Source organism: Rhinolophus hipposideros (genome assembly GCF_964194185.1).
Source record: "Rhinolophus hipposideros genome assembly, chromosome: 2".
NCBI classification, from domain to species: Eukaryota; Metazoa; Chordata; class Mammalia; order Chiroptera; family Rhinolophidae; genus Rhinolophus; species Rhinolophus hipposideros.
Genome location: NC_138048.1, coordinates 92344 through 1245776, shown reverse-complemented (window position 1 = coordinate 1245776; position 1153433 = coordinate 92344). Strand labels below are relative to the sequence as shown.

Below are 1153433 nucleotides of genomic sequence, written 5' to 3'. Positions count from 1 at the left end.
AGACCTGGAGCTGAGCTGCGCCCTCCACAACTAAGGCTGAAAGGACAGCAACTTGACTTGGAATAAGAACTGGGAGTACACACTGTTCCCCAATAAAGTCCTGTTCCCCTTCCCCAATAAAATCTTTTTTTAAAAAAAAGAATGACTAAAGGCTCATACTTTCTGAATGTTCACAGCAACTGTATTCTTAGCCAAAAACTGAGCAGCCCAAAAAGCCCTCCACATGAGAACAGATAAAATTACGATTTATTCCTGCAATGGAACAATGAAAAACAATTTTTAAAAATGAACTACTGGTACATACAACATGAGTGAATCTCAGACACATTATCCTGTACCAAAGAAGCTAAACACAAGCAAAATCATACTGTCTGGTTCCCATGACATAATTTATGAACAGGTAAGAATAACTGATGGTGGTAGAAGTCAGCGTGTGGTTTCCGTGGGGTAGAAAGGGCAGACTGACTGAGGGACAATTCTCGAATGTTTGACATGTTTTTATCTTGATTGGGAGGAGCTGCCTGGGTTACACTGTGTGAAAATCCACTGAGCTGCTCTATGAAGACTCGTGCGCTTTACTGTCTATACATTATACTTTATAAAAAACATAATAGGGTGGCTGGTCAGCTTAGTTGGTTAGAGCGTGTGTGCTTAACAAGGTTGCTGGTTCGAATCCCCATGGGCCAGTGAGCTGTGCCCTCCACAACTGGACTGAAGACAATGAGCTGCTGCTGAGCTTCCAGAGGGCGGCTGGATGGCTCAGCTGGTTAGAGCACGAGCCATTTTGATTCCCGCATGGGATGGTGGGCTGTGCCCCCCGCAACTGGATTGAAAGCAGCAACTGGACTTGGAGCTGAGCTGCGCCCTCCACAACTAGATAGAAGGACAATGACTTGGAGCTGATGGGCCCTGGAGAAACACACTGTTACCCAATAAAATTAAAATTTTAAAATAAAAAAATATATATATATAAAATACAAAAATAATGGAGTATTATATTAATCTACACTAAATGATACTCACGAGTATCTATGGTATACTTCAACATGACTTTTAGAAAGAAGGAAACTCACGAGATATAATCACCAAATATAAACCAAGTAACGTTTAATCATCGATTAGATATTACTTTACAAACTGAGCTATACCCAATACACTGTGGGACAAGCAGAGGAAAACGAATATGGCCTGAGTATGAGATGGCATCGGGACTGGTGATTGGCGTGGCATCGTAGTATGTGGCAATACAGGAGGAGGACTTCAGTTTTTGGACTTGCAACATACAGTGTCAGGATTGAAGTGTTTCCATCACACAAGCACACACGGGCAGTACACACACACGTACTTCATCTCAGATGAGAGAGAAAGAAGAGTGAGCTTGGACAATTATGGGACTAATTGTCCCATGTATTCCCTGAGCCCCTTCCCCCCAGAGCGGCCTCACTGAGGGTCTGTCCCAGATGCCTGGTGTGAGTTGGGGTTCCAAGTGGAACCCTGAGATGTTAGTGTGTCGTGGCTGGTGGAGCCACGGTTATGGGGGATGTCATGGTGGGCTTGGACCACATATTGGGGTTCTGAGGCCCCACAATACTTGGCTTCAGGCTGGACCTTGGGAAGCTTTGGGAGGTGGGAGCTGAGTGGCCGGATGACCTGTGGACAGACCGTACCCTCCATAGCCTCCCGCGAAGCAGGTGGTGCGTGGGTGCCTACCGTCGGCATTTTAATGGCTAATTCTGTTCAGACTTGTACAGTCAATGAGAAGCTGACTCCATGCAAAGAGAGAAAAGTAGATTGCATAAGAATGGGCTGCCCTTATCACGAACAATGCAAAGATTCTTGACAAGCTTAGCTCTATTCAAAAGGAGTGTGTGGAACTGGCATCATTTTTAGACGATTCTGCCCTTAAAAAGAGTCACCAGAAAAATGGAACCTGGAGGCAAAAGCTAAACAGGACCAGCCCCATCCCAGAGGAGGAAAGAACTTTCCCAGAACAGACAGAACAGTTCTAAATACTTGGACACAGGCAGGAGTGGACAGCTCGCATCCAAACAGTGAACCCATCACGGAAAGATGGCTATAGAATCAGAACACTGCAAGCATCTTTCTAAAACAGAGCACGTGAGCAAGGGTGGGTGCTCACCAGCTGGTGGCCTTCATCTAAAAGAAAAGCGCTGACTCCTCCATGCAGTCTCTCTCTACACTTCTAACCATGTTCTGCACCTACTGAGGTTCATGGTGGCCCCAGGTGGCCCCCTCGCCCTCCCATGTTCCCAGAAGAGACTTTGGGGACCCCTCCGAGGCCCTGCCAATGTAACTCAAACTTCAAACAAACCAACTGTATGGACTTCCAGAACTTCACCAAGACTCATGGGGTGTGTCCTGTTCCTCCTCAAAAAGGGACTGTGAATTATATCTCTTTCATTATTAGTTTAAGAAACTGCTGCTGCCTAAGAGATTATAGTTACACTCAAACCGGAGTTTGATGGAATTCTGGTTCTTGGAGGAGCATTTTGTTTTACACATGAATCTAATAAGAGATTTACTTCTATTTTATTGTTCTTTCCAGACAATTTAATTTAATTACCAGTCCATCATACATCAGTTTAATAAGAAAAGACTGTTTACTATACAGCAATTTTGGTTTTCCCGAGCCAGTATTTACAATAAGAGAAATGTAAACATAACTTGATTTTTACCTTAATAGTGACTGGTAAAAAATACAATGTCATGTAAAAAACTAGGTGGGTGTCTCTCCTCTGAGAGGCAAACAGGAAGCAGGGCACCAGCGTGGTTTCCTGCAAGGTCCCAGGTGACCATGCTGCCCTAATGGTGTAGACAAGAAACCCTGCCTAGAGAAGAGGCAGCAAGCACCCGAGCAACCCCCCGACAAGGCTCTGTGAGGCAGAGGGGCTGCGCTGGTGAGGGCATGGGGCCCACAAGTCTGTGACCTCAGGCTCCTAGTGTTTTTAAATGGGAAGCCACGGGGCCAGGCAGGGCCCTTCCAGGACCAATCCCCAGTGACTGCGCCCGTCAAGGTTCCATGTCTCTTCACCCACATACTTGGGACCTTAGCCCATTCGGCCCCCACCCCACTAGCCCTTGACCACGTCTCTTCACCACCCCCAAACACCTCCATACTTTGTCTTGCTCCCCCTGCAGCCTGCAGAGTGACTGGTGACTGTTCAAAGTGGAGCAGAGGGGCCCAGGAGAAACAGGTTAACAACAACTGGGCATAGGTGGGAGCACAGAGCCAGCAAGTCAGAGAGCCTTGCGTTGCCTCCCATTGGCTGAGCAAGCTCAGGAAAGACCCCTGGCCTCTCCGTTCCGGCATCCAGTCTTCAGGGCCCATGTGGTAATGGATAAGGAATCACGAGACCTTGCTCAGGTGTTTACCCATCTGCCAAGTGGGCCCTAGCTGTCCTCTGATTGGGTGTCCACCTCCAGCCCAGACCTCTGTCCTGTGTTCCAAACGCACATTCCCACGGTGTCTCCATGTGGGTGTCGGCAGCTGGCTCCAGCACCTTCAGGAGACCACGGGTAGGCCTGGCTGACTACCCTGGGGCTGCCCATCTCGGGAAGCACACACCACACCAAGCCTGGGGGGTGGTGTCTTCAGGGGATTCTGATCCCCAGCCAGCAGCACCTGTATGGCCACCCTCCCCCAAACCTGCTGCTTGCCCCTTTCTATCCCAGATGCCCCTTCTGCTCTGCTCCTGGCTGACAAAGTCTGACCTGGAGGGACTGCAGCACAGCTCCTCACCCAGGCACGGTCACCTCTGCCTAAGGCCACTGCTCCTCCCAGGGCCTCAGATCTCGCCAGGTTCTCCTTCAGGTCTGGAGTGACAGCTCCCACGGCTGCTAGGACAGGTGCTGCAGTGTGCCCTGCTGGTCCCCTAACTGTGCCCTAACACCCCCTCTTCAGTCGCCCTTTGCACGTGCAACCTATTTCCTGCACACTGGCTCCACCAGGAGGGCCGTGTGGGAGGAAAGAGCACTGGGCTGGGATCAGGACACCAGGGACCCCGTTTTCTGAGCTTGCTGTGAGTCTCTGGCCAGCCCCCCCACCCCAGGCCTCTGTGTAGTCGCTGTCGTCAGCAGTGGGAAGGGGCAGGACAAGTTGGCACTCTGTGAGTCTAGATTGTAGTAGCAAACTGGGCCCACTGTGGGCTTTACTGGAACTCTAATACATCTGAATTTGTTGTCCACATTTACAAATTGGAGCTTCCAAACAAAATTAAAGATCTCAGCCTTCTTTTGGAAGATCCCAAGTTATGGGCCACGCTGGGCCTCCGCTGCCCCAGCTTGAGAGCACCTGACCCTACGATCAAGACACTGTCTGGTCCCCACGGGCCCACCCCGCAGCCAGTGGCTCCCTCACCACGTGCACTGCAAAGGCCTGCTCCGTACAGCAGGTCCATCCATCCTGGGCCGGAGAGGAGCTGATCTTCGCCTTTCTGGACTCCACTGGGTCCCTGACACCTGACACAGCGTGGTCCACACACGCATCATGAATGAGTGAGTGGGGTAGGTGAGAGGGTGACGACTAGAGGTGAGACGAGACTCTTCATCCACATACCTGAGACCTGTCACTCTCTCCCCCATACCCCTCCCCCTGAGGTCCTGTGTGCTCTCTGTGCTCAGCAGAGTCAGCGCTTAGCAGACATCTGCTTCATTGCGTTCAGTGACCCTGGGCAATTCACTTAACTTCCCTGTGCCTCAGTTACCTCGTCTCTAAAATGGGCATTCTGAGCGTCCCCTGTCATACAGGTAGCACGAGACTTAATGTACCAATACACACTCAGGGATGAGCACAGCGCTTGCCATGTAATAAACCCTCCCCACATAGGTCGAACCCATGGGGGGAAGGAAAAGGTTGACAGGGCGTCTCATGCGGACCCGCAGAAAGTGCCCTCCCCAACTCTGAGAGGGCAGCCTGAGGGCCAGGCTGTGCCGCTGAAGGAAAGATCTCAGGACTTGGGCGTGTGCTGACGCAGTTGGCAGAGCTGAAACAGAAGCATAGGGCAGGGAGGGGACAGCCAGGGAGGAACAATGTGCTGCACTAGAGGCAGCTGCAGGGACAGAGGCAGAGTGGGGAGCAGGATCTGGGAGCTGAACCCCCCAGCCATCCCACTAGGCCTGACCCCTTTGCTTTTTCACTAGAGGGGACAACTCCTGGCCACCAGAAAAGACACACATCTGTTCACTTAAACAAAAACACAAATCCATCCGCCCACCTCCCAGAGAACAGTGGCCCTCCAGCAGGGGAAAGAAGGGGATGCAGAGCCCCCAGCAGCCACTCTGTGCTGACCAATACTCTCTCTCCTATTCCTCTCAGTAATCCTGAGGGGTGGTGAGGGATTACTCTCCCATTTTACAGAGGCAGAAACTGAGGCTCAGAGAAGGTGAGTCAATCGTCTGAGGTCACCAGCCAGTGATGGCAGAGGCAGGACTCACACCCACGGATACACCCTCTGAGGACCCAGTGGGTCATCCCTAGCACGACTCAACCCCTCTCCCGCTTTCCCAGTGCAAGGACCCTGGAGTGGACCAGGAGGTTTCAGCAGATCCCCAGCCCATGAAATGCTGACCTCAGTCAGGTAGAAGTCTCCCACTCAAAGCCTCAGACGCTACAGGACAAAGAACCCCATGGCCAGCTTGGGGAAGGTGCCAGCAAGCAGATGTCGCTGACACTGTTGATACTGGCCTCAGGGAAACCCACAGCACAGACCGCTGAGCTCCAGTTCACTGAGAACACAATGTTCCGGAAGGCTCAGGGTGAGGAAGACCAAAGGGGCTTGGTTCACCAGGAGAGCCGCTTCTGCTGCCTCAGGCTTGGTGTGTGAACAGGAGGAGGCCAGGCCAGCGCTCAGAGGCCGCTGCCCACACAGCACAGCCCCCAGGGCTGGAATCACAGCACCCAGAACACCAGCTGCGAGTGCAGCCTAACTATGCCCAGCACCTCGTGCCCAACACCACTTCTTTCCAACTGAGAACACAGCTCTAGGAGAGAGCCCTTGGTAAGCCCATCTTATAGATGAGAAAACTGAGGCCTAAGGTCATACAACTAGTGAGGGACAGAGCCAGCCCATAACCTCGAGAGCCTTGTACCAGACCTACCTAAGCAGGTAAGCAGGAAATCGGAGATGCCTTAAACACTGACAGACCTGGGTTCAGAGCTTACTCGCTGCTGGGCTATGGGCCAGGCACATTTTTCAGCCCTTGGTAGGAACGAACTCATTGTAAGGTCATTTGGGGACAAGTGAGACAGGGTATGTAGAGTACCCGACCCGGGGTCTGGGGTCGATTTGCTGCACTGATTGCCCCAACTCTCTTCCCTTCCTTTATCCACACTCTTTGCAACGCAAGTTTATAGCAACTACCAGCAGCAGGAAGCCCTGAGCCTGGGCTGGCCCCGACTGGCTGACAATGGAATGTGGCAAAAGCAGCAGTTCTGCTATTTCCGAGCCTAGGCCCACTAATTCTTGCACGCTTCTAACGTGTCACTTGGCGCCCTGTTTCTGGACGAGAACAAGCCGGGGCTCACCCACTGGAGGATGAGAGAGCACGTGGAGCAGAGATAAGCCATCCGGCAGAGGCCATTCCAGACGAGCCAGCCCCAGCTCAGCTGCCAGCTGATTTAATAAGGACACTCACAGGGTGAGCCCAGCTGACATCAGCCTGGTCCAGCACAGCACAGCCTGGCTGGCCCGTGGACTTGGGAGCGATAACAAATGTTTATTACACGCGCTGCAGAGGTTCTGTGGTTGTTCGCCACACACATCATTGTGGCAAGAGATCATTCACATCCTGACCAAGGTGTGTCCCCAGCAGGAAGGACTGACACCACCAGTGTGGTGACAGCGGCAGAAACGTCACCCCACACCCTCGTCACTCAGTGTTGCTGGGAGAGTGGTCAGACTTGCTGGGGAGCCCTTGGACCAGGCAGGGGGACAGCGAAGCACGTGTGGAAACCACAGCAAGACACCAGCTTCCACTTCCCAGACTGGCCCCGTGGAGACACTATACGTGTAGCACCCTGCTCACTCCTCTGCTTAGTGCTTTTCACCACGCAGCAAAGATCTGACGTGTTCCTGTGACTGTGTGCCACCCCCCCACACAGAATGGGAGCCGCATGAGGGATGGACACCTGTTTTGATCACTGCTGTATCCCCAGCAGCCAAGACAGTATGATGGGCACTAAATATTTATTGAATAAATTGGGGAACCAGGCATTTTTGTACACTGCAGGTGTAAGTAAAAATGGACACGCCATCAAGGGAGGACAAGGTGACATCTACCAGGGTTATAAACATGCATTCTGTGTCTTCTAAAGCTAAGCACACGCCGGCCAGCACGCCCCAAAAGAAACACATGCAGCTGGTCATCAAAAGATTGGTCTAAGCAAGTGCGCGACAACTCTTCCTAACAGGAGAATGAACGGCCAAACTGGGCCCAATCATACGAGAGCACCTCTCAGCAATGCAAAGGACCAACCACGATACATGCACCTCTGTGAACTTCAAAAGTGCTCTTTTATGTCTGGCGCAAAAAGCCAGATGTCAAAGAAACCGACTGTATGGCTCCATTTATAAAAGTCTGAGAGTGGGACTGTTAGAAGTTGGGACAGTGGCTCCAAGGGACAGGCACTGAGAGGGGACCTGGGTTGTCTTGTGATGTTTCATGAGCTGAGTGATGGTTACACAGGTGTGTTCATTTGTGAAAATGTATGATTGGGTTTTATGCTTCTGCTAGGTTCTACGTATTATACTTCAATAAACAGTTTACAAAATGCACAAATGCACACGCACAATGACCCCCACTCCACCTGGGGGCACGGCACAGGTCTGCACTGCAGCACTGCTTCTCAGAGCAAAAGCCTGGCAACGACCTGAACAGCCATCAACCGGGACCCCTAAACAGAAGGTGGACCGTCCACACGGCGGAGCACTGGCTGCTGAGGGAACTCTCCACACGCTGACAGGGAACGCTCCACGACAGGTGGCCAACAGGACCGAAGCACAGGGCAGAACGCTGTGCATAACAGGCCAGTACTTGTGAAAGGTGTGTGCACAGCCCACATTCTTGTAGTTGTATTAACCAGTGGATCCCAAGTGTGGTCCTGGGCCCTGCAGGGTCCCTGAGACCTTTTCAGGGAGCCCGAGGGTAACACGATTTTCATAACACTGTGTTAGTTACCTTCTTATGCTCTTTCAACCACACGTATACAGAGGAGTTTTCCAGACTACATGACATTGTGATGATGTCATCATACCAACGGCTAATGGAATGTACTTGTGTATTTAGTGTTTTCTAGAATTTTCTAAATAAGCTCATGAGAAGATGATGAACATGCTTGGTCATTGGGGAAATGCAAGTCAAATCACAGTGAGAACCACCTCACACTCACTCGGATGGCTACACTCAAGAGGACAGACAATAACACGTGTTGGTGAGGACATGGAGAAACTGGAGAAACTGGGACCCCCTGCATTTTTAGAAGGAAAGCAAAATGGTGCAGCCACTGTGGAGAACAGTGTGGCCGTTCATCTGACGGTTAAACATGGAGTTAACACACAATCCAGCAATTCTATTCCTAAGTATATTTCCAACAGATATGAAAACATACGTCCACACAAAATATGTACATGAGTATTAACAGCAGCAGTACTCACAATAGCTAAAAGGTGGAAACACAAGTCCATGGTCGGATGAGCCAATAAACAGAACGGGATGCTATTCAGCCATAACAAGGCATGAAGAACTAACTGACACATGCTATGACACGGATGGACCCTGAAGGCTTTATGCCACGTGATAGAAGACAGTCCCAAAAGGCCACATATTGTATGACTCCACGTCCAGGAACGTCTGGAATATGCAAATCCATAGAGACAGACAGTAGATTGATCGTTTCTGGGCGCCGGGAGAAGGAAGCAGTGGGAAGTGGCTGGTACTCGCTGTGGGATTTCTTTCTGGGGTGATGAAAATATTCTAAAAGTAGATTCTGGTGATATTTACACAACTGTGCTAAAAATTGCCGAATTGTACAGGGGGACTTTGTGATACACGAATAATATCTCATTAAATCTGTTTGGAAAGAAATGAGGAAACAGTTTTCAAAGTTAAAATAAAGAGACCCACCGAAGGCCGGGCTTGGCCAGACCCTCTCTGTGGGGAGCAGCTATGAGCGCTCCACTCTCCTCCAAGTGCCTGGCACAGTCATATGCTCCAGGAGGCAAGCACAGGGAGGGCTTGGCTCCAGGCCACAGACCCACTGCTGCTCCCAGGTCTCCCACAGGGCCATGGGCCCACCCTCTACTGGAAGACTGAGGTCCCCTACTAGCTACACTATGACCTCTGCAAAAGCCCCTTCCGGTTTCTCTTCCATAAAATAGAATGACGACACAGAATCTCTCAAGCTTGCCACAGGATGAAACTCTTATGCTCTGACAGGTGTCCCCAGCAGAGGACCCAAGCCCACTGCCGACCAGGGCCAGGCCAGCAACAAAGCTGCGGAGAGCTGGCCGAGGAAGTGCAGAGCGCCCAGTCTGAATAGCAGAGTCTTCTCAGCTCCCCCGATGTCAGCCTACGGGACATGGGCCTAGTGTGCCCACAATTGCCCATTTTCAACAAAAGCCACTAAGCTGAAATTTATGTGACATTTTCCAATTTCTACATATTGTAACACAATTCTAGTGCTTACCAACACGCTTTGCAGAAATAAGCTAACAGGTGGACAGACGAGAGGTGCGTGGACCATTTTAGCAAGAGAGCAGGCAGAGGTGGGTCCGACGCTGGCCGCATTCTCCCCGCACACAGCCCCGCTCCGGAGGTGTCAGTCCTTACTACAACCGCGGGTGCTAAGCACACCATTTCACGGAGGCCACGGGCTCAGAGGAGTATGTCGCAGGCTGCCGGCGACATAACCAGTGGGGCCCTGCAGGGGCTGGCGGAAGCCCAGGCCTCTCATCTCCCCGTGCGACTCCTGGCTGCTCCCAACAGGCCCCTGTGCAGCCGGAGCAGAGTCAGATGCCCACTTCAAATCCCATGATTAGACGTGTGGAAGGCAAGGGTCACTGGGCCCAGCTGTAAGCTCTCCACAGCGCTCTGCTGCCAAGCAGGCTGGAGGTCCCCGAGGGCAACCTCTCCCTCGCAGGGCCCAGGAGCGGTAAGCTCCTGCAGGATGTGTGGCTGCTGTACAGGACACAGGGGCTTGGGTGTCCAGAATTACAGCCTGGCTCCCGCAGTTCCCAGGCCAGACATGCTCAAGGCTCCTGACCTCACACAAGTTTAAATCTTCTACAGACCAAGACTGGGCAGGAAAGGGCAGGGTCTATAGGGATCCTCTGGGGGAACAGACTCTCCTGCTCTCTAGAACCACAGCCTGGTGATTCTGGGAACCGTCGGAGACCCACAGACATCGGAAAGGCCCGGAGCTGGCTGACGGGGCTGCAGGAAGAGGCAGGGAGAACCCTGCTCCTGCACTCTCCTCCCTGCACCCAGAGGGAGTCTGCACAGCAAGAATAAGATCAGAAGACCCCTTGCTCTACACCCAGTGGCACCCCACGAAGCTCCAAATCTTCATCTCAGTACTAAGCACCTTGCCTTGGGCCTGGCCCACAACCCTCTCAGCTGCTTCGCACAGGCCACACAGCCCCTTTCACTCCAATGGATCCCTCAGGCTGCAGGGCCTCTGCACACACGCTGTACTCTGTCTAGAGCACTCGTCTCTCTGCTCCCCTCCATACCCAATCAACAACCTCTCACACTCCAACACTACTTCCCCCAGAAGGCCTCGCTGACCCCCAGGAGGAGCCAGACCCCCCCCCCCCACACACACACAGCTCACAGAGCTCAGGAACTTCACAGCCTGACTACTGGTTCTTTACCTCTCCCACTAAACCAGAAGCTTCCAGAGGGCAGAGAGGGTGCTGGGTTCGGCTCCACATTACTCGTTTATCTTGTCACAGGCTGTGCACACACTGGCACTCAGAAATGACTGTCAGGGATGAGCACACGAACACATACGAGGGAAGCCTGGCTCCACCACTGCATGTGTGTCTGTGGGCAAGTGGCCTGAGCTCACTGCTGTCAACTAAAGGGGTGGCTGAGGATTAAAGGTGTTAATAATCGCAGAGTGCTTATGATGGTGCCTGGCGCAAGTCACAGTTCTACATGGTATCTGCAATTCACATAGTTATTTGAACTTAAATAGCTTCTCTGTCAAAGCACTCAGAGACCCCTGCCCTGCACAACCTGGTTAAGTGAGGTCCTGAGGATGGGACCCCCTTTTCTGCCACATTCCTGGGGCCTACAGAAGTTGTATTGGAGCCTTTTCCAGGAGTGGGACTCCCTCCAGCTGCTCCAGGAACCTCTGACTTCCTGCGAGCTGCCCTGTCACGGGGTTCCCTCCTGGGGGGTGAAGGGGGATCCCCAACCCCTCCATCATGCCAGCCCAGCAGTAGAAGCCGCCCTCACAAAGCCCCTAGAGTGACAATAGATGTCAGAGCCCGCTCCCCGGCCCGCAGAGCCGGCATGTGGCTTGCATCAGGCACATCTGGACGTGCTCAGAGGCAGCCTGGATCCCTGGCACGGATCGGCTCAAAGACAGGACCCCCGCCCCAGCCAGGCCTGAGGCAAAGGCTGGAAACCTCCTTCTCCAGGCCCCAGGGCTGCCATGGCAACATGGATAGGGGTCATTTCCGGCCCCACGGCCCACCTCTCAGCAGGCCCCACCAGCGAGCTGGGCACAGCTACCTCCCCAGCTTCTCCGTCAGCAGCAGCCAGGGGCCTCTAAGACCTCACTTCCTTCCAGGATGCTCAAATGGGCATCTGACACCCCCTCAATCAGGCCTCCCACTACCCCCTTCCCACACTGCATGCACTGGATTATGATCACGAATAAATCTGTGTGCTGATCTACTTAACGCCCTCCTCCCTGAGACCCCAAATGTGGAGACGTCACGCCCGCCTTTTTCCCTCGCACAAACCCTGGGCACAGAGAGGGTGCTCCCTAAATATCTATTGAAGAAGTGCACGGATTGAAGAATGGACGGTGAGTAATGATGGCTAATATTTTAATTACTCAGCAAGTACTAAGTTCCCTGCCAAGCACTGGACATGAACTAGCTAATTTAATCTTAAAACAGCCCCATGAAGCAAGGATTTTTCGGCTGCTTACAGATGGAGAAACGGAGGCACAAGAAGTTACATGGCTGATGGGTGGTTACTGGGTACGTAGGGGGATAAACGATGTGTGAGGGTGCTGCATGGCAGGCCAGCCCTGTTCCTCTGACCAAGGCCAAGCTGCTGGGTCCCATTAAAGCGAGCTGCTCCCCCTTCCCCTCAACCCCCACACCAATTTTCCATACCATCCATTCTCCGCACACTAAAAGCTGCAGCAGCCTGTCCGTGCCCTGACAATTCTCATCTCTGGGCCTTGCGTGTGTAGGGCCTTCTGCCAGGACATCCTTCAGATGAGATAAGGGGCATGCAATCAGGGGCGTCTACCCACAAGCAGCCCTCGAAGGCCACACTCCAAAATCCACATGAAAAAGCCAGGGGGGCGTGGTGGGGGGAAGGGAACCCAGAGATCCTGAGAACAAAGCAATTCTCCAGGATTCCACAGAGAGGCCTCTGGCAGCAAGAGATGGGGCGGGGGTTGGGGGCTGTATCTATTTTGGAAACCCTGGAGGCTGCAGCCCAAACACACTGTGTGCGTCACGCTGTGAGGCCGGGCCTGCGCGTCTGGGCACACACGAACTCCATCACAGCCCCACCTCACCGGCTTGGGGCTGGCTTGCAGGAACCCCTGAAGCCCACTGGCCTGATCCCAGCCCACCTCCTCCCGTTCTGTGACCTGGACCCTTGAGCCACACCTCGCAGACTTCTACCTGCTCAGTTTAAAACCAGAAGGAACTGACCTCCCTGGCTCGTGGGGAGGTTCAAGTCACAGAAATGGGACCTGGCACCCAGGAGGTGCTCTGCAAGGGTGAATTCTGTACCCAGCCACTGTAAGCAGGCTGGACGCATAGTGGTCTAAACTTGCGGACTCTCTGGGCCTGCAGGTCAGGAGCGGCTTGCAGTTTCACCCCTCACTGCTTGTGCACAGGCTTTGCACAGGAGATACCCAGCAAGACCCACAGAACTTGACAGGAGGGAAAACGGAGCCCAGGCCAGTTAAGAGACTTGCTATGGGCAGCAGGGTGGATAGATGGGAATGCTACAGAAATCCCAGAGCCCCCTCTTGCCCCCAGATAGCTCTCAGGCATCTCCCTCACAGCTCCCGGAGAACTAGGGCTATACTAGTCTATTCATGCCAGGGCCCATCAGCATCTGCTCACTGTTGACACCTAATGAAGGTTTGTAGAGTGAATGATATGGGACTGAACAAGACACAGCCTCCCAGATGTAGGAAGAGATCTCTAGTTGAGACAAGTCCCCAGAACACTCTCAGAAGGGACACAGAAAGAAAATGGAGCTAGAGAGGAGGGTCAGACAAAGATTCAAGGAAGGCTTCCTGGAGGAGGCCTCCTTGTGCCAGCTGGGAACAGTGTGAGCACATGGGTGGATCAGAAGGGAGATGATGCTACAAGGTGCTAATGGAATGGCAGGGAAACAAGTATGAGGAGGGGTTAGCCACAGAGCCCCCATTGACTCACTCATTCATTCACCCCAACATCTGCAGTACCAGTTGTGTGCCAGGCCCTGCTAGAGGCCCTTGGACGCAGCAGAGAAGATGACAATGTGGTCCCACCACACATGGCACTAACACTCTACTAGAGGAGACAACGTTCAGCAAGTTACTATGTACTATGATGTCAAGTATTGCTAGAAGAATTACAGCAGTAAGAGGAAGGCATGGTGTTCTTTCAGCTGGGTGTCCCAGGAAAGCCTCTCTAGGGAGGTAACCTTGAACAGAGAGCTGAACGGAGGGAAAGAGTGAGCCACATGGACACCTGGAAGAGCATGGGCACCTGGAAGAGAGGAAGTGGCAAGTGCAAAGGCCCTGGGGCTGCAAGGTGTGTAGACAGGAAGCCAATGGGGCTGAGCAAAGGGGATGAGAGGGAGAGCTGCTATGGACTGTTTATCCCCCACCCCAAATTCACATGAAATCCTAACCGCAATGGGATGGTATTTGGAGCTGGAGCTATCGGGAGGTAATGAGGTGATGAGGGTGGGGCCCTCATGATGGAATTAGTGCCCTTATAAGAAGAAACACCAAAGAACCAGTTCCTTGTCTGACGCATCTCAGATGTCCTCCTCTGCTCTGCCCTGTGAGGACACAGTGAGAAGCTGGCCATCTGCAAACCAGGAAGTGAGCCCTCGACAGATCCCAATCTGCCAGCACCTTGATCTTAGACTTCCCAGCCTCCAGAACTGTGAGAAATACATGTGTGTCGTTTAAGCCACCCATTCTACGGTATTTTTGTTACAACACCCGAAATGGACTAAGGCAAAGGTGATGGAAAGGAGGTCCAGGTCACGGGGGCAGGCTGTGCAGGGAGGACTTTGGTTTCTACTCTGAGTAGGTGGGAGCCACGGCCCAGTAGGGACAAGAACAACTTATGTGTTAACAGGACCAACAGGAAGAGGTGGCAGCCCTGGTCCTGGGCTCTTGGAAGGAACCTCCATGAGAGACCACACCCCTTTGGCTGCCAGCTCAGAGAGCCAGACCACAGCCGTGACTGGAGGCCCCTCTGAGGGAGGCTGTGGGAGGCAGGTGCCCCAGGTGTGCACAACTCCCCACTTCCTGCTGGAGCCCCACCAGGCCCGACCTGAACCTCAGCAGGAACCCCCTCAGGGACGGCCCCCAGCCCGATGAAGGATGCCTACTGGACCCCCACCGCAGCCCTATGGCTTGTAGCCCAGGAGCGACTGTGACTGGGCGCTCACCCCCACCCATTCACTCCATCCTCAGGAGCTGCGTTCTATCCCATCGTGCGGGGCCCCACAGACCCAGTGTCCCCTACCCAGGCAGGTGTGCAGGGACCGGAGGCAGTGAGGGTGCCCTTCCTCAGAGAGAGTGCCCCTGAGGGAACTAAGAAAGGGCCTTACCTTCAGGGTCACCTCTGGGGACGGAATGGACGGAGTTGGGGTCTGTGTCCTCCTCTGGCTGATGGGGCAGAACCGGTGGCTGCCTGGGCACTTCCAGGGTGGGTAGGACCTGGGCTGCCTCATGGAGAAGCGTGGTCAGGATGGTGTGGGTGCTGGGTTCCGTCGGGCCTCCGGGAGAGCTTGATGTGGCCTGAGGCTGAAGGACACTGGCCGTGCTTAGCGCCAGCACAGGCCCAGCCCTCGCTGGCCCCGTGCTCTGCAGTGTGGCCTGGGGCTCCACGATAAGGTTCTCTTCGGGCTCTGCTCGGACATCTGCGCCTTCCTCTTGGACAGGGAGACTGGGCCTGGCCGGGCCTATTGTGGGAGGCCCATCGAGGCCCCTGAGGCCACCTGCTGCCAGCTGCTCCCTGCCAGCTACTGCCTCCCTCTCCTCCTCCCCTTCCTTCTGGCTGTCCTCTGTCACTCTCCTAGCTTTGGCCTGCACAGGCGCTGGCGGGCCCAAGGCAGCAGCCACTGTGGGCCTGGGGAGGGCAGCCAGCCAGGGGGTGGCCTGGATGGCAGACAGTGGCTGGCTCCCGCCTCCCAGAGCAGCCGGGCCCCCTGCACCTGCCTGGAGCTCGCCTGCCAGGGCTGCTGCCGCTTCTGCCTCAGCTACTTCCTGGTCATAGCTGTAGGGGTCTTCATAGTGCCGCTCGGTGTCACCCTCCTCGGCATCTGAGAAGTTCCCGGTGGCAGCAGTGGGCACGGCCTCGGCATCTCCACGGCAACCAGGGAGCTGGTAGCAGATGAGTGCCCCGCCGGTGTCAGGACAGTGGCAGGCCCGGCAGGGTGGCAGGTGGACCGTGTGGCCAGCAGCATACTTGCGACCACTGTGGAGGCAGCCCACCTGGCCACACTGCGGGCAGCTGTCGGCCGCTACCACGGCCTCGATGCAGTTGGGTGGGAGCTCCGGGCACAGCATGAACTGGCAGCTGATCTTGCCACCACCTGGTGGGCAGGAGCACTCGGTGCTGCCGAAGTCCACGAAGTAGGACTGGCCAGCGGGCACGCGGCCGCGCACGAAGCCGCCCTGCAGGCAGTCGTAGTACTGATAGCCCTCGCAGGCGCAGCCCTGCTGCACACACGAGGCGCAGCAGGCGCCGGGCTGCAGCGCCTCCTCGATGCAGTTCTCCAGCGGCGGGCACTCCACGCCCGTGCAGTCCTGCCCAGGGGCCGCCATGCCCACGCCTGCTCCCAGGGCCAGGGCCAACGCCAGCGCCAGGGCCAGCTGGGCTCCCGCAGGCTCCCCGAGCGGCACCATGGTCCCACAGCCAGCCCAGGCGCCAACTCGAGCCAAAAGGTCCCCTGTCCTGCGAGGCCCTGGGGGATGGGAAAGGACAGTGTCATTACCACACGGGCCCACACATGCACCCCCGGCACACAGCCCCGCACGTGCACATGCTCACCCTCCCGCACACGTGGGCACCCCATGCACTCAGTCCCACGTCCCCAGGCACACACTCCTGGCCACATGTTGGATGCACACAGGCTCTGCCACATGTGTTAACGTGCCACAGACAGGGGCTTCCACAGTTGTCAGGCATCACAGATGTCCTGCCCAGAGTGCAACATGGCCCCCTGAGGGAGGCGACCCCCACCTCCAGCTGCCTTCTGTCACGTGCCGCTGAGAGGGACCCTCCTGCCCAGTCACACACTCGTGCCTGCACTGTAGCTCGATCACACGCCTTCACCAGGGCACACATTCAGCAGGCCTGGGCACTCTGGGCCTCACACCCTCCATGACAGGCACCCGCAGTTGCTCACACACCTGCCCCAGTCCTCCATGCACAGTTACACAACCTGTCTCACCTACAGCCTCACCGCGAGCCAGGATACAACGCGTGTTTTCACACACAGTCCCACACGTGTGCATGCACACACACACTACCATCCAAACAATTTCTCCCCCAAGTCCAGCACATTCACCAGCCTTCCTCCCAGAGGCCTGTGGCTGAGGACAGAGGACAGGATCAGGTGGAGGCAGGGCAGGGACCGGCCTCACAGGCCTTGGTACAACCAGCCAACCCCCACACCACAGCTCTCAGCAGGCCCCAGGGCTCAGCAATGCTCCCCAAGAGAACCCCTTGGACTGCAAGTTTAGCCACCGGGGACACTCCTACCAACTTGTCAGCTGCCCCAGCAAAGGTTAGCACCATTCCCAGAATTACCCCTGACACTCGCTGCTCCTGGTACCCCTCACAGCCCACCCACACCTTTCAAGTCCTAGCTCCTCTCCCCCATCTGCAGCCCTGGACTCACTCTCTGTGCCCGCCTCTCAGCCCTGGGACACACCCCCAGCTCCCTGCCCCACAAACTCCACTGCTGCCCTTTCTCTGCAAAGCCAGTGTGACCTGAGTACAGCTGACTAACAAAACAGAGGCCTCAGACCCTGCCCCTTCATCCGGTCTCCAGCAAAGAAAGGTCCAGACTCCCTGTGGTGGCTGCTTGACCCTCCTCTCTCTCAGGCACTCCCATGACACTCCTGCGGGGCCCTTTACTTCCCCAGCCCCTCCTCTCCATCGTGGACAGGCCACTGGAGTGCCACCTTCCCGCCAGTCCTCATTCTCCACCACCACCCCCCATGGCTCAGGGGCCAGGCCTGCCCGGGCTGAGGCTGAGTGCTCCTTGGCCACAGACAAGGGCTCCTTGCCCACCCACTCCCAGCCCCCAATCCCGGTGACTGTTTGCAGTCACTTTGCTGAAACTGCCCAGTTATTTTAAAAGGGATAAAAAGACAATGAAGTGACATCTCTAGTATTTTAAGTGGTTCTCATTTCGAACCTAAAAATAACAACTTCTTTAACATTTTTGACAAAAGAGAAAAAGGAAGCTGAGAAGCCACTTCCCGAGCATGGAGAGTCCCATAGAGCGAGTGCGCTCAGGAACAGCTGCTGGGAGAACCTGGGGCCTGTAGTCTCCAGGGACAAAGCCCATCACCCTCCACATGGAGATGAGGTGGAGGGTACAGAGGCCCTTGAGTCTACTCTCAACAGTGCCACTTAAAAAAGGAAACCTTTGCAAACTGAGACCTAAACCCTCCTCCTGCCCTCTCCTGCCGTTCTACTCATCACACACTCACGTGAACAGTACCTTCTAAGAGGGAAATTGTCCCACCGGAGGCAGGCAGCCTTCTCCCAGAGGACCTCGGGGCCCAGCCAGGCCCGCCGTACCCACCCACCGCCCTCGCATTCTCCTGTAAACCAGTCCCCTAGTTCTGCTCACCTTCTTGGCCCCCACGACTCAGCATCACGTTCTTCCACACCCGAATGATTCTAGATCTTGGGCTCATCCATCACCCCCACCCTAGGCCCAGAGCAATGATGGAAGTCGGGCCCTGACTTGGTGTTCTCCTCATTTTCTGTGCAAACCTAAGCAAGGCCCTTGCCCTCTCTGCGTCTGTATATAATGAAAAGGTTCTACTACAACACTGGTCCTTGCCAGGGTTCCACAAGCACTATCAATTTTTGTTCTGGGGCTCTTTGTTGGATTAACTGAGACTTTGGCTGCATTTTTTGGCCCACGTGGGTGGTTTTCAGTTTTAAATCAATTGCCAGCATTTACAAATTGGAAATGTTCCTGGGTGGTGAACACACAATGGGATTTATAGATGATGTAATACAGAATTGTACACCAGAAATCTATGTAATTTCACTAACAACTGTCACCCCAATAAATTAAGAAAAAAAACGCAAATTGGAAATGTTCACATGAAAATTCAGGTTTCCAACTTCTCTTGAAAACCAAAGGATGTAGAAAAGCAACGTCACAGAAACGGCGGCATGAGGAGTGCTTCTAGAAACCTTCCCTGGAAGTTACAACAAATTGAACAGATATAATTCAACAAAGGAGTCCCTGCACATCACACAGGAATGCCAAAGAGACCCGCACACTGAATCACCTGAAGGTGGGGAAAATCAAGCAAGCAATGGGGGGTGGAGGGGGTGTGCAGAGACACAGGCTGGGGGCCACAGGATGCAGTCCGGAGCTCACTGCAGTTGCAGGAGAGGGAGGAATCCAGGCAGCAGAAGCACTCCCTGTGGCCTACACTCCTGCTTAAACGATCAGCATATAATACAACTGAACCCAGTGTTGAGGGCAGACACCTCGGACGGAGCAAAAACCAGATACAGAAGAGTGAGTATGGTGGCTTAAGCCCTCACTGATGGGCAGAAAACAGAAAACAGAGACACAGAGCCTGGCCTACTCCCAGAACACTCCAGAGCTTGCCCAACCCGCACCATCCCCATGTTAGAAGAGGGCTCTAGAAGAAATGGTGGCAGTGTCAGATTAAAGAACAGAATGCCTACAGCCCTGAGAACTTCACTGGCATTCCTGCAGATGAACAGCGCAGACAAACGAGAGGGAAGGAATTGTAGGGGCAAGACAACTGTAGGCTGGTAGTAGCCATTGCTCAGAGCCACAAATGTACCAACTGCCTCTCACATTCCACGCCGCCGCCACCTTTCTGGGGCAACCACAGCCACTGAGACACACAGGCTCTGCATCAGGCTCAAGGGGTAGCATTGTGATTTCAGAAGGTCAGAGCTCTATTGCCCTCCGCATCCCCCCACAGAGGCGATGCCCTAAGACCCAGGCAACCTGCTCACAGAGAAGCCCACATTCCAGGGAACCCCCCATTGCGTGAGAAGCTATAACAGTGCAAGAGAAAATATAACACTACAATGTGAGAGAAAATAAAAGGCTGCAGCAGGAGAGAAAAAATAAAACATTCCAGCAACACCTACTGGAAAGCAAAAGAAAGACCTCTTTCTATCAACATGCTGAAGACCCACTGCTGTAATGAAATAATAATTCATTAATTGCCATGAATAACCAAGGCAACAAGACAGCTCAGAAAGAAAGTGAAAAGTCTCCAGAAACGGAACTTAAAGATATGGAAATATGTGACTTAAATGATAGAGAATTCAAGATTGCAGTTCTGAAAAAACTCAACGAGATACAAGAAAACACAGAAAGGTAATTTAATGAACTCAGAAACACAATCAAAGAACAACATGAACATTTTACCAAAGCGATTGAAATTTTAAAAAAGAACCAAATGGAATTTCTGGAGATTAAGAACACAATAAAAGAAATGAGGAATGAAATAGCCAGCTTAGGTAACAGAGCTGACCGCAAGCAGGAAAGAATCAGTGACATCTAAGATAGAAATCTGGAAATGACACAGATCAAAGAAGAAAGAGACTTGAGACTTAAAAGAAATGAAAAAACTCTACAAGAACTTTCTGACTCCATCAGAAAGAGAAATATAAGAATAATGGGCATATCAGAAGGAGAGGAAAGGGAGAAGGGAACAGAGAGTATATTCAAATAGTCGACGAGAATTCCCAAACTTGTGGACAGAACTGGATCCTCGAATCCAAGAAGCAAATAGAACGCCTAATAACCTCAAACCCAACAGGCCATCTCCAAGGCACGTTGTACGGAAGTTGTCCAAAATGACAAAGAAAGAATTCTCAAGGCAGCCAGGGAAAAGAAGACGGTAACCTACAAAGGAAAGTCCATTAGATTATCATCAGATTTTTCAGCAAAAACTCTACAAGCCAGGAGGGAACAGAATCAAATATTCAAACTATTGAAAGAGAGAAATTATGAGCCAAGAACAATATATCCAGCAAAGATATCCTTTAGATATGAAGGAGGAATAAAGACTGTTTCAGACATACAGAAGCTGAGGGAATTTTCTAACACACGACCTGCATTACAAGAAATACTGACGGAATTTATTCAATCTGAAACAAAAAAATCAAAAGAATACAAAACTGTGAGCAGTATTAGGAACAGACAGACAAAACCAGGAAATAGCAATCCATGCACAAAATAGGGCCCTACACACTTAACCATAACATAAAGGGTAAAGAAGGAAAAAAAACATTAAAAGAGGGAAAAAGAAAACTTGCTATTGCAACTCAGAAATCAATTCACAGCATAAATAGGGATAACTTGTGACAACAAAAACATAAAAGGGGAGACAGTAAAGATCTGAACCTGCAAAAGGGGAATGGAGAAAGGAAGCATGTGAAGAAAAAGGACTACTGTATATATGAAACTTTCTTTTACATAAACTTAAAGACAACCACTCAAAAACAACCAGAACTGAGATATATTACATAACATAAAAAGAAAAAGGGGGGGGGGGAATCATAGCACCACGCTGAAATAACAGACAGAAACAAAAAGGCAAAAAACAATGGAGACACCAAGCCACCAGAAAAGAAAAAGAACAACAGGAAATCAGTAATCACGCTAAGTGTAAATGGACTGAACTCACCAATAAAAAGGCACAAGTAGCAGATTGGATGAAAAACCAAACCCAAAACCATATGTTGCCTCCACAAGACACACCTCCAGCTACAAATAAGACTCAAAGTAAAAGGGTGGAAATTGACACTACAAGTAAATGGTAGCCAGAGAAAGTCAGGTGTAGCCATAATGATATCAGATGAAACAGACTTCAGGATAAAAAAAGGTAACATGAGACAAAGATGGACATTTCATAATGATAAAGGGGACAATACAACAAGAAGTCATTAACAGTCATCAATATTTATGCCCCCAATCAGGGAGCACAGAAATATACCAAGCAACTACTAACAGAACTAAAGTGAGAAATTGACCAAAACACAGTTATAGTAGGGGACCTAAATACATCACTGACAGCTATGGATAGATCATCCAAACAGGAAATAAATAAAGAAATACCAGCCCTAAATGACACATTAGATGAAATGGACACCATTGGCATATATAGAGACCTTCATCCTAAAACATCAGACTATACATTCTTTTCTAGTGTACATGGAACATTCTCAAGGATAGACCATATATTGGGACATAAAATCAGCCTCAGCAAATTTAAGAAGATTGAAATCATACCAAGAATATTCTCTGATGACAAGGCTTTGAAATTGGATATCAACTGAAAAAAGAAAGCAGAAAAAAACCACAAATATGTGGAAATTAAACAACATGCTTTTAAAGAACAACTGGGTAAAAGAAGAAATAAGAGATCAAAAGATACACAGAAACAAATGACAATGAAAATACATCCATCCTATCAAAATTGTTGGGATGCAGTGAAAGCAGTGAGAACAGGGAAATTTATATCATTACAGGCCTATCTCAAGAAACAAGAAAAATCCCACATGAATAACCTTGCGGTACACCTTAAAGAACTAGAAAAAGAAGAACAAGTGAAACCCAAGGTCAGCAGAAGAAAGGAAATAATCAAAATCAGAGAACTAAATGAAATGAGAACAAAAAGACAATAGAAAAAATTAATGTGACAAACAGCGGGTTCTTTAAAAAGATTAACAAAATCAATAAACCCTTGGCTAGACTCACTAAGATAAAAAGAGAGAAGACACTAATTAACAAAATCAGAAATGAGAAAGGGGAAGTTATCACGGACACCACAGAAATACAAAGCATCATCCAAGAATACTATGAAGGACTATATGGCACCAAATTCAATAACCTAGAAGAAATGTACAAGTTCTTAGAAACAAATAGCCTTCCTAGACTGAATCATGAAGAACTGGAAAATCTAAATAGACCCATCACCAGTAAAGAAATTGAATCAGCAATCCAAAACCTTCCCAAAACCATAAGTCCGTGACCAGCTGGCTTCACTAGTGAATTCTACCAAATCTTCAAAGAGGATCTAATACCAATCCTGCTCAAACTCTTCCAAAAAATTGAAGAAGAGACAGTACTCCCTAACTCATTTTATGGGGCCAGCATTACCCTGATACCAAAACCTGGTAAGGACAACACAAAAAAAGAAAACTACAGACCAATATCTCTGATGAATACAGATGCAAAAATCCTAAACAAAATTCTACCAAATCGAATACAACAACGCATTAAAAAGATTATTCACCACGACCAAGTGGGGTTCATCCCCGGGGCACAAGGATGGTTCAACATCCGCAAATCCATCAAAGTGATACATCACATAACAAAATATAGGACAAAAATCATATTATATCAATTAATGCAGAAAAAGCATTTGACAAGATACAACATCCGTTTATGATTAAAACACTTAATAAAATAGGTATAGAAGGAAAATACCTTAACGTAATAAAGGCCATATACGACAAGCCCTCAGCTAATCTCATAATTAATGGTGAAACACTGAAGCCCTTTGCTCTACGTTCAGGAACACGACAGGGCTGTCCCCTATCACCTCTGCTTTTCAACATAGTGTTGGAAGTCCTTGCCAGAGCCATCAGGCAAGAGAAAGCAATAAAAGGCATCCAAATTGGGAATGAAGAAGTTAAATTATCACTCTTTGCAGATGACATGATGCTATATATAGAAAACCCTAAAGACTCCACCTAAAAGCTGTTAGAAACAATCAACGAATACAGTAAAGTTGCTGGCTACAAAATCAACGTACAAAAGTCCATTGCATTCCTATATACTAACAATGAAATCTCAGAAAAAGGAATTTTTGAAAAAATTTCTCTGCAACTGCAACAAAAAGAATAAAATACCTAGAAATAAACTTAACCAAGGATGTGAAGGACCTATATGCTGAAAACTATAAGACATTTTTGAAAGAAATTGAAGAAGACACAAAAAAATGGAAAGACATTCCATGCTCATGGATTGGAAGAATCAACATAGTTAAAATGGCTATATTACCCAAAGCCATATACAGATTTAATGCAATTCCCATCAAAATCTCAATGGCATTTTTTAAACAAATAGAACAAAAAAATATCAGATTTTTATGGAACCACAAAAGACCCTGAATAGCCAAAGCAATTTTAAGAAAAAAGAACAATACTGGAGGTATCACGCTTCCTGATTTCAGCCTGTACTACAGGGCTACAATAATCAAAACAGCGTGGTATTGGCAGAAAAACAGACACGTAGACCAAAGAAATAGAATCGAAAACCAAGAAATAAATCCACACATACATGGGCAGATCATTTTCGACAAAACAACCAAAAACATACAATGGAAAAAAGACAGCCTTTTAAATAAATGGTGCTGGGAAAAATGGTGCTGGGAAAGCCTCGTGCAAGATAATGAAACTAGACTGCTATCTGTCACCATATACCAAAATAAATTCAAAATGAATCAAAGACCTAAATATAAGATGTGAAAAAATAAACAGCATAGAAGAAAACATAGGTACTAAACTTATGGACCTTGGGTTCAAAGGGAATTTTATGAATTTGACCTCAAAGGGAAGTAAAAGCTAAAATAAATGAATGGGACTATATCAAACTAAAAAGCTTCTGCACAGCAAAAGAAACCATCCACAAAACAGAGGCAACCAACCAAATAGAAGATATTTGCAAACAATGCCTCTGATAAGGGGCTAATATCCAAGATACATAAGGATCTCATGAAACTCAACAAAAAGACAAACTACCCAATTAAAAAATGGGCAGAGAACATGAACAGAAACATCTCCCAACAAGACATACAATCTGCCAACAGATATATGAAAAAAGTGTTCAACTTCACTATTAGGGAAATGCAAATAAAACCCACAATGAGATATCACCTCACCCCAGTCAGAATGGCTGTCATCAACAAGACAAATAGTAACAAGTGTTGGAGAGGCTGTGGAGAAAAAGGAACCCTCATACACTGTTGGTGGGAATGCAGACTGGTGCAGCCGCTATGGAAGGCAGTGTGGAGGTTCCTCAAGAAATTACGAATAGAATTACCATATGACCCAGCAATCCCTCTCCTGGGTATCTACCCAAAAAATCTGAAAACGTTTATCCAGAAAGGCACATGTGTTACAATGTTCATTGCAGCTTTATTTATTGTGGCCAAAACATGGAAACAACCAAAATGTCTTTCAATAGATGACTGGATAAAGAAGATGTGGTATATATACACAATGGCATATTACTCTGCCATAAGATGAAATACTGCCATTTGAGATATGGATAGATCTTGAGATTATTATGCTAAGCGAAGTAAGTCAGACATAAAAAGTCGAGAACCATATGACTTCACTCATATGCAGGATATAAAACTGAAGGCAACAAAGGAACAAGACAAACAAAGAAACAAAACTCAGACACTGAGAACAGCTTAGTGGTTACCAGAGGGTAAGGGGGGAGAGGGATGGTAGATGAGGGTAAAGGGGGTCCAACATATGGTGATGGGAGAACTGACTCTGGGTGGTGAACACACAATACGGTATATAGATGATGTGTTACAAAATTGTACACTTGAAACGTATGTAGTTTTATTGACCACTCCTACCCCAATACATTTTAATTAAAAAAAATTTTTTTTAATGAAAGAAAACCACTGAGTCCTGGCTATCCTGAGGTGTTACACAGGGTATGAGCTCTTGGTTCCCACCCCAAGAAGCCTAAATGGCCTCTCTGCTCACTCACACAGAGCTGGTTATGTTTTTTGGGTTTTTTTTGTGAGTTTCAGGTGCACAAGACAAAGTACTACTTAGACGTTTATCATTTATATCCCTCACACTGTGTGGACCCCCCTGCCCCCAGAGCTGCTTATGTTTGAACTCAGGGTCTCTACTGGCTCACCTCTGAAATGGGAAGTCCATGGTCATTCCCACGGTGGCCTCCAGCTGGGAGAAGAGAGGTCTGGGCCCCCTGCACACTGCTCAGAGCCCCTTGGTGCTCTCTGAAGGTTGTGTGCCCATCCACGAGGGGGATGGGACCGGCTGGGATGTGTCTGGAGGAAGTGGCCCAATGGGAAAGGGCCCAGGCCCCTTTGTGTGGCTGACCTGGAGAAGGGCTGCCTCAGGGGTCCCTGGCACATCTCTATAGCTGCTCTGGATGGGTCAAAGGCTCATGGGTGTGTACGAGTGTAGGGGTGGAGGGACAGAGTCAACTCCACGTGGGGAAAGCTTTCTGTAGGTCAAGGACAGACCAGGCTGCTAGGGAGAGAGGTGAGCTCCCCATCTCTGGAGATAAGCAAGCAGGACGGGAAATACTCACACAAGTGAGAAGTAGGAGGACACAACCACTACATTACTGGTTCTCAGATGTGAACTTGTCCCCCACAGCAAGTGGTCCCTGAATGTCCAGCTTCTGCAGGTGGATTCCCCACCTCCAATCTGAAGAGACCCCGAAGGGGAGGACTGAGAAAGGGGACCTGACCTCTGCGGCCAGACTGTCCGAAACAGCCTGTGACCAGGCTGCCTGACACCTGAGGGCTGGGTCACGGGGCACACAGTCCCAAGGCAGGAGCTCACCAGGGCCAGGGAGACGCAAGGGCAGGACGCCCTGCCCTACAGTCGCTGACTGACAAGCTGGATGACGCACGCACCTTAATACTAAGAGACCATTAGCTAAGACGACGATTGTAATGCCAGCTGACCTCAGTGGCCACTGGAGCGGACAGTCTGGACAGCAGCACAAATTCAATTAAGCCCCCATGAGCAGTGTATGACGCCAAGTTCCCGTGCCCGGTGAGCTACCCAATGACATCAGCGCTGAGCTGATGTCTGCATGCCCAGGGCGGTCACTGGGTATTTGCGTGGTGGTAGGAAGGGACCCGGCAGGGGTAGGCCACTATGCCGGTATCTGTCTCCAGGTCCACTCCCACCCTTCTCCACCATGCTGTGCACCCAGGAGGCCGACCTCCTCAGACTGCACCCCCAGGTCCCTGCGTCCTCCAGTGGCGGCCCTGACAGGAGATCAGAGAGTAGGAGAGAAACTGAAGTGTTGATTTCCCAAGCCCTCTCTCCTTCCCTCCCAGGCAGGGGTTGGTGGTGACTGTATGTACCCCCGCCTCCACAGCGACAGCTCCTGTTGGGTGACACAGCTGGATTCTAAGAGCTGCCTCTCCCCAACCCCTGCGGGCCCAGGGTGCAAAGGGCTCCCCACCCACCCACCACTGCCACTCTAAGAGCTGGCCGACCCCTTAGAGGTTCCCCCCAGCACTGCCCACAGCTCCGTTCTAGGTCCCGTCATTAACCACTCCTTCCAAAACCCCTGTGAAGGCCCCCCCATTTCCTGCTGGGACCCTGACAGACACACACACACACACACACACACACACGTGAAGACCCCGCAGAACTCAAAGCCAATGATTCAACGTACACAGAGCGGCAACGATCGGCCTTAAAAATAGCACATTAAGCAAAAGTAAAACAGAACAAGACAGAAAGCCCAACACCATTCAAGTCAATTAAACTGCACACACCCAAGGTAAAATAAATACCACTTGCAAAACACGGGCAAATAAACAGATCCACACAGAACATACATGGAGTCTGCCTGTAGTGAGGAAGGGAATGCGTTGGGAGCAGATAGAGGAACAAAGTAAGAACAGAACCTGCAGAGACCAAGACAATAGTGTGATATTTGTTAAGGAGTGTAATTAACTCAACTCTTAGCTCCTGAGGTCTAGCTGATAAACAGAAAGAATCCCATAGTGAGCCCCTCTCCAAGAAGGACCGCCACCAGCCTCCGGGAGGGCTGGGGCCAGGGGGGAGCCTTCCCGTACCTGGCTCTGAGGTGGAGCATGACCACACGCAGCCAATCCACAGAGCTCGTTCCCCCTGATTTGCTGCGACTGGCTGAGGGATGGGCCTGGGAGCATGTCTAACGGATGAGAGTCAGAGCTGTGACCACTCCCGCCAGGGACGTGCAGAAGGCATGCTGAGCCCCTCCACCAGGCCTGGCATCTTCTGCCTGAGTCTCTAAGAGCACTTGGGCCACCAGGGAAGACCGGGGACCACCCTGCCGGAGACATCACATGTGGTCGGTGCACTCCTCCTGGTCACTGTGCTGGCGTGTGAGTGAGCCCATCTGGGTGGGAGACCCTCTCCTCAGGGAAGCGGGTGAATACCACTGAAGTCCCCATTCGATGCCATGTGGAGCTGAAGACAGGGCCCGGCCTCACCCGGCCTAAATTCCTAAGCAAAAACATGACTACAGCCGCTTTCAGCCTCCAACTGTCAGGGCAGTTGTTTACGCAGCAATATGTAACCAGACCCACTGGGATCTAAATCAGCAATTAAAAGCAGCTCATCCAGAAGTGAGACATTTCCATAGGACAAATGCCCGCCTCCTTAGCACATAGGAAAAGCAGGGAGAGAAGCTGCTCTAGATTGCAACAGGCCTGAGCTATAACCATCCAGTGCAGGTGGGATCCCTGATGGGACGCAGCATGAACAAACCACTAAGAGAGTGACACCGGGGCTAAGTGACAGAAGCCAAGAAGGGATTGAGGACAGACAGCATCACAAAACAGCTGCTCATTCTGTGATGCGTGACGCTGGCGTTTTTAAAAGATTAGTATTTTAAATACCATCATGTCTACAATGTGCTCTAACATACTTCAGCATGAAAAATAATCCAAGGCAATACGCTGTGAAATGTAGGGCGTCGGGGGTCCTTTCTGGTCTTCTGTTTTGGCTTGTCACTCTCCATAATGAAAAGCCACAAAGGCAGTCGGTGTCTAGGTGAGAAGGAAAAATGGGAGTCACCAACACACAGACTCTGGGGATATCCAGCCTATGGGGAGTCTCTGACTCCCAAGCTGAAGATCCAGAGTGGGCTCAAGGCAGGAGCGAAAGGCAGGTTAACGTCCAGAGTGGGCTGTCACAGCCTGGGTCTTTGTTGACCAGAGTCCTGCTGTGGGTAGGAGCAGCAGGGAATCTAATGGAGTTTAGAGTTCGGTTCTCAGGCCATCACTTAAACGAGACAGGGCAGAGGAGGGGGACGACACACTAAGTAAAGGTCTCTTCCCAGAGAGCGTCTGCAGAGCAGGCGGCTAAGTGTGCTCTGTGGAGACATGCCCACTCTTCCACAGTCCCCACCACGGGTGACTGGGGACCCCGGGTCAGGACACAGGGAAGTGTGGCGTGCCAGTATCAGAGGTACCTCAGTATGCTGCTCAAACCTCAGCTGCCTTCACTCACCCTGGCTTCAAGCTCCTCTCTCTGCCACCCTCGCTGCTGCCCACCCCCAAAAACTAAAACAAAATTACATCCCTACAGTAAGGTGACACCACGTCCTTTGATAAATTAATCTCACCCCCAGCCACAGCAGGCCCCAGATGAAAACTCTCTGGGCTGGCAAGACCACCTGGTGCCCCCAGATGGCCCTGGGAGCACAAACGCATCCCCAGTACCAGTGCAAGAGTGGGGGCTTGCCTTACATGACTTTGAATCACAAGGTAAGGAAATTCTTCCTTTTCCCAGCTCTCAGATCCTTCAGATTCTGACAAGAATAGGCTTGCCAGAGCTAGCACATAAAAAGAGAAGACATGCAGCCACAGTGGAATTTCAGATAAACAATGCATAATTGTTCAGTGTAAGCGTGTCCCGGGCAATATTCAGAACACACTTATTCATTGTTCTTCTGAAATTCCAATTTAACTGGAGTCCTACATTTTTACCAGGCAACCCTAGATAAGAACAATCTCAGGTTTGTGCTGGTATGGCTTGAAAACTTTTTAAATATTTGTAGGGGATCTCTCTTTTAAACAAGAGGCAGCTACATCAAAACATTGGGACTTTCAAACAGCTGGGAATGACAGAAGGGAAATAAACATACAAGACACTTGTTGACATACCAGCTACAAACACACAAGTAATCAGGACCACCTGGCCTGTCCGAGCAGCTCTGAAGGCAGCACGTCCCTGGCTCCTCCCAGAAGCCTGCCTCACACACTGACCCCTGCCCTGGGCCCCATGTCCAAGCAGAGAGCAATCCCAAACCAGCTGCTAGTCTGTCCATAGACCACGTTTGGGGGACACATGGTACTTGGAAATTAGTTGCTGACATTGTAATACTGCAGTGTTATTAATGTTATAACATTTAAAATCAGGACATTTGACACTGAAGCTGGACTCCCAACTTCTCTAAGCAAATCGGAAGGCAGGGCCACAGCGGGGCATCACTGGTCCACTGTTCACGGCTACCACTGGGCTCCCTGGTCCTCTCTATCCTCCTGAGCGATCCTCCCAGGCCTAGCTCCTCTTGGCCACACCCAAAGGACAGACGCCCAGCGGAGGTGGGAGCTCCTGCTCCCTCCTGCCCAGGGTCACCTGCTCAATGTCCAGATTTCCTGGGTTAGAACCTGCCTCTTCTCTAAGTGGCGGACTCTGAAAATTCTGCCCCCATCCAAGGAGCCCACTCCCACCCAAGCGGCCTGGCAGTCTCAGTATGTCAGCCACATCAGAAACCAGTGGTATCCCCACAGCCATACAGGCACACGTTAAGGGGAGATACAGGAGTGTGGGGACAGAGTCCCAGAGAGCAGTTTCCAGGCTCTCGGCCTCCCGTGGAAGGGTGCGGAGCGGTTGTGAGGCCATGCACAGGACACATCCCTACGTAAGCACTTATGTAACCAGCTGGCCCTCAGCCCCTCTTGTTCTATATGCTATGTATATAACTGCCGTGGCTACCTTAGCAACTGCGGATGTTTCAAATTTTGCAGATCCTACTTCCTGTGTCTTGCCCGGCTGCCATGGAGACTGTGGTACAGAAAGACCCCTTGTTGGGGTATGGGCGGATGTTTGCCTCTTGTATTTTGACCGGCGCCTCAAAAACATACCTGTGGTATGAACCCTTTACCTAGGGCTCCATTGTCTTTTTTCTGGCCTCACCAAATCCAAACTCCTGCATTAAAAGACGTCACACACTGTCTCAGCCCAGGACCCCTAGGAACAGAGCTTGAGTTGGGTTCCCGTGCTCACAGTTTATCGGAGAACTCGAGAGAGAGACGAGAAAGAGGGAAGCAGAATAGAGGAGGGCACGAAGCTGGGCAAAGATGGGGCCTCAGCTGGAGCCTGGTGCCAGCCTGATCCCGTGGGGAACCCAGAAGCATGACTGGCACCCCAGGGCTCATCCCACGCACAGGGACATCAGTCAGCCACTGGCTATGGACTGAGGGGGGGGAGAGAGGAGCATGACCTCCCAGGCATGTGGGGGAGGCGACTCCTGTGGACCCAGGGCAAGCCCCTGGAGAAGGATGAGCGGCCAACACCTGCGGTGCTGGGGGAGGAGTGCACCACCAGGGAGGGGGGGCCAGGAGGGGCACCTGCAGTGACCACACAGGCTGCCACACGCACACACACACACAGGCAGTTTGGTCCTAGAAACTCTCCCAAAAACTGCTTTTAATTTATAATTCAGTCTGTGTCCACCCCAGGCTCAGATAGGTAAGAAAGTAACGTATTAAAATAGTGTTTGCACACTCATATTCGCAGCATTATTCACAACAGCCAAGAGGTGAAAGTACCCCAGTGTCCACGGCAGATGAATGGATAGGCAAAATGGGGTTGTGGGGACAGAGCCCCCGAGAGCAGATTCCAGGCTCTCGGCCTCATGGAGGGGTGCTGGCTCGGGTAGTAGATGGCCGTCAGCTGTAAGCGGTCAGCCATTAGCCACTGATATAACTGCCGTGGCTACGCTGGGGGGTTGGTTGGTTAGCAGAGAAGCGGAGGGCGTACAGCAGGTAGCAAATGAGGTTAGCAAGCGCAGGCAGCGGGTGGCAGATCGTGTGGCTCCTGCCTCCTGGGTCTCGCCCCGCCGCCAGCGAGACCATCGTGGTGTGACTCCCCTATCTATGGCTCCGTGGGGGTTCCTTTTTGGCCTCACCATGTCCTGCGTTCTTATGTGGGGAGCGGGAGCTGAGTCCCTGCATGACAGTGGTCCATCCACACAGTGGTGTATTATTCAGCTTTGAAAAGGAAGGAAATTCTGACACACGCTACAACATAGATGAACCTCAGGGCATTATGCTCAGTGAAATCAGCCAGACACACAGGACAAATACTGCACGATTCCACTTATATGAGGGCCCTGAAGTCGTCAGATCACAGAGATGGAGAGTAGAATAGCGGCTGCCAGGGGCTGGGGGTGGGGGCATAGGGAGGTGGTGTTCAGTGCGGACTGAGTCTCAGTTTTGAAAGATCAGAAAGTTCTGGAGAAGACAGTGATGGATCCACAACAATGTGAACGTGTTTAATGCCACTAAACTTGACATTTAAAACCGGTTAAAATGGTCAACTTTATGTTTTGTATATTTTACTACAATTAAAAACATTCATAATACATGTGTACTACGGAGTCAAAAGCGAATATTCAAACAGCATAGAGAGGACAAGAAAAAAACTGTACTTAAGACCCAACAGGGGGGCCGGCCCGGTGGCTCAGGCGGTTAGAGCTCCGTGCTCCTAACTCCAAAGGCTGCCATTCGATTCCCACGTGGACCAGTGGGCTCTCAACCACAAGGTTGTCAGTTCAACTCCCCCAAGGGATGGTGGGCAGCGCCCCCTGCAACCAGCAACGGCAACTGGACCTGGAGCTGAGCTGCGCCCTCCACAACTAAGATTGAAAGGACGACAACTTGACCTGGAGAAAAGTCCTGGAAGTAAACAGTGTTCCCCAGTAAAGTCCTGTTCCCCTTCCCCAATAAAATCTTTAAAAAAAAAAAAAAAAAAAAAGGGCCAACAGGAAATATGGGCTGCTCCTGAGACCTCCCCTTAGTAGTAAGCTTCCTGGCAGCCAAGGCCAAAAGGGAAATTTAAGGATGGCACAGTGCTCCTTGTTTGATAAGAGGAAGTCATCTAGGTCACTGGAAAAAGCACACTTGTTCTTGGCACAAACTGTTAGGAGGAGTTTTAACTTGATCAGTTCATATTTATAACTACGACTTCCCCAGGGCTGACACAGTGCCAAACACTGGACTGAGGATTTCCAGGGGTTTCATTTCCTTTAGCCATGCGCTATCGATAAGGAAAGTCAGGCCCAGAGTAGGTAAGTGATCCGCCCAAGGTCACAGCACCAGTGAAAGGCGGCGGGGATCTGAGCCCCAGTGTCCGGCCCGGGGAGTCCGTCAGTCTGTCCACGTCCACTGGACACCTGCGAGCCTCCCAGCTCCTATCACTGGTACTGGGGTGTCGGTCAACAAGACCAACAAAGGTCCTATCACTGGTACTGGGGTGTCGGTCAACAAGACCAACAAAGGTCCGATCCGCATGTGGCCAACATTCCAGGGGAAGGAAGAGACAAGAACAAATCAAAAAGACAACGTCGGCCCTGTGAAGAACAGGGACAGGGGCACCCCTCTGGAGAGACCGTCAGAGCAGGCCTCACCGAGGAGAGGACACTTCAGCTGAACCTTGTCTGGAAGAAATGTGGTGGCTGGCAAAGATCTGGAAAATGAAATCCAGTGGAGGGAGCAGCACAGGCAAAGACCCTGAAGCAAGAAGCAGCTTGACACATTGTCACTGGCACCAGGGAACCAGGAAGAGAGGGGCAGGACGTGAGGGGAGGAGCAGGAGGAGAAAAAGTAGGTGAGGGGACAAGAAAATCAAGGCAGGAGAGAAGCTAGAAACAGCAATAAGAGCAGTTACCCATTTCCAGTACCCCAGACCTCAGCAAAGTACCCAGGAAATTTAGCAGACGTTGTTCCAGCAGAGTGGTGGGGCACCGCTAGGCCACAGCACAGTGGGAACTCAAGAAGGGACTGAGACACCCCTCTCAAGAAGTCTGAGGAAGATTCCAGTCATATAAAACACAAAGCCAAGTAAAACCTAAACAGTATCACTTAGGGAACACAAAGGCAGGAGGCAGAACCAGAAAGCCACGCCGAGTGGTAACTGTAAATGTCTGGCAGAGAGAGGCAGGTTGAGAACAGAGGATCTGAGGGGCGGGGCTGAGGTCCTCCCAATTCTTCCAGGTGGGGGTGACGCGAGGGCTTGTATGCTTTTATGTACTTTTTGTAAGCATGCTTTCTCACAATAAAAGAGACTACTTACAGAAAAAAAAGAGCCAATTACAGTAGTCTAGAAAAAGGAAACAAAGGCCAGAGATGGTTTTGGCAGAAGAAATGGAGAGGAGGAGAGGGAGATGAAAAATAGTCACAAATTATCAAAAGAAAAGTGATCGAGTTTGGCTTCTGTCTTTAAAGTCAAATTTTCCTTCAGTTCCCTGTGGGCAAAAGTTTGAATAACCGATGCCATCCTTTGCAAAAAGTCAAGTCAGGCCGTGAAGGGTGAGCTACATACAGGGCAGGGGCTTTGGGGAGGGGCCTGGGTCCTTTCGGGTGGAAGGGCCTGAGCAGGTCAGGCCTGGGGAAAGACGGGCAAGGCAGAAGGCACAGGCAGGGTAGCCTGAGGTCTCCAAGGAAGAGGGAGGAGCTGGGCCCTGAGCACAAAGGACACTGGGTCTCAGCAAACACTGGGTACAAGGTACTGGAAAGCAGTGGGGTCCCAGGTAGAACAAAGAGGGTGCCTGGGGCCCCATATGCGCAAATGCTCATTGGCACCTGTGGACCTTCAATGGGTAAGCTCATGAAAACACTGGGAAAAGTCACCCTTCAATTGGAATAGCCAGGTTTTTCCCTCTCCTCCCTTAAAAAAAAAAAAAAAAAAAAAAAGAGAGAGATGAATAAAAAGCTCCTTAAACCCTGGGTGAGAGCTGACCCTGCATATATAATCACTAATCTCATTAGCAACACAAGCAGGTGAAAAATTACAAAGATGAATGTCCATGACTTACAATCAACCTTTGGGAAAAGAAAATGTTGCCTCTGGCACCAGGAATGAGCTGATATTTTCCTTCCCCTCAATTCACGACTTTGGAAAGAGGAAACACTCCTAGGGTGGAGTGATGAGAAATGGCTGTAGCAGCAGCCAAGGCTGAGCTCACTGCTCTCCCCCACCTGGCGTCCCCATGCCCCCCACCCAGCCCCAGACGCAAGGGCGTCACACCCTCGACCTCGCCCTGTCTCTGTGAAATCCTGAGGTATTCTCCATCCAGTTTGTCCACAGTCCTGCCACTGGGCACTTCTCATCTCATCTCCCAGCTCCACCCAAAACCCTGAATGCTTCTTTTTCACCTCTGGTCCCTTTGAGAGCCTGAGAAAAGCTACGAGGGATAATCTAACCCCCTCAAGAAGGGACTGAAGACACCCACAGAAGGAAAACACGAACGTGACATGACGAGAGTAGCTACAGGGTATGCTCTGACCACCACCATATGTCCACGCTCCTCCTAAGCAGCCCCGAGATTTCATTCTGAGGTCCACACAACTCCCGGTCCTCCATTCAGTCTCCTCATTCCTCCCACAACGCCGCCTAACTCAGCGAGGAACACTGAGCCCATCTGAGTGCATGAGAACCAATTCAGGGGGGGTCCCTGGGCAAACGGCCTCTCTCTTTCACACTGTATCAGACACCAGATGATATATCACTGAGGATCCCTGAAGCCATCTTGTTGTCAGGTGGAGACTGTCTGAGGCTGGAGCAAACTCAAAAAAAAAAAAAAAAGAAAAGTCAATAGGTGGGAAAAAGAGAGTCATGGTGATAGCTGTTGAGCACCTGGATCCAACCATGCCTGAAGAAATTAAAAGAACTAAACTTTGCAATCACACAAACTCATTTTGCTTAAGCTAACTTGGACCAAATTTTCTGTCACTTGTGAGCAAGAGTCTTAACAGATATATGGACACGTAACAAAAACAGCTGTGTACCATTTTAAAGGTACACAGAATCCCTGGAGATGACTCGTGGGCCCCGGTGGAAGATCCCTGGCCCAAGGATAAAGTGAAAATTCCTAAGAGTGACATTCAAAGTCCTTCACTGTCCTGCCCCCATGTATCTTTCCTAACCCATTTCCCTCTGCTGCCCTCCACATATCCAATTCCTGCTAAACGGGAAGGAAGTTTTTGACCCCTTATCTTTGTTTATATCATTATCCCAATTCAGGATGCCCTTCATTCTAAATCTCTGCACACCTAAATTCCACCCCCTACTGTAAGGCCAAGCCACAAGGATGGGTAGCTGGATGAATGGGTGGGTGGATGGCCAATGGATGGATGGAAGGAAGGGCAGGTGGGTGAATGAACGGGTTTATGCAATGGATGGATACGATGGATGGTGAGTGGACAGATGGATGGATGGATAGATGAAAGGCTGGAAGGGTGAGTAGATAAATGGAAAGAAGGAAGGAAGGAAGGAAGGAAGGAAGGAAGGAAGGAAGGAAGGAAAGAAGGAACGAAGGAAGGAAGGGAGGGAGGAAGGGAGGAAGGAGTAAATGGATAGATGGAATGGATGGATGGGTGGATGGATGGATGGAAGGCTGGAAGGGTAAGTGGATGGAAGGAAGGGAGAGATGGATGGGATGGGATGGGATGGATGATGGTTGACAGATAGGTAGCAGATGGAGGACAGGTGGGTGAGAAGATGAATTAGTAGAAGGGTAAATGAAGTGGTACGTGGATGTATAGTTGACGAAGACATGGATGGGTGAACAGATGAATGGTGACTGGATCATGGATAAATGGGTGGGTGAATGGATGGCAGATGGAAGACGGATGGGAAGGCGGCTCAATGGATGGATGAGTAACAAGCATATGGATAAATGTCTGATGGATGAGCAGGAGAGTGGGTGGAGAGATGGGTGAGGAGATGGAGGACACATGGATGGCAAGGTGGGCTAAGCTGGGGGGTGCACCAGCATGGGGATGAATGGCTGAGGGACGGCTGGGTAACTGGGCAGGTGATGGGCTCCGTGGACAAGAATGGTGCATGAGCACATAGGTAGGTGGGCCAGCAGGGGGTTGAGTGAAGCTACAAACATTCTCGACACTCAGTCAGTGGTCTTCCCAGCCCCCCTGGAAAAACCCAGAACAAGGCCAGTGCTCTCCCACAGGCCAGCCTCTCAGACAATTCTGCACCACAATGAACAGCACAAAAAGCACAAGCCCTGGAGCCAGACTGGCCTCATTCACAGCTCAGCGGATCCGCCTTCCACAGTATGACCACAGATCAGACACTCTGGCTCTCTGGGCCTCATCCTCCAGTATGCTAAATGAGAAACACGGATGGTGCTTCTCCTCCCAGGGTGCTGTGGGATTCAATTAAAAATCAGAGGCTAGCCCAAGACACGGTAACAGTCAGAGCTGACAACAATTTCTATCCTGTTGAAAAAAATTGCTCCAGGGCCTCCTCTCATTTTATAAGACTAGGAAAATCCTGATATCAAAAGCAGACATGGATACTACAAGAAGGGAGAAGTATAGGCCAGTTTCACTTATGAATCTAGCTGCCAGGTCTTAAATAAAATATCAGAAAATTGAATCCAGCAGCATATTACAGGGATAACAATATACTGTGCCCAAGTAGGGTTACCTCAGGAATGCAAGGGTAGTTCAATATTAAAACATCAATGCAATTCACTAAAAGAAAAATTCTGTGATCATCTCACTAGATGTTAGAAACAAAGATATTCAATCAAATTCAACTTTTGTGATTTAAAATCCGAGAAAAGTAATCTTCTTCTGGCAGAGGACTATGTACTAGGCTCCTGTGGGGGTGCTCCCTGCTGAGCAGGCACGGAGAAAGGTTCACCCCTCTCCCCTCCCAGAGAATAAATGGGCTTTTGGGGGGGATTTACTGTGTCCCGGAGAGAACACAAAGGTGGGATTTCAGGGGCTGCGGCAGGCCAGGGGGAGATAAGCTTTGGGGTCCACCCATCCTCCAGAACCTCCCAAACCTTGGCTCGGCCCCTTTCACCCCTTCTTCAGCCCCTGAAGTTGAGTCCAGGAGTACAGTGCAGAGTCTACCTATGCTGAGAAACCAGCAGGAACGGAACTGCTCCCGGGAAGCGAGCACAGTCCAGCGGCCGGGACCAGGTTCTCACCCATCTCTAAGCTCAAGCAGACATTCTCCTGCTTTCTTTTCTCCTCCTCCTTTTGATGCAAGAGGTTTTTTTCAAGGGAAGCTTAAAGACCAGAGTCTTTTCTATAAGAGATGCAGGTACTTCTGAGTCAGAGAGAGAGAGAGAGAGAGAGAGAGAGAGAGAATGAGTCTGGGAGTGTGAAGGCATCTGTGTGCACGGTAAGGCGTAGGTGTGCACATGGGTGTGTCAGACATGGGTATGCTGTGTGAGCACGCTGTGCATGTGAACTCTAAGTGTGTATATGTAAAAGCGTGTGCATGTGAGCATCTGTGAGTGTGTCAGTCTGTGTAGTGGTGGGAGCACGCACGCGCACGCATGCACACACAAGCACTGGGCCAAACTCTCCGCCCCTTCTCCAGCCCCAGCTGATGGGTCACGGCCCCCACTGCCCCTGACCACTCCCCTTTGCCTGGACCACGCTGCCTCCTGGGTCCCTCCATGACTTGCTTCCTGCTCCCTGGACACATCCCTGGCCGCCCTCATTCACAGCTCTACCGGAGCCCATGCGCTCCTCCAGCACCACGTCTGTTGGCCTCAGTGCAGACAGCCCTGGACAGGCGGACTCTGCTGCCGGCTGCGTTTCAGAGTTCCTCTAGACACCAGATGCCCATCAGGGGCGGAGGCTGCCAGGCTCCTGCCTCCACCTCAAGGTAACACCTCACGCTGACTGATGTGTCTGCCTGCTGGTCTCCCGGACTGGCCTGTGACTCCTGACACAGAGGTCCTGCTCTCCTGCCTAGCCCTGACCCAGGGGCACGCCCATGGGGACACTCAAGAAAGCTTTGGTGCCTAGGTAGAAATGGGTGGATCAATTAATTTGTGTGGCCGCAGCACAGGGCTGACACCGAACGCGCGGTGAGTTATAAATGGGAGTGCCACCAACACTCATCCCCAAAGGACCTTCATACATGGAGAAAAACTTGCCTGAAGCCACCTAGCGAGTACGCGGGGAGCCATACACAGTAACCTGGGGCACACCCACCCTTACACAGAAGCTCTTACCTCATCTGTCCTCCTTTTAGCCTCACAAGGCCTGGGATTCGGATGGAGGGGGTGGGAGCGCGACAGGCAAAAAGAAACTATATGAGCCAGGAGACCTCTAAGCTTAGGGTGGGCACATTTAAATCATTTTGGGAGAATCAATCAGGCTCAGAGAGAAAAGCAGAGACCAAGGAAGGAGGGTGTGAGGCAGGCCGGTGGCACTAGAGTCCCCAGCTCCAGCTTCCCCGGGACCCCACATCTCTTGTCCTTCCCTGAGGACGCAGGGGAACCACTGTGAGGGCTGGGGTCCAGGCCATGGACGGGCTGCCGCGCCACAGGCGAGGAAGGGCCGCTCCTCTCACCCTACGCCCAGGAACCACCGCCACTCTCGGGGTATAAATGGGTCAGGCACAGCTGGCCTTGGGGTCATGGTGGGTACATGTCCGGAACAGACAGCTAATATCACAGCCTTCCCATCCCCAGCAGTCCATTAAACGAGTTTCTTGCTCTCATGAAAACATAAACTCAGTTCAAGAAAACAAGTTGCAGAGGGAGGGTGAGGGGACTGGAGCAAACTTCCCTCACATGGTCCTGCAGTTAATTAAGGGCCAAGAGCCACCACTGCGGGTGTTATAGGTACCGCCCATGGAAAGTAATATTTATGAACTCCGCTCACCTGGGCTTAGCAATTGAGTTTACAAGGCACTTTCCCGTCTGGCCAGGCCTAGCTCCCCACCTCCTCCACGCACTGGGCCCAGCCTCACCTTGCCAGCCAGCACCGCCCTCTCCTGCACAGCTGGAGCCCTGGTCCTATGCCCCAGCCAACCTGCTGCCCCTGGCATGGACCCCAGCTGCAGGATTGCCCCTGGCTAAGTCGCCTTCACCTCCAGGGCTCTGCACAGGTAGCAGGAAGGGTGCGGAGCTGGGGAGCATAGGGGACAGCCCCAGTGCCTGCATGACAATGGGCACCAGCCACTACCTGAGAACCAGGGTCTTAGTTTTGGAGAAGACATTCTGGCTGGAGGGGCTTCAGCCTTCTCTCCAGGCCCAGCCCAGCAGGAAACATGCCAAGGAGGGTGCAGAAAGCGGAAATGGTCCTGAGAAGATGGGAGGTATGTGACAACCAGCCCAAGGGGCCTTTCCAGGTGGGGCTAGAGGTAAGGACACACAGTGAGGTCAGAGCTCAGGCCAGGCCCCATGATAAGGAATGACCCCTCCACATTCTCTTTTACCCAATCACAATCACAGAAAACTCCCGGTGCCTAAGCACCTCCCTGATACACACCAACCTTCCTCTTCAACAGAGAAAGGGCAGGACCCGCGGGCTCAAGGCTGGGCAGGAACAGAAGGTGGCAAGGATTCACCTGCTTTGTAGCTCTTACCTTTATTTTAAAGGGTATTGCTGATTCAGGGCAAGTGATCCTGATTCCTATCTACAGCTGTGGTAAAAGGACTCCTTTTAAAAGAAGTGTAAGTAAATCAGGGGAAGGATTTTTTAAAATACATTCAGCATAATGTAAAGGCCTGGGAGGTAGGGCAACAGATGTGATCATGCTAATAGCTGCTTTATCAGAAGAGGAAGCCAACACCCACTGGATTCTTCCCAAGAAACAGCAAAAGCTCCTCTGGGGCCTGCCTCTATCAGCCCTGCAATCAGACCACAGCAGCAAGGGACCTTGGGGTGCCCCACAGACAAAGGGGCAGAATTAATCTGCTCTGAAGATCTACAAGGAAACAGATGCGCAGCACTGAGCTACTCGGGCAGCGAGGACCAGGAAAGCTGACAAAGTGACCAGCAGTGATTTGAGGGGGTGGAGATAGGCAGGGGTCACAGAGGGTATAGTGTGGTTGTGCCTTTGAGGGTCTGCATGTGTCACGGTTTCCTGAGCCGGTCCTCATCCTCAGGTGTCCCTGTCCTGCCTCTCCTCTGCCGGTCCGGGGCATTCCCCAGTAGGCCACACTCTCCTGCTCAAAACCGTCCTTGGCTCTCTATTACTCTGACTATAGGCCACAGACTCATGGGGAGCTGGGGAGGTGTCCCGAGGGGCCCAAGAATTCTCTACCAGAATGATTTTTAATGCTGTGTTTTCGTTGTGAGATTCTAAGAACAGAATTTTCTGGATCACCTAAAGCTCACTTGGTGACCAAATACAGGGCTGGGCATTTAGCGCTGGGATGGGGAGGAAAGAAGAATCTGGGAGGCTTATCAATCAAAGCCTAGGACTGTGCGTCCCCACCTCAGAGCCTAGGGCTGCCTCTGACGCAGGCAAGGGCCTCAATGATCAGAAACAGACAAAAGTCCCAGGAGATGTCACCATGGCTTTCAATAGAACCTAGTACCGTGTATTAACTAAGCACCATACGCTTGCCAAAGCCACACTTGGGCCTTCGCAGTCTTCACACCAACCCTACTCGGTGGGCACTACCAGTAGGCCCCTTTTACAGATGGAAAAGCTGAACCTGGGAAAGAAAACCCTCATTATCCAGGATCATGTGACTCTGGCCATGCAAACACACCAGTGGCCCCTGTGCTTCCCACACACCAGCTGGGCCCTCACCCACTGTCACTCCACACTTCAGAGCCCTCTTCCCACATTCCAGGCCATTCGTGGGGACCAAATGACAGCAGAACCAGTAGGGTTGTCCCCAACCCCCAGATGAGGAAACTGAGGACCTAGGAGGTGAACTGGCCTGACACCGGCAGGGCCTACCTGAGGCCAAGGTCTCCTATGCCTGCAAGCAGCCACCCCAGTCCCCGAGCACATGGGGGTTCACTGCCCGCCATTGTCTTGGCCAGGCGTTGCCTGTTAGGTCCCCCAGCCCCAGCCCTGGCAGGCAGGCAGCACTACTTCCTCTCCAGCACTGTAACTCGGGTGGGGTCACTCTGGCCTACAATACAGCCCCCCACAAAAAGCCAGACTCCCTACCCTCGAGGAAGGAAATAACCTTTCCCCAAACAAGTACTTTGATTGGAACAATCTCCATATATGAGAAGGCAGAGGCAGTTTTGCAATGTTTCCAAATTCCAATAACTGTGAGGACAATGGTACAAATGACCCATGGCTTGACCTGGGAGGGGACCAGCCCAGAGTAGGTGAATTAGTGGTGTGTGCGTGCCAGCAGTACCCTGCAATCAAGGGGCAGCCCACCCAGGGCAGGACCTAGAGGTGAACATACCTGGCTCCCAACTCCAGTTCTTCCTCCTCCTAGCTCCCCTCCAACCCACCTCTCTGAGAGAAGCTGAGTTTTCTCCTATCCCTCCATCTCCCTCACCCGCTACCTTCTTATCACAATGCCAGTAGCACTTCCTCCAGGAAGCCCTCCCTGCTGACCACCTCCAGGACCTCCAGGACTCCCGGCTGCCAGGGCCTCTGGGCTCTCCTCCGGGACAGCCCTCACTAAAGCACTTCTGAACCTCCTGTGAAGGTCCCTGGAGCCCTCAGGACGGCCCTGGGAGGGACCACACTAGGGGCCACCGCCAGCACTGTGTGTGAGAGAGAAAACCCAAGGCCTTGGTCACACATCCCTGGTATGAGTGTCCAGGGAGCCACTAACGGGGCTTTCCCTGGCTGCTCCCAGCAACTCCTGGTCAGGGCTGTAAACCCTTCTGGAGGGAGGGCACGACTCCCCACTCCAAGGCCTGGGGTCCTGTAGGTCCCAGCCTGCTCCCCCTCCACACACACACCCAGCCGGGGGCTGGGCGGGAGCTTTAAAATCTCATTCAGTCCTCACCCCTCCCCAGATTGAATCCTGATCACACCCAGAATAAAATCAAACCCCAGACCCAGCCAAACCCCTGAGCACCCTCCTTGTTCACAGAGGTCCTGTCCTCCAGCTGCTCCCCGTGATTTGCACTTGCTGTGCCGGCCCCCTGGCCTTCTCCACTGAAGCCAGTGTCTGCACCACTGGCTTCTCCAACACTCCCCCAGAACAGCCCCACCCCCACTCCCAGCCCCAGACCAGCCTGTCTGCTCTTCCTGCAGGCACAGCCAGCAGAGGACACTGCAGTGAGCACCCACTGTCTCCCATCTCTGTCACCCACCCACCGGAAAGCAAGCTCTGCGGGGGAAGAGGACATCACCTTGGTCACTGCTTCGTCCCCAGCAGTTGGAACAGTGAGCAGCATGCAGTGTGCTCAATAACTATCTGTTCAATGAATGAATGGTCTCATTTCCTCCTTCCAACAAACCTGTAAGATACAGGTTATGGCACCCATTTAAAACGAGGACACTGAGGCTCAGGGCGTGTCACTGGCCCGAAGGGACCACAATCTGAGTGGCCCAGCTGGGTCTGAAGCTTGCAGGACGCCAAAGCAGGGACTCCCCCCACTCCCCCACCCGCCGCCCTGCTCTAGGCCCCCTGGGATTGGGACCTGTGTGGGGCTATTCTCCCAGCCAGCAGACTGCAGACACAGGCTCGGGACACAATGGTAAGTGCTGTGGTGCCCACCCAAAGAAGAGCCAGCAGTCAAATCACCAGGGGAAACACACCCACAGGAAGAGGGGGACAGAGAAAGGGTAGATTTTTCTTTTGTCCACTTGCCATACTTTGCAAAAAGTAACTTTGTTACCATCTAATTTTAATCACAGTGGAAACTTCTGTATACCAAGCCAGGAAGAAGTCAGCCTGCTTCACCACAAGGTCAGTAAAGCAGGGAATTTAAAAACCATCCTTAAACACTTCTACTTACAACTCACAAATGAACAGTCACTCACCAACTGCTCAGCTGCTTTTGAATTTAGTGTAATGTTCTGAACAGGCAATACAGCAGCCTGGTTCTAAAACCAGAAAATATAAACAGGCACACAATGGGAAGTGTCACCTAGCCTTGCACCCTTGTCCCGGACCGGCCCCACGTCCTCGGCAACCACAGGTGCCCAGCACAGCCACGGCTCCTCCGTTCATTTACGCACCTCCAAGCACAGGGGAATTGACCTTTCTTATTTTACACAGTGGTAGCATGCTTTCCACACCATTCAGCACCCTCTTTTCTTCCCTTAGTGGATCCTAAAGACCTTTTCATGAGAGCACCCTCACTTTTCACAGCTGCATAATGTCTCATCATTAAGCTATGCCAGCATCTGTTTAACCAGGGCATGTCGCCCTGGATCTCAAATGTCTGTTCACAGGCCTCTGTTCCCCATCTGCCTGTAACTTCTTATGGGTGAGAACTGCCCCCCGCACAGGGCCTGGCACAGGGCTTGCTCTGATGAATGGTTATCAGGCAGCTCAGAACTTCTGCCAACATCCTCTCTACAGGGGCACAAAGCTTCATCTTGCAAGCTAGGGAGGGTGTCTTAAAATGAATCAGATGTCATCGCTCCCTGGCTCAAAACTTCGCAGCACCTTTCAGTCTCCGTGCCCCTGCCCCCACCTGCTGTCCCCCAGCTGCTCCAGCCGCCTCACTTTGTTCCTTCACACATACCAAGCAAGGTCCCCTCTCAGGCCCTTTGCACTGGCTGTACCCTCTGCCCGGCATTCTCCCTCAGCACTCCACCTCAGCTCAGACATGCCCCCCTCACAAGGACCTCCCCTGCCCACCAGATTTGGTCGCCCTGCTGGCTTAAAAGCTCCTTTACAGCATCTACACCTGTGGGAAATTAACAAATTCATTTCTTTGTTGACCAACGCACCCCAGAATGTAAACTGCATGGGAGGAAAGACAGCATCTGTGCCGCCCACCATGAGCTCCCTGCTCAGACCGTGCCTGGCCCCACACGTGACTCCCACCCTTGGCCCAGGACAGCCAGGCTCCTGGAGCAGCTCCTGCCTGACAGCAGTAACCCTGCTGACCCTCGAGGAGGTTGTGGGCTGGCAGAGCGCAGCGCCAGGAGTCCTGTCACAGGCCGGAACTGCATGCCAGGGCAAGGCCTTCAGTGGTGGGGGGGTGCCCCTGAGAGTTCACGAAGCCAGAAAGTAAACCTCCAGGAGGTACATGGAAGAGGCTGGGCACTGCCCACCATCCCCAAGTGCCATGTGCTACTAAGAGGGCTTGTCCTCAGTCAGTCAGTCAACAAACCTTCAGGAGGCCACACACCATAGGGGCCTTAGCTCCCGCGAACTCATCCTCACACACACGGCAAACAAGAGCAAGCAGAGTCATGGGAACTAGGGCTTAGAATAACTGCGCGGCTGCGCCACGCCTGCCACCCATCAGAGTGTGAGCCAGCCCTCCTCTTCCTGAGTCCCTCCTTGTGAAGGCTCTCATCCACAAGAACTGCCAGGGGCTCACGGGGAAAATGCTCACAGCCACAGCCCCCAAATGCAGGGCAAACATTGAATCTGATGTCCAAGAGGACACACCACAATGCCCCTGAGGCCATGCAAACTCTAGACTCTCAGAGGTGTCCACCCTGGTGCTCATGGGATCACAGTGCACTTGGCCATCAAGACCAGAGTAGGGCACTGCACTGGGCTTTCAGGCCGATTCAAAGGAAACTCAGTCGTTGTCTTAGGCCCTGAACTCAGCTCCACCTTGACCTCTGCCCAGACGCGGCTTCATCTCCCTCAGCTTCTGTACAAGCATTTATTAAGCACCTACTGTGTATCAGGCGTGGATCTGGCTCAGGGAATTTGCCCAGACTCAATGACACCAAGTACTTCCTCTCATGGATACGTTGGGAGGGAGGCAAAGAGCTTGGCTTTAGGGTCAGAAAAACCCAGGTTGAAATCCCAGCTATACCCTCTGCTTGCTGGGAGACCCTTTCTGAGCCTGTTTCCCCATCTGTCAAGTGGGGGTAAGAATGTGACCTTGCAGGATCAGTGACAAGATCTGGGAAGGAAAGCAATGGATGAAACCTGGCTCGGAGATCACTGCCCTCCTCCCATGGGGCCCCCAGACCACTGTCTCCTACAGCCAGGCAGAAAAGTGCCTGCTTCCATCATGAGATGCCCTGGCTTCAGGCCCCTGGCGTGCCCTCCGTGCTCTGATGATTAAGACCTTGAATGGTACGAGGCTCCTTCAAGGCTTCCCCAGCCATGGGTGAGGGGACTAAACTACACCCACTTTGGGGTGGGCAATGCAGCAAAAACAACCCTGGCTACACAGCAGGCACAACCAACACAGAGGCCTATGTAGGCCAGGCAGGAGCCAAGAATGTGCAAGCAGGCTGGGTGGGGACTGTGGCCAAATGGTGTTCCTGCCCCACCCCCAGTGGCAGCAGGAGGGCAGTACCAGGCAATGGACATCTCCCAGGGATGTGGACCCCAAGCTGCCAGACCTTGTGATTTTTCAGGAGAAGACGGAAGTCCGGACTTTTATGTGAAACCTGCCAATTTGTAAATGCTGGCAGCTAATTAAATTTTTAAAAATAATAATAACATGGTTAAGAGCCAAACACAACATGCAGGGCCAGCCACAACCAGGGCTGGCAGGTTTGCACGACAGGAATAAGATTTTTTGACTTCATCTATTCCCTGCCTAGTCCCAGATCATACAGCTCTGGATGCAGGAGGGGAGGGTGGGAAATGGAGGGAGCAATGAGGGCAACAGTTCCCAGTCCCTGCCTTCCTCCTGGGAGGGTCTTCACCCCCGCGAGCATGGGGAAGGAGAGGTCCAGAGTTCCAGTCACTCAGCCACAAACACAAGCCAGCCCTGCCCATCAAGGCTTGCTTACCAAGGGGCTCTAGATGATGACCAGTACCCAAACCTTTTTTTTCTTTTTCTGGCCTGCCACACGGCCACACCTGGAGGCTCAGACCAGTTTTGGACTAATCCAAGAAGCCGCCACAAGCTGAGGTGGGGCAAGACCTCATGACAGCAAAGTGGGGGGGAGGGCACCCCTGCTTGGGAAAGTGGGAAGGGGGAGAGGATGCAGGGGGAGGATAAGGAGTGAGAAGGCTGGCAGAGTTGCCTCACCCCTGCGGGCTGAGCACTGCTCCGGGGGCTCCCCACAGCTACCCAAGTCCCACCTTAAGGGAGCCTCAGCCAAAAGCCTCCCCCCACCCCAACTCCCACCGCACCCAGGAGAGCCCCAGGAGGGGGACTGTGTCCACAGAGGTGGGGGGGCTGGGACTATGAAGTGGTTAGCATATGTGACCGTACAAGATTCATGGTGTGTAGGGGCCTGTTTGTGACTCCAGGTATGCGAGACATGTGTGAGACAAGTGCGAGACATGCGTGTGTGACAGACACATCTGTGGCAGACATGGGTGTTAGAGACCCACATGCGTTTAACAGAAACACAACTATGATAAAGAGGCACGTATAGCTGGGAGACACTGGTGTGCAAGACACGTGTGTATGGAGCGTGTGTGCGCAAAAGGGCCAACTGTGAGGAACGCACACGTGTGAGAGATGTGGTGTGGGGGGGGGCGGGGGGTGCTCTGAGGGCTGGACCAAGAGACCAAAGGAACGGAGGGACAGAGCCGGCAGCGCGCGCGCCCATGCCGTGTGCAGAACTTCTGGCGACCGGAGTGCGTGCGTGTGGCAGTGAGTGTGGCTGGTGTGAAGGCGGCGTGGTGCCCTCCCTACCTAGGGTTCCAGTCTTCCCCTCTCGGGGAAGGGACGGTGGGGAGTGGGGGGGGGGGGTGACCGGGCCTCGCGACCTGCGGGGCGGTAGTGAAGCAATGGGACAAGGCTGGGGCAGGGGGAGCCCGGTGGCGGGGCCTGGAGGGGGGGCCTGCCGGCGGAGCCCTAGCCCCCCACACGGCGCCAGCCTAAGGCACCGCATCCGTCCCACGGGCACCGCGCGCTGCGCTCGGGCGCCGTCCCCGCGGCTGGGGTCCGGGCGCGGGGCGCGCGTCCGTGGAGCCGCGAGCCGTCGGGGTGTGCGAGCGCCCAGAGCCAGGAGCGGCGGGCTGGGCGGCCGGGACGGGGAGGGGAGCCGGGCCGGGGCGGCGCGCACTCACCGCGGGGCGCCGCGCACGTCCGTCCGCTACGGCGTCCGTCCGGGGGCCCGTCGGTCGGAGCCCGTGCCCCCGAGCTGTGCGCGGCGCGGGGCGGGGCGGAGGCGCGGAGGGGCGGGCCTGAGCCTCTCCGGGCCCCTTCCCCTGCCTCCGCCTCCGGGGCGGGAACTGGGCCGGGAAGGGGTGCGGGCTGGGCAGTGGGCGGCCGGGCGCCGCTCGCTCCAGGCGGAGATGTGCAACCCGAGGCCCAGAGGTGGCAGTGCTGTGAGTCCGCCAAGCACCTCGACCCCTTCCCTGCCCCCCCATTTCCCCGCCCAGTCTAAACTCTGACTTCCAGATCTGGCACAGCTGCCCTCAGCTGGGGGTGCTTTGACCCCACCACCCCAGCCAACCTTGACGTCAGTGTCCCCACCTGGAAAATGGGCTCAGGAACTCTGAGCGCGTTGGGAGGTCTAAGGAGCCCGGGCACAACACTGCCTAGAAGCAGGCCGATGTGAAAGGGTCAGAGAGCAGGCGTAGCTTGGCCCCAGCCTTCAGCTGGGCCTCGCTTCCTGCCCTGGAGACTCCAGCACTTCGGCCAGCCGGCTGCACTTGACACTGCTAGCGCAGGTCCTCGGGCACATGGTTCCCAGCCGCCAGCTTTGCGACAGTCTAGTTTTGTCGTTTTCCTCAGCCCACACATCTGCCTGTGACCAGTGTGTGACCTCAACCAAGCCCTTGACCACTCTGAGCCCAGACTTCGCATCTCCTGAAAGGGGTAATTCTGGGCTGTTGATGGGGAGACATAGAGAATCCCATGTCTTGCCCTCAGCATAGGGCCCAACAGGAGGTGAGCACCCTGCAACTTGTAAGCTCAAAACGTTAGTTACCATGACTCTGACCCCACAGTCCAGGCAGGGAGGGCATCCCAGGAGCTGGTTTCCACTCACCCTATTTGGCAAACTAGGAGCCTGTGCCTGGTAACAGGCCCCATGGGGAGCAGGCAGTTGGTAAGGGACTACCTCTCAGGCCCTTCCCCCTGACCAGGGGCTAAAAACCCCACCCCCCAAAGTCCACACAGCAAAATCCAGCGCTGTCAGACCAGGGCAAACATTCTGGCACCAGAGCAGTCCAGGTTAAAAGGGGACTGGCCCGAACCCACGGGGCCCTGCAGGCCTGGCCTCTGGCACAAAGGGCCCCCCCTCCCCATCATCAACTAACACAGTTCCAGGATCCAGTCAGGCCCAAGGTGAGTCAGGATCCTGGAATTCTGTCCTTCCATCTGTCTGTCACTCTGTTGTCCATCTCCTGTCTCTGTCTGTCCGTCTCTCCTTTTATTGTAGTAAAATTCACACAGCATAAATTCACCATTTTAAAGTGTATACTTCAATTTAGAACATTCACAACTTTCTTATCTGCTGTTAGTCTCTCTCTCTCTCTCTCTTTCTCTCTCTCTCTCTCTCTCTCTCTCTCACCCTCCCCCGTGTATTTCTCACTCTTCGCTCATCCTGTCTCTTCCTTTCTGTACCTCCCTTTCAGTTTTTATGTCAATCTGTCTCTCCATCTTACTCTATCCTTTTAATCTCTGCACTCCCTCTCACTCTGTCCCTTGGTCTCTCAGTCCTGGGGCTGTATTCTCCAAGACCTAAGGCCTAAACCAGGCCCTCTGGGACCTCAGGACCTCCTGGACCACCTCCCATCCCTGCCAGAAGACACATCGCCCAGCAGTTGCCATCTCATATCTAGGTAGCAGCCATGGGCCCAAAGTGTGCTCGACCCCACCTCCATACCAGGGGCCTCACTGTAGCCCCAGGATGAGTGAAGCAGCCCAGAGCAAAGGCCAAGAGAAGGGAAGCCACTTACCCAGGGTCACACAGCTAGGGGGAGGTAAAGCCAGGAAGTACCCAGGGGCTCAGACAGGGCTGGCACAGAGGCAGACAGGGGGTGGAGGGGCCAAAGCTTGGACTGAAAACCTGGGTCCAGCCTACCCCAGCTTTCTGCCTAAGCCTAAGCAGGCCCTTTGCTCTTTGAGCCCCTTTCCCCCAATGAGCTTGTTTTCCTCAGGACCTTTGCATTCGCTGTTCCCTCTGCCTGGAACACCCTTCCCTACATCCCCATGGCTAGCTCATATAACTGAAAAGTCACCACCCCAATGAGCCCTGACAACCCAGCAGAAGTAGCAACTGCTCTACCCTCTCTACTCCTCAGAATCTGTGTCACTAACAGACTTTTATTCATTTGTAAATGACTATAGGATAGCCTGTGGTTAAGAACTCCATCACACATCAGCTGTGTGATCTTGGGCAAGTTACTTCTGGGCCTCGATTTCCTCAGCTGTAAAATGAACAGAATGACATCAGGGCCTATCATATGGGGTTGTTGGGAAGATTAAATGAATTCAAATATATAGGTACTTTGAACAGGGGTTGGCCCAAGGAGGGTGCTCAGTAAATATCTGATGAATGAGTGACAGATTGACTGCTTTATCAGCAGCAGGCAGGCAGTCTGGGGTGATAGATGACACCTGCCTCACTCCCCTGGGCAACTCACTGCCCTCTGTGTGGCTCCCTTCCCTCCAGCAAATTCCTGGAGCCCAGAGGAGAAGCAGTAGTGGAGATTTGGTCTCACCTTGCAGCCTGCTGAGCCCAAAGCCAAGCCAGCTTTCCAGAAGATAAAGTGGAGACATTTCCCTGGTCCTCTGTTATCTGAGCCGGAGATGCAGCCAAAGCAGCCATCCCCAGGGAGCTCTGCCAGAGCTGTTATCGAAGACACAGCACACATCACCCACCAGGAATTTGGGGCCCGGGTCTAATTGAGACACAGTTACAGGAAGTTCCCGGCTGATAAGGCTGAGTAAGAATGCTCAGAGTGGGCAGCAGTTACCCACATCAGTGACAATCTCACCAGCCTGCTGGGCATCGTGGCGCCAGGCTGGCAGGCATAGGACTCACTTGTCCCTGGCAGCCCAGATGGGGAGGAAAAGGCTCACTGGGCTTCCTGGGGCTGCATCCTAGCTGGGTAGTCTTGGGGAGGTCACTCTGCCATCAGAGAAATTAGAGTAACAAAAATCATAACCCCTACAACAATAATGTGCAGTTTAGAAGTATGGGCTCTGTAGCCAGATGGCCTTGGTTTAAAGCCATATTCCCCCTAGGTGACATTCAGCAGGTGGCTTCAGTCCTCTGGCCTTAGTGGCCTCTATAAAATAGTTCCTACCTCATATGATTGTTTTGAAGATGTTTAGAGCAGAGTCTGGCACGTGATAAGCCCTCAATTGTTTGTTGTTGTTGTCAGTAACTGTGTGCAGACAACCAACTGGAGCCAGCAGCAGCATCCCCATTCCCCAATACACCTGGGTGCAGGTAGCAGGGGGAGTGCCCCCTCCGTGAATGGTGGGCCCGGACTCTCCACCAGAGCTTCTCCTGCCTCTGACATCTGACGGGACACCCTTCCTCCAAGAGTGGGCTGTGCGCTGGGCTGGCTTCGTCAGAGCTCTCGCCTGCCATTCAGCATCTGTTGCATGCACAATTGTTACCAGAAAGTGGGCTCTTCTCGGCACGGTGTCCAGGCTCTTGGAGTCTCGAGCAAAGAATTGAACAAGATACCGAGGTAAAGTAGTAAAAAAGCAGTTTATTAGTAGAAAAGGTACACTTCAAAGAAATAGAAGTGGGCCCAAGCAGAAAGCAGTGGCTGAAGGGCCATTATTAAAAGGGATAGTACACTCTTAAAAGTTTGGAGCGGGCCCCAATCAAAAGGAAGGCTCAAGAGGCTCCAAGGGCCAAGGGCCTGCGATCAAAAAGGGCTGACTGGTGAGGACTTGGCGTTTATGGGAAGTTGAGGGACAGAAGGTCTTTTCTTCTGTATCTGCTTCCTGCTGGGCAGGGGCGTAGAGCTGTCCCTACCTATTGGGGATTCACGGAACTCTCGCCCTATCTGATCTCAGATGAGAGGAAGGGGTCTCCAGATCCATCTGGAAGACCGTGTTGGCTTCTTTGGTTGGGACTGGTAATCCTGCTGGGGTATCCTCTGTATGCCCATGGCCCCTGAATGAGGAAAAATAGATTTTCATTAATAAATCGGTTAGCTCTGTAGAGCCTGTGGCCATTCACCCAGTTATTTAGGTGACATCAATTGTCCAGGAGCTGGACCCAGAAAGGATTTGGAAAGAACATTAGGCTTCAATGATTACAATCAACAAGTATACTGGCCTAGGGGGTCCAGAACGGCTTGGGGGGAGTTACAGGCTTTTAAGTAGTTACCTGAGAGACATCCTGTGATTCAAGTTAGGAGAATCAAAACCAGGGGCTAAGGAGCTAAGAAACTAGGGAAAAGGAGACTTAAAAATTCTGTAGTGAGGGGCTCTCCCTTATCACAATGGCTGGCAGTATGGGGCAGCAGTCTGCCCCCAGCTGCAAAGGAGGCTGGGAAATGAGTCTCTGGGTCCAGCAAGAATCTGGAATATTCCACAGATATGGGAAAGATATTCCAAGACGATGGGCAGTGATTTTCAAACAGAGGCCCTCCTCACCCAGGAGGTGGCACTACCTGCCATCCAGCTGCCCAGCAAAGACCTGAACTTTAGAACGTGGCATTCCTTTAAAATCGCTTGGGACTTCTTTTTGAAACACCAACATCTGTACTCTACTCCAGAACAATTAAGTCTGAGTCTCCAGAGGGTACAGCAAGGCATCAATATTTTTTTGTCCCAGTTGACTGTAAGGTGCTGCCAAGTTTAGAAAACACTGCTTCGAGCTCCTGCTTGTCCTTCCAGCTGTGTCCCTCCCCAAGGGGTAAGGAAATGTGCCCACTCAGAACCCATGATACCTCACACCGTCCCTTGAATCCCGTGCTGTGGATGAAAAAGGGGCTCTATACTAAATCTGGCAATTCCAGTGCCCGAAAGGAACCTCACAGGGTGATCTGATCATAAATTCCTAACTGGGCAGGTCATGATGGGTAGTCACGCCCCAGGCCTATAGATATAAGTTCTTAGTAAAAGGTTTATCTGTGCCTCAAGCAGTCCTGTCCATTGTTTGTATGCAGCTAAGCTAACACACCTTTGAAATACCTCTTCTTCTGACCCCTGAAGGGAGCACAGAATCTTAACCATCCTGTAATCCAATTTCTGCCTGCTTTCTCCTTCCTTCAAGTAATCTTCCTTATGTTCGCTCCTTAATTCCAAACGCATGGAAGAAACTGGAAACTGTCCTTCTGGGGAGGATTTGGGATCCTTCTGCCTGGAATGTGTTGTCAGTTTGACTCAGATAAACTCATAAAAGTCCTCCACAGCTTTGGATGTTTCTTACTTACACCAACACTGCTCAAAGTGCCCTGAGCCTCAGGGGCTGTGCGGGCCCCTTACCCTCATCCCTCCCTCCAGGGGTGGGCTGCACCACCAGAGACACACCCAAGGCCTGAGGGGTGGCCACGGGCAGCGGGCGTGACTGGAGCTCTGATGGGGGTACACAGTCCCTGCTTGGGACCCAGTTCCGGCCCTCTGTGGAGTGAGCCCTCCCCGCCTCTCTTCACCCACCCACACGCCTGTCCTTAGCCCCCAGCATCTGACTCAACTCAGTGAGAAGCTGATTATACACCAGGAACTTCCCCACCTCCTTGCCCTTCCACCCACCATGAATGCTGTTCCGCCTGGGCCAGAAACTGCTAGTCACACCCCACATTTTAAGTCAGGAACATAACTAGAGAAACTTTACACAGACCCATGGCTACCTGGCTAAAGAACATATTGCCAGCCTCCCTGGAAGCCAGGTAGCACCACGAAAGTCCTAAGGCCATCGGATGGGAGCAGAAGCGATGTCTCCCCTTCCCTCCCCCTTCCCGCTGGCTGAAGCCAGGACCTAGTGGTGGACACAGAGCTGAAGCAGCCACCTCACTCAGTGTGGAAGTCACGCATGGGTGGAAGAAGGCCCTGGGCATCTTAGAGCCATCAGACCTGGCCTGCATCTCATGTGAAAGAAATAAGCTTTCACATATGCTGAGCCGTCGTCTTTCCTGATCTGTCTTATAGCAGCCTATCGTATACCTGACTCGGAGCCCCATCCCACTGCAGAAGCCATAGTGCATGTGAACCCATCCGCCGTGGCTTGAGAAGGCTGGTGCAGTCTACACCTGGGCTCTGCCCATCCCTGTCCCCTGCTGCAGCTACCAGCCCCTGGTCTCCCCTGCAGACCCCTTTTCTCTCCATTCTGAGTCCATGTGATTCCTTCACATGGAGCTTATTCTCCCCTCCTCCTGGGTGGCACCTGGCCCGGTGTGGCCCACAGGCATAGTCCATCCAGGGAAGGGCTTGTGACTCAGGGGAGAGGCCCACTCTTCCTGCTGTAGCTCTAAGCCTGTGGCATGGAGGCCACCTCTTAGGGAAACCTGCTGAGAATGATGCCAGCTCAAAGGAAAGCAGGGCTGAGAGGAGCAGAAGAGGAGGAGGAGGGAGGGAGAGACAGTTTTCTGATGATATAACGTTTAAGCACCTGATTATAGCTCAGCTGGAAGCCATCCCACCCCTGGCTTTTTCAGTTACAAGGGCCAGTAAATTCCCTTTGGGGCTTCAGCCAGTCTGAAGTGGAATTGTGTCACTCACGCCCAAGAGTCCTTGCTAATAGCATTTGCTTCATCCACACAACATTACCTACTAAGTTGGGAGCATGCACTTTCTAGGTCCTCTTGGACACGGGTCAGCCATTTGGGGTCAGTATTTTTGATGCCCAGATTCTCCCCACGGGGTGCTTTGCCTTAAATGAAAGAGACAGTGATTGGAATGAAGACTAAACTCCTGTTAACCATACAGTGGGTGCCAAGCATTTGAATACAGTCACTACATTGATTAATTCATTTAATCCTCAAAATAATTCTAGAGGGGTTAGATATTACCATCCCAATTTACACAAAGAAACACGTTCAGTGGCCTCGCAAGGGCCCCAACCCAGAGCTGTCTGACTGCAGTGTGCACGCTCTCCGCCCTGGCAGAGGGAGGAGTGGAGCACTCTGTAGGAGCCCGGGGTTCCCCTTCCCAGGAACTGGGTGACCCCTGGGCAGATGGTTGCAGGGGCTGAAACACATGGAATGGTGTGTGTGGAGAGAGGAGGTAAGGAAAGCCATTGTGGGGACAGAGTCCCAGAGAGCAGTTTCCAGGCTCTCGGCTTCATTTGGAAAGGTGATGGCTCGGTTATTAGACGGCCATCAGCTATAATCAGATGGCCGTCCGCTGTGGCTCGGTGGCCATCAGCTGTTACTGGTTAGCCATTAGCCACTAATATAAATGCTGTAGCTACGCTAGTGGGGTTGGCTGGTTGGCAGAGAAGCGGATGGCAGGTTGCGGCGAGCAAGTGTGGTTAGCAAGCAGATTGTGGATTGCGGATGTTTGCTTTTGTCTCCAGCAGCCGCCCTGGAGAATATAGTGGTATGAACCTCCTGTGGCTCCATTGGTGTTCCTTTTGTCCTCACCATGTCCTGCGTTCTTGTGCGGGCAGCGGGAGCTGAGACCCTGCATTACAAACATTACAGATTTTTTCACTCTGGGGCTTCTCTACACTTTCCCAAGCTGTCTGCTGTGGATGAAGAAGGGGTTCTATAGGAAGTAACCTCACAGGTGAGCTGATCATAAATTCCTAACTGGGCAGGTCATGGTGGGGGATCATGCCCCAGGCCTGTAACTTCTTTAGTAAAAGGTTTATGTTTGCCTTAAGCAAGCCCTGTCCATTTTTTTTTGCCTCTAGGTTAACACACCCCCTCAGGAGAGCACAGAGTCCTGTCAACTCTACTGTAATGCAGTCCTCTGCCGTGCTTTCTCTCATCTCTGCATAATCTTTCTTACCTTCCCTCCGTAATCTCAAATGCATAAAAGAAGCGACCTTCTCCAACGCATTTATCTCAGTCTGAGATCTCGCCTCCAGGTGTATCCTCTTTGTGGCTCAAATCACTTTTCATAAAAATTCTCCCCAGGTTTGGATGTTCTTCCATTGACACTGCTTATTCCAGGAAAGCTGCCGACCTGACGCCTCCCCTCTGGTAACGGTTAGCTCCTACCTCCCGTGGCCCAGCACATGCGTGACTCACCCTGGCCCATCCCTCTGCTTGGTGTGATGAAATTTCTGGCGCCACTGAAAAGTTCTGGTCACCCTGGACGAGAATTGGCCCAGCCTTGCTGTTCGGTCCAGCTTTCCTGGAATGGGGGAAGCTGAGGGAGCCAGGGGTGCTGAGCTCAGAGTCTGGGATCTCCCTAGTGGGCTGGGAAACTTGGCTGAGGGGTCTCAGAGCTCCTTCCCTATTGGAGTAGCCCAGAGAGGGAAGGGATTTGCCTAGGGCCACACAGGGAAGCCCTAAGGAGCTGAAAGAGGCCCCCAGGACAGAAAAGGCAGCCCAGAGAGAGGGGTCCTTGTCCCAGGAAGCCTCTTGCACACTCTGAGCCTCAGTTTTCCCATCTGTGAAATGGAAGAGGCTGACTCTGATTTTAATAAATAAGTTAGGAAATATACATAACAAAGCCTTCAACACCAGCAAATCTACCTCACAAGAGAAAGTCTTAACCACTTTTGTTCTATAATATGTATACCCGCATGAATACATGTGTGCCCTGTAAGAGTAGGTTAGCATAAGAAAGGAAGCCATTTTCTGGATGACCTTAACAGGGTGTGGACCAGATGCCCTGTTTGAAAAGAGCTTATCTTGTAACTGCCAACTGGGTGGGGTCCAAGCCAGCTTATCTTGTCAAATCCCCAGAATGTGGAACAAGCCCATGATATGTATACTCTTTGAAGCTATGGAAAATTACTGGATGCTTTAAAGATGCTATATAAACCCTTGGCTTTGAGTGCTCGGGGTCCTTGTTGAAACCCGCTGCGTCGGGCAGATACTTGGACCCCAGCTAGCTGGAAATAAACCTCACTGTGTGACTTGCATTATCGCGTGTGTCCTCTGTCCAATTGAGGGGTGGTCGATTCTAGACCTTAACAGCCCACAATCAAATTCTAATGAACGTTTCTTTCTGTTACATTTTTATGTGGTATATTGTGGCCATTTTTCTATATCAGAACGTATCTACACAATCACTGTCATTAGCTGTCCGGTGTCCCACTGTCTATTCTAACCAGTTCATTTATCCGATCCTCCATTCATCATTTCCAATTTTCTTTGTTATAATACATGATCTAAGTGTACCGTTGAATCTGTATTTTTGGGTACTCTCTATCTCCAAGTTGCAAGGGGGAAAGGACGTGTACATTTTTAAATGCTTTTGATTTGTACTCCTAAAGAGCACCACCCCCCTCCCCTGGAAAGCTGTATAAATCTCTTCCCACAAAGGACTGCTCAGAGGGCATGTTTCTCACACACCCACCAGAGTCAGGTATCGCCAGCATTCCTAGTTTTAGTCAATCTGTGAGGTGAAGATGGTATCCTATTTCTTGAAGCTGATCGTCTTTGGAAGCTCTAAGAGGCCAAACAAAAGAGTCAGGGGCTCATGCTGCCTGCGCAACGCAGCCAACAGATGGACACAGGAATTGGGTCATAGAATAAGCGTTTATTATCAGAGCACAAGTGGTTTGAGAAGACAGCGGTGAACACCTCCAAAAACAGCCTTCACATTCTCAGTATGGTCTGGGGTATTTAGAAGAAAATCTGGGCGTTCCTCCAGAGGCTACGTGATAGGTCTGGGGATCTGCATGGAGCCTTCCCTCTGGCCACGTGATTCTCTGTTGGAGTCAGGAACCCAGGAGCAATGATGGGATTAGCCTGGCAGACCATTGAGAACATGATCGGGTAATTTTCTAAAACAGGAACCTGGGACAGCGGACATTCTGAGCCCAAGCCGCAGGGGGGTTGATCTAGTGTTAAACTCTAGGTGGGTCAAGGAAAGGTGAGGCTGGGTCACAGAGGCCTCTACCATAAGGGTGCCCATAGGGACTGCTTCATTTTTAAATGTTTGCTAGCCATCTGTGTTTCTTCTGAGCGAGCACTCCATGTACATACAGCCTTCATTCATTTTCATTATGGAAGTATTCCTCTTCCTCTTAATAATTTTAAAGAATTATTGGCATAGCAGGAGTGTTGGCCTTTTATTTATTTATTTATTTTTGAGGGGAGGGGAAAAGGACTTTATTGGGGAACAGTGTGTACTTCCAGGACTTTTTTCCAAGTCAAGTTGTTGTCCTTTCAGTCTTACTTGTGGAGGGTGCCGTTCAGCTTCAAGTTGTTGTCCTTTCAGTCTTAGTTGTGGAGGGCGCAGCTCAGCTCCAGGTCCAGTTGACGTTTTCTAGTTGCAGGGGGCGCAGCCCACCATCCCTTGTGGGAGTCGAACTGGCAACCTTGTGGTTGAGAGGATGTGCTCCAACCAACTGAGCCATCCGGGAGGCAGCTCAGCTCAAGGTGCCGTGTTCAATCTTAGTTGCAGGAGGCAGAGCCCACCAACAAGGGATGGAGGAATTGAGCTGACAACCTTGTGGTTGAGACCATGTGGGAATCGAACCGGCAGCCTTGGGAGTTAGGAGCATGGAGCTCTAACCGCCTGAGCCACCGGGCCTGTCCAAGTGTTACTCTTTTGTCTGCTAGGTACATGCTGCATATGCTTCTGTTTTAACTTTGGTTGTGTGTTTTTTTACATATAGAACTTATACAATTTGATGTAGAAAAACTTACCAGTATTTTTCTTTGTACTTTCCCCATTCTAAGATAGACATAGTAAGCTATGTATAGTTTCTTTTTTCTTTTTTTTATTGGGTCTATTTAATTTTATATTCAAATTCAGAGATAATCATTATAGTGCTATTTTTGAGGAAACAGAAATTTCACAATATCAGTCACCTAGGGAGGAAAACCTACTTGTTTACACATTAGAATTATTTTCTTTTGACTAATGTTTTATGTTTAGTTTTTTTAAAAATGTGCTACTCATCTTTTTTTTTTATTAAAGTTTAATTTTAAAAAATTAAAGTTTTAGTTTAAGGGTGACAATTGTTAGTAAAGTTACTGTATATTTTCTTCCACTCTTTTTTTCATTCATTCATTCATCCATCCTTCATTCATTGTTGTCCTTGAATTCAACCCCATCCCACATGGCTGGTGGCTGGGTCCTTAGCATATTGCCTTGTTATGGGGCAATTTACAGTAATTCCTGGAAGCCTCCCCTTCTAGAAATATGGGGAGGAAAACACATCTCGGTTTCAATGACAAAATTCGGCCTCTGAGTCTCCACATAACCCTGGCTTAGATGACAAGTCTCGACCTAACCAGTCCTTGGGCATAGAGGGGTTTAGAATAATGATTACAGTGGCATGAGAATGCGTCACTCAGACCTGCTCCAAGCAGTGTGGGTGACTGTCCTCCCTGCCAACAGAGCACAGTGGCTGCTGTCACCATAAGAAACGTCCAAACCTGTGGACAATTTTTATGAGTGTTTATTTGAGCTAAACTAATGTCACATCCCGGAGGCAAGATCTCCAATGCTCCAGAGGACAGTTTTGTGATTGCTTTTATGCATTTGAAATCAAGGAGGGAACTGTAAGAAAGAGTCCATGGAGGTGGGAGAAAGCAAGACAGTGATCGGATTATAGGAGGGGACTGAAAGGAGGCGTTTCAAGGATGTGCTAACCTAAATGCACGGCAACAATGGAAAAGGCTTAGTTATTTAAGGCACAGATAAGCTGTGGGGACAGAGCCAGGAGTGCAGTTTCCAGGCTCTCGGCCTCATGTGGAAAGGTGCTGGCTCAGGTAGTAAATGGCCATCAACTGTGATTGGATGGCCATCAGCTGTGGCTAGTTGGCCACCAGCTGTAACCAGTGAGCCCTTGGGCACTAACATAACTGCCGTGGCTACACTAGCAGAAAATGGGGGCTAGCAGGAAGTTGGTGGCTGAGCTAGAAAGCTTGGATTGCTGTTAGCAGGGCGGATTGCAGCTAGCAAGTGGAGTTGATTGGCAGAGAGAAGTGGACGGCAGGTTGTGAATAGTGTGGCTCCTGTTTCCTGTGTCTCCAACCCAGCCACCAGCGAGAATATAGTGGTATGACTCCCCTACCTGTGGCTCCGTGGGGGTTCCTTTTTGGCCTCACCATGTCCTGCATTCGTATGTGAGGAGCAGGAGCTGAGACCCCACAACACCTTACAAGACAGGAGATCTTTTGGGCGGTAAGCATTCTGTGGGTTATGCAGGAATGCAGAGACCCGATGCCTATATCTAACTGCCTGCCTTGTTTTCCCCCTGAGAGACGTGATCCCCATAAAATCTCTACGGGAAGTTGAGGGACAGAAGGTCTTTTCTTCTGTATCTGCTTCCTGCTGGGCAGGGGCGTAGAGCTGTCCCTGCCTATTGGGGGATTCATGGATCTCTCGCCCTGTCTGATCTTAGATGAGAGGAAGGGAGTGTGGGGACAGAGTCCCAGAGAGCAGCTTCCAGGCTCTTGGCCTCACGTGGAGGGGTGCTGCCTCGGGTAGTAGATGGCCGTCAGCTGTGGCTAATTGGCCGTCAGCTGTAACCAGTGAGCCAATTAGCCCCAGATACAACTGCCGCGGCTGCGCTGGTTGGTCAGTCCGCTGGTTGGCAGGCAGAGAAGCGGACGGCAGGTTGCAGGTCGTGTGGCTCCAGCCTCCAGCGAGACCATAGTGGTATGACTCCCCTACCTATGGCTCCGTGGGTGTTCCTTTTTGGCCTCACCATGTCCTGCGTTCTCATGTGGGGAGCGGGACTAGAGACCCTGCAGGCCGCTCCGCATGACAAATGGCGCAGAAGCAGGGTCCCCCGCATGACAGGATCTTGAGATCTGCCTGGAAGACCATGTTGGCTTCTTTGGTTGGGACTGGTAATCCTGCTGGGGTATCATCTGTATCCCCAAAGCCCCTGAATGAGGAAAAATAGATTTTAATTAATAAATACGTTAGCTCTATAGAGCCTGTGGCCATTCACCCAGTCATTCAGGTGGTGTTAATTGTCCGGTTGGAAAGAATATTAGGCTTCAATGATTACAATCAATAAGTATGAATCACAAGTTTTAAGGTAATTATCTAAAGCAGGGGTAGGAGCTAAAAAACTGGGGAGAAGCAAACTGACGATTTCTATAGGAAAGAAAACACAGTTTTTCAGTGGGGCATGGGGGTGGGAGCTACTTGTTGGCCCGTATCAGAAGGAGCCAGGAGCTCACGTATGGGGTAGGAAAGCAGCACCTTCCATTCTTGGGAAACGCTGTGTGTTGAGAGAAAAGTCTTGTTTTAAACAGAGAGGTGGTGCCCTTCCTGGGTTCCAGTGCTGCCCTCTGGTCCCCAGACTGTCCTTCTCCTTGTCACCTTCCACATTCCAACCTTAATTTCAGGTCATGTGACCCTAGCTGGAGGTAGTTATGTGGGGTAAGTGTACTGAAGTGCCACCCACACCCACTCCGGGTCCGTCAGCTGCTCAGCTGAGCGCACAGAGCTGCTTGGCTCTGTCCTAGCCCAGCTGGCTTTGGGAACCCGTGAGCAGGCTGGCTATCTGTCCTGGGTGTCCACACAGAGCCCTCTGCTCTCTTCCCAGCCCGTCCAGCTCTCCCTACATTGCCTCGGCCTCTTCTTCCTTCTAGCCTCCTCACCAAGGTCCTGATAAAGACAGCTGTTTGGGGCCCCACACCCTGTGCAGCACACCGGCCAGCTGGCTTCAGCCCCCAGGAAGCAGAGATGGCCTCTAGTGCGGTGTGTCCTAATCCTACATCTCCATCTGTTCAGCCCCAGTCTTCTGACATGCTCAGAACATGGGTTTAGTCTGAGCTCCACACCCCTGAGCTCCACTGCCCCTGACCCCTGTTGGAACATGGCCTCAGCCTCCATCCAGCCATCTGCCCATCCACGCAGGTACAGCATGACTACAAGCACGGACTCTGGAGCCAGGCTGCCTGGGTTTGCATCGTAGCTCTGCCACTTACTAGCCATGTGACCTGGGGAAGTTCCCTCTCTGTGTCTTAGTGTCGCCAGCTATAAAATGATTGCCAGCCTCAGCATTTGATTGTGAGACTAAGTGAGCAAATATATGGGAAGTGCTTAGGAAGCAGCTTGCACAGGGTAAGTGCTCAATGAATATTAGCTAATATTATTTATTCAACAAATCTTTCCTGGGCACCCACTCTGTGCCAAGCGCTGTGCACCCACTGGCAGTCCAGCAAGAGAGCAGACTTGCCCCTGCCTACCTGGAGCCCATATCCTAACAGAAGACAGGTATAAATCCTACAGCCTCACAAGCAAACAGTAAGAAGAGCTCTAAAGAGATGGTACAGGGAAGGCAGTATGGGGCAGGGGTTACCCTCGGAGGCCGGAGCCAGAATGCCTGGCTCCTATCTGCATGATGACTCAAGAAAGCTCCTAACCTTTAGGCTTCATTGCCTCCTCTATACATAGAGATAATAGTTCCTATCTCATTGGGTTTTGTGAGGGATAAATGAATAGCAGGTGGAAGGACCTTCCCAGGGCCTGACACACAGTATGTGCTTAAGGAAAGTAAGGTGTATGTAAATGGAGAAGTCCTTTGAAGGACTCCTGGGAGTAAAGGGCCTGGGGGCCCTGTCGGCTGCAGGAGGAATTTGGTGTTTATTCTGAGAGCTCTGAGGAAATGCTGGAGGGTTTTAGCAGGCGAGGCTGGTGCTGGAGTCCAGGGGTGAGTTGATGGAGCTCAGACAAGGTTGGCTGCCAGGGGAAGTGGTAGAATTGGAGCGATAGTGCGGAGAGAGACCATCAGACTGCTGTGGTGCTGGGAGCCAGGGAGACAGAGGCGTAGGGAGCGTTCCTCGGTTTCTGGCTCAGGGAGCATCACTGATGAGTTGGGGAGAGGTGTCCATCTGGACTTTCTGCTCCAAGTCACAGCACACTTGACTCAAAGAGGCTTAAGCTGAAAAGGGAGGTACTGAATTCTGTAATGAAGGAGTAGGGAAGAGAGTGGACTTCAAGCATAGCTGGATCCTCGAGCTTCAGAAACAAGTTTTCTCCCCCTTGTCCCTTCTCTCTCCTCTACTTTCCACCAAAATCACTTCTTCTGGTGACCAAACTTCCCAGCAGCTCTAGCCCACAACCCTTCAAGTCCAGACAGAAGGAAGCGCCAGGCTTCTGATCTTAAAGTTCTCTCCAATTGGAGGAGCTAAAGTGCGATGCCCAGGCCTGAACCAATCACTGCAGCTAGACTTATCAAGTCTGTCAGTGATTGGCTCTCAGCCGAGGAAGCCCCAGCCAGTCTAGCCAATGAGAACCCAGAGATTCCCAGATCTCACTGTCATTGACTCATAGAGGTCAGGCAAAGCGAAGAGCCTTGGAAGCAATATGGGTCTGATGGGAAAGTTGTTGCCTGTGGTCAGTGACTAATAATACAACAAGCAGGTTACACCCATTGCAAAAATGTTAAGCCAGAGGAGGCAATGTGACAGGAACCCAGTGGCTGATTCTGGTTATGTAAAAATACCCGAAAGGGGGACTGTGAAAGACGGGCTGCCAGATCCAGAAGTCCTCTCTGGTTATTCCAGCTCCCAGGTTTCCTTAAAAGCGTTACCATCTCTGTGTGCTTCCCTAAACTGATTTCATGTGGGCTATTTTTGAACTTGATATAAACAGACATGCTGTAATGTTTCTGTTTTCACTGAGAGCACCTGTGTCTGTCCCTGTAGCTGTCCTCCATTTCTTTCTTCCACTGACCGATCGAACACAACGATTGATCTTATCTGTGCATACTGAGATGGTCTGCTGTCTCTTTCCTACTACACATAATGCTGCTCTAACTGTCCTTGTTCCGGTCTTCTGGTGACAGACGTCTTAGTCTTGTCGGGTGAGCATCTGGGAGAGAGCATGCTGGTCATGCTGTGCACTCGTTCAAGCTGACCGACTCGTATCGACCTGTTGTTTCAGAGTGTTCGTACCAGTGTGCATTCCTGCCAGCTGCTGATGAGGGCTGACCTCCGCACTGACCCTTAGTCACCTACGGAGCAGCTGTGAATTGGTGTCTAGGTGTGGTTTCAGTTTACGTGTCCCTTGTCACTGCCTAGGATGAGCATGCTGACATGTGCTTATCAGCTCTCTGCATTTCCTCTTTTGTGAAATTTCTGCTCATGTCTTTGCCCCTTAGAACTGTTTTCTCCTTTGCAATCACTGATTTCTAAAGCACAGTGTGGCCATGGGACTCCTTGCCTTTAAGCCTGTTTGTGGCTCCCTGGGGCCTCAGAGCAAAGGCTACCCCGCCCGGCAGGCGAGCCCGCAAGGCCCTACAGTGGTTTGGCTCTGGCCTAGGTCTCCATTCTCAGCAGGAGTGTTTCCTGGCTTTCTCCTCACACCCTCCCCTCCCCTCAGCACCTCCATACAGGGTTGTCTCCACTTGCTTGCCTACATACTGCGCTGTGCGACCTTCCAGCTACTGCTTATGCTGTGGCACCTGCCAGCAACACTCTCCCTCTCCCTGCTGGCCTCATATCCTTGCCTGGCTGGTTCTTTCTCAGCCCTTAGGCCTCAGCTAAAACATCACTCTCTCCAGGGAGACCTCCCGGCTTCCCCCCACTGCCTCACTGCACCACTACCCCTTTCTCCCCCCTGCAGAATGTAGGGCCCCAGTGCCTGTGCACTCTCTCAGGGCACTGCTCCTGTGCTGTGACTGTCAGCAGGCTCAGCAGTCTTTGCCACTGCACAGCAGAGTCCACGAGGCCAAGACCGTGACGTTTGCTCATGCTTATATTCCTTGTAACTGCACAGAGCTATCTCTCCAAAGTGCTCTGTGGAAGGTGGGAAGAAGAGAGAGGGACGGACAGGGGCAGTGTGGGGCTCTTTAAGAAAAGTGGCTGCCCCAACACAGACCCTGGGAGGGACCCAGGGGTCGCTAGGAACCGACATTAGTGTGGAGGCAGGAGGACTGCATTAGGAATCAGGGAGCTGGTTTCCAGTCCTGCCTCACTGCTGACAGACGAAGATCTCTGGACAAGTCTTGTCCTCTCTGTCTTGTTTTCTCCATCTGACAGACGGGAGCTCTGGCCTTTGTCCCATTACAGAGAACGGCCTGCAAGGTCAGCCTGCGGTCTAAGCCACAATTTCAGCCCAGGGAACAGGCAGACCCCTGACCAGACAAAGGGGCCTTGTTTCCGGGTTCTTTCACGGAAACTCCCCCCACAACAGCTTGGCTCCAGCTGAACAAAATAATATGCCAACATGTAGGAGGAGGGGGTGGGTGGGCAGCACATCCCATCACGCCTTTCAACGTCCAGGCCCCGCCTGAATGCCAGATGCCAGGGACCCTGAGGGGAGCTCTCCTTCCACGCTTTCTGCCCTGCCCCCTATTTTCCCATCCCCACACCCCACCCAGCTGCACCAGGACCTCATGTGAGTTTCTCTTGGGCCTGAAGAAGCCAGTCACAGTGTGTTCCCCTCTCATCTCATGCAAGGCTCATGCCACTCTCCAGGCAAGCATTGCCACCAGGCCCGTTTAACAGGAGAAGAAATTGAGAGGCCTGGAGGTCGTGGTCATGAGCCCTCAGAATCAGCCAGGAGGGGCAGAGGGTAGACCACACGTGGGCAGCCTGAGGCTCCCTGCCTAGGACCCCACCTCAGTGCCCTCCAGAGTTCTCAATGTTCAAGGGGTGGGGCAGGTTCCTCCCCTACCAAACCTCACCCTGGCCTTCCCATGAGAAGACGGAGCTCAGTGCAGCCTGCCCTCAGCAAATCAGAGAATGGACAGGGACGGGTGTCATCACCTGGCCTGCTGGACAGCGTCAAGGGAAGGAGCAGGCCTCAACTCTACTCACCACTTAGCATCCAGAAATCTGCTGAGCACCCACCCGCGTGCCAGTGGCAGATCTGCAGAGAATTCTGACTCCAGCCCCATCCTCCACCAACAAGCTGTGTGTGCCGTAGGGCAACAGACTGCCCTCCCAGCACCTCGTCTGCGAGCTGTGCATGCGGCTTGTGAGGACACAGAAGAACCTGGTGCACATGAACAACCCACCTGCCCACTAGATTTGTAGAAGGAAAACGACGGAAGTTGTAAGTACAGGCGAGGAAGTGAAGCACTGTAATTCTTGTCCCCTGCTGTGTGAGTTTCATATGGTGCATTCATTTTAGAAAACTGGTGGGTGAAATTGACTATAGCCGAACACATGCTCCCACGATGACCCAGACATTCATTCCATTGCGAAGTTTCTACTCAAGAGGAGAACAGCATGTGTCACTCAGAAATCCAGACGGGACAACCCCAGCAGCACTGGTCCTCATTCCCCAAAGTGGAAGCCATTCAAACGTCCGTGGGCAGAGGGATGGAGAAGCATACTGAATATTGCTGAGCAGTGAGAACAAATAATTGATGGCCACAAGGATATAACTCACAGAGTCAGCTGTGAGCCAAAGAAATCAGGCACAAATGATTACATACGTATAAATCCACTTTTTACAGAGTCCTACAACAGGCGAGACTCGGAGCGGTACCTCAGGGTGATTGACTGGAATGGGGCTCAGAGGAAACTTTCAAGGGGCGGGTCAGGTTTTGTTTCTTGATCTGGGTGCCAGTTCCACGAGCATGTTTGATTTGTGAAAATCTGGCACGTACATAATTGTGCTAGAGACGTAAGAAGTTATCGAGAGGCAGGGCTGGGGGAAACTGATGTTTCCCTGGGTCTGTTTGTTGGTTTTTTTTCATTGAGTCTCTAGAGGGATGACAGACGGGGGCCAATGGCAGACAGTGTCAGTGCCCTGTCTGTCACCCTTCAGCCCGTGTTGGAGGTCACTGCAGCCTTGCTGGTCAGCCTGCACACACAGATGGCTTCTGGCTGCAAGAGTACACCCGGCCTGTGTATGCAAGGCATCCGATTGCCGGGGAGTTAATGCCTCTGGGAGCCGCACCCTTATTGGTAGGCAAACATCCCAGCTCCCTCTGTCCTTCTGAGGTGTGCTCTGCACAGTCCCTTTGGGGGCCCCAGCTGGCTGCAGCCCCAGTTGCCCCCACTGGTGACACAGTGAACACACCCTGGTTGGCGGCTATTCTCCTTCCCCTTTCTTACCCCCTCAACTATGCTTTCTGAGATCGCCTCCCAAATAAACTCTTTGCAGCCAGCACCCAAATCCTTGCCCTATGTCATCCTTTTCTCCCTAAATGTCAAGACAAGAGGGACTGATGAAGGGATTGTCCTTATCTGAAAATCACAAGGCCAGGAAGCCAATTCCAGGTCTAATCAGAGCACCCTGTGGCCTTGGGCAACTCAGCCACCTGAGCCTGCCAGTAACACAGGGAGCTGAGTGAGACTTGCTTCTTCAGGAAGCAAGTGACTAAGACCCAGAGCTAAGGACAAAGAAGCCCCCTGAAGCCCACACTCCAAAGACAATGGGGGCCTGCAGCTCCCGCCATCACCCAGGAACCTCATGCCCATCTGCCACTTTGATCCCGTAGGTCACCGGGGCAGAGGGGCTCAGAAATCATCAGGGTTGTGAACTGTCACTTATGGGCAGGCGCCATGCTTCCCCCACCCCAGAAGTCAAAGTAGAACCCACAGAAGCCAAGTGTCCAGGAGATTGGGTGGGTCTGTAAGGAGAGGGACAAGCACCTCACTCTCAGCTTAGATGTTATATCCCGCAGTGGGCCAGTGGCCTATGTCCTGGGCCTGTGGGCACCACGGAGAAGAGAACGGGAGAGATGGCAGGGCAGAGGGCAGCCACAGGGACTATCGGCAGCCCACTGGTGGGGACCACAATAGGACGCCAGGCAAGGGCTGTCTTGCTGGTCCCCACGCTAGAGGGACACCTGGTGATGGGAGGAGCACAGCAACAGGGAACCCTGCTGAAGGCAGAGGCTCAGCAGATGTGAAGGAGTCAGGCTAGGGCCAGGTGCCAGGTCAGGGTCCCCTGCAGAGGGGCCTCTCCCTAGTAGTGCTTCTGGAAGAATCACACATGCCTGTAAGTAGGCTGGTGGGCACAGAGGCCACTTGAAGGACATGGCTAGCATCAATGGCCTGTCAGTGCAGCCCAAGGCTCTATAGAGACTGACAGACATGGCATTAGAGTCAGCCGCTGGCCTCCTCCGGGCAACGTCCTGCCATAAGGGCACAGAAAGCAGAGGAAGACAGGCTACACGGGCCCCACCCAGTCCCTGGGCCTTGGGCTACAACCTTTCCCAGGAGGGAGGGGAGAGGAGGGGAAAGGAGGGGAGGGCAGGAGGTTCACAATCCGCAGCGGTCTGAACACTTCGGGATTTGTCAGAGATGGCCTTCAAGGAATAGCAGGTCCACAGAGGATGAGGGATAGCACAGACTGAAGTAAAAGAAAAACCCTTTCCCCTTTGTCCTCTCAGCAAGTCCAGGCTGTTCAATAAACTGGTGGCACTTGACTTGGGAAGCTGTGCTGCATAAAGGAAGACAGAGAGTTTATGGGGAAGGGGCCCCTTCCCCCTGCCCCATCTAGCACACCAGGCTCCCACCCACCATGCAGACAAAGGAGGTCTCCACCCACTCCATGATTTTGCCAACAGGCATCAACTTCACACGTCATGAACCCCCTCTGCAGAGTCCCTTAGGCTGCATAGATGGGTTCACAGCCACCCAGGGCCCCGGAAGCTGTCCCCCCAGCCCAGGTCAGCTTAGATGCTGAGTTGCTAAGCACAGCCAGGGGGTGGGGTGAGGGTGAGGGGAACTGAGAAAGAGATTTCTCCCAAGTAGGAGAAAGGAAAAGCACAGTCCGGCCCAGAAACACAGACGCAAAAATCCTGAACAAATCTGAACAAACCAAATCCAGTCATCTCTAAAAGACAATGAAATGAAATGCATCATGTGAAAGTACCATTTGTCCAGGAGTTCGGCTTAACCCCGAAAAAGCAAGTCATTTGGTTCACCACATTAGCAAATAAAAGGAGAAAAATCATTCAATCAGCTCAATAGGCACAGAAAAAAAGTGTTTGATAAAGTCAGTATCTCCTCACAGACTAGGAGTGGAAGGGAACTTCCTTAATCTGATAAACTGTGGGTGCGTGTGGATTCCGTTTCTACAGAAGACTGAAGACAGAGCCTGGGGACCCAAGCTGAATGTGCCAGCCTCATTTCAACACCCACTCACCCTTCCAGACAAGAAGCGGCCCTCAGCACCTGCTGTGGCAGGTCCCTCGCTGTGTGCGGTGGTCACAGAATAGCAGGGGGGCCCTCCCACAGGAACTAAGTGTGCTGTGGCCTTGGTGGTGCAGAACCCTCATCTTGTTGCAGAGGTGGCTGTCCCGGAAGTTTGGGGACAGACGGGGCTGGCCCTGGTGCCGCCATTCCTGCCTCCCAGCCTGCCTTGCCCTTCCCTATGTGAGCAGCTTTGCCAGTTTTTTTAAATTGCAGTAAAATACACATAACATAGAATTTAGCATGCCAGCCATTTCTGGGCGTCTACTTCAGTGCCATTGAGCACATTCACTGCTGTGTGAACGTCATCAATGCCCATCCATCTGCACAACTTTTTCCATCTTTCTAAACTGAAACTCTGTCCCCATTACACAACCACTCCCCTGGTGCCCCTTTCAGCCCCTGGTACCCACCATTCTACATTCTGTCTCTATGAATTTGACTACTCGAGGGCCCTCATATGAATGGAGTCATACATTTTCCTATTGTGACTGGCTTATTTCACTGAGCAAAATGTCCTCAAGATTCATCCATGTGGTAACAGGTGTCAGAATTTCCTTCCTTTTTTTAAAAAAATTTTATTTTATTCAGGGGAGAGCGCGAACGCAGTCCCCCACTACCACAAATTACGTAGTCGAGTTTCCCACATTTGGTCAGCACATCCGGGTGCAATGGATAAGCCTCGCCCTGGGAAAACCACCTTTGTGATCATGGTATCTCCCCTGCCAGGGAAGTATCCCTTCCTTTTTAAGATTGAATAATATTCCATTGTACGATGGATAAACCACCTTTCGTTTATCTGCTCATCCACGGATGGCACTTACGTCGTCCCTCCCCTCTGGCTGCTGTGAATAGTGCTGCTATGAACATGTCTGCACAAGTCTCTGTCTGAAGCGCTGTTTTCAATTCTTTGGGGTATTGGTATTTTTCCTACTTTCTGCATAAAGAAACACTGCCTCAGACCTAGGATTCCGGGCCACGCACTGCCCAGCTCAGACGTTGGAACAGGGAAGAAGACGTGGTACAGAAGAACTGAAGCAGGCGTGTGCTCAAAAAGAGGCAGGACTGGGGCAGGCAGAGGCGGCAGAGGGCATTACCCACATATGCCAGCTCAGCCAATCCTCATAGTAACTCAGATCTGTGCACAAATGCGTTTTGCTTGTCCAGGACGGTTTAAAAATCAGATAGTTCAAGATCTGAATTTCTGGTTTCTCTAGAAAAGTCAGTGGGTCTAGTTTGGTCTGCGTTCCAAAGCTGGAGTCAAGTGGCATGCACCCTGAGACAGAGCCTGAACCTCCAAGTCTCCACAGTTGTCTACAGCCCTTCCCGCCCTGGTCCCCATAGACACTGGAGTTTGTGAGCCCTTAACTGGGGATGTGTCTTCCCATTTTACAGCTGAGGAAAGTAAGGCAGAGAGGCTAAGTAAATGGCTGAGGCCTGACTTGAACCCAGGATTCTCAGGCTACATAACAGACACTGAATGGTACTGTGTTTCCCCGAAATAAGACCTACCCGAAAAATAAGCCCTAGCATGTTTTTCAGGATGACATCCCCTGAACATAAGCCCTAACGCATCTTTTGGTGCAAACCTTAATTTAAGACCCAGTCTTATTTTGGGGGAAACACAGTAACTTAGCTATGCAGGTGGGAGCTGGATGCTTGAAGAGAAACGTGATGACTCATCTGCATACCCCACAGCCAGCCCCTGTGCTCTCAGGACCCACCACTGTCTCCTGAGCCCCAGATGCAGCCCCTGCCAACGGAAAGCATGTGGCCCTTTGCCTGTCTCCCCTCTCCTGCTCTGCCGCCCCTTTTCTCGGTCATCTGGACCCTGTGCCTGCCCTCATTTTGTCTTACCACTGCCGGATGCCCTGCAATCTGCCCAGACACGCCGCAGAAAGGCTCTTCTGGAAATGTGTACCTGCTGGCATCTCCCCTACCGTGTTTCCCCGAAAATAAGACCGGGTCTTATATTAAGTTCTTCTCCAAAAGACGCATTAGGGCTTCTGTTTAGGGGATGTCATCCTGAAAAACATGCTACGGCTTCTTTTCTGGTTAGGTCTTGTTTCTGGGGAAACATGGTACCTAGAAGCCTCCTCAGCCCAAAGCTTCAGGATAAGGTCTGAATGCATCAGTCTGGTCTTCAAGGCCCCTGCGAATAAGCTTAGCTGCCCCCCACCCCCTGCGCTGCCTTATTTCCTGCACAGCTGCCCCTCCAGTCAGACTGAGCTGATGGATACACCACACTGTCCATACCATGCCTCTGTGCCTTTGCCACCATGCCCTTCCCTCACTTGTCTTCTGATAAACCCCTACTCACTCTCCAACCCTGCCCCTGTGCTTCTGCCATTGCAGCTCTGATCACCAGGACTTCCTACTGCCCCTCTCCTGTTACACCGAGACCACAATGAGTCACGTCTGAGCCCCTATGCCAGCCTAGGGCCTGGCACAAAGTGGAGGGAAAATAAATAAAAGGAGAGAAGGAAAAATGGAGGGATGGAGGGGAGGATGGAGACGGGAACGGGTAGAAGATGAAGGAATGGATGGAAGGAGAGATAGAGGGGTGGAGGGAAGGGGGAAAGGAGGGAGAGACACAGAGATAAGTACAAAGAGAGATGGAGGGAGAGATGTATGGAGGGAGGGAGGAAGGGGAGGATGGTGGACCAGTGGAGAGAGGAATGGGATGGGAGGAAGTCCTCACCTCCCAGTAGGAAAGGCCTCAGGGAGGGGAGCGGGTCTTTATTTGCATGTGAATCCTCCACAGAGCCCAGCACGAGGGTGTGTGTGCAGGAGCCAGGTAAACTGACAAGAAGCCAAACACGGAATTCACTGGAAGTGGTGTTTAGGGTGAGGAATGGGGGCCAGTGGGTGCAGGGATGGGGCGGTCCTGAATGATAACGGTGCCAGGCCCAGGTAGGGTTTGGGGGCACTGGGAGAAGTGAGACACTGAACAGCTATGAGGGAGACAGAACTAGCTGGGCATCAAGAATGAGAAGAGGAGGATTGCATCCCTGAAGTGGGGAGCAGTGGTGACACAGGGTTGGACTTGCTGAGAAGGGGGAGCTGTCCAGGGACAGGGTCAGAGCTCAGGACAGTGCCCTGGACCACAGTCGGTTTGGAGTTACTAACTGAGACAGTAAAAGAGGGATTGAGTGGGATTGAGAGAAATTTCCAAAAATCTTGGTGGAAAAAGCAAGAGGATGGAAGCAGAGCCTTGGGGACAGGACAGTGAAGCCAGTCAGGAAGAAGCCAGAGGACAGGGTTGGACTTGCTGAGAAGGGGGAGCTGTCCAGGGACAGGGTCAGAGCTCAGGACAGTGCCCTGGACCACAGTCGGTTTGGAGTTACTAACTGAGACAGTAAAAGAGGGATTGAGTGGGATTGAGAGAAATTTCCAAAAATCTTGGTGGAAAAAGCAAGAGGATGGAAGCAGAGCCTTGGGGACAGGACAGTGAAGCCAGTCAGGAAGAAGCCAGAGGACAGTGGTGGAAGGAGAGCAGGGCAGCAGAGAAGGGTGATGGTAGGTGCGCAGTCAGGGTTTGTTCCCTATCCTTAGGCCCCCTCTTCCACACTGTCCTGTCCTTGGGGTCAGACAGATGCTTGCAAACTAAGATGAAGGAGGTGGGGCTTGGGCAGAGCGGTCATCATTTGTAGCACCAGAAAGGCAGAGCTGTTCTCCGAGGAGAAGCAGCAAATGGTCATGTTAACAGAGATATGATGTGCAGAAAGTGGAAGTACTGTGCAGTTTCTGGCAGCCACACCTGCCGCTACCATATCTGGGCATACCTGGAACCTCTGCATTTACAGCCTCCCTTTGGGACCTCTGACCTTCCCCACATCAGCTGCTCCTTAGCACAACTCTCCCCAGCACAGCCTGCCCTGCCAGACTGCTGACCCTAACCCCTCATGCAGACAAGGCCAGCCTCCCTCTCCCAAAAGACCTTTGTTCTGCTGTTGCTCACCCCTGGACTCCCAGCTGGGGAAGAAGGAGGCTTTCGTCCAGCATTGACCACTGCCAGGCCCTGTGCTACTTGCCCTTGCCCTGCAGCTGGAGAAGCCTCTAGAAAGGTCAAGTGTGGGCTTCGGTGTCATGCCCAAGGAGGTTTGCTCCTGACAGCCAAACACCAGCTGCACAAAGCTGTGCCTGTCTGTCCCTGGGCCTCTGTGTGCCCTACTTCTTGGACAAAGAGATGTCTACCTTCCAGAACAGATCTGAAGGCAATGGGAAACCAGTGTGTCCCTCTCCCTGGCTATGTCCCCAAGCCCATTCTGGACACTGGTCTTGGTGCTCCCGGAGTCCTCTATCTGAGCCCTCCTCCCCATAAGGCTTGCCCCAATGTTACCAGGTCCCCAATTCCGCTGGACCAGCGGGGACCTCCCTCCCTCTCGGCATCCTTCCCAGTGTAACATGCGTCGGTGGACTGCGGCAAAAGTCCTCACGTACATGGCTCTCAGCGTGCTTCACTAAGAGAGCCAGGTGTAGTACATAAGGAAAAACACAGAGCGCCCAGTTCAATTTGAATTTCAGATAAATGACAAATAATTTTTTTAGTATAAGTATGTCCCAAAGATTGCAAAGGACAAACTTGCATTTTATCTGGCAACCCTCTCTTTTACACTCTAAAAATTATTGAGAACCTCAAAGAGCTTTAGTTTATGTGGATTATAAATACTGATATTTACTGTACCAAAATGGGAAAATTGTTAAAATATTACTGCCAGTTGTTCTCTCAAGTGAAAAATGATGTTCCATGAGAAGAGGCTAATTGAGCTGACAACTCATACTTCACACACACGTCCCGACATGACCATCAGACTGAGGGAGGCATTTGTGCACTTTCCATTTATCACACAGAACATTACAAAGATGTGTGCTTATGGGTCAACATCAGAACAAATCTTTTTAAACATCTTTATTGAGATGAAACCCACATACCATATAATTTATCCATTTAAAGTGTACAAGTCAGTGGCTTTTTTTTTAGATTTTATTGGGGAAGGGGAACAGGACTTTATTGGGGAACAGTGTGTACTTCCAGGACTTTTTCCAAATCAAGTTGTTGTCCTTTCAGTCTTAGTTGTGGAGGGCGCAGCTCAGCTCCAGGTCCAGTTGCCATTTCTAGTTGCAGGGGGCACAGCCCACCATCCCTTGCGGGAGTCGAACTGACAACCTTGTGGTTGAGAGCCCACTGGCCCATGTGGGAATCGAACCGGCAGCCTTCGGAGCTAGGAGCATGGAGCTCTATCCGCTTGAGCCACCGGGCCGGCCCAATTCAGTGGTTTTTAGTATGTTTACAAGGTTATACCGCCATCACCGCAGTTAATTTTAAAACATTTTTATCACCTCACAAAACAAAATCCCATGCCCATTAGCAGTCACTCCTCTTTCCTTCCAGTCTCTAACGACCACCAACCTACTTTCTGTCTCTATGGATTTGCCTATTCTGGACATTCTGTATACATGAAATCATACAATACATGGTCTTGGTGACCGGCTTTTTTCACTCAGCATAATGTCTTCAAGGTTAATCCATGTTGCAGTATGTATTAGCACGTCCTTCCTTTTTAAGGCTGAGTAATAGTCCATTGTGTGGCTGGACCACATTTTGTCTATCCATTTACCCACTGATGGACATTTGGATTGTTTCCTCTTTTTGGCACACATTTATGTGCACAAAATTGCAAAGCCATATCACCACGTCTACACCCATACGAAGGCAGGTAAGTTCTTATCATAGTCATAAGTAAAATAACCCTGAGCTAAGGCCTTAAAATGAGAGATTTCACGCCACAATGGACAAAGAACATTTTTTGCTGACTTTTTATTACAGAAAGTTTCTAGCAGAAATAGAGAGCACAGTATAATGCCCCCCCCCCCCCGAGTGTCCTGTGGGGCGGTGAGGAAGGGGTGCTGGCGCTAGGCCCAGCTGGGGGATCCGCTCAGCAGGCAGCCCCCAGACGTCCCTGACCACACTGCCAGCTTCCCCCCAGGAAAGGCGTTGGCCCGGGCTCAGGCAGCACTGTCTCCTGATTGATACCTGCCCGGAGGCGGTGTCTGGGCTCTGGACTGGAAGGGATGCGCTGCAGGCTGGAGGGGCCTCCCTGACGTGAGACGTGAGACGTTCCCGCACCAGCCCTGAAAGAGTTAGAGGCGGGGACACAGAGACCCACCGCACCTCCGAAGTGTTCAGCCTGCAGATGCCTCTGAGGCCAACAACCGGCCAAAGAGGGAAGACTCGCCACCTCAGCCCCTGCTCAGGGTAGGGCGGGCTGAGTGGAGGGCGGTGGCAACAATGTTTCTGCAGGAACAATGCAGCCTGAGCCCAGGCCCGCAGGTATAGGCGCCTGCAGGCCGGTCCAGGGGGCTCGGTTCGCACTCCACTGACTCTCCCTGCGTACTTCCCTCTTGTCCCTAAGTCTTCGCAAGATTTTCTGAACAGTCCAATCCTGGTACTACAGGACCCCAGGACAGGACCCCCAACTGGGGCCAGGCTGTCAGCGAGAGAAAGGTCACCTGTCCCCCCGCCATCCCAAGGCCTGAAGTCCCAGGTGAAGGGAAGGCAGGCACTTGGGATGAAGGTTAGTGGAGGCACTAGGACCCAGATTCCCCCATCAAGGCAGTTGTCCCCCCTCCAGGACCAGCCCCAGGAAGGGAAGCCCACTTCTAGGGGACCCAGAGCTGCCTGTCTGCCAAGTCTGGTGACAGGAAGACACCTGGCAGTGGTAGTCCCCCCCCACCCAACCAAGCCTGAGCGTGCCAGCTGTGTCTGCAGAGAGACACCTTCCAACCTGCTCAAAGGCAGGCAGAGCTTTAGTCCAGGTCTGCGGGCCCTGGTGGGGGCCCGCTGGGTCTAGCCAACTCTCCCAGGGGTGGGTCTTGGCCCCCTGTCTCTGCACTCTGACCCCCAACCCTGACTGGATGCCCTCTCATCACTCTTAGCAGGTGCCACCTCTTTCCCCGCACCCAGCTGCCATGGGAGCTCCCCGAGTTAGCTTTGTTCCAAGCATCCTTTGGGAAAATATGCACTCACTGCCTGTAGGCTGCCCTGTGCTCCAGTTTCCAGACCTTGGTGGCGAGCACCACTGTTTACAGTGGGTCTGGGCAGCCAGCCCCTGGCACTGAACTCTACATGCAGTGCCCACCTTCCGTCTCAGACCTAGGAGAACTTGGCAGAGCCGCAGAGCCCGTGCCCCACTGTCTCTCCCCTCCACGCTCCTAGGATGGACCCAAGTTCCCATGAGCAGAATGTGTCCCTGGGCTAGCATCACCTGAGAGAGGCAGCTGAGGCCTGCCCTGCCGGGGCCTGCTCCCGCAGGTCCCCTGGACAGAGAAGGGAAGGGGGCAGAGGAAAGGGGCACAGAGCCCTGACTGCATACCTGGCCACACAACGGCCAAATTTCACACGCTGGGGGCATTACCTCCCTGCTTTGTAGGAAGGAAGTGGGGACTCAGAGAGAAGGGCATTGCCCAAGGTCACACAGCCAGAGAGAAGCACAGGCAGGAATTTTTGGTGACTTTTGGCCCCCTGCTTGGGCCCTGGGCCTGACCTGACAAGGGAGGGAACAGAAGCAGCCCCTCCCATCAGCAGCAGGTAAGGCTGGAGTCGATGGCCTTGGGCCCCGGGATGGCAACGACACTGGGGCCTGAGTGTCCTCCTGGATGATGTTTATCAGGCCCTGTAACTGGGCCCCTGCTGTCTGGGAGGCTCCTTTTGGATCCAGTAGACAGTATTGAAACCCCATGTTAACCCTTCCCCTGTCCAGGGTCTATCTGGCCCAGGACACTGCCCGGGCCGATGTAGTACATCTCCCGCTCCTTCCCGAGCACCCTGTCCCATTCTGGGTAGCATGGTCCCTCCACAGCCCAGGAGCTGCTCCTCTGGAGCAGACCCCTTCCGGCTGGGCATGTGGGAGGGGTGGAAGAGGCAGAGGGCGGGGACTCGGGAGAGAGGCCCACCACCACAGATGTGCCTGCTTGCCCAGCGTCTTCTTCCCTAAAATGGCAGGGAGTGTGAAGTCCTAAGTGGCTCCTGGTGCCCCCTGGGCCCCTCCCCCCACCCCCCACTGCCAGTGCCTCCTGTGGTCTTTCTCGCAGGCCTTGAGTCAGAGGGCACTTAGAGACTGACAGCTCCATGCCCAGTTTTGAGGTGGAGGCAATGAACAGAGGCCCATAGACCACCGGGGTCTACCCCTGGTCACTCAGTACATGACCGTGGTCAGCCAGGGTTTGTCCCAGGCCAAGGAGCCAGGGGAGCCAAGGGACGGGTGGGGCCGCTGGGGCTTGGGCTGATGATCGCTCCAAAGAACAACAAGGAATAACAACGGACAGCAGCCAGAAGAGTCGGGACAGCTTGTTTCCACAGTGGGCCCAAGGGAACCTGGCTGACCACACCTCAGATATGCTGGACCTGACATCTGCTCAGTGGCTAGCCTTGTTCCTGCTCAGGCCTTAATTTTTAATTCTGCATGAAGCGAAATGGGCACAGCAACATCCTGCAGCCCACAGGGCACCGTTTCTGTGGCCGATAGAGCTAGCAGGTCTCCCCAGAAGTCAGTGATGGCCCTTGCCTCGGGGGGCAGTTCCCATGCTGGGGGGAAAAGACAGAGAGGGAGAGCAGTGGGGGAGGAGGGTCTCCGGCTGGCAGCCTCTGTGTGGGGCTGCTGCATACAGGAGACTTCACATAGGCTCACAGCTTCCCACACACAACAGGTACATCGAGGCGAGGAGACCGGAAGTGGCAGACCTGCTTTGTTGCGGTGTCAAACTGAAGGCTGGACGCCAACTGCAATGACTTACAATAATCACAGCAACTCATTTCTGGAGCGTTCACTACGTGCCAGGCATTGTTCTAAGTACTTCCCATGGGCCGACTTACTCATTCCTCATAGCAAGTCTGAGAGAGAGGTACTGATACTAATCCCATTTAACAGATGAAGAAATTGAGACCAGGGAGGCTGTTACTCACCTAAGGTCAAAGGGCAGTGGGCCTCAGGCAGCACCATCCAGTTTACCCCAGTGCTTGTCCAGTGGATGGAAAGGGTAAGCTTGGTTCCTCCCACACCCGCTGGCGTCTCACCCAAGCCCCCCAGCCTGGCTGCCAGCAGCTCCTTGGAAGCTCCAGGTGGAAAAACAATTGTGGTTTTGGCCCAGGGCTGCTGGAGGGGCCGGGAGCTCCCTTCTCCCTGTCCTGCTGATGGCAAACAGCCCTGACTGAGCAACCTGGAAGGGCTTGGAGGGGGTGGGGAATAGGAGCACTTGCTCAGGAGTGGGATGGGGCCCCATGGGTTCAGAGGGCAAGTGGGAGCCCACTCTTCCTAGAAGTGGGATGGGGGAAGTGGTCTCCACCCTGGCCTGCTGAAGACTGCTCCTGGCCTGGCCCCCAGCGCCTGGAGGGCGGGACAGCCCCAACGGGCAGCAGCCAATTTCCCTCACAACTGGAACAATGACGGAGTGTTTATGGAGCACCTACTGAATGCCAACAGTCCCTGTTCTGGGGATACTGTGGGAAAGCAGCCCCGATCCCTGCCCCCTTGCTGTCTGGCAGGGAGAGCAGACAATGAAAGAGCAATAATAAGAAAGTGTCTGTTTCCCAGACATTGGGAAGAGGTAAAGTGACTTGTCAGACACTCAATGAGGCTGCGATGAGATTCACACCAATGAGATTCACACCTGGGGACGTGGGCCCTTGTGACGGTGCCCTGAACCCAGGCAGCCACCCCCCTGGGGCCTGTCTCTGTGAATTGAGCGCCTGTCACATGCAGGGTCATTCCTACACCCATGTGACCCTGCCAACGACACCCTCAGGTGGGTGTCAGCATTCTCTTTTTCCAGAAGTGGCAACTGAGGCTCCGAATGGGTTTAGTTGGAAAAGGCAGCACCAGGGTGCCACCTCAGATCCCTGGCACCAGAACCCACAGCCGCGCCCAAGCCTCCCCTGGGAATTCCTGGCAGTTAGAATCCTGGGAGGGGGCTCTCCAGAGCAGGACCGAGGGGCCTCAGGGCCCGCCAGCGGCCAGCCTCCTGCGGGGCCTCGGAGGCCATCATCTTTTCTTTTACAACGACACATTGCTTGTGCCGCTTAAGCCTCACCCATGGGAACTCTCTAGATACTGTGGTCTATTCTTTTCAGCAACAATGCAGTTAGAATATAACCAGTTAAGAGGAAATGAAGTCCACACAGAGTCTTCTTTGAGATCCTAAGGAAAAACTGCCATCCAACTATTTCAGGCCATAGCACAGTAGAGTAAGAAGCTAGGTGCTTCTTGAGATAGGAAAGGTTACTTGCACCTAGGTTAGGTGCACCTCTGCACCTGTACAGTTCCAAGGAAATGTACAAATGCTCCCAAACTGGTATTTTGCGACTGTTCTTGTGTTGGCTATGAGTGGTAGTCGGTCCCTTTCCTTATTGTTGGACTATTATTTCTAAACGCACCTAGGGTTTGCCCTGGCTTGATACATCTTGTCAGTGAATCGATTGTCAATGATTCTGCTGTGAGCAGATCTTAATAAGAAGGGGACTCCATCACAAGAATAAATTCCACCAAGTACTGCTCGAGCTCGGGGAGCTCCAGGGACTCAAGGACCGAAACTGAGGGCTTGACACAGCACAGTTACCAGCCGCCACAGCAGTTCTGTGCCAAGTAGAGAAAGGCTCCATTTCCTCAAGACACTTTACTGCCATCTGCTGGAAAATTGCTCTGGTAAATACACAGACCTACTGTGATTACTGTGTGAATAGCACTCCTTGGAATTGTGCAGTGCACAACCTGTACATGGCAGTCCTGTCTTGATGTCACCAGGATTCCCTCTTTCTCCATCATGTTTTATCTTTTTCTCCTTCCTCCATTTTATTCTTTCATACCTTAGACAGGCTTTATCTTTGAGATAGAAATATGGCTGCTCTATAATTTGTAAGACAAGGTCACTTCCCCTCCCACCCTCAAATAAACAAATCTCGGTAAGGACTCTGGCCCAGGTTGAGTCACAGTGCATCACTAAACCATCTCTGTGATCAGGGAAAGGGGATGTCTATCAGTCAGGACGAGCACGATTATCCTGCTTGTCAACCTATGGTCGTTGGCTCCAATCCAGCACCACTAGGAATCACCACTTTGGGGTGTGCTGAAGGAGGGAATGAGGATACTTTATGAAGTGCCAACAGCTCAGTTGGGATACGGCACGGCTGAGGCATAGCTCAGTGGTGTTACAGCTCAATTATAAAACAGCACAGCTGCAGAGCAGCAAGGCTATGAGGCAGCTCTAAGTTCCCGACGGCCCTGGCCCCAGTGTTGCCAGCTAGACAGCTCTGTTCTGATCTGCTCCCCTCCAGTCTGACATAACAGCTCCTCTGTATTACAGCTCCAGCCTGGTAGTCTGCTATGGAAAGGGAAAGTACGCTGTCTGAGCCAGAGGGGACCTTACTTACATAGAGAGATGTCCCCATTCCTGGTCCCAGATTGGTCTATCCTCATGCAAATGAGGACTCCAAATCATCACAGTTTGGTCCAAAAAGCACTGTCCTGATTGGTCAGAACGGAGTTGCTCTGATGGGTCAGTGAAGATGCTGATGGTGACACAGCTGCACAGCTCCGATTTGACAGGAAAAACCTCAGTCCTGTTGGTTGAAACACAAGTCCAAGAATTCCTTTCTAAGGGCTGGCTCAGATGGCAGGAGCACTGTGCAGGCAGGCAGTCCGGTGCCTGCTTCTCCCTGAAGTGAGGCTTTTGTGAGAGGCCTGTTTAGCAGCAGCTGCTATGCACTGTTTTGTTTTTGTTTTGTTTTAATCTTTGAGCCCAGTTAGCCACCAGGAGCCTTTCTTGGTAGTATTTTCCTTCTCAGGGTCAACATGTGTAACAAGCCACCTGATCACTCAGTAACTTAAAAAAACAAAGGTTTATTTCTTGCTCATACTGAATGCCACTCCAGTTTGACTGAGGGCTGTACTCACCTCGGACTTTCAGGGACCCAAACTAACAGAGGCTGTGGCTCAAAATGTGCTCCCACCATCAGCATGGCGTTGGGAGAATCACACCCTATGACACGCTTAAGCCACAGAGCTCACAGTTCAGAAAGAAAGTCTGTGGCCACATCCAACTTCAGAGGGCAGCTAGGTACAGCCCTGGCCGGGCACCAGGAAGGGTGCCCTGAACTTGAACCACATTCTACTGAACTAGAACCACATTCTACTTTTGGGGCAGTGGGGCTGGGCTGGGGGCGGGCGCGTAATCATGGGATTGAGGGGTAGCAGCTCCTCAGGGAAGCGAGGAGGGTGCCGGCTGCCCCAGACAACTGTGCAGGGCAGCAGCGCACCGTCAGGCAGGCCAGGGTGGGAGGGCCATGTGTGAGTGACGGCACAGAGCGGCCAAACCCCGCCTCTGCACACTGCTTTGAGCAGGAGCCTGCCAGGACCAGGACTCTGGAGAAGAAACACACACATACTCTGGCCCCGGGCAAAACTCATGGGGAGCCCAGCCTGGACTCCAGACATGTTTTAAATGCGGAGCCTCTGTGCTTGTGTCACATTCTGGTTCTTGGGTGGCTGTGGGTGGGCAGAGGTGCCAGGTGAGTAAAGAATGATTATCGACACCCCTTAGACTTGTAGACTCCATTTTACAGAGGCGACCAGCGCTGGGATCAGTCAAAGAGCTTTGTCAAATTCACCGGGCTGATTGAGAAGCCCGCGTTTACTGAGCCTACTACCTACTACCACATGCCAGGCTTGAGTTCACTTCTCAGGAGCAAGGAAGTACAGAGGTCGGGGACACATCGCAAAGCCAGGTGGGCCCAGCTCCAAACCTCAGGCCTTCCCATGGTACCTCAGGAGCCGGGGGTCATGTTGGGTGGGGGCTGAGTGGGCCTTGGAAGGGTGATGGTTCCAGCATGTGATCAAGGAACCTGAGGAACCACATGGATGGCTGCGGGGCTGCGTTTCAGGCACATTCCTGAGCTCTGAAAGGAGAACTAAAAGTGTTCCCTTGTTTTTGAGCTGAAGAGACAGCAATATTGTGGCGTAACTAGGAACAGATGGGCTTCAGGAATTTCCAAGGGCCTTTGAGCGTGTTAGACAAAATAGCCTCCCAGCCACACACCATAACTTTGTCTGGCCGCCTGGGTATCGGTTACCGAGACGACCGGCAGGCTGCACACACTGGCTGGAGGGTCCCAGAAGGGAGTGGGCCTCTGGCTGGGCCCCTGGCCACGCCCCCTGCCCCAGCAGGAACCCCCCTCTGCTTATGACACTATCTCCAGAGTTCCAAGGCCACGGTCCACACTGAGAATGTCACACTCAGAGTCGGCAAGGGGGAGGGAAGTCCCAAAGCTGCCCCACCACATGGCCCCTGATGCACAAACCCTCTGCTACCATGCCTTTGGGTAGGTGACACCCACGGTCACCCAACGTGAAGCACACAGCGGCTCGGTGCCAGGCACTGGGGGGAGCCAGGGAGCATGTCCTGACTGGGTGACTGACCTGCCTGCATCCTGCCCTCACATGCAAACACACTTGTGTGGGGATGAAGCCGTTTCCTAAGTGCCAGAGCCTGGACGTGCCTGAACCTGGAAGCACTGCCTTGTGTTGGCTGCCGTTATGATGACCTTTGGACCACTCTGCTGTGACAACATCGTGCTTCATCCCTACCTGAATATTATTAGCCAAAACGATTAGGTTGCTGCAAAAGTAACTGTGGTTTAAAAGGTTAAAAATAATTGCAAAAACCGCACTTACTTTTGCACCACCTATACGTGAGCACGGGCCTCTGCCAGGGCGTCTGATGGGGGCAGACCAAGGCTCATGCCATGCTTTGCCTCCCTCAAGCCCGCACAGCAATGCCAAGTTCTAAGCACTATGCGAAACTGCCTTCCCGTGGCCTCAGCTCCTGCGCGGAGCAAGGCCTCCTGGCTCTCTAGTCTGTTTCACCATCTGTGCAACAAGATGTTGGACAGTCAAGCCATGCGGGGCCTCCCACGCTCACCCTCACCCTCATTCTGTCCTCAAATGACTCAGACACCATGTGGCAGCCCTACTTGCATTGTCTCACACAGTCCTCTGTAGAGGGAGTGGCAAGCCTCAGAGAGGGAAGGCCACCTCCCAGGGTCATTTCTCAGGCCAGTGACAAGGGCAGGTTTGAACCCAGGCTGGCCAACTCCAAAGCCTGCGAACTTTCTCCTGAGACCCTCCTGCAGAGTCCTGGCTCCTACTCACCTAACAGTGACAAGGGAATGCAGAGAAAACAACTGGGGTAGTGGCAGACATGGACCTCTGTCACTCAGCCCAGTGCAGCCTTGGGCGAGTGCTTCGTGCCTCTCTGAGCCTCAGTTTCCCAGTCTGTAAAACGAGGCTCTCGATCCCTGCCCAGGGAGACGGCTGTGAGGGTAAAGGCAGAGTGAGTGCAGACAGGGTAGTGCAGCTTCTGGAAGAAGGGCTTCGGGGGACCTCTCACTGGTGCCACGGCAGTACCTGACACCATGGCCCTTGCCCCCTCCCACTGCTCCAATGAGAAGGGCGAGGGACGAGGGGAGGAAGCCAGGACCTGGCATTGCCAGGGCTGCCAGGCTCCTTAGCAGTCCTCGCTGGGCTTCACTTTCCTATAGACAAATTGGCAATGTTGACCACCAGCCTTGAGCCAGGATCCCAGCAGGCCTCCCACGAAGGACAGCCTGCCGTCTTTCTCCCCAGCCAGCTGCAGTGGCATGAGGCTGGGCCTCTGTGTGCCATCAACATGATGAGCAGGTCAACAGGTGGTCCCAGGGCCCTAGGCTCGAACTGTACACACACCGATCCATAAAGCACTTCTCAGCCGCTCGCTCTGCTTTATTTTCAAAAATTCATTTCGTACCTGCAAAATTCAAGCTGCAAGTTGGAGGGCCCTTCAGGAAGCCCGGAGCATCTTCCAGGTAAAGTGTTTCAAGGGGAGGACATGGAAGCTGCCCGCCTCTGCAGGCCCCACACTGAGCAGCCAGCCACTCACTCACAACTGCCATACTCTCCTCCGCCTGGCCCTGCCCCCACTGCTGAGGGACACTGGGTGCTGACACCTGCCTCTCCCAGGACGGCTAGTAAAGCTGTTCCCCAGGGAGGGGCTGAGAGGTCCAGGTACAGGACGTGGTGCTCCCTGAGATACTCTCACTCCCAACCTTTGCCAGAGGGTCTGGTTACGGGTCGAGGAACTCATTTGGAGTCAGACGCATTTGGGTCTATCCCCTGGCTTTTCCATTGCCTGCGCATGTGATCTTGGGCAAGTCACTTCACCTCTGAGCCTCTGTCTCCTGTAGATGGGTGATGACGACAGAGGGTAACTTGCATTGAGTGCTTACTGCGTGCAGGACATGACTGGCAGCACTCCCACATATGAACTCGTTTCCTTCCCCCAACAGCCCTGTGACGTAGGTGCTGTCGTCCCCATCGCACAGGTAAGTAACGTGGGGCTCAGACAGGTAACGTCACCCAGCTAGCAGGGGCAGAGGTGGGACTCAAAGCCAGGCTGGCTGAGAGATGGGAGCCCATGTGTTCCCACTGCACCCCAGTGTCGCAACCATCGCAGGACAGCATGGCTCCCAGGTTGGCCCTGCGCCTACAGCAGGGTGTCCCCAGCCAGCACTGCTGAACTAAATGAAACCAGCTCAAGGGCGGGCTGCTCGAGAAGAGTTCTTAGCCCCCAACCCTAAGCCCCTGACCAAGGAGCCAGGGCAGCGTCCTGAGTCTCCTTAGATCTGCCCAGGAGTCCTACGAGGCTGGCAGCCATGCCAGCGGCCACCTTCCTTTATGCTGAGACAGCAGGCTGGGTACCTTCATTCCTGCCTCTGTCACCCACCTGCGCCGTTAGCCTAGCCTCAGCCATGGTCCCTATGTCTGCCTGAGAACCCCTCAACAGGGCCCGAGTGGTGAACAGAGCTGTGACTGGGAGAGGAAAGCCCTTTCCCCAGGCCTCAGGCGGCCGACCAGCCAGCCAGGCACCAGGCTTTGTGGGAGGAGGGAAGAGGGCGGCCCTGAGCGGCCACCAGTGTCCACCCCCTGCAAGCCCAGTACTGTGACCCACCAGGATGGCTGAGGAAGGAGTCTCTGAGAGGCTGTCATTTGTTCAAGGCCCGACACCCAGACCCAAGAAGAGCAGGGCTTCCCACATGATGGGCCTGGGCTCCAAGGTCTGCCCCCTCCCCAGCACGTGGGGGCCTCGTGCAGAGACCCTACACCTGCCAGGCCTCAGGGCTGGCCCACGATGGCCTCCTCCTGGCAGCGCTTTCCCAAGCTTGTCTGCCCCCATGTTTTCCTCATGGCCCCCCACCTGTCCCTGCTGTCACCCTAGGCATCAGCCAGGGCTGCCGTGCGGGGGCCTCAGCCACCTCACAACGTTGGTGTGTTCCCCTTGGGTTTTTATAACTTCTGGAATAACTTCCATACAGCAAGACACACAGGTCTTAAGAACAGACCCCAGACACCGCATCAACGGTCCTGATTCTTCAATATGACTTACAGAAGCATCATCACATACTGGGTGCCAGTGTGTAGTGGGTGCTAACACGTAGTGGGTGCTAAGACAATGCAACACAGCCTCCTACCTGCACCCCATGTGTGGAGGCGTTCATCCTGGAACCTCCCTTTGGCAAGTAACCTGAAAGGCCCCTTACAGGTGAGGAAAGCCTGTGGATTCAGCGCTGAGGCCTCAGCACAAACCCTGCTCCTCCACTTCCTAGCTGAGGCCTAGAGTGAGTAACTAGCCCGTGTGCGTCAGTGTCAGCATCTGTGAAACAGATAAAAACTGCAATACTTCCCTCCGACTCTCACCAAGAGCCTGGAACTGGGCCTGGCACCCGTCAGCCTTCAGCCTCTTTCTCACACATAGTACAGGGGACCCCCGGCTGTACCACTAACCCTGGTCACTCCGCCAGGCTGAGGACAAGGTCCTGCTCCCACCTGCCTGGAACCCTCTGCCCTGCCCAGCCCATCCCGTGTGCTCCACCGGAAGCCCACGGCTGGAAGACACCCCCAGACCTGCTGCCCTGCCAGGGCCCCCCGGTGCCTCCCCCACTCTGCTGCCACCCTCGCAGCCCAGCCCTGCCTGCCTACCCCTCCCGTCTGGCACTTTCCCAGACTGGTCCCAGACTCGTGTCTGAAAAGCAATGCACTGCCTCCCCCCAACTCCTCGACTCTGCCAAATTTGAGGCAGCTGACACACATACGCTGGAATCCACCAGAGCTGGTTCAAACCTGGCTCTACCACTCACTAGATATGTGGGAGGCCTGGGGCAAACTGCTTGCTGAATCTGTTGTCTCATCTGTAAAATGGGAATAATGACCTACTTCATAAGACTCTGAGGATGGAATAAAATACTAGCACTTCTTGGGCAGCTGTCCGATGCCAGGCCTCCCGCTACAGAAACCTTTACCTGCTTTCCTCTGTGGGGGGAGGGTCCATCTCAAGCACACACACTGGTTCTGTCCGATCGAGAAGAGCCTTTATGGTTCTCTACAGAGAAGTTCAGCGGGGACGCCACATCCCCTGCCTTTGCCCCGATGTCGCAGGCCCACAGCAGAAGGGGGTGTCAGGGACCCCACGTCAGACGCAGAGACCAACCGCAAGGGCAGGGGGCAGGGAAAGGGGCGTCCAACTTTGTGGTTAGTGCCTCAGGCCTGGTCCAGGTCAGAATTATTGGCATCTTGTGGTTCTGGAACCCTTACCCCTATCCTCACCCCACCCCCACCCCAGCAGAGAGCACAGCCAGGGAGTGTAAGGGAGGAAGTGGGAGAAAGCAGGAGCACCCCCAGATGGTAAGGAATACGATCCCATAAGTGGGGTTGATCTGGGACTGGGGCGCCTCAGCTGACCCACTCTCCCCCCGCCCCCAGCGCCACCTGTGTCCACTAAGCACACACCCAGGTGAGGGGGGTGGATGCTCCCACCCGGCTTCCGGGGGGGCCTAAGTGTCCCCTGAGTGGAATGGGGACAAGGCCAGGGCTCACTTGGGATCCTGGACGCAACGCCATCAGGGCCCTGTGCATTCTGGGTGAGGACAGTGGAGGCTGCAGCCGACCCAGGACCCCACCCTAGCCCCCACCCTCACAACTTACAGGCCCGGAAGGAGACCCCCGCTCTCCCTCCGGAAACCCCAGCCTGGCCTCACCAGTGCCTCAGGCCCTACCTGGGGCCTCGATTCCTGCAGGACCTGGCTTGACCACCTGCTCCATCCCCAATTTCCGTCTGGGCCGCATCTTCCCTGCCCCTCCCGACTGGGGTCAGCAGCCCCGTTAAGCCTTGAGTGTTTTTCTAAACCTGCCCCCTCACTGAATAGCTGAGACCATTGTGGAAGCAGGGATTTGGGGTTTCTCAGGCTCCCCTTCACTTATCATCACTGAAGGGCTCTGGGAAGGTGGGTCCAGTCCCTGCTTTATTGAAGGGGAACACGACAGGGAAATCCACCTGCACCCCCTTCCCTGCTGCCACTCACACCCAGGACCCGGGCCCCTGCCTGCTGGCTGGGAATCCAGGGACCCCCTGCCCCGCAGAGGCCTGGCTCCAGTACCCAGCTTTCAGGCCCACCCACATGGTATTCCCCCACTCCTCGTGCCCTGTCTGAGGCAAGAAGAGGGGGAACAAATCACTCTACTTAAAAGGGGGAGGCCCAACCATGGCAGAGATGGAAGCTACCCTGGTCTGACACGGGTCTGACGTCTTTGAAATGCAGAGCAGTGTAACCCCTGGGCGCCCTTGGAGCAGCCCCCGAGCCTCGGCCCTTCCTGCTCCTTGGTTGGACTGCCTGACCAGACCCACGAACCCATGTGCGGTCTTCAGGCCCTGCCTTTTGCCCCTGCCCGAGAGGCGTGGAGACCTGCCAAAAGCCAGTGGGGAGACTGGAGGAGGTGCCTACCAGGCCCCCAAGGCAGGCCCAGTGAGGGACAGGCCCCTGCCCCTCAGGAAACCTGCCCCACTGCCCCACGTGGTTAGAAAAGGGAAGCACTGAGACGGGGGTGGGCAGGAGGCAGGCAGGGAGCCGTTCAGAGGGCAGTGCAGTCAGGGCACCTCGGGGGGCAGCAGAGGGGTGTCTGAGTTCTGTGCTGAAATGCTGGGTGACTCGGAGCCGATAAGTCCCAGGCTGTACAAATTCAGGATGGAGTCGGCGATGATGCGGGCAGTGCGCTTCTGGTACCCGCCTGAGGTTACCATGAGGATGGGCACCTGGCGGCCGCGCACCGTCCGGAACACCAGTTCGTCCCGCTTCACAATGCCCTGCGGGGAGACGGGAAGGCTGCTCAGGCAGGCCTCCCTGCCGTGGGGCCAGGAGGCCCTGCTCGGACGGCCGCTGCCCCCACCCATCCCACTGACAGCAGTGCGGCCCACCTGTCCTGCGGCTGCTGCCCCCAGGGTCAGGACGTACCTGTGGGCTGATGGACAGGCCCCCAAGGCGGTCCCCCTCGAGGATGTCGGTGCCTGCGTTGTACACCACCACGTCGGGTGGGTGCTCCTGGAGGGCTTTCTCGAGGTTCCTCTCCACTTTACCCAGGTACTCATCATCCTCTGTGCCCCACTCCAGCTCCACCTTTCGCCTGATGGCCTCTGAGAGCAATACAGGAACACCCCGCAATGTGCAGAGAAGGAAAACTGAGGCTCAGCAGGGCAGAGAGTGCCTGCGGCCCTGTCAGTGCCCAAGGTAGGACTGGAAACCAGTCGTTCTGATTCCAGCACTGCTCAGCTCCCCATGTCAATCAAAACTAAGCGAAAAAGAGCACCACGGACTGCAAAGTGGGGACCAAAGGAGAGAAGGGGGTTGCCCTGGGGACATAAGAGATCCATGTCAGCGACATCTGGTCTCACTGCCTCCATGAGCCGTACCTCACACGCAAAACCAGCCTACTCAAGACTCATTTGGGAAGCTGGTCCCTCGGGCCACGCTGGGCTCGGCTCCCACAGCTGACTCAGAGCCCTTCCTGCACAGACGCCGCCTGCCTGCAAAGTGTGCGTGTCCTTGTGTTTGCCCAGCTCCTCTCTGCTTCTGGGTCGCTCACTTTAATCTGCCTGCATTTATTTTAACAACTGCTATAATCGAGCTGTTTCTGTCATCTGATTTGGAATATTCTGTTTGTCATATTTTCCCTCGTTTCTCTTGCCTCACTCCCCGTGTCCTACTAGACATAAGCAAACCTAAAGGAAGAGTCCACTGTTACTCTTCTCACGGTTGCCCTAGTATGAAGACCCGCACGTGTTTATGGGACAGGCTGATGGAGTCCTGGGTGGGTCAACTTCTCTAGGTCTCATTTTCCTCCTCTGTACAATGAGAACAAGCCCCACGCAGGGATCCCGAGAATAAATGAAGTGACTTCCACAGAGCCCAGCGTGTAGGAAATGCTCAGGGGAGAGCCCATCCAAGGCAGAGTGCCCTCAGGACTGGGGCAGGGGGTGGCTTACGCTTGGCGAAGCGGTCCCCGGGGTAGATGTGGCGGTTGTAGACGTCCATGATATACACACGCTTGTCACCCATGAAGTCCCTTTCATGCCCATTGCCCTGTGGGGAGGACACGGAAGCCACACGCAGGCAGGTGCCATCAGCAAGCCAACACCCCCCCACCCAAGAAGCCCCCTCTCCCACCCCCGTGTGCCTGAGTGGGGCAGCGTGCCCTTGAGGCAGAGGGTCTTGTGGCTGTTAAGTGACAAAGTGGGAATTCAACCTCAAAACCTGGCCCCATGACCTTCTAGTGTGACATTAAGCAAGCTCCAGCCCTCTCAGCTTCATCTCCATGGAACAAGGCAGTAACCCTGGCCCTCCCTCGTCCTCAAGTCTGTGGTAGGATTGGCTGGGATCAGGGGTGTGAAGCAAACTGGAAAGGGCTGTACTCCTGTGACTTGGTGCACGAGCTCGGTGCCACGTGACCTTGAAGTAGGGCCCCGACCAGCACAAAGCCACAGCAGCAGAGGTGTCAGAGGGCCTTCCAGAGCCCATTGGATGCCTTGCTCTGCCTGTGACCAGAGGAGCAAGCCCTGGGTTTGGGATCCCGAGAAGGAGGCCCTGAACTCTGAACCCAGCCAGTGAACTAGCTCTTCAGCAGTGGCCTGGGGCCGGGCAAGCCTGAAATCACGTGTGGCCATCTGCCCGAGGGGCAGGTTCACAGTGCTCCTTAGCTCCGTGCACACGGGCCAGCGCAGCCACAGGGGGGTCCGAGCACAAGAACAGCACTGCCAGGTGGGCTTTAGGGAGGACCCTGCCTGTCTGACGGCAGCAATGAAGGGCCAGCCACCTTGGCTGGGTGGTGAGGGGCAGAGGGAGAGAGCAGGACCCTCTGCTTCCAGGCTGAGAAGAGGCTACGCAGCAGGGAGAGAGGCAGGAGGTGAGGGTGGGGGTGCAGAAGTCCGGTTTGGGGTGTTCCCGCAGTAGGGGGAGTCTCACAGTGTAAGGCTGTGTGACAGGTGCCAATGGGGGCATGTGGAGGGGTCCTCAGGAAGGGGGCCCATGAGACCGTGGCCCCCACAGGGCACTCACCTGATGGGCGTCGAGATCAACAATGGTGGCCCTGGAGACGCCTTCCACACGCTCAAACAGAAACTGCCAGGGAGAAGGGAGACATGAGGATCCAGAAAGGCCAGCGGACACAGCCCCTCAGGACTCACAGAGAGGGCCCGGGCTGAAGGCCGTACATGCTTGTGGGCTATCAGGACACGGGCAGAGACATCACACACCCAGAAGAGTTGTGTGGTTCCAGAGAAGCCTGTGTGCGTGGTCAGGGAAGGCTGCCTGGAGGAGGCGCTTGTACTGTGCCCTGAAGGGTGGGAAGTCAGGAGTTAAGCGGGGCAGTGGGGCTGGCCCTCAGTGATAGTCCAGGAATACTGGGGAAATGTGTGGGGCTCAGGGGAAGAGGAACCTCCTTTCAGAACTGGGCCTGGAAGTACATTCCGCAATCTTTGCCTTCCTACAAGGCCATGTCCTCATGCCTCCTTCTCTGGAAAGCCCTCCTTCTGCTCCCTGCACCCTCCAGGAAGGTTTCCTGTGTGTCTCCCTCTGAATGACCAGGGTGTGCTGACCTGCCCCCTCCACCACTGGCCTGTTTGTCCTGTGAGAACAGGGAGCAGGACGGCCTGTTCCTGACAGCCAGCACGAGGCCAGACGGAGGGTGGGCAGGGGGAGCTCTGGGGTCTGACAGAAAGGAAGCCACTGCCAGCTGTGCGCTTTCTGGCTGTGACCTCAGCTCCCTGGACTTCGGTGTCCTCATCTGTACCATGTGAGGATTAACAGAGGTGGGCCACGGAGAACGGTGGGTGGCACAGGGCTTGCCTGCACTAAATGCCATGAGCGTTAGAACTGTGATCATTATTGTGTCCTTCTCCTGCTCACTCTTTCGGAGCGATGCCCTTCCTATGTTGCTGATGTATGTGCTCCCCCCAGGCCCCTGTCACATCTCCTTTCTGTCACAGGCAGCTCAGAGAGAAGTGTCAGATCTGGGTTGGCGCCCCAGCCTGGCGCCAGTGAGTGAGCCTGCGGGCTTGTTCCCCTCTGAGCCTCAGTTCCTTTCTCTATCACGCGGGGTGAGATCAGGCTGGGAGTGGCCGGGGGACTCCAGGGAGGGCTCTCGGGGGCGAGCCTGCCGTGCTCTGCTCTCGGGCACACCTTGATGGCCAGCGTGATGTCCGCGTAGGCGCAGAAGCCCCCGCCACGGTCACTGGAACAGTGGTGGAAGCCGCCACCTGTGGAAGGGCAGATGTGGTGCAGTCAGGCCCAGGCACTGCCCCGCCTCGGCCCCCGCCCGCCGCTCAGCTCCCAGGAGGGCTTTGGGACTCCAGCATGGCAGTGAACTGAGTGCCTGGCGTGTCCCCATCCCTGGGTCAGGAGGCAGCTTTGCCATTGCAGCCACCCCTCAGGGCCTGGGAGCTCGTCCTCTCCAGGCAGAAAGTCTCCGAAGGGCAGGGCCAGCCCCCCTCTGAGTCCTCATGCCAAGAGGGGTGGTGGGGTGGTGAAGGCAGGTGTACCTTGGGACCTCCCAGATGGTGCGGTGGTACAGGGGATGGTCAGAAAGGCCACCGTCTGCTGGTTAGGGCTGCCCATGGCAGTGGGGAAGGCCCTGGAGACCACGGTCCAGCCCCCGCCACCCCGCAGCCCTGAGACCGCAGCCTCAAAGCCTCAGTACCCCTGCTACTCCCACAAGAACCTGAGCCGCAAGGGCTTCTGAAGTGGAGTGTGAAGCCAGGCAGTGTGAAGCCAGGGCCCACGGATACCAGGGACTTGCCTCTTCCACCACCCAGGAGGCTGTCATTGGATCACAATGGCAAAATCACAGCCAACAGTGAAATCCTAACGAGGCACTGAGCTCACTGAAGCCTCCCTACAGGCCTAGGAGACAGCATTATCATTGTCTCCATTCTGCAGGCGAAGACACCGAGGCACAGAGAGTGTTAGCAACCTGTCCGGGGTCACACAGCTAACTAATGGCAGAACCCAGACTGGATCAGGACCCGAACTCTAAACCTCTCCCAGGCCATACACCTTCCATGGGGGAAGGGCCTGCCTGGGTCCTCGTGGGAACACTGCGGTAGACACACATGGCATGTACCACTTATTCACTGCTTCAGCAGAGTAGCATAAACCATGGTTAAGTCAGACCTAAGGCCGGTATGAGCAGACCTGGCTCTACCAAGCTGGTCTTACAGAGCTCACAGTCCAAGTCTGGGGGCGGGGGGAGCTGTGGGCCTCGTAGTAAGCCTCTCAATGTCTAAGTTCTTCTCACTGTAAGGGGACTGAACAGTAACAGCTGCCTCAGATGAGAGGCCGGACAGAACAGGGCTTCACAAACTGTGAAGTGCTAAGCCTCCATGAGGGACACTGCCACGAGCCCATCTTGTGGGAGAGTCCAGGGGGCTGGGGTATGCCGGTTGTCAGGGCCCGGAGAAGGAAGTGATATCGAGCCTGGGCCTGTCCACCCACCGCATGACCAAGCCCCTGCAGGCTGTCCTGGGCCCCAACAGGTTGACAGAGCCTTTTGGGAGAGTCTCTGAAACTCTGTAGGTTTCAGCCCATGCAGAGCTGCCCTCGGTGGCATGGGCTTTCTTGGAGGTAGCAAGCTCCCCATCACTGGAAGTATGCAAGGCAGCAGCAGGGAGCCAGCCGGAGACCTGCTCTAGACAGGGTCCATGCCAGGTAAAGGCACGGCTTTCCCTGTCGGCCCCAGGACGCTGCACACCTGCCCCCAGGCCACTGTGAGGAGGCTCGGGGGGCTATGCGCTCACGCTGTCTCCCCCGGTTCCCCTGGGCCCTCCCAGTGCCCAGGCCAGGCCGCGGGGCACTCACCCACATTGATGGCCCAGCCTCGCTCCACCGCCAGCTTCCCCGCCTGTGAGACAAGCACAGGGTGAGGGATGCGGGCAGGCTTCCCCGGCAGCCACTCGGTCACTGATCCACTCGTCCAGCCCATAAACACTGTTTCCAGCCACCTCTGAGGTGGGGAGACAGAAAGCACCCACCCCCCTGCAAACTCAGTCCCAGAAGCAAGGACCAGATTGGCTGGCATGTGAGATGTGCAGTGCCTGAGCCCTTTGCAATTCTGTGAAGAAACTGAAACAAGGTAAAATTACTCATGCTCACACCGGAGCTGACAATGATTTCAATGTGGTTTTCAAAGGGAAAATAGGCAACTTCTTGCTCAATGGAAATATAGTAGACTGAATACTAAATCCCACAGGAAATCATAGTTTTGGGTGGGTAGTAATAGTCTAATAAACTAAAAAGTAAAAACCGCAAGCTAACGAGAACCACGGGGGTCAACAGGTATTGATCCAGGTCCGAATTCGATCACCGCACACTGAAGTCTGAAATGTTCTCTGCCTCCAATGCCGCGGCAGCCTGTGGCTAACTCTGAAGACAGCTACACACAGGACCTGAAACCCAGTTTTGCCAGGAGTGTTCTCCATTGCCACACCCTCACTGGGGGGAGGGGCGCGTCTTCCATTACTGAAGGCAGGGGACTTTGGTTTTCCACCTTAAATTTGAGTACATCGAAGTGATAGTTTTGGGATGTATCTCTGGGGGATGGGCTCTATCTTATATGCCAGCAAACACGGTACCTCAGTCTGAGGTGCCAGGGGAGGGAACAATGAATTCTAATGTGCCGGGACGGGAAATGGGGAAATGTCTTGGGAAACAGAGTGCTGCTGGGCCTTGACAACACTTAGGATTTTGTTCAACTACTAAGTGGGAGAAGGGCACTGCAGATGGAGAGCCTCGGGTGGGCAGGGGCGTCCCGCCTGCCTCCCCACCTACCATTATGGTTCCTCCCGTCTGGGTCCGAAGGGGCTTCAGCACCTTCCTCTGCACAAGGAAGTTGGGGAGAAAGATGACAGGGGGGATTTCTGTGATGGTCGCAACAGCAAAGGACCACTGTGGAAAGAGATGCAGGCCATTGGCCTCCCGGTGCCGTGCCCAGAGCTCGGAGGCAGCCGGAGGGAAATCCGACTGCCTCTAATGCTAGTTTCCAGGTGCCCTGGGTGAACTCTGGGCCAAGTGCAGCTTCTTTAGGAAGAAATGAGAACTCTCCACCAGCCTTGCCCACACAGAACTCTGGGCTCAGGGAAAAGCCAAGTACACAGCTGTCACGACATCCCGGGCACTCCAAAGCCCTTGGCTGCCCTCTTGTGCCCAAAATGAAAGCTGAAACTAATATAATAATGAACATCAACTGTAACTGAGAAAATAAATGTTAAAATTAAGAAAAGTACTATAACAATATATTGGGGTGGGAAAGGAGAGAAAATGAAACAAAAAGAGCTGAGGAGGGCTCCGAGTCACAGAGGTGCAGACCCGGAACTGGCCCAGCGCTGGCGGTGAACAGGCAGTAGCCAGTTGTCCTGCTCAAGGTAAAAAAACAAAAAAACCCAACACTGCTGGCAGAGGAGAAGTCAGTCCACGTTCAAGGGAAGCGGGGTGCAGCGAGGACCGGGCCGTGGTTAGGACGTGGGGCTGGGTCTGCCAGTGAAGGCTCAGACATCATGGTCAGAGCAGTAAGCAGGGAGCCGCAGGTGGTGCTTTCCAAGCAGCTGTGGATGCAGCAGGACCAGTGGGGGGATGAGCACAGCAACAGCAGCGGCCCCAGGGAGGACGCAAGAGATAATGAGGGTCTGGTGGGGTGGGGGTGAGGATGGCTCACAGACAGGATGTAGGAGACAGATGGACAGAGGAATCCAGGACGCAAGGTCGGAAGCCCAGGACTCCGGCACTGAAGGGCAAAGCCCAGGAGTGGAGCCCACTGGGACGAACAGGGTTGTCCTGGGACCAGCGGGGTGGCAGGGGGCATGGGGATCAGAGGTGCTCAGGAAGGAGTGAGCAAAGTGAGGCACTGCGGCTGCCAAGGCATCCTGGGAGAGAACTGGGAAGCACGGCCGCTGTGCTCAACAACCAGGAGAGGAGCCTGAGCACGGGCGTCAGCAGAGGGGAAGGGGCCAAAGACGGAGGGTGACAGCAGGAAGGTCATGAGAATGGAAAGGCCCGGAAGGCTCTGAGGGTGCCCACAGGGGCTGGGGCAGGGCAGGACCCATGTCAGCCCGACAGGGGCCACTGTGGCTTAGGTCATGAGACAATAGGGGAGACATCTGCCAGGTTGCCCACACTGCCAGCGACACATGTGTGGCCATCCTTCCAAGGTGAGCAAGGCTGAGGGGAGCTGAAGACTGGGGAAGCTTGTTCTGCCCCCTCACGCAAGTGTAGGAAGCCATGAGCATGGCCCACGGGGCCTGGACCACTTGCCTGACAGGAGGCCCCCATCCAGCTCTCCTCATGCACAGGCCCTCCGGTGTAACATGGAGGCACGCCGGGCCTGGAAGGCGGCCAGGGTGCTGGAGCTGGACCAGGAAGGCTGGACAGCTGTGCGGCCCTCCCCCACGTGTGCGCATGCATGCATGCTCTCACGGACACATGCGTGCATGTGTGTGCACGTGTGTGGTGGGACTCTGACGCAGGGGAAGGCGGTGGCCTGTGGTCATACCAAGCCCACTGCCCCACGCAGGCCTGGAACCACTGTTTCCTATGAATAAATGGGTGAACACACAAATGAAGAAACACATTAAGCGACTGCCTCCCTTCCTCAGCAAGCCCGCACGGGGTAGAGATAGAAAGGAAACGAAGCCATACCTCAGGCCTTGAGGGGTCCAACGTGCACACAAAGCCGTGAGAATGGCATTTCTCTGAGTGCATTCCACAGCGACTAGTTAGCACCACAGCACTCCATAGAGAAAGGCTTCATGTCAAATAAGTTTGGGGAACACTGCTCATGTTGTCCACCTCTTGGAAATTCACAACCCAGTCTGGCATGTTCAAGTCTCTGAGAAGGTCTGCAGTACAGAATCCTCTTCAACTGTGCTTTGCTCCGTGTTTCCCAAACTTCCTCACTACAAGCCTCTGCCTGCCCCCTTTGCTTTTAGATAACACACACTGTGCTGACCTTTGCAAAGCTGCAGTCCTGTGGGTGGGACACACCCAGCAACCTCTAGCTAGAGACTGAACTTTCCATGGGCCGGGAACAGTCACCAGAAGCACATATGGGGTGCAGCCAAGGGGACCAGCGCCCACAGGAGAAGGCAGTTGGCTACCACTGTTTCTCCACTTCAGGCTATCCAAGATGGGGCGCGGGCACGCCAGCCTTCTGCCCGGCCCGCTGGGTTTCTGTGCCCGGCAGTGGTATATCTTAGATGTCCTGTGCAGCCCAGCAGTCACCACCCACACAGGGCTACCTGCGTATAATTTTAATTAAATTCGTAATTCAAATTCTGTTCTTCAGTCACGCTAGCCATATTATAAGTGCTGAATGGCCACATGTGGCTGGTGGCTACTGGACTCAACAGAGCCTTTCTAGAATATTTCCATCACTGCAGAAAAGTTCCGTTGGATGAAAGTTCTGATGGGAAAAATCATCGGTGGCCAGAGTAAAAAATAAGCAGAGTGGGTGGGACAGACTTGGGGGTGGGTGGATGGGGGCAGATGTCCCAGTGCCAGATATGGGTCCTTTATCTGGGACGGACAGCAGGCTGGGGCAGGACCGCCCAGATCTGCCCGCAGGTCAGGCTCTCTGGAAGTCTGGCGCCAGGCAAGGGAATTGAGGGACAGGCTGGATGGGAGCGGGACGGGGATGGGACAGAGGGATTCCTCAGTCAGCTGGTCCGACTCTGGGCTCTGCCACTGCCGTATGAATTCGGGCATGGCACGTCCCTGTGCCTCGGTCACCTGTCTCACCTGTGGAACAAGAGCTCCTCCAACTAGACCTGGAATGAGGACTTAGACCCATTAGAGACACCTGTCCTCACTGCCCAACATAAAGTTTCCCCAGCTGGGCCCTCCTGACCCCTGCCTTTGAGCACTTGTCTCTCTGCCTGACAATAACAATACCTCGATTGTTATGTCTCTCCCAGAGGGATGCCAGCTCCAGGAGGGCAGGCGCTGCACACAGTAGGTGCTTGTAGCACATGCTCTCAACCCTGCCCCAAGATGCCTACCTGCATTCTCTTCCAAGGAGGCCACCTCACCTGCTCCATCCCAGGAGAGCCTGTAAGAACGTGGCCTCTGCTCCTGAGAGAATGCTAAGGACAGCACATGCCTCAGAATGAGGCTGACGCCACACTCCTGGTGAAGCCATGTGTGTGCCCAGTTCCTTCCCCGCCCTCTCTGCCCCCTGCCCTCTTTTCCAGGTTTCACCTGAAAACTTGCCCCGGGTGAATTCCCACTGCAGGCTCTGCCTTTAGGGCTATGCTTCTCCAAGTGTGGTTCCTGGACCAGCAGCAGCAGTCTGAGAGTGCGTCTGAGAGCTTGTTATAAACGCACATTCACAGGCCCCACCCCAGACCACTTGAATCAGAAACTCTGGAAGTGGGTCCCAGTGATTTTCATTGTGACAAGCCCTCAAAAAGATTTGATGCTTTAAGCAAGTTTGTGAATCACTGCTCTAGGGAACGTGACCTCGGACAGTGCTGAATGAATGAATGAATCAATGAATGAATCAATGAACCAATGAATGAATCAATGAATTAGCTACCTAAACCTGGGAAGTTTACCCCAGCTTACTGCCCACCGACCACCAAAGGGCCTGGCCTGCAAGCTTTCCCACCCCAGCCTGCATGCCCAGAAAGCCTTTTGGGGACCCCACAGATAGGATACTCATAGGACTGGCAATACCTCTGAGTCCCCCACACTCTGAGCTCTGCAAGAAGCTGGTCTTCAACTGCCTGATTTCCTCAGGGGGTCCCTATGAGGTCCAAACCAAGAACTGCTCTCAGCAAAGAGATTGACTGAAACCCCACTTAAGAGCCTCAACTACTTGGTCTGGGTCAGGACTTTCCACCAGTGTAAGTGGGAGCAAAGGGAGAGAAAGGGAAAGAAAACCCACACAATCATCTCAGTTGATGAAGAAAAATCCTCTAACAAACTCCAATGCCCTTTCATGATAAAATCTATTAAAAAATTAGGAATAGAAGAAAACTCCCTCAACAGGACAAAGGGTACTTTCTCTCTCTCTCTCTCTCTCTCTCTCTCTCTCTCTCTCTCTCTCTCTCTCACACACACACACACACACACACACACACACACACTCCACAGCTAACATGCAATGGATTCTTAGAAATGACACCAAGAGCACAACCAACAACAAAAAATAGATAAAATGAACTTTAGCAAACTTTTGTGGATCAAAGGACATTACTATATCAAGAGCATGAAAAGACAACCCACAGAATGGGAGAAAATATTATTTGTAAATTATACAATATCCAAAGCATACAAGGAACTCCTACAACTCAACAACAAAGACAAACATCCAATTTTTAAAATGGGCCAATGACTTGAACAAACATTTCTGCAAAGAAGATATGTAAATGACCAACAAGCACATGAAGAAATGCTCAGAGCTATTAACCATTAAAAAATGCAAATTATAACCACAATGAGATACTACTTCACACCCATTAAATTAGCCACAATAAAAACAAACAGACAGAAAATAATAAGTGTTGGTGAGGATGTGGAGAAATTGGAAGCCTTGTGCTGTTATTAGGAATATGAAATGTCCAGCTGCTGGGGGAATCATTTGGGTGGTTCCTCAAAAAGTTAAACAGAATTACCACATGACCCAGCAATCCCACTCCTAGGTATATAACCCAAATAACTGAAAACAGGAACTCAAAAAATATTAATACTTGTACCTGAATGTTCATAGCAGCACTATTCACAGAAGCCAAAAGCTGGCAACAACCCAATGTCCATGAGCTGAGGACAGGACAAGCAGAACGTGGCCCACCCACACAATGGAAGGTTCCTGAGCCTTAATAAGGAGCCAAATGCCGACATAGGCTGCAGCATGGATGATTCCTGAAAACACTATGCTCAGTGAAGCCAGAACAAGAGGTCACAGCGTCTGTGATTCCATGTACACTATAGAAAACACCCAGAAAAGGCAAGACCAGGTTGGTGGTTACCAGGGGCAGGGTGGAGAGGAGAGGGGAGCAACTGCTTAGTGGGCATGGGGTTTCTTTCTGGGGTTATGAACATGTTTTGGAACTAGACAGAGGTGATGGTTGCACCACATTGTAAGTATACTAAATGCCATTACATTTTATACTTTAAAACGGTTAATGATTAATTTTATGTTATGTGAATTTTAGCACAATAAAAAAAAAGGAGAGAGGGGTCCCCTCCGGGAAGAAAAGATAAGAGGAAAACCATCAGAGACCCCAGAAACCCTCCCAGGACAGCTGCCTTCGGGTGCTGTGGAGCTGGGGTCTGTGCTTCCCCCTCTTCCACAGGACTCCCCCAAGTGCTCTGAGGGCAGCAATGAGGCCCAATTCCTAACCAGACTTCCTGGGGCACAGGCCAAAATTTCTGAGGCATCCTTGGCTTCTTTCTCTTGCATGCCCCATACTCAATCTGAACAACAGAAAATCCTGTTGTTTCAACTTCATAACAAACCCCAACTCCTACCACTTCCCCCACCCCACAGCTGCTGCTTCCAGGCTAGTGTGAGAGCCCAGTATCTCTAGTGGTGATTCATGCAACCAGCTCCTTCCCCACTGGTCTCCCTGCTTTTGTCCTGACAGCATATTCTCATCATAGCTGCCAAGAAATTCAGTTAAAACATAGCTCAGATCCCAGCAACCCTCTGCTTAAAACACTCCTTGGTTCTCCTGTCCCCAGAGCAAGGCCACAGAGCTCTTCGTATCTGGCCCCTGACCATCTTCTGACACAGTCCCTTACCACTGTCCCTGCTGTCCCCTCTGATCCAGCCACACTGGCTTCCTCGTTGTTGCTGGAACACACTGGAGGTCCTTCTACCTCAGGGCCTTTGCACGTGCCCGTCCTGCTGCTTAGAATGTTCTCCTCCAGATGCCCACCCAGCTCTCATTTCATGATCACGTCAGTAAGATCCTCCCTGACTCCCTATTTCAAACAGCAGTCCCCCCACTTCCTTTCCTGCTGTCCTTTTCCCAGGCACTGAGCACCTCTAACACGTATCACTGACTTCATTATTCTATTAGCTGACCCCCCATACCTAATTGCCAGCTCCAAAGGAGAGGGATCGTCTCCCCACAGCTAGAACAGACTACGGTGCTCACTAAATACTAGCTGGATGAACGGGTCCCGAGCACTGCCCCGCTCTGGGTGGACGAGGACAGACGTGACATCTGCATCACACTACCCACACCCATGACAAATGTCACTGGGGTCAGCAGAAGACAAGAGCCCCTCGTGGGCCCAACACACGCACCTCAGCGGGGCCACATCTGGGCCTCGCACACGGCAGCCACTCCACGAACAACTGACTCCCTGAACGGATGCCATCTGTCAGACATCAGGCTACGGCATCCCTTCAGTGCCTCGTTTATTAAGCACTGAAGGCCATTCCAGTGCAGGGCCAGGCGTGAGCCCCCAAACATGGGCTGGGGGCAGAGTGAAGTGGAGGAGAGGAGGGGTGGACGGATACTCCACAGCACACACACAGCAGCCGAGGAAAAGCAGTCCTGGGAAATCTGCAGGAACTCTCCAAGGCACTGCTTGGGGTCCGCAGCCAAGAAAAGGAACAGAAGCTGCAAACATGTGCAGGGTGTGGGGATGTCCCCGGGCTGCAGCACCCAGACGCCAGACAAGGCCTGAAATGGACATGGGTCTCCCCTGAGCACCAAGGGAGCACCGTGTCACATCACTCTCCCACGATGCCTGGAAAAGAACCCAAGCTCCTCCCACACCCGGCCACACCACGTGCCACCTCTGTGCTTCAGTCCCTTCAACCTGCCGCTCAAGGACAACTCCTTCCCACTCCAGGCCTGAGACTCGGGAACATTCTTTCTTCAAAGCTCTACCTGACTGTAAACTACTCCTTATTATTTAGTCTCACCTCACACCTCACCTCCTCTGTGAGGCCCTCCCTGACCACGCATCTAAATGAGCATACCTCTGCCCAGCATACCCTTTATTTTTTTTCCTTCATAGCCCTTGGCACCCTCTGAAATGCTTTTGTGCGATTACTTCTTTATTTTCAGTCTTCCACAATGAAAATGCAAATCCACAGGCAAAGGGAACCTTGCTTTTTCTTTTTTTGTGCCTAGTACCGTCAGTGTTCCACATAGATGTCTGAATGACTGAATATTTTTTCACCTTAGGTGTGTGCAATTCATCATGTTTTTCTTTTCGCTCTGGCTTCCAGGGAGCTCCAAGCCAAATATGAGGTCTGACAATTAAGTTCACAAATCTGTTGCAAAGATGTTGCTAACCTTTTTTTGATATCATAGGGTTTCTTCATTATGAATTTGTACCAACTGAACAGTTAACCAAGTTTACTATTAGGAGGTGCTGAAAAGGCTGCGTGAAAAAGTTGTACGACCTGAACTTTTCACCAACAATTCATGGCTCTTGCATCACGACAATGCACCAGCTCACACAGCACTGTCTGTGAGGGAGCTTTTAGCCAGTAAACAAATAACTGTATCGGAACACCCTCCCTGCTCACCTGATCTGGCCCCAATGACTTCTTTCTTTACCCAAAGATGAAGGAAATATTGAAAGGAAGACATTTTGATGACATTCAGGACATCAAGGGTAATACGACGATAGCTCCGCTGGCCATTCCAAAAAGAGTTCCAAAATTGCTTTGAAGGGTGGACTAGGCACTGGCATCGGTGCGTAGCTTCCCAAGGGGAGGACTTTAAAGGTGGCCTTGGTGATATTCAGCAGTGAGGTGTGTAACACTTGTTCTAGGATGAGTTCGTGAACTTAACTGTCCGCCCTCATATGTAGCTCAGTCACACCCACTTGGTTAATCATTCATTTGGCATATCTGAATTCTCCCCCTGCTCTTGACCTCAATTTTCTACTTGGGACTCTACCTCCTACTACTCTATTACTTATCACTTAGCAAGCTGTCCTCAGGCTTTTGGGGCTCAAGGCCAGGCATGCAGCAAGCCCCACACAATCTCCCTGACGGCCCCTCAAATGGGGGTATCCCCAGCCTCGCCCCTTGTGCTCACTCCATCCCGGCCCCACTCTCTTCTTGCCCGGACTCAGTGCCTCCTGTCCCTGCACCTGGCCTGACCTCCTGGACTCTGGCAGGCGTGTCATGCTGGTCCGGGCCCTGGGCTCCGGGGCTGTGTCACCCATGTCCAAGCCCCAGGAAACCAGGGCAGCCAAGCGCTGGGCTTCCTGCCAAGGCCTCACACATCCCCCTCTGCTGGGAGCCGGGCTGCAACCTCTTCCTGGTAATCGTTCATGAGCTCACATTGTCACAACTCCATCTAGAACTCTCACAGATAGGCTGGAACGTGCAGCGGGGAGGGCAGCAGCTGTGAGCAGGAGCCTGGAAGAGCAGACTGGATGCCCGACCTGGGGCCTTCCCCAGGTCTGCCTGACTTCCCAGGTAACCTTGACCAGGTGTGGCCTGATGGGCCTGGTTTTCCCACCTGTAGAGGGGAGGGGCCTGGTGACCTCTGGCATCCACTATGGCCCTGAGTCTCACAGGAAGTCCAGCTGGAAAGCCCGGGGCCAGGGTCAGGGGTCAGGGATCTATGCTCTTGGAGGTAGAGAGCCTGAGGCCTCCCTGACCCCAGGGCCGGCTGACAGCACCAGGTCCTGACGCAAGGCCTGGCCCAGCCTCCCCCCGGCTCCCACAAAGGGGATTCACTGAATGCCTCCACCCTCAGAACTTCAGCCACTAATGAGAGCTGTGGGCTCCTCTAGAAAGAGGGCACGAGAGGGCAGCCTTGTAGGCCCAATTTGGTCTGCCGGTGGCATTTTAAAATGTTAAAATGAGTTGCCACATTAAGAAATCAGGAACTGTCACTTGGTAATTCTGGTTTCTCTTAAAGCCAGGCATCCTGCCCGTGCTGGGCCTGTGCTGGAGCCCACTGTCTCACCACTTGTTATGTGCCCGGCTGGGCCCTGTGGAGTTTCAAACTTGTTTCCAGCCCAATAATTTCCCACAAATCTTGAGCAGTAGAAGTCCTTAGAACTGAATTTTAAACTGCAGTGCAATATAAAAATTGGCCAAGGTGGAGCAGCTCTGGTTAGATGGGGACAGGGGCTGGGGTCCTACTGCCCATCCCGCCAGCAGGGGACTTTGAGGCCTGTTCACAGAGCACACATTGCAAGTCACTAACGTATGAAGCCCAGATCCTATGAAGTTCCATTCTCCACAGAGAGGACATCCCCGCTCTCATTCCCCCAGAAGAGGCAACCTTACTGTTGTCAGAGCAGTCTAGCCCACCCCTGCATCTGCCTTTCAGGACGCCTCTCTCCGTCTCTTGGGGAGCACAGGCTCACATGCCCCCCCTGCACTAGGGACAGGAATGGGACCCCTGGAGGCTGTGCTTCGCTGGCTAAGCCGCCCTCTTCTGCCCACTCCTCCCGGCTCACAGCCCTTCCGGCCCGTGGCAGCCCCCAGGCCCTCGACTTGTACCTTCAGCTCGTTGAGATAGCGTCTCGTGTGCACCACCAGCAGATCCTCCTCGGAGGCCTCCCGCGCCTCCACCAGCACGCCGTCCGACACAAGCTTCTCCTCTGAAACCATACATTGGGCAGCATGCTTCCCTGCTGGGAAGCCAGGCCCAGCGCCAGGCCCTCCCACAGGCTGCAGACGTGGCCTCTGCCAGCTCTGCCCCAGGACAAGGTGGGCACAGCTGCTGGCTTATGGGCATTCTGAGAACAGGCCTCCTCCCAGGCCAGGGTGGACAATGGTCAGGCGCTGGGGCTAGGGGACATCAAACACTGTGTACACAGCAGTCCTTGTTCCGCAAACTGCTCAGAGCCATAAGGTGAGCTCAGGTATGACTGGACAACTTTCAGAGGGAAGTGACCCACGGGTCAATGATGTTGAGTGTCAAGGTGAGGAAAGCTCTGACCGATTCCTTCCACTTTCTGATGACATTGCGGGACTCAGTGCGGTATGGCCGCTCTTTGACACTGGTCTGACCCTTGCTCATCTGTTTTTCATCCCAAAAGCAGTCCCACAGCCTGAAGTAACAGTAAGCAGCCTGCACTGAATTACACACTTGTTTTCATTGCGTTGATATTTTACCATAACTTTCTATTTATGGCAAGTGAAACCGGAGTTTCCTATCTAGGTGACATAATGTTTCATTTTAAAATCTTACTTACATGTTTAAAAACAGAGGCAAAGTCAATAAAACATATGAAATAAACAATAGAACAAGAGGTGTGAAGAGATGGCAAAGTCCCCAGATGGATTTCCGTATGACCACTGTTTAGGAAGCACTGCATTATTTCATCACCCCTCACATACACCAGACAAAATTCGTTCCATTTTGCAAAAGAAGAAACTGAGGCTGAGATTGGGAAGAGAAGGGCAAACAGGCCCATGATGCTGTGGGTTTTAGGGAAATCCAAGGCAAAGGTCAGAATCTAGAGGACCTGTTTTAATGTGTCACCCTTAGACACCAACCCTTGTAGAAACCATTTCCATACATTTTGCACATAAGAGTATAGCTCCACATACAGCAGGTGCTCCTCCAACCCTGCCCCAGAACATTCCATCTCTCCTCGCTGCCTTCAGGCAAAGGGCCAGCTCTTTTCTTGGAGATACCCAAGGCCCTTTACCATATGGCCCCTGTATTACAGCCACCTATATCCTCAGAGAAAGGAGGGAACTCTGGAGGACTGTTGGCTCTGAGATGAGGGAGACAAGGAATCCTGTTGAGCTACTGAGTGACACAGGAGCCCAAGGACAGGCACCGGGAGGGGGGCCTCAGACTGAAAACAGAGCACGAAGGACCACCTTCAGAAGGCAAGAGAACTGCAAGGTGAGAGGCAGCTGGCTCTGTTCACCTCGACAGTTCTCGTGATTGCTGCACACCACTGGTATTCTTTTCTACTTAACACTTTTCCCTGAATACCCAGTCTGGTCACTACTGTATCACTACTGCTAATGGAATATCAGTATCACTTGCCATGAAAAGAAGTTAACCAGAAATAAAAAACAAATACAATAGAAACAAGTGTTATTAAGCTCTAATTTGATTCTATTTTGTGCAAGGTATAGCACCTGCGGCTTGCTCTGGATTTGTTAAAAAGGGAGATGGGCTTAGGTGTTAAAGATGGGCTAGCCCCAGAGTGACCCTTTCTCCATGGTGTGATCAGAAGATTGGGTGATTTAAAGATATTCACTGTGTCATCCTATGCTAGGTCACACTTCAGGTGGCATTTCTTCCTTCCCTCACTTAGAGAAGCCATGATACAGGGAATAAGGAAAATATTCTCACACTAGCCTACTGTGATGCCTGAATTCCCCACCTAAACTAGATCCCTGGAGAAATATTTTCCTCAGTGGGATGAGCCTGAAGAGTGGGAGCCTGGAGCTCTGAGTTCCAGACCCTTCTCTGCTACTTAGTAGCTAAGTGACTTTGGGCACATTTTCCTAACCTTTCTGAGCCCATCTCCTCCATTTGTAATCAGTGGGGTTGGAGCAAAGGTTCTCTTCCTCTTGGACTCTCTGAGCTTGTGGGGGAGGGACACTGGATTCCTCCAAACTTCAGCTTCCTGTGTCTGTCATTAATTAGTTCCCCTTCTACTGGACCTCCAGGGGAACACACAAGACCTAGGTCTACAGCGATGGGGAGCCAGGGAAGGTCTGGGACAGGGACATGCCATGCTTAGAAGTCTGTGTTGGAAAGATCCTTTTGACAGAGTGGGTGGAAGGAATCTGAGGGCTGAGACTGGAGGTAGGAGAGAGTCTGAAGCTTCTGTTAGGGAAAGGCAGTGGGGGTCTGGGGTGGAAGAAGCCGATGTAGGGTCCACGTGGGGCCTTCCATACCTTTTAGGAAGCTGATCACTTTGCCCCATTTTCCCGCGTCAAAAGGGTGCAGCTTCTCCAGGCCCATGAAGGTTATGTTGTAGCGGGGCGAGTACACGATGGGCCAGCGCGACTCGGGCACATGCTGGTACAGCTGTGTTGTGTGTGGCCTTCCGTGTGCATAGGGAGAGAATACACAGATAGGGACAGCCTCAGGGTGGGAAGCAGCCTCCCGCTCTGGGTCAGCGGGCTCTGATTGACCAGACAGCCCCGACCTGGTAGCAGTAGCTCCCTCAGCCACAGAAAACGGGCCACTTAGCGACAGCGACAATACCAGCGGATCTTTACCGAGCATCGGCTTTTCTCCTGCAGTATCCAGCCCAATCCTCGTAGTCCTGGGAGGTAGGCACCACTGTCCCCAAAGGCTTGGAGGGGGACAGGTGTGCCCAAGGTCCCACAGAGGGTCTGGGGAGCAGCGGATGTACCTTCGGCGGAGCTGGCCGCAAGGCCTCAGCACCTCACTTCCACGTGATAACAATTACAGCCAACAGCCGAGTGGCCCTAGGCCTCCGTTCCCTCAATTATAAAACGTGTGCTTGTTGCTAGGCTTGAGCAATACATGTCAGAAGCGGAGCGCGGAGAGCGCCCTGTTCCTGAGAGCTGGGTTCCCAGAACCAGCAGGTAGGGGCTCTCGCAGGCTGCGGCCCCACCCGCAGACGCGGACAGGGGTCAGCTCCGGCCCGCTGCGCAGCTTCCTCCCCACCGCACCCCACCACACCTCCGCAGCGGCCGCGCAGGGACCAGAAACGCGGCCTCCAGTTGCTGCCACGCGGGGGCCTCCGCACGGCCGGTGCGGCCCGAGGACAGCCATCCGACCCGCGCACGTCGCGCGCCCCCGCCCGGGTGCGGGCCTCCCCGCGCGCGGGGCCGACCTGAGGGCCCCGGGCCCCAGCGTCCCCTCTCCCGCCGTACCTGGGCTGCCGGTACCGCGCCGGCCCGCCCCGCCGCCCGCGCACTCGTGCGCCCGCCCACGGAAAGCCCTGGAAACCCCGGGGGCTTGGCCCGGCGTCCCCTCCCCCGCCAAACTCACATCCCGGGGCCAGGCTCTCCCGGCGCGGGCCACCACTCCACGAGCGGGCGGGGCGGGGCCAAGCCCCGCCCAGGACACGCCCCCGGCCTCGGGGCCTCCGCCGGAGTGGCGCTCCCTCCGGCTCGGCGCCGCCTCCCCCGCGCCCGCGCCGCGTCACAGAGGGACGGAGTCCCACGCCGGAGCGCCCGCAGGAAGGAGGCCACGCCCTCAACGCGCCGCAGACGCGCAGTCCCGCCTTCCGCAGACAAGTACCCCGTGGATTCTCGCAGGCCTATGGAAGCCACGTCCGTTAGGGGCAGGGCTCCACGAGTCTTCATCACAGCGCGTCGGAGTCGGAACGTGAGGCCTCGCCCCGCCCCGGGGGTGGGGCCACCCCGGCCACACCCCCCGGCCACACCCAGGCCACACCCCGGCCACACCCCCGGTCACACCCCCGGCCACACCCCCGTGTGCACACGCCCAGCCTCCGTGAGCTCTCGCAGGGCTAGGAAGGAGAGCCTGGGAGTTTGGCCCGCGCAGCTGCCCAGGCTGACTGAGGTGGAGCCAGTGTGTGACCGTGGGCAAGCGTCTGCTCTGAGGTCTCTGTCGCCACAAACAGCATGAGAGGAGGAGGGTCGTGTGCTCTGGCCCTGACATCTCTGACCTAATGGGATCCGTGACTTCTCTGGCTTGAGGCCACACGCGCCCCCCTCCAGAGTGAATCCCCCAGCGCCATCCTCGGTAACTCTGGCGTGAGACCAGCATTCCCCACACAAGCCATTTAAGCCCTCTGAGCCTCAGTTTCCTCCTCGGTAGAACAGCGCTGGTGCCCCAATCTTTAGAGTACAGTCAGGCATCTGTGCCCTCTCCCTCGTGCCCCTTCCCCACGCTGGGATGCCCAGACTACCGCCGACGACAGCTCGTAGTGTCTTGGGCCGAAACCCTGGGAGGAGGACCAAACAACAGAGCCCCAGAGCACAGAGACAATGGACCTCTCTGTGGACCCAGCTGTCCTTGCCAACCAAGTAGAAGCAGCTGACCCCAGGGCTGCCAAAAACAAGGCAGCTGCGATCCCTGGTGGTTCTATTAGGGCGTCGGTATCACAGGGTGGGGCACCATAAAGGGAAAGGTCACAGACATTTGAAAAGTGCCCTCCAAGTGCCTGTCACTTGGTTGCAGGATGGCATTGGATTTTCACAACCCAATCCTATAAGGGGGTGCCATCATCACCCCAATTTTATAATGAGCTAACTGAGGTTCAGGTGTGGATTAAACACAGACTTCGCCACCTATCAGTGCAGTGGCCTTGGGCAACTTGCTTCAGCTCTGTGGTTCTTCATTTCTGCATCTGAAAATGAGGTGATATCTGCCCATGTACCTCATGGGAAAGTTGAGAGAATCAAAAGAGATAGTAATGTTGATTGTTATTTAAAGGACACATAGCATTTGTTGTGTTCAATTCCAAAAGCTTTATGTTCATTTAATCCTTATAGCAACCCTAGGAAGCAATCTATGATTATCACCATTTTACAGATGAAGAAACTGAGGCAGTGAATGAAGTAATTTGCCCAAAGATCAGGGATGTTGACAGGTGTAAACTATTGCCACAGAAAGAAGGTAATATTAAATAATAAACGTAAGCAAGAAAATGCATACAGTAGCCCCGTGTCGTTGTGAGAGGCCAACTTCATCTCAGGGAACTTGCCTTATGATTTGGGAAACCACAAAGACGAGCCTCTTGTTGGGAGAATGAAGGTCTAGGGCAGGCCAGATTGGGGAGCTGAGGCCAAAGAGAGTGAGATTGCTCTGGGGAAGAAGGTTTGTAAATTGTGTCTGGTGCAGCTAAGGAGGAAGGTATTCTGGGGAGTCATAGGATCTTGGGGATACCTTCAGACCACAGCCTGGACCACCTCCCCATGTATAAACTGTAGGAGAAATAAACTGTTACGCATGCCGTGTTTGGGGGCCTCTGTGTTACAGAATCCTAGCATGTCTGCTCACTAAGACACTGTACTGTGACAGCAGCAAACCCACCGAACAAGGTCCAAAAGCCTTTGTCAAGCTCACAGGTTAGTAGGAGAAACAAATCTTAAACCAGGATACAACCATAATTAGGAAATGTGGTTCAGTGCTGTGAAGGTCACAAGGTGAGATGGTGAGACAGAATGATGAGACCCCCCCCATTAAGACTCCTTTCAAGAGATGATTGTTTTTCACTTTTAAAATATTTTAAAATGTTGTGATACAACAAGACACTGACTTATTGAACATTGTATCCTTATTATTTTCCCCATTTCATGCAATCTTGGAATATATTTCAACTTAAAATGAAAAAGATACCCTTAAAACATAACACTTCTGAAAAACACAGGCATACAAAGGACATTAACTGCAGAGATGCACCAAAGATGAATAACAAATGGACAGGTCCACTATTTCAATATTAGTTAATATTAGTTAAGTTTACACAGTAGTAAAACCATGCTCTTTAAATTCAAGTAAACATCTATTTCCATTCCCATATCTAGCAGTTTTATACATATTTAACATGACAACAACAATAACAACAATGTTGAGTAGTATTAGTTATAAATAATCCCTCTGATATCTAATTAGCAGTGCCAAACACTGCTAAATATGTAAAATATATGTTTTGTTATTTGTTTTATTGATGAAGAGATGATTTTTAAACAAGCAGAGGAAACTGCAAGTGCAGAGGTCTTGAGGCCGAAAGGAGCTTGTAATCAAGGAGCACAAAAGGGAGTGTATGTTTTATTCCTATCTCAATGAGAAACTGTGTTTCCCAGGATCCCCGCAGGAAAGAGAGGACCCACTCAATAGCGCTTATTGAAAAAGAGTTTGATGAAGGGGCCCTTTACCTGAGGGGGTGTGGGTTAAGGGAATCCACAGGGATGGTGCAGTACCTGGTCTGCCAATAGTGGGGAGCTTTTACCCACTAAACCTGATGGGAGGAGGGCCAGAGTGGTTTCCTGCAACCAGGGAGAGCTTCAGCTGTGGGTCAGGGGTGCCCTGAGAACAGCAGTGGCTAGAGAGAAACACAGCCACTGCCCAAGTGGGGGGTAGATGGGAAAAATGCCCCCACTTTTCTCTCCTCCCACCCTCTGATGCCCATTGGCTACCTCCCATCGGCGGAACAAGTGGGAGCCAACACCAAGGAAGCCCAGCTGACAGTGTCCACAGGGGTGAGATTCACTAGGGGACACAGAGCAGAGTGGAAAATTGTGGCAAGCAGATAGAAATCTGTGGAGTGGAGGATAAGTAGAGAATAAACACTGGTGTTTTAGGTGAACATGGAGATTTCTCCAGCCCTTTCTGAGCCAACTCTGTAACAGGAGTGAGTTGGCCTTAAAAACTGTGTCTCCAGTACCGCCTGCAAACGTCTTATAGACCCAGAGCACTCACAGGAACTGTCACCATAGAAACCTGATCCTCAGGCTGGCCACCTCTGCCTACCATCCATACTGTACCCCAAATCAAAGGGCTGGTCCAAACCTGTGACCAGGTGGTGCCCAAAGGATAAGAAACCACTGCATCTGTTGGAGCCCCAGCCTCCACCTCAGTCAGAAGAGGGTGTCAGGGCCGCTGGAGACAAGCAGGGATGTTTAGATGCCCTGGGTGGGATGAAGTCATCACTCCTATCTCTGGGCTCCTAGCAGCAGTTGGCTCCACCAGAGATGACTGGCCCTGAGGGAATGCCACAGCCATGGGAACTCAGCCCACAGCACTGCCTGGCCTCTGTGACTTGAAGGCAGGTGAGGCCAGCAGCACACAGCACACATGCTCTCGGGTTCTCCCTCAGCTGCACCCGTGGAGAAAGATACAAATACCCCAAGCTACATACACACACCCACCTCATCATATCCGGATCCACACACAAATTCACAGACAGGTACAGAAACACACCACAGGTGCTCACAATCACGCCCGCACAGCGCTTTCCACCACGTCTCAGCCCAGGTCTGGCCACCTCTGCCAATTCTTTGATTCTTCCAGTATTGGTTGTCCCAGGACTAAGGTTGGATGCCTCACAACACGCTCTTGTGGATCCCCGAACCTCTCTGGAATAGAGTGTCTTCCTCATTGTTGTGCATCTTTCCCAGAAGGGCAAGTTCCTGAAACAGAAATACTGAATGGAGAAAGGGAGGGAGGAGGGAAGGAAGAAGGGAGAAAAGGAAGAGAAGAAAAAGGAGGTAGGAGGGAGGGAGACACAGACATAAGAAAGTCAAGAGCAGATTCAGGTTTTGTTGGGCCTGACGTTACTTTAGTGGGGAGAGGAGCTGTTTTTCAAAACAGAAGACTAAAACTCTGAATACAAATTAAAGATAAAGCCATGGGAGCGGCCCTGAGGGTCCTGGATGAGGGCCCTGAAGCTTAACAGTAAAGCTGGGACACATTCATGAAACACAGACATGTGAGCCCACAGACGCAGGGGGAACCCAGGCACAGGTGACCCCACTCCCAGACAGGCACACACATGTGGCGGTAGGCCTCAATTGCTGTCAGAGGCTGGGCCCACTGGGCACCAGACTGCAGAGACCCTTGCAGCTTTCACTTAGAAAATAGACTTCAGTGTCGGCACACTAAATGGTTCTCAAAAGCTTATCAGTGTGGGTGAGGTCTATAAGTGTGAGCCATGCTGTTTAGTCATATGTGCACATGTCCTGTTTTTTTTTGTCTTACACACACACACACACACACACACACACACATACACGCACACGGTCAGACAATTAAGTTCATGAACTCACCGTGGAAAAAGTGCTGCATACCTCACTGCTAAATATCACTATGGTCACCTTCGAAGTGCTCCCCTTGGGAAGCTATGCACCAACGACAGTGCCTAATCCACCCTTCAAAGCAATTTTGGAACTCTTTCTGCAATGGCCATCAGAGCTGTCATCGTATTACCCTTGATTTCCTGATGTCATCAAAATGTCTTCCTTTCAATATTTCCTTTATCTTTGGGTAAACAAAGAAGTCATTGGGGGCCAGATCAGGTGAGTAGGGAGGCTGTTCCAATACAGTTATTTGTTTACTGGCTAAAAACTCCCTCACAGACAGTGCCATGTGAGCTGGTGCTTTGTCGTGATGCAAGAGCCGTGAATTGTTGGCGAAAAGTTCAGGTCGTTTTCATCTAACTTTTTCACACAGCCTTTTCAGCACTTCCAAATAGTAAACTTGGTTAACTGTTTGTCCAGCTGGTACAAATTCATAATGAATAATCCCTCTGATATCAAAAAAAGTTAGCAACATCGTTTTGACTCTTGATTTGGACTGACGGAAATTTTTTGGTCGTGGAGAATTGGCTGACTTCCACTGTGCACTTTGATGCTGTTTCAGGTTCGTATTTGTACACTCAGGTTTCAGCACTAGTGATGACACAGCCCAAAACATCGTCTTGCTTCTCCAAAAGGTCTGGCAACCTTCGACTCTTCTTTGCTTTTGTTCATCGGTGAGCTCCTTCAGGACCATTTTTGCACACACCTTTCTCATGCCAAGATTTTTCAGTTAAGATTTTCCTGTTTTTCTATCGATGTTTACTTGGTCTGCTATGCTTCTCACAGTCAGCCAATGATTTTGATGTACAATTCAATGAATTTTTGCAATGTTTTTGTCAGTTATGTTCATTACTGACGGCTCCGTTGTTCTTTTTTTTTTATTTTTATTTATTATTTATTTATTTTTTTTTTTATTAATTTTATTGGGGTGACAATTGTTAGTAAATTTACATAGATTTCAGGTGTACAATTCTGTATTACATCGTCTATAAATCCCATTGCGTGTTCACCACCCAGAGTCAGTTCTCCTTCCATCACCATATATTTGATCCCCTTTACCCTCATCACCCACCCCCCACCCCCTTACCCTCTGGTAACCACTAAACTATTGTCTGTGTCTATAAGTTTTTGTTTTTCATTTGTTTGTCTTGTTCTTTTTGGTTTATATACCACATATCAGTGAAATCATAGGGTTCTCTGCTTTTTCTGTCTGACTTATTTCACTTAGCATTATTCTCTCGAGATCCATCCATGTTGTCACAAATGCTCCTATATCATCTTTCCTTAACGCCGAATAGTATTCCACTGTGTATATATACCACAACTTCTTTATCCATTCATCTATCGAAGGACATTTTGGTTGTTTCCATGTCTTGGCCACCGTAAACAAAGCTGCAATGAACATTGGCGTACACGTGTCTCTATAGAGAAATGCTTTTATATTTTTGGGGTAGATACCCAGGAGAGCGATTGCTGGGTCATATGGTAATTCTATTCGTAATTTCTTGAGGAACCTCCACACTGCCTTCCATAGCGGCTGCACCAGTCTGCATTCCCACCAACAGTGTATGAGAGTTCCTTTTTCTCCACAGCCTCTCCAACACTTGTTACTATTTGTTTTGTTGATGAAAGCCATTCTGACTGGGGTGAGGTGATGTCTCATTGTGGTTTTCATTTGCATTTCTCTGATGATTAGCGATGTTGAGCATTTTTTCATATGTCTATTTGCCATTTGTATATCCTCTTTGGAGAAACGTCTCTTCAGGTCCTCTGTCCATTTTTCAATTGGGTTGTTTTTTTTGTTGTTGAGTTTCATGAGTTCCTTGTATATTTTGGATATTAGCCCCTTATCAGAGGAACTGTTTGCGAAAATCTTCTCCCATTCAGTTAGTTGCCTCATTATTTTGTCAATAGTTTCTTTTGCTGTGCAGAAGCTTTACAGTTTCATATAATCCCATTTGTTTATTTTAGTTTTTACTTCCATTGCCTTTGGAGTCAAATTCATAAAATGCTCTTTGAACCCAAGGTCCATAAGTTTAGTACCTATGTTTTCTTCAATGCAGTTTATTGTGTCAGGTCTTATGCTTAAGTCTTTGATCCATTTTGAATTAATTTTGGTACATGGTGACAGATAGCAGTCCAGTTTCATTCTTTTGCACGTAGCTATCCAATTCTGCCAGCACCATTTATTGAAGAGGCTGTCTTTCCTCCATTGTATGTTTTTAGCTTCTTTGTCGAAAATTATCTGTCCATATTTATGTGGTTTTATTTCTGGGTTCTCAATTCTATTCCATTGGTCTATGTGTCTGTTTTTCCGCCAATACCAAGCTGTTTTGATTATTGTAGCCCTGTAGTACAAGGAAAAATCAGGAAGTGTGATACCTCCAGTATTGTTCTTTTTTTTTAATATTGCTTTGGCTATTCGGGGTCTTTTGTGGTTCCAAACAAATCTGATGATTTTTTGTTCTATTTCTTTAAAAAATGCCATTGGGATTTTAATGGGGACTGCATTAAACCTGTATATGGCTTTGGGTAATATGGCCATTTTAACTATGTTGATTCTTCCAATCCAGGAGCACGGAATGTCTTTCCATTTCTTTGTGTCTTCTTCAATTTCTTTCAAAAATGTCTTATAGTTTTCAGCATATAAATCATTCACATCCTTGGTTAAGTTTATTCCTAGGTATTTTATTCTTTTTGCTGCAATTGCAAAAGGAATTGTTTTTTCTATCTCTTTTTCTGAGATTTCATTGTTGGTATATAGGAAAGCAATGGACTTTTGTACGTTGATTTTGTAGCCAGCAACTTTACTGTATTCGTTGATTGTTTCTAATAGCTTTTTGGTGGAGTCTTTAGGGTTTTCTATATATAGCATCATGTCATCTGCAAAGAGTGACAATTTAACTTCTTCATTCCCAATTTGGATGCCTTTTATTTCTTTCTCTTGCCTGATAGCTCTGGCGAGGACTTCCAACACTATGTTGAAAAGCAGAGGTGATAGGGGACAACCTTGTCGTGTTCCTGAACGTAGAGCAAAGGGCTTCAGCTTTTCACCATTAATTATGAGATTAGCTGAGGGCTTGTCGTATATGGCCTTTATTATGTTGAGTTATTTTCCTTCTATACCAATTTTAGTAAGTGTTTTAATCATAAATGGATGTTGTATCTTATCAAATGCTTTTTCTGCATCAATTGATAGAATCATATGATTTTTGTCCTTTATTTTGTTTATGTGATGTATCACATTGATGGATTTGCGAATGTTGAACCATCCTTGTGCCCCGGGGATGAACCCCACTTGGTCGTGATAAATAATCTTTTTAATGCATTGTTGTATTCGATTTGCTAGAATTTATTTTTTCCTATTTTTTTTTAATTAATTTTATTGGGGTGACAATTGTTAGTAAATTTACATAGATTCCAGGTGTACAATTCTGTATTACATCGTCTATAAATCCCATTGCGTGTTCACCACCCAGAGTCAGTTCTCCTTCCATCACCATATATTTGATCCCCCTTACCCTCATCACCCACCCCTCACCCCCTTACCCTCTGGTAACCACTAAATTATCGTCTGTGTCTATGAGTTTTTGTTTCTCATTTGTTTGTCTTGTTCTTTTTGGTTTATATACCACATATCAGTGAAATCATAGGGTTCTCTGCTTTTTCTGTCTGACTTATTTCACTTAGCATTATTCTCTCGAGATCCATCCATGTTGTCACAAATGCTCCTATATCATCTTTCCTTAACGCCGAATAGTATTCCATTGTGTATATGTACCAAACTTCTTTATCCATTCATCTATCGAAGGACATTTTGGTTGTTTCCATGTCTTGGCCACCGTAAACAAAGCTGCAATGAACATTGGCGTACACGTGTCTCTATAGAGAAATGCTTTTATATTTTTGGGGTAGATACCCAGGAGAGCGATTGCTGGGTCATATGGTAATTCTATTCGTAATTTCTTGAGGAACCTCCACACTGCCTTCCATAGCGGCTGCACCAGTCTGCATTCCCACCAACAGTGTATGAGAGTTCCTTTTTCTCCACAGCCTCTCCAACACTTGTTACTATTTGTTTTGTTGATGAAAGCCATTCTGACTGGGGTGAGGTGATGTCTCATTGTGGTTTTCATTTGCATTTCTCTGATGATTAGCGATGTTGAGCATTTTTTCATATGTCTATTTGCCATTTGTATATCCTCTTTGGAGAAATGTCTCTTCAGGTCCTCTGTCCATTTTTCAATTGGGTTGTTTTTTTTGTTGTTGAGTTTCATGAGTTCCTTGTATATTTTGGATATTAGCCCCTTATCAGAGGAACTGTTTGCGAAAATCTTCTCCCATTCAGTTGGTTGCCTCATTATTTTGTCAATAGTTTCTTTTGCTGTGCAGAAGCTTTACAGTTTCATATAATCCCATTTGTTTATTTTAGTTTTTACTTCCATTGCCTTTGGAGTCAAATTCATAAAATGCTCTTTGAACCCAAGGTCCATAAGTTTAGTACCTATGTTTTCTTCAATGCAGTTTATTGTGTCAGGTCTTATGCTTAAGTTTGATCCATTTTGAATTAATTTTGGTACATGGTGACAGATAGCAGTCCAGTTTCATTCTTTTGCACGTAGCTATCCAATTCTGCCAGCACCATTTATTGAAGAGGCTGTCTTTCCTCCATTGTATGTTTTTAGCTTCTTTGTCGAAAATTATCTGTCCATATTTATGTGGTTTTATTTCTGGGTTCTCAATTCTATTCCATTGGTCTATGTGTCTGTTTTTCCGCCAATACCAAGCTGTTTTGATTATTGTAGCCCTGTAGTACAAGGAAAAATCAGGGAGTGTGATACCTCCAGTATTGTTCTTTTTTTTTTAATATTGCTATGGCTATTCGGGGTCTTTTGTGGTTCCAAACAAATCTGATGATTTTTTGTTCTATTTCTTTAAAAAATGCCATTGGGATTTTAATGGGGATTGCATTAAATCTGTATATGGCTTTGGGTAATATGGCCATTTTAACTATGTTGATTCTTCCAATCCATGAGCACGGAATGTCTTTCCATTTCTTTGTGTCTTCTTCAATTTCTTTCAAAAATGTCTTATAGTTTTCAGCATATAAATCCTTCATATCCTTGGTTAAGTTTATTCCTAGGTATTTTATTCTTTTTGCTGCAATTGCAAAAGGAATTGTTTTTTCTATCTCTTTTTCTGAGATTTCATTGTTGGTATATAGGAAAGCAATGGACTTTTGTACGTTGATTTTGTAGCCAGCAACTTTACTGTATTCATTGATTGTTTCTAATAGCTTTTAGGTGGAGTCTTTAGGGTTTTCTATATATAGCATCATGTCATCTGCAAAGAGTGACAATTTAACTTCTTCATTCCCAATTTGGATGCCTTTTATTTCTTTCTCTTGCCTGATAGCTCTGGCGAGGACTTCCAACACTATGTTGAAAAGCAGAGGTGATAGGGGACAACCTTGTCGTGTTCCTGAACGTAGAGCAAAGGGCTTCAGCTTTTCACCATTAATTATGAGATTAGCTGAGGGCTTGTCGTATATGGCCTTTATTATGTTGAGGTATTTTCCTTCTATACCAACTTTAGTAAGTGTTTTAATCATAAATGGATGTTGTATCTTATCAAATGCTTTTTCTGCATCAATTGATAGAATCATATGATTTTTGTCCTTTATTTTGTTTATGTGATGTATCACATTGATGGATTTGCGAATGTTGAACCATCCTTGTGCCCCGGGGATGAACCCCACTTGGTCGTGATGAATAATCTTTTTAATGCATTGTTGTATTCGATTTGCTAGAATTTTGTTTAGGATTTTAGCATCTGTATTCATCAGAGATATAGGTCTGTAGTTTTCTTTTTTTGTGTTGTCCTTACCAGGTTTTGGTATCAGGGTAATGTTGGCCTCATAAAATGAGTTAGGGAGTACTGACTCTTCTTCAATTTTTTGGAAGAGTTTGAGCAGGATTGGTATTAGATCCTGTTTGAAGGTTTGGTAGAATTCACTGGTGAAGCCATCTGGTCCAGGACTTTTGATTTTGGGAAGGTTTTTGATGACTGATTCAATTTCGTTACTGGTGATCGGCCTGTTAAGATTTTCCAGTTCTTCATGATTCAGCCTTGGAAGGCTATATGTTTCTAAGAACTTGTCCATTTCTTCTAAGTTATTAAATTTGGTGGCATATAGTCCTTCATAGTATTCTTGGATAATCCTTTGTATTTCTGTGGTGTCCGTGATAACTTCCCCTTTTTCATTTCTGATTTTGTTAATTAGTGTCTTCTCTCTTTTTATCTTAATGAGTCTAGCCAAGGGTTTGTCGATTTTGTTCATGTTTTCAAAGAACCAGCTTTTTGTCACATTAATTTTTTCTATTGTCTTTTTGTTCTCTATTTCATTTAGTTCTGCTCTGATTTTTGTTATTTCCTTTCTGCTGCTGACCTTGGGTTTCGCTTGTTCTTCTTTCTCTAGTTTTTAAGGTGTAACATGAGGTTATTTATTTGGGATTTTTCTTGTTTCTTGAGATAGGCCTGTAATGATATAAATTTCCCTCTTAAAACTGCTTTCGCGGCATCCCAAAAATTTTGGTAGGATGTATTTTCATTGTCATTTTTTTCTGTATATCTTTTGATCTCTCCTCTAATTTCTTCTTTGACCCAGTCGTTCTTTAAAAGTATGTTGTTTAATCTCCATGTATTTGTGTTTTTTCCTGCTTTCTTTTTGCAGTTGATATCCAATTTCAAAGCTTTGTGATCAGAGAATATGCTTGGTATGATTTCAATCTTCTTAAATTTGCTGAGGCTGATTTTGTGTCCCAATATATGGTCTATCCTTGAGAATGTTCCATGTACACTAGAAAAGAATGTATAGTCTGATGTTTTAGGATGAAGTGCTCTATATATGTCAATTATGTCCATTTCACCTAATGTGTCATTTAGCGCTGCTATTTCGTTATTTATCTTCTGTTTGGATGGTCTATCCATAGCTGTCAATGATGTATTTAAGTCCCCTAGTATAATTGTGTTTTGGTCAATTTCTCCCTTTAGTTCTGTTAGTAGTTGCTTGGTATATTTCGGTGCTCCCTGATTGGGGGCATAAATATTGATGACTGTTATGTCTTCTTGTTGTATAGTCCCCTTTACCATTACGAAATGTCCATCTTTGTCTCTTGTTATCTTTTTCACCCTGAAGTCTGTTTCATCGGAAATCATTATGGCTACACCTGATTTTCTCTGGGTACCATTTGCTTGGAGTGTCAATTTCCACCCTTTCACTTTGAGTCTATGCTTGTCCTTGTAGCTGAGATGTGTCTCTTGTAGGCAGCATATGGTTGGGTTTAGTTTTTTGATCCAATCTGCTACTCTGTGTCTCTTTATTGGTGAGTTCAGTCCATTTACATTTAGGGTGATTATTGATATGTGAGGATTTCCTGTCATTCTGTCTTTAGTTTTCTGGTAAGGCTGTGTCTCCATTGTTTCTTTGCCTTTTTGTTGTTGTCTGTTATTTCTGTGTGGTGGTATTCTATGATGTTTCCCTCTGTTTCTTCTTTTATTACAGTATATATTTCAGATTTGGATGTTTTTTGAGTGGTTACCTTTGAGTTTATGTAAAAGAAAGTTTGATATTTAGAGTATTCCAGTTTCTTCAGTACGCTTACTTTCTCTATTCCCATATTCCAGTTCAGGCCTTTACGCTCCCCCTTTTTATGTTTCGGTTGCCACAAGTTGTCCCTGTTGATGGTGGTCTAATAGCCTCCTTTAGTATTTCTTGTAGTGCAGGTTGTGTATTAGAAAATTCCCTCAGCTTCTGGATGTCTGGAAAGGTCTTTATTCCTCCTTCATATCTAAAAGAGATCTTTGGTGGATATATTATTCTTGGCTCATGATTTCTCTCTTTCAATAGTTTGAATATTTGGTTCCATTCCCTTCTAGCTTGTAGAGTTTCTGCTGAAAAATCTGATGATAATCTAATGGGCTTTCCTTTGTAAGTTACCGTCTTCTTTTCCCTGGCTGCCTTGAGGATTCTTTCTTTGTCATTGATTTTAGGCAGCTTCAATACAATGTGCCTTGGTGAAGGCCTGTTGGGATTGAGGTAATTAGGTGTTCTATTTGCTTCTTGGATTCGAGGATCCAGTTCTGTCCACAAGTTTGGGAAGTTCTCATCGACGATTTGTTTGAATATATTCTCTGTTCCCTTCCCTCTTTCTTCTCCTTCTGGTATGCCCATTATTCTTATATTGCTCTTTCTGATGGAGTTAGAAAGTTCTTGTAGAGTTCTTTCATTTCTTTTAAGCCTCAAGTCTCTTTCTTCTTCCCTCTGTGTAAATTCCAGGTTCCTATCTTCGATGTCACTGATTCTTTCCTCCATCTGGTCAACTCTACTACCTAAGCTGGATATTTTATTGTTAATTTCTTCTATTGAGTTCTTAATCTCCAGAAATTCTATTTGGTTCTTTTTCAAGATTTCAATCTCTTTTGTAAAATGCTCATGGTGTTCTTTGATTGTGTTTCTGAGTTCATTAAACTGCCTTTCTGTGTTTTCTTGCATCTCGTTCAGTTTTTTCAGAATTGCGATCTTGAATTCTCTGTCATTTAAATCACAAAGGTCCATATCTCTAAGTTCCTTTTCTGGAGACTTTTCACTTTCTTTCTGAGCTATCTTGTTGCCTTGGTTATTCATGGCAATCACTGATTTACTATTTCTCTTCCTAGACATCTACAGGAGTGTCTTCTGCAACAGGTTGATAGGTATGCGAAGAGCTTTTGGAGTTCCAAAGCTCTTTCTGCACCAGATTCAGATCCCGTTTGTTTCAGCAGTTCTGTTTACTCCTGCAGGGATCCGCCCAGATAGGTGGGGCCAGGGGCGGGGTGAGTTGTGAGAGGTGGCCCAGAGCAATGGCGGCGACCACCACCACAGCCAGTCCTGCTTCCACAGCTCCCTCCCCTTTGCCGGAACTAGTTGAGCTGCGAATCTGTGTCTGCGGTCCACAGTTCTCAGAGCAGCAAATATTCTGTCCTTTGATCCGACACTGCTATTTTATCGCTTCTAGCACCGGGCAGGTGGGGGCGGGGCGAGCTCTGGGAGGGTAGGGAGGGGGCGGCTAGTCTCCGTGCCTAAGGCTTCCGTTCTCCGCTCGGCAGTGAGGGCTTAAACCACCGATTTCAGCCCTCTTCCCTCAGTCTTTGCTCCGAGGTCTGCCGTGAGCGTTGTGTTCAGCGGTTTTGTATGCTGCCCCCTCAGCCCTGTGGGCCGTAAGCGGAGCCCTAGCAGTCAGAGTCCTTCCCTCTCCCGCAGCTGCGGAAGATCCGGGCGCAGCGGGCTCCGAGCACTGAGCTAGGTCTGTGTCCTGCGCCCGCGCGGCTCCGTCTCAGCACTTCTCCTCTCCCTCCTCCCCCGCTCGCGCGATTCGTCCACCTGGAGGTGAATTCAGTAGTCGGCCTCTTCGTCTTGCCTGTCTGCTGTGCAAGGAGTCCTTTGTGGAGTTGTTGCTGTCCGATTCGTTGTAAATTCCAGGGGAGCGTTACAGAGGCTCACCTCACGCCGCCATTTTTTTTGATCCCCATCTTAACTATTTTTAATTGTACAGTTTGGTGTTGTTAAGTACATTCACATTGTTGTGTAACAAGTCTATAGAACTCTTTCATCTTGTAAAACTGAACCTGTTCCTGTTAAACACCTACTCACCATCCCGTCTTCCCCAGCCCCTGGCAGCCACCATCCTACCTTCTGTCTCTGAACTTGACGACTCCAGAGCCCTTGTATAAGTGGAATCACAGTATTTGTCCTGTGTGACTGGCTTATTTCACCTAATGTCCTAAGGTTCACCCATGTTGTAGCGTGTGTCAGAATTTCCTTCTTTAAGGCTGAATAATATTCCAGTGTGTGGATGGACCCCATTTTGTCTATCCATTCATCTGTTGATGGACACTTGGGTTGCTTCCACCCTTTGGCTCTGGTAAATAGTGCTGCTATAGTGAGTGGACAAATATCTCTCTGAGACCCTTCTTTCAACTGTTTGGAGTATCTACCCAGTGGTGGGATTGCTGGTTCATGTGATAATGCTACAGTTACCTTTGTGAGGAAGCCTCATCTTGTTTTCCACAGTAACTGCACCATTTTACATTCACTTCAGCCACACACAAGCATTCAATGTCTCCATATTCCCACCGACACTTGCTGTTTTGATAGTAACCATAATAATGGGTGCCAAGTGGTTTCGACATGCACTTTCCTAACGTCCATGCATTGTGCAGTGTGGCATGAGAGAGCTTCCCATCAGGAGGTGGAGTCTGTGGTGGCTTCTGCCTGGCTTTGGTCATTGACTGCGACTGGAGGAGCTGTGCCAGCTGCAAGCCAAGGCTTAGAACACCCTTCGCACTCCAGTCTGCCATTGGAACCTGTGAGGCTGCCACGTGAACGAGCCCAGGCTAGTGTGCTGCAGGGTGAGAGACACGAGGCCCAGGCACTCCCACTGGCCGAGCAAATAGCTGGCCAGCTGTCAGACGCGGAGGGGAGGCCATCCTGGACCTGCAGCCTCCTGCCGCGAGGATCCGCCCAGCCTGGCCCAGGTCACCACTGCCTCTCTGACCCACCGAGTTGTGAGTAGCAGTGAATTCTTGTGTTCTAAGCCACGAAGTTTGGGGCTCCCCTTAATCACCATGCTCCCCAGGAGGATCCAAGGTGCAGCCAGGTCTGGGAACCTGGCTGGAAAGCCAGGGCGCGTGTGAACTGGCTCAAGCAGGCGAGGCCCCAGGTCACATGTGCCTGTCTTAGGAAGTTCTCCCTGGAGGCCACCAGGCTCCCTGGGCTCCCCTACCTCACCCCACCCACCCCGTGCACTGTCTCTCCAGCACAGCCGTCTTATCCATCCTCCTCGGACCGTTGGCACACTCTGTGGTCACCGCCCACTCATATGCCGTCTCCTCCGCGGGACCAGGGCTCAGGGAGGGGTCCCAGTGGCCAGCATGGGGCCTAGAACAGGGAGCCTGGTGATTAAGGGCACAGACCTCCGTCAGACTTCCAGGGTTCAGTGCCCTTACCTGCCTTCCCACCGTGCAAGCCTTGAGTGGTCCAACGGTTCTCCATTTGTGTTTTCTCATCTATAAAATGAGAACAGTAATAACACCCACTTCACAAGATGCTGTGAGGGTTCAGTGATGGCTGCATACAGGAAACAAATTAGAGCACATTGGGCATCTGAATGTGTTTAATAAATTATTAAACCGAAATTTGAAGTGTAGAAAATTGCTATTTAAGTCAGGTATAAAACACAGATCTTAGGTATATGTGCATGTGCTTATTCACCAAGCCAGGTACAGAACCTCTCCATCACAGAGACCAATTGTCCTTTCCTAATTAATTTCCTTCCCCACCAGAGGCCAGCACTGCTCTGATTTCTGACAGGATAGACTTTTTTTTAAATTGAGGTATATTGACGTATATATTGACTTATAACACTATATTAGTTTCAGATGTATAGTGTAATAATTGGATATTTGCATATATTGCAAAACCATCACCATATTAAGTTTAGTTAACACCCATCACCACACATGGTTACAAATATTTTTTTCCTGTGATGAGAAGTTTTAAGGATAGATTCATTTTGCCCGTCGTTGAACTTCAAGTAAATGGAATCATAGAGTATGCATTCATTTTATGTCTGGCTTCTTTCATTCAGCATTATGCTTGTGGGATTGTTTGTATTTTCATGTTTATCAGTAATCTGAGCCTTCTTACTACTGATGGGTGCTCTATTTTGTGAAATCACCACAACTGATTTATGCCTTCCCCTGTTGATGGACACTTGCGTTTCTTCCACTTTGAACCTGTTACAAACGAGACTCCTAAGCACATTTACACACAAGATACTTGTGTGTGTGTACATTTTGTTTTATTTGGGTAAATACCTAGCAATGGAGTTGCTGGGTCATAGAGTTTATTTAATTTTGTAAGAGACGGTCAAACAGTTCTCCAAAGCACTTGTGCCACTTCATACTCCTGCCAGCAATGGATGAGAGTTCAGGTGTTCTACAACCTGGGGAACACTTGGGATTGTCACTTCTTTATTCAGCTGTTCTAGTGGGTGGGAAATAGTGTCTCATGGTATTTATTACTTGAATTTTTCTGATGACTAATGATTGTGGGCACTTTTTCATGTGGTAACTGGCCATTTGTGTATCTTCTTTTATGAAGTGTCTTCATTTTTACACACATTTTTATTGGATTATTTGTCTTTACAATATTAATTTGTTGGAGTTTTTTAAACTATATGTTCTGGACGCAATTCTATTGTCAGATATAAGTACGGTGAACATTTTGTTTCTGTTTATGTCTTGCTTATTCACTTTATTTCTTCCCACTTTTTAGAACTGCTTGGTATATAATTGACATACAACAAACTGTACATATTTACAATGTACAATCTGATATATTTTGACATACACGTGTATACACATATATGTGAAAACGAACACCACAATCAAGACATTAAACATTTCCATCACCCCCCAAAGTTTGCTGGTGCCCCTTTGTGATTCGTCCTTCCTGTTACCTCTCTACCTCTTGTCACCCAGTCCCAGGCACCCACTGATCTGCTTTCTGTTTCTATCGATGAGTTTACATTGTCTACATTTTTATATAAGTAGAATCATGCAGTATTACTCTTTATATGTCTGGCTCCTTTGCTTCTTTCTTGTTTTTAAAGATTTTTATTAAAATATAGCTAACATACAATACTATATTAGTTTGAGAGGTACACCATAGTTATTCACCATTTATACACCTAAAGTAGTGATCACCATGATAAGTCCAGCAACCATCTGACACATAACATGCTATCACAATATTGCTGACTATATTCCCTATGCTGTACGTTACATCCCATGACTGATTTGTTTTATACCTGGAAATTTGAAGCTCTTATTCCCCTTCACCTTCCCCCCTTTTAATTTTTCAATTAGAGTTGACATTTAATATTATTTTATATTAATTTCAGGTGTACAGCATAGTGAATAATTTACAAAATGATTCCCCTGACTAGTCTAGTACCCGCCTAGCACTATAATAGTTATTAACATAGCATTGACTATGTTCCTTATGCTTTACTTTACCTCCTCATGGCTATTTTGTAACTACCAATTTGTACTTCTTGATCCCTTCACCTTTTTCACCCTGCCTTGAACCCTCTCCCATCTAGCAATCATCAGCTTGTTCCCTGCATCTATGAATCTGTTTCTGTTTTGTTTATTTTGTTCTTTAGATACCATAAGTGAGATCTTATGGTATTTGTCTTTCTCTGACTTATTTCTCTTAGGGTAATACCTTCCAGGTTAATCCATGTTGTTGCAAAAGGTAAGATTTCATTATTTTTATGGCTGAGTAATATTCCATAGTATAAATGTACTACATCTTCTTTATCCAGTCATCTATTGTTGGGCATTTAGGTTGCTTCCATATCTTTGCTGTTGTAAATGGTGCTGCAATGAACATAAGGGTGCATACGTTTTTTTTAAGATTTTATTGGGAAGGTGAACAGGACTTTATTGGGGAACAGTGTATATTTCCAGGACTTTTTCCAAGTCAAGTTGTTGTCCTTTCAATCTTAGTTGTGGAGGGAGCAGCTCAGCTCCAGGTCCAGTTGCAGTTACTAGTTGCAGGGGGCACAGCCCACCATCCCTTGCGGGAGTCGAACTGGCAACCTTGTGGTTGACAGGATGCGCTCCAACCAACTGAACCATCCAGGAGCTCAGCAGCAGCCTAGCTCAAGGTGCCGTGTTCAATCTTAGTTGCAGGGGGCAGAGCCCATCATCCATTGCGGGAGTTGAGGTAACCTTGTGGTTGAGAGCCCACTGGCTCATGTGGGAATCGAACCGGCAACCTTCGGAGTTAGGAGCATGGAGCTCTAACCGCCTGAGCCAACAGGCTGACCCGGGTGCATATGTCTTTTTGAATTAGTGTTTTGAACTTCTTCAAATAAATATCCAGAAGTGTGATTGCTGCATTATAAGGTAGTTCAATTTTCAATTTTTTCAGGAACCTCCATACTGTTTTTCATAGCACCTGCACCAATCTGTAATCCCACCAACAAGGCAGGAGGTTTCCTTTTCTCCACATCCTTGCCAACACTTGTTGTTTGTTGGTTTATTGATGACAGCCATTCTGACTGGGGTGAGGTGATATCTCATTGTGGTTTTTATTTGCATTTCTCTGATGATTAGCATCTTTTCATATGTCTATTGGCCATCTGTAAGTCGTCTTTGGAGAAATGTCTGTTCAGGTCCTCTGCCCATTTTTTAAATTGGATTGTCAGTTTTTTAGTGTTAAGTTGCATGAGTTATTTAAAAATTTTGAAAACTGAAAAAATTTTGACTATTGCATGAGATCTTTATAAATTTTGAATCAGATGTAGACTGCATTCACCCAATTGTATATTCTTGCCTCCTTTGTCATAGATTAATTGACCATATAGGTGTGGGATTATTTCTGGGCTCTCCATTCTGTTGCATTGATCTACATGTCTGCATTTATGCCCATACCATGCTGTTTTGATTCCTATAGCCTTGTAGTATAGTCTTGATTCCTATAGCCTTGATATCAGGCAGCGCGATTCCTCCAACTCTGTTCTTCTTTCTCAATATTGATGTGGCTATTCAGAGCCTTTTATAAACTTTAGGATTATTTGTTTCAGTTATGTGAAAAAATGCCATTGGTATTTTGAGATTATATTGAATCGATAGATTGCTTTGGGTAGTATGTACGTTTTGATGATGTTAATTCTTCCTACCCATGAGCATGGCATATGCTTCCATTTATTCATGAGTTCTTGCATTTCTTTCTTCAATGTCTTATAATTTTCTGAGAACAACTCTTTTACTTCTTTAGTTAAATTTATTCCTTTATATTTTATTTTTGTTGATGTAATTGTAAATGGTATTCTTTTCTTAATTTCTCTTTCTGATAATTTGTTTTTGGTGCGTAGGAATGCAACTGATCTCTGAATATTAATATTGTATCCTGCTGCTTTACTAAATTTATTTATCAGTTCTAATAGTATTTTGGTGAAATCTTTGGGGTTATGTATATATAGTATCATGTTATCTGCAAGTAATGACAGTTTTACTTCTTCCTTTCCTATTTGGATGCCTTTTATTTCTTTTTCCTGTCAGATTTCTGTGGCTAAGACTTCCAATATTATGTTGAATAAAAGTGGTGAAAGTAGACATCCTTTTCTTGTTCCTGATCTTAGGGAAAATGCTTTTAATTTTTCCCCATTGAGTGTGATGTTAGCTGTGGGTTTTTCATATATAGTCTTTACTGTGTTGAGATATATTCCTTCTATTCCCACTTTGCTGAGAGTTTTTGTCATAAAAGGATGCTGATTTTGTCGAATGTTTTTTCTGCATCTATTGATATGATCATATGATTTTTATCCTTTACTTTGTTTGTTGTGGTGCATCACATTAATTGATTAGCAGATATTGAACCAAACTTGCATACCAGGAATGAATCCCACTTGATTGTGCTGTATGATCTTTTAAATGTATTGCAAATCCAGTTTGCTAATATTTTGTTGAAGATTTTTGCATCTATGTTCATCACAGATAATGGCCTATAATTTTCTTTTTTTGTAATTCTTTCTTTGGCTTTGGAATCAAGGTAATGGTGGCCTCATAAATGAGCTTGGGAGCCTTCTAACGTCTTCGATTTTTTTTTTTTGAATACTTTGAGAAAGATAGGTGTTAATTCTTTTTTAAATATTTGGTAAAATTCACCTGTGAAGCCATCTGTTCCAGGGTTTTTTTTTTTTTGGTGGGGAGTTTTTGGATTACTGATTCAATTATGTTAGTAGTAATCGATGTTTTCAGATTTTCTGTTTCTTCTTTATTCAGTCTGGAAGATTGCATGCTTCTAGGAATTTATCCATTTCTTCCAGGTTGTCAAATTTTTTGACATGTAATTTTTCGTAGTGTTTTCTTATAATTTTTCTGTATTTCTGTGGTGTCAGTTGTCATTTCTCCTCTTTCTTTTCTATTTTTACTTTTTTGGGTCCTCTTTCTTTTTTTCTTTCTTTTTTTAAATTAAAGTTTATTGGGGTGACAATGGTTAGTAAAATTACATAGGTTATTAAAGTTACAATGGTTAGTAAAGTTACATAGGTTTCTTGATAAGTCTCATTGAAGGTTTATCAATTTTGTTTATCTTTTCAAAGAACCAGCTCTTAGTTCCATTGATATTTTGTATTGTTTATTTAGACTCTATTTGATCTATTTCCACTGTGATCTTTATTATTTCCTTCTTCTACTCACTTTGGGCTTTCTTTGCTATTCTTTTTCTAGTTTCTTTAAGTGTGGGGTTGGATTGTTTATTTGAGATTTTTCTTGTTTATTTAAGCAGGCTTGTATTGCTATGAATTTCCCTCTTAGGACTGCTTTTGCTGTGTCCTAGAGATTTGGGGTAGAGATTTGTGTTTTCATTTTCATTTCTCTCAAGGTATCTTTTGATTTCTTCCTTGACCTAATTGTTAACCCATTAATTATTTAGTAGCATGTTAGTTAGCCTCCGTGTGTTTCTGTGTTTTTCAGGGTTCTTTTTTCCCTTGTAATTGATCCTTAGTTTTATACCACCGTGATCATAGAAGACGATTGATGTGATTTAGATCTTTTTAAATTTATTGAGACTTGTTTTGCAGCTAACACGTGGTTATCTTGGAAGATTTTCCATGTACACTTGAAAAGAATGTATGTTCTGCTGCTTTGAGGTGAAATACTCTAAAAATATTAATTAAAGCCATCTGATATAATGTGTTACTTAAGGCTGCTGGTTCCTTATTGATTTTCTGCCTGGAAGATCTATCCCTCAATGTCAATGGAATGTCAAAATCCCCTACTATGACTATTAATGTCAATCTCTTCCTTTATGTTGGTTAACATTTGCTTTATATATTTTGGTGCTTTTATGTCGAGGGCATAAATGTTCATAAGGGTTATATTCTCTTATTGAATTGATCCCTTTATCATTATTAAATGTCTTTCTTTTTCACTTATTATAGCCTTTATTTTAAAGTCTATTTTGTATGATATATGTATTGTTACCCCAGCTTTTTTTTCTCTCATTTGCATGAAATATCTTTTTCTAACCCTTTACTTTCAGTTTTGATCTGAAATGAGTCTCTTGTAGGCAGTATATGTATGGGTCTTCTTTTCTTATTCATTCAGCTACGCTGTCTCTTGATAGGAGCATTTAATCCATTTACATTTAAAGTGATTATTGATAGGTACATAGTTATCCTGATTTTTTATTTATATTTATGTTATTTTTCCCATCCTTTTTCTTCTTAAAGAAGTCCATTTAAAATTTCTTGTAATGCTGGTTTGGTGGTAATGAATATTTTGAGCTATTTTTCATCTAGGAAGCTCTTTGTCTTTCCTTCAATTTTAAATGATAACCCTCCTTGGTAGAGTAGTCTTGTAGTAGGCCCTTGATTCTTATACTTTGAATATTTTGTGCCAATCTCTTCTGGCCTGCAAAGTTTCTGTTGAGAAACCAGCTGGTAGTATTATGGGAGCTCCTTCATAGGTAACTAACTGCTTTTCTCTTGCTGCTTTTAAGATTTTCTCTTTGTCTTTGGCATTTTAATTATGATGTTTCTTGGTGTGGGCCTCTTAGGGTTCATCTTTTTGGGACTCTCTGCCTCCTGCACTAGTATGTCTATTTCCTTCACCAGGTTAGGGAAGCTTTCTGTCATTATTTCTTTTTAGTCTCTTGTTCTCTCTCTTCTGCTTAGGTACCCCTATGATGCAATTGTTGTTAGACTTGATGTTGTCACAGAGGCCCCTTAAACCATCCTTGTGGTTTTTAAATTATTTTTCCTTTTTGCTGATCTGATTGGGTGTTTTCTGCTACCTTGTCTTTTAAATTGCTGATCAATCTCCTGCTTCATCTAATCTGCTGTTAATTCCTTCTGGTGTTTCTTCATTTCAGTTATTGTATTCTTCATTTCTGACTGGTTCTTTTTATGATCTCTATGTCCCTTTTTTATGCTTACTATCTCTTTGTTGAAGTTCTCATTGAGATCATTGAGCATACTTATAACCAGTGTTTTGAATTCGGCATCTGGTAGATTGCTTGTCTTTATTTTGTTTAGTTATTTTCCTGTAGTTTTCTCCTGTTCTTTCATTTGGGACACAGCTTTTGTTTCCTCATTTTGTCTGCCTCTCTGTGTTTGTTTCTATGTATTAGGTAGATCTGCTATGTTTCCCAGTCTTGGCAGGGTGGCTTTATGTAGTAGGTCACCTCCCAGTGGGGGAATCTCCCTAGTTACCAGTGCTGGGTGCTCCAGGCATGTCCCTTATGTGGGTTATGTGTGTCCTACTGTTGTAGTCGAGTCCTGATTGCTGTTGGCATGTCAGTGGGTGGGATGAACCCTCAGGCTTACTAGCTGTGAGGATTGGCCACAACCACAGTGTACGACCTTCTGTGCAGAGGCTGACTTCATGGAGCAAGATTCACCCCAGTGGGCTCTGGTGCCTGCTGAGACCATGCTTTGGGTATGCCACTTGTAGGGCTAATTGGGTGTTCTGTTGTAGTTTGAAGCTGACCACCATTGTGCTGGTTTTGAGGCATCTTGGGAGGGGCTCCTGTGTAAGCCAGGGTCAGCCACTTCCTGTGACTGGTCCAGAGATACCTGGTAGGAGCTACAAAGTGATCTGCAGTTGATCATTGTGCTGGATCTGGAGGTGGATGGGAAAGGCCATGCTGGGAATCAAGGTAGTCTGTCACCAGTACTGGGCCTGGGGCAGCTCAACAAAAGCCCCAGGGCACCCCAAAGCCTGCTGTCAGCTGAAAGAGCCTTGGGTGGTACAGGAATTGGTTGGGGCAGGGTGTCAGGGAATCACCAGAATGGGGTGAGTGGTGTTCACCAAGTTAATGCAGATTCAGATTTGATGCCAGTTCCGAGCCTGGAGCCTCTCTGCAAAAGGCTCAGAGCGCACCAAGGCCAGCCACCATCTGCCTGGGGCATGTGGGACTTCAAAAGTTGTCCAAGAAAGGCTGTATCCTGGGTCAGCACCAGCAACGTGCGGGCCACCAAAACAGCTTCCTGTGGTGCACAAGTTGGGTGGGGCAAGGTCTCAGGGAGTCACCAGCACGAGGCAAGTGGCATTCAATGGGTTAATGCAGATTCAGATTTGACTCCAGTTCTGAGCCTGGGTCCATTTCTCAAAAGTCTCAGAGCACACCAAGAACAGTTGCCACCCACATGGGCCAGACCCATGAGAATTGTCCAAGAAAGACTGCAGCGCGGGTCAACACCAGCTGCCTGCCAGCTGTGAAAAAGCTTGTTAAATGGGTGGAGTCACAGGGAGTCATCAGAGTGGAATGAGCAGAGCTCAGCAGGCCAATGAAAAATCACATTTGGCTGTGTGGAGGGAGGGCTCACCACAGGAAAGATGGCTTCAGCCGGTGAGCTACATGGGAAGAGGGCGCAACACAGGGACCATGGTGGCTTTCCTTCCACCCCTTTCCCTGAATCCCAACTCAGTTTCTTCCCCTATGTTTCTGGCACCTCCCAAGCTGCAGTCCTTTCCTGGAGCCAAGGGTGAGTGCCTGGGAGTAAGAGAGTCTGTGCAAAGACCCTTGAAGAGGACATCTGGGTTTCCAGCTGTCTTTTGTCTCATCCAGGTGGATGAAATCCCCACTGATTTTCACAGCCAGATACCATGGGCTTCATCTTCCCAGCACTGGTGCCCTAGTGTGGGTCTGGGATCTCTTGCTCTTCAGGAGGGAAGCAGCTGAGATAGTCCTCCTGATTCTTGAGCACCACATGTGGGTGTGGGGGCTAGTTCGTTTTATGTCTCCACCTCTCCTGCCAGTCTTGAGATGGCTTCTTCTTTGTATCTTTAGTTATAGGACTTCTGTTCAGCTAGTGTTCAGATGATTCTCCAGGTTGATTGTTCTGTAATTTAGTTGCAATTTTAATGTAGTCACAGAAGGGGACAAGAACAGCACTAACCTACTCCACCATCCTAACCAGAATGTGTCTTTATGACTTCTGAAGAATCTAGACAACCATAGCCAAACCTCCAACTAGTAAAAGCAGAATAGCAATAACTGCTTCCAGTTGCACCGCAGCTGGTTCAGCTTCCGCACAGACTGAAGCTGGCCCAGTGCACACCCATACCCTTCTATGTCTGGCTCCTTTCACTCAGCATAATTATGTCAAAATTAATCCATGTTACAGTATATATCAATATCTCATGCATATACCAAAGTTTGTTTATCCACTCATCTGTTGATAAACACTTAGCTTGTTTTTCGGCTTGTATAGCAACCAAAGTCACTATGAACATTTGTATACAAGTCTTGTGAAACATGTGCTTTTCTCGGGGTAAATAAATACCTAAGAGATAGATTGCTGGATCATATAGTATGTGTTTAAGAAAAATTAAAAAAAAAAAGTGCCGGCCTCGTGGCTCAGGTGGTTGGAGCTCCGTGCTCCTAACTCTGAAGGCTGCTGGTTCGATTCCCGCAAGGGATGGTGGGCTGTGTTCCCTGCAACTAACAACAGCAACTGGACCTGGAGCTGAGCTGTGCCCTCCACAATTAAGACTGAAAGGACAACAACTTGACTGGAGAAAAGTCCTGGAAATACACACTGTTCCCCAGTGAAGTCCTGTTCCCCTTCCCCAATAAAATCTTTGAAAAAAAAAAAACACTTCCCAAACTGATTTCCCAAGTGGTTGTACTATTTTATATTCTTTCCAGCAGTGTATGAGGATTCCAATTCCACCCCATCATCATCAACATTTGGTATGGTCAGTATTTTTCATTCTAGCTATTCTAATAGGTATGTAATGATATCTCATTATGGTTTTAATTTGCATTTCTTTAATCACTAATGATTTTGAGTAGTTCTTCATGTATGTATTTGAAACCAGTATATTTTTTGTGAAGTGTCTATTCAAATCTGTCATGTATTTTTTTTATTGGATAGTTTTCTTATTGAGTTTTGAGAGTTCTTTCTGTATTCTGTATCCTTTACCAGATATTTGATTTTCAAACATTTTCTCCTAGTCTGTGGCTTGTCTTTTCATTCACTTACCAGTGCCTTCAAAGAGCAGAAATTTGAAATTTTGATAAATTCCAGTTTATCCATGTTTTTCTTGTATGTTTTTGTTAGTTAGAATCTTTGCCTGCCCCAAGGTCACAAAGGTATTCTCCTATTTTTTTCTTCTAGAAGATTTATGGTTCCAGCTATGATATTTCTCAAATTATTTTTTATGTATGGATTTGATTATCCACTTGTTATAGCACCACTTATTAAAAAGCTTTACTTTCCAATTGAATCAATTGGCAAAATATGTGACTGTCTATTTTGGACTTATTTTGTTTCATAGATCTATTTGTCTATTATGTCAATACCATAAAATTTGCTTACATAAAGCTTGATTACTATAGATTTACATGAAATTAAAAAGTATAAGTCCTCTGAATTTTTCTTTTTTCAGAATTGTTTTGGCTATTCTAAACCCTTTGCATTTTCATATAAATTTTAGGATCAACTTGTCTATTTCTGCTAAACAGCATGATGAATTTTTCTTGGATTTGTGTTGAAATTATAAGTGAATTTGGGGAAAATGAACATCATAAAGATTTTCAATCCTCCAAGTTTTGTATATTGACCTTTTATCCTGCAACCTTGCTAAATTCACTTATTAGTTTTTGTAGATGTTTTTGTTTTCTAAGATTCTTTGACTTTTCTATATACAGAATCATGTTGCCTGTGAATAGAAACAGCTTTATTTTGTCCTTCCAATATGTATTCTTTTATTTTGTTACCTTGCTGTACTTCCTGTGCAATGTACAATAAAGTGGGGAGATTGATATTCTTTACTTGTTGCTCATGTGGATGAAAGCTTTCCATGTTTCACTATTAAGCATGTTGTTAACTATATGTATTTCATATATGCACTTTATTAGATTGAGGATCACTTCTCTTCCTATTTTGCTGGAAGTTGTTACCACGAGTAGGTATTGAATGTTCTCAAATTTTTTCTGCTTTAATAAGATGGTCCTATGATTTGCCACTTTTATTTTGTTAATGTGATAACAGATATATTGATGTTTGAATGTTAAGCCAAAAATGTGCATTCCTGGGATAAGCCACTGCATTCTATTTCCTAATACTTTGTTATGGATTTTTGTGTTCATATTTAGAGGAATAGTGATCTATAATTTTCTTTTTTTGCAATGTCTTTGTCAAAGTTTGGTATCAGGGATATGTTGTCCAACTAAAAACAGTGAGGAAGCATTTCCTCCTCCTCTATGTTCTAGAAGAGATAGTGTGAAGTAGTATTATTTTTTCCACAGATGTTTGATATGCTTTACCCAGAGAAAAGGGAAGTGCTTAGAGGAAATTGGTAGCTCTTATGATGGCTAATTTTTAGTGTCAGCTTGATACTAAAGTTTTAGTATCACAGACATTGGTCTGTCAGGGTATTTGTGGATAAAATTAACACTTGGTCAGTAAACTGAGTAAAGATTTCCCTCCCTTATGTGGCTCCAATCAATGAAAGACCTGAATAGAACAAAAAGTCTGAATAAGGGGAAATTTCATTTGTCTCACTGCTTGAGCTGAGGCATCAGCTTCAGACTATAACTTACACAATAGGATCTCTTGTTTCTCAGGCCTTCAGACTGGGACAGGAGCTACTCCATCGACTCTCCCTGGGTCTCCAGCTTGCTGACCACAGATCTTAGAATTTGCAAGTCTCCATAATTATGTGAGTCATCCCTTATAATAAATTGCTTATACATACATACATACATACACACGTACATACATACCCATACACCTGCATATCCTGTTGGTTCTGTTTCTTTGGAGAACTCTGACTAATACATCTCTAAACAGCTGTATCTGAAAATAATAAAGGTGCATAATTAAATCTCTGAAGACAGAATGCAAGTTGAGATCACAGCCCTTGGTCAAGGTCCAGAAGTCAGTAAGTGAAAAAATCAGGACATGAATGCAAATGACTGGGCTCCAGAGTCTGGGGCTCACCCCTCAAGCTGTGCTGCGTAGGCACAAGCTCCTACCATAGGCCTGTATCCAACTTGCAGAGGACAAGCAGTGCTGAAGGGGGCAGAGGGCAAGCTAACCCGTGTGGTGCTCTGGAGGGGAGAATTTAGACCAATGGATGGAGAAAAGCTCTAGGAATGCAGATTTTGGATCGACATAGAGCAAAATGAGTGAACGGTGTAAGCTTAAATGGTAGTGAATCCTTTGTCCCTGGAGGTGCTCAAGAACAAGGCAGGACAATAACTTTGTACTGAGTCAAACCCTGTAATTCATGTTCTAACCAGCATTTAATGGATACTCTTCAAGAAGTTACCATGTTTTTTTAAAAAATGATTATTTGTCATAAGCCATAATTTTCTGGTTATTGGTCTAAAGACCACGAAGATATTTTAAATAGGAATATGATCCATTCCCTGTCTGGAAAGAAATAATTAATCCAAAAACCAAAACAGTCTTGTACTCAGCACCATGGACAGGGTGCTCTACTGTTACCTCAAATACAGGAAAACAGGCCAGGCCTAAGTTCTCTCGAGCTCTGTGGGATCACGGGTATGTTACTCTCCTTCTCTGTGTTTCAATGTCCTCACTAGTAAGACAGGAATAATCACCAAAATGTGCATTTTCTGGGCCTCTTGAAAACATTCTCCTAATTGCTATGTCTTATGTTTTGACTTTTAGTGAAGGTGAAAAGATCACAGATGATCAACACACGAAAAGTTAAAAGCCAGGTGTACACAGAGAGGAGGAAGAGAACGTGATCTTTAAAGTCAAACTTTTCAGCACACCAGCTCGTTAGCAACCAAATGCAGCCAATGTTTGCTGAAAGACGCACTCAGTTCTGTGACAGGCAAACATTACCTCTCACCTCAGGTGTCAGAGAATAACACTGGATAACACTTGACAGATTGGCACTTGAGAATAGCAAACCGCTGCACAGTAGCTCCTGGAAAGCTTTGCACTTTTTTTAAATGACTAATATCCTTGGGTTGGTGTATCCCTGAGCTGGCTCTAACAAAATAAAACCGAAACTAATTAGTGAAGAAGAGATAATACAGATAAGTCCAGTTCCTGTTTTCATGGACATCTCACACTCAAAGTGAGGAAGGAAACAGGAAAAAATATTCTAATTAAAAAAATATATGTCATTTGGGAATATCTTTATCAGTGGCCTGGATGTCAAGAGAACTAGGTTTTAATTCTTATTCTACCAACCAAGTGGCCATGTGGCCTTTCAGAAGCCATTTGCCTTGCACAGTTTCCAAATCTGTAAAATGGAGTTGGTTTTACTTACCTACTATAAAATAATAATAATATATATATATATATCTGCCCCCAGTTCCTGGTGCAGAGCTCTTAAAACCCTTATAATTTCCTAAGTGATAAGAACATGAGGAGCATCTTTTGTTCTGATACTTGGTCTTTGACCTTGGTTCCCCACACAGAGCGCCTAAATCCCTTGGAATTTCCTGAGGGACAGGAGTGTCTTTTGTCCTAATGAGCTGACTCTTGGTTGGCTCCTGGAAAGCCTCAGATCAGGGCCGGTGACCAGAAAGACCAAGATTCGAAGCATGGAACTTTCAGCCTCACTCCTATCCTCTGGGAAGGGGAGAGAGTCTAGAGATTGAGTTAATGATCAACCATGCTTACATGACGAAGCCTGCATAAAAATCCTGAAAGCGCAGGGTTCAGAGAGCTTCTGGGTTGGTGAACACATCCATGTGCCAGGAGGGTGGTGCACCCCAGTTGCAGAAAGAGAAGTTCCTGCACTCAGGGTCCTTCCAGACCTCACGTGATCTGGCTCTTTACCTGTATCCTTTATAATACTCTTTACAATATACTGGTGAACATAAGTAATTATTTCCCTGAGTTTTGTGAGCCTTTCTAGCAAATTATGGAACCCAAGAAAGGGGTCAGGAGAAACCCCAGCTTAGACCTGGTCGGTCAGCAGTACACTTTGCGACCACAGAACCAGCTCAGAATGATCCTAACAAGATAGTGGGTTGAGTTTCAGAGACAAGAGACCAAAATCACAAGTCACGCAGCCAAATCATGTACAGAGGAGAAAACGTGGACCTCCAGCTGCTCAGGAACAAAGTCTTGCATCCCCAACCTCACCCCGATCAGGGAACCACCGTACCAGTGTTACACTGCAAAAGGTCCAGCTGCTCTCCATACGAAAGCCAAAACTCAAGAGGTGAGGCTCATGGAAAGAAAAGCAGTTTTATTCCAGCATTAATGCCAGCATTAAGAGAAGAGAGTGGACTTCATGTCACAAAGACTGCCTTCCTGTTCTTAATACTGCCAGAAGATTTTATAGACACTCAAGGAGGGCAGAACAAAGAAAAGGAGAGGTTGGCCAGGCAACTCCAGTAAAAATCACTTTCCAGAGGCTGGTGTGCCTCAGGGTCAGGAGCAGACCCCATACAGATGCAAAAACCTCTCCCAAGTCACAGGGCCAGGCATGCACTGGGCACCAAAGTATGTGATGCCGTTGAAACTGGTGGTTGTACATAGTAAAATGTACAGTAATCAGAGTCATCAAGATTTGGTAGGAGGGGAAGGAAGCAAAGAAAGGGATAAAAAAGTTCAAAAACCCTCAAGCCAAACCACTGTCAAATCAAATTACATCAGAGGTTTAAATCTCAAAATAGAAGGTATTGGGTCACCATTACAATCCTTCCTGCATTTTGTTCATTCTGTTTCTATAAAATCAGCAAAGTTAGATTAGGGAGAAAATAAAACAACTACATTACTCCTTTTATAAACAGATTAAGACAATTTTTTAAATTCAGGGATATGGGCAGTGACCGCTCTTGCTACTTCCTGCTGAGATGGGTGTCATCCCTGCCTGTCTATGGGCACCGGAGCGCTTGGCTCTTCTATGACAGCAGGAGGGGAATGCGAGGCACTGCAAAAGGGAAAAAGCCCTCCCGCCTGGTCAAGTGGCTGCTGGCCTGGCTTGTCATCCTCACGAGGGGCAAGTTGGAATCCTGGTGCATGACCTTCTGGAGATGAAACTGCTGTGTCTCAGATGACAGAAACCTGACACTGAGGCCAAACGACAAGGGCCAAAAATAAGCAGCCCATAAAGAACTGACAATAAAGTTACTTTCCCACTCCCCTTGGAGGAGCCCAGGGAAGAAGAGAGCCAAAGGGCTAAAATCATGGTGAGGCATTCAATGGGGATCCCTGTGGGGCACAAGTAAAGAGGAAAGTTACACCCAAAATAAGACCCAAGAGAAAGGCCTAACGAGCAGCTCCAGCGTCATCAGTACTTATCAGCCTTGGGAGATTGACTTGTCTGTTTGAAGTGGACCTTAAGGTCTTCAGTTGGCTCACAGGAACAGGAGTGAGTCTTCCTTCTGGGGGAGTCCTGTGGGGACTTAAGTGAAACAGGTTTGATTCGAGGGAAGTGGACCCAGCCAATGATTCTCTGTAGATAAACAGTTGTTGGGTGCTTGGAAGAACTGTAAAGGGTCCCTTCCATTTAGGAGCTAACTGGTCTGTCAGGGACCCCTCCCCCTCTAGGCTTTGAATAGTGCTAGAAGGGGTGGCCTGGGGGAGGTGCTGGTCCCCATATTTTGTGAGTGCCTGCTGAACTTCTTTCAAGTTAATAACAGAGGAAAGAACAGAATTGAGGTCAGAATCTAAAACACTGGGCAGCAATTAGAGCCAGGGCTTAGAGGTCTCCTGACACAACTTTTCCAGAGTCCATTTTAAATCTGATCTGCTTGTTTTATACTTTCTCTCAGGTATAGGGCAATGGTAAGGAACAGGCTGAGCACAAGTATGGGGGCTCTATTTATCTTCATATCTCAGCAGATTTAGAGGAAATAGTTCCAGAGTGAGTGGTGAGTGGCTGCCATATCTATCAGGAAATTAACAGGCTTACCTGACACATCAAGGATCACCTGAGTTCCACCCCTGTGATGAGTGGCCTCTTTTCTTCTTGGGAGCCACTAGGCAGTGGATCACAGCTGTTTGTGTGGAAGGAGTTGGTCTCTGCTCCCTTCAGAGCAGGGGACACTCCCTCCTCCAGTGCCCTTTTAGTTTGCACAGGGGGCATGGCTGCTTTGGAGGATTAGGACACTCTTTGCTCCAGTGGTTCTGGGCTTGTATATACAAAGCAGGCCCCTTTTCTTCTTCTGGCGCTGCCGGGGTGACCTTGGGCTGGCCCTGGCCTTGGCGTGTCTCTTAACTGCCGCCAAAAATCTGGCCTGCCTCTGGTCTCACTGTTCCTTTCTTCTCTCATTTTCCCTGTCTCAGTTGTTAAAGACAGTTAAACAAATTCCCTGGCCATCTTTTAGGAACTGAGCCTCTTTATCAGGGATGTAACAGTGGGTCAGAGCCATTGTAGTCCCCTGATAGGTGGGGAAAACATGAGGCCAAGCTTCCTTACACTGGCCGAGGAGGACACATGAGCTCTAGCAGTCTTAGCTTATGGAAGCTTATACCATTATTAGCAGAACTTTGTTCTTAGATTTAGTTTTCTTGAGTAACCAAGGACAATATAAAACAGAAAATTAGGCAGTTTGAATTGCGGTGCGACGAAGGAGTAGGCGGTGGGATCCCGCTTGGTGTTTGACCAGTCCTTTCTCTGCCTTGCTTGTTTGAGCTTCAGCAGAATTTGAAATGGCTGGCGGTAGGGCTGGGAAGGAGTCCGGAAAGGCCAAGACAAGGGCGGTTCCCGCTCGCAGAGAGCCGCTCGCAGTTTCCGTGGGCCGTGTTCATGGACACCTGGAATCCAGGACCACCAGCCATGGGCGAGGGCGCGACCGCCGCTGGGTGCGGCCAGCCGTCCTGGCACCTCACCGCAGGTACTTGAGTTGGCAGGAAATGCATCAAAAGACTTAAAGGTAAAGCGTATTACCCCTCATCATTTGCAACTTGCTATTCGCGGAGATGAAGAATTGGACTCTCTCATCAAGGCTGCAGTTGCTGGTGGTGGTGTCACTCCACACATCCACAAATCTCCGATTGGGCAGAAAGGACAACAGAAGACTGTCTAAAGGGTGCCGGGATTTCTTAGCATCTCAGGACTCTAAATACTCTAACAGCTGTCCAGTGTTGGTGATTCCAGTGGACTGTATCTCTGTGAAAAACACAAGTTTGCCTTTTCGTAATTCTATTTGAGCAAGTTGCAAGTTTAATTAGCTTTCCAACCAACCAAATTTCTGCATTCGAGTCTTAACCATATTTAAGTGTTACTGTGGCTTCAAAGAAGCTATTGATTCTGGGAAAAAACAAAACAAAACAGAAAATTTTTCTGATAACACATATAATCTTTGCTTTATAGGCAGAAAACGTTTGCATATCAGCTGCAGACTAATAGTCTAACAAACTTTGTCTTATTAGCGGAGAGAGAAAGCTTTAACTCTAATTTTGCACCAGCTTACTTTTGGTATTTAAATTTAATTAATCACATTTAGCTTAACCAGATATGAAACTCTCAAGATTTTCTTTTCACAAACCTTTTGTAACTTTCCCAGCACCTATTAGTTTGTCTCCTGTTGTTTTTCTGTTTGTTTGTTTTTAGGAGTAGCTTTAAGTTTTCAGTCTGTGCACAAGTCGGTGCAGACTTGCTGGGCTTGGTGCTGCCTCCATAGCAGCCTGCTTCACTTGGGTGTGGTGAATCCACGGCGTCCCTCTGGCGAGCTTCACAGCTGTGCGTGTGATGAGCGACACACCATAGCAAGCTGCTTTTCAGGTCCCTATTCTTTCCACATGTTAAGCAGCACTCTGTCCCCCTGCTGGAACGCGTGGAGTAGTTCCTCCGGTGCGTGTTGCAACCTGGTGGAAGCATACTTATGAAAGATTGTTAACATTTGTCCTAGATGTTCTACATGTCGGTTACTCCTTATCTCCTGATCTAGGTCTAACAGTGTGGTCTGGAAAGGTCTCCCATGGGCTATCTTTTTTTTTTTTTTTAAAGGACTTTATTGGGGAACAATGTATACTTCCAGGACTCTTTTCCAAGTCAAGTCATTGTCCCCCCAATCTTAGTTGTGGAGGGCGCAGCTCAGCTCCAGGTGCAGTTGCCTTTGCTAGTTGCAGGGGGCGCAGCCCACCATCCCCTTGGGAGTCCAACTGGCAACCTTGTGGTTGAGAGGACGTGCTCCAACCAACTGAGCCATTCAGGAGCTCAGCAGCAGCTCAGCTCAAGGTGCCATGTTCAATCTTAGTTGCAGGGAGCAGAGCCCACCATCCTTTGCGGGACTTGAGGATTTGAACCAGCAATCTTGTGGTTGAGAGCCCACTGGCCCGTGTGGGAATTGAACCAGCAGCCTGCGGAGCTAGGAGTGCGGACCTAGGAGTGCGGAGCTCCAACCACCTGAGCCACCGGGCCGGCCCTCCCAGAGGCTATCTTGAAAAGGCTCAATTTGAGCCCACTTCTAGGGGCCACCCTATCCAGAGGAGGGCAATGGGAAGAATTTGGTGCCACCAAGGTGGGTTTCTTGACATATTTTGGCAATTGTCTTTTTTAAGGTGTGGTTCATCTTCTCAATTTTTCCTGTTGATTGAGCCCTCCAGGCAGTATGCGGTTTCCAGTTTATTTGTAATGCCTTGTTTACCTTTTGGGTGACCTCGGACATAAACAATGGCTTGTTGTCACTTTTAGATGGAGCTTGAAAGGCCAAACCTTGGTATAATTTCCTTGAGCAAGCATCTGGTAATGTCAGCAGCCTTTTCAGTCCAGGTGGGGTTTTCTTCTACACACTCTGAGGAAGTATCTACAAAAACTAGAAGGAACTCAAAATATGCCTGAGTTCAAGGCATTTGAGTAAAATCCACCTGCCAATCTTTATAAGAGACCCTTCAGATTGTATCCCCCCCTTCGGGAGGATTGCATTCAGTTTTTGGATTGTTTTTAGCACACGACTGGCAGCCTTGAGTGATCCACTGAACGGTCTTAAACAACTGCGGTCCCCTAAATGAGGGTGAATCAAATCCATCAATGCTTCTCTGCCATAGTGAGTTCCTTCGTGTAGATGTCTTAAAACGGGACACACTAAGGGCTCAGGAAGTAATATCATGCCCTGGGCATTAATTTTCCACATTGAGTTGGGGGTCAGTATTTGTAACCCCCCTTTTTTGAGTGTGTTCCTCATCTTTTCTGAATATTGAGGCTTAAATTCTGATAAATTCATGTGAGGTATTAGTGCCCCTAATATGGGGGTGTCTCGAGCAGCTTGTTTATTGGCTGCCCTTTTTCCCTGGGTGACCGGAGTGACACCCTTCTGATGTCCTGGACAATGCATAATGGCAATTATGTCAGGCAGGTTTATAGCTTCCAGCAAGGCTAATATATCCGTCAGGTGTTTAATCTCTTAGTTTCCTGAGGTCAACAGTCCCCTTTCTTTCCAGGGCAATCATGGGCAATCATAAAGGCATACTTATAGTCAGTGTATGTATTTGCCTGCTTGCCCTGGGGAAATTCCATCAGCTCGGTCTTTTGTGCAGAGGTGCCAGCAGGGAGGGCATGAGATTCCATTACCTGGTCCAGCGTCACCACAGCACACCTGGCTTTTTGCTGTTCATTGCCCATGAAACTGCTCCCGTTGGTGTCAAGTTCCCATTCAGGGTCTGTCAGTGGCAGGTCAGACAGGTCCGGTCAGCTGGAATAGACTGAGTCAAGAATTTCCAGACAGTTATGTATTGGGCTAAGGTCTGAGTCACAGGCCGGTAGCCGGGTGACTGGCTTCAAAGTCACAGTGGTTTGTAGGGCCACGTTAGGATAGTCTAGTAAAGTAGCTTGGTATCAGCCTATTTGCCCAGCTGGTAGCCTCCCTTTCGTTCCAATAAGGCAAGGACTTGGTGTGGTACAAACACCATCACTGACTTTCCGAGAATTATTTTCTCTGCTTCGTGTAGGATGTCACAGGTAGCTGTCACTGCCCGCAGAAAAGGTGGCCCCCCTCATGTTGTTTGATCGAGGCTTTTGGAGAAGCAGGCTGTTGCGTGTGGCAAGTCTCCCAATATCTGGACAAGGACTCCTAAGCCTATCCCCTGCTTTTCATGCACATGTGACTTGAATGGCTTCCGGGGTTTGGGTATACCTAGTGCCAGTGCTGATATTGACTGTGTCAAACGCCAGTTGGCATTCAACTGTCCAGACTAGGGGTTCAGTATCCGGTACCTTTGAAGATTCATAAACAGGGTTAGCTATCAGGGCAAAGCCTGGGATCCATCTGTAACAACATCCTGTCATGCCTAAGAATCCCCACAGCTGTCTGCTATTTTTAGGGACTTGCATAGGAGCTATTGCTCGTTTTCAGCTGGACATTAGGCAGGCGGCTTCTTAATTGCCACAATGGGGGTATTATATGGGGACTGGCATGGCCAAATCAATCTGTGTTTCAGGAATTTTAACAGGATTGGCTGTATTCCTTCCAAACCATCTTTTTTAGGGGATTTTCTTTTTTGATGTGGCCTTATATCCCCCTCTTTTAGCTTTATTTTTACTGGTTGTGCATTAATAGCTTTTCCATATGTCCTATCTGCCCAAACGGCTGTACTCACTGCTTCGTAGGTCTCTGGAGGCACAGTTTCTCTTTCTGTCTTTTCAGGACAGACAAGTAGCATCTGAAGCTGCAGGGCATGTTCTGGCAGAACCTATAGGTGAAGATTTTGTTTGGGGGTGAGAAGGCTCCTTGGGCACTGAGCTTACGTATAAGATCCTGACCTAAGAGGGGATAAGGCACTCTGGTTCATAAAAAAATCTATGAGACATTTTGAAATCTCCCATTTTATATTCTAAAGGTTAGATAAAAGCTTTTTGCTGTAGTTGACCAGTTATTCCTGCTTCCCAAACAGTTGCTAAGCTTTTATTAGTTTACTGTTTAATACTGAATAAGTGGCTCCAGTGTTTATTAAAGTTAATTTTTTGAATTATATTTTCATTAAAGCACAAAACACATTTATTAACAGATCTTAATTTATCCTTTAGCTTTTCTGTAACGTGAAACTAAAAGCTGAACTCAGACCCATCCAATAATTAATATTTCAGTATTTTGTTATTTTGGAATATCTAGACATTTAATAATTTTTATCATTTAACCCAACCTAGCAAAACTCCAAGATTTGAATTTACCAAAAGAATTTGGGAAACCATGTTTAAACATATATATCATACACATATTGATGAGGCAAAAAAGAGTTAATAAAAGTGACCCAAAGGGGGGCTGCACAGGCCTGCATCCCGACCCGGGAACCACCCAGGTGGTTCCTCGTCCCCTAGGGGATTGATCTCATCCCCTAGAGATTAATCAAGCTGTCCAAACACCCCTAAAAGGAGGAGAGAAGACCCAGCTGGATTTAGCTGGTTCCTAACACATGCGCAAACTGCTGACACCTGCCCGTTATTTGAACTTGGGCCTCATTATAATACAATTAAAATAAATTGAACATTAAGTCTTGCCCTCTCAAGGTGAGTTTTTCTGTATGCATTATGGGTAAGAGCATGTGCAGAAAGAAACTGCTTATATAACCAACATACGTCAGTCAAATGACCTCAGTCTACATGTCGCATCTCCTGCTGTAAGGACATTTACCTACCCTTTCCCATATAAGAAAAAGCTCACCTAAAGTTAGGTGCAGTGGTCTATTCTAAGACTGCCCCGACAGCCCTCTGTTAATGTTTCTTTCCTTATTACCCGGGGCAGTGGTCTTCTTTCTCTGCAAGACCTTCAATAAAACTTTCCTTACTCTGATATGTGTTTGGTCATGTTTCTAATGACCAAACACATATCATACATATACTATATAATGTTATTATTACCGAAAAACTTTGTAACAACCTTTTATTTTAGTTACGTCTATTAGTTCTTAACTCTATGAGATTTCAAAGTTAATTATTACCCAAGCTAATTTCTTAACAGAGATAACATAAATTTATTTTTGCAAACTCAGGTTAAACAAGATACCATATCTAATGTTAATAACCTTAACAGATATGTCTATTTAACAAACAATTAAACTAGTCTTAGTATCAAATATTTTCTTAGATCATGTGATCCTGAAAAGTACTTGGGTCAGTTTTTATTATTTGTTTCTAATTCATATAAGCTCAATCTTGTTCTTTAAGTCAATAAAACATCAAACTGGTAATACCATCCAGAGGCAAAAACACTACATTATATATAAAACATATACAGCACAGATATCAGAGATCATTTGAAATCTCATATACATATAAACATAACTATTAACAATTGCAGAGAGGACTTAAGATCTTACAATTGCCCCCTAATAGTTTCAAAGAGGCTGCAACAAAAGGGTAGAGGTCTGGATTGAGAATCAGGCACTGGGTTTTAAAAGTGTCTCTCTTTCTTTTTTTTTTTCCTCTTCAATTACCTCAGCCTCAGGCAGTCGTAGTCAGCTGTGTTTACCCTTCAGGATATCTGCAAGATCTTGAAAGTCACCGGGAGTTAGAAAAAAACTTGTAAGACCTCCACTTTTGCCAAGTTTCTGAATACAGAGTTGGTGACTAGTCCATACCCATTCCACTTTCTCATTACTGGTTTTTGTAGCCATCATGCTGCTTCTAAACCTAGACAGGCCCACCAGATGTTATGCTTTCTTTTTCATGGTAGGAGGTGCGATCATTTATCTTTTACTTTACATGGACTATCCCAACACACCCTTGACCATTGAACTTGTAAATTTTTACTGATATGGCAGGCCCTTGGATCTAAGTGGTTTGTCCCCCCCCCCACGAAGCACATTGCCTTACCAACACCCCCAGTGTGTTAGTTCCTTCCTGCACATCCAGTCCCATCAGCACGCCGTCACTAAAGCGGGCGATGTGAGGTCCTTCAGTACATTCAGACAGGCCCCATCTCAAGCTGGAAGAATTTACACAGCTCTGGGGCAAGACTGAGCTTATCACGTCCTAAAAGCTTGCACATGAGGGACCTCATCCCATTTTTTTGACCTTTGACAAAACAATTCTAACTGCACAGCACTGTAATAGTTCAAAGACCTGTTTGTTAGGTCAGCTAGGGGCATGGAGCCAAGTCAGACCCCTCCTCGCATGACGGAAACTGGGGCCCCTGGCGTTTCCCCGAAGAGGCAGCAGACCTTGGTGTGATAAGCAACTCCGGACACAGCCGCTGGGGCCCGACCTGCGCTGGGGGTGGGGGCCTGCTCATCTGCCACCTCACTCAGCCAACCCCCACCCCAAAATCACATATGTGCCCCTCTATCCTGGGCGCAACTTCACCGGCCCGCCTGCCCACTGGTGAACCTCGCCCGGGGCGCAGAATAAAGCCCTCACCTTTCTCACCCCCCTGACTCTCAGCCTCATTATCTCGCCGCAAGCCTTAGGATCTGCCTTCCCCCGCTCACTGGCGCGCTGGGCCGCCCTCCTCTCCTCCCTTGTGGCTCAGGACCTAGGACCTTCCACCCGATTCTGGCTGTGTGAGAGGTAAGTCCCACCCGGTGTCTGCCTCCCGTGATCATCTGCCGCCGTCTCTGTCCTTACATTCGCAGCCGCGTCGGAGATTGTCCCCCGTTCTGCCCTCGGAGATTGTCCCCCGTTCTGTCCTAGGCCCAGGACAGCTGTGGCGACGTCCCAGTTGTTCCTCGGGTCCTCTGCCTGTCCGCAGTCTAGACCAAACCACTGGGACGCTGGTCTTTGGTCTTGACTACTGATCCCTGAGAACAGACATGGGAAACCAAAATTCTAAACCTGACCCTCAGACACCACTCGGGTGTCTCCTCCTGAATTTTAAAACATTGGGCCTTGATCAGGATCTTCGCCCTCGGCCCCTGATCTTTTATTGTACTGTCGCTTGGCCCCAATGTGATTTGGACAACAGGTCAAAGTGGCCTGAAACTGGGACTTTCGATTTCAATATTCTCACTGACCTTGATAATTTCTGCAGACGAACCGAGAAGTGGTCCGAAGTCCCCTGTGTTCAGGCTTTCCGGGACCTGCGCTCCCGTCCCTCCCTCTATTCCCCCTGTTCCACAATCCAAATCCTCATAGCCCACGAAAAACCGAAACCCACTGTCTCTATCGCTCCTCCTCTCCCCTCTCCTCTCTCCGAGCCTCCCGAAAACCTGTCTTGCCCCCCTTCCCGTCCTCCGCCATACCCAGGGCCCCCAACACCTCCACCCCCCACTCCTCCTGCGTCACCTTTACCTCCCACTCCTACTCCATCCCCACCTCCTTCCCCGGCTCGCGTCGCCTGTCAGTAGCCATACCCGGCTGGACCCTGGGTCCCCTGCAGGCACCACAGTACTGGCCACCCATTTTGTTACGCAGTCAGCCCCTGACATCCGAAAGAAATTTAAAAAGGCAGAAGATGGCCCTCAGACCCCAGTCTGAGATCTAGTGAATATGGCCTTTAAAGTCTTTAATGTCCAGGAGGAGCTGGCAGAGTTGGCCTGAGAAGCGCGCCTGCGACAGAAGATAAATTTGCAAACCCAAGCCTTGGTGGCCGAGGGCAGCTGTGCGCAACCCCAGGGGACCTGCGCACGGTGGGGGTTTGCTGGGGGGACGAACACCACCAGGAACCTGCTTCTAATGTGGAAAAGATGGTCACTGGGAGAGGCAATGCCCCCAGCCTCGGGCCCCCACGAGGCCCTGCCCGGCATGTGGTCAGAGCGGCCACTGGAAAAGTGACTGCCCCTGGAAGAACGATGGACTCTCGCGCCTTGATGCGGAGGGACCATTCTTCCAGGGAACGACCCTCTGCTGGCCCTGCTGAGATTGGCTGAAGACTGATGGTGCCCAGACTCGACGACCCCCATCACCCTCGCCGAGCCCAGGGTAACGCTCCAGGTAGCAGGTAAGTCAGTCTCCTTTCTGGTTGACACGGGGGCTACCTACTCTGTCCTGCCCTCCTTTTCGGGCCCCCTTTCCCCTTCCACGATCTCGGTCATGGGTATTGACCGCAAGCCCACCTGCCCGCTGTCCACTGCACCCCTTCCTTGTCTCCTAGAAGGCACGTCCTTAACCCACTCATTCCTAGTTCTCCCTTCATGCCCAGCCCCCCTCTTAGGCCGAGACCTCCTTACCAAGGTTGGGGCCACGCTGCAGTTTCCCCACGGCCCCTGGACTTCCCTACTCCTTACTCTCCTCCCCTCCTCTTCTCCCCACAGAAATCCTGACCCTCCTCTCCCTCCATCCTTAGTCGCCCTGGCAGTCTGGGACCCCTCTACTCCTATAGTGGCAAGACATCACGTCCCTGTAAAAGTACTCTTAAAGACCCAACTTCCTGCCCCTCTCGTCCTCAGGTCCCCATCTCTCTTACACACCGCCAAGGGCTCAAGCCCCTCATCACCCGGCTACTTAGTCAAGGACTCCTAATACCCATTAACTCCCCTGCAACATCCCGATCCTCCCAGTCAAAAAACCAGACGGGACCTATAGGCTAGTTCAAGACCTCCGACTAATCAATGAGGCCTTCATTCCTATCCACCCAGTGGTTCCAAACCCCTACACCCTCCTTTCGCGTATCCCACCTGGTACCACCCACTTCACGGTGTTAGATCTCAAGGACGCCTTCTTCACCATCCCTCTCGATCCAGACTCCTACCACCGTTTTGCCTTTACCTGGGAAGACCCTGACACGCAGACTTCCCAACAATTGGCCTGGACAGTTTTGCGTCAAGGCTTTAGAGACAGCCCTCACCTATTTGGCCAGGCCCTAGCAGAAGACCTTCTGCAATGCCCCCTAGCCCCCAGCACCCTCCTTCAATACGTAGATGATCTCCTCCTTTGTAGCCCTTCGCTGGACATATCCAAAAGGCACACAGCAGCCCTCCTTAATTTCCTAGGGGACAAAGGGTACCGTGGTTCCTCTGCCAAGGCACAACTGTCCAAGCCCACTGTCACCTATCTAGGAATCTGTCTCACTCCCCATTCCCAAGGCCTAACAGTAGACCGGGCACAGGCATTAAGGGACCTACAGCCTCCCACCTGTGCCAAACAGATATTGTCCTTTTTAGGACTCATTGGATTTTTTCGGTGTCCCAAACCATCCTCCAGCAGGAACAGGCTATAAAAACCCAACTACAGCCTGCAGATCCGCCCACCCTGTTCGCCTGGCTAAAAATAATACAAGAAGCTTCCTCCCTTTTTTTTTTTTTTTTAATTTATTTATTGGGGTGACAATTGTTAATGAAATTACATAATTTCAGGTGTACAATTCCGTATTACATCATCAATAAATCCCATTGTGTGTTCACCACCCAGAGTCAGTTCTCCTTCCATCACCATATATTTGATCCCCCTTACCCTCATCTCCCTCCCAGCTTCCTCCCTTCTTAATATCTCTGGATTTCCTAACATAACTGATTGTTTTCTCTTTGCGTCTCTGCAACACCCCCTTTTAGCGGCTGTACCTTTAACACAGTTCGCTCCTAGTAACCACTCAGGACAGTGCCCTTCCCCCATAGCCAAGATACCATTATACCTTCCCCCACCTAACCTCACCTTACCCATATGGTACGGTGGTTCTAACCAGTCCTTATGCAATACAACTCGACCACTCTCGACCACTTTTCAGGCTCCCTCTGGCACATTCTTCTGGTGCAACAAGACACTCACCAAGTGTATAAATACCTTTTCCCTACCCCCTGCATTCTGACAACTGTAGCCCCCCAACTAATGCTCTCCAGCCAGGCTGAATTCACAGAACTGCAGCTTCACTATGAGAAAATTTCCACTCCTGTTCAAAAGAGGGCTGCTTTCCTACCCCTTATCCTAGGGCTCTCCCTAGCCCCCTCCTTTGTAGCTGCCGGTTTGGGCACTGGTGCTCTCGGCACAGCATCCATTCTGCCCAGGACTTGGACACACGCCTCCAGGTTGCCATAGAGGCTCCTCAACCTCCATCACATCGCTCCAGTGACAACCAACCTCTGTAGCCCATGTTGCCTTGCAGTACCGACGGGCTCTGGACCTGCTAACCGCTGAGAAAGGAGGAACCTGCCTCTTCCTCCGGGAAGAATGCTGTTACTACATCAACGAGTCTGGACTGGTCAAGGAAAACGTGCAGACCCTGAATAAGTTACAAGAGGAGCTCCGGCGCCGGAGAGGGTCCACCAACCCTCTCTCAGATTGGTGGCAATCACCACTGACTACGTGGGTAATGCCACTAATAGGCCCACTCGTCCTAATCAGTCTCCTGCTTCTAACGGCACACTGTTTTTTAAAATTTCTACAGAACCGCCTCCACGAGATGTCCAGAGTTACAGTGAACCAGCTTCTACACCACCCATACTCCCAGCTGCCCACGAGCCCTCCCGTCGCTGACCAGGCCTAGTACCCCTCTCCGCCCCTTGTCAGCAGGAAGCAGTAAGATTGACCTCGCTGCCCCTTTATAACAAAAAGGCCGGAATGTTAGGTCAGCTGCGGGCATGGTCAAAGCAGCCGGGAGCCAAGTCAGACCCCTCTGCCAAGTCAGACCCCTCCTCGCATGACGGAAACTGGGGCCCCTTGCGTTTCCCCGAAAAGGCAGCAGACCTTGGTGTGATAAGCAACTCCGGACACAGCCGCTCGCGCCCGATCTGAGCTGGGGGGGGGGGGTGTCTGCTCATCTGCCACCTCACTCAGCCAACCCCCACCCCAAAAATCACATATATGGCTCCCTCCCTCTACCCTGGGCGTGACTTCACCGGCCTGTCTGCGGACGGGTGAACCTCGCCTGGGGGTGCAGAATAAAGCACTCACCTTTCTCAACCCACCTGACTCTCTTGGCTTCATTATCTCGCTGCAAGCCTTACACTGTTAAGGGGCAATTTCTCTTCAAAGTCTAATACATACATGGGCCAAATGGTATGACAGTAAAGCACCATTTTCTTTCTTGTCAGTAGTTTATAATTTGACCCATCAATCAATATATGATGCAGAGGACTCTCAGACCGTATAGACAAAGATCCCCTCCCATTTTTAGCTTCAGACTCAAACAGAGAAGGGAAAGGAGGGAAAAACAAACAAACAACAAATCATGTATAGACAAACCAAAGCCAAATGTGAGTACTCACAAACCAAATCCTCAACAGGAGGAGCTGGGGGTCAGAACCTGGTTTCCCATCAAAAGCGATATAGCAAGTGGGTCTCGAGAGTCCCCAAATGGCGTCAGCACCCCCAATGGAGACAGGGGAACCTGGTCTCCCACCAAAACTGGTGCCATGAATTGATCTTTGAGAGACTCCAAATGCCATAAAAGCCCCAGCAGGAGACAGAGGATTTCCGGTGCGCTCTCTGGTCTGACAAGGCCCAGGCTTCAAATGGGTCTCAAGAGCCTCCACAGGCTTAAAAGCCCCTGGCTGATCCGAGTCCATCCTGAGATTCCTGTAAATCTTTGGTAAACAGTCGTGGCTTTGCATCTTTTCCCACCTATTCAGGAAGCTGTTTTTGCAGAATTCCTCTAGTCAATTAGAACTATATGCATGACGGCCCTGGGAGAAATACAGGCTAGAACTTATGGTAAGAGTTGGATGGGAGTGAAGCAACGGCATTCCACCTTGTTTCAGGAGGGGATGATAAGTGCAATGGAAATGTTACAATATTAGCCAAATTTCATATACCTGTAAGTAGATGTTTTCCTATAAAGTGGGTTCCCCAGTCACTATAAAGTTGAGTGGGGATTTCCCAAGTTGGAAAAATCTTTTAAAGTATTCTGGTGACTGCAGTGGCTATAACCCTTCAACATGGGAATTCTTCTACCCAACGAGAGCACACACAAATCATCACTAATACATGTTTGTCCCTGACAGGGACACAACAGGATAAAATCCAGTTGGGTACATACAGGTTTACTAGGATTATGTCCTCTTGTTGGATGGATCCCTTTATCATTATGCATGTCTTTTTTGTCTCTTATTAAAGTCTTCATTTTAAAGTCTATTTTGTCCAATGTAAGTATTGCTGTTCCTGATTTTTTCTCCTTTATATTTGCATGAAATATCTTTCTCCATCCCTTTACTTTCAGTCTGTGTGTCTTTCGATCTGAAGTGAGTTTCTTGTAGACAGGATATGCGAGTGTCTTGTTTTCTTATCCATTCAGCCACCCTATGTCTTGATTAGAGCATTTAATCCATTTACATTTAAAGTGATTATTGATAGGTACATAGTTGTTGCCATTTTATTATTCATATTTTTGATATTTGTTAGTTAGTTTGTTTTCTCCTTTCTTCTGCTTAAAGAAGTCCTTTTAACATTTCCTGCAATACTAACTTGGTGGTCATGAGTTCCTTTAGCTTTTTCTTGTCTGGGAAGTTCTTTATCTGTCCTTCAATTTTAAATGACAGTCTTGCTGGGTAGATAGTCTTGGTTGTAGGCCCTTGCTTTTTATGACTTTGAATATTTCCTGCCACTCCCTTCTTACCTGCAAAGTCTATGTTGAAAAAATCAACTGATAGTCTTATGGGAGCTCCCTTAAATTACTAGTTGCCTTTCTCTTGCTGCTTTTAGGATTCTCTTTGTATTCAACGTTTGCCATTTTAATTACAATGTGTCTTGGTGTGGGTCTGTTTGAGTTTGTCTTATTTGGGACTCTGCTCTTCCTGGGCTTGTATATCTATTTCCTTCGCCAGGTTAGGAAAGTTTTTAGTCATTATTTCTTCAAATAGGTTCTCAATCCCTTGCTTTCTTTCTTCTCTTTCTGGTACCCCATAAAGTGATGTTGTTATGCTTGATGTTGTTCCAGAGGCCCCTTAAATTATCTTCATTTTTTTTCTTATTGTTTTTTCTTTTTGTTGTTCCTATTGGGTGTTTTCTGCTACCTTGTCTTCTAAATCTGCTTTATCCATTCTGCTATTGATTTTTTCTACTGTATTCTTCATTTTGATTATTGTATTCTTTATTTCTGACTGATTTTTTTTCTTGTGGTTTCTATGTCTTTCTTTATGCTTGCCATCTTTTTGTTGAAGTTCTCACTAAGTTCCTTAAGCATTCTTATAACCAGTCTCTTAAACTCTGTCTCTGGTAGGTTGGTTGCCTCCACTTCATTTAGTTTTATTCCTGGAGGTTTCTCCTGTTCTTTTATTTGGGACATGCTTCTTTGTTTCTTCATTCTGGCTGGCTCTCTGTGTTTGCTTCTATGCATTAGGTAGATCTATGTCTCTCAGTCTTTGCTGGGTGGCCTTATGTAGTGTGTGTCCTGTGTGTTCCAATGGCACAGTCTCCCTGATCTCTGGTTCATGTGTTCCAGGAGTGTCCCTTGTGTGTGTTCTTCTGTTGTTGTTGAGCCTTGAATGCTTTTGGCCCATCAGTGGGTGGGATTGACTCCCAGACTGACTGACTGTGAGGATTGGCTATGCCCACAGTGTCTGAGCAGCTGTGTGTAGTCTGACCTCTCAGAGGAGGCTTTGCTCTTATGGGCTCTTGTGCCTGTTGTGAACACCCTTTGGGTGTGCCGCTTGTGGGGCGAAGCAGATAGCACTTTGGTGTGGCTTGAAGATGGCCTCTGGGTGTGTTTTTTCTGGTTCCTCCTGGGAGGGGCTCCCATGAAGGCCAATTTCAGCCTTGCCTGTGACTGGCCCGGGGATACCTGGTAGGAGCCAGAAAGCTACAGGCGGTTGGTTGCTGGACCTGGAGGCATGTGGGGGGTAGTCTCACTGTGAACCGAGGCCAGCTGCCACCAGCATGGGGCGACAGCTTGGCAAAAGATCCAGGGCCCCTCTAGGTCTGTTGCCTCCTGCTGGCTGCCCATAAGACTCAATCATTGAAAGAGCCTCTTTAGGTGTGTAGGCATGGGCAGTTAACCTGGTATTGAGAGAGTCTCTGAGCACGTAGCACTAGCTGGGTGGGGCAGGGTTCCATGGAGTCACAGGTCATGGGTGGTGATTTTTATGAAGTTAGTGCAGATTTGGTTCTTGAACCAGTGCTGGGCCTGTGACCCCTTCGCAAAACTCCCTGAGAAAACTGCAGCCAGTCACCACTTGCCTCAGGCCTGCAGGTCACCACTCGCCACAAGAAATGCCGAAGAGAGGCTTCAGGGCAAATTGTGGCTCACTGCCCATCACCAAGAGTTCTCTGTGCAGCCACGGGTCATCCATTGCTGTAAAGTGCGGCGAGTGCGGCAAGACGGCCACCCAGGGGCCGAGGGTGCCTCCAGCGATGCAATCTGGCTTTGACTTATTAAATTAAACAAATAAACTATTATAAAGTTGGCCGTAATCACTATCATGACTTGGGTGGGAATCCTTCCTATATGAAGAATATATAGGTTCTGTCTGTCAGCTCTATTCCTGCCCTTCTCTGCGTTATCACGTGGGGCTAGAAGCTTCTGTAGGAGAAAACTTTACCCTCAAGTTTTTTTCAGCCCGTCTAATAATCAAATAGACATGAGTGATTGACAAGAGACGATAACCCAATTTAATACATGCAAATGCATGGGAACTGCATATACATGAGAGGTTCAAAGACAGAAAGGGGAAATGAAGTATGTGTGACCTTGTGTATCGATAAGTATTATCGATTGCTGTGCACAGACTTAATTTCAAGGCCCGATACGCAAGACACACCACCACAAGCCGGGATGAAGGGGTTAAAGAGTTTTATTACAAAGTGAAAGTAAGTAAGACAAGACAGAGATTAGGGGAATATATGATCATACCACTAACAAGCAAGGAGGCGATTCATCATACCACCAGGGCCCGGTCAATTCGAGTCGTAGAAACAGCAACGGCCTTTCATCATCACGGGCAAAACATCATGCACAGAAACAGCACCGCCCTTCAGCAGCGTGGGCGAAATCCCAGTCAAGTAAAGTCATCAGCACGGGCGGAATACCTTGCAGCAGCAGAGGCGGCCCACGGAACACAACTGAGCCCGCCTCGGCTTTCTGGGGTTTTTTAGGACTTCACTAACAACAGCGGCAAGGAGCCAATAAGCATACGTGTTAACAACACAAGGAACTGGTCTCCGATCTGGCTAGGAGCCGGGGCCAGTCCTTGGTATGAGATTAGATGTATCGGAGCTCAGCCCACCTGTACCAAGGCGAAGGCCAGGCTCCACATCCTGTAAATGATTTCTTGGTCCTTGGGAGGGTAGCCAGTCCTTCCAAGGCCAAGCACGTATCCCAGCCACTGTGAGAGTTTACATCCCCAAATGTTCCCAGGCAGACCTTCATATATTCTATTCCTTATACCTTGTGAGCCAAGGATCACCTCGGGGCTTCCTAGGGAAAGAAGGTCATTGCAGGAGGATAAGAACAGTTGTTCAGTAATTAGAAGTTTGCCCTGCCCTATAGATAAGTCAAAAAAGGTCGTCTCTGATAATCTCTTATGATGGGCAAGGTGCCTATTCAGTTTCTTTTAGGTAGTTAAAGGAGGGGCAGAAGTTTCTCTTGAATCTACAGGTTCTTGGTTGCCTTTAGCTCAAAACAGTCTGCATGCCACTGAGGCACATCTTGGGGTGACTTGTTCTGAACCCCTACACTTCCAAATTACATTTCCCTTTCTCCCTTCCCTGCTGGTAGGCCCTGGTGGAAAATTGTAAGGCTAGAGAAAGAAGGAAACTCTTTCTGCTGTGGCACCATCTCTGGCAGATCGGTGGTACCTGGCCCAGCAGCAGGAGCACAGGCTCCTGCACTCTTGGTCGGGGCAGGGCCTCCAGCAGAGCAACAGTAAGTGTGAGCTCTTGGCCTCAGGCTAGGGGCAGGGGCGGCCTCCTGATGTCTGAGTACTGCATCCTTCTTCCTGTTGTGCATTCCTTCAACTCATCGCAAACCAATTCTTTTCATTAAATACCTTTCTGCTGGAAATAGCTAGAACAGCTACTGTTTTTCTCACCAGGCAAGGATGGATTAAGAACTATTGATTGGCATGTCCCTAAAATTTACATAAACATCATCAAGCTGTATATGACATTCTGTACTTCTGTACTTTTATTTTTTAACTTTTATTTATTTTAAGTGTGTTTTTCCAGGACCCATCAGCTCCAAGTCAAGTAGTTGTTTCAATCGAGTTGTGGAGGGCGCAGCTCTCAGTGGCCCCTGTGGAGATAGAAACCTTGTTGTTGAGAGCACCGCTAACCAGCTCACCTGACCGGCTGCCCCTCCTTTTTTTTTTTTTTATAAAAATAAATTATAAATTATACATATACAGAAAAATGTTCAGTTTAAGAAAAGTTTGCAAAGTGAACCCTCATGGAACCAGGTTAAGAAACAGAACATTCATGACAGCAGAAATCCCCAATATATTCTTACAATGTGCTTTTTTAATGCAACACTATAGTTTTGTGATCCAGCCATGTCAATTCGTTTCATCTTTTTAAACTGTTGTACAGTATTTTATCCCATGGATGTACCATGATTTACTTATACATTCTATTAATTAGTGAAATCAGAGATGTTTCCAATATGTTCACATTCACAAAAAAACCTTGCAATAAATATCTTTCTTCACATCTCCTTGTATACGTGTGAGAATTTCTCTGTAACTGTTTTGTGAGACTGTGGGTCATAACCAATTAGTGAGTTGAGAAATCAGTGTAAGGGGTTTCAACCAAGGTTTTTTTTTTTTTTTTTTACAGCTTTATTGAGATATATTTCACATACCATACAATCCATGGATTTAAAGTTCAATGTTTTGTGATATTTCAAAGAATTGTGAAAGTATCACCACCACAATCTACTTTTAGAATATTTTCATAGCCTTCCAAACAAACCTTATGACTATTAGCGGTAACTCCCCATTTCTGCTCTCTACCCCCAAGCTCCAGACCCAGGCAGCCACTAATCTATTTTTCTGCTTCTATGAATTCGCTTATTCTGGACATTTCATGTAAATGGAGTCACACATTATGTGGCCTTTTGTGACTGGCTTCTTTCACTGACCACAATGCTTTCGAGATTTATCCATGTTATAGCATGTATCAGTACCTCCTTTTTATTGTCAAATAGTATTCCATTGTACAGATAGACCACATTTTGTTTATCCATTTGTCAGTTGATGGACAATTGGACAGTTTCCATGTTTTTGGTTATTGTTAATAATGTTATAAATATTTGTGTACAAGTTTTGTGTGGAAGTATGTTTTCATTCTCTTGGGTATATACCTAGGAGTGGAATTGTTGGATCATATGATAACTCTTATGTTTCACTTCTGAGGAACAGAAACACTGTTTCCTAAATTGGTTGCATCATTTTACATTCCCATCAGCACTGTATTAGGGTTCTGCAGGGACCCACTTAGACTCCCAGAACTGATATGAAGATTATTTTAAGCTAAAGACATCTGAGATTCACAGATGTAGAAAGAGCTTTTTTGGAGCTTTCTTTATCTGATTAAAGGCAGAAACTTCTGAAAGTGAGATCTCCATAAATCTCCTCTCTTGGGCAATTTTAATGGCCAGAAAGAAGAAAAAGACCACTCGTACCTGCTTCAACAAACATTATCACACTTTTTAAAGTCTCTCACTTGTCTCTAGCAACCCATATGTTCTTCCCATAGAAGTTTTTTCCCATGTTCCTCCTCCTATTAAGTTAGGTACATAAACCTCCATCTTAGCTGTTTAGAGAGTCACATTTTTCTGTGAACTCCATATACATATGTGAATAAAAATATTTTCTTGCTAATCTTCCCTTTGTCAGTTTAATTCACGGGCTCCACACACTGAACCTAAGGGGGTAGAGGAAAAGCTTTTCCTCCCTAGTAGTTCCAATTTCCCCATATTCTCAACAACTTACTGTTGTCTATCTTTTTTATTATAGCCATCCTAATAGATGTGAAGTGGTATCGTATTGTGGTTTTCATTTGCATTTCTCTGATGGCTAATGATGTTGAACATCTTTCCGTGTGTTTATTGGCCATTTGTATGTCTTCTTCAGAAAAAAATGTTATTTGTTATTTTTAAATTGGGTTATTTATCTATTTATCATTGAGTCATAATCCAATAAATTAAAAAAATGAAATATGGAAAAAATGCTTAGAACTGTGCCTGGCACATGTTAAACACTCAACAAATGAAAAGTGAAATAGAAGATCTCAGAGTGATCACCTGTAGAAATGGTAGATACTGTTTTGGGGAACTTTTATTTCAGTTCTACAAATGTATGGGTGAATGGGTCGCATGTGAATTGTATTTCTTACTATGGATTGCACTCAAACAAATGTAAATCCCATTGTGCTGAGCTATGGATTTAGGAGATGAATTGCTAGGTTATAGAGTGTGCCCATTTGAAGTTTACTTAATACCGATGGAAGGCCCCTCTCCACAATTCTGAAAACTCTAAAAAAACTCTAAAACTCTTTTCCCGTAAGTTTGCAATGAAGTCCTTTGGCAGTGAAAACGGACCTCAAGTGAGCTAAGGCTACTTAAAGTCGATAATTGGACCGTTAGTGTGGCTGTTCATGTTTCACTGCAGAAGAATTGATGTGCCGACAGGAGGGTGCGGTTCCTGAACTCACTGGAAATGGTGATGGAAACATGGTCTCTGCATCTTTTACTTTTCAAACAAGCAAACTGAAACACACCTGATCTCAAAGACTTTCAGTGAGAGCCTGCAGACACATAGGCCAAAGGGTTCTCCAGACTGGCTGAAGCAACTTACACTCCCACCAGCACTAAGAGAACTCACCCCCCGCCGTGCCCAGACCCGCTATAGTCAGACAATAGAAGTTTTGCCGGTCTGTTCCATTAGAAAAGCCGGCTTGTTGCTGTTTTAATTTGCACCTCCCTGGTTATTCAAATATTTTCTTATATGTATTGGTATTTGGATTTCTTCTGTGAAGTGTCCCTATGTCTATCTTTTCAGTATTATTTCTTTAGCTCTCCACAAAATGACTCACCATATTGAAGTAATTCTAATTTTCAGCAGGTGGAGAATTTGGATTTGTTACAAACTTATCTTCTTTCTCTGAGATAATAATGGTAGGAGAGAAACTAAGAAATTTCAAACAAGGGTGATTTCTGACTTTCTTGATACGAGAAGCATTCAGGGGCCAAAGTGTAAAAATGGCAGGAAAAGATTTCTTTCTCCTTACCTAACTAAATTTTGAGCTCATTAAAGTTTCTATTGGATGGAAAACAGTGAAATCTAAATTATCATGTCAGGTTATGACTTAAAGGATTTTACAGTTTGCCACAGTCTAGTGTATGCATGGGGGTGTAAATGTTGAGCCACTGTCTACAGTTAGGCTAAACACACCTGGCTGACGACTTGACCGATTAACTTAAGTATGCCTGCTCCATGGGCAGAGGGGGGGACTGGACATCTCACAGAAAGTCATCCTCTCTGCGGCAGGAAGTCTCAGCTGGAAGGCAAACCAGCGGGCTGCTGCAAGGCTGATGGGACGACCTGTGGCTTCCTCCTTCAGTGAACATCATGGAAAATTACGGAAACCTGAAGTTCCCCTTGACTGCTGCATTGGTGAGGCTGTGCGTGAAATGGAAGTTCCCTAACATGTATTTTCCTGACATGTGTTTTGTGGCTTCAGTTATGTTTAATGTGTACTCTGTTGGTTATGTGTAATCACTCATTCTGAATGAAAGACCTACACTCAAAATGTAATAAGTAGAATATTCTGGTCCCATCTTAATCAGAACAAATAATCATTTACATTTGAAGCATCCTTTGCTGTTGCCAAATGCTTTTATATTAAATATGTCCTTTGCTATTGTTGGTCCCCTTGGTCAGTCCAGAAAGGTCAGGCTCTGAGAGAAGAAATCATTTTTATCTAATTCACTTAATGGGCAGGGCTGGGGAATAGGCAAGGGGATACATTATATAATAGATGGGTCTTACATGGGCTACCTGGTAGTCCTGGGAAAATGGAAACAGGCAGGTGACTGAAGCAGGCTAGGAGTCACAGTGGGGGTGGGGTGGGGACTGTGGCAAACTGGAGAGGTCACAAATCCTTCTTTTAGAAGGTGGCTGCCACTGATCTCTAGCAAAGCACTGCCTATTGGGAATTGGACCCAGTGTTGCCAGAGCTTCTGATTGTTCAAGAACAATCATAAACCCATATTTTATATAAAATGCCCTGATTTTTTTAAATGTTGGCAAATGATTCAAATTAAAGAAGTCTGAATAGGTATTTTTGTCTGATGAAAGATGGGAGTAGTGGACCGCTCGTGAAGTGAATACTTGAATGCATACTGTTCTGAGCACTGTTCTATGTATTTACCAATCAGATCTTCGTCCCAACTCTGGGAGTTTTTAACACACACTATCTGCTGATCTTCATGTTTTAGATGAACTGTAGTTAAGTAACTTTCTCAGGGCCACACAGCCAACAGGTTGCAGAGCCAGGGTCTGGCCAGCATTTGTGAGGGCAAACGAACAGCGCCCAAGGGGGCGAGGAGTGGGAACAGCCTACGGACAGTGAGGACACAGTTGACAGAGAATTTTAAAACAGTAATAAAATCAACTGAAGGGTGTCTGTTTTTTACTATCACCATGAACAGCAGTGTTAAAGTCAGGGTGTATTTATTATTCATCACATAGTGATAAAATATGCAAATTCCTGAAAAAACTTCTGTAGGTCTAAGTTCTAGGAATGGCTGTGGCTCTTTTGGAAGGTTTTTTAAAATCTTATTTTTTTTCGTGGTAAAATGCACCTAACATAAGGTTTACCGTCGTAACCATTTTTAAGTGTGCGGTTCAGGGGTGTTAAGTATATCCACATTGTTTTGCAACCAATCTCCAGACTTTTTCATCTTGCAAAACTGAAACTCTACACCCATTAAAAACTAACTGCCATTCACTTCCCCTCCCCCACCCTTGGCACACACCACTATACTTTCTGTCTCTATGAATTTGACTACTCTAGGGCCATCATATAAGTGGAATCATAATGAATTTATCCTTTTGTTACTGGCTTATTTCACTGAACAGAATGTCCTCAAGATTCATTCATGTTGTAGCAGTTGTCAGAATTTCCTTCTTTAAGGCTGAATACTATACCATTGTATGTTTATACCCATTTTGCTTATCCACTCATCCACAATGGACACCTGGGTTGCTCCCATATTTTGGCTATTGTGAATAGTGCTGCTATAAATATGGGTGTGCAAGTATCTACTTAAAACCCTGGATTCAATTGTTTTGGGTATCTGCCCAGAAGTGGAATTGCTGGGTCATAAGATAGTTCTATTTTTTAACTTTTTGGGCACCACCATACTGTTTTCCACAATAATTGTACTATTTTACATTCCCACCAACAGTGCACACAGATTCCAATTTCTCTACTTCTTCACCAACATTTTGTTTTCTGGTATTGTTGTTTGTTTGCTTGTTTTTTGATAGTAGCCATCCTGATGGGTGTGAGGTGATATGAGAGTATTGTTGTGGTTTTTCACTTTAATTTCTCTAATGATTTATGATGTTGAACATCTTTTCATTTGTTTTTAGGCCATCTGTATTTCTTCTTTGGAGAAATGTCTATTCAAGTCCTCTTTGCCCATTTTATTTTGTCTTTTTTTTTAAATTTATTTATTGGGGTGACAATTGTTAATGAAATTACATAATTTCAGGTGTACAATTCTGTATTACATCATCTATAAATCCCATTGTGTGTTCACCACCCAGAGTCAGTTCTTCCATCACCATATATTTGATCCCCCGTACCCTCTTCTCCCTCCCCCCACCCCCCTTACCCTCTAGTAACCACTAAACTATTGTCTGTGTCTATGAGTTTTTGTTTCTCATTTGTCTTGTTTTTGGTTTGTATACCACATATCAGAGAAATCATAGGGTTCTCTGCTTTTTCTGCCTGACTTATTTCGCTTAGCATTATACTCTCAAGATCCATCCATGTTGTCACAAATGTTCCTATATCATCTTTCCTTAACGCCGAATAGTATTCCATTGTGTATATGTACCACAACTTCTTTATCCATTCATCTATCGAAGGACATTTTGGTTGTTGCCATATCTTGGCCACCGTAAACAAAGCTGCAATGAACATTGGAGTACACGTGTCTCTATAGAGAAATGCTTTCAGATTTTTTGGGTAGATACCCAGGAGATCGATTGCTGGGTCATATGGTAATTCTATTCGTAATTTCTTGAGGAACCTCCACACTGCCTTCCATAACGGCTGCACCAGTCTGCATTCCCACCAACAGTGTATGAGGGTTCCTTTTTCTCCACAGCCTCTCCAACACTTCTTGCTATTTGTCTTGTTGATGATAGCCATTCTGACTGGGGTGAGGTGATATCTCATTGTGGTTTCTATTTGCATTTCTCTGATGATTAGCGATGTTGAGTATTTTTTCATATGTCTATTTGCCATTTGTATGTCCTCTTTGGAGAAATGTCTCTTCAGGTCCTCTGCCCATTTTTCAATTAGGTTGTTTGTTTTTTTGTTGTTGAGTTTCATGAGTTCCTTGTATATTTTGGATATTAGACCCTTATTGGAGGAACTGTTTGCAAAAATCTTCTCCCATTCAGTCGTTGCCTCTTTATTTTCTTGATGGTTTCTTTTGCTGTGCAGAGACTTTTAAGTTTCATATAGTCCCATTTGTTTATTTTAGCTTTTACTTCCATTGCCTTTGGAGTCAAATTCATAAAATGCTCTTTGAACCCAAGATCCATAAGTTTAGTGCCTATGTTTTCTTCTATGCAGTTTATTGTGTCAGGTCTTATGCTTAAGTCATTGATCCATTTTGAATTAATTTAGGTACATGATGACAGATAGCAGTCATTTAGGGTGATTATTGATATGTGAGGATTTCCTGTCATTCTATCTTTAGTTTTCTGGTAAGGCTGTGACACCATTGTTTCTTTGCCTTTTTGTTGTTGTCTATTATTTCTGTGTGGTGGTATTCTATGATGTTTCCCTCTGTTTCTTCTTTTATTACAGTATATATTTCAGTTCTGGATTTTTTTTGAGTGGTTACCCTTAAGATTATGTAAAAGAAAGTTTGATATTTAGAGTATTCCATTTTCTTCTGCACGCTTACTTTCTCCATTCCCATATTCCGGTTTAGGCCTTTACGTTCCCCCTTTTCATGTTTCGGTAGCCACAAATTGTCCCTGTTGATGGTGGTCAAATAGCCTCCTTTAGTATTTCTTGTAGTGCAGGCCGTGTATTAGAAAATTCCCTCAGCTTCTGTATGCCTGGAAAGGTCTTTATTCCTCCTTCATATCTAAAGGATATCTTTGCTGGATATATTATTCTTGGGTCATGATTTCTCTCTTTCAATAGTTTGAATATTTGGTTCCACTCCCTCCTGGTTTGTAGAGTTTCTGCTGAAAAATCTGATGATAATCTAATGGGCTTTCCTTTGCAGGTTACCGTCTTCTTTTCCCTGGCTGCCTTGAGGATTCTTTCTTTGGTGTTAATTTTAGACAGCTTCAATACAATGTGCCTTGGAGAAGGCCTGTTGGGATTGAGGTAATTAGGTGTTCTATTTGCTTCTTGGATTTGAGGATCCAGTTCTGTCCACAAATTTGGGAAGTTCTCATTAAAAATTTCTTTGAGTATATTCTCTGTTCCCTTCTCTCTTTCTTGTCCTTCTGGTATGCCCATTATTCTTATATTGCTCTTTCTGATGGAGTCAGAAAGTTCTTGTAGAGTTCTTTCATTTCTTTTAAGTCTCAAGTCTCTTTCTTCTTCCATCTGTGTAATTTCCAGGTTTCTATCTTCGATGTCACTGATTCTTTCCTCCATCTGGTCAACTCTACTACCTAAGCTGGTTATTTCATTCTTAATTTCTTCTATTGGGTTCTTAATCTCCAGAAATTCCATTTGGTTCTTTTTTAAAATTTCAATCTCTTTCGTAAAATTCTCATGTTGTTCTTTGATTGCGTTTCTGAGTTCATTAAACTGCCTGTCTGTGTTTTCTTGCATCTCTTTGAGGTTTTTCAGAACTGCAATCTTGAATTCTCTATCATTTAAGTCACATATTTCCATATCTTTAAGTTCCTTTTCTGGAGACTTTTCATTTTCTTTCTGAGCTGTCTTGTTGCCTTGGTTATTCATGGCAATTACTGATTTATTATTTCTCTTCCTAGACATCTACAGGAGTGGCTTCTGCAGTAGGTTGATAGGAAGAGGCCTTTCTTTTGTTTTCCAGTACTTGTTGGAAGAATGTTTTATTTTCTCTCTGACTGCAGCCTTTTTGTTTCTCTCTGACACAGTAGTGCTATATTTTCTCTGCACCTTTCCAGCTTCTCACACAATGGGGGTATTCCCTGGGAGACGGGTCTCTCCTCTGTTAACAGTTCACCTGGGTCATAGGGCGCCGTGTCCCTGTGGGGATGCAGAGAGCTTTTGAAGTTCCAAAGCTCTTTCTGCACCCAGTTCAGAGCCCATATGTTTCAGCAGTTCTGTTTACTCCTGCAGGGATCCGCCCAGATAGGTGGGGCCAGGGGCAGGGTGAGTTGTGAGAGGTGGCCAGAGCAATGGTCGCGACCACCACCATAGCAGGTCCAGCTTCCACAGCTCCCTCCCCTTTGCCGGAACTACTTGGGCTGCAAATCTGTTTCTGTGGTCCACAGTTCTCAGAATTGCAAATACTCAGTTCTTTTGATCTGACACTGCTACTATTCTGCTTCTAGCACGGGGCATGTGAGGGCGGGGCGAGCTCTGGGAGGGTAGGGAGGGGGTGGCTAGTCTCAGTGCCTAAGGCTTCCGTTCTCCACTCGGCAGTGACGGCATTTACCACAGTTTTCAGCCTTCTTCCCTCAGTCTTTGCCCCGAGGTCTCTGCCGTGAGTGTTGGGTTCAGCCGTGTTATATGCTGCCCCCTCAGCCCTGTGGGCTGTAAGCGGAGCCCTAGCAGTCCGAGTCCTTCCCTCTCCCGCAGCTGCGGAAGATCTGGGAGCAGCGGGCTCGGAGCACTGAGCTAGGTCTGCGTCCTGTGCCTGCGCTGCTCCGTCCCCGCATTTCTCCTCTCCCTCCTCCCCCGCTCGCGCGATTCGCCCACCTGGAGGTGAATTCAGTAGTGGGCCTCTTCATCTTGCCTGTCTGCTGTGCAGGGAGTCCTTTGTGGAGTTATTGTTGTCCAATTAGTTGTAAATTCCAGGAGGGCTTTACAGAGGCTCACCTCACTTCGCCATTTTGATCCGGAGTCCGCCCCTTTGCCCATTTTTAATTGGATTTTTTGTTTTTAGTTGTAGGAGTTCTTTATATATGTCGGATAATAACCCCTTATCAGATAGATGATTTGCAAATATTTTCTCCCATTCTGTAGGTTGCCTTTTCACACTGTTGATTGAATCCTTTGATACGTAGAAGTTTTAAAGTTTAATGCAGCCCTCTTTATCTATCTTTACTTTTGTTACCTGTGTACTGTTGAATTTTAATAGCATATATGCTTTAAAATGATATTTTAAAAAAGTATGCTTTAATCAACAATGTATTATATACATGGATATATAATGTATATCTGTTAATTCAGAAAACTCCCAGTTACACAGCCTACCACCTTAACACATGGATTTAGCTCATGTGCTTATTTCCAGAATAAGCTTGTAACGTTTTAGAATCATTTGAATTGGCTTCAGGGACAGTTGTCTCCAACCCCTATGGTATGACACATTCCTGTGTTTAAACAGTCAATTCAAAATAGACAATTATAGCACAGTGATTGTAAAGACCAAGACAAACAAGAGCCATATATCTACAGCCAGGGCACTGACTGCACAAGGCTGCCTGAGCACAGCTTGTGTGCAGGTTGGTCTCAGAAAGCGCCCTTAGTGTACCGTGTACCAGCGCCACAGCAGGAAGTATCCATAGTGCTCTAGGGTACCACCGAGGCAGCCGCAGTCATTTCTAGGACCTGTGAGGGGCTTTGTATTGGGTGATGAACAGACACTCCTGCAGTAATTGATGTTGTGGACCATGCTCTCAAAATTTGAAATATAATCTTGAGGACAGATTTGCACCACACAGGGCAGGAAGACTGAAGAGTTTTTGGACCTGAGGCAGCACGTGGAGACAGGACAGGAGCATGTCAAAGCGTCTAAAAAGGGGTTGGGGAGTGACGTCACCAGTAGGAGTCAGGGGCAGTTCCCGACTACGCTCCCCCTACAGGAACAGCCAACAACTATTGCTGAACAGGACACCACTGAGAGAATCCTGGGACACAGGGGTGAGGCTGAAGCGCCCCCTGTACCACGGAGACCAAGACAGATTGCATTCAAAGGATGAAGGACAGCACAGTGCAGGAAGGCTGAACCTGAGAATTGATGGGAGGATTCAGTGAGGTCCCCTAGTAAGTCACCAAGCAGGACTGGTGGAGTGGAATCCAGTCTGTCCACTGACCACAAAGATTCTCCCTAGTTGATTTGAAGATTTCTTGTATTTGCATATCAGAATTGATAACTATGTTAGCATACTGTCTATTTGGGTCATTTTGACATTATGAAGTACTCTGTGATCACTGAACACCTAGATAAACAGAGGATTGTGAACACAGGCTTCCTATTCCTGAAACGGCAGGTAATGACAAAGCCCTCATATTTCTGTCTTACTCTTAATTTATTGAGCCATAAAAATCATAAATTTTTGATAAAAAAAAGAGACAACGTGAGTTATTGCAATTCAGCCATTATGTGTGACCACTTATAGTTCTTATTTGGTTTAACTTTTAAAACAGTGAAAGAGTGCAAACTACAAGGGGTAATATTTTTTTATTTTTAAGTGAAAATCTTACCTTCCACATGAACTATTTTACAAATTTTAATATTAGGTTAAAAATGGATGTTTCTTCTTTCTTATTGTTGTTCTTATTTACTAAATGGGCCAGCACCCTCTGTAATGACGAGTGGGGAAAAGAAGGAGGAGGAACATACGCTAAAATGGGGCTAATTAATTTGTTTAGCAATATCTAATTAATTTATTTAGCAATATGCAATAGCAAAAGACAAAGGCAATTAATAGAATGTGTAATGACAGAAAATAAAGGTGGTTAAGACTTAACTATATACATTGATACCAATGTCATGTCAGAGGAGTACACATACATATAAATTTAAGAGGTCCCAACATTTGTTTACTACTGATCAAAATCACTTGGCTAAATACACAAATAACATCTGTAAGGAGTATCCAAAAGCAGTAATAAGCTCTATAGAATAGTAACTATTACAGTAGATGCCAAAAGCTCACCAAACTGGGGGAGAACAACACTGGAAAGTCATAAATCAAAACCTTGTCAGGCCTGTAGCTGAGAGAAACCCAGGGATCTCCCACACCGCTGCCTGTTAGTTCCCAAGAATGTTGTTGTTGTGGTTTTTGTTGTTGTTAGAAGTTAGGACGTCTTCTGATGTTGTAAGCTGCAAGCTGCATACAAGTTTTCTAGATGCTAACAAGTTCTCAAGAAGGCTAACCGTGGGGAACAACACTGGAGAGGCTGGGAACCGGCCAGCCCTCAACAGGTTTGTGGCTGGAAGTCAGGACATCCCCTGGTGCAATAAGCTGCACGTTGCTGGAAGTCTTCAAAATGTTAGAATGATGAGAAATCACCAACGACAAATGACCAAATGATAATTAATAACACTGCCAACTGAGGTCTGTCTTATATATTTTATCAGATGTACCTTAGAGCCAAGCTCCTTGTTCCTGCCTCCTTCTCCGGGAATGGCCAGTTCTGGGAGGGCCCGGCAGTTACTGATATGAATGCTGCCCATCCGGCCAAAGGGCCAATTCTTCCGGATAAGCAATGTCTACTGTTCTTGCTGGCACCATCAGCCCAAGGTCTTCCAAAGCCTGGCAACGTGCCTGTCACGTCGTCCTGATAGAACTTAGCTACTGCTTCACTTCACCTGCTGGTGTGGGTGAAACAGATAGAACAGAGACGGAATTCTCTCAACCCCTCATCAAGAATTTCTTTATCCCTAAACTAACTAACCATCACCTCACAGCACAGACAGAACAACAAACATCATCTCATATCTCCCCTACTCGAGAGAATGAGACCAAACAAAAAACCTCATCCCATGTCTCCCCTGCTCGGGAGAGTGAGACCAAAGGGGGAATTTACCCAACCCCCGATCACAGCACAGAAATCACCTCACATACAGGAACAGACAAAAGCTAATAGACAAAAGCTCACATCAACCAATGAAGACAAAAAATTTTTAAACATCTTCCCTACACCCTCTAATGTTATTCATGACTACAACAGGCCAATCTGTTTTCAAAAAATACATTATTGTAATTAAAAAGTTATCTACAATATTGTCTACAATATTATTCTACCTCAGCCTCAGCTGTACAGCCCCATGGTCAGTCTATGACGTGACCCCCCTGGTAAGTCCAGTGCCATCTGGCACCTTCCATCATCTTGACAACATTGTTGATTATATTGCCCATGCTGTATTTCACCTCCCCGTGACTATACTGAGTGTACTAATGTAGTCTTTCTAATCCCTCCACCTTCTCCCCCATATGCATTTATCTTCATTTTTTCTCAGTAAGCTACTTAGTAAGTTGAGCGACTTATTAGTCTCTTAAATGTTTTCAACATTAATTCTATTAATCTTGGTTTAATAATAGCTCTTTAAAGTTATATATTTTATTTCACTAGAGCTTTGGCGATGTTCCACGGGTTTTATTTTTTATCATTTTTTGAAAATTAGTTTCAGGTGTACAAAGCAATATAAGAGACATTTACCCCCCGCACAAAGTGATGACCCCTCTCCCCCCAGCTACTACCCCTCTGACATCGTATGTAGCTGTTACAACACGACTGACTGCCATCCTTATGCTGCCTCCACCTCCCATGACCATATATATATACATATATAATGTAAAGAACCTGAAAATAAAGACTATAATTAATTAATCTATTACCTTTTCCTTTTTGGCCGTAATATTTACTTTTTATTAAAAATTTGCTTTTACTTGCTTGCTTATATATACAAAACTCAAAGAATAAAAAAGTTATGTTTTCCCAACCACTACGTTGCATTTAATGTTTATTACGGAAAACAGTTTTGTCTTATAAAGGAATGTTAGAAAACGATCCTCAGTGCAAGGTCAGACACACTAGGTTTGTTACTGGAGGTGTGGAGTATGGAGGTGTGTCCAGGTGTTGGGGAGGCAGAAGGAAGAGGCAACGCTGAGCAGTAAGCAGGGACACCTTGGAGGGCCTGGGGACCCGGGAAGGAGAGTGGAGTCTCTGCCAAAGGCATCTGGGAGCTTTGGAGGGCCAGCCAGCTGAAGGGTGTGCTATGGTCTGCGCTGACCACTCGGGCAGCAGTGTGCAGCCGCCTGGCAGGCTGGGGCAGTTCTGGGAAAGCAGGAGAGGACCTGCCCTCCTCGTTTTGGTGCCTGGGGATACCTGAGGACTCCCTGTGTGTCATCAGTGCTGCCAGTGTCAGGCTTCAGCAGCTGGGATAACACACATGTGCCTGAACTTCCGAGTGTGAAGTTGTAATCAGTTTATTCTGCAGCATTGTCCATAGCAATGCCTATGGGGACAAAACTCAGTGAGAGGATGAGGGGTTCTGTGGCCCACGGGAAGCTACCTTCAGCTGTCTTGGCAGAGGATGAATGTGGCAAATGTGAGAAAACTGTTCCGATCTGCAAGTAAGCACACAAACAGAAATTCGATCCTGCAAGCAGGCGATGGCATTGTCTGGGCATTGATAAAAAGCAGCAATTTCTGTAATTAAACGGCACCATTATCTTACATATGATGAAATTTTGGAAAACATTTTGTAAAGACCGAAGCCATTCCAATGCTCCCAATCTGTTAGTTATGTTTTCTTTTTCCAAACACTGAAGTTTCCGGCTCAGAGATGGTGCTGAAGGTTCACAATGGGTCCCTCTTTCCTAAGTGTCCAGGGACCGTGACCAAAACCTAGTTGAAGACTCGTGCAACAGAGACACCACGGCTGCTGCAGCAGTGCCCACTGCTGCATGGCAGACGGGAGGCAGGACTCAGCGTGAGGGTGCTCTAAAATTCAAATTTCTACTACAAAGATAAAGGAGCAACACAGAAATTGCAAAGGGAGAGAGATGGAGCAGGAACCTATAGATTAAAAGCTCATTTTAATCAATTGCAAAGTGTGAACCTTACTTGAATTCTGATTCTTAAAACATAAACTGAAAAAAAAAGTTGACATTTATGAGGCAGTTAGAAATTTCAACTTCAATTGGCTATTTTATGACTAATTAATTTTTTAGATGTGATAAAAAATTGTGGTTACAGTATATATACAAAAGAGTCCTTATGTTTTAGAGATACACACACTGAAATGCAGATGAAACGAAAGGATGTCTTGGATTTGTTCCAAAACGACATGGGCTGGGGTTGGTTGCGGAAGGCACAGGACTGGCCATGGACGGTGGTCACGGGACTGGGTGGTCATGGCGCTTCATTATACTACTGTGTATACTCTTGTGAATGTTGGAGGTTCTCCACTGTAAAATTTACATACCGGGGGTGCCAAGAAATGTACACATTTTAAGAGACATTATCTATGTATTATTTTTCAAACTTGAATTGAATTATGTACCAATGTGTAGTAGGACGTTCGCTCCAAAGATGGCGTTTATCAAATGAGTGCCAGCGTCGTTCACTGATGGGAACCACTTTGAGCACCTCTTGTAATTGCAGAAGTCAAAAGTGACCTGTATTCATTTTTTGTTAATGGTATATATTGAGTATTACAGTTTTAATGCAGTTTTTCTGTTCTTAAAATGTTGTATACATTTTTTTTTGGCACTGTGTGTGTGTGTGTGTGTGTGTGTAATAAAAAGATAGGCTCTAACATGACAACATCCCAGTAAGAAAAACTTACTTTCCTTTTAAATTCTCTCAACCTTCACACGTTCAAGGAGACAGGCCCAGTTTTGAGGGGGTGGGTCATGCCTTTATATTGCCTGATGCTTGGTTATCTCCCAGTTGAACAGTGAGAGCAGGCCTTGGGCTCTGAGCCGTTAGCAGGAAACAGTATCTGCTCGATAGGAAATGACAGTACAGGTGGTACTCAGATACTGTAAGATGTTTGAAGCTGGTAAGAAAATGAAAGGAGTTTGGGAGGTACTGATACAAGTCACAGGAAACGTTTGCCCGCCTCATTTTATTTATCAGGTAGACAACCATCTCACACAAACCTGGGGTCCCTTCCAACACAGTGCCTCTGTATCTGGGGCAGATGGTCTTCTCAGGCCACTGCCGCTGCCTTACTGAATCCCAGCTAAGGCATCTGACACCCAGAGAAGGGGTTCCAATGGCAAGGACTGGAAACAGACCACATAGAGAAGGCAGGGTTGCCCACATGAACCCCCAGACACCATCCCTTATCAGTTCATAGGCAACTGAAATGGGGGAAAGGGGATATGTTTAACGACAACATAAAAGGCAAAATCTCAAATGACAAAATGTTTATCCACCATTTTATTTCCCATTGGTTGTTTTTGCTGGGGAGATTTCCTGACAGTTTTAAATTAAGCAAGGTGTCTACCCAGATTATTTTGTTAGGCCTGTTTGTGTGTTTGCTTTTTTGTTTGTGTAATTAAACTTTTTTTGAGGTAATTGTAGATTCACACGCCGTTGTCAGAAATAATACAGAGTGATCCCATACACTCTTTATCCAGCTCCCCAGTGGTAACATCTTGCAAAACCAGTGGACAAAACTGCAATCAGGACACTGACATCAATACAGTTTAGGATACAGAACATTCCATCACCACATGGATTTCTCATGTTGTCCTTTTATAGCCACCTCACCCCCCCCCCCCCCCCCGCCCTACGCAGGCCTGGCCTGCTCCATCAATCACTCATCTGCTCTCCACTTCTGTAATTTTGCCACTTCAAGAATGTTACACGAATGGAATTATACAGTATGTAACCTTGGGGACTGTTTTTTTTCACTCAGCACACTTCTCTGTGTAAGGAATAGAATATATGAAGGTCTGCCTGGGAACATTTGGGGATGTAAACTCTCACAGTGGCTGGGATACGTACTTGGCCTTGGAAGGATTGGCTACCCTCCCAAGGACCAAGAAAATATTTACAGGATGTGGAGCCTGGCCTTCGCCTTGGTACAGGTGGGCCGAGCTCCGATACATCTAATCTCATACCAAGGACTGGCCCCGGCTCCTAGCCAGATCGGAGACCAGTTCCTTGTGTTGTTAACACGTATGCTTATTGGCTCCTTGCCGCTGTTGTTAGTGAAGTCCTAAAAAACCCCAGAAAGCGGAGGAGCAGCAGCAACAGTTGTTCCCCGGCCGTCTGGGCTGCTGTAAGGTGTTTCGCTCGTGCTGATGAAGGGCCGGTGCTGTTTCTGCGCATGATGTTTCGCCCGTGCTGATAACTTTACTTGATTGGGATTTTGCCCTGCTGATGAAAGGCCATTGCTGTTTCTACGACTCTAATTGACCGGGCCCTGGTGGTATGATGAATTGCCTCCTTGCTTGTTAGTGGTATGATAATATATTCCCCTAATCTCTGTCTTGTCTTACTTACTTTCACTTTGTAATAAAACTCTTTAACCCTTTCATCCCGGCTTGTGGTGGTGTGTCTTGCATATCGGGCCTTGAAAATAAGTCTGTGCACAGCAATCGATAATACTTATCGATACATCCTGGAGATTCGTCTGAGTTGTTGTGTGTGTCACTAGTTCCTCCCTTTGTGGCTGGGTGGTACTCTACAGTACAGATGGACCAGTCTGTTTAACCATCACCCCTGAAGGACCTCTGTGCTATTTTCCAGCTGTGGGTTTTATGACTAGAGCTTGTATGAACATTTTATGTACAGGTTTTTGTGTGAACATGACTTTTCCATTTCTCTGGGATAAATGTCCAAGAGTAGGTATGTTTGTTTTTAATAAATTAATTGCATTCATTTACAATCAGGATGTTTCACCTACAAATCCATGTTCCTAATTTCTCCTCAATAAACAAGATCTGGAAACATGGGGCAACAAGGACTCATGATCCTTGTGGGACAGAGCTCTTCAGTCCCCCAAAGCCCTACCTCATCCTTTTATGTATTTATTTACCTCCTGGCAAGGCTCCTGGTTTGCCAATTGAAGTGGGCAGAATGGGAACATGATGGGTTATATCTTGATTTTTAAATGTATATGTTTGTATATGCATAAACTTTCTCTGGAAGTGTATTCAAGCAGAAAACACTGACCATGGGGAAGGTAGTGGGTGATGGGAAAGCCCGGGAAATCACTTGCATTCTGAGCTCTTTTGACCTTTTTAATTTACACCATCTGACTGCAAAATGAATGAATAAAATATGCCAACAAGAACGAGAAGATTTCCTCACAGGTTTTCCTTTGGGGCTGCTTGGCCATACAACTCTTCTGTTTCCCATTGGAATTCCCCTCCCAGAGCACCTGGTTCTACCCAGGGAAGACCCCGCCCCTCCCAGCTTTGAGATCTCTAGAGGTTCCCCCAACCCACACATTCCCTGGTCTGGGGCCTTCAGGTTTTCAGGGTGACCCCCAAGACACCGCTCATCACCATCGAAAAGCCCAATGACCTCTGAGTGGCAGGCTCAGATGCATCTGGGCCTCTCTGAAGCCCAGTGAGATATCTATGCCCAGGCCAGGGGCCACCTCCTCTAAGAAGCCTTCCTCAGCCTGATTGAAAGTCGTCTTCTCCTTCCTTGTCAGGCGGTGGCATCAATGTGTGCCTTCCGGGTTACGATTCAGTGCACACACTTCCAGGACCCTTCCCAGGAGCTGGGCCTGCACATGCTCACCCGGGGCCCCTTCCTGACGTCCCACTAGGCTGCGCCCTCCCCGTGACAGATTAACATTTTAGAGACACTGGTGCTGGCTGAACCAACCCTCATGCAATTCACAAGGAAAACAACTACAAAGCGCAGAGCACACAAAGTAGATTGAATTTAAGACCTGAGATGTCTGCACGCAGACGAATTGTGTGATGCTGAACGTGTTCCCTCTCTCTCACTGTGGGGGCGGTGCGGGGAGCCTAGGAGCTGGCGCCCTGACTCTGCCCTTTGGGTCACCCCCTCCCGCTTCTGGAAGACAGTGGGCGCCCTGTAGAGAAGCAGGGCTTTGGGACCAGAGAGCCCCGGCACTGCCCTTCTTGGCCGAGTGATCTCCGGCCACTCCACCTGTTTCTTCCTGGGGAAACGGGTCAGATGGCCTTCCTGCAAGGCCGTGAGCTGGCTGCCGGGGGAGGAAGCACCTATGGTGTCAGCCCCGCGACGGGCCTTCTTCCCCTTGGGGAACACACGGTCCCCCTTGAAGGTGTGGACGTGGGTGAGGCGCACAGCAGCACCCGCCTCCCGGATCTCCCAGGTGCTTGTCCCTTGGGCGCTCAGTTCGCGGTGTGGGGAGCCTGGCGGCCCGCTTTAGGCTCTGCCCAGGTCCAGAGGCGTGAGCGGGGCCGTAGGAAAGACTGCGGGCCTCTGGAAGGCGCCACAGCGGCGCGCGGCACCGTGGGGGAGAGTGACGCAGGGGCAGGAGCGCGGAGGCCGGAGGGGGCTGCGGGGGGCTCCGCGGCCGGGCGCGCGCCATCCTTCCTCCCCCCTGCGGCCCGCCCCGCCCGCGCTCGGCCCCCGCCGGCGCCCAGGAAGTGGCCCGCGGCCCGGCCCGCCCCGCCCGCCCCGCCCGCGCTCGGCACCTGCTGCGGGCGGGGACGGAGGGCGCGGGGGGAGCGCCGCGAGGATGGCGGCGCGGGCTGCGGGGCTGCGGCTGCTGCTGCTGGCGCTCGCGGGGCTGCCGGCGGCGGCCAAGCTCAACATCCCCAAAGTGCTGCTGCCCTACACGCGGGCCACGCGCGTGAACTTCACTCTGGAGGCCTCCGAGGGCTGCTACCGCTGGTGAGGCGCGGCCGCGGCCCACGCGGCGCGGGGGGCTGGGGGGGGGCAGGTGCGCGGGCGCGGGGGGGCCGGGGGGGGGCAGGTGCGCGGGCGCGGGGGGGCCGGGGGGGGCAGGTGCGCGGGCGCGGGGGGCCGGGGGGGCGACAGGTGCGCGGGCGCGGGGGGGCCGGGGGGGGCAGGTGCGCGGGCGCGGGGGGGCCGGGGGGGGCAGGTGCGCGGGGGGGCTGGGGGGGCAGGTGCGCGGGGGGGCTGGGGGGGCAGGTGCGCGGGCGCGGGGGGGCGCGGGCGCGGGGAGGCAGGGGCGGCCGGCGCGCGCGTGGCCTGGGCGGCGGCCAGGTGCACCCGCCCGAGCGGCGGGTCGCGCGTGACCTCGCGGCGCACACGCGGGTCGCGGCCCCACTGCGCATGTCGCCGCCAGGCTCCCCGCGTCACTCCGGCCGGAGCGGAGCCCGCCTGGGCCTGGCCGGTGGTGACTGCGCGTTTGTGGGTTGTGCGGGAGGACGGGCCCGGTGTCGCAGGACTTCGGGACGGGGTTCTTCGGGACTTCTCCGCAGGGCCCGGCGGGCGCTCTTCCTCCTGTCGCTCTGGACCCCAGGGGCAGGCGGGCACGGCGCTGCCAGCAGGGCCGGGACACTCGGTGACGGCGGAGTCGCGCCTGGCGCCGGGCTGCTGTGGGAACCGGGTTTTGTGGCGGAGTGTGCAGGCGTGTGTGGGAGCCTAATCATAACCCTTCAGCATCTCTGGGAGGAACAGAAAACCTGTGATGGAAGGACTTTGGGAGGAAAAGCCAGGCATCCGTTGTTTCACTGATGAGACACAAGGGAATAGTTGGTAGTTCACTCCCAGATTGCCCACACACTGGGCTGAGCCTGGAAACTCAGAACCAGTCTTGTTCTGACACCTCCCCTCCTGGCTTTCCGGAGGAACTCAGGAATTCTGCACTCATTGTGGGGCTCGTGATCTGGGACCCCCCATGATACACCTTTGCTCCTCCCTTTCTTTTCCTCTTTGAAAGCTGGGTCAATGTTGAGGCTTAAGAAGGGATCACATTACCAAAAACGTGTGTGTGTGTGTGTGTGTGTGTGTGTGTGTGTGTGTGTGTGTCTTTTCTGCTTGACTATTAGTTGGTCTGTGCAGGTGTGCCGGTGTGGTATCCAGAGCAGAATTCTTCCTTACGTGTACCTTTTTCCTTTCTGAAACTGGGCCTCCGAAAATAAGGACATGCTACCTCAGCCAGTTGCATTTTGGATTAGTGCCTTCTGTGCCTGCATGCCCCTGTTTCTGGCTGGCTGTCAGAGGCTGATCTTCTGCTTTAAGTTCTGTCCCTGGAGGAAGGCTGACTGTTGGTCCCTGCTTTGCAGGAGATACATGTTCATTCTCTGGTTGAAGGTGTCTGTTCTTATAATAAGTGGGCAAGAAAGAGGAAGCTGGTTATTAAAAACAGCTGGCTTCCAATGAATGCCTTTGGATGTATTTGTATGCTGTTTTCCCTGAGATTCCGTAGCTGTACTTTTTTTCCCCCTGAAGTAACAATTTTTTTTCTAACTGCATTTTCTTTTGCGAGGAGCTGATGGACTGGGGGGACTTTAATTTACTTGTATAGATTCTCAGGAGGAAGGAAAAAAACAATCCTAATCTCTTATGCATCAGAGAAGTGCTAAGTGTGTTATAACTTGTTTTGCATCTGATCCATACTTTTTCTTGCAAGTGTGTGACTGCTTACCAGAGGTGTCTCCTCAGAGGTGTTTGGTGGTTGTGATTTCCCACTTAACTTCACAGGAAAATATTCCATCAATCAAACACTGAAAATGTTTTATTTTCAGTAGCACTGTTCCTAGTTTCATCATCTATCACTTTGGTTTTCGAGGACTAGATATTTTAAGAGTTGACATGCAGACAAGCTGTATGACCCCAGTAATCTAAAGTTGGGAGGAAAATACCCTCTGCACCCAGGGAGTTCATTGTTAAGTCTCTGTGATGGAACTCAAAGAAAGCGAAAACTTTCCTGCACTGTGGGAGACTTGTTTTGCTCTTCCTTCGAATTTGTGGCCAAGTTCCAAGTTTACAGAGATCGCCACACGCCTGAGCCAGTAGCTTTAAGTTTACTTTTCCTGTTTCTTGATATTACAGCATCAAGTAATTGGACAATTTTAAGGCCCAAGGAACCGTAGAGATCCTCTAGTCTGAAATGCCTACGTTTCAGTCCAAGCCTCAGAGAAGCAAGTACTGTACGCGATGGCCTGTGAGCTATGATGGTCTGTGAGTCGCTGCTGGACGACTTCTGTCCCGCCCTTCAGGAATTTATAGCCTCTGGCTAATCTGCCAGACTAGCCAGACTAACCGAAACTCTCAAGTTGCGTCCAGCATTGCTGGTTTTAAGTTTCTGATTCTTTTTGATATTTTGTGTTATTGAAAGTGCTCCTTAAAGTATATTTCATTTAGGCCCTTTATGTTTAAAAAATGACATTATATAGAAAATTGGGAAAATAGAGAAAAAGAAATATCTTTTGACTGTGGTACAATCAGTCACCATTTTGTTTTCCTTTCAATCACTTATTTTTCCCCTCGAAGCTCACACCTGGTATTTGGGCCACTCCGTATCTCTTCTAACCACCAGTTAACATTAAAGCCCAAGTATTTTGCTATGTTGTTTCAAAACCTCCCTGAGCGTAGTGTCTGAGCACCACTGTGCTGGGGAGATGCTGCCTCATCTGCCCGTTGTTTCACCTGCAGCTGAAGTCCCAGAGTTCTGGATTCTTCAGTGGGCTGCCCTAGCCTGTAGAGAGTGAGTGTCTTAGATTGGTTTCCCAGAAGCAGAGCCTGACGCTGCTGATGAGTGGGCTGGGGGGTCTAGCTTTGGGCTGAGACTCGAGGAATTGTACGAGCAGCTTGAGGGAAGGGGAAGACTGAGGCTTCAAGCTTTTGAACTCACTGTTAGTCAGCCATCGGCTGCTCCTGGGGCAAGGGGAGTGGCAGCCTCCCAGGCCTCTGGGTGAAGCCCCCTAAAGCAAGGGTGTGTGAGTGGATAAGGGTACGGGTGCAAACTGAGCATCAGCACCCCTCCCAGCTGAACAGCGGTGCACCTACCTGGTAAAGAGCATCTGGCAGACCATACACAGCCCGCATTAAACTGAGCTGTGCCCAGACTTCTCCTCCTCTCCTGTGCCAGAGGGCTACCCCCTGGGCACCTGGAGCCGCATGTTGTGTGTGCCAGGCGTGGTCCTGAGCAAGGTGTACCCTCTCACCATGGCCCCGGGCACAGCTGAGCCTCAGGTGCAGGGACTGTCGGGAGGCAAAGGGGAGCCCTTTCTGCTGCATGGGCCCCCCATAGTGGAGCTGGTCCTGGAGCACATTGTGTACAGGCCGCCCAGGGGAGCCTTGGAGACACAGTGGGCATGAAGGACCTCCTACTCCGCCTCCTTACTAAGCCACGACTGCAGGGCATCGGAAGGCAGCACAGCCCAGGGTCCCTCTGCCGTCCCCAGCAGGCGGGCGCAGCAGCACTCACATTGCAGTCCTTCGCAGGCTGAAGTTAGGGGAGAGGGTTTCCTCAGACTCCTCTCGAAACCCCTTACATACTGTGCCTTGTGCTGGGCTCACGGACTGCCTACAAGACAGAGGGGCTGACAAGCTGGACAGGTGAGGCGACACGACCTGAGGGAAACTGGGGAATGAGTCTCTGACGTTGAAGTTAGAAATTTACCATGTGGACGTTGAGCAACAAGTGTGCTTAATTGAACTGGAGGCCCAGCAGTTTATGACGTCTGCAGCCCGTTCATTGGGCTTTCTGACCCCTAACTGTACTTCTGTTCCCCTTGTCTGGAGGGTTTTTTCCTTGACACCCCACTTAAGGGCACTGCTCATCCTATCACACCTAGCCCAATCTCTCCTCCTTCCTCCTGCCTCCTTCCCATAGACTTTGGCAGTGTCTTCTCACGTGGGGGCTGCATTGGGTGTCATTTCTTGCAGTTAGGGAGTGGGGCAGAGATGCCAGAGTGCCTGCTGTGCCCAGGACAGCACTCGTGTGAAGCACTGTCCTGCCCGATGCCCTGGGGACAAGCACTGGGGACCGCCATACTTCACAGGCATGGCGGGGGGTTCACCAAACAGACAGGTGATGGCTATTTGTGACTCTTTGTAGGAGCCAGGCACCATTCCAGGTCCTGGGGCATGTGGCAGTGAATAAGCACAAGAGACCCTGCTTTCCTGCAGCATGTGGTTGGTTGTGGGAGTTAATAAAGATGAAATACATGGGTGCATTTCTGAGCGAGAAGAATGTGAAGGCATGAAGCAGCGTGCTGTGCTGAGGGCTGAGGAGACGTGCAGCTCTGGATGGGGTGGTCAGGAGAAGCCTCTGGCGCAGAACTGGGAGCCGCGTGGGACCAGCCTGAGCCAGAAGCCAGTGCAGAGGTGCTGGGGAGGGGCTGAGCTTGTCGGAGGGCACAAAACAAGGCGTGTTTGGTGAGCGGAAGGGTGTTAGGAGGTGAAGTCAGTGTGGTTGGCAGGGGCTGGGCCATGTGGGTACTTGTGGGCTATGGTTAGGAAACAGGAAGGGGGTTGCCAGGGTCAGGAGTGGAGCGGCCATAGCCTGAGCTTGGTTCTGCAGGCCTTGCTCTCCTTTCTGCACTCTGCTGGCCTGGCCCGAGGGTTGCCTGCAGCTCTGGTTTCTGCAGGATTGGTGGGGTCTTGCTCAACTCCCTTCACCAAACCCACAGAGGGAGGTGCCAGGAAGTGTGTGTTGACTTGAGTTGACCTGGTGCCTGGTTGCTTACTTCCTGTTTCCTTTGTCACTTCCCCCTCTGCTTGTCTTCAGGCCTGCAGGCCCTGCCTCTGCCCAGGTGGATGGATGGGGGTAGAGTGTGGGCTGTGATGCTCCCCACCCCCACCCAGCCCCATTCGTTGCACAACTCCCAATTCTCGTTTTTTCACTGTCGTTTTCTGGCCTGGCCCCGCATGTCCTTGGGTCCCCTGCCCTCTTCCCAGCTCCTGTTCTGTGCTGGGAGGAGTGGAGAGCAGCTCCCTCAAACGCAGTGCCTCTCAGAGCACCGGTCGCGTACTGTGTGTCCGCCGGACTGACACTTTGCTGACAGTGGGAAGGATTTACCCTTTCCAAGTTCAGTGTCAGTCCTTTAGAGTTCCTCAAAATAAAAGTTTATTTCTGGCTCCAGTATATGGTTTACATTTTTTCTTTTAAAAAATTGTGGTAAAGTATACATATCATAAAATTTACCATCTTAAGTATTTTTAAGTAATCGGTTCAGGGGCATTAAGTTCACTCACACTGTGTGGAACCATCACCACCACCCATCTCCAGAACTGTTTCATCTTCCTCAGATTGAACTCTGTCCGATCGAGCACTGACTCCCCTTTCCTCTCCTTCCACCCCTGGGCACCCACCATTCTACTTTCCTTAATGCCTTTTAATATTTGCCTGTCTCCAGAGAGAGCAGGCAGGTGGGCTCAGAACCTTTGGAGGCAAGTGTCCCTGCAAAATCTAGTAATTTTTTGACCCATGTTTGTTTTTATGGTTACTACAGATGTATGCCAAATGATGGGGCTTTCTGTTTACACTGTGAGAGAAGCTTTCCTTTCCAAGCACTTTTTCCATAAAGAATAATATAAAGGGACAACAACAAGAAAATAATAAAAGGGTTCTCTGAATGTAATTGGACCGAGGAGGGCAGCGTACAGGAAGGGCCCGGAGGTGGGGAAAGGCTGACTGAGGTGCAGCTGTCCCTGCAGCCAGAGACACGTGTCCAGAGTCAGGGACTTAGAATGTTGTGTGTGTGTGTGTGCGTGCGTGCCAGGAAGTGGCGGGGATGTGGCAGAGGGAACCCAAACAGCAGGACCCCTTTTTCTGTTAATCACTTTGTGTACTCTTCCCCACTTAATCCTACAAGCGAAACAACCCTCTTTGGTAGGAATGATCACCACAGCACCAACCGGAATCCAGAGATCAGCCTTGCAGCCGGGCACTGGGAGAGCCACTTTCAAAACCAGGTCACCGTGCAGCCCGCATCTGCGGCAGTGGAAACGCAGCGGGCATGCGCAGCTGCAGAGACTCAGGGGATCCCAGGACAGAACAGAGAACACAAAAGCCAGGAGGGGGCTCTTTCCCTGCGTCCCACAGCTGATCTCTCCCGCCAAGGGGGCAGCGTATCCAGCATTTGAGGCAATAACCTCAGCTGAGACCTCCAGTTGGGCCCTAGGCTGGACAAAGGACACAAACTCCATACCTAGGCCCCTTCCCACCCCCCACTTCCAATCCTATCCCGGCCCTTCCAGAGACTTAAACTGGCCCCTGAACTGAGGAGTAGTGTCAGATTACAGAGGAGCCGTAGTGCTCAGGCTCTGGGAAGACTGGCAGGCAGCTATGGCCCAGGGAAGAGGCTGGGAAGAGTGTGATTTTTGCTGGGCTAGGAGAAGAGACTCCTCCATCCCCAGCTACCACCTTTTCTGGCCTACGGGAAGAGTGTGACACAGCTGGGCTGGGAGAGGGAAGACCCTTCCACCCCGAGCCCCCACCCTTTCTGGCCTGCCTAGGGCGGGGCAAGTACAACTGGGGAGGCACTCCCACGGATCAGCAGTAAACAGCAGACGTAGCTCCCGGCTTTCAGCAGCTCAGAAATCTCCCGCCCGCCACACACACACACACACACACACACACACACACGCACACACACACACACACACACACACACACACGGAAGAAGTGCCCTAAGACTCAGGAGAACTGGACACAGGGCTGGTGGTGCTACTCTCAGTGTGCATATGTGCAGGCAAGAGCAGAAACTGCGATGACTTTGTAGAAACTACCATTCAGACCCCTCAGCCCCATGCATCTAAATCTGTAGTTCCAATGTCACTCTGGGCACCAGGTGACCGGCTCTGTCTGAACAATACACAGAGGACTCTTTGGTACAGCAGAAGACAACCTGGAGATTACTTGGTGGGCTTAAGCCAAGACTGGCACTGGCGCTGCTTTTTTTTGTTTGTTTTCTTTTGTCTTTATATCTTTGATATCTTTGCCTGTGTTGAGTGTGGGTTGTTGGTTGTTTTTACATGTGAAGGTATTTGATTTTTTCTTTGTTGTTGTTGTTGTGCTTGGTGATTTGCTTTGTTCTGAAATTGCCCTACCAGGGCTCAGCTTAAGAGGCACAAGATTCAACACACCCAGAGGCCAACTCCAGACCAAACCAGAGTACTACCGGGTTTGACCTACAAGTCACACACCCAGAGGGAATTCTCTACAGGCACAAGAGCCCATAGAGGCCAAGCCTCATTTAAATGGTCCAATCCTCACGCAGCAGAACACCCTGCAGTGGGCAGAGCCAAGTCTCACAACTAGTCAGTGTAGGAGTGAACCCCACCTACTCACAAGTGAAAAGCAATTAAAGATTTTTACTGATATATCCCCTCACGCAAGGGAAGAGAAAAAATAAACACGTGGGATTACATCAAACTAGGAAGTTTTTTCATAGCAAAGGAAAGCATCAATAAAACAAAAAGGGATCCCACTAAATGAGAAAAGATATTTGCCAATGATATATCTCATAAGGGGTTAATATCACAAATTTATAAAAAAATCACTCAACTCCAAAAAAACAACCCAATTGAAAAATGGACAGAGGACATGAAGAGACATTTTTCTAAAAAGGACATACAGATGGCAAACAGACATATGAAGAAATGCTCAACCTCACTAACCATCAGAGAAATGCAAATAAAAACCACAATGAGATACCACCTCACTCCAGTCAAAATGGCTATTATCAATAAATCAACAAACAACAAGCGCTGGCGCGGATGTGGAGAAAAGGGAACGCTTGTGCACTGTTGGTGGGATTGCAGATTGGTGCAGCCACTATGGAAAACAGTATGGAGGTATCTCAGGAATCTGAAAATGGACCTACCCTATGATCCAGTAATTCCACTCCTAGGCATCTACCCGGAGAAATCCAAAACTCCAATTCAAAAATCTGTATGCACTCCTATGTTTATTGCAGCACTATACACAATAGCCAAGATATGGAAACAACCAAAATGCCCATTGGTAGATGACTGCATTAAGAAGCTGTGGTACATTTATACAATGGAGTATTACGCAGCCATAAAGAAGAAAGAAATCTTATCATTTGCAGCAACATGGATGGACCTAGTGAACATTATGTTAAGTGAAATAAGTCAGACAGAGAAAGACAAGTACCATATGATCTCACTTATATGTGGAATCTAAAGAAAAGAATAAGTGAATGAACTAATCAGAAACAGTTTTGGAGACAAAGAGGAAAAACTGAGGGTTGCTAGATGGGCGGGGGGTGGGGATAAGGGGGAAGGTGAGGGGATTAGAAAACAGTAACCACAAGATGGCCACGGGGTTTTGAAAATTGATTTGGGGAACGTAATCAATAATGTTGTAAAGATTTTGTAGGGTATCCGATGGACACGTGTCCCATTTGGGAGACCACCTCAGGGATGATGTGGATGCCTGATCACTGCACTGTACACCTGAAGCTGAACAATAATGAATGCCAACTATAATTTTATATATATAGATATGTGTATATATATGTATGTATATACTTACAAGTGGAGTACAGCATTAGGAATCGAGACAGTGGAAATGTAATGGCTCGGTGCGATGTCAGAGGGGTAGTGGATGGGGGAGGGGTGTCCACACAGTGTGAGGGATATAAATGATAAACGTCTAAGTATTACTTTGTCTTGTGCACCTGAAACTAATAAAACTAAAAATTAAAAACAAAAACAGGTCACCAGCTTAGTCCTGGGAGGCAGGAGAAAATGAGCCAGCACTTCCCAGCCAATGGTCGGTTTCCCCAGGCCCTTCAAGAGAGTTTTAGAAAAGTCAGTGACACTTTAACAGCAGTGTCGAGGACACAAGTGAGGTAGAGGGTCTTTGGGAGGACATCCAGGCCACCTCCTGCCCACTCTGGGAGCCTGGCCCCGCCCCATGGGCAGTATCCGGCTGGGGTGGGAGGCCTTCGGCCTCGGTTCAGCACAAAGGAGCCGGTCAGCGTCTGGACCGGCCTTGGAGCCAGGCCCGACTGAGGCATTTCTCTACGGCTGACCACGGGCAGCCTCCTTGCCACTTCATACCGAGCATTTCTTGTGTACGAGATGAGGTTTTAATAAGATTGTTTGGAGGCGAATGAAATATATGTGATGTGTTATGTGTTTCTCTCTGTGCCTGCACATAAAAAGCACATAATGAATGAAAGTTCTTTTTTTCTTTGAATATGTACCAGTAGTTTGAATTGAAGTAAAGCAACAGCCTTAAAAGAACTCAGTCAGGGGGATTTCATTTGTCTAGATTCTTCTGACTGCATGTGACAGGAAACTCAAACCACAATAGTTCACATGAAACAAAGGAATGCTGTTTTGGCGCAGGAACCTGACAGCCAGGCCCAGTCTGTTTGGGCTTCTGTGTTTCAAGAGCTTACGTGGTGTCAGCAGGACTTGGTCCTTTGTCTTCAGGTCTTGGCTGTGGCCAGGCGCTCTCCTGGGGTGGCAAGGTCACAGTGGCAGCCCTTCAGCCCCAGCTCAGGTCTAGTGGGGCACATGCTTGGTCTGCACCCCTGCCTGGCTAGGGGAACACACGGCTAATTGGCTGGGCCCTGGTCACCTGCTTCCCAGGGTCCAGAGGAGTGTGAGTGCCCTGGGGCCTCATCATCTGAGAGTGGACAAAGGCGGCCCCCACAGAAAAGCTGGGTGCAGCTACTGAGAAAAGTAGGTGGAGACTGAGCCACGCAAACCTACACAGATCTCATATAGGAGTGACACCCATGTGTGCACGCTGGCCTCACTCACCTGTTCACTGAGCTGTGTGTGTGTGTGTGTGTGTGTGTGTGAGAGAGAGAGAGAGAGAGAGAGAGAGAGAGAGAGAGAGAGAGAGAGAGAGAGAGAGCAGACATATCCTGGGCTCGCCTGGGGTCCTTGAAGGGAGCTGCTGTCATCTGCGAGGTCACCCTGGGATGTGAGTGAGAATTCTGAGAGGAACGGGGGCAACCTGGCTGTGTGGTCGGCACTGAGCCTCAGTCTCCACGACTGTAAGGTGGGCACCCCGGCTCCACTTCCTGTGCAGGACTTTGGGATGGTCTGGAAACACTTGGAAAGGCATAGAGTCCTCGGTGCCTTTCCTTCAATTTAGGACATTTGGTAAAATTTGGTTTATAATTACAAGTCTTCTCATAAAGAAAACTCTAATCCCAGATGGTCTTATCTGTATATTCTGTGAACGTTTAAAGAAGAAATAGTTCAAATATACTTTTTAAGGGAAGAGAGAAGGAATGATCATTTTCTAGTTCATTTTTATGAGGCCAAGATTACATTCATTGCAAGCCAGACAAAATCACTACAAGAAAAAGAAATCCATAGGCCAAAACCACAACATTCCTTAACAAAACATTAGCAAATCCATTCCAGGAAGATATAAAAAAGATAATGTATCATGACCACGGGGGCAAATCCCAGGAATGCAAAGCTGGTTTAGCATTTAACAAAGCAATCAGGGTAATTCACCGTATCAGCACCATGAAGCAGAACGCCGTGTGGTTGGCCCCAGGTAGTTGGTACAGAGCACTCAACGCCCATTCATGATAACAATTCACAGTGAAATAGGAAAAGAAGAGAAGCAATCGGTAGCCTAAACGTGGGCCAGTCTTACGCTACTGCAGTGGGGCCAGCTATGAACCAGCCAGGGGCTGTCGTCACACTCAGTGTCTGGAGGATTAAGTCATCTGATGATATATGCATTTAGCTCTGGACTTAGACACACATGTTGGACAATTCCCTTTGTTATCCTTAGTAAGGATATCCATTAGTAAGGGTCCTCCAGAGAAACAGGACCAATAGGGTATTATATATCTCGCATTGCAGAAAACATCCAAACTTGGGCGTAGAACACTTGTGTCCTGCCCCTGGCTCTCCAAGTGGCCTTCATCAGTCCCCTCTTCCTTCTGAGCCTCCGTTTACTTACGCGCGTGTGGGGGGGGGGTATTGGCTCACGTGGTTATGGAGGCTGATAAGTCCCAGATCTGCAGGGTGAGTTGCCAAGCTGGGGACCAGTGTTCCTGTGCGAGTCTGAAGGCAGGAATAAGCCGGTGTCCCAATCAAAGTCTGTCAGGCAGGATGAGCTGTCTCTTACTTGGAGGAAGGTCAGCCTTTTTGTTCTATCTAGGCCTTCCACTGACCAGGCGAGGCCCACCCACATTAGGGAGGACAGTCTGCGTTACTCAGTCTCCTGGTTTAAATGTTAACCTCATTCACAGACACCCTCACAGAACACCCAGAATACTATTTGACCAAATAGCTGGGCACATCATAGCCCAGTCATGATGGCCTAGACCCATAAAATTAACCGTCACGCTGCCCCAACACACTGTTCTTTTTCAATCAAAAATTGAGCCCTGGATGCTTCTGGGCTTGCCAGACATGAGGTGGTTGCCTCTCTTATCTCTGGTGGCACTTCTGTTGCTCTACCTGGCTCTGTGTGATTAACCCCTGAGTCTGTGAAGAATGACCAGTCCTCCGTCTGTGCAGAAGGTGACTTTTTTCTTGCTAGATTCTGGAAGCAGAAACATTCCAGAACTTTACACGTGGGGCCAGCTCTTCCATTCCTAGCCAGGAAAGAGCCTGTCCAAATCTCTGGGGCACCTGTAGGGTTCTCCCAAGGCCACCGAGAGATCGGTGAGATGCAGAGTGTGTGGCCCAGAAGTGACATGAATAGCAGAAAACATCCAAATTTGGGCGTGGAACACCTGTGCCCTGGCCCTCACTCTCCCAGTGGCCTTCAGCCAGTCCTCGCTTCCTTCTGAGCCTCCGTTTACTTACCTGTGAAATGAGAGCACAGTAATATTAGGTTGCTGCAAAAGAAATTGCGATTTAAAAGGTAAAAACAATTGCAAAAACCACAATTACTTTTGCGCCAACCTAGTACTCTCTAAGTTATATCCAATGTTAAGGGGAAATATTTTTATTTAGAAGTTGGAATAATCCAGAAAAGAACAAAGAATAATATAATGAATACCCACATTTCTACCATTAGAATTAGCCATTGTTAACAATTTGTATATTTGTTTCCAGTCTTTTGTTAAGAAATAAAACATTGTAGATAAAGCTGAGGTCCCCTTTCTGCCCCTCCCAGTTTTCACCCCCCACCCCCTGGCTTTCCATTCTGAGTTTGAAGTCTGTGTTGTACCTTTCCCTTTATAATTTCCGACAAACACTTTCAAATGTGCTTTTTTGTCCAGTATCCCACTGGAACCTCACCATGAAGGGGATTTCGAGGCTCAAGGTCACATGGCTAGAGTCTGTGATTTTCGTGTCTCTTAGAAGTACTGCCAAAGCAAATGGCTTCAGAATGTCCCAGAAGGAGTTAGATAATGAAAAGGAACCTTCTGCAGGGAGTAAACACTACCTGAGACTGTCTGGACCCTCCTGCGGATGGGTGGGGTGCCCTTTCAGCCTCAGATGCAGTGTTCTGGAACCCAGAGGAAATTCCCAGGGGAGGTGGGGTTGGACTGTGGCGATTCAGTCCTATCCCTTCCATCCTGGTTGTTTCCAGCCCCACTGCTGACAGTCTCAGCACTTCAGCATTCATTGGGAAGTGTCTCCAGCCCTCCCAGGGGCCGTGAGGAGGAGGCTGGCTCCCTCTGCACTGAGCTGGTCAGGTGGTGGGGGCAGGGACTCAGGGAGCTCCTCCCTTTTGTGTGCCCCCGTCTTCTGGCTGGGACAGCCCACCTGCCGCAGGCCTGAGGGTGGGGTGGCGCCTCCTCCCCAGGCAGCTGGAGGTGAGACATGCCACTGTCTTATCTTTAGGGTGCACTTAAACTGCTCTTGTATCAGCCCTGAGTGTGAGGAGCGGGGGCTTTCCTAAGAGCGCTCAGTCAGCGCCTGCTGAGCCCCTAGCCAGCCCTTGCAGGAGTCAGAAGGTGCTCCTGGGCATGGCGAATTAGGAGGACTGTGTGTCTGATAGGCTGCCACCTGAAGGGCAGGCTCGGTTCCACAGGCACTCACCACCTGTGACTTACCATTGCCCGAACGCAGCTGGGGCCATATGGCAGAATGATGTGCTTGGGATATGTCGAGTTACGTGGTATGTATTATTAAAATTAATTTCACTGGTTACTTTTCTTTAATACAGCTTTTTAATAGGAGCTTAAAAAATAAGGATGAATTGGCAGAGCAGATACTTTTAGGGCAGTAAAACTGCTCTGTGATACCATAATGGTGGCTCCATGTTATACGTTTGTCCAAACCATAGTATGTAGCCCACAGTGAGCCCTCATGTAAGCTGTGGGTTTATCAACTGTCACAAAAGCACCACTCCGGGGGGAGTTTGATAGTGGGTAAGGCTGTGCACATGGGGGGTGGGGCTATATGGGAACTGCACTTCCCACTCAATGTGACTATGAACCTAAAACTGCTCCAAAAATAGTCTATTAAATTAATTTCACCTGTTACTTTTTTCCGCAAGGCAATTAGAACATTTTAAATGTGATTCACCTTATGTTTCTCTTGGACAGGGCTGCGTTAGGGAACATGTCTGTCCTTACAAAGCCATTCGAACAGCATGCACAAAGCGAAAGGTCAGTGTTTCCAGACAGGCTCTGAAGGCGCCAGGCCATCTCCGTGGCAGCCTGTGGAAGGGCTGGGGACGTGGGAGGGAGGATTTCAGGCCTCCAACTTGAATTAGGGTAGCTCTGTTCTTATCTGTATTGGTTCATTTATTGAGACTCTGCCTGAGAGTAATTCACTGCTGTGAGGGAGCAAGAAAAGAGTGTTGTCCCTCGTTTGTTCTGGAGGAGACTGAGGTTTGGAGAGGGGGTGGGATGTATAGCTCAGACTGGGGGGGGGGTGTCCATCTCTGTAGCTCCCAGGGGTCATTGAAAAAGACAAACCACACTGTTTCTCAAACATAGGAGCAGGAAATGATGAATTCTTTTCTCATAGACTATTTTTTATAGCAGTTTTAGGTTCAGAAAAAAATTGACCCAAATGACAGATTTCCCATATAGCACCCCTTTCCCCAGCATCCCCCATTACTAATATCCTACACTAAAATGGTGCATTTGTTAACAACTCAGGAACCGACAGTGACACCCTTAGTTTATGTTACAGTTCATAGTTGGCGCTGTACATTCTAGGTTTGGATAAATGTGTGACTACTTGTGTTATGACAGTCTCATATACAATAGTTTTACTGCCCTCAAAATCCTGTATGTTCTGCCTGTTCATCGCTCTTTCTCTTGTCTTTTTTATTTTATTTTAAAATTTGGAATAATTTTATATTTACAGTGTGGTGACAGAGTCCCAGAGAGCAGTTTCTAGGCTCTCGGCCTCATAGAAAGGTGCTGGCTCAGGTAGTAAATGGCCATCAACTGTGATTGGATGGCCATCAGCTGTGGCTAGTTGGCCGTCAGCTGTAACCAGTGAGCCACTGGCCACTAATACAACTGCCGTGGCTACGTTGGGTGCTTGGTTGGTTGGCAGAGAAGCGGATGGTGGATTGTGCACTGTGTGGCTCCTGTTTCCTGTGTCTCCAACCCAGCCGCCAGCGAGACTATAGTGACGTGAACCCCTTACCCATGGCTCCATTGGTGTTCCTTTTTGGCCTCAACATATCCTGTGTTCTGGTGTGGGGAGCGGCACCAGAGATCCTCATAACACATGGCACATCGAGCAGGGTGTGGCCCCTGCCAGAACTCTCCAAAGGGCGGTGGAGCAGTTTGTGTGTGAAAACTCAGTCTCGGGAAGCCCGTGAGGAGTGGCACCGGGAGCAGGAAATAATCTGCCTGGGAGAAATGTGACCTTTTCCCCCGCTGAATTGGTGGTCCTTTCGAGCCTCTGGATGGCACGCTGCCCTATGGGCCATAGCAGGCGTCGCCTACATTTTGGTGGTCTGCTGCTGCTGTAGGCTCTGAGGGTTGCGGATGTCTTACACCGAGGCCTCCACCCAATTGAATGCCTGGCCCGGTGAGCAGGATTCCGACCAGATAGGACTGGTGTCTGACTCTGGGCAGGAGGACAGGTGGCCCCCCCACAGTGTGTGGTACCCAGTAGCCACTGTTCTCAGTAGTTGGACCCCTGAGGGAGGGGTGGGAGGACATGGATGGCTCTCTGGCCAGCGTGGAGAGGGCCCTGCAGGCTCTGGCTGAGCGGTTGCCGGAGGAGGCGAAGGGGACAGCTGGCTGTGTGGGCTGGACGTTCCTCACTGCGTTGCGTCGTAACGTGGAAGACAGCGCTGAATGAAATAGCTCAGGTGTGGGACCAACATACCCGGTGGGAGGCTCTGGAAGCTTGGGACCGCCAGTTAGAGGAGGTCCTCACTGCGTTACATCATAGCTTGGAGGAAACGCTTGCTGGAATAGCCCAGGGGCCAGACCAGGTGTCCCGGTTGGAAGTGCTGGAAGCTCGGGTCCACCTGTTAGAGGAGGGGCCCCACAGCGGAGACTCTGAGGTAGAGGCGGAGGAAGCGAGTGGAGACAATGTAGCTCCCAACTCCCAAACCAGGCCCATCTTGAAGCAAAGGGTAAAATGTGAGCAACCTTTGGGCCCCTGGCCCTTGGCCAGCCCCGTTTCTCTGGGTCTGAAGCTGCTGGAGACCGCCTCCATCTCCTGTGTTTGAGTCTAGGACAGAGCCCCAGATGGGGAGCCGTGGCTTTGGCTTCTGGTCTCAGGTGTGCCTCGTAGGGTGACTCCAGAGAGTAAACTCTTGTCTTCTCCCCACAGGTCCTCGACCCGGCCAGAGGTGGCCAGCATAGAGCCGCTGGGGCCGGATGCGCGGCAGTGCTCCCAGAAGGCCGTGGTGCAGGCTCGCCTGTCCCAGCCGGCCCGCCTGACCAGCATCATCTTTGCCGAGGACATCAGTAAGGGCTTTGAGTGCTCTGTGTGGCTCCTGGGGCACGACGTGGGAGACACCCCACTGAGATGACTCCAGAGGCCGTGGCAGTGGTCTCTTTCTCTCGTTGGGTCAGAGGACATGGGGAGGGGGGTGGGAGGCACTGAGCAGGCAACGCTCACCCTGGTCCCTGCTGCCAGCACTGCCTACTGCTTTCCCTCTCATGCAGGCTGGCTTCCATTCCAAAATTATTATTTGTTAACCCAAATAATTCTTAACATGTATTGAGTCAAAATGAAGAAAGCTGGTGAAATCCTTTCACTTCCCCCATATTTAATTTACCATATTATGGTGGTAAAATGCTTAGAAAACAATATAATGTTCTATCACGCTTTTCTCCCATATAACATGATATGAAAAAATTTTCAATCTCATAGAATTACTTTTAGTGGCTGAATCATATTCTTAATATGACATTTAGATTTTCAGATGTTTGTTTCAGTGCTATATAGAAAAATAAATATTTTTATACAGAAAACAATTTGGGGTTCTTTTAGGTTATTTCCAGCCAAGGATAGTCTCCTAGTTTTACTGGGTCACAAAGCATATGAATATTTGTAAGGTTTTTGATAAATGGGGCTGTGTGCTTTCTAACAGCTACCATTTATAGCACACAAATAATTTTATATGGTGCCTTAAGAATGCTCAGAGTGCTTTGCTGTTACATGCTGTTACTTTTACACTAGAGAATTCTCCAGGTAATGCCATTTACTTGTCTCATTTATGGAGCAAGTACTGTGTTTCCCTGAAAATAAGGCTGGGTCTTATACTGTATTTCCGAAAATAAGATGGGATCTTATATTAATTTTTGCTCCAAAAGACGCATTAGGGCTTATTTTCAGGGGATGTCTTATTTTTTCATGTACAACCTACATTGATTCAAATACAGTCATGTCGTCTTCTGGAACATCGTCATGACATGCTAAATGCGTCCGTCTGGCTGACGATCTTAGCTGGAGTTTGTTTTCAGTGTAGGTCTTATTTTCGGGGAAACACGAAAATAAGTGCGCAAAAAATCTGTGCGCAGGTGCCACACCTGTTTCTCCTAGGGTGCAGCTGATGGTCTTCTGTAAGAAGACCAGGTAAATGAACGCCACCGGTGAAATTCCTCATCTCAGCGCAGGGACGGGCATCGGAACGGCGCTGTGTACTTGAATGCTGACTTGCTGTCCCATAGCCCTTGCCGTTTATCACAATGGCTACACCCTGAACAAAACTAGGTTTTCTTAGAGGAGTTGTTTTTGCACACAGCTTTAAATGCTGGTGCTCGCGTTGGAAAAGCACACAGTGGGTGGAGAACATGCCTGCCAAGCTCTTGCTGCAAGTGCATGACTCCTTTTGAAGGGTGAGTGTGGTCAGCTGCTTGGCTTCGGGGGCTTGGTTTGGACCTTCCAGCCCTGTTTGCTGGCTGTTCTAGTCTTTGCCAAAGCGCAAGACCCCCTGAACTGCGAAGCCCTGGAAGTGTGGAAATGGTCAGGACACCGCCCTCCGCCTGACCCCTCTGTTCCTGTCCGCTCAGCCACGGGCCAGGTCCTTCGCTGTGATGCCATCGTGGACCTCATCCATGGCATTCAGATCGTGTCCACAACCCGTGAGCTCTACCTGGAGGACTCCCCGCTGGAGCTGAAGATCCAGGCCCTGGACTCCGAAGGTGAGGACGCACACCCCTGGTGGTGTCTGTGTCTCTCCGCTTGGGCGGGGCGCTGCTCCTCACACAGGGCTGCTCAGGCCAGAAGGTGAAGTTGGTGTGGGGTGGGGGGCAGGGGCTTCAGAGTGCCAGGCCGCCTCCGAAGTGGACCCCAGGCCCTCAGGGGCAGAGGGGTCACGGCCGCCCCTGCTGTGCACTGGTCTGTGGTCCCTGGAGGCCGACCCCACGCCTGCACACAGGGACTGTGCTAAAGTGGGTCTTTGGAAAGCGACATCGGAGTGTGTGAGCAGTGATCCGAAGCTGGGAGAGGCCGTAGGTCACCACGCAGCAAACAGCGGGACGCGTTCTCCTTGAGAGAAGGTGTTGGCTCCTGGTCCACACTGCAGCGGCTCTGTGTCTGTGTGTGTGAGTGGGATGGGGCACCCGGACCTGGCTAGGCTACTGCTCCCTCTTACGCACCACCCTTCATTTCTTCACTTCACCAGAGTTGAATATTGGCTTGTTTTGGGCTGAGACTCTTCTTAGGAGTTCTGTTCTGGCAGTAGGAAAACTGTTTGGCTGTCGCCTGACCTCTTTGTAAAGTAACAGAGGGAAAATTTATGGGTTAATTTCTTTTCAAATTTAATTTAATTGTTTTAAATTTATTTTTCCATTACAGTCAATATACATATTAGCTTCAGGTGTACAACATAATGATTAGACATTTATATACCTTACGAAGTGATCACCCAGATAAGTCTATTATGTAGTTTAAAGATTCTTTTTGAAGGAACCAAGTCAGGCAAAAGATGCCTTTAAGATGAAGGATCTTCCAAAGCTTCAAGTTTAAACCAAGTCTCACCTTGTCTTTGAAATCTTCCCTGACAGAGTGGCAAGATTCCCCCTGATTCCCCACTTTTAAAAAAATTTCTGGATTGGGCTTTCTCAGCCTCGGCAGTGTTGGGCCCAGAGAATTCTTGGTGGTAGAGGCTGTCCAGCACATTGCTGGCCTCTGCCCACTTGGTGCCAGCCTAACAGAACTCCCCAGGTTGTGACGGTCCAGAGTATCTGCAGCCATTGCCAGACATGCCTTGGAGGGGGCGGAATCACTGTTCTGGAGCGTCTGTCTCGTCCTTCCTCCCGCTGAGTGTGTATTCATCACATGAGCTGCCTAACTTCTCTGTTTTCTGGGCTGTGAAGCTGATAGTCATGCTCACTTGCTGGTTGGAAGGACATGGTGGAAAGTGTAAAGGGTTAGCTCTGCGTGGCCTGGCGTGGGTGCTCTCAGCCACGTAGCATCTGAGCTTTTTACCTGTTGAGCATTCTGCCAGGTTCTGGGGGTCCTGCAGGGGAAGCAAGGGCCTGGCCTCTGTCCCCAGAGTCTCCGGCTCTGGAGGAGGTCCACCTGTAAGTGCCCATGTGCATCTAAGCAGGTGCTGTTCGTGCTCAAATTGGACGCAACGTGTGAGGCAACCACAGAGCTGGGGAGCCAGCCCCTGGGAGTGTTGGAAGTTGGGTGTGGAGAACAGCCGTCAGGACACTTTTGTTGTTGTTGTTGTTGTTTAAGATTAAAGATTATTGGGGTGGCAGTTGTTAGTCAAGTTACATAGCTTTCAGGTGTACAATTCTTATTACATCATCTATAAATCCCATTGTGTGTTCACCACCCAGAGTCAGTTCTCCTTCCATCACCATATATTTGACCCCATTTACCCTCTTCTAGAGTTCCCCTTCTATTTTCCCCTCTGGTAACCACTAAACTATTGTCTATGTCTGAATTTTTGTTCCTTCATTTGTCTTTTCTTTTATTATTTTCAGTTTTATATACCACATATCAGTGAAATCATAGGGTTCTCTGCTTTTTCTGTCTGACTTATTTCGCTTAGCATTATACTCTCAAGATCCATCCATGTTGTCACAAATGTTCCTATATCATCTTTCCTTAACGCCGAATAGTATTCCATTGTGTATATATACCGCAACTTCTTTATTCATTCATCTATCGAAGGACATTTTGGTTGTTTCCATGTCTTGGCCACCGTAAACAAAGCTGCAATGAACATTGGAGCACACGTGTCTTTATGGATAAATGACTTCAAATTCTTTGGGTAGATACCCAGGAGAGGGATTGCTGGGTCATATGGTAATTCTATTCGTAATTTCTTGAGGAACCTCCACACTGCCTTCCATAGCGGCTGCACCAGTCTGCATTCCCACCAACAGTGTATGAAGGTTCCTTTTTCTCCACAGCCTCTCCAACATTGTTACTATTTGTCTTGTTGATGACAGCCATTCTGACTGGGGTGAGGTGATATCTCATTGTGATTTTCATTTGCATTTCTCTGATGATTAGCGATGTTGAGCATTTTTTCATATGTCTATTTGCCATTTGTATGTCCTCTTTGGAGAAATGTCTCTTTAGGTCCTCTGACCGTTTTTCAATTGGGTTGTTTGTTTCTTTGTTGTTGAGTTTATGAGTTCTTTGTATATTTTGGATATTAGCCCCTTATCAGAGGCACTGTTTGCAAAAATCTTCTCCCATTCAGTTGGTTGCCCCTTTATTTTGTTGATGGTTTCTTTTGCTGTGCAGAAGCTTTTAAGTTTGATATACAGTTTTTTAGATGGCACGATAGTTGACTGAGTCTTGAGGATGTGGGGTTTGCCAGGGAGGGAAGGCAATTTTATTTTTGAAGAGACTGACGCTCAGACCGGGTCGGATGCGATGTAAAGGGGCCTAAGTGTCAGATTTGGGATTTGCGCTTGGTCTTAGAGCAGATGGAGCTGAGGAAGGGGTTTGTATAGTGAGGTGATAGGAGCTTGTCTGCAGGACTTTGGGGTGAGGTGGGGTGGTCATTCGCTGTTCTTGGGAAGAAAAGACCAAAGTCTGAGGCCACACAGATGCCAGGTACTCCTCTGAACACTTTAGATCTGCTAGTTCATTTCAAGTCCAGGTGCTGAGACTGCAGCACAGAGTGGACATGCACACACATACACATGCACGTGCACACATCCACACGCTCACATGTGCACGTGCACACACACAGACATGTAGTTAGTGTGTAGCAGAGCAGACTATGAGCTCCAGCCTGGTTCCAGAGTTCACTCTCTTGGCCAGGGGGTAGCAAACTTTGTGAATAGCAGATAATAAATGTTTTAGGCTTTGCTGTCCATAGTCTCAGCTGTGCCACTGTCACTCTAAAGCAGTCATAGATGATGTGGGTGTGGCTGTGCTGTAATAAAACTTTACTTAACAAAAAGTGGCTGTGGCCAGATTTGGCCCCGGGGCCGAGGTTTGCCCACCCCTGCTCTTGACCAGTCTGTTCTATTTCCCATCTTAAGTCGCTGTTTTCAAAGATTTGTTAATTTTTGTTGAGATTTTATACCGTGAAACTCACCCGTTTTAAGTGTCCAGTTCAAAGATTTAATCTATTTACAAAGTTGAGCAAGATCACCACTAATTTGAGAACACTGTCATCACTATGAAGAAGGAAGCCTGTGTCCAGCTGTACTATCCAGTCTTTCCTCTCTCTGCCCCTCGCAACTACGAACCTGCTTTCTATGTGGGTTTGCTTGTTGTGGGCACTCCATACAGCTAGAACTGTACAGCGTGTCTGGCTGTTACTGAGCGTGACATATTCACAGTTCGTCCATTTTACAGCAGGTGTCAGTACTTTGTCCCTTTTATGGCTCAGTAGTACTCCATTGTATGCATGGACCACATTTTGTTTATTCATTTATCTGTCCATGGATATTTGGGTTGTTTCATCTTTGGCTACTGTGAATAGTGCTGCAATAGCGTGAATAGTGAATATTCGTGTACACGTTTTTGTGTGGACTTACGTTTGAGACACACCCAAGAAATGTCTCTGGGGTGTAGACCCAGGAGTGGAATTCTGGGTCATAGGGCAGCTCTGTTTAATTTTTTTGAAAAACCAGACTTTTCTTCCATCGCAGCTGCACCATTTTACGTTCTCAGCAGCAATGCATGAGTTCTTGTTTCTCCACATCCTCACTTGTTATTGTTCATCTTTTTTGTTATACATAAGTCATTTTTAAGTCACTTTTATTTTTCTCCTGGGTCTCTGTCTTTTTCCCTCAAGCCGTTGGTGACAATGTTAGCATGAAGCCTTCCCATGCAGACGGATACCTGGGACCCTGGGAAGTCGGCTCTCGCACTCCTAAGGCCCATGAGTCCAGTCATAGCGTAGAAAGTCCAGGTTCACCAGCTGGTTGATAAACACTGGGTCCTTCACTAATAACCCAGATCACCTCCTCCTGTGCAGTAGGCAGGTGATTCACTCCTCCCCTGTTCGCTGTGAGGGTGTCCCACTTTCTAAGGATCATCCCTGCCCAGAAGTACTTGGATTAGAACCTTATTTATCCCTTACTTCCCCTGGACCCTGTGTCTTCTTTACTGGTCATAATGTCCTTTTTGAAGGTGAACTTGACCCTTGTAACCTTTGAGGACCTAGTAGTCTCAGAAGGGATATACTCGTATCTTATCTAGACTGGCGGGTGTTTGTTAAACATGACTGCTCGTGGCTCAAGAAGCATTGTTAGGTGCCATTTGTGTTAGGTGCCATTGTTAGGTGCCATGCACTGTGCCTGGCCTCTTACAAGTGCAGTCTTTTACCCCCAGTGGATAATGCCCATTGCATAGACAAGGAAGCTGAGGCCGCGAGAGCCTGAGTAACTTGTCCAAGGTCACACAGCTCACGGGTGGTAGAGTAGGGGCTGGAACTGAGGATGTCTGTCTGTTACCTGGGCTGTTGTTCACCGGGCCACACTGCCTGTTTCCTACTGCAGCATGTTTCCTGGGTGTCGGAGGCCCTGCAAAGGGCTGGGCTCCACCTTTTTGGCCTGAGGCCACGTGCAGCGTGCCGCCCACACATACTGCCCACATATACCGCGTGCATGGCAGAGCTGAGCTAGCTCAGGGGTCACCAGAGTGTCCCCTTGTTGTGCAGGACGGCCTGCGGGGTCTCTGGTCCCGCTCCCCACATAAGAACGCAGGACACGGTGAGACCAAACAGGAACACACATGGAGCCATAGGTAGGTGTCGTGCAGGGTGTCTGGTCCCACTCCCCGCCAAAGAACGCAGGACACGGTAAGGCCAAAAAGGAACACCCATGGAGCCATAAGTAGGGGAGTCAAACCAATATATTCTCGCTGGCGTCTGGGCTGGAGACACAGGAAGCAGGATCTACATAATCTGCCTAACAGCAGTCCGCGCTTGCCAGCCACCATCTTCTTGCTAGCCCCCATTCCTTTTCCTCTGCTAGCGTAGCCACAGCCGTTATATTAGTGGCCAATGGCTTACAGGTTACAGCTGACGGCCAACTAGCCACAGCTGCTGGCATCTGATCACAGTTGATGGCCATTTACTACCCGAGCCAGCACCTTTCTATGTGAGGCCGAGAGCCTGGAAACTGTTTTTTGGGGTTTTGTCCCCACAGTAGGGGAGTCATAGCACTATTTTCTCGCCAGCGGCATCTGACTCTCTGCAATCTGCTCTTGCTAGCCCCCATTCCTTCTCTTTTGCTAGCGTAGCCACAGCAGTTATATTAGTGGCCAATGGCTCACTGGTTACAGCTGACGGCCAACTAGCCACAGCTGATGGCCATCTGATCACAGTTGATGGCCATTTACTACCCGAGCCAGCACCTTTCTATGTGAGGCCGAGAGCCTGGAAACTGCTCTCTGGGGCTTTGTCCCCACACCCCTCCTCTCCTTTCCCCTGTCCTCTTTACTCATGCTGTATGCTCTGCTTGGAGCACCTTCTACCTTCCCCTCCTGGTCTCTGCTCTCACGGCCCTGGTCCCTCTGGGTGTTCCCTCTCAGACAGTTCTTCCTCCAGGACCTTGCCCTGCCTGCCATCCATCCCTCCAGTCTGAAATCCTACTCCAGTTCACTGGGTGTGGGGCCCTGTTTAAGTTGTCAGGTACAGTACCTGGAGGGCAGAAAGGGCTGACTTCATCCTTTCGGACTTCTGTGTTGGACACGGGACTTTGGGCCCAGCCAGCATCCGGCAAATATTTGTTACGGTGAATTGCTTAATGTTTTCCTGCTGCCCCTGAGCTGGGACAGGGGAGCTGCCTCTTCCCGAGACGGGACCTGGGCTTTCTTCTCAGTCTTAGCATGTGGCTGTGAGGCTTCAAAGTTACAGACTCCATCTGTACCACGTAGTATGCGCTAAGAGCTACATTTTGAAGGTGAAAAGCAAAACTTCAGGCAGAACTTTTATTTATTTATTTATTTATTTATTTATTTATTTATTTATTTATTAGTTTTAGGTGTACAAGACAAGGTAATACTTAGACGTTCATCATTTATATCCCTCACACTGTGAACCTCCCTCCCCCCATCCACTATCCCTCCAACCTCACACTGAGCCATCATATTATATATATAAAATTATAGTTGGCATTCATTAATGTTTAGCTTCTGGTGTACAATGCCATGATCAGGCATCCACATTATCTCTGAGGTGGTCTCCCAAATAGGACGCATGTCCATCGGATACCCAACAAAATCTTTACAACATTATTGAATAAGTTCCCCAAATTAATTTTCAGAAAACCCTGAGGCCCTCTTGTGGTTACCAGCTGCTTCCAAATCCCTTCACCTTTCCCCTTATCCCCCCCCCACACACCCATCTAACAACTCTCGGTTTTTTCTTTGTGTCCCCAAAACTGTTTCTGATTAGCTCATTCACATATTCTTTTCTTTAGATTCCACATATAAGTGAGATCATATGGTACTTGTCTTTCTCTGTCTGACTTATTTCACTTAACATAATGTTCTCTAGGTCCATCCATGTTGCTGCAAATGATAAGATTTCTTTCTTCTTTATGGCTGCGTAATACTCCATTGTATAAATGTACCACAGTGTCTTAATTCAGTCGTCTACCGATGGTGGGCTCTCTATTGTGTTCCACTGATCTATGTGCCTGTTTTTATGCCAGTACCATGCAGTTTTGATTAATATGGCCTTGAAATAAAATTTGATATCAGGTAGCATGATATCTCCAGCATTGTTTTTCTTTCTCAGGATGGCCATGGCTGTTTGGGGTCTTTCATGGTTCCATATGAATTTTAGGAATATTTGTTATAGTTCTGTGAAAAATGCCATTGGTGTTTTGGTAGGGATTGCATTGAATCTGTAGATTTGGGTAGTATGGACATTTTAACTATATTAATTCTTCCTATCGGTGAGCATGGTATGTGTTTCCATTTATTTGTATCTTCTTTAATTTCTCTCTTCAATATCTTATAATTTTCCGAGTACAGGTTTTTTACTTCCTTGGTTAAATTTATTCCTAAGTATTTTATTTATTTATTTATTTATTTATTTATTTATCATTTTAACTGTTTTTTTCTAAAATTTATTGGGGTGACAATTGTTAGTGAAATTACATAGATTTCAGGTGTACAATTCTGTATTACATCGTCTATAAATGCCATTGTGTGTTCACCACCCAGAGTCAGTTCTCCTTCCATCACCATATATTTGATCCCCTTTACCCTCATCTCCCACACCCACCTCCCTTACCCTCTGGTAACCACTAAACTATTGTCTGTGTCTATGAGGTTTTGTTTCTCATTTGTTTGTCTGGTTCTTTTGTTGTTTTTGGTTTATATACCACATATCAGTGAAATCATAGGGTTCTCTACTTTTTCTGTCTGACTTATTTCACTTAGAATTATACTCTCAAGATCCATCCATGTTGTCACAAATATTCCTATATCATCTTTTCTTAACGCCAAATAGTATTCCATTGTGTATATACCACAACTTCTTTATCCATTCATCTATCGAAGGACATTTTGGTTGTTTCTATGTCTTGGCCACCGTAAACAAAACTGCAATGAACATTGGAGCACACGTGTCTTTATGGATAAATGACTTCAAATTTTTTGGGTAGATACCCAGGAGAGGGATTACTCTCTCTTAATTAATAGATGGTAATTCTATTCATAATTTTTTTTTTTGAGGAACCAACACACTGCCTTCCATAGCGGATGCACCAATTGGCATTCCCACAAACAGTGTATGAGGGTTCCTTTTTCTCCACAGCCTCTCCAACACTTCTTGCTATTTGTCTTGTTGATGATAGCCATTCTGACTGGGGTGAGGTGATATCTCATTGTGGTTTTTATTTGCATTTCTCTGATGATTAGTGGTGTTGAGCATTTTTTCATGTCTATTTGCCATTTGTAAGTCCTCTTTGGAGAAATGTCTCTTCAGGTCCTCTGCCCATTTTTCAATTGGGTTGTTTGTTTTTTTGTTGTTGAGTTTCATGAGTTCCTTGTATATTTTGGATATTAGACCCTTATCGGAGGAACTGTTTGCAAAAATCTTCTCCCATTCAGTCGGTTGCCTTTTTATTTTGTCGATGGTTTCTTTTGCTGTGCAGAAACTTTTAAGTTTCATATAGTCCCATTTGTTTATTTTAGCTTTTACTTCCATTGCCTTTGGAGTCAAATTCATAAAATGCTCTTTGAACCCAAGGTCCATAAGTTTAGTACCTATGTTTTCTTCTATGCAGTTTATTGTGTCAGGTCTTATGCTTAAGTCATTGATCCATTTTGAATTAATTTTGGTACATGGTGACAGATAACAGTCCAGTTTCATTCTTTTGCACATGGCTATCCAATTCTCCCAGCACCATTTATTGAAGAGGCTGTCTTTCCTCCATTGTATGTTTTTAGCTTCTTTGTCAAAAATTATCTGTCCATATTTATGTGGTTTTATCTCTGGGTTCTCAATTCTATTCCATTGGTCTATGTGTCTGTTTTTCTGCCAATACCATGCTGTTTTGATTATTGTAGCCCTGTAGTACAAGCTAAAGTCAGGCAGTGTGATAACTCCAGCATTGTTCTTTTTTCTTAAGATTGCTTTGGCTATTCGGGGTCTTTTGTGGTTCCAAACAAATCTGATGATTTTTTGTTCTATTTCTTTAAAAAATGCCATTGGGATTTTGATGGGGATTGCATTAAATCTGTATATTGCTTTGGGTAATACGGCCATTTTAACTCTGTTGATTCTTCCAATCCATGAGCATGGAATGTCTTTCCATTTCTTTGTGTCTTCTTCAATTTCTTTCAAAAATGTCTTATAGTTTTCAGCATATAAATCCTTCACATCCTTGGTTAAGTTTATTCCTAGGTATTTTATTCTTTTTACTGCAATTGCAAAGGGAATTGTTTTTTGTATTTCTTTTTCTGAGATTTCATTGTTAGTATATAAGAATGCAATGGACTTTTGTACGTTGATTTTGTAGCCAGCAACTTTACTGTATTCATTGATTGTTTCTAATAGCTTTTTGGTGGAGTCTTTAGGGTTTTCTATAGATAGCATCATGTCATCTGCAAAGAGAGATATTTTAACTTCTTCATTCCCAATTTGGATGCCTTTTATTTCTTTCTCTTGCCTGATGGCTCTGGCAAGGACTTCCAACACTATGTTGAAAAGCAGAGGTGACAGGGGAAAGCCCTGTCGTGTTCCTGAACGTAGAGCAAAGGGCTTCAGTTTTTCACCATTAATTATGAGATTAGCTGAGGGCTTGTCATAGATGGCCTTTATTATGTTGAGGTATTTTCCTTCTATACCTATTTTATTGAGTGTTTTAATCATAAATGGATGTTGTATCTTATCAAATGCTTTTTCTGCATCAATTGATAGAATCATGATTTTTGTCCTTTATTTTGTTTATGTGATGTATCACATTGATGGATTTGCGGATGTTGAACCATCCTTGTGCCCCGAGTATGAACACCACTTGGTCGTCATGAATAATCTTTTTAATGCATTGTCGTATTCGATTTGCTAAAATTTTGTTTAGGATTTTTGCATCAGTATTCATCAGAGATATAGGTCTGTAGTTTTCTTTTTTTGTGTTGTCCTTACCAGGTTTTGGTATTTGGGTAATGTTGGCCTCATAAAATGAGTTAGGGAGTACTGACTCGTCTTCAATTTTTTGGAAGAGTTTGAGCAGGATTGGTACTAGATCCTGTTTGAAGGTTTGGTAGAATTCACTAGTGAAGCCATCTGGTCCAGGACTTTTGCTTTTGGGAAGGTTTTGGATGATTGATTCAATTTCTTTACTGGTGATTGGTCTGTTTAGATTTTCCAGTTCTTTATGGCTCAGCCTTGGAAGGCTATATGTTTCTAAGAACATGTCCATTTCTTCTAGGTTATTGGATTTGGTGGCATATAGTCCTTCATAGTATTCTTGAATGATCGTTTGTATTTCTGTGGTGTCCGTGATAATTTCCCCTTTTTCATTTCTGATTTTGTTAATTAGTGTCTTCTCTCTTTTTATCTTAGTGAGTCTAGCCAAGGGTTTGTCGATTTTGTTAATCTTTTCAAAGAACCAGCTTTTTGTCACATTAATTTTTTCTAATGTCTGTTTGTTCTCTATTCATTAAGCTCTGCTCTGATTTTTGTTATTTCCTTTCTTCTGCTGACCTTGGGTTTCACTTGTTCTTCTTTTTCTAGTTCTTTGAGGTGTAACATGAGGTTATTTATTTGGGATTTTTCTTGTTTCTTGAGATAGGCCTGTAATGATATAAATTTCCCTCTTAAAACTGCTTTCGCCGCATCCCAACAATTTTGGTAGGATGTATTTTCATTGTCATTTGTTTCTATGTATCTTTTGATCTCTCCTCTAATTTGTTCTTTGACCCAGTCATTCTGTAAAAGTATGTGGTTTAATCTCCATGTATTTGTGTTTTTTCCTGCTTTCTTTTCGCAGTTGATATCCAATTTCAAAGCCTTGTGATCAGAGAATATGCTTGGTATGATTTCAATCTTCTTAAATTTGCTGAGGCTGCTTTTATGCCCCAATATATGGTCTATCCTTGAGAATGTTCCATGTACACTCAAAAAGAATGTATAGTCTGATATTTTAGGATGAAGTGCTCTATATATGTCAATCATGTCCATTTCATCTACTGTGTCATTTAGGGCTGTTATTTCGTTATTTATTTTCTGTTTGGATGATCTATCCATAGCTTCAATGATGTATTTAAGTCCCCTAGTATAATTGTGTTTTGGTCAATTTCTCCCTTTAGTTCTGTTAGTAGTTGCTTGGTATATTTTGGTGCTCCCTGATTGGGGGCATAAATATTGATGACTGATATGTCTTCTTCTTGTATAATCCCCTTTAACATTATGAAATGTCCATCTTTGTCTTTGTTATCTTTTTCACCCTGAAGTCTGTTTCATCTGATATCATTATGGCTACACCTGATTTTCTCTGGGTACCATTTGCTTGGAGTGCCAATTTCCACCCTTTCACTTTGAGTCTATGCTTGTCCATGTAGCTGAGACGTGTCTCTTGAAGACAGCATATGGTTGGATTTAGTTTTTTGATCCAATCTGCCACTCTGTGCCTTTTTATTGGTGAGTACAGTCCATTTACATTTAGGGTGATTATTGATACGTGAGGATTTCCTGTCATTCTATCTTTAGTTTTCTGGTAAAGCTGTGACTCCATTGTTTCTTTGCTTTTTTGTTGTTGTCTATTATTTCTGTGTGGTGGTATTCTATGATGTTTCCCTCTCTTTCTTTTTTTATTACTGTATATAATTCAGTTCTGGATTTTTTTTGAGTGGTTACCCTTAAGATTATGTAAAAGAAAGTTTGATATTCAGAGTATTCCATTTTCTTCAGCACGCTTACTTTCTCCATTCCCATATTCTGGTTCAGGCCTTTACGCTCCCCCTTTTTATGTTTCGGTTGCTACAAATTGTCTCTGTTGATGGTGGTTGAATAGCCTCCTTTAGTATTTCTTGTAGTGCAGGTCGTGTTTTGGAAAATTCCCTCAGCTTTTGTATGTCTGGAAAGGTCTTTATTCCTCCTTCATATCTAAAGGATATCTTTGCTGGATATATTATTCTTCGATCATGATTTCTCTCTTTCAATAGTTTGAATATTTGGTTCCACTCCCTCCTGGCTTGTAGAGTTTCTGATGAAAAATCTGATGATAATCGAATGGGCTTTCCTTTGTGGGTTACTGTCTTCTTTCCCTGGCTGCCTTGAGGATTCTTTCTTTGGTGTTAATTTTAGACAGCTTCAATACAATGTGCCTTGGAGAAGGCCTGTTGGGATTGAGGTAATTAGGTGTTCTATTTGCTTCTTTGATTCGAGGATCCAGTTCTGTCCACAAATTTGGGAAGTTCTCATTAACAATTTCTTTGAGTATATTCTCTGTTCCCTTCTCTCTTTCTTCTCCTTCTGGTATGCCCGTTATTCTTATATTGTTCTTTCTGATAGAGTCAGAAAGTTCTTGTAGATTTCTTTCATTTCTTTTAAGTCTCAAGTCTCTTTCTTCTTCCATCTGTGTAATTTCCAGGTTTCTATGTTCGATGTCACTGATTCTTTCCTCCATCTGGTCAACTCTAATACCTAAGCTAGTTATTTCATTCTTAATTTCTTGTATTGAGTTCTTAATCTCCAGAAATTCCATTTGGTTCTTTTTTAAAATTTCAATCTCTTTCGTAAAATGATCATGTTGTTCTTTGATTGCGTTTCTGAGTTCATTAAATTGCCTTTCTGTGTTTTCTTGCATCTCTTTGAGGTTTTTGAGAACTGGAATCTTCAATTCTCTATCATTTAAGTCACATATTTCCATATCTTTAAGTTCCTTTTCTGGAGACTTTTCACTTTCTTTCTGAGCTGTCTTGTTGCCTTGGTTATTCATGGCAATTACTGATTTATTATTTCTCTTCCTAGACATCTACAGGAGTGGCTTCTGCAGTAGGTTGATAGGAAGAGGTCTTTCTTTTGTTTTCCAATACTTGTTGGAAGATGTTTTATTTTCTCTCTGACTGCAGCCTTTTTTTTTCTCTCTGACACAGTAGTGCTATATTTTCTCTGCACTTTTCCAGCTTCTCACTCAATGGGGGGATTCCCTGGGAGAGGGGCTTCTCCTCTGTTAACAGTTCACCTGGGTCATAGCGCACCACGTCCCTGTGGGGGTGCGGAGAGCTTTTGAAGTTCCAAAGCTCTTTCTGCACCCGATCCAGAGCCCGTATGTTTCAGCAGTTCTGTTTGCTCCTACAGGGATCCGCCCAGATAGGTGGGGCCAGGGTCGTGGTGAGTTGTGAGAAGTGGCCCAGAGCAATGGCGGCGACCACCACCACAGCCGGTCCTGCTTCCACAGCTCCCTCCCCTTTGCCGGAACTAGTTGGGGTGCGAATCTGTTTCTGCGGTCCACAGTTCTCAGAACAGCAAAAATCCTGTACTTTTGATCTGACACTGCTACTTTATCGCTTCTAGCACCAGGCAGGTGGGGGCGGGGTGAGCTCTGGGAGGGTAGGGAGGGGGCGGCTAGTCTCAGTGCCTAAGGCTTCTGTTCTCCGCTTGGCAGTGAGGGCTTAACCACAGTTTTCAGCCTTCTTCCCTCAGTCTTTGCTCTGAGGTGTCTGCCGTGATCGTTGGGTTCAGCCATGCTCTAAGCTGCCCCCCTCAGCCCTGTGGGCCGTAAGCGGAGCCCTAGCAGTCCGAGTCCTTCCCTCTCCTGCAGCTGCGGTAGTTCCGGGATGCAGTGAGCACGGAGCACTGAGCTAGGTCTGCGTCCTGCGCCCGCGGAGCTCCGTCTCCGCACTTCTCCTCTCCCTCCATACCCGCTCGTGCAATTCACCCACAGGAGGTGAATTCAGTAGTGGGCCTCTTCGTCTTGCCTGTCTGCTGTGCAGGGAGTCCTTTGTGGAGTTATTGTTGTCCAATTAGTTGTAAATTCCAGGAGAGCTTTACAGAGGCTCACCTCACGCCGCCATTTTGATCCGGAGTCATCCCTGTGTGTTTTTCATTGTCTACCAAGGTGGGAACTGGGTGAGTTCTCGCAGCAGTTGGGTATTCTGGGTTCTCCCTTGGAGCTCTGAGAAAACAGCTCTCCAAGCTTTGTCCATTTTACCTGGGTTTCCCTTCCCTTCCTCTGATAAGTTGTCAAAGTCAATGGAAAGACATCTAGGAAACTGTAAGGAATAGCCTCCCTCCGTAATAGTTGCCCTGAAAATTAGTGGCAATGACAATTTTCTGAAGCTTTTGCTAAACTCTGTTAATTTGACCTCCAAGATCCCACAGGAGTTGTGGGGGGTGTAGGAGCCCTGTCCCCCCTCACTTTAAACGCCTTGCCCTGTGTACTATAGTTTTTCTAGGTCCCAAGTGCTCTGTTTTGGGAGCTCGTGAGGCAGTGAATATAGATGGAGGCAGAGTGGGTATGGGATGACAGGGTGTGGGGTACATGGCACACCTGAGACCATGCCCCTCCCAGGGAGGCTGAGCCAGCCTCTGGACGCCAGAGCTAATAGAGTCCAGGAGGCTGCATTGTCGGACTTTTCAGGAGAACTTGGACATTGGATTTATGTGTGGCATTTCTCAATTTCAAAGGGTGAAAACTAATTCAAAAATGTAAAAGCAACTTTGGGTACAAAGCAACCCAAGAAACCCAGAGACCCCTGCTAGATCAGCATTTGGGCCACCAGTTTTTGTCTCCTTCCATGTTCCAGGGTGTCCATGTGGAACCAGGCATTGGATTTACACTAAGACTCTCTTACTGAGTGTTTCAGACCCACTCTGAGTCCTGTTCCCCCAAGAATCATTGCCCACCACCTGTTGGGCCTGCTTGTTCTGACATCTTGCCAAAAGGTGCAGAGACACAAGCCATGACTGTGGAGCCAAGACCACCTGTGTGTGCCTTTCCATCTCTACCTGGGTACCTTAGGAGTCTCCGTGTCATCGTGAAGAGACAAGAATAGTCATTCGAAACCTAATAGTTACAGGTTCTGGTCCTCATCTGCCATGTCTCTCCCTGCATAGGAAGGTGGTAGGAGGAATGAATGAATCAGGGCTCAGGAACTGGAACCCAAACTGTGGCAGTGCTTACAGATGCTGGGTGATGGGGGCAGGGGTACAGTGGGAAGGATGCAGTTATCACCGGAATCAGGGGTGGGTTCACATCGTGGCTCAGCCCCTCACAGTCACGTGACCCGGACCCTTCAAGCCTGTGTGTCCCTTCCAGAGGTAGAAGCATGACACCTGCTCTGCAGGGGATGGTGCTGAGTGGGTGTCCCTTCCCTTGGCCCCAGGAGTTAACTCTGATGCATTTTTGCCCCCGTCTACCCTTACAGGGAACACGTTCAGCACCCTGGCTGGGCTGGTCTTTGACTGGACAATTGTGAAGGACACAGAGGCCAGCCGGTTCTCAGACTCCCACAATGCACTGCGGTGAGAGGCACCTTTCCTGGAAGGGGGGTGGGCAGGGGGATGTGCTTGGTTCTGAGTGGGTGGGAGGCTTTCATCATTGTGATGGTCAGCGAGGAGTCCAGGGCGATTTCAGTTGAGGTTGCCCTTGACTGATTAGAGATGTGTTTGGGCCCACGTGGTTGTGCGGGAACCTCACTGCTTCTGCAGCCCACAGGGCTGGGATACCGTGGACGAGGAGGCTGGGATATCCAGTTGCAGAAGGAAACGCTTGTCTCACATAATAGGGTGCAGGGGGTCTGTGTGGCCCTAGAGGGCAGCCTTTCCATTGGGGGTCAGTTGAAGGGGAGACAGGTTTTGGCTAAGAGGACGTTCCAGCAGTACCCGCCCTTCGCAGGTGGGAGAGGCTGCGTTCCCTAGCACCAGGGGTGCAGACAGCCTTCCTACCTGTCTTAGCTCAGCCATTCTTCTCAAGAGCCACGCAGGCTTACGTACCACATTTTCTCCATTTTTCAGACAGAAACTGAGAGGTTTAAGCTACTTTTCTCAGGGTGGTAAGTGGCGGAGTCAGAATTTGAACTCAGATCTGTCCAAGTCTTCACTATTCAATGTGGCAGCCACTACCCCTTCCTAGATTGACATTTAAATTGGGCAGGAGGAGGGGCTCTGTTCCTGAGACACACTAGCTACACCTGCCTAGCTCATTCTCAGTGCACTTGGTGGTCACCAGTCCTGGGCAGAGCGGCCTGGCGCGTGCTGCCCCTGCCAGAGCTCGGGGCCAGGGTTGGCGCAGACCCATGTCTGGCTTTATCCCCCGTGACACTGCATCGCCTCGTGCTTTAGCAAATGACTTTTAAAAGAGTGTCGTCCCTTTTGGGAGAGGAGAACTTAAGTTTTAAAGAATTTTGCTGCCATTTGAGCCTACAGAAAGTACCAAGTGCATTACAAAAAGTGATTTCCCTGTACCATTTGGGGGCAAGTGGCCGACCTGTTGCCCCATCAGCCCTGGTTACTTTAACGCTCCTTTGTGCTATTACCAGCATGGTCCCGCATCACAGTTTGGAAATTACACTGCTGCGCCCAAGGCCCATTCACGTTTTGCCGGTTATCCCAGTTGTATCTTTTGTGGCAAAACCCCAGCCCAGCGCCCCTGCATGCTGTCCTGTCCCTTGGTGGTCTGACTTTTGGGACCTAGACACGTGTGAAAATTAGTCTAGTTATTTTGTAGAAGGTCACATTTTGGGCTCATCTGATGTTCCCTCCTGATTAGACTTGGAGCTTTGCGTCTCTGGCAGGAATGTCACAGAGAGAGGAGATTCGGTATTATCTAACTGTATCCAAACAGGGTTTTCTTGTCCTCTCATGGGTGGCGCTCACTGTTGTCACTTGGGTAGGGTGAGCCCCACTTTGAAGTTATTTTCTTACGTGTTGCAATCAGGAAGTGTTTTGTGGGGAGTTAGGACTCTGGTGTTTACTGACACCTCGAAGTCTGGCTCAGGGCTCTGGGGAACATCCGGCTTGGCACACAGCCATGCCCATGGCAGACACCCTCACATCAGGCGCTGCACGCTGTGGCACCCTCCTGGGGGCTGGGACCATCGGCCTGGGTCCAGTGTGAGCTCTGGAATTGCCGGTGTTTCAGAAAGCCAGGAACGTGGGCCTGACAGTCCTGGCCAGTGTCACTTCCCGCCTGGGTCCTCCTTATGTAGGAGTAGACCCATCTGAGCATTGGCTTCCTCTTCTGTTGCACAGAGGACATTGCTGGGCCCGCTCTGAGGGCAGCCACGTGGGTGTGCACATCGACTGCTCAGAACTCCTCCTGAGCCTGGCTCACACTGGGTATTCACGGATGCTGGTGCCCTGCCCCCTTCTCTGCCACCAGGCCTGTTTGCTGCCATAAAGGCCCCTGAACTTCCAGTCACTCCGTCTGAGCCACATGATAGCCAAAATCCCAGGTGCTAAGGTGTGGGGACAAAGCCCCAAAAAGCAGTTTCCAGGCTCTCGGCCTCACATAGAAAGGTGCTGGCTCGGGTAGTAAATGGCCATCAACTGTGATTGGATGGCCATCAGCCGTGGCTAGTTGACCGTCAGCTGTAACCAGTGAGCCATTGGCCACTAATATAACTGCTGTGGCTATGCTAGAAGAAGAGATGGGGGCTAGCAAGAGCGGATTGCAGAGAGGCGGATGCCGCCAGCGATAATATAGTGGTATGACTTCCCTACCTATGGCTCCGTGGTGTTCCTTTTTGGCCTAGCCACATCCTGTGTTCTTGTGTGGGGAGCGGGAGCTGAGACCCCGCAGGAGACCCCTCACAATATAAGGTGTGTTGGAGTCAATGCCCTGGATTTTCATTAAACGCAGCGTATGACACCTAGTGAGATGGGGTGAGGAAATAAATCATGGTGTACAGCACCCAGCAGACCTTGGGGGAATGAGAGCCTGTGTAGCGGATGGCTCTTGTTCAGGCGGAAAGCTGGGCTCATTTGTTATCACAGGCTGCAAGTGAGACGCTGTATCGAAAGGGTTCCCTGAGCCGCCGTGCTTACCAGCCACACTCTAGGGAGGGTTTCTGCATCCCGACTTCTACCCCTCCCCCAAGGCTTCTCCCCACAGCCTAACCCCAGGAAGGATGAGACCTGATGTGATCCTGTCGTGCGGGGTCTCCTGCGGGGTCTCAGCTCCCGCTCCCCACATAAGAACGCAGGACATGGTGAGGCATAAAAGGAACACCCATGGAGCCGTAGGTAGGGGAGTCGTAGGTAGGGGAGTCGTACCACGATGGTCTCACTGGAGGCTGGGTTTACACGACGTGTGACCTGCTGTCCGCTTTTCTGCCAGCCGACCGACTCTCCTCGACTCTCCTTCACTCTCCTCCACTCTCCCCGGCTCCCCTCCGTAGCCACAGCAGTGGCCAATGGCTCAACGGTTACAGCTGATGGCCAACCAGCCACAGCTGACGGCCATCTACTACCAGAGCCAGCACCCCTCCACATGAGGCCGAGAGCCTGGGCTCTGTCTGTTGGGCTCTGTCCCCACAGATCCCCTCGTCCTGGCTCTTGAGGGGAGTCACTGAGACCCAGTCTCCAGAGGCAGGAGCCAGCCCGGGGTCAGGTGGAACATGGCACGTGGCCCTGGGAGCCTGGTGGGCATTGCTGAACTGCTCCAGCTGGGTCTGTGGTCCTTGGCCTGCTTCTTAGTTTCCATGGGCCTCATCTGCACATCTGGGAGAGTGAAGCATTTCTCCTAACTGGGAAGTTCTCAGATTTAAGTGTTTACCATAGTCACATGTAGATTTTAATAAGACACAGATTGCCAGTCTTTGTGCAGCAAAAGCCTGAGCCAGGGGCCGAGACTCTGCATGTTTCATGAGGATGTTCACAATTCTGATGTAGGAAGTTTCAGGGACACATTTCCAAGCAGCACCCACTAGAGCTACACCGCTTATTTCAGCATCAGGCACCTCCCAGCATGTCCTGAGAGATCGTGAATGTGTTAGGTTCTCTGATACCACACATCAAGTCTGACATGTGCTTTTCCAGAATCCTCCCATTCTTGGAGTCTACGTACATACCTCCTTCCTACATCTCAGAGATGGAGAAGGTGGCCAAGCAGGGGGACACCATCCTGGTGTCCGGGATGAAGACCGGGAGCTCCAAGCTCAAGGCACGCATCCAGGAGGTCGTCTACAAGGTGGGATCGGGGTGCGGGGGATGTTGGGCTCCTGGGGTGCGGCAGGATGACTGTCCCGCTTACCCCTGGGCACACATTTAGTCGTGGACACGAGATACCCTATCGTGAAAGTTTAACTGTTCATGAAAGGACAACTATTTTTGTTAGTTTGGTTTGATTTTGGGGTGGGCACAGCTTAGTGAGAGAGGGTTGGGGTACCAGAGGGCACCATGGGGCACCAGAGTCACAAAGCATTTACTCCAGTCTCAGTTTTGAGGGAGGTCCAGGAGCAATGGGGTTTTCATTAACTAGCTTATTTTCAACATGTACTCCCGGCCCTGACCCAGGATAGGGACACAGCCAAGCATTTGGGGCTGTGTGGAAAATGCCAGGTGCCCTCTATGCTCGCTTTCCCGGTGCCCAGCGTGAGCCCTGAGAATGGTGATTCTACTTGTGGGTGGTTAGTACTCCTCCGTCCCACGCCCCCCACGCTGCCCTGGCCTCAGCAGTACTCTCATCAGTGCCCTGTTTTGAGAGGGCTTGGACAGAGGAAAGGAGTGGGTTCAGCCAAGGTTCTGGTTCTTTCCCAGTTCTTGTGGGCGAATGTCTGCCCTGACTGTGCCTTCTTTTGAACTGCAAACCTGAGCTCTTCCTTTCGTTTGCCTGGTTTCTGGAGCACAGGCAGAAAGTTGTGGTACTTCATCTCCCTTTTAGTTTCTAAAGTGACAGACAAGAGAAACCTCCTGGTCCAGTCTCTTTAGCAGTAGTTAGCAGTAGTTTGGGAGTCCTGGAGGGTTTTGGAAACATGGGAGGTAGCAGGTCATAGGGCTGACCCACATCACTCTGCAGTTAGTGTTTGGAGAGAGTTTACCTCTTGATTCTGGGCCCCGGTGTGGTGTGCAGGGCTGGGCTGGGGGCCGGCCTCCCGCTGAGCTGGAAAGACCCCCTTGTCCTGCCTGCATCAGTAAGTGGCTTCCCCGCCTGCCGTGCTGCAGGGCATCCGCCACCGCCTGGCCTGAGGGAGAGGCTCAGTGTGCTTTTTTCTCTTTTAACGAGGCAAAGATACTCTTTCACTTACCGTTAGTGAGGAAACCTGTAAGATGTTACAGCTGGGTCAAAGGCGAGGCGAACCGAAAGAAATTCCAAATAGATTCAGAGCTGGCCAATATCTATGGGGTGGTAATTGGCTGCACCTGAACCAGAGAGCGCAGGGTTGCATTTCTGTGGCCATTGGCTTTGCCATCAGTTTCCCCCACTTGCAGAGTTGCCGTGCAGCCCACTGGCAGTGGAAGGTGCAGGCCCCTCCAGAACCTGTGAATGCCAGAGTCCTACCGGTGGTTTCTCCCACTTCAGGATCTCATGAATTTTCCCCATGAGGCGTCCTCGGTGTGGCCGGTGCGGTGGGCGGGGCCTTGCGGTGGGTGGGGAGGACCTGAGAAGCAGGAGCTCAGTGTGCGTTGAGGGACACGTGCTGCATCCTTTTCAGGTTTCCCAGAAGCTTCCTAACCTCACTGGCTTTGGGGGATTTTGTGGGGACAGACCCGGAGACCCTGGTGGCCACAGTATCGATGGATACATTTCTGCCTCTTCACTTTTCTTTGTTTAGTTATTATTATTGTAAATTGAGTTGTAACAAACATCAAGTGACCACTGAATGCATGCCTGCCGTACATACAGGGTCCCCTGGGGCTATGGGGGCCAGAAGGTGTAGCCTTGTTTTTTTACCCTTAACTTCCTGTCCCCACATGAACATACTGAAAAGTTCTAAAGATTCCCTTTCTCTTTCCTTCACCCCCTTCTCTATTCCCCGACCCCACATCACTTTTTCTACCCTTTTCTTTATGCACAGAACGTCCGCCCTGCAGAGGTCAGGCTGCTGATTTTGGAGAACATCCTTTTGAACCCAGCTTATGATGTCTACCTGCTGGTGGGGACCTCCATTTGCTACAAGGTGCAGAAGATCAGGCAAGGAAAGATCACAGGTGGGCCACTGACTCAGGTAAAGTGTACATAATACAACATTGACCACTTTAGCCCATTGTAAGTGTGCAGTTCTGCAGCAGTAAGTGCATTCACGTTGTGTCATCACCACCATCCATCTCTAGAACGCTTTTCATCTTGTAAAACTGAAACTCTGTACCCAAGAAACACAAACTCCCCATTCCTCCACCCCCAGCCCCTGGCACCCACCATTCTGATTTCTGTGTACATGAATTTGCCTACTCTACAGACCTCAAATAAGTGGAATCACAGTATTCTTTGTAACTCGCTTATTTTATGTAGTATAATGTCCTCAAGGTTCATCCACATGGTAGCGTGTGTCAGAATTTCCTTCCTTTTCAAGGCTTAATAATATTCCACTGTGTGGATGGACCCCATTTTGCCTATCCATTCATCTGCCCGTGGACACTGGGTTATTTTCACCTCCTGGCTGTTGTGAATCACGCTGTGAATATGAGTGTGCAAGGACCTCTTTGAGACCCTGCTTTCAGCTCTTTTGGGTGTACGAGTATGTGTTTACATCTTTGCTGTATAAGGTCCCTCAAGAATCGGTACATTTGTTTCCCAGAAGGGCCTTATTCTCTGGAGGACTTTGAACAGTGGAGGCAGCCAGTGCTTCATAAAGCAGCACAAAGTAACACTGCTTCATTGAGTGACGGCATTATTTTATTATGTTATGATACGTAGCCTCGATTCAGTGCTGCCGTTTTCTGAACATGGGGTCCAAACCTGCAAGGTCACAGCCCAGCTTGGCTGGGCTCCCCCTGTTAGAGACAAGGAAGTGGGCTGTGTGTACTCTGAGGCGGTCTCCATCATAGCACACACCGGCATCAGCTGGAGGGCCTGTCCAGACAGTGCTGGACGTACCTCCCCCCACCAGTCTGCTAAGCAGCTCTGGGGTGGGCCAGTTACTGACAGTTCCCAGGTGATGCTGAGGGTTCGGAGACCACAGTGTGAGGACTGTCTGATTCAGGGCACATTCCTGGAGACTAAGGTAACACACAAAAGATACCTGCCATGCAGGGTGTCATGCGGGGTCTCAGCTCCCACTCCCCACATAAGAACACAGGACATGGTGAGGCCAAAAAGGAACACCCGTGGAGCCATAGATGGGGGAGTCAAACCACTATATTCTCACTGGCCGCATCCGCCTCTAGCAATCCGCGCTTGCTAGCCCAGCCACCATCTTCTTGCTAGCCCCCATTTCCTGCTAGCGTAGCCACAGCAGTTATATTAGTGGCCAGTGGCTCACTGGTTACAGCTGACGGCCAACTAGCCACAGCTGATGGCCATCCAGTCACAGTTGATGGCCATTTACTACCTGAGCCAGCACCTTTCCACGTGAGGCCGAGAGCCTGGAAACTGCACTCCTGGCTCTGTCCCCACAATACTCTCGGACAAGAAGTGGGCTAGTTGCCTCCCTGTTAGAATTCCCATCAGAATTCCTGGGAATTCTGAAGGGTGCTTGTGGGGACAGAGCCCCAGAGAGCAGTCCAGGCTCTCGGCCTCACATAGAAAAGTGCTGGCTCAGGTAGTAGATGGTCATCAGCTGTGACTAATTGGCCATTGGCTGTTATTGGTTAGCCATTAGCCACTGATATAACCGCCGTGCCTAAGCTGGCAAGGTGAGGCGTGGTGGTGTGGTGTCCTGGTGTGGCATGGCGGAGTGTGGATTGAGGATTGCAGTTAGCAAGTGAGGTTGGTTGGCAGAGACAAGTGGACGGCAGGTTGCGGATCGTGTGTCTCCTGCTTCCTGTGTCTCCAGCCCAGCTGCCAGTGTGAATATAGTGGTACGACTCCCCTACCTATGGCTCCATGGGTGTTCCTTTTTGGCCTCACCATAGCCTGCGTTCTTGTGTAGGGAGTGGGACCAGACACCCCGCCTGATACCCTGCGTGACCGTGCTCTAGCTGAAACTCCTCCCAGATCCTTGCCTGGGGACCTCCCATGGGGGGCCCTGAGCTGGGCCCAGTGGCTCTCTGCATCCTCTTCTTTCTTGCTGGAGGGCAGGAACGTGGCCACACCTGTGGGCTCACTGAGTGGGTTATTTGACAGAACATTCTTCAGGCTGGGCACAGGGCATGTCAGAGCCGTCAGGCTCTCTTTGGTTTGAGTCGCAGCTCTGCTGCTTACCTGCAGACTTCTCATCTTCATTTCCACAGCTCCCCTACCTCCAAGATGTGGGCATCAGGAGTGCCTGTTTCAGGGGTTGCTGAGGGACAGGATGGGGTCATGTGCACATAGAACATTAGCACAGTCCTGCCACATCTTGTTTCCTGGTCAGCAGCGGCCACGTATATCAAAAGTGTTTGTGGTGTCTACCTGGAGGGTGTGTGAGACTGACAGAGGAGGTGGGCTCTAACAGCCGTTATTTCCCAGGGAAATTGTTTCCATCCTGGCCCCGATTGAGCGAGTTCTCTTCCACAGTGCAACGTGGAGCAGGGCGACCTGGATGGACAGTCAGGATAGAAACTTTGCGTGTTATAGACTCTGCTTTTAAAATCAAGTGGGAGACCATGGACCAGCGCCTTTTTTGGAAACTCCCAAAGGATGTGCAGATGCAGTGCGCCCCATCCCAGAACTCTCCATGCAGAAGCAGAGTTCATTTCTGCGATGAACAGAACAGGGTCTGTTGACACTTTGCAAACAGTCAGTAGTTTGAGTCAGAGGCTGTACTTGATTTGAAAAAGCAGCATATGACAGTCACAAAAAACTGATTGCCTCTGAAAATTCATGGAGAGTGTCAGCTTTATCCACAGGCATGGAAAAGAATGTTAAAATTTAAAACGTTGAAAAAACTTAAGCAATCAATCAATCAAGCAAGCAAGCTGCTGTTCTACAGCAGGGTCCAGGGATTCAGGGTGCAGCTGACATGCTGGCATTGGCTCCTAACATTCCCTGTCTCTCTGTCTGTCTCTCTCTGTCTCCCTTTCTCTCCCTCTCCCTCTCCCTCTCCCTCTCCTTTTTCTCCTTGTTCTTTTTTTTTTTTTTTTTTTGGGTGGCTAGAACTCTCCATGCCTTCGGATCAGTACGAGCTGCAGCTTCAGAACAGTCTCCAGGGGCCTGCGGGAGACCCGGGCCAGCCTGTGGCTGTCTTGGCTCAGGACACGTCGACAGTCACTGCGGTGCAGCTGGGACAGAGCAGCCTGGTCCTCGGCCACAAAAATATCCTTTCCGCAGGCCAGCGTGCACGCTATATGCGTGTCCTGTGCACAGAAGATCTGCTGTCTGGAAGTCAGGTCATTTTTCTCCCTGGAAGCTGAGCGAGGCTAAAAATAGCCCTGTTTTCCCTCAAGGCCTGAAAATTGGAGAGAACGGAAATAGCAGCACCGCCGAGTGGCATCACTCACTTCTGTGGGTGACTCACCGGAGAGGCGCCCGGGCTGGGAGGTGGTGGTGGGCATGGAGCCTCGCTGGCCTCCGCGTGCTTCTCCAACACGCGCCATCCCACCCGAGGAGCCTGGCTGAGGCCGTGTCCACACTGGCATGGGGTTGTCCCTGTCCCAGACTTGCTGGTATGCCCTGTGTGGTCTCCCTGTCCCTTGCAGAGATCCCCCATTGCTAGTGTTGGACACACAGTGTAGCTCTGATTCTGGAAACAGCTCTGCTGTGCTGGGCATCAATCAGCAGAGGAGCTTTCCTCTCCTTCTGTCCAGGTGATGTCGGATGACAAGCCACCCGAGCCGTGCGGGAGCCCGGCAGCTAGTTTATTTGTGGTCCTGTATTTTGATCCTTAATTAAGAATTCAGGTATCCGTATGCAGGGTGCTTCGAGGTTACCTAACAGCACCATCTATGTGGTGGAACCCGGGTATCTGGGTGAGTGGGGTATCCTGGGTCCTGGATGCTGCTCGTGTGTGATTGCACGAGTTAGAAAAATAAGAGTAACAGCTCCCCACAAAATACTTCTTTCTGGCCAGCTCCACCAGCTGGGAGGCCAGGGCTGCTCCCTAGTCTTTTTTTGTCGGAGCCCAGAAACGAGCGGCGGGTAATAGGGTCAGGCAGGTGGCTGGTCGGCAGGGAGAGAAACGACGTAGGGTAGAGGGGGGCTGGGCTTGGTCTCCTGCTGGTTTTACACTGGGGCTCTGTCCAGACCTGACCATGGCTATGAATGTTTGGAGGTTGGGGGCCAGCTCAGGGGGGCCCTCAGGTGACATGACAGTTGGTAATGTCTGTGTGGGGTGAAAGGGGTAGCTTTGTCTGAGAGAGGAGGGGAGGACTCCCCAGCCATGGAGGACTGCAGGGTCGCAGTCAGGGCCTGGGGGCTGCCCTACACATGACAACTTGAGGGATGTCTGGGACGCACCCGGGGTCACCATCACGAAGCCTCTTTTGGTCTGAGCTTGCTCACCTGTTGAGTGCGCCGAAGTGGTTCAGGCAAGATAGTGTTTGATGTGCAGCAAATCCCAAGTTCCCCTTGTTTGCTGTCATGTAAGATTGCTCTTTGGTGCGACCCAAGTGGGTGAGGTGACACCAGGCAGGATGGCTCTGTGTGTCCTAGGACCTCCATTTACTTAGAGCTGTTTCCTAGGACCTTCCACCTGCCTGGCCTGTGCTGGGCACTGGAGTTCTGGTGGAAGGAAGAGGGGGTCCTTGTGCTTGGTTTTGTGGGGAGAGACCAGTGCAACGCACAGTGAGAAGACAGTGGGGTGGGGTTAATAAATGTGAGTGCAGACAAAGGCTTCAGGGACATGATAATCGAGGCAGGTCTTTTCCAGGAAGCGGCTCTGTTGCGGGTAGGTCACCATGGCAGAGGGAAGAACTTGGAAAATGGTGTGGAGGGGGAGAGCATATCGCATCCCAGGGGTCCGTGAACAGCTGGTGTGGCCTCCACGGTGGGAACACAAGAGGCGTGGAAGCAGCGTGAGCGCAGTGCCAGGTGTCACACGTAAACCACTGTGCGTTTAGAATGTAGACACACATGGATTCAGAGCGTAGCCTCCCTGTAGCTTCAGTGTGTAGACTCCTGGTTAGAGTATGTGTCCACAGTGGACTCAGAGCTCAGACCTTCTGTGCGTTTCGAGGGTAGTTTCACTGTGGATACAGAGTGTAGACTCACTTGGATTCACAGCGTAGACCTATGGGTTCAGAGCATAGACTCACTCTGTATTATAGTGTAGACCTACTGTGCATTCAGAGCTTACCCTTTTGTGGATTCAGAGCGTAGCCTTACTGTGGATTACAGTATAGACCTACGGTGTATTCAGATTGTAGCCTAACTATGGATTCACAGTGTAGACATACTCTATTCAGAGTGTAGATTTACTGTGGATTCCGAGTATATACCTGTATGGATTTGGAGCTGGACCTACTACAGATGGGATCAAGTTTGAGCCTTGACCAGTCACGTTGGGGTTGGTCAGGTTTGGTCCTGGGGTGTCTTAGAGATCAGCTCAGGTTTTGAGGGCTTGTGTCTGATGGCTGACGTCAGATCTCACAGTTGTTAACAGCTGGTCCTTTCCATGGAGGGGTCTAGGTGAGCAGTTGTGGGCTGTCTATGTGAGTTGTAGGCTCCCATTGCTATAGGACTCTCCAGTAGAGTGACCTTGACCCTTCCAGGTAGGTGGCTTTGGGTCTCTCCAGGTGAGCAGTTGTGGGTCCTCCCATGAGTGGTTATAGGTATTTTTAAGTTGAACAGTTGTACATATCTTCAGGTAAGTGGTCTGGGCCCTTCCAGGTAGGTGGTTGTGGGGCCTCCAGGTAAACAGTGTGGGGCCTGGTGCTGTTGGTGCTTCGTCCCGTCCTGTGGCCTGAGTCGTCAGGCGCTGCCACTTCCCTGTTTTATAGGGTTCACAGTCTACCCTGGTGACAGATGGGTGCTCGAGACTGGCCGCCTGTACGAAATTACCATTGAAGTGCTTGACAAGTCTGGTAACAAGGTCTACCCATCAGACGTGAGTGCCTGCCTGCCTCGGGTCCTGGTGGGGGGGCCGCGTGGGCTGTGTCTCCTGGAGCAGCGGCTCAGTGATCTGCCCTCAAAGGAAGAGGCGTCCCCATGAAGGCTGACTTCAGTCCCTTCCTAGTGGTGCTGCTGGGTCCACAGTATCCCTGGGATCCCCGGGACATGTCAAGCCCCCAGAAACCTGTGTGTCTGCATACCATAGCCCCACCCCCTGATAGGGCTGGGGCGGGGAGAGGAGGGACAGGCAGTAGGGTTCAAGGAGGCAGTGGTGTCTCCAGCTGCCCTCCAGCCCCTTTTGCATCAGCCTGGGGACTTCCGAGCACTGAGAATCCATCCTTTCCTGCTTTGTGGAAGACCAGGGAGCCCTTCCCCACCTTCTCCCTGCAGGGCCCGGGACACTGAATCTGCTGAGCAGTCCTGCACGCTAGGCCACCCTCTGTAGCTTTCGGGCTCTGGAAAGGAGCATCAGACAAAAGGGCAGGTGGAGAGGAGTCTAGGCAGTGTGTTGGTCCTTTGAGACAAATTCCCAGCATCGTAGTCTGGGACCTGCCTGGTGGTGTCTGAGGTCAACTTCTTTGCAGAAGTCACTACCTCCATCAAGTTAGTAAAGACTCAGTCAGTCACTGATTTTGGAAGTTACCTGAAAGGGATTTTGCTGTCCTTTATTGTGTTTGGTGGTTGCCGTGTGGGAGGGCAGGGCCCGAGAAAACCAGCAGTGGGCTTCGAGCTGTTTTGGGCCCCCCGTGGGCAGCTACAGTGGAACATCAGGTCTTCCGGTCACTCAGGGAGGTAGGCCTGGAGGGGTCAAAGCCCAGACCGGTCAGAGCTCAGTTGCAGGGCTTTGTCCAGCCCATCTGACAAAGCCTGTGAGCCTCGAGGGCCCGTTGACCTGGTCTGACTGCTGTTCTCAGGTTGCATTGCTTCTGACTTTCGCGGGTTGACTGAGAAGCCCCTCTCACCCATCCTGCCTCTCCTTCCAGAACATCCGCATTGAAACCTTGCTCCCTGCTGAGTTCTTTGAGGTGCTCTCTTCTTCCCAGAATGGGTCGTACCATCATGTCAGGGCAATGAAGAGAGGCCAAACAGCCATCAATGCAGCCCTCACCTCCGTGGTGGACCAGGCAAGTTGGCGCCTCCCTCCTCTGCCTCCTGGGTCCTCCACAGGCAGAAATGTCAGCCCAGGCGGGATGCTCTCCTGGGGTGTCTGGACCCCATGCTCGGCCTCTGTGCTGCTTTCACAGGTGCCATGAGGGCCCCTCCCTCTGGGCTCACAGGGGATATCTGGGAGGCTGGACTTTGGGCTTTTGCTGTCACCTGTCCCCACATCAGGCCAGAGGCCCTCTTCCTCTGCCTTTTGCCGGCCCCTATAAACGTGAATCCGCGTCTTCTGCCATTAGGACTAGACCTCTTGTTGGGGAGCATTCATCTGTACACCAAGTGCCCCTTTGGCTGTTTTGGCTATGGGTCCTTCAAAGGCTTTTTATTTTTCTCTGTACTTAAAAAGCCAGTCATTTTTTGGTGGGAGCAGTTCTCACTGATTGGGACCTTGGCATGGGTACTCTCATCTGCCTACTCTGCACCATACCTTTCTCAGACTTGTAAGAGGGAGCAGGAGGCAGCAGAAGGAAACGGCCTGTGGACCACACAGCGAGGCCTACCAGTCTGCACTTCAGCTCTGGGGCTGGAGGCAAGTTGTTTCAGTACTTCAGGCCTCAGTTTCCCCATCTGTAAAGTGGGGATAATTACGTCCATCTTGTCAGGGGGTCCATGTGGATAAAGTTCAGCAGTGTTTACTAGAGTGGCTACTACAGAGCCATGGAAAGCCATCTCCATGGAGACAGAGGCAGTGTCTCTGGCATCTTACTTCCCACTGCCCCACAATCACAGAATCTACCTTTGTGGCCCTATCCCCAGGGAGGGGAAGGGATGTGCTGGAAAACTGTGCTAATGACCTGGTTGTCATGGTAATGTGAGGCGCTCTCACCCCCTTGTAGGACGGAGGGGTCCACGCATTGCACGTGCCTGTGTGGAACCAGCAGGAGGTGGAAATTCACATCCCCATCACCCTCTATCCCAGCATCTTGACATTTCCGTGGCAACCAAAGACGGGCGCCTATCAGTACATGATAAAGGTAACTACCTGGCAGCCCCCATATCTGGGTGCACTCTTGTGTTTCCATGGGCTTTTCAGCCATTCCTTTCCTTCTATTATTATCTTCTGTGGGGTTGGAGAGAGTTTAAAATCAGAGAGTCTTTATGCTTTCTTTATTTTCTGAGGTTTCTGTCACAGCAATATATTTTGATAATCAGAAAAAAAACCCTGAAAAACAGAAAATAAAGCAAAATGATGAAAACCTGGAACACAGATTTAACTTCCATATGAATCTGTTTTTGTTAAATGTTGTTTTCCCTAAACAGTGTAAATATCCTTAGGGGAAAATTTGAGATTCAAGGGAAAATGTCTCTAGCCCTGTATACTTGGTATACCTCGTATACCAAGTGTTCTTGGTCTGTGATATTCACACGCCCACCTGACTCCGTCGGGGCCTGAGCCCCTGTGGCCAGCACAGTCCCAGTCCGTCCCTGCTGTCTCCCTGGCAGTGACGACAGTGTTCTGTGTATGGGTCCTCACTGCTCCATCATGCAGATGTGTCATCTTCCTAGCCCCTTTGGGGAGGTGGCCCTTGTTCTCAGAAGCTGCTGGACTATTGTTTACTTCATGGCAGCTAACTCACAGGAGGCAGGGGTGTGTGCCGTGAGGGTGCCGTGTGGTCAGGGGTGTGTGCCGTGAGGGTGCAGTGTGGTGAGGGGTGTGTGCTGTGAGGGTGCCATGTCTGGTGAGGGGTGTGTGCCGTGAGGGTGCCATGTCTGGTGAGGGGTGTGTGCCGTGAGGGTGCCGTGTGGTGAGGGGTGTGTGCTGTGAGGGTGCCATGTCTGGTGAGGGGTGTGTGCTGTGAGGGTGCCATGTCTGGTGAGGGGTGTGTGCCGTGAGGGTGCCATGTCTGGTCAGGGGTGTGTGCCGTGAGGGTGCCGTGTGGTCAGGGGTGTGTGCCGTGAGGGTGCCGTGTGGTCAGGGGTGTGTGCCGTGAGGGTGCCGTGTGGTGAGGGGTGTGTGCCGTGAGGGTGCCGTGTGGTCAGGGGTGTGTGCCGTGAGGGTGCCGTGTGGTCAGGGGTGTGTGCCGTGAGGGTGCCGTGTGGTCAGGGGTGTGTGCCGTGAGGGTGCCGTGTGGTCAGGGGTGTGTGCCGTGAGGGTGCCGTGTGGTGAGGGGTGTGTGCCGTGAGGGTGCCGTGTGGTCAGGGGTGTGTGCCGTGAGGGTGCCGTGTGGTGAGGGGTGTGTGCCGTGAGGGTGCCGTGTGGTGAGGGGTGTGTGCCGTGAGGGTGCCGTGTGGTCAGGGGTGTGTGCCGTGAGGGTGCCGTGTGGTCAGGGGTGTGTGCCGTGAGGGTGCCGTGTGGTCAGGGGTGTGTGCCGTGAGGGTGCCGTGTGGTGAGGGGTGTGTGCCGTGAGGGTGCCGTGTGGTCAGGGGTGTGTGCCGTGAGGGTGCCGTGTGGTGAGGGGTGTGTGCCGTGAGGGTGCCGTGTGGTCAGGGGTGTGTGCCGTGAGGGTGCCGTGTGGTCAGGGGTGTGTGCCGTGAGGGTGCCGTGTGGTGAGGGGTGTGTGCCGTGAGGGTGCCGTGTGGTGAGGGGTGTGTGCCGTGAGGGTGCCGTGTGGTGAGGGGTGTGTGCCGTGAGGGTGCCGTGTGGTCAGGGGTGTGTGCCGTGAGGGTGCCGTGTGGTGAGGGGTGTGTGCCGTGAGGGTGCCGTGGGTCAGGGAGGCACCATCTTGTACCTGACTTCATTGCCTCGAGTCTCCCATTGCAGCCTGAGCTCTGGCAGGTGTCCGTGGGTTCTGGGGCCACTGTCCTGGGCGTCTCTATATGTGTATGTCAGCCCCAGGGTCCCCAGGACGTAAGGACTAGAAATGAGGCCGGGTGGAGAGAGCAAGGGGTGGAGGCAGCCTCCAGTCAGGCATTGGCTCGATGCCATGTTTCCCCCGGTGATGGGACGCTGCCCTTGTGTGTGTGAGAAAGAAGGAGTATGAAGGGTTGTGTGAGGACGTGTGAGAGTAGGGTATGTGAGTGAGTGAGTGTGTGAAACAGAGACCAGGCAGGTGGGCTGATCAGATGATGACTTTCTCCCCAGGCGCATGGCGGGAGTGGGAACTTCAGTTGGTCTTCGTCAAGTCACAGTGTTGCCACAGTCACTGTCAAGGGCGTCATGACGACAGGCAGTGACGTAGGAGTCAGTGTAATCCAGGCACAGGATGTTCAGAATCCACTGCATTTTGGGGAGATGAAGGTGAGAACTCGGGGGCAGGACAGCCCGGGGGGAGGTGTTGGGATGGTGGTCTCTCGCTGCCCCCTCTTAACCCTCAGGCTTAATTCAGAAACACCCTTCAGCCCTTGGTCTCGTACTTGGCATTGGCAGTGGGTAAGGTGGTGGTGGGGCAGGCCGTGGCCTGCCCTTGAGGCCATGATGGCCGTACCACGGAGATGGCAGTGATGCCTTCCCCGGGCAGGGGATGAGACCAAAGGGCCAGGGTCGTCATAGCTCGAGTTTCTGGAGGGGAGACCAGAGAACACAGAAGACATGAGGTCATCAAAGGAGTCATTCTAGAAAGTTCCCCAGACCTAGAAGATATGACTCTCCACATTGGGAGGGTCACTGAACACTGGGTTGTAAATTCACAGTGAAAGGAAGGCCCCAGACTCCCAGAGACCTGGCCCTGACTCCTTTTTTCTGACTTACTTCACATACAAAGTCAGGAGTCCTGGCAGCAGGGCTTTACACCTGCCTTTCCTCCGGGTCATGTGGGACCAACTCGCTTCGCACAGGCTGCAGGTGGGAGTGCTGACCTGCCGCTGAGCCTCTCTCTGCGGCCCCACCGGTGCCGCCTGACTGTACTCCCTTCTTACTGCCTGGCCCTAACAGGCCCCCCCTTTTTTTTCAAAGCGTTAATAATTGCTCATTTTAATCTTGTTGATTTGAACTTCCAAAAGTGCTATAAATTTATCTAAACAAAACTTCTTTCCTATAGAGAATGAGAGAAAAAACAAAAGGATAGTCTTTTTCCCAAATCCTGGTACTTTTTTTTTTAATTAGTTTCAGGTGCACAAGACTAAGTAATACTTAGACGTTCATCATTTATACCCCTCACACTGTGGACCCCCCTCCCCCCATCCACTATCCCTCTGACATCCTCAGCCCCTTTTATGACGTCATTAAAGGCCCATAGTGGTGTGTGCAATCCTGACCTTGGGATATTGGTGATAGGTTGTGTTAGTCTTGTGGCACACACACAGACACACACACCCACACTCAAACCCTATCTAAAAACTGATCTCAGTCTCATACGGAGAAGGTGGTAATAGAAACCCCTTTAGCTACAGCATGATGGTGAAATACCTGGATAAACTATCACCACCTCGCCCCCTCCTTGTCTCCAAGCTTCTTCACCTCAGTAAATGTTTCATCCGGCTACTCAGCCGAAAGCCAGAGGACGGCTCCCCAGTAGGCAGTCTGTGTAATGGTCAGAGCTTGGCTTCCGGGCCGACTGCCTGGGCAGCATTCCCCCATGCTCTAGCTCAGGCAGGTTCCTCCCATATCAGTTCATTCATCCACTCACTTGGTTGGTAATAGAACCTTCGTAACAAGGACACAGGGTTAAGTGAGTTACCGTAGCAGTGTTCTTAGAACAGAACCTGGCGTCTGGTGAGTCTTGTTTTCTGTGAGTATTCATTGCTCGTTCTCTCTCTCTCTGTCTCCTTCCCTATCCCGCTCCTCCCCCCTTCCCCACACTGCCTTCTTTATATTCCTCCAACATGCTGAGCTGCCACGTGCCTCAGGACCTTTGCATGGACTGTCTCTTCTTCCTAGACATGTTTCTCCCCCAGACTTGTCTGGCTGCCCCTGATTATGGTTCTGAGGTCTGATCTCCTACATCACCCTCTCAGAGAGGCCTCTCCTGACACCTGTATCCCTGAATGTCACCCCAGTCCCCACCATATAACCACATGTCCCCACAGCTCAGTCTTAGCACCTGGCAGCTGTTAGCAAATCTGAGCAGCGGCCCTTCTTCCCCCGTGGAGCCTGATGACCCCTATCCATGTCCTGTCCTCCAGGTATATGTGATCGAGCCCAGTGGCATGGAGTTCGCCCCGTGCCAGGTAGAGGCACGAGTGGGCCAGACCCTGGAGCTGCCCCTGCGGATCACCGGCCTCATGCCCAGCGGGGCCAACGAGGTGGTCACCCTGAGCGACTGCTCCCATTTCGACTTGGCAGTTGAGGTGGAGAACCAGGGTGTGTTCCAGCCACTGCCAGGTAACCCAGCACTGACAAGTGGGCGCCAGACCGTGGGATTGGGGCACATCCCTGGATTCTTTGTGTGGGCCGGCCTAGAGGCAGCAGGGGGTCACAGCATGAGAAATGGCATTTGTCCCCTTGTCTAGCATCAGCAACAGTCTGGTCTGGACCTTACCTGCTGTGTGATCCCGGGTGTCACTGTTCTCTCTGAGCCTCAGTTTCCAGGTCTCTAAAATGGGTGTCATCCTAAATAGAAGCGCATGCTGCAATGCCCACTGCAGTGCCTGGAGTCAGTAGGTGCTCAGAACACACTGTGCTTGGGGTTTGGGTTGGTGACCGAATTGTAGCACCTTTGTGACGTGTAAGGTCCACCCCTCCAGCGCCATCAGGACCATGGACGTCGATCTCTCTAGCATCCCCTGCAGGGTTTTGGTGATATTGGTGGAGATACTGGTAGTGAGGACCACCAGCCCTGCCGGGCAGAGCAGCACTTTGTATGCATGACCTCGTTAGACTTCAGAACGGCCGTGGAAGGAGGAGCTGTGGTTGGACCACATGTCAGGTGAAGAGACAAAGGCTGTGCAAGGTCACAGAAGGGCACCGGCTGGGATGCTATAGATTGGGTTGTGTCTGACACTGACCTGGAGCCTTAATCCCCCAAGAAATGGGGCCTCCCAGGGGAGTCGGCTCAGGGGCAGTAGGGGGTTCCTCTCTGGTTTGCAGAGGAAGAAACCAAGGACTGCTGAGCCACTGTGGGGGGAGTAAGGTTTGTGCAGGCGCATGTCCGGGGACGTGGGCACGCACAGTGGACCAGGTGTGGCTGGCCCTGTTGAAGCATGAAGCGTGCAGGGCTTGGGCCTCAGCGTCCTGGCAGTGGGCAGCTGCTGGCAGCTCTTGAGCAGAGGAGTGATCGCTTGATCCTGGCAGAGTTTGGAAGCCTGATTGGCTGAGGTGCTTGTGGGAGTGTCTGTAGTTGTGGTTACTCGTGTTGCTGTTTGAATGTGAAACTGCATGGAGGAAGGAGCCACGTCTCTGAGACATTACCACATTTTTGTCCTTCCCTGGAGGGCGCCACTGTGTCCCCTCTGACCACCCAGGAGAAAGCGAACTTCATGAAACCTTACGTGTCCTCAGTGGGCAGCCACTTAGGATGGAGAAAAACATTAGCAATCAGGAGACAGAGGCTCACTGACAGCAGGAGAGGGGCCTGCCCTGTCAGCACGTCCCCACGTGTGTCCTGGAGGGGACCTGCAGGCTGCCTGCCGCCCAGGCACCAGTCAGTGTCCAGGAGGTCCCAGAATTAAAGGACAGGGTTTGGAATTCCACGGGCCCGGGTCCAAGCACCACTTCCACATGTCACTAGGCAAATTGCCCAACCTCTGTGAACCTTGGATTCTCCATGTATAAATTGGGGACACCAGCCCCTTGCCTGCTGTGAGGGTTACAAATGTCTCTCAGCCCAGTACAGGAGTGTTTTTCAAGCAGTTTGATTCTGAAGACAGCAGCTGAGATAGAAATATACTGTGGTGTCAGAATCTCCCTGAGAAACCTCCTTAAGTGTCCCCAGGTTGAGTGCATGTGTCTCTGTGAAGGCTTGTGGAAGGGCAGGTTGTACCTTAGAAGCTGGAGCCTCCTCAGAGCAGGGAGATGCTGGTGTCATAGAAATGTGTGGGGCTCGAGACGGGAGGGAGGGGTTCAGCACTGAGTGATGCTTGTCCTGGGGCACAGGAGGCTCGTGAACAAACAGATGGGGACAGGCGTGACCCCCACCTGGCCAGCGGCTTCCTCCTCTCTCCCTCCCTCTCCCTTCCTCTCCCTCCCTCCCTACCTCCCTTCCCACCTCAAGTGCATGCCCTTGACCTTTGCGCAAGCTAAGAGCACACATGATGGGACTCAGGCCATCGTTCTTGGAAAGGGGCTGTAGCAGGTCCCTCGGCAGCTGCAGCCCAGGCCCCACCCCTGAGTGACGTGGGGAATTCACCCTCTTCCTACTGGACTTGGCCACTGGGATGCCATTCTGCTTTGCTTCATCGTTGAGACCCCTTACAAGGCCCTTGGCTTGCAGGAATTACCGTGAACCTGTCCATGGGGCCCCAGGACTGGATTTGGCCAGGCTCAGCCCCCGGGGTGGCAGCAGCTCAGCCGGTGCTCTGCCCTGGCCCTGTCTCTGCTCTGAGCCTCAGCTAGTTCAATGAGCACCTAAGTGCTGTGCTCTGGGCTCCCTTGGTAAACATGAGAGACATGATCTCCCCTTCACAGCCATGGATATCTAGCGAGACAGATGGTTTCACAGGCAGTGATGGTACCTGGGACAGAGGGCACCAGTGGGGAAGCACAGGTCCCCTGAGTTCTGTCCCACTCCTGGGCATGTACCCACATGTTCCTCAGAGGTGCCCAAACGTGTTCCCCAGAAAGCTGCAGAAGACAGATACCTGAGCCAGTGTGGAGGTATCTGGGCAGGCTGTTTAGAGGAGGTGATAGCGGAGATCTGAAGGAGGACACTGGGCGAGAACGGGGGAAGAGTGTTCTGAGGAGCAGAAGAGCATGAAGAGTACGTGGGAAGCCGGAGAAAGGGTGTGGGATGCTTCTGGTCGGAGCAGGTGGGCCTCCCCCCCCCCCCCAGCGCAGGGGCCGGATGATGGCATGCAGGCAGGTTGAGGCCAGGAGGGGTAGCTCAGGAAGCTTGTCTGCAGTGCCCTCTGAGCACTGCCCTCTGGGACCTCCGCTCTTCAGCACTTCTCAGCTGTACAAATGGCCTGACTCCCTTCTCAGAATTCAGGGTCGTGTCCAGATAAGCATTTGCCCAGATTCTCTGTACTCGTCTGGAAGACAACACGGTCCACACTCAGCCCCCCGCCATTTCCCTGTTCTTTCTATCTAAGTACCCGTGAACACAAATAGGCCCATCTGGCAGAATTGCAGTTTTTGGGAGCTCCTGGGCTCTGCCTGTGGCCTCTGTGGCCTGCCCTGCTTGGTGGCATAGGGACTTCTGCCTAGAGCCACGGTGGTGGCCATTGGGAAAACAGCATTGAAATGCTCTCCTAAGGGAGAGCTAAAGCAAAATGTGTTCTGCGAGTGTGGGGAATGTTGTTCAGGAGTGTCCACAGCAGCTCTCTTCCCAGTCATCCCAGACTGGAAACCCAAATGCCCATCAGCTGCTGAATGGATAAGCAAACCTTGCAATGAGATCCTTCTCGGCAATGCAGTGGAAATGGCCACTGACCGTGCGGCAGCATGGCTGAGGCTGAAAGGCGCTGCGTTAGCTGAGTTAGGCACCGAGCACAGCTCACCGGTGGGGAGTGTGAGGCAGAACTGGACCTCGCTGAGGCCAGAAGTGGAGCAGCCTCCGCCCGGTCGTGGGTGTCGGCTCTCCTTCTGGACCAGGTCGTTTGTGGTCCACTTAAGACCTGTGCATTTCCCTGTGTGTAAATTTGACCTTAAGAAAAAGCCATAAAGAAATATTGAACTGCAGCTAATTATGTGTTTGCTAAAGTATTTAGAATGAAGTGTACGCTGAGGCCTGCAACTTACTTTTAAATGCATAAAAAATAAGATTGATGGGTAGGAGATGGATAGATAATGCAATAAGAGAAATAGAGCAAAATGTTAATTGTAAAATCTAGGGGATGAGAATGTGAGGTTTCATGGTATAACTTTTTTCTAAATGTTTGGAAAGAAAACAATAAAACTCCGCTACATTCCCGCTCAAATTGCCTTTTCTAATAAAAGGTGGAAAATACCAAATATTGGCGGGGTTGTAGCACAGTCATTAGTAGTGGTATAACTTGATACGGCCACTTTGGGAAGTTACTTGGCAGCAATGACGCATTCTCGTGGGCAATAAGGACTGGCGGTGTGCATATGGCACTGAGGGACACAGCCAACAAGGCCGGAGTACGTCCACCAAGATAAATGTGCAGCCAGCGACATGGTCCAGCGGCACTGCGTGTCACTGCCCTGCACAGAGGACACCCCAGATCCTCGCAGTAGCAGGGATAAATGGATTGCAGTTTTTTTTCACACAACAGAATAATATAAACATGTGGGTAGAAGATGTACGACTTCCAAAAAATAAGGAGGGATCTCACCACTGACACTGAGTTGAAGAGGGAATTTTTGCTCAGTGATTCCCTTTATATAAAACAGAGAAGCCAGTAAAATTGTGCTCTGTTGTCGGCAGGTAGCGAACATGGTTCTCTGAGGCCGAGCTAGTGACCGGAAGGGTCTGTGGGAGCTGCAGGGCTCAGGTGACACTGTTTCTTGACCCCAGTCCTGGGTGCAGGATGGACTAAGTCTGTGGGGCAAACATCATGGGAACTGGATGATTATGACAAGTGTCCCTTCCATGGTGGGAATTGTACTTAAAAATGTTAAGTCAGGCTGTGTATCAAGCCCGGGGCCACTGGCCGGCCGGCCATGTCTTTCCAGCTGAGCCAAGTTCACGGCGACCACTCTGCTCTCCTCTTGCAGGAAGGCTGCGGCCGAGCTCTGAGCACTGCAGCGGCGTCAGGGTACGTGCCGAGGCCCAGGGCTACACTGCGCTACTCGTGAGCTACAGGCACGGCCACGTCCACCTGAGTGCCCGCATCACCATTGCTGCCTACCTGCCCCTCAAGGTGAGTCCAGGCCCCTGCCCCCAGCTGTCTCCCTCATGCAGATTATTCCTTTGTTCTGGCAAATTTGTGCTAAAACCTGGATTGCTCAGAGCGATCTTCTCCTGGGATTTTTAAGCTGTTGTCAGGAAGTGTGCGGAGGAGCAAAGCCTCCCCAGAGGCAGACAGTGACTCCATCCGTCCGTGTGTCTGGATGAGATGTCCTCCACAGGGTCCAGGGCTGCAGAGAACCCTAGAATGGGACATCGGCCCTGGCGTGTGGTGCAGAGTCTGGGCCTCGGGGACTTGAGTCAGGTTTGCATTCTACCCCTGCCTGATGCCAGGTGACAGGCGAGTGTCCAGGCCCCCTCTGCTCATCTGTGGTGGGAAGCAGTTACAGTGCGGGGGGTCAGAGCTCATGGCCTCAGCCTTGACACCAGCTTCCGAGTTGAATCTAGGTCTGACACTGGCTCTGTGACCTCGGCTGATTTAATTTCTCCCTGCCTGTAAAATGGGGCTAATACAGTACCAGCCTCAAAGGATGTGGTGAGAATCAGCTGAGTGAATGAATGAAATGGGCTTAGAATGGTGCCTGCGAGGTAGTGAGTACTCAGTAAGGGTTAGTTATTAAAATACAGAGAGAAAAGAGCTGAACCTCCTTCCAAGGGTGGGTGTGCAGTTTTCACACAGTAGCCCCTAAGCAGTGGGGAGGGGGACATAATTACTTCTTGCTTTGTTTGAATCTGCGTCTCACACGGGAGGCCTCAGAGGGGGGTGACAGCGTGGCCTCAGGGAGGCTCCCCCAGCCTCCCAGGCTGGGCCCATCAGCGCTGGCATTTCCCTGACACCCAGCATCAAGTGGTAGGACAGCGCTGGTCCGCTGGGTTTGTGACGCTCAGCTGGTGGAAGCAAGCTCAGTCACGTTAGAACCTTTCGTCTCTGAGCCGTGGGTGCTGCACCCAGTGCCTGATACAGAGCAGACAATAACGAAGGGTGTGTCGTTCGTTTGTTGAGGTGTCATTGACATATAACGTCATATTAGTTGCAGGTGTGCAGCATGCTTCCGTATTTGCATAATTGGGAAGTGATCATGACAGTAAGCCTAGTTGCTTTCCATCACCATACATTGTTAAAGTTCTTTTTTCTTGTGACGAGCCTTTGAAGACCTATTCTCTTAGCAACTTTCAAGTATACAATACTGTTAACTAGACTCACAGCGGAACATGGCATCCCCAGGACTTAATTATTTTATAACTTCGAGTAGGAACCTTTGGACCCCTTCACCCATTGCACCCACCTCTGCTCTCCTCCCTTGCACCCACCAGTCTGTCACCTGTGTCTGAGATGTTTGTTTTAGATTCCACACAGAAGTGAGATCATACACTATTCGTCTTTCTATGACTTATTTCACTTAACGTGATGACTTCGAGGTCTATCCATGTCGCAAATAGCAGGATTTCTTTCTTTTTTATGGCTGAATAATACTCATTCATCAGTAGACACTTAGGTTGGTGTAGTAATCTTTTCAAGGTAGTGTTTTTGTTTCCTTCATTCTCTTTCATATCTAGAAGAATTGATGGATGATATGATATTTCTGTTTTAATTTTTTGAGAAGGGTTGTTTTATTTAAAATGAACAAGTGGGAGAAATGTGTTCCGAGTTAACCAGCCAGGATGGAACCCTGGTCCTGAGCCCCAGACCTAAAATAGCAGCTCTTACAGATGTTTATCAAGGATGACGTGGCCCAGCCCCGCTCCTCCTACTCTAGTCATCCACTTATTTAGCAAACGTACGGATACCTACTCTGTGCCAAGCCTGCTCGAAGCCACAGGGGGACAGCAATGTAGCACACACACAGAAGTCTTTGTGTTCATGAACTGACATTGCAGCAGATAGTAAATAAACCGAGTAAGTAATGTGTTTTATATACGTGTGCCATGGAAGTGGTCAAGTGTGAAAGGATGATGGGGAGCACAGAGGAAGGGAGGGGGGCCGTTTAGAATTAGGAGGTGAAGACCCCTCACTGATCAGGACACTGGGAGAGGTGAGAGGACTCAGAAAGCAGAGTCCAAGAGAATTGAAATCCCTAAGATGGCAGCAGCCATTCTCGAGGAAACCCTGCCACTGCTGTCCGTGCGGTGGAGTTTCACCAGGACGCTCAGGACAAGGATTGTCAGGCCCTTCCTGGGTGCTTGCTCTGCACGACCGGGTGGTCTGATTATCTGGGTGTTGGGCTGGAGCGTCAGAGGCCAACAACTGAGCTCACTCTCCCAAAGTGGGGTTAACGGGAAAGATAAGGTGGGCACGTCCCCAATCAAGGTGGCTTCCTGACTGGACAAAGTATAGAGGAAGAATATGGTGCTCTTCTTTTATCTTTCTTCTGCCCTCCGATCAGGTAATAAAACCGAAATAACAGTGGCTTGACTAATAGAGAGTTATTTCTCTTTCACACAAGAGTTCTCACACAGGGCAGTGTGGCAGCTTCAAAGACATCAGGGACCCAGATTTCTTTCTTTCCACTTCATCATTGCAGTATGTGGCTTTCATCTTCAAGGTTGCCTCATGGTCTAAAATGGCTACTGGAGCTCCAGCCATTACATCTGCATTCAACATAGCAGAAAGGGAAAGAACTCACCTCTCGGCTGACTTAGTTTCCTGTAGTAGCCTTGTTACAAGTTTAAAACAGCGGTTTCCACCTGTATCTCACTGGCTAGAACTTAATCTGTTGCTCGCACCTAGCTGCAAGAGAGGCTGGGAATTATTTTAGCTGTACTATTTACCACCCTAATAAAATTGTGGTTCTTTCTCTAAGGAAGAAAGGAGTGTCGAAACTGGGAAGGCAGCAAACAGTTACTGCTACAACCTGTGTTTGCTGGCCCATCTATCCGTTTACTTTGCAGACAGTCCCTGGGTACTTTGTTGTTACAGGCCCAGACAGGGGAAACAGATCTGGGGAGAAATCCCACACTCTGTGCCTTGGGAGGTTGCCAGTCTATGGGGAAGGCAGATACTCAGATAAAGTAGAGGTAATGAAGTGTCACCGATGAACACAGAAGTGGAAGGAGGGCATAGAGGCAGGAAGTGTGGCAGGTGGGGACACTAGAAGTAGTGTGGTATATTATGGGGTGAGATATGAGGCCCTGGTGGGTCAGAGCAAGGAGGTTTTTGAAATCCACTTAGGAGCTGGATATTCTCATCTGGCAGTGGGCAGCTGATGAGGGTCAGGGGATGACCAAGTCAGGTCCACACCTAGGACCACTGCTGCTGATGGGTCAAGTGAACAGGGGTGTCCTGGAAGCAGTGTGAGGACTTGCCTATCCTCAGAAGACAGACCCTCTCCAGAGTTTTCGGGAGGTGTTTGGCTCTGCCCCCTCCCAACTTACCTGTCACCTTGTCTGTCTGCTTGGAGCATGGGGGGCTCATTCTTGCTATTGACCTAATTCCCTGTGCAGTCAGTGCCCCAGTTACCCTTCCTCACCCCTGTCTGCTACAGGAATTAGAGGTCCTTATCCCACCTTACTCTCTGGAAGCCCCCTGGCTCCCCTGGCACCTGGCTCCTTGGTTCTGGCAGTGTCAGCGTAGACTGAATGCATTGACCTGGGGCCTTATCCTCCCACCGCCCTGCACCTTGCCTCTGTCTCCACCTAGATGAAGTGTGAGTATCCCTGTGCGGAAGTGCTTGGATTCCATTTCCTGCAAACGTAGACCACCCTGCTAAGGGCCTGTTGATGGATGAGCAAACCCATCTTTCTGTTTTACAAACTGGAAAATAGAGGCCAGTGAGGTGGTCTCGCCCAGGTGCGTGGGCGCCCTCCTTCCTGGCTTTGCCAGTTTGGATATCTGTACTTGGATATCCACTGAGGAGGCTGGATGATTTATGGGTCCATCACTAGTGGTGTTGCTTACTAACCTGTCTCCTTGGCACAGGATTCTATGAGGCTTTTATGCCTGAATAAGAAGGTGATAATTCCTGGTTCCCAGCTGTGATTCACGGGACATGCAGTGCCTTGGCACAGTCTCTCCCTTTGGGCTGGTCATGAGAAAAGTCCTTTGGGGTTTCCAGTAACCTGTTTTACCCATAGCGGAATTTTGCTTGTTGTTGCATTGAGATGTGGTAAAGCCCGGGCATCTGGTGTTGGAACACATGTGGGCCCACCAGCTGGGTAAACTTGGGTAAATTGCTTTTCTTTGCTGGGACTCATGCTTTTCATCTGTAAAATGGGGCGATAGTTAATAGTAATGACAGTTGGTAATAGCAGGGGCCATTTATTGAGCCTGTGCTGGGCATGTGTTCAGGCTTTTCATTACCGCTGCTTTGAATCTGCAAGAACCCCATGAAGCAGTTCTCCTGATGCCCATTTTTCAGGATGGGAGACTGAGCCTTGTGAGGTTAAGCTGCTTAGGGTCACACAGCTAACAAGTGGCAGTGTCATGCTAGTTGTGGGGACAGAGAAGCAAATGGACAGATGAATATATGAAGAGTAATGGCAGGTAGTGATCAGGACAGTTGAGCCGGGAAAGGAGGTAACAAGTGATGGAAGGTCTTGCTTTAGACAGGGGATCAAAAAAGGCCTCTGTGAGGAGGTGACATCTGAGCAGAGACCTGAGCGGAGTGCAGGAGCAGGACATGTGACTCCTGAGGGGACGTCCAGGGAGGACGAACCAAAGGCCTGGTCATCCTTAGCGATTCACATGCAGGTAAAGGGCCCTTGTTATAGTTGAGACCTGGGTGTGTAGCAAGGTAGAGCCTCGGCGTGGGCGTCAGTGGGAGCACCCCGTGCTCCTTGGCACCGTATGTGTGTGTACACACCTGTGCATAGGTACGTACAGGGAGGAGTCCTGGAGGCTTGAATGCTGATAGCAAAGTCAGAAAATGTTCAGATTGCAAAAAATAAAGTCAAAAGGACAGAATTCTCACTGAAAAGTCACGTCCTTCCTTTGCTAAGGGCTTAGTGCAGGGGTGTCCAAACTGCGGCCCGTGGGCCAACTGCGGCCCGCAATGCATTGTTAATTGGCCCACAGCAAATTCCAAGACTATATTTAGTTTACTTAAATAAACCAGGTGAGGCAACACGTACTTCACCTCGAGTGAGTGGCCCGGCTGTTTGTGTATTTTACCACATACGGCCCTTGGTGAAAACCATTGAAAACAGTTTGGACGCCCCTGGTTTAGTGTAAGCCCCCACCCAGGAGGACCCGAGCCCCGGGCCTCAGTGTCTCGTCACCTCAGCCCCCAGCCCACCTTGTCCTTGAGGGGGTGTGCATCTTAAAGTGTCGCTCAAGGGACAGCCTGTCTCCACTCTGAGGTGGCACTGCTCTGGGCCCAGGACGACCGGTGACAGCCGCGTGGCTGTCAGCCTGTAGCTGCAGGGACCTGCCTCGTGGGGGTGGCAGCGTGGAGGGAGCTGAGTGGAGCCAGAGGCTGTGAGGCAGGCAGTGTCTGCGCAGACGCGGTGGGCGGGGCACCCTGCAGGGAGGCCCGTTGTCAGGCCAGGAGGAGCGAGCTGATAGAATTAGCTTTTGAAAGAGCACGTTTCTCTGCAGACGCACCAGATTCATCCCCAGATTCATCCCCGGTGTCGCTGGGGCACCCACACGTTGGGTTTGTGCTAATCAGATGGCTGAGGAATAGCATCACAGTGTAGTTCTTGTCTCTTTTTTTTTTTATATTTCACTTTTTTCTATACTGTGTTTCATTTCTCACGTGGCTGAGATCATGCTGGGGCTGCAGAAGGAAACAGACATGCCCTCCCTATCCTTAATGAGCCCACAGCCTGATCAGGAGGCAGACACCCACGAACCATTTCCTCACAGTCTGAACAGCACCCAGAGCAGGAACCAGACACTGAGCGATTGCCCTGGCAGGGGGAGCGTTGCCTGATGAGGGAGGAAGCGGTGGGTAGGGGGCCCTGGCAGCTGGGGGTCAGGCTAGTCTGAAGGTGGGAGCAGGCAGATGTGAGGCAATGGCCAGGCTGGTAGAGCCCCATCCCAGGGCAGAGCGCTAACTCAGCCTTCCTTCCCAGGGCAGCGGGTGCCCTGGAACCACTTAAGGCAGAGGGCACATGGTCAGATCTGTGTTTTAGGAAGGCACACCTGGCAGCTCCTGGAGGGTTGAGTGGAGGGAGTAACAGGGAAGCAGGCTGACAAGGAAGGACCTGGTGGTGACCTCGGTAGGACCCTCTGGAGCGAGAAATCAGCCAAGCTGTGCAGGGAGTCACGGAGCGGGGCTGCAGGAGCCCTCAGGGGCACTCCCTTCTTCCCGGCATCCTGGCTGTGTCTGGGGTGTCCTCGTATGGAGCACACCATGTCTTCCGGCAGGTGTGTCCGTCTCCCTGCTGTGGGATGGGACCTAAGCACCGCCGTTGTCAGTGGGGGACCTCTCGGACCCTCGGACCCAGCAGTCACCCTGGCCCAGAAGAGCACATGACAGCATTTTGTAAAAACAATTATTGTAATTCATCCTTTGTTTATTAGGACTTACTTACAGGACCTAATATTCCCTCTTTCATTGAACAAATAATGATTGAGCACCTACTATGTGGCTGGCACTGTTCTAGGTGCTGGGAACAAAGCGGGTAGAAAGGCTTGTCCCCGAAGCTTCCATGTACATTATAGAAAGTGGGGAAAATGCAGTGGAGGAGAGTACGGGACACAAACCACCAATAACTATGCCATCAAGGACACACAGTCTGTTTCCCTTGGTCGTCTGGCATATTTCTTTTTAGGATTGTTTTATGCCTTTTAAAACAACGTGGTTGTGATAAACTATGGTCAGTTTTGTGCCCAGCCACCAATGTGTGCATCTCCTTGTTTGTCTCCTGCTCTGTCCAGATGTGGAGTTCCAGTTCTAGGAGCTGCGGGTATTTTCAAGGCTTTTACTGGATTGTTTTACAAAAGAGGCAGGCCAGTTTATTCCCCTGTCTCCCCAGCAGTATATCAGAGGCGGGCAGAATTCTCCACAGAGCGCTCTTGTGCTGGCACCCCTGGGAGCGTGGCAGATGAGCACCCCGAGTTCCCAGAGGAGCAGTGGGGCTCTCGTGACCTCTGCAGGTGGCAGGGTGAGGCCTCCAGCATAGAGGAAGGCCCGGAGGAAAGGTGACCCTTCTTCCTCTGCCTCCCACAGGCCGTGGACCCCTCCTCTGTCGCCTTGGTGACCCTTGGCTCTTCAAAGAACATGCTGTTTGAAGGAGGTCCCAGACCCTGGGTCCTCGAGCCGTCAAAGTTCTTCCGGAACGTCACCTCTGAGGACGCACATAGCATTAGTCTTGCTCTCTTTGGTCCCCCTGCCTCCCGGAATTATGAGCAACACTGGATCCTCGTGACCTGCCAGGCCTTGGGTGAACAGGTGAGAGAGTGGCCATCCCCAGACCTGCCTTGCCTGGAGGAAGGGTGTAAAGTCACATTCCCTGAGTGCCCTGCTGTACTTACAGCGTCAGTTTATCGAATCTTCAAAGTCACCCTGAGAGCTCGCTGATGCTGCTGCCCCCATTGCACAGAGAGGCAAACTGAGGCTCCGTGAGGTACAGTGGCTTAGGGAATGAAGCACGTCGAGCGCTGTGTGGCAGCTGGGACCTCCAGTACACTCCAGCTTTGATAGAGCTGATCAGTCCTGGCTCCTTTTAAACTACTGGGTGACCTCTTTCTCTAGGCTCCAGCATTCCCCACCGTCAAATCGGGGTGCGATGAGGTCAGGCATCACAAAGTCAAGTCACAAAGTCAAGGGACAGGCAGGCAGGCACATTACAAATAACTAAGACCGCAGGCCCAGGTTTGGCAGATCTTTTTGGTATTTCAAGATAAGCTGAGAATTCCAGTATTTCTCTGTGAAATCACTCCCTCTCTTGTTTTTTTTTTTTTCAATGCTGAAAAGCAAGAAATAAGGCGACTGGGTGGACTGAGCAGAACATGTCTGTGACCTGAACTAGCTCGGGGCTGGAATCGTGTGGACCAAGGGGAAGCTTGCAGTTCACTCCCCAGGCTCAGGGCCCTGTACTCATTTTGCTCACAGTAGGGCTGTGCTCCTCTGTTCTCAGTGCCCCAAAGCTGGGAAACCAAAAGCAAGTTGGCAGGCCAGCGTGAATCAAGAAAGATAGGAGAGAAGCCATTTGGGGGGCGTGAAGAATGTCCTTGCATGTTTAATAGTGCAAAGAATATCAGTTGATGTTGAAACACATACATGCACCCAAAGCGTCCCTGTGAGACTACCACAGTGAGACGGGTGTGAGCAGAAAGAAGCGCAGTGAAAGGCCACTTCCCGCTGGCTTCGTGTGTTTTAAAAAACAGACAAAGAATAAGGAAAATAAATACACAATAATAAATAATGCCATCCTAAGGAAAACTTCAGGATCAAGTCAGAGAAGTTTCTTAACCCTGTGACCCCCCCCCCCCCCCCCCGCCCCCGCCCCCGCCAGTCTGTAGGAGCGGAGGCCTCCAGGGCCCCTCCCACTGCATTGCTCTGTGTGTCTTACTTCCTTGGGTGTCACCTGCAGGTCAGCGTGGGAACTGCCCTTGTCTTGCCTCATGGTCAGGAATGGTGAGGGGCTTCTGGACCGGACCATTCCTTCCCACAGAGTGTGTGTCACTGAGGGGGCCAGGGCTGCCCCCAGGGTCAGGCCACGACCCCCCCACCCCCCGTAAGCCCTTTTCTGGCCCACCCCACAGGTCTTGGTCCACTGGCACACACTCTCTCACACACACCTCGTTGTGATGGATGTTTTCAAGGTAGTATGGATTCTTCATTTAAAAACCCACAAACTTGGGAATTTGCTCATGCACCCGTGGGGTTTTCCCCACGGGGAAAGCCACACAGCCCTACCCACCCACCTCTCCCCTGCACCACGGAGAGGCGGTGGTTCTGGCGGACCTTTGCAGAGGACACCAGGGGCTCCCATCAGGAGGTCTCCTGCAGATTAAGAGCACCCTCCCATGCGTGTGTCACTGGACCTTGTAACCTCCCTGTAGTGTAGATGTCATCACCATTCCCACCCTGCAGAAAAGCACATGGAGTCCCAGGGAGCTGGACGGTGAGACGAGACCCACAGTGGAGCAGGGCCTCCGACTTGGGGTGTGTGACTGCTCCTTTTGCCCGCCAGGTCATTGCCCTCTCGGTGGGGAACAAGCCCAGCATGACCAACCCCTTCCCTGCGCTGGAGCCGGCCGTGGTGAAGTTTGTGTGTGCCCCGCCGTCCAGGCTCACCCTGACTCCCGTCTACGCCAGCCCCCAGCTGGACCTGTCGTGTCCACTGCTGCAGCAGAACAAGCAAGTGGTGAGTGGACACTTGTTGGTGATGGTGGTGGCTCAGTGCTGTGCCACCTGGTCTCCCCACTCAGCCATCTCTCCATGGTGGGTGCTTTGGTCTCAGTTTTACGTACGGGGTTCCCAAGACCTGGACAGGTGACGAGACTCTGCAGTCCCAGGGGGCTAGTGACAGTACCGGGTGAAAGTAGAGCTTCTGCAATGCCAGACTCAGCTGCCCCTCTCTGCATGACACGTGCCATTTGTAAGAGTCTCTTGGATCCCTCTGTGCTTTGGGGGTGTGAAGGCGGTGGCTTGTTGTCAGTGGGCAGTGTGTGCTGTGAGGAGAGGTGCAACGCTCTCCACGGGTGTGGGACACACAGGGGCTGCGTTTCGAACGTAAATGTGGGGAGAGGGAAGAAAGCCACCTGGGGTTACTCTGACAGCAGGGATGTCAGAGTAACCCACAGGTCTGGTTTTCTTGGGGTGCAGCTCACCAGCCCTCCATCCCTAAGACACTCAGACCAGAGTGAACACATAGGATCTGGAAGCCCTCCTGGTCAAGTGCAGGGTAAACACGCTTCCAGATGGCACCAGCCCCAGCCCCTTTTCTGAGCAGGAGACTGGGCTTCTTTTCACTTATTTCTTCAACATGTATCTGTTGAGCACCTCTTCTGTGCTGGGCACAGTTCTAGGTTCTGGAATACAGAGTAATCGGGACAGGTGACAGGAAGCCCACAGACAGACAAGATGGATCAGATGATGGGAAGTGCTGTGGAGGAAGTAGCCTAGGGTGCAAGACAGCCCCTGGGGGAGGCCACTTCAGAGGAGCCAGGCAAGGGCCTGAGCGGAGGGCACATACCACCTCCGGCCTCTTGGCCGAGAGGAGCTGAGATAAGGGTGCCCCAGGCAGGTAGAAGAACAAGTGCAAAGGTCCTGAGGCAAGACCAGGGTTTCTGTGTCCCTGTGCCCACACAGCAGCCAGGAACTCTCCCCTCTGTGCGTCGGTCCCCATCACCAGGACCATCTGTGAGGCCAGGCTCCTCGTACCCCTTCCCAGATGACCGGTCGGGCTCGGGTGGGCAGGGTCCCACAGGCAGAACCTAGATCCGCGCAGCTCCAAGCTCAGTGCCTCCTCGGTGGCCCCTGCAGCCCCAGCCCTGCACCCCGTGGCAGTCTGCCTTGGTGGCCCCCTGAGGGGAGCATTTCCTGGAGCCACTGGGACAGAACCCGCTCAGCTCTGCAGTTCTCCAGAGAACGCTCAGGGCCAATCCTCTGATGCCTGTTGGACCCTTCTGAAGCTGCTCATTTCAGCGGCCCCTCTCAGCCCCCAGCAGCGAGCTCTGGGAGTTGGCTCCCCCTTGGGTGAAGGACAGGGCAGCTTTGTATTGTGTCCAAATGTATCTCTTTGTTCTGGGAAAGACACCAGTCTTCGCGCTATAGGTTTAGCTCAGCTTTTCCTCCTGGTGCTCTGGCAGTCAGAGGGCGGGCTTCTGCGTTCTCCCAGGCTTCGTTAGTCACTGGGTGTGGGAGTCCCCACACTGGTCACGTTAAAAGTGAGCATCAGTTAAAAGTGGGGGTTCTTCGTGCTTGGCCTCGCAGCACTCCCCCAGCCCCCTGCAGGGACCAGGAAAGGACTGTCCCACTTGACTGAGGAGACCAGGGCTCAGAGCCCCAGCAAACAGCATTCGCCCCGAGCTCAGGCCGCAGTATTTGTGGCGTGGAGCAGATGCCATCTTTCCCAAGCTGAAAATCTTGTGTGTTCAGGAAAAGAATTTTATTTCCCTGACTTTGGGGACTATTAAGGTGAATGTCCTGAAAGTTTTACATTTTATCACTTTTATTTAGCAATTATCCCTGTGGAAAGAATAAAATCACACTAAGGCTGGGAACTGGAGAGCAGCTTGAGTCCACAGGGCAAGCAGTAGGGGCTAAGCCCTGCCCCTCACACAGGCTGGCTTCCTTTGAATGATTGTGGGGTGACAATGTCTCAAGGAGGGAAGTGTGACTGGACTTCAGTGTTCAGAGTGGTAACTTAGGCTTTTTACATTACTCTCTCCTTCAGCCCTGCCAGTGTCATCCCACCCACCCAGAGGAAAAGCTGAAGCCCCTTCTGTGACCGGCAGGGCCTTGGGTCCTGTCCCCATCACTCTTTCCCTCCCCGCCTCTCCGTCCTTGCTCGGAAGCCCTGCCATCCATGAGGACACTGGAATGTGCCCTGCTTGGGTCTCTGACTTATCGCCCCCTCTGGCTTGAACTCTCTACCTTCCCACAGGTCCATACCTTCCTCTCTTACCTCCTTCAGTTTTTTATTCGAATGTAACCGTCTCGCTGGGACCTTTCCCAGCCTTCAGACCTTATCTTAAGTTTCACCACCACCGCCACATTTCATATTTCAGTGCCCCCCACCTCCAAGCACTAACAATATTGAATGCTGTAGAAGTTACACCATCATTTTTCTCTGTGATTCTCCAGAACGCAGCGTGGCTCACAGCAGGAGCTCAGTAACTGTGTGGACGAATGAGTGTACAAATGAATTCACTGTGCTGTGTCCTGCTGTCTTCTGTCCTTGAGTCAAGCTGGCTCAGACGCCTGGCAGAGTCTAGTGGAGGCAGTGCTGGAGAAGGGGTGGGGAGGGGGAATAGTGCAGGCCTGGAGAGAGGTGCCCCCCGGAGGGCAGCCTGTGCTGCTTAGCCCATTCAACATCAGGCTGCCCAAATCTCACTTTCGAAGCAAAAGAAAAGGTCAGATTTACATGCATCTTCCCTGTTCTTAAACTTGGCTGCTTGCTGAGCAAGCCAGGTTTGCTGTCCGTTGTCTGTGACCGTTGGGTCAACCAGGGTTGTCTCTCTTGGCTGGAAGCTTGCATGGGTCATAGATCCCGTCGCCATGAAATAATGCACCTCGAACATGGAATTGCCATGTGACCCATCAGTCCCGGGTCCTGGAGCTGAGAGCCAATCAGGCATGGGCCCTGCAATTTATGCTCTCACTAGGGGACCTTGACAGAGCTATACCCCTGCCACACATGCTAGGTGCACCATCAATTTAACTTTATACCTCTCCAAAGTCAGAGGCCACTCAAGACATATTTGCAGAGTAAATTATGGGAGAGGCCAGACACTAGCATGGAGCTGACGAGTCGGAATGACAAACTGGAACCACACGCCTACCTGACCTGGGTCTTCCGAGCAGGTCAGGGCCCTGCAGCTGAGCAGCAGCCACATGCAGGAGATGGCACAGCCCGCCGGGCTTGTCTGGGAACTCCACCTGACGCCTGTGCTGCACGCGGTCAGGGCAGGCCTGCGGGCTTTACCATCAGACCGGCAGAGTCCCACTCCTAAGCCTGTGTGACCTGAGCAACTTACTAGTGTCTCTCAGCCTCAGCCTCCCCGTGTGTAATCTGGGATAATATTGTTGCCCAGAGTGGCCAACGGAAGGACCCAGGAAGCTGTCGAGCATGCTTGATGCACAGTGTTGCTGTCCTCCGTGGGGGGCAGGCACAAGAACATCAGTGTTCCCCAGGGGTGCACCTGGGGCGGGGTGTGGCCGTCCGGAACAACAGCATGCCCCTGTCCCTGCCCACAGTCACGGCGCCGACTGGCATCCACATACTTCCCACACGCGTTGTGCCCCCAGGTGGCCGTGCTGCCAGCGTTTAGACTCTGTAGGCTGCCTTGGTCCAGTGTTCTCTGGGGGCAGGACGGCTGCGACTGGGGGAGGAGCAGTCCTGGGGGCGGTGGGGGCTTGGGGACTGCAGGCCACAGGGACAGGGAACCCCAAGCCAGTGGCCTCACAGCACAGGTTCACTTCTGCTCACACTGCCTGTCCTCGGCGGCTGGGGTCCCTGCTTTGTGTCGTTGTCATTGTCCTTCCAAGACTTACATGGTGAGCATTCGTTGAACGTGGCCAGTGCCACTGTGGACACAAGGAGAGTGTGGCTGGCCCTGTTCTGGCTGTTAAAGCTTCTGCCTCCTGGAATTGTCTCAAGTCACTTGTCACATTTCATCGGCCAGAGTAAGTGGCACTGTCAGTCCTAACTACAAGGGCCAGAGAAGGACAGTCCTTCCTTCTGGACCCATGCCTGGCGGAAGATCGGACACATCTGTGGACATTGCTGAGGGCTGCCCCTTCCCTGTTTGTGCATTAATTGTAACGAGCCAGGCTCTTTAAAATGTTCTCACATGACCCTTTTCAAAAATAGAGTCCTGGGAGTTCTGTTGTGATTCCCATTTCACAGGTGGAGAATCCAAGGCTCTGAGAAGCCGGCAGCTTGCCTGGGTGAAAAGAGGCAGAGCTGGGGTTCACGTCCAAGCTGAGACCCAGATGTCTATGTACTTAGGATTTCCGTTTCCTGCCCCCGCACGTGCCCCCAGACTGTGCAGGCAGGGAGGGAAGCGGGGAACCATCTCCTGGGGGAGCGAGGCTAATCCGGCACGGGTTCTAAGGGGCGGATTTCCTTGGTGAGCAAGAGGTGAGGGTAGGTGGTGGGGATTCAGGGTTTGGAACTAAATCCTGAAGGTGTGCCACTCAGCCACCCAATGGCCTTTGATTGTTCCCTTCCTCCCCTGGGATTCTGCTTCCTCGCCCTTAATACGAGGATGACAGCTCCCACATCACTATTTCAAAGCAGGAGAGAATTTGGCTCTGAAAGGACTTTTGCAAAGCCAGTAGCTCTGGGACATTTTAGGGATTATCGTTAGCATTCCTGTTAAACCACTGGGGGCACATCCTGGAGGGGCTGAGGTGTGGGGGATAGGGAGAAGGTGGCAAGGATTCAGAAAGGTGAGGCTGAGAGGAAGGAGAGCGGGCTGGCTGGGGTGGGGAGCTTTAGGGCAGACTCCCCCAACCTTGGCTTCATTGACAGTTTGGGCCAGACCCTTCCTTCCAGTGGGGCTGTCCTCTGCATTTTAGGGTATTCAGCAGCACCCTTGACCTCTACCCACTAAATGCCAGTTGTACCCCCTGCAGTTGTGACAATGAAAAAGGCTTCCAGACAGCACCAAAGCCCCTTTGCCCCCATGGGGACCACGGGCTAGAGTCAGAGGCCAGGCTGGGGGTGTTGACAGCGGGCAGTGGTGAGGACGGGTTAGTGACTCGCTGCCAGCCCCCCACAGGATCCCATGAGCTCACAAGGCAGTCGGCCGGGTTTGGGGTGTGCCATGTGGTCAGGAGTGGCCGTGCCAGCATGGTCCTCAGTGTTCTCTCAGTGTGGACATTGTGCCCAGTGTGGTGTGGCCATGGCCCGTGCCTCACCTTGGCTTCTTGCAGGTTCCAGTCTCCAGCCATCGAAACCCCGTCCTGGACCTGGCCGCCTATGACCAGCAGGGCCGCAGATTCAGCAACTTCAGCTCCCTGAGCATCCAGTGGGAGTCCACCAGGCCGTCGCTGGCCAGCCTCGAGCTGGACCTGCCCATGCGGCTGGTGTTCCAAGAGGATGCGAGTGGCCAGAAGAAGTTGCACGGTGAGTGGGCACTGAGCCGGCTGGCCCCGGGCGGGAGGAGCCAGGGCAGTGAGACCTCGCCGTGAGACTGCCGAGGAGTGCTAGCAGCCGGCACTGCCGGGGGCTGCTGTCTGGGACTCCTCTCCTCCAGGACGAAACGGGGCGTTGTGGGCTCACGGCTCTCCTTCAGTCCTGCACAGACTGTGTGGTAGGAACTAGAGATGGGGAGGCAGACGCAGGGCCATGGCAGGTCAGCACCGAGGCCCAGGTTACACAGCAGCTCCCGGACTGCTGCTCTGAGTCACGGCCCTCTCAGGCCAGACTGAGTCCGTCTTCTCCATCTTGGCTAAGCTGCTTCATGGAAGCTTGCTCAGGGTCTATTAACCCTTATGGTACATTCAGTTTAAACAAACTCCGTTACCTACTTTTAGGACTGTGGGAGATTTAAAACTGCAAATCAAAAGGAGAGAGGGGCTACCTCCCAGGGAGCCATGGGGGAAAAATGCAACGTGGGTTTCCCTCTCTCTGGACTCAGGTTTGCAGCCCATTTCTGTTCACAAGGCGTCGGGAACCACAGCCATCTCCGCCACGGTGACTGGTTACCAGCAGTCCCACCTCGGTGCAGCCGGAGTGAAGCAGCCGGTAGGCACCTCCAGGGCCCCCTGGGGGCGGGGGAATCGTCCTGCTCTGCCCGGCTTCCCCCGGTGGCCTAGGGTCCTGAGCCGCCCGAGTCACACCCCTCCCTGTGTGGGGTGTGGTGGGCCTGCCTGGGCGCTGAGCCTCCCGCCTGCAGTGTCCTCCCCCCCACACACACACACGCATGCACCTGCACTAAGGGGCCGCAGGGATCTGTTGCTCCTCACGGCTCTAGCACACAGCCTGGAGAGCGCGCAGACCTTCCGGCTGAAGGCAGCCGCACTGTCAGCCCGAGCTTGCCCACCTAGCCTCTTCTCCCCTACGGTCCTGACGTACAGACGCCACCTGGCATGCCTGCCTTTGAACCTGCAGCTCCTGCTGCCTGGAATGCCGTAACTCCTTTTACTCTTCTCTACTGGTGGCCTCCCGTCCTTTCCGTCCAGCCACCATATGTGCTCCTCTGCAAGAGTCCCCAAACCCCAGCACAGAGCAGCTGCTTCTGCCTCAGGCCTCGGAGCCCCTCGTGCTCCCCCCTCATGGCGCAGACCCCCCCTCCACATGTGTCACTGTTGCCCCTTCTGCACACACACGTGGTATGCAGCCCGGCTTCTCACCGGGCCCAGGCAGAGGTGCTGCCGGAGGGGGGCAGATGGGTACATCCCAGGTGAGTGGGGACAGTTCCCAGAATGCTCCTGCCTGGGTGCCACCCACCCCATTGTGGGACGAGGGTGGCAGTCAACTTAGGTTTTGAACAGGGTGGAGGCAGCAGGTAATGGCTGTAAAGAGAGGGTGTGGCTGGACCCAAGGGACCCTAAGCCCCGGGATCAGCAGCTTGGATTGTCTTCTGGGTGGTGGGGGACAGGCCGCCCTTGAGGAGGGCGTGACCTCAGTGGGAGCCGCAGGAGGAGGCTGGCCCAGAGGGAGGTGGCCCTGAGAAGCAGGCTGGTACCTGCCTTGGGCGCTTAGGCCCTATCAGCCCACTGGCACAGGGGTTCCTCAGCTGCTGGTGGCTGCATGGGCCTCCCTGCTGGGGCGCAAACATGCACGAGGTCCCCCCTTTAGGGCCTCTGCACCTAGGTTCCTTACCCCATGGATTTTTCCCCTCTTTGTTGACACCACTCACACCTTCCCTTCCTAGTCTCTGCTCACCTGAGAGGCTACCTGAGAGCCCCTCCCTCTCACCCCATCGCAGCCTCCATGGCCCCCACCACTCACCTTTCTGTCACCATTTACTGTTTCCCTTTAACCCCTGCATTAGAACACATCTCCCCGAGGGCGCCTGCTGCCCCGCTGGTACCTAACACAGTGCCTGGCTTCTAGTGGGTGCTCAGGTGTGTGAGTATATGTGGGCCAGAGCCCGGTCGGCCCAGCACACTCCCTGGAGTGACGTGTGGCGGAAAACAGATACTCAAACATGTGCGTAACCCCAGGGGTGAGGGCCGAGCTCGGACCTCCGTGAGCACACCTGGGACGCCTCTACAGGGCCCCCCACACCCCAGGCTGGTCGGGAGCTTTGCTGTGTGCCTAGACACCCGTCCTCGCACACAGCACTGCAGCTGCCGCTTGCTGTGTGCCCCCTCCTGTCCAGGGTTGTGTGTGTGAATCGCCCACTGTGTGGGGCCTGGCAGGTAGGATGAGGGCACCTGCCTTGGCAGCGTCATGGGATAGGACGTGGCCTCTCAGTTGGACCTGCACGATGAGTTCATTGGGGCCTGTGTCCCAGACATAATGAATACCCTGGGCTGACACCGGGACCTGCCTCTGGAGCAGTCTTTCCGGAGGGAGGCCCATGGGCTGCTTGGGGTTGGCCTGTTGCATCTTGGGTCTGACGGCCTTGGCCTTGCCCCTTCAGCATGACCCTCTAGTGCCCGTGTCGGCCTCCATAGAACTCATCCTAGTGGAGGACGTGAGGGTGAGTCCGGAAGAGGTGACCATCTACAATCATCCCGGAGTGCAGGTACAGCCCTTTCTCAGCCACCTGGCCTGCCGAATGTGGCCCGTTGGGCGGCAGCCCTCGCCCCTGACACCCAGCCTGACCCCACTTGCAGGTGGAGCTGCGCATCAGAGAAGGTTCTGGCTATTTCTTCCTCAACACCAGCAGCGCAGACGTTGTGAAGGTGGTGTACCAGGAGGCCAGGGGCAGTGCCACGGTGAGTGTGGGCCTGTGTCCACAGTGTGTGGCTGCGGGCTCCTGGGTCGATGATGTCGAAATCCTGCCCTTAGTCACATCAGCTGCGGTCAGCGGGGCGGGGCTTTTGATTCTTGTTCACTGGGGGTGACTTTAGTCGTTGCTGGATAACTCTGTGGTTTTTATTCCATCTCTACACACTACCCACTATTAGTTAGCTAATGGTTTCCTTTTAGTTTTTTAATTAAGGTGAAAATACTATTATATAAGCACCACTATAACAACCATAAACTTGCTTTTAAAAGATGTCTCACCTTTTTCTATTTTTTCACATTCCTTCTTGATCCTCTCCCTATTGTAAATTTGACATGTTTGTTCATGGTGTGGAAAAATTTAGTATCCCACTTTTTTCAATTATTTTATTCTAAGGTTTTCCCCCTATGTTGCTGTGTAGGCTGGCTGATTACTTTTGTGCAGTCATTTGTACTTAGCCTTTCTGTCCTTGTAGAGCATGTGGGTTGTTTAAGTCTTTTGTTTTATAAAAATAGCCCTGTAGTTACAGTGAAGAGTAACAAGCATAAAAACAAACACCAGTATTCTCAAAGGCTACATGTTCTTAATGGCTGCACGTCTGCACAGTGAGTTATTATGCAATCAGGAAAACTGAACTTTCTTTAAAAGTTCATTACTACTGTGTCAGAGCACTGCTGTAGTCTCACAAAACCTCTAACAGACTTTTGTTGGTATCATCATTAACAGCTTTATTGAGGTATAATTCATATACCATACAATTCACCCATTTAAAGTGTACAATTCAATGTTTTTTGATATGTGCAGTCATCACCACAGTCAGTTTTAGAGTATTTTTATCACTTCAAAAAGAAACTCTGTACACTTTAGCTATCACTTCCATTGTGTGTATACACACGCCCACACATGCACACATACATGCAAGGGGACTGGATTCTGTCAGACGCTTTTCTGTATCTCTTGAGATGATCACGTGCGATTTTTGTTTTTATTCTGTTGATATGGTGTGTTATGTTAACTGACATTCAGATGTTAAAGCAACCTTGCAATCCTGAGATAACCACTACTTGATCATGATGTATAATTCTTTTTACACGTAACTGGATTCAGTGTGCTAGTATTTGGTTGAGGAGATATTGGTCTGTGGTCTTTTCTGTGATTTCTTTGTCTGGTTTTGGTATCAGAGTGATACCAACCTCATGGAATGACATAAGTATTCTGTCTTCTAATTTTTGGAAGAGTTTATGTAGAATTGGTAACAATGACTCTTAAATGTTTGGTAGAATTAACCAGAAGCCATCTGGACATGGGCTTTTCTTTGTGGGTAGTTTTTTGATTACTAATTCCATCCCATCGCCTGTTATAAGGCTGTTCAGATTGTCTGTTTCCTTTTGTCAATTTTGCTAGCATGTGTGTTTCTAGGACAGTTCAGAGTTGTTGTTTTTTTGTTATTCTTTTTAAACATTTTTTCATGTTTCTCCAGTGGTCAGCCTTGGTCTTTAGGTATCTTGTGGAGAGGATGCTTTTTCACAGTGCCGTCTTTCAATGAAGGGTGAGGAAGCATGACATAGTATTCTTCTTCTTTCTAGAAGCAGAACTGCAGACAGCAGGACCTCAGCTTTGTTGCTGTAAATCAGAGCAAGGCAAAACTGTCAGCAAATGTGTATTGTTAGAGGAAGCTTGAGGGTTGCTAGAAGTCTCAGATCATATCTGAAGCTCTCCTGTAAGCATTTTTATTCCCTTTATAAAAGAAAGAATAATTCCTCAGGCCATTCCTCCTGCCATATAAATGAGTGTTCCCTGTCACATCCTTCACATTAAAAGGAAAACCTCAAATTGTAAATAATTGCAACTGCTTGAAATATGCCGTGTTTTACTTCTAGAGATGAAACGTAGCTCTTCTGTTATCAAGAAGAGGGGAATTTCAAGATTGGGGAAAATGTGCATAATAGGAATGGCGGCAGCGGGGTGCACTTTTTGAGTTCTCCTCCAGATCTTATCACAAACGGGACATCTATAACCCATCAAAGGACTCTCTGCTCATCATGTAGAACAGCTAAGATAATTGTGCAAGGATTACTTGAAGCTGGGCAAATTGGCCGAGCAGGGGAAGAGGGAAGGGAGCGGAGTGGAAACGCAGCCCACATCTGCAGAGGTGGAAACGCAGCTACAGAGACGCGGGGGATCCCAGGATGGAACAGAGAACACAAAAGCCAGCAGGGGACAGCTTAAGAGGCACAAGATTCAACACACCCAGAGGCTGACTCCAGACCAAACCAGAGTACTACCGGGTTTGACCTACAAGTGACACTCCCAGAGGGAATTCTCTACAGGCACAAGAGCCCACAGAGGCCAAACCACATTTAAGTGGTCAGCCCTCTCACAGCAGAACACCCTGCGGTGGGCAGAGCCTCACAACTAGTCAGCCTAGGAGTTAACCCCACCTACTCACAAGCGAAAAGTAATTAAAGATCTTCTTTAACAGGACAATATACACAACGCAAGAGTCACCTTTGGAGCACACGCAGAGGAGAAGAACGAAGTAGCGCAAGTCAAATATAAAGGACACATACTACATAAGATAACCCAGCAAGGACTAAGAGCTCTAGGGGATCTTCCTACTACATCAAAGCAAGCACAGAGAGTCAGTCAGAATGGGGAGACAAAGAAACATGTCCCAAATAAAAGAACAGAAGAAACCTCCACAACTGGAACCAAATGAAGCAGAAGTAACCAACCTGTCAGAGACAGAGTTCAGAACACTGGTGATAAGAATATTTAAGGAGCTTAGAGAAGACATAAAGAAGGATATAGAAATCATAAAGAACAACCAGTTAGAACTAAAAAAGGATGTAGAAATCATAATGAAAAACCAGTTAGAACTAAAGAACACAATTACTGAAATAAAGAACTCTCTTGAAGGAATTACCAGCAGGTTAGATGAAGCAGAGGATCGAATCAGCGACTTAGAAGACAAGTTAGCAGAGATCACCCAAACAGAACAACAGAAAGAAAAAAGAATAAAAAACAATGAAGATGGTTTAAAAGACCTCTGGGATAACATCAAGCACAACAACATGCGCATCACAGGAACACCAGAAGGTGAAGAGAGGAAGCAAGGGACTGAGAACATATTTGAAGTAATAATGTCTGAAAACTTCCCTAACCTGATGAAGGAAACCAACATACAAGCCCAGGAAGTGTGAAGAGTTCCAACCAGGATAAACCCAAACAGATCCACAAAAAGACACATTATAGTTAAAATGGCAAAGCTTAAAGACAAAGAGAGAATCTTGAAAGCAGCAAGAGAAAGGCAGAAGGTTACATACAAGGGAACTCCCATAAGACTATAAAATGACTTTTCTACAGAAACATTGAAGGCCAGGAAGGAGTGGCAGGAGATACTCAAAGTGATGGAACACAAAGGCCTACAGCCTAGATTGCTTTATCCAGCAAGGCTGTCATTTAAAGTTGATGGAGAGATAAAGAGCTACCCGGAAAAGAATAAGCTAAAGGAATTTATTACCACCAAGCCAGCATTGCAAGAAATACTAAAAGGACTTCGGTAAATAGAAGAAAGATGAAAACAATCTAACTACAAATTTTAAAATGTCCATAACTATGTACATATCAATTATCACTTTAAATGTAAACGGATTAAATGCTCCAATCAAGAGACATAGGGTGGCTGGGTGGATAAGAAAGCAAGACCCTTGTATATACTGTATACAAGAGACTCGCCTCAGATCAAAAGACACACACAGGCTGAAAGTGAAAGGTTGGAGTAAGATATTTCACGCAAATGGAAATGAGAAAAAAGCTGGAGTTGCAATACTTAATATCTGACAAAATAGACTTTAAAATGAAGAACATATTAAAAGACAAAGATGGGCACTATATAATAATAAAGGAGTCGATCTGACAAGAGGACATAACCCTAGTAAACATCTATGCACCCAACATAGGAGCACCTAAATATATAAAACAGATATTGAGTGACATAAAGACAGAGATCAGCAGCAACACTATCAGTAGGGGACTTCAACACACCTCTGACAACAAGGGACAGGTCTTCCAGACAGAAAATCAATATGGAAACAATGGCCTTAAATGACACATTGGACCACTTGAATTTAATTGATATTTTAAGAGCATTTCACCCCAATGATACAGAATACATGTTCTTCTCAAGCGCACGTGGAACATTTTCCAAAATAGACCACATGTTAGGCCACAAAACAAGTCTTGATAAATTTAAGAAAATTGAAATCATACCAATTGTCTTCTCTGACCACAGTGCTATGAAATTAGAAATGAACTACAGGAAAAAGAACTGGAAGACACACCAATTCATGGAGGCTGAATAACATGTTACTAAATAATGAATGGGTCAAGCAGCAGATCAAGGAAGAAATCAAAAGATATCTCGAGACAAACGAAAATGAAAACACGATGACCCAAAATCTATGGGATACCACAAAAGAAGTCCTAAGAGGGAAATTCATAGCATTGCAGCCCTACCTAAAGAAACAGGAAACATCACTAATCAACAGTTTATCTTCACACCTAAGGGATCTGGAAAAAGAACAGCAAAATAAGCCCAAAGAGAGTACAAGGAAGGAGATAATAAAGATCAGAGTGGAAATAAATGAAATAGAAACCAGAAAACTATACAAAAGATCAGTGAATCCAAGAGTTGGTTCTTAGAGAAGATAAACAAAATCGACAAACCTTTAGCCAGACTCATTGAAAAAAAGATAGAGAGGACCCAGATTAATAAAATCAGAAATGAAAGAGAAGTGACAACAGACACCGCAGAAATACAAAAAATTTTGAGAAACTACTATGAGGAACTATATGCCAACAAATTTGACAATCTGGAAGAAATGGACAATTTTCTAGAGGCACACAACCTTCCAGGGCTAACTCAAGAAGAAACGGAAAATCTGAATAAACTGATTACCACCAGGGAAATTGAATCAGTAATCAACAATCTCCCAACAAACAAAAGCCCTGGACCAGATGGCTTTCCAGGTGAATTTTACAAAACGTTCAAAAAAGAATTATCACCTATTCTCCTCAAGCTCTTCCAAAAAATCCAGAAGGAGGGAAGACTCCCAAACACTTTTTACGAAGCCACTACCATTCTGATCCCAAAAGCAGATAAAGACACCACAAAAAAAGAAAACTATAGGCCGATATCTCTAATAAACATAGATGCAAAAATCCTCAACAAAATATTAGCGAACAGAATTCAGCAATACATTAAAAAGATCATTCACCATGATCAAGTGGGATTCATCCCTGGTATGCAAGGGTGGTTCAACATCTGCAAATCAATTAATGTGATACACCACATTAACAAAATGAAAATCACATGATCATATCAATAGATGCAGAAAAAGCCTTTGATAAAATCCAGCAATCATTTATGATAAAAACCCTTAAGGAAATGGGAATAGTGGGATCATATCTCAACATAATAAAGGCCATATATGATAAACCCACAGCTAACATCATACTTAATTGGGTAAAGCTAAAACCACTCCCCCTAAGATCAGGAACAAGGCAAGGCTGCCCACTTTCTCCACTTCTATTCAACATAGTGCTGGAAGTTCTAGCCACAGCAATCAGACAAGAAAAAGAAATAAAAGGCATCCAAATTGGTAAGGAGGAAGTAAAATTGTCATTATATGCAGATGATATGATACTATATAGAGAGAACCCTAAAGACTCCACCAAGAAACTATTAGAGCTGATAGATGAATTTAGTAAAGTAGCAGGATACAAAATTAATATTCAGAAATCAGTTGCATTTGTATATGTCAATAATAAAACATCAGAAGGAGAAATTGAAAAAACAATCCCATTTACAATTACTTCAAAGACTATGAAATACCTGGGAATAAATTTAACCAAAGAAGTAAAAGATCTGTACTCAGAAAATTATAAGACACTGAAGAAAGAAATGAAAGAAGATAAAAATAGATGGAAACACATACCATGTTCATGGATAGGAAGAATTAATATAGTTAAAATGTCCATACTACCTAAGGCAATATACATATTCAATGCAATTCCTATCAAACTGCCAACGACGTTTTTCACAGAAATAGAACATGTAATCCTAAAATTTATATGGGACCATAAAAGACCTTGGATAGCCTCAGCAATCTTGAGAAATAAGAACAAAGTGGGAGGTATAAGAATACCTGAAATTAAATTATACTACAAGGCTACAGTAATCAAAACAGCATGGTACTGGCTTAAAAACACATAGATCACTAGAACAGAATAGAGAGCCCAGAAATAAATCCATGGCTGTATGGTCATTTAATCTATGACAAAGGAAGCAAGAATTTTCATTGGGGTAAAGACAGTCTATTCAATAAATGGTGCTGGGAGACCTAGACAGACACATGCAAAAAAAATGAAGCTGGACCACCTCCTTACACCATATACAAAAATAAATTCAAAATGGCTTAAAGACTTAAATGTAAGATCTGAAACCATAAAATTCCTAGAAGAAAATATAGGAAGAAACTTCATGGACATTACCCCGAGTAAGATTTTCACTGATATATCCCCTCGGGCAAGGGAAATAAGAGAAAAAATAAACGTGTGATTACATCAAACTAAAAACGTTTTTCACAGCAAAGGAAACCATCAATAAAACAAAAAGGGGTCCTACTGAATGGGAAAAGATATTTGCCAATGATATATCTGATAAGGGGTTAATATCACAAATCTATAAAAAAACTCACTCAAATCAACTCCAAAAAAACAAACAACCCAATTAAAAAATGGGCAGAGGACATGAAGAGACATTTTTCTAAAAAGGATATACAGATGGCAAACAGACATATGAAGAAATGCTCAATCTTACTAACCACCAGAGAAATGCAAGTAAAAACCACAATGAGATACCACCTCACCCCAGTCAAAATGGCTATCATCAACAAATCAACAAACAACAAGTGCAGGCGCGGATGTGAAGAAAAAGGAAAGCTTGTGCGCTGTTGGTGGGGTTGCAGATTGGTGCAGCCACTATGGAAAACAGTATGGAGGTATGTCAGGAATCTGAAAATGGAACTACCCTATGATCCAGTAATTCCCCTCCTAGGCATCTATTTGGAGAAATCCAAAACTCTAATTCAAAAACCTTTATGCACTCCTCTATGTTTATTGCAGCACTATACACAATAGGTAAGACATGGAAACAACCGAAATGCCCATCGGTAGATGACTGGATTAAGAAGCTGTGGTACATTTATACAATGGAGTATTACGCAGCCATAAAGAAGAAAGAAATCTTACCATTTGCAACAACATGGATGGATCTAGAGAACATTATGTTAAGTGAAATAAGTCAGAAAGAAAAAGACAAGTACTATGTGTTCTCACTTATATGTGGAATCTAAAGAAAAGAATAAGTGAATAAACTAATCAGAAACTGTTTTGGAGACAAAAACTGAGGGTTGCTAGATGGGCGGGGGGTGGGGATAAGGAGGAAAGTGAGGGGATTAGAAAACAGTCGGTAACCAGAAGATGGCCACGGGGTTTTGAAAATTAATTTGGGGAATGTAATCAATAATGTTGTCAAGATTTTGTAGGGTATCCAATGGACACTTGTCTCATTAGGGAGACCACCTCAGGGATGATGTAGATGCCTGATCACTGCACTGTACACCTGAAGCTGAACAATAATGAATGTCAACTACAAGTTTGTGTGTATATGTATGTATGTATGTATGTATATACTTACAAGAAGTGGAGTACAGCATTAGGAATAGAGACAGTGGAAATGTGATGGCTCGGTGCGATGTCAGAGGGATAGTGGATGGGGGGAGGGGGTTCACACAGTGTGAGGGATATAAAAGATAAACGTCTAAGTATTACTTTGTCTTGTGCACTGAAACTAATAAAAAAAAATGTTGTACCCTCATACAACAAACATTTAATAAAAAAAAATGTGCGTAGTGCCAACCATATGTGGGAATACTTTTACTCACGTTTCCCTCACACCTCACGTTTTGCATAAGCCCTGAGGTGAACCTGTGGCCAGAGAAAGGCCTTTCCTCTAGGAATGAGAACTGCTAAGAGCCCGTGATGGACTAGGCTGCCTCTGTTGGTAGTGAGCGCCTTGTCTCTGGAGGCATTCAAGCAGAAGCTGGGGCACCTGTGTGCAAGACTCATGATGGGATTCCAGCATCAGAGTGAAATTTCCCCAGAAGACCTATGAACCCCTGTGTAATCCTACAGTGCTGCAGTTCTAGGATTACCTTAGTCCGTCCCTCTCAGCAACAGATTCTAGGATTCTCTTAGTCAAGACAAGTATTGTTGTCCCATTTTACAGATGGTTCCAGTAGCACTGTAGCAGTTCTGTGTCCAGGTTGTGGACTGGCCTCCTCTCGTGTCTCGTCTGTTTCCTGGCTCTCATTGAGTGGGACGGAGTGCCCATTGCAGGCGTGATTCCCAGGAAAGTGTAGCCCTGTGGGAGTGCCAGGAGCACCCCATGTGCAGGCCCTACAAGGATTGCTTTTGCCCCAGAAGGTACCCTGGGGGCACCTTACCTGGGGTCTCTGCTACTCCTCATCCTGGGACTGTGCAGAGACCATTGCAACTCCAGGTGCGACTAGGAGTCTGGTTTCCTTTGCCTCCTGTAACCTTCAGGGGGCCTTCATGGCATGCTGACAATCTGTGACAGCTACTCACGGCTTCTCTCCAATGGTTGTTTCTGAAGGACATTTACACATTTCTGTGGCATTTTCCAGCTGTTAATTAGCAGCATTCTCATTTCCCTAATCACAGAGACAAGAAAGCCCACCACGGTCCTTCAATTAGCTCGTAGAAAATGTTTTTTCCTTTCCCTATTGATACACATTTGGGATACAAGAATGACTGGTGGTGTGTTTTGGCTTTCGAGTGTCTGGAAGCGAGCTGTGGGGCTCTGGCCAGGGCTATCGTGAGGGCTGAGCAGGGCGGCTTCATCCTGCTCCCAGGGCCCCAGGACTCTGCAAATGGCCTTTGTCTCATTTTTGGCTGGCTCACACAGCGGAGTGATTACCTGATTTAAATTTAGGTTTTCTTTCGTCTCTACAATTCTCTACACACCAAAGTAAGTGGGAGTAGAACCCAGGGGTTATAAAAGCAGGGGAGGATCCTGGTGTGCGCTGAGCACTTCACACCTTCATTAACACAGCCATTCAGCAGCTTCACTCAGCAAATCCGGTGCCTGTCACCTAGGACCACGGTGGGGGCGGGGCGCAGCTCTCAGAAGCTGAGGCGATTTGTCCCCATCTCCCCAGTCCTATTACACGGAGCCTGTCATGGCAACCCTGTCCATCAGAGGGCGCATACTGGAGATGAGGTCAGAGGTCGGTTGTAGGTGGCAACTGCAGGGCTTGGACTTGGGTGTGTCCTGCTTTTCCCCTGAAAATGGCCTGTGGACAGAGGGACCTGTCCCCAGCCATGGCTTTAAGGGGAGTTCCGGGCTGGCTGGGGTCCCTGAGTGAAGTTCCATCTAGCGTCCAAGCCAGGACCTTCTCAGGGCCTGTGATTTTCGTGTGGTCTTGGCTGTCCCCACAAGCCTTGAGAGCACTTACTTGGGGGGATGGACCCTGACACACTTGCACGGCATGGCCTGGCCTACCACATGACATTGATGGGCATGCTACAGGAAATAGGAGCTGTTGGCTCCAGTGATATTCAGAAATATTTGTAGGGTCCTTACTCTTATACAAATGGCACCTGTCAAGGGACGAGTCTGAGGCGAGATGGGGCTGAGGAAAGCAAGGAGCTGAGATGGTGCAGGCGGAGCCGTGGGGCCTGGTGGGCACCAGTAGACGGCACAGCTCCAGCCCACTCACGAGCAGAGTTGCCTCTGGCTCCACTTACAGAGTCTTAATGAGCAAATCATGCATTCATCATCTCTGAAAAGATGACAGGACTTTCCTCTCGGCTCAGTATTTGCTGAAGTTCTTAGCACTTAGAAATTAGAGTTCATTCTGGGCATGGATCTCCCCCACCTCCTCTCCTTCACACACATTCTCCTGTATGTTGGTCAAGATGCAAGCAAGTGTGCAGCATCTGGAGAAGTAGGGTGGTGTGACAGACGTGCACAATCTAGAGTTAGGGGTGGGGGCAGGTTCCCACTTGGCCACCAGCTGGCTGGCAAGCCCTCTCACTTCCCCAGGAGTAGTTTCTGTGTCTCCATAGTTGCCCAGAGGGTTGTTCACGTGGGGCTGAAGTAAGCCGATGTGTGCAAGCAGACAGACGAGGCCAGGCCGCACAGCCTGTCCATGATGGCAGCTTGATACTGCCCTCCCTTTATGTCATCTGGAAGGTGGTTTGATGTCCAGCCTCTGGGAAATCAAGTGGAAGAGGAATAGATTTCCCCATCACCATTTTGTCTTTATTTAAAATGTAAAATGGTCCTCTTGAAGGAGAGAAAAAGAAAAAAAGCCTCTCGTGCAATCCCCTGCGTGGGTCTGTCAACAGTTGGTACAATGTGTCATCTCTTCACACTGGGAAGGACACGCCAGCTTCTGACAGCAGTAACATTTTCAGGAAGGTCAGATTGGATCCTCGCGTTATGTTCTCAAAGAAAGCTTGTGCTTCTGTCATTTTAAAATGAGTTTTCTCTGGGGAAAATGTAATCAGCCAGGGTGAAGTATCCTCAGCACAACTGGAGGCCTGGTGCTCCCAGACCCCAACCCCCAGCCTGTGGTTAATGCCTGGGTGGCATGGGCATGGCTCAGATCACGTAGCTGTCATTTTAAAGGACAGATGTGGTTTCCACTCTGGGATCTTCATTAATCAACCTTAAGTCATTGCGTGGACTCACCTAGGCATGCTTCGTCTGTGTTGATGTGCCCTTGCTCACTGATACTGGCGGGGTTTTCAGCTTAGCCAAGCTCGCTAATCCTCCATGCCCCCAACTGTGGGCTTGGGCCTGTCCCTTTGCGGGCCAGCCCCACCCTTCCTGCGCAGCAGTGCCATTCTGGTTCCTGGAGGCATTGGCTCTGGGAAGTGAGCAGTGTGGGACTTGGAGCTCAGGCACCGTGCTGCCCCTTCAAGGCTGTGTTCTCAGCCTGTGTGAGCCTTAGTTTCCCCAATATGTACACTGAAGGGGTTGGACCAGAATCAGCCCTTTCCAAATAGATGAGGGTACATGGTATTTGCAGACATTTCCCCCCAGAATTTCCCAGTCTTGACAAAGCTAAGGCAAGCTAAGCAAAGGGGCTGAAGTACCAGGTTTCTTTGTTAACTGAACAACTCAGCTGTGCCTCTGGGGCTTGAGCTGATCAAGACACATTTATCAGGGGAGAGTCTGTGCCAAATGTTCTGCTCAGTCTTGAGGTACCAGTGGGGAGAAGACACCAGGGAGGGAAGGAAGGACAGACACAAACAGTGGTCTATCTCAGGACTGAATGACAAGCAGTGTAAGTGCACTAGAAGTGAGAAAACGTGGCCAGGGAACCTGACGTGTCTGGGCTCAGGGAAGACTTTCCTGAGGTCTTCCTGAGGAAGGATGCTTAAATGAGCACCTGAATCATGAGTGTGGCCAGCAGGTGGAGATGTAGGGAAGCGTCCCCCATTTTTATTTAAGGTGAACTGTGCAGCCGGAAGGCAGGCAGGCAGAAACCAGCTTTGAGGCACAGAGAAAACAGTGTGCCTCGAGTGGGATGGAGTGAGGTGCTGTGGTTTACGGAGAAATCGGAGCCATGGGCAGCCAGATGGTGCCAGAGTCTTAGAGGATGTGTTAAGGGTTTGGACTCACTCCCTGGGCAGACCTTGAGACACGTACCCAGGATATGATATAATCGTATCTGGTTGTCTCCTTAGGGTCAGAAACCTGATGTTTTTCCCCCACAGGTTCTTGATACTGAAATTCTAGCTTTTCAAACATTGAACCATTCAGTGTAGACATTACCCCCCAATGAATATAAGACCACAAACCTGGTAACTGAGGCAGCAAAGCCAGGGCCAGACAGAGATAGGAAGCAGCCCGCGGGGCACCTCCCCTGGCTCTGGACTTGCCCCTGCCGGTCCAGCCTCCGCGACCACCCCGCTGAGATCCACAGCTCACCAATATGGCAGGTTGCTGCAATGAGATAGTGATTTGCTGCGTGAGATAGTGATTATGAGGTGGTCAGGGGAGAGATTCTTTTGAGGTGGGGTCCATGGAAGTAGTTACAGAAGAAGGCTTAGGAGGCGGGGTTTGGCAGTGAGACACTGGAAAACAGTGGCTCAGGTGTGTTCATTCACTCAGAACATTTTGCAGGCTCTCTGCTTCAAACAGAGCTGCGGTAGAAATAGGAATGTAGAGATGAACGCGACTCAGAGAGATCACACATCAGACCGTGGCAGCCTCCACGGTCTGTTCCCAGGTTCCGTGATTCTGTGAGTTCAGGTTGAAACTTGTAGGTGAGAAGCAGCTGTCACATGGCCTACCAGCCCTGGACTTGCTGGGTACTTGTCTGTCATTGGGGCTGCAGGGGCAGGCAGCCGGAGAGGAGGTAGAAAATCCTAGACCTGAATCCTCATTCTCTCACTTGCTTGACTGCCCCATGTGAGCAGCTTCCATTTTCTTCTCTGTAAAATTTACAAGGCTGAAAGAAATGCTTTCTGAGATCCATCTCAGCACATTTCAAGCCCATCCCCTGACTGGCAGTGGGGGTTCATGATGAAGGGTGGACAGGACATTTGGGGGAGGGTTTTCCTGGTCCACTCCTTCCAAGCTGGTGTCTCATGGGGGACAGGCTGATGCTGTGAGCAGTGGTAACAGAGCCGGCTTCTGCCCCTGCAGGTGCACCCTTTGCTCCCGGGCACATCGACCATCATGGTCCACGACTTGTGCCTCAGCTTCCCAGCCCCGGCAAAGGCTGACGTTTACGTCTCGGACATTCAGGAGCTGTACGTCCGTGTGGTGGACAAGGTCAGTGGCTCCCTCTCTGCTGGTTCACAGACACTGGGAAAATGCTGCGGGTGTGGGAGACTCTTCCCATGCGCTTTGCTTTTTCTCCTGGTGTCTGTGTCCCTCGACCCGCCCCCGAGTCGCTGCCAGCCTCTGGTACTGCCCCACGCCTCTGCTGCCCCGCGCACACGGTGCAGAACCACCTCTGAGGCTGTGCTTCAGCCCAGGTGACCTCCGTCGTTTGCTGTAAATCTCGCTTGGAGTTGTCCCCACATCAGTCCTGACCTGGGAATTCCTGGCCCCGAGCTGGTGGAGATTACTAAGCAGCCAGGCACACACTCTGCTAAACATGAAATTTTTCTCCGCGCCATGTATGTTCTGAATTCTAGGGATTTTCAATGGCAAATGAATGAAACTCACTAATGCCAAGTGCTTTTGCAGAATGAATACATAATAGATTTAGGCTTTTCTTTAACGCAAATAGAAAATGTTTATTACTCCAAATACCTGAAGTAACTGCAGCTAGGCTTACAGAGGGGTGCTGTCAGTTCCTAGTTTCCTGAGTGGAAAGAATGGTTAGTAATTAAAAAGGGAATGTTCGAGCAGCTTAGACTATGTAAAAAGCCAGCATTCTCTTACAGTCTCAAATATTCATTCCTCCTGTGATCTCATTTCCACTGGTAATTTGCTGACCAGACTTACTTGTTCACTATGCATTTCTGACTCCCATTTCCTCCATTGCTTGTTGTACGTATTACATGCGGCCAGGTGTGAGTGCTTTTGTCACTGGGTACTCACGGAACCCCTACTGCACGCCTGCTGCTGTTCTAAGCTGTAGCTTATCTCTCCAACCAGATCGTTAGTTGTGTACGAATGGGGGGTGTAATTTATTCATCTAAGTATCCCCACGGCTCATTGTATTCAGCGAGTGCTCAACTGACTTTCACTTGTTGATTGGCTGATAGTCTGGAGGTCAACCCAGGTGACCTGTCCACGATTCCCAAGTCTATGGGGTTGAGGTTGGTGACATTTTCTCTGAAAGGCACAGGGTGCTGCACGTGGTAGAAGTGTTCGTTCAGAGACCCCGGCATGTCTGTCCTCACGATGCAGGTGGAGATTGGGAAGACGGTCAAGGCCCATGTCCGCGTGCTGGACTTCCACAAAAAGCCTTTCCCGGCCACGTACTTTCCCTTCATGGACCTGAAGCTCCGAGCAGCCTCCCAGGTCGTCACACTGGTGTGAGTTTCCCGGGGTCAGAGCAGGGCACCTCGGGGACAGTGCTGCCAGGTCTGTCTGGGGGCAGAAGTCCCAGCCCTTCCTTCTGTTCCAGCTCCCTTGATGAGGCTCTTGACAACTACACTGCCACATTCCGTGTCCATGGTGTGGCCATTGGGCAGACTAGTCTCACCGCAACTGTGACCGATAAAGCCGGGCAGAGAATCAACTCGGCTCCCCAACAGATAGAGGTACAGCTGCTCCTCTTCCTGCAACACGGATCACTCTGCCCTATTGCATGGGTGCCGGGGAGGGGGTCCCAGGGAGGGGGCTGCAGGGACAGTCCAGGAAGCCACTGACACCATGTTGAAATCTGGGGCCTGCAGTGTCCTCGGATCACCAGTACAGGGACCCGGGTACGGCCGCAGAGGGGGGAGCCCAGTTACTTTAGTCTCCCTCTAGGACACAGGGCCAGTTGTGCCTCCCGAGAAGGGCAGGGGCAGAAAGGAAGGGCTGAGCAGAAGCAGCAGACGTGGGCCCCTGTGTGGAAGCTCTTCTCGACAGTCGGTCTGAATGTTAGAACAGGCGTTTGGAGGTGGTAAGCTCTGGGCGCCCTCTGGGGTTGGGGGCACCTACACCAGCAATTTCTGGATGAGGGAGCTCGGAGGTCCCCAGTTCATCTCAGTGCCTGACTTGGGGCTGTCTCTGGCGTTAGGGGGGCCCAGAGCTGCACAGTCAGCAGGGAACGAGGCAGGCATAGCTAACAAGTCACGTCTGCATTTGCCCCTCAGCAGCAGCACTAAGCTGGCACCTGGGTCCTGCAAGGGTCTCAAGCACATGGGCACTGGCCGGCCATATATTAATCTGCGTTCTGAACCCAGTGGGTACGCACTGTGCCTCTGCACGGAGGTGAACCTTCTCCTGGTGAAGCAGGATTCATTTCTGCTCATAGGTGGCCCAGCCCGACGGAAACCAGTCCTCACACACAGAGCAGCCCCTTGACTGACTGCTTCATTTGCTCACCCTCAAATGTGCCTGTGCCCCTGCCAGGGGGGCCTGTGGGAGATGCAGGAGGGGGTGGGGCTCTGGCCTGCTGCACAGATGGGGCATCCTCCTCCCTGCCTCCCCCCCAGGGGCCCTGACTTTCTCACCTGAAAAGTTTTGAGGGCATCGAAGTAGAGAGCTTCTAAGGCAATTCGGCAGTAGAAATTTGGAGACATTGGTGAATGAGGCAGCCTTCCAAAGACGAGTGGGGAAACCTCAAAGGCAGTGGGTTGGAAACTTGTCCACGCATCAGACCTTCCTGGAGAACTTATTAAGACACAGATCACAGGACCCACCTCTGGCCTGGAGTGGGCTGGACAATGTGCATTTCTGATGGTTCCCAGGTGACTGTGACAACAGCAGAGCACGCCTCCATTGCAGATTCTCAGGCCCGGGTGGGACGAGATCCTGTGGGGGCCACGTAGTCCTCCAGGGTCGGCACAGGCCCTCGGGCTCTCACTGTGCGTCTTCTCGCAGGAGTGATGTCCTTGCATTGTGTTTCCCTCTCCCTGAAAGTGTTAAGTGTGAATGACGCTCGGTAGCAGGCGCTCAGAATGCAACGGTCCCCCTTCTCTCTCTCTCTCTATACGCAGGTCTTTCCCCCATTTAGGTTAATACCCAGGAAGGTGACGCTGATCATCGGGGCCACGATGCAGGTAGGAGCCCAGGCCACACACCTGACCCTCCCCCTGCCCTGCTCCAGGCGTGCCCACCCTCCGAGGGCATCAGGCCGGAGCAGGTGGAAAGCTCGGGGCGCTGGCGCCCTCGTCCTCTGAGGACTGAGCCCGGGCTGGCTGGTGGGAAGGGCTGACGGACACGGCCGTTTCTCCCACTCCAGGTCACCTCCGAGGGCGGCCCCCAGCCGCAGTCCAACATCCTCTTCTCCATCAGCAACGACAGCGTTGCCGTGGTGAACAGCGCGGGGCTGGTGCAGGGGCTCACGGTCGGCAACAGCACCGTGGCGGGGGTTGTGCGGGCTGTGGACGCTGAGACCGGCAAGCTCGTCATCGTGTCTCAGGTAATAAGCCTCAGCTCCATCAGAGATGGGTGCTTTCTGAATGCACCCTGGCCACTGGGCCCTCTAGTGCTGGCCCCCCTGGCAGCTGCTGGGGGGTCAGCTGTGAAGGGGGAAAGCCCTGTTTACTGGGTTCGGGCTCCGCTCTCGAGGACCACCCCTCTCTGAGGGTCTTACTTCTGCCCTCTGAGTCCACAGCCCCTGCTGTCGCCCCCTGGCAGTCGGGGCCAGCCTTGCCAGCCTCGGGCTGCTTCTCCTGAGTCTCCCGAGCTGCTCCTCTAGGGTCAGGTCTCCAAAGCCTGGTCCTGGAGCCATCCGGTGCATGGTGACGTCTTCACGCAGTTGTGACAGCAGCTTCTGTACAGAGCACCCTTCACTCACCCTGTTAGTCCTCTCAGCACCCTCGTGTATCCTGCTGCCACCCCATTTGCACATGAGGTGCCTAGGGAACCAGCTAATGGCCGCGGCCACCGCCAGCCAGTCCTGGGACCTGACCTGGGACTGCCAATGGCAGCGCTCCTGGGCCTTATGTCATTCACTTCAAGGAGGGGGTGCTGTTGGCTCTGATACACTCTGTGGGTTACAGTGGGTTTTCAGGCATGTGCCAGCCTGGCTACTATGACAGTGGATAGTTGCACACTAGTATTTCAGGCCTGGATTTGTATTTCTGGTAGAAACAGAAAACCTGAATCGCCCACTGATACCTTTTGCCTCACTAGAGGTTAAGTTACCTCTTAAGCCTCTTTGCCAGAATGGGGAACATTTCCTCGTTGCTTTTCTGGGTCAACATGACTGGAAGGCCAAATTGGGGGGGTCCTCTCCCCAGGAGTGGCCCCCTGCCCCATGTGGGTGGGACCGACTCCAAGCATCTGAAAGTTGGTGTCTCCAGGTCAGACAGTTTCCTTTCTTTCCAGGGAGTGGGCACCTCTGGGCCGCCGGAAGGCAATGGGAGATTGTTCCCACCTCCTGAGAAGGGCTCAGGGCTCCTGGACCCCACCCCACACACACACCTTGGCATGCGGTGACCTGCAGGAGGGTCTCAGGGGGGCTGCTGCATGGTGACGGCTGTGCTAGAATCTGGACTTAAAAGTGTTATGTTTTGTGTAATGTGACTATGGGCAAGGACCTTTTCAGGAGCAGCCATCACATTGCTCATCGAGAACGGGCCTGGAAGGAACACAGAGCTTCCTTCCAGGAAGGAACATGGGCAGCTGGTGCGTCTGCTGCCCTGGAGAGGGGCATCTGAGGGGCCCTCCATCCTGCAGCGGACTTTGATCCGACCTTGCATTCGTTGATTTACTCCTTTCCCAGCAGTCTCGGTGTCTGTCCGAGTATCCCAGTTAAACTTCAAACTCCTTTGCGTCGTGGAGTACACAACTTGCTTCTGCCTATGGATGTTCTAAAGACAGGAAAGCATCGAGGATGTAAGAGCCTGTCTTGTGGCATACGGCATGGTTCAGATAGATGTCCTGGAGGGTGAAGTTAAGGACAAGGAGGTGCTGCCATTTTTCTTTCTCTAAAGAAAGTGCTGTGGCCTCAGGAACTGGTTCGTTTTTCCCTCCTGGGGGCCCAGGTGACTTAAATGGCAGCTGACTGGAAGTTTAGCCACAGGGGCACACAGCCACCTATTTCCCTTCTGGCCTCTCTCTTTGTGGTCTGAACTTGCTGGGCCAGCCCTTTCCATGTCTCTCCCCTTTGGCCAGTTAAGGGAGGTGCCAGGCCCTGATGCCCCTTGGCAGGTGGAGAATCTGCGCCACCGGCTCTATCTGAAAGGCATCTCGTGAGCCCGGGTATGTGGGAAAGCAGCCTGAGGCCCCCATGCCCACAAATGGTAGGTGATTCTGGTCAGAAGCTTCTAAGAACCAGCACCCAAGGGGTGGACCAGGACTTGCAGCGGCAGACCACAGTGAGAAGGACAAAGGGAAGGAAGGGAATGAATGCTTATTGAGCACCTACTATGTGCTGGACGTTAGCCCAGATTGCAAGACACAAGAAATGGGCTCAGTGTGAGCACACATGAAAAGGGCTTAAGGGTTTTATTAACTTATATTCAGCGTGAATCAGCAGTACTATGAAGAAGCCAATAAAGTTAGTCTTTGGCCAGGTTAATAGGAGCACAGAGTTCAGAATGAAGGAGGGTATAAGGTCTGCTCTGCTCGCATTCCACCTGGCTCCTTCATTTGTCCATGTACTCTGCTCGGAGAGATCAACAGTCTGGATTTGGAGCTGGAGGGTTGGAGACCTGTCCTGCGAGGGCTTCCCAGCCTAGAAAAGAACAGTCCCCGGTCACTGCCCCCCAGTCTGCAGTGCTGACCTGCAGCACCTGGATCACACAAGTCTGAGGGCTCAGAGGGCCAAGCTGGCACCGCCATGGAGATGGAGAAGCAGTGGCCACCTCTGTGTGAGGCACCCACAGAGCCAGGCCGCCTTGGGAAGACAAACACTGAGCTAGACATCCTGTGGGTGCCTTGTGATGGAGCTGGGCGCAGCTGGAGCCTCCATCCTGGGAGGCGTCCCTTCCTGAAACACGCTGCTAGCACATGCTCCCGCCCCACGCCCAGCCAGCCTGAGTCCCAGGCCCTTTTCCTAGGATCTCGTGGAAGTGGAGGTGCTGCTTCTGCAGGCAGTGAGGATCTGCGCGCCCATCACCCGGATGAGGACAGGGACCCAGGTGAGGCGGGGCCCTCTGCAGCCCTCCTGCCTGTGCTGTGGGCACAGCCTCTTGGCAGGTGTGGGGCTCCACGTTCTGGGTCAGGATGAGCTCAGGGAGCCTGGTAGGGCACTGTTCTTCCACCAGAGCACTTCTCCATCTCCCCTTTATCTGCTGAACCCCTTTGTCTAAGGGTCTAGCTCCACACGCCCCAGGGAGCCTTCCCCACCTTTTTTTTCTGCTCCAGACACACAGATATTCCCTGCCCCTCTCCCAGCACAGAGCTCCTCTACCGAGCATTCCCCCTTCGGTTCTGTGCTGCTGTGCTCGCTGAGTAATGCCTGCGTCTCCCCTCATCTGCCGCCGTCCCACACCTAGTAGAGCAGCTGGTGAGCCCCAGGAGCTAACAGCTGTCTAGTGCACACTCTACCGAGTGCTTTCTGTACTGATCCAGTTGGTGTTTATCACAACCATGAGGTAACTACCAGTGTCAGCTCCGTGTTGCAGACAAGGAGGTGAGCACGTAGGAAGCTTGAGGCTCCACCCAGTGTCACACAGCTGGGAAGTGATGGAGCTCAGGACCCACTCAGCAGCCTGGCTGAGGCTGCTCTCACCTTTGGCTGCACATTCTCCACTGTGCCAAGGGCAGGCCCTCAGTAAACCCAGGCTGGAGGAGCCTGATTCCCCCCTGCCCATCCACGTGAGACTGGGAGAGGGCCGCAGACATCCTAGAGCTTAGGGGGTCATTTCCGGAACGAGGCGCCCAGCCAAGGTGAGACACAGCCCAAGGTCCAAGAAGGGTGGGCTGGGGAGGGGCTAGTCTGTCTTCTGCTCGATTATTTGCTGTTTCATTAGAACTTCCCAAACCTGTACTGTGCTCATCTCTGGTGAGGGCAGAATCGGCACAGTTCCTGCTGCACAAAGGAGACACGAGTCCCCGGGAAGTGGAGAGGCAGTCGGGCTGTGCCCAGGCTTCCGGGGCACCCCGCGCAGTGGGACTCTGGCTGTCACGGGCCTGGTTTTTCCCTGCAGATGCCCATTTACATAACCGGGATCACCAACAACCAGAACCCTTTCTCCTTCGGCAATGCCGTGCCAGGCCTGACCTTCCACTGGTCAGCCACGAAGCGGGACATCCTGGATATCCGGGGACGGCACCACGAGGTAACCACCCGCTGAGAACCCCTGCCCTTCATCCCAGGCCTGTGTCTGGGGTGAGTTAGGTTCTCCCATGTCTCTGCCCTACACCTTCACACTAGGCTGCTCTTGACCCCATTTTGCTCTTTCACGGCTCATCGAGACGTCTCCCAAACACTGCTGCCACTGTCTCTATCTCCCAGTGTCCTTCCTCCTCCTTTAGCTCTCAGTCTTTGTGTCCAGGAATTCGGCCTTCTAGCAATCCTTCTCACAGTATCCCGGGACTGTCTGAAGGCCTTTGTATTTTAAGTACGCTCTTGCTAATCACTACAGAGGAGGTTATAGGTAACCTACTAACAGAAGGCAACAAAAGTTACAGCCTTGTAGGGAAGTCACAAAAGTTCCAGAATGTCACAGGGTCTTGGTCAGGGTCCCTGGTCTGTAAGTTCTACCCTCTTTCTGAGATGACACCTGGCAGCCCTGGGGTTTATCCTGCTTTATCCCAGAGGCCAAACTCCCCTCCCTTGGTCCTCCATAGGGGATCCCAGCCCCTCCTCGGATCTCAGAGCTGGAAGGTGTTGGAAAGAACTTTCTTAAACCGCTGTGTTAACTAGAGCCCTTACATGGGAAGGGACTCACCTAGGTTTGCCCAGTGGGGAGAAGGGACTGGGCGCCAGCCTGGTGATTCCAGGCTGCCACCCAGGTAGGCCTTGGGCACACAGGACTGGAGTTGGGGGTGGTTCTGGGATATTTCTTCTTGCCTTATCCCTAGGTAGTGAAGGGGAAGTGCAAGGGGGGGCGGGGGAGGTGAGCAGAGGGACAGCATTTCCTAGAGGTTGCCCAAAGCTCATTCGTGTAGGTCGAATGCCTTCCCCAGCCCACCGGTGGGGCCAGGGTGCTGTCCCCAGTGCCGGGCGCTTCCCGACTCTTCCCATGGTACCCGGGCCGTGCGAAGTAACTCCCAATATCCCATAGCATAGGGCTCTGTGGGGAAACACTGCCAAGCCAGCATCCCTCTTGGTGATTCGTAACGACCACCACACACTAAAGGCTTTGAGAAGTCCTGTCTTGAAACTCTGACTCTGATGGGTTGACCCAGCATTTTCCACATCCACCTGTGAACATGGTGAAGCTGAGCGTGGGGTATGCTGGGCTCGTGCTGGGTGGCCGTGGCCTGCACACCCTGACCAGGGCGGGAGGCAGTGGCCTCTGAGAACAGGCAGGTATCTGTCTGTCAGGAGTCCGGGGCTCCTATCTAGGGCTCCTTTTGGGGGTGCTGGGGCTCCGGGGCTCTCCCTGAAAACATGTTTGGTGTCTCTCCCAGGCGTCGCTCCGGCTCCCGTCCCAGCACAACTTTGCCATGACTGTGCATGGCCGGGTGAAAGGCCGGACCGGACTGAGGGTGGTGGTCAGGGCTCTGGACCCCACCGCTGGGCAGCTGCATGGCCTCGCCAAAGAGCTCTCTGATGAGATCCAAATCCAGGTAAAGGACAGGTGTGCCGGAACCATGTGAGAGGGAGAGTAAGTGCCAGCCTAGCACCCATCTCCTCTCAGGGGCCATGTGGGCACAAGTGAGTCCTCCCATTGCCCCAGGGAAGGGGCCTTGGGCCCTGCCCCTGAATTTTCATTCTGCAGGGGCCTGGGGCAGGGGTGTGTAAGATGCCGTGGGAGCCCAGAGGCTTCACAGAGCAGTGACATTTCAGGGAGGGAGGAACTGGCCGTCAGGCCAGGTGGAAGGAATGGCCTGTGCAAAGGCCTAGAGGTCTGAAATAGCTTAATGTGTTCCCCAAATAGAAAATCATTCTGAATTTGGAGCCTGGGGTGCTTTCCTGGGAGAAAAAGGCTGGAAAATGGTCTGAGCTGGGCATTAATGTAATTGTGTCTATTTGACAAACACTCGTAGAGTGCCTTCCAGAGGCAGACATGCTGTCCCCATTTCCCAATGCCCCCGCAAGGCCTGGGGGCAGGAGCTGCAGGCGGGGGCTGCTGCTGGATGGTGAGCCTGTGGCCCCATGGGGGGAGCCCCCTCCAGGTCCCACTAGTGAGTGAGCAGTGGCCCTGTGGGCAGCCTGGGGGACGGTGTGACCCATTGGTTCACAGAGGGAGACTGAGTCTCCAACAGGGCGGTGGCCTGCTCGCAGCCCTGAGAGGGCGCTTGGTCGATGCAGGACCCAGAGCCTAGCGTCCTGCTCCCTCCCAGGGCGTAGCTCCCCGTCTCCACCTATAGCCTGTCCTCCTGCTCCCCTGCCTCTCGGTCCCTCTGTCAAACCAGGCGCTTGGCAGGTTGCTCTGAAGGCATTTTTAGCTTCAAAGGGCCCATTCTGCTGGTCTGAGACTCAGTAACACCTGGATCCTCCTACATTGTGAAGAAAAGCTGAAAGCAGCCCCTAACTATCATGAGAAAGGAAATGGGTTCAAGTCTCCCCTTCGAGAAGAAACAAACCATTTCTGACCCAGGCACATGTCCCACTGGGGGTAAAGATTCTCAAAGAAGGAAATGCCTGATTGCCAGCCCCCCTTACCTCTGCCTCACGTGAGCATTGCACAGACAGACACATGTACGCACAGACACTGACACATGCAGACACGCACGCAGACGGCCATAGACGGACATGCCTGTGTACACATGCAAACACACACACACCAGAGACATAGACACACACGTATGTGTTCTTCCTGGATAAAAAGAAAAGTAAGTTTTGGCATCTCTCATAGAATTAGAGACAGAGCTTTGCAGCTTCCAAATTCCGTAACCTCAGCTGGGTCACTTAATGTCTCAGCCATGTTTTCCTTAGCCGACAGCAGATGGAGTTTTGAGTACATCAGAAACTCAGAGAAGCTGGATCCAGTCCACAAATATGTTTTATTTGGCTCCCTCGGTGCTTTGAAACAAGTCTTCTTTGTTGCCAACATTTAAAAATAGGAAGATTTTATATAAAAAGCCAGCATGCCGCTTGCCCTGAAGACATGCACTTGCCACACGGCGAGACCGGCGGATGAGAAGCAGTGTCGCCTTTGCCAGAGCCGTGCCCTCCGGTTTGCCGCAGGCTCCACTGCTCCCTGTTGCCTCTCCGCAGGGGGCCAAGTTGCCGGTTTCCTTGGGTTTTTGCACTGTTGCTTTTCCTATAGTTAACAGGAGAGTGATGTATTTCTTATACCTTCATTTCCTTCTAAAGAGTGGCAATGAGGAACGCGCTTCAGAGCCACAGAGGGAAACGTACCTGTGTAATTCCTGTGCAGTACGTGTGTCGCATCCGTCAGTGAGGCTGCTTCCTTCTGAAAGCCACCTCCCTGACAGGAGCCACCTGATGTCAGAACCCATGCGCTACCCACGCTGTTTATTTCTCCCCGGTCAGGAAGCGCTGCCTCTCACATTACGTAACGTGAATCCCACCGCTCTTTAAGACAGGCATGGCTAGGATTATTAGTTTTAAACCCATTTTACAGACAATAAAAATCTAGGCTAAAGTATCTGGTCAGAACCTAGGGGTGCTGGCATGCAGGGGAGTCAGGCTGCTTTCCTCTTAGAAAATCGTTCTTCAGTTCAATGATTTTAGACACAGGCCCTTGGGAGAATCCAGCTGGTCTGATCAGATCGGAAGCCAGTGAGCGGGGAGCTCAGCACTGCTTGGCATCCAGGCTCAGATGCCCCAGACGCCAGCAGCCCCAACGGTCCTTAGAGAAGGGGATGTAGAAGGGTGGTGGGCACGTTCGGATTCATGCCGGGAAGGGGTCTGGAGTTCCAGGTGGTGCTGCCGCTGTGGCCCCTGGAGTGGACCATCCGACATGGCCAGGTGTGTTATCATCTGCTGGCCTGTGGTCGCCACATGCCCCACACCCTTTCCTGCTCTGTGCGGATTCAGCAAGAGCCTGGCAGGGAGTGACACAGGCTGAGGGGTGGGACGGGCGTGGTTCTGCCATGGTCATGGCAGGAGCAGGATGTCTTGGTGACAGAAAGGACACTTTACATGGAGCTTTCTCCATGCTCAGTGTAGCAGAGTTAGGGCTGGACAAGCCCTGGCCTTCTCATTCTGCTTCCTCCTGCACACACAGCCTGGCAAACGCTTGCCTCCCTGGGAGCTGAGGCAGGGGGCTCATGCTCCCTGTCTCCGTGAAGCAGCTCCCACGGGGTCCCCGAACGTGCCCCTGCCTGCTTCTCCTCCTTGCGCGTCTGGCGTGTCTCCCCAGCCAGCCCTGACCAGCACACCAGCAGCTCGCTCCCTGTCCGGTGCAGGCTCACAGCAGTTTCCCTTCTCTTGTCTCCTTGGCGCTGCCTGCTGAGAGACGCAGATACCCAGACACGACTCCAGTGTGTCGTCGGAAATAAGATGTGCCTATATTCCAGGTATTTGAAAAGCTGCTGCTGCTGAACCCTGGAATAGAAGCAGAACAAGTACTAATGTCACCCAACTCGTTTATAAAGCTTCAGACGAACAGGTACGTGACGCAGTGCTGGTTGTCCAGCTGCCCTGGCACTTGACAACTCGTTTGTCAAAGTCCACAGCAGCCATGGTTGAACTGGGCGTCCTTCCTGGTGTTGCCTTTAACATGGGTGCAGCTCCTGCATCCCTTCTCTTTGTGTGGACGTCGCCTGCTTTCTGTGTCACCTACCCCAGCGGGGCCCTCTGCTCCCTGTATCCTAGAAACCTTTTGATGCCTGCTGCTCAAATCCAGCACCTCAAGGGGGAAAAGTACCCACTTGGAAGTGTCAGACTTTTCAAACTCCCCTGTGTCTTCAGGACTTGCCAGTCTGAGTGCGGTCCACACACCAGCAGCGTAGGTGTCACCTGGAGCCCGTGGGGACGCAAGTCCCCAGACCTGCCCCTGAACTGGATCCCCTCAGCAGTGGGGGTGCTGAGAGACGCAGACATTAACACTGAGAGACGCAGTCTAAAAGCATGTGTGCAAACACTGCTCTTACCTTGCATTCCAAGGGCAAAGCGGGGCTGTGAGGACCACTTCATAAGGCTCCAGCCATCACCCAAAGAAGGCCTTCCTTGGGAGGAATCAGGGAAGGCCTGTCGTAGGTAGATGTGTGAGCTGGGTCTTGAGGGGTGCATAGGAGTTCTGCACTTTAAGAGAACAGGGTTGATGAGGGGGAAGAAAAAGTTGCCAAGGCAATAACATTTGTTTCAAGTCATCTGTGGAGGGTCTGTAGGTGTGGGGCACAAAGCCTTCCTGTTTCTTTAGACATTAATGAGTATGAGTATGTACAAGAGCATAAAATACTGCAGGATTTCTCTTCTACCCAGTACATACCATCAGTGTTTTGCATTCTGAGTAAGTTCCTCATTTTTACCCTATTACCAGCCCTTGGAAATAGGGCATTACTCTCCATTCACAATTGAGGAAACAGGCCGAGAAAGGGGACACCATGTGCAGAAAGGCAGACAGCTGTTTGCAGGTGTTGGGACTGCCTTTGGGTTCCGTCCATCCTTTCCACCATGCCAGGCTGCCTTATGTCAGTAAATTGAAAACAATTTGCCTCAGAAACGGCATTTTGTAGTAAGTGCCCCATGCAGCTGATGAAAGAAACTCAGTCTTCACAGCCTTTCCCTCGCTGCTCACCAGCCACGGTAGGTGCTGCTCTCCAGAGTGAGAAGCGGTGCTTTCCTTGGAACTTCTGGTTTTCCAAGTTAGGTTTCCTTGTGGTGACGGGCTGCAGACAAGCTGCCCGCAGGTGGTCCCAATACACAACGGGCCTGAGACTGGGCCTCTGTCTTCTCTCAGGAGCAGTTGGGGACCCCAGAACCCCGGCCAGCCCCTCTGAGCCCCTTACCCGCTGCTGTGAAAACGGCTTTGTTTGTTTTCCAAAGGGATGGCGCAGCTTCTCTGAGCTACCGTGTGCTGGATGGGCCGGAGAAGGCTCCCGTCGTGCATGTTGATGACAAGGGCTTCCTGGCGTCGGGATCTGTGATTGGAACTTCCACCGTAGAAGTTACTGCACAGGAGCCTTTCGGGGCCAACCAGACCATTGTCATTGCAGTAAAGGTAGGACCGTGTTTTCCTCCTCCTCCAGTCATAACGACAATGGTGCCCAGGAATTGTTTTCCCCTCACAGGTGTAAGTGAACATATTCCCCTTCCAGCTGAGGAATCATGTTAGAATTTATTTCAGAGCAACTCAGGGGCAAAGGTCCTAGACAGAAAGCTCCAGCATTTTCTGACTGTCAGAGCCAAAGATCCTTGGATGTCATAGATCGCCACAACCTTGTTTTGTAGTTGGGGAAACAGGCCCAGCAAGGTCCATGATGTGTTGGAACTGGTACTGCAGGGTCCTGACTTGCCAGCCAGTACCTGGACTGACAGGCGCCCTTGGATGTGTGTGTTACACACACCCACGGCAGCTTTGAGAAGTGGGTGACCCATTTTACAGGCACAGAAACCGAGGCCCAGAGTAGAAGTGGCTGTGAGTCAGACTTTGGGCTCTAATCCGCGTTGGCCTGGCCTAGGTTTGTTTGTGTCCTCTGCTCACAGCACGCCGCTTCCCGTGTGAGCAGGACTTTCTCCTTAGACATCCCTGCCTTGGGTCCCGGGTTTATCCTGAACAGAATTCTTTTTCCATATCTCATCACAGCCACCTTCTGAATCCTAGATGACAGGAAATACATGCCCACTTGCATTTTTAGATTTTGCCTAGGTTGCAGGCCTGTTTCCTTAATTAACGTCTTTTTGTTTCAAGGTGAGTGAGTGCCTTGCAGGGAACCTCCACCCTAGTTTTCCAGTAAGTGAAGGTGACTGCTCATCTAATATCAACAAGTATATATTGAGCACCAGCTGTGTACGTCACTGTGCCTATCAACATTGTTAAAGAAATTAGGTCTTTTGGGGAGCTAGCCTTTCGTCCAGGCTGATTTTACTCGGAATTAGAGAACCAAGGCTGATCTTTATGGAGCTCAGCATCTTGGGCTCCCAGAAGCCGTCATTCCCTCCTTTTGCCCTCTGTCTTTGCCCTGGAGCAGCTGCAGTTCTGCAGTGACCCTAACCAGTTAACTCTGCCCCTGCAGTCTAAGCGGACAGTGTTTCTACTTGAAACACCCAGAGAGCCAGGGCCTCGGAAGAATCTGAACAGTCAAAGCCCAGGGATATTTTTGCAACATAAATTGTGATCTGATTTTTCACATCATGGATTCTGACTCTTGTGGGTTGGGTTGCTCACTGTTTAAGGAAGTGAGAAGCTTGTCACCAGGTTGGGACCCTCGGTTCAGCCTCTGGCCCTTCCTGAAATGGGGACCAGCCAGGGGCAAGCGTGTCCTCCTTGGTGGGTTGGTTTTCGGGCTGCTGTTTCCAACACAGTCCTCGCCATGCCTGCTCACTGTCCCCCAGGTGGCCCCCGTGTCTTACCTGAGGATCTCCATGAGCCCAGCGCTGCATACCCGGAACAACGCGGCTCTGGTGGCCCTGCCTTTGGGAATGACTGTGACATTCACTGTCCACTTCCATGACAACTCCGGTGATGTCTTCCATGCCCACAATTCAGTGCTCCACTTTGCGACTAACAGGTAGGGTGTGGGTGATGCCCATTCCTCACGTTGAGGGGTGTCTCAGCTGTACCAGCTTTAATGTATGGGGGTGACTGACAGCAACACGGAGAGGCCACTGCCACTGGAAGAAGAGTTTCGTTGCTTGGAGTTTCAGAGAGGAGGCGTGCCACTCTCGGGGCCGGTGAGGGCAGTGCCAGGCTTGGTCTGGACGCGGGAGGAGCGGGGCGGGGGAGCATAGCTGGGGGCCTGTGTTTACTGTGTGGCAGGACATTGTTTGGTGGGAACATCGCCTGGGAGGTCAAGAAGCAAAACACAGGGGTTGGGCTTTGTGGTTGGAGGGTTTGTAGTAAGATTTCTGGGCACCTTTAACGCTGGGCTGCAGGGGAGGTGTAAACCGCCCTGGCCCTTGCCCTGCCCCTGTGGTCTGTGGATGTAAATCATGCGCACAGACTACAAACGTTGGTCAGAACAAGGCACGCACTCTCTGGTGCTCGGTGGTTCACTGACCGTCGGCTGTGTGCAAACCCTGCATGACGTCTTGCTTCACTGTAGTCCATTTGTTGAGGCCCAGAAAGGTCAACCATTTGTCTAGGGCCACACAGCCAGGAAGTGGGCTGTGAATACCAGGCCCCATCCGGCTCCAAGTGTAGCTTGTTTTGGATGACTGTTCTGAAATACAGCTGCAGCCTCAGCCCGAATGTGAGGAGACATGAGGTGGTTTCCGGAGCAAAGAAAAGAGCTGTGGCCTCATTCGGGGCCTGCTAAAACTTCTGCATCCACTGGAGAGGTAGCCCTCAAAATGTCCCCAGACCAGCCTCGTCCCATCACTGGGGAGCTTTTAGAAATGCACATTTACTGGGCCAAATAGTCTGTGTTGTGATGAGGCATCCACGTGACTAAAGGTTGAGACCCACTGCCCCAGTTGACTCAGACCCTTTAACCTGGGGAGGAGAGAAGCATCAGTTCAGGAGGCAAGAGCAGGGCTTAGGGGTGTGTCCTGGGTGGCACTGGGTGGGCGCAGAAGGCTGTGTGCAGCTGGCGCCCGCTGCAGCGTGGCGTCCCAGGGCCCTGTAGCACGTGTGCCCGGTTGCTGCACGCAGCCAGGGTCAGGCGCTGGGGGCGTGGCATTTAGAGTGAGACCTGCTCCAAGCCCGGCTCGAAGCTTTATGGAGCCTGCTTTCCAAAGGATGGCACAAGGCAGGTCACCTCTGCAGGCCTTGGTTCCCACACCTGTCACGTGGGGAATGTGGCGTAGTCCCCAGGGCTAGGTGAGGGCCTCTGGCCAGCTCTGGGGCTCTGTGTGCAGTGTCCCTGCCATCTGTGGTGCAGGCTGCCTTGGAGGAAATGGAGTTGGGCTTTTACCACCACTCAGCCACCCTGTGAGCCCTTTGGTGGCAGGAGCCTGTCTCCAAGAGACCAGTCAGGGCCCAGGGATCTGAGGGCACGGTGGAGGGAAGTGACACAGTCAGGGCCCCTCAGCCTCAGCCCCCCCAGTCCAGGCTTTCCAGCGAACAGCACTGGCTGGTGTGCACTGAGCTGTCGCCACGGCAGGCGCTGGCCTAAGCGCTCACAGCTCCATGTCTGGGTTAGTGCTCATGTCACACCCATGTGACGGGTATACTGCTGTCTCCTCTGACAGGTGAGGAAGTGGGCACAGCTGTGTTGCCCACTCAGCTTGCCCTGTGGGTCAGTTTCCTCCCTGGGCCTCAGCTCCCCCTGCCATTTGGGGGTGGCGATCTGGGCATCCTGGATGAGAGCCACAGGTTCCTCTGGGTGAGGGATGGGGGCGGTGGGAGGCCCCTGGTGCTCTCTCCTCTGGGGCAGCTGCTCGGTACCTGTGAGTCGGAGTGACGTCTGGGGCTGCCGTCGGTGAAAAGTGTCGCCCAGGACCCATACTGCACTTCCCCCCTGGAGTCAGGGCTCTTTCCCGATCCTGAGAGCCCTCGTCTCCCTCCTGTACCTAGAGACGAGTTTGTGCAGATCGGGAAGGGCCCTACCAATCACACCTGTGTCGTCCGCTCCGCCAGCGTGGGCCTCACGCTGCTCCGCGTGTGGGACTTGGAGCACACGGGCCTCTCGGACTTCGTCCCGCTGCCCGTCCAACAGGCCATCTCCCCGGAGCTGCCTGGAACGCTGGTGGTGGGGGACGTCCTCTGTCTGGCCACTGTCCTGGTCAGCCTGGAAGGTGAGAGAGAGGCACTGGCCCAGGGAACCCTCCCTGGGAGACATGGGCCCACGCAGAATTGGGAGTGGGCTCCCGGAGGCCGTGCGCAGCTTCCCGTGGTGGGAGCTGGAAGGAGGACTTGGCCGATGTCCCGGAGCAGGAGTCAGAAGACCACCCTCTGGGCAGCATCCAGCCTGCCGCCTCTTTGTACAAGTACCAGCTTACTGGGACTTGTTGTCAGGGGCTGTTTCCACCCAAATGCCAGGTTGAATGGTGGCATCAGAGACCTTCGGGCACACACAGCCCAAATGTCTAGCTAGTATATGGCCCTGTGCCAACCCATGCTCGGAAACAGCTCTGTCCAGTAGAACACTCTGCCATTACGGAAATGTCCTGTATCTACTCTGTCTGGCAAAGTACCACTGGCCATTGCACACTTGAAATGTGACTAATGCAGTTGAGAAACTGAATGTTTTGTTTTAATTAATGTCATGGCCAGTGGCTACCATGCTGGAGGGCATGCCTCTGAGAGGAACCCTACGCAAGGAACAGCCAGGGCCAGCTCGCTGATTTCAGACATGCCCTACCACCTGCACAGCCATCAGCTCCGTGGACAATTACTTCCTTTTTTTTTCCAGAGTAGCTCCCTATTTTTCCCCCCTAATTAAATTCATTTTAAAAGGAAGTTAAGTACTGTCTTTCAAGAAAAACAAGTATAATTTGCCATAAATAAAATGTGGTGGTTGAGTCCTTTTATTGTATTTATTAGATGCTGTGATTGGCTTTTACCTAAGAAATGCTGTTTTGTGACAGCTCTGAGCCCGACACCTGCTTTATTTACTAAAAGGGATTGATAAACAATGTGTGGGGGGCAGAGGGCAGCTGTGGAGGAGGGCGTGTACAGGGCGGGGCCAGAGGGCCAGCACCCAGGTCATCTCCGAACAGGGGAAGGCGCTGGGGGTGGCGGGGGCCACAGCTTATTCTCGACAGGCTATGCTGTGCGGTGAGCAGGTGTGGGGGCAGGCAGCTGGCTCCACGTGCCGTAGCCATGAGTGTGAGGGGAGCAGGCCGAGCCAGGCTGCAGAAACAGACAGAGTATGGCTTCTGCCCGAGGCGAGGGTGATGAGGGACCTCCGTGTGGCCGCTGTGTGGTGTGGGGGCCGGGCAGCAAGAAGCCTGCCTCAGTGACCAGGTAACATGGGGCTTGGCTGCAGTATGAGACGTGGGCAAGACGGGTGACACCCAGGCTTCCTCTCCCAGGTCTCCCCGGAACCTGGAGCTCCTCAGCCAGCAGCGTCCTCCACATCGACCCCAAGACGGGCGTGGCCGTGGCCCGGGACGTGGGCTCCGTGACGATTTCCTATGAGGTCGCTGGGCTCCTGAGGACCTACAAGGAGGTGAGGCTTCAGGACACACGTGGCTCCTGGCCTGAGAGGCATGGCTGAACTTCGGGATGGAACTGTCAGCTTTCCATACGGAATGGTTCCCCTTTCTTTAGAGAAAGATGTGTCATTGCCTGGTGGCAGTCAGGGTCTGGAAGTCACGAGTGGAGGTCTGCCACCCAGTACCTCTGGGGTTGGGCGAGTGCCCGTGTCTTCTCAGCTTCTGTCTCCCCATGCTCAAATGGCGTGATGGCGAGAGGCCTTCCTAGTGTGGACCCAGCTCCCACTGGACGTGAGCTGTGCCTGCAAGGGCGGGCCTGGCCGCACAGCTGTCCCTGGGGCTGCGGCTGTGCATGGGCCAGTGCAGTGACTGGGCGTCACCGGCAAAGGGACCCTCCCCCAGTGAGTCACCTTTTCAATCTTTCTGGAGACAAACAAAACTGCTCTCTCTTCTGTTTGTCTCCAGCTGAGAATGACTCAATGAGCGAAGCTTGGCTGTGTCCCAAACGTGTCAGTTTGAGAGCCCAAATGCCTTCAGGTCCAGGAGTTTCATCTACGAGCGTGCGCGTATTTAGTGCTGCAGCTCTGCGGTTTGGGCCCTCCGCTTGCAGAGAGGTGCCCCTTGTGAGCGCAAGGCTGTGACCTCCCGGAAGGAGCTGCTTCGAGTGCTCAGGGGCGCTGGCAGAGGGAGCATGGAATGGGCAAAGGGTTCCAGAGCCGAGCCCCGGTGGCTCTAATATAGGACGTGGGGAAGCGGAGGCTGGCTTTGTGGTCAGATCGTGAAATGTGTCGACTTCCAGGTACTCAGTTCCACTCAGTGGTTAAGTGTGTAGGCTCTAGGTCCAGCCTGCCTAGCTTCACATCCCAGGAGGGCCACTGAGGACTGTGACCCTGCGTAAGTGATTTAACGTCCCTGGGCGTCAGTTTGTTCACCTGTAAAATGGGGATACTAGTGTGGTGCGCTGCCCTGAGCTAAGATGTGTGAAGCCCTTAGGATGGCCCTCAGCACACAGCAAGCGCTCAGTAGGCATTAGCTGCACTGTGACTGCTCCAGGTGAAGAGGCTGAGGCTTACTTTTAAATCAAATAGTCATATGGATTGGAGCAAGTTTTGGGACAATCACCCGGTGCCCAGCAGAGCCTAAGAGCCCAAGAGAAGGGGAGTAGCTGCAGGGTAACCAGCCAGGGGACCCAACAAGGGCTGTCAGCTGGCACCGGCGGGTGGGCAGAAACTAAGGGTGGGTGTAGGGGAGATTCAGGAGGGGGGTCATCAGAGGTTTGTGATTGTTTAGAAGTTGGAGTGAGGAGGAAGGAGGCCGTGGGGTGACGCCAGGGTCTGGCTGGGTGACTAGGCAGATGTGGGTCCTTTGCTCTGAGAGGGGAGCACAGGAGGAGGGCCAGTGGGGGCAGGACGATGAGTGACGTTGGGACGTGGTGATTTGAGCTCCTCTGAGTGGGGCTGGTGGTGCCACTTGGTCAGGTGTCTGAGTACCAGGGCAGAAAGCTGCACATGAGGCGGGGGGCCTACCGCAAAGGGATGGCTCTGGAAGAGCTGGCAGTGGGTGGGAGCATGTGGGCGGTGGGGCCAAGGTATGGAGGACGGCCAGGGTGCCAGGGAGGACTGCAGCAGGGCGCGCATGGGGTCAGGAGTAGAAGGCAAGATGGAGGAAGGTGGGAATTGGCAGCGCAGGGATGGACGTGGCGGGCCACTCAGGGTCTGTAGCCTGCCTAGAGCTCTGTGGGGGTCATGGCCCTGATTGCTGCTGGCACTTTAGGGGGAGTGGGACCCCCTTTCTGGTAGAAATCAGCCCTGGGGGAGGCAGGAAGTGCTCAGTGCCTGCCCAGAGGGGGCAGGAGGCCTTCTAGCTGGAGAAGGCTGCCCTGGAGCTGGGCTCCCCCGGGCAGACAGCACTGGGCTCTGTGGGGGAGGGGGAGGCGTGCAGCTGTGGTGTTTGCATGTTCCTGGCTGCAGGCTGGGCAAGGGGAGCCTGGGAACACTGGAGTCTGGGGACCCTTCACTGCCAGGGCTTTGTGAGTTCACATTTTGGTCAGGCTGATTTATTTTGAATAAATGATGGTAAAGTAAAATGGATTTTTCTCTCTTTGCTGTAAGATTAATTAACCAAATCGAGGTACAGAGAAGTGACGATAACTCTCACAGGCGCCAAAATCCACAGCTCCCCTCAGACCAATGAATGAATTGAGGCCTGCTGTTCTCTTCTCTGCTCTTGTTCAGTGGGAGAGCCCTGGGCTGCAGAATCTGACGAGCCTGGGGTCTACCCCAGCTCTGCCGTGTTCCAGCACATCATTTAGGCTTTGGGCCTCAGTTTTGTCACCTGTGAAATGGGCAGTGCCTGCATCGCAGGCCAGAGGGTGAGATGACAGAGATGTACAGGCCAGCACACGGCTGATACTCACTGAGCTCACCTGGCTTCCTTCCCAGGTAGTGATCAGCTTCCCTCAGAGGGTCGTCGCCCATCACATGCGCCCCGTCCAGACCAATTTCCAGGAGGACACAGCCTCCAAAGTGACGGTCACCGTGGGAGACAGAAACTCTAACCTGAGAGGTAGAGAGTCGGGGTCAGGCATCCTGGGAAGGGGCCCTGCCAGGCTCAGGGAATGGGGAGGGGGGCTTCTTGTGCCCTTCTGATGGGCTTTTTGTATGCTCAAACTCATGCCAACTCCAGAGAGAACATTTAACCCCAGCTGGCCGGCCCCTTCTAGCTTTTATAGAAATTCTAGTCAGCCACAAGCAGACGCCACGGAAGGAGTCTTCCTAAAAGAGACAGGCACCCAGAAACTGTCTGTTTCTGAGCTAGAAATGTGACTTCAACCTCAGGCACAGTAAAGAACGCCACAACTGGCCACCCTTAATCCCAGAAAGTGACGACCTAGCAGGCCTTGTCACTGATTTTGATTTTTGTAATTGCGTCTCCCAAGTCATGCACAGCACATTCAACCCCATCCCCTGCGCATGAGCGCCTTGGACACAGCTGCCAGAAATTAATACATCAACTTATAAAAAATTAATAGAAGGCTTTTTAATAAAAGTAAATACAAAGCTTTTTTAAAAAAGCCACTTAACTGGTAGAATTAAATACCACTGTTTTCGTTCTGATTAACGAGGCAGATTTATTGAAGTGTCGTGGTAATCTCTTCCTGCCAGTGCAAGTGCCATACTGTGCTGCTGCTGAAGTGGCTCTCAGTGTACCTGTGGGGCCTTCCTGAGGTCCAGAACTAAGTTGCCCATTTGTCCCCTGCTGACAGGAACAGATGGCACACGTTGGTGGCCTGACTCATCTGCCGTGGCCCTGGACACAAGCGCTAGAATAAATCCTGAAATTCTGATCTGAAATTGCCTGGCATTCAGAATGATGCCCTCCTCTGTAAAATTTGTCCTCAGCTTCTATAAACCGTGGCACAATCATGAAGCTTTGGGCAGCTCCAGCCTAATGTGGAAGGAATTTTGGGTGCAGGTGCAATTTTGTGGCCTGGCCAGCCTGCTCCCTCATCTTGGGGCTCTTTAGGCAGGTGCCGAGGCTTTGGCGGGCCTCCGTGTGGTGGCTGCAGGCCTGGCCTACGCCTTTCTTACCCTTCTCCCATGTCTAGGTGAGTGTTCCCGGGCCCAGACGGAAGTCATTGAGACTCTGCGCCCAGAGTCGCTCATCGGCTGCCAGCTCCAGTTCAAGCAAGATGTCTTCGATTTCCCGGCACATGACATTGTCACTGCAGAACCAAGGTTCGACACCACTCTGGGTAAGTCTACAGGGGTTTGAAAGTGGAAATTGACTTGCACAGCTGGTTTGCCTTCAGGGAATTTGGCTCACAGTGGCTCTCTGTCCAGAGGGACAGTCAGTCAGGAGCCCAGCCTGGGATTGTCACTGTTACTCTGGCCTCTATGGTTCATTGCGGCCTCCAGAAGGGGTTGGTGTCCCTGTGCTGGGTCATGGCCATTTTAGGCGTCCACCTACCCCAGCAGAAAGGACGTGATTCAGAGGGAACCCCTGGGCTCAGTGCCTTCTTTGCTCTTCCCAGCTTGGAGCCTGTGGATGTTGAGGCTATATCCCTCCGTGAAATGGGAGGGTAGTGCCTTGCTCTGCCTGCAGGTCAGGACTCTGGGAGGAGTGAGCCAGCGAGGAATGCAAGGGGTCTTATTAAATCGTCCAGGGCCGTACGGCATGCCGTGAACTTGTGCTATGGAACTGCAGGCTGAGTCACGCCAAGCATCACCTCCTCGATCTGAGGAAACAGTGCCCTCCTAGGGCACTGTGAGGGTTCATGGGACAGTTCCTATGACATATTTCACACATCCTGAGTCCTCAAAAGTAGCTGCCAATGTTGTGATGATGACTGTTGATGATCAGTGGGTGCTTTTTTCGGGTCATTCTAAGAACATGCAGCCCAGCCTTACCTGGGAGAGGTTGGCAGGCCATACGCCCATCTGCAGCATGCTGAGGCCCCTCTCTTTGGGCTCATTCTGCGTCTCTATCTCTGGCAGCAGCAGCAAAGCATCTTCAGTTCTCAGGCGGCTGTCTGAGAACAGAAGATGCATCATGGGGGCACACTGGCTACAGGGCCCAAGCTCAGTGCCTAGTGCAGAATAGGCAGTCTGTGATTCTGGGCCCTGGTTATTCATTCATGCATCTCCAACGGGGGTGATGTTACTCCCACTTGACCAAGAGAAATGGCCAGCAAGGAAGCCGACTTGCCCAGGGTGTTTAGCTGGCATAGGCATGGAAGGGACTCGCCCAGGGGCACTTGGCATGGAAGGGACACACCCAGGGGCACTTGGGCATAGATGGAACCCTCACCCAGGGATCTAGGTTTCCAGGTTTAGGGAGGTTTCCAAAGCATCACTCACAGTGTTTACTTAACTCATTTTGTCTCTGAGTCAAGCATGGAGAACGTGAGACACCAAAATAGTCCCAGCTAGTCTTCACAGAACTTCTTGCCGTATCTGGGGCCATCGGTTGTACCGGGAGGCAGCGCCAGCTCAGCCTGCAGCCCAGATGGGTTTGGAGTCTGTTTACCATTTTTTCACACTTGTGCTGAGCCAGGCTAATTGGGCCCAGAGATACAGAGCTGGACTAGACCTTTCTGCCCCAGAGAGCCTCACTCCAGTGGGGATCTGGTGAATAGGGGATTCTGTGACAGTAAAGCAGAGCGCTGGCCCCAGGAAGGGTGGCCAGTGGATTGGGGGCACTGACAAAGGACTTCCCAGAGGCCCCCGGGGGAGGAGATGCCTCATCTGGGCTCTAAAGGTTGAGTAGGAGTTCTCCAGTTAGAGAAGCAGGGAGAAGGAATAGCATCAGGTATGGGTGTGTCAGCCAATGGTCACTGGTGCCAATGCAGTGCCAACAGGAATTCCCCAGTTTGGGGGGTGATGAAGAAGGAAACTTTATTCAGTGCAAACAGTTCCGTTGTGAAGCAGCTCAGCTGTGAGACTAGCCCAGTAGTATTCTAGCACAATTAAGAGAGCACGGCTGTGAGGCAGCCCGTGGGCGAGGTGTCGCTGGGCCGAGGTGGCCCTGGGCTGAGGCTCCTCTCTGGCTGGACAGCTCTGCTCCGCCTGTCTGCTCTACTCGGGTCCAGCAAGACCTCTTTGGTGTTTCAGCTCCAGCCTGGGAAACACAGTCTGCAGTGGAAAGGGAAAGTGTACTCCCTGAGTGGTCTGTCCTCATGCAAATGAAGACTCCAAATACTCACAGTTTGATTGGTCCAAAAGGCACTGTCCTGATTGGTCAAAATGGAACTGCTGTCATTGGTCAGTGAAGATGCTGATGGTGACACAGCTGCACAGCTCCGATTGGACAGGAAAAGCCTCAGTCCTGTTAGTTGAAACACAAGTCCAAGAACTCCTTTCTAAGGGCTGGCTCAGATGGCAGGGCCACAGTGCAGGCAGGCAGTCCGGTGACGGCTTCTCCCTGACGTGCGGTTTGCATGAGAGGCCCCTCTTCAGAAATGGCTGCTAGGCTCTGCTGTTAAACTTGAGCCCAGTTAGCCAGCAGGAGCTCTTCTCTGTCGGTATCATGTTTCTCAGGGGCCACAGGTGGGAGAGGGAACAAAGTGGGACCTCCTTGTCTCCATAGGCAAGTACCTCTGCTTGGTCACGATGCACAGACTGACGGACAAGCAGCTGAAGCTCCTGAGCTTGAAGAAGACAACACTGCTGGCCACTGCCTCCCTCCTGGGCAGCCACTTCTCTGGAGAGCAGGTCGGGGCTGAGGTGCCCTTCAGCCCAGGGCTGTATGCCGACCAGGCTGAAATCCTTTTGAGCAACCACTACACCAGCTCTGAGGTCAAGGTCTTTGGTGCCATGGAGATTCTGGAGAACCTGGAGGTGAGTGGTGTCCATTTGCAAGCTAGGGCATTGGAAAGGACAAGGGATCAGGAGGGCTGGAGGGAATATGGAAATCCTGAACCACCTCTTTTCACAATTAAAAATTTTTAAAGAATTAATATTCTTACCCTGTTTACCCCATAGCACACTGGGTCTGATAGCCTATGTGATAGTATTAAGCATTAGGACTCCTGCTGGTCCTTCCCAACTGTTGGTTAAGTGTGTGAGGGCAGCGCTTAGCACAGGGCCTCCCCAGCACAGGCTGGTCAGGGAGCAGCTAGTGGTGAGTGAAGGGTTTCAGTGCAGGAACGCTGCTGGCGTGGGCAAGAAGAAAAGCCTAAGCGTAACCTGTCACCGATTCTTGCCCACAGGGGACAGGTCCCCTGTCTCTGGGCCTCAGTGTCCCTGTCTGCTGACTGGTAGATGAGTGATGTCCTGGAGTTCACCCCGTCGGAAAGGGCCCAGGGTCTGTGTGAAGGCGCTCGTGGTGTCTGTGCCTGCCCATCCTCTTGTCTCCTGCAGCGCAGCACTGAATAACGTCAGCGTGAGACAGGGACAAGTGGACTCTAGTGACAGACGGGCTGCCAGGCCTGCGATCGGGCTGCTGGCAATCAGCCTTTAACAGAGTCCAGACTGCTCCCTTGAAAGGTGGTGTTTACTAGATAGTTTATGTCAGGTTAGCATTTTTATAAAGAGCGCTTGATTAGAATTCAATGATACTGATTTGTTCTTGCCTTCAAAGCACCCCACGTACAGACCGTGTGCTCCTTCCCCAATTCTGCAGAATGGCATGCTATCAGGGCATCGGCACCTGCCTAGGATGCGGCACCTGGGCAGGGAGCCTCTGGCATGCAGGCATGGGAGGGCAGCACAACATCTCAGGCAGAAATGGGGATGCTGCCTCCAGCCCCGACGTCTCTCCCAGGTTAAATCGGGGAACCCAGCCGTGCTGGCCTTCGAGAAGGAGAAGTCTGTTGGGCTGCCCAGCTTTGTCACGTACACGGTCGGTATCTCGGACCCTGTGGCCGGCAGCCAGGGGCCTCTGTCCACCTCTGTGACCTTCTCCAGCCCTGCGACTAGCCAAGCTATCACCATCCCAGTCACCGTGGCCTTTGTGATGGATCACCGAGGGCCTGGTCCTTGTGAGTCATGAGCCAGTTCACCAGCTGGGATGGACCTGGGTGGGAAGGGAGGGGCTGGAGGGGCCCTGGGTGTTCGTGGAAGCCTGGAAGCGTGGGAACTGGGGGAGTGAGAAATGCACAATGTCTCACAAAGTGGAAGTTACCCATTTGGGCAGTCACGCCCTGGTCCATTCCAACACAGCAGGCAGAGAGAGCCTGTTACAACGTGACTAGATTGCCCTTCTCTGCTTGGCACTTTGCCATGCCTCCCACCTCCCTGGGGAGGTAAAGCCCAAGTCCCTCCAGGCCCAAAAGGCCCCCTTGTGATGTGCCCTCCTGACCCTTTTATGACTCATTTCCCACATGTACTTTGCTCCAGCCAGACTGGCCGCAACTAGAGCCCTTGGCATTCGCTGTTCCCTTGACCTATGATGCTGCTGCCCCCGAGAGCCCCTTGGCCCAAACCCTTTGAGAGCGTCCCTCAGACATTACCTTCTCCTAGAATCTGAAAACCTGCACCTCACTGCAAACACTCTCACCCTGGTGTTCTTCTGTAACACTCTGCCAGCTGTCACCTGTGCTATAATTAGCCTAATGAATTACGATGGTTTCTCAGGTCTTCCCCAGCTAGAAGTTAAGCATGAGGACAGCACTCAGCACAGGGCTTCCACAGCATACCGGGGGTGCTCAGTAACAAATGACTGCATTATTGTGTCGCCATGGATTAGCACATGTTGTGTGCCAGACCCTGGGCTGGGCAGAGCCTGAGAGGGGCCCAAACCCCAACCCCAGGAGACAAGCATGGAATCACGCCTGCAGTGAGGACGGAAGCATCCTAGAGACGTGGCTGAAAATGGGCTGCACACAGGGCATGGTTTCACTTCTGCTGGGAGAGGTGGCAGTTCAAAGCGGACGCTGCAGCTCGGGCTGGAAGGATTCACGGCCAGGGGAGGGCGATGCAGTCAGGAAGACCCCGGGAGGATGTGCAGGGGGGAGCTGCCCGGGGGAGCTGGAAGAAGCCTGGGACAGCACGCCAGGCCTTGGGCGTTTTTCTGAGAGAGGGAAGTGACCTGGTCAGGACAGCGGACTGAAGGCGTGGGCCAATGTCAGGGCCACTTGAGGAGACCACTGCCTTCTTCCTGTTGAGCTCAGGACAGCCCGGTGAGGTGGGGGACAGGTCCCTGATAAGTGTGAGGGTGTGGGCTGAGGCCTGGGCAGGTCTGCGGCCCTGGGTGCGCTCAGCCTCACTTCTCAGAGCAGTGGGTCCCTGTCTGATACCTTTCCCCTGGTGAAGTTCTGTGATTCCGACTCACAACTTGGCATTTGCAATACTACCTTGTCTCTTGGGCACTGTGGCTGACTCCCCGGCAGCCCACACCTTCCAGACTCCCTCACACAGGCCTGTTCTAACCCCGACCCATAAGGAAACCGCAGGTTCCTGCTGACCAGTGCTGAGCCATTCCTGCTCCCAGGAAGCAGGCTGTTGGGACAGGGTCAGATCAAGTGGCCCACATGGGAGGGGAGAGTACTGGGTGCCAGCCCCACAGGACCGGACATACCCCAAGCCCCAGGCAGGGCACCTCACCCTCTGACCATGGACGCGCGCACAAGGGTCCCCATGGGGTCATTCTGTAACTCACCTTCTGCTTATCACAGATGGAACTAGCCTCTTCCAGCACGTCCTGGACTCCTACCAAGTCATGTTCTTCACACTGTTTGCCATGCTGGCTGGCACCGCTGTCGTGGTCATAGGTGAGGCTGGCTGCACTGTGTTCCTTGGGTCACACCCCCGTCCCAGCCCTGCTCTAACCAGCCGCCTCTGTGGTCTCACAGCCTACCACACGGTCCGCGCCCCCCGGGAGCTCGCCGCACCGCCAGCCCTCCCACCCCGAGCCAGCCCTCGGCACAGCCCCCACTGTGAGTAGCTAGCCACCCTGCGGGCATGGCCCAGCAGAACTGGGGTGAAGAAGAAGGGTCCTGGGGGAGGCCCTGGGGGCGAGGCCCTGAACCCCAGTGCTCAGCAGGCATGGCCCTGGGCCAAAAGGAGCAGCCCTCTGAGACCTGGAGGGCAGATGTAGGAGCCGGGGGACAGAACCTTAAGGCTTCCGTGCGGGTCCGAGGTCCTGGGCCAGGAGAGCTTGTCCCAGGTAGAGCTGTACAGGGAGGAGGGGCTGGCAGCGGGGGCCCTGCCACTGCAGGTGTGTGGCTGGGGACACTGCAGTGGGTCTGAGCTGGCTGCCTGGCTGCCTCAGAGGTGGGGTTGCAGGCAGTGCTGGTGAGGGAGGAGACTGGCTAGCCCATGCCTCCTACTAGGCCGGTTGTCTGGTGGCCCCGGCCCGGCCGTCCTGCACGGCTCCAGGGCCACCTCTCTGTGAGGGGCGTCCCCTGAGCCTCCACAGCTGCGCACCGCAGGTTACGTCTCCTGGTTCCCATTGGAATGCTAACACCCCCAACAAGAAATGCTTGGCTGCTGTCTGACCCAATGGTGGGGCATGGCCAGGTCTCCAGGGCTCCATGAAGTGTTTGGAAGAGGACACAGTTTTGTATATAGATGCATTTTCCAAGGTAACAAGCTCCCACCTGCGTCCTGGACCCAGAGCCATAGCCTTCTGCTGGGGTGCCTCTTGGGCCTGTGAATGTCGCCCGTGAGGCTACGGAAGGCCCAGCAGCTCATTCCCCTTGCTGGCAGTTGTCCTCATGGCGGGCTTTCAGCCCTGCACACTGTGTCTCCCCACTGGCCTCCCTGTGTGTGGGAGCCCCCCAGCACCTTGTCTTGTCTCCCTAATGCGTCAGCCTCTTCTGCTCACCTGGAGCCTGTTCATGCCACTGCCCCCTCCCAGAGGCTGGTCCTGTTGGTTGGACAGCGCCCTGCTGGGTGCCCCATGGACGGCACACTTCCATGCCATCCTGAGACTCGCCATTGAGTCTGGGGAGGTCGGGTCACACTGTGCGTGCAGCCGTGCTCCTTCCCTCTGAGGGCCAGTTCAGGGCCCTGTGTCCTCCCGTCCACTGGCGCAGGGCTGCCTGGGGCACGGTTAGGGAGGCGTCTGCTACCGTTTGCTCGCAGGGATCTCTCAGGAATGTCTGTCTCCCTGGCGCTCGGTTGCTCACTTCATCTCTTTCCACCCTAGATTTTGCTGCCTCATCGCCCCCGATGCCTTTCAATACACTGCCTAGTCGTCGGGCCAGTCCTCCGTCGGGGCTGTGGAGCCCAGCGTACGCCACGCACTAGGCAGCATGCCCCGCCGACGCCCGGGCGCTCCTGTGCCCCCACGACAGGCTGTCCTGCTCGGCCCAGCCCAGAGCCAGCCCCAGACCCGAGGCCACTCTCACTGCCACCTCTATCCTCATAGACCTTAGTTTACACTGTACCTTGGCTTGTTCTCACATATCGGACTGTGTTTGTCTTACTTCAGCCTTGCAAAGGCTGAGCCTTTCCGACTCATTCGTCCATGCCTGCTGGTCTAGGGTTTCTGGACAGTGTGCAGCTATTGCTTTTATTTTCCTAGCGTCTCTGAAACCGCTCCCTCCCAAGACTTCGAGCAGGCCGAGCTGTTTCGAAGTAGTCTTTAGATGATGTTACTGCCGTAGTCTCAGGGAAAGGACTTTTTAAAAACATTTTTGTGTGGTGTTTTTCCCTGTGGAAACGACTTCCCCCTAATCTGGCTCCTGCTAGGACATGAGGGGAGTGAATAATGAGTGTCTGGTCACTGCCCCGTTCCTGCACAGAAGCCTGAGGATCACAACGCCGGACCCTGTGCTGCCCGGGCTCCAGGGAGACAGACACTGGACAGCAACCAACAGCCTGCCTTTGCCCCTCGTCAGGCCACTGTGAACAGACTGCTGGTTTCTGTGTTCTTTGTGTCCTAAACTGTGGAAACATCTCCTGGGCTCGGCCTCGGCCCTGTGGGTACATCCCGGCTTCTCTTTCAGCACAGGGATATTGGAATGTCCTTGAGCTGGAGTCAGGACTGTCCTCTCCGTTCGTTTGGAAAAGCCGCTGTGTTCCGCCTAAGCACAAAGACCCAGTGTTGTTTGTCCCTCTTGTACCACACTCACACCTCAGCAGATCTGAGCCTCTGTCCTGCCCCCAGCAGGACATGCCTCCCTGGAGGCAGTGGAGGGCCCAGGGCCTTCCAGGCAGCTCCCCAGCGGGCAGAGCTGGGCCGAGGCAGACCCACCCTGCAGGAAAGGCCTGGGGAGGAGAAGGCGGCTGGGGTAAGTCATCCCTCCTCCCCCTCCTCACCCCCTCAGCAACTGAGACCTCCGCACGCAGCCCTCTGCCCTGGGCAGGAGCCCTGCGCTCTCAGGAAGACGTGCAGATGCAGCCCAGGGCCGGGCACATGTGGAAACTGTGTGGGGTCCTGTATGACTCTGAGCCACAAGTGTGAAGCCACTTCACTCCTTCTGGGCTGCTCCATGGGATTTCTTTTGTAAAGCTGGAGACAGGGAGAATTGTGCCTTGCATATTACTTGAGCTCAAACTGACAACATGGTGTAAATAGGTGCATTTCTACTCAGTTTATTTAATAAAGCGCAATATAATTTCTTAAGAGATGTGTGATCACTACAGAATTGCCTGAGTCCTGCCTGCGAGTGACCCAGGCCCTGGTGACTTTGCTTCTGGTTATGCGCTTTTGGGGAGGAGGTCTGTTCTTCCTGCCCTGAGCCTTCTGCACTACACCTCCCTTCTCTGGCACTAAGGCCTTCCTCCCACCTCTGAGACACCAGCCGGCTGCCAGGGCTGCCTGACCAGGGCTCCCATGGGTGCCTTCCCTGGAGGAGAACGTGGCTGCTCTGCCCACACAGCCACGTGTCACTCAGTAGCAACTCAGCCTTCTCTCTCAGGCTCCTCTCCCTCTGCCAGCCCCACTGTCCCTAAGGCTGACCTCCCCAGGGTCACCAGCACCTCTGCTCGCCCACTCCTCTCGCTGACCTCTACAGCCGGACACCTCCTGGCCGTCTGGGCAACTCCTTGTCTGCTGCCCGACCTTGCCTCCCCAGACCCTCAGCCTCTGCCTGTTCCATTACTCAGATCCTGAGGCTGGTCCTCTGCCGGCCTTTCCACCCCTGCGTGGTCCTCCAGGACCCCCTTGTGCCTTCACAGAGCAATGACACTGGGTGTCCCGAGAGGCCTGTGAAACCGGTGTGGGAATGGATGCTGAGAAGTGAGGTGGTCACAGGCCCCCAAAGGCACCTGTGGTGGAGACAAGTTGTCGCTGACATCACTCCACCTTCTTCCATAGGATTTGAACCCCTTTTCAAGCTGCAGGCCAAAAGCAGCCCAAATACACGCCATTTCCCATCCTCCTTTGCTGCCACAAGCCAATATGCCCCTGTGGGCACAGCACGTGGGCAGCAGTGTCCCGGGCAGCTTGTGGGAGGCAGTACTCTGCTCACTTCCTTGCCCCTTCCCCTGGCTGAGCAGCCCAGGTGAGGGCTCCATGTTGCAGGGGTAGTAAAGCCACCAGAATCACTGGGCCATTGTATAATGGAGGCTGCACCCTCACCCAGGGTGGCCTCCTTGACAGGAGAGAGCACTCATCGGCTTCATGAACGACTGGGTCTTCCTTTACAGCAAAAGCCAATGCCATTGAGTCAATGGCAGTGCCCCAGTGCATGCCCGGAAGCCCAGTCTGTGCAGCTCGGACCACGCGCATGTCCACACACACGGCTCCCCCACCCTGCGCGGGCCCGGAGACCAGGCAGCTGGGGCCAGGGCCTGCATCTACCCCATGCTGCCTGTGCATTCCCGCTCTTCCCCAGTTCGGCTTCGTTCGGCTTTCTCTTCTCTGACGTGGGCATAGCCGTGTGAACATAAGGTACCATGTATGAGGCCTGTCTTGGGGGCAGTGGGTGGGGAGGGGGTGTCCTTTCCTGGAGGAAGTGTCTGATCCCACTCAGAAGGAAGGCGGAGGAAGGAGAGGTGAGAGGCCTCAGCTCCTTGCAGGAGGCTCTGGGGCAGGAGGGGGGCCTCGGGAAGACTGGGCGCGGAAGTGCTTGGGAGACAAGTGAGAGCTTTAGGACACGTAAGCCCTGTCATGGCCTGCCCACACTGCGAAGCTAAATGCAGAATCTAAGAAGCCCCTGCAGGCAGTCACTGCCGTGGCCCTGGTCTCTGACGAGGATTCTGTGCGGACAAAATGTGCCCCTAGACAGAAGGTGCTGGGTTCACACGGCCACTGTCACTAATTGGGGAAAGTTGGCATGAGAAGCCCAGATGGAGAGAGTGTTTGTTCAGAGGATGAGATGGAGTGAGGGGGTAAGTGGAGGCAGGGTGCCCCTCCAGCCCCCATGGACCTCTGTTGGCATTTCCCGTGCTGCTACCATCATCTGAAACACTGCCCGTCCCAGATAGGACCTCCTTGAGGGAGGCAACAGGCCTGATTCTACTATGTCCCCAGGACCTGGTACGCAGAAGGCCTAGAAAGCGTTCAACCAATGTCTCATGTTCAGCACAGAGCCTGCCGGGCAGGTGTATTGCCTGTCATTGAGTGGCTCTGATTCCTGCTGACTCAATGAGTGACGTCCTCAGCTCCTGGAGACTAGGCCTATGGCTTCTTTATGGACTCAGTCCATCTCATATTTGGTCTTCCTTTTCCAGCTGCCTTCTGTTTTCCCAGCATTACTGTATTTGCCAAAGAATCTGCCTCCTCATGATGTGCCCGAAGTAGGGCAGCTGCAGTTTGGCCATTTTTGCCTCCAGCCTGTCCCAGCATTCACTTGTTCTGGGACCCACTTGTCTGTCTTCCTCTTAGTTCAGGGTCTCCGTGGAACTCTCCTCCAAAGACATATTTCAGATGAGTCCATTTTTTTCCTATCAGCCTTCTTCACTGTCCAACTTTTGTATCCATATGTAGTACTTAAAAATACAAGGGTATGAAAATATATTAAAAACTCAACTCAATAGCAAAAAAACAAACAACCCTATTAAAAAATGGGCAGAGGACCTGAAGAGACATTTCTCCAAAGAGGACATACAAATGGCAAATAGACATATGAAAAAATGCTCAACCTCACTAACCATCAGAGAAATGCAAATAAAAACCACAATGAGATACCACCTCACCCCAGTCAGAATGGCTGTCATCAATAAATCAACAAACAGCAAGTGCTGGCGCGGATGTGGAGAAAAGGGAACGCTAGTGCACTGTTGGTGGGACTGCAGATTAGTGCAGCCACTCTGGAAAACAGTATGGAGGTATCAGAGGAATCTGGAAATGGAACTACCCTATGATCCAGTAATTCCACTCCTGGGTATTTATCCAAAGAAATCCAAAACACTAATTTGAAAAAACACATGCACCCCTATGTTTATTGCAGCACTACTCACAACAGCCAAGATACGGAAACAACTGAAATGCCCATTGACAAACAATTGGATAAAGAAACTGTGGCATATTTTTACAATGGAGTATTACTCGGCTATAAAAAAGAATCAAATCTCACCATTTGCAACAACATGGATGGGCCTTGAGAATATTATGCTTAGGGAAATAAGTCACTGAGAGAGACAAATACCATATGATCTCATATGTGGAATCCAAAGAACAGAATAAATGAGCAAACAAAACAGAAATAGACTCAGAGATATAGGAAAAAGAAACTGTTGGTTGCTAGATGGGAGAAGGGAGGGGATGGGAAGAAGGTGGAGGGATCAGAAAGAGCAAATTAGTAGACACAATATAGTCACGGGGATATGTAATACAGTGTGGGGAATATAATCAATGATGTTGTCAAGATGATGGAAGGTGCCGGATGGGCACTGGACTTACCAGGGGGATCACGTCATAGACTGTGATAGGCAGACACGTCATAGGCAGATGCCTGGCCACTGCGCTGTACACCTGAAGCTGAAGTAGAATACTGAATGTCAACTACAACTAAATATATAGGTAAACATAGTCACAGGAGGTGGAGTACAGCATAGGGAAGATAGTCAACGGTATTGTAACAGCTACATACGATGTCAGAGGGGTAGTAGATTTGGGGAGGGGGTTATCACTTTGTGAGGGGGGTAAATGTCTATTATGTGGCTTTGTACACCCAAAATAATGGTGATAGAATATATATACCCATTAAAAATAATGTTAGGCAAAAATAATAATAATAATTGAAAATTAAAATATGAGGGTGTGGATAAGCTTAGTCTTAGTGCCTAATATACATCTTTGCTCTTGGTAATTTTTCCTGATTCTTCCATCGCTGCCCTTCCGAGTCTCAGCCTTGCCCTGATTTCTTGGCTGTGGTCTCCATTTGAATTGATGACTGAACCAAGGGAAGAAAAATCTTGAACACTTTCATAATGAGTGCACAGTTACCACTTAAAAATGTCAGCATGCCCTCAAGCAGGGCCCTCAGTGCATCACGTCACGTCCAGACATAGCAGGCTCCATAATAAGAGGAACAGAGAGCCAAGCTCTTTCTGTTTCCTTCTAAGGACTGAAGACTTCTTTCCCAGAAGGCCCCTTAGCAGACAGCTCCATCATGTTCACAGCTAGGGTTGTCTGTCGTGGTCCATGGCTGGTCAGGGCAATGGGACGATCACGTCCCTCCCTGCATGGTATGCCTTCAGGTTGAGTGGATACCAGGATATCAACCCTCTTGACATCTTTCAGTTAAAAATGGAAAGAGCTCAGCATCTGCCCAGTTGGTTTTCTCTCTGATGATGACGTTTTCTCCCCTTTACTCATCTTGGATCCTCTGGAGCTGGAGCGAGAGAGAATCAGGTAAGAGGTCTAGGCTTTATTTTCCCCGGAGGTGACTGTCATTTTAAAACACATTTGGGGATGGCAAATGCACGTGCTGCCAGCAGTAGCCAGACCATCCCCAAATGAGTGCATTGACAAAACAAGGTGACATGCAGTGTGGTTCAGCTTCCTGTCCCCAAAACTAACCAAGCACCTTCCACTCTCCCAAGGATGCCAAAATGCTTTTAGCATCATGTAGCTAAAAATATAGCATTGCATATGGAGTTTTCTTTCTCCAGAATTCCTAAATTTGGCCAAAAATTAACTTTCTGTGTGTGTGTGTGTGTGTGTGTCTGTGTGTGTGATTCTGGCAATGTTACATTTCAAAGTCTGATATGTCAGCTAGTAGAGAGTCCAGAGTCTGGGGCATCCAGGATGGGTAGCGAAGGTCTAGTCTGATGGAAAATGCAAATCATTTCATTGCTCTGGGCCTCAGTAGTTCCCTCATTTGCAAAGTAGCTGTTCTGATGCGGTGCTGCCCCACCCACAGTAGCTTCTGTCATTGTGCCAGCCCTCGCCCTCCCTGCGTGCACACCCTCTTCCCTGTGACTTTGCCGGGATTCCCACTCGACCCTGAGTATATTTCACTCCCTGGGAGCTGGCTGTGGTCATATCACTTGCTTTGACTAAGAGAATGTGGATGAGAGTGATAGAGTTTCAGATCAGAACTTGGTTTAAAGAGACATTGCAAGTTTCCAGTCACCCTTCTTGTGCTTCTGCTAGTGACCATAATGAGGAAGCCCAGGTGGCTGCTGGTCCAAGAAGGAGGAAAGACACCTAAAAGGGACCTGAAATGATCCCTGCCCATCCCACATCAGCTGAACGACACACCCATGATATGGGAAGAAGCAATGGTTGTGAAAAACCGCCCACTTTGGGGACGGTTTGTTAGGCAGTGTTATCCCGACACTGGGTAACTAATACAAAGCGTGTCACGGATGCCCTTCTATCTGAACCCATTGAAGGCAAGTTTTCTGCCACTTGTCACTGAGGCTGATTGACATACCTGAACTCTGCGGTGGGCCCCTTCCTTCAGCCTGTTCTATCCTGGCCCCTGCTGGGTGCTGTCCCCTCCGTCCATCCTGCTGGGACAGGGTTTCCTGGGTGGCCCTAGCAGAGGCTGGAAGGGCAGCGGGTGCTCAGAGCCCAGGCCAAGGCTCGGCCAGGAGGCTCAGGATGAAAGGCACAGGAACTCTCTGGTGCAGGCCTCCCCCCACCCCCAGCCCTAGTTTTTCTTCTTGGGAGGGACACTGCCAGCCGCACACTCAAGGCTGCCATGAGGGTTGATGGAACTGTGGTTCAGAAAGACTCCTTGGTCCATCGGTGTGGGTTCCATACCCAAACTAAAACGATCCCACTCCAGCCTCCTCTTCCACATCCCTCATAGTGGGGACGACACAGAGAGGATGTCCTCAGGATGTTTTGTTGAATGAATATAGAATGGAATAAGTGACTGTGGGTTTTCCTCCATCACGGGGCTCTTGTCTTCTGGAACACCCTGAACCTGAAGCCAGTGGGGAGAAGAGCAGGGCTAGGGAGGCAGGTGGCAGCTGAAACTCTTTAGTTCATTTTACCCCAAATGCCCGTGGGCAGGGGAAGGCTGTTCCAGCCTCCCCTAAGTCACTCCCCACAGCAGCCTGGAGGTTTGGAAGCCACCTAGGTCAGGGCCAAGCAGAGGCAGCTTGGCAGAGTAGCCACCAGCTCCCACACCAAGCACGGCTCCCTGTGGCTGGTGGGGAACATCGGAAGAGGCCTGGTAGCAGAGTGAGCGATGAACGCAGCTGGCATTTACTCCACTGGCCTGTGAGGCATGTGCTGAGCATGTCCCAATCTCTAATCTGCTCCATCCTCACAGCCCTATGAGGTATGACTACTTACAGACAGAGAAACTGAGGTACACAAAGATAAGCCACCCTTCTGGCATCACACAGTTGGCAAGTGGCAGAGCCAGGAATTGAATCCACGCAGATTGTGTCAGGGTTCGCCTTCCACACCCCTTATCGTGTCTGGCCACCTGCAATCGTGGCTGGAGAGGGAGCTGTGGGGGCAGGGCGACCGCGCTGGTACCCTCTCCTCAGACAGCTCTGCTTCGGACTGTTCCATGGGTCGTTTTTCATAAGGAAAAACTTTAATATAGAAAAGTACAAAGAATGATATGACAACCCTCCCCCATGCCTTCCACTCAATGTGGGCACCTTTTAGCACAGTCATTTGGACTCCTAGGTGATGGTGGTGGTGGTGTATTTTTTCAAAAAATAGGTAAACAAAAAAACTACAAATGTGACTTAAATTTCATTTAACCTCTGCCCTTCTATCTCTTCCACTCCCTTCTTAGAGGCAACTACTTTTATAAATTTTCAGCATAGCCTTCCAAAGCAACTTTGGTGTTACTAGTAAGCATCAGTAAACACTATAGTTTTGTGTGTACTTTTATGATTTTACATAACTGGTCACAGTCAGCATTCTGTGGGGGTTCAGGACATGTCACCTGAAGATGCGTTTCTGCAGTATATGGATGGTTTTGTGCTAAGGGCAATTTTAGCTTCAGGCTCAAGAGAAACTTCTGCCCCTCCCTCGACTACCTAGAAGAACTTGAATTAGGGGCTTTGCCCATAATGAGAGATTATCAACAATAATCTCTCTTTGACCCTCCTTCCTATAGGGCAGGGCAAACTTCTGTTTACCAAGCATCTGCTCTTACCATCCTGCAATGACCCTTTGAAGCCCCCGGGGCAGCGTACCTCGTCCCCAGCTCAAGCTGTCTTATGTACCCACGTCCCCTTTCTGTCTCTGAGCCTCTCGTCATGTGGGGTTCCCATACATGTGTGTGTATTAATACGTTTGGTTGTTTTGATAATCTGTCTCATGTCTATTTGATTATATATAGACCAGGCACAAGAACCTTGAGGGTAGAGAAAAGTTTGTTCCTCCCACACACTTTTTTCTCGTACAAGTGTCTTGTACTATTCCATCATATAGTTTCATTTCAACTTAATTCTTCATTCTCCTAATGTTGGCAGAAGGCTGTTTAGGATTTTTGCTGTACTGTGCCACGATGCACTGAACACTTCTGCAACAAGGTTCCGTGGGCCTAGGGGCCAGAGTTCCTCTAGGGTGGGTAGCAAGGAAAGAAGTGTCTGGGGCAAAGGGTGTGCCCATTATCGATTTGGCTAGCTGCTGCTAAATTATTTTCCAAAGCATTGTACCAATTTTCACACCCACAATCTGGATATGAGAAATTCTGTTTCCCCTATCCTTGCCAACACATAATACTCTGATCCGTGTACAGTAGTCCCCCTTATCCAAGAGGAGTAAGTTCCAAGACCCCCAGTGGATGCCTGAAAGTGGATAGTACTGCACCCTGTATATACTATATTTTTCCGCCCATACGTACACTTCACAGCTTCCCTTTGGCATATCGAATCGCCAGCATCACTGCACCACCATGCACTTTGGGGCCATTATTAAGCAAAACAAGGATGACTTCACCACAAGCACTGAGATACCGTGACAGTGTACCTGATGACGTGGACGGCCTCAGTGACTAACAGGAGGGGAGCATGTGCAGTACACCATGTGGACAAGCTGGACAAGTGGGCCATTCACACGGGGGTGGGGAGACCGAGCAGCATGGAATGAGATTTCATCACACTACTCAGAATGGTGCACAATTTAAAACTTACGAATTGTTTATTTATGAAATTTTCCATTTAATATTTTTTGAACCACAGTTGACCACAGGTAACTGAAATCATGGAAAGTGGATAAGGGGGGACTACCGTATATTTATTCTGCTGGTTTGGTGGGTGAAAATGGCATTTTATAAGTTTAATTCAAATTCTTTTTTTTTTTAAAAAAGATTTTATTGGGGAAGGAGAACAGGACTTTATTGGGGAACAGTGTGTACTCCCAGGCCTTTTTTCCAAGTCAAGTTGTTGTCCTTTCAATCTTAGTTGTGGAGGGCGCAGCTCAGCTCCAGGTCCAGTTGCCCTAGTTGCAGGGGGCGCAGCCCACCATTCCTTTCGGGCGTCAAACTGGCAACGCTGTGGTTGAGAGGATGTGCTCCAACCAACGGAACCATCTGGGAGCTCAGTGGCAGCTCAGCTCAAGGTGCTGTGTTCAATCTTAGTTGCAGGGGGCGGAGCCCACCATCTCTTGCAGGACTCGAGGAATTGAACTGGCAACCTTGTGGTTGAGAGCCCACTGGCCCATGTGGGGATCAAACTGGCAGCCTTCGGGGTTAGGAGCATGGAGCTCTAACCGCCTGAACCGCCGGGCCGGCCCTATCAAATTCTTTGATTACTAGTGAAGATGAACTTTTTTGTTTGTTTCTTAACCAATCACATTTTCTTCTGTGAATTGTCCATCCTCCATTCAAATGTTTATTTTTTTAAATTTATTCCTTTGTTACTTCAAAAGAGTGATACCATAAAATAACTATTTATATGTTTAATTTTGTATTTTATGTATCAGTTAGCGATTGCTGTGTAACAAATACTCTCCCCCCACCCCAAATCTCAGTGACTTAAATCAGCTAACACTAATTATTTCTCATGAGTGTGGGGGTCAGCTAATCTCGTCTGGGTTCTGTTTCATGTGTCTCGCACCCTCCTCCCAGGAGCAATGGCCAATGTCCTTTTCATGGTGACAACCTTGGTGCAAGAGAGCAAGTAGAAACACAGCCTCTTGAGCACTAGGCTGGGACTCGCATACTGTCATTTGTACGTCATTCTACTAGGAAAAACAAGTCGTGTGACTGAATCTAGGATCAAAGCTTGGGAAATAGACTCTACCTTTGGTGGGAGGGGCTGCAAAGTCACAAAGCATAGGGTATGAAAAGGGGTGAAGAATCAAGGTCATTAATGCAAATCTATCATGGTTGTCTTTTTTCTTATTGATCTGTGGCAGCTCTTTATTCAAGATACACTTTAATATTTTATATATTGATGTTTTATCCGAGGTAGTCTTCTTCTGAAATAAAATTTTGAAACCCATTGATCCAGTTCAACTCCCTCATTGTACAGATAGGGAAACTGAGGCCCAGAGATGGGAAGGGACTAGTCTAGGGTCACACCAGAGTAACATACTGTATCCTAGCCCCTTTTCTGACATTTAAGGTCCCCACCTGACCATGCTGGCCACAGCAGCTAAGATGGTTCATGCAAATGGCTGTGAGCACTTACTCAATGATTAATTCTCACGAAGGCAGCTTAGATCTACAATTTTACATGCAAGTAAAGAGAGCAATCTCAGTTAAAGAGTGAGAAGAAGAAAGACAGCCACACCCGAGACCATGGGTTTGGCAACATTCTATTATTTGGTAAGTTTTGTGTCGCATGGAATTAGCAAATAAAATTCTGTAGAGAATGTCATTAGAAGCCTCATCAGGGGGCCACCTTCATCTGGGGAGTACTTACTGAAAGAAACCCGCCCCCCAAAAAAGGCAATTTATAAGAACCAGGAAAATGGAGTCTGCCAGACCCAATGCTTCCTTGCCTTAAGGTGTATTGCCCTAGGGAGCGGCCGGCCACCTCCTTCCTCTGGGCCCTTCACTATGGGGGAAGGTAAGTCTGGAGGTGAACGGCAGCAGCCAGGGAGCCTGGTGAACGGGGCCCAGGCACCAAGTGGAACTCCTGCCTCTGCCACTTACCAGCAGGTGATCGTGACCTTGGGTAATTGATATGACTTCTCTGAGCCTCAGATACCCTGTCTATAAAATGTTAATCATAAGAAGATGTCCTCCCTAGACTTGCCGTGTGGGTTTGATGAGCTCCTGTGTTGCAAACCCCCAGCATAGTCCTAAGCAAACATTTAGTGCTCAGTAAATGGGAACTTTTCTTCTTTCCTTGCCCTGGGTGGTCTGAGGCAGCCAGCCTTACTCTCTTGGGGCCATGACACACACTCTCTGGGAGTCTTTTTATAACAGTCCCCTCTACTGCTCTCTGGGCTAAGTGAGGCAAATCAATAACCAAGTCCAGGTTCATCAACCTGAATGTGACCAGGCAGGAGAGTAACACACCACGTGAGAGGGGTGGACCGTGGGAACCTGGAGTGGGGCCAGGTGGGAGCAAAGCCCAGGGGGCCAATCCTTCTGGTTTTCTAGAGACTCCAAACATCCAGCTTTTGGGGGTAAAACCTTCCACCTTATAAATAATAGTAATAAAACTCAAGTTTAAAAAACAAAAAGCAATCTGTGTGGGACAAAAAAATCTAATGTGCAGTTTTCAATCTCTGAACTTCTTCATAAACTGAAAATAGTAGACATTGTTAATCACTCCCAGCTCTCTCTTCTGCTCAAGCAGGACTCCGCCTCAACGTTCCTTGCAATTCAGCATTCTGTGAAGCTACAGCCAGTTAGCCAGTATTGGCAAAGGAGAAGAAACCCACGGTCACCCCTAATCTACTCCAAGCCCCTCATTTTAATGATGGGAGGGTTGGTTTTAGCTCACCCATAATCAAAGATGTGAAAGTATCTGTTTTTCTCTGCAACTTACCTGGGATGGACACAAAGAGGAAGGGATAGAGGCGTGACTAAAACATGATGTATATGCCAGAAGGTTTTTATACCCCTTCAAATTTATAGGTTTAGGGCTGAAGCAGCTTTTTTTTTTAAGTTTATTGGGGTGACAATTGTTGGTAAAATTACATAATTTCAGGTGTACAATTCTGTATCACATCATCTATAAATCCCACTGTGTGTTCACCACCCAGAGTCAGTTCTCCTTCCATCACCATATATTTGATCCCCTTTACCCTCATCACCCACCCCCCACCCCCTTACCCTCTGGTAACCACTAAACTATTGTCTGTGTCTATGAGTTCTTGTTTCTCATTTGTTTGTCTTGTTCTTTTGTTGTTTTTGGTTTATATACCACATATCAGTGAAATCATATGGTTCTCTGCTTTTTCTGTCTGACTTATTTCGCTTAGCATTATACTCTGAAGATCCATCCATGTTGTCACAAATGTTTCTATATCATCTTTTCTTACCGCTGAATAGTATTCCATTGTGTATATATACCACAACTTCTTTATCCATTCATCTATCGAAGGACATTTTGGTTGTTTCCATGTCTTGACCACCGTAAACAAAGCTGCAATGAACATTGGAGCACACGTATATTTATGGATAAATGTTTTCAGATTTTTGGGTAGATACCCAGGAAAGGGATTGCTGGGTCATATGGTAATTCATTTCGTAATTTCTTGAGGAACCTCCACACTGCCTTCCATAGCGGCTGCACCAGTCTGCATTCCCCCCAACAGTGTATGAGGGTTCCTTTTTCTCCACAGCCTCTCCAACACTTGTTACTATTTGTCTTGTTGATGATAGCCATTCTGACTGGGGTAAGGTGATATCTCATTGTGGTTTTTATTTGCATTTCTCTGATGATTAGTGGTGTTGAGCATTTTTTCATATGTCTATTTGCCATTTGTATGTCCTCTTTGGAGAAATGTCTCTTCAGGTCCTCTGCCCATTTTTCAATTGGGTTGTTTGTTTTTTTGTTGTTGACCTGTATGAGTTCCTTGTATATTTTGGATATTAGCCCCTTATCGGAGGCATAATTTGCAAAAATCATCTCCCATTCAGTTCGTTGCCTCTTTATTTTGTCGATGGTTTCCTTTGTGGTGCAGAAGCTTTTAAGTTTCATATAGTCCCATTCCTTTATTTTAGATTTTACTTCCCTTGACTTTGGAATCAAATTCATAAAATGCGCTTTGAACCCAAGGTCCATAAGTTTAGTACCTATGTTTTCTTCTATGCAGTTTATTGTGTCAGGTCTTAAGCTTAAGTCTTTGATCCATTTTGAATTAATTTTGGTACATGGTGACAGATAGCAGTCCAGTTTCATTCTTTTGCTCATGGCTATCCAATTCTCCCAGCACCATTTATTGAAGAGGCTGCCTTTTCTTCATTGTATGTTTTTTGCTTCTTTGTCAAAAATTATCTGTCCATACTCATGTGGTTTTATCTCTGGGTTCTCAATTCTATTCCATTGGTCTATGTGTCTGTTTTTCTGCCAATACCATGCTGTTTTGATTATTGTAGCCCTGTAGTACAAGCTAAAGGCAGGGAGTGCGATACCTCCAGTATTGTTCTTTTTTCTTAAGATTGCTTTGGCTATTCGGAGTCTTTTGTGGTTCCAAACAAATCTGATGATTTTTTGTTCTATTTCTTTAAAAAATGCCATTGGAATTTTGATGGGGATTGCATTAAATTTGTATATAGCTTGGGTAATATGGCCATTTTAACTATGTTGGTTCTTCCAATGCCTGAGCACGGAATGTCTTTCCATTTCTTTGTGTCTTCTTCAATTTCTTTCAAAAATGTCTTATAGTTTTCAGCATATAAATCCTTCACATCCTTGGTTAAGTTTATTCCTAGGTATTTTATTCTATTTGCTACAATTGCAAAAGGAATTGTTTTTTGTATTTCTTTTTCTGAGATTTCATTGCTAGTATATAGGAATGCAATGGACTTTTGTACGTTGATTTTGTAGCCAGCAACTTTACTATATTCGTTAATTGTTTCTAACAGCTTTTTGGTGGAGTCTTTATGGTTTTCTATATATAGCATCATGTCATCTGCAAAGAGTGACAGTTTAACTTCTTCATTCCCAATTTGGATGCCTTTTATTTCCTTCTCTTGCCTGATTGCTCTGGCAAGGACTTCCAACACTATGTTGAAAAGCAGAGGTGATAGGGGACAGTCAACCCTGTCGTGTTCCTGAACATAGAGCAAAGGGCTTCAGTTTTTCACCATGAATTATGAGATTAGCTGAGGGCTTGTCATATATGGCCTTTATTATGTTAAGGTATTTTCCTTCTGTACCTATTTTATTAAGTGTTTCCATCATAAATGGATATTGTATCTTGCCAAATGCTTTTTCTGCATCAATTGATATAATCATATGATTGTTGTCCTTTATTTTGTTTATGTGATGTATCACATTGATGGATTTGCGGATGTTGAACCATCCTTGTGCCCCAGGGATGAACCCCACTTGGTCGTGATGAATAATCTTTTTAATGCATTGTTGTGTTTGATTTGCTAGAATTTTGTTTAGGATTTTTGCATCTGTATTCATCAGAGATATTGGTCTGCAGTTCTCTTTTTTTTGTGTTGTCCTTACCAGGTTTGGTATCAGGGTAATGTGGGCCTCATAAAATGAGTTAGGGAGTACTGTCTCTTCTTCAATTTTTTGGAAGAGTTTGAGCAGGATTGGTATTAGATCCTCTTTGAAGGTTTGGTGCAATTCACTAGTGAAGCCAGCTGGTCCCGGACTTTTGCTTTTGGGAAGGTTTTTGATGACTGATTCAATTTCGTTACTGGTGATCAGTCTGTTTAGATTTTCCAGTTCTACATGGTTCAGCCTTGGAAGGCTATATGTTTCTAAGAACTTGTCCATTTCTCTAGGTTATTGAATTTGGTGGCATATAGTCCTTCATAGTATTCTTGCATGATCCTTTGTATTTCTGTGGTGTCCGTGATAATTTCCCCTTTTTCATTTTAGATTTTGTTAATTAGTGTCTTCTCTCTTTTTATCTTAGTGAGTCTAGCCAAGGGTTTGTCAATTTTGTTCATCTTTTCAAAGAACCAGCTCTTTGTCACGTTAATTTTTTTCTATTGTCTTTTTGTTCTCTATTTCATTTAGTTCTGCTCTGATTTTTGTTATTTCCTTTCTTCTGCCGACCATGTGTTTCATTTGTTCTTCTTTTTCTAGTTCTTTAAGGTGTAAATGAGGTTATTTATTTGGGATTTTGCTTGTTTCTTGTGATGGGCCTGTGATGATATACATTTCCCTCTTAAAACTGCTTTTGCTGCATCTCAAAAATTTTGGTATCATGTATTTTCATGGTCATTTGTTTCTACGTATCTTTTGATCTCTCCTCTAATTTCTTCTTTGACCCGGTTGTTCTTTAAAAGTATGTGTTTAATCTCCATGTATTTGTGGATTTTCTTGCTTTCTTTTTGCTGTTGATATCCAGTTTCAAAGCCTTGTGATCAGAGAATATGATTCGTAGATTTCAATCTTCCTAAATTTGCTGAGGTTAGTTTTATGTCCCAATGTATGGTCTATCCTTTAGAACGTTCAATGTACACTCGAAAAGAATGTATAGTCTGATATTTTAGGATGAAGTGCTCTATAAATGTCAATTATGTCCATTTCATCTAATGTGTCATTTAGGGCTGCGATTTCGTTATTTATCTTCTGTTTGGATGATCTATCCATAGCTGTCAATGATGTATTTAAGTCCCCTAGTATAATTGTGTTTTGGTCAATTTCTCCCTTTAGTTCTGTTAGTAGTTGCTTGGTATATTTTGTGCTCCCTGATTGGGGGCATAAATATTGATGACTGTTATGTCTTCCTGTTGTATAGTACCCTTTACCATGATGAAATGTCCATCTTTCTCTCTTATTACCTTTTTTACTGTGAATTCTGTTTCCTCTGATATCAGTATGGATACACCTGATTTTCTCTTGGTACCATTTGCTTGGAGTGTCAATTTCCACCCTTTCACTTTGAGTCTATGCTTGTCCTTGTAGCTGAGATGTGTCTCTTGGAGACAGTATATGGTTGGGTTTAGTTTTTTGATCCAATCTGCTACTCTGCCTTTTTATTGGTAAGTTCAGTCTATTTACGTTTAGGGTGATTTTTTTAAAAATATTTTTTATTGGGGAATAGCAACAGGTGTTTAATGGGGAACAGTGTGTACTTCCAGGCTTTTTTCCAAGTCATGTTGTTGTCCTTTCTATCTTAGTTGTGGAGGGTGCCGTTCAGCTTCAAGTTGTCCTTTCAGTCTTAGTTGTGGACAGCGCAGCTCAGCTCCCGGTCCAGTTGCCATTTTCTAGTTGCAGGGGGCACAGCCAACCATCCCTTGTGGGAGTCGAGGAATTGAACCAGCAACCTTGTGGTTGACAGCCCACTGGCCTATGTAGGAATCGAACTGGCAACCTTCGGAGTTCGGAGCACGGAGCTCCAACCGCCTGAGCGACCCGGCCAGCCCTATGGTGATTATTGATACGTGAGGATTTCCTATCATTCTGTCTTTAGTTTTCTGGTAAGCCTGTGTCTCCATTGTTTCTTTGCCTTTTTGTTGTCTATTATTTCTGTGTGGTGGTATTCTATGATTTTTCCCTCTGTTTCTTCTTTTATTACAGTATATATTTCGGTTCTGGATTATTTTTGAGAGGTTATCCTTAAGTTTATGTAAAAGAAAGTTTGGTATTTAGAGTATTCCTTTTTCTTCAGCACGCCTACTTTCTCCATTCCCTTATTCCGGTTCAGGCCTTACTCTCCCCCTTTTTATGTTTTGGTTGCTACAAATTGTCCCTGTTGATGGTGGTCAAATAGTCTCCTTTAGTATTTCTTGTAGTGCAGGTTGTGTATTAGAAAATACTAAAAAAACATTCTACGTTGGTAGAATGTTTTATTTTCTCTCAGACTGCAGCCTTTTTTCCCTCTCTCACACAGTAGTGCTATGTTTTCTCTGCACTAGTCCAGCTTCTCACACAATGAGGGGATTCCCTGGTAGATGGGCTTCTCCTCTGTTAAGTTTCCCTCGGTCATAGGGCGCAGTGTCCGTTTGGGGATGCGGAGAGTTTTTGAAGTTCCAAAGATCTTCCTGCACCACATTCAGAGCCTGTATGTTTCAGCAGTTCTGTTTACTCCTGCAGGGATCCGCCCAGATAGGTGGGGCCAGGGGCGGGGTGAGTTGTGAGAGGTGGCCCAGAGCAATGGCGGCGACCACCACCACAGCAGGTCCTGCTTCCACAGCTCCCTCCCCATTGCCGGAACTAGTTGGACTGCAAATCTGTGTTTGCGGTCCACAGTTCTCAAAACAGCACATATTCTGTTCTTTTGATCTGACACTGCTACTGTTCCGCTTCTAGCACCGGGCAGGTGGGGGCGGGGCGAGCTCTGGGAGGGTAGGGAGGGGGCGGCTAGTCTCAGTGCCTAAGGCTTCCGTTCTCTGCTGGGCAGTGAGGGCTTAAACCACTGTTTTCAGCCTTCTTTCCTCAGTCTTTTCTCCGAGGTGTCTGCCGCGAGCGTTGGGGTCAGCCGTGTTATATGCTGCCTCCTCAACCCTGTGGGACGTAAACGGAGCCCTAGCAGTCCGAGTCCTTTTCTCTCCCACAGCTGAGCAGCGAGCTCGGAGCACTGAGTTAGGTCTGCGTGCTGCGCCTGGGTGCCTCCGTCCCCGCACTTCTCCTTTCCCTCCTCCCCCGCTTGCGCAATTCTCCCACCTTTAGGTGAATTCAGTAGTGGGCCTCTTCGTCTTGCCTGTGTGCTGAGTAGGGAGTCCTTTGTGGAGTTATTTTTTTTCCATTTGTTGTAAATTCTAGGGGAGATTTCCAGAGGCTCACCTCATGCTGCCATTTTGATGACATCTCAAGAAAGCTTTTAAACTAAAGATATTTTGCTTTAAAAAAGTGACTTAAAAAATGAAATCTATGTTTAGTTTGTACCCAGTGATAGCACAATTCATGAAGACAGTGTGTGAATGAACAACTTTGAGCTGCCATTAACATGCTGTGTGTCCTCAGACAAATTCCTCCTCCTCTCAGGGCCTTCCCATTTGTAATGAGGGACTGTTGGCTCAGGCCAGCTTCAGTGCTAACAGTTCCACACTGAAGACTCCTTTCACTGATCATCTTCCCTTTCTTCAGAGAGCAGACCAAAGCCTTCCACAAGGCCCAGCGGACAGTGGATCAAGGGCCTTTCAACCCGTCCTGAGTCCTGAAACTCCTCTGAGTACATGGGCTCCAGGAGCTCTGCACTGAAGATGAGAGGCCAGGAGAGGCTCCATCCCACTGCGGGTTGTTTGCAGCTGCTCTTACCGTCACCGTCACCGACAGCAGCAACGTTGTAGCCAGTTATGTACTTCTGGAAGGTGAGGCAACCCAGGAGTGAGCACCCATTCTGCTTTGCAGAAAGGAGGTGATTGGCAAGGTGACTGCCATCACCAGCCAGCCCAACTGAGAACCACAAAATGGATCCTGGCCATCCAGAGACAGTGGCCTGATGGCCAGCCCTAAGGAGTAGGGGCAGGGAGCATCGGGACAGGTGAGTTTGGGATGGGGGAGGTGGCAGGCAGGGACTCCAACCTCCACTGAGCTCTTGAGATGCTTTACCTCTGTCAACACATGCAGCTGGCCATTGTGAGAATTCTGAGAGCCTCTGCCTTTTAATAGGGAAGTTGAAAACATTCATGTTATTGTGGTTGATCTGTTTGGACATATTTGGCCATCTTAGTTTGTGTTCTTAATTAATTGTTATTTTACTGTGTTACACTTCAAAATTGAACAAACTGTTTTTGTTCTAATTTTTCCCTCTACTGTTTTTGAAAATTTATCTTTTATGTCTATTTTTCTGGTGGCTACTTTAATGCTTTTAACACACATATTTATTTTCTAACAGAGTTTATTGTTTAACAGTGTCTATATTCCTACTTGTTCTTTTCGATGCTGCCAGATCCCTGAGGCAAGGACCAGGGAATGGGGAAAGGGAAGGCGCTGTTATTTATTGGCATTTACCACCTTCTGGCACTCTGTGTGTTTCCATACCTGACCTCATTTTAGCCTCGGAGCAGCCTAGAAAGGGGGATCAGTCTCTCCATTTATAGATGAGGAAAGTGAAGCTCCAAGAGATAAAGAGTTGCCCAGGGCTTATTAGGAGGTTGGTGGCCAAGTGGGATTTCTGGGTCCTGGCTCTTTCCACCATTTTTTGTCTGCATTTCCTCAATAAAGAATCAGGTAAGCTGGAGAACAGACAAAAACAGAGCACTATGCCAGGCGTGGTGGTGAGAGTGTGAGGGGAGACCCCTGCTTCCTGACAGGCAGGGCTCAGGGTGTCTGGCAGCCCTCACAGACCTCTGCGTGTGGCGCCTTCCCGGCACTGGGCTCGGGAGGACACCTGCACTGATTCAGGCAAGAACTAGGGCTGAAGGATGCTCCTCCAGCATGCGTCCGCCCACTTATCTGAGCATTCACCAGACGTTTCCTGAGCCCTTCTCGGTGGCCGGTCCTGGCCTCAGACACAATGTCGGCCCCCTGAGTGTGGGTCAAAGTCAGAGGAAGGTGTGCGTAGAGAACATAATACCCTGACATTATTTGTGCCTTTTCAGTTTGCTTATTATGGTTATATTTTGAAAAGGTCATGTGTGTGCATAGAAAACAATATCTGAACTTTACAAAAGGCTATGGAGTCCATCTGCTTTCCAGAGCTAAGATGCTGTTACTTCATAAAAAGGTAAAATATACATGAGGAGGTATAAAAAAATCCAGAGCCACCCGCTTTTAGCATTATCTGGAGTGTATCCTTCACACTCCAATAATGCGATTCACACTCCAGCATGCGATTCTACGTATTCCTTCTTATTTTACACGGCTGGGAACATCCCAGTCTACGGTGATGTGCCTGAGTCTTGTTGCTCTTTTATCCTTCGGAGTTTCCATGATTCCTCTGAGCCTGTGAGGGAGTTTATTGTGGGATAAATTCCTAAGATTGGACTTGTCGGGTCAAAGGGTGTGTGCATTTGAAATCTGGAGGACACTTTGATTATCCACTTGTCCTGTGAGGAGCTTGTTCCAGTCGTCACTCTAGTGGTGAGTGATAGTGCTTATTTCTCCACAGCCCCACCAAACTGGTGAAAGCCACCTTTTGAAAAACAGCAGGAGGAAGAGCCTCAGGAGCCCTAGGGAGCCCCCAGTGGGCTGGAAGAGACAGGAAGGGCTCCTGGAAGGAGATGCCACTTGGATTGGGTCTTGTAAGATGAGTAGGAGTTTGCCAGTCTGGGGAGTGTGGGGAAGGAGTATCTGGAAGAAGAAACAGCATGTACAAAGGTGCGGGAGCATGTGATGTGTTCACGGCACGAGAACGCAGAATGGTGACGTGGAGAGGAGGGAATGTGGGAGCCCAGTAACGAGGGGCACTGGGGCTGTACCTCTCGCGCCTTTCTCTTCTCCACCTCTATGATAGGACACGGCAGCAGCCTTCACTTCGGGGTGGAGTAATCAATAAGCCACTAGAAATGCTGCAAGGTGGGGGAAAGCAACACACACAGAGCCTGGAATTCAAGGTCAAGTTCCCCCTTGCTCACTGAGTGACTTTGGGCAAATCACTGCAGGATTTGGTGTCAAGTTCCTCATTTGTGGGGTGCAGCCAACAGCCTGTGCCCTGGCATGTAGGGAGAGGCCTCCAATGGGGTGGGATGGCTGGTGCACGTAGGGGCTGAGCAGGCAGTCATTGTCTGTGCATGTAGGGCTTCCGGCTCTCACCTGGTTTGGGTCCTCTTGTCACCCACCGCTGGGGCCTGCTGCTTTCTGCCCACGCCCCTCTGCAGCATCATGGCTCTGTGTTCCACAGCAAGACTCAATCCACCAAGCAGATAACCAAGCAGTTTCTCAAAGTCACCAGGAGTGGAAAGATTGAGCAGAAGCCCCATGGCAGTGTCCTGAGAACATAAACGTGGTCACAGAAGCACCTGACATCATCACCATCGTCATATCGTCAACCACAGAGGGCATCTGATGGTGCGTGGAAGGGTGGAGGGACAATTACAAGGGCCCACGTAATTGGGGTGTCCTGAGAGAGAATCCCTTCCCTCATCCCTCCGTCTTCCTGGCTCCAAGCCAGGCTAGGGTGTGGGGGATGGCTGGAAGTGATGGATGTGCCCTTGAAGTACAAGTTGTTACTTATTGAGCCCCCGTTGTGTGCCTGGTACCAAAGAAGCTATGATGACAGATATGGCCTCGATTTTTGCCCCTTCCTGTCTCTACACCCTCTGTGATGTGGCTTTGCAATGCCTCTCCTCCCTTTGGCCTGACTGACCCCAGGACTTGCTTTGGCCAACAGAAAGTGGCAGAAGTGGCGCTGGCCCATCTCTGCACCTGGCTTCAGGAAGCCTGTGCTGCCCTCTCGTATAATGGGAATGAACAGTTGGCTGGCTGATGGCCAGGAGTGTCCTACAGCCCCAGCACCAGGGTCTGGCAGGCTCTGGGAAGCCGGGCTGGAAACTCAGATGCTTCCAGGGCAAGCAGGTGACATGAAGGCGTGAGAGGACAGGGCTAGCCTGGGGCACACTGGAATTCACCTAAGGGGAGGCCGCCAACACCCGCCTGAGACCCCTGCAGCCAGGAGGCGCCTGTCCAGGAGGAGACCCAAATTACATCCTTTGTATGAAATTTTCCGCCCTTAAAATGTCGGCAACTAAAACTCATTGTTTAATGCATTGTCACCTTGGGCTGGACGGCCAGCTGCCCCCTGTGCAACATTTGTCCTGGCGTCCAGTCCAGTCCTGAGGACTGAGAGCCAGGTGTCAACGATATGTATGGCCATGATTCACACAGCCCTTCCTTCAACGGAAGCACGGCGCTCTGTGGCTTGTCTGGGCCAGGCCTTAGCTTGAGATTACAGAGAGCAGCCCTGAGGTGGGAGGCAGGTAGGCTGCCCTGGCAGTTCATTGATAGCCGCAGCCCAGCACGGGGCCCTGGGGAGGGCTTCACACGGAGCATGGAGAAGCTGCTCCCCCACCTCCTCATACCACCCCATCTCCCCACTCTGGAGGATCCCTGATGGCGACACTAGAAGATAATGGTCAGTCTTCTTAAAAGGAGCTATTCTATTAGATATTGTGATGTTTTTCTTTTAATAGCTTTATTGAGATATAATGAACATGCTACACAATTCACCCTTTAAAAGTGTACAATTCAATGACTTGCTGTATATTCACAGAGTTTCCAAGCATCACCACAATCCATTTGGGAACATTTTCATTACCTCATAAAGAAACATACGCCCTCCAGTCTTACCCTCCCAGTCACCTCCCCCTCCCAGTCCCAGGCACCACTAAATCAACTTTCTGTCTCTACAGCTTTGCCTATTCTGGACATTTTACGTACATGGAACCATACAATACATAGTCCTTTCTGATTGGTTTCTTTCACTTAGCATAATGTTTTCAAGATCCATCCATGTTATAGCATGTGTCAGCATTTTATTCCTTTTTATTACCAAATAATATTCATTATTATGGATAGACCACATTTCATTTATCCATTGATCAATTGATGGATATTTGTGTTGTTTCCCCTTTTTAGCTATTATGAATAATGCTGCTGTGAACATTCGTGCACAAGTTTTTACATGGATACGTGGTTTTCTTACCTATTACCTACGAGTGGAATTTCTGAGTCATATATGAGGTGTGATCAAAAAATACAGTAAATGCTGCTACCGAGTGCCATCCAATGGAAAGGCAGGGATCTTCAATACGGGAAGTGGTACGTCAAACCTTAGTAACAGTGAGTGACAAGTTTCAACTTGTTCACAGTTCAGTCAGTCGGGTATCAACTACAGTTAATAGAAGATGTGTTAATAGAAGTGTGCTGTAAATCATGGATAATGAACAACGCATTAACATGAAATGGGCAAACTATTTCATCCTCCTTTATGACAATGCTTCATGTCACACATTGCTTCTGGTACGGTAATTTCTGTCAAATAAAAACATTACAGTGTGTCCTCATCCACCTTATTCACTGGACCTGGCACCACGCAACTTCTGGCTTTTTCCCAAGTCAAAATGATTCAGGACATCGAGGAAGACACGACAGAGCAACTAAAGACACTCAGGAAAGAGGATTTCCAGAACTGCTTCAGAAAGGGGCAAGAACAATGGGGATAAGTGTGTTTGAAGTGAGGTTGAGTATTTTGAGGGGGATTAATGGCAATGTGTCTTTTACTGTAATACTTTTTTTTTTTAAGTTTAAACATTCGCCATAGTTTTTGATCACACCTTGTAATTTCTGGGTCATAGAGTTGTCATGTTTACATGTTTGGGAAACTGCCAGACTACTTTCCAAAGCAATTGCACCATTTGACATTCCTACTAGCAATGTATGAGGGTCCAATTTCTCTACATCCTTGCCAACAGTTATTATTTTCTGTATTTTTAATTCTAGCCACCCTAGTAGGTATAAAGTGGTAGCTCACTGTAATTTCGATTTTCATTTCCCTGATGGCTAATGATGTTGGGTATGTTTTCATGTGCTTGTTATATCTTCTTTGGGGAAATGTCTATTCAGATTCTTTGCTCATTTTATATTAGGTTATTTATATTTTCAATTATTGAGTTATAAAAGTTCTTTAAATATTCTAGATACAAATCTCTAATCAAATATATGACTTACAAAAACTTTTTTTTTACATTCCGTGCATTGTCATTTCAGTTTTTTAACTGGAGTCTTTTGAAGAGCAAACATTTTTAATTTCAGTGATGTCCAATTGATCTGTTTTTTTTTGTTGTTGCTTATGGTTTTGGTGTCATTTATTTGGTGTCACTGTGGTTTTAATTTGACTAATGACTATTGATGTTGAATATATTTTTATGTGTTTATTTGCCTTTTATATATCTTCTTTGGTAAAATGCCTGTTCAAATATTTTGCCCATTTATAATTGGGTTATGTGTCTTATTATTAAGTTTTAAGAGTTCTTTGTACATTTTGCACACAGTTCTTTGATGAATATATATTTTGCAAATATTTTCTCCCATACTGTAGCTTGCCTTTTCTTTTATTTTTTCTTTTTCTTTTTAAAATAAATTTTATTGGGGAAAATTGGGAGACAGAGTGTTTCTCCAGGGCCCCTCAACTCCAAGTCCAGTTACCATTTTCAATCTTAGTTGCAGGGGGTGCAGCCCACCATCCTCTTTGGGAATTGAACCGTCAACCTTGTTGTTGAGAGCTCGCTTTCTAACCAACTGAGCCATCTGGCCGCCCCTCTGGAAGCTCGTTGTCTTCAGTCTAGTTGTGGAGGGTGCAGCCCACTGGTCCATGTGGGAATCGACCTGGCAACCCTGTTGTTCAGAGTTCGCGCTCTAACCAACTGAGCCCTCCGGCTTCCCCTTGCCTTTTCTTTTCTTAGCAGTGTCTTTTGAAGAGTAAGGTTTTTATTGAATGAAGTGATGAAGTCGAATTTATTGATTTTCTTTTCTTTTAGAGTTCATGCTTTTGGTGTCATACTTAAGAACTCTTTGCCAAACTCATAGCCATTAAGATTTTCTATATTTTTTCCCTAGAAGTTTTATATATTTAGCCCCTACATTTAGGTCCACTATTCATTCCAAGTTAATTTTCGTAGATGCTGTGAGGCATGGGTCAATGTTCATTCTTTTGCATGTGGACCTCCCATTGTTCCAGCAATAATTATTGAGAGGTTATCCTTTCCCTCATTAGCTTACCTTGGAATCTTTGTTGAAAATCATTGACCATATGTGTGCGGGTCTATTTCTGGTTTCTCTTCTATTGATCTTTATGTCTATCTTTACACTAGTACCACTTATTTTGATACTGTATATTAAGTCTTGAAATCGGGTAGTATGCGTCTTCCAACTTTGTTCTTTTTGTCAATTTGAATGGGACAGTTTTGGTTCAGTGGGACTTGCCCGCATGTTGTATCCTAGTTCCCTGCCCACTGAACACCAGAGTGGTGATCAAAAATGCCCCTCACCATATTTTCAAACGTCCTGATGGGGTGCAGTAACATCCTCCACCATCTGCCCGAAGAGAATCTATTCTTGAAGGGAACAAGAATCAGACTAGCATCAGTAGCACTAGGTGAATAGAGGAAAATGGAGCAAACTCTTCCAGGTTCTGAGGAAATGAATTTTCAACCTAGAATTCTATACCCAGCTAAACTGTCAATCAAGTGTGAGGAGAAAAATAAATTCTTTTAGATACACAGGACTCAAAGATCTTCCCAAATGTTATCTCTAGAAAAATTGCTGGAGAACATACATGGCAAAATACAAAATGAATCCAAGAAAGAGAATACATAGGATCCAAGAAACCATGGACACAATCCCGAAGTGTGATGCCAAGAAATCTCTGATGGTAGCTGTATCGCAGGCCAACAAAGCAGTCTGCCCAAGGAAGCAACAGGGCACCAGAGAGCTCTCGGAAGACGGTTTTGAAGAAGAAAAGTGAATATTGTACAACAAATGGTAATATTGAAAGATAGATGATCTTACCGAGAAGTTGAACATGGATAATAGCAGTAAAATTAATACATGATTATAATATGCTTTGCTTCCCATCTCGTCCTCCAAATTTTTGTTACCTTTGTTTTCTTTTGAGTGTATAGTTACATCTCTTTCTCTGTAGTTCAATTTAAACTGCTTGGCCTTGTATTTACATAATTATAATATTGGAAAAAATAATTACTGGTTTTTCAGGGCTTAGAATTTATCTACATATGAAGTAGGGAGACTTTAACTAGAGTTATAGAACAGCATGTAACGCCCATAAATCATAACAAGGTGAAAGCACTGATATGAAGACAGGGTTGGGAGAGGAGAGTATCCTGGGCTGCTGCCCAGGGAGACATCCTGAGAAGGAGGCCTGCATACAGGAGCTCTATTAGGGACTGTTCTGTGAAGGAGCAAAGAAGCAAGACTGGGCAGAGGGAGTTGGGCTGTGACGCAATCCCAACGGAGGCCTCAGGGGCTCCCGTCAGGACCTCTAGGGCTGGAATGATGCAGCAGAGCTGCCCAAGCTCGAGCAAGGGGGCGGGCTCTTGTGTAAGATCCTGCATGAACCGGTTCTGGATGAGGGCTGCTCCAGGAAGGGAGGGTAATGTTTGGTGACACAGATGCCATCAGCACAAGGCAGTTTCCCAAGAGGAACGTGGCCTCAGCTGTGCGCTGTCAGATGCCAATGTGCCTGGCCCGTGGAGGATGAGCGCCTCACCCTGAAGTGGGAGTCTGGTCAGCCACCACCGCATCCATTGCAGAGTTCGCATTCTTCCACTGTGCACTGTGGGATTTCCACAAGAGACAGTGTCTGCATTCAACAGCCTGAAGTTTTTTGACTGCCTTGTTTTGTCAGCTGTGTTACGGCACCCTGCTTTACCCCTTACCTGTCTGCCTCTGTCATTCTGCCTATCAGTGTTCTTATGTTACGGGCTTATGTGGAGAGACCATAAGAGACATGGCTAAGCGTGAAGAATGCAGTCCTCATCCAGCAGAGAGGTCAATTACCATATCTGGGGGTCAGAGGTGGGGATCAAAGCCATGGAGACTCCCAAATTTGGCAAAAGAGCGAGCGTGGCGAAAGTCAGGTGGTGCTGGACCACCTTCTAAAGTCCCGCAGGGGAGGCAGAGGTATGCAGGCCTTTCTGTCCCACCCCCCACAGGAAGTGCTGGGCATGGGTGAGCTCTCTCTAGCCTGCTCCCAGCTCTCATGTTCTCTGGCCCAAAGTGGAAACTCTTCAGCTGATACCATTGTGATTCCTATTAGGTTTACCCTGAATGTCAAACAGGCCAAGCCCCTGTGGTGTTCCCACTGCAAGGCCCTATCCTTGTCTGCACCGCCATGTGCACTGTGGCTTAGCTCCACGGCACAGAGTTCTCGTGATGCAGGCCACAGTGGGAGTGTTTACAACCTGGAAAGTGGCAAATGCTACATGTGGTGCTTTTTTCCTTGTCGTTCACTGCTTACTGGCACACAGCGGCACTCCTCCAGGACGAGCTTCATGAAATGAGGGGCTCAGTGCAAAATGAACGTGAGGTCCCTTGTCCCAGAATTAAGATTATCAGGATGGCGATGGCAGAGCATTAACCTAAGAGTGGGTCCTGCTGAGCGCCTGCCCAGATCCCCGGCCCATCCTTCGATGCTCAGTAATACTCCACTGGAGAACTGCAAGATAGCAGGGCCCTTGTCTGTCACGCTAGGTGTCCCCAGAGCCTGGCCCCCATCGATACTCAGTGACATTTGCTCAGTGAGTGACCGGCTGATGCTCTTTGAGGAGGAGGCCTCCCTTCTCTGGGAGAGGGCCAGCCTTTATTCTGGAGTGTGCCTCAGTGTGTGAGCCGGGAAGGCAGGCTGGCGTATGTGATCTCATTGCCGGTGGCAGACTTGTAACCTCTAGCTGGGGATTTGGCTCTAACTAGAACACCCCAGAGTGCCGGGAATGGAGGTCAAGGAAAACCAGTAAGACAGGAGACAGAAAGCAAGCCCGTGGTTGCTCATTGCCCTCACCTCTCCCATTGCCTAAGGTGACAGGAACTGGAAGGAGTAGAGAAACGGGTCATAAAACTTACCCGGGTCCTTGGGGGGCAGCAAGCCCAGAAAGACAGTGTTCTTCTGGGGTGTAGCTGTGGTGCCCAGAGGCTGCCATAGCACCTGTATGCCCACTGCCATATTCTGCCCTGTCCTGGTCTGGCTTCTCCTGGGAGGCAGGGCTGGAGCCTCCCCCACCCCCTGCCCCAGTCTCCAGCACCCATATGGGCCTGGCACCGACTAGACCCTTTGTCTGCTGCTTAGAGAGCTGGCACGTCTCAGAGAGCAAGGAGGCTCTGTGTGGATGAAAACGTGAGGTCAGCTTCAACCTAGAACTGCTGGAAAGGGGTGTCTGGGGTGGGGGTCAGGGACAGGCAAATGAGGTCGTGCCCAGGAGGGGAAGCCCAGTTGCTCCTTCTCACTCAATCAGCTCCTCTCCCCACCATCCTCAGTAACGTATGTTAGGATTTAGAATTGAATTTCCTTCACTCCCAAACACTGGCAGAAGACTTATTTGTGGCTTTGGGTTTGGGTCTCCCCCAGAAGTTGAGAGAAGCCTGGGCCACATTTATTTTTGGGAGGCTCCTGATATATTTATAAAGTGAGGAAATATTTGATTAGGGTTGCAAATATGTTGGTATGTTTTAAATTTATAAACTGAAGTGACAAATACTTTTACACGCACACACACACAAATAGGATATAACATAATTGTGCTCTTCACAAAATTACAGAATTTATAAAAATAATATTAATTCTAGATCACTATAACTGGTGTAGTAATGAGGGAGAAGTTTAAAATTAAGTGTTAAGAGTTTTAATTCAGCATGGTGTTTGTTTAACCTCATCTTGATGAATTTGAGGACTCCACACAAATGGCCCCCCCTGCCATTCTCTCCCTCCCCATAGGTCCTGCCTAAGGGACACCCAATAAGGGCTTATGGTCCCCAGAGCATCTAGGGTCTCACCATGCAAGGCTCATCCTCTCTGGGAGGTAGAGGGATATCAACAAACATGGGTAGGGGATACTAGGTGTCAGCAAAGCCAGTATGATGCCAGCCTTAATGAAGAAAAGCTATACCCTCAAAATGTACATTATTACAAAAAAGTTAGAAATGTACGAGATGTAGCTAAACCTTCACCCAGAGGTAAATTTATAGCCATAAAATGCATTTGCTAGAAAACAAGAAAGAATGGAAATAGTTAACTGCAAGTCAAGAAGACAGAAAAATAACAAGTTTAATTCCAAAGAAATTCGGCATATGAAAATTATACATTTTTTTTTAAGTCAAGAAATAGAAAACATCTACAGTCTATGAAGTGATCTCCCCTGATAAGTCCAGTACCCATCTGGCACCCTACATAATCTTCACATTATTGATTATATTCCCCATACTTTATTTCATATCTCCATGATTATATTGTGACTACTAATTTGTATTTTCTAATCCCTTCACCTGACCACTGCACTATACACCTAAAGCCGAAGTATTATAGAATAATATTGAATGCCAACTATAGTTATATATATATATATATATATATATATAGTTATATATATAGTTATATATATATATATATATTTTTTTTTTGAGAGATGGTCAGCGTTGCTCAAGCTGTAGTTTGCCGTCATCAGAAGTGTCTGGATGCTGATGGTAACCACTTTGAGCACCTCTTGTAATTGCAGAAGTCAAACATGACTTGTATTCATCTTTTGCTGTTGGTATATATTGAGTATTACAATTTTAATAGTTTTCTTTCTTAAAATGTGTATACTTTTTTGGCTCTCTCTATGTGTGTGTATATGTGTGTATATATGTATATACACACATATACACACATATATACACATACAGATACATATATAGCCACAGACTGTGAAGTACGGCATAAGGACTACAGTCAATGGTATTGTAACAACTATATAAAATGTCAGAGATATAGTACGTTAGTAGATTGGGGGGTTATCATTTTGTGAAGGGTGTAAATGTCTGTTATGTTGCTTTCTACACCTGAAATAAAATAAAAAAATAGTCATTGTAGAACAAAGCTTCTAGTAAAAATTTTCTCCATCTTAAGAAAAAGAAAACATGACTGTTGAGGAAACGGAAGCTCAGAGGCAAAATCAAAGTGCCGGGCGCCCCAACAGCCAGGGGCCAAGGCGTGCGTGCTTGTGTGTCACACGGGCCGGTGATTGCCCGCGGGCGGCGAGCGTATCTCGGAGGGTGGGTGCCGGGGCCTTGGCCGCCGGGCCACCGGACGTCTCAGACGTTTGCGGGCCGCCGTGTGCCCAGGAGGCGGACAGGCCAGCCCAGAAAACTTGTGTCGCGTGTGCACGTGCAGCGCCACGCCGTTGGGTGGACTTCCATCAGTGACAGAGCCCTGAGGGCTTGTCCGCTGCCGCCGACTCACGCCCCACGTCGCCGGCTGGCAGCGTTGGCAGACCCTCCCCGCCGGACCCCGTCTGGTTACATGCACACGGCGAGCGGCGGGGACGGCGGCGAGCAGGCCCTGGCGCGGGCGCGGGCGCGGGGCCGTTAGGCGGCGCCTTCCCTCCCGCCGGTTCCCGCGCCCCCGCCCGGCCCCCCCGACCCCCCCGCGCGCCGCCGGGACCCCGCGCGCCTGGCGCCGGAGGCCGGCACTTTGCAAAGTCCTCGGCCCGCGCCCGCCACGCCCGGAGCAGCGGGCGCCCGCGGGCGTGGGAGCGGAGGCGGGCCCGCGCCAGGTCCGCGCGGCCGCGCCCCGGGCTGGGTCCCCGCCTTGCGCCGGCCGGAGGCGCCCGGAGCGGGCCGCGGGGCGGGGACTATGGCCGGCGCCGCCGCGTCCCCGGGCCGAGCGGCCGGCTCCCTGCAGGAGCTGACCCGGATCGTCGCGGCGCAGCAGGAGCTGCTGGCCCGCCGCGGGCGGCGCATCGAGGCGCTGGAGCGCCAGGTGGCCCGGCTGAGCCGCGAGAACGCCGGCCTGCTGGAGCGGCACCGGAGGCACCTGGCCGCGTGCGCCGGCGACAAGTAAGCGGGCCGGGGCGGCGGGCGTGCGGGGCGCCGACTTCCGGGGGCGTTTCCCTCCGAGTCTCCGGGGAGGGTCCCCGGCCGCCGGGAGGACCCCGGAGGGAGGGTCGCGGTCCCGCCTGCGGCTCGATCGGGGCCAGGACGGGGCTCCCGTGGAAGGGCCCGGGCGCTGCCCGGCGCTCGCACCCGCCGGGCCCGCGGCGGACGGACGGCTCGGGACGCGGGCGCCAGCCGCCCGGGGAGCCCCGAGGGGTCGGCCCGGCTCGGGCAGGTTTCGGGGCGCGCGCTGCAGCCTGCGTGGCGGGACCCGACTCCTGACCCGGGACCCAGGGACGCGGTGCGGACGGGCGCACACGGCACGCGTCCGTCCTCGAACGCGCCTGGGCCACTCGCGGGTCGCCGCCCCCGGAGGGGACTCCGAGCTGCCGCCCCCCGGGACGCGGAGCCTGCTCCGGGTGCACCCCTCCGTGTCTTCCCCGGCGACCCCGGCTTAATACCGCCCCCGCCTGGCTCTGGGTTACCTCGGGCTGCTGGGACCGAGGACTAAGTGGGGACGGGATGGGGCAGCGCCGCCCCGCCGCACGGCCCGGGTCCCCGCGGCCGTGGAGAACCGCTGCTCAGCGCCCCCGCGGAACCTCAGGCGGCCATCTGGGGACAGGCAGGGGGCACCGGGGGGCCTCGGCTGACGAGGGAGTGGGGTTCCTGCGTGCTCTGTCCCTGTGGCTTTGGGACCTCCTGGCCCACACTCCACGGTACGGACTGGGGTGGAGGAGGAAAACGCTACGTGTGTGCTGAGGGGGTGGGGAGGAAACTTCAGGAAGGGCTTCCTAGGAGGCTGGGGGTGGGCAGACATGATGGGGGAGAAATTAACCCCGACTCCAAACTCTGGCGGTTGGGGAGGCGCTCCTGATTCCCAGGAGTCCAGGAAATGTCCAAGATCCCATGTCCTCTCCATCCCAGGTGGGGCTGTGCCAGACTGTAGCCATGGGACAGAGGGCCCCTGCTAACGTGCTTCCTGCCCAGGTTCTGACTGTGCTCCTGGGCTCTGGAGGGCTCCGGAGTAGAGCTGTGAAGGCGGGGTCAGGGTGCGGCTGAGCCTCTGGCTCTGTGCCTGCCAGCCCCCCCCCCCCAATAAATGCTGTTTATCCCGGGACAGAAGACTGAGGCGTGTGGATAGTTCCTAGCTGGTGTCGCTGAAAGAAGAGACTCCCATGTACTCTGCCTCTGGCTCTGGTGTCTCTGAGACCCCCTGCATCACTCCCATGGTGGTGTGGGTCGCCTGGTGCTCCTTGCAGGAGCCTGAGCACTCATCCCTCGGGCAAGGACTAAAGCAAAGCTGGGGCTGCCAGGTGAGCCCTCAGTAGCTGAGGGAGGTGACACACCAGGGCAGGGACACAAGGCATGCTTTCATAGGAAACAGTGACACAAGCTGTCTTCAGTGCCTCACAGCTCTGTCCCAGGGGATAGATTCTTTTTTCCCCTTCAAAGTCACCTCTAGTGACAAAAGTGTGGGGATGGGAAGATTCTGAGAGGCAGCAAGTCCTGCCTGCTGTGGGGAATCCCCACAGTCGTGTCCCGGAGGTGGCCTTGGCCACAGGATTTGTTTCACAAGTCCCCAGCTCTGTGTCAGCCTGGCTTCCTTTAGTTGAGACACAGCCAGAGCCCATGATAGCATCCTCTTTAAGACAACTCGTGCCAACACAGCCCCTGTCCCAAGTTGTAGGGTAGGGGAGCTTATCAAACGTGCAGACCAGGTGCCTGGGAATTGGGCTAACATGTAGATTCTGACCAGCAGGTCTGGGGCGGGCCGGAGAGTCTGCACTGCTCAGACCCTGCTGGCCCCGGACACCAGCATATAAAGAGAACTGGAGGTTCTCTGAAGGCGAGCATGCCAGGCCCATCTTCCTGCATCCACTCCATTTCCCTTCACAGAAGACTCTTGTGGTGGCCGATGGGGTCTAGTCACTGGAGCCTGCGGAGAATGAGCTGAGGGTGGCTTTTCCACACCTGGATTTGAGGTGCCCACTGCCCATCTGTGGAACAAGGTGATTTATGCCTAAGGAGAGTGGGATAAGCCACTCCCTGAGAGCAGTCAGCTTTTATTAAGTGCCTTCTGTATGCAGAGCCATTAGTAATGTGCATGGAGACATGAAAGGAAGAGCAAAGATGAGAGGGAAAGCATGAACAGCTCTGCATAGAGAAAGGGACACCGGCAGACAAAGTTGGGTCTGATGGCCGGCTCTGCATTTGCCAGCCTGAGACGATCTCTTAGCCGTGCTGTTGTTTCTTTTTTAAATGCTCATAAAACAGGGATGATCATAGCTGACTCCTATGCTTTTTCTGAGGATTAAATGAAGTTAATGGGTATTGTGGAAACTGGCACACAGTAGGTGCTTAATGCATTTCAGATTCTTTTCTTGTCAATCACTTTCTCATTTCCTTTGGGCCAGCTGAGCACAGGCAGGAGGGGAGTGAACTTCCTGACAGCCTTGTGAGACCTGGGGGTGGAGGGAGCGGGGCAGTGCAGGGGACTTGGTGTCGTGAAGAACTGCTGTGGAGAAGTGGGGTGCGGTTAGGGGTGATTTCTCGTGATCCAGGCAAGAACATCTATGTGGGCTTCCGAAGGCAACAGGCAGTGCGAGGCCACAGCATCAGACCACTGCCTGTTGGGGGACTTGGCTCCACTTCTCCCTGCTGGAGAGCCCCCCAGCAGGCACCGCCAGTGCACTCTCCCAGGCCCCCCTGCCTGCAGACAGGGGCCCTTGTGGGTCGGGGTCAGGCTGAACCAGGCCTGGCTTTCCTTTTCCCAAGCAGCCTTACTGCTCCAGCTTGAGTCAGGAGCCCCCTGCCCCCTGCCGCCATTGGACAGGAGGCCCCGAGTACCGGGAAGCTGCAGTGTCCTGCTGGGGGAGAGAGAAGGCAACTGAAAGGGCTCACACTGGGACCGCAGCCACTGGGACTGCCTCACCCAGCAGTCCTTGGGCTGCTTTACTGAGCCTGGTGGACATTTTTACACCCAGAGACCTTTAAATACTGTCTCAGAGAGTCCTCTTTCAACCACCACTGAAAGATAGCATGAGTTTCTCAGCTTGGGAGAAAACAGGATGATAACGGGAAAGAAATAGGATGCCTTTGATTACATTGGGTTATTCCTTTCTGACATCAGAATTTATTTCCAGTGTTTATTTCCTGTGTTTACTGGGTTACATCCTAATGCTGTTTCTAGAACTGCTCCCCTCCCACAGGGCTCAGGAACATGATAGGTGCTCAATCGCTATTCGTTAAGAGGATGAAAGCTGGGGGAATGGATTGATTAGGACCACCGTGTTTTCCTTTAGAAGGTCAGCTTGAGCTGTATGTAGTAAGCAGGTGCAGCTGGGATTGACGGACATCAGACCCATCCTGTGTGCTGGTCCTGCTCCAGGTCTTTACACTGATCAGCTCATTTCATGGTGACATCATTCGTATGAGGCAGGAACAGTGGCCACTCTGAATTTACAAATGTGGAAACTGAAGCTCAGAGAGGTCACGTGACTGCACAAGCTCTCTCACCTGGCCAGTGGTGGAGGCAGGAGTGGGACTCAGGTGGTCGCGCTGCAGATCCCTGCTCTCACCCACCCACCACCTGCCCTTCATTCTGAGGAATGATCAGATGACCTCCTGGGATCCTGCCTGACTCAGCTGGAGGCATCCCACCATGCATGGCTTTTGTCTTGCCATGTGGGATCTTGTCACTGAGCCAGGCCCCCAGCGTCACATGAGGCAGCAGTGCGGTGGGGGCAAGGACTGAACAAGATGATCGCTGCTAGCCTTTGGTCCTGTGACGTTCCGACAGTACACATTGGCCGAAGAGTTTGTAGAGAAAACTCTGTGGGGCAGCCTCCCTCCCGCATTCTCATCCCCTCTGGCCCTCAAGTGCTGTCGCGTCACTTGGAAAGGACATTTTTCTAAAGCTGTGAGTTGGTGACTCACTCTGGGGGAGGTTTCCAGCGGCATTCAGTCTCTGTTGACTTATCAAATAAGCTCTCTTCCCGGGTCTGTGGTGACATTACCCATGACAACTGTGCACCAGTTTGGAGGGAAGCTCAAGGATGGCCAGTGAAGAGGGGGTGGCCAGAAGTGATGGTGCAAGAAGCTGTACTTGGGAGGGTTCTGGCAAGGCGTCCCAGAAAGCTGTTATTCTTTAGAGCTGCTGGGGAATACCAAACCTGGGGTCCAGGGTCTGAATGAACGCCTGAGAGCTTATGTCCCCGTCTCCTTGTCCGCTCTTAGCAAAGGGTGGGGGCTGTGCACAGGCCAAGAGACGCTGATCTGTGAGGCTGGCAGAGAAGGTGGCAAAGGGAGATACTGTGTTCACATTTTCATGAAACAATGTTCTTGTTCCCAGCCAAGATAAAGCCGATCGCCAATGTGGGGAGGATGTCCCTCAGGCAGCAAGGAGCTGCAACAGCTCTTGGAGGCTTGTCCTGCTCAGATAGAATGTATTCCGCTCTAGGGACAGGGTGAGCACTTCTTATTTTTCCAGCATGTGGTAGAATTCACAGAAAGATTAGAGTATCTCTCTGAAGCTTTCTCCCAGCCATCTGACAGGCTAAGTAAATTATTATTTTTACAACCTGGAAAATAAATCATGAAATGCTTCTTTAGCTCCAGTCGAGAAAAACGGAGCAGCACGGTGTGTGAAGTGGTGGACACCTGCTCTAGTTTCCAACATACGTTGTTGTTCCACCTTCTGGGTCCAGGCTTGTGCTGTGGCGTTTGCACACGATGAGGGTCCCGGAGTCTCGAGTTTGAGGAATCAGCATTTTTTGTCAGCTGGGTGGCTGTCAGCTGTTTTGTCTCTGACATAGTTTTGACAGCCAATCCTGTTTTTGCTTTCTGATTTTTAAAGAAAAAAGGAATGCCCTTCCCTTCAGGGTAAGTGCCATCTATATAACTGCCACAGAACAGCAGAAAAAACAAACAGACGAGCCGGGAGATCAGCAAGAACTGGGGTAAGAGAAAGTGAACTGACCTAATCGAAATGAGAAACTACAGATGAGACCATGAAGTGGTGCAGGGCTTGGGAATTCCGTGGGCTTCGACTCTGCCACCTCACTCAGTGTAGACACAGGCCAGGCTCCAGCTGAGATTGTCCCAACTGTGAAGCAGTCTTATCTGAGTGACAGCTCTGATAGGAATTCCAAGCCTTTGGGGTTTGAACCCCGCTCTTCTCTGCAGGGCTGGTGGTTTGACAGGACATGCCAGACCCGTTACCACAAATGCTAAGGGCTTCTGTTTTGATTGGTGAAGAGTTACAGCCTTGAGTTTTCCAAATGCCTTCCCCACCCCGGCTGCCCTGGCCTTGCTCTAAGGGACCCTCCAGGCCACCCGATGACGGACACCTGAGCAGTGAAGCCCTGCTTCAGCAGCGGGTCTGCGGCGTCCCCATCGTGCCTCAGTTTCCTCCCAGCATGTGTCCAGGCGTCACCCTTAGCTCCCTCAGGCCAAGTTTCCTATGTACAATGGTGGGGGTGGCGGCTACTTCTGCTCAGGAAGAGCAGATGCAGATAGAGGAATTGTGTAGGGTGCCTGGTGTTGTAGGACGAATTTGATGGTAGAAAAAAGTCATGGGACTTAGAGTCAGATGTCCTGGATTTTGGCAGATACCTATTATCTACCTACCCACTCATCCTTCTGCACATCTTACGTAGGTGGTTTTGAATTCAACCTTTTGTAAGATGTGCCATCATAATCCCTTTAACTTTCAGTTACAGCCTTCCCACATGTATTATAGTTGTGGAGACTTCATGTTATTAAAGCAGAATGGAGGATTCCCCACCAAAAAGCAGAGGCATCTGGAATATTCTTCCCTCCTCCCCAGCCCATTACATGCTCAGATTTCTGTCTAGACTTCTTCGAGGCTTTCACCCAGCTCAGCAGTTGTCAAACTTCGAGGTGCGTAAAGATCATCTGCCTAAAGGGACATGCAGGGTGACTGACTACTCCATTCAGTTCTTACTGACAGGCTGCCCTGCACTCCCTGTGGCACCTATTGTGAGCCAGGCACTAGGCCAAGGGCTCAGCCACGCCACTGTACTGGGGTCTCACCACCACCAGCTTTTCCCCATTTAGCAGATGGCTCTGCAGGGCTGCACTGGGGACCAAGTTAAATAGTGGGAGCGCAGGCGTTTTGAAAGTCGTAACCCATTGTATGAGTGAATGGCTCCTCACCCAGAGATGAAACGTAAGGGATTATCATTTCCACCTTCCATGGACAATGAGTAATAATAAGTGTGATGACTGACTAATTTGTTGTAAACACTTGGCACAACTCTGTGAGGTAAGGGCCATTATTACCCACGTCGTACGGGTGGGGAGACAGACACACCGGCAGGCGAGGGTGGTGGGGAAGGTGGTGGTCTGAGCAAGGAGGAGCCATGCACAGCCCCGGGAAAGCTGTTGCCTAGACACTTTGGGGGACTCTTTAAACTTTAGTCCATGTGCTTAGAGAATAACTTCGTATGATTAGAAATGTGTTGAAACTCATGCTAAGGTGTAAGATATGATCTGTCCTGGAGAATGTTCCACGTCCGCTTGCTAAGAAGGTGCGTTTGCTGCTCTTTGTGGAGTGTGCTGTACACATCTCTTAGGTGTGCTCGGTTCAGTGTGGGGCAAGGCCGCTGCTCCATCGTTCATCTGTCTGTCCTGCCCGTTGAAAGTGGGGTATTGATGTCTTCAGTTAGTGTCGTCAAATTGCCTGTCTCTCCTTTTGTCTCTGTTAGTTTTTGTTTCATATATTTTAGGGTTCTGTTGCTTGGTGCATATGTATTATGATCATTATGTCTTGATGGATTAACTCTTTTATCCTAATAAAAGGTCCTTCTTTGTCTCTAGTGGCAATTTTTGTCTTAAAGTTTATTTTGTCTGATATTAGTATAGCCTCTAACTCTCTTTTGGTTACGATTGGCATGATATACCTTTGTTTTTCATCCTCTTATCGTCTGTCTATATGTGTCTTTGAATCTAAAGTGAATTTCTTGTAGACAGCATATAGTTGGATAGTGTGTTTTTTAATTCATTCTGCCAATCTCTGCATTTTGATTAGAGAGTTTAATCTACTTATATTTAATATAATTGTTAAGGTAGATCTGCAATTTTGTTATTTATTTTCAGTATGCCTTTTTTCTTCCTCTATCCCATCCTTACTACCTTCTTTTGTGTTAAATACATATTTTATAGTGCAACAATTTTGTTCCCTTGTAGTTTTAGTATACAGGGGACTTTTTAGAGTATAATAAAATCTGTCCAAGAGGCACATAATCCCACATATCCTCTCCTCACCCAGAGAAAATGAAGGCAGGAGCAGGCATTGGACAGGAGCATGTTGACAGTGGGGCCCAGAAGTGATCAGTCCCAGGGAAGAAAGCTGCCAAACAGGAAGACAGGTGCATGGATATGGACCCAGACAAGCTGAGTAGGTACCGAGGAACCAGCCCAGGAGCTCCCTTGGGGACAAGGAGAATGAATTCTTTGTCTTTGCTGTTCCTATATAGGGTCCTACCTCAGTATAGGTTTTAATGAATATGAGGTCAGACAATTAAGTTCAGGAACTCATCCTAGAACAAGTGATACACACCTCATTGCTGAATATCACTATGGTCACCTTCAAAGTACTCCCCTTGGGAAGCTATGCACCAATGCCAGAGCCTAGTCCACCCTTCAAAGCAATTTTGGAACTCTTTGTCTGGAATGGCCAGCGGAGCTGTCATATTACCTTTGATGTCCTGAATGTCATCAAAATGTCTTCCTTTCAATATTTCCTTCATCTTCGGGTAAAGAAAGAAGTCATTGGGGGCCAGATCAGGTGAGTATGGAAGGTGTTCCAATACAATTATTTATTTACTGGCTAAAACTCCCTCACAGACAGTGCCCTGTGAGCTGGTGCATTGTCGTGACGCAAGAGCCATGAATTGTTGGTGAAAAGTTCAGGTCGTCTAACTTTTTCACACAGCCTTCCCAGCACTTCCAAATAGTAAACTTGGTTAACTGTGATGTACTTGGTACAAATTCATAAGGACTAATCCCTCTGATATCAAAAAAGGTTAGCAACATCGTTGTAGTAAGTTGGTGAACTTAATGTCAGCCTCGTATGTGTTGAATGAATGAATCACTCAATCTATCAATCACTCAAATTCTCTATCTGTGTAACAGAATTTAGAAGCTTAAAACAACCACCCTTTTGTTATATCTCAAGATTCTGCAGGTCAGGGGTCTGGCCTGGCTTCACTGGTTGGGTCTTTTGTTCCCTGTGTTGTTGATGGAAGTTTCTCAGTGGTATTCAGATAGTGGATAGGCTGGTCTGGATGGTCCGAAATGACTTCATGTATGTATCTGGGAACTTACGGATATGTCTGGAAGGCTGGGCTCAGCTGCGACTGCCTCCTGGAGTGTCTACATGCAGCCTCTCCAGTATGGGGACCTCAGGGGTGCTGGCTTTTTACGTAGTGAGTGATTCAAAAAGCCCAGTAGAAGATGTGAGGTTTCTTGTGACTCAACCTTGAGAGTTTTAGAGGTCACTTCTGCCACCTCCTACTGGTCAAGCAGACGCCAAGGCCAGGCTCAAGGGGAGAGAATTAGACTGCACTCTCAGTGGGAGGAGGCGGCAGGCTTTGCAGTAACCTACTGCATCAGGCTCACTCAGGCCGTGTCCCCCACCTAAGTCATGCATGGCTTGCCCACAGGTGGGGCTCAGTCTGTGCCTCTCTCTCTCTCTCTGTGGACTGAGGCAGCCTGTCCTGCCCCTTTGTGGTGACCTCTCATCTCTGTGTTGGTAACTTTCAGCGGGTGGCGGTGTGTCTGAAGGGTGCTGTCATCTCCCAGGTCATTAGGAGACCAGCACCACGGAGCTGGGAACGCTTCCAGGCCTGCGACCCAGCTGGGGGCGGGAGTGAGGAGCTGGCCAGAACCCCCCCACTCACCCAGGGAACGTGTGCCCACTCTGTGCCTCCCTCACTCTGAGCTGTATTTTTAACTCCTGCCGCATGGCGAAGAAGCCGAAACATCCAGGGAGAAGAGAGTCGGGAGGAAACCTGGCCACTAAGGCATTTTTGACGACCTCAGTGACTAAGAACAGAGAGCTTCTCCTTCCCACCTCCTCTCCCACACTGTGGGCAGTGTGGGCAGTGTCACTCCCTCCTGGGGGAGCACTTGTCCTTCGGGAGGGGGTGGTACCCCACAGTCTCATTCCCTTCCTGCCAGGAGAGCTCAGCGAATCCCTGGAGGGCAGTGTCGCGTATGAAAGAGTTGGGGGGGGGGTGCGCTGAGCCCTCTGCCTGCCACGCGGAGAGCAAGCAGGGACTGTGCATTCTGTCCCTTCTCTTCCTCCCCTTTCTTGTGCATCTTGGCCAAAGACATGGGCATTTCCATGAAGGCACGTTCTGGCTCAAAAATGCACCTTGGGTGCACTGGCCAGGCGGCTGCATTTACTGTGCACGGCCACTCCAGGCATGTGCTGTTTCTACGGTTTGGAGCCTTTGCTCACACTATTCCCTCTGCCTGGAATGCCCTTCCCATATCTCCATTGTTTCCTCTGGAAACCCCACATTTCCTGTCGGGCCTGGCTTCCGTCTCAGAGCTTTTCATGATTTTGATGCACGTTAGAAGAAGCCTTCTCTTTCTATTACGCTCGCAGCCCCGAGTCCCTCCAGTGGCCTCTCATCCGACTTATCGCGACTGTACGTGTCCAGATGCCGGCCTGCTGCCCCTCTAGGCCAGGCAGCAGCCAGATCCTGCTCACTTTGATGCCCTCTCAGCAAACTATTAATACTTATATTTAAATGAGGTATTTTAAATAACTCCATGGCTGTTGTATGGATAAGTCCAGAGGTTCCAGAATGGGGTGTGCATACCCCCGGGGGTGAACAGCACAATACTTTCAGGTACAGAAAATAATATTGGAATTTGTATTTCAATTGGTGACTTCATTTCATCCTCAGCGTCTGTTTGGCGGGCTCTAGCAATCTGCATGACGTTCGTGCTGTTGTGCCTGCAGGTAATTGGTGAACGCAGGCCGATGCCTTTCTTGTGCGATGTGTGTGTGCCCTGCTCTTCTGGCCGGGACGGCTCATCCGAGAGCACGGCGGCCTGTGTCCTCCACTGCACTGATGCCTCACTGTTTTCTCCTCTAGGCAGCGGCCTCCCTGGCACAGGGTCTCCGCTGGGACATGCACATTTATTGAGCATTTGCTGTGTGCTCCCTGACCCTTTTGTCCCTTTGTAAATGAGGAACCTGAAGCTCAGAGAGGTAAAGTATCTTGCTGACGATTGCACAGCTGATAAGTGGCAGGGCCAGATAGGAGCCGTGACATTCAAATCAGTGCTTTTTCTGTGCTGTCCTGTGTCTGGTGGTCCTGAGGCCCACTTCTGGCCAAACTCTTGGTGTCGGCAGCTGGCTTCCTCTGTGTTTCTGTGGCTTCTGGGGAGGATGGTCCTGCGAGCAGTGGTCCGAACTTGGCATGCAAACGTTTCTCATGGACAGGACTCTGCAAGCCCCTTCTCTGTCTTCTACTCAGAAACCTGAGAGCTCCAGGCCAGGGAGGAGAGGATGGAAATGAATCTGGAGAACAGTGGCCCAGTGGAAAGGCTGTCTTGTTTAAGAAACATGCGGGAGCAGCCGATTAGCTCAGTTGGTTTGAGTGCTGTGCTCGTAACACGAGGGTTGCCAGTTTGATCCCTGCATGGGCTAGTGTGAGCTGCGCCCTCCACAACTATATTGAAATAACTACTTTACTTGGAGCTCATGGGTCCTGGAAAAACACACTTAAAATAAATAAAAGTTAGAAAACAAACCAAAAAACAAACCAAAAAATCCATATGGACCCTGGCCCCTGAGGGCACAGGGTGACGTGGGTGGGGGAAGCCGATTTATTACCATCTCCCCAAATTCTCACTCACCGGATACCAAAAGTCCTGACCCCCCAGCTGGAGGAGCCCAGACGGATGGGAAAGGCAGCTTTTATTTTGTCAGAACATTAGCCTCTCTTCTCTGCACAGACTGTTTTTATTGTAAGGGGTAGAGTCCTTTATCTCGCCACTGAACTGGCACTTGTGGTCTAATCCAGTAAGCATTTACAGAGCCCCGTTATGTGCAGATGTGTGTGGGGGCGTCCTCACGCCTGGCTTGGCCGGAAGCAGGCCCCCCCTCCCTGGCCTCCACTGTGCAGGGCCTGGTGAGGAAAGCCTGCATGGCTGGGGGGCAGGAGAGTGCGTCAGGAGGGACAGTGAGCCCAGAGAGTTCCAGCACCCCTTTTGGTGCTGCCTTGCAGGGACCCACATCCTGGCTTCTACCTGTGTCCCTCCAGGAGGGGCTTGGCTTTCGATTTCTTCTCAAGGTGACCGCTGTAACTAAAGCTCTCAATTTTTTCTCCTTGAATGGTTCTCCTTTGTTTTAATTTGATTGAAACAAATCTTCACCCCCCCCCCCACACACACACACGTGAGCTGGTGGCTGCTGCTGTGTGTGTCCTGCATGAGTCGCCATGAGTCCCCTGGTTTGTGGCCAAGTCCCCAGCTGGAGTCTGGGCCTCTAGGCCCTGTGTGCTTTGCCCGGCCCAGCCAAGCGCAGCTCTTTGGGAAGGGCCAGTCTTGGTGTCGTCAGAGCAGTGTTGGCTCCTTGAGTACTTGCTACAGTGGGGACACCTCCAGGGAAAGGCCTGTCTGAAGCACCTGGATTCCAGGGGGAGGTCAAGGGTTGTGGGTGGCATTGAACGCACCTCCTCTCCTGTCCCGATTTGCCGGCATTGTTTAGTTAATACAAATTCCTGGGCCTGGGTTTAGGTTCTGACTCCATCCTGAGCAGCCAGGAAGCTCCCACATCCCGGAGGTGAGCCTAAGAATAGAGAATAGTGCCTCCTCGTGGGACACAAGCAGGAATGACCGTGCCGTCTGCCGGGGTGCTCCCTTCGCAGCAGTTCTATCTCCATTCTTTGGGAGGCTGCGGGGAAGTAGTAAGAGGGGTCTTGGCGGAGAGAAGGGGGTGACCCTGGTCTGGATGGAGATGCAGTGTGAGACCCAGACAGCTGCCTCCCACTGTCTGCTTTCCGCCTTTTCTGTAGCATGAACACTTCTGCTTTTGTGTATGTGTTTTTGTTTTACAATGTGGCCATGAGCCTCCGGGTCCTTAGAGATGGCCACGTGACTCCGTTTTGGCCAGTCGCAGGTAATCAGGAGTGTGGTGTGCGGCTCTGAGGAAGTGTCTTTAAAAGGAAGGAGTGAATCCTTTGCCCCTTAGTCCTCTTCCTGTTGGCTGGAATGAGAACTGGGGTTCGGCAGCCCTTCTGGACGGTGAGGAGAAGGGAGGGCGGTGATGCAGAGGCGCGCGGGCCCTGGTAACTGGCTCCGTGTGGCTCAGATTCGTACGTGAGGATAAAAGTGTGTGTTTACGTCTTGTGGTAGCAGCGTTGTCTTGTTAGTCCTAAGCTTACACAGAGGGTTGTTTTACAGCTGTCACCACACCTCTGGGAGCTCAAGGCCTCAGTGTTCGGGTCAGTGGGAGTCGGGGCGCATCCTCTGGGGCCGGTGGTGTTGGGACAGTTGTTGAATTTCCTCAGGCAGTGGGTGAGGGCCAGTTACTTCACATAGTGTGAGACACGGGTGGGGGGGGGGTCGGCTGAGGCCCCTGGCCCCTGACCCTCAGGGGATGGTGAGTGTCTTGTGACAGAGAGAGCCTAGCTGGGGGTGGGGCTCCCGCCAGGCAGGGTCCTCTCCGAGGCGGCTTGGGCTAGGAAGAGGGAGGGGCGAGGCACTGGCCTTTTGCACAGTGGGGTGGGGGACACCTGGCTGACCTTCTGGCCTGGGTCACTCCTTTAGGGGCTGGGGGTGGGACTCCTGCCCCTTCCAGGGGGAGACAGGGCAGCACAGGTGCAACTCAGCCCTCTGGTCCTTCTGCTCTCAGCTGCACTGCTGGGAGACAGACAGACAGACACTGACAGAGAAGGGGTGCAGGAAAAAGCAGAGACAGAGAGAGAGACAGAGGGACAGAGAGAGAAACTGGGGGAAGGCACAGACAGGCAGTGACATGTATGTGACCCTTTCTTCCTTCCTTCTTTTCTTTCCCCATGTGTTGAATTGGTCATAGATTTATTCACCTAGTCATTAATCTAATCAGCATTTGCCAGGCCCCTAAGTGCCAGCCTTCGGCCGAGGCATGCTGGGGCAGGGAGGCCAGGGTCAGCCCTCGGCAATGCCAGTGGGAAGGGGCAGGGGTGCCATGCCCCATCAGAAAATGCCTCGGCCATATTTTCAGGGTAGCTGCAGGCTGATTTTGAGACTAATGAGAATCATTAGAGGAATCTGGTGAAAGCAGAATTGAAACATAGGTCCAGGTCTGGAGCGCAGACTCGGGGCGTGTCTGTGCGGCTTGCTCCCAGCCTGTCCCTTCTCCTGGGCGCTGGGTGTGCCCCCTGCCCTCATATCCTCAGCAGATCACACCGCAAAGCACGTGTCTTCCGTGGGCACGAGAGGAGCCTGCTGGTGATTGTGCCTTGATTTAAAAACTAGTTTGAAATTGTGACAGGCAGTGAGGTGGGGGTAGGGAAAAACAGCAAGAACAAGCTGAGGCCTGGACAACAGAGGAGGAAAATGCAGGCTGTGCTGTGGAGCCGCGCAGACCGGCCCCTCACAGACGGGAGTTTGCAGCCAGGCTTCCTGGCCCCCCTGGCCTGCCAGGGCCACACAGCCCAGTGCAGCAGGCGAGGCTGGGAGCTTAGGGGCTATTTATATCCGTTCCAGCAAATCTTTGGATCTCAGTGATCCGTGTCACGCTGGCTTTTGCATGCTGGTCTCCCAGGTCAGCAGGCTCAGGGACAAGGACCGAGTCCAGAGAACAGCTGAGCTAGAAGGACCCCTCGTCCACACCCCAACTCAGAAAGGCTGAGAGCTTGGCCAGTGTCACCGGCTAGTGAGCACCAAGCCCAAACCCTGTTCTCCTGTTTCTTGTCCATTGTTTCTCTGCCTTGAGGGGGAGGGAGGAGAAGGGAGAGGCTGGCATTAGCTGAGCACCTACTATGTGCCAGGTATTTGTTTTGTCCAAAGGTAGGTTGTTTATTTTATTTTTTTAAGTTGTGGTGAATACACATGACATAAAATTGACCATTTTAATTATTTTAAGCATCCAGTTTAGTAGCATTAAGCACATTCACACTGTTGTGCAACCATCACCACCATCCGTCTCTGGAACTTTTTTATTTCCCCCACCTGAAACTCTGTACCCATTAAACACTAACTCTGCATTTCCCCTTCCCCAGCCCCTGGCAGCCACCATCCTACCTTCTGTCTCTGAACTTGACGACTCCAGAGCCCTTGTGTAAGTGGAATCACAGCATTTGTCCTGTGTGACTGGCTTATTTCACCTAATGTCCTAAGGTTCACCCATGTTGTAGCGTGTGTCAGAATTTCCTTTTCAAGGCTGAATAATATTCCAGTGTGTGGATGGACCCCATTTTGCCTATCCATTCATCTGCCCGTGGACACTGGGTTACTTTCACCTCCTGGCTGTTGTGAATCACGCTGTGAACATGAGTGTGCAAGGACCTCTTTGAGACCCTGCTTTCAGCTCTTTGGGTGTGTGCCCAGGAGTGGGGTCGCTGGGTTGTATGATGCTGTGACAGACTTTCAGAAACAGAAGCTCAGCCATCACATAACCCGCCGAGGTAGGTGTTATTATCGGTGTTTTACAGATGAGGAAACTGAGGCAGAGGAATGGTGGAATGAAGATAGGAGTAGTTGCAGGGCAGCTGCATGACCCTTCCGAGGCCCACTCCCTCCTTTCCCGTGGGGGTAGCTGCTCAGAGCAGCCTTCCTGACCATGCTCTGAGACGCCCGCCTGGTTTTCCTTCTGAGCACAAAGCCCTGCTCAGCACATGCTGGATGTGTGTGCTTATTACCTGCATCCCTCAGAGGCTACTGGCTTCACGAGGGCAAGATTTTGTCTGTTTGCTCAGTCTTGAAGCCCCAGTAGCTGGCACACAGTAGGCTCTCAGAAAATACTTGTTGAGTGGCCAGGCATTTTCTCGTTTCCCTGCTGGTTCTGCGTAGCCTGGCCCTGCCCAGCCTGGCGCTGCACTCAGGGCTGAGTGATGAAGGTCCCTCCACGATGCTGGTTATTAACTCGGCTTCCAAGGGGTGCTTGGTGCTGTTTGGTGTGGAGAGCTCCGGGCACAGTGAGCCCAGCGGCAGCCTGCAGACTCGGGCCACCTCCCCGTGGCACAGTGGTGCGGCCGCAGCACCCCCTCCTTCGAGGTGTGTGAGTTGCAGTCACAAGCGTGGCGAGTTTGCCACCATGGTCCCGCCACGGCCTCCCTCTGCCTTCTCTGCTCCGTTCTTCCCCGACTCCACGCCCAGCCTGTTCCCTGCCTGGCTTTTGCACGTCCTCAGTGCCCGTCTGTCCTCCCGCAGCCGTGTGCACAGCAGTTGGTACACATGGTTCCTTGTGGGCAGATCTCCTTCACAGCCAGCCCTGTCAGCCCTGTCACCTGTGACTGGCTTCTGGAACAAGCCCTTGGCTGATGGGGCCACACGCAGAGCCGCCCCCAGCCCACACCCCAGCCCGGGGCACTAGGGACCCACGATGGGGCCACAAAAGCGGACGGCCTCCTCTCAAGGAAGGACATCGATAGTGCATGTGCTTTGCAGACTTGCTCTTTGGGCCAGGCTGGGGCAGACCTCTGTGAGTTGTGCCTTCCCCCCTCTGCCTGCAGGGCAGCACTGCCTCTGCTGCTGGGAAGCTGCCTGAGGCACCCCCCCCCCATTTGTCTTATTTGGGTCACTCAGTTCTGAACTTTCAGGCCCATAGTGACCCTGGTGTGCACTCAGTTGGTTGCTTCTCTGGGACCAGAACTCTCCGGGGATGGAGGTGTGGTGTCCGCCACGACCCACCGTCCACTTCTGTGGGGCGGACTCCCAGAACCTCCACGACAGGTTCTGCTTGGTGAGCGGCGTCCCCTGCGTGTCCTTGCAGGGACCCGCGTGAGTGTTTCCGTGGATGGACACCCAGGGCCGCACTTCCTCAGGCAGGGCAGAACTGTCCTCTAGAAGGTGATACCAGTCCTACAGCAGGGCCGTCTCCATGCCCACGCCTGCCCTGGGCACCGTCACCCCCTCGGTATTTACCTGCTCTGTGTGTACGTCCCAGTGTTAAAGCTCTCTGTGGAGGTTCCCTGGCCTCCCCTCCTGCCTGCTGGTCAGTGGCAGCCCCGCTGTCCCCTCCTCCGGAGGCTTTCCTGGTGGCCCCCCCACGCCCCCGAGGCCTGGCTCGTCTGTCAGTTGGTGCTGTGATGCTGCTGCGGGGTCTTGGGCTTTCGTGCTCTGTCAGCACGTTTTGGGGTTTCTGACTGGGAACCAGGCTCTGCACTGTTGCCTGGGCCCCCCCCCCGCCTCCTACGGAGCTTGTATTCCTGGGGGGTGGAAGTAGACAGGAACTAAAGAGTGTGGATTGGAATGGCCACCAGAAGTGGACATTAGACAGAAAAATGAAGCAGGACAAGCGGGTGGAGAGTGATGGGTGCAGCATTAGGCAGCATGATCGGGGGGACCTCAAGCAGTGGAAGCAGAGGTGAGAGGCCTCGGGGCTGGGGTGCCACCGTGCTCTCAGCAGCCGTCCCTGGGGAGCTGGGCCGGCTCCCTCTGGAGGCATCTTCCTGCTGCCATGTGCTTGTTGGGCCCAGAGGTCCCCCTCCCCTCAGCTTGGAGGCCTCAGTGTGGGCCCGGTCCTTCGGGTCACAGGGCAGTGGATTGTCTGTCTCCATGCCCATGTCACCCACTTGGATGACCTTGAGGTCAGAGTCAAGGGCAAGGTAGCCTGGCATAGAACAAGGACCTGACCTGGACATCAGGAAAGAGGCAGCCGGGTCAGGTAGATGGAGTTAGGTGTAGACGTCCCTCAGGACTTGTGATGCTCTTGTAATTATGCCCTTAGGAACTTGGCCGTTTGACCACCTTTGCCAGATGCACCTATTTTGACCAAAACTGTTCACTCGGTGAAAAATCGAGAGAGACGGTCTTGACTCTTACTTAATGGAAACCAGAAGCCAATTGGTGGTTAAGGCCAACTGATATTGATCAGGTTTCTTTATCACTGCACAGGTTCCCCTCTTCTGGCTGCACCCAAAATGTCAGCCCTGGGAAATAGGCAGCTCACACCTTTCTGGTGGCCTTCCAGGTGGCAGAAAATGTTGGGCCAGAGAACACAGTTAACTCGTCTCATACGAATGAGGATTCCTGGGTTGAAGATTACAACTCCTTCCCTCCACTCCAACCCCACCTCCCTCCCTGCCCTTCTCTTTTCCTGCCCCCTCTCTTCTCCTCTTCCTCCTCCTCTGGCCCCACTTGGACCCTCCAGGAGTGAGAGTGAAGCTGCTTCCTGAGACGCCAGCACCTGGTTTTGCCTCTGGCAGGGGCCATTTTTGCTGGAATGCCATGTGTGCCTTGCAGAAGTCTTTGCCAGCATGACTGTTCTAATTAGTCATATTTTGAAAGCAGATCTGCTTAATTGCAGGGAGTACTAAATATTGGTATGTAAATAAAGTCTTTAATAACCACACGCATAAACTTCTGCAGAGTACCACAACAGCTGGACCCTGTTGACCATCCTGGGTGGCCTCAGCTGGATGGATGGTGGTGTCCGGCTCGCTCCTCCCAGTCTGTGCAAATAGTCAGAGGAGACAGCAGGTGGAGGTGAATGTGAAGGTTTCTCACAGGAGGGGCTGGAGACCCTTGGGCCTGAGGAACGGCAGGTTTTGGATGGCAGCAGACTAGTGTGATGGGCCTTCTGCACTGCTTTACACTTAGGAAAACAGGAATGGCTTAACCACGCTGCCGCTCATCAGCAGCCTCCAAGCCCAGGGTTACGTCCGTGATTCCCCACGGATAGAGTGCAGGGGATGACATCTATCCAGCACCCTGGGGGTGTGTTTATTCCTCAATATATGCAATAGTATTTACTGAGCACCCACTCTGTGCTGTCCTGTTTTAGGGGAGAACATCACGTGCCAGTCCCTGCATGGTGGAAGGCAGTGGAGGTGAAGCAGAGGCTGGCAGGGGCCTGGGGGAGGGGGCTTTGTTCTGGTAGCTGTCGAATGGTAAGCTCTGAGTCACGAGGCATCACTTTAGAAGACCTCTCTGGCGGTGGTGGGGAATCCACTGTAGGGAGGCAAGGTGGGACTTTGGTCTTGGCCCAGGACAGAGACGATGGTCTTGGGTGAGGAGGTGGGGTCAGCTGGTCAGAAGCCCAGATTTGGGGGCTGTTTTGGGGCAGAGAATCACAGATGGCTTGGGGGGGCTGATGTTGTAGAATCACGGAAGACCCCCAAAGTTTCTGGCGTGAGTAACTGAGAGGGTAGTGGAGGCAGCTGCTGCAGGCCGGGTGGGGGTGTGGGGTGCAATCCGAGGGTGTCAGTACGAGATGTGTCAGTCCCTACTGGTTGTACTTCTCACTTGCTGGATTCCCCTGCTTCTGTCATCTTCTCTGGGTTCTAGATTTTTAGAGTTTTTTCTAAATAGACTTTACCTTTTAGAACGCTTGAGGCCTGTAGACAAATTGAACAGTCAGTACAGAAAACTCCCATGTGCGCCTGCCCCTTGCCCCCTGCAGTTCCCTGCTGCTTATAGCTGGAATCAGTGTGACCGCTGCGGCGTGAGCACCTAGTTGAGCACATAGTTGGCTCTGGGTTCACTCTTGGTGCTGTACATTCTGTGGGTTTGGACAAATGCATTCATCACTGTAGTATCATAAAGGGTGTCTTCTGTGCCCCCAAAACTCCTTTGTGCTCCACCTACTCCTCCCCCCCGCGCGACCCCTGGCAACCCCTGATCTTTTCACTGTCTCCATAGTTTTGCCTTTTCCAGAAAGTCATATAATTGGAATTATACTGTATGTGTTTTTTTCATATCTGCGTGTTTTACTTAGTAATATGCATGTAAGGTTCCTTCATGTCTTTTCATGGCTGGGTAGCTCATTTCTTTTTAGTGCTGAATGATATCCCATTGTCTGGATGGACCAGTTTATTTATCCATCACCTACTGAAGGACATCCTGGTTGCTTCTCAGTTTTGGCAATGATGAATAAAGCTGCTGTAAACATCTGGGCGCAGGTTTTAGTGTGGATGTAAGTTTTCAGCTCATGTGCAAACACCAAGCATGCGATTGCTGGGTCGTGTGGTAAGCGTAAGTTTAGTTTTGTAAGAAACTGCCAAACTGTCTTCCAAAGTGGCTGCGCCATTTTGTATTCCTAGGGTTCTAGATTTGTAGCCCTTTAAGGGGTTCTGGGCTCTAAGAACTTCACAGACCTGAGTGTACACCCCTACCAAACCCTGCTCCTGTTTCCCCAGCTGTCTCCGTCCAGGTGCCTGGTGGGGAGCTTTCCAGAATGTGATGGTCACAAGTGAGCACAAACAAGGAACAGTCACTGAAGTCTCTGGATTCTCTCGGACCACACCAGGCCAGGAGCAGAGGAGGTGGGAGGAAAATTCAGCGAGCACTGCCCTGGTTTTGGTCTTGTTTAGCGGTGAGGCTAATCTGCTTGATTCATTGAGGGGCTGTGTAAGACAGTGTGAAACGGGCAGTATGGGTCCTCAGTAAAGTCTGAGAAACAGTCTGAGTGTCCTTGGAAATGCCTGGCCTCACCGGAATTTTATGTCTTTTGTTGAATGTCTGTCTGTCTCTCATACACATTCACTGGGAAAGCTTGTCACGGAGAGCTTATATGTGAATAGTGTGGTACAAGAATAAAACTTCAAGGGGGTGTGTTCTGGGTCGCCAGCCGCTGTGTGGTTGCTCTGGGAGAGGGCAGCATCAGTGATCTTCTTCTCATTATTAGACGTGTGTCCATGTGTGACCCTTGTGTGCCAGCGAGGCGCTGAGCACTTTATACACGGTCCCGTGTAATCCTCACAACAGTGAGAGGTAGGTTTTGTCACGCCCATTTCACAGAACAGAAAACTAAGCAGAGAGGTTAAGGAACTTACCTCTCACACACATCAGATTGGCTGAGATCTGTGCAGAGCTCGGTGTTAGAGCAGTGCCTGCTTTGGGGTCAAGGAGCAAAGAAGCAGGGGTTGGTTGTGGGTAGGATGGGACGCCTTTGCCTCCTAGCTCTTTCCACCAACATTTGCTTTTCAGTGAATGCCCTCACCCCAGGGTTCTGTGTCATCTGTGTGCTTTCCTTCCTTCCAGTGCATTTACCGTCTAACATGCCTTACAGTGTGTCCCTTTGGGTTTTGTTCCTGATCCATGTTCTGTCTGCCCACTATGCCCTGGATCCCTGAGGGGTGGGCCTCCACAGTTCCGGCGCCGGACAGAGCCAGTGCCCAATGACTGTTTGCTGAGTGAACGATTCTGAAGACGGTTTGGGGGATGGTGAGGTCAATTTTGTTGAGAACAGAGCCCTAGGAATATAGGCCTTTTTCGCAAGCAGTGGGAAAATGCCCAGGTTCAATGCCCCGCCCAGGTACTCCCCCACAGTGGTCACAGACAAGTCACTGCACCTGCCTTGGCTTCAGTTTGCTCACCTGTCCAGTGGGAATAGGATGGGACCGATGTCATGGGTTATAGTATGAGTTGGCACATGGGGAGCACTTCACATTATGAAATAATTATAATTACATAATAATTTGTAAGTATAATTATATGATGTAATTAATTAACAGATATTATTATTGTGGTAAAGTATACATGACATGAGATGTACCGTGTTTTAGTGTACATGTAGTGACATCGAGTACATTCACATTGTTATTGTGCAACCATCACCACCATCCATCTCCAGAATGTTTATGTCTCCCCAAACTGAAACTCTGTACCCATGAAATAAACATTATGATATATTGTATTATAATAGTCCACTATTATTTTTTTTTCCTGAGACAGCTTTAGCTAAGGGTCCACCTGTTTCTCAACCTTGACACCATATATATTTTGGACCAGATAGTTCCCTGCTGTGTGTCCGTCCTGTCCATTGTAGGATGTTTAGCAGCAGCCCTGGCCTCCACCGGCTATAACAGTAGTAGTCCCTTCTCAGTCCTGACAATACAAAATGTCTCCAGGTGGGTACAAAGTTGCAGTTATGTAGGTGAATAAGTCTAGAGCTCTACGGCACTGCCTGATGAGTATACTTAGTCACACTGGAAATATGCTAAGAGAATAGATTTCAGGGCCCTCATCACACACACAAAATAGTACCTGTCTGAGGAGGTGTGTTAATTAGCTTGACTGTGGTAATGACTTCACTATGCATATGCATATGTGTATCCAATCGTACTGCTGTGCACCTTACATGTAAACAATCTTTATTTAAAAATATGTAAATAAATGGGGAAAAAAGTCTCCAGACATTGCCCAATGCTCCCTGAGTTGGGTTAGAAATTGCCTCTGACTAGGAAACACTGGTTTAAGAGTTTGGAGCTAGTTAGAAAAGCAGGCATCCCATTTTTGGGGAGCAAATCAATCTAAAACACTGCAAAGCTTTTTTTTTTATTTTTTATTTTTTTTTTATTTTTTTTTATTAATTTTATTGGGGTGACAATTGTTAGTAATTTTACATAGATTTCAGGTGTACAATTCTGTATTACATCGTCTATAAATCCCATTGTGTGTTCACCACCCAGAGTCAGTTCTCCTTCCATCACCATATATTTGATCCCCTTTACCCTCATCACCCACCCCCCACCCCCTTACCCTCTGGTAACCACTAAATTATTGTCTGTGTCTATGAGTTTTTGTTTCTCATCTGTTTGTCTTGTTCTTTTTGGTTTATATACCACATATCAGTGAAATCATAAGGTTCTCTGCTTTTTCTGTCTGACTTATTTCACTTAGCATTATTCTCTTGAGATCGATCCATGTTGTCACAAATGCTCCTATATCATCTTTCCTTAATGCCGAATAGTATTCCATTGTGTATATGTACCACAACTTCTTTATCCATTCATCTATCGAAGGACATTTTGGTTGTTTCCATGTCTTGGCCACCGTAAACAAAGCTGCAATGAACATTGGCGTACACGTGTCTCTATAGAGAAATGCTTTTATATTTTTGGGGTAGATACCCAGGAGAGCGATTGCTGGGTCATATGGTAATTCTATTCGTAATTTCTTGAGGAACCTCCACACTGCCTTCCATAGCGGCTGCACCAGTCTGCATTCCCACCAACAGTGTATGAGAGTTCCTTTTTCTCCACAGCCTCTCCAACACTTGTTACTATTTGTTTTGTTGATGAAAGCCATTCTGACTGGGGTGAGGTGATATCTCATTGTGGTTTTCATTTGCATTTCTCTGATGATTAGCGATGTTGAGCATTTTTTCATATGTCTATTTGCCATTTGTATATCCTCTTTGGAGAAATGTCTCTTCAGGTCCTCTATCCATTTTTCAATTGGGTTATTTGTTTTTTTGTTGTTGAGTTTCATGAGTTCCTTGTATATTTTGGATATTAGCCCCTTATCAGAGGAACTGTTTGCGAAAATCTTCTCCCATTCAGTTGGTTGCCTCATTATTTTGTCAATAGTTTCTTTTGCTGTGCAGAAGCTTTTCAGTTTCATATAATCCCATTTGTTTATTTTAGTTTTTACTTCCATTGCCTTTGGAGTCAAATTCATAAAATGCTCTTTGAACCCAAGGTCCATAAGTTTAGTACCTATGTTTTCTTCAATGCAGTTTATTGTGTCAGGTCTTATGCTTAAGTCTTTGATCCATTTTGAATTAATTTTGGTACATGGTGACAGATAGCAGTCCAGTTTCATTCTTTTGCACGTAGCTATCCAATTCTGCCAGCACCATTTATTGAAGAGGCTGTCTTTCCTCCATTGTATGTTTTTAGCTTCTTTGTCAAAAATTATCTGTCCATATTTATGTGGTTTTATTTCTGGGTTCTCAATTCTATTCCATTGGTCTATGTGTCTGTTTTTCCGCCAATACCAAGCTCTTTTGATTATTGTAGCCCTGTAGTACAAGGAAAAATCAGGGAGTGTGATACCTCCAGTATTGTTCTTTTTTTTTAATATTGCTTTGGCTATTCGGGATCTTTTGTGGTTCCAAACAAATCTGATGATTTTTTGTTCTATTTCTTTAAAAAATGCCATTGGGATTTTAATGGGGATTGCATTAAATCTGTATATGGCTTTGGGTAATATGGCCATTTTAACTATGTTGATTCTTCCAATCCATGAGCACGGAATGTCTTTCCATTTCTTTGTGTCTTCTTCAATTTCTTTCAAAAATGTCTTATAGTTTTCAGCATATAGGTCCTTCACATCCTTGGTTAAGTTTATTCCTAGGTATTTTATTCTTTTTGCTGCAATTGCAAAAGGAATTGTTTTTTCTATCTCTTTTTCTGAGATTTCATTGTTGGTATATAGGCAAGCAATGGACTTTTGTACGTTGATTTTGTAGCCAGCAACTTTACTGTATTCATTGATTGTTTCTAATAGCTTTTTGGTGGAGTCTTTAGGGTTTTCTATATATAGCATCATGTCATCTGCAAAGAGTGACAATTTAACTTCTTCATTCCCAATTTGGATGCCTTTTATTTCTTTCTCTTGCCTGATAGCTCTGGCGAGGACTTCCAACACTATGTTGAAAAGCAGAGGTGATAGGGGACAACCTTGTCGTGTTCCTGAACGTAGAGCAAAGGGCTTCAGCTTTTCACCATTAATTATGAGATTAGCTGAGGGCTTGTCGTATATGGCCTGTATTATGTTGAGGTATTTTCCTTCTATACCAATTTTAGTAAGTGTTTTAATCATAAATGGATGTTGTATCTTATCAAATGCTTTTTCTGCATCAATTGATAGAATCATATGATTTTTGTCCTTTATTTTGTTTATGTGATGTATCACATTGATGGATTTGCGAATGTTGAACCATCCTTGTGCCCCGGGGATGAACCCCACTTGGTCGTGATGAATAATCTTTTTAATGCATTGTTGTATTCGATTTGCTAGAATTTTGTTTAGGATTTTAGCATCTGTATTCATCAGAGATACAGGTCTGTAGTTTTCTTTTTTTGTGTTGTCCTTACCAGGTTTTGGTATCAGGGTAATGTGGGCCTCATAAAATGAGTTAGGGAGTACTGACTCTTCTTCAATTTTTTGGAAGAGTTTGAGCAGGATTGGTATTAGATCCTCTTTGAAGGTTTGGTAGAATTCACTGGTGAAGCCATCTGGTCCAGGACTTTTGATTTTGGGAAGGTTTTTGATGACTGATTCAATTTCGTTACTGGTGATCGGCCTGTTAAGATTTTCCAGTTCTTCATGATTCAGCCTTGGAAGGCTATATGTTTCTAAGAACTTGTCCATTTCTTCTAAGTTATTAAATTTGGTGGCATATAGTCCTTCATAGTATTCTTGGATAATCCTTTGTATTTCTGTAGTGTCCGTGATAACTTCCCCTTTTTCATTTCTGATTTTGTTAATTAGTGTCTTCTCTCTTTTTATCTTAGTGAGTCTAGCCAAGGGTTTGTCGATTTTGTTAATCTTTTCAAAGAACCAGCTTTTTGTCACATTAATTTTTTCTATTGTCTTTTTGTTCTCTATTTCATTTAGTTCTGCTCTGATTTTTGTTATTTCCTTTCTTCTGCTGACCTTGGGTTTCGCTTGTTCTTCTTTTTCTAGTTTTTTAAGGTGTAACATGAGATTATTTATTTGGGATTTTTCTTGTTTCTTGAGATAGGCCTGTAATGATATAAATTTCCCTCTTAAAACTGCTTTCGCGGCATCCCAAAAATTTTGGTAGGATGTATTTTCATTGTCATTTGTTTCTATGTATCTTTTGAGCTCTCCTCTAATTTCTTCTTTGACCCAGTCGTTCTTTAAAAGTATGTTGTTTAATCTCCATGTATTTGTGTTTTTTCCTGCTTTCTTTTTGCAGTTGATATCCAATTTCAAAGCTTTGTGATCAGAGAATATGCTTGGTATGATTTCAATCTTCTTAAATTTGCTGAGGCTGATTTTGTGTCCCAATATATGGTCTATCCTTGAGAATGTTCCATGTACACTAGAAAAGAATGTATAGTCTGATGTTTTAGGATGAAGTGCTCTATATATGTCAATTATGTCCAATTCATCTAATGTGTCATTTAGGGCTGCGATTTCGTTATTTATCTTCTGTTTGGATGATCTATCCATAGCTGTCAATGATGTATTTAAGTCCCCTAATATAATTGTGTTTTGGTCAATTTCTCCCTTTAGTTCTGTTAGTAGTTGCTTGGTATATTTCGGTGCTCCCTGATTGGGGGCATAAATATTGATGACTGTTATGTCTTCTTGTTGTATAGTCCCCTTTACCATTATGAAATGTCCAATTTTGTCTCTTGTTATCTTTTTCATCCTGAAGTCTGTTTCATCGGAAATCATTATGGCTACACCTGATTTTCTCTGGGTACCATTTGCTTGGAGTGTCAATTTCCACCCTTTCACTTTGAGTCTATGCTTGTCCTTGTAGCTGAGATGTGTCTCTTGTAGGCAGCATATGGTTGGGTTTAGTTTTTTGATCCAATCTGCTACTCTGTGTCTCTTTATTGGTGAGTTCAGTCCATTTACATTTAGGGTGATTATTGATATGTGAGGATTTCCTGTCATTCTGTCTTTAGTTTTCTGGTAAGGCTGTGTCTCCATTGTTTCTTTGCCTTTTTGTTGTTGTCTGTTATTTCTGTGTGGTGGTATTCTATGATGTTTCCCTCTGTTTCTTCTTTTATTACAGTATATATTTCAGATTTGGATGTTTTTTGAGTGGTTACCCTTGAGTTTATGTAAAAGAAAGTTTGATATTTAGAGTATTCCAGTTTCCTCAGTACGCTTACTTTCTCTATTCCCATATTCCAGTTCAGGCCTTTACGCTCCCCCTTTTTATGTTTCGGTTGCCACAAGTTGTCCCTGTTGATGGTGGTCTAATAGCCTCCTTTAGTATTTCTTGTAGTGCAGGTCGTGTGTTAGAAAATTCCCTCAGCTTCTGGATGTCTGGAAAGGTCTTTATTCCTCCTTCATATCTAAAGGAGATCTTTGCTGGATATATTATTCTTGGCTCATGATTTCTCTCTTTCAATAGTTTGAATATTTGGTTCCATTCCCTCCTAGCTTGTAGAGTTTCTGCTGAAAAATCTGATGATAATCTAATGGGCTTTCCTTTGTAAGTTACCGTCTTCTTTTCCCTGGCTGCCTTGAGGATTCTTTCTTTGTCATTGACTTTAGACAGCTTCAATACAATGTGCCTTGGTGAAGGCCTGTTGGGATTGAGGTAATTAGGTGTTCTATTTGCTTCTTGGATTCGAGGATCCAGTTCTGTCCACAAGTTTGGGAAGTTCTCATCGACGATTTGTTTGAATATATTCTCTGGTCCCTTCCCTCTTTCTTCTCCTTCTGGTATGCCCATTATTCTTATATTGCTCTTTCTGATGGAGTCAGAAAGTTCTTGTAGAGTTCTTTCATTTCTTTTAAGTCTCAAGTCTCTTTCTTCTTCCCTCTCTGTAAATTCCAGGTACCTATCTTTGATGTCACTGATTCTTTCCTCCATCTGGTCAACTCTACTACCTAAGCTGGATATTTTATTGTTAATTTCTTCTATTGAGTTCTTAATCTCCAGAAATTCTATTTGGTTCTTTTTCAAGATTTCAATCTCTTTTGTAAAATGCTCATGGTGTTCTTTGATTGTGTTTCTGAGTTCATTAAACTGCCTTTCTGTGTTTTCTTGCATCTCGTTCAGTTTTTTCAGAATTGCGATCTTGAATTCTCTGTCATTTAAATCACAAAGGTCCATATCTCTAAGTTCCTTTTCTGGAGACTTTTCACTTTCTTTCTGAGCTATCTTGTTGCCTTGGTTATTCATGGCAATCACTGATTTACTATTTCTCTTCCTAGACATCTACAGGAGTGTCTTCTGCAACAGGTTGATAGGTATGCAAAGAGCTTTTGGAGTTCCAAAGCTCTTTCTGCACCAGATTCAGAGCCCGTTTGTTTCAGCAGTTCTGTTTACTTCTGCAGGGATCCGCCCAGATAGGTGGGGCCAGGGGCGGGGTGAGTTGTGAGAGGTGGCCCAGAGCAATGGCCGCGACCACCACCACAGCCAGTCCTGCTTCCACAGCTCCCTCCCCTTTGCCGGAACTAGTTGAGCTGCGAATCTGTGTCTGCGGTCCACAGTTCTCAGAGCAGCAAATATTCTGTCCTTTGATCCGACACTGCTACTTTATCGCTTCTAGCACCGGGCAGGTGGGGGCGGGGCGAGCTCTGGGAGGGTAGGGAGGGGGCGGCTAGTCTCCGTGCCTAAGGCTTCCGGTCTCCGCTCGGCAGTGAGGGCTTAAACCACCGATTTCAGCCCTCTTCCCTCAGTCTTTGCTCCGAGGTCTGCCGTGAGCGAGCGTTGGGTTCAGCGGTTTTGTATGCTGCCCCCTCAGCCCTGTGGGCCGTAAGCGGAGCCCTAGCAGTCCGAGTCCTTCCCTCTCCCGCAGCGGCGGTAGTTCCGGGAGCAGCGGGCTCCGAGCACTGAGCTAGGTCTGTGTCCTGAGCCCGCGCGGCTCCGTCTCCGCTCTTCTCCTCTCCCTCCTCCCCCGCTCGCGCAATTCACCCACCTGGAGGTGAATTCAGTAGTCGGCCTCTTTGTCTTGCCTGTCTGCTGTGCAAGGAGTCCTTTGTGGAGTTATTGTTGTCCTATTCGTTGTAAATTCCAGGGGAGCGTTACAGAGGCTCACCTCACGCCGCCATTTTTCTCCTCCTCGAATGTTTGCAAAGCTTTTTAAGGCACCAAGAAGAGTACCTTCTTACTGCTTGAGTCCTCAAGCCCCTTTGAACAGACTTTCTCCTACGTTAGTTGAAGCTTTTGGCCATGAAGTAACCACAGATTAAGATGGTAGCTTGGCCAATGGAGCTTTTCAAATTTAGGCATAAATTCTACTTTGCAAATACTGACACAGGCACTGGGTATGGGCGAGTATCCCCCATCCACAGCCCACATTTCCCCAGGATGGAATGACCCTGCCCAGACAGCCTCCAGATCAGGAACAGGCAGGCCACACACCTGTGCCTCCCTCCCACCTGCCTGCTCTCTGGCAAAACCCAACCTGCCCCAGGTTACTGCCTCAGTACCCGGAAATTGGTCTTTAATTGAGATGAATGCAGCTCCTAGAGCTACTGGACTTGGAAGTTTGCATGGCCCTCCTAGAGTCTAAACTGCACTGGCTCTTTGGGCCCAGTTTCTCTTTTGTTCTGGATAATTGAGAGTGAAGCCCAGGTGAGGGCTGCATGATTGTGACATGTCCATGTGGAACTTTGTTGGGATGTTGGGGTGATCTGAGCAGGCCATGTGGAATGGTGAAGGGACTCAGGTTCAGACCCAGGCAGGTTGCACAGGTGGTTAATCTGCAATCTGAGAAAGCTGAGCAAACATGTACTTCAGTTTCCTCGTCTCAAATGTAGGGACAGGTGGGTGTAGCCCCCAACGGCCCAGCAGAGCCCAGAAGACGATTCCATTGTGGGGTTCTGCCACCTGTCTGTGCAGGGTCAGTGCCAGCTAGGAGAAGGAAAGAAGTATGTGGTAGTCATAGGTAAAGGGGTGACATTTAAAGTATGGACTCCCAGAGTTCTGGTCAAGAAGGCAGAGTAGGTAAACACTGTGCTTCCCTTCTGCCAAGACCATGTTAAAATTTCAACTAAATTGTAGTACAGTCAATCTAGAGAACCATCTCAAAACCAGCAGAACAGAAGTCCTATAACAAAGGATGTAAAGAAGAAGCCATGTTGAGACTGGTAGAAAGGTCGGAGACACAAACTGTGCTGGTTCACACCTGTGTTGTGGTCAAGAATCAGGAGGATAGCTCTGCTGCAGAGGTCCCCCCTGAAGAGTGAGCCCCACACTTGGCTCCCCAGCCTGGAGCAACAGTGTCAGGAAGAGTCCCCAAAATGTCTGGCTGTGAAAATGAGCTCCATAAATGGCACATCCAAAGGGTGGTCTCGGCAAGCACCAGAGTCAACTGGGACAAATTGTGCTCCATGGGGTCAACCCCTGCAGAACAGCTTATAAGCTGGGGTTGTGATCAGTCCTCACAGCCAGAGAGCCAGAAGGTCAATCCCACCCATTGATGTGCCCACAGCAATCAAGGCTCAACTACAACAGGAGGGCTCAAACAACCCACACAAGGGACACCTCTGGAGCACCTGGCTCAGGTGACCAGGAAGACTGTGCCACTGGACCCCACAGAGCATCTACTACATAAGGCCACCTGGCAACATTGGGAGACATAGCAGATCTACCTAATACATAGGAAGAAATACAGAGAGGCAGCCAAAGAGGAAACAAAGAAACATATCCTAAATGAAAGAACAGGAGAATATTCCAGAAAAAAGAACAAAATGAAACGGAGGCAAGCAATCTACCAGATTGAGAGTTCAAAATATTGCTTATAAGAATGCTTACCATCAAAATGGCGGCGTGAGAGTAAGATTTTCACTGATATATCCCCTCGCGTGAGGGAAGTAAGAGAAAAAAATAAACATGTGGGATTACATCAAACTAAAAAGTTTTTTCACAGCAAAGGAAACCATCAATAAAACAAAAAGGGATCTTACTGAATGGGAAAAGATATTTGCCAATGATATATCTGATAAGGGGTTAATATCATAAAACTATAAAAAACTTACTCAACTCAACTCCAAAAAAACAAACAACCCAATTAAAAAATGGGCAGAGGAGACAATTTTCTAAAAAGGACATACAGAAGGCAAGAAGACATATGAAGAAATGCTCAACCTCACTAACCATCAGAGAAATGCAAATAAAAACACAATGAGATACCATCTCACTCCAGTCAAAATGGCTATCATCAATAAATCAACAAACAACAAATGCTGGCGCGGTTGTGGAGAAAAGGGAACGCTAGTGCACTGTTGGTGGGATTGCAGATTAGTGCAGCCACTATGGAGAACAGTATGGAGGTATCTCAGGAATCTGAAAATGGAACTACCCTATGATCCAGTAATTCCACTCCTAGGCGTCTACCCGGAGAAATCCAAAACTCCAATTCAAAAATCAGTATGCACTCCTATGTTTATTGCAGCACTTTACACAATAGCCAAGATATGGAAACAACCGAAATGCCCATCGGTAGATGACTGGATTAAGAAGCTGTGGTACATTTAAACAATGGAGTATTACACAGCCATAAAGAAGAAAGAAATCTTATCATTTGCAACAACATGGATGGATCTAGAGAACATTATGTTAAGTGAAATAAGTAAGAAAGAGAAAGACAAGTATCATATGATCTCACTTATATGCGGAATCTAAAGAAAAGAATATGTGAATGAACTAATCAGAAACAGTTTTGGGGACACAAAGAAAAAACCAAGAGTTGTTAGATGGGCGGGGGGGGGTTGGGGATAAGGGGAAAGGTGAGGGGATTAGGAAGCAGCTGGTAACCACAAGATGGCTTCAGGGTTTTTTGAAAATTAATTTGGGGAATTTATTCAATAATGTTGTAAAGATTTTGTTGGGTATCCGATGGACATGCGTCCTATTTGGGAGACCACCTCAGGGATACTGTGGATGCCTGATCATGGCATTGTACACCAGAAGCTAAACATTAATGAATGCCAACTATAATTTTATATATATAACGTGATGGCTCGGTGAGAGGTCGGAGGGATAATGGATGGGGGGTGGGGGGTTCACAGTGTGAGGGATATAAATGATGAAGGTCTAAGTATTGCCTTGTCTTCAACACCTGAAACTAATAAAAAAAATGGCCCCTCTGTAAAGCTGCCCTGGAATTTACAAATAATTGAACAACAATAACTCCACAAAGGACTTCCTGCACAGCAGACAGGCAAGACGAAGAGTCTCACTACTGAATTCACCTAAAGGTGGGAGAATTGTGTGAGCAGGTGAGGAGGGAAGGGAAAAGTGCGAGGACGGAGCCGCGCGGGCGTAAGACGCAGACCTAGCTTAGTGCTCCGAGCTCGCTGCATCCCAGAACTACTGCAGCTGCGGGAGAGGGAAGAACTTGGACGGCTAGGGCTCCGCTTACGTCCCACAGGGCTGAGGGGGCAGCATATAACACGGCTGAACCCAACGCTCACTGCAGAGACCTCGGAGCAAAGACTGAGGGAAAAAGGCTGAAAACAGTTGTTTAAGCCATCACTGCCGAGCAGAGAATGGAAGCCTTAGGCACTGAGACTAGCTGCCCCCTCTGCCTACCCTCCCAGAGCTCGCCCCCCCCCCAACCTGCCCGGTGCTAGAAGCGGAACAGTAGCAGTGTCAGATAAAAAGAACAGAATATTTGCAGTTCTGAGAACTGTGGTCTGCAGGCAAGATTTGCAGCCCAACTAGTTCTGGAAAAGGGGAGGGAGCTGTGGAAGCAGGACCGGCTGGGTGGTGGTCGTAGCCATTGCTATGGGCCACCTCTCGCAACTCACCCCATCCCTTTCCCCACCTATCTGGGTGGAGTCCTGCAGGAGTAAACAGAACTGCTGAAACATACAGGCTCTGAATCTGGTGTAGGAAGAGCTTTGGAAATTCAAAAGCTCTCTGCACCCCCACAGGGACGTGGCGCCCTATGATCCAGGCGAACTGTTAACAGTGGAGAAGCCCGTCTCCCAGGGAATCCCCGCATTGTGTGAGAAGCTAGAATAGTGCAGAGAAAACATACCACTACAGTGTCAGAGAGAAAAAGGCTGCAGTCGGAGAGAAAATAAAACACTCTACCAAGTTGTACTGGAAAACAAAAGAAAGCCCGCTTCTTATCAACCTGTTGCAGACGCCACTCCTGTAGATATCTAGGAAAAGAAACAATAAATCAGTAATTGCCATGAATAACCAAGGCAACAGGACAGCTCAAAAAGAAAGTGAAGTCTCCAGAAAATGAACTTAAAGATATGGAAATATGTGACTTAAATGACAGAGAATTCAATATTGCAGTTCTGAAAAAAACTCAGCTAGACACAAGAAAACACAGAAAGGCAGTTTAATGAACTCAGAAACGCAATCAAAGAACAGCATGAACATTTTACCAAAGAGATTGAAATTTTAAAAAAGAACCAAATGGAATTTCTGGAGATTAAGAACTCAATTGAAGAAATTAAGAATGAAAAGGCCAGCTTAGGTAGTAGAGTTGACCAGATGGAGGAGAGGATCAGTGACATCTAAGATAGAAACCTGGAAATGACATGGATGGAAGAGGATTTGAGTCTTAAAAGAAATGAAAGAACTCTACAAGAACTTTCTGACTCCATCAGAAAGAGCAATATGAGAATAATGGCCATACCAGAAGGGGAAAGGGAGAAGGGAACAGAGAGTATATTCAAACAAACAGTTGATGAGAACTTCTCAAACTTGTGGACAGAACTAGATCATCGAATCCAAGAAGCACATAGAACACCTAATTACCTCAACCCCAACAGGCCTCTCCAAGGCACACTGTATTGAATCTGTCAAAAATCAACAACAAAGAATGAATCCTCAAGGCAGCCAGGGAAAAGAAGACGGTAACCTACAAAGGAAAGCCCATTAGATTATCATCAGATTTTTCAGCAGGAACTCTACAAGCCAGGAGGAAGTGGAACCAAATATTCAAACTATTGAAAGAGAGAAATCATGAGTCAAGAATAATATATCCAGCAAAGATATCCTTTAGATATGAAAGAGGAATAAAGACCTTTCCAGACATACAGAAGCTGAGGGAATTTTCTAATACACGGCCTGCACTACAAGAAATACTAAAGGATTTCTTTAGTAATCCTGGATGGTGCCTGGCTATTCGACCACCATCAACAGGGACAATTTGTGGCAAACAAAGCCTAAAAAAGGGGGAGAGTAAAGGCCTGAACTGGAATATGGGAATGGAGAAAGTAAGCGTGCTGAAGAAAATGGAATATTCTAAATTTCAAGCTTTCTTTTACATAAACTTAATGGGAACCTCTCAAAAATCCATAATTGAAATATATACTGTAATTAAAGAATAAACAGGGAAAAATCATAGACTACCACCAAAAAGAAATAATAGACAACAACAAAAAGGCAAAGAAACAATGGAGACACAGTCTTACAAAAAAACTACAGACAGAATGATAGTAAATCCTCACATATCAATAATCACCCTAAATGTAAATGGACTGAACTCACCAATAAAAAGGCACAAAGTAGCAGATTGGATCAAAAAACTAAAGCCAACCATATGCTGTCTCCAAGAGACACATCTCAGCTACAAGGACAAGCATGGACGCATAGTGAAAGGGTGGAAATGGACAATCCAAGCAAATAGTATCCAGAGAAAATCAGGTGTAGCCATAATGATATCAGATGAAACAGATTTCAGGATGAAAAACCTAACGAGACAAAGATAGATATTTCATAATGGTAAAGGGGATTATACAAAAAGAAGATACAACAGTCATCAATATTTATGCTTCCAATCAGGGAGCACTGAAATATACCACACAACTACTAAGAGAACTAAAGGGAGAAATTGAGGAAAACACAATTATACTAGGGGACCTAAATACATCATTGACAGCTATGGATAGATCATCCAAACAGAAAATAAATAACGAAATAGCAGCCCTAAATGACACATTAGAAGAAATGGACATAATTGACATTTATAGAGCACTTCGTCCTAAAACATCAGACTATATACTTTTTTCTAGTGTACATGGAATATTCTCAAGGATAGACCATATATTGGGACACAAAACTAGCCTCGGCAATTTAAGAAGATTTAAATCATACCAAACATATTTTCTGATCACAAGGCTTTGAAATTGGATCTCAACTGCAAAAAGAAAGCGCAAAAAACCACAACACAAGGAGATTAAACAACATACTTTTAAAGAATGACCAGGTCAAAGAAGAAATTAGAGGAGAGACAAAAAGATACTAAGAAAAGATGATATGGGAACATTTGTGACAACATGGATGGATCTTGAGAGTATAATGCTAAGCGAAATAAGTCAGACAGAAAAAGCAGAGAACCCTATGATTTCACTGATATGTGGTATATAAACCAAAAACAACAAAAGAACAAGACAAACAAATGAGAAACAAATACTCATAGACACAGACAGTAGTTTAGAGATTACCATAGGGTACGGGGGTTGGGCGGAGGGAGATGAGGATAAGGGGGATCAAATATATGGTGATGGAAGGAGAACTGACTCTGGGTGATGAACACACAATGGGATTTATAGATGATGTAATATAGAATTGTGCACCTGAAATCTATGTAATTTCATTAACAATTGTCACCCCAATAAATTAAAAAAAATTAAAAACAAACAAAGAAACAAAAAAAAAACAAAAAAAGAAGAAAATGATACATAGAAACAAATGAGAATGAAAATACATTCTACCAAAATTTTTCGGATAGAGCAAAGCAATTTTAAGAGGGAAATTTATATCATAACAGGCCTATCTCGAGAATCAAGAAAAATCCCAAATAAAAAACCTCCCGTTACACCTTAAAGAATTAGAAAAAGAAGAACAAGTGAAACCCTAGGTCAGCAGAAGAAAGGGAACAATACAAATGAAAGCAGAACTAAATGAAATAGAGAACAAAAAGACAATAGAAAAAATTAATGTGAAAAAGAGCTGGTTCTTTGAAAAGATTAACAAAATTGACAAACCCTTGGCTAGACTCACTAAGATAAAAAGAGAGAAGACACTAATGAACAAAATCAGATGAAAAAGGGGAAGTTATCACGGACACCTCAGAAATACAAAGGATCATCCAAGAATAGTATGAAGGACTATATGCCACCAAATTTAATAACCTAGAAGAAATGGACAAGTTCTTAGAAGCATATAGCCTTCCCAGGCTGAACCATGAAGAACTGGAAAATCTAAACAGATCAAGCACCAGTAATGAAATTGAATCAGTCATCAAAAACCTTCTCAAAAGCAAAAGTCCGGGACCAGATGGCTTCACTAGAAATTCTACCAAACCTTCAAAGAGGATCTAACACCAATCCTGCTCAAACTCTTCCAAAGAATTGAAGAGACAGTACTCCCTAACTCATTTTATGAGGCCAATCTTACCCTGATACCAAAACCTGGTCAGGAGAACACACAAAAAAGAAAACTACACACCAATATCGCTAATGAATACAGATGCAAAAATCGTAAACAAATTCTAGCAAATTGAATACATCCATTCATGATTAAAACACTTAATTAAACAGGCATAGAAGGAAAATACCTAAACATAATAAAGGTCATGTATGACAAACCCTCAGCTAATATCATAATTGATGGTGAAAAACTGAAGCCCTTTGCTCTACGTTCAGGAACACGACTGGGTTGTCTGTCCCTTATCACCTCTGCTTTTCAATATAGTGTTGGAATTCCTTGCCAGAGCAGTCAGGCAAGAGAAAGAAATAAAAGGCATCCAAATTGGGAATGAAGAAGTTAAAATATTACTCTTTGCTGATGATGCTATATATATAGAAAACCCTAAAGACTCCACCAAAAAGGTGTTAGAAACTATCAACGAATACAGTAAAATTGTCGGCTACAAAATCAAAAGTTCTTTGTATTCCTATATACTAACAATGAAATCTCAGAAAAAGAAATACAAAAAACAATTCCATTTGCAATTACAGCAAAAAGAATAAAATACCTAGGAATAAACTTAACCAAACATGTGAGAGACCTATATGCTGAAAACTATAAGACATTTTTAAAAAGAAATTGAAGAAGACACAAAGAAATGGAAAGATTTTCTGTGCTCATGGATTGGAAGAATCAGCATAGTTAAAATGGCCATATTACCCAAAGCAATATACAGATTTAATGCAATCCCCATTAAAATCCCAATGGCATTTTTTAGAGAAATAGAACAAAAAGTCATTAGATTTGTTTGGAACCACAAAAGACCCCTAATAGCCAAAGCAATCTTAAGAAAAAAGAACAATGCTGGAGGTATCGCACTCCCTGACTTTAGCTTGTACTACAAGGCAACAATAATCAAAACAGCATGGTAGTGGCAGAAAAACAGACATACAGACCAAAGACTTAAGCATAAGACCTGACACAATAAACTGCATAGAAGAAAACATAGGTACTAAACTTATGGACCTTGGATTCAAAGAGCATTGTATGAATTTGATTACAAAATAAAGGGAAGTAAAAGCTAAAATAAATGAATGGGACTATACGAAACTTAAAAGCTTCTGCATAGCAAAAGAAACCATCGACAAAATAAGGAGGCAACCAAGTGAATGGGAGAAGATTTTTGCAAACAGTGCCTCCGATAAGGGGCTAATATCCAAAATATGCAAGGAAATCATGAAACTCAACAACAACAAAACAACCCAATTGAAAAATGGGCAGAGCACTTGAAGAGTCGTTTCTCCAAAGAGGACATGCAAATGGCAAATAGACATATGAAAAAATGCTCAACATCACTAATCATCAGAGAAATGCAAGTAAAAACACAATGAGATATCACCTCACCGCAGTCAGAATGGCTATCATCAACAAGACAAATAGTAACAAGTGTTGGAGAGGCTGTGGAGAAAAAGGAACCCTCATACACTGTTGGTGGTAATGCAGACTGGTGCAGCCGTTATAGAAGGCAGTGTGGAGGTTCCTCAAAAAATTACAAATAGAATTACCATATGATCCAGCAACCCTCTCCTGGGTATCTACCGAAAAAATCCGAATACATTTATCCATAAAGACACGTGTGCTCTAATGTTCATTGTAGCTTTATTTACGGTGGCTGAGACATGGAAACAACCAAAATGTCCTTCGATAGATGAAGGGATAAAGAAGTTGTGGTACATATACACAATGGAATACTATTCTGCCATAAGAAAAGATGAAATAGTGCCATTTGTGACAACATGGATGGATCTTGAGAGTATAATACTAAGCAAAATAAGTCAGAGAGAAAAAGCAGAGAACCCTATGATTTCACTGATATGTGGTATATAAACCAACAACAACAAAAGAACAAGACAAACCAATGAGAAACAAAAACTCATAGACACAGACAATAGTTTAGTGGTTACCAGAGGGTAAGCTGGGGGTGGGGGTGGGAGAGGAGTGTAAGGGGAATCAAATATATAGTGATGGAAGGAGAACTGACTCTGGGTGGTGAACACAATGGGATTCATAGATGGTTTAATACTTAATTGTACACCAGAAATCTATGTAACTTTACAAACAATTGTCACCCTAATAAAGTTTAATTTAAAAAAATGCTTAAGGAACTTAGTGAAAACATCAACAAAATGATAAAGCATAAAAAAGGATGTAAAAACTGTAAAAAGAGTCAGTCAGAAGTGAAGAATACAATAACCGAAATGAACAATACACTGGAAGGAATCAACAGCTGACTAGATGCAGCAGAGGATTGAATCAGCTATTTGGAAGACAAGTTAATGGAAAACACTGAATTGGAACAGCAAAAATATTTTTAAAAGTGAGGGTAGTTTAAGGGCCCTTTGGGACAATATCAAGCATAACAACATTTGTATCATAGTCGTACCAGAAGAATAAGAGAAAGACTAAGGAATTGAAAACCCATTTGAAGAAGTAATGAAGGACAACATCCCTCACCTGATGAAGGAAATAAATAGACATACAAGCCCAGTAACAGAGTCACAAACAAGATGAACCCAAAGAAGCCAACACCAAGATACATCATAATTAAAATGCCAAAGGTGGAGACGTCATCAAAATGGTGGCCTCTGTAAAGCTCCCCTGGAATTTACAACTAATTGGATAACAATGACTCCACAAAGGACTCCCAGCACAGCAGAGAAGCAAGACGAAGAGGCCCACTACTGAATTCACCTCCAGGTGGGCGAATTGCGTGAGCGAGGGAGACGGGAAGGGAGAAGTGCGGAGATGGAGCCGCGCGGGCACAGGACGCAGACCTAGCTCAGTGCTCCGAGCTTGCTGCATCCCAGAACTACCACAGCTGTGGGAGAGGGAAGAACTTGGAGTGCTAGGGCTCCGCTTACGGCCCACAGGTATGAGGGGGCAGCATATAACACAGCTGAACCGAACACTCACGGCAGAGACCTCAGAGCAAAGACTGAGGGAAGAAGGCTGAAAACGGTGGTTTAAGCCCTCACTGCTGAGCAGAGAATGGAAGCATTCTACCAACAAGTATTGGAAAACAAAAGAAAGACCTCTTCCTATCAACCTGTTTCAGAAGCTACTCCTGTAGATGTCTAGGAAGAGACATAATAAATCAGAAATTGCCAGGAATAACCAACGCAACAAGACAGCTCAGAAGGAAAGTGAAAAGTCTCCCGAATGGAAACTTAAAGATATGGAAACATGTGACATAAATGATAGAGAATTGAAGATTGCAGTTCTCAAAAACCTCAAAGAGATGCAAGAAAACACAGAAAGGCAATTTAATGAACTCAGAAACGCAATCAAAGAACAACATGAGCATTTTACGAAAGAGATTGAAATTTTAAAAAAGAACCAAATGGAATTTCTGGAGATTAAGAACTCAATAGAAGAAATTAAGAATGAAATAGCCAGCTTAGGTAGTAGAGTTGACCATATGGAGGAAAGAATCAGTGACATCGAAGATAGAAAACTGGAAATTACGCAGATGGAAGAAAAGAGACTTCAGACTTAAAAGAAATGAAAGAACTCTACAAGAACTCCATCAGAAAGAGCAATATGAGAATAATAGGCATACCAGAAGGAGAAGAAGAGAGAAGGGAACAGAGAATATATTCAAAGAAGTTGTTAATGAGAACTTCCCAAATTTGTGGACAGTACTTGATCCTAGAATCCAAGAAGCAAATGGAACACCTAATTACGTGAATCCCAACAGGCCTTCTCCAAGGCACATTGTATTGAAGCTGTCTAAAATTAACACCAAAGAAAGAATCCTGAAGGCAGCCAGGGAAAAGAAGACGGTAACCTACAAAGGAAAGTCCATGAGATTATCATCAGATTTTTCAGCAGAAAGTCTACAAGCCAGGAGGGAGTGGAACCAAATATTCAAATTATTGAAAGAGAGAAATCATGAGCCAAGAATAATATATCCAGCAAAGATATCCTTTAGAGATGAAGAAAGAATAAAGACCTTTCCAGACATACAGAAGCTGAGGGAATTTCCTAATACACGATCTGCACTAAAAGAAATACTAAAGGAGGCTATTCGACCACCATCAACAGGGACAATTTGTGGCAACCGAAACATAAAAAGGGGGAGCGTAAAGGCGTGAACCAGAATATGGGAATGGAGAAAGTAAGCGTGCTGAAGAAAATGGAATACTCTAAATATCAAACTTTCTTTTACATAATCTTAAGGGTAACCACTGAAAAAAAATCCATAATTGAAATATATACTGTAATAAAAGAAGAAACTGAGGGAAACATAGAATACCACCACACAGAAATAATAGACAACAACAAAAAGGCAAAGAAACAATGGAGACACAGCATTACCAGAAAACTAAAGATAGAATGACTGGAAATCCTCACATATCAATAATCACCCTAAATGTAAATGGACTGAACTCACCAATAAAAAGGCACAGAGTAGGAGATTGGATCAAAAAACTAAACCCAACCATATGCTGTCTCCAAGAGACACAGCTCAGCTACAAGGACAAGCATAGACTCAAAGTGGAAGGGTGGAAATTGACACTCCAAGCATTTGGTACCCAGAGAAAATCAGGTGTAGCCATAATGATATCAGATGAAACAGACTTCAGGGTGAAAAAAAATAGCAAGAGAAAAAGATGGACATTTCATAATGGTAAAGGGGACTATACAACAAGAAGACATAACAGTCATCAATATTTATGCCCCCAATCAGGGACCACCAAAATATACCAAGCAACTACTAACAGAACTAAAGGGAGAAATTGACCAAAACACAATTATACCAGGGGACTTAAATACATCATTGACAGCTATGGATAGATCATCCAAACAGAAAATAAATAACGAAATAGCAGCCCCAAATGACACATGAGATGAAATGGACATAATTGACATTTATAGAGCACTTCATCCTAAAACATCAGACTATACATTCTTTTCGAGTGTACATGGAACATTCTCAAGGATAGACCATATATTGGGGCATAAAAGCAGCCTCAACAAATTTAAGAACATTGAAGTCATACCAAGCATATCCTCTGATCACAAGGCTTTGAAATTGGATATCAGCTGCTAAAAGAAAGCAGGAAAAAACACAAATACATGGAGATTAAACCACATACTTTTAAAGAACGACTGGGTCAAATAAGAAATTAGAGGAGAGATCAAAAGATACATAGAAATAAATGACAATGAAAATACATCCCACCAAAATTTTTGGGATGCCGCGAAAGCAGTTTTAAGAGGGAAATTTATATCATTACAGGCCTATCTCAAGAAACAAGAAAAATCCCAAATAAATAACCTCATGTTACACCTCAAAGAACTATAAAAAGAAGAACAAATGAAACCCAAGTTCAGCAAAAGAAAGGGAATAACAAAAATCAGAGCAGAGCTCAATGAAATAGAGAACAAAGGGACAATAGAAAAAATTAATGTCACAAAGGGCTGGTTCTTTGAAAAAATTAATGAAATCGAGAAACCCCTGGCTAGACTCACTAAGATAAAAAGAGAGAAGACACTAATTAACAAAATCAGAAATGAGAAAGGGCTAGTTGTCAAGGACACCACAGAAACACAAAGGATCATTGAAGCATACTATGAAGGACTATATGCCACCAAATTCAATAACCTAGAGAAATGGACAAGTTCTTAGAAACATATAGCCTTCCAAGGCTGAACCATGAAGACCTGGAAAATCTAAACAGAACAATCACAAGTAAAGAAATTGAATCAGTCATCAAAAACCTTCCCAAAAGCAAAAGTCCGGGACCAGATGGCTTCACTAGTGATTTCTATCAAACCTTCAAACAGGATCTAATACCAATCCTGCTCAAACTCTTCCAAAAAATTGAAGCAGGGTCAGTACTCCCTAATTCATTTTATGAGGCCAACATTACTCTGATAACAAAACCTGGTAAGGAGAACACAAAAAAAGAAAACTACAGACCTATATCTCTGATGAATACTGATGCAAAAATCCTAAACAAAATTTTAGCAAATCTAATACAACAATGCATTAAAAAGATTATTCATCCTGAGCAAGTGGGGTTCATTCCTGGGGCACAAGGATGGTTCAGCATCCATAAATCCATCAATGTGATACATCACATAAACAAAATAAAGGATAAAAATCAAAGATTATATCAATTGATGCAGAAAATGCATTTGACAAGATACAACATCCATTTATGATTAAAACACTCAATAAAATAGGTATAGAAGGAAAATACCTTAACATAATAAAGGCCATCTATGACAAGCCTTCAACTAATCTCATAATTAATGGTGAAACACTGAAGCCCTTTACTCTACGTTAAGGAACACGACAGGGCTGTCCCCTATCACCTCTGCTTTTCAACATAGTGTTTGAAGTCCTTGCCAGAGTCGTCAGGCTAGAGAAAGAAATGAAAGGCATCCAAATTGGGAAGGAAGAAGTTAAAATATCACTCTTTGCAGATGACATGATGCTATTTATAGAAAACTCTAAAGACTTTACCAAAAAGCTACTAGAAAAAAAATCAATGAATACAGTAAAGTTACTGGCTACAAAATCAACGTGCAAAAGTCCATTGCATTCCTATATATTAACAATGAAATCTGAGAAAAAGAAATACAAAAAACAATTCCTTTTGCAATTGCAGCAAAAAGAATAAAATATCTAGGAATAAACTTAACCAAGATGTGAAAGATTTATATGCTGAAATCTATAAGACGTTTTGGAAAGAAATTGAAGAAGACACAAAGAAATGGAAAGACATTCCGTGCTCATGGATTGGAAGAATCAACATAGTTAAAATGGCCATATTACCCAAAGTAATATACAGATTAATGCAACCTCCATGAAAATCCCGATGGCATTTTTCAGAGTAATAGAACAAAAAATTATCAGATTTGTTACGAACCACAAAAGATCCTGAATAGCCAAAGCAATCTTAAGAAAAAATAACAATGCTGGTGGTATCACACTGCCTGACTTTAGCTTGTACTACAGGGCTGCAATAATCAAAACAGCATGGTATTCGCAGAAAAACAGACACATAGACCAATGGAATAGAATTGAGAACCCAAAAATAAAACCACGTAAATGTGAACAGATAATTTTTGACAAAGAAGCTAAAAACATACAATGGAGGAAAGACAGCCTCTTCAATAAATGGTGCTGGTAGAATTGGATAGCCACGTGCAAAAGAATGAAACTGGACTGCTATCTGTCACCAGGTACCAAAATTAATTCAAAATGGGTCAAAGACTTAAGCATAAGACCTGACACAATAAACTGTATAGAAGAAAACATAGGTACTAAACTTATGGACCTTGGATTCAAAGAGCATTTTATGAATTTGACTCCAAAGGCAATGGAAGTAAAATCTAAAATAAACGAATGGGACTATATGCAACTTAAAAGCTTCTGCATAGCAAAAGAAACCATCGACAAAATAAAGAGGCACCCGACTGTACGGGAGAAGATTTGCAAATAGTTCCTCTGATAAGGGTCTTATATCCAAAATACACAAGGAACTCATGAAACTCAACAACAAAAAAACAAACAACCCAATTGAAAAATGAGCAGAGGACCTGAAGAGACATTTCTCCAAAGAGGACTTACAAATGGCAAATAGACATATGAAAAAATGCTCAACATCACTAATCATCAGAGAAATGCAAATAAAAACCACAATGAGATATCACTTCACCCCAGTCAGAATGGCTATCATCAAAAAGACAAATAGCAACAAGTGTTGGAGAGGCTGTGGAGAAAAAGGAACCCTCATAAACTGTTGGTGGGAATGCAGACTGGTGCAGCCTCTATGGAAGGCAGTGTGGAGGTTCCTCAAAAAATTTCGGATAGAATTACCATATGACCCAGCAATCCCTCTCCTGGGTATCTACCCAAAGAATTTGAAATAGTTTATCCATAAAGACACCTGTGCTCCAATGTTCATTGTAGCTTTGTTTACGGTGGCCAAGACATGGAAACAACCAAAATGTCCTTCGATAGATGAATAGATAAAGAAGTTGTGGTATATATACACAATGGAATACTATTCAGCGTTAAGGAAAGATGATATAGGAACATTTGTGACAACATGGATGGATCTTGAGAGTATAATGCTAAGCGAAATAAGTCAGACAGAAAAAGCAGAGAACCCTATGATTTCAGTGATATGTTGTATATAAACCAAAACCAAGAAAAGAACAAGACAAACCAATGAGAAACAAAAACTCATAGACACAGACAATAGTTTAGTGGTTACCAGAGGGTAAGGCGTTTGGTGGGTGGGAGGTGAGGGTAAGGGGGATCAAATATATGGTGATGGAAGGAGAACTGACTCTGGGTGGTGAACACACAATGGGATTTATAGATGATGTAATACAGAATTGTACATCTGAAATTATGTAATTTCATTAACAATGTCACCCCAATAAATAAATTTAAAAAAAATAAGAGAAAAATGCCAAAGGTGAAAGACAAAGACAGAATCTTAAAAGCAGCAAGAGAAAGGCAGTTAGTGACCTACAAGGGAGCTCCCATAAGATTGTCAGCTGATTTCTTTGAGAAAAGAGCTTCCCAGGTTAGAAAAATTTAAAGGAATTAATTACTACCAAACCAGTAGTACAAGAAAAGGACTTAAAATTTTTTTTTTTAAGAAGAAGGGTCGAGGGAAAGAAACAAATATTAATAAAATGGCAATAACTATGTACCTATCAATAATCATTTTAAATATAAATGAATTAAGTGTTCCAATCAAAAGACATAGGGTAGGTGAATGAATAAGAAAACAAGACATATGCTGTCTACAAAAGACCCACTTCAGATCAAAAGACACAGACTGAAAGTAAAGGGCTGGAAAAAGATATTTCATGCCAATGGACGTGAAAAAAGGCTGTAATAGCAATACTTATAACACACAAAATAGACTTTAAAACAAAATCTATAATAACAGACAAAAAAGGATATTTCATAATGAGAAAGGGATCAATTCGACAAGTGGATATATAACCCTGGTAAACGTCTATGCACCCGAAGTAGGAGGACCTAAATACATAAAGCAAATATTTACCAACATAAAGGGAGATATCAACAGTAATGCAGTCATAGTAGGAACTTTAACACCCTATTGACAACAACGGACAGTTCTTCTAGACAAAAAATCAACAAGGAAACAGATGCCTTAAATGACACAGTAGACCAGGTGGATTTAATTGATATTTCCAGAGCATTTCACCTCAAAGTAGCAGAATACATTTTCTTTTCAAGTGTACATAGAACGTTTTCCAAGATAGACCACATATTAGGCCACCAAACAAGTCGCAGTAAATTTAAGAATATTGAACTCATATCAAGCATCTTTTCTGACCATAGTGGTTTGAAACTAGAAATCAATTACAAGAAGAAAACTGAGAAACACACATGCATAGGCTAAATAACATGCTACTAAACATTGAATGGGTTAGTGATGAGATTATTGAAGAAATCGAAAGATACCCTGAGAGAAATGAAAATAAAAACACAACAACCCAAAATCTGTGAGTCACAGTGAAAGCAGTCCTAAAAAAGGAAATTCATAGCAATGCAGGCCTACCTAAAGAAACAAGAAAAATCTCAAATAAACAGTCTAACTTTACACCTGAGTGAACTGGAGAAAGAACAGAAAACAAAGCCCAAAGTGAGTAGAAGGAAGGAAATAATAAAGATCAGAGTAGAAATAAATGAAATGCAGTCTAAAAAAAAATACAAAAGATCAATGAAACTAAGAGTTGCTTGTTTGAAATGACAAAGTTGATAAACCTTTATCCAGATTCATCAAGAAAAAGAGAGAGGACCCAAGTAAATAAAGTTAGAAATGAAAGAGGACAAGTAACAAACTGGCACCACAGAAATACAAAGGAGTATAAGAAAATACTATGAACAATTATATGCCAATAATTTGGACAACCTGGACAAAATGGGTAAATTCCTAGAAATATCAGTCTTCCAGGGATGAATCAGGAAGAAATACAAAATCTGAATGGACTGATAACTACTAATGAAGTTGAATCAGTAATCAAAAGATTCCCAACAAACAAAAGCCCTGGACCAGGTGGCTTCACAGGTGAATTTTACCGAGCATTCAAAGAACAAGTAATAACTATTCTTCTCAAACTCTTCTTAAAAAGTTGAAGAAGAAGGAAGGCTCCTAAACTCATTTTATGAGGCCAGCATTACCCTGATATGAAAACCAGACAAGGACACTACAAAAAAAAAGAAAAATTATAGGCCAATATCCCTGAGGAACATAGTTGGAAAATTTCTGAACAAAATACTAACAAACCAAATTCATCAATACATTAAAAAGATCATTCACCATGATCAAGTGGGATTTATTCTTGTGATGCAAGGTTAGTTCAATATCTGCTGATCAATTAATGTGATATACATAAACAGAATGAAGGATAAAAATCAGCTCAGTAGATGCAGAAAAAGCATTTGATAAAGTCCAGCATCGATTTATGATAAAAACTCTTTAAGAAAGTGGGAATAGAAGGAATATACCTCAACATAATAAAGGCCATGTATAACAAACCTACAGTTAACATTATACCCAAAGGTCGTAAGAAGAAGCTTTTTCTTTAAGATCAGGAACAAGACAAGGATGTCCACTTTCATCAATTTTATTCAGCATAGTACTAGATGTCCTGGTCACAGGCATCAGAGAAGAAAAAGAAATAAAAGGCATCCAAGTTGGAAAGGAAGAAGTGAAATTGCCATTATTTGCAGATGATACTATATACAGAGAATTCTATAGATTCTACCAAAAAACTATTAGAACTAATGAATGAATTCAGTAAAGTAGCAGGATACAAAATTAATATTCAGAAATCGGTCTTATTTTTATACACCAATAATGTATAAATAATTATATAATGTATATATAATTATATAATGTATATATAATACAATATAATGTATATATAAATAATTAATTATTTATATATTAATTAAATAATTTATATATTTATTTATATATAAATATATATAATATATATTATATATAATATATATCATATATAATATATAAATTATATATATCATATATATAAAATAAATATATATATTTATTTTATTTATATATTTATATATATTTAATTTATATATTAATTAAATTAATTAAATAATTAATTATTTATATATGATGTATATTATATATAATGTATATATAATTATATATAATGTATATATATTATATATAATGTATATATATTATATATAATTACACATAATTATACAATGTATATATATTTATACATTTATAAGTTGTATATATAATTATAATGTATAAATTACTATCAGAAAGAGTAATTAAGAATAAATTCCATTTGCAATTTAATGCAAAAAAATAAAATACCTAGAAATAAATTTAACCAAGGAGGTAAAACCCTGTACTCAGAAAACTATAAGATATTGAAGAAAGAAATTGAAGAGGACACAAATAAATGGAAGGCTATACCATGCTCATTGATAGGAAGAATTAGCATCATTAAAATGTCCACACTACCCAAAGCAATCTGCAGACTAAATGCAATCTCTGTCAAAATACCAATGCCATTTTTCACAGAACTAGAACAAATAATCCTAATATGTATAGAGAAGGACAAAGAAACCTGAATAGCCAATACAATCTTGAGAAAGAACAAAGTTGGAGGTATTACACTACTTGATATCAAATTATCTACAAGGCTAGTAATCAAAACAGCATAGTACTGGAATGAAAACAGACACAATATCAATGGAACAAAATAGAGAGCCCAGAAATAAATCCACACCTAATTAATCTATGATAAAGGAGGCAAAGATATACAATGGAGTAAAGACAGTCTCATCAATAAATGGTGCTGGGAAAACTAGACAGATGCATGCAAAAGAATGGAACTGGACCACCCTCTTACACCACATAGAAGAATAAACTCAAAATAGAATAAAAACTTAATCCATAAAACTCCTAGAAGAAAACATAGGCAGTAAATTCTCTGACATTGCTCTTAGTATTATTTTTTTCCTGATCTATCTCCTCAGGCAAGGGAAACAAAAACAACAAATAAACAAATGGACTACATCAAACTAAAATTTTTGCACAACAAAGGTAACTGTCAAACAAATGGAAAGTCTACTTTCTCAATGGGAGAAGATATTCACCAATGATAGATCCGATAAGGGGTTAATATCCAAAATATATAAAGAGCTCATACTAAACACCAAAGAAACAAACAAGCTGATTAAAAAGTGGGCAGAGGACCTGAAGAGACATTTCTCCAAAGAGGACATACAGATGGCCAATGGACATATGAAAAAATGCTCAACCTCACTAATCATCAGGGAAATGCAAATAAAACCAACAATGACATGTCACCTCATAACTGTCAGAATGGCTGTCATCAATAAATCAACAAACAGCAAGAGTTGACGCGGATGTGGAGAAAAGGGAACCCTTATGCACTGTTGGTGGGACTGCAGATTGGTGCAGCCTCTATGGAAAACAGTATGGAGGTATCTCAGAAAATTAAAAATAGAACTACCTTATGACCCAGCAATTCCACTTCTGGGTATTTATCTGAAGGAATCCAAAACACTAATTCGAAAAGACATATGTACCCCTATGTTGGGTTATATAAATGTCTAATCATGTGCTGTACACATGAAACTAATACAATATTGAATGTCAACTGAAATTGAATATTTTTAAAAAGGGGGGGGAGAAGGTGAAAGGGAATAAGAGGTTTCAGTTTGCAGGTATAAAACATACACACACAAAAGCCATGGGGTACTCTGGTGGAGGCTGGTCTGAACTCAGCTGGTAAAAACACAGACAGGTGCCCGCAGTTCAGAATCCCGGAAGCCTGTAGTAAACAGGCCCTCCTGCTGCCTGTTGGATGAAGCCCCTCCTTTGTAAACTGCAAAGCTGGATGTGGGCTGTAGTCAGGTGTTGGGCCACTGCTTGGGCCTTGAGTCACCTGCTGGGGGGAGGCTGCTGAGGCCTGAGTCTGGTGATGGGGTGGTGTTCCATGTCCCGGGCTCTGAGGACCCGAGCTGTTGGACGTGACCATGGCCGTGCCTGGGAGGGCGTGGGTGTTGGGTACCATGTAGTGCAGTATCTCCTGGCCTTTTACTCTCGCCTCAGTTAGCTCTGGTCGCGCAGCACAGCTCTAGGTGTTTCTCCCCCACACTCTAATCTCCCCAGAAAATGAAGCTGTTGATATTTCAAACATGGGGTTGTTAGGCTGTCATTACATTTATCTCCCCGTGTGCACTCACATTTTGCATTTTAGAAACCAAACGCTGACTGTTCCTTATCTAATATTTTGATGGATGCAATTTTGTGAAAATGGTGCTGAATTTAGCTTTCTCCAGGACAGCACTGAAATGTGTTTGTAGTCGAGTATGGTAGCGGCGTCATTTGACCTTGGTGCCAACTCTTTGGACCCCGCGTCAGTCACTGCAGCACCCAGTAGCCACCCCCAGAGCTGAGCGGGGCGTCCGACGCTCTTGGAGTGAGGGGATGACTCCCAGGAGGACCCACTGCCCCGCGGGTGACGTGCCCCTGCTCCGCGCGCCGGAGCGCCCTCTGCTCTGACCTTCTGGGTTTGCGTCCCGGCTCTGCTCACTGACAGTATTATCTTCCATTTCCCTCGACACATTACTAAACCTCTGCGCCTCTGTGTCCACTTCTGTAAAATGAGGGCCAATAATGGTGCCTACCCCACACGGTGGTTTGGAGCGTAAATGAATTCATGTTTGCAAAGCACTTAAAATAGTATCTGGTCTGTAGTGAATACTGAGTTTTGTGTTTGGTGATGCTGCCGTACTGCCCGCAGTCAGAACCCCGTTGTGGGCACTGTCGTGTCAGCACTCAGCACTGAGAGCGGCTTTGGTTGAAATTCCTGCTTGGCTTCTGAGTTTGGCATGAGGTGCAGGAATTGTTGCCGAGCCTCTGAGCTCACGAGGCCGCCCTGCTTGCAGTCCTCATCAGGGCCTTTGTCGGCCCTCCTGGGCTCCTGCCCGGAACTGGTGCATTTCACACTTTCTTTCATATGCTGGCATGTAAACACCATGGTTTCCATCCTCTTGGTCTTATCTGTGACCGTCAGCTTCTCTGTTTTCTTCTGTGTTTGTTGGCTGGGGATCAAAGCAACATTTAAAATATTCCTGAGTGTTCAGGTTCTTTCTGCAAATACCATTCGTTCAAGAAGTGTTTATGGAACATCTAGTACACGTGCCAGGCCTCATTCTGCTTGCTGGACAGTGACTGCAGAACACAAAGCAAAAAGTCCCTGTTCTCATGGGCTCACATTTTAATGGGGCAAAACAGATACCAACTGAGATAAATATAGACAATATTCAGTGTGTTAAGAGGAAAAGTGGCTGAAAGGAGAAAAAGAAAGAGTCAGAGAGAGCTGAGGGTGGGTGGGATGTTGTTGGCATTTTAGGTAGAGTGAATAGCAGAGACCTGTAGGAAAGGGAGGCATGAGCCACATGCGTATTTGGGGAGAGCGGGCCAGGCACAGGGCACTGCAGTGCAAAGGCCCTGAGGCAGGTGTCCCCTGGCATGTTGGTGAGCAGGCTGGTGTGGCTGAGGGTGAAGGAGGGGAGAGGAGTGGCTGAGGACACAGGTGAAGGGAGGCATGTCCATGCAGGCTCCTGTAGGACTCTCTGGCTTTTACTGCAGCCTGGAGGAGGGGCATTTACGTTTCTGAGGAGAGGAGGGACATGATCTGGATCTGAATTACTCTGGATGCTGCATGTGGAAGAGAGCAAGGCAGCTGAGACTGGGAGGAGGAGAGCAGAGTCCATTGCAATAATCCAGGCAAGTGACGACGGTGGCTGGCACATGGGGCAGCGCCTCCATGGTCAGTCCAAACTGGAGGACCCGTCGTGTCGTCTTTGAGTCCGCAGATGTGTCTCCCCCTGGGTGCTTGTGACGAGACCTAGAAAAGCCAAGAAGCAAGTGTCCTGCCATACCTGTTTGAGGCAGTGTGGCTCCGTGCTGTGAAGCAGTAACCATGGCAGCAGCAAACAGGTGCTTCTCCACACCAAGACAGAATCTCAGAACCTGAGCTGTGAAGGAGGCTGTGTTAGCTGGAAGGGGCCTCGCAGTGCAGATGGCAACCTGAGCCCCAGAGGTTAGCTGCCAGCCTGCGGGCACACGGCTTGTGGGGCACAGCTGCCTGGGACGCCTGGGAGTTCGCCCGGACCTGAGGGAATGCAGGTGATGGTGGCGGCTGCTCTGTCCGTGCTGTCCCCTCAGACCACCTCTGAGCCTGTGCTCTGTCTCTGGTCGTCTTCACCTCCCCCAGACCTGCGCTCTCCCACCCCATTTTCCAGAAGGGGACACTAGGCCCAGAGAGCTGGAGCAGTTTGCCTAAGGTCACACAGGAGGAGCTGCGACTTAAACCCAAGGCTGGCTGACTTCACCACTGGCTCCGATAGTCACCTGAAATAAGCAAACATAAGCTGACAAAAATGACTGAGGAATAGGAATAAAATAAACTGTTCTTTAGTGAAATTATGATGAAGCCATAAGGAAATTCCCCAAAGGAAATGTCCTCTTCCTTCCTTACAACCATGCATTGAAATCCTGCCCTCTGGCAGGTGGACTTGGAGACCCAACAAGTAATTTCAGTGATGAGTGAGAGCCGCTGCCCACAGTGTGAGGCAGGCGGTGGAGCCTGTCATAAGCAGGGAGAGTGGTCAGGAAGACAGATGTTGGGGCCAGCACACCTGGGTCCAACCCCAGTGTACTGACCAGCTGTGTGACCTCAGACAAGTCACTTAACCTCTCTGTGCTTCACTTTCCTTACCTATAACATGGACATTATAAAGCCACCCACCTCATAGAGTTGTGGTACAGATTAAATAAACTCCTATAAGTAAAATGCTCAGAGTAGTGCTTGGTACATACTAAGTACTCAATAAAAAATGTTAGCCGTCATTAGTACATAGGATGAAAAAGAGTTCTGAGGGCGAGAACATGGTGTGTAGTTTGTAGCAGCCGGGAAAGGCCCCTGGAGAAGGGAACAATGAGGACGGATCTTGAATGGCGGGGAGGACCCAAACACAGAGAGGGGTGGGCATTTCCTGGGGGGAGGCCTAGGAGCAGGTTTTGAGGAGTAAACATGTGAGCCTGATCAGAAACCTGCGGGGACAGATGGCCTGGGGTCTGGACTCAGGTGATAGCAGGGCCTGGAAGGCCAGAGCTCGAGCAGCCTGAATGCCTGTGGAGAATTCTGCTTTGTTAGGTAGGCGGTGAGGGGGCGAGAACCATCTTGAAGAAGTGCCAGGGAGGAATCCCAGGTTTCGTCTCGCACCCATGCAGAGTCTGAATTTCCAGTGGCCAGGAGATGGTGGGAACCTTGGAAAGAGCACCAGTTTCTAAGTCCAAAGCATTGCTGCCCTGTGCTTTGGAAAGGCAGATGGTGGTGGTGGAGGTTTCCCCCAACCCTGGTGACTTCAGGGGGCATTGTTTTCCCCACCTGGGGCATTAGGACAGCATACCTACAGGGTCACAAGCTGGGCATTGACTTCAGGCATGACGCGGGAAAGGACAGTGAAGCAGGTGGCCCGTGACCCTGGACGAAAGGCTGCGGGTCATGGGCACTCGGGGACCCTGGAGGACAGCATCGGCAAATGCGTTTGCTGGGGCCTCTGTGGAGGGCGGGAGTTAGCCTGGTGGGCCCTGGAGGAGGCTGGACCAGCCTTGAGCTTCTCCAGGGAGGTCGGATGCAGACCACTGACTACGTTTGCACTTGACACTGACGGCATCAGGACTGTAAGTGATTTGGACACGTCTGACTGCTGTGTGGAAGCTCATGAGTGAACATTATTGGAGGCAAATACGTGGCCCAGCTCTCCGTGAGAGAGTGAGCCCAGCGCTCACTGGGCGGGGGCAGAGGGGAGCTGAGTGTTTTGTCAGGCCTGCGGTGCGGCGCGGCCTGCCTGAGAGCAGGGGTCTGACGGGCCAAGGACACACACAGACCGAAGCCGAGGCGCTCAGCATGGGGCCCGGCTGTGTGTACTGTGCTGTCCCTGGACAAGGTAGGGTGGGTCTGGGAGGTCCAGAGGGGGAGGTGACGGGGACGAGCTGTCAGGCGGCCAGTTATCTGAGGGGAATGGAATGGAGCCCCAGGACATTCTGGGGGGCTGGGGGTGTGGGGGCAGGGCAGAGTCAGTCTGGGCAGGCACGTCTGTTAGGGAATTTTCATAAGATTTTGCAGGTCAGCGTGCTGGGATGGATGCACCAGCCCCCCTGCCGGGCTCTAAGGGCAGCACATGTCAGACCAAATTCTGCCCGAAGCAGGCGCTGACGCTCGTGCAGCCAGCTCTGAAACTCCAGGAGGTCCTGTGGGTGTTCGGAACCTCCTTTCTTGAAAGGCTCACCCGAGACAGATGGGTCCGTTTTCCAGGATGGCTGATCACCCAGCTCAGGAGAATAGCAAGAATCCTCCCATCTTCCTGTTGGGAGTTGGCTCTAAGTAGGGACTCAGCTGTGTGCCCCCCACAAGGGCATGGGCTCATGAGCTATTCATGCCTGTCCATGCAGGAGAGGGGGGGTCTTCAGGATTCTGGTGGGAATGCCACCACTGGATCAGTCAGAAGCCAGTCCCATCTCAGTCAGAATTAGTAAGCCACTCATTTCACCAGTGAGGACTTGTTCCTCAACGTGCTTTATGCTCACTAGAGGTAGAGAGAGCTGCCTGGGGCATGTGACCTGTGGCTGCACTTGGCGCCCCCGTGACAGCTGGCCTTCCTGAGTTAGGCCACGACCATCCCGGAGCCTGGCTGTCACGTGGTAGGATGTCTAGTTATGGACTCTGCAGTCCTTTATAGACTCTGTAACGAGGGGCTTCTGGAAACCACCCTCACGGGCTTTGCCGTATTTGTATTTCCTTCACACTATTTTTTGTTTTTTATTTTGTTATTTTTAACTGTGATAAAATACATATGACATAAAGTTGACCACTTTAGCCCATTTTAAGTGTGCAGTTCTGCAGCAGTAAGTGCATTCACGTTGTTGTGTCATCACCACCATCCATCTTCAGAACTCTTTCATCATGTAAAACTGAAACTCTGTACCAAGAAACACAAACTCCCCATTCCTCCTCCCCGAGCCCCTGGCACCCACCATTTGATGCGTCATGGAAGCCCAGCCATCCCAGGCCGGTCAGCCCCCACTGAGCTGACCACAGGCACTCAACAAGCTGACCAAGTCCAGCCCCAGACACCCAGCCAACCTGTAGACTTGCAAAAGATGATAAATGGTAGTTGTTTTAAGCCACTAAGTTTTGGGGCAGTTTGTTTGGCAACATCATGGTAGTAGCAACAGACAGCTGATACACTGTGCGCCCCAAGACTATGGACTCTGTTGGTATGTCTCCCCCCCCCACCCTGAGGTTCCCAGGGTACTTCAGTTGTGTGTGGAGCTGGCATTCCTGGCTGGCAGAGGGACATGTGACTCTCCCCACAGACCCCAGAGCAAACGGCCAGCTTCCAAGGTCCCTGTCACGTGCTACGTCATTTCAGAGTTGCTGCCTGTTTTGATGTTTGCTTGGCAGAACCGAGGATGGGACGTCCAGAGGAGAGTGTGGTCTTCCTCCAAAGCCCCTGCTCACTCCGTGACCGTCCTTTGCCACTGGTGTATCACCCGGCTAAGCCCGGGAACACAGATGAGGACGAAGTGTCTGGATGGGCTGCTCACAACAGCTGGTTGAGGTTTCGGTCACACATTAGCTGAAATCAGTGAGCTTGCCATCCGTTCGCCGGGGCTATGTTACGCTGACACAGTGGGGTACCACATTCGTCTCAATAGACTTTAGGCCAAGCCCAGGGCCCGATGTTTGAGTGACATCTATGTTCCATTTACTGATAATCACTAAGATCTTGGTGTACATGTGTTGCAATTTCAGCTCTTTCCACACTTTTGCAGAGAAGCTATTTTTAAGTGTTGAAAAATAGATGGCATTGTAATTATTATCAGTTCCTTTTTTCTCAGCTGCTATTTTAGAAAGCATGTTAGGGAGTCAGACAGGCAGGGTGCTGGTCTGCAGCTCTGGTTACAAAGTACAATCCCCCTGACCTGGCTCACCACTGTATTCCCAGCACCTGGAGCTGTGCCTGGTACAGAGCAGGCATTTCGCAGATACGTGCAGAGCAAATGAAAGGACACACGATTTTCTTAATCGCCGTCTGTGTTTGTCTGCAGCACAGACACCACTGTCTCCACTTTGCAGATGAGGGACTACTGGTCCAGAGGATAATGGGCCTGTGTAGGGTCCTCACAGTGAGATGTAGAAGCATCTTCTACTTCCCACTCTGCCAAACTCCCTCCCCCGAAATACAGAGAATGTCCAAAGAACAGCTGCAAATCCAGATGTGTCTATGAGGGAGACTGTGGAGGAGGCAGAGATAAGGGGACCACCCCTGTCCTATTCGTTTATCCCAGACAGTGAAGGATGGCCCTGCAGGAAGCAAACTGGTCTGTGACCATCAGACCTCTTCTTAGAACTTCTCAGTCTTAAGGGGCCTCAGTGTGCAGGGAGTGGGACTGCTGGCTGTCGGCCCCCAGACATCACCCAGGTGAGCTCATCTGTTTGGTCTCAGCTTCCACTGGTGTGAATGCTTCTGCGAGAGACAGAGAGACAAGTGTGGGCATGAGGCCAGCAGCCCTTCCTTCCAGCCACCTGGAGCTGAGAACCACCCACGGGAGAAAGGCATCACTCAGAAGAGTCTGCCTGAAGCATGCTCTCAGAGAGGGTCTTATCTGGCCTGGGACAGAGGGACAGACAGCCTGGGGTCAAGGGGCCTGCAGCATGTTCCAGGCTGGGGCACCACAGCAGTCATGAGTCCCCTGCCCAAGGCCATGTGAGGGCTGGGTGGCAGTGGGGACCAGCTCAGGGAAGGCCCCGGGGAGGCAGGAAGGCCACTGAGGAAGGTGATGGTGGGCCAAGTCCAGCGAGATGAATATGAGTACGGGCTTCTGCTGGGGACTGTCACCCATGTTTTTACCTGTGTTCCTCACAGCCATGGGCCTAGCTCCTAGCTGATGTGCAAGACGGTTTTGAGACCTTATTTCAGGTCAGTGGAACACTTTCACATTCTCTCACCATTCCCATCACTGCACAAGTTTAGAGTTTCCCGTAAAGCCCCAACACCTGCCCAGAGATTAACCATCCTCCTCCTCCCTCCTCCTTCCTCCTCCTCCTCTCTTTTCTCCTTCCTTCCTTCCTTTCTCCCTCCCTCTTTCCCTCTTCTTTCATCCCTCTTACCGTCCTTTGTCCTCCCTCTCTCCCTCCTGTCTAACTCAGTGGTTCTCAGACTTTCTTGTGCACAGGATTGTTATGGGTCTGTCTTCCCAAACCCAGAACATGCTGGTCTGCAGGTAATTAAAGGAACTTTCTATGTAAGGGTCTCGTTTCCTTATCCAGTCAAGCTCTCCTATGTCTTTTTATTGTAGCATTTAATCCATTTGTATGAAAAGTAATTGTTAATAGATATGTAGTTACTGCTATTTTATTATATATATATTTTTATTTTTTCCCCTTTTTCTTAAAGAAGTCCCTCTAACATTTCTTGTAATACTAGTTTGGTGATGATGAACCCCTTTAGCTTTTTCTTGTCTGGGAAGCTCTTTATCTCACTTTTGATTCTAAGTGATAGCTTTGCTGGGTAGAGTAATATTGGTTGTAGGTTCTTTCCATCACTTTGAATATTTCTGCCAATCCCTCTGAACTGCAAACTTTCTGTTGAGAAATCAGCTGATAATCTTATGGGAGTTCCCTTGTAGATAACTAACTGCATCCCTCTGCCTGCACCCGGGCTTTGAGAAAGAGGCTCTGGGTGTTCCCGGACCGAGGGCATAAGTTTAGTACCTATGTTTTCTTCAATGCAGTTTATTGTGTCAGGTCTTATGCTTAAGTCTTTGACCCATTTTGAATTAATTTTGGTACATGGTGACAGTTAACAGTCCAGTTTCATTCTTTTGCACATGGCTATCCAATTCTCCCAGCACCATTTATTGAAGACGCTGTCTTTAATCCGTTGTATGTTTTTAGCTACTTTGTCAAAAATTATCTGTCCATATTTATGTGGTTTTATTTCTGGGTTCTCAATTTTATTCCATCGGTCTATGTGTCTGTTTTTCCGCAAATACCAAGCTGTTTTGATTATTGTAGCACTGTAGTACAAGCAAAAATCAGGGAGTGTGATACCTCCAGTATTGTTCTTTTTTTTAAATATTGCTTTGGCTATTCGGGGTCTTTTGTGGTTCCAAACAAATCTGATGATTTTTTGTTCTATTTCTTTAAAAAATGCCATTGGGATTTTGATGGGGATTGCATTAAATTTGTATATGTCTTTGGGTAATATGGCCATTTTAACTATGTTGATTCTTCCAATCCATGAGCAGGGAATGTCTTTCCATTTCTTTGTGTCTTCTTCAATTTCTTTCAAAAAAGTCTTATAGTTTTCAGCATATAAATCCTTCACATCTTTGGTTAAGTTTATTCCTAGGTATTTTATTCTTTTTGCTGCAATTGCAAAAGGAATTGTTTTTTGTATTTCTTTTTCTGAGATTTCATTGTTGGTATATAGGAAAACAATGGACTTTTGTACGTTGATTTTGTAGCCAGCAACTTTACTGTATTCATTGATTGTTTCTAATAGCTTTTTGGTGGAGTCTTTAGGGTTTTCTATATATAGCATTATGTCATCTGCAAAGAGTGACAATTTAACTTCTTCATTCCCAATTTGGATGCCTTTTATTTCTTTCTCTTGCCTGATTGCTCTGGAAAGGACTTCCAACACTATGTTGAAAAGCAGAGGTGATAGGGGACAACCTTATCGTGTTCCTGAACGTAGAGCAAAGGGCTTCAGTTTTTCACCATTAATTATGAGATTAGCTGAGGGCTTGTCGTATATGGCCTTTATTATGTTGAGGTATTTTTCCTCTATATCAATTTTATTAAGTGTTTTCATCATAAATGGATGTTGTATCTTATCAAGTGCTTTTTCTGCATCAATTGATAGAATCATATGATTTTTGTCCTTTATTTTGTTTATGTGATGTATCACATTGATGGATTTGCGAATGTTGAACCATCCTTGTTCCCCAGGGATGAAACCCACTTGGTCGTGATGAATAATCTTTTTAATGCATTGTTGTATTTGATTTGCTAGAATTTTGTTTAGGATTTTTGCATCAGTATTCATCAGAGATATAGGTCTGTAGTTTTCTTTTTTTGTGTTGTCCTTACCAGGTTTTGGTATCAGGGTAATGTTGGCCTCATAAAATGAGTTAGGGAGTACTGACCTTGCTTCAGTTTTTTGGAAGAGTTTGAGCAGGATTGGTATTAGATCCTGTTTGAAGGTTTGGTAGAATTCACTAGTGAAGCCATCTGGTCCAGGACTTTTGCTTTGGGGAAGGTTTTGGATGACTGATTCAATTTCGTTACTGGTGATCAGTCTGTTTAGTATTTCCAGTTCTTCATGGTTCAGCCTTGGAAAGCTACGTGTTTCTAAGAACTTGTCCATTTCTTCTAGGTTATTGAATTTGGTGGCATATAGTCCTTCACAGTATTCTTGCATGATCCTTTGTATTTCTGTGGTATCCATGATAACTTCACCTTTTTCATTTCTGATTTTAATTAGTGTCTTCTCTCTTTTTATCTTAGTGAGTCTAGCCAAGGTTTTAACAATTTTGTTAATCTTTTATCAGAACCAGCTCTTTGTCACATTAATTTTTTCTATTGTCTTTTTGTTCTCTATTTCATTTAGTTCTGCTCTGATTTTTGTTATCTCCTTTCTTCTGCTGACCTTGGATTTCGCTTGTTCTTCTTTTTCTAGTTCTTTAAGGTGTAACATGAGGTTATTTATTTGGGATTTTTCTTGTTTCTTGAGATAGGCCTGTAATGATATACATTTCCCTCTTAAAACTGCTTTTGCCGCATCCCAACAATTTTGGTAGGATGTATTTTCATTGTCATTTGTTTCTATACATCTTTTGATCTCTCCTCTTATTTCTTTTTTGACCCAGTCATTCTTTAAAAGTATGTTGTTTAATCTCCATGTATTTGTGTTTTTTCCTGCTTTCTTTTCGCAGTTCATATCCAATTTCAAAGCCTTGTGATCAGAGAATATGCTTGGTATGATTTCAATCTTCTCAAATTTGCTGAGGCTGCTTTTATGCCCCAATATATGGTCTATCCTTGAGAATGTTCCATGTACACTCGAAAAGAATGTATAGTCTGATGTTTTAGGATGAAGTGGTCTGTCTATGTCAATAATGTCCATTTTATCTAATGTGTCATCTAGGGCTGCTATTTCGTTATTTATTTTCTGTTGGGATGATCTATCCATAGCTGTCAATGATGTATTTAAGTCCCCTGGTATAATTGTGTTTTGGTCAATTTCTCCCTTTAGTTCTGTTAGTAGTTGCTTGGTATATTTTGGTGGTCCCTGATTGGGGGCATAAATATTGATGACTGTTATGTCTTCTTGTTGTATAGTCCCCTTTACCATTATGAAATGTCCATCTTTGTCTCTTGTTATCTTTTTCACCCTGAAGTCTGTTTCATCTGATATTATTATGGCTACACCTGAGTTTCTCTGGGTACCAAATTCTTGGAGTGTCAATTTCCACCCTTTCACTTGAGTCTATGCTTGTCCTTGTAGCTGAGATTGTCTCTTGGAGACAGCATATGGTTGGGTTTAGTTTTTTGATCCAGTCTGCTACTCTGTGCCTTTTTATTGGTGAGTTCAGTCCATTTACATTTAGGGTGATTATTGATACGTGAGGATTTCCTGTCATTCTATCTTTAGTTTTCTGGTAAGGCTGTGACTCCATTGTTTCTTTGCCTTTTTGTTGTTGTCTATTATTTCTGTGTGGTGGTATTCTATGATGTTTCCCTCTGTTTCTTCTTTTATTACAGTATATATTTCAGTTCTGGATGTTTTTTGAGTGGTTACCCTTAAGATTATGTAAAAGAAAGTTTGATATTTAGAGTATTCCATTTTCTTCAGCACGCTTACTTTCTCCATTTCCATATTCCGGTTCAGGCTTTTACGCTCCCCCTTCTTATGTTTTGGTTGACACAAATTGTCCCTGTTGATGGTGGTCGAATAGCCTCCGTTAGTGTTTCTTGTAGTGCAGGTCGTGTATTAGAAAATTCCCTCAGCTTCTGTATGTCTGGAAAGGTCTTTATTCCTCCTTCATATCTAAAGAATATCTTTGCTGGATATATTATTCTTTGCTCGTGATTTCTCTTTTAATGGTTTGAATATTTGGTTCCACTCCCTTTTGGCTTGTAGAGTTTCTGCTGAAAAATCTGATGATAATCTAATAGACTTTCCTTTGTAGGTTACCGTCTTCTTTTCCCTGGCTGCCTTGAGGATTCTTTCTTTGTCGTTGATTTTAGACAGCTTCAATACAATGTGCCTTGGAGAAGGCCTGTTGGGATTCACGTAATTAGGTGTTCTATTTGCTTCTTGGATTCGAGTATCCAGTTCTGTCCACAAATTTGGGAAGTTTTCATTAACAATTTCTTTGAGTATATTCTCTGTTTCCTTCTCTCTTTCTTCTCCTTCTGGTATGCCTATTATTTTCATATTGCTCTTTCTGATGGAGTCAGAAAGTTCTTGTAGAGTTCTTTCATTTCTTTTAAGTCTCAAGTCTCTTTTTTCTTCCATCTGTGTAATTTCCAGGTTTCTATCTTCGATGTCACTGATTCTTTCCTCCATCTGGTCAACTCTACTACCTAAGCTGGTTATTTCATTCTGAATTTCTTCTATTGAGTTCTTAATCTCCAGAAATTCCATTTGGTTCTTTTTTAAAATTTCAATCTCTTTCGTAAAATGCTCATGTTGTTCTTTGATTGCGTTTCTGAGTTCATTAAATTGCCTTTCTGTGTTTTCTTGCATCTTTTTTAGGTTTTTGAGAACTGCAATCTTGAATTCTCTATCATTTAAGTCACATATTTCCATATCTTTAAGTTCCTTTTCTGGAGACCTTTCACTTTCTTTCTGAGCTGTCTTGTTGCCTTGGTTATTCATGGCAATTACTGATTTATTATTTCTCTTCGTAGACATCTACAGGAGTGGCTTCTGCAACAGGTTGATAGGAAGAGGTCTTTCTTTTGTTTCCCAGTACTTGTTGGAAGAATGTTTTATTTTCTCTCTCACTGCAGTTTTTTTTCCCTCTCTCACACAGTAGTGCTATATTTTCTCTGCACTATTCCAGCTTCTCACACAATGGGGCGATTCCCTGGGAGAGGGGCTTCTCCTCTGTTAACAGTTTCCCTCGGTCATAGGGCACCACGTCCCTGTGTGGGTGCGGAGAGCTTTTGAAGTTCCAAAGCTCTTTCTGCACCCAATTCATAGCCCGTTTGTTTCAGCAGTTCTGTTTACTCCTGCAGGGATCCGCCCAGATAGGTGGGGCAAGGGGTGGAGTGAGCTGTGAGAGGTGGCCTGAGCAATGGCCGCGACCACCACAGCCGGTCCTGCTTCCACAGCTCCCTCCCCTTTGCCGGAACTAGTTGGGCTGCGAATCTGTTTCTGCGGTCCACAGTTCTCAGAACAGCAAAAATCCTGTCCTTTGTTCCGACACTGCTACTTTATCGCTTCTAGCACCGGGCATGTGGGGGCGGGGCGATCTCTGGGAGGGTATGGAGGGGGTGGCTAGTCTCAGTGCCTAAGGCTTCTGTTCTCCGCTCGGCAGTGAGGGCTTAAACCACCCTTTTTAGCCCTCTTCCCTCAGTCTTTGCTCTGAGGTCTCTGCCGTGAGCGTTGGGTTCAGCCGTGTTATATGCTGGCCCCTCAGCCCTGTGGGCTGTAAGCGGAGCCCTAGGAGTCTGAGCTCTTCCCTCTCCCGCAGTTGCGGTAGTTCCGGGATGCAGCGGGCTCCGAGCACTGAGCTAGGTCTGTGTCCTGCGCCCGCGCGGCTCCGTCTCCGCACTTCTCCTCTCCCTCCTCCCCCGCTCGCGCAATTCTCCCACCTGTAGGTGAATTCAGTAGTCGGCCTCTTCGCCTTGCCTGTCTGCTGTGCAGGGAGTCCTTTGTGGAGTTATTGTTGTCCGATTCGTTGTAAATTCCAGGGGAGCGTTACAGAGGCTCACCTCACGCCGCCGTTTTGCAGGAACTCCACTGAGCATTCTTATAACCAGTGTTTTGAACTCTGCATCTGGTAGATTGCTTGTCTCCATTTTGTTTAGCTATTTTTCTGGAGCTTTGTTGTGTTCTTTGGTTTGGGACATATTTCTTTGTCTCCCCATTTGGGCCACCTCCCTGTATTTGTTCCTATGTATTAGGTGGGGCTGCTGTGTCTCCCAGTCTTAGTAGAGTGGCCTTCTGTAGTAGGTGTCCTATGAGGCCCAGTGGCACAGTCTCCCTGGTCACTTGAGCCACGTGCTCCAGGTGTGTCCCTGTGTGGGTTGTGTCCCCTCCTGTTGTAGTGGAGCCTTGGTTACTGTCTGCACATCAGTGGCAGGGACTGACCCTCAGGCTGGTTGGTTGTGAGGACTGGCCGTGACTGCAGTGGAGGAGCTACTGACCCTATGGAGCAGGATTCACTTTAGCAGGGCTGCTCAGTCTGCCCTTTGGCTGTGTCACTTGTGGAGATAGTTGGATGGCACTCTGGTGTTGTCTGAAGCCGGCCACCAGGTGTGTTGGTTCTGGGGCCTTTGGAGGGGCTTTGTTGCAGGCCAAGTTCAGCCTTCACCTGTTCCCTGCCCAGGGCCACTTGGTATGAGCCACAAAGCACTCTGTAGGTGGCTGCCATCTGCGCTGGGCTTGGAGGTGCCTGGAAGAGGCTAAGCTGTGAACGGAGGCTGGCTGCTGCTAGTGCCAGGCTTTGGGCTGCTTAGCAAGTAGTACAAGGCATGCTGAAGCCAGATGCTGCTGGTTTGGGTTTTGTGAACCTTTGATAGACTTTAGGAAATTCCACATCATGAGCCAAGACAGGCTGTTTGTATGGAAAAGCCACTGGAAGCGGCTTGGGTGGGTCTTCAAGTTGTTTGGGACGGGATCTCAGGGAGTTAGCAGGGCAGGGCAAACAGTGTCAGCCAGGTTAATGGAGAGTCAGATATGGCACTCTCTTGTGTCTGCATGCTGGGTGAGGGAGGGCTCAATAAAGCAACAATGGCTTTTGCCAGCACTTCTGTCTGGGACGAAGTTGCCCCTCCAGCCCACACCCTAAAGCCAGACTATTCAGTTCCTCCCCATAGCTCTCTGGAGCCTTTGGAGTCGCTACCCTGGCGCTGGTGCTCAGAGCGAGTGAGTCAGTCAGAGAGAAAGTCTATGTGTGTGGCCTTTACGGGGAGCACCTGGGACTGCAGCCACCCTGCTTCTCACTGAGCTACAATCTCCACCACAAGCTGTAGGGACTTCTCTTGCCAACCATGGAAATCTAGGTGGGGAGACTGGTGTGTGGCTAGGACTCTGTGCACCTCAGGGGGACCTCCACAGATGAGATAGCCTTTCTGATGTTTTTTTTTAAAGATTTTATTGGGGAAGGGGAACAGGACTTGATTGGGGAGCAGTGTGTACTTCCAGGACTTTTTTCCAAGTCAAGTTGTCCTTTCAGTCTTAGTTGTGGAGGGCGCAGCTCAGCTCCAGGTCCAGTTGCCGTTGCTAGTTGCAGGGGGCACAGCCCACCATCCCTTGTGGGAGTCGAACTGGCAACCTTGTGGTTGAGAGAACGCCCTTCAACCAACTGAGCCATTCGGGAGCTCAGCGGCAGCTCAGCTCAAGGTGCCGTGTTCAATTTTAGTTGCAGGGAGCGGAGCCCACAATCCCTGGCAAGACTCGAGGGATTGAACTGGCAACCTTGTGGTTGAGAGCCCACTGGCCCATGTGGGAATCGAACCGGCGGCCTTCGGAGTTAGGAGCACGGAGCTCCAAATGCCTGAGCCATCGGGCTGACCCCACTTCGGATGTTTAACTGCCACAGGCGGGTGTGGGACCAGCCTGTTCCATGGCTTCATTCCTCCTACGAGTCTTGATACGGTTTCTTCTGTATGTCCTTAGGACTTCTCTGCTTTCAGTTTGAAGGTGTTATTTTACAGCTGCCTCTTACATGTCCAAGGTCTTAGAAGCTCTTTGTGTGAGAGAAAGGGGTCTGAATTGAATGGTGGGGTCATTGTTGAGGTACTGTCCGCCTCTTGGGTGAGCCCCTCTGGATAAAGGGATCCACCGCCCCATTTACGAAACGTGGAGCCACAGGAGCTGGGTAAGAACCTTCTAGGCACTCTGTCCTGAATACAGCAGATGCCATGTATCATGAACAGTGGGGAGGTTCTGGACTCCCCCCAGCACCTTTCCCATCTCAGAAGAGAAGGACCAACCGCCAAAGCACCCATCAGTCTGGAAACCAGCCCCTGAGGGAGAGACTGTGACCTCAATGGCTGGGCAAGGTGGCTCTTGGCATAGCATCCAAGCTACAGCTGTGGCAGCTTTATTAGAGTACATCAGAGCTGACTTACAGCCACTGTTACAGGAGAGAAAGGAAATGGCTCTGGAGCAGCCTGCAGCCTGATCCAGTAGCCCAGCTCAGAGGGATGCTAGGTCAGCCCAAGACAGTGTCCAAGTTAAGTTACACATGTAGGGAAATCTGTGCGTTTGTATAGCAGGTCCTAGAATTCAGCATTTTCCAAACTCAAATATCTGTAAGAGTCAGGAAGCAAAATGTTTCATGGTCAATTAAGTTTTGGAAGTTCTGGGTCCATAGGGTTTCTTTACTGTGGGACTTAAAGCCTTTAGTGACCTGATGGACATGTGGATAAAGTTGATGGACAAGATAGAGTTGGACTGTGTGAGAGATTCTGATCTCTTCTGACCGTCTAGTGCTTGGTTTGAAGATGGGATCACATCCTATAGCACACTCCTGTACTTCTGAGCAGAAACTAGGAAATGCTAACGCTGATTCTCACGGGCAACAAGGCCACTTGTACGTTTTTCTTAGAACTGCTTTACTAAATGACTTCAGTTCCGCATGGTGGGAGCCCTTGTGTCTGGTATTCCAGAATTCGATGAATATGTAGGCCACCCCCATACAAATGTCAGGATTTAACAAAAATATTTGCCCATTGCCTCCACTAGCCTCATTCCTGCAGGTTTGGGCCTGCATTTTCCTGCATCTTTCGTGGAGCATGTACTACGTTTAGTTCAGCTGTGAGCATTTCCTGGATGCCGGGTGTTGGGTTACTTGACGGGGATGTCGAGATTGAAAAGTGACCATTCCTGCCTTCAGGGTGCTCGTGGCAGTCCTGTGGGAGGGCAGACACTAGGAGCTGACTGTGCAGGGATGCTCGGCAGCATGCTTTGTGGTCCAAACGCCTCTGTCTGGCCAAGTTTAATCCACGTGGTTGTGTGTAGCCATCCCATGGCTCAGTTTTGCCTACAGGCCTCCGAGGGTCGTCCTGGATAACAAGTGCTGCCTGAGGAGCCTCGCCAAAGGGCCCCAGATTCCCTACTGGTCTGGAGGCCTCGGGCAGGGATGGGCCGCTCGGGTGAATGCAGTGCTAAGCCTCTAGAGACCTTGGTGTTCTAGGAGGATCCAGAACTTTCTGTTTTATGAATCCCATGGCTTTGATGCCTGAATGGAAGAGCCGTGTGAGGGGTCCCGAGACAGTGAGGACAGGGGCCTCAGAGTTTGCCACCTTGGGCCTTCCCTTCTTGCCTTCCTTCAGAGCTCAGACAGGCCAGGAGTCTGGAGCGCAGAGGGCGAGGTGAGCCCCCAAGGTCCTGGCTGCTTCTGCCCTGACTGCCGGTGCTAGGGGTGGCCATTCCCTGGGAAGCGGCCCCATCTGGCTGGTGCCAAGCTGCTGCCTTCACTTCTGAGCCAAACCATCACTGGCGAGCAACAGAGTCCCAAGAGAACTCTGCAATTTTAATGTAACGTGACGAAAGGAAATTCACAACTTTTACCCTGCTGCTGTTCCTTAGAGACACTAAGTGTACTGCCTATCTTTTTCTCAGCAGGGGGCCTTGCAGGGAGTGGAGGGCCTCATCTGGAGAACCCAGTGTCCTCAGGTGAACACAGAAACGAGGAAAGGCTGGAGGGCTTGGGTTGGCAGCTCCAGGATGGCCTCAAGGGCTCTTTGTAACGAGTCCGTCTCTAGTGGAATTGAGGTGATGTGGTGTTGGGCTTTTCAACACCTGGCTTTTTTAAGAGGCCAATGTGAGCTACTTGGCTCCTCTGATGCCTGTCCCTAAATAAGACCACGGCACTCCTGGGGGGCAAGTGTGGGGGCCTTGGGGATCTTTGAGATACCCTGGGCCTCAGTCTGGGCTGGTGTGTAAGTGCACCTGGGTGGGCAGCTAAGAGGTGAGTGCCCCACGTGGACTGGACTCATCGTGGGTTTCTGTTCTTAAAGGCACTGGGAAACTGAGGCAGGAGCTCATTCTTCCTAGGAGAGGAAGACAGAGGGCACAGGATGACTTATGTCCATGATAATGGAATGCTCGCCACATGCCATGCAGCGCTCTAGGCTCTGGGAGGGACAGATGGAAGCATCTAACCCGCTGGGAGTGGCAAATGCTACGAAAGTATAAGCAGGGAACAGAGGAGGCAGTGTCTGAGCAGGAACCTGCAGGAAGTGAGGGGTGAGCTCTGGGCATGGGAAGAGCATCTGTGGCAGAGGAATGGGGAGAGCAGAGCCCTCCGAAAAGCTGAGGTGGGAAGCCAGGCTGCAGGAATTGTTCAAGGGGAGGAGACCAGGGCTGGAGCGCATGGTTTGTGCTCAGGGTTTCATCTGCGTGAGGCACAGAGCAAGGGCAGCATGGAGGAGTGATGGCCTCCTATATGCATCTTGAAAGGACCTGGAAAGGAGAGCAGGTCATGGCAGTGTCTGTCCCAGTGGCTCCTGAGGCCGGGTCAGCACCTGGTTTTCCAGATGGAGGTGCAGAAACGTCAGCTCGTTATTCAGGCCACACCGTATGAGTAGGGCTGACACTCACCTGCCCAATTGCAAACCATGGCTGTTCTGTCCGCAGCCGGACGCTCAGCTCCACAGTGCCCTAGATGTGCCAGCGTGGGAGCCACAGGCTGAAGCTTCACACCCCCAGGAGTGTGACTGAGGAGGCGCGTGGGGCCCGGCTAAGCTGTGACCAGGCTACCTCCTGCTCTCAGGGCCCCTGTTGAGCTGCTGGTCTCCTCTTAAAAGCTGAGCTGGGGTTAGAAGCATTAGCTCTGAAACCAGGAGGAGGATTGGATCTAATTTCCACAGAACGCCTTTCCCTTGGGGCAGGTACAACCCCATCTTACAGCCAGGGCACCGACCCAGAGCTAAGCAACTTCCATGTGCACACATCTCCAAGGGCAGGACTGGGACCCAGGTGCAGCTCTGCTCGGGAAATCTGTGCTTGGCCATTGGCTTCTGTCCTGTAGCCTTAGAGCAGTGTGGCCCCAGGAAACGTGGCTGTGATGCCCAGTGTGGTGGCCAAGTGCTGGGCCAGGCCCCGGGGCCATTCCACAGCATCCCCTAATGTTCATCTTCCGCGCTCGATGGTTTTATCCTTTGAGTGCACTTGCTCAGAGAGGATCAGTGGCAGAGGACTGGGGGGGTTCCCAGATTGTTGGAGGAAAGACTCGGAACGGGGCATGTTTTACGTGTGCTCTGTGTCCCGACTGTGGGGACGGGCAGTGGTGCTCAGTGCTCTGCAGGTGACGGGTGCAGGCCAGGGCCGGGGAGGCATGGGAGGCTGGCACAGTCCTCTGGGGCTGTCGCTGCCAGCGCAGCCACTGTCCTGGGACACCTTGACTCAGGGCAGTGCTGCCCCCACAGGAACAAGTCTTTTATAGTTTTAAATTTTTGTCAGCAGATAAAAAATGTTCCTAACGAAACCTTCTGTACGGGAGCAGGATGTATAGTCAGAGAAAAGCAGAGAGGCAGCCCCATCTTGTGACCTGGCGTCTAGGAGAGGGGAGCACATGGAGCAGCCCTCCCCCATCAAGACACGCCGGGCTGGGCAGGAGCATCGGGTGAGGGCAGGAGGTAAGGCAGCCTCCAGGCCCTTGGCCTCAGACAAGCAGAGCAGCCCTCAGAACCTGGTGGGGGCATTGTAGCTTTCACAAGATCAGCCGTCTCCAGAGGCCCCCAAATACTCTAGGTCCAGTCAGCAGGGGTAGTGGTCAGTATGGGAGGGGTCCAGTCAAGGCCAGAGGCCCCAGGTGCAAAGACACAGCAGATGGCAGCCACCCCACACTGTATCCCAACTCCAGTCTAGGCCCTCCATGGAGTTGGCACCGTCGCAGTTCCCCTCTCTGCAGGGATAACAGGCAGAGAGAGCAGGTGTTCTCTCCTTGAGAAGGTTGGCTGGGTGGCTGGGTGGCTGGGTGTCCGCTCAGTGAGAGTGGGTTCTGGGATTTGGAATTGTCTGAAGAAGGGGCTAGAGCCTTTGGAAGGTAATGAGCCTCCCGTCGCTAGAGTGAGCTGCACGTCCGCTGTGCAGAGCGGGTGCGGCGTGGAAGCCTGGAGAGGGTTTGCTTGGGACTCAGGAGGCCTGGCTCGACTGCACGTCTCCTCCACTTTCTCCACCAAGCTCCTCTCAGGAGGCCACGTGTTGTGGTCATTCGCAGTGTGGGTCTGACGCCACACGGCCACCACCCAGGTTTCGTTAGGAAGCCGATCCCATCACCACTCATTATCCCCATTTGTCAGATGGTTTCCTCATCTGGAAAACGGGTAAGTCTGGGACACATCTCATGGGGCTGATGTGAGAGTGGAGTGAGTGAATATGCACAAGGCACTAGCTTTCATCTTTTCTGAAAACCCTTAGGTCGCCCAGGTGATGTGAGGTGGGAGGGCGACGTTGTGGTGCCCGTAGTTCCACCTGGAACCGTCGTTTTCCCACAGATGGAGACAGGGCGGAGACTCAGGCGTGCCCTTGGCAGAGGGCCTATCCCTGGAAGTGCTGGCTGAGCGGACAGGGTCGCCCGTCTCATTTCCAAAACTCGGCCAGGCTGTGAGGGACACAACAGCCACTGTGAGGGAGGCCCAGGACATTGGTCTTGGAGGCCCTTTGCTGTATGTCTGCACTCTGGTCTGCTGAGCTGCCCTGTCCAAAGGGCCTGGTCTCCCACCTCTCGGCTGGAAGCTTGCAGGGTGGTCTCTCGCCCTTTTGCTTCTCTGCATGAGGAACAACGGAAACAGCAGTTAGCCAATCCCAGCTGTGCTCTCCAGACCCACACTGTCCTGGCAGGCTGCCAGGGCTGATGTCCACGGTTACGCCACCATCGCGGGGTCCTTGGGGTGAGACATGTTTGCTTATATTTCAGGAAACAAAGGCATAAAGAAGCTGCATCTCTTGCTGAGGCTCCCCATCTGGAAGGCGGCAGGGCCCTGACGAGAACCAGGCTTTTCCGCCTGCAGAAGCCCTGTTCTTGCTGCCCTGGCCTGCTTGCATAGACGGGCCAGGTACCAGGAGGAGCGAGGGGCAGCAAGGGACAGGAGTTAACTTCCCAGAGCTGCCCTGGGGTGTGCACTCACCCCCTCCTGCCCTCCTGTCTTCCTCCAAGTCTTACTGCCTCATCCTTCAAACGACAAGCACTGTGCTTTAAGCCCGTGGTGGCTCTAACTTAAGACACTTTACAGACGTAAGAATAACCTTCTTGGCAGTTATCACTTCGTAAGAATCTCCTTCCTCATTGCCCGGCTGCCTGGGGTCCCCCGGCAGAGCGACCAAGTAGATCCGAAGCCTCAGGTGAGGGGCTGCCTCGTGTCAGCAGACCCCACCCACCTCCCTTCTCAGAAGGGCAGTTTTGGACAGAATCCCCTCCTTTTGCTGTAATCTTTTCACATCCCACCTAGTTTAGGACCAGCCCCCATCAGCCCACCATCAGCCCATCATCAGCCCCCCATGATCAATTTGGATTGTTGGGGACACTGGCGAGATAGACCCAGCAATGGGGGTGTCTACCCAGACGGTCCTCCTGGGCCACCTCATCCAGGAATTTTGTTGTTGGGGGTGGTGTGGGGTGCACAGACCCCACCCATGAGCAGGGATGTTTCTGGATGGATCTGGGTTCTTCCCACCTCTGAGGGAACAGAGGTGGGTGCCCACAGGTTCTCAATGAGCAGCCCCCATAGATGGAGTGGGTCATGTAACTCTGCTGCCAGCTGGGAAGGCTGTGCCACTTTCTCTGACCCCAGCAGGATGCGGGAGCCGACAGTGCCTTGCTGGAGAGCCGGGTGGGGGCTGAAGTGCCAGCTAGCCACGTCCAGGCCATGTCTGTGTGAGGGAGAGCCGGCGGCCCAGCCTCTGTCTCAGCCTTCTCTGGGTCTGGGACCTCACAGAGGAGCCCAGTGGATCTCCCTCAGAGAAAAGCAAATGCACACACAAAGCCAGCACACCTCATCGGACCCCCAGAGTCTGGCCCTAGGCCTGTGGGCTTGGAGCCCTCAGTGCACACATGGAGCCCCTCTTACTCCCATCTCTCTCAGCGCCTAGGCAATAATGGACATCTTGTAGCTGACTGTTGGTAAATTCAGACTACGTTTCAAAAAAACACCGTGTGCAATGGTCATGGGAAAAAGAGATTTATTAGCTTTCATGGGGTGAGAAACCGCAAGGACCGGGATAATGGGATACGTTTCTCATTAGTTGTAAGTGCCGGGAAAGAATTAAGGAACATTAACGTTTTCTGTGTTTAATCGAGTACAAGGGTTGTGACGTGCAGGGCAGGGAGAGGGAGGAAAGCGGGCTTTACGTGTGCGACGTGGGGATTACTTACCCACTGGACAGTGTCCCTGGATCCCTGCCCTCAGGGATGATGTTACCTACCTAGGAACCAGCCCCGTGAGGGATGATTTGGGGGGTGCTGCAGTGATCCCTCTTGTCCAGCTGCAAGAACGTATCACTCAGCAGCAACAGGGCAAGGTCACGTGGAGGGGGCAGCGCATTTAGAAAATGCAGTGTGCCGCCAGGAAGGGGTTACTGGGATGGGCTCACGGAGGGAGGTGAAGCCCGCAGGCTTCCTCTTGGAGCAGCGTCACCATTTCAGCTGTGGTCTCGGGTCCCGTCTCATGGCACTGCTGCCCTGGTCCCCGGGTGGGCAGGGAGGGAAGGCCTGAGAAGCAGGAAGCACATGGGGGGTGGCAGGAGGGCAAGGACGGCTCCTCGGCCCACAACCGGGTGCCCACACCCTGGCCTGGGCGTGTGGCCTCTTGGAGTCCACAGCCCTTTGGGACGGTGAGGGTGGCTGCGGGACAGTCTCAGAGAAGGGATGTGTGAGGGTGTCCCCAGGCTGAGAAGGTGTGGCCAAAGCAGGCTGGGGAATGGGGGTGGTCCATGAGGCTCTGGAGGGGGTTCTGGGAGACTGAGCTGGGATCGTCCAGGGCACTGAGAAAAAGGGACAAGCCAGGGGACAGCACGAGCAAAGGCACAGAGCCTGATGGCATCTGGCATGGAGGGAATAGTACTCTGCCTGTGTATATGGCTGGGAGGGAAGGTGGGCTCCATCCTGAAGGGTGGGGGGGACCTCGATTCTGTTCTGCTGGGAGTGGGCTTGTCCCAGACACGTCTTTCCTGAGGAGAGACATAACAGCCTGTTTGTGGAAAGACCACACGCAAGCATGGATACACAGACAGACACGAGGACACACATGGGCACACAGACTCAACCTATGCCAGTTTTGAAGGATTAAATGAAGACAAATCCACTATTCAAGAGCTAAAGGAAGCTGGTGTTTTTAAAAAATTCCATTCAGATCCCAGAAGTAACGTTCAGAGAGTGTCTGTTTCAGTGTCAGTAATAATAACAGAGGACACTTAAACAATGACCCAGTGCCAGCCTGTTCTGAACACGCTGCTCAGTTTCCCTCATTTAACCCTTCCAGTTGCTAAGTACTAGAATCACTCCCATTTTAGAGTCGGCACAGAGAGGTCAAGTATCCTGCCTAAGGCCACATAGCTCAGAAGCTCTGGAGCTGGGACTTGAACTCACGGGCTGTGCCCCAGCGCCCACACTCTTCTCTGGGCGAGTTGAGTGTCTCTTGGCTTTGTTACTCAGGGAAAGGACAGGATTCTTTAAAACAAGAGCTAGAAGATGAGATGGCAGGCTACTCAGGGCAGGGAGAATTAATGAGAGGCCGTGAAGACAGTGAGACAAACAGGGAAGGAAGGAAAAGAAGCTTTGGGGACTGGTGGAGATTAGGAGGTCAATTAGGGACACAGCTCGGGAGGCCGGGCTCTGGACTAGCCCAGCAGGAGCCTTCTGGCAGAACCATGTCACCTGCAGAGCAGCCCTGGCCCTGAAGGTAGGTCCCTGGGTAGAGGAGCCCCTGGCTAACCTGGTAGGATCTGAATCCTGGTCACCTCAATGGGAGCCCTTGTAAAGGGCAGTGTCTGCAAGGGACCTGCAGGGCACACAGTTGGGGCCACATCTACGAGGTGTTCTTTCTCTCCAGACCAGAGAGCTGAGTGCTTGAACAGGCAGCTCTGGGCAGCGGAAGAGTACAGTGGGTCAGAGTTTGGCCTCTGAGGTTCTAGTGGGCAGGCTTAGGTTCTCACCTCACCGCTCTGTGACCTAGGGCAAGTTACTTAACCGCTCTGGGTCTTAGTTTCCCCATCAGCACGATGAGTATGATAGTGGTTCCATCTTGTGGGGTTGAAGTAGGAGGGCTCAGGAAGTATGAGCAGGTAACTTGGGCAAATCTATGGGGTCGGCTACGTAAGGGTCGGCCAAGTTAGGGGCCTGACATCCAAAACAGGTCTCTGGAGATCAGTGAGGTGGCAAGGCCTTGAAACTCTCCTTTAGGGTAGAGGAAGGGACAGGCCTAGAAGGTAGTGTTTCTCACTGTGTTTAGAACCCTTGCAGCCAGGTCACCTGTGGTAGTTTTGGGGTGCAGGTCTCCAGGGCCCATTCAAGACCTGAGGGGACAGTACTCTGCCTGGGTCTCTAAGAGATGCTGCCGTGACATCTGCACTGCTGACACTCACCCCAGGGACACTGATGTTTTTATTGTGGTAAAATGCACATCACAAAACATACCCCTTTAGCCAAAGTGTTCAGTGGCGTTAGGTATTTACATTGTATGTAATTATCACTACCATCCATCTCAGAACTTTTTAAAAAGATTTTTTTAAAAAGTATAGCTAACATACAATGCTACATCAGTTTCAGGTGTACACCACAGTTATTCACCATTTATAGACCTAAGGAAGTGATCTCCATGATAAGTCCAGCAGCCATCTGACATGTGCCACGCTATCCCAGTATTATTGACTATATTCCCCGTGCTGTACGTTACATCCCCGTGACTTATTTATTATACCTGGAAATGTGGACCTCTTATTCCCCTTCACCTTCCCCCCGCCTTTTAAATTGATCAATTACAGTTGACATTCAATATTATTTTATGTTAATTTCAGAGGTACAGATTAGTGGTTAGACATTTATAATTTAAGAAGTGATCCCCCTGACTAGTCTGGTACCCACCTAGCACTATGCACAGTTATTACCATATCATTGACTATATCCCCTATGCTGTACATCCCTGTAACTATTTTGTAACTACCAATTTGTACTTTTTAATCACTCCCCCTTTTTCACTCACACCCCTAACCCCACTTCCATCTGGCAACCATCAAAATACTTTTGGTATCTATGAGTTTGTTTCTGTTTTGTTTATTCTTTTCTTTAGATTCCACATATAAGCAAAATCACATTGTATCTGTTTTTCTCTGTCTGAAATACTCCACTCAGCACAGTACCCTCCAGGTCCATCCCTGCTGCTGCAGATGGCAAGAACCAACTCTTTTCCCTGGCCAAGTAATAGTCCACTGCATATATGTACCACCCCCTCTTTATCCATTCATCCATCGATGGACACCCAGGCTGCCTCCACATCTTGGCCGTTGTAAACAAGGCTGCAATGAACATATGGGTGCCCACGTCCCCTCGAGTAGCGTTTTGGGTTTTTTTGGATAAATACCCAGAAGTGAGATTACTAGGTTCTTCTTTGTCTGTTGTTACAGCGTTTGTTTTAAAGTCCATTTTGTCTGGTATAAGTAGTGCTACCCCAGCTTTTTTATTTTTTACATTCCCATTTTCATGAAATATCTTTTCCCCATCCCTTTATCCCTGTCTGTGTGTGTCTTTCAGTCTGAAGTGAGTCTCTTGTAGGCAGCATATGTAAGGGATTTGCTTTCTTATCCATTCAGGCCTGCTATGTCTTTTCATTGGTGCATTTAATGCATTTACATTGAAAGTAATTGTTGATAGGTATGTACGTATTGCCATTTTATTATTCATAATTTTGATCTCTCTCCCTCTGTTGTTTTTCATCTTAAAAAAGTCCCTCTAACATTTGTTGTAATACTACTTTGGTGGTGATGAACTCCTTTAGCTTTTTCTTCTCTGGGAGGCTCATTATCTGTTCTTTGATTTTAAATGCTAGCCCTGCTGGGTACAGTAGTCTTGGTTGTAGGTCTTTGCTTTTCATCACATTGAATATTTCCTGTCACTCTTTTCTGGCCTGTGAAGTTTCTGTTGAGAAATCATCTGACAGTGTCATGGGAGCTCACTTACAAGTTACTAGTTGCCTTTTTGTTGCTGCTTTTCGGATTCTCTCTTGGTCTTTAACCTTTGCCATTTTAATTATAATGTGTCTTGGTGTGGGCTGTTTGGGTTCATCCTGTTTGGGACTCTGCTTCCTGGACTTGTATGTCTATTTCCTTCACCAGGTTAGGAAAGTTTTCTTCAAATAGGTTCTCAATCCCATGCCTCCTCTCTTCCCTTCTGGTACCCCCGTGATGTGAGTGTTGTCACACTTGATGTTGTCCCTGAGGCCTCTTAAACTATCCTCATTTTTTTGGATTATTTTTTCCTTTTGCTGTTCAGTTGGGTGTTTTCTGCTACCTTGTCTTCCAAATTGCTGATTTGATCCTCTGCTTCATCTAGTCGTGATTCCTTCTAGTGCATTCTTCATTTCAGTTATTGTATTCTTCACTTCTGACTGTTTTTTTGTTGTTTTTTTTTTGGTTTCTATGTCCTTTTTTTATGTTTGCTATCTTTCTGTTGAAGTTCTCACTAAGTTCCTTGAGCATCCTTATGACCAGTGTATTGAACTCTGTGTCTGGTAGGTTGCTTGTCTCCATTTCGTTTAGTTCTTTTTCTGGAGTTTTCTCCTGTTTTTTCTTTGGGGTTTATTTCTTTGTTTCCTTATTTTGGCTGCCTCCCTGTGTGTGTTTCTATGTGTTAGGTAGATCTGCTATGTCTCCCAGTCTTGCCGGGTGGCCTGGGGCCTAGTGACACAGTCTCCCTGGTCACCTGAAATGCGTGCTCCAGCAGTGTCCTTTGTGTGGGTTGCGTGTGCCCTCCTGTTACAATTGAGCCTTGGTTGCTATTGGTATGTCAGTGGATGGGACTGACCCTCAGGCTGACTGGCTGTCGGGTTTGACGACATCCACAGATGATGGGCTGCTGTGTGGGGAGCTAACCCTACTGAGTGTGATTCGCCTCAGTGGGCTCTGATGCCTGTTGAGTCCACCCTTTGTGTGTGCCACTTGTGGGGCTAATTGGGTGGTTCTCTGCTGTGGTCTGTAGCCAACCTCCAGGTATGTTGATTTGGGGGCCTCTTGGGAGGGACTCTGGTGCAGGCCCAGGTCAGCCACTGCCTGTGACTAGCTAGGGGCTACTTGGTAGGAGCTGCAATGTGAGCTGTAGTTGTTCATTGCCTGTGCTAAACCAGGAGGTGCATAGGAGAGGCCATGCTGTGAACCAAGGACCAAGGCTGGCTTTCACTAGTACCAGGCCTGGGGTAACTCTGCAAATAGCCAGAATACTGCAAGGCCACCTGCTGGCTCCCTTAAGCTCCAGCCACCGAGAAAGCCTCTTGCATTACTTGAGTTGGGTGAGGCAGGGTCTCAGGGAGTCACTAGAGTGAGAAGAGTTGTGGTCACCAGGTTAATGTACACTCTGGTTTGGTGCCAGTGCTGAGCCTGGAGCTTCTCAGCAAGTCTCAGAGCACACTGAGGCCAGTCACTACCCATCTGGGGCCCGTGGACTCTGATAGCTTTCCTAGAGTGCAATTTGGGAGGGGCTGGCTGTTCACAGAGAAAGTGCCTCCTGCGTTGGGGAAGTTGGGTGGGTGGGGTCCCAGCTGAACCAGGAGGGCAGAGCAGTGGAGCTCACCAGGCCAATCAGATTTAGATTTGGCTGTTGTGGGGACAGGCTCAACACAGGATAGATGAAACCCACCATCCAGCTGCATGGGAGGAACCCTCACCAAGGAAATGTGGATTGTCCTCTTGTCTTTCCCCAAAGCCACACATCTCAGCCTGCCCCCATGTGTCTCTAATGCTACCCAAGTTACCGTCCCTCCGCTGGAGCCAAGGGTGAGTGCCTACGAAGGAGTGAGTCTGTGCACGGATCCTTTAAGAGGATGTCTGGGTTTCCGCCAGCCGTCCTTCCCACCCTAACATTGGGAATCTTCACTGTTTTTCACAGCCAGATGTTGTGGGGGCTCTTCTTCCCAGAATCAGTACTCCAGGTTGGGGAGCCTGCTGTAGGGGACTGGGGTCTGTTGTTCCGGGGGGGGGGGTGGTGACCTTCACAGCTGAGATATCCCTCCTTACTCTCAAATCACCAGAGAGGTTTGGGGTCTGTTCCATGTCGCCACCCCTCCTACCAGTCTCCACGTAGCTTCTTTATATTTTTAGTTCTAGGACTTCTGTCCAGCTAGACTTCAGATGGTTCACAGGTCGATAGTTCTATAATTTAATTGCAAATTTAATGTGTTCACGGAAGGATGTGGGCTCAGGGTTTATCTACTCTGCCACCTTGGATCCCTCCCTTCTCCAGAACTTTTTCATCTTCTCCAAACTAAAGTCTATTCCCATCAAACACTAACTCCCCATTTCCCCACCCCGCACTCCCTGGCAACCACCATTCTATGTTCTGTCTTTATGAATTTGACTTCTCTAGGGCCCTCATACAAGTGGAATCGCGTGGTATTTGTCCTGTTGTGACTGGCTTATTTCACTGAGCAGAATGTCATCCAGGTTCACCCATGTTGTAGCCTGTGTCAGCATTTCCTTCCTTTTCAAGGCTGAATAATATTCCACTGTGTGGATGGACCCCATTTTGCCTGTCCATTCATCTGCCCGTGGACACTGGGTTACTTTCACCTCCTGGCTGTTGTGAATCGTGTTGCTATGAGCATGGGGGTGCAAGTATCCCCTCAAGTCCCTGCTTTTAGTTCTTCTGGATACGTACTCAGAAGGGAGACCGTCAACATTGATCCTATGGTAATTCTTCGTTTAATGTTTTTGGGAACTACCATACTGGACACTAACATTGGATAGCCTCCTCCCCTCTTCCCGTGGGGAACCCTGTCCTTGTTAAAATGTTTGTGCCACTGAACCAAGCCCCAGGAGTTCTGACCTTTTGTCTCCTCCACCCTAGGACCTCGGCAGGGCAGCCTTCTCTTGGATGCAATGAAATCCAGAAATCGGTCTTTGAGAGTCAGAGCCGAGCAGGGCCAGATTTGCTGTCCATGAACAATATCCGCCTCAGGGTTTCAGGGGCTCTGGCTGCACCTGAATCCCAGGTTTGGGCCCCTCCGCTAGACACACCATGCAGGGCACACAGGCTCAGCCAGGAGCAAACTTGTCCCCTCCCCGAGATCTGCTCTCTTACTCACCCCTGAGTCCCCCACTCACCCAGGCCAGGCCCCTAGGAGTCACCAGGAACCCTGCTGTCCCTCACAGCCTTACCCACTCACCACTGGCTATGGGTCCTTCATGTCCCCACCCCCGCACCCTCTCCCACAGATTTGTGGTGCCTGACGATACTTGGGGTTGACTTCTTATTGATCAGCTGAGGTATTTTAACAGTCTCTCACTTGTCCCCTACTCCACTTCCAGCTCTCACCAGCCACTTGCCACTCTCAGGGCACAGGGAAGAACAGCAGCCATTTGGCTAGGGTCAGCCTCTGTGTGTCCGACTCCTGGTGCCGGGGTGGCCTTATTCCCGCGTGGCTCCATCATGGGATTGCTGCCCAGGAGTCTCGCCTGTGCAGAGATGGGGGCTTCTGGCATTTCCGAGCTGGTGATGCTGGACGTACAGCCGTATGTGGGGTTCTCCAGAGTGGAGTATTACCCTGTATCCCTCATGACTTTTGAACATCCTGTCAGACCTTCACGAAGGGAAAAATCCACCCTTAATCCCCTAAGCCTGGAACCCAGCTCAGATTTCCACCTGAAGGGCTGATTTTCCCAGGATCATAGCTGGTCTCTAAATTGTGGGAAGTTACACTTTCTTTGGTTTTGGGCGTGACTGAGAAGTGTTGGTGATTTCAGTAGTCGTATCACCGCTGGCAGCGTCCCTGACATCTGTCCTGACTGCATTTGTAACATCCCCTGGAGATGTGGACATCACTGCTCTGCCTTGTCCACAGCGGGGTCACGTCGGGCACAGGCATGGTGCCATGACAAAACCTGTATTATTTTTGTCGTAAGTCATTTCCTTTGAATGCCGCTTTACGGTACAGTTAGGGCGCTGTATTGGTGTTTAAAGGTTATTGGGTGGGTTTGCTTTATCATCTGTGATTCTCATTTCAGGGTATTAAAGGGAGGCTCACAGAAAAACCTGCTGTAGTAGGTGGGTTGGTCTGACTGTGCCGAGATCCCTGCCCAAGCTCCTCAGTCCCACCACTGTTCCATTGTCCAGAGGGGAAACTGAGGCCCCAGGAGGCTGAGAAAATGGCCAGGAGCCCAGCTAGGCTGGTGGAAAAGCTCGCGTCTGAGAAAAGCGACGTTGGGTGCTTCTCACCGTCTACTCTACCTGCTTGCTGTGCCATCCTCTCTGTTCAGGGTGAGTCCAGCTGCCCCACCATTCTGGGTGTCCCTGTCCACTTTTCCTCCCCACGACCTCAGCTCCGCTCATGGGAGGCTGCCTCTGGCAAGGCGGGAATGAGACTAGTAACCCAAGGTGAGGTCCCCTCACTCCTGAGGAATGCGGAAAGGCGGTGGGGAGAGGCAAGGTGGGGCGGCCTCTGGGCAGGGTGCTCCTGGGCCCTTCGTGGCGTGGGCCCAGACAGGGAGGACATGTGGCACGTCTGATGGCGAATGTGCAGGAGGATGGGCTGGAGTTAGGAGCAGAGACCACAGGCTCATCGTCCACACAGATGTGGAGAATATGTCAAGAATCACCCGCTTATGGGTGACCAAATCTGCCCGTGCTTGTGACCCCCTCGCAGGGCCGGGTGTCTGCCCTGATGTGCTCCAGGGCAAAGAGTTCAATCCCCTCATCCTAGATGAGGTTGGGGCGTGTGTGGCTGGCCAGGGTCAAGTGCAGGATGTGGCCCCTGCTGTTGGTCCTGTGCTCTGTGCGATGATCTGATCATTACTGAGTCCTGTTGGGTGCCAGCCACACCTCCCGCCATCCTTGGTATCAGGAGCAATAGAAGTTTTAGGGAAGAATGAATGAATGAGTGAATGAACGAACTTGAGTGTCCCTGCCAGCTCATATCTCTCCTCCTTGGTGAAGCCTCTGTTGGCCTCTCGAGTGGGTCGAGTCATTTTCCGTAGCTTTTTTGTCTCGTATCATCCAATCATGTGATGTGTGTAACCAACCTAGGCTGCCTTTGTGGAGACACTTGGCAAGTTGCACTTTTATAGGTAAATATAAAGCTTCAGACGTGGGTCCAGAAAAACCAACAGCCTTCATGTAGCCTGGGAGAGACAGGTGTGACGGGCCAGAAGTAGAGTTACAGGAGGGCAAGTTGTTGGATGGCTATGGCAGCCAGGAGGCCTGCTGCTGCATCAGGCGGCATTAATAGAGGTAATGTGTGGAGGACTGAGGAGGTGATGGTCCCGCCTTGCTAGAGGTGGCAGGTCTAGAACCCCAGTCTGATAACATCAGGATTATCTTTGCACAATAATTTATAGTTTGTAAAAACATTCATATTCATTATTGTGTATGATAGTGACAACGAAGTAGGCATTATTTCGTTTTACATAAAACAATAATGGAGATATATGAGGTCTGACAATTTAAGTTTGCAAACTTTGTTGTAACGATGTTGCTAACCTTTTTGATATCAGAGGGATTATTCATTATGAATTTGTACCGACTGGACAAACAGTTCACCAAGTTTACTATTTGGAAGTGCTGAAAAGTCTGTGTGAAAAGTTAGACAACCTGAGCTTTTCACCAACAATTCATGGCTCTTGCATCACGACAATGCACCAGCTCTCACAGCACTGTCTGTGAGGGAGGTTTTAGCCAGTAAACAAATAACTGTATTGGAACATCCTCCCTACTCACCTGATCTGGCCCCCAATGACTTCTTTCTATACCTGAAGATAAAGGCAATATTGAAAGGAAGACATTTTGATGACATTCAGGACACCAAGGGTAATATGACGACAGCTCTGATGGCCATTCCAGAAAAAGAGTTCCAAAATTGTTTTGAAGGGTGGACTAGGTACTGGCATCGGTGCATAGCTTCCCAGGGGGGTACTTCAGAGGTTACCGTAGGGATCTTCAGCAATGAGGTGTGAGCACTTTTTCTAGGGTGAGTTCGCAAACTTCATTGTCAGACTTTGTATATACACACATATGTACGCATACACACATACCTTATTATGCATTGGGGATTGTTCTGTGTATTTTACACGTGTTATCTCAAACTTAAAACTTCAAAGCAACCCCATGAAATAAGTACTAGTCTCACTTTCATTTGACATATGAAGAAACTGCGTCATGGAGGTCGGGTCTCTTGCCTGAGGTCACACAGCTGTGGAGTGGTGAATGTGAGCAGAGCGCACAGGCTGAGCTGGCCTGAGTGAGACTTTCAGAGAACTGACCTTGCAGTTGAGAGCTGGGCCATGCAGGGAAGCCATGGATGGGCCTGCCGATAAGGGTTCTAGCAAAGGGAACAGAATGTGACAAGTCCTGGGGGCAAGAACAAGCTGGGTGGGTTTGAGGAAAGAATGAATGAGTAATATAGCCCCCCTGCCAGCTCTCCTCTTTGGTGAAGCACTCGCCGACCTTCGGCTCTTTCCCCCTGTGTGCCCTGCACTGGTCTGTAAGTCACTCGCATGACGGTCAGTCCTGGACGGCCTGTGACAGCTTAGTCCTGCTGCGTGGGTCCTCACTGCTGAACGAATCGTCACACCGAAGGGCGTGAACGTGTCGGGGGGGGGGGGTAGCTGCCTCAGTGTCCCCATGACGGCAGCGCCAGGTCCCTTGTGCACTCAGTAAGCTTTTGAGGGCTGAACACCTGTGTCCATCGCCACTAGTAGGAACCAGAGTTAACTGTCACGGAGTGGGCAGATTGTGCCAGCTGCTGGGACCACATGTGCCACGCACACATTACACATCGCACGACTGTGGTGTAACACCAAGACGCTGCGAGCTTGGCAAAACAAAACAATATTCTAGCCTTCCTATTTGGCAAGTAATTGATCTAAGGACTGTTTAGGGCAAAGGGGGGATTTGAACCCCGGCAGTCCAGACCTGGGCACGTGCTGTGCTGTGCTGTACTGACTATGTGAGAGACCATGTACACAGGTGGTGCCGACTAATATTACAGGTTCCTTGATTTATTTATAACCTCCGCTGTGCACCTGCCTCGTGTCAAGCACCAGGCTGGGCTCTAGTGGTAAAAACACAGACACTCTTGGGCGCAGTTCTAGACCAATCAGAAATTGCTGTGAGTGCCAAAAGGAGAACACTGAGTGATATGGGAGGGACAGAATTTAGACTGCGCAGCATGGAAGGCCTGCCTGAGGAAGTGCCATTTACACTGGAGGCTAAAGAAAGAGAGGGACGGAGCCCGCCAGGGGCTGGGTGGAGGGAACGCTGTTCCAGGCCGAGGAGCAGCATTGTACATGAGGCCCCAAGGTGAACATAGCTTTCTTGTTGGGAGAGCTAAGAGGTCAGTGAGGCTGGAGCACATTGGCAGGGCCCAAATCATAACAAAATCTAACACAATCATATCTAGTGATGACTCTCCATGTCATTCATTTACAGGAAGATGCTTCTGGTAAAATATTTTGTCTTTGGTGTATTAAACACAAACATGCAGGGTTATCTCTTGTAAAGCCACATTAGATCCCCAGGATCAAAAGATACTGTGAGGACAATAAAACTAATTGGCCAGAAGAAACATCTACTTAGTCAGGGGATAAAAGGGGCATTAATGCCCCACTGCAGTAATACAGATGCTGGTGGTCATAAAATGCATTCACTTCTTTGGAGAGGTGCTAACACAAGGTCATAAGTGTGGACCATTGTCGCGTACAGCGCAACACAGGCCGTGAGTGAATGAGAAGGGGCGGTGAAGGGTTAAGAAGCTAAGAAACAAAAATCAAGAAAGTTGTGAAACAGGCCAAGGGTCTCACAGCCTCAAAGGACTGAGAGCCCCGAATCAGCCCCCTTGTGGCTTTTATTGATACACACACAAGAAAGGAACATTGTTTTCTCCAAGGTCTGTGAATTTCACACATTATACTAAGAAACTGATTTGAACTAATTACCTTTGCCTGCAAGCAGCTGAACCGTCAATTTCAGGATATACCTTCCCAAGAGACAAAACCTTTATGCTGAAACTTAGTGAAATGATAGATGGAGAACTGATGTTATTATACCTTGAATCTTTTCCCAAGCAGGTTGTGGGTTCTGCCACAAAGGCAGAAGCTCTCCTTAACTGGGGGAAGGTGGGGGTCTATGCCCACCTCTATCAACCCCGCGGGTTCTCCTGCTGGTCCCCACACGGCTGTGCCTGGCTTGAGTTGTCCCCGACATGGGGAATCTTACCAGTCATTGGCTAACCAGTCATCTTCCTGGGCCAAACAGGGAGACATAAGGTGTAAGCACAAAGGTGAAGCAAAGTCCCTGAAAGGATTAGTGTCACAGCCGCTCCTTTCTTTAGGGGTAAGTACGAGGGGACAGATGGGTAGGCTGCTGCGTGACAACAGACCGTGGGTAGGAAAACCTCCATTTCCCTGGGAACCAGATAAATGCCCCCTCTGTAGCTGGCGGCATCACTTATGGTGAAGTGTGTCCTGGTTGGTGAACTGTATGTGGATAGGCTGGGGCTCTCAGTGGGCCCAAGCTCGGGCTTGGCTGAGCACAGCAGCTTCTGTGCTGGCTGCTTCCCTGGTGGGGGCCTGGACACTCTGCTGATGATGGAATTATTCCAAGAGGTGTTGGAATTGTGTGGCTTGAAGCTTTGAAGCCAAGGCAGCTCCCACACCTGCCTGATGCATCTCTTCTACTTGCACCAGGTGGCTGGGGTGCTGCCACAGGGAGGAACTCTTGAAAATACTCTGCTAGCAAGCTGTGTCCTCGTCAGTGGACGGTTGCCTGAGGTATAATAGTTGTGTGAATCTGAGTGTGTATTTGAGCTCCAGAACACACTCTGGCTATCACTGCAGAAGTCGGATATGACATTTGCAGAGTACGGTACTGGAGGCTGAGTCCATGGTGCTCATTCAACGCTGGGAAACTAAATGTGAAAGCATTTTGCTGAAGGGAGCCTCAAGGCTGAGGACCCACCTTGTGTCCCCGCCCTTTCTCTCGCTGCATCCTAGAGAGCACCCAAGTCCTGGCCGTGGCTGAGCCTGGAGCCCAGAACTGGTGAAGACCTGTGGTGTCAGCCTCGACCCCCAAGGCAGAAATCATTCTTGCCAGCCCTTCCATGCTCCTTGTGGGGCCTGATAATTAGGTGTGGTGAGCTGCTTTCTTCCTGTTAAACCTCGGGGTTGAGGGCAGCCTCTATTTTCTCGGTCCCGCTGGCTGGACCCAGCTGTGGAGAGAATCGCAGGCAGGGTGGTTGCGGGGCATCCCAGCACGGCTCTCGCCCCATGCTGGCACGGAGGACATGGTCTTCCACCTTTCCCTAGTAAGCCTCCCAACAACCTCAAGACACAAGCATCCTTCTTTGTCTCCATTTCTCAGATAAAGAACTGGAGTTCAGAGAGGTTAACTAACTTGCTCAAGGTCACCCGGCAGGTGTGTGGCTGAGTGAGGACCAGCCCTGACCACCAGCTCAGAGCCCAGCTCTGACTGTCTGCATTGACCTCCCATTCCTTCCCAAAGCTAATTAATAATGTCCTGTGATTCTAAATCAACGCCGCCTCAGTAGATGGCTCTGGGCAGTGAATTTCTAGGGCACAAGATGTTCCTCTTTTTCCCCTCCTTCTGCTTGAGTCTGTCAGTTCAAGCTAAATGGGCCAGGTGTCAAATCTGGAATAGGGCCCCCAAATTAATAAGTTTATCCTTTTCCCTCGAATGCCTTTGTTTTAACTTCCTCCACAGATGGCCACTGTCTCCCTGGTGTCTCAGGCATAGCTCTTAGGAGAAGCGTGGACTCTCAGATCTGGCCTGGTGGGCAGGACAGGACGGGGGATAGGGCTTCTCTCTGACATGGCAGGTCTGCCATCCCTGAGGAACCCAGCCACAGGCAGTCCCTGTGATGGGGAGCGTTCTGCTTACAGTGTGGGAAAGCCTTTTTACTCACCAGGGATGAGGAAGGCTGCCCCAAGGGTGGCGCGCTCCTCACACAGCAGTTGGAGAAGCAGAGTGGGGGCCACTTGGCTACAATTTAGAGGGCTTTCTTCTTTGCCTTTCGTGTCCCTTCTAAACTTAAGCGTCTTCCTTTCCATGATTTCTTTCTGCAACCAGTATCACTAACTCAGAAGAAGCCAGTTATGCAATGAAGCGTTTATTTTTACATTAAGAGAAAACATTCTGGGGATTATTTACAAAGTATGGGCAGGAAGACCAGCCCACAATATGTAACAGGGAAAGCTAAGGTTCTGGGGAGGGTATACCTCCCCCACCCCTACCCAAATCTGTCAACCTCTCTCTGAAAAAAGATCCCTTTTTGTTATTTCTAATCCATTGCTGTTGATATTTTGGTAAAATACAAAACCCTGCCTTGCATGTCAGAGACATATAAAAAGGCTGCAGAAGTTGATGAGTGCTGATAACATGTTTCTGTACTTCCGCTGCTGTGGTCCTGTGACATGGGGGACGGGCCAGCCCCTGGGCCACCTGGTTTCCTCAGCAGCTCTGAATAAGGCTTGGAGCAGCTCTACTTACATTGTCTCTTGTGTGGTTCCTGAGTTCACTGGGTAATTAGCGGTTCTAAAGCATCCTGTGGGAAGGAAGCTTGCTCACTAGTTCCCAAACCTGTTTGACCTTGGAATACTTTTTAATGGCCAGTCACAGAGCTTGATTCCCAGAGTTGGCTTTGAGAAATTCTTCTTCAGTAGGTGAGGATGTGGAGAAATTGGAACCCTTGTGCATTGCAGGTGGGAATGCAAAATGCTGCAGCCACTGTAGAAAACAGCGTGGTGGTTCCTCAAAAAGTTAAACAGAATTATCATGTGACTCAGCACTCCCACTCCTGGGTTTATATCCAAAAGAATTGAAAGCACGGTTTTGAAGAAGTATTTGCACACCCAGGTTCATAGTGCTATTCACAATAGCCAAGAGGTAGAAGCAACGCAGTGTCCACGGGCAGATTCGCATAGACAAAATGTGGTCCATCCATCATACAATGGAATATTATATAAGCCTCAAAAAAGAAGGAAATGCTGACACCTGCTACCACATGAACGAACCATGAAAACAAAGCAAAATAAGTCAGTCACTAAAGGAAAAATACTGTATGAGCCACTTATAGGAGGGCCCTACAGTAGTAGTCAAGTTCTTAGAGACAGAAATCAGCACCGTGGCTGCAGGGCCTGGCAGGCAGGGGATGGGGAGTTAGTGGGGATTTTCTGTTTAATTTTTTTCTTTAAGATTTTAATTAAAAATATAGCTAACATACAATATAATATCAGTTTTAGGTGTACACCATAGTTGTTCACCATTTGTATACCTAAGGAAGTGATCACCATGATAAGTCCAGCAACCATCTGACACCTTACCATGCTATCACAGTATTACTGACTATATTCCCCATGCTGTACATTACATCCCCACGACTAATATGTTTTATACCTGGAAATTTGGACCTCTTATTCCTGTTTACCTTTTCCCCACCTTTAAAAATTTTTTAATTACAGTTGACATTATTTTATATTAATTTCAGGTGTACAGTGCAGTGGTTAGGAATTTATATAATTTAAGAAGTGATCCCCCTGACTAGTCTAGTACCCATCTAGCACTATGCATAGTTATTACCATATAATGGACTATATTCCCTATACTTTACATCCCCAGGACTATTTTGTAACTACCAATTTGTACTTCTTAATCCCTTCACCTTTTTCACCCTGTCCCCTAACCTTCCCCATCTATCACCCCACAAGTCTAGTACCCATCTGACACCATACATAGTTATTATAATATTATTGACTATATTCCTTATGCTATACCCTACATCTCCATGACTACTTTGTAACAACCAATTTGTACTTCTTAACCCCTTTACCTTTTTCAGCTCCCCAGACCACTCCCATCTAGCAACTATCAAAATATTTTTGGTATCTATGAGTTTGTTTCTCTTTTGTTGGTTAGAGTCCACATATAAGCGAAATCACATTGCATCTGTCTTTCTCTATCTGACACACTCCATTCAGCACAGTACCCTCAGGTCCATCCACGTCGCTGCAGATGGCAAGAACCCAGTCCCTTCCTTTTCCAAGCAATATTCCATTGTATTAGGTTGGTGAAAAAGCCACTGTGGTTTTTCCATTGTTGAAATTTGTTATTTGATATTGGAATACATTCTTAGATAAATGTGGTTATATTATACGTCATTTTAATGTGCATTTCTCGCTTTATGTTTTTTTGCTAATGACTTATTACTTGCGGTTTATTTTATATTTATTCTAGACTATGGAAATGATGTTAGACAAAAAGCAAATTTGTGCGATTTTCTTATTCGAGTTCAAAATGGGTCGTAAAGCAGCAGAGACAACTCGCAACAACGACTCATTTGGCCCAGAAACTGCTAATGATGTACAGTGCGGTGGTGGTTCAAGAAGTTTTGCAAAGGAGATGATAGCCTTGAAGATGAGGAGCGTAGTGGCCGGCCATCGGAAGTTAACAACGATCAATTGAGAGCAATCATTGAAGCTGATCCTCTTACAACTACACGAGAAGTTGCCAAAGAACTCAAAGTCAACCATTCTACGGTCATTCGGCATTTGAAGCAAATTGGAAAGGTGAAAAAGCATGATAAGTGGGTGTCTCATGAGCTGACCAAAAATCAAAAAAATTGTCGTTTTGGAGTGTCATCTTCTCTTATTCTACACAACAACAATGAACCATTTCTAGATTGGATTGTGACGTGTGATGAAAAGTGGATTTTATATGACAACCAGTGACGACCAGCTCAGTGGTAGGACTGAGAAGACTCTCCAAAGCTCTTCCCAAAGTCCAACTTGCACTGAAAAAAGGTCTTGGCCACTGTGGTGGTCTGGTGCTGGTCTGATGTGCTACAGCTTTCTGAGTCCAGTGAAACCATTACATCTGAGAAGGATGCTCAGCATATCGATGAGATGCACTGAAAACTGCAACACCTGCAGCCGGCGTTGGGCAACAGAAAGGACCCAATTCTCCACAACAACGCCCGACCACAAGTCACACAACCAACGCTTCAAAAGTTGAACGAAATGGGCTATGAAGTTTCGCCTCATCCACCATATTCACCTGACCTTTCACCAGCTGACTACCACTTGTTCAAGCATCTCAAAAACTTTTTGTAGGGAAAACACTTCCACAGCCAGCAGGATGCAGAAAATGCTTTCCAAGAGTTCATCGAATCTCAAAGCATGGATTTTTACACTACAGGAATAAACGTATTTATTTCTCGTTGGCAAAAATGTATTGATTGTAATGGTTCCTATTTTGATTAATAAAGATGTGTTTGAGCCTAGTTATAATGATTTAAAATTCACGGTCCGAAACCGCAATTACGTTTGCACCACCTTAGTATATATGTAGCACCTCCTCTTTATCCCTTCATCCGTTAATGGACACGCAGTCTGCCTCTGCATGTTGACCATTGTAAACAATGCTGCAATGAACATATGTATGCATGTGTCTGACATGAAATTACTGGGTCTTTATCTCTTCTTATAGCCTTTATTTTAAAGTCTATTTTGTCTGGTATAAGTATTACTACCCCAGCCTTTTTTGTGTGTTTTTTCATTTCCATTTTCATGAAATATCTTTTTCCATCCCTTTACTCTCTGTCTGTGTGTGTCTTTCAATCTGAAGGAAGTCTCCTGTAGGCAGCATATGTTAGTGTCTTCCTTTCTTATCCATTCATCCCTCCTATGTCTTTTGATTAAAGCATTTAATCCATTTACATTGAAAGTAATTGTTGATAGATATGTATCTATTGCCATTTTATTATTCATATTTTTTATTTTTTCCCCATCTTAAAGAAGACCCTTTAGCATTCCTTGTAATACTGGTGGTGACGAACTCCTTTAACTTTTTCTTGTCTGGGAAGCTCATTATCTGTCCTTTGATTCTCAATGATAGCCTTGCTGGGTAGAGTAGTCTTGGTTGTAGGTCTTTATTTTTCATCATGTTGACTATTTCCTGCCAATCCCTGCTAACCTGCAAAGTTTGTTGAGAAATCAGCTGACAGTGTCATAGGAGCTCCCTTATAAGTTACTAGTTGCCTTTCTGTTGCTGCTTTTGGGATTCTCTCTTGATCTTTAACCTTTGCCATTTTAATCATAATGTGTCTACGTGTGGGCCTGTTTGGGTTCATCCTGTTTGGGACTCTTTGCTTCCTGGACTTGTATGTCTATTTACTTCACCAGGTTAGGAAAGTTTTCAGTCATTATTTTTTCAAAATGGTTTCAAATCTCTTGCCTCCTCTCTTCTTCTGGTACCCCTGTGATGTGAATGCTGTTATGCTTGATGTTGTCCCTGAGGCCTCTTAAACTATCCTTATTTTTTTTTTTTTGTATTCTTTTTTCCTTTTGCTCTTTCAATTGGGTGTTTTCCTCTGCCTTGTCTTCCAATTTGCTAATTTGATCCTCTGCTTCATCTAGACTGCTGGTGATTCCTTCTAGGGCATTCTTCATTTCAGTTACTGTATTCTTCACTTCTGACAGTTTTTTTTAAAGGGTTTCTATGCCCTTTTTTATGCTTGCTCTTTGTTGAAGTTCTCGCTAAGTTCCATGAGCATCCTTATAACCATAGTTTTGAACTGTGTCTCCGGTAGGTTCCTTGCCTGCATTTCGTTTAGTTCTTTTTCTGAATTTTTCTCCTGTTCTTTCATTTGGGATGCATTTCTTTGTTTCCTTATTTTGGCTGCCTCTCTGTGTTTGTTTCTATGTAGTAGGTAGAGCTGCTGCATCTCCCAGTCTTGGACAGTTGGCCTTATGTAGGGTCCTTTGTGGCCGTCTCTCTGGTCACCTGCTCTGGGTGCTGGGGGAGTGTCCCTTGTGTGTGTTGTGTGTGCCCTCCTGTTACAGTTGAGCCTTGTTTGCTATTGGCACATCAACAGGTGGTGTTGACCCTCAGGCTGACTGGCTGTGGGGTTTGGCCACATCCACAGCTTATGGACTACAGTACAGGGGGACTTACCCACTGAGTGGGATCCACCCCAGCAGGCTCTGGTGCCTGTGAGGCAACCGTTTGTGTGTGCCATTTGTGGGGCTCATTGGGTGGTGCTCTGCTGTCGTCTGAAGCCAACCTCCATGTATATTGTTCAGCCTCTTGGGAGGGGCTCTGGTGTAGGCCCAGCAGCCACTGCCTGTGAATGGCCAGGGGCTACCTGGTAGCAGCTACAAAGTGGTCTGTAGTTGTTTGCTGCCTGTGCTAAACCTGGAGGCGTGTGGGAGGGGCCACTCTGGAACCGAGGCTGGCTGCCACTAATAGCAGCCTGGGGGTAACTCTGCAAAAAGTTAAGACACTCCCAAGGCTTGCTGCCACCTGCTGGCTCCCTTAAGCTCCAGCCAGGGATAAAGCCTCGTGCAGTGTGCAAGTTGGGAGAGGCAGGATCTCAGGGAGTCACTAGATTGGGAAGAGTTGTGGTCACCAGGTTAATGTAGACTCTGGTTTGGTGCCAGTGCTGAGCCTGGAGTGACTCAGCAAAAGTGTCAGAGCACACCGAGGCCAGTCACTATGCGCTGGGGCCCATGGACTCCGATAGTTTTCCACCAAAGAATGCAATGTATGTGGGTCTGGCTGCTCATGGAGGAAGTGCCTCTAGCGGTGTGGGAGTTGGGTGGGGTGGGGTAGCAGGGCAGAGCAACAGAACTCACCAGGCCAATCAGATTCAGATTTGGCCTGTGGGGGGCGGGCTCAACATAAGAAAGGTGGTGCCTGCCTGCTGGCCGAACAGGAGGAACTGCCCTCACCGTGAAAATGCCGACTGTCCTCCAGTTCTCTCCCTGAAGCCACACACCTTAGTCTGCCTCCCTGTATGTCTCTGAGAACACTGAGTCACCATCCTCCACTGAAGCCCATATGAATGCCTGCGAGTGAGTCTGTGCATGGACTCTTATAAGAGGACGTCTGGGTTTCTGGCAGAACTTCCATACTACCTGAACAGTCAGAATCCTGATGGCTTTCCACAGCCAGATGTTGTGTGGGCTCCTCTTCCCAGCACCAGTACCCAGGGCTGGGGAGCTTGGTATGGGGGGCTGGGGTCCCTCACTCTTTTGGGAGGAACCTCTGACTCAGATATCCCTTCTGATTCTTAACCACCACAGGGAGGTTTGGGCCCCATTCTGTGTCTCTGCCCTTCCTACCTGTCTTGATGTGGCTTCTTTATACTTTTAGTTACAGGACTTCTGTTCGGCTAGACTTCAGATGGTTCTCCAGGTTGATTGTTCTATAATTTAGCTGTAATTTTAATATGGTCATGGAAGGCAGCAAGCACAGTGCTTACTCCGCCATCTTGGGTCTATCAGGGAGTTAGTGTTCGATGGGAACAGTTTCAGTTTTGTAAGATGGAACATTCTGGAGATGAATGATGGTGATTCTTGTACACAATGTAAATGTACTTAACGCCACTAACCTGCACACTAAAAATGGTGAATTTCATGTTAGACATCTTTTACAACACACACAAAAAGGTAGAAATTCCTCTTGGGCTGCTGGGGTGCCAGGTTGAGTAGGGGACTCCTGTCCTCTCTGGAGTTCCAGTCTCCAGCTCTCGGCCTGGCTGAGGAAACTCACTCATCTCTGGAACACACTACATTTTGAGCTCAGGCAGCTGCCTGGCCCTGGGGTCCTTTATACATCTGGTCACCATGGCCCCGAGCCTATTTTCCAGATCACTAATTTCAGGAGAATATTCCTGGCTTGTGGCAGATGCTGGTACTGAGAGCTCTATGCAGAGGTCTGACCTCTTTGAGGAGTCGCTGAGCCACGTGCTGCTCCAGCTGTAGCTGTCGTGGTCTCAGCAGGGCCACCGCACACTTCGGCCTCTGCTCCAGAGTCCCAGGAGCCCTTGTGCTGTGAGCCCCTCAGGCCGCTGGATCCAACAGTGCACGGCAAGCAGGGCGCCAGGCGTCTGTGGCTGGCAGGGTGGGAATGCCAGCTCTGCCGTTGCCCAGGGAGGGGCCTCCCAGGCCTTGTCCAGAAGGTTCCTCACACGCTGGGGCTGCTGTGCCGTGTGAGGGATGGGGTTTGGGTCCCGAGTCTCTCTCCTTCCTTTGCCCTTTCTTTGGCACTACCCGCAGGCTCGTGGGCCTATTGCTGGACTGATGTCATCCTTCTGGTTGAACCAGAGGAGCCTGCAGAGGGATAGTGGGCCAGGAAGCAGGCAGGCCCGAGCCTCTGAATGCCCGAGGGGCCTCTGCCAGGCAGGAACAACTCTCTGGGCACTGCCCTTGAGGCAACCCCACCTGGACCAGGTCCGGAAGGCTTGGCCTCTGCCCACAGGCCTGGGGCAGCCCTCAGGCAGGAAACACCTCACTTCTCTCACCATTTTCGGGGTCCCTTTGCTCGAGGCCTTTCTGTGGTGTTTTCATCACACGGTCCTTCCAGTGGCTGACCCTCGTGGGTGGTTAGGTGCATAGCCGTGGAGCCAGACACTCAGGCTCACGGGGCTCCCTGCCTCTCCCAGGCTCATCACCGCCCCTCTCTGCACCTTCTGTTCCTGACTGAAGAATGGAGTAAGCAGCTCGTGACGTTGTCTTGAGGAATAAGTGGAGCGTTCCCATAGCTGGTAGCTATTAATAGTAACAGGCATTTGGCAACAAACCCCATCCATGGGATCTGGGGAAAAGGGGCTCTGGGGAGCAGTTTGGCTGGACTGTTAACAAGGCTGATAGCCTCACGTTCCACGGCTTGGGCATCCCCTTCATACCCAAGGGGGTGGGCGGGAGCTGTTCTCTGCAAGGGTTGACATGCACCTCAGAACATTTCAGGCGATGCTTCTTAGGGAACTGCTCTTGAGATAACAAACAAGCCAGAGGATTACGTCAGCTTTTGCTTTATGGCTGTACCTTGCTTTGGACCAGAAAATAGGCTTGATTATTAATTAGTCACTTGATTTAGTGAGTAATTATTTAGGCATCCTCTCTCCTGGGTCCCTGGATGTTGGTGAGAAGCCATCTCTGTCTGGATGTTTTCCAGGTTTGAGAGGGGGCCCTGTGGAGAGATGTGGCTCTGGAGCGGGCCAGTGCTGTCCCTTTGGAGGGTGAGATTGCCCCACCTGGCCCACTTACTCATCCACAGACACTCACATCCCAAAGTCAAGTTTCCCAACTGTTTGGGGGCGCATGAGTGCTACTGAAATAAGCCGTGGGCGCCTCTGGGGACCTTGCTGAAAGGGGTGTGGCCTTAGGATGCAGAGGCGCCATCTTCCTCCTTGTAAAGGCTGCCACCCCCCCTGCAGCCGTGTGCTGGTGTGGACTGACCCCCAGGCTGGGCAGGCCCTGCAGAGGTGGCTGGGCCTTGGGGAGGCATCGGTGCCATTGCCCAAGCAGAAAGCCCACCGGGTGTTAGGCAAGGCACTTGCTGCTGAATTATTGAACGTCTTAATGAGTCCATTTGTCACATCCTCCGCTGGCTTCCCAGGATCTGCCAGGAGAGCGGGCAGCTGGTGAGGTTGTAATTAATATTAATGAGGCAGCATTCTGTTTGGTGTGTCTGCTTAGTGGTCCTTCCCACCAGGACAGGGCTGGCTTCGGGGCACCTTCTCAGTGGCCGTGTGGCCATCCCGTCTTGGGGCCACCAGGGCCCTGGACATCTGTTTCCAGGCCCTGGGGGCCACGGGGAGCTTACATCCCTGTGAGTGACTCCAGGGAGAGATTTCTGCAGCTGGACAAAGCAGGCACCATGACTTGAGTGTCGAACATGCTAAATGATTTGTTCCCGCGTCTCTTGACCTTTAGCTGCCTCTTGCTGGTGAACGTGGAAGCAGACGTTATGAACGCCACCCATATTTTGTGGGAAGAGCAGGCTCAGCAAAGGCCTGCTGTCCATGGAGACTGACCAAAGGCTGTCCCTGCCTGCTTGTGTCAGGAGCCTATGTCTGCTGAGGGGAGCAAATCACTGACGTTACAGCAGTACACAAGTGCTGTGATGGGAAGTAGCCGCCAATGGGCTGACCAGGTTGCCCTCCGCCGAGAACTGAGTGGAGAGAAGGAGCTGTGACGATCAGATGAGGACTGTCCTCAGTGGAGGGACAGCTGGTGTCAGGGTGAAGTGGCAGACCGGCGTGAACTCCGCAGGAAGCGAAGGGGCCGGAGGAGGAGGGGCAGGAGGCCACTGGGTGGAGAGGGCAAGCGGGGCTCGCGGGGTCAGGGTCGGAGGTGCGCTTTGGTCCCGAGTGCCGAAGTGGCCTTTGGTGGGTTACCCACGAGCGTGGGGTCACGTGGTGTGACAGTGTTACAAGTCCCCTCCTGCAGAACAAACTGTAGGAGGCCTGGAGGAAGCTGCCAAACTATAGGGCGGCTGGTGCAGGGGCCTGAACTAGGGCGGGCGTGGTGGCCGTGGGGAAGAACCCATCCATGGTTTTAGGTACACTTTGGAGGGGCCGCCAGCTGACTTCTGAGGGTGGAAAGTCATCGGTGAGGGGACAGGCACTGCCTGTGATTTGGCAGGGCTTGCACATGTGTACAAGTTGGTAGGGGTGCAGGTGGGCTGGGGGAGCTCCCCTCCCCTTCCCGCCCACTGCATGCCTGCTGCCACAGGTCATGGCGAGCTCAGTCTCATCAGCCTGCCCTTGGCAGGAAGGCCCAAGGCCCCTTTGCTCCGCTGCCTGAAGGACTCAGGGCTCATCCTGAGGGAGCTGCAGAGCCTCCTCACGCAGAGCCCTCTTTGCCACCTGTCCCCTCAGCCCATCATGAGCAGGAGCAAACAGAACACGTGCACCCCTTTTCCCAGCTTCTGTGCCTTTTTTAAAAAAACATTTCCCTTTGCACCACCACCATGGTTAGAACCATCCTGCCCAAACTCCCCATCCTCTCCCCAAAACAGCCTTTTGCTTATGGTTTGCGTAGTGTTCAGATTGCAGTTGTTATAGCCTGTCTTTCCTCTCTTACCAGCTCGCTCACCCATTCATGTGTCGTCATACATTTACCAAGGGCCTGCTGTATACTGAGCACTGAGCACTATCTACCTTACCTTCGCGTGATTAGTGGGAATAGATCTGGTCCCAGCCTCAGAGGACCTGAACACAGAGCAAGGCCTGGTCCTGTCCTTGCTCTGCCTGGAATACCTGTCTCGGTCCCCCACCTTTCAGGGCGTCATGGGTACATTTGGAAGGAATTACCAGGGCATGCTGGGTCCTCTGCTGTGCTCCCTGACACAGCTTTTGTGAGGGCTCCGAGCTTCTGCACCTGGGAATCCTGAAGCCCTGGAATTTCAGAGCTGGAAAGGACAGGGCTGGAGAGTGAGGGCTGTACCTTCAGTGTAGGTAGTGGGTGAGTGATCGTCACGCTGCTGTTAGAGGCAGCTGAGTCTCTGTGAGAAGGTCACTCCATTCCAGCTCCTTTCAGCCCTCCTGGTTCTGTGAGGGAGAGCAGCTCAGTATAGCCTGAAGCCAGATTATTCGGTTTTCATGGTACTTACTTGGGGGTTCTTTTCTCTTTCAGGCAAGTGATAGTATTTTTAAATTTAAAATGTGAATATAAATAAGTATGAATTTTCTTATCAAAATAAATGTATTTAAGTTAGAAAGTGAGCCAATTTAAAGGAAAATACTAAGTAAATACTTAGATAAGGCACAAGGTTTGGGAAAGGGGTTGGAGTGAGTCAGGTTGGGGAAATCCGGCACTATTGAGATGCAAGGCTGCTTGGCAGGTGTGGAGGGGCCCGCTGGGCCTTCTCTTTGGGGGTCAGGGTTCCTTTAGGAGCCTTCTAGGGGCAAATACTCTGGGAAGCAGTGTGAATGCAGATGGCATGTGTTACATCTGTACAGTGGGATTCCACTCAGTCTAGAGAGGAACAGACTACTGGTACACCCTGTGTCGTACATGAATCTTGAAAACATGATCCTTAGTGAAAGAAATCAATAATACAAGACCATATAGGATCATATGAAAGTCATAGAAAGTCCTCTCATCATGTGAAAGTCCAACTAGGCAGAGCCATGGGACAGAAGGTGAGCGGTGATGACAAAGGGGCAAACTATATGTTACCAGACGTGAGGGGTTTTAAACTGGTCTGTGGGGGTGGCTGCACCACTCAGTGAAGTTACTGGAAAGCATTGGATTGTAAGGCAGAACAACAAACTAAAAAGCCCAAGTCACATATACAATGTCAGGTTAGAATACTGAGAAGAAGCACTGAGAACAAACAGAGAGCCGTCTTTGGTTGTCATGACATGTGGAGGAATTTCCTTTTGGACTTTTCTCCACATGTAAACATTTTGTCACCACACTGTGCTCCTCTTGTCAGTGATGCTTTGTAGTTGGTTCATTTCACCTCCTTAACGATATGCTGTGCCATTAACTATTCCAGGTCAGTGCCCCCCCACAGTCAGAGATGACCAGTAACTTTGGGAAGGGCAGGAGTGAGTGCAGTCAGACCTAGATGTGAGATGTGCTGAGGAGCGTCCCTCTCCAAGGGGGAGGCAGTGTGTCTGGAGTACGTTCTCTGCAGGCTCCCCTCCACCATGCTCTGGGCCCTCAAGCTTCCTGTTGGGCTCACTCTGAGAAGCACACAAGGTCAGTGGGCAGGATGGAAAAGGCCGACTGTTCGTTCTTCCAGCGCTTTCCCTGCTGTGCCAGGGGTGGGCGGTGGTGGTGTCCCTCTGTCCACAGCCACAGCTCCTGTTGAGTGGCTCTCCACTTGGAAACCTTTCAGTTCCGTAAATGCTTCTTCCCCTGTCCCTTAGGATAAGGGGTTAGCAGCTCCCCACCTCTCCCAGCCCTGGGAGCTTCAGCATTTCCACTGGGTTCCCCCAGCCCTGCGCACAGCTCTGAGTAGTCCCTTTCATGTAGCTCCTTCTGATGACCAATTCTGAAGGCCTTCTGTTCTCTTCTGGGGAGCATGCCCTCAACCGATTTGACCTTGGGTCTGTCACGGAGGTCACATGCGTGAGTGGTGTGTGGACTCTCATTTAGGAGACATTAGGTTCTGCAGCACCATTTTCAGCGGCTGCATGACTTTCTAGACCTCATGTATGATATTGTCACAAATTAACCTTCTGCTTTTGAGCAATTGGTCACTGCCAATACTTTTTGTATCTTTGTGCAATGGTTTATGTGCTTTGGATAGATTCCTAGAACGTCCAAAGAGTGCCCGCTTAAACATCTTTCCAGGAGAGATTGGACAGGGCTCTTGAAGGTGGCCCAGCTCCAGGACTGTGGCCTCACCAGTTCATGGCACAGTGTTAAGAAAATGGGCTTTGGCTGTGAGAGCTGGAAACAGCCATTGGGGTTCGTGGAGCCCGGATGATGATACTTGTTCTGTGAGCTGTACGAGCAGGCCCTGTGTGCAGAGCCCGGGCCAGACATCACGAGATGGTTTTGAAAGCCCTGGTGAAGCCTTGGTAGAAATGGGCTTGTATCCCAGCCCAGTTCTGGATGTCAGCCGTCACGCGGCCCGTCTGAACCTCACAGAGCGCGCAGTACAGACAACTGAGAAGATCTCATGGCGCTGAGAACCTTTCCCAGCCATACCGGGGGCCACATCTGCCTTCTCCGAGGTCCGTGGACACACCCACGTGTCTGTGTTAACAATGTTTTACGATGGCGTGCTTTGTGTTACATTGCAGCTTTTGCCTCCCGGCCCCAGCACCAAAGAGGCGCTTGTTACTGGTTCTCATGTACAGACTGCTCTGCTTGCCTTCAGGCTTGAAATACTTTTTAGAATAAATATTTTGCTGTCACTGTTGTTTGCTTTTCTGAGGGAGCTGGAGGGGATCTCCACAATTACCCCAAAGCCGCCTGGTGGGATCGTAGTTACTGCACACGTGCCTGGAGCATGTCCCTGGGCAGTTATTTTGGGCAGGAGCTGATAATCTGGCTAATCTAATGGCGAGTCCTTCATGATTTCAGTGGGCAGCACATGGTACTTGGTCTCCTCCGGGCAGTCTGCAAGTTGCTGCTCTGCGTCTTGGCCGTTGGGTATTTCGGAATCTTGTATTCCCAGGTTGAGAGCTTGTTTCGTCTTTCTCCATATTCCTGTGTGGTGTGCTGTTGGGAGCCTGTCTGTAGGACTGTCTTGGTGTGGTGCCTACCCTGCGGTATTGGGAGGTGACGGGCGCCTCGGGTCACCTCCTCTCCCATTGCCAGATGCAGAATGAGGCGCCGAGTCCCTGTGCCCTGCACCGGACCTCCCCCAGCCTTCGCAGAGCATGCCCAGCACTGGCAGCTAAGACTATTCAGTGGCGCTCATCCATCCATCCTCCCAGTCCTCACGCACGTCCTAGGCCTACTCTGTGCCAGGCACTGGGTCCACAAGGTAGTAAGGTACTCATTCACTCATTTGTTTACTCAGCCACTCATTCAGCCAGTGTTTATTTGAATCCTGTGTCCATCTCACAGCACAACTGCAAATGACAGAATCTGCTCTTGCGAGTTTAAGCAGAGCAGTAAGTTGTTACAGGATGTCGGGTACTTCGTACCAGCTGGGAGGTCCAGAGAATCTAGCTGCATGGTCAAAAGGAGCACCCAAATGAAACCTCGAGTCTGTTCCCTGGGGACCCACTGGATTCCAGTGTGTGCCGCCGTGCCCCTGCACGCCAGCTGTCCCCCTGCCATGGTCTGCCCTTTTGCCAGGATGGATCCCCCAAGGTGCCTCTTGCTTACCTTGCAGGCTTCTGGCAGGATGCCTGCTCAGGTACACCTGACAGGTAGAGGAAGGGCCCATGTTGCACCTGAGCTGCAATGGGGGCTGGGAGAGCTACTTGCTCCTTTGTTCCTTAGGGAAGGCTGATGAGGAAAGAAGTTCCCCAAACTGGGCAGGGGGTCATAGCCGAAAATGACAGCTGAAGTCTGCTGCAGTCTTGCTGAGCGCCTCCCTGCACTAGCCTGCAGGGCACAGAGGTGAAGTATAGCCTTTGAATGGTTCCTGGACAAATGTGTGGTGAGCCGCAGGGAGCCCAGTGGCGTCCCACTGAATGAAGTTCTCAGAACTCTAAGGAAGGCTTCTGTGAAGGACTCAGCGGCACAAAACAAAGCTTGCTTAGTCTTACCTGGGCTGGCGGTGGATACTGCTTTGCAAAATGAGATCTCTAAATAGTTGATTAACAAGCAAAAAGGTACTTGAATTGATTTGTCATCAAGGAAATACAAAATGAAGGCTGTTGATTGACAACACCAACTGACGGTGAGGGCATGGAGCCATGCAAGTGCAGCACGAATGGCACAGCTGGGAGCGCCGTGTGGCACCACCTTCTCACCTTCACGTTAGGGCTGGTCTCTGTCCCACCAGGTCCACTCCTTGGGCTCCTATGTCCGCCTGTTATCTGTCTTCCCTACCAGAATGTAACTGTGAAGCTAGAAGGACTTTCCCACTCTATCCCCAGTACTTATTGTACCTGACTGAGGCACTTCATAAATGCGTCTTTAATGAACTGTATGGAAAGACTTTCGAGATATGTGCACACATACTTTGCTTCACTGCGCTTCACAGATACTGCGTTTTTTACAAATTGAAGGCAAGACACCCTGTTACAGGAAGCTGGGAGGCCCAGAGAAGGGGCCTGGACCAGTGGGTTCTGGGCAGAGCACAGAGAAGAAATCAAGCAGGAGCCGGCCTGGAAGTTAAGCAAGGAGGAGTTTATTCCAGCAGAGGAGAGGCAAGAAGCTGCTCCGGAGACAGAGCAGCGCCACTCCTGCGGGGTTTGGGCCTGTTATCTGTGTCCCTTTAATTAGGTGATTCACAGCCCGATTTGTAGGAGGAATATTCGGGTTTTCTGAGAAAGGGCAGAGATTTCTCGGAAGGGCTCCAGTGGGCCATTGTGTGTCCTTTTATGGTCTTTCTGTTTCCGTCAATGGCAGCGCAGGATGTGTCTTTTATTTAGCGTACTAACGATTATAATGAGTGTTTAATGAGTCCTAGGGTCCCTGCTAGGTGAAAGCTGTCTCCATGTTGGTTTTAGCTGGTCACAGCTGGTCTTAGCTGGCTCCCAGACCACCACCTGTCCATCCCACACTGGGGTCTGGCCTGGGGGTCTGGTGACAAGTGTCAGAAGGGTGGAGATTTCTTGTCCCCCAGCCAGCCCTGCCTCTGTAGCCTGCCTCTCGTCTACTTCACCTCCACCAGCAAAAAATTAGGAATCGCTTTATTGCTGTGGTCTGAACCTGAACCCGCAATGTCTTCGAGGTATGCCCGAAATAAAGAGAGGAAAAAAAATACAGAATGAAACAAAAGAAAGTTCTCTGAGAAAGGGGTTTGTCAGGTCAGGGATTTGCAACTATTTGGGGGTAAGGAGAGGGGCAGTGCAGTAGAGACGCCAGCATGACAAAGGCCTAGAGGGTGACACCACTGGGTGGGCGGGGGCTGGGTCTTCCCACAGACTGTGGGGAGTGACAGTGGTGACAGATCATGGCAGACATGGCAGGAGAGGGGGACATTGTGGCAGGGAGCAGGCCCCGGGAAGGGCTGATGAGGTCCGGGCAGTGGACGGAGGGAGATTTGGGGAGGTAGAATTGACAAGGCGTGGTGACCAATTGGGAGGATGGGAACCCATGATGGTGCTGGTCCCTGGTGTGACTGGGCAGTGGGGGCCGTTCCTGAATGGCTCAAGCATCTGTTTGTTTTCCATCTAGCTACTTGCAACTTCTTTTTCATCTTTATGTCCCCAGTCTCATGCCTGGGGACCTGGTCATGCCAGTCGGGTTCACAGGGCAGCCGTCACTTTGATTTACAGTCTGATAATTATGAAATTTATGGATTGATTGGATTTGATCAGGTTTCATATGATCTTTTACAGCTGAAAACTTGTCAAAATGAAGGACATGATGTTTAAAGGAGCTCTGGATAATATCCTTCTTTCAGGTACATGTTGGTCAAGAATGAGGTAACAAGCAGACCCTACAATTCATGTGGAAATGCCAGGCACCCAGGATAGCCAGAATACTCCTGAAAAAGAAGGAGGACTCACACTTTCCAATTTCTAAACTTACTGTTGTGAGCAACAGTAATCCAGAGTATATGGTACTGGCACAAGGATAGACATATAGATGAATGAATAAAATCGAGAGCCCCAAAGTGAACTCATACATTTGTAGTCAACTATTTGCCATGGGTTGCCAAGATCATTCAACGGAGAAAGAATAGTCTTTTCAAAAGACAACTAGATATCCAGATGCAAAAGCATGAAGTAAAACTCTTATTTCACACCATACACAAAAGTTAATTCAAAACGGATCAGAGATCTAAATATCAGAGCTAAAAATGATAAACACAGGAAAATATAGGGCAAATCTTTGTGACCTTGAATTTTGCAAAGGATTCTTAGATATGACACCAAAAGTAACTAAATAAAAAAAAGAAAGAAATTGAACTCAATTAAAATAAAAAACTTTTGTGTTTCAAAGGACACACACAGAATGGAAGAAAATATTTGCAAACCATATATTTCATAAGGAACTTATATGTAGAATATATAAAGAACTCTTATGACTCAGTAATAAAAATATACTCTAACTAAAAAGAGCAAAGCAACAGCAAAAAACCAAACAACCCAAAATACTTGAATAGACATTTCTCCAAACAGGATATATAAATGGCCAGTAATCACATGAGAAGATGGCTGATTAAGCATTAGGGGAATGCAAATAAAAACCAAGTGAAATGCCACCTCACACCCACTTGGATGGCTATAATAAAAAAGACAACAATAACAAGTGTTGGCCAGGATGTGGAGAAATTGGAACCCTCATACATTGCTGGTGGGAGTGTAAAATAGAGCAGCTGTTGTGGAACACAGCCTGGCCTGGCAATTCCTCCAACAATTACATTATAGAGTTATCATATGGCCCAGCAGTTACACTCCTAGGTATGTACCCAAGAGAAACGGAAATATACGTCCACAGGAAAACTTATCCACAAATATTCACCGCAATATTATTCATAATAGTCAAAACACTGAAACAACTCATGAGAGACAGGCCAATGAATAGACAGAACCCTTACAATGGGCTGTTCCTCAGCCGTGAGAGGGAATGAAGTCCTGCCACCTCCACAACATTGCAAACACTATGCTGACTAAGCGGAAGCCACCACACGAAGTCCACAGATGAGCCCATCCATGTGGAATGTTCAGAAGAGGCCAGTCTGTAGAGACGAGGTAGACGGGTATTGACAGGGAGTTGGGGTGAGTGGGGGGAAAGAAGACTTCTTTGGGAGATGATGAAAATGTAAAGTTGTGCTGATGGTTACACAACTGTGTTAATAAACTACATACCATTCACTTGTATACTTTAAATGGGTGAACTGTATAGTATGTGAGTTATACTTTAATTTCTTTTTTAAAGCAATTTTACCTTCCTTAGAAGAAGAAAGAGGGTGAGCTGCCTGAGTTACTCAAGAAGCAGCTCCTGGCTGTCTCTCAGAAATGCTGTAGAGGAGATTCCTGACGCTGGTGGGGGCTGGATGACTTTTTAAAGCACCTTTATTGAGATACGACTTTTCCACCCTTTCCAGCTCCGTGGGACTTAACATTCTGTGGTCTTCTTTAATTGCCTTCTATATAGTACATTGGTGGAGGCAGCTGTAGGTAGGGTAAATAAAACCTCACTGAGGAGAGTTTGTTGGCCTACCCATCGATCAGTGATCAGTGGGATTGGTGCTGTATTGGGCGCAGCACACACTGGCTGCATCTTGCTGAGCTGGCTGTGTGGGGCCTGGGGACACACATGTGGATGGGCCTCTGACTTCACATGCCCTGCAGCCCACAGCCTGACTCCCCTGCACTCCCCAGAAAGCAAATTGCCAAGAGCTTGGTGAACAGAGCTGTGCAGTGTACCAACTCTCGGGCCCTTTGTTCCCGTGCAGGGGTCATCCCAGAGTGCACGTGGAGATGCCCTAGGCCTGGGTCACTGCGCCAGGAGTGCTTGTCACAGAGATGTCTGTGCTGTCCCTGGCACCTCGGGCAGGCCAGATGAGGCCCTGTCCGTGTCCAGCCCATTGCGGTGGAGGCTGGAGGAGAGAGGCTGGTGGACAGACACCTAGAGGCTGGGTCCCCAGGACAGCAGTAGTGATGTGTGGGGACTGCATGTGCTTGGCCCAACTAGGGCTGTGTCACAGGTGAGCACACATACCTGCACTACTGGGGCTAGAAAGGTAGGGGTGGGTACACAGTGCTAGGGGTGTGTGTGACACACAGGCCACCTAGTGCCTGTGGAAGGGAGCCTGTCAGAGGTCCCCTGTGAACCACACCCTGGCCTACCGTTGTATTTGGCAGTCATCAGGGAAGGCCAGGGGTGCTTGTGTGTGGGGGGTGGTCTGGCAGAGACTACCCTCCTTTGGTTTCTAGCTAGGCCCAGGGGCTGTAAAATGTGACCTCTGGCGTTTGTCCTGCTTTCCGGTGTATCAGTGATGGGCAGGGTTTCCTTCTCCCTCCCCCCTGCCTGCCTGTCTATACTTTATAAACACTGACGGACCGCACTGCAGGCCTGTTCCTGGAGCGCTCAGATGTGCATGTGTGGGGGGGACAAGCCTGCCTACCAGGTGCAGGGGCGGTGGGAGGCCAGCCATCCCCCTGCTGCCGCTACAGTGGTACCGGCAGGAGAAAGCTGGGAAGACAGAAGATGGCTTCCTGATCAGGGGGTGTGAAAGCTGGGAAAGACAGCTTTCTCAGGGGGCGCCTGAGCCATGGCATCTTCCCTTCACTGAGCTTCTACGGTGTGTCAGGCTCTTGGCGTGCGTGCTACTTCATTGGATCTCCAGCTAATCCCCATTTTACTCCTGGGGAAACAGGACTGTGACGGTAAAGCCATTCCACCCACGTCCCATCCCTGGCATTTGATGGAGCCGGGATTTGAAAGCCAGCAAGGTCCGTACTCACTGGCCAGGCTGTGCAGCCCCCCGATCTGGGCCTAGGACTGTGTGTCTGAGGCTCCAGGGGGCAAAGTGACCTGTCTAAGGTCACAGTGAGTGCATGACAGTGCTTGGTGAGCTGCGAGTACAGGATATTAATGGGTCTAGGTGACATCCTTGCTGCACTTAGTACGCTGAGGTGGGAGGAGGATGGCTGTGGAGTGTGAGAAGGAAGGGTCTTCAGTGTGGGGAAAGGCGAGCAAACACGGCTGCACCCAGAACAGGTCCCCCAGAACAGGCCCACCCTCCTTGGGCTGTCAGGAAGGAGCTGCGGACTTCCAGGCTGCTGGAATTGGGAACCCACGGCCCAGGCTAACTGGACTCCTCCATGTGATGCCCCGAGAAGACATGTTGACAGGAGTGAGCTTTGGCTAGGGCCCAGCCCAGGGGTGGGTAAGGGAGGCCATCGGGGTGGACCCAGGCTGCCAGAGCTAATGCCCAGCTGGAATCACCCTAGCTGAACTGGTCTACAGGGGCCCTGCCCAGTGCACACCAGCAGGCTGGTCCCTCCACGGAGGCCAGGGGAACAAATCCTCAGCCCGTCAGCAGATATCCACTGTCTGCTTAACTGGACTCAGGGATAGGAACACATTGCAGATATTGTAGTGCAGGCAAGCGGAATCTGTGCTAGTTTAACCAGATAGGACAGAAGGGGAGGGAGAGAGCACGAGGGGAGGAGGATGGGAGGGAGAGAACCCCACAGAACTACCTAAATAGTAGACGCCGTTTGCCTCCCGTTGCCCCTAGTCCGTGTTTACACAGAGTGAGGAAGCCTGGTCCTTATTTCCAGATGCTTGGTGCTGGAACACCTCAGCTGCTGAGAGGAGGTCCAGTCTGAGGACACTTGCCCTGGACCCCGAACAGAGCTGGTTGCTGTGTCTGGGCTTAGGCCAAGAGACAGAGCCATGTGTTCTGAAGATGAATGGCCCCGGAGACACCAGGCACCTGGACGTAGGTAAGGCCCAGGGTTACACGCTCTATCCTCGGACGCTGCTGTTATGCTGGTTCACACGCTTTCTCTGGGGGCTTTGGTCTGGGTTTGAGTTTTGGCCCCCACTGCCTTCTGGTCAGGTGAACCCACTGTGGGCTTGGTCCAGCTGCCCTGCCTGACTCAGGTGCAGCCTTGGCCTCCTGGGGCGGTCCATGGGCACTGCACGGGCAGGGCAGTGAGCATTGTAGGAAGAACACTGCCAGCTCCTCCTCCAAGAGTAGACATGAAGCAAACTTAAAACCAGGACGGGCTGTGTGGGCAGCCTGTGGGGACAGGCACGTGGAACATGAGGGAGGGCGGGGCTTGTCTCAAAGCAGCTCACTAGTTGACTGGAGAGAGCCTAGTCAGCCGCTTCCCTTTGGAAACTTCATTTTTCCCCTCCAAGTAAGAAAGCACGTGTAAGAAAGCACAGGTGGGGGGACTTAGGCAGAGGTATGTTTGAGGGGCTTGGGTTAGGGGAAATGAAAGGAGGCATCCCAAAGTGGGTTCTTGAGCCTGGTGGCTACAGGTGAATAGGAGTTCACCAGGTGGACAAGGGATGAGCGGAGGTTAGGATCTGAGAAGAGTTCTGGGGACTGGGGGCAGGGGGTTGAAGATACTGGTGGCCAGGTCCTGAAGGGCCCTGTCTGCCCTTGGAGTTGGCACTTTTCCCTGTAGCAGTGGGAAGCTCAGAAAGGTGTGTTCCGGGGTGTGTTTTGAGACTCTAAAACTGGGTAAGATTTGTACTCCTAAGTTACTCTCCAGCGTGACCTGTTCAATAAAGCCTCAAGTGGCTGTTTCAAATCTAGTTAATATGCAGCGTCAGTCCCTCTTTATTTTGATCATATATCTGTCTGGCCACCCATCCACCCAGACTTCACTACATTCTGAACTACTGAATACTTTTAAAAACCTGATTTTAAATCTGCATTATTTGGCAAATTGTTTAGTGAGTCAAAGGAAGATGTCCTTACAATAAATATTCAGTGATTTATTCATTCAGTGGAGATGTGTTTATTGAGCACATACTATGTGTCAGGCTGGGGAAACAGTAGTGGGACAGAGGTGTTCTCTCTTAGCACTTCTGTTGTAGTGGGGACAGATGGGGTAATCAACAACCAGGAAGTAAATAGGCAACGCAGAGGATGATGAGGGCTGTAAGAACACATGGGGTGATGGAACAGCATGGCTGGTGTGGCAGGGAGGGGTCAGGGAGGGCCTTGGCGGGGAGGTGAGGTTTCTGCTGCAAGTGGCAGGACTATTGAGAATATCAGTAAATTGCATCTACCCGTGTACTCCTTCCCCATCCCAGCCCTGTGTCCCCCACCACCCCCACAGGCGAATACTATCCTGAAACTTGTGTCTAACCCTCCGATTTTGCTTTATTACACAATGCATACAAACTTATTTTTTTGAGTTTTGCCTATGATTTTAAAACTTTTTATTTAAAGGTATATGTACATAAATAAAGGACACACATCTTAGCTACACACTCATTGAATTTTTACATTCGTATACACTGATGTGCCTACCTCAGAGATGAAGATTGAAAACATGTCTAGAGCCCGAGAAGACTCCCTGTCCTCCCTCCCAGCCATTAGCTCTTCATCCCAATCACTGTCCTAACTTCCATCAGCATAGATTAGTTTGGGGTGTTTTTGTACTAACAATTGTCACCCCAATAAACTTTAAAAAAAAGATATGGTGGCCAAGACATGGAAACAACCAAAATGTCCTTCGATAGATGAATGGATAAAGAAGTTGTGGTATATATACACAATGGAATACTATTCGGCGTTAAGGAAAGACGATATAGGAACATTTGTGAAAACATGGATGGATGTTGAGAGTATAATGCTAAGCGAAATAAGTCAGACAGAAAAAGCAGGGAACCCTATGATTTCACTGATATGTGGTATATAAACCAAAAACAACAAAAGAACAAGACAAACAAATGAGAAACAAAAACTCATAGACACAGACAATAGTTTAGTGGTTACCAGAGGGTAAGGGGGTGGGGGGTGGGTGATGAGGGTAAAGGGGATCAAATATATGGTGATGGAAGGAGAAGTGACTCTGGGTAGTGAACACACAATGGGATTTATAGACGATGTAGTACAGAATTGTACACCTGAAATCTATGTAAATTTACTAACAATTGTCACCCCAATAAATTTAATTAAGAAAAAAAAGATGGAGAAAAATGGAGTCACACAGTATACAGTCCTTCGCATCTGGCTTCTTTCAGTCTACATTATGTGAGAGACACATGCTTTTGTGTATAATTGTAACTGGTTCATTTTCATGTTCAGTATTCTGTGTTTTTTGGTTGACTGGTGTACATAACAGCTGGGTATACACCTAGGGGTGGAATTACAAGGGGCTTTAGGCATTCCCACCAATAAAGAATGAGGGTTCCTCTAATCAGAACAGCAAAAAGAAAAAAGAATCCCCCCAAAATGAGAATAGTGTGAGGGACCTTTGGGACAACACAGGTGTACCAACATTTGCATCATATGGTAACCAGAAGGAGCAAAGAGAGAGTAAGGAGTTGAAAACCTATAAGAAGAAATAACGACAGAAAACTGTCATAACCTGGTGAAAGAAGTATACAGAGGGTGCCAAAAAAAATTATACACATTTTAAGAAAGGAAAAAAGCTATTAAAATTGTAATACTCAATTTATACCGATAACAAAAGATGAATACAATTTATGTGTATATATTTTTTCAGTATCCCTGGTATATACAAGCCCAGGAAGTGCAGAGAGTTTCAGACAAGATGAATAACCCAAAGAAGCCCATATCAAGACACATCATAATTAAAATGGTAAACGTTAAAGAAAAAGAAAGAATCTTAAAAGCAGCAAGAGAAAAGCACTTATTTACCCTACAAAGGAGCTCCCATAAGACTATTAGTTTATTTTTCTTTCTTTTTTTTTTTAAATTAAATTTATTGGGGTGACAATTGTTAGTAAATTTACATAGATTTCAGGTGTACAATTCTATTAGTTTATTTTTCAATAGAAACTTTGCAGGCCAGAAGGGAATGGCACGAAATATTCAAAATGATGAAAAGAAAGGACCTACAACCAAGTCTACTGTACCCAGCAAAGCTATCATTTAGAATCGAAGACAGATAAAGAACTTCCCAGACAAGAAAAAGCTAAAGGAGTTCATCACCACCAAACCAGAATTACAAGAAATGTTAAAGGGACTGCTTGAAGAAGAAGAAGAAAAAAATATAAAAAATATGAAAAATAAAATGGCAATAAAAACATATCTATCAACAATTACTTTAAATGTAAATGGATTAAATGCTCCAATCAAAAGATATAGGAGAGCTGAATGGATAAGAAAACAAGACTCTTACGTATACTGCCTGTAAGAGATTCACTTCAGATTGAAAGACACACACAGACTGAAAGTAAAGGGATGGAAAAAGATATTTCATGAAAACAGAAACAGACAAACAAACAAAATCTGGAGTAGCAGTACTTATACCAGACAAAATAAACTTTAAAACAAAGGCTACAACAAGAGACAAAGAAGGACTCAGTAATCTCTCTTCAGGATATTTATCTGAAGAAAACCAAAATGCTACTTAGAGGGGACGTGTGCACCCATATGTTCATTGCAGCCTTGTTTACCATGGCCAAGATGTGGAGGCAGCCTGGGTGTCCATCGATGGATGAATGGATAAAGAGGAGGTGGTACATATATACAGTGGAATGCTACCCAGCCATAAAAAGAATGAAATCTTGCCATCTGCAACAACATGGATGGACCTAGAGAGTATTGTGCTGAGTGGAGTATGTCAGACAGAGAAAGACAAATACCATATGATCTCACTTATATGTGGAATCTAAAGAATAAATTAAATGAACAAACAAAACAGAAACAAAATCATAAATACCGAGAACATTTTGAGGGTTGCCAGTGGGATGGGGGTTGGGGTGGGTGAAAAAGGGGAAGGGATTAAGAAGTGCGTATTGGCAGTTACAAAATTGTCATGTGCATGTAAAGTACAGCATGAGGAACATAGTGAATGATGTTGTGATAACTCTGTGTTGTCAGGTGGGTACTAGACTTTTGGGGATGATCCCTTGTAAGTTATACAAATGTCTAATCACAGTGTTGTACACCTGAAACTAACACTGTATGTCTACTGTAATTGAAAATAAAACATATGTTATTAAATAAAAAAAGAATCAGTGTTCCTGTTTTTCTGTGGTCTCAACAGCATTCAGTGTTGTCATTAGGCTTTTTCACTTGAGCCACTCTGTTGGGTACACAGTGGGATCTCATGGTTTTCACTTGCTTTTTACCAGTGACTGAGGATGTTGAGTTCTTGTCATAGGTTTCCCAGCCATTAGAGATTCGTCCTTGTGAAACGTATGACCGAGTCTTTTGTTTATTATTTTTTATTGGGTTGTCTATCTTTTTGTTGTTGAGCTAGAGGAGGTTCCAAAATATACACACTTGGATGCAAGTCCTCTGAGATTTCTGTATTGTGACTATCTTCTTTCAGTCTGTGCTTTGTCTTTGGATTCTATTTATGGTGAGCAGAGTTTCTTAATTTTACTAGAATTCAATTTCTGTCTTTATATAATCTTGATACACATTCTTTATTGGTGATGCAAGTTTCTTTTGATACCACCTGCTCCTGCATTTATGTCGAAACATATTTTGAAGTATGTGTCAGGCACTGCACTAGGCACAGGAGGTGTGTGGTGAGAAAGACCAGTTCCATCAAGACACCTGCAGCCTAGCACAGAAGAAGATAGCTGCAGATTTCATCAGTGTCATCTCCAGGTGATAAGGGTAGTAATGGGGAAAACCCTTAGGATGGTTGGCATAGAGGAGGATCCCCTAACCCAGTTTGGGTAAACATGGATGGCTTCCTGGAGGAAGTGACATCTCAGCTGAGGCATGATGGATAGAACAAGGTTAAGCAGGCAAAGAGGAGGGTGAAAAGTGAAGAAGGGTCCAGGCAGCAAGAATTAATTATGCAAAGGTCAGAAAGTTCTGAAACGCCCTTCCTCCATTTCCCTGCCTATTCCGGCCTTCTGCAGGCAGCCAAGGATGACTCAGGGTTGCTGCAGTGAGCCAGAGTGTGACTTGGGCATTTGGTTCCCACCTCGTGTTGCAGACAGAGCAAAGCGTGGGCGTCCTAACAAGGACTGCACACTGTCCCCCTGAGCTGTGTGCTTCCTTCTGCCAGCCTTTCAGGTTTGGGAAGTGGAGTGGGTCACCCAGATACACACCCGTTATGCTACACTGTGGAGGGGGCAGCAGACCCTTGGAGGGAGAACCGAGGGTCCACGCCCAGCACATCAGAGCATCTGTCAGAGTTGCCCGTGCGTGTGTGAGATGGAATGTACTGTGCAAACACATGCAATGATAAAGTAAGGCAAGAAAGACAGAGAAAGGGAAACACAGAAGGAGGACTACATAACATAACACAGAATCATAGAATTGTGGTCTTACGGACAGTGTTCTTGGGGATGCACTCTGAAATCTTTAGGAGGGAAGTATCACGATCCTGGTAACTTATTTTTAGCAAAAAAAAGTGTATAAATAAATACTTAACTGAGAGTTCATAGTATTAGGTTGAAACATGAAATTGCTGTTTTATTGGTCAGAAATGGTCACACATCAGCAATTTCATATGGTTCAACCTAAAGCTTTTTTTCAGTTACTCTCTTTTGAAAAATTTTGTAATATGATGTTATAAAAAAGGAATCCCACTTCAAAAAAGGAAATAACTCAAGGAATACGAGGAAATTTTCTATTAATTGCTTTGTGCTGTAAAGCAAGTTAGTAAGAACTCCAGTTAAAGAGCTCAAAAATCAGAAGGTTAAAAAAAATCTGGATGAGATGAAAAGGGAGATTGAAGTCCTATGGAAAAATTTGAAGATCAAAGCAGTATTATTAAGGAATGAATAAATAAATTAGAAACAGCGAGGATTAGAAGATATACTGCTGAAGTGGAGAAAATCTCAAAAAAGGAAGACTTAAGATAACCAGAGTGAATGCAGCTGATGAGAGAGAGAGAGAGAGAGAGAGAGAGAGAGAGAGAGAGAGAGAGAGGGGAAAGCACTTGTGGGAGAACCAGTGGAATAGAAGAAAACACTGATGGTGCTCATAAGCACTGCTGACTTGCCAGAGGTAGAGGAGCTACCAGCCAAACCGAAGATGTGTCCTGTACTGTATTTACTGCCAAACAGAAGACGTGTCCCGTTATGCATTTATTATCAGCAGGTTGGGCTAGCGCACTTTATTCTAGAAACATTTGATCAACATCTTCAATGCCAAAACATATTCAAGTTCAGACTAAAGGAAGGATTCTCCAGCACCTAGGCAGAAAGGGTACATTACCTACGAGGGCAGAAATATCAGGCTCACCTCACCTCTGCCAATTCAGTGCCAGAGAGTAATGGAGATATATATACACAAGGTTTTGACGGGTGTGTTCCTGGAGAATAACATACACAGCCTTGCTGTTGGCTATGTATAAATGCAACGGTCAGACTTTCTCCAAGATGGACAGGTAGGTGAAACGCATTAGGTTTACAGATGAGTCAGAATGAAGCATCCAGGAAAGGAGAAGCTGTGATAAAGGACTGGTGGTGAACATGTAATCCATTTAAATACAGAACAAATGGGGAATCCATTTCTGAACAGAATGTGAGTTTGAAAACCTGGACATTTTAAAAATCACCTGGAGCTCCCGAAAATCAGGAGGTAGGGGAGGAGGAATGGAATGGAGCGTGATGACATGAATAGCCTCATCTTTCACCCGCTAGGTACAGTGCCCTGCCTCATCCCAGTGCATTGTCTTCATGTCCTCTTCTGGCCACTCCCTGACATCGGGGTGCTGTTGTGACTTGTTTAGTGTGCTCCTCCAGGAGCACATCAGCTCCACAAGGTGGGGATTCTCCTCTGCGTCGGAGGAGCCATAGAATTCACGGCTTGGGTCACCACAGCCATAGAATAGTGGTTGGCTCATAGGTTGCTGAATGAATGAATTAATGAATAATTGGAGGGATGAATGGATGATGAATGGTGGATGGGTGCATGGCTGGATGGATGGTGGGTGGGTAGATGGATGGTTGATGAATGGATGGATGGATGATGGATGGACAGAAGGATGGATGGATGGATGGATGGATGGATGGATGGATGGATGGATGATGGATGGATGATGGATGGGTGGCTGAATGGGTGGGATGGATGGACAGGTAAATGGATGGATGGATGGATGCATGGATGATGGATGGATAGATAGAAGGATAGGTCGATAGATGGATGGTGGATGGGTGGGGATGCTAGGAATATGTCATGTACAAACATCAGGCACTTTTAAGTTGTGTGGTGGCAGTGTCATAGTCCTGGAGCATGGTGCAGGGGAGTGTTTATAATCCAGTCCAGTGGTTCTGTGATGGGCAGAGTGCCTGATTCTCCCTGGGGACAGTGTCCAGTAAGAGCAAGAAAACATTTCTGTATGAAATTTGTGACTTGGATGGAAGTGGGAGGTTGTGCAGCACCTCCCATCAGAAGGGACCGGAGCTGCCCCTGCTGAGCTAAGCTCCTGCTCAGTAGGCACCAGGCACAGTGCCAAGGGCTTTTCATGTCCATTTATCCCATGCAGTCCTCACAGAGCTCCTGGAAGTCCAGCATCGCTGTCCCCATTTGGGAGATGAGAAAACTGAGGCTCGGCATTAATAGCCTCTCACCCAGTTCGACCTGTCTGTGCGCAGCACCTCACCTCAGAGCCTCACTTTCCTCAGGATGAGAACAGCACCTGCCTCCTAGGGTTGTGGGAGGCCAAGTGCAGCAGTACTTACGAAAGGACTTTGCAAACTGTACAGCCCGGTGTGGATGCCGCCGTCAGGACAGTCACGATGCCGTCTCTGTTCCTTCGTCCTTCTGGCTCAGGAATCCAGTGCAATGGGTGGGCACAGCTGTCCATTGTGGGTCCTAATCGCTGTTGACTGGGGCCTCTGCCTCACCCTGCGCTGGCTCTGCCGTGGGAGCTGCTTGTTGGGATGTGCTTTGTCACAGCCCCGGCCAGAGGCCTTGGGAGATGCTGGTGGCTTCCCCCGCTCCCTGCAGTTCTGCCTGAGCTCTACTACCCTGACCAGCAGGGCCTATCACCTCCTCCTGTTACAGTAGAAAATGCCTGGCTCCTCACTTCTGAAGACGGGACAATATTCACCCTGAAAGGGGTTCCCGGGATGGGTGGGGAAGTTGGGGCTGGGGCTGCTCTGAAGGGGAGCCCAGTTCCACTGTCAGGGTGACCTGGACACAAGTCAGGGGACAAGGGCAGAGTGGGCAAGCACGGGGGCAGGGTGATGCCCGGAGCCTGCCCAGACCCCTGCTAAGCCCGTCTGTTTGTGGCCTATTCCTGACACCTGGCACAGGGCCCGCCTGACACGTGGGTGCTGAGTAAGTGTGAGAGGAAGGAAGGATGGAAGAGGGAAGAATTCATCCTGGAACTTGGGGCCACATGACTATGGTCAGTCTTCACCTGCTTATGGGCAGGGTCTGCCTGTCCGTGTACTGGGAGTCCTTTGGGCCTCAGTCACCATTAGCTAGCCCATGGATTCCTGGGTTTGGTCCGAAGCCTGCAGGGCTGTGTCTGCACCTTAGTAATGTGCATGGCAGGTGCACTTGTTGCCACTGGTGCGATGAGGTTTGTTCATTCTTGGACAACTAACTTTACATGGCTGCGTGCTCACTGCGTCAGCACCCCGTTCCCCTGGCCGGCCTGGAGTGTGGGCATCGTCAGGGCAGGACAGGAGTCTCTGCAGTCTGTGGCCAGGGTGGCCAGGGAGGGTCCCTAGGCATTTGTCCTGTGACACAGGCAGAGACAGGTGTATGGGGGTGGGAAAACAGAGGCACACTCACAGGGAAGTTTAAGGAAGGTTTGATTGAGGGCATGAGTGAGGTGGAGACAGCCCACAGGGCTGGTGTCGGCCTGGGGACACGCGACAGCAGGGAGGGGTCCCTCCGCTCAGCCTGAAGGGACGTGTGTGCACATGTGTATGCCTGTGGGGGGCGGGGGTGGGCAGTACTAACTGCCCCAGTGGCTCTCTACTCTGTTCTTCCAGTCTCCTGCTGGGGCCGTCCATTGACTGAAAGAGTTCAGCTAAAGCCAAGGGCAGCCTGGCTGACGCAGTCTGTGCAAGTCACCTCACTAGGACACAGAGCTGGACAGAGAAGGCATCTGCACAGTGGGCATCTTAGAGCCCACATTGACAGGTGCTGTGGGGAGTTAATGCTCAGAGTGGTGTCGGGCACCCACTGAGCACGCTCGTAAATGGTCATTACTGTTACTACATGGCTCTTCCTACCCCTCACGGTAAGGATTCAGCACAGACTTTGTTTTGTGGTAAAATACACATTACATAAAATTTACCAGTTAATCATTTTAAGTGTCTAGTTCAGTGGCAATTGTGCAACCATCACTGGTATCCATCTCCAGAACTTTCTCATCTTCCCAAACTGAAACCCCCCATTCCTCCTTCCCCACCCCTGGCAACCACCATTCTTTCTCTCTCTATGAATTTGACTCTTCTAGGGCCCTCATATAAGTGGAATCACACAATAATTTTCCTTTTGCAACTGACTTATTTCACTGAGCAAAATATCAAGTTTCATTCATGTTGTAGCAGGTGTCAGAATTTCCTTTGTTTTTAAGGGTAAGCAATATTCTATATATAGATCACATTTTATTTATTCATTCATCACTATGAAAAAAATCTGGGTGTACACGGGTTGTTTCTACCTCTTGGCTGTTGTGAATAATGCTGCTATGAGTATGGGTGTGCAAGTGTCTCTTTGAGACCCTGCTTTCAGTTCTTTTCAGAATATACCCAGAAGTGGGATTGTTGGACCCTATGGTAATTCTATATTTAATTTTTTGAGATGCTGCCACAGTGTTTTCCACAGCAGCTGCACCATTTTATATTCCTGTTAGATAGGACAAAGGTCTCAAGGTCTGGATAGTTACTGCTAAATGCTATTCTCGCTAAATGTTACAACATAGCACAGTATTTTGCAGAGGTAGCTGTAAACAGGATGAGCTTGACAGGAACCCAACCAGATAAGTGTAGTCAACTGCAAAGAAGAATCAACATGTAATTGACCAAATAGTGTATAGAACCAAAGGCTAAGCCTCCCTCAGGGGAGACGGAGCTTCAGATGTGAAACCTATGTTCTTGTGGGAAACAAATTCCCTAGTGACACCACGTCTGGTTCTTGAATTTGAATTGAACGTTCTAAGCAGTGGAGCCCTTGATTTCAGAGCATCCCCACGAGCAGGACACAAGGGTTGCAATTTCTCCACATCCTCGCACATGCGTGTTGTTGTCTGTGTTTCGTATGGTAGCCATCCTAGTGGTGCGAGGTCCCGCACAGACTTTATTCACAGTAAGGGTGGATGGACGGAGCCATCATCTGGGCGTTAAAGTGAAGCAGCACTTAGCTACCAGTGGGAGTCTCTGTGGACTGGAAAATAGTGTTTCTTTTAAAGTGCTCTGGAATAGGGGCCGGCCGGGTGGCGCAGGTGGTTAGAGCTCTATGCTCCTAACTCTGAAGGCTGCCGGTTCGATTCCCACATGGGCCAGTGGTCTCTCAAAAACCAAAAAAAAAAAAAAAAAAAAGTGCTCTGGAATAATGCCCCCACCTTCTTTTCCCATTTGTTCTACCAGCAGGATTTTGATGTAACAGAGCTGTCCCAAGAGCCACAGTGTGACTGCAAATGAACTGACTTAGCAACACGAGTGCTTGGCATTGAGGGTGTCGTTACTTTGGTTGATAGACCATACCCCATCTTATTTGAATTCTGGAAATGAAACTGCCTTTTCCCCCACAGGGAAAGCTTTGGTCTTAAACCATCGTTAGGAAAACAGTGCAGTGCTTCTGCCCAGGGTGCTGCTTGTGACCACGAGTGTCTGCCCGGACAGGTGAGACCCTCTCCGCGGGTCTCCGTGTGCTCCCTCCTGGACTCCTGCGCAGCTCTGAAACTGTGGACATGGTGACCCGCAGAGCTCACAGGGAGTTGGGGGTGCGCTGAGAGGTTCAGAGGCCCTCCCTTCCTAGCCGTGTGCCTCAGGTAAACTGATTTCTGTGTCTTTGCAGACCACCAGTTCCCTCTCCTATGGATAATACAACTCACCTCACAGGTGTGATGTGGGATCTAACAAGCAACAACACCGGGCTCACACACGGATGGTGCAGGGTGGTGGTGCCAGGTCCGGGCTGGGGGAGGTTCCCTGCTGTTCAGAGGGCACCAATTTCCAGTTGCAAGATGAGTAAGTTCTGAGGATCTAATGTACAGCCTGGTGACCACAGGTAACAGCACTGTATTGTTACTTGAAAGTTGCTAAGAGTAGAGCTTCAGTTTTCTCACTACAAACAGAAAAAGTAACTGTGAGGTAATGGATGTGTTAATTAAGCTGATTGTGATAAACAGTGTGATAAGTCATCACACTGTACACTTTAAATATATGTAATTTTATTCGTCAATTATACCTCAATGAGTCTGGGGAAAACAGAATTCTGTAGGGTTGCTTTTGCTCTCAATCCGGTTACTCGTAGGTGAGGGGTCTTCTGGGGGTGGGCGGCTTTGACTTGATCAGGCGGGAGGACACTCTTTCAAGTCTGTCCATGGTCAGCCCTGCTGCAGGAGGGCAGCAGCTGAGGGCAGAGATGTCTGGGGAGGGTATTCCTAGGGCAGTAAGTGGCACGCTGGCCACTACAGGCTTTGACAAAGGAAGCCTATGTGTGCCCCTGGGCACATGCTGTGGGGGCACCCAGAGTCTGGAGCTGACTGGAGAAGAAAGCTAAAGGGAATAGTCACCTAGGGTAGCTTTTGCAGCTGGGAGGGAGACGGAGAGGCCGGCAGAAAGCGTGGTGAAGGAGAGGTCAGCGCTGCTGACCTACATGTCTGGGTCTGGACCTGTGCCCTCAGTCCCCTTAGACATGCCCCCTGAGTGCTCTGAGCCTGTTTCCTCAACTATAAGGTAGAGATAAGGAGTCCGACCTTGCAGGCTGTTTGGAGACTCTTAGATGCCGGCCACCTAGTCCTGCGTGAGGTACGTGGCTCAGAAGGGGGCCTTTACTCTGTAGAGAGGTTTGTGTGTGGCCCCCACCCCGGGGCGTGTCCTCAGTGGTTGGCACAGGCGTGAAGATGGAGGTTTGACATGTGCCACGTTTTCTGAGTATAACAGCGGGGGCCTGAGTCCTAAGCCCTCATGTCTACCCGCAAATGTTTCCACAGGGACTGTATCAAATGTCTTTGTCACCTTTGAAGAAGGGGTCAGGTGCTGCTTCCTCCAGGAGGTCACCTCGCTCCCCAGCCCTTTCTCCTTCCCACACTGGGCCAGGGGCCTGCTGCCCCCCATGACTTCCCGTGGCACCAGGCAGATGTCATTTCTGGGGCACCTGCCCCACCATGTCTCTCCTCAGTGCCACCAACAGGCAGCATATGGCTGTTGGTGTACAAAGGATCAGATCAGTATTTTAATACCAATGTATTCTTATTATCAGAGCAGATAAAGCACTACAGAAAATTTGAAAAGTAAAGACTAAAAAAGAAGTGACCCATCAGCCTTCTGAGGGCACGGCCATTCCCATCTGGTGTATTCCCTCCTAGAATATTTTTCCTCAGCATGCTTTTTCTTCCCCAGCAGCAGAAAATTCAGGTTTCCACCATTTTTCAGCAGAATAATAAGCCCCACTCTGAGGGTATTAACTGTGGGTCGGGGTGGGTTTTGGCTTGCAGATGCCCTCTCTCACCAGAATGCTAGGTGGTAGTGAGTTTTAGCCCCATTTATGGCCAAGGAGCATAGGCATGGGCGATTGAAGTGACTTGGCCGGGGTCAGAGCCAAGGTCACAGCCAGGTGTCTATGTCAGGATCCCAGCTCTAACTGCCCGCCCTGCCACTCCCCATCAGAGCATGGGCACTTCCTGTGCTGCCCAGAGCGTGGGAACAGGATTCCCAGTGGCTGCAGAATATTCTGGCAGGTCCGCCACATCTGGGCTGAGCCCCACGGAATACCAGGTGCCAAATTTGCTTCTGACTGGATGAAGCGCTTTCCTGCCCACATGTGTCTTGGTTGGTGATGTCTCAAACTAGTGTCCTTGGGCAGCACATGTTGTCCAGAAGGGTCATGAACCACACGGTCTCCCGGGAAGGTGGTGCTCAGCCAGCTGGAGCCTTGGAATTGCTGTTTAAATGTCGTATGTTTACAACACTTTTGGGGGATAAAAGCCCACAAATGAGCCATACCAGGCAGGAGAAACAGAGAGTAAATTAACTTTCAATGTTTAGATAAGCTTGCTGACCACGGGACTAAATTATAGAGGTCCTCTGTGGGAGAATGAGCGGAAAATGTCAGAATTAGAGAAAACAGGTAGGCGACTTGACCCTCGGGTGTTTCTGGATGGACTTGGCACTTCTGCACACGATTCTCCTCTGGGCATGGGCCATCCTCTGTCATTTCAGACTTTGTGTGCTCAAGGACTAGAAGCCATGCCTGCGGGCACATGGCAGACCCCTCCCAGCAGAGCGAGAGGCCAGACACTGGGCTACAGGCACCACTGGGCAAGTCACTAGGGCCCTCTGAGTCTGGGGTCCCTCTTCTGCTGACCACAGGGCCCACACCCACAGACCCCACAGCCAGCCTGGTGCAGAAGCTGAAGGAGTCGGCCTGCTGTGAGATCTGACATGGGCGCTCCTCACTTCTAGATGCCTGTCTTGGGCTTGTAGGAGAGAGGGGCTGTCCCCAGCAGTGCTGTCCCCAGCAGGTCAGGGCAGGAGAGAAGAGCCCACTGAGGGGCTCATCTAAGCTTAGAAGATGGACCTTCATAGCCTTGATATGACACCAAATCACCAAGTATGTTCATCAAACAGCTGCTTAGAATGTCAGCTCCTCCTAGACCTGCCACACAAGACTGTGTGGCCTAGGCCTTCTTCCATGTCCTCTCTGGAGCTCAGTGTGCCCATCTGTGAAAGGACATACAGATCCCTGCCCGGGCAGAACGTCAGACACCAGCCCACACCTGCCTGGCAGGTCCCCTCTCTGAACGCGGCTCCCATCTGTAAGATGGAATGCTGCCTCCTTCATGCATTCACGAGGACCTCGGGGGCTGGGGCTGGGAAATCATCACAATGCCGCTGCCTAGGGTGGCTTCATCAAAGGGACCTCGTCATTCTCCAGCCAGAGACATTTCGGGCCGCAGGAACCCTGTGGCCTTGTTGGAAGTGGGTTCCTCTGTCAGTCTGCAGCGTCGCCCGGAAGTTGGCGTGGGTGAGGGGTGTCTCGCCATCCAGGCTGGCCCGGAGGGCCTGTGTAGGAGCCGGCACCCTCCCGACAGTAGACGGCTGGTCGCAGAGTTTCCTGTGCAGGCTGGAAAGGAGGGAGCACTGACAGAGTGCCTTCTCCTGGCCCCACGCCAGGCATGCAGAACCCAGCCAGCCGGTGCCTCTGCCCACCACCAGCCTGATGGGGGCCGCCCTTCGTGAAGAAGGCCACTGTGGGCCCTCCTTGTGCGTTGGCAAAGTGGATTTTTTAAGTCCCCTGGCTCTTCCTCCAAGGAACCCCGTTAAGATTTCCGTGGGGCCCTCTGAGACTGACAAATCTCTGTAGCACCCAAAAGAGGTTGCCTTTGAAGTTCTTGCTGTCCTGGCCTGTGACCTGTACATGTCCAGGCCCAGATGCCCTCCAAGTACAGCTTGGAGTAGGTCTCTGGGGCAGGGGTCCTTCATGGTTCTGGGCTGGGTCTGCTGCCCTGGACCCTTACTGTGGCTATTGGCTCTGACCTCTGGGCCCACACACCACCTGTTCCTTAGCCTGGGGTGCCCCTGTGTTGTCTGGAGACAATGGGTAGGGACCCCTGCCTGTTCTTTTCCAGCTTTTCTGAGATGGGCTCTGTATCCCAGCGCCCTGGCAGGGTAGGCTGAGAGCTGAGCACAGGACGGGGGGGGGGGGTGGAAAGAGTGAGGGATGTGGACGAGATGGTTCGTTCCTTCCCTCCTGGAGGGGGTGTTGACCAGGATACTCACACACACACACACACAAACACACACACACTCACACACACACACACACACAGAAAAGGGTGGCCATTTAAAGATTGACCTTGTTCACCTGTGGTGTGCGAGGGGATCCAAAAGACATGGTCTTCCAATTGGGAAGGAAACAAGGAGACTTGGTAGGCTGCTCTCACTTTCCCTGCCCACATTACTAGGAGGGAACTGAGTGACAAACCAGAGGTGTGCAGGCCAGCAGAATGTGCAATGCTCCAAGGACAGCTGGCCTGACGCAGGAGGGCCGGGGAGCCAACTCAGTCAGGGAACAAAGCTCCCAAGCCTCAGTGACTTCATACAAGGATAGTCCTATATTTACTGTCACAGCCCCTGGAGATTAGGATGGCCTCAGCTCTACAACAACTGGGCCACCAGCTAGAAGACTCAGAGGCCTGGAGGCCTGGGGCTGGGATCTCTGGGGCTTTGTCTCTTCTGGGTCTTGTTGATGATGTTGGTGTCACCTTGGGGTCTAGCTGAGGCTGTTGGCTGGGACACCTCCCTACAGCAGGTGGCCTGGGCTTCCTCAAAGCATGGTGTCTGGGTTCCCAGAGTGAGTGTCCTGAGATAGACAGAGAGACGGAGACAGAGACACAGAGAGAGATCGGCCATTTTATTGTACCCACCGCCACTGTCATGACAGAGCAATCCGTCACCACAGCAGTCCCTCATGCTGCCCTTTTATAATCCCGCTTATCTCCTTCCAGATCCCCTCCCCCCGACAACAACTCCTCTGTTCCCCGTCTCTGTAAGTCTGTCATTGCAAGAAAGATAAGTGGAGCCGTACGGATGTAACCTTTGGCCCTGGCTTTCTTCACTCTGGGTAGTGGTCTCGGAGCCCACCCGAGTTGTTGCATACATAAAGTTCATTCCTGCTTCATGCTAGGCGCTATTCCATTGTGTGTGTAGACCACGGTTTGTTTAACCACCAACCCCTGAAGGACGTCTAGGCTGTGTCTACTTTGGGGCTATCGCAAATAAACCTGCTATGAACGTTTGCGTAGAGGTTTCTGTGTAAATATAGGTTTTTATTTCTCTAGGATAAATGTCCAAGAGTGCAGTTGCTGGTTCATATGGTAGTTGCGTGTCTAGTTTTATAAGAAACTGCCAAACTTCTCCAGAGTCGCTGCACCATTTTACATTCCCACCGTGTTCTCTCCAGCATTTGGTGCCGCACTGTCTCTTATTTTCATCATTACTGTAGGTGTGTGGTGCTATGTCATTGTGCCTTTAACTTGCATTTCCCTAAGGGCTGATACTGTTGAACATTTTCATGTGCTTACTTGCCATCTGTGTATCTTCCTAGCTGGAGGGTCCATTCCTGTCTTTTGCCCATGTTCTGGTTAAATCGTCGGGTTTTGTACTGTTGAGGTATGTTCTTTATATACTGTATTCTAGGTACTCCTTTTTTGTTGGATGTGTGACTTGCAGATATTCTCTCCAGTCAATAGCTTATTTTTTCATCTCCTTCACAGCGTCTTTCACTGAGCAAAAATTTTTAATTACTGAGGTACAACTGACTGATTTTTTTTTTTTATGGGTTGTGTTTTAGTGTCAAGTCCAAGAAGTCTTTGCCTAGTTCTAGGTCTAGGTTTTCTCCTGAAAGTTTTATAGAGTCATATTTTTCATTGAAGCCCATGATCCATTTAGAGTTCATTTTTACGTGAGGTGTGAGGTTGAGGTTGAGGTTTGCTTTTATTGCCTGTGGGATTCTGAACTTGGAAGTCACTCATTATCATGATTTCCACTGGTCACGGCAGCGGGGAAGGTGGGCCCAGCTTCAAGGCAGGGAAGGGAGACCTCACCTCTCAATCTCTGAAAAAGCCCGTCACTAGGTGTGTAACCTTGGGTTTCTAGGAGGGCACCGCTCCTTTGGGATCACAGATTTGTGACAGTTTTCAGCAATTATAAGATTCATGGAGAAATTAGTCCAGAGCAGTGGGCTGGAAAGTGGGTTGGCAGTTATCACTCAGGGTCCTGGCAGGAAACAGTCAGAACTAAAAAAGAGGTTAATGAAAGGAAAAATTACAGAGGTGTGGGCAGCGTTGGTGGGGCTGACAAAGGACAGAGCAGCTCCCAGGGGCCTGGCAACAGCGGGGAGCTGTGGTTGCCCCCAGGCTGAGGGATCTCACTCAGAGGGGAGTGCACTGCCAGAGCCCAGTGAGAGCTGAAGCTGCAGGACGGGCTCCTCATGCATCTGTGCTGTAGGTAGAGAAACACCATTATTGACAAAGCCACAGCCCAACACGGAGCGAGCTGGGAATAAATACCCTGCCCTCCTGCACCGTCTCCTGCTGGGGTCTCCCAGTGCCCCAGCAGTTTCATGGGCTGTACTGGGCCCCTCAAAATCTGTATGCTGAAGCCCTGACCTCCAGGACCTCAGAATGTGACTGTATTTAGAGATGGGGGCCTTAATAGGGGTGATTAAGTTAAAATGGGGTCATATAGGTGGGCAGGCCCTGATCCAGTCTGACTGGGATCTTTATACAAGAGGAGATTAAGGCACTGACAACACAGAAGGGTGACCATGTGAAGACAGGAGAAGGCGGCCGTCTGCAAACCAAGGAGAGGCCTCAGGAAAAATCATCCCTGCCGGCCCCTTGATCTTGGACTTAGAGCCCCCCAACTGTGAGAAGTAAATGCTATTTAAGCTGCCCAGACTGTGATACTTGTTACGGCAGCCTGAGCTGACTACTACAAACTGGAAGGCAGTGGGCCATTGGTGCTGTCATGTGGTGAGGCCCTGAATACAGGAAGACGGGGGAGAGTGGAGCTAGAGGGGCTGTTGGGCAGTGTCAAGCACAAGGGGTCAGGGAGACCCACGAGGGGTTGAAGTTCAAGCTCAGACATCAGTGTTGCAGTCTCTCGCTGCCTTTTAGCTCACCGTAGATATCCTAGGCCACTCGGCTGGCATGTCCCAAACTGCTCCTGTGCTCTCCTTGCCCCATCTGCCCAAAGCTGCACTCCTCCTTTTCTCCTCCCTGCAACTACAAATCTGTCAGCCTAGGTCAGCACTCCTGACCTGCCCCCTCTTGCTGTCCCCTCTCTTGAGTCACTCAGAGCTACCCCTGTGGGCTGTCATGTGGCCTCCCCCCTGCTCTCCTTTCCCACCGTCTCCACTCTAGCCAGAGTGATTTTTAAAAAACCACAACACTGATCTTTCCACTCTCCAGGGGATTTCAGCAGCCCTCCTTCCCCAGCCCTCTAAGTACATATTCAGAAATGGAAAGGCAGCGTGTTTTGCAAGTTGAGACCAACATTGCCACGTACCAGCAACAGTTCCGAAACACAAGCCATCCATCCGTAGGCCTGAAGCAGTGGGTGTGCTGACCCTGGCTTCAGAGGCAGCAGAGGCTGCTGGTGGATGATGGGGACCAAAGGGGCCCGTACCAGCAGGGAACAGGAGCTAGGCCCACTGTTGGAGCCTGGGCAGTGTGGGCTCCCCTTGCCCATAAGAGGAGGCTGAAAAGAGATCTGGTTACCGTTGTTGAGGATGGGACATCCCTTGAGCTGCCAGAGCTGAAGGGAACAGATGTGGCCACATGGCCAGGGCGGGACTTAGCCGCCCACTTAGATGTGGGATGTGTCGGCATGACTGGAACTGGGGTCCTGCACCTGCCCAAGACCCGGCTCCAGGGCGGAATGTGGATGGTGCCTGTTGGGGACAGCACGAACCTGCCATGCAGGGAAGGAGAAGAGGGGAGACAAAAAACACATCCACATGAGCAAAGTCTGTAAACCAGAATTCCAGAAATGACACGGGGCAAAGCCACCAAAGAGACACACACAAGGTCATGTACACTGTGTGAAATAATGGACATTGAGGATGGGCGTCAGTTTGCTGCAGCTGCTGGGACAAAGTATCAGAGACTGGGTGGCTTAAAGCAACAGAGCTTCATCACAGATCTGGGTGCTGGCCCAAGCCAGATGTCCGCAGGCGTGGTCTGGCTGTGGCTCTGAGAGAGAGCGTGCCCCAGGCCGCCCTGCTTCTGGTGCTGCCAGCCATCCTGGGTGTTCCTGGGTTTGGAGGCGCGTCTCTGCAGGCTCTGCCTCCTCTTGGCTGGCTCCCTGTATCTTCACATCACTTCCTTCTGGGCAAGTCTCTCTGTATAAATTTCCCTTTTTATAAAGACGCTGTTCACACTGGATTAGGGGCCCGACTAAATGACCTCGTCTTAATTAATTACATCTGCAATAACCCTATCTCCAAATAAGGTCACATTCTGAGGTCCTGGGGGCCAGGACTGTAACATGTCTCTTTGGAGGAACACAGTTGAACCCATAACAGGATCTCATAAGAGGAAATGGAGGAATGGCATCCACGAAAAAAGACTAAGTTATGGAATCAAAATGGAAATCGAAAGAGACAGGATAAACAGATACAATGAAAAAGGACCAATCAGCCATCCTAAAAATTCAAAACATCATCATGGAAGTAAATAACTTTAAAGTCTCCATAGATGGTCAAAGAAAATCATCAAAGAGAGAAATAGTAGCTTTGAAACTAGTACTGAGGAATTTACCCAAAACACAGCCCAGGGTGTCTCCTTATCTAAGAATTTTTCCTTTATCTAAGAATTAAGAATAAATATGTGAAAAGCCAGTTTAGCGACTTGGACACCAGGCTGAGTGGCTCTGACACAGGAATTCCAGCAGCTGAGACTCAGGGAGTAGCAGAGAAGTGATTGAAGGGATAATGTCTGAATAGTTTTGAGGCTGACTGGAAGCACAGGTCTTCAAGTAAAAAAAGAAAATCTTTGTATGATGTCGCTTTGCCTCGTGGTAAAATCCGAACTCTTGCACAGGCTGCAGGACCCTGAGGTACCTGCTCTGTGCCTGCTTCACCATCTGTCTTCCTCTTGAACCCCGACACTGAGCTCCAGCTACACTGCATACGTAGCTCGCCGTCTCCCCAGTGCAAGATGCTGTTCCACCTCAGGCCTGTGCTCATTCTGTTCCCTACTCCCAGGGAACTCTTCCTGCTCTTCTACCTAGAAAATGTCTGCTTCTTTTGCCCAGGCTCAATGGAAAGGCTGCCTCCTCCAGGCAGAGTTCGGTTTTACCTTTTCTGCTCCATATTTAGGTCCGTTACAGAGTTTTTAAATTGTGGGTTCGCTTGTCTTCCCACGAAGAGTGAGTTTTTCCATGTGTGAGTTGCATGCAGTCTGTGGTGGGTTTTGTTTCTAGTATAAAGTAGTATTAAAATGCACGTTACTATTATAATAAAAACAGTAATAATACTTATCATTATTATGGTCTTAGGCTTTGGGGCAGCTGGTGGTCTGTTTGTAGGGCTCGTGTTTGCCTGAAGGGCTCGTTTGTGCCAGCTAGAAATGGATGGTTATTGCAGACAATTGGTCTCCTGCCTGTGCACGATTTTGTTTCGCTTGGTTTGCTTTTGCTTCATGGCATGGATGTCAGACCCTGTCCAGCCCATTATGGGGACATCCTTCAGAGGAGCGATCAGGAGTCCTCGCCCTGTCTCCAGTCATCAGCAGCACCACACACTGCTTCTTCTTGATGCTGCCCCTCTCTTTACGGCAAGCAAATGCAGTGAATGGGGATGAGCAGCGTGAGTCTAACAGCACCTGGGCAAGGATGGAAGTGTGTGTGTGCGTTTGCAGCCAGAAGAGGACCCCACAGCCGGTGCTGAGGGCTGTCATGGAAGGCTGATGATGTGCTGGCATCCTCCATAGGCAGGGAAAACCCTGAAGCTCCCACCGCTTTCCAAGAGCCATTTGGGGCTGGTGGGTGGGGCGTTTGTCCCTGCCACACCTGCCCAGCTGGGGCTGCACTTTGCTGACATGTCTCCACTTATGGGGTGCAGTGAGGGAGGGGGGGCTGAAGCACGGAGCCCAAGGCAGAACCTGGGCTGAGACCACCTCCCACCCCTCACTACGCAGCCCCTTGGCCGTCACAGGCACAGCCGGGAGCTTGCCTTTCAGGGGAAACAGCCCCATTGGTGCAGACCCCGCCCTACGTGGAAAGCTTATCACCCGGGAGCACACTGTTGGCTTTCTTTCCCTCAAAACTATGTATTGATTTTGTCAAGTTGGTGAGTCAGAAAGGATGTTGGGGCATCCAGCCTAGGATTGGGCCAAATGACCGCAGGAGCTTCCAGTCTCCAGCTTCCAAGATGCTCATAGATTTAATATAAAAAGGGGCAAATGCCATAAATGAGCTAAAGAACGTTTGCGCCATCTTGGAAGCAAGAAGATGATGCTGTGCTCTTCTCACTCTGTGTTGGGGACACAGCTGCGTCCAGAGCCCGTGGCCGGCTGGATGGACTGTCCCAGAGTCCGCCCCACCTGGAGCCACCCCGTGGTTGCTCCCAGGCGGTGGTCTATCTACGTGTCTGTGTCCTTCTCCATTCAGTCTCACACCTCCCTGTCCCCAGGCTCTCACCTCAGGCCTGCCAGAGGGAAACTGCTCACAAGTGCAACTTAGTAGCACACAGGCACAGGGCATTTTCAAGATATTTAACAGCCGTTCCTTCCTGATCTCCAAGCATTCACCAGGGGCTGGCAGTAGCCATCTGCACCAGGGGTTAATTTTGGGCATTTAGGGGGGGTTGCAGCAGCTGCTCTTTATCAACTGAATAAAGTGTGTTTCTGGATTTTAACAACCAGGACTGCTGTTCTGGAGTGTGTGGCCTGCCCTGGGGACCAGGACCATCAGGACAGTAAATAAAATGGAGAGAGTGTGGAAACACAGCTGTGGGTGTGCCCTGGGTGCCGCACAAGGCAACGTAGACGAGCTGTGGGACTGCGAGGAAGGCAGTCCCAGACGGTGCAAGCTCTAGAAAGGTCTGCGGTCCATTGTTAGGGAGGCTTTGTGCCTGAGCTTAAAACATGAGGCTTAGCACTGTTCTCTGGTCTGCAGATAGAAATAGGGTGAGCTGGAACAGAGACCGCCCATCGTGGTGAGACGGCAGCGGGCATGGGTCTGCTGAGTCCACTCCTGGACCCATCCACTCTGGGGTGCAGTGGAGAAGGGCTCAGATACACCCCCATCAGAGCAGGGCTGGAGGGGACTAGGACTCCGCCAAGTAGAGGGCGGAGGGGGACAGCTCAGATGGGGACCCTTGACAGTTTTTATCCTGTTGGGGTATTTGCGTGTCATGTAGCTTACTTTATGTTTTACTTCATAGATTACATTTTATTTATATAAGTAATTCAGAAAGGAAAATTTTATGTTGTTCTCGGCATTGAAAAACCTGTATCCCCTGGTATTGAGACAGCAGCGTGAATGATGAGACCATGTTAAGTCCTGGCTGTGATTCTGTCTGGCCTGGTAGAAGGGGAGACCGGTGAGCACAGGTGTCGGCGGGGGACCCTGCTTCTGCGCCATTTGTCATGCGGGGCGGGCTGTGTGGTCTCTGGTCCCACTCCCCACATAAGAACTCAGGACATGGTGAGGCCAAAAAGGAACCCCCACGGAGCCATAGGTAGGGGAGTCACACCACTATGGTCTCGCTGGAGGCTGGAGCCACACGACCTGCAACCTGCCGTCCGCTCCTCTGCCTGCCAACCAGCGGACTGACCAACCAGCGCAGCCGCGGCAGTTATGTCAGTGGCTAATTGGCTCACTGGTTACAGCTGACGGCCAATTAGCCACAGCGGACGGCCATCCACTATCTGAGCCAGCACCCCTCCACGTGAGGCCGAGAGCCTGGAAGCTGCTCTCTGGGACTCTGTCCCCACAACAGGGATGGATGTCAGGACCACACTCTCATCATGGAGACCCTCTCCTGAAGGAGAACCAAAAACGGGTCTGGTGTTTCTCCTCAGCCTCTCGGATCCCTCACACAGGTCTGGGGACCCTCAGAGCAGGGCACGCATGGGCGCCCGGCCAAGCACCAGGAGGTGTCTCAGTCCTAGACGAGCTGTCCAGGGACAGAAGGGCATGAGGGCACTGGAGGCCTAGAGATGGGGGCTCTGGGAAACTTCCTAGGCTCCAAGTGTGTACCTATCCCAGGTGCTAAGCTCAGGTGTCAGGGCAGCTAGGGCTCAGCGTCACCTGGGCAGTTTCAGACCTGGCTCACACGATGGCTCGGGGCCATCAAGGGAAGAAGGGAACTGAAATAAAAGGAGTCAGGCGTTAGCGGTGGAGTGAGGACCTCACGAGTGGACTAAAAGGAGCAAGCCCAGATCCTCAGGCTGGGCTGCCGACCATGAGAGTGAGGCAGCTACAACCTGGTACCTGTGTGCCGGCCTTGGGCACTCGGAGGCTGGGCGGGGGTGCGGACAGGGCCGGGATCAGCCTTGAAACACCATCCCCCCAGCTGTGGTGGTGCTCTCCTGACGCAGGCTTCTCCAGGACCCACAGCCTGCTCTCTGGGCTCACCTCCAGCTTCCCCAGTACTCTGGCCGCCGGCTCTCAGAGCAGGGCCACCGGCTCACTTACCTGCTTCTAATAAGCAGAATGTGGAATCCAGCTTAGGAGACTCACCTTTCCCGCGTGGGCCGTTTCACGACCTCTTCCCGATCCTGGCTCTCTAGCCGTGTGGCCCTGTCAAGTTCCACCCACTGATGGTGACCCCTCTGCTAGGGCTATTGAGGGGGCCACGTACCTAGCACAGGGCCGGGTGCCTGTGATTCGTTCTGGTGTGATTATTGCTGGCCCTGAGCTCTGTGCTGGGGGCCGGGGCCTGTCTGGGTGCGGCTCTCGGGGAACCCCAGGCAGCCCAGGTAGGGGTGAGGGTCAGACACATCGGGCCAGGCGCCCAGCCACCAGGTGGCCTTTCCTGTTCCCACTGCAATAGGCTCAGAGCATGGCGTCCTTCATGCAGCAGACATTTATTGACTTCCCCTGTGTACTGTGCCGATGCTTGGATAAGGCTGTGAACAGAGCAGGTTTCTGTCCTCCCGGGGGTGACAGTCCGGGGGGGCAAGAGTGAGATAACTGTTAGCACATACAGAAGGAAGGTGTCTCCATTAGAGCGGGTGTCCCATGAGGAAAATCAGGCAGGGCCCAGCAAGGATGGCGGAGGCAGGGGCCTCTGAGAAGGTGGTGTTGGCACTGACACCTGGTTGGGAGGTCTGGGAAGAGCCTTGCAGGCATTGGTGCTCAGGGAGGAGTGAGCCAGGGCAGTGGGTGGGCACTGACGGAGTCCTGTGAGCATGTGACAGGAGAGGGGCCTGAGCTGCTGTGCCTCACTGTCCCTATTAGGGTGCAGAGAGAGCAGTGAGGTGCCCTGAGGAAGGTCTGTGGAGTGCTTGTTCTTTAAGGAGAGGGAAGCAGGGAAGAGGGAAGGACAGGCCTTCAGAAGTCTCCAGACCAGGGTGTTGGGCAAGGAGCAGGTGTAGGCCGTTGGTTTACAGCAGAATTCCAGCCAGATCAGGGCAGTGGGACAACGGGGCCCACCCCAGGGCATGTCAGCAAGTGTCCCCAAGCCAGGGCTATGCAGTAAGGCGATAAGGGAAACTGAAGTGCAAGGTCATTAGCACAGGGTGTGCCCATATCATGGGCACAGGAGGGAGACTGCAGTGTGGGAAGCTGGTGGGCTCCTCGGGTCCCTGCCTGGCAGTTCAGGGTCAGATAGCATAGCCCCCCAGCCTACCTGGGGCTGGGGTGGGGCCGCTACAAGGTGGCCTTAGGTTTGGGCAGGCTGTGCTAACAGATGGAAGGATTTGGGTATGCAGGGTAGAGTGACTGGACAGAAGCCAACATGCAAAGTCTAAACTGCTTCTGAGGGGGTGGGGGCAGCTTTGGGTCCCAGGCTTGAAGTGAGTGGAAACAACCCAACTTATTGGTCTGGACAGAAACCCAACTCAAATGGACCCAGGGCCCACTAATATTCCAGTAAAGGACTTTGGGGTCCATAAAAATTAAAAATCCCACCAGCCCTCTGCGTACATTGTGAATGGACCCCAGAGCATAAACACCGCCCCCGCCCCCAGCTCTGCGTGCCTCTGGACGGCTTCCTCCCCGGGAGCCTCTTTTCTTTGTGGTGGACCAATAGCTCCAAGCTCACAGTGCCAGGAGGACACCTTATTCAGTAGGTCGAGCCCAAGTCTGGGGACGGACGCATTGGTGTGGCTGTGGCCTTGGCTCAAAAGGCTTGGTAATTTATGGAGGATGAACTTTGGAGGCAGACAGCAGGATTCCAATCCTGGCTTTGCTAATTAAGAGCTGTGTGAACTTGAGCAAGTCCCTTAACCTTTCTGAGCCTCAGTTTCCTCATTTGTGAAATGATGCCAATAATAGCTTGTCCACCTTATAAGGTTTTGTTGTTTTAAGAATTAAAAGAGTTAGTAAATGAATAGTATTTAAAACAGTTCTTGGCATATGACTGGGGCCTCCTGCTGCTTTGTCTGCTCTTGGAACCAGTCCTGGTGACTCAGGAGTGCACAGCTCTGATTGGCCTGGTCTGGAACACATGCCCGCCCCCGGAGCTGAGGAGCACACTCAGCCCCCAAGGGAGCGTCCCGGTGGAAGGAGGGAAACGGTCCGGATACAGTTACAGGAAGTCAGGGAATAAAAGCTGGGTGGACAAAGCCAACGGACGCCTATGACATGGAAGGAAGGGCATGGAAGGATGGACAGCTGGGGGCGGCTCAAGCTTCAAACACTGGAGAAGCTCCCACAGGCAGGTCTGCAGACCAAGCATGGCTGACGCTTCCTAAGGCAAAGAAGAGAATGGCTGAAAATCGGAAATGAAAGTAAGGGCCGGGAACCAAAAGAGAACTTTATTTAGCATGTGAGTGTTTACTGAGAACACTGTAAACACTGTGTGCGGACTGTCACCCTAGGCCCTTGGGTACAGCCGTGAAGGAGACAGGAGCAGTCACTGATCTCCTGGGTGCTTCATTCTATGGGGGACGGGGAAGGTGGACATGAACAGGTTAACAAATAAAACATATTCACAATTCAAACATTTGTATGCCATGATATGCCTCATATTAAAGTCCTATTGGAAGCACAGTTAAAACCACTAAAACAAATTCCGATCATCAGACATTTATGGAGGGCTTTTGCTGTGCAAGGTGCTGGGTATATGGGCTTCATTCCCCTCAGTGGCCCTGTGTCTATGTTTGTCTCCTAACGCCAACCACGCTGTAGGAAGAATGAGCTGTCTACTGGCTAGACTGCAAGCTCCTTGAGGCGCCGGGTGCATCTCTGCTTGGTGGAGTGCCTGGCGCATAACTGATGCCCAGTGTTTGTGACGGACCTGTCACTGGATGGGTGCATGCATGGATGTGTGTAGAGACGAATGGATGCGTACGTGGACAGGTGGGTAAATGAATGGAAGTTACGGATGGATGAGTGCATGAGTAGCTGGAATGGTGCATATACGGGTAGTTGGTAGGAGGATGGACGGATGAAGAATAAATGGGTGGGTGGGTGGATGAAGGAACTTGTCTAGGTATTCCATTTGGCAACCAAACTCTTCCTTCTATATACTTAGACCTAAGGAGGAACAAATCCAAGGCACCTGGACATAGGAGATTTTTAAAGCATCCGAATGTGCTTACCCTGATCTGATGCCTTCACGGGATTTTGATTCTACTCCTGACTGTTGGATGTCTCCTTTGTGGGCAGATCCCAGGGAAGACTTGGTCCAGCTGAAATTAAATCCTGGATGGAGCTTGGGTCTCCCAAAGGGTTCAGGTCCTGTCTCAGTGCCCAAGCTGCTGTGTCACAGATCGGGACATACCATTCAGCCATATGCAGAGTGGTCAGGTCAGCAGTCCCCTGTGGTCAACTGTACTGACTTCCTAGGTCAGCTCTGCCTCATCCTCGGGTCCACAGACAGTCCATGCTCAACTCTGCACATGGAGATGCCTGAGACATTGCAGCCCAGCTGATCAGAGGGTCCTCTCAGAGTGCTAGAAGCTTCCAACCCAAGCTATTGAGTCTTTTTAAAAACGTAACGTAAGCAAGCCTTTAAAACATAAAAGAACCCAATTTCCCAGCTCTTCCTAACCCCAAACGACTTCTTTCCTGTTGTGGGGTATTTTAAGCAGTTGTCAACACCCTTTTTGTCAGACTTTTCATTTCTGGTAATGATCGTATTTATACAAATTCTGTCACTGTTTCTTCCTTGATCACAATTCATGGTCTAAGAAAAGATCTCTAGAAACTGAAGCTTTGGGAATGTATGAGGTCTGACAATTAAGTTTGTGAACTCATCCTAGAAAAAGTGCCACATCCCTCACTGCTAAATATCATTATGGTCACTTTCGAAGTACTCCCCTTGGGAAGCTATGCACCGATGCCAGCGCCTAGTCCATCCTTCCAAACAGTTTTGGAACTCTTTTTCTGGAACGGCCATTAGGGCTGTTGTCGTATTACCCTTGATGTCCTGAATGTCACCAAAATGTCTTCCTTTCAATATTTCCTTTATTTTCGGGTAAAGAAAGAAGTCATTGGGGTCCAGATCAGGTGAGTAGGGAGGGTGTTCCAATACAGTCATTTGTCTACTGGCTAAAAACTCCCTCACAGACAGAGCCGTGTGAGGTGGTGCATTGTCGTGATGCAAGAGCACGAAAGTTGGCGAAAGTTCAAGTCGTCCAGCTTTTTCATGCAGCCTTTCAGCACTTCCAATTAGTAAACTTGGTTAACTGTTTGTCCAGTTGGTACAAATCTATAATCAATAATCCCTCTGATATCACAAAAGGTTAGCAACATCGTTCCAACAAATTGCAAACTTCATTGTAGAACCTCACATACAGCGCTTCCATGCAGAGGCAGGCACAGCGCTGGGCCCAGGGGGAACACACTCACTGCACACTGCCGTTCCAGGTGTGGCAGGTAATTCTCTCATAAATAGACAAGGTGTAATTTCAGGCAGTGCTAACTGCAACCAAGGAAAATGAGCAGTGGAAGGTGTAAGAGTCAAGGGCATGGAGAGGCCCTCCAGGAGGGAGTGGCGGAGGGGATTTCTTGAGGAGATGATGTTTGGTCAAGTCTGGAGTAAGAAAAGGGGGTGGGTCACATGAAAGTCTGGCCAAGGGAATGGCAGTTGCAGGTCCTGAGTAAGGAATGTCCCCAGTGCTGGCAAGGCCTTGCTCTGGAAACTGACAACAGCATCAGAACAAAGAGGAGTGTCCAAGGTTGCAGGGGGTGTAAGGGGGGGTGCAGGGAAGTAGAACATTCAGGGATTCTGAGAGAGGGAACATGATGTAGGAGGACCGAGGGAAAGTGCACTGTGCGTCCTCAACTGAACCAGAGTCCAGAAGGGGAACACAGAGGACTGCCTGCGCATTTGGCTGGAAGAACTGGCGCAAGTGGGGAAAAGGGGGGGGGGGAGGAGTGGATTAATGTATTACTTCACGGAACTGAGAATTCCAGGGCAAGTTTGGGCTTCATGTGAGGCTTGATCCAGGTCTCAAACAAATCCATCAGCACTTGGTATCTGTCTGTCTGCCTATCAGTCTCTCCACACCTTGGCTTGCTTCTGCGTGCTGGTGCTCCTCTCTCAGAAGGCATGTGTGGTGCCACACTCTATGTGAGGTTCTAAGAATGAGAAGATGGGTAACGAGTTAAACCTGAGTATAGGGAGACTTCTGTAGTTCCATTTGCATGAACACTTGGTGTCCCACAGACTCACGTTGAAGTTGGGCCATGTCACTGCCTGGCACTGGGGCCTGGGGCAGTGCTTAGGCTCCGGAGCCCCAGCTCCTCACCGGCCTGCCCATCAGGGTCACTGGTGTCCCAAATGGCACACTTTATACAGGTAGGTTAGAGAAATGTCTGAAAGACCGCCGCCAGGGGCGTAGTGCAAAGTAAATTCCCCATGAAAGCGAGCTTCCTTCTCTAGAAGGAGGGGTTAGGGGGTAGGTAGGGAGGGCAAACTGACCCCTTGATGTAATGAATCATGTTTAAGAAGGCTGCTACTTCTTAAAGTCACACGTGAGCACAACATTGTAATATTCTGATGAGAGAAAACTCTGATTCCCCAAACATATCGTGATGATCAGAAATTCTCCTGCATTGTGGACTTCCTTCCTTCACCTGGGCCCTGGCTCTCCAGGCCCAAGAGTAGCCCTGCTCAGTACTTGGAGCTGGCTGTCCTCAGCCCCCTCGAGGCTATCCACCTAGTAATGCAGCTGCGGGAACCTTCCAGAGAAGCTGTAATTATTCTGCCTATGCTGCTTGGGAGAGGAGAACAGAGCAATAAACACTCTCCCATTGGTACTAACAAGACTTGCTAATCACCTCTTTTAAATCCTGCTGAATGTGTCAAGCTAGGCTAAAGACACTTAGGAGCCAGAAGCAAGCCCATTTCCTGTTATTCCTTCTGAAGGGACAGGTGGGAAAAGTGGGCTAGACGGCTGACATTCAGGCCAAGGTCACACCAGTGTCCTAAGGACACCCACTCCTGGTGTGTCAGAAATAGATGTGATGTTTAGCTCTAATGCCATCTGTTGTCCTGTGACCTTCAACAACTGCCTTTCCTCTTTAAGAGTCCCTCTAGCTATAGTAAGGTTCTGGCCGTTATCTTTGGATGGACCTGTCCACAGAATGGGCCATCTTCCGTAGGTAATGATCTCCCTGTTTGTGGAATTAATCAAGCTATAATTTCAGGCATTATCATACTTTGTACATTCATAATCAAATATTTGCTAACGTGCTCCTGCATGCCAGGTACAGTGCTACGTATTGGGTGTGCAGTGAGTAAGCACAAGGGGCTCTTGTCCTCTGGAGCTGACATTTAAGGCAGGAGGCACAGAACAAACAAATGCACAAAGAAACAAGACAGCTTCAGAGAGCATTAGGTATAGAGCGGTGGTGTGACAGAGTGTGACAGGGAGGGCAAGATCAAGAAAGCTTCTCTTAGTCGAGACTTGAAACATAAGAGGGTGCCGACCCTTTCAACAGCCAAGAGAGGAAATTCTAGAAGATAAATTCTCCTGCAAGGTCGAAGGCTGAGGGAGGAAGTGCTGGCTCAGGAGAGGTTGGGGGTGCATTCTAGGGGTAAATTGAGGGGAGTCAGCAATAGGTGGGTGTGGGAGGAGAGAAAAAGATAGGACCCAGGTGATACTTCGAGCTTGCTAAGAAGAGGGTGGTGGCATAGATTACTGAGATGTGGAGGGGACAGGGAACTTGAGGGGATAGGAGGCACCACGACTTTGAGATGCTCATGAGATGCCAGGTAGAGTCTTTGTGTGGTAATTGGTGTCAGAGCATGGAGGTTAGGGAGAGCCCGAGCTGGAGAGAAAAGGGCCCCATCCCGTGGAGAGGGTGTTCGAAGCCCTCAGTGTGGGTGAGGTCAGTAAGGGGAAGGGTGAGGAGATGGCCAACATGGAGCCTGGCTCCCAACATCTAGTGATCTGCTAGGGAGGAGGAAATGAGGGGAGTGTGCTGTTTGGGGACCTGAGAAAGAATAGGGTTTCAAGCAGAGGGAGGCGTCAGCCATGGCCAAGGCTGCTGGAGGCCCAGAAGTGACCACTGGACTTGGCAGTGTGTCATACACTGGGGACCTTGACAAAGGCCATGCTGTGTTGGGCATGTGAGCCCTACTGTAGTCGGCTGGTGGGTGAGAGCAGGTGAAGAAGGGGACCGCGAGCGCATCACAGCCTGTTGGGAAGGGGAAGTGGGCAGAGCTACGGAGGGCTGTGCAGTGCAGTGGACTGTGGGAGCAGTGTGTGTGCTGAGATGGCCGGTGCAGGAGAGGGGACATCTGGTTTGCCCACGTCACGGGTGGACAGAGGCCATCAACACCTGCCTGTGCTACCTCCACCGTAGACAGACGGCAGCTTAGATCACACCACTTGCCGAAGGTCATTCTGCAGGTCAGACCAGGGCCAGGATTCACACCTGGGTTTCCTACCACACAGCCACACACAGAGAACCTTCAGGATTACCAGGTCTGCTGTGGACTGGAGGTGGGAGGAAGTGATGGCCTCCCCAAATCTAAACCACTAGAATCTAGGGTCTTGGGTGAGGCCCAGGTCTTTTTCTCCCTTTTTAATTTCACTTGCTTGGTTGTTTATGTGTCTGTTTTGAACAACGAACACCTATGACTGCATTGACTTACTGAGGAATTGGAATATTTCCAATGAAGTCACATCTACCTGTCTGTGTTTCTCCTAGTTTTCTCCTAGTGTCCCAACCCACATCACCCCCACACCGAGGCACTCCCAAATAATGTGTCTCATTACTTTGCCTATAATTTCAATTCCCAGTTCCCTGTTGCTAGTATATAGAAAACAACTGACTTTTGTATATTGAACTTGCAACCTGTGATCTTGTAAATCTCACTTATTAGTTCTAGTAGCTTTTCTGTGGATTCTTTGGAGTGTTTTATTTTTAGGTAATCGTGTCATCTGTGAATACAGACAGTTTTATTTCTTCCATCTCAACCTGTATGCATTTTATTTCTTTTTCTTGCTTGGTAGTACTAGCTAGGATCTGCAGGATTGTGTTCATTAGGAGTTGTAAGAGTGAACATCCTTGCCTTATTTTTGATCTTGGAGGAAACTTTCTTCCACTATTTCAAACTATTGAAAGAGAGAAATTATGAGCCAAGAATAATATATACAGCAAAGATCTCCTTTGGATATGAAGGAGGAATAAAGACATTTCCGGAAATACAGAAGCTGAGGGAAATTTCTAATACACGACCTGCACTACGAGAAATACTAACGGAGGCTATTTGACCACCATCAACAGGGACAACTTGTGGCAACATAAAAAGGGGAAGAGTAAAGGCCTGAACTGGAACATAGGAATGGAGAAAGTAAGCGTACTGAAGAAAATGGAATACTCTAAATATCAAACTTTCTTTTACATAAACTTAAGGGTAACCACTCAAAAATCATCCAGAACTGAAATATATACGTAATAAAACAAGAAACGGAGGGAAATATCATAGAACACCACCACACAGAAATAATAGACAACAACAAAAAGGCAAAGAAACAATGGAGACACAGTCTTACCAGAAAACTAAAGATAGAATGACAGGAAATCCTCACGTATCAATAATCACCCTAAATGTAAATGGACTGAACTCACCAATAAAAAGGCACAGAGTAGCAGATTGGATCAAAAAACTAAACCCAACCAATGCTGTCTACAAGAGACACATCTCAGCTATAAAGACAAGCATAGACTCAAAGTGAAAGGGTGGAAATTGACACTCCAAGCAAATGGTACCCAGAGAAAATCAGGTGTACCCATAATGATATCAGATGAAACAGACTTCAGGGTGAAAAAGATAACAAGAGACAAAGATTGACATTTCATAATGGTAAAGGGGACTATACAACAGGAAGACATAACAGTCATCAATATTTATGCCCCCAATCAGGGAGCACCAAAATATACCAATCAACTACTAACAGAACTCAAGGGAGAAATTGACCAAAACACAATTATACTAGGTGACTTAAATACATCATTGACAGCTATGGGTAGATCATCCAAACAGAAAATAAATAACGAAATAGCAGCTCTAAATAACACATTAGATGAAATGGACATAATTGACATATATAGAGAACTTCGTCCTAAAACATCAGACTATACATTCTTTTCGAGTGTTCATGGAACATTCAAGGATACACCATATATTGGGACATAGAACCAGCCTCAGCAAATTTAAGAAGGTTGAAATCATATCAAGCATATTCTCTGATCACAAGGCTTTGAAACTGGATATCAACTGCAAAAAGAAAGCAGGAAAAAACACAAATACATGGAGATTAAACAACATACTTTTAAAGAACGACTGGGTCAAAGAAGAAATTAGACTGAGATCAAAAGATACATAGAAACAAATGACAATGAAAATACATCCCACCAAAATTTTTGGGATGCGGCGAAAGCAGTTTTAAGAGGGAAGTTTATATCATTACAGGCCTATCTCAAGAAACAAGAAAAATCCCAAATAAATAACCTCATGCTACACCTTAAAGAACTAGAAAAAGAAGAACAAGTGAAACCCAAGTTCAGCAGAAGAAAGGAAATAACAAAAATCACAGCAGAACTAAATGAAATAGAGAGCAAAAAGACAATAGAAAAAAATTAATGTGACAAAGAGCTGTTTCTTTGAAAAGATTAACAAAATTGACAAACCCTTGTCTAGACTCACTAAGATAAGAAGAGAGAAGACACTAATTAAAAAATCAGAAATGAAAAGGGGGAAGTTATCTTGGACACCACAGAAATACAAAGGATCACCCAAGAATACTGTGAAGGACTATATGCCACCAAATTCAATAACCTAGAAGAAATGGACAAGTTCTTAGAAACACATAGCCTTCCAAGGCTGAACCATGAAGAACTGGAAAATCTAAACAGACCGATCACCAGTAAAGAAATTGAATCAGTCATCCAAAACCTTCCCAAAGCAAAAGTCCGGGACCAGATGGCTTCACTAGTGAATTCTACCAAACCTTCAAAGAGGATGTAATACCCATCCTGCTCAAACTCTTCCAAAAAATTGAAGAAGAGTCAGTACTCCCTAACTCATTTTATGAGGCCAACATTACCCTGATACCAAAACCTGGTAAGGACAACACAAAAAAAGAAAACTACAGACCTATATCTCTGATGAATACTGATGCAAAAATCCTAAACAAAATTCTAGGAAATCGAATACAACAATGCATTAAAAATATTATTCATAACGACCAAGTGGGGGTTCATCTCTCGGGCACAAGGATGGTTCAACATTCGCAAATCCATCAATGTGATACATCACATCAACAAAATATAGGACAAAAATCATATGATTATATCAATTAATGCAGAAAAAGTATTTGGCAAGATACAACATCCATTTATGATGAAAACACTTAATAAAATAGGTATAGAAGGAAAATACCTTAACGTAATAAAGGCCATATATGACAAGCCCTCAGCTAATCTCATAATTAATGGTGAAAAACTGAAGCTCTTTGCCCTACGTTCAGGAACACGACAGGGCTGTCCCCTATCACCTCTGCTTTTCAACATAGTGTTGGAAGTTCTTGCCAGAGCAATCAGGAAAGAGAATGAAATAAAAGGCATCCAAATTGGGAATGAAGAAGTTAATTAGTCACTCTTTGCAGATGACGTGATGCTATATATAGAAAACCCTAAGACTCCACCAAAAAGATTTTGAAAACAATAAACGAATACAGTAAAGTTGCTGGCTACGAAATCAAAGTACAAAAGTCCATTGCATTCCTTCCTATATATTAACAATGAAACCTCAGAAAAAGAAATACAAAAAACAATTCCTTTTGCAATTGCAGCAAAAAGAATAAAATACCTAGGAATAAACTTAACCTAGGATGTGAAAGACCTATATACTGAAAACTATAAGATATTTTTGAAAGAAATTGAAGAAGACACAAAGAAATGGAAAGACATTCTGTGCTCATGGATTGGAAGAATCAACATAGTTAAAATGGCCACATTACCCAAAGCAATATACAGATTTAATGCAATCCCCATCAAAATCCCAATGGCATTTTTTAAAGAAATAGAACAAAAAATCATCAGATTTGTTTGGAACCACAAAAGACCCCGAATAGCCAAAGCAATATTTTAAAAAAAGAACAATACTGGAGGTATCAGACTCCCTGATTTTTGCTTGTACTACAGGGCTACAATAATCAAAACAGCTTGGTAATGGCGTAAAAACAGACACATAGACCAATGGAATAAAATTGAGAACCCAGAAATAAAACCACATAAATATGGACAGACAATTTTTGACAAAGAAGCTAAAAACATTCAATGGAGGAAAGACCGCCTTTTTAATAAACGGTGCTGGGAGAATTGGACAGCCACGTGGAAAAGAATTAAACTGGGATGCTATCTGTCACCATGTACCAACATTAATTCAAAATGGACCAAAGACTTAAGCATAAGACCTGACACAATAAATTGCATAGAAGAAAACATAGATACTAAACTTATGGGCCTTAGGTTCAAAGAGCATTTTATGAATTTGATTCCAAAAGCAATGGAAGTAAAAGCTAACATAAACGAATGGGACTATATGAAACTTAAATGTTTCTGCACAGCAAAAGAAACCATCGACAAAATAAAGAGGCAACAGCTGAATGGGAGAATATTTTTGCATACAGTTCCTCCGATAGGGGTCTAATATCCAAAATATACAAGGAACTCATGAAACTCAACAACAAAAAAACAAACAACCCAGTTGAAAAATGGACAGAGGACCTGCAGAGACATTTCTCCAAAGAGGATATACAAATGGCAAATAGACATATGAAAAAATGCTCAACATCGCTAATCATCAGAGAAATGCAAATAAAAACCACAGTGAGATATCACCTCACCTCAGTCAGAATGGCTATCATCAAAAAGACAAATAGTAACAAGTGTTGGAGAGGCTGTGGAGAAAAAGGAACCCTCATACACTGTTGGTGGGAATGCAGACTGGTGCAGCCGCTATGGAAGGCAGTGTGGAGGGTCCTCAAAATATTACGAATAGAATTACCATATGACCCAGCAATCGCTCTCCTGGGTATCTACCCCAAAAATATAAAAGCATTTCTCTATAGAGACACGTGTGCTCCAATGTTCATTGCAGCTTTGTTTACGGTGGCCAAGACATGGAAACAACCAAAATGTCCTTCAATAGATGAATGGATAAAGAAGTTGTGGTACATATACACAATGGAATACTATACCAAAAAACAAAAAAAACCAAAGAGGAAATACAAAGAAAAATATGTGATAAAGGAGTATATGTGGCCAGGAAAGCCTGAAGATATTTTCTATCTGGCCATTTACAGAAAAAGTTTGCTGAGCCGTGGTTTATCAGACAGATTTATCAATTTCACTGATTTTTTTTCAGTTTACCTTTACTTTCTTTCTCTATTGTTTTTCCTTTTTTTAAAAGTTAATTGTGGTGACAATTGTTAGTAAATTTACATAGATTTCAGGTGTACAATTCTGTATTACATCGTCTATAAATCCCATTGTGTGTTCACCACCCAGAGTCAGTTCTCCTTCCATCACCATATATTTGATCTCCCTTACCCTCATCTCCCTCCCCCCACCCCCTTACCCTCTGGTAACCACTAAACTATCGTCTGTCTCCATGAGTTTTTGTTTCTCATTTGTTTGTCTTGTTCTTTTGTTGTTTTTGGTTTATATACCACATATCAGTGAAATCATAGGGTTCTCTGCTTTTTCTCTCTGACTTATTTCGCTTAGCACTATACTCTTTGTGACTCTGTTGTCACAAATGGTCCTATTTCATGTTTCCTTACTGCTGAATAGTATTCCATTGTGTATATGTACCACAACTTCTTTATCCATTCATCTATCAAAGGACATTTTGGTTGTTTCCATGTCTTGGCCATTGTAAACAAAGCTGCAATGAACATTGGAGCACACGTGTCTTTATGAATAAATGCTTTCAGATTTTTTGGGTAGATTCCCAGGAGAGGGATTGCTGGGTCATATGGTAATTCTATTCATAATTTTTTGAGGAACCTCCACACTGCCTTCCATAGCGGCTGCACCAGTCTGCATTCCCACCAACAGTGTATAGAGTTCCTTTTTCTCCACAGCCTCTCCAACACTTGTTACTATTTGTTTTGTTGATGATAGCCATTCTGACTGGGGTGAGGTGATGTCTCATTGTGGTTTTCATTTGCATTTCTCTGGTGATTAGCGATGTTGAGCATTTTTTCATATGTCTATTTGCCATTTGTAAGTCCTCTTTGGAGAAATGTCTCTTCAGGTCCTCTGCCCATTTTTCAATTGGATTGTTTGCTTTTTTTGTTGTTGAGTTCCATGAATTCCTTGTATATTTTGGATGTTAGCCCTTATCAGAGACACTGTTTGCAAAAATCTTCTCCCATTCAGTTGGTTGCCTCTTTGTCGATAGTTTCTTTTCCTTTCCAGAAGCTTTTAAGTTTCATATAGTCCTATTTGTTTAATTTGCTTTTACTTGCATTGCCTTTGGAGTCAAATTCGTAAAATGCTCTTTGAACCCAAGGTCCATAAGTTTAGTACCTATGTTTTCTTCTATGCAATTTATTGTTTCAGGTGTTATGCTTAAGTCTTTGATCCATTTTGAATTAATTTTGGTACATGGTGACAGATAGCAGTCCAGTTTCATTCTTTTGCATGTAGCTATCCAATTCTGCCAGCACCATTTATTGAAGAGGCTGTCTTTTCTTCATTGTATGTTTTTTGCTTCTTTGTCAAAAATTGTCCATATTTATGTGGTTTTACTTCTGGATTCTCAATTCTATTCCATTTGTCTATGTGTCTGTTTTTCTGCCAATACTGTGCTGTTTAGATTATTGTAGCCCTGTAGTACAAGCAAAAATCAGGGAGTGTGATACCTCCAGTATTGTTCTTTTTTTAAAGATTGCTTTGGCTATTCAGGGTCTTTTGTGGTTCCAAACAAATCTGATGATTTTTTTGTTCTACTTCCTTAAAAAATGCCATTGGTATTTTGATGGAGATTGCATTAAACCTGTACATTGCTTTGGGTAATACGGCCATTTGAACTATGTTAATTCTTCCAATTCATGAGCATGGAATCTTTCCATTTCTTTGTGTCTTCTTCAATTTCTTTTAATAATGTCTTGTAGATTTCAGCATATAAATCCTTCACATCCTTGGTTAAGTTTATTCCTAGGTATTTTATTCTTTTTGCTGAAATTACAAAAGGAATTGTTTTTTGTATTTCTTTTTCTGAGGTTTTATTGTTAGTATATAGGAATGCAATGAACTTTTCTACGTTCATTTTTTAGCCAGCAACTTTACTGTATTCGTTTATTATTTCTAATAGCATTTTGGTGGGGTCTTTAGGGTTTTCTATATATAGCATCATGTCATCTGCAAAGAGTGACAGTTTAACTTTTTCATTCCCAATTTGGATGCCTTTTATTTCTTTCTCTTTCTTGATAGCTCTGGCGAGGACATCCAATACTATGTTGAAAAGCAGAGGTGATAGGGGACAACCTTGTCGTGTTTCTGAAAGTAGAGCAAAGGGCTTCAGTGTTTCACCATTAATTATGAGATTAGCTGAGGGCTTGTGATAGATGGCCTTTATTATGTTAAGGCTTTTTCCTTCTATACCTATTTTATTAAGTATTTTTATCATAAATGTATGTTGTATCTTGTCAAATGGTTTTTCTGCGTCAATTGATATAATCATATGATTTTTGTCCTTCATTTTGTTTATGTGATGTATCACATTGATGGTTGCAGATGTTGAACCATCCTGGTGCCCGAGAGATGAACCCCACTTGGTCGTTATGAATAATCTTTTTAATGCATTGTTGTATTCGATTTCCTAGAATTTTGTGTAGGATTTTGCATCTGCATTCATCAGAGATATTGGTCTGTAGTTTTCTTTTTTTGTGTTGTCCTTACCAGGTTTTGGTATCAGGGTAATGTTGGTCTCATAAAATGAGGAAGGGAGTACTGTCTATTCTTCAATTTTTTGGAAGAGCTTGAGCAGGATTGGTATTAGATGCTGTTTGAAGGTTTGGTAGAATTCACTAGTGAAGCCATCTGGTCCCGTACTTTTGCTTTTGGGAAGGTTTTGGATGACTGGTGATCGGTCTGTTTAGATTTTCCAGTTCTTCATGGTTTAGCCTTGGAAGGCTACATGTTTCTAAGAACTTGTCCATTTCTTCTAGGTTATTGAATTTGGTGGCATATAGTCCTTCGTAGTATTCTTGAATGATCCTTCGTATTTATGTGGTGTCCGTGATAACTTCCCCTTTCTCAGTTCTGATTTTGTTAATTAGTGTCTTCTCTCTTTTTATCTTAGTGAGTCTAGCCAAGGGTTAGTTGATTTTATTATTTTTTTCAAAGAACCAGCTCTCTGTCACATTAATTTTTTCCATTGTCTTTTTGTCCTCTATTTCATTTAGTTCGGCTCTGATTTTTGTTATTTCCTTTCTTCTGCTGACCTTGGGTTTCACTTGTTCTTCTTTTTCTAGTTCTTTAAGATGTAGCATGAGGTTATTTATTTGGGATTTTTCTTCTTTCTTGATAGGCCAGTAGTGATATAAATCTCCCTCTTAAAACTTCTTTCGCTGCATCCCCAAAATTTTGCTATGATGTGTTTTCATTGTCATTTGTTTCTATATATTTTCTGATCTCTCCTTCTAATGTGTTCTTTGACCCAATTGTTCTTTAAAATATCTCGTTTAATGTCCATGTATTTGGTTTCTTTTTGCAGTTGATATCCAATTTCAAAGACTTGTGATCAGAGAATATGCTTGGTATGATTTCAATCTTCTTAAATTTGCTGAGGCTGCTTTTATGCCCCAATATATGGTCTATCCTTGAGAATATTCCATGTATACTCGAAAAAAATGTATAGTCTGATGTTTTAGGATGAAGTGCTCTATATATGTCAATAATGTCCATTTCATCTGATGTGTCATTTAGGGCTGCTATTTTGTTATTTATTTTCTGTTTGGATGATCTATCCATAGCTGTCAATGATGTATTTAAGTCCCGTAGTGTAATGGTGTTTTGGTCAATTTCTCCCTTTAGTTCTATTAGTAGTTGCTTGGTATATTTTGGTGCTCCCTGATTGGGGGCATAAATATTGATGACTATTATGTCTTCTTGTTGTATAGTCCCCTTTACCATTATGAAATGTCCATCTTTGTCTCTTGTTATCTTCTTCACCCTGAAGTCTGTTTCATCTGATATCATTATGGCTACACCTGATTTTCTCTGGGTACCATTTGCTTGGAGTGTCAATTTCACCCTTTCACTTTGAGTCTATGCTTGTCCTTGTAGCTGGGATGTGTCTCTTGTAGACAGCATATGGTTGGGTTTAGTTTTTTGATCTAATCTGCTACTCTGTGCCTTTTTATTGGTGAGTTCAGTCCATTTACATTTAGGGTGATTATTGATATGTGAGGATTTCCTGTTTCCTCACATATCAGATAGTTTCCTCACATAAAGATAGTTTCCAGAAAACTGTCTTTAGTTTTCTGGTAAGGCTGTGTCTCCATTGTTTCTTTGCCTTTTTGTTGTTGTCTGTTATTTCTGTGTGGTGGTATTCTATGATGTTTCCCTTTGTTTCCTCTTTTATTGCAGTATATATTTCAGTTCTGGATGATTTTTGAGTGGTTACCCTTAAGTTTATGTAAAAGAAAGTTTGATATTTAGAGTATTCCAGTTACTTCAGTATGCTTACTTTCTCTATTCCCATATTCCAGTTCAGGCCTTTACGCTCCTCCTTTTTATGTCTCAGTTGCCACAAGTTGTCCCTGTTGATGGTGGTCTAATAGTCTCCTTTAGTATTTCTTGTAGTGCAGGTCGTGTATTAGAAAATTCCCTCAGCTTCTGGATGTCTGGAAAGGTCTTTATTCCTCTTTCATATCTAAAGGAGATCTTTGCTGGATATATTATTCTTGGCTCAAGATTTCTCTCTTTCAATAGTTTGAATATTTGGTTCCATTCCCTCCTAGCTTGTAGAGTTTCTGCTGAAAAATCTGATGATAATCTAATGGGCTTTCCTTTGTAAGTTACCGTCTTCTTTTCCCTGGCTGCCTTGAGGATTCTTTCTTTGTCATTGATTTTAGACAGCTTCAATACAATGTGCCTTGGTGAAGGCCTGTTGGGTTGAGGTAATTAGGTGTTCTATTTGCTTCTTGGATTCGAGGATCTAGTTCTTTCCACAAGTTTGGGAAGTTCTCATCGACGATTTGTTTGAATATATTCTCTGTTCCCTTCCCTCTTACTTCTCCTTCTGGTATGCCCATTATTCTTATATTGCTCTTTCTGATGGAGTCAGAAAGTTCTTGTAAAGTTCTTTCATTTCTTTTAAGTCTCAAGTCTCTTTCTTCTTCCATCTGTGTAAATTGCAGGTTCCTATCTTTGATGTCACTGATTCTTTCCTCTATGTGGTCAACTCTGCTACCTAAGCTGGATATTTTATTGTTAATTTCTTCTATTGAGTTCTTAATCTCCAGAAATTCTATTTGGTTCTTTTTCAAAATTTCAATCTCTTTTGTAAAATGCTCATGGTGTTCTTTGATTGTGTTTCTGAGTTCATTAAACTGCCTTTCTGTGTTTTCTTACATCTTGTTCAGTTTTTTCAGACGTGCAGTCTTGAATTCTCTGTCATTTATATCACATATTTCCATATCTCTAAGTTCCTTTTCTGGAGACTTTTCACATTCTTTCTGAGCTATCTTGTTGCCTTGGTAATAACCATTGCAATCACTCATTTACTATTTCTCTTCCTAGACATCTACAGGAGTGGCTTCTGCAACAGGTTGATAGGTATGTGAAGAAGCTTTTGAAGTTCCAAAGCTCTCTCTGCACCAGATTAAGAGCCCTTTGTTTCAGCAGTTCTGTTTACTCCTGCAGGGATCCGCCCAGATAGGTGGGGACAGGGGCGGGATGAGTTGTGAGAGGTGGCCCAGAGCAATGGCGGCGACCACCACCACAGCCAGTCCTGCTTCCACAGCTCCCTCCTCTTTGCCGGAAGTAGTTGAGCTGCGAATCTGTCTCTGCGGTCCACAGTTCTCAGAGCAGCAAATATTCTGTCCTTTAATATGACACTGCTACTTTATCGCTTCTAGCACCGGGCAGGTGGGTGCGGGGCGAGCTCTGGGAGGGTAGGGAGGGGGCGGCTAGTCTCCGTGCCTAAGGCTTCCGTTCTCCGCTCGGCAGCGAGGGCTTAAACCACTGATTTCAGCCCTCTTCCCTCAGTCTTTGTTCCGAGGTCTGCCGTGAGCGAGCGTTGGGTTCAGCCGTGCTATATGCTGCCCCCTCAGCCCTGTGGGCCGTAAGCGGAGCCCTAGCAGTCCGAGTCCTTCCCTCTCCCGCAGCGGCGGTGGTTCCGGGCGCAGCGGGCTCCGAGCACTGAGCTAGGTCTGTGTCCTGCGCCCGCGCGGCTCCGTCTCCGCACTTCTCCTCTCCCTCCTCCCCCGCTCGCGCGATTCGCCCACCTGGAGGTGAATTCAGTAGTGGGCCTCTTCGTCTTGCCTGTCTGCTGTGCAGGGAGTCCTTTGTGGAGTTATTGTTGTCCGATTCGTTGTAAATTCCAGGGGAGCACTACAGAGGCTCACCTCACGCCGCCATTTTTTCCTTCTTAACCGGGTTGTTCTTTAATCTTCCTGAGTGTGGTTTGGTGAACCTCATTGATTTTAGAAAATTCTCAGCCATTACTTTTCCAAATATTTTGGGTAATGAAACTTCACATCCTCTTTCACTTTTTGAAGGGTGCTTGCTTTTCCTTAGGTTTTGAGTTTGTTGGTTTCCTGTAACCTGAGCTCTCTGATGAAAAAAATGTTGTGAATTAGCATCTCATCTGGCTCGTCGTTGTTGTTCTTTAAAGGTGAGAATAGTTCTTTCCAGCTTTTACCTTATAAGCAGAAGCCAGAAGTCCTGGTTTGTCTTTCTTTTTAAACTTTATTTTTAAAAAAGGTATTTTGCTGCGTATTATCTCCTAGAACTTTCCCTTCATTCCTGATGAGATAACTGAGCTATATTCATGTTATCTGTAGTCAGTTAACTTTCACTGCTGTAGAACTCTGCCATGGTTTGTTTATCCATTTTCCTACCCATAGGCATTGAGTTGTTTCTATTTCGAGGCCATTGTGAACGACACTGCTAGGAACACTGTTGTGCACTGAAGCATAAGTGCATATTGAGCATGTTCCTAAGAGTGGAATTAGTCAAAAGAGATGAGAGTTTTCAACTTTACATGATTTTACAATTAAACCTACCCACCAGTGGTGATAAGAGTTCTTGACTCTCCACACCATGAAGACTGAATTCTTGCATCTGTGAGTGGGGGGGTGGGGGAGGCTGTGCAAATAATAAGACCAACTCTCAAGGATTTGGGGAAATCTAGATGAATATGTATAATGCACCTGAAACACTCCCATAATCCGTTACTCAATGTGTACTGCTGTTTTCTCTTGTTATAATTATGGTTATTCCTTTTATTCAAATCTGATATGACTTGTGAAAGCAGTGTGGGCTAGTGGGTAAGGTCACAGACTTTGCCATTAAACTTGGGAGTCAAGTAAGTGCTGGCTCTGCCACTTGCCTGCTGTGTGATGTTGGGGAAGTCACTTAACCTCTCTGAGCTGCATTTTCCGTATCCCAAAAATTGGGAGAATTGTAAGAGGGCCTTCTGATATGTGCTCGTATGTGTTGGCATAAAGACAGACTGTATACATGAGACTGCATGCCTTGGTTGCACCAAGTGAGTGGAAATGGAACAGGGATGGACAGAGAGAGGACAGTAGGTGCGGGGCGACTGTGAACTTGCTCTTTACACAACTGTATACTATTTAATTTGCTCCAATGAGCATGCATTCCTTTAGCAATTAAAACAAAGAGGCCCCCAGAAAGTAGAAAAGTTAAATAAAATAAAGGTACTATCTTCCCCCCAGGGTGTAGTGAGGATTAAATGAGCTAATGCATGTAAAGTGATTACGATAGGGCCTGGTATATGGTATACTGGTATGCTGCTGTGTAAATGTTTAGTTGTTATCGTAGTGACAACAATGATAATTATATTATGATCACGATCACTATTGTGTGGGAGGAACAAACTTTCCTCTACCCTCAAGGTTCTTGTACTTGGACTAATATATAATCAAATAGACATGAGACAGATTATCAAGAGAAAACAACCAAACGTATTAATACACACACATGTATGGGAACCCCACATGACGAGAGGCTCAGAGACAGAAAGGGGACGTGGGTACATAAGACAGCTTGAGCTGGGGACGAGGTACGCTGCCCCGGGGGCTTCAAAGGGTCATTGCAGGATGGTAAGAGCAGATGCTTGGTAAACAGAAGTTTGCCCTGCCCTATAGGAAGGAGGGTCAAAGAGAGATTATTGTTGATAATCTCTCATTATGGGGAAAGCCCCTAATTCAAATTCTTCTAGGTAGTCGAGGGAGGGGCAGAAGTTTCTCTTGAGCCTATGGCTGAAGCTGCCTTTAGCACAAAACAATCTGCATTCCACAGAGGAACATCTTGGGGTCATTTGTTCTGAACCCTCATACCATCACCATTACTTTTCAAGGAGTTCTGCAACGTAACTCCAAGAGAAATGGGAGTCCTCTTTAATACTGGGGTTTGGGGCATGCCTGGAAGTCCAGGGATGCTGAGAGTCACCTGTTACAAGGAGGAAGGTGAGAAGTCCTGAGGTGATTCTGGGCAGGGCACCAGCTCCCCAGGCAGGCTTGTCCAGCGCTGCCAGCGTTGGGGGCTCCTCTGTACTGGGGTGGGGAGGGCAGGTGTGTCCCTTTAATCTTGTGATTGGGGTGCTCTTAAAAGTCTAAGGCCTGAAGGGTAGGGAGGGGTGTCTGGGTAGAAACTGAGTCAAGTCCAAGCAGTAGAGCCTGCAACTGTGACTTCCAGCCTTGATAGGGTTAGAAAGCAGGGGACAGGGGTCCCAGATCAGGAGATGGGAAGTGTTCTTATGGGCCATTAAATGGGACTTCTCCCTTTCTGCAGGCTGGGCCCCCCGAACACTGGCCCAGGGAGAAGCAGGAGGATTTGGGTTTATTTTTAAGATGTGGAAGACCTTAAAAGAGGCCTGTAAGCATTTCGTAGAATGGGTATCTGTCGATGTCGTTTGCATAAGAAGTGTCTGAGTCATCAGTAATAGGGAAGAATTGCAAAGGAGGAGGAGCAGAGAGCCTCTGGAAGTAGAGGCTGTTGATGACACCTTGGGTTTGGGATTCTTGAGAGGCCAGGAAGAAGCACTGGGAAACAGCCTCAGGTGTGCTGTGGGGTTGGGGCTGATTCATGTTTGTGGGGCCTAAAGCATGGAACTTTCATAGTTTTGAGTGGTGCTTTTTAAGAAAAAGAACCCAGAATTATGTGTAGGATCTAAGAAGGGCCCGTACAAGTGAGGGCTCTGTGGTTTCAGCTTCCTTAGCTTCCCAGGAAACATGCCTCTGGTAGTAAGTCAAACACAGGATTTTAGGAAAAAATCCCTTCATCAGTGCATCTGCTCTGCCCCACAGGCTATGTGACCCCCCTGACCTGGCCTCCTCACCTCCTGGAGGTGTTCCATTCGAAGGCCTTGTACACACAGAAGAAACATGGCAACACTGAGGACTGTCCCTTAGAGAGAGGCAGTGGCACAAGTCCTGTTAAGACTCCAGAGAGGCTGCAGCCTTCTGGAAATGCTGTTTGGACTCACACTCATTGAGCTACTTCATAGTTGCCTAATGCACCTCTTATTTTTATTCTTGTTTCAAAGCTAATGCATTTCATACAAAGACGCCAGTAATGTGGTCAAACCTCCTGTCCCGCTCAAAGTAGCCCGCTACTCTGTTGGATGCACGTCCCCCACCGCTCCTTTCATGATTTGCACTATTCTGGTGTGAAATGTGTGTGCCTACGTGCATGTGTCTGTGCGGCACACTCTTGAGGGTTCTCTTTCTGGAGTTCTCTTCCCTCTGCAGTTTGTGCTGAGCACATGGACACGCACCAGCATCAGTGCCCAAGCTTGTGCTTTGCTTTGATGGGTGTGGTCCTAGCTCCGCTGCGCCCTGTCCCCATCCAAATCATGCCGCCATCAGGTCCGGTTCGACCCAGGGATTCAGAGTGTGTCCTCAGCAGTCGCTTTAGCTCTGCCTTCCACGTTGGCCTTACTCTCAGGCAGTCTGCTGCTTGTAGTAGCTGGCAGCTCCCAGAGGGGAGGAAAAGCTTCTCGCTGGCAATAGGTCTGTCGCAAGACCTGGCATGCATTTGCTGGGCTTGGGTCACACGTCCATCCTGGAATCGGCTACAGAAACAAAGGGGGTGAAATCTGCAGATTGGCCACATCTAGGTGATGTGCTCACTCTTTGATTCTGGTATTACTGACGGTGAACGTCCTCCCAACCACAGCGACTAGGAAAAGCTGGAGGAGTCTTCAACGGAAAAGGAGGCACTGTTGGCATAAAATAAAAAGGTAGAAGCCAGGCAGGCAAAATAGCCACAGATATCCCCTACCTCACCCAGGGCAGCGGAGCTTCTGGGATTGGAAGTTTTCCCATAACTCATGGAAAACGCAACTCAAAACTCTGGAGAGCTAGACGTGGTAGCACGGGTTGTGGAGCCTGGAACTGAGGGCCAAGCGGCGACGGGCCCAAGGCAAGCAGAGTGGAGAGGGGCACAGGGTCTCTTGCTGGGGCTGCTAGCCTGGGGGGCTGGGGCCCGCTGCTCAGACGCCGTCAGTGGACAGGAAAGCACAGCAGGAGGCCTAAGGGTTAGAGCCTCTGGAGGAGTTCTCCTGGGAGCTGGGTGGAGGCGGCGTCCCGGCCTGCTGCGCCCTCCTGGTGAGAACCGGGGAGGACCGGGCTTTCAGCCAGACCCTCCGGAATGCAGTGTGGCCACGCGTGGGACGGAGCCTGGAAGTCATTCATGCCCAAAGAGCACAGTGTTTCCCCCTCCGAGCCTGTTAACAAAATCACCAGGGGCAGGGACGGACACTGTCCCGCAGAAAGCTCTTCCCTGCAGTACTCTTTGTCGTTGGAACCTAGCACGCACGCACGGTGCGAAGGGCGAAGCCAAGCACGGCACGTCCCACATCCACGGCTGTGCCGCCATTTAAAATGCTGCTTTGGAAGAATTTTGCGGGGAGCGGATGCGGCTGGGCGCCCGGACGGAGCCTGAGAAGGCCGCGGCCCCGCCCGGGGTGGGCGACAGGCGACAGGCGACAGGGACAGGCGACAGGCGCCGGGGCGGGAGCGCAGCGGCGGGCCCGAGGCTGACACGCGCGGGCGAGGCGCCAGCGCCCGGCCACCGTCCTGGGCTCTGCTCTTGCTGCTGGACTCCTGCCTCCCTTTCCGCCCCCCCCCCCCCAGCATCACAGGAGACTTGGAAGAAGACGCCGCGCGCAGGACCGTCACGGTTCGCCCAGCGCCGGCATTCTCATTCCATGCCGCTGGCCTTCCGGTGGCGGACAGGTGCCCGCTCATGTCGGCACAGTGGCCGTCGCCAGCCAAACATAAGTGACCAACAGGCTTCTGCCTTACCTCCTCTGACCAGGCCCAGCGGCCTCTAACTAACAGTGCACGCCTGACATTGCCATGTTACACACGCCCCAAACCTTCCCTGATCCGGCGCCTCCCTCCCCGAGAAAACTCTCCGCTGACTTAATCAAAGCACAGAGCACACTAATGAAGTTTACTGTGCAAAAACGAAGTGAAGGCACCAACAGGGCCAAGGAGACGATTCTAGTCCTAAGAAGGAGCCGAAGGTTCAGACTTCACAGTGACGGTTATGATGATGAGAAATACGATTATATTGTAAAAAACAGACAAGAGTGGATGGATCGTCACGAAATCGATTCCTTGATGGCAAAGGTTCCTTTGGACAGGTTGCAAAGGCATGTGATGGTGTGGAGCAAGAGTGGGTTGCCATTAAAATCATAAAGAAGGAAGGCTTTTCTGAATCAAGGCCGGAGAGAAGTGTGATTTCTTGAGCTCATGAACAAACATGACACTGAAATGAAACACTACGACATACTGCATTTGAAATGCCACTTTATGTTTTGAAACCACCTCTCTAGTTTTTGAAATGCTGTCCTTCAACCTCTATGGCTTGTTGCGGAACACCAATTTTTGAGGTGTTTCTTTGAACCTAACACAAAAGTTTGCACAGCTTTTCCTTGTGACTCTAGAACTTAGTGTCACTCACTGTGACCTAAAACCTGAGAACACCCTTCTCTGTAACTCCAAATGCACTGCAGTCACGATCGCGTTGATTTCAGCAGTTCTCATTTGGGGCAGAGGATATACCAGTATACTGAGTCACTTTTACCGGTCTCCAGAGGTGCTACTGGGAATGCCTATGACCTTGCTATCTACATGTGGCCCCATGGGTGTATTTTGGTTGAAATGCACACTGGTGAACCTCTGTTCAGTGGAGCCAATGAGGTAGATCAGATAAATAAAATAGTGGAAGTTCTGGCTATTCCACCTGCTCATATTCTTGACCAAGCACCAAAAGCCAGAAAGTTCTTTGAGAAGTTGCCAGATGGCATTTGGAACTTAAAGAGACCAAAGATGGAAAATGGGAGCATAAACCACCAGGAACCTGTAAACTTCATATTCCTGGATTAGAAACAGAAGGGCTTGGTGGGGGTCATGCTGGGGAATTGGGCCACACGGTAGCCGATTACTTGAAGTTCAAAGACCTCATTTTAAGGATGCTTGATTATGACCCCAAAACTTGGATTCAACCTTCCTGTGCCCCGCAGCACACTTTTTTCAAGAAAACAGCCGATGAAGGTACAAATACAAGTAACAGTGTGTCCACGAGCCCCGCGATGGAGCGGTCATGGTCCTCAGGCACCACCTCGAGCTCGTCATCACGCTCAGGGGGGTCATCGGGCACGCACGACAGTGGGCCGGGCAGGTGGGACCTTCGCAGCAGCCGTCAGGCCCGGGACTGCGAGACGCAGAGGCCCAGGTGCGCCAGCAACTTCCTGCTCCCCTTGGTTGGCCAGGTGCTGAGGCTCCTGTGCAACTTACTGTTGAACCTCATTCTGCTCAAGAAGCAGCCTTGCATGGAGCCCCTCAGCAGAATGCATTGCATCATCACCATGGAAACAGTTCCCACCACCACCACCAGCACCGCGGACAACAAGCCTTGGGTAACTGGACCAGGCCAAGGGTCTACAATTCTCCAACGAATAGCTCTCTACCCAGGATCCTATGGAGGTGGGCCACAGTCACCACTCCGTGACACCCTTGTCTTCCTCTATGACTTCTTCCTCTACTGGGAATCAAGGCAATCAGGCCTACCAGAATCTCCCAGTGGCTGCTAACACCTTGGGCCTTGGACACAATGGAGCTATGGACGTGAGTTTAACCATTTACTCCAATCCTCACCAAGAGACTGGCATAGCCAGACATCCAACATACCAGTTTTCTGCTAATACAGGTCCTGCACATTACATGACTGAAGGACATCTGACAATGAAGCAAGGGGCCGATAGAGAAGAGTCCCCATGACAGGAGTTTGTGTGCAACAGAGTCCTGTAGCTAGCTTGTGACTAAGTTGAAACTTGACTTGTTTCTTGTGTGTTTTTATAGAAGTGTTTTTTTTCCCCAAAAAACAAAGTGCAAAGCTGCTTGAATCAGAAGGAGGTTAACACACTAAACCATTACAGGAGGGCAAAGCTGACTTTTATTTTTTTTAACTTGAAAAGATTGCAAAGGGACAATGAAGTTTTTAAAAGAGCCTTGTCCAAACCCACTGTACGGATAGAGTTAGTCAGGCTCCCTTCCCCCAGCCAGCTGCTGGCTCTGAGTGGCCCGCCAGTCCGATAAGACAGAGTGTCACTAAGACAGAGTGTCACGCAAGCGCCATCCATCCTGAAGATACTGTTTGTGTACACGCTTATGTCAGCACCTTGGCTGTGCACCTCTTTTGTCTCTCTACGGTACAAAGGGGTCCGGTCATGTTAGGGGACAGCGGAGGCGGAAACATGGTGGAAACCGTGGGCTGTATTGTACAGGGCTGCTGAGACACGGGGCTGTGGGGCCAGTGCCCCAGGGCTGCTGCTGTGGGCTGCCGAGAAACAGGCGCTATGAGTTAAGAGGCTGCTGCTGGCTACAGGTTGTAACCTGAGAATGTCCAGCTGTGTGCAGCAGGGAGAAACCCCTGGCTGTGTCCCAGGAAGCCTGTGAATGAAGCATGTCTGCTCTGCCTTCGGCGCCATGCCTTCCGGCCTCCCAGTCACAGACACCTTACCCCCAGGACTCCGTCCACTCAGACATTGACATGACACCTATCTGCATGGATAGCTCAGAGGTGTCCTGTTTTCGTCTCCCTCAGTTTAACTTGCCACATCCGAGTCATAGTGGGTTTTTTGTCTTTCTAGTCCACAAAAGTTAATGGTCAGATGTTTGTCTTGGTCATTTGCCAACTAATTTTAAAAATAAAAAGACGCTGCACATGATTTGCATAAAGGGCCCCATGTGGGTGTCTTTATTTTTTCCTTTTTTTGGTCTTTGTTTTGTTTTGGGTGGGCGGGGGGAATTTGGGTTTTAAAGTCCTCTAAACACACTTGGGCACGGAAATGCAGTACTGTAAGGAAGAGGGACCTCCAGCTTACACAAACATCACCTTCAGCTGTATGCAAGGGACGGTTGTGTTGGACCTTGTAAGGCACAGTAAGCATGCTAAGTGGCGGGGATCAGAACTCTCCTGTCTGAACCTACTGAGGAGCAAAGCAGCAATTACACGGGATCCTGTGGGTCTCCTGTGGGAGACGCCACAGTAAGATAAGATAGTGATGGAACGTGACTGGTCTCCCAACCAAAGTGCACTGAGAAGCAATCAATGGGTCAGTTGTGGCCAGTCCTGGGGAGGTCTGAGTGGTGGTCTTTGGGATAAACTTTGGCCTTGTGGATTTGAACTCGAAATTAGAAGAGCCTACCATTTCAGATGCAATCACTTTTGGACATGCTTTTGCAGACAGTCCTTAATGCTGAAAACAGAGAATGGGTAATTCAAGAGGCCTTTCGTAAGGTATTACAAGGTCACTTTGCGTGTGTCATAAAGTTGACTTCCTTATTGGGTGAAGGTCACAGAAGTAGTGGTTTGCTTTGATGGAAATAGCTATAGCTGTGTCACTTCCTGCTTTTTACTTTTGCTTTTGCCTTTTCTCTGCACGTGGTAGCTCCACCATTTCTTTTGCACAAAGATGTCTTCTGTTCATCCTGAACATTTTTTTAAAAAGCAGAATTTTATGTGATTGCTTTTATGCCTCACAATTATGCTGTGAATTTTACAAAAATTTATTTTCTTTTTTGATAATTTATTGTACCAAAGCTGTTTTTATAGCACATAGATGTCTGTAACCAATAATGTAGCAGTTCTGCACTTAGACACAAGGTGTAACTAGACCAATTTTAAATGTCAGTTGAAAATTATGGCTGTACCATTGCTTAAACAAAACTGGAACTGTTGTTGAATCCATAGCCAATACATTCACAGCAATCTGTGTACTGAACATTAGATTGACATCTAATTCAAGATCACAACCTCTGTTACATTCTAAATGCATTCAGGTTTCTGAGGGTTAAGGGACACTGGATCCAGCAGCTATGGAACCAGCAGTTGATTCTTCTATTCCTGATTAATCTTTTTGTAAACGTGAAAGCAAGACCTTGGTTGCACCAACAGGTCCACATATGAGCACGAGTAAAGCAAAACTCTCACGCATGACCTGAAGTGAACAGGCTGGTGTTTAACAGGTGCCTCGTTTTGAGATTATGCTGCCTTAATGTAGCACAGTCTGGCAGTTGCTAAAGTTGTGTTCCTATTTTAAATTGACCAATTTTAGGGTGTCACACTTTTGAGCGGTTGAATTGGGATGAGTAATTGAATGAGGATGAGTAACTTACCTGTCCAGGATGAAAAGAAGCCTAGAAAAGAAGCAGTAACCTACCTCTGCCGATAACCCTGTTCAGAGCAAATCAGCAGGACACCACATTACTTTCTATTGGTCAGTTCCATGTGGCTGACTAGGTCCATTTTTTTTCTGTGTGAAAGCACGTTTTTATATGTATACAGTGACAAAACAAAGACTTAAAAAACTATGTGAATGGAAACTTGGAAGTATCTGTTTTTATAAACCACAAAATATTTTTGTTGTTAATCAAGAAATCCATATTTATTTTGTAATTAAATGTGAAGCCTGTGGATGATTTTTGAACTTGGTAGTTCATAAATGTTTACAGTGAATAAAAAGATATCATCTTGAGTATAGCAGTATCAAAAGGAATTCAGTAGTTACTGCTGTTTAGGAGTATAAGGTAAAGATATTACATGGGTCAGGTCATTTTTTTTTTCTGTGCTGGTTGTCACATCTTAAAAAGCACCAAAAAATGAAAGTGGTTTTTAAACCACTATTTGCATAAAGGAAATCAAGAAACCCAGTGCTTCCTCAGATTGTGTCGTGTTACAGTCCAGTTTTGTGTGCTTTACTACATGGTTTGGTTGCAGGACTTCTGTGCCTTGTAAGCATAAACAGCATGGAAAAGGCTGAATACCTGTGTATGCAGGTTGTAAGATCTGGTCTGGACTTACTGTGTATATTGTAACGTTAAATGAAAAAGAACCCCCCCTTTGTATTATAGTCATGTGGTTTTATGTATGATAAACAGTTGAGTTCTATTTTGAATTAATTAAAATTAAGAAAAAAAGAATTTTTCAGGGAATGGGCAGGTAATGTAGTGACAAGACACAGTGCCTGCCGTCTTGGAGCTGACACACTAGTGGGGAAGACAAACAATCAGGAAATGAACAAATGAAACAGTTTCATATTGCGACAAGTACAGAGAAGGAAGAATGCTGTAATGTGGTAAAGAATCATGGGTAGGTTGGGGAGGGCTGTTTAGGTGGGGGAGACAGGGAAAGCCTATCTTAAGAGCTGGCATTTAAAATGAAATCCAAAAGATGAGAGGGAACCAGCAGAATGTACAGCCAGGGAAAGATCGTCCAAGCAGAGGGGACTAGAATTACCAAAATGCAGGAGTCAGGGAACTTGTCTGTGTGAGGGATGTACTGTAAGATGTACGGCTAGACCAGGCTAAGCCAAGGGAAAGTTGGAAACTGGAGAAGTGAGCCGGGCCGATCCTTCAGGCTTTGTAAGAGTTTGAGTTTTGTTCTAAGGGCCAAGTGTTATAAGAGTGGAGGGAGAGAGGGAGTATCAGTAAGGTTCTGATAGGAGACTCCAGCCCTCCTCCCCCCATAGAAACAGAGATTTGACAACCATCTATGGATGAAAATGCGTTTGTGAGAGTTCTAGAGTCCGTTTGGGAAGCTGCAGCTCCTCAGAGGGCTGACCACAGAATCCACGATGATGTTGAAAAGGTTAGAAAGAGCAGTTTCTCTTTGCTTGCATCACCCTTCCCCCAGGCCAATAAAACTCAGAGCTGAGAGAGATTCCCTTGCCCCACAACTTCTCCTGTAAGAGAAAGAGAGAACAAGTGAGGGGCTGGATTCCCAGCCTTTTGGAGCTCTGTCCAAGAGGTCTACTTGTCTCAGCACACGCAGAACACTGAATAAAATGGCCTAGTTGGATTGTCTGGGAGCAGTGAAGAACAAAGGAAAAGGCTCATAACAACGGGAGCACACACTCCCCACAAACCACATCCCATGCAGAGGTTGTCCCACATGCTCCCACAGATGGCATGTGGATCTCATCAGCCAATGAGGATCTCAGCAATCAGCTTGACTTTGCAGGATTAGGAGAAGGTGCACAACCCTGAAGACTGCTCCCTCAGGATGGAGGGATAGAAGTGGAACTCATGTCCATTGTCTCTGCACCTCGTTATACTGCTGTAGGAGAACGGGGTGAGTAACTTTTGTCACTTGACATGGCTCTGTGGAGTAGGGAGAAGGCACAAAATCCTAAAATCCTTCAGGATGGAGGGAGGGGAGTGGAACTCGCACACAATGCCTCAGCATATCAAATCACTGCCCTAAGGAAAAGGAAAGGGCTGCTCTCAGCATCTGACACAGCTCTGTGGGATCAAGGGAAGGCACACAGTCCTAAGACTAGACCTCCAGGAAGAACTGAGAGGAACATCTATAGAAAAGTTTTGCAAGGTCCCTAGAATCTCTAGCTGGGCTGTCTGGTGAAAGTCTTTCCCTTCTGAAGCCAATTCGTAAAGACTGGAAAAGGTGACTACTTTTTCACATGTTCAGACAGCAGCACAGACTACAAAGATTACAAAGAATCAGGGAAATATGACAGCATTAAAGGAACAAAATAAAGCTCTAGTAACTGACCCCAAAGAAATGGAGATCTACAGGTTGTCTAACAGTTCAAAATAATCATCTTAAAGAAGCTCAGTGAGCTGCAAGAGAATGCAGCTAGACAACTAAACACATAAAAACTCTGGAGCTAAAGAATACAATGGCTGAACTGAAAAAGAAATGCAATAGAGAGCATCAATATCAGACTGATTAAGCAGAAGAAAGAATCAGTGAACTCAAAGACTGGTTATTTGAAATTAGAGACGCAAAAAGAAAAAGGAATGAAAAGCAGTGAAGAAAATCTCTGGGACTTATTTGACATCATCAAGACAACCAATGTAACTTAATGAGAATTAAAAAAAAAAAGAGAGAAATAGAAAGCGACAAAAAGGTTATTTAAAGAAATAATAGCTGAAAACTTCCCAAATCTGGGAAGGGAAACAGCCAGATTCATGAAGCCCAAAATACCCCAAATAGGCTGAACTTAAAAAAAACAAAAACAAAAACAAAGAAACAAAAAAACCCACTAAGACACATTATAATTAAATTGTCAAAAATTGAAGACAATTTTGAAAGTAGTAAGAAGAAAGTGAATTACCACATATGACGAAACCTCATAAGAATATCAGCAGATTTTTCAACAGAAATCTTGAAGGTCAGGACATGTTTACAGTGGTTTGTTTCTTTTTTTCTTTTTTTTAAAAATAACACAACAGCTGCCAACCAAGAATACTATACCTTCTTTAAAAACAAATGCCAGGTATAGTATTCTCAGACAAACAAAAATTGAGGGAATTTGTTACTCCTAAACCTTTCTTATAAGAAGAGTTTCAAGTTGAAATGACTGAACACTAAACAGCAACACAAAAACATAAAAAGGTATAAATTTCACTGGTTAAGGTAAATATATAGACAAATACAGAATAATGTAATACCATAATGGTAGTACTTTTAACCATGGCATAACAGTTAAAAGACAAAAAAGTATTAAGAATAGTTGCAGCTATACAGCCACCTTTGAAAACAGTTTTGCAGTTTCTCATAAATTTAAACATAGAAGTCGTATGACCCAGCCATCCCCTCCTAGGTATTTACTCAACTGGAATAAAAACCTATGTTCACACAAAAACCTATACTCAAATGTTTATCGTGGCTATATTCAAAATTATAAAAAACTAAAAACAACCTGAATGTATCTTCACTGAGGAATTGATAAACTGTGGGATATCCATGGAATACTATTCAGCAATAAAAAGAAACAAACTGATAATATGCAAAACAACATGGATGAACTGCAAATGTGTTATGCCAAGTAAGAGAAGGCAGACTCAAAAGACTGCATATGTCAAATCATTATATTGTACACCTGAAAGTAGTATAATGTTATATGTCAATTATATCTCAGTTTTTAAAATAAAATGTTTTTAAAGGCTACATAAAAAATTATAACTACAAAAATCTGTTAATGGATGTATGCACAATATAAAAGATGTAAATTATGACATCAATAACATAAAAGAACAGATGTCTTCACAAGTAAATTCTACCAAACATTTAAAGAAGAATAATACCAATCCTTAAATTGTTCAAAACAATAAAGGAAGGAACACTTCTGAACTCATTTGTGAGGCCAGCATTACGCAGACACCAAAGCCAGACAAAAAATTAAAAGTAGAGTTACCATATGATCCAGCAATCCCACCTATGGGTGTATACCCAAAGGAATTGAAATCAGGATCTCAAAGACGTATCTGTATTCCAATGTTCACTTTTTATGGTGGCCAAGACATGGCAGCAACCTAAATGTGCATTGACAGATGAATGGGTAAAGAAAATGTGATATGTACACACAATAGAATATTATTCAGCCTATTAAAAGAAGGAAATCCTCCCATTTTCAACAACATGGATGAACTAGGAGAACATTATGCTAAGTGAAATAAGCCAGACATAGAAGGACAGATACTACACAATACCACATATCTGAGGAATCTAAAATAGTCAAACTCATTGAAGAAGAGAGTAGAATGGTGGTTGCCAGAGCCTGGGGAGAGGGGGAGTGGGGAGGTGATGGTCAAAGGGTACAGAGTCAGTTATTCAAGATGAGTAAGTCCTAGAGATTTAATGTTATGTCATAGTGCCTATAATTAACAATGCTGTATTATGGTCTTAAACTTGGCAAAAATCATCATCATCATCATAAATATCTCAAAATAATGATAAAAAACAAAGAATATAGAAGAAACTTTTGGAGGTGATGGATATGTATATGGCGTAGACTGTGCTGATGGTTTCACAGCTGTGTACTTATCTCTAGAGTCATCAAGCCCTATATATTAAGTAAATATATACAGCTTTTTGTATGTCAATTACAACTCAATAATGTGGTTTTTAAAAATAGTGGATAGAGAGGAACCCAATTTGGTCTAGGAAGCTAAAAGCATCATGGACAAGGCCATTGGGACATGTTTATAATCCATATTAAGTGAGTAGAACTGGCACAGAATGATATAAACTGTGTCGTTTTATAAAAACAGAATTCAAAGCCCAGAAGGAAATATGCACAAACGTTATAGCAATTACCTCCAGGTGGTATACACATGATTTTTACTTGTTTTTCTTATGCTTTTCTGTATTTCTTCACACAAGCAAAACAATAGAGATGAGTTCAGAATCTGAATTTGTAAGTCACAGTGCTTAGTTATAGGCAACAGAATCCACTCTTTCTGGTTTGAGCAGAAGGGGGATTTATTCCAGAATGTTAGCACTGAGATTCCAGGACACCAAGCTTGGATGCCTCATAGCCAGGGACAATACAGCCTGGAGAATCACCTAACTCAACGCCAGACAGTTGCCACAGAAACCCCACTGCCTGTGACTCTCAAGCCCAGACAGTAGAGCCTGCTTCTGGGGGAGAACCAGGCCCCTCTGCTCCCTGCCAGCCAGGAGTCCCATCCCTCCACCACGCTGTCACTCAGTTTCACATCTTAAATCTCAAGCAGGCATCTGTCCAGAGGAGCTGAGGCCATTTGCAGATCCTTAGCTGCAAGGGAGTCTGAGAAATGTAGATTTCAGTTTTCCATAGACTAATGTATAGCAAGTCACGGAAGGCAGGGGTTGGCACACAGGTTGAACAAGTCAGTCTAGATGATCTACCAGAGAAGTGAAATAAGAGTGGCAAAAGGGTCATTTGCACCCTGAACTCTTGCAGGCCACATGAGAATTCAGTTACCCACTGTGTTCTACTAAGGACCGCAGCAGGCTGTCTTTTAGCCCAGGGGGCACCGGCGGTCAGAGTGCCCTGCTCTCTTCAGTGCACACTGACTTGACCTCCAACTGCCAGCACTGCTCTGCCTGGGGACTTTCCTCACTGCTGGAGAACCCTTGACCACCTGTGTGGCAGGCTGAAGTGTGGAGACTTACCATTCCCTTGGGAGTGAACTCAGCCAGCACCCCAGTTGCCTCCCCTTGGGTGGGAGAGCTCTGCACTTCTCTGCATTGGCGCCCAGTGCTCCCTGGTGGACCACACTGCTGTGGCCACAGGGGCAGGTTTCTGCAGTGATGGCGCCAGCAGTGACAGGCTCCTGTGGCCGTGGGCTGCTTGATAACTGCCAGTATTAGCTTCCTTTTCTTCCTCCTCTCATTCCCTACCCTCTTGCCTTTACCTACCAAATAAAATCCTTTCACCAGAATCCTTATCTCTAGGTGTGTCTGGGGGAGCCCAAACTAAGGCACTATGTCCTAAGATGCACCCATGCTTGGGGATCCTGGCTCTGGAAGACTTGCTAGGGACAGTTACCTGGGCGGTGGGCTAATGGGGGTGAGGGCTGCTTCTGGGACCGCACATCTGTTCACGCCAGTTTGAAAGGTCGTCCTGTTCCTGGTTCTGGTCCTCACCGGCAGAAACCCAGGGGGCTCCAGGTCGCTCCTGGACACCTGTGGCCTCCCCCCGTGCTGACCTCATGAGCAGAGCACAGGTGTCATTCGCTCCAGAGTTCTTCCTGACCCCTCTCTGCTTCTCCCTGCATCATTTATGGCTTCTTTTGCCCCAGGACCAGTGATGATACGCCATGGGATTGAAGGGCATCCCCTGAATGTGCCGTCCTTGTACAAAAGTGGACTCTGCTATGTGCTGCTGTTGGCACGTGAGGTTGGCGCCAGCTTTGTCGTGAGCTCACGCAGCAAATGTTCCCTGGGGCCGCTCGGACAAGGCCCCATGCTGCTGGCGCAGGGGTGCGTCATGTGCTACAGAAGTCAGCCTCCCAGAGGGCGCAGAAGTGCATCATGTGCTGTGGAAGTCAGCCTCCCAGCCAGGGGCGTTGGGATCCTGCCCAGCAGCCTGGCCGCTCAGTGGTAGGGAGCTCACATCCTCAAATTGCACCTTCAGGCAGGGGTGAGAGAGGCAGCTTTACTGACCCATTTACACTGTGCCAGGTGTGTGCCTTGTCTCTTTATAGCATGCTTGGGGGCTAATTGTTACTATCATCCCCAATCCACAGATGAGGAAACTGAGGCTCACAGAGGTTGAGTGACATTCTGAGGTCACCAGGCAGGCGGTAACGGGGGAGAGTTGGGCTGGCACCAGGATGGTCTGGCTCAGGGTCCATGCTTCTTCCCTCATGTCTGCTGGCCTCTCAGACACAGGGTGTCCAGAAAGACGGGGCTTCTGGTGTTGCTGTGTCTCTGTGCTTCTGCATTGTCTTAGCTCTGGGGACTCTGCACTGAACCTCACAAATCTCTTGTCCTCATGGAGTCCCTCCAATGAGGGAGGCAGAGACAGCAAGTAGTCCTAAGTAAGACCGCTTCATGTGGCACTGAGTGACAGCCAAGCAGGGTGATGTGGTGGAAAGGCGCTGAGGAGGGATTTGTGTTTGTCATCTGTCGCTGCGTAACACTCAGCAGCTTACAGGAGCAAAGGTTCATTGTCTCATCCTCTCTGGGTCAGGAACCCAAGAGCAGCGTGGCTGGGTGGTTGTGACTGAGCGTCACTTGGGAGGTCACAGTCAAGATGTTGGCTGAAGTCACCTAATCTGAGGAGCTGGGGAGTCTATTTCTAAGCTCGTGCATGTGGCTGGTGGCAGGAGGTGGTAGGGCCTCACCAAGACGGCCTCTCCACAGGACTGCTAACAGGACATTGCGGCCAGCTTCTCCAGGGGGAGAGACTGAGATGGAGATTAAGATTGAAGCGCACACACACGCACACACACACTACCCTGCCTGCCTGCTTTCTTTTCTGTCACGGCTATGATAAAATGGAAAGGAAAAGCACAGGACAAGAACTCTCCTGCTGCCCCTGTGGATAGGACACCCCCAGCCATCTATGGTGTGCTTTTGCTTCAGGCTTCCTGAAAATGGCCGTGTAATCTCCCACTGGACAGTGGGCTGCTGTGCCCTTTGTCCCTGTCCCCTGGGCAAGGACATAGCACAGGTTTCTGTTGGCCATTCTGGTCTTGCACCTGCCAATGTGGGGGCAGTGAGACCTGTGTTGGGAGGCACTGATACCCATTGGGACAGCTGCACAGGGTGTCCAGTGTCCTTCTAGAGCAGGGCTTTGTGTTCAGGCAATGGGAACACACGGTGCTGAGAACTACCTGCTTTTCGACTCATTTGCTACTGGAGAGAGTGCGGGGAGGGGTTAGGGTGGGGTGGGGGATGGAGTTTGGGCACTGCCAGGGGAGGCCCAGGCCGTCCGCCTGGATGTTTGAGGAGCAAGGTGGGGACTGGATTCTGTCCTCCTTTTTAAAATAGTAATTCATTGCTTTGTTGAACAACTGCTCATTTTTTCCACTTTAAAATTGTGGCTTATACACATAGGGGACATACAAAATATATAGTCATAGGTGTCTCTGTGTGTGTGTGTATACATATATATACATACACACACAGTTTAAAGATTTGCTATACAGTCACCCTGTATAGTACATGGGACGTTCCCAGCAGTCCAGTGCCATTGGTGTCCCTCCTGACAACAAGCCCCAGGGTGACCCATGGCCTGACTTCTGTGACACTCATGTCCTTGCTGGGCCTCACAAGTTAACTCCCAGGTGGGCCCCTCTCAGCTGAGGCATTGAGTTTGCCTGTGTCCCTGCATCCGGATGGATTACGATGCAGGCCCTGTTTGGGGACTGGCTGCCTGGGCGACACCCTTGCTCCTGGGGGTGGCTGTTGAGTGCCCTTTGTGTGCATGGGTCACATTCATCCATTCTCCGGTGGGGCACACGGGGCCCATTCCAGCTCAGGCTCGGGAGCACATGGCCCCAGGCCGTGCCACATGCTTCACTGGCGTTTATACCTAGGAGCACACTTCTGGGCCAAGGGGTGCTTTGACCTTCCTGGGCAAAGCCACCGTCTTCTCTAAAATGGAGCACTTCTGTGTGCGAGGCCCTGTGCTGAGCTGGGGAAGTGGGCATTAATCGAAGCATGATTCGAAGGGAGGGAGGCCTGGCTGAATTTGCAGAGGGTTGTCAGAGACGCCCCACTAGGTAGGGACGTAGCTGCTGAGAGTGACGGATGGTCAGGAGGTGCTAACTATGGAAAGCATCTCAGGCAAGAGGAAGAGGACGCACAAGGCTCTTAGGCTGGAGAGGGTGCTTATTAGTCAGCTCTGGCTACCATAACCAAATATCGTAGACTGGGTGGCTTGGACAACATAGGTCTAATTTCTCACAGTTCTGGGGGCTGGAGGCCTCAGACCAAAGTCCAACAGGGTCGGTTTTTGGCGTGGACTCCCTTCCTGGCTTTCAGCCGGCCGCCTTCTCACTATGTCCTCACGTGGTGGGGAGAGTGAGCCCTGGTGTCTGCTTCTTCATGTAAGGGCACTAGCCCTACCAGACCAGGGCCCCATCCTTTTGACCTCATTTAATCTTGAGCATCTCCTCACAGGTCCCATCTCAGATACAGACACATTGGGGGTTGCGGCTTCAACATATGGACTTGGGGGGGACACAGACATTCCGTCCATAACAGGGGGTGAGGAGAATTTGGGAAATTGGAGCACATGTTGGGAGAAAGGCAAGACAGCATTTGGGTTACCCACTGTGTAACAAACCACCCCTAAATTTAGTAATTGGAAACCATAATCATCATTTATGTGCTCAGAATTTCACAATTTGGGCAGGGCCCAGGGGACCCCTCCTCTCTGCTCCATGTGACATCAGCTGAGGCCTCGCTCACATGGCTGATACTGGGAGGTCAGCTGGGGTGACAGCCAGGGGCCTCAGTCCTCCCCCATGTGGCTGCGTGGGATCCCTGTCAGCATGGTGACTGGTTTCTAAGAACCAGAAAGCAAAAGATGCCAGTCTTTTAAAGGTTAGTCCTGAACCTGGCAGAAGTGTCATTTCTGTCATTGTGGAAGTCACAGAGTCCAGGTACAGCGACTGGTCACTCACGTGGCAGACATCACCTTCTTTTCTTTTTTAATAAAAATAGTATGTATTTAAGGTGTACAACCTGATGTTTCTGTATCCATATACATAGTGACATGATTACTAGAGCCAAGCTAATTAACATGTCATCTCCTCACAGTTACCGTGTGTGTGCGTGTGTGTGGTGCACGCACCTGAGATCTACACTCAGCGAATTCCCATTATCTAATACCGTGCTTGCTGCAGGCCCCATGCTGTGCATTACATCTCTAGACTTGACCTACATGACTGCAGCTTTGTACCCTCTGGCCTACGTCTCCCCGTTCCCCCACCTCCCGGCCCCGGTGACCACACACACCCCATCTTCTCTTGGCCAAGTGCTGCAGTAAACACTGCCACCTTTTATGTTTGGCACCATCTCTTAGGCTAGACGAAGCGTGACAAAAAATATGGTGAATGTTTAAATTTTAAAAAAATTATTACAGTAAAATAAAATAAAATAAAATAATTACATTACCATTAATTCCCCTCAAACTACTCCCCCTCACATTGAATACACTCATCCCATCGTTCTTGCCACTCTCTGAAGCAGTTCTGGAAGTCCTCTTTTGTGAGTGTCTTTAGTTGCGCTGTCATGGCTGCCTTGATATTTTGAATCATTTTGACTTTGGGAAAGAGCCAGAAGTCACATGGTGCCAGATCTGGTGACTAAGGTGGGTGAGGACACACCATATGTTTTTATTTGACAGAAATTGCCGTATACCAAAAGTGACATGTGACACGGAGCATTGTCCTGATGGAGGATGAAACCGGTTGCCCATTTCTCAGGCCATTTTCTGCACACATCGTTTCTTAAACGCTGTAATAAGCCCATACAATATTCAGAGTTCACTGGAGTGTCCTGGGTGCAAACTCAGCTCACACAATCCCATCAAGGTCAAAAGACACAATTAACATCACCTGGCTGGCACTTGGCGGCAGCACTCACCATGTTGTGTGACCACACCTACTGTATTGCCTTGCCCTTGAAGTACATATTGGCCAGCTCTTTCCCCAAGCCAGCACAGCCCCAGATGGTTAAGACACCAGGTGGAAGCACACGAAAGCTGTGGAAATCAGGGCCAGTTGTCCCAAATGCCACTGTCCACGCTTTGTTCTTTTGCCAGTGCACAAGGGTTCCATGACTGGATTTGCAGCTGAGTGTGTGTTTTTCTGGAGTGAGGTCCATGGCTTTGATGAGATGCTCTGAAGGGCCTCTCACCCAGACAAAAGTGCCATGATCATGACGATAGAAATGAGCTGACTCTGCCTTTGTAACGTGGCTGTGGGAGGAAGACGGTTTGCTCAGCCTCTCCACGTCCATCTCAGAGAAGCCATAGTTGATCACGTGCCCCACTCACCACCTGATTTAGCAGGCAGGAGCCCAGTAATGCGTGCACCCAAATTCACTTTTATGTTTTATTTTTTTAACTTTTTCTTGTGGAACAGTACTTCAAACATACACAAAACTAGGCAGAACAGTATAATTACCAGTTTATTATTACAAAGAATATTACAAGGTACAAGTCAGCAGCTAGAAGAAGAGACACATAGGTCGGAAAATTACGTTCGTGAACTCATCCTAGAAAAGATGCTATATACCTCATTGCTGAATATCACTGTGGTCATCTTTGAAGTCCTCCCCTTGGGAAGCTATGAACTGACACCAGCGTCTAGTCCACCCATCAAAGCCATTTTGGAACTCTTTTTCTGGAATGGCCATCAGAGCTGTCGTCATATTACCCTTGATTTCCTGAATGTCATCAAAATGTCTTCCTTTCAGTATTTCGTTTACCTTTGGGTAAAGAAAGAAGTGATTGGGGGCCAGATCAGGTGAGTAGGGAGTGTTCCAATACAGTGATTTGTTTACTGGCTAAAAACTCCCTCACAGACAGTGCTGTGTGAGCTGGTGCATTGTCGTGATGCAAGAGCCATGAATTGTTGGTGAAAAGTTCAAGTCATTTTCGTCGAAATTTTTCACGCAGCCTTTTCAGCACTTCCAAATAGTAAACTTGGTGAACTCTTTGTGCAGTTGGTACAAATTCATAATGAATTATCCCTCTGACATCAAAAGAAATTAGCAACATCATTGCAACAAGTTTGCGAACTTAATTGCAGACCTCTTAGGGCGAAGTTCTGTACAAAGGAACTTGTGTTCCTGTGGAGTTTGTTTGTGGAGTTTGGCACCAAATGCATGGTGCCATGTGGAAGTGTTCTGGTTCCCCAATGTGGATGCTCTGAACCGTCTCCGTTTGGGTTTTTATGGAGACTTCATTACATAGGTGTGATTGAATAACTCATGGCCACTGGGGATTGAATGGACTTCCATTCCCTGTCTCCATCTCAGAAATTAGGGGTGGGACTGAAAGTTCTAACGTTCTATTCAAGGTTGGTTCCCTTGGCAACCAGTCCCCATGCTAGGTGCTTTCCAAAAGTCACCTCATTAACACAAGCGCGGCTGTGGTGGAAAGGGGCTCATTATGAAGGATGAGACATCCATTTGAGCTTGATGGCCTTGAAGTGTTTTCAGGAACTGGGGACAAGAGACCAAATGTTGTAACAGAAGGTGCTGCCATTGCTCTTATCAGTCTAGAAATTCCGAAGGTTTTGGGAGCTGTGAGCCAGGAACCACAGATGAAGATCAAACATATATGAGAAATAGAATTTGGTCATGTCAATGACCAAATATGTATCCCGTGTAAGTCACAGTGGTGTGCCTGGGTAAGCAGTACCCAGGTCAGGAGCCCAGGAGCCCGTGTCCCCTTCCGTCACCTGCTACAAGTCTCCTCTGACCTAATATCTCACAGGAGTCTGGTGTGTTAGCGGGCAGCTGAAGTTGACAGGAGGCTGGCATAGCAGTGAGTCGAGAGGGTGGAGTCAGCAAATTGGAGTTCATGTGGGCCTTGGTACTGGCTGGTCACACACCCGTGGCACTTACACAGCCTCCAGAAGCCCCCGCCCCTCACCTGTGCAGTGGGGACAGGTGCTGTGAAAATCATCAATCATCAAAAATCACCGGTCTCTCAGGGCCCAGCCCAGTGCTGAGCCCATAGTGAGGGTCCAATAAGGAGTGTCTCCCACCGTCGCCATCTTCACTATTATTTCCCAGTGGTGAGAGGGCGTGACCTGTGGCCTCAGCAGTCATTGTGTGGCTGGGGTGAGAGCCGTGTATCCTTCGACACCTGCCGGTGTTTGGAATCCTTGATGGCATCCTAGAGAAACTGTCCTGTGCTGGACCATCAGTCAGTTGGAATGACAACTTGGATGTCACCTGTCACTGCAGTGGCCGACGTAGGAAGAGGCACAGGACGGCCTCCCAAGATCAGTAAGGTTGGTTTCACAGGAGAAGCCATCCCCTGACGTGTGTGTAGCTGACAGGGCCGTGCAGCTTGTTTGCAAAGTTACTGAAAAGGCAGCTTGCCAAAAGAAAAGTTGTCTGACTTTAGATTGTCTGTTTTTATTTCTAAAGCTCTGTGGCAATAAAACCCAATTTGGGACATGCCCGGATTAGATTCCTGAACGTGTTTACTCAGAGGCCTTTGTTCCTTCAGACCCAGGAAGCCTAGCCATACCCTTAGCCATCAGCTATGTGTGCTTTAATCCTGAATTCCCTCACCTTTGGTTTACAGAGCAGAGAGGCATTGCTCTTGATGGGTGCTGAGTATTTTGCAATTTCTCTGAAAGTTCAAGTGCTTGGTGTGATCTAATTATTCCAGTTTCTTGACATTCAGGCTTGTCTCCTTTGTGAAGCAGTGCAATTGACATCTGGGTCCTTGAAGAATAGAGCTGGCAGTGGGGAAGTACACTGCAGATACCGCCTAGGGGATGCCGTGAGGCCCGCCCCACTGCCCCACGCGTTCATTCATTCAGTCTTCGTTGTCTTGCAGAGCCCACACATGTAGTTCAGCACCACAGCCCCTCTCTGTGGTTACTCCCTAGCTCCTGGGCTGTTCAGATCCTGGGCAAACAATTGCAGTCACGGTCATGGGCACTATAAAGGGGGGGGGCAGGGAATGAGCTCTAAAGCTTCCAAGGGGAGGTGACTTTCAGGGTGGAGTTCCAGGTCAAAAGAAGGGCAATGTGAGACCCTGGGGGCTGGGCCTGGGGACAGTCGGCTGAGGCTGGAGAAAGGTAGCTGGGGACCTCAACGTCTGCAAAATAACATCTGTGTGGATCTCCCAGAGCAAAGGACACTGGCATCCTAAGCATGTGTTCTCTCTCTCGTTGCAGGTCTGGAGAAGAAAGCTCCCGGAGTGTCAGGTATGTGTCCGCTGCCTCTGTGTCTTGGGAGTAGGCAGCTTCTATTAAACCATGCGCTTTGATTTCTCTCTGATGTGGTTTTCCCGGCTTGGTCGTTGTTCCTGTCTATCAGGGGCTACTGGTGGCCTGGTTTGCCTAGGCTGTGACCCACCTAGGACCAGAAGATTTTCAGCTCAGGCAGTGCCTGGAGGCAGGCTGGGAGGGATGGGAGCTATTCTTTGGGATGTCTGGTGGCAGGACAGGCTCCCAGCTACGTCCCTACCGTGAGTGGGTGCTGGGAGATGTGTGCGGGATGAATGCCTCCATGTGGTGATAGGATTTCGGCTCTGAAGAGAGCTTGAGTGCCATGCTCCACTCCTGCCCCTTACTCCCACCTCAGAGTTCTATGTGGTGGGTTGTGGTTTTGCGAGGCAGGTGATGTTGGAAGCAAGCCCTGAAGGAGGAGGAAGGATGGGAAAAACATATCAGTGGGGGGAACAGAGTGTGCTTGGACCTGTGTGGTGAGAATAAGGAATGCTTGAGAATACTGAGAAGTGGTATGCAAGGTTCAGCCATGTGAGTCTCAGTAGGAATCATGGAGGAGCTTAGCGAGGAAGAAAGCTGATGTACGTTCAAGCAGAGAAGGCTGCGTTTAAGTTATTGTAGGGCTGAAGAACCCAACCCCCTTGTGACCTCTAGTCCATTCCTCTGCATGGACAATTGGAGATGGGACTTGTGATAGAAAACAATGCTACCATGTTTCCCTGAAAAATAAGACCTAGTTGGACCATCAGCTCTAATGCATCTTTTGGAGCAAAAATTAATATAAGACCCAGTTTTAGATTAGATTAGATTAGATTATTAAATTGTGTTATATTATTATGTTGTATTATATTATTATATTGTATTATATTATTATATTGTATTTTATTATTATATTGTATTATAAAGACCCGGTCTTATATTGTATTAAGATAAGTCCGGGTCTTACATTAATTTTTGCTCCAAAAGACACATTAGATCTGATGGTCCAACTAGGTCTTATTTTCGGGGAAACACGGTTGGACTTTAAGATGCTCTTGTCAGGCCTGGACGTCATCTCTCTCATGTGCAGGCAGCTATCTACATGGGTGTCAAGTCTCGGTCACATGTCCCACCCTCCGCTCACGTGCATGGGCTCAGGGGCATGTATGTAAAGCCCTCCCTTTGTTCAGGACTGGAAGCTCTCCATACCATTCAGACCTGACTCCCAGAGGGCCCTGCTCTCATTCCCCATGTTTCAGCCCCTGGACAGCTCTGAAATTTGTTTTCCAGAGTGTCCATGAGGTTTCTTCCTTAAGCAACCCAGTCTCATCACGTGTTCTCCCATAGTACCGCTGCCCTCTCAGCCCCAGAAAAGGGAGTGTTCTAAACTCAAGTTCCACAGTGACCCTCCTGCTTCTCTTCCAGGCACCCCTGTTGTCCATCGTGCTGTAACTGCAGCTCTCACTCAGACCCCTCTGCCTGGCACCTCTCACCTGTGTAACCTGGTTTCCTTCTCCAGACCCCCGGTCACCTGCTCCCACCAAACTGGGCTACTGGCTCTTCTAAATGCATCCATTGATTCCTTGTTTGCCTCTGCTTGTGTGACTGTGCTGTTCTCCTGCCCCCTCCACTCAGCGGAACCTCCGTGATGCTACCTTCCTCAAGTTTGCAGGGGCTGAGGCTGAACTGCTATTCCCCCCTGCTTGTGCTCCACGGCTTTGGGCTTGCTTTTGATCCCCAAGTTCATTCTGTTTTGTGTCCTAGTGACTTGAGTACTTGTCTTATTCACCTGGGGCAAAGGCATTCCCCAGGATGCAGCCCCGGGTCGTCTCCAGGTGAGGCCAGCACCAACTAGGCAGGTGCTGACAGGCCATAGTGGAGTGAATCACTTGGTATCACTGGGAGGCCCGGGCATGACACCTTGCACAGAACAAGCACAAATTAATGTTTGTTTAGTTGGATTCAGGACTCATAAAACATTTTCAGGCCTTCAACTGAAAGGAAAACAAGAAAAGTGGACGATCCAACTGCTCAATGGAGCCCCCCGCTGCCCCCTTCAATCCACCTTCCACAGCAAACCCACATGAAAAATAGTGGGCAGAAGGAGCTGCAGTTGATGACTGAAAAAGGCTGGATTTCATTACCTGGCTAAGTAAAGTATGAGGGACACCAGAGCTTATGGTCTTTACTAAATATTGAGGAAGGTGAACCCTGAGAGACCCGCCTGTACTCCACCCCCTACCGGGTCCCTGCTGGGCAAAGTGATTTTTCTTTCTCTTTTTATTAGTTTTAGATAATAATTAGACATTTACATCCCTTACAAAGTGATAACCCCACCAGGTCTACTACCCATCTGACACATACAGAGCTATTACAATACTATTGCCTGTATTCCCTATGCTGTGCTTTACATCCCGTGATATATGTGTGTGTGTGTATGTATATGCATATGATTATACATATGTATATATATATATGATTATGGTTGACATGCAATATTATTTTATATTAGTTTCAGGTGTACAGTGCAGTGGTCAGGCATCCACACAAATTATGAAGTGACCCCCCCCCACCCCGATAAGTCCAGTTATCTGGCATCTTACATGATCTTATAACATTATGGATTATATTCCCCATACTGTATTTCACATCCCTGTGACTGTTTTGTGACTCCCAATTTGTACTTCTTAATCCCTTCACCTTCTCACCCATCTGCCCACACCCCTCCCATCTAGCAGCCATCAGTTTGTTCTCTATATCTAAGAATATATTTCTCTTTTGTTTACTCGTTTATTCTGTTCTTTAGATTCCACACGTAAGTGAGATCATATGGTAACTGTCTTTCTTCATCTGACTTATTTCACTTAACATAATATCCCCTAGGTCCATCCACGTTGTTGCAAATAGTAAGATTTCTTTCTTCTTTATGGCCGAGTAATACTCCATTGTATAAATGTACCACAGTTTCTTAATCCAGTCATCTACCGATGGGCATTTCGGTTGTTTCTATATCTTGGCTATTGTGAGTAGTGCTGCAGTAAACATAGGGGTGCATATATTTTTTTGAATTAGTGTTTTGGATTTCTTCAGATAAATACCCAAGAGTAGAATTCCTGGATCATAAGGTTGTTCTATTTTTAATTTTCTGAGGAACCTCCATACTGTTTTCCACAGTGGCTGCACCAATTTATAATCCCACCAACAGTGCATGAGGGTTCCCTTTTCTCCACATCCTCTCCAAAACTTGTTGTTTTTTGATTTTTTTGATAACAGCCATTATGACTGGAGTGAGGTGGTATCTCACTGTGGTTTTAATCTGCATTTCTCTGATGATTAGTGGCGTTAAGCATCTTTTCATGTTTATTGGCCATCTGTATGTCCTCTTTGGAGAAATGTCTGTTCAGGTTTTCTGCCCATTTTATGATTGGATTGTTTGTTTTGTTGGTGTTGAGTTGTGTGAGCTCTTTTTATATATATAAATTTTAGATATTAACACCTTATCATTTGTGTCATTGGCAAATATTTTCTCCCATTCAGTAAGGTGGTCTTTTTGTTTTGTTGATGGTTTCCTTTGCTGTGAAAAACTTTTTAGTTTGATGTAGTTCATTTGTTTATTTTTTCTTTTGTTTCCCTTGCCCAAGGAGATATATCAGTAAAAATACTACTAAGGTTAATGTCTGAGAGTTTACTTTTTACTTCCTATATTTTCTTCTAGAAGTTTTATGGTTTCTGATCTTGCATTTAAGTCTTTAACCCATTTTGACTTTATGCTGGTATATGGAGTAAAAAGGTGTTCCAGTTTCATTGTTTTGCATGTATCTGTCCAGTTTTCCCAACACCATTTATTAAATAGACTGTCTCTACCTCATTGAATAGTCTTGCCTCCATCATCACAGATTAAATGACTATATAGGCATGGATTTATCTCTGGATTCTATTCTGTTCCATTGATCTATGTGTTTGTTATGATGCCAATACCATGCTGTTTTGATTACTATATGGCTTTGTAGTATAATTTAATATCAGGTAGCATGATACCTCCAGCTTTATTCTTTTTTCTCAGGATTACCGTGGCTATTCGGGGTCTCTTACATCCATTTAAATTTAGGATTATTTGTTCTAGTTCTGTGAAAAATGCCATTGGCATTTTGATAGGGATTGCGTTGAATCTATGTATTGCTTTGGGTAGTATGGACATTTTAAGTATATTAATTCTTCCTGTCTATGAGCATGGTATATATTTCCATTTATTTGTATCTTCTTTAATTTCTCTCTTCAATGTCTTATAATTTTTTGAATACAGGTCTTTTACTTCCTTGGTTAACATTATTCCTAAGTATTTTTTTTGATGCAATTGTAAATGGGAATGTTTTCTTAATTTCTCTGATAATTTGTTATTGGTGTATAAAAATGCAACCAATTTCTGAATGTTAATTTTGTATCCTGCTACTTTACTAAATTCATTTATCAGTTTTAATAGTTTATTGGTGGAATCCTTGGTATTCTCTCTATATAGTGTCATGTCCTCTGCAAAATAATGACAATTATATAATATTTTACGAGCATTACACCCCAAACCAGCAGAATGTACATTCTTTTTAAGTGCACGTGGAACATTTTCCAAGATAGAACACGTTAGGCCACAAAACAAGTCTCAATACATTTAAGAAGATTAGATCATATTACGTTCTTCTCTGACCACAATGGTGTGAAACTAGAAATCAGTTACAAGAAAAAAAAAGCAGAAAACAAAAAAACAAACAAACACACAAACACATGGAAGCTAAATAACATACTATTGAATCATGAATGGGTCAACAATGAGATCAAGAAAGAAATCTAAAGACACCTCGAGACAAATGAACATGAAAACACAATGATCCAAAATCTGTGGGACATAGTGAAAGCAGTCGTAAGAGGAAAATTTATAGCAATGCAGGCCTACATAAAGAAATAAGAAAAATCTCAAATACACAGTCCATCTTTACACCTAAGGGAACTGGAAAGAACAGCAAACAAAGCTCAAAGTGAGTATAAGGAAGGAAATAATGAAGATTTGAGTGGAAATAAATGAAATAGAGACTGAAAAAACAATACAAAAAATAAATGAAGCTAAGAGCTGGTGTTTTGAAAAGATACATGAAATTGACAAACCTTTAACCAAACTCACCAAGAGAAAAAGAGATAAAACCCAGATAAATAAAATCAGACAATAAAAGGAAAAGTAGAAAAATCCCAAATAAATAATCTCATGTTACACCTTAAAAAACTAGAAAAAGAAGAACAAGCGAAACCCAAGGTCAGCAGAAGAAAGGAAATAACAAAAATCAGAGCAGAACTAAATGAAATAGAGAACAAAAAGACAATAGAAAAAATTAATGTGACAAAAAGCTGGTTCTTTGAAAAGATTAACAAAATCGACAAACCCTTGGCTAGACTCACTAAGATAAAAAGAGAGAAGACACTAATTAACAAAATCAGAAATGAAACAGGGGAAGTTATCACGGACACCACAGAAATACAAAGGATTATCCAAGAATACTATGAAGGACTATATGCCACCAAATTTAATAACTTAGAAGAAATGGACAAGTTCTTAGAAACATATAGCCTTCCAAGGCTGAATCATGAAGAACTGGAAAATCTTAACAGGCCGATCACCAGTAAGGAAATTGAATCAGTCATCAAAAACCTTCCCAAAATCAAAAGTCCTGGACCAGATGGCTTCACCAGTGAAATTCTACCAAACCTTCAAAGAGGATCTAATACCAATCCTGCTCAAACTCTTCCAAAAAACTGAAGAAGAGTCAGTACTCCCTAACTCATTTTATGAGGCCAACATTACCCTGATACCAAAACCTGGTAAGGACAACACAAAAAAAGAAAACTACAGACCTATATCTCTGATGAATACAGATGCTAAAATCCTAAACAAAATTCTAGCAAATCGAATACAACAATGCATTAAAAAGATTATTCATCACGACCAAGTGGAGTTCATCCCCGGGGCACAAGGATGGTTCAACATTCACAAATCCATCAATGTGATACATCACATAAACAAAATAAAGGACAAAAATCATATGATTCTATCAATTGATGCAGAAAAAGCATTTGATAAGATACAACATCCATTTATGATTAAAACACTTACTAAAATTGGTATAGAAGGAAAATACCTCAACATAATAAAGGCCATATACGACAAGCCCTCAGCTAACCTCATAATTAATGGTGAAAAGCTGAAGCCCTTTGCTCTACGTTCAGGAACACGACAAGGTTGTCCCCTATCACCTCTGCTTTTCAACATAGTGTTGGAAGTCCTCGCCAGAGCTATCAGGCAAGAGAAAGAAATAAAAGGCATCCAAATTGGGAATGAAGAAGTTAAATTGTCACTCTTTGCAGATGACATGATGCTATACATAGAAAACCCTAAAGACTCCACCAAAAAGCTATTAGAAACAATCAATGAATACAGTAAAGTTGCTGGCTACAAAATCAACGTACAAAAGTCCATTGCTTTCCTATATACCAACAATGAAATCTCAGAAAAAGAGATAGAAAAAACAATTCCTTTTGCAATTGCAGCAAAAAGAATAAAATACCTAGGAATAAACTTAACCAAGGATGTGAAGGATTTATATGCTGAAAACTATAAGACATTTTTGAAAGAAATTGAAGAAGACACAAAGAAATGGAAAGACATTCCGTGCTCATGGATTGGAAGAATCAACATAGTTAAAATGGCCATATTACCCAAAGCCATATACAGATTTAATGCAATCCCCATTAAAATCCCAATGGCATTTTTTAAAGAAATAGAACAAAAAATCATCAGATTTGTTTGGAACCACAAAAGACCCCGAATAGCCAAAGCAATATTAAAAAAAAAGAACAATACTGGAGGTATCACACTCCCTGATTTTTCCTTGTACTACAGGGCTACAATAATCAAAACAGCTTGGTATTGGCGGAAAAACAGACACATAGACCAATGGAATAGAATTGAGAACCCAGAAATAAAACCACATAAATATGGACAGATAATTTTTTTTTTTTTTTTAATTAATTTATTTATTAGTTTCAGGTGTACAAAACAAGGTAATACTTAGACGTTCATCATTTATATCCCTCATACTGTGAACCCCCCTCCCCCCATCCACTATCCCTCCGACCTCACACTGAACCATCACATTATATATATAAAATTATAGTTGGCATTCATTAATGTTTAGCTTCTGATGTACAATGCCATGATCAGGTATCCACAGTATCCCTGAGGTGGTCTCCCAAATAGGACGCATGTCCATCGGATACCCAACAAAATCTTTACAACATTATAGAATACCTTCCCCAAATTAATTTTCAAAAGAAAAACCCTGAGGCCATCTTGTGGTTACCAGCTGCTTCCAAATCCCTTCACCTTTCCCCTTATCCCCAACCCCCTCCCACACACCCATCTAACCACTCTCGGTTTTTTCTCTGCGTCCCCAAAACTGACTCTGATTAGTTCATTCACATAGTCTTTTCTTTAGATTCCATATATAAGTGAGATCATATGGTACTTGTCTTTCTCTTTCTGACTTATTTCACTTAACATAATGTTCTCTAGATCCATCCATGTTGCTGCAAATGATAAGATTTCTTTCTTCTTTATGGCTGCGTAATACTCCATTGTATAAATGTACCACAGCTTCTTAATCCAGTCATCTACCGATGGGCATTTTGGTTGTTTCCATATCTTGGCTATTGTGTAAAGTGCTGCAATAAACATAGGAGTGCATACAGATTTTTGAATTGGAGTTTTGGATTTCTCCGGGTAGATGCCTAGGAGTGGAATTACTGGATCATAGGGTAGTTCCATTTTCAGATTCCTGAGATACCTCCATACTGTTTTCCATAGTGGCTGCACTAATCTGCAGTCCCACCAACAGTGCACTAGCGTTCCCTTTTCTCCACATCCGCGCCAGCATTTGTTGTTTGTTGATTTATTGATAATAGCCATTTTGACTGGAGTGAGGTGGTATCTCATTGTGGTTTTTATTTGCATTTCTCTGATGGTTAGTGAGGTTGAGCATTTCTTCATATGTCTTCTTGCCTTCTGTATGTCCTTCTTAGAGAAATGTCTCCCCAAGTCCTCTGCCCATATTTTAATTGGGTTGTTTGTTTTTTTGGAGTTGAGTTGAGTAAGTTTTTTATAGATTTGTGATATTAATCCCTTATCAGATATATCATTGGCAAATATCTTTTCCCATACAGTAGGATCCCTTTTTGTTTTATTGATGGTTTCCTTTGCTGTGAAAAAACTTTTTAGTTTGATGTAATCCCACATGTTTATTTTTTCTCTTACTTCGCTCGCGCGAGGGGATATATCAGTGAAAATCTTACTCCGGGTAATGTCCATGAAGTTTCTTCCTATATTTTCTTCTGGATATTTTATGGTTTCAGATCTTACATTTAAGTCTTTAAGCCATTTTGAATTTGTTTTTGTATATGGTGTAAGGAGGTGGTCCAGCTTCATTTTCTTGCATGTGTCCGTCCAGGTTTCCCAACACCACTTATTGAACAGACTATCTTTACCCCATCGTACATTCTTGCTTCCATTGTCGTAGATTAGATGGGCATATAGGCATGGATTTACGTCTGGACTCTCTATTCTGTTCCATTGATCTATGTATCTATTTTTATGCCAGTACCATGTTGTTTTGATTACTGTAGCCTTGTAGTATAGTTTGAAATCAGGTATCGTTATACCTCCCACTTTGTTCTTATTTCTCAAGATTGCTGAGGCTATCCGGGGTCTTTTATGGTCCCATATAAATTTTAGGATTATATGTTCTATTTCTGTGAAAAACGTCGTTGGTAGTTTGATAGGAATTGCGTTGAATATGTATATTGCCTTAGGCAGTATGGACATTTTAATTATATTAATTCTTCCTATCCATGAACATGGAATGTGTTTCCATCTATTTATGTCTTCTTTCATTTCTTTCTTCAGTGTTGTATAATTTTCTGAGTACAGATCCTTTACATCTTTGGTTAGATTTATTCCCAGATATTTTATAGTCTTTGGAGCAATTGTAAATGGAATTGTTTTTTTAATTTCTCCTTCTGCTATTTTATCATTGGTATATACAAATGCAACTGATTTCCGAATATTAATTTTATATCCTGCTACTTTACTAAATTCATCTATCAGTTCTAATAGTTTCTTGGTGGAGTCTTTAGGGTTCTCTATATATAGTATCATATCATCTGCATATAATGATAATTTTACTTCCTCCTTACCAATTTGGATGCCTTTTATTTCTTTCTCTTGTCTGATTGCTGTGGCTAGAACTTCCAGCACTATGTTGAATAGAAGTGGAGAAAGTGGGCAACCTTGTCTTGTTCCTGATCTTAGGGGGAATGGTTTTAGCTTTTCCCCATTGAGTATGATGTTAGCTGTGGGTTTGTCATATATGGCCTTTATTATGTTAAGATATGATCCCTCTATTCCCACTTTCTTAAGGGTTTTTATCATAAAAGGTTGCTGTATTTTATCAAATGCTTTTTCTGCATCTATTGATATGATCATGTGATTTTTATTTTTCATTTTGTTAATGTGGTGTATCACATTAATTGATTTGCGGATGTTGAACCACCCCTGCATACCAGGGATGAATCCCACTTGATCATGGTGTATGATCTTTTTAATGTATTGCTGAATTCTGTTTGCTAATAATTTGTTGAGAATTTTTGCATCTATGTTCATTAGAGATATCGGCCTGTAGTTTTCTTTCTTTGTGGTGTCTTTGTCTGCTTTTGGGATCAGGGTGATAGTGGCTTCGTAAAAAGTGTTTGGGAGTCTTCCTTCCTTCTGGATTTTTTGGAAGAGCTTGAGGAGAATAGGTGATAATTCTTTTTTGAACGTTTTGAAAAATTCACCTGTAAAGCCATCTGGTCCAGGGCTTTTGTTTGTTGGGAGATTATTGATTACTGATTCAATTTCCCTGGTGGTAATCAGACTGTTCAGGCTTTCTGTTTCTTCTTGAGTTAGCTTTGGAAGGTTGTGCGCCTCTAGAAAATTGTCCATTTCTTCAAGGTTGTCGAATTTGTTGGCATATAGTTGCTCATAGTAATTTCTTACAATTTTTTGTATTTCTGTGGTGTCTGTTGTCACTTCTCCTCTTTCATTTCTGATTTTATTAATTTGGGTCCTCTCTCTCCTTTTTTTAATGAGTCTGGCTAAAGGTTTGTCAATTTTGTTTATCTTCTCTAAGAACCAACTCTTGGATTCATTGATCTTTTGTATTGTTTTTCTGGTTTCTATTTCATTTATTTCTGCTCTGATCCTTATTATCTCCTTCCTTGTGCTCCCTTTGGGTTTATTTTGCTGTTCTTTTTCCAGATCCCTTAAGTGTGAAGATAAACTGTCAATTAGTGATGTTTCTTGTTTCTTTAGGTAGGCCTGCAGTGCTATGAACTTCCCTCTTAGGACTGCTTTCGCAGCATCCCATAGATTTTGGGTCGTCGTGTTCTCATTCTCATTTGTCTCAAGATATCTTTTGATTTCTTCTTTGATCTGCTGCTTGACCCATTCATTATTTAGCAACATGTTATTCAGCCTCCATGAATTGGTGTATCTTCCTGGTTTTTTTCCCCTGTAGTTCATTTCTAATTTCATAGCACTGTGGTCAGAGAAGACAATTGGTATGATTTCAATTTTCTTAAATTTATCAAGGCTTGTCTTGTGTCCTAACATATGATCTATTTTAGAAAATGTTCCATGAGCACTTGAGAAGAACGTGTATTCTGCAGCATTGGGGTGAAATGCTCTGAAAATATCAATTAAGTCCAACTGCTCCAAAGTATCATTTAAGGCTGTTGTTTCCATATTGATTTTCTGTCTGGAGGACCTGTCCCTTGTTGTCAGAGGTGTGTTGAAGTCCCCTACTATGATAGTGTTGCTGTTGATCTCTGTCTTTATGTCCATCAGTACCTGTTTTATATATTTAGGTGCTCCTATGTTAGGTGCATAGATGTTTACTAGGGTTATGTCCTCTTGTCGGATTGATCCCTTTATTATTATATAGTGCCCATCTTTGTCTTTTAATATTTTTTTCATTTTAAAGTCTATTTTGTCAGATATAAGTATTGCAACTCCAGCTTTTTTTTTGCTTCCATTTGCATGAAATATGTTACTCCAACCCTTCACTTTCAGCCTGTGTGTGTCTTTTGATCTGAAATGAGTCTCTTGTATACAGCATATACAAGGGTCTTGTTTCCTTATCCAATCAGCCACCCTATGTCTCTTGATTGGAGCATTTAATCCATTTACATTTAAAGTGATTATTGATAGGTACATAGTTATTGCCATTTTTAGATTTGTAGTAAATTGTTTTCATCTTTCTTCTATTTACAGAAGTCCTTTTAGTATTTCTTGCAATGCTGGCTTGGTTGTCATAAATTCTTTCAGTTTGTTCTTTTCTGGGAAGCTCTTTATCTCTCCATCAACTTTAAATGATAGCCTTGCTGGATAAAGCAATCTAGGTTGTAGGCCTTTGTGTTCCATCACTTTGAGTATCTCCTGCCACTCCCTCCTTGCCTTCAATGTTTCTGTAGAAAAGTCATTTGATAGTCTTATGGGAGTTCCCTTGTATGTAACCTTCTGCCTTTCTCTTGCTGCTTTCAAGATTCTCTCTTTGTCTTTAAGCTTTGCCATTTTAACTATAATGTTGGACAGATAATTTTTGACAAAGAAGCTAAAAACATACAATGGACGAAAGACAGCCTCTTCAATAAATGGTGCTGGCAGAATTGGATAGCTACGTGCAAAAGAATGAAACTGGACTGCTATCTGTCACCATGTACCAAAATTAATTCAAAATGGATCAAAGACTTAAGCATAAGACCTGACACAATAAACTGCATTGAAGAAAACATAGGTACTAAACTTATGGACCTTGGGTTCAAAGAGCATTTTATGAATTTGACTCCAAAGGCAATGGAAGTAAAAACTAAAATAAACAAATGGGATTATATGAAACTGAAAAGCTTCTGCACAGCAAAAGAAACTATTGACAAAATAATGAGGCAACCAACTGAATGGGAGAAGATTTTCGCAAACAGTTCCTCTGATAAGGGGCTAATATCCAAAATATACAAGGAACTCATGAAACTCAACAACAAAAAAACAAACAACCCAATTGAAAAATGGACAGAGGACCTGAAGAGACATTTCTCCAAAGAGGATATACAAATGGCAAATAGACATATGAAAAAATGCTCAACATCGCTAATCATCAGAGAAATGCAAATGAAAACCACAATGAGATATCACCTCACCCCAGTCAGAATGGCTTTCATCAACAAAACAAATAGTAACAAGTGTTGGAGAGGCTGTGGAGAAAAAGGAACTCTCATACACTGTTGGTGGGAATGCAGACTGGTGCAGCCGCTATGGAAGGCAGTGTGGAGGTTCCTCAAGAAATTACGAATAGAATTACCATATGACCCAGCAATCGCTCTCCTGGGTATCTACCCCAAAAATATAAAAGCATTTCTCTATAGAGACACGTGTACGCCAATGTTCATTGCAGCTTTGTTTACGGTGGCCAAGACATGGAAACAACCAAAATGTCCTTCGATAGATGAATGGATAAAGAAGTTGTGGTACATATACACAATGGAATACTATTCGGCATTAAGGAAAGATGATATAGGAACATTTGTGACAACATGGATGGATCTCGAGAGAATAATGCTAAGTGAAACAAGTCAGACAGAAAAAGCAGAGAACCCTATGATTTCACTGATATGTGGTATATAAACCAAAAAGAACAAGACAAACAAATGAGAAACAAAAACTCATAGACACAGACAATAATTTAGTGGTTACCAGAGGGTAAGGGGGTGGGGGGTGGGTGATGAGGGTAAAGGGGATCAAATATATGGTGATGGAAGGAGAACTGACTCTGGGTGGTGAACCCACAATGGGATTTATAGACGATGTAATACAGAATTGTACACCTGAAATCTATGTAAATTTACTAACAATTGTCACCCCAATAAAATTAATTAAAAAAAAAAAAGGAAAAGTAACAACTGACACCACAGAAATACAAAAAATTATAAGAAAATACTATAAGCAACTACACACCAACAAATTGGACAATCTGGAAGATATGGATAAATTCCTAGAAGCATACAATTTTCCAAGGCTGAATCAAGAAGAAACAGAAAATCTGACTAGACCGATTACTACCAAGGAAATTGAATCGGTAATCAACAGGCTCCCAACAAAAGCCCTGGACCAGATGGCTTTACAGGTGAATTTTACCAAACATTCAAAAAAGAATTAAGACATATTCTCCTCAACCTATTCCAAAAAGTCCAAGAGGAAAGCAGACTCCCAAGCTCATTTTACAAGGCTACCATTATCCTGATTCCAAAATCCAGGCAAAGACATTACCAGAAAAGAAAACTATAGTCCGATATCCCTAATGAACATAGATGCAAAAATCCTCAACAAAATATTAGCGAACTGAATTCAGCAATACGTTAAAAAGCAATACATAAATATATTAGCAAACTGAATTTAGCAATACACCACGATCAAGTGGGATTCATTTCTGGTATGCAAGGTTAATTCAATATCTGCAAATCAATTAATGCTATACACCACATAAACAAAATGAAAATCGTATGGTCATATCAATAAATGCAAAAAATGCATTTGACAAAATCTAATATCTATTGATTAAAAACTCTCGGCAAAGTGGAAATAGAGGGAACATATCTCAACGTAATAAAGACCACATATGATAAACCTACAGCTAATACCATACTCAATGGGGAAAAGCTAAAAGCATTCCCCTTAAGATCAGGAACAAGGCAAGGTTGCCCACTTTCACCACTTTTATTCAGCATAGTATTGGAGGTCTTAGCCACAGCAATCAGACAAGGAAAAGAAATAAAAGGCATCCCAATGGGAAAGGAAGAAGTAAAATTGTCATTATTTGTGGATGACATGATACTCTATAAAGAGAACCCCAAAGATTCCACAAAAAAACTATTAGAACTGATAAATAAATTTATGAAAGTAACAGAATACAAAATCAATATTCATTTCATTTTTATGTACCATTAATGAATTATCAGAAAGAGAAATTAGGAAAACAATCCCATTTACAATTGCATTTAAAAAATAATTAGGAATAAGTTTAACCAAGGAAGTAAAAAACCTGTACTCAGAAAATATATGTGCACACATATTCATTTTTTTCAAGAGAAGTTCTACAACTTACTTTTTTCATTTAAAAATCCAATATCAACATCGTTTCATGTCTGTACCTGTAGATGTATTTTATTTTAAAAATAAAAATAAACCAACGCACACCCAAAATGTAATTTTGTGGATGGTATATATGTATTTGTTTCATTTCCCCGTGCCAGCTGGTCACTTAACACTTATAACTTCTGAAGCTTCATTACTTAGATTAGAAACTGCCGAAGTGAAGCCCTGGGTCCTTTTCTCCCTTTCTTTGCCTGCATTCCCTCTCTGAGTCTGATGACTCAGTCTTGGCCCCAGACACCCACTCCTTTCCCTCCCGTATGAGGAAGGTTTTCCATCATGACAGCTCCTCTTTGCATTCTCCTCCAGCCTCCCCAGCTTCACCGTTGTCCCCTCAGTAGGAAGGTGCAACTCAAGGCCAGCCCCTCTCCATGCCCTCCTGTGACTCCCGGAGGTGTGTCTGTTCAGAACAATCCCTCCACATAGCTCCGCATCTCTAGTCTTTTTTCAGCCACGTCTGGTCCTGACTGTCCCTAAGGTTTCTAGGACTCATAACTGTAAAAACATCATTTAAAGTTTAAGTATGAGAAGCTCTACCAAGAAATTTCCACGTGAGAAGGGTTGTAAAAATGGCACATTGAATATGTTCTCCAAAAATGGCCTTGTTATGAAAAGGAAAGGCTGAGAAACTGATCCAGTTTAAAAGAGACTAAAAAACCCAGGACCACTAAATGCAATATGCGATTCTAGAGAGGCTACTGTAATGGGGGTTTATAAAAAAGTCACGAAGGACAAAGTGCCCAAAATAGTATATGAATAGGAGATTAGGTGGAAGTCTTATGCCAAATGTTAAATTTACTGAAGGGAATAACTGTATTGTATACAAGAGACTCTGCTTTTTCTTGAGAAATGTACAATGAAAGAGCAGAGTCTCTTGTACACAGTACAGTTATTTTTCCTATATTCACAGACATGTGCATCATCACAATGTTAAAATATTTATGACTTCAAAAGGAAACCTCGTAACCTTTAACTACCATCCAAGTCTTCCCTCCTCCCCTCCAGACCTAAGCAACTGCTAATCTGCTTTGTAGATTTATGTGGACATTTCATAACAATGGGATCGTACTGGCTTCTTTCGCTTAACATAATGTTTTCAAGGTTCATCCATGGTGTAGCATGTACCAGTATTTTTTATTGCTAAAACATGTTACATTGGATACTCCATATTTTATTTACTCATTCATCGGTTGGTGGACATTTTGGTTATTTCCAGCTTTTGACTCTATGAATAATACTGCTAAGAATATTTGTTATAAGTTTCAAGTGGACATGCTTTCATTTCTCTTGAATACATACTTAGAAGTGGTTGCTGGGTCATATGGTATCTCCACGGTGACCATTCTGAGGAAGTGCCAGACTGTTTCCCAAGTGGCTGCACCGTTGTTCATTCCCACCAGCAGTATACGAGGGTTCCACTTGCTCCACATTCTCAGTGACACTTATTATGTGACTTTTTGATTCCAGTCATTTGTGGGAGTGTAGTGCTATCTCATAGTGGTTCTGATTTGCATTTCCCTGGTGGCTTATAACGTTCAACATCTTCTCCTCTAATCTTTTAACTTTTCATGGCTTTTTGGGAAGGAGGAGATAAGTGTGTCTGATCTACTGTGTTTAACTCAAAACAGAATAGCTCATTTCAAATGTTAAACAGGAAAACATTTTCCTAAATATTTGTAAACAAATACATCTATAGCGACACCAAGTCCTTATCAACATGCATAGATTTCAGGTTCTATCCTTTTTCCATGTTAGTATAGTTACTGTGTGATTAAGGGACAGCGATACCGTGCACCAGTTTGCTCTGTAAGATTACTTCTTGGGTGGACTTGAGGGGGACATTTACTCAAATTAATCCTCATGGATGAGTAAAAGTCAGAACAGGACTGATTGCCGAAGCTCTGGAAGCACAATGCTTTCTTGTCACCAAGGAGGTTTACGTCTGTGGTGTTTAAGTGTGTTCCATGGGTGATAAATCTTAGAGAAATGTGAGAACTTTGACAGGGCACATAGCATGTGAATGAAAGGTAGATGGCAAGATGCTTCAATGGGCTTTTTTCACTTGACTGTGGTGTAAACATGGAATGCATCACACATGCCAGATGATAACTGTGAAAGTTGGGTGAGAGTACATGGGGAGATATATTCTTCTATCTGCTCTTGTGTTTAAACATTTCTGTAATAAAAAGCTTTAAAAAATGAAAGATGTTGGGTGCCTCATAAGGAGAGGGAGGGGGCAAAAGCTACCTGACCAGAGTGCATCACTCCATGAAATCTAGAGTTCAACTATCTCTCAGTAAGGAGATTTCAGGAAGTGTCATTCCTTTGAGGTTGGGAAGGAAATCTCTTTCCATATATCAGGAAGAAAGAAGATATGGAGGAATAGGAAAGTGTTTTGATGAACAGTTCCCATCTCGTGGCTTCTAGCTCGTCTGTGAACAGGGGTCCAGTATGTCTGCTGAGCACATGAAGATGGTCTCAGTTTGAGGAAAAGGAAAAGACATTTGAAATAGATTTCAGTAGCATCAGAGAGAGCATTGAATAAGGAAATAGTGACCTCAGGTCCATTTGTTTTCTTCATGTTAGCAAGCATAGAATAATTATTTGTGGAATGAGTGAATTATTTCCAGGGAGTGCACGGGGTCAATTTATCAGGGCACCAGTAGACTCCATTGTGAGGTTTGACCCAATAGTGGTCAGTTACTTATATGAAAGAATTTCTGGAAAAGGCAGAGAGATGGGCTTTTTTCCAGACAAAAAGGATTAAAGTATATTGGAAGGGTCCCACTTACAATGGAGCTTTTGAAGTGTTGGTTAACTGACAGACCATCTGGTCTACCTTGGTCCATCCACATGGATGTTAGAGCCCTCCAGTATCTCCCCACCTCTTCACGTTCCCTTCTTTGGGCCCCATCTCACCTGATTTGTCTCCTAGGACCTCCATGGAATCTGCATTCTATCTGTGACTCTGAGCTTCAGACATTGTAGGGTCAATGACGTAACTCTGGATTGGAAGATACAAGTCAGGTATTGAGAAAGGGCTGTGGTGGATATCTGATTTGCTGCTTTTTTTTTTTAACACTGGGTATTCACAAACCTTTCTAAAAAACCCCAAGTGTTCTCTAGGACATCCATCCTATTTTTTGAGTCATAGCCTATACAAGTTGAGATGCGTTCCCTCCAGATCCCTATTGTAAGTGTGGGTATGTGTGCAGTTTGGGTCAAAAAGAGCATTCCATGAAGGTCCATGGTGAACGCTAAACATCTGCAATCCTTGTGCATAGTCTAGGACTCACCTCCATTCAAGAGCTGCAGATGTTCTGGGGGAAATGGATTAGGGTTCCACTAGGGCCATGAGGATCAAAGGTGACACGTCCACCCTGAGAGCCAAATGGCACGTGCTAAGGGCAAGATCTTGTATGTTTCCCTGAAGCGTGGATGGAGGGAAGGCACCGTGATCACCTTCCCCAAACACAGGGACGTCAAGCCTGACAACATCCCCACAAATATCATTTTCCCTCTCAAACAGCAGCCCCGTGCCATTGGGTCTAAGGCATCGGCATGCTGTGCGGTGCTCTGAGCAGCCTCAAGCAGGTGGAGCTGGAGCAGACGGAGGGGCTGGGAGCAAGGCAGGGTCACAGTGCGGGGATGACGAGGCATAAACCTTTGTTCCATCCGGAGGGTCACTCTTTCTCCTCTCCCTTTCTTCTTATTTACCACTCACTCTAAGGTAGGTTTTCCTTACTTTCAGCTTTATTTTACCCTTTTACAGGCGTGTCCAAACTTTTTTCAACGTTTTTAACCAAGGGCCATATGCGGTAAAATACACAAACAGCCGGGCCACTCACTAGAGGTGAAGTACGTATTGCCTCACCTGGTTTATTTAAGTAAACTAAATATATTTTTGGCATTTGCTGCGGGCCAATAAAAAATGGATTGTGGGCCGCAGTTTGGACACCCCTACCTAGAAGGTAGGTGGCTGCCTGGTCATCATTCCTACCACTGACAGCTAAGCGATGCTTGGCTAAAAAAATATCATCAATCCATCCACCTGAAGAAATACTCAGGAGCGGGAACTACTTTGCCAAGGTGACTTTCCAGTAAGGAAACTTCTGTGTCGACTTTAAAGGATGCTTCCCCAACACATTAACATGAGCCACGAGACAGACTTGTACGCACCATCTTTGCTGTTCCTAGACCCGACCCCAACCTGCCCAGGGTCCACTGTAGTAATATCCCCCCAAACACACTCACTGTGGGGTTACCCGCCCTGGGATCCTCACCACTGACTCTCCACAGTGATGACGCCTCTGTTTCTTCTTCCCTGATACTTTCTGAACATGTACCTGGCCTTGACCTTCTTCAGATGTAGAAGGCCTGTAACCCCACCGCCCTAAAGGATATAAAGCATTCCAGGAGGGGGAAGGTGTGGGCTGCTATCCATGGTCACTAAGACTAAGCCTAGAAGCAGGAGACACAGCCCATCTCCTCACACTTCACCAGGGACGAAAGGGGCTTTTGGGGACATGCTCTCTATTTCTCAGCTAGAGCTGCAGGGGACTGGTCACCTTTCAGAAGCCAAAGGACACAAACGATAAGGACTAAACTAACTCCTTCCTTTCCCTAAGCACAAGCCCTGAGTGACCCAAAACCCATGTTCCCCACACAGCACACAGCAAAAACATCACTGTTTATTGGAGACACATTTACTGGGGAGAATCAGTATTCTCCACAAGAGAGATTCATTCGGGGGTGGGAAAATGTTTTCCCTGGAAATTCTGGACAGCGGTTTTGCATCTAAATAGTTGAGACACACGTGTGAAAGCACTGCCTTCAGCAGCAGTGAGAGCAGCCTGAGGGCCCTGTTGAGCTTCACACCTGTAGGTGGGGCCTGGATGGGCTGCAGTCTCCCTGTGGGGCCCTGGTTGGGGTTGCTTCTGACATAAGGGCTGCTCTTTAAATGCCGCCACTTTCTTGGCTTGTCTTTCCTTGTCTTTGATCCGTCTAATACTTGTAGAACTCTGGCCAGCAGAAACAGCCTCTTGTTGGCATCGTGCTTTATTTGCCACTTTACAGCAGGGAGCCCTGGAGTTGAAAGGATGCCCCTGGAGGGGCCCTGCCTGGGCTCATACTTGTGACTTCGCTGAGCTTTCCCAGGCTTCACTGGGGAGGGAAGGGGCTCTTTAGGGAAGGGGATAACTGTTATACACCAGCACCCCAGTTTCTCCTGTGGGAACTTCCCAATGCGTGTCTTCACTTTCTGACCTTTGGTGGTCCCAGTGAAAACAGCTCTACTTTGATCTGAGCCTCCGCTCTGTGCAGATGATATGGGCCTGCCCTTTTCCTGGGAATTTCTTTGATTTTTCTTGCATATACTCCCAGGATTAAGGCACTGAAAACAGCCCATCATTTTGTTCCTGGAAGGTATTTGAGGAGGAGACTGCCCCTTCTGTGGCAGGGTCTGGGAAGACTTGTTCCCAAGCATCCCCTCTGAGGCCATGTCCTGAGGACAAATGCTCTGCTGTCCAGGTGGGGATGTTCCAAGCCCTGGATGGCCTCCGCCAAGCTCTCTGGGTCAGGGCGTTGAGGGCTCACTCTGTTTTGAGTGTGTGGGAAAAGATTCCTCTGACACCACCTGAAGATGTGCTTACGGAGCTGAGGCTGTCGCTGCTCCTACAGCCTGACTCCTTGGGCCTCCACACAAACATGCAGCACGTGGGACGTTCTCACGTCCACACTGATCACATGCTCAGCATAAGTCAGGGAGGCTGTGTAAGTCAAGCCATCTGGAGGCAAGGGACATGTCAGTGCGTTGGCCTTGGGCCTGGCGACACACCCTGTTCTCTGTTTCAGACTGTAACTCAGGAGAGAGCTCCTCCTTAGAGTCTGACGATTGAGGATCTTGGAGCACGGGTGTTGTTGCTGGGGGACTTTGAGTGCCACAGGGTGACTGACTCAGGGCCCCCTGTCCTTCCTGGCCCACATGCGAGGTGGCAGGGAGAGGACGAGCCAGGACGGAGGCTGAGCATGCTGCTGTCACGCCGTCTCCATGAAGACATGGACAGCTGCCTCGAAGGGGCATGAAGCCCCCAGATTTGAACTTCACCTCAGAACTAAGGCTCATTGAGGAAGTGAGGTTGGAATTCCACAAGGAATAGGATGAGTGACTTTCACATCTGGAGACTTCAGTGGAAGCAAGGACCTGGGGGGGGAAGCTCCCCCAACTTCCTCATATGGAAATTGTTACTGTGGGCATCCCACATCTCTTGTGGACTGCAGCGAGGGACGGAAAGCTCCTCGCAGGTAATCAGGAAGGCGTCCCCTGCCACTGAAGGTGGCAAACTTCTCTGTTCTGTTATGGTGTGGGGATTCACGGAACAAATTGATATTTGCCGGGTATCATGCCATGCTCAACGCACAGGCCCAGGTGGCAGACCCACCTTGATTTCCTCAAACTCGTTGCTCGATTGTACTTTCCGGACATTTTCAAGTTGTCTGTGACATAGACTCTGCCCTGAAACATTGTGTTTTCTCCCACCAGACTCAGCCTATGACTTTCTAGGTCTTCCTCAGTGCCATGCACCAGACCTTTATCTGAGAAGCCCTCTGAGTCACTCAATACATGATCTTTTTCTCCAGTCTCTGGGAGAGGGGACTGCAGGTGGTCCTGGGGCAGGGTTTGAGTGAGAGGTAAGGGCGCCGGTCGGGGCAGGATTTCTTTCTTTTTTTTTTAATTTATTGGGGTGACAATTGTTAGTGGAATTACATAATTTCAGGTGTACAATTCTGTATTACATCATCTATAAATCCCATTGTGTATTCACCACCCAGAATCAGTTCTCCTTCCATCACCATATATTTGATCCCCCTTACCCTCATCTCCCTCCCCCCTCCCCCCTTACCCTCTAGTAACCACTAAATTATTGTCTGTGTCTATGAGTTTTTGTTCCTCATTTGTTTGTCTTGTTCTTTTGTTGTTTTTGGTTTATATACCACATATCGGTGAAATCATAGGGTTCTCTGCTTTTTCTGTCTGACTTATTTTGCTTAGCATTATACTCTCAAGATCCATCCATGTTGTCACAAATGTTCCTATATCATCTTTTATTACCGCCGAATAGTATTCCATTGTGTATATATACCACAACTTCTTTAGACATTCATCTATCGAAGGACATTTTGGTTGTTTCCATGTCTTGGCCACCGTAAACAAAGATGCAATGAACATTGGAGCACACGTGTCTTTATGGATAAATGACTTCAAATTCTTTGGGTAGATACCCAGGAGAGGGATTGCTGGGTCATATGGTAATTCTACTTGTAATTTTTTGAAGAACCTCCACACTGCCTTCCATAGCGGCTGCACCAGTCTGCATTCCCACCAACAGTGTATGAGGGTTCCTTTTTCTCCACAGCCTCTCCAACATTTGTTACTATTTGTCTTGTTGATGATAGCCATTCTGACTGGGGTGAGGTGATATCTCATTGTGGTTTTTATTTGCATTTCTCTGATGATTAGTGATGTTGAGCATTTTTTCATATGTCTATTTGCCATTTGTAAGTCCTCTTTGGAGAAATGTCTTTTCAGGTCCTCTGCCATTTTTCAATTGGGTTGTTTGCTTTTTTTGTTGTTGAGTTTCATGAGTTCCTTGTATATTTTGGATATTAGACCCCTATCGGAGAAACTGTATGCAAAAATATTCTCCCATTCAGCCGTTGCCTCTTTATTTTGTCGATGGTTTCTTTTGCTGTGCAGAAACATTTAAGTTTCATATAGTCCCATTTGTTTATTTTAGTTTTCACTTCCATTGCCTTTGGAGTCAGATTCATAAAATGCTCTTTGAACCCAAGGTCCATAAGTTTAGAACCTATGTTTTCTTCTATGCAGTTTATTGTGTCAGGTCTTATGCTTAAGTCTTTGACCCATTTTGAATTAATGTTGGTACATGGTGACAGATAGCAGCCCAGTTTCATTCTTTTGCACGAGGCTATCCAATTCTCCCAGCACAATTTATTGAAGAGGCTGTCTTTCCTCCATTGTATGTTTTTTGCTTCTTTGTCAAAAATTATCTGCCCATATTTATGTGGTTTTACTTTTGGGTTCTCAATTCTATTCCATTGGTCTATGTGTCTGTTTTTCTGCCAATACCATGCTGTTTTGATTATTGTAGCCCTGTAGTACAAGCTGAAGTCAGGCAGTGTGATACCTCCAGCATCGTTCTTTTTTCTTAAGATTGCTTTGGCCATTCGGGGTCTTTTGTGGTTCCAAAAATCTGATGATTTTTTGTTCTATTTCTTTAAAAAATGCCATTGGGATTTTGATGGGGATTGCATTAAATCTGTATATTGCTTTGGGTAATATGGCCATTTTAACTATGTTGATTCTTCCAATCCATAAGCATGGAATGTCTTTCCATTTCTTTGTATCATCTTCAATTTCTTTCAAAAACGTCTTATAGTTTTCAGCATACAAATCCTTCAAATCCTTGGTTAAGTTTATTCCTAGGTATTTTATTCTTTTTGCTGCAATTGCAAAGGGAATTGTTTTTTGTATTTCTTTTTCTGAGATTTCATTGTTAGTATATAGGAATGCAATGGAATTTTGTACGTTGATTTTGTAGCCAGCAACTTTACTGTATTCATTGATTGTTTCTAACAGCTTTCTGGTGGAGTCTTTAGAGTTTTCTATATATAGCATCATGTCATCTGCAAAGAGTGATATTTTAACTTCTTCATTCCCAATTTGGATGCCTTTTATTTCTTTCTCTTGCCTGATGGCTCTGTCAAGGACTTCCAACACTATGTTGAAAAGCAGAGGTGATAGGGGACAGCCCTGTCGTGTTCCTGAATGTAGAGCAAAGGGTTTCAGTTTTTCACCATTAATTATGAGATTAGCTGAAGGCTTGTCATATATGGTCTTTATTATGTTAAGTATTTTCCTTCTATACCAATTTTAGTAAGTGTTTTAATCATAAATGGATGTTGTATCTTGTCAAATTCTTTTTCTGCATCAATTGATATGATCATATGATTTTTGTCCTTTATTTTGTTTATGTGATGTATCACATTGATGGATTTGCAGATGTTGAACGATCCTTGTGCCCCGGGGTGAACCCCATTTGGTCGTGATGAATAATCTTTTTAATGCATTGTTGTATTCGATTTGCTAGAATTTTGTTTAGGATTTTTGCATCACTATTCATCAGAGATATAGGTCTGTAGTTTTCTTTTTTTGTGTTGTCCTTACCAGGTTTTGGTATCAGGGTAATGTTGGCCTCATAAAATGAGTTAGGGAGTAATGTCTCTTCTTCAATTTTTTGGAAGAGTTTGAGCAGGATTGGTATTAGATCCTCTTTGAAGGTTTGGTAGAATTCACTAGTGAAGCCATCTGGTCCAGGAGTTTTGCTTTTGGAAAGGTTTTGGATGACTGATTCAATTTCGTTACCTCTGATCAGTCGGTTTAGATTTTCCAGTTCTTCATGTTTCAGCCTTAGAAGGCTATATGTTTCTAAGAACTCGTCCATTTCTTCTAGGTTATTGAATTCGGTGGCATATAGTCCTTCATAGTATTCTTGGATGATCTTTTGTATTTCTGTGGTGTCCGTGATAACTTCCCCTTTTTCATTTCTGATTTTGTTAATTAGTGTCTTCTCTCTTTTTATCTTAGTGAGTCTAGCCAAGGGTTTGTCGATTTTGTTAATCTTTTCAAAGAACCAGCTCTTTGTCACATTAATTTTTTCTATTGTCTTTTAGTTCTCTATTTCATTTAGTTCTGCTCTGATTTTTGTTATTTCCTTTCTTCTGCTGACCTTGGGTTTCGCTTGTTCTTCTTTTTCTAGTTCTTTAAGGTGTAACATGAGGTTATTTATTTGGGATTTTTCTTGTTTCTTGAGATAGGCCTGTAATGATATAAATTTCCCTCTTAAAACTGCTTTCGCGGCATCCCAAAAGTTTTGGTAGGATGTATTTTCATTGTCATTTGTTTCTATGTATCTTTTGATCTCTCCTCTAATTTCTTCTTTGACCTAGTCGTTCTTTAAAAGTATGTGATTTAATCTCCATGTTTTTGTGTTTTTTCCTTCTTTCTTTTCGCAGTTGGTATCCAATTTCAAAACCTTGTGATCAGAGAATATGCTTGGTATGATTTCAATCTTCTTAAATTTGCTGAGGCTGCTTTTATGCCCCAATATATGGTCTATCCTTGAGAATGTTCCATGTACACTCGAAAAGAATGTACAGTCTGATATTTTAGGATGAAGTGCTCTATCTATATCAATGATGTCCATTTCATCTAATGTGTCATTTAGGGCTGCTATTTCGTTATTAATTTTCTGTTTGGATGATCTATCCATAGCTGTCAATGATGTATTTAAGTCCCCAGTATAATTGTGTTTTGGTCAATTTCTCCCTTTAGTTCTGTTAGTAGTTGCTTGGTATATTTTGGTGCTCCCTGATTGGGGGCATAAATATTGATGACTGTTATGTCTTCTTGTTGTGTAGTCCCCTCATAATGTATGGACATTATGAAATGTCCATTTTGTCTCTTGTTATCTTTTTCACCCTCAAGTCTGTTTCATCTGATATCATTATGGCTACACCTGATTTTCTCTGGGTACCATTTGCTTGGAGTGTCAACGTCTACCCTTTCACTTTGAGTCTATGTTGTCCTTGTAGCTGAGATGTGTCTCTTGGAGACAGCGTTGGTTGGGTTTAGTTTATTGATCCAATCTGCTACTCTGTGTCTCTTTATTGGTGAGTTCAGTCCATTTACATTTAGGGTGATTATTGATACGTGAGGATTTCCTGTGTTTCTATCTTTAGTTTTCTGGTAAGGCTGTGACTCCATTGTTTCTTTGCCTTTTTGTTGTTGTCTATTATTTCTGTGTGGTGGTAATCTATGATGTTTCCCTCTGTTTCTTCTTTTATTACAGTATATATTTCAGTTCTGGTATTTTTATGAGTGCTTACCCTTCAGATTATGTAAAAGAAAGTTTGATATTTGGAGTGTTCCATTTTCTTCAGCACGCTTGCTTTCTCCATTCCAATATTCCAGTTCAGGCCTTCATGCACCCCCGTTATATGTTTCGGTTGCCACAATTATCCCTGTTGATTGTGGTCGAATAGCCTCCTTTAGTATTTCTTGTAGTGCAGGTCATGTATTAAAAAATTCCCTCAGCTTCTGTATGTCTGGAAAGGTCTTTATTCTTCCTTCATATCTATTGTATATCTTTGCTGGATATATTATTCTTGGCTCATGATTTCTCTCTTTCAATAGTTAGAATATTTGGTTCCACTCCCTCCTGGCTTGTAGAGTTTCTGCTGAAAAATCTGATGATAATCAAATGGGCTTTCCTTTGTAGGTTACCATCTTCTTTTTCCTGGCTGTCTTGAGGATTCTTTCTTTGGTGCTAATTTTAGACAGTTTCAATACAATGTGCCTTGGAGAAGGCCTGTTAGGATTGAGGTAATTAGGTGTTCGATTTGCTTCTTGGATTTGAGGATCCAGTTCTGTCCACATATTTGGGAAGTTCTCATTAACAATTTGTTTGAATATATTCTCTGTTCCCTTCTCTCTTTCTTCTCCTTCTGGTATGCCCATTATTCTTATATTGCTCTTTCTGATGGAGTCAGAAAGTTCTTGTAGAGTTCTTTCATTTCTTTTAAGTCTCAAGTCTCTTTCTTTTTCCATCTGTGTATTTTCCAGGTTTTTATCTTCGATATCACTGATTCTTTCCTCCATCTGGGCAACTCTACTACCTAAGCTGGTTATTTCAGTCTTAATTTCTTCTATTGAGTTGTTAATCTCCAGAAATTCCATTTGGTTCTTTTTTAAAATTTCAATCTCTTTCGTGAAATGCTCATGTTGTTCTTTGATTGCATTTTTGAGTTCATTAAATTGCCTTTCTGTGTTTTCTTGCATCTCTTTGAGGTTTTTCAGAACTGCAATCTTGAATTCTCTATCATTTAAATCACATATTTCCCCATCTTTAAGTTCCTTTTCTGGAGACTTTTCACTTTCTTTCTGATCTGTCTTGTTGCCTTGGTTATTCATGGCAATTACTGATTTATTATTTCTCTTCCTAGACATCTACAGGAGTGGCTTCTGCAACAGGTTGATAGGAAGAGGTCTTTCTTTTGTTTTCCAGTAGTTGTTGGTAGAATGTTTTGTTTTCTCTCCGACTGTAGCCTTTTTTTTTCTCTCTGACACAGTAGTGCTGTGTTTTCTCTGCACTATTCCAGCTGCTCACACAATGGGGGGATTCCCTGGGAAATGGACTTCTCCTCTGTTAACAGTTCACCTGGGTCATAGGGCGCCACGTCCCTTTGGGGGTGCGGAGAGGTTTTGAAGTTCCAAAGCTCTTTCTGCACCCGATTCAGAGCCCGTATGTTTCAGCAGTTCTGTTTACTCCTGCAGGGATCCTCCCAGATAGTTGGGGCCACGGGCGGGGTGAGCAATGGTGGTGACCACCACCACAGCGGGTCCCACTTCCACAGCTCCCTCCCCTTTGCCGGAACTAGTTGGGCTGCGAATCTGTGTCTGCAGTCCACAGTTCTCAGAGCAGCAAATATCCTGTCCTTTCCATCTGACACTGCTACTTTATCGCTTATAGCACCAGGCAGGTGCGGGCGGGGCGAGCTCTGGGAGGGTAGGGAGGGGGCGGCTAGTCTCAGTGCCTAAGGCTTCCGTTCTCTGCTCGGCAGTGAGGGCTTAAACCACCGTTTTCAGCCTTCTTCCCTCAGTCTTTGCTCCGAAGTCTCTGCCGTGAGCGTTGGGTTCAGCCGTGTTATATGCTGCCCCCTCAGCCCTGTGGGCCGTACGCGGAGCCCTAGCAATCCGAGTTCTTCCCTCTCCCGCAGCTGCGGTAGTTCCGGGAGCAGCGGGCTCCGAGCACTGAGCTAGGTCTGCGTCCTGCTCCGCGCGGCTCTGTCCGTCACTTCTCCTCTCCCTCCTCCCCCGCTCTCGCGATTCTCCCACCTGGAGGTGAATTCACTAGTGGTCCTCTTTTTCTTGACGTGTGCAGGGAGTCCTTTATGGAGTTATTGTTGTCCGATTAGTTGTAAATTCCAGGGGAGCTTTACAGAGGCTCACCTCACGCTGCCATTTTGATGACGTATCGGGGCAGGATTTCAAGGGAGGGTTCAGGCTGGTCTGCAGGCAGCAATGGAGGTAAGGGCTGAAAGTGTATTGGGTACACTTTGTATGTGGGGGGGAATTTGGGATTCTATTGAAAGTAAAGATTGAGGAATAGAAGCCCAGGACGTGGACAGCAGAGGGCGAGGAGTTACTAGACAAAGTCCAGCAAGGGCTATCTGGAAATGCGGTCTCTGCATCAGGCTTCGATGGGATGGAAATTGATTTAGAGTGAGTCACAGTGAAATTGTAGCCCGGTGGTGGCGGGTACACAGCATTGGTTGTATAACATGGCAAGCCAATGAAGCAGTAGGACTCCTTGTCTGGGACAAATATGGTAAGGGGTTGATATCTTGGGAAAGGGAGGAGTTAAGAAAGATGGTGTTCAGAGTCACAGGGGCCTCTGCTTGGAGAAGGGGATCTGCTCTGGAAGTCCCATATGGTGGGGCAACAAGGGGTTGGGGTGAAGAATGGTCCACTGGGAATGCAGATTCCAAGGGAGGAAAAGGCTCTTGACCTGGTGTTGAGGGTGAAGGAAAGTCAGACAAGGGGGCGTTGAATTAGGAGAGAGAATTGGGGGTGATGATGGGAAAAGGCTCAGGCAGAGGGGCTGGTATTGATTTTCCTGGAGGTACTCCTGAGAAGGCGGTGGACAAAGAGAAGGATGACTCAATCACAGAATCTGTGGAAGCCACAGTGGACACTGAGGCAGTAGCATCTTCCCGGGCCTCCAGAAATGGTAGACAATTGACCTCAGCGTTTACATTATTGCTCACCTGACAGAAGGGGTCTGGACGTAATTGCTGATGAAATCCCATGGTATCATGACTCCGGTGCAAGGAGCTGCAGGAGTCAGGAGGTACAGAGCTACAGCCAGGACCAGAATAGACAGGAGGCCCTAACGGCCCTGTGGGGGTGCGGCCACCTGAAAGAAGCCTGCTGCCCTTCACATTGCTCCACATCCCTGACTTCACAATACACCCAACAGTGCTCACCCCGGGCCTGCATGCCCATCCCCGTTCCTATGGCCACTCCATCCCATGGCTACTCCATCCCATGACAATGGAAGGCTGCACCGAGCCCCTGGAATTGCATAGAACATGCTACAGAGGGATCAGCGACGGGGAGGGAAGACTACTCACCTTTTGTGGATAGAAATCAGCCGTGTTTTCTCTTCTTCCGCCTTCTGGTAATGTCTCCAATCTGGGAAACCAGAAGTTTCGTGGGATGAAGTGGGATGAGTTACGTGGGATGAAGGTAGAAGCACAGGTAGTATACAGGAGTCCCTCTATGGGAAACCATTGTGATACTAGACTGTGACGCCCCAAGGATCAGCCGATGAAGTGAAATGGTCCATGTCAATATGGACACGGGCCCATGTGTCTGTTGCTTCATTTGTAAATTACTTTCACAAACATCTCCTTCGATGCTCAAAACCAGTCTGTGAAGCACAGTGGTCAGTGGTTACATCAGAGAGGAATTTTATCACGCCAGAGGTCAAAGTACTTAAAGTCCAGAGACAGAAGTTCTGAGTATCCACATCTATGGGGCAATGTCCCCTGCTCAGGTCCATCACTGCTCATGCCCAGGGAGGGCAGAGCAGGGACCAGAGAAGTGACTAGGTCTCACTGCCTTCCCAGGAGCCTCTCCTCTGATGGCTCTGTTTTCAGACAGGAACTGTATCTAGCAACAAATGGTCTTAGAGGTCATGGACCAGGGACCTCATGGAAAGGACAGGAAGGGTCACCCTTAGAGAGCACAGGTGAAAGAGGCAGAAACTTACCTTTTCATGTCCCACCTTTCCTTCTTCTCTTGGCTCTGCCCCGCTGCTAAGAAGAGAATCATTTCTGTCACTTCTCTCCATAGGAAACTTAGACACTCATGATCCCAGAATAACATGACTATTTTAATTACTAGAACTTTGTGTTCCTTCCTTTGATCTATTTTTATGGGTTCAAAATGTTTTCAATTTTCCCTTCTTTGAAAAACTCAAGGAAAGTTTTGTCTATGAGGTCCACACTTGGTATTCTCAGTCAGAAGTCCTCTGCTCAGGGAGGGCAGAGAATCTGAGGCCAACAGTCGCATCGCTGCTCCCTCAGATAGGACCCTGTAACCTGGGCAGAGCTCAGGCTCCAGCCTCTGCTCAGAGGCTCTCAGAGGCTCAGCGCTGCCCTCCTGATCAGCCCAACTCAGAGGAAGGCTCTGTGGAATGATGCCTGACATGGGAATATGACTCCTGATGAAGTGCTGGGGAACTCGCTTCTCCTGCAGAGATCCCAAACCCTCTGAATAACCCAAGCCAGGGCCAGGAAGTCACTGTTTGGGGTTTGATCCTGGAATCAGTCCTCTACCACACGCACATGGTCTGTGAGCTACCAAGGAAATAGTCCCAGCTGAACCTAAGCCCGGTCCTGCCTATTCTTCTAGAAGGATGTTCTATTCTCTCAGACTCCCCACCTCAGGTGTTACTCTCAGCCAGCCCTGCTCATTTTCAAAGGTGGGAGTGGAAATGGGCACAACACTAAACAAAATTTGTTGGGCCTCCTCGGGGTTCCTTACCTTTGGGATGTTTTTGGTTTCCTGGACGGGTGGTAAAGGTGGAATCTCCACCAGGTAGCACAGGAACAGAAGGAGCCAACACAAACCCCACAGACAAGTGAGGAGAACTTGTAATGAGACAGAGCCGAAGCTCACACAAATTTCAATAAGGCTATTTAGAAATAAGAACACATTCCATCGAGTAAATTCCGCTATCTAAATTACCAAGCTGCCTGAGACAACTGAGCTGTGAGAGTGCAGACTCTCGACTTTATTGCCAGGCCTGCCTCCCAGACCATTGAAGAGTCACAAAGGGTGTGACACAGCCCCTCCCCCACCCAGCGGACCAGCAGATCCCTCCAGCCCTGTTGGGCCTCTAGGTCCCTCTGCCCTCTTCGGGCATCCTATTTTCCAATCCATCTTTCATCATATATTTACCTTAAGGAAAGGTCCTGCTTGTTTCACCTGTAATCCAGATATTACCTGGATTCCCCTTTACTGTGTGGAGACGTTGACTTGTGGCTAACCTTGTCCACGACCTTGATAGTCTGAAATTCTGCCTGGAATGTTTGCTTGTACCCAGATATTTACACACAGGACCATATACTCGTACGTCCTCAAATCTATCCTTCCTATAGAATGTTTTGCCTTATAAGACCCCATATATATATAGAATTTAAAGTTCTTTTATACTTAGTGTTCTGAATGTTGAATAGCAAATTTTAGTTTTTGTTTCAATCAGAGGGGCTGAGTGAAATAATTAAAATGAATCATTCGTTATTCAATATTCACAAAGCTGAACTCAGTATAAAATAAATGTAAATAATTAAACCTTCAAATGATCTGGGGGTAAGTCTCTGTAGCAGTTACTTCTCTGAAGTTAGTGAAGCTTAAACTGCACAAACATTTTGGGACATGCTACACACACACACACACACACACACACACACACACACACACACCTTTTCACATACCAATTCAGTATTTTCAAAATTGAGTATCTTCTCTTTTTATTTCAATCTTTTATGTTTTTGTATTTGGACTCCACTCCTTCTTACTGTAAAATACAGACAGCCCCTGATGTCTACATCAATTCCCTAGCAGCTGGAGGAATCCCTATCTTTGTCATTTCAGGCTGCTCTAATATAATGAAGATACCATAGACCAGGGCGCTCAAATAACAAACATTTATTTCCAATAGTTCCAGAGGCTGGGAGTCCAAGATCAAGGCACCAGCAGATTCAGCGTTTGGTGAGTCCCACTTTCTGGTTCATAGACAGCTGTCTCCTCCCCACCATCTCACGTGGTAAATGAAAGGGGGTGAGGGAGCCTTCTGGGGTCTCTTTCCTAAGGACACTATCCCAGTCATGAGGGCTCCACCCTAATGACCTAATCACTTCCCAAAAAGCCCCATCTCCTAAGAGCATCACACTGGGTTTGGGGTTTCAACAAATGAATTTGGGGGGGAATCCAAACATTCAGTCCATGATACTCCCCAAAGGTTGAGATAGGTGACAGTGTGCTGGGCTATTGATCCCTTAGCCTCTGCAGGCAGGGTGAGAGCTAGGACAGTCAAATCCTTAGGGTAGATCTAGTCTTGAGTAGAGACGCCTGATTATTCTTATGGGCCCTGTAAATAGAATCTTTTCCTAAGAGACCTCATACAAATATAATAAAGTGATAGGAATTGTAAGAGAAGTAGGAATAAGAACACAGTGCAAACAGAAAAAGGAACAATTCTTTTGCCAACATAGAGGGGGTAGAGGGAGCAGGAAAAACTTCAGAAGTGTTGCCACTGAGATGGGCCTTCTGAGGTTGTCTTCCACTTTCCCTTCTCCTTCCTCCTCCTCATACTCCTCTTATTCTTTCTTTAGACCTTATTTTTAGAGCATTTTAGCTTCATAGAAAAATTTAGTGAGAAGTACACCGTTCTCATATGCCCCTGACTCTCACCAACACAAATACACACATAAATTCATATCAAGTGTCTTCTCTAAACTATAAATAAATTAACAACAACAAAACTGAACAACATGCAATCACATGGAGGCTAACATGCTATTAAACAATGAATGGGATGACAATGAAATCAAGGAAAGAATTAAAAGCTACCTGAGACAAACGGAAACACAAGGACCCCAAATCTATGGGACACAGCAAAAGCAGTCCTAGGAGAGGAATTCATAGAAATGCAGGCCTACCTCAAGAAACAAGAAAAGTCTCAAATAAACAGTCTATTCCTGAGGGAACTGGAAAAAGAACAGCAAACAAAGCCAAAGTGAGTAGAAGGAAAGACGTAATAAAGATTGGGGGAAAAAAGGCTAAAAAAACAATACAAAGGTCAATGAAACCAAAACCTCCTTCTTTGAAAATATAAACAAAATTGATAAACCTTTAACCAGGTTCATTAAGAAAAAAAGAGACAGCACCCAAATAAATAAAGTCAGAAATGAAAGAGGAGCAGTGACAATAGACACAACAGAAATACAAAAGATTTTAAGAAAATACGATGAGGTATTATACACCAACAAATTGGACAATCTGGGAGAAAAATGGATAAATTCCTAAGAGCATACAATATTCCAAAGCTGAATCAAGAAGAAACAGAAAATCTGAACTGATTGATTACTACTAATCAAATTGAATCAGCAATCAACAAGCTCCCAACAAACAAAAGTCCTGGATCAGTTGGCTTCACAGGTGAATTTTACCAAATATTCAAAAAAATATTTATTCTTCTCAAACTATTAAAATAAATTCAAGAGAAAGGAAGGCCCCCAACCTCATTCTATGAGGCCACCTTTACCGTGATTCCAAAACAAGACAAAGACATTACAGAAAAAAGAAAACTGGAGGCCATTATCCCTGATAAACATAGATGCAAAAATTCTCAAGAAAATATTAGCAAACTGAATTCAGCAACACATTAAAAAAATCATACACCACAATCAAGTTGGATTTATTTTTGATATGCAAAGTTGGTTCAATATCTGCAAATCAATTAGCATGCTACACCACATAAATAAAATGAAAAAGAAAAATCATATAGTCATATAAATAGATGCAGAAAAAGCATTTGGCAAAATCCAGCATCCAGTTATGATAAAAGAGGGAATCCAACATCCATTTATGATAAAAGAGCAAAGAGGGAATACAGGGAATGCATCTCAACATAATAATATCTTGCCATATGTGGGAAACCCACAGCTAACATCATACTCAATGGGGAAAAGATATAAGCATTCCCCTTAAGATCAGGAACAAGACAAGGGTGCCCACTTTCTCCACTTCTATTCAGCATAGTACTGGAAGTTCTAACCACAGCAAACAGACAAGAAAAAATAAATAAATAAAAGGTATCCAAATGGGAAAGGAAGAAGTAAAAAATGGGCAAGGTGATTTCTCTCTAGACCCAAATGATCCCAGCTGCTGCCTTTCTGGCCATTTCAGCCTTGCAGACACCAAGGAACTGCTTTTGCCAGGAGAAGCTGGCTTGAGAATTTGTGTATGTTATTTTCCCCCAGGCGAAACATTTGCAAGATTATATGTATTCATTTTCCACAAATGAAATGACTCATTTTTGACCATTTTGCAAATGTAGGGCTTTGCTCCTTGTTCTCCAGGAGATTGTGTCAGCTTTTCAGTTCATTCTGAGGGAGGCTTCATGGGCCCCCAACTTTAACTTGTCTAATGACTTATTGAGCGGATGACTGGGAAGAGGAGAGATTTGCAGAGTTTGGATTTTGAAAAGAATGAGGAGCTGTGTGGAGGGCCCAAAAAGAGTGCTGATACAGTATTCAAGATCCAAGGACTTTCTGCAGGGTAAAAACATTTTCCTTTTTTCCTGGCTCTTTCAACCCCTTGAAATGAACTCATGTTCACTAATAAGAATCAGTACCATTTAATGAGCATTCACTATGGGTCGGGGCCTCAGCTTATGTGTACAAACAACTCCACCCCTTCAAGAAAGTTATTATGAACCCCATTTATTCAGCTCTGGGAAACTGAGGCTGAGAAATACTAAACAGCTTCCCTAGGATAACACAGCTTTCAGGTACAGAGCTGGGATGTCGCACACCAAAGCCTTTCTAGTCAGAATTGCCTGTGTTGAAAGAAGAGATTCCCAGGCCCCATCTTTATTTCTGACTCAGTAGGTCTAGGGTGGGGCCTAGGCATCTGAATTTTAAACAACTTCCCATGTGCATACGGACTCTCCAAGTAGGCCAGTATCCAGCGCCAGGCCAGCCCACTTCACAAGTGTGAGCTGATCAATCCTCAGAAAAACATTAAGCGAAGTGGTTCCCCATTGGTTGACGCCCCTATATAGGGTCTTGAAATGTTAACGGGACTTTTCTAAAGGCACCAGAGAGCAGCACAGGGCTGAAAGCAACCTGTGAAACCCCAGGACTGTTGTATTTGGGGATTGTGGAAGCTGCTTCTGGGGAAGGTGGGCTCAGTTACAAACGTTGTCTTAATTGGAACCAAGACATGTAAGTGAAAGCAATTAGTCAAAATTAATCCATTTTCCTGTGAACATCTTCCCCCACTCCACACCACGGCAAGATAGCCTTTGTAATTAACTGGGCCTTTTCCCCCAAAACCTCAAATGAGAATGTGCAATTTATTTTGTGCACAGGAGGTATAAAAATAGCCAAACTTGGCAGACGAAGCTGGGACTGTTAGCTATGCGAAGCAAAAAGAGCTGAACTGTCTGCCTCTGAGATGGAATTGGAGCTGGCTCCAAATCAGAGACATGGGCTGGGGCCTTCTCCTACAGCCATGTCTGGCGGTGCTGGACCAAGGGTTGAGCGAGAGGCCTTGGGAGGTGAGAAAAAAATTTCTTAGCACTGTGGAATGGAAAGAGTAGAGGCACTGAGCTCAGACAATTCTGAATTCAAATCCTTTCTCCTTGTCTTACCCTCTGTGTTATCTTGGACCAGATACTGAACTCTCCAAGCCTCAGATCTCACACTCATTCAACAGTCTTTATTGAGCACCTACTGTGTGCATGTCTTTGGGCTAATCACTAAGGCCATGACCACCAATAAGATACATGGATATATCTCCCACAGTGAAATGGGAGCAAAGATCTCGGCCTCACAGGCAATGGGCCTGTTAAATGAGGCTGTGGATGGGACAGTGTGTGACATACAGCAGCCTTCAATCACTCCCCACTTCCTTCTCCTGTCTTTTCTTCTCCCTCCACCACGGTCTCTGGAGACTCCCCTCCTTGGAATTCTGGGGGAGGGTTGGAGGCAAACCCATGTTTGCTTGCGCAGGAAATGCTAGGCCCAGGTTGGGGCTTGCAAAATGGAATATTCCATTTTGACTCTCTTCCCTTTTCCCTTCTGTCCCCTGGAATTCTCTTTAGAGTTTTGGGGTCCTTTTAGTCTTTCAGAACCTGTCTTTTGCTTTTCATCTTCTTGGCTCATTGTGCTGCATCCTGAGCAATTTCCTCAGGATGGTCTTTCAGTTCACTAATACTACTTTCAGTTGTGCCAAGTCTGCTTTGTGGCTCCATCCATTGTGGGCTGAGGCTCTTGGATGGGGTCCATATGTGCCCAGCCTGATTCTGGAGGCACCACTGCTCCTTTTTTTCCGTGGGAAATAGAAAGGTCTTATAGAAGCCGGATTCAAGTCAATGAGCAAAGAACCCCTCTGCCTGGATATTTTAGAAAAATCCTCTGATGACTGTCTAGAAGACTGGCCAGAAATATTTGGGGGTATCAAGGCAATGCCAGCCTCATAGAATGAATTAAAAAGTGCTCTTACTCTTGCATTTTTTTCAATTAGTTTGAGAAAGATTAGTGTTAGTTTTCTAAATGTTTGGTAGAATTCACCAGTGAAGCCATATGTCCGGAGCATTTTTTTTTTTTTTTTTTGTCCAGAGGTTTTTTTATTACTGATTCAATTTCCTTACTAGTTATGAGTCTATTCCAATATTCTGTTTCTTTGTGATTCGTCTTGGTAGGTTTTGTATTTCTAGAAATTTGTCCATTTTATCTAGGCTATCCCATTTGTTAAAGTACAGTTGTTCATAGTACTCTCATAATTTTTTTTTTATTTCTGTAGAGTCAGTAGTAATGTCCCCACTTTCATTTCTGATTTTAATAATTTGAATCTTCTGTGTTTTTCTTAGTCAAACAAGCAATAGTTTGTCAATTTTGTTAATCTTTTCAAAGAACCAATTTTTGTTGAGTTTTTCTACTGTTTTTCTATTCTGTTTTATCTCTTCTCTAATCTTTATTCTTTCCCTCCTTCTGCTAGCTTTGGATTTAGTTTGCTCTTTCTCTAGTTCCTTAAGATGCATAAAGTTAAGTCGTTGATTTGAGATCTTGTTTTTTAATGTAAGAGTTTGATTTGAAATCTTTCTTATTTTTTTAATGTTAGCATTTATAGCTATAAATTTCCCCTTCAGCACTGCTTTGTTGTTTCCCATAAGTTTTGATATATTGTGTTTTGTTTTTCTTTATGTCTAAGTACTTTCTAATTTCCCTTGTGATTTCTTCTTTGAAGCATTGGTTCTTTAAGAGTGTGTTGTTTAATTTCAACAAATTTGTGAATTTTCCACTTTTTTTCTGTTGCTGATTTCTAATTTTATCCCATTGTAGTCAGAAAAGATGCTTAGTATGTCTATCTTTTAAAACCTATTAAAATTTAAATTGTGGCCTAACATACGGTCTATTCTGGAGAATGTCCAAGTCCACTTGAGAAGAATATCTATACTGTTGTTGGGTAATGTCCTGTGTATGTCTGTTAGGTCTAGTTGATTTATTGTGTTGTTCAAATCCTTGATTTCCTCACTTACATTCTGCCTGGTTCTTCTGTCCATTATTGTGAGTGGAGTACTGAGGACTTCACTATTCTTGTAGAACTATTTCTCTCTTCAGTTCTGTTGGTTTGCTTCATATATTTTAATGGTCTGTCATTAGATGTGTGAATATTTATCATTTTGTCTTCTTGCTGTGTTGAACCTCTTGTAAATATATCATGTCCTTCTTTGTCTCTTGTAACCTTTTCTGATTTTAAGTCTATTTTGTTTGATATTAGTACCACCACCCCTGCTCTCTTTTGGTAACTATTTACCTGGACCCTTTTTCTACTTTTTCATGTTCAACGTTTTTGTGTCTTTGGATCTAAAGTGAGTCTCTTGTAGACAGCAAATAGTTGGGTCATGTGTTTTCATCCATCCGACTGATCTGTTTTGAATAGAGTTTAATTTGTTTACATTTAAAGTAGTTACTGATCAGGAAGGACTTCCCTCTATCATTTTGCTGTTTGGTTTTTATAGGCCTTACTGCTTTTTGTCCCATATTTCCTGCATAACTATCTTCTTTTTCATTTAGTTGATGTTTGATAATGAAACATTTTTATTCCCTTCTTATTTCTCTTCATGTATATTCTATAGCTGTTTTCTTTCTGGTTACCATGGGATTACATTTAATATCCTCAAGTATTAATATTTTAATGTGAACTTATACCAGTTTAACTTCAAGAACATACAAAAACTCTGCTCCTATACAGCTCTTACAAGATTTTAGGTTGATAGGTTTTTCCTCTGGCCTCTAAGTTTTCTGATGAGAAATCTACTCATGATCTTATTGATGAAAATATGATGAAAGCTATCTTCATCTCAGCTTTCTAGATATTAGTAATGTACCTTATCTTGTGCAATGGAACATTTTCCTGTAGTATCATGATATCAATTAAAAGTTGTAGCGTCATTTTGAGACCAATCAGAGTTTAAGGAAAAGGAATTGAATATTTTAAGTATAGGCACTATAAGGTTTTTAAAAGCCAAAAGTTATTACAGATTTTTAAATTATAAATGAAAAGGTCACTGAAACATTCTACAGATTTTAATTTTTAATAAAGTAAATATCAATCTCTAATATCCCATATAAACAAAAGCTCTTTGGGGTCTCCTTTTTTTTTCTAGTGTAAAGGGGTCTTGAGACCAAAATGTGAGAAAACCACCTTGGTTATCCCCAGACATGATTGGGCAGTTTCTTGCTCTGACCCCATAAGGCATCCTTGTGATAGAATTACAAAACACTCCTCTATAAGTCCGTGGGTGGGCTGAGGTTTTTGTCCTTATGGCCCAAGAAGCAGATTTGTGTTAACTCAGTTTCTCCTTTTATAAAAATTTTATTTTTTTTCTCTGCTCTTTTTTGATTTTTCTTCATTATTTTCCTTTTTCATATTTTTCTTTATTCTTTTTCTCATTTTTCTTTATTTTTATCTTTTTTCTCATTTTTCTCTCACTTTTTCATTTTCCTTTTCTCAACTTTTGTTTTTTAGTTTTTTTTCTTTATTTTCTTTGTTCTTTCTCATTTTTCTTTAAAAAATTTTTAGGTTGTATTGTTAGTACAATTAGTATTGTTGGTATACTTAATATAGTTAGCTAGCATAGAGAGTGCTAGCTTTGTAAGTGTCGTTAATCAGCGTAGTGAGTAAGCATAGTTAGTATTATTGGCTAAGGTACTGAGCAGATCACCATGCTGCAGGCATTTGCAGCCATCTCCTCTGATGAGGAACACCTGAACACCATCGGCCAAGGTGACTGGCTCGGCACATTCTGACGAGGACAGAGGGAGCTGTTAACATCAGTAGAGCCAGCAGAGCTCCTCCAGCCCCCAGGGACTTCACATAAAGGCCTTGAATCACTAACATTTTAAAGTTATTTGTGTGATTGACATAGAAGAAATATTACTCCTCGTTATGGAGCGTGTTAACAAAGAGACATGTTTGATTATTTACAGGACCACGGCTGTAGGCCCAAGAATGAGGCCCCAGGCAAATTCTGGTGATACTGCCACCAGAAGGCCAAGTCTTTGGTCCTCATATGAACATAAAACTTGTAGACATTGGCCTCAGCAATGTCTTCACTGGTCATAAGCTGAGCACGTCCTGTGACAGCCCCTCTTATTCTGCCCCAGAACTCCTCCTGGCCCCAAACCAGAATGGCCCCACAGTGAATGTGTGGAGGCTGGGAATAGTCCTCTATTCCATAGTCACTGGGACTCTGCCTTGTGTGGGAGCTGCAGCAGTGGCTACTGAGGGGGCAATAGCATGTCCCAATTCCCGTGTCTCTTGAGTGTGTAAAGCTTTTGAAAAACTTGGTGACTTTTGACTCCAGCAACAGAGGAACCTTAAAAGTATTGAGGGACTTGTGGCTAATCATGGGCCAAGAGGAGGAACTCAGGCCAACACGGGGTTCCTCATCAGAGGAGATGGCTGCAAATGCCTGCAACGTGGTGATCTGCTCAGTACCCTAACTCCCAATACTAACTATGCTAATTAACATGGGCCAAGAGGAGGAACTCAGGCCTCACAGTGAGCTTCCTGTGACGGGAAGGACACCTGAGTGACAGGTGACGACGACCATTGGCTTGGAGTGGGACCAGATCCAGACTCATTGGCAGGAGGTGACCACATGATAGTCACCTACCTGATCCTGAGCACCAATAAATCCGGGGTGGAGGGCCACTCCATCCTGGTCAGGGCCTCCCCTTCTCTGACCTCGGCAGCTGCAGTCCTTCCCCAACACGAGAGGTTCAGCCGGAGGTCTCTGCAGATCCAGTAAAACAAGCTATAGTGAGCCTGCATTTCCCACCTGGATCTGCAAGGCAGCCGAGGACCCCCACCCAGCCTGGAGCCAAGGACTACCACACTAGCCCAGCGTGGCATGGCCCTGGGGCCTCCCCTTCCATCCATAGCAACAGCAGCAGCTAGAGCCCCAGAGGGAACCAATCTGTCCCCTACAATGCAAACTCTTTCCATGCTGGCCATCTGGATGATGACCACAGCCTTTCCCTGTGGCCACAGCCAGGGCTGGCAGGGGGTGGCTGGGAGATTCTTCAAGTTAATCTTAAGAAACTTCTGCCTTAGTCTGTCCAGCAGGACCCAGCATGGCTAGTGGCACAGGGTGAAGCCACTGAATTGTGGATGGCCAAGGCAGGCCATCTCCGCAGTCTTTGACTGTGGAGAGGTGAAGCCATGATCCCTGCATTTTAAATGCTGGACTTGAAGATGCTGAGCAGCAGGAAGGCCGACTAGGTGGTGCGGGAGATCGGCCAGAGGGTGGACATAAACAGCTGCTGGTGGGAGCAGAGCAAGAAGGACACATGTGTGAAGGACCCCTGGGCGAGAGGGCCTGGCCCAGATAATAGGGGCATGCAAACTGTCCCAGCGTCCTCTGCACAGGATTCACTCTGGGAGGGCATCGGCACCTCCGTGGCCTTCAGAGGCATCGTACCTGAAATCCCTGTGAGCTTGGAGGACAGCCTGGAGCCCCCTGGAGGACAAGAGGGGAGGTTGTCCCAGCTGCAGGCCCACTCCCAGCCCCCCACGGGTGCAACTTCAGAGACTGGACTGTTTTTCCTGGGGCCCTTCCCCCGGCCCCTGCCCCTTCTCTGTCTTTTCTTCCATGTATGAGGAAGAGGGGGACGGTTCTTATTAAAGTACTTGGTTCTTCCAGAACCTGTCATAAGCTTGATGCTCTGAAAAGATGTATCACAGGTACCGTTTTGTATCTGCCCTGCTCAGAACTGGGGCTGTACATCCTCCAGCTTGAGAATCACGTCGTGATGTGTACTTGGACTTAATCAGAACAACTAATGGAGGAGAAGTATCACAGGGACTCTCAACAGCAGCAAATGTGGTCCCAAAGGGGAAAGGCTGTGAGCCGTACCGCAGGGCAGAGGGGCAGAAACTGTGTTACCTTCTGGCTCTCACACTACCTAACATTCGCAGGAGGGCCGAGGGAACCTTCTGTTCTGTGGCCTGTGTTCATCATGACCAAGAGGTCCACAGGAGGATAGCAGTGTCCTGTGACCCAGCCTGCGAGGGGGGATCAGAGAAGTGGTGTGGATTGGCCCCAACTTGGCTTCGGGACCATTTACCTGTACAGTTGAGTTTCCTGACTCTAATGCAGAGGTTGGGCCATTCTCCTTTCCCCACCAGGGAGGGACTTGACTTGTGGATTTGACCAGAGGAAATAGAGAGAAGGTGTGGGGGCAGAAGGAAGCTGGAGTGGTAGGCTCTGGTGACAGAACACACTGCTCAGGACACTTTCTCCTTCTGAGAGCTCTGGCCGTGGCTGGCTGGCCCAGGGGCTGCCTCTGATCTTCCTCATTAGTCTAGCTCAGTGCCAAGCAAAGGCTGTGGGGTTTGTTGTAAAGGGCAGGGAGGGACATGGTCGGCATGCACGGGACGGTGTGCCTCTGGCTGCGTGTGCACAGTGGGCTCAGGTGGGAGAGAGAGAGCCTCGGTGTCAGTAAGGGAGTCCCAGCAGCATTTGCCAGCAAATCTAATGAAAAGCACACACAACCCATGATTTTCAGCTGGTTCCTGAATTATGAATTACTTAATGCAATTTTTCTGATGTACAATCTTTCATAAAACATGAACTCAGTAGGGAGTGGGCAGGTAGCAGGAGGGCACCTTGAAAGGGGTGTAGCAGAGAGGTCCAGATGGTTCCCAATAGCTTGTCCACTTCTCTCCCAGAGCAACCGAACACTTACAGCTGGCACATGGCTGCCCAAGACGACCGAGTTCCCAGTCTACTCTGCAGTTAGGCTGGGGTGTGACCAGGCTCTCCTTCTAGGAAGGGAGGGGAAGCAATTGGTGCAACTTCCAGGATATTTCCTAGGTTAAAGACGCAGGCCATTCTTTCTGTTTCCTCCTCTGTCCTGCTGCTGGGTACGCAAGCCCTGAGGCTGGAGCTCCGTCCTGGCCTGTATGGACGAAGATAATTCTCCTGGGACGACAAGACATCAGACAGAGGAGCTTCCTGGAACCGCCCCGCCAGACCAACCCTGGACTGTCTGCCTCCAGAGTGACCGGGAGAGAGATGCAAACCTCCAATTTCCTGTCATGTGGGGGGGGGGGGGCCCTTTTTACAGCAGCTGAACCTTATCCTAACCAGGAGAGCAGTCTCAGAGGGGACATTTCTCTGTTATTCCCTTGGGTCAGGCTGCTCCTGGAACCACAGCTGTCTGAAACGATCAGGCCTCCCTTCCATGCGGTGACAGCCAGCTCACCTCCAGCCCCTGTCCTCTCCAGGAATTTCTCTGGAGATCGAATGTGTGACTGTCAGTACTCTCAGCTAAAGGAGTCGAGCACATATCTTCCAGGGGCATCATGTTGTCCTTTCCTCCCACACTTGTGAATGCCCCACTCTCTCCCAAAGACACAGCTTGTTTGAAATATGCTGTGCTGACTCTTTCCCTGCTAATATCTGCAGATTCTAATTAAATAACTCAGGGAATAGGCTGTCGCATGCATGGTGTAACTTGATTATTGCTAGAAAGACGAGTTTGGAACTGACAGGTTCCCTGCTAAGCTGACAAGTTTAAAAGCTTAATTTGAAAAACCAACCGAATTCCACTCGCAGTGTGAAGGCAGATGCTGGGACTTGGTCGGGCCGTGGCCTGAGCTCTCAGTTTGGGGGACAGATATTTAGGACTCCCTGGGGGGTCTGGTCTTATTCATGTAAGTTCTTACATGCCTTCCACTATTAGGGAGCCTGCAATTTTATGGATAAAAGAATTTCTCATATATATCAAAATATTTAACTTGTTGAGAACATTGTAAAAAGATATACAGTTCATTGGTTTTTTATTTGTTTACTCTAAGTGTCTGCAAAGTATCTTGTAGGGCTGGTTTAAAATAAAATGCATTAATAGAAAATGTGAGGTTCACTAAGGCCGACCTCAGAAGATGAGTGCCATTGAGAAGAAAATGTGTCAGTCCCCAGGGTAAGAGGCACAGCACACCACACAGGGCCACCCAGGGAGCACCAGGTGGGTCAGGAGGCAGAGGGAGCAGAGGAAACTGTGCACAGGAACCTTTATTGGGGCTGCTGCAGGAAGGAGCAGGTGACGCAGGTGAGCAGGCTCGGGGTTAGCTGGTCTGAGGCCCGTCATGGCTCCGTGGTGTAGGCTTGTCCTGAGTTGTCTGATGCTGGCCCTCGCTGGGGAGGGCAGAGGGGTAGTGGCCAGGAGCGTGAGCACCCAACAGAGGAGGTGAGATGTGTGTGGGCACTGGATTGGCTGGTTCGTACTTGGAAAGTGGGTCCCTAGAAGGAGAATTCCTCCTGGGGGTGGGGGAGGTGGCCAACCACGGAGGTAAGAGGCCAAGTTGTGGTGAGTGAGAAGAGGCGTGCGGCATGTGCACACAGGCAGACATTAAAGCATCGGGTTCCCAGAAGCTAGAAACATGGTCCGTAGCAGGGCTCGGCTCAGATGTCCCCTCCTCAGAGGAGCCTTCCCTGCCTGTGCAGTCTGCAGAACAGCCTCCAGTCTCCGCAGACGGTCCTCACTTTGTTCCCGTCATAGCATTCTGGGCGCGGCTCACCTGTTCAACCCCCGCCATGGCTCCCCCCCAGAGGAAAAGCCTTCCAGGGCCAGCAGGCCCTGCACAGTCTGGGTCCCCGAGCTCTTGCCTCCTCTCCCACCCTGTCCTGCTCTCTCACTCCAGCCCCCACCCCTGCCCTCCTGATTTCCCGAGCTCTGCTTGTGTTCATAGCACACATCTCTTCTAACCTGCTATCCTCACCGTCTCCCCACGATGCCAGCTCCATAGCAGCGCCAGGGTTTGTATTTCTGTCTCATTCACTGCCATGCCGAGAGCGTAGGTCAGTGCCAGCCACAGATGAGAAGCTCAGTGAATAATGAATGAACACCTTATCACAACCTGAAACACTCCTGTCATCTACAGCATTCACTCACTTAGTATCCATTCATGGAGGGCCTACCGTATGCCAGGCCGCTTCCAGACACCAGGGTATAGGGGTGGGTGAAGCAGGCAGAGTCTCCATTCTCATGCAGCTGACAGCTTAGTGGGGAAGACAGAAAACACAAGTAAAATATATGCAAAATCAGGCAGTGATGTGCACCATAGAGAAAAATGAAGTCAGGAAGGACGTTTGAGCAAATTCCTGAAGGTACGTGTTTAGGGAACACGCAATGTAGAGGGCTGAGTATTCCAGGCTGGGAGAACAGTGCGTGTAAAGGCCCTCAGGCCACAGTGGGCTGCGTGTTGAGAGTCTTAGTTATTAGTGTGGGTTCTTAGTTTTGTTCGAGTCTGTATTTTGCTTTTATTTGTTCGTTTCACCTCTTTAATTAACCTGAGCCTGGGTCATCAATCTATTGAATTCAGGAAATTCTATCCCAGTATTTTAAAGTGAAAACAGGTGAATTTGGGTCAAGGTAAACATGCCTCTGTCGTGCGGGGTGTCCAGCGGGGCGGCCTGCGGGGTCTCTGTTCCCGCTCCCCACATAAGAACGCAGGACATGGTGAGGCCAAAAAGGAACACCCACGGAGCCATAGGTAGGGAAGTCATACCGCTATGGTCTCACTGGAGGCTGGGTTTACACGACGTGCGATCTGCTGTCCGCTTTGCTGCCAACCGACCAACTGTCCTCGACTCTCCTTACTCTCCTTCAGTCTCCTCCTTCACTCTCCTCGGCTCCCCTCCATAGCCGAGGCAGTTATATCAGTGACCAATGGCTTGATGGCTACAGCTGATGGCTAAACCAGCCACAGCTGACAGCCATCCACTATCCGAGCCAGCACCTCTCCACATGAGGCCGAGAGCCTGGAAACTGCTTTCTGGGGCTCTGTCCCCACACTCCACCCCTACAGGTTCTCGCCTCATAATCTACACAACAAGCGTCTTCTGCGAGGGTCCCTGTGCCATAATAGACTATTGACACCTATGGACGAAAAGAAACGGTAGTCTTAGGAACCAATAATGGCAAATCCCTTCCATCTGGGAGGATACACACTAGCTTTTTGTCCTGGGAAAGGAGGGTCGCTGCCACTGGCACCTTTCCCGGTTTATGGTACCAGACTTTTATGGCAGTGCTTGGGGACCCTTGCATAGTTTCAACATGTAACAGTACAGGGGACCCCATAATAGGCCATAGTGAGAGCACATAGGTTCCCTGCAAAATCATCCCGGTATCAGGACCTCCATATACTACAGTCACTTGCGGTGGCCACTCAGCCACCACCCCTGGCGTCACTTGTAAATCATGAGTCAAACCAGCCCCCCGTGGGGCTGTCAGGCCCAACCACCGACAGTGGGGGCTTTTGACCTGCCAGGGCCAAGTCCATTGCTGCCGTTCCCCTGCTTTCAAGCATGTGGGTGCTGGCAGCAAAATGTTTCCATTTCTGCCGTGGCCTGGCTTTAACAGAGTCTCACTGGTGGTAACCTGTAATTGAATGGGAGCGGCCGTTCGATGCAGCAGAGCTTCTACTGGTGCGGGTCCTCCCTTCCGTGGTCTCTCATTCAGGACTCTCAGGACGTCCCATAGACACGAGGCCCAGTCACGCATCGTGGGAGGGTGTTTTGACACCCGGAGGCCTTGATTCAAAAGGCAATTATAACGTTCAATCATGCCAGCTGCTTGTGGGTTATACGGAGCATGAAACAACCATTGCACGTCCATCCTGGCAGCCCAGCGCTGCACTTCTTGCCCCGTAAAATGGGTACCCCTGTCACTTTCAATGATTTGGGGGCGTCCATAGAGGGCGCACAGCCATGTAAGAGCGACGACTGTATACCTCTGATCCGCAGCTGGACACGGCCAAGCAAACATCAACCCCGTAGCAGTGTCCACTGCTGTAAATGCGTACATCACATTGCCGGCCTCAGGCAGGGGTCCAATGTAATCCACTTGCCAGCGAGTGAGGGGCACCCTCCCTCGCGTTATCTGCTGTGTCTCCCAGGGGAGCCTCCCCCTTTGGGGACTGTCCTGGGCACAGACGGCACAGTCATAGCAGGCATCTGCTATCTCCTGCCATTTCAAAGGCAGACCCCAGCGTCTGCTCACCTGCCACATGGTTCGGCTTCCAGCGTGCTGCAATTTCCTGTGCAGCCAATGGGCCACATCAGTTGCAGGAGCCCGTTCTAACCATTGGACCTGTGCTAGGGCATCTGCTTCGTCATTACCTGGGGACACTAAAGGGGAGTGACCTGTGACATGCATTAGGGTCACCTCCTTTTTCTGCCCTAGGTCCCAGAGGTCCTGCCACATGGCTTGACCCCACAGTGGACGGTGTCCTACCAACCAGTTTTGGTGTTTCCATGTAGGGAGCCACAGCGTTAGGCCCCGGAACACCGCCCAGCTGTCAGTACAAATAACCAGGGGCCCAGGCTCGTGGCTGATTACCATCCACACAGCCCGTAATTCAGCCCATTGGCTACTCTGGCCTATCCCAGTATCAAACCAAATGGTGTCTGTTTTGGGCTGCACACCAATAGCCGTCAAAACAGCTGCAGCCCCTCGGCTAGAACCATCAGTAAACCAGGCATCCTCAGGTACTGGGGCCTGTCCTTCTTTGTAGGGCGAGGGCTCCAAGTCCTCCTCCCCTCTAGGCAGAGTGCTTGGCTCAGCCTGGGCTACAAGCCACACAGGCCCCAGGACCTGTTGTAGCTCTGTGCTCAAAGGGCTTGAGCTAAGGGTGCTACACTGCTCCAAGTAGGCACCCCACTTGGCGAGGGTGGTGGTCTGTGCCACCCCCGTTTTTGGTCCCTGGGTCCACGTACGCACCCACCCTTGGACAGGATAGGTTGTTCGAACCACTACCCGTGCCGTTCCTGTGATCGCTTCTGTGGCCACTAGGGCTGCGTATACAGCGGCCAGCTGTTTCTCTATCAGAGAGTAGCGGACCTCCGCTCCTTTCCACAATTGGGACCAAAATCCCACTGGCAACCGGAGACGCTCCTGCCGTTGCCAGAGACCCCATCCGTACCCCTCTTGGGTTACGTGAACATCAAGTTCAAACGGGCGGCCGGGGTCTACTACTTGCAGAGCCTGTGCCTGCTGCACTGCCCGTTTCGTGGCAACGAAGGCTTGCTCTATAGCCTCTGTCCAATCCCATGAGGCCCCCTTTTTAATCATGTTGTACAACGGCCTTGCCATTTGTGCCATGTGGGGTACAAATGCCTGCCAATATCCTAGCAGACCCAAATATGTCTGCAGTTGGGAGACCTTGGTCAGCCGGGGAAAGGCTTGTATCTTATCAATAATTGCCTCGGGTATAACCTTTGTCTTACCCGACCACACGACACCCAAAAACTTGACGGATAAGCCAGGGCCTTGGACCTTTTCCTCATTCACCGCCCAGCCGCGTGACTTCAGGTGGCGGAGAAGAGAGGGAGCTGCTTTCTCTAAATCAGGAAGAGAATCTGATGTTAATAGAATATCATCAACATAATGAAACAAGGCCACAGAGGACGGGTGATCCCACTGTGCCAAATCCTGGGCCACGAGCCCGTGGCAGATAGTGGGGCTGTGCAAGTATCCTTGCGGAAGGACTTGAAAAGTCCACTGCCGCCCGTCCCAAGTAAAAGCAAACTGCTCTTGACACTCGGGTGCAATGTCAATGGAGAAAAAAGCATTGTCCAAGTCCGCTACATAGTGATATGACCCAGGCGGACAGTCGGACGATCCATCAAATCGTGTACTGAAGGCACTGCAGCGTGCAAGGGTGGTGTCACTTTATTTAACTCCCTATAGTCCACAGTCATTCGCCAGGTCCCATCTGGCTTCTTGACAGGCCATACTGGGGAGTTAAAGGGACTGTGCGTTGGCCTCACAATATGTGCCTTCTCCAACTCCAATATTGTACGACCAATCTCCTCCTGCCCTCCTGGCAGGCGGTACTGTCGCACTGTAACCACGCGCCAGGGCTGAGGCAACACTTGAGGAGGGTGGTGAGCATGCCCGCGTGTCACCGCTTTCACCACCCGGATCCGGAGACGGAACTCTCCTACCGACGTCTGTAAGCTGAGGCCATGTAGCACGTCCACCCCTAGAATATACTCCGGAACAGGGGAGACATAAACCTTGTAGGTACGAGGGGGAAGCCTTCCTATACCCAGTGGCAAGGAAACCGCTTTCACAGTCACAGTCTTTCCCCCGTAGCCATCAATGCAGATTGCTGGTCCAGGGAACAGTTCTGGGTTCCCATAGACAAGACTGCAGTGTGTGCCAGTGTCAACTAGGGCCAAAACCCTCTGCACATTAGAAGGGGACCAATGTATGGACAGTTCCACATGGGGCCTCCGGTCCCTGCTCGTCCCCTCTGACCGGGTACCTTGGCCCCGCCCTAATCAAGCTGAATGGAGTCGTCCTCAAGCGGCGGCATAAAGTCCTAGAGGGACACGGGTCGTGCTTTCCCAGACTTCTCCTTTAGGCTTCGAAATTGCTGTTCCGGACGCAGCTGTTTCCAAAGTTCCAGCAGCAGTGCATTGGGTTGTCGGTCTGTTTTCTCCCAATCAACGCCTGCTGCCACGAGATCACGCCACATCTGTGCGCGTGTTACTCTCTGAGGCCCGCGACCTCGCCCCTTTACCTTTGGTTTGGGCTTCCAGGTCTCAACTGCGCGGACCTCCTGTCTTAACTTCCTTCGCCTCCGGCTTTCAACATCCCCTAGGGTGGCCATGGCAGTTGTAACTTCATGGATCCGTCACCCCACATAAGGTGTTAGAATAGCAACCAAGGATCCAAAAGCACTCTCAGGTGCAGTATCCAAAACCAGATCTCTCATGCTGGCTGTAAAAGCTCGTCATCCGGCCCCTGTATGTTAAGGTTAAAAATAGCATTTCTCATTCCCATTTCACGGACAATTTGCATGAGATCTGTGTATGAATGCCATTGACTCACCGCACCTGGCAGTTCACTAGCCTGTCCCCATACTGTGCGTACCGCAGCAGTGAGCCACTCCATTAGAGAGTGGTTGCCCTGGTCGTGGGCCATTTGTCGTGCAGGGTCTCAGCTCCCACTCCCCGCCCAAGAACGCAGGACACGGTAAGGCCAAAAAGGAACACCCACGGAGCCATAGGTAGGGAAGTCATACCGCTATGGTCTCACTGGAGGCTGGGTTTACACGACGTGCGATCTGCTGTCCGCTTTGCTGCCAACCGACCAACTGTCCTCGACTCTCCTTACTCTCCTTCAGTCTCCTCCTTCACTCTCCTCGGCTCCCCTCCATAGCCGAGGCAGTTATATCAGTGACCAATGGCTTGATGGCTACAGCTGATGGCTAAACCAGCCACAGCTGACAGCCATCCACTATCCGAGCCAACACCTCTCCACATGAGGCCGAGAGCCTGGAAACTGCTTTCTGGGGCTCTGTCCCCACAGCCTCTCTGGGCCCAGCTGCGTTAGGCACCAGGAGACTTGGCAACCCCAGTTAATAACTGTCCTAGATGTCCTTAAGCCCCTGTGTGGGGACAAAACCCCAAAAAACAGTTTCCAGGCTCTCGGCCTCACATAGAAAGGTGCTGGCTCGGGTAGTAAATGGCCATCAACTGTGATCAGATGCCAGCAGCTGTGGCTAGTTGGCCGTCAGCTGTAACCCGTAGGGCATTGGCCACTAATATAACGGCTGTGGCTATGCTAGCAGAAAGGAATGGGGGCTAGCAAGAAGATGGTGGCTGGCAAGCGCGGACTGCTGTTAGGCAGATTATGTAGATCCTGCTTCCTGTGTCTCCAGCCCAGCCGCCAGCGAGAATATATTGGTTTGACTCCCCTATCTATGGCTCCGTGGGTGTTCCTTTTTGGCCTTACCGTGTCCTGCGTTCTTGGGCGGGGAGTGGGAGCTGAGACCCTGCACGACACCCTGCCACTGCACCTCTACCCCATCTCATCTGGGTCTGGAGCTCAGACTGACCCATTGTCACACCTTTGTCCCTTGTGTTCAGCTTCTTGACGTCTCTGTCCTGGTGTCCCCCAAGCTTCTTCAAGTCCACGTGTCCCACACTGAGTTTATCTTTTGCGCCACTAATGCCTTGTGGGGACAGAGCCAGGAGTGCAGTTTCCAGGCTCTCAGCCTCACATGGAAAGGTGCTGGCTCAGGTAGTAAATGGCCATCAACTGTGATTGGATGGCCATCAGCTGTGGCTAGTTGGCCGTCAGCTGTAACCAGTGAGCCATTGGCCACTAATATAACTGCTGTAGCTACGTTAGCAGCAAATGGGGGCTAGCAAGAAGATGGTGGCTGAGGTAGCAAGAGCGGATTGCAGCTAGCAAGTGGGGTTGGTTGGTTGACAGAGAAGCAGACAGCAGACTGCAGGTCATGTGGATCCTGTTTCCTGTGTCTCCAACCCAGCCACCAACGAGACTATAGTTGTATGACTCCCCTATCTATGGCTCCGTGGGTGTTCCTTTTAGGCCTCACCATATCCTGCGTTCTTATGTGGGGAGCGGGAGCTGACACCCCGCATGCCACGCTGCATGACATGCGTCCTTTCCCTGAAGTCCCTCTCCGTGAGAGAAGCCACCACAGGCTGGATCCTTGAGCCCCACCCCACTGATGTGTCCCACCTGTGATCCTCCCACTCGCTGCTGCAGGGCCCTCACTGCCCACTCTGCTCTTCGGTTTTGGGCTGCACACTGACTTCCTCCTCTTCACAAATCCCCAAGAGGCATGTTACACTTGGGGACACCGAGGCCACACTGTAAGGTGTTTCTGGGAACGATAAGCAGTATCGAGGAGCAGAGGGCAGATGAGGGCTCCCAAATGGCCTAAGCACAAGGCTCTTGTGGCAGCAAGGCAGCCACCGTGTTTATAGCAGCCCGAATGGGGTAAGACACACAGTGTGTCCTGTGTGCCAAGCTTCAGCCTGGGCTGTTAGATGGGTGCCCATTCATTCATTTATTTGTGATGTATTTGGTTCCTGCTCTGTGCCAGGCTCTGGCTGGATGACGGTGGCTCATCTTTGGAGACCAGGTCAGAGGTCACCTCCTCCATAAAGCCCTGCTTTATCCCCACTCCTTCCTGCAGCTCCCCGTGGCCCAGTCTGGGATCCCCCAGTGCTGTGATCACGTTCTAGTTACGTCTCCTGCCTGTGAGCTCTGTGAGGGCGCTGGGCCAGACGCAGACAGGGGCTCAGAGAAGCAGGATGATGGATAGACACTGAATAGGTGGAAGGATTAGTTTAGACGCGGGGTGAGTAGAGCGCACCTCTTCCCTCACTTCCTCCAAGACCAGGGCTCCACCATTAACGTTGGCCTTGGGGATCTTCTCTGACCCTCGTGCTCATTTAGTCCATTAACAGTCTGGATTTGTTTTCAATATTAATTATTTTTTTAACTTTGAAGACATGTCATGACGGTACCCTCAGTAATGAGAAACTTAATTATCACTGCAGAGCAGGACTCCGTCTGTGGTTTTGGAGCCAGGACTGGAGTGAGGGATGCTGACGGCGGGCCTCGGGGCGCAGGAGGAGGGGAGACAGAGACGTGGTGGAGGCAGGGCTGTCAGGGCCTGGGCCATGCAGGAGGTGGGGGCGGGACTTCCAGTGTCAACTTCTGTCACATCCTGCTGCTCCTGCCCCAGCATAGGAGCCATTGCCCACGTTGCCTCACACCTCCAGGCCTTTGCCAAGCTGGGGCCTCCACCAGGAGCACCTTTACTCACCAGTGAGCAGTACCCCTCGCCCTGCAGGCCGCCGCTCCGCTGGGTGATTTGCCTCCGACCCTCCTGTCTGGTCCCCACCCCACTATGACGCACTCATCCTGCTTTGTACTAGCTCTGTACAGCTAACTGTCATTGCTGAGAGTGACTTGTCTCCTGAGGAGATGGCTGAGGAGGAGCAGCTCAAAGCTTGCTAGGAAGTCTCCTGAACTTTGTGAGATGGCAGAATTCCCTGTTGCACACTACTCAGTTTCCAGGTTGTCTGAACAAGGAACAAAGCACCCACACACTCATGTTTTAATGGCAAGGGCCCAGGGGCAGAACTTGCAAATGGCCCCACCACTTTGGGGATGGGAAGTGTGATTCCGGAGCACAGGGACCATCTGCCCCATGACTTCAGGGCTCCCCTCACGTACACCTCTCCCCCTCCACACACACAATTCTCTTAGCCAGGCTCTGAGCAGGGTTAGAGATCCACAACCAAGTTTGATTTTATGGGAGCACAGCCCCGGCCCAGTATTGGAAACACAAGTGTGTAAGATGGAGGGTCCTGAGTGCCGGGACCCTCATCATGGAGACAGCAGCTTAGCATGGACCACCTGTCCTTCATGCTGCTTTTGCACAACAACAGCAGAGTCCCCTGGTTGTGACAGAAACCATAGTCCTTCAAAGCCTATTTCCTCTTGGGCCTTTATAGACAAAGTGTGCTGACCCAGGCCTGGAAGGCAGGAACTACAGCAGTGACCACAGCGGGCCCGGTGTGGGGCTTGGCCCACGCCGGCTTCCTGCTCTTCCTGTTAGTTATTTAATCCCGCTATCCCCTCCCCAGTCAGGAGAGATTTCCATATTCCCATTTTACAGACGAGAAAACTGAGGCTCATTTTATCCTCAGTAACTACGCAGGTGGGGGAGCCAGCTTGGAATCCCAGTGTTCTGATTTCGAAGCCCTCACTTCTCAACCCCTGCTTTCTGGATAGAGGGGCCCAGGCACTCAGGACACTCCGCTGTTCACACACCTGTGTTCTGGGGCCCAGCATCTCAGAGGCGGCTGGAGGAACACATTTAATGGACCTGCTCTGAATGAGCTGGGCCCTTGACTGCAGCTTCCCTTGCTGCCCGATACAGCACACAGAGGCTCGTGTGTTAGGTGGGTCTTCACAGACCACTGTGTGAGCCCAGCCCTTCCGAGCCTCCTTGTTCTAAATCCCTAGCCCCTGAATCTGCAACACTGCATAAAAAGAGCCCTGCTCCTGGGTGTGGAGGCCTGGACAACAGGAAGGGAGGAGTTTGCGTTTTAAGTTGACACATGAAAGCGACAGTATTTATGTCCACAATGAGATGCAATTTGAAGCTAAGCACGTGGTCCCAGAGAGAAATAAAAGCTGAGAGGCAGAGGGACCACAAGGGAGCAGGCAAAGGCGGCTTGACTATTGGGTTATAAAGGTGGAATTTAATTTTAAAAATCAACCTCCTGGATGATAACAGTTTGCCCTTTAAGACTGGAATTGGCCAACCTGACCCCCAGATGCCACTCAATTCCAGGATGCAATTGTCTGGGCATGGGGAGCTGGAACTGGGGGTGCTGTCTCTTAGTCATGTGCACCCAGTGGAAGGAGGAGCTGTGCAGGGTGCTCCACGTGGTTGACCCCCGGAGATCCTAGGTCATAACAAACAAATAGCACATCTGTGGGGTCACGTGTGCTCTGCATGGGTGAGCAACTCTTAGGGAAGAGTCTTCCCCTCCTGCCCCCCGGGGGAGTGCTGGAGGGAGCAGGAGTCCTGAGCTAATGGGGTTTAGCAAACATCCTGGCTGGGGGTTGGCAGGGGTGCCCCCTGTGAAGTCATAAAGCGGCATGATGGATTGGGAACGACAGGCTCTGAGTTCAAATCCCACACCCACAGTTCGCCAGCCTGTTTTCTTCTCTGTAAACAGACAGTCACCCTTGCTCTCACCTATGACGCAGAGCGCTAGGTTGTTTGGGGCACACCGTGGGGCTGTGGGGCCCAGGGCAGGTGGGAGAGGGGAAGCGCAGTGTCACAGATGTGACAGCATGGCTGTCTAAAGAACTGGGCTGGGTGTGTGTGTTCTGACATCCAGGCACAGGGAACTGCCACCAGCAAATTCGTTAACTAAGGTCATGCTCACTCTCCAGTCAATTATACACAGATTTGAACAGAGGCTTCCCGAGTTTATTGCCAACACCATTGCCTATCACGGAATGGATCTGCTCAGTTCCTAAAGTGCAGGCCACGACACACTGCCATTTTCCATCTGCTCCTGCACACACTGCCTTGCTCAGCGTCCCTCAGTAGCTCCCCACTGCCTAGCAGCTCCCTCACTCCAGGCATAAAACTGTACTGTGAAGCCCTGCCCACCTTCCCCACCTGGGCTGTTCCTACAGCGGTAATCCCTTTGCATGTGCAGCTTCTCGTCATGGAGGGGAGAAGAGGAAGACCAAGAGGTTCCACAAAGCCCATCCATCATCCGCTTCCCTCTCCCCCCTTCCTCTCCCCACCCCCTCTGAGTTCCAGCTGAAGCTGGTCTTGGCTCCTTGGCAGAACAGAGCCCCCTGATGTGTTGGTAGGAGAGGCAGGGACCCCTTTGAGGCGTGCCCAGTGGGAGGCCTTTCTTTTTCTTCTGGTTGAGTCTACTTTCTCTTCACTCTTTGAACATTTGGGGACATGAAATAATTCCCGTGGTCACTCTGTCACTTTGTCAGTTCACCCAGCCCTTCATGACCTATTTAATCCATTTCTTCCCTTCTTTACTCAGCTCATGCTTATAGTTTTTTAAGCAAGAGGGGAGATTTATTAGAACAGAGGGAACCCACGAACAAACAGAGGGAAGAGTAGCTGGACTTCTCAAAAGACTGGAGCCAGGAAGGAGTGAGACATGAGACACCTGGTCTGCTGTGTTTCTTCACAACCCGGGGCCACAGAGCCACTCTCTCTGCTTCTCTCTGCACACCACAAGATGTTCCTGCCTCTTAAATCTGTTAGTTTCTCTCCATTTCCACTGCCATGGCCCTGGTCCAAAATACTATCTGTTTTCTGCCTGGGAAACTGAAATGGCCTCCTAATTTTTCTTCCCAAATTGCCCATTTCTAATCCGTTGTTCTCATTATGACTAGAGTGATTTATTGAAAATGGAAAATGTACTCAATGGTTTTCCGTTGCTCCGAGGGTGAACATCTAAATCTTAAGTCTGACGTGGAACTGGGTTACCATTCACCCCATTCAGTGGCCGTGCTGTGGCACCTGTCTCATTGGCATCACACACACCTTTGCCCCCATTGCTCTCAGGTGTGGCTAATGTACGGTGACAGAAATGTGAGCACACACTTTAAGAACCAGTGTGTGATTTACTACCTTTTCCTTCTTCCCGGGCGATGGCAGTAGTCCAGATAGAGATGGCTCTGGCAGGCTGAGTCCGAGGGAAGTGACATGAGGCAGAGCCATGTGGACAGGAAACATGAGGATAACTAAGGCTCGCTGTAGGCCACTGAGCTCTGGGGAGTCCCCTGTTACTCAGCACGACCAGCCTGTCCTTCGATACACATGGCCCACGCCTGTCACTCAGGCCCATGTCTTTGCTGAGCCCACTGCCTTTCAGGACTTCACAAGTTACTCCCTCCCACCTCAGAATGTGTGTGAGTCTCTTGTTCTCTCTTCTAGGGAAGTTCTGTACACCCTCTTTTGCCCACCTCATATTTACTCACCAGTGAGATCTCAGCTTAAATGTGAAGTACTCAGGAAAGGATTGCCTGACCTGTGTTCAAGTACGTTGAATCCACCCTCTTTGTCTCTAGCTCTCTTTCACTAAACTGTGAGTGCCCTGAAGGCAGAGCCCAGGAATTTAGCCCCTGCTTTTTTGAGGCCCTGCTCCATCCCCACCATGTCAGGGCACTGCTCCACAAACCTGCCCCATGGTAGGGCAGAGAGACAGGCAAACAGCAGCATTTGAACCCACTGCGATTGTTCTAGCAGGAAGTTAGTATAAAAGAGACTGGAGGGAAGGCCAGGGAGATTGCCTGGAGGAGAAGGCGGTGTCACAGTGGGTTTTGAGGAAGAGCTGGAGTTGTCCAGGTGGGGAGCTTGCAGGGGGAAATTGGTGGGGGGATTATAGAGCAAGATGCAGTGTGTCCAAAGTTGCCAAGGCTTGAAAGCGGATGAGCTCAGGAGCAGTGGGACCAGAGTGAACATCTGGCATCCCCATATTCCCATGAACACAGGCGTTTTTGTTTCAGCGCTTTTGCAGTGAAAAGTGGCTCGTGCTGTTTGCTGCTCAGGGTCTGTAGACAGTGATGATAATAGCAGGTGCCAGACCTTTCACACAATGGGTATCAGTGACAGACTGTGTGATCTGGGAGTCTGGTGGGCCACCTCTGGGTGCGTGCTGGAGCTTTGTTCCGGCCGGAAGCAGCCGAGACAGCTTTGTCTCCACTCTGCTCATTGGGGATGTCTCGTGCCTTAAGTTCCTGTCCTTGTTTTCAATAGCCCACCACAGTCAGTTCTTTGTAGGAAATCGAGACTTCCTGTGCACGCAGCCCCAGCAGTCATTTAAAATTTGCATAAGATGAATAAAATGGAAGAGAGATGAATCACCAAAAACCATGTTGCTGGATATAATGTCTCTTGATATTATCTTGTTGCTAAAATAATCTGCAGGTAGCAGGATGAGACTGGAGGCGTCCTGCTGCTCGGTGATTAGGGACTGTGGTCACTCAGCAGTCCCCTGCTTTGGGGAGGAGCTGCGTGTCCACATAGGACTGCAGTTTTAGGGCCCTGATGGAATGTGGCAGATGGCTGTCCAGCCTCCACAAGGTGGGCAGGTGGGCAGTGACACTGGAAAGTCACTTCCATTTGTGGCCCTTGATTTTCTCATTCCTACAGTGAGAGTTGAAGCCCTATCTTTACTGCCAGCTTGACAGGCTGGGAGGCAGATGCAGTAGGTGGACAGTGCTTGGAAAGCCCATAATTCCAAGGAATTTTTTCATGCCAGTTGAGAGGTGGTCTCTGAGGGCTCCCTGAAGTGGGGGACAGATACCCACAGAACCAGCACCCTGACCCAGTGCACAAGTTCTCCATGACGAAGCTGACCACTGTGTCATGGACACCTAGAGGAGGGGTCCTGAACTCCTGCTGGGGAAGAAAGGGGTAGGACAGTGCAGCCTCGGAGGATGGACTTAGGAGGGGAGGAAGGGGGGGCCCTCCAGGCAGCAGGTGTCCCAAGAGCAAAGGCCTGCAGGCCTGAGTAGGCAAAGGTGGTGAAGGAATGCCGTCCTTCTGCCTCAGGGAGGTGGGTCTGATAAGGCTCAAGGCGCCATTTCCCAGTTGCCGAATATGTTAGTGATGATGAGCTCCTGCCTGGCCCTCTGTGTTCATCTGGCTGTTCTTCTGTCTTAAGCTCATCAGCATAGGGTAGTCACAAGCCTGCCCACAGACAGCCCCGGAAGGAAGGTGGGTGGGCAGTGAGAGGCTCCAGGACACTGGCAGCCACAGGGGTGGGCACTGTAGAAGTTGAGGTCTCACGCTGCCAGGGTCTGGCCAGGGATAGCTCCAAAGCCAGTGGTCTGCTCCCTGAGAGGCATGGCCTTACAGAGTACCTAGTATCTGCTAGCCGGCTTCAAAATTCCCAGGACAGAGCTGAATGGACTCTCCAGGTCAGCAAGTAGGTCTCATAGTGTGCCGCCTCTGACTGACCGTCCCTGGCAGTGTGCAGTGCCAAGCTGAGGAGTCCAAAGCTGTGTACTGTGTGCTCAGCGTGGAAGAGTGCTGCAATCCACTAGTAATGTCTGAAGTGGGTGAGGCAGGGGTCATTGTGTTATGCATGCCAGTGTGTCTTATTCCTGGGACACCCTTATTTTGCATTTAGAGAAACTGGGGCCTAGGAGGAGGAATGCCCTGATCCAATTTTCAGTTCTTTCGCCTCCCGGTCTGGCCTCTACAGATCACTAGGTACCCACTGTGACACAAAGTGAAAGCACTGACCTGTGTGACAGGGAAGTCAAGGTGGGTCTGTCTGGATCCACACACTGCTCCTCCTCTTTTGGCTCCTTTGCTTCTCTTTTTTTTAATATTTAATGTGTTTTATACATTATAAAGGATAATAAGATAATGAGCATCTGTGAACCCACCCCTCAACTCCCGAACTAGAACCTTCTTGACAACTTGAATCTGTGTGTTTGCATCTTGTCCTGCCCTGGAGGTCACCACCGTCGTGAATTTGTGTTTGTTTGTAATTCTCTTGCTCTTATATCTAAACAATATATTGTTTTGTTTGTTCTTGAGCTTTATAAAAATGCTATACTATGTGTGGGATTCTAATATTTGTAACTTTTATTCAACATTTTATTGTTTCTAAGCTTTATGCGTGCTGTCGTGTGTAGCTATAGTTTATTTTCACTGGTGTGAAAATAAATTGTGTGACTACTCCACAACTTATTTTGTATTCTCCTGTCAATGAGTATTTGGGTCATTTCTGGTTGGTTTTGTTTTTTCTACTATTAACAATGCTTCTATGAGGTCTTCTTGTATGAGCCTTTTATGGACTTGTAGGATTATAAAGTGTGTGAACGGTCAACCTAACAAGAAAATGCCAGTGACTTACAAAGTGGCGGTACCAGTTAACACTGTCACCAACAGTACTTACGTATTCCACCCTCTCAAACCCTTGGCACTGTCACGTCTTCCTTTTTCCAGTCTAGTGGGCATAAAATGACATCTCGTTGAGATCTGAGTTTGCATTTCCCTGTGTACTACTGAAGTTGAGCATCAGGTCGTATGCTCATTTGTGTGCCTGCCCCCTCCTCTAAGTTAAATGCCGGGCGTTTTGCTCATTGCTTCTCTTTTTCCTGTGTATTTATAGGAGCTCTTTATGTATTCTGGATACCAATCCTTTGCTGGTTGTGCATATTCCAAATGTCTTCTTGACGTTTGTGGTTTCTTTTCGTCTGTCTCTTGGTAAAAAGTAATTCTTCATTTTACTGCAGTCAAATTTACCTTTTTCTTTCCTTTTTTTTTTTTTTTTAATGCTTAGTGAGCTTTGTTGTTTCTTGTTTAAGAAATCATTCCCAGCCCTAAGTTTGGAAAACCCATCCCCAATAGAAAATATGTCTTAAAGTCTTAAAGTTTCCCTTTCAAACATAAGATTTTAATGTGTCTGGAATTGGTTTGGGGATGTGGTGTGAGGTAGGGAATCCCACTTCATTTTCCCCATAGGGTTACCCGATTGTCCCAGCTCCATTCACTAAATGGGCCTCCTTTCTTGAGTCACATATTAAGAAGCCTTTTTAAAATCATAAGTATTGAGACCCTGAGATCTTTGGTATTTGCAGAGCACCTTGCAGTCTGCCTCCTGTCTGTCTCTCCCCTTCACCCTCTTTTTAGCATTGTGATTTCTGGTATGTGCAAGCTCTTCCAGAGACCCAGTAGCAACCCATGGATGTTGTTGAGAGAATGTGAGCACAGAGGATGGTCTGAGTCTCTAATGACTGTACTGGGGTGACCCCGAAAGGAAGTCTGGCTGGGACTTACTGAGAACAAGGTCTGTGTTCTTTCCTCATGGTGTCAGACTGCGCACAGTAGGGCTGGTGGTTTGGGACCTGGGTCCCTGGAGCTGCTGCTAAAGAGATCAGAGCCGACACCGCTCCCGTGGGCCCCACTGAGCTGGCATGGAGCCCCTTCCGGGGCATTTCTCCTAAAGGCCCAAGAGGCACTTGCGGCTTCTGCTTCTCATCCCCTGGCCTTATCCCCCTGGTGTCATTTTGCTAATGAAGCACCTGCAGTTTAATAGACTCCTTCTCTCACTGCCCGCCAACTCCTTGCCTGGTAGCGAGGTGGAGAACTCTGGGAGCACACCATGACCCTCAAGCCCATACAGAGAGCCATGTCCACCCTGCTGTGGCCTCTGATGATACTCCCCCCCACTCCCTGGCTAGTCCCTAACTCCTAGGCCCTGGACATAGGCTCCCACTCTGATGGCTTGAGCCTGGAAGAGAGGTGCTCTGTGCTCCCTGACCGGCACCCATGAGGAGGCCCTTGCTGCAGCTCCCCTAGCATGTCTTCCCTGGTGTCTGTCTGGCTCCCAGACTCCACCCCTACCCCCACCCCCAGGGCCAGTGAGGGCCTACGTCCCAGAAAAGTCTTGCTAGGTCCCAGGACAGTCATCCTATGATGATGGTGGTGATGATGGTGGTGATGGTGGTGATAGTGATGATGATGAGGAGACGAGGAGGAGCATGGTGATGGTGATGGTGGTGATGAAGAGAAGGATGAATGATGACATCAGGAGAATGATGACATCATCATTATTACCCTCTGATGATGATAACGATAATGACAATAGTTCAGTTCCATAGCCAGGCCCTTGTCTAAGCATTTCATGTGGTCCTCAAACCCTATGCAGAGAAGTGCTTTTATGCCCATCTTACAGATGAGGAAGCCAAGGCTCAGAGCCATTGTGTGACTTGCTCAGGGTCACTCAACAGGCTGATGAGTGGGCTTGAGCCCAATTTGTCAGGCTTCACACTCCATGCCCCTCACCTTGCCAGTACTGTGGTCCCTTTGGACCCTGTCCAGGTCTCTAGCTCTCCCTCTTGGTGACTAATATGAGATCCCAGTCCCCATGGGGGCTGACTCTCATCACAGAGTGCAGAAGAGCTTTGTCACTGAGTGTTGGATCCATGAGAACCTGGGCCTATCTTGGGCCTCTCTGCCCCCAGATGGTGCCTTCCCCACTTCTAGGCTAGGCCAGGTCACCTGTTGGGACTCCTGTCTGCTGCAGGGAGTCCCAGCTCCCAGTTTGATAATTCTCTCTTTTGCAGGCTCTCATGAGTCTGAGAAGGCCCTGAATGCCAGGCCCTCAATTAGAGGACTGTAGACAGCAGGACCTCCCAGGAGGACCCTGCTTCGTGGGCCTCCTATGTCCCTTGAACAGGCCTCTAGCGCCACCTCAAGTCAAAGTATTTTTCGAGTAAGACATCAGCTCCTAGAAGTGGCTGAAGCATGGCACTGCCGGCATGTTGTTGGTGGTTGTCAAGCAGGGAGGATAGCGAGCTACTTCAGGGACACCTGAGCTCCCAGTCAGCTGGCTCTGTTCCCTGGAGGTCCCAAAGATGACCTTCTTCCTCACTACCATGGCCTCCCTTATAATCCTCACTGTTCCCACTGGAGAGCGCATGACATAGACATTGTTGTGCTAAATGCTCTGAAAAGAAATAAAGTAGGAGGAGGGTATAGAGAGTGACAGGTGCCATTTGATAAGGAGCAGTCTGCTTGGGCTATTGGAGGAAGTGATGTTGGAGCCAAGGCCTGAAGGAAGTGAGGAGGGGGCAGCGTGGGTGCCAGGGAGGAGCATTCTGACCTGGGGGAGCTGCACGTGAAAAGGTTGGGCTCTGTGGGTTGGAGGCCGGTGTGGGTGGAGTGAAGAGTCGGAGACATGAAGCTGAGAGGGCATGGGAGCAGCGAAAGCCAGATAGATTGGGTGACGAGTTGGGATTTTACCCTGAGTATCATGGGAGGCCACTGGAGGGCTTTGGGTATGGCCAGTAAGCAGGAGAAAAGGCCAGAGGGCTTGGACATGGGGACTGCCAGGTGGACTCTATATTGGTTGTCACTGCAAACAGAGGCCTGGGGTCCAATCCATAGGGCAGCGCTCAGACAATGACAAACATGAAGGCCAGGTGAGAGTCCTGAGGCCAGCCAGCCCATCTATCTGCAACTAGGCTTCCTCCCATAATCCTGCAGCCTATGTGCTCTGAGTCTGTATGCTCAGAACTCCAAGATGCCTGCATCAATTAGCTCCTGCTGCATAACAGTCACTCCACATGCCGTGCCTTGCAACACCCATTTACTGAGCTGAGTAGCTTGCTGGTTGGGCTGGTCTGTGGGCTCCTTCAAGCACGTAGTCAATGTCAGGGCAACAGGGCTGGTCTGCTGCTGCGGGCTGGCTGATTGCTGGCCAGCCAGTTGTTAGTTGAGGTGGCCTGATTTGATGGTAACTGAGCTCCATGTCTCTCCTTCTTCCAAGAGGCTAGTTGGGCTTCTGCACATGGTTGTGGCCTCGTCCCAAGATGGTGGGCACACAAGGCCAAAGGCCCATTGAAGCCTATGCCTGGAACTGGCTCAGCCTCATTTGCACTGCATTCTGTTGGCCAGAGAAAGTCATGGAGCCATTGCAGATTCAAGCTGGAGGGGAATCCACCTCCTGACGGGAAGAGCTGCCCAGTCACAGTGCAAAGAATGTGGGTCAGAGAGGTGGAGAAATGGGGCTGTTATGGACCAACCAGTGATCCTTGTTCTTGACAGAGAAGCAAGACAGGAACAAGGGCCCCTGGACAGTCAGCAGTGGCTGTGTCTCTGCCGCCCTGATGAAAGCAGACGCCAACACTCCAGGACCAGGCTGAAGGTGCTCGCACCAGTTGTTACATTGTTACTTAACACTACTCTTTGACATCACCACCCACGTTGCAGAGATAGAGTCAACAGTCCTGATAGAGGTTTCTTTCTCTGGGACACTAGTCTCCAAGGACTGCAGAGCTCTCATGGAACGGAGCACCCCAGGCCACCTCTGAGCTCCACCGTCAGCCGTCACCCACTGGCTCCTGTCACAGCCAGTGGTGCACTGTGTGTCCATCACTGGTACATGTGTGTACCAGCCTCCTGAGTCAGAAAGGCCAGGCCTTGAGGACAGGGCTCTGTCCTGAGTCCCTATAGTGGGAAGGTGCGCTGAGGAGGAGGCCAGTGGTGTGTAGCTGCCGGGACCTGGGGGTCAGTGCTGACTCCCACTCCATGTCTGCGGGGAGGGGTGGGGGGCACTGCACCAAGCTGTGGGTGCCAGCGGAGCCCAGCCCAGGGTGGGGACAGGGACTGCTGGGGACAGGCGCTGGACGCAGGGCAATAGGAAGGGTATGGAGAGCAAAGGTGGACGCCACAGTCTCCTTCCTGACATCCAGAAGCAGGCCCGAAGCTCCAGGCATGAGCACCAGGCAGGAAAGCGACCCACGGGAGTGAATGCAAAGTCCCCATTCCAGTGCTCAACGGCCGCACTGGACAGACAGGAGCCGGGCAGGGTCTGCCACCCCGAGGGGAGGAGACACATCGGCCGCTCCTGACAGTAGTTTCCAGTTACTGGACTTTCTCTTGCCTGCATTCTGACTTACCCAAAATTAACAGTATCAACATTTAAGAACAGCCAACTGGGTTGTGGCAACTCTGAATGCAGTGTGGTTTCTATGCTGCCGCAGTGCAAGAGAAAAGTCTCCCTCAGCTTCTCACACACACCAGATGGAGGGAGGGAGGGTGGCGGGTGAGGTGGTCTTCACTGTCCCAAGGTGGGCCTCTGCTGGGGCCCGTGGCAGGCTAGGCCTGACCCACGACTGCGACACTCCTCCCTGCCAGCCTGGCAGCAGCGCCGCTCCCGGGGCTGGGCTGCAGTCTCCCCTTGGGGAGGGAGGTGACGCCTTTGCAGTTCTTAGTTGTCTGTTTCATTTAGAAACCCCAGCATCCAGAGTCATCAATTACCTTGAACTAGTTTGCTAACCCTTGTGACTAGGTGCCGCGCTCTTCCAAGACGGCCAGTTATGTAACTGGCTGAGTGGGGCGCAGCCTGCTTCCCTCAGAGGCCAGGCAGTGCTGGGCCTGGCAAGAGCGCTGGCCTCCCAGGGGCACTGGGGCCAATGCAGGGAGAAGCTGTGGATCCATGCAGCTCGCTGGCATTTCCATGGAAACACACTCCCAGCAAGGTGCCAGGGCTCACGAATTCCTGGGGCTGGACTCACACTCCCAGAGCATGGTCATGAGGTTTGTGCCTCGTGGAAGGGGCAGAGCGCACCATCTGCTTCCGCACCGCCTGTGACAGCCCGGCTCCTGAGTCATCCAGCTCCCGCTTTCACCGTTCCGGGGATGGGGAGCTCATCCCCACCTGAGACATTTCACGATGACAGCAAGTTAGCTTCCTAATGATTCCTGTCTCCTGGGGACACATCTGAATGCATACCTGAGGCTGCCCGGGCAGAGTGGGAGGCCTGACAGGAGTCCTGAGCAGCCCGCACGGCTCCTCCAGCCTGCCCTCCACGGCCTCGGCCCCTCGGGTCAGAGCAGACAGCAAAGGGGCCAGCTGGTCAGGTGTGCAGGGTGTCGCCTCTGTACTGAAAGCTCGTGTGTGCCAATGGTGGCATCAAATTTTAATATCAAATTATTGCGAGAGAAATATCGCCATTATTTTTATCTCTAAACAGACCTTCAACACCCTCCCTATTCCTGTATTCAAATAACAAACAGGTGACTTGTGCTTGGGGACAGGGGCGGGGGGAGGTTCCGGTGTGAAAGGAGTCTCCGCTTGCAACATGAGATCAATTCCCAGTATCCTCTGGGGTTCCCTGAAGTTTGCTGGTGGAAAGAAACTCATTTGATGTACAAAACCAGGCTTCAAACAGAAGGGGACAGCCTGAAACACCTAAGACATGCACTAACTACGTGCAACAAGTTTTCACGACACTGAACATCAGGCAATAAAGGACAGTGATCCCTGAGAGCAGAGAATGGGGAAAAGGTGATCTCGGAGGTGCTGAGCATCTGCCTTGGGAGAGTGTCTTGGCACAGCTCCAGGGAGGGGTTCCAGCAGGCGGAACCCAGGGAACCCCGGAGTCGAGGAAACAGAGCTGGGAGTCTGGGAAGACCGAAAAAGTACTAGGGTAGACTGCCCTGCACAGAGAGAGAACTCGGGAGACCTGCAGACGGCCCCTCCTTGGGTATTCAGCTGAGTACTACCAGTAAGTGTGTGTGAGAACACTACCAGAGCCCGGGGAATTAACTATCGAAGAGAAGTCAAAGACAGCACAGTGTTCGGTGCTCATGTACAGACAGGAAAAGACCTATTCTCACCAGCCAGACTGGAAAACCTCATGGTGTGTGGACATTGGCTAAAGTATTCTGCATAGACTTCCCAGTAGTAGAAAATCATCAGCCCTACACTGAGCATTGCTAGGTCACATTTAACACCCTTAGAAGCAAGATCCTAAAGGATCAAATTGTTTCCACATAACTTCACCATATCCCAGAACAAAGCTCAGGACAATTTAGAGAAATACACAAATGTCCAGCAATGTAAAATTCACAATGACTGGCAGCCAATGAAAAGTTTTCAGGCATAAAAAGAAGCAAGAAAATATGAAAAGAAAAATTAATCAAAACTGAACCGAACCACAACAAACATCGATGCTGCAATTTTCAGAAAAAGCCATTCAAAAGCTTATTATAACTGTATTCTATACATTCAACAGGTTATGTATAAACAAGAAAGACATGTCAAATAAAAAACTTGTAAACATTAAAACTCTAATGCAATCATAAAAATGTTAAGATAAGCCAAAAAAGTTAGTAAAAGAAGAAAATGGAACAAAGAACCAATGGGACAAAAAGAAAACAAATAGATTTAAACCTGATCACTTTGATAATCACATTAACGCAAATGTTCTAAATACCCCCATCAAAAGCAGTGATTGTCAAATTAGATGTTTTTAAAATACAGGAACTATGTGCCGCCTACAAGGAACATTTCAAACATAAAGATACAAACAGGTTAAAAGCAACAGGACGCAAAACTAACACTAATCAAAAGAAAAAAACGGAGTGTCTATATTAATACCAGAGGAGAGTTCAGAGCAAATAATGTTGCTGGGGACAAATAAGCTAATTTCGTAATCATTAAGGTATCAATTCATAAGGAGAAAAGTGACAATCCTAAGTCACAATAGCAGATGTTCAAGATACATGAAGGAAAAACTGGTGAGGCCACAAGGAGAAGTAGCTAAGTCCAGAATTATGGTTGGAGATTTCAGTATTTCTCTTTCCATACTCGATAGAACAAGAAAACAGAAATCAGTAAGGGTGTAGGAGACTTGAACAATATTATCGACCAACTTGACCTGTTTGACATTTCACCCATCAACAACAGATGCACATTCTTCTCAAGTGCACCTGGAATATTTACCAAGATTGATCAGATTCTATGTGATAAAACTTATCACAACAAATTTAAAAGGATTCAAGTCATACAACGTATCTTCTATGATACAGTGGAATTTAATTGAACATCAATAACAGAAGTACTTCTGAAAAATCTGTAACTAGTTGGAAAATAAATAACAAATTTCTAAGTAACCCATGAGTAAAAGAATAAATCAAAAGAAAGTCTTTTGAATGATAATAGGGGAAAATTTAGGACACTAAAAAAGTCTCAAATCAATAAACTTGCAACTTAGCTTGCAACTTACAAAGCTAGTTTTTAAGAAAAAGACTAAATTAAAACCAAAGAAAGTAGAAAGAAGGAAATATAAACATCAGTGTCAATAAAACAGAAAACAAGGACGATAGAGAAAATAAATTAAACCAGAACCTATTTCTTTCAAAAGCTCAATAAAAGTAATAAACTTTTAGACAGACTAATCCAAGGAACAAAGAGAAAAGATACAAATTACCAATACCGGAATAAAAAATAATGACATCACTACAGATATGAAAGATATTTAAAGGATAATAAGAGACTGTTATGCCAATAAATTAAAATTGTAAATGAAATTCCACAAAAGGCACAAACCAAGAAATCTCACTCAAGAAGAAGCAGATAACCTAAATAGTTATATGTCTATCAAAGAATTGAAATTCTATTTTAAAATCTAACAGACAACTCCAGGCCTACATAGCTTTACCATTGAACTCTATCAAACATTTAGGTAAGAAACAATACCAATACTACACAAAATCTTTCAGAAAATTGAAAAGAAGGGAATATTTCCCAAGTTATTCTATGATGCCTGCATTATCTGACCCCAAAATCGAAGATATTACAAGAAAACTACAGGCCTGAATCTTTTTTTAATTAAAGTTTATTGGGGTGACAATTGTAAGTAAAGTTACATAGATTTCAGGTGTATAATTCTGTACTACATCATCTATAAATCCCATTGTGTGTTCACCACCCAGAGTCAGTTCTCCTTCCATCACCATGTATTTGATCCCCTTTACCCTCATCTCCCTCCCCCAACCCCCTTACCCTCTGGTAACCACTAAACTATTGTCTGTGTCTATGGGTTTTTGTTTCTCATTTGTTTGTCTTGTTCTTTTGTTGTTTTTGGTTTATATGGCACATATCAGTGAAATCATAGGGTTTTCTGCTTTTTCTGTCTGACTTATTGTGCTTAGCATTATACTCTCAAGATCCATCCATGTTGTCACAAATGTTCCTATATTATCTTTTCTTACCGCTGAATACTATTCCATTCTGTATATATACCACAACTTCTTTAGACATTCATCTATCGAAGGACATTTTGGTTGTTTCCATGTCTTGGCCACCGTAAACAAAACTGCAATGAAACACGTGTCTTTAAGTATAAATATTTTCAGATTTTTTGGATAGATATCCAGGAGAGGGATTGCTGGGTCATATGGTAATTCTATTCGATATTTTTTGAGGAACCTCCACACAGCCTTCCATAGCGGCGGCACCAGTCTGCATTCCCACCAACAGTGTATGAGGGTTCCTTTTTCTCCACAGCCTCTCCAACACTTGTTACTATTTGTCTTTTTGATGATAGCCATTCTGACTGAGGTGAGGTGATATCTCACTGTGGTTTTTATTTGCATTTCTCTGATGATTAGTGATGTTGAGCATTTTTTCATATGTCTATTTGCCATTTGTAAGTCCTCTTTGGAGAAATGTCTCTTCAGGTCCTCTGCCCATTTTTCAACTGGGTTGTTTGTTTTTTTATTGTTGAGTTTCATGACTTCCTTGTATATTTTGGATATTAGCCCCTTATCGGAGGCACTGTTTGCAAAAATCTTCTCCCATTCAGTTGGTTGCCTCTTTATTTTGTCGATGGTTTCTTTTGCTGTGCAGAAACTTTTAAGTTTCATATAGTCCCATTCATTTATTTTAGCTTTTACTTCCCTTGCCTTTGGAGTCAAATTCATAAAATGCTCTTTGAACCCAAGGTCCATAAGTTTAGTACCTATGTTTTCTTCAATGCAGTTTATTGTGTCAGGTCTTATGCTTAAGTCTTTGATCCATTTTGAATTAATTTTGGTACATGGTGACAGATAACAGTCCAGTTTTATTTTTTTGCTAGTGGCTTTCCAATTCTCCCAGCACCATTTTTTAAAGAGGCTGTCTTTTCTCCGTTGTTTTTTGCTTCTTTGTCAAAAATTATCTCTCCATATACATGTGGTTTTATTTTTGGGTTCTCAATTCTATTCCATTGGTCTATGTGTCTGTTTTTCTGCCAATACCATGCTGTTTTCATTATTGCTGCCCTGTAGTACAAGATAAAGTCAGGAGTGTGATACCTCCAACATTGTTCTTTTGTCTTAAGATTGCTTTGGCTATTCGGGGTCTTTTGTGGTTCCAAACAAATCTGATGATTTTTTGTTCTATTTCTTTAAAAAATGCCATTGGGATTTTAATGGGGATTGCATTAAATCTGTATATGGCTTTGGGTAATATGGCCATTTTAACTATGTTGATTCTTCCAATCCGTGAGCATGGAACGTCTTTCCATTTCTTTCTGTCTTCTTCAATTTCTTTCAAAAATGTCTTGTAGTTTTCAGCATATAGGTCCTTCACATCCTTGGTTAAGTTTATTCCTAGGTATTTTATTCTTTTTGCTGCAATTGCAAAAGGAATTGTTTTTTGTATTTCTTTTTCTGAAATTCATTGTTAGTATACAGGAATGCAATGGACTTTTGTAAGTTGATTTTGTAGCCGGCAACTTTATTGTGTTCTAATGGCTTCTTGGTGGAGTCTTTAGGGTTTTCTATATACAGCATCATATCTTCTGCAAAGAGTGGCAATTTAACTTCTTCATTCACAATTTGGATGCCTTTTATTTCTTTCTCTTGGCTGATTGCTCTGGCAAGGACTTCCAACACTATGTTGAAAAGCAGAGGTGATAGGGGACAGCCCTGTAGTGTTCCTGAACGTGGAGCAAAGGGCTTCAGTTTCTCACCATTAATTATGAGATTAGCTGAGGGTTTGTCATAGAAGGCCTTTATTATGTTAAGGTGTTTTCCTTCTATACCTATTTTATTAAGTGCTTATATCATAAATGTATATTGTATCTTGTGAAATACTTTTTCTGCATCAATTGATATAATCATATGATTTTTGTCCTTTATTTTGTTTATGTGATGTATCACATTGATGGATTTGCAGATGTTGAACCATTCTTGTGCCCCTGGGTTGAACCCCACTTGGTTGTGATGAATAATCTTTTTAATGCATTGTTGTATTTGATTTGCTAAAATTTTGTTTAGGGTTTTTGCATCAGTATTCGTCAGAGATATAGGTATGTAGTTTTCTTTTTTTGTGTTGTCCTTACCAGGTTTTGGTATCAGGGTAATGTTGGCCTCATAAAATGAGTTAGAGGGTACTGTCTCTTTGTCATGCGGGGCGGCCTGTGGGGTCTCAGCTCCCGATCCCCAAACAACAACACAGCATTTGGTGAGGCCAAAAAGGAACACCCACGGACCCATAGATAAAGGAGTCATACCATTATACTCTCACGGGCGGCTGGGTTGGAGACACAGGAAGCAGGAGCCACACTGTTCACAATCCTCACTGCGCAGCTTGCAGGCTCAGCCACCATCTTCTTGCTAGCACCCATTTTCTGCTAGCGTAGCCACGGCAGTTATATTAGTGGCCAATGGCTCACTGGTTACAGCTGATGGCCAACTAACCACAGCTGATGACCATCCAATCAAAGTTGATGGACATTTACTATCTGAGCCAGTACCTTTCCACGTGAGGCCGACTGCCTGGAAAATACACTCGTGGCTCTGTCCCACACTCTTCTTCAATTTTTTGGAAGAGTTTGAGCAGGATTGGTATTAGATGTTCTTTGAAGGTTTGGTAGAATTCACTAGTGAAGCCATCTGGTCCCGGACTTTTGCTTTTGGGAAGGTTTTGGATGACTGAATCAATTTGCTTACTGGTGATCGGTCTGTTTAGATTTTCCAGTTCTTCATGGTTCAACCTAGGAAGGCTATATGTTTCTAAGAACTTGTCCATTTCTTCTAGGTTATTGAATTTGGTGGTATATAGTCCTTCATAGTATTCTTGGATGATCCTTTGTATTTATGTGGTGTCTGTGATAACTTCCCGTTTCTCATTTCTGATTTTGTTAATTAGTGTCTTCTATCTTTTTATCTTAGTGAGTCTAGCCAAAGGTTTGTCAATTTTATTAATCTTTTCAAAGAACCAGCTTTTTATCACATTAATTTTTTCTATTGTCTTTTTGTTCTCTATTTCATTTAGTTCTGCTCTTATTTTTATTATTTCCTTTCTTCTGCTGACCTTGGGTTTCATTTGTTTTTCTTTTTCTATTTCTTTAAGGTGTAACATGATGTTATGTATTTGAGATTCTTTTTTTGTTACTTGAGATAGGCCTGCAACGATATAAATTTCTCTCTTAAAACTGCTTTCATCAGTTCGGGGACGTCATCAAAATGGCGGCATGAGGTAAGCCTCTGTAAATATCCGATGGAATTTACAACAAATTGAAGAATGATAACTCTACAAAGGACTCCCTGCACAGCAGACAGGCAAGACGAAGACACCCTCTACTGAATTCACCTATAGGTGGGTAACTCACATGAGCAGGGAAGGAGGGAACGGAGAAGTGCACAGACGGAGCCGCACGGGCGCAGGACGCAGACCTAGCTCAGTGCTCTGAGCTCGCTGCATCCCGGAACTGACGGAGCTGCAGGAGAAGGAAGAACTCTGACTGCTAGGGCTCCACTTATGGCCCACAGGGCTGAGGGGGCAGCATATAACACGGCTGAACCCAACACTCACGGCAGAGACCTCGGAGCAAAGACTGAGGGAAGAAGGCTGAAAACGGTTGTTTAAGCCCTCACTGCCAACAAGAGAACAGAAGCTTTAGGCACTGATACTAGAAGGAGATTAGAGGAGAGATCAAAAGATACATAAAAACAAATGACAATGAAAATACATCCTACAAAAATTTTTTGGATGCAGCAAAAGCAATGTTAAGAGGGAAATTTATATCATTACAGGCCTATCTCAAGAAACAAGAAATATCCCAAATAAATCACCTCATGTTACACCTTAAAGAACTAGAAAAGGAAGAACAAATGAAACCCAAGGTCAGTACAAGAAAGGAAACAACAAAAATCAGAGCAAAACTAAATGAAATAGAGAACAAAAAGACAATAGAAAAATTAATGTGATAAAAAGCTGGTTCTTTGAAAAGATTAACAGAATTGACAAAATCTTGGCTAGACTCAGTAAGATGAAAATAGAGAAGACACTAATTAACAAAATCAGAAATGAAAAAGGGGAAGTTATCACGGACACCACAGAAATATAAAGGATCATCCAAGAATACTATGAAGGACTATATACCACCAAATTCAATAACCTAGAAGAAATGGACAAGTTCTTAGAAACATATAGCCTTCCAAGACTGAACCATGAAGAACTGGAATATCTAAACAGACTGATCACCAGTGACGAAATTGATTCAGTCATCTAAAACCTTCCCAAAAGCAAAAGTCCGGGACCAGATGGCTTCACTAGTGAATTCTACCAAACCTTCCAACAGGATCTAATACCAATCCTGCTCAAACTCTTCAAAAAAATTGAAGAAGAGACAGCACTCCCTAACTCATTTTATGAGGTCAACATTACCCTGGTAAGGACAAAACAAAACCTGATAAGGACAACACAAAAAAAGAAAACTACAGACCATATTCTCTGATGAATACTGATGCAAAAATCCTAAACAAATTCTAGCACATCGAATACAACAATGCATTAAAAAGATTATTCATCACGACCAAGTGGGGTTTATCCCCGGGGCACAAGGATGGTTCAACATCCGCAAATCCATCAATGTGATACATCACATAAACAAAATAAAGGACAAAAATCATATGATTATATCAATTGATGCAGAAAAAGCATTTGAGAAGATACAACATCCATTTATGATTAAAGCACTTAATAAAATAGGTATAGAAGGAAAATACCTTAACATAATAAAGGCCATATATGACAAGCCGTCAGCTAATCTCATAATTAATGGTGAAAAACTGAAGCCCTTTGCTCCACGTTCAGGAACACGACAGGGCTGTCCCCTATCACCTCTGCTTTTCAACATAGTGTTGGAAGTCCTTGCCAGAGCAATCAGCCAAGAGAAAGAAATAAAAGGCATCCAAATTGGAAATGAAAAAGTTAAATTATCACTCTTTGTAGATGACATGATGCTATATATAGAAAACCCTAAAGACTCCACCAATAAGCTATTAGAAACGATCAACGAATACAGTAAAGTTGCTGGCTACAAAATCAACGTATAAAAGTCCATTGCATTCCTATATGCTGACAATGAAATCTCAGAAAAAGAAATACAAAAAACAATTCATTTTGCAATTGCAGAAAAGAGAATAACATTCCTAGGAATAAACTTAACCAAGCATGTGAAGGACCTACATGCTAAAAACTAGAAGACATTTTAAAAAGAAATTGAAGAAGACACAAAGAAATGGAGAGACATTCTGTGCTCATGGATTGGAAGATTCAACATAGTTAAAATGACCATATTACCCAAAACAATATACAGATTTAATGCAATGTTTATCAAACTCCCAATGGCATTTTTTAAAGAAATGAAGAAAAAAATCATCAGATTTGTTTGGAACCACAAAAGACCACAAAAAGCCAAAGCAATCAAAAAAAAAGAACAATACTGGAGGTATTGCACTCCCTGACTTTAGCTTGTACTACAGGGCTACAATAATCAAAACAGCATGGTGTTGCAGAAAAACAGACACATAGACCAATGGAATAGAATTGAGAACCCAGAAATAAAACCACATAAATATGGACAGGTAATTTTTGACAAAGAAGCTAAAAACATACAATGGAGGAAAGACAGCCTCTTCAATAAATTGTGCTGGGAGAATTGGATAGCCACGTGCAAAAGAATGAAACTGGACTGCTATCTGTCATCATGTACCAAAATTAATTCAAAATGAAACAAAGACTTAAGCATAAGACATGACACAATAAACTGCATAGAAGAAAACATAGGTACTAAACTTATGGACCTTGGGTTCAAAGAGCATTTTATGAATTTGACTTCAAAGGCAATGGAAGTAAAATCTAAAATGAACGAATGGGACTATATGAAACTTAAAAGCTTCTGCACAGCAAAAGAAACCATAGACAAAATAAAGAGGCAACCAACTGAATGGGAGATTTTTGCAAACAGTGCCTCCGCCAAGGGGCTAATATCCAAAATGTACAAGGAACTCATGAAACTCAACAACAAAAAAACAACCTAATTGAAAAATGGGCAGAGGACCTGAAGAGACTTTTCTCCAAAGAGGACATACAAATGGCAAATAGACATATGAAAAAATGCTCAACATCGCTAATCATCAGAGAAATGCAAAAAAAAAAACCACAATGAGATATCACCTCACCCCAGTCAGAATGGCTATCATGAACAAGACAAACAGTAACAAGTGTTAGAGAGGCTGTGGAGAAAAAGGAACCCTCATACACTGTTGGTGGGAATGCACACTGGTGCAGCCGCTATGGAAGGCAGTGTGTAGGTTCCTCAAAAAATATCGAATAGAATTACCATATGACCCAGCAATCCCTCTCCTGGGTATCTACCCCAGTAGATCTGAAGACATTTATACATAAAGTCACGTGTGCTCCAATGTTCATTGCAGCTTTGTTTATGGTGGCCAAGACATGGAAACAACCAAAATGTCCTTCCATAGATGAATGGATAAAGAAATTGTGGTATAATATACAATGGAATACTATTCAGTTGTAAGAAAAGCTGATATAGGAACATTTGTGACAATGTGGATGGATCTTGAGAGTATAATTCTAAGCAAAATAAGTCAGTCAGAAAAAGTAGAGAACTGCATGATTTCACTGATATGTGGTATATAAAACTGAAAACTACAAAAGAACAAGACAAATAAATGAAGGAACAAAAACTCATAGACACAGACAACAGTTAATGGGTTACCAGAGGGGAAAGGGGGCTCTAGAAGAGGGTAAATGGCGTCTAACATATGATGATGGAAGGAGAATTGACTCTGGGTGGTGAACACACAAGGTCAGATATAGTTAGTGTATTACAGAATTGTACCCCTGAAATCTATGTAACTTTACTAACAATTGTCACTCCAATAAACTTTGATTTGAACAAAAATCTCAACAAAATTAGCAAACTGGATTCAACAGTACATTAAAGGATTATGCACCATGATCAAGTGGGATCATCCTAGTGATGTAAAGATGGTTCAACATCCATTAACCAATTTGTGTGATATATCACATTAACAAAGTAAAGGATAAAAACCATATGATCACCTAAAAAAAATGCAGGAAAAGCATTCGCTAACTCCAACATCCATTTATGACAAAAACTCTCAGTAAAGTGGGGATGGAGAGAGCATACCTCAATATAATAAAGGCTTGTATGACAAACCCACAGCTAACATATACTCACCAAGGAAAAGCTAAAGCCATTCTTCTCAAGACCAAGAACAAGACAAGGATGCCCTTGATCACCACTTTCATTCAACATAGTCTTGGAAATCCTAGCCATAACAATTAAAAACAAAAAGAAATAAATGGCATTTAAATTGGATGTAAAACATTATTTGCAAATGACATGATAGTATATATAGAAAATCCTAAAGACTGTAAAATAAACCCCAAAAAACTATTAGGACTAATAAAGGAATTCAATAAAGTTTCAGAATCAACATACAGAAATCGGTTGCATTTCTATAAACCAATAATAAATGATCAGGAGAAATTAATTAAACAGTCCCATTTACAATTGCATTAAAAAGCATAAAATACCTAGGAATAAATTTAACCAAAGAGGTGAAAAACCTGAACTTGGAAAACTATAAGCCATTGAAGAGAAAAATCGAAGAAGACACAAGTAAATGGAAGGATATACCTTGCTCATGGGTTGAAAGGATTAATATTGTTAAAATATTCATACTACCCAAAACAATATACAGATTCAATTCTATTCCTATCAAAATACCAATGACATTCTTCTCAAAATTAGAACGAATCCTAAAATGTATGTGGAACTGCAAAAGACCTGGAAGAGCCAAAGAAATCTTGAGAAAGGACTAAGTTGGTGATATCATACTACGTGATAACAAACTATATTACAAAGCTACAATAATCAAAACAGCATGGTACAGGCACAAAAACAGACACATAGATCAATGGAACAGAATAGAGAGTCCAGAAATAAATCCTTGCTTATATGGTCAGTTAATCTACAACATAGGAGGTAAGGATATACTATGGGGTAAAGATAGTCTCTTCAATAAATCGTTTTGGGGAAACTGGACAGGTACACACACAAAATGAAATTGGACCACTTTCTTACACTATATACAAAAATAAACTCAAAGTGAACTAAATACTTTAAAATAAAACCTGAAATGATAAAACTAAAATAAAACATAGGCAGTAAACTCTTTGACATCACTCTTAGCAATATCCTTTTGAATGTTTCTTTGGGCAAGGGAAAGAAAAAATAAATAAATAAATGGAACTACATCAAAGTAAAAAATTTTTGTACAGTGAAGGAAGCCATCAACAAAATGAAAAGATAGTGTACTAAATGGAAGAAGATATTTGCTAATGGTACATCTGGTCCTTATCCAAAATATAAAAGGAACTCATGGAAATTAACACCAAAACACCAAACAATCCGATTACAAAATGGGCGGAGGACCTGGACAGACATTTCTCCAAAGAAGGCATACATGGCCAAGAGACATATGAAAACATATTCAACATCACTAATCATCAGGGAAATGCAAATCAAAACCACAATGACATATCACCTCACCCCAGTTAGAATGGCTATCATCAATAAATCAACAAACAACAAGTGATGACGGGAATGTGGAGAAAAGGGAACGCTAGTGCACTGTTGGTGAGATTGCAGATTGGTGCAGCCACTATGGGAAATAGTATGGGGTTTTCTCAAAAAAAGCTAAAAATAGAACTACCTTATGACCCAGCAAATTCACTTCTGGATATTCATCCAAAGAAACCCGAAACACTAATTTGGAAAGGCATATGTTCATTGCAGCATTACTAATAATAGCCAAGACAATGGAAGCAACTCAGCTGTCCATCGATAGACAAGTGGACAATGTGGTACATACATACAATGGAATATTCCTCACTATAAAAAAAAGAATAAAATCTTACCATTTGCGGCAACATGGGTGGACCCAGAGCGAGTCATCCTAAGTGAAATAAGTCAGACAAAGACAAATACTATATGACCTCACTTATATGTTGAATCTAAAAAAACTCACAAATGAATAAACAAAACAAAACAGAAACAGACCCATAGACATAGCAGCTCTACCTAATACTTGGAAACAAATACAGGGAGACAAACAGAATAAGGAGACAAAGAAACCTGTCCCAAAAGAACAGAACGAAGCTCCACAAAAAGAACTAAACAAAATGGAGACAAGCACCTCCCAGACCCACAGATATAGAGAGGAAGCTGATGGTTGCCAAAGGGAAGGTGGTGGCAGGGTTGGAAGATGGGAATAAAAATAAGTCAATTCAAAGAAAACAAAATCCTTCAGGGTTGTGTAGTGAGGGAGGTGTCTTTTTCCTCTCATAATTTTGTTTGAGAATGACCACACCAGATTGTCCCATTGAGTCAAGTACCGGAGCCTTCTCCTGGTACCTTGGTGCCTTCTAAGAGGTGCACCAGGCTGGGATTAGGACAGCATCTCTCCCTTAGCTGGCTTCAGGGTCCTGCGGGGTCACACAGCTGGCCCCAAGAGAATGCCCTTTCCCATTGTATTTCTTGACCAAGGCCGAGAAATGGATGTGTTTGGAGGATGTATTTGGAGTTTCGGTTCTTTCTGTTACAAGAAATGCCAGCATGTAGAGAACCTTTATCTGACACCAATATAATTCCTGTAGGAGAGATACCATGATCTTCATTTTACAGATCTGGAAACAGAGGCCCAAAAGGCTGTTGGAGAACACAAGCTTCTCAGAGATTTGGGTGGCACTTGATCCAGGCCCCCCAGCTCCACAGCCCTCTCTCTTGACCCCTGCACTGCACTGCCCACCTCTGTCTGTCCATCTCCCAGACCTCCAGCACACTGTCCTCACCTTCTATTCTGCGACATGCAGGAGTGCCCCAGCCCAAAACAAAACTCACAACTGCACTCATTTTCCTCAAATCCTTGAGGATTTTTTCACTTAAAATGTATTTAATTTATTCTCCTTTTTTATTCACTAATTCAACAAATAGGTGTTGAGTTCCAGTTGGAACTGGGCACTGCTCAGGATGCTAGAGATACCGTTTCCCCAAAAATAAGACTCAGCCGGATCATCAGCTCTAATGCGTCTTTTGGAGCAAAAATTGATACAAGATCCAATCTTATTTTAATATGAGACCAGATCTATATACTATAATAATATAATAAATATAATAAATATAATATAATTAATATAATTAATATAATATAATATAATATAATATAATATAATATAATATAATATAATATAATACAAAATACCGGGTCTTATATTAATTTTTGCTCCAAAAGATGCATTAGAGCTGATGGTCTGGCTAGGTCTTATTTTCGGGGAAACACGATACCAATGGCATTTTTCACAGAACAAATAATCCTAAAATTTATATAGAACCATAAAAGACCCCAAATGACCACAGCAATCCTGAGAAAGAAGAACAAAGCTGGAGGTATCACACTATCTGATATCAAATTATACTACAAGGCCATAGTAATCAAAACACCATGGTATTAGCATAAAAACAGACACATACATCAATGGAACAGATTAGAGAACCCAGAAAGAAATCCATGCTTACATGGTCATTTAATTTATGATTTAGGACACAAGAATTTACACTGGGGTACAGGCAGTGTATTTAATAAGTCATGCTGGGAAAATTGAACAGATACATACCAAAAAATGAAACTGGATCACCTTCTTACACCATATACAAAACTAAGCTCAAAATGGATTAAAGACTTAAATGCAAGACCCAAAACTATAACACTCCTAGAAGAAAACCTAGGCAGTAAACTCTCAGACATTACACTTAGTAATATTTTTACTGATATATCTCCTCAGGCAAGGGAAACAACAGGAAAAATAAAATGGACTACATGAAACTAAAAAGTTTTTTCACAGCAAAGGAAACCATCAACAAAATAAAAAGACATCCTGCTGAATAGGAGAAAATATTTGTCAATGATACATCTGATAAGGGGTTAATATCAAAAGTTTATTTAAAAAACTCATACACCTCAACACCAAAAAACAAACTATCCAATTAAAAAATGGACAGAAGACCTGAAGAGACATTTCTCTAAAGAGGACCTACAGATGGCAAACACACATGAAAAGATGCTCAACATCACTAATCATCAGAGAAAAGCAAATAAAAACCACAATGAGATATCACCTCACCCCAGTCAGAATGGCTGTCATCAATAAACCAACAAATAACAAGTGTTGGCAAGAATGTGAAGAAAGGGGAACCTTCGTGCACTCTTGGTAGGATTGCAGATTGGTGCAGCAACTATGGAAATCAGTATGGAGGTTCCTAGAAAATTAAAGATAGAACTACCTTATGACCCAGCAGTTCCACCCTTGGGTATTTATCCAAAAAAATCCAAAACGCTAGTTCAAAAAAATATGTGCACCCCTATGTTCATTGCAGCATTACTCATTTAAAGTATGGAAACAATTGAAATGCCCATCGGTAGATGACTGGATTAAGAAACTGTGGTACATTTATACAATGGAGTATTACTCTGCCATAAAGAAGAATGAAATCTTACCATTTGCAATAACATGGATGGACCTAGAGGGTATTGTGCTAAGTGAAATAAGTCAGACAGAGAAAGACAAATACCACATGATCTCACTTATATGTGGAATCTAAAGAACAGAATAAATGAACAAATAAAACAGAAATAGACTCATTTACAGAGAACAAACTGATGGTTGCCAGATGGGAGGGGTGTGGGCGGATGGGTAAGAAAGGTGAAGGGATTAGGAAGTACAAATTTGTAGTCACAAAATAGTCACGGGGATGTGAAGTGCAGTATGGGGAATATAATCCATAATGTTGTGGAGACCATGTAGGGTGTCAGATGGGTGGTGGACTTCTCAGGGGAGGTCACTTCATAGACTGTGTGGATGCCTGACACTGCGCTGTACGCCTGAAACTAATATGAAAATTAAATAAATAAATAAATAAGACGTATTCTAGGTGCACAGGGAGTGGGTGAGTGCTCTAGATAGGGAAAGACATCCCCTGGGTTCTGTGTTAAAAAGTTCCCTCAGGCCGCTGTGTGGACTAGGAGCTGGGCATGGAGACACTTAGAAGGTCCCCCGGAGCCTGGGACAGACATGCTGGTGGCCAGGCCACATGGTGTGGAGGTGGTAAGTTGTGGATTTGAATTTGGGATCTGCGCTCATCTCATTGTGGTGCTGAAGGAGTCCTGCGGATTAAGTGTGGGCAGAAGCAGCTATTGGGATGAGGGGGTCTGTGACTGAGCCAGGAAAGGCTGGGCAGGAGGAGCAGGAGGTGTGTCCAAGGGCTCCTCTCGTCACTGGCCAGTGGGGGGTCACTCTCCTGGACCTTGATTAGTTGCCCCACTAATGGCAATCCTGTTAGTGCACTTTTTTGAGCTCTTAACGTGTGTGCCAGCCCTGTCAAGCCCATCACAGCCTGGGTGCCTCTTCACCCTGCACAGTGTCAAGCCAGGGTACATGGGGAGGTGGGAGGACGTACCATGAACATCCTCGCTTTGCAGAGAAGCCACTACTTGCCACCTCAGTTTTCTCAATTGTCAAAGGAAGGGCTCAGAGCCCTGTGGGTCCTTTTCGTAATGCATAGACTGTCTTGGCCTCAGAAATAATGGGATCTGACCCTCTTACAGATGGAGAAACTGAGGCCCTGGTGTAGAGCATGACTTCCCATGGTTAACATACTGGAGTCCTAAATTCCCTGCTTTGGGGGGCACAAACCATTTGGTGAGTTTGATGGGAACCATTGTGATTCTTGGGAAGCTGGCCCCCTCCCCAGCAGTCACAGGTTGCTAAAGCAATCAGGATGACCTGGTCTGTAAGCTGAGTCCTGATGCTCTGCTGTCACTGTCATCCACCCCCGGTCCCCTCACCCTCCACAGGCCGCCCATCCTCACAGTCTTGTAAAGAGGCCATGCCCCCCGATGTAAGCCACCCTGGGGAATGAAGGGGTTGCAAGACCTGGACACAAACCCACATGGAGCCTGCAGTTCTGACAGCACCCAGCTTGAGTGGGCAGCATTCCATGGGCTGTTGTTGTCTGCAAGCTGCTATACCCCAATACAGATAATGGATGGGTGGGGCTGTGTTCCAATAAAACTACTTATAAAAGCAGGTTCCTGGGCAGATTTGGCGGGAGGGTTGTCATTGGCCAACCCTACATATTCCAAATCCCTTGCAAAACCAGATTGGTCAGTCTGACCCCAGGCCAAGCTATAGGACCTAACATGAGGCGGGGGCCAGCGCAGAGCCCTGGGCTGGGGGGAGCAGAGTTGAGCTTGAGTCCTTACTGGCCAACTTTGTAGTGTGATCTCAAGCCACTTGTTTAATTTCTCTGGGCCTCAGCACACTGAAGGTTTACTCGGGGTGCAAACTCAAGGCCTGCAAGGGTCACACAGCCTGTAACTGAGAAAGGCTGGCTGGTGGGGGTTACTTGGGCCCATCTAAGAATTCAGCTGGCTTCTCTGTTCCCGCCAGCCCTTGCAGATGGAGATGCTATAGCCCCCAACATTTCAGAAGCCACCAGCCCACATTTCAATATCAGCCCTCCCAGTTGCACGCTGGTCACTGACTCAGGCCAGCCTTGCCTGTGTGGGGCCAGCCATGGCCACAGGCCACGCCCCTCTGCAGCCCTCAGCTCAAGGATATCCAATTCCTCCTGTGGGGGCCTACGGTGGTGCTGGGAATGTCCTTTGATTAGAAGATAAAGAAGCCTTCCCACAGATGCCATTTATAGGTTTCAAAGCAATTGTGAGTGGGCACGAATGTCAGAAACGCACTCCTTCTCACGTCTGCATGCCACTGTTCATTACCGTCTGGTAATGACCTTCCAAGGCCTTCCGTGTTCAGCTCGTGTATTACGGAATCAGGCCATGCAAATTGTTCTTGGCTGGGTTTTTTCTTCATCATTTGATCAGTGGGTGTATTATTTGACATGTAATTGTCTTCCTAGGGGAAATTAATTTTCAGTGTCTTGAAGGTCTTTATTAAAATAGAAAGAGCAGTGAATTGCAGCCCTGTTCTGGGATCGGGGAGCCCAGCTCACCCACACAGGGGTTGCAGGGAGTCCATTCCCCACCGAATAGCCAGACGGATCCTGATAAACCCCAAGTCAGTCCAAGCTCTTCTTGTCCCTCCTCACTTAGAGTCAGAGAGGAAATCCCCCCAGAAGCACTCACTGCCCTGATCATCTTCCCTTGTCCTTTCCGGCCTCAGCAGTTCCTGGGCGCCCTGTCATTCACTGGGCTCCAGGCACACTCCTGCCCACTGCTGTGCCTTCTGCCTGGCTCACTCGTTCTCCAGTCGCCCTCACGCTCCTTCACCCCCTTCAAGTCTTTTTGCAAATGGTTGCATCTCATGAAGACCTTCTTTGATAAGCCTATTTGCATTCGCAGAACTGGCCCCTTCCCTGGAAATGGGTATTGCTCTTCACAGTGAATGTCACTGTCTATCGGATATGGTTTATTATCATCTGCCCCACTGGCAGGTAAGCGTTCTGCAGGCAGGTGTGCCAAGGAGCTCTGCTTACCTGAATTATTTCTACCCAGCCGTGAGAAGTTGGCACCCGATTTAGATGGAGGGCCCCTTTCAGTCTCCCGTTCCTCAGCAGTGCCCTGAGACTGGGCAGTCCTGCAGGACTGTGCTCTGCTGTCCACTGCCCGCTCCTGAGGCAGCCCCTGCTCCGTCCTCAGTGTCAGGGCCGGGAGTGCAGCAGGCCCGGCCCAGGACCCCGCCCTGGCAGGCGCTCGATTCATTCCGCGGTCCCGGAGTAGAGTGCTTCCTTCCTGTGGGCTGGGTACTGCTGGCCCCATTCTCGCACTTCTTCTGCACTGTAGTTGGCACTGCCCCAAACCAGGCCTCCAAGCCTATCGTCTTCCAGGGACAAATAAAAGCTTGCTTTGCATCTGCCTTCCACCCCGGGTTGTCCTCTGAAGGCTTCCCTTGGCCCTGTGTGTCCTGGCTGCCTGAGAGCGTGGCACATGCTGTCGCAGAAAACATCAGCTTGTGGGAGCACAGTTCTACTCAGGGCCACCACCTCCCAGGGCAGCAAGTGCCTTGTCCCCAGAGGTTACCAGGAAGATCCCTGTGACCTTAAATTCCACAGCAGGCACAGGTCATTCCATCACATCAGCCATCCATCAGCAAATGGCCAGCAAGCAGCTGCTCTGCACGCTGGGAGCAGGACAGAGGGCTGCTCTGATGGGCCTCGGCCTCACCTCTCCGAGCCCGGTTTCCTCCTCTGTGAAACGAGATAATGTTGGCTTCTCCAGGAGCCTGTGAGGAGTGAATGAAACAACTTTAGAACAGTGATCACAAAATTTTTCTGTGAAGGACCAGAAGTAAATATTCTATGTTTTGTGGGCCATATGGTTTCTGTCATCACTGTGCAAATCTGCAGATGTCTCAGCCATCGAGTATATGTAAATGAGTGGGCACGGCTGTGCTTCAGTGAAAACTCACAAAAAGACCACGGGCCAGACTTGGCCTGTGGGGCATGGTTTGCCGACCCCAGGGGCAGTGTCTGGGCTGGTGCGGGACAAGGAGTAGCTGCTACGGCAGTCATGACACAGGCTACAGGAAACTCGAGGTCGGGGGGTGCACACCGGGTGTAAGCGCAGGGGGTGAGATCTAAACAGAACTGCCTCTGTTCCAATCTGCCTCATCTAATCTGGGTCTTTACTTAATCCTGGGCGCATATTTCATCCCTAACCTGGCAGGATCAGTGCTCTGAGAGAAGAAAGCTAGGACTTAATTCATGACCGAGGTCTGCCAGGAGGTCCACCAGATGTGGCTGACTTTGCCCTCTGTAACTCGGCCCCTCGCCACCATTTTGAAGGAAGCCTGGATCAGGCCCCTGGTGGCCCCTGGATGCAGACAGGAGCCAAGAAGGTGCCATGCACCCCACGTCTTCGCCCTTGACACTCGTCTGCTTGCCGGTCCTCACTCCCCCCTCCATCCCTCTCTCGTGCTCTGAGATCCCTCTGCTCACTGCTCTACTCAACCTCATCTCAGATTGTGTAGCTTTTCTTAATTAAATATTTGCTTCCTCCCTCTAGACTGTGAGCAGCTCCTCCTTAGGGAAACGAAGTGGAAGAATTAACATTCATCTAGTGCGTGCCAGCTGCGGCCTTGGGAGGAGTACAGGAAGCCCAGAGAGGTTATGGCCTGCCCCGGGGTACACAGCATAAGAGCTGCAGAGCTGGGATCTGGAATCAGGGCCCTCCTTTGATCCCTGATCCTGTTCCCTGCTGGCCATGTGTCTCATCTTTGTGGGAGAAGCCAGGCATGAGGAACACAGGCTAGAGTCAGAGAAACCCGGGTTGACAATTCCCCTCTCCTACCAAGCCTCAGTTTGCTGATCTATAAATTGGGCACAGTGACACTCACCACCTCAGAGCGGTCCTGAGGATCTTGTGAGGCTGGAGGGAAGGGAGTACAGAGAGGCCTTTCCTGTCTCTTGGGGGCCTGCAAGACCGCTGCTGCAGACTGCCCAGCCAGCCATGCACACCCTTGGTTCCGAGCTGGAGTGGTTGGTGGCAGGTGTGTGAGTGTAGCTCCCACACTGTCCCCGTGCCAAGGGAATGCCTTCCAAGGCACATGCCTCCTTGGCCAAAAAGAGCCAACCTGGGCGAGCAGAGAGCCTCCTGGGGTCTGTCCAGCACCCCCACCCTTTCTGGCCGCCTCCCAGGCAGGGCTGCAGGGAACTAAATAGGCTGTGCTCTGCTGCTGACGCTGTGCAGTGGGCCTCTGTTCTTATGGAGAGCCCACCAGAAACACCCCACTACCCTGCAGACCAGAGCCGTGCCATGTAGTGAAGTCGGGGCTCTGGCTCCTCCCTTCGTCCTGCTGCCCCTTCAGTCATCATCACCCATCAAGCTCATCACATCCATAGCCTTCTTTATTCTGGGACACACAGAGGAGACCATCCCAGATGCTTTCCACCGGCATTTGGGAACCATGGCCCTATGAAGCTCACCGGCTGCTTTTTTCTTTCTTTTTGTGAAGAAAGGATTTTGACATTTATTTCCTAAGAAGCATCAGTCATAACAGTAAATAAAAACAAAACAAAACCCTAGAACATCGTTGGCCTTTCTTATGCCTTTTTTACAGTTTATTAATATTTCTATATTAAATTACAAACCATGATATGCAACATGGAGGTTGTATCAGGACATCTGAGGTTAACAGCACTCGCTGCTCAGACCCTACAACCAGCTGCCCTCACTGTGTTTCCATCACCATACAACTGTCTTTGAAAGTTTGCTTTTTAAACTGTTGTTGGCAGGGGCAGATTTACCTGCCCAGTACCGTTGCAGAAGCTTCAGCTCAGTTCCCTGGGTCTGTTTTTAAGGATGGGATAGAGGGGCTGAGCATACAAAGGTCTGACAATTAAGTTCAGGAACTGGTTGCAACAGTGTTGCTAACCTTTTTTGAATCAGAGGGATTATTCATTATGAATTTGTACCAACTGGACAAACAGTTAACCAAGTTTACTGTTTGGAAGTGCTGAAAAGGCTGCATGAAAAAGTTAGACCAAAATGACCTGAACTTTTCGCCAACAATTCATGGCTCTTGCATCACGACAAAGCACCAGCTCACACAGCACTGTCTGTGAGGGAGTTTTTACAGTACACGAATAACTGCATTGGAACACCCTCCCTACTCTCCTGATCTGGCCCCCGTGACTTCTTTCTTTACCTGAAGATAAAGGAAATATTGAAAGGAAGACATTTTTTTTTTAATGAAGACATTTTTGATGACATTCAGGACATTAAGGGTAATACAATGACAGCTCTGATGACCATTCCAGAAAAGGAGTTCTAAAATTGCTTTGAAGGGTGGACTAGGCGCTGGCATTTTTACATAGCTTCCCAAGGGGAGAACGTCAAAGGTGAGCATAGTGACATTCAGCAATAAGGTATATTGCACTTTTTCTGTGATGAGTTCGCAAACTTAATTGTCCAACCTCGTAGGTATATGCTTTCTTTTTGCAGTAAAATATACATAACATAAAATTTACCATTTTAACCATTTTTAAATGTTCAGTTCAGTAGCATTAATTGCATTCACTTCGTTATGTAACCATCACCACAATCAATCTTCAGAACTTTATCTTCCCAAACTAAAACTCTGATCCCATTAAACACTAACTCCCCATTCCCTGTCCCCCCTGCCCTACAACCACTAGTCTAGTTTCTGTCTTCATAATTTCGACTGCTGTAGATACTTCATGTGAGTGGAATTACAGTATTTGTCTTTTTGTGACTAGAATAATGTCTTCAGAGTTTACCCATGTTACAGCTTATGTTGGCATTTTTCTTCCTTTAAGGCTACACGAGACTCTGCTGTCTGTATAGACCACACTCTGTCTATCCGTTCATCGGCAGTGGACATTTGCGTGGTCTCTACCTCTGGGTTACTGTGAACAGTGCTGCTATGCACATGGCTATGCAAATAGCGCTTCGACACCCTGGCTTTCAATTCTTTTGAATATCTACCCAGAGGTGGAATTCCTGGATCATACGGTAATTCCATGTTTATGTTTTTAGGAAACAATGGTACCATTTTCCACAGCAGCTGCACCATATTATAATCCCACCAGCAATGCACAAGAGTTCTCATTTCTCCACATCGTCACCAACATTTGCTTTTGTTCTGTTTTGTTTTGGAGTTAGAGGATGTTGATAACGTCCATCCTAATGGTGCGAGGTACTATCTTATTGTGGGTTTCATTTGCATTTCCCTGGTGACCAGTAATGCTCAGCATTTTGTCATATTCACGGTGGTAATTTGTATATCTATTCAAGACTTCCACCCATTTCTCAATCGGATTCTTTGTTTTCTTGTTGTTGTTGAGTTTTAAGAGGTTTGTGTGGTTTTTTTTTACATATTTTGGATATCAATCCCTTATCAAATTTGTGATTTCCAAACATTTTTTCATTCTGTGGGTTTCTTTTCATTCTTTATTTTAATTAAAATTTATTGGGTGACAATTGTGAGTGAAATTACATAGATTTCAGGTGTACAATTCTGTATTACATCATCTATAAATCCCATTGTGTGTTCACCACCCAGAGTCAGTTCTCCTTCCATCACCATATATTTGATCCCCCTTACGCTCATCTCCCTCCCCCCTCCCCCCTTACCCACTGGTAACCACTAAACTATCGTCTGTGTCTATGAGTTTTTGTTTCTCATTTGTTTGTCTTGTTCTTTTTTGTTTTTGGTTTATATACCACATATCAGTGAAATCATATGGTTCTCTGCTTTTTCTGTCTGACTTATTTCACTTAGCATTATTCTCTCGAGATCCATCCATGTTGTCACAAATGCTCCTACATCATCTTTCCTTAACGCCGAATAGTATTCCATTGTGTATATATACCACAACTTCTTTATCCATTCATCTATCGAAGGACATTTTGGTTGTTTCCATGTCTTGGCCATCGTAAACAAAGATGCAATGAACATTGGAGCACACGTGTCTTTATGGATAAATGTTTTCAGATTTTTTGGGTAGATACCCAGAAGAAGCATTGCTGGGTCATATGGTAATTCTATTTGTAATTTCTTGAGGAACCTCCACACTGCCTTCCATAGTGGCTGCACCAGTCTGCATTTCCACCAACAGTGTATGAGGGTTCCTTTTTCTCCACAGCCTCTCCAACACTTGTTACTATTTGTCTTGTTGATGATAGCCATTCTGACTGGGGTGAGGTGATATCTCATTGTGGTTTTTATTTGCATTTCTCTGATGATTAGTGATGTTGAGCATTTTTTCATGTCTATTGGCCATATTTATTGTTGTCTTTGGAGAAATATCTCTTTAAGTCCTTTGCCCATTTTTTAATTTGATTGTTTCTTATTTTGTTGTTGAACTGTATGAGTTCCTTATATATTTTGGATATTAACCCCTGATCAGAGGCATTGTTTACAAAAATCTTCTCTCATTCAAGTTGGTTGCCTCTTTATTTTGTCAGTGGTTTCTTTTGCTGTGCAGAACTTTTTAGTTTGCTATAGTCCCATTCATTTATTTCAGCTTTTACTTCCCTTGCCTTTGGAGTCAAATTCATAAAATGCTCTTTGAACCCAAGGTCCATAAGTTTAGTGCCTATGTTTTCTTATATGCAGTTTATTGTTTCAGGTCTTATATTTAGGTCTTTGATCCATCTTGAATAAATTTTAGTACATGGTGACAGACAGCAGTCCAGTTTCATTCTTTTGCACGTGGCTATCCAATTCTCCCAGCACCATTTATTGAAGAGGCTGTCTTTTCTCCATTGTATTTTTTGGCTTCTTTGTCAAAAATTATCTGTCCATATTTATGTGGTTTTATTTCTGGGTTCTCAGTTCTATTCCATTGGTCTATGTGTCTGTTTTTCCGCCAATACCATGCTGTTTTGGTTATTGTTGCCTGTAGTACAAGCTGAAGTCAGAGAGTGTGATACCTCCAGCATTGTTCTTTTTTCTTAGGATTGCTTTGGCTATTCCAGATCTTTTATGGTTCCACACAAATCTGATCTTTTTTTTGTTCTATTTCTTTTAAAAAATGTCATTTGACTTTTGATGGGGATTGCATTAAATCTGTATATGGCTTTGGGTAATACAGCCATTTTAACTGTTGGTTCTTCCAATCCATGAGCATGGAATGTCTTTCCATTTCTTTATGTCTTCTTCAATGTCTTTTTTTAATGTCTTATAGTTTTCAATATATAGGTCTTTCACATCCTTGGTTAAGATTATTCCAGGTATTTTATTCTTTTTGTTGCAATTGCAGAAGGAAATGTTTTTGTATTTCTTTTTCTGATGTTTCATTGTCAGCATATAGGAATGCAATGGACTTTTGTACCTTGATTTTGTAGCCAGCAACTTGACTGTATTTGCTTATTGTTTCTAATAGCTTTTTGGTGGAGTCTTTAGGGTTGTCATCTGTAAAGAGTGATAATTTAACTTCTTCATTCCCAATTTGGATGCCTTTTATTTCTTTCTCTTGCCCGATTGCTCTGGCAAGGACTTCCAACACTGTGTTGAAAAGCAGAGGTGATAGGGGACAGCCCTGTCGTGTTCCTGAACGTAGAGCAAAGGGCTCCAGTTTTTCACCATTAATTATGAGATTAGCTCAGGGCTTGTCGTATATGGCCTTTATTATGTTAAGATATTTTCCTTCTATACCAATTTTATTAAGTGCTTTAATCATAAACGGATGTTGTATCTTGTCAAATGCGTTTTCTGCATCAATTGATATAATCATATGATTTCTGTCCTTTATTTTATTTATGTGATGTATCACATTGATGGATTTGCAGATGTTGAACCATCCTTGTGCTGCGGAAATGAACCCCACTTGGTTGATGTATAATATTTTAATGCATTATTGCATTTTATTTGATAGAATTTCGTTTAGGATTTTTGCGTTTGTACTCAGCAGAGATATTGGTCTGTAATTTTCTTTTTTTGTGTTATCCTTACCAGGTTTTGGTATCAGAATAATTAATGTTGGTATTATGAAATGACTTAGAGAATGCTGTCTCTTTTTCTGTTTTTTTGAGAGTTTGAATAGGATTGGTATTAAATCCCCTTTGAATGTAGAATTCACTAGTGGAGCCATCTGGACCTGGATTTTTGCTTTTGGGAAGGTTTCAGGTGACTGATTCAATTTCCTTACTGGTGATGGGTCTATTTAGATTTTCAAATTCTTCATGATTCAGCCTAGGAAGGCTACATTTTTCTAAGAACTTGTCCATTTCTTCTAGGTTACTGAATTTGGTGGCATATAGTCCTTGATAGTATTCTTGCATGATCCGTTGTATTTCTGTGGTGTCCATGATAACTTCCCTTTCTTCATTTCTGATTTTGTTAATTAGTGTCTTTTCTCTTTTTATCTTAGTGAGTCTAGCCAAAGGTTTGTCAATTTTATTAATCTTTTCAAAGAACCAACTCTTTGTTGCATTAATTTTTTCTATTGTCTTTTTGTTCTCTATTTCATTTAGTTCTGCTCTGATTTTTTTATTTCCTTCCTTCTACTCATCTTGGGTTTCATTTGTTCTTCCTTTTCTAGTTCTTTAAGGTGTAACATGAGGTTATTTATCTGGGATTTTTCTTGTTTCTTGAGATAGGCCTGTAATGATATAAATTTCCCTCTTAAAACTGCTTTTGCTGCATCCCAAAAATTTTGGTAGGATATATTTACATTGTCATTTGTTTCTTTGTATCTTTTGATCTCTCCTCTTATTTCTTCTTTGACCCGGTTGTTCTTTAGAAGTGTGTTGTTTAATCTCCACATATTTATGATTTTTCCTGCTTTCTTTTCACAGTTAATATCCAATTTCAAAGCCTTTGATCAGAGAATATGCTTGGTATGATTTCAATCTTCTCAAATTTGCTGAGGCTGCTTTTATGTCCCAATATATGGTCTATCCTTGAGAATGTTCCATGTACACTGGGAAAAAAATGTATAGCCTGATGTTCTAGGAAGAAGTGCTCTATAAATGTCAATTATGTCCATTACATCTAATGTATCATTTAGGGCTGCTATTTCATTATTTATTTTCTGTTTCGATGATCTATCCATAGCTGTCAATGATGTATTGAAGTCCCCTAGTATAATTGTGTTTTGGTCAATTTCTCCCTTTAGTTCTGTTAGTAGTTGCTTGGTATATTTTGGTGCTCGCTGACTGGGGGCATAAATATTGATGACTGTTATGTCTTCTTGTTGTATAGTCCCCTTTACCATTATGAAATGTCCATTTTTGTCTCTTGTTACCTTTTCACCCTGAAGTCTGTTTCATGTGATATCGTTATGGCTACACCTGATTTTCTCTGGGTACCATTTGCTTGGATTGTCAATTTCCACCCTTTCACTTTGAGTCTATGCTTGTCCTTGTAGCTGAGATGTGTGTCTTGAAGACAGCATATGGTTGGGTTTAGTTTTTTGATCCAATCTGCTACTCTGTGCCTTCTTATTGGTGAGTTCAGTCCATTTACATTTACGGTTGTTGCAACCTGCACAACACAAGCCGTGGGAAGGCGAGGGAGGCGGCGAGGGTTAAACTATAATAAAGAGACAGAGACTCAAATACAGTTAAATCACAGAGGACCAAGGGACTCGCAGCCTCAAGAGACTGGAGCCCCGAATCGGGTCACTGTGGGTATTTATTGATTTTTTACAATAGGAATCACATGATTAGGGGCAGGGTCTGCAAAACTCTTACACCACTTGATAAACATTTTTTCCAATTCCCATAATTGTCCCATAGCAACCAGTGCATGCCATCCCCAAATGACCAAGGTGCGGTACATACAATCCCTGGGGGAGCAAGTCTCACAAGGTGAAACTATCCCATGAGCCAAGCGGGAAGAGCGAGATATTATCGCTCTAATGAGTCCTTTACACTTGAGGGCGCAGGACAATAGTTGAGGCATGCGGCAGCAGCTTCTCAGAAGAGGAGGGGCACAGCCACCCCTTAACTTTATTACTTTAACTCATGGGGGTTCTAAGGGGGTCCCGTCTGGCTTAAGTCGTCCCTCCCATGAGGAAACGTACTCGTCTTTGACTGCAGACCCTGCTTACAAGGACCAAACATGGAGACTTAGGGTAACATAAACTCAACCCCAACGAGGGACAATCCCGCAGGGTCACCTTTCTCTAAGGAAAGATTGGAGGGGACAGACTGCTAGGCTGCTGTGTGACTACAACGGTGATTATTGATATGTGAGGATTTCCTGTCATTCTATCTTTAGTTTTCTGGTAGGATTGTGTCTCCTTTGTTTCTTTGCCTTTTTGTTGTTGTCTATTATTTCTGTGTGGTGGTATTCTGTTTCTTTCTTCTTATTCCCTCTGTTTCTTTTTTTATTACATTATATATTTCAATTCTGGATTTGTTTTTTGAGTGGTTACATTAAGTTTCTGTAAAATATAGTTTCATATTTAGAGTATTCCATTTTCTTCAGCACGCTTACTTTCTCCATTCCCATATTCCGGTTCAGGCCTTTACTCTCCCCTCTTTTATGTTTTGGTTGCCACAAATTGTCCCTGGTCAAATAGCCTCCTTCAGTATTTCTTGTACTGTAGGTTGTGTATTAGAAAATTCTCTCAGTTTCTGTATGTCTGAAAAGGTCTTTATTCCTCCTTCATATCTAAAGGATATCTTTGCTGGATATATTATTCTTGGCTCATAATTTCTCTCTTTCAATAGTTTGAATATCTGGTTCCACTCCCTCCTCGCTTGTAGAGTTTCTGCTGAAAAATCTGATGATAATCTAATGGGCTTTGCTTTGTAGGTTACTGTCTTCTTTTCCCTGGCTGCCTTGAGGATTCTTTCTTTGGTGTTAATTTTAGACAGCTTCAATACAATGTACCTATGAGAAGGCCTGTTGGGATTGAGGTAATTAGGTGTTCTATTTGCTTCTTGGATTCGAGGATCCAGTTCTTTCCACAAGTTTGGGAAGTTCTCATCAACTATTTGTTTGAATGTATTCTCTGTTCCCTTCTCTCTTTCTTCTCCTTCTGGTATGCCCATTACTCTTATATTGCTCTTTCTGATGGAGTCAAAAAGCTGTCTTGTTACCTTGGTTATTCATGGCAATTACTGATTTATTATTTGTCTTCCTAGACATCTACAGGAGTGGGTTCTGCAACAGGTTGGTAGGAAGACGTCTTTGCTTTCTAGTAGGTGTTGGTAGAATGCTTTATTTTATTTTCTACTGTAGCCTTTACAGGTGAGGTTGGGGGCGGGGTGGGTTGTGAGAGGTGGCCCAGAGCAATGGCGGCGACCAACAGCACAGCCAGTCCTGTACCCAGGGATCCCGGCCCTTCACGAGAACTAGCTGGTCTGTGAGTTTGTGGCTGTGGGCCGCAGTTCTCAGTGCTGTAGATATTTTGTTATTTTGATCTGACACTGCTACTGTTCCACTTCTAGCACTGGGTGTGTGAGGATGGGGCGAGCTCTGGGAGGGTATGGAGGGGGCGGCTAGGCTCCGTGCCTCAGCCTTCCATCCGCTGCTTGGCAGTGAGGGCTTAAACCACCATTTCAGCCTTCTTCCCTCAGTCTTTGCTCTGGTCTTTGCCATGAGCACTGGGTTCAGCCGTGTTATATGCTAATCCCTCAGGAGCAGCTGTGGGCAATAAGGGTAGCACTAGCAGTCCAAGTTCTTCCCTCCCCTGTGACTGTGGTAGCTCCGGAATGCAGGGAGCTCCGAGCTCCGGTCTGTGTTCTGTGCCCGTGCTGCCCGCATCTCCTCACTTCCCGCTTCCCTCCTCCCCCGCTCGCCCAATTTGCCCACCTTTAGATGATTTCAGTTGTGCATCTCTTAGTCTGGCTTGTCTGCTGTGCAGGGAGTCCTTTGTGGAGTTATGGTTGTTCAATTTGTTGTAAACTCCAGGGGAGATTACCAGAGGCTCACCTCAAGCTGCCATTTCTATGACAACATCTTCTTTTCATTCTATTGATTGTGTCCTTTGAGGTATATAAGTTTAATTTTTATGAAGTCCAATTTCAGAATTTTTTTCTTTATTGCTTGTGCCTTTGGTATCATAGTCAAGAAATCACTGCCAAATCCAATGTCATGAAGCTTTCCCTATGTTTTCTTCTGGATTTTTATAGATTTAGTTCTTACTTTAGATTTTTGGTCGATTTTTTATTAATTTTTGTGTATAGTATTAGGTATGGATCTGACTTTATCCTTCTGCATGTGGAAGCCAATTTTCTTGGCACCATTTGTTAAAGACAGACCTTTGACTATTGAATGTTTTGGCAGTCTTGCAGCAGATTATTTGGCATGTATGCAAGGGTTTATTTCTGGGATCTCTATTCTATTGTCTGTTTTTGTAAATAAAGTTTTATTGCAACACAGCCATGCCCATTTGTTTATGTATTGTGTGCAGTTACTTTTGAGAGAAAAAGAGTAGTTGCAACAGAGAATGTTTAGCTTTTGAAGCCAAAACTGCTCTCTGCTATCCTAGTCCAGTCCCATCAGCCCTCTCTGGGCCGTGACATCCTGGCTGGTTTCATCCACCATCCCCCTGGCCACCCCCACAAACAGCACAAGCATGTAGGTGTTCCGTCAGCCTAGTCAGTTGTTGCCATCTTTTGAACCAGGAGGATTTCGTTGCCTCTGTCCTGGTTCATCCTCCAGGGAGAAAGTAGCAAAGAGCTTAAAATACTCGAGGCTTCGTTCATTCCCTCAAGGCTGTGCATTCATTCCCTGAGGGCCCATCCTTCACTATTGATTTGGCTGGATGAAAAACCGAGAGGCAGGGGCATGACTACAGAGGAATGGTTGAAGTACCTCAGAGCATCCTGGAGGCCCCTGCTGCATTAGATGTTAACCTTTTAGTTGATGAATTACAGAAAAGTGGAGAGCAGGTCCCAAGCGCAGGGCAACGCTAATAAGCAACAGGATGAGGTGTCTTACTGTTTACCAGTGGACATCAGCCCTCAGTGATAGTACCGGCATCAGCTGGGAGATCGGCATAGGGCAATGGTGAGTGCCCACCCCAGGCAGCTGGTCCTAAGCACTTGTGAGGCATAATAGGAGCCTAAATGTTTGAGCAACCTCAGGTGCAGCTGCCAGTGTGTCCCAGTCTCGACAAGATAATGCATTATTGTCCCTGCTTTACAGATGAGGAAATGCACTGGGACAGGGACTTCTCAAGTCCCAGAGGGGCTGAGGTACCCCACCAGGGGATGTCTTGGGAGCCAAGACCTCTGAGGGACACTGTGACTCAGCCGCGTTCCCCATCCTGAAATTGGGGCCTGCCAAGCACTTGTTGAGGCAGGACACCCCAGGGGGAAAAGAGAGAGGATTTGGCCGGGGGACAAGGGAAGGGATGTGAGGGGAACTGCCCCTGGATTTTTCCCCAGAGGAAAATTTGCTGAGTTGGGACAGGTCCTCTGGGTATTTCATTGCCCCATCAGCCATGACACGGCCCAGCTCAGAAGTTACCTATGGCTACCTATGGACGACAGAAGGAAATCCAAACCCCTGACCCTACATTCAACACCTCACCAGAGCTCCCCAGCCCCTGAAGCTCACCTGCCCAAAACCCCCTGGGGCTTACCATCCGGCTCAGCCCTGCCCTTCTTGCTTCTTCCATGTCTTACACAGACTTCCTGGCCTCTTCTTGTAGCAGAGGCTGTGGGGTCCCCCCTCCACGGGCTGAAACACTACTCCCTCTCTGAATCTCCCTAGCGCTTGGCTCTTCTCTTTGGCATTCAGTACCGTCTCTTCTAGGTCACATATTTTTAAATTTTTTATTTTGTAAAATGTCAAACCCATGGAAAAGCTAAAACAACAACATAATAAATATCCATATAGACCTTGCCTGGTTCTCTGGCTGTTAGCGTTTTCTGGGACCACTCCATCTCTTTCTGGAAGGCACCCATGTCCCCCTTTTGCCAGCCTGCAGGCTGTGGACGCCATGACACCCCACCCCAGCACTTGAGCACCCCCCCACAAGAACAGAGACACTGGCATGGGGAACCACACATGAGTGAAACAATACTAACTCAGCCACTCCATCTGCGGCCCATGGTTAATAAACAAAACATGAGCACATTTCTCCTTATGACTAATTAAAGCCAGGAGGAGGCTGAGAAGCCTTTTGCCAGTGACCCCAGCCCCTTGTACGGGTACCTGCCGTCGTTGTTTGGAGTGCATCCTGGCAGAACTTTTCTGTGCATTTCCAGGTACACACACATTAAGCTGATAGGATTCTATGTGTGTGTTCCTCTCTCACAAGCAGAACCACATTGTACAGAGGGTTCTGCAGCTGGCTTTGTATGTCCACGTCGTTCTGTGACCTGTAGCTTGAAACGCACCACCACAGCCCAGCCAGTCCCCCATGAAGGAGCACCCAGATGGCTTTCCTGCTCTGCTTTCCTCTGACTTGATTCACCCCTGCCCCATGGGCAGTGTGGGAGGCTTGTGACGGGCCCCCTCACCGCCAGTATCCACCCCTCACATTCCTGCAGCTCCCTCAAGCGACTGTGAGCTCCCACAGGTGGTCGCTGGGTGCCATGCCTGCTGTTATTCCTTTAATCCTTACCACACCTCTCTGAGGTGGGCTGTTATCTTCATTTTACACATGCTCAAGCTGTGACCCAAGAGGTCACATTGATGATGGAGGTCACGTGGCAGCAAAAGGCAGGCAAATGGGCTCCTGGGTTTGTGCACTGTAGAGCTTCTTCTTCAATATGGAAGGGGCCCACGGGAGTTCAGTGCACCCGTCCAGCACAGAGGAAGCTTCAGCAACAGCCCTTTCGTGACTGGCACCTGCCTTCTCACCTCACCAGCAGCACCTGGCTCCCGACCTAGGTAGCAGGGTAGCAGACCAGGGTTTAACTCCAGACCTACTACTTCCTCCAAGCTGTGTGACCTCAGCTGATTACTTGCCTACTCTGAGCCTCAGTTTTCTCCTCATGAGAGAGGCTGGTAGTAGAACCTTCCTGGTGGAGAATGGTATTAGAGAGACCCCCCACAGTGCCGGGTGCACAGCAGGAACCTGATAAGTGAGTGTGAGTGTCTGCCCCCACCACCCAGAGCAGTTGGGGGAGGAATACCTGCGCATAACTGATGTTCAGCTGTTGCAGCCTGAAGCCAGAATGATTTATGACGCTCTAGCTGGTTTTTAATCACAGCAAGATGAAATTTGGCAGATTCAGATGCTGATTCATGTGACAGTGTTCATTGCCTCACTCTCATTTGGCTCTCCCTGGCCTCGATGGTGACGTGGGGGCAGGAGGCCTCAGCTCTTTGGAACCCCCAGGTCACTAGGGCCTCCTCCCCTCCCACATGCCTACTATGCACCAGGCCACTTTTGCTGCAAGTTAGGGAGAGGTGACACGGGACAGGAGTGGTGGGAAAATCCTAACTTGCTGCCCTAAGGCCATGCACCCTCTGCTTCCCCTCTTTTAGCAGCACCAGCAGCACCTGGCTGCGGGCAGCAGGCGCCCCTGGCCCACTACCCCACTCTCTTCGGCTGGGTGGGCGGCCGGGTCTGCTGCCCACACAGGTTCTGTATCAGGGATGGCAAAAGCTTGGAGGTGTCTAAAGTACCTTCACTCAAGTGTCAACTCCTTAGGGAAGCCCTCCCTGGCCACTCGAGACAGACTGTTCTCCTTAGAGCTCCCAGAACTGGGGGAGTTCTCTGCATGTCTGCTTGTCGGTTGTCCCTCCCCCTGAGAGTGATCTCTGGCACCCATGTAGCAGTTGCCATGTGCTGGGACCCCGCAGCACTGTTTACAAGTGTTAACTAACAGTCCCAGACAGCTTAGGAATTGCCTCAGGTCACCCAGCTTGCAAAAAGCCGGGCTGGCTGATCACCTGTGTGCTTTCCTGGCCTGTCTGTGCTGGCCACTGTGACTCCAGTGCCCAGAACACTGCTGGTTACCTGGAGGGTGCTCAGTCAGCATTTACTGACTGTTGCCCTGAAGAATGCCATTCCGTGCACTGAGAGTCGCTTGTGTGCGCCGGTGTGCTGAGAAGAGGTGTGAGGAGTGACAGCAGAGAGGTGGCGATTCTGCTCTGCCTTGGAGGCTGAGCAGGAGTCCAGCTGGCAGGTGGATGGAAGGAAGGCAGCCAGGCAGAGGGGACAGCATGAAGATGGAGGGACTGGGGCAGTGAGAGCAGATGCAGACGGCTGCCCAGAGTAAAGGATGAGGAACATTGCAAAAAACAAAATCACTCGGTGTACCAGTCAGCTCGGGCTGCTACAACAAAATGCCATAGACTGTGTGGCTTACCGAGCAGCATTTATTTCTTATGGTTCTGGGGGCTGGGAGTCCAAGATGAAGGTACCAGTGGATTTGGTTCCTGGTGAGGACCCTCTTCCTGGATTGCCAGGACCGCCTTTTTCTTGTGTCCTCAATGCATTGGGGGTGGCCGGGGGAGCTCTGATCTCTCTTCTTATAAAGGGGGCTTCTTTAAGGGGCTTCATCCTCATGACCTCATCTAAACCTAAATACCTCCCAAAGGCCCCACCACCAAACACCATCACATTGGAGGTTGGGGCTTTAACATCTGAATTTGGGGGAAGACACAAACATTCAGTCAACAATACTCAACTATCTTAAGCAGAAAGAGTTTAATATGGGAGCTAGGTGCTAACACACATTATTGGTAAGAGTGGAGGCACAAGCTCTCTGCAGACCTCTAGGCACGAGGCCAGAACAGCACTACAGAACTGACCCCTCTGGGCAACTGCAGCCTCTGCCAGTCAGGGAGGTGGGGGTCAGGAGGCTGCCCGTCGAAGGACCAGGGAGCCACCACACGGCCCCTCACCCCCCACCCCAGGAAGCCAGCGACTGGACTCCCTGACGCTGTGTCATGGAGGGTGTCACGCGGGGTCTCTAGTCATGCTCCCCACATAAGAACGCAGGCTATGGTGAGACCAAAAAGGAACACCCACGGAGCCATAGGTAGGGGAGTCATACCACTATATTCACACTGGCGGCGAGGTTGGAGACACAAGAAGCAGGAGCCATACTATCCACAACCTGCTGTCCACTTCTGTCTGTGAACCAATCTCACTTGCTAGCTGCAGTCTGCCCTGCTAACCGCAATCCGCTCTTGCAGGCTCAGCCCCCATCTTCTTGCTAGCCCCCATTTCCTGCTAACGTAGCCACAGCAGTTATATTAGTGCCCAATGGCTCACTGGTTACAGCTGACGGCCAACTAGCCACAGCTGATGGCCATCCAGTCACAGTTGAGGGCCATTTACTACCTGAGCCAGCACCTTTCCACGTGAGGCCGAGAGACTGGATATTGCACTCCTGGCTCTGTCCCCACACGCTGCTGCAGAAAAACCCAGAGCCTCCAAGACCTGCCGGCAGCCACAGCTTAGGCAACAAAGAGACAGTCCTCACTTCACTTTGGCCTTATTGCTGTCTCTGAGATGAGAGCGAGGAAGGGCCAAGCTGGGCACCATGCTGAGCCCAGGGGTGAGACGGGGAGGGGCTGCAGGCCCAGGACTCAGGTCAGGCTACGCCCCGCCAGCTGCAGGGAGAGCTCTCCAGCCTCAGGAAGTCACCTTCCCCGTGGCTGGGGTCCCAGCAGTCCCTGTTTGTTGTTCCCTGTGTCCTGGACTCACTCCCTCTTCCTATTCTTCCAGCCACTCTTGTTTTCCTTTCACTGGGCATAGTGATTTCCCTAAGCCAACATCACTGTTGCCTGCCGTCCTCTGGTCAGCTCTTTAAGATGGGGTTTATTTGCATCATCACTTTAATTGGTGTCTTGTCCCTCCCATTGCCAATCTCTAAACATAGGCCTGTAGTGGAGAGCGTCAATCTCCACAATGTTGCAGGTGTTTGAAACTGGGACAGCAGCCTGCTCTCCGTGTCACAGATGCTCGGAGGCCTAGAAAGTGCTACGAGCAGGGTCTCAGGCAGGGCTTTTGTGTTCAAGAGACAGAAACTGACTTTGGCTAAAGTCAGGCCAAGGAGAATTAGCTGTGAGGTCAGGGTAGGGGGCTCTCCCGAGGTCAGGATGTGGTGGAAGCATCGCCAGGGCAGCTCAGCAGGGCTGGGCTCTGGGGCGGGAACCAGTGCCCAGGCTTGTAGGACACCCTTTGGAGTCAGCTCCAGTTGTTGGGGTTTCCAGATGACCACGTACAGTTGTCACTCGGTATCTCAGGGGACTGGTTTTGGGCCCCCCAGCCCCAGCAGATGCTCAAGTCCCTCATGTAGAATGGCGTGGTGTTTGCACATGACCTGTGTTTGCACGTAGGCCACCCAGGGCATGCCTGCATGTCACTTCATTCACATGGATTCAGCCAGGGCTCAGTGCTGGCAAATCCAATTTTGCTGGTTGGAACTTTGTGGGATTTTTCCCCAAATAGTTTTGATCCATGGTTGGTCCGATAGGCACATGCAAAGCCCACAGCTACGGGGGCGACCTGCATTTCAAATCTAGGAGAAAGAGAGGCAATAGCCTATACTTATACAACAGCAATGTGCCCAGAGCCGATCTAGCCGCTTCACCAACAAAAACTGCTGGACTCTCCCAGTGACCCCTGCAGGCAGGTGCAAGGAAGGCCCAAAGCAGTACCTGGGTGACCCTCTCGGGAAGTGACAGTCTGAACATGAACACAGCAGTGTGTGTGTAAACATTCGCATACCCACCATCCGGATTAACTGGTGTTTATATTTTGGCTTAACGAGGAGACAGGGAGGGAGGGAAGCAGGGAGAAGAAGCTCCTGTCCCAAACTGCCCCCCAGGCTGGACAGTGCCTTGTGTGTGTGTGCGCACTGGCCGCAGAGTCCCGTGCCTGGGCGCAACCCCGCCACTACCCAGCTCTGGACATCCCTGTCCGTGGTTGCTATCTGGAGGTCTGCATCCAAGGGCAGGACCCCAGAGGGACATGTTGGCCGTGTGACGCCTGACCTTGGGGAGGCCGCAGCATGCTGGCCTACATCCTGTCCGTTGTCCCTCACCTTTACCATCAAGACGTTTCTCAACTCAAGAACCATAACTTGCAGGTGCCCCCCAGCCCATCCGAGTAGGGGGCTGTGTGGTCCGGAGGCTACTGTTTTATGTGTGAGAGTTATACAGGTCTATCAGGTGGTGCTTATCTTTTTTGCAAATTGTCCTATTTGAATCACTGTTGTTTTTAAGCTTTGTTCATGCTAAGATCAGAAGAGCCAATGAGCACATGCAAAGGAGGTTCCCAGCAGGACAGACTCACAGTAGGGCGGCGGGAATTCCCTCAGAACAGGAATTTTTGCAAGAGGGGAGATGCGCATGCGTGGATGAAAAGAACAGCACACTCATTGCAGACGGGAGGACATGTGGGCATTTGTATGGAGGGTCCACAAAATGTCCCTACAGTTTGACCCATAATTCTCCTTCTTGGAACACTCTTGAAGAAACGCCTCACAGATAAAAACAGGGAAATGCCTCACCACATTGCTTTATGATGGCAAAATATTGGCAATAACATTGATATCTAAAAACAGAGTTTTTGTTTCACAATTTATAGTACAGCCACATATGATAAGAGTTTTTTTTTTTAATGAGGTGGAAGGATGTTCATAAAATAAGTCACTGAAAAAGTAGAAGGCAAAACTAAAACCTCCAGCAGGATGTCAATTAGGTAAAAACAAATGCCTTGGAAAGAAACAACTGGGAGAAAATTCAGAAAAAAGCGGAGTGGTTCATTCTAGGTGGTGGGATTACTGGTGACTTTTGTTTCTTTTGTCCTTTTCTGTAATTTTCTGGATTTTTAGATTTAAAAGACCCCAATGTATTAGTGGCAGCGTGAAGGGTTGGTCCCCCCGTGCCCACTGGGTCGGGGATCAGGTTGCTTAGCTCAGGGCCACAGCAGGCAAGCTGGCACAGGGCACAGGGAGGTGTGGGTCCCTCACTTGGCTTGTGCCCAGGCTCTGAGGCCAGCTGGCAGTGAGGCAAGGGTTCCATCACTATGTCTGTGCCCACCAAGTCTTACCCAGCAGCCCAGGGTTCTGGGGCTCAGGTGGCCAGCAGCCCCGTCCTGGACCGTGAGTGCAGGCCCTGGCCAAACGATGCTAGCAGACGAGAGAGCACAGATCACCATGATGCAAGCAGACATTATACCAGCTGCTGTGTTCTGGGTTCTACCTCGGCGCTGAGGAGTGCCTCCTCATAGAAGACGAGTGTTGGAACCAGCCTTGACCCTAATCCTATATCTGTCATCAGCTGTGTTTTTGGAAAGCGATTTAACTTCTCTGAGCCTATTTAGTTTCTTCATGTATAAAATGGAGATGATAGCACTTCCCTGAATTGGGTACTGGGAAAATTAAACACATAGGAAACTACTGATACACCGGCCATATAGCAGGCATTCAAGTCACTGTAGCAGCCACGGGGATGGTGGCCGTGGTGGTGGTGCCCAGTTATCCAAATGGTTTCTTCAGGGTCTAGACCACAGGTTATAGTAGGAAACGGCTATATTTTTTTCTAGCCCCTGCTGGCACCACTGCTGGCTGGGTCTTCCTTCAGGCTCCTGGATGACCTCTGGGCCAGATCCTATTAGACACCTGCAGGCAATGCACGGGGCTCCCAGGTCCCTGTCTCTGGTGGGCACCGAGCCATCCACACCTTTTCAACATCAAAAGAGCCTCAGTAAGAAACAGCAGGGTTCTGCCAGCTCTGTGGTGTTTTACATGTTCACTTTTACTTTGGGTTGGCATTTCATTAGTATTTAAGCCTTTCCATAAAACAACCCCAGTGTTTTACTATTTTCATCATTCCTGCTAACTCCTCATGGCTGGTTAACTTTAATGGGCCTTGAAGCTGGCATTTGGTGTCTTATCTCAAGCGGACTTGAAATGATGTATTTGGGGGGAAGACGTATACTTGGAATTCTAAGGTTGTGAACTCCAGGGATATTCTAACTTCCAAAAATGGTTGTCCACAGGATGTTTGTTTAGCCCCTCATTTTATGAACATCATTTGAGCATATGCTAAGCCACAGGGGTAGGAAACGGTGAGGCCTGTGGACAGGAGGCAACAGGCAGAGCATGTCCATTTACTCTGCACTGGTCAGTAATCCATTCTAGCGCTCACTCATCACAGATTAGCCATGCTCCCTTCAGAGGCAGTAAGGTCCAGTGGTTAACAGTGTGGAACGGTTAAGGTTTGAATTACTGCCCTACCTCCTGCTACCATCAGAGGGTAGGAGGAGGCTTCACCGTGGAGTGAGGACAGTGAGAGCCATGGGAGCCAGGGGACTCCCTGAGAAGTCTGATTGGAGCTCCCTAGGCAGAGATGAGGGATGGGTTCCAGGTGGTGGGTGCATAAATGTGCACTTCTGTCTGTTAAGAGTCCATAGGAGTGCTGGAAGCTGAGGGGACCGAGAGCTGTACCCCACATAGTCACCCAGGAACTCGATCCCCCTTCATCTTGTGGCTCTGCCATTCCCTGGGAGTGAAGGCCTACTCTCTACCCTTGCCCAAGGGTTGGTGAGAGAGGAGGTAGCCGAGAATCTAAAGACATCTCCCTGGCCAGAATTTAGTCATGTGGCCATACTTCACTGGTCAGCCCCATGCCCTGCTGCAATGGGGGAAGGGGCAAATGGACATAGAGGGGCAGGGGACAGAAGCAAACTGTCAGGTAGCAGAATGCATATGGGTTTGGGTTGTAGTGGGTGATATTTTGAAATGCAAATGCCAACTTGAGCACAGTGTTTTAGGGGATTCACAATGCTCCTGAAGCTTATTTCTTCCATTTTCTATGCCCCTGCTGGTAGGGTGCGGGTCCAAGGAAGGAGGTGGTTGTCCCTCCTCGAGGGCAACAGAAGGAACCTGGGGCGTGTGGGCAGGGTCCTGGGCTTCAGACCAGGCTCTGTCCCTGGCTAGTGGGTGATGAGACCTGGGCAGGAGACTGATGTGCAGGAGAGATGGTTCTGGTAGTTTCTGCCTGGGGGGTGGGGGCGGCGGTGCAATCAGGGATGCTTTTCTAAAGATCGCAGCAGCATTCTGATAAAGGGGGCAGACCTGGAGCAGGAGAGCACCATCGTATCTACAAGCTCACTTTGGACTCAAAGGGGCCAGACCATGAAAAGTCTTAAATGCCAGACGAGAGTTTGCTCTAAATAGGGCAAAAGTCACAAACTAGCAGCTGACAAACTGCCTCTAGCTTACAGAGTGTTGGTTAAAATTTTAAAATTTAAACATTTTATAACATAATTACCTAGTGACATTTGAAAATCATAACATTTTAGGTAAAATATTGCATTTCTCTCCTCTCTTGGCTCAGAAATCCTGGCAGCCTCGGTTGGTTCCCTCCTGGCAACCACCCCACCCCACAGAGTCAAGTTGTATTCCCTCCACACTCACATGGCAGCTAATCTCCAGCCTGCCCTTGTCCCCACTCACCCAACCCAAATAAGTGAGCAGGGACACCACCCAGCTGCCTCACTCATTTCATCTCCACCAGGTGGGTGCCTGTAAGCCCAGCCCTGCTACATGTGGTGGAGGCGCTCTGAAGGATTTGAGGCCCAGAAGACCCAATCAGTTGTCTGGGTTAGCATCTGGTTGTAACCAAAGTGAGGGAAGAATGGGAGGAGGCTGTGATGGACCCTGTACCTGTGATCCTATGAGAGCAACTTAGTCCAGGGCCAGAGCCCAGGGGAAGGGGCTGGTCAGAGGAAAGAGGTGGGGAGGGGATGAGGTAGGGAGACTTGGGGTATCAGATGGCTAAGATCTGGTGCCCAGTGTGCACAGGGAAAGAGAGGACAACATCCAGGGCAGTTTCTGCCCAGATGTGGGGTCAATGGTAGTCATCCACTTACCTCACTGGAAATTTTAAGGCTGTACATAGAAACCAAATCATGGATTTTGCCAGTCCAGATGGAGGAGGAGGCAAGCACTGTGCTTGTCTCCTCTCATGACCACATCGAAATTACAACTAAACTACAGAACAACCATCATTGAGAATCACCTGAAGTCATGCCGAACAGAAATCCTATAACTAAGGACATACAGAAGAAGCCACCTCAAGATTGGTAGGAGGGACAGAGACATGGAATGGGCTGGTCCTACACTCATGTGTGACCAATATCTTGACTTCAGAGGTACCCAGAGGACAGAGAGGTCCCAGACCCACACCAGGCTTCCCAGTGCAGGGTTTCAGGGCCGGGCAAGAAGTCCCCATGACTTCTGGCTGTGAAAACCATCAGAGATTGTAGCTGAGTGAGATGGAGGGTGGCTGGAGTCCCAGGTGCTCCTCTTACTCATGGGCTTACATGCTGACAGAATCACTCATTCTGAGCTCACTTGTTGGGGCAACAGCTCAAAAGGCACCAGAGACATTATGAAGAGAAATTGAATTGTCTGGCTGCAGGGCTAGGGCTGGAGGGGCAGCTTTCTCCTGATCAGAAGTGCTGATAGAAGCCATTGTTCCTTTGTGGAGGCCTTTCTGCACCGGCCTGTACATGCAGGTGGGCACCGTGTCTGGGTCTCCATCAACCTGGCTGACCCCGTGCGCCCTGCCCTGCTAACTCCCTGACACCCGTGCCGCATCCGATTTTTAGACCCACCCATATCACTTCCAGTGGCTTTTCCATACAAATGGCATTCATTACCTGACACATCCTGTAGACTTTCCTAAAATCTCTCAAAGGTTCACAAAACCCATAAAGCAGTGTCTGACTTTGGCATGTCCCATATCTGTTGCAGAGCAGCCCCAACTCCGGCACTAGAGGCCGCGGGCTTTGGTTCATGGCTAGCCTCTCGAGGTAACTCCAACCCCAGTGCAGGAGGCAGCCATCTGTAGATCACTTTGTGGTTCATGCCAGGTGGCCCATGTGAGGGCACAGCCTACAGTTGAACTTGGTCAGCACCGGGGCCCCTCTCAGGAGACGCTGAGGACGGTGTGCTCAGTGTGGCTGTCTTCCAACTGAGTCAGAGCATCAGCCGGCCACCTCCCCAAACAAAACACCCAAAGTGCAGACTGGACAGGCACCAGAGCACTGTTAAAGTGAAATCTTCTCTGTACTGTCAGCCTCTGCACAATAGCTTTTCCACTGCAGTCACGGCCAGTCCTCACAACCAACCAGCCTGAGGGTCAATCCCTCCCATTCATGTGCCAACAGCAACCAAGGCTCAACTACAACAGGAGGGCACACACAACCCACACAAGGGACACACCTAGAGCACTGCTCAGGTGACCAGAGAAACTGAGCCACTGGGCCCAGTCTCAAAAGGCCACTCTACTAAGACTGAGAAAAATAGCAGCTCTATCTAATATGTGGAAACAAACACAAAGAGGCAGCCAAAATGGGGAGACAAAGAAACATGTCCCAAATGAAAGAACAGAACAAAGCTCCTGAAAAAGAACTAAACAAAATGGAGACAAGCAATCTACCAGACAGAGTTCAGAACCCTAGTTAGAAGATAAGGTAGCCTTGTCAAAAATGGCGGCGTGAGGTGAGCCTCTCTGAAGCTTCCCTGGAATTTACAACTAATTGGACAACAGTAACTCCACAAAGGACTCCCTGCACAGCAGACAGGCAAGACGAAGAGGCCCACTACAGAATTACCTAACGGTGAAAGAATCGCGCGAGCGGGGGAGAAGGGAAGGGAGCGGAGACAGAGCCGTGCGGGCGCAGGACGCAGACCTAGCTCAGTGCTACGAGCTCGCTGCTCCCGAAACTACCGCAGCTGCGGGAGCGGGAAGGACTCGGACTGCTAGGGCTCCGCTTACGGCCCACAGGCCTGAGGGGGCAGCATATAACATGGCTGAACCCAACACTCATGGCAGACACCTCGGAGCAAAGACTGAGGGAAGAGGGCTGAAATCGGTGGTTTAAGCCCTCACTGCCGAGCAGAGAACGGAAGCCTTAGACACTGAGACTAGCTGCCCCCTCGCTACCTTCCCAGAGCTCACTGCGCCCCCACTAGCCTGGTGCTAGAAGCGGAACAGTAGCAGTGTCAGATCAAAAGAAGAGAATATTTGCAGTTAGGAGAAGTGAGGACCTCAGAGCAGATTCACAGCCCAACTAGTTCCAGTAAAGGGGTGGGAGCTGTGGAAGCAGGACCTGCTGTGGTGGTGGTCGCCGCCATTGCTCTGGGCCACCTCTCACAACTCACCCCGCCCGTGGCCCCACCTATCTGGGCGGATCCCTGCAGGAGTAAACAGAACTGCTGAAACATACGGGCACTGAATCGGGTGCAGAAAGAGCTTTGGAACTTCAAAAGCTCTCCGCACCCACACAGGGACGTGGTGCCCTACGACCCAGGTGAACTGCTAACAGAGGATCTCCCAGGGAATCCCCTCATTTGTGTGAGAAGATGGAATAGTGCAGAGAAAACATAGCACTACTGTGTGAGAGAGGGAAAAAAAAAGGCTGCAGTCGGAGAGAAAATAAAACATTCTACCAACAAGTATTGGAAAACAAAAGAAAGACCTCTTCCTATCAACCTGTTGTAGAAGCCACTCCTGTAGATGTCCAGGAAGAGAAATAATAAATGAGTAATTGCCATGAATAACCAAGGCAACAAGACAGCTCAGAAATAAAGTGAAAAGTTTCCAGAAAAGGAACTTAAAGATATGGAAATATGTGACTTAAATGACACAGAATTCAAGATTGCAGTTCTGAAAACACTCAACGAGATGCAAGAAAACACAGAAAGGCAATCAAAGAACAACATAAGCTTAACAAAAGAGATTGAAATTTTAAACTAGAACCAAATGAAATTTCTGGAGATTAAGAACTCAATAGAAGAAATTAAGAATGAAATAACCAGCTTAGGTAGTAGAGTTGACCAGATGGAGGAAAGAATCAGTGACATCGAAGATAGAAACCTCGAAATTACACAGATGGAAGAAGAAAGACACTTGAGACTTAAAAGAAATGAAAGAACTCTACAAGGACTTTCTGACTCCATCAGAAAGAGCAATATAAGAATAATGAGCATACCAGAAGGAGAAGAAAGAGGGAAGGGAACAGAGAATATATTCAAACAAATCGTCGATGAGAACTTCCCAAACTTGTGGACAGAACTGGATCCTCAAATCCAAGAAGCAAATAGAACACCTAATTACCTCAATCCCAACAGGCCTTCTCCAAGGCACATTGTATTGAAGCTGTCTAAAATCAATGGCAAAGAAAGAATCCTCATGGCAGCCAGGGAAAAGAAGACAGTAACCTACAAAGGAAAGCCCATTAGATTATCATCAGATTTTTCAGCAGAAACTCTACAAGCCAGGAAGGAGTGGAACCAAATATTCAAACTATTGAAAGAGAGAAATTATGAGCCAAGCATAATATATCCAGCAAAGATATCCTTTAGATATGAAGGAGGAATAAAGACCTTTCCAGATATACAGAAGCTGAGGGAATTTTCTAATACACTACAAGAAACACGAAAGGAGGCTATTCAACCACCATCAACGGGGACAATTCATGGCAACATAAAAAGGGAGAGAGTAAAGGCCTGAACCAGAATGTGGGAAAGGAGAAAGTAAGGATGCTGAAGAAAATGGAATACTCTAAATATCAAACTTTCTTTTACATAAACTTAAGGGTAACCACTCAAAAAAAATCCAGAACTGAAATACATACTGTAATGAAAGAAGAAAATGAGGGAAACATCATAGAATACCATCACACAGAAATAATAGACAACAACAAAAGGCAAAGGAACAATGGAGACACAGCCTTACGAGAAAACTAAAGATAGAATGACAGGAAATCCTCACGTATCAATAATCACCCTAAATGTAAATGGACTGAACTCACCAATAAAAAGGCACAGAGTAGCAGATTAGATCAAAAAACTAAACCCAACCATATGCTGTCTTCAAGACACATCTCAGCTACAAGGACAAGCATAGACTCAAAGTGAAAGGGTGGAAATTGACACTCGAAGCAAATGGTACCCAGAGAAAATCAGGTGTAGCCATAATGATATCAGATGAAACAGACTTCAGGGTGAAAAAGATAACAAGAGACAAAGATGGACATTTCATAATGGTAAAGGAGACTATACAACAAGAAGACATAACAGTCATCAATATTTATGCCCCCAATCAGGGAACACTGAAATATACCGAGCAACTACTAACAGAACTAAAGGGAGAAATTGACCAAAACACAATTATACTAGGGGGTTTAAATACATCATTGACAGCTATGGATAGATCATCCAAACAGAAAATAAACAACGAAATAGCAGCCCTAAATGACACATTAGATGAAATGGACATCATTGACATATATAGAGCACTTCATCCTAAAACATCAGACTATACATTCTTTTCAAGTGTACATGGGATATTTCAAGGATAGACCATATATTGGGACATAAAAGCAGCCTCAGCAAATTTGAGAAGATTGAAATCATACCAAGCATATTCTCTGATCACAAGGCTTTGATATTGGATACCAACTGTGAAAAGAAAGCAGGAAAAAACACAAATACATGGAGATTAAACAACATACTTTTAAAGTCGACTGGGTCAAAGAAGAAATTAGAGGAGAGATCAAAAGATACGTAGAAACAAATGACAATGAAAATACATCCTACCAACATTTTTGGGATGCAGCGAAAGCAGTTTTAAGAGGGAAATTTATATCATTACAGGCCTATCTCAAGAAACAAGAAAAATCCCAAATAAATAACCTCATGTTACACCTTAAGAACTAGAAAAAGAAAAACAAGCGAAACCCAAGGTCAGCAGAAGAAAGGAAATAACAGAAATCAGAGCAGAAATAAATGAAATAGAGAACAAAAAGACAATAGAAAAAATTAATGTGACAAAGAGCTGGTTCTTTGAAAAAATTAATAAAATCGACAAACCCTTGGCTAGATAAAAAGAGAGAAGACACTAATTTACAAAATCAGAAATGAAAAAGGGGAAGTTATCACGGACACCACAGAAATACAAAGTATCATCCAAGAATACTATGAAGGACTATATACCACCAAATTCAAATCGTAGAAGAAATGGACAAGTTCTTAGAAACATAGCCTTCCAAGGCTGAACCATGAAGAACTGGAAAATATACAGACCCATCACCAGTAACGAAATTGAATCAGTCATCCAAAACCTTCTCAAAAGCAAAAGTGCGGGACCAGATGGCTTCACTAGTGAATTCTACCAAACCTTCAAACAGGATCTAATACCAATCCTGCTCAAACTTTTCCAAAAAATTGAAGAAGAGTCAGTACTTCCTAACTCATTTTATGAGTCCAACATTACCCTGATATCAAAACCTGGGAAGGAAAACATAAAAAAAGCAAACTACAGACCTATATCTCTGATGAATACAGATGCAAAATCCTAAACAAAATTTTGGGAAATCGAATACAACAATGCATTAAAAAGATTACTCATCATGACCAAGTGGGGTTCATCCCTGGGGCACAAGGATGGTTCAACATCCGCAAATCCATCAATGTGATACATCATATAAACAATATAAAGGACAAAATTCATATGATTATATCAATTGATGCAGAAAAGGCATTTGAGAAGATACAACATCCATTTATGATTAAAACACTTAATAAAATAGGTATACAAAGAAAACACCTTAACATAATAAAGGCCATCTATGACAAGCCCTCAGCTAATCTCATAATTAAAGGTGAAAAACTGAAGCCCTTTGCTCTACGTTCAGGAACACGACAGGGCTGTCCCCTATCACCTCTGCTTTTCAACATAGTGTTGGAAGTCCTTGGAAGATTAGTTACGCAAGAGAAAGAAACAAATGGCATCCAAATTCAGAATGAAAAAGTTGAATTATCACTCTTTGCAGATGACATGATGCTGTATATAGAAAACCCTAAAGACTCCACCAAAACGCTAATAGAAACAATCAACGAATACAGTAAAGTTGCTGGCTACAAAATCAACGTACAAAAGTCCATTGCATTCCTATATACTAACAAAGAAGTCTCAGAAAAAGAAATACAAAAAACAATTCCCTTTGCAATTGCAACAAAAACAATTAAATACCTAGGAATAAACTTAACCAAGGATGTGAAGGACCTATATGCTGAAAACTATAAGACATTTTTGAAAGAAATTGAAGAAGACACAAAGAAATGGAAGGACATTCCATGCTCATGGATTGGAAGAATCAACAAAGTTAAAATGGCCATATTTCCCAAAGCAATATACAGATTTAATGCAATCCCCATCAAAATCCCAGTGGCATTTTTTAAAGAAATAGAACAAAAAAATCATCAGATTTGTTTGGAACCACAAAAGACCCCGAATAGCCAAAGCAATCTTAAGAAAAAAGAACAATGCTGGAGGTATCACACTGCCTGACTTTAACTTGTACTACAGGGCTACAATAATCAAAACAGCATGGTATTGGCAGAAAAACAGACACATAGACCAATGGAATAGAATTGAGAACGCAGAAATAAAACCACATATTTATGGACAGATAATTTTTGACAAAGAAGCTAAAAACTTACAAGAGGAAAGACAGCCTCTTCAATAAATGGTGCTGGGAGATTTGGATAGCCACGTGCAAAAGAATGAAACTGGACTGCTATCTGTCACCATGTACCAATTAATTCAAAATGGATCAAAGACTTAAGCATAAGACCTGACACAATAAACTGCATAGAAGAAAACATAGGTACTAAACTTATGGACCTTGGATTCAAAGAGCATTTTATGAATTTGACTCCAAAGGCAATGGAAGTAAAAGCTAAAATAAACAAATGGGACTGTATGAAACTTAAAAGTTTCTGCACAGCAAAAGAAACCATCGACAAAATAAAGAGGCAACCGACTGAATGGGAGAAGATTTTTGCAAACAGTTCCTCCGATAAGGGTCTAATATGCAAAATATACAAGGAACTCATGAAACTCAACAACAAAAAAACAAACAACCCAATTGAAAAATGGGCAGAGGGCCTGAAGAGACATTTCTCCAAAGAGGACATACAAATGGCAAATAGACATATGAAAAAATGCTCAACAATACTAATCCTCAGAGAAATGCAAATAACCACAATGAGATATCACCTCACCCCAGTCAGAATGGCTATCATCAAAAAGACAAATAGTAACAATGTTGTAGAGGCTGTGGAGAAAAAGGAAGCCTCATACACTGTTGGTGGGAATGCAGACTGGTGCAGCCGCTAAGGAAGGCAGTGTGGAGGTTCCTCAAAAAATTACGAATAGAATTACCATATGACCCAGCAATCCTTCTCCTGGGTATCTATCCAAAAAATTTGAAATCATTTATCCATAAAGACACGTGTGCTCCAATGTTCATTTCAGCTTTGTTTACGGTGGCCAAGACATGGAAACAACCAAAATGTCCTTCGATAGATGAATGGATAAAGAAGTTGTGGTATATATACACAATGGAATACTATTCGGCGTTAAGGAAAGACGATATAGGAACATTTGTGACAACATGGATGGATCTTGAGAGTATAATTCTAAGTGAAATAAGTCACACAGAAAAAGCAGAGAATCCTATGATTTCACCGATATGAGGTATATAAACCAAAAACAACAAAAGAACAAGACAAACAAATGAGAAACAAAAACTCATAGACACAGACAATAGTTTAGTGGTTACCAGAGGGTAAGGGGGTTGGGTGTGGAGGGAGATGAGGGTAAGGAGGATCAAATATATGGTGATGGAAGGAGAACTGACTCTGGGTGGTGAACACACAATGGGATTTATAGATGATGTGATACAGAATTGTACTCCTGAAATTATGTAATTCCATTAATAATTGTCACCCCAATAAATTTTTGAAAAAGAAAGAAAGAAAGAAAGAAAGAAAGAAAGAAAGAAAGAAAGAAAGAAAGAAAGAATTAAGAAAGAAAGAGAGAGAGAGAGAGAGAGAGAGAGAGAGAGAGAAGAGAGAAAGAGAGAAAGAGAGAAAGAGAGAAAGAGAGAAAGAGAGAAAGAAAGAAAGAAAGAAAGAAAAGAAGATAAGGTAGCAGGACGTACCCAACCAGAACATCAAAAAGAAAAAGAAACCAAAAATATGAGGACCACTTAAGGTGCCTCTGGGACAACATCAAGCATACCAACATTCACATCATAGGGATATAGAGTCTATCACAAGGAATATAGTCAACAATGTAATAAACTATGTATGGTGTCAAATGAGCACTAGATTTATTGGGGTGATAGATGGGAGGAGAGTTTGGGGGCCAAGGTGAAAAAGGGGAAGGGATTAAGAAGTACAAATTGGTAGTTACAGAATAGTAATGGGGATGTAAAGTAAAGCATAGGGAATATAGTCAATAATATGGTAATAACTATGTATAGTGCCAGGTGGGTACTAGAGTAGTCAGGGAGATCACTTCTTAAATTATATAAATGTCTAAGCACTGTGCTGTAAACCTGACATTAATATAAAGTAATACTGAATGTCAACTGTAATTGAAAATGTTTACAAGGAGGGAAAAAGGCAAGGGGATATAAGAGGTCCAAATTTCCTGGCATAAAACAAATAAGTCATGTACAGCATAGGAAATATAGTCAATAATGTGGAGCTAGCATGTTACGGTGTCAGATGGTTGCCGGACCTACGGTGATCACTTCTTTTTTTTTTTTTTTTTAAGATTTTATTGGGGAAGGGGAACAGGACTTTATTGGGGAACACTGTGTACTTCCAGGCCTTTTTTCCAAGTCAAGTTGTTGTCCTTTCAATCTTAGTTGTGGAGGGCGCAGCTCAGCTCCTGGTCCAGTTGCCTTTGCTAGTTGCAGGGGTCACAGCCCACCATCCCTTGCAGGACTCCAGGAATTGAACTGGCAGCCTTGTGGTTGAGAGCCCACTGGCCCATGGGGGAATCCAACCGGCAGCCTTCGTAGTTAGGAGCATGGAGTTTTAACCGCCTGAACCACTGGGCCGGCCCCGGTGATCACTTCTTTAGGTATATAAATGTTGAGTAAATATGATGTTCTTGAAACTAATACAATATTGTATGTTAGCTACATTTTAATAAAAATCTTAAAATCATGGCTCTTAACCTGCTTTAGAGATCCCAGATAGAAGAGATTGGTGAGGAGGGAGATGGGGTGGAATCAGAGGGTCCCTAGTAATGGCCCCCAAGTGTGCCTTCACTGGGAAGCTTGTTACCTAAGGGTCCCCCAAGGGGGTGCATCACCCCTTCTCTCCTATTCACCCCGACCATGAGCATGACAGATTTGCCCCAAAAGAGTAGTTGACTGTGTTTCAAAGAAAGCAAAGAGTGCAGAATTCTCTAATTTATTCACTCAACAAATGCATCTATATGCTTGGTATATGTCACGGAAGTTTTGTGGGGCATAGGACCCAGCCCCTGCCTTGCAGAGCTGACAGGTGAGGGAGAGCAGGTAGGGGAGAGCAGAGTGGAGATCCTGAGTTTGATGGTCCAAGTTGGAATCTGAGCTCTACCATTTACTAACTGTGTGACCTTAGCAAGCCATTTAATGTCTCTGTGCCTCAGTTTTCCTGCCTATAAATGAAGACACTAGTAGTGTCCGCGTTAGGGACTGCTGTGAAGACCATTTAGTGAAGCTCTTGGTGTTCTGTGTTGGCAAGTATTACTATTTATGTAGAACAATTTACGGAGCACGTACTAGTGCCGAGAACCAAGGCTAGACAGAGTCGTGACGGAGACAGGCAGAAGACAAGCGCTTGCCCTTGTGGGGTGGCAGGCCTCACAGGGTAATCAGGCAAGCAGCACCGTGGAGCACCGAGGTGCCAGCAGCTATGCGAGGCAGACCAGCCTGGGCTCATGCTCCCCTACCTCCCCTGCTTGGGAGCTGCAGCTCCTGGCCCTCCCATTCCCCTGCTGACCATCTGGAGAACTTTGGCAAATTGCCTGCCCCGAAAGGCACACTCAGCCTGGCTCCTGTCACCTTAGGGCACTACCTTGACCTGCCCGATCCTCTAGTCTCTCTCTGTGATGGAGATCCAGTCCCTTCCTTGGGGCTGTGGAGAGAAGCAGGGCACAGACGTGGAGGGCATTTAGGTGGTGGGGTCAGCCCTCCAGGGACAGGGAAATGGAGACTGGTCAGTTTTAAACACACCTGCAGCTCCCCTGAGGCTCATGGAGCCTCTTGGTGTGTGGTGTGAGAGGACAGCGGAGGAGGGTGATGTATTGGTGTGTCTGTTGTGTTGGAGGGGGGCTAATTTAAAAAGTGGCTGGCAACTAAGATGGAGAGGACAACAACTTGACTTGGAAAAAAGTCCTGGAAGTACACACAGTTCCCCAATAAAGTCCTGTTCCCCTTCCCCAATAAAATCTTTTTTAAAAAAAAAAAAAGGGGGCGGCTGGGAGATGAATTTCTGGAAACGCAAATTGAAAACCAGTGGAAGCTATTGATTTTAATGTGAAGCCAATGGTACCTGAGCAAGCTGACGGCTCTAGCTCAGGGAGGAGGAGGAATCGATGCAGCTCTTCCCAGGCCCAGCCTGGGGGGCCAGGAGGGGCTGAGCCAGGTCAGAGCAGGGGAACAAGCTATGTTTCTGCTGGGGGTCAAAGCCTCCTCTGACACCCCCTGTTGGGGGACCCCCTCGCTGGACAAAGGAACAAACCTCTTCATGCCTGTTTCCTCGTCTGGAAACTTCTGCGCCGGAAGTTGGTGTAAGGTTGAATGCAGTGATAGGTGGGCCGTGGCAGGCACGTCCTCAGCACTGGGACATAGCAGTGAATGAACTGCCCTCCTGCAACTCACACTTTAGGGGTGAGACAGACACCAGACAAACAAGTCTGTATGTAATACAGCGGCAGAGAGAGCTGCATGTGCAAAGGTCTAGACGGGTGAGAATCTGGTGGCCTACAGTTGACAACTACCGCCCATGATGTGCGTTGAACATCGTCATGGCAACCAACAAACAGACCTCAAATTTCCAAGCCCTGCCCCACTAGGGGATGGCAGCACTTCTGTGAAGCACCACTGACACGCCTCTGCTCATTTCCTCCCTAGGGAAGCCCTGTGCCGTGCATGTTTTGCTGCCTACTTCACAGGGGAGTGAGCGGAAGCTCAGCCCAGTGTAGCCGTGGACCCGAGCCTGCAGCCAGGACCTTCGGCCTCCACTGCAGTCCTTGCCCCAACTTGTGGAGCCGGCCTTGACTGTATTTCACGGGTCTCTCCACAAGATCATGCAGGGCTGGACCCAGGGGCTGACTCACCAGCCTCTACCAGTCTTTCTGAGCAGACGAGGACAGCAGTGACCTCTGTGAGCACCCAAGTGACCTGTGACTAAAAGCCATTTGTCCCAGCAGCTTTGAGATGACGCATCATTGCTTTTAAAATGTCAGATTCTCATAACACGCAGACCTGCACACCTGGGTTTGTCTTCTCACACCCCACCCAGCGCTTTATGACATCCCCAGGTGGAGTGTGAAACGGCCCATGTGCCCAACTTTGGCTCAGCTTCCCCAAACGGCTTGCATGGCTCCCACTCCTGTTTGCCCCTTCCAGGGCTACACACAGCAGTGCCCCAGTGGCAGGCGTGGGACAGGCTAGGCCAGCGGTCACCCCGCTCCCGAACCCCAGCCCCCACTCAGGTCTCTGCTCATATGCCAACTGCCGAGGCACCCTTCCTGACCTCCCTTTATCTCCATTCCCTCTCCTTCATGACACCGATCACTGTCTGACATATGACCTGGTAGCTTTATTGATGTTTAACTCACGTACTATAAAGCTCACCCATTTAAAGTATACAGTTCAGTGGGTCTAGTATATTTACAGGTATACAACCATCACCACTGTCTAATTACAGAATATTTTCACCACCCCAAAAAGACACACTGTACCCACTAATAATCATGCCTCATTGCCCCCTCTTCCAAGCCCCTGGCAACCACTAACCTTCTTTCTGTCTCTAGGGACTCGCCTATCCTGGAAATTCATATTAGTAGAACCATAAGCTCTGTGATTAACTTCTTTCATGATGCAAAGTGTTGTATAATTGTCCATTTCCTCCTACCTCAAGGCCTTTGCACTGCCGCTCCCTCTGCCACAAATGTTCTTCCCCGGATGCCTCTGTGGCTCCTTCCCTCACTCCCCTCCTCAGCAAGGTTGTTCCTGCCACCCTATGTAAGTGGGTATCTCACCTTCCTCTCTTACCAGCCTTTCTTTTCTTCTGAGACCTTAGCTCCCTCTGACATTCCTGTACTTCTGTGCTATTCTGTTACCAGCTTCCCCCCAAAATCAGGGACCTTGTCTTATTCTCTGCTGTGCCTTCCGTGCCCAGAAAGATGGCTGACATAATACTTGCTCAATGTTTGTTGAATGAATGAAGACATTCTCGGGTCTTCTGGGATCCCCGTAGTTTCCTCGGGCCCAGCCAGGGGTGGGGCGAGGAAATGAGCCACCTTGGGGTGGCAGATGTCAGCTGCACCATCACCCTGGGGTGCTCCATCTTCGGCTTCAGATTTCTGCACAGTGCTCAGGGCACCAGGGGCTGAGGCCAGCCAGGGCCTTCCACGCCCATGTGGGCAGATGGACGTCTCCTAGGGTGCCATGGAGCTGGTCATGAAGAGAAGGGCTGCAAATGGTGAGGGCTGCAGCCCACACAAATGGCTGATAATTAATTAAGTGACAAATGGCTGGTAATTAATGTTGGGTCTGCACATTATTAATCAATTTAAAGTTGAGTGCACAGCCAGAAATGATTCCAAGAAAAAAAAATGTTGGGCCTCACATCCTCTGTACTCATCAGTCACTCATTAAAATGTAGAGGAAAGCATGGCTGGAGAAATGAAAGGTCCTAAAGGCCCAGAGACGGTTTGTCAGGGTTTTGCAGATCCGGGTGCTAAGAGTGAGGAGGACGATCAGGAACGTGGTGCTGAGCCTCCCTGTTCCACAGAGGGCATGACTCAGCTAGAGCAGGACAGCAGTGTGAAGTCTGGAAAGATAATGCCAGCCAGGGGTGTAGCCCGGGGCTGGGACCCCCGAGGGGCAGGAGCCGATGGGGGGCATAGTGGGCAACCAGGCAGTGTGGATCCCGCGGAGAGCACTTAGTGGCTGCAGGGCACTGGCACCACCTCTGAGTGCAGGACTGCAGGATGGGACGAGCATTGTTTCGGAGGCAAGCAGATCAAGAATCAAATCCCTTCCCAACCAAAGGTGCTAGAGGACAAACACCCTTCCTCTCTGAGCCTCAGTTTCCTCCTGAGGCAGGAGAAAATCAGACCCCTCCCAAAGGTTTGCAGAGATGAAGGGAGCCCGTGTGTGAAGGTCTGGGATGGTACCTTTTGTATGGACGGGGTGCTGTGGGTAGTAAATGCTAACTGCCTTCCCAGTGGCCTGAAAGCCCGGAACTGTTCCACAGAGGAGGACTCTTCCCAGGGCCGTGAAGACAGTCGCGTGGGTCTGTAACCAAGTGAGCTTGCCCTTTCCCAGGACAGCTTTTCCAAGAACAAGGAGGCTGCTATGGACGCCTTTGCTCACTCTGGGAGTGTGCTTTCCTCACTTACCCGCTCTCTCCTCCCCCCGGGAAACTCCTATGCACCCTTCAGAGGTCACCCCACATGGCTCCTCCTCTGTGGTGCTTTCTCAGCGTCGAGCCAGCTTCTTGCCTTCCGTGCTCCAAAAATACTTGGTTCTTTCTAGACTGTGAATCCCTTGTGGGAAGGAGTTATGCCCTAGGAAGCCTAATATGCAGTGATATAATAAATTTTGTTGGATGATCAAGTAAAGGAATGAGTGAATAAATGAATCAGTAGCTCTCACAACACATAGTCCTGCCCTGAGATCACCTAGAGGCCTGTCGTTCACTGTCCCCTGCCTCCAGGACTGAACTCAACAAGAGCCAGGCCCTGGCCTGGGGGTCTTATCTCAGCCACTGGCCAGGACAGCTCTTGCTGCCCACCAGGGACCCGGTAGATGTCAGAATGCCTGAGAAGGCAAAGGGGGGGTGGGAACACAGAGCCCACGCTTAGTAAGCACCTACTAAGAGTCAGGATGGTGCTGGGCATTTTCGCCCACAGCATTCTTTCTTTGCCTTATACCAAGCCCATTTCACAGATGTGGATACTAAGGCAGAGGGAGCTCCGTATGTGCAGGAGGCAGAATTTCAGCTGTGGAGTCTGGCCACTCCGAGAGCTCTTGCCACTCCGTCATGCTGCCTTCCACAGGGCTTAATGCTGCGTGGATGAGGGAGTGAACACACATGAACAGACGACTGGATCCCCACGGGAGTTGTGCAACCTCCTTCTTGCATCTCATTCCTGTCCCTTTGCCTCCTGCCCAGGCCTCTCTCCTGTGCAACTGGCTCAGCACTTTTTATTTGGGGCAATAGAATGAGAGCTGCCCCTCCCCATGCCTGTGTAGGACACGCCACGCCCAGACTTTCCCCGTGCGCCCCCGCCCCTCCTGCACTCCTACCTCTCCCTGCGCTGAAGCTGCAGCTGCTGGCCCCTCCTGTGTGCTCTCCTGCCAATCAGACTCCATTGTCCTGCTACATCTGGAGAGCCCTGCAAATTGCCAGCCCTGGAAGCCTTGCTCAGCATCCTTTGCAAGAAGCCATTCACGCCTCATTCTCAAGCACCAGTTCCTAAAAGGCTGGTGATTGTGTCCTCAGTGTCCCCTTCCCCAAGCCTTGGAGTGGCAGAAAAGCCCCAGATGGTTGGGGAGCGAGGGGCTTGTCAATGATCACCGCTGAACGGAAGTGGGCGGGGCCCCTGCAAAGGCACCTGGTGTGCATTAAGTAGGGGACGTACTTCTAAAACACCCCTTGCTCCGTCTGTGCCAAGTCCTGTTTTGCTGCCTGCCGGAGAAGTGTCTCCCGAGTGGGTGGCATCCACGTTCCCAAGAAGACTGTTAACACCGAGAGAGCTGCGGGGGCCCTGGGTTGTGGTTCAGTAGGTGTGGACCGGGCCTGAGAAGGTCCTGTTCTCAAAAGCTCCCTGTTGATGCTTTGTGTTGAGGTTGGGGACTGAGGCAAGGGGGACCACACTGAGCTGGGCTGCCCTGGGGGGAAGGCAGTGATTTGCGAGGAGCCCCAGGGTCAGGCCAGAGGCACCTGTTACTGGAGGAGCAAATTCATTGCAGCGCAGTAATCCCAGAGCAGGGGAGGGAGGGAGGTTGGGCAGAGAGGAAGGCCTGGCCCTGGTCCCAGCGCACACTGACATCACATCTCCAGCACCACAGAACAGCAGGGCAACCCTTCTGGGCCCCGCTGTGCGCCAGGCCCCAAATGCCTCTCTAGCGTGTGATTTCGTGTTACCGAGGACTGTTCGTGGGCCATCTAATGGCACACCCCATCTGGGGTGGTAAGGGTTGATTTTTTTTTAAAGACTTTATTGGGGAACAGTGTGTACTTCCAAGACTTTTTTCCAAGTCAAGTTGTTGTCCTTTCAGTCTTAGTTGTGGAGGGCGCAGCTCAGCTCCAGGTCCAGTTGCCTTTGCTAGTTGCAGGGGGCACAGCCCACCATCCCTTGTGGGACTCGAGGAGTCGAACCGGCAACCTTGTGGTTGAGAGGACACTGGCCCATGAGAGAATCAAACCGGCAGCCTTCGGAGTTCGGAGCACGGAGCTCCAACCGCCTGAGCCACCGGGCCGGCCCAGGAATGATCTTAACTCTCCCATACTTCCTGAATGTCCATTGGAGGCCCAACAAGGTCATGCGCTCTACCCCAGGTCACACAGCTTGGAGCTTGTGGGTGCTGGAGTCAGTGGGCCTGGGTTTGTCCTTGTACCCCTCTGTCCAGCAGCGTAGCCCTGGGCGGGACCTGACCTCCTCTGTCCTCAGTTTCTGTGTCTGTACCACGGGCCTGAGGACAAGGCAGAGGCTGCCCTCAGCCCCCATCAGTGGACCAGCTTCCTCCTCTGCCAGCACCTCTCCGGGCAGGCCTGCGAGCAGGGTTAGCACCGCCCTAGGCCCCTTTACCAGATGAGCAGCCTGAGGTCAGGGAGAGGTGCTGCCCAGGAGCCCCGCAGTGGCTGGCCCCATCCTGAGGTGTCGCGCTTCCCTCCAAAGCTGAGATTTGGGGGGCCGGTGTCCAGTCCACTCATGGGGCTCTAGAGTCAGACCTGGAGTGGTGTCTCCCCAAGCACAGGAGGGCAGGGCCTGGCCTAGACAGGGATATGGAAGACAGGCCCCTACATGTCTCAGGTAAAAATACATAGGAAATGCTGGATGAAGTGTCCTCCAGGTGAAATGTGGCAGCTGAACAAGTGCAGCTCAGGCCACTTCCCCGGCCTCAGAGAGGCTGCTGAGGGATGCAGTGGGAGTGACACTGTGGGTGGGTCACCGATGGTGGCTCGGGACCTGGCTGGGGTCAAGTAACCCCAGGTACTACGATGCTACCACAAGACCCTAAGGACTGGAAGGAGCTTGGTGATCAGGCCAGGCCTCTGAGCGCGTGATATCTGAGCTGAGAACGCAGTGATGGACGGAGTCGGCTGTGAGACTGGCAGGGGAAGCCGAGCAGAGGGAGCAAGTGCAAAGGCCCTGCCTCTTGAAGTTCCCTGTCTGTGGGGTGACAAGAAGGACAGCGTTCCTGGAGCTGACGGGCGGGGCCGAGTGCTGGGCGGGGGCCCAAGGAGGTGGCCTGGAGGCAGTGCTGGCAGACTGTGTCCCACTCACAAGTGGGGGCTGAGGGGGGACAAGGTCCCATTGGTTCCTCAGGAGCATGAAGGAGGAACTGGGTTGTCAGAGACAGACTGAGACGGCACTGTAGCCAGAGAATAAGGTACGGGCGGTCTCACGGGCAGGCCTGGAGGGGAGCCAGATCCACTGGGCCTCTCCTATGTCCTTGGGAACCAGGGGTTTGCGTTTGGAGGCAACTCTTTCCAGGACTTTGTAGCAACCAAGGGCTTCCCTCTGCTGGGCTATCTGAGTATTACACCTGGACCTGGACTGCCCAAACCGCCGAATTCCCTGAGAACTTCAAGGAAGCATCCCTGAGATCCAAGGGCCTTAGGGCTGGCGGGGCCTCCCGAGGTCTCCTCCTGCCCCTGATAGATGCTTGCTTGCTTAGCCCCAGGGACAGGGAGTTCACTCCCTTTTGAGGCTGTCTGTTTCACAGTGTGTTTCGCACAGTGCAGACCCGCTTGACCCCAGGAGGATGTGCCCCTGGCCTCCTCCTGGCCTTGGCTCTGTGCTCTGCGTCTCAGGACTGCCTGCAGGGTCTGGGGGCACCGAGCTCTCCACATCCGCAGTTGCCCTGTTTCGGCTAGGTTGCTCCAGGTCCTCGGGGCCCGCTTCGTCCTGGCTCTACCCAAGCTGCCTCATGCCTATCAGTCTTCCATAAGGGAGCCCCTGACCAAAGAGACCTGAAGAGCTGAGGCCTCCACAAGGATGTGGCTTTCTCAGAAAAATCTTCGCGGACCTCCCGAATGTGCCTGTGTCTGTTTCTATGTCAGAGCCACGGCTTCCTCTTGGTTTCCCTGAAGCCAAAGGCAGGTTGACAGTGGGCCTGGTCTTGGGGAGTGGCTGGGTGAGAACAGAGGGACTAGCAGCCGAGAGGCCAGCTGGGGTGAGGCTGCAGCACACTGAGGAGCTGGGGCTTCTCTGGAACATCGTGGGCCTATCCCATGCTGGGCTTCCAAGACCTTCTACATCCTCAGCCCCTGCTTCTGCAGTGGCTGCAAAGGAAGGCCAAGAGAAAAAGAGAGGAGAGGCGAGAAATTGGTGGGCTTGGTGGCAGAAGAGGAGACCACAGGATCTGGGCCCCGGAGGGCCAACCCTGCTCCTGGTACTCCCCACAAACAGGCCCAGCCTGGCCTCCAGCTCTGAAGGCTGCAGGAAGGTGTTTCTGAGTGGTCAGGGTCAGTGTGTGTTGTTAAATATTTTGAATATCCCTCTGGGCATAAAACACAGCACGTGCAAATGTCCTGGGGCAGGAGAGGGCTTGGCAAGCTGGAAAAAAGAAGAGGCCATTGTGTCTGGGGCAGAGTGAGCAAGGAGGAGAGGGTCAGGAGACAGGTGGGAGGGTCATGTGGAGGCTGTGAGTCAGTGCAGAGGCTGCGAGGGGGTCTCACTTTGGGAATGGCTGCAACACGACTTTGAAAACTCTAAAAGGGGCTCTGAAGGTGGTACTGCTGCCAACCTCAGGCACTCAGTCCAATAAGGACCCACTCAGGGCTGCAGTCGGGTGCCCAGCCAGTGCATACTGTGCCCAAGGGCTGCCTTCACAGCACCCCTGGAGATGCCGGTCACCTTTGTGAAACACCTGTCACAGGGCACCCACTCTTCCAGGTGTGCTGCATTCATTCACTCAGTCAGCATTCCCAGCAGCGTCTGGAAGGGGTGGATGGGAACTGACCCTCCAGGGGAGGCAGGCTGAGAGAAGAGGGACGATGTGCCCAGAGCACGGCAGATGGCCATGGAGTCACGTTCCTGCCCACACCCTACCCTAAACCTGTGCACTGGCCCCTGCAGAGTCCCAACCTTCTCTCCCCTTAAAAATTAGTTTGTTGGTGTTTTCAGTCATTTTTAGATGACTGAAGAATTTTTTTCGATATTTTCTCTTACTGTAGTTAAGCATGTTGTAGAAATTTTGAAAAATAAATTAAAAGAAAAAGAGAAATAAACTTGACCACTCAGAGGGGCCGACTATGAATGGAGCCACACTGGCATGTGTCCTTCCCGCCGTTTTTCTAGTTGTGTGTTATGGTCACATTGTTGGATTCACACTGAAAGTACACTTCAATGACCTACATTTTTTTTTTTTACTAACAATCGTCAACATTATTGCTTGTAAACACCCCCTCCTAAAGGCTACATGATACCCCATCACATCTGTAACCATGTATTTCTAACCAGCTCCTGCTATTGTACATTTATCATAATATTTGTTTGGAGTTTTAATTTAATTTTTGTTGTCATAAGTAATGCTGTAATGAACATCTTTGAGCATAAAGCTTAGGCTGCTTTTGGATTCTTTGTCTCTAAGAAATGTCATTCTTGTGTTTTCTCAGATCCTTGGGGCTGGGGTCAGGGGTTGACTCACGGTGGCAAGACAAGCAGACAGTTACCCCAGGAAGGGCTGTAGCACTGGCAGCCAGCGCTCATCCAGCCCAGGGCGGTGTTATGGCAGGTGTGAAAGCGTGCAGCTGTGGGCAGGGACACCACTGGGCTTCTCTACCTCCTTCGCTGGTATTTGCTTCTTCCCTTAAAGGTCTGTATCCCCAAAGCTCTGCCCGACCTTCCCTCCTCACCTCTCACACTGCCCCTCTCCTCTGCCAGAGCAGAGCCTCCAGGCAGACGCTTGTAGCCTCCAGGACGCTTTCCCGAGTTGTCCCCCAGGTACCACACCTCAAAACATCCAAAAGGAGAGGGGTCATCTGCACCTGTTCCATGTAGGTAAATGGAGCCCCCATCTACTCAATGCTCGGTCCAGGAACCTGGCTGTTGACTTTGTCCTGCCTCCTCCTCAGACTTCATCCACACTTCTCCCCAAATCACCTTTTCTGTCCCGTCCCATTCCAGGCTGCACTCAGGTCACCTGCTCCACCTCCCTGCAGAGATAACGTCCACCAGCCTCTAATCTCTCCCCCTCCAGCCCATCCTCCAGAAAGGGATCTATTTGATCACATGTTTAATCACATGTCCCTCTTCTGCTCAGAAACCTTTGGGGGCCCGCCAGTACCCTGGGGTTTGATAAAGCCCAAACCCCTCGGTAGGTTGAGCCTCTACTCTTTGCTTTTCACCTCCAGGCCTTTGCACATGCTGTTCCATCAGCAAGTAATGCCTTTCCATGCACTGTGCTCCTGACAAGCTTCTATTCATTTTTCAAGACTCAGCCTCAACATCTTGTCCCCCAGGAAACTTCCATTTTTCTTCCTATATCCCCATTCTCCAAAGAACTCCTTCCATCATACTCACATAGTATTCTGTGTATACTTCTATTGAAACAATCACTCGGTATTGTAATAGTGCCTTAGAGTGGGAACTACTAGGAGACGCATGTAGTAGGACTTAGGGTTACAAGAGACAGAGAGTGCTACTTCACACTGGATTGTCAGTGCTCAGACCCTCAAAGCTTTCGGGCCTGGCTGGATTCCCAGGCTCTGACGATGACACTTGGACCTATCTCTTCTGCTCTCTGTCTGGCTTCCTCCTCCACCAGCGTCCTTCTCCAGGAGTCTTGTGTAAACACCTGCTCATATCTTTCAGGTTTAAGGTCCAGTTCAAGTTGAGAGGTTCTGTCTCCCAACAATGCCAGTGAAGTCTGGGCCTGGGACTCGCAGGCCCAGCTTGAATTCCACACCTGGTCCTGGGCTGGGCTTCCAGTCAGCCCCACCTGAGCCCTAGGCAGTGGGAGGAGCAAGGGTGAATGCCAGGAAGGCAGGTGGCTGGGCAGCAAGAAGTGCTGGCTGTCCTCCACAGGCCTCAAGACACTTCCTTCCTCCAGGAGGAGATGTGGCTTTTTCTCACCTCTGTACCCCTGATGCCCAGACTGGGCCTGGCTCAAAGCAAGCATTAGTCAGCATTTTCTGGGTGAAGGAAGAGTAGGTAGAAAATTAGTGCTGCTGTCATTCATGGCCCCAGGGGCTGGGGGCTGGGCAGCGAGTGGCCCACTGTAGCTGGTCCCCAACCACAAGCACAGAGCCCAACACAGCTTTATGGATTCCTGTGAAGACCCAGGAGACAAGTCCTACAGTGCAGCGCATTGGGATGATGTTAGTTTTCAGTAGGGCATGGCTACCCCCTTCCTATGGACCTCAGAGGCCTCTTCTACTCTGTTCCCAAGGAGGAGTGCAGATCACCAAAGATCACACACACACACACGCACACACACACCACACATGTGTGCACACACATGCACACCACATACCACCGCCCACACATGCACACACCACACACCCTCACACACCACATACCACACACAAACACATGCGCACACATGCACACACCGCACACACGTGCACACACACACCAGCACTCCAGCAGAAAAGGGCAGGGAGGTTTTCTGTGAGGGAAAGGGGCAATCACCAGCAAATTCCAATTCCAGCACTGACCGTGTGCAGCCCTGTGACCTTCCCTGAGCACCGCCACGCAGGTCCCTGTCCAATTTGACCAGCTCACAAACAGGCCCATCCTGCCACCAGCGTCCCCAGCGTCAGCATGGGGTTTCCCAGGCTGGGGCACCTGGGCCCCAGGGGCCCTGGAAAGGCTGCAGGTAAGAGGTTTTTCTTTCGTAACCATATTCATATGAATGTTTACGAGTGGAGGGAAGTAAGTAGTCTGTCAATACATGCTTTACAATAGTGACAGGAAGTTTAGCCTTTGAAGAAAAATTATTTTAGATTTAAAGAAAACTACTCGGCATGTATGAGTACAGAAGGAATGAGGCATCAGAGCTGCCATGAAGTCGGCACAGAGCACAGTGGCTGCCTGCACCGCCTGTGCTCACGTCAGCCTCCAGCTGCAGTGACCGGGAGGGCGTCCGCCCAGGACGCCCTCCTCAGCTCCCAGCAAATTCCAATTCTGTGAACTTTCCAGCAGCCCAGCCCAGCTCTAAAGCAGCAGCAGCAACAACCACACTAGCTAACACTTTTGGAGGAGGATGAGATTGGGTTACCTGCGCAAAGTCACAAGCTGGTGGCAGAGGCAGCTCTTGGTCTTGACCACGAGGCTATACTGCCCGCTGAGAAGGTGCAGGGGCTTGTGGGTGGGTGGCGACAGGGAGAAGGCGCAGCACCTATTTGACACATTCCAACCCAGTGTCTGTGGCTTAGTGTCTGTGGCTGGTCCATCCCGCCCTGCCAAGCCCCCCGCAGGCTTCAGGGCAGCCAGTGAGGCCACTCCGTCACTTTCACACCCACTCTCCATCTCACAGGGGCCAGGCCCACTCAAGGGCTTATGAGTACAGGCTCAGAAGCGCTGAGGCTGCTCCCACTTGTTCTTGCCTTCTGAGTGAGCAGGATTGGGAGTTCCAGTCCTGCAGGAGTAGACACAGCAAGCAGCACTGGTGTCCCCCGCCACCAGCATGGCCCAAATGGAGCATGAGTTTCTGTAGGGAGCACTGGTGGGGCCGTGCTTCCCCCACTCTTCATGGGCCTTGGCAGACTCAGCAAGCCTGGCACAGCAGTGGGAGAGCAGGGACAGATGCCAGCGTTAGGGCTTCCAGATCCCCATCACCAATGCTCCAAAGTAGCCCCGAGATAGAGCAGCTACTGCCTTTCAGCAGTGTGTCCGGGGCGCCCACTCAGCTGTCCTGGGGTGGAGGTCCAGTGTCCTGCACCCAGCACAGGGGACACTGTACCCTGGTGGTATGTGGTATATTTCAGAGCGGGTGTGTGTCAAACGTCCAGAAGCCCACAGGTGTTTCCCTCCATTAGCCACAGGCACATGAACAGCTGGGGTGCAGGGATGTGGAAAGCTGTTCCAAGCCCACTCCTGTGATTGGAAAAGCCTGTGGATTGGAACCTCCACATGAAAGTCTGTGGTTTAGAGATTCTGTGATTCACTGACCCAAGCATAATGATGAGTGGGGAAAGAAGATTGCAGAAAATGACATGTGGTGTGATTCTGTTTATGCAAAGTTTAAAAACATATGCAAGTGGGAGAAGGTCCAAGATGGCCGAGATGGAGAAGGTCCAATATGGTCCAAACATATGCAAGTGGGAGAAGGTCCAAGATGGTCCAAGATGGAATAGGTAAATGCTATGTCTGCTGCCTTCTAGGATCATATTAAAATTACAATTAAATTATAGAATAAACAACCCCGATAATCATCCAAAGAATAGCTGAACAGAACCCCTATAACTAAGGATATAAGAAAGAGGCCACTTCGAGACTTGTAGGAGGGGCTAAGATGTGAAATAGGCTGACCCCAAACCTATGGGTAGTGGTTGAACACCAGGTGGGACACTGTCATGCAGGGTCGCTGGTCCCGCTCCCCGCACCAGAACACAGAATATGGTGAGGCCAAAAAGGAACACCCATGGAGCCATAGATAGGAGAGTCATATCACTATAGTCTCACTGGCGGCTGAGTTAGAAGCACAGGAATCCGCAATCGCAGTCCGCTTCTCTGCCAACCAACCAACCCCACTTGCTAGCTGTAACCTGCGCTTGCTAGCTCAGCCATGGCAGTTATATCAGTGGCCAATGGCTAACTGGTTACAGCTGATGGCCAATTAGTCACAGCCAACGGCCATCTACTAACCGAGCCAGCACCTTTCTACGTGAAGCCGAGAGCCTGGAAACTGCTCTCTGGGACTCTGTCCCCACAGAAACCTTTGTGGCAGAGGTGCCCCCTGAAAAATGAGGGATTCCAGTCCCACACTGTGCTCCACAGCCTGGGGGTCCTGTGCTAGGAAGAGGAGTCCCCACAACATCTGGCAGTGAAAATCAGCGAGGATTCTGGACGGCCAGCCTAGTGAGACAGGTGACAGGAAATCCAGATGCCCTCTTAAAGGGGCTGTGCACAGACTCTCTTCCTTGCAAGCACTAACCATGAGCTCCAACGAAGGGGCAACAACTTGAGAGACACCAAAGACACACAGGGAAAGACTGAGTTATATGGCTTCTGGATGAGGTCTGGAGGAACAGCTGCCATTGTCTCTGTGTGCAGCCTGTAGGAGGGAGCCTCTTGCCTCTGTGGAGCCCTCCCCCCAGGGCCAAATCAGAGACCTCATTGGTCTGGTAAAATTTGCATGTGTGTACTGCCCTGATAACTTCCTTGGACCCTGCCCAGCTAGGGTGGCATTCACATCTCCTGGGCAGCCAGCCCTCCCCCACAAGCTACTGGAGGCTTGTACAACAGTGGGCGGCCCGCCGACAGCCTGGGAAACTTTCAGAGAGGGGCAGTCAACCGCCGTTTGCAAAGCAGCCTTCCTTGGGCAGCTCTCAGGGATCTCCAGGCCTAAGGTGAGCCCTGGCTGGCCATAGTGTTCCCTGGGCATTTGGTGGAGTGGCCATAGCTCAGCACTGGTGCAAAAACTGAATCTGCATTAACTTTGTGAAAACCACTGGCCACACTATGTGACTCCCTGGGACCTTGTCCTGCCCAACTCAGGCAGCATCACTGGGACACTGTCAACACCAGGTCAACCAACCTGGTCCACACTCCTAAAAAGACTTGTTCAGCAGCTGAGCCTTATGGGCAGCCAGCAGGTGGCAATAGACCTAAAGGAGCTATGGGCCTTTTGCTAAACTATCTCAGGCCCAATACCCGTGGCAGCCAGCTTTACTGTGTGGCCCCGAAAATAAGACCTAACTGGAAAATAAGCCCTAGCATGATTTTTTAGAATGATATCCCCTGAACATAAGCCCTAATGCGACTTTTGGAACAAATCTTAATATAAGACCGGGTCTTATTTTCAGGGAAACATGGTAGTTCACAGTGAGGCAACCCCCACACGCCTCCAGGTCCAACACAGGCAGTAACCAGCTGCATGTAGCTCCTACCAGGTAGCCCCAGGCCAGTCATAGACAAGGCTGAAATTGGCCTGCATGGGAACCGCTCCTAAGAGACACCAGAAAGAACACACCTGGAAGTCAGCTTCAGACCACACCAAAGCACTACCTGGTTAGCTCCACAAGTGGCACACCCAAAGGGTGGTCTCAACAGACACAAGAGCCTGCTCTGGACTAACTGTGGGTCAGTCCCCACACAGTAACTCATACACTGGGTGAAGCCAATCCTCAAGCCAGTCGGTCTGAGAGTCAATCTCAAACACTGATGAGCCAAAAGCATTCAAGGCTCACCAGCAATAAAATACACAAACCACACAAGAGAAACTCCTGGAACACATACCCAGATCTGGGAGGCTGTACCACTGGCCACACAGGACACCTACTACATAAGCCCACTCGGCAAAGACAGAGAGGCCAAGGAGATCTACCTAATGGTGCACAGAAACAAACACAGAGCGGCACCAGCACGAGGAATCAAAGAAGCATGTTGCAAATAAAAGAACAGGAGAAACCTCCAGAAATATAACTAAATGAAATGAAGGCAACCAACTTACCAGAGACAGACTTGAAAACACTGGTTACAAGAATGCTTAAGGAACTTAGTGAGAACTTCAACAAAGAGACAGTAAGCATAAAGAAGGACATAGAAACCATAAAAAGGAACCAATCAGAAATGAAGAATACAATAACTAAAATGAAGACTGCACTAGAGGGAATCATCAGTAGATTAGATGAGGCCGAGGACTGAATCAGTGATTTAGAAGACAAGGTAGCAGAAAACATCCAATTGGAACAACAAAAAGAAAAAAGAATTTAAAAAATGAATGTGGTTCAGGGAACCTCTGGGACAACCTCAAGTGTAACAACATTTGCATCTTGGGAGTACCAGAAGAAGAAGAGAGGGAGCAAAGGATCAAGAACCTATTTGAAGAAATAATGACTGAAAACTTACCTAACCTGCTCAAGGAAATAGACTTATAAGCTTAGGAAGTACAGAGAGTCCCAAACAAGATGAACCCAAATAGGCCCACACCAACACACATTATAATAAAAATGCCAAAGATTGAAGAAAGAGAGAGAGTCTTAAAAGCAGCAAGAGAAAAGCAGTTAGTTACCTACAAGGGAGCTCCCATAAAACTGTCAGCTGATTTCTCACCATAAACTCTGCAGGCTGGAAGGGATTGGCATGAAATATTCAAAGTGATGAAAAGCAAGAACCTATAACCAAGACTGCTCTACCTAACAAGGATATCATTTAAAATTGAAGGAGGAATAAAGAGCTTCCCAGACAAGAAAAAGCTAAAGGAATTTACTACCACCAAACCAGTATTACAAGAAATGTAATAGGGACTTATTTGAGGGACTTTAAGAAAAGAAGAAGGGAGATGTCATCAAAATGGAGGCATGAGGTGAGCCTCTGTAAATCTCACCTGGAATTTACAATTAATCGAACAACTATAACTCCACAAAGGACTCATGCACAGCAGACAGACAAGAAAAAGAGGCCCACTACTGAATTCACCTAAAGGTGGGTGAATCGCTTGAGAGGGGGCCGAGAGAAAGGAAAAGTGAGGAGACAGAGCCGCGTGCGCAGGACGCAGAACACACCTAGCTAAGTGCCCCGAGCTTGCTGCATCCCGGAACTGCCGCAGCTGCGGGAGAGGGAAGACTCAGACTGCTATGGCTCCGTATATGGCCCACAGGACTGAGGGGACAGCATATAACATGGCAGAACCCAACGCTCACGGCAGAGACCTCGGAGAAAACACTGAAGGAAGAGGCTGAAAACGATGGTTTAAGCACTCAGTGCCGAGCAGAGAACGGAAGCCTTAGGCACTGAGACTAGCCGCCCTTTACCTACCCTCCCAGAGCTCGCCCTGCCCCCACCTGCCCGGTGCTAGAAGTGGAACAGTAGCAGTGTCAGGTCAAAAGAATAGAATATTTGCTGTTCTGAGAACTGTGGACTGCAGACACAGATTCGCAGCCCAACTAGTTCCGGCAAAGGGGAGGGAGCTGTGGAAGCAGGACCAGCTGTAGTGGTGGTCGCTGCCATTGCTCTGGTCAACCTCTCACAACTCACCCCGTCCCTGGCCTCACCTATCTGGGTGGATCCCTGCAGGAGTAAACAGAACTGCTAAAACATACGGGCTCTGAATCTAGTGCAGGAAGAGCTATGGAACTTCTAAATCTCTCCGCATACCCACACAGACACTGCGCCCTGTGACATAGGCGAACTGTTAACAGAGGAGAGACCCGTCTCCCAGGGAATCTCCTCATTGTGTTAGAAGCTGGAATAGTGCAGAGAAAACATAGCACTACCGTGTGAGACAGAAAAAAGGCTGCAGTCGGAGAGAAAATAAAACATTCTACCAATAAGTACTGGAAAACAAAAGAAAGACCTCTTCCTATCAACCTGTTGCAGAAGCCACTCTTGTAGATGTCTAGAAAGAGAAATAATAAATCAGTAATTGCCAGGAATAACCAAGGCAACAAGACAGCTCAGAAAGAAAGTTAAAAGTCTCCAGAAAAGGAACTTAAAGATATGGAAATATGTGACTTAAATGACAGAGAACTCAAGATTGCAGTTCTGAAAAACCTCAAAGAGATGCAAGAAAACACAGAAAGGCAATTTAATGAACTCAGAAACGCAATCAAAGAACAACATGAGCATTTTACGAAAGAGATTGGAATTTTAAAAAAGAACCAAATGGAATTTCTGGAGATTAACAACTCAGTAGAAGAAATTAAAAATGAAATAACCAGCTTAGGTAGTAGAGTTGACCAGATGGAGGAAAGAATCAGTGACATCGAAGATAGAAACCTCGAAATTACACAGATGGAAGAAGAAAGAGACTTGAGACTGTAAAGAAATGAAAGAACTCTACAAGAAATTTCTGACTCTATCAGAAAGAGCAATATAAGAATAATGGGCATACCAGAAGGAGAAGAAAGAGAGAAGGGAACAGAGAATATATTCAAACAAATTGTTGATGAGAACTTCCCAATCTTGTGGACAGAACTGGTTCCTTGAATCCAAGAAGCAAATAGAACACCTAATTACCTCAATCCCAACAGGCCTTCTCCAAGGCACATTGTATTGAAGCTGTCTGAAATCAATGACAAAGAAAGAATCCTCAAAGCAGCCAGGGAAAAGAAGACGGTAACCTACAAAGGAAAGCCCATTAGATTATCATCAGATTTTTCAGCAGAAACTCTACAAGCCAGGAGGGAGTGGAACCAAATATTCAAACTATTGAAAGAGAGAAATCATGATCCAAGAATAATATATCCAGCAAAGATATCCTTTAGATATGAAGGAGGAATAAAGACCTTTCCAGACATACAGAAACTGAGAAAATTTTCTAATACATGACCTGCACTACAAGAAATACTAACGGAGGCTATTCGACCATCATCAACAGGGACAATTAGTGGCAACCAAAAGATAAAAAGGGGGAGAGTAATGGCCTGAACCAGAATATGAAAATGGAGAAAGTAAGGATGCTGAAGAAAATGGAATACTCTAAATATCAAACTTTCTTTTACATAAACTTAAGGGTAACCACTCAAAAATTATCCAGAACTGAAATATATAACGTAATAAAAGAAGAAACTGAGGGAAACATCATAGAATACCATCACACAGAAATAATAGACAACAACAAACAGGCAAAGAAACAATGGAGACACAGCCTTACCAGAAAACTAAAGATACAATGACAGGAAATCCTCACTTATCAATAATCACCCTAAATGTAAATGGACTGAACTCACCAATAGAAAGGCACAGAGTAGCAGATAGGATCAAAAAACTAAACCCAACCATATGCTGTCTCCAAGAACACATCTCTGCTAAAAGGACAAGCAGAGACTCAAAGTTAAAGGGTGGAAATTGACACTCCAAGCAAATGGTACCCAGAGAAAATCAGGTGTAGCCGTAATCATGTCAGATTAAACAGACTTCAGGGTGAAAAAGGTAACAAAAGACAAATTTGGATACTTCATAATGGTAAAGGGGACTATACAACAAGAAGACATAACAGTCATCAATATTTATGCCGCCAATCAGGGAGCACCGAAATATACCAAGCAACTACTAACAGAACTAAAGGGAGAAATTGACCAAAACACAATTATGCTAGGGGACTTAAATACATCATTGACAGCTATGGACAGATCATCCAAACAGAAAATAAATAACGAAATAGCAGCCCTAAATGACACATTAGATGAAATGGACATCATTGACATGTATAGAGCACTTCATTCTAAAATATCAGACTATACATTCTTTTTGAGTGTACATGGAACATTCTCAAGGATAGACCATATATTGGGACATAAAATCAGCCTCAGCAAATTTAAGAAGATTGAAATCATCATGCATATTCTCTGATCAAAAGGCTTTGAAATTGGATATCAACCGCAAAAAGAAAGCAGGAAAAAACACAAATCCATGGAGATTAAACAACATACTTTTAAAGAACGACCAGGTCAAAGAAGAAATTAGAGGAAGAGATCAAAAGATACATAGAAACAAATGACAATGAAAATAAATCCTACCATAATTTTTGGGATGCAGCGAAAGGACTTTTAAGAAGGAAATTTATATCATTACAGGTCTATCTCAAGAATCAAGAAAAATCCCAAACAAATAACCTCATGTAACACCTTAAAGAAATAGAAAAAGAACAAGTGAAACCCAAGGTCAGCAGAAGAAAGAAAATAACAGAAATCAGAGCAGAACTAAGTGAAATAGAGAACACAAAAGACAATAGAAAAAATTCATGTGACAAAGAGCTGGTTCTTTGAAAAGATTAACAAAATTGACAAACCCTTGGCTAGACTCACTAAGATAAAAAGAGAGAAGACACTAATTCACAAAATCAGAAATGAAAAGGGGGACGTTATCACGGACACCACATAAATACGAAGGATCATCCAAGAATACTATGAAGGACTATGTGCCACCAAATTCAATAACGTGGAAGAAATGGACAGGTTCTTAGAAACATATAGCCTTCCAAGGCTGAACCATGAAGAACTGGAAAATCTAAACAGACCAATCACCAGTAACAAAATTGATTCAGTCATCCAAAACCTTCCCAAAAGCAAAGTCCGGGACCAGATGGCCTCACTAGTGAATTCTACCAAACCTTCCAACAGGATCTATACCAATCCTGCTCAAACTCTTCCAAAAAATTGAAGAAGGGTCAGTACTCCCTAACTCATTTTATGAGGCCAACATTACCCTGATACCAAAACCTGGTAAGGACAACACAAAAAAAGAAAACTACAGACCAATATCTCTGATGAATACCGATGCAAAAATTCTAAACAAAATTCTAACAAATGGAATACAAAAATGCATTAAAAAGATTATTCATCACGACCAAGTGGGGTTCATCATTGGGGCACAAAGATGGTTCAACATCCACAAATCCATCCATGTGATACATCACATTAACAAAATAAAGGGGAAAAATTATATGATTATATTAATTGATGCAGAAAATGCATTTGACAAGATACAACATCCATTTATGATTAAAACACTTAATAAAATAGGTATACAAGGAAAATACCTTAACATAATAAAGGCCATATATGACAAGCCCTCAGCTAATCTCATAGTCAATGGTGAAAAACTGAAGCCCTTTGCTCTACGTTCAGGAACATGACAGGGATGGCCCTATTACCTCTGCTTTTCAACATAGTGTTGGAAGTCCTCGCCAGAGCAATCAGGCAAGAGAAAGATATAAAAGGCATCCAAATTTGGAATGAAGAAGTTAAATTATCACTCTTTGCACATGACATGTTGCTATATATAGAAAACCCTAAAGACTCCACCAAAAAGCTATTAGAAACAATCAACGAATATAGTAAAGTCGCTGGCTACAAAATCAACATACAAAAGTCCATTGCATTCCTATATACTAACAATGAAATCTCAGAAAAAGAAACACAAAAAACAGTTCCTTTTGCAATTGCAACAAAAAGAAGAAAATACCTAGGAATAAACTTAACCAAGGATGTGAAGGACCTACATGCTGAAAACTATAAGACATTTTTGAAAGAAATTGAAGAAGACACAAAGAAATGGAAAGACATTCCGTGCTCATGGATTGGAAGAATCAACATAGTTAAAATGGCCATATTACCCAAAGCAATATACAGGTTTAATGTAATCCCCATTAAAATCCCCATTAAAATGGCGTTTTTTAAAGAAAGAGAACAAAAAATAATCAGATTTGTTTGGAACCACAAAAGACCCCGAACAGTCAAAGCAATCTTAAGAAAAAAGAACAATACTGGAGGTATCACACTGCCTGACTTTAGCCTTTATACATGGCTACAATAATCAAAACAGCATGGTATTGGCAGAAAAACAGACACATAGACCAATGGAATAGAATTGAGAACCCAGAAATAAAACCACATAAATATGGACAGATAATTTTTGACAAAGAAGCTAAAAACTTACAATGGAGGAAAGACAGCTTCTTCAATAAATGGTGCTGGGAGAATTGGATAGCCACGTGCAAAAGAATGAAACTGGACTGCTATCTGTCACCATGTACCAAAATTAATTCAAAATGGGTCAAAGACTTAAGCATAAGACCTGACACAATAAACTGCATAGAAGAAAACATAGGTACTAAACTTAAACATAGGAACTTGGGTTCAAAGAGCATTTTATGAATTTGACTCCAAAGGCAATGGAAGTAAAAGCTAAAATAAACAAATGGGACTATATGAAACTGAAAAGCTTCTGCACAGCAAAAGAAACCATCGACAAAATAAAGTGGCAACCAACTGAATAGCAGAAGATTTTTGCAAACAGTGCCTCCGATAAGGGGCTAATATCCAAAATACACAAGGAACTCATGAAACTCAACAACAAAGAAACAAACACCCCAATTGAAAAATGGGCAGAGGACCTGAAGAGACATTTCTCCAAAGAGGACTTACAAATGGCAAATAGACATATGAAAAAATGCTCAACATCACTAATCATCAGAGAAATGCAAATGAAAACCACAATGAGATATCACCTCACCCCATTCAGAATGGCTTTCATCAACAAGACAAATAGTCACAAGTGTCGGAGAGGCTGTGGAGAAAAAGGAACCCTCATACACTGTTGGTGGGAATGCAGACTAGTGCAGCCGTTATGGAAGGCAGTGTGAAGGTTCCTCAAAAAATTACGAATAGAATTACCATATGACCCAGCAATCCCTCTCCTGGGTATCTACCCAAATAATCTGAAAACATTTATCCATAAAGACACGTGTGCTCCAATGTTCATTGCAGCTTTGTTTACAGTGGCCAAGACATGGAAACAACCAAAATGTCCTTCAATAGATGAATGGATAAAGAAGTTGTGGTATATATACACAACGGAATACTCTTCAGCATTAAGGAAAGATGATATAGGAGCATTTGTGACAACATGGATGGCTCTTGAGAGTATAATGCTAAGTGAAATAAGTCAGACAGAAAAAGCAGAGAACCCTATGATTTCACTGATATGTGGTATATAAACCAAAGACAACAAAAGAACAAGACAAACAAATGAGAAAGAAAAACTCATAGACACAGACAATAATTTAGTGGTTACCGGAGGGTAAGGGGGTCGGGGGTGGGTGATGAGGGTAAAGGGGATCAAATATATGGTGATGGAAGAACTGACTCTGGGTGGTGAACACACAATGGGATTATAGATGATGTAATACAGAATTGCACACCTGAAATCTATGTAAATTTACTAACAATTGTCACCCCAATAAATTTAATTTAAAAAAAAAGAAGAAACAGAAAATCTGAACTGATTAGTACTAATCATACTAATAAATCGAATCAGCAATCAACAAGTTCCCAACAAACGAAATTCTTGGACCAGATGGCTTCAGAGGTGAGTTTTACCAAACATTCAAAAAAAGATTTAACACCTACTCTTCTCAAACTATTATAATAAATTCAAGAGAAGGGAAGGCTTCCAACCTCATTTTCGAGACCACCATTACCTTGATTCCAAAACAAGACAAAGATATTAAAAAAAAAAGAAAATTCTCAAGAAAATATTAGCAAACTGAATTATCAATACATTAAAAAAAATACACCACAATCAAGTGGGATTTATTCCTGATATACAAAGTTGGTTCAATATCCACAAATCCATTAACATGATACCCCTTATAAACAAAATGAAAAATAAGAATCATATCATCATATCAATAGATGCAGAAAAAACATTTGGCAAAATCCAGCATCCATTTAATATATATATATGGTATATATATAACATCATACTCAAAGGGGAAAAGTTAAAGCATTCTTCTTGAAATCAGGAATAAGGCAAGGATGTCCACTTTCACCACTTTTATTCAACATTGTAAGTATTAGTATTAAAAGTCCTAGACACAGCAATCAGACAAAAAAACGAATTAAAGGCATCCAAATTGAAAAGGAAGAACTAAAACTGTCATTATTTGCAGATGACATAATATTATATATAGAGAGAACATCAAAATTCACCAAAAAATGGGCAGAAGTAATAAGTGAATTTAGTAAGCAGCAGGATACAAAATTAATATTCTGAAATCAGTTGCATTTTATACACCAATAACAAACTATCAGAAAGAGAAATTAAGAAAACAATCCCATTTACAATTGCATCAAAAAATATTAAATATTTAGTAATAAATTTACCCAAGGAAGTGAAAACCAGTACTCAGAAAATTATAAGACATTGAAGAGAGAATTAAAGAAGATATAAATAAATAAAAGCATATACCATACTCATGGACAGAAAGAATTAATATAGTTAAAAATGTACATTCTACCCAAAGCAGTCTATAGATTAAATGCAATCCCTATCAAAATACCAATGGCATTTTCCACAGAACTAGAACAAATAATCCTAAAATTTATAAAAGACCCCCAATAGTCACAGCAATACTGAGAAAGAAGAACAAAGCTGGAGGTATCATGCTGCCTAGTATAAATTATACTACAAGTCCATAGGAATCAAAACAGCAAGGTATTAAAACAGACACATAGAATAGAAAGCCCAGAACATAATAGAAAGCCCAGAAGTAAACCCACATCTATATGGCCATTTAATCTATGACAAAAGAAGCAAGAATATACACTGGAGTAAAGACAGTCTGTTCAGTAGTGCTGGGAAAACTGGACAGATACACGACAGAAAATAAAACTGGACCAACTTCTTACTCCATATACAAGAATAAACTCAAAGTGGATTAAAGCCTTAAACGTAAGACCCAAAACCAAAAAATTCCTGTTTTGATGTCATTATAAATTTGTATTAACTGGACAAACAGTTAACCAAGTTTACTATTTGGAAGTGCTGAAAAGGCTGCGTGAAAAAGTTAAACGAAAACGACCTGAACTTTTCACCAACAATTCATGGCTCTCGCATCACGACAATGCACCAGCTCACACAGCACTGTCTGTGAGGGAGTTTTTAGCCAGTAAACAAATCACTGTATTGGAACACCCTCCCTACTCACCTGATCTGGCCCCCAGTGACTTCTTTCTTTACCTGAAGATAAAAGAAATATTGAAAGGAAGACATTTTGATGACATTCAGGACATCAAGGGTAATATGATGACAGCTCTGTTGGCCATTCCAGAAAGAGTTCCAAAATTGCTTTGAAGGGTGGACTAGGCACTGGCATCAGTGCACAATTCCCAAGGGGAATACTTTGAAGGTGACCGTAGTGATATTCAGCAGTGAGGTATGCAGCACTTTTTTTAGGATGAGTTTGCGAACTTAATTGTCAGATGTATACAATGCAGTATTACTCTGCCATAAAATGAATGAAATCTTTTCATTTGTGATAACATGGATGAACCTACAGGGTGCTAAGTGAAAAAGTCAGAGCGAGAAAGACAAATACCATATGCTCTCACTTGTATGTGAAATCTAAAGAACAAAATAAACAAACAGAACAAAAACAGACTCATAGTTACAGATAACAAACTGACAGTTACTAGGTGGGAGGAGAGTTGGGGAATGGGTCAGAAAGGTGGAGGGATTAAGAAATACAAATTATGCCTGAAACTAATATAAAATAATATTGAATGACAACTACAATTTTTAAAATAGTCACATGGATGTAAAGTACAGCATAGGGAATGTAGTCAATAATATTGTAATAACTACTGTGTTTCTCCGAAAATAAGACCTAGCTGGACAATCAGCTGTAATGCGTCTTTTGGAGCAAAAATTAATATAAGACCCAATATTATATTATATTATATCATATCGTATCATATTATATTAATTATATTGATTATATTATATTAATTCATTATATTATACTATATTATATTATATTATATTATATTATATTATATTATATTATATTTATTATATTATATTTATTATGTTATATTTATTATGTTATATTATATTATATTGTGTTATGTTATAGACCCGGTCTTATATTATAGGAAAATAAGACCAGATCTTATATTAATTTTTGCTCCAAAAGACGCATTAGAGCTGATTGTCCGGCTAGGTCTTATTTTCGGGGAAACACGATATGTACACTGTCAGATAGGTAATAGAGTTATTGGGTTACTACTTTGTACGGTGTGTAAATATCTAATCACTATGTTGTTTTGCACATATGAAACTAATTTAAAAAGTTTTAAAAACGGGCAAATGTCCATGCAGTTTGCAGGTACCTATCTACATAGGAAAACTGCATAGGAAAGTTTACTGTCGGAGCGAATTCACTGTGGGTGTGTGAGGAGGGGAGGGTGGTGATGGGACAGAAGAGAGGCTGTGACGGGACTTCCACCAGATTCACGTTATAATTCCTGTAGTGCGTAGGAGGTAGATCAGAGCTCAGGGTATTCATTTTTATTCATTTCAATGTATTTAAATTTTTGTTTAATTTCATTATTTAATATGATACCTTTTTTCAGAGTTCACATGATACTTTATATTTTTTATGAGTATATATGTATAGATAAATTCCTAGAAAATGTTCTAGAAGGATGTGCTTCAAACATATGGCAGCTAGCTACCTCTGCAGAGATGGGAGAGGGGAATAGATTGATGGGAGTGACCAAAAGGGACTTCATTTTGTTTAAGGAAAAGAGATTTCCATGTTATATTTGCAGGTAAGATTTCATTTGTTTAAAATGTAAAGCTTAAGCAAACGGGGCGGGGGTGCGGGGGACCGGGAAATCCAGAGCTTGAAGGATTTCTGATACTGAGATTTGATGAGTCAGAATGTTGACGGTTCTGCATTTCCACAATTAGAACAGTTGGTTACCTGAGAAGCAGGATGGGGGTTCCATTATGCCCCCGTGGGAAGATGCTCCATCCTTGGCACTCCATGGCTGAGGCTTGGAAGGTCCATGATTTGGGGATCTGTTGACTGTGCTCTAGCCCTTTCCATCCATCCTCTGTGTGAATGCTGTCGTGTTTCTTTCATGCTGGGGACAGATGGGAGCGTGTCAGCTGCAGGATGCAGTAGCAAAAGGCTCCTTGTGTGAATGTGCCTGTCAGCCTGCAGGCTGGAATTTTCCACTCAGGAGGTGAGTTCATGATGTGGAATGTTTCCCCACCCCACTTTGGCAGCTGCTTTCTCCTTCCAGTCCGGTTTGATTCCAGGGGGCCACAGTGATGAGGTGGGGCCCAGGGATGAATGCAGGCATTTCCAGTGCTACCCAGAGTGACTGTGGGGTGAAGAGCTGTGCCAACACTGATTCCAGCTGTGCCCAGTCCAGGCCTGCAGAGATGGGTAGGTGGGTGAGCCTGCAACTACAGCCAGGAAAGGCTGGCTGCCACCCCCTTCTCACCTCAGGTATCTGATTACAGTTGGGAAAGTCTCACCATTCAGCCCAGAGTCCTGCAGCACCACTTGCTGACTGTGCCCTTGGACCTGCTCATGACCTCGGGCTTCACGCTGGAAAGTGGAGCTAGCAAACCCAACCCTTGGAGATGATGGTGCGGGCTTGGTGTGGTGTAGGTTAGGCCCAGGCACGCCCCCTTGCTGAGCCCCATTCTCTCCTCCATCACTTCCTGAAGGGACAAGCCTGAGGGGTCTCAAGTCAGGGCCAGAGTCAGCATCTTAGCTCCACGATTCCTGGAGCCTCCATTACGGTGCACCCTGTGCTGCACACTCCATGTCAGAAATCACAACAGCCAGGTGAGCTGCAAACACTGCCCAGGTGCCTTATCAACACCTACACACTTGGCATTTGTTTCTAAATGCTGGGATCTGTGCCATTTAGCTTGTTTTGAAATAACAGCATAACGTATGAGAAAGATACATGTCAATTTATAAGGAGGAAGTGCCAAAATGCAATAGATGAACAGATGGATGTCACGGGCCCCCTGGGAGCAAGATAAGAAACCTGGGGAAGGGGCCAGACACTGGAGTGGTCTCTGCAATTGGGGGTGGCCCACTCGCTCTGAACCTCCGTTTTCTCCTCTGGAAAGCAGACTTGATAAAAGAATCCCTGCTTTGAGGAGGTCGCGAGGGGAGTTGTTAGGGCCCAGGCTTGGGGGCCGCAGAGATGTGGCTTCAGGCCTTGGCTCTAGCACCGCAGAGTTGAGAGCTCTCTGAATAGAAGTGGTGATTGACCTGCTTCATAGGGTGCCTTTGAGGAGTCACTAAACGTCAGACCTGAACAAAACAAGCCTCAGGAAGCCCTCCTGCTTGTAGTTATTTGGGCTTATTAGGGAAATCCTGTGCAACTCCAGTGAGGAGCCAGGTGTGGGCTCTGTAACATGCTAAGCCCACTTACATGGCAGCGTTCTTCTCTGGAAGGAAGTCCATGTTGTAGAAAGCTGGTCATTGCAGAGTCACTTCCGGAAGGTGAGTCGGGAGGCATTGTGCAGTTCCGATGCCATTCATTGCGGCTACACCGCTGCCTCAGCTCCACCCTTTCTCCGTGAGAGAACGTGGGTCCAGAGAACAGATCCCACTCCCACCTCTGCCTCTTTGAGCTCCATATCCTCCACTGTAAAGGAAGGAATGAAACTCAAAGATACAGCATCCCTCCTTCCCCTAAATTCAGTGGATCTGAGAATCCAGAGAGAATGGGAAGAGGAGGGGAAGGGCCCGCTGAGCTGCCACCCAGCAGCCAGGGCATGCACCCCTATTCCCTCATGTAATCTTCCCAGTGAGGAAGTTCTGCAAGCACTTAGGAGCCAAGACCCTGGGTCAGACTGCCCTGGTGTAGCCCACCAGCTGTGTGACCGTGGGTCGCGTGCTCACCTCTGGTTTTAGCTCTCTCCTCTGTAAACTAGGATGAAAATCTTATGCCTCACTGAGGTCGTTCTGAGGATTACAACGCTTGTGAAAATTACACACACACGTATCTGAGATGGGTGTGGAATTCCTGATTTATAGAAGAGGAAACAGACTGATCATCTAAGTGTCAGATAAGAACAGAGAGAGAGAAAGGGGGAGAGAGAGAGAGAGAGAGATCTGTGTGTGACAGAAAAGTGAGTATGGGGGGAGGGGATGGATGGGCCTCACCTTCACCTCCCCGTGGCTCGCCCCCTTCCACACTGCCTCCTCAATGTACTCAAGTACCCTATACTTATTCTTCCTCTGGGCCTTCACACTAGCTCTTGCCCTCTGCCTGAAATGCTCTTCCCTTAGCTCTGCAATTATTTAGGTCTCAGCCCCCACATGCCCCTTTAGAGACACCTTCCCTGACCTCTCCCTCTAATGTGGATGGCTTCCCCCTACATCAATCCCCCCTCTCCTCCCTTCCCCCTCCTGTTGATTTTCATCCTGAGCCTTATTACCCTGCAAAATTATGTATTTGACTACGTGTCGATCTCCCATTTCGCCCTTAGAATGTAAAGACTCTGAGGGCAGATATGTTGCCCTATTCACCACTGTATTGCCAGTCCAAAAGCAGTGCCTGGTACGTGGGAGGTGCTCTGGGTGTTTGTAGAATGAGTGAGTGAGTGAATGGGTGCACAGCTAGACCAGAAGTTCTCCCACCCCATAAAACCCTCAGGACATGGCCAGCATAAATGATACCAGCTATACATCTGTACGGCTCCTGTGTGGTAAGCCCTCCTGGAACTCTGCGACATAGCTGTTACGGTCCCATTTGACAGTAGCATACACCAAGGCTCCAAGAAGAGAAGCAAGCGCTTTGCCCAAGGTCTCACAGTCTCACGGAGGGTTGGGACTTGGTCTGCGTGACTCCAGGGCGCCAACCCTGCGCACTCCACAGCATTTCTCTGTGCCAAAGGCAGAGAAGCCACCCTGGAAAGCAGCGTCATCTCAGGTTCAGGGAAAGCGGCGCGTTTTAGCAACGGATTTCCAGCGCTTGCTAAGAAGGCCTGGCGCGCCCACGGCGCCCTCGCAGCCGCGCGGACACTCCTCGCCAGGTGGATGACTTTGCAGCTAAGGCGCCCCTGGGCGGCCGCGCCTGATGCTGCAGTTGCCATGGCGACGGGCGCCTCCGCGATTGGTCCGGCGCGGCCACCCTACGTAGCCCCTGAGGCGCTGGGGGCTGGCCGCCGCGCGCCCGCCCCTCCTCCGGATGCTGCGGGAGCAAATCCGGCGCAGACGCCCGGCGCCCACCCCTCCTGCTTCCAGCGCCCCCCACCCCGGATGTGTGGGAGGGGAAAAAACCCCGGGGGCCCCAGGTCGCGGCGAGGCGGACGCCCCCGCCCAAGCTGGAGACCGTGGCGGTGACTGGACGTTCTCGCAGGCCCCTGGAATTGGCGTGAGCCCTGCGTGCGGGGCCCGGAGCCCGCTGCCTCCACCCGCCGCGCCCGCCCCCTCCTTACGGGAGTCCACCACCAGCACCACCCCCGGGAATGTGACTCGCCCCTCGATTTGGTTTTACTCCCCTCCACTTCTCGCCTGACCATCTTGCGCCTCCTTTAACCACAGTGAGGCTTCGGCTGGAGAGGGAGCGACAGAAGGGGGCAGCTGACCCCAGACAGGATGGCTTGCCGAAGACGCTATTTGTGAGTACAGATGGCAGGTTTATGCCTGAAACTCTGGAGTTCAGAGGCCAGAGGGCCTTCAGTTGAGCTTGGAGCTGGAGTGAGGGGCCAATGGGGGAGGGGCAGGTTGTCTTGCAGGTGGCTTGCAGAGGGAGCTGGCCATCCCACAGAGATGCCAGCGTTTGTAGCCTGCATCAGGGGTGTTCGTCCGTGCTAAGGATGAGAAAAAGGCTGTTAGTTAGCAGGTCTTCACTGGGCTGTGAAATTCCCTATCTCTGAGGGCATGTAACAACCTCCCCTCCCCCGCCAAATCCATGCACAGGGACCCCAGACCCAGTGCTACCATCTTGACATTAGTATAGCCCTCAGCATGCCTATTTGGAAAAAAGCCTCTGGTGCCCAACTCATCCATGACTAGCACTTAAGCCATGCCTGATGGCATGTTGGCAGGAAGGTAGGGGTGGGACAGGATGCTGTGTCCTCCACCAACAGGCCAAGGTCCAGCCCACTGTTGTGAGGAAGGGGCACCAGTGTCCCCCATGCCACCCAGGTGTTCTATGGGCCAGTGGCAGAGCGCCTGTCTGCTGGACCCAATGCCAGTGGCAGACGCTGCCAAAGTATGTAGGGGTTGGTGACATCACAGACCTGATGGGTATTTATGGAAACCGAATCCTGTGCCTGGTTAAGCCAGGCTTCTCCGCATCCGGCTTAGAACAGCAGCCCCTGCACAGCTCTCTGGGCTATATGCTGTGTTCTCCGGGGGTGAGCGATCTTTGGTCTCTATCCTTGAGGGAACCCTTTTCTTGCCAAGGCCATAGGGGTTGAGACCAGCTCTAGGTCGCCACCTGCCCTGGGCAGTTGGCCACCACCTCGGCCATTCCGGGCTGTTCATGACCTCAGGCCTTGGCAGTTAGAGCAGAGCTGGGCCCTCTTTGGCTGGGCTCAGTTCCCGGGACTAGGAAGAGGAGGCCTGGAGCAACATGTAGGGAGACACGTGGGGGGCCACCCCCTGTCTTGCAGCCCCCTGTACCATGGCAAGGGCCTGTGGAACCCCTAATTAAACAGTAGCCACTCCCCTCCATCTGGGGACAGCTCTCTTGCTAATGGAGCGTGAAGGAAAGTAGATAGCTGCATCAGCAGGCCCAAGCGGGAGCCTGTGGGTGATGGAGGGGCCCGTGTCTGTGGTTTGCTGTGATGTTGCTGCTCTTTTAGTGGAAAAGCCCACAGGGAGGTTGGTTTGTGGATGTGAACAGAGTACGTGGAGTTCTCACTCCTTGTGACAAGGCCCTGACTGGTTTTGGAAACAAATATTAAAACCTTACCCAATGTGGCACTTTTGCCACCACCTCTGGGACTAGGTCCTCCGAAGGCAGCCATCTTTTTCCTGTTATCTTTGCCTGGGCCCTGGAGCCTGATGTCAGAGAAAGTCTCAACTCTCATGGGTTGTCAAACCCTGGGGGAGGGAAGATGTCATTAGGGGAAAATGTGACAATCTTCAGCGTGGACCGATGCTCAGTGATGAAATCCTTACAATACCCTTGTCTGGGCGGCACTAAGATTCTCATTTTAGAGAAGGGGAAACTGAGGCTCAGCAAAATTCCCCTGGAAACGTGGAGTGTACTATCCTGCGGGTGGGGGTTTTAGCCCAGGCTTGCCACTAAAGTCAGTTGAGGAGAATTTTTAAAGATTCCATCCCCGGGTCCCACCCCCAAGATGCTGGTTTACAGGCGTGGGGAGGGCTCGAGCATCAGGGTCTTGTGAGCTGTCCATTCACGTTACTGTACCGCTGCGCTGGTTGTTCACGGGTGCGGCCATTTCCCATGGCTGCTCTGCCCAAGACTGTCAGATCCTGATTGTTCCAGGGACATGCTACCGTGCCGCACGGCCTTCAGTGCCCCTGCAGCACCAACACAGATGTGCTGGTGCTCGGCACTGTGCAGCCTCACACATGGCCCCCGGAGGGTCCCTGACCCATGGACTAAACTTTTCTTGTCCACTTGCCTGGGAGAGGGGCTGGGCTGGTGAGGAGGGCAGGCCTCTCAGGGGCCCCGTACTCCCTGCCTCCCATTCCTGTGGGTCTTTTCACGCTTTTCCAGCTTTCCGGCTCCCACACTCTGGCATTGTGGCATCCAGGCCAGCCCTCTACAGGCTGCCACCAAACCTGTGTACACCAGCGATCGCAAAGAGACCAGGGAGGGAGCGACAGGAGAGGAGCAATTGCCCCTGTTTTTATAGAAAGATTGTGAGACGTACGGAAGGCCTTGCCTGCAGTTACCCAGGGGCACTTGTGAGTGAGTGTTTGCTCACCATTGTGTCCTCACCCAGAGCCGGGGTGGGGCCTACCCCAAGCCCAGAGCTTGCCCAGCACCTGGTGGTCAGGACTGTAACGCGGCCCTGGCCGGGGAGCTGGTATCCCCAGTGTCTAACTGGCACGGCAGCTGGGAAGGGAAGCCAGTGTCAGCACAGCCCACGTCAGGGTCACACTGTGGTTTCATAGCCTTCTCGTGCCTGGTGACCTCACTGCTTCTCATCACCACGGGGTGTTACTCATCTCACTTTACTGAGGAAGAAACTGAGGCACACAGAGGGGTAAGACCTTAATTGGGGTCACGGTGAAGTAGGAGTATTTTCCTGTGACTCCCCAGATGATGTAGGCGATGTTGGATCTGCCGGCAGTTTCTGAGTGCGGGCCGGGATCGTGTCTCGTGAAGCTGAAGAATGGAAACACGGACCAGGGAGAGGCAACAAGTTTTAAAAACAGGTTTATTAGAGGCAGGAGAAGAGGTTGCAGCTCCCGAGTGGAGGGGGTCCCGAATGGGGGTGCCCAGTGACTGAGGCAAAAGCTCTTTCTTTTATACCTTCCCTTGCCTGCTTGGGGAAGGGGGCTGGAGCCTTCTAATTGGATTCATCTGTCAGGTTTGTCCTGTTTGCCCATCCTGAAGGGATTAACGAACCACCCCATTCCTATCTATAAGGTCTGCTGCTTTGTCCCGCCAGAGGGGGTTTGAGATCATCTATTAGCCTCAAGGCGTATTCTCAGGTCTCTGTCCTGGATGAAGGAGACATTCCAGGCCTGGAGTTTCAGGGTATGGCTGCTTTTTGTTTATTCCACCTGGGACACCACCACCCCCGCCCCCCGCCATACCTAGCTAACATACTAACTATCCTGTCTCAATGGGCTGCTTCCTGCTGTTCATTGGCAATAATATCCCTCCCCCAGTGCGCCACGTGCCAGAGCTAGACAGACTGGCTCTGGTGTTCCCATGCCTGGCAGGACCAGGAAGAGCCCTGCCAGCAGGCCCTCCCCACCCCTTCCCTGCCTCCCTATCTGCAGTTTTTCCCCCCTCCACCCTCTGGACCCCCTGGTGTGGGTCCTAAGATGATGTTACAGAATCTAGATTCTGTTGTTGAGAGGGGCATGGGCCACCTACAGAGGTGGCATAGTGAATTAGGATAAAGGATGACAATGAAAATCTGAGATTCTGAGATCTATTAGCGAAATGAGGGGAAATCATGAGGCCTCCAAGAATCAGTTCCTTAATCAAACTTCCTAACAACCAAGGTCATTACTGTACTGACAGCTTAGTTAATGGTGTCTTAATTAGGGTCAGCCTCCTTCTAACTGTAGCTACACTTAGCGTGGTAACCACTGTCTTACTGGGCATGGCACAGCCTGCTACTTGATGCTGAAGTTGGGCTGTAGGAAATTGGCATTGAGTACGAAATACAGAGCTGTTGGGGTGAGGGCTGATGCAGAGCAGTCTCCTGCCTCCCTCAAACACTTGCTCATTCATTCACTCACTCTGCCCGAAGCTTCATGGCACCTTTCTCCATCCCTCCAGGTCTTTGCTCTACCCAGCAAGTCTAGTTTGCATATTTCATCCTGACATAGTCTCACCCTTTCCCTGCCCAGCACCTTCCCTGTCTGGCCCACCACTGTGCCCTAAATTGTTGCTTAATTGGTTCATCTTAGGCACTAGGATGTCAGCTGTACCAGGGCAGAAGGGCTAACAGTGTGTTAGCTGTTGCTGTCTCTAGCACATAGCAAAACACTGGGCATATGGTAATTGCTCAGTAAAATCTTGTGGAATGAATGAATTATGCATCTTGTGCTGGCCATTGCTCTAAGCAGTAAGGCCCTAAGCAGAGCTGAGTAAGAAATCGTTTCTGTCTTCTGGGAGCCTGCAGGCCAGTGCGAGAGACAGACGTGAACAGACAGTGTCAATGCCAAGTGCCAAAGGCCAGGACAGAAAGAGAACCAGACTACAGCATGCATGTACGTAAATGGTCACAGCGGGAAGAGCACCCCAGGTGTGCAGACGTCAGACCTCAGATTCCAAGCGTTTTGGAAGCATTAGCTTATTTGACCTTCATAGTGACTCTGGAAGGTGGAGCTGTTTATCATCCCCATTGGTTAGATGAGGCAACTGAGTCACTGAATAACTTGCCACCAGGCAACACCCAGCGAGGGGTAAAGGCTGGACTTGAAGTCAGCCCCAAGCCCAGCTGTAATGCTGCAATACTGAAGGCTTTTGCTGAAAGTAACTGAGTCTGGCCTGAGCCCAAATGTGAGGGAAGTAAGAGACGGGACTGGAGGGGTGAACACGACCCAAGGCAGGGGCCTTCTGGACTGCTAGGAGAAGGTTCTCCCTGAGGGCAGTGGGCGATGGGGAGCCATGGAGGGTTGTGAGTGGGGATGAGAACCATGGAGGCTTCTAGGTAGGGTGGGAGCCACAGAGGGTTCTTAGTAGGGTGGGAGCTACAGAGGGTTCTTAATAGGGTGGGAGCCACAGAGGGCTCTTAATAGGGTGGGAGCCAGGGCGGGTTCTTAGTAGGGTGGAATCACGCAGTATTTGTCCTGTGTGTCTGGCTTATTTTATGTAGTATAATGTCCTCAAGGTTCATCCACGTGGTAGCGTGTGTCAGAATTTCCTTCCTTTTCAAGGCTGAATAATATTCCATTATGTGGATGGACCACATTTTGCCTATCCATTCATCTGCCCGTGGACATTGGGTTATTTTCATCTCTTGACTATTGTGAATCACGCTGTGAACATGAGTGTGCAAGTACCTCTTTGAGATCCTGCTTTCAATTCATTTGGATATCTACCCAGAAGTGGGATTGTTGGATCATATGGTAATTCTGTGTTTACCTTTGTGAGGAACCTCCCTACTGTTTTCCACAGCAGCTGCACCACTTTACATTCCCACCGTCAGAGCACAAGGGTTTCTATTTCTCCACATCCTCACCAACACTTGCCATTTTGTGGTTTGGGTGTTTTTTATAATAGCGATCCTCGTGGTGTGAAGTGGTGTCTCATGTCATTTACCTTTCCCTGAACAAAGGCAAGTGTGAATGACATCGTTCAGCCTCCCCCATCTCTGACGGACTCCTCGTCCCCGAAGACCCCTGGTGTCGGCTCTGCAGCAGTGGGCACCCGACGATGCCTTTGTCAGAGTTCCTGTCCCAGGGCAGGGGGAGGGAGAAAGGGGAGCTCTGGACTCTCCACCCAGAACCCAGTCCTCCGGGGCATAAGTAGCCCAGGGAGTTAGGTTCTTTGGGGTCCCCAGCATGCAGCAGATGCTCAGAGAAATTCAGTCACACGAGTAACACCTGCTTCCATCTTTTTTTGTTGTTCTTTATTTATTCATATAATTGAGAGATAATTTATCCACATGGTATAAAATGTCTGTGTGCAGTGCAAAGTTGCCTCCCTCCCTCCCTGTCCCGCTGCGTGCCACTGCCCCAAGGCCACTGCTGTGTGCAGTGTCTGTGACCCCTGTGGAGTGGCCCTGCGCATTCACATGTGTTCCTTATAATGAAGTGCCTCACCCACCCTGCCACTTAGTCACACAGGCAGGTCAGTGTCCCGTCACTGCTTTGCCGTCCTGGATCTGAGCCAATGGGAGGCTCAGTTTGAGGGACTTGGTGACCAGCTGCCCTTGAAGGAGAGGACATTTTCCCTCTGATGGGAAGCCATAACCCGTTGCTTGCATTGGGGTCTCCAGAAAGGAAGCAAAGCCGTGGCAGGAGAGGGGGGCCCGTCAGGGCTGGTCCTGGACTGTCCCAAGATTAAGATCCCACCAGGCCTCCCCGAGGCCTGTTTTCTGCAGCCTCACCGTTGCTACCGTGGCTGACTCTATCCACATCCATTCTGTTGAGCACATTTATTAGCGCCTTCTGGGCACTGGTCCTGTGCTGGAGCCTGGGGAACAGTGGCCGCAGCCCATGGGGACACAAACACAGGTGGAGCTGCCAGTGGGGAGCAAGGGGTGTGTGCTGAGGGCTTTCAGCCGGGCCACTCTGTCCCCTCTGGGGCCAGTGGAGATGTGGGCAGACATTCTGGGGTGGGGGTGTCAAACAGAGGTTTCTGACTGGCAAGGGCCAATGTAACACCTTACATTGCGCGACACAGGCTTGATGCCAGGATGTGCAAATGTCTTGCTAGATATTCACAGGAGTGAAAATCCATGTGTAGTTATCTGAGCCTGGGACCTCACTCCTTTCCTATGATTTTAATACACACTGAGTTTTCCAGGAATGTACCAGCTCTTCTTACAGTCGAGGGAAGGTCAGACTGACACATTCAGAGCTCTGCCAAGAGCCATCACCATTCAAAGCCTCGCGTCACGGAGGGCAAGATGTCACCATTGGGGAAAATGGGGTAGACAGACCTGTGTAGACGGGTCTCTTTATTACTTTTAACAACTACAAGCGAATCTACAATTATCTCAAATATTTAATTAAGAAAGCGAGGAGCAGGTGTTATGTACAGAACAACATAATAGGCTAGACTTCTGGTGACTGGGACAGGAAGGCCAGGGACCCCAACCCCCAGTCTCAGTCCTTTCGTAGGAGGCCTCTACGGCCACAAGCCTCCACTGTCCTCCCCTCCCTGACCTTTTGTCCCTAAGGCTGAACCCCACCCAGGGCACTGGGACCAGCTTCCTTCTATAAGAAAGGCAGCATAAGCCCCTTTTGCTGCCAGCTGGGGCCTGATTGGCCCCCAGTGATGAGTTTGAGATCCTGCAGCAGGGTGTCATCCGCTCCCCAGAGCTCTTGCCTGAGCCAGGGCCCAAGCCCACCCGGGCCCCCTCTGCTGAGCCTGCCTGTCCCCATGTGCCTCCTGACTGTCCGCTCCCTGCCCCCAGCCTCTACCCAGAGCTGCACTCATCTCGTTCTGCTTGGCCCTCCAGCCCCCATTCTCTGCCTCTCGCCCAGCTATAAACTGAACATTCCTTCAAATGCCATGTGAAGACAAAAATGAAAAACAGCCAACTAAAACCAGAAGGGTAAGGGCAGCAAGCACATCTGATGAGTCTGTCATCCTGCAAATTGACTCTTCAGTGAGTTGGCCTTTGGCAAATTGGCTCATCACAGATTGCAGGATATGTGGGACAGACCAGTGGGGCTGGGCAGGGGTCAAGGCCAGCAGGAGATCCAGGACAGGCCGGTGGGGTGGGGCAGGGGTCAAGGCCAGCAGGAGATCCTGGACAGGCCGGTGGGGTGGGGCAGGGGTCAAGGCCAGCAGGAGATCCAGGACAGGCCGGTGGGGTGGGGCAGGGGTCAAGGCCAGCAGAAGAACCAGGACAGGCCGGTGGGGTGGGGCAGGGGTCAACGTCAGCCTGGGGGCTGTGTCAGCCCAGGTCTCAGGTCCAGACTCACTGGACAGAGCCAGCTGAAGGGTGCTGGCATTCCCCTCTCTGTTTATCCAATTCCTGGGAATGAGCTGGGGACACCAGGGCTCTAAGGAACTGGACCTGGAGATATCCCGAGTCTCCCCCATTTCTGGTCATGTTTGATGATTTGCGTTGTTTTTTAATATTAGTTTCAGGCATACAAAACAACATAATGGTTAGACTCTTACCCCCCTCACAAAGTGATAACCTCCTCTCCCAAGTCTACTACCCATCTGACATTGTATGTAGCCGTTACAGTTCCATCAACTATATTCCTTATGCTGTACGCCATATCCTGTGAATACATATGTACAATCATTTTAAGAAAGGAAAACTATTAAAATTGTAATACTCAACATATACCGATAGCAAAAGATGAATACAAGTCACCTTTGACTTCTGCAGTTACAAGAGGTGCTCAAAGTGGTTCCATCAGCGTCCAGACACTTCTGATTATGACGAACTACTGCTTGAGCAACATTGACCAGTGTCCACTTGTGTACATTTTTTTGCACCCCCAATGTAGATATATGTATATTTATAATTACATATATGTATAATTTAAATATATATTTAATTATAGTTGACATTATGATTCTACTTCAGCTTCAGGTGTACAGTGCAGTGGTCAGGCAACTACACAGTCTATGAAGTGACCCCCCGCCCCGATATATCCGGCATTTATCTGGCACCTTACGTGATCTTTGCAACATTTTTTGTTATATCCCCCATACTGTATTTCACATCCCCGTGACTATTTTGTGACTACCAATTTGTAATTTCTAATCCTGTCACCTTCTTCCTCATCCCCCAACCGTCACTTTGTTCTCTGTATTGTATGAGTCTAGTTCTGTTTTGTTCACTCGTTTATTTTGTTCTTCAGATTCCATATATAAGTGCGATCATATGGTATTTGTCTCTCAGTCTGACTTATTTCAATGAGCATAATATTCTCTAGGTCCTTCCATGTTATTGCAAATGGTAAGATTTCATTCTTTTGTATGGTAGGGTACAAATGTGCCTCCGTTGTATAAATGTACCACAATTTCTTTATCCAGTTGTCTATTGATGGGCATTTCAGTTGTTTCCATATCTTGGCTATTGGGAATAGTGCTGCAATAAACACAAGGGTGAATATGTTTTTTTCTTATTAGTGTTTTGGATTTTTTTGGGTAAATACCTTGGAGTGGAATTGCTGGGTCATAAGGTCGTTCTATTTTTAATTTTTTTAGGAACCTTCTACTGCTTTCCCTAGTGGCTGCACCAGTTTACAATCCCACTTACACTGCATGAGGGCTCCCTTTTCTCCACAGCCGCGCCAACACTTGTTTGTTGATTTATTGATAGTAGCCATTCTGACTGGAGTGAGGAGGTATCTCATTGTGGTTTTTATTTGTATTTCTCTGATGATTAATCATGTTGAGCATCTTTTCATATGTCTGTTGACCATCTGTATGTTCTCTTTAGAGAAATGTCTTTTCGTGTCCTATGCCCATTTTTTTAATTGGGTTTTTTTGTTTTTTTGGTGTTGAGTTGTAGAGTTTTTTTTATTATATTATATTAATATTATATTATATTATATTATTATATATATACATTATATATTATATTATATATAATATATATTATTATATATTATATATTATATTATATATAATATATATTATTATATATATTATATATTATATATTATATTATATTAACCCCTTATCAGATGTATCATTGGCAAATATCTTCTCCCATTCAGTAGGTTGTCTTTTCGTTTGTCAGTGGTTTCCTTTGCTGTGAAAAAACTTTTTAATTTGATGTAGTCCCTGTTGTTTACTTTTCCTTTTGCTTCCCTTGACCGAGGGAATATATCAGTAAAAATATTACTAAGGGTAATGTCTGCATATTTACTTCCTATATTTTCTTCTAGGAGTTTTATGGTTTCTGATCTTACATTTAAGTCTTTAATTAATTTTGAATTTATTCTTGTATATGGTGTAAGGAGCTGGTCCAGTTTCATTTTTTTGCATGTGTCTGTCCAGGTTTCCCAGCACCATTTATTAAATAGATTATTTTTATACCAATGTAAGTTCTTGCTTCCTTCGTCTTGGATTAAATAGCCATATGGGCGTGGATTTATTTCTGTGCTCTCTAACTCTGTTCCATTGGTCTGTGTGTCTGTGTTTATGCCAGCACCGTGCTGTTTGGATTACTGTGGCCTTGTCGTATGGTTTGATGCTGGGTAGTGGATGTGCCCCCGTGGATCCCACCAGACCAGTTTGACCCCAGACTTGCCTTTTGGGGGAGGGTTTAACCCTGAAAAAATGGCTCCATCGCATAAGCCACACGTGTGTCAGGTTCCACACAGGGAAAACAGTGACTCTCCTCCCTCCAGTTCCTACATCAAAGGCACTCAGTTCAGTCCTTTCTTGCATGTCCCTCGGCCTCCCCAGCTGCCACTCCCTCTGCCAGAGACCAGGGGGGTCGGTGCCTGCCAGCGAGCGAGTTCATGTGCTGGCCCTACAAGTGGGAGTCTGGGTTTCCAGCCACCTTCGGCGCCACCAGGAAGGGCAGACAGAGTCCTCGCTGATTTTCACTGCCGGATGCGAGGGAACTCCTTTTCCCAGCACAGAACCCCTGGACCGGGAAGCCTGACATGGGGCTGGGGGCCCCCTCCCTCTTCAGGGGGGACCCTCACCACCGAGGCTTCCCTCTAGTGTTCACCCTCTCCCTGTGGGTTTAGGGACAGCCTACTTCATGTCTCCACCACTCCTACCAGTCTTGACATGGCCTATTCTTTATATCTTTAGTTATCGTGGTTCTGTTTAGCTAGACTTCAGATGAATTGTGAGGTGCTTGTTCTATAATTTAGTTGTAATTTTGGTATAATCCTGGGATGCAGTAAGCATAGCGTTTACCTAATCCGTCATCTTCCCCAAGTTTCAACACTCAATCTTTTTGGACCCTGGTGTACTGGTATGACCTCAGATGGACGAAGTTCCTGTTTATGAAAGGATTCCATCAGAGTGGCCCCCAAAGCTCTGAAGGCAGCTGATTGGAGCGTGGCCAATTGCAAGTTATTTTATTGGCTTCTTTGGCCTCCTTCCTCCATTAAGACAGCCCCGGCATCGGTTTGGAATGGTTATTAAGGGACGTTTTGCATTTTTAATCACCACAACTCTCCCTGGAATTTGTAGCCCGAATGTCACAGTGCCTGCTGGCCCCAAGATAACATGGAGCATTTTCCCACATTTGTTCTTCATTATCAAATAAGAGAGTAGCATTGGCTTCACCTAGACCAGTAGGGATGGCTGTAGAGCCCTCCTGAGTCCCTCAGATCCCCCATTTTTGGGCTTCAGTCCCTGACCGCCTCTAGGGCTGCTGAGTGATTGGGGTACCATGGAGGAGCCCCCTGAGAGGTTGGTCCTGGAAGAGGTGGAGGCCAAGGTCCTGGGGTAATCAGGCTCTTTTCCAGTCCTTCCCCTGTTTGAGGGCCCAGCCACCCTGTAAGAAGCTGCCCAGGTGGAACCCCTCATCTGCTACCTGGTGGTGGTTTGACTTGAGGCTGATGACTTAAGCCCAGATTCCTTTTCCCTAAAATGGGGCCAATGATTTCAACTTCACAGGGGGGCTGTGAGGTAACAAAGCACATGGGGGATATGTAACCTGTAAATATTATTCTCGTCTCTTCCTCCCTGGATTCTCACTGCACAGGGATAGGCTTGGGGACGTAATGGGACTGAAGAAACAGGGACAAATGAGAAGGGGAAGAAACCACGTGCGGCTGAGGGTGTATTAATCAGAAGTGTTTTCGTCGTGAAGGACAGAAACTCCAGTCAGAGGGGTTTTAATGGTCGCTGTCAGTTAACGGCCCAGCGGTTGGGCTTCAGTACGGCTGGATCAGGGGACCTGATACCCTCACCACCATCTCCTGTTTGCCTTCCCCTCGGCCATGTCCCCATGTGGGGCTCTGGCCTCCTGAGAACCCTCACATCCCGCAGGTCAGCCCTGGGGCTCATGCCATTCCTGAAACCATATCTATGGTCAGCCTCTGTCACTTGGGCACCCCTGGAACTCGGAAGATGGCGTCAGCCTTACTTGAACAACTGCACTGGGAATTTAGGAGGGGCTTCTGATGTGTGTGTTTGTTGGAGAGGGGTGGTACACTGAGGCTGGAGACAGCCCACTGCGAATGCTTGGAGTCAGAGGGCAGCCTCCGCTCAGTCATAGGCAGTGCCGGTGGCTGCCCTCTCGGCAAGCCCTTGGCCGGGCAGCTGACCCCTGGCCCCAGCACAGAGCCTGCAAGTATTGACTGACTTTGAGTGCCAGGGGCTTTGCTGTGCAGCCACAAGGAAAGGGGTTACCGCTGGTTGTGTCTGGGTAACTCCATAGGACCCCTGATGCTCGAATCCAGCAGCCTACCCCCCACCCAGGCTGCCATACTCCCTATTTCTTTACCAACTGGGACCCATAAACAAGAACCCTTCTCCTTGCTATTTCATCTTTCCTCTTTTCCCAGTGGTATATATTGAAGAGAAAAAAGGTTGCCTGGAGTCATGTGTGTTACCCAAGAAACTCATCATCTATTTCAGATTGACCGCACATTCTTCTTCTGAGCACCTCAGGGAGGGGAAATCCTTCTAGGCTGTGCTGAGCCACCTGGGGAGAGGAAGTGGGGAGAGTGGAGAGAGGATTGTGGGCAAGCATGTCTGTGCTACTGGCTGCACCTTTTATGTCCCCATCTGTAAAATGGGCCATTCCCAGCACCTGAGACCAAGTGGAGGACACAGAAATGACCGAAGGCAGCATACGGGGTGCTCAAGTGAAAGTAATTTCTCAGCAAGGACCGCGTTCCTGGGCCCCTACAGCTGGAACAAACAGCACCCTCACACTTGTCCACTGTACTTCCCAGTTTACAGAGCACCCCTTAGGCAGAGCAGGGCTTAGAGGCCCGTATATAGAAGAGGAGACAGGCTCTGGGAGACAGGGAGCTCCTCTCAAGGGTGCCCTGGGCTGAAGTAGGATTCAGACCCCGTGGTCTGGGTTTGGGACTGTGTCCTGGGCTCTGTGATGTGTTCCCTTTGAGTGCTCTTCCTCCTGTTCTCAGGGCTGCCCCCTCCTCCTGGAATGGAGAGGCGAGGCATCTGCCAGTCATGGGCCACGCGCAGTAGCGCTCCCTCCCAGCAGCCCTCTTGCGTCAGGCTGAGCTGTGGCTTTACCTCTTTCCTGTCCTTATCCTTTCCTGTCCTTTCACGTCTTTAGACATGCCCTCAAGACTGATCATCAGGCCTGAGACACGTGTCCTTGCCAGGGAGCCCCAGGTCCAGGCAGGACTGAGCCCCGAGAAGGCGGGTCCCTTCCCAAGGCTTCCCATCAGTGAAAAGCCAGGCCAAGGAGTCAGGCTTGGCGATGGCAGGCCTGCTTACCCCCGTCCAGGGCCACGTCTGTCTCACTGGCATGCACACACAGCAGGGTGTGTGGGCAAGGTCCCTGGGCAAGGGCCTGGACCCTCCCACTAGCCACAGCCCTTCCTTACATGGTCGACATGCCCAGCTGGTACCTCCCTCCCAGCCTTTGCCCCTGCAGTTCTAGCTTTCCTACCAGGCTGTCACCAGCCTGCACCGTCACTGTGCACCACTGTGTGCCCAGGCCTGGAGTGGTGCTTGGAGAAAGTATGCTCCACAACTAGGAACCACCTGAGGGCCAGAGATCCTGGGTGCTACACAGAAGAAGTGGCACCTGAGCCAGGCCTTGGTGACAGTCCAGACACACAGCAAACCTCAGTGTATGTTGGGTGGGTGAGGGATGTCCAACGTTGTCTCCTTCAGCTTGAAGTGCGTTTTCCGTGTCTTCCTTTCATCCAGAAAGCACTATCCAGAGGGCACCCTGCGCCAGCCCAGGCCAGGTGGGGGCCTGATGGTAAAAGCCGGAAGCGGTCTGGTGGGGAGGTTACAGCAGCTGACGGAGCAGAATGACTGGGGTGCCACTGAGGGGCGGCCTCAGGATAGGGGCCAGTGGTGGAAAGGAAGGCATTGAAAGCATTGCAGACCCCAGTGCCCAAGGGTGTGGCTTGAACGTCTGCATGGGTGGCAGTGCCTCCGCCCGCTGAGAAGGACCCCACTGTGTGGGCTGCTGGTGCAGGGAGATGCCTACAGGACAGCCAGGAAGGAGCAGGGCAGCATCTAGCTTGGTGTTCTGTTGGGGTGGGGGGAAGTCAGAGCTTGGGACGGACCCCCACTCTTATGCTCAGTGAGGATGCCACCCCTCCATCCCTCCACGTGGCCCTGCACCCCAAGGCTCGGCCCTGCCCAGCTAGCCAAGGGCAGACTGCCCCTGATGCTGCTGCAGTCTCTGCCTGCCCATGGGGCGAGGGCACCAAAGGCCTCCTGCCAGAGCTGCAGCCATCTGCTGAGAGAAGGCTCCACGTCCCAAGTGGAAGCCAGATGCGTAGGGAATGGAGCATATTGTGACAGCATCTTGCTGCCCCTGAAATAGAAACCCCCGCACTGCAGCCTTCAGGCTGAGCTTCTTTCCTCTCCAGCTCCTTCCTGTCATGAATGGAGCAGAAGGATTAAGGCTCCCCCTTAATCCAGAGACCACCACACCTCCAGATCTAAGGGCAGGGGATCCCCAAGAGCCTTGCCTCCCCGGCTAAGGCTTCAGGCCCCACTGCAGCCCTCAAGAAGTGTCCCTGCGAAGAGCTGTGTCTTCCCACCAGCTGTGCAAATCCAGTCCCCCTTCCTTTCCCTCTTACCCGACCAACTCCCCAATCCCGTCTGGCCTGCATTCAAGGACAGTGCACAGGGACCCTCACTTGTCTGTGACTGGGCACAAGCCCTTTCTGCTCTCTGAGCCAGCTCACTCCTCTGCAAGGTGGGGGTGATGTCAGTACTTGCCCCAGGGTGTATGGAAGGACAGAAGCCACATGCCTGCTACCTGCACACAGTGCTTTTAACTTTCTTCTAACAAAACTGAATCAATACACCCAGTATGAAAGAAACGGTGGCAAATCTAAATTAAAGAACTTGTTAGCTAAATCTAAGCTCTTCCATAAAGAATCCCAAACAAGATAAACCCACAGAGGCCCACAACAAGATACATCATAATTAAAATGCCAAAAGTTAAACACAAAGAACCTTAAAAGTAGCAAGAGAAAAGCAGTTAGTTACCTACAAAGGAGCTTCCATAAGATTATCAGCTGATATCTCAACACAAACTTTGCAGGCCACATGGGATTGGCAGGAAATATTCAAAGTGATGAAAGGCAAGGTCCTACAACCAAGATTACTCTACCCAGCAAAGCTATCATTTATAATCAAATGAGAGATAAAGAGCTTCCCAGTCAAGAAAAGGCTAGAGGAGTTCATCACCAGTATTACAAGGAGTGTTAAAGGGTCTTTCTTAAGTAGAGGAGATCAAAATATGAATAAGAAAATACAGGAAAGAAAACAAATCTCACTGACAAAGGCAAATACTTAAAAAAAAAAAGCAATGGATCCACCAATTATAAAGCTAGTACAAAGTTTAAAAGACACAAGTAGGAAGAGCATGCGTAATTTCAATAATAAATTAAGGGATACACACACAAAAGAAGTAAAAAAGAATGGCAAATAACATAAATATGGAGGGGATGAGTAAAACTTGTAGTGATTTTAGAATGTGTTCGAACTTAGCAACTATCAACTTAGAACAGACTGCTATAAACATAGCTTGGTATATACTCATATGAAGCAGATGGTAACCACAAACCAAAAATCTGTAAGAGACAGACAAGAAATAAAGAGAAAGGACTCAAAACATAACACTAGAAAGTCATCAACATACAAGGGCAGAAAGCAAGAGAATAAAAAAAGAACAGAGAAGAAGTACAAATACAATCAGAAACAGTTAATAAAATGAAAACAACCACATACCTATTAATAATTACTTTAAATGTAAATAGACTAAATGCTCCAACCTATCAGAGAAATTAAGATCCCACTTGTAAGTACATCAGAAAGAATAAAACATGTAGGAATAAATTTAACCAAGGAGGTAAAAGACCTTTACTCGGAAAACGGTAAGATATTGAAGAGAGAAATTGAAGAAGCCACAAATAAATGGAAACATGTACCATGCTCGTGGATAGGAAGAATTAATATAGTTAAAATGTCCATTCTACCCAAAGCAATGTACACATTAGGTTCAATCCCTATCAAAATACCAATGACATTTTTCACAGAAGTAGAACAAATAATCCTAAAATTTACATGGAACCACAAAAGACCCTGAACAGCCACAGCAATCCTGAGAAATAAGAACAAAGCAGGAGGTTTCACTCTATCTAATATCAAACTATACAACAAGGCTACAGTAATTAAAACAGCATGGTACTGGCATAAAAGCAGACACATAGATTAATGGAACAGAATAGAGAGCTCAGAAGTAAACCCACACCTACATGGTCAATTAATCTATGACAAAGGAGGCAAGAATATACAATGGAGTAGACAGTCTTTTCAATAAATGTTGTGGGAAAACTGGACAAATACTGTGTTTCCCCAAAAATAAGACCTAACTGGACAATCAGCTCTACTGCATCTTTGGAACAAAAATTAATATAAGACTGGGTATTATATTATACCAGGTCTTATATAAGATCGGGTCTTATAGCAAAATAATACTTATATTAATTTTTGCTCCAAAAGACGCATTACAGCTGACTGTCCAGCTAGGTCTTATTTTCAGGGAAATACTGTACATGCAAAACAATGAAATGAGACTATTTTTTTACACTGTTTTGAATAAACTCAAAATGAATTAAAGACTTATATGTAAAACCTGAAACCATAAAACTCCTAGAAGAAAACATAGGCAGTAAGCTCTCTGACATTGTTCTTAGTAATATTTTTTGAATATGTCTCCTTGGGTAAGGGGAAAAAAAAAGAAATGGGACTACATCAAGCTAAAAAGCCTTTTCACAATGAAGGAAGCCATCAACAAAATGAAAGGCCACCTACTGAATGGGAGAAGATATGTTACATCCAAATAAAGTGTTAATATCTAAAATATGTAAGGGGGGGGGGCGGCCGGATGGCTCAGTTGGTTAGAGCGCGAGCTCTGTACAGCAGAGTTGCTGGTTGGATTCCCACATGGGCCAGTTGGCTCCATCCTCGACAACTAGGTTGAAGACAACAAGCTGCCACTGAGCTTTTGGAGGGGCGGCCGAATGGCTCAGTTAGTTAGAGTACGAGCTCTAAGAAACAGGGTTGCTGGTTCAATCCCCGCATGGGATGGTGGGCTGCGCCCCCCACAACAACTAAAGATTGAAAACGGCTCCTGGACTTGGAGCTGAGCTGCGCCCTCCACAACTAGCTTGAAGGACAACGGCTTGGAGCTCATGGGCCCTGGAGAAACACACTGTTCCCCAATATAAATAAATAAATAAATAAACAAATAAATACATAAATAAATATAAAAACAAATAAATAAAATAAAATATATAAGGAATTCATACAACTTAACACCAAAAAAAATAAACCAATTAAAAAATGGGCAGAGGACCTGAATAGACATTTCTCCAAAGAGGACACACAAATGGCTAATAGACATGAAAAGATGCTCAACATCACTAATCATCAGAGAAATGCAAATAAAAACCTTAGTGAGATACCACCTCACTCCAGTCAGAATGGCCATTATCAATAAATCAAATAACAAGTGTTGGAATAAATCAAATAACAAGTGTTGGAATAAATCAAATAACAAGTGTTGGAATAAATCAAATAACGAGTGTTAGGATGTGGAGAAAAGGGAACCTTGTGCACTGTTGATGGAATTGCAAATTGGTGCAGCCACTGTAGAAAACAGCATGGAAGTTTCCAAAAATATTAAAAATAGAATGACCTTATGACCCAGCAGTTCCACTCCTGGGTATTTATCCAAAGAAATCCAAAATACTAATTTGGAAAGATATGTGCACCCTCATCTGAGAGTGAAGCCGAGGTATAGTGGCCACTGTGATGAGAAGGTACATGAGACTGAAGAGGAAGGCAGGCAACTCTACATGATGTAACAGAATTTATTATAGGGTAAGTCACCTACAGGAAGAAGGTCAGAGCGGATGGCAGTGCACAATGTGCACAGTTACGCTCTGCTACCAGACAGTAGTTACAGTAAATGTTTTATAGTATAGCTAGGATGCCAATGATTGACAAGACAAAGGGACCACAAATGCGGTACATGCCAGGAGCCGTACCTACTGGTGGTCTGATGGTGGATAACTGCTTACAGTTGACACCCACGCCAGTTAGATATTTATCTCAGTTGTCATGCCATTCTGGCCATTACTGACAAGAATCTTTATAGGTACACTGTGTAAGTTTGAATAACATAATAAATAATCATTAACTGTAACTATGAGAACAGTTAGGTTACTAAAGAGGTCACAGCATGAAAAACCTGAACCCAAAGTATCAGGTGCACAAAGATGGATAGAGTCAGTCTTATTCACATCAACATGTGTACATACTCCTATGTTCATTGCAGCATTATTTACAATAACCAAAATAAGTGTCCACTGATAGATGAATGGATAAAGAAGAGATGGTACATATATACGATGGAACGTTACTCAGCCGTAAAGAGGGATGAAATCTTACCGTTTGTGACAACAGGGGTGGATATAGAGGGTGCTATGCTGAGCGAAATAAGACAGAGCAAGTCAATTACCATATTTCACTTTTACGTGGAATCTAAGAAAACAGTGAACAAACAAAACAGACTCATAGATACAGTCAGTGGACGTATTGATGGCTGCCAGATGGAAGGGGGTTGGGGGGCAGGGTGAAAATGGGGAAGGGAATAAGAGGTACAAATTGCCAGTTATAAAAATAGTCATGGGATGTAAAGTACAGCACGGGCAACATAGTAATTTTCTGGTAACTGTGTATGGTGCCAGGTGGGAGCGAGATTTATCGGGGTGATCACTTCGTAAGGTATAAACTGTCTGCTCACTCTGTTGTCCACCTGATACTAATATAACCTATGTCAAAAAGCAAAACCAGCCCGAGCTGCTCACCGATGTCCTCCTGGTTCCTGGCCCTCAGCTCCAGGAAGCCGAGGGCCAGGAACCAGCTTTTCTGTAGTATGTTGAGTGCAGGGCTCACATCCCAGCCCTTGCTCAGCATGTGACCCTGTGCTTGGTGGCCTGAGACAGGCGTGCGGAGAGCTAGGGTGTCCCTCGCTGGGAGGGTATTCCTGCTCGTATGTGCGCATGGATGTGTATGGGAGAGTGAGTGTGCATGTTTGTGTGTGTGTGTATACATGCACGTGCATGTATGTGCTTGTGTGTGCACGTGCTCATGCAATGGTGAGGCCGTGTCTTGTGTATGTATTTGGCTGTGTGAGGTCAGCAGGATCTGAGAGTGTTTGTGGGTTCGGGTGTTGTTCAGTGGGCCCCGTGTCAGATGTGGAGGGGGAGGCAGCCCCCTGAGGTCCATGGCTCTAGGCCTGCACTGAAACCAGGGGGAGTTCCCCATGCCTCCCTGCTTTTCCAGGGCCAGGAGCTCAGGTCAGAGAAGGCTCCTCCAGCCCTGCCTCTCTACCCTCCCACCCGGAGGGCTTGTGGAGCCAGGCGCCTGCCCTCTCCTGGCTTAGTCTTCAGCCCACAGTGACACATGGAGCACCAGGCATGTGTGCCCGAGACTGAGGGGCAAGCTCCAGAGTGTGTCCGGAGGGGACACAGGGCCAGTGAGTCGTGGTGAGGTGTTTGTCAAGGAGCAAGAGACCCAATCACCCAAGGCGATTATACTGACAGCTGTGCATGTGTGTGTTTGCTGATGTGTGCGTGAAGAAGTTCTCAGGATGCTAAAGAAACCAACGGCAGGGACTCCCTGGGGGCTGGGAACACCTTGGGCCATATGGGACAATGGGACAGAGCTTTTCTGTTGACGTCTTTTTTATTTTATTTTTGAACCATGAGAATGCATTGGCTATTTAGGAAGGAAAATTTGTAAATATGTAAGTTACTGGGTTATTTTCTGAATATCCGAAAGGACCCCCCCACGCCCCATTGTGGAAGGACACCCTAAGGGAACATGCACTTGAGCAAATCCTCCACCCCAAGGTTGGGTGGGGTCAGAATGTTCTGGTTGGGGCTCATCTGCCTGGGATGACTGTGGACGCAGGAGGCCTGCAGCAAAGGGCAGGGCACAGAGCCAGGTGAGCTGTCTACCAGCCAAGAGGTCCCGGGCAGGTCTAGCCTAGCGGAGCCTCGGTTTTCTCATCTGTAAAACGGGGATAAGAAACTTCGGTTCTCCCAGAGGCTGGGGAGTGGTGGGCCTGAGGATTGAATGAGATCACATCAGCTCCCGAAGAGCCTCACATCTGGCAGGGTAAGGCTGAGAACCCCAGATTTCCACGCCAGAAGGCTGGGCGGATCTAGTGGGAGCTGCATCTCCCCTGATGATGCGGTGCTGCCTGATGGTTCTGTCTGGGCACAGAGTGGGGATTTGGGAGGGGCTGCAGCGTGCCCCTGCCTCCCGGCCTGTGCTGTGCCGTGCTCCCTGCCCACAGTGAACTGGGCCTGGGAATGATAGGCCATGGTAGTTCCAGACACAACACCAAAGGCACTGGGGCACAGGCTCGGCCAGGCCCCAAGCCACATGGTGAGAGGACTCAGTAACTCCCCCTAGCCAGGAGAGGCTAGCTGTCCCTGGCCAGCTGTCTCGGACCCTGGACGCCCTCAGCTGACACCTCTACCCTAAGAAGAGAATCCCTGGTGGGACCTTCGGGTTGCAGAAGAAGCTGGGATGCCAGAGTGATGCTGGTAGGGGTCTCAGTGGACCTCTCTCTCCAAGCCAGGCCTTTGTCCTTACTGCAAACTCCTAGCCTGGGCCTGTGTCTGACCCTGCAGCCCGCCCTGCACCAGGCAGGAACCCTCACCTCGAACATGCTCAGATCACGCTCATGTTCGGCCTTGGCCCTTGCTGTCCCTTGCATGAAACTTCCCCTTCCTTCAACTTATCACTGCGACCTCAGCTCAGAGGTCACCTCTTCCTAAGGGCTTTTATTGGCCAGTGTCTGAGGGCAGCCCCTACCCCTTCACCTCTGGCTTCCACCGTCTCATACACTTGCTTCTACTTTCTGACCGGTTTGTGTGGTCATCTGCTTTTCTCATTTGCCTCCTTCCTATTGCCCTGTGCTCTGAATAATGCCACCGATGATATCTAAGAGCCTCAGTTTCCTCATCTGTAAATCAAGGATAAGAACATCTCACTGTTGCAGGGTGGTGGTGAGTGTGAGGAGGCAGTCCTAAGCTCTTAGCGAGCCTGGCACCAAGTGGGGCTGCACGGTCAGCAGGCGGGATGAATCAGTCATTGTCCTAAAACGGCCTGAGACATCCCCACCCCCTAAGCTAAGAACCACTGCTCTAAACAAACCTCCTCCGTGTACAAATGGAGAAACCAAGTCCCAAGGGTCACGATGCCCTCTAGGGCTCACTCCTGGACCCCTGTCTGGTGCCCTGGGCTCTCTCTCCACACCTCTATTGGTGGGGGACACATAGACACCCCACACACACAGCAGGGAGTTTTCCAGACTGAGCTCCTGGGCAGGGCAAGATGGCAGGACAGATGCGTGGACGTCAGCCTGGAAGAGTCGCCTCACTGTGCCAAGTGGTGAGGCCCCCGGGCCAGCAAGCAGGGCTGCTTGAGGCTGAGTCGGGACAGAAAGGCTGAGGGTGGTAGGCAGGAACCCTTTGTGGCCTTCTGTAGGCGGGGGCCTGAAGCCTGGGTAGGTGTGCAGCCCAGATGTGAGCCAGCAGGAGCACCTCACGTCTGTCTGGTTTAGGAGGTGCCTCCAGCCTGTCAGCTCTGGGGAGCTTCATACAGCGTCTGAGGCAGGAAGATCAGCCCATCTGACAGAAGGTGAAGTGGAGGGTGAAGCGGACCAGAACTGGGAACCCTGCAGGCCATGTGAGCTGAGACAAGATCCCAAAGCAGCCCAGCATGGGGGAGAGGCATGCCTGGGTCCAAGGCCTGGTGCCACCTCACGTGCTCTGTCTCCACTGCAGAGCCCTAGAGAGGAAGGGTGACACACTGCACTCACTGACTCACCAGAACTATGGCGGGGGCTGAGCCCAGGCCTGGCTCTCGCCGGTGCGTGGTCTGCCCAGCAGCCTGGCCGAGTGGTCAGGAGCACGAACCCAGCTCACTGCTGCGCATCTTCCCTGACGTGGAGCAGGTATGGGCCCCTGCCCTCATCTCTGCTCAAACAGAGAAGCTTCTGGAGCCCTAAGAATGGCCAGACATTCGCTGTCACAGTTCAGCCTCTTGGGTCAGCATCGTGGGTACCCAGAGCCATGAAAACATTCCCTCCCTGTGACCCAGAAATTACAGGAACGAGTGCTCAAGGAACATTGGTGGCTTTACACAAGGGCTGTGTTAAGGGGACATTCCGAAACCCTTGTTTACGAGGGAGACCGGAGATGGGGCCAGTCTCCAGGGCAGGGAAGCATGCTGGCGTTCCAAGCAGCTTTCCACGGTGTGACGCCATGTGCAGGAATGTTTGAAGACCTGAAAACACACTCAAGAGGAGTGTTACGGGAGGTGCTGGTGTATATTTTACAGAACAGAGAATATTTTTGTGTAACCAAAAAACATATATACCTGGTCACAGGCACACATTTAGAGAAGGGCCTGCCAGAAAATATCCTCAACTATTAATACTGGTTAACCCCTAGGGATTAGGATGGTACGTAATTTTATTTTCCTCATGCTCTGCTGCTACTTTTTATGGTTGATACGGTGAATATGTATTACTTATTTAATAAGGGGGAGGGGGCAGAGGAACAAGGAGGTGTGTGGCCTTCCTGCCCCTTTGGAAATGAAAGCAGATTCCACAGATACCCTTTCTGGGGCCTGTGGCGGTCTGGAGCCACCTTGCTTCAAGCCTCTTCCCAGGTCATGCCCACACCCCAGACAGTCTTTAGCCACCCTCTGAGTTCTACAAACAAGCCCACTCACAGCAGCTCCTCGGGACCTTGAGCTGACCTCCTGGGGAGGGAGTAGTGGAGGGCCCCATCCCATGGCACACAACCACCAGTGCCTCCCTTCTCCCCGTTCGGCCCCTGCTTTCTCTATTTTTTCCCATTCCTTGTCAAGAACAAGTAAGGCCATCCCCTGGCTCAAGACATGGTAGCTCGGAGCCGCCTGTAGCGGTCTGGTCTTCACTGGGGACCTCCAGGTATTCATTCCAGAACGCACATGGGGCCAGAATTGTTACAGCAGCGAGTGTGCTCTGTTTGAAACTGACAGAACATTCCAATCTTGGAGTGCTCTGGGGGATTAACTGTTTCCCTGTTAGACCCCTCTGGGGCGTCCCTTTAAAAACAAAGGTGCATGTGAACAGACATGTCACCACAGATTTGCAGATGGCTGATAAACACATGAAAAGATGGTCAACATCATTAGCTGTTGGTGAAGTGCAAACTAAAACCACAGTGAGATACTACTACATACCTATCAGAATGGCTAAAATGAAAACATAGTGACAGCACGAGACCCTGGCAGGATGCAAAGATCCTAGATCACTCCTACCTTGCTGCTGCGAACGGAAAATGGTGAACTCTGGGAGACAATTTTCTAAGTCAATGTCCGCTTACCTATGACACAGCTCTTGCACGCTCGGGCATTTATTTCCGAGAAATGAAGACTTATGTTCACACAAAACCCCGGGGGAGAAGGTTCATAGCAGTTCTATTCATAACAGGCGCCAAACTGGAAACCGCCCGGGTGAGCACTGGCGGAGGAGTGGATAAGCCCATGGCGGCCCATCCACTAGGTCCCTAAAAAGGGAGGAGCTAGCTTTACACACGCACACCTTGGATGAGCCTTCAGGAAGCGTGCTGAGTGACAAACGCCAGTCCTAGAACGTGAGGTGCTGTACAATTCCATTTCTGTAACATTCTTGAAATGAGAGAATTTTGGAGACGAAACAGATTGGTGGGAGGAGAGGCGGGTGAGGCTGCAGGGGGAGGGCAGCATGGCCGGGCCTGGCAATGGGGCACTTTGGTAACTTGAGCATGGTGGGGCTCACGCCGCGCCGCACACGTGATAAAGTTATGTGGAGACATAGACGCATGCACACACGTGTGTGTGGTGTGTGCCGGGTGAAAGCTGCACAGGCCTGGTGGACTAGACCAATGGCAGTTCCCTGATGAAGCTAGTGGCCTATATCCATGCGAGATGTTACCAACTGGGCAGGCTTGGGCGAGGTGCCTGACACCTCCCTGGGCATCGTGGTTTTCAGCTTCCTCTCAAAATGGTTCTTTCGAAGTAAAGAGTTAAAATCAAACAACAACAAAGAAAACCCAAGGTGCAGCAGCATGCACCAGAGGTTCTGACTTAATTTATCTGGGTCAGGGCTCAGGCATTAGTATTTCTTAAAACTGCCCCATGTGTCTACCGGATAGCCAGGGAAGAAACACTGACTGACCACTCTCATCCACATTCAACAGAGGGAACAGACCACAGAGGGGAAGGGCTTTCCCCAAGGCCACACGGCTATCACGGAAGGAAAGGGATGACTGCAGGCTCCCCTGAGCCATGGCCTTGGTGTTGTCTGCTGCTCCAGGCTGGGGCCAGAGGTTGGGGCTGAACCAGGAGGTTTGCGTTTTTTCAGTTTAATGTGAATTTTTACGGACATAGTGTCCAGCTTGTTGAATTATCAGAAACTGAACGGGAGATAACTAGCATGCAGGAGCCCCTCATGCCCTGCCAGTCACCACCTTCACCCCTCCTGACTTTTTACAACACAGGGCAGTTTTTCCTGTCCTTGAACTTTGTGTATATAGTTGGGTGCTGTTTAGAAGCTGTAGGACTGGTGCAGCCAGTTTATTCTGAAGGAAAAAGAAATGAGCTCCCCAGGAGCCAGATAAAGTAGGGCTGGGGGCAGGGAGCGGGGTCTGAGAGAGCATTCACAGGCTGTCTGCAGGCAGTCACCTGGTCCAGAATGTGGTGTTTGTTCCTTGAGCCTGAACCAAAGGCCAGAGGAGGAGCTGGAGCCCTGCCCAGGTGACCGAGAGTTGTGTTCACGAGCCTGCTCCAGGGTCCCTCAAAGATCCTGGGGTCCCTGATCAGGGGGAGGTAAAGTCGCGCCAGCAGGGGGGATGGAGGAAGGAAGTTGGATTTGGGGCTGAGCAAATCACCTCTGAGCGCCCCAGTTTCCCCATATGTAAAATGAGGATTTTATATATGTAAATAAAACAAATACCTGTTAATATAGAATTGCTGTGTGAACATAACACATTAATATTGAATTTGGATACTGTTGGTATCACACACTAATATAACCTGTATTGTATATCAAGTGTAATATAAGCTGTGCTGAATAATGTACTAATCTTTTGAATTCTGTACTAGTCATGGCTGCCATTTATGGCATGCGGACTCTGCCTGGCACTGTTCCAGCTGCTTTAAATATAGTAACGCATTTAATCTTCCCAGAGCATTACGGGTGAGGTACCTGGAGGTTCGTTAACTTGCTCAAGGTGACAGCGTAGCATGTAGCAAAGCAGGGATCTGGAACCTGGCCCCCTTGGCTCTGCAGCTCACCTCTTCACTTTTAAGTGCTAATGTCTCAACTTACACTGTTATCTGTGTGTATCTCAAATATGCATGCCTAGCACTTTCTGGCTCACAAAATGTATTCTGTGGGCGATATCTCATCTTTCTTCCAACGTCTATGTGAGGTGGACCTATTACCTCATGTTCCAGATGAGGGGCCTGGAGCTTAAGGAGGGTTTGTCACGTCTCAGGGTGGAAATGGGGTTTGAGTCCAGGCAGTTGGTTCCAGATCCAGGTAGGCCTGGCCTGGAGGCCTCCCCGAGCACTTACTCTGGGCCTTTCCCACTTGGCCTGTGTCTCTCCCATTCGCAGCCAGGCTCAGCCACGAAGGAGGGTAGTGGGGAGAACTGGGCCTCGGTATGTGCTGACAGGGCTGCATGGACGCAGTGGGGAGCAGGCAGAGGCTGGGTCTCCATTCAGAGCCGTCCTAGCTGGGCTGACAGGGAGTCAGAGACACCAGGAGGGGGACTACCAAGTGGTTGAGGCTACCAAGGGGTTCCCAGAGGTGGGCAGGGATGTGGCTGGGAGGAGTGGAGGGCCCAGGCCAGGGCCACGGCCTGCCATGCGGTTTGGGGCAGGCCACAGCACCATTCGGGCCCCTCAGGCCCCTGAGGGCAGGCCGTGTGAAGGCAAGTACTCTGTGTGTGAAGTCCCCGCCTCCACTGTTTGCTTCGGTGACAGTACCATCCAGTTGGAAAGTCATGTGCACCCCTCAGTAACTTGAACCCATGTATCACCATGTCCTAGAGAGTTACCATGCCTTTCTCGTGGGCTACACTGAAGATTAAGTGTGTTGATGCCTGTATAGTGTTAACACCAATGCCTAGTACATAGCAACTGCTCAAAAAAATTCACTGTTATTAGGGAAGTGGGAGATAGAAGAAGGGAGAAAAGGAAGGAGGACAATACAGAGGGAGGGAGGGAAGGAAGGAGGGAAGAAAGAGTCTGCCTAGGGGCACGGAGGTGAAGGAGGAGGGACACAGGAGCTGATACTTGAGCAGGGTTTCACAGGGTGAATAGGAGCTTGCCGCAAGATAAAGAGGCAGGGAATGGAATGATGTCCCACGTACACGGCGCCCTAAACCACACTTTCAGCATTTGTAAAGGGGGGGAGGCACGTGATCCCATGTGCCTCACGAGGTTCATGCAAGAGCTAGGTGAGGGAGAATTTGAAAACCTTCTAGCTAGCAGGGGGTGCCTGCGGCGGGCCAGAGTGTTGCCATGATGTCGTCAGAGCAGGGCTGGAGCTGGGACCTGGGTCCCATGCCGTGGCCAGGCAGCCTGGGGCCCGGGCGCCATTTGCTGTACCCTCATATCCATCATAGGAGTACTGCCTCACATGGCACACCTGCGTCTGAGTGTCCTGGCAGGGGGTGACAGCTGGGTCCCCTGTCCAGACTTGGAGCTTCCCGATGACCAGAATGCCTCACCACGCCCAGCATGGGTCCTGGCATGGGAGGGAGGAAAGGCCTGCCTTGCTAGCCCTGCCCTGTCTCCCTCTGACGACTGTCACCCATCCAGAGTGGGCACAGGACAGTGAACAGTGCCGGGAAGTGACTGGAAGGCATCCTGACCGCACCCCTCACGTCTTCTTTTCTTCCTGATCTTTGGCAAGGCCTGGTTGGCACAGCGGCAGGTGCTGAGCCCACGGTGTGCGGGCACTCTGGCTCCAGGCGAGGGGAGCCCATCTGCAGCCTCTTCAGCTGGGGATGAGAAGGACGAGGTACCTGGGGCATCTAACCTGCTGAGCACGGGGTCCAGCCGCCAGCCGTGCTTTAGCTGGACAGGAAGTTGCGAAATAGCATGTCAGTGCGCAGACGTGGAAGGGGGAGCCTCCGTCAGGGCTCTAGTGAGAGCAAGGAGGGAAACTGAGGCTTCACTCAGCTGATCATGGCGGCACCCAGCGTTGGCTCAGAATAGCAGCATCCATAGTGCCAAGCACGGGCCACACAAAGCAGATACCAGGCCTCTGAGGCACTGGGCAGGGGAGAGTAGGTGGGTAGTACCACGGGAAGAGCGGCGTCCCACTGCAGAAGGCATCAGAGGAGAGGGGCAGTCCAGGGACATCGCCTCCAGGAGTGTCTTGCCAAAGCAGCTGCTCCCGAGGAGAGAGGACAGGCAGGGCCCGGGTAGCCAGGCCCATGCCTGGGGGGAGGTGTGTCCCAGGCCCAAAGGCTTTCAGGCAGAACAGACAGAGGCTCTTGTTTCTCCACAATCATTCCAGATCCATTGTGTGCCCCTTGAGCTCTGTACTGTTGCTTATTCCCTCTGAGGCAACAAGGCACAGAGAGGTGAAGGGACTTCCACTAAATCCATGGCTAGTTCGGCGTGGGGTGGGATCTGACCCCAGGTGGGGCTGGCTTTGGGCCCAGATCCAGAGATGAAAGCAGCGTCTCCGGGCAGCAGCTTCCGTGTCCCAGGCATGGCAGTGGTGGGCCCCAATGTGGTCTGCGAGGACTCCGGGGCTTCTTCGGGGAAGGAGCTTGGCGGTCTCCAGCCAAACACACCTGAGTCTCAGTCGTGCCCGAGTCTGAGCTGTTAGACCCTGCCATGATGTTCCCCTCTGAACCTGTTTTCTCAGCCATGAGGGGGCACAGGGAGCGCTCCTTCCCCATCTCTAGCAGCACTCACCATCGCTGGCCCACGGCTTGTAGGTTTATAGCAGAGGACAGGATCAAGGAGACACTGTCCCAGCTATGACTAGTCCCCTCAGTGAGGCCAACAGTGACCAGAACACATGAGGCTCTGCCTTCGGGGAGGGGACACTGATGGAAAGACAGGCAAAGAACAAGCAAACAGATGGTTCAGCTCCTTTCCTGTGGGGCTCTGAAAGAAAGCAAAGGGGGCAGTGGACTGAGCATATTGCAGGGCAGCGTACTGCTTTAGGTGGGGAAGGTCTGTGACTTGGAAAGTGAGTGTCAAGTGTGCTGATTGGGGGCAGAACATTCCATGCAGAGGGAAAAGCAAGTGCAAAGGCCCAGGGGTGGGAATGCGATGGGCGTGTTGCAGGAGCAGGGAGTCAGCCATAGTGGTGGTGGGGGCAGGGGGAGTAGGAGGAGAGCAGTGTCAGGAGTCAGAGGACAGCTCACACATGAGAAGGGGAGGTCTGTGGCAGGGGGACCTGTGGGCAGAGCTGAAAGCTGGCAGGCCCAGGCCTCAGTTGGGTCAATTAGCTATGACCCTGTGAGACCTTGGACCTCAGCTTCCCCACTGAAAAGAGTGCAGTTGGACTTGATGTTGCCAAGAGCCCCTGTGACAGCCCTCTGAACTGCATGGAGTAGAGACAGGGAAGCTTCTTGGCTGGCCCTCCCATCAGAGGGAAAGAAAGCACATGGTTTCTTGCATGTGGGGACCAAATGCTTTTCCAGGGCTGTGACCCGTCCTGGGGCCACCCAGTGTGCTGTGAGGGGGGCGTCAGCAACCCTGCCTCACCTTTCCCATCTCAGGAGCTCCCTGGAGACCAAAAGCAGCCTCTCCACTGACCACTACAGGTACTGTTGCACTCTCCTCTGTAGGCCCACTCGAGCCACTGGGCCCACGCTTCCCATCTGCACCGAGGATAGGCCCCAAGCAGCCCTTAGGGGAAATTAGCCCCACTCTTTGGCCCTACAATTCCTCCAGGGACTAGGGATACTGCTGACACGTGCCCTGAGAACAAAGACAGCTAAGAGTGGTGCCCCCAAACAGCAGGGCTCAGCCAAAGGTCCCCTGAGGACCAGGGCTCAGCTGATAGTTCTGAGGTCCCAGGCTGGTGTTCTGCAAAGGGCTGATTGGAGCAGCCCAAAGGTGAAGCTCACGGGTCCCACTGATTTGTTATTGTACTTGGTGGAGGCAGCAGCTGTCTGAGGGTCTCTGCCCTCATGTGTCTTTTATCTTAAGGCTTCCATGAGATGTCTTCAGAAGAACGCGTTGTCTGATTTTACAGGAAAGGGTTGGAGGCCGCGGCCTAGAGGGTGGATGAAAGCACAGGTCTCTGCTTGTAGTCTAGTGGGTGAATCAGGGAAAGACACGTAGCAGGCAGCAGGCCCTGGAGTGGGGCTGGCACAGGGGCGAGGCCCAGGCAGCGGTGTGGATCAGGGAAGAGGAGCCGTCTGCGTTGCGTTGCAGAGGTAACTAGAAGTTGGCTGGGGGTCATTGCTGAGGGCCCCAGGGAGGACCTACGAGGAGCAGGCATGCCCGGCACGTGGGGAGGCAGAGGGTCAGGCGCAGCCGCGTCCCATGGAGGAGCGTGGCCTCTGTGAGAGGGGCTCTGAGCAAGCCTGAAAGGAGGCTCACAAGCAGTGGAGACACCACGCAGGGCAGGCCCCCTGTGTTGGGGCGCAGTGGGCACTGTTGGCTTGGAGAGACCAGCTCTGAGGCCCTCAGGCTGCGTGAGGCTATGAGAAGAAGTGAGGGAGTGGCCATCTGGGCACTGCTTTCCTGAGGCAGCTCGGGCTGGAGATGAAGAGCTGGGCTGTACACACACGTGCTCACAGGCATGAGCTCCCACTCTCCTATGAGCCTGTACGTGGACACTCCCCAGCTACGTGTAGTAATAGTAATCGCGTATATTTGATGGGAGCTGGCAGTGTCCCACTGCCTCACAGCTACACAGTGAGACAGAACTGTTAGCCATTTTACACAAGCCTCCTGTTCAGGATTCTCAGCTGTGGAGCACTCCTGGAATTTGTTCACACTCAGATCCTGGTGTGAACACTGCCCGATGCTGTAGCACAGTCCTCAGCCGTGTGTGTACACCTTCTCGTACCGTGACTTCTCACATAGTCGTTGCACAATCACATGCACACATAGAATTCACAACACACACACACTCCTTTCCTCATGTAGCTGGCCCCTGCACCGTCACTCTTGCACACAGGCTCACACACCCAGGCACCCCTGCCTGGCTGGCCCAGGGTCCCCAGCAGTGGTGTGAGTGTCCATGGCAGGATGGGCTGGGCCCAGGGTGTAAAGCTCAGGAAATTCCTGGAAGCAACTGAGCCACTGACTTCTCTGACAGCCCCGTGTTGCAGACAGCAGTCCACGCTGCCAGCTGGCCAGTGAGTGCCCTGCTTGGGGACAGGCTGGGAAAGGCTCTGGAATGAAGGGAGGGTGCTGGGTCTCTTGTCCAGGGGTGTCTGCATGCTGGGTGGGGTCTGTCATGAGTCCCCTGTCCTGTCAGGTTTGACCACTCAGTTCACCATCAAAGTAAGACCCGGCTATCTCCAGGCAGGGCGGGTGGTCATGGTCAGGGGGCTGCCATAGTCACCAGCGTCCCTCGAGGTTAGCCACACCTCACCTTGCAGCCTATGACCCAGTGCCTTCTCAGCCCTAAAGGACAGAGCTGGGGGTCGGATCAGAGACAGCAGGGCCCTTGGGCTCTGCCTGTCCCTCCCCTCTCCTTAGCCGTTGTTTCCTGAGCACTGTGAATGCCGGTCACTCAGGATACATGGGGAACGGTCCTGCTGCCTTTGCAGAGTTACTGTGTCAGGCAGCAAACCACAAAGAAACCAGCCTGTAACATAATGGGTCAGATGATGATTAGTGCTACGAAGAAGTCAGTCGGGATAGAGATTGATGGGCGGGCAGTCAGAAAGGGCCTGTCTGAGGAGGCATCATTTAACCAGACGGCAGCAGGAAAGGGGGATGAGCCGCGTGACTCCCTGGAGGCGGGGCCTCCAGGCACTGGGGGTGGCCAGTGCACAGTTCCTGAGGGGCAGCTTGCTTGGCCCGTTTGAGGACCAGCAAAGAGGTAGGTGCTAGACGGGATCCCCCCATCCCTGTGATCTCACTGTCACATGCATCCTGACTTCTGACCGTCACACAGCCTTGGGACACAGGCACAGCTCAGTTCTTCATCCCATTTCACAGGTGAGGAAAACAGATCCAGAGATCAGAGGAATATTGGTGCCAGACCCGGGACCAGGGCCCCGAATCCCCACATAACCCCTCCCAGCACCACCTGGCCTCTGCTACTGGCTTTGCTGCTTGTGGGGGCCTCTAAGAAACCCAGCCCTCGAGCTCTGGTGGAGGCAGTACGTAGCGGCCGGGCCCATCCTGCGGAGGGCCTGCAGGCCCTGTTCACAGCGTGGGAATTCAGAAACAAAGGCCCCAGCCAATAATTGCCTCCTTTCAAAGACACAGCCAGCTTCCTCTGCCACGGTCGTGACAGGGAAACTAATGCCCTCTTCGGGGAGAGGGGCGGGTGGCCTTTCAGGCCAGCTGTCCATCCTGTGCTGCCTTGGCAAATATGCTTGTCGTGCGCAGCAGATGGCCGCTGTTGCCCTCCTTGTCCACCTGCCCTGTGGCTCACAGCCCCGTTATCCGTGGCTCATTGTGCCCCCATGTGGACCATCCTGTGTCCAGCGTGGGCCCATCCTGATGCTCCCCCGTAGGTGGGCGTCACGCTCCCTGCTGTACAGCAGCGCTCGGAATGAGCCACTCTGGAAGCCTTTCCAGTTCCAGCCATCCACAACAGAGTATCTCCAAAGGAAATTCCTCGTAGAACAGAGTTTCTCAGCCTCCGCACTACAGACATTTGGAGCCCGAACATTCTCTGTGGTGGGGGCTGTCCTGTGCTCTGTAGGACGTTTACCAGCATCTAAATGTCACAGGATACCAGAAGCAACTCCTGTCTAGTTGTGACGACCACAATTTCTCCAGACTTTGCTAAATGTCCCTGGCAGGGAGGGGGTGGTGGCAGAATTGCCCATGGCTGAGCACCTGTGCTCTAGAAGGTGTTTGCCCAGATAGACTAAGGAAACGGCCTCCTGAGGCCAGTAACTGGTGCCTGGCTTTGCCGGAGTCCAGGCTGGGGTCCGTGCCCTGGTTGCACAGCAGCCCTGGGACACCCGGAGTGTGTGCTGTGCACCAGCTCCCTTCTGAGGCCCTGTGTCATGGACATCACTCCTCGCAGGTGGGGATGTGGCCTTCCCTGAGCCTGTTTCCACATCTGTGAGCGGGGAAGGTCAGGAGGCCTCTTCATAAGGGTGCAGGGGTCTCCAGTTTTGTCATGTTGAGCAAATGAGGGACCTGAAGTCGCAGAGGGGCTGAGTGCTCTCAGACACTCTATTCTGCTGTCCCAAGTCCTCATGCCTTCAGCCGGTGGGGACCAGGCACCGGTGGGGACCAGGCACTGGTGGGTCAGGATTGTGCTGAGCCAGGAGTGGGCCATGAAAAGGAAGGTGAGTCCTGCCCCAGAGAGGCTGCTGCTGCAGCTGGGGGTGGAGGGTTGGGTGGCAAACCCATGGGGGTGTCACGGGGTGGCATGAAGGGGCTCAGGACACCAGGGAGGCTCTGAGACGGTGCTGAGGTACAGTCTGATGGACGATGAGGACCCCTCTCGCAGAGGGACCGCAGGAAGGCCTGGAAGGGTGTGGCAAATCAGGGGACATGACGGGGGTCAGGGGTCTGGGTGTTGGGAGCCTCAGAGAGGTCAGATGGTCAGCAGGAGCAGGTCATGGAGGGCCAGCTGATGGCCGGGACATTGTCCTTTATTCTGAGAGCTGCAGCGGGCCACACGAGGGTATGGAACACAAGAGTGATGTTTTAAGGTCCCTGCAGCTGATGTGTAGGGAATGGCCAGGGGGCCACCAGAGTGGAAGCTGGGGACCTGCCAGGATGGATGGGGAGACGGGCTGGGCCCAGTGGTTCGGCTTCCTCATCTGGGACGGCCAGGGCCTGGGTCCACAGAGCCTTCCCTTCTGCCTGAGGTATCCCTGCTCCTCCCGAACAATGCCCCTGGCTGTCCTCACCCTCAGCCCAGCAGCTCCCCTCCCTCCCTTGCTAGCAGTAGGAGTCCCCTCCTGGCAGCCAATGAGCTGCTGCCATCGGGGTTCCATTTGAGATTTTATCAATGTGTCCCGTCACCCGGGCAACCGTGCAGGGCTGCCCTGTCAGTCTTTCTCTGCTGCCTTTCAGAGCAGGGCTGCTCCCACCCACACCATGTGGCTGCGTGGTGAGTTTTCACTCATGCGGTCTGCTCCGGGATCCCACCAAACATAATTGGCAGACAAGGCTGCGCTTGTCTGTTGTCTCGCCCCCTTCCTGCCTGCACCCCCTTTGTCTTTCTGGACTCAGCCACTCCAGGCCAGACAGGCGAGTGGGCCACTGCCCAGCCAGGTACTGGCAAAACCACCAGGAACCCCAGGGCCTGGTTGGAAAAAGGAGCTTGCAGAGCTGCTGTCAGGAGGCCCAGAAGCCAGCACCCCAAGGATGATGGGCCAGGGGCCCTCACCACTTGGCACAGCCAGGGCAGCCTTGGTTTGCCCCAGAGAGCCCCAAGGGAGCCCCAAGAAGCACCAGCCCCCAGAGACAGCAGCAGCTTGAGCCTGCGGGTGAGCTACATGGACGAGTTGCTGGGCTTTTGTGTGCGCTGCTCTTTGTACTGGAGGCGTGTGCTGCAGGAGCCGGCTGGGCAGGGCTGGGCCATGTGAGTGGGGCCTTGTGGCAGGACCAGGACAGGCCGGAAGGCTAGTCCCCCAACTCCCGCCAGCCCCTTTCCAAGTCTCAGTGGAGGCACCACGGTGGTCCAGTGGCTGGAGACGGACAGGTGAAAATGCTCAAGTTCAAGGCCTTTTGCCTGGATTACTGGCAGTTCTTGTGCCTGCAGCCGCTGCACGGAGTCTATAAAAGGTACGTAGACCCTCAGGGGAAGACCTCTGCCGCTAGGGCAACGGGGCTGCAGGGGAACTTTCCCCCTGAGCCTGCTGAAGGTGGGGCCTCCGCATCTCAGCACAGGGTCCTTGCCTCTGGCCAAGAACTGTGGCAGCATTTGCCGCAGGTCACTTTACAATTCTGCTTAATTGTACCCTCCTCTCCCTCCAACCCTGAATCGGTAGGATTTCTACAGAAGTGGTCACCCCAGAGTGCTTTGTGGTCAAGTGCTGTTTCATGACTTCTTGCTGCTGGGATCATCCTGGGGGGGGATTTTTTCCTGAGGGGGTCTAATCCCACAGGAGGTCAGCCCTGCCACAGTATACTCCCTCCGACTTCATGGGAGTCTCCTGTGGCTAATGGGTTTCGCTGTGTCCCCAAGCAGAGATTTGAGACTTATTGGGGGGGGGGGGATCCTTGGTCTGGAGGTTAGAAGACCAGAGTCCAAGTCCCTTCCTTTACTGTGTGACTTTGGATGGCTCATGTCCCCTCTCTCTGCCCCAGTTTCCCCTCTTTAGGGATTTGGCCCTGATGATGTGTAGTGGCATTTGGGGACGGCTCCCTTAAATGACATAGGCCCAGAGACCACAACCCAAATGTTAAGAAACCTGACAGTGTCTCGCACAGGTGTGTTCTGTCCCCGTCAGACCTTGGCCAGGAAACGCCGGTGCCCAGGCCATTAGGAAGGGCATCATGGAGTCGTCTCCATAGCCACCTAGGGCCTGTAATGAAAGGCCCTGGAGGAGGGAATGAGAATACCGGCTATTCTGAGGGAAGTAGTTTTTCCTGATTTCACACTCTGTGAAGTCCACTGGTATTAGCATTTGAGCAGTTCTGGGAAAGTGTGGGAGCTTTTCTTTTCTCTTCCAGTGGGCTTTTTCCGAAAGAGGCAGGCACTGAGGGTCTCACGGCAACTCAGAAAGGAAGTCCCGCTCTTGGGTGGCTGCCAGGTTGAGAGGCCATCCTGCATCTCTGATTACCACCAGCCACATTAAAACATTGTGCAGGTGACTAGCCTTTCACTGCTCTCCTGGAGTTTGTTTTTATAGCCCCGGCACACCTGGAATGTTCTGGCTGTTATTAAGTGTCTGCTGAGGATAGGCTATTTTACCTGACTGTTAATCCCTACCACAAAAGAGTCATTAAGCCCCCACCTTTGACAGGTGAATAGAGTGATACCCAAGGGTAGGCAGCCAAGTAAGTGTGGCCACAGGATTTGGACCCAGGTCTGCCTTGGTCCAAGACGGAAGCTCCACAGCTTAAGGTCACAGCACACCAGGGGTCCTGGGGCAGGAGGGAGAGGCACAGCCCCTCCCACGGGGCTCAGCTGGACAAGGGAGGAGTGAGGGTCAGAGCCTTGACAGAGGAGTGGGACTAGATGTGGGGACTTCAGAGAGGAGGTGACAACTAAGCGGGAGGTGAAGCATGTGGAGGAGTTGTCTGGGCCGGGAAGTGGAGGATGGGTGATCCAGGCAGAGGGAAAAGCACATGGAAAAAACGCAGAGGCTTTCAAAGGGCAGGTATCTTCAGGTGGTGGGGAGAGGCCATGGAGCTAGGAGGGGTGTTGGAGAAAGGAGTCCAGGACCAGTGGCTGGACTTTGTGCTGCACAGTGGGGAGCCTACGAAAGGTCTTAGGGAAGGTATGGCAAGTTGACAGTCACCTCTGGTAATGCATGGTCCCATGTAAGAGGCCTGGCTCAGCCTCCAGGGGAAATCGATGAGACTTCCTTGGCCCTTGCCTACTGTGGGATGTTCTTATTCAGAGCTGGTGATATTTTCTCAAGTTGGTCACAGCCTTGAGGAAGAGAATCACTAATAAACCATGAAAGTTAAGGATGGGGGATAAATAAAGGTGGCAGAGGGAAACAGCATGAGGGAAGCCATCCAGGAGGAATCAAGGAAGGCTTCCTGCAGGAGGTGTCATCTGATCTGGGCCTAGAGTGGGATGGGATTTTTCTAGACAGGAAAGGGCACTGTAGGCGGAGAGCATGGCATGAACAAATGTGGAAGTGGGATAGAGCCTGGCATGGTTTAGAAATGGTCAAAGGTGAGGCCATTTCTATATGGGTATACATCAGGGGTGAGACTGGAAAGGAAAATGGAGTGGGTGAGGATAATGCTAAGATTCACTGAGCACCTGTTATGTGTGAGGCACCATCTAAGTCCTGATTCTGCACCATCCCCAAGAAGTGGGGAATATGATTATCCCCTTTCCCAGGTGAAGAAACTGAGGCACAGGAGGGAGATTGTTTGCCCAGAATCGCATGGCCTGTCAGTGGGACCACTGGGATTGCACCGGGTGGTCTAGCTGCTAAGGACCCATGCTGCCAGCTGAGGAGCTCTGACTGTGCACCCCACGTGTGATGCTCTTGACTAGTGTCCACAAATCATGTGACATGTTAGGTGGGTGAGAATGCTGGCTTTAGGGGCAGACCTCGTCCTGGCAGAAACCTCAGAAGGTCACTTTGTCTCCACACATCTTAGGGTGCCGTTGTACTACCCCGCCTCCCACAGCTCCTGTGGGGATTGACAGGGTCAACTCCAAGAAAGCACTTCATGCACCACACTTAGTAGGGGCTTAAGAATTGGTGACTGTCCTTGCACAAACAGATCTAAGTCCAGGAAGGCTTTGTAGATGGAGCCACTTGGCTTTTTTCCTGATGTCATATTCTACTGTTTAAGACAACCACCCAAAACTTCAGAGTTTGAAAGGGGTATTGTTCAGACAATGCATAATTAATCACTTCTAAACACAGGGTGTGCAGGCTTCCTTGAAGCTCTTAATTATTCTTCATTAGTGATCTTAAATTAATGTAAAATAACCCTGGAGCTCTGCCAAGGGCTGGGGCTGGGAGAGGAGCAGAGCTGTTTCCTCCAACTAGAAAACCAAAGAAACGTTCACAGATCTCTGCATTCCACTTGGGCGGGGTGGATCCTGCAGACCCTTTAGCTTTGGCCTGGAGTCCATTATGGGGGCGGGGCAGAACCCTCTCCCAGTCCCCAGAGATCAACAGACCTCAGTACTCTTGTTAATGGAATGGGTCTGCTGGAAATACCAAGGCCAGCTGTATCCAAACGCAGTGTGAGAAGAGCTCCACAAACTACAGCCTCAGGAGGTGACCTCGGCCTGGCAGCTCTGGGCACATGGCCCGGGAAATGGGACAGACAGATGTGACTTGTGGTCAGAGGTGGCAGGGGCCTATGCCTGCCAACACATGCCTATGCCTCAGGCTGCAGCTCTCAGCTGAGCAGCTCAGTCCAGGGAGGAGTGGCTCAGCAATGGGCACCCCAGAGGTTTTGTGACTTGAGGGGACATTACAGGCCCTGAGGTCAGGCAGACTGGGAATCCAATCTAGTGAGTCCCTTTGGTAGTAATTATTACTATTATTACTCCTTTTGTTAAGCATTTGTATATGCTGAGGGCCTTACATGTGGTGTCTCTGTTGACCGTCACAATAGCCTTATGAAATACTATTATTTTCCCAATATTTCAGACAAGGAAACAGAGGCCCAGGGAGGGTAAGTGACCTGCCTAAGTCACAGAGAAGAAATGTGCTCAGTCCAATCCAAGTGATCAGCCCTGCTAAGCTGCTGGGCTTCACTTGTTAGTCACACTATTTAACACTTCCTGGCTCTGTGTAACTGCTCCACTGGCTGTGGCCATGTACCAAGTTACCCCAAAACTTAGTGGCTTAAAACAATGACCGTGTTTGTTTTTCCCATGGATCTGCAATTTAAGTGGGCATGTTCTACTCAACATCAGATGGTACTTCCTGAAGACTGGGGCTGGGCTCCTCAGAATCCTCACCCTCCCACCCACCTTGCAGTTCTGCTGGCTGTCGGCTGAAACACCTACACGGGGCCTACCCAGGTGGCCTGGGCTTTCTCACAAGATGGTGGCTGCATTGCCAGAGCAAGCAATGAGACAGACACACACAGGTAGAAGGTATGTCACCTTTCCAGACCAGGCCTCAGAGTCACACAGTATCACTTCTGTTGTGTTGTATTCACTGGGGCATCACAGTCCTTCCCAGGTCCCAGGGGAGACAACTTGTACTCCAGCTCCTGTGAGGAGTGACACAGTCTGGGAGAGCATGTGGGACAAGAGACGCATTGTGGCCCTCTCCAGAAAGTCTGCCAAGGTGACCTTCAGATCCCTTCTCCACTCTGACCTTCATGTTCTTAGCTGAAAAAGACCTAATGGGCATGAGGGTTCCTGGAGCACAGTTGACAATAAATGGTGGTTTTCTTTCTATGAATGGAGCAAGTTCAAAGAAAGTGCAGCTGTTATTCAAGAGAGGGAGTGACCATTTCAACAGGGAGAGCTAGAAAGGGTTCTCGTAGACCTGAGATGAGTCTTGAGGGATGAGGAGGGCTTTCCCATCAGCATAGAGAAGGCAGTGCTCTTGGCAGAAAAGCTATGAAAAGTATGTCAGGATGGGAGAGTGTAAGCATTGGATCCAACAGAGTCTTTGGTGGTGAGCAACAAGTGGCCTGTGGCCAGGGCTCACGGAGGGCCAGCAAGGAGCTGGAGAAATACCCCAGGCCCAGGCTTCTGGCTGAGCAGAACACCAAGGTAGTCCATGCAGCCACATGCCACCACTCAGGATACTGTTACCCCCCAGCACTGCACTCTGGGAACCCCCCCGACACACACATCACTGCACTCTGGGAACCCCCTGACACACACATCACTGCACTCTGGGAACCCCCCGACACACACATCACTGCACTCTGGGAACCCCCACACACACATATCACTGCACTCTGGGAACCCCGCCCCACACAGCACTGCACTCTGGGAACACCATCCTCCACACAGCACTGCACTCTGGGAACACCCCCACACACACACATCACTGCACTCTGGGAACCCTCCCACCACACAAGGCACTGCACTCTGGGAACCCCCCCACACGCAGCACTGCACTCTGGGAACACCGCCCCCCCCACATCACTGCACTCTGGGAACACCGCCCCCCCCACAGCACTGCACTCTGGGAACACCATCCCCCACAAAGCACTGCACTCTGGGAACCCCACACACACACACCACACACAGCACTGCACTCTGGGAACACTGCCCCCCCCCACATCACTGCACTCCGGGAACACCGCCCCCCACACACACACATCACTGCACTCCGGGAACACCGCCCCCCACACACACACATCACTGCACTCCGGGAACACCGCCCCCCACACACACACATCACTGCACTCCGGGAACACCGTCCCCCACACACACACATCACTGCACTCCGGGAACACCGCCCCCCACCCCCACACACATCACTGCACTCCGGGAACCCCCCCGACACACACACATCACTGCACTCTGGGAACACCGCCCCCCCCCACATCACTGCACTCTGGGAACACCGCCCCCACACACACACACACATCACTGCACTCCGGGAACACCGCCCCCCACACATCACTGCACTCTGGGAACACCACCTCCCCCCACACACACAGCACTGCACTCCGGGAACACCGCCCCCACACATCACTGCACTCTGGGAACACCACCCCCCCACACACACACAGCACTGCACTCTGGGAACACCGCCCCCCACACATCACTGCACTCTGGGAACACCACCCCCCCACACACACACAGCACTGCACTCTGGGAACACCGCCCCCCCCCACATCACTGCACTCTGGGAACACCACCCCCCCACACACACACAGCACTGCACTCTGGGAACACCGCCCCCCCCCACATCACTGCACTCTGGGAACACCACCCCCCCACACACACACAGCACTGCACTCTGGGAACACCGCCCCCCCCCACATCACTGCACTCTGGGAACACCACCCCCACACACACACACAGCACTGCACTCTGGGAACACCACCCCCCCACACACACACACAGCACTGCACTCTGGGAACACCGCCCCCCCCACATCACTGCACTCTGGGAACACCGCCCCCCCCACAGCACTGCACTCTGGGAACACCATCCCCCACAAAGCACTGCACTCTGGGAACCCCACACACACACACCACACACAGCACTGCACTCTGGGAACACTGCCCCCCCCCACATCACTGCACTCCGGGAACACCGCCCCCCACACACACACATCACTGCACTCCGGGAACACCGCCCCCCACACACACACATCACTGCACTCCGGGAACACCGCCCCCCACACACACACATCACTGCACTCCGGGAACACCGTCCCCCACACACACACATCACTGCACTCCGGGAACACCGCCCCCCACCCCCACACACATCACTGCACTCCGGGAACCCCCCCGACACACACACATCACTGCACTCTGGGAACACCGCCCCCCCCCACATCACTGCACTCTGGGAACACCGCCCCCACACACACACACACATCACTGCACTCCGGGAACACCGCCCCCCACACATCACTGCACTCTGGGAACACCACCTCCCCCCACACACACAGCACTGCACTCCGGGAACACCGCCCCCACACATCACTGCACTCTGGGAACACCACCCCCCCACACACACACAGCACTGCACTCTGGGAACACCGCCCCCCACACATCACTGCACTCTGGGAACACCACCCCCCCACACACACACAGCACTGCACTCTGGGAACACCGCCCCCCCCCACATCACTGCACTCTGGGAACACCACCCCCCCACACACACACAGCACTGCACTCTGGGAACACCGCCCCCCCCCACATCACTGCACTCTGGGAACACCACCCCCCCACACACACACAGCACTGCACTCTGGGAACACCGCCCCCCCCCACATCACTGCACTCTGGGAACACCACCCCCCCACACACACACAGCACTGCACTCTGGGAACACCACCCCCCCACACACACACACAGCACTGCACTCTGGGAACACCGCCCCCCCCCCACATCACTGCACTCTGGGAACACCACCCCCCCACACACACACAGCACTGCACTCTGGGAACACCGCCCCCCACACATCACTGCACTCTGGGAACACAGCCCCCACACACACACACACATCACTGCACTCCGGGAACACCGCCCCCCACACATCACTGCACTCTGGGAACACCACCCCCCCACACACACACAGCACTGCACTCTGGGAACACCGCCCCCCCCCCACATCACTGCACTCTGGGAACACCACCCCCCCACACACACACAGCACTGCACTCTGGGAACACCGCCCCCCCCCACATCACTGCACTCTGGGAACACCACCCCCCCACACACACAGCACTGCACTCTGGGAACACCGCCCCCCCCCACATCACTGCACTCTGGGAACACCACCTCCCCACACACACACAGCACTGCACTCTGGGAACACCACCCCCCCACACACACACACAGCACTGCACTCTGGGAACACCGCCCCCCCCCCACATCACTGCACTCTGGGAACACCACCCCCCCACACACACACAGCACTGCACTCTGGGAACACCGCCCCCCACACATCACTGCACTCTGGGAACACCGCCCCCACACACACACACACATCACTGCACTCCGGGAACACCGCCCCCCACACATCACTGCACTCTGGGAACACCACCCCCCCACACACACACAGCACTGCACTCCGGGAACACCGCCCCCACACATCACTGCACTCTGGGAACACTGCCCCCACACACACACACACATCACTGCACTCCGGGAACACCGCCCCCCACACATCACTGCACTCTGGGAACACCACCCCCCCACACACACACAGCACTGCACTCTGGGAACACCGCCCCCCACACATCACTGCACTCTGGGAACACCACCCCCCCACACACACACAGCACTGCACTCTGGGAACACCGCCCCCCCCCACATCACTGCACTCTGGGAACACCACCCCCCCACACACACACAGCACTGCACTCCGGGAACACCGCCCCCACACATCACTGCACTCTGGGAACACCGCCCCCACACACACACACACATCACTGCACTCCGGGAACACCGCCCCCCACACATCACTGCACTCTGGGAACACCACCCCCCCACACACACACAGCACTGCACTCTGGGAACACCGCCCCCCACACATCACTGCACTCTGGGAACACCGCCCCCACACACACACACACATCACTGCACTCCGGGAACACCGCCCCCCACACATCACTGCACTCTGGGAACACCACCCCCCCACACACACACAGCACTGCACTCTGGGAACACCGCCCCCCCCCCACATCACTGCACTCTGGGAACACCGCCCCCTGCCCCCACATCACTGCACTCCGGGAACACCGCCCCCCCCACATCACTGCACTCTGGGAACACCACCCCCCCCACACACACACAGCACTGCACTCTGGGAACACCGCCCCCCCCACATCACTGCACTCTGGGAACACCGCCCCCTGCCCCCACATCACTGCACTCCGGGAACACCTCCCCCCCCACATCACTGCACTCTGGGAACACCACCCCCCACACACACACAGCACTGCACTCTGGGAACACCGCCCCCCCCCACATCACTGCACTCTGGGAACACCGCCCCCTGCCCCCACATCACTGCACTCCGGGAACACCGCCCCCCCCACATCACTGCACTCTGGGAACACCACGCCCCCCCCCACACACAGCACTGCACTCTGGGAACATGCCCCCCCCCACATCACTGCACTCTGGGAACACCGCCCCCTGCCCCCACATCACTGCACTCCGGGAACACCGCCCCCCCCACATCACTGCACTCTGGGAACCCCGCCCCACACACACACACACAGCACTGCACTCCGGGAACACCGCCCCCCCACACACACACATCACTGCACTCCGGGAACCCCCCCCACACACACACATCACTGCACTCCGGGAACACCGCCCCCCCCACATCACTGCACTCTGGGAACCCCGCCCCACACACACACACACAGCACTGCACTCCGGGAACACCGCCCCCCCCCACACACACATCACTGCACTCCGGGAACCCCCCCCCCACACACACATCACTGCACTCCGGGAACACCGCCCCCCCCACATCACTGCACTCTGGGAACACCACCCCCCCACACACACACAGCACTGCACTCTGGGAACACGCCCCCCCCCACATCACTGCACTCTGGGAACACCGCCCCCTGCCCCCACATCACTGCACTCCGGGAACACCGCCCCCCCCACATCACTGCACTCTGGGAACCCCGCCCCACACACACACACACAGCACTGCACTCCGGGAACACCGCCCCCCCACACACACACATCACTGCACTCCGGGAACCCCCCCCACACACACACATCACTGCACTCCGGGAACACCTCCCCCCCCACATCACTGCACTCTGGGAACCCCGCCCCACACACACACACACAGCACTGCACTCCGGGAACACCGCCCCCCCACACACACACATCACTGCACTCCGGGAACCCCCCCCACACACACACATCACTGCACTCCGGGAACACCTCCCCCCCCACATCACTGCACTCTGGGAACCCCGCCCCACACACACACACACACAGCACTGCACTCCGGGAACACCGCCCCCCCCCACACACACATCACTGCACTCCGAGAACACCGCCCCCCACACATCACTGCACTCCGGGAACACTGCCCCCACACACACAGCACTGCACTCTGGGGAAGGCTATTCTCCCAGCAGCACTGGAGGGTAATTTGGAAGGAGCCTGTGCTCGGGGCAGTGTGCAATGCCGAGTGTTGCCTGCAAGCATGTCCTCTTCGTTCATGCACTTCTGGAGCAGAGTGAGGCATGGGTGAGGTACATGCCAGAAGGTTCAATGTGACCACATTGTCAAAGCTCTTGAGAATTGTCTTCAGCACAATTACCAGTCAAGTTTTAAGAATCAAGCAGCCAGCGCCCAACGCAGCCCAAGTTTAGAGAGAGGAATTAATGTCCCCAGTGGGAAGGCTGCCTGCCTCTCTCACCACGTCCTTGCCGGGTGCAGCTAAAAAGTGTTTGAAGCCAGCATTACAGGCGTGGTGGGCTTCAGTCTTCTCTCCGAGCAGCCTCTGTGTCTTAGCAAAACGCTCTAGTGGCCAGAAGGGTGGGTGGGTGGGTGGGTGGAGGCAGGGAATGGGTGTTAAAATATTGGAGATTTTATTCAGGGGAATATTCTTGCTGGGCATCCCCAACAAACACTTTCTGCCTACTGTACTTGCCAGACGTTGCACGTGAGAGTAGTCCATAATGAGTGACCATCTGCGCCTCAGCCCTGTCACAACAGTGATTGGATGGGTCAGCCTGCCTGGGGAGGAGCATGCCAACCTGGGGGGCTCCAAATGTGCCCACACCCAGTCAGCTCAGAGGAGGAAAGAGCTGGGACCAAATGCTTAAGAGCTAAGCCCCTTCTCTGTTATGGGGCAAGTTGTGTCCCTCAGAATTTGTGTTTTGATGTCCTAACCCCAGGACCTCAGAATGTGACTGTATTTGGAGATGGCACCTTTAAAGAGGAGATTAAGGTGAAATGAGGCCCTTAGGATAGCCCTAATCCCATATGACTGGTGTCCTTACAAGAAGAGATGAGGACACAGAGTCACACAGGGGAGGGCCCGGTCTGAATGGTAAGTTGGTGTGTCACCTTGACTGGCCAGGGATACCCAGGTATTTGGCTAACAGTTATTCTGGGTGTGTCTGTGAGGGTGTCTCTGGATGAGATTAACTTTAAAGTGGGTAGACTGAACAAAACAAACTGCCCTCCACTATGTGGATGGGCCTCACCCAATCAATGGATGGCCTGAATAGAACAATCCATGTCAGAGGGACCACCACCGCCTGACTGCCCTCAAGCTGGGACATCAGTTTTCTCCTGCATTGGAACTCAAACAAACATCAGCTCTCCCTGGTCTCAAGCCTCCTGGCATTTGGGCTGGAACCACACCATCAGCCCTGTAGAAGTTCTGGAGTTCAAGATCTTCAGCTTGCCAACCACAGCTCTCTTGGGACTCATCAGCCTCCATAATCACGTGAGACAATTCCTTATAATAAATAAATACACACACACACACACACACCACACACATGCACACATGAAGTTCTGACAGTTAAATTCACAAACTTCTTGCAACGATGTTGCTAACCTTTTTTTTTTGAATCTGTACTTATTGGACAGTTAACCAAGTTTACTAATTGGAAGTGCTGAAAAGGCTGCGTGAAAAAGTTAGACAACCTGAACTTTTCTCCAACAATTCATGGCTCTTGCATCACGACAATGCACCAGCTCACACGGTACTTACTGTCTCTGAGGGAGATTTTAGCCAGTAAACAAATAACTGCATTGGAACACTCTCCCTACTCACCTGATCTGGCCCCAATGACTTCTTTCTTTACCTGAAGTTAAAGGAAATATTGAAAGGAATATTTGATGACACTCAGGACATCAAGGGTAATAGGATGACAGCTCTGGTGGCCATTCCAGAAAAAGAGTTCCAGAATTGCTTGAAGGGTGGACTAGGTGCTGGCGTCGGTGCCTAGCTTCCCAAGGGGGGCACTTCGAAGGTGACATTCAGCAATGAGGCATGGAGCACTTGTTCTAGGATGAGTTCACAAATGTAATTATTGTGTGTGTGTGTGTGTGTGTGTACATGCGCGCACGTGCGCACACATGCTTTTCTCTTGAGAACCCTGATTAGTATACAGTGGTACCTCGGTTTTCAAACATAATCCATTCCGGAAAACCGTTTGAGTTCTGAAACATTCGAAAACCCAAGGCGTGGTTTCCCCATAGAAAGTAATGCAAAGTGGATTAATCCGTTCCAGACCTTTAAAATCAACCCCTATAACTGCAAATTTAGCATGAATTTTACTATCTAGTGATACTGTAGATCCATAAAATTTATGGCATTCGTAAAACGAAGTGTTCGTCAACAGAGATGTTCGCAAACCGAGGTGCCACTGTATATATGTGAGGACACAGTGAGAAGACGGCTGTGTACATGCTGAGAAGAAAGGCCTCAGAAGGAGCCAGCCCTGTGGACACCTTGATGTCAGCCTTCCAGCCTCCAGAACTGTGAAAAAACTTGTTTCTTTCATCTGTGAAGTGGTCCATTCTCAGGCTCCTGGTGAGACAGTTGAGCACAAAGCACATGCACATGCTGTGTGCGCTCAGCAGAGCCTGTGTGTGGTGTGGTGGTCAGAACTCGGGTTAGGGGGAGGTGAGTGAGGCACACACCTCTGTAAAGTGCTGACTTTAAGTGGGCACCAAATAGCTCAGCGATCAAGTCAACAAAATGTCAAAATTGCACATAAAGACAGGCTGTTTTTTATTTACAACCCTGTGTTATTGTGCAAGGGGAACATTTCCAAAGAGGCTGCAGTTTCCTGGCCCTGCAACCCTATGTGCCTCGGGTTGGGTTTACAAGGGTTGACAATAATGTACAAATGGATTGGGCAATGTAGGGCTGTTCTTACAGTCTTTTAAAGATTATTTTAAAGCTTTATTAACTCTCTTCACTTGGTTCGAAATATAGGAGACTACTTTGGCAGGTGTGTGTAGGCTGCATGTTTTTTCCCTTTGCGTCAGTCTCCAGTAAACGTTTGCATGGGGCTGGTGCGGGCCTGAGCTGGGCGTCCACATGCTGCATTGGCCACTTCCAAAAGGTCAGGCTAGCTGTTCTCCTCAGAGGCCATCCTGAGAACACGTTTGTGCCTCTGCATGTTTGTAAAGGACGCTTAAGAACCAGCGATTGTTTCTCCACAGAGGACATTAGGTGAGTTGGTAACTCTGAATAAGACAGTAGTAATCAATGTTAACATACGGACTTAGAAAATTGTGCTGTGATTATGCCAGAGAATGTCCTTGTTTTTAGGGAAGATAATCTGAAGTGCAGGGGCTTGAGGGGGGCAACTTTCAAACAACTTTTTAAAAAGTGTGTGTGTGTGTGTGTGTGTGTGTGTGTGTGTGTGTGGAGAGAGAGAGAGAGAGAATGATAAAGCAAATGAGGTACGTTGTTAACGTGGGGGGATCTGGGTGAAGGATATATAAGAATTCTTTGCCTTCTTGCAACTTTTCTGTAAGTCTGAAATTACTTAAAGATACTAAGTTTAGAAAAAAGAGTCAGGAATTGCTGAGGGCTTGGTTGCATGTGCTCAGGCTCTCATGTCTCCTGGAGCCCTCTGCCCCCAGATCGCCTCTCTGCCTTTTCTCAGTCCTTCAGCTTTAAGCTCAGATGTCACCTCCTCAGAGAGGTCCCCCGATCATCTTGTCTAGCATAACACCCGCTTTCCCTAGTTGTTTTCTTTCATGTACCCGAGTTTTGTTTTCTTTATCACACTCACCAACACCAAAATTATCCCATTCGTTTGCTTAGCGTTTGTCTCCTCCATCCCCAGCTTCCTAATGCTGGCTCCAGGGTACTGTGTCTATTCACCCCTGCCCTCCCATCCCCCATTCCTGGAACACAGTGGATGCTCAATAAATATCTGTAAACGAGAAACTTTCGATGGTCAGAAAACCTGGAGTCTGTGCTTCCTAGTTTCCCCACCCCCAGACTTGCCATGTGACCTTGGGCAGTGCCCGTCCCACTCTGGGCCTCAGGTTCTTCCTCTGTATCCCAGCTCTAAAGCTTTTGAGGCATGTGGTGCTGAAAGCTGCCAGTTGCTGCAGGATCTACCAGCTGGGTGGATCTGCCCCCAAGCTTATCACTGCTCCCTCCCTGACAGAGGAAAAGCAGAAAGTGAGAACATGTGCTTCGTGGACTTTACCTGTACGGTGTTCCCACGCAGGTGGGCCCATGAGGAGAGGAAGTTCACTTCTCTCCCAGAGCTTCTTTGAAACAAAGACAGGGCAGGTTTGAAGCCCAGCACCTTTGGCAGGAAACAGTATCTGCCTGAAATTGAATAACATTGTCTTGTTTTCATGGTAACCTTCTACTTACAGCAAGTGATACTAGTTTTCCATTTGGGAGAGTGATATAAAGTTTCCTTTTAAAACAACTATATTCAGAGGTGAAATCCAGTGAATTTGGTATTTTGCCATTGTTTTTTTTAACTTTTTATTGTAAATTTGAGACAGTTGGAAGCCGAGACAATGGCTTCTTAGGGTCCCACCGTGAATCACACGCCTGCACCAGAGGAGGGCGCTTCACCCGGGGAGTTTCATCTTTTCTCCACCTGCTCCCCAGTATTTTGCATACTCAGCTTTCCCAGATGGTCTCCACAAATGTCTTTTTACAGTGGATTTGTTCAAACCAGGATCCCAATGAGATCCATACAGCGTATGTGCCTCTTAAGTCTCCTTTTAGCCAGAAGTGCTCCTTACTTTTTCGTCCGTGCAGTTTATTTGTTGAAGAAAACTGGGCCATTTGCCTGTAGCATGTCCCACATTCAGTGTTTGGCTGATCACCTCCTCCAGTGGTGTCGTTTAACCTGTTCTCTGTCTCCTGTACTTCCTACTGGGAGTTAGATCAGGAAGCTTGGGTCCAATTTTCTAAGCCAAGTGATTTTAATAGAAAATATTAAATAGTATTAAATTAAATATTAGAATGTCCACAGAGAGAGTCTGCAGCAGAAAGGCAGTGTGAGGATGAATTTGGAACTGTCTATGCATGGAGAAAGCTAGGCGGGAGGCAGACCTGGCAGTCCTTCCTTGGGGATTGGGAGAAGAGCTCTGAAGCAGCTGCTACAAAAGAAAGGCCAGTGACAAGCTGCGGCCCTGGCCCAGGGAGGGGCATCCATCCCAATCCTCCACACAACACACCCAAGGGGAGGCTTCCTGTTTGGGGTAACTCGACCTATATGCTGGGACTCAGGGAGCTAAGAGCCAGGGTCCAAAGAATTTAGGTCTTTCAGCACAGGACAGGGGTCAAATGAAATAGGTGTTCTCCTTTGCATAAGAAGAAGCTAGAGAATGGGCACAGCTTACATCAAAAGGAATTTAGGTTAGACACTGAGAAGGACTTCCATGCCAGAGTAGGAAAGTTGTGTTGCATAGTGGTTACAGTATGTGCTTTGCAGCATAACTGCTTGGGTTCATATTGTAGCTCTATCATTTCCTATTTATATAACCCTGGGCATGTTTGTAAACCCTGTTTGGTGTGTTTTTCACTCTACAGATGAGATAATAATAGTATCTGCCTGATAGGATGGGCTGAAGGATTTGGGGAGTTAATCGCCTGTAGGCCCTGGTTGTAGGGAGCACTCAGTCACCATTAGGAATTATTACTATTGGATGACAGTGACACGTCTCTCCCTGGAAGTTTTAAAGATTGCCACATCCAGAACAATTCAGAAACTGGAGGCTAAGAAGACCAGTGCTTTATTTTCCTAATCCCCCACGTGGCTTTACAAAGCATCAGTTCTCCAGTGTCTGTTCTGCACAAAGCCCCCTGGAGGCAGGCTCCATTTCTCTCCCTGTTTTGCAGATGAGGGGCGGGAGTGTGAGCAGTGGCTTGTCTGAAGCTCAGCGTCATAGGAAGGTAAAGGTCCTAGAGTCGGAACCCCTGTGCCCAGATCTGCTGCTCTTGGGATATGTGACCTTAGATAAGTCACTTCACACTTCTGAGACGCCATTTCTCCATCTCCAGCATTGGGGGAGTTGGGCGGGGGCCTCCATTGCTTCCACTGTCTGATTTCCCTATGTGGCATATCTCGGCACAATCCCTAAAGGTCCCTGATACTGTCCGACCTTCCCAGGGCCAAAAGGGAAGTGTCATTTTGACTGATAGCTGATGTCAGACCCTGTCCTTTGGGGTTCCATCCGTCCCACAGCCAGGCCTCGCAGCGGTGTCCAGTCTTGGGTCTGGCTCTGCCCTGACCCCAGTTGGCGACCACCATAGCAGGTTCCTGGAGAGACATCTCTGGAACAGTCTCCCCCAGACACTAAGGAGCTGCCGAGGATCCTGTTTTTCCCTCCTGTGGCAATACTTGGTAATACTGTGCACTTGTCTTCATGCTTCCTGCCCATCCAGTCTTGGGGGCAAACAGAGGTTGAACAGTGAGCAGGCCCTGACCCCATTTCCCACCCTAGGCTGGTCAAGTTCCTTCTCTGGGCCTGAGTTTCCTAATTTGCAAAAGGAAAATCAGAGGGATCAAATGATAGACTTGATCATCCATTCATCAGAAATTCGTTTTTTGATGCCTCTTCTGGGTCAAATCATTTGCTGGGGGCATGAGAAATTGATGACTAAACCCCATATCCACTCTCAAATGACTCCCAGGCTGGTTTTTTCAGCCCTATGGTGGCTGTGTGTAGCCACATATGTCTCTGGAGCTGGACCAATAATAGGCAGCTTCCTGGAGAAAGTGGCCGTTCCATGACTCTCACAGGGTGAGAAGGAACAGAGTATGAGAGCTGGTCTGTGGGCCAGACACCTACAAATGTGCTTTATTTTGCTGGCATAGAATTAGCTCATACGACATTTTTAATTTGAATTTATTGCAAACATCTAAAATCAAGAGCTTTTATGCAGAAATCTGGGTTTCTGGCTTGTGAAAAACCGGAGACCACATTCCTGTAGAGCAGCGATTGTCCCTTTGGACCAGGTGTCGTCCCTACCACTCTGCCCCACCTGATCACCCGCACGCCTATCTCCCAGTAGCTGTCCCCATCACCATCGATGGGACCTCCATTCTCCCAGTTGCTCAGACCGGAAACCCAGGCACCATCTTCTACTTCTCTTTTACTCTGACCTCCTTATCTTATCAATCAGCAGCTCTACCAGTTCTGCTTTGAGAATGTTTCTGGAATCCAGTCACTTGTCCTCACCTCTGGGCCTACCACCTGAGGCTGAGTGAGCGTCAGCCGCCCTGGTCCTTGCTTCTTCCCTTGTTCCTACCTTCTCTGCAGTGAACAAAGTGAGGCTCTGCGTGGCCAGCGGCTCTTGTGCTCCCCAAGACGGGCTTCCCAGACCCCCGGCCTGAGTCAGTGGCCAGCCCTGCATGCCCCTGAGCTTCCCAGTGGCCTGAGACAAGATGGGAGAACCTAGGAAGGCCAGTCACCAGGAGGCTAGGAGCTCACCAGTGGGCCCATATGACCCACTGCTCTTAGCCATGGGCCTCCATTTTCCCATCTGGAAAACAGGGGCATTCCGGCACCCCCTCCTCACAAGGCAAATGCTCGTTCAGAAACAGGAAGGTTAAGGGTTTTGATGCTCAGCCAACTTGGTTGATGTGTGTTGTCCCTGGCCCTGCTCTGGGCTCCACTGGAAGTCTGCAAATATAAATGATGGTGACTCATTTAGGTCTCAGCCTGACGCAGGAGAAAGAGCTCTGGCTTCGGAGTCAAAGTTGGGTTTAGAGATCATCCTGGGCAAGGTATCTGGACCTCAGTTTGTTAATTTGCCAAAAAGGGAGATAAGAAGGACTGCCACTGCCTACAGTTACTGTGTGCACCAAGACCTAAGCTGCATGGAAACTCTCCCCCACGTTCCACAGCCGCTCAGAGCAATGCCAGCGAGGGACGCAGACACGGGTAATGCACATCCAGGGTGGGAAATGGCTACCGCTCCGGCTAGGGAATGGAGCGGATGTGAGGCAGGAAAGGAGGGAGCCAGGGGAAGCTTATCACCAGAAAACTCTTCTGCTTTATTTGTCTTCGTGGCACAGATCACAGCTGGAAGTCATTTTACTGATTTGCTTACTTGGTGCTGGTTGTTCCTTCCATCAGAATGTTCTTCCTAGGCTCTAGCTCCTTCCTCACAAAGTCCTCAAGTGATACTTGTCACAGAGTAAAGCAGTCAATGTATGTTGAATGGATGAACTAGCAAGCAAACGAATGAATAATTGCCTTTCTAGATGTGAGGCAGCTTGAAGGGTAGTGTATTGGGTCATGGCAGGATACATCAAGCTTACTAAAAGTTTGTATGCATTGCTGGCTGCATGCAGGGGCGGGGGTGAGGGTTGGGAGAGCCTGCAGGGGAAGATGGAGCATCTGGGCTGGCAATAGTGGGGAGGCCTTACCAGCCCCAGCCTGAGGGTGGGGGAGGGAACAGGTACATGAACCCAGAAGGAGAGAGAGCTGTGTGCAAAGGGCTGCCCACCGGGCACTGTGGCTGCAGAGGGGCACAGGGGCGGAGGAGAACCTAGGCAGCTAGTACGCTGACTGACCACTGTCTGCCTCCTGCTCTCCTGCCTGTGCTTCTCACTGGCCACTCCCAACAGGAGGCAGCGGGCACAGGAACTGCCCAGAGTGGGGAGAGATCTGCAGGGCACATGGATTGTAACCGGTACAGTTGTGCAGAATTCCTGGTCTCAGGTGGGTCGGCCAGGAGGCCCAGAAGGGCTCAATGCAGATGGCTAGGGGACTCTTTTGCCCAGGCAAGGCTTGGCCTTTCTTCTGTGGGTGAAGGGCAGCCATGGGGATGGTGGTGGGTATTAGAACAAACGTATAGTGGACAATGGGAGATGGGCTGAAGTCAGGGAGACCACAGGAGAGGGCACACAGAGATCCAATGAACAGGTAGGGAGCTAAGGTTGGCCTAAAAATCCCATTGCCTCCATCCCGCCAGGTGGGAATGGGGTGGAATGCACCCATTTTGTGGATGAGACAGGCAGATACGGTGCGGTAGCTTGTCCCTAAGTCAGAGGCAGGGTTGGGGAATTTCAGAGCCCTAAGACCACAGGCAGTCTTCACAGGCAAGAGAGGGGACAAACCTAGCTAGTCCTGGAGGCTGGTCCGAGACTCAAAGACCCTCACTTGACCTCCAGAGGAGGGACACCCCCAGGCCCCACCCCCTGAACGGGTCCGCACCCTGTGACCACCCCCCTCTCCCAGCCTGTCCTGGAGCTGCTGCCTCCCTCAGGTGAATACAAACCGTGAGCTGTCTCCTCTCTGGCAGGCCCAGCCCCCAGGGAACACATGCACCCTTTTCTTTGCCGGAATGGCAGTGACTTCATTTCCAGTGTGGTGGGTGAGTCACCGCTCTCGCCGGCCTCAGCGGTGTGGCTGGGGAGAGGGAGCCTGTGAGGGTGGCTCTGTGGCCCACCAGAAGGAGGGCTACAGCCCGTCCCTAACATGCCTGGCAAGGCCAGGGGCTTTGGGAATGACAGCTGATGTTAGCACCTGGTGTCCTACAGAAGGTGGTACTTAGAGGTCAGATCTCGCACCCAGGGTTACGCCGTTCTGCCGGCCTGTGCCACTTATTCCTCACTGCAGCCAGGAGGCAGGGATCAGATAGGTGAGATTCGTGAGGGACAGGGGAGTCAGAGATGAGTAGGCATCTGTCCAATTCTCTGGGACAAGCCACTGTCAGTGCTGAGGCCAGATGGAATGTGACAGTTGACACTCAGGAGACCTGAGGGCACTGGGAGCCTCAGTCTCCTTAACCAGAAAATGGGGATAATGACACAGCCCTCAGGGCTGTTGAGAGGCTGAGAGAGGACATGATGAGAACTGTGGGGGTAGCCCAAGCACACTCCCTGGCAGCCCGCACCCGGCATTCTCCTGTGCGACAACCTTTGCTGCCATTGGCGCCCTGGGCCAGTGCAGGGTGAGTTGGAGGGGGTAGCATGTGCTGCTCAGGTTTGAGACTGGGCCAGAGTGATGGCTGTATGGGGGTTACAGTGCCTTCTATAAGCAGATCTTCAGGCCACTCTGTGAATGAAAGCATGAGAGGCGGCTCGTTGCTTGGCCTCTGCTGGATGGGCCCGCTGAGCTCCTTTTGTGCCATCAGATTCATCCCCAAGGCTTTCCTAACCCCTCAAACAGTCCCCTTACCTCTCCCCCCACCTATCCAAACCAAGAAAGCAGCTTTCTGAGAAGTGAGTAATGTTCTATGGAAGCTGGAGAAAGCCACACCCATCCCTGTGCCTTAGTCCTCCCATCTGTAGAGTGGGGGGAAGGAAGCCCCAATGTGATGCAATTAGAACGGAGATGGACACAGCCAAGAGTAAGAACAAGGTGAGGTCCTAGGTCCTACGGAGGTTTTGGTAAAAGGGGTATCTTCCAGGAGAAGTACGTTGAAGAGGCCTCCACAAGCATCTTGGGTCTCTAGCCCTGAAATGACACCTGTCTGAGATCACCTCCAGGCCCCAAAGCACCACTTGGTGCCAGCCATGACTGGAGTTTGGCACACAGCAGGCATGGAAGGTGCCCATGACAAATACTCCTCCCAGCTAGGTGGTGAGTGTCTCTGGTGCTGAGCCCTGGCCCAGGGATTCTGCCCCATAACCTGGGGCTGTAGGGCCCAGGAGACATGGGAAATCAGAGCCTGGTGGGCAACAGGAGGGCTTAGGGTAGAGAAGCCTCAAATTTGCCAGGGATGTGAGGAAACCTGGGGGACCAGGTAAGAGACAAAGGGCAGCCAGGGAAAGGCACCTTCAAGAAGATGCCTCAGGCAGAGAAAGAAATTGCTGCAACCACCTGTTAGAGCTCTTGACTCTGTGGACAGCGGCCAGCCCAGGTCAGAGGGCAGTGAGTGTGGAGATGGATGGGCCAGTGGACAGATGAATAGAAAGTCTGATGAGGGGATACATGGATGATTGGGAGGGAGAGAGAGGGACGGAGAGAGGGGTGTGTGTATTTGTGAATGGATGAGTAAGTCCATGGATGGTTGGTTGGAGAAGTGGATGGGTGGATGGATGGTGAATATAGGAGTGAGTAGGTACAGGTGTGTAAACAGAGGCTGCCTCCATCCCCAAGAGATGCTGGGAAAATTGCTGGTGAGTGACAGAGCAGGTAACTATGAATGAAGGTCTTGTTCTGTGCACGGGCAGTGAGGCCAGCGTGAAAAGTGGCAGTGAGGCTGTATCCAAGGAGGAGCTTCCTTAGGCCAGTGGACACCTGAGGGGGTGGGCGGCCTGGGTAGGTGGTGAGCTTCCCAGAACTGGAGGTGTTCAAGCTGAGGCTGAGCAGCCGCTTCCCCAGGGTGCTACAGAGGAGTGCTTGTGGCAGATAGGGACCCACTGTGGTGGCTTTTGATGGTGAGGAGACAGAATTTGGATTGCTAAGACCCCCAGGGAGGCCACAGCCTTTGCAGAAACCCATCTTGCTTTCAGATTAAAAGTTCTTTCCCAGCTTGAGGGGTAGATGTGTGCCCAGCTGTGTTCCTTGCCATAGAAATCGGGCTGGAATCTGAAATGGAACTTCCATGTTTTATGGGCCAAGGCAGAGGGCCTGGGTCCAGACAAAACTTTGACCTGGAGATGCCAACTCAGACCTTCTGGGAGCCGGCGATGCCCCTTTCTAAATCTTGATTTCCTCATGGGTGAACTGGGGACATGATGGCATTGACAGCTGTCCCTGATGCCTGGGGCCCTGCAGGGTGCCAGGGTCGCAGCCCACCTGCCCTCTGGGGGACTTCCGGGGGCTGTGGGTGGGGAGAAGTGGGTTCTGTGAGTCCTGACTTTGAGCAGTGAGTCACTGTCCCAGGGGACCCTTCCTGGGAAGCCCCAGCTGCCTGCCCCGGGTTGGGCCTGGGAGCAGCTGGTGGGGGGTGAGGGTGGGGGCTCCACCTGGGCCCCAGCTCAGGCACAGACCCCATCCCTACCCCCCATCTCTACACAGAGGTGCTGGCTTGCACTTGCTCTACCAGGCTGCCATGGTTCAAATCCCAGGTCCATCACTTCTTAGGCCTGTGATTTTCCCTCACCTGTACCTCAGTTTCCTCACATGTAAATGGGCTGACAATCCACTTCATAAAGCTGTTGGGAGAACTAGATGAGTTGGTTCTGGAATCCGGGGCTATGTGAGCCTGAGGTGGTGAGACAGCGGTTAAGGTCGAAGAGGAGTCAGCCTCCTCCAGCACCTCACACAGCAAGGCGCAGCCTGGCAGGGCCGGGGTGTCATCTTTCTCACCAGATGGAGACCCTCGTGGGTGGCCACTCTACCAGGAAACAGCCCTACTTTTGTCTTTATTTTGTTTTCTGTCTACCCTAAGCTTCCTCCAAGAGCCAAGCAGGGGACAGCCCCTTTCTCTGTCCTGGCCAATGCTTCGGGTGGGCCGGGCTGTGGGCAGGCAGGCGGGTGTTGGGTTTAGGCCTCTGGGGAAATGGGGGAGGCTGTGGGCCCGCCCTTGACTCCCCGCCCACCTCTCTCACGGGCTCAGCCTCTCTCTTCCCAGGCCAGCCTCTGGACACAGGACCAACCCTTGGGCTGCTCCGGGCAGCCCAGCTGTGTGCTTTCCCTCAAGGCGGACGCCCCCCGCTTGTCCCGCCCCTGGTGACTCACTGCTGCCCTGGCCCCCAGCCACAGCTATCTCCTGGCTAGAAGCAGGCACAAGGTTGTGCAGAAGCCATAGGGTCTGATGTGCAAGGGCTGCTCAGCCAGGAGGGTCTGGACCAGACAAACAGAGCCAGTGCCTTCAAGCTGGCCCAAGGACACCAAGGCCGGTGACAGGGACCTGTGGTGGCCTGTAGGAGCCAGTGACGCCCCCTCTCCCCTGGACTCTGGGCCTTTTCTTTCTTCTTCCCACCATGAAGAAGGAAGTGACCTGACAGCCAGCGAAGAGAGACAGCCCCCAGTGGGGAGGAGACCAGGTTCGCAGGACAGTAACCTGGGCCCCTTGACGACTCTCCCCCACCTAGCCAGGCATGAAGGGTGGTGGCAGCGCTGTGTGGAGCCTTATGTGGAAGTACTGCATCTCCGTGAGGACCCTCAGGTACCAGGGGACGCGTGTGTGGATGCCGCTGCCCAGCCATTGCCTGGGGGGAGGGGGGATGAGCACCAGGCTGGCCAGTTTGCATGGGCTCCAGGAGGTCCAAGGAAGGCCCGGCCAGGACTTCCTCGGAAAAACTCAGAGTTGAAGGAGGGAGGGAGCAGGATGGAAGGCTGGTCAGAAAGTGTGAGGGCACTTGGCTGGGACCTGGAGTGCCCAGTGGAGGGTGCCCGAGGCAAGGACAGTGTGGTTGGCAAACTCCCTCATGTGTATGGGAACTGGCCTTCGTTACATAACACACAGACACTGGGCATAGCTGTGTGACTTTGGCCCTGTGTCCCGCCTTCTCTGAGCCTGTTACCCATGAATGCTAGAGGCCCCCGCTTGTTCCTTCAGAGCACAGCGTAGAACTGTTTCACGTGACCATCAACGGCAGTCGAGAGAGTTCAGCCCAGACTCAGGCACCTGGCTGCTCAAGTTTAAAACTGGCTGTGGCATTATCAGCAGTGCGAGGTGGCTTACCTCTCGGGCCAGTTTCCTCCCTGCAGATCCTTATAGGATTAATGAGGATTAAATGATGTAATACACAAAGAACAGGGCCTGCCACATCTCAAGGGTTGGGTGAGCATTAGCTACGATTGCTGCTGCTGTCGTTAGTACACTTCCCCTACGTTGGACAGTTGGCGAGGTGTGACTACATGGGCCCCTATGCACTTGGAGTGTGGAGCAGAGCTCCTTACCCCTGGGGAAAAGGACACCCACCCTGAGGTGTGCCCCAGATTCTGCCAGTGCTGAAAGGGCTGAGATCAGGCGGCAGCAGGACAGAAACTGTGTGACCTCGGGTAAGGCTGGGGCCTCAGCCTCTCCATCTGTCAAGGAGTGTGGGGGGGCAGGGTCTATACCTGGGAGGGGCTCAGGCAGCTACCCTGTCTCCCCAAAAATAAGACCCTGTATTACATTATATTATTTTATATTAGACCCCATCTTATATTATAGTAAAATAAGACTGGGTATTATATTAATTTTTGATGCAAAAGATCCATTAGAGCTGATTGTTCAGCTAGGTCTTGTTTTCGGGGAAACACTGTAGCTGCCTATTTGGAAGACATCTATCTGGATACACCTAATGGCATATTTTTTACTTAAAAGTTTTTCAAAGGGTAAGGGATTAGAAGATTCTCCTTTTTTCTTCATTACCTGCTATACAAACTATATAAGGTTGCCTGCCTTCTTTTGTTCTTTTCTTCCTTCCTCCCTTTCTTCCCTCTTTCCCAAAATATTTGTGACAGTTTATAGGAAACACCTATATAAGTTAAATGATGAAACATCAGGACCAGGAAGGTCACAGTCTGGAATAGGATGGGGTGACCTGGGTGCAGGCAGGGACAGGACAGAGTAGTTGTACGCAGTATCCGGTGGGCCTCTGTTGAAGTGTCAATTGCTGAGCTTCCTGGAAGCCAAAGGGAATGGAGACACCCAGCCATACGGCTTGCTCTCACTGGAATTCGAAGGCACTGTTACAATGGCCACAGTTGCCTCTGCTGCTGGGTGAGAGTGTCTGGGACCCTAGCCCTCTGCCTGGATGGATGGACAGGAGGCATTCCAGGGACTGACCTCAGGCCTGGGCAGGCTTTGGGGGAGCAGGGCACAGTGAACGCTGAGGGCTTCACTTGGATGGGGATGCCGGCTGGCTGTGGTCACGGAGAGAGTCAACAGCCACTTGTCCCTCCTTAGACCCTGGCATAGATATCTTTGGAGGCCAGGACAGACCGGCTAGTGGCCCATGTGTCTCTCCCTCTAACAGCCCTGGATTTTCCTGTGTCTCATTCTTTCTTATGGTTTCTGGGGGCTAGTGTGCTGGAAACCTCGGGTTGTTTATAGGGTGCAGCAGGCCAGGCCCCGGGAGGCCCCACTGTGCTCTGCCAGGGGCTGACCCCTTTGAAGAGGCGGCACAGCCCCCACACTGGTCTCTCCAGGCCTGTTTCCTGGACAGGGCTGTGGGTAGAGCCTTTCGTGGCTCGTGGTCAGTGCTTGCACAGCGTTTGTGGCCACTGCTAGCCAAACAGTGGTGATGGGCAGGCCTGCACCGCTGGGCTGCTGTGAGCACTCGTGGGGTGGCGGCCGCCTCCTCAGTCGGAGCGGGTGTGGGGACCATAATTGACACTGGGTTTGCCCCAAACCCCCACTTAGCACCCATAAGTACAGGCCACCTCCAAGGCTAGCTGAGGATGGGCTTTGGGGGCGGCGGGAGACGTGTTCTGCTCTCCAGACCCCATTTGGTTGGGGGCCCCAAGGGGGGCTAAGGCCACTCCCTGAGTCAAACAGACAGACCAAGCTCGTGTTGCCAGGATCCTATCCTCCTCAGCTGCCAGGGGAGACCTGAGTCAGCAGGTCTGCGGCCTGAGGCAGGCTGGCGGCAGCTGCAGGGACAAATTGGAGGGTGTAATCTGACAGCGCATAGTTTTCCACTTGCGTCTTCAGATTCCCCTCCACATGAGCCTGTCTCCCCTGGCCCAGTCTGTTCACATCTGGAAAAGTGAGAGGTGTGTGGGGAACAGGCTGCCATGGCCTGCCCTGGCCTTCTGCCCAGGGATTCAGTGGCTGCAACTGAGACGCTGAGGCCGGTCTCAGGGACTTTGGCCTGAAGTCCCTGAGAGGGGACCCTCTGGCTCTGGGCCACCTCCCGACAGAACTTAGGAGCTGGAATCGTAGGTTGTCAGATGTGCAGTGGCCAGCGAGTTGGTAAACTTCTCTGGGCCTGTTTCCTCCTGTTAAACGAGGAGAGCAGCGCCATGTGGGCAGGGTTCTTGGGGAGGTTCTAAAGGGGTTCTCATTGGCTCAGCACCCAGGGAGCACCCATTGATGCCTGTCCCCTTCTTCCCTCTTCGTCTCAGCACTGGGGGAGGCAGAAGGATGAAGTGGGGAGAGAGTGGGCTTGGCAGTCAAGCTGACCTGAGTGTGAAACTTGGCTCAACTCCTTTCTACTGTATTAAAGCCATTTAGGGTTGTTTTGAGATTAAATGAGTCAATGCCTGTTGGCTGGCCCGGGCTGGGGTGGGTGCTGTGTTGACGCTCTGTCTCTAAGCACACACCTCCAGGCTTGTCTGTCACAGGCCTTACTCTGTGGTACTAGTAACCCTCAGCTTCTGGCATCAGGCAGGAAAATTGCTTTTGCATGTGGCCTTATTTTGGGAACAAAAGGTCACTTTTTGTACCTCAAGGGCCAGTTGGGCATTTGAGCTGCCGTGTGGCGAGGGGCAGCCCACCTAGGATCCTGACTGAGGATAGGGCAGCCCTCAGCTGAGCAGACCCTGCCCCCGGCCCCTCCCCACCGTGGTGCTTCTGAGGAGAAGTGGGGAGCAGCTGGCAGCCAGGCTCTGGGATCTTCCCAGTCGCTTCCAGGACAGTTAGCCATCTGGTGCCCCTCAGTAAGAGGCCATGTGCATGTACCTCCTGGCACAGGGAGCTCACGGCTCCCTAGCCTGGGTCATGTGTGGGCAGCTCTGCTGCAGGGAGACTCTTTCCCACTTGGAACTGGCATCTCTGTCCTCATGATGCCTCCCCCACACAATCACACTGGGGCCTGCATTCTGGGCCCCCAACCCATCTGCTCCCCTATCCTGCAGTGGCCAGAACTACCTGAGGCCAAGGATGGGTTTTCAGTCCCCTGTCCCTCTGTGGGGGGAGCCCAGTATGCTGCAGGGCAGAGCTTACACTGTGCCCCTTTGTTCTGGGCACTGCCCAAGGTACACAGGGTCCTCCTGGTGGCCATTCTACCCTGCATCCATGGGACTCACAGCACCTCAGCCCTGTAGGCCGACTCCCGACCCCCACCTCCCTGCCTCATGCTGCTCCATTGCCTGCCCCCACATGGAGTCTGTGCAGGGCTGAGGACCTACTGTATGTGTGGCACGATGCCAGTTGCTCAGTATACATTCTACCGTGACCAGATGACACCCACTGTGAGGAGCACCCCTCCAGGACAACACACCTGGGGCCCGAGCGCCTTGTGTTACTAGTTTCATTTCAGGGTTATTGGTGAGTAAGGTGCTGTCCTCAGAGAGCTCAGGTCCGGCAGGGCACAAGCAACCGCAGCAGATTGTGGAAAAGGCTGAGCACCTACTGTGTACCAGGCCTGTGCTAGGCCCTGGGGTACAGCCGTAAGTCAGGCGGACAGCCTGGGCCTCACAGAACTGACATTCAGGCAGGAAAGAAACAATAAACAAAACAAGTAAATGAAGATGTCTTGAAACAGGGGTTAGAGGCAAGAGGATAAAACTAGGAGGGGTGATAGAGCTGCAGAAGAGGCCAGGTGACCTGGGGTGGTCAAGAAAGGCCTCTCCCTCGTGGCGGGAAAATGGTGGACGGGAAGGTGGGAGGAGAAGCCGCAGCGAGTTGGAGCTGCCAGAGGACCTGAAGAAGAAGCAGATAAACCTCTGAAAACTAGGACTGTTTCTTCCAGTAATGGAGGGGACAGTCCCAGCCTCAGCGCTGAGAAGCCATCCGCTGAGGAAGACACTGCAGACCTCCCAGCAAGGCCTGCAAAGAGCTCCAAGTTTGGATTCGCCGTGGACAGTCAGAGGACAAGGAAAGCCCCAGCCGTAGCCATCAAACTTGGACCAAGTAAGCCTAAAGAAATGGTTCCGCCTCTTGTTCTTTCAGTAGCAGCAGCTTCTGATGAAGACAAAGGTAGAGAAGCAGAGGAAATGCCTCCAGAAGCAAAGATGAGAAGGAAAAACACTGGAAGGGCTACACCAACATCAGCAGGACCAAATGCCTTCAGTAAAGGAAAGCGTGTGGTTTCTGATGACCAGAACCTACGAGAGCAGAATACAAAATCTCATCTTGGAAATGTCCAGGACCAAGACAACTAAATGATGTGTTTTGAAATTGGGGTGTGGGTGGATGTAAAGTTAAAAGGAACAGTTTCCTTTTTAAAGAATGGTACAAGACTATCTTTGGAGCCGCCTTTTATTTATTTATTTATTTTTAAGATTGAGTGGTACACTAATAAATGAGAGTTTGAAATTAGAGGTAATTTATGTTTTATATACAGACTTCAAGACAGTTGCTAATTTTGTAGTTTCGTGTGATTAGTTTCCAAAGGTTACAGATAATTTTTTAAAAATCAGAAATGGTACATTTTTAAGAATTATATCTATTTTTAGACATAACTATCAGCACATTAATAGGGAAGCAAAAAGTTATTGTCTGTTTAAACTGTAAGCAGTTCTTCTCTAACTCAACGCCCTTGTTAACCTAAACGTTCTGGCTCCCAGGAACAGCCTTCTACAGAAGGGAGTATTGTATTGGGAGGAAAATGGGACTGGACTAGTAATTAGATAAAATTAAAATATTGCTTCTTTTCCTACTGGGCATTTGTTTTGTTTCAAGTCAAAAACTAGATATTGCATTGCTACCAGTGTATACAGATGCTTAGCTCTTAAAAAAAATTTAATGTTATGTAAACTGTTGAGTATATGAAATAGGCTGAAAGGGTCACCTGAAAGGGTCTTATCTACCTCCATTAGTCTTCAAAGAACAACCATTTGCTACCAAAGTAAGTCAGTATTTTGAATGTACTTCCCTTGGTTTTTGGTATAGCTATAGCTATTTTCTTAAGCATTTCCACCAGATCTTGAGGCAACTCATACGGAAGCTATTTCTTTTAAAATACAAACCACCACAAAAAATTTTTAAATGTATATAGTACTTAAATATTTGGCTGTTTTATGTTTAAAAGGTAACAAACACCAAAAAAGTCAACACTGTATGAAGATGGAAAATGAAAAAGATGCACTTTTTGTAACTTTGCCGAAACATTTAAGTTACTAACTTGTGAAAACCAGTTCGATTTGAACATACCATGTATATACTTAAACCATGCTATAGTACAATAGCACATAGTAACCAGTGGCTTCTCAAAAGCACATTTTAGGTACTGAAAATAGAAGCAAAGTAAATGCTTCTTTAAACATTTTATGGAATCTTCCACCACTTTGTTAAGCTGTGTGTTGTAGGGGTGTTTGTTGTTGTTGTTGTTGTTTGTACTTTGTATTGCATATGAGTTCTATTTTAATGTGACAGTTAACCACATCTATAAAAGCATAGTCATAGATAAAAGAAAAATGCAGTATAATGATTTCCTCAAAAAAACTATAATGTTATACGAGGTAGGACAATTATAAGTTCGCAAACTCATCCTAGAACAAGTGCTACACACCTCACTGCTGAATATCACTGTGGTCACCTTCGAAGGACTCCCCTTGGGAAGCTATGCACCGATGCCAGTGCCTAGTCCACCCTTCAAAGCAATTTTGGAACTCTTCCTGGAATGGCCATCAGAGCTGTCGTCGTATTACCCTTGATGTCCTGAATGTCATCAAAATGTCTTTCTTTCAATATTTCCTTTATCTTCGGGTAAAGTAAGAAGTGATTGGGGGCCAGATCAGGTGAGTAGGGAGGGTGTTCCAATACAGTTATTTGTTTACTGGCTAAAAACTCCCTCACAGACAGTGCCATGTGAGCTGGTGCATTGTCGTGATGCAAGAGCCATGAATTGTTGGTGAAAAGCTCAAGTCATTTCCGTCTAACTTTTTCACGCAGCCTTTTCAGCACTTCCAAATAGGAAACTGTGTTAACTCTTTGTCCAGTTGGTACAGATTCATAATGAATAATCCCTCTGATATGAGAAAAGGTTAGCAACAGCGTTGCAACAAGCTCCTGAACTTACTGTCATACTTCGTATTTGCAGGCAGCTTCAGACTGTCCACTGGTGGTAACTAAGTAATAACTCAGTCCTTTTAATAAGTAATAACTCCAGAGAAGCAGCATGTACATATTGCTAACACTTGTTCACTTGCATTTAAATTAGAGTAAGCCCCAAGTCAAACAATGGAAACATGTATAGAACTATTCATTCTTACTTACCTGGTTTAATTATATCAAGATACATGAACTTAACTTGCTTTAATGAAGGCAAACTTCATTTTTGTCCATTTTACCATTTATGTTGAAATAATATCCTTCTCCTACATATTCTTTTCTTGGCTCAAATGCAATATTAACCTAAGGTCAAGATGGGAGAGAGAAACGACTGAGATGAATGTCTTTACTAAAATACCAATAAATTTGTCAAACTCAAAAAAAAAAAAGGAAGATAAAAGAAAGGCCTGTCCCAACTCTCATAACTGATGCAGTCCATCCATGCAATGGAAAGTTAGGCAGCTATAAAAAGGAAAGAAGTGCTGATGTGACATGGATAAACCTTGAAAACATTGTGCTGAGTGAAATAAGCTAGGCATAGAAGACCACAGAGTGTGTGGTTCCATGTACGTGAGTGCCCACAGTAGGTAAATCCTTAGAGACAGTAAATGAGTGTTTATCCAGACTGGGCACAGGAAGAACGAGAGGGATTGCTTAATTAGTACAGGGTCTCAACGATCAAAATGTTCTAAATTGTGGTGATATTTGTACAGCTCTCTGAATATTCTGAAATCATTGAATTGTACATGTTAAATGAGTGAATTTTATGGAAAGTGGATTATATCTTGATAAAACAGCTTTTTAAAGAAAAGCAAATAAGGCCTTTCTGAGAAGGTGGCCTTGAGTTGAGAGAAGCAGGAAGGAGTGACCTCGTAAGACTTGGGGAAGAGAGAACAAACAGCAGGTGCAAAGGCCCGGAGGCAGGAGGGTGCCTGAAGAACACTGGGGACCGGGGCAGGAGTCAGGGAGGAATGTGCAATCCCTGAGGTCAGCAAGGCCAGATCCTTTTGAGGGCTTGAGAGTGTGCTGAGGTGAGGGGACAGACAGTGCAAGGTTTTAAGCAGGTTAATGACATGATGTGCTTTCTGTTTTTGAAACAATTAGTCAGGCTGCTTTGAGGAAATGAGACTGTGGAGAGGGAGGGGCAAGGGCTGGGGGATGGAGAAACTAGTTAGGAGGCGGTGGCCACTGTCTAGAAGAGGGATGATGATTGATACCCAAAGGAGACAGACTAGCAACCGGGAATTCAGATGGAAGGCTTCCTGGAGGAGGGGCCTGGGATGGCCTCTAGGAATGGGGGGTGCTCAGGCAGGGGGGCAAAGGCGAAAAGGCCTTGGGGTGGCACCAGCAGTGTGGGAGCTGAGTGCACGGAGACCTCTGAGCCTGGCTGGGCCAGAGGAGACCAGGCTGACTGCCACCCTGGGTCCCATTTAGGCTGGAGCTGCTTTCAGAGTAAGTAGGACAGCCTTTCTGCCGGGCCACCTTTGTCCTGCCTGCTCATGCTGACCCTCAGTGAGAGGGTTAGCACCGGAGTGGTCAGAGACCCAGAGTGGCCCAGTATTCTGAACAAAGCAGACTTGCAGAAACTCGAGTGGCCCCGAAACGCGATCGGCCACGAGAGACCGGCCAGGGAAGGAGCTGTATTATTTATTGACCAGAGCCTCTGGGGCCTGCCTGTTGAGGCCATTTGGACTGGCCAGACCTGGAAGCAGCCCCCTGGACAGTGTCTGGGGCCCAGTGGGAGGGCAGGCAGGGGCCCCAGGGTGCCTGGCACTCTGTCCCCGGGGCGTGGTTTCCCGGATGCTGGCTGAGCAGGGAGGAAGTCAGACTTCAGGCCCTGCAGGGGGGGGCCCACAGCTTGTCCCCAAGGACCGTGGAGACAGGCAGGGCGCTGGGGCTTCAGGAAGACCTCCGCCCCCTCCCCTGTGACACTGTGAGTACCAGCCACCTGGCCCAGGGCAGGGAGGGGGTCTCGGCTACCTGAGAAACCTGTAAGAGGCTGCCAGTTGTCAGGGCAGCCTGCCGTGCTTAGGGTCTCTGGGTTCTCTTCAGGTTTTTTGTTGTTTCTTGGAACTGTTTTCTTCAACCTGTTCTCACTGCCTGGATGACACACAGGCCCACCCTGGGCTCAGGAACCCGAGGTGTTTCCCCACAGCTGCCTGAAAGGCAGCCTCAGCTGCGTGAGGGAAGTTTTCTCACTCCCCTGGCCATTAGACCAGCCCGACGCACAGGTGGGGGTAGACAGTCCAAAGACCCTCAGGCTGGTTGGTTCTTTGCCTAGAGACCTCACAACAACCCTAAGAAAAAGGGACTCTTGACAACCCTATTTTACAGTTGAGTAAACTGAGGCCTGCAGAGGTCACACAGTTTTCCAGGGCTCCTGGAGTGTGGTTGGTGTCGTTTCTTTCTCCAACTGCTCCCCCCTTACTTCCTGGAGCATAAGCTTCAAGCACACAGGGGTTTGGGCAGAGGGAGCAGAAGGCTTCCTCAGGTTCCTGCACCTGCATTTCCTGCCGTCTGTCAGTCCATTAGGGTCGGCCTTGGGCAGCTCTCCCCTTCAGTAACTCCCCAGGGCCATTTCCCCCTCTGTGCAATGTCCCCTGGAGTCCCCATGAGGTCAAGATGACAACTGCAGCTTCTTTTCGAAATGACCCAGAGTAGAACCTTGCGGGCCTGCAGACCCCCGAGGCCGGGAGGGACTTGAGGGACGGTCCCCATGTGGGTGGCGCAGCTTCGAACACAGAATGAGAGATTCGGTGATGCTGTTTGGTGCTGTCCCTTGGGAAGTCCCCTTTGATGAGATGGGGACCTGGGGCCACCTGCCCTTCAGGGAGACTCCCCACCTAGTCCTGCCTCCCCAACTAACCCTCATAACAACCTGGAAAGGGGAATGACTACCACTGCTGGTTATGTGGCAACTCAAGCCCAGAGTTGTCAGGATGTCCTTGCAATGTCCCACCGTGGTTGTAAGTTGGGGAGCTGGGATTTGAACCCAGAGTGACTCTGAGCCCCTCAGTGCATCATTTGGCCTCTGTCTAGGGTGCTGGGGGCAGGGGTGAGTGATCTCATGACTTCCCCATTACTGGTCTCAGCTTTTCCATCAGCAGTGGATTGGACTCCAGCGCTAAGGAGAGGGCTGTCTGTCCCACTGGCCCCTAAGAGTGAGGGGAGGTTCGGTGACAGGACTGAGAGCTCCCAGGGCTGCTCTCTGCGCGCCGTCAGCAAAGGTATCCTCTGAGCCATCTGTAGAGCCCCTGATGACCCCAGCGGTCAGGCAGCTCAGAGCGCAGAGCTCCAGCCTTCAGTTTGGTGGTCTCTGGTCGTGACCTGCCTTTGTTAGGCTTCAAGGCACAAGCTGGGAGCCTAGCCAGGTGGTGCCTTTCTGAGAGGCCAAAGGGAAGGCCCATTTCAGTCCGGCTGGGCAGAGGACGCCCTGAGGGCAAGGCAGAAAGTGCATGACCAAGAGCTAGGACAGCTGGGCTGTGGAGCAGGTGTTTCTGTTGGCTCCCCGGGGACCTCTGACAAGCTCTTTTCCCCCGCGAGTTTCCATGTCCTCAGCTGTGAAATGGCCAGGAGGAGTCAGGAAGCTTGAAGTCCTCCAGGACTCCATACAGAGTCAGGCACCTCACTGGCTCATGAATTTAATCATTTTACACCTACTGTGTGCTGAGTACCTACTGTGAGCCAGGCATTGTGTTGTCTCTGGGGATGCAAAAATGATAAAGAAACCAGATAAAAAGGAGAAAGGGGTAGACAACAAGGGAGGGGTCTGGTCGGGCATGTTTTATTTTTGTAGATACACGTTGCTCATCAAGCAACAAATGCAGCCAACACGCCAGATTCACAATGTCACAGACACCGGGGCTCAGGATGCAGCAAAGTTAAACACTGCAAAAGAATTGTGTGGATTTGCAGGTGACGTAGAGAGCAGGTGGCGGACAGAGACGGCCAGAGGCCGCTGGGGCTGCAGGATCCTGGAGCTCTGGGCAGAGCACCGCGAGCGGGCTGGGCTCTGTTGTCTGGAGCAGGGAGAGAAACCCGGGCTTTGAGGAGAGACGGCATCCACAGCCTCTCCTTCCCCGGACACATCTGGAAGTGTCCAGGCCAAGTCCCAGTTGTCACGGGAGCCTCCTCAGCTTGGCTCTGCTAAGAGAGATCCTTTCTGCTCAACAGGACACTGGAGGCCTCCTGACCTGCGAGTGGGACGCGCTGTGTAGATGACAGTGTCCCACAAAGCCTGGGTAGGTCCAGGCTCTACGCCACTCCTGTGCTAGCCTGGTTAAATCACAGGCCTTTCCTGAGCCTCTACTTGCTTGAGCATAAAAGGAGATTGCTTCTTGATCACCAAATAAATTCTGACCTGGCAGGCCTGCCCCTGCCCTCCCCCTTTGCACCTTGAAAAGCCTGCATCCTTGGAAGCATGGGGGGTCTCCTGCATAAAAGGCTGCCTGTGTGTCCCTGAATACTCTCCAGATGACCCTGTCCTGGGAAATGAGCCCCCCATCGCCCAGAGGCCTGCCAGCCTCATCCAACTTGGAGACCCTCTTCTGGGCTTAGAGTGAGCAGGGAGTATGCAGGACCCCACCCCCATCATCAAAGAGCTGGAGGAGTTCAGCCTTCAAGACCCCTGCCCAGAAGTGGAGTGACTACCAGGCCAGGAGGGTCAGTCATGTATGGGCGGGGTGTGCATAGGGCAGACGTAAGCCGGAGCTGGAGCAGGGGTCTGCTGAGCAGGGTCTGCAGGCCGTTAGACAGACGAGGAGGGCAGGTGAATGGTCCATACTGCGGCGTCCACTCACTGAGTCCTGGGTGGCCAGGCAGTGTGAGGTGCCCTTTGACTGTCACCGAAAGTCTGTGTTTGGGGGGAGGTGGGGTGCGGGGATTCATTAGCTCCAGTTGATGGATGAGCAAACCAATGCCCAGAAATCCATATCAGTGATGCTTTGGCTGTTTCTGTGGAAGAGGTGTACCTCTGGGCAGAGGGGAGTGTCCAGGCTGTGCCCAGCTGTCATCTGGGCCTGGACTTTGGAGTGTGGTCAGGCTGCCGAAGCAGGAGAGCCCAGACTTTGGTGTGAGTCTCAGCTCTGCTACATTCTTACCCATGTGACCTTGCGTGTGCCAGGTCACCTTACCAAGCCTGTTTGTCAGTGAGGACCCTTCTAGTTGAAAGTGAGAGAAAATCCAAATCCAACAGGCTTACACAGAAAAGGGGCTTTGTTCATTGGCTCATGGAACTGCAGAGTGTAGGGGTAACCTTAGGGGTCACCACTGCTTTCCTCCTTGCTTGCTTCCCTTTGAGAGAGGCCCACTCCCTATGGGGTCCCTGGCTCTGTGCCTGGCCGATTCTGCGACAGACCTGCTTGGTGAGCAACATGCTGTTTATGTCTTGGGGGTGTTGACAGTACCCTGGGGGATGGGACAAGAAAAGAGGAAGTCACCACACAGTGCTGAGATGAGGGTGACTCCCAGGCCCATGGAAGCCCAGAGCTGGAGCTCCGGAGTGCACATCCGGACAGGTTCTCCAAAGGCTTCCTAGAAGAGGTGGCAGCTGAGTTACATTTTGAGGGCAAAGGAGTTGCCTGGAGAATGAGAAGAGAGGAGTGGGGCTCAGGTTGGCTTAGGGCCCACCCACAGTGGGGCTGACCTGGTGGTACTGGGTTCCGGAGCTCCTCGCGGGGCTCAGAGATCAGGAGAGGGGCCTGAACAAAGGCGAGGGGTGGGTGAGCCTGCATGTGCGTGAAAGGTGGCCCCAGTTTCAAGGCTGGGAGGACATGGAAGAATGAGCACTCAGTGTGTCTGTAACTTTCCATACGGTGCCTCACTCCAGCCATACAACAGCCCCTGGAGTTTCCTCATCCCCACTTTGCAGAGAATGAAACAGGTACTGGAACAGGACTTTTTATAAATAAGTCAAGCATATTTCCCCACACACTTAGAATTTGGGACTCACCCATTGACTAGGCTCAGTTCCTCTGATCTGCCTTCTAGAGGCTACTGGGGTGCCACCCTTGGCAGGAACGTATGGGGAAGTCACCACAGTCAACACAGTTGTGTGTTGAAACACCTTCCTAGCAGACTAACCACCAAGACTCTGATCACACTGGCAGCCGGAAGCAAACACAGTAACTCTGAAACCTGATGCCTGCAAAACAGGGGTCATGTCGTAGCCAGAGGCAGACATCCCGTGCAGAAGTGAGCATGGGTGGCTCGTGAGCAGCCAGCGGTTCTGAGCTTTAAGTGACGAATTTTTAATCCACTTCCAAGCTGCCCCTAAATAGTGAGTTCGCGCATTGCTGAGATCAGCCTGGGGGGGCACAGGAAGACGGGTCATATCCCAGCCCATTTGGTGCTGTAACCCCTTGGGGAGACCTCCCTGAACCTCAGTTTCCTCATCTATCAATGTGGGACAGGATTAACTTACATGTGCTTGAGCATGCCATATGCAGTGAAGCAGTGGCTTGATAAATGTCACTGATTACTATCCCCAAGTCAAATTCATGTTCTTGGTTTGATTATAACATTTTAAAAACTGATAGCTTTGCAACCCTGGGCTTGAGCCAAATTGGAAATTTTTTCCTTCAGACTGAAGTCCCCCAAGGACAGGTGCCGGCTCATTTGGTCCTGCACGCACCAGAAGGCCTGTGGTTCAGGAAATGCACTTGGCAAGTTAAAACCAATTTTGAATTGGTCAAATTCTAAGTCAATTCAAGATGTGTATTTCTTAAACAATACAGTGAGATAGTGATTTTTGAATAGGTAAAAACGAAGTGAACTTAACCACAAGGATATAATTAGAGAGTGGGAGGAAGCCAGAGGTAGGTGACATTGACACTTCAGAGTGGTGGAGGGGTCTTCAGGGGAATTTCTGGGGGAGGTGACATCTGAACTGGACCTGGGGTGTGAGCAGGACCTGAGCAAGTGGAGAGAGTGGAGGAGACATTGGGTGGAAGCTGTTGGCTGAGTCCCCACGATGTGTTCAGGTAATGGCTGGCAGTATTGGGTGGCATGGGGTCTGGGAGGGGTGAGGGCCGAGTCGAGGTCAAAAAGGAAGGCAGGTGGCACCAGAGCTGGAGTGCTGGAGTGAACACAGAGGAGCCATCGGGAGTCTGAGCAGGGAGGCTGTAGTAACTAGTACTATTTTGGTTGCAAGTGATGAAAACAAAGAAACAAACAGAACCCAGATTTACTAGCCAAAGGCTGAATGTATTGCCCTCTATTTCTGAAATGGACAGGGCTTCCGGTGCAATTTGATTTGGGGCTTAAACTTTGTCTCCAGACACTGGTGTCTTTTTCTCTTCTTTCATGTCTCAGGACTTCACTCCCAGGCAGCCTTTCTGTCCAGGATGGCTCCTTGCTGCTCCAGGCTTACAACCCTCTTATAGCTAATGATCCCAGCAGAACTCCCAGGGCAGACTCCCTGCTCCGAGCTAGACTCCTAGCTTGGGTCACATGCCCACCCCGGGCCAATCACCTTGGCAACGGGGCGAGATAGTCTGGAGTTAGGGGTGGAGTCAGGTGACACAAACTATATGAACTAAGAGTGGAGGAGGGGGCTTCACCAAAGAAAATTGGGGTGCCTCACTCAAAGTGAGAATGGAGGCTGGGCAGGCAGAAACACCCCCCAGTGTGATCTGATAAGACCTGCCAAATGCAGTGCTAGGTGACTTGACATGCGTCATGCCTTTCTGTCAGCCTCATCAGGTAGGGTTTCTTATGATCCTGATTTTGCAGATAAGAAAACCAAGGCTTAAGGAGATGCAGTCACTTGCCCAAGGTCACACCATTAGCAAATGGCCTCAAACTCCAAAGCTGCTTGACCCCAAAGCCCACGTTCTTCGCCATCTGGCCCACTGCTTTACAGTAATCAGATGTGAGTTTGAAGAGGGTGTCTTGGGGGCTTGAGTGCAGGACTGACCCGCAGGGGCGAGACTGGAGGCAGAGAAGGAGGCCGGAGGCTGGAGCCATGCGTGTGGAGACGAGGGGGCTTAGCACATACAGCTGTGGTATGCTACAGCCTCTTGTTCTCAACCACTGCCAGCTTTGCTGTTGTTGTTCTCTTAGGGAGGCAAATGCGTTTGTTATCGAATCAGCAGTACATGTATACATAGACACACAGCAACATATATGTATATATATGCACACACAAATGTATATCCGCATATTAATTACTGTGCCTACTAGTTTCTGCTTCAGGTTACCTTAGCGGGAGGGTGTGAAGCGTGAAGCACTTGGGCCTGCAGGCTGGACTTGCGCTCAGGCTATGGGGTGCCTCACTCAAAGTGGCATTTCCTGGGGAATTTCTGGGGGAAGTGGTCAAAGGGAGGTGACCACCCTCCTGGCTGAGGGCCAGGGTCCGGAGTCGGCTGGATGGGGAAACAGCCGCTCCTCACTTCCTTTGCCGCCCTAAGACTTCCCAGGCAAACAGGCCCGCCTCCCTGATGCCATCACAGCACGTCAGAGGGCATCCTGCCCATGTCCTCATTGCACAAAGGAGAAACTGGCCTCTGGCCTCGGTACACAAGTAATGGTAACAGCTGTTCTTTGTGGAGCGTATGTGCATGTTGGGCCCTGTCGGGCCCTCTACACAGAGCATGTTATCCTCTTGTGTCTCATGTTGTCACAGTGAGCTTCTCGGTGACATGCCATTCTCTGTGTGCTCACTGTGTGTCAGCACAACTGTATTTAATTCTCACAACAATTTCATCAGCTACGAATATCCACCCTATTTTGCAGTTGGAGAAACTGAGGCAAGCCAAGTGACTTGTCCACATTCCTTGCCAACTGGAAAGTAGCAGCATCAGAACGGGAACCCAGAATTGAGCTTTCCTTTGGGATGTGGAGGGCTAACCAGCGTAGTGGGGAAGGTGGGTGGAGAGAGGCTCATGTGTTCCCACCCCAGCAGTTGCCTTCTCCCGGGCAGTCTCACTAGTGATGAATGTGGTATATGTGTTTCTGTTAGCTTTTGCTGTGTAACAAACCACCCAAAATGTAGTGGCTTACAACAGAGTGGTTTCTTATGGTGCACGACTGTGCAGGTTGGAAAACCTGGGCAGATACACTGGTCTCCCTGTGCTCACTCATTTGCTGCAACTCAGCTGGATGGTCAGCTGGTCTGAAAGGTCCAAGATGGCCCCACTCATGTGGCACAGTTGGTACTGAGGTACCTCAGCTCCTCTCCTCGTGCCCCAAACTCCCCAGCAGATAAGCCAGCTTCCGTCCATGGCAGTTCGAGGGCAGTATTCCAACAGCTTAAAAATGGAGCTGCCAGGCCTCTTGAGGCACAGCTTCGGAACTGGCCTACTGTGCAAAGAAAATCAGATGATCAAGGGGACGGGGAGAGGACAAGTTCCACTGTGGAGGGGCCTGTGTACCAGGATAGAGGGAATCCGTGGTCATATTTTACAACCACAGAGTGTGTATCTTTAGGATTTTGCTGGGTTCTTATTTTACGAAGTTTGGGGTGAGGGGAGCAGGTTCTAACGCCAAAATGACCCTGGTAAAACTACTCTTGAAAACCCCTTCAGTTGCCCATTGTATAGAGTCCCTGGCTTGTGTACCCTGCCCTGCAGGGAGCTCCATGCCCACGGAACCCTGAGCCAACCAGATGAGGGAACTGAGGCTTGCCCAGGCGTCCCATCCTTTTCGGTGAGAGGGGGACCCCAAATCCCAGCTGGGAATGGAGGGTGGTCTAAACCAGCAGCTCCCCTTCAGTGCGCTCCCTCTGTGTTCCCACTAAGCCTCTAGGGCATCACTGCCTAGGACAGAAGCCACCAGGCATGGAAGCTATTTAAATTTTAACTAGTTAAATAACGTTAAATAAAAAAATGTAAAACCTCGGTTCTCCATCCCCACTAACCACATTCTGAGTGTTCTGTGACCACACAGCTAAGAAGTGGGAAGTCAGGAGTCAGCTGACTTGAGCCCAAGTCACCCCCTTCATGCAGCCACCCACCTTCGAGGTCATCCAGCTCCCCTGAGCAGGCTGCTTGGACCTTAGGAGGGACTCAGCCTCGTCTCAGTCACTGCCCTGGAGGGGCTGTGGGGCTGCTGGGGGCAGGCGGGCTGGTAACACATGGGGTCAGGGTGGGAGCCCCTCCCAAAGGCTTGACTCTGACCCACCCTGTCCTACATGCAGCCAGGACCAAGGACATGTGCTGAGACGGAGCCACATGGCCTCACCCTCTGGAGCAAAGCCCTCGCTCCGACCTTGTCCTCCCCACTTCCAGCAAGGGGCCCCAGCGCACCCCCCCAGGAAAAGGAGGGTGTCTCGTCATCACCAAAAGCTGTAAGAAATTTCCCTAGACCACCCCCACACACAGGAAGGTTAGCTACTAAGAACCCACTTTAGATGAATTTAAAGTCTGTGAATTTTATTCATTGCAACAGCATCTATTCTGATTTGAAAGCTGTTAATGTATGAAACAGTACTTGTTTGCTCTACCAGCCCTGTTGGGTGTGCATAAGGGATGAAAGATCCCCTAAAATAATTCAGGGGCTCCTGTCTTAGGAATCCCCAAAACCTCCAAGAGCAGCAATCTCTGAGCATCGAGGTGGGCAGTGGAGGTAGCACCTCGTGGGATTTTCACATGGCCAGCCCTTTGGGTAGCCCCACGCTGGCCTGCGAGGCGGGGGGGAGTGAGGTAGGTACTCCCATCCCTGCACCCCTCCCCACTGCCAGCCTGCAGTTCCCCTGCCTACCACCTGCTCTTGCTGGGTAGGTGCTGAGCTCTGCTGATCTGAGGCGGCCCAGTGTATCTGCTATGCCCTCAAGGCTGTGGGCCCCAGACTGCCAGGCTGTGACCCTCTTTGCTGTGCGGGGACCGGACTCGACATGTTTATAATCCAGGGAACAGAGATGGTTCAGACACCAATACCTGCCCTCCATGGCACCGTGTCTAGGGGAAGCTGAGGTGTTTCCACAGCTCCTTCCCTCTCCCCCACCCCAGCTGAACCTCAGCACCTCGAGGGCAGTGATTGTGTGTGTCTGCTTCACAGCTCCTCCCTTGCACATGGTAGGCACTCAGTACATATTTGCTGGGTGACTGAATCAGTGCTGTGGAAAGGCACGTGTCCTGCCCCTGCCCTCTGGCTGTGGGCTGCGTCTTCTCTCTGAGGGCCCCACAGGCGTGTCGTGAGCAGGGGCACCCCTGTGTGAGCTGTGTTCACAGCCCGGTCAGTGCTTTTTCTCCTTTTGGAGTCCGTGCATTCTTTTTTTTATGTGTGGATTCTTTAAGAGTTGTAAGAGTTATTTTGTAATAATTTCAATCTTCAAGAAAACTTAGAAGAATAATACAAAAAAAAAATCCCCCATGTATCCTTCACTCAAGTTCATCATGAGTAACGTTTCACCAGACTTTGCTCTCTCATTTTCTTCTCTTAGAATTGTTTGAGAGGTCATTGCAAACATGCAGTGTGACGAGTTTACTCTTGAATAGTACTTCAGCATATATTTCTTAAGAGCAAGGACATATAACCATGGTCCAATAGTTAAATTCAGGAAATTTAACACTGACACCATACTAGGATGTAATATACAACTTATAGTTACATTTCACCAGTTGTCTCAATAATGCCCTTTATGCCAAGTTTTTATCCCAATCTAGGATTTTGCATTGCATTTAGTTATCATGTGTTTTCTTTTTGTCAAGGTATATTTATCTATCATAAAACTCACTCATTTTAAGTGTATAATTTCATGATTTAGTACATCACCACAATTTTAAATTATTTCCACCATCCTGAAAAAGAAAACAAACACTATTTTCTGTTACCCCTAGCCTCCAACAACCATTTACCTACTTTCTGTCTAGAGACTTGCCTTCCTGAGAGTTTCATATAAATGGAATTGCATATTATGTAACATTTTGTGTCTTGCTTCTGTCGCTTAGCATGCTTTCAGGGTTCACCCCTGTTGCAGTGTGTCAGTACTTCATTCCTTTTTATTGCTGAATAATATTCCCTTGTGTGGATATGCCACACTTTGTTTATCTGTTGTCCCCAGTTGATGGACATTTTGGCTATTATGCACAATACTGCTATGGATACTCACAAGTTTTGATGTAGACACATGCTTTCATTTCCCTTGAATAACTACCTAGGTGAGGAATTACAGTCATATAGTAACTCTGTGTTTAACTTTTTAAGAAACACTCAACTGTGTTCCAGAGCAGCTGCACTATTTTACACTCCCACGAGCAATGTATGAGGACTTCAATTTCTCTACATCCTCACCAACACTTGTTATTGTTGTCTTTTGATTATAGCCATCTGAGTGGGTGTGAGGTGGTGCCTCACTGTGGTTTGATTTTGCATTTCCTTGCTAGCTGGCTAGTGATGTTGAGCATATGAATGCTTGTTGGCCATTCATATATCTCCTTTGGTGAAATATCTATTTAAACATTTTGCCTGTTTTTTAATTGTATTGTTTTCTTCTTATTGAGTCATAGAGTATTTTTTATATTCTAAATGTAAATTTCTTTTTGGTTATATGATTTGAAAATATTTTCTCCCAATCTATGACTTACCTTTTCATTTTGATGGTCCCTTTTGAAGTGCAGGAGTTTTGAATTTTGATGAAGTCCAATATATCAATTTTTTCTTTTATGGCTTTTGCAGTTGGTGACAAAGCTAAGAAATCATTGCCTAACTCAAAGTCACAAAGATTTACTCCTATGTTTTCTTCTAAGAGTTTTATAGTTTTAACTCTTATATTTAGATCTTTGATGACTGAGTTAACTTTTATGTGTGATGGAAAATAGGGGTCCCAATTCATCCTTTTGCAAGTGGATAGCCAGTTGTCCCAGTGATATTTGATGAAGAAACTCTTTTTTTTCTTTTTTCTGATGCATTATCTTGGCACCTTTGTCCATTTGACCAATAGACAATTTTTTTTTTTAATTTATTTATTGGGGTGACAATTGTAATGAAATTACATAATTTCAGGTGTACAATTCTCTATTACATCATCTATAAATCCCATTGTGTGTTCACCACCCAGAGTCAGTTCTCCTTCCATCACCATATATTTGATCCCCCTTACCCTCATCTCCCTCCCCCCGCCCCCCTTACCCTCTAGTAACCACTAAACTAGATCAATAGACAATTTAAAAAATATTATTTTCATGAAGATGACAACCTTTCCCACTTTCCCAAAAAAATATGTTCTGAAGAGGAAAAACTGAGGGTTGCTAGATGGGTGGGGGGGGATAAGGGGGAAGGTGAGGGGATTAGAAAACAGTCGGTAACCACAAGATGGCCACGGGGTTTTGAAAATTGATTTGGGGAACGTAATCAATAATGTTGTAAAGATTTTGTTGGGTATCCGATGGACACGTGTCCCATTTGGGAGACCACCTCAGGGATGATGTAGATGCCTGATCACTGCACTGTACACATGAAGCTGAACAATAATGAATGCCTACTATAATTTTATATATATAGATATGTGTATATATATGTATGTATATACTTACAAGTGGAGTACAGCATTAGGAATAGAGACAGTGGAAATGTAATGGCTGTGTGCAATGTCAGAGGGGTAGTGGATGGGGGGAGAAGGGTTCACACAGTGTGAGGGATATAAATGATAAATGTCTAAGTATTACTTTGTCTTGTGCACCTGAAACTAATAAAAAATACATATGTTCCGATTACCTGGATGACTCTCTAAAAACTGAGTTCTGCTGCCTGATTTCTGTGGCTCCCTTTCCTATTGTTTATGAATATGTGGTTATCGAGGTATAGCAGCATTTAACTTTGGGTGCAGTGGCTTTTTAAGTGGGATCTGATGAATCTTACAGACTGTGTTCCTAGGGATCCACCAGATGTTAAGTTTGAGAAACATTAATGTACAACCATTTCTCAGATAGGAAAGTAGAGGCCCAAATAAGGAAACTGATATGTCCAAAGCCATGCACCTGTGAGTGCCACAAGCCAGCACAGAGGCAGCGTGGGGTAATGATAGCCAGTTAGGAAGTCACCCCCCAGAGCCTTTGTTTTCTCATCTGTAAAATGGAGGGAGCACCATCCATCTCGAAGAATTGCCAGGAGTTGAGACAGTGTGGGCTAAGAGCCCAGCACAATGCCTGCCTGACGCAGAGTGAGTAGTGGAGGTTCTGTTACTACATTCCTGTGCCCACCACCTGGCTCTCTGTCGGCCTCTCCCCGCCTCCACGGCACCTGCTCTCCCCAGCAGAGCAGCCCCTAAGGACTAATTCCTGGCTCCAGCCTCACACACCTCACCTGCCCCATTGCTCGCCTATTTATTGGGCACAGGTCTGTGGCAGACCGTGGCCTGGTGCTGGCAAAGCAGAGGTGACTCCAACACCATCCTTGCGCTGAGGGACTTTGCGGAAGTTAATAGACCCATTAGCGGATGATTCCAGAACTGTGTGGCCATTTTTATTTTTATTATTAATTGCTAACACTGAATTTCTGCTATGTGCCTAGCCCTGTTTTAAGCATTGTCTCAGGGTATACAGGGCACTGTGAGAGCCAAGATGTCCAGAGGCAGTAACATTTTTGCAGGTGGTTGTAAAGGGTGGGTTTGGACTTCAGCTAACAGACAAAGGGACATGCACGTTGTGGGAATTTTTGCTCATTTGATGGGTGAAAATGGTATCTCATCATTATGATTTGTGCGTCTTTATAAGTAAGGTTGTGCATATTTTGTAGGCCATTTTTATGGGCCATTTGTATGTTTTTCCTTTGAACTACCTAGTAAAATCAGATATTTTTCTTTTGAGTTAATTTGTTTTTCGTACTGTTTTGTAAGAACTCTTTACATATTGAGGAAACCATGGGAATAATATGTGCAAATACTCTCATGAAACAGCACAGTGTGCTCAAATGGCACAAGCACAGCTTGACTTCGGGGGAAGCAGTGAAGAGGGAGCCAGGCAGGGGCAGACACCAGCTCCGAGAGCTTAGGCTTCATCCTCCAGGTCTCAGGGAGCCATGAGCAGGGAAGGGATGTGATTGAAAAATTGCATTAAATAAGGGATAATCATGGACAGAAGGAAGAGCTAGATAGGTACATTGAGGCCAGAAAGTGCAGAACCTTGACTGTTCAGCTGATGAGCGACCACTTGGATTGGTGGGCAACAGGGAGCCCCAGAAGGTTCTGGGTGATGCCTGATAGTGGGAAGGGGGGTGAACCGAGGCCATGAGGAGGAGAGCTGCCTGTGGAAAGGATGGGATAGGATGGGGGCCAAGGCTGGATGGGTCAATGGCTGCTTTCCAGGATGAGTCTGGTCCCACTGACATCTGACCGCCACGTGGGAGCCCAGTGCTCTGTCGTCTGTCCCAGCTCCGTCAGACTGGCCTCTAATCCTGACAGACGGGACCATTGCCACAGGTAACCTGGAGAGGAAATGTGAACCAGGAGTTTCCGGGTGGGGCACTGTGAGTGGGAGGAAGAAAAAGGAACAGCATATTTGCAAGTCAGGAGGGATCTTAGAAGTTATGCAAGCCAGTGTCCCCAAGGCAGCAGACCTTTGGCTTCTGCTCCCACACATCCAAGGTTGGGAACCCCCTACCTCCCCGGCTGCCGTTCCGTATCTGATTGGCTCTCTCAGTGAAAAGGTTCTCAGGCTGGTATGCAGTCAGGGGTATAAGGAGCCTTGGCACTCATCTTACCTCGTGCTTCCTATCCACTACGGAGAGAGGACTCTGAGGCTCAGCAGGAAGATGGTCCTCCCCTCAGGTCACATGTGGAGTTATTCCCAGCTCATGTCAGAGCAGGCCCTAGAAACCAGACCTCCCAACTCTATGTCCAGTTTCAGAAAAACAAACAAAAGAGTAGTTCATGCATATAATGCAAAAAAACAGTTACTTTTTTTAATACTGTAAAAAAGATTTAATTGGCCCATGAGACTGTGCTTATGCGCAGATAACCCCTGGTGACTTTAAAAAAATGAACTAATCCTCAGAAAAGTATAAAATGAAAGGTGAAAGCTCCTCACATACCCATTCCACATAGCTCATCATCCTCCCAAAAGGTAGCCACCAATAATAGTTTGTTTTGGTATGTGTGTATACTCTGGGGGGGAAATTAGGACATTCCGTGTATGTATAACTTTTAAAAATACACACAAAAGGGATCATAACATACATGGTCTTCTCGCCCTTTCCTTGTCCACCTGAAATGTGTCTAGTGGAGACCTGTCTGTCTCAGGACAAACTCCAGTGTGCTGGTGTGTCTTCATGCAGTCCCTCCCTGTTGGACACCAGAGGTGTTTTCCTTTGTTTGGTTACTCTTACCCAGAATGCCGTGTTGACTGTCCTCGGATTGTATAGTTTTGCCTTGAGAAAATGCTGTACCGTCTTGCAACTCACCCGACATTGTTTTTGAGTGCATTCATTTCTTCCCACCTTCAACAGCAAAAATACTATCAAACTTGTTCATTTTTTCGCAACTTGGTAGATTTTTTTAAATGGCAAGCATATTGTGTTTTGATTTGCATTTCTTTAATATGCATTTAATTACAAGGGAGATTGGATATATTTCTATGAACTGCTTGTGGATATATTTCTATGAACTGCTTGTTCATATCTTTTGCTCCTTTTTCTAATTTGCTAGTCATTTTTTCCCTAACAATTTGCAAGAACTCCTATGTATCAGGGAAATTCCCTTTCAGCTCATTTTCCTCAATTAATTTTTGTCATATGTGCTGCAGATTTTTTCTTAAATTTACCATTTGTCTTTTTTTACTTTGTGGTATTTTAAAATTTCATTTTGAAGTTTTCATTTTTATATAGTTAATCAATATTTTCCTTCGTGGCTTCCAGAAATACAGATATTTATATGGTGCATTTTATATAACCTTTGCACACATTATCGTGGTTGGTCCTCACAGCAGCCTTTGAAGGGAGACAGGGTGGATTTTTTAATTTTTTTTTTTTACCATCAGTTCAGTTTTACAATGAATACAAACGAGGTTGAGAAAAGTAGTGGGACTTGCCCAGGCTGAACATATTCTCCCTCTTCTCACTTCCCTCACCTGCCTTCCACCAGCCAAGCGACTCACTCCTGGCACTGATAACAAAGGATGTGGCTTCTGTCGTAGAGCGTTTTGGATTATTAAAACTATAAGCATCTTTTCTTCCTCTAAGTGCTCTATTAAAATATTCTTGAAATTATAAATTCGTAGTTCTCAAAAACAAAACCTCCCACAATGCAGAAGAGAGAAACAGGGTTTGGGGTGGGGGCTCATGCCTTGCACAAAAAGCCCGCCCCCCAGAGTGACTCCAGTCCTGTTAGCTGCGAGCGTCAACAAGGTGCCATGGGCTCGCTCTTGCCACGAGGTGAGGGACACCTGCCCGTAGGTGGACATTCCTTGCGCGTCTTCATTTGTCACCGGTGCCTTACATGTTCCAGGAACACCTCGGGAGCTTGATAAGCGCTTCAAGGCAGGAGCCCCAGGTGGTCACACACTCCACTTAGCCTTCTGCAGCCTCACAGGCCTGTGCTCAGGTCTCAACCGGCTGCTCAGCAGCTGAGGGTGACTTACCCTCTACGTGCCGCAGTGTCACTGTCTGTAAAATTGCGATGCTACTTTCTACTTCAAGTAAAGTAAATAAGCCTCGTAAAGTGCTGAACAAAATGTCCACCTGTCATCTCCCATCTGTCATTCCTCGCTGGCTCCGCTGTCCGCTCCCGCCTGACCCCAGTGTCCAGAGTCACGAGAGATCAGGGCTGACAATGGAGCTCCCTTCCTCCCCACAGGTCAGAGAGGGGAAGCGCTTCGCCCAAGGTCGCGCGGTCTCCCGCGTGCCGTCTCCGACTCATTACATCACCGCCCCGCTTCCTCCCCGCGGGCCCGCCGCCTGCGCGCTCCCTTCTGGCCGCCAGGGCGCGCTCAGCACGGCGCCGCCTCCGCCTCCGCCTCCGGCCCGGCCCGGCCCGGCCCGCGCGCGGCCCCCGCTGCCGCCCAGAGGAAGCGCGGCTCCCGCCTGCGGCCGGGCCGCCGGACCCCGCCCCCCGCGCCGCACACGGCGGCCCCCGCGCGCTCCCCGCCCGGGGTGGCCCGAGGTACTCGTCCTGCAGCGCCGTCCCCTCCGCGCCCCTCCCGGCCCACCTGTGCGGTCTCCGGGCTCCGCCGCCGGCCCCGAGGCCCGTGCAGGCCTGCGGCTGGTGCTGAGGCCGTGCGCGCTGCGGGCTGCGGGCTGCGGGCTGCGGGCTGCGGGCGGGCCCCCGGGAGGCGTGGTTCCGCCGGCCGGAGCCGCGTTCCCCGCGCCCAGAGCGGCACCGGCGGCGCTCGGGGCCGGGCCTGCGGGGCTGCCCCACGAGGCGCCTGCGGGGGTCCCGGGAGCCGGGGCGTGCTGGGGCCAGACGGCCCGCTGCAGAGCGCCGGGCTGTGCGTGCCCGGCATCCGGCCCACGGCGCCACGCGCCCTCCACGGCGCCACGCGCCCTCCACGCCGCGGGACGCGGGTGACGCCCGCGCTAGAGCCGCGGCGCCCCCCTCCTCCAACTTTCCAAGGGGGGAAACTGAGGCGGGGCGCGGAGAGGCCGCCGCCAAGGTCACGGCGCGCGGGCTCCGGCCCTTGCACCCCGCGCCCGGCCCGCCTCGGAGACGTCGCCAGCTCGGCCGCTGCAGGCGGACCCGCGAGGTAGGAGGGGGCCGGCGGGCGTTGGCGCGGCGGCCGCTGGTGCGATGCGGCCCGGAGCCTGCAGCTCCGCCCCCGGGGCCGCGGCTGCACCCACGCGTGGGCGGCTCTCGGGGACCTCGGAGGGGGGGGTCGCGGGCGGCTTTGCAGAGCCGGGCCCCGGAGGAGGCTACGAGGCCACAGTCTGGGGACGACACGGGTGGCGCGGGCTTGTAGGGCTGGGACCGGAGGCCGCCAGGCTCTCGGACGTGGGGACCCGGCCTGCGCAGGGGTCTCTGAGCCCCGGCTCTGCGAGTGTCGCTCGGCGGGAGGCTGCGGGGCATGCAGCCTCCTCCGCTGTGCGACACCCTGCGAGCGCTGAAGGCGCAGTCCGGACGGGGGCGGCCTCAGGGTGCTCCGTGTCCGCGTCTAGGCACTTGGCTGCCTCCCTGGGGCGGGGAACGGGAATCCAGGCCCGAAGGGTCGCGGGGCGCAGCAGCCCTCCTCCCCGCGGAGAAGTCCCGCCGCCAGGTCCGGGGTCGGGATCCTGCGGGCGGGGACCGCGGCATCTCAGGAATTCGCTGGAGGCAGACAGACTCTGTACGGAGGGAGTGCCGAGCTTCGGCCGCGCTGGACGGACAGGGGCCCAATCCTACCCTCCCCCTGACCCCCTTCGTGACCTTGGGCAGTCGCTCCCACTAACACGTGGCCAAGAAGCTGGTGCTTAGTCCTGGTCAGACAGTCCTACCGGTCAGACCCCCAGGCAGCCGGGAGTCGGTTTAGGCAACCGTGCTGGAAGCTGGAGTAACCACAGCAATCTCCTGACCCTGTCCCACGTGGGGTAGGAGGCAGCAGGAGGCAGAGAAGTGATGGGGCTATTTTAGGTGTCAGGACTGTCTTACCTGCTGGCCTGAGCTGGGACCTTTGTGGGCCAGGGGCTTAGAGTATGGGAACCCCCTGCCCTGCCCAGAACAGGGGGCAGGGACCTCTGGCAGAGGTGAGTCAAGGCTGTCTTCCCCCCACCCAGTCACAGGGGTTGTTTGCCAGGCAGTTGCCACTTTAAACTGCCAAGCTCCCAGCTGTCACAGCTGATCTGTTCCTGAAGCAAATGGAGCAGAAAGACAACAGTGGGTGTCCCCTCCCCTGGTCTGTCCATGAGATGAGGCTCCGCTCTGCCTGGTCAGCTTTGTGCGTTTCGCTCTGGTTGTTCTCCATGTTCTCCGTAACTGGTAGGGGCTGGGTACTCATTCTAGACTAGGAGTCTGCTTGTGCCCCCTGAGGAGCCACTGCTCCACTCTCATCAGTCCCCACCACAGAATGCACATGCTGGCCTGTGAAGCCCTCTCAGAGCAGGCCTCGCCCTCTGGGCACCCTCCCCTGCCCCCAACATTACACCTGGCCCCTCCCTTCGGCAGCCCAGGTAAGCCTCTGGACTTACTTGTGGCCAGAGCCCAGCAGCTGAGTTCAGAAGAAGAGAAGAGAAACGGCCCCAGGACCCGTCAGCACTGGAGGGAGGCATCCTGGGGTCTGTTCCCTGTGAGAGGGGGAAACAGAGGCTTCAGAGAGGCAGGGACAAGTGCAAGGTCACACAGCATCAGACTGTTTGTTCCCAGTTCTCCAGCATTCCAGCCATCCCTGGGGAGCCACTGTCTAGGGAACACTCAGAAGACTCAGTGTTCCCCACAGAGGTCCCTGCAGTGGAGGGACCAGGAAGAGGGCTGGTGCCCTCCTCTGTGTGGGGGACTCTGGCTCCTGCACAGTTTGCAAACACTAAGTAATTTGGGATCTCATGACCAGAGTTGCCACCCTCTCTCAAGGGTGCTCAAAGGGCCCATCGCTGCCTGCCCTTCAAGCCACTGCTCTAACAAGCCTACCCTGTCCTGCCCTGCCCTGCCCACCCCATGCCTGCTAGCCCAACCACCCTGATGGTTTTAGTCATGCCCTCCCCCATTGTGTAGAGGACAGTGCCAAGCCTAAGCCAGAACGGGGAACCACTGAGTCCTTAGCGTTTCTCCACACCAGCGTCCTAAGTCTTGGGGGGAGGGGTAAGCTAAGCACCTAGGCATCCCCAGCCAAGAAGAGCACGGTCGTCCTCTGTTCCCGTGCTGAGCACCCCTTCACTAGGGTGTGCAAGTTGAGCTGGAGATTAACTGGCCAGGGAGGCGTGCATTGGAGGGTTGAGCAGATGTCTCGTCACACCACACTGGTCCTTCGCAATTAGGGGTAGGGAGTGGGGTTGCTTGCTCCTATCAGGAGGTGTTTCTTGCATGAAAGAGGCTGGGTGAAGGCCTATCCTATTGCTGAGCTCCGTGTGTACTGGGGTCCCACACACCACCATTGCTCAGACATGGTGTGCACTGCCACGCTGAAGTGTGACTCAAACCTGCTTTAGGGAGCAGCGTCTTCTAGTGCCCACAGCCTGCCCGCTGGGCCCAGCCTTGCCCTGTGTTGGCACCTGCAGAAATGCACACCCCACCCTGCCACTTGGGAACCTCTTTCTTCCTCGTCACTTTCATTCTGCACCGTCCTGGTGCCACTGTCACTGGACAGAGGAGCAGTGTGCCCAGGGAGGACTGACATGACACCCCTGGTGAGTTGCCAGTCTTAAAATCCCCACCCTGGGCCACAGTGGAGCTACAATGGCAACTGCCAACTTGGGAAAGAAGGGTGCAGGCAGCCAAGTTCCTGGTGACTCTTTGAAGAACTGTGTGTACTGTGTGTCCCCCAAAATAAGACCTAGCTTGACCATCAGCTCTAATGTGTCTTTTGGAGCAAAACTTAATATAAGACCTGATCTTGTTTTACTATAAGACCGGGTATAATATATAATATATAATATAATATAATATAATATAATATAATATAATATAATATAATATAATATAATATAATATAAACCTGGTCTTATATTAATTTTTGCTCCAAAAGATGCATTACAGCTGATGGTCCGGCTAGGTCTTATTTTCGGGGAAATACAGTATGTGGTCTTCTGATCCAACACGTTCGCAATTCAAGCCAGCAAACATTTTTTTAAGCATGTGCTCCTCTATGCCAGACCCTGTTGTGGATGGCTGTCACATATATTATCCCATTTCATCTGCAAAACCACAAGCCCATCCATGAATGTGTGTGAAGCTTCTAGAAGCATAATATTAAAACAATGATGTCAGCCCCACAGGCCAGCAGTGCGGTCCCCCACCAACCACTGTTGATCAGCCCTTTCAGAGCCACACAGGAGAGTGTCCAGACACCCTCAGGGGGCGATCCCTCTGAAAGGAGCGCTCAGACCCAACTGAGCAGAGTCCAGGCTGAGCCACATCCATCCATCAGTGTCTGCAGTGGGACTTGGAATGCTGCTCACGAGCTTGGGCCTCACAGCCTCTTTGGAAGGCAATCCCAGGCTGGACTGTGTCCCATTTTACTGGGACGACACAGTCTCTGGGAATTCCCCGAGGACAGCATGGTGGCTGAGGCACCTCCTGGTCTCTAGCACCAGGAGCCAACAGGAGTTTTTGTTTGTGCTCAACTGAGCTGAATCCAAGCCAGAAAGGAGCAGCCTTACAAGGCAGTGAGTTCCCTCTCTCACTGGAGGTCTGCAAACTGAGGCCGGGGAGAGGATTCCTGTATCTCACGTCATTTTAGCTCCAAGATTCCCAGAGCTAAATGATTTTTTAAAAAATTATTATCTGACGACTTGGTGAAAGCTATCAGGATGGTAATATAGGTTCTTACAAATGCTAAGTGTCAGAGTATTTTAATAAAACCAGTTGCCGGGGTGGGGGGGGTGTATTATGGGAACATTTCATTGTTCAGCTCATTCAGAGCCAAACTAGGACCAAGTTTTGAACTTAGCCAAGGGTCCTGAGGATTTGGTATGAAGTGAAACAGGAAGGACGTTGAGTGTCTTGTGACAAATCAGTGAGCAGCTGCTGCGGTCAGTGTCATCCATACCAACTTGGGAAGCTTGGAGGTTCGAGAGCTGAACTCTGTGTCCTTCGGCAAATTCCTTCCCCTCCCTGAGCCAGAGGAGTTTGGAAGAGACCAGAAAATACTTTTGAAGTTATAATCAGCACCCAAAAAGGCTGGGGGGCTGGAAGGTAGGGAGATAGGAGCGGCTGAAGTGTGCAGATCCTGGTAGTCTCAGCTGTGTGGGCCCGGTTAGGGGCCGCCTGCCTCTAGCACTGGGTTCAGATCTCAGCTCTCACCAGTCTAGCTTTCTGACCTTGGACAAGTCACCAGACCTCCCTGCGCCTCAGTTTTCTCCTCTTTAAAATGGAGGTGATGATAGTGACAACCTCCTAAGGCAGTTATGAAGATAATTCTGTGAAAGTGTCAATGTCATATACCATGTTTCCCCGAAAATAAGACCTAACTGGAAAAGAAGCCGTAGCATGTTTTTCAGGATGACATCTCCCGAACATAAGCCCTAATGCGTCTTTTGGAGCAAAAATTAACATAAGACCCGGTCTTATTTTCGAGAAAACACAGTAGTTATTTTTCATTTTCTCCTTTGGGGATATCAATAGAAGCCATTAAGTATTTCTAGGACCTCAAGGTCCAAATAGAAGTGTCAGCTCCATTCATTTACTCACTCAACAAATGTTTATGGAGAGCCTACCATGATGCCACAGAAGCAAAAATAGACAAAAGCCATTCTCTCTGGGAGCTCTTATTCTAATACCAGGAGACCTCCACTAAATAAGTTAAGCAAATAAAAGAATTTCAGAGAGTGCCAAGTCCTACAAAGAAGCTGGCTGTGGTTGATGTGAACGGGGCTTTGCAGTGGAAGGACTTTCACAGGGAAGAGCAGAGAGGCCTGGTTTGGGCTCCCTGACACCTGAGTCCCAGTCCTGGCCCCGCTGGCTTCCAAACTTGCTGTTCCACTTTGGGCAACTTCCTTTCTGTCTGTGATCCTGGGTTCTTGTCTGTGAAATGAGAGTGGGAGGAGCCCCTTCCTGCTCCGAAGTCTAGTGTGGCTCCAGCGGCTGTCATTTCAAGGCCACACCACCTGGTGGCGCTACAGTCACAGGTTGGGGTCCCTGCTGACCTCGCTGCCCACACCACCTGTACCCAAATGTGGTATGTAACCTGTCACATAGAAAGGTGGAAAGACATAGTGTTCTTGTTCTCACTGTCTTACCACCTTTCTGAAAAACTTCTTAGAATGTAATTTTGTTTTTCTTATTTTTGAACTCTCAGTAAATAGACTTAGGCTATAGATATTTGTTTGGCTCTGGCTACTTTTGCTCAATCGTGGCTGTGTGACTCTTTCCGTTATGAGTAAGTAGCTGTATTTTGCCCTTGTCACTGCTGTATCGTACTCCGTTGTAGCGCTAGGCCACAGTTCATTTATCCAGCCTACTGTGGTGACACGTAGGGTGTTTCCGGTCCGGGACAGCCCATAAACCTGCCGTGCCCGAGCACACGTGGCATGAACTTCTCCAGGGCACATACCTACGTGCCTCTAATGGGCTGGGGGCGTGTAAGGTACGTGCTTGTCAGCTTCACAAAACAGTGCCGCACGGCGGCCTTCCCATCCCCGATAGCACTCCCTTGCCAGTCTGGTACATGTTCGCCCTGGGGCTGTGTGACGCTGTCTCACTGTGGTTTCCTTTACATTTCCCTGATTGCTGATGACGATGGGCGGCATTTTTTGTACATTTTCTGGTCATTGGGATTTCCTCTGGTGAAGTGCCTGTTCGAGTCTTTACCCACATGGGACTTTTCTTATTTTCTTGTTGACTTGGAAGATTCTTTAGGTATTCCAGGTTTTAATCTTTCACCAATTGTGTATGTTGTAAATACCTTTCTTATTTCACTTATAGTGGAGTCATGAGATGAATGTCTTAATTTCAGAGTTCCTAATTTAAGTAGTCAAATCTATCTTTCACTTTATTATTATTAATGTTTTGTGTCTTAAGGAATTTTGTCCTAACTTCTGGTCATGAAGACTCGCCTACTTTCACCGTTCCCATTAGGTCTTTTTTTTTTTTTTTTTAATTTTTAAAAATTTTTATTTTATTTTATTTTTTTTCAATTTATTGGGTGACATTTGTTAGTAAAATTAAATAGATTTCAGGTGTACAATTCTGTATTACATCATCTACCCATTAGGTCTTTAATCTACCTGCAACTGATTTTCATTTATGGTGTGAGATAGGGGACCCATTCCTCTCTCTCTCTCTCTCTCACACACACACACACACACTCTCTCTCTCTCTCACACACACTCACAGGCTCACTCATTCACTTCCCCAGACAGCCCAGCATCATTTGGTTAGAAGCGTGTCCTTTCCTCACCCCCACTCCCTCCCCTATGTACCCATCCTTCTCCCAGGCAGGCAGGAGCCCAGGACTGAAGGCTGTGGGCGGGAAGACCAGCAGGAGTGTGGTTATCAAGGACAGCCCCTGAGGGAAGGCTGGAAGGCCCTCCCCCACTGGACCAGTTGCTGCTCCTGACAAACAGGTCTGTGGGGCTGTGGTCTGTCACGTGTCTGGCTGGTGCTGGCTGCCTTGAGGATTAAGCAGGGGCTCAGGACTTACGACCTGAACTGCCGGCTGCACAGGCCACAGGAGGGCAGAGGGAGCGCATCTGCGTGGGCCGAGAGGAGGCCCCTAAGGCCAGCGAGGCTGTGCTATTTGTGGCAGGAGTCGCAGCCCCAGGGCACTGGACCAAGGTAAGGGAGAGCCAGGATGGGCCCTGGCTGTGTCTTCCCTGCTCAGCTCTGGGCACCTGTATCTGTGAAAGAAATGACCCCTCCCAATTTCTTTCCATCTGGGTCTGTTTGGGGCAGCCAAGAGCCAGGAGTGGCCCTCTGGGGAGGGCTATAGCCTGTAGCAAAGACATGCCAGGTCTCTGTCCCCCATTCAAGCCCACAAGACCACAGGCATTCTGCCCACCTGCTCCTGAGGGGCTCTTTGCCCATTTCGGTGTCCAGGGCCTGCCCACTGGTGTGTGAGGAGTCACTTCCAGCCTCCAATCTGCCCTGCAGACCCTGGTGACTTTCCCCCAGCAGTGGGCAGTAACTGGCCTGGCAGGAGGCAGCCTTCCTGCTCCTGGACCCATCAGGGCATGGAGGGAGTATGTACTGAGCACTTTCCACGTGCTGGCGACCTCGCCTTTATGTCTTTACTTCTGCCTTGCAGTATATATAATAGATGAGGAAATTGAGGCTCAGGGAGGGGCTGTGGTCCAGCTGGGCCTGGGCCAGGAGGATGGGAGTGTCCTCTAGGATCTCAGTTGTCTGCCTACGTGACCCCAGAAGTTGCAAGCAATGCTACACCCTCGCCTAATTCCTTCCGGCTTGCTGCCCCCTACTCCTTGGGCTCCCTGGGGTGCTCTGAGAGCTCCGGTCCCTGTGGGGCCAGAAGCAAGAGCCAGTGCTTCTGGGCCCAGCTCAGCTTAGCTAGTGACTGGGACTTAGGCTCCGTCTCCTTGTGTGTGCAGTGGGACAGGGACAATAATTATACCCACCTCTGCAGGCTCCCTGAGGCTGAAATGCAACCTGCACAAAAGGGCTGCAAATATGGCCGTCTCCCAGGAAGTACTCAGGAAATCTCAGCTTTTGTTTTTATAGGGAAGGTCAATATTGAATTCCCTTCACCCTCTGAAATTCCTGTCTGTTTCCTTCCTTTCTGGGCTTTTTATTTATGTCGTTATTCCTATGAGCAAATATCTGCTTAGAAAATATAAGCACATGGTAAAAATGTTCAACATTGTAAGAATATACAATGAAAACTGCATCTGCAGCCACCCTTTCCCCAAAGCAAACATGAAAAGCAGTTTTGGGGTATCTGGTCGTATATCCCTTCCCCTATCCCATTATACAGAAAACACCCAGCAGCTTGCTCTGCCCCTACCCTGTGACTTCCCTCTGGGCCTTTAGATCGACCTACTCAGGCGAGAACCCGAGCTGCTGCCTCCTTCCAGAAGGCATAATGTTTGTGGACGCTGGCACCAGATTTTCCTTGTCAGCAGGACTGAGGGAGGCTGCAGCCTGGCACCGGGAAAACGGGGGTTGTTGAGCAGCAAAGAACGGTCCCTCTGTGCCCAGTGAAGGCCCGAGTTGGAGACCAGCTCCCAGACCCCACGCGAACAGGTCTGGACCTGGATCGAGGGTGGAGCCTGCGGGCCTGGCTGCCGGCTGGCCACTGGGTGACCTTGAGCCTGCCGTCGCCTCCTCCTGGCTCCTGACTCAGTACAGGAACCTAGGGCAGGTGGTGGCCTCAGTGAGAGAACTGAGGGTCTGTCCCCTTCTGGACCCTTCACGCCACACATCACCCGCCCTGTCTGGGCTTAAAGCTCATGACGTGGGCTGAGGTTCTCACCACTTTCCTGTTAAGCTTTGATGTTGTTCTGCGAGGCAACTGAAGTCAGTGCTAAGTCTTGTTGACATTTTCTTGGTGAGCCTTGTGACTCCTGGACCCGCTAGTGTCTTATCTCTGTCACAGAAATCTCCCAGAGGGCTGAGGGCAGGACTTTATCTCTCTCCGGGTCTAAGAAAAGAAAGTGGTAGGTGGCTACATGTGGCCACCGGTCCTGCACACGTGACTACAAGGCCTCGCCAGAAGGGCTCCCTGCCCCCTTGGAGGAAGAGCAGGATCTACGATTGATGTCAGGAGGATGGCCAGGACCGAGGGTCACAGTCACCCAGTGGGGCAGAGCTCCAGGGGTTTCCAGTGTAGTTACTCAGGTTGCACACTGTGCAAGAGCGCTCTAGCCGAGTTGTGGGCCCGCAGGCCTGTGTCCACCAGAAGAGGGCGCCCTTTACAAACGCACACGCAGGGCCTGCGGAGGGTGCAGGCTCACTGGCGGAGGAGGGGTGCCTGGGCATGACGGGGTGTCTTTCACACTTATGCGGCCTTCGTGTGCTCAGTTTTCTAGAATCTCCCACCAGGCCCCTGCTGGTAATTCCCGAGAAAGAAAACTCCCAAACCTTTCTCCATCTGTGTGAGCAGCTTAAGTCGACCCAGTTGGGTGAAAACTCAGGAAGAACTGGACCGTATGCCTGGCTTTAGGGGCCACAGAATGGCTTTGGCCCAAATCATACCTAGGTCCACATCTCAGCTGTACCTTTTCCTGGCTGTCTGCTCCTGGTCAGGATACCTCTGCACAAACCCTCCGCTTTATCTCTGTTAACGTTCCCCAGAGCTTAAGTATGAAGGACCTTTCCTCTGTGCCTGGCACCTTGGAGAGTGACACTGTATTTAGGAAGGCATGCTCATCTGGGACAGGGACTCCCATGAAACACGCATCATTCATTTAATCCACAAATAGTCCTTGAGCACCTACGATGTGCAGGCACTGTGCTGGGGCTGCAAATCAATGGTGAGTATAACAGACATGATCTGTATCCTCAGGAGCTGTCCAGGGCAAGAGAGGGAAACACTCCCGTGAACAGTAGCAACCACATGCTGGGAGGAATCGCTCCGTGGTGCCTGCGAAGAAGTCAGGCAACTTGTCTGAAGGAGCTGAGACCTGACGGTGAAGTCAGGGTCTAGTGGGTGAAAAGAGAGACGTGTGTACTCAGCAGAGGGAACAGCATGTGCAAAGGCCCAGGGGCAGGAGCCAACTTACTGGATATGAGGTTGGAGTAGAGTGGGGAGGGCAGAGATAGGCAGAGGCCAAATCCACAGAGGTTTGTGGGTATGGCAAGGAATTTGGTGCTTATTTCTTAAGCAGTGAGAAGCCAGGGTTTGAAACAAGGCAGTGACGTGTTGTTAGATTGAAATGTTTTTGAAATCGGGTTTGAGCTTTGGCTCTGCTTCCTGATCCAGCTGCCCTCCATCCGTATGAGAAGGAGGGTCGGGAGGAGGGTGTGTTAGGTTGTTCAGACAGGAAGAAGGTTTGAATGAGGAAGCTTGGGGTGGGGGTACACAGACTGGCTCAGCCATTGTTCTCTGTGCACCTGGCCCCAAGCCGGGCATCTGCCTGCTCTCTGGGGGCTTGAGAGGCCAGACTGCAGTTCTCCAGCAGGGCGACCGGTGGTGCCAGGCCCCCAGCGGTGGTTGATGGGCTGAACCAGCTGGGGTCAGCCCAGTGAGAGGTGGGCTGGGGACCACTGTGGTCAGTCCAAGGCCAGGCCAAGCTTCCCCCTGCTCCCCACTGCACCCAGACCACTGGTTTGGTGGCTCCAGCCTGCAGTTGTCACCACCCTGTCTTTCGTCTCCTCTGAGGACTACTCCATCCACTGTGCCATGAGTTGTCTTTTTAAGCTGATCTAAATTTGCTGCTAAGCTCGACCTGGGGACAGTTGAGTGAAACCACCCTTTGCAGGGGAGTGCTTGGGTCCAGACCTCCTCTCTTCAGCCTCAGGTCAGTGAAATGCATGTTATGCAGTCCCTGGTATGCATAAAGCACACAGTGAGTGTCCAACAAGTGTTAGCCTGGCCGGGGCGTGCCACAGGAGGCCTTCACATCCCGGGAGTCCCTCCCCTGCTCCACGGGGGCCCCTGAACCTGGCACCAGAGCTAAACCCCAGAGATGCCAGTGTATATTGGATGAAGAAGCACCTTCCCGACCAGAGGCTGTGTCCCAAAGTGGGACTGCTCGGCAGTTGGGCCATCCGTGTGCCATCGTGTGTCTTGGGCAAATGGCTTGGTCCTTCTGAGCCCGTCCCTACTGGGAAATGTGGATGGCGCCTTGTCTGTGGTTGGGAGGGTCGCAGACACCGTGTGTGAGCCCCGTGGAGCACCTGGCACAGAATCGGGCTCCAGAAATGGCATCCACGGCACTGCTACTATAAGTAAGCCTGCCTGCCATGAAAGTACCGGTGCTCACTGAGGGCGACCAGGGAGCAGAAGCTAGAGCCTTGATTGCAAGCAGCACACAGCAGCCTGACTGACTAAAGCAAGAGGCAATTACTGGAAGGCAGTGTTGTCCCGAGACTGTGCAGGAAAAATGGGAAGCAATCCTAGAACAGGGCCCCTTCTGAGGGCAGGAGGCAGGACCCGCCAGGAAGGGCGCCCACTTGTTCCTGTGTGGGTGCCTGAAGACAGGGCCGAGCCCCACGAGAGGCCCATCAAGTGCAACTGCCATAAGGACGAGGCCCGCTGCAGGAAGGGACAGGAGGGACCCTGGAAGAAGAAATGACCTGGAGGGAAACAACCGAGGTCCACGTCTAGTACCCCCACTCCAGCTTTCCAGCTCCATACAGTGCTGTGTTTATTAGCTGTGGATTACCCTTAATAATTACTGCAGACACAGCTGAGATGTTGAACAAGTTGTTGTACGCCTGTAATTCCAAATTGCATTTCTAACACTAAGGGGCTTTCCACACCTTGATGTCTTTGCTACTGACACGTAAATGGCAGTCATATGTGGAAATTGTGAGCGAGACGAAAGTTGTGTGTGGGTCGTTGCATAAGTAATGCTAATTGTGGGTCCGCTCCGGGGACCGGAGGGCAGGGCCCAGTGTGGGTCTTGCGGTTTACACTTAGTTTGTGGGGTGGGGTTCTCTCACTAGCCAAGCCCACTTGGCGCAGGGGCTCCCAAACTTTCCATGCACAGGCCTGCAGGTGGGAATCCCAGCTCTGCCATGAGCAGCTGAGTGGCCTTGAGCTGTGCCGTTTAAGCTCTGTGTCTCAGTTTCCGTATGGCCTAAATAATGGGACTTGATAACTGATTCCACGAGGCAGCTCCCGGCACTTGCCTGGTGTGCAGGGGGTGCTCTCTGGGGCCTGCCCTTCTCTCTTCACGGTGCAGGACGTGCCAGGTCTTGTTCCGAACCACAGGGGACCTGACCTTGACCACTCCCCAGCCCGCCCCAGCCACAGGTGGCGGTGAAAACACAACATGCTTGAGGGTGTTTTTTCTGGCTGTACAAAGTGTGTTCTGGGACCCCTGCTACCCACCAAGCAGGGTTTCTGGATGTATGAGACCCAGGCCCTCGTGGGTGTGAACTGACTTCAGGCATTCAGTAATGGGGACGAGCCCGCGGGCTCGCTCAGCCCTCTGATTACCTCCAGACCAAAGTGGCAGTGGGGCTCACGTGTCTGTAACAGCTCTTTATCACTCTAGGAAAGGCTTAATTGTATTTCTTTATTTTATGGGAAGTAATACAATCACATGGTTCAACAGCTAAAGATATAAAACGGTATACAGTGAACAGTGAGCTACCCTCCCAGCCCTGTCCCAATTCTCCCAGAAGTAGCCACTGTCCAGGATATTGTATGCATATGTCAATGTGTGTGTGTGTGTGCGCGCGTACTCTCCCCCTATCTTCTTTTACCCAAATGCAGCATTCATCACCTTACTTTTTTCACTTAGTAATGCATCCTGTATCTTGCTCCCTATCAGGATATGAAAAGCAACCTTCTGTTTTATGGCTGCCTTCTGTAAATGGATTCTCTCTACTACTTGCTAATCTCTGTTTTAAACAAAGGCCCTCAAGCACAGGCCTTTTGCTGATAATCCAAGCAGTATTTTATAACAGTCTTTCAGTACTGGTGATTTATTTTTATGGGAAAACTCAATTTATGCTTGGTGAGACTGGCTTCTTATTGATGTAACAGATATAAAGTCTCCCTGATGGAAAGAGTAGCATTAATTGGTGTACAGTGCTTTTGGTCCTTGGGAAAACTAACCTGGGGATAAATCCAGGCCACTTCTGCTGACTGCAACCCCCTAAACACACACCCATAGGACGAAGCCCCTACTTAACCCTCTGGCTTCCTTTTTCATAGCTTACCTGTCCCCACACTTCACGATTCACATATTTGCAGAACTATGATTTTATTTTCCCAAGCTCCCCAAGCCTTCGCCCATGCCATTCCCTGGACATGCAGTGCCCTTCTCCTGCTCAGTCACTCAGTGAATTCCAATTCATGCCACAAATCCCAAGGTAGGTGTCACCTCCTCCAGAAAGACTTCCCTGATGGCCACCCCCAGCAGCTCACAGTCGTTCCTGTCTCTATGCTCCCATGATGGCACTGACCACCCATATTAGTGCCCTGGCATGTGCAGGGTTCTCAAACTTCAGCAGGCATCAGAATCAGCTGGATGGTGAGAATTTGCATTTCAAATGGTCCCCGACTGGGACTGTGGCCGCTGCTATTCCTGGGACCACACTTTGAGAACCACTGGTGGAGTGGAAAGAACTTAGGCTGAGTGTCAGTGTACCTGGGTTCTAGTCTCAGCCCCATCATTAATGGGTTGTGTGTCTTTGAGCAAATTACATACCCTCTCTGGGCTTCAGGGCCTCTGTGATAAACTGGGATGCAAACGCAGCTGGCGGAGCTGCTGTCGGGAGGCAGCTCTCAATTGATGAAGGGCTGGCATCCAAATGAGAGCCGCCTTCAGGCCCCTGATCCACTGGGCTGGCCGAGGGAGGACCCACCTCTGCTTTCTCTCTGCATCCTCTGAGATACCTAGTCAGGACCTGACCCACAGGAGGTGGTCAGGTGGAACACATTCAGGAACGCACATGTTCTCAGTTATAGATTTATTCAAATAAATGAGTCAGATGTCACATGTACCCCACCTCTGTTAGTTCTGAAACAGTGGAGTCAGGTCAAGCTGGTTGAAGCCTTCCTCTTACTGGGGCAAAAGAAGGTGTTGTTTAAATCAATCACATAAAGAAGATGGCACAGGACAATGTTTAACCCACTTAAGAGAAGCTGTTGTTTTAGGAGCACTCAGCAGGATCCATTTGTGAAATGGGTGTTCCCAGCACTTGTTGTAAATGAACAGACTATTCATAGAGGCCCACTGGGGCCTTGGCTGGCAGCCCCTGGGTGCCACTCTGCAGTGTGAAGGCACTTCTTAAAGGTAAGCGAGCTACTTCCCTAACAGCCCCTTAAAACATGGACCCAGCCCTGCCATGTGACTGAATCAGTGACACCAGATGGAAGCCCTTGCAGCTTTCCGTATGTATTTTTTTCTAGGTTCCCTCAATTTCCCCACTCCTTTTAATGCAGATGGCTCCCAGTTTAAGCAAAGTTACTAGAAAAGAAACCCAAATATGTCAAGGATGGTCATTTGTGTTGCCAAAGGGATTCCTCTTTTTTTTTTTTAAATAAAATCTTTAGCTGACTGGTTCCTTTAAGTACTGGGCATGCTGGAGATAAGAATTGATGTTTTTGTGAAACAGCTTCTCCTGGCCCTTCCATAATCTATGGTGTATGAAGAGGGGTATTGGCTCAGAGTAAGACGAGGGTGAGGCTGGGGAGCAGGAAGGGGGCCTGCGATTCCCTTCCCGACTCACGTGTCTTGCCCGACCCCTGTAGTTGTCCCTGAGCCAGAATGAATGTGGTTCAACAAAATTCATCCATTTATCTGATGTTTTTTGAACAGCTACTGCAGACCAGGCACCATCAGTGTAGTGTGCTGGGATACAGTGGTGAGCAAAGTCTCCTTCATAGAGCTTCGTTCTGGTAGAAGAGACAGACAGTAAACAAGTTAACAAGTGATTAAGCAAGATAAAAATAGAAGCTGGTGAGATGGGCTTGAAAGGGAGTTAAATGAGACCAGGAGATTGGGTATGGCTTACCTGGGGAACCTGGGGAGAGGCCTCAGAAGAAGTGGCCGGGAGCAGTCCACCAGCCCTCCTTGGGACATGTATCGCTGTCTCAGAGCTCTTCAAGTGTGAGGCCTGTCTCCCAGACTATAGGTGGGCCTTGGAATTGTGGAACTTAATTAATCCCTGGTCCCAAGCTCCTCAAGGAGTTCATAACAAGGGGCCCTCTGAGTGTGGGCTCAGCCCTGGGATGGGTTTGTTGAAGGAGGAATGGGAGACACAGGCAGCCGGGGAAGAGAAAGAGCAAACTCCAGGACTACCCCAGATGTGACCCCAACTGGAACCTCTGAGGCAGCCTCAGCAGAGCTGGCGGAAGCATTGCATCCTTCCTGGGTGGCCACTGCCATTCCCTTTCTGCTTCGCCCTAGCTGCATTCCATTCCAAAGGGGAAGGGGCATTCCCAGGCAGAGAATCGGGATTTGTGAAGGGGTTCCAGGAGCAGACTGCGTGGGCAGTGGTGGACAGTGGTGGGCAGAGTGCATGCTGAGGACCCAGCACTTGATATGCCACTTAAGTATTTACAAACTCAGAGATATGCATTGCTATTCGTTCCCATTTTACAGAAGAGGAAACTGAGGTGCAGAGGGGCGATGCCCAAGGCCACACTGCCAATCTAGGGACAGAGCCAGGAGTCTGACTCCACAGCCAGTGGGGTCAGGGAGGGACTGATTTTGCTTTTGTCATTTCCATCGTATCAACCAGGAGGGGAGACTGTCCCCTGCAGGGGTCTTCTTGGAGCTGCACCTTGAAGACCAAAGGGAATACTGTTATAAGCACTTGGGACTCAGACAGACCTGGGTTCAAATCCTTCACTTAAGCTGTTTGCCCTTAAACAAATTCCTTAGCCTTTCTGAGCCTCAGTTTCTATTTCTGGATCATAGAATGAGGATAATAGGAATAGTACTGACTTTAGAAGGTCCTTGTGAGGCTTAAATGAGACGGCACATGTAAAGCACTTAGTACAGAGCCTGTGCTCAGTAAGCTCCTGGTGTAGGGGGAGAAGAGACAAGTCTGGCTTCATGAATGTAACACGTCCGTGGTTTGGGGGCCAAATGGACCTGTGCTCAAATCCCTGTGTTGCCTCAGGCAAATTACTGCACGTCTCTGAGCCTCAGTTTATCTGTGAAATGGAGGGTTGTTGAGGATTAAATTCAATCAGTTCGGTAAAGTGCCTGGTTCAGAGTATATGCCCGTGAGAGATGGTCATGACTGTGTGAGACAGGTAACAGCCCCCAGGCTTGAGGAGGCACAAGGAGCAGGGCGGTAAGAAAGCAGGCTCAGAAGGCTGGTATACTTGCCCGACAGGCAAGTTCTCAGCCAGGTGCAGGGATCTGGGATTTTGATACCAACGTGTGGCCCAAGCCATCCCAGCCAAGCAGTCCCAGTCTGGGCTGGAGCATCTGGTAGGAAAAGCGCTTCCTCATCCAACACACCTTGGCTACTCCGGTGTGAGGTGCGGGACTGCCGGCTCTGAAGGCCTCCAGGGTGCTTGGCCCTGACTAGGCAGTTGCGAGTGTCATTGCCAAGCCTCACTCCACTCCGCAAGGAAGGTCCTGCCCCCCTTTGTGGGTGAAGGCACTGAGGACCTGGGAAGCTGGGTAATTTACCCAAGGTCACATGGAGGGAGGAGGGGGTGGGGGGGATATCTTTCCAGACCTATTGGTCACAGGCCTCCCTCTTCCATTTGCGGCGGAGAACTGGGGTGGCTTGGGCTCCATCTCAGGCAGAGAGAGTGGGCACAGAGAGGCCTACCGGAAACAGCCTGGGGCCATTTTCCTTGAGCTGTCCCTGAGGGAGGGCTGGACCTGCTCAGTGTAAGCATTGTGGGTCTTCCCTAAGGAGCTGGTGGTGACTTCCTTGTGCCACCAACCAGGAAAAGGAGGGTTGAGTATGAGAGGCTGAAGTGGGAGCACTTTTGATTGTATCTGGGGCTGGCAGGGCACCCTGATGGGAAGTGTGATGAACTGTGATTTGGGCAGGGGTGAGGGTCAGGAAAGAGCCCTTCCCTGGTGAAGGCAATAGCTCAGCTTTTCCTTCTACATTTCTTCCTGGTGTCTGGCCATTTCCCATCCACTTTAATAGATTCAAGAACTCAAGTAGCCACACTTCAGAAGCCACAGGTCTGTTCTCCACAGGCCCTGCCCCTTGGACTCCAGGACAAGCAGTCCAACTCACCTGGCTGGGCCCAGCAGAGGGACTCAGAAAGATGGGGTATGCCCACAGAAGGGCCAGACTGGGAAGGGATGTGGTGAAAACATTATGATCTGTGGCTTCCACCACGCTCTTCCTTCACTTTTACAACAAAACAACATCCCCTGGGTGGTCGGGGTTGTAGTGGGCAGTGGGGAACTGGAAGCGTGGAGTGCTCTGGGGATCCAGGCTAGGAGGGCTTCTTGGAGGAGGCGATCATTACTGGCTGTTTTGTTCACTTGGCCAATCACTGAGCACACGTCACATGGTGGGTTTTTCAGAGCTCCCACGGAGCCACCCTGTATCTCTAGCCATGGGGGATTTTGTTTCTCCGTGCATTGGACCCTGTGTCCTGACACTGTGGTCCTGTTACTGCAGCACCTCCCAGAGGGTCTTTCCCATGCCTTCACAGGCTGTATTAATCCATTTGTCAACTGTTGGCATAATAACAACTGCATCATTCATTTATCATTCATTTTAAGACCACAGGAAAACAACATCCTCATACCTCAAACCACGATGGTTCCCTGGCTCCGTGGCTTCCTTTGTCAGAACAGTGGGGAGAGAGCTATGGAGAGGAAGGCAGAGGACGAATTGTAGGCTGTGTGCCAGCATGACTTGGGGAAGGACTCCCACGCTCTAGGCCTCAGGTTTGTCGTGTGAATGATGAGCAGGTAGCACTGGGTAGCTCCTTCTGCTCTAAAGCTACAGGGTGTGCTAACATTAAGGCCACCCTAACCTCACCGTACAGTCCAGGTCGTGGCCAACCCAAGTGCTGTTGAGTTTTCTGTGGTTGGAACTCAGTTCCCCTGGTGCTGTGACAACTGTGCCAGTTACGTGGAGCAGTGGCAGCGTCAGGGCGCCACTGAGCTGAGAGGGTAGATAATGATGGAGAGCCATCGTCCCAGCCCTTGAGGTGTCCACAGTGTCGGTGAGGGCGAGTGGGAGCACTAAGGGTTGCTTCAAAGAGAAGGTGACATTTGGGCTGGTCCTTGAAAGTTGAGTAGGAGTTTGCCAAGCAGATAAAGAGAGCAACCCAGGAAGCGGGAACAGCATAAGCAAAGGCACTGGGACGGAAACATGCCTGATGCATTCTGGGAGGAGCTGTATTGTAGAGATGGTAGCTGGGAGTGAGGCTGGAAAGAGAGTCAGGAGCTCGATGACGACCAAGGCAGTGCCCGAGCAGGTAAATGGCCCTACACTCTCGTTCCAGATAAACAACCCCAGCCTCCCAAAGTCAGTTATGCCAACGTCATTTAGTTTACGTTGTTTAGTATGATCAGAGAAGTCCATGATATGCAAGTGGTTTTTATTAAATATAATGGAAATTGAAAAAGTGACTTGGCACTTAATAAGAACAGCTTTATTTTATTTATTTTTAATTAAAGTTTATTGGGGTGACAATTGTTAGTAAAATTGCATAGATTTCAGGTGTACAATTCTGTATTACATCATCTATAAATCCCATTGTGTGTTCACCACCCAGAGTCAGTTCTCCTTCCATCACCATATATTTGATCCCCCTTACCCTCCTCTCTCTCCCCTCCCCCCTTACCCTCTGGTGACCACTAAACTATTGTCTGTGTCTGTGAGTTTTTGTTTCTCATTTGTTTGTCTTTTTCTTTTGTTGTTTTGGGTTTATATTCCACATATCAGTGAAATCATAGGGTTCTCTGCTTTTTCTAGAACAGCTTTATTTATCTGGATAATTTCTCTTCTGGAGACTAACTAGCTTCCCTTCGATGTCACTCCAGAGAGTTCTATGTTCTGCACAGCTGTCTCTGGTTTTTTATGGCGTCCAACACTTACACGGATAAATTCCACTGTGGATGGAACCTACAACTCCCCCATGCCCAGGCTGTATGCTGCACTGTGCACGTCCCTGCTGCGCCGCCCAGCAGTGAGGACTGGTAGCCTGGGCCTGGCCACAAACCCCTGGGCTCACCCCTTCGCCTCTCTGGGCCTTGGTTTGTAAAACGAGGGGTTGGGCTGGAGGGATGATCACAGAGCCCCCTCCTAGACCCAGCATTCTGGCTGGGATGTGCGCATGCCTGTTTCAGTGTTATGAAGCGTAATGCATTAGTGACGGGCACTGAGAGGGAAGCTGGAATAGGCTATAAGGCAACTCCAGTTGATTTGCATGGCTGTCAGTAAGACACAGCCTGCTGAAAAGACAAGGAAACTGGAGTGGCCAGCGAGGCAGCTTAAGTACAATCTAGAATTGGGGTCTCTGTGCACTGGTTCTGGCAGGCTTCACAGCCTCCTAGAAGATGCTACCGTTTCCCCGAAAATAAGACCTAGCTGGACCATCAGCTCTAATGCGCCTTTTGGAGCAAAAATTAATATAAGACTCAAATTATATTATATATTATAAGACCTGGTCTTATGTTATAGTAAAATAAGACTGGATCTTATATTAATTTTTGCTCCAAAAGGCGCATTAGAGCTGATGGTCTCGCTAGGTCTTATTTTCGGGGGGAAGCGGTAGAAGACCTCCAGTCCCTTGGATTACCATGTGTTTTATTGATTTCTTTATTTCACTGGCTTTTTTTCCTTAATGTAATAAACACTTGTTTAAAATTTTGAAAACTATATAAGGGCATAGAGTGAAAAGTCTTCCTCTTTCCCTCCTCTGTCCCAGCTGGATCTCCAGCTTAGAGAGCAGCAGCCCATTTGCAGGAATCTCTGGAACCCCCAGTTTCTCTTCTCAGAGGCAACCACTGGTGCCTGTTTCTTGGGTCTCCTTTAATAAATCGTCTTATGTTATCCTATATAAGAACACTAGTTCTATAGCTTATAAATACATTTCACATTTTCTGGACTTTTTAACGTCAGTGTTGTCTCTCAGATCTTTTCCTGTAAGTGTGTACGTGTGAGGCTGCTGCCACCTTTTTAACACAGGACTCCACTGATCGGTGCACCACTGTTTACTTACCAAGTCCCATTGAGGCGCATTGTGCGCTTCCTCCTCTATGTTCTGCTGTTACAAACTACTTGCATACTCAGATCTAAGTCTTCATGCCTGCGGGTAGCTAGATTTGTAGGATTCGTTCCTGACAGTGAATCACACCATCTTGTAGCCATCTTGTCTGAGGGTCACCTGGCCCGGCCCTGTTGTTTTCATTACCAGCTTTCCCGTGATGTTCAGATTCTGCTCTTTCCAGATCTTGTCCTCGGGGCCTGAGCCAGGGCACCAGGGCTCAGGCTGAAAGGGCAGGGCATTCGCTGGGGTAGCTGGAGCCAACGTGAAACTACTTCAGGGGAGCTTCATTTATTTCAGGGTTGGCAAAATTTTTCTGTGGAGAGCTAGATAAAGGCCATGCATCTCTATTGCAACTGTTCAGTTCTTTCTGTTGTTGTAGCACAAAAGTATCCATAGATGATACGTAAGTGAATGGCTGTGATTCTGTTCCAATAAAATTTTATTTAAGAAAGCAGGCAGTGGGCTGAATTTGGCTCTCAGGACTTAGTTTGCCAACCTTTGATTTAATCAACTGCTGGGCACCTCTGTGTCCCTGGCCTCACAGTAGGCATGGCAGACACTACAGACACTGGCATGGGCCCAACTCACCTAGCAGGGACAGTACAGCTCATAGCTGTGATGAGAGAGCAGGTGCAGAGTAACCCAGAGTATATGTAAAAGAGGAGTTTCTAACTTGAACTGAGGGCCGGTTGGGTTGGTTTTCTGGGAGAAATGACATTGAAAGCTGAAACCCAAAGTCCTGGCCATGAGCTAGGCATAGTGGGGTTCTGAAGGAAGTTTAGTATTGCTGGATGTGTGGCACGCATGAAGGGGGCATGATGAAGGGCAAGGGCTGGAGAGATGAACCAGCCCACAAGGTCAGCCATGTGGAGAGGCTGGCCTTCATCCTGACAGTTCTGGGAGAGGGACTGCAAAGGTTGGCCTTTGGGGGAGTGCCACATGGGGAATGTGGGAGACAGGAGGTGGTCAGGAGCCCGGGGAGGGGATGAAGTCGGGTTGTGGCTTGTGAAATGGTCCAAGGCAAGCAACTCAGGACTAAAGCACAGGACAACACAGTGGGACTAAACATTTTCATGGGTTTTGTTTGCATCCTACAACCTTGTACATGGGCTCCTACTCATCCCTCAAGGCCCAGCCCAAATGTCCCTTTATCTTTGGAGCTTCTCATGGGGCAGAGTTATAGAGAATTATAGGCTCCTTCCTCCAAACTATCGTGACATCATACTGGAGGGGGAGGACAGTTGTCACAGCATTGGCTTCCCCATTTGGGCTTCAGATGACAGGCACAGAGCAAGCACTAATAAATGCTTGCTAAATTAAATTAAATAGCAAGGTGAATTAGCCAGGGTTAAGGAAACTGAGACTCAGAAGGCTAAGGAATTTGCCCAAACGGTACATGAACAAATTTTTCCCAGTCTAGTCATTTCGGCAGAAAAATTCGGCAGAAAGGTGAATTAGCCAGGGTTAAGGAAACGGAGACTCAGAAGGCTAAGGAATTTGCCCAAACGGTACATGAACAATTTTTTCCCAGTCTAGTCATTTCGGCAGAAAAATTGGCTTTCTCTGCCTCTCCTGGCTGGAACTTTTCTCACTCACCTCATGATTTGATAAATTATTAATCTGTGAGGCAGTTAACTGAGCAGAAGCAAGAGGCACACTTTGCAGGAAGATAAGACAAGAGAGGTAGAGGCATTTGGTTTCTAGGGACTCCATCCTCTGGTGTTCCAAATGCTAACAGGGAAGTTCACTCCCTTCTTCTAAATCCCAGCTGGAACAATATCTCCAAGACCAAACTGACGAGGCCCTGGGCCTGGAGAAGTGCCTGAAATTCTTGGAGAATCAGGTTGTAAGGCTGTTGGAGCTTGTCTGGAGGGCTCCAGCAGCTGGGCTGGGGAATTCTCTTGGCTCCATTTATTGCAGCCTATTTTTAGAGGGCAATTGAAGTTGAGGTCGGAGTTTTCCACCTGTCCCCCGCCCCCAAACAGGACTATAACAGCCCTGTTCCCTTCCAGCTCCCTCCACCCACCAATAAGGGTGCAGGATGTGACCACAGTCTTTGAACTTTGTGGCTCAGTGGTCTTCTCACTCTAGGACTCCATGTGTAGGTGCTTTTGTCTGTCTCCTTGACTCTGGCCATCTTAGTGGTGAGAGGTGATATCTCACTGTTTTGATCTGTACTTCCCTGATGACTAGTGACGTTGAGCATCTTTTCATGTGTTAGTGGCCATTCATATGTCTTCTCTGGAGAAATGTCCATTCGGAGCCTTTGCCCATTTTTAAATTGGATTATTTGCCTTTTTATTATTGAGTTGTAAATGTTCTTTATATAGTACCAATACTAGACCCTTATCAGATTTGTGTCTTGAAAATACTTTCTCCCATTCAGTGTCTTTATTTTTAAAGTAGCAAAGAAAACATCAGAAGCGAAGAGGAAGAATGTGGAAATGGGCAGTGAGGGCAGCACTGAATTCTTGCTCAGCCTCTTGCCTGGATACCCAGGTGCACTAAATTGGCTCTCCGGACTTTCCCAGGGGACAAGCTGGACCAACCCAGTCCTCTTCCTTCACTGTCCCCCACCCCAGCCCAGTTTCCCCATCTGGGAATAACACTCACCAGGCCCTTTGCACCACCCCCCCTCCTGCAAATTAAAGATTCAAAAGGGCACAAGATGATGTCCCTGCCTTAGTGGCTTCCTACAGCTTCCTGACTCCAGCAGAATAGCCAACTGCCTGGCCCTCCGGGAGACGGACTTGCAGGCGGGACAGCCCAGGACAGGTGGGGTTTTGACTATATCTGTGTATGCTTGATGTCTCCCAACCACATTTGGGCATTCCACAAGTGTGGGTGCTGTGCACTGTGGCTGCCTTCATGAAGCCCAAAGACAGATAATCAACATGTAAATATGCAAATTGAGAACAGCAAGCCATGATTGCTTATAGTAGGGAGAGATGAGCAGCCTGGGAGAGGAGAGAGAAGGTGAGTTAGTTAAAACCCTCTTAGTTAACCCAGTTAAACTGAGCCTCAGTTTAGTCTTCTGAAAAATGGGGCCAGTAATAACTCCACCTACATCACAATGTTGTCTTGAGGATTAAATATCAGTAAAGAGCTCTAGGATACTAAATTAGTATTACTTTAAGCCTGCAATGGGAGTCTGAATGTTGTCTCTGAGCGAGGGAAGGGCTTAGGGGGAAAAGAAGCTGCTTCCATTAGATCCTCACCAAAAAGTCCCCCAAAGGGTGTCCCCAGCCTCAGGACAGGACCTACTCATTTTTCCGGGGCAGGACCATCAGAGCCTGAGTACTAGACCATCTGGGACAGCAAGGGCCCAGTTTTATACACTGAGGCCAAAGTCCGGATTGGCTCCACCAGCAGAGAAGGCTACAGTTTGCTGGCTTAGGGTTTTGTTATTTGTTGTGCACGTTGGGGAGGAAGATAAATGGATATTGGGGCTGTCTGTGCCGGAGGAGGGCGCAGCCCTCCCACAAAAGGGCCTAGCTTGCCGGGACACGGAAGGCTGTAAGCTGAGAACGCCGACCCTGCTCGGGTCGCCCACCTAGTCCTGCAGCTCGGCGTGGCCCCGCCCTTCGGCCCCGCCCCTGCGGCCCCGCCCCCTGCGCTCCGCCTCGCGGCCCCGCCTCCCGGCCCCGCCTCCCGGCCCCGCCCCTCCCGGGCCACATTCCTCCGGCCCGGCCTCTGGTCGCGCCCGGCGGAGGAAGGGTTCGCCTCGGCTGGCCTGGGGCTCGGACTTGGGCCGGAGCGGCAGGCACGGGCAGGCACCGGTGGTGTCTCAAGGTGGTCGCGTGGCGGGTGGTCAGGTCTCCTGGTCGGGTGCAGGCCCGCGGATCCCGCCGCCCGTGGCGGGAGTAGGCGGCGCTCCGCGGGGCCTGGGTGCCGGGCGTCCGGCCCCGTCGGCTCCCGCCGCAGCCACCATGTGGTGCCTGCATTGCAACTCCGAGCGGACCCAGTCCTTGCTGGAGCTGGAGCTGGAGCTGGACTGCGGGTAAGGGCTGCGGGCGGGGCCGGCGGGGGCGCGGGCGGGGCCGGGCTGGCGTGGGGGCCGCGGGCGGGGCCGGGCTGGCGTGGGGGCCGCGCGCCTGCGGGGCGCTGTGGGTCTGGGAGCGCGCCTGGCGCCGCGGTCTGTTTGCGCGGGTTTGTTAGGGACGGCCGGGTCGTAAGTGTACGTGTGTGCCGGGGAGAAGCTGTAGAGAATGGGTGTGTAAGAGTCAGGACCAGTGCCGGTGGGGGGGGAGGGGAGCGGGATGCAGCGTGTCTGCGTGGGTGGGTGTCGGCCAGACACACGGCCTGAGTCGGTGTGAGTGAGAAAAGATGCTGTCAGTACGGGAGTGTGTGTGCGCTCACACTTGTCAGTGACTGCTGGAAGGGAGCTTGTGTGGGGGAGAGTTTACGTGGGAAACCCCGGTGGGAGGTGGTATCTGGTGCGAGAGCAGATGGTGGGGAGTTCCCCGAGGGAGTGTGGCCAGCAGGCCTGGGGGTTGTGTCTGGTTGCAGGTGGGCCGAAGGCTGACAGGGAGTCCTCCTGGAGGCCTGTTGAGGGGAGACCTTACTCCCGTGTCTGGGGTTATGTGTCTGCTCCGTCAGGGGAGACCCCTGGCGCGTGTGCGGTGCTGAGGGGCGGTGGGGAGGTGGTCCAGGCGTGCTCCCCAGCGGGACCCCTGGGAATGCACTTGGGCGCCTGAAGCCAGGGAGGCTGGGTTCTGTGTGGCTACTGTTGTGGCTGTGAAGGGACCGCTGCGGGGGTTGGGGTGTTTGTTTATATACACCTGGTATAGTCAGGAATGGAGTCTGAGTGGTGCATGTGTCCCAGAGACCAACCCTCTCTGCTTCTGGTTGTGGGTGGCTGTCTGAGCATCCAAGGGCTGATATTTATGGAGAGAAGGAGAGTGTGTATGTGCTGGGAATATCGATTTCCTGGCTCTGCTCGCCAGCACAGCTGCCCTGAGCTGTCTGCAGGCCCCTTGGAGGAGCAGGGCTATGGGGTGGAGGGGATTTGTTGACAAGCTGGTTTGGCTTGTGTCAGGCCCCCTGGGGGGAGGCCCACCTGCAACCATTTGGTCTTTGAGTTCAAAATTCTGCAGCCTGTGTCTGGTAGTTGCACTGAGAACATGCGTGGGTTCCCCTCTGCCCCCTCCTCACTCCAAGGGCCCGGAACTCTGGGCATGAAGCATCATGGAGGGTTGTGAGGGTGGGGTTCCCAAAGACCCCATGGCTCTTTGCATCTGGGGCAAAGGCTGAGCAAGCTGCAGCTGTAGGACCAGCTGTCTGGAATCAGTGGATCAGTCAGAATGAGGGTCATGATATGCACACCCTGCATGTGCCACTGCCTTATGCAGCTGTCCCATCTGGTACTGCGTTGGCATTCTTGTCCTTGTGGTACTGGCTTCCCCATATTGCAGGAGTGAAAACTGAGGTTGAGTGTTCAGTCTCATAGGCACCAAGGCTCCATGGTTTATTGAGAGTGCCTGCTGTGTACAGTCCCTGCTCTGGGCACTGGGGACACAGTAGTTCACCCTTTGGTCTCAGAGCAGGTAGGTTACATTTGCTCCCGAGTGCCTCGGATGTGGTTCCAAAGGAAGCTTGGCCTGTGGAGGCTGAGCCAGGAGAGCTAGGAGCGCCTTACACTGGCCAGCTTGCCCCCATCCAGAGTCCTTCCAGCTGACCATCTCCCCTTCTCTAAACCCTGAAAGGACCCGGCGTACTCCAGGGACCTCCACCCCCAGTGTGTAACAGTCTAAGACGCCCTCTCCAGGCACAGCACGCTGTCCTGGGAGCAGACGCTTCTCTAACGGCATGTGCTTGCAGCACCCGATGCTTTGCCCTTTGGGCCCCCAGGCCACCCGGGTGTCTCCCTACCTGCCCTTTCTAAATGGGTACATTCAGCTAAGGAATCTAGTGAGTTGTGCAGAATATTACAAGGGGAGCCTGAAATAGAACTCAGACATTCTGATGGAGGGCCTCTGGAGGACCCTGACAGTCTTGCCAGGATTTTCAGGCTTTTGCTCAAGGAAGTCTGCTATGAACTAGTTGTGCTAATATTTACACAGCTTCAGTTCAGAAACATGGACAGGACTGACATCTCTGCATAGTCAAATACCGTGTTTCCCCGAAAACAAGACCTAACCAGAAAAGAAGCCCTAGCGTGTTTTTCAGGATGACATCCCTGAACATAAGCCCTAACACGTCTTTTAGAGCAAAACTTAATATAAGACCTGACTTTTATAAGGCTTTTGGGGAAACACGGTAGTGAAATGAATGGGCAAATAGGTGTTTCTGGAAGGGATTGAACGGGGCTGTCTGTTAAGGGAGCTCAATGTGTGTGTCTGCGTGTGCATGTGTGTATGTGCGTGTGTGTATGGGTGCTATCTGGCTGGACTCGATAGGACATGGCATCATGCTTTGCCAGGAGAGTCCAGGGCACTCCGAGAGGCAAACAGACTTTGTTTCAAATCCCAGCTCAGCCCTGCGAGTTTATGCCAGTTACCATACTCCTCTGAGCCTTGGCCTGCCCCTCGGTGAAAGGGAATGATGGATAATGTGCTTCACAGAGGTGCCTGGGAACATGGATGTCTGAAAGCCCTGGCCCCGCTGCCCAGCCCAGGCTCCAGTTCAATGCTGCCATCCTCCAGATCAGCACGCAGCTCTCCCCCCACCCCGCAGACCCGTTGGACTTTCTTCCTCCCCTGTTGTCAGTTCCCTTTGAATTATGATGACACGTGGAACATCCACCCACTAAGCACGTGGCAAGATGACAGTATAATTCTGATGGGCTTGGGCCTGGCCAGGGGCCTGAGGAGAGTTCCACACAGGTGGCCTACTCCCCTGTGGAGGTGTGTGTGTTTGTGTGGCGGGGACGATGCCCAAAGGCCATTGAGTGGGATTCATCATTTGTCCTCAAAAGCAAATTATAATGAGTTTAAAGGCCATTAGGGCTCTTGAACAATTAATTGCCATGGCCTTACAGAATCTTGCCGCTCCCACTGCATGAGCTGTTGCTGAGAAAACTGATGGTGATTATGGTGTAACGTATCGCATGGTGCCACCTGGACCTGCCACTCTGGCTGCTGTGACTGAAACCCTAGCTGGGCCCATGGCTGGGCCCCTGATGCCTGCCCAGCATGGAGCCTGACCGTGAATGAATGACCGCATCAGTGAATGAATGAGCATGTGTGGGGGCCATTGGGGGCAGATTGTGTAGATGGGCTTGGATGGGGTGTTTTGTGCTCTGGGGAGCTGTGTGTGACCCGGGGGCACCCAACGTTGCACTTCCCAACCTTTATTCAGTCACCAAACAGTCACTGAGCACCTCCTTTGTGCCAGCTCTGGGTGCAATGTGGAGACCCAGGGTGAATACTGTGAAGCCATGCATCACAAAGCACAGGCCTCGAGGTCACACAAAACCCTGACTCCGCCTCCTCCCAACTGCGTGGCTTCAGATACGTGGCCTCCCCGTCTGAGCTTCGATTTTGTCATCCATGCAGTGGGGCCTACAGACAACCTCCTGCACAGGTGTGCAGCTTTGCATGGCGACTGCCGCATATTAGATGCTCCCAGAATGGCAGCTGTTGTCACCATCAGGACTGTCACCACCTTTTTCTGTGTGCGAAATTACTGCTGAATTAAACTGGCTCCTCACAGTTTTCCATTTTGCTAGTTCCTGGGTCTGAAGACTGGTTTCTGGGGCCTACATGGCTGCTTGTGAAATCTCTCCTTGAGGGGCCGAGGCTGGTCCTAGTTGCCCTGAGTGTGTTTTTATGATTTATTCATACATGGCTGTGGCTTCCCTGCTCCGTGATGGAAAGGATCATTCTTTCCATTTTATTTCCTTGGTCTGCGACTTCCTAACTTGGTGACAATTTAATTTGAACTTAAGGCCCAGATGTAGAAGAGTGCAAGAGTTCCCTCCCGGTTGGTATAGATGGGAAACTGTGCTAGCATCGTTTTCTCCTTTTTGTTCAAAGGTCAATGTAATAATGATAGTAATAGCAATAGATGCCATTTAGTGAACTCTGTGTGAAGTAGTTAATTCTCAAAGCAGTTTATGAGTAAGGGCTTCTGCTGTTCCCACTTTTTCAGTTGGGGGAAGGTGATATGACTCGCCCAGGGTCACCAGCCAATAGGTCCAGATCAGGGCTTTGAACTTAGTCAGGCTGGTATCAGGGTCTGTGCTCTTCTAAGCTGGACTCTGCTTCTTCTGGGATTAAATAATCTTTAGCAAAATATGTCACCATCATAAATGGAGCCTTTTGCATCTTTCCCAAGTCACAGAATAGGTGTCTGTTATTCCCTGTTGTCAGGATTCCCAAAATATTTCCCAAATCTGCTATCCCTTGAACTCTGGGCTCTTCTGGTGTCTTGCCAGACCCCACAGACCCCAAAGTCTGCTTCCCCCAAACACGCCAGTGGGATTCTGAGACACCTTTGGTTTTGAGCACTTGTGGCATTTTGAGGGTACCACACTTGCCCCAGGCTAGCCTTGGCGTGGAGTGTGGTCCTGGGGACGAAAGCTGACTCCCTGGGAGACCAGTGCGAACACCTCTGACTTCTGCATGGTGGTGCAGAAACCAAGGCGACGGCCTTTGACATCACTAGGGCACCCACGTGTGTGTGGGCACTGAACCTGGTCCCACGGGAGGAGAGAAGGACCGTTAATAAACTGGAAAATTTGGGAGCGTGTCCAACAGTGGCTGGCCTCCTCGTTTGGTTCCCTGAAATCACCTGTGGCCCAGACGGGGCAGGCGTCTGTCTGCCAATGTGAGTGCTTTCTCCCCAATGCCTGTTTTCAAAGAAGGAAGCAAACAGTGTTTACTTTTTTATTTCTGGCTGGGAGGCTAGGTGGTGTAAGGATTAAATGCGTTGGTACATGTAAACCATTTAAAACTAAAACAGTGCCTTATTGTATTATAGGAAGCGCTCAATAAGTGTTAGTTATAATCATTGTAATTGTTTTTATTTATCCCGATTTTTACTGAGCTTGGAAGGGTCTCTCCCTGCAGAGAGGAGGCCTCCCAGAGAGGCCGGGACAAAGCTGGCTTTTGTTAGCTGTTGGCATTTGGCCTCCCTAGAAGGCCTGGAATCAGTCATCTCAACACGTCTTGTTTCTGGGCCTCAGTTTCCATATCTGTGAAAGTAGATGAGCCTCATTTCCTGAACCTTGTGGTCATTTGCTGAGGGAAGACGGTCAAGGGGGCAAATTCTGTAGCTAGACCACCTAGAACCCTGCCCCCGTCTGCCCCTCACACTGTCTAATGTTGGGCAGTCCCCTAGCCTTTCTGAGCCTTGTTTTCTCCATCGGTAACATTGGGGTGCCAGTAGCAACTGGGGGAGTCATGAGGATCCATGGGTTATCCACATAAAGCGCTTGAACAGCGGGGAGTAAACCTGGTAGATGGTGGCTTTTAGCTAGTGTTTCAGAGCTGGGAGATTCAGCTGTGCGGGGACTGGGGCACGTCACTAAACAACGGGCGTAGGTGCCACGGCCATGCACAAGGCCAGGTTAAGAGAAAGCGAGGCGGAGGGACGGTGCTGAGGGCAGCAGCTAAGGACAGCGCTGCTCGCAGCGGAGGGGGCAGTGGCTGCTTGGAGCGAGATAGACCACAGACGCTGAGAAGGCACCTAAGCCTTGGCTGTGTGTGTGCGTGGAGCCCGCTGTCCCCAGCTGTCCCCAGATTTAAACAGCCCACTAATAGAGGACAGTTAAGAGTGTTTTGCCTGTGGATTAGAAAAAATTCAACTTAGCGAGGTTGAAGATTTCTGAGACAGGATGGGCAACTGGCCTTTGGTACCGTGGTAGTATCTGATCTTTGGGTGGCCTTTCAGTTTTACACACACTTATCTTATTTGAACCTCCCAAGAGCCTAGTGAAGTAGCCGGTGTCATTCACACTTTACAGACGAGGAAACCGAGGTGAGAAAAGTGAAAATAACATACTCAAACTTTGCAGAATGTCGATTAGATTAAGCGTCTGATGAATGTGTAGCTCTCCCCTTCTTGACATTATTGTAGGGCTTGGGCCTTTTAGAACGGAGGATGAGGCAGAGGCAGAAGGGAGTGGGGAGACCCCCACGGGGCCCCGGCACTTGTGGGTGGGCACAATGGGGCATCACCCTTTGTCGAGAGGACAGAGCACCCTGGGACGCTCTGGCTAGTGGCCTTGAGTCTCAAGAATGTGCCAGTCCCAGGAGGACATCTGGGTGCCAGAAGTGGCCTCCATATTTGCTGTCGACATTGGGATGCCTCTGGATTGGCGGTGATGGGAGAGAAGGGGCTAGAAGAGCGCCAGCTCGTAATGGTGCTCGGTAAATGCCATCCGCTTTGCGGTTCTCCCTGCGTGGTGTAGCCACCATGGCTGTCATCCTTACTGCTGCCGTCTGCCTGCGAAGGCCTCGAACAGGACCCCAAAGTGCAGCTAGTCCTGGGGGGGGGTTGGAGAGGAAGTGGCTGGGGAAGCCTCTCTGTTCTGTGCTGTTAGTGAAGGGCTGGGGAGGGCAGGCGTGCAAACACAGATTCTCTGTTCCCGCTGGGGCCCTTGATCTTTCTCAGAGCCATGATTTAAATGTGCAGGCTTGGGGGTTTTGTTTTGTTTTGTTTTTCCACTTAGTAAAAATGGCAAAATGGCTCAGGATGATCAGCGGGCCTTGAAGTGGATAGCAAATTCTTAGCGCTGTTCTGAACTTTTCTTACGGAACATTTTTAAACATACATGGAAGTGGAGAGAATAGCATGATGATCCCCATGGGCCATTTTATTTCCTGCCCCCAGGTTATTTTGAAGCAAATACCAGACATTTTGTTGATTTTTACATCAAGGATCTTCTGTGTGGTCAGTCTTATTTCTGGCAGTGGAGGTGTCATGTTTCTGGGGGGCCTCTGGAGCAGGGCCCTCCCTCAACATCCCTGGCTCTGTTGGCAGCCTGGGCCCGTCACCCAGCCTGGAAGACCAACGGATGCCCGCCCCTTTTGGGGCAGTCTGTGTGGGAGGTCCTGTGTCTAGAAGTGAGCAGGGGAAGCCAGGCCTGTGAGTGAATCCCCACCAGACAGGCCTTTCTTGGAGGAAGAGGTGCCCAAGGCTCCCAAGGCAGAACTGGGGCTCTCTGCCATGTCCCCACAGATTCCTGCCTGCTGCCCCTGGGTGGCCCCCTGGCAGGTGGTAGAGTCGGGAGGTGGTCCCTGCCTCACCTCCACCCCAAACCTCGTGGCTCATCACCTTGCTTGGCCTCTGGACAGCCTCACACACCTGCCCCCAGCACTCTTCCCTCCGGCGTAAGGAACTGGCGGTCCTGGGCTTCGTCCCAGCACACTGCCACTCCTTCCCAGGCCACGTGGCCAGCTCTTCTCACTCCCACGCTGGTCTGTCAGCACTCGGGTTCCCAGGCCTCTCCTCGCCACAGTCTCTAACATTCGTGGCTTCTTACCTGGCTCCTTATTATCTCCCGCTCCCCTAGTCGGCCTCTCTTCCATGTTTTTGTCCATCTACTCAGGCTCTGCCCACAATGTTGGAATCATCCCTCCTTTCATCTTTACCCGGTTCATCCCATCGTCGCTCAGTGCTAGGCCGTCCCATGGTGCCACGTTTGGAGACTGGCGCATAGTAGGTGCTGAAGAAATTTTAGTTGCTATCATTCCTGTGACTATATTATTATCGACGCCCCTGTTGTCTAATGCAGTGGGTGCACGTAGAGGGCCGGTAACCAAGTTGAGTCAGTAAGCCAGCTGTGGGTCCAAGTCCTGCTCTGTACAGTGACCGCCCCGTCAGACCACCCTTGGACCTTCTCGCATGCAGGTGCCGGTGCTGCTCCAGTGGTCCGACACCTAGTTCTGAGCCAAGGCATCTCCTTAAGGCCCCTGCCCACCGTGGCCTGCTCGCTGCCTGATAGCCCCACTTTGACCCCTAATGCCCCTGCGATGTGGGGAAGTAGTAACAGTCCTATGTTGTGCTGTTGACACAGCCACCCCAAGCTTGTCCTGGGTGACAGGCGCTACTGAGGATTTGCCTGTGCGTTGTTTGACTGGGAGGTGGACAATGCCCCCACTTTTATGGCTGAGAAATCGAGGCACAGAGAGGCCAAGTCACTTGCCTAAGGTCGTACAGCTGCTGCCTGCCAGGTGCCAGCCCGTCCCCAGGGAAGGACTCTGTGTGACAACACTGCAGTTGCAGGAGGTTGAGGGGCCCGTGTTCCCTCCTCTGACCTTCATTCTTCCCCAGACCCTTTCTGCACACCTGCCGTGGGGTCCGTGTGCAGGTAAGGGCCGGTCAGTCACATGCTGCTGGGCCACAGCACCAGGTCTTGGGAGGGAAAGAGGAGCGTGGTGGGCAGACAGCAGGTGGGCTTTCCCGGAGGGAAAAGTGTGATTGAGAGTGGGTGTGAAGCGGCTTCCTCCCTCCCCGGTGGGCCAGGACCTCAGGCAGCCTTGGCACTCACGTGTGAGTCCTGCGGCCTGGGTAAATTCCATCACCTCTGCGTGCCGCACTTCCTCCACCCGCACAACGGGAGGGTGGTATAGCACCTACCTCGAAAGGTGGCTTTACACAACACCGAGAGTGGGCCTTCAGGGGAAGCATGGGCGCTGGGTCCTTAGACGTGTCTCTGCAGGTTCACCCACTGCGTCGCTCTGCGGGCAGTTTGATCGGGGAGGCTGTGCTCCTGGGGCTATGTGGGAACTCTGCACTTTGTGTTCATTTTGCAGGGAACCTGAAACTGCTTTAAAAAATAGCAGTCGGTGTTAAAAGTTGTTGTAGGGTGATGTGAGTTAGTCCCATGTGAAGTGGCTCGAGCGTAATGCCTGGCACCGCAGCTGTCCCCTCTTGTGTGAGTTTTCTTTTCACCAGTATCAGTTCATTCGCTCGTTCGTTCGTGTGTTCATTCATTCGTTCCACCACATGCTTTTTGACCCCTGCTGGCACTGAGGGCACAGACACATAGAGCATGCCCCCCCCCCGGGGTCAGCTCACAGGCGGGCAGAAGAGTCCCGTGGGCTCCCTTAGGCCGTGCCGCCCCTGTTGTGGAACACCAGGTGTCCCAGGAAGGGAACAGCCCGAGTGAACTGGCCACAGCAGCACGTAGCTGCCAGCCTGCAGACAGTAAGTGCCACATGGACGGAGCTTCACAGTGAGTTGGGGTCAGCAAGACATTCGTGAGCCTAGGAGATGGGCAGGGCTGGGTGTCAGTGCCACACTGAGGAGTTTGGACCGTGACAAAAACTTTAAGCCCACAAGGGCTTGGACAGCTTGCATTTGAGAGAGTGTTTTCTGGCAGCTGAGGCTGGGCAAGTGTGCAGAGGCCCAAGGACAGCTTGTTGGTGGTGGCAGTCTGGGACGGGGCGGGAAGCTGAGTCGGGATTGTGCTGGAGTCTGAGGGCCCCACGCTGGCCCTGGCCGAGGGGGTGGCTGGAGGCAGGGAGGCCCGAGACATGGGCGTCTTTCTTTTCTCCAGCCATGCTGTCTCGCAGAGCCAGCCTCCCCAGCGTGCGCCTCACTTCCAGCACTCCCGGGGCGTCCCTGGGGCCCAGCCCAGCCCTGTCTGCTGGAGCCTGCCACAGAGAAATGCCTTATTTAAGTCCATTTTACACGTATGGAAATAACTAGAGGCCTCTGTATTTAATTTGGCTCTGTGCGTGCACGTTGAAAAATCTTTGCGAGTGAGCCCAGGGATTGGCAGCTCTGGTCATCTTTATGTAGTCCAAAGCAACAAGAACCGTGCTGGCTTAGCTGGCGGCCAGGGTCTGGCAGAGGGCAGGCTATAGGAAACGGCTAAGAAAAATAGACAGAAAGGGCGGCGGGAGGTGATGCCGGCTGCAGAGATAGTGACGAGGGAAGCAGTTCTATGCATGTTGCTGCTGCAGACCGTGTAAGCTGTGTGTGGCGTGAAAGGAAAGGGGCTTTTGAAAGTGTAAAGCTCTACACAGACACGACAGAGATGTTTTTGGTTTCCTGAGCAGAGGCTGCTTAATTTGGTGTTGGGCTGGAGAGCACTTCTGATGTACGTCTTTCTGGTCTTTGCGAGAAGCCCGGCTAAGCCTCTTGGTCGAGCCCTTCTCTAATGAGTGGTGTGGAGCAGAAACAGCCCCACATGTTTGCACAGGGATTTATAGGTGGCAGAGCATGGTCCCACATTCCTGTTGGTGAGTGAGGCAGGAACGACACCCGTTGCAAAGATGAGACACCGGAGGTCCATAGAGCTGAGGTGACCTGCCATAGGTCACTGAGCCCGGAAGTGGGAAGCTGGACTCCATCCGGTCTTGTCTCCACCCAGAGCTGCCCACCCGTGGGCATCTCTCGAGCCACAGGGGCATCATGTCAGACCTAGACAGGCAGAGGGTCTGCGCAGGTGGGCAGAGCTTTGGTGCAGACCCCAGGACATCACTGCAAGTCTAGTTTTGGAATAAACACCAGATATCAGAGGCCTTTTAAACTCTCTCCTGACCACATGAAACTGAGGAAGGAGGATGCCTGGCACGTTGAAACTTGGTGGGTGTGCCAGCGTGTGACTGCGTCGTGAGCAGTGTGATGGCATGACTTAGGTAGAGCCTGGTAGAAAACAAGGCGCTTAGAGGACACAGCAGAGCAGGCCTTGGCGTTCCCACCGGTGAGTAGAGCGGTGGGAATTCTTGAGCCCTGTCCTGTGGGACTTGGGTTCTAAATCAGGTTCCTTAGCAATGACTGACCCCAAAGCTACAGATCCAACTTCTGCTCTTCGATGGGGTCTTGAAGTTTGCTTTTTGCCAGCATCACACGCAAATGCAGATGCCCTCGACTGGCAGGAAGATGCTGTGCTGTGTGGGAGGAGAGAAGGCTCGGCGCGGCAGGGACGGTGGTGACGGCGAGCGGCGTTGCCTGCTGGGGGTAGCTGCCAGCACGCCATCTAAGAGTTATCAGCCAGGAACACTGGCCCAGTGTGGCCAGACCCCCTGCTGCCTCCCCCTCCCAAAGAGAAGCCAGAAGCCTGGATTTCCCTATAAAATCTCTAGATGGTAAAATGTTGGTGGTTCATTTTTTTTTCTTTTTTCTTTTTCCAGTATGTTTGGGCCAGGGGGTGCCGGTCTGGAGCTCTGTGTTGAGACCTGTTGAGCTCCTTGAATGGAGGTCCTCTGTCTCCCAGAGAGTTTTGTGCCACCTAAAGTGTCCATATAAGGAGTGGCAGGGTGGGCGCTGGGCCTGGCTCTCCAGTGACGCCAGCCTCCCAGCCAGCTGTCCCCGGAGTGAGGCCCAGAGTCCCAGAAGGATGGGCCTCCATCCTGGCCCAAATGGCCCAGGCAGAATAAAGGGCTTTTTCACAGTCTCTCTTTGGAAAGGCTGCCCATCCTGAGTTTGGCTGCAGGACTGGCATTAGCACCTTGATTTTCCTCTTGGGTTAGTCCTGTCCCCTAGTTTGGTGCTCTGGTCCCCAGGATGTGGGGTGAGATCTCAGGCAGGTGGGGGCCTCTCCAGGACTGTTAGTGACGCCAGCAGGAACGGTGTCTCCCCAGGCAGAGGCCCTGGCTGGGCTGGACTGCAGGATGTTTGCATAGGCCCCCCACAACTTGCCCGCCGGCCCTGCCCCTCCCCAGAACCGCATGGCTCTCCTCTGCCAGATGGCTTTAAGCCCAAGTAAAAGCTCATGTTTGCCGGCCTGTGGGGTGAGGCTCTGCTCCTGCTTCTTGTCGGAGGCTTCAGCATGCTGGCCCAGCGAGCAGCTTCCCAGGGCTTTGAGTGTTGGGCCCAGGGGAGCTGAGCCAGGGCATCCCCAAGGAGTGGGACTGCGTTCGCCTGTTCCTTTGTGACTGGAGTCCTGGGGAACGGCCTCCGAGGTGCAGAACTTGTGTCTCTTTACTTTGGAGAAACTTGCCGCTTTCTGCAGCTGTTTAGTATTTCCAAGGCCTAGCTGTAGGGCAAAGGAGAGATCATGGACACAGGTCCTGTGGCGGCTGTGCCCTGTGTGTCACTTGTGTGACCTGGTTAATCTCCCTCCCCTCCAGGTGCGGTGTTTCCTCTTGTAAATGGGAGAGGAGTGAGCCCTGCCATCGGCCTATGGGGAGTGAGTGGGATGGCCTAGGTGAAATGCCAGGGGATGGTAGGATGAGGGTGGTGCCACCCAAAGGGCTTAGAGGAAGAAGCCCTTCGGGCTTCTAGCCAGAGAGGAGCTGAGGCATGTGGCCCAAGTCGGGAGGACCCGCTCGGCACAGAGCTCTGTGGCTTCGGAGCTTAAATATTCACTGGGCATCGTTGTTCCATCTCTGTATTTGTTGAATGAATGAAAGAATGAATGAATGAATGAATGAACGAATAAATGAGCGAATGAGCGCTGCTACTTTTCAGGTTTTTACAGGTTCTTTAGTCACTGCTAGCTTCACTCTCTCATTCAGTCATTCATTTGTTCATTCATTCATTTGACCAAGAGTAAGTGAGCACCTCCTATGCTAAACCCTGTGTTCACACAGGGGACGCCTGAGACCAGGACAGGCTACATGCGCGGCCACCTCCCTGCCCTTCCAAAGCTGACTCTCTTGTGGCGAGAGACACTTATAAACCGGAATGAATGACCAAAGGGAGATAATGAGACGTGCTGTGAAGAAATCCAAGAGCTCATGGTGTAGAGACAGTGGAGCTGTGGGGAGAGGGCACCTGTAGGCCCAGAACACCCCTTTTCCTTTCTCCTGCCAGGTATGCATGCCTTGCCTTGCAACACCCTGCACTGGTCCCCTGGGCCACAGCTGGGACACTTGGCGCTCTCTGATGAGGGCCCCCAAAGTTGTCAACACAGGGGGGGTCTGACCTCTGACCCTGCCTCATCTCTAGGACTCTGAATTGCAATCTCCAAACCTCACTCTGGTCCTCCAGGCTATTTTCATGAGAGTGAGTCAGAGTTGTGGGAAGGGCCAGCCCAGCTCTGTAGGCAGACAGACAGACAGACAGATGCTGTCTATGTTCAGGAGTGAGGCCTGGGCCATGAGGTTGCAGCCACCACCCTCCTGGGGCCCGAACGCCAGCCGTGGCAAACATATTAGCAGGATGGGGCGAGGGCCTGGCTGAGTGCGCTGGGTGTACAGGTCACAAGACTGTTTCCTTCTCTCTGGCGATGCGCTGAGGAGAACAAGCCCTGTCTGAGGAATAATTCCCCTCCTGGAATAATCCCCTTCCAGTTAGGCTCTGCTTTAGCTGTGTGCAGGGCTCCCAGGGCACCTGTTCCCGACCACCGTCATGCCCCCACACAGGTGAGAAACTGAGGCTCAGAGAAGTTGGGGTAGGACCCAGGTGTCGGAGTCCAGCCCAGAATCTCACTGTTGCTCACACCATTACTTTGGGGGGAGTGCCTCACAGAGCTGTGTAGGACATCCAGAGAGCAGGGACATCCAGAGAGCAGGGACATGAGTTGGCTGCCACTGCCCCCGATGCCAGCTGGGCATCCAGGAAAACTGCACCTTTTGTAATATGCTCACGTGGCCTGAGAAGACCTCAGTCCTAACTGCTGCCCTCGTCCCCTCCTGTGGTCTGCTCATCTCACCAGCAGCAGCTGACAAATGGGGAAATGCTGAATGTTGGTCAGTAAGCAAAGCTCTAAAAATAGCCTTCCGTTTTGAGAAGTTCATTGTTCGAAGTCCTATACTCATATTTTTATAGGTATGTAAAAGCCTCTTCTGGAGGCTTCGGTGCCGGGTAATTGGAGCTAATGCTGCAGCCTGTGCGGTGGGCTTGGCAGGGCAGGCGTCAGGGTGGGAAGTGAGCAAGACCCTTTCCCCAGAGGCCCGGGGGCAGCCAGCCAACCAAGATGTCTGCGGGCCACGGAGGCCAAGAGGCGAGGGAGGGAGACCCGACGCCTCCCACTGTGGGCCCACTCCCCGCAACTGGGCACAGGGTTGGAATGAGCCCCCGTTTTCTCTTGGTTTGCCCAATTCAAACCTCAGGCTCCTGAGCCCCAACTTGTTGTGGGGGAGTGTCAGGCCCCCTGGCAGCCCACTGACCCCCCTCCCTCCCACCTGGCTGGACGCCCACTATCTTAACGTCGGCCCATGCCCAGTGCCCTTTCCTTCTGGTAACCTCTCCCCGGGCCGCCTCTTCTCCTGTCACCATTCAGAAGTGCCCAGGTCTCTTCCAGCTTTAAAACCACAAGCCTGGACCCCCAACCCCTTTCAGCTGTCCCCCCATCTCCGCCTTCTCATCCACAGGCCTCTAACGTATCTTCAGCCCCCATGATTCTGCCCCAGCCGCCTTCCTTACCCTGCACAGCTCGACTCCTACCCCAGCTCCTTGCCAGCATCTGTGACTGTGTCCCTGTCCTTAGCTTCCTGAACTTCTTGGTGACATCTGGCCTCACCAGCCTGGCTTCCGGGACCTCGAGGACTCCTGGCCTTCCTGCTGTCCTTCCCACAGCTGTCCTGTTGTTCAGTGCTGTCACTGTCTCTCAGATTGCTTCTTCTCTCCATTCCCCAGGCACCGCCTCGCGTGGGCCCTGTGGTTCCTCCGACACGGCCCCCTCCACCCATCTCCTGCTAACCCCCTGCACTCTGCAGTTAGACTTGCCTTTCTAGAGCCCCACTGCTGTCCTGTCCTACCCCAGTTAAACCCTGGACCCTTCCGCGACCCGCCCTGACCCTGGGGTCAAGCACACATTCCTTAACAAGCCCTACAAGGCCCTGAACACTCAGGCCTTTCCTGTCCCCCGTAATAGTCGCGCCACACTGGGCACTTCTGTCCTTGTACGCACTGTGGGCTCCCACCTCAGTCTGCTCAGCCTTCCTTCCGAGCACACGTCCTCAACTGGAAGCACCCCTCACCTCCCACACTGCTGGTGCTCTTTGGGTCCCAGCTGTGGTACTGCCTCCCGGGAAGCCCTCCTGTGTCTGGCCCTGGGTCTCTACTGGCTATCCTACAGGCCCTGACGCTGCCCCCATTACTGTTCCTAACTTAACTGTACCTTGGTGACCCCATGAGGATGGGGTTGTGTCTCTGTGTTCACTGCCTTGTCCCCAGTGCCTGACACAGGTCTGTCACAAAGTTGGTGTTCAGTAAGCATTCATGGAATGAAGTGACTGGCCGGGAAGAGTGGGATTGCAGGGAGGGACCTGGGACAGGGCAGATCTTCCAGTGGGAGGCTTGTTTTGTGTCTGCATTGTGGTCCCCATGCAACCCTGCCCATTGTTTCATGAATAAGACTTTTCTGGTCCAGAGAAATATCTCAAGAAAGATTAAAACCAGTGAGGTTTTTAAACCCCCTTTTTAAAAAACAAAGCTCTGTAGTACGTTTTCTTGTTAAGTAGGTTTTCAGCCTAAGTGAGGCGGCTGGGTCAGGCTCGCTCCCTCGGGCTTTGGCCGGGTACCGCCTCGTCCTGTGGGGGCCCAGGGGAAGGCGGAGCTCTCTGGTCGCTGCGGTAAAGCGCTGGCTTGGCCTGGGCTCAGAGCTTCCCTGAGCACTTGCTGTGTGCACAGCCTGCTGCTCACCCACCCTCGTGACACCTTGCCAGCTGGTGAACTGAGGTCCAACCTGGGGAAGTGACACAGGGCGCCAGCAGTGTGTGGCAGAGCTGTGGCTGCAGCTGTGCTCGGCACCAGTGAACAGGCTGGGCTCTGCCCCAGGCAGCTCACGGGGCAGGCAGCCAGCTGGGGCTCAGGGCGCTGCAGGGGCACTGATCAGCTTGGCAATGGGTGCCACGCGGGTTTTGTTTTCTAGGAGAAGCCAGAAATCTGGATTTTGAGTGACCATTCCTGGTACCTAGTTCTAACTAAAGAAAGAAAGCAACAATGAAGGCTGACACTGCTCTGTGGACTCCAAACAGAGTCACGCAGGCTGCGCCCAGGCCCTCGGCCCTGGATGTGGGGCAGTGGGAGGTGAGGAGGCTGGGCTCTGCCCCATCTGTCACTGGCGCAGAGAGCTTCGGAGGGTCTCTCCTCCTTCTGAGGCCTCACTTGTCCTACGGAGGGGCTTGGCAATTACGGGATTCCAGAGAGACCACCTGTCACACCACTAGGGCTCGTTTCAAAGTACCCTTTCTGGGGCCCTACCACTGACTGGCCCTTTCAGTTCTCGGGATTTCCAGGGCTTGAGCAGGAATAGGCTTCACAGTCTCCCAGGGTGCGTCTAGGGATCAGCTTGTGTGGGCGCCATGGCCGTGGGCCCTGTGAAGTCTGGTTGTGAGAGTTCTCTTGTGTCTGGTTACCATCCTCGTAAGAGAGGGTATTAGTGCCAGGCCAAAGAGGTCTTTGTACCTGTCAAGCCCCTCAGTTGGGGATGAGAGTAGAAAAGTTTCCAGTTTTTCTTTTAAAAACATGTTCTTAAACAATTCCAAGTCATGTTTGTGTGGATTTTCTACATTAAAATGTTAGTTATGGTTGTTTTGTGAGTATGTGTGTGTGGTCCCCTATCCCGCCATCCCCAGCCAGGATGTGAACTATCACTTGATTGTCTGGCTGTGACTTGGAAGTTGGTGTCCACCGTGGCCCAGGGCTCCCACTCCCACAGCCCTCACAGTCCGCATGGCAGACAGAGCCCTCTGGAGTCTGGTTGTTTAAAAAAGGCCTCCCTGGCTTGATTGTTTGTGTGGTGTGGTGTGTGTGTGGTGTGTGTGTGTGGTGTGTAGTGTGGTGTGTGTGTGGTGTGTGTGCCGTGTCTGTGTGCGGTGTGTGTTGTGTGTGTGTGGTGTGTGTTGTGTGTGTGTGGTGTGTGTGGTGTGTGGTGTGTGGTGTTTGTGTGGTGTCTGGTGTGTGTGTGGTGTATGTGTGGTGTGTGTGCGATGTGTGTGCGGTATGTGTGCGGTGTGTGGTGTGTGTGGGGTGTGTGTGTGTGGGGGGTGTGGTGTGTGTGGGGTATGTGTGTGTGTGTGGTGTGTGTGTGGGGTGTGTGGTGTGTGTGTGTGTGAGGTGTGTGTGTGGGGTGTGGTGTGTGTGTGTGTGAGGTGTGTGTGTGTGAGGTGTGTGTGTGTGGGGTGTGTGTGTGGGGTGTGTGGTGTGTGTGTGTGAGGTGTGTGTGTGGGGGGTGTGTGTGTGGGGTGTGGTGTGTGTGTGTGTGGGGGGTGTGTGTGTGGGGTGTGTGGGGTGTGTGGTGTGTGTGTGTGTGAGGTGTGTGTGTGTGGTGTGTGTGTGTGTGGGGTGTGTGAGGTGTGTGTGTGTGTGAGGTGTGTGTGTGTGGGGTGTGTGTGTGGGGTGTGTGGTGTGTGTGTGTGTGAGGTGTGTGTGTGTGGGGTGTGTGTGTGGGGTGTGGTGTGTGTGTGTGGGGGGGGTGTGTGTGTGGGGTGTGTGGGGTGTGTGGTGTGTGTGTGTGTGAGGTGTGTGTGTGTGGTGTGTGTGTGTGTGGGGTGTGGGGTGTGTGTGAGGTGTGTGTGTGTGTGAGGTGTGTGTGTGTGGGGTGTGTGTGTGGGGTGTGTGGTGTGTGTGTGTGTGAGGTGTGTGTGTGTGTGAGGTGTGTGTGTGTGGGGTGTGTGTGTGGGGTGTGTGGTGTGTGTGTGTGTGAGGTGTGTGTGTGTGGGGTGTGTGTGTGGGGTGTGGTGTGTGTGTGGGGGGGGTGTGTGTGTGGGGTGTGTGGTGTGTGTGTGTGTGAGGTGTGTGTGTGTGGTGTGTGTGTGTGGTGTGTGGGGTGTGTGAGGTGTGTGTGTGGGGGGGGGTCATATAGCCTGGTGGTAAGTGCAGCTCGGAAGCCGTTGCCGCCTGGGTTCGAATTTCACCCACTAGCCGTGTGACCTTGGGCACGGGCTTAACCTCTCCGTGGTGGGCGGGAGGACTAAATGAGCTACACTTAGAGCGTCGGGCACTGCTAACTATACAGACGTTAGCTGTTGGGGTGGACAGCTAGCCCCCTGACAGCAGGTGTCTGCTTCTGCTGTGCCCTTGCCTGTGCCCAGGGCCTCCTCTGACTAACACTGTTCTTGAGAACAGTCGTTTATGACGTCACAGGCCATAATTAGAGACATCCATGGCGAGTCACCCCCACCCCACTCACTCCCCAGCTGAGTCAAGATGTGTGTCTGGCTGTGGGGCCCAGGGCCCGTTCCATGACTGCCCACTGTTCCTGGGGCTCATCAGCAGCACTGTGCGCACGGCTGGGGTTGGTGTCAGAGAGAGGCCCGGCAGCAGGCAGGTGCAGGTACCGGGCTCCACAGTGGGCCCCTCTCTCCTCGACTGCTGGACATGTGGTTGGGGCCTCTCAGGCAAAGAATAATCAGACAGCATTAGAAAGTGCTTTTTATGAGCCAAACAGCCTTTGCAGGACTTCACCTGTATCGACTCTAAAGCCTTGTTAACAGTCATGTGAAGTTGGTGCTCTAATTGCCCCCATTTTACAGGAAAGGAAACTGAGGCATGGAAGTCTTCTTGCCTGTGATCACACAATTCCAGCGCTGACATCTAGCTTGGAGGCCACAGCAAGGAGCACCTTAAGCCCCATCACTTGGCAGAAAGGAAGCAGGGTGTGGTGGGGGTTGGGAACGTTTCAAAACGTCTTCTCTGTTCTTATGTTTTCCATCGTCCTAGGGCAGTTGGAAACTCTGGATGCTGTTCTGTAGTGAGCCATTCATTTCCCCATATAAAAATAACACAGACTGGCCTCCAGCTGAGGAAGGCGTGTTTGGAAAACTGTAGAGGACAAGAGCAGCTTAGGGTAACCGTCCAATGACTCAGAGCTTGGAGTCCCTGGGTCAGCCAGGGAGAGAGGCCACTGGAGCCAAGTGTGGACGCCTCGAGGTGCAGCTGCAGCTCTTGCCCCGTCCTTGGCTGGTCCCATCTCTAGGGCCCTGTTGTGCTCATGTGGCTTTTATATCTTGGGATATAAGATATATCCAGGTCTCAGGTTCCTGTCTTTGCTGGAGGACAGGGCTTTCAGGGTCCCAGCCCTAACAGAGCAGGACTCCTGGTGGGGGGGGTGGGCCACACACAGTCAGTCACTCTGTCTGTCTCTCTCTGTCTCTCTCTGTCTCTCTCTCTCTCTCTCCAGATAATCCACACAATGATGAAGAGTGTGGGAGTGGGGGCTGCAGTAGGTGGGGGTGGCCTCATGGAGGAAGTGGGAGTTGAGTTGAGACCTGGGTGTGGTCCTCAGAGGCCAAGAAATACAAGTAAAGAGCAGTGGAGAGACACAGGGTGGGGTACAGATTCAGATAGTACATCCCAGCTTCCAGTCAGTAGGAATTCTTTTGCCACAGCTCTCTGATGGTGTCTGACCAACTGTAGCTTGCACACCTCCAGTGACAGAGAGCTCACTACCTACTAAGCAGCCCATGTAAGAGCATGCTTTCTTGGGTGGGGCAACATTGGTTCTGTCCGCAGGAGAAGTCTGCTCTGTCCTCTACTTGTCATCCCATCAGAGGCTTAATGACAGGCATCATGTGTTTCCTCTTCTGCTTTTTTCCTGGGCAAGTAGTCCCAGCTTTTGGTAGGAGGTTGTTTCCAGACCTTGAGTTTTTCTTCTGGTATACTATGATTTGGGGTTGCCAAGTACAGCCTTCTCACGTGCCTGCTGGAGTCACTTTTGTGGAGTGCTGTGTTGGAAGGTGTGTGGGAGGGAGGCCGGTCAGTTAGCAGTGCCTGCTTCTGGCAGGTGAGCAGAAGGCAGGCAAGCACACACGCAGGCTTGTGATGCCCACTCCAAGGCTCTGCGTGGCTGGTCTGCTGCTGTGGGCCGACACCAGCAGTGGGCAAGCAGGGCTGTTGGCGCTTCTGGCTGCTCACTCGTCCGTGTTAGTGACTGGCTTCTCAGTTGCATCATGGTATCAGTTTATATTAAACTTACGGTCAGCCAAAAAAAAATCCCCCTTCTTTTTCATAAGAGCAGCCATCAAACGAAATCTTCCCCCATCTTGACATTGTTTCCATTATATGGATATGTAATTAATTTAAATCAGTCCCTTGTTGACAGACATTTATATTATTTCCAAATGTTTATAATTAGAAACAATACTACAGTGAAATTCCTTGTTTTTACCTCTTTGCTTATTGGTCTTATTTTCTTAGTGAAAGGATCTCTAGAAAAGGAACTGCTGGAGCAGGAACATCTTCTGAGAGTGCAGGCAGCAGCCACCTAAGTGTCGTAGACTGTTCCAGAAACTCTTAAACTGTCAGGGAATATCAGGGTACTGAAACAGGTGCCTGCCCCATCCCTTGATTTGCATGTGGTCCAGGAGTATGTGAGAGCTCAGGAATCCCAGTGTGGAACTCAGGACTGACTGCAGCGTGTTCAGCCCTGGATGATGGATGTGAGTTGTAGGAGGAGCTTCCCCAAGGGTGCTGACCTGGGTGGCAAAATATTGACTCCACATGGGAAATAACTGGCAAAAAAGTGGTGTGTAAGGCCTGGGGTGTGTGAGGGGGCAGAGGGCTGGAGTCTCAGGAAGGTGGAGGCAGTAGTGGGAGCAGAGGGGAGGGGAAGGGGGAGGAGGAGGCAGTTGGAGTGGGGCTGGGCCTGGCCTGGGCCTGGCAGTTCTCTGACCCACAAGTCCCACCTGTATACTCAAGTCCAAAGCAAAGGTTTGTGTTCCTGCTGCCCTGTGCTGTGCGGACGGAAAACATGACTGTGATGCTTGCGTTTGACACTTCCTCCTCCCCCAGGAAGGAGCAGGGCTTAGAGCTGGTACTAATCATTATCAGGATGCGGGGTGGGGACTTAGATCCTGGGTTTCAAAGTATTGCTGTAAATAAAACATCTTTATGGGTTCAGCCAGTCAAGCTTCACATGATTTAATTTGATAATTGTTTCTAGCTACTGCTCTGAAGAAGTTCCTTCGACTTCTGAGAGTGCCAATTACTGCACGGACTTGTCAACACTGGGCATTTTCACTTTAAAAAAAAATTATCTTTCTGTTAGCCAGATTAAGAAAGTACTATCTTCTTCTTAAGTCTAATACTGTGTACCTATTGATTGGAATCAGTAAGAATTGACATTCTCTGGCTCAAGACAGGTTCTTAAGCTCCATACCTGCCTTCCTGCTGTGCTAACTTTGCGCACTCGTTTGCTGGAGGGCAGTGCTGATTATGGCACCACGCTGGTTGCAGTAAGATGGCCTGGCCATTTCTTTTATTATTGGGGTGGTTTGGGGTTGGTTTTGATTTTTAGGGTGTGGAAGGGCTGCCACACTGCATAACTCAAGGGGATACAATTCACGTACATTTGACAAGACTTGGTGACATTGAATGGGGCAGGGGTGGGGGTTGGCTGTAGGGGAGGGACTGGCATCATGACATCTAGGATTCTGGCACAGGTGACTATGTCACTGTGTGGTGATAGGGGAAGGGTCACCAGGTAGCTTTGCAGCATGTAGGATGTGCAATGGGGATGACGTAAGAAACCGCATCCCAGGACCCAGCACACCTGGAGTAGGGAAATGCCCTGCTCATTCAGTAAGCACTTATTGCACACTGCTGGGTGGGTGCATGTGTTGGCCCTGGGGATGTCAGTAAGCAAAACAGACAAATTGCCCCACCCTCATGGAGCTTCTGTGCTAATGTGGGAGACAGACAACAGCCAAAAAATATGATGAATACACCATTCAGTGTGTCACAAGGTGATGGATCGTCATGGAGAAGGGGAAGAAACAGACTAAGGGATTAGGAATGCTAGGGTCAGGGAGTAGGGTGAGCCTCCTTCAGAAAGGGGTATTGAGTAAAGACATGAAGGAGGTGAGGGAAGGGCGTTCCAGGAGGAGGGAAGAGCCAGTGCAAGGTCCCTGTAGAGTGGGGAAGAGTGTTCCTGGGGGAGGGAACAGCCAGTGCAAACACACTGGGGCAGAAGTGTACCTGACACTTTTGAAAAGAGGATGCCGGTGAGGCTGGAATAGAATGAGGAAGAGGAGCAAAGATGAGTGCAGCTGAGGTCAGGCCTGAAGGGCATTCTAAGGACAGTGTCTTCTTTGTGATGCTGTGGGAGAAGGAGGCCGGGAGACCAGCGAGGAGGCTGTTTGATAACCCAGGGAGGAGTGCTCATAGCCTGACCCATTGCTGAGATGTGTTTGGAAGGTAGGGCTGGAGTTGCCATCGTGGGGAAAGGAAACGCTGTGGGTGAGAGTCGGGCCTCCTCCCTGGCCTTGAGAGGGTGCACAGCTGTCTTTTCCAAGCATGTTCAGGAACCTGCTGGCCCATAGCAGTCAGGAGGCAGACAGTGCACAGAGCAGGGACCCTGGGCTGCCCAGCCTCAGAAAGTTCTTGCTTCTCAACAGCTGTCCCCATCACATCAGATCCTAAGAGTGCCCCTGTTGAGCCCAAAGCCTCCTTCCAGGGTGATGACATCATGCAGAGGTCCTGCCTATGGGCCCAACTCTCCAGGAAGCTCCACTACGGGGCAAGCTGCAGCCCTTCGTTCATGAGCCTCACCTGCTTCTCTTTCCTTAGCTGTGCTCTGCCCCACCCCACGGCTGGGACTGAGAACAGCTTCTCAAAATCGTGGGCAGCCCAGGCGCACACTCCTCTCCCTGCCGTCAGGAAGAATGCCGTTTCACCTGCTCATACTTGTTTCTGAGAGCAGACCAGCAGGGATCAGGGAAGGGGTGGAATCCATTGCCACACAGCTCCCTTCTCCTGGAGCAGAGCGTCAGGGCAGTGTGGTGACAGCCCAGGCCACCACGCCCCGGCAGAGCCGCCAGCAGCTCAGAAGCACCTGTGAGACATGAGGGGCTTCTGGTTCTGGGAACCTGCGCAGAAACCACCCTCTGTCATCGTGTGTGTCTGCAAACTCAGGTGGCCAGGCTATTTCAAATCCATGTGGGCATCTCTTCGAGGACAATATTTTGGTTCCTGTTGCCTCTTGCTCAGAAAAACAGATTTGGCCCCTGACTGAAGCATTTCCAGCATGTGGGATGTGTGTGTGGAAAAGCTGCTTTGTGAGGTGCTCTCGGGCTGCACAGAGCAAGCGAGACAGAAGGAGGAGTGGGGGGCTTTGGGCCACATGGCCGGGTGGGCTTTGCCAGCAGAGACTGCTCCTCTGTAAGTTGGGCATCGATCGTCTGCGGGTCTGATACAGATGGATTCCTTCACTGTTCCACACACTGTTTATTGTAAGGCACTGTCCGAAGCTTATTAAAACTGCCAATGTAAGCAATGTCCAAACCTGTAGAGATTTTTATGACTTTATTTGTGCTAAACTGAAGACATACCAGAAAGCAAGATTTCAAATGCTCAATTTTGAGGACAGTTTTGCGGCTTCTTTTATACATTTGGAATTGTGGGAATGTAAGGAAGATTACTGGAGGTGGAAGAAAGCAAGGCACAGGATGGTGAAGGTGATTGTGTGCTCCCTTGAGTGGGGTTGGTTAGCTTCTGAGGAGTCTCAAAAAGAGGATTACGCTGGCATTTCAAAGGGGTGTTAACCTAGATGTTTAAGAACAATGGACAGGGCTGGCCTAAGGTGTAGCTAAACCTTCTATAGGCCTGGGGCGTGACCACCCACTATGACCTGCCATTAGAAACTTGTGATCAGATCACCAGTGAGCCACTTCCAGGTGACGTATCACAGAGTCCCCTTTTCATCCACGAAACAGGAGAATTTTAGGTTCTGCACACCCCCATGCCTTTCCCCACGCAGCACAGACACACGAGGCCCGAGGAAGCTGCAGTGGTGTGGCCGATGGCAGGGGAGCCCTGAGGGTGGCATTCCTCTGACACCTTGAAGGCACCTAGTCCGGACTACTTGGATTACAGATGGGGAAGCAGGCCTTGAAATGAAGGCTGACCCACCCTGATTCGCAGCCAGAGCAGCCAAGCACATGCATGGTCTCTTAATTTCTAACCCAGGGCTCTTTCCGAAGGAAACACCTCTGTCACACTTTAGCCTCTGGGGAGCTGGATGGGATGTCCTTTGTCATAGGAGAGTGACTGCATAGAGGCCAGAACCACTTGGTGGAGTGGAAGTTTGCAGCCCATCCCTGGCTTAGGGCAGAAACAAACTCAAAGGGCAGGCTGCTTGCTGCTTCCTGCTGCCTGGGTCTCCTGCCTTCTCTTGGCCCTCTCTGCTCCAGTGCCTTTTCTCTTTTGCCCCCACTGCCACTCCCTGTCCCCTGGGAGTCAGTGAATAATTTCACATTCTATGCTCGGCAGCAAGTCCCTGCCAGTCCCTGACAAGTGGAGGCAATGGAAGCAGAGCTGGGAAGGGTAGACCAGTTGGCCTCGAGGCCCTTGAATGTAAGGCATTTCCATTGGTGTGAAGGTGGGTCCATTGAGGAACAACTGCAGCCTAGGTAGGGCCTGTGTTTCCTTCTCTCTGCTGGGCCACTTCCAGAGAGACCAGGCCCTGGTCCCAGGGATCAGATGGTTTTTTAAAGGTTGAGTGATATCCTATAGGGAAAGGGAACTGGAAGGGCTTGACTGGAGTGGGTACCAGAAGCTGTGTTAGAAACGTCTTGCATAAATTTCTCCCTCCTTTCCTTGTCCTATGATGAAAAGCAGTCTGCAGCAGGAGCCAACTCTATATTCCAAGTCCATGCGTTTGGGATGTGTATGTCCACGAAGCCCTCTCTGTCCCCCAACTCCCCATTTGGCCCTGCTCCTACTTGGTGCTTGGAACTTTGAGAGGGATGTATGTGTACGAGGACCTGGGGGTGGGGGGCAGGGGGATGGGGGACACACAGAGCCCCACTCACCTCCTTACTGTGACCCGTGTACCCGCGAGCAAGGACCACAGGCTGGGTGGCTTAAACAACAGACCGTACCTCTCCGTGCCGGACGCTGCGAGTCCAAGGTCAAGGCCTCAGTGGGTTGGTTGCTTTCAGGTCTCTCTCCTTGGTGTGTAGGCGGTCACTTTCTTGCTGTGTCCTCACAGAGTCATCCCTCTGTGTGTCTGCACCCCAGTCTTCTCATAAGGATTCCAGTCATATTGGATTAGGTCCCTAACAACCTCATTTTAACTTAATTACTTCTTTAAAGACCCTCCCTGCAAATACAGACATATTCTGAAATACTGGAGATTAGGCCTGCAACATTAGGGGAGACAATTCAGTCCATAACAAACACCAGTACAATGCGTGCCTTCTGAGTAGGTGTGCACTAAAGAGTCACTTTTGTTAATTACTGTTTAAAAAAAATTCAAAAATCATTGGTTTACTTATTGCAGATGGTAGAGAAGTGACAGGATCCATTCAGTGAGTAAATATTTACTGAGCACCTACTGAGTGCAGGCCCTGGTATCAACAGTGGACCAATGGGCTAAACCTTTGTCCTCACAAGCTGACATTTTCATGTAGGAGATGGACAGTAAGCAAAATCAATCAGTGAAGTGCGTCCGGTGTTAGAAGGTGGTTTTCCAGAGAAAATGAACCCTGAGGGAAGTGAGCCTCGGGTGTATTTGGAGCAGCCTAGCTGCATGGGGGGCTCGACTGTCGGAGGGCAAGGGGAAGTAGGGAGACTGGGTGTGGAGGCCCCTGGAACGTGGGGGACTGCCTCCTGGCTGTCGCCCCTCCTACCTCCTGGTTACCCCTGCAGGCCCCAGGTTCTGGTTTCCGACTCACTGGAGGCCTCTCCTCTCTCCTGCAGCGTGGAGGGCGAGGCCCCCAGCAGCGAGACCTGCACATCGCTGGACAGCCCCTCAGCCCGCCGCCAGGGCCCCTTAGTGCCTGGCTCCAGCCGGAGCCCCGACCACTACGAGCACACGTCAGGGGGTGCCTATGGGCTGTACTCGGGGCCACCGGGGCAGCAGCAGCGCACGCGGAGACCCAAGCTGCAGCACTCCACGTCCATCCTGCGCAAGCAGGCCGAGGAGGAGGCGATCAAGCGCTCACGCTCCCTCTCTGAGAGCTATGAGCTCTCCTCAGACCTGCAGGACAAGCAGGTAGGTGGGGCCGGCCTGGCCACTCCAGGCGGGCAGCTCTGCCTGCTGCGTGTCCCCCCAGGAATGATGTGGCCCTTTGCTGGGGCTGCCTGGGGAGGCAGGCGTCTCTCAGTCCTCAGGTGCTGGTGTCCTGCACTTTCCGACAGGAGTGAGTTAGGTGCACATCCTCGCCAAAGTGTCTCAGCCTCAGCTCCCTAATCTCCCAATGTGGGGAGCACTCAGAGAGAAGGGGCGAGCCTACCGGCCGGGGGTTGGGAACTGTGCTGGGCTTCCAGTCATCAAGGCCTGATGCCACAAGGACACTCGGGTTGCGTGGCCAGCCACTGGGGTTCTCAAGTCCCAGGAGAGACCCAGCCGTTAGGAAGTCTGCAGGGGGAGCTTCCAGGGGGAAGGAACGGAGGTCGATTTACAAAGGAAGTAGCTCTTAACTCTGAAATGAACGCCAAGCCCAAGCACAGCCAGTGAGGAGAGGTTGCTTATTATATCCCCTCCGATTGACATCTTAGCCTTCTTGTAGGAAATCACCCCATTGGAGGCTGGACTTCCTCCCCCGGGGACCTCAGCCCGCACCCACTCAGTACCTGTGTGCAGAGGAGGCGGATGCAGCCTCTTGGGGTTGAGGGAAGAGAAGAAAGGCCTGTCCCGGCTGGGTGGTGCTGGGTGGGGGGAGCAGGAGATCACTGGGGGGCAGAGAGTTCTCACTTTCAGCCCCTTGGAGTGCAGGCACATAGTAGGCACTTTAATAAGAATTCTAGTGGGAATCTCTGAGGGAAAGTTTTAGGCTTCAGGAGAAATCCCAGGCTGCCAGCAAGCATTGTGCATATTTGCAGGACCAGTTGTCCAACTTTCCCTAGTTCCTGGGCACTGAGTTTTGGCCAGTCATCTCCTTGGGGGTCCCGGGCAGCCCCTCTACAGCGGCCTGTCCCCAGGATCCTTTCTAGCAGCCCCTCAGATAGCAGGCTGTAGAAGTGTCCTTGCCTTTTCTTCTGCCCACCTCTGCCCCGTGGTCTGGCCGCCCTCTGTCTGCCCTCAGTCTTCCTGGTGGTCTTTACAGAGCAGGGGTCAGGGCCTCGTGTGCCTCTCAGGAGTGGTGTGGATCGTCCCCCCCGACAGAGCCCCTGCCAGCACTGCCCCTCCTGCGCTCAGTGTTGCCCTCTGACTCTGGACAGCCCTTCCTCCCTTACCTGATCTCTCTCCATCCTTCTGCTTGTGAGTTGGGACTGACGGGAGCCAGTAAGTGGCTAGAGCCTGATAACAGATGGCCCCCTGCCCCTATAGTACCTGGCCTCAGGGCCAGGCCCGGAGCAAGGAGGACAGCCTCCGTTCTGTTTATCAGTTACGCCTGGATCCAAAGTGGATCAGAAAGAGCTTATAGTAAAGGACACCTGCAGGCAACCATTAAAACAGAGTTGAGCAAGGTTGAGACTTGGCAGAAGCCTGTGGCGATATTCCTGTGCTCCACACAGCCCTCGTGGGGCCACAGCTGTTCATTTTCACCCCATGCACATTAGCCGAAGGCCCATCCGATGCCAGGCACTGTGCCAGTGCTTGGCAGTCAACTGTGGGCAAGGTCATGCCCCAGCTCTCGAGCTGACACTGTGGCCCAGGAGACAGACCACGGACAAGTTAGCAATAAAGACACAGACTAAGTCCAGAAAGTGATGCAAACTCTAGAGAGTGTAAAATAGGGGAAAGAAATTGAGTGACTGTGGAAAGTGACAGCATTGGCCAAAGGTGGTGGGGAGCACCTCTCTAAAGTGGCATTAGAACTGGGTGTTTGAAGAAGGGGCTTTCCAGAAACAGGTAATAGCAGGCGCAAATGCCCTGAGGCAGAACGAACTTGGGAGAGAGGACGGCAGGGAAGAGGAAGTATCATTGAGGGCCACTGGGCATTCGACGCTGCTGAGCGTCCTGGCAATTAAGGCAAAAGTGGGAACAGAACAGATTACACGAGAATTGCCAGACAAATGTAAGGTGCCTGATTCCAAGCAGAGTTCAAGTCTGGAAATGCGAAATCCTGGTTAAGTGAAAGGAACCCAGTGGAAAGTCATGGATTTTCCATCTGGCCCCTGGGCCTCTATGCCTTCCAGTGGTTTCCTGTCACTGAGAGCAGGAGGCAGCTCTGAATTGTGGAAGGGTGTTCCTGTCAGTTCTTCGTTCCCGCTGTTGAGAAGTCCCCTTCAAAGGAAGAGTGAGGGCTTAATAGGAGAGCCCCGGCTAGGGCTTGGCTTCTCACACACCACTTCTCTGAGCCTCCTCTGAGAAGTGTGGGTCCTAGAGCCCTCTGCAGACTGCACGTCACTGTGAGTATCAGGGGAGGGCAACACACATCAGGTAAGCACTTACTGCTAGGATTCCTTCCCCTGTCCCTCAATAAACTTTCAGACCAGGCCTTGGGTGGGTTCTGGCCTAACGGGAAGAAGGAGCAGGCAGGTCTGGGGATGACTAAGAGCAGGCCTGGGCCACTGTGTGTCGTCTGGGGGAGGCCAGGTAGGAGGGACTCGGGGGCTTTGGTGATGAAGCACAGAGCCCGTTTCTGCTCTCCTGAGGTCCTTCTTCTGTCCCTCCTCTGGGCCCTGTCCCTCCTCTGGGCCCCCACCCCAGGTTTGCAGAGACAGTCTCAAGAAAACGGTGTTGCTGCCTGGTTTGGGAGGTCCAAAGTCAGCAGGAGATAAAGGGAACTGGGGTGAGCTCTGGGCCTGATCTGGTCACTCTGGCATCATGACTGTCCACCCCCCACCCGGGGCTACCATAAGGGGCCCAGGACCATAGGCCTGGGAGGGCAAAGAAGAGAGGGCTTCCCGGAGCTCAGCCTTGGGCCTTTATCAACCCTGTGGGCTTTCAAAGCTCCACTCAAAACCCAAAAAACAGAAACACTCTGCTTACAGATGTGGAAATGAAGTCATCTCTTTGGATGGCAATCAGTAGCTCCAGGACGAGAGAAAAAAACAGACACACCCTGGCTTGACTCTGGGCCTAGCCAGGCTTTAGAAAATCATTTGGAAAACCATTTGGCACCCCCATCCCCACCCCATAGCCACTCTGCCCAGCCTGCTGCTCCCTCTCCTGTGGGCCCCAGAGAGCTGGCGTGCCCAGTGTCTGTAGGCAGCTGGCATGCCTGAGATGGGAGGCTTCATGGGGCTGGGCACACTCTCACTTTCCAGAGGGTGAACAGGCCACAAGCTGGCAAGCAAGGGGACTAGGAGGCATACTTGGGCATGGGAAGCTTTGAGCCCTTCCTTCCCGCCTACAGCGGCTCCGAGCAGCCATTCCCCAACTCTGTCATCTGTGTGGCTTTATTTCAGTGACGTGTGTGTCTCTCTGTTCTTCACAGATTCTTTGCTTCTTGAGTGCAGGGACCTTGTCTCTCTCTGCTGCCAGCTGTGGCATGCTACCCGGCATGGAGTAGGCTAGTGGGACCTAGATGAGCAAGGTGGGGTGGTTCGCCTCCCTGAGCACTGTGACTAGCTCCTGGGGACCTGAGAGCTCTATTGGCCTCATGTCAGAGAAGGTGCCTTCTCTGCCCGCCCCCCTAGGAGAAGCCAGTCCTTTATCTTGGATCCCACTAAGCAGGCTGCAGCTCCAGGAGTATGTTTGTTTCTCACTTACAATGGAAGCATGGAGAGCAGCCCTCAGCGCTGTCATTGGTCATGGCGTACCTGTAGGAAGCCCATGTGTCACACTGGGGAGTCCCAGTTCCTCTCACTGGCCTATCGCCCTGCCCCATCTCCAAACTCAAGGAAAAGGGCAATCAGGACCTATGGTACCAGCAAGTGAGAGCTCGCTCTTGAGTCTGGAGGCTGCCGTGTGTGTGTTAGGTCTCTACTCTGGGCCTCAGTTTCCCCATCTGTGCAGTGAGGGGACTTAGGGACCCCATAAACTGTCAAGACCTTTCAGGACTACAGCTGAGAAGGTCTTGCAGCCCCAGATGCCCCTGAGCTTGGCATGTGCTGAGCGCTTGTGTCAGTCTCATCACGTGATTAGCACAGTCCTCTGAGCAGAGCCGGGTTTAGAACCCAGGCCTCTGGCCTTGAAGCCTGCTCCTCAGGATGGTGATTCTCTCAGGTCGCAGGCCACCAGAATAACACTGCTGGTGCCACAGAGAGGAAATGAGACTGGAATTCTGTCTCTAATGCTCAGCACCCAGGACCTGGCTGAGGTCTTTGGCAGGTCTCAGTCTGCACATGCCTCAGGTCCCTTATCTCCACAGAGGCCCTTCACCTCCTCCAACATCTATAGTTGTGTTGAACTGCATGCCAAAGGATGTGGGAAGGCCAAGGCTTTTAAAGGTTTTGAGAAGTCCTGTAGGGAACTTACTAGCTTTAAGTTTAACGTGGTGTTTCTCCATCTTACTTGGATCCCAGATGTTGCACATCCTCATCCACACGCCCCAGTGGTGGTTTCAGCCAGCTTTGGGATGAGCTGTAGCCGTCCCAGGTTGTGCTGCTGCAGGACCGTGGGCCGCTGTGCCAGTGCATGGGGCTGTCTTCACCCTCCTCTCCTTCCCCCTCCAGGTGGAGATGCTAGAACGGAAGTATGGGGGACGCCTGGTGACCCGCCATGCGGCCCGCACCATCCAGACGGCCTTCCGCCAGTACCAGATGAACAAGAACTTCGAGCGCTTGCGCAGCTCCATGTCGGAGAACCGCATGTCACGCAGGATCGTACTGTCCAACATGAGGATGCAGTTCTCCTTTGAGGGGCCTGAGAAGGTGCACAGCTCCTACTTCGAGGGCAAGCAGGTCTCAGTGACCGATGATGGCTCTCAGCTGGGGGCCCTAGTGCCATCTGAGTGCAGTGACCTTGGTGAGCTGCCTGCCCTCAAGTCTTCGGCCCCGTGCAGTGACTTCGCAGACGCCATCACGGAGCTGGAGGATGCCTTCTCCCGGCAGGTGAAATCGCTGGCGGAGTCCATTGACGACGCCCTCAACTGCCGCAGCCTCCACACTGAGGAGGTGCCGGCCTCTAGCACTGGCCGGACCCGGGACTCCGAGCCCCCAGCAGCCCTGCACAGCGTGGACCACCACAAGCTGGACGAGATGACAGCCTCGTACAGTGATGTCACCCTGTACATCGACGAAGAGGAGCTGTCGCCACCGCTGCCCCTTTCACAGGCAGGGCACCGGCCACCCAGCACCGAGTTAGACCTGCGGCCACGGGCCAGGGGTGCTGCCCAGGACTACTGGGCCCTAGCTCATAAGGACGACAAGGGGGACGCGGACACGAGCTGCCAGAGCACGCCGTCGCTTGAGCGGCAAGAGCAGCGGCTACGGGTAGAGCGCCCGCCACTGCTCACCGTTGAGCCCCCCAGCGACAGCTCCGTGGACCTCAGCGACCGCTCAGACCGCGGCTCACTCAAGAGGCAGAGCGCTCACGAGCGCGGTCTCGGCGGGCAGCAGGGCAGCCCCAGGCACGGCCCTCACAGCGGCTCCCCCAAGGACCTCCCACGGGAGGAAGCGGAGTTGCGGTCCCGGCCCCCCAGGCCCCTGGATGGCCACCTGGCTCTCAATGGCTCGGGCAACAGGCAGAGCAAGTCGGAGTCAGACTACTCGGATGGGGACAACGACAGCATCAACAGCACATCCAACTCCAACGACACCATCAACTGCAGCTCCGAGTCGTCATCCCGTGACAGCCTGCGGGAGCAGACGCTCAGCAAGCAGACCTACCACAAGGAGACCCGCAACAGCTGGGACTCCCCTGCCTTCAGCAACGACGTCATCCGCAAGAGGCACTATCGCATTGGCCTCAACCTCTTCAACAAGTGAGTGCCTGCCTGCAGGGAAGCTTGGGCGGGGCAGCGACACCCAGGGGCTTCTGCCAGGGCCTTCCTCTCACGTCCCAGTGCTGAGGCCTCAGCCGGTGTGGGTGGTAAGGGAGACGGGGCCGGTGGGCAGTGCTGGGAGGCACACAGTACCGGGCTGAGCAGGGGCACAATGAGGAGCTTCTGTGTGCTCACGTACCACGAATTCAGGGCCCCATCGGCACCTAGAGTAGTGACCGGCACACAGTAGGTGCTCAGGACACATTACGTGAAGGCCGACACAAAGGGTAATGCCACACCTGGCCAGGAATGGCAGGCTCTGGGGTTTGGATTCTTTTTCTCTGGGTGATGAGGGGTGTGAAGATCTTTGGACAAGGGCATGATGAGGTCTGTGTCTCAACACGGTCCCCTGGGGACTCAGAGGCCTGTGTCAGGAGAGGAGGACTCTGGTAAGCCTGTGCTCGCAGAAGTCTCAGCCAGCTCCCAGGCCCTTTGGGAGGTGTGCAAATTGGGTCCTGTGAGTGGCTGCCACCTGCCATCGTTCTGGAAAGGTGCTGTGGTGCAGTCCTGAGAGCAAACGTAAGGACGCAGAGGACTACTTAAAGTAGGCTATTCTTAGCTCTGCCAAAAATGGCAAATGAAAAGGGAGTGGCTCTGGGCATTTCTTGGAGAGGACGTTGGCAGGCTCTGGTTATCATTTCCTTCCATGGGGCCTCCAGGATTTGGTGTCACCAGACACCAACTGGTGCTGATGACCCCTTCGTGACTGGGGACGTGGCCAGCCTGCCTCGCGGTCGCTGGCACACATTAACTACCCTTCCTGCTTCCTCGTCTCCTAGATTGGAGGAGTCTTATGGGCATCTTTGAGCCATCCCAGCAAGTGGAAGTGCTGTCTGGGGGATTCAGAGAGACCTGTCCCCAAAGAGTGGATGTAGGGAGGGGCGCGTTCACGAGGGGGCAGTCGAGGTCTAGGAGTCATTGGTCCTCATCCAACTAAGAACGAAGAGTCTGGCACCGCCATGAGTGCTCTTCTGAGACTCCCATCTGCCCATGGCCTGCTGCACATAAATATCAGCCCTGCCACTACAAACAGTGGCCGGAGGAGCGTGCTGGATGGAGAAGGTCATGTCCTGCTGAGCCCATCCTGAGCTCTGTCCCAAAAGTCAGCCCCACCTGTCCCACCTGCTCCTGGGTACAGCCAGCTCCTGGATCAACTTAGACCCAGGCCCATGCCCTGCTGAGATAACCTGGGGTTTCCCCCAGCACCCAAGCTTACCTCGTCCCTGGCAGACACTGTGTCCTGATGTGGGAGTCGCAGCTGAGTAGACAGGTAGAGGCCAGAAAGAACAGTCTCCCTCAACCAACCAGTGTTGATCTCTGTAGATTCCTTCTAGTTCTATCAGTTTTTAATTACACGTGTAGTACATGAATATGTCCTCCAAAGGAAATGAAAGTCTTTGGGTGAGGATAACATCCACTGTGAGTCTCATCATTTTGCATTCTCAACTCCCAGACCCTTTTCCCTGTGCATATGTGTGTGCCCTCAGGAACTCTAGTCAGCTGAGGTTCAGAACACAGCTCAGGGCCAGGGGACCCGGGTTCAAGCCTGGCCCTTTTGTTTCCTTTTGTACATATCCTTGGGCAGTGCAGCCTCATGCTGCAAGTGGCCTTATCTGTACAATGGAGCTGAGACCAATAACATGCACCTCACAGGGTGTAAAGAGGAAATGAGTGGGTGTGCAAAGAGCTGGGAGCAGCTCCTGACACAGAGTAAGCCCTGCCCAAGTGCAGCTACTGACACCATCTGGGTTTGGTGTTATGGGGGTTCTCCTGCTGTGACATCCACGCGTGGTTTGCTGCTGGAGGTTCGCAGCAAGAACAAGGTGGTCCAGGGCACTGGTGCTGACAGTGTGCGGCTGTGCAGGGGTCTTTGTGTGCTTATCTGGGTTTATCTGGCCAGTTGCTTTCACTTTTTCACAATTACCAACAATACGACAGGAAGCGTGAGTCTACTCTCTACACACACTCCCAAGAGAGTCTCTAAGGAACACAGCTAGAGGTGGGATTGTAGGGGCTTGGTGGGCATGTTTTCACTTGAAATAGGAACTGTCAATTTACTGTTTAAGGGGGGGCTCTACCCATTTCCTCTCTACAGTTGGATCTGAGAGTTCCTTTTCCTTCCCATGCTTGTCAACACTCAGTGTTATCACCCAGTCAAAAGGTAGAAGTACTACCCAATCAAAGGGTACAAGCAGTGTCTCTTGGTTGTTTTAATTTGCGTTTCTCTGCTTTCTTCTAAAATGGAGCATCGATTTGTGTTTATTTTGGCCATTTGGGTTTTCAGTTCTATAAAATGTCTATTCTTATTTTTTGCCCATTTTTCTGTTAGGTTATTTGTCATTTTGGTTTACTGGTAGTTCTTTATATATTGTGGATACTAATCCTTTGTAATTACAAATGTTTGCTTCCTGTCACTCGTCCTTTTTTGTTTTTTTCTTGTGAGGAGAACTTTCAAAATCTCTCATCAACTTTTGAATATAGAACACGGTATTACTACTGTAGTCACCATTCTGTGTAAGAGGTTTTAAAATTTTATTAGTCAAATCATCAGAAGTTTTAAATTTTAATTAGTCAAATCATCTTTTTTTATTACTTTGGTTTTTCATGTTGTATTTTTAAAAGATCTCCCCCAAGTCATAAATATAATTTCAAAATATTTCTTCAGTGCTTCTACAGTTTTGTTTTATACTCTTTAGGACTTTAGCCTGGCATTTGTTTTGGAGACTGGTACGAGATGCGGGGCTGCCGTTTATTCTACATACAACGAATGATCAAAAGATACGGTGAATGTTTAAATTTAAAAAGTGTACTACAGTAAAAGACGCATTGCCATTAATCCCCCTCAAAATGCTCCCCCTCGCTTTGAACACACTTATCCCATCGTTCTTGCCACTGGCTGAAGCAGTTCTGGAAGTCCTCTTTCGTGAGTATCTTTACTTCATCTTCCCTCTTGACAACTCTCCGTGTCACACATCGCTTCTGGTACAGCAATTTCTGTCAAATAAAAACATTACGGTGTGCCCTCACCCACCTTAGTCACCGGATCTGGCCCCATGTGACTTCTGGCTCTTCCCCAAAGTCAAAATGACAATCAAAGGAGAATGTTTTGAATTGATTCAAGACATCGAGGCAGCCATGACAATGCAACTAAAGACACTCACGAAAGAGGACTTCCAGAACTGCTTCAGAAAGTGGCAAGAACGATGGGATAAGTGTGTTCAATGCAAAGGGGAGTATTCTGAGGGGGATTAATGGCAATGTGTCTTTTACTGTAATTTTTTTTTTAATTTAAACATTCACTGTATTTTTTGATCACACTTTATAAATTAGCCAGTTGTCTCCAAACAATTTATTGAATAGTTTGTTCTTCGCCTACTGACTTGAAATTCCATCTAATTTCTACCTGAACATGGGTTTGTGCCTGGATCCTTTCATTCATTCAGCAAATGTTTATTGAACACCTACATTATATCAGTGAACAAACTACAGATACTTACGAAGCTCTATGCTGATGCTTAGGGGATCCATTTTTTATTTCTCTGCCAACATCAGATTTTTGTTTTTTTATTAGGGCAAAACCCCTGTTTTGTTCTTTTTAAAAATTGTCTTTCCTCTTCTTGGTAGGTATTCTTCCATATGAATTTTAGAATCGGCTCATTATGAGCCATGAAAACTCCTGATGGACTTTTCATTGGAGTTGCCTTCAGCTGAGAGTTTAACTTGAGGTAACTCGAGCCTTGACAACGTCGAGGTCCAACCACAGGTGGCTATTTAAGCTGAGATGAAAGCTAACTCATGAAGCCAGTTCCCAGGTGCACTAGCTGCAGTGCAGGCAGCCAGCGGCCGCATGTGGTCATGGCCCCTGTGTGTGGCAGCACAGTGCTAAAACAGCCAGCCACATGCCTGCAGAGCACGCTCATAGAAGTGCTGGGTGGGAGCACTGAGAGGGACAGAGAGCAGTGCATCTGACCACATGTGGGTGTGGGGCACAGCCGTGGGGGCAGCTCCTCCCCCCGCCCCCATGGCAGGAGCCCTTGGGTTCCTTGTGGAACCCCATCTGCCCATCAAAGAGAGCGTGGTCTCTCTCCCAGCATGGCCTTCACACTTCTGAGCCCTGCTTTACCGCCTCAGCGGGTCGGTGGCAGGCCCAAAGGAGAACCGCTTTTCCAAAACTGTGCTATATAAATAAGCAAGTGCCTTTCTTACACAGATTCAGAGCACCACTGGCGGTCTCCCCTGGAGCTTCTGGGCCCCTGAGAGGGCTGGTGCTTCGGTTCTAAGTAGACCGAGCCCCAAGCAGAACCGGAGCTGGGAGCTTGAGGCCTTGCAGTGAGGCCTTGCGCTTGAGGCGTGGCTAGTTGTGGGGACAGAGCCAGGAGTGCAGTTTCCAGGCTCTCGGCCTCACGTGGAAAGGTGCTGGCTCAGGTAGTAAATGGCCATCAACTGTGATTGGATGGCCATCAGCTGTGGCTGGTTGGCCGTCAGCTGTAACCCGTGAGCCGTTGGCCATTAATATAACTGCCGTGGCTACGCTAGCAGAAAATGGGGTCTAGCGAGAAGATGGTGGCTGAGCTAGCAAGTGCGGATTGCAGCTAGCCAGTGGGGTTGGTTGGCAGAGAAGTGGACGGCAGGTTGCGATCGTGTGGCTCCTGCTTCCTGTGTCTCCAACCCAGCCGCCAGCGAGACTATAGTGGTATGACTCCTCTGTCTATGGCTCCGTGGGGGTTCCTTTTTTACCTCACCATATCCTGCGTTCTTATGTGGGGAGCGGGACCAGAGACTGCACATGACACCCTGCATGACAGGCTAGTTGTGTCCCTTGGAGCTGCTAGCTGAGGTTGACCGAGGACAGGAGATTCTAGTGGACATGCAGTACCTCTACTGCTTGAGGCTGGGTCCCTCCCCAAAAGATCCCTCCTCACCACCTCCCACCTTTCCACTCTGCTCCCCGTGGCTCTCTCTGTGGGTCCCTTGTCCCCCATCTCCCTCCCTCCCCAGCTTGCCACCCTTGCCCGTACCCCCTGACTGCCTCCCCTGGCCACTCAGCCTTCCAGACAGCTTTTATTCCCGCCCACTCCCAGCAGTGAGCTTTCTTGGCACAGACCCTTTTTCAGGGGGGCATGGAGGATCTGAGTGATGTATCACAAGTGGGTGGGCCTGTAACAGGGGAGAAAAGCAACACAAAGGACACCTGAGAAACGGCTGTGGGTTGGCGGGTCAGACCCGTCCCCAGCCTGTCAGCCTGACATCAGATGTTCCTCCGAGAGTCTGCCCTTCACAGGCTCTGGGGACGGTCACCTAGCTCCTAGCACTGGAGGGAGGGGGTGTCCAGGAGCCAGAGGCAGGAGGGTTTCTGACCCAGTCCTGCCACACACCAGCCACAGTGTGTTGAAAGCTCCCTGCAGTCCTGAGCCTCACCAGCTACACCTGGAAAATGGGCACAGGGTCCCTGCCCTCAGGCTTAGTGAGGATTAGAGATGGTGGGACCAAGAGCCTTGCCTGGAGCCTGCCATCAAGGAAGGAGATACTTGTGGGTGGCAGCTGGGGCTTCTGCGCCCAGAGCTAGGGCCAAGAGGAGGGGGCTGTGGAGGACCCCACAGGTGCTTTGGTGGGCAGAGCAGTCGTACGTAGTAAGGATGGTCAGTTCTTATGTGTGCTGAAAGCATGCCAGGCACTGTTCTGGGAGCTTGTCATGCTTTAAGTGATGTGCTCCTGCGGGGTAAGGGCTGTTGGTAACCCCACTTTACAGATGGCTGAACTGGGGCTCTGAGAGCGTGCCTTGCCCAAGGTCACTGAGCTGGTAGGTGGTCAGGCTGGAGTTCACACCGCTGCCACCCAGCTCCTGAACGCATCCCCTTCAAATCTAGTGTAGGAACTGCTACCCATGTGCAGCCCTGTGGTCCCCCGGCTGCTCACTGGACCACAGGTATAAAATGAGATTCCAGGAGACAAAGTCACAGCACTCTTAGAAGGCCACAGGCTTGGAGCAGTGGTCCTGGGGCTGCTGCAGTGGCAGGACCTGGGGTCGGCACCCCACAGTCCTGATGGGCACCCAGCGGGGCCCTCATGCAACCTACCACCTGCTTGCCGGTGGAAGCCATTTACATCTCGCCCCAGGGTCCCCAGCTCCTGTGCTCTGCACCTGTGCTTAGGACTCTGCCTCCCCTCTTTCAAGCCCCTACCACGTACTTTCTGGCAAGGGCCCAGGCGATTGTAGTCCAGGCCAGTTTTTGTCCCAGGTGGACCAGGTCAGACCTCTCCCACCTCTGATAGAGTGTCCTCATCCCCAGAGCTGCTCTGCAATGAAACGAGTGAGCACCTTGTCTCTAAGGAGCATGTAATCAGGGCCTCAGCAACCACTTGGTGTGACGGTGTACTGGGACTCCTGCTCAGACTGGAAGCTATTCCCCGGGGGCCTCTGAGGTCCCTTCCAGCCCAGGGCCTGCCGTGGGAGGCAGGCCTCCTCTCCACCCACACCCAGCCCCTGTGGCCCACCGGCTGCCCAGTGTCCCCTGCCTGCTGGAACTGCTGCAGGAGGGAGGCAGAGAGCACGACTGTGAGTCTGAGGGTGCTCTGAGATCTCACCCTTTAACATCCACGGGGTCAGCTGCACTCAGCCTGTGACAGGCAGAGGCTTGGGGTGCGGGGCTTGGCCCGCTCTGGAGAAGCAGCAGAGCTAGGGGGAGACCCCTGATGTGCTACCTGCAACACTGCCCTTGCTCGTAACTTGCTTGTTGTGATGAATGAAGATGACGGCCGTGGGCGGCCTGCAGCATGCGCATGGAAACTGCCAGGCACTGGGCTGAACACTTCCTGTGCGTCGTCTCCTGAAGTCCTCACAGTAATCCTGTGAAGCTGGGCTCTAGGGACCCAGGGCCCTGATAGGTCCAGGCCCCAGCCCAAGGCCACCCAAGCAGAAGTGCTGGCCCCAGGGTTCTGAGGGACCCGAGGCTCTTTGTCATTGCTGCCAGTGCTGACACTTTGAACAACCAGTTCTCTTTGGAGCACATTGAGCTACTAAGGAAATTGGGGTCCCACTCACCTCACCATGAGCCACTCTGGCCTGTGGTCCTCACCACCCTCAGAACTCCAGGGGTCCCTAACCCTCTCCCAGTTTTGGGTGCTGGTGCCAAGTCCCTGAGGGAGGAAGATAGCACCAAGGCAGGCCCTGCAGGGTGTGCCAGCCACACTAGAGGGTCATTCTTACACCTTCCCTCTGGGATACGTGTAAGGAAGACCCCAGCAGCTAGGTTCAGTGTAGGTGCCCAGAATCAGAAAGAACTTTGTGACAATCAGAGCTGGATGAAGTAGGCAGTCTGAGGAGGCAGTGAGCCTGCTGGCCCTGGCCACGTGTGAGCAAATGGAAGGTGGCCGCTTCTCTGCAGGACACTGCAGGGAATTGAGCCTGGGTTACCAAAATGAGGGGCACATCAGGCTTGCCGGGGTTCTACTGCCAAACTTGCTGAGTGCATCCCAGCCCCGGGGCCAGCCTGAGAGTGGTCACCAGGGTGGCTCGGCCCACTGACCTCGGAGGACGCTCAGGCACTGTAGGTATAGTGTAGTTATATATAGTATAGAGACCCTTATTGTCATGCAGGAGACCCTGCTCGCTGCGCCATTTGTCATGCGAGGCGGGGGGCTGGGGGTCTCAGCTCCCACTCCCCACATAAGAACTCAGGACATGGTGAGGCCAAAAAGGAACACCCACGGAGCCATAGATAGGGGAGTCACACCACTATGGTCTCACTGGAGGCTGGAGCCACACGACCTGCAACCTGCCGTCCGCTTCTCTGCCTGCCAACCAACCGACTGACCAACCAGCGCAGCCGCGGCAGTTGTATCAGTGGCTAATTGGCTGACTGGTTACAGCTGACGGCCAATTAGCCACAGCGGACGGCCATCTACTACCCGAGGCAGCACCCCTCCACGTGAGGCCGAGAGCCTGGAAGCTGCTCTCTGGGGCTCTGTCCCCACACTTACATATAGTAGAGCGACCCTTATATATAGTATAGAGACCCTTGTGTTGGTCCTGTGTTGACAGGGCCTTCTCCATTGCAAGTGACAGGAACCCAATCAAACTGTTAAGCAGGGGGACCTTTAGTGGCTCCAGCATCTGAAAAGCTATTGGGCATCTCTTAGCTGCCTTTCCCAGAGCCAGCCCGTCCTTGCCAATCTCCTGACCAGGGCAGGAAGACCAACAGCAGTTCTGGCTCCTGGGCCAACCTCCAGGCAGCCCCACAGGGTGAGAGAGCCTCCTCCTTTGCTGGCACTGCTGGCTTTCTGAACCACTCAGCTGCGGTCAGCAAGATGCAGGGCTCTGACTGGCCGGGCTGGGCTGAGGTCAGCCCACTGAGGCAGGATGTGGAGCTTGAGTTGGGGGTGGAAAGCCGAGGCCGACCAGATGCCCTGCAGGAAGGTCCTGGGCAGTTCCCACTGCTGCTTCTTGTCAGTTGCACGAGCAACTAAAAGGGACAGGAGAAACTTCTTTGACCCTCCAGCCTCCTGCCAGGAAAAGAGCCTGCAAAGCACTCGCCATGCGGTTACCTTAGGTCGTGATCCGGAAGCAGAGGCACGGCCCTGGAGCTGCCCTCACGAGAGCCCCACAAGCCTGGTCTCAGCACTGACCGCTCGCAGCCCAGGGATGGGACGTGCTGTGAGGGAAGCACCGTGGGGTCTGTCACAGCTGAGTCGGAGCCAGCGCTGACTGGAGAAGCCAGCCAGGCTGTTGGCAGGTGGGGGGCGGGGCTGCAGAGTCTCCCGCCAGGCCTGTCCTGCCAGAGCCTTGCAGGGAGGCAGCGCGGCTCCCATGTAGGTGGAGAAACTCATCATCGACACCTGTTGCTGCTGGGCCCTTAGAGGATGGAAGTAAGGAAAACTAGAAAAAAAGCAACTGGCGGAATCCACAGAGAATTGGGGAAAGTGGGCTCCACAGAGTTGGGCAGAATGGGTTTTCAGCAGCAGTGATGGGGTGGGGAGGGTAGAGTGAAATTTTAGGGGCTTCTTGGAGCAAAGGAGTCAGTTAAAAATGCTGGCACTGTTTCTCGTGCCGGACAACCTGGAGCCAAGTTACTGGAACTCGTTTTGTTACCTGGCAGACAAGACTTCTCCGTTGGCCTTGCCTTCTAGCTGGTCCCTTTTCCTGGCTCCCAGGTCGATGCCCCCTCCTGATCGTCCCTCCCTGCCCCTTCCAGCTACAGTCCACGCCTTCTCCAGGTCACTTGTTTAGGTTTGCCTGTGGCCGACCCTTTACTTACAGCCGTATAGCCAGTGTTTTCTGAGGGCTCAGGTGCATTACCTCACGTCATTCTCACAGTAACTGCTGTTACACTGTTGCTGTCCCCGTTACAGGTGTGAGGAAGCTGAGCACAGAAGTCACTTGCTCTAGCTCACCCAGCTAGTAAGTGGAGCCGGAGTTTGGGCCCAAAGCCATGGCCTTGACTCCTATGCTGTGAGCACCTCTGTGTCCTGGGAGTTTTTCTCCCTCCCTTCTGCTCCAGCTGGGATGCATGTTTTCAAGAATGGGGACTTTATTTGGACACAGGTGTGCACAGTATCTGGCCCAGAATAGGGGCTCAGTCCTGTTTGTGGAGTGAATGCAGAAGTGAATCAGGGATGAGGCGCCCAGAACTCTGTCTTGCAGGGGTTGGGAGATGCTGGAAGGTTTTAAAACAGTTCTGGAGACACAGGGTAAGGCGGCCACTCTCCGAGTCGTGTCTGCCCCTACGCCTGTGGGCCAGGCCCTTGCTAGGCCCCTAGGGTACAGAGTCAGATGAGCCCTCTTCACTCCTTAGAGCCCAGTGTCCCAGTCAGAAATGTTCAGAGGCCTGTGGTACCATCATAGAAAGAGAAAGAAAAAGTTGGGGAGGGTCCAGAACCCCACTACTGTGTCTGTGCCATGGGGTGGAACCTGATGCCTTCTGACCCAGTTTCCCTAGCTGGGACGAACCCTCCCTGCATCCGAGCTCTGTCATGCTAACACAGCACAAGTGAATTTCTGTCAAGGCAGCGTCCTTTGTAGGTTGGCCAGGGCTCTGGTCATCAAGTCTCTTGGGGCCAAGATGGGCAGAAACCTCCTTTGGGTGTGGCTTGCTAGGTTCTCAGTGGCAAGGGAAGGCACCGTAGGGGACGGTGCTGCTCCCACAGAAAGTGCCACTCACCTCTTCTGCTCACAGTGCATTGGCCAAAGCACGTCCCATGGCCCCTCACTTCCACGAGGGGAGGCAGGTGGGGGTTGGGCAGTGGGGGGACAGCATTAACAGCTCACCCCTCTGCATCCCTTCCCTCAGTAGGTCACCGTGTGTGATGCTTAATAGGACATATGGGCATGTGTCCTTCAGTCACCGTGGAAGCTCTGTGAAGGAGCAGGCGGATAGACCTAGGACCACCCCCTGGCAGGGCCCCCAGGAGCACACTGGAGGCGGGAGGGCCTTACTGCGCTGCCAGGAGTGGCTGGGGGCCAGCAAGGGCCCTACAGGCAAGTGACTCAGGGCACATGTGCTGCGTGCTGGCTGCGTGCTGTCAGGTCATGCAGAGGCTCCTTTGCCAGCATACCCATCCCGACTCGAGCCCCCCACACACACCCAGGGCCTTACCTGTACTCCGGCCACCACGCCTTTCCTCTCCAGTGCTCGGCGAGTTCCTGGCCACTGGGCAAGGCCCGGTCAGTTCAGATTCCTCTCCTGCATCCTGCTGTGACACCAACCAAGTGGAATCAGTCCTTCCCACGTTTGGTTCAGGCTGAAAGCCATCGGGTTCCTACACGCATCCACCAGCAAATATCATCATCTCTACCCTCAAATTATATTGTAACCAGCTGCATCTCCCCACCTTGTGCCCCACAGCCTGGATACTTGTGGGAGTCACCCAGCGGGGCTCCCAGCTCGGGCCTGGCCTTGCTCCCCAAAGAGTAGCCAGAAGAAGCTCCTCGGACATGGACACCGGGTGCTACCACTGCCCTACTCAGAGCATGCCGGGACTTCTTACCCCACTCAGGAAGACCGGACTCCCCAATGGCCTGGCCCGCCCACTCTGCACTCCTCCCCTCCCCCAGGCCACCCGGGGTCCTCCAGCTGTGCAATCACTTCCCTCCCGAGGGCCTTTGCATTCTCTGTAGCTTCCACCTGGAAATCCGGTGAAGCACTTTGGTCACTGTGTGTCACACACTCAGAGAAGGCTTGTGCTTCACCAGCAGGAGCCCTTCCCCACGTCCTCCAGCCATCACTCAGTCGCTTTGCCCTTCAGACTGGACTGCAGCCTGCCACTTTGCGGGGCATTTATGGCTGGCCCTGCTCCCTGGGGCTGTCCTGAGTGGTGTCTGGCACAGAGGATACACGTGGTACTTAATCCAGGAAGAATCTACATTCCAGGGCCCCTTGCATAGCCTATCCTGCGTGCAGTGTGTTCCACTGTCCCATTGTGCTTGGGGCTTCTTTAGGATGGAAGAGCCCCTCTCCTGGAGTCCATGATGTTGCATGACATTGCATGAAACACTGGCGGGAGTGGTGGCGGCAGAGAAAGTAAAGCAGCCACCCCCTGGGGAAGCAGGGACTGGCTGTGCCTGGAGCTGGTCACCATACCAGGGCCTCAAGGGGCCAGGCAGGCCAGGGGTAGATGGGTAACACAGGGCACCTGACTGGGGGAGGCTCGGCCACATCAGAATACAGGTTCAGGTGTGACCCCTCACCTAGAAGTGAGGGAGGAGAGGCAGGTGTGGGCTGGGGCCCTGTGGGGGCATGGAGATGGTCGATGAGGAAGTGTGACCTCCGCTGGCCAGAGCATCAGTGGCTGAGTGGCTGGAGAAGCCTGGAGTTTGGGCAGTTCTTGGTTAGCAACCCCAGAGTCATGGGGGAGAACGGAGTATGCAGGGGGCCCTGGCAGGGGTGGGGAACAGGGCCACTTTGTCACTACGTCAGTGCCAGGAACCCGCTGTCCTGCAGCTATTCCCAGCCGAGCTCCTGAGAATGAGGTCGGGTGTGTGGTCACTCCAGATAAAAATAACAGGGTCACCTTGCTGCAGGAGGTTCGCTTTGCTTGCATGTGGAATCCCAGTATCTGCAGGACATTGTCAGCTGGGACCTTCTGGGTTGATGGGTGGCTTGACACTAGCCCCCCACCCCCCACACCCCCAGAGGACAGCAGAACGCTGACCTCTGCCTGCTGGATTGGTGGGTGATTCAGTGGCTCCTGGTGAGTACCAGGTCACCCCAAAGGCTCCACAGCAACTCGGGCTCGGGGGCTGTCAGAGGACACCTGCCCTCCGAGGGGCATGATGTGGCCCCCTCATCCCACCCTGTCTCTTTGGAGCATAGCATCTCCCTGGGAGGGCAGCCAAACTCATGTCATAGCACACCACTAGCAGGAGGACAGAGGCCCCAGGGGAGGAAGGGGCCTCCCTGCCCACGGCTCTGGTGCAGCTGCGCGTGCTCGGCCTGTCCCCGAAGCCCTCCTTGGTGGCCAGGCACATGCTGCGCTGCCGTTTCCTGTGATGTGAACTGGGGCTCACCCTAAGAACCCGTCATGGTGCTGCCTGTGTTAACCCAAGCAAAGTCACGGGCTGATGGGCTCGTAACCGGCACAGGAAACAAGAGTGCCAATCACTAGGAGTGTGAGAAGAAAGGAAGTTCGTGTGGAGGGTGCTTAGATAGTGATGCGCAGAGTAAGCGCTCAGCAGGTGTTCGAGACTGTGCTCCATGGCGGGGTGGGCAGGCGGGCGGAGGGCAGGCCAGCGTGTCTGGGCAGGGGGCTCCAGTCTGCCTGAAGTACAGCATGGGATGGCAGCTTCCACTTGGAGGGGAGCAGAGAGCTGCGCTGCAGGGGCTGGCTCTGTGTGGAGCTGGCGTGTGGGGCCGTGCTCCAGCTCCCACGGCCACGCTCCGGTGGCTGGGCCAGTCTTGCCGTTCTTCGTCCAGGGTCTGGGCAGTTCTGGGTTCCCCGTGTGGAAGGCTCAGGGCGGGACAGGACAGGGTGCCTGGAGTCTGGGGTGGGTCAGGGCTGGCTGGGGCACCCTGAGAGCCTGTGGAGGTGGAAAGGAAGCCTGGAGGGACCAGGGCTGCCAGGGCTGAGCCTGTCTCTTGTCCTGCCCCCAGGAAGCCTGAGAAGGGCGTCCAGTACCTCATCGAGCGTGGCTTCGTGCCTGACACACCAGTCGGGGTGGCCCACTTCCTGCTGCAGCGCAAGGGCCTCAGCCGGCAGATGATCGGCGAGTTTCTGGGCAACCGGCAGAAACAGTTCAACCGCGATGTACTGGAGTGAGTTCTGGGCGAGGGTGGGGTGGTGTGCTCACATTCCTGTGACAGATTCCATGACCTGTCTGGCTCACCCTGCTGCAGAACATACACCAAATCTTCCCCTTACCTCCTTCTAGCTCCTGGGTACCCCCACACCATCTTATACATCATAACTGGCCACCATGCATGCACACATCGACCCTTAGGTGCCCCCCATGTGCACCCTTGGCACCACCCCTCCAGTCAAGCCGAGCCACCCAGCACTGGGGGAGGGTAGGAGATTTGGAGGTCAGGGCCTTGATATATGCCCTGCGAGGGAATAGGGGTAGCTGGTCCAGACCCTAGCCCCATACCCACAGCTCTGCCCCTAACTCTCTCGCCTTTCCTGGATGGGAGATCAGGGCAGGGGGCTGAGAGTCCAACCCCCACCTCCTGACCCCACATCCCCAGCCCAGAGAGCTGTGGACCATAACACTCAGCTACTTAGAACCCTGCAGAAAAATGGGTCCCCAGCTCCCTGGGATCTGCTGGCAGTTTTGAGAAGTCCTGTCCAACACATACCCTAAATCTCTCTGTTCCTCCTTCAGACTGCCCTAAGTAGAAAGGCACCTACCTGTGTTTGGACCCTTGTGTTTACAGAGCACTTTGTGTGTCAGGCCCTGTATCCTCCTCATCTTACCCACGCGGGTGGGTGTCAGGGATCGATGACCCCTTTCACAGACGAGGAGCCAAAGCCAGTGGGATAGGGATGGTTTAGCACAGGTCCACCCTCTGCTGATCCCCAGCATGTTAGTGAGGACTTTTCTGACCCAGGCAGCGACGAGCTGATAGGGCTGACCCTGGGCAATAGTCCAGGAGCAGAAATCAAAGCAGAGGAAAGAGCTAGTCATCAGAATGAGAGCCGAGCCATTCGTCTGTGCAGCCAGGCTCGTCAGGGAAAAGGACAAGCGAAGGGCATGCCCCCCGGGGCCGGGCCGTCTGCAGGGAGGAAGGGCCGGCCATGTGTTCTCCTGCTGCCTCTGATGCTTCCCTGGGGGAGGTGGGGGGGCCCTGCCTGTGACCTCTTTGTACCACAGGTCATGGGGAGCACCTGGCCTGGGTGCCCCCCCCCAGGGACTCGCATGTGCACGTATGTACTTAGTCGTACACATAGCACACACATGGACACATGCAGACACACACGGGAGGTGCAGCGAGCCAGGGCTGTGGTGCTGGCTGCTATGTCGCTGGCGTGCTGCTGGCGCCCCTCCTTAGCCAGCCTTGCCCTCTGGGCTGTGTTCTTCCTGCTCAGCGTTTTTGTTTTGGCCTGCTGCGTTGTTAGGGTGGTTAGTGTTGCTCTCCCCCTTTTAAACCGGTGTGAGGAAATGGTTCAGGGGAAAGTAGATTATCTCTTTGGTGAATTGGGCCCAAGACAATGTTGGTCCAGCCTCCCCCTCCCCCACCCCCTCCCCCCAGCCATTTCTAAGCTGTCCTCTGCACCTGCCTCCACACTGGCTTCTGGTCTGTAGGAAATCCGTGCATTGTCCTCCTTGGATCAGAAAATAGTGGCCGCAGGAAGCATGAGAGTGTCCCCGCCCCTGCCCCCTGCACCAGCAACCTACTTGGACGCTGGTCAGCAGATCGTCCCATGTGGCTGCTGCCCTCCTACCTTTCCCCACAAAGGCTGTAGCCCTAAGAGGCCCTGAATGGGAAGGATGGGCGCACCATAGCTTATCCCAAGTCTGTTGCCCCCAGTGGAGGGTGGGCCCTGGAGTGGGACTAGGTCCCCCATGGCCAGGCCTCTGCAGTCCTAACAGGGGTGGCCACAGCTTTGTTACAAACAGATAGACTAGACACCAGCGCCTGCTGCGTGGGTCGCTGGTGCAGACCCCACCTTCTCTGTTCAGGGGTCCTGATCAGAGGACAGAGCAGGTTGTACTCGGGGGCACGGCTGTGATAAGAGTGGAACCAAGCAATGCCTGTTACCAGAGGCCTCCCAAGCTCCACCCTCCAATCCTCTGATTGGCAGACGAGTATGGAAAGGCCCCTCTGAAGTGCCTCTCAAAAATACCTGGCCAAACCCAGCCACCTCTCCCCATACCCTTGGCGTGAGAGGACGGACAGTGTGAAATCGCAGTTTGGCAAGTTAGTGCCCCCATGAGCGTGCTCTTCAGCTCCCTCGCAGGACACTAGAAGAACTGCTACGTGCCTGGTGTAACAGACACGCTTGGAAACTTTTGTTTCTGCACCATGGGTCTTTATCGAGAACAGCCGTATTCTCTGGCTCTGTGTGTCTGTAGAAAATCGCACACATTGGCATAAGCACCAACATTTTCCTGCGGTTTCAGGGGTTCATGGACTCCCCTCAGAAGCATGGGGATCTTTGGCCATAATCTGGAGTGTTTGACGATTGGAGGAAGCCAAGCATAAGGCCATCCCCATGGCCCTCGGGCGGCTCACTGGCCCTCCTGCACCAACCCCTTTTGTGCCCTACCCTCCGCAAGCATGTGTTCACGTCACCTAACGAGAAGGCCCGCAGAGGCTGTGCGGGTGGAGGTCGCTGATGCGCCTTTGTCTCGTTCCAGCTGCGTGGTCGATGAGATGGACTTCTCTGCCATGGAGCTGGACGAAGCCCTGAGGAAGTTCCAGGCGCACATCCGGGTCCAGGGGGAAGCTCAGAAGGTGGAGCGGCTCATTGAGGCCTTCAGGTTGGGGCCAGGGCAGGGCGGGGGCATGGGCATCAGGGAATGAAGGTTCCTGGCTCAAGGGCCGAATGCCTCAATCCCTTACCTACTCAGGGTCAGGTGGCCCTGAGCTTGCCTGGGGTGAGGCGGAGTCCCTCCTGGGTGCCAGGCGCGGTGCTGATTTGTGCTAGAACCAGCGTTTTGAGCCTCTCTTCGTCCAAATCTTCATGGCCTCACCCATTCGTGAGCCCCTCTGTGTCACCATTCATCTGCCACTTCGCAGGGGCAGCCACTCACTCTCAGTAGTCCAGGGCACAAGCTGCAGAGCCAGGTGACCTGGTTCTAACACGCACTCCGCCACTGACCATCTGTGTGCTTATGCTTGTTGCTTAACTTCTCTGTGCCTCACAGCCTTGCCTGCAGAGTAGGGATAACAAGAGCACCTACCCTACACAGGGTGGAGACTTCAGCCGCTTAGGACGTGTGGGCACACTTAGTGTAGTGCCGCACTGAGGAGAGCCTGCCCCCGACATCAGCTCTCGCTGCGGTCTTCATGCCAGGACTTGGGCACACTGGCTGTGTAGGGGCCGCTCTGCACCATGCTGCGTGTGGCAGACACGAATCAGCTGCTGACCCAGTCCTCTGGGCTCAGCACCCGTGGTGGGGCCAAGGAGGAATGAGGACATGGGGAGGACAGCCCCAGAGCCCCAGGAGGGGGCTGTTCGGCCACTTGCTTCCTGCAGGGCTTCTGGGAGCAGGTAGCACTAACAGGGAAGACGGAATTGAAGGCCATGTTGCCTGAGTGCCAGTGGCGGCCCCACCGGGTTCCTCTTGTCTGTCTCTGCCAGTCTCGCACCGCTCCGTAAGGTTCCCTGTGCAGGGGCCTCTTGGAGGTCGGGGCAGGGGGCAGGCGGTGAACACAGGAAGAAGACGACCAGTGAGGCAGAGTGTGTTAGTGAGGCTATTTGTTCAGCTGTCACAGCAGAGGTGCCCCAGCAGCCACAGCTGAAAGGGGATACAGTGCGTCTGCTCTGAGTGGGTGCAGAGGCCAGGCTCCCGTCATCTCATGTCGGCGTCCACTGTCAAGCCCCAGTCCAGACAGGGGAAGACAGTGCAGAGCCACCCCGCCTTTTAAGGTACAGCCTTCCTGGTGTCCAGATCCCATTGGCCAGAACGTAGTCGCGTGGCTGCGCCAGCTCGTAGGGAGGCAGGGCATGCAGTCCTCCCCCTGAGAGCCAGTGCCAGCTGGAGCACAGGTGGTTGGGAACAACTCCAGGGAGAGGTGTGAGTGGTAGTCAGGGAAGCGTCAGCCTGTTCACCAGATGCAGCAGCAGTGAGCAGCCAGGTGGACACACCACCCCGCCCTGCCCAGCTGGCCCTGACCCTCCTCGCTGCCCCCTGCCCCCAGCCAGCGGTACTGCATCTGCAACCCCGGGGTCGTGCGGCAGTTCCGGAACCCGGACACCATCTTCATCCTGGCCTTCGCTGTCATCCTACTCAACACGGACATGTACAGCCCCAACGTCAAGCCCGAGCGCAAAATGAAGCTGGAGGACTTTGTCAAGAACCTCCGAGGTGAGCTGTCGGGGCCCTGGGCTCAGAAGCAGAGCCTCCTGGACACCCTCTGACATGGGCCCCAGCAGGTGTGGGCTGACGGATGCGGCACTCCCTCATGCTGGGCGGACGCAGGGGACAGCAAGGCAGCGAGGCTGCAGCACACACGCACGGGGTCTCGGCAGAGGGCCCCCCACGGATGTGCATGTGCAGCACAAACTACAGGAAAGAGCAAATGCTGTCTTAGGGGTGCACATGGGGGCACTGCCTGGGCCACGCATGCGGGGCCTCGGGATGCGGGGGCTCGCTCCTGAGGAAGTGGTGCTTCCAGCCTGTTAGGGAAGGACACACAGGGCTTTGACAGGTCGCAGTGGAGGGGTCTTACTCATGAGGGGGCAGAGGCCCGAGGGAGCCGCTCGGCGCAGTGCTGGAGGCTCGGCCACACACAGGCCAACCAGGGCCTGCTTCAGAGATGTCCAGGAGCACAGAGTGGAACTGGGCTACTGGGAGCCTTGTTTCTGTTTTGTTATTTAAATACATTTGAAAAAGGAACCTTATATCATCACCATACATGGGAAACTAGTAGCATTTGCTACACATAGGAAGTCACCATAAAAATGAATACAGTGAAAAGAAAGCACCACTGTTGGCTCCAGCCAAAGCTGTTCCTGGCTGGGCCGCAAGGCTGCCCTCTCTTCCTCGTCAGGTGGGCCAATGTTAGACAGCTGCTGATGAGGTGGGCAGCAAAAAGGGAGGCCTTCTCCTGGTGTTAGGTGGGAAGGAATTGAAAAGGGAACGGCCATCTTCTAGGTGGCTCCATGTTAGGAGACGGCATGCCCCTCATGGATCTGGAAGGAAGACGGGTAGGAACCGTGTCCCTCTGCTTGAGAAATGCTAGCTGCCGAGGGCAAAGGTCCCCTTAGAAATTATATATATATATATATATATATATATATATATATATATATATATATATATATGTAGTAATAGTTTTAATTATACAAAACAATGTAAAACAGTTAGACATTTACACCCCTCACACAGTGATAACCCCTCTCCCCCAATCTACTACCCCTCTGACATCGCCTACAGCCATTACATTTCCACTGTCTCTATTCCTTATGCTGTACTCTACTTCTTGTAGGGAAAATATATATATAAACTTGTAGTTGACATTCATTATTGTTCAGCTTCAGTTTCAGGTGTACAGTGCAGTGATCAGGCATCTACATCATCCCTGAGGTGGTCTCCCTAATGAGACAAGTGTCCATCGGATACCCTGCAAAATCTTTACAACATTATTGATTATATTTCCCAAACTGACTTTCGTATCCCTGTGGCAATCTTGTGGTTATGGACTGTGCTTTCTAATCCCCTCACTCTCTCCCTCATCCCCACCCCCTCCCAACTAGCACCCCTCAGTTTTTTTCTCTATGTCTTTGAGACTGTGTCTGATTAGCCTGTTCATTTATCCTATTCTTTAGATTCCGCATATAAGTGGTATCATATGGTATTTATGTTTCTCTGTCTTACTTATTTCACTTAGCATAATGTTCTCTAGGTTCATACATATCGTTGCAAATGCTAAGATTTCATTCTTCTTTATGTCCAAATAATACTCCATTGTATAAATGTACCACAGTTTCTTAATCCAGTCGTCTCCCAATGGGCATTTCAATTGTTTTCATGTCTTGGCTATTGTGAATAGTGCTGCAATAAATATAGGGGTGCAAAAATTTTTTCGAATTAGTGTTTTGGATTTCATTGGATAGATACCTAGGAGTGGAATTGCTAGATCGTAAGGTAATTCCATACTGTTTTCCACAGTGGCTGCACCAATCTGCAATCCCACCAACAGTGCACAAGCGTTCCCTTTTCTCCACATCCGCGCCAGCACTTGTTGTTTGTTGATTTATTGATAATAGCCATTCTGACTGGGGTGAGGGGGTATCTCATTGTGGTTTTTATTTGCATTTCTCTAATGATTAGTGAGGTTGAGCATTTTTTCACAAGTCTGTTGGCCATCTGTATGTCCTCTTTAGAGAAATGTCTCTTCATGTCCTCTGCCCATTTTTCAATTGGGTTTGTTTTTTTAGTGTTGAGTTGAATGAGTTTTTTGTAAATTTTGGATATTAACTCCTTATCAGATGTATCATTGAAAAATATCTTCTCCTATACAATAGGATGCCTTTTTGTTTTATTGATTTATTTTCTGTGAAAAAGCTTTTTAGTTTGATATAATCCCATATGTTTATTTTTTCTCTTCCCTTGCCCGAGGGGATATATCAGTAAAAATATTACTAAGGATAATGTCTGCAAACTTTCTTCCCTATGTTTTCTTCTAGGAGTTTTATGGTTTCAGATCTTATATTTAAGTCTTTAATCCATTTTGAATTTATTTTCGTTTATGGCGTAAGGAGGTGGTCCAGCTTCATTTTTTTGCATGTGTCTGTCCAGTTTCCCAGCACCATTTATTGAATAAACTGTCTTTACCCCAGTGTAAATTCTTGCCTCCTTTGTCATAGATTAAATGACCATATAGGCATGGATTTATTTCTAGGCTCTGAATTCTGTTCCATTGATCTATGTGTCTGTTTTTATGCCAGTACCATGCTGTTTTGATTACTGTAGCCTTTTAATATATTTGATGTCAGGTATTGTGATACCTCCCACTTTGTTCTTATTTCTCAAGATTGCCAAGGCTATCTGGGGTCTTTTATGGTTCCGTTTCAATTTTAGGATTATATGCCCTATTTCTGTGAAAAACGTCGTTGGTAGTTTGATAGGAATTGCGTCGAATCTGTATATTGCCTCAGACAGTGTGGACATTTTATTGATATTAATTCTTCCTATCCATGAGCATGGTATGTGTTTCCATCTATTTGTATTTTCTTTCATTTCTCTCTTCAGTGTCTTATAATTTTCTGAGTACAGGTCTTTTATTTCTTTGGTTAAATTTATTCCTGAGTATTTTATAGTCTTTGAAGCAATTGTAAATGGGACTATTTTCTTTTTTCTTTTTAATTTTTTTTTTTGGAAAGATTTTATTAGGGAAGGGGACCAGGACTTTATTGGGGTACAGTGTGTACTTCCAGGACTTTTTTTCCAAGTCAAGTTGTTGTTCTTTCAATCTTAGTTGTGGAGGGCACAGCTCAGCTCCAGGTCCAGTTGCTGTTGCTAGTTACAGGGGGCGCTGCCCACCATCCCTTGCGGGACTCAAGGAATCGAACTGGCAACCTTGTGGTTGAGAGCTTGCGTTCCAACCAACTGAGCCATCTGGGAGGCAGCTCAGCTCAAGGTGCCGTGTTCAATCTTAGTTGCAGGGGGTCAAGCCCACCATCCCCTGCAGGATTCGGAGGAGTGGAACCAGCAACCTTGTGGTTGAGAAACCACTGGCCCATGTGGGAATCGAACCGGCAGCCTTCAGAGTTAGGAGCACGGAGCTCCAACTGCCTGAGCCACTGGGCCGGCCCGGGACTATTTTCTTAATTTCTCCTTCTGATATTTTATTATTGGTATATACAGATGCAACTGATTTCTGAATATTAATTTTGTATCCTGCTACTTTACTAAATTTATCAGTTCTAATAGTTTTTTGGTGGAGTCTTTGGGGTTCTCTATATATAATATCATATTATCTACATATAGTGACAATTTTACTTCTTCCTTACCAATTTGAATGCCTTTTATTTCTTTTTCTTGTCTGATGGCTGTGGCTAGACCTTCCAGAACAATGTTGAATAGAACTGGAGAAAGTGGGCAACCTTGCCTTGTTCCTGATCTTAAGGGGACTGGTTTCAGCTTTTCCCAGTTGAGTATGATGTTAGCTATGGGTTTATCACATATGGGCTTTATTATGTTGAGATGTGGTCCCTCTATTCCCACTGTCTTGAGTTTTCATCATAAATGGCTGCTGGATTTTGTCAAATGCTTTTCTGCATCTATTGATATGATCATATGACTTTTATTTTTCATTTTGTGAAAAGTAAATGGTGTATGACATTAATTGATTTGTGGCTGTTGAACCAACCTTGCATGCCAGGAATAAATCCCACTTGATCATGGTGTATGATCTTTTTAATGTATTTCTGAATTCCGTTTGCTAATATTTTGTTGAGGATTTTTGCATCTATATTTATTTCCTAATATTGGCCTGTAGTTTTCTTTTTTCATAATGTCTCTGTCTGATTTGGGGATCAGGGTGATAGTGGCCTCATAAAAAATGTTTAGGAGCCTTCCCTCCTTCTGGATTTTTTGGAATAGTTTGAGGCGAATAGATGATAATTTTTTTTTTGAATGTTTTGTAAAATTCACCTGTAAAGCATCTGGTCTAGGACTTTTTTTTGTTGGTAGCTTGTTGATTACTGATTCAATTTCCCTGGTGGTAATCAGTCTATTAAGGTTTGCCATTTCTTCTTGAGTTAGCCTTGGAAGGTTGTATGCCTCTAGAAAATTATCTATTTCTTCCACATTGTCTAATTTGTTGGTGTATAGTAATATAGTTGCTATAGTAATATAGTTGCTCATAGTAATTTCTTTAAATTTTTTGTATTTCTGTTGTGTCTGTTGTACTACTTTTTCATTTCCGATTTTATTAATTTGGGTCCCCTCTCTCTTTTTTTTGATGAGTCTGGCTGAAGGATTGCTGATTTTGTTTATCTTCTTGAAAAACCATCTCTTGGTTTCATTGATCTTTTGTATTGCTTTTTTGGTCTTTATTTCATTTATTTCCACTCTGATCTTTATTATTTCCTTCCTTACTCCCTTTGGGCTTATTTTGTGGTTCTTTTTCCAGATCCCTTAAGTGTAAGGATAAACTGTTGATTTGTGATTTTTCTTGTTTCTTTAGGTAGGCTTGCATTGCTATGAGTCCTGTTAGGACTGTTTTCACTGCATCCCATAGATTTTTGGGTCGTGTTTTCATTTTAGTTTATCTCGAGATATCTTTTGATTTCTTCCTTGATCTCATGGTTGACCGATTCATTATTTAGTAACATGTTATTCAGCCTCCATGTATCTCTGTGTCTTCCGGGGGTTTTTTTTGTAATCGATTTCTAATTTCATAGCACTGTGGTCAGAGAAGACACTAGATATGATTTCAGTTTTCTTAAATTTATTTATTTATTTATTTATTTTTAAAGTATTATCTTTTTTTGTTTTTGTTTTTTTTTAAAGGTTTTATTGGGGAACAGTGTGTACTTCCAGGACTTTTTTCCAAGTCAAGTTGTTGTCCTTTCATTCTTAGTTGTGGAAGGTGCAGCTTAGCAGCTCAGCTCCAGGTCCAGTTGCGGTTGTGGTTGGTAGTTGCAGGGGCGCAGCCGACCATCCCTTGAGGGACTCAAGGTATCGAACTGGCAACCTTGTGGTTGAGAGCCCACTGGCCCATGTGGGAATCGAACCAGCAGCCTTCGGAGTTAGGAACACGGAGCTTCAACCGCCTGAGCCACTGGGCCGGCCCCAGTCTTAAATTTATTGAGACTCGTTTTGTGGCCTAACATGTGACCACATGTTGGAAAATATCTTGGAAAATGATCCATGTGCACTTGAGAAGAATGTGTATTCTGCAGCTTTGGGGTGAAATGCTCTAAAAATATCAATTAAATCCAACTGGTCCAATGTGTCATTTAAGGCCACTGTTTCCATATTGATTTTCCATCTGTAGGGCTTGCCCCTTGTTTTATATATTTAGGTGCTCCTATGTTGGGTGCATAGATGTTTACTAGTGTTGTGTCCTCTTGTTGGATCGATCCTGTTATTATTATATAGTGCCCATCTTTGTCTTTTAACATATTCTTCATTTTAAAGTCTATTTTGCCAGATATAAGTATTGCAACTCCAGCTTTTTTCTCATTTCCATTTGCATGAAATATCTTACTCCAACCCTTCACTTTCAGCCTGTGTGTGTCTTTTGATCTGAGGTGAGCTCTTGTATACAGCATATACTATGTTTTCTTATCCACTCAGCCACCCTATGTCTTTCAATTGGAGCATTTAATCCATTTACATTTAAAGTGATTATTGATAGGTACATAGTTACTGCCATTTTGTTATTTGTATTTCTGGTCTTCATTTGTCAGATTGTTTTCATCTTCTGTTTACAGAGGCCCTTTTAACATTTCCTGCATTGCTGGCTTGGTGGTAATGAATTTCTTTAGCTTATTCTTTTCCGAGAAGCTCTTTCTCTCTGCTTCCATTTTAAATGATAGCCTTGCTGGCTAAAGCAATCTAGGTGTTAGTTTTCCATCACTTTGAGTACCTCCTGCCACTCCCTCCTGGCCTTCAATGTTTCTGTAGAAAAGTCATTGATAGTCTTATAGGAGTTCCCTTGTATGTAACCCGCTGTCTTTCTCTTGCTGCTTTTAGGATTCTCTCTTTGTCTTTAACCTTTGCCATTTTAACTATAATGTGTCTTGGTGTGGACCTGTTTGGGTTTATCCTGGTTGGAACTCTCTGCACTTCCTGGGTTTGTATGTCGGTTTCCTTCACCAGGTTAGGGAAGTTTTCAGACATTATTACTTCAAATATGTTCTCGATCCCTTGGTTCCTCTCTTCGCCTTCTGGTGTTCCTATGATGTGCATGTTGTTGCGCTTGATGTTATCCCAGAGGACTCTTAAACCATCTTCATTGTTTTTTATTCTTTTTTCTTTCTGTTGTTCTGTTTGGGTGATCTCTGCTAACTTGTCTTCTAAGTCGCTGATTTGATCCTCTGCTTCATCTAACCTGCTGGTAATTCCTTCAAGTGTGTTCTTTATTTCAGTTATTGTATTCTTTAGTTCTAACTGGTTGTTCATTATGAGTTCTCTATCCTTCTTTATGTCGTCACTAAGTTCCCTAAACATTCTTATCACCAGTGTTCTGAACTCTGTCTCTGACAGGTTGGTTACCTCGCCTTCATTTGGTTCCAGTTGTGGAGGTTTCTTCTGTTCTTTTATTTGGGACATGTTTCTTTGTTTCCCCATTCTGGCTGGCTCTCTGTGTTTGCTTCAGTTTGTTAGGTAGATCCCCTAGGTCTCTCAGTTTTTGCAGGGTGGGCTTATGTAGTGTGTGTCCTTTGTATTTGACTTGCACAGTCTCCCTATTCTCCTGTGCGTGTGCTCCTTGTGTTGTTCGTATTCTACTGTTAAGGTTGAGCTTTAATTGCTTTTGGCTTGTCAGTAGGTGGGATTGACTCCCTGGCTGCCCAACTGTGAGAATTGGCTCGGCCCACAGTGGATGAGCTGTTGTGTGAGGGTTGACCCCTCAGAGGAGGATTGGCCCCTGTGGGCTCTTGTGCCTGTAGAGAATTCCCTTTGGGTGTGTCACTTAGGTCAAACCCAGTAATCCTCTGGTGGTCTGGAGTTGGTCTCTGGGTGAGTTGTATCTTGTGTCTCTTGGTCTGGCCCTGGTGTAGGGCAATTTCAGAGCAAAACAAATCACCAAACATAACAACAACAAAGAAAAATCCAGATACACTCACATGTAAAAACAACTGATAGGCAACACTCAACACAGGCAAAAATATTAAAAATACTAAAAACAAATCAATACAGAAAAATGGAAAGAGGAAGGGAAAGTAGAGCAAGGAAAAGAAAAAAGAAGAGAGAGAGAAAGGGGGAAATATATATATATATATGTTAAAAATGATAGTAATACTAATAAAAAAAAAAAAAAGCGCGACGCCAGTCTTGGCTTGAGCCGACCAAGCTATCTCCAGGTCGTTGTCTGCTGTACAAAGACTCCTCTGCGTCTTGTGGTGGCAGAGCTAGAGGAGTGGGGCCATGGGTGTGGTAGGTACTTTTTACAGTCAGTGCAGTTTCTGCCCTCGCCTGCACAAAGGCGCACTGAGAGCACCACAGCCAGCCACTGGGAGGTGGGCTTATTCCCTGTGCCCAGGTCTCCTGGGTCTTAGGGCACTTCTTCTGTCTGGGGATGTGGAGGACATGAGATTTCTGAGCTGCTGAAAGCCCAGAGCTGCCTCTGCCTCCTGCTATTGGCCCCTGGGTATGTCTTAGCAGCTGTAATTGCCCTATGCAGGCAGTCCAGAAAAGGTGGGGGCTGGGGAGGGAGGAGTCTTCTGTCTCCAGGCTGACTTCTTCCCTAGGTCACAGCTGCAAATGGGTTTTTCCCAGATCCTGAGTGCTAAGGCTCCGTTATGACTTCAAATAATCTGACACTACTCCTCAGATCAGGGAGCAGCTTGAGACTCTGGAAGGGTGGGGTGGGAGAGCTGTGGGAGAGTGCCGGGAGGGGCCCAGGCGGGAGAGGTCAGCTGTGGGATGCAGGGAAAGAGCCTACTGCCTGGCTTTTGTATTCTCTGGTCTGCATCCTGGGGCCCCCACAGCTCCACAGAGCTCCCTTCCCTCTTCCCCTGCTCGCCCAGTTTGCCCACTTTCAAGTAATCTTCGTGCGAGTCTCTCAGCTGTTCTGTGTGATGAGCAGAGAGTCCTTTGATGGGTTATAGGTGTTCAATGTGTGGTAAGTTCCGGAGGAGAACTCAACAAGCCCACCTTGCTGCCGCCATTCCTATGACCAGCGACTGTCAGAAATGGTATATTTTTATAAAAAGGAAAAAAGCTGGTCTAAATCAAGTCCAAATGTGAGCTCCTTGAGCCATTTAAATTTTCTGCTTTTCTCTTTATTTCTGTAAAACTGCTGCTCTGTCATCCCCTCTCTTGGGGCAGGACAGCTCTCCTGTGGGGGTTCTCCGTGTCCTCCCCGGGATGTGAACCATCCTAGTGCCCTCCCACCCAGGGTGGGCACCACCATGATAGCCCGGCTGCTGGTCCTGTGGGCAGTGACAAGGGAGTCAGAAATGATTAGCCCAGAGGACAGAAAGCTCAGGGAAGGACATGGCAGCTGAGTCACATATTTGCCAACTGGCCCCCCTCGTGTCAGTGGCTCTGTGGTTTGTATCCATCTTTGCACCCAGCTATCCCAGCAGTCTGGGGACAGGGTGGCATTATCAGTCCACTTCCCAGAGCAGACGCTGAGCACCCCAAAACCAGGAGAGCAAGCTGCTGTTCCCACCATACCCCCTCTTTTCAAGCCAGAGACTTGGGGGTGTTCTGCCCCATCTTCCTTGTGCTTCAGAAGGGGTAGCCAAGGTTCAGAGAAGGAAGGGACTTGCCCAAGGTCACACAGCAAATGAGTGTCAGAGAAGGCAGCACCCTGATTCCTGAAAGCCAGGCTGGCACTCTGTCTGAGCACACGTCTGGCTTGTTATTTTTAGACGTCCCCCCAGACACACATATACACACACACACTGGACACAGATTTTCTCTGGAATCGCTCCCTCCAGTCTCCCCAGTTGGTCCAGCAGCAGGACAGATGAAGGAGGAATAGCTCACCAGCTCAGAAGCCAGATGAGCAAGCAGCATTTTACTTTTATTGCTATTTGTTTTAAAAGTTTTTAATTTATTTTTTGAATGGATATTATCTTTACATAGTTCAAAAGCCAGAAAGTAATACTACCCAGTAATCACACTCCTCGATATTTACCCAAACGAGCTGAAAACTTACGTCCACACAAAATCCTGTGCACAGATGTTTACAGCAGCTTTATTCATCATTGCCAAAACTGGGAAGCAACCAGGATGTCCTTCAGTAGGTGATGGATAAATAAACTGGTCCATCCAGGCAATGGGATATCATTCAGCAGTAAAAATAAATGAGCTACCAAGCCATGAAAAGACATGGAGGAACCTTACATGCATATTTTAAGTGAACGAAGCCAATCCGAAAAAGCTACGTACTGTATGATCCCAACCATATGATATTCTGGAAAAGGCAAAACTATGGAGACAGTGAAAAGGTCAGTGGTTGCCAGGCGTTGGGGGTGGGAGGACGGGAAGTGATGAGCAGGTAGAGCACAGAGGAGTTTTGGGGCAGTGAAGACAGCCTTTATGATACTACAGTGACGAATGCATGTCATTATACATTTGTCGTAGGAAGTACAACACTAAGAGTGAGTGTGGGGCAAGCTGGACTTGGCGACTATGACATGTCGGTGTGAGCTGTAACAAACGCACCAGCCGGTGAGAGAGCTTGATAGTGGGAGAGGCTAGCGGGAAAGCAGAGGCCATACGGGGAATCTCTGTACTGTGTCCTGTTTCTCTGTGAACTTAAAACTATTCTAAAAGTGAAGTCTATTTCAAAAACCCCAGAAGGTATAAACTGTCCATGGTAGAGACCCCCTACTCCCGCCATCTGCCAGGCCTTACCATCTCTCCCTAGAGGCCATCAGGTTTTAGTTCCTGACATCCCTCCTAAAATTCCTTTGCTCAAGCAAGTACAAATGTGCATGGTTGGTTTTACCCTCTTCTGTTTTGTACTTTTCTATTTTTCATGGAATAAATCCAAGAGATCCCAGACAAGAAAAATTTAAAGGAGTTCATCACCACCATACTAGTATTACTAGAAATGTTAAAGGGACTTCTTTAAGAAGAAGAAGAAAAAAAAAAGATAAAAAATATGAATAATAAAATGGCAATAACTGCTTACCTATCAATAATCACTTTCAATGTAAATGGACTAAATGCTCCAATCAAAAGACATAGGGTGGCTGAGTGGATAAGAAAACAAGACCCTTGTATATGCTGCCTACAAGAGACTCGCTTCAGATCAAAAGACACACACAGACAGAAAGTAAAGGCATGGAAAAAGCAAAAAGGTGTATGCAGCCCTATGTTCAAAGCAGCATTATTTACAATGGCCAAGTTATGGAAGCAACCTAAGTGCCCAAGATGACTGGAGATAGAAGATGTGGTGCATTTATATTATGGAATATTACTCAGCCATAAAAAAGAGTGAAATCATGCTACAACGTGGATGGCCTTTAGAGGGTAGTATGCTGAGTAAAATAAGTCCGACAGAGAAAAAGAAATATCATATGATCTCACGTACATGTGGAATCTGAAAAACAAAATAAAACAGAAACAAACTCATAGATACAGAGAACAAACTGGGTTGGTGAAAAAGGTGAAGGGATTAAGAAGTACAAATTGTAGGCTGGCCCCGTGGCTCAGGTGGTTGGAGCTCTATGTTCTGAACTCCGAAGGCAGCCGGTTCGATTACCACATGGGCCAGTGGGTCTCAACCACAAGGTTGCCAGTTCGACTCCCCCAAGGGATGGTGGGCTGCGCCCCCTGCAACTAACGACCGCAACTGGACCTGGAGCTGAGCTGCGCTCTCCACAACTAAGACTGAAAGGACAACAACTTGACTTGGAATAAAATCCTGGAAGTACACACTGTTCCCCAATAAAGTCCTGTTCCCCTTGCCCAAATTAAAAAACAAAAAAAGTACAAATTGCCAGTTATAAAAATAGTCACCGGGATGTGAAGTACAGCATAGGGAATATAGGCACTAGACTAATCACCTCATAAGTTATATAAACATCTAACCACTGTGCTGTACACCTGAAACTGATAGAAACTAACATAATAGTGTGTGTCAGCTATAACTGACAAAGAAAAATCTTTTTAAAGAAACCCAGTGCAGTGTGTCCACGGTGGCCCTCTGGCCGTCGGCCTTGTTCCTGGCGGGCGCTCAGTACTGCACGTGCCAGTGTGCAGCCACCGGTGGGTTAGGCCCCTGTGAAGGGTAAATGGTGGGTTCTGATTTTCTCCTGTTTGGAAGTAACTGCTGCAGTAAACAACCTTGTTTGTGCGTGTCCCATGGGATAAATGGCCCAGCATGGGGTCAGTCCATTTCACCATCCCACCAGTGGTTTGTGGGCAGCTCCCGCCCCATGGCCTCACTGACAGGCCATGTTGTCAAATGTCTGTGGTCTGAGGGTGGAAGTGAGTTTGTGTTTCTTTTGTGAGTAGGGCCACGGTGCTTTTCTCACAGGAGTTTTCAGGGTAGGGTATCAGGAAGGGTATGCACTTGTCAGCGCAACCTGGGTTCAAGTCCTGGCCCTGGCCTCACCCACGCGATGTGAGACAGCAGCTGGCAAAACTGCTAGACACTGAGCTCTCACTCTGGAGCATGCCACGCGCTGCCCACACGTCCTCACAGGGCCCTGTGAGGTCTCTCGTGCTCTGACTGGCCTGTTTCTGATGCCCAGCTCGGAAAGACTGAGTCGCAAGGCTAACAAGGGCCGGCGTGAGGACCTGGGCCCAGGCCAGTTGGAAGCTGCACTCACAAAGCCTATCTACATAGCTTCCCCCAGTTCCAACCCGAACTCCTTCCCCAGGCCTCAGCTTTCCCATCTGGGGAATGGGGACAGTTATGCCGCCCCATGGGGCTGCAGTCAGGATCAGCAGTGTAATATTTGTGAAGCCCTCTGAGCAGCCCCCAGCCGGTCCAGGTGGCTGTGCTGGCCTTGTCCCTGGTGGAAGGGTTCTGAGGGTGCGCAGCAGCCGTGGGGCAAGAGATCTGTGGTTCTGCGGGGACTGGTGACAGGGATGGTGTTCTGGTTTGGTTTAGAAGCTGGTCCATCAGGCTGAGCTTCGGGCCCAGGGCTGAGTGGGCCGCGCAGGTCCCAGCTCAGCCTGATGCCCGGCCGCTGCCTCCTCCAGGTGTGGATGACGGGGAGGACATTCCCCGGGAGACGCTGATCGGGATCTATGAGCGTATCCGCAAGCGAGAGCTGAAGACCAGCGAGGACCACGTGTCGCAGGTGCAGAAGGTGGAGAAGCTCATCGTGGGGAAGAAGCCGGTGCGTGGGCTTGTGTCCCGGGGGGCCCTGGGGTGCTTGCCGCCCACGTCCCTCCCTCTCAGTGTGACCCCAGGCTCCCTGCTGGCCTCGGCTGCTGCCATGGCCCTGATGCCCCTTCTAGGCTGGGCTGGTGAATTCTTTCAGGGTTTGGGTTTCTTCAAGTGGCTTCTAATATTTGGGAATAATAAGCATTTGCTGTGGGTTAAAGTTGAAGAGAACCTGAGGCTCTTAATAAACTGACAGGCAGAGCTGAGCAGAGTTTCTTGGTGACCTGGGATGCCCTCCGAGTACTTTCAGAGCTTGCTAGCGTGACGGCCTCCCTGCCCACCCTGGGTGGCTGCACGGAGCTAAGGGCAGGTGCTGTGTGCAGGAAGGGCACTGCTTCTTTGGGTGTTGCCGTTGGTTCCCTCGGGGCCCAGGAGCGTCTTCTGGAGCAGTGATGTCTTCTTTCTTTTTTACTGTTTCCCCTGTAGATTGGATCCCTGCATCCTGGGCTTGGCTGTGTGAGTATCCCTCTGTTTTCACATTCTGGCTGGCATTTCCCCCGGGGGTGCCCAGCACTGCCACATCTCCTGGCTTGCACAGCCACAGTTTTGGCTGCTTGAGTTAATTTATGGAGCAATAAGAAATTTGATTTTCATAATTCTCCCAGCCTTGAATCTCTGCAGGCCCTGAGAGCACGGCCATGGTGGAGGGCTTTGTGGTCAGGCTGAGAGCAGATGGTCTCCTTCCCTCTCGTCTAGGCCTGATTGAGCTTGTCCCCAGACCCCGAGACCGTGCACCTGAAACAGATGATCTCAGTTTGCTTTGTGGGAGGGCCTTCTCCTCCCCCAGTCCATGCTCTGCCCCCAACAACTTGTTCATACGCCAGGACCCTCTCCATTGCCACAGTCCTGAGGAAGTTTTATGTGCATACCCCTGGAGCACATGTGTACATGGCTAGCCTGGCAGTCACCCACCATGGCCCTTGTGCGTCTGTCTGTCCCTCACTGGTCAGCTGAGTCAGCTTCACAAACCCCTCGACCGCCCTCCTCTTGCCAGTTTTCCGTAGCGGGAGACCAAGACCACTGAGTGCCTCTGTGACCTGCCCTCACCTACTTCTGCAGCCCCACGTCCCACCATTTTTCCTTTGTACTTTGGCTCCAAACAGTATTGTTCTCTGAGCGTGCCAGGCTGGGCCGCACGTTTTCCTCCCCCGCCTTCAGGGCACCCCTTGCAGACTGAATGCTCCCTGGCTGTGACCCTGCTTACCTGCTGGGGGTCTTCTCCTGGTGTATGCTGTCCCCCACTAACTTTTCTGTCTGCTGCATGAGCCTGGACATTCCCAGAGCCACGACTGGGCTTCCGGGATGGTTTGTCACATCAGACCTTGAGAGCCGCTTGGGCTACAGCAGGTGGGCACCCTTTGAAACCGTGCAGGCCTGTTCAGAGGCAGGTGTGCAGGAGGGAGGTGACAGCTGACTCAGGAGTTTGGACAGGGTCTTTCAAGCTTCAGAAACATTGAAATCCCTTCGGAGGTACCTGGGAGAATGGGAAAACTCTGGTGCTCTGCAGCGCCCTGGTCATATGGCTGAGGCAAGTTACTCCACCTCTGTGCTTCAGTTTCTTCATCTCAAGTAGACTACTGCAGAGCAACGTTTGTAGGGACTAGTGGGTACTTTGTGGAAACTCAGAAAGCATGCATCCCTCGTGGGTGGAGATCCACATGTGAGCATGCTGCTTTCAGAAGTGTGGTACCTGCCTGAGAGAGCCAAATGGAGGGCTTATCAGAAGGGGGCACTTACTGTGGTCCTGCAAGAGAGCTCCTGAGGACAGATGGGAAAATGGCTACAAGCCAAAGAAGCACATTCAGGTCTGCGCGGTTTGCAAGATAAGATGTTTCTGAACACGAGGCCCAGGGCTGGTTTCCTAGCACGCAGGCTTGACCCCTGTGCAGCCCAGGCCCCAGAGGGCGGGCAGGCAGCTAAGGGCAGTTTCTCCTCTCCGCACAGGTGCTCTCTCTGCCTCACCGGCGGCTGGTCTGCTACTGCCGGCTCTTTGAGGTTCCAGACCCAAATAAGCCCCAGAAACTTGGATTGCACCAGCGAGAAATCTTCCTGTTCAATGACCTGCTGGTGGTACGTGGTTCCCTGTGGGGTGTTGTAGCTGAGAGCTGACTATGTGCCCACAGGGAAATGCACACACGGGTGTGGGTAGAGGTGAGGGGGTGGAGTGAGCCCAGGGCTTTGGGTTGCCAGAGGACAGGATCCAACTCACACTGCTGTTGATGAAAACAGGGCTTTGGCTCTACAAAAGTCCTCCGGGGGATTTGGAGCCTCAGCCCTGGCTATTCCTGGAGGCGCAGACACGCCAGCAGGACCCCTTTGTATGATCTCTACCTCTCAGCTGCATAGGCTCCTCTGTGTGGGCTCCCTACTCGGACAGGCCAAAAGGGACAGTTAGCCTCGGCAGCTCCCCGCTCAATTCCGTCCCCTCGGCCACCAGAGCGATTCTCTTCCAAAGAATCCAAGCCAAGGTCTTGTTGCTTCCTATGCCCAACCCTGACCTAGTCACAGGGCCAGTCAGCTTGGTGCTAGCGCAGTGGCTAAGCCTGAGTCAGTCCCAGGACTCACGGACTCAGGGTGGCAGAGAGGGGGTTCCCGAAAGGGAGGCTGAGGAGCTGTTGCCCAAAAAACGGCAGCGTGGATGCAGCTAGCAGGGATGAAGGTGCCCCTGCAGAGAGCGAGGGCAGCCTGTCCTTGGAGTTCTGTCCCCCGGCATGCCGCGGACTCCTTGCTAGAAGCCCTTGTCCCCAGACCCCTCCTGTTTGAGGACTAACTGCACTTCTCCGCTTCCTGAGGTTGGAATCCAGGTGTGTGGGTTCAAGTCCTTTATTAAACATCTCTGACCTTGAGCAAGTCACTTCAAATCTCCGAATCTCAGTTTCCTCTGTTAAAACTAATCTCTCAGAGGGTCACAGTGGTCAGATGGCTTCCTGGACATAAGACCCCGGCGTAGTGCCGTTGGTGCCATACCAGGTAACGTGCCTGCCATCTCTCTGCTGGGTTGAGGAGCTTTGTAGCCAGCCAGGATGGCACCAGGGCCTCACAGAAACAGAAAACAGTGTCCACGTCAGGGTGTGAATGGTTGTGCTTCCCCCATGCCAGCTCTGCCCTGCTGCAGGGGCCTCCTGACCTCTGACCTGCAGAGTCATTCTCACACAGGAGAACAAGGTCACCACCTGGTCCGTTTATAGCCCTGAGCTCCCCGAGCTGCTCCAGGGCAGTGCAGACATGTGGCTCAGCCTCTGTCTCTGGCTGCCCCCAGGTCACCAAGATCTTCCAGAAGAAGAAGAACTCGGTGACGTACAGCTTCCGACAGTCCTTCTCCCTGTGCGGCATGCAGGTCCTGCTCTTTGAGAACCAGTGTAAGTCTGTCTGGGGCTGGCGTGTGTGGCGGCTGGAGCGCTGTCCACACGTGGCCGTGACCCAGCGCGCACTCTAACCTCGCAGTCAGGAGGCACTCGTTTTCCCATTCTCTCTCCTTCCTTCTGTGCCCCGGAGGACAGAAGCCCCGGGAGGGAGAATTGAATAGCATTACACACAGCGCTCACTGCCTCGACTTTTACAGTTACTGCTTGCCGGTGATAAGAGGTTTGAATTTAAGGCAGAGTGACTTTACTGAAACGAAATATTGATAGGAAAGCATGAAGTAAGTGGCATAGATGATATGCAAATATGCCAAATAACAGAATGTAATCCCAGAGGGACTATATAGGTCAGGGCTGAGCTCCAGAGCCAGCAGCCAGGGTTCAAATCCCAGCCCTTGCGTTGGCGGCTGTGGCCGGGCTGCCATCCTGTCTGAGCTGTGTTCCCTTTGTCTGTCCAATGAGGTGATGCCGGTACGGGCCTCACAGGGTTAGACACATGGCGCGTAGGAAGTGCTGCAGTCAGCATTTATTCTCAGACGCAGCTGGAAGGCCTTTGGGTGTGAGTAGGTCACGGGGACCTGGGGATTTGGGAGCCAGCTCCTACCCAGGACACCCCCCACTGACTTCATTTTTTGACCTTGCTCCTTCTCATGTGCCACATCCTCTCTTTTCCTCTCTTCCTGTTGGAGGTCCCTGAGTTTCAGGCTGCACCCATCTTTCTGAGAGGGGGTGGGGTGACAGTTCTGCTGCCCTGCACATTCTTGAGTGTCCCCAGGGGAGGCTGCCCTGATGTAGCATTGTCATGTCCCCAGAAGCAGGGACATTCTTGTCCTGTCTTGTCCTGTACCGGTGGCCATTGTGCTGTCTGACCCGCCTTCAGTCTGCACGTTGAAACACTGCCAGGGACTCGTTGCTGGGCCGTCCAAAACCACAGTAGTTGGGGGCCTGGATTTAAGGCTCATCACCCCTTCTCTGTCCTACACAGGACCAGCGCCTGCCGTGCTCTTCTCCTTTCTCGCATACCCACGAGGGGCCAGGATGCCTTCTCCCACTGCCCCCCTCTGCCCCGGCTGCCCCACCCCAGGTCAAAAGGCCTGCCTTGCCTTGGTTTCCACCAGGCGACACCAGGGAGGTTGGTGCCACCTCTCACTGTCCAAACCAGCTGGCCCCCTCTTGCAAGGGGTGATTGTGGCAGTGAGGCTCCCGGCGGGAGTCCGACCAGACTGAATCCCCAGCCAGGGGCCTTCCGGGATTCGTTTCAGATTCCCAGAGCTCGGCCCTCAGTACTGGGCACAGATGCTGATGAGAGCTGACCTGGCACCCAGACAGGCCTTCACGCCAGGGGTCTCACACCGCTGGCTCCTGGGTCGGTCTGGCTCAGTGATGTTGTATTTGGTTTGTATACTTTCTTAAGTTTGTTGAGCTGATATTTAAATCCTCACACTAAAACTCAGATATGTCTGGCTTCTCTTGGAAAATGAAAAGGCTGGCGTCCCTCAGTGGGGCAGGGTCCTGAGCTGCACGCCCCTCCCCCAGCACTCTCGGCTGCTCACAGCCCCACATGCATTCAGGAGACCAGCTCGGACGTCTAGGCATTTGAGTTCCCAGCCTTGACCCATGTCAAAGGTGGGTTTGGTATTTAGGCCAACATTCTCCAAACACCCAGATGCTCGATTCCCACTGAGGGAACCAAAGCCCTAGAGACCCCTTGAGCTCAGAGGTGGCACCAGACAGGTCCGAGCAGAAACTCACTGCATTCAGCATGGTGTGTTGGGTTGGGGCGCCCACAGTGCACCGAGGTTGCTGAGGGTCTGGAGGCCAGTCAGGAGAGAGCAGAGCTCAGTCTGTTCTCAGAGTGACCGGAGGTGGCTGGGTAAAACAACACACCGAGCACTGGGTGCTGCCTCTGACGTCCCCGGGAGGCAGCACCTGGCCACTATTTCAAGCCCCAGCAGAGTGGGCACGTTCCTGGAAGTGAGGGGTCCGGGCTCCATGACCTTCAGGCTGGAGAAGAATGAGGGCCCTGGCTCCCCTCAGATCAGCCAGAACTGCTCCTGAGTTTCATGTGGAACCACCGGGACACAAGCCGGCATATGGAGAGTGTCTGGCGGGCCCTCCAGTCTGCACTGTAGAAGCCTCTCCTCCCCGTCAGACCCTGCTGAGAGCCTGCCGTCCGACCGCTGCTCTCACCCCACCCTGAATTCAGGCTTACTAGTCTTTTCTTTTCTTTTTTTTTTTTTTTTAGTTTTATTTTATTTTATTTTATTTTTTTACATCCCTCACACCGTGAAACCCCCTCCCCCCGTTACTAGTATTTTCTTGACCAGACGGGAGACAGCAGAGAATGCAGAGGCCCATGGGTTCCCCTCTTCTGCTTTGCAGACTACCCCAATGGCATCCGGCTCACATCTGCGGTCCCTGGAGCAGACATAAAAGTGTTAATAAACTTTAACGCTCCCAATCCTCAAGACCGGAAGAAATTCACTGATGATCTGCGAGAGTCCATCGCGGAGGTGCAGGAGATGGAGAAGCACCGAATAGAGTGTAAGTCGCACGGCTGGGGAGGAGGAGCCCACAGCCCTGGCATCTTTCAGCACTCACTGCACACAGGTGTGGCTCCTGTACGGTGGCAGTAACTCTCTGAGCCCACAGATGTGAGATTCCTGGTCTTTTCCGACCTTCCCATAGCCACGTGACTGGCAGCCCCACACACTTAGGCCACAGAAGGTGGCACGGGATGAGGGGGGAGAGGGAGATGGCAGAGGCCTCCTGGTGAGAGCCAGGGCTTCAGAGGCCCAGGCCCATTCTGCCTGTGGGACCACATTGCGTGCCCTGGGGACGGCCCCCGGGCCCTGGTCACCGCATGCGACAAGAGACTGCAGAGTCCTGGTGCTGAGTTCTTTGCACTTCAGTGTGGGTGGTATTTATTCATCTTCCGAGTCAGGGTCCGGCAGATTGAGGAGATCAGAGCCCAGCCCATCACTTGGGTTCTGGTAGAGCCGATTATAACCCCTGTTTCTCCTGGCTCCAAGCCTCACTCCCTGGCGCCTCAGGTGTTCCTACCTCTGACCCCACCACACAAGGCCAGTTACCCTTGCTCATCTCCAGACCCAGGCAATTCTGACCCTCCATCCTGGAAGATGACTGTCATTCAGGCAGATCATAAGGCACTCTGACCTCTCCAACTTCCCTCGCGGAGTCTCGTTTTGGCGCCCTTTTGTCTTCTCTCTCCTAAGACAATCCTGCCCCTTGCCTTTTCCTCATTCCAGGCAGATGGAGACTTGGTACAGTGCCAACCTTGAACAGAGGGAGATGGTTCTCTGCATTTCCTCCTGCAGGTGTCCTGGCCCTGCCCCTCCCCCACTGCCCTCCAGGCCACACTCATCTCACTGAGCCCTCCACCCCTCTATTTCAGCGGAGCTTGAGAAGCAGAAGGGTGTCGTACGTCCCAGCATATCCCAGTCGTCCAATCTCAAAAAGGAGTCGGGCAACGGGACGCTGAGCCGGGCCTGCCTGGACGACAGCTATGCCAGCAGCGAGGGTCTCAAGCGCAGTGCCCTCAGCAGCTCCCTGAGGGACCTCTCAGAAGCAGGTAAGAGCTGGGCCTAGGTCCACCTTCCCAGCCTGGTGCATGCAGGACTCAGCCCTGGCAATCTGGCCGTGGGGAAGGCACTGCGGTGGAGGGCTCGGAGAGCACTGTGGGGTTTCCCATGACCTTCCCCAACTCACAGCAGCTTATGACCGTACACAGAAAGGACACCCCCAAAAGGCTAAAGAAAACAGGACCGAACTGTCAAAGGCAGAACAGCACGGAGGCCACCCTGATTCCCCCTTTCTTCTTCTAGGGCTTTTATTTGTTCTTTTATTGACTTTCTGAAAACTGCTCTCAGAGTGAGGCAGGCCAACTGACGGGTGTGTCCCCGGGCTCTGTGCTCCACATCCATGTCGTATGCTGATGAATGAAACAGAGGAAAACCCTCTAAACTGTCTGGAAACCCCCTCCTGCTGGCCCTGGTGTTGCGTTCTCCTTCCTGGGAAACCCGGATCTCTGTTCAGCCCAGAAGTGGCAGCCACAGCTGGCCCTGGGAATCAGGGGAAAGCCCTGGCAGAAATTGTGATTGTTGTTGTTGTTCTTTGTTTCTGTGTATATTTAATTTGCTGCCAGCTTCTTAATGCCCAAGCAAGCAGCACCACTCGAGCCTTCCAGGTTTCCCAGGGCGGGCAGGGTGCGCCTGGAGCATCAGAGCAGGGAGCTTCTGCTGGCAGCCCTCACCCATACTGGTGCTGTGGGCTGTAGTGCAAGCAGAGCCTGCTGGCTGCCCATGAGTGATGCTCTACTCGCTTTGCCTGCTGGATCTGTCAGAGGAGCTGTGGAGGGATGGGGTGCACCCTGGCAGCCCCATAGTCCCCACTGGCTGTGTTTAGCTGGTCACCTTCTCCCAGGAGGAGCCACGGGTTGCAGTAGAGTGGGGGTTGCAGGGTGCGGTTACACAGGGGTTGTGCCCAGCACTGTAGGTTCCCAGGACCCTGGGCTCTGCCTGCTGGAAGGCCCGAGATGTCCTGGCCCCAGGGGCCCCTGATTGGTTGGGGAAGACCCCATCAGGCCAAGATCAGCCTTGTTTTCTCCAGGGGTGCAGCAGCCCCCTCCCTCTTAGGGGCTCGCCCACCCCACCCAGCCTCATGCATCACCAAGTAGCCAGCTCTGGGCCCTGCTAAGAGAGCCTGCTCCCGACCCCATCTCGTACCTGCCTTGCCAGCAGCTCTGCCTCCCTTTGTCTGGCTTATTCATTTTCCAGAATTTTTTTTCTTTTTATTTCTTTTTTTGAGTTAGATTTTTGCTTTTGCTTTTGTCTTGTCATTTTTTTTTCTCTCCATAGTGAAAATCAGAAATCCATTGTCAGCATGAGGGTTACCCAGGGGACCAACCCCAGCACTGTGACATTCTGTGCTTACTAATTCCTTGCTGTGGGGACTGTCCTGCGCAGGTGTGGCAGCGTCCCTGGCCTCTCCCCTGAGGTCGTGACAGTCAGTATCGTCTCCAGAAATTGCCAGGTGTCCTCTGGGGTCAAAATCATCCCTAGTTGAAAACCACTGGTTTTCCCTGTGGCTTGTAAACTCAGCTAAATATAACTGTCTTGGGCTTCTGCAGGCTGATGGCCTGGGGCCTGTGTTTGAGTTTGTGCAGTGGGGTAGGCTCTGGCCTCTCTAGTCCTTGGAGGGCCGGGACCCTGTCCAGCCCCCTCACGTACCGTCCTTCCCTGAAAATAAGACCTCGCCGGACAATCACCTCTGATGGGTCTTTTGGAGCAAAAATTAATATAAGACCCAGTCTTATTTTACTATAAGACCAGTTCTAATATACTATACTATACTATAACATAGTATAATAAATATAATATAATATAACATAACATAATATAACATAACATAATACAAATACCCGGTCTTATCTTAATTTTGGCTCCAAAAGACACATTAGAGCTGACTGTCCGGCTAGGTCTTATTTTCGGGGAAAGCAGTAGCTTCGTTGACACTGGGGCTCTGAACACGCCCAGACACACTTACTCCGGTCCCAATGGGCAGGACCTCAGCTGTCTCATCTCTGCCCGAACTTAGGGGTCATACAGCCACATGCCCAGGTGGAGCTCCGAGGTGTGGCTGACTTCCACTGATTGTTACTATTACCACTGCCGTTTGAGGATTCTGAGCTGAGGCGGCCTCTAGGGATTGTGTCTTCTCGGAACACAGCCACACTGAAAAGAATCCCCAGGAAAGAAAGCCCCCTACCCCTAGGAAGGTTGGCGGTTGAGATGAGGTGGTTGTTGGAGTCCTGGCAGCCACCAAGGCCTCAGGCCACCTGCGGCTTCCAGAGGGAGACAGGCCAATGCCAGCGGCCTTCCACAAGATGCTGGGCTTGGTGTCCAGTGCTGCAGGATTCCGTGCTCTGGACGACGTCTGGGTGAAGCTCTGCAGAGGCAGCACCACTCCCACACCGTGGCCTTCACCAAGATGGCCTGTTGCGAAGAGACAAGGCCTCCAGTAGCCTCTCCCCTCCAAAAACCCACCGCTCGGTGCTTAGCAAGTCAGCACTCCCAGAGCAGCTGCTCCAGAACTGCACTCGCATATCCACCCAGGAGAAAACACACCAGGGACGTGGACCCAAGAGACAGGCACAGTTTGCTGGCCTAGGAGGAAGCCTGGCAGCAGCCGCCTCCAGGAGCCGTTGACATTCTGAGAGGTAGAGGAAGGGGCCTGGGCTCCTCCCTAGCTCTGAGCTGAGAGGCCTCACTCCAGGTCTCTCCACATGGTCTTTTTGCAGCCGGGGCCCTGTGCTCGTGTCAGGGGCACCAGAGCTCTGCAGGCCTGAAACCAAGGCTTGGCAGGGACCATGGACATAGGGCAAGGACCCCGCTTCTCCCTGGCTGAACTGCAAACGCCAGCCCCATGGGGATGCCCCAGGAGCCACAGGATCTGCCTGTATCGTCATCGCCCTGGGAACAGAGCTGGAGACCTGCTGAGTCCTGCCTCAGGGCAGCCCTGTTTGGGGAGCCTTAGCGGCTCCTGGTGGCCAATTTCCAAAGCAGCACTTGCGGCCCTGAGATGGACCCTCTGCCACAAAGTGGCTGCTTCTCCTGGGACATGGGCCGTGCTCAGGGGTGCGCTTGGGATGGCCACCCAAACAGAGCCCAGTGGAAGACACACAGCATACTGATTCCAGAGTTACCCTGAGAAGGTCTTCTTCCCCTGTGCCTGCTGCTATTAGCAGTCAGGTTCTGGCCAAGTCATACCTCTGGGCCTCAGTTTCCCCAGCTGCAAGGTAGGAACTGGTACTTCCTTCCAAGGATCTCTGTGAGAGAGTCGATTGTGCCAAGCTTCAGACCAGGGCCTGGCATGTGACTTGTCACTGCTTGGCCTCCTGCACTGCTAAGGGCCACAGGGCAAAACCTCTGGCAGAGAACCTGCCTGCATCCTGTCCTGACTCTAATAGGTAGGGGAGGCTCTGAAGTACCATGCTAGGAGCCCCTTCCAGACATGGTTTCTGATCCTGGTTCTGTGGCTGGGCTGGCAGGGGCTGATGTGGCTGTAGGACAGGCGCTGGCTAGGGCGGGAGTCACTGAGGCTGGATAGCATCCAGGGAGAAGGGAAAGGTACCTGGAAGCAGTGCAAGTGACTGACACTGCGAGTGCATGGTCACAAGCCACGTGGTTCAGGCGTGCTTTGCTTCTGTTACTAGACCGTCTGTACGCATGTGAGTGTATGCACACCAGGGCACGGGTCCGTAGTGGGCAGTGTCTGTGGGTCTGCCTGTGAGAGGGAGCTCTGAGGCTGCAATGCAAAGAGCTCCTATAGGGACAGCCCACGTCTCGTGCTGATCTGAGAAGTGGAAAAGACGAATTCTGAGAAACAACATCATTTGGAGACAGTCAAGCTGAAGCTCTCCTAAGTCTTGGCCCATGCTGGGCAGGAGGAGGAGGAGAAAGAAGCCCTTATTCAGCTCCAGGTCAGCACTATATGAAGCCCCCAACCTAACTCCACTCCTGTCCCCAGTCTCACTGGAAGAAGCACACCAGCTGGAAGTACTGCTGGGCACAGGTAGGGAGGGCTATCTTTGCTCTGTTCCTGGTTTTCAGTCTGGCCCGTTTGAGGGGCCAGAAAACGGATTTAAATTCCCAAGGACAACAGGGATCTGACCTCATCATCTCCACGCAGTGCCACAATATCCTGAGTGTTTGCTGCCTATGGCCAGCCTAGGAGGGGAGGCATGGGCCGTGTGCCCATTTCACAGATACAGGAACTGACGTAGAGTTAAAGGAGTGCCACATGGGGTCACCTACCCAGCCAAAGAGCCTCCTTCTGGGAGGCCAGACTCTAATTCTGCTCCAGGTCACTGGGACACTGTGTTGGGACAGAAGGAAGAAAGGAAAGGTCAGCCCCTCTTCTCACATCAGCTGAAAGGTGAGGAAATGTGACCGTCGTCTGTCTTCTGGCTGGGAATAAGGGCCAGGTCCCACCTGGTTCTCCCTGGTCCCCAGTGCCTGGTGGAAAATGCTCTTATCCTTATGCATTGTGTGGCCCTGTCCTGAGAGGGCTCTGAGGCCCTCTCACACATGCCAGAGACAACAAGGCTTTCTGTGGACCTTAGGCTTCCAGCTGGAACTCAGTCTGGGGCGGGGCATGGGGATCAGCAGGAAGGGCAAAGGGGCTGGACCTCCCCTGCCCACCATCGTCTGCCTAGGACCAAGGCTCTGTCCTGGGCATGGCCACCATGAGGCCAAAGGACCCACAGGCACACCCAGTCCACCCAGTGTGAGCCACAGAGAGGCACAGGGCAATACCTCCCATCTCCCAGGCTCCTGGAGCTGGCCCGGTCCAGGTCGGAAGGCAGCATGGCCGAGATTTCCAAGTTGAGTGACGTACGGCAGGCCTGGAGGTGAACCCTGCGGGGTTGGGCTGGTCAGGCTGCGGGCCAGAGCCTGGCTCCTCCTCGGCACGGACGGACGGATCCCTGCCCTGCATTGTTATGGGCTTGACTGAAAGCCCAGCATGGTGCTCATGCCTGGGCCGGGGCTGCATGGGTGGAAGCCTAGGGAATGTCAAATGGGAGGCCTCTTCTCGTGCCCCCGTCCCATCTGCACTCCCAGACACCAGGCGAAGGCTGGACTCCTAAGCCTGAGCACCATCGTCCCCGCTGGCCGGCGTGTCCTACAGGAATCCAGGGAAGTCCTCCGGCTGGGCATCCAGACCCAAGAGGAAGACACCACATACTGAGTGCCTACCACGTGCCATGTGCTGGGGACATAGAAAGGCATCAGCAGTGGGAGCTGAGGGAATGCTTCTGGCATTGGGGGTGATGGGGTGCCCGCAGAGGTGAAACAGGACTCCTGTCTCTCACCTCTGGCCAGGGCCCTGCACAAACCAAACACTCAGCCCCAGAGGCACCAGCACCTTTAATCTACTGAGAAAAAAAAAGATTGGAAGCTTAGTTTTCTCTTAACGATTAGTCCCGCCCTGCCTGGAGGGGCAGATATGTATGTGTATACGTACGTACGTATGTATATATGCAGACAAGTACCATACATATCTGAATCCACTGGTAGTCAGGCCCATGCAGGACCACATAGGTTTGTTTTCAGTTGTTGAAGAAGCTGTCTTCACCGTGTTCTCTGTCAGCAGCTGAGGCCAATTTGAGCGTGGGGCTTTCGGCCCCGCTAACGAACCTGCTTCAGCTGCCAGGAGGCCCCTCCCCACAGACTGCTGGCCCAGGAGAAGGGGTATAAATTTGGGGCTGGTTGAAAAAGATTATTTTTCTGTTTTTTAAAAACCCCATTTTGTTTTCACTCGTTACTGCCTTGCCACCAGCTTCCCTGCTCCTGCCCTCACATGCAGCAGGTGGGCCCCATACCTGAGCCTGGTGGTGGTGGCGGCGACACTGCCCGGCCACGTCCGTCTAACCTCTGGTATTGCATGTTCTGGGCAGGGAAGCGAGGGCGTCGCAGCAGTGCGGGATCGCTAGAGAGCAATGTGGAAGTAAGTAGGAAGCCCCGTCCCGCGACTGTCGTGTGTCTCCTCCCTGGCCTTGGTGTTCATCTGTGGTCCTTTTGTTTGCTCTTCCTTCCCCCGCTGCACAGGTGCAGACAGGCCCCGCCCCACCCGGCTGCTGCAGGCCAGTGCATGCCGGCTGCCCCGCTGCCTAGAACCCCCTGTGCCTCTCACCGCTCGTTTGGACTGGAATGGTGGGGGTGGTTCTGGATTCGTGTTTTAGTTCCCACTTAACCTGTCCCTTGTGGTCCCTGAGCATGGCTAACATATCCCTGCTTCCAGGCACTTCCTGCCGGGCGCCTGCTCCCCAGCACTGCTCCTGAGCAGGAGGCAGGTCACTGAGCACCCACACACCCTCCACCCTTGCTGTCGGGGTTTTGCCAGTCTCTGATTTCCGTGATCTGCCATCCCCATTGCTTTCTTCCTGGAGTTTCGATTGCTGTGTGTCTGCAGTCAGGGCACCATGGAACGGCTGAGCTTGCTCAGGGGGTGGGGAGGGGGAGGAGGAGAGCCGTGAGAGAAAGAAAAACTGGATTTCATGAGATTTCATTCATCCTCCAACCATCTCTATATTACTGTTCACATCTTAACCTCAGCTTGCAGATCTTTTTGTTTCTTTCTTTTTCCTTGTTTGGTTTGCAGTAGGTAGCTGCAGTGAAATGCCAAAGCAGTCCCCCACCCCCAGGACAAGGTTTCCCAAGCCCCTTCTGTCCTTTCAGCCCCTTCACAGAAGGCTTGGGACCCACACAGGCACAGCACGTGCCTCAGACCCAGTGAACGGACCCAGGAAGAGCTGAGGGTGCGATTTCAGCAGGAGCAGGGTTCCTCTCATGTACCCCAGCCCGCCCCCCTTCCCTCAGCACGTGCCACACACAGACACCCCCAAACAAATTGTTCTGGTCTGAAAGGTCAGGCCACCTGCCATGACGGGGTACTTGTCAGGTTGAGGGCCCAAATTTGTGCTGTTGCTACAGTTGACCGGAAAGGAGGGTCCCTCCTCCCCTGTCCCAACTCCCACTTTTGTCATCGAAAGGTCACATCTCACAGTCCCTCCGGCCCCCCCCAGCTGACCTGCCATAGTAGCATGAGAGGAGGTGGCTCCGAGCTCAGCCTCACCCAGCCCCACCCTCGGTGGCCAGCGAGTTGAACTAAGGCTTAGCAGTCAGTGGGTGAACTTTTTACAATTTTTGAAGAATCATTCTTACATAAGCGCTTTAAGATCTTTTAATTTTGGTTTCTATGAATTTCCTTTTTAGGGGTCCATCATTAGCAGTCCTCACACGCGCCGGAGAGCCGCGTCAACACGCGAGTGTGCATCTCGCCCACACCAGACCATGCCTAGCTCATCCTCCCTCCTGGGCTCCTTATTTGGGAGTAAGAGAGGGAAGCCCCCTCCTCAGGCTCACCCGCCCCCAGCCCCGCCTCAGCCCCCCCCACACCCACCAGGCCTACCCCACCCGCACCACCAGGGGCCTGCAGAGGGCACTCCGCACGCGCTTCACGCCCAGTACTGCCATGTGCCGCAGAACCCGCCCCCCTACCACCACCATCACCACTACCATCCCCCGCAGCACGTCCAGCATGCACACCAGTACCACCACGGCCCCCATGGGGGGCACCCACCCTATGGGGCCCACTCGCACAGCCATCCACCGCTGCCCTCGGCCCATGCCAGCCACATGGGCCACACAGCACACCACCATGGGCAGCCCCTTGCCCCACCGCCTCCCACCAGCAGTAAGGCCAAGCCCAGCGGCATTAGCACAATTGTGTAGACAACCTGGGCGGGGGTCCCAAACTCCCGGGAACAACTGCACGCCACACAGAAGCACGCCAGGGGTGGCCAGCCTCACACCAGACCCAGGGCACTTCTGTTTCCATCTTTCTCCCCCTGAGCCCCTGGGCTTGTGTTGTAGGCAACAAAGCTCCTGATTTAATTTAGCATTGGCACCCCAGGCTCCACCCACCTCAACCCAAGGGTGGGTCTCGGCACCATCAGCCTCGACAGGGTGCCTCCGGCCCAGTCATATTGAACTCCCCCCACCCACTGCAGCCCTCAGGTCTCTGCTCCCAATTGTACATGCATCTATGAAAACCCAGCCTAGAAAAAGAAGAAATGAGACACAAAAAACCAGAGACAGAACACAACAAAAAACCCAAAACTTGCTGCATTATTGCTCTTTTATTGACAATGGGCAAAAAATTAAGTAGACCTGATATGGTTGATGAAAATACGTAAGTAAACTTTATATAATATAAATATATAAATATAAATAAATAAATAAATATATATATATTATATATACACACTGTATAGGTAGTATTTGTGTGTGAAAGGCAAATGTTTCAGTCCACAAAATTAGCAATATAGACTTCACAAGGACCTCCGCTTACCTAACCGGAAGACAGTACCTTAGATGAATGTGTGAGAGAGTAGACCAAAAACCTAAATGCTAGGAACAAATTCAGATACTTCCATATTTTCATAAAAAGAGAAGTCCCTCTAGGACCTACAAATCTTTACGCAATCATTACTTATTGTGCCAAGTAACATAGCATCTAACTGTTTAAAAAGTCTAGTATTGCTTTGTATAAATCCTTATTTTATTAACAGAATACTATTATCAGTGATCAGTATTATAACTGCTCTGTTATTTCAGGTAAGCAAGTAGATAAACTGCAGTAAAGTACAGTAGCGACTCGGGATGACGAGTTAAGAACTGGCTGTCTTAGGGTCTTGGTCACACAGGTTCATAGACACTGACGGCCGTGAGAACTGTCGATCTCCATGACCCACATTTCTTTTCTGTGCATCTCCTTTGATGTGCACTCGTGTAGAGGCCTCTGAAAGGGGCGCCCACAACCACAGACGTACCATCCTCAGCATGACAGTGACCCACCCTCATCCCCGTCTCCCCAGCACCATAACTTCCTCATCCTGTTTCCAGCCACAGCAGGCCGCAGCCCCCGAGCATGGTTCCACCAGGAACCCCTCCAAACTGCAGGCTGATCCTAGTGTCTAGCAGCCCAGGGTGGTGTGTGTGCTTCCCGTTTTGTTCTCTGAGTGGCAGCCGTGATCATTGTAACTCCATGTAGCCGTGTGCTAGCACAAGCCCTGTGTCATCACCGCGGCGCATCTGACCCCCGCTGACAAGGGCCCAGCCCTCGCCAGTGAAGCCCAGTCAGCTGCCGGGCGTCACGTGACTCAGCTGTGCTCTTGTCGCTTCCATGTTCTGGTGACACCATCTGCTCCCCGGGGCCGGGCGCTGCACGCGTCTGCTTCTGTGCCTGAGTCACCCATGGGCTGTACTTTGCAGTTTCAGCCTTTCGAGCCACTGCAGCCACCAGTGCTGTGTTCCTAAGCCATGAGACCTGAGGACTGCCCCACGGCACCTGCCCAGGCGGAGAGCCCTTTCAGAAAGGGAGAAGCTAACGCAGGACTGTGGGCGGCAGGGCCCGTGCTCCGTGGAAGGCGTGGCCAGCTGTGGCAGGACGGAGACAACAGGGGAGCCCACCCTGGCCAGCTGGCCGGGGGTCTGTCCATTTCCCTCCCCACCCAATCCTTGTCATATTATTGAGGTCACCATACCAGCAAATCTGCAAACCAAGCACTTTGTTGATCTCCACAGAGAGCAAATACAGCAATGTAGAGTTTAGCCTTTTTAAAAAAGAAGTCGGACTTTAAGCTGCCTGTTGTTATCTTCCCATCAGTATAGCATTTCTCTCTTGGCATCTGCTCAGAAAGAGAGACAGAAAAAGCACAGGTGTGCCTGATGGCCCAGGTCCAGCTGGTGGGAAGGCGCCCTTTCCCCAGTCCACTGACTCCTGAATTCCTTGGTTTTCCTTCAGAGCCAGGTTCCCCGAGGTATTCTGTGTGCAGTTTAAAGGATGTTGTTCTGACAAGGAAAAATCTAATTGTGATGTGTGTCATCTGCGTTGGTCGTGTGAGGCCACATCTGTGTATTGTATATTTCCAAAGTACATCAGTGTTACTGTTGACAAATAGTTGAAGTAAAATGATAACATATTAAATATGTCACCTTTTCTTCACCCTTCTGTACCAATGGTAGAGTCCAACTAGAAACTCTATAGGTTGTTCCAGAAAAGATACAGGCTGCTTGGTACAAGATTACCCTTTCTGAAGGGGCAATCACTAGTGAAAAAAACAAACAAAAAGAACCAACAAATTCGTTGATGGGGGCCGGTGGGAGGGGTGCTCTCTCCTTTGTGTCCTCCATGCCCCAGGGCCATTCAGAACTCTCACCTCCAAAATTGTCATCGGTGTGCCCTGAAGTTTTGTCAGGGTGCCACAGAGCCGGGTCTGGTGAAAGAGAGCTTCTTGAACAAACTCAGTTTCTCCCCATGTTTCCACCTTTATACATTGTATTGGGTTCGGGTCAGTGAGGTTTCATCATTCTATGTGTTTTATTTACAAACTTAACATTGGAAATGTTTCCAGAAGTGCATCGTTCCATGGAGAAGCCTGGAGCCACACTGCCCAGGTCTTGTTTGGGAAGCAGAACCTTCTGATAAGCCGGTGCCCCACATACTGGTTTCCTGGGGCCGTTCTGTCTGCATCCCAGCCTGTCAGGGTCACAGCTGTGGGGCCTGTTGTTCACAGAGCCCCCTCTCCTTCCCTTCCCCCCCAGGAGGCAGGAGGCCGAGTGCCACCAGGATGTCTGTGTCATCCTTTCTTACTATCAGGACACGAGACATTTTTCTCAAGTCGTACAAATTATTTCAATTACATAATTTCTGACAGGAGCAGGAAATCCTTAGAGGAAACAACAGCTGGTAGTATCACAAAGATCTTTTCTGGGACAACAATTAAATCATGTATTTGTATTTTTTTAAGTTTATGAATGAATTGTACAACAATGTAAAAATAAAATTCATCCTAATATGATGTTCACATTTTTCTTAAAAATGTCTTCAGTCCCCCAGTGTAGAGCGATTTCCCATCATGCACTGCATGCAGCAGAAACCTCTTGTTTTTCTTTAAAATGAGCTGAAAAGACAGCAGCTATTTAAACATGACCCTGGGTATTGACTCAGCATTCCATATGAAGCTGTCTCTCTACACGTAAGCATGCATCTTACAGTTTCGCTGTAAAATATCATCACCTTTCCTGCCTGAAAAATGAGTAATTTTGTATGCATTTTAAATAACAACAATAATCAAGGAAACAGGTTGCACAGTGAATCAGTGTGAAGTGGGGTTGGTGAAGAGGGACCAGCAGTAGCAGCTTGGCGTAACTTGTACCTCATGTGCACATTCGTGTCCCTGTTCTGTCGCTGAGGTTTCGTGCAGTATCCATCTCCTCTTGGGAATTGTCATTTGCCTTCAAGTTGTTTTAAACGATTAGAATCAGGTCTTGAATGCAGACTGTTCAAAGACTTCGAGGGATTCCTCGCTCACAAGAAGCTCAGCACCCACTGTGTAACTTTGGGGAGGAAAGGAGTACTTTGTTTTAATATGCATTCTGTTTGTGGGTAATTACAGACCCTTCATGTAAAATCAGAGCTGTGATCATGTGGAGAAATCAAATAAATCCTTTAAAATTCTCCGATTCTTACTTTTTCTGAAAAGTCCAGAAGTGTCCCTGTTGGCCGTGGAGAGAGCTCCAGCTGACAGGATTGCTCACTCCTTGTCAGCACTGTAGGCACTCGCTTTCCTGGAAGACGCTGGCCTGACTTTAACTTGAGAATGCTGATATAAGACTTAAGATAAAGGTGCATATCACAACTTTGGCTGTGATAGAAGATGTCAAAGGTGCTTACAGTTTCTAGCAACTTGCAACAAACTTCAGTGCTTTCATTAAGTTAGAGGAGATGGATCCTGTGAAGTATTGAGGTGAACTGGGAATGATATCGGGGAGAAAACCCCCGTGGCCCAGTCCCCAAATGCTTGAAGAGAGATTCCTTTCGTTTTCCCACATCGGTTAACGTGATGTGCAAAAGCCAGAAAGGTGAATTCCGATTCTACGGGAAGAGTTCTGTGAGAACATGATTGGCTGGACTATTTTTCCTTTCCTGGAACAAAATTCAGTTCCAGAGAATATTATCTTGCATTTTCAGTATGTATCAAAAAATGAAGTAAAACTGCTAGATCTAATTTGTGGGAAACTAAAAAAGTTAGTATTATTGACCTAAATTGGCTGTGGCCCACCCTTCATAAAGAAGTGAATTTTGATCAAAAGATGCTCTCACTTTTCTGCACCTGGGTGGCTATCCCTTTTCCAGGCCACTCAGAGTTCTTCAAGAGAGTGAAGCTGGTTACTAAAATTCCCTGAAACACTTAGGTCTACTTCAGTGTTTGCGTCTACGAACATAAGACTACAGGTCACCAGCTGGTCTGTGTAGGTGAGCTGCTAAGCCAGTGCTTCAGTGTGATGTTTCTCTGGGTTTTGTGTTTGTCCCCCCACCAGACTGTGAGTTCCTTGGGGGCAAACGGTGAACCTGATCTACTTTTCGGTGTCCAGTGACCAACACTGGACTGGTCTTGTCAAAATGTGTCTGAGGAAATTGTTTAAAGTGATGCTACTTTAAATCTCTTAGGTGAAATCAATAATTAGCCAAAACTGACCCCAGAAGAGAGAAATTTTAAACAGATAAATTCCCACAAGAGAAATAGAAAAATTAATCAACCTGCCAGGCCTGAATGGTTTCATAGGGGAATTCTTCCAAACCTTCAAATACCAGACACTCTCAGAGCTGCTTAAACTGTTTCAGATCACAGCAAAGGAAGGAAAACTTCCAAATCCTTTTTTGTTTAAACTTTTTTTTAACAGGACTTGATTGGGGAACAGTGTGTACTTCCAGGACTTTTTTCCAAGTCAAGTTGTTGTCCTTTCAATCTTAGTTGTGGAGGGCGCAGCTCAGCCCCAGTTTCAGTCGCCGTTTTCTAGTTGCAGGGGGCGCAGCCCACCATCCCTTACGGGAGTCAAACCGGCAACCTTGTGGTTGAGAGCCCACTGGCCCATGTGGGAATCGAACCGGCAGCCTTCGGAGTTAGGAGCACGGAGCTCCAACTGCCTGAGCCACCGGGCCGGCCCCCGGATTCTTTTTATGAAGTGACTGTATCATTGTTTCCTAAACCTGATAAAGTTTGCATAAATACAAAACTATAGACCACCAATGCAAAATTACTAATAAAATAATAGCAAACATCTAATGGCACATTAAATGTAAACTAATGTACTCATGACCAAGTAGGGGTTTATTTCAAGAATGCTAGAATGGTTCAATATTAGGTAATCCATCAATCCATTTTAATTGAAATGAGAAGAAAAATCATATGATCATCTCTGGTTGCCAAAAGCCTTCAACAAAATTCAGATCTATTCCTGATACATAGGGCACTTGAATGGATACTTTGTTAGCATGATATGTAAAGCTAGCATTTTATTTAATGGAGAAACAGTGAATGTATTCTATAAAAATCAGGAAAAGGATGTGAATGACCACCATCTTCACTTCTGTTTAACTTTGTAGTGAAGGTGTTAGCCAACACAATCAGACACAATTAAAGACGTAAGAATTGGAAAGGAAAATGAAAATTATTTCTATTTGCAGATGATATAATGGCATAGCTGAAGAAAGGACAAAACCTAAAGAAATCAATGAAAAAATAAAAACAAGGGAACTTAGCAAGGTGTTCGTATATAAAATTAATATTTAGGATCAATAGCTTTGCATATTTCTTTAAAAATCAGAACAAGAAAAGTGAGAAAGAAGACCACATTTGCAACATAGATTTTTTTAAATATCGGGGAGTGACTTAAAAAAACAAACAGGAGATAATTATTAAGATACTGAAAAACAAAAAAAAAATGGAGTTGAACAAATAGAAATACATTCCATGTTCTTTAATAATAAAATTTAACATAAATATGTCAATACTTTAATAAAATTGGAGCTAGAAAATTTATTTTTCAAAAGTTCATATTTTTAAAAGACAAGAATATTCAGGAAAACCTTCATTTATTGTATTTGTTAGGGTTAGTGGTATAACCAGATTTTAAAGCGTACTGTAACATCTCCATAATTAAATATGTGGTATTGGCATGTGAATAGTCAGACCAATTGAACTGAATGGAAAGTACTGAAACAGACTTGATTATGTGGAAATTTAGTATGTAATAAAGTGGCATTGCAAATCCCTGGGGAAAAGACTTTAACTTAATGGTGTGTCAGTTAGCTTTTGCTGCATAACAAGATACCCCAAAACGTACTGGCTTGAAACAACAATTTAATGTTTCCATAAGGCTAACAGTTGGTTGGGCAGTTTTTCTGGTCCTCAGGCTCGCTCAATCTCATTGGAAAAGAAATGGTTACAACCCACTGAATGGCAGCGGAGTGTGCCGGATTGTCACAGGCCAGAGCTGGCCCACACAGTCACTGGGATGAGGCTAGCCGGCAGGAAATGCCCTGCCAGAGTGCTGGCTGACAGGAACTGAAGGAGCAGTCACGCACACAAGAAAACCGCCCCTGCCAGGGTTCAGGCAGACCAAGACAGCTGCAGACTGAGACAGGCATGCATGCGTGCTGCAACCTCTTCCTCTGGTAGTGCCCCCTCAGTGCCATCTGCTGCCAGCTGAAAAAGGAGAACATTTGAAGTCAAACTCCATTATTGCCAAGTAAGAAATGAAGAGTGGGTGTGGAGTTGAGAGAGGAAATCAGCAACTACACTGTCCACTCACTTTGGCCACTCACCTTCCAAATGCATCTTCCTACACACGTTTGTACTTTGTTCAGTGAAACAGCTCTGTGTCCACCTAGTAAGACACAACTATGATTCAGACAGGTGAAGGTGTTTCTCACCAGAATGAGGAGCTGCCCAGTTCTAGCTATATTAATGATCCTCAAATTACCACAGCTCTACTGAATATTCTGTCACCTAAAGACAAAATTGTAAGGTTACCTCCAAGAACTCATATAAAATAAAAAATGGGAGGTGGGAAAGCGAAGGACATAGCATATACAAACACATATAACAAGGAAAGAGAAAATATGTAAAGCTACTATTGTCCTCATTTTTGTAATTGAGGCCACAGTTGATATCTATGGCTTCCTTCTTCCAGCACACATTTCATTTTTCCCCTGCCCTCAGGCAGAATTTAAGCTGATCAGAATTCCTTATCTGGTCAAATGACAAACCATAGTTTCCAAATGGTCTGAGTCTTCAAGTGTCCTACTTGTTTTGGTCGCTGTAGTTTTCCATTAACCATTGCTATTGGCCATGGAACTACTAAGAGGTACCCCAGAGAATCCCCTGGGATGCAGACATAGCCCTTCTTGACCCTGTTGTGTAGCTGCAGCCCAATTTCCCCTTGGTAATTGCGATCAGTCACCAGCCAGTAGAATAAACCTGTTTGCTTTCTGTTGGTTCAGTGGCAGTAAGGAGCCCTAAATGGCCAAGTGAAAGCCTCATCTTCCAATTCAGTGAAATCATTACTCTCTTTCCTCTGGTAGAAGCATTCCCTCTGTTGACCATAAACAAGTCGACCTGGTATTCCATCACCAAAAAGGATTTAATCAGGACAAAGAAAGGATTACAATCCCCTACGTGCAGCCATGGGAAGCCACATGCAAACACTCTGCAATAAGAAGCAGGAAGCCCATTTTTACAGAGGAGAAGAGGAAGTAAAGGAGAGGGGCAGTTAAAACCATAGAGCTCTGTTGTAAATACAGAGCTCTTCCTGTAGGACTTTTGCGATGACATAGGGTGTGAGAGCCCTTCCCACAGGCCCTCCTGATTCCTGTCTAGGTTAAGGTCTCTTGTCATAATTTTTGACCTTTCCCTTTTTTTTGATTGACACCTTTCTCTGAAAATATCACTGATCAATAGTCAAGACCTCTGATTTCAGTGGCCTTTTGTTCCTTGATGCCAAGAAGGGGCTCTTGGGGCCTGCCCAGTGGCTCAGGTGGTTGGAGCGCTTTGCTCCTAATGCCAGTGATGCCAGTTCAATTCCCACATGGGCCAGTGAGCTGCGCCCTCTACAGCTAAGATTGTGAACAACGGCTCTCCCTGCAGCTGGGCTGCGGTGAGCAGCTGGAGGTCGGTGTGGGCTGCTGTGTGCTACCAGGAGTGGCTGGTGGCCAGCGTGAGTGGCTGGCAGCCAGTGACTGCTACCATGAGTTGCTGTGAGCGGCTGGCCAACCAAAGACCAAGTGCCTCAGCGGGGGGGGGGGGGGGGGCGCAAGGCTCATAACACCACCAGCAGGGCCAGGGAGCTGTGTCCTACACAGCTAGACAGAAACAACGGCTTGAACTGGGGTGGGGGTGGGCAGAAGAGGGGGAAGGAGCTCTTCTGGGCGTCACGTCTCACGTTGGAGGCAGGGGCATGGGTTGGAGGCGGCTTGTGTCCAGGTTCAACAAGCAACAGGAGCAGGGTTTAAGAAGAAGAAGAATACAGAGCAAAATTTAAAATAATGCAACTTAGTTTATATGATGGTTCTAAACCAGGAGCTCAAACCTGTAGGCAGTGAAAGGAGGGTCATTATTGTCTGAAACAGATCGAAGCTCTTTGATGACAGATCCAATAACCGGAGAGGTTTCCCCTGTCACAATAGATTGGAAAATGTGGATAAGGGCATTTTCCTTCCAAGGAAGAGAAATAAAGTAAGAAGTAACAATAAGAAAAGTTGTACAGGCCTGGACCAGTGGTTGTGGGAAAGCTGTCTCCTTCAGGTGCCACCTGCTTTAACTTTAGGTCACCAGACTGTGCACAGTTCCAGTGAGGGTTTGTGTCTTCTTTAGGTGTGACAAGGGAGTCCAGGAGTCTAGTCCCTGGAGTTTAGCAGCACGGGTTAATCAATAGTACCTGATCGGGGCCCTTCCCGCAAGCTGGGAGGGAGTCTTTGTGGAGGTGTCTCTTCCAGTAAACAAAGCCTCCAGGTCGCAGAGTGTGCTTAGGCTCTTTATCTCCTCGGAGCACACTGGGAAAAGATTGTTCTACCAGAGTATGGTTTTCTTCAATAGAGGCAATTAGACCTTTATAATATTGAAGTATTTCTCCCTTTATCAACGGTGGATAGAAAGAAGCAGGAGCCAAATGCATGGGGCGTCCTGTAATTATCTAAAAAGGTGAGAGTTTATGAGCCCCAAAGGGGGTGGATCTGAGATTTAAAGGAACCAACAGCAATGTCTTTGGCAAAAATATTTGAAGCATCTTTACAAATTTTGCCAATTGAGTCTGAATAATGCCATTAGTATGTTCAACTAAACCTGAGGATTGAGGGTGGTAAGCGCAGTGAAGGTGTTATAAAACTGGCCAAACAGCACAGACTTGATGAAGTACCCGTGAAATGGGCTCCCTGATCACTATGGAATTCCAGAAGAGTCCCCCAGGTAGGGACAATCTTTTCTAAGGAGATGTTTGCCACAGAAGAGGCAGTAGCTTGTCTACAATGGGAATCTTCAGTCCAGTGAGAAAACATATAGACCATGACTTAAACATATTTATAACTATGAGATGGGAGAAGCTGTCTGAAATACTTGCCAAACCTCAAATGGTCCATTAGGCACTTTAAAATGTTCAGGGGCAGTGTAAACAAGCTTCCGTGGGTTGTATTTTTGGACAGGTGAGATAGGCACTTTTTGAGGCTTTATTAATACTTCCCCATCAATGTTGATTCATAAATGCTATAATTTTGTCAGGAGATCAATGGTTTAATGCATGTACGATAATTAGGAGGGGGAATTAGGAGGGGTAGTCTCCAGTGGGACTGGGTTGTTATTTGGCCCGAACCAGAGCTTTTTATCTAACCATCCATAGTTGGATTTCCAATTTTGTTTTTTCTTTTCTGAGGCCAATTGTTGGGCTTCTATGGGCAGTTTTTCTAAGTTATCAGTTGGGAAAAATATCTTTGGACAATGACAGAGGTTTGACTGCTACTGGTTCCTTTGAGGGCAACATTCTTAGGAGAAGTGTCAGCAAGGTGATTTCCCTTAGCTTCCAGAGTCAAGTTTAGAATGCTCTGGGATCCTAATAATAGCTAAAGCAGCAAGTAAAAATGTGGCATCCAATAACTCCTGAACATATGGGCCATTTTAAATTTTGTTTCTGCTGGAAGTAAGGAATCCACTTTGTTTCCATAACTTCCCAAAGCCCTGAGCGACTCCGAAGTCAGCGAGGACTCGGCACCCCCAGAGCAGGCCCTGCAGATGGTCGTGACAGCTCACCGGCTGCTTTGATAAATATTGTCAAATTCTAGGATCAGTTCTCCCTTTCAGGAGAAATCAATTTTGGCTTGCTACTTCAAAGAGCCTAAGCAAAAAAAGAAAAACAGGTTCAGAGACAGGAACCTGTTGAGGTCTATTTGAAATATGCACCATTTGAACTGTTTTAGTGCTCTGAGGCAGAGGCTGTTTTGTAGCAGTGGGATTGAGCACTGAGAATGTAGCTCTGGTATCGATAAGAACACAGAGATTCAGTCCCAATTTCAAGAAAAGTTTCTCCAAGCAGATTGAAGGAGGATTGGGAAAAGCCCCTGTAAGACTTTTGAGCCCGCCTCTCTGAGGATTAGGAGAACTCAGGAAGGCTAATTAGAAGGCAGAGGGTCTCTAAAGTGCTTAAATTTGGGACAAACCCTTTTCTAGTGTCCGAGCTCTTTGCAATAATAGCAGAAGCTACACAGGAATCTGCAAGGCCTGTGGAAGGAGCTCTTATTTGTGCGGCAGATGTGTCAGCCTGCATAAACCTCACTTGCAACCCCAGGCAACAGTTACCTGCACACAAATCTTGGCCCATCTGCACACTGGTGGGGAGTTTCCTGCTTGCCGGTTTGGACCCAAGGTTCACTGCCTGCATGCTGGTGTGAGGTTTTCTGCCGGCCACTATCCACCCATGGTTCACTGCCCATGGTTCTGTGACTACAGACCAGCTCTGGCCAGGGCAGCCCAGTGGGTGTGAAGTACAGTCTTGGGAAAGACCTATACCTACCCCCAAATTGTTTCTTCCTTGGATACCTGTTTCAGTCCAAGGGTATTTGTTTGAGAGTGCTTTCTCTATCCCTTCTTAGGAATTAACCCCTCTTTATACTAAACCTTCCTGGTTGAACTTACTCTATGGTTTCCATCCCCTGGACCTTGACAGCTACAGAACTGGTGCTGGCAGTGGTTCCAGGAGGCAGGCTCCCCATGAGATTTGGGAACTGGTTGTGTGGGGCTTTGGGCTCGAGGGCAGCACTGACTCCTTACCATGGGAAATCGGACACTGGCAATCCACAGCGTGCAGTGGTGTTGCGACTGATGAATCCATCATCTGTGACGGATTGGGACGAAGTACCACTGACACAAATGCCTTTAGAACCTGAGAAACTGCTGCACTTGAGGGTGACGACAGTAGTGATGACAGTAAGGGTCGTGTCGTGGGATGCATTCTCCTGAGCACAGCGCTCATGTTTACAGAAGGGATATGACGAGCTCGGGTCCTTTGACTCAGCTCAGGGTCTGACAATTCAACAGCTTTTGACAGTCTTTTAAAAATCCTCTTTTTTTTTGTAGCCACAGGGCTGATATTGCTCAAAAGCAAGGACAAAATATAACTGTGCAGGTTGCTGGCTTTACAGCAACAGTTGAATTCAGTTTTGTCAAATTTCTCATGTGGAAGTTAGGGCATTAATCAGGAATGGATAGGATCCTGAAACTTAGAATGGGGACATCTGGTTGGGCCCAGATGAAACTGAGACTCAAATCCCCAAGTCACTCTGAGCCTCCCATGCCAGTGGAAGTAGCTTCTCTCCGCTCCCGTGTCTGAGGAGACTATCCTTCCTTTGCCTGGGAACCCTTGGACACCTTACCTGGAGCAGATGGAAAATATGTTCATTTTCCTCCAGACCCATGACAACCACCACCTGTACCTACAAGAATCATAAGTAGGGTCAAATCTTAGCATGCTCCTGGGGGGCAAGTATATATTATGATGCAGGAAGACATTGCTTACATCAAAAGAATTATTAGACCACATTTTGTTCATCCATTCATTTGTTGATGGACATTTGAGTTGCTTCCACCTTTTGACTATTGATAATAGTGATGCTATGAACATTCATATACAAGTGTTTGAGTTTCTGTTTTTATTTCTTTTGGATATACTCCTCTCCAAATTTCTGGGTCACATAGTAATTTCAAGTGATTTTTAAATCCATTATTTTGACTGTGTATATCCAGTGAGATAGTCTAAGGGAAAAAAGAACTGCAAATAAACCTTAGACTTTACTTAGTTTTATTATAATTAATCATATTGTTACTGCGAGTTGAAATGACTATGTATATACTTGGATAAAGCAAGTCAGTAAATATGTTTATCTTAATAAAACTAATATTTTAAAGTAAGTAGAAAGATACAAATATATCAAAGATGTTAAGAAAAAGCCTCTAATGTCAATTGGATTTAGAAGTATCAGTAACTAACTCCTAATTTAAAAAAAATAGATACAAGTACTTCTAGATCTATCTGCTGTAGGAACCAAGAAATAGAAAGCCCAGTTGCAAAGAACATCTTTTGCACCCGGACTTTGGTTGTACTATTCCCCACTACAAACAATTAAAGCTCCATAGGTACATGGCTTATTCTAGGTCTAGTGTAGAAAAGAGGGGCCAAGATGTCTTGTTTGCCAAAAAAAAGATAAGCACTCAAAAGAGTAATAGGAGCATATTAATAGAACACAGGAATCAACTTGAAGAAATTCCAAGTGGCCAAATCTAGGACAATATAAGCATAAAGTTATACTGAATGTAACTGAGTGTAACTCATCAAATAAAGTAAAACCCATGAGTCGATAAAGATGCTGTAAAGATAGACAAACTCACTTTCTCTACTAGACATGATGATTACAACAATTCTTTCTTCTGAATGTTTATAATTAAGAGGAAAGAATTAATTACTTGCCTTATCTCTTTTGGAAGAACTGTAATTGATTTCTACTTAATAAGGAAAGACTGTTTTGTTGTTGTTTTTTAACAGAAGCCAACAAATGTAAATGAAATGTTTGATTCAGGCAAGGATAATCAGTGGATTCTGAGAGTATCAGCTGAAAGGTGATTGGGGCAGATGACATTTGACTTCTGGTCAAGATGGCGGAGTAGGTAAATGCTGTGCTCACCTCCCCCCATGACCACATCAGAATTACAGCTAAATTACAGAACAGCCACCCTGGAGAACCACCTGTAAACTAACTGAACAGAACTCTTACAACAAAGGATATAAAGAAGAAGCCACACCGAGACTGGTTGAAGAGAAAGAGATTTGAAACGGGCTGGGCCCACACCCACATGTGCTGCTTAAGAATCAGCAGGGGTATCTTGGGTATGGAGGTCCAATCGAAGAAGCGGGAGGTCCCAGGCCCACACTGGGCTCCCCAGCCCAGAGCAATAGAGCTAAGAAAAGGAGTTCCTGATGAGACAAGTAAAGAGTCAACAGGAGCGAGCTTGTGAGCTGAAAGGAATGAGCTTAAACATTAACAACTTGACTCTGAATTCCCTGGCTAGCACTGTACCTGCAAGCTGACAAGCACCTTACATCCATCATAGGTGAAGTTCCCAATCACAACGACAACACCCTGCACACTAACAAACACCCATCATAGATGGGAACAGAACAGTTCCCAATCGCGACAGCAACCCCCTGAAAGCTGACATCCATCATAGATGGAAATAGGACAGTTCCCAGGAGAAGACAATTGTAATGGCAGTCCCCCCCCCCACACAAGCTAACAAGCACCGTACATCCTGCATGGAAAAATATAAAATATAAAACCCCAGCTAAACAGAAACCTACTGCAGCTCTCTCTATCAGACTGCCCTGGCAAACCTCTTTTGCCAGTATTTCTCTTCCAAACAGCTCTCTCTCTCTCTCTCTCTCACACACACACACACACACACTTTCAATAAACCATTTATTGCTCTCCTATTTTGTAGAATCTCGTGAATTCTTTCATGTTTTGTGAATTACAGTTCCCACAACATATGGCTGTGAAAATCAGAGGGGATTCTGTCTGGGTGAGATGGAGGGCTGCTGGAAACCCAGGATTCCTCGTAAAAGGCACATGCGCTGACTCACTTGTTGATGGATGCACTCACTCTGAGCTCCAGCACTGGACAGCAGCTTGAAAAAACACATGGGAAGGAACTGAACTGTCTGGCCTCAAGGCAAGGGCTGGAGGGGCAGCTCTTGCCAACATTTTATTCCTTTCCTGAGCCCAATCTCAACCCAGCCTGCAGGTGCATGCAGGCATCAAATATGAATCTCCATCAAACTCACCCCACTCTGGTGATTCCCTGAAAACCCACCCACCCAATTTGTGCACAGACCCAAACCTTTTTCAGTGGCTGATACTCACAATTGGCTGGTCTCAGCCTGCACTACAGACTTTCCTAAAATCTCTGAAAGGTCCACAAACCCCAAACAAGCAGCAGCTGGCCTCATGTGCCCTGTACCTCTTGCTAGGTGCCCCCAGCCCAGCACTAGTGGTACTCTGCCTCGTTTCACAGCACAGCCTCTCCCAGGTGCCTCCAAGGCCGGCACAGGCAGCAAACAACTGCAGATGGCTTTTTAGCTCCTACCAGGGGACCCTGGTTTGGGCACAGGCAGTGGCTGGCCTGAGTCTGCCTAGGAGCCCCTCCCAAGAGGACCAAGAACCAACACATTGGGTAGCCAGCTTCAGACCACAACAGATCACCATCTGATTAGCTCTACAAATGGCACACCCAAAGGGTGGACTCAGGAGGCACCAGAGCATGGCTGGAGCGATTCCCTCTTTGTGGGGTCAGCCCCCACACAATAGCTCACTCAGCTGGGCTGGCTGCTTTCATCCATGTCATCTGTCATGCAGTTTATCATGCGGGTTCTCTGGTCCTGCTCCCCACATATGAACACAGGACATGGTGAGGCCAAAAAGGAACACCCACGGAACCATAGGTAGGGGAGTCATACCACTATGGTCTCGCTGCTGGCTGGGTTGAAAACACAGGAAGCAGGAGCCACACTATCTGCTACCTTCCATCCATTTGTCTCTGCCAACCAACCTCACTCGCTAACTGCAATCCACCATGCTAATTGCAATCCACTCTTGCTAGCTCAGCCACCATCTTCTTGCTAGCCCCCATTTTTCTGCTAGTGTAGCCACAGCAGTTATGTTAGTGGGCAATGGCTCACTGGTTACAGCTAACGGCCAACTAGACACAGCTGATGGCCATCCAATCACAGTTGATGGCCATTTACTACCTGAGCCAGCACCTTTCCACATGAGGGCGAGAGCCTGGAAACTGCACTCCTGGCTCTGTCCTCACACTCCACCCCTACAGGGTCTCGACTCACAATCTACACAACAAGCGTCCTCCACGAGGGGCCCTGTGTGAGGAGCCTGGAGGTGAATGCAATATCCTGGACACAGCCAGACTCTCTGGGCACAGCCAGGGTTTCTCAGGGCACCACCAGTACTTCTGGCCACAGCCAGACTTCCTGGACTCAGCCAGGGTTCTCAGGGCACTGCCACTCTCTCTGGGCCTCTCAGGGTACCGTGCTGGAACAACAATGGCTCATACTGCACGCCTGGCATCATCTCACTATATTCCAATGTCACCCTTATCCCAAAAGAATAAACTGGCTCAGTCACCTGTGCAAGTTAGGAAGTGGAAGAGCAGGACAGAACCCACTTCTGCCTGAGTCCTGGCTGTGTGCTTTCTGTCCTCCAGAACCTTCAGGCTCATAGATTCTCCAGGACAATCTAAACAGCAGGAAATGCTTTCCATTTATTGTTGTCTGTTTACCAAGTCATGGAATTTAATGTTCCATCCACCTTGGTGAGATGGCTAACATGAAATATGTTAAACTCTGTGGGAAATGCTAAAATAATCTAGCAGGTTATTTTGTAATTGTGTCCTTAAGAATTCTTATTGACGGCAGTTTCAATAAAGTAATTAATAGTGACAAGCATGATTTTTTTTTAGGAGACTTATTTTAACTTATTTTGAATAAGTAATTCTTGCACACGGTACAAAATTCAAAAGGAAAAACAACACAAATCAAAAAGTAAAAAAATCTTGTTCATTCTTCTTTCTCCCCATCCTCCCTTTCAGAGATAATCTTGCATATAATGCATATATGATTAAGAATTCCTCTTGTTCAGGCAGATTTATATTTTATCCAATACAAAGGCTATAAGTGATACGGGCCAAGTGAGTAGTCCCCCACCCTCTGAAAAACTTTTAAGTTTTCTTTCCTATAGGGATTTTAAGTTTCCTTTTCCCCCATTTCTTAGGTCCCTAGTTCCTGATCCTAATCACCTTTCAAATCAGCTTTTTAGAAGCCTGAATCAGAGGAAGTCCCCTGCCCCCTGCTCCAGACCATTCCAGGCCCAGCTCCTGGCCGAACACCATCACCTGAATGACCAGATTAACCAGAGGAAAAGACCACAGGCACCACAGAGCTAAACAGACACACAGCCACCTTGCGTTGATGGCTTTGGGTCCTGCTGCTTTTTTTTTTTTTTTGAGCTTTTATATTTGAGTTCATTCTTCACTTAACTTTTAAAACACTACTATAGTTGAAAATTAAACCAAAAACATAGCCAAGTACTGAGCATATTATGGTTGCAGTCCTTCACTTATTCACTACTGCGTATCAAATGCCAGCAGTGAGTTACTCCCTGGCCCGATTAAGAGGTCTGACACTGCACACCACCCCTAGGACGATGGCCGTCATCCTCATATGCTTCTCCATTGTAATGGCTTTCTTGATCTGGGTCAAAGTCTACCAGTTCTGCCTGATCCATCTCATCAGTCTCTTCTACTTCCTTCCTTTCAGGTAGGAGTTTTTCAAGCAAAGAGAGTTTATCAGGAGAGAGGAAACCATTCTCAGGGAAGTTTACCTTAAATTCGATGATCAGACGACCCTTTTCACATGGTCTACGATAAATCGGCATGCCCTCATTTAGCACACACTTGATATCGCCATGCTTGACAATCTGACCTGGATGGGAGGTGATGACTATGGTTCGGTTGTCGAGAGTAGATATTGGCTTTTGGAAGCCACACAATGCTTCAACCAGCTGTATGTCCATACACATGAAAAGGTCTTCTCCTCGTCGAGTAAAGACAGCATGGTCATTCTGATCTAAAACGATGATAATATCTCCAGGCTCCAGTCCTGGTTCTTGGTCTCCTTCACCATGGAATGTTATCTTCTGGCCATCTTTCATGCCTTTGTCAATGTGAACTTCTAGAATCTTCTTCTCTCGAACTATCGTCCTTCCATTGAGCTTTTACATCTATCTTTAGGACTGATCCGTTCCCCATGGCCCTGGCACTCCATGCACACAGACTGAATTTGCTGAACCATTCCAGGTCCTATCTGATGAATTCTTATTTGCATACCAGTACCTCGACAGTTGGGACAGCACTCTATGGCTCCTTTCTTACCACCTCAGCCTTCACATTTGTCACAAATCACATTCTTTTGCAGAGCTAGTTTTCTTGTTGCACCATTATATAAATCTTCTAAGGTTACCGAGAGCTGATGTACAACGTTTTTACCTCTCCTTTCTCTCTGCATCCTTCCTCCTCCTCCAAAAAACATATCAAAGATGTCCATGGGGGAGCCAAAACCACCACCTGCTCCACCTTCTTTAATTGCCTGTTCTCCTCCTTTGTCATATAATTCCCTTTTTTTTTTTGCATCAGAAAGCACTTCATAGGCTTGAGAAATCTGTTTAAACTTTTCTCCTTCATTTGGATTCTTATCAGGGTGGTACTTCAAGGCCAGTTTCCTGTAAGCCTTTTTCAATTCTTCCTGGGTGGCATTGGGTTTGACCCCCAAAACATCACACTAAGTGTTTTCTTTCACCATTTTTGACAGCCCGTGAGAGAGCTGAGGCCAATGTGGGGGCGCGGGAAGGAGCGCGTTGCTGTGCACACCTTGGGCAGCCGCCGCTCCTCCGCCTCTAGCCCAGGGTTCTGGAAAGTTCCCTGGGTCCTGCTTCTTGAGCCAACACTTTTAACTCTGTTTAACCAAAAACCTGTTTTCCTCATGTAGGGGTTTTGGGCATACAGATGATACCCCAGCAGGATTACCAGTCCCAACCAAAGAAGCCAACATGGTCTTCCAGATGGATCTGGAGACCCCTTCCTCTCATCTGAGATCAGATAGGGCGAGAGTTCTGTGAATCCCCAATAGGTTGGGACAGCTCTATGCCCCTGCCCAGCAGGAAGCAGATACAGAAGGAAAGACCCCCTGTCCCTCAACTTCCCATAGAGATTTTATGGGGAATCATGTCTCTCAAGGGGAAACCAAGGCAGGCAGTTAGAGATAGGCATCGGGTCTGTCACGCGGGGCACCCTGCTCGCTGCGCCATTTGTCGTGCAGGGTCTCAGCTCCCACTCCCCGCCCAAGAACGCAGGACACGGTAAGGCCAAAAAGGAACACCCATGGAGCCATAAGTAGGGGAATCAAACCAATATATTCTCGCTGGTGGCTGGGCTGGAGACACAGGAAGCAGGATCTACACAATCTGCCTAACAGCAGTCCGCGCTTGCCAGCCACCATCTTCTTGCTAGCCCCCATTCCCTTCCTGCTAGCGTAGCCACAGCCGTTATATTAGTGGCCAATGGCCTACGGGTTACAGCTGACGGCCAACTAGCCACAGCTGCTGGCATCTGATCACAGTTGATGGCCATTTACTACCCGAGCCAGCACCTTTCTATGTGAGGCCGAGAGCCTGGAAACTGTTTTTTGGGGTTTTGTCCCCACACTCCACCCCTACAGGGTCTCGCCTCACAATCTACGCAACAAGCGTCTTCTGCGAGGGGCCCTGTGCAAGGAGCCTGGAGGTGAATGCACTATCCTGAACACAGCCAGGCTCTCTGGGCACAGCCAGGGTTTCTCAGGGCACCACCAGTACTTCTGGGCACAGCCAGACTTCCTGGGCTTCTTAAGGTACCACCAGTCTCCCCGGGCACAGCCAGGGTTTCTCAGGGCACCACCCCAGTACTTCTGGTCACAGCCAGACTTCCTGGGCTTCTTAGGGTACCACCTGTTTCCCCGGGCACAGCCAGCTTTTCTCAGGGCACCACCACAGTACTTCTGGTCACAGCCAGACTTCCTGGGCTTCTTAGGGTACCACCTGTCTCCCCGGGCAGAGCCAGAGTTTCTCAGGGCACTGCCACTCTCTCTGGACACAGCCAGACTTCCTGGACACAGCCAGGGCCTCTCAGGGCTCTGCCACTCTCTCTGGACACAGCCAGACTTCCTGGACACAGCCAGGGCCTCAGGGCACTGCCACTCTCTCTGGACACAGCCAGACTTCCTGGACACAGCCAGGGCCTCTCAGGGCTCTGCCACTCTCTCTGGACACAGCCAGACTTCCTGGACACAGCCAGGGCTCTCAGGGCACTGCCACTCTCTCTGGGCCTCTCGGGGTACCGTGCTGGAACAACAGCGGCTCACATCAAGGTGCTTACATATTATCAATGGCGGCCAGTCAAGACACAAAAGCAAACATCCACCAGTCCCACTACATGATGGTATGTTCCCAAACAGTCAAGCGTCCATTAAATCAGGCATAGAAGGCAATTCCCCATAGTCCATAGTTATTCGCCAGGGCTGTCCTGGGGGTGAGGGATAACCTTGACCTCACCCTCATGTCCCATGGAGGACTCAGCATGCATTTCCTCCTGGGACAAGTCCCACATCCAGGCTGCGTCAGCAAGCAGTTCTCAGCCCACAGGGCTGCAACAACCTTCGCTTTCTCCGCTTTCTCCGGCCTCTGCTGGTTGGGGAACCATCCACGTCTTTCCACCCCTCCACGGGAATCGAGCTCTCCGGCAGCTGCTCCTCCTCGTCTTCCTCAGACTGAGCTTTCATACACACAAACTGCTCCACTGCCCTTCGGAAAGCTTTGGCCAGCACCGTATCCTGCCGACTACGCCATGTGTCACGCGGGGCACCCTGCTCGCTGCGCCATTTGTCGTGCAGGGTCTCAGCTCCCACTCCCCGCCCAAGAACGCAGGACACGGTAAGGCCAAAAAGGAACACCCATGGAGCCATAAGTAGGGGAATCAAACCAATATATTCTCGCTGGTGGCTGGGCTGGAGACACAGGAAGCAGGATCTACACAATCTGCCTAACAGCAGTCCGCGCTTGCCAGCCACCATCTTCTTGCTAGCCCCCATTCCCTTCCTGCTAGCGTAGCCACAGCCGTTATATTAGTGGCCAATGGCCTACGGGTTACAGCTGACGGCCAACTAGCCACAGCTGCTGGCATCTGATCACAGTTGATGGCCATTTACTACCCGAGCCAGCACCTTTCTATGTGAGGCCGAGAGCCTGGAAACTGTTTTTTGGGGTTTTGTCCCCACAGGGTCTCTGCATTCCTACACAACCCACACAATGTGACTGCCTAAAAGACCTCTCCTCTCCCCAAAATGTCCCCATTTTATTGTAATTATCTATCCCAATGAGGCACAAATGGGCACAAAATACCCGACTGGATTAGACCAGTCACTTAACCTGTGCAGTAAAGGCCACAACGACCTGCATTTCACCTGGGCCCTCATTATACCATCATTATAGTATCGTACATATGCCCGGAAGTACATTAATATCCTAATAGACTGAATTCTGGGAAGGAACATGCGCAGTTTAAAAAGATGAGGTAACTGGCAATCACAGGTGTCCATCAAGTGGTCCCACGCCCAGAAAGGAACAGCCCATCCTAGAGAAAAATGGATAAAACTCCAAGTCCTTGCCAGTCAGCGCCTCTTCAGCTTTGCCTTTGCTCGGGGCCTGCTCCAAACCCTCTGGAGTGTACTTTCTCTTCTAGTAATGGCCCTTGAGCCACTGTGTTCTGCTCGGGCCCACCTCTATCTCTTTAAAGTGTACTTTTTCTTCTAATAAACTGCTCTTTCACTACTTTATCTAGGTGTCTTGTCCAATTCTTTACTCGAGATGCCAAGAACCTGGACTCCGTGCCGAGAAGGGCCCACTTTCTGGTAACAAGGTGTGGGGACAAAGCCCCAAAAAGCAGTTTCCAGGCTCTTGGCCTCACATAGAAAGGTGCTGGCTTGGGTAGTAAATGGCCATCAACTGTGATCAGATGGCCATCAGCTGTGGCTAGTTGACCGTCAGCTGTAACCAGTAAGCCATTGGCCACTAATATAACTGCTGTGGCTACACTAGCAGAAAAAATGGGGGCTAGCAAGAGCGGATTGCAGAAAGACGGATGCCGCCGGTGAGAATATAGTGATATGATTGCCCAACCTATGGCTCCGTGGGTGTTCCTTTTTGGCCTCACCATGTCCTGCGTTCTTATGTGGGGAGTGGGACCTGAGACCCCGCCTGCCGCCCTGCACGACACATGGCGCAGTGAGCAGGGTCCCCCGCATGACACAAAGATTGGAAGGTTCTTGCCAAGTATTGTTTAAGGAAGAGGCACCAGGCTTCAGTGCAAATCTTTACATGTCTTATTGCCTCATTATTCACTCTCAGCAGTACTTCACCATCCTGGTGAGTCTCATTGATAAAAATTAGCTTCTGTTTTACTTTCATGCATGGCTACAGATACAGAGCCCTACATTTTATTTAGTTAACAATCAAACAGATGTTTGAATCTTGTATTTCAATTGTTTACCCTCTTTGATTGTTGTACAGTAACCAGCCTGAGGTTCTTTTTACCCCTTTCCTGTACTGGATCTATTTCCTGGGTGTCTTTTTTCTTGGTTTACTCCTTTGCTTTAATAGAACATATTTTCCAAGGGCTTCCTGAGAAAGGGTGCATATATAGGAGGTAAATTATTGGAACCATTCTATGTCTGAAAATGCCTTTTTTGCTTTAATATTTGATGGACTGACTATTTGATTGAGTATAGATTCTCAAATTATTTTTCAGAGAAAAAATAGTTTAGAGTTTGGTGGCTTTGTTCATTTCTATTCTACCTCCCAGTGTTGCTAAGAAATATGAAGACAGTATTATCCCTAACTCATTCAATATGACCTATATCTCTCTGGAAGCTTGTATTTTCTCTTTGTCCCCAGTGTTCTAAACTTAAAAATTATATTCCTTAGTGTGAGTCTGTTTCCATTCATTGCACTGAGTATTTGGTGCGTCCTTTTAATCTGGAAATGTCTTTCTCAGTACTGGGGAATTTTCCTGAATCATTTCATTGATGACCCCTCACCTCATCCCTACCCTTGCCATTCTTTTTGGAAACACTTTTATTTTTTTGGACTAGTCCTCAAATTTTCTGCTCTACTTTCTGGGAGATTTCCTCAATTTTACTTCCAATTCTTCAGTGGAGGTATTCCTTACCTTGTTTTTCATATTAAATAGGTTTTATTCCCTCAAAATATCATTTTTTTTCATAGTATCTAGTTTTTGTTTCATGACTACAGAAATTTCTCTTAGTTCTCTGAAGATATTGATAGGGCTTTTAATGTTTTCTTTCCCTGCATATTCTGTTTCCTCCCAGTTGCTAAAGAGTTTGTTTTGATCTTTAGCTTCCACATTGCAGGTGTTCCTTGAATATTTTAATCTTGGTCAAATGTTTATGATTAGGAGTCAGGAGCTTTAAAAAAAAGCTAGTTCAGAGCTCTAACAGGGTTGGAAAGTGCTGTCAGTTGTGAACCTCATTGTATGATCTGGCTGAACCATTTGTTGGGGAATCCCCAGTAACATCTTTATATCTTTTCTCTGGGGCAAGTCAGGTTCCCCAGAGAAAGGTCTTCTAGTCTCCTGCCCTGTTGGTAGGAGGTGAGGAAAGGGGATTGGGAAGCCTCAACTGTTAGTTCATATACAATTGCTTAATTTTCTGTTTTCAGCACAATACCACGCCTTCAACGAGAGACTAAAGATACTAAAGGCTCTTTTCACTCTTTCCAAGGAATAAATTTTCAGATTGATGAGGGGCAGTTGCCCGACAGCACAGACTTGGAAATGGACCTATTTAACTGCTTCTCAAACACCTTGACACATTTTAGCCATTCCATTACCTCATTTCAGGAGGTGCTGGGGTTTCCAGTTCTGGAGCCTTTGGAGAATTCTGTTGTGTAAAGATTGTTTCTCAGCTTTCTCCACTGTCAGTTTAAGGTTTGGTGATCTGCTAAGTCATTTACCACTTGTCCATGTGATTTCCAGCTTCCAGATTTTTGTTGCATCATGTCCTCTCCTGTTCCAAGATTAAGGATTTACCTGTTTGTTGTTAATCCCTACCTTCCAGTTTCAGTGGGAAGGGAGCAAAAATAGATGTAAATATTCAACCCACCACCTCATTCAGAACTCTAGCCTGACTTTTAGTTTTGATACCTTGCCTTTTCCCACAAAGGATTTGTAGTGGAAGTATTTGTCATAATGTTATTTTGGTCAGTGTTTAAATTTCTTTCCTCAAAAAATATTTTCCCATTATTGTGTATTGTTAGTAAACTTAAGACTCATCAGAGGCATTTATGTAGTTCTTCTCCCCTCCACACGTTCTTCTGCCTACCGCCCAAGCCGCACTCCAGTTCAAGCCACTGTTTCTCAGTCTACTTGTGTAGGACACAGCACCCTGGCCCATGATGGTATTGAGCCTTGCGCTCCCCCTGGATGAGGCAGTCAGACACTGGTCGTCGGTTGGCCGCTCACAGCAGCTAAGAGCAGCTCTCGCCGCCTGACAGCTGCTCACAACGGCTGCCAGCACATAGCAGCCCACGACAGCTCACACAGACCTCCAGCTGCTCATGGAAGCCCAGCTCCAGGGAGAGATGTTGTTCACAATCTTAGCTGTAGAGGGCACAGCTCACTGGCCAATGTGGGACTCGAACCAGTGACCTCGGCATTAGGAGCAAGGCGCTCCAATCACCTGAGCCACTGGGCCGGCCCTGTGTAGTTCTTTTTCTCCAAAAGTTGAACTTCAGAGCATGCTGAAAAGTACCAAGTCATTTTTGTGTACAGAGAAATAAAACAGCAATGTATCAGGACACAATAGGTTTTTCAAAATATTAGCATTTCTTTTTTTTTATTATGGGGGTGACAATTGTTAGTGAAATTACATAGATTTCAGGTGTACAATTCGGTATTACATCATCTATAAATCCCATTGTGTGTTCATCACCCAGTGTCAGTTCTCCTTCCATCACCATATATTTGATCCCCCTTACACTCATCTCCCACCCCCTACCCCCTTACCCTCTGGTAACCACTAAACTATTGTCTGTGTCTATGAGTTTTTGTTTCTCATTTGTTTGTCTTGTTCTTTTGTTGTTTTTGGATTATATACCAACTATCAGTGAAATCATACGGTTCTTTGCTTTTTCTGTCTGACTTATTTCGCTTAACATCATACTCTCAAGACCCATCAATGTTGTCACAAATGTTCCTATATCAGCTTTTCTTACCGCCGGATAGTATTCCATTGTGTATATGTACCACAACTTCTTTATCCATTCATCTATCGAAGGACATTTTGGTTCTTTCCATGTCTTGGCCACTGTAAACAAAGCTGCAATAAACAATGGAGCACATGTGTCTTTATGTATAAATGTTTTCAGATTTTTTGGGTAGAAACCCAGGAGAGGGATTGCTGGGTCACATGATAATTCTATTCGTAATTTTTTGAGGAAGCTCCACACTGCCTTCCATAACGGCTGCACCAGTCTGCATTCCCACCAACAGTACATGAGGGTTCCTTTTTCTCCACAGCCTCTCCAACACTTATTACTATTTGTCTTGTTGATGACAGCCATTCTAACTGGGGTGAGGTGATACCTCATTGTGGTTTTCATTTGCATTTCTCTGATGATTAGTGATGTTGAGCATTTTTTCATATGTCTCTTTGCCATTTGTATGTTGTCTTTGGGGAAATGTCTCTTCAGGCCCTCTGCCCATTTTTCAATTGGATTGTTTGTTTTTTGTTGTTGAGTTTCATGAGTTCCTTGTATATTTTGAATATTAGACCCTTATCGGAGGAACTGTTTGCAAAAATCTTCTCCGATTCAGTTGTTTACCTCTTTATTTTGTCGATGGTTTCTTTTGCTGTGCAGAAACTTTTAAGTTTCATATAGTCCCATTCGTTTATTTTACCTTTTACTTCCATTGCCTTTGGAGTCAAATTCATAAAATGCTCTTTGAACCCAAGGTCCATAAGTTTAGTACCTGTTTTCTTCTATGCAGTTTATTGTGTCAGGTCTTATGCTTAAGTCTTTGATCCATTTTGAAATAATTTTGGTACAAGGTGACACATAGCAGTCCAGTTTCATGCTTTTGCACGTGGCTATCCAATTCTCTCAGCACCATTTATTGAAGACGCTGTCTTTTCTCCATTGTATGTTTTTTGCTTCTTTGTCAAAAATTATCTGTCCATATTTATGTGGTTTTATTTCTGGGTTCTCAATTCTATTCCATTGGTCTATGTGTCTGTTTTTCTGCCAATACCATGCTGTTTTGATTATTGTAGCCCTGTAGTACAAGCTAAAGTCAGGGAGTGCGATACCTCCAGTATTGTTCTTTTTTCTTAAGATTGTTTTGGCTATTCGGGGTCGTTTGTGGTTCCAAATAAATCTGATACTTTTTTGTTCTACTTCTTTAAAAAGATGCCATTGGGATTTTGATAGGGATTGCATTAAATCTGCATATTGCTTTGGGTACTATGGTCATTTTAACTATGTTGATTCTTCCAATCCAGGAGGACGGAATGTCTTTCCATTTCTTTGTGTCTTCTTCGATTTATTTTAAAACTGTCTTCTGGTTTTCAGCATATAGGTCTTTGACATCCTTGGTTAAGTTTATTTCTAGGTATTTTATTGTTTTTGATGCAACTGCAAAAGGAATTGTTTTTTGTATTTCTTTTTCTCAGATTTCACTGTTAGTATAAAGGAATGCAATGGACTTTTGTACATTGATTTTGTAGCCGGCAACTTTACTGTATGCATTGATTGTTTCTAATAGCTTTTTGGTGGAGTCTTTAGGGTTTTCTATAAATAGCATCATGTCTTCTGCAGAGTGACAGTTTAACTTCTTCATTCCCAATTTGGATGCTTTTTATTTCTCTTGCCTGATTGGTCTTGCAAGGACTTCCAACACTATTTTTAAAAGCAGAGGTGATAGGGGACAGCCCTGTCGTATTCCTGAACGTAGAGTAAAGGGCTTCAGTTTTTCACCATTAATTATGAGATTAGCTGAGGGCTTGTCGTATATAGCCTGTATTATGTTAAGGTATTTTCCTTCTATACCTATTTTATTAACTGTTTTAATCATAAATGGATGTTGTATCTTATCAAATGCCTTTTCTGCATCAACTGATATAATCATATGATTTTTGTCCTTTATTTTGTTTATGTGATGTATCACATTGATGAATTTGCGGATGTTGAACCATCCTTGTGCCCCAGGGATGAACCCCACTTGGTCATGATGAATAATCTTTTAATGCATTGTTGTATTCGATTTGCTAGAATTTTGTTTAGGATTTTTGCATCAGTATTCATCAGAGATATTGGTCTGTAGTTTTCTTTTTTTGTGTGTCCTTACCAGGTTTTGGTATCAGGGTAATGTTGGCCTCATAAAATGACTTAGGGAATACTGTCTCTTCTTCAATTTTTTGGAAGAGTTTGAGCAGGGTTGGTATTAGATCCTGTTTGAAGGTTTGGTAGAATTTACTAGTGAAGCCATCTGGTCCAGGACTTTCGCTTTAGGGAAGGTTTTGGAGGACTGATTCAATTTCATTACTGGTGATCGGTCTGTTTAGATTTTCCAGTTCTTCATGGTTCAGCCTTGGAAGGCTATATGTTTCTAAGAACTTGTCCATTTTCTAGGTTATGGAATTTGTTGGCATATGGTCCTTCATAGTATTCTTGGATGATCCTTTGTATTTGTGTGGCGTCCGTGATAACTTCTCCTTTTTCTATTCTGATTTTGTTAGTGTCTTCTCTCTTTTTATTTTAGTGAGTGTAGCCAAGGGTTTGTCAATTTTGTTAATCTTTTCAAAGAACCAGCTCTTTGTCACATTAATTTTTTCTATTGTCTTTTTGTTCTCTATTTCATTTAGTTCTACTCTGATTTTTGTTATTTCCTTTTTTCTGCTGACCTTGGGTTTCACTTGTTCTTCTTTTTCTAGTTCTTTGAGGTGTAACATGAGATTATTTATTTGGGATTTTTCTTGTTTCTTGAGATAGGTCTGTAATGATATAAATTTCCCTCTTAAAACTGCTTTCGCTGCATTCAAAATATTTTGGTGGGATGTATTTTCATTGTCATTTGTTTCTATGTATCTTTTGAGCTCTCCTCTAATTTCTACTTTGACCCGGTCGTTCTTTAAAAGTATGTTGTTTAATCTCCATGTATTTGTGTTTTTTCCTGCTTTGTTTTTGCCATTGATATCCAATTTCAAAGCCTTGTGATCAGAGAATGTGCTTGGTATGATTTCAATCTTCTTAAATTTGCTGAGGCTGATTTTATGTCCCAATATATGGTCTATTTTTGAGAATGTTCCATGTATACTAGAAAAAAATGTATAGTCTGATGTTTTAGGATGAAGTTCTCTATATATGTCAATTATGTCCATTTCATCTAATGTGTCATTTAGGGCTGCTATTTCATTATTTATTTTCTGTTTTATCTATCTATAGATGTCAATGATGTATTTGAGTCCCTTAGCATAATTGTGTTTTGGTCAATTTCTCCCTTTAGTACTGTTAGTAGTTGTTTGGTATATTTCTTGCTCACTGATTAGGGTCATAAATATTGATGACTGTTATGTCTTCTTGTTGTATAGTCCCCTTTACCATTATGAAATGTCCATCTTTGTCTATTGTTACCTTTTTCACCCTGATGTCTGTTTCATCTGATATTATGGCTACACCTGATTTTCCCTGGGTACCATTTGTTTGGAGTGTCAATTTCCACCCTTTCATTTTGAGTCTATGCTTCTCCTTGTAGCTGAGATGTGTCTCTTGTAGACAGCATATGGTTGCGTTTAGTTTTTTGATCCAATCTGCTACTCTGTGTCTCTTTATTGGTGAGTTCAGTCCATTTACATTTAGGGTGATTATTGATATGTGAGGATTTCCTGTCATTCTATCTTTAGTGTTCTGGTAAGGCTGTGTCTCCATTGTTTCTTTGCCTTTTTGTTGTTGTCTATTATTTCTGTGTGGTGGTATTCTATGATGTTTCCCTCTGTTTCTTCTTTTATTACAGTACATATTTCAGTTCTGGATGATTTTTGAGTGGTTACCCTTAAGTTTATGTAAAAGAAAGTTTGATATTTAGAGTATTCCAGTTTCTTCAGTACGCTTACTTTCTCTATTCCTATATTCTAGTTCAGGCCTTTACGCTCCCCCTTTTTATGTCTCGGTTGCCACAAGTTGTCCCTGTTGATGGTGGTCGAATAGCCTCCTTTAGTATTTCTTGTAGTGCAGGTCGTATATTAGAAAATTCCCTCAGCTTCTGGATGTCTGGAAAGGTCTTTATTCCTCCTTCATATCTAAAGGAGATCTTTGCTGGATATATTATTCTTGGCTCATAATTTCTCTCTTTCAATAGTTTGAATATTTGGTCCACTCCTTCCTGGCTTGTAGAGTTTCTGCTGAAAAATCTGATGATAATCTAATGGGCTTTCCTTTGTAAGTTACCGTCTTCTTTTGCCTGGCTGCCTGGAGGATTCTTTCTTTGTCGTTGATTTTAGATAGCTTTAATACAATGTGCTTTGGAGAAGGCCTGTTGGGATTGAGGTAATTAGGTGTTCTATTTGCTTCTTGGATTCGAGGATCCAGTTCTGTCCACAAGTTTGCGAAGTTCTCATCAACAATTTATTTGAATATATTCTGTGTTCCCTTCTCTCTTTCTTCTCCTTCTGGTATGCCCATTGTCCTTATATTTCTGTTTCTGATGGAGTCAGAAAGTTCTTGTAGAGTTCTTTCATTTCTTTTAAGTCTCAAGTCTCTTTCTTCTTCCATCCGTGTCATTTCCAGGTTTCTATCTTCGATGTCACTGATATTTTCCATCTGGTCAACTCTACTACCTACGCTGGCTATTTCCGTCTTAATTTCTTCTATTGAATTTTTAATCTCCAGAAATTCTATTTGGTTCTTTTTAAAAATTTGAAAGTCTTTCGTAATATGCTCTAGTTTTTCTTTGATTATGTTTCTGAGTTCATTAAACTGCTTTTCTGTGTTTGCTTGCATCTCGTTGAGTTTTTTCAGAACTGCAATCTTGAATTCTCTGTCATTTACGTCACATATTTCCATATCTTTAAGTTCCTTTTCTGGAGACTTTTCACTTTCTTTCTGGTCTGTCTTGTTGCCTTGGTTATTCATGGCAATTACTGATTTATTATTTCTCTTCCTAGACATCTACAGGAGTGGCTTCTGCAACAGGTTGATAGAAAGAGGTCTATCTTTTGTTTTTGTTTTCCAGTACTTGTTGGTAGAATGTTTTATTTTCTCTCCGACTGCAGCTTTTTATTTCTCTCACAAGGTAGAGCTATGTTTTTTCTGCACTATTCCAGCTTCAAACCCAATGGGGGGTTTCCCTAGGAGACGGGCTTCTCCTGTTAATAGTTCGCCTGGGTCACAGGGCAGTGTCCGTGTGAGTATGCAGAGAGCATCTGAAGTTCCAAAGCTCTTCCTGCATCAGATTCAGAGCCCATATGTTTCAGCAGTTCTGTTTACCCCTGCAGGGATCCGCCCAGATAGGTGGGGCCAGGGGCAGGGTGAATTGTGAGTGGTGGCCCAGAGCAATGGCAGCGACCACCACCACAGCCAGTCCTGCTTCCAGAGCTCCCTCCGCTTTGCCGGAAGTAGTTGGGTTGCGAATCTGTGTTTGCGGTCCACAGTTCTCAGAACAGCAAATATTCTGTTCTTTTGATCTGACACTGCTACTGTTCCGCTTCTAGCCCTGGGCAGGTGGGGCAGGGTGAGCTCTGGGAGGGTATGGAGGGGCAGCTAGTCTCAGTGCCTAAGGTTTCCGTTCTCTGCTTGGCAGTGAGTGCTTAAACCACAGTTTTCAGCCTTCTTCCCTCAGTCTTTGCTCCGAGGTCTCTGCCATGAGCGTTGGGTTCAGCCATGTTATATGCTGTCCCCTCAGGTCTGTGGGCCATAAGCAGAGCCCTAGCAGTCCAAGTTCTTCCCTCTCCTACAGCTGAGGCAGTTCCGGATGCAGTGAGCTTGGAGCACTGAGCTCGTTCTGCGTCCTGCACCCGAGTGGCTCCGTCTGCACACTTCTCCCTTCCCTATTCCCCCGCTCGCACGATTCGCCCACCTGGATGTGAATTTAGTAGTGGGCCTCTACGTCTTGCCTGTCTGCTGTGCATGGAGTCCTTTGTGGAGTTTAGTTCAATTAATTGTAAATTCCAGGGGAGATTTACAGAGGCGCATCTCACGCCGCCATTTTGATGACGTCTCCCCAAGTTATTAGCATTTCTTGCTGTTCATATACCAACTTATTAGCCTTTTTTTTTATTATTGGGGAAGGGGAACAGGACGTTATTGGGGAACAGTGTATACTTCCAGGCCTTTTTTCCCAAGTCAAGTTGTTGTCCTTTCAATTTTAGTTGTGGAGTGTGCTGTTCAGCTTCAAGTTGTTGTCTTTTCAATCTTAGTTGTGGAGGGTGCAGCTCAGCTCCAGGTCCAGTTGCCGTTTTCTAGTTGCAGGGGGCGCTGCCCACCATCCCTTGTGGGACTCGAGGAGTTGAACTGGCAACCTTGCGGTTGAGAGCCCACTGGCCCATGTGGGAATTGAACCGGCAGCCTACGGATTTAGGAGTATGGAGATCTAACTGCCTGAGCCACAGGGCCGGCCCCTAGCCTTTCATTTCGTTGTTTACAGTATTCCCTTAGATTCTGTAGCCTTGTCTGGCATCAAAGCTATAACAAGGGAAACGTTTTAAAGCCGAAGTACCACTGCATCAACTTTGGGTCTAAAGTTTATTTTTTACTCCTTAGTCTTCCTTCTCTAATTAACTTCTCCAGTTAAAACCTATTTTGCACATTGAAACTCAAGCTAAACTCATTATTCTTAAAACCTGTATAGAGATAATGTATTTTATATCTAGCTATAATGTATATTTACAACTAGTTTTTATTTCCTTAAAAAAAATTTGCTACCCACAGAAAAAGTGTTGATGACTAAATAATGCTTTATCTCACAAGCTGGATTCTGTAGACGCAAAAGGGGCCACACACTAAATCTGACAATCTCAGGGGAGGCATGCATGACGGGCCCTACAAACTCAGAGTGAAATCAACCACCCAGGATGGTCTGAACATAAAAATTCCTAACTGAAAGGGAATAATGGCTGGCAGTCACGTCCTAGGCCTATAGCTTCCTTGACAAAGGTCAATGTTTACCTTAAGTGAGCCTGTGTATTATCTTTTTGCATCTAAGATAACATACCCTTGGAATGTCAGAGTAATCCATTTTTTTTCTGAACTTTTCAAAGCACAACCCGCCACACCAGAGCAGGAAGCACAGAACCCTTCATTGTTATCTTGTTCCCTGAATACCACCTCTATGTGCGTTAATTATGAACTACCCTGTACCCACCAATGTAAAAGAAGTGTCTGTTTTACTTTTTATCCAATCCCAGAGATTTCCCTGCTTTGCTTTCTCCCACTCCCTTAATCTACCACCAATGGATTTCATGTAACCCTCCTTACATTTCTTCTTTTGATTCTAATGTATAAAGTAAGCTGGAAAACTGCCATTCTCCTGAGCAATTTCTTAATCCATTGAGATTTTGCTTCCTGGCAATTGTTGTCAGTTTGGCTCAAACAAACTAATTAAACTTCTCTACAGGTTTGGACATTTTTTACTTTGACAATTCACATATTTAACTGGATTTTGTGTTCAGGTAGGGGAAGTACTTAATCATTCACATTTGGCAGACACTGACTAGAAACCAGATTTCGTTCTAGAGAATATTTTTTAGTAAACAGCACCCAAATGGCCTTTTCATTGTGACCTGAAGTCTAAATCCAGCTTTCTGACACCTTTGGCTGGATATCCTGAAAACCCATTCTTGTATGCCTTTTGCAGGTAAAACCAAAAATGGGAGCTTTTTGTAGGGCAGTTCTGGGCACTTAACAGTTTATGTGCTATCATCTGGCCAGCAAGAGAATATTGGATCTTCAGGGGAAAAGTTGGGGGAGGGGACCTACAATATACTGCAGGAAAAAATAACAAAATTAGTTCCTTAGATGAGTTTCACTTTCTCTCTCTTATAAATTACAGCTGGTGAAAAAACGAATTCAAGTACATATGCCAAGTTCTGTTAAGTGATTAAGAGGAGTCATTTCCTTTAAAAGGGAAAAGACACAGCAATTATCAATAATTTTTGACAATGCCGAATCTTCAGGATCCTGTAATCTGCCTTTACAACATTCAGGAACAACTGAGTTTTTCATGCACTTCAAAGGAGAAATGATAAATGAATGAATGTGGAAAAGAGTCTATGCATGGGAAATAATGTTTTGCTAAATTTCTTTTTAGGGAGTGAGGTAATGTGAGGGAACTGTAAACTCTATAACTCATGCTGAGTGAGCAGGGAAAGCTTTTTGAAATGCAGGGACTCATTTTGGGGGGACTGAACTGACTCTACCTCCTGTACTCAGAAGGTGAACCATTAATGAATTTTCCTGCATAGCACTTGATTATCTGGTTTGCAGTCCACAGTCACTGGCTTGGAGGATTACAAAAAAATACTGTTATTAGTTTCAAAGAAACATTAGGGCTGAGAGGCAAACCCTGTTGCTAGAGCCTCGGGGCTTTCTGGGAAGAGGCTGACTGCTGAGTTTCCTGATAATGAATGACCCAGTTGGATCGCTGTGTCAGGATTGCGTACGCAGGCATCAGGGTGATGAATTGTGCTTCCCCAAATATGTTTCCAGGTAATTATTTGTTCTAGTTGAAAAGGAATATTCCACAGTAAGTCTCTTTAGCTTGGACTGGCATTGCATCATCTTTATGTGCAGTTTCCCATGAGTTAAGGTTTCCCCAAGCTGACTCTGCCAGCTGGCCATCTTGAAATGATTTCAGGCTCTCCTGGCTTTTGTGCAAACAGATAAAGAAGACTCCGGTGAATTCTGTGATTACCTGGCTGTTACATTACAGCAGTTATTTGCCTTGAGAATTCTGGAGGTTTCAACACAGCATTTGCGTTATCTTACGTGCTGTTCTTAGTGGAATAGTGGGTCTACATGCTCTAGAACTTAGATCTTAGGCTATTTTGGCTTTTGAAACATAAGGGAAAAATAAAATATAGGGTATCTTGTTTTTTGTCATCATTAATACTTCAGGTCTCCCAAGGTTTTTAGACTATCGTCATTAGAACCACGTTTAAACTAAAGCCCGTTTTAATATACATTAAACATTTATTTCAACATTGCATTGTTTTCCATATTTCAGAGCCAGCAAAGATAAAATGATCCCAATTATGGAATTGGGTACCTAAACTGTGAGCACTGATGGTAAACACATATAACACATCCCCAAGAACTCCCAGAAATATTTGGGGGAAGTTTTCAAGAGCCTGAGATGTTTTTTTTAATTGGGTGTGATTGGCATATAACATTGTCAGTTTTGGGTATATAGCATGATGATTTGATATCTGTATATATTGCAAAATGATAACCCGGATAAGTCTAGTTACCATCCATCACCACACATAGTTACAAATTCTTTTTCTTGTGATGAAAACTCTTAAGATCCACTCTTTTAGCAACTTTCAAATATGCAATACAGGATTGTTTACAGTCACCATCATGCTGTACATCACATGCCCACGACTGTTCTCTCATTTGTAAAACAGTGAATTTACAGGCCTCTTTGGAGGATTAAATGATATAACACATATAAAGTGCTTAGTACAGAAAGCACTCATTAAATGTAGGCTGCTGTTATCATTCACTTTGAGAACACTATCTCTATTGACCAACATAGCAGTATGGTTGCCTGGTGCTCGATTAATCTACCTGATGAATTTGACTGCCCCTAGTAATGATGACTCTTTGTATTTATACTGTAATTTACATAATTTTTTCTTTGAAACTTGAAAGGTAGTATTAGTTTAGGTAATATTTAACAAATAATGTTTATTAGTTAATACTGGTTGCTTTAACAATTAAACCCCCAAACATCAGTGGCTTAATATGTACCTCGCTCATGTAACAGTTTAATATGGGTGTCCCTATTCTTTGTTTGGTTTTCATCCATATGGTTGATTAAAAGACCTAGGCTCTTTCCAGCTTGTACTGCCAGCCCCTAGAGTACAGCATCCTTTGCTTCCAGCTGGTGGAAGAGAAAGCATCAAAGAATTACCACTCATTTCTTAAAAACTGAACAGAAGTTCAGTTTTACTTCCATCACAATATACTGGTGAGAACATTATTCTGGATGTGGAGGGAGGGGAGGCTTTCACCAACAAACGCTCACTAAGGAAGGGACACACTTTTTTGGTTACTAGTTGCCTCTGCTACAACACTTATTCTAAGTCATAGATAATACAGTTGAGGCTCAGAGGGGAGGGCACTTGCCTAGAATCACATAGCTGACAAGTGGCAACATTGGGACTAGATCTCTCTTCATGACTCTCTTTCATGGTCTTTCGTACATTTTGCTGTCTCCTACCTATGCAACAGGCTGTGTAGTCTAAGGGGATTTCCAAAATTTTTAACTGTGCCAAGAGTCCTATCATTTAGAAGACTGCTGATTCCAAACCATAGCAGGAGCACTGGGTATATGAGTTCTAAGACATAGCCCCAGTTCTGTGGTCACAATTAGGCCCTATTTATTTTGGAAAACAGTGTGTGCCAAGAATTACAACACCTTCTGTATTAGTCTGCTGGGCTGCTGGAACAAGGAACCACAGATTGGATGGCTTAAACATCTTATTTCCTTAGTTCTTGAGGCTATAAGTCCAAGATCAAAGTATTGGCAGGGTTGGTTCTTCTGAGAAACTATTCCAGACCTAGCTTCTTGTGGTTTCTTGGCTTTGATGTTCCTTGGCTTGTAGAAGTATTATCTCAACTCTGTTTTCATCCTCACATGGCATTCTCCCTGTGCGCACATCTGTGTCCAAATTTCCCCTTCTTATAAGGACATCAGCCATATTGGATTAGGGGTCCAAACTACTCCCATATAACCTCATCCTAACTTAGCTAATTACATCTGCAAAGGAATGCAATAGGAAATTCTCTTTCCAAATAGTCACATTCTGAGGTACTGGGGGCTAAGACTTCTACAAATGAATTTTGGGGGTTATAATTCAACCCATAACACTTGTCAACCCCAAGAAAGAAGGGTATCTACCAAGAAGGTCTCCTGGTGGCTATCTGGGCTCAAATTTAAAAGCAGAGCCTAGCAACCGTTTCTAAACGGGGCCTCTCACGCAAACTGCACTTCAGGTGAGTAGAGCCCCCAGTCAAACTGGAGTGGACATTCAGTATGAGCAAGAAATAAACCTTTGTTTTTTAAGTTACTGAGTGATCAGGTGGCTTGTTACACATGTTGACCCTGAGAAGGAAAATACTACCAAGAAAGGCTCCTGGTGGCTAACTGGGCTCAAAAAAAACAAAACAAAACAAAAACAAAACAGTGCATAGCAGCTGTTGCTAAACAGGCCTCTCATGCAAACCGCACTTCAGGGAGAAGCCCGCACTGAACTGCCTGCCTGCACTGTGCTCCTGCCATCTGAGCCAGCCCTTATAAAGGAGTTCCTGGAAGTGTGTTTCAACCAACAGGACTGAGGCTTTTCCTGTCAAATCGGAACTGTGCAGCTGTGTCACCATCAGCATCTTCACTGACCAATGACAGCAGTTCCACTCTGACCAATCAGGACAGTACTTTTTGGACCAATAAAACTGTGAGGATTTGGACTCCTCATTTACATGACGCCAGACCGATCAGGAACCATTTGCAGGGACTTGTCTCTATATCTCAGCTCCCCTCTAGCTCAGGGAGCACATTTTCCCTTTCCATTGAAGACTGTTTCCCCAGCTGGAGTTGAAACACCAAAGACATCTTGCCACACCAGAGTGGAGTGGACTGAAGCAGAGGGAGTGACCAGAGCATGGCAGAGCCTAGCTGAGTGGACTGGACTGGAGTGAAGTGTCTTGACCGAGGACCACCTCTATGGAACAGAATGTGCTCTTCCAAAGCCATTCTGTATCATAATTGAGCTGTAACACTATTGAGCTGTCTCATACCTGTGCTGTTCTCACCGCTGTGCTGTGTCACAATTGAGCTATTTGCACTGAATAATTTTCCTTCTTCACTATACCCCAAATTGGGGATTCCTGTTGGCATTGAATTAGCATCAATGACCATCAGTTGACACACTCCATTACCTTTGCAGCTTTCAATAAGCTAGTGACTTCCAGGTTTCCATAATAACTAATGTACCCCAAATGGGAACAAGAATAAATCAAAAAAGGAAGGAATAGTAGACAGCATAATGTAGTGTATGAGACAAAAAATTCTTTGAGGGACACCTCTGTACACACAGATCTTTGATCTCTAGACAGTAAGGTGTCAGCCAATTTCTCTCTCAGCAGGAAATAAACGTGATAAAATTTGTACAACTTATTTGTGTGCCCTTGTTTGTGTGCCTTGGATATTGACTGCTATGAGGCAGAAACCTTAGCTAGACTCATATTTCACATAACTGATTATGGATCTTATAGCCTTGGAACAGGAGATGACTACCCTCACCCTTTCTTTTCTCCAATTCTGTAAGTCAATTTCTCCACTGGCTTTCGATTTTGCAGCTTTAACACTGGGGTATCTAGGAGTAGTTTTCGACTCAGACAATACGGCTGCAACTCAAAACCAAACACCCTGGTATGCTATTATGGCCAAGGAAGAGTGTCAGATTATTTGGTGGTAAGTTACGTATGGGAATGAGCTTAACTGATGTGACTCATAGAAAGGACATTCAGAGGTACTGGCATACCTTGGAAATATTGTGCGTTTGCTTCCAGACCACCGCAATAAAGCGGATATTGCAATAAGTGAGTCACACAATTTTTTTGGTTTCCCAGTGTGTATAAAATTATGCTTACACTATGCTGTAGTCTATTAAATATGCAATAATATGTCTAAGAAAATAATGTACATATCTAATGAAAAATAATGTCCAACTGAGAACTTTGATGGAATTTTGAAGTTTTATCTTTTTGGATGTCAGACTTAGTAATTTAATTAAGCAGATATTGTTTAAAGAGAAAAAAAAACACAAAAAATAAAGATACTTTATTGCTTAAAAAAAGCTAACTAAAAAAAAAAAATGGCAGTGTGAGGTGAGCCTCTGTAAAGCTCTCCTGGAATTTACAACTAATCGGACAACAATAACTCCACAAAGGACTCCCTGCACAGCAGACAGGCAAGACGAACAGGCCCACTACTGAATTCACCTCCAGGTGGGCGAATCGCCCAAGCGGGGGAGGAGGGAAGGGAGAAGTGCAGAGACGGAGCCGCGCGGGTGCAGGACGCAGACCTAGCTCAGTGCTCCGAGCTCGCTGCATCCCAGAACTACCATAGCTGCGGGACAGGGAAGAACTCGGACTGCTAGGGCTCCACTTACGGCCCACAGGGCTGAGGGGGCAGCATACAAAACGGCTGAACCCAACGCTCATGGCAGAGACCTCGGAGCAAAGACTGAGGGAAGAAGGCTGAAAACTGTGATTTAAGCCCTCACTGCCAAGTGTAGAACTGATGCCCTAGAAACTGAGACTAGCCGCCCCTCCCTACACTCCCAGAGCTCACCCCGCCCCCACCTGCCCGCTGCTAGAAGCGATAAAGTAGCAGTGTCAGATCGAAAGGACAGGATTTTTGCTGTTCTGAGAACTGTGGACCGCAGACACAGATTCGCAGCCCAACTAGTTCCGGCAAAGGGGAGGGAGCTGTGGAAGCAGGACTGGCTGTGGTGGTGGTCGCCGCCATTGCTCTGGGCCACACCTCACAACTCACCCCGCCCCTGGCCCCATCTATCTGGGTGGATCCCGGCAGGAGTAAACAAAACTGCTGAAACATACAGGCTCTGAATAGGGTGCAGAAAGAGCTTTGGAACTTCAAAAGCTCTCCGCACCCCCACAGGGACGTGGCGCCCTATGACCCTGGGGAACTGTTAACAGAGGCGAGGCCCGTCTCCCAGGGAATCCCCCCATTGTGTGAGAAGCTGGAAAAGTGCAGAGAAAATATAGCACTACTGTGACAGAGAGAAAAAAAAGGCTGCAGTCAGAGAGAAAATAAAACATTCTTCCAACAAGTATTGGAAAACAAAAGAAACACCTCTTCCTATATACCTGTTGCAGAAGCCACTCCTGTAGATGTCTAGGAAGAGAAATAATAAATCAGTAATTGCCAGGAATAACCAAGGCAACAAGACAGCTCAGAAAGAAAGTGAAAAGTCTCCAGAAAAGGAACTTAAAGATATGGAAATATGTGACTTAAGTGATAGAGAATTCAAGATTACAGTTCTGAAAAATCTCAAAGAGATGCAAGAAAACACAGAAAGGCAATTTAATGAACTCAGAAACGCAATCAAAAAACAACACGAGCATTTTACGAAAGAAATTGAAATTTTAAAATAGAACCAAATGGAATTTCTGGAGATTAAGAACTCAATAAAAGAAATTAAGAAAGAAATAACCAGCTTAGGTAGTAGAGTTGACCAGATGGAGGAAAGAATCAGTGACATCGAAGATAGGAACCTGAAAATTACACAGATGGAAAAAGAAAGAGACTTGAGACTTAAAAGAAATGAAAGAACTCTACAAGAACTTTCTGACTCCATCAGAAAGAGCAATATAAGAACAATGGGCATACCAGAAGGAGAAGAAAGAGAGAAGGGAACACAGAATACATTCAAACAAATTGTTGAGAACTTCCCAAACTTGTGGACAGAACTGGATCCTCGAATCCAAGAAGCAAATAGAACACCTAATTACCTCAATCCCAACAGGCCTTCTCCAAGGCACATTGTATTGAAGCTGTCTAAAATTAACACCAAAGAAAGAATCCTCAAGGCAGCCAGGGAAAAGAAGACGGTAACCTACAAAGGAAAGCTCATTAGATTATCATCGGATTTTCCAGCAGAAACTCTACAAGCCAGGAGGGAGTGGAACCAAATATTTAAACTATTGAAAGAGAGAAATCATGAGCCAAGAATAATATATCCAGCAAAGATCTCCTTTAGATATGAAGGAGGAATAAAGACCTTTCCAGACATCCAGAAGCTGAGGGAATTTTCTAATACACGACCTGCACTACAAGAAATACTAAAGGAGGCTATTCGACCACCATCAACAGGGACAATTTGTGGCAACCGAAAAATAAAAAAAGGGAGCGTAAAGGCCTGAACCGGAATATGGGAATGGAGAAAGTAAGCGTGCTGAAGAAAATGGAATACTCTAAATATCAAACTTTCTTTTACATAATCTTAAGGGTAACAACTCAAAAAAAATCCAGAACTGAAATATATACTGTAATAAAAGAAGAAACAGGGGAAACATCATAGAATACCACCACACAGAAATAATAGACAACAACTAAAAGGCAAAGAAACAATGGAGTCACAGCCTTACCAGAAAACTAAAGATAGAATGACAGGAAATCCTCACATATCAATAATCACCCTAAATGTAAATGGACTGAACTCACCAATAAAGAGACACAGAGTAGCAGATTGGATCAAAAAACTAAACCCAACCATATGCTGTCTACAAGAGACACATCTCAGCTATAAAGACAAGCATAGACTCAAAGTGAAAGGGTGGAAATTGGCACTCCAAGCAATGGTACCCAGAGAAAATCAGCTACAACCATACTGATATCAGATGAAAGAGACTTCAGGGTGAAAAAGGTAACAAGAGACAAAGATGGACATGGTAAAGGGGACTATATAAAAAGAAGACATAACACTCATCGATATTTATGTCCCCAATCAGGGAGCACCAAAATATACCAAGCAACTACTAACAGAACTAAAGGGCGAAATTGACCAAAACACAATTATACTAGGGGACTTAAATACATCATTGACAGCTATGGATAGATCATCCAAACAGAAAATAAATAACGAAATAACAGCCCTAAATGACACATTAGATGAAATGGACATCATTGATACATAGAGAGCACTTCATCCTAAAACATCAGACTATACATTCTTTTCGAGCGTACATGGAACATTCTCAAGGATAGACCATATATTGGGACATAAAAGCAGCCTCAGCAAATTTAAGAAGACTGAAATCATACCAACATATTCACTGATCACAAGGCTTTGAAATTGGATATCAACTGTGAAAAGAAAGCAGGAAAAAACACAAATACATGGAGATTAAACAACATACTTTTAAAGAACGACTGGGTCAAAGAAGAAATTAGAGGAGAGATCAAAAGATGTATAGAAATAAATGACAATGAAAATACATCCTACCAAAATTTTTGGGATGCGGCGAAAGCAGTTTTAAGAGGGAAATTTATATCATTACAGGCCTATCTCAAGAAACAAGAAAAATCCCAAATAAATAACCTCATGTTACACCTCAAAGAACTAGAAAAAGAAGAACAAGTGAAACCCAAGGTCAGCAGAAGAAAGGAAATAACAAAAATCAGAGCAGAGCTAAATGAAACAGAGAACAAAAAAGACAACAGAAAAAATTAATGTGACAAAGAGCTAGTTCTTTGAAAAAATTAATAAAATCGACAAACCCTTGGCTAGACTCACTAAGATAAAAAGAGAGAAGACACTAATTAACAAAATCAGAAATGAGAAAGGGGAAGTTATCACGGACACCACAGAAATACAAAGGATCATTCAGAAATACTAAGAAGGACTATATGCCACCAAATTCAATAACCAAGAAGAAATGGACAAGTTCTTAGAAACATATAGCCTTCCAAGGGTGAACCATGAAGAACTGGAAAATCTGAACATACCGATCACCAGTAAAGAAATTGAATCAGTCCACCAAAACCTTCCCAAAGCAAAAGTCCGGGATCAGATGGCTTCACTAGTGAATTCTACCAAACCTTCAAACAGGATCTAATACCAATCCTGCTCAAACTCTTCCAAAAAATTGAAGAAGAGTCAGTACTCCCTAACTCATTTTATGAGGCCAACATTACGCTGATACCAAAACCTGGTAAGGACAACACAAAAAAAGAAAACTACAGGCCTATATCTCTGATGAATACTGATGTAAAAATCCTAAACAAAATTTTAGCAAATCGAATACAACAATGCATTAAAAAGGTTATTCATCATGACCAAGTGGGGTTCATCCCTGGGGCACAAGGATGGTTCAACATCCGCAAATCCATCAATGTGATACATCACATAAACAAAATAAAGGACAAAAATCATATGATTCTATCAATTGATGCAGAAAAAGCATTTGACAAGATACAACATCCATTTATGATTAAAACAGTTAATAAAATAGGTATAGGAGAAAGGCCATCTATGACAAGCCCTCAGCTAATCTCATAATTAATGGTGAAAAACTGAAGCCCTTTGCTCTACGTTCAGGAACACGACAGCGCTGTCCCCTATCACCTCTGCTTTTCAACATAGTGTTGGAAGTCTTGCCAGAGCCATCAGGCAAGAGAAAGAAATAAAAGGAATCCAAATTGGGAATAAAGAAGTTAAAATATCACTCTTTCCAGATGACATGATGCTATATATAGAAAACCCTAAAGACTCCACCAAAAAGTTGTTAGAAACAATCAATGAATACAGTAAAGTTGCTGGCTACAAAATCAACGTACAAAAGTCCATTGCATTCCTATATACTAACAATGAAATCTCAGAAAAAGAAATGCAAAAAACAATTCCCTTTGCAATTGCAGCATAAAGAATAAAATACCTAGGAATAAACTTAACCAAAGATGTGAAGGATTTATATGCTAAAAACTATAAGACATTTTTGAAAGAAATTGAAGAAGACACAAAGAAATGGAAAGACATTCCGTGCTCATGGATTGGAACAATCAACATAGTTAAAATGGCCATATTACCCAAAGCCATATACAGATTTAATGCAATCCCCATCAAAATCCCAATGGCATTTTTTAAAGAAATAGAACAAAAAATCATCAGATTTGCTTGGAACCACAAAAGACCCCGAAATAGCCAAAGGAATCTTAAGAAAAAAGAACAATGCTGGAGGTATCACATTCCCTGACTATAGCTTGTACTACAGGGCTACAATAATGAAAACAGCTTGGTATTGGCAGAAAAACTGACACATAGACCAATGGAATAGAATTGAGAACCCAGAAATAAAACCACATAAATATGGACAGATAATTTTTGACAAAGAAGCTAAAAACATACAATGGAGGAAAGACAGCTTCTTCAATAAATGGTGCTGGCAGAATTGGATAGCCATGTGCAAAAGAATGAAACTGGACTGTTATCTGTCACCATGTACCAAAATTAATTCAAAATGGATCAAAAACTTAAGCATAAGACCTGACACAATAAACTGCATAGAAGAAAACAGGTACTAAACTTATGGACCTTGGGTTCAAAGAGCATTTTATGAATTTGACTCCAAAGGCAATGGAAGTAAAAGCTAAAATAAACAAATGGGATTATATGAAACTTAAAAGTTTCCACACAGCAAAAGAAACCGTCGACAAAATAAAGAGGCAACCGACTGAATGGGAGAAGATTTTTGCAAACAGTTCCTCCGATAAGGGTCTAATATCCAAAATATACAAGGAACTCATGAAACTCAACAACAAAAAAACAAACAACTCAATTGAAAAATGGGCAGAGGACCTGAAGAGACATTTCTCCAAAGAGGATATACAAATGGCAAATAGACATATGAAAAAATGCTCAACATCACTAATCATCAGAGAAATGCAAATAAAACCACAATGAGATATCACCTCACCCCAGTCAGAATGGCTATCATCAACAAAACAAATAGTAACAAGTGTTGGAGAGGCTGTGGAGAAAAAGGAACCCTCATACACTGTTGGTGGGAATGCAGACTGGTGCAGCTGCTATGGAAGGCAGTGTGGAGGTTCCTCAAACAATTACAAATAGAATTACCACATGACCCAGCAATCCCTCTCCTGGGTATCTACCCAAAGAATTTCAAATCATTTATACATAAAGACACGTGTGCTCCAATGTTCATTGCAGCTTTGTTTACGGTGGCCAAGAGATGGAAACAACCAAAATGTCCTTCGATAGATGAATGGATAAAGAAGTTGTGGTATATATACACAATGGAATACTATTTGGCCTTAAGAAAAGATGATATAGGAGCATTTGTGACAACATGGATGGATCTTGAGAATATAATGCTAAGCGAAATAAGTCAGACAGAAAAAGTAGAGAACTCTATGATTTCACTGATATGTGGTATATAAACCAAAAGCAAGACAAACAAATGAGAAACAAAAACTCATAGACACAGACAATAGTTTAGTGGTTACCAAAGGGTAAGGGATGTGGGGGGAGGGAGATGAGGGTAAGGGGGATCAAATATATGGTGATGGAAGGAGAACTGACTCTGGGTGGTGAACACACAATGGGATTTATAGATGATGTAATACAGAATTGTACACCTGAAGTTATGTAATTTCATTAACAATTGTCACCCCAATAAATAAATTTAAAAAAAAAAGAAATCAGTATTTACTCAGCCTAAAAAAAAAAAATGCTGACTATTATCCGAGTCTTCAGTGAGTTTAATCTTTTTACTGGTCAACGGGCTTGCCTCAATGTTGATGGTGGCTGACTGATACGTGTGGCTGTGGCAATTTCTAAAAAGAAGACAACAATGTGGTGCTCTTTCTGGCACATCTGCAGTTACTTCCTCTACTGAAGTCTGGAACCCCTGAAAGCCATTCATGAGGGCTGGAATCAGCTTCTTCCTAACTCCTGTTAATGCTGATGGTTGACCTCTTTCCGTGAAATCACAAATGTTTTTAATGGCATCTAGCACAGTGAATCCTTTCCAGGTTTTAATTTACAGGTCCATCAGAGGAATCACCCTCTATGGCATCAATAGCCTTAGGAGACGCAATTCTTAAATAAGACCATAGCAAATATAATCATAAAGAAAAGTCTGAAATATTACAAGAATTACCAAAATTTGACACAGAGACATGAAGTGAGAAAATGCTGCTGGAAAAATGGCACCGATAGACTTGTTTGGTGCACAGTTGTCACAAACCTTACATTACGCCTTAATGTAAAAAAAAGCAGTGTCTGTGGAATGCAATAAAGCACGATAAAACAAGGTATGCCTGTACTCAGTGAGGATGTTTTAAACTTTGAAGATGGGAAATTCTATGTCTACAGTAAACTACTTAAAAATGGCATCTTATTTCTCAGAGGCTTATACTCAGGTATAAGATACAAACCTCAGAGTGTAGCCATTTTTCATTTTTATAGTACTAAAGGAAAAACATTGCTCATTTAATGTGGTAGATGCTTTCATATGGATTATTTTACTAAATCCTCACAAAAATCCTGTGAGACAAATGGCATTATACTCATTTTTATAGATAAGGAAACTAAACTTAGAAACCGGCATAGAACTCTAAACCTCTTTTTCCACTGTACACACTACTTGAGTACTTACAAATCATGCTTTAATTTATTTCTAATTTTTGTTTTGGAAACTGTATGCCACTGAAATTCTCACTTGCTTAACTTAAGTGAGACCTCTGTACACTAAACAGGAACTGACACATTATCAGATTACTTGATTGATTTGACATTTGTTTTGGCAAAAATGTATAGCAGCTCAAGATTGAAACCCACGTTTTGCAATATCACTTTTCTTTGTTTCACCCCCCTCCCCAGGTTAATTCACAAAGGCAGCAGTTTCCAAATGCCTTCTTGCAAAGCTCTATTTTGAAATAGACAAATATTGATCACTGATGAAGAAACCAGACGATAAACCTTTGCAAGTCAAAGAAAAGACAAAATAAAAAACAAGTTGCAGAAGATGCTTGCAAATACACTGCAACCAATAAAGTTTTTGAGCTCTTTCCCCGATGTTATATCAAGTTTTTACTCAAACACGTAAACATTTTATTGGGCCAGGCATAGCACCATTGAGATGAAGGAGATTTCATTCAACTCCTGTTCTCCAGGAGTTGCCATAATGAAGGCAAAAAGCATTTTCCAACACTGTGGTAAATGCTACAGTCAGGGTACAAGTACAATGAGAGGTAAGCAGAGAGAATAATCTTCCTGGAGGAGGCTGACATAAGACCACTAGAGAGTGCACACTTGGCCTGATTCATCGCTGGGCTCTGCGGTGTCTCCGAGATGCCAGGTCCTCCTCCCTGGGCCCTAATGACTTTCTGGACCTATTCCACCAATTATTGTTCCACCCCTTCTCGGTTCCCTCTGAAGCTTCTCTTCCTTTGCCTGCGCTTTTAAATTGGTGTTTCCTAGGTACAGTTGTAACTCACAGGATTTTATCCAAACCTCTCTCCTGCAGAACATCACTTTTCTTTTTCCCTACACACACACACACACACACACACACACACACACAGTGGTACCTCAGTTTTCGAACGTAATCCGTTCCGGAAGACCATTCGCGTTCTGAAACATTCGAAAACCGAGGCATGGTTTCCCCATAGAAAGTAATGCAAAATGGATTAATCCGTTCCAGACCTTTAAAATCAACCCCTAAAACTGTAAATTTAGCATGAATGTTACTACCTAATGATACCATAGATCCATAAAATGTACGGCATTCGTAAACTGAAATGTTTGTCAATGGAGACGTTGGAAAACCGAGGTGCCCCTGGGGTGACAATGATATGCACACATGTGTTAAGAGGTGTTATGTATGCTCAAGCACAGTTTGCCAGAATCAGAAGTCTCTGGACACTGAAGGTAACCAGGTAACCACCTTGAGCACCTCTTGTAATTGCATACGTCAAATGCGACTTACATTCATCTTTTGTTATCGTTATACATTATTACAATTTAGTTTTTTTTCCTTTCTGAAAATGTGTATACATTTTTTATTACATACATATAATCAAAACAAAACGAATTCTCACCAAGCCACCATCCACTTTAAAACCGTAACATTACCCGTACTGTGGGTTCCCTTCCAGAGGTAATATCGTGAAATTTCCCCATTCCCTTGCTTTTCTTTAGTTTTACAACGGCCTTGTCGCTCCACTTGGCAAGAGGGAGGTAAACGGAGGCAGGCAGACCGCTGCTCACGCGCCGGCGCCCACAAAAATCACAAAGCCCCCCTCGCCAGCACCGCCAGCAGCCAGGAAAGCACAACCATCCAGATGGCAGCGGCCGGCCCCTCCCATCTGGGGGCGGCGGGGGCGGGGCGGCGGCTGCTCAGGCGCGTTGGCGGGCGGCGCGGGCCACTGACGTCATCCGGCGGCGCGGCCGGCGCACGTGACTGAGGCGCGGAGGAGAAGGTGCTGGCGGTCGCCGCGTGGGCATTTCCGGCAGCATGAGTTGTGGCGGGCTCTGGCGAAGGGCCGTGGCGGCGCGCTCCTGCAGGGCTCTGCTGGCCGGTGCCGGGCGCCCGCGCCCGCTGAGCACCAGTCGGACGAGCCGGGCCTTCGCCAAGGAGCTCTTCCTGGGCAAACTCGAGAAGGTAAGGCCCAGCGTGGGCCCACTCGGGCCCTCTGCCGCCTGCGCTTTGTCCTGATCAGGAGACACCGGGATCAAGCTGTGCCCGTGTCCGCACAGCTGGGGCGCAGGCGTGCTAACACTGCAGGCTCCTGGGTCCCGTGAAATCACGGGCATTTTTCTAGGGAAAGGAAAGAGTCTTTCCAGGGCGGGGGCCCCGAGCACTTACGGTTTTGACAAGCGTTCCATTTAATTCCTGTCCCGTCAGTTCTGGAAACACTGGGCCAGGCGATGCGACCCTCAGCTCAGCGACCTGGCCGCCGCTGTGCGGGGCGCCCTCGCCGAGTCCTACACGCGGCTCGGGCCGCGGCTCCCGCCCGGCCTCCGGCGGCCCGAGGCGCCCCCAGCTGGGAGCGCGCCTCGCCGGCCACTCAGCTCCCTCTGCGGCGGGCCCCACGCTGCCTCCGCACCCCGCCCCTCCACGGTGGCGCCACCCAGTGGTGACCCAGATCGTGCCCAGCGGTAGCCGCTTGCTTAGGAAGCATTCAGCATCCTCTTACAGCAGGAAGACTTGGGTTTGACCTTGGTTCTGAGCCTCAGTTCTTTGAGCCTTAAAAAAGCAGCTCGTGATGTATTCTGTCTCACAGATGTGTTGTAACGCCCCCATGAAACATACAGTGTGTGGACATGCTTTTTAGACTGTAAGGTGCCGTGCAGATGCAGAAGGCAGCAGAATAGGGAGTAAATGCTAGCTTCAACACTTGCTAGTCTACGTGCCTGGTACTTACCTCCTCCTAAACATGCTTCGCAAACCAAAGGGGAAAAATTGCGTAAAGTGCTTTGAGCTTGGCTGAAACGTTGGCTGATACTGTATCACTTAAGGAGTTATTCCCTGGTTTTCCTTTGGAACATTCCTCTAAGGTTGCAGGCATTACAGATGCAGAAGCAGACACTCAGACTCACAGTGGTGTGCTCTGGTCGGAAGTATACAAACTCTGGCTTTAAGGTGTAGGAAACCGTTTTCCCCACAACCTGAGGCTGTGTGGTGCTGTATGCTGGGACCTCATGCCTCGCCTCAGCACAGTTAAGAAAGAAGACAAGTCATTCATGCTTTTCTTTTTCCAAACCTTTGACACCTCCCTCCCCCATCCTCACTCTGAGCTGTCAGCTTTGCTTCCTATTTCACTGAGAAAATACATGCAGTCAGGTGACAACATCCACCATAACACTTAGCCACTCCTTCCTGTGCTCTATGACACCGTATGGGCTGCATTCTCTTACTGTGGGTGAACCGTCTGCTCACAGAAAAGGCCAAGCACGTCACTATACCTCATGTCTTCTCACCTACTCAGGGCATTGACCCAGTAATTCTGTCCTTTCTCGTCTACATCATCAGTTGTTCCTTCTCTGCTGCATCTTGAACTCACAGCATTCAGGCTTTTGTCCTGAATAATCTACTTATGCTCTCATGAAAGTCCGTAGTGACCTTTGTGTCATCACATCTAGAGATCTGTTGTCTGTCCTCATCTTACTTGAGCCATCATTGGCATCTAACACAGTTTATCACTCTGGCTTCTAAAAAACTATTCTCTCCTAGTTTTTCCATCTGCTTTACTGACTGATCCTTTGCACTTTTTTACTTTTTCTTTCTTAGCTCCTTGACCTCTAAACATTGGCCAACATTTTCAACTAGCCCAGTTGGAGGTGGAGTTTTTTAGGACTCAGTCTGTAGACTTCTACAATCCCACATTGGATGATCTAATTTAGTATTGTGGCTTTAAATACCATCAATATGCTGATGTCTCAAATTTATTTCTCCAGTGCAGATTTTTCCCCTGAAGTCCAGACTCTTTTTTATATCTACCTTTCTAACAAAAGCTTCACTTAGGTGTGAATAGGCATCTCAAATTTAGCATATCCAAAACTGAGTTCCTGGTCTCCCCACCCAACCCCGTTCCTTCTACCAGCCTTCTTAATCATAAATGGTTAATCTACTGTTCAACTTGTTCAGGCCAAATACCTGGAGTTGCTTTGATGCCTCTTATTCTCATAATCCACAGCTAATCTGACAGCACATCCTGTTTTCTCTGCCTTATATGTAGAATCTGACTGCGTTTAAGCACCTGTACCACTGTTTCCCTGGTTTAGGTCACCATCATCTCTCGCAGCATTATTGGGGTTTGAGCAGGCGTGTGGCATCTGAGATGCCTAGAATTTCAGAACAGAAAGAGACCTTCAAGATCATCTAGACCAGTAGTTGTCAAACTGCCTTCAGGTGGATCCTCGTTATTCATGGGAGTCTCCCTGGGGCTACTGCTGGGACCAGTGGGAAGCTGAGTAGGAGACATTTGGGTGATCTTTCTCCCCCTCTGCAGTCTCAACCAGAGCAGCTTGACTTTCATTTACGTATTTGGTGTCTGCATTAGATGTAACTAAAAAATATGTTTTACTACTTTAAAAAATTTGGAAGCGCTGATGGGAATTAAACCCAGCACCCATGAGGCACCCCGTTTAGTTTATGAACACTGATAGAAGAGATTTGTCCTTTCATGCATGGAGAGCTCTCTCCCTGCAGCAGTTAGCCTTTGGTTGTACTTGAGGGCCATCTGGTTCCAAGGCTGTTCTCTTTTCTTTTTTGGAGTGCTCACTGGTACCAGGATTATCTTACAATCTTCCTCTAACATAGCTCATTGCACAAGGCCTGGGTGAACCCATGGGCTTGTGAAGTCCAGAGCAGTGGGTTGAGCATCTGTATTTCAGCTAACGAGCTGGCTTTGTTCTGAGAGGCTTCAGAGTGATTAGAGTCGTAGCATATTTTCCTCCTAGACAGTCTAGAACAGGGTCAGAAATGGCATGGAGGCAGGAATTCCTTTAAAGTCAGCTATCACTTTTGGATAGGGACCCATCTACAAGCCTTTAGTCGTGGAGCCTGAGAGGAGAAAAGAGACTTGGGAGTATGTTACTAGAGAGGACAGTCTGTGGTGACCGACTGCATGTCCCAGGACTGGAGAAGAAAGATTAAGGCTTCCTTTGTTCTGAACACCTTGTCTGGAGACACTTGGTGAGAGGTGCCATGAGGAAAGACAGGACTCCTGAGGTCTGGCAACTCATGATCTGGGACACCATTTTTCAGCAGCTGTGAGTCTAAATCCAAATACTCATGTCATACTGGCAGTGCTATCTGGGGCCCCAAAAGCTCGAGGGACTAAGGATACAGTGGGATGATTTTAGGCAAGATACAGTGATGGGCCAGTGAGGAATCCTTCGGCCAGTCAGAAATATTGGCTACTCATTGGATTGATACGGAGATTTGAAGCTAATTTGTTTTCCATGGTGTGAAGTAGAGGTAAGAGCAAGTATTTGTCACAAATACAGTTACTTTATGTTCCAGGACTTATGACCTCTTTTGAGCCTCACAGCTACCTTCTGAGGTATCTGTAACAGAAGGGAAACTGACACTGAAAAAGGCTGTGTGACTTACACAAGTCATACATCTAAGAAGTGGCAGCGTCAGGGCTGAATTCAGGTTGATCTGGCTCAACAGCTGGGCCTCCTCCAATGACCTTCTTACTTTGTATTTTTGGCACAAGTAGCAGATGTCATCTAGCAGGGAGGACAGAGGCTGGAATATTCAGCTGGCTGAGAACCTGGCAAGATGTCAGACCTTGTAAACACAGTATGCAGCATCTTTGAACCTACAAAATAACAAATGTAAAATTTTACATTTTAGTAATGAGCTTTCACACCAATTATCTTCCATGATTCTGACAATGACCTTGAATAAATATTACCTGCATGTTATTGGTGAGGAAATGGAGATGTGGAGAGGTAAAGCGATTTGGCCACATAATAAGTAAGCTGCAAATCAAGGAACAGAGCTCAGGGCTTTGAAATGTTTAGTCTAAGGCTCTGTTTCATGGGAAAATCATCATGACTTATTGATAAGGAAAGCTGATCAAAATCGGGAATAAACCTGCTTGAGATACAGAGGACGAGGCTGTATCTAGGTGGTGGAGTCTAACATACAATTCTTGTATCTTAAATACCTTCTGGAAGTTGCTTTGTAATTCCTTCAATGAGTAATGCCCTGTCTACCAGATATGGACTCTAAGAAATCTGTGTCCCTTTTCACTGATATCACCACTATGGAAAGTTCCTAAAAATTAATTTTTATTAAGTGTTTATTATTTTTAGAAAGAAGTTTTCCCATTTCCAGAAGTTAGCCAAGATGAACTTAATGAAATCAATCAATTTGTGGGACCCATAGAAAAATTCTTTACTGAAGAGGGTATGTATGAATTTCTTTATCATTACCATATCCATTATAAGGGCAATGCTTTGATATTTATGTTAGAAGCAGTATACACAGGGGAAGCTCTCTTGAGTGTCATTAAACATGGGGAAATAGTATCTATTGATAACACGAGATATGATCAAGAAATACGGTGAATGTTTAAATTTAAAAAATTTACTACAGTAAAAGACACATTGCCATTAGTGCCATTCAAAATACTTCCCCTCACTTTGAACACACTTATCCCATTGTTCTTGCCACTTTCTGAAGCAGTTCTGGAAGTCATCCTTTGTGAGTGTCTTTAGTTGTGCTGTCGTGGCTGCCTTGATGTCTTGAATTGATTCAAATTTTTACCTTTTATGGTAATTTTGATTTGGGGGAAGAGCCAGAAGCCGCACGGTGCCAGATCTGGTGAATAAGGTGGATGAGGACACATTGTAATGTTTTTATTTGACAGAAATTGCCGTGCCAGAAGTGATGTGTGACACGGAGCCTTTTCATTGTGATCACAAAATATGGTGCCAAGTGCCATCCAATGGAAAGGCAGGGATCTTCAATATGGGAAGTGGTGCCTTGAACCTTAGAAACAGTGTCTGACAAGTTTCAACTTGTTCAGTGTAGTCGGTCGGGTGTGAGCTAAGGTTGAGAGAAGGTGTGTTTTAAAGTGTGCCATAAATCATGGATCATGAACAACGCATTAACACGAAATGGGCAAACTGTTTCATCCTGCATCATGACAATGCCCTGTGTCACACATCGCTTCTGGTGAAGTGTCTTTCAAATATTTTATGCATTAAAAATATTTGGTTTTGTTATTGAGTTGTAAGAAGTCTTTTTATATTGTAGATACAAGATGTTTATAAAAATTTTTCTCATAGTCATTTGTTTCACTTTTTCATTTTATTGTCTTTTAAAGAGCAAAAGTTTTAAATATGAAGTAATTTTTTTCTTTCGTAGTTCATAATTTTTGTATATGAGAAATCTGCTAAATCAAGGTTGTGATGATTTTTTGTCTATATTTTCTCTTAGGTTTATATTTTTAACTCTTAATTTTTAAATTTATAATCTATTCCCAGTTAATTTTGTTTATGATGTGAGGTCAAGTTTGAGGATGATTTCTTTGCATGTGACTATCCAATTGTTCCACAACACTTATGTAAAAATTGTCCACTTCCTATTTAATGCACTTGGTACCTTTGCCAGAAATCAACTGACCAGAGGATTCTGGGAAGATAGCAGAATAAAGTACACCAGAAATCTGTCTTCCCACCTAGACAACAATTGCACTGGCAGAATCTGTCTGATGTAACTGTTTTGGAGATCTGGAATCTTTTAGAGGTTTCCAACAACCAGGAGAAGGCTTGGACAGTAAATTGTGCTTTTATTTTGATAGATTTAAGCTCTGAGCACACTAGCAGCTACTCATTCCTTGCCTCAGCCCCAAAGCAGCCAGCTGTGAATTTATTTTTGGAGCAGCTTGCACATAGCTTGTGGGAGCCAGATTAGACAAAAGGACTCTGCCCATAAAATATTAGGGACCTGTGTTTTGATTGCTGCTTCTGATAACAGAGGTGCAAAGAGGCAGAGGCCACTGTCTTTGCACCTACTCTGCATTGTCCCTACTCTGCATTCACCCATCCCCCTCTGGCTGAAATGACTTCCAGGGGATTTAAGAGACTGCCCCCCCCCGCCCCCCCGGCCATCTTCATTTTTCTTTTCTCTATTTTGTGAACCAGATTGAAGACAAGGACATTCAAAAGCAACCACATATATGGGGGGAATTAGAAAGTTGTCATGCATGCTCAGGGAAAGTTGCAAGCTCAGAGAAGGCCTGAGAATTTAAATTTATACCTTTGGCTGATCCTCGGCACAGACTTAGCCCACAACAGTTAAAAACAGCAACAACAAAAAGCAACACGACCAAAATCACAAAACAACAAAAACAAAACCAATATATGGGAGTACATGAAACCAAATGCTTCTTCACAGCAAAGAAACAATTGGCAAAATGAAATGGCAACTTATAGAATGGGAGAAAATATTTGCAAACCAAATGTCAGATAAGGGGTTAATATCCAAAACATACAAAGAACTCATACAACTCAATAACAACAACAACAACAAATGATTAAAAAATAGAGGAACTAAATAGACATTTTTCCAAAGAAAATATCCAAATGGCTAACAGGAACAGTGAAAAGATGCTTAGCATCATGAATCATCAGGGAAATGCAAATTAAAACCAAAGTGAAATATTACCTGACTCTGTTAGAATGCATATTATCATCAAGAAGATAAAACATAACAAGTGATGAGAAAAGAGAACCCTCATACACTGTTGGTGGGAATGTAAATTGATGCAGCCACTATGGAAAATGGATTTCTCAAAATATTAAAAATAGAACTACTGTAAGATCCACTACAGCCTATATACCCAAAGGAAATGAAAATAGGATATTGAAGAGATATGTTTATTGCAGCATTCATGTTTATTGCAGCATTATTCATAATAGCCAAGACATGGAAATAACCTAAGTGCCTGTTAACAGAAAGTGCCTTTCCAACAGATGAATGGAAAATATGTGCACACACACACACACAAATACACACACACAGTGGAATATTATTAAGACACAAGAAAGAAGGAATTTCTGCTGTTTGTAACACTATAGAGGGACCTTGAGGACCTTATGTTAAATGAGATAAGTCAGAGAAAGAAAGAAACTGTATGGTATCACTTATACGAGGTCTGACAGGTTCACAAACTCATTCTAAAAAAAGTGCTACATATCTCATTGCTGAATATCACTATGGTCACATCTGAAGTACTCCCCTTGGGAAGCTATGCTCCAACGCCAGCACATAGTCCACCCTTCAAAGCAATTTCGGAATACTTTTTCTGGAATGGCCATCAGAGCTGTTGTTGTATTACCCTTGATGTCCTGAATGTCCCCAAAAACTACTTTTTATTTTCTGCATGATTTAAGAGACTGATACATTTAAAATGTTAGTCTAAAAGCTAGTATCATTATAACTTTGATTTGTAACTCCACATTTTATTTTCTGTTAAGAGGATAATGCATGTAAAATAATTATCTGTGTTTGGATACAATGTTGTAAAGATGTAATTTTGTGACGTCAATAAGAGAAAGGGATAAGGATGGAGCCATTAAAGGAACAGAATTGTAGTATGTTATTGAAGTTAAGCTGGTATAAACTCAAATTACAGTATATAACTTTAGCATGTTAACATACTCCTCGTAGTAATCATAAAAAATAGCTGAAGAATATACACAAAGGGAAATGAGAAAGGAATTTAAACGTTTCACTGCAAAAAAATCAATAAACACAGAAGAAGACAGGAATGCAAGAAATGAAGGACAAAAAAGTTATAAAGCATATAGAAAACAAATAGCAAAATAACAGAAGTAAGTTTCTCATTAGTAACTATTTTAAAAGTAAATGGATTAAACTGTCCAATCAAAAGACAGGTTGTCAGAATGGATTAAAAACAAAAAAACATGATCTAATTCTATAGGAGACTTACTTTAGATTCAAAGACACAGATTGGTTGTCAGGTTAAATAGGTAAATGTAAGATAGTATATATAAAGAATGGAATATTAACCTTTGAAAGGAAGAAAGTTCTGACCCCTTGAATGAACCGTGAGGACTAAGTGAAATAAGCCAATCACAAAAAGATAAATTACCGTGATTTCACTTACATGAGTTACTTAGAGTAGTCAAATTCATAAAGACAGAAAGTAGGATGGTGGTTTCCAGGGACTAGGGGAAGGTGGAAATGAGAATCTGTTGTTTAATGGGCAGTATAGAGTTTCATTTTGGGAAGATGAAAAAAGCTCTGGAGATGGATAGTGGTGAATGGTTGCACAATAATATGAATGTACTTAATACCAGTGAATTACGATGTTTCCCCGAAAATAAGACTTAGCCGGACAGTCAGCTCTAATGCGTCTTTTGGAACAAATTGTCCAGTTAATCCAATTTGGAACAAATTGTCCATAACTGATTGTCCAGTTATGTCTTATTTTCGGGGAAATATGGTATATACTTAAAAAAAGTTAAGATAGTAGATTTTATGTTATGTATATTTAGCACGATATTAAAAATTGGAAAGAAATCATTTGACCATTGATGTGTGGGTTTATTTCTCAATCCTTTGTTCTGTTGATCTGTTTGTCGATCTTTATGCAAATATTACATTGTCTTCTACTGACCTTTGTAATAAGGCTTGAATCCAGATAGTTGTTGTTTTCTAAAGTTGTTTTGGCTTCTCTAGGTCCGTTGCTTTTCCTTATAAATTTTAGCATCAGCTTTTCAAATTCAACAGAAAGACCTATTTGTGTAATGGTTGGGATTGTAAGAAGTCTATAAATTAGTTTAATGGAGAATTAAGATTAAGACAATATTGAATCTTCTGATCCATGATTATGGTATATCTCTCCATTTATTTGGTTCTTATTTGATTTCTCAACAGCATTTTGTGTGTAGTTGTCAATTTTTGTCAAGTTTTTTGATGATTTATCAAATTATACTTAACATTTTTGATGGTTTATAAAACATCTATAAGTATTTAAATTTTTTGATATTGCTTTAAATTGTGTTTTTTAAATTTCAGTTTCTCATTGTTGCTAGTGTATAGATATACAATTGATTGTTTAAAAATTATTTTTACAGTGTGTGGAATTCCACTTTTTTCAGTATCTGTTTCTATTTATGGAATTTTTCTTTAGAATATGCATTTTGTTCATTTCTTTAGTAAAATTCACATTTACTAAAGGACATTTAGGATGTGTAAACAAGAGGGAAAAAATGTCACACATTCTGTCATAGTTTTTGTTGAAAATCAATTTAGTTGGACTTTCAGCAAATGTGGGTGTTTCATTGGGGATTTCTTAGAAACCTCGGGGTTATTTCCATTAAATTTAATATATGTGTAATATGATAACATTTGTTTGTTTGAAAACCTTTATGTTGAGATAATTGTAGATTCACACGTAGTTGTAAGAAACAACTCAGAGATCAATTGTATCCTTCCCCCAGTTTCCCCCAGGGCATAACTTTATAGTATGCCTTTTGCAGCATCACAACCAGGAAATTGATATCAATCCCACCTTCTTCAGATGTCACCAGTTGTAGCATGTACTGATGTGTGTGTGTGTACTTCCCCAGTTTTATCCTGTGTAGATTAATGTCACAGCCGCCACAACCAGGTGCAGAGAGGCTGCATCCCAAGGCCCCTTCATGCTGTCCTTTTACATCCAGCCTTCTTGCCCCTCCCCTCCCCCAACCTCTGGCAACTACTAACCTGTGCTTCATTTTTATTTCAAGAATTTTGTATTAATGGATCCACATAGTATGTACACTTTTGGGATTGCCTTTTTTCACTCAGCATAATTCTCCTACAAGTTGCCATATGTATCAATGGTTTATTCTCTTTTATTTTTCAGTAGCATTCCATGGATTACCTGTGGATTACCACAGTTTGTTGACTATTCTAATGTTGAAGTATATCTGGGTTGTTTTCACTTTGGGGACTTCCATGAATAAAACTGCTGTGTACATCTGTGTACAAGTTTTTGTGTGGACGTGTTTTCATTTCTCTGGGATAAATGCTCAGTATTACAATTGTTGGGTCCTAAGGTACTTGTGTGTTTAGTTTTTTAAGAAAATACCAAATTATTTTCAAAGTGATTGTACTGCTTTATAGTCCCACCAACAATGTGTAGTTTATCTAGTTTGTGTGTCTTTTTGCCAAGATTTGGTGTTATTGTTTTTTGTTTGTCTATTTTCTACCCATGCTGATAGCTGTGGAGTGATAGCTCACTGTAATTTTAATTTGCGTTTCCCTAATGGGAAATGATGTTGAACATTTTTTTTATGTATATAGTTGTTCTCTTTATTCGAGGTCTGGCAATTAAGCTTGCAAACTTGTTGCAATGATGTTGTTAACCTTTTTTTGATATCAGAGTGATTATTCATTATGAATTTGTACCAACTGGACAAACAGTTAACCGAGCTTACTATTTGGAAAAGCTGCAAAGGCTGCGTGAAAAAGTTAGATCATCTGAACTTTTCGCCGACAATTCATGGCTCTTGCATCACGACAATGCACCAGCTCACAGGGCACTGTCTGTGAGGGAATTTTTAACCAGTAAACAAATAATTATTGGAACAGCCTCTCTACGCACCTGATCTGGCCCCCAATGACTTCCTTCTTTACCCGAAGATAAAGGCAGATATTTTGATGACATTCAAGACATCAAGGGTAATATAACGACAGCTCTGATGGCCATTCCAGAAAAAGAGTTCCAAAATTGCTTTGAAGGGTGGACTAGGCGCTGGCGTCGGTGCGTAGCTTCCCAAGGGGAGTCCTTTGAAGGTGACCATAATGATATTCAGCAGTGAGGTATGTAGCACTTTTTCTAGGATGAGTTCACAAACTTTACTGTTCGATTTCGTATTTTACTGCTGTTTTTCACAGTGAATACACCCATGTGGATAGCACCCAGATCAAGAAACAACACAACCTGTATTGGTAATTTTTTTGAAATACGATTCTTTTAGGGCTAATGAGGTAAAATTGAACACCTGATGAATAACCATGACTATACAATTTCCAGTTTTAAAGTTTGGACACTGGGATTTATACTATACAAAAATTGTTCTGTTTACTTGTATTTATATAAACATAACTTATATTTTATTTAATCAAGATTTTTTTTCTTGGTAGTGGACTCTCGAAAAATTGACCAGGAGAGAAAAATCCCAAAGGAAACATTAGAGAAACTGAAGAGCCTGGGGCTTTTTGGGATGCAAGTCCCAGAAGAATATGGTAAGTAAAGGAAACCACTCCCTCACTGGTTGGCTCTTAGGAAAGTGCTCTGTATTTGTCCACAAAAGGGTTCTGTTCAGAAAAGGTGGCCTTTAAGTGCATATGTCCAAGAACAAGCTGTAGAACCACTGGAATTAATAAAAATATCTATTGTGGGCTCAATGTGAGTGGCCAGCTGGTGAGTACGTATGGACTGGCTAAGAGGCCTGTAGGCAAAAAGAGCTGCTGAGTTCTTCACTTTCTTCCTCTAAAATGGATAAAGGACCACTTCAGGGTATCTGCTCGCTAGGTCTCTGTGGGTGGCGGAGGGGAGCGTTGTCACAGCTGAAATAGCTGATTGCAGTGTCATCTACCTGCACAGCCCTTTGGTCTGGTGGGCACAGGAATTGCCCCTAGAGCCACGTGTGCAGGGTCTCCTGGGTTTGGCTTCTGAACTAGGTACAAAGGAAGAAGGCATATGGCTGCAGGGCACAAGCTGTGTGTATCTAAGTGGGGGATTTGACCCTCAGCAACCTCGAGCTTGGCCCTGTGTCCTTTGGACCGTGCACGTTAATTCTTGGAGTGTTATAGTGATGTTTTTAGCCCCCACGTCAGAGACCTTGCCTTTCTGCTCAGGATCCCTGTGTAATTCTCCTATTATATTTGGCTAATCACTGCAGCTTGTTTTTCTTTTGCCTTATCTGGAGGTGGTTATCTCAGTTCTGTGGGATTAAAGGGACAGGCAAGCAGTGTGTGGGGGGAGAGTACTGAATAGAAAATGTTTCCAAAAGACAGCACACACTATTTTTACTCTCAGGCCCCTTTGACATAAAGCCGTGGCTCTAGGTTCTCAGCCTTGACCCTGCACCTATCTCTCTGAGCCCCCCAAGACTTTGCTGGGGGAGGCTGCGGTCAGCTTTCACCGGCTGTTGGGCAGGAGTTCATGGGAGAGAGGTGTTGGTGGTGCTTTAAGGGCTGGGCATATTTCATGGCTGTGAGCTGGTCATTTGGAGATTTTTAATATTTTGGGCATTTTCCCAGCCAGATTGTAAATTAGATTTTGCACAGCAAGTCACAGAAGCAGGAGTTTGTCTTGATGTTCTGTTTTTCTGCCCAGTTCACTTCTAGACACTAAAGTTAGGGCTGCCCTATCCCATCCCCTGCCCTAACAGCCTCAAGTTGGGGGGCCCTCAATGTCTGTAGAATAAGTTCCCTCTTGTACCCAGTCTAGAGCTGGTGCAGTCTGAGAATAGTGAAAATTTAGGAGAAACTAGTGTAATGCCTAATTTCCTTGATTCTGAGGCATATTTTAATCCGGTGAAATCTTAGTTTATATGTATGTTTATTACTTTGTTTTAAATTGTTTAATGGTGTATCTTGTCATCATGTGAAACACCTCCCATATTTCCAAATGTATTTAAAAAATTACCCCATTTCTGCAGAAGACAAAATCATCAGTGATGTTGCCACCCCTAGTTGTGGACATACAGCACAGACCACTGTGGGGAGAAGCTACACATCCTGCTTTTATTATTTTTCTCCCCTTTCGTTTGCCTCCCGCACCCACTCCAGTTCAAGCTGTTGTTTCTTAGTCTAGTGGTGTAGGACACAGCTCCCTGGCCCATGCTGGTGTTATGAGCCTTGTGCTCCCCTGGCTGAGGCAGTTGGTCACCGGTCGTTGGTTGGCCACTCAAAGCAGCCCTTGCCGGCTGCCGGCCACGCGTGATTCCTGCCGGCCACTCACGCTGACTGCCAGCCACTCATGGCAGCCCCTCTCCAGGGAGAACTGTTGTTCACAATCTTAGCTGTAGAGGGCGCAGCTCACTGGCCCACGTGGGAATCGAACCCGCCAGCTCGGTGTTAGGAGCACGGGGCTCCAACCACCTGAGCCACCGGGCTGGTCACATCCTTCTTCTTAACACAAATCTGCAGCCTTTGAGTGAGGCTGGGAGAGATTGAACTCTTCCCAGACATCTGAGACTTAGTGTTACAAGTCACAGGCAGCAGGAGAACTGTCTGCCATAGCACATGAGCTACGTCAAAGATTAGGATAGAAAGCAGGTGGGGTAGAGCTGGAGAGTGGTAGTTGGTCTGTCGGCATCTGAAAAATCAAGTGCTTGGAAAAAAACAGAAATAGCTTGAGAAAGCTGCCAGTCATAGCCAAGTTAGTAGTAGTATGTGTTTCCCCTTCCATATCATTTTAAAATCACTTCTTGATTGATGAAAGGTACTTAATTTTTCCCTCAAACAATTTCTGTGTAAAATCGGGACACATCATCTTTTTACTTCTGTATGTCTTGAATGCTAGCATGTATTGTGTGTGTGTGTGTTTGTGTGTGTGTGTACTCATGTGTGCGCCTATGTTGGTATGATATTACTCTCTATCCCTTATTTTTATGTCCCACTTCTTGGTACAAAAATGCTCTTTTCTTTCTTTCTTTTTTTTTTATTTTTTATTTTTAATTAGATTTATTGGGGTGACAATTGTTAGTAAATTTACATAGATTTCAGGTGTACAATTCTGTATTATATCATCTATAAATCCCATTGTGTGCTCACCACCCAGAGTCAGTTCTCCTTCCATCACCATATATTTGATCCCCCTTACCCTCATCACCCACCCCCCACCCCCTTACCCTCTGGTAACCACTAAATTACTGTCTGTGTCTATGAGTTTTTGTTTCTCATTTGTTTGTCTCGTTCTTTTGTTGTTTTTGGTTTATATACCACATATCAGTGAAATCATAGGGTTCTCTGCTTTTTCTGTCTGACTTATTTCACTTAGCATTATACTCTCAAGATCCATCCATGTTGTCACAAATGCTCCTATATCATCTTTCCTTAACGCCGAATAGTATTCCATTGTGTATATATACCACAACTTCTTTATCCAGTCATCTATCGAAGGACATTTTGGTTGTTTCCATGTCTTGGCCACCGTAAACAAAGCTGCAATGAACATTGGAGTACACGTGTCTCTATAGAGAAATGCTTTCAAATTCTTTGGGTAGATACCCAAGAGAGGGATTGCTGGGTCATATGGTAATTCTATTAGTAATTTCTTGAGGAACCTCCACACAGCCTTCCATAGCGGCTGCACCAGTCTGCATTCCCACCAACAGTGTATGAGAGTTCCTTTTTCTCCACAGCCTTTCCAACACTTGTTACTATTTGTCTTGTTGATGATAGCCATTCTGACTGGGGTGAGGTGATATTTCATTGTGGTTTTCATTTGCGAAATGCTCTTTTCTTTCATTAGATGATAATGATCACATTTGGGGCTTTTCTTTCTTTTTTAATCCTTCCTTGGGAAATTAAGGCAGCAGCAACTTTGTGCTCATGCCCAAGAAGTTTTGGGGAAATGTTCCCAGTGTGGAGCATTCTAAACACTGATTGGAAACCCACGTTCAGGGAAACGGAGGCCTTTCCACCAACAGGATTTCCTTCTGGGTTCTTGCGGCCAACCAGGCTGATGTGTGGCTCCTTCCTGCCCCCCAGCTCCTCCTCCACCTGCAGTCTCCACGTGCCTAACACCCCTCCCCATGTGATTGCTGTCCCCATGATTTTAATGATAACTTCCTTGGGGGAGAAACATCAGAATTTACTTTTTTAACAAACAAAACTGACTGCCTCAGTCTATGAAATAAGTAAAAGTGTTTTGATTGAAGCAGAAGTGGGGAGGGGTTGTGGTTGTACTGCAGAAGCCTGCCTTCCCGGGGTCCCCCCCTGAGCCCATGGGACTCCACTCCAGGCAGGACCACTGCTATCCCTTTAGGACCTGGCCCTTCATTTTGTGTGAGAGTGCTGTCTCCTGGGCCTGCGACAGCACATAGCCTGAGTTCAGGGCCCAGCGCTGCTACATGTTGGCTGCATGACCTGAGGCCTCATTTTATCGTTTGTAAGATGCACATAAGGCCACCAGCTAGCCACCTGTGGAAGTTGAAGATGAAATGCAAAATACATAAGTTCAGTGGAGTTTTTGTGTCTTTAATTTTGGGTTTTTTTTTATTCCAGAACAGTGATTTCCAACCAGGGTGATTTTTGTCCCCCAGGGAGACATTTGACAATGTCTAGAGACATTTTTGGTTGTCAAAACTCTGGGGGAGGTGGAATTTCTGGATTCTAGTGGATGGAGGCCCAGGACGTTGCTAAACATCCTACAGTGCACAGGACAGCCCCCCCGCAGCAAAGAGTGAGCCCAGAATCGGTGTCCTAGGGTCCACTAGGCACTGCGGATGGGATGCTGGACATGTTTCGTTTATGAAGGTCTATGTCTGTGACAGAGGTATTCACAACACTCAGTAATTTAATATAGGGTTAGGTATTTTTATATTTTTGTATTATAGATTATATTTTTATGTTAAAAACATATCTATATATGCTCATATGCCTATAAAAAGTCTGAAAGGATATACACAAAAATGCTTTTAGTAATGTGTATGGGTACTGTTTTCTTTGCAGATTTCTGTGTGGTGATTTTTCTCTAATGGTGATCTGGGAGTACGTTTACAGTCAGAAGAGACCAATAAAGTATTTGTCTTTAATGGGAGGAATTTGTGGCTGGCCCTTAAGTAAAGCTGGTCTGTTTCTTCTTCAGGTGGCCTGGGCCTCTCCAACACCATGTATGCGCGGCTAGGGGAAATCGTCAGCCTGGACGGGTCAATTGCTGTGACCCTGGCAGCACACCAGGCTATCGGCCTCAAGGTCAAGTATGGAACGCTTCCTGAAGGTCTTCTGGAGCCAGCCCGTGATGCCAGAAGACCTTCAGGAAGTGAATCGGGCTTGCTGCCTCAGGGTCTTAGAGGAAGGCTGCTGCTGGCCCCGCAGCCTGGTTCTGCGGAGCCTCACGCACAACGTGCCGTGTGTGCTCAGCCCCCACACAAGCAGCCTCCCTAGACCTCACCACTCCTCCCCTTTGGGTCTCCTCCTGTCCCCGTCACCTCTGACCCATCCTGTGGAGGCCCAGTTCTGACGCTGCTGCCTCTGTGGATCCTGCCTGCCTGTGGGCTGCAAGTGAGCCCCACCCCTGAGCTCTTCTCGCTCACTCGGGCCAGAGCGCGCCCTCCATGCTGTTGGTGCACGTGTCTTCCTCACCCCACGGGGCTTGGAGCATTTTAGAGTAGGTCCAGGGGCACACAGGTCATAGCAGTAGTCCACTTACTTGGCTTGTTTCTGCTCAAAGTAGAAACAAAAGGGAACTGAGTGAGCAGTGGGCATGGGACCCCCACCCCAAGAGCAGCCAGTGGAAACAGTGGACTGACCCACTTGGCACTGACAGTTCTGACATTGACTGTGCACCTTTATGTGGCACTAGTATTCCCACATCTTCGCGTTTTGTCATGCAAACCTCCCCCTCAGTGTGTAGATGGGGAAGGCGATGGAGGCTGAGAGGGCATATTCCTTACCCAAGGCCACCTAGCCAGGAAACAGGACTGCGATGGAAATCCCTGAGTCTGAAACCCCGGACTCCCTAGTAGTCTGGCTTCCCATACTCTCCAGCAGACCCCATTTTTACCGAAGTCTGCCAACTGTGAGCCAGGGTGTTTACTTTTGCATGAAGCAAGTATTTCCTTTAGAAGAAGCCATGTACTGCAAACACATTTCACACTCTTCTCCCTACAGCTAAAATCAGCCTGTGCATGTCTTGTTTAGGGGCTCATCTTGGCCGGCACTGAGGAGCAGAAGGCCAAGTACCTACCCAAACTGGCATCTGGAGAGCACATTGCCGCCTTCTGCCTGACCGAGCCAGCCAGGTCTGCCCCTTGATGGGAGGGGTCATGGAATGTACCTTCTAGCGTGCACTGGGAGGAGGGTCGTGGATTGCCTGAATGGATAATGATTCTGACTTCTTCCCCTCCCGAAATCTTCCAGGAGTCACCTCAACAACTTTTCCTGCCAGTTCTCTTATCTTTACTTTTTTTTAGTCTCTGTCCCAGTGAGATTTATAAATGAGATAACATACCTGACAGCACCTATTAAATGATTGTTTTATGGTTTACAACACACTGACACATGATACGCTTTCAGACCTCAAAGCCACTCTTAGAATATGTGGGGCAGCTGGTACTGTCTCCATTTTACAGATTAGAAACTGGGGTTCAATGAGGTTGTGTGATCAGATCAAGGTCACACAGCTAAGACATAATAAGGCTGGCATAGGACCCAGCACTTCTGATGGTGAGTGTGTTACTTGGACCGCACTCCATTTTGCTTACCCCCATGTGACAATCGGGTGCTCTGAACTCATCCTCATAGGACCTTAGATCAGCCTGTTTTCCGCAAACGTGTTTCCGTGTTTAAACTTAAGCCCAAGTATTCACTGCCATTTTTTTTATCTGATGTGATAAAGCAGGGGTCGACCAAGTCCAGCCTGCCACCTGTTTTTGTAAAGACAGTGTTACTGGAACATGTCTGTCTGTTTACAAACTGGCTGCCTTCATGCTCCCGTGGCAGAACTGAGGAATCGGGACAGACGTCCTGTCGCCTGTTAAGCTGAATGTAGTCTGGCCCTTTATCTTAAAAGTTTGCCAAGTCCTGTGTTAAAGTGAAGACCTCCGTATTGGGGCCCTCCAGATGCTGCTTCTTGATTCCGAGCTTCGCTGCCCTCACCTGCCTGTCCCTGTCCCTGTCCCCGCAGTGGGAGTGACGCTGCCTCCATCCAGGCCAGGGCCGTGTTAAGTGCGGACAAGAAGCACTACCTGCTCAGCGGCTCCAAGGTACAGCTCCCGGCCTCACTGGCGTCTCAGTGGTGATCGCCAGCCCACATACCCACCAGGGACAGCAGAGGGCGTACACGCCATCACCTCTTAGGCGGATGCTACTTTTCACTTTTTAGAAGAAATAGGGGCTCAGAGAGGTTCAGTGACTTGTCAGTGTCCTATGTCTCCTTAGTGGCAGAGCCAGGATTAGAGCCAAGGACTTCTGGCTCTGGAGTCTATATGCTTGCATAGTGCCAAGTACCTCCTGAGCTGCTGTTGGGTGTTTAGTCTCTAAACTTTTTGTTATGCAAAATTTGAAACGTATACAAAAGTTTAGTATAGTGAACTTCTGTGCTCCCATCGGCCAGCTTCCACAGTTATTAGCTCATGGTCGGTCCTGTTTCTGTCAACATCGCCAGCTCTGGATTGCACTCATAACTGTTTCAACGTATATTTCTAAAGGATAAGACTATTTTTTAAAAAGTCATAGTACCATTATCACATTTTAAAAAATTGGTAATAATTTCTCACTATCTAGTCAGTGTTCAGAATTCCCTGATTGTCATACCTTTTCATTTGTCAAACAATTTGCTTGAATTAAGATCCAAATAGATTCCATACATTGCAGTTTGTTGAGAAGGCTCTTAGTCTTTACCTCTCCCTCATGCTCCTCTTTCTTCCACCCCGTCTCCTTGCTCCTTTCTGCTCCCACACCCCTTTCTTGAGGAAACCCTATTGTTCGGTGCTAGAGCCTGTGCTGTCTTAGTACCATTGACTGCTACACACACACATACCCACACACACACACATACACACACACCCTCTGGTCATGTGTGTCCCTTGGGAAATAGCCTGGCTCTGGGGAGACTGGGTTGAGCCTGTCTTCTGTTCATGCAGCCTTGGCTACCCCAAAGCCAAGGGCTATACATTCTGGCCTGAAGCTTAATGGGCAACTGGAGTGTCTTGTGACAAATACGGAGCTCAGAGGTCGCTCCTAATAGTTTATTTTCCTCCAAAGTTATTTTGCTTTTTTCCTCAGGTCTGGATCACCAATGGAGGACTGGCCCATATTTTTACTGTGTTTGCTAAGACCACGGTTGTTGATTCTGACGGCTCAGTAAAAGACAAAATCACAGCATTCATAGTAGAGAGAGACTTTGGTGGAGTCACTAATGGGAAGCCTGAGGATAAGTTAGGCATCTGCGGCTCTAACAGTAAGTGTGTGTGTGTGTGTGTGTGTGTGTGTGTGTGTGTGTGTGTGTGAGAGAGAGAGAGAGAGAGAGAGAGAGAGACCTTCTAGCCCCATCCAAATGTCAAGATAAAATGAGATTTAAATAGTTTTGACTGCACTTAAGCATTTAGCAAAATCAAATTAAGCATGCCACAGTAGCTATTGTAACTAATCCTGCTATGAACACAGGGGCGCACATATCTTTTCCAACTAGTGTTTTCATTTTCTTTGCATAAATACCCAGAAGTGGAATTACTGGCTCATATGGTATATTCATTTTTAGTTTTTTGAGAAACCTCCATGTTGTTTTCCATAGTGGCTGCGCCAATTTGCAATCCCACCAACAGTGCACGAGGGTTCGCATTTCTCCACATCTTCACCAACACTTTTTTGTTGACTTATTGATGATAGCCCTGACAACTATAAGGTGGTATCTCATTGTGGTTTTTATTTGCATTTAATGATGATTAGTGATGTTGAGCATATTTTTATATGTTTGTTGGCATCTGCATGTATGTCCTCTTTGGATAAATGTCTTCATGTCCTCTGCCCATTTTTCAATTGGATTGTTTATTTTTGTGTTATTGAGTTGTATGAGTTTCTTATGTTATCTTGGATATCAACCCCCTGATTGGATATGTCATTGGGGAATATATTCCCCTATTCAGTAGGTTGTCTTTTTGTTTTATTGATGGTTTTCTTTGCTGTACAGAAGCTTTTTAGTTTGATGAAGTCCTATTTGTTTATTGTTGCTTTTGTTTCCCATGCTCAAGGAGATGGTTCCAAAAAGATATTACTCAGACTGATGTCAAATAGTTTATATGTTTTCTTCTATGAGTTTTATGGTATTAGGTCTAACGTTTAAGTCTTTAACCCATTTTAAGTTTATTTTTATATATGGTGTAAGAAGTGGTCCGGTTTCATTTGTTTGCATGTATTTGTCGGGTTTTCCCAACATTGCTTTTTGAAGAGACTTGTTACTCCAGTGTATAATTTTACCTCCTTGGTATTGCCTATTTAGGCATGGGTTTATTTCTGGGCTCCCTATTCTGTTGCATTGATCTACAAGGAGTGATCAAATAATAAAGTGAATGTTTAAAATAAAATTTATTACAGTAAAAGACACATTGCCATTAATCCCCTTCAAAATACGCCCCCTAGCTTCAAACATACTTAGCCCATCATTCTTGCCACTTTCTGAAGCAGTTCTGGAAGTCCTCTTTCGTGAATGTCTTTAGTTGCCCTGTTGTGGCTGCCTCGATGTCCTGAATCGATTCAAAACATTTACCTTTCATGGTCATTTGACTTTGGGGAAAAGCTAGAAGCCGCACGGTGCCAGAGCTGGTGAATAAGGTGGATGAGGACACACCGTAATGTTTTTATTTGATAGAAATTGTCATACCAGAAGTGATACGTGACACGGAGCATTGTCATGATGGAGGATGATTTACGGCATACTTTAAAACACAGCTTCTCTCAACCGTAGCGCACAGACGACTACACTGAACAAGTTGAAACTTGTCACACACTGATACTAAGTTGCGATACACTGCCTCTCATATTGAAGATCCCTGCCTTTCTGTTGGATGGCACTTGGCAGCAGCATTCACCGTGTTTTGTGATCACACATTGCTTCTGGTACAGCAATTTCTGTCAAATAAAAACATGGTGTGTCCTCATCCACCTTATTCACTGCATCAGGCACTGTGCGACTTCTGGCTCTTCCCCAAAGTCAAAATGACCATGGAAGGTAAATGTTTTGAATCGATTCAGGACATCGAGGCAGCCACGACACTCACGAAAGAGGACTTCCAAAACTGCTTCAGAAAGTGGCAAGTATGTTCAAAGTGAGGGGGCGTATTTTGAAGGGGATTAATGGCAATGTGTCTTTTACTGTAATAAATTTTTTTTATAAATGTAAACATTCACTATATTTTTTTGATCACACCTCCTATATGTCTGTTTCTGTGTCATTACCATGCTGTCTTGATTACTATAGCCTTGTAGTGTAGTTTGAGATCAGGGAGCCTTTTGTTATTCGGGGTCTTTTGTCATTCAACATAAATTTTAGGACTATTTGTTCTAGTTCTGAGAAGAATGACTATAATGTCCCCCAGTGCTCATTGCAGCATTATTTACAATATCCAATACGTGGAAGTGACCTAGGTATCCATCCATAGATGAATGGATAAAGAAAATGTATACACACCCCCCCACACACACATGAATATTATGCAGCAACGAAAAAAGAATGAAGTCTGTTTTCAATAATGGATGGATCTAGAGGGTATCATGCTAAGTGAAATAAGTCAGGAAGAGAAAGACAAATACTGTGTGGTTTCACTTATATGTGGAATCTAAAAAAAACAAAACACAAAGAAATGAACAAACAAAACAAAACCAGATTAATAGAAACAGAGACCAAAAGGATGGTTACCAGAAGGAAGGGGAGGTTAGTCCGTAATATTATAAATTTACACAGTGATAGATGACACGTAGAATTAGTGGGGTGATCACCTTTAAGGTGTAAAAATGCTGAATCATTACATTGTGCACCTGAAACTAATATAACCAATATAATATTATATACCAACTATACTTAAATCAAAAAATTAGAAAAACAAACAAAAGTGCCGTAACGACTCTTCATGGTGTTGCAGACGAGTTCTTTGAAAGTGACTCATTAATTCACCAAACACTGACTGCATCTCTCCCTATATCGAGCGATGGTGATTTCAAGGTGAGTGAGACAGTCAGAGTCTTGTGGTGCTCTCGGCCTTGTGAGAGAGGACAAGGACAGTGGGGTGTCCTAGATAAACATGCCATTAGAGGAACCCCCCGTATTACCTGCCTAGAACCTTCTCCTCCTCCTCACTCTGCCTCCTACCTCCCCAGACCTGCCTGCAGCCCCTGGTCAGCTCTCAGTTCACTGGCGGCTGGTGTCCTGTGAGTGGCCTCCAACTTGCCCAGAGATGTAAGAGAGTCCTCACAGGACTCTGCCTCATGGGTCTCCTAATTCAGATCGTGGAGTGTCTGTGCTGCAGGGGACTGCATACCACACTTGGCACCTCCACACTCACTTCCGTTTGCCACCTCGTCTTTGGGGACCCTTTGTTCTGGATGGTGGTATTCGGGGGTCAGAGGGCCCCGAGCTCTAACCTGGTTCTTGGCACTGAGAAGCTATGTGACTTTGAACAGGCTAGTTTGCTTTTCTTCAGCTTCGTCAACAAAAAGAAAGTAATGCTATAGAACCTTCCTTGTGGAGGTGACATGAGAAGAGAGTGTTACGACGTAGTGTAAAATGCTCAGTCCACATGGAGGCCGACAATTAGCTGCTGCTTTATTGATGTTACCACCAGTGCTGCCTATTGAGCACTACTCAGAATGTTCCAGCAGGAAGGAACATGCTCACAGGCCTTGAGATAAGGAAGGACTTTGTGTGCTGGGGAAAAGGTGCCCAGAGTAACTGACGTAGAGGGGAGGGGTCAGGGTTGTTGCAGGGCCCCACTTTGGGGCACTGTCTATACTGAGGTCTGGGTAGGTGGTGTCCACTGGGACTGTGCAGTGGCCCTGCGAGAGGGGGTCCACAGGGGAGGCAGCGTCCTCCCCACAGTCTGTGAAGGAACAAGAGGTGGTAGAAGGGCCTGGCCTCACAGCCCATGTACTTAAGCCATAAATGGGACCCAGTGGCCAGAGATGGGTATTTCATTATATTTCACAACCAGGCTGAACATAGCTGTCATCAGAACAGAAGGTCAGCAGACCCTGGTTGCCAGCACTTGGTTTGGCCGCTGCTTGGTCACTTGAGCCATGACTTCCCTTTCCTGAGCCTCCCTTTTCTCTGGCAAGTTGCTGGGAGCTGCCGTTTTCATAGAACATCATGTGGAAGCAGTTACAGAGGACACCGTAGAGAGGCCCTGTTCTTTCCCTGCCTTTCCCTTGCCTGTGCCGCGTGTACTCTGACTCTTCTCACACTGACTTGGCTCCCTGCAGCACGCCAGTGCGTTCTCACCTGGAGGCCTGCTCGTCATCTCTTGTTGCGGTGACCCACCTGAGAAACTGCCCCAACACTTGGCATCTCTTTCTCCCCTACAGTCTGTGGGTGCTGTGGGTTGGGTTCAGGTCTGCTGTGTGTTTTCTTGAATGTGCTATGGCATGTTCTCACAGCAAATTATCAGAGCCCAAGGGGCCCAGCCGGACTGGATCAGCACAGTTAGGCCTCTCTGTTCCTGATGGGTCAGCTCCACACCCCTGGCCACAGCAAGTCACATGGCCAAACTTGGCATTGTGGGCAGGGAAAGGCAAATCTCTCCCCGCAGGCCCACAGTGCAGGCTGTGGCTGCATTAAAGCAGAGTGAGATGGGACCAATTCTCCCATCTGCCATGGTGCCTTAGAAAGTGCTGTGCTATCTTGCTTCTTTATCTCTGGCTCCTTCTCATCCTTTAAACTTCATCTTAGAAAAATCTGAAACCCTTACTTAGTAAAGAGTAAAAGTAAATCCTTAGTAAAAATAGTATTATCCACCCCCTCCAAACTCCATTTCTGTCCCGATGCTGTATCTATGTCATCCATAGCACCTACCACAGTGTTCTAACATTTTGTTTATGTTATCTCCCTAAGCAAAGTATGAGTTCCACGGGGACCGAAACCTTGTATTTTTTTTTATTTTTTAAAAGATTTTATTGGGGAAGGGGGACAGGACTTTATTGGGGAACAGTGTGTACTTCGGGACTTTTCCAAGTCAAGTTGTCGTCCTTTCAGTCTTAGTTGTGGAGGGCGCAGCTCAGCTCCAGGTCCAGTTGCCGTTGCTAGTTGCAGGGGGCGCAGCCCACCATCCTTTGTGGGAGTCAAACCAGCAACCTTGTGGTTGAGAGCCCGCGCCCATCTGGCCACTCGGGAACTGAGCAGCAGCTAATTGACTTCGTTCTAGTTACGGAAGGCGCAGCTCGCTGGCCCATGTGGGAATCAAATTGGCAGCCTTGTTGCCCAGATCTCGTGCTCTAGCCAACTGAGCCACCAACACCTTGTCTTTCTGTACTGCCCTCTCAATACATGTAGAATGAATGAATGAATGAATGAATGAGTTGCATGCCTGCAATTTAGTTTGGTTTGCGTTTAAGGCCTTCGATTGTGTGTTTCAGCTTGTGAAGTTCATTTTGAAAACACCAGGGTTCCAGTTGGAAATGTTCTTGGAGAAGTCGGAGGTGGGTTTAAGGTGAGTTGCCAGCAGCAGCCCCTGTGCTTGCTGCACAGTTTCCGGGTGCAGTTTGGTCACCCCCAGCTTTCTGTCCCCTTCCTGCTTATAGCACCAGTCTGTCAAGTGACCACGTGTGGTTTCTGTTGGGAAATCAGCAATGTGGAGAGGGGAACGGTTGGCTCTCAGAAGAAGGAGTGTGTGGATAGAACTAAGTCCCTTCACCCCCGAGGCCATGTTTGCCTGGAATAGGGACCAGATTCCTCTTTCCAGCAGAGCAGGCCCATGGCACTGGGCAGACACCGGTGCTCTGAATGCACACCTCAGGGCCTGGGTCCCCACTCTAAGTCGTTTTTCTTTGGACTCAGATTTATTATTTTTTTTGGACAGATAATTCATATAACAAAACTCACCATTTTCAATTGTACACATTGGTAGTTTTTAGTATACTCACTGTGTTGTGCAGCCATCACCATGGTCTAATTCCAGAACATTTCCATCACCCTAGAGAAAAATGCCATCCCTTCTCATTTCCCCTCCCCCATCCCTTGGCAATTACTATTTTACTTTTTGTTTTTTTGGATTTACTATTTTGAACACTTCATATTCATATGAATGGAATCTATATGTGACCTCGTGTGTTTGGCTTCTTTCATGGAACATAATGTTTTCAAGGTTTATTCAAGTTGTGGCACTTTTCATTCCTTTTTATGGCTGAATAATATTCCATTGTATACCACATTTTGTTTATCCATTCATCAGCTGATGGATATTTGTGTTGTTTCCACTTCTCGGCCATTATCAGTAATGCTGCTATGAAAACTCATGTACAAGTTTTTGTGTGAACAATATATTTTCAGTTCTTTTGGGTACATATCTAGAGGTAAAATTTCTGGGTCATATGGTGACTGTGTTTAACCGCTTGAGGAACTGCCAGGCTGTTTTCCAAAGCAGCTGTACCACTTTACCTTCCCATCATCAGTGCACGAAGGTTACAATTCTCCATATCCTCACCAACACCCGTTATTGTCCATATAAAAATTATAACCATCCTAGTGGGTGTGAAGTCGAATCTTGTGGTTTGATTTGCATTTCTCTAATGACCATCATTGAGCACCTTTCCATGTTTCTATTGGCCATTTGCATATCTTTGGAGAAATGTGTTTCAAATCCTTTGCCCATTTTTATTTTTATTTTTATTTATTGATTTTTCCTTTTACCAATATTTTTTTTAATTAAAGTTTATTGGGGTGACAATTGTTAATAAAGTTACATAGATTTCAGGTGTACAATTCTGTAATACATCATCTATAACTCCCATTGTGTGTTCACCACCCAGAGTCAGTTCTCCTTCCATCACCATATATTTGATCCCCTTTACCTTCCCCTATCATCCCCCTCTTCCATCCCCCTCCCCCTTTACCCTCTGGTAACCACTAAACTATTGTCTGTGGCCCATTTTTAAATCGGGCTGTTTGTCTTTTTTGTTGTTGCCTTACCCTACTTTACTCTTGATCACCTGGGTAAGTGTCTTCATCCCTGGGAGCCCTCTCCCTTTTGTCTGTGAAGCAGGGTTCAGATCAAAGCAATGCATTTCTCACCTCTTGGTTATCTTGAGAATCAGATAAACGCTGTGAGCCAACGTGAGCCAACACTCCTGTCAAGGGGTTGCTCAGTGAATGTGGAACAAAAGCGTTATAGAGGTAGAAGGACAAACAAGAAAGCAGTCTGCATGTAGTGATGGGTTTATTCAGGTGACCCAGAAGTTATATACAAATTAGAGAATATAGATAGAAAAAAAATGTGTCCCCAAGAGAGTTGGCATTCACTGTTCACATTTTTGATGCTTATCTTTCTAGATCTTTATAAAGAATATGTGTCACTTAAATATTCGGTGCATATGTGTGATATACGTGTGATATACTGGGGGTGCCAAAAATATATGTACATGTGACTTGTATTCATCTTTTGTTATTGGTATATGTTAAGTACTACAATCTTAATACAGTCTTTTTCCTTTCTTAAAATGTGTATACATTTTTTCAGCACCCTGCATTTTTTCATTTATTAATAAATTTTAATGTAAACCAAAATTGATTTTAGAAAGTAATGAAGAATTAAAAACATTTATTTGAGTAAAAAGGAGACACAGATTCAGGTAGCAACCTCTATTATGTTCCAAAAGAGACGCTGTCTTTTATAGTGACAGTTCTCAAGTCTATTTTATGTAAATGAGGTACCACATTGTGCAGTTCTGGTGGGACAAGGCAGGTCTCAGTCTGTTGGTAGTCTGTTGGTAGAAAGACAAACGAGGGTTTCCTTGCAGGGGTTGACTCAGACAGCATAAACAAGTGGGGCATAGTGCGGGAAGCCCAGAGTTTGGTCTGAGGTTCTAACCGGTGTACAGGGTGCATGAGGAACCCCTGTCAGCAAATGGCCACTAGACTCTCATTATTTATAAAACTTGAATCCTTGGTTGACCGTGGGGAGTCCATCCCAGCAGATAAATTCCTCAAATGAATCTGTCTTCTTGGGGTCCACATAATAATCTTTTCATGCTAGTGAACGTATATTGCCAATGTTTAATGACGTATATTGCCAATGTTTAATGATGCATAGTATTTCTTCATGTGGTGATGCCACATTTGATGTTGCCAGGTTCCCAGGATCGGGAATTTAACATTGTTTTCACTTCTTTTCTATTCAGACCCATATCTGGTCATCATCGCATATATCTTTGTATATATCCTTTGCACACTTGTCTAATTATTTCCTGAGTTTAAACACCACTAGTGGAATTAGCAGGTCAGAAGGCATGAACATTTTTAAGTTCTTGATCCATGTTGCCAAATTGCCTGCTGGGAAGTTGGACCAGAGCCTGTCCTTCCAGCAGTGTGGAGGTGCCTGTGGGCCTAGTCCTTCCCATCAGTGGATTTAAATTGTTTTCCACTGTGCTATGGGAAAAATGATTGTTGTTTTAATATGCAAAAGAAAATAGATTTATAATAGCCTTTTTTTTTTATTGGTGGATTATTTGCCAGTTAGCGTAAATACTGAAAAATGTGATGCACTGGAGTGATTCCAGAGATCACAAAATGATCAAAAGCCAGGTGAAAATTAAGTGGCTGATGTGAGATAAAAACTTCTTCCTTTGGGGTGGTCAGAAGGTTTTATCAGTAGTCAGACCTCTTAAGGCATAGAGGCAGTTAGCTGACAGGGGCTGTTGAAAGATGGATTGCATCTTGCATCTGGGAACTTTGAGATTAGACTGTAGTTGTGGAAATTATAGAAGGAAGCTCTTTTGCAGTAGAGAAGGTGATAAAGTATGCAAGTGCTGAGAGGCAGGAGGAGAGGACTTCAAGGTAAAGAAGACCATTCTGAGCTCATGAGCCCTTCAGATAAAGCTAAACCTGTCAGTGCTCAGGGAACAAGACCTAGTGTCAAATGCTTTTCTCCTCATATTTTTTGCCTCCTTATATTTTTGTTGTTTTAAATGAAGTTAAGAATAAACTCTGAAGGGGCTATGAAGTGAATTGTGTTCATAAAACTATGAGCTGGCATTTGAAAGCCCATTTGGGAAGAGGGAATAAAGATGAGAGAATTTAGCCCTGATCAGTGTTCCCCCAGGTCCTGGGACCCGTGAAGTCTGAAGTTAAATTAAAGGCAGGAGGATCTGAGCATTGCACTGTGGTGTGACAGAACCTACACGCGTTCTAGCTTGTCCACCCGGTCTCCCAACTGGCAGTTGGGGCCAACACCTGCCCTTCCCATAGTTGGAGCAGCTGTTTCTATCTCTGTAGTCCCACAGGATATGTTTTGAGAGATTCTGCCATTCAGCTTGTTCAACAAGTAATTATTAATACGAATTCAGTTGTATGTTTTATTAATGCAGGTCACGCATAAGCAGTCTGTGAAAAGCACTACTAAATTTGTAATTGAGCTTTTAGGAAAACCAGTCACAAAACTCCTTTCTGCCCAGACCCCAGCCTTGCCTTGGAGGCCTCCTAATTGGGCACCATGTGCTTGAGCAGAGGCTTGGCACGTCCCAGCTGTCCTTCAGGAGGCTCGTGCTGGTGGCCTGGATGCCCTCCCTCCCTCAGATGGCTGGGGAGACCCAGCTCAGGGATCTCCTTGGGCACCTTCGCTGCCCAGCATCCCCTCTCCGCACGCCAAAGGACACACACACACACACACACACACACACACACACACAGCCTTTCCCCCTGGACTTGTGTACCCTCCCCCCCAACCCCCGTAGTCCTCATCACACCGCTGACTGCCTGTTGCCTGGTTAGCTTTTCGCCTCTGCCCCTTGTGGTCTGTAAGGGGACGCCTTCGTGAATCTGGATAGGTCAGTACCAGGAAGCAGTGTGTGAACACAGGTGTATGCCTGCCCATCATCACTGGCTGCTCACCTTCTGTACTAGGTAGGAAGTTAAAACCAGAAAAGGGGAGAGAAGCTGACAGCAGTATGAGTATAGCAGGAATTGGGTGGAGGAGGAGCATGGCATGTCTGTGTGAGGGGCTGGTTCAGGCAGAGAGCATGGGCCTACATGTCAGGCAGATGCTGGCTGTGTGACCTTGGGGGAGTCGTCGCCACTGTGAGCCTCGGTTCCTCAGTGGTGAGGCGCGTGTGAAAGTCAGTGGTTTGCAACATGCACCCAGGAGATCTCAGTGTCTCCTGCCTCCCTGAGGTCTAAGAATGGATCTGTTCTTTCGGAACGAGGTTGTCCAGTTCCCTTTGGAGGGGGTGACTCCAAGGAAGTTTGTGAGATCCATAACTATGACGGTGACTTTGTTTTGAAGCACTGGGACTCCTCTCTTCCTGCTCAGCAAGGGTTGGCAGGGTACTTCACTGCCCAGATGCCGGCACAGAATTCTCCAGAGACTTGCCTTTTGTTTCCAAGCTTCTGGTACACGTAGATAAGTACTGTTGTGGTCTGTCACCTGTGTCCTGCATAGTGTGGGTAGGCGAGCCTGTGGGAGCAGGAGCTGCAGTGTGCTGCCCACCACACCTTCTCCACAGGTGGCTATGAACATCCTCAACAGCGGGCGCTTCAGCATGGGCAGCGCTGTGGCCGGGATGCTCAAGAAACTGATCGGTAGGTAAGTCGGGGACAGGAGCCCTTTGCAGCACAGCCTGGCCGTGCTGCCTCTGCTGCAGCCTGGAGACTGCACATCTCTGGTGGGACAGGCCAGCGCTGAGCCAGCCTTCAGGACACGCGGCCCTACTCAAGTTCAGGATGCGCTCAAGTTTAAGAGCAAAGAAGGCACTCGGTCTGTCCCCAAAGAGTCAGTGTTCATGTTTCAGCACTCCTCTATTTTACCTGGTCACAAAGGGGACATGGGCATTGCTGTCACAGTTTCTTAGTGAACAGCCAGCTGGGAGCCGGATTCTCACACGATCCCCGTTTTGCAGGAGAGACTGCACAGTGGGTGACGATGGGGTCAGATTTGGAACACCGATCCCTCGGCTTCTTGTTTATTCTGTTAGGACACCTGAAATTTGGATTTTCCTTTGCCAGTGAACTTCACAGGGTTTTTGTTGGGCACAAAATGTCATTACTGTGTCAGCTTTGTGGAAGTGGCCGCAGGGAAATGCAAGGGGCCCTGGCTGCGGATGGTTTGGGTTCCCCAGGCCGGCAAACCACCGAGTACTTAGGAAGTTCCTCAGGGTTCAGGGCGAGGTGGGCACAGGAAGGCTTTGTTTTAGGCTCTTACCTCCATTTTACACATGAGGAGACTGAGGCTCAGAGAGGTCAGTGGTTTGCCACGGCCAAGTACCCGACCTAAAAGCTGACCCTGTCAGAGTCTAAGCTCAGGGCTTGTCTCACTGCCCCCAGGGCCTGGAAGCCTTCTGGGCTTCCCCATCTGGAAGGTCCTCAGTGTAACAGCTCTCATGGTCAGCCTCTCCCTGAAGGATGCAGAACCCGATGAGATCCCAAATCTGGAAGTGTGTGAATGTGGGTGCCTGTTTACCTTAGAGGCCCACCGTGGACGTGCTTGGAGAACACTGTAGGGCGGGGTTCAGCTAACTGGGTGGCATGCTGCCATATTCAGTTGGGTGCCTTCAGAGCTGGGCCATGACACAGTATGTGTTCACAACTATACACTTTGAAGTCATGGACCCGAGTTTTCAAAGCAGACCGCTTTCCTGCTTTGGTGATGAACAGCTGTGCCAGTGTGAGCCTGCCCCGACATCTGCCTAGGGTGTTTCTGTGGCCCTAGGCACACAGTTGTGCTAGACACCTCCTACTTGTATCCCATGTCATCTCCACAACAGCTCTGTGAGGTTGGTGGTTTTGTTCAGGGAGGTGAAGCAGCTTGGCCTGGGCAACCTGCTGGTAAGAAAAACTGCCAGATTGAAACCTGTGTCTGACTCCAAACTCTGTGCTTCCACTCCTGTCCACCACTGTACACAGCACTAGGCGTGGCAGTCCCTCTTCCGACCTAGACACTCTAAACAGGGGAGGCTCTGTCTTCAGCGTGTTTGGTCTCAATAGACCCGTTTCACATAGTTCCTGTCTGAGTGTTTGAAAGGTAATGGTTACCTTAGGAAATCATTTTAGGACAACCAGAAAGTTGTTCTTTCTAAAATCTCTGGTCTTCAGAAATGACTGCTGAATATGCCTGCACGAGGAAACAGTTCAACAGGAACCTCAGTGAATTTGGATTAATTCAGGTACTGAGGGTTCTGTATGGGTGGCACATTGTTGATTTTATTCCGTGGACATTTAGACGTGTGCTTTTGCTGTCTGCTCTGGTGCTTCGTGTGCGGTGACTGGGGAAGAGGACAAGAGAAGGCTTAATGTGGTTCCCTTTTATGAGTGCGGGGCTGGGTTCTCTTGTGCATTGGGGCTTTGGACTTAATCTCCTTCTCTGCTGGTTGGCAGACTTGGGTCTCAGCACATGTAAATTGTTTCTTGATTGTGTTTTTTCTGAATACTCCAGGAAAAGTTTGCCCTAATGGCTCAGAAAGCTTATGTAATGGAAAGTATGGCCTACCTCACCGCGGGGATGCTGGATCAGCCAGGGTTTCCTGACTGCTCTATCGAGGCTGCCATGGTGAAGGTAATCCCAGCACAGCTGAGAAAAGCTCTTTAGCCACAGCTGGTCAGGTGGTCAGGACGGTGCCTGGGGCCACCCAGGGAGACAGTGGCAGGTTAGCCTCATCGCCAAGCCCAGCTCCATCCTGAGTCCCCCACTCCTCCCAGCCACACCTCCCCCATCCTGAGGTCCTCCTTTTGGAAGGGAGTTGGCACTGACGAGCCTGTGCTGACCTTCCTCTTGGGTCCGTGGCAGGTGTTCAGCTCCGAGGGCGCCTGGCAGTGCGTGAGTGAGGCTTTGCAGATCCTGGGGGGCACAGGCTACATGAAGGGGTACCCGTACGAGCGCATGCTGCGTGACAGCCGTATCCTGCTCATCTTTGAGGTGCGTGCCCTGCCGCCAGCCCCGTCTCGCTCTGCTGTGGGCCCTGCTAGCTAGTGCATTCTCTCATTGGACCCTCGGCACACCCCTGCCTAGATGAGAAGGCTGAGGCAGACAGGCCTCAGTGGAAGCAGCTCACTCAGGGTCCCATTGCCAAGGACCCTTTCTGCTGAGCCCACCACATCCTGGCAGCTCACCGCCTCCTGGCAACTCGCCACAGGTCTTTGCCAAGTTGGTGGGACAAGCAGAGATCTCCTAGGCGGCCTTGGTTTGACCTCGAATGCTCGCTCTGGGTCTGGGTTTTCTCAGTATACTGACACAGCTTAACGGGGTCATGTCTGAGGCCATCCTGGCCCGGCATTCTCACTGTCGAATTGCCGTCCCCCTAAGTTCACAAGCCTAGAGTCAGCTCATTGAATGTGTGCCAGGAGGGACCCAGGGCAGGGAGGAAAAGGGGGTGGGGGCCCTAGAGGCACTGCAGACACCATCTCACCTTTATGGTATCAGTGGTCGTGACTGCGCAGCCTGGCTGACCAGGAGGAAGCCAGAATCCCAGGGTGTGAGGGACAGAGGTGCACCTCTCCGGAGGGGATGACGTCTCACGAAGCAAGTGCACCTGACCCTGGGGGCAGAAAGGACTTTGACCAGGTTTAGGGGAGGGCAGTTTGGGCCGAGCGCAGGGAAATAAGACATGCCAGGCCCAGACGGGACCTTACTTGCCAGCTCTAAGTACCGTGTTACCCCGAAAATAAGACCTGGCCAGACAATCAGCTCTAATACGTCTTTTGGAGCAAAAATTAATATAAGACCCAGTCTTATTTTATTATAAGACCAGGTATAATATAATATAATAATAATATAATATAATAATATAAATACCGGGTCTTATAGAAGACAGGGTCTTATATTGATTTTTGCTCCAAAAGACACATTAGAGCTGATTGTCTGGCTAGGTCTTATTTTCGGGGAAACAGGGTAGGTGAATGGAGGTAAAAAAAAAAAAGCAGGTCTTTGTGGGAGAAGCAGCCATTCCTGCTGGGTGGGTCTGGGGCAGGTTGTGGAGTAGATGAGGGCTGCATGGAAGGGGACACAAGCCAGGCTGCAGAGCACCTTGGATCTGACTATGAGGCCAGTGGGAGCTATAGAAGATCACAGCCCTGCTTACAGCGGCTTCCACAGTGCGGGGAGCAGCGGTGGCACGGCCACCCGGTTACACGTGCAGCACTGCTGGGGCTGCCCGCGGACAGCCTCTGACCTCTGTACTGCTGGCCACAGGGGACCAACGAGATCCTGAGGATGTACATCGCCCTCACAGGCCTGCAGCATGCCGGCCACATCCTGACTGCCAGGATCAAGTAGGTGCCCTGCCCACTCTGTTCCTCGAGTCCCCCCTGGGGTGGCAAGAGGTGGGTGGAGCAGTGCAGTCTTGTAGAGCTGAGCCCACTGTCCGGCCGGCTGAGGGAGGGAAGGGGGCAGGAATCCTGCTGAGGGAATATGGGGCCTTGAAAGCCAGACTTCAGAGCCTGGCCTTCACCTGAAAGTGACAGGAGGAGCCAGTGCTCAGGGAAGCCCTCCGTGCCTGCCTTGTGGTCAGTCCCCTAACAGCTCCTGTTTCTCATGTTTCCCTGTTTCTCTCAGGGAGCTGTTTACGTAAGCTGGGGAATGGGAGGTACCCCTGAAATAGTTGCCGGGCCTCAAGGCCAACAGAGACCAGTTTATTTCCTCTCTTGCTCCCCATGACCCCCACCCTGAGGCCAGAGCAATTAGTGCTGGAGCCCAGGATGGGCTCAGAGCATTTTACAGATGGCTCATTGGGAGAGAACGACCTGGAAGCTGGACGTGACTGAGCAACTTGTGGAGGGAGCACCTCAGAGGATACTGGCTGCTCTCTGACAGTCCAGAAGGGTTGAGCCCACAGCCAGGTGTCCAGCACGCCCAGGCTGGGGGAGGGGCACACAGGACTTGGATTGGCCCTTCATGGTTTTGCATAGTCAAGGAGAGGGAGCGGATGCCCTAGATCTCCGGAATACCAAGAGGGGCGATCGTGTTGCTGGGAGAAGCAGAAGGGCCTCGGGTTATGGGGCCATGGGCTTTCTGCAGTGAGCTTAAACGGGGCAACGTGTCTACTGTCCTTGAGACCATCGGCCGGAGGCTTCGGGACTCGCTGGGCCGAACCGTGGACCTGGGGCTGACGGGCAAGCTCGGAGCCGTGCACCCCAGTGTTGCGGTGAGTGAACCCAGAAGGTGTAGCCTGTGGAATATCTCCTTCCCAAAAGGGACGTGACCAGGGGTACTGGGGAGGACCAGCCAGTTCTCCCAGCTGATGTCCCTTGTCTCCACCCTGTCACGATGGAGAACGGCCCAGCATGACATCGTGGCCTGGGCCCTGCAGCCCCTGCCAGGCCCTGTGCTGGTAGGACAGGAACGTCACCATGGGTGAGGTGCTGAGCTGACTCCTTTCCTCTGGCCTTCCAGGACAGTGCGAGAAAGCTCGAGGAGAACGTTTATTACTTCGGCCGCACTGTGGAGACATTGCTGCTCCGCTTTGGCAAGGTACCCAGCCCCCTGCTGCCCTCAGGATGGCAGGCCCTCCTGCTGGAGGTCAGGGAAGTGGGCCAGCATCTGTGAGATGGTATCTCACCAAGTGTTCATCTTTGGGAAATCGTAGTTACCGTGGAGGGGTGGGATAGGGAGGCAGGGCAGACTGGCTGCCTGTCCCAGGCACCACTCACCTAGCTGTTTGGGAGCCCCCGCTGCTGACCACCTTCCAGGTGAAGAGACTCTCCCTTCATTGAGAAGGGGCAGCCCCACTGGGGCCTGAATCTCTGGACCTGATCTGTGAGGCTCTGGCGGCTGGAGTTGCACTGGCCTCATTTCTCAGCCTGGTGCCTGGGACCTGGTCTTGCCTTGACCCCAGCCCAAATCTAGACTGTGAAGGGGAAAGAGGTGGCCATGAGCCCACATCCCGCAGAAAAAGGCAATATTTATTGCCCCTCTCCTCCAAGATGTGAGGCTAGGAGATGGGTGAAGATGTGCCCAGGGAGGGGCTGTGCGTGTTGGGACAGAGGCTTCTGTATTCCCAGACCATCGTGGAGGAGCAGATGGTCTTGAAGCGGGTGGCCAATATCCTCATCAACCTGTACGGCATGACGGCTGTGCTGTCTCGGGCCAGCCGCTCCATGCGAGTAGGGCTCCGGAACCATGACCATGAGGTGAGCCAGCCCTCCCCTGCCCTGCTCTGCTCTGCCCTCCCGTGCCCTCCCCTGCCCTGCCCACACAGGCAGCCTCCTGCTGGCTTTGTCCTACTGTACTACAATGAGACCTGGTGGCTGGGGGAAGGAGTCATTCATTGGGTGGCGTGGCCCAGGTGGGGAATCTCAGGTGGGAGGAGCTAGGCAAGGGTCTAGCCCTAGGTCACCCAGTTGTGACCTAGAGTGAGTGAAGTGCAGGATCCGTGCAGCAGCTGATGTACACGCTGGCAGGTTTGCCACGTGGGCTATGGTGGACACTGCCAGCTCCAATGGGAGGGTCCGTGCTGCTTAGGACACAGGGCCACTCCCTTTCTTCCTACCTGAGAGAAGAGGGTGGGTGAGTGACAGGGTCCCAAGCCCAGCACCCTCACCCTTTCTGCCCTCCTCACCCTGCTGGAGGAGATGGGTGCAGTCACTGAGTGCCTGCTCCATGTCCGTCTTTATGTGCATTGTCCCGCGGCCACAGGAGTCACGATCCCTCTAGCAAGGGAGGAAACTAAGGCTCAGAGATGTTGAGTAACTTGCCCTTGGGACAGAGCTCATTTGGCTCAGGGCTGGAATTAGAACCTAAGATTATGTGACTTCTGAGCCAGGATTCTTAACCCCAGCCAAGTTGCCCAATAGTTCTTTGCAGCTCAGAGCTCAGACCTCCGGGAGGGGCTGTCCATGGCCCAGAGGTCCCAGGGTTCTGTCCGACTTGACTCTGCAGGTTCTGTTGGCCAACATCTTCTGTGCGGAAGCTTATTCCCAGAATCTCTTCACCCTGTCTCAGCTGGACAAGTGTGAGTAGGGTGGTTTGGGGGAGGCAGGAGAGGGTTGGTTCCAGGCCATTGTTGACGTTGTTTCTGGACTGTGTCCAGCTCCCAGGGCCTGCTGGCTGCTCACAAACGTCCGCCGTGAGGGCTGGGTCAGGCCTGCGCAAGGCTGGCCAGGCGGGAGCACGCACCTACAGGTGGGGGCTCTGACAGCACTGGTGCTGGCACCTGCCCTGGGAGGCGCCCGATGCCCTTGCACCGGCCCGTCATCCCTGCACGGCAGCGGGCGTGGAGCTCCCTTCCTGCAGTGTCCCTGGCTGCGGCCGGGGGCCCTGCGGGCCTTTGCTCCTGCTGCTTGGGTTGTCTCCCACAGCCATATGGCTGTGTCTCGGAGTGTGCAGCGCAAGTTCCTCTCCGGCTCTTACAGTCCCGCTGACCTCAGGGCTTCATGTCCTGTGTCCCCTGTTGCTAAGAGATGGTGGAGACGGTCATGTAATTCTGTGTAGTTCTGGCTCTGGTGCTGCCAGGCACCCTCCCCGGGTGCAGACCATGCTGTCTCCACAGCGAGGAAACAGCTCCTCCTGCAACAGGCTTGAATTGCAGAGGGGTCTTCTAGTGAGCAAGGGCCTTCTCCTACTCCCACAGATCTGGAGTTTTTAGGGATTAACTAGATGAGTCCTTTGTTACTCAGAATGAAGCCTCTATCTGCAGCCCAGAATCACTTCCTGGGGGTTCGGAGGGGTGGGAGGGTCACCCACGGGCTGGCTTTGTTGGGGAAAACATGCCCCAGCAATATTTCTATTACCACAGTGCAGAGAGATCCTGTACTGTCTCTTTTTCTCCCAGATTCTCCCGAAAATCTAGATGAACAGATCAAGAAAGTGTCCCAGCAGGTCCTAGAGAGGAGAGCGTACATCTGTGCCCACCCTCTGGACCACACATCCTGAAGCACAGAGACACACAAGCACAGCGGTCCCTGCTGCTGCCAGCCCCCGGCCACAATCCCTTGCTAGACGACTCGCACTCTTTTCCCAGAAGGCGTGGAACTTGGAGTTACTCCAACTTGAACCATTTCTTCCCAGTCTTCACCTGAAGGGCTTTCTCCCGGCTGAAGCGGCTCTTCCAGGCTGTGGCCTGTGGACATTGCTGCGTAACGTGATCCCATGTTCTGAATGGGGACAGAGAGAGAATGGCATTGCTGAGCCCTGCGATTTGAGGGCATGCTGCTGGTTAGGGGACTTCACCGTGGAGACTGGGGCCTGTGCTGCTACCCCATGGCCTGGGCCTGTGCAACCTGGTTCAGGCAGGGACAGCCATTTCTACTGGGCCACACATTCTCCAAAAAACAGTTTGAAAGCTGCACACATGTTCATTCAGACTAGGAGCAAAATACACTTAGAACATGTACCAGGAACCACTGAAAAACAGAATATTAAATGTCACAGTTTGTGTTTACCCTTCTTTGCTGTACCAGTCACGCTTTTTCCTCAGAACCAGCCTTTAATGGGAGACAGTGTGGCCCTGAGCACTCCCTTCTAGTTCCTTTTGTCCTTACCTTGCGAGAGAAAGGCCCTGAAATCTATGGAGCAGGTGCCCAGAGTGGGCTGTGGGGGTGACGAGCCCTGTCTTTGATCCTTCTCAGGTGATGGGTGGAAAACCATAATGCCTGGTATATGACAACACATGCTATTGCCACCTGGGCTTTCTCTCAGCTTTCTTTGCAGGGATTGGCCTCCAGCCTTGAAGTGAGGGAAAAAAGGTATCTTTAGGTGGCACTGACAGGCCACTGCATTTCTCCAGGCTCCCTTCTGCTGTGTACCTGCTAGATGTACACAGTCCCAGCATGCGCACATTGGCAAGTGTCAGGATTTGGTCTGGTTCCTGGGTGGTGTGGGGCTCCCCACTAAAAAAGCCCATTATAGATGTTGCCTTGAGGGGGAGGAGGAAGCCAGACTCTCTCCTTTCCCACTAAGTGTAAGTCACACTCTGCCGTGATGAGAGAAATAAATAGGCAGAAAGAAGACTGGGAATACTACTGAGCAGGCTTAATGGGGTTGCCTGAACATTCTGCCAGGATTTTCGAAGCTAATCTAAAGGTGAAAGTGTAAAATACGACTTTGGAAATAACTTTCCCATGAAACTCAGAGTTCTTAAAGTATTTTATTGGCAGGGAGGCATTTTGCACAAAATGGAGTGTGCATATCGTTTCAGACGGTATGGGGGAACGAAGGTGCACGGAGCGCCTCTGTGGGGAAGGCTCGAGAAGCGTGCAGACCCTGCTCTCTCTGGGCAACACTCAGGAAAGGGGGCTTCACTCTAGGCCTGGTGGCATGCAAGTCCCGTGTCAACAGCAGGTTTTCTCCCTCCAATTGAGTTCAAAAGGCTGGAGCCTCCAGTTCAATTCTCCCTTTTTCTTTTCTTAAACATGTTGTGAGGAGGGGAGGCCCCTGTATGTACTTGTTATATGTTTTCAGCAACATGCACCGGCTACTTGAGATGCTCAGGGAACGTGTGCTGGGAAGGCCTGCAGTCGAGCCCACCAGAGCACTCAGGCCAGTGAGGAAGCCTGGTGTTCATTCCTGGGCTGTAGCACAGCAGTGACTCTGAGCCCAGGGCACACTAAACGTAGGAGGAGGTCTGCACACAGCCCCTGAACCTGGGGCCTGTCCTGAAGGGAGGCAGCAATGTCCAAGTGAGGACAGACAGAAATCTCAGTAGCTTTCAGCACTCCCTCCTGTTTCATGGAGCTGTCACCTGCTGCCCTTGGGAATCGGGGGAGGGAAGAAATCCATCCTATTTATTCTGTTTTCTGGGAAAAGACGCAAACCTTCTTGCCAGATAAGCCCATCTCATTCTTCCGTAACAAAGGTTCTAGTTCTGTTAACCCATCAATTTGGGTTCTCATCAACCTATAAATGATTTTGAGGTCCTTCATTAACAGAAGGTGAGAAAGAAAAGAGGACTCAGAGGGACTGATGTATCAAGATCCCAGTCTCCCCGACAGGGAGATGGCAGTGTCTTGAACTCCAAGGGAGTTGGAAGGCCCCAGTGAAGCCCGGAGCTTCTGCCCCCAGCTGTTGGCTGGGCTTTCAGAGACCAGAGTCATGAAGAATAGTGTTGAAGCTTAGAAAGCCCTTAGATCTGTTTTCCACCTTCCCATTTTATAGTTAAGAAACCTTATAGTTAAGGCCCAGAGCAATGAAGGGACCTGCCCAAAGTCACCCAACAAGTTAGTATTGCTGCTGCAGCTAGAATCCGGGTCTCCTGAGTTCCAGCCCAGCTTTCAATTTGATACCAGACCCATTCTGAAGCTTGACCTAAGTCACGGGGATCTGAAACTAAATGGATACAACTGCAGACAGACAGCACAGAGTTCCTGCCTGCCCACAGCACCTGGAGGCTCAGCTTTGCAAAGGCCTTGTCTGTTACCTGGTACGGGGTTCAGTGCTAGAGGAGCAGGCAGTTGGAGGAAATGTGGTGGCTTCCTGTACAGGTCACAGTCCCGGTGGCACCCAGCTCCACCGCCCTCGATCCAGTACAGGCCCTAGCACGTTAGCAAACAGCGTGTTCTCCCTCCATCCCTAAAAGGGGAACAGGAAGTTAGGAGGAAGGTCCCTAGAGAGACCCCACCCAAGCCCTGCTCCTCCCCATGGACCTCAGTGAGTTCTATGGTGGTGCTGGTGGGTAGCAGCCCGAGGTGGTGGCCCCTTTCAGTGCTACTATGGAGATCTGTCACTTGGAACCCATTGGCTGTGAGCCAGCCTTGGCGGCATTTCTTCTTGGCTTTTTTCTGCTCTTCCCCAGAACCCTGAGGCTCTACCATAGCTGAGAGGTAATTCTGTGAGTATGTGAATCTCTTCTTGGTTCCTGGAAATGAGGGACAAACGTGTGTGGAAGGGTGGTGGCAGACTTGGGAAGGGCTGACTGAGCCTCAGGTTCCCACGTGGGTGTGAGCAACAGCTGAGGGCACAGTGATAGTTTCTGACAACATAGCGGCTGCACTCAGGTGAAGGAATTGTGCAGCAGCCCTGGGAAGGGTACATGATTGTCCCCTTTGACAGAATAAGACCTTTCCTAAAGTCACCATGTGCTGGAAGCCTAGGCCAAGGCTGTTTCTTCAGGGTGACAGCTACTCTCATAAGCAACAACAAAATATTCCCTAGAGGGGAGGAACCTGTGTGTTTTGGGCCATGACCATCTGAGCATATGTGGAGGACCTCGGCTCACCCCTGCATGTGGAGAATTCATGTTTAGTGTGGAAGCAACACCTCTCCCAGCACCGGCTCTCCTGTCTACTCCACCTAGCTGGTTGGCTCTCAAACACATACAGGAGATCTGCTGACCTCCAGGCAGGATGGTCAGACTGGAAAAAGCTCATGGGATTAGCCAACTGCTGTTCCCCTGTCTGGAGTATAAACAATTGCCTGTTTCCCACTATGTGCCTCTCGCTCACCTTGGCCATCTCTTGGTACAGCTCCTTCTTGGCAAGCGCCGTAGAATTCTGGGTCTGAAGGCTGTAGTTATAGACAGCCTCTTGGGTAGGGGCTGAAATTCTCATCACCTTCACCACAGGCTTTGGAGACTTTTTGCTAACCTGATGGGTGCCCGTGATATTTTTCTGAAACAAGAGACAGCAGTCATTACTCACACAAGGCCAAGCACCATCAACTCCCTGCTCGTACTCAGCTCTGGGGCATGGCTGCAATACAGGTATCGATTCTTGAGTACTGACATGGCCCACACGTGGCTCCAATCAGAATATTTAGTATTTTGTCCAGTGTTTCTGGTTGTCCTCTGGGAGAGTCGGTCCAAATTAGTCAGTCTGTCTGTTCCTTCCAAACCCTAGAGCTAGTGGGTTATACCTCCTTCCATGATACTTCTTCCTTAGAGTTTAAAGTTGAATTTCTGACCAGAAGAGATTACTCGGTGAAGTAAAAACAGTGGTCAACAGTTATTCTGATGCTTGGGATTCTCTGCCCTGGGGCTGATCTGGCGAGGTATGTGGGGAATTAGGACTCACACCTAAAGTAACTAGATGCCTGAGAAGTATATCTGATATTAAAGAAAGACCACACACTGAACAACTAAAGCGGAATTATTGGACAGGCTGGGATAAAAGTAAAGATAAATGTAATAATCATTCTTAAAAGATATAAGTGAATATATTAGCAATATGAGGCAGAAGTAAGACCAAAGAAAAATATTGGGTATAAAAACATAGTAGAAATAAAGGACAAAAGTGAACGAGATGTACTGTAGCTGTGTTAACAGCTGGGGAATGAGTCAGTGAACTGAAATAATAATAATAATAATAATAATTATTATTATTATTATTATTATTATTATCAGCTTGAGATATGCTCCCAAGAGGCAGCCATGTATAAAAAGATAAAATTAGAAAACCTGAGTTTAGAAGTAGAGACACCTACAAAAGTCCCAAAAGGCAGGGGAAGGTGAGAATACGAAAGTTTGTAGTAATAATGAGAATCAGAATGGATAAGGAAAATTCCAAGCTGGGACACTATTAGTGAGATTTAAAACAACAAACACAAAAATAAATCCTAACAACTTGCAGAGGAAAAGAGCAGGCCACCTGTGAAGGAAAGAGTTGGATTAACATCCGATTCCACAACAGCCGTACTGTAAACAAGAAGGTAAAGAACTTGAACCTAAAATTTTATATCCAGGCAAAATGTTCATTTAATTGTGAGGGCATAGACTCGGCTTTACAAAGCTTTCGTATGTTTACAAAAGACCTTCCTTTGAAAATACACTTGGAAGAAAATTCAAAATGTAGGAGAAAATTCCGGGAGTATTTGGATAAAGTTAGCAACTGATGGTGTCCAGTATCCTAGTGAAGTTTTCTCGTCTGAAAAGGACCAGGAAAATATCATAAGAACCTAGAACTGAAATTCTAGAGACACAGGAAATGGATGGTGGGATATAAGTAGGAAAAGAGATAAAAGGGTTATTATGAGTGCTATTTGTCTTATAGAGTAAATTAATACAAATTAGAAGTTTCAGAATTCAATAGGAATATATACAAATAAATATGGTCTTTAGGATATCTACCTTACAAACAAAGAATGTATGACTTTTAAGTCAGTGGAAGAAAACCTGGCGAAAGTTTGCCAATTAAAGAATCTTGGATTTTTTTTTTTAAGCTAACAATATGCTGTCCATAAAAACTGCTTTAGATTTTATAAATATGTATGTTATTACATATATGTTTATTGCTGAGTTTTCCATTGTGTGTATGCTGCAATTACTTTATGTATTCTACTGATTTACATTTGTGGTTCTTTGGGGGGTAGTTTTTTGGCAGGAGTGTTATTATGGTTAACATTTTTGTACAGCTCCTTTTTGTTTGAACTAAATGCCAGTACAAGAATGCATATTGTATGATTCCATTATATGAAGTTTAACATCAAGAAAAACTAATATAGTGATAGAATTTAGGATAGCAGTTAACTGGGAAGGGGCAGGATACTTTCTGGCAGGATAGAATTGTTCTACATCCCGACCTGAGTGATGGTTTCACAGGGTGTGTGTGTGTGTGTGTGTGTGTGTGTGTGTGTGTGTGTGTACATGTAAAAATGAATGAAGAAATACCCTCAAGATTTATGTATTTTACTAACTGTAATGTATACGTCTGAAAAAATATTTCCAGAGATAAAAAAGGGACCTATCAAAGTTACAAAAGCTTCAAATTAACAGCATAAAACAGTTCTAAATATGTGTATATATAAAATAGCCTTGAAATATATAAAGCAAAACAGATACAAAAGAGGAGAAAGAAACAAATCCGTAATCATATTTCAAAACTTTAACAGACTCCATGTAGTACCTGGAAGAAGAAACAGAATTTAAAGATAAGGACATAGAAGACTTGAAAAAAAATAAAGTTGACAAAATTGACATATATATAACACTATATTAACAACTACAGGATACACGTTTTTTTAAAGTACACGGGAACATTTACCAGAACTGACATGCTGAACCACAAATCAAATCTCAACAAAGGATAGAAATTATACAGAATACATTCTTTGATAACAATGAAATTAAGGTAGAACTCAATAACAAAAAGATAGGGGTAACTAAATAATCCCAAAGTATTTGGAAATTAAATATATTATTAAATGACTCATGTATCAAAGAAGAAATCAAAATGGAAATTAGAAATGTTTTAACTGAGTCCTGAAAATATGATGTATAAAAACTTGGGGAATGCATTTAATGTTTACAGGAAATTTATAGCCAAAATGAATATAATAAAATGAAGAATGCCTGAAAATCAATTATCTAATCATCAATCTGAAGAAGTTAAGAAAAGAAGAGTAAATTAAATCTAAAGAAAATAAAAAGAAGGAATAAGCAGAAATGAATGAAATAGAAGATCCATGTACAATATGGAAATCAAAACAACAGATAACAGTGGTTCTTTGAAGAGAATAATATATTCATAAACGCAATTTCAATCAAGATCCCAATCACCCATAAGCAGACTCATGCATCAATGGCCACTTGATCTGACAGGCCGGGCAGTATGGATCGCCGGGGAAGGGATGGGCTTTTAAGCAACGTTGCTGGTACCATTGAGCATGTGGAAGAAATGAAATTAGATTCCTACCCTCATACAAAACATAAATTCCTGATGGATTAAAATTTATTTTAATGAAAAAAATTTTTAATTTTTTAGAAGAAAACAGAATAGTTTTATGACCTAAGGGTAGAAAAAGACTTTTAAATGCAGTAAAAAGAAAAATTTAAGTCATAACGGAAGAAATGGAAAATTTACAAAATTTAAAATAACTTATCTATTAAAAGACACCATTAAGAGTGAAAAGCTAAGTCTTACTGTAACATGTATGCATGGAAGTAGAATAATGGGAAATCATGCACAGTTGGTGGGCATATATTTGTATAAACATTTTGGAAAATAAACTATTAAACTGGCAAGTGGAAGTACCACTAAGCAATTCTAATCCTAGGTATATATCTGGCATATATATTTTTAGGAAATATGTTAATATGTTTGCAATTATATTGTTTAAAGAGGAAAACAAATAATATAAATGCCCATCAGTAAGCTATGGTATATCCCTACACCTAGACATATAAACATGGTTAAATCTCATTAATACTGAGGAAAAATTAAAACTGTAGAAAATTATATACACTATCATTCCATTTTATAACATTCAAAGATATGCAAATCTAAACAAAATATTTATGAATATATGCATAAGCAGTAAACTCTAAGAGAAAAGCAAGTGAAAGATAAAATTCAGGATGGTGGTAACTTCTGGGATAAAGGGTAAGAGATAGGTAAGGGTACTATAAAAGAAAAGTATTAAAATATTGAAAATGTTTGATTTCTTAAGCTGGATAGTGGGTGTAAGATATTGGGTTTTTATTTTTACCAGTACTTCCACATATGCTCTAATGTGTATGTTTAATAAAACTATTAATAAAACAAAACTATATTATTCATTAAAACAGGAACTTATGAGAATTTTTGGAAAGTAAAAACATGACCAGTACAATTTAAAATTATAAAATTGTAGTCACAGAGGAAAATCAAGCTAGTGAAATGGAAGCTAGAGCAGAACTCTGTGTATAAAGTCAACACGTACAAATTAAGAGGGAAAAAATCAGGGACGAAGGCTCTTTATAAGTTTCAGTGAAAACAAAAATGTCCCCACATGGACACCTTGATATGAACATCAATGATTAAGAAAGAGGTTTAAAAGACTCCAGAAGGAGTCATAGTTTAGCCAAAAAGGAGAAAGAATCAGATGGGCATCCGTCTTATCTGCAAGTCTTGATTTTAGAAAGCAATAATTTGGTATTGTGACGGTGGTGTTGTGTGTGTGTGTGTGTGTGTGTGTGTGTGTGCGCGCGCGCGCGCGCGGGGGTGGGGGGGTAGGGATTTGAATATATAATCCTAAAATAAGCTCATTTGCTATTCAAATGCAAAGATAGAATGATGATCTTGGAACTGCAGGCACCCTGAAAGTTTATTATTCACAAAGTTTCTGAAAGAGAAAAATAGTAAAGCAAGGATAAAGTAGACACAACCCCCAAATAGTAGCAAACAGATATAAGTAAAATTTGTGGCTGGCTGGCCAGCAGGAAGATGAGACTCTAGTGTGGTGGAGCAAGGAGCTCAATCCTCTCCTCAAAAGCAATTATAAAACTGGAAAAAATTGTCAAAACAACCAATGGAAATTGACCAAAAGCATACAAAAGAGAAGTGTTTATTCATAATCTACTGAACCTCAGGTAAGAACAGTAGGAGTAAGTGTCATTCCTGCCATCCAGTACAATCAGAGCAGCTGTTCTAGGGTGGGGTAACTCATGAAAATCAGCAGCTGCTCTGCTCACTTGAGAGGAGGCTCACCGGCTTGGGAATGTGTCTTTAAAAACTCCATATGCATGGTTAATTATAAGTAGCAACAGCAATCTCAGCAGCAAACAAACAGAAAAGGCCAGCTGCTCTGAGCCTGAGGTTGCAGTCCTCCATGGAGCAAGCAACATACTGGCAAGTTAATGAGAATTGAAGAGGAAGACACAGGAAATGAGACAGTCACAGAGGACCTTGATAAGGTCTTCACACATCCCTTCCTGACTCCCTGTCTGCTCACCCAAAGGAGGTGTGAGAGGGCCCAGTGGAAAGGAAAAGAGCACTCTTTGAATGCACTCCCCTGCCCATACACAGCCCCACTGAGAAATATTGGAAGTTTGCTGGCTCAAGGTGTTTGAGCACAGCATCTGACCAATTATCGGCTGATCACTGACTGCAGCAGACACAGGGGTGACCCCAATAAAGCCAGGCTTAAAAAGAATACACCATACAGTTCTCAGCAATCATACACCCTTGAGGAGACAGATTCCGCAGACTTACTAAACTGCAGGCAAATTACTAAATCACCACCACCACCACCACCACAGTGGGCAAAATAGTCCAGAGTTGCTGCAATATATTTAGATGTCTCCTTAAAAATTAGGAGACATGCAAAACAATAGGAAAGTTAAACCTTATTCAAAAAACTAAAGCAGTCAGTGGAAACCGAGTGGGTCCAGCTGGTTGACTTAACAAAGACTTCAACGCAGTTATTATTTAAAAAAAGAAAGAAAGAAAAACTTGAAAAATTTAAGCAAAGTATACGAGTCAAGATATAGACAATCTGAATGAAGAAATATTTTCAAAAAGAGCTAAATTAAAATTCTGCAGTTATAAAATGCAGTAACTGAAGTGAAAATTCACTATAAGGACACAACAGCAGAATCAAGCTGCAAAGAATCTGAACTTGAACATAGATCAATAGAGATTATCCAATCCGAAGAACAGAAACACAATTTAAAAAAATTAATAGAGCCTCTAGACATGTGAGACACTATTAAGTAAACCAACATGTACATACTGGAAGTCTCAGCAGTGGGGTGGGGGAGGGGATGGAGAGATGGGAGGAGGGTGAGAAAGGAGCAGAAAAGGATATTTGAAGAAATAAAAACCATAAACGTTAATCTATCAATCTAGAGAATCTCAATGAACCGTAAGTGGAAGAAATATAGACGATCCCCACTTGGACATATTAGAGTCAAACAGTTGAAAGAAAAAGACAGTAAGAAAATCTTGGAAAGAGTAAGAAAACAATAACTTATGTACAGGGGAACAACAATATGATTAATGGCTAAATATCAGAAACAACAGAGACCAGAATATGATATAATGATATTTTCAAAGTGCTGGAAAAAAAATGGTTGGTGAATACCAAGAATTCTATATCCAGCAAAAACTATCTTTCAAAAATGAATGTAAAATAAAGATACTCTCGGTTAAAGACAGAAGTTGTTGGTAGTGACCTGCCTTAACAGTTATACTAAAGGAGGTCCTTAGAGCTGAGAAGAAATAACCCCAATTGATAACGAGAATCTACTAAAGAAATATCACTGGAAAAGAAAGATATGTGGGTAAATAGAAAAGATTATATAAATGCATTTTCCTTTCTTCTCTTAACTTTTAATTTAAAAGACATGATTATATAAAATAATTATAACAGTATCATTTGGGGTTTATTGCACATATATGTATATATATAGATATGAGGACATTAATAGCATATAGGAGGGGGAAAAATGGAAAAATATTGTAAAACATTTTCTACATTTTACCCAGCTAAAGTTAGTAATAATCTGAAGTGGACTGTGATAAAAATAAGATGCATATTACAGAAGAATTCTAGAGAAACAATTAAGAAATAATGTTTAAAGGTAAAATCAATAAAGGAATTAAAATGGTACACTGAAAATATCTGCTCAACACAAAAGGAGGCAGTAAAGGAGAAACAGGAACAAAATCAACACAGATATACAGAAAAAATAGAAAACAGAAGACATAAATCTAACCCTATCAAAATTATGCATAAATTGACAAAGGCACCGATTGTCAGACTGATTAAAAAAAAAAAGACAAGACCCCACTATACGCTAGAGGACACATTTTAGACGCAAAGGCACAAATAATTTTAAAATCAAAGGCTGGAAAAAACCACATGTGCACAATCCAGGAGGTAGCTGGGTGCGTACATTATCAAATGACAAAACGGTCTTTCAGATGAGAAATGTTAGTAGAAACAAAGAGGGATATTTCATAATGTTTAAAGGGACAATTCATCAGGAAGATATTACAATTATAAGCACAAAATACTTAACAAGGCACCAAAATACAATAAGCAAAACTGACAGAATTGAAAGGAGAAACAGACAATTCAACCATTAATGTACAGAGACTTCAATACCTCATTTTCTATTGGTAGGACAACTAGAAAGAAAATCAGCCATGCCAGAAGACTTGACCAGTATTAACCAACATGACCCTCCATTTATATAACACTCCTCCCAATGTCAGAAAAATACATATTCCTTTCAAACCTCAAGATGGAGCATATACCAGGCCATAAAACAAATTGCAATAAATTTCATAGGGTAGAAATCATATAAAGTATGTTCTCCAGTCACAACAAAATTAAATTACAAAATTAACAGAAAGACATTTGAGATGGCTCCAAATATGTGTTAACTAAACCATACACTTCTAAATACCACAGTGGAAATTATAAAATATGTTGTGGTGAATGAAAACTAAAACACAACATGTAAAGTGTATGGGATGTATCTGAAGTAGAGCTTAGGGAGAACTTGTAGCTGTAAGTAGATCCATGAAAACAAGATCTCAAATCAAACCCCAACTTTATTCCTTCAGAAACTAGAGGCGCAAACTGAATCCAAAATAAGCAGAAGAAAATTATAGTTTAGAGTGGAAATAAATGAAATAGAAAACAGAAAAACAGAGAAAATGAATTCCAAAACTGATTATTTGAAAAGACCACCAACACCGATAAACATTAGCTATACTCACCAAGAAAAAAAGAGACTTGATACAAATTAGTAAAATCAGGAATGAAAAAGGAGATATTCTACTGATTTCACAGAAATTAAAAGGATTATAAGAGAAGACTATATAAATAATGATATGCCAATAAACTATATAACTTAGATGGACAAATTCCTAGAAAGACACAAATTACCAAATCTGTTTTAAGAAATAGATATCTGAATAGACTTATAACAGGTACAGAGATAAAATTAGTCATTTAAAATTTCCCCACCAAGAAAGCTCAGGCTTAGATGCTTGGTTCAACAAAACATTGAGAAAATGAATACCAACATTTCACAAATTTCCAGAAAACAAAAGAGGAGGAAACACTTCCTGGGGCAATATTACCCTGATACCAAAATCAGACAAAGATGTCACAAGAAAAATACCAAATATTAGCAAACCAAATTCAGCCGCACATAGATAAAGAATTATATACCATGACCAAGTGAGATGTATTCCAGGAATGCAAGGTTTTAACATCTAAACATCAATTAACGTAATACACCATGTTAATAAAGGACAAGAACCACCTCAATATATGCATGCAGGGGAAAAAAGCATTTGACAAAATCCAATATTTATTTATGATAAAAGCTCTCAACACACTAAGACTGTTAAGGGAACTTCCTTGACCTGATAAACTGCATCCAAAACCTGCACTTATTATCCAACTTAATGGTAAAGGACTGAATGCTTTCCCCTCAAGGTCAGAAACAAGGCAAGCACGCCTGCTCTCACCACTCCTATTCCACACTGTCATTTATACTAGAGGTTATAGGCTTAAAAAGTGGGGGAGAGGAGTGAAGAGTAATGGATTGACTGTTTGACTGTTTCTGTCTCCCTCTCCCCCCACACACAAATCATATGTTGAATCCTTAACCCCCAGTGTGGCTGTATGTAGAGTAATGATGTAATTAAGGTTAAATGAGGTCATAAAAGTGGGGTCCTGATCCAGTAGGATCAATGTCCTTACATTAGCTTTCAGAGAGCTCACTTTCTCCCCACACCTGCACACAAAGAAGAGGTCAGTTGAACACAGCCATCTATAAGCTAAGAGGCCTCAGAATAAAATTCACTTCACTAGCACATTGATCTTGGATTTCCCATCCTCCAGAACCATAAGAAAAAATAATTTCTGATGGGTAAGCCACCCAACTTGTGGTATTTTGTATGGCAATCTGAGAAGACTAATACAGGAAGGAAAGGAAGGGTATCTAGATTGGAACGGAAGAAGTAAAATTATATTTATCCATGGATGACAGGATACAATTTCAAAAGGTTTCAGGATACGAAGTCAATATTCAAAACTTAATCGTATTTCTATATTGTGGCAACAAACAATTCAAAAATTAAAGAAAATAACTCAGTTCATAATTTATTAATTTCACAAAGTGTAAGACTTGTACACAAGTACAGAAATTACTGAGGAAAATTAAAGAAGACCTAAGTAAAAGCAGAGACATTAAACGTTTATGAATTAGCAGTTTCAAGATTACGATGGCAGTCCTCTCCCAAACAGATCTATAGATTCAGTAATCCTCATGAAAATCCCACAGGCTTTTTCTTTTCTTTTCTTTTCTTTTTTTTTTTTTGGTAGAAACTGGCATTCTGATCCTAAAATTTATATGAAAATGCACAGGATCATAATAATTTTGAAAAAGAACATAAGTGACACATACAATCTAACTCCAAAACTGTCTATAAAGCTACAGTAATCAAGACAATATGCAGATTGCATTAGGACAGGCATATAAATTAATGGAACATAACAAAGCCCAGAAATAAACTCTTGCATTCATGGTGAACTGATTCTTGACAATAGCCATGGCCATTCAATGGGGGAATAGCTAATCTTTTTGAAAAATGGTGCTGTAACAATAAGATATACACATGCAAAGAAATGAATTTAGACCTCCTACTGTACATAATACACAAAAATATTTGGCCAAAATAAGCTAAAACTATAAATTTAGAAAAAGGCATAGAAGAAAATCTTTGTGACCTTGAGTTAGGCAGAGTTCTTAGCTATGACACCAAAAGCATGATCAATAAAAAGAAAAAAATGATAAATTGGAATTTATCAAAATTAAAAACTTTCACACATCAAGTTTTGCTTTATACCATTAAGAAAATAAAAAGGCAAGCCGTATAGATACAGAGAAAAATATTTGAAAATCGTATTTCTGATTAAGCAGTTATATCCAGAATCTATAAAGAACTCTTACAAACCTAACAATAAGAAGACAAACTGATTTTTTAAAAAAGGTTAAATACATGAACAGATATTCCACCAAAGATGTATAAATTGCTAATAAGCACATTAAAAGATATCCAACATCATTAGTGATTATAAAATACAAATTAAAACCACAATGGGATATGATTACATACACACACTGGAATCACTGTATTCAAAAAGACTGACAATAACAAATGTTTGTGAGGATGTGGAGAAACTGGAATCCTTATGCATTGCTGGTGGTGGTGTTAATGGTACAACTACATTGTAAAACTGCTTGACAATTTTTAAAAAAATATTAAACATAAATTTGCCATGAGTTCCAATTCTACTTCTGGGTTTCTACCCAAGAGAAGTGAAAACACATTTTTATACAATGATCTGTATGCAAATGTTCTTAGCAGTAATATTCATAATAGCTACAAACCAGAAACAATACAAATTCCACTAAGTGGTGAATGAATAAGCAAAGTGTGGTACCTTCAATCAATGGAATACAGATTGTCTTTGACTTACAATGTTTCAACTTATGATTTTTTAACTTTACAATGGTGAGAAGGTGATACACATTGATCTTTTTCTGGCCTGGCAATAGGCAGTATAATCCACTCCTGATGCTGGGCGGTGGCAGTGAGCCACAGCTCCTGGCCACCCTACATGATCACAGGGGTAAACAACAGATACTCTGCAGTGTGCTGTGTTGCCAGCTTGTTGTGGATATTGTCTTCTAAGCACATTTAAGGTAGGCTAGGCTAAGTTTGGTAGGTTAGGTGTTTTAAATGCATTTCAACTGATATTTTCAATTTATAATGGGTTTATTGGGATGTAACCCCATCATAAGTCAAGGAGTATCTGCACTATTCAGCAATTAAAAAACAAAAACATAAAACTACTGATACATTCTGCAACACGGATGAAGCTCAGAAACATTATGCTCAGTGAAAGAAGCCAGACACAAAAGTCACATATTGTATAATTTCATTTTACATGAAATGTTCAAAAAAGGCAAATCTGTACAAACAAAAAGCAATCAGTGGTTACTTGGGGCTGGACGTGGGAGCAAATCGATAGTAAATAGGCATAAGGAAAATTTTTGTGGGAATGGAAATGTTCTAAAACTGGATTGTGATGGTTGCAAAATTCTGTAAATTTACTTTAAAATTGTTAATTTATACACTTACAATGATTGGATTTATAGTATGTTAATTACATCTTAGTGTAAAAATAGAAAAAAATTAAAGGTGGATTTCAATGATTAATTATGGACCAGAGATTTAAAGCCATTTTAAAGTAGCAATACATGAGACAATAGAAACATAATTTTCCAAAAATCTGGAACAATACTTCCAAGTGATTTCAACAAAATATAGGAGAAAGAGGGATATTCAATAAATTATGCAAATGTATTATAAAATTATGTACAGCTATATTATTGTAAGATATTCAAGACCCCTTGTTAAATGACATAAATAAAACTGCATATTCCATAAATTAATATGATATACTCATGTATATCTTTTGTGTGCACATATGTAAGTGCATTGAGAAGGTGGGATGAAGGGGTAAGGAAAGACTGCTAATACCCTCAATCCTACTTGAAACTTTTATAGGCATGAACCTAGGTCTTGCTTTGTAATTTAAAAGAAATTTAAGGCAAATAACAACCAGAACATACAGTGCATATGACACTCTACAGAATGTGGCCAAGGACATGCATACAGAGGAAAATGCATAGCCTTTCTTACTAAGCAAGAAAGGATGGAAATGAATGAAATTCAACTTAAGAAGCTAGAAAAAAGGAGAAAATAGGTTTTTAAATGTCATAACAATTAAAAGCTGAAGTTAATGAATTAGAAAAACAGAAAAAGCAGATTGATAAATCCAAGAAGTGGTTCTCTTAAAAAACTGAAAACCTGAAAACTAATAGAAAAACACAACCTCTTCATTGGTTACCTCACCAGCGTCTCAGTCTCCTACTCTCTTCCTCTTACATTTTCTCATACTGATTTAGTTTATGTCCTGTGTTGCTTGGACATTTCACAACACCCATGCCTGTAGCCACTTAAGCAAGGTATTACGTACACACACACACACACACACACACACACACACACACACACGATGGTTCTTACTCAAATATGAAGGCTAACACCAGGGTAAAAGTTATACACCTAGGAACATTCCTTTTCACCTTTCAGGAAGTACAGGGTATGCCAGGACATGGAGTGAGAAGTTCTGAAATGGTTGTGCCCTGCATCCAGAACTACATGCCCAGCCGTCTACGATCCCAAGGCAGGAGAGTAGATACAGGCCAGGGGAGATGCCCTGCTCAGAAACTGGCCATCTGCCCGATATCTCCCAGAGGTGACTGCACAGCCCAGGTGGGGCAAAAGCCTGAAACCTCTGCTCCAGGAGAGGAGAGAATGCCCACCTGGATCAGACTGTGCTTCTGGCCCTTGTTCTTCAGCATCACAGGGTCCTGCCACTGCAGATACTTCTCTTGGTGGGCAAGGATTTCATGAGTGAGGGTGGGATTCCGACCTTGGAAGTCCTCAAGATTGGGGGCAGGAAGAGGTGACATGGCTGAAAATTTTCTATCTGTGAGTTCTTCTTGTGAAATGGGCAACCCAAACTCTTGGCTCAGGTCTTTGATCATGGTGGAGGAAGGCAGCAGATCTCTTGTGATCACCTCCCTGAGCTTGGTGCTGTGAAGGCAGATGCAGTAGATCCTGGAAAACAAAGGGCCACCCTCCACAGCCTCACCTACCTTGCAAGATAGGTCATCCCCATTTTACAAGGGAAAATAAAAACTCAGGTTGATTCACTCATCCCAGGTCACAGAGCTTGTCCATGAGGAACTTAGATTCCAGTCAGCTGGCTCACAAGGGGGAACGCCTCCTGTTCTCTCTCCTGCCAGCTCCACAAGCTAAAGGCTTCTAAGCTTTTGCTCTGATTATTTTTCTGCTACTGTGGCCTTATTCCACACCAATCACCAGAGAGCAGCCCCAGCCGGAGGGCTGTTAAGGGTGTTGACCTCAGAGTTTGTTCCCCAGGAGGAGTGCACTGTGCACACAGCCTCGTGTCTTAGCAAAGCTCAAGGACGGAGCAAAGAATGCCCCCCCGCCCCGAGGACTCCCCCTCACTGCACCGTCCCTGGGCCTGGCATGCAACGGGCACTTGATTCACACCAATGCGCTTGGGAATACAGGTGGGAGCTATGCTTTGCTGCTCACTGTCTCTGCTGTTTCTGAGGTCTGGCATGAGGTAATGCCTGAGGATGATTGACTGGGCTCTGCTTGTCACTAATTGAGTTCCCTGGGCCATCACTTGGCCTCTCTGAGCTTCTGTTTCCTGACTTTTCACATGGGAATAAAGCCATAATGGATGTAACTAACTAGGAAGCAGTGAGCACTTAATAAACAGCAGTGTCTTCCCATCTCCTAACAGAACCCCTCAGCTACGCCCTATCACCCACCAGGCAGGGTAGGGTCCACACTCTCCCAGTTGATCACTTGTAGTTACACAACAGCCTAGCCAACTGTCCCTTCATGTCTTTCCTTAAGGAAAGAAGAGTTTGTAAGATTGTGCCTTTCTGGGACTCTGTTCCATCCTTTGTTTACACCTTATGTCTCTCTGTCTGGTCCCCAAAAGATGGTTTGCAGCCAAAGACGAGGTAAGATATCTCACGGGAGATACAACCTAAGCCAGGCGGAACCGAGTGGGGACCCCAAACGAGCTGCCTTGGACAGGTATGGGAGGGGGCCTTGCCTCCCCTTCCCCCTGCTTGGGAAAGTCTGTTGCCGGCTCTGGCTTTCCCCTTGCACCTGTTCCCACTTCTCTCAACAGAGTTGTTACAATGTGAAAGACTTGATCCTGAAAAGGTACATACTTTAGGTACAAAACATCCTGGGACCTTGAGCTTCCAGCTGTTTACAGACAAAGGGTGATTGGAATAAACATTTTCTGTTATGAGGTCTGAGCCTCACAGACCGTGTAAGAAACAATGTTGCTTTCTTGTAGTTGTAGACCTATCAATAAAAACCTCCAGCCAGATTTATTCTGGGCTCCAGTCCTCTGAGACTGAGAGACCCCTGGCCTTTGGAGAGATTTAACTGCATTAAGTCTCTGTTTGTTTCTTGCTTAAAAACTGAACCCAAACCGCCCCTTCTCGCATCTTCACTGCCCTTGTTGCACAGGACGCGACATCTGGCGCCCAACGTGGGGCTCGAGAAGGGAAGGACGACTAAGAGTCATAAGGATCTGCAGACACGGTGAAGGGACTCCAAGAATCTGCCGGGGCAGCTACCTGGGGTAAGGATGTAGTCTATGGACTTGGACAATTTAACCAGGGTAACGAAGAAGTTTAAAAGAAACAACTAACACTTTCGTGTGAAAGAGTGTGATTGTGTGAGTGAATGCTTATAGCTCCACCGTCTTTTAAGACTACGGAGTTTGCTTGGGCTCGTAACCACGGTTCCGTCACCACGTCATAAGGCATAACGGTGACTTGGGGGTTTCCTCCAACCAGGACTGGGGTTTATACAGTCGCGCCTTTGCCACGGGCGCTAAGTCCCGAGAAGGGAACGGCCGGCCGAGCATCAGAGTGGAATTGGAGTGAAAGTCCTTCTCTTTCCTTTCCTGTTTAATTACTAACATGGATAATGCAGAAAGCAAATACAGACCTTATATCTGCCTGCTTCAGCAGCTTCTTAAGAAAGGAAAGCACCAAATCCCAGAAAAAAGATTAGAGGAACTCCTCAAAGTAATTGAGACTCATTGTTCCTGGTTTCCAAACTTTAGGACACTTGATATAGATAAGTGGGAAGAAGTAGGTCAAAGTCTCCGTGAAGTACATTCTAACGGAGTTTCCTTGCCCAGTTCAATCTGGAAAACGTTTCAAATAATCCACTCAGTTTTAGAACCGCTCCAAACAGACTCAGAGGAAGAGAGAGAAAAAGACGGCATAGACCAGGGACAAGATGACGAGGGGTCCGAGAGGGCATCCACTCTCATCCCTAAAGATCTGTACCCAGATTCAGAGGAAGGTTTTGAGGACGATTATCCCCCTCCTCTGTCTCGTCGGCTACCTCAGCCACCTTCTTGTTTAAGACAAGAGCAGAGGCTCTCCAAACCAGCTAAACAAAACAATAATCCCTTTCTCAGTAAAAGTATCCCTCAGACAACTAAGGAAGGTATACGCTCTTCATTATCAGTTATAGAGTGTGGCATACATCAAGCTAAACTTGAAGGAGACATTGATGCCCTTAATTTTCCAGTGATCTTTAGACAGGCAGACCATCCTGAAAGGATCCATGAGGCAGTTTATGAGCCTTTCCCCTTTAAGTTGCTAAAAGAATTAAAACAAGCAGTTTTACAATTTGGAGTCACTTCTCTTTATACCGTTGGCCTGGTGAAAAGTATTGCTTATGGCAATCAAATGATTCCCGCTGATTGGCATGCTTTAACAAACACTTGTCTGACTTCCTCTCAATATCTCCAATTTAAAACTTGGTGGATTGATGGTGCAGAAACACAGGAGAGACAAAATCAGGTTCGTAATATAGATATTCCCACTGACTTGCTGTTAGGGAAGAGACTTTGGGCTGAGACCCATGATCAGCTAGATATGGAAGAATTAGCTATTGGACAATTAAAACAGATTTGTCTAGCAGCATGGGAAAAAACTGAGATAGAGGGCAAAACTCCCTCCTCTTTTCAAAACATTTTACAAGGCCCACAGGAACCTTATTCAGATTTTCTTGCACGTTTGCAAGGAGACATTGATAAACAAATCACTAACTCGGCTGCCGCAGATACCATCTTACAAATTAAAGCTTTTGAGAATACAAACAAAGATTATAAACATGCCATTGGCGCACAAAAAGGAAAAATTGATGCTATGGGATATCTTAGGCTGTGTCAAGAAGTGGGGACAGAAGACCATAAAGCTGCTATGTTAGCTAATGCCATTACAGGGGCAATTCAGAGAAAAGATAAGTTTTCTGGCACTTGCTATAATTGTGGCAAGCCAGGACATACTAAAAAGAATTGCAGAAGTAAGAAAAAAGGCAGCTCATGGCTGCAAAGTCCTTCTCCTCCCCAGGAGAAGGTCTTAAGCAACCCGGGGTTTGTCTTCGGTATAAAATAGGAAACCATTGGGCCTCTGAGTGCCAATCTAAATATCATAAAGATGGGACCCTGCTTCAGGGAAAGGGGAAGTGGGGCCAGCCCCAGGCCCAGACAATAACCGGGGCATCTGAGAGTCAGGCAGCACCTCAAAATTACCAGACAGCGCCTCCTCCTCAAAGTTATCTGTTCCACAATTAACTCCTGCCACTGAGGAAAGTGCTGCAGTAGATGTTTGTGCAGATCAAGATATACAGCTACTTCCAGGGGAAGCCCCCCTTCGTGCGCCCACAGGAATAATTGGACCAATCCCTCAAAGTACAGTTGGGACTTCTCCTTGGTCGCTCAAACTTAACATCAAAAGGAGTTATAGTCCACACTGGAATAATAGATCCAGATTTCAAGGGAGAAATTCAAATTGTTATGTCTTCCTCAGTCCCTTGGTCTGCCAAAAAGGGAGAGCGAGTTGCACAGCTTCTCTTGCTCCCTTACATACCCCCTAAAAAGAGGGGAACCCAAAAAAGAACTGGAGGATTTGGAAGTACCGGATTAGTAGGTACTTTTCTGGCAGAAAAACTTTCTGACATCCGCCCAGTCTGTCAAATTAAGATTCATAACAAAAAATTCTTAGGATTAATGGACACTGGTGCGGACATCTCTATAATAAATTCTCAAGATTGGCCAGCTAATTGGCAAGTACAACCGTCTAACATTAATGTTGTAGGGATAGGCGAGGCTTCAGGACTGCTTCAGAGCACCTGCATTCTTCCTTGCTTCGGGCCAAAAGGACAGAAAGGATTTTTACAGCCTTTATATCGCTGATATTCCATCAGTTTGTGGGGCAGAGATCTGCTTTCTCAATGGGGAGCAGAAATCTGGATCCCCCCAGGACAATGTACCTCTCAGAGCCAAAAAATGATGAATCAAATGGGTTTCCAACCAGGACAAGGTTTAGGAAAGTTCAGTCAGGGAATTACTCAGCCTATTCAGCCTACATTTCAGACAGGACGTAAAGGATTGGGATTTAACTCACAAGATCATAAGCCTTTTTGTTAGGGGACACTGTTACGGAGCTAAAAACTCCTTTGGCTCTTCAGTGGAATAGTGATAAGCCTCACTGGATTGAACAGTGGCCCCTTTCAAAAGAAAAACTAGAGGCTTTGACTGAATTAGTACAAATTCAACTAAAACAAAATCATACAGAACCTTCAACTAGCCCTTGGAATTCTCCTGTTTTGGTCATAAAAAAGAGATCAGGAAAATGGAGAATGCTCACTGACTTACGAACAATTAATGCTTTGATTGAGCCTATGGGTCCGCTACAGCTTGGACCCCCCCAACCATCCATGATTCCCAAAAATTGGCCTTTGGTAGCAATAGATTTGCAAGATTGTTTTTATACTATCCCTTTACATCCTCTAGACTGCCCTCGATTTGCATTTTCAGTGCCCTCTCTAAATAAATAGAGAACCTAGTAAAAGATATAAATGGAAAGTGCTTCCTCAGGGAATGCTTAATAGTCCCACCATTTGTCAGTTTTTTGTAGCCAGAACTATTTTACCAGTCAGAGAAAAATTTCCAGGTTGTTACTTCATTCATTGTATGGATGACATTCTCTGTGCTGCTTCTACTACAGAGACTTTAGCAGATTGTGTTAAGTTGCTTCAAGAACAACTTGAATTGGCAGGTCTCCATATTGCTCCTGGTAAGATTCAAACCACGACTCCTGTAAATTATCTTGGAGTTATTGTTGACAAACGATTAGGCCTCAAAAGGTACAAATCAGAAGAGACCAAATCTCTACATTAAATGATTTGCAAAAATTGTTAGGAGATATTAATTGGCTTCGTCCCACTCTGGGTATCCCCACCTATGCGCTCAGTAATTTATTTGGCCTTTTACGGGGTCCCTGTCAGTTAGATAGTCCCCGTACGCTGACTCCTTAGGCCAATAAAGAATTAGAATCAATTGAACAGAAAATTCAAGAAGCTCAGATTCAGCGCATAGATCCTTCTCAACCTTTACAAATTTTAATTTTCCCAACTCCCCATTCACCTACAGCAGTGATAATTCAACAAAATGACTTGGTAGAGTAGCTGTTTCTACCTAATAATTTTGTCAAATCACTCCCAACTTATTTGGAATTAATTTCAGAGCTTGTTCCACGAGCTCGCACTAGAATTCTTCATTTAAACAGAATCGAAGCTGATAAGATAGTAGTCCCATTTAAAAAACAATAAATTACACACTTAAATACCCATTCTGAAATCTGGCAAGTTGCTATTTGTGGATATTTTGGAATTATTGATAATCACCATCCAAAAAATAAATTGTTTCAATTCCTTCCAAAGACCAGTTGGATTCTCCCTAAGAGATTAAGTCCTGCTCCAATTTCAAAAGCTGTAACAGTTTTTACTGATGGGTCTAGTAATGGCAGGGCAGCGATAGTGAGTGAAATAAATCAACAAGTCATTCAAACTAATTGCACCTCTGCACAAAGAGCGGAGTTAGTTGCTGTGCTAACTGCCTTACAGGATTATATTAAACTTTTAAATATTGTCTCTGATTCAGCTTATGTAGTTCACACAGTAAAAAACATTGAGACGGCGTTACTGTCTAATAACTCAAACCGGTCTCTCCAGTTTCTTTTTAATCAGCTTCAACAGGTTGTCAGAAATCGACAACATCCATTTTTCATTACTCATATACGCGCCCACACCTCCCTACTGGGACCACTGACGCGTGGCAATGCTGTTGCTGATTCATTGATTGCTAATGTTCTAATTACTGAGACAACCCAATTTCATTCTTTAACCCATACAAATGCTGCTGGCCTTCGAGCTCGTTTTCCTATTACTTACAAACAGGCCAGACATATAGTTCAAACTTGCCCAACCTGCCAAATTCTTAATGCTTCTCAAGAATGCCCTGAAGGGGTCAATCCCCGAGGACTAGTTCCTAATGCTATCTGGCAAATGGATGTAACTCATGTCCCTTCATTTGGACGTTTATCTTTTGTTCGTGTCACGGTCGATACATCTTCTGGTTTCATCTCGGCCACTGCTCAAAGCGGCGAAAATGCTAGCCACTGTTGCAGACATTTACTTATCTGCTTCTCCATTATAGGCCTCCCTCAAGCCAGTAAAACAGAAAATGGCCCAGCTTACACTAGTATCAAGTTTAAAAAATTTTGTGAACAGTGGAAAATTAATCATACCACAGGGAGGCGACAATGCACAGCCACTTCCTCCCCCATCTTGTGCTCAAGGCACAGGGCCAAGAGCGTCAGCTGTAGACAGAAAGAGAAATTGGGGTGACAGAGCTCACAGCACATGGTGTGACCCGTGGGACCATGAGTGAGGGGTGCCCATGCTCAGCATGGACTCCTGCACCCACAGAGCTGCCAGTGGAGAGAGTGAGAGAGAGAGAGAGAGTGTGTGTGTGTCAGGGTGTCCTGTGGGCTGAGCCCGTTGCGGGAATCGGGTACTATCTGGGTGAACACACGTCCTCGGCACCTGGCAGCCCCCTGACCTGCAGGAAGGACTGCCCAGCCGGCTAACCCTGGTACAGGCCACACGAGGGCCTCCAGACCAGCCTGGCTCTGGCTCAGCATGTTTATCCCAGATCCCTCTCTCTGATTTTGTGCTACTGGCCTCTTACATCAAAATCCAGGAAGTGATCCCTTAGAGATTCACTCCTTTCCCACGGAGCCCAGCCCACCTGCTAGGAAGTAGGGAAGGGCAGAGAGGCGAGCCTGGCTGGGGGTGGAGGGAGCTGGATGAGAATCTCAAGCACGGGGTCCGGCCCCCTTTACCTGGAGCTCACGCTGTATCTGACACGAGTCAATCAACAAGCCATTGCTTTTGTTTCAAGCTACAAGCTGCTTTCTCATTCTGCTTTCTTATTTGCTCTGCTGCGTGTCCATGGATTTGGGTGTCCCCACCTTGCTCCTGATGAGAAGAGCTGGTCGCTCTCAGCCTGTGAGTGTCCCTGCTGGGGTGGGCTGTGGGCCTGAGCAGGGCCCTCTCTTGCCCAGAGCTGAGAGGGGTGGGTCTGTGTTCCTCCTGCCCAGGGGCTCAGATGGCCCGGCCACAGCTTCTCTGGGAGCCACGTGGCCGTGGTGCCTGGTCCAGAGGCTGGGCCCTTGGCCTGAGGCTTGCAGCTCCAACAAGTGTCCCAGCGTATAGGCTCATCCCATGAGGGGATGGCTGGTCTGGGCTCCTGACTCCAGCAGCCCTCAGACTGGACACGTGGCTGGTCAGCTCAGTGGCTGGTCAGCTCAGCAGCTGCTTCTCCTGCACCTGAGCCACCAGCTCGGACCTTGCACACACACCTGTGGACACTGGGGAAGCTCCAGGGCCCTGCACCTGGCTTGGCTCAGAATGGGCTCCCACCTGCCCTTTGAACCCTCCGGTGTGGGAGGGAATGGCCCAGCCCTGAGCGCAGAACCCCCCCCCCCCCCCGCCCTTCTTTCAGGCACACAAGGCAGGACGCCATAGAGACGACCAGCGGGGTCCTGTCCCACGGAGCCCCAGAGCCCCAGGGAGCAAGGAGCACCTGAGGAGCACTGTTCCTGGGTCCCTCTAGGTTCTCCACCTTGGCCAGGGTGGCGTAACTGGACGCAGCCCACGAAAACCTCAGGGGATGGGCTCGCACTTGATATCTTGGGGGATAAAAGATGTAAACAAAAGCAGTTATTCCCCCAAATATACAGGAAGTGAAACCCATGAGTGCACACAACGGGCCTCATTCTTTGCCAGCCCCCCCAATTAGGTGTTCTGCTGTGGGGACGCTCTAGGCTGGCAAGGTCAACTCAGCGTCTAGGGCCTCCCAGAGTCCAGCCCGTCAGCCTGTGGGGCCCTCTGTCCACCTGAAGACTTGCCTAAGGCAGGATCTCTCAGTCCCCCGCTTTCTGAGCAAGGCTGGTCCCACAGGCTGTGCTACCCCTCCCCTGTGCCATGTGGCTGCAGCTCAGAGTCCCCCTGGCGCTCTGGCTCAGGGACCCCTCCCTGTCCACTGCTCAGAGTCTGTAGCAGAAGCCTGACTGGCTTTTCTGGAGCAGGGGGACCTGGAGGGAGGGCAGGGGGCTGCGGGGCTGCTCAGGGAGCCTGCAGGCCCTGCTCTGGCCTTGGTTCTGGGGACAGCCACTGCCCCTGCCAAGGGTGTGTGCGTCTCTCCAGGTCTGTGTGAGTGTCTGTCTATCCGTCTGTGTCTCCTGGCACACTGGACAGTCAGAAGCCACAGCCCACGCACTTCTCTCTCTGGCCCTCTGTCAGGGGCACGACAAGGTCACTGTCCTAGAAAACAAACTCACGGGGCCTCTGACTCAGAGCCACTTCCTCCTGCCCCCCAGCTGGGGAGCACCGGCGCCCACAACTCAAACACACAGGCCTGACTCACTCACTTGCCGTCTCTGAATGGACTGGTTCCTGGGAAGGGCAGTCAGGGACACAGGCGGAGCCGTGTGTGCGGAAGCGGGTCCCAGGGTCTCAGCCCTGAGCGGCCCTCACTGACCTGTGCTGGGTGGACACTTGCAGAGCCCTTTGCTGGGTGCTCAGCCCGCCGGGAGGGCCTGTGGGGCTGGCAGGGAAGGGCATCAGGTGGCATTTCACTGTGGTCTTGTCCACTGCCTGACGCAGCTCACACCCATGCTTCGTGTCTGTTTCTTCGTGTGTGAAACACCTCTTCACATCTTCTTCCAGTTTCCTGTATGGTCTTTCCCATCCTCATTGATTTAGAGGAATTTTTCACATATTCCTGATGTTCATGCTCAGTTGTGTCCTTGGTGAATAGCTTCCCATTTTTAACTTCTCTGTTACTTTCTTTATGGTGATTTTGATGCACAGGTTTTTTTAATGTACTCAAATTTATCAGTCTCTTACAGTTAGAACTTTTTCACTGTATTTAAGAAATCTCTACTCCAAGGTCACAAATAGTTCACCTATAGCTTCTAGGCAAAGTTTTTAAGAAAACTTAGACTTAAGTGACGATCCGCAGTATATATGTTTAATTCAAAGGCTGTGAGAGTGTGTGTGTGTCAATCTCAAACCTTGGAGAACTTACAATTGTGGTGCAAGGTTTTTTCTGACTGCTTTGAAAATAAGTTGCTGGATGGAAGGCTCATAACTGAAATGTTTCCTACGAACCGGGACACTGCTGTATTAGGACAGTACAACCATCCAAATCCAATCAGGAGCCTGCCAGCCAGGTGGGGCGGGCCCTGTTCCCCTGCTGCTGTCTCACTGCTCAGCTCCTTCCCGGTACTGCCCGTTAAAGCAACAGGATCCAGTTTAGAATCATGTGCCCAGCTTGGTGGCCTCTGCGTGTCCTGCTCTGCAGCAGGCGTCGCTCTTGGTCTGGTCTGGACTCTCGTGACCTGGGTACAGTGGGAGTTAGGGCTCAGTTAGTGCGTGGCGCGTCCCTCCTCTGCCCTCACGTCTGGATGCCTCTCGGGCAGGAGTGTTGCAGAGGCCCCATGTCCTCATCACAGCCATCGCTGGCAGTTTGTCCCATTAGGGGTTAAGTTCCTTTTCATCACCCAAAGGAGCTCGCGAAGGAGCTCGTCTGCCAGGCTTCCTCCCTATTTCCCAAGCTGTTACTAAGGGCTGTGAGTCTTTAAATGCTCTGTTTCTGATGGAGCTTTGAGCTCCTGTATTCCTTCGTGTCAGTGTGAGTGCACGGTTGCTATTCCATCTAGTCTATGTATCATGCGCTCAGGTTGTCCTACTTTGGCTAATTCTGTGACTCACAAGGTTTTACTGTCCTGCATGCTCCCCGCCCCCTGAGCCAGCACTGAAATGGGCTCCTGCTCCAAAAATCCTGGTTTCATTCAGCGACAGGAGTGATTTGGCCAATCCTTCTGGCATGGGCTGTGTTCATAGCCACAGGGCGCTACAGCTGCCTCACCTGGCAGCTCTGACCTCTGACCCCACGCTGTCCCTCTTGGTCCTGCTCAGGCCCCACATCCAATCACCACCGCCATGCAGACACTGCCCTGCTCCGCCACCTATGAGGTCAGCCCTGAAGTTTTTAGAAAGTGAACCTGCTAGGAAGAGGGAGCCTGAAGAAAATGTGTCTGTTTCACCAAAGAAGGTGAAATTGCCTGGGTACCAGCGCTGCACAGAATCCTTTTCAAAACTCAGTGACAATTTCCTGTTTGCTTTCTTTGATCAGTAATGACACTAAACAGGTTTTTGTGTTTATTGACTAGCATCTTTTTGTGTTTGTCTTCTCATGTCTTTTGCCCTTTTTCAATTGATATAATAACTTTTATTTCTAATAAATTATGCTTAAGGGGAGTATGTCTATATAATTTTTGATAACTACCCGCGTACTTTATTTTCTCTCACAATTTTTGCTGCTGTCTTAAATTATAATTTCCATGTCAATTCAAATCTATCATATTGTGCTTTCTTACATATTTTCTAAAAATGTCATTTTTACCTTAGAGCCAATGAGCCTGTTTAGTTTTGTCTTCTTGTTCTTTTGTCGTTTTATTTTGAAATTAAATCCACCTAGAGTTTATCACATTCTAGGGGCATATGGGAAGATCTAATTTTATTGTCTATAGTTTATTCTTGATTCCATATCTCTGATTGGATAAACCTTTCTTGATTACTGACAATACTGTTAGCATTCAGTAAATTATTACACGAACACAAAATTATTACATAAATCCTGGTTGTTTTCTGGAGTGACCTGAGCTTTTCCATTGATATGGATCATGCTTCCTGCAGCTGCGCTTGCTTTTCAGTGATTGTAGCTTCGGGCCACGGGTCACTACCTGATAAAGAATCTCTGCCCTTGATTTGTGCTCTTAAATTGCTTCTGGTTTTTCATGTTCACTTGTTCTTCCAGATAAGCTTTTGCACCGCGTTGGCAGGTTTTGACAGGTCCAGCTGTGATCTAGCTCCCACTGACACCCGGAAAGCCGGGGAGGGTCCGTCGTGGTTGTTCAGTGTCTTCCTCATGCAGACTGTTTGCTAAGCTCAGTGACAGCGTGAGCTTCTCCCACACTCGGCCTCTGCCTTCCCACCTGAGTGTGCTCCTTGCCTCTTACTACTGGGATCAGGTCTGAGTTTTCCTATTCCATTTCTCCCACTGCTACTGACTGTCTGTAGAAAATGCACCCATTTCATACATTTGTGTTGTCACCCTTCTTCTGCCTCTGACTTCCCGTGTCCTTCTGCCCCTGGCTCTACATCCCAGACAGCTGTGGCCATGTCTGCAAGTGCCGGCGTGTTGCCAGACCCAGGTGCACCCAGCAGGACAGGTCCTGACAGGAATAGCTGGCCTGGTGGTCTCAGGAGAGTATCCCTCCCAACAGCGTTCCAGCCCAGCCCTCTGAGATCACCAGGGTGAGGAGTGAGCGGGCTCTGCCTCCGCCTCTCGCGGCTCCCACTCCCACCACAAGCCTGCCCTTTGCTCACCGCAAATACCCCTGTGGTCTCCGCGATTGCTCACTGAGCTCCCAGCTGCCTGTGTGCTGTGGGCACGTCTCTTTGTTTGTTTTGTTATTTATATATTTTTAACTGTCCACTATTTCAGTGAGAGGGAACGGCGGGGAACAGCTCTGAGCACCACTAGCCCTGGCTGTCTCTCAAGGGGCACCCTGAAAAGCGCTGAGACCCTCCCCACTGTGTGTCTTGGCAGCGTCACTCACAAGCCCAGCACAGAGCCCCCCTTGTCCTCAGAACTGCCCGGCAGTGGCGGTCTCACTACAGTCTCTTGCTAACGGCTCAGGCCCACAGAGCCCGGCACTCTTACAGTCTGGGGGACAACATGCCTCTGCTTGCACAGCAAACAGCCATGCAGACACCCTGGTCAAATCCCTTCTCCTCCAGCCTGGGCTGTGAGTTCCTGGCACCTTCAGAGTTGGTTTTCCTCTGGGCGGCTTCTTGTGAGTGTGTCCCTTGGCTATGTGTGTTGGGCAAAAGTTTTCCTTCTCCCTATACCCATGTCTTATCTCCAGGAGGTGTTTCCTAAAGATCTGGATTGCGACATGGAGGGACCCTTGGTGAAATGTGCATTGTGTCTTTTCCTCCAAGGACATCTCCAAAGGCATAAGAATTCACATGGAAAAAATTCAGGTTTTCCAAAATAGTAAATGCTATGCAATACACTGCACATTTCCTCTTCTCTGTGTAAAATGGAAAGCGTGTGGTTATTTTTAGCTCCCGTGCGTCCCGTGGGCTTGGGGTGCTGAGGAGAGCCAAGGCATCCACATAAAGGCCCTAGTTGTCCGCTGCTCCAGCTGTACAGGAATGCAGTGCCACATAGAGGGAGCACATATGCAAAGCGCTGCTCTTGCTGGAGCCGCTAATGGTCCGAGTAAAGGTGCCTGGACGTCGTCTCCTGAAGCCAAATGAACCTAACTAATCCTACAGCTCCTAGACGCCTGTTTCTTCCCATGTGAAATCCGCATAGTGAAGCTAAGACCTGGGGTTTATCCTGAGGATTTAATAAGGAAATGTGCACAAAGTGCAGGGTACACGGCCTGATAATAAATGGTAACTAGTACCGCTATTGTGATGAGTAGTGTTTGTCGTGATTTCAGTGTTTATGCAGGAAATCACCTCTCCAGGAACCAGCAATCCTTGTGGAAACTGAGCCCACACCCCTATCACCTTGCCCACAGGATGTCTGGGAAGAGGGGTGGCTTTGAGGGTTTCACAGAGTAAATATCAGGGAGTCTGAAAGGGCTCCCAAAGGCCAAAGGCAGAATGATTTGAGAAGGAAACGAACAATGACAGTATTGGATGACTTCACCCATTAAGTGAGATGCCTGAGTCCATAGTGATGTAAATAAATATTCAAATAAAAACATAAGCGTGGGCAAGGAACAGTGAGTGATTCCCTACGGAAAATTCTTATTACTAAATGTACAGGAATGAGGGACCTAGAACATCGTCATTCAGAAAATATCACTGGAACAATTGTTTCTGGCAACTGGGCAAAAAGAATCTGAGGAAAAACAAGATATTGGCATAGCCTCAAGCCTCGCCCCCAAGATATACATTAATTACCCTTGGGAGGTGGTAAAGAAATGGCGGTTCTGGATGTATTTTTACACCAGAGCTTCTCAAAAACACTCTCCCTGCGTCCCACTCTTATAAGCCTTTTCTCTTATAAGGGTCTAGCTTACCTATTAATTTCAGGGTAATTCTGATTTGAAATACACCAAAATCCTTGAAATAGAATTGCAAAAGCCACAGGCTTGAAATTAGGGTGAAAGGAAAAATAGCGAACACATGCAGTTAAACATTTAGACATGTTGATTTTGCACAAACGTCTGCGGTTTGACCTACCCTCTGACTCACCCCACCACTCACCCCACCCAGAGGGTTGGGATCTAGGGCCCCTTGTCTTGACAAACTAGGTGGTGGTGTACTGGAGAATGGGGAATGTAGTCACACAACAGCCTAGCCAACTGTCCCTCCATGTCTTTCCTTAAGGAAAGAAGAGTTTGTGAGATTGCCTTTCTGGGACTCTGTTCCATCCTTGTGTTTACACCTTATGTCTCTGTCTGATCCCCAAAAGATGGTTTGCAGCCAAAGACAGGTAAGATATCTCACGGGAGATACAACCTAAGCCAGGCGGAACCAAGTGGGGACCCCCAATGAGCTGCCTTAAACAAATATGGGAAAGGGCCTTGCCTCCCCTTCCCCCTGCTTGGGAAAGTCTGTTCCCCGCTCTGACTTTTCCCTCACAGCTGTCAGAAAAGTAATGAGGAAAACGAAGACCAGTTATCTCTTATATCTGAGAGACTTAACACTGAGAAGATATTTACCTTAAGTAAGATATAGTGGAACCTTGTACTTCGGCTGTTTAAAGACTAAGATAAATTGGCTTGGGATGTTTATATGATAAATGAGTCTCACAGACCGTGCCATAAAACACTGTTACTCCCTTACATACTGGTCAATAAAAACCTCCAGTCGGCTTTGTTCGGGGCTCCAGTCCTCTGAGACTGAGAGACCCCTGGCCGTCTGAGAGATTTAACAGCATTGTCTCTATTTGTTTCTTTCTTAAAAACTTAACCCAAACCGCCCCTTCTTGCACCCTCACTGCCCGTGTTGCGCTGGACGCGACAGGGGAGAAGTTGAAGAGGTTACATCTATACAGTGAAGACTGGGCCAGATCCTGAATCCAGTTAGTCCCCAGAGCAGCTGGGAGAAGAGGGCAGTGAGGGAAAGAGGGAGACAGCTCAAGAAGTGCCATGAGGCAACCCACCACTCCTGCTGTTTTCTTGGAAGGACTAGAACAAGGACTAGAGATGCTTTTCTCTTATTCTGGACGAAGGGTGATGTTTGCCTGCGTAGCTCTGCCAGACCGAGGGTCCCAGGTCCATATAGGTGACAGCGTGTTGAAGTATTTGGTGCAGGTAAAGTCCTTTGTGTCCCTTCTAGCCCCTTCTCCCCCGCCCCCAGGGGATATTATGACACCTCTGATCTCTGTCCCTCTGATGGCAGGAGACTGGTTTTAATTCACATGCTTGTTTGGCTGAATGTTTTCTCATAATAAGTGGTTCTTAGCATTTCCTCATTCGGGATGCACCTGTCATAGTACTTTGGTCCATTTTGTTATCTGTTCAGATGTCTGTCTACTAAAGCTCTTTACTCACTAAGGGTGGTAAATACTTCATGTCAGTGTTGGCTGTATGGTCCCATCGAGTTGTCAGTTTTCCTACTGCACTATTTTAACTGTCAGGTCAGACATAAAAACCCTTTCCACTTTCTCCTTTGAGTCCCATTCTGAGGTAGGAGGCCAAGTTTAGGGATATGTGAATACAGGTGCTTTGAGACATTTTCTGTGGGCTGGGTGACACAAACACCCACCATGGGAAGGAGAAGGGAAGACTCGCAGGCACAGTGGGGACAGGCTGATGTGGGAGGGGGACAGTCGCCATGGGTACTGATCTTCCACTCAGCAGACACAGCGTGCTGTTTTTGGTTTGTTTGTTTTCCTTTTTCATTTCCATCCCCCACCCCTCTCCCCACTCCCTAATCTGGCAACCATCAGCTTGTTCTATGAATCTGTTTCTGTTTACACATTTTATTTTTTAGATTTCACATATAAATGAGATCATATGGTATTTGTTTTTCTTTGTCTGACTTATTTCACCGAGCATAATACCTTCTAGCTCTATTCATGTTGTCACAAATGGCAAGATTTCCTTCTTTTTATGGCTGAGTAATATTCCATTGTATTCCATTGTACCACCTCTTATTTACCCAATCATCTGTCTATGGGCACGTGTTTCCATGTCTTGGCTGTTGTAAATAATACTTCAATAAACATGAGGGTGCATGTATCTTTTCAATTAGTGTTTTGTTTTTTTAATTTTATTGGGGAATATTGGGGAACAGTGTATACTTCTCTAGGGCCCATCAGCTCCAAGTCGTTGTCCTTCAATCTAGTTGTGGAGGGCACAGCTCAGTTCCAAGTCCAATTGCTGTTTCAGTCTTTAGTTGCAGGGGGCGCAGCCCACCATCGCATTCGGGAATTGGACCGGCAACTCTGTTGTTCAGAGCTAGGGCTCTAACCAACTGAGACATCCAGACGCCAAATTTAGTGTTTTTGTTTTCTTTGGATAAATACCCAGGAGTGGAATTGTGGATCATTAATTTTTTGAGGAACCTCCATACTGATTTCCATAGTGGCTTTATCAATTTGCAATCCCACCAAGTACACGAGGGCTCCCTTTTCTCCATGTCCTCCCCAACAGTAGTTTGTTGATGTATTGATGACGGCCATTCTGATAGTTGTTAAGTGACATCTCATTGAGGTTTTGGTTTGCACTTCTCTGATGATTACTGGCATTGGACATCTTTTTTTTTGGTGTGGAGTTTTAGGAGTTCCTTATGTATTTTGGATATTAACCCCATATCAGACGTATCATTGGTAAATATCTACTCCCATTCAGTAGGCTCTCTCTGTTTTGTTGGTGGTTTCCTTTGCTGTGCAGAAACTTTTTAGTTTCACATAGTTTATTTTTTCTTTTGTATCCCTTGCCCGAGGAGAGACATATCCAAAAAGACACTGCTAAGAGCAATGTCGGAGAGTTTACTGCCTATGTTTTCTTATACAAATTTTATGGTTTTAGGTCTTACGTTTAAGTCTTTAATCCATTTTGAGTTTACTCTTTTATATGGTATAAGAAAAGTGGTCTAGTGTCATTTTTTGCATGTACCTGCCCATTTTTCCCAACAACACTTACTGAAAAGACTATCTTTACCCTACTTTTCTACTCACAGAAAACTTTCAGTTCTGAGTGTGGCCTGGACTCTGCATGAGGTGACCTGGTGTCCTGGCCAAGGTCTTCCAGAAAACTCAGCCAATATATATTCGGGTGGGTGTGATGCTGCAATCTCAGAGAAGCAGGTGTAAGAGTAAAAGGAAAGTGGGGGGAGGGGTGACACAGGGAAGAAAGGAGAATAAATGCAAAGTGATGCCTTAGAATTTTTTTGTATGTGGAATACAGATTATACAGAAAACAGCAGGATGATGGCTGGAAGTCTTCAGGGAGGCCATGTGGTATCCCTGCATCTTGACACTTTTGCAGGTGGAGAGGAAAGGTTGGTCCCTTTTTACTGGTGAAGCAGCTACTGGTCTTAGGCGAAAGCAGGTTCTATTTATCTGTTAACACTACCTGGGGAAAATATGAAATTGTGTGGTATCTAAATGAGAAAAAAACACTTCTGCGCATTCCTGCCTAGCTTGCTGGGGGCTGACACCAGGGCGAATGCAGTCTGGGGGATGGGGAGGTGATGGTGGGTTAAAGAGCTGCTGCTGCTGGTCTAGGTGCTGACCTCACTGCTATGTGATGGGAGGGGATTCTGCCAAGAGCCTTCACTCATTCTGGGAGAGGACTGATTCTGGCCTTTGTCAGCTCTGTGGTCTCTTTGGATCCTAACTGTCGCGGATGCTCTCAGTGTTTGGCCTACAGTTCCTTGCATCCATCTACCGTTTTTATGCAGCCGACCTCCAGGTCTTTCACTCCCAACATCCAGCTTCTGAATATTTGAGAAATGGGCTGCCTTCTGGCCATCATCCCCTACCCCTGAGCTCCTGGAGGATTGAAATTGGGGATTTACAGCCCTTAATCAGCGACTGACAGAGTATGAACGCCCAAACCACGTCGCCTCCAAACAGGGACACCCGTGAGCGGTGGCCTACAGTCTGCACAGTTCCTCCATGAGATGGAGCTCTCGTCACTCCCTACAAACCTGTGCCTGGCTTCCTGTCCCCCTCCCCACCCCCACCTCCCACGCCACGCATGTCTCTGTCTCTCTCTCTCTCTCACACACACACACAGACAGTACATGTGACCTTTGTCCATAGGTATTGTCTCTGCTAATACTGATTTCTATTACTTAACTTTATTTATAAACATAACTGCAATAAATAGTACAACTTTATCACTTTAAAACTAGTCATTCACATACTTAAACATGCTTATCTGGCACTACTGGAAAACTGCAATTATTTCTGAGAGAAAAACAGAGAAGGAAAGCACTAAACATTGTTAGATTCATCTATAATACCAACTTTGCACTTGGGGGGAGGGCAGGTAATCCGAACTGCCAAAGAACTACACAGGATTTGTAAATGTATACGGATTAATAATAGATGGATATAATTATTTAAAAGTTAAGAAATTATTCTTTAAGTCTCTGACCTAGTTCTCAATGGAAAGATATCAGAAAATATACTGTGTTCCTCATTTCTATTTAGGGCATACTTTTCCCAACCAGGTTGCTTTTAAAGAGTATTAATTAAAATCAAACCACGTTACAGCACCTACAAAACCTTCCGTGAAACTGGCCACAAACGAACGTGACGAGGACCGCTGACGGCCTTTCCAAAGCATCTTTAGAAAGCTGTTCAGAACACGCTCTCCGTCCCGGGCCACGTACCGCAGGCGTGCTCCTCCACTCCCCCGCGTGTTCTGGGTGGGCCTTCCGTGACGGGCGCGGTCGGAGGGCGCGGGCACAGCAATCCGAGGCGCTGGCGCCCGCGAGGAGCCCCCAGAAAACCCTGAACCGCACCGTGTCCCTCAGGACCAGAGGACACGCAGGGCACAGCGGGGCGACGCCCGCGAGCGGGGGCGGCCGCGTTCACAGCGGCGGGGAGGGGAGCCGAGGGGCGCCGAGGGGCGGCCCCCACCCGCCGGTCGCCTTCCGATGGCGTCACAGGCCTGCGCGGGGCGGGAAGGCGCAGTGCCCGGCGGCACGTGAGCGGCCGCGGACAGGTGTCCGGGGAATGCGCGAGACGTGCCCGCGCGGAGCGCCCGGCCCTGGGCGTCCAGTCCGCGCGCCCAGGCAAAGGGCCGCCCCTCGGCTGCCGGCGCCGCCGCGCCGCGCCCTCGAGCCTCGGCAGCCCCCGGGGCGGCCTCCAGCCGTCCGCTGTGCGCGTGCGCAGGCCCGGGCCACGCCCTCTGCTGGGCGGGGCTCGCGGCGCTCGTGCGGCTGCGGTCGGGTGTGGAGTGGGGATTAAGCGTCTAGTGCGGGTCGCCTTCCCCGCGGACACAAAGCACTTGTCGATTTTCACTCTTAGCGTAAGGCTCTTCTCCAACAAGGACATCATTGGAGTTCTGTTCTTCTAAATAAATACCAACGATCCTTCTCGTCTGTACTTAGGGACGGTCAGTACTTGAGTGACCCCTAGGCGCCTCGGTACCAGTGGCCACTCAAGGCTCATCCGGGTTCTAAAGGTCCGAGGCCAGCGAAGCTCCCGCCGCGTTAGTGGACACTTTGTTTTGTTTCGTGGGGAGGTCATTTCTCCGCCAGTCTGGGCCTGCGCGAGTCCCGGCGCGCAGCCACGTGGACAGCAGTGTCCAGCCCGACTTGGGGTCGTGCGGGGAGCGCGGGGTCCGGGGGACAGGCGGGGCCAAGGCCCCTCGGTGCCAGGACGGCGTGGCCCTGGCTGGACAGTGCACTGATGGGCTCGGCACCAGAGGGACTTTAGGGGTCCTGTCCCCTTTGAGATGGGGAACCGGCCCGGGCGCCAAGAGGAGGGCCAGGTGTGGGTCGCCTCCTCGGAGGACGCGGGTGCGGCGGTTCTCGGCTTCCTGCGCGCTGCTCCATCCCTGAGAGCGTGGGCTCCACAGGGCAGCTTCCCCTCCGGGCCCAGGGAGTGCTCGGTGACTCAGACTCCACACAGCGGGTAGGAGAGGCCGGGCTGCAGAAGGGAGAACATGTGGCAGCGAGTCAGCCCCCGGTGCCGAGTTTATCTGCACAGCCCTGGGAGAGAAGGACCGCCACCCCCGCACAGGCCCCGTGCAGTCCGGGGCTGCGGGTGGGAGGTGGGCTGGGTGGCGCTCCAGAGACCTCTCCTGTCCAGGCTTTGCCCACCGTGTAAGCGCCCCTTTGCTCGCACACCCTCCACCCGCTCCTCCCTCCCTACACCTCCTGAGACACCCAAGCCTGACACCACTTGTGTTTCCTGAGATTTGAGAGGCTGTGGTACGGTGTGCGGGAGGTATGTCCTGCCCCAGTCTTTCGATAGCAGGAGTGGCTTATCCATGAACAATAGAAACACAGGTCCGGGAATCAGGGCCAGGCCTACCGCCCAGTGTTCAAAATGAGAATGAGCAGGCCTGGCCCAAGCTGAAATGTAAGGGGGAAGGAGGACCTCCAGGAGGAAGACGTGAGGACCTGGCAGCCCAGGCTGGGGAGGGGCAAAAGGGACCAGCCAGCCAAAGCAGGGTCTCCATGGGCAACTCTGAACGTGCTCTGCATTACAGGTAAGGGTGATGTGAGACCAAGGCAGGTAACGTACCCATCCCACAATGTTGCCTGGCATTTGTATTACAATTTGGTTTTATAGTTCTGCTCAATCTGTCTCTTTAAAATGGAATGCAGCATGGCACTTCTGGCTATTTCACTTGTGGTTAATCAAGATTTTACTGTACTAAGATTTCACTGGCTACTTAGAATTAATTCTAATTCTGGGATCTTGAACAACGCCATTGTGCAATTTCACTGGTGCAAATGGAGAAGGAAATGGAGCGCATGTGGCACGAATGCCATCTGTTTATCACTGGTAACTAAGGAGATAAATCACAAACCTGGGCAGGAAGATCCAGCCCATTGAATTGCCTCTGCAGCTACTTCCAGAGCCCCTAACTCAATTCTGGGGAGCCGAAGGCTTTCAGAGATCGAGGGATTCATGACAGACATACTCACAGAATCCTTCAGCATGGTCTTTTCAAAGTCCGTCAGCAGTAACATCCACCTGAGATGGCTTGGTCCCAAGTTCCCTCTTTGTCAGCACACCTTTGGTCCTGGTTGATCTGAATTACTTATGCATAAAACATTTTCCCTACCTGGGAAGTCCTGTTTATATCCACATTTCTTTATAGTCAACTCCCCTCTATTGTCACAAATTCCCCGCCCCCCCCATTAATTCTTGAGTGATTCCTGGGAATGATGTAAAAGAGGCGTAAGAAATGCTCTTTACCTGGATAAAGGGTCCAGAGTTTCCTCTGACGCGCTCCACTTGAGTAAGGTGAGAGGAGAAACTGGTGGGTTTTCAGATGAAATTTCTTCAGGAAATAATGTCTATATTATCAGTGATCCTCTAATGCTTTAAACCAATATTTATAACACTGCCTAAGAGCTTTGGAATAAATGGGTTTTATAAAGAGAAGCTGTTTTAGTGCTGCATCCTAAGAGGGGCTTTGGCAAATGAGAAGAGAGGGGAGGAGACTCACCAATGAGAGGGGCGGTCCAGGGTAGAGGGCAGCTGAAAACAGGACAACCCAGGGCACGCAACAGCATGACGCTGCTGGTTCCTGCTGTGAGAAGAGAAGTCAGCTGTGGTCACTGCTCCCCACAGGGCTGGGGCAGGGAAGCTGGTCTGTAGGTGGCCTTTGTAGCTTTCATTCACAACTTTGTAACTTTAATGTGTACACCTGGTTCTTGTCCATCCCGGATGCTGTGTAACCCAGGAAGTCAGTGCCCTGGGTCCCTCTGCCTCTCCCTCCCCTTTTCATCTCCTAGCAGGTAGTTATGTTATTGTGGTGAAGCTGACAAGATAGGCCTTTTCTCCTATAACCACAATGTCTGTGAATAGTGTGCTAAGAGCCAGGATGGCACCTCCAGTGTTTCCCTGAGCCAAGGGAAAGGAACCATTCTCAGTGGGAGGGCCAAATACTCTTCTATGTGGCTTTTCCCTTTAAAATCATGTCACATCCAACTTTTTAAATATGTATACTAATACCTTTTATTTCCTAAAGTTTATAACTGCTGATCTTTTTGATAACTGCATAAGGAGCCCTCCCATGTGCTTAAATATAACCAGCTTCTGTGTCGTAGGGGCGGCTGGAGGGGATTGTTTCCATTGTTTCTTTGCTAGAAAACTGCCTCCAGGACACATCCAATGTCTTGCTGCCTCTGGACTGGCCGTTGTTTTCAGGGCATAATTAAAGAAAAATTAAACATTACTGGAGACATTATAGGACATGACATTTGCTGCCTTCTTTTTCCGAAGCTGTAAACATGATGGATGACCTATTGTTGGATTATTATGAAAGATGGACCAGCTTATGAATTTCAACAAAAACCTAAAATATCATCAATGAACACAGTCAACTTAATGGTTCATAAACCAGCTTCTTCGTTGTTGTGACACAAAAGGTCTAGAAAGATTGCCTGGCCTTTTTCCAGCAAATGTTAGTCTGAGGACATGGATTTTCTCAGTGCCCTTTCATTTTTGTTTCCTTCACGTCCCACGGCCAGTGCAATGGAATGTTCTGTTCCTGCCTTCGATACGGGACGTGTCTGTCTTGGGCACTGACGATGTGGCTCCATGTTTGGGAAACAAGTGCAGGTGACCATGGTGGGCCAGGGCTCTCACACATATGCTCCGGGCTCAGCAACCCCATTTTGACCTCAGGGCTTTGGGAGCAGGTGACACGCTCCCTCAGAGGGCACAGAAGTTAGAGGTGCCTTGTCCTGGGCTCTACCGTGGTTTACACACAGAGCAGTGGTTGAGAGCACAGGTGTAGGATTGGGCAAACCTTTGTCTCCAAAGGGGGCATGATAACACTCTCGGCTGAGGGCTGCCAGGAGGCACAACTGAGGAGAAAACAAGCAGGAAGACCCTCCACAGACTGGACCTGGGAAGGTGGCAGCTGCCCGTGTGCGTCTTCCAGGCTTCTCAGAGGACTTCTGCCTGCCCAGCTCTGTTTCTGTTCACATCTCAGCATGACAAGTGGCCCCAAGGGCTGTGATGGGAGGGCATGGTCCAGGAGGTCGTACCTGGTGAGCACAGGTTACTCAATTGATTTTTCTATATCTGACAAGATCAGAAAGGTAGGCTTGAAGTGGGTGGGTGGGGGACAGTTGTGAGTGAGAAGTGGACAAAGTCAGGGGCATTGAGCCAGAATCAAAGACAGGTGCGACGGGCTGCCCTGAATAGCACACTGACAGGGTCAGAGTGGTCAGTGGTTCCTCTGAGCAGCCTGGGGAAGGAGGGCACCATGAGAATTGGGACATGACAGGGTGCTGAAGAAGGCTCTGTGAGGGGTCATACAGCAGGAGACACTGCCTTGGGACAGTCGCAGATGTGGCCTGTGTCGTTTGCTATTCCCTATGATTAGGTTCAGCTGCATAAACAGAAACCCAAAATAACAGTGGTTAATACAAGATAGAAGTGCCTTTTTTGTCACATAAAGAAGCACGGAGGTTGGTCATCCCAGGTCACATGAAATCCCAGTTGGTTGCTGGTGACCAGGAATGCTGCTGTCTAACTGCTTGTGGTTTCCGTTTTCCCTTCCAAAGTGGCTGGTGGAGCTCCGGCCTTCACATCTGGCCACTACCTCGCTGCCAAAGAAGTTTCCAAAAGCTCTCCAACACCGTAGGATTTCACCATATGAATTTTTGGGGGGACACACATTCAGTGCATTGAATCATTTAAGCCTCAAGTTTCTGACGTGGAACTGGAGTAACATCTCTCTTACGTGGTATAGAGCTAAAGATTCTTTTGGTTCCAAGTAATAGAAGTCAAAGCCATACTAAATCAGACAAAAAAAAAATAACTTTTTTGGCTCAGGATTGTATCAGATGGAGCTAGAGACCCAGACAGTGTCTCTGAAGCTCCCTCCCTCCGTCCGTCTCCAGAACTCTTCCCTCCATGTTGTTTCCTCACAAGCACTTCCTCAGCACACGGCAGTGACACCAGCTCCACACCAGTTCTGGGTTGGTATCACCTTCGAAAAACAGGGCTGCGTCTCTGCTTTCCAAACGCGAGTTCACATCAGCCTGGAGATTTTCTGCAGGGCCCTGGGGTCGTGTGCTCACCTGGGACCAGTCATACATCCAGAGGGACCAGGCGGCAGCAGATCACCCGAGGTCCCAGGGGGAGAAGAGGCAGTTCCCTCAGCAGAGCTCATCCAAAGCTTCAGAGAAAACACACAGCTGTAATCGGCACGGGGACCTCAGCGGCGGTGCGTGCATGTACAGGATGCAGCTGGCATTCCTAAGACTGAGGGCACGCCTGGTACGGCCCCTGGAGCCCTCCGGACCCCTGGTGCATGTGTCCTGGGTCACATTCACAGATCTGCATGGCATTGGCTGCTCCTAGGACACTGAGGCCCGAACAGGTGGTCCCAGAGCAAACTCAGGAATACTCCCTCTGAGCTGTCACAGTCACTCCTGGTTTTCATTCTGATGGCTCCTCCAGTGGGTTTTCTGTCCCTGCTGGGATTGTGGGTCTGCGTCTGAGTACCTGCAAGGGTGTCACTGCTCTTCCCTCAGCCTGTGTGAGAGGTTACACTGGGCAACTGCTGGGGGCCAATTCACTGAGCAACCTTTTATTCTGCGAAATAAAGGTAAAAAAGCCCCTGGTCCTTGTTTACGGAAGATAAAGAAATTATAGTTATCAAAGGCAACAGAGTGTTCATTAAACTCAATCTAAAGTGTATATTTAAAGTGTCTGAATGTTTCCTGATGGAAGCATTTTCAAGGGCATTTCTCTCAGCCACCGTTTTGGTTGGCCAACCACACAAGAAGCTAGCATTTACCTTGAAGGAAGGTCAGGAGGGACAGTGCACAGTGAGTGTGGCAGCAGAACCATGCTGCACAGAACCCATTCTGTGGGCGCACCCAGACAGGATCTCAGTCAGCAGCAGCTCTCGTCCAGCTGGCATTTGCTTGGGGCCCAGATGGCCCCTCAACTGGCCATCCCAGGGGGCCATCTGGGGGCCTCAGCTTGCTCCTGTCTGCAAGCGTCCTCTGAGCCTCTAAGGAACAGTGCCTTCTGATTACACAACACAGGGCTCAACAACCCTAGACTAAGAAAGGAGGGCTCTGGGCCTGGAGGTCCAAGAGCATAGTCAGGTCACACCCAAGACGGGCTCCTCCCTGGTGACGAGGGCATTTACCAAACTCAGAGCCCCATCAAATGCCCCCTTACAAGGACGTCCCAGTTCCCCCACCCCCCATTACCAAAGGAGGTGCCCAGAGACTGGTCACCAACTGGCCTCGGTGTCAGGACTGGGGCTTCTCAGCACAAAACCAGCTGGACAGTAGCCTCTGAGGAGAAAGGTGTGTCCAGTATTCCTAGGAGGAAGGTGGCCTAGGCTGGTCCAGCAATGAGACACAGCAGTTTGAGCTGAGAAGTAATGAAGGCTTTGGTACAAAGTTTTGGAACCTCGGTCACAGGAAAAGATAGAATTACTGAATTAAATACGTAGACAGGGGCTGGTATTCAATTTGCCCATCACTTTAAAATGGTGCCACCCATTCCCCTGTTGGCCACCACAGGTTGGGCAGGCAGTTGTCATTTCATTGGAGACTGTGATGGTCATTACATTGCTGTGAACCTACACAGGTTTGCTGTAAACCCTGCCAGGCTTCGGATATTGGGGAATGCAGAGGTTGCCTGCCTGCTGTGACCCCAGGGCTGGCGCTGAGCAGGTGGTCTCATCATATATGGCCTGAGGCTTCCCCCTTGTGTGCTAAAGGTGCTGTGAAAGTGCATCTTCCCGGAAAAAGCCAGGGAAGTGCACCTTTTCATCTTTAAAATTTTGAAATCTTGGCCAAACCGATTGAGGGAGAAAATACATTGCTCCCAGCGTTCAGGTGACAGGTTGTCTGTGAGCTGGGGAGCCAGATCTGGGTCCCTGAGCGACCAAGGGCCCATCCTGATTTTGCATCTCAGGAAGTGGGGACAGGCCACAGGTTATTCCTGGAAGACCATGCTCATCTCAGAGAATAAAATATAAAAGCACAATATCCAAAACAGGTTGGTGGCAGACCTGGGCCATTCTGCCAAAAATGATAAATTGGCCGGGGAGTGGCTATTATTGAGAGCAGTAATGTCGGGACCCTGAGTTTCAAAGCCTGGGACTTAACAGGAGGCTTTTCTGAAATGACAAAGGGCTCCCCTGTGGGCACACGCACTGCTCACCGAAGCTGAGCACAGGCGGCTTGGCTCTGGGAGGGACCAGCAAGGGCCTGGCTGCCTTGCGGCGGAGTCAGGGGCCATGCCCCCCACCCTGCTCCCAAAGGGATGACAATGTGCAGTGCACATGTGAGTGTCCCAATTCTTCACAAATATGGGATATATAGAATTAGGGTAAGCAGCGCTATGGTGGGCCTGTAGACGATGATAGCTGTTATTCAGCCTATGTGGGAGATTGAAGACACCAGGAGTTTTCGTAATTGGATTTGGTTGAGTCCTCCTCAGCCTCCAATTAGAATGGACAATATAGAATAGACATGGCGAGTAGGATGTCCAGGTTGATTGTGAGATTTGATACAGGATTGACAAGGGCGCTAGTTTTTGTCCTGTGAGAAGAATGAGGCCTGATGACAGGGGGATGCCTGTGTGACTTTGGGGGCTCAGAAGTGGAAGGGTGACAGGCCGAGTTTTACAGTGAGGGCCAGGGTTATGACAGTTGAGGCTGTTGGGCTCAGGATGTTTGTGACAGTTCATTAGCCGGAGTATAGAAGGTTGATAATGGTGGCTCGCATGAGTAGCACGGATGCGGTTGCTTGTGTGAGAAAATACTTGGTGGAGGCGTCTGTGAATCGAGGATTAAATCGTTTTATCAGTAGAGGAATAATAGCTAGCATATTCATTTTGAAGCCGTTTCAGACAAGTAGTCAATGTGAGCTTATCATTACAATAAGCGTTCCTAGGATGATGGTAAATGAAATTGTAGTGAAGATGAGTGGGTTTATTAGTACGGGAAGGGTGTGAACCAACATTTTCGGGGTATGGGTCCGATAGCTTACTTAGCTGACCTTACTGTATAATGTGGTATAATGTGGTAGCACGGAGATTTTTGAAGTCTTAGGAGCAGGTTCAATTCCTGTAATTCTAGAAATAAGGGGGCTTGAACCCCTATAATTTACTCTATCAAAGTAACTCTTTTATCAGACGTATTTCTTACGTTTGTGGAGGAATACCAGCTATAATGATGGGTATTGCTACATGTCATATGCATAGGGTTAGGGTTAGGGGTAGGAAGTTTTTTCATAGGAGATGTATTAGTTGATCGTATTGGAAGCATGGATAGGATGCTCGGATTCATAGAAAGGAGATAGTGAAAAGTAAGGATTTAAGTACAAATTTGGCGGTGTATAGTTCTGGTATGAGTGGGTTGTGGAATGCCCCTAGGAAGAAGGTGGTTATAAAACTGTTTATTATAATAATGTTGGCATATTCCACTAGAAAGAAGAGGGCAAATGGGCCTCCGGCATATTCTACATTGAATCCAGAAACAGGTTCGGATTTACCTTCTGTTAGGTCAAATGGGGCTTGGTTGGTTTCTGCTAGGGTAGAGATAAATCACATTATAGCTAGTGGTCATGATGGGAAGGTTAGTCATGTGTGTTCTTGTGTGGTGACTAGGGTTGATAGTGAGAAGGATCCGCTTAATAGTAAGGAGAGTAGGATGACTGCAAGGGTACCTCATAGGAGATGGTTTGTGCTACTGCCTGTAGTGCTCCAATTAGTGTGTATTTGGAGTTTGAAGCTCAGCCTGATCATAGGATGGAATACACGGCTAGGCTGGATATAGCCAGTATAAATAGGACACCTAGGTTTATGTTGATTAGTGGGTGTGGTATGAGTAGGGGGCTCATATCCTTAGGGCTAGGGCAAGGGCTAGGACTGGTGTGATAATGAACAAGGAAATTTATGATGTTAGGGGATGTAGGGGTTCTTTGGTGAACAATTTGATGGTGTCAGCGATTGGTTGAAGGAGTCTGTAGGGGACTACAACGTTTGGTCCTTTACGGAATTGCATGTAGCCTAGTACTTTTCGTTCGATGAGGGTGAGGAATGCTATGGCTAAGAGCATTGGGACAATTACTAGTAGGAGATTAACTATAAACATGTTGTTAGAGAGTCAGCCCAGGAGGTCCAGCCCTGACCACATGGCAGAATTCTGACCTGAGACTGTGGTCCTGGGGGAAGGGAAGGGCTGAGAAGGAAGAGGGACTCCTATCCCCTTCCTGCAGGGGCTGTGCCACACTGAGGAGAGGTCCTGTGCTTACTCATTGGATAAGGGCATCTCCTGAGAGGACCGGGGTCTTCAGTAAGGCCCCTGTGTTCATACAACTGCCTCCCCTAGACGTGGCCGTCCGTCTCCTGTGCCTGGCACACATGCCAAGGTGAGATTCTGTTCTCTGCCCCCGGCAGGGCAGCCCTGGGTAGGACCACACACGTGACACCCTGGTCAGCCTTCACAGGCCTTCCTTTTTCTTCTCCTCAAAACTTTCCTTTAGTTGCATCTCCCCATCTTGGCCACTTCTTGGTGGAGCAATCAAGACAGAGTAAAGCCACCCGCTCCTGCCAATCTCAGAGAGTCCCAAGTGAAGCCCTCAGGGCACACTCGGACCCCTGCTTACGGCCCGCCCTGGAGACCATGGCCTTTGTAAAAAGCTGACAACATATGAAGTTCTGTGAGTTCTTAAAAATGTCACACATATTTATTTTCAGGTTGATATTAAGAGCCTTGATTCATGTAGGTACTGACTGATATAGCAAAGTTGTCACTTCCCACTAAGCAGGTGCTGAGAAAGAATAGGCCTGCAAGATTTTTATTAGACATTAATGTAGGTAGTGGGGAAGGAGAGGAAGGATTGAGGAGAGCGGTTCTCAAATTTCAGCATCCATCAGAATCACCCAGAAATTGCTAACACGCACTCCCAGTATATCTGATTCAGTAGTTCTGAGAAAGGCTGAGAATTTGCATTTTTAAAAATATCCCAGTTGCTGCTGCTGTTGGTAGTATGGACTTTGAGTAGAAGAATATTCAACCTGTAATGCAGGCTCAAGAAGAGCCTTGGCCAACCTGGCAGGGAGCTCTCAGGAGACTTGCCCATCAGATGATACCCTGCTGGGCCAAAAGAATCAGGCCCCTGTCCCCTCATCTCTTTCAGTCGCTGGATACTGGTTGCCCTGAGAAGGACATGAAGCTGGGGGAGCCCAGCTCTCTGTGGCTGAGGCAGGCTCTGAAGTATAAGCTAGAGGCTGTCTGCTGATCTTCCTCTCCACTGTGAGGCAGTAAGCCTTCCTGGTGGGAGATCTGGGGTATATCTCTACATCTCCTGAAAATTGGGAAATAAAGTTTCTTCACTATGGACCACTGTTTTTTTGTTTAGTTTTGTTTTTAATTTCAAATAAATTAACGTAGTATTCCGTTATTCAAATATTCAATATTCCAATATTCAAATAAAATACAAAATACAGCACAACCAGTTCTCTACACAACCATAAAACACAATGAAAAGAAAAATATGCTTATAAAATGAATGTGATATCTGTGTCCTCGTATTGTTCTGAAATAATTGTGCAATAAATCTATAAAACAAATCTATTTTACAAAAATAATACAGGATACAATTAAGGTTGTTAGAGGTCTTCTGCAAGATATAGATATAAAGTCCAGGTATAATGGATAAAATTTATGATTTAATTATGCAAAATATTCACTTTCTTGGTTGCAAACATAAACTACGTTCAAACCATGGTTGGTCTAATATGAATTCATACTGAAATCAAAATAAACTCATTGATGAGTTATTACATATTTCAACATTAATATTAAAGTATATTTACATACACTATCTTCAGATCAATTTCTTAAATCTACATTATTTTAAAGCATTAAAATTTTACGTTTATATACACCCAGAACCACAAATATATTTTTATTCAGCAGATAACTAGCAGGAGATTTTTATTCTGAGAAATGAATCAACTGTGTACTATATAACATTATCTTTTCTATTCTAAAATCTAATCTTTTTAACTGAATGAGTTAGATTTTTGTTCGCTTCGTTTTGCAAATCCCATTGTTGCTGAGTATACCGCTCAGGTGATATTTCATAATGATCTTTCTGAGTTTCCAACTCCATGACTTACTAATAAGCTTGTTCAAACTTTGCAGTGAAAACTCTGATGGCCAGATTAAAAGATGCAAAGCCTAAAATAATTATAAAAGTGGCTGAAATAGGTGATAATGTTTAAGGAAACATATCACACAAAAATGTCCTATTCTTCATGATATTCACTTTAAGGACTAAAAGTGACTCCGTAAAGATCTAGAGTAAAACTTCACCTAAGGGATGATGTATTTTAAACACAGTGGAACATATAAGGGTTCTTGCTAAAATATTAAAAAACAGCGAAGGGACACAAGGAGACTTTGGGAGATATTGGATATGTCTGTTACCTTGGTTGTGGTGATGGTATCATGATGTTTGCCTATGTCCAGACTCATCAAATAGCATACATTAAATATATATCATTCTTTGTATGTCAATCATATCTCAGTTAAGGTTTTAAAAAAACTAATATCCCAAATAAAAGTATTTAATGATAACCCACATTCCTATATTTATAATTGTATATACCAGATTGTAAACTGTTTTTAGGAATTTAAGAGAAAGTAGATTATTAAATTTATAAACTGAGTAAATTGAGCACTAAAGAAAATACAAGCTATCATAAAGGTTCTTTACCAAATACAGAAGGCACACTTTCACCCATACCAAAATCTCCAACAACAAATATGTAGTAGGCGTGAGAAAATAAACAAACACACACATATGCATATGAAAAGTGATCTTTTTTTGTGTGTTCTATAAATGGTTTCTTTTTCCTCACATGCCCTCCCCAACCCCTTTCCTGGATAGCAGGTAAAGGAAAAGAAAAATTAAGAGAAACGCTAGATTTAGTATAGAAAATAAATAACTTCAAGAATATTTCAAGGAAACATTCAGTCTCTAGGTAAAAATGCTCACTCTCTCAGGCTTCTCAGACTTCATCTCCAAGTGGAGAGAGGTGTTTGAAAGTATGGCTTCTGGGATCTCTTATTAAGATGTTGGAGGCAGGGCGTTTCAGGTCCTCTGGTCACTCTTTGCCCAGATAGACTTTGCAGCCGAAGTCATTGCTCAGCTGAAACACTTCATTTCCATCCCACCAATACGGCCTTGTTGTTCTTGGGACATATTAAGAATGCCCTGAAATGTATTATATTGACACTCCAAGAGTTAACTCTTTGACAAAGTAATCTTTCAGCAGAGACCTGAAAGAAGAGAAGGGGAAAAGCCACAGAATGTATTTGATAGAAGGAACTTGGAATGTCAAGTACATTTCAGTGCATTCTTAATTTCTCCAACAACAACAAGGTCATATTGGTGGGTTGGAAACCATGAAATATTTGAACTGAGCAATGAATTGATTTGTACACCTGAAACCAATTAAAACATTAAAAATTAAAAACAAGTTCTTCCTGGACTATTTTACGTAGAACAGTCCTCTCTGCATTATTACTCTCTGTTACTTCACCTTAATCTTCTTGATAGCATTTATACAGCCCCAGAATGCAACTGTAAACCAGGGACTGTGTTTACTATGTATCCCTAGTGTTTAAAAGAGTGACTGGCAAGTATTAAGTACTCAATACTTATTTCTTATGTGAATAATATATTTACAGCTAACTTCAAAGAGATATTAAACTAGGCACTAGGTGTTATGTTAAGTGGTTTAAACACATGACACATAATTGTGACAAAAATGCCAGGCTATAGAGCGAAGTGACCAGTGTTTTAGTAATAGAGAGGGGATTTGACCTTGCGCAGTTTGATATCAGAGACTACTCTATTACTCAGCAGATCAAATTCCCACCCTGAGAAATGTCTCTTAGTGTTTAAAGTAAAACACTGCTTTCTCTTCTTTGAGTTTTTGCTGTTCTTCATTCTTTTGAGTGAATAGTGCAAATGCAGTTGACATTTATTTTTATCCAGGCTAAGAGACAAAGTTTTGTTTGTTCTCCAATCATTAACTTTATCAATGCCTTGGAATATATGCTCTCTCCAACTTTCTATTCCAAGTTTTTTTTGGTTTGTTTGTTTTGTTTTGTTTTTCCCCAGGAAAAATATGGCGAATTAAAAACTTAGAATTTGCCTTTAGGATCTTGAATCTGCTGATCTGTGTTATGCCTTATTTGTAACTTGCATTGCATTCACTGTCCTCTGAGGAACTCCAGGCTTTGATTTTTCCCCTTTAGTGTTTTATAGTATGTTCATGCTTATTGCACTTAATATTGTGCGTTGTGTACACTTTTCCTACCTTACTATGTAATTTTAATTCTAATCATACATGACATGTTAGTGTTACTTTCAATTCCACGTATAAACTCTAATTTTTAGAAAACAATGCAAAATATATGTATATTACTTGAGGGCTGTATTAAAAAACTGACAGTGTAATTTGGTCAAAAAATTCTGTGTTAATGTTTTATTGCTTTTTCACTGAGTCTGAATATACAAATGGACAATAGCCAGAACTCTCAACCTGTAGCAAGCAGTTCAGGGAGAGCCTCCGTAGCCATTGACCCAAAACAGCCAGGACTTGATCAATAACTGACAGTTTCCCCCCATTTTTGCCCGTGCTTTGAACCAGCGAGAGAAAGCCAAATATGCACTCCTAACTAATCATACAGGATGCCATGCCTCCAATTAGCCCACTGACAGCTTCTCCATGGCAACAGCCTCCAATCAGAGGATACTTGAAGCTCTTTTTTCCATGTAAAACTTTCCCATTTATCTGCCTGCCTTTGAATCTGTGCCAAACAAGAGGTTAACGGCTGACTGCCTTGCTATAGCTAGCTCTGAACAAACAGCTCTTATTCATTCTTACTTGGGTCATCTTCCTGTATTTCCAGTTTCTTTATTAGTCCACTGATAAATTTATTTTCATTGCTTCCGTATTATACCCAATATATTAAAAACATAGACTTCCACTTATTTATGCATTGTATTCATGAACACCCATTTTGAGAGTTTAAGTTTGGAGGGAGTGACAGTGAGACACACAGCCCCGGCTCCTGGGCTAGCGGAACTCATATGCTATCAGCATTCCTAGCCCAGGGACCTCCCTTCAGAGACCACAGCAGCTGAAACCTTAGGAAGAAATTTTCTCTCTGACTCAGCACTTTCTCACTTCCAGCAACTCCCTGCTCCTCTTCCTGACCACCTGGGTCAATAAAAGGCAGGAAGTTTTTTTTCTTTTCCCCAGGATCCTCAGCCAGAGATGATTCTCCCCACTGCACCGCACATCATCTCCCAGTACCATTCCATGGGGATAATAGAACAGTGGCGAGCCTGGGATTTTCTTTTTCTTTGCCTCTGGCCTGTATTATCACAGTTTTATGTGCTGAATTATGTCCCTGCACAACTCATATGTTGAAGTCTTAGCGCCCAGTATCTCAGAATATGACTGTATTTGGAAATACAGGCTTTAAAGAGGTAATGAAGGGGAAATAAGGTCCTGGGATAGGCCCTACTCCAATATGACTGGTGTCCTCTTAAGAAGAGGAATTTAGGACAGAGACACACAGAGGGCAGAGCATGTGAAGACGTAGGGAGAAGATGCCCATTTACAGCCCCGGAGAGGGGCCTGGGAACAACCCTGCTGACTCCTGATCTCAGACTTCTAGCCTCCAGAACTGTGAGTTTAAACCACCCACACTATATGGGACTTTCGATGGCAGTCATAAACTAATACTCAGGTTAAGTGAGAAAAGGCTTGATTTTTACATTTAGTTTGGCTCATTGTCCTAATTTACCACCTTGATACCTGGCAGCTCAACAGTTGTTGTCTTCATTGTATAAATGTTGTCTTTTGAAGAAAAAATTTTTTATGAAGTCCCAATTTATGTTTTTTTTCTTCAATGTTTCATGTTTTGTTCAGCTTATTTAAAAAAATATATTTGCAAGTTCACAAACTTGTGTTTTTCAAGAAATTTTATAGTTTTTTGTTGAACATTTAGGTGCGTGTTTCATTTTGAGTTAATTTTTATGCATGGCCTAAGAGAAGGGAAAATGCTCAATCTTTATGCATACAGATTAAATTTAATTGCTTTGGCATCTGTCAAAAACAAATTGACCCTGTATATGTGGGCTTATTCTGGCTGCTCCCTTTTGTTACATTGATCTATAGGTCTATATTTTCACTAATACCAAACAGTTTTGTTTTTTGTAGCTTTATATATTACGTATCATATATAACAAAACAAATAATACACATATTTCATAAAATATTTATACAATGTTCTATATATTTAAAGAACATTTAAACTTTTAAACTTTATTGTTTAAAAGAAAAACTAGCAAGAAAAGTAGTATTGTTTCATTATTTTGAAAATATCTTTTATGTTTTGTTTAACAGAAGAGAGCTTATTTGGTTTGTTGTAATATCACCTGTCATGTAATCTGGTATACTCATAAAGCATGAAAACGGCAAACTTGTATATTATTATTATTAAAAGTTTTGACCTCATTGTTCATTGCATGAGATACAGAAGATCAAGAAGCAGCCTTTTAAGTTACCTATTAATTTCTTACAATCATTTATTGTACCATTTGACAGCTACAGAAAAATTCTCTAATTTTTCTTCAGTGTCAGACCTTTGGGGATATAAAAATTCTGATCAGTATTACCTGGTGAGCATTTAATAGCTCAAGCAAGTTGACAGAATGTGAACATACTCAGAATACAGAATTTCTCTACAAATTATATATATAATGATTGGGTTTTTACGTGCAGAAATGTATTTCAGGCTATACTATAAAAAGATAGAGGATGAAATATTGATGAGAACATACAAGTTTATCAGAAATTCCTTGGAAATCATCTCCTTGCTTCACTAATTTTCTTTCTTAAGCTGTTGTTCTTTCCTGCCCTATCATTAGTTTATTTCCCAAACTTGGTACGTAAATGTTACGATAATGACTTTATTTTGACAGTTATCCCGTGACCCTTCCCTTTTTCACAGTCTCCCACGCACAAAGATTGCAAATGAAGAGATATGTAGCATTAGGCTATTTATTACAGACCTTTCTGAAATTAGTGGTCCTATCTCAAATGAAGCAATGATTTTTTCCATATCTATCTTACATAGTTATTAAATATATTAATATATACAAAACTATAATTAAACTGTAAGGCGACATACAAATATAAGCTATAAATATTTCAATAAAATGTGAACACAATACTAGTACTTAGTTGCTGTATGCAAATTCAAGACACATACCTGAATCCATGAGTAGATGACTCCTTGATCTCTAATATCCAAATATTAGTGTGACAGTATGATTCCAGGTTGAGAGTTGATACATAGCTGTTGGATAGTGGAGTGGTTTCTCCAGTTGCCAATATTAGAAAACTAAATTTAGGGGAAAAAAAAAATGGCGGCGTGAGGTGAGCCTCTGTAACGCTCCCCTGGAATTTACAATGAATCGGACAACAATAACTCCACAAAGGACTCCTTGCACAGCAGACAGGCAAGACGAAGAGGCCGACTACTGAATTCGCCTCCAGGTGGGTGAATCGCGCGAGCGGGGGAGGAGGGAGAGGAGAAGTGCGGAGACGGAGCCGCGCGGGCGCAGGACACAGACCTAGCTCAGTGCTCGGAGCCCGCTGCTCCCGGATCTTCCGCAGCTGCGGGAGAGGGAAGGACTCGGACTGCTAGGGCTCCGCTTACGGCCCACAGGGCTGAGGGGGCAGCATACAAAACCGCTGAACACAACGCTCGCTCACGGCAGACCTCGGAGCAAAGACTGAGGGAAGAGGGCTGAAATCGGTGGTTTAAGCCCTCACTGCCGAGCGGAGAACGGAAGCCTTAGGCACGGAGACTAGCCGCCCCCTCCCTACCCTCCCAGAGCTCGCCCCGCCCCCACCTGCCCGGTGCTAGAAGCGATAAAGTAGCAGTGTCGGATCAAAGGACAGAATATTTGCTGCTCTGAGAACTGTGGACCGCAGACACAGATTCGCAGCTCAACTAGTTCCGGCAAAGGGGAGGGAGCTGTGGAAGCAGGACTGGCTGTGGTGGTGGTCGCCGCCATTGCTCTGGGCCACCTCTCACAACTCACCCCGCCCCTGGCCCCACCTATCTGGGCGGATCCCTGCAGGAGTAAACAGAACTGCTGAAACAAACGGGCTCTGAATCTGGTGCAGAAAGAGCTTTGGAACTCCAGAAGCTCTTCGCATACCTATCAACCTGTTGCAGAAGACACTCCTGTAGATGTCTAGGAAGAGAAACAGTAAATCAGTGATTGCCATGAATAACCAAGGCAACAAGATAGCTCAGAAAGAAAGTGAAAAGTCTCCAGAAAAGGAACTTAGAGATATGGACCTTTGTGATTTAAATGACAGAGAATTCAAGATCGCAATTCTGAAAAAAGTGAACGAGATGCAAGAAAACACAGAAAGGCAATTTAATGAACTCAGAAACACAATCAAAGAACACCATGAGCATTTTACAAAAGAGATTGAAATCTTGAAAAAGAACCAAATAGAATTTCTGGAGATTAAGAACTCAATAGAAGAAATTAACAATAAAATATCCAGCTTAGGTAGTAGATTTGACCAGATAAAGGAAAGAATCAGTGACATCGAAGATAGAAACCTGGAATTTACACAGAGGGAAGAAGAAAGAGACTTGAGACTTAAAAGAAATGAAAGAACTCTACAAGAACTTTCTGACTCCATCAGAAAGAGCAATATAAGAATAATGGGCATACCAGAAGGAGAAGAAAGAGGGAAGGGAACAGAGAATATATTCAAACAAATTGTCGATGAGAACTTCCCAAACTTGTGGACAGAACTGGATCCTCGAATCCAAGAAGCAAATAGAACACCTAATTACCTCAATCCCAACAGGCCTTCACCAAGGCACATTGTATTGAAGCTGTCTAAAATCAATGATAAAGAAAGAATCCTCAAGGCAGCCAGGGAAAAGAAGACGGTAACTTACAAAGGAAGGCCCATTAGATTATCATCAGATTTTTCAGCAGAAACTCTACAAGCTAGGAGGGAATGGAACCAAATATTCAAACTATTGAAAGAGAGAAATCATGAGCCAAGAATAATATATCCAGCAAAGATCTCCTTTAGATATGAAGGAGGAATAAAGACCTTTCCAGACATCCAGAAGCTGAGGGAATTTTCTAATACACGACCTGCACTACAAGAAATACTAAAGGAGGCTATTAGACCACCATCAACAGGGACAACTTGTGGCAACCGAAACATAAAAAGGGGGAGCGTAAAGGCCTGAACTGGAATATGGGAATAGAGAAAGTAAGCGTACTGAAGAAACTGGAATACTCTAAATATCAAACTTTCTTTTACATAAACTCAAGGGTAACCACTCAAAAAACATCCAAATCTGAAATATATACTGTAATAAAAGAAGAAACAGAGGGAAACATCATAGAATACTACCACACAGAAGTAACAGACAACAACAAAAAGGCAAAGAAACAATGGAGACACAGCCTTACCAGAAAACTAAAGACAGAATGACAGGAAATCCTCACATATCAATAATCACCCTGAATGTAAATGGACTGAACTCACCAATAAAGAGACACAGAGTAGCAGATTGGGTCAAAAAACTAAACCCAACCATATGCTGTCTACAAGAGACACATCTCAGGTACAAGGACAAGCATAGACTCAAAGTGAAAGGGTGGAAATTGACACTTCAAGCAAATGGTACCCAGAAAAAATCAGGTGTAGCCATAATGATTTCTGATGAAACAGACTTCAGGGTGAAAAAGATAACAAGAGACAAAGATGGACATTTCATAATGGTAAAGGGGACTATACAACAAGAAGACATAACAGTCATCAATATTTATGCCCCCAATCAGGGAGCACCGAAATATACCAAGCAACTACTAACAGAACTAAAGGGAGAAATTGACCAAAACACAATTATACTAGGGGACTTAAATACATCATTGACAGCTATGGATAGATCATCCAAACAGAAGATAAATAACGAAATCGCAGCCCTAAATGACACATTAGAGGAATTGGACATAATTGACATATATAGAGCACTTCATCCTAAAACATCAGACTATACATTCTTTTCTAGTGTACATGGAACATTCTCAAGGATAGACCATATATTGGGACACAAAATCAGCCTCAGCAAATTTAAGAAGATTGAAATCATACCAAGCATATTCTCTGATCACAAAGCTTTGAAATTGGATATCAACTGCAAAAAGAAAGCCGGAAAAAACACAAATACATGGAGATTAAACAACATACTTTTAAAGAACGACTGGGTCAAAGAAGAAATTAGAGGAGAGCTCAAAAGATACATAGAAACAAATGACAATGAAAATACATCCTACCAAAATTTTTGGGATGCCGCGAAAGCAGTTTTAAGAGGGAAATTTATATCATTACAGGCCTATCTCAAGAAACAAGAAAAATCCCAAATAAATAACCTCATGTTACACCTTAAAAAACTAGAAAAAGAAGAACAAGCGAAACCCAAGGTCAGCAGAAGAAAGGAAATAACAAAAATCAGAGCAGAACTAAATGAAATAGAGAACAAAAAGACAATAGAAAAAATTAATGTGACAAAAAGCTGGTTCTTTGAAAAGATTAACAAAATCGACAAACCCTTGGCTAGACTCACTAAGATAAAAAGAGAGAAGACACTAATTAACAAAATCAGAAATGAAAAAGGGGAAGTTATCACGGATACCACAGAAATACAAAGGATTATCCAAGAATACTATGAAGGACTATATGCCACCAAATTTAATAACTTAGAAGAAATGGACAAGTTCTTAGAAACATATAGCCTTCCAAGGCTGAATCATGAAGAACTGGAAAATCTTAACAGGCCGATCACCAGTAAGGAAATTGAATCAGTCATCAAAAACCTTCCCAAAATCAAAAGTCCTGGACCAGATGGCTTCACCAGTGAATTCTACCAAACCTTCAAAGAGGATCTAATACCAATCCTGCTCAAACTCTTCCAAAAAATTGAAGAAGAGTCAGTACTCCCTAACTCATTTTATGAGGCCAACATTACCCTGATACCAAAACCTGGTAAGGACAACACAAAAAAAGAAAACTACAGACCTATATCTCTGATGAATACAGATGCTAAAATCCTAAACAAAATTCTAGCAAATCGAATACAACAATGCATTAAAAAGATTATTCATCACGACCAAGTGGGGTTCATCCCCGGGGCACAAGGATGGTTCAACATTCGCAAATCCATCAATGTGATACATCACATAAACAAAATAAAGGACAAAAATCATATGATTCTATCAATTGATGCAGAAAAAGCATTTGATAAGATACAACATCCATTTATGATTAAAACACTTACTAAAATTGGTATAGAAGGAAAATACCTCAACATAATAAAGGCCATATACGACAAGCCCTCAGCTAACCTCATAATTAATGGTGAAAAGCTGAAGCCCTTTGCTCTACGTTCAGGAACACGACAAGGTTGTCCCCTATCACCTCTGCTTTTCAACATAGTGTTGGAAGTCCTTGCCAGAGCTATCAGGCAAGAGAAAGAAATAAAAGGCATCCAAATTGGGAATGAAGAAGTTAAATTGTCACTCTTTGCAGATGACATGATGCTATACATAGAAAACCCTAAAGACTCCACCAAAAAGCTATTAGAAACAATCAATGAATATAGTAAAGTTGCTGGCTACAAAATCAACGTACAAAAGTCCATTGCTTTCCTATATACCAACAATGAAATCTCAGAAAAAGAGATAGAAAAAACAATTCCTTTTGCAATTGCAGCAAAAAGAATAAAATACCTAGGAATAAACTTAACCAAGGATGTGAAGGATTTATATGCTGAAAACTATAAGACATTTTTGAAAGAAATTGAAGAAGACACAAAGAAATGGAAAGACATTCCGTGCTCATGGATTGGAAGAATCAACATAGTTAAAATGGCCATATTACCCAAAGCCATATACAGATTTAATGCAATCCCCATTAAAATCCCAATGGCATTTTTTAAAGAAATAGAACAAAAAATCATCAGATTTGTTTGGAACCACAAAAGACCCCGAATAGCCAAAGCAATATTAAAAAAAAAGAACAATACTGGAGGTATCACACTCCCTGATTTTTCCTTGTACTACAGGGCTACAATAATCAAAACAGCTTGGTATTGGCGGAAAAACAGACACATAGACCAATGGAATAGAATTGAGAACCCAGAAATAAAACCACATAAATATGGACAGATAATTTTTGACAAAGAAGCTAACAACATACAATGGACGAAAGACAGCCTCTTCAATAAATGGTGCTGGCAGAATTGGATAGCTACGTGCAAAAGAATGAAACTGGACTGCTATCTGTCACCATGTACCAAAATTAATTCAAAATGGATCAAAGACTTAAGCATAAGACCTGACACAATAAACTGCATTGAAGAAAACATAGGTACTAAACTTATGGACCTTGGGTTCAAAGAGCATTTTATGAATTTGACTCCAAAGGCAATGGAAGTAAAAACTAAAATAAACAAATGGGATTATATGAAACTGAAAAGCTTCTGCACAGCAAAAGAAACTATTGACAAAATAATGAGGCAACCAACTGAATGGGAGAAGATTTTCGCAAACAGTTCCTCTGATAAGGGGCTAATATCCAAAATATACAAGGAACTCATGAAACTCAACAACAAAAAAACAAACGACCCAATTGAAAAATGGACAGACCTGAAGAGACATTTCTCCAAAGAGGATATACAAATGGCAAATAGACATATGAAAAAATGCTCAACATCGCTAATCATCAGAGAAATGCAAATAAAAACCACAATGACATATCACCTCACCCCAGTCAGAATGGCTATCATCAACAAAACAAATAGTAACAAGTGTTGGAGAGGCTGTGGAGAAAAAGGAACTCTCATACACTGTTGGTGGGAATGCAGACTGGTGCAGCCGCTATGGAAGGCAGTGTGGAGGTTCCTCAAGAAATTACGAATAGAATTACCATATGACCCAGCAATCGCTCTCCTGGGTATCTACCCCAAAAATATAAAAGCATTTCTCTATAGAGACACGTGTACGCCAATGTTCATTGCAGCTTTGTTTACGGTGGCCAAGACATGGAAACAACCAAAATGTCCTTCGATAGATGAATGGATAAAGAAGTTGTGGTACATATACACAATGGAATACTATTCGGCGTTAAGGAAAGATGATATAGGAACATTTGTGACAACATGGATGGATCTCGAGAGAATAATGCTAAGTGAAACAAGTCAGACAGAAAAAGCAGAGAACCCTATGATTTCACTGATATGTGGTATATAAACCAAAAAGAACAAGACAAACAAATGAGAAACAAAAACTCATAGACACAGACAATAATTTAGTGGTTACCAGAGGGTAAGGGGGTGGGGAGTGGGTGATGAGGGTAAAGGGGATCAAATATATGGTGATGGAAGGAGAACTGACTCTGGGTGGTGAACACACAATGGGATTTATAGACGATGTAATACAGAATTGTACACCTGAAATCTATGTAAATTTACTAACAATTGTCACCCCAATAAAATTAATTAAAAAAAATATATAAAAACAAAAAAAAAACAAAAAAAAACACACACACAAAAAAAGAAAACTAAATTTAACTATAGATCCTTATAGATTTAGTGTTTGCTAGAAAATACAGTTAGCTTTGAAAACTTTTGGAAATTTTAATTTCGTTACAATAGTCTAGTTTGTGTTAGTTGATAACCAGAGGGTGTGTGTGCGTGTGTGTGTAAAATGATGAATTACCTGAAAACTACATATTGGATCATGCTCTATTTCCACAACCCCTGCCCATTGGAGAAACTTAGTAACCTTTGGAGAACTAATATAATTTTTATTTTTTTGTATCAATCTTATGGATTTAATGCATTTCTTACTATTTATCATTTAAGAGCATCCTGGACCCTGCCTACAATGGGAAGTGGAAGTTAATTGCTTTGCAGTAGCTGAATGGACTGCATTCTGTCACTCGGCTGATATCAGTGACCAAGTGAAATGACATAGCTTCTTAGTAGTAAATTCAAAAGGAAAGCTCTCAAGTGTTTTCCTCAGGAATCTTAGTATGCCCTTGTCAGTATAACATAGCTGGTTTAGTGACAACCTAATTTCCCAGCAGTATTCACTTTAGCCATACCAGCTGCCAGGCTCTACCAATAGCTACAGCTTTGATATTAAATGGAGATAGTCATTTTTGTAAAAAAGTAAATTGCTTTATTTATTACTGATGTTGCTTTTCTCATTTATTGAAAACACTATCACAGCAGGAGAATGCAGCTGCTTTCTTTTTCCTTACATTACAATAAAAAACCATAAGAGAAATACATTAGACAGTAAAATAGTTTATTCAGTGTTTTAAAAGGCTGTCAGCAAGTTAGAAATATATAATTTTCAGAAAATGAATATATTATTTAAAACAAACCATATTGATAATGATCAATTATTCTAATTATTTTAATTGTGTTGCAGTATTATTTTGAAATTTTATTTCTTTGTTAAGACAAACAAAATACCCATATTTCCAACTTTTAAAGAAAATTGAAACTTGTGAAATTTGGAATCCTTTGTGCAATCACCCACAACAGATGATCAGATGTAAAGGTTTTATAAATATATTGAATTGTATCAGAGTTGGCACATATTAGCAACGGGAAACTTGAAAACACAAAATGTAATTGTTCCTGACTTCTATGACAAGCCATACATTTTTTCAGACATTGGACAAAAATGCAGTGTAAAGCTGTGAGAACTTTGAGAAAAGAGAAACAAGGTGAGTCCTGTGAATTTTGACAAATTATTACCTAGAAACACTTTTCTCACTGCAGGGCAAGAAGGGTTTCTGAGTGTGGAATGGGAGTAGGTGAGATTTTCATCTCTTATGTTTTTATGGAACACCTACACAAGACTCATAGCAGAGTACTTCTGGCCTGTGAAGAAACATTTAGGCACTGTTCGAAATTATGGGGCTGAGCATATTTGATTTGAGTGAAAATATCATGCTGTACAAGTTTTAATTCATTAATTTTAGAAAACATTGACTAAAACCATCAACATGTTATATCACAAAATAACTGCTATTTAGAATAAACAGTTGTTAACCAGATTTTAAATTTAACAATCTTTGACCTTGGATAAGTATATTAACTTTTCTGGATCTCAGTTTTCTCATGTGTAAAATGAAATTGCTAAACAAGATCAGTAGTTGATAATAATTGAAAGTAATAAGAAGAGTTAGAGTATCACCAACACATCTCAATAATTTTTCACAACATCTGTATGAAATAAGAATTCTTCGTATCTCATTTTACAGGGAGAGTAAGTAAACTAAGATAAAATAGCTAGTAGATGACAAAGTGAATATGCACCAGATACGTTTGTTTCCCAACTCTGTTATTATTCACCAAATTATGATGCTTAGATGTGGATTAACCAAAAACGATATGTTTGGACATGCACTTCATAATAGAAGGAAGACACAATAGGTGATGATTAATGTAAATAACAAAAAAGGAAGGTCAATGTAATTATACCAAATATTTACAAAACCAAATTCTAAAAACAGACAGTCTGATCTCTTGGGCCAAGATATTTTGATAGTCTAATAAACTTTAGTTATGATGATGCTACTTTGTGCATTAACAACAAGTTTTGGTTTTAGTGGAATTGATTTAGGCAACTGGATTATAATTTACTTAAACTCATACATTGAAAATTAACCATGTTTTAATTTTTTCTATTTAGATTTGTAGCACAATACACATCTTTGTTCCAAAATTCTTGTATACATTTATTTAATCAACTGTTTGTGTTATAATTCATAAAAAAATCCATTGAAAGTTAAAAGTATACTTTCTATGAAGTATCAAATTCTATAAAGTCTGAGCAATAATATACCTGTAGAATCATTACCACAATTAAGAAAAAGACCATATCCAACATACCAAAAAATATTCCGTATGCACCTCTGCAGCCCATCCCTTCATCTGCCCCTGACTGCGCACAATCACTGATCTGCCCCTTGTTTCCATTTTCTGGCAATTTATATAAGTGGAATCCTATACTTTTTGGTGTTTATTTCATTTCACAGAAGAAAATTATCTTTAGAGTCATCGATGTTGTTGCATGTACCAGCAGTTTGCTTTCTTTTTACTGTAGAGTTGTATACCATTGTGTATACCGTCATTTTCAACCTATTTTCCTGCTGAGCATCTTATATGCTTATAGTCATCCATGAATTTCTTTTTGTAAAGCGTTTGGTAAAATATTTTGCCTACTGATCTAGCAATATGGTCAAGAATAGGAAAAGGAGCCAGGGGTGAGGTTGTTGTGAGTGGGAAAGTAGGAAGTAGCAGGGCAACTTAGCTGAGAGATTTGGGGACTGAGGGCTTAATATGCTTAAGAAAATATTGAATCCCCAAATTAACACCTGTTGGCCAGGGAAACCTCAAAACAAAATGCAGTTTTTGTTTAGGGTTCAGTTAATTGTCTTAGCAGGGACTGGGATGTCTGCATAAGACGGGCTGCTTGGTGTGGTCAGGAGCCCCAGAGCTGCTGCAAATAGAAGCCATCATGTGCCAGGCCCCACGGTCAGCTTTACATGAATTGTGTCATTTAACCCTCACAAAGCCCCACGTGGAAGGTACGATGGCTAATATCCCATTTGACACAAAGGGAAACTGAACACAGATATTAAGTAACTTGCCAAGCTCATAGAGGGTTGGGATTCACATGCCTACTCTAGCACAGGGTCCTAACCACTCCTAAGCACTGTGCAATCCAACCTCCTTAGCAACTCAGAAAGAGAGCTTGGTGATGGAGCACTCGGGTAATAGTTACCTATGCCCTGTCCTAGGCCTGATATACATCAGAGTTGCTGAACGTGCGTTTCCTACTTCAGCTTGGCGGGTGGACATGTGGGTATTCTGGTGTGTTCGTGGGGAAGAGGGCAGAGACTCGGTGAAGGATGGAAGGTGGACTGGGGAGGTGTGTGTGTAGCACACGCAGACATGCATCCACACACACCCACTCACTATCCACAAGATGTCCCAGGCCAGTTGGCAGAGATGGTCCTGCTTCTCCTTACACACACCCCTTTCTTCTTTCTCAATCTCACTCTGCCCAATTCCTTGGTTAACACACTCTTTCCTCCCCCATCCTCGTCCAACTCACTCCCCAAATCCTGAAGACCCAGTAAGAACATATTCCTTCCTACTACCTATATGTCCAGATTTCCAGTTATAACTTGGATCCTCATTACTCCTTGTTCTTTGAAAGCTGCAGACACAGAGGCTTACTACTAACTTATTATATCCTTATGCTTAAAATCCTGGCTGAAATTAATAGGAGTGAAATTAAACCACAATAGAAAAGTGCTGAATAAAAGTAGCACTCATTTTTTAAAAACTTCATAAGCTTTAGTTCATTCTGACTTCTGGAAATTCCTTCCCATGAAACGCGTATATTTTCTGAGCTTAACCCTCAGTCATTGTGATCATTTACATTTCTACCTCTTCCAACTGGGTTTTTACCACACAGAGATCAAGTTTGTTATGTAACAACATTAACAGCTAATAAATTAGGCTCCTTTCTTGCCATTTTCTCGAGCAGGGCTGGCGGAAGCAAGGCCTCATGGATTTGGGAGGAATTTATTTTGAGGCTGATCCTCTACTTGGGCTATTATGTCGACTTCCATGCCAGAGCTGCACTGCTCCTAATGAGAGGGTGGGTCAGAGACAGCATGATATGGGTCCATAAGCTCTTCTCTGAAACCCTTTGAGCCGACATAATTCAGAAAATTTCAGATTTCAGAGAAGAAAAATAAATAAAATAAAATATTTTGCTTACTTCTAAAGAAATCTTTTCTTACACTAAATGGCCAACAATTTCTATATTTCCAGAAATTTTACAGCTTTAGCTTTTACATTTAGATGTATCATCCATTTCGAGTAAATCAAATTTTTGTGTGCTGTGAGAGGTAAGAGTTGATTTTCATTTTATTTATTTATTTTTTTGCCCTATGGATATCCATAGGGAATAAATTTAAGTATAAATTCTATGATATGAATTCACCTTTTTGTTTTTCTATTGACGTCTACTGGCTTCACCAAACATCTAACTACTATTCAACCATAGTGGTGGCAAAAGTAGCTCCAAATAAAGAAGGTCCCATTTTTTATATTCTTTTATACTATTAACCCCTGAATATAATACATCGGCTAGTCTCCAAATGCAATAAAATATTCTGATGGCCTTGTGTTTGGATCTTTTTTCTTTGTTTTTGTTATGTGTGTTTACAAAACTGTGTGGTGGGTAGTAGGAGGTGGGTCCTTCTCACAGTCCTTTCATCTCTAATCAAGTTAGTCAATGAGGTTTCCCAGAACTACTTCAAGCAACATCACAATGATACTTTAGAAATGGGAATTGCTAGTTGGCCATTGTTTAAGTCATTGCTTGTATTCATTTAAGGTTATGTTAGGAGGTTATCACCAGCGCACATATTTAGATTTTCTATAAATAAAATTTCTTTGGCTATTTTGTAAAGTGTCAGCAGGTAAGGGAGGAAGAAAGGTAGTAGGCACTTGGTCTTCTGCTGCCATCTCTCCAGATTTGGGGTATTCTTGTCGATAAAATTATTCATAAATAACCTTCAAATCTTAACATATTTTCCTAGTGTTTAATATTTAGCATTATAAAAAGTCTTAAAAATACTCTGTAAAAGGTTCCACTTCCACCTGTGTTTTTTTTTTAACTAATAATTTCTTTATTGGATGTATATGCATTATTACACAGCTTTATGGTATACATTTTTTTAAATTAAAGTTTATTGGGGTGATAGTGGTTAGTAAAGTTACATAGGTTTCAGGTGTACAATTCTGTATTACATCATCTATATCTCACATTGTGTGTTCATCATCCAGAGTCAGCTCTCCTTCCATCACCATATGTTTGATCCCATTTACCCTCCTCAACCGACCCCTCCCCCCTTACCTTCTGGTAACCACTAAACTATTGTCTGTGTCTATGAGTTTTTGTTTCTTTATTTGTCTTGTTCCTTTGTTGTTTTCAGTTTTATATCCCACATATCAGTAAAGTCATATGGTCTCGACCTTTTCTATCTGATTTATTTCACTTAGCATAATTTCAAGATCCATCCATATTGTTGGAAATGGCACTATTTCATCCTTTCCTATGGCAGAATAATATTCCTTTATGTATACATACCACATCTTCTTTATCCAATCATAAATCAAAGGACATTTTGGTGGTTTCTATGTTTTGGCCACCGCAAATAAAGCTGCAGTGAACATCGGAGCACATATATCTTTACGGATAAATGTTTTCAGATTTTTTTGGGTAGGTACCCAGGAGAGGAATTGCTGGGTCATATGGTAATTCTGTTTGTAATTTTTTGAGGAACCTCCACACTGCCTTCCATAGCAGCTACACCAATGTGCATTCCCACCAACAGTGTATGAGGGTTCTTTTTTGTCCACAGCCTCTCCAACACTTATTATTATTTGTCTGTTTGATGATAGCCATTCTAACTGGTGTGAGATAATATCTCATTTTGGTTTTTATTTGAAGTTTTTTCTGAAGATTAGTGATGTTGAGCATCTTTTCATATGTCTATTGGCCATTTGTATATCCTCTTTGGAGAAATGTCTATTCAGGTCCTCTACCCATTTTTTAATTGAATTGTTTATTTTTTGTTGAATTGTATGAGTTCCTTATATATTTTGGATATTAGCCCCTTATCGGAGGCATTGTTTGTAAAAATCTTCTCCCATTAGGTTATGGTGGCCAAGACATGGAAACAACCTAAGTGTCCTTTGATAGATGATTGGATAAAGAAGATAGAGTACATATACACAATGGAATGCTATTCTGCCGTAAGAAAAGATGAAATAGTGCCATTTGCAACAACATGGATGGATATTGAAATTATTATGCTAAGCAAAATAAGTCAGACAGAAAAAGTCTATGATTTCACTGATGTCGTACATAAAACTGAAGACATTTGTATTTTTATTTTCTATAAATTGCTTTATGTAATTCCTTCAGAACTGAAAGTTCAATAATTTACAAATGATATGATTTGGTACATTCAGATTTGTTCTTCATCTTTCTTTCATGCTCTGCTTACATTAGCCATACCGCTTATTACACAGTACTATGATTGCTGTCAGTTAATACGTACTCCTTGTATATTATATTGAGCCAAAGGCTACAAGATGTTTTACTTATTCTTGTATTCCCTACTGTGCACAGTGTGTGAGAAGCTTAGTAAATATTTGATGCAGTCAAATATTTACTTCATGGTATTCAAAAGCATCAGAATATAAATCTAAAACCCAGTGTGGAATATAATTTAGCTCTTGAGATTATTGGCTTAGCACTTGTAGTTTGCATATACTGAGGTAAAAAGTCATGTCTGTCTTGTCCAATCACTTGTCTCCCTTACCTCTGCTCTGTCTGGGTACAAGTGGCATTATTCTCTAAGGAAGTCACTGTGCCCACTGGGAGCCGTTTATCCTACCAAGATAACATCTTTACACGTTACTGGGTAAAAAAAAAACTAGTTAACTTTTCCCAAAACCCAATTTAACTGATACACGCACTTCCTTAGTATATTTATTATTATTATTTTATCTCCAGAACTCTTAGCGTGTCTCCAAATTTAAGGTTTTTTTTTATTAGTTTCAGGTGCACAAGACAAATTAATACTTAGATGTTTACCATTTATATCCCTCACACTGTGTGAACCCCCTTCCCCCATCCACTATCCCTCTGACATCACACAGAGCGATTACATTTCCACTGTCTCTATTCCTAATGCTGTACTCCACTTCTTGTAAGAATATACATACATACATACACACACACACACACACACACACACACATATATAATTATAGTTGGCATTTATTATCGTTCAGCTTCAGCTTCAGGTGTACAGTGCAGTGATCAGGCATCTACATCTTCCCTGAGGTGGTCTCCCAAATGGGACAAGTGTCCATCAGATACCTTACAAAATCTTCACAACATTATTGATTACATTTCCCAAATTAATTTTCAAAACCCCTTGGCCATCCTGTGGTTACTGACTGTTTTCTAATCCCCTCACCTTCCCCCTTATTTCCACACCCCCCGCCCATCTAGCAACTCTGTTTTTCCTCTTTGTCTCCAAAACTATTTCTGATTAGTTCTTTCACTTATTCTTTTCTTTTTTTCTTTTTTTTAAAATTTATTAGTTTCAGGTGTACAAGACAAGGTAATACGTAGACATTCATCATTTATATCCCTCACACTATGAACCTCCCTCCCCCCATCCACTATCCCTCCTACCTCGCACCGAGCCATCACATTATATATATAAAATTATAGTTGGCATTCATTAATGTTTAGCTTCTGGTGTACAATGCCATGATCAGGCATCCACAGTATCTCTGAGGTGGTCTCCCAAATAGGACACATGTCCATCGGATACCCAACAAAATCTTTACAACATTATTGAACACGTTCCCCAAATTAATTTTCAAAAAACCCCGAGACCATCTTGTGGTTACCAGCTGCTTCCTAATCCCTTCACCTTTCCCTTTATCCCCACCCTCCCCCCACCCATCTAACAACTCTCGGTTTTTTCTTTGTGTCCTCAAAACTGTTTCAGATTAGTTCATTCAAATATTCTTTTCTTTAGATTCCACATATAAGTGAGATCATATGGTACTTGTCTTTCTCTTTCTGACTTATTTCACTTAACATAATGTTCTCTAGATCCATCCATGTTGTTGCAAATGATAAGATTTCTTTCTTCTTTATGGCTGCGTAATACTCCATTGTATAAATGTACCACAGTTTCTTAATCCAGTCATCTACCGATGGGCATTTCGGTTGTTTCCATATCTTGGCTATTGTGTAAAGTGCTGCAATAAACATAGGAGTGCATACAGATTTTTGAATTGGAGTTTTGGATTTCTCCGGGTAGATGCCTAGGAGTGGAATTACTGGATCATAGGGTAGTTCCATTTTCAGATTCCTGAGATACATCCATACTGTTTTCCATAGTGGCTGTACTAATCTGCAATCCCACCAACAGTGCACTAGCGTTCCCTTTTCTCCACATCCGCGCCAGCATTTGTTGTTTGTTGATTTATTGATGATAGCCATTTTGACTGGAGTGAGATGGTATCTCATTGTGGTTTTTATTTGCATTTCTCTGATGGTTAGTGAGGTTGAGCATTTCTTCATATGTCTTCTTGCCTTCTGTATGTCCTTTTTAGAAAAATGTCTCCTCAAGTCCTCTGCCCATTTTTTAATTGGGTTGTTTGTTTTTTTGGAGTTGAGTTGAGTAAGTTTTTTATAGATTTGTGATATTAATCCCTTATCAGATATATCATTGGCAAATATCTTTTCCCATTCAGTAGGATCCCTTTTTGTTTTATTGATGGTTTCCTTTGCTGTGAAAAAAACTTTTTAGTTTGATGTAATCCCACATGTTTATTTTTTCTCTTACTTCCCTCGCGCGAGGGGATATATCAGTGAAAATCTTACTCTGGGTAATGTCCATGAAGTTTCTTCCTATATTTTCTTCTAGATATTTTATGGTTTCAGATCTTACATTTAAGTCTTTAAGCCATTTTGAATTTATTTTTGTATATGGTGTAAGGAGGTGGTCCAGCTTCATTTTCTTGCATGTGTCTGTCCAGGTTTCCCAACACCACTTATTGAACAGACTGTGTTTCCCCATTGTACATTCTTGCTTCCATTGTCGTAGATTAGATGGGCAGATAGGCATGGATTTGCTTCCGGACTCTCTATTCTGTTCCATTGATCTATGTGTCTATTTTTATGCCAGTATTATGCTGTTTTGAATACTGTAGCCTTGTAGTATAGTTTGAAGTCAGGTATCGTTATACCTCCCACTTTGTTCTTATTTCTCAAGATTGCTGAGGCTATCCGGGGTCTTTTATGGTCCCACATAAATTTTAGGATTATATGTTCTATTTCTGTGAAAAACGTCCTTGGTAGTTTGATAGGAATTGCGTTGAATATGTATATTGCCTTAGGCAGTATGGACATTTTAACTATATTAATTCTTCCTATCCATGAACATGGAATGTGTTTCCATCTATTTATGTCTTCTTTCATTTCTTTCTTCAGTGTCGTATAATTTTCTGAGTACAGATCTTTTACATCTTTGCTTAGATTTATCCCCAGATATTTTATAGTCTTTGGAGCAATTGTAAATGGAATTGTTTTTTAATTTCTCCTTCTGATATTTTATCATTGGTAAATACAAATGCAACTGATTTCCGAATATTAATTTTATATCCTGCTACTTTACTAAATTCATCTATCAGTTCTAATAGTTTCTTGGTGGAGTCTTTAGGGTTCTCTATATATAGTATCATATCATCTGCATATAATGATAATTTTACTTCCTCCTTACCAATTTGGATGCCTTTTATTTCTTTCTCTTGTCTGATTGCTGTGGCTAGAACTTCCAGCACTATGTTGAATAGAAGTGGAGAAAGTGGGCAACCTTGTCTTGTTCCTGATCTTAGGGGGAATGGTTTTAGCTTTTCCCCAATGAGTATGATGTTAGCTGTGGGTTTGTCATATATGGCCTTATTATGTTAAGATATGATCCCTCTATTCCCACTTTCTTAAGGGTTTTATCATAAAACCTTGCTGTATTTTATCAAACGCTGTTTCTGCATCTATTGATATGATCATGTGATTTTTATTTTTCATTTTGTTAATGTGGTGTATCACATTAATTGATTTGCGGATGTTGAAACCCCTTGCATACCAGGGATGAATCCCACTTGATCATGGTGTCTGATCTTTTTAATGTATTGCTGAATTCTGTTCGCTAATATTTTGTTGAGAATTTTTGCATCTATGTTCATTAGAGATATTGGCCTGTAGTTTTCTTTTTTTGTGGTGTCTTTGTCTGCTTTGGGGATCAGGGTGATAATGGCTTCGTAAGAAGTGTTTGGGAGTCTTCCTTCCTTCTGGATTTTTTGGAAGAGCTTGAGGAGAATAGGTGATAATTCTTTTTTGAACGTTTTGAAAAATTCACCTGTAAGCCATCTGGTCCAGGGCTTTTGTTTGTTGGGAGATTATTGATTACTGATTCAATTTCCCTGGTGGTAATCAGACTGTCCAGGCTTTCTGTTTCTTCTTGAGTTAGCCTTGGAAGGTTGTGCGCCTCTAGAAAATTGTCCATTTCTTCCAGATTGTCAAATTTGTTGGCATATAGTTGCTCATAGTAATTTCTTAAAATTTTTTGTATTTCTGTGGTGTCTGTTGTCACTTCTCCTCTTTCATTTCTGATTTTATTAATTTGGGTCCTCTCTCTCCTTTTTTTAATGAGTCTGGCTAAAGGTTTGTCAATTTTGTTTATCTTCTCTAAGAACCAACTCTTGGATTCATTGATCTTTTGTATTGTTTTTCTGGTTTCTATTTCATTTATTTCTGCTCTGATCCTTACTATCTCCTTCCTTGTGCTCCCTTTGGGCTTATTTTGCTGTTCTTTTTCCAGATCCCTTAAGTGTGAAGATAAGCTGTCAATTAGTGATGTTTCTTGTTTCTTTAGGTAGGCCTGCAGTGCTATGAACTTCCCTCTTAGGACTGCTTTCGCAGCATCCCATAGATTTTGGGTCGTCGTGTTCTCATTCTCATTTGTCTCGAGATATCTTTGGATTTCTTCTTTGATCTGCTGCTTGACCCATTCATTATTTAGTAACATGTTATTCAGCCTCCATGAATTGGTGTGTCTTCCTGGTTTTTTTTCCCTGTAGTTCATTTCTAATTTCATAGCACTGTGGTCAGAGAAGACAATTGGTATGATTTCAGTTTTCTTAAATTTATCAAGGCTTGTTTTGTGTCCTAACATATGATCTATCTTGGAAAATGTTCCATGTGCACTTGAGAAGAGCATGTATTCTGCAGCATTGGGGTGAAATGCTCTGAAAATATCAATTAAATCCAACTGTTCCAAAGTATCATTTAAGGCTGTTGTTTCCATATTGATTTTCTGTCTGGAAGACCTGTCCCTTGTTGTCAGAGGTGTGTTGAAGTCCCCTACTATGTTAGTTTTGCTGTTGATCTCTGTCTTTATGTCCATCAGTACCTGTTTTATATATTTCGGTGCTCCTATGTTAGGTGCATAGATGTTTACTAGGGTTATGTCCTCTTGTCGGATTGGTCCCTTTATTATTATATAGTGCCCATCTTTGTCTTTTAATATGTTCTTCATTTTAAAGTCTATTTTGTCAGATATAAGTATTGCAACTCCAGCTTTTTTTTCGCTTCCATTTGCATGAAATATGTTACTCCAAACCACTTTCAGCCTGTGTGTGTCTTTTGATCTGAAATGAGTCTCTTTTTTTTTTCATAAATTTATTTATTTATTAGTTTCAGGTGTACAAAACAAGGTAATACTTAGACGTTCATCATCCATATCCCTCACACTGTGAACACCCCTCCCCCCATCCACCATCCCTCCGACCCCACACCGAACCATCACATTATATATATAAAATTATAGTTGGCATATATTAATGTCCAGCCTCTGGTGTCCAATGCCATGATCAGGTATCCACAGCATCCCTGAGGTGGTCTCCCAAACAGGACGCATGCCCATCGGATACCCAACAAAATCTCCACAACATTATAGAATACCTTCCCCAAATTAATTTTCAAAAACAAAACAAAACAAAACAAAAAAAAACCAAACAAACAAACAAAAAACCCCGAGGCCATCTTGTGGTCACCAGCTGCCTCCAAATCCCTTCACCTTTCCCCTTATCCCCAACCCCCTCCCACACATCCATCTAACCACTCTCGGTTTTTTCTCTGCGTCCCCAAAACTGTCTCTGATTAGTTCATTCGCATAGTCTTTTCTTTAGATTCCATATATAAGTGAGATCATATGGTACTTGTCTTTCTCTTTCTGACTTATTTCACTTAACATAATGTTCTCTAGATCCATCCATGTTGCTGCAAATGATAAGATTTCTTTCTTCTTTATGGCTGCGTAATACTCCATTGTATAAATGTACCACAGCTTCTTAATCCAGTCATCTACCGATGGGCATTTCGGTTGTTTCCATATCTTGGCTATTGTGTAAAGTGCTGCAATAAACATAGGAGTGCATACAGATTTTTGAATTGGAGTTTTGGATTTCTCCGGGTAGATGCCTAGGAGTGGAATTACTGGATCATAGGGTAGTTCCATTTTCAGATTCCTGAGATACCTCCATACTGTTTTCCATAGTGCCTGCACTAATCTGCAGTCCCACCAACAGTGCACTAGCGTTCCCTTGCAACCTTTTATGATAAAAACCCTTAAGAAAGTGGGAATAGAGGGATCATATCTTAACATAATAAAGGCCATATATGACAAACCCACAGCTAACATCATACTCAATGGGGAAAAGCTAAAACCATTCCCCCTAAGATCAGGAACAAGACAAGGTTGCCCACTTTCTCCACTTCTATTCAACATAGTACTGGAAGTTCTAGCCACAGCAATCAGACAAGAGAAAGAAATAAAAGGCATCCAAATTGGTAAGGAGGAAATAAAATTATCATTATATGCAGATGATATGATTCTATATATAGAGAACCCTAAAGACTCCACCAAGAAACTATTAGAACTGATAGATGAATTTAGTAAAGTAGCAGGATATAAAATTAATATTCGGAAATCAGTTGCATTTGTATATACCAATGATAAAATAGCAGAACGAGAAATTAAAAAAACAATTCCATTTACAATTGCTCCAAAGACTATAAAATATCTGGGAATAAATCTAACCAAAGATGTAAAGGATCTGTACTCAGAAAATTATACAACACTGAAGAAAGAAATGAAAGAAGACATAAATAGATGGAAACACATTCCATGTTCATGGATAGGAAGAATTAATATAGTTAAAATGTCCATACTGCCTAAGGCAATATACATATTCAACGCAATTCCTATCAAACTACCAACGACGTTTTTCACAGAAATAGAACATATAATCCTAAAATTTATATGGGACCATAAAAGACCCCGGATAGCCTCAGCAATCTTGAGAAATAAGAACAAAGTGGGAGGTATAACGATACCTGATTTCAAACTATACTATAAGGCTACAGTAATCAAAACAACATGGTACTGGCATAAAAATAGACACATACACCAATGGAACAGAATAGAGAGTCCAGACATAAATCCATGCCTATATGCCCATCTAATCTACGACAATGGAAGCAAGAATGTACGATGGGGTAAAGACAGTCTGTTCAATAAGTGGTGTTGGGAAACCTGGACAGACACATGCAAGAAAATGAAGCTGGACCACCTCCTTACACCATATACAAAAACAAATTCAAAATGGCTTAAAGACTTAAATGTAAGATCTGAAACCATAAAATATCTAGAAGAAAATATAGGAAGAAACTTCATGGACATTACCCGGAGTAAGATTTTCACTGATATATCCCCTCGCGCGAGCGAAGTAAGAGAAAATATAAACATGTGGGATTACATCAAACTAAAAAGTTTCTTCACAGCAAAGGAAACCATCAATAAAACAAAAAGGGATCCTACTGTATGGGAAAAGATATTTGCCAATGATATGTCTGATAAGGGATTAATATCACAAATCTATAAAAAACTTACTCAACTCAACTCCAAAAAAACAAACAACCCAATTAAAAAATGGGCAGAGGACTTGGGGAGACATTTCTCTAAAAAGGACATACAGAAGGCAAGAAGACATATGAAGAAATGCTCAACCTCACTAACCATCAGAGAAATGCAAATAAAAACCACAATGAGATACCACCTCACTCCAGTCAAAATGGCTATTATCAATAAATCAACAAACAACAAATGCTGGCGCGGATGTGAAATGAGTCTCTTGTATACAGCACATACAAGGGTCTTGCTTCCTTATCCACTCAGCCACCCTATGTCTCTTGATTGGAGTATTTAATCTGTTTACATTTAAAGTGATTATTGATAGGTACATAGTTATTGCCATTTTTAAATTTGTAGTAAATTGTTTTCATCTTTCTTCTATTTACAGAAGTCCTTTTAGTATTTCTTGCAATGCTGGCTTGGTTGTAATAAATTCTTTCAGTTTGTTCTTTTCTGGGAAGCTCTTTATCTCTCCATCAACTTTAAATGATAGCCTTGCTGGATAAAGCAATCTAGGTTGTAGGCCTTTGTGTTCCATCACTTTGAGTATCTCCTGCCACTCCCTCCTGGCCTTCAATGTTTCTGTAGAAAAGTCATTTGATAGACTTATGGGAGTTCCCTTATATGTAACCTTCTGCCTTTCTCTTGCTGCTTTTAAGATTCTCTCTTTGTCATTAAGTTTTGCCATTTTAACTATAATGTGTCTTGGTGTGGGCCTGTTTGGGTTTATCCTGGTTGGAACTCTCTGCACTTCCTGGGCTTGTATGTTGGTTTCCTTCATCAGGTTAGGGAAGTTTTCGGACATTGTTACCTCAAATATGTTCTCAATCCCTTGCTTCCTCTCTTCGCCTTCTGGTATTCCTATGATGCACATGTTGTTGCGCTTGATGTTATCCCAGAGGTCTCTTAACCCATCTTCATTGTTCTTTATTCTTTTTTCTTTCTGTTGTTCAGTTTGAGTGATCTCTGCTAACTTGTCTTCTAAGTTGCTGATTCGATCCTCTGCTTCATCTAACCTTCTGGTCATTCCTTCAAGTGAGTTCTTAATTTCGGTAATTGTGTTCTTTAGTTCTAGCTGGTTGTTCGTTAAGATTTCTACATCCTATTTTAGTTCTAACTGGTTGTTCTTTATGATTTCTATATCCTTCTTTATGTCTTCTCTAAGCTCCTTAAACATTCTTATCACCAGTGTTCTGAACTCCGTCCATGATAGTTTGGTTTTCTCTGCTTCATTTGGTTCCAGTTGTGGAGGTTTCTTCTGTTCTTTTATTTGGGACATGTTTCTTTGTCTCCCCATTCTGACTGACTCTCTGTGTTTGCTTTGATGTATTAGGAAGATCCCCTAGAGCTCTTAGTTCTTGCCGGGTTATCTTATGTAGTATGTGTCCTTTATATTTGACTTGGACTACTTCATTCTTCTCCTCTGCATGTGCTCCACAGGTGGTTCGTGTGTTTCGTATATTGTCCTGTTCAAGAAGGACTTTAATTGCTTTTTTGCTTGTGAGTAGGTGGGTTTAACTCCTAGGCCGTCTAGTTGTGAAACTTGGTTCTGCCCACCGCAGGGTGTTCTGCTGGGTGAGGGTTGGCCACTTAAATGAGGTTTGGCCTCTATGGGCTCTTGTGCCTTCAGAAAATTCCCTCTGGGTGTGTGACTTGTAGGTCAAACCTGGTAGTACTCTGGTTTGGTCCAGAGTTGGCTTCTGGATATGTTGAATCTTGTGCCTCTTAAGCTGGGCACTGTTAGAGCGGTTTCAGCACAAATCAAGTTACCAAGTACAACAACAACAACAACAACAACAAAGAAAACAAATCAAGTACATTTACATGTAAAATACAACCGACAATCCCCACTCAACATAGGCAAAGATATCAAAGAAATAAAGACAGAACAAAGCAAATCACAACAAGCAGAAAAAAAAAAAAACCACCAAGCAAAGCAAAACAGGAAGCAGCACTAGTCTTGGCTTAAGCCCACCAAGTAATCTCCAGGTTGTCCTCCGCTGTGCCAAAGAGTCCCCTGCCTATTGCGCAGGCAGCGCTGGTCACCTGGTGCCCAGAGTGAATTTGGGAGTGTAGATTTAAATGCGAGGGGCTGAGGGGTCTGGATGACAGTTTTCAGAGAGACCGTGCAGTTTCTGTCCTTTCCTGCACAAATGCACGCTGAGAGTAGCTCCACCAGCCCTGTGCCCAGTACTCCTGAGTCTTAGGGCCCTCCTTCTGTGGGTGTGTGGGAGGGGGCGGGCAGGCGATTTCTAAGCTGCTGAAAGCCAGGAGCTGCATCTACCGCTTACTGCTGAACTCTGGGAGTGCTTCTGCGGTTGCCCTTGCCCCGCCCCTGGCCAGCCAGAGAAGTTGGGGGCTGGGGATGGAGGGGTCTTCTCTCTCCCAGGCCAGCCACGTCACACTCCTCCTGCAGGCCCGAAAAGGTGGTGGCTGGGGGTGTGGAAGTCTCCTCTCTCCTCGTCCAGCGTAAATCCCCTCCTCCCAGCCCCTTCCAAAGGTCAGAGCTGGCTGCCAATCTTCCCAGCGCGTGAGCACAGACGCCCCTCTGTAATCTGACAATACTCCTCAGTTCAGGGGTCAGTTTAAGTCTCTGGAAGGGCAAGGGGAGGATTCGAAAAGTGGGGTAAGGGGCCCAGGTGTGGCGTCTGAGTTCTTTGTCTGCCCTAGGGCCCACGAGCTGCCCGCTCCGGTGGGAGCGATCAGCTGTGGGACGCAGGGAAAGAGCCCACCTCCTGGACCCTGTGCTCTCTGCTTCACCCTGGGCTCCTCTGGGACTCTGGAGCCCCGGGTGCTGCCTACCGCTGCTGCTGTGGGCACGCTGCAGGGCCGCGGCTCTACCGTGGGGCGTGGGGAGAGTGCGGCGCGTTTCCTCTTGCCCTCCTCGCTCCTTCCCCGCTTGCCCAATTAGTGCACCCAAAAGCAAACCTTCCACGAGTCTGCACTCTGTCCTGGGCGCCCCGGCGGGCGGCAGTCGCCGGCCGGCCTCAGCTCCGCCAAGGGGGGGGATTGCGCTTCCACTTCGCTGTCCTGCCTCCTCCCCTGCTCGCAATCCACGCGCACCTTCAGGTAATTCCTCCACAAGTCTCCCCGCTGTTCTGCATGATGAGCAAAGGACTCCTCGGTGTTCTATATGTCCCTGTGTCTTTAGAGCTGTGGTTTACCGCAGCTGCCGCAGCCGCCGCTGGCCTGATTCCACCACGAGACCGCGCGTTTCCGCTCCGCTCCCTTCCTTCTTCCCCTGCTCGCCCAATTTGTGCACTTTCAAGTAATCCTTCCACGAGTCTCAGGAGTTTCTTAGCTGTTCTGCGTGATGAGCAAAGAGTTGTTTGATGGATTATATGTCCCGTTTGTAATAAGATCCGGAGGAGAACTCAGAAAATGTCCCCCGCTGCCGCCATTCCTATGACGTCACCCTTCTGCTAGTTTTGAGTTTAGTGTTTTTTTTTCTAGTTACTTAAGGTGTAAATTAGGTTGTTTTCATAAGATCTTTTTTTAATGAAGAATTTGCAGCTGTACACCTCTTAGTACTACTTTCACTGCATCTCATAAGTTTTAGTGCGTTGTGTTTTCATTTTCATTTGTCTTGAATGTTTTCTAATCTCCCTTGTGTTTTCTTCTTTGATACATTGGGTGCTTAAGAATGTGTTGTTTAATTTCCACATATTTGTGAATTTTTCAATTTTCATTGCATTCTTATTTGTATTCTTATTTCATTCCATTGTGGTTAGAAAAGACAATTTATAAGATTTCAGTCTTTTAAAATTTATTAAGACTTTTTTAGTGGTCTACATATGGTCTATCCTGGAGCAGACTCCATGAGAATTTGAGAAAAACATATTCTGCTCTTGTTGAGTGGAGTGTTGTCTATATGTCTGTTGGGTCTATTGGTCTATCGTGTTGTTTAAGTTCTCCAGATCTCTTGTCTGGTCATTCTATCCACTATTAAAAGTAGTCTATTTATAATTATTCTATCTTTTTGGTGAATTGACCTTTTAATCATTATATAATGTTCTTCGTTTTTTATAACAGTTTTTCATTAAAAGTATATTTTGTTTGGTATTTGTGTAACTGTCCTGCTCTTTTTTGGTTTATACTTTCATGGGATAACTTTTCCCATCCGTTCACTTTTAACCTGTGTGTTAACCTTGTATTGAAAGTGAGTCTCTTATAGGCAATTTATAGTTGGATCCTGTTTTTAAAATTTACTAACAATTGTCACCCCAATAAATTTAATTAAAAAAAAAGCCATTCGGTCAATCTCTTTCTTTTAATTGGAGTGTGTAATCCATTTACACTTAAAATAATTACCGGTAGGAGGGCAATTACTTTTGCCATTTTGTTGTTTTGTGTTTTTTTTGCATGTCTTATAGCTTATTTTATCCCTCGTTTCCTCCACTACTGCCTTCTTTTGCAGAAACATATTTTGGTTCCCTTTTCATTTCTTTTTTTGCATATTCTGCGGACGTTATCTTTGTTGTTACCACATGGATTACATATAACATTCTAAAGTTCTGACAGTTTATTTTAAATCGATACCAACTTAACTTCAATACAAAAACTCTCCTCCTTTATAGATTAACCCCTATCACCTTTGTGTTATTGATGTCCCAAGTTATATCTTTATATATTTTGTACCCATCAGTATAGATTTCTATTTTTATGTATTTGTCTTTTATATCCTACAGAAAATAAAAAGTGGAGTTATGAACCAAAATTATGATACTAATTTTTATATTTGTCCATGTATTTACCTTTCCTAGAGAACTTTATACTTTCACATGATTGGAGTTACTGTTTAGCATTCTTTAGTTTCAATTTGAAGGACTTCTGGCATTTCTCTTAGGCCATGTCTAATGGTAATGAACTTCTTCAGTTTTGCTTTGTTTTTTGTCTACAATGTCTTCATTTCTCTCTTATTTTTGAAGGGTATTTTTGTTGGTTTTTGAGTTCTCATTTGACAGTTTTCCTTCATTCAGTCCTTTAAATATATCATTCACTGCCTTCAGCCCGGAAGGTTTCTTCTGACTATTTCACTGATTGTTTTGTGGGAATCTCTTATACATGACATGTCGCCTGTGTCTGTTTTGTCTTTGGCTTTTGATAGTTTGATTGTAATACGTCTCTGTGTGCTCTCTCTGTGTTTACATTACTTAGAGGTCATTGAGCTTCTTGTATTTGTACAGTCATGGTGAATTTTCCAAATGGAGGGAGGTTTTAGCCATTATTTCCTCAAATAATCTTGCCCCTTTCTCTCTTCTTCTTTAATTCCAAGGGTGTATATATTGGTCTGCTGATGATGTCCCGAAGTCCTTCAGGCTCTGTTCACCTTTTTATCAGTCTTCTTCTTCTTCTTTTTTTTTTTTTATCTTTTTGCTTCTCAGATGCAATAATGTCAAATGACTTGTGTTCAATTTCACTGATTCTTTCTTTTTCCTGATTGAGCCATCTCTTGATTGAGCCATGTAGTGAATTTTTCAATTCAGCTATTTTATTTTTCAGCACCAGAATTTCTGTCTGGTTCTTTTAAATAATTTATATCTCTTTTGTTTTTATTTTCATTTTGTTCATATGCTTTCCCCCTGATTTCCTTTAGTTTTTTTGTGTTTTCCTATAGATTTTGAACATATTAAAGACAGTTGTTTTAAAGTTTTTATCATATATGTCCAATTGGTGTGCTTCTTTATGGACATTTTCTGGAGATTTATTTGGCTTCTCTAAATTGATCCTATTTCTGTGTTTCTTTGTGTGCATCCTGATCTTATGTAAAAGTTAGGCATGTGAAGAAATAGCTACTCCTCACAGTTTTTGGAAATCGGTGTGGAAGCTCTTCATTAATTAGCAGGACCCTGAACCTTGGGAACAGACTGAATTAGAGCTTTAAGGTCTTTGGTCCTTCTGGGCCTATTTTGTACTTTTTTTGTCTTCTTCTTCTGTTTTCCTGATCTACTTAAATGTTTTATTTCCCAAGATGCTCAGCATGTTTCTTCTCAGGTCCTTAGATATGCTACTATCATCTCTTGCTCTCAGGTGTTTGTACATCTTTAGTACCCTCTGATTTTTGTGTACTAGGGCACCTGTCAACTGCCTTCTGTGGTTTCCAGGCTTAGATCCAAACTATGGAACTGTTCCTAATCTGAGCTTTTATTCAGGTGAAACAGAAAATACTACCTCAGACTGTCTACAGATAGGCCAGAATATTGCAGACAAGTTCTATTCTATTCTTTCCATTCCGAGGGAGGAAACTAGGAATTGGGCTATTTATACCCACTGTGCCACATCATGTTGCAGAGAGGGTTGGGAAAGAGCAAGTAAAAATCTATGGAATTGCCTACCATATTGAATATGGCTTCTTCTTGATTGACCATTCACTTGGTTGTTGATGACATTTGACTCAAATATTCTGGTCTGTCATTTTTCTCTAAATTGAATTTTATTTGGTATTACCTGTGCCCTTCTCTTTATCATTAATATAAATAACAGAGAGGTGCTTGCATGACCAATTATATATGTGATAATAACCATTACACAGGAAAAAGAGTCAATAATGGTTCACAAATACATGTCCCGATTGTGTCAAAAGGAAACAATTCCCTTATGCTATGTGGAAAAAAAATGCAACCATGTAGATTTCTCTTTTTATACCCATTGCTTCTCTCACAATAGATAAGGCTGTCTCTTCAAGGTTATGCATATTTTTATAAACTTAAGAACAATTCTAGATAAGTTTTAACTATTCTAGATATTCACAATTATTAAGTAGATTTCAAGTCTACAGTGCACTTTGCTTTGTCCTCTATAAATGCCACACAGTCCAGATTCTGCTGCTATAGTCATCCTAACTTGGGTTATCTTCTCCTCGTGTAAATGCTGCTTATCCTTATAGTCCCATATCAAATTCCATTGCATTATAAAATTTATCTTTGAATATATCAACTTACACTGCTTCCTCTCTTCTTTGGATTCTTCTTACAGACAGTTATAACATTGGGACATTTAGTTACTTAAGAGATTTGAGTAAGAACCCTTTGGGCAGGTGGTACAGATACTATTGTGACTCAGTGCTTATCTCCCAGGTAAAAAACTAGCAAATTTTTGACCCAAGTCATGGCTGTACTAAAGGATGTAGAGGGCAGAAAAATAAAAATGGGAGGATCGAGTAGAAAGGGGAAGCCTTAGGAAGTATCCACAGAGGGGAGCTTTGGAAAGGAAGAAGAAAGGAAGATCCAGCACTGAACACTTGCCCAATCATAGTTTTACCAGGGACTCATTCTTCCCATAAGCAATATTTTCATCTCAGATTTCTACTTTTATATTGTTTTAATTTCGTGTACCTGGCAGATGAAATCAGATCTTCTTGGTTGTATGAAGATGAACTAATCATTCTGTGTATGAAGTAATGTGTTGGTTCAGTAATAACATTTAGTTCTTCTTTCTGGAAAATTCAAAACCAAGTATTACATAGTATAGAGTTTGATGTGCACTTTCTCATCTTATTGGCATATTCTGTACTCTATAATGAAAAGAATGTTTTTAGAAATTTCCTAAAAGATGGATAAACCCTATACTTCTAATTAAAATGTCTCTTTCCAGTATAATACTGTGGAAATGGCTCAATGAAGATGATCTATATTATAATATTGGAGTTTTAATAGATTTGAAAGATAAACCTATCATAACGAAGAATGTAGTTTTCCATTTCTGCACTTTACTGGTATTTTTAATCATATCTTACTGAGTTCAAAAATAAAAAGAACAGATATAATTCTGGTCAATTCCGAAACTTGTCTGGTCAATCATCATAAACTGTACTCTGATCTATTTGTTGGGAAGTCATCTGCAGTTTCATGGCCATACTTTATATGAAAATACTATTATTTTGATGTCTGCTAGAATCTCAGGAAAAAGCTTTTATTAGATTTTTGTTCATCTACTACATTTTGATAATGTAATCCTATATCATTTCTTTTTTCTTTAATTATTATTACATAAGTTTCAGGTATAAAACATTGTAAGTCAACATTTGTATACACTAAAAAGTGATCACTCTCAAAAGTCTATTTACTATCCATCACCGTATAATTGACCCCCTTCCTCCCTTTACCCAACCCTCTCTCCTATCCCCTTTCCCTCTGGTAACCACTGATCTCTTCTCTGTATCTAGGAGTTGGTTTTTGTTATATTTTATTTTTCCATTTATTTTTTAATTTCTACATAAGAATAAAATTATACGGTAGTTTTCTTTCTCTTTCTGACATTTCACTTAGCATTACACCCTTAAGATCAATCCATATTGTCACAAATGGCAAGATTTAATTATTTTTTATGGCTGAGTATTATTCCATTTATATATAACCACAATTTCTTTGTCCATTCATTCATTGATAGACACTTAAGTTGCTTCTATATCTTAACTATTGTAAATAATGCTGAATGCATATAGGGGTGCATACGATTACATCTTTTTGAATTAATGTTTTCATATTCTTCAGATAAATACCCAGAAGTGGAATAGCTGGATCATGTGGTAGTTCTATTCTTAATAATTTGAGAAACCATATTGTTTTCCATAGTGGTAGCACTGATTTACAGTCCCACCAACAGGTACAGGGGTTCCCTTTTTTGCACATCCTCTCCAACACTTGGTATTTCCTATCTTTTGATAATAGCTATTCTAACAGGTATGTGGTTTTGATTTGCATTTCCCTAATAATTAGTGTTTATAAGTAATAAATAAATAAAATTAGAATTTATTGAATCTTATTGAATTTGTTTCGTGGCCTAACATGTGATTTGTCCTGCAGAATGTACCTTGTGCACTTGGGGAGAATGTGTATTTTGTTGCTTTTGGATTGATATTCTATATCATCTATCTATCCATCTATCTATCTATCTATCTATCTATCTATCTATCTGTCTATCATCTATCTGTCTGTCTGTCTGTCTGTCTAGTTCACCTGTGATGACTTAGTGATGATGAACTTTAGCTTTTGCTTATCTGGAAAACTCTTGATTGCTCCTTCAGTTCTGAATGATAACCTTAGCAGATCAGATAGAAAATTCTTGGTTGGAAATTTTTTCTTTTTAGCACTTGGAATATGTCTTGATACTACCTTCTGCTCCGTAAAGTTTCTGCTAATAAATCTGCTATGCTTATGGGGTTTTCCTTGTGTGTATTAAGTTGTTTTTCTTTTGCTGCTTTTGAGATTCTCTTTTTATCTTTATTTATCATTTTAATTATAATGTGTCTTCATATGTTTCTCTTTGGATTCATCTTATTTGGAACTCTCTAGTCTTTCTAGACCTGGATGTCTATTTTTCTTTCCCAGATTAGGGAAGTTTTCAGCCATTATTTCTTCAAATAATTTTTATTTTAAACCCAGACAATCTGATTTGTGTGTATCTTTTTACTTCCTCCTACCTTGTCCCACTTTCTGGTCACAAAAGGGCTGGAATATATTAAATAATAGATATAAATAATGGGCTTTAATTTCTCTTACATAGTTTCTCATTGGGTTCTAAATAATATAGGTCTCTTATTTGCTTTCCCACAGTTGAGTTTTATGGCTTTTCTGTTAATTATTTTTCTTATCCTGTAAATATTACCAGGTTTAGGAGAAGACTGGAACCATTTTAGTATTTTGTTCTTCCTAATTAAGGTACATTTTTGGACAGGATTTCTGAAGATCTCTATTCTTTCCCTAATCATTGACAGTCATGTTTCTCACTCACCTTATGTGATAGCTTTTTCTCCCAAGAAGAGCCTGTTACAGGTGTGATTGTTGAACAGGTGGCCATGTCAAGCTCAGCAACAGCTTTTTTAACTTCTTTCTCCTTAAGTTCTTTTATATGATTTGAAGTTGCTTCTACACTTTCAATAATTGCACTGGATGTGGTCTGACAGCATTTGCTTAGTGACAAAAACTTTTTCAGACTCTTTGTGCTTGCTGTTGGCTTGGGAGAAACATTTGTGCTTTCTATTGGCTTTGTGGTTGCTTTCACTTGATCTGTCAAGCATTCTGGTACAACCTCTCCTAGAACAACTTCATCTTCCTCAAACATTAGACCCTCATCTATGTTATTTTGTGATTCTTCTTCAATATCGTGAGCTACTAATCGGATGATACGATCTTTTTTGCTCTGAACATCTTTTAAAAGCTCCACCTTCATGATATCAGGCTTTCTTACATTCTGAAATGAATTTCTGCAAACAACCTGGAATTGAAGTTATGATGAATATTTTTAAAAATGCCTCAATCACTTTTCCTATGGTTATTTTAATATATATCTATGTTAATGTGATTTCTAGTTTTAAGTAGTATTACCTTCCTATGCTATTTACTTGTATATTAGCAATATTTTAAGAAGAAAAAGAAACAAATGAAAATTCTAAGAAAAATTTGGTGTCTCATAATTTTCATTTATTTCTTTTTCTTCTTAAAATATTGCTAACATACAAGTAAATAGCATAGGAAGGTAATATCCGCCCAATAAACTCTAATTTAAAAACAAAGGAATATTTGGTGTCTATCATTTCTTTTACACTTACTTTACATAGTAATTCACCATAACTTACTTCAAAGTATAGGAGATCTAACATGGGCCTTTTCTTTCCTAAGCTTTATATTTTGTTGCATCAAAATTTACTTCTTTTTTCCATTTACTTCTAAAGTTTTGTGACAGAAGTAAACAAAATAATCTATTTCTTTTCTGAAATTCTAGATAATAAATCATAGAGAAACCTATTTTTTTCGTTAAAAAATCAAGCTATCATCTAATCTTGCTTTTTAAAGGATGAATAACCAAAATTGTGAAGTTCTTTGACTCTTTAATCACTATCCTTCCACTCCTGATCCTTTGGACATATTTTTCAAAAAAAAAAAAAAATCTTCAAAACATAAATCTTCACTTTTTTCCCTCACATCCCTAATCAAATTTCACGTCTCATTTTCAATGTCTAAAGACAGATCAAAGAAAACTATAATTAAATAACAATTTCCCCACTTTTGTAGTCATTGATGATGCCACAGTACCTCCAAATTAACTTGATTTAATAAGCATAGACCTCAACATGCCTTTTAAACATTGTAAGCCAGTTTCCAGATAATGGTGCCCTAAAAGAATATTTTTTGTGGAAACAAAATATAGAAACTGTCTCTTTAAAACATTAAAACACAATCGGTTTTGATTTTCTGTGTTAGTGGAGAGAACCCGTGGTTTAGAAAATCCAAAGTCATTCTATGTGGCTTTGGAATTTTTTATTAAGTGTGGTTTTAATAGTGTATATGCTTAGTGTGTTGGGAATTTACCTGAAAATGAAAAGTAAAGCCCTGAGGTGGAGTGTATCAGTACTTGCTGTATCTCGGTTCTCTGATCTAACTTACTACTTTTTTTCTCTTCTCTGTCCCTATGATGGAGAAAGACAGCATTGGTACCCAATTTGGTAAAAAGCACATGTCTTAACAGAGTTCTTCCTCTGTGTCTGCTTCTTTGTTTTTATTTGTTTATTTGTTTGTTTGTTTTTGTATGGCTTTTCTTCCTCTTAAGAGGACAGGGGTAATTGTTTGGTTTAAATGTTACCTTCCTGCTTTTTGTGGTCTATAAATGACTTAAACAAAGAGAGCTAGTAACTAACAGTAAGATTTGTGACAGACAATTCTACAGATAATTAAAAACTGATTTTGAGACCTGGAAGTGCGTGTCGCCGAATGGCTGTCGAGACGGCGTCCGTGACTTTCGGTCTTTCTGGTTTAAACCTGAGCGTCTCAGTCCGCAGTCATCCACACGGGAAGCTTGGCGGTCGCTAGGGATGTTGAAACCCCACCCCCCTTGAAATTTCCACACCCGCGCCTGGAACCGAACAGGAGACGGTGGCCTTTTCAGCATTTCAAGGCCCTTCTGCCTGTGGCTGTGAATGAAACAGATGAAGGTGATGCGCTGGTGCCTCTGAAGGCAGGAGATGCAGATATGATTCCTCAACTTAACATTGCCTGAGAAAACGACTCAAAGGAGGTGGAGGGAGGACAAAATGGCTGCTTCTCAGGAACTGTTGACCTTCAGGGATGTGTTCATAGAATTCTCTCAGGAGGAGTGGGAGTGCCTGGACCCAGCTCAGCGGAAACTGTACATGGATGTGATGTTGGAGAGCTATAGGAACCTGGTCTCCCTGGGATGTGCAGTCTTTAAACAAGACCTCGTCACCTTTTTAGAGGAAATGAAGAAGCCCTGGAATTTGAAGAGAAAAAAGGCACTATCCATCCACCCAGCTATATCTTCTCAAGAAACCCAGGATTTGTTGCCACAGCCAGACATAGAAGATACATCCCACAAAATGCTCCTGTGCTCTAGAACCCAGTTGGGAGATCACAGTACACCCAGGAAATGCAAAATAAGGAAGGGTCACATCAAAGAGAGGAAAAGTTGCTCACGTTTGCCCAGAATAGCTGCTCAACCTCCTTGGCACACCATAAGATGACTTTGAGAAAACTGCCAATTGCCAGTTTCTTCTCAGAGTGAGAAGGGAACGGCAATACACTCTGCATGCATTGCGTTGGCTGCTAAGAAGAAAGGTGAATAATTGTTCAAACACCAGAGAGACTGCAGTACTGAAGACAGATATCAAAGATCAGAATATGTGGGCTCTAAACAAGAAGCAGAAAGTATTTAAAGTAGAAAATTAAATGTCAAAAACACAGAGAATAAACATCCCCAGCACAGTTTTGATAGGCCTTAGAAGTTCAAGCAAGGCTAGTTAGTTGTGTTTTCCTGTACAAAGTAAGTTTATGAAGTCTGGGATCAGTGGCAAATCTCAACAAAACATCAAAAGGCATGGAAACAAACAGAAAAAAAACATGGTCCAATCAGAGGAACAAAATAAATCTCTAGAAAGTGGCCAATTTAATGAGGATCTATTACTTATCTGACACAGAATTCAAAATAACCACATTAAAAGTGCTCGCTGGCAAACAGAAAACAGATAGACAACTAAGTAATATCAGTAATACTGAATGACCAAAATTCAAAGAGACAAAGTATAAAAACCAAACACAAATTAGCAGCTGCAGAATATAATACCTGAATTTAGAAATCCACTAGAAGCATCAACAGACTTGATCAAGCAGAAAAAACAATCAAACAACATGATCACACTTTGTTTTAAATTATCAAATCAGGGAAGCAAAAAAAATGAGGAAAAGTGAAGACAGCCTAAGGGACCGGTGCAAATATACAATATGTGTCCCCCATAAGGAATGGAGAGTTAAAAGGGGCAGACAGTTTATTTGAAAAATTAGTGGCTTAAAATTCCCCCATTGAAGAAAGAAGCAGGCATATAAATTCAAGCAACTCAATGAATTCTAAGTATGATGAATGGAAATATAGCAACACAGAGACACATTACAATCAAACTAATATGAATCACAGACAAAAACTGCATCTTGAAAGCAGGGGAAAAAAACCCAGAAACTTTTCATGTAGAAGACAGCTCCTGTAAGATAATCAGTGGGTTTCTCAGAAGAAAACTAGTAGCAAAAAGAACATGGGATGATATATTCAGAGTACTGAAAACACTAAAACTATCAATTAAGAATACTATTACCTGGCAAAAGTATCCTTCAACAAGGGAGAAATGAAGATTTTCCCAGATGAAAAATCCCAAAAAGTTTCTCACCATTAGGCATGCCCTATGACAAATGCTAGAGTGTTTCTAGAAACAATAACACAAAACCATATGAAAACATAAAGCTGTTAAGGGTAAATATAGAAATATGGAGTACAACAATGATCTTTGGTGAAAGGTGACACGTCTTATATTAGAACATGTAGTCGCACAATAGCCTAGCCAACTGTCCCCCCGTGTCTTTCCTTAAGGAAAGAAGATTCTGTAAGATTGTGCCTTTCTGGGACTCTGTTCCATTCTTGTGTTTACACCTTGTGTCTCTCTGTCTGGTCCCCAAAAGATAGTTTGCAGCCAAAGACAGGTAAGATATCTCACGGGAGATACAACCTAAGCCAGGCGGAACCGAGTGAGGACCCCAATGAACTGCCTTAGAAAATTATGGGAAGGGGCCTTGCCTCCCTTTCCCCCTGCCTGGGAAAGTCTGTTGCTGGCTCTGGAATTTCCCTTGCACCTGTTTGTGAGAGAAGTCATGAGGAGAACAAAGATCAATTCTCTCCACCTATCTCAACGGAACTGTTACAATCTCAACGGAACTGTGACTTGACCCTGACAAGGTATATACCTTAGGTAAGACATCATGGGCCGTTGTGCTTCGGCTGTTTACAAAGGGTGATTGGAATAAACATTTTTCTGCTATGAAAAAATAAATAAATAAAAACTGATTTTGAGTAATGTTTTTCTATAGTCTGTTCACAGAAACTTTATTTCCAGGGAATTATTTATATATGAATGAAGACTACCAAGCAATATGTTAATGCAATGATGAGAATGCATACGGAAGAGGACATTTTTGAGCTGGAAAAGGACTGGACTGTCAAAATTTCGGACAAAGGAGATGAAATTATGCCTCATGCCATTAAAATTGCAGTATTTGGGTATGAAAGCATAAGCACTCATGAACATACTCACCAGCCCTGAGGCTTAGTTCAGTGGGCTGTAGGACAGTGCATGAGAAAATTCACTTCCAATCTATGCTCTAGGGAGAATGGCCCTAGTTTTCTCATTGTCCAGGCCACAGATTATATAACCCTACACACACACTTAGTCCTTTTAGGAGTGAACACCATTGGTACAAGGGGCTTTGGTAAAACTCAAAATGTGTAGTGGATCAGCGTAATTTCATTGTCCAGACAATTCTTTTGTCCTCAGTTGTGTAGTTTCCTTATAACAAGGACATCATTTTGGCATTTTAAAGTCCCAATTAGTTTAATATATTTAGGGTCTGAAAACTGCAGGGCAGAGCTAGTTCTGTAGTCAGAGGAAATGGGTTCATAAAAATGGCAGTATTAGAGCTGCTGGACCTAGACCAAAAATAGAAGAGGAAAGGAACTGGGTACTTCTTGAGAGTATAGAATAACTGAGAAAGGCTAATATTAAGTGAAATAATCAGAAACAAGTATAATCTAAGGGTTTGTAGTCTAATGTCTCTTGATAAATGTTGCTAAAAGTAGAAAGAGGACTACTGGTGTGTAGCCTTAAGTTTATGAAATTAAAACTACTTTAAATAATTTTTGAAACTTCATATATCTTGATATTTTAATTGGACCTTTAGATATTCACAACAAAGAACTATAGGAACTGGAGGAAATTGTGTTTCTTCTGAATTTTCAAATGAAGATTATAGTCTCAGTCAGCCTTGTTTAACTGTTAAGTCTGTGTCCCTGTATTCCCATTCTACTAAAACAAACAAACAAAAACAGTTTAAACTGATTGTCTTAGGAACACTAGCCTGAGACCTTTAGAGTGAGCCACAGCGCTAACATGGCAAGTTTCAGTAAATCGTATGACTATATGATGAACCAGGTAATTCTCCTATTGGGATAGGTGATAGCAACAAAAAATTCATTCCAAAATACCTATTTGAAGAAGAGAATCACAGAACAAGCATGTCTCACGATTCACCTGTGTTTCTGCCATTGGTTTTGCACTTACCTCTAAGGGTTTTAAATCCAGTCGTCCCATCGTATTCAATGATGTCCGTCTTTCTTTCTTCATCTTTCCTACATTAGATGTGTCTGATGAGGAGTAACTTTTCCCACTTTTTGAAGTTCTTCTCACTTCTGCGATGCTGTGTCCAGTTTTTCTTAAACACTCCTTCTTAAGTTCTTCAAGAGGTTGAGTTTTTATAGAAATCACTGACTTTTACTTTAAGTATCTATGTTAAAATTTAAGTGTAATTGTCAAAAAAACATATAATGTACAATTTCCAAACAAGTAGAAGGAAAACTGAATTAAAAAATAAATTTAATACTCTAAAAGCAAGAAAAGAATAAAATACTAAAAAGAAGAACAAATTGAAAGTACAAATAAGGCAGTAAAAAAATCTTCCAACAATTTATAATTAACATAAATATAAGTGGCTAAAATTCAGTTAAAAGTAGTAAATTGGAAGACTGAATAAAACTAAAGCAAAGTCTAGGGGAAGAGTGTTTACAGGAGACACATCTAAACATATAAAGACATTATGATTGAAAGCTGATATAGCTATATTGATATCAGACATTTTAAATTTAAGACATAAACATCATTTACAATAAAGGACACTGTATAATACGTAATAAGATCCAATTCACCAGGATAACCTTGGATATGTCTAATAACACAGATCAACAAATTAAAAGCAAAAATGGACAGAGCGACATGCAGGAGTTGAGAACTATCTTATCATGTCCAATAATTTTTAGAATAAAGAGTAAAAAAAATTAAGTATATAAAATAATAGAACTTCACAATTAAACATCTTGATTGAATGGGAATTTTTAGAACATTGAACCCCCAATTGACAACATTCATTGTTTTCAACCATATAAAACATTTAAAAAAAAACATCATGTGTGCTAAGCCAATAAAGCAATTCTTCATAAATTGCTCTTTATGAGAATATAAAGACCGTGCTCTCAGTCCATAAAGCAACTAAATTAGAAATCAATCACAAAAATAAAACTAGAAGTCCAGAATGCTTAAAATTTAAAAACTAGTTCATGAATACAAAATAAGAAGATGGAATTTACATATGATTTAGAAAAGAATGAAAATGTTGCAAAGCAAGTGTTGCAGTACATTTAAAACTCTTACATATCACCAATTGTCACACATTGTTCTAAGCACTTTACAAATATTAACATATTGAATTGCTATAGTAATCTTATGAACTATGTACTATTACTATTCTCATTTTATAGTTGGAAAACCAAAGAACAAAGTTAAATAAATTGGGAAAACATAAATTTTAAGTGTTGGAGTATGGATTCAACTTAACTAGTCTGGAATCAGAGTGTATGTCCTTACTCATGAGGCATACTGCCTTGCAATCATCTGATCTGTATGGATAGGATATATGACGACTTTATGCCAATAAATTTGAAAATTTAGAAAAATTGAATAAATTTACAAGAAAAGTGTAACTTGACAAAAACTTGAAAATAAATAGAAAATATGAATAGTTCTGAATCACTAAAGTAATTAAATCTGTAGTTTAAATTTTTTGTTCACTAAGAGAACTAGGACCAGCTTAAATATTTTGCCAGTAATTTCTACCAAACATTTAAGGAATATATAATTCCAACTTTAGAAATTTCCAGAAAATAATAGAAGAGGCAGTGCAACTCATGAGGCTATTGTCATTTTGACAAGAAAACCAGACCAGGATACTATGAGAAGGGAACATTGCAGCCCAACTTCTCTCCATAACCTAGATAATAAAAGCCTAAAAAATTACTAGAAAACCTAATCTAAAAGTGTATGAGGAAAACAACACATGATAAATAGAAATAATTTAATCAAGCAATACATCATTACTCTAACAACAAAAAAATGAGTAAACAGATACACAGAATACGTTCTTAAAAAGCCAACATTCACTGATTAAAAAAAAAAATCTTAGTAAATTACAAACAGAAGGGTATTTCCTTAACCTGGCATAGTTATATACCAAGATATTACAGTAGACATCATTTTGTGGTGAATAATTTTAAGATATGTTTTTTTAAATCAGAAAGAAGACAGAAAGTCCACTTTCATCACTTTGTTTGCCATTTCTATGAAGGCCCTAGGAATGGGAAGAGTGCTAGAAATAATTTAAAACTATAAGATTACAAAGGAATTAACAAAGCTTTCATTATTTGTAGATGATATGATTATATTAAAAAACAAGTGAATCAACAGATAAGGAAGAAGAATTAATTAGAGAATTTGGAAAGGTTGCTGGACACATAATCATGACACAGAAATCAATTACATTTCTATAAGCAACAAGCAGTTAGATAATATACCATTTTAAATAACAACAGAAGTATGAAGCACCTAGGAATAAATCTAACAAAACATGTAGAAGAGCTATCTGGAGAAAATTACTAAACTTAAAACAAGGTAAAGAAGTATAATTTCCATTAAATAGAGTGACAGACCATTTACATTAATGGGGAGAATCAGTATTCTCAAGATACCTATTCTCCCTATATTGATCGATAGTTTCATTGCAATATCAAACAACACCTCAGCAGTGTGTGTGTGTGTGTGTGTGTGTGTGTGTGTGTGAGAGAGAGAGAGAGAGAGAGAGAGAGAGAGAGAGAGAGAGAGAGAGAGAGAGAGATCAATTTCAAATTTATTTGGAGGAAAGTAAGGTGAGAATTAGCCAAGGCACTCCCAGAAAAGAACAAGAAAGTGGTAGGAGTGGGGCAGAGAGTGTGAGTTTTATTTCCTTTGTTGATCTCAAAATCTTATGAAGGATCAAGAGTGTGATATCGCGCAATGACAGACAAACTAGTCTTTTGGAACAGGATACAGAAATCAGAAACAGATCCACACATATATGGTATCTGAATATATTAATGATACAGCATTCCAGAGTGTATGTGTCACATATATTTATCTACAGGTTGTATCTGTCATATATACATTCTGAAACAATACTTAAGACAAATGGAAAGGCATTCAATGTTCAAAGACAGAGAACGATTAACATTAAAAGTGTCAACCTTCTCAAATGAAAACATAAAACTCCTTTTCATTTTTTGATGTCTCAAGTATGTTTTTTTCATAAAGGCTCGCCTGACTACCCTAGGCAGACCTAAGCACTGTCTTCTCTGTACTTGCTGTGATTTGTGTACACACCCACTGTCTTTATTAATATTGGGTTGTGGTGATTGGCATGACGGTCTCCTCACTTCACTGTAATAGCCCTGGATAAAAACCATTGGTTTTCTTCATTCAATATCTAGCACCATACCCGGCATGAAGCAGGAGTTCAATAAATGCTCGTTGAAAGAATGAATTAAAATAGTGCATAATTTACTCAGTAGCTGTTGCTGATATTTACCTGATTCACAGATGTAGTTTGATCTTTTGTTTTGTCTTTCACTCCAAACAGCATTTAGCTCCTTCTGTATAACCCAAACAACAAAACAAACATTTTCAAGGTCTTTTTATCGAGAGTTTGAATATATATATAAATTTGAAATACAGAAATTTCAGATTTTAAGAACTTCCCTTAATTGTCACTTTTTAAGAAGTACATACATCTTGTGGTTTTATAATACGTCTATTATTTACAGAATTCAGATGTTCATCATTGTATCATAGGAGGTCCATAAGACCACCTACACATTTGGCAGTTGGTTAAGACTCATGGGACTCAGAATATATGTTTACTCACATCTAAGATTTATTACAATAAAAGGATACACTGTAGGATAAGTAAAGAGAACAGACCCAGGTAAGTCTGGAAACATCCATGTATAGTCTTCCTGATGTTCTCTCTCTCCTGTGAGAGGCCATGCAGCAATAAGAAATGCAGGAACAGGTGTGCTATGTGTCTGCCCCAGGAAACCCATTAGGAACTTAGCACTCAAGGTTTGTACTGAAGGCTGGTCATGTACAGCCTCAATGCATCGCCAGATTCCAGCTTCCCAAGAGAAAATCAGATTTCGGCAAAAATTGTTTGCAGTGTCTAGGTATAGTGTACCACCCATTCAGTTAGGAAAAGTTCCATATCCATTGGGGAATGTTAGAAAAGCCAAGTTCCCAAACACTGGCCAAAGGACAGACAACCTTGCAAGCAGGCCCTTTTAAAGACAGCAGTCTCACGCCTCCTACGTTAACACTTCTGTGCCTAATAGTATTCACTGGTATTTTAAAAGTAGTTGCACTGATGAGTAAGGAAGTTAGTCAACTCAATAAAACAAAAGCATAGGTGTGTTTTTGTTTTTTTAACAAAGCTAACGATATAGAAAAGTTTAGGCAGAGACTGAAGGCAGAGAACAGGTTTCCTGAATACGTAAGGATGTAGCTCTCTACACCTGTCCAAGAACTCGACCTGCTCAGAGAGGTAAATCCAGGGCAAGAACTTCTCCTTGCTTCCTAGGTCTGAGAGACAGACAGGAGCCACCACAGATACATTTTATGACCGAGGAAGCCTATACAGAAAATGTTGAAAACAGGGTGATTACTTATAATAAAAAGCCATTTCTCATAATAAATGAGATACTTGTGGACATATGATACTCATTGGAGATCAATGTGGGTGGCGGATTTACCCATTACCCAAAAAATGTCAATAATAAAATTGAGGCACTGTTTTTTAAGGAGTTTATTTTTTTCCTTTTCTTAAAATTTGTTTTTTTAGTAAAGGACATAACCTTTGACATCTATTGGACAATATGACAACTTCAAATGTCAAAGTTGTTAAGAAATCTTTTCCTGACTCATCACACTTAATGTAGATACTGACATAGAACACTGAACTGTAAAATGTTTATTTATAATTAAATGATTTAAATTATATTTAAATATTTTTAAATTATTTAAATATGTTTAAATTTAAATCTGTTTAAATTATATTTATAATTTAAACAATTAAAACTCCACTACAAATAAGCATATTATGGTAAACATACTACATTTTAGAAGTTATGCAGAATATAATGCCATATATTATGCATTAGAGATCACAGAAAATGATGCCACTTTCTACCTTAATCAAGTAGAATTCATTTGGAAAGAATTTAGTAAATTTCCAGTTTATTGAAATCTCTTTCAAACCATGTTAACTCTTTAGCACAGTTGAACCAATTAACACTGTGCTGCTAATAGAATTGAAGATGTGATTTTGACTTCTATAATAATAAGTTGGCAAGCCATAGAGAAACAAAATTGTTACATCCAGCAGCTGAACCCTGCCTCTTTGCTGGTAACTTTTCACCAGCAGGTAACTGATCACAGGTCAGAAGGCAATGGGGAGAGATAGTATGGCTGTCCCTGAACAATCCATCAGTACTAGTCAAAGCCCAATCAAAGAAATCCAATTTGATACCTCCTCTTAAGGCTGAAGGTACATACTGTGAACCATCATGATAGCCTATATTTAGGAAGACTACCCTAAGGCTATTAAAATTTTTTTATGGCATGATTAATTTCAGGGAATAAAGCTATTCTGTATGTTCACTTTATGAAAGAAATTTTGTTATACCAAAGATGATGAGGTACCATACAATGGTACCTCATTTATTCTGTTTGCATTTGGGGTGAAAAACAATATTATATACCTCATGCTTTGTAGGACCCAAATGAGACTGTGAAGATCTGGGAATATTTCTTGTGGGTGAAGTTTGAGCTGATATAATTGAATCTTTAGCTGAGATGTACATAGCTCCTATAGGAAGAAGAGATACGTATAAATATGAGAAGATAATATTGCTGGAACGAGGGTGAATATTAATGAATTGACCCAGTGTTCTCTCTGCTGAGAGGCCACAATCACTGGATTACCATAATAATGGATTTGAGTTGAGGAAATACCTGAAAGAATACTACGACCTTTTTTGATATTCACAAGTTTTCAGTGGCTCACTATTACTCTCAGGGACAAGTCTGAAATCCTTAAACTCTGTTCTTAATCCGTTTAATATTATGGCAGCTTAATCCCAGTACCTGACCTCAGACCGTGGCCTGAGTTAACTGTTTGCACTTCATTCAGTCTCCAGTGGAAAACCACGAATGACTCGAATAGGGGAATAACCAAAGCTATGTTTAGGGAGATTGCTTTCACAATAAATGTATGGTGGATTAAAAACAGGAGGACAAAACTGGAGGAAGGGTACTGAAATAGTAGGGGATGGAGGAAACAGGGCAGAAGCTGTGGGCATGGAAAAGCAGAGAGGCCAAGATCAGTTAAGGAGGTAGATTAGGCAGAAAGTGGCTACGTTGGAATGCAGAACACAAGAGAGAGGGAGTCAAAGATAACTCAGGTTTTGTTCCTGGGGGAAATAGAAGGATCAAGAAGATGATGAGTTTGATTTTATATTGAATTTCAATGACCCCTGAATAGAGGTGTCTGTTGTTTTCTGTGTATAAACGTAGGACGTGCATGGGTCTTTAGTGACTTCCGAAACCCTAATAAGGCACATAAAAACTTAGTCAATGTATGTTCCGCTCCAGGATACATAGGAAATAGGATGTATTGTCTGTGGGGAATTGATGGCAGTGGACCCCATAGGGACCTTCCTGGTTCAGTACCATAACCTACTGCACCACAATATGTCGGTAACTTACTTTACCTATCATTATAAATAGCCACAGTAGGGACCCTGACTTTTCCTCAGTTTGCAAACTTCAAAAACCATACTCATCAAGCAATCACTCAAATATTTAGGCTAATTGTAACATCTATATGCATAAACAAATTTATACCATGCTTTATTTTCTAAACAACCAACATTTTTGGTTGAATCAGGCAGAACAAATACCTTGGAAAACTATATAATGAAACCACAATTATGTACTTCAGTAAAAAAGAATTCTATTTTTCATTTTCTTACCTTTATCATTGCCAGTACTTGATTTTTTATTTATCACTCCATATTTCTATATGGTACAACATCAAAGAGAAAAGCATTCATGAGTAACAGTACTTCTGAGAAAGATTTTGCTTTCTATAACCCAAATAAAGATTTTTTCCCCCGCTTTATCCCCTCACTCATGAAAATTGTCTCAGGGAGAATATATCTTACTAATATCCTATGCTATCTTTCACAGGGATCTCAAATATAACTACTTCAAAATTGAGTTCAATATGTAGCAATAAACAAATTTGTTCCTCCTGTTCCATATTTTGTTTAAATCATAGAAACCATTCAATGGTTGTCTTAAAAATTTAGAGTCATACAATTTGTCTCAGGGAAATACAATCCAACCCATTCCAATCTAATCTAATGTTTAACGAATGCATTGCTTACACTCAGAATTTATCACCCCAGACCCTCTTTTGATTGTAATAACATTTTACTCTGTCTATGTGGCCCACTAGACATTGAGTCCTCAAGTGATTATGGCTTATTCATCTATGTGACTTAATTTCCTCATTTTGCCTTCCTCAGGCTTACCACAGGGCTTGGCCAACAGTAAATGCTCAATAAATATTAAGTATTAATATCATTATAATTGCTAAATATTTGCTTGGACTGGTTTCTACTAAATTACATAGTGAGTGTAGCACAGAGATAACTCCACACTTCAGGAAAAGGGATCAGGTCTCATGAATAGACCCCGATATCCCTAACCAATAAGTATTATGCTAGTAGTGAAGGAGATAATTCATACAAGTGATCATTAACTAGCTAAATTAATAATCACCATACAAAAGTTTGAGACAACTTTATACCTTTTCTTCAGTACTATCATGTCGTGCATCTGACTGAAAAACAGATAGAGCTGCTGAGTTTTTGGCATTCTTTGAACTACTTAGACATTGATGAATAGCATTTGCTGCAGGTTCTAAAAACAAATGAAAGAGAAACACTGTGGTTTTTTTAAACAAACAACTTATTGAAGTATAACTGAAATACAATAAACTGTACTCATTTAAATTGAATAGTTTTAAAATGTCTACAACTGTGAAACCATCACTGCAATCAAAATAACATTATCACCCTCAAAAGTTTTATCATCCACCTTTGTAATCCATCCATCCCTCTCCTCTCATCCCCTGACAACACTGCTCTCTACCTCTCACAGAAGCTTAGCTTGAATTTTTTTGAATTTTATATGAATGGAATCGTATAGTATGAACTCTTGGCTTCTTTTACTCAACATAATGTTGCATGTATTAATAATTTGTTCCTTTTTATTTCTGAGAAGTATCCCCTGGTATGGATATGTCCCAATTATTTATCCACTTACCTGTATTTGGGTTGTTTCTGGTTTTTGCCTCTTGGAACTAAACCTTTATGAACGTTCATGCACAAGTGTTTGTGTGAACATATTTTTTTCATTTCTACTGGGTAAATACCAAGTAGTGGAATGACTAGATCATATGGTAGATATGGGCTTAATGACAAACTGTTTTCCAAAGTGGTTTTACCATTTTATATACCATTCAGCAGTGCATTGGCATTTCAATTCTTCCACATATTGTTCATACTTAGTAAGCAGAAGGGAAATGGTAAAGATGAAAGTGAAAAATCAAAGAAGTAGAAAAACAAGAGAGAAAATGAAATAGCTGACTCTTTGAGAAGTTCAAAAACTGATAAACCACATTGATCAGGAAAAAGAGAAGACACAAATTTTTAGCATCAGGAAAATTAGAGATAACAATACAACAGAGTTTATAAATAATACTAAAAATGATAGTAAAGGAATATTATGAAAAATGGGCAATAATTTTAAAAAAATAAATAAATGACAGGGACAAATTTCAAGAACAACACAAACTACCTAATCTCATTCATGAATAAATAAATACTATAGAAAACCTAAATATGTATTAAATAAATTAAATATATAATTAAAAACTGTTCCTTAAAGAAAACTCCAGTCTCAAATGACTTGACTTTGGAATTATACCAAATATCTAAGAACAAATTAAACTAATTCTACACAAACTCTTCCAAAAAATTGAAGAGGAGTGAATGCCTCTTCCAAATCATATTTTGAGACCAGGATCATTCTGATATCAAAATCATTATAAGATATTACAAGAAAAGAAAATCTCAGTCAATAGAAAAAAATATGGGTAAAGGGGATCAAATATATGGTGATGGAAGGAGAACTGACTCTGGGTGGTGAACACACAATGGGATTTATAGACGATGTAATACAGAATTGTACACCTGAAATCTATGTAAATTTACTAACAATTGTCACCCCAATAAATTTAATTAAAAAAAAAAGAAATGATAAAATTCAACACCCATTAATGATAAAACCTGTTAGTGAACTAGGGATATGAGGTTATGTCCTTTCTCTGGTAAAAGCTATCTTCAAATGTCTAGAGCCAATACTCTAATTTATATTGATCCCTTTCCCTTAAGTTTTGGAACGAGATTAGAATGTACAGTCACAATTTGGTCCATTGCCATCCTAGAGGTCCTAGCCAGCAAGAACAAGAAATGAAAGGTGAACCCAAATAAAATCCCAACAGGCTATGCAAGGACCCTAGAATAACTAAGTCACCCTAGAAGCATAACAAATGTTGGAGAACTCAGACTTTGAAATTTCAAGCTTATTATAAACCTACAGTAATTAAAAGAATGTTGAATTTACATAAGGACAGACAAATAGATCAACAAAACAGAAAAGAATGTCCAGAAATAGGGTCCATCTATATCTGTATCTACATCTATCTATCTATCTATCTATCTATCTATCTATCTATCTATCTATCTATCTATCTACATATATATGTATATATATGTATATATGTATATATACAGAGAGAGAGAGAGACAGAGACAGAGACAGAGAGAGACAGAGATAGATAGATAGATATAGTCACTTTATCTTTTCAAAGATGCCAATAAAACTTAATAGAGTTTGAAGCAATTGAAGGTGTACAAGATAAGCTTGGGTAATCTTCCTATCTTCCCAGATAGCAAGGAAGCAATAAAAAAACACTAGGGTTATGTCACAAAGGACTCAAAAAGTTATCCTGAAGCGGCTCCAACTGGCCCGAGCAGTAACAATTTCAGCATTAATAAACATAAGAATGACAACGTTTTGAAGCACATCGAGATTGTTTAAATCTGTGAATCCATAATGGCAAAAAACGAAACTAATTGCTCACTGTTGGAAGATGCTACTGAACCGATTCATTCTATTAAAAACTGATAAATGATGGCAAAATATTAAGTATTTGTCTGCCATTCCTAAGTATCCTATGTGACAATGTAACCAAGTAGTAGTTGAGGGTAAGTTTCTCTTTATAGATGTATTCCAGCTAATCTACGAAGGAATTATAGAATCAAAATATCCCAGTTTTGCAGTCCCTAATTATTGAATAGATCTAGGCCTTGAACACAGGCTGCTAATATCACAAAGAGAAAAATGAGGTATTACATGCCTCTTAATGGAGACACACAGCAACATTTATTAATCACTTTTGCTAAGGAAATGGAACCTAAAAGTGTATCTAACTAATATTTCATAGGAAATACAGAAGAAATAACGTACATAACTATACCACATAGGGGAATATGTGTATATATATATACATATATATGTATATATATATGTATATATATATACACCATTGTTAAGAAACTTCAATGTAACTGATATGCTATTATATCCAGTCTTATTGACTTGCTTTTTACACTCAGCTTTGTTTCAGAAGTTTTATCTGTGTGCTGCAATCATCAAAAGTCCAGTCTGTGAGGAACTCAACAGGAGAAGCAACTCAGTTCCTTCAACAAATAAACTGTAATTTTAAAAAAGAGAGGAGGTAGAGGGATATATGGAAAGAGAACCTATAGAGTAAAAGAGTCTGAAAAGACAAGAAACTATGGCAGTGTGCGTCAACGTAGCTTCAAAGTAACATCAAAATGTTTTTGTGACATTCATGATATGGGAAAGTTAAATGATGATTAAATATGTGACTACATTAAAGAATTACTAATTTGTGCAATGTGATAATGGTATTGTGGTTCTGGATTAAAAAATGACCCTTATCTTTTAGATACATGTTGACATATTGATGGAAGAAATTACATTATGAATGGGAAGTGCTTTAAAACAATATGCGCAGGGAGAGATCAAGGACCTAGACAAAACCAATATCTCCACTGTTGAAGTTGAATGCTAAGCACATTTAGGTTCTGTTGCTTTTTGTTTACATTTGAAGTGTTTAATAAGAAAAGCTTTAAAAAAGTTAACAAAACTGTGGAAATATTTGCCATATAAATAAGGCAAAACATTAATACCTTGCCATCTCAAAAAGAACTCATACAAATTGACCTCAAATAAAAGTTAACAAAATATACAAATCATGAAGGAAAAAATGTAAAATTATATTACATTGAATTAAGAACTTCTGTACATCAAAAAAATAAAAATAGAAGCAAAACATAAATCAGAAGAAATGTGCTGTATGTATATATGTTCGTGTGTATATAATAACGAATGTCTAGTATGACTAAAAATATCTTTCAAATTCATAAGGAAAACAATCCAGTAGGAAAATGGACAAGAGATTTGAAAAGATAATTTCTCAGAAGAGGAAAATGGTAGAGAAATACTATATCTAGGCATACAACCCTTAGAGAATCCCTTTTCGATGAATACGGGGAATTATATATGAACAAGAATGTTCAGTGCAAGATTGTTCAAATAATAGATACTAATTTCATCAAAAGAAAAACAGATGTATAAATTGTGGTATATTGACCCAATGGGATAGGGTCAATAATGGAATGAAGTAAAGTGTCAGACCGTACACAGATAAAACTTCTGAATCATAACGCTGAGTGTAAAAAGCAAGTCACTGGATACAATTGCGTATCAGTTATATTAAAGTATCTTAATAATGGTATCTATACATATATATCTATATGTATGTATATACATATATATATATATATATATATATATATATAGTTTAAGGATATACACTCATGTAGTAAATATATTTTACAAATAACGGTTATGACAACCACCAGATTTGGTGCGCAGTTTTCTTTGTGGAGGAAGGAGGTCTGCTTAAGGGAAATTTGGTAAAAGATAAAAACAGTTTGAAGAAACCCAGTGAATGCTAAATTGAGGGAAAACAAAAACAATGGATTCCACACCAAGATACATCATAATCAAATTTCTTTTGAAAGGAAAACTAACTTCCTTCCTTCCAAAAAAAAATCTTAACCAGAGAAAAATGTCACATGACTTGCGGAGATCAAGAATTCAAATACAGCAGATATCTCCTCAGAACACAATGAAGTAGAACATTTTTAAAGATCTGGGGGAATAAACCTTGTTGACTTACAATTCTATATCAAGTGAAAAGAGTATCTTTCAAGAATGAAGGTAAAATCTATTCTTAGGTGAAGGAGAACTAAGATAATTCAGTGCCAGAAAATCTGTTCTAAAAGAGATGTTAGGGAAATCCTATAGACTGACAAAAGAAAGAGAAAGAAAGGAAGGGAGGGAGCAGGGGGAGGGAGGGAGGAAAGCAAAGAAAGAAACCAGGGACATCAAAAATTGAAGGGCAACCAAAATGTAAGTATTCAACTAGATATAAGACTATTCTTCCCCTATTTTGTTATTTAAAACAAAACTTATTGCATTGTCTAAGTGGATGTTTGATATACAGAGATATAATGCATGACAGAACCAAAACAAAGGTGAGAGAGATAAGGAGTCTTATATAGTGGTAAGGTTTCCACATTCCACTTAAGGAGCTCAAATGTTTATTCATAATTGATTGTGAAAAGCTAAGTACATTGTTATCTAGAACAACCACTTAAAAATCTGTACAAAGAGACATAAAAACAATATCCACAGACAATTGGAAACCAAGTTTTAACAATACCATGTACAATAGTACCAAAAATGAACTGTTTATGTGCAAATATAACACAACATATACAAGCTCTCTATGCTGAAAACTACAAAACATGGATGGAAGAACTTAAGGGCAACCTAAACAGAGTACTATGTTTATGGATTGGGAGGTCCTGTAAAGACTTTTTGCCCCCTCAGATTGATCTATTTTTATTTAATTTATTCAAAAATCCCAGCCTGTGCTCGCTTCGGACAAGCTGATTATGAAATTTACATGGAAAAGGCAAATGAATTAAAATAGCCATAAAAATGTTGAAGAAGAAAAAAAGTTGGTGGAATTATACCTAATTTTAAGACAATAAAAAGCTACAGTAATCAAGGCAATGATGAGTGATAGACACATATATCAATCAATGGAACAAAATGAAAAGAAAGGCAAGTCACAGACTGAGAGAAAATATTTGCAAATCACATATCTGAAAAAGACTTGTATTAAGAATATGCAAATAACTCCTAAAAACTCAACAGTAAGAAAACTATCCTATTAAAAATGATCAAAAAGCTTCAAGGTATAACTTCACCAAGCAGTATTTACAATAGACAAACAGAATATGAGTAGATATTCATCATCATTAGCCATCAGGAAAGTACAAGTGAAAACCCCAGTGAGATAGCACTTCATCTATTTGAATGGCTAAAATAGAACTTAGTGGTAATACTGGATGGTCGCAAAGATGGAGGGCAAGCGGATCTCTCATGCATTACTGATGGAAATGCAAAATGTTATAGCCACTCTGCAAAACAGTAGGGCAGTTCTTTATAAACGTTAACATACATTTACCATAGATCCCAATAAGTCCTTGTTCATACAAAATGCTGAATACAACAAATATTGCTAATCTTTCTATCTGTAATCACCAAAACCAAAAAAATAAAAATAAATTTCTTTGAGTGGTGAATGCATAATCAAACCTTGGTGCTTACATATAATGGAACACTACTCTGCAATAAAAAGAATAAACTATTGACACATTCAATAACTGGAATGAATTTCAAAGGCATTATGCTAAGTAAAATAAGCCATTATCAAAAGGCCAAATGTCATATGATTTCATTTCTAAGACATTCTCTAAGGGGTGTGGGGAACTATAGTAATGGAGAACATATCAGTGGTTACCTGGGGTTATTAGTGGGAGTGAGGAAGGTGTGACTTGCAAAGGGAAATTTTTAGTATGTTGGAACTATTCTTATGTGATTGTAGTCAAGGTCACACAAATCCATATATATGTTAAAATTCATGCAATTGTACAAAAAATTCCATTTTGCTCTTAAGATAATTTAAAAACCAAAATAAATACCTGAGGATATTTTTTTGAGCACGAAAATGTACAGGGACAAGGTTAGAAGCAGGGCCTATAGGGAATTCAGGGCTCTGAACGCTGCTTGAGAGTTGCTAGCGGTAAAATGTAGGGCAAACTGCCCATAAGGAAGAAAAGGCTGTGACCCTGTCAGAGTTCATAGTTAAGGTTCAGTGATAAAATGGAATGTAGGAAGGTTTGAATTTGATGAATGGGAAGGGGGGCACTTCTAATAATAACATAACTTGTGATGTCACTGTACATTTCTAAAATTCACAAACAAGATAGAAATGACTCACATGCAACTCTATCCTCTTAGAGTAGAGGGTAGATATAGATAGAACACCCCCCCTTTCCTTTATGTAGCAATATAGTTTCAGCATGCATCTTTTAATAGACTGTGTCTCCCAACTATGCTTAAACGTGTAGGACAGTTGTCCCAGATAGATTGGTAAATTGGTGAGGCTGGAAACTATTTTCCGTCTACCATCCTATCTTTCAACACTTCTGAGATTATTTGACATCGGTGAGACCAGTTTGCACTGCATTAAACACTAGAGTTTTAGATCATTCTCTGTGAGGTAATTGCTTTAGAGACTCAGCTTTTAGTTTTACTGCCTACATTTCAATAGATGTGGGACTGGAGTAGTCATCGTTGCGTGTGCTGCGCAAAACTCTCTGGACTTTGAAAATGGAATCCATAAAGCTTAGAGTTGAATGAACTCAACCTCAGTGGTCCTCAGAGTGAAAGACAGCTGCAGCAAAGGCAGCGTTCTCTTTCCCCAGGTTTCTGAGTCTTGATGAAACGGAATAATCAAATGACATACTCGGAGAAGAAAGATTTTTTTTTCTTTAGACAAAGAGATTTAACTCTTATACTTTAATTTTTCCCTGAAAATTTAATAGCGACAGAAGATTCATATTGATCAACTTTGAACAATCTTGTACTTTTGATGGTGTGATATTTGAAGGATTTTTTATGTCATTTGGGTTCTTGGTCTAATCCTGTGAGATCTAATAGACAATGTGAAGTAACACAGTATGAGATAGATAATAAGTAAAGTGATATTTCAGTAAGGTTCATGGTGGCTTTGGAGTTGATACACTTAATTTCTGACCCACTTCAGAGTTTTCTAAAACCATTTTGAGCATCATTTTGGAATTTGTTGGGTTTCATGTACTGTTCATTTAACAGCAATAGACGCTTCATTTTTCCATAATGATGATATAATGTTAAACTCAAAACACTAAATCAGTAACTGGAGATCAAATTCTGAAAGCAATAGAGGTTGTATCATTGCTGGTAAGCATCACTTATTAAATCAGTCATTTGACAACAGAGAGCACAGGATTTAAACAAAAAGGCCATCTAAACTCAGTCTTTTCCTAAATTACTATTTAGTATTTCTTATCACAATATTACCATGTCCTCCTTTGTTGGTTTTCTTGTGACTAACAGGGTAAATTATCTTTTTATCATCATGCACCTTCTTTTTCTTCTTTGGAGAAGCAGCTTAACGAAATATAATAAAACATTTATTTTTAATAATGGTGAGATAGAGTTATTCAAATAGACTATCTTTTTGTGCTTAAATCAAGAGGAATTAAGTCATATGGTCATTTATATGTGGGACTGTGGGGAAGTATTGGAGAAGCTAAGGAGATGTGAAATAGGAAGAAAAACAATTGCTCTTGAAATACTGTACCTTCAAGTTAAAAGATATACTTGGAGGGACAGAATTTTCTTCTGGCAGAGAGAAAAAGCTACAGCCACCTCCAAATGTCCTGTCCTGTCTGCGGGGATGCATAACCAACATGGCTTACTGGCTGGATACCCACCAGCCCACAGTACCATCGCAATCCTCGGACGTGCCCCACAGCCAAGCTTAGTCAACGGTACACATATCCCTCCTTCGTGATAGAGGTGATTATAGTCGTGTTTCTAACCACTCAGGAGGGCAGAGGATCCTCACAGCATGTGTGCTCAGTGGGTTTTCATTAAAAACATAAAGTATGAGAGTGATCTGTCTCTCCACTGGAAAAGATTCACTTGATCGTTCTTTCCTCTCTCAATCTCTCTGCCTTCCCCCTGGAAGCCTTCTACTTTGTGGAAGATGACAACAGTACTATAAAAGTATAATTCAATTTCATTTATGGAACAGATATTCTTCTGTCACCTTGACATTATAAATCAAATTCATTTATATTCTACTTCTTCAATAGAAGGGGATTTGAGGCAATAATGTTTAAAATGTCTACTTGAAACTCTGTTCCTATTAAATGAGAAAGATAACAGTTGAAAATGTAGGATGAATGTAGTTACTGAAGTGATTTCTTCTCTGAAGCATGAGATTGCTGTCATTATCTCAATGAGCTTAATAGATTGAATTAGTTCATTCAGCAAACATATTTAGTCTATACTTACATACATACAGTACTAGGTGCTCTTTTGTGAAACACAAAAGTGGAAGTTACATTATTACGGGTGATTAAGATGGTGGGAAGTATGTAATAAGTGTATGATGAATGACACAAAGTACTATAGGGATTCAAAGGAGAGATATCTTCCTATTAGGGTTATTAAGACAGTCTTTATGGAGCTTCATTTACAGTAGAGCTTAAAAGAATTCTACGATTTGGATAGGTAGACAGTGAGCATGTCATTCCAAGCTGAGAAAATTGGATAAAGGGAGACACAGAAGTACGAAAGGTAATTTGTGTTTTAGGAATGGTCAGTAGTAGTCTCATTTGATTGGACAATGAAATAAAGTGAGTGCTTATCATGGGCTAGAACTTTTAGGTTCTTTATGGGAATTACTTAGGAGTATTATCTTTGTTTTCAGATTCTGAAACTGGCTCAGAGAAGTTAAGTAATTTGTCCAAGCTACTGTGTTTGCCCGAAAATAAGACCAGGTTTTATATTAAGTTTTGCTCCAAAAGACGCATTAGGGCTTATGCTCAGGGGATGTCATCCTGAAAAATCATGCTAGGGCTTATTTTCCAGTTAGGTCTTATTTTTGGGGGAAACACAGTATTAACATGGCTAGCAAATAGTACAGCAAGGCGTAGACTTCAGCACTTTGGCTCCTGAATCTATGCATGTCACCCCTATATCACAGCTCCCTTTCTTTGGATGCCTTTCTTCAAGAAGGTAGTGTAAAATAAAGTTAAAAAATTAGGTGTGGGTTGGACTCTAAATGGCAATGAATGCTTGTCTAAGAAGTCCGAATTTCATTTTAGAGGCAATGGGAATCTTTAAGTTTCTAGGCCAGAAGTAGAAACCCTCAGAAAAGAGTTTTAAGTGTAATTAGGTAGCAGTTTAAAACATGGATTTGAGGTAGGTAAAAATAAGAGCCAGTAGAGACTAGCTACTAATGTACTGGAGTGAAATAGGTAGGTTCTCACCTAGATGTAGGATTGATGGGACAGAGATAGGATTGATGGGATGCTATGATGATAGCTGCTTGGAAGGTGAGCGTATTCTTTCCTGTTACTACGTGGTCACAGATGATTAAACAAGTCTACAGTTTTACATTCTGGCCATGCAATTTTAATTCATATCATTAATTAATTTAATTTCATAAAGCCCGCTGTAGTCTTATAATGTTATACACTAAAGGAAGCTAGTTGAGATTGTTCCTCTTTTAAACTTTCTTCATTTACTTTTTTATTTTCCTTTCTTTCTTCCTTACTTCCCCTCCTTCTGTAACTCCTCCCTTCCTTCTTCCCTTTGTTTTCTCGGATACTGTCTATTCTTTCTGACTGGCAACACAGCAGAACACTGTGCTGGTATATGATATCAATTATCTTACACACACTTTTTTCAAGTTTCAGTAGCAACAAATACTTATTTTGAGTACAGGGAAGTTAGTGAGAACTGCCGTATAGGCAAGCTTGTCTGCTGAACCACTTGATAAGATTATTTTAGTTTATTTTAATTTTTACATATATGTCTACTTTCCAACTTGAACTAATTCAAGGGAAATGCCTACAACCATGCCTGGTATAAAGCAAGTAGTTAAGTGTAAGCAAACAAAGTTTTACAAAAGAATTTTTGTATAAATACATAGATAAGCACTTTATACATAGTTATATCAGATTTTAGTGTTCTTACATTCACATTGTGTTCCACCTTGTCCTCTATAATCAAATGTATTTTTTCCCATCTCTTCTCTTTTAAAGCCATTTTCTTGCATTTTTTGTAAATGATAAGCCATTTTTTTTCTCCAGAAGGGCTTGTTTCTAATATATTAAAGAACATATATTGGTTAACATCAATTTGCTATTTGGAAACACAAAACAAATATTTATAATATGATAGTATATTGGAAATGAACAGTCATTCCTGTCTTGTGACTTGCAAGGTTATGCTGACTGCAAATTTGGGATGGTAGTAAGGGATACATTTTCATCTGTGGTCAAACATGAAGAATGTATTTAACCTACAGATGCAATTTACCTCACTGCACACATTTGGGGAACTAGTCCAGTTTCAGATCAGAAACGGTCTTTTAATCCATAGCTACCCTGGTGAGCTCAGGGAATTTTTAAATCATCTTCCATTAGAAGATACCTGAGTGACTTAACCACAAGTCACTCAGGCCCACCATAGGTAAACGTAATATAATACATAAAATGGGACTTCCTTTTGTGAATCTCTGGGCTAATATTGATCTTGGATATACCAGAAAGGATATAATCGCACAGAGAAAGAATCCCAGAAATCCTCAGATGATTCCCTAGAGTATTTAGTAAGAGAATGGATTAGTATTGTGAAATAGCTACCCAAGGTCACAGAAAGGACCATCCTAAAGAATTAGAGAGAACAGTGCTCAGCACCTACCTATCATGTCTACTCTCACCAGCCCCTTTGAGAAATTTCATTAGTCACAGGGCATTGGGTGAAGGAACAAAATGGGTCTTGCCTCAGTAGTGGGGAATAGCTAGTCCCCAATTGAACATGGTTATGGCTCTATCTAACAAATCTTAAAAAGCAAGATCTCTTTACACAATAGCCAAGATATGGAAACAACCGAAATGCCCATCGGTAGATGACTGGATTAAGAAGCTGTGGTACATTTATGCAATGGAGTATTACGCAGCCATAAAGAAGAAAGAAATCTTATCATTTGCAACAACATGGATGGATCTAGAGAGCATTATGTTAAGTGAAATAAGTCAGAAAGAGAAAGACAAGTACCATATGATCTCACTTATATGCGGAATCTAAAGAAAAGACTATGTGAATGAACTAATCAGAGACAGTTTTGGGGACACAAAGAAAAAACCGAGAATTGTTAGATGGGCGGGGGGGGGTGGTTGGGGATAAGGGGAAAGGTGAAGGGATTAGGAAGCAGCTGGTAAGCACAAGATGGCCTCAGGGTTTTTTGAAAATTAATTTGGGGAACGTATTCAATAATGTTGTAAAGATTTTGTTGGGTATCTGATGGACATGCATCCCATTTGGGAGACCACCTCAGGGATACTGTGGATGCCTGATCATGGCATTGTACACCAGAAGCTAAACATTAATGAATGCCAACTATAATTTTATATATATAATGTGATGGCTCAGTGTGAGGTCGGAGGGATAGTGGGTAGGGGGAGGGGGGTTCACAGTGTGAGGGATATAAATGATGAACGTCTAAGTATTACCTTGTCTTGTACACCTGAAACTAATAAATAAAAAATAAATAAATAAAAAAATAAAATAAAAAGCAAAAAAAATAAATAAATAAATTTTAAAAAGCAAGATCTATAGCAAACTGTTTCTAAATGAATTATTTATATCCAAGAAAAAAAGTTTTAATATTATAAGAATATGAAAATATTCAACACCCCAAAAGTAAAATTCATGCTATATATATAGATTAGATTGGATCTGGCATTCAATCAAAGAATACCAAGCATGTAAAGAAGCAGGGAAATATGACCCATAAAATATGTAAATTAATCAACCAAAAGTGACCCAGAAATGACACAAATGTTAGAATTAAAGATAAGAACATTAAAACAGATTACATAACTGCATCCCACATATTCACAAGGTGAAGCAGACATGAAAGATATAAAACGGACCAAAATAAATTTCTAAAATGTGTGAGATAAGTAATACAGAGGATATATTAACAGCAGAGTAGACAATGCAAACGAAGAGGTTAATTAATGTCTACTCAGGAACAGACACCACCCAAAAGGAAAACACTGAAAGAAAAAAAACGACAAAATGAAAACAGTATCAGTGAGACGTGGGACCACATCAAGCAGCCTGATATGTGTGCAGAGAGGAGAGAAGGGACAAACAAAATACTTGATGATAATGTTCACTATCGCTGCTTGTATTCCACATTATACTGGAGGTTCTAGTCAGTGCAATCAAGCAAGAAATGAAATAAGAGCATAAGACAATTTGAAGAGAATAAATAAAACTACCTTTATTTACAGGCAAATATGATAATCTATGCAGAATATCAATTGACATATGGAAAAACAACTAGAACTATTAAGTGATTTTAACAATGAAGGATATAAGATGAATACAAAAATTGCTTTTCTGTATACTAACATCAAATAAGCAGAATTCAAAATAAAAATGCAAATTATAATAGAATAAAAATTATGAAGTACCTAGGGATGAATCTATGAAAATGATGTGTAAGACCTGTACAGTGCAAACGACGTAACATTGATAAGCTAAGGAGACCTATAGAAATGGAGAGACATACTTGGGTTCAGACGTTGGAAAACGTAGTATTCTCAAGAGATCGATTGTGCCTAAACTGATCTATGGAGTCAGGAAAATTCTAACCAAAATTTCAGCAAGACTTCTCGGTAGAAATTGACAAGGTGATTCTAAAATTTATATGGAAATGTTAGAGGGATTAGATTAGCCAAAACAACTTTGAAAATGAAGAACAAACTTGGAAGGCTAGCACTACTGATTTAAAGACTTATTAAAGATACAATAATCAGTAACTTAAATTAGACAAATAGGTCAGAGAACAAAAAAGGAGCGATACAACTGATTTTTTTTGACAAAAATGCAAAGGCAAAATCCTTTAAAGATTTTTATAACTCTGTAATTTAAGCTCATAATTTAGAGTAAAAAATATATATAATGTCACATTTGAAAGAAAAAGGTATAAAAATAAGAAACACACACACATGAATTGAAAGCCTCTCATATTAAAAAAATGATTTTAAGAAACACAATTTAGAATAACTCCACTGGAAATATCAATACTTCAAACAGCTCTGCCATTAACATGGCTTGAGCAGCCTGTGGTGTCACCCTGCCTCCTGTTTGTGGTCATGTCTAATGAGCACACCCAGTGCCCAGAATTTAATTCATCACACTACTTGCAACTAAAATTGGCCAGGATTCGTTGAACAGTAATTGGCATCAGGCAAAAATTGAGAGCAAATCTGGGGTATTTTGTTACTCTCCAAAAACAAAGATACCTTTGGGGATGTTTGAAAGCAAACAAAACAAAACAAACAAACAAAAAAACAGGCCAAAATGGAGGGCACTCACACTGTAAAAAACTGGTGAAAAATTGAATATTAGAAAATAATAATTACAGTAAATTAAAACAAGCTGAACTTGCCATATAGTATGAACAGTGAATCCCTGACAATACTAAAAGGTACATGTAACAAAAGTAGAATAAAATATCATGCATATTTCAGTTTCCAATATTTAAAAAACTTGCTACATAGCAGCATATATAAATACAACCAGATTATGTAAATCTTACACTTACAACGATGTTTGTCAAAAATAAACCACCTAAGATGATTTAGAATTGTAGACCAACATTTATTGACATGGAAAGTTGTCAATATTATTTTATTAAATGAAAAATCAATCTACAAAAAAGCCTATGAGTTATAATAACATGAATTTATTTATTTATTTATTTATTTATTTAGTTATTTATTTATTTAAATATACACACATTCATAGAAATTTTGTGCATGTGTATGTGTGTGCCTGTTTGTTATGTAGTGTGTGTGTGTGTGAGGACGCACACCGGTAAGTTAATAGCACGGTGCTGGAATTAGAAATGATTTCCTCTTTATACTGATTAGACTCTAAATCATAAAATATTATATATCATTTAAAATTAAAAGCAGTTATTCTAAAAATTTAACTGGTGGGGAAAAATTGAGAACGTTTTCCAAGAAATTTTGATTCTAAGGAAAAGTCAGTTATGTCATTTTTTTTTCTATAGGAATTACAAGTACAGTTTATAGTGTGAGATAAAGTCAAAAGTAGTTATATCAAATAGTAGTGTAGTACTTTTTATATTATAGTCAAAATATAATATGGTCAAATTATAAATATTATGTCAAATAATTTTGACATAAATAATTATGTCAAAAAATATAGTAAAAAAGTTTAGTAACTTTCAGTTTTGTATAAAGCATTATAATTATGGGTAACAGATCCATCATCATCTTATATAGTTAGTATACTTTCAAAAATCAAAACTAGCAAAAGCTTTTCCCAAATTAGAGGTTAAACATACCTTCCGGTCACTCTCTTCTCTGCTTTTACGCTGTTGTTCCTCTATCCTAGCTTCTCTTTTAACATCTTCTCCAATCTTTGTCAGAAGTAACATCTCTTTTGTCTTCCATTCCTACAGAGCAAAATGTTACTGTACTCAGTGCTTACAGTAAACCTTTGTATTTTGTCCACCATCAGCAAGCAAAGTAGAAGTCAAGGGCCTAATGGAAATCAGGTCAAGCATACAGAAAGTCATACGTTGGCTTTCGAATGGGCTTTCCTTACTGCACTCAGATTAGGAATGCAGGCATGGTTAGTTTTTACTAAAGCTCAATTTTTAAAACATGGCCGGTTAGCTCAGTTGTTTAGAGATGGTACTGATAAAAGATAACACCAAGGTTGCCGGTTCCATCTGCGCATGGGCCACTGTGAGCTGCGCCCTCCTTACATATATATATATATATATATATATATATATATATATATATATATATATATATATATACATAAAAAAAAGGCTCTTCCCATACTGAAGGCTATAAGGGAGTTAAATAGTGTCTAATAACTTTCACAATCATCTCTTAAAGAGCAGTTACTGACTCATATATATAGTATATAGTTTGTGGTGTCAGCTTTCTTGTTTTAAGTGAGGTAAGATTAATATAGGTAAATTATTTAGACCTAAAATAACTTCAAAAAGTATGATGGACAGCTAAAATTATTTACAAATGAAACAACTGTACACAAATTTTCTTTCAATATTTTAAGTTGATGTCTCTCACCTCTTCAATTTTTCTATGAAGGCAAAATTTTCTTCTTGTATCTTCCCGCTGTCGTCTTTCTTCTCTATCCATCTGCAATAGGCGCTGCTCCTCGGCTGTGCGCTCACGTTGTTCTAATTCCCTACTTATCATATCCAAATATCTATTTAACAGTGCAAATGCAAATGAAGGTGAATGGGTTTTTTTCCCCTTAAAATGGCATCAACTGCTTTGATATGCCCAAACCACCTCCTTGCTTGCTTTTTATTTCTTGAATTATAGGAATTTTATAATTTTTCTATCAGCTCTGTTCATGGACCTGCAAGCTAGCTCTCACCATATTTTACTTGTTACACAGCTCTCTCTACCATATGTTCTTATGGCCAAAACAATGGTAAAATGTGGAGCAAAGTCATAAAAAAACATTTTGCATAGTAAGTATTCATAACAGTAGGTTTAAAAATATGAGTTTGCAGAGAAGGCTGAAACAACTGAAACATTGATTTCAAATGCAGAATGAAAAACAGATTTGAATTTCCTAAGAAAAAGATGTATACTGTGTACCATGTATTTTACAAAGTATTGAACAAATCTTGCATTGATGGTCTGGGTCTCTGGTATGTCAATATGCATTATAGAACTACCAGAAAATGAAGCCAAGGAATATAAAAGTCATGCTATGCAGCCCAACCTCTTACCTTAACAAAGAAGGACAAAAAAGAACTATAATATCCATTCACTTCCTAAGATATGGGCTTGACCACAGAATGGTAAAGACTGAACATGAGTAGTTCATATCTGAACAGTTTACACATTTTCTTTTTAGGGACGATGCACATTTATGTCAGCATTATATAGTTATATTAAACCTCCATTTTTGACTTTGCACTAACTTTCTCAAACTTACCGCTGTCAGCCCTTAAAGATGAATCATATGCAAATAAAACCCACAATGAGATATCACCTCACCCCAGTCAGAATGGCTATCATCAACAAGACAAATAGTAACAAGTGTTGGAGAGGCTGTGGAGAAAAAGGAACCCTCATACACAACCGGTTGGTGGGAATGCAGACTGGTGCAGCCGCTATGGAAGGCAGTGTGGAGGTTCCTCAAGAAATTACGAATAGAATTACCATATGACCCAGCAATCGCTCTTTTGGGTATCTACCCAAAAAATATAAAAGCATTTCTCTATAGAGACACGTGTACTCCAATGTTCATTGCAGCTTTGTTTACGGTGGCCAAGACATGGAAACAACCAAAATGTCCTTCGATAGATGAATGGATAAAGAAGTTGTGGTACATATACACAATGGAATACTATTCGGCGTTAAGGAAAGATGATATAGGAGCATTTGTGACAACATGGATGGATCTTGAGAGTATAATGCTAAGTGAAATTGAAATAAGTCAGACAGAAAAAGCAGAGAACCCTATGATTTCACTGATATGTGGTATATAAACCAAAAAGAACAAAAGAACAAGACAAACAAATGAGAAACAAAAACTCATAGACACAGACAATAATTTAGTGGTTACCAGAGGGTAAGGGGGTGGGGGGTGGGTGATGAGGGTAAAGGGGATCAAATATATGGTGATGGAAGGAGAACTGACTCTGGGTGGTGAACACACAATGGGATTTAGAGATGATGTAATACAGAATTGTACACCTGAAATCTATGTAATTTTACTAACAATTGTCACTCCAATAAATTTAAAAAAGGTGAATCATAAAAAGCTATTGCTAGAGGCATCTGCTGAAAGATAACTTCTCTCCATCTACAACTATAGGAAGGATTTCGATCTGATTCATTCCTCAGTTATCAGTTTGGATTACCCCTTGGACTTCCAGAAACCCTGTCTTCTCGGTAGAGATTGTTCTTCATAGCCTTGGCACCAAAGTTTTCTATTCCTGTACCTCTTGGTCTCCCTTTCTTTCCATACTGAGGGCAATAGTGGATTTAGGGTGTGTCTAATACTTTTTTAAAAATCTGAACTTCAATTCTTTCTAGTATTTTCCCAACTTATTTGAGTCCACAATATATACATAAAATATGCATTAACTTCGATCTTACCTGTGCCTTATTAATCGTTCCTGGTCCTTAACAGATTGGGTGTCCTCCTGTAATAACCAGTTTTGGAACTGTGTGACATCAGAACGTCCAGGTATTTGACTGTCTTCCTGTAGTTTATTTACTTGTTTTGCAAGTATTTTCTATTTTAAAAACAAGTGTGTATCACATATATGCATATATATGTATGAGATACACACACACGTGCATGAATTTATATATTAATATACAGTGTTCTTTACATTTATCAGAAATAAAACTGTCCTTTTATATTCCTTTTTATATTTAGTGTTTAGTAAAATTCCTAAACTTTGTAAATAGCTAATTTTGCTTAACTGCATTTCAATCTATTTTGAATCCATTGCAGACATGGATAACTGAACCAAAGTAAAGATTTCTCTTTCTGAAAATAAAAGATAACTTATTCATTATACATTTCTACCGATTCTGAAAAAGTTAAATGATAATATGGAAGAATGGGAGGAGAAACTCTAGGCACTGAAGGGGACATGAGGGGAAGCTATAGAACAATTAAAGGTATAGGGAAGTCATTTTCATTTCTATACAACTGTCTCAGCCTGAGAACATAAATTTGTAAAACTACACATACACACACCTTTTTTATTTTAATTCAACTCTCTTGACCTTAATACCTAAATTCCACACACACACACACACACACACACACACACACACACACGCACGCACACACCTGGAGTCAAAAATGAAAAGGAAGTCACTATTTATACCCACTCACTCTACACCGAGTAATTCCACTTCATCGTTAGAATATCGTTCTGTAGGTGAACACAGCTGCATGGACGCGGGTACAAACACACAGTGTACATGTTCCCTGAGGCACCTGTGACACATTATAACTATTCATACTGTTCCTCTCCTTACCAAACCTCAAACTGTTTTGGGTTCCAGCTTAAGAATCTTGCTGCCACGGTAGACATGTCCAATTGGCCCCAGTTGAGACAGAAGGGACACATTGGAGTAGCAATTTAATTTCTAAATTATGCCAGCTCCCACTGGCAGGCACATTAATGGATGACCTGTCCCTTTCCCTTTCTTGGCCCAAGATAGCAACCTCAAAATATTTGTTCCTGCTCTAAATTTTCTTTTGGAAAAAAATTTTAATTAGTTTGTCAAAATTAAAGGTAAAAAGATTATAAGAAACTACTTTGCATACAAATAAACCTTTCTTCTAAACTCTATGTAAGAAACCAAATTTCAGTATTTAACTTACTTGTTCTTTTATATAGTTTCTTTCAAAGTCTAATTTTAAACTGGTAAGATATTGTCTGTACTTATTGAATTCCTGCAAGTTACATGCAACCTATAAAACAAAACAACAGCAAAAGTATATATAAATATAAATATTTAAAAATCATAGCAATTACTTTCAGGAAAAAAATAGGTAATAATATCCAATTTGATAGTATTTTGTTTTCAAGAGTAATAAATTGCTATCTATTTTGTATCTCTACAATTGTTAAACAACAGGGAATTTCTATCCAAATCTCATTACTTTATTAATATGACTTATGCCATGATAGGAATTTAGTATACACAGCTGTAGTTTAATATAAAATACCAATGTATAATAATGTTCAGTACAAATTAGACTATTCTTATGTTCTGTCAGGATTCTATCAGATTTTACTAGGTTCCTATTTTGTCTCATTTTTAAAAGTGTATAAGACACAATCCTTGAAAAGCATACAGTGCCATTAGAGACATAGAAATAGAACTATGAAATATGACAGTTGGGAAATTACCTTTATATCCTCAAGTTATTTAGTAATCATCTTTTGTTATTACAAAGAGAAAAGGTGGAGGAAGTAGTATCCTTTAGAAACGATTGTCCAATATCTATTGACCCAAATATTAAGTAATTTATGGAATTTCCCATTAAGTATTTCTCCTGACCAAGTTAAAGGTGATACCCCACCCCCATCACAGTGAGGTGTAGAAACAAGCTTATGTCAAGTCTTGGAGGTCTTCAATGATTAAAAAGAAGTAATCTCCGACCTACTTTATTATCGCTGGTGATGTCGCCACCTTCCTTTAATCTCCTCAGGATATCTTTGCGCTTATAGTACGCTCTTAAATGTGGATCATGGAGACTTTTATATTCGTTTTCCATGAGTCAGCAATAAGGATCAGTCAGGATAAAACTATAAGAAGGTCGAAAAAGCTGCAAATATAGATTTAAAAATATGACAAATGTAAAATTAACTAATTTCACTTTTAAGTATCAACCTGTTGAAATGACTAGAATGTTCACTAAAAATACAATATGCAAGAGTAATCTGAAGTGGGAAAAAATCAGCAACAGAAAATTTTGCATTAAGAAACACTAATTACTTATTCCTACATTGTTTTTACTCCACTGACCTGAATTACTCTAAAAACCCACCCTCATTCAATTAATTTCTCCTCTGATCTCCATCATTTCCTGACTCTGAGCCACAGAAGAAAGACAGGAAAAGAAAGAGAATAGGATAAAATTTGTTTTAATGTATAAAGCTAATGTTAAGATTCTCCATTTCCTTCCTCCCTCCTTCGTGGTCAAGGCATCGCATTCAAAGGATAAAAGGATAATATTAATTATGACTATTATATTTCAATATCTGAAAATGAAGAAAAATAGAAAATCTTTCACCAAGATTCATGGAAATCACTTTATCAAAATATAGTAAAGTAAAACTCAGATATTAAAGATAGATTAAAGAGTTTGTATCTTGAGGTCTTATCTAATGCAAGAAACCCAACAATATGTGAGTGCTACACTCAGGAAAAAATTCAAGATCTATATTATAAAGTTCAATATATTGAATAACTAGTTATAAAGGATATTGATAGGAACTGAGATTTCTCCATATGTGTAAAGACCAAATACAACGCTATACAGTAGCCATTAACATATAAAAGAAGGAAAATATCAGCTGATAGTCATGTTTCTATATCTGTTACTTTAGAGGAAACAGCTGTTATTTAATCTCACTTATAAATTAAAACATTAACAAAGGGAGGGTTTTGTTTGTTTGTTTGTTTGTTTTGGTGTGAGTTCTTGGTCCATTTTTTAATAGCTGATGGTGTTAATGCATTATGGGAGAACCTCTGAAAGGGAAGAAGTGAAGGATAGAAGTAGGTGTAGAAGAATGTCTTTACATTCTTTCTTTTTGTTTTTCTTTCTTTTTTTTTCCTGCCAGAACAACAGAAGTTTTAGTTTAAAGTGATGTCAAAGCAGGAACTGGTTCAAGTGAAAGGCAATTGAAATGTGTGAGAGATGTGGAAAATCTGAGAGCACTTACCGTTTGCAGGCATCCAATTCAATTTATAAGACCCCACAATCCTGACCTGTCTGCAGGTACCAGTTTGTGACCTCCATGTTGTTCTGTCTGGCAGCATCCAACTCAGTTAATTTCTAAAGAGTCTGTCTGCGTGGGATTCTAAAACAAACTCCCTCAAGGTAAGTGGGAGGATCCTTCTTATGTGGGAAAAGGAGCAGATTGATGGAACTTGATAGGATGTTAGCTTTCCTTTTCCATCTAAAGCTTCCTTGATAAGTTTCTGTTCTCTTGCTTAATACCAGACTTTATTTCACCCTTTCCAAAGGGTCTAAATCATAAAATGCAACTCTTTAATTATGAATGCTTCACTGAAAAGAAAAAGAAAGGAATTCTACGGGGTAATGTCTTGAATTCAGTGAGACAGATACGAAACCCATATCTTTCCTGTGAGGGAAACAACCAACAATCATGAATCAAAGATTCAACTGATTGTTTCTTTTAGCTGTTGCCATTTAGTTGTCAACCTCTTTTATTTTTTTTTATTTTTTATTTTATTTTTTTTTTTTGAGTGGCTATTCATATATTTATTAGAAATTTGGTTCCTCGCCATCTTATTTCCATCCAGCCACCAGTGGAAGCGATACTTATAAATATTTTATTTATTTTTTTTTTTTTTGTTAATTAATTTATTTATTAGTTTCAGGTGTACAAAACAAGGTAATACTTAGACGTTCATCATTTATATCCCTCATACTGTGAACCCCCCTCCCCCCATCCACTATCCCTCCGACCTCACACTGAACCATCACATTATATATATAAAATTATAGTTGGCATTCATTAATGTTTAGCTTCTGATGTACAATGCCATGATCAGGTATCCACAGTATCCCTGAGGTGGTCTCCCAAATAGGACGCATGTGCATCGGATACCCAACAAAATCTTTACAACATTATAGAATACCTTCCCCAAATTAATTTTCAAAAGAAAAACCCTGAGGCCATCTTGTGGTTACCAGCTGCTTCCAAATCCCTTCACCTTTCCCCTTATCCCCAACCCCCTCCCACACACCCATCTAACCACTCTCGGTTTTTTCTCTGCGTCCCCAAAACTGACTCTGATTAGTTCATTCACATAGTCTTTTCTTTAGATTCCATATATAAGTGAGATCATATGGTACTTGTCTTTCTCTTTCTGACTTATTTCACTTAACATAATGTTCTCTAGATCCATCCATGTTGCTGCAAATGATAAGATTTCTTTCTTCTTTATGGCTGCGTAATACTCCATTGTATAAATGTACCACAGCTTCTTAATCCAGTCATCTACCGATGGGCATTTTGGTTGTTTCCATATCTTGGCTATTGTGTAAAGTGCTGCAATAAACATAGGAGTGCATACAGATTTTTGAATTGGAGTTTTGGATTTCTCCGGGTAGATGCCTAGGAGTGGAATTACTGGATCATAGGGTAGTTCCATTTTCAGATTCCTGAGATACCTCCATACTGTTTTCCATAGTGGCTGCACTAATCTGCAGTCCCACCAACAGTGCACTAGCGTTCCCTTTTCTCCACATCCGCGCCAGCATTTGTTGTTTGTTGATTTATTGATAATAGCCATTTTGACTGGAGTGAGGTGGTATCTCATTGTGGTTTTTATTTGCATTTCTCTGATGGTTAGTGACTGTCAACCTCTTTTAGATACTGACTTTTATCTGTGGTAAGATGTTTCTCAAGATCAAACCTAGGCTACTGACCTATGAACAAAGAACATCTTTTAAACAAATCCATTCATTGGAGCCAGGGTAACCCTTCTGTTGTCAATTAAAATAAGAGGTTTCCCTCTTTAACAAAATAAAACAAACAAACAAAAAAAGTAAAAATGTACATATAAAGCAGGGGTGTCCAAACTTTTTTCAACGTTTTTCACTAAGGGCCATATGCGGTAACATACACAAACAGCCGGCCACTCACTCGACGTGAAGTACATATTGCCTCACCTGGTTTATTTAAGTAAACTAAATATATTTTTGGAATTTGCTGCGGGCCAATTAAAAATGGATCATGGCCCGCAGTTGGCCCGCGGGCCGCAGTTTGGACACCCCTGATATAAAGCATTACTTCATTGAAGAGCTTGTAATGAAAAAAACGACAGATCTTCCAAATTCAGTCTTCAAAGAAATAGTCTGGTGCCTAATTATGATTAGATGAAGACAGTTTTGAGGGAATTAATGTGCTAAAGATAGAGAGAACATCTCTTTAAAAAGTAGTTGACAAGTGAATTAATGTTCAACAGAAAATGATGATACAGCAAACAACACATTTGAGGAAGCAGAGAAAAGAAAGACAGAGCTAAGTTTCTACACAAAAGAGGAGATACAGCTTGCAAACATGCTTTAGGAAAGCTAGTTTGTGTGAGTGTGACTCAGTTAAATTGTGTGAGGTTAGCTCCCTCTATTCTAGTAGAACATACTTGTTTTTAAAAATAAATGTTTTCCAGAAACAAAACTTACTATCAGAAATCATGTTTATTAGGCAAGTATCAAATACCAAGGGGCCCGATGCATTTCTAATGACGTCATAGACAATAGAATAAGGGGGTCACTCAGAATTCTTCCTTGTAGAATTTTTTGTAATAATAAAGCAACCATTCTACAAGAATGTAATGAACGTTTCAGTATTAATTACTGAGTCAAGGACAGGGGCGATTCAAGGTTAGGGGTAGCATTGAGGACTGAAAACATGAGGGTTCCAGGAAGTGCACATTAAAACCCAGTATGATTAAAGGTATAAAACTGTAATTATAGAATTAGGTATTGAGTAAAATTATACAAACCAAGGGCAATGAAAATGCTTAAGAAATATAAGCTAATTGGGGGCTATGATAGTTCAGAAAAAAATCGTGAAAGATGGCTGAAATTCCTAGGTTGAGGAGAATATGAGAGGGTATGCCAGGTTTGGGAGGCAAGGTAAACAAAGGCACAGAAGCATTAACATGGTATGTGTGAGCACATATAAAAGACCTCAGCGGAGGCTCTGGGTTGGAGAAAAGACTGGGTAGAAAGGTTGGGGCAAATCATAGAGTCTCTTCAGGGAGGCAGAGCCTTCTTCCATTAAATTGAGGTTAAAGAACTAAACATGTTAACTCATTTCAACTCTATTTTTTTCTCACTTTTATATGTGAGATAGTTTGGCTCAAAACAAAATCATAGAGAAGTGTTCTGTAACGAGAGTTTTGTCCAAGTTATTACTGGTTAAAATTGTAACATCTAATTAAATGCCAACCAGCACCAATGGCCTTCCACCTTTTAAACAAACATTTCTAAATAAATAAAATATCAATAAATAGGTATATATTCAGTGTTATTATAAAGGAAAAGTTAATATGCTTCCATCAATTACACATTAAGACAGAACTAAGAATCTAAACTTTCTAGACCCTCATTCCATCCAAACCATACTATATGAAGTTGTCTGGTATTCATCCTAAACAATACTTTAGTTTAAATGTAGGTTTGATTATTTTTTTCCTGTGAATATTAATGTAAGTTCCCTTAATGTACTTTGTATAACGCAGTGCCTGACTTTAACAGCAAGTAGAAAAGGGCAAAGGCAACCAATGTTAACACAAAACACTGCTTTACCTTTTCACTTAACTTCGTAGTGTAGTATAAAGTATTGCTTCCTGGGATTACAGGCATCTTGACCCCAAGAGGCAGATCCAGTAGTTGAGACATTCCGACCCCAGGAAAGCGGGTTTTGTGAGCACCCTGTCATATGACAGTTGGTGAGTTGTGTCTTCCCTTTTAGGCATCACTCATTTAGTTTAGGCCCATCTACTCCTACTTTACCCAAAGGAAGCAAACGGCCATGCAGTCAGTGTAGGGGCCCGCCCTGCCAGACAGCCCCCAAGGCCTGTTCCCAAGTCACGAGCCAGTTGTGGCCAGTGCCACCTGCTGCGACGCACGAGGGCGCCAGAAGCAGACAGTTACCAAGCCTGGGACTCCTCAGTGGCTCTCCCTGCCCCGCCCCACCTGGCCGTTGGCCCGGTGGAGGACAAGGACACCAGACCTCATGCCACTCACATGTCCGCACTCCTGGCTGTCCGCTTCCAGGCTGCTGGTGGCTGTCTTGGTGGCGGCGACGCTAGCAGCCTTGGAGCAGGCGCTGAGGTACAGCTCCATAGTGGGCCGGGGCCCTGTGCCTCCCTGCCGCCCGCCCCTCCCTCCTTCCCTCACACCGCTTCCTCTCGCCCGTCCGTCCCTCGGTCCTGACGACCCGGAATGACCAGGACCCCGCGTGTGCTCTATGCTCCACTGTTGCAGCGTTCCAGGCCCGAACCTGAGGCCCCCAGAAGGGCGGAGCCCTCAGAGGGTGGCCCCCTAGTGATGGACGCTTGAGCGCCCAGACCTGGGGAAATCAGTCTAAACTGCCCACAGTCGGAATATAATTTCTCTATGACACCAGCGCCCCTCAGCCAAACCAAACCAAAATCACAGCGTATAAAACTTTGCTGGCACATAGGTGGCTAATTTCAACTGGCCTCCAGGGAGGTATGGTACTGAAAGAAAATAAAAAATCCAGGAACGACTGTGTGGTCCTTTCTAGGACCAGGGGCCTGGCTGTCTACATGTCCTCCTCATAGTCACTATGACCACAGCCTGTCCCAGGTCCCCACGACCTCTTCCCTCTCCAGATCCTACGTAACATACATTAGATTTCTTAGGGGCTCATTGCCTTTCACCGGTCCTCCTCGCTATAGTCTTCCTCTTTTCTTTCTAGCTCGCTTCTCTCTCTACCACTCTCTCCTCTCTGCCTCCCTTGCTTTCTCCTCTATCCCTCTTTCTGCCCCTCTCAACCATCCAGCTAAAATGTATAAAGTGCCTGACACATTGGGGCCAGTCATTGAGTTGGGCACTGAGGATTCAGCAATGAATAAAATATGACCCCTTTCTTCAAGGAGCTAAGTAGACTGTGAGTAGTTAAGGGCAGAGACTGTACCTGATTTCAGGAATTTGGAGTTAGCCTCTTAGGTTCCTTGGCCCACTGTTGTTCTCTGTTATTTCTTGGCCCTTTAGTAGCAATTCCTACCATTTATTGAGAATTGACTAATTCCAGATACTGTACTATTAGGTTAGTGCAAAAGTAATTGCAGTTTAAAAGGTTAAAAATAAATGCAAAAACCGCAATTACTTTTGCACCAACCTAATAGATACCACATTTCATCTTTATAACAGCCTTGTCAATAATTACCATTTTTTCCCCCGAAGATTAGAAAAGAATGATAAGCACTATTAAGAGTAGCCCCACAGGCAGTTTCTTAATCAATATACTCCACTTTTTCATCTGCTCTATTTGTTTTGATGTTACTCGTGTGCTTACGACTCCTAAATTTGAAATCTAACCTTGGGATACCAGCTCCCCACATGGATGTCTCACAAGCATCTCAAATCCAGCATACTTAAATTTCAACCCGCCCCCTTCATCAAAACAGGACAAAACAAAAGCCCTGTTCTTCTTTCTGCATTTCTCATCTCAGTGACAATACCTGTATCCACCCACGCCAGAGCTGAGAAATGCTCCTAGACACTTCCCTTTCTACTTATTCCCCACATTCATTTGATCCCTTGGTCCTACTGATTTTCTTCACTGAAATTAATTGGTCCTCTTTTATCTATCTCTACAGTACTCACCCAGGTAAATCACTCTTGTTTTTTTTGGTCTGTGTGATTGCCATAATCTTATAGCAGCTCCCTGCCACCATTTATACCAACAATCCATCTTTTATCAAATTGATGTTTGATGTCATTTCTCTACCCTGCCTTAAACCCTTAAGTGCCCCCAAGAAAACTAAGCACAAAGCATGAAACAATCTCTGTGACCTGATCCCTCTAGTAGTTTCTTATCGCTGCTGTAAAAATTTACCATAATCTTAATAGCTTAAAACAACACAAACACGTATAATAATTGAGGTCAGCAGTCTGAAATGAATCTCATGTGCTGAAATCATGGGCAAGGCTGCATTTTTCTGGAGGTTGTAGGACACAATCTATGTCCTTGCTCTTTCTGGCTTCTAGAAGCTTCCCTTTGTTCCCACTACAAATCCAGGGTGCAGCATCTTCAAATTTCTAACTCATACCTCTGCCTCCTTCTTCTATAATTAAAAATATTTTGATTACACATCTAGATGACCCAGGATAATTTCTTCATTTTCAAGGTCAGTTGATTAACAACCTTAATTCCATCAGCAATCTTAATTCCTTGTAGCTATGAAACATAGCATTCACAGGTCTTGGAAATTATGATGTAGACACTTTTGGGGGATATCATACTACTAATCACAACCATCTTTTCCCTTTCAAAGACACAACTTCCCTATACCACCTCTCAAAATTCAACTTGGAATGATGCAGAACTGTTTGCAGTTGGTTCCCTACACTAAGCTGATTCCAGTCTCTGTGTCTTTGCTGTTTTATTCCTTCTGCCTGGCAGGCCTTTGCACATCTTTGCGTGGCTAATTTCAATGAGCCTTTAGCTGCTTAAGTATTGTTACCTCTAGACAGGCTTTCTGACGTTCTAAGCTTTGCCAGTTCTCTTCCTTTGTGCTTCCTTCTATAGAGCACTTTTCACATTATATCAAAATACCTCTACCTGTCAGTCTCCCTGTTAGTGATTCAGAACTATTCATATTTTCTATTTATTTTCAAGTTTTTGTCGTTATACTTTTTTTTATTAGTTTCAGGTGCATACGACAAATACTTCGATGTTTATCATTTATATCCTCACACTGTGTGAACCCCCCTCCCCCATCCACTATCCCTCTGACATCGCACAGAGCCATTACATTTCCACTGTCTCTATGCCTAATGCTGTACTCCGCTTCTTGTAAGTATACACACACACACACACACACACACACACACACACACACACAAACTTGTAGTTGACATTCATTATTGTTCAGTTTCAGCTTCAGGCAGTTACACTTTTCTTGGAAATTTATACAATTTTTCTAAATTTTCAAATTTATTGGCATAAAGTCATCATATATCTTATCCATAAAGATCAGATGATTGCAAGGCAGTATGCCTAATGAGTAAGAACATACACTCTGACCCCAGACTAGCTAAGTTGAATCCATACTCCACACTTAAAATTTGTTTTGCCAATTTAACTTTTTAGTTTTCCAACTATAAAATGAGAATAATAATAGTACATAGTTCATAAGATTACTGTAGCAATTCAGTGTTAATATTTGTAAAGTGCTTAGAACAATGTGTGACAATTGGTGATATGTAAGTTTTAAATGTACTGCAACACTTGCTGTGCAACATTTTCATTCTTTTGTAAATCATATCTAAATTCCATCTTCTTATTTTGTATTCATGAACTAGTTTTTAAATTTTAAGCATTCTGGACTTCTAGTTTAACTTTTTTGATTGATTTCTAATTTAATTGCTTTATGGACTGAGAGCACAGTCGTTATACTCTCATAAAGAGAGCAACTTATGAAAAATTGCATTATTGGCTTAGCACACATGATGATTTTTTAAAAAATCTTCTGTGTGGTTGAAAACAATGAATGTTGCCAATTGGGGGTTCAATGTTCTAAAAATTCCCATTCAATCAAGATGTTTAATTGTGCAGTTTTATTATTTTATATACTTAATTTTTATTTTACTCTTTATTCTAAAAATTATTCGACATGATAAGATAGTTCTCAACTCCTCCATGTCGTTCTGTCCATTTTTGCTTTTAATTTGTTGATCTGTGTTATTAGACATATCCAAGGTTATCCTGGTGAATTGGATCTTATTACATATTATACAGTGTCCTTTATTGTAAATGATGTTTATGTCTTAAATTTAAAATGTCTGATATCAATATAGCTATATAAGCTTTCAATCATAATGGCTTTATATGTTTAGATGTGTCTCCTGTAAACACTCTTCCCCTAGATTTTGCTTTAGTTTTATTCAGTCTTCCAAGTTACTACTTTTTAAAAAATTTATTGGGGTGACAATTGTTAATGAAATTACATAGATTTCAGGTGTACAATTCTGTATTACATCATCTATAAATCCCATTGTGTGTTCACCACCCAGAGTCAGTTCTCCTTCCATCACCATACATTTGATCCCCTTTACCCTCATCTCCTACCACCCAACCCCCATACCCTCTGGTAACCACTAAACTATTGTCTGTGTCTATGAGTTTTTGTTTCTCATTTGTTTGTCTTGTTCTTTTGTTGTTTTTGGTTTATATACCACATATCAGTGAAATCATATGGTTCTCTGCTTTTTCTGTCTGACTTATTTCGCTTAGCATTATACTCTAAAGATCCATCCATGTTGTCACAAATGTTCCTATATCATCTTTCCGTAACGCCAAATAGTATCCCATTGTGTATATATACCACAACTTCTTTATCCATTCATCTATCGAAGGACATTTTGGTTGTTTCCATGTCTTGGTCACCGTAAACAAAGCTGCAATGAACATTGGAGCACACGTGTCTTTATGTATAAATGATTTCAAATTTTTTGGGTAGATACCCAGGAGAGGGATTGCTGGGTCATATGGTAATTCTATTCGTAATTGTTTGAGGAACCTCCACACTGCCTTCCATAACAGCTGTACCAGTCTGCATTCCCACCAACAGTGTATGAGGGTTCCTTTTTCTCCACAGCCTCTCCAACACTTGTTACTATTTGTCTTGTTGATGATAGCCATTCTGACTGGGGTGAGGTGATATCTCATTGTGGTTTTTATTTGCATTTCTCTGATGATTAGTGATGTTGAGCATTTTTTCATATGTCTATTTGCCATTTGTAAGTCCTCTTTGGAGAAATGTCTCTTCAGGTCCAAAGCCCATTTTTCAATTGGGTTGTTTGTTTTTTTGTTGTTGAGTTTCATGAGTTCATTGTATATTTTGGATATTAGACCCTTATTGGAGGAACTGTTTGCAAAAAACTCCCATTCAGTCGGATGCCTCTTTATTTTGTCGATGGTTTCTTTTGCTGTGCAGAAACTTTTACGTTTCATGTAGTCCCATTTGTTTATTTTAGCTTTAACTTCCATTGCCTTTGGAGTCAAATTCATAAAATGGTCTTTGAACCCAAGGTCCATAAGTTTAGTACCTATGTTTTCTTCTATGCAGTTTATTGTGTCAAGTCTTATGCTTAAGTCTTTGATCCATTTTGAATTAATTTTGGTACATGGTGACAGATAGCAGTCCAGTTTCATTGTTTTCCACGTGGCTATATAATTTTCCCAGCACCATTTATTGAAGAGGCTGTCGTTCCTCTATTGTATGTTTTTATCTTCTTTGTCAAAAATTACCTGTCTATATTTATGTGGTTTTATTTTGGGGTTCTCAATTCTATTCCATTGGTCTACGTGTCTGTTTTTCTGCCAATACCATGCTGTTTTGATTATTGTAGCCCTGTAGTACAAGCTAAAGTCAGGGAGTGTGATACCTCCAGCATTGTTCTATTTTCTTAAGATTGCTTTGGCTATTCGGGGTCTTTTGTGGTTCCAAACAAATCTGATGATTTTTTGTTCTATTTCTTTAAAAAATGCCACTGGGATTTTGATGGGGATTGCATTAAATCTGTATATTGCTTTGGGTAATATGGCCATTTTAACTATGTTGATTCTTCCAATGCATGAGCATGGAGTGTCTTTCCATTTCTTTGTGTCTCCTTCAATTTCTTTCAAAAATGTCTTATAGTTTTCAGCATATGGGTCCTTCACATCCTTGGTTAAGTGTATTCCTAGGTATTTTATTCTTTTTGCTGCAATTGCAAAGGGAATTGTTTTTTGTATTTCTTTTTCTAATTTCATTGTTAGTATATAGGAATGCAATGGATTTTTATACGTTGATTTTGTAGCCAGCAACTTTAGTGTATTTGTTGATTATTTCTAATGGCTTTTTGGTGGAGTCTTTAGGGTTTTCTATATATAGCATCATGTCATCTGCAAAGAATGATATTTTAACTTCTTCATTCCTAATTTGGATGTCTTTTATTTCTTTCTCTTGCCTGATGGCTCTGGCAAGGACTTCCAACACTATGTTGAAAAGCAGAGGTGATAGGGGACAGCCCTGTCGTGTTCCTGAACATAGAGCAAAGGGCTTCAGTTTTTCACCATTAATTATGAGATTAGCTGAGGGCTTGTCATATATGGCCTTTATTACGTTAAGGTATTTTCCTTCTATACCTATTTTATTAAGTGTTCTAATCATAAATGGATGTTGTATCTTGTCAAATGCTTTTTCTGCATCAATTGATATAATCATATGATTTTTGTCCTTTATTTTGTTTACGTGATGTATCACATTGATGGATTTGCAGATGTTGAATCATCCTTGTGCCCCAGGGATGAGCCCCACTTGGCTGTGGTGAATAATCTTTTTAATGCATTGTTGTATTCGATTTGCTAGAATTTTGTTTAGGATTTTTGCATCTGTATTCATCAGAGATATTGGTCTGAAGTTTTGGGTTTTTTTGTGTTGTCCTCATCAGGGTAATATTAGCCTCTGAGTCAGGGAGTACTGTCTCTTCTTCAATTATTTGGAAGTGTTTGATGGTTTGGTAGAATTCACTAGTGAAGCCATCTAGTCCCGGACTTTTGCTTTTTGGGAAAGTTTTGGATGACTGATTCAATTTTGTTACTGATGATCGGTCTGGTTAGATTTTCCAGTTCTTCATGGTTCAGCCTTGGAAGGCTATATGTTTCTAAGAAATTGTCCATTTCTTCTAGGTTATTGAATTTGGTGGCATTAGTCCTTCATTGTATTCTTGTATGATCCTTTGTATTTCTGTGGTGTCCGTGATAATTTCCCCTTTTTCATTTCTGATTTTGTTAATTAGTGTCTTCTCTCTTTCTATCTTGAGTGAGTCTGTCCAAAGGTTTGTCAATTTTGTTAATATTTTCGAAGAACCACCTGTTTGACACCTTATTTTTTTCTATTGTCTTTTTATTCTCTATTTCATTTAGTTCTGGTGTGATTGTGTTATTTCATTTCTTCTGCTGACCTAGGGTTTCACTTGTTCTTTTTTTTCTAGTTCTTTAAGGTGTAACATGAGGTTATGTGTTTGGAATTTTTCTTGTTTCTTGAGGTAGGCCTGTAATGATAGAAATTTCCCTCTTAAAACTGCTTTCACTGCATCCCAAAAATTTTAGTAGTATGTTTTTTCATTGTCATTTGTTTCTATGTATCTTTTGATCTCTCCTCTAATTTCTTCTGTGACCCAGTCGTTCTTTCAAAGTATGTTGTTTAATCTCCATGTATTTGTGTTTCTTCCAGCTTTCTTCTTGCAGTTGCTATCCAATTTCAAAGCTTTGTGATCAGAGAATATGCTTGGTATGATTTCAATCTTCTTAAATTTGCTGAGGCTGATTCTATGTGCCAATATATGGTCTATCCTTGAGAATGTTCCATGTAAACTCGAAAAGAATCTATAGTCTGATGTTTTAGGTTGAAGTGCTCTATATATTTCAATTATGTCCATTTTATCTAATGTGTCTTTTAGAGTTGCTATTTCATTACTTATTTTCTGTTTGGATGATCTATCCATAGCTGTCAATGATGTATTGAAGTCACCTAGTATAATTGTGTTTTGGTCAGTTTCTCACTTTAGTTGTGTTAGTAGTTGCTTGGTACATTTCGGTGCTCCCTGATTGGGGGCATAAATATTGATGACTGTTATGTCTTCTTGTTGTATAGTCCCCTTTACCATTATGAAATGTTCATCTTTGTCTCTTGTTATCTTTTTCACCCTGAAGTCTGTTTCATCTGATATCATTATGGCTACACCTGATTTTCTCTGGGTACCATTTGCTTGGAGTGTCAATTTCCATCCTTTCACTTTGAGTCTATGCTTGTCCTTGTAGCTGAGATGTGTCTCTTGGAGACAGCATAGGGTTGGGTTTAGTTTTTTGATCCAATCTGCTACTCTGTGCCTTCTTATTGGTGAGTTCAGTCCATTTACATTTAGGGTGATTATTGATATGTGAGGATTTCCTGTCATTCTATCTTTAGTTTTCTGGTAAGGCTGTGTCTCCATTGTTTCTTTGCCTTTTTGTTGTTGTCTACTATTTCTGTGTGGTGGTATTCTATGATGTTTCCCTCTGTTTCTTCTTTTATTACAGTATATATTTCAGTTCTGGATGTTTTTTGAGTGGTTACCCTTAAGTTTATGTAAAAGAAAGTTTGATATTTAGAGTATTCCTTTTTCTTCAGCACGCTTACTTTCTCCATTCCCATATTCCGGTTCAGGCCTTTACTCTCCCCCTTTTTATGTGTCGGTTGCCACAAATTGTCCTTGTTGATGGTGGTCGAATAGCCTCCTTTATTATTTCTTATAGTGCAGGTCGTGTACTAGAAAATTCCCTCAGCTTCTATATGTCTGGAAAGGTCTCTATTCCTCCTTCCTATCAAAGGATATCTTTGCTGGATATATTATTCTTGGCTCATGATTTCTCTCTTTCAATAGTTTGAATATTTGGTTCCACTTCCTCCTGGCTTGTAGAGTTTCTGCTGAAAAAACTGATGATAATCTAATGAGCTTTCCTTTGTAGGTTACCGTCTTCTTTTCCCTGGCTGCCTTGAGGATTCTTTCTTTGGTGTTAATTTTAGACAGCTTCAATACAATGTGCCTTGGAGAAGGCCTGTTGGGATTGAGGTAATTAGGTGTTCTATTTGCTTCTTGGATTCGAGGATCCAGTTCTGTCCACAAGTTTGGGAAGTTCTCAACAATTGGTTTGAATATATTATCTGTTCCCTTCTCTCTGTCTTCTTCTTCTGGTATGCCCATTATTCTTATATGCTCTTTCTGATAGAGTCAGAAAGTTCTTGTAGAGTTCTTTCATTTCTTTTAAGTCTCAAGTCTCTTTCTTCTTCCATCTGTGTAATTTTCAGGTTTCTATCTTTGATGTCACTGATTCTTTCCTCCATCTGGTCAACTCTACTACCTAAGCTGGTTATTTCATTCTTAATTTCTTCTATTGAGTTCTTAATCTCCAGAAATTCCATTTGGTTCTTTTTTAAAATTTCAATCTCTTTCGTAAAATGGTCATGTTGTTCTTTGATTGCGTTTCTGAGTTCATTAAATTGCCTTTCTGTGTTTTCTTGCATCTTGTTCAGTTTTTTCAGAACTGCAATCTTGAATTCTCTGTCATTTAAGTGACATATTTCCATATCTTTAAGTTCCTTTTCTGGAGACTTTTTACTTTCTTTCTGAGATGTCTTGTTGCCTTGGTTATTCATGGCAATTACTGATTTACCATTTCTCTTCCTAGACATCTACAGGAGTGGCTTCTGCAACAGGTTGATAGGAAGATGTCTTTCCTTTGTTTTCCAATATTTATTGGTAGAATGTTTTATTTTGTCTCCGACTGCAGTCTTTGTTTTCCTCTCTGTCACACAGTGGTGCTATGTTTTCTCTGCACTCTTCCATCTTCTCACACAATGGAGGGATTCCCTGGGAGACAGGCCTCTCCTCTGTTAACAGTTCACCTGGGTCATAGGGCACAGTGTCCGTGTGGGTATGCGGAGAGCTTTTGAAATTCCAAAGCTCTTCCTGCACCCTATTCAGAGCCCGTATGTTTCAGCAGTTCTGTTTACTCCTGCAAGGATCCGGCCAGATAGGTGGGGCCAGGGGCGGGGTGAGTTGTGAGAGGTGGCCCAGAGCAATGGCTGTGACCACCACCACAGCCAGTCCTGCTTCCACAGCTCCCTCCTCTTTGCCGGAACTAGTTGGACTGCGAATCTGTGTCTGCAGTCCACAGTTCTCAGAACAGCAAATAATTCTGTTCTTTTGATCTGACACTGCTACTATTCTGCTTCTAGCACCGGGCAGGTTGGGGCTGGGCGAGCTCTGGGATGGTAAGAAGGGGGCGGCTAGTCTCAGTGTCTAAGGCTTCCGTTCTCTGCTCGGCAGTGAAGGCTTAAACCACCGTTTTCAGCCCTCTTCCCTCAGTCTTTGCTCCGAGGTCTCTGCCATGAGCGTTGGGTTCAACCGTGCTATATGCTGCCCCCTCAGCTCTGTGGGCCGTAAGCGGAGCCCTAGCAGTCCGAGTCCTTCCCTCTCCCGCAGCTGCGGAAGATCTGGGAGCAGCGGGCTCCGAGCACTGAGCTAGGTCTGTGTCCTGCGCCCGCGCAGCTCCGTCTCCGCACTTCTCCTCTCCTCCTCCCCCGCTCGCGCGATTCACCCACCTGGAGGTGAATTCAGTAGTCGGCCTCTTCGTCTTGACTGTCTGCTGTGCAAGGTGTCCTTTATGGAATTATTGTTGTTCGATTAGTTGTAAATTCCAGGGGAGTGCTACAGAAGCTCACCTCACATCACCATTTTGATGACCTCTCCACAGGTTTTCTTTATTGAAGTGATCACTTCAATTGGGCCTGGAGGAAACCTGCATGGGAAACCGGTTTGGAGAAAGTACTCACATGTGTACTCACCTGTGTTCAGATAAGAGAAGACACCAGAGCTGGACCATGGACCCCAGATCCAGACCTCTAAATGGACCATTGCCCCACATAGCCAGACACCAGGGCCTGAGCAGGACCCCTTACCAGGAACCCTGGACCCTAATCTCCAACCCTGACCCTCCCTTCCCGCCTTCCCTTCCAGAGATGGTCATTTTTTGTGTCTCTATGTCTCTTGTGTCATTTGTCCTGACAAGGAAATACCACAGTGACAGAAAGCCTTTGGCTTCCTTGGTTAAGCTGTAAAAAGGCTTTTTGGTTTCAGCAGCTATTAAAATCCTTAATATTAAATATCCTTAATCCTTAATATTAAAATATTAAAGGCCAGAGTATGGATCCTTTGAATTGGAAAAACTTCTAAATTGGAAAATGTGTTAGAGAACTCTCATAACAAAGCTGTTTTTTTGGAACCTAGAGAAAGACCACATGTTTGATACTAACGGATACAAGGAAATTTAACTATTCTTAAGATTTTGAATTAGTTCTTCAGCTTCTTCGGTCTTAATAGATGCTAATGTCAACATTAGATTTAAAATACGCAGAAGAGAAAATCAAGAGATGTGTAAGTGTTAAAAATCTTTACGGAGATTTAAGATTTTGAGAACTGGTATGTTGAAACTGGCTTCAAAGGATTTAATAACCAATCAGAAACTTGAGAAAAATGGAACCTGATTTTTCAGTCCGATAGAAGTGAGAAAGTCTCAGCATTACCCCGGACCCTCTGCCGAGTAGATCTGAAATGGAAACAGAGCCCACAACTGTCCCAGGCCCGCTGAGGTAAATAAAATAAAAATTTCAAAGGGGCAGTTTTAACAATACAAGCCTCCCTCTTCCATCCTGGCTCCCCTTTTCCTGCCTCCTTAAAGACTGTGAAGCACAAATAAAACCCTGAGCACAATCCCCTTAGCAGTAGACAGGAAGGCTCCATACAGGAGCCTCACAAACCTTTACCTGCCATGTGTGTTTAGCTTTTCCTGAATTACCTGTAAATCTCCCATTTTTACATCTAAAGCCTAAGAGCCAACTGCCACCTTTGTCTAAAATGTCATATTTACCTAATTTCTCCTCACTGTCTTTGGAAATTTTTTTGTGTGTGTGAATTCTAGGTGCTCATATATTACAATTCCTGGTCTCTGTCAGCAGTTGGACAGAAGATAGCAGGGGTGCGAGGCCTTTGTCTGCTTTCTGAATTTAGGTCAGCAGAAAAAATATCTGTGCAGCTACTTCCTGCACCTAGAGACTCTAGGGTTTTCTTTATTCTTTCCTCCCAGAGATGTTCTTTGTTTCTTGAGTCTGTGTCTTGCATATCCTTTGCCCTAAGAAGGAGCTACCACGGGGACAGAACACAGGCACAGGCTCCAGTTAGACTGTCATTGGAACCGACCGCACAGGCTGGAGAGTTAAGTGTTTCTCTCCAGACTGACGTCTGTAGAGACAAACTTTGCTGTGGGCAAAGTCTCTTTAGGTTTTTCTTTCCTTCTTGTTCTGAATCCTGGGAGCTTGGCTTTGTGACTGAGGAAGCTAATCCTCTCCAGTCCTCACCATCGGCCAGGTGCACTTACTCCATTGCACCTGGTGGCCAGTGAGATAAGCTGGGGTTCCCAGTGCACCTCTGCCTGGCTGTGCCAGCTCTCAGGGGAGTGTGTTCTGAGGGGCCTCTGCCCATAAGGGGCATCTGTCCCCCCAGCCTTCCTTACCCTTTAGTGCTGGTCAGATACTGGGCCAGTAGCACCTGCTTGGGGCCACAGATTAGTGGGTTTGGGGCTGGAGGTGCCTCACATTTTGTAGGAGACCTGGGACACCCTGTCCACCCCACCATCCCTACTGCCTATGTGATGAAGGTCTGTGCTTTCTCTGACTGTCTTTGGGGGTGACCCTTTGGCTCTGGGAGGGCTGCTTCCTCTGCACTCGGTGTGGAGGGGCCTCTGGCTTCCTGGCCTGAGCTGTAAAGAGGCTGCTTGGTGTCTCACTATTTAGACCTCACTGTCCACATCAAGACAATGGATCCTTGGAATGGGGAAAACTTATAAATTTACATTGTGTTATAGAACTCTTGTGACAACCAGCTGTTTTCTTGGTAAAATATCTTGTGTTTTCTCTATAGTTGTTACTAACTCTGTTAATTTGTGATCTCTGTGTGAAACCAGTTTGTGTTTGTGTGTGGTAAGACGTTTTGTAGCTCCGTACGGTGTTACCAGTTTGTGATATTTGATTGGCTTGAACAAGTTAAATGATTATATAAAGTAAGAAATAAAATACAAACAAACAGAAATACTTTATGATCTGGTGAAATATTTGATGTTAAAGCTGGTTTTAGTTTGGTTTGATTACACAGTCATGCGTTTGAAAATTATCAGCATAAAATACAATTTTTTCAAACTGGGTTTATAAAAATTAGTTATCTGTTAAAAATATGTTAAGAAAATAGGTTTGGTCATTACTGACTTTGAAATCTCAAAGTTTTAACTACTATACAAAATAGGTACAATTAAAATAAAAGATGTTTAGGTAAACTTTTAAGTGACAATTACATTGTATATATACATTGAGAAGATTTTCCAGGTGTCTTTGGTAATTGGAAATTATAAAGTTTTGTCCTATAAATTAAATGATGCATCATTATTGAATGTCTAGAGCATTTCCAAGTAGCAGAATAATGAAACACTAAGTACTGAACATTGATTTATCAACTTTTTTGCTATTTATTGTAGATGAACTAAATATTTTTGGGTGTATTAGTAAACATGTCTTCTGCCACGTTAGAATTTTTGTGCTAAGAGGAAACATATTTCTAGAAGTTATGAAATATGTTCATAATTGCATCAAGCTAAAGAATCCTGGTGTAGCTGCAGGATTGGTCACTTAGTTTCCACTGCTGATTAAAATGGACATTTGAATTGTTTAAGTCTCTGCTATTGTGAAGAGCGCTTCTGTGGATTCATGTATCCACCTTTAACAACTGTTTTCAATTTGGGGGGTATATTTCTAGAAGTGGGTCTGTTGAGCCACATGGGCATTTTTTTGTGGGGTGGAAATTTCCAAGTGTTGTATGCAGAAGCCACACCATTGTAATTTTTCACCTTCAATGTTTAAGGGTTCTAATTTTTCTACATTGTTGCTGCTGTTTGTTAGTTTTAGTTTCTGGATTATAGCCCTTCTGGTACTATGTGAGGGGGTATCACATGTGGTTTTCATTTGCATTTGCATCAGGACTGAGGATGTGGAACATCTTACTGTGCTTGTTGACACTTTGCAGGTCTCATCTGGAGAAGGTTCTATTCAATTCTATTTTAAAATGTTAGTCATTTTCTTTTTTTGTTCTTGAGTTGTAAAAGTTCTTTGTCTCCTGGATAGCAGACTATTATTAGATATATAATGTGTACGTATTTGGTTCCATTTTATGGCGTGTCTTTTCGCTTTCTGGATTGCTTATTTTGATGCATGTATGTTTTTAATTTTGAGGAAGTCTAATTTATCTTTTTTTTGTTGTATGTGCTGTCATATCTAAGAAACCATCGCCAATCCAAGGTCATGACAATGTATCTCCACGTTTTGTTTGAGAGTTTATACTTTTACTGCCTCTATTTAAGCCCTTCATGTATTTTAAGTTTTGTGTGTGGTGTGAGGTTGGGGTCCAATTTCATTTCTCTTCATTTGGATGGTCATTTGCCCAGTACCATTTGTTGGAAAACCCTTCTTTCCCCAATGTCAGGGTGTCTGCCCTTTGTGGGTCTGGACATGGCCCTGCGACCACCCCCCTGCATGGGAGCGGTACAACTGCGGCTGAGTTTCTATTTGACGCCAACAGCATGGTAGGATATAACATGCGTGCATACATCCACCTGAAACCTTGACTCCGACGCCGAAACGTGGCCTCACCTCGCCTGTAACTACTCATCCTGAACGCATGAAATACCTAAATCATGTGGTGGGACAACTGGACATTTCATTACAGAAGAGTTCAGTTCAGAAACTGGTGGCAGTCCTCTCAAATATTGAAAGGGGTGAGGTCCTTAAAAGATGATAATTGATATTGATTGTGACAAGACTGCCAAAAATGACAGTCCACTCAGAGAAAAGGCTCAGAAAGGGCTCCAAAATGAAACTCGTTCTGTGTTGAGACAGATCACAGCTACAGTGACAGTCCTGCCACTATTGGAAGTTTCTTGTTCATTTGATCTACTGATTTATACAAATATTAGGTTGTGCCTGAAAAATGGGAAGAGTCAGGACTATAGTTGATCACCAATTGTGAGCACGTCTGCCTTCCTGCCTCACTGCCATCATCCAGAGTAAATCGCATGGTGGCCTACAGACTCCCTGGTAATGCCTGAAGATGAGAACACTAACGTAAATCCTCAGATGTGCTTCTCCTGAAACCAAGTCAACTGTAGTTCATATATTTTATAGCTTAACTTTTAGATGGGGGAAAACTTAACATACTTTACAGGACCGTGCGTGATTGTCCCATTTTGGGGGTATCTGTTTGGCTTTCGAGGGTGTTGCCACAATTTTTTGCAAACTGTTCGAAAAAGGGACCCAGCAGATTACTTTGGCCTTGTAATGTTAATTCCTTGAAGGTGGTGACTGTAGATAGGAAAAGTTTTGGTATGAAACAAAATGCTATCCCAAGTCACACCCTTTCATCAAGTGACTTGACTCAGAATACAGGTAGGGAAGTATTTAAAGATGAAACACAGTAAATGAAGTCTGAACACTCAGAATCTTGGTTTAGGTCCTAAAGTATCTGATAATACATAGATAGCAAAATATTGCTATTAAGTCCTTTTGCCATTTATTTCATTTGTATAGTAACCATACTGAAAAGAAATCTCCAACTATCGGATTGTAATTTATACAAATTACACTCACAAAACTAATATTTGTAGCGTTTAAATTCCGGTCATAGAGCACTTTTAAAAATGTCTTTCTGAGGGTGGCCTGTTAGCTCACTTGGTTAGAGCATGGTGCTGCTAACACCGAGGTTGCTGGTTAAATCCCCACATGGGCCACTGTGAGCTGCGCCCTCCTTACCAAAAAAAAAAAAAAAAAAAAGGAACAGAAAAAATAGAAAAAAAGCGTATTTCTGTGTTTTATAAATTAAAGCTGTAAATGACAATGATAAATTTAATGTGTATGTTAAAAAATAATCTACTGATTTAGACCGACGGGTTTATTTCTGGGTCCTCAATACAATTCCATTGATCTCTATGTATATCTCTATGCCAGTGTCACCATGTTTTTCTTACTGTGGCTTTGTACTAATTACGAATTACGTTTGGGAAGGGTGAGCCTCCAACCTGATTTTGTTTTTGAAGATCCTTATGGCTCTTTTCTTCCCTGGAAATTTGCTGTGAATATTAGGATCAGCTTGCACGTTTTTCCACAAAGGCCTTGGGGCCTTTTCACAGGAATGACACTGAATCCTTACATCGCATCTGTTCTGTTGCCATCCTAACAATTTCCATCACCATGAGATGGCCTCACGTTTATGTAGGTAGTTTCCTTTAATTTCTTTCAGCAAACAAAGACATTATGTTTTGTAATTTTCAGTGTAGAAGCCTTGCACTATTCCTAAGTATTTTATCAACGTTGATGTGATTTAAAATGGAATTGTGTTCTTAAATTCTTTTTTAGATTACTCCTTGCTAGCGTATACAAATAAAACAGATTCCTGTGTATTGATATTTTCTCATTTAACGTTGAATTACTTTACTAGTAATAATAATTTTTTTGTTGATTCTTTTGGAAGTTATGTATTTCAGATGTGACTTGTCATCTGTGCATAGACAGTTTCAGTTCTTCCTTTCACATAGAGAACATCACTACAACTCTATAAGGGACATAGATCTGTGTCTTCTGTTTTTGGGACCTACTTCTGATTTGACTGGTTAGGGGCTAGTAGTGTCCCAACAGGGCTAGGGTTGGGGCTGAGGGGCAGTGTGGTGCTGAGTCAGGGGTTAAAGTTAAGATTATGGGTTACAGTTTGGTTATGGTTTATGTGTAGTGTTTATGGCTACATGTATGTTATATGGTTTATGAGATTGATTATGGATTACATGTATGGTTTATGGCTATGTGTTTTTGGTTATAGTTTATAGTCACGGTTTATGGATATGGTTCATAGTTTGTGGTTTCTGGAGATAGTTTAGTATTACGTTGAGGGTTTAGGTTACGGTTTATGCTGTTGGTTATGGTTTATGGTTGTAAGGTTTTACGTTTATGTTAAGGTTTAGATTTAGGCTTAGGGCTAAGGGTTTAGTGTTTAGGTTTTACAGGTTAGGTGTTTGGTTTGGGGTTAGGGTTAGGGCTCAGTGATGTGCAATCTGTTGCTTTCCTGACCCAGCATCTGTTCTCTGGCCCCAGTCCAGCACCTCAGCTTCCAGGGAACTCAGTGGCTTCCAGTCCTACCTGACATATCAAAATCAAGACTTCCTGGGTGCAGGATATGAGGACACTGGGTAGGGATCGATCTCAGGGGAACTTCCAAACTGCTTTGTCCCCTTTCCTTCCCTGTCCCAGGAGAGGGAACTCCAGAGCAATGTGACGAGAATAAGTGGGAAGATGAGGTCCTGGATGGATCATTGCTTAGTATTTTCCTTATTTTAGGGTCCATTTTGTTCATGGAAATCACCCATTTCGACGCAATAGGTGTATCTTAACTTTAGTTTTACTTTCTCCTCTCTTTCCAGAATTGTTACAATCAACGTACACATGTTGATGCATGACTGTTCACTGAAGTCTGTATTTTATTCAGATTCCTGCTTTCAGGCCCAGTCTCAGTGCTGACACCTCTGTCTGTCAAAGCCCGCACCAGACAGGTTAATGGTGACAGCTGGGGTACCTGGTGAGTGAACTGGGGTGTTATGATAGGAAATGAGACCAGGAGAAGAACATGAGGCCTGATAAAGTCGCAACACTGTGCTGATGACAGAGACTTTCCTCTCCAGCCCCAGTGAAGCTGCTGGTGGTTGTAGGCACAGGAAGTGACGGGGTTAGACCCCACCTTAGTTAGAAAGATGGAGCTGGTCCCAGTGTGCAGGTTGCCCTGGATGAGGGAAGGACGGCAGCAGGGAGACCCGTGAGAAGAGCGGTGAGAGGCGCTCTGGCCTGAGCTGAGACAAGGGCCTTGAATTTGGAGATGAGCAGGGTTTGAAGACCAGGGAGGGGCTGTGGTGAGCGCTGCCCTGTGGACGAAGCTGGCACAGATGCCAGAGCCAGCACTCAGGGGACTGGCTGTGTGGACACCAACAGGAGAGCGCATTCTGCCACCAGGAGACTATTTGCTAATAGTCCTTCTATTTGCTCATAGATCCTTCCAGCCCATGGAGGTAGAGAAAGGACTGAGAAGGGAAGAGGGAGGGGGAGTGAGGGCCCATCTCCTGTGGGGCAGGAGCTGACCTGCATCACCTCACTGATCTCACAGCCACCCTGAGAGGGAGCCGTTATCCCCACCTGACAGGTGAGGAGACTGACTTCCCATGTCTTTGTCTGAAGTCACACAGCTAGTGCTTGGAGGAGACAGAAGCCAGCTCTGCGCCTGTCTGAGGCTCACGCACCCCTCCATAGGGAAGGTGTCACCCCAGACTCCATTCTGAGCAGCCAGGAAGCTCTTGTCAGTTGTGACCTCAGAGGAAGGGAAGATGGGGAGAAGCTCCCTCATGTCAGATCCTTCCTTCCAGACAACCTCACAGCTAATAGCTCACCAATGGTCGACTACCGCCTAGCCATCAGCCTCATTCCGCAGATCCATGGGGAGTATGCACACTGCATTTTTCCCCGACCCCAAGACACTTCCTCGGTTTTTCTCACATTCCCTAAGCTCCAGGAAACTTGGTCCATCTCAAACACCTGAACCTGTCAGACGTTGACAAACTGGGAAAGAGCCTTGCCACCATCTTCTCACCACATCCACAGCAGCAATTGCTGGATCACCCCTCCTGCTTTCATTTGTCTCAGCTGCAAAAACAGCTGAACCCCCTGTCCTGCCACTCCACCCAGGCTCCGTGATATGGCACCTGATTTCCACTCCACCTCGTTTTGACTTTGTAACATCCTGCAGGAAAAACTCAGAGACTAACGAACTGTGATCTCTACCCTCTCCTCTTTTCCTCATTGCGTGAACCACACAACTCCAACCTCACTCCAGCCCCTTCTCTCTCCCTCCAAATCCTCTCCGTTATCTCTACCTTTCTCCTTATCTCTACTTGTCCATTTTAGAGCTCCTTTTCTTTGATTCCATCACCTGATTTTCAACCCAAGAAGACTTGAGTCCCATTATTGTCTTTATTATATGACTCTTCCCTCTCATAACACTTTGCCTACCATTACCCCTTATCTCTACCCGGCTCACAAGCTAATTCTTCATCTTCCACATATGCTTGCCTGCTCACCAATTGTACAGGGACTTACATCCTAGGTTTCCTTTCTCCAGATATTGAGATCACCCCCAATAGTCAATTTCTACCTCTCCCCACATATACTCTCATGCACCAAAGATGGTCGTTCTCCTAATCCACTTTTAGTGTCACTGAACATCTCTGTGGGAGTAACGAAAGGAACGTTACGCAGGGAGTAACGCAGGGCTAGGAGTCTCCTTACATGAATTTCAAACCCTGCCACAGGATCTCAGCCAGGCCCAGAATCACAGACACCACCTCAGGAACCAAGTGGCGATCCGAGTTTACAGCTAAGAGTGGCTCTTGATTTGTTCTCCTCATAGGGCCTTTAACTATTATCTTTTATGGTCCTAGCCTTTGGTCTTTGCCTCTTCCACCTTTTCACCCAATTCCTGCAGAGCCTACTCCAGGTGTGCACAAATGGAGCTGTCCATAAAATGCTTCACCTACAACAACATTACCAGCCCCTTCCACAACGTCTCCCTCCTCTCTCCACCTTCATTCAGCCTGAAGAAACTACAGAATAGAGACACGATGGACTTTCTACATTTTAATAACAAACAAGTCTGGAAGGGTAGGTCTCTGAATGTTAGAGACCTTCATTTAATGTTAGGTCTCAGAGACCTTGACTTACAGACAGAGCCATGTTGGCTGACCTACACAAACAGAGCCATGCTTGTAACAACAAAAAATACCACAAAAGAGCTACTAGCTTGCTGTCATTCAACATTTCATGTTCAAACAATGCTATCCTGTCTGCACAGCCCCTATAAAAACCTCCTCATCCCCTCTTCAGGACTGGAAGTCTCCTTTAGACATGCAGTCCGGATTGTAGCCATCTTTTGCACAGCCAATATACTGTTGCTCTCTTACAATAAAGCTTTCTTAACTTGCCTGACTGTGTGCATTCCATTTCCAGCCAACCTATCAAAGAATACAAGTGATTCTCAAGTGACTTTTATATAAATCATGTTGTAATAACATTGGTTTGGAAAGTTTGGTTGAAATATGCTCTAGATTTGAGAGCTGAGGATTTTTCAATGTAAAGGAATATGCCCCGCAATGTTTGCCTTCAACTTAGAAAAGCAGTCTTTTCTTAGATAAGAGCTTATGAAATGAGCTATTTCACTGTCTGCCTCTATTGCTAAAAATCTTTCTTGGTGATTTAGCATTACATTTGGTAACCTATAATATGGAATGCATATGATTCTTTCCTATCTATATCTACGTATCTATGTACGTATGTATCTATCTATGTGTGTGTATCTGACATTTAAATAGATACCCACACATGGATGTGTATATACTCATAAACACACAAAAGAATGTAAAGAAAAACATATTCACACTTATTTGTCTTACCCATCATTTTATGGTTCTAACAGATTACTTGCTATATATTGCAAACAAAATATCTCCAAATATGTGGTAAAAGATCATAGGTTTACAATAAAGAACTAACTATACGTGTCTGTCTCAATCTTGCCCTTCCTGTACAAGTCCAACACATGCCCTCCATCAGTTTTTCTTTTTGAGTTCTTTGGGTGATTAATGTTTATTCTCCAAATACTGCTTCTGTATCTAAACGTTATTCTGCAATTGATGTTATATTTTAACTATTGCCTTCCTCATATGATAGATGAGGATGATCTCCCTTACATCCCCTATCTACTCTTTTTGGTAATTTATTGAATCACTATTCTGATTTGTCAACTATGCAAATTCAAACAAGATACGTACACCTGCATTTCCTATCCCACAAACCAGAGCCAAAATCTCTTGACTTCACATTTCGTTAAGATGAGGACACCTGTAAGGCTCAGGAGGAGGCTGACGGTCGGTAAGTACATGAGTTCTCTCCCTACCCAAGAAGGGTGCTAGAATTCCACTCCCTACTCTGTAGGTCCATTGCTGTGACTCCTCTGCCCCACAAAAAGGAAGTTCTGTCATGAAATTTAAATGAATTATCTGTCTTTCATGAATTTATTACATCTGGAATATTTTTCTAAGCTCTCAATAATTATATATTCTATTGAATCTGATTTTTATCTCTGGACCACATTTTCCAAAAATCTGATCTTCTACTGGTTTTCTTGGTACTTATACTAACTCATTTTAGTATTTCCTGGATTCCTTAGTGTCCTCAAATTCATACATTTTGACATACATTTATACATGTAAATAGCTTCTAATATTTTAATATTTTAGATTTAGAGAAGAGCTACAAAAATAGTACACAGTGCCCTTATTTCCATTAGCTAGAATTTCCTAATGTTAGCATGATCAAAATTAAGAAATAAACATTTTACCAGAGGGTAAGGGGGGAGGGGAGTGGTAGATAAGGGTAAAAGGAATCAAATATATGGTGATGGAAGGTGAACACACAATGGAATTTATAGATGATGTAATACAGAATTGTACACCTGAAATCCATGTAACTTTACTAACAATTGTCACCCAAACAAACTTCAATTAAAAAAAAGAAATAAACATTGGTACAATACTGTTTTCTAAACTCGAGACTTTATTTGGATTTCACCAGTTTCCCCTAAAGTGTTGTCTTTCTGTTTCAAGATCCAGTCCAATCCAATCTTTGATTGCCATAGTTCTCCTCTAATCTGTAATAGTTCCTCAGATTTTCCTTGACTTTCATGACTTTGACACATGTTAAGCGTAATTCTCAGCTATTTTATAGGAAGCTCCTCAATTTTGATTTTGTCTGATATATCCTTATAAGTACAATACAGTTATGGGTTTTTGAGATGACTATCAGAGAGGTGACACGCCCTTCTCAGTGCACAATTTCAGGGAGGGCATGATGTAAATCTGTATTATTACTGGTTATGTTAAACTTGGTCATTTTATTAATGTAATGTCTACCATGTTTTTTCATTGAGAAGTTCCTTTTTCCCCCTCGATAAATAATATTTAATGGAGATACTTTACGACTGAAAGATACTATTTTTCCTTAAATTTTTGACCTGCTGATTTTTTTGTTAAATCTTATCCAGATATCATATCCTTCAAGGCAGCATGCTGATCCTCTTAGTAATTCAAGTACTTCCCTGCCCCTCAACTAAGGATAGATTGTCTTGTTCTCTTCTCCAGCTGCAATCTCTTTTCACTAGTATTCTAAGAGCAAAGTGTTTGGTTCCCCTGCCCCACAGATCAAGGCTCCTATTCAAAAGAGGAGGTAGAGAGAAAGTGTTCCAGTGGAGTTCAATGCTCTTTCTACAGCGGCGCTCTTCCCCATCACGTTTTTCACCAGGAGAAGCATTTCTTAGGATTCTCCAGCTCTTGTGTGAGTGCCTCCCAGGGTTCATGGAGAAAAAACCATGCGAAAGGATGCAGATTTCATTTCCCTGTGATTTGTTCCCAAGTTCTGATATCTCTCTCATTATTTTCAGGCTCATTCATATTCTTTCACTTATATTCAAATATCTGATTGTGCACATTTAAGAACAAAGAAACAAAAATATTTATTGCAAGCTCTATCTGTGGAGAAGGGGCTTGTGCATGACAGGCCCCACCTCAGAATGAGCATTTATGACATAAGACAAAAATTCCTTCAGACCCTTTTTTCCTTTACTTTGCCTTCCACAATATCAGAAATTAAGTTTTTACACTATAAGTTTTGCTCTATTCCACTTCTACTAAAAAATCTTTTCATAGCCCTCTGTTGGTGAGGCGAGGCGAGGCGAGGCAAAAAAGCCATGACGTGACATCTCATTGTGATTTTCATTTTCATCTCTGTGATAATTAGTGATGTTGAGTATTTTTTCATATGTCTATTAGCCATCTGTATGTCCTTTTTGGAGAAATGTCTATTCAGGTCCTCCGCCCGTTTTTTAATTGGATTGTTTGTTTTTTTGTTGTTGAGTTGTATGAGTTCCTTACGTATTTTGGGTATTAGTCCCTGATCAGAGGTGTTGTTTGCAAAAGTCTTCTCCCATTTGGTTGGTTGCCTCTTTATTTTGCCAATGGTTTCTTTTGCTGTGCAGAGGCTCTTTAGTTTGCTATAGTCCCATTCATTTATTTTAGCTTTTACTTCCCTTGCCTTTGGAGTCAAATTCATAAAATGCTCTTTGAACCCAAAGCCCATAAGTTTAGTACCTATGTTTTCTTCTATGCAATTTACTGTTTCAGATCTTATATTTAGGTCTTTGATCCGTTTTGAGTAATTTTGCTACATGGTGACAGATAACAGTCTAGTTTCATTCTTTTGCACCTGGCTTTCCAACTCTCCCAGCACCATTTATCGAAGAGGCTGTCTTTTCTCCTTTGCACGTTTTTGGCTTCTTTGTCAAAAATCATCTCCCCATATTTATGTGGGTTTATTTCTGGGTTTTCAATTCTATTCCATTGGTATAGGTGCTCCGATGTTCATTGCAGCACTGGAAACAACCAAAGTGTCCTTCGGTAGATAAATGGATAAAGAAATTGTGGTGTATATACACAATGGAATGCTATTCTGCCATAAGAAAAGATGAAATAGTGCCATTTGCGACAACATGGATGGAACTTGAGATTATTATGCTAAGCAAAATAAGTCAGACAGAAAAAGTCGAGAACTATATGATTCCACTGATATGTGGGATCTGAAAGCAACAAAGAACAAGACAGACAAATGAACAAAAACTCATAGACACAGACAATAGTTTAGTGGTTACCAGAGGGTAAGCAGGGAGATGGGTGGTAGATGAGGGTAAAAGGATCAAATATGTGGTGATGGAAGGAGAAGTGACTCTGGGTGGTATCACACAATGTGATATATGGATGATGTAATACAGAAATGTACCCTTGTATAGAGCATATAAAATGTATCACATATGTCGGATTGAGGTGTGCAAAGCAAGTTGTTTACTGGTAGGGACAGGACTATGGCTGCACATGTGTGAGACTGATAAGAGTAAAGTGAAAGTAAACGTGTTTATGTTTAGAGCATAAACATGTAAGTCAGCATGATTATATTTATGTGTGAAACTGAGCATAACAAAATTGAGTGGTAAACGTGTTCACTAAAACAACTTCTGGTTCTCACCTAAGAGGAAACAAGTCCAAGGAAGAGAGGACAAAAGCAGAGTTGAAGAGCAATACTATGAGTGGTCTGACTGGGAGCAAAGACCCTCTGCGAGGCTCTGAACCAGACAGTCCGGAATGATCCACTGCGATGTTCCTCTGGGAAATCCGACAGTCCTCTGTGGGGTGCAAGCCACAATACTCCGGGACTCTCTGAAGTTCTTCCTTGCAAGACCAGCTTGCCTCAGACCTGTCCGGGCCCCTGCCGTCTCTCCTGGACCAGCGACCTTCTCCACCTCAATTGACCCTGCGACATGGTTCATTATTAAATTCTATTCTATTCTGCATAATCTTCTCTGCTTAGGAGAGCATTGGCCTCTGGAGGGACATTGGTACCAAAATAAAGCTGTGCTACTCACTCTACCTGAACCTGTGTGAAAGGACTTTGTTCCCAACTTACGTCACGAGTACCACACGGTGACATACGGCCCGGTGGAGGGGTTAATGTCCCCTTGACTTTCAGGAAGAGACTGAAATGTCACTTACAGGCACTCATGACAACCCTTGAAACCTATGTAATTTTATTTTATTTATTTTATCTTATTTTTTAAATTTATTGGGGTGACAATTCTTAGTGAAATAACATAGATTTCAGGTGTACAATTCTGTATTACATCATCTATAAATCCCATTGTGTGTTCACCACCCAGAGTCAGTTCTCCTTCCATCACCATATATTTGATCCCCCTTACCCTCATCTCCCTCCCCTCAACCCCTTACCCTCTGGTAACCACTAAACTATTGTCTGTATCTATGAGTTCTTGATTCTCATTTGTTTGTCTTGTTCTTTTGTTGTTTTTGGTTTATATACCACATATCAGTGAAATCATAGGGTTCTCTGCTTTTTCTGTCTGACTCATTTCGCTTAGCATTATACTCTCAAGATCCATCCATGTTGTCACAAATGGTCCTATTTCATCTTTCTTACCGCCGAATAGTATTCCACTGTGTATATATACCACAATTTATTTATCCATTCATCTATCGAAGGACATTTTGGTTGTTTCCATGTCTTGGCCACCATAAACCAAGCTGCAGTGAACATTGGAGCAACGTGTCTTTATGTGTAAATTTTTTCAAATTTTGGGGGTAGATAACCCAGGAGGGGGATTGCTGGGTCATATGGTAATTCTATTCGTAATTTTTTGAGGAACCTCCACACTGCCTTCCATAGCGGCTGCACCAGTCTGCACTCCCACCAACAGTGTATGAGGGTTCCTTTTTCTCCACAGCCTCTCCAACACTTGTTACTATTTGTCTCGTTGATGATAGCCAGTCTGACTGGGGTGAGGTGATATCTCATTGTGGTTTTTATTTGCATTTCTCTGATGATTAGTGATGTTGAGCATTTTTTCATATGTCTATGTGACATTTGTAAGTCCTCTTTAGAGAAATGTCTCTTCAGGTCCTCTGCCCAATTTTCAATTGGGTTGTTTGCTTTCTTTGTTGTTGAGCTTCATGAGTTCTTTGTATATTTTGGATATTAGCCCATTATCGGAGGCACTGTTTGCAAAAATCTTCTCCCATTCAGTTGGTTGCCTCTATTTTGTTGATGGTGTCTTTTGCTGTGCGGAAGCTTTTAATTTCATATAGTCCCATTTGTTTATTTTAGCTTTTACTTCTATTGCCATTGGAGTCAAATTCATAAAATGCTCTTTGAACCCAAGGTCCATAAGTTTAGTGCCTATGTTTTCTTCTATGCAGTTTATTGTGTCAGGCCTTATGCTTAAGTCTTTGGTCCATTTTGAATTAATGTTGGTACATGGTGACAGATAGCAGTCCAGTTTCATTCTTTTGCACGTGGCTGTCCAATTCTCCCAGCACCATTTATTGAAGAGGCTGTCTTTCCTCCATTGTATGTTTTTAGCTTCTTTGTCAAAAATTACCTGTCCATATTTATGTGATTTTATTTCTGGGTTCTCAATTCTATTCCATTGGTCTATGTGTCTGTTTTTCTGCCAATGCCATGCTGTTTTGATTATTGTAGCCCTGTAGTACAAGCTAAAGTCAGGGAGTGCGATACCTCCAGTAGTGTTCTATTTTCTTAAGATTGCTTTGGCTATTCGGGGTCTTTTGGGGATCCAAACAAATCTGATGATTTTTTTGTTCTATTTCTTTAAAAAATGCCATTGGGATTTTGATGGGATTGCATTAAATCTGTATATTGCTTTAGGTAATATGGTCATTTTAACTATGTTGATTCTTCCAATCCATGAGCACGAAATGTCTTTCCATTTCTTTGTGTCTTCTTCAATTTCTTTCATAAATGTCTTATAATTTTCAGCATATAAATCCTTCACATCCTTGGTTAACTTTATTCCTAGGTATTTTATTCTTTTTGCTGCAATTGCAAAGGGAATTGTTTTTTGTATTTCTTTTTCTAATTTCATTGTTAGTATATAGGAATGCAATGGACTTTTGTACGTTGATTTTGTAGCCAGCAACTTTACTGTATTCATTGATTGTTTCTAACAGCTTTTTGGTGGAGTCTTTAGGGTTTTCTATGTATAGCATCATGTCATCTGCAAAGAGTGATATTTTAACTTCTTCATTCCCAATTTGGACGCCTTTTATTTCTGAGCTGAGCTGAGCTGAGCTGTGCTGAGCTGAGCTGAGCTGAGCTGAGCTGTGCTGAGCTGAGCTGAGGTGAGCTGTTCTGAGTTGTGCTGAGCTGAGCTGAGCGGAGCTGTCCTGTGCTGTGCTGAGCTGAGCTGAGCTGAGCTGTGCTGAGCTGTGCTGAGCTCAGCTGAGCTGTGCTGTGCTGAGCTGAGCTGAGCTGAGCTGTGGTGAGCTGAGCTGAGCTGAGCTGAGCTGAGCTGAGCTGAGCTGAGCTGTGCTGTGCTGAGCTGAGCTGAGCTGAGCTGAGCTGAGCTGAGCTGTGCTGTGCTGAGCTGAGCTGAGCTGAGCTGTGCTGTGCTGGGTTGAGCTGTGCTGTGCTGAGCTGAGCTGAGCTGAGCTGAGCTGAGCTGAGCTGAGCTGTGCTGTGCTGAGCTGAGCTGAGCTGAGCTGAGCTGAGCTGAGCTGAGCTGAGCTGTGCTGTGCTGTGCTGGGTTGAGCTGTGCTGTGCTGAGCTGAGCTGTGCTGAGCTGTGCTGAGCTGAGCTGAGCGGAGCTGTCCTGTGCTGTGCTGTGCTCAGCTGAGCTGAGCTGAGCTGAGCTGAGCTGAGCTGAGCTGAGCTGATTTGAGCTGTGCTGAGCTGAGCTGAGCTGAGCTGAGCTGTGCTGAGCTGAGCTGAGCTGTGGTGAGCTGAGCTGAGCTGTGGTGAGCTGAGCTGAGCTGAGCAGAGCTGTGCTGTGCTGTACTGAGGTGTGCTGAGCTGTGCTGACCTGAGCTGAGCTGAGCTGAGCTGTGCTGTGCTGATCTGTGCTGAATTGTGCTGTGCTGAGCTGAGCTGAGCTGTGGTGAGCTGAGCTGAGCTGAGCTGAGCTGAGCTGAGCTGAGCTGGGCTGTGCTGAGCTGAGCTGAGCCGAGCTGTGCTCAGCTGAGCTGAGATGAGCTGAGCAGACCTGTCCTGTGCTGTGATGAGCTGAGCTTAGCTGAGCTGAGCTGAGCTGTGCTGAGCTGAGCTTAGCTGTGCTGTGCTGAGGTGAGCTGAGCGGTGGTGAGGTGAGCTGAGCTGCTGTGAGGTGAGTTGAGCTGAGCAGAGCTGTGTTGTGCTGTGCTGAGCTGGGCTGAGCTGTGCTGACCTGAGCTGAGCTGAGCTGAGCTGTGCTGTGCTGTGCTCTGCCGAACTGAATTTAGCTGTGCTGAACTGTGCTGACCTGAGCTGTGGTGAGCTGAGCTGAGCTGTGGTGAGCTGAGCTGAGCTGAGCTGAGCTGTGCTGTGCTGAGCTGAGCTGAGCTGAGCTGTGCTGAGCTGAGCTGTGCTGAGCTCTGGTGAGCTGAGCTGAGCTGAGCTGAGTTGTGCTGTGCTGAGCTGAGCTGTGCTGTGCTGAGCTGAGCTGAGCTGTGCTGAGCTGTGCTGAGCTGAGCTGAGCGGAGCTGTCCTGTGCTGTGTTGAGCTGAGCTGAGATGAGCTGTGCTGAGCTGTGCTGAGCTCAGCGGAGCTGAGCTGAGCTGTGCTTTGCTGTGCTGAGCTGTGCTGTGCTGAGCTGTGCTGGGTTGAGCTGTGCTGTGCTGAGCTGAGCTGAGCTGTGCTGTGCTGAGCTGTGCTGAGCTCTTCTGAGATGAGCTGTGCTGAGCTGTGCTTAGCTGAGCTGAGCGGAGCTGTCCTGTGCTGTGCTGAGCTGTGCTGAGCTGAGCTGAGGTGAGCTGAGCTGAGCTGAGCTGTGCTGTGCTGAGCTGAGCTGTGCTGTGCTGAGCTGAGCTGAGCTGAGCTGAGCTGAGCTGAGCTGAGCTGAGCTGAGCTGAGCTGAGCTGTGCTGTGCTGTGCTGAGCTGTGCTGACCTGAGCTGAGCTGTCCTGTGCTGTGCTGAGCTGAGCTGAGCTGTGGTGAACTGAGCTCTGCTGTGCTGAGGTGTGCTGAGCTGTGCTGAGATGAGCTGTGCTGAGCTGAGCTGAGCGGAGCTGTCCTGTGCTGTGCTCAGCTGAGCTGAGCTGAGCTGTGCTGAACTGTGCTGAGCTGAGCTGAGCTGTGCTGTGCTGAACTGAGCTGAACTGAGCTGTGCTGTTCTGAGCTGTGCTGAGCAGGACAGCTCAGCTCAGCTCACCTCACCTCACCTCACCTCAGGTCAGCTCAGCTCAGCACAGGACAGCTCAGCACAGCACAGCACAGCTCAGCTCAGCTCAGCTCAGCTCACCACAGCTCAGCTCAGCTCAGCAGAGCACAGCACAGCACAGCTCAGCACAGCACAGCACAGCCCAGCTCAGGTCAGCTCAGCACAGCTCAGTACAGCTCAGCACAGCACAGCTCAGCTCAGCTCAGCTCTGCACAGCTCAGTTCAGCACAGCTCAGCTCAGCTCAGAACAGCACAGCACAGCTCTGCTCAGCTCAGCTCACCACAGCACAGCACAGCTCAGCTCAGCTCAGCACAGCTCAGCTCAGCTCAGCACAGCACAGCTCAGCTCAGCACAGCTCAGTTCAGCTCAGCACAGCACAGCACAGCTCAGCTCAGCTCAGCTCAGCTCAGCTCAGCACAGCTCAGCTCAGCACAGCTCAGCACAGCTCAGCTCAGCACAGCTCAGTTCAGCTCAGCACAGCACAGATCAGCTCAGCTCAGCTCAGCACAGCTCAGCACAGCATAGCTCAGCACAGGACAGCCAGCTCAGCACAGCTCAGCTCAGCACAGCTCAGCTCAGCTCAGCTCAGCTCAGCTCAGCTCAGCACAGCTCAGCTTAGCACAGCTCAGTTCAGCTCAGCACAGCACAGCACAGCTCAGCTCAGCTCAGCACAGCTCAACTCAGCTCAGCTCAGCACAGCACAGCTCAGCTCAGCACAGCTCAGTTCAGCTCAGCACAGCACAGCACAGCTCAGCTCAGCTCAGCTCAGCTCAGCACAGCTCAGCTCAGCACAGCTCAGCACAGCTCAGCTCAGCAAAACTCAGCTCAGCTCAGCTCAGCACAGCTCAGCTCAGCACAGATCAGCTCAGCTCAGCTCAGCACAGCACAGCTTAGCACAGCACAGCTCAGATCAGCTCAGCTCAGCTCAGCTCAGCACAGCTCAGCACAGCTCAGCTCAGTTCAGCTCAGCTCAGCACAGCTCAGCACAGCATAGCTCAGCACAGGACAGCCAGCTCAGCACAGCACAGCTCAGCTCAGCTCAGCACAGCTCAGCTCAGCTCAGCACAGCTCAGCACAGCACAGCTCAGCACAGCACTGCACAGCTCAGCTCAGCACAGCTCAGCTCAGCACAGCTAAGCTAAGCTCAGGTCAGGTCAGCACAGCTCAGCACAGCACAGGACAGCTCAGCTCAGCACAGCCCAGCACAGCTCAGCACAGCTCAGCACAGCACACCTCAGCTCAGCTCAGCACAGCACAGCTCAGCCTCCATGGGTCTGTTCCAGTCCATGACCCAGCCTGTGTGTCCCTCCTTCCGCCCCCCCCCAACTCCCAACCCCTGTCATTCTGGCTTCTGTCACTGCCAGGGTAGTGGAAGAGGCTGAGTAGACCAATGGGTAGCGCAAAGGGGCCTCGCTGTGGGTAAGGAGTCACCCGCTGCCCACGCCCACTACGTCCTGTGGAGGCGGAGAGCAGGCGGGAGGCGCGGCGCTGCTGGAGCCGGCCAGCGGAAAGAGGGGAGAGGCTCGCCGCCGGCGCTGCCCAACAACCTGGCGCGCGCTCACCACGCAGGGTGGGCGGCTGCTCTTGGGGCGCCAGGAGCCCGGTCCCAGCGTCTAGGGCCATACCACCCTGCACGCGCCCGATCTCGCAGTCAAGCAGGGTCGAGCCTGGTTAGTACTTGGATGGGAGACCGCCTGGGAATACCGGGTGCTCTAGGCTTTTGCCCGCCACTCCTTTTGTGGCCGCCACGCTCCTGGACCCTCTGCAGCCGCCAAACCTGCCGCAGGACCCCTGGCCAGCGGGGCTGGGCGTGGTGGGGGGGTGGGTAGTGGGAGGATGGGGTCGGGGCCGCCGCCTGGACCTACAGCCTCGCAGTCCCGGCCTCACGCCAGGCGCCTCGGCCCGGTCTGCGCCCCACAGCCCCTTCTAAATCCTCATTTTTCCCCCCGCAAGCACAAGCGGTCAACCGGCAGCCCTTCACGGCGCCCACTTCGCCGCCCTCAAAGCCCAAGCCCAAGGCTGCCTGCAGGCGCCGGCCTCCAAACGGCCTGGGGGGGGCTTTCTCCAGCCAAGGCAGTGCCGGTCCTTGGCACCTCGGGGTCCTTGTCACAGGGGTGACAATCTTACTGCCTGCACTAGGGCCTGGAGACAGAGGCCCCAGTTGTCCCCGGACCGCGGGCCAAGGGGACGCCCAGCCGCCCCACCCCACCGGAGGCCTCCGTCTCTGCCGGCAGGCACCGCGGCCCCTCCCCCAGCGCCCTTCCTTCTTTCTCGAGAGCCCTGCCCTCTTGGTTCCCCCTGGCCAGCCGCGGGGGCCCCAGGCGCACAGCCAAAAAAGAGCCCGGACAAAACAGTGGAATGAGGGAGCGCTACTCTTGCGTTTGCGCGTGGCCCGCGCCCCGGGGCTCCAGGACAGAGCACCACAGGGGAAAAGCAGGCAGGCCGGCAGGCAGGTACACAACCCACAGGAGGAGGGTGCCTGGGCCTGAGCCTCTCCTCCCGCGTGCGGGACCCGGGGCATGGCTCGGACCCCACCGGCACTCCGCAGACCCTGGAGGCCTGCCCGGGGGTCTCACGGTGACTGCCCACTCCCCGGGCACTGCCTGCTTAACGGAGTCCAGTCCTGGGCGCGACAGCACTCCAGTGGTGGAGCTGCCACTTCAACACAGCCTCGGTGCGTTTGTGCCATTCCGTGATTCAGCCTGTGCCTTCCTCCTTCCTCCCCCCCAAATCCCAACCCCTGTCATTCTGGCTTCTGTCACTGCCAGGGTAGTGGAAGAGGCTGAGTAGACCAATGGGTAGCGCAAAGGGGCCTCGCTGTGGGTAAGGAGTCACCCGCTGCCCACGCCCACTATGTCCTGTGGAGGCGGAGATCAGGCGGGAGGCGCGGCGCTGCTGGAGCCGGCCAGCGGAAAGAGGGGAGAGGCTCGCCGCCGGCGCTGCCCAACAACCTGGCGCGCGCTCACCACGCAGGGTGGGCGGCTGCTCTTGGGGCGCCAGGAGCCCGGTCCCAGCGTCTAGGGCCATACCACCCTGCACACGCCCGATCTCGCAGTCAAGCAGGGTCGAGCCTGGTTAGTACTTGGATGGGAGACCGCCTGGGAATACCGGGTGCTCTAGGCTTTTGCCCGCCACTCCTTTTGTGGCCGCCACGCTCCTGGACCCTCTGCAGCCGCCAAACCTGCCGCAGGACCCCTGGCCAGCGGGGCTGGGCGTGGTGGGGGGGGTGGGTAGTGGGAGGATGGGGTCGGGGCCGCCGCCTGGACCTACAGCCTCGCAGTCCCGGCCTCACGCCAGGCGCCTCGGCCCGGTCTGCGCCCCACAGCCCCTTCTAAATCCTCATTTTTCCCCCCGCAAGCACAAGCGGTCAACCGGCAGCCCTTCACCGCGCCCACTTCGCCGCCCTCAAAGCCCAAGCCCAAGGCTGCCTGCAGGCGCCGGCCTCCAAACGGCCTGGGGGGGGCTTTCTCCAGCCAAGGCAGTGCCGGTCCTTGGCACCTCGGGGTCCTTGTCACAGGGGTGACAATGTTACTGCCTGCACTAGGGCCCGGAGACAGAGGCCCCAGTTGTCCCCGGACCGCGGGCCAAGGGGACGCCCAGCCGCCCCACCCCACCGGAGGCCTCCGTCTCTGCCGGCAGGCACCGCGGCCCCTCCCCCAGCGCCCTTCCTTCTTTCTCGAGAGCCCTGCCCTCTTGGTTCCCCCTGGCCGGCCGCGGGGGCCCCAGGCGCACAGCCAAAAAAGAGCCCGGACAAAACAGTGGAATGAGGGAGCGCTACTCTTGCGTTTGCGCGTGGCCCGCGCCCCGGGACTCCAGGACAGAGCACCACAGGGGAAAAGCAGGCAGGCCGGCAGGCAGGTACACAACCCACAGGAGGAGGGTGCCTGGGCCTGAGCCTCTCCTCCCGCGTGCGGGACCCGGGGCATGGCTCGGACCCCACCGGCACTCCGCAGACCCTGGAGGCCTGCCCGGGGGTCTCACGGTGACTGCCCACTCCCCGGGCACTGCCTGCTTAACGGAGTCCAGTCCTGGGCGCGACAGCACTCCAGTGGTGGAGCTGCCACTTCAACACAGCCTCGGTGCGTTTGTGCCATTCCGTGATTCAGCCTGTGCCTTCCTCCTTCCTCCCCCCCAACTCCCAACCCCTGTCATTCTGGCTTCTGTCACTGCCAGGGTAGTGGAAGAGGCTGAGTAGACCAATGGGTAGCGCAAAGGGGCCTCGCTGTGGGTAAGGAGTCACCGGCTGCCCACGCCCACTACGTCCTGTGGAGGCGGAGAGCAGGCGGGAGGCGCGGCGCTGCTGGAGCCGGCCAGCGGAAAGAGGGGAGAGGCTCGCCGCCGGCGCTGCCCAACAACCTGGCGCGCGCTCACCACGCAGGCTGGGCGGCTGCTCTTGGGGCGCCAGGAGCCCGGTCCCAGCGTCTAGGGCCATACCACCCTGCACACGCCCGATCTCGCAGTCAAGCAGGGTCGAGCCTGGTTAGTACTTGGATGGGAGACCGCCTGGGAATACCGGGTGCTCTAGGCTTTTGCCCGCCACTCCTTTTGTGGCCGCCACGCTCCTGGACCCTCTGCAGCCGCCAAACCTGCCGCAGGACCCCTGGCCAGCGGGGCTGGGCGTGGTGGGGGGGGTGGGTAGTGGGAGGATGGGGTCGGGGCCGCCGCCTGGACCTACAGCCTCGCAGTCCCGGCCTCACGCCAGGCGCCTCGGCCCGGTCTGCGCCCCACAGCCCCTTCTAAATCCTCATTTTTCCCCCCGCAAGCACAAGCGGTCAACCGGCAGCCCTTCACCGCGCCCACTTCGCCGCCCTCAAAGCCCAAGCCCAAGGCTGCCTGCAGGCGCCGGCCTCCAAACGGCCTGGGGGGGGCTTTCTCCAGCCAAGGCAGTGCCGGTCCTTGGCACCTCGGGGTCCTTGTCACAGGGGTGACAATCTTACTGCCTGCACTAGGGCCCGGAGACAGAGGCCCCAGTTGTCCCCGACCGCGGGCCAAGGGGACGCCCAGCCGCCCCACCCCACCGGAGGCCTCCGTCTCTGCGGCAGGCACCGCGGCCCTTCCCCCAGCGCCCTTCCTTCTTTCTCGAGAGCCCTGCCCTCTTGGTTCCTCCTGGCCAGCCTCGGGGGCCCCAGGCGCACAGCCAAAAAAGAGCCCGGACAAAACAGTGGAATGAGGGAGCGCTACTCTTGCGTTTGCGCGTGGCCCGCGCCCCGGGGCTCCAGGACAGAGCACCACAGGGGAAAAGCAGGCAGGCCGGCAGGCAGGTACACAACCCACAGGAGGAGGGTGCCTGGGCCTGAGCCTCTCCTCCCGCGTGCCGGACCCGGGGCATGGCTCGGACCCCACCGGCACTCCGCAGACCCTGGAGGCCTGCCCGGGGGTCCCACGGTGACTGCCCACTCCCCGGGCACTGCCTGCTTAACGGAGTCCAGTCCTGGGCGCGACAGCACTCCGGTGGGGGAGCTGCCACTTCAACACAGCCTCCGTGCGTCTGTCCCAGTCCGTGATTCAGCCTGTGCGTCCCTCCTTCCTCCCCCCCAACTCCCAACGCCTGTCATTCTGGCTTCTGTCACTGCCAGGGTAGTGGAAGAGGCTGAGTAGACCAATGGGTAGCGCAAAGGGGCCTCGCTGTGGGTAAGGAGTCACCGGCTGCCCACGCCCACTACGTCCTGTGGAGGCGGAGAGCAGGCGGGAGGCGCGGCGCTGCTGGAGCCGGCCAGCGGAAAGAGGGGAGAGGCTCGCCGCCGGCGCTGCCCAACAACCTGGCGCGCGCTCACCACGCAGGGTGGGCGGCTGCTCTTGGGGCGCCAGGAGCCCGGTCCCAGCGTCTAGGGCCATACCACCCTGCACGCGCCCGATCTCGCAGTCAAGCAGGGTCGAGCCTGGTTAGTACTTGGATGGGAGACCGCCTGGGAATACCGGGTGCTCTAGGCTTTTGCCCGCCACTCCTTTTGTGGCTGCCACGCTCCTGGACCCTCTGCAGCCGCCAAACCTGCCGCAGGACCCCTGGCCAGCGGGGCTGGGCGTGGTGGGGGGGGTGGGTAGTGGGAGGATGGGGTCGGGGCCGCCGCCTGGACCTACAGCCTCGCAGTCCCGGCCTCACGCCAGGCGCCTCGGCCCGGTCTGCGCCCCACAGCCCCTTCTAAATCCTCATTTTTCCCCCCGCAAGCACAAGCGGTCAACCGGCAGCCCTTCGCCGCGCCCTCTACGCTGCCCCCAAAGCCCAAGCCCAGGGCTGCCTGCCGGCGCCGGCCTCCAAACGGCCTCGGGCGGCTTTCTCCAGCCAAGGCAGTGCTGGTCCTTGGCACCTCGGTGTCCTTACTCCTGAACCAACCCGTACCCCTGATCCTAATTCTACCCCTACCCCGGACCCTACCCCTACCCCTACCCCTGACCCTACCCCTACCACTGCACCTATTCCTACCCCTCCCCCGATCCTAACCCTACCCCTACCCTTACCCCTGACCCTACGCCTACCTTACAACTGACCCAAACCCTACCCCTGAACCTACCCTATTCCTACCCCTGACCCAACACTTACCCTGGCCAGACCCTACCCCTGACCCTACTTCTAACCCTGACCCTACTACTACCTCTATCCCTACTCTACCCCTACCTATACTCTGACCCTACCCCTAACCGTACCCCTGACCCTACCCCTACCTCTACCCTGACCCTACCCCTACCCCTGACCCAACCCCTACCCCTGACCCAACCGCTACACCTGACCCTAACTCTAGCCCTAAACCTGATCCACACCCTACCCCTGACCCTACCCCTACCCCTACCTGACCCTACCCCTATCCCTACACCTGAGCCAACACTTACCCCTGAACCTAACCCTACCCCTACACCTGACCCTACCCCTACCCCTACCCCTGACTGAACCCCTACCCCTACCCCTGACCCAAACACTAACCCACACCTGACGCAACCCCTAACCCTGATTCTAACCCTACCCGTCCCCTTGACCCTACCCCTACCCCTATCCCTGACCAAACTCCTACCCTTGACCATACCCTTACCCCTAATCCCTGACCCTTCCCCTACCCCTGAACCAATCCCTATTCCTACCCCTGATCCTACCCCTACACCTACCCCTCACCATTACCCTACCCATAGCCCTGACCCTACCCCTACTCCTGACCCAAACCTACCCCTGACCCTACCCTTACCCATATCCACCCATCCCCTACCCCAGACCCTATCCATACCCTTGAGCCTTCTCCTACACCTGAACCTACCCCTAACACTACAACTAACCCTACCCCTACCTCTGACTCTAACCCTACCCCTACCTCTAACCCTACCACTAGCCCTTACCCTACCCCTACCACAAACCCTACCCCTACCCCTGACCCTACCCCTACACCTGACCCTGCCCATTCCCCTGACCCTATCCCTTCTCCTACCCCTGAACCTACCCCTACCCTGACGATACACTTCACACTACTCCTGACCCAACCCCTACCCCAGACTTACCCCTACCCCTACTTCTGACCCTACCCCTATACCTACCCCTGATCATTCCCCTACCCCTACCCCTGACCCTACCCCTACCCCTGACGAAAACCCTAACCCTGACCCTACCCTTACCCGTACAGTTGACCCATCCTCTACCCCTGACCCTATCCGTACCCTTGATCCTACCCCTACACCTGACCCTACCCCTACCCCTACCTCTGACCCTACCCCTGCACCTGACCCTAACCCTACACCTATCCCTGACCCTACCCCTACCACAGACTCTAACTCTACCCCTACCCCTGACCCTATCTCTACGCCTGACCAAACCCCTGTCCTTGACCCTACCCCTTCCGCTTCCCCTGACCCTACACTTATACCTGACCCAACCCCTCCCACTACCCCTGACCATACCCCTAACCCTGACGCAACCACTACCCTTAACCCTTCCCCTACCCCTGACCCTACCCCTACCCCTACCCCTGACCCAACCCCTAACCCTGAACCTACACCTACCGCTACCTCTGGCCCAACACCTAGCCCTGACCCTACCCTTACCCCGACCCCTGAACCTACCCCACTCCTGACCGTATCACTACCCCTGACTCTACCACTACCACTGACCCTACACCTAGCCATACCCCTGACCCTACCCCTAACCCTGACCCAACCACTACACCTACCCCTTCTCTTATCCCTGAAACTACCCCTACACCTACCCCTGACTGTAACCCGACTCTTAACCCTGACCTTACCTGACACTATTCCTACCCCTGACTCTAACTTTAACCCTACCCCTGAACCTACACCTACCCCTACCCCTGACCCAAACCCTACCCCTGACCCTACCTATACCCCTAACCCTGACCTTACCCCTACCCCTACCACTGAATTTACCCCTACCCCTACCCCTGACCCAAACCCTACCCCTACCCCTGACCCAACCTCTACCCTGACCCTAACCCTACCCCTACCCCTGACCCAAACACTTCATCTTACCCTACCCCTTTCCCTACCCCTACCCCTGACCCTAGCCATACCACTAACCCTGACCCTAACCCTATCCCTACTCCTGATCCAACCCCTACCCCTGACCTTACCCCTACCACTACCCCTGACTCTACCTTTACCCCTACCTCTGACCCTACCCCTACCCCTACCCCTGACCCTACCCCTACCCCTGACCCAACCTCTACCCCTGATCCTAACGCTACCCCTGATCCAACCCCTACCCCTGACCTTACCCCTACCCCTGACCTAACCCCTAAGTCTGACCCTACCCGTACACCTGACCTAACCCCTACCCCTAACCCTATCCCTACCCCTGAACCTACCCGTACCCCTGACGCTTCCGCTACCTCTGACCCTACCCCTACCCCTGAACCTACCCCTACTCCTGACCCAACCCTACCCCTACCCCTGACCCTAACCCTATCCCTGACCCTAACCCTATCCCTGACCCTACCCCTACCCCTGATTCTACCCCTACCCCTGACCCTACCACTAGTCCTACACCTGACCCTACCCCTACCCCTGACCCAACCCCTACCCCTGACCCTACCCCTACCCCTGACCCAACCCCTACCCCTGACCCTACCCCTACCCCTGACCCAACCCCTACCCCTGACCCCACCCCTACCCCTTTCCCTACCTCTACCCCTGACCCTAGCCATACCACTAACCCTGACCCTAACCCTATCCCTACTCCTGATCCAACCCCTACCCCTGACCTTACCCCTACCACTACCCCTGACTCTACCTTTACCCCTACCTCTGACCCTACCCCTACCCCTACCCCTGACCCTACCCCTACCCCTGACCCAACCTCTACCCCTGATCCTAACGCTACCCCTGATCCAACCCCTACCCCTGACCCTACCCCTACCCCTGAACCTACCCCTACCCCTGACCCTAACCCTACCCCTGACCCAACCCCTACCCCTACCCCTGACCCTAACCCTATCCCTGACCCTACCCCTACCCCTGATTCTACCCCTACCCCTGACCCTACCACTAGTCCTACACCTGACCCTACCCCTACCCCTGACCCAACCCCTACCCCTGACCCTACCCCTACCCCTGACCCAACCCCTACCCCTGACCCTACCCCTACCCCTGACCCTACCCCTACCCCTGACCCAACCCCTACCCCTGACCCTGACCCTAACCCTACCCCTACCCTGACCCTACCCCTCTCCCTGACCCTACCCCTACCCCTGATTCTACCCCTACCCCTGACGCTACATATACATATATACATATATGATAATAATAGACATTATATGTTAGGATATGTTCTCATGTAAATATATGTATACATACCATATAACATATATAGGAAATATAAACATGCATATACATTGTAATATACTATGTGTACTATAGATAATATAAAAATATATCTTATGTTTGCATAATAATGTATAATCTATAACATACAATACTCAAATAGATGCAGTATATAAAAACATATTTAGAATATTCAAAAAGCAACAGTGAATATACTTTGGCCAGAAACATATAAGAAGCCATTAATATTGTTAATAGTTAGATAAACATAAAACTAAAGCAAAATTTTCAATTTTTGTATTTACCAGAATGGCAGATATTGAGAGTCTGGGAAAACCAAGTTTTATTGAAAATGTGGAGCCCTGATAACTCCTAGTCAGTGCTGGTGGTAATGTGGATTGGTATAACCACTTTGGAAAACAATTTGCGTTATTTTAAAAGTCTTTACATTTATAAATAAGAACACAGTGCATCCACTCATCACTGTACATATTCCGGGGTAACTTGATCATAGGTTTACCTGGGGATATTTACAAAACAAGGTCCCTGCCATATTGTTCTTTAAAATAAACACGAAACAACTCAAATGATCATCAATAGGATAACGGATTTTAAAAGTCGCAGTCAGAGTGAAATCAAATATGGTAATTAAAAATAATGCCATTTCATAAAAAGCTAGTAGTATAAAAAAGGCATTGAGTATGTCACCATATTGATAATGTCCCCGTACTATATACATAATACATGTAATAACTATTGGTTATATATGAAGAAAACAATGATATGCCTAAACAAATTCAGGTAGTATTTAACTTTAAATGACGGGAAAGAAGAGGATTAAAAATGAGGAATAACACACAGAATATATCCTATATGATATATTTTTTAAATTTATATTAAATTAATAAATAGATCTCAGATATTCCTGTACTGAATAGTTGGATCAGGATCCTTGTCTTATTATATTGCTAACTTATTTACTTATTTCTAATGTATATGTTGCTACTTTTTTTTTAAAATTTTTTTTTTATGTTGCTACTTTTAAAAAATAATATATGTGACATAAAATATACAATTTTAATAGACATAACATGTTAGGATATGTGCTTATATAAGTAGATGTATACATACCATATAAAATATATAGAAAATGTGAACATGCATATACATTGTAATATACTATGTGTACTATAGAAAATATAAAATACATGTTATGTATGCATAATAATGTATAATATATGACATGCAATACTCACATAGATGCAGTATAGAAAAATACGTACCTTATTACTCCATATACAAGAATAAACTAAAAATAAATTAGATTTAAATGTATGAGAATGAAACCATCAATTCGTAGAACAAAATATAAGCAGTAAAGATTTTGACATTGCTCTGAATAACATATATCTCCTGGGCTAAGGAAATAAACACAAACACACACACACACACACACACACACACACACATACACACACACACACACACAAACCGGAGACCATCAAATTAAAAACTTTTGCATGGCAAAGGAAACCATCCACAAAATGTAAAGACAACAACTGAATTTCAGCAGATAGTCACCATAATATCCAATAAGAGATTATCATTCAAATAGATAAAGAGCTCATATAACTCAACACCCAAACAACAAAGAATCCAATTAAGAAATGGGCCAAAGAACTTAACAGCTATACAAAGAACTTAACAGACATACAGGTGGATAATAGACATATGAAAGATGCTCCAAGTCACGAATCATGAGAAAAACTGCAAATCAAAATCACAATGTAAAATCAACTCACACCTGTCAGAATGGCTGCAGCACAGAATGATTCAACAACCAGGAAATGTTGGCCAGGATGTGAAGAAAAGGGAATCCTGCTGTGCTGTAGCTGAGGTGGGAAACTGGTGCAGGCGCTATGGAAAACAATTCTGAGGTTCCTCAAAACATAAAAAATAGAACTGGCTTATTACCCAGCAATTCCCCTTCTGGGTATTTATCGGAAGAAATCCAAAACATGAATATCAAAGACATATGCACCCATATGTCTACTGCAGCTCTATTTACAACAGGCCCGATATGGTAGCAACGTAGTTCCCATTCAATAGACAACTGGATCAAAACAAGAAAAACATCGTCAACAACAACAACAAACAACCACAGGTGGCACATATATAAAATGGAACACAACTCGGCCAGAAAAAAAATGTTACCATTTGTGACAACATGGATGGACTTAGAGGGTATTATTCTAAGGAATATAGGTCAAACAGAGAAAGACAAATACCATGTGATCTCACTTGTATGTGGACTCTCAAGAAACAATAATAAAATGGAAACAGATGGATAGGTACAGAGAACAAAATGATGGTTGCCAGAAGGGAGGGGGCTGGGGCCTGGGTGAATCAGGTAAAGTTTTAAGATGTACAAAATGCTGATTACAAAACAGTCACGAGGATGTGAAGTACAGCATAGGGAATCTACTCAATAATGCTCTAACAACTACGTATAGTGCCAGGCAGGTACTAGTGAAAACAGGGTGATCACATCATAAATTATATAAAGGTTTCACACTATGTAGTTCACCTGAAACTAATATAAAATAATGCTGAATGTCAGCTGTAAATGAAACATGACAAAAAACCATGCTCTGAGATTTGGCTGGTTCTGCGGGAAAGATAATTTTTACATAGCAAAGCAGAAAATGTTGATGTCAGCCGCAGCACACTCAGAGCCCACGGACACAATTCCTTTTTCTAAGACATCATTCATATAGCAAAGGAACAAATCAGACTTCCACACATTTCCTTTTCGTCTCTGATTCCATATGTGCCTTCGTCAGTCTTCAAGCATCAAGTACCACCTAACCACTCGCAGGGACCCTCTCCCATTAGATCCAACCCGAGTCTTTGTAGTAATGCGTAGAGTCTTCGTCCTCACTGCTAGAGTCCGAGAAGTTCTCCACCGGCCAGTCTTTGCAAACAGAAAGATGAGCAATACATTTATTAGAAAGAGTGTCTGTCTCCCCCATTCGGCCTCCTCCAATTGAGGATATGAGAAGACACAGAGCATCACCCTCATCTTCCCTGCAGGTTCTCAGACCATCCCGGGACTCTGTGAGGTCAGAGCCCTTCAACGAGGCATTGGTCAGAGATGCCAACCTTCCAATCAGTGATACGTTGAAGGAATCACCTTCTTGTTCCCACTGGCCCACAATTGCTCTCCCCTCCAAACTCATCAACCTGCAATTGCAGCTGTTATATACAAACTTGAGTGTGGCTCCTGTGACTGCACAACTCGATATTTATCTTCTTTTAATTCATTAAGTTAATAAATGATCAAGTGAAATAAATTGAAAGTGGCACCGCTGGCCACTGGCTCCCCAAACGGATTGGCCAAAGCAAGAACTGAAAGATGTGGAAGGTGTCTTCTCCCCTCCCCAGATTGTTCCTGCAGAGTTGTTCACAGATCTGAACTGATCATTCACTCATAAGAATTCAAGGACTCATGTGAATGTGCCAGGTGCTTCTGCAGACTCTGGGGACACTCAAACAGTAAGGTGACCACCAGCTATTAAAGGATTCGCAGCAGGGGGCCCGACTGCAAGCTGAGAAGACCAGCAGGGCTGGTACCCCTCTGCTAGGTGGAATCAGAGTAATGGTCTGAGTAGGGGCCACTTTGCTGTCCTCAGGAATCCCCTCTTCATCCACCTGAACACTGGATTAGAGCTGCAGGAAGTTAGTGGCAAAGACCCCTAAGAGGGTGAATGACTTGTACTGTGAAAACTACACAGAATTGCTGCAACAGTTAAAAAGGACACAAAATTTGAATGATGCGCTGTGTTCCTGGCTTGGAAGGCTTAGCATCGTTACCATTCCCATACAACTCAAAGGGATCTGCGAGTCAGTGCAACTCCTATGAAAAGCTCAATGCCATTTCTACAGAGACAGAAAAAACAAATCAAAAAATGGTTATGGAACTACAAAGAACCCCTGTAGCCAAAAGCATCTTGAGAAGGAAGAACAAAGATAGAAGCTCCATACTTTCTGGCTTCAAAACACATGGCAATGCTACAGGAATCTACAGAAAACAGTATGCTGCTGGTATAAAGGCAGACACATTGTTCTGTGGAACAGAAGACAAAATTCTCAAACACACATATATGACCAAATGATTTTCAAGAACGGTGCCAATATCACTCCATGGAAGAAGGGAAATCTCTTCAGGAATCAACACAATGGAAAAGCACCCACAGAATAGGAGAAAACGCTTGGAAACCTCATCTATGAAAAGGAGCTAATATCCAAATATGTATGACACGCCAAAACTTCATTATAAAGAAAAAAAGGAAAGGACCCGATTGAAGAAGGGGAAAACACTGAAAAAAAAGAAATTTATACACAGAAGACATATAAGTGACCAACAGACCTTTGAAAACATGCTCGAAAGCACAAAGCACCAATGAAATAAGAATCAAAAGGACAGTGGACTACTGCCCACCCGCGTTACACTGTATTAGTCAGAAGAAAACACTTCAGTACCTAGAGGCCAGTTTCTATCATCATATCCCCAGTTCTCATGGCCACCAAAGAGCTGACATTACAGTGTCTCAGCATATTAAAGACAGCAAGAAAGCCACTATTTTGTCATGTTCTCTACTTTATGTCACCAAATGAGGAATTCTAGAATACGTACCACAGGCTGTGTCCACTGGAGTGTCCTGAAATGATAGAAAATATGACAAGGATCAGATCATGTGGGTTGTGTTTGCACAGGTCTTTGGTTTCCTTAATGACAATAGAAAACCAATGGGAACACTGGTGGCTCAAGGGAACCCAAAACAAGAAATCAAGCAAAAGTACTCAGGTCAAAAGCCATGAACTTTTGCTGCAGGAAGTATCTCACACAGGCATATTGGGTTGCCAGTTACACAGTTGTATTCCAAAACAAACAAACAAACAAACAAACAATGCTGCATAGGGAAAAGATCACTCCCATATATTCTGTTACTAATGCTGCCATCGTTGAGTGCATATTCAAAACAAGTATCAGTTGGTAACAAATTCACACTCAACATTCTCCTCAGGCAGAAGATTTGTCTGTATTATTGGGAATGGACTTGCTAACATTTTCAATCTTCGTTTGACTGAGTGTATTAAAGGGGATTTATGTCTCAGAGGATAAAAAACAAGCTTACGGTGATAGGTTTGATGTCCTCATTGCAATTATCCGTGAAAATGTCTTCCTCTGGGATGACGGGTAGAGCTACAAGAGTGAACACAGAGTGAATGTGTCATGGGTGATACTACTCAAACCTACTCAGGGAGATTAGCTTGATGTGGACGTGAGAGAGACTGTGTGGCTATGGGTTTTTCATATCTATGAGCTGAACATGTGCCGTGCTGAACTCCTTGGTGGAAGAAGCAAGGCCAAGGAGAGGCGAGGAAAGAAGTGAGACATGGGGCCTTTGGTGTCTAGCTAAATAGAATGTAATTAATTTGAAATACTCTTAAAACAGGTAGACAAATAAATGCATGTTGTGTTTCAGTGAGAGATTTTCATGAATTTTTCTGCGCATTTTAAAACACAACACAGTCATCCTTTTTCCTGAAATGTTACAAGACCATTTCAGTTTTCCATGAATTCATATACGCTGTCCTCTCTTCATCATCTCTATTATTGGATTTTCTTAACTTTTTGACAGTGATGAGAAAGAAATGCTATTTACGCTGCTTTTCATAATTTGTGACTATATAGGTCTGGAGCATGGATTATATGTATAACGCTACAGACTCGTCACTACTATCTAGATCCAATCTTTTTCATCATATCCACCTCAGTTCCCTTTAACAAATCACTCTACGTTCTCCCTCCTTCCAACCATTGTTATCTCTACTTCTCTCTCTACTGTGAATCTGCCTGTAGCAGGGACCTCATGTAAGTGGAATCACACATTATTTGTCTCTCTGTGTCTGCCTGGTGTTACTAAGCACGATATTTTTTCAATGTCCTTTCATGTTGCAGCATATTTCAAGTTCAATTCCCGTTCACGACTGAACGACAGTCCACTCTGGGTATAATTCAGACTTTAATTATCCACTCATCACTTGATGGACTTTGCAAAAATATGCAACTGTTGGCTGTTGTGAAGCATGTCGCTATGACATCCGTGTGCTGATATCCTGGGATCCTCCCACAGTGACACCTTCTCTTATGATCTTCGCCCAACTTATAGAATGTCACCGCAGCAGACGTGAACCTTCACCTGAACTGTGCACATTTTAATCAATAAAACATTGTTGTCATTGCAATGACTGTAACAAACGTATCACAGGAAGGTAAGGTATTATGAATCGGGGTCACTGGCTTGGTGGGCTGTGGGAACGTTGTGTATCGTCTTGTCAACTCCTTTGTGAATCCCAACCTGTTCTCAACAAGGTGTATCCATGTTTCCAAATCCGGAGATATTGTATTCCAGAGGGATCTGTTCAGCAAAAGGTAAACACTCAGCTAATGTGAGCATTAGCTCAGGACATTGTTTACTATTCAATGTGAACGATATTTTGAGTTCTCAATGCATTTTGACTTCATAGTTACAGCAGTACTAATTTCGTAAAGATACTTAAATTTGCAGGCATAAACGAAGAACGTGGCTTAGCATTTTTATAGTTTTCTGTTAAAACTGGGACACAAAATTCTTAATTCTGAATTAACCTAATGAGCATAGATCCGCAATACCTTCTGCAGGGTCCCTGTGAGGGTAGAACTTGAGGCGTGGCCGCTCACGCACTCTTCTTTCCCATCTCTGGCTGGAAACTGATGAGTGGGTTCTGTTTATGGGAAGACATCTTCCCTCATCATCGCTGCTACTTCCTGAGAAATACACAACAATAGATAGACCCTGTGACATCTTAGTGGCAGGAGACCATAGGTACATTAGGAATAATTTATTCACACTTCCAACTATTGTTCCCTTAATTCACCAGCTAGCTGAGCAGATGACCCAGTAGACTTAAAGATGGACCTAGATATATCTTGTAGTTTGCTGAGCAACCAAATCCCCAACACACAGCTTTTGTAGGAAAAATCTTGAATGAGCTGAGGCATTATAGAAATGCAACAAAACACAGAGACTACGCGTAGTACACTGAGTTCCAATCGTTTACAGAAGTTGCACATATGTGAAAGATATGGAGACCGCACTTGGACTCAGTGCCCCTTTTTGAAGTGAGAAAATGTGAAGAGGACCTCCTTGTTAGTATTATGTGATGAGTCTAAGCAAAATTAAATACCGGTGAAGCCTCCAGGCAAATAAAAGACTGGTGTTGTGTAATTGCTCTGACTTTCCAATCATTGAATGGCTGCAAGAATGAGCTAGACACTTGTAGAGGTTAAGTTCAGATAGGATACTTGGATGGCTCCACTGAAAGGGCACATGGGAGGTGACTTTTCACCCTCTATCTGGGTGTGATGCTTTACAGCTCACGGAGAGTATCTGTTTTCATCTCTTGCGATGCCCACACCAGGGCCACCTCAAGGGAGGCAAGTTAGGGTCGTGACCCATATTTTACACTGGAGGGCGTAGAAACCTAGCGTGAGTAAGCAACTGTCCCTGATTCACAACACTGCTATGGGATAGATCGGGTACCACTCTTTGGTTGATGTCCTGGGCATAGAGATCAGAGACCCTGACACAACTGAGATCATGCCTGGGACCTTTGAACAACATCAACCTTCAAGTCTCCATGCCCCAAGGATTCTGCAAGGGAGAGATGATGCCCGGGAGCAGGTGGTGCAGCCATGAGGAGTCCAAATCCACAACACAGCCCCGCCTTCCACGTTTCAGTACATGACCCAAATACAACAATTTTCTCCACACCAAGACCCTCTGAAAGTCAAGGGGAGAACACAATTGGGGCTCTCTGCCCCTAATGACGTCACACACTCAGCTATTTCTTACCATGTGTCCCCTCACCAGAAAACCACCCTGAGTGACGAGCAGTCTGAGGGCCTCCCACGCCAATAAAGAACATTCTGCCATATGAGAACCAACTCCCATATGACGGCTTGGCCAAAAATAGCTTCCGTTTCATTCACCTACTCTGATGAGCAATTCATGTACCTGACCCGGGAAAGCGGCCTTCTGCCCTGGTGCATTGGTAATTCATAATTCAATGTATTAAGGCCAAACCTCCACTGTCTGCTGACGACCGATGTGAGCACCCTTCTGCACGTGCAGTGACTGCATGGGTTCTGAGTGTCCACATCCCTGCTGGAGACTTCCCTCACCTCTACACAGGATCCAACTGCCCCTTCATCCCTCCAGAACTAAGAGGCAAGAAACAATTCCCCATGTCCTCTGAGAGAGACACTTCATTAGTCACAGCTTGTGACCTGACCCCAGACCCTCCTAATCTTTCATCCATGTTCATCCCACCCACTCATCGACGGGATCGCGGCTACCACTCCCCAGGCCAGAAGGCACCCGGAGACACAGGGACCCTGTGTACCTCAACCCATGCCTTCCCACTATGAAAGTCAAATGGGAATATTAAATGTGAACCCACTGTGGAAACAGTATTGAAGTTCCTCCAAATATTGCAAATAGATGCACTAATCGCACTCCTGTTTATCCATCCCAAGCAATTGAAATCAGGATCTCCAGGAGGTAACTGCATGGCCCTGATCACTGCTGCTTTGCTCATAAAAACCCATATCAAGAACCAGCCCTACTGTCAATGGACAGAGGAAAGCATAATGAAAATACATTTAATGCAATATTATTCACCTTGAGAAAGAAGGGAATCCTGCCATTTGAAGCATCTTGAGTCAACCTATTCTATGTGAGACAAGCCATTCTCAGAAATAAACAAAGTGAAATACTTTATGATTCCATTGAAATGAGTATGTAAACTAGTCCAACTCATAGAAACAGAAAGTACAATGTCCTTGCCGAGAGTGGGGTGGGTATATGGAGTTACTGTGAATGGGTGTACAGTTTCGGCAATGAGAGATGAAGAACATGTAGAGATGGCCTGTACAACTATGTACATATAGGGAACTCTACTGTACTATATGCTTAGGAACGTTCAGAGGTTGGACTTCATGTTGAGTATGTAAAGCACATTAAAAAAAATAAGTGAAAACGGATAAAAAGGAAACAAACTAAACAAAGAATAAAAAGAGTGAGAGTGAGAGAGTGGGGTAGGGAAAGTGAGGTAGAAGGAATCACATAGAATGAAAGAAGCAATCAAAACAGAAAGTCATGAAGGAAGGAGTCAGTAAAGTACAAAGGGTCTGGTTGTGCCACAGGCAGATAATGAAGACCACAGAACAGGAGGGAGCTCCACTCTCCGGGTTGTAAAGAAGATGTTGATAAAGTGTTTGCTCCAGCAACATGATAGTGTCCTATCGAATCCCCATCCAAGAAACAGCAAAACAACATCTCAAGTGTGGGCAAGGCTGGACACAGGGATACATGTCATACTCCTTCTCCTGACCTTGAAACCTCCACCTGAGCACCACGTGACCTGGGTGCCTTGCCCGTGTCCTCCTCTGCTACTCTGAATTGTTGTCATCGTTATGTCCTGGAAAAGCTCTCAGAGCTTACTAACACATCTATCCCACTCGGTGGCACTTGATTAACTCTTGAAGCCCAGCTGTTGGTGATAATCGTTTTAACATGTCATCCTACACATCAGGGTTCCCTGCAGCACAAGGGGTAAACTATCATGGAGATTGAAGGAGACTGCTAGGATAAACTTTTCCCTAGTAGGAAGTTCCAGGGGTAAACAAGTAACATTTTATATTCAAGCCGTCTCATTCTTTTCGGCTTGTAGTCAAAATATTGAAACCTAAATGATAATTAAATTTTCCTAAAATACATCTTAATCAGAGTAGTCCTGCTCCAAACAACACTCAAAATTAGTTTATATATATTGCCTTAAAGTACATCCGTTGACTTGATTTTTTCCAAAGCCCTTCCAAAGAAACCATGACCAATTTTCTCCCCGAGTGTTCTAGAGGGATACGAGTGGCCGTGCCCCGTCACTTCAATGATTTTCTCTTTCCCTGACTTACAATGCACAACCTCTCTCATCCTCACAGGAAGGGGATTCGGTGCCACCCAGGTGCTGCGTCCTGATGATGACGTCTTTGTTCCCTTTCAATGTACAATGTTTCTTGCCTCCATGCAATAATCATAGATGGCATGAGTAATGGGAGGTAGATTTTCGACATGAAAATGGCATTGTGTATTCTTAGCAAGAGTCTGGCAAGTGAACTGTTAGATATCTATCAGAAAGTCACAGTGAATTGTCCCCAACACTAACTGGAGGCAACTCCTAACTCACATTCCTCCAGAACTGGTTGTGGTGTGGAGCTACACTAGGGGCCACCTGCAATAGGACGGAGTCCTGCCCAGTACTCAGCTGTGTTTCGCGGAGGAGTCCATCTCAAGCATTTGAGAGAAATGTGTTGTGTGTGAAGGAAGTGCCAGCAGTGACACATCATGTGCATTCGAAATGCCACAGAGGTACTAAAAGGTGACAGTCATAATTGAATGAAACTGGCATTGATACAGGGATAGGAGTTCTGATCCGAGTTTGTCACTTTAGAACCCAGCGGGCACTGTCCTGTGTGGCGATGGGTTTTTCTAGGTTAATTGCCATCTACATGGCATACAGTGGGTGACCACATTTATCTTATTGTGATGAATACATACACCCATAGGTATCCGCTCATGATGCCATGAGATAGGAATGTATTTGTGTGAGCTCTCTTTTTTTAAATTAAAGTTTATTGGGGTGACAATGGCTAGTGAAATGGAAATTTTTATTGAGAAAGTGAGCACCAACAGTTGTGGAATTTACACGAATATTAATCTCAGGAAACACTCATCCCACAAAAATATTACCAAACACACACACACACACACACACGCACACACACACACACACACAAAAAAAAAAAACTATAACTCTCATGGAAACACATAGAGACAGTCACTCCCACAACCGCACATTGGACAACAAAAGTGGAACTGGACAACTTGGAAACACTTCAGTACCTAGAGGCCAGTTTCTATCATCGTATCCCCAGTTCTCATGGCCACCAAAAAGCTGACATTACAGTGTCTCAGCATTTTAAAGCCAGCAAGAAAGCCCCTATTTTGTCATGTTCTCCACTTTTTGTCACCAAATGAGGAATTCTAGAATACGTACCACAGGCTGTGTCCACTGGACTGTCCTGAAATGATAGAAAATATGACAAGGATCAGATCATGTGGGTTGTGTTTGCACAGGTCTTTGGTTTCCTTAATGACAATAGAAAAGCAATGGGAACAGTGGTGGCTCAAGGGCACCCAAAACAAGAAATCAAGCTAAAGTACTCAGGTCAAAAGCCATGAACTTTTGCTGCAGGAAGTATCTCACACAGGCATATTGGGTTGCCAGTTACACAGTTGTATTCCAAAACAAACAAACAAACAAAAATGCTACATAGGAAAAAGATCACCATAGATTCTGTTACTAATGCTGCCATCGTTGAGTGCATATTCAAAACAAGTATCAGTTGGTAACAAATTCACACTCAACATTCTCCTCGGCCAGAAGATTGTCTGTATTATTGGGAATGGACATGCCAACGTTTTCAATCTTAGTTTGATTGAGTGTATTAAAGAGGATTTCTGTCTCAGAGGGTGGAAAACAAGCTTACCGTGATAGGTTTGATGTCCTCATTGCAATCATCAGGAAGTTCATCTTCCTCTGGGATGTCGGGGAGAACTACAAGAACACAGAGTAAATGTGTCATCGGTTATACTACTCAAACCTACTCAGGGAGATGAGCTTGATGTGGACGTGAGAGAGACTGTGTGGCTATGGGTTTTTCATATCTATGAGCTGAACATGTGCCGTGCTGAACTCCTTGGTGGAAGAAGCAAGGCCAAGGAGAGGCGAGGAAAGAAGTGAGACATGGGGTCTTTGGTGTCTAGCTAAATAGAATGTAATTAATTTGAAATACTCTTAAAACGGGTAGACAAATAAATGCATGTTGTGTTTCAGTGAGAGATTTTCATGAATTTTTCTGCGCATTTTAAAACACAACACAGTCATCCTTTTTCCTGAAATGTTACAAGACCATTTCAGTTTTCCATGAATTCATATACGCTGTCCTCTCTTCATCATCTCTATTATTGGATTTTCTTAACTTTTTGACAGTGATGAGAAAGAAATGCTATTTACGCTGCTTTTCATAATTTGTGACTATATAGGTCTGGAGCATGGATTATATGTACAACGCTACAGACTCGTCACTACTATCTAGATCCAATCTTTTTCATCATATCCACCTCAGTTCCCTTTAACAAATCACTCTACGTTCTCCCTCCTTCCAACCATTGTTATCTCTACTTGTCTCTCAACTGTGAATCTGCCTGTAGCAGGGACCTCATGTAAGTGGAATCACACATTATTTGTCTCTCCGTGTCTGCCTGGTGTTACTAAGCATGATATTTTTTCAATGTCCTTTCATGTTGCAGCATATTTCAAAGTTCAATTCCCGTTCACGACTGAACGACAGTCCACTCTGGGTATATATCAGACTGTATTTATCCACTCATCACTTGATGGACTTTGGAAAAGTTTGCAACTGTTGGCTGTTGTGAAGCATGTCGCTATGACATCCGTGTGCTGATATCCTGGGATCCTCCCACAGTGACACCTTCTCTTATGATCTTCGCCCAACTTATAGAATGTCACCGCAGCAGACGTGAACCTGAACCTGAACTGTGCACATTTTAATCAATAAGACATTGATGTCATTGCAATGACTGGCTTGGTGGGCTGTGGGAACGTTGTGTATCGTCTTGTCAACTCCTTTGTGAATCCCAACCTGTTCTCAACAAGGTGTATCAATGTTTCCAAATCTGGAGACATTGTATTCCGGAGGGATCTATTCAGCAAAAGGTAAACACTCAGCTAATGTGAGCATTAGCTCAGGACATTGTTTACTATTCAATGTGAACGATATTTTGAGTTCTCAATGCATCTTGACTTCATAGTTACAGCAGTACTAATTTCGTGAAGATACTTAAATTTGCAGGCATAAAAGAAGAACGTGGCTTAGCATTTTTATAGTTTTCTGTTAAAACTGGGACACAAAATTCTTAATTCTGAATTAACCTAATGAGCATAGATCCGCAATACCTTCTGCAGGGTCCCTGTGAGGGTAGAACTTGAGGCGTGGCCGCTCACGCACTCTTCTTTCCCATCTCTGGCTGGAAACTGATGAGTGGGTTCTGTTTATGGGAAGACATCTTCCCTCATCATCGCTGCTACTTCCTGAGAAATACACAACAATAGACAGACCCTGTGACATCTTAGTGGCAGGAGACCATAGGTACATTAGGAATAATTTATTCACACTTCCAACTATTGTTCCCTTAATTCACCAGCTAGCTGAGCAGATGACCCAGTAGACTTAAAGATGGACCTAGATATATCTTGTAGTTTGCTGAGCAACCAAATCCCCAACACACAGCTTTTGTAGGAAAAATCTTGAATGAGCTGAGGCATTATAGAAACGTAACAAAACACAGAGACTACGCCTAGTACACTGAGTTCCAATCGTTTACAGAAGTTGCACGTATCTGAAAGATATGGAGACCGCACTTGGACTCAGTGCCCCATTTTGAAGTGAGAAAATGTGAAGAGGACCTCCTTGTTAGTATTATGTGATGAGTCTAAACAAAATTAAATACCGCTGAAGCCTCCAGGCAAATAAAAGACTGGTGTTGTGTAATTGCTCTGACTTTCCAATCATTGAATGGCTGCAAGAATGAGCTAGACACTTGTAGAGGTTAAGTTCAGATAGGATACTTGGATGGCTCCACTGAAAGGGCACGTGGGAGGTGACTTTTCACCCTCTATCTGGGTGTGATGCTTTACCGCTCACGGAGAGTATCTGTTATCATCTCTTGCGATGCCCACACCAGCGCCACCTCAAGGGAGGCAAGTTAGGGTCGTGACCCATATTTTACACTGGAGGGCGTAGAAACCTAGCGTGAAGTATGCAACTGTCCCTGACTCACAACACTGCTATGGGATAGATCGGGTACCACTATTTGGTTGATGTCCTGGGCATAGAGATCAGAGACCCTGAGACAACTGAGATCATGCCTGGGACCCCTGCACAACATCAACCTTCAAGTCTCCATGCCCCAAGGTTTCTGCAAGGGAGAGATGATGCCCGGGAGCAGGTGGTGCAGCCATGAGGAGTCCAAATCCACAACACAGCCCCGCCTTCCACGTTTCAGTCCATGACCCAAATACAACAATTTTCTCCACACCAAGACCCTCTGAAAGTCAAGGGGAGAACACAATGGTGGCTCTCTGCCCCTAATGACGTCACACACTCAGCTATTTCTCACCATGTGTCCCCTCACCAGAAAACCACCCTGAGTGACGAGCAGTCTGAGGGCCTCCCACGCCAATAAAGAACATTCTGCCATATGAGAACCAACTCCCATATGACGGCTTGGCCAAAAATAGCTTCCGTTTCATTCACCTACTCTGATGAGCAATTCATGTACCTGACCCGGGAAAGCGGCCTTCTGCCCTGGTGCATTGGTAATTCATAATTCAATGTATTAAGGCCAAACCTCCACTGTCTGCTGACGACTGATGTGAGCACCCTTCTGCACGTGCAGTGACTGCATGGGTTCTGAGTGTCCACATCCCTGCCGAAGACTTCCCTCACCTCAACACAGGATCCAACTGCCCCTTCATCCCTCCAGAACTAAGAGGCAAGAAACAATTCCCCATGTCCTCTGAGAGAGACACTTCATTAGTCACAGCTTGTGACCTGACCCCAGACCCTCCTAATCTTTCATCCATGTTCATCCCACCCACTCATCGACTGGGTCGCGGCTACCACTCTCCAGGCCAGAAGGCACCCGGAGACACAGGGACCCTGTGTACCTCAACCCATGCCTTCCCACTATGAAAGTCAAATGGGAATATTAAATGTGAACCCACTGTGGAAACAGTATTGAAGTTCCTCCAAATATTGCAAATAGATGCACTAATCGCACTGCTGTTTATCCATCCCAAGCAATTGAAATCAGGATCTCCAGGAGGTAACTGCATGGCCCTGATCACTGCTGCTTTGCTCATAAAAACCCATATCAAGAACCAGCCCTACTGTCAATGGACAGAGGAAAGCATAATGAAAATACATTTAATGCAATATTATTCACCTTGAGAAAGAAGGGAATCCTGCCATTTGAAGCATCTTGAGTCAACCTATTCTATGTGAGACAAGCCATTCTCAGAAATAAACAAAGTGAAATACTTTATGATTCCATTGAAATGAGTATGTAAACTAGTCCAACTCATAGAAACAGAAAGTACAATGTCCTTGCCGAGAGTGGGGTGGGTATATGGAGTTACTGTGAATGGGTGTACAGTTTCGGCAATGAGAGATGAAGAACATGTAGAGATGGCCTGTACAACTGTGTACATATAGGGAACTCTACTGTACTATATGCTTAGGAATGTTCAGAGGTTGGACTTCATGTTGAGTATGTAAAGCACATTAAAAAAAATAAGTGAAAACGGATAAAAAGGAAACAAACTAAAGAAAGAATAAAAAGAGTGAGAGTGAGAGAGTGGGGTAGGGAAAGTGAGGTAGAAGGAATCACATAGAATGAAATAAGCAATCAAAACAGAAAGTCATGAAAGAAGGAGTCAGTAAAGTACAAAGGGTCTGGTTGTGCCACAGGCAGATAATGAAGACCACAGAACAGGAGGGAGCTCCACTCTCCGGGTTGTAAAGAAGATGTTGATAAAGTGTTTGCTCCAGCAACATGATAGTGTCCTATCGAATCCCCATCCAAGAAACAGCAAAACAACATCTCAAGTGTGGGCAAGGCTGGACACAGGCATACATGTCATACTCCTTCTCCTGACCTTGAAACCTCCACCTGAGCACCACGTGACCTGGGTGCCTTGCCTGTGTCCTCCTCTGCTACTCTGAATTGTTGTCATCGTTATGTCCTGGAAAAGCTCTCAGAGCTTACTAACACATCTATCCCACTCGGTGGCACTTGATTAACTCTTGAAGCCCAGCTGTTGGTGATAATCGTTTTAACATGTCATCCTACACATCAGGGTTCCCTGCAGCACAAGGGGTAAGCTATCATGGAGATTGAAGGACTGCTAGGATAAACTTTTCCCTAGTAGGAAGTTCCAGGGGGAAAAAAGTGACATTTTATATTCAAGCTGTCTCATTCTTTTCGGCTTGTAGGCAAAAGACTGAAACCTAAATGATAATCAAATTTTCCTAAAATACGTCTTAATCAGAGTAGTCCTGCTACAAACAACATTCAAACTTAGTTTGTCTCAACATATATGTATATTTATATATATATATATATATATATATATATATATATATATATATATATATATATACACGTATCCTTAAAATTCATCCGTCGACTTGATTTTTCCCAAAGCACTTCCAAAGAAACCATGACCAATTTTCTCCCCGAGTGTTCTAGAGGGATACGAGTGGCCGTGCCCCGTCACTTCAATGATTTTCTCTTTCCCTGCCTTACAATGCACATCCTCTCTTGTCCTCACAGGAAGGGGATTCGGTGCCACCCAGGTGCTGCGTCCTGATGATGACCTCTTGGTTCTTTTTCAATGTACAATGTTTCTTGCCTACATGCGATAATCATAAATGGCATGAGTAATGGGAGGTAGATTTTCGACATGAAAATGGCATTGTGTATTCTTAGCAAGAGTCTGGCAAGTGAACTGTTAGATATCTATCAGAAAGTCACAGTGAATTGTCCCCAACACTAACTGGAGGCAACTCTTAACTCACATTCCTCCAGAACTGGTTGTGGTGTGGAGCTACACTAGGGGCCACCTGCAATAGGACGGAGTCCTGCCCAGTAAATCAAATTTTGAGTTGTCAATGCATCTATACTTTTAGAGTTACAAACGTACCGATTAAATCACAGCATCTCAATTTGCACACAGAAAAAATAATGCGAATTAACATCTGTGTAGTTTCCTCATAAAAAATGGGACACTGAATAATTCCTCTTGAATTCACTTAATAAGCATATTTTTACAGTACCTTCCTCTGGGTCCTCTAAGGCATGGGCCCTTCGGGCTGGACGGATGTGACGTCTCCTGGACCTCATCCTCCTGAAGGCACCTGATATTCTCCTCTTCAGGGGACGCCTGTCCTCATCCTGGCCGCAACATCCTGGGAAATGCATGACAAGAGAGAGAATCACTGACTTCTTTCTGGCCACAGACGATAGGGACATTAGAAATAATTTACTCACACTTCCAACTATTGGTGTCTTATTCACCAGCTGCCCAGATGACCCTCCTGAAGCAAAGTTGGACCTAGGAACATTGTGCAGTTTGGGGTACGCCTCATATCACCAACAGGTAGATTATGTTGGCAAACACCTTTGTTTAGATGAGACATTCTAGACACACAGCAAAGCCCAGTGAACAGTCTTGTAGCTTGGGCTCCAATCCCATTTAGAAGCCGCACCATTCAAGGAAAGTTACGGAGACCCCTCTGGCCATCAGGGTCTGTTCTGAGATGCGGGAATGTGAGGACGACCTCCTTATTGGTATTCTGTAATGATGCTAAACACAATACTGGCAAATCCTCCAGAAAAACAAATAGCTGGTGGAATGTAAGTACTCAGAGTGTGTACTCATTGAATGCCAGCAAGTCTGAGCTAGATAGACCCATGGTGTGGTTAAATGGAGAGAGGGGATATGGATGGCTCCACAGCAAGGGAGGGAGGGAGGTGACTTCTCTTCCTTTACAAGGGCGTGATGCTTCATAGCTCACAGACAGTGTCCATTATCATCTCCTGTGATGACCACAGCTGCCCTACGTCAGGAGAGGCAGGCAGGGCTTTGACCCATATTTTACGGCAAACGGCACAAGCATTTAGAGATTCAGTGGGTCACCCAGACTCGCAACACTGCTGTGTGTGGGATCTGGAAGTAGTGGTTGGTGTCCAGAGCACAGAAATCACACCCCCTGAGTCACCTGGGATCCTGGACCCCTGAACCACACCAACCCTCCCTTCCTCCTGCCTAAAGTTTCAGTGGGAGGCAGCTGATGTCCTGGACGAGGTGACAGAACTATGCACAGTCCACATTCATCACACAGCCCTGCCTTCCCCATTTGAGCCCTGACACAGATACAGCAGTTTCCCTGAAACAAAGCCCCTCTGAAGGACCAGGGAAAGTCCGCACGTTGGGCCATCCTTCCTCAGTGTCTTCACACTATCAGTGTGCCACACTAAGCTTTCCCCATGATCAGTGACCACGCTGAGGGGCCAGAGGTTTGTGCGCCTCCCAAGCCAGCTCAGAACATTCTGGGTCGATGGCCATGTGACCACTTGGCCAAAAACTAGCTTCCCTTTAAGTGACCTACTCTGGATGAGCAGTTCATGCACATGACCCAGGAAAGTAGCCGTCTGTGCTGGTGCTTTGGTAGATAGTTCAATGAATTACGGCTCAGACCTCCACTGTGTGCAGACTACTGATGTGAGCACTCGTCTGCACAGCCTGAACTCAGGCCTGACTTAGAACGAGAAGAGGCAGCACCAGCTCTGAGTGTCCCCTTCCCGCCCAGGGACCCCCTCACTACATCACAGCCTCTACAACCACCTCATCCCACCCGACCCGGAAGAAGCAGGGGGCAGAGTCCCGTTCCTCTGAGAGGGACTCTTACTTCATCATAGCCAGTGACCCTCCCTGAGAACTACCCAGACCCTCGTAATCCTAGTTCTTTGCACCCACTAGAGGCAAGGGCATGTCGCACTGACCTCCCAGGAAGAACCCACACAGACACGTCCCCTGTGCACTTCAACCCATGGATTCCCACCATGTTGTGTCCTTCTATTCTTAAAACCTCTGGACTAAGACTGCAGATGTCAGCTGTTGGATTTTACAACTACAGTCAGAGGAGTTGCCCTGACCCCGACCCAGTAAAAGGGGCATGTCTGTGCCTGCGCTTGATCTATTCCCTTGAAGAACGAGTGCAAAACTGGCACTAGGAAATGCTCCACTTTTCTAAGTTTAGGAAAATAAATGTCAGCCCTCTGGTTGGAAGAATCAGAAATGCAAATTAAGTGATACAAGTAAACTACAGATGAATTTATCACTCCACAGACAAATTGGGAATGGTGGAAAGGACTTTAAAAAATGAGGAAAATATTTGCAGTCAAAGGTGAGCAGCCTGCTGAAGGAGCAGCATTCAGGCGATCAGTGGGAACGTACCTCCACAGCAGTTGAGATTTCCCATCGCTAGGATCTGAGGTGTGAGAGCCTAAGAAGGTCTCACCTCTTTCCTCTCAGTACACAGAGTGACAGTTGGAAGGGAAGGCAGTTGGGCATCATCATGTTACCATGGTGACCCGTCCTCATAGAACTTTCAGGGAGACCACTGTCTACACTACCACAGGGGCCCAACTTCTGCTTTCTAGACTAGTGTGTGTTGACATGGACACATGTGGCATTTAAGAGTGCATGTTTGGTTTCAAACACTGAATCCCCTCATTATTATACATGTCATGGAAATAGGTTACACGAGAAAAATGACCTGCCCACCTAAAATATTTGATAGTGGAAATTACAGGGTGAACACGAACAAGGCCAACATGTTGATAATCACAATTAATTCCATTCATGTTTGATATATGACTCTCAACCATTTTCACTATTCCTGAGACTCCAGACTTTCTAGAAAGAACAGCTTGAAATCAGTTCCACATAAAAAGCAGAAGTGATAGAAACTCAGTTTTAAAGTCATCTTTCTGTCTAAGCATATAATTATCAAATTATATAAATCCTTGCCTCATTCTTTATGCATATTCCTTATTTTTCTCTGCAGGCAACTAAATCTATATACTTATTCATGTCTCCATCTCTGCCAATTCTCTGAACAGTTTCCTGACATTCTGCGTTTTCAAGAGTGGCTATTCACAGAGTAATTCAGAAAAACGAATCACTAAATTTTACCAGTGGGTTGGGTGAATATATATAATTGATGCCTTTCCAAATGAATTTTACCTAACTCAAAACTCTAGAGGTCAAGTTGTGTTTTGTCTCTTAATGCAACACCTAATCACAATCTTACAATGTGGCCATGCACACTTGCTACAGCAAGGTATGTATCAGACCCCCAAATTTGGAACAAGTGACAATTTTAGGATAAGGATGAAAGTATTGCATATTTCAAACAAAGTGGATACCCTTCACGGTGTGAAAGGCTGTAGTCCAAATCATTGCTGATTCAGGGCTAATTTCTAGAAATAAAAAATAAAATGGGTGGCAACGGGTCACTAATGAGGTATAAAACCTGCATTAACATACACGGTGCCATAGTTTCTCTAGGGATTACCCAAATGAGCAGAGGTGGGAAGAAAGTAATATGGTGTTGTTCTAAAGGAAGAATTTTGATTGTCTCTGCTTGAAAACAACGTGTGCCTGTGTGTATGCGCACCCACAGACAGAAACCGGAGGAGGAAACGAAGACTTGGACTTGCTGATGACGGAGCATATGCCCCTGCAATTATTGGGCTTTCAAGACAGAAATGCTTGTTGGTCATCTAGCGGGAAAAAAGCCAGTGACCTGTAAGGGAAATAAAATTAGAATCTCATCCACCATCTTGTACTAATTGGTACAAGAAGACAATGGAACGTTATAGTTAGTGAAGAACAGTGAGCCAGGATCTTGTACTCAGTTAGAGGAGCTCATGGGTATGGAAGGCACTGACGGCCACGCCTGCATGAACGACCCCAGATAATATTATTGTTCGCAGGAACCTTCTTCCAGGAGAATGAAAAACGTCAGAAAATAAAATTCCTAGAAAGATAATGGCATAAGGACATGTGGTAAGTATTAAATTTGAGGTTACTTTTTTGAAGGAACACTAAGTGAGGCTGATGGGAGAGATGGCGTGACTTGCTTAGGGGTCACTGAAGTGACCGGGTGTAATAATTCATTAAGTTCTAACAGGTTTGGTATGCTTTTCTACGGATGTGTTTTATTTATATAAAATATTTGAAAGGAAATCGTAGTAAATAAATACATTCATGTAAAAGTCTCTAGATGTAAACGTAAAACATAGACCTAAATCTATACATTCAGGGATGAATTAACCACCACTATATGTGCTGGGCTGGGAGAAGAGAAACAGGAAGGAGTCTCCTGTTCCTTGGCCTCATGGAATCCCCTGACGTTGTGCCAACTCCACCCCTCTGAGACTCAGGCCGAGGCCCCAGGTCTCGGCCTGCACAGGTATTGATGCCAGCTATGCAAGGAGAACACGGCTACTGGACTGCTGGGGAGTCACAGAGACGGAGGAGGGAACCTGGTGAGGGTGTGTGGGACCCAGGAGGATCCGCACACCCTGGAGAAGTGCCCATGGGCCCTGATTTCCCCAGGGGTCAGGTTCACGGGGCACTGAGGCCTGTGTGCTGCTCTCGGCTGAGGGTGAGGTCTCTGGCCTGGACTGTCTATAAATGTCTGACAGGAGTGAACTGAACCTGGACATTTAGCCAGGCCGGCTTCAGGTGACTGGTCCCCTGCTCAGTCAGACTGATGAAGAAGAAAGAGGGGGACTCCAGGTCTCCAGGAAGGAAAGACCAAGTACAGCCCCTCCCATGCTCTGTGAAGAGCAGGAGGCCCAATGACAGGTGGGAGTGGTGACCCTGCCCCTCCACCCACACTCAAAGCCACCCATCATGAGAGCAGCACAGTAAATGTGGACAGGCTCCTGGAATACTTCCCTTTTCCTTTTTTAAATATGAGTCTTTTTAGACTGGCTATCATCAGCAAGACAAACAATAACAAGTGGAGAAAAAGGAACCCTCCTACACTGTTGGTGGGAATGGGAATCTTTTTTTGTGTCTTTTAACATCCTGAAGTTTACTCTGTGCCTTGCAATATAAATACAATGATGCTGTGGTAATAATAATATTAATAATTATTTTATTAGAAAAGAAATTTTGGCTTAGTGTAGTCTGAAGTGAAAAGATCACAGATGACACAGCTGTTTTAAATGTGATGAAACCAATTGTACTCGTTATACAGACTTAAAAATTGGAAAAGAAAAAAAGAACATAGGCAGATTGTAATCAAACCCTTACCACATCCTAAAAGAGCACTGCCCTGAGTTTTCAATGTTTTTGTCTTTTGATTGATTTGTTACATATATGTAAAAATCCGATAGACACTCAACCTGAAAAATGGTCCCGTGAGGCGACCCTGGCTCTCCACAGGCCTTTACAGAGGCTGAGAGGTCCCCACTGGTTGGCCTCATGTTTATTTGCACATACAGTTACAATGAACCTACCCCACAATGAACAACCAGTTTAGATTTTCACATGCAGAGTCTCCCTCCTCCTACCGGAAGTGGTCTTTGATGACTTGCTGCTTCAATATACCAAGTCCGGCATCAGCAGGATCAAAACATATAAAGGAATTAATCTTTGGCCAATTATCTAACTGCACCTCCCACTCTCATACTTGATTTTCCCAGAGCCGTCACCTTACCTGCTTGACAACCCGATTGCTCCTTCTCCTTCACCTGCACTGTGCATTCCTGTGACTCAGATCCTTCGTGTTGACATTTGGTCAGGGCTAACTCCATCCCTGCTCCCAGTTCCGTTTCCTAGGGCCCCATGCTTGCGCTTTAATGCTCTGCCCTTGGCATCTTGAAATTTGAATTTGTGTTTGTTAAGTGAAGTCAGGAGGGAGCCAGATGGGACAATGGAACATGAACTGGAAATGTGGACACTTGGCTGACATGCCGTCTCTCTGCCATGACTCCAGAGTACCTTCGCCGCAGCCCGACTCCCATTCCCTGGTGCCCGCACCCTGCTTGGCCTTCTCTCTCGCTTCTTTACACACACAATGATAGCTGCTGCTCTCCACCCCTGACAGAGTCCTGGATACGAGTGTGGGGAGGGCTGAGTTAGGTACCAGCATTACACAGCATCTCACTGCAAGGACTGGTGTTCCCTCCACATAGGCTGGAAGCACCACCCTGCATCTGGTGGGCAACCATCCAGAGGTAGCTTCTTGAATGCCATGAGCCTCTCACCCACCCCCACTCAAATAACTAGTGTGCCCCGGTGCAGAGGTTCAAATCCTTAGGAGCCATCCATCCACCATGGGTAGCGACAATGGGCTCGTGAGAAAACTCCTGGCTCACATTCCTCACACCCCTCCCCTAGCTGGGGTGAGGAACGTCATTTTGGTGGCTGGAAGGACTAATGCGTTTGTGAGGGTTCGCACTGGCCTTGAAATTACCTTTCTACCTGGATCTTTCAGTCAACTTCTTGCCTGGAGGGATCCTTTGTTCTCCTTCCAACGCTCTTGATTCTGACCTGTGATTTTTCTCTTCTGTCCTGCCGGGTGCACCCTTCAAGATCAGACACAAGATATAAATTGTTTAATTTTGCTGGTTCTGCATAAAAGTTAAATGCTCTGATATTTGCATTTAAAACCGGCATGATTTTAGATGAACCAGGAGCAATAAAAATTCATCCTAGTAGTTTAAAATGTGAAATTTAATTCACTCAGAACAACATTAAATAGCAAACATAAAACACTATACGTCAAGATAGCGAGGCCATAGAAGAAAGACAAAGATTCATGCATACTTTTAATGACACTATTTTTTATGGGTTTTAGAGAAGTAACTCCACAATTTATATTTGTTCTCGACCCTGTAAATTACATAGTTGGTCCTTATGGTGTTCAATCCTGAAGTTACATTTTTAATGTTATGTGCTGCTTTGATATCTAGTAAAACTGGGATGGACTCAATTGTTTTAACTTAAACGAGTTCTCTTCCCTATTCTGCTCCAATGGATAAGGTCCCAAACAACCCCGTCAATGCACGGGGCCGGACACCGTTCCTGCTTATCCCTGAGTAGATTTCCCTGCCAGTCTGTGGACTTATTCACACAAGCCAATCACATCTTCCTGCAGGAACCAGGGAGCGTTCTTCCTCTAGTACTGCAAAGCCTGCCCTCCACAGCCCCTGTTCACTCCGTTCCCAAGTACAATTCCTGTGGGACCTGCATGGCACGCAATATCTTCTACCCAGCTGTGCATGCGACTCTTAAACTGTTGTTATCTCATGTTTCTAGTGTCCACTGTCATGCGCTCATTCATGCTTATAACGTTAGTCTAGAAATCTCTCCCTCACGAATGGAGCGAAGAAGTGCCAAGCACAACTGCCTGCTTTTGGTGTACAACAGAAATCATCTTTCAGCTTAGCTTCTAGTCACTGACCGTGTTAGTTTTCTATTGCAGTCTAACAAATTAGCTCCAAATCTAGTGGTTTGAAACAACAAAAGTTTTTGTAACTCCCAGGGTCTGTGCTCAAGAACCTGGGTGTGGATTAGTTGTGTAACTCTGGTTGAAGATTTTTCAAAAGTTTGTAGTCAAACTACTGTCCAGTACTGAGGATTCATCTGGGGTTCTGCATGGGTGGATCCACTTCCAAATCCTCTCACACGGCTAGGGACTGGCTTTATCCCCCGCAGCACGTCTCTCAGTGCCTCTCCCTCCCCAGGGCTGCCTCAGGTAAGGGCAGCCTGATTCTCCTAGGGCAAGAAATCTGAGAGAACAAGAGAGAGGGGGAAAAATCCGAGATTGAAGGTGAAGTCCTTTCAAATCGAACCTCAGAAGTGACATCCTATCATCTGTTCAGTATTTTTGTTAGAAGCAAGTTGCTAAATCCAGCTCACACTCACATGGTGGGAACTGTGTATATTAGGAGGTTAGGATCACTGCAGGCCATGTTAGTGGCTACTTACCACAGTCACCTCCCCGGTTCCCAATGATTCACGTCTCTCCTACAGGCAAAATATACTCTCTCCCTTCTAAGGTTTCTGGGCTAGTTTCCTACGGCTGCTGTAACAAAATGCTACAAAATGGATGCCTTAAAACAACAGAAATGCATTATTTTGTAGTTAGGGAGGCTAGAAGTCTGAATCAATGTGTTGGCAGGACCATGTTCCCTCTAATGCTTCTAGAGGAATATCCCTCCTTTCCTCTCCTACTTTCCGGTAGCCTGAGATGTTCCTTGGTTATGACAGCATAACTCTTACTGCCCCCATGGCTGTCTTCTCTTTGTGTGTCTCCTTGTTTTCACATGCATTTTCCTCTCAGTGTTTCTTTTCTTCTTATAAAGACGCCACTCAGACCGGATCAAGGGCCCACCCTGTCCCAGCCTAACCTCATCTTAACTAATTACGTTTACAATAAGATCACATTCTGAGGTACTAGGGGTACAACATACCTCTAGGAAATACATTCAACCAATAAGATATCCAAATATACTTTAATATTATGAAAAAAGTTTTCTTATTTTAAAAGCTTTTTTTAATTTGTCTTATATAAATTAACACATTTTACTAAATCCAACAGATAAAAATAAGGAAATATATAATAAATGTATAACTTACGAACAAACTAATAATGTAACGCCAATCAATGACAAATACATTCCAGAAGAGTTCTTGAAACTTACATGTAGATGTATCCTATATCAATATCTGGCAATCCATAATAGAAGGGAGGAATACTAACATAAACATATTCATAGTTGATTGAGAGAGAGTGGATGTTGATTCTAAACACAAATTCACACTTGACTTTTATAGAGAAGCTTTTAAAAGATAGAAATAAACATTTACATATGCAGATCTAATAAGCGAATTTATTTAGGTTTTGGTTCAGCTAACAATGTGTTCCGATTTAAGTAACAGAAAATCTAACTTGCAATAGCTTAAAAAAACAAGTATTCTTTTTCCTCACATAACACAAAATCTAGGAGTTAACATAATTTGCATAAATTCAGCCTATCAAAGATGCCAGACTGGGTCTCGCAGGGCATTGTCCCATACAAAGCTTTTAGGAATAAACGGCTTTATTCTGCACGCTTGTTACTTTTGTTCACAAGACAACTTTTCTGCTGCAAAATATACATTCATTTTCAAGACAGAATGACAGAGAAAAAAGGGCAGTGCCATCTATGTCTGCCTTGTTTTTGGAGGACAAGCAAAAGAAAGACACACTTTCTAAAAAGCTCTCACTGAAAAATAGGTATGTCTCAGGGGCCAGAGTGAGTGACATGGTCACTAGACTCACGGAACTGAAGTGGCAAATGGCCACCGTCTTCACGGTAGAGATCAGTATTCAGTGAAAGTGTTGATTTCACTAACTCTATTCTCCAATATTTAAAACAAATTTATTTCAGTACAAATGAAATGAAGAATAAAAAAACAAACCAAAAAATCTCTAATTCAAAAAAGTGACTTTTTGACATATTAAGCAATTCGTACTAATGCAAATGTCATCAGTGGTTAACCTTGCATGATAGAAAGAAGTCACTGTTTCCTGCCTCAATGTCTTGTACAACACTTTCCTGTAAGGAATATCTAGGTACTATTACATTCCTAGAAAAATCTCAGACATTAGCTCTGAGGAGAACCTCAATGAGAGACAAAAGATGTTCAAATAAAGCTCCGACCTCTTTGGCAAAGGAGAAAAGTTGAGAATCTATTTTTGGCATATCATTGGGTCCAGGAAGAAAGTGGTGTCATGGGACACTAAGTCCCCATGAGGCCGAGAACCCATCAATATTTCAAGTTTAGAATGTGACTGAAGTTCAACAAGACAGAGTGACTGAGGATGATTTAGTCTCTCTCTCTCTTTTTCTTTTTTTTTTTTGAGAGAGAGATTAAGCATGTTTTCTTTTGGAATAGCAAGGTTTAAATTATATTACGCAGGATGATGTTATTGCTGTATTTTTTTTAAGATTTGAGTTCCTGAATAGTTTAATTGGTTAGAGTGGCTACGATTGATTGGTACTCTGTCCCCTGTCCATCTTGCATCTAGTGAACTCCCCGTCACATACAGGATGGAAATCTGAAAACTTCCTATCTTGGGTTCTTTGCAATTGGCATCCTTGATACTAAATTGTGTTTTATCTCTAAGAAGCAGCGACTAAAGTTTGAGATGACAGAACTCTCAATTTTCTGTTGCTTTTTTCTATGTCTGCAGGCCATTGGATGGATTCACTTATTCCATATTCATACATGTCCAGGGGTAATTGCAGTCGTGGTGGTGGTGACATGTTATACAATGACATTCTCATTGTTGGAGAGCAACTACACAATGGTATGAATTATTTTCACAAGATTTCTGGTGACAGCCTCTGGAGAATATTCCTCCAATGCTTTCAATAATTTTATAACCACTGAGTTCTTACATTAGATGTCTTTTGCTCCTTAATATTCTTTGGATGGTTTAGGTTTCAGTCACTGAATCCTGACGGATCCAGTTTAAGTATGCGTGTTGACATCATGGTCATAACAACTGCAGAATATAAACAGAATGTATATGATTCGAGGCAATGAATGTGAGAAAACAAAATGAGAAAAACCGCTCAATTGAAAAGAAGACAAGAAAAGAAAGGAAATATAAGAAACAGTACAAATAAGTTCAAAATTTGAGTATACAGAAAGGTCTAAATGCAATACTATTTAAAATAATGGTAAATACACAGAATTCTAGATTTACTAAATTTACATTAACAGAATAGAGTAAGGAAAATCCAACTACATGCTGTTTACAAAAGAACTAAATATAATTAAAAATATGTGTCATTAAAATATGAGCAAAATATGTCACATAAACACCAACCAAGTGAAAATTTTTGTAGCTGATCCTTTATGCTGTCACACATATTCAATATATATATATAAATCAAAAGTTGATAGAAATACATGAATAAATTAAGAAATACATAAATATATCGAGTGATTTGAAGATAACTTTCATACCTAATTAACTCCTTGGACATACATATTAGCATATGCACAAAAACATCCACAAGTGGCATTTACAATCAAAGAACATAATTGACACAATAAATTTAATGGACTCCTAAAAATACATTTTAATACACATTTGATAAAGTTAAAAAATGAATGAATCGTTCATAAAAGTAGTCAAAAAGCTCCCTGCCTCCCCACAAACAGACAACAAAACTCCAAACCCATCAGTATCAGGGAGAAAGCAGTTTGATTAAGTTAGAGGTAAGATCTGTCTTCATTCTGTTAACATAGTATCCCCTATGGAGGCCTAGCACCATTTGTTGAAGACACTATTCTTTTTCCATCGCATGATCTCACCACTCTTATCATATTATAGTTGACATAGATGTTTAGGTTTATTTCTGTACTGTCAATTATATTCCATTAATCTATATTTATATCCTTGTGCCAGTATCAAACTGTCAGTCCAAGTTGATGCCTGAAACTTCGGATAATGCCAAACCCTAAATGTACAACGTTTTTTCTTACACATATTATATATACCTATGATAAAATTTAATTTAGAAAGTAGGCACAGTAAGGGATCAACAACAACTGAAAATAAATTACAATTATAACAATATACTGTAATAAAGTTATGTGAATGTGGTCTCTATCTCAAATTATCTTATTTCACAAATTTTTTTTTAATACCGTAGATCTTACTTACCTGAGTATATGGCTTTTATTCCCCTTATGAAATCAAGAACTTGCACCTTTTCACTTAAAGGAAGCATTTCACCACTTTTCTTTGGCCTATCTGAATTGCCAGCATTACTAATCTTGCACGTTGGGGGCATTCAGTAAAACAAGGGTGACTTGAACACAAGCACTGCCATACCATGAGGGTCCATCTAACAATTGAGGTGGCTAAGTGAGTAATGGGGGGTGTGGGAAACCGTGCTGACGCGCTAGCAGGTGTTGTTCTGTGAAATGTTGAACCTTTGACTTCCTTGAGTGGTCTGTGCCCCCAGCAAGGCAAAACTTGCTACTTTGAGAACACAGAACCAGACAAGGTCAGGAAGTGCGGAGCTGGCCGAAAAACACGCCCTTATGTATCCAAACATTGTAACTACTAGATCACAGACAGTTCCGTTACTTTTTGATGCCCAGAGTATATAAGCTGCCAAAATAAACTTGGGGTGAGGCATTCTACTTAGAACTGCGGCAGTCTACTTAGAATTGCCTGCCCTCCCCATCCCATCTTTGTCTCTCTTCTTTTTTCTCAATCCTCACTCCCCACTTCAGGGACTGTTCCTCGCCTTGGCAGGCACCGACAGGGGGGTATTGTATACAGTGTGATGAACAAAGGGGTGGTTCACATCCTGGGCAGCATGTGTTGGAGTGGGACAGCATGAGATTTAATCACACTACTCAGAATGGCCTGCAATTTAGAATTTATGAATTGTTAATTTCTGGGATTTTCCATTTAATGTTTTGCTACCAGGGTTTACTGCAGGTAACTGAACCTGTGGAAAGTGAAACTGTGTGTGTCTGTGTGGGGGGGGTATGCTACCATTGTTTTATAGTAAATTTTGAAATTGGGGAGTTTGAGTCCTCCTACTTTATTCTTCTTTTTCAGGATTGATTTGGCTATGCTGGGTCCCTTGCAATTCCGAATGGATTTTAGAATGGATTTCAGCTTGTCAATTTCCGCCAAAAGAATTAGCTGGGATTCTTAGAAAGATTCCTGTTGAATTTGTTGATTAGGTTGTGTAAGGCTTGCTGCGCGACAGTGAAGCTAAGAGAGTCAGGCAGGTGGAGAAAAGTGAGGGCTTTATTCTGCGCTCCCGGGCGAGGTGCAGCAGTCCGCAGACGGGGCCGGTGAAGTGGCTCCCAGGGCAGAGGAGGGAGGCAGATATGCGATTTGGGGGAGGGGGTTGGCTGAGTGAGGTGGGAGATGAGCAGGCCCCCACCCCCAGCGCAGATAGGGCCCCAGCGGCTGTGTCTGGAGTTGGCTTATTGCACCAAGGTCTGCTGCCTCTTCTGGGAAATGCCAGGGGCCCCAGTTTCCGTCATGAGAGGAGGGGTCTGACTTGGCAGAGGGGTATGACTTTGCTCCCGGCTGCTTTGACCATGCCCCTAGCTGACCTCACAGGTTGAGGAATATGGCCATGTTAACAGTGTTCAGACCAAAATCGTGGAATATTTTCCCTATTAGATTGTCTTTAATTTGTTTCCACCAGTTTTGCAGTTTTTAGAGAATAAGTTTGGCTCTTATTTTGTTAAATATATTCCTAAGTATTCTATTATTTTTGATGCTGTTGCAAATTGAGTTGAAGTATGCAGAAATGCAATTGATTTTTATATATTGATCTTGAATCCTGCAAATCTGCTGACTTATACATGCAAATACAGCTGGGCCTTGGTCAGAGTTGTTTCCTTATAACTTGCATGAGTTGTGGCAGGAATGCACCTCTTGTTTATAGCAGTCAGCCTGTGGTAAAATTGGTTTCCTTATATGTGGTTTCACTTAAAGCGTAAAACTTACCCATGATGTTAAGTGAGGACTTACTGTAGTTCTTAAGCGGAATTCTTATAATGTCGTATACTGCAAGGTTATGTAATCTGTGAATAGAGGGCATATTGCTTTTGTCTTTCCAATATGAATGGCTTTTATTTCCATGTCTTACCTAATTGCTCTGGATAAAATATTCAGTACAATATTGAATAGAACTGGCCACAGTTGTCATCCTTTCGGGTTCACTGTCTTAGGAAGAAAGTATCCAGGCTTTCACTCATAAATATCATGCTAGTTATGGCTGTTCTATAGATGCTCTTTTCATCTAGCTGACCATGCCCCTAGCTGATAATTTAGAGAATTATCTTACATGCTTAGTTGGTTTAGGTATTTTTGTTGTTGTTGTTGTTTGATTGTTTTTGGTTTTTGTTTGTTTTTGTTTTTCATGAAAAGGCATTGAATTTTATGAAATGCTTTTACTGAAGTTGTAGCAATGATCACGATAGTGTATTTTACTCAATTAATATGATCAATTACATTAATTGATGTTTGAGTTTTAAATCAACTTTGTATTTCTGGGATATCTCACATGGCCATGGAATATGCTTTTTTCTGGATTTTGCTGAATATGATTTGCTAGTATTTTGCTGAGGATTTTTACATCCACATTCATAAGAAATATTAGCCTTTAGGTATATTTTCTTTTGATGTGTTTTGTTTTGGAATCAGTGTAACACTGGACTCATAAGATGAGTTGAGATATGTTTCCTCTTCTACATTTTGGAATAGTATGTGAAGAATTGGCATTAATTCTTTAACCTTTGGTAGAATTCAGTAGTGAGAACTTCTGGGCATTTCTTTCTTTATGAGTCATTTTTTGTTACCTATTCATATCTTTACTTAATCGGTTTGTTTATTTCTTCTTGAGTCAACTTTGTTAGTTTGTGTCTGTCTAGAAATTATTATTTCATCTAAGTTACCTTATTTGTTAGTGTACACTTTTTCATAGCATTCCTTTATTATCTTTGTATTTCTGTAAGTTCAGTAGTAATGCCCCCTTTTATATTTATGATTCTAGAATCGAGTCTTCTCTCTTTTTCTCTTGATCAATATAGCTAAATGTTTATCAATTTTGCTGACATTTTTAAAGAATCAACTTTGGTTTTATTGATTTTTCTCTATTATTTTTCTCTTCTCTCTTACACTAATTTCTGCCCTAATATATGTTACTTTCTTCACAATTTCTTTAGGTTTAGTTTGTTCCTCTCTTTTCAGCATTTGAGGTTGAAAGTTTAGATTATTGACTCGAGATATTTCTTTTTCTTAATATAGATATTTTATAGCTGTATATTTTCCTCTAAGTACTGCTTTAGATGCATCAAAAAACTTTATTTATTTTGTCTTTAGTTTTATTCCTTTCAAAATATTTTTGGATTTCCTTTTTGGTTTATTTTTTGACCCATTAGTATTTATGTGTGTTGTTCTGCTGCTAGTTCTGCTTTTATTCCATATTGTCAGAAAACATACTTTGTTTTATTTCTTTTCTTTTAAATTTATTTTCATTTGTTTTATGGCCTGGCGCATGGTGTATCCTAGAGAATGTGCCTTGGGTACCTGAAATGAATGTCTAACCTGCTATTGATGTATTGTTAGATCTATAGATGTCTGTTGGTTCTGGTTGGTTTACAGTGTTGTTTATGTCTTCAATTTTCTTGTTGCTCTTCAGTCTCATAAATCTATCCATTACTGAATGGGAGGTATTGAAGTTCCCAACTATTATTGTTGAACTGTTTAGTTCTCTCTCCTTTCTGTCAGTTATTGCTTCATGTATTTTGGTGTTCTACTATTAGATCTCATATATATAATTATATAATTGTAATTCTTCTATCTTCCTGATGGATTGATTCTTTTATTATTATGAAATGTTCGTTGCTTTCTCTGGTAACCTTTTTTGCTTTTGTTTTAAAGTCTATATTGTCTGATATTAATATCAGACAATACTCCAGTTTTCTTGTAGGTGCTATTTCCATGATTTATCTCCTTTCGTCCTTTAATTTTAAATTTATTTGTATCTTTGAATCTAAATTGTGTCCCCTATAAAGAGCACATAGAGCATGCTTTTTTCATTTTAATTCAATATGACAATCTCTGTCTTATGACAGTGATTGCCTAATGTACTCACATGTAATGTTTTCATTGAAATAGCTGGAAACATCTTCCATTCTATTTTAGGTTTCTATGTTTCATGTCTTACTCTATTCCTCATTTATGGATTTTTTTGCATTAACTGAATATTTTTATTGTAGTATTTTAATTTATTTAATGATTATTCACTATACTTTTCTAATTTTTTCCCCCAGTGGTTGCTTTAGGGATTACCACATACATCTTAACTTATCAGAATCAGTTTCAGATTTATACTAGCCAAATTCCAGGAGATTCACAGATGTGATTCTATATAACGTCATTCCCTTCTCTCTCTCTCTCTGTCTCTCTCTGTCTCTGTCTCTGTCTCTGTCTCTCTCTCTCTCTCTCTCTCTCTCTCTCTCTCTCTCTCTGTCTCTCTCTGTCTCTGTCTCTCTCTCTTATTGTTTTTATAAGTTATACCTGTTAATGTTACATATTTTTAAATAATACAATGTTATATTTGCTACTTTACCATTTATATTGATTTTCCTAGCCAATACAGCCTTGCTCCCACTCATGTTGTTTGTGCTATTACTGCAAATATATTATACATGTTACATTTGTATATGTTACAGGCCAAACAATACGTTATGGACGTACTATTTCATACAATCGCTTTTCAAATCTATTAGAAGAAGAAAAGAGAAAATATGCATGCCTTTAAATTGTTTTATATAATTATATTATTACCTTGACAGGTGCCCTTTGTCTTTTTCCTGTGGATTTTAACATCTGGGGTTACTTGCTTTTAACCTAAAGAACTTCTTTCAATATTTGTTGTATGGAAGGTCTACTAGCAAAAATCCTCTCAGCTTTTGTTTATCTTGGAAAGAAAGCCTTTATTTTATCTTCATTTTTGGAACACAATTTTGCTCCATTTATGATTTTGGGTTGACAGTTTTTTCTTTGAGCACTTAAAATTTGTTATCTCACTGTTTTCTGGCTGCCAATGTTCACACTGAGGATTCTGCTGTGAATTTTACTGTGCTTCCCCTGTAAGTGATGAGCCAGTTTTTTCATGGCTTGTAAGATATTCCTTTCATTTGATTTTTAGCATTTTTACTATGATGTGCCTGTTTGTGAACTTCTTTGTGTTTATTCTATTTGAAGTTCATTGAGCTTTCTGGATATGTAATTTATTGTTTTTCCATAAATGAGAGAAGTTTTCAGACATCATTTCTTTGAATACTTGTGTTGTTTCTTTCTCTTCTCTCACATTGGTGCTCTCAGTATGCAGATGTTGGTGGGTTTAATAGTGTTTTACATTTTTCTGAAGCTCTTCAGTTTTCTCCATTTTTTCCCTGCTCTTTGACTTGCATAATCTATATTGATCAGTCTCCAGGACTGCAATATTCTTTCTGCTTCAAGTTCAGCTCTCCTGTTGAGGTCCTTGAGTGAATTTTTAAAATTTCAGTTATTGTATTTTTTAACTCCAGAATTTACATCTGTAATAGTTTTAAATAATTTCTATCTTTTTACTGATATACTTTAGTTGATGCAACTTGTTATCATACCTTCCTTTACTTGCTTAATTTTGATTTTCCTTATAAACGTTATGACCATGTTTACAATGGCTATTTTTAAGTACTTTTCTGATAAATCTGACATCTGGTAATTCTCATGGGCAATTTTTGTTTTGTCTGATTTTTTTCCCAGTGTTTGGGTTATACTTTCCTATTTGTTTGTAGTAATTTTTGTTGGAAACTGAAAACTTTACATATTACAGCAAGTGTAGGTAAGTGTCCTCCCTTCCAGGGCTTGTTGTTGTTATTGGCTTATTCGCGTGTTCAGTACATGTTTGCATTACTTTCGTGAAGCCTATTTTTCCTCCCCCACTGTTAAGCCTCTGTTGTTCCTCCCCAAGGAGGTGCAGCTTTGCATGTACCTACAGTCGCCATAGGATGACAATGGTTTTGGTAGGGAATTTCTGATCTCTTTTTTTTTTTTTAGTTTTATTTTATTTTATTTTATTTTATTTTTACATCCCTCACACCGTGAACCCCCCTCCCCCCATCCACCACCACCCCGACCTCACACCGAGCCATCACATAATACAACATTATGTTAAGTGAAATAAGTCAGAAAGAGAAAGACAAGTACCATATGATCTGATCTCTTTTTGTTATTCTATGAACACACCGAGCTCTTAAACTTCGCTAATTGACTGTTAATTGCACAATTGTTTTAAACAATGTACTGAGGACACAAATATTTTTTACAACCAATCCTATAATATTATGACTCTTGTGAAAGAATAGTTTCGGAGGGCAGTGTTTAATACTTGTTCTGATCCCAGGAGGGTTCCCCCACGAGCAGCCTTATTTCTCAATTCTCTTCTGCAAACTAGACTACCGGCAATTCAGCCTGTGTATTAAGCTCTTTCATCACAACCTCCACTGCTCATGAGGCTTCATTTTATTCAGACACAATTTCAAATGAAGTCAGGTGTTGGGAAGAGATTAGGAGCTGTTTATTGACTTGCTTCTCCCCCAAGAAAAATCCCTTAAGCCCTTGCTCTGGATCTGTGGTTGGGCACAACTGCAAGATTTTCTCTGAGTGAAGAAAGAGTGAAACCCTGCTCTCGGTGCTTAACATTCAATGGAGGGTGGGGTAGCATCTGGAAGACCTATTAGCTTGCATCTTCTGGATTTGAAGCAGAAGCTAAGACCGGGGTGACCAGGGCCCCAGTCTCCTTAGCTCACTGCACAGTAGAATTCAATGGAATAGGGGACTCCGTTTGTCACCCACACTTGGCTAAGACATCCTGAGCCACAGATGGGGGCCAGAATGAGAAAAGCTGGTGTCCTGCTCCTTTAGAAAGAAATCCCTTCACCTGCGAACTGTGGTAGGGGAGGGGCCCTGTGTCCTGTCAGCAGCAGTCTGCTGTGGAGGACATGTCTCACCCAGCTAGGAGTGGGGAGGCGGGGACATTCGTGATTCAAACAGCACAGGCTCTTAACTTTCCCATGTAATTTATGTACATTTTATTTTATTTTATTTTATTAATTAATTATTTTAATTTATTTATTGGGGTGACAATTGTTAATGAAATTACATAATTTCAGGTGTACAATTCTGTATTACATCATCAATATATCCCATTGTGGGTTCACCACCCAGAGTCAGTTCTCCTTCCATCACCATATATTTCATCCCCCTTACCCTCATCTCCCTCCCCCCACCCCCCTTACCCTCTGGTAACCACTAAACTATTGTCTGTGTCTATGAGTTCTTGTTTCTCATTTGTTTGTCTTGTTTTTGGTTTATATACCACATATCAGTGAAATCATAGGGTTCTCTGCTTTTCCTGTCTGACTTATTTCGCTTAGCATTATATTCTCAAGATCCATCCATGTTGTCACAAATGTTCCTATATCATCTTTCCTTAACGCTAAATAGTATTCCATTGTGTATATATACCACAACTTCTTTATCCAGTCATCTATCGAAGGACATTTTGGTTGTTTCCATGTCTTGGCCACCGTAAACAAAGCTGCAATGAACATTGGAGCACACGTGTCTTTATGTATAAATGATTTCAAATTCTTTGGGTAGATACCCAGGAGAGGGATTGCTGGGTCATATGGTAATTCTATTCGTAATTTTTTAAGGAACCTCCACACTGCCTTCCATAGCGGCTGCACCAGTCTGCATTCCCACCAACAGTGTATGAGGGTTCCGTTTTCTCCACAGCCTGTCCAACACTTGTTGCTATTTGTCTTTTTGATGATAGCCATTCTGACTGGGGTGAGGTGATATCTCATTGTGGTTTTTATTTGCATTTCTCTGATGATTAGTGATGTTGAGCATTTTTTCATATGTCTATTTGCCATTTGTAAGTCCTCTTTAGAGAAATGTCTCTTCAGGTCCTCTGCCCATTTTTCAATTGGGTGGTTTGTTTTTTTGTTGTTGAGTTTCATGAGTTCCTTGTATATTTTGGATATTAGACCCTTATCGGAGGAACTGTTTGCAAAAATCTTCTCCCATTCCGTCGGTTGCCTCTTTATTTTGTCGATGGTTTCTTTTGCTGTGCAGAAACTTTTAAGTTTCATATAGTCCCATTTGTTTATTTTAGCTTTTACTTCCGTTGCCTTTGGAGTCAAATTCATAAAATGCTCTTTGAACCCAAGGTCTATAAGTTTGGTACCTATGTTTTCTTCTATGCAGTTTATTGTGTCAGGTCTTATGCTTAAATCTTTGATCCATTTTGAATTAATTTTGGTACATGGTGACAGATAACAGTCCAGTTTCATTCTTTTGCACGTGGCTATCCAGTTCTCCCAGCACCATTTATTGAAGAGGCTATCTTTTCTCCATTGTATGTTTTTAGCTTCTTTGTCAAAAATTATCTGTCCATATTTATGTGGTTTTATTTCTGGGTTCTCAATTCTATTCCATTGGTCCATGTGTCTGTTTTTCTGCCAATACCATGCTGTTTTGATTATTGTAGCTCTGTAGTACAAGCTAAAGTCAGGCAGTGCGATACCTCCAGCACTGTTCTTTTTTCTTCAGATTGCTTTGGCTATTCGGGGTCTTTTGTGGTTCCAAACAAATGTGATGATTTTTTGTTCTATTTCTTTAAAAAATGCCATTGGGATTTTGATGGGGATTGCATTAAATCTGTATATTGCTTTGCATAATATGGCCATTTTAACTATGTTGATTCTTCCAAGCCATGAGCACGGAATGTCTTTCCATTTCTTTGTGTCTTCTTCAATTTCTTTCAAAAATGTCTTATAGTTTTCAGCATATAAATTCTTCACATCCTTGGTTAAATTTATTCCTCGGTATTTTATTCTTTTTCTGCAATTGCAAAGGGAATTGTTTTTTGTATTTCTTTTTCTGAGATTTCATTGTTAGTATATAGGAATGCAATGGACTTTTGTACGTTCATTTTGTAGCCAGCAACTTTACTCTATTCATTGATTGTTTCTAACAGCTTTTTGGTGGAGTCTTTAGGGTTTTCTATGTATAGCATCATGTCATCTGCAAAGAGTGATATTTTAACTTCTTCATTCCCAATTTGGACGCCTTTTATTTCTTTCTCTTGCCTGATGGCTCTGGCAAAGATAATTCATGTACATTTTCGTCAGTTTTTTTGGGATCTTTCTTCATGGCTATTTCTCTTTAGGATAATGTCTATATGCTTTAAACGATTGGTCTTTTTATTTCCCCCGATAGCGTTTTTCTCTATTAATTTTACTAATGTAGGAGCAGGTTAGTGGAATTCCTTACACTTCAGGCCAGAAGTCAATCTCCCTTTATAGTGTTTCTTGATATTCATCAGTAACAGAGATAAAAACGGAATTTAAAGCAAAACACTTGTAATTTCCACAAAAGTGTTATGTATGTAGAAATGCAACTAGTAAAAGATGAACAAGCCATTTGTGGAGGCATTATAATAAAAATTTATTTTAAGACATTATAAAGACCTATGTAAATAAATACAGTTATAGAAAATTAATGCATTATAACTTAGATTTCAGTTCTCCCCAAATTGGCCTTCAGATTTTAATTTCTTTTTCCGTTCTAACCAACTGAGCTAACTGGTCACGCCTGATCTTCTGATTTCAATGAGATCCCAATCTGAAATTATTTTTGACACTTGGAAATCTGATTCTAAAAAAATTACATAGAAAAGCAAAGAAGCACAATACCGAAGAAAAATAAGAAATTTTAAGGAAGTTATATAACATGATGGTAAAGTGCACACACAAACACACACGCGCACACACATAGCACACATCACATGAAATGATGAGGAAGACAAGAATCTACCGAAAAACTCCCAAAGACCATAACTGGAATAAGTTAAGCAGGAAAATGCATACAGCAGTGTTAGATTTAACCTAAAGTATAAAATAAATATTTACGAAGCCATTCTAATATAAATGAATGAAAAATAGATGACTGGGAGAATAACAAATTTCCCATGCAGAGACATTGCAAATAATGCATGTAAATAGTTTATCCTGAAGGTGATGGGGAATAACTTTATTATTCTTTGGTGTTGACTACACATAATGCTTTTTTCCCAAAGAAACCAATATGGAAAGCGGAGAAGATTAACTTCACGGGGGAACAACTTTGTGGTCGTTGTCCAAATACTAGTGTCCTTTGTATAATCATGTAGCTAATATCAGACAGATCTTAGTGATGTGATTCTACTAAACACATAACCAGACTCCCAGATCCCAGATCGGTGAAGGTCGTTTAAAATTAGAAAAATGCGAGAATCTGTAACTGTCAAGAAGAGCTTAAGAACTATATTATTAAATGTACTGCATCTTGGGTAGGATCTTGGAATGGAAAAAGAACATTTGGTAAAAATAAAGGAAATCTAAATACTGTATGGAATATACTTAATGCATCAATATTTATTCATTAATTGTGACATGTGTACCATAAAGTACTATAACAATGATAGAGGAATTTATCTGAGGGGTATATGGGAACTCCATGCTATCTTCACAACTTGTCTATAATTCTAAAACTATTTTAAAATAATGTATATACACTCGCAAAAGAGATAAGTGTTTCATAAATAAAACTCAAAGGGCACTATATAAAAGTGATTCAAATGAAAAATTCAAATGTATCAAAACTAATAATATCACTTCATAAAAAGACAACAAAAAGAAGCAAAAAAGTTATAAATTGAGAGATAATTTTAATCACGTAAATAAATGGCAATTGGTATATTTCAAATGTAAAGTAGTTAAAATATCAATATATCAATGAGAAAGATATCATCCAATAATATATGTGGCATGTATATGTATATCTATACATATATAATTTTAATAGACATAATATGTTAGGATATGTGCTTATATAATTATATGTATACATACCACATGAATATATAGAAAATATGAACATGCATATACATTGTAATATACAATGTGTAGTATAGAAAATATAAACATACATACAATACTCAAATAGATGCAGTATATAAAGATACATGTTTTATATATTCGTAAAGCAAAAGTGAATATACTTTGGCCAGAAACATATAAGAAGCCCTTAATATTGTTAATAATTAATTAAGCATAAAACTAAACCTTAATTTTAAATTTTTGTATGTACCAGAATGGCAGGTACTGAGAGTCTGGAAAAACCAAGTTCTATTGAAGACGTGGAGCCATTATAACTCCTAGTCAGTGCTCGTGGAAATGTGGATTGGTACAACCACTTTGGAAAACAATCTGCATTATTTTTACAGTCTTTCCATTTATGAATAAGAACACAGAGCATGCACTCATCACTGTACATATCCTGGGTAACTCGATCATAGGTTTACCTGGGGACACTTACAAAACAAGGTCAATGCCGTATTGTTCTTTAAAATAAACACGAAACAACTCAAATGATCATCAATAGGATAACGGATTTTAAAAGTCGCAGTCAGAGTGAAATCAAATATGGTAATTAAAAATAATGCCATTTTATAGAAAGCTAGTAATATAAAAATGGCATTGAGTATGTCACCATATTGATAATGTCCCCATACTATATATATATAACATATGTAATAACCATTGGTTATAATATGAAGAAAGCAATGATAAGCTTAAACAAATTCAGGTAGCATTTAACTTTTAATGAAGGGAAACAAGAGGATTAAAAATGAGGAATAAAACACAGAAAATATCCTATATGATATATTTTTCAATTTTATACTTAATTAGTAAATAATCTCAGATATTCCTATACTGAACAGTTGGATCGGGATCCTTGTCTTATTATATTGCTTACTTATCTACTTATTTCTAATGTATATGTTGCTATTTTTTAAAAAAATACACTGCATGATTAAATTTAAAATTGAATTTGAAACATACTAAATTAAGGATTGTTGTTCAGATTTTTTTGTTTTATATACTATGAAAAATTTTATAGCACTTTACCTTACTCACAATTAAATTAGAACTGGAGTCCCTTTAAAATTCTTTCATCTGATGATCAGATGAAAATGTCCTTTTATTTTCAAACATTTCAAGAAAATTACTTCTGATGTAATTCAAATATTAAAATATTTATTTAATGAGGTACTTATGTGAAAACAACTTTTAATGTCCATAAAGGGGTTGGGGCCATTTATGAGGAAAAAAAAATGTTACTTACTTAAAAAAGACAATAAGTCCATTTAATTACTATTCTATTATAATAAAATAGCAAAGAATTACTTTCAAAGAAGCAAATATCATTTTTTAATAGTATCACTTGCCCTCTTTCTCCTACAACCAATTAAATAGAACTATTAGATTTTACAAAGATAAGATTTCACTTTATTGTAGATAAATGGAAAATACGATTTAGAGACATGAGTGATCTACTAGTAAATAGATACTATTTCCACATAAATTCTTTATTTTTTTACATTTTAACAGCTGCAGTTTGCAATTAGTTTCACAACATTTTCTTTGAAGTATTACAGAATAATTATTAAAATTATTAAAAGAGGAAAAAAATAACCTCTGGATTAGATTGAATTTATTATGTTGGATAGAAAGGTTTTAAGTCAGCTAAGCTAAGATAGATTTAACCAATTGTGTTTATTGTTTTTACCCACATTTAATTAAAATAAAAAATTAAACTTGGTTTATTTCACCCCCCCCCCTTTTTTTGACATCTTTAATTCTTTCTGACTGTAGTGTTCCTTTTGGCCCTGTGGCTATACTAAGTATTATCACGTAACCAGAATTATTACAAATCAGATTCTTTCTTTTTAAAAAACAGCTTTGAAGAATAAGCAATATACAAAGTATTGTACATATTTAACGTACGCATCTTTATGGGTTTGGATATATCCATACACCCCGGTACCATCGCCACTACCGTGGTGCTGCTAACAAACATCCATCACCTACAAAAATGTCCTGGTGTTCTTTTGGGTTTTTGCTGCTGTTAAATTCTTTCGTTTTTAATATTTTACACTATGAATGAAACCTTCTGTTTTTGCACTTCTAATTCCATTTCTTAATTTCAACTTAAACAACTGAAACTTAACTTCCATTTCACTAAACCATCCAAACAGTAGGAGCAAACCCATTCCTGCTATTCATTTCCCTTTTTCTCTTACTGTTTGCGTATTTCTATATTTAATGTGGGCCTCACAGTTTACCATTTTTATGGCCCTTAGGTCATTTCCCATAATATCTTTAGAGAAATACCACATTGTTGAGAGAAATCTGTTTTCTACTTGCATTGATAAAAAACTGAATATAATTCCATAAATATTTGGATTTATGCCATATAGATTATTAAGTTTTTGTTTATTTCTTTATGTGGATTTTCCCACTAGCTTAAAAACAATATCTAAGCAGGGAGAATGACTATCTCTTTCACTGTTGAAATTTGAGTATTTACCCAAGTGACTAGCGTATAGGCTGGTCTTCATGAAGCTATTCATAAATGTGTTTTAAATCTAATAAATGTGAGGCTGGATATATTTTATACCTATTATTTGTCTTTTATTTATTCCTTTTGAAATTATATTTCTTATCATAAAATATGAAAGGAGACTTGGTGTTTTGTCATGTGTATTTACATATTGTGAAACTTAAAATAAAGACTATAATGTTAATATCATATTATTTTCTTATTGTATGATATCCAGGTTTCTCTTAGTCAAATATGTTTATCCTTTTTTTGTGATTTAATATTATTTATATAATAAAAAGCCCATTCCTATATAAGTACAACATAAATATTCCATATTATTTTCTTAATTTATATTTATTCTTTATAAATAAAACAATCCAGTCAATTTGAATAATATTCGATGCAACCCGTGAGTTAAAAATATAATTTTTGCCCCAAAAGTTACTTTCCAAACAATATTGATTGAGAAATATTTCCTTCAGCATTGTTCGGGCTACTTTGTGTACATTACATTACTTCATAATATTACCTATTATTCCTCTCTCAGGACTCTGTTTGGATATTGTCCCCTTTCTACAGTCTTTCTGTACTCTCTCCATTCGTCCTTTTCAGGCATATTTGGCATAGAAACTCTTTTAAAAATATATGTCTATCAGTGCACTTAGCCCAACGTGTAACATTCGTATACTTGTGTTTCAATAAGTTCTTGGTGAATGTATGACAATGAATAATATATTTATAATTGATAACCAACTAAATTATAATCCATTATAAATACATTATTCATAACATTTAAATTGTCATAATGGAATTCATATTTTACTCAAAGACATTTCTACCCTAAAATCTTTATTCTAGTAAACAATACCACAGATTATCTTGTCACTTTTCTAAACCTGAGGACTGTGGGCTCATCCTTGTTTCCCCGTTTTCCTTTACTTCTCACTTCCATTTTTCAAATATTACCTATCCTACCTCTGTTTTTTACTGTCTAATTCACCCCCATGCTCTCCATCTCCATAATCAATATTTTATTTCAACTATCATATTTTCTTGCTTGGATTATAGCAACATATTTTAAAAGTACGTTTTCTTCCCCTAATCTCACTATTGTTCTGTGCTGACACAGAATTCATTTTCGAAATTGTCATCCTGCCATTTCTCTCTGAAGTACTACTATCTACCATATGCATTCCTGTATCTTTACAGTGCTTAACACACTGAAAATAAACCAAATATTTAATTTACTACTACATTTTAAATTAAAACTCACTTGAAGCAGAGAAAATAAATTATTTATCTTTGTAACACCATGTTCTAATACAGTGACCAGAACATACTACCTATTTTGTATATACATTTGAAATGAATTAACACATAAGAAATTTCACGGATTGTAAATATACATATGCACTGTTTATATGTTTTATTTCTAATTCATTCAAATAACACGTTGCTCCTCTTTGATATTTGAAGGTGTCAAAGGCATAGTGTAGACAAACATTAATGATACAGTTGAGAAACATGCATCTAGTGAGAGATATGAAAAAAAATGGTAAGATGAATACAGTGTGATGAGATCTAAGTTATGAAATGTATAGAATGCTAATGTGTCGCGTCCCGCGCAACAAGGGCAGTGAGGGTGCAAGAAGGGGCAGTTTGGGTTAAGTTTTTAAGAAAGAAACAGAGACTTAATGTAGTTACATCTCTCAGAAGGCCAGGGGTCTCTCAGTCTCAGAGGACTGGAGCCCCGAATAAAGCCAACTGGAGGCTTTTATTGATGAGTATGCAAGGGAGTAACAGTGTTTTTGGCGCGGTCTGTGAGACTCACTTATCATGTTATAGAAACATCCCAAACCAATTATTTTAACCTTCAAACAGCCGAAGTACAAGGTCCCATGATATCTTACCTAAGGTATGTACCTTCTCAATGTCAAGTCTCTCATATAGTAACAGCTCCTTAGAGATAACTGATCTTTGTTCTCCTCATTATTTCTCTAACAAATAGCTGCGAGTGAAAAGCCAGAGCCAGCAACAGACTTTCCCAGGCAGGGGGAAAGGGAGGCAAAGCCCTTTCCCATATTTGTCTAAGGCAGCTCATTGGGTGTCCCCACTCGGTTCCGCCTGGCTTAGGTTGTATCTCCCGTGAGATACCTTACCCGTCTTTGGCTGCAAACCATCTTTTGGGGACAGAGAGACATAAGGTGTAAACGCAAGGATGGAACAGAGTCCCAGAAAGGCACAATCTCACAGACTCTTCTTTCCTTAAGGAAAGACACGGAGGGACAGTTGGCTAGGCTGTTGTGCGACTACACTAATGGGATGTAAAAGAGAAATAGCAAGTCTTTAGGTTCAAAAAGACTTCAGAGAATAAGAAATGATCTAAGCTGAGACTTGAATCCTAAACTGCAATTATCTACCCAGTGGCCAATGGGGGAAAGGGAAGGGATGAAGAGTCAAGACAGGATTGTAAAATGTGCAAAGGCTTGGTTTGAGAAAATAGAGAGAAGTTGTTGTGCTCAAAGGAATGTAGAAATACGAGCATAGTCAGAGAATGCAGTGCAGTGTGGTCAGTGTGGAGAGCTACTTGGAGTTTATATAATTTACAGCCGTGTATGCCATTGTTAAGGGTTGTGACCTTTACCTATAACATCAATGGAGAGACATTGAAGGACAGTCATTTAAGTAGAGCAGCAATGGCTCACTGAATTGTGAGTTTTTAAAAGTGGTTTCCCCAAGAAATAGGCTCTGGCATGGAGAGATGTCTCCAGAAAGTTGTGGAGAGAGTATGTGAGGGAATGAGAGTTCACACAGTGACGTCTTTATCCCATTAGAAGTCTAGAGTTGGTCGATCCTTCAGCATTACCTGAGCTGAGGGATTTGTCCTTCTTACTTCTCCAATAAGATGTGGGTTGATCCCGAAGAACACATCTAATTTGGGAGAAGGGACTCAGCTTTGAGCTATCAGCAAACACCATCCTGGAAGCTGTGGAATGAGTACCTCTGTCTTTAGCGAGGGGTGCAGGAGAGGAGATCTGGGTGGTGAACTATGGAATTTCTTCCAGTACATCCCTTGTGATGCTCAGATCCATTCACTTAATATAACACAAAAAGGACCAACAAAACCAAGAGGAGCTTTAGAGCTCGATGGCTCTTCACAGTCATCCTCACTTGAGGCAAGGGAGTCAGGAGCATGAATAGTTGCATCAGTTAGTCAGTTGGATGTAAGTGTCTTCCAACAAGGTCAATACTGAGCAAAGCAGTCCCCCTGTCAGAGGAAGGCACTCAACTGTAAGGGTCTGCAGGAGTCTCCCACCAGCAGGGAGGCTTAGTTCTTTGGTTCTGCAGGGGAACTGGGCAGAGTGCTGTAGCCTCCACTATAGAGTTGATGAATTCATCGCTCAAGTCCCTCCCAAAATGAGGAAACAAAAACTGGAGAGTCAAGATATCAAATACAGACAGTTCTTTCATGAAATGTTGATATAAAGGAAGATAAATATTTTTCGAGAATAGTAAAAGAGAAGGTGGACAGAATTATTGGCCCTTTAAATCCACTTTTGGCTGTAGGAATGGAGGCATTCAGATGTGTAGGAACTTGTTGTGAATGGCTCAGAAAAGTAGAAACTGTGGATATTTTTTGAGAAGAAAGTGGTAGTAATAATTAATATAGTCCCAAAGAGTTACTCTAGGAACAAAGAGGTGATTCAGGAATTGATTTGTAGTTAGCTTTTAGGTATAATTAATTTTGAAGACTGTGTGCCATGACATAAAACGTGCTGCTGTAATAATTTTTTCTTCCACAGCTTTGGGTAATACTGACCAAAAAGCACAGGACCGAATGATTGGCTTGATTCAGTACAAGATTTTACAAATCACGTGAGATTGTCCAAAAAAGAGCTACGGTGATGAGATAGTGGAGACAATATAGTTAGATCCTCACTTGACTAGGAAGGGGGGAAAAATCGGGAAAACACTGATAAATTAAGAGAAAACATAGAATATTAAGGGGTGAGCATTCAATGAGATCAAAGAAAACAGCACACGCTGTTTTTTATTGATTTATTTGATCACATCTTGATTATGTTGACTGTCTTATTGATTATGTTGGTGATAACTAGGGCAGGCCATGTAAAATGCTTAAACAAAACTAAATATAAGTAAAACAACTCCTTGTACATATAGGGACAAACGGCTATGATTCAGTTATGCATAATGCTGGCAGAAATAGTGAAAAATGAAGAACTAGAATTCTGAAAGGAAACACATTGCCTATGTGCTCGAGCTACCCAGGTGAGCTAAAAGTTAAACAGGACTTAGACACCATAAAGAACTTCACAGGGATTACAACTTTTATTACTATGTATTCTTCATTTTCATAGCTCAAGGTACAATAACTTGTCTCATAAGAGTATCATGTAGGATAATGCTAGCTGATTTATGTAAGAAAATGCAAATGCAACTGCATTTCAGTCTTCAATATCTACCTGATTTTTTCTGGGAAAAGATGTTAAGGATAGAAAATTCAACCTTATCATCTCTGAATAAAGTATCATGGGAATAGACTCAGTAGCTGAATTTGAAAAAAAAGAAAAGAAAACAAAGCTGAGTTGAATTGATCTTCGTGTAAGTCCTTTCTAGGTAGTAATGTTTAGTTCATTTACTGGATACTAGTGCTGTCTATGAAATAATCCTGTCGTATAAGTCAGTGTTAGTGACATTAATGCAATATAATGGAATTTGACAATGTATAAATGATATAGATGAACATAAAATGGGGAGTTTATGATAATTTAGATTTCCAACCAATGATTTACAATTACATATCCACAGTTAGCTCCACAATGCTGATCAGTTCTATATTGTATGATGATAAGGAAAAAATGATTGGTTTTGGAGAATTTCCAGGTACACAGGGTGCATATAGCACTTGTCACACGATTTTGAATTTACTTATCGTTCTTCCAGAATTTTATTAAGCGTCGCTTTATCTATTAAGTAAAATCAATAGTAACTGCTCTTTGTTTCTCACAATTGTATTTGGGCAATTGCTTCTCTCTAGGAACTAATTGGAATTTTAACCTAGGTTTAATTCAATATCTGTTTCTTCTCTCATTGTACTAGTTCTGCTTCACCTCTACTCCAATTCTAAAATTATAGGAAGTTCATATTTCCCCCAAAATGACTGTAGTCCCTTAAAGTCTATCAATACACTACATATGTCATAAATTCAGGCATAGGTTATGGTGGAGTGGGCTTAGAGAATTTCTTGGCTTGTTATACAAAAGTTAATCATAAAGTAGAACACTGTCAGTCGTTCCCCAAGTGGATTTCCCATGAAATCACCTAATGTTTTGCTCTATCCTTTACATTGTACTATTCCATTTAGTCATGTATTTATCAAACACTACTGAAAATCTAAAATATGTCAGGCACTTTATAACAAAATGGCAAATGAAGACAGATGGTGCCTGCCTTATGAAGTTTATGCTCTAGATGAAAATAAACATAAGTAGAATTTTCAACATCAGCAAATGCTATAAAAGAGAGGTGTATGATGCTATTAGATGACAATTTACAAGTAGGACCCAATCTTGTAGACTCAGGGAAGGACTGGGAGAAGAAGGAGGAGTCAGACTGTGGGAAAACACCATGACGGGCATAACATGATTTGTACAGAGTGCAGAAGGTGAGTGTGAAATAAACATATAAAAATATAGGTAGCACGATGTGATAAGGATAAAAAATGGAAAATATGAGTAAAGTGTGCCGCAGATCATCCTCCACCATGCCAATGCTCTGTCATACATCACTCTGGTACCGTTATATGGCAATTTCTGGCAAATAAAAACATTAGTCTGTTCTTATCCACCTTATTCACTGTATCTGGCACCCTGCGACTTCTGGCTCTTTCCCAAAGTCAAAATGACCATCAAAGGAGAATGTTTTGAATTTATTCAGTACGTCAAAGCAGCCAAGAGAGTGCAAGTAAAGACACTCATGAAAGAGGACTTCCAGAACTGCTTCAGAAAGTGGCAAGAGCAATGGGATAAGTATGTTCAAAACAAGGAGAAGTATTTTGAGTGGGATTAATGGCAATATGTCTTTTAATGTAATGTTTTTTTAAAAAAATAAACATTCATCATATTGTTTGATCACACTTTCTACATATGTCTAGTAATAGGGGGACGTAGTGTGAAAGGCAGATATTACCTTATAGGACTTGATAAGAAATGTAATAACTATGTTAAAAAATAATGGGAAGCATTTATTTTATTATTTTTTTTTGATATGGCTGAGAAAATCATTTTTCTTTATGGGTAAACTGTTGTGGCTGCATGTGAAGAGTAGAGGAGAACCAGAAAAAATGGAGGGAATTTAACTAAATCATTACTGCAGTTGTCAACAGCAGAAAAAAAAAAAAAATATATATATATATATATATATATATATATATATATATATGTATAAAGAGAGAGAGAGAGAGAGAGAGAGAGAGAGAGAGAGAGAGAGAGAGAGAGGGAGATTAAGTGAAAGTGATGAAATGGCGAGAAAAGTAAGATTTTCACAAATATTCAGGAGATACAAAGGACAAAATTGATTATATACTGGAGTAATGGAGTGATGGTAATGGAGGATTTTAAGGATGACTCCCATGTTTTGAAGGGATAATGGTGAACTCATTAAAAAAATTAAAAAAGGCAATCAGCCAGGGAAACACAGTTGCTAATAGGTGTGGTTGTTATATGCCATAAAGCCATGGAAGGACAGAATCAAGGTTAGAAATGTAGATTTCTGTAGATCAAATAGTGTCATGACCCATTGCATTCAATGACTGTTCACCTTACCAGAGTTGTTTGTTGAAATGAAGAGACTGAAACCCAAACAGAATAGGATGAAAGTGTTTGAACGTTCTTTTCCCACTAACAACAATATGCTACATTACTAACTTGTCTGGTAGAATATAAGAATAAGTAGGCAGGTTGTAACTAATATATGTCACATTCCAAAATCGTAGTTACCTGATGAGGAAAAGATACTCCATAATATGATATTACAGATAAGGATTCTGAAGTTCAGAGAATTAGTTATTTATTTTCTTTTTCAAAATCTTAGATAATAAGTAACAAAGTTAGAATTTGTTAATAAGTAACAAATCAATCTTCTTGATTACTAGTAATATGCAGATGAGTCAATGAAATATGTTTATCATTTCATATAACTAAATTTTGCATTTCTGCTGCTTGTGTGATTGTAATTTGGTTATCAAGAAGATTAGCATAATTTACCAGTATGAATTTTCATAATAAGCCTTTTCCTATTTGAGGCACCATGTCATCTTCAGTTTTGAAAGATTACAATACCACTTGGCAATTGACTGGTAATTCAAAACTTTCCTATTACTTATCTATTTGATTCTCAATGTGGAGACACAGGAAGCAGGAATAAATTTCTTTACAGATGTGGTAGAAGAGATTCAGAAAGTGTAAATTGACCTGTTTTACTCCAGTGAATGATTCTTAAGAAATTAAGAGAACAGAATGATTAGTTTATGTAGGAATTTTATTTTATCCCATCGTTATTTTTCTCCAATTTAATATTGTGAAGTGATTTTTATTGTTATTGTTTTGTTTTGTTTTGTTTTCCCTCATTTTGTGAGTGTGTGTATGGGGTAGAAGGTATAATTATCCTTTTTAAACGATGGAATTAAATTTAATCAAGAAAGTGAAAGATTTGTGTTGAAAGTTATGAGAGTTTGAATAAATTGAAGACACAAATAAATGGAAAGATATCTTCTGACCATGGATCAGAAAAATTAATATTGTTAAAATGTCCACACTACCCAAAGTCACCTATATAGTCAATGCAATCCCCATCAAAATTCTAATGTCATTGTTCACAAAAATAGGGAAAACAATCCTAAACTTTGTGATGAATCACAAAAGACCCCTAATGGCCAAAGCAATCCCGAGAAAGAACAAAGACAGAGGCATCACACTTACTGATTTGAAACTATACAACAAAACTAATCAAAAGAGTATGGTACTGTGATAAAAATAGACACATAGACCAATGTAAACCCACACATAAACAGTCAAATATTAATTTCACAAGATAGCCAACAATGTACCATGGGGAAAGGATAGTCTCTTCCATAAATGGTGTTGGGAAAACTGCATAATCATTTGCAGAAGAATGAAATTGGACTCCTATCTTACACCACTTACAAAAATTAACTCAAAATGGATTAAAGGCTTGAATATAAGAAATGAAACCATAAAACCCCTAGAAGAAAACATAGGGGGAAAAGGTCCTTGATATAAGTCTTGGCAGTGATTTTTTGAAATGACACCAAAAGCTCAAGCAACAACAGTAAAAAAAAATAATAATAATAAATTATGTCAATCTAAAAAGCTTCAGTACAGCAAACGGAACAATAAACTAAATGAAAAGGCTACCCACAGCACGTGCGAAGGTATTTGAAAATCATATATCTGATAAGGAATTAATATCCAAAACGTATGAAGAACTCAGACAACTCAATTACAAGAAACCAAATAATGCAGTTTAAAATGGACGGAGTTATCTGGACAGATTCCCCCCCTCAGAAAACACACACAGATGATGAACAGGTTGATGAAAACTACTAAACATCACTAATCAGCAGCAGAACGCAAATCAAAGCCCCAAGGAAACATCGCCTCAAAGCTGTTTGACCATCATAGAGAAGATAAGAGATAAGTGCTGGGAAGGATGTGGAGAAGCGGGAAACTTTAGGCAGTGTTGGTGGGAATGTAAATTGGTATAGATCTGCCATATCATCTAGTAATCTGATTTGTGAGAATATATGCAAAGTAAATTAAAACAGGATATTGAAGAATGATCTGTTCTCCCATGTCTGTTGCAGCATTATTGACAACAGCCTGGCTATGGAAACCACCTAAGCACCCATCATTGGCATTGAAGGCATTCTGCTAAGTGAGATAAGCCAGACAGAGAAAGACAAATACCGTATCGTATCACTTATACATAGAATCTGAAAATAAACAAACAAACAAAAACTCATAGAAACAGAGTAGAATGGTGGAAGAAATGGGGAGATGTTGGTCAGAATATACAGATGTTCAGTTATACATTTAATAAGAGTAATAAGCATGGTGGGTATAGTTAACAATATAGTATTATATACCAGAGAGTTGTTAAGAGAATAAATATTAAATGTTCTCATTACATGAAAGAAATTGTAATTATGTGAGGTGTTGGAGGTGTTAGCTAATGCTACAGTAGTAATCATTTCACAATATATCAGTGTATCAAATCAACATGGGATTTATAGACGATGTAATACAGAATTGTACACCTGAAATCTATGTAAATTTACTAACAATTGTCACCCCAATAAATTTAATTAAAAAAAATCAACATGTTGCTTACCTTAAACTGATACAATGTTGTATCTCAATTATATCTCAATAAAAATTAAATTATGATTTGTAGAGCAAGGATGAACTAGTCTGCTTTTCTAAGGGAAAAAATGAGCAGAAGATATTAGTTTCATTTTTACTTTTAGCATTACCCATTCAAAAAAAGTTTTCCCTTACTATTGGTTTATGTGATTTTCATGCCTACAAAGTGTTAATCATGTTTTTCTCCAAGATTTTCATGACCAAATCCACGTGAGAAATTGAGTTCAGAGATCCTGGAAATGATTGGTTTACCTCCAACTAACTAATTCACATGGGATTCTAAATACTAAGATTGGCTACTTGAAACTAATCTGATCGAAAGCCAATTTGATGGTTTTCTAGACTGAACACTGAATCTTCATAAATTAGCTAAGGTTTTAAAGTATTAAAACACACTATGCCATAATCTACTAAACACTTTCCTATGTCTTTATGAAGATCTTAGATCCAAATATAATTGTTGTGCTCTAAAAGAAGGATTTGCTTTTTTTTTTTTTTGGAAATGCTGATTTACAATGTAGTATTGACAGCATGTTTCACTTTAGGAAGAGTCTTAGAAATACTCTTTGCATAACTATAATAATAATAATTCATATTTTTTTCTTAAAAACATTAACTTTGCAAACATGCACACACATTTTAACTACTTCAGCGGAAAAAAACAGTGTAACTATGGCAAGTCTGTGAAGACACTATTATAAAAATATCATTGTGCCTTACTAATTCAAACACATCACTGTCTTTTGACCTACTCATCACATACAGGAGAAGTGTTTATATGTGCCATAGTTCTGAAAAGCAGTGAAGACTACAAAATACCACAATTCTCTCAATGTTTTTAACTGTCAAGATTGCATAAGAAACAGGGAAACATTGGTTACCTGTCTCTGAGTGTGTGAAGTGAAATATGTTTGTTGGTAAAAACAAGATAATGTTATAGCAATATCATTAGTCATCCTACAACCTTATCTACACTAGTTGTATATTATTTACAAGACACTAAATCAATGGTTCGTGTAGCTAGGAAGTAAGGGCAGTGTTTTTGACTTTAATAACACTGAGAAATAATACGTACGTAAAGGCAAATGTCATGAAATTGAATAGCACTTTGAAACCACTGGGAAAAAAGGATACCCCCCTTCAAATATACAATGAATATAGATCCTATTACAATATGATTTCAAAAAATACACATTTAACAACAGTTATTAAAACACACATCATAATTCTGACCAAAATTGGCAGAGAAGAAATTATTTTTCTGTTTTTTTTCCTCTTTATTGAATGCGTTGGGGTGACATTAGTTAGTAAAATTATGTAGGTTTCAAGTGTACAATTCTACAATGCATCAGCTATATATTGCATTGTGTGCTTACCACCCAGTTAAATCTCCTTCCATCACCATACATTTGACCCCCTTTACCCTCATCTACCAATCCCCCTTACCCTCTGATAAGCACTAAACTGTTGTATGTGTCTATGATTTTTGTTTGTTTGTCTTGTTTATTTGTTGCTTTCAGTTGTATATCCCACATGTGAGTGCAGTTATATGGTCCTCACCATTTTCTGTGTGTCTTATTCACTTAGCCTGATAATCTCAAGATCCATCCGTGTTGTCGCAAATGGTAATATTTCCTCTTCTCTTATGACTGAGTAATATTCCACTCTATCTATATATCTATATTTATAGATATGTAGGTAGATACATAGATATGTCTATCTATATCTATCTATCTCTATGTATACATATACATACATATAAATATATGCATATACATAATAATACATATACATAGATAAATCTATACATATACATAGATAGAATCTACATATGTAGATACATAGATATATAGATATAGATATCACATCTTCTTTATCCAATTATATATCGAAGGACAGTTTGATTGTTTGCATGTCTTGGCCACAGTGAATAATACTGCAATGAACTTAGGGATAACGGATGTCTTTATGGATAAATGTTTTCTGATTTTGGGGGTAGATACCTAGAAGAGCAATTGCTGAGTCGTATGGAAATTCTATTCTTAATTGTTTGAGGAACCTCCATATTGCTTTCCATAGTGGCTGTACCAATTTGTATTCCCTTCAGCAGTATATGAGGATTTTTTTCTGCACAACCTCTCTAACATTTATTATTATTTGTCTTGTCGATAATAGCCATTCTAACAAAGGTGAGGTGGTTTTGATTTGAAAAATAAATTTTTAATGAAAAAATACATTCTTGAATTAATTTTGATAGCTGGAAAATTCTGTCATAGAATATTCACCTTGTGACTCCCCCCCAATAAAAGCAAAAGTAAGAATATCTGCATTTGGAACAAAATACCTGTTAAATTTTAAATTCCTGTAGTTTTGATTCATCAGTTTAAACAAAGTTAGATGGGTAAAGTACATGAGTTTTCTGAAAGTCTTTAGGGAATTTTCATATCAGCCATAAAAATATTTCTCATAAAGTAGAATTTCTCAAAATTTCCTTGGTACTACTATTGTGAGTGTGGGAGTACTATCAATCTCTCCTTTAGAACATGCAGTGAAATACCCTAGAGTCTTAGAATAAAGGAACAACAATGATTTCAGTAAAGGAATAAACAGGAGCTAGATGAGAGAAAATGGCCTCTTCAATTCTAATAAAAGAAAAAAAACTGTATGTTCTAGAAGTGAATTTGTGCTAAATCTTGTCTGAAATCTAGGATTGTCCTCCAAGAGAGGTAAAGAAAAAGGAATGTTTTCATATACGATTGGTAAATAAGCTATATAAAATTATTTGCCATGTTAAGTATGCATTTTAATGTATGTCATTTTTAATTTTAATTTTAGAAATATCTCAGGAGATGTCTCAACATATATTAAATTACATCCTTTCTGAAATAATTCTTTCTTCAATTATTACTCCATTTGCAATTATCTGCAGATTCATTGCATAACAAACAAATTATGTAAATTTATGAATCTAATCATAGTGATATCTCAATTTCTTAACTAAGGACATTTTATGACAATGCAAACTTCGGTATATTCTCGATTCAAGTCCAGTTCAGACATATGATTTGCAAATATTTTCTCCCAATGGGAAACTTGTCTTTTCATCTCTTAACAGTGATGTTCAGAGTCCAAAAGTTGTTGTTGCTGTTGTTATTGTTATTCTTATTGTTTTGATGGAGTCGATTTATCTTGTGCTGTTAAAAAAAAAAAAAGGATTATGTGCTCACTTCAGCAGCACATAACATGGCTCCTGGGCAAAGAAGACATGCAAATTCATGAAGTGTTCCATATTTATCAATCAATAAATAATTAGTCTTCTGGTGTCAAGTCTCCTCACCTAAATTTATAAAGATTTTCTCTGATATTTTTTTTCTCTAACAGGTTTTTAAATTTAAATTTTAACATTCAGATCTTTGGTTCATTTGGAATTAATATATATCGATAAGGCATGAGGCTTATGTTGATTTGTTTTAACCAATTCTTCCAGTACCACTTAATAAAACGACTATCCATCCATTAAATCCCTGTGCTAGCTTCATTAAAAACCAAATGCCACATTTGTGTGGATCTTTTTATAAACTCTCCTTTCTGTTTCATTGATCCATGTGTCTAACTTTTCCCCAAGACCACAGTGTCTTGATCATTGTAGCTCTATTTTAAGGCTTAATGTCTAACTTCACTTTTTTTTTGAAAGATGTTTTCACTATTTTATTTCTTGCCCCTCCATATATGCCTTGAAAGAAATTCATCTAGCTAAAAGAAAAAACAAAACAAAAAACAAAACAAAACAAAAGCTTGGCATTTGACCAGATTTTTATATTGTGTTAAATCTATAGATCTGTTTGGGGAAAATTAACATCTCTTTGATGAGGAGTTTTCCAATCTAGGAACAGGGTATGTCTCGTACTTTATTTAGATCTTTTTTGATACTCTTTATCAGGATACAGCTGTTCCACGTTATTTTTTTATAAATTTATACCTAAGTATTTAATTTTTGCTAGGGCTAATATAAGTGCTTTTTTTAAGTTTACAATTCCAATTGTACATTGCTTGTACATAGAAATTTTTAAAAATTGTTGTTAACTGTGTATCTTGCAACCTTGCTAAGCTCACTTATTAGTTCTGGGAGCTTTTCTGTAGATTTCTTTGGATTTTCTACAAAGGCAATCATGTCTATAATAGAAGCTGTTTTATTTTTTCCTTTACAATCTGAATGCTTTTTTATTCCTTTTTATTGCCGTATTGCACTTGCTAGGATTTTCATCACCATGTTGAATAAGAGTGTTAAGAGAATTTCTTGTCTTTTTCTTCATCTTAACAGAAAATCGTGAATTCACTTCCCCATTCAATGTAATGTTACATGTGCATATGACAGTTTTGGGGGTTTTTCTCCTTCAGAGAAATATAGTGGGTTATGCTGATTAATTTGCAAATATTGAACAGGTCTTGTTCTCCTAGAATAAATCCCACTTGGTTAGAGTATACTCGTCCTTTTGTATATTTCTGAATTTGATTTTTTAACATTTGTCAAGAATTTTTTTGGTGTCTAAATTCATGAGGGATATTGTCATGTAGTTCCCCCCCCTTTTTGTTCCATCTTTACCTGGTTTTAGTAGTGACTGACTTACAGGTGTTCTATTCTCTTCTGCTTTCTAGAAGAGACTATGTGGAATCTGAATTACTTCTTCTTAAAATAGTTAATGAGTCTTCCAATCCAAATATTGTCAAGATATTCTTTTGCACATTTTTAAACTATAAATTTGAATACCTATTAGTTATATTGAGACTATCTGTTTCATTTAGGCTGTTTTGATATAATATAGAGTTCTGTATAGCAACTCTAATATTAGCATTAGCATTACATTACTATCTAATAGCTGCAGGGCTTCTAATAATATTGCTTCTCTTCCCCTGGTTTTCATAATTTCTCCTTTCTATTTTTTCCTTTATCTGTCTTGCTAAGATGTTTATAAATTTTATTGATTTTTTAAAGAAACAGATTTTGAGCTCATTGACTTTTCCATTGTTTTTCTCTTATCAATATTATTGATTTCTGCTTTTTCACTTTATTAAATTATTTGGCTGTATTGGAGTAACTGCTCTTTTTTCTAGTTTATTAAAGAGGAAAGTGGATTATTTTGAGATCTTTGTTTTCTAATATAAACATAAAACTATGTATTTCCTTCTAAGAATTCCATTTAGCTATATTCTTCTAATATTTATGAAGTGTGGTTAAAATATGGTGAATGTTTAAATTTAAAAATATATATTATAGTAAAAGATACATTATCATTAATCCCCCTCGCTTTGAACACACGTATCCCATCGTTCTTGCCACTCTCTGAAGCAGTTCTGGACGTCCTCTTTCATCAGTGTCTTTAGTTGCGCTGTGTTGGCTGCCTCAGTGACCTGAATCGATTCAAAACATTCTCCTTTGATGGTCATTTTGACTTTGGGGAAGAGCTAGAAGTCGCACAATGCCAGATCTGGTGAATAAGGTGGATGAGGACACACTGTAATGTTCTTATTTGACACAAATTGCTGTAAACCAGAAGTGCTGTATGACATGGAGCATTGTCGTGATGGAAGATGAAGTAAAGACACTCACGAAAGAGGACCTCCAGAGCTGCTTCAGGAAGTGGCAAGAACGATGGGATAGGTGTGTTTGAAGCGAGGGGGAGTATGTTGAGGGGGATTAATGACACATTAATGGCAATGTGCCTTTTACTGTAATATACATATGTTTTTTTTAATTTAAACATTCACTGTATTTTTCTATCACACCTTGTATATACTGTATTTAGATTTTTGTTCAATTCAAGGTATTTCCTAAATTCCTTTGAGACTTTTACACTGACACACAGATTGCTTAGAGGTATATTGTTTAATTTCACATATCTGGTGACTTTTCTCTTACCCTTTTATTTTGGTTCCTAGTTTAAGTCTATATGGTCTGAGAACACATTTTCTATGATTATATATATTTTTAATTTAGTTATGTTTTGATGTAAGACCTAGAATATGGCCTATCTTAGTAAATATTTCATGTGCACTTGAAACAAATGGTTTTTTTCTTGTTAGGTGAAGAGTTCTCTCAATGTCAATTAGATCCACTTGGTTTATGATGTTCAGTTCTTCTATATATTTGCTAATATTCTGTTAACGAGTTCTACCTATTACTAAGAAACGATTGAAATATCTATCAGTAATTTTATTTTATTTTTTATTTTCTCTTTCAGTTCTATCGGGTTATTTATTGTATTTTAAAGTTATGTAGTTTAGTGCATCAGGATTTCCAGGTCCTCTTGGTGAGTTGCTCTAGCAACATGCAATATTCATCTGTGCTCCTGGTAATTTTCTTTTGTCTGAAATCTACTTTATGTGACATTGATATAAGTGTTATTGTTCTCTGTATGTTCCCTTTGTATTTTCTTTTCCTATTTTTTTCCTGTCTTCTTTTGGTTCATTTTGATATATTTTAGCATTTCACATTAATTTAGTATGATTTTGACTATATCGCTTACATAATTTTCAAGGCTGCTCTAAAGCATTACAAAACATATCCGTGCTTTGCTACAATCTATCTAGAACCAATATTTTTCACTTCAGTAGCAATGGAGAAGGCTTACTACCATATTGGTTCCCTAAGTCTCCAAACTCTTTGATATGTATTACATAAAATCACATCACATAACACATCCATGCACATTGAGAACTTTCTCAGGTAATGTTATACTTTTTGCTATTAACTGTAAAACATTCTTAAAATACTCAAAATAAGAATAATAGTCTACCATAGTCACCAAGATTTTGACTTTTTGTTGCTGTTATTCTTCCTTTATTCCTAATTGTCAAGATTACTTGTGAAAGCATGTAACTTCTATTTGAAGAACTTATCTTGCCAATTCTTTAGAGTAGCTCCTCTTACTAAAGATTCTCTGAGTTTTCTTTCAGCTGTGAATGTTTTAACTAATCTTTACCCCTGAAGAATATTTTTGCTGGATAAATAATTATGGGTTCATAATTCTGTCCTTTTAGGGCTTTAAAATGTTACGCCAATTCCTTCCGGCTGTCATGATTTCTAGTGACCAGTCCACACAATTCATCACTTTTCCCCACAGCTAATATTCCCTTTTCTTCTGGCTGTATGCGAGATTTCTTTTCCCCTGAAATGTTCACCAATTTTAGTTTGATGATCAGTGTTCACATTTTGGGTATTTACCCCGTTCTGGATTCACTCAGCTTCTTCAGCAGTAGGATGATGTCTTTCACCAAACTTGGAAATATTTCATCATATTTAAACTGTTTTACAGTCTTATAAATTTTTTATTTCTCTTACTGGAACTCTTATGATACAAATTTTACAATATTTGTTATTGTTCCATAGCTCATTTTTATTCAATATATTTTCTCTGTATTGTTAAATTGAATGGTTCCTATTGATTTAACTTCAAGTTCACTGACTCTTTTCTCTGCTATCTCCGTTCTGTTATGAGATCATCCGGTAAGTTTTCTTTTTCTGTTTCGTTATTGTATTTTTTAAGCTTTAAAATTTCCATCTATGTAATCTTTATATACTTTATTTTATAGTTATATTTTACATTTTAACATTTGTTTTCACAATTCCTTTATTGAACATTTTTTATAGAAGCTTCTTCCAAATATTTGTTAGATGATGCCATTATCTGAGCTTACGAATTGAAATGTATATGGTCTTAAACATTTTAATTGTATTCTAGCATTTTGAATATTATTTCATAAGGCTAGGTCTGTTTTAATTTCTATGAAGAATGTTGATAAGTATAAGTTATCAGTCACTTGCCCTTATTTGTTTCAGGCCATAGATCCAACACACATTCTATGCGCTGTGGTTTCAATGTGAGTTCAGTTTGCAAGCAGTGCTATTATTTCTACACCACCCTAACTGCCAGCCATTGGAGAGCCTTACTCCTGTGTGGAGGTATATCCATCAGTTGTACCTCAGTTTTCAAGTATCTTAATTCTGACTAGAGACATATCCACAAATGAGCAGATACCACTACAACCCACGCTGCTCCTTATTATAACACATCTGCTCCCCACTATAACGCAGGCTGCTCCTTATTATAACACCTCTGCTCCCCATTAAAACACACGCTGCTACTTATTACTACACATCTGCTCCACACTACAACACACGCTGCTACTTATTATTACACATCTGCTCCCCACTACAACACACGCTGCTACTTATTATTACAAATCTGCTCCCCACTACAACACACGCTGCTCCTTATTATTACACCTCTGCTCCCCACTACAACACACGCTGCTACTTATTATTACACATCTGCTCCCCACTGCAACACACGCTGCTCCTTATTATAACACCTCTGCTCCCCACTGCAACACACGCTGCTACTTATTATTACACATCTGCTCCCCACTGCAACACACGCTGCTCCTTATTATAAAACCTCTGCTCCCCACTAAAACACACACTGCTACTTATTACTACACATCTGCTCCCCACTGCAACACACGCTGCTCCTTATTACTACACATCTGCTCCACACTACAACACACGCTGCTACTTATTATAAAACCTCTGCTCCCCATTACAACACACGCTGCTCCTTATTATAACACCTCTGCTCCCCACTAAAACACACGCTGCTCCTTATTATAACACCTCTGCTCCCCACTACAACACACGCTGCTCCTTATTATAACACCTCTGCTCCCCACTGCAACACACGCTGCTACTTATTATAACACCTCTGCTCGCCACTACGACACATGCTGCTCCTTATTATAACACATCTACTCCCCACTACAACACACGCTGCTACTTATTATTATACATCTGCTCCCCACTGCAACACACGCTGCTCCTTATTATAACACCTCTGCTCCCCACTACAACACACGCTGCTCCTTATTATAACACCTCTGCTCCCCACTGCAACACACGCTGCTCCTTATTATAACACATCTACTCCTCACTACAACACACGCTGCTCCTTATTATAACACCTCTGCCCCACACTACAACACACGCTGCTCCTTATTATAACACCTCTGCTCCCCACTACAACACACGCTGCTCCTTATTATAACACCTCTGCTCCCCACTGCAACACACGCTGCTACTTATTATAACACCTCTGCTCCCCACTACGACACATGCTGCTCCTTATTATAACACATCTACTCCCCACTACAACACACGCTGCTCCTTATTATAACACCTCTGCTCCCCACTACAACACACGCTGCTCCTTATTATAACACATCTGCTCCCGACTACAACACACGCTGCTCCTTATATAACACCTGTGCTCCCCACTGCAACACACGCTGCTACTTATTATTACACGTCTGCTCCCCACTACAACACACGCTGCTCCTTATTATAACACCTCTGCTCCACACTAAAACACACGCTGCTCCTTATTATAACACATCTACTCCCCACTACAACACACGCTGCTACTTATTATTATACATCTGCTCCCCACTGCAACACACGCTGCTCCTTATTATAACACCTCTGCTCCCCACTACAACACACGCTGCTCCTTATTATAACACCTCTGCTCCCCACTAAAACACACGCTGCTCCTTATTATAACAACTCTGCTCCCCACTACAACACACGCTGCTCCTTATTATAACACCTCTGCTCCCCACTAGAACACACGCTGCTACTTATTATAACACCTCTGCTCCCCACTACAACACACGCTGCTCCTTATTATAACACCTCTGCTCCACACTAAAACACACGCTGCTCCTTATTATAACACATCTACTCCCCACTACAACACACGCTGCTACTTATTATTATACATCTGCTCCCCACTGCAACACACGCTGCTCCTTATTATAACACCTCTGCTCCCCACTACAACACACGCTGCTCCTTATTATAACACCTCTGCTCCCCACTAAAACACACGCTGCTCCTTATTATAACAACTCTGCTCCCCACTACAACACACGCTGCTCCTTATTATAACACCTCTGCTCCCCACTAGAACACACGCTGCTACTTATTATAACACCTCTGCTCCCCACTAGAACACACGCTGCTACTTATTATAACACCTCTGCTCCCCACTACAACACACGCTGCTCCTTATTATAACACCTCTGCTCCCCACTACAACACACGCTGCTCCTTATTATAACACCTCTGCTCCCCACTACAACACACGCTGCTCCTTATTATAACACCTCTGCTCCCCACTACAACACACGCTGCTCCTTATTATAACACCTCTGCTCCCCACTACAACACACGCTGCTACTTATTATAACACCTCTGCTCCCCACTACAACACACGCTGCTCCTTATTATAACACCTCTGCTCCCCACTACAACACACGCTGCTCCTTATTATAACACCTCTGCTCCCCACTACAACACACGCTGCTCCTTATTATAACACCTCTGCTCCCCACTACAACACACGCTGCTCCTTATTATAACACATCTGCTCCCCACTACAACACACGCTGCTCCTTATTATAACACCTCTGCTCCCCACTACAACACACGCTGCTCCTTATTATAACACCTCTGCTCCCCACTAAAACACACGCTGCTCCTTATTATAACACCTCTGCTCCCCACTACAACACACGCTGCTCCTTATTATAACACCTCTGCTCCCCACTACAACACACGCTGCTCCTTATTATAACACCTCTGCTCCCCACTACAACACACGCTGCTCCTTATTATAACACCTCTGCTCCCCACTACAACACACGCTGCTCCTTATTATAACACCTCTGCTCCCCACTACAACACACGCTGCTCCTTATTATAACACCTCTGCTCCCCACTACAACACACGCTGCTCCTTATTATAACACTTCTGCTCCCCACTACAACACACGCTGCTACTTATTATAACACCTCTGCTCCCCACTAGAACACACGCTGCTACTTATTATAACACCTCTGCTCCCCACTACAACACACGCTGCTCCTTATTATAACACCTCTGCTCCCCACTACAACACACGCTGCTCCTTATTATAACACCTCTGCTCCCCACTACAACACACGCTGCTCCTTATTATAACACCTCTGCTCCCCACTACAACACACGCTGCTCCTTATTATAACACCTCTGCTCCCCACTACAACACACGCTGCTCCTTATTATAACACCTCTGCTCCCCACTACAACACACGCTGCTCCTTATTATAACACATCTGCTCCCCACTACAACACACGCTGCTCCTTATTATAACACCTCTGCTCCCCACTACAACACACGCTGCTCCTTATTATAACACCTCTGCTCCCCACTAAAACACACGCTGCTCCTTATTATAACACCTCTGCTCCCCACTACAACACACGCTGCTCCTTATTATAACACCTCTGCTCCCCACTACAACACACGCTGCTCCTTATTATAACACCTCTGCTCCCCACTACAACACACGCTGCTCCTTATTATAACACCTCTGCTCCCCACTACAACACACGCTGCTCCTTATTATAACACCTCTGCTCCCCACTACAACCCACGCTGCTCCTTATTATAACACATCTGCTCCCCACTACAACACACGCTGCTCCTTATTATAACACCTCTGCTCCCCACTACAACACACGCTGCTCCTTATTATAACACCTCTGCTCCCCACTACAACACACGCTGCTCCTTATTATAACACATCTGCTCCCCACTACAACACACGCTGCTCCTTATTATAACACCTCTGCTCCCCACTACAACACACGCTGCTCCTTATTATAACACCTCTGCTCCCCACTACAACCCACGCTGCTCCTTATTATAACACATCTGCTCCCCACTACAACACACGCTGCTCCTTATTATAACACATCTGCTCCCCACTACAACACACGCTGCTCCTTATTATAACACATCTGCTCCCCACTACAACACACGCTGCTCCTTATTATAACACCTCTGCTCCCCACTGCAACACACGCTGCTACTTATTATTACACCTCTGCTCCCCACTGCAACACACGCTGCTACTTATTATTACACCTCTGCTCCCCACTACAACACACGCTGCTCCTTATTATAACACCTCTGCTCCCCACTACAACACACGCTGCTCCTTATTATAACACATCTACTCCCCACTACAACACACGCTGCTACTTATTATTATACATCTGCTCCCCACTGCAACACACGCTGCTCCTTATTATAACACCTCTGCTCCCCACTACAACACACGCTGCTCCTTATTATAACACCTCTGCTCCCCACTACAACACACGCTGCTCCTTATTATAACACCTCTGCTCCCCACTACAACACACGCTGCTCCTAATTATAACACCTCTGCTCCCCACTACAACCCACGCTGCTCCTTATTATTACACATCCGCTCCCCACTACAACACACGCTGCTACTTATTATTACACGTCTGCTCCCCACTATAACACAGGCTGCTCCTTATTATAACACCTCTGCTCCCCACTACAACACACGCTGCTCCTTATTATAACACCTCTGCTCCCCACTACAACACACGCTGCTCCTTATTATAACACCTCTGCTCCCCACTAAAACACACGCTGCTCCTTATTATAACAACTCTGCTCCCCACTACAACACACGCTGCTCCTTATTATAACACCTCTGCTCCCCACTACGACACACGCTGCTCCTTATTATAACACCTCTGCTCCCCACTAAAACACACGCTGCTCCTTATTATAACACCTCTGCTCCCCACTACAACACACGCTGCTCCTTATTATAACACCTCTGCTCCCCACTACAACACACGCTGCTCCTTATATAACACCTGTGCTCCCCACTACAACACACGCTGCTCCTTATTATAACACCTCTGCTCCCCACTACAACACACGCTGCTCCTTATTATAACACCTCTGCTCCCCACTACAACACACGCTGCTCCTTATTATAACACCTCTGCTCCCCACTACAACACACGCTGCTCCTTATTATAACACCTCTGCTCCCCACTAAAACACACGCTGCTCCTTATTATAACACCTCTGCTCCCCACTACAACACACGCTGCTCCTTATTATAACACCTCTGCTCCCCACTAAAACACACGCTGCTCCTTATTATAACAACTCTGCTCCCCACTACAACACACGCTGCTCCTTATTATAACACCTCTGCTCCCCACTACGACACACGCTGCTCCTTATTATTACACATCTGCTCCCCACTACAACACACGCTGCTCCTTATTATAACACCTCTGCTCCCCACTAGAACACACGCTGCTACTTATTATAACACTTCTGCTCCCCACTACAACACACGCTGCTCCTTATTATAACACCTCTGCTCCTCACTACAACACACGCTGCTACTTATTATAACACCTCTGCTCCCCACTACAACACACGCTGCTCCTTATTATAACACGTCTGCTCCCCACTACAACACACGCTGCTCCTTGTCATAACACCTCTGCTCCCCACTACAACACACGCTGCTACTTATTATTACACATCTGCTCCCCACTGCAACACACGCTGCTCCTTATTATTACACATCTGCTCCCCACTGCAACACACGCTGCTCCTTATTATTACACATCTGCTCCCCACTACAATACACGCTGCTCCTTATTATAACACCTCTGCTCCCCACTATGACACAGGCTGCTTCTTATTATAACACCTCTGCTCCCCACTACAACACACGCTGCTCCTTATTATAACACCTCTGCTCCCCACTACAACACACGCTGCTACTTATTATTACACGTCTGCTCCCCACTGCAACACACGCTGCTCCTTATTATAACACCTTGCCCCCACTACAACACACGTTGCTCCTTATTATAACACCTCTGCTCCCCACTGCAACACATGCTGCTCCTTATTATAACACCTCTGCTCCCCACTACAACACACGCTGCTACTTATTATTACACGTCTGCTCCCCACTGCAACACACGCTGCTCCTTATTATAACACCTTGCCCCCACTACAACACACGTTGCTCCTTATTATTACACATCTGCTCCCCACTGCAACACACAGCTGCTCCTTATTATAACACCTTGCCCCCACTACAACACACGCTGCTCCTTATTATAACACCTCTGCTCCCCACTACAACACACGCTGCTCCTTATTATAACACATCTGCTCCCCACTACAACACACGTTGCTCCTTATTATAACACCTCTGCTCCCCACTGCAACACACGCTGCTCCTTATTATAACACCTCTGCTCCCCACTACAACACACGCTGCTCCTTATTATAACACCTCTGCTCCCCACTACAACACACGCTGCTCCTTATTATAACACCTCTGCCCCCCACTACAACACACGCTGCTCCTTATTATAACACCTCTGCTCCCCACTACAACACACGCTGCTCCTTATTATAACACATCTGCTCCCCACTACAACACACGTTGCTCCTTATTATAACACCTCTGCTCCCCACTGCAACACACGCTGCTCCTTATTATAACACCTCTGCTCCCCACTACAACACACGCTGCTCCTTATTATAACACCTCTGCTCCCCACTACAACACACGCTGCTCCTTGTCATAACACCTCTGCTCCCCACTACAACACACGCTGCTCCTTGTCATAACACCTCTACTCCCCACTACAACACACGCTGCTACTTATTATTACACATCTGCTCCCCACTGCAACACACGCTGCTCCTTATTATTACACATCTGCTCCCCACTACAACACACGCTGCTCCTTATTATAACACATCTGCTCCCGACTACAACACACGCTGCTCCTTATATTACACCTGTGCTCCCCACTGCAACACACGCTGCTACTTATTATTACACCTCTGCTCCCCACTGCAACACACGCTGCTACTTATTATTACACCTCTGCTCCCCACTACAACACACGCTGCTCCTTATTATAACACCTCTGCTCCCCACTACAACACACGCTGCTCCTTATTATAACACATCTACTCCCCACTACAACACACGCTGCTACTTATTATTATACATCTGCTCCCCACTGCAACACACGCTGCTCCTTATTATAACACCTCTGCTCCCCACTACAACACACGCTGCTCCTTATTATAACACCTCTGCTCCCCACTACAACACACGCTGCTCCTTATTATAACACCTCTGCTCCCCACTACAACACACGCTGCTCCTAATTATAACACCTCTGCTCCCCACTACAACCCACGCTGCTCCTTATTATTACACATCCGCTCCCCACTACAACACACGCTGCTACTTATTATTACACGTCTGCTCCCCACTATAACACAGGCTGCTCCTTATTATAACACCTCTGCTCCCCACTACAACACACGCTGCTCCTTATTATAACACCTCTGCTCCCCACTAAAACACACGCTGCTACTTATTATAACACCTCTGCTCCCCACTAGAACACACGCTGCTCCTTATTATAACACTTCTGCTCCCCACTACAACACACGCTGCTCCTTATTATAACACCTCTGCTCCTCACTACAACACACGCTGCTACTTATTATAACACCTCTGCTCCCCACTACAACACACGCTGCTCCTTATTATAACACGTCTGCTCCCCACTACAACACACGCTGCTCCTTGTCATAACACCTCTGCTCCCCACTACAACACACGCTGCTCCTTGTCATAACACCTCTACTCCCCACTACAACACACGCTGCTACTTATTATTACACATCTGCTCCCCACTGCAACACACGCTGCTCCTTATTATTACACATCTGCTCCCCACTGCAACACACGCTGCTCCTTATTATTACACATCTGCTCCCCACTACAATACACGCTGCTCCTTATTATAACACCTCTGCTCCCCACTATGACACAGGCTGCTCCTTATTATAACACCTCTGCTCCCCACTACAACACACGCTGCTCCTTATTATAACACCTCTGCTCCCCACTACAACACACGCTGCTACTTATTATTACACGTCTGCTCCCCACTGCAACACACGCTGCTCCTTATTATAACACCTTGCCCCCACTACAACACACGTTGCTCCTTATTATAACACCTCTGCTCCCCACTGCAACACATGCTGCTCCTTATTATAACACCTTTGCTCCCCACTACAACACACGCTGCTACTTATTATTACACGTCTGCTCCCCACTGCAACACACGCTGCTCCTTATTATAACACCTTGCCCCCACTACAACACACGTTGCTCCTTATTATTACACATCTGCTCCCCACTGCAACACACAGCTGCTCCTTATTATAACACCTTGCCCCCACTACAACACACAGCTGCTCCTTATTATAACACCTTGCCCCCACTACAACACACGTTGCTCCTTATTATAACACCTCTGCTCCCCACTGCAACACACGCTGCTCCTTATTATAACACCTCTGCTTCCATTACAACACATGCTGCTCCTTTTATAACACCTCTGCTCCCCACTACAACACACGCTGCTCCTTATTATAACACATCTGCCCCCACTACAACACACGCTGCTCCTTATTATAACACCTCTGCTCCCCTATAACACGTGTGCCCCCCACTATAACACCTCTGCCCACACTATATCACCTCTGCCCCCCTATAACACGTGTGCCCCCCATCTAACATGGCAGGAAGGCCACCACTGAGTCTCTCTTGCTGGAGCACCCCAAGAACACGGCAGGTGCTCAGTAAACCAGTGCTGCGCCGGCTGAATGAAGGAACAAACTGTTATTATCTTCTCATCACGACTGTGTCATCCTCAGGAACACCCCTGGCCAGCCTGTCCCTGCACATCTAGTGTCAGCTCTGTCCTCTGTGGTGTGGGATCAGGTGCCTGCAGGGGACCTTTCCGCGCCTTGGTGGGGGCCCTGTGGTGCTACCCGAAACACGACACCCAGGTGAAAGCCTTCTTTCTCCTGTGCAAGAGTCGTCTTAAACTCAGAGATGCAGCTCCAGGAGGGCCTGCCCCCCAAACCTGGGCAGAACCCACCAGAAAAGTCTGGCTCTCCCCTGATGAGGAAGGTGCTGCCATCACTCCCTCCCTGAGAAATCCGGGGCCATTAGAATTGTACCCGCTCTCACGTGGACTCCAACTTTGAGCCAAGCGATGAGCATGGCCTTTAAAGAGTGGTATTGCTGTGGGCACCCGTTTGCTTGGTTAGCGCTCAGCCCAAGGGCCCACAGTGGGGAGACAGCGCTCGCTCCGGCTGCCCCCTCTGCACCCAATCAGAATTGCAGTGCTTGAACTTGGGGTCTCCACGCGGCCTTCCCTGGAGAAAAATAGCCTCTTCACAGTGAATGGCCAAGCTGTGCCAATGTGCACGAGACGTCACTGTGGGGGGGCACCCAGGAGAACGTGCACTGCCCAGAGCATATATAAATAAATAAATAAATAAATAAATAAATAAATAAATAAATAAATAAATAAAAATAACAAACATCGGCGTCAATGTAGAGAAACTGGAACACTTAAACATCGCTTGTGGAAATGTCAAATGATGCAGCCTATCTATATAACCGCTCAGGATTTCTTCAAAAAAAAAAAAAATTACCACATGGCTAAACAACTACTCCTAGATATATATTCCAAGGAACTGAAAATAGGTATTCAAATGGAAACTTTTACACAAATATTCATAGCAGCATCTTCACAATAGCCAAAAGGTAGAAACGATTCAAAAGTGCATCGATGAAAGGAGAAAGAAAATGTGGTAAATCCATAAGTTGCAATATTATTTGGCCAGATAAAGGAATAAATTAAATGGTACAGCCACTGTGGAAAATGGTATGGCTGTTCCTTAAAACTTAAAGATAGAATTAATGAATGATCCAGCAAGTCCACTTCCGGGTATATACCCAAAAGATTTGAAATTAGGGACACAAACAGATCATGTGTACACCCGTATTCATAGTGGATTCACAGTAGCCAAAAGGTGGAAGCCACCCAAGTGTTTACAGATGAACGAATGGACAAAAAGTGGTATATACGAGGGGACTAGTATTCAGCCTTAACATCTAAGGAAATTCTGGCGTGGGTTACCACACGGCTGAATGTGGAAGTCATTACGCTAAGGGAGAAAAGACAGCTACAGAAGGACAAACATTATTTGATTCCACTTATATCAGCCATGTACCAAAAGCTAATTCAGAGACAGAACGTAGAATGTGGTTGCCAGGGGTTGTGGGGAAATGGTAATGTGGACTTATTGCTTTATGGATACAGTTTTAATTGAGGAAAATGAAATTCTGAAGTTGGATGGTGTTGGTGGTATTTGTACAACGACGTAAACGCAGTTAATACCATAGAAACATGTACTTCAAATGGTTTAAACAGTAAATGTTGTGCTGCATATAATTAATCACAATAAAAAAAAATTAGTGAAGTACTGATACCTGTGAGAACACGGATGAGCAATGAAAACATCTTAAGTGAAAGAAGCCTGGCATGAAGGGCATCCAAGATAGGATTCACTTCTGAAGGTTAAATACAAATTTATGAAAACCAGGGAAAGCCTCAGTGACAGTTCCAGAAAAAGAGTCACATCAGAATGGTGAGAGACATTTTCACACAGCTGGGACAGGTGGTGAAAGCTGAAGTGGGGCCATGGAGTGGATTGTAATGTGGAAGCCACAATCATATCCACACGTGGGGTCATGTGGTGATTCCCGGGGAAAGCACACCTGTTTGGGATGAAACTCACTGGAGAACTGGGTGTGAAATGTCGGAAAGCGATGACAGCGGCAGAATGTGAGTGCAGAGAAAGAGTACCCGTAGTGCTACGGAAAGTTTTCCAGACTTTTGAAATTACTGGAGAGTAAACTACTGGAAACAACCATGTCAGGACCACACCAGAAAAACAGAACGCATCCGAGCTCATGACAGACGCCAAGACCCATGCAGACCCCGTTCACCCAAGGGGGTGGAGCTGATCGCCCTTGTTAACTAGAGGCGACGAGGGAGAATATATTAGTACCCACTGTGCCTTGGGTACGTGACCTGGGATGTGGAAGACACAGCGGCCTTTTTAATTTCGGTTTTCCACATCACCCCAAAAGTCTGTAGTGACCAAAGCAGGGTGGTATTGGCATAAAACCAAACACATAGATCAACGAGCAGAATGGAGCTTAAGATTGAATCCACATAAATGACGCTGGGGACACTGGCCAGCTGTACGCAAAACAGCAGCACTGAACACGATCTGACACCACAAAGGAAAACCAGCGATTTCCCCACTATGTCCTTCCTCTGCAGGTCCTCTTGTGGCCGACACGCCTCCCCGCCCCCACCTGTCAGCAGAGTTCACGCACAGGAGGATTCTCCCTACCTCTCCTCCTGTGTCCACGCCTCCCGGGGAGATACTGAGGCGAAGCATGCGCAGAAGGACGTCCCTTGTTGTCCCCGAAGCAGCGGCTCCTCCAGGATACACCAAGTTCCCTCACAACAGATGCCACCACAGCATGCGAGAGACATCATGGTGGCTCTCGCCCCAGCTGTCGCATGAGACTCGGGACCCTGGCTCTCATGAAGACGGGCTGCCCTCTGTCTCGAGAGGCTGGCCCCTGGCTCTCATGCCAGAGTCCTACCCCGTGCTCACTTAGTTCTCTGAAAAAGTGGTACCACAGGAAGTGATCACTTCAATTGGGCCTGGAGGAAACGTGCGTGGGAAACCGGTTTGGAGAAAGTACCCACATGTGTACTCACCTGTGTTCAGATGAGAGGAGACACCAGAGCTGGACCATGGACCTCAGATCCAGACCTCTAAATGGACCATTGCCCCACATAGCCAGACACCAGGGCCTGAGCAGGACCCCTTACCAGGGACCCTGGACCCTAATCTCCAACCCTGACCCTGACTTCTCACCCCCTGCCTCCAACCCTGCAGCTGTAAACCCCTGAACCCTTAAACATTTAACATCCCTGAACATGAACTATTACTATGAAAAACACCATGAGATCACATGCTTCGGAAGAGAAGAGGACGCCACCAAGAGACAGAGCAGATGTTAGATGCATGAGGCTGCTGCTGGTGCCAGCCCGTGTGTTACAGGGTCAGGGAGTCCTTACAGTGCTGTTCTCTAGGCAGTGACAGAAAACCCCGCTGCTCAGCAGGAACCTTGAATGAGTTGTCGTTTTGGTCTGGGTTCTCCAAAGGCCCAGAGGAAAAGAGTGACGTTTCTTCCGGTCTGGATACTCTCTGAGCTGAGAGCTCACACTGGTGTCTGCTCTGTGAAATACACAGGCGGTCATGTCAGTTTCATGCTGTAGGACTGCGGTCGAAACTGCAAAATCCTGAAACTAAAAGCATTAAAATTCAGATGCCCTTTCTCTACCTTTTGACTTAAAGCTGCAGATGAGCCACGTTTTATGTTAAGTGTGTAACCGAAATGTTATGAAAAGCTTTCCCCTTTCTTAAGAGTATCTCAGTTACCACTGAGAGGTCAAACCACCGTTTCAATGCCCACACTAAGTACACATCAGTTGCCAAGAAAACATAGTAAAAGCAGACATTCTGTTCACAGATATTAATATTAAAAGTTTAACATTTTCCAAGTCCAAAAAGAATAAACGACCCATGCTTGCTGCTCCCTGCATGGGGTTCCTCAGTGACAGTTTCCATGGGAGTCCCAGAAAGACCACAGAGCGTTTTACAACGCACATGCATTGGGTCCTGTTTGCCCCCTGTGCACTGAGCTGTGTGTGGGACACTGGCAGCAGTGCCTGGACCTTATTTACTATAATGAGAGGACGAGGCAGTGTTACTGCATATGGGGCCTGGGTCTGCAAACATCGCATCGCCCACTCCTCCCACTGCATGCCTCTATTGTAACGGTGAGATTCGGGGAATGAATAACACACTTAGACTTAGCTAGTTTGCAGTGTGACTCACCGCAGAGCTCGCTATCTAGCCACCTGTAATTAAACCCAGTTATTGATCCACCCTGATATTCAGCTGTTTTCTCTTTGTTTCTCTCCTCAATGATTAACTGTTTGTTCCGTTTCTCAAGTAAACCCATACCTCGTGAACTAACATCCTAACCTGGGAAAGAGCAATTTCGTAATCCCCAGGCACCTGGACACTGGAATCCAATTTACAACTTCTTGCACTTTTTTACTGGTGATGCATTCGAGTCCCAGGCCGCTATGGCTAACTCCTAGTTTGGAGTCCGGACATAACTTTGTCTTCAAACAGACCAGACCCCAGGAAGGATGTCAGCCCTCAAACCAGCCTGACCGACTCCTCCTTTCCTACGTAAGAAAAAGCTAACCCGAAGTTAGGTGCAGCTGTCCACCCTCAGACACTGGACTCTGCGCCAGCGACTCCCCCTCACCCCCAACCCCCCATGTTTCTCTCCTTCCTACCAGAGGCAGCCGTCATTGTTGGACACTGCCATGGGCATTCTCTCTCTGCCCTAACTATCATAAAAGCTTCCTTTGTAGAGTCTGTGAATGCTTTCACCTTTTGTAAATTCCACGCCACCACACCTATCTGTCCACAGGGCTAACTTTGGAAATATGTGTATTCTTACAACGTGTACATTCTCGGTTATCCTGTCTTATTTAGGTTGTACGTGTCATTACATCTGATATTCATGTAACTACAGTGCGATGAAAAAGATTTCCGTAACAATATCCCCTGAAAAAATTACCTTGCTGAGTGGAATGACTTATATCTCACATTAGTGGGCGTTCATTCAGTTTATAAGACCTTTCAAACAAGTACACGTTTACTAAAGTAAGGTGCATAAAGGCCCAACTAGCATAAAAATAAGGATAAAGTTGAAATCAATACACTAACCATGGACATGATCATTTATTACTATCAAGTATTATGAACTGTACGTAATTGCAGCTGTTGTACTTTTAGACGACTGGCATATGTGAATTCCCCATGCACGTAGGTTAAAATTCAATTTTATCTTATTAACCCGATTCTTAATTTGATGATTAGCTCAGCTAGAAGAAGTTGTTCTGGACAGAGAGAACAGTGCCTCAGGGACAGACAGAAGGACAGGAAGGAAGATGATTTGTGAAACAAAGAAAAGGGAGATGAGATCACTCCTCAGAAATGCTACAGCTACAGCTAATTGTAAAGGGTTATAACACTATTAGCATTGCAGGCTGGGAAAAATCTCCACCCCTGTGTCCTCAGGACAGTTCCCACAAGGAAATCCCTCTTCCTGATGGGAGGGAGTGATCAGCAGAGACACACCCTGGGAACGCCCTGGAAACGCCCTAGGCTCCACCTGTGACTCCACTCCTGATTGTTTCCCACCCTCATTAAAATATAATCCTAAATTTTGTTTGTTTCAGCACAGTCGCTCTCCTCCTGTGCCTGTGCACTCCTGCATTTTGGGGATATATTTTCTTTTTAAAAACAAATCCTCCTCCTGCTTGCCTTTGCTCACGAGTTGTTCCTACATCCTGGAATGCCTTCCTGTGATGACTGACCTGCTCTCCAATAACACACTTACTGGGTCAGAACAAAACAAATAATTGTGAAGCCCCCACAGTATTGGGGAAGCCTGCAAGGAGAATTAATGGCCAGGGCACTGCTGGCTCCTGGCAACCACCGCAGCTGGCAAGGACGTCTGCCGCCAGAGGTAAGCGGTGTTTTTGTTCACGCTGTGAGCCTTTCTGGTGTATGTATTTATGCAGGGTTTGAGAGAATTTAGAAGTGCTGCACGTCCTTTTCCCCTCCTCTACAAGTAGACTGGCAGGAAAATATATTTGTGAACCTAGCTTCTCGAGAGTAGAGACTCACAGGTTTTCTTTTTTTTTAAAATGAAATTAAAATATATTTCTTGTGAAAATACAAGTTATTTTTACTAAAACCTAAAATAAAATATATGGTTCTATTATTGATAAATATTAGTAAAATATTAATTTGTATGAGGATGTAGGAAATTAGGGTATATTGATTCCATCGGGCTTGCAGCTTACAGTTCAGAAATAAAAATATGTAGTGTGCAAGACGTTCATTTTCGGTTAGTTTAGAAAATCTCCCTATTTCAAAAAACAGTTAAAACCTCGTTCAACATTGCTCAATCAAAATTATAATGGCACCAAAGTTCCCATCATCTTTGTGCATTTGGGAGGCTAAGAATTGATCTTTCCCCTCTTGAAGACTCAGGAATTTTTTCCCCTTTTCACTATCAAAGAAAACATAGTGTATATGAGCCCCTCTCTTCTTGCTGTACCAATGGCAATGAATAGTGACGGAAATGGACTCACTATGTGGTTTTAGAAACAGTTATAAATTAGTTATTTGTCTTAAGGACTGCCTATCTATTTGAGACTGTGAGGGAGAGTTCTTTCAGGAGAGAAGAATCTTGTTGATTTTGAAGAACTAGGTCATGTAGGTTTGCCAAAATTAGTGAAGTATCCTAGTTATCAAATATATTTTTATTAGTTTCAGGTGCACAAGACAAAGTAATACTTAGACATTTATCATTTATATCCCTCACACTGTGTGAACCCTTCTCCCCCCATCCACTACCCCTCTGACATCGCACACAGCCATTACATTTCCACTGTCTCGATTCCTAATGCTGTACTCCACTTGTAAGTATATACATACATATATATACACATATCTATATATATAAAATTAGAGTTGGCATTCATTATTGTTCAGCTTCAGGTGTACAGTGCCGTGATCAGGCATCCACATCATCCCTGAGGTGGTCTCCCAAATGGGACACGTGTCCATCGGATACCCTACAAAATCTTTACAACATTATTGATTACATTCCCCAAATCAATTTTCAAAACCCCGTGGCCATCTTGTGGTTACCGACTGTTTTCTAATCCCCTCACCTTCCCCCTTATCCCCACCCCACCCATCTAGCAACCCTCAGTTTTTCCTCTTTGTCCCCAAAACTGTTTCTGATTAGTTCATTCACTTATTCTTTTCTTTAGATTCCATATATAAGTGAGATCATATGGTACTTGTCTTTCTCTGTCTGACTTATTTCACTTAACATAATGTTCTCTAGGTCCATTCCTGTTGTTGCAAATGGTAAGATTTCTTTCTTCTTTATGGCTGCGCAATACTCCATTGTATAAATGTACCACAGTTTCTTAATCCAGTCGTCTACCGATGGGCATTTCAGATGTTTCCATGTCTTGGCTATTGTGTATAGTGCTGCAATAAGCATAGGAGTGCATAAAGATTTTTGAATTGGAGTTTTGGATTTCTCCGGATAGATACCTAAGAGTGGAATTACTGGATCATAGGGTAGTTCCATTTTCAGATTTTTGAGATACCTCCATACTGTTTTCCATAGTGGCTGCAGCAATCTGCAATCCCACCAACAGTGCACAAGCGTTCCCTTTTCTCCACATCCGCGCCAGCACTTGTTGTTTGTTGATTTATTGATGATAGCCATTTTGACTGGGGTGAGGTGGTATCTCATTGTGGTTTTTATTTGCATTTCTCTGATGGTTAGTGAGGTTGAGCATTTCTTCATATGTCTGTTTGCCATCTGTATGCCCTTTTTAGAAAAATATCTCTTCAAGTCCTCTGCCCATTTTTAATTGGGTAGTTTGTTTTTTTGGAGTTGAGTTGAGTGTTTTTTTTATAAATTTGCGACATTAACCCCTTATCAGATATATCATTGGCAAATACCTTTTCCCATTCATTGGGATCCCTTTTTGTTTTATTGATGGTTTCCTTTGCTGGGAAAACACTCTTTAGTTTGATGTAATCCCACATGTTTATTTTTTTTCTTCCCTCTCATGAGGGGATATGTCCACAGGTTTTCTTTAATGAAGTGATCACTTCAATAGGGCCTGGAGGAAATGTGCGTGGGAAACCAGTTTGGTGAAAGTACTCACATGTGTACTCACCTGTGTGTTCAGATAAGAGAACACACCAGAGCTGGACCATGGACCCCAGATCCAGACCTCTAAATGGACCATTGACCCACATAGCCAGACACCAGGGCCTGAGTAGGACACCTTACCAGGGACCCTGGACCCTAATCTCCAACCCTGACCCTCCCTTCCCGCCTTCCCTTCCAGAGATGGTCATTTTTTGTGTCTCTATGTCTCTTGTGTCGTTGGTCCTGACAAGGAAATACCACAGTGACAGAAAGCCTTTGGCTTCCTTGGTCAAGCTGTCAAAAGGCTTTTTGGTTTGAGTAGCTATTAAAATCCTACCATCAGTGGCCAGAGTATGGATCTTTTGAATTGGAAAAACTTCTAAATTGGAAAATGTGTTAGAGAACTCTCATAACAAAGCTGTTTTTTTGGACCCTAGAGATAGACCACATGTTTAATACTAACGGATACAAGGAAATTTAACTATTCTTAAGATTTTGAATTAGTTCTTCAGCTTCTTGGGTCTTAATAGATGCTAATGTCAACATTAGATTTAAAATACGCAGAAGAGAAAATCAAGAGATGTGTAAGTGTTAAAAATCTTTACGGAGATTTAAGATTTTGAGAACTGGTATGTTGAAACTGGCTTGAAAGGATTTAATAACCAATCAGAAACCTGAGAAAAATGGAAGCTGATTTTTCAGTCCGATAGACGTGAGAAAGTCTCAGCATCACCCTGGACCCTCTGCTGAGTAGATCTGAAATGGAAACAGAGCCCACAACTGTCCCAGGCCCGCTGAGGTAAATAAAATAAAAATTTCAAAGGGGCAGTTTTAACAATACAAGCCTCCCCTTTCCAGCCTGGCTCCCCTTTCCCAGCCTCCTGAAAGACTATGAAGCACAAATAAAACCCTGAGCACAATCCCCTTAGCAGTAGACAGGAAGACTCCATGCAGGAGCCTCACAAAACTTTACCTGCCATGTGTGTTTAGCTTTTCCCGAATTATGTGTAAATCTCCCATTTTTACGTCTAAAGCCTAAGAGCCAACTGCCACCTTTGTCTAAAATGTTATATTTACCTGATTTCTCCTCACTGTCTTTGGAATTTGTGTGTGTGTGTGTGAATTCTAGGTGCTCATAGATTACAATTCCTGGTCTCTGTCAGCAGTTGGACAGAAGATAGCAGGGGTGCGAGGCCTTTGTCTGCTTTCTGAATTTAGGTAGGCAGAAAAAGTATCTGTGCAGCTACTTCCTGCACCTAGAGACTCGAGGGTTTTCTGTATTCTTTCCTCCCTGAGATGTTCTTTATTCTTTCCTCCCAGAGATGTTCTTTGTTTCTTGTGTCTGTGTCTTGCGTATCCTTTGCCCTAAGAAGGAACTACCATGGGGACAGAACACAGGCACAGGCTCCAGTAAGACTGTCATTGGAGCCGGCCCCACTGGCTGGGGAGTTAAGTGTTTCTCTCCAGACCCGTGTCTGCAGAGACAAACTTTGCTGTGGGTCCCTCTCTAAAAGTCTCTTTAGGTTTTTCTTTCCTTCTTGTTCTGAGTCCTGGGAGCTTGGCTTTGTGACCAAGGAAGCTAATCCTCTTTGGTCCCCGCCTTCGGCCAGGTGCACTTACTCCATTGCACCTGGTGGCCAGTGAGATAAGCTGGGGTTCCCAGTGCACCTCTGCCTGGCTGTGCCAGCTCCCAGGGGACTGTGTTCTGAGGGGCCTCTGCCCATAAGGGGCATCTGTCCCCCCCCCAGCCTTCCTTACCCTTTAGTGCTGGTCAGATCCCGGTCTAGTAGCACCTGCTCGGGGCCACAGATTAGTGGGTTTGGGGCTGGAGGTGCCTCACATTTTGTGGGAGACCTGAGACACTCTGTCCACCCCACCATCCCTACTGCCTATGTGATGAAGGTCTGTGCTTTGTCTGACTGTCTTTGGGGGTGACCCTTTGGCTCTGGGAGGGCTGCTTCCTCTGCACTCGGTGTGGAGGGGCCTCTGGCTTCCTGGCCTGAGCTGTAAAGAGGCTGCTTGGTGTCTCACTATTTAGACCTCACTGTCCACATCAAGACGATGGGTCCTTGGAATGGGGAAAACTTATAAATTTACATTGTGTTATAGAACTCTTGTGACAACCAGCTGTTTTCTTGGTAAAACATCGTGTGTGTTCTCTATAGTTGTTACTAACTCTGTGAATTTGTGATCTCTGTGTGAAACCAGTTTGTGTTTGTGTGTGGTAAGACGTTTTGTAGCTCCGTACGGTGTTACCAGTTTGTGATATTTGATTGGCTTGAACAAGTTAAATGATTATATAAAGTAAGAAACAAAATACAAACAAACAGAAATACTTTATGATCTGGTGAAATAGTTGATGTTAAAGCTGGTTTTAGTTTGGTTTGATTACACAGTCATGCGTTTGAAAATTATCAGCACAAAATACAATTTTTTCTAACTGGGTTTATAAAAATTAGTTATCTGTTAAAAATATGTCAAGAAAATAGCTTTGGTCATTACTGACTTTGAAATCTCAAAGTTTTAACTACTATGTCAAATAGGTACAATTAAAATAAAAGGTAAACTTTTAAGTGATAATTACATTGTATATATACATGGAAAAGATTTTTCAGGTGTCTTTGGTAATTGGAAATTATAAAGTTTTATCCTATAAATTAAATGATGCATCATTATTGAATGTCTAGAGCATTTCCAAGTAGCAGAATAATGAAACACTAAGTACTGAACATTGATTTATCACCTTTTTTGCTATTTATTGTAGATGAACTAAATATTTTTGGGTGTATTAGTAAACATGTCTTCTGCCACGTTAGAATTTTTGTGCTAAGAGGAAACATATTTCTAGAAGTTATGAAATATGTTCATAATTGCATCAAGCTAAAGAATCCTGGTGTAGCTGCAGGATTGGTCACTTAGTTTCCACTGCTGATTAAGATGGACATTTGAATTGTTTAAGTCTCTGCTATTGTGAAGAGCGCTTCTGTGGATTCATGTATCCACCTTTAACAACTGTTTTCAATTTTGGGGGGTATATTTCTAGAAGTGGGTCTGTGGAGCCACATGGGCATTTTTTTGTGGGGTGGAAATTTCCAAGTGTTGTATGCAGAAGCCACACCATTGTAATTTTTCACGTTCAATGTTTAAGGGTTCTAATTTTTCTACATTGTTGCTGCTGTTTGTTAGTTTTAGTTTCTGGATTATAGCCCTTCTGGTACTATGTGAGGGGGTATCACATGTGGTTTTCATTTGCATTTGCATCAGGACTGAGGATGTGGAACATCTTACTGTGCTTGTTGACACTTTGCAGGTCTCATCTGGAGAAGGTTCTATTCAATTCTATTTTAAAATGTTAGTCATTTTCTTTTTTTGTTCTTGAGTTGTAAAAGTTCTTTGTCTCCTGGATAGCAGACTATTATTAGATATATAATGCGTACGTATTTGGTTCCATTTTATGGCGTGTCTTTTCGCTTCCTGGATTGCTTATTTTGATGCATGTATGTTTTTAATTTTGAGGAAGTCTAATTTATCTTTTTTTTTTGTTGTATGTGCTGTCATATCTAAGAAACCATCGCTAATCCAAGGTCATGAAAATGTATCTCCATGTTTTGTTTGAGAGTTTATACTTTTGCTGCCTGTATTTAAGCCCTTCATGTATTTTAAGTTTTGTGTGTGGTGTGAGGTTGGGGTCCAATTTCATTTCTCTTCATTTGGATGGTCATTTGCCCAGTACCATTTGTTGGAAAACCCTTCTTTCCCCAATGTCAGGGTGTCTGGCCTTTGTGGGTCTGGACATGGCCCTGCGACCACCTTCCTGCATGGGAGCAGTACAACTGCGGCTGAGTTTCTATTTGACGCCAACAGCATGGTAGGATATAACATGCGTGCATACATCCACCTGAAACCTTGACTCCGACGCCGAACGCCGAAACGTGGCCTCACCTCGCCTGTAACTACTCATCCTGAACGCATGAAATACCTAAATCATGTGGTGGGACAACTGGACATTTCATTACAGAAAGTTTCAGTTCAGAAACTGGTGGCAGTCCTCTCAAATATTGAAAGGGGTGAGGTCCTTAAAAGATGATAATTGATATTGATTGTGACAAGACTGCCAAAAATGACAGTCCACTCAGAGAAAAGGCTCAGAAAGGTCTCCAAAATGAAACTCGTTCTGTGTTCAGACAGATCACAGCTACAGTGGCATTCCTGCCACTATTGGAAGTTTCTTGTTCATTTGATCTACTGATTTATACAAATATTAGGTTGTGCCTGAAAAATGGGAAGAGTCAGGACTATAGTTGATCACCAATTGTGAGCAAGTCTGCCTTCCTGCCTCACTGCCATCATCCAGAGTAAATCGCATGGTGGCCTACAGACTCCCTGGTAATGCCTGAAGATGAGAACACTAACGTAAATCCTCAGATGTGCTTCTCCTGAAACCAAGTCAACTGTAGTTCATATATTTTATAGCTTAACTTTTAGATGGGGGAAAACTTAACATACTTTACAGGACTGTGCATGATTGTCCCATTTTGGGGGTATCTGTTTGGCTTTCGAGGGTGTTGCCACAATTTTTTGCAAACTGTTCGAAAAAGGGACCCAGCGGATTACTTTGGCCTTGTAATGTTAATTCCTTGAAGGTGGTGACTGTAGATAGGAAAAGTTTTGGTATGAAACAAAATGCTATCCCAAGTCACACCCTTTCATCAAGTGACTTGACTCAGAATACAGGTAGGGAAGTATTTAAAGATGAAACACAGTAAATGAACTCTGAACACTCAGAATCTTGGTTTAGGTCCTAAAGTATCTGATAATACATAGATAACAAAATATTGCCATTAAGTCCTTTTGCCATTTATTTCATTTGTATAGTAACCATACTGAAAAGAAATCTCCAACTATCGGATTGTAATTTATACAAATTACACTCACAAAACTAATATTTGTAGCGTTTAAATTCCGGTCATAGAGCACTTTTAAAAATGTCTTTCTGAGGGTGGCCTGTTAGCTCACTTGGTTAGAGCATGGTGCTGCTAACACCGAGGTTGCTGGTTAAATCCCCACATGGGCCACTGTGAGCTGCGCCCTCCTTACCAAAAAAAAAAAAGGAACAGAAAAAATAGAAAAAAAGCATATTTCTGTGTTTCATAAATTAAAGCTGTAAATGACAATGATAAATTTAATGTGTATGTTAAAAAATAATCTACTGATTTAGACCGACGGGTTTATTTCTGGGTCCTCAATACAATTCCATTGATCTCTGTATATCTCTATGCCAGTGTCACCATGTTTTCCTTACTGTGGCTTTGTACTAATTACGAATTACGTTTGGGAAGGGTGAGCCTCCAACCTGATTTTGTTTTTGAAGATCCTTATGGCTCTTTTCTTCCCTGGAAATTTGCTGTGAATATTAGGATCAGCTTGCACGTTTTTCCACAAAGGCCTTGGGGCCTTTTCACAGGAATGACACTGAATCCTTACATCGCATCTGTTCTGTTGCCATCCTAACAATTTCCATCACCATGAGATGGCCTCACGTTTATGTAGGTAGTTTCCTTTAATTTCTTTCAGCAAACAAAGACATTATGTTTTGTAATTTTCAGTGTAGAAGCCTTGCACTATTCCTAAGTATTTTATCAACGTTGATGTTATTTAAAATGGAATTGTGTTCTTAAATTCTTTTTTAGATTACTCCTTGCTAGCGTATACAAATAAAACAGATTCCTGTGTATTGATATTTTTGTCATTCAACGTTGAATTACTTTACTAGTAATAATAATTTTTTTGTTGATTCTTTGGAAGTTATGTATTTAAGATGTGACTTGTCATCTGTGAATAGACAGTTTCAGTTTTTCCTTTCACATAAAGAACATTACTACAACTTTATAAGGGACATAGATCTGTGTCTTCTGTTTTTGTGACCTACTTCTGATTTGACTGGTTAGGGGCTATTAGTGTCCTCACAGGGCTAGGGTTGGGGCTGAGGGGCAGTGTGGTGCTGAGTCAGGGGTTAAAGTGAAGATTGTGGGTTACAGTTTGGTTATGGTTTATGTGTAGTGTTTATGGCTACATGTATGTTATATGGTTTATGAGATTGATTATGGATTACATGTATGGTTTATGGCTATGTGTTTTTGGTTATAGTTTATAGTCACGGTTTATGGATATGGTTCATAGTTTGTGGTTTCTGGAGATAGTTTAGTATTACGTTGAGGGTTTAGGTTACGGTTTATGCTGTTGGTTATGGTTTATGGTTGTAAGGTTTTACGTTTATGTTAAGGTTTAGATTTAGGCTTAGGGCTAAGGGTTTAGTGTTTAGGTTTTACAGGTTAGGTGTTTGGTTTGGGGTTAGGGTTAGGGCTCAGTGATGTGGAATCTGTTGCTTTCCTGACCCAGCATCTGTTCTCTGGCCCCAGTCCAGCACCTCAGCTTCCAGGGAACTCAGTGGCTTCCAGTCCTACCTGACATATCAAAATCAAGACTTCCTGGGTGCAGGATATGAGGACACTGGGTAGGGATCGATCTCAGGGGAACTTCCAAACTGCTTTGTCCCCTTTCCTTCCCTGTCCCAGGAGAGGGAACTCCAGAGCAATGTGACGAGAATAAGTGGGAAGATGAGGTCCTGGATGGATCATTGCTTAGTATTTTCCTTATTTTAGGGTCCATTTTGTTCATGGAAATCACCCATTTTGACGCAATAGGTGTATCTTAACTTTAGTTTTACTTTCTCCTCTCTTTCCAGAATTGTTACAATCAACGTACACATGTTGATGCATGACGGTTCACTGAAGTCTGTATTTTATTCAGATTCCTGCTTTCAGGCCCAGTCTCAGTGCTGACACCTCTGTCTGTCAAAGCCCGCACCAGACAGGTTAGTGGTGACAGCTGGGGGTACCTGGTGAGTGAACTGGGGTGTTATGATAGGAAATGAGACCAGGAGAAGAACATGAGGCCTGATAAAGTCGCAACACTGTGCTGATGACAGAGACTTTCCTCTCCAGCCCCAGTGAAGCTGCTGGTGGTTGTAGGCACAGGAAGTGACGGGGTTAGACCCCACCTTAGTTAGAAAGATGGAGCTGGTCCCAGTGTGCAGGTTGCCCTGGACGAGGGAAGGACGGCAGCAGGGAGACCCGTGAGAAGAGCGGTGAGAGGCGCTCTGGCCTGAGCTGAGACAAGGGCCTTGAATTTGGAGATGAGCAGGGTTTGAAGACCAGGAAGGGGCTGTGGTGAGCGCTGCCCTGTGGACAAAGCTGGCACAGATGCCAGAGTCAGCACTCAGGGGACTGGCTGTGTGGACACCAACAGGAGAGCGCATTCTGCCACCAGGAGACTATCTGCTAATAGTCCTTCTATTTGCTCATAGATCCTTCCAGCCCATGGAGGTAGAGAAAGGACTGAGAAGGTAAGAGGGAGGGGGAGTGAGGGCCCATCTCTGTGGGGCAGGAGCTGACCTGCATCACCTCACTGATCTCACAGCCACCCTGAGAGGGAGCCGTTATCCCCACCTGACAGGTGAGGACACTGACTTCCCATGTCTTTGTCTGAAGTCACACAGCTAGTGCTTGGAGGAGACAGAAGCCAGCTCTGCGCCTGTCTGAGGCTCACGCACCCCTCCATAGGGAAGGTGTCACCCCAGACTCCATTCTGAGCAGCCAGGAAGCTCTTGTCAGTTGTGACCTCAGAGGAAGGGAAGATGGGGAGAAGCTCCCTCATGTCAGATCCTTCCTTCCAGACAACCTCACAGCTAATAGCTCACCAATGGTCGACTACCTCCTAGCCATCAGCCTCATTCCGCAGATCCATGGGGAGTATGCACACTGCATTTTTCCCCGACCCCAAGACACTTCCTCGGTTTTTCTCACATTCCCTAAGCTCCAGGAAACTTGGTCCATCTCAAACACCTGAACCTGTCAGACGTTGACAAACTGGGAAAGAGCCTTGCCACCATCTTCTCACCACATCCACAGCAGCAATTGCTGGATCACCCCTCCTGCTTTCATTTGTCTCAGCTGCAAAAACTGCTGAACCCCCTGTCCTGCCACTCCACCCAGGCTCCGTGATATGGCACCTGATTTCCACTCCACCTCGTTTTGACTTTGTAACATCCTGCAGGAAAAACTCAGAGACTAACGAACTGTGATCCCTACCCTCTCCTCTTTTCCTCATTGCGTGAACCACACAACTCCAACCTCACTCCAGCCCCTTCTCTCTCCCTCCAAATCCTCTCCGTTATCTCTACCTTTCTCCTTATCTCTACTTGTCCATTTTAGAGCTCCTTTTCTTTGATTCCATCACCTGATTTTCAACCCAAGAAGACTTGAGTCCCATTATTGTCTTTATTATATGACTCTTCCCTCTCATAACACTTTGCCTACCATTACCCCTTATCTCTACCCGGCTCACAAGCTAATTCTTCATCTTCCACATATGCTTGCCTGCTCACCAATTGTACAGGGACTTACATCCTAGGTTTCCTTTCTCCAGATATTGGGATCACCCCCAATAGTCAATTTCTACCTCTCCCCACATATACTCTCATGCACCAAAGATGGTCGTTCTCCTAATCCACTTTTAGTGTCACTGAACATCTCTGTGGGAGTAACGAAAGGAACGTTACGCAGGGAGTAACGCAGGGCTAGGAGTCTCCTTACATGAATTTCAAACCCTGCCACAGGATCTCAGCCAGGCCCAGAATCACAGACACCACCTCAGGAACCAAGTGGCGATCCGAGTTTACAGCTAAGAGTGGCTCTTGATTTGTTCTCCTCATAGGGCCTTTAACTATTATCTTTTATGGTCCTAGCCTTTGGTCTTTGCCTCTTCCACCTTTTCACCCAATTCCTGCAGAGCCTACTCCAGGTGTGCACAAATGGAGCTGTCCATAAAATGCTTCACCTACAACAACATTACCAGCCCCTTCCACAATGTCTCCCTCCTCTCTCCACCTTCATTCAGCCTGAAGAAACTACAGACTAGAGACACGATGGCCTTTCTACATTTTAATAACAAACAAGTCTGGAAGGGTAGGTCTCTGAATGTTAGAGACCTTCATTTAATGTTAGGTCTCAGAGACCTTGACTTACAGACAGAGCCATGTTGGCTGACCTACACAAACAGAGCCATGCTTGTAACAACAAAAAATACCACAAAAGAGCTACTAGCTTGCTGTCATTCAACATTTCATGTTCAAACAATGCTATCCTGTCTGCACAGCCCCTATAAAAACCTCCTCATCCCCTCTTCAGGACTGGAAGTCTCCTTTAGACATGCAGTCCGGATTGTAGCCATCTTTTGCACAGCCAATATACTGTTGCTCTCTTACAATAAAGCTTCCTTAACTTGCCTGACTGTGTGCATTCCATTTCCAGCCAACCTATCAAAGAATACAAGTGATTCTCAAGTGACTTTTATATAAATCATGTTGTAATAACATTGGTTTGGAAAGTTTGGTTGAAATATGCTCTTGATTTGAGAGCTGAGGATTTTTCAATGTAAAGGAATATGCCCCGCAATGTTTGCCTTCAACTTAGAAAAGCAGTCTTTTCTTAGATAAGAGCTTATGAAATGAGCTATTTCACTGTCTGCCTCTATTGCTAAAAATCTTTCTTGGTGATTGAGCATTACATTTGGTAACCTATAATATGGAATGCATATGATTCTTTCCTATCTATATCTACGTATCTATGTACGTATGTATCTATCTATGTGTGTGTATCTGACATTTAAATAGATACCCACACATGCATGTGTATATACTCATAAACACACAAAAGAATGTAAAGAAAAACATATTCACACTTATTTGTCTTACCCATCATTTTATGGTTCTAACAGATTACTTGCTATATATTGCAAACAAAATATCTCCAAATATGTGGTAAAAGATCATAGGTTTACAATAAAGAACTAACTATACGTGTCTGTCTCAATCTTGCCCTTCCTGTACAAGTCCAACACATGCCCTCCATCAGTTTTTCTTTTTGAGTTCTTTGGGTGATTAATGTTTATTCTCCAAATACTGCTTCTGTATCTAAACGTTATTCTGCAATTGATGTTATATTTTAACTATTGCCTTCCTCATATGATAGATGAGGATGATCTCCCTTACATCCCCTATCTACTCTTTTTGGTAATTTATTGAATCACTATTCTGATTTGTCAACTATGCAAATTCAAACAAGATACGTACACCTGCATTTCCTATCCCACAAACCAGAGCCAAAATCTCTTGACTTCACATTTCGTTAAGATGAGGACACCTGTAAGGCTCAGGAGGAGGCTGACGGTCGGTAAGTACATGAGTTCTCTCCCTACCCAAGAAGGGTGCTAGAATTCCATTCCCTACTCTGTAGGTCCATTTCTATGACACCTCTGCCCCACAAAAAGGAAGTTCTGTCATGAAATTTAAATGAATTATCTGTCTTTCATGAATTTATTACATCTGTAATATTTTTCTAAGCTCTCAATAATTATATATTCTATTGAATCTGATTTTTATCTCTGGACCACATTTTCCAAAAATCTGATCTTTTACTGGTTTTCTTGGTACTTATACTAACTCATTTCAGTATTTCCTGGATTCCTTAGTGTCCTCAAATTCATACATTTTGACATACATTTATACATGTAAATAGCTTCTAATATTTTAATATTTTAGATTTAGAGAAGAGCTACAAAAATAGTACACAGTGCCCTTATTTCCATTAGCTAGAATTTCCTAATGTTAGCATGATCAAAATTAAGAAGTAAACATTTTACCAGAGGGTAAGGGGGGAGGGGAGTGGTAGATAAGGGTAAAAGGGATCAGATATATGGTGATGGAAGGTGAACACACAATGGAATTTATAGATGATGTAATACAGAATTGTACACCTGAAATCCATGTAACTTTACTAACAATTGTCACCCAAACAAACTTCAATTAAAAAAAAGAAATAAACATCGGTACAATACTGTTTTCTAAACTCGAGACTTTATTTGGATTTCACCAGTTTCCCCTAAAGTGTTGTCTTTCTGTTTCAAGATCCAGTCCAATCCAATCTTTGATTGCCATAGTTCTCCTCTAATCTGTAATAGTTCCTCAGATTTTCCTTGACCTTCATGACTTTGACACATGTTAAGCGTAATTCTCAGCTATTTTATAGGAAGCTCCTCAATTTTGATTTTGTCTGATATATCCTTATAAGTACAATACACTTATGGGTTTTTGAGATGACTATCAGAGAGGTGACACACCCTTCTCACTGCACAATTTCAGGGAGGGCATGATGTAAATCTGTATTATTACTGGTTATGTTAAACTTGGTCATTTTATTAACGTAATGTCTACCATGTTTTTTCATTGAGAAGTTCCTTTTTCCCCCTCGATAAATAATATTTAATGGAGATACTTTACGACTGAAAGATACTATTTTTCCTTAAATTTTTGACCGGCTGATTTTTTTGTTAAATCTTATCCAGATATCATATCCTTCAAGGCAGCATGCTGATCCTCTTAGTAATTCAAGTACTTCCCTGCCCCTCAACTAAGGATAGATTGTCTTGTTCTCTTCTCCAGCTGCAATCTCTTTTCACTAGTATTCTAAGAGCAAAGTGTTTGGTTCCCCTGCCCCACAGATCAAGGCTCCTATTCAAAAGAGGAGGTAGAGAGAAAGTGTTCCAGTGGAGTTCAATGCTCCTTCTACAGCGGCGCTCTTCCCCATCACGTTTTTCACCAGGAGAAGCATTTCTTAGGATTCTCCAGCTCTTGTGTGAGTGCCTCCCAGGGTTCATGGAGAAAAAACCATGCGAAAGGATGCAGATTTCATTTCCCTGTGATTTGTTCCCAAGTTCTGATATCTCTCTCATTATTTTCAGGCTCACTCATATTCTTTCACTTATATACAAATATCTGATTGTACACAGTTAAGAACAAAGAAACAAAAATATTTATTGCAAGCTCTATCTGTGGAGAAGGGGCTTGTGCATGACAGGCCCCACCTCAGAATGAGCATTTAAGACATAAGACAAAAATTCCTTCAGACCCTTTTTTTCCTTTACTTTGCCTTCCACAATATCAGAAATTAAGTTTTTACACTATAAGTTTTGCTCTATTCCACTCCTACTAAAAAAATCTTTTCATAGCCCTCTGTTGGTGAGGCGAGGCGAGGCGAGGCAAAAAAGCCATGACGTGACATCTCACTGTGATTTTCATTTTCATTTCTGTGATAATTAGTGATGCTGAGTATTTTTTCATATGTCTATTAGCCATCTGTATGTCCTTTTTGGAGAAATGTCTATTCAGGTCCTCCGCCCGTTTTTTAATTGGATTGTTTGTTTTTTTGTTGTTGAGTTGTATGAGTTCCTTACGTATTTTGGGTATTAGTCCCTTTTCAGAGGTGTTGTTTGCAAAAGTCTTCTCCCATTTGGTTGGTTGCCTCTTTATTTTGCCAATGGTTTCTTTTGCTGTGCAGAGGCTCTTTAGTTTGGCATAGTCCCATTCATTTATTTTAGCTTTTACTTCCCTTGCCTTTGGATTCAAATTCATAAAATGCTCTTTGAACCCAAGGTCCATAAGATTAGTACCTATGTTTTCTTCTATGAAGTTCATTGTGTCAGGTCTTATGCTTAAGTCTTTGATCCATTTTGAATTGATTTTGGTACATGGTGACAGATAGCAGTCCAGTTTCATTCTTTTGCACGTGGCTATCCAGTTCTCCCAGCACCATTTATTGAAGAGGCTGTCTTTCCTCCATTGTATGTTTTTAGCTTCTTTGTCAAAAATTACCTGTCCATATTTATGTGGTTTTATTTCTGGGTTCTCAATTCTATTCCATTGGTCTATATGTCTGTTTTTCTGCCAATGCCATGCTGTTTTGATTATTGTAGCCCTGTAGTACAAGCTAAAGTCAGGGAGTGTGATACCTCCAGCATTGTTCTATTTTCTTAAGATTGCTTTGGCTATTCGGGGTCTTTTGGGGATCCAAACAAATCTGATGATTTTTTGTTCTATTTCTTTAAAAAATGCCATTGGGATTTTGATGGGGATTGCATTAAATCTGTATATTGCTTTAGGTAATATGGTCATTTTAAGTATGTTGATTCTTCCAATCCATGAGCACGAAATGTCTTTCCATTTCTTTGTGTCTTCTTCAATTTCTTTCATAAATGTCTTATAATTTTCAGCATATAAATCCTTCACATCCTTGGTTAAGTTTATTCCTAGGTATTTTATTCTTTTTGCTGCAATTGCAAACAGAATTGTTTTTGTATTTCTTTTTCTGAGATTTCATTGTTAGTATATAGGAATGCAATGGACTTTTGTACGTTGTTTGTAGCCAGCAACTTTACTGTATTCGTTGATTGTTTCTAATGGCTTTTTGGTGGAGTCTTTAGGGTTTTCTATATATAGCATCATGTCATCTGCAAAGAGTGACAGTTTAACTTCTTCATTCCCAATTTGGATGCCTTTTATTTCTTTCTCTTGCCTGTTGGCTCTGGCAAGGACTTCCAACACTATGTTGAAAAGCAGAGGTGATAGGGGACAGCCCTGTAGTGTTCCTGAACGTAGAGCAAAGGGCTTCAGTTTTTCACCATTAATTATTAGATTAGCTGAGGGCTTGTCATAGATGGCCTTTATTACGTTAAGGTATTTTCCTTCTATACCTATTTTATTAAGTGTTTTAATCATAAATGGATGTTGTATCTTGTCAAATGCTTTTTCTGCATCAATTGATAGAATCGTATGATTTGTGTCCTTTATTTTGTTTATGTGATGTATCACGTTGATGGATTTGCAGGTGTTGAACCATCCTTGTGCCCCGGGGATGAACCCCACTTGGTCGTGATGAATAATCTTTTAAATGCATTGTTGTATTCAACTTGTTAGAATTTTGTTTAGGATTTTTGCATCAGTATTCATCAGAGATATTGGTCTGTAGTTTTCTTTCTTTGTGCTGTCCTTCCAGGTTTTGGCATCAGGGTAATGTTGGCCTCATAAAATGAGATAGGGAGTACTGTCTCTTCTTCAATCTTTTGGAAGAGTTTGAGTAGGGTTGGTATTAGATCCTCTTTGAAGGTTTGGTAGAATTCACTAGTGAAGCCATCTGGTCCCGGAAGGTTTTAGATGACTGATTCAATTTTGTTACTGGTGATCGGTCTGTTTAGATTTTCCAGTTCTTCATGGTTCAGGCTTGGAAGGCTATATTTTTCTAAGAACTTGTCCATTTCTTGTAGGTTATTGAATTTGGTGGCATATACTCCTTCATAGTATTCTTGGATGATGCTTTGTATTTCTGTGGTGTCCATGATAACTTCTCCTATTTCATTTCTTTTTTTTAAAAAAAAAGACGAATTTTTTTAAAAAGTGTTTTATTGGGGAAGGGGAACAGGACTTGATTGGGGAACAGTGTGTACTTGCAGGACTTTTTTCCAAGTCGAGTTGTTGTCCTTTCAATCTTTATTTGTGGAGTTTGCCGTTCAGCTTCAAGTTGTTTTCCTTTCAGGGCCCTAGGCTTTGACCCGCCACTCCTTTTGCGGCCTCCCCTGCCCTTGTCCTTCGGGAGTGGCCCAGCCCACCTAATAAACCCACACCAGGGGTGGTGCTGTGGGGGCTGGAGGGCAGGGGGAGAGGAATTGGTGGCGCCACACAGCACTACAATCTCGCTGCCCTGACCCCACATGCAGGCCCTTAGGCCCGGGCTCCCCCCCCACGCACCCCCTTCTTAGTACCCTTCCCTTTCACAAGCCTTCTGCCAGCAGCCGTTCGCCCCGCCCCCAAGGCCCAAACCCAGGTCTGCCTGCAGGCGCAGGCCTGCCTGGGCCTTGGGCAGCTTTCTCCAGCCAAGGACTTGCTGGTGCTTGGCACCTCGGGACCCAGCCCAGGGGAAGACCATGGCTCTGCCTGCACCTGGGCCCCGAGACAGAGACTCCAGGTGTCCCCGGACACTGGACCAAGGGGAAGGCCACCCGCCCCACCCCACCGGATAGGTCCATCTCTGGTGGCCGGCACCGCGACCCCTCCCTGCCCCCCTTTCATCTCCCTGGAGCGCCAGGGGCCCTCTGTTCCCGCCTGCCTCGGTGGCCCCGCCCACAACACCAAAAGAGCCAGGACACAATGGCAGGAGTAGGGAGCACACCTGCCCTCGGGCTCCAGGAGAGACCACCACAGGGGAAAAGCACGCAGGCGGGCATGCACACCACAAACACTAGGAGGGTGCCTGGAGCCGCTCCTCTCCTCCCGCTAGTGGGACCCCAGACGGGGCTCGGAGCCCTGCGGCAATCTGCGGACCCTGGAGGCCTGCCCCGGGGTCCCACGGTGACTGCCAGCGCCAGGGCACTGCCTCCATAACGGAGCCCAGCCCCGGGCACCACCGCACTCCGGTTGGGAAGCTGCCATTTCAACTCAACCTCAGTGCCTCTGTCCCAGTCGGTGTCCCATGCTGTGCGTCAGTCCCCCCTCCTCCCCAACTCCCAACCCTTGTTTGTCTGTCTTCTTCCACCTCCAGGGAAGTGGTAGAGGCCCCGTGGAGCCTCGGATGGCGCGAAGGGGCCTCGCTGCGGGCAAGGAGCCAAAGGCAGTCCACCCAGGCGGCGTTTTGAGGAGGCGGGAAGCAGGCGGGAGGTCGGGCCCTGGCGGAGCCGGCCAGCAGGGAGATGCTCCGGACAGGAGCAGCCCGGTTCGCGCTCACCAGGCAGGACTGTCCGCTGCTCTTGTGGCGCTGTGGGCCTGCTCCCAGCGTCTATGGCCACAGCAGCTTGAACGCGCCTGATCTCCTTTGATCTGGGAATCTAAGCAGGGTCGTGCCTGGTTAGTACTTGGATGGGGGACCGCCCGTGAATACCGGGTGACCTAGGCTTCGGCCCGCCACTCCTTTTGCGGCCACCCCAGCTTTTGTCCTTCGGGAGTGACCCAGCCAGCCTAATAAACCCAGGCCAGGGGTGGTGCTGTGGGGTCTGGAGGGCAGGGGGAGAGGAATGGGTGGCGCCACACGGCACTACAATCTCGGTGCCCCGGCCCCACGCAGGCCCTTAGGCCCGGGATCCCCCCCCACGGACCCCCTTCTTAGTCCCCTTTTCCCCCCGCAAGCCTTCTGCCAGCAGCCTTTCGCCCCGCCCCCAACGCCCAAGCCCGGGTCTGCCTGCAGGCGGAGACCTGCACCTGCCTTGGGCGGCTTTCTCCAGCCAAAAACGTGCTGGTGCTTTGCACCTCGGGACCGAGCCCAGGGGACCACCATCGCTCTGCCTGCACCTGGGCCCCGAGACAGAGACTCTGGGTGTCGCCCGACACCGGACGAAGGGGAAGGCCACCCGCCCCACCCCACCGGATAGCTCCGTCTGTGATGGCGGACACCGCGACCCCTCCCTGCCCCCCTTCCATCTCCCAGGAGCGCCGGGCGCCCTCTGTTCCCCCCTGCCTCGGTGGCCCCGCCCACAGCACCAAAAGAGCAGGGACAAAAGGGCAGGAGTTGGGAGTGCACATGCCCTCCGGCTCCAGGAGAGACCAGCACAGGGGAAAAGCAGGCAGGAGGGCATGCACACAACCCACACTAGGAGGGTGCCTGGGGCTGCTGCTCTCCTCCCGCATGCGGGACCCCGGGCGGGGCTCGGAGTTCGGCGGCAATCCTCGGACCCTGGAGGCCTGCCCCGGGGTCCCACGGTGACTGCCAGCGCCCGGGCACTGCCTCCGTAACGGAGCCCAGCCCCGGGCACCACCGCACTCCGGTGGGGAAGCTGCCACTTCAACTCAGCCTCAGTGCCTCTGTCCCAGTCAGTGTCCCATCCTGTGCGTCAGTCTCCCTCATCCCCAACTCCCAACCCCTGTCTGTCTGTCTTCTGCCACCTCCAGGGAAGTGGTAGAGGCCCCGTGGAGCCTCGGATGGCGCGAAGGGGCCTCGCTGCGGGCAAGGAGTAAAAGGCAGTCCACCAGGTGGCTTCTTGAGGAGGCGGGGAGCAGGCGGGAGGCGGGGCCCTGGCAGAGCCGGCCTGCGGGGAGATGCTCCGGACGGGAGGAGCCCGGCAGCCTGGTTCGCGCTCACCAAGCAGGCCGGTCCGCTGCTCTTGTGGCGCCGGGGGCCTGCTCCTAGCGTCTATGGCCACAGCAGCTTGAACGCGCCCGATCTCGTCTGATCTGGGAAGCTAAGCAGGGTCGAGCCTGGTCAGTACTTGGATGGGGGACCGCCCAGGAATACAGGGTGCCCTCAGCTTCGGCCCACCACTCCTTTTGCGGCCGCCCCGGCCCTCGTCCTTAGGGAGTGGCCCAGCCCGCCTAATAAACCCACACCAGGGGTGGTGCTGTGGGGGCTGGAGGGCAGGGGGAGAGGAATGGGTGGCGCCACACAGCACTACAATCTCGCTGCCCCGGCCCCACGCAGCTTGTCAATTGCTGCACAAACAATTAGCTGGGATTCTTTGAAAGATTCCTGTTGAATTTGTTGATTAGGTTGTGTAAGGCTTGAGGCGAGATAGTGAAGCTAAGAGAGTCAGGCAGGTTGAGAAAAGTGAGGGCTTTATTCTGCGCTCCCAGGCAAGGTTCAGCGGTCCGCAGATGGGGCTGGTGAAGTGGCTCCCAGGGCAGAGGAGGGAGGCAGATATGCGATTTGGGGGAGGGGGTTGGCTGAGTGAGGTGGGAGATGAGCAAGCCCCCACCCCAGTGCAGATAGGGCCCCAGTGGCTGTGTCTGGAGTTGTTTATTGCACCAAGGTCTGCTGCCTCTTCTGGGAAATGCCAGGGGCCCCAGTTTCCATCATGCGAGGAGGGGTCTGACTTGGCAGAGGGGTATGACTTTGCTCCCGGCCTCTTTGACCATGCCCTTATCTGACCTAATAGGTTGAGGAATATGGCCATGTTAACAGTGTTCAGACCAAAATCGTGGAATATTTTCCCAAGTAGGTTGTCTTTAATTTATTTCCATCAGTTTTGCAGTTTTTAGAGAATAAGTTTGGCTCTTATTTTGTTAAATATATTCCTAAGTATTCTATTATTTTTGATGCTGTTGCAAATTGAGTTGAAGTATGCAGAAATGCAATTGATTTTTATATATTGATCTTGAATCCTGCAAATCTGCTGACTTATACATGCAAATACAGCTGGGCCTTGGTCAGAGTTGTTTCCTTATAACTTGCATGAGTTGTGGCAGGAATGCACCTCTTGTTTATAGCAGTCAGCCTGTGGTAAAATTGGTTTCCTTATATGTGGTTTCACTTAAAGCGTAAAACTTACCCATGATGTTAAGTGAGGACTTACTGTAGTTCTTAAGTGGAATTCTCATAATGTCGTATACTACAGGTTATGTAATCTGTGAATAGAGAGCATTTTGCTTCTGTCTTTCCAATATGAATGGCTTTTATTTCCATGTCTTACCTAATTGCTCTGGATAAAATATTCAGTACAATATTGAATAGAACTGGCCACAGTTGTCATCCTTTCGAGTTCACTGTCTTAGGAAGAAAGCATCCAGGCTTTCACTCTTAAATATTATGCAAGTTATAGCTGTTCTATAGATGCTCTTTTCAGGTTTAGAGAATTATCTCACATGCTTAGTTGGTTGAGGTATTTTTTTTGTTGTTGTTGTTGATTGTTTTTGTTTTTTGTTTGTTTTGTTTTTCATGAAAAGGCATTGAATTTTGTTAAATGCTTTTACTGAAGTTGTAGCAATGATCATGATAGTGTTTTTTGTTTAATTAATATGATGTGTTACATTAAGTGATGTTTGAGTTTTAAATCAACTTTGTATTTCAGGGATATCTCACATGGTCATGGAATATGCTTTTTTTCTGTATTTTGCTGAATATGATTTGCTAGTATTTTGCTGAGGATTTTTACATCCACTTTCATAAGAAATATTAGCCTTTAGGTATATTTTCTTTTGATGTGTTTGGTTTGGAATCAGTGTAACACTGGTCTCATAAAATGAGTTGAGATACGTTCCCTCGTCTACCTTTTGGAATAGTTTGTGAAGAATTGGCATTAATTCTTTAACCTTTGGTAGAATTCAGTGAGAACTTCTGGGCATTTCTTTATGACTCATTTTTCGTTACCTATTCATATCTTTACTTAATCGGTTTATTTCTTCTTGAGTCAACTTTGTTAGTTTGTGTCTGTCTAGGAATTATTATTTCATCAAGTTATCTTATTTGTTGGTGTACAGTTTTTCATAGTATTCCTTTATTATCTTTTTATTTCTGTAAGGTAATGCCCCCTTTTTTGATTATGATTCTAGAATTGAGTCTTCTCTCTTTTTCTCTTGATCAATATAGCTAAATGTTTATCAATTTTGCTGACATTTTTATTGATTTTTCTCTATTATTTTTCTCTTCTCTCTTACACTAATTTCTGCCCTAATATATATTATTTCCTTCACAATTTCTTTAGGTTTAGTTTGTTCCTCTCTTTTCAGCATTTGAGGATGAAAGGTTAGATTATTGACTTGAGATATTTCTTTTTCTTAATATACATATTTTATAGCTGTATATTTTCCTCTAAGTACTGTTTTAGATGCATCAGAAAACTTTATTTATTTTGTCTTTATTTTTATTCATTTCAAAATATTTTTTATTTTTAGGATTTCCTTTGTGATTTATATTTTGACCGATTAGTATATATTAGTGTGTTGTTCTGCTGCTAGTTCTGCTTTTATTCCATATTGTCAGAAAACATAATTTGTGTTATTTCTTTTCTTTTAAATTTAATTTTTTTATGGCCTAGCACAATGTCTATCCTAGAGAATGTTCCTTGGGTACCTGAAATGAATGTCTAACCTGCTATTGATGTATTGTTATGGTTATTGGCTTATTTGCGTGTTCAGTACATGTTTGCATTACTTTCCTGAAGCCTATTTTTCCTCCCCCACTGTTAAGCCTCTATTGTTACTCCCCAAGGAGGTGCAGCTTTGCATGTAACTACAGTCACCATAGGATGACAATGGTTTTGGTCGTGAATTTTTGATCTCTGAACTCGAACCCGAACTCGAACTCAAACGCGGACAATCCGAACCTGTAGGAAACCGTGCTGAAGTGCTAGCAGGTGTTGCTTTGTGAAATGTTGAACCTTTGACTTCCTTGAGTGGTTTGTGCCCCCAGCAAGGCAAAACTTGCTACTCTGAGAACACAGAACCAGACAAGATCAGGAAGTGTGGAGCTGGACAAAAAACAAGCCCTTGTGTATCCAAACATTGTAACTACTAGATTGCAGACAGTTCTGTTACTTTTTGATGCCCAGAGGATACAAGCTGCAAAAATAAACTTGGGCTGAGGCATTCTACTTAGAACTCCAGCAGTCTACTTAGAACTGCGGCAGTCTACTTAGAATTGCCTGCCCTCCCGATCCCATCTTTGTCTCTCTTCTTTTCTCTCAATCCTCACTCCCCACTTCAGGGACTGTTCCTCTCGTGGGCAGGCACCGACAAGTGGCGCCCGAACAGGGACCTGAATACTGGGGATAAAGTGAAGGACACCGCACGGAGCTGAGACGCGTCGCATAAGGTAAGGGGTGCGGTGAGACACCACGGTCAGGAGTAAAAAATCATGGGACAGGGTAGCAGCAGAATGTCTTTTACTCAAATGTTAAAAAGTGTGCTAAACGGACTGGACCCCCAGGATGAGGAGGGCCTAGATGGGGAGGGGCCAGTGAGGGTGGTAGACGGTGCAGTGACAAGACAGCAGAGTGGGGCTGAGACATGGCAGAGGGGCCGGACGAGGCCCAAGGCCACCGTCCCGGGCGGGGCGAAGGTGGAGGAGACCAAGAGCCCGTCACTTCTCTGACGGGCCCTCCTGCCGCCACCCCGCATCCCTGGGACGAGCCGCGGGCCTCGCCTCCACTACGGCCACCGCCGAGGAGTGGGAGCCACAGTGCGAGCCTGTGAAGCGCGGGGATGCGATATCCAGCTCCGGGGCAGGGCTGCCCGAGCCTGCGGGCTGCGAGACGCTGGAGGCCAGAGGCCACGGCGCCGCGGGAGAAACCCGCGCAGCTGAGCGCCCCCGAGGACTCCCGGCAGGTGCACGCGTGGTTGTGGCAGTCTTATTGCGGCTACCTCACCTGGCACAGCGGCCTGGCCGCCTTCCCAGCTTACTGTGGCCCCGCAACAATGCTATGGGGCGCTGCCGCAGTTGGTCCCCCACCAGAGAAATCCATTCAGGAACTCTTCCCAGCAACCCCGGGCAGCGCAGGATTGGACCTCAGTAGCGCCGCCTACACAGTACTAACACCTGAGATGGGAATGCGAGCTATTCCTACAGGGGTCTTTGGGCCTCTGCCTCCACAGACTGTGGGACTCATCCTAGGAAGGAGTAGTATTACCATGAAAGGGATATTGGTTGCTCCGGGAGTTGTGGATATGGATTATACAGGAGAGATCAAGATTACGACACATTCGCCTGGAGGCACTTCAGTGATTGATAAGGGCCCACGCATAGCACAATCATTGTTAATTCCACATGTCAAACCGGGTAAAACAGCAGGCCATAAATCCCGAGGCGACGCGGGCCTTGGTTCATCAGATGCTTATTGGGTCCAGGCCATTCACCACCAGGCCAGAATTACCACTATCCATTAATGGCCGTTCCTTCATGGGCCTTTTAGACACGGGGGCCGATGTCTCTGTTTTAACTGCAGATCAGTGGCCTAGCCACTGGCCAAAGCAGCAAACACTAACCCAGTTACAAGGCATAGGACAATCTCAGTCACCACAACAGAGCAGTGATATATTGTTGTGGAAAGATCAAGAGGGACATGAAGGATCCTTTCAACCATACATAGTGGCAGGATTGCCTGTCAATCTATGGGGCAGAGATGTCATGAGTCAGATGGGAGGTTACCTGTACAGCCCTAATCAACAGGTCACTATGATGATGTTCGATCAGGGACTTCTGCCTAGAGATGGCTGAGGTCCTTCTGGACAAGGGAGAAAAGAGCCTATCTTTCCCTCGCCCTTACCACAAAGAGCTGGCTTGGGATATTTTTAACGGGGGTCACTACTCCTCCTGTACCCCATGCAGATGCTATCACTTGGAAAAGCGACACACCTGTTTGGGTAGAACAGTGGCCCCTATCATCAGAAAAGATACAGGCTGCAAGGTTGCTGGAACAGGAGCAACTCGATAAGGGACATACAGCACTTTCTAACTCTCCATGGAACTCTCCCATATTTGTAATTAAGAAAAAATCAGGTAAATGGAGGTTGTTACAAGATTTGAGA

General features: G+C 46.9%; 6 protein-coding genes and 4 pseudogenes across 30 annotated transcripts in view; 7 read left to right on the top strand and 3 right to left on the bottom strand.

Annotated features, from left to right (window-relative positions):
- Positions 1-47685, bottom strand: part of FBLN2 (fibulin 2) — a 100582-nt gene extending 52897 nt beyond the window's left edge. For both annotated transcript variants that reach the window (XM_081064936.1, XM_081064937.1), the window contains exons 1-2: positions 47611-47685; positions 15058-16416 (exon numbers count right to left, since the gene is read on the bottom strand). In XM_081064936.1, coding sequence (XP_080921062.1) covers positions 15058-16357 — 1300 coding nt within the window. In that variant the 5' untranslated portion in view covers positions 16358-16416; positions 47611-47685. The remainder of the gene's footprint in view (positions 1-15057; positions 16417-47610) is intronic.
- A 35757-nt stretch (positions 47686-83442) lies between these two features.
- HDAC11 (histone deacetylase 11) lies at positions 83443-107160 on the bottom strand. 3 transcript variants are annotated; one of them, XM_081068815.1, is made up of 10 exons: positions 106984-107160; positions 105915-106063; positions 103545-103645; positions 93887-94003; positions 92918-92960; positions 91244-91320; positions 90122-90184; positions 89053-89149; positions 88025-88203; positions 83443-87876 (listed from the first exon to the last, which is right to left on the bottom strand). In XM_081068815.1, coding segments are annotated over exons 1-10 (1044 nt in total). In that variant the 5' UTR covers positions 106986-107160; the 3' UTR covers positions 83443-87660. The 3 variants fall into 3 exon arrangements, with proteins under 3 accessions (XP_080924941.1, XP_080924942.1, XP_080924943.1); XM_081068816.1 differs by having other exon boundaries at positions 106866-106990; XM_081068817.1 differs by lacking the exon at positions 106984-107160 and adding an exon at positions 106242-106394.
- A 32320-nt stretch (positions 107161-139480) lies between these two features.
- LOC308505538 (histone H2A.Z-like) lies at positions 139481-139857 on the top strand (annotated as a pseudogene). Its single transcript has one exon. The product of its transcript is annotated as a histone H2A.Z-like (transcript).
- A 34497-nt stretch (positions 139858-174354) lies between these two features.
- NUP210 (nucleoporin 210) lies at positions 174355-290271 on the top strand. 5 transcript variants are annotated; one of them, XM_081027522.1, is made up of 40 exons: positions 174355-174515; positions 190266-190402; positions 191954-192085; positions 207201-207297; positions 210814-210964; positions 212793-212925; positions 215951-216109; positions 216694-216762; positions 218731-218837; positions 219826-219966; positions 220840-220977; positions 223026-223181; positions 225005-225203; positions 229656-229801; positions 236901-237122; positions 238870-239043; positions 244284-244476; positions 244991-245097; positions 246944-247048; positions 247140-247241; positions 260061-260189; positions 261279-261406; positions 261499-261634; positions 263021-263083; positions 263266-263445; positions 266033-266113; positions 267125-267256; positions 268554-268712; positions 271575-271666; positions 273046-273220; positions 274555-274730; positions 276677-276897; positions 278137-278273; positions 280701-280824; positions 281867-282013; positions 284347-284597; positions 285523-285739; positions 287375-287470; positions 287552-287635; positions 288850-290271. In XM_081027522.1, exons 1-40 carry the CDS (start codon positions 174361-174363, stop codon positions 288948-288950), a joined length of 5652 nt encoding a protein of 1883 aa, XP_080883648.1. In that variant the 5' UTR covers positions 174355-174360; the 3' UTR covers positions 288951-290271. The 5 variants fall into 5 exon arrangements, with proteins under 5 accessions (XP_080883648.1, XP_080883646.1, XP_080883645.1 ...); XM_081027520.1 differs by having other exon boundaries at positions 285382-285739; XM_081027519.1 differs by having other exon boundaries at positions 285340-285739.
- A 29106-nt stretch (positions 290272-319377) lies between these two features.
- Positions 319378-816629, top strand: IQSEC1 (IQ motif and Sec7 domain ArfGEF 1). 10 transcript variants are annotated; one of them, XM_081066461.1, is made up of 15 exons: positions 319378-319541; positions 488398-488427; positions 761913-762207; positions 766722-767971; positions 781117-781278; positions 783822-783944; positions 785329-785495; positions 797976-798115; positions 798589-798618; positions 800107-800232; positions 801422-801521; positions 803907-804068; positions 804940-805116; positions 811003-811052; positions 812321-813210. In XM_081066461.1, the coding sequence occupies exons 4-15, from the start codon at positions 766728-766730 to the stop codon at positions 812837-812839; spliced, it is 3000 nt and encodes a 999-aa protein (XP_080922587.1). In that variant the 5' UTR covers positions 319378-319541; positions 488398-488427; positions 761913-762207; positions 766722-766727; the 3' UTR covers positions 812840-813210. The 10 variants fall into 10 exon arrangements, with proteins under 10 accessions (XP_080922587.1, XP_080922588.1, XP_080922590.1 ...); XM_081066462.1 differs by lacking the exons at positions 319378-319541; positions 812321-813210 and adding an exon at positions 814382-816629; XM_081066459.1 differs by lacking the exons at positions 319378-319541; positions 488398-488427 and adding an exon at positions 630903-631056.
- On the top strand, positions 469632-472046 carry LOC308506375 (dual specificity tyrosine-phosphorylation-regulated kinase 1A-like; annotated as a pseudogene). The gene is made up of 2 exons: positions 469632-469693; positions 469852-472046. The product of its transcript is annotated as a dual specificity tyrosine-phosphorylation-regulated kinase 1A-like (transcript).
- Positions 691802-692318, top strand: LOC308487780 (PEST proteolytic signal-containing nuclear protein-like; annotated as a pseudogene). Its single transcript has one exon. The product of its transcript is annotated as a PEST proteolytic signal-containing nuclear protein-like (transcript).
- A 13098-nt stretch (positions 816630-829727) lies between the features above and the next one.
- Positions 829728-830499, bottom strand: LOC308506116 (dnaJ homolog subfamily A member 1-like; annotated as a pseudogene). The gene has a single exon. The product of its transcript is annotated as a dnaJ homolog subfamily A member 1-like (transcript).
- A 28929-nt stretch (positions 830500-859428) lies between these two features.
- ACAD9 (acyl-CoA dehydrogenase family member 9) lies at positions 859429-896774 on the top strand. Of its 4 annotated transcripts, none has more exons than XM_081066424.1 (18): positions 859429-859652; positions 863822-863915; positions 870675-870776; positions 875353-875459; positions 876408-876508; positions 877393-877471; positions 878493-878667; positions 883827-883900; positions 888906-888981; positions 890491-890561; positions 890831-890950; positions 891182-891310; positions 892583-892662; positions 893408-893534; positions 893783-893860; positions 894391-894519; positions 895268-895340; positions 896160-896774. In XM_081066424.1, exons 1-18 carry the CDS (start codon positions 859506-859508, stop codon positions 896258-896260), a joined length of 1863 nt encoding a protein of 620 aa, XP_080922550.1. In that variant the 5' UTR covers positions 859429-859505; the 3' UTR covers positions 896261-896774. The 4 variants fall into 4 exon arrangements, with proteins under 4 accessions (XP_080922550.1, XP_080922549.1, XP_080922552.1 ...); XM_081066423.1 differs by having other exon boundaries at positions 895183-895340; XM_081066426.1 differs by lacking the exon at positions 863822-863915 and having other exon boundaries at positions 859452-859652.
- Positions 896775-1128745: 231971 nt separating this feature from the next.
- LOC308503941 (deoxyuridine 5'-triphosphate nucleotidohydrolase-like) lies at positions 1128746-1152972 on the top strand. Of its 2 annotated transcripts, XM_081063735.1 has the most exons (3): positions 1128746-1129036; positions 1138005-1138133; positions 1151614-1152972. In XM_081063735.1, exon 3 carries the CDS (start codon positions 1152111-1152113, stop codon positions 1152789-1152791), a length of 681 nt encoding a protein of 226 aa, XP_080919861.1. In that variant the 5' UTR covers positions 1128746-1129036; positions 1138005-1138133; positions 1151614-1152110; the 3' UTR covers positions 1152792-1152972. The 2 variants fall into 2 exon arrangements, with proteins under 2 accessions (XP_080919861.1, XP_080919862.1); XM_081063736.1 differs by lacking the exons at positions 1128746-1129036; positions 1138005-1138133 and adding an exon at positions 1148271-1148396.
- Positions 1152973-1153433: the final 461 nt, after the last annotated feature.

Excerpts from the sequence above, each read along its gene's own strand:
- HDAC11 (XM_081068815.1), bottom strand. Across the intron at positions 103,646-105,914 it reads AGTGATCAGCTTCCTAAAAG|AGGAGAAGCTTGTGTCGGAC; the intron begins GTATGGAAGGCC and ends GTATGGTTTCAG. Across the intron at positions 94,004-103,544 it reads GCTATCTCAACGAGCTGAAG|TGGTCCTTTGCTGTTGCGAC; the intron begins GTACAAGTCGAG and ends CTCTTTCCACAG.
- NUP210 (XM_081027519.1), top strand. The coding sequence starts at position 174,361 with ATGGCGGCGCGGGCTGCGGGGCTGCGGCTGCTGCTGCTGGCGCTCGCG. Across the intron at positions 261,407-261,498 it reads TCCCAGGTCGTCACACTGGT|CTCCCTTGATGAGGCTCTTG; the intron begins GTGAGTTTCCCG and ends CTTCTGTTCCAG. Across the intron at positions 266,114-267,124 it reads GGATGAGGACAGGGACCCAG|ATGCCCATTTACATAACCGG; the intron begins GTGAGGCGGGGC and ends TTTTCCCTGCAG.
- IQSEC1 (XM_081066456.1), top strand. The coding sequence starts at position 664,846 with ATGCTCAAGTTCAAGGCCTTTTGCCTGGATTACTGGCAGTTCTTGTGC. Across the intron at positions 664,923-761,912 it reads CTGCACGGAGTCTATAAAAG|CGTGGAGGGCGAGGCCCCCA; the intron begins GTACGTAGACCC and ends TCTCTCCTGCAG. Across the intron at positions 781,279-783,821 it reads TTCAACCGCGATGTACTGGA|CTGCGTGGTCGATGAGATGG; the intron begins GTGAGTTCTGGG and ends GTCTCGTTCCAG.
- ACAD9 (XM_081066423.1), top strand. The coding sequence starts at position 859,506 with ATGAGTTGTGGCGGGCTCTGGCGAAGGGCCGTGGCGGCGCGCTCCTGC. Across the intron at positions 863,916-870,674 it reads AAAATTCTTTACTGAAGAGG|TGGACTCTCGAAAAATTGAC; the intron begins GTATGTATGAAT and ends TTTTCTTGGTAG. Across the intron at positions 893,535-893,782 it reads CCGTGCACCCCAGTGTTGCG|GACAGTGCGAGAAAGCTCGA; the intron begins GTGAGTGAACCC and ends CTGGCCTTCCAG.
- LOC308503941 (XM_081063735.1), top strand. The coding sequence starts at position 1,152,111 with ATGCGATATCCAGCTCCGGGGCAGGGCTGCCCGAGCCTGCGGGCTGCG.